The sequence below is a fragment of the Geotrypetes seraphini genome, chromosome 1, assembly GCF_902459505.1.
Source record: "Geotrypetes seraphini chromosome 1, aGeoSer1.1, whole genome shotgun sequence".
Lineage (NCBI taxonomy): Eukaryota > Metazoa > Chordata > Amphibia > Gymnophiona > Dermophiidae > Geotrypetes > Geotrypetes seraphini.
Genome location: NC_047084.1, coordinates 271,159,671 through 272,300,133, shown reverse-complemented (window position 1 = coordinate 272,300,133; position 1,140,463 = coordinate 271,159,671). Strand labels below are relative to the sequence as shown.

At 43.0% G+C, this 1,140,463-nt stretch overlaps 5 protein-coding genes and 1 pseudogene across 29 annotated transcripts; 1 reads left to right on the top strand and 5 right to left on the bottom strand.

The window, feature by feature from the left end:
• Nucleotides 1-20,196: 20,196 nt before the first annotated feature.
• On the bottom strand, nucleotides 20,197-55,869 carry LOC117354645 (transmembrane emp24 domain-containing protein 11-like). Its single transcript, XM_033932518.1, has 5 exons — nucleotides 55,740-55,869; nucleotides 42,144-42,244; nucleotides 33,101-33,226; nucleotides 30,782-30,928; nucleotides 20,197-20,346 (listed from the first exon to the last, which is right to left on the bottom strand). The coding sequence occupies exons 1-5, from the start codon at nucleotides 55,867-55,869 to the stop codon at nucleotides 20,197-20,199; spliced, it is 654 nt and encodes a 217-aa protein (XP_033788409.1).
• A 21,876-nt stretch (nucleotides 55,870-77,745) lies between these two features.
• SPON2 (spondin 2) lies at nucleotides 77,746-131,484 on the bottom strand. Of its 2 annotated transcripts, XM_033932302.1 has the most exons (7): nucleotides 131,390-131,484; nucleotides 131,126-131,189; nucleotides 130,181-130,407; nucleotides 129,126-129,349; nucleotides 94,925-95,116; nucleotides 86,253-86,427; nucleotides 77,746-78,572 (listed from the first exon to the last, which is right to left on the bottom strand). In XM_033932302.1, the coding sequence occupies exons 3-7, from the start codon at nucleotides 130,401-130,403 to the stop codon at nucleotides 78,394-78,396; spliced, it is 993 nt and encodes a 330-aa protein (XP_033788193.1). In that variant the 5' UTR covers nucleotides 130,404-130,407; nucleotides 131,126-131,189; nucleotides 131,390-131,484; the 3' UTR covers nucleotides 77,746-78,393. The 2 variants fall into 2 exon arrangements, with proteins under 2 accessions (XP_033788193.1, XP_033788280.1); XM_033932389.1 differs by lacking the exon at nucleotides 131,390-131,484 and having other exon boundaries at nucleotides 131,126-131,249.
• A 202,450-nt stretch (nucleotides 131,485-333,934) lies between these two features.
• CTBP1 (C-terminal binding protein 1) lies at nucleotides 333,935-980,564 on the bottom strand. 22 transcript variants are annotated; one of them, XM_033951334.1, is made up of 16 exons: nucleotides 980,462-980,564; nucleotides 918,216-918,353; nucleotides 867,469-867,606; nucleotides 781,067-781,200; nucleotides 743,069-743,201; nucleotides 631,252-631,296; nucleotides 611,491-611,542; nucleotides 518,912-518,957; nucleotides 501,442-501,596; nucleotides 457,663-457,807; nucleotides 448,986-449,192; nucleotides 406,242-406,456; nucleotides 391,351-391,481; nucleotides 372,514-372,641; nucleotides 343,740-343,857; nucleotides 333,935-336,942 (listed from the first exon to the last, which is right to left on the bottom strand). In XM_033951334.1, exons 7-16 carry the CDS (start codon nucleotides 611,521-611,523, stop codon nucleotides 336,762-336,764), a joined length of 1,359 nt encoding a protein of 452 aa, XP_033807225.1. In that variant the 5' UTR covers nucleotides 611,524-611,542; nucleotides 631,252-631,296; nucleotides 743,069-743,201; nucleotides 781,067-781,200; nucleotides 867,469-867,606; nucleotides 918,216-918,353; nucleotides 980,462-980,564; the 3' UTR covers nucleotides 333,935-336,761. The 22 variants fall into 22 exon arrangements, with proteins under 22 accessions (XP_033807225.1, XP_033807252.1, XP_033807215.1 ...); XM_033951361.1 differs by having other exon boundaries at nucleotides 918,216-918,330; nucleotides 980,462-980,480; XM_033951324.1 differs by lacking the exon at nucleotides 980,462-980,564 and adding an exon at nucleotides 955,706-955,819.
• On the bottom strand, nucleotides 552,461-553,113 carry LOC117363573 (actin-related protein 2/3 complex subunit 5-like protein). The gene has a single exon (XM_033951552.1). The coding sequence runs from the start codon at nucleotides 553,021-553,023 to the stop codon at nucleotides 552,580-552,582; it is 444 nt and encodes a 147-aa protein (XP_033807443.1). The 5' UTR covers nucleotides 553,024-553,113; the 3' UTR covers nucleotides 552,461-552,579.
• A 122-nt stretch (nucleotides 980,565-980,686) lies between the features above and the next one.
• MAEA (macrophage erythroblast attacher, E3 ubiquitin ligase) lies at nucleotides 980,687-1,117,422 on the top strand. Of its 3 annotated transcripts, none has more exons than XM_033951529.1 (9): nucleotides 980,687-980,926; nucleotides 1,022,840-1,023,022; nucleotides 1,041,713-1,041,916; nucleotides 1,057,341-1,057,463; nucleotides 1,074,249-1,074,325; nucleotides 1,086,122-1,086,230; nucleotides 1,097,265-1,097,398; nucleotides 1,107,298-1,107,493; nucleotides 1,116,632-1,117,422. In XM_033951529.1, exons 2-9 carry the CDS (start codon nucleotides 1,022,915-1,022,917, stop codon nucleotides 1,116,725-1,116,727), a joined length of 1,047 nt encoding a protein of 348 aa, XP_033807420.1. In that variant the 5' UTR covers nucleotides 980,687-980,926; nucleotides 1,022,840-1,022,914; the 3' UTR covers nucleotides 1,116,728-1,117,422. The 3 variants fall into 3 exon arrangements, with proteins under 3 accessions (XP_033807420.1, XP_033807403.1, XP_033807414.1); XM_033951512.1 differs by lacking the exon at nucleotides 980,687-980,926 and adding an exon at nucleotides 981,055-981,349; XM_033951523.1 differs by lacking the exon at nucleotides 980,687-980,926 and adding an exon at nucleotides 981,421-981,439.
• Nucleotides 1,117,423-1,117,558: 136 nt separating this feature from the next.
• LOC117363567 lies at nucleotides 1,117,559-1,118,299 on the bottom strand (annotated as a pseudogene).
• Nucleotides 1,118,300-1,140,463: the final 22,164 nt, after the last annotated feature.

Sequence of the window (1,140,463 nt, the reverse complement as noted above, 5' to 3'; positions counted from 1 at the left end):
TATCTATATTTTACAATATGGTCCCCTTTTACTAAACCGCAATAGTGGTTTTTAGCGCAGGGATCCTATGAGCGTCAAGAGCAGCGCTGGGCATTCAGCGCAGCTCCCTGCGCTAAAAACTGCTATTGTGGTTTAATAAAAAGGATGGAGGGTATATTTGTCTATTTTTGTATGGTTGTTACTGAGGTGACAATGCATAGAGTCATCTGCCTTGACCTCTTTGAAAAAAACCCAGAATAGGAATGATAATTAACATTTTCTCAGCGTATAGTGTGCTTTGTGTTTTTTAATTTTATTGTTTGTAGATCATTTTGACTTGGTCATTTTATGTTTAAATATATTTATTGATTTTCAAATCATATAATCAAGAATACCTTGTACAGAAAGCAAATTAGCAATTCTACATAAAGCAAGAAACATTCCAATAACACTAAATCATGTATTAACTAAAATGCTCAAGTCCTCAAATTTGGATCCAAGATTTCTTATAAAATAAAACAAAGATAGAAGAATTGAACTTAATGTACACTCTTTCATAAAGTTAGCTGGAAGGCTGATTGCTGGGATTAACCAAAAGTCATAGAGCTTATGATTTTTCTACCTCCAATCGGGAGAGCGCTAAAAAAGAAATCAACTGATTAGGCTCAAAGAAAACATATTTAACTGATCGGTGATGCACTATACATTTACAAGGGTGTCGCAAATAAAAAGTAGCACCCAAAGATATAACACCTGGCTTCAACAAAAGAAATTCACGACGACGCTTTTGCGTCTCTCGTGATAAATCAGGAAATACCTGCACTTTACAACCCATAAATTCTTTCTGTCTATGTTTAAAGAACAGTTTTAACAACCATACTTTATCAATAGAGAGAGCTACTGTTATAATCAAAGTGCTCGATTCTACAACCTCTTTATCTGATTTTTCCAATAACTCTGATACATCCAATAGTCCTTGATCCGACGGCTTTTTTGGTAATTTAATCTTATTAGGTAAATAATAGACTCGTGATAAAGGAGGTAATGAATCTTCTGAGGCCCCCAAAACTTCAAGAAAATATCTTTTAAACATTTCTCTAGGAGGTGTCAGTGGAAGCTTAGGAAAATTAATGATTCTTAAGTTATTGTATCTGGAGTTATTTTCTAAGTTCTCCATCTTTCTTCTAAGATTGATATTGTCTTTCATTAAAGTTTCCTGTAATTGTTTGGATGATTTAATGTCCTGTTCAAGCTTTTGAACAGAGGAATTAGAGGCAGTCATATCCTTTTTCAGTTCTTTAAGTTCAGTAGAATGTTGAGATAATTTCCCCTCAATTAACTGAAGTTTGGGACTTATGGTCTTCACTAGTCCGGCCATAAGATCCCATAGTGAGTCCAGAGTTACTTCTGAGGGTTTTTCCAGAGAAATTATAGGTAAAGAAATGTCATAGTGCTCACCGTCCAGTTGAATGACTTGTCGCTGTCCCTGAAGGTTAACTCGCCTCTCAGATGATTCCCCCTCAGCTTCTTCAAAGGAGCTCATATCCATAGGAGCTCCTGTCAGCAGGCTCTGTGATGGACTACTTGCCTCAGGGGAAGACAAGACCCCGACCTCCGGGGTTACCTTACCCCTTGGAGAGCTGCTTAGCTGAGGTTGCGGGGGCGGCGCCCTAACGTCGGGGCTCAAAGATGTCTCCAATCCCGGAGGAATCTCCACGGCCTCACTGACGCCGCTACTCCTCTGCGGGCCTCCCTCCGACGCCGAAAAAATACCCTGCATCCATCTGATGAGTTCCCCGATGTCACCAGCCGCGGGGGTGGCCGTGGGCCGCGAGGCACCAGCGGCACTACGGCCCCTCCGTTTAGGCATCGGGTAAGTAATTAACCGCTTGAAAATTATTAGAAGAAAAATCCTCAGAGCGGCATCTCAGCGCGTCCAGCCTGACGCCATCTTGTTGACTTGGTCATTTTAAAGTAGCTCACAAGCTCAAAACGTTTGGGCACCTCTGAGCTAGAGCGTTGAAACTGTGTATTTCTATTTTATCCCCCCTTTTACAAAACTGTGGAGCGTTTTTTAGCGCCAGCCGTGGTGGTAGCAGCTCTGATGCTCAGAATTCTATGAGCGTCAGGGCTGTTACCACTGTGGCTAAAATCCACACTACAGTTTTGTAAAAGAGTGAGGGGTTAGTTTGTGATGACATATTCCATACTAGGCGAAGGTGTTTTCTGTGTTCTGTGTGTTCGAAAGACATGGTTTTCTGTTAGGATTGACGGTGTAGGATTGATTGGTCTGGCTTGTTTAGTTTTACAATGGGTGTATTGATGTACTGCTCACTGCAATATGTAAGATGCTGCCTTTTCCTAGGTACTCATGTGTGACGTGTGGTTTGTTACTAAAAATCATGTTTTTCTTACAGATGGGGAGGGGTGCCAAAAATGATGGGCCCCGGGTGTTACATACGCTACGGACGCCACTGTATGTAAAGATACCAGAAAGCTGGCGTAGCAAAAACTTTAAGTAAATTGTTATTCTTCTAAGTTTTGAGTGCCCTCACGGGCACTCGTTTCAAGTTTCAAGTTTATTGAGATTTTGATTTAAATGCAATATCAAATATTTTCAATGCGTATAACAAAAATAAATTTGGGGAAATAAATAAAACCATTTGAACAATAAACATACAAACATATCCATAGATGATTAAAATTACATAAGGAGTACAAGAATAAACTACATTTGTTTAAAAATGCGTTCTCCGTGCCTGCTCATAAATTTGTTGACTGGAAGGATCCAGCAATGTGGCCAGATGCCATTCAGGACAAAGACAGAGAAAGAATTGTGCAATTTGGATTAATGATGGAAGATGATTTAAAGCAAATGGCACAGTCTATGAGTAAAGATCTTGACGGACGTTCTTTTTATGAATATCTCCTCTATGCCAAATCACCCAATGGGCGTGAGAAGATTTTACGGGACTGGCTTAGGTGGAGCATTAGCAGAAAAGTATGTGTGTATTCGGCCCATGGAAGAAGGGGGGGCATCAAGGGGTGCGTGGGGGGCCCAATAGGATTGCTCAGTAAGGGGCCCAGAAATTTCTGATGGCGGCCCTACTGCTGGACCTAGCTGAAAGGGAGGGAAAGGAAAGCTGCTACACACTGGAGGGGAGGGTGAGATGTTGCATGGGGAGAGAGCATGTTGGGTTGGGGCCACTCGAAGGAAGAGGCAAGGACAGAGAGAAAGCATGAAGGAGGCAGAAAGTATTGGACTCATGGAGAGAGCAAGATGGATGGGGAGGCAGAAAGGAGGGAAGGAGAAATGTTACACTGGGGAAGGAGGGAGAGATGCTGGATGAAAGGGTAATTGAGAAAAGGAGAGATGGTGGATCTGCGGATGGTGGTGTCCATCGATGCAGCTGCGTGGATGGAGGTGAAAAAAGGGAAGATGCCAGACCTCCGGGGGAGGGAAAGGAAACGGAAGGGGAGGACAGAAATGGAAGATGGATGGTTAGCAAGAAGAAAGAAGGAGACCCTGGCAAGCCAGTTATCAGATGACAACCAGAGCCTGGGACCAACAAGATTTGAATAATGACCAGACAACAAAAAGTAGAAAAAATTATTTTATTTTCTGTTTTGTGATTACAATATGTCAGATTTGAAATGTGTATCCTGCCAGAGCTGGTGTTAGACTGCGAACATGAGCTAGGATTTAACAAAAAAAGGAAAAGTATTTTTTGTTTGTTTATTTTGTTTACACCACAGCGCCAGTGTGGGTAGGAGAGGGCAAAGGGGGCGAAGAGGCTATAAAATAAACCCACCAGGATGTTTTGAAAAAACACCCACTTGGGCAGGAAAATTGAATCGAATCGAAAAATCGATTCAATAGGCTGGATCGAATCAAAAAAATTTTTTTCCTGAATCGGGCAGCACTAGTTTCCACCACCTCTTCCGGGAGAGTTCATGACATTGATATTTTGGCTTGTGTTCATGCAAGCGTATGATTATGGTATATGATTTGGAGAGAAAATTGGTCACATCTGGTGCTGTAATTTTGACATAAGGGTTCTGGGATGAGTGTCACCTTACTGGTTTGTGGGGTGATGGGTATGTAGAGAGCTTGATCACCTATTGCAGTGTATCACAAACTCTACCACCTGAGATTCCAGGTGTGCTGCGAGACACTGAGGAGGAGAGATGCCGGTTTTTCTTCCCTTCCAGCACCCCCCACTGGCGGCTCATGGCCCGTCTGGAAGGCCTTCACACATGCGTGGATGACGACCTGATGATGTCATACATATGCGTGACATCATCGCATCGACATCTGTGCACTTCTGAATGCCCTCGAGCTGTGGCCGCCTGTTTGGTATGTTGCAGTTTCGCAAATTTTGCAAGACATTGATCTATCAAGATGGAAGAGGTGGTTTGTGTCTTGTTTGGTTTCTGTTAGTTGTAGCCTGGGGGGGGGTTAAGATATTTTCTAAATAAGTTTTTAGGCCTTTATGATAGTTTTGATAGGAGGAGATGTTCCTTAATTGTGCTGGTATAGAACTAATACCACATGAGCAGGAGATAGAAATGCTTTCACTGTCTGGAGAAAGGGTGAATGAGCCATGGTTAGAGGAAAGTATGGAGTTTGAGGAATATATTTCTTTATGCTCAGATGATAGCAGAAAAATGCAATGGAGCCAGAGGTTCAGACTTAATGTATGAGTGGTTTCAGTATGAATGAATTTATTAGTATTAAGCCAAGGTAGAAGTAAGGCTAATACATTGTCACAGTATTTTGTTACATTATAAAAATTCCCAGGGGAGAAGGGATTATGAAACCCTTCCTTGCCAGAGCTAGTAATAGCAGTGATAAGAGTTCTAATGTTTAGAACCAACAGAGGCCAGGATTCTCAAAAACCCGTGTTAAAAAGCAATGGTCTGCTAACGCAGCCATTTTGATACTAAATCTAAAAACCCAAGACATTCTTAAAAAATCACCAATGCAAATGAAGTCAGTAGACAACAACGAAGATTCGCTAAATTTGCATGTGCCCATCGATGGGTACATGCGCAGAAAACCGCTGTCAGCATCATAAAAAAAAACCAACACAACAGCGGGAGAGATGTCCACACTCCTAAGGGAGGGGCCTTAAACAACTTGGGCCAATCAGAGCCTCAGGCCCCTCCCCGGATGCATCGGGAAGGGTCCTACGGCTCTGATTGGCCCAGACACCCTATAGGAGGGGCTTAGGCGTCTAGGCCAATCAGAGCCGTAGGACCCTTCCCGATGCATCCGTCATTTTAGACAACGCAGCAGCAGCTGGGAGGATGGTGTCCACGTCCCTCTGGCTCATCTATGTTGAGGTAAAGGGGAGGCGGGTCACTTGAAAGCGGGTGAGAGTGGGCATCTCTTCTGCTCCAGGGAGTAGTTGGGTCAGTGGCGGAGTGGTAGCGTCGGGTATTTTAGTGCAGCAGGAGAGAGTGGGCATCTCTACTGCTGTGGGGGGGGGGCAGTCGCATTAGGGATTTTAGTACAGCAGGAGAGAGTGGGTATCTCTAGTGCTGCGGGGAGGGGGGCAGTCGCATCTGGGATTTTAGTACAGCATGAGAGAGTGGGCATCTCTCCTGCTGCAAGGGGGGGTCATAGCCGGGATTTTAGGGAAGGGGTATTGTGATGCTGCAGAGAGAATGGGCATCTCTCCCACTGTATCACAACACAGGGCTTTCTAGCAGTCTCTGACACTGACCAGTACTCCTGGACCAGTCGCATTTTTTTGTTTCCAAAAGCTGACGCTGCTTTTTGAAAATGGTATGGCATTTTTTAAGAATCCACTGGAGGGCTCATTTCAGTGTTGAAGAGCCCATTTACATGTCAGTGTCGGAGACTGCTAGAAACCTCGCTAAAGACAGAGATAATCCCTTTTGATAATCCGCCGCTAAACTGCATCCAGGCTAAACCACCGGAAAACAGTTTAGCGATGGCGTTAAACTTTTGAGAATCTTGCTCAGAGTGCTTTATTTAATCCTTATTACTGGAGTTCTGGAGGAATGCCCCTACCTCACTGCGTTAGAGATAGTAAGAGCTCAGTCAATGACTGTTTCTAACAGTAAATAAGGTGAGAATTTAGCCTAATGCACACTGCTAAGAGAGAGCATGAGAATGCCTTGTAGATTTGCAAAGGGAAATGAAGCCACTTATAAGTCAGGCCAAGCTAAAGCCAAGCTGGAACCTTGAGGGGCTGAGTGGAAAGCCCATACTGAACTATGCAGTACAGCCTGTTTAAACAAGGACTGACAAAAGCCAGTGATAAAGAATCCAGAATTTGGGGGCCTCCGTTTTGTTGTTTGAAAGCCAAAAGGAAGAAGTATTTATGGGGCTTAATTTGAACTGCTAAACTGAAGAAACATCATGTGAGATAAGACTGTGGGAATACTATTAATTATGACAGGGGTGCCCAATAGGTCGATCGCGATCGACCGGTAGATCGCCAAGGCAAAGTGAGTCAATCGCAGAGCCCATTCCGGGCTCCGTGATAGACTCACTTTGCCTTGGCGATCTACCGGGCCGATCAGCCTTCCTCTCCCCAACGTCAATTCTGCTGTTGGAGAGGAAGTTCTGGCCAGCCAATCGCTGCCTGGCTGGGCCGGAACTTCCTCTCTGACGACAGAATTGACGTCGGAGAGAGGAATGCTGGTCGGCCCAACACAGGGAAGCAGGGAGAGTTTGGGGCAGTGGCGGCTTTGGGGCCTGGTATCTGATGGCGGCTGCAGCGGCAGCTTGGGGGCCTGTTCCCCGAAGGCAGCGGCAGTGGCTTGGGGGAGGGCAGGGAGAAAGAAAGAAAGGGGGCAGGCAGGGAGACAAAAGGAAAGAAGGGAAACAGAAAAAAAGAAAGGGGCATGAAGAGAGAAAAAAAAGAAAGGGAGGCAGGGAGAAAGAAAGGGCAGGGAGAGAGGAAGAAAAAGTTAGGAGAGGGAATGAGGTCTGGAGGAGAGGAAGCATAAAGGCTGAAAGAAGGGAAGAAAGATTGGATGCAGTCAGAAGAAGAAAGTGCAACCAGAGACTCGGGAAATCACCAGACAACAAAGGTAGGAAAAATGATTTTATTTTAAATTTAGTGATCAAAATGTGTCTGAATTTATATTTGCTGTCTATATTTTACACTATGGTCCCCTTTTATTAAACCGCAATAGCGTTTTGTAGTGCAGGGAGCCTATGAGCGTCGAGAGCAGCGCTGGGCATTCAGTGCAGCTCCCTGCACTAAAAACTGCTATCGTGGTTTAGTAAAAAGGGAGGGGGTATTTGTCTATTTTTGTATGGTTGTTACTGAGGTGACAGTGCATAGAGTCATCTGTCTTGACCTCTTTGAAAAAAACCCGGAATAGGAATGATAATTAACATTTTCTATGCGTACAGTGTGCTTTGTGTTTTTTTTTTAATTTTATTGTTGGTAGATCATTTTGACTTGGTCATTTTAAAAGTAGCTCGCAAGCCTAAAAAGTGTGGACACCCCTGAATTATGACATCATGTTGCACTAAGTTTGGACTGGAAATTAGCTAATGTCATTCCTCTGCATAAAAAGGGTTGCAGGGCAGAGGCTGCGAATTATAGACCGGTGAGTCTCACATCAATAGTGTGCAAACTCATGGAAACACTAATTAAAAGCAAATTGGACACGATCTTGAATGAAGGGAATCTTCGGGATCCCAGTCAGCATGGATTCACCAAGGGTAGGTTCTGCCAATCCAATCTCATCAGCTTCTTTGACTGGGTAACAAGAAAGTTGGACTTGGGAGAGTCTTTGGACATCATGTACCTGGACTTCAGTAAAGCTTTTGACAGTGTCCCACACCGCAGGCTGCTAAGCAAGATGGAATCGATGGGGTTAGGAGAGACACTAACTGCATGGGTCAATGATTGGCTGAGTGGCAGACTTCAGAGGGTGGTGGTTAATGGTACCCTCTCTAAAACATCGGAGGTGACTAGTGGAGTGCCGCAGGGCTCGGTCCTGGGTCCATTCCTTTTCAACATATTCATAGGGGATCTGACTAAAGGGCTTCAAGGTAAAATAACACTATTCGCCGATGACGCCAAACTATGTAATATAGTAAGTGAATGCAGTTTACAGAATTATATGGCGCAGGACCTGCTTACATTGGAAAGTTGGTCCTCAACCTCGCAGCTAGGCTTCAGTGCTAAGAAATGTAAGGTCATGCACCTCGGAAGCGGAAATCCATGCAGGATGTACTTCTTGAACGGAGAAACTTTAACTAGGACGTCAGCAGAACGAGATTTAGGAGTAATCATCAGTGCAGACATGAAAACTGTCAATCAAGTGGAGAAGGCTTCATCTAAGGCAAGGCAGATATTGGGTTGTATCAATAGAAGTTTCGTCAGCTGAAAGCCTGAAGTCATAATGCCGTTGTACAGGGCCATGGTGAGACCTCATCTGGAGTACTGTGTGCAATTCTGGAGGCCACATTACAGTAAAGATGTACGCAGAATTGAATCGGTTTAGCGGACGGCCACCAGGATGATCTCGGGGCTCAAGGGTCTCTCGTACGAAGAGAGACTGAACAAATTGCAGCTCTACACTCTCGAGGAACGTAGGGAGAGGGGAGACATGATCGAAACATTTAAGTACCTCACGGGACGTGTCGAAGTGGAAGATGATATTTTCTTTCTCAAGGGACCCTTAGCCACAAGAGGGCACCCGCTCAAACTCAGGGGCGGAAAATTTCATGGCGACACCAGAAAGTATTTCTTCACAGAGAGAGTGGTTGATCATTGGAACAAGCTTCCAGTGCAGGTGATCGACAGCGTGCCAGACTTTAAGAATAAATGGGATACCCATGTGGGATCCCTACGAGGGTCAAGATAAGAAAATTGAGTCATTAGGGCATAGACAGGGGGTGGGTAAGCAGAGTGGGCAGACTTGATGGGCTGTAGCCTTTTTCTGCCGTCATCTTCTATGTTTCTATGAACTCTTTTGTGTTTTGAAGTTTGTGGAATAAACAAGAAAGTTCACACTTATTTTTGCAGGACATATTTTATTTTGAGTTTGCATTCCTATTTGGTCATTCCAGTTCCGCTTGGCTGTTGCAATATGAGGGTTAAGGTCAAGGTTCCCTTACTCCCCAGCACAAGTAGTACCTTATAGGCAGGGCAGATTCTGTGTTCAATTCAACAACTACTTTTGCAGGTGCCTGTGACTCACCAGATTTCCACCACTTCCCTTAGGAATAAATGGTGACCAGTAGTGGGCTTCAGGGGGTCTGGGTGGGCTACTTTTTAGGGTGGGGGGTTCCGGCAGGCAAGACTGGGCATCCCTACTGCTGACGACCTTTGCTGGGGAGAAGTTTCCGGCAAGATGGATTGGGCATCCATCCTACTGGCAATCATTGCAGGACAAGTGGGTAGGGTCCAGCAAAAAGGACTGGGCATCCCTCCTGCCAATAATCTTCAAAGGGGGGGAGGAAGGGATGGGTTGCTGCGGCAGCTAAACTGATTGTGGCAGGAAGATTCACTTGCTGCAATCAGCTCAGTGGCAATGCGATTCTATAATTGGCGTCTGTGACATGAACACTGGTTAGAGAATCATGGTGTTAGGCATGAATAGACATGTGTCTGCAAGGACAGACTCGATTTCTATATAGGACACCCATGTGTAATTCTCAAAAGTCGCCGGGTTGGGCCCATGTGCCTAAGGCCCCGCCCACAGGAGGGGCCTAAGTCTCCTGGACCTATTCTGATTGGCCCAGGTGCCTCAGGCCCCACCTGTGGGCGAGGTTTCTGTCACCTGGGCCAATCCAGCCCCATTCTGGACCCGGCTGGCCTGCCGGACGGGCGGGCTTGGCATCTGTCCGTCTGGCCAACGTTAAAGGTGGGGGTGGGGTTAGGGGGGTCGTGGGGTTGGCCGGGGGGGTCGCAGGTCGGCGGGGGGGTCCGATCGGGGGTTCTGGGGGGGGGCAGTCATTGGGAGGAGGGGGGTTGTGTCGAGGGCAGGAGGGCCTGGGATCCCTCCTGCTCATATTGTAGTGGGGGGTGGGGGGTAGTGGGTCGCCGGGGCCAGGAGGGCTTGAGCTCCCTCCTGGCCCAATCCAGTCGGGGGGGTCACCGGGGCCAGGAGAGCTTGGGCTCTCTCCTGGCCTGTTGTGTTGGAGGGGGGGTCGCCGAGGCCAGGAGGGTTTGGGCTCCCTCCTGGCCATATTGAGTCGGGGGGGGGGGGGCATGATCGCCGGGGCAAGAGGGCTTGGGCTCCCTCTTGCCCCGATGTCATCGGGGGGGTCGCAGTTCGACGGGGCAAGAGGGCATGGGCACCCTCCTGCCTGGATCGTTGGGGGGGGGGGGATTCTGTAACCGGTGTTGTTTTTGACAGACACCGGTTACAGAATCCAGCTTTTAGGCGAAGGACTGGCTCCTCCTTCGCCTAAAAGCCCTTGTGTTGGACGTTTGGGGCTTAGGCGTTTTTTTGGTTCATTATGGGCAAAAAGTGTAGACGTCGTGGGGGTGATCTGGGCATTTAATAGAGGCAGGCCATAAACAAAACAAGGACGTTTGTTTTGGTTATGGACACTTTCCCTGCTTCTGCTTTGAACGTTTAAGGACTTAGGCCAAAAGGGGACTTAGACGGTTTTTTTATTATAACCCTCCACGGAAACAAAACAGAAAGAAGATTGACTCATTTGAGCTATGGTGCTGTAGAAGGATTTTAGGCATGCCATGGACTGCCAGAAGAACTAGCAAATCGATTCTGGATGATATTGAACCGGCTACGTCACTCAAAGCTCAAATGATGAAGTTACGACTGTCTTATTTTAGTCACACCATCAGAAGAGAAGGATCACTGGAGAAGGACATCATGTTTGGGAAGATCGAAGGAAACAGGCGAAGAGGGAGACCTGCAATCAGATGGCTGGACACGTTGAAAACAACCATGGGGATGACGGTGGAGGACCTTTCTGGACTAGCACAAAACCGATTTCTTTTTAGATGTTACAATAATCATCAAGTTGCTAGGACTCGAGCATGAGTCGATGGCACCTAACAACAACAATGTCAATACTTTGTCTATCCATCATGTGCCTTTATCACTTTCTTTATATGATCTCTAATAGGGTTATTTTATGGCTTCAGAAAAGAAGGACAGATTGAGACATCTGGGTTTTACTTCCATTGAAAGCAATGGAAGTAAAACCCAGATATCTCAATCTGTCTTCCTTTTTCTGGATAACATCTTCTACAATATTTTGAGATATCATTCTGTATTCACTGATCTGCCTCGTTTTGCTTATAAACGAGGGAAGAATTTGGGGGAACTTATAAAGCGGCCCAGATCGGTAGGTCCTCTGATTGAGGTTAACCGGGGGCATCACCAGTGTGGCAAATGTGTGTATTGCAAGCATGTCTTGATCACGACTAAGGTGCTCATACCTCATAGCAATCGTTATTATGAGTTATATGGTCATACAGATTGCACTTCGATGCAAGTGGTGTATGCTCTCATGCCCATGCAATTTAATGTATATTGGACAAACTCGCCGGATCATCAAGTTGAGAATTACAGAGCACCTTAGCTGTTTACATAATAGGAAAGAAGAAGCTCCTTTGGTTGAACACTGGCTTGCAAAACGTCATCAAGAAGCTGATTTGAAGTTTGTGGTTTTAAAACAATTTCACAATACTCATGGTGGTAATGTTTCCCGGCAGCTGATTAATTGTGAACAGAGGTTTATTTTTTCCTGGGACACAGTAACCCCCAAAGGCTTGAACAAAGCAGTAGAGTGGCCATTGGGCTGCTAAGTTCAGGCTGTCCAATCAGATTGAGAAATCTCTAACATCATGTGATTAAGAAAGAACAGTTCCGGCATGTCCACACTGAATTGTGAATGTTTGCTAGCGGGGGAGCCGCCATGAAGTCTTGAGAAGGATTCGTATCCAATGTGTGTCTGTTTACAGTTCACAAGAAGTGAGTTTTGAGAGATTTTTTAGGTATTTATAAGATATGTGTCAGTTTTGATTGTTTATTGATACAATGCTGCTTTTTTCAGAGTGCTGAGTTAATCTTCCTCTTGAAAAAGTCAAAGAGGGGAAACACGTATTGTGTTGCAGAAGAATTGGACTACACATACTGTGTCGAGGAAGTTGAAGGATTAACAGAATATTTTATAGATTTTCATCTCATGGATTGGTTGGATTGTGACTTTTTTGTATTTTTTGGTTTTTGTTTTTCGTGTGAGGATTTTTGAATGGTTGGGAACACTGAACACTGAGCACTTGATTGGACTTGAAACAGAGGCCGGGGCTCCTTAACAGCAAAGTACATCAGCTGAGATAAGTACTCCTCTACTTATATCCTTATATAAATTTATAGCTTTAGCTTTAGCTTTTTGAAATCTTTAAAAATTATAGTGGTAGGAAGGGATGAGTGCTATGATGGATTTAAGCCAGAACTGGTAGAGTCCCGTGCTCTTTATGCCTTGAAGTTCTAAATGGCTTTCACTGAGCACCATTATTGAATATTTATATTCTTAATATATATTTTATTAAAATATTAGATTTTCTTTTTTTGTAGAAGGTGTTAACTAGAACAGAAAATTTATATTTATAATTCCCAAGAATATTGAGTGTGTTGATACTCCTTTTTCTGGAGCCATATGTTAACCCTAATCTGGCATGCCTTCAATCATATTCCTTGTACATTTTTTATGTTCTTGTTGTGGAACCATTCTTGTATCACTCTCCATCAGTTGCCACTTGTTTGTGATAGTGCAGTCATGCATTTTGTCCTTCAAGATCTTCCAATAGGATTCATGTCTGCACTGTTTTCTGGCCAGTCCTGAAGTTTCACTTATTTTTGAGCCAAGAAGTTCTTGTAACATAGTAGATGACAGCAGATAAAGACCCGAATGGTCCATCTAGTCTTCCCAACCTGATTCAATCTAAAAATTTGTTGGGGGTTTTTTTCTTCTTCTTCTTGTTAGCTATTTCTGGGCAAGAATCCAAAGCTCTGCCCGGTACTGTTCTTAGGTTATAGTAACATAGTATGGCTGTGGGCCTTGTCTTGTTCAATGTGCATAGAACTCCTCTCCAGGGCATCTACGCACTAGTTGAACACAATCATCAAGGATTTACATTATGCTCTTATCCAAAAAGACACCCTGTACAAAAACAGTAACAACACATGATTTCACTATGGCTTGAGCAGGTGAAATGAATAATTAAAATTTTAAAATTAAGTATTCAGTGATACTTTTGCCTATCAACAGCTGCATCATTTGAGCACATTACCAAAGGAACATCTGACCAAGGAGAAACATGAGTTCTTGTCCTCTTTCTATTCATTTGGCTCACTCAGCAAAGTGTCTCTTTGACGTCATCATGCTGCCATCTGGGAAGCGGCACCCTCAACTGCTTATCAGGTGCTGGCAGAGACCTGGTCTGAGGACTTGCAATTTGTCATCTCAAAGTCTCTCTTGAGATCCTATGTTACTTACTCTTGTGCTATCGCAGATGGCTCCCTCCTGTGGGAAATACATTACAAATTCCTGATGCAACTATATATCACCAAGCATGTGCGGCTTCATACAGACTTTGTGATTCCTGTCCCAAATATCAAGCAGCTTGGGCGACCTTGGGCCACATGTTCTGGCATTGCTCAGCTGTTCAGACCTTTTAGTCTGATATTACTACTTTTATACGACTGTACTGGAAATGTAGACTGGTGGAGTCCCCTGGACTCCTGGTGGGACATGCCCTATCTCTAAAGGCTTATACAGGTTTCTTCATAAAGCTGTGACAGTGGAGAAAAGAGTGATCCTGCTCATCTGGTTAATTCCTGATGCACCACTTTGGCGTGTCTGACACACTCACATGATATCGCTCTTGACACTGGCAAGGCATTCACTCCCTAGCCTCCTCTAAAGGTCAATTGTTTCAACAGACTTGGGATCCTTTTTGGGATTCTACATAACATAAAAATATATTTGTATACCGCAATACCTTTCAGTTCTTTGCGGTTCACAATTTGAAGAGACTGAACAGATTCAGAGAATTACAATGCTTAGTCTTTCAAAAATTTATTGAATAAATAAGTTTTCAACAGTTTCCTAAAATGATAAGAAGCATTAAAAATTATCTCTTATTGCTGCTTGGAATGAAAGTAATTTGTTAAAAGTATTTTTTGTACTGGCAGTGCTTAATTGGAGGAAAGGCAAAAAAATGTGAGGGACTATTGAGAGCGTCTAGATTTGGCAAATATAAAATGATCCACCATATAATCTGCATTTTATAACAGAATAATCCAAATTTGAATGTTATTCTAGCTTCAATTGGAAGCCAGTGCAACCTTCTATAATAAGATCTCACATGACCTGACTTCTTTAAATAAAAATTAATCTTACAGCAGTATTTTAAATCATTTGCAATCTATAAAGATTTTTTTTTTTGAAGACCTGTGTAATAAATTATGTTACAATAATCCAAAGTGCTGAAAATCAGAGATTGCACACATGAGGACCCGTTCTGGGATTTTGAATTTACCGCAAGCAATGTATACCATGAGCTATCGAGGCTAAAAATGAACAAAGCCATGGGACCGGATAATCGGGAACTGAGAGATGTCCTGGCAGAGCTGTTGACTGCGCTTTTCAATCTTTCCCTAAACAAGGGAAAGGTCCCTTTGGACTGGAAAACTGCTAACGTCATTCCGCTCCACAAAAAGGGATGCAGGTCAGAGGCTGAAAATTACAGACCGGTAAGTCTCACATCAATATTGTGTAAACTTATGGAAACATTGATTAAAAACAGATTGGATACGATTCTAGATGAGAGACTGAGGGATCCCCACCAGCATGGATTCACGAAGGGAAGGTCTTGTCAATCCAATCTGATAAGCTTTTTTGACTGGGTAACAAAACAACTGGATTTGATGTACTAATTCCTGTAAATAAAAATCCAAAAACTGAGACAAGGGCTGAAATAATGACCTCCGACTAGAAACAATCGGGCAGCCCGAGGGTGCTATCAAACTTTTATGCACCTTAGGTATAAAATAGATGCTGGGTATCTTAGGATGTTCAACCGCCAGGTATTTATGTTCTTTTAATGAGATTACCCCATTTTCCTTAGATGTATTCAGACATGCTAATATCTTACCACCAAACTCAGTAGTGGGATCTTGGTCTAGTAATTACCGATAATATTCATTATCAGACAATTGGCGGTTAGCTTCTTATTCATAAGCTTCCAGGGAGAGTCCCTGGATATCGTGTATTTGGACTTCAGTAAGGCGTCCCACACCGTAGGTTATTAAATAAGATGAAAATGATGGGACTAGGGGAAACATTGACTGCATGGGTTAAAGACTGGCTCAGTGATAGACTTCAGAGGGTGGTGGTAAATGGTACCCCCTCAGAAACGTCAGAAGTGACCAGTGGAGTGCCGCAGGGCTCGGTCTTGGGTCCGATACTGTTTAATATCTTTGTACGAGACCTGCTTCAGGGACTTTGAGGTAAAATTACACTATTCGCCGATGACGCTAAGCTATGCAACGTGGTTGACAGCGCTACCATGCCCGACGCTATGAGGCAGGACCTACTTTTACTGGAACAATGGTCTAATACTTGGCAACTGAGTTTTAACGCCAAAAAGTGTAAGGTTATGCACCTTGGTAGCGGTAACCCCAGCAGAACATAAACCCTGAATGGTGAAACCTTAACAAGAACTGTCGCAGAATGAGACCTGGGTGTAATCATTAACGAAGATATGAAGACTGCCACTCAAGTGGAGAAAGCCTCGGCCAAGGCTAGACAAATGCTGGGTTGCATCTGAAGAAGTTTTGTCATCCTAAAGCCTGAAGTCATAATGCCATTGTACAGGACAATGGTGAGACCTCATCTGGAGTACTGTGTTCAGTTTGGAGGCCGAATTATCAAAAGGATGTGAAGAGAATGGAATCGGTTCAGCGAATGGCCACTAAGATGGTCTCAGGACTCAAGGATCTCCCATATGAAGAACGTCTAAGCAGGCTGCAATTAGATTATCTCAAAGAACGCAGAGAGAGGGGAGACATGATAGAGACATTCAAATATCTTACAGGCCATACCGAGGTGGAGGAAGATATATTTTTTCTTACGAGTCCCACGGCAACAAGAGGGCATCCGCTCAAACTCAAGGGCGGGAGATTTCATGGTGACATCAGGAAATGCTTCTTCACCAAAAGGGTGGTTGATCGTTGGAATGGCCTTCCACGACAGGTATTTGAAGCGAGCAACGTGCTCGACTTCATGAAACGATGGGATAAACATGTGGGTTCACTTTGGGGAATTGCTTAGGGGGGAGTGTTCTTTTAAGAGGAGGGTTCTTTTGAGTGGGCAGGCATGTTGGGCCGACGGCCCTTTTCTGCCGTCATACTCTGTTTCTCTATGTTTCTATGTTGCATGAAGCAGATTTCTGAACTTTCTTTAACCCTGGTCTGTGGTTCTTGTTATGTGTTATGTATTTTCTGGGATGTGCAGAGCAGGTTTCGAGGGGTGGGGTTGGGAGTTTGGGATTAGGTTGGGCAGGGCCTTAAAATTGTGGATATGTGGGTCTTGTTTGTAGAATCTGTACCGCACTAATTCCCTTTTGCTTTGTTATTGGAAGCTGTGGTCAGTCCTCTTATTTCTCTTGAATGTTGTTGTACCTGTTCATTTCCAATAAACATGATTGAAGCATAAAATTAAGTATTCAAAGTGGTTCTGAAACTGAAAAAATTTTTAAATTTATTTTCATAAAATTAATTTGGCCCAGTCTTCTGCAAGCCAGGATGAATATTTATTAACCCAGGATAATCTTTTCTTTATGGCTGCTGTGAGCAACAGTTTTCTCAAGGGCCAAAATGCCTTCAAACCTGCTTTAAAAAGTTGACAACAAACAGTTCTCATACTTGCTGCATGTTATCTCCACTCCTGCTGTAAGCACTGCAAACTCATTTTCCTGTTCTGCAGACACATGTTAGCCAATATTCAGTCATTGCTGACACTGGACAAGAGCTTGCAACAACAGGTGACAAAGCTTCACTTCTTGCCAACTTTTAACACTAGGATCTGAAGTGGCCCTGTTGAGCCTAACCCCTTCCCTCTCAAGACACTTAACCTTATACACAATTTTTTTTACCTTAGTAATTATAATACACCAAATTATCTTATTTGGAAGAAAATCTAGGCCACAGCTTTATTTATTGAACCAACATTTTAACAGATGAATAACTTCCCAAGCTACTAACAAAATATAACCATACAAACATATTACATTACATTACATCAGGGATTTCTATTCCGCCATTACCTTGCGGTTCAAGGCGAATTACAAATGGCTTGTCAGGACATTAGAAGTATTTAGGGAGTAATTTGTACATTTCTTTGAGAACCCTGGCCCTGCCATGTCAACTAGAACTAGGAGTAGGCATGGACCACCATGTCCCCTTTCTGGGTCACCTGACCCAACCAAACCGCTCATCACTTGATGAGCCCCAAAAACCCAGTAGCTTGGGATGACCATCGCTGTGACAATCCCATGTCCCAATTCCAACTAGCTACCCTCCCTTACCTCTAAGGTGGGAAGGAGGGAAAATCCACCTCCAAGGAACAGGAAGAGACCTGTGACTTGGAGGCGGCTCCTTAAATACCATTTGGAAGTCCCCCAATCCCCTATCATCTTCCCTACCTACTGTGAGAACTCTTTTAAAGTTTAACCCCGCCTAGCCCCCGCCTGCCTCCCCTCCTTTCCTGCTTGGCCCCACCTTCACCGCTACCTACAAAGCCTCAATCTTTTGTGAGGCCTCTCCCCAAACCAAAAGGTCATGGGTAACAAACAAGAGCCATTCTGTCCCCTGTTAAGGTCGTCCTTTGAGACTAGCTTTCGGGCTCTAAATTTCAACAGACACAAACTGTGGTGAGATGTTTATCTTCCAAGCAATTTCCCTCTGCATTAAGATTATTTCCTCCAAAAGAATGTGAATCTGACCCTTTGGACAATTCGTACCCATTACTAGATTCCCATGTTCAAGTATTAATATACAACACAAACACTTGTTAATGACTGAAAAAGGTTTGTTAAATACCTTGTATTTAATAAGTACCAAGAACACCTAAAAATGAGGTGTTTCATTCTGTCATATTAATTATCCTATCCTACTTATATAATAATTTGCTGCAGTTGTCTGTCTGTGCTGAAATGTAATTGAGCTGGCTTAGACATCCAATGAAAAGTCTTCCATCTCAACTGTCATTCTGAGGCAGCAAACCTAGTCCTAGCACAGTCATTCTATGCTGTAAGCATCAGCTAAACACAGCAGTTTAGTTTATACTGATTTTAATTGTTAGACAGCTCTCAGTATTGCCAAAATCCATAATAATTTGGCTATCACTATATGTAGTCAATTTCAGTGTCAGCTGTGTCAAAGCCGTGGTAGAGGTTTCTGTCATGGGCCAGCGAGGAAAATGCTCCAGTGCTCATAGAATTCCTGTGTGCGACAGAGCATTTGCCTAGCTGGCCCATGATAGAAACCTCTACTGTGACTTTGTAAAAGGGGGCTTAAGTGATTTATAAAAATTCCCAGGGATTGAATGGATAATATTCTTAAGTATAAATAGATATACTGCCAAAATTATTTGACTGATAAGGTATCAGAATTAGGGGCATTCTGGGGATAGTGTCACATAAATGTCTAATTTATACAGTATATCTAAGTAGTGATACTCGGCTGCTAAAATGATCAAATAAATTGCCAAGTGGATTACATAAATAGCAAATATAAATTTCAACATTTCAACTTAAACTTGGATATTCAGTCACTGAATATACATCTCCATGCAAATTAACCATATGTTGAATGAATGTATTTCTTTCCACATTTCTAGACTTATCTGTACTTTTAATGTACTTCTGAAAGGCCTGTAAGCCAAAAATAAATTAAACATGTTCTTAAACTTGTATCTCCCTTAGTTATCTAATTTTTTTCAAATAAAAAGACAAACAACTGTTATTACATTTTTTATTAAGTTGCTTAACATGCATTATAAATTGCATGACTCAGATTACAGGTATAACTGCTTGTTAAGGGGTAATTATATAAAGCTTTTCTGCTTCTTTGCATTTAAGGCCAGATTCTGTAAAAAGCACTTAAATCAGCAACCACCTACTAAAATGGCACTGGCCACATATCGACCACTCTTAAAAAAATCATGGCTGGCGCCGTTTAAAAAATCATAGCTAACGGTGCCTTTCAGAAAACTTAGGCATCTGCAATGTAGGCCAGAGTTTTACTGGCCTACATTGCAGACACCTAAGTTCTTTAGTGAATCGTGCCTAAGTTCCTAAACATGCTCACTTAGGTGTAAAGGCACCATTAGGCGTCCTGCTGTAGATACAATTACAGCGTCTACACTGTAGACGCCTCTGGGTGCCTATTTTTTTTAAACAAGTTTTTAATTGGTTTTAAATGGCAATTACAGCCAATTAAAACAAGTTAAACAGTGGTAGGGCACCTTCCACTGCCTAACTTATGGCACCATGTATAGAATATGGCCCTTAATGCATGATTCACACTTATTACATGGCTCTTACAAAGCATGCATGCAAGAAGGCAACCAAGTCTCAGGACACACCTAGCAAATCTGATTTTCAGGGTGTTTACAATGAATACGCATGAAATAAAAGTTTTTGTTACTTTTTGCTTATCAAAAAAAGTACAGGCTAACATTTATTACTTTTACTGAAGTAATAATTTCACCAAATTTCACTATTTTTGTTTTACCTAGTTACATCTGATGCTTGCAGTTAAAAAATAAAGGTGGAAGCAAGACGTAAATGATGATTCCTCAGTAAATCAAATAAAACAGCAGAACCTGGAACAGGATTTTGCTATTGCAAACCTCATTATGCAAACAGTGGATAATTGCATCTTAAATTTTGCTGTTCAGAGAATATAGCCTATGAGAACAGTAGAACTGCCTGTGTTTTTCGAATTGGTTATTGGTCTCCAGCTTAATAGAAGAGTGAGTTCAGTCACTTTGAAGCAGATAAAAACCAGGACCAACTCCCTCCAGTCCAGGAAGCCGTCAGACATCCGGACAAATCCAGACTTCAGGTAACCCTACACAGCTATGTTGCTGATATAAACTAATTGCAAATTATGTGTATTTTGAGAATTTTTAAATGTGCCTTGTCATAAAATTATCCCCTTAGTGGAGTTTTAAACAAGTTTTTTAGCTATAAGGAAATCTTTAAGGCATTTGATTTGCCAGACACCAACTGAAATAAGAATTATTGTTTGTAAAACAGCCCACCATAAGACATTGCTGTTAGTGTCTTCACTTTTCTGCCGAAAAAATTCTTCACGTTCCTGTTGAAAATAGGTCAAGAATAAAGTTAGGAAAAAGTTCATAAAATGTTTATGTTTTACTATAAAAGTGGAATGGTTTTCTATTACATCATAGATTATTCAAAAAGTATGTGTCAAAAATCCTGCTGACATACCTCCCCTTTTACTAAACTATGATAGTAGTTATTAACATAGGGAGCCACGCTGAATGCTTCACGCTGCTCCCGACGCTCATAGAGTTCCTATGAGCGTCTAGAGCAGCGCGGAACATTCAGCGTAGCTCCCTGCACTAATAACCGTTATTGCAGTTTAGTAAAAGGGAGGGGAGATAATGAGCTGATAGCAATTTGCGATATTGTTTACTAAACATATTGTATATACTCGAATATAGGATGAGATTTTGGGACCAAAAAATGGATGGCTGCCTCAGATCTCGCAGCCAGGGGCACACCCGGCATGCAGGAATGAGCTTTTTGAGCTCCCGCCCAATCCTGCACCGCTCCCTGAATGGCTGCCACCAGTTCTTATGGGATTCACGAGGAGGAGGGGCTCAGCACGGGGCAGGAAAGCTTGCTCCTGCCCATACAACGTTGGATCACCATGGATTCGAGAAAAGACAAAAAAAGGTATGCAGGGGGAGTCGGAGTAAAAAAATTGTTGAAATCTGCCGGGACGGGAGGCAGGAGGAATCCCTCCTGTCCTGGCCTACCACTAGATTACCAGAGAGGGGACAGGGTACAGGGCAGGAAGGTGGTACAGGGTACAGATCCTGGCAGGGAGTGAGGGCGGCTGAGTGCAGAGTCTGGTGAGGGAGGGGACACTGGGTGCAGATCCTTGCAGGGCATGGCACTTGAATATTAAGCCCCCATCTTATATTCGAGTCAACCATTTTTCCTCCTTTGTGGGGAGGAGGAATGGGGGTGTCGACTTATATTCAGATCAATTTATATTCAAGTATATATGGTATATCTACAAGGCTAGTGGTTTGTAGCATTTTCTCTTATGCTCAGGCTGGGCTGCACCTTGAAATTGCGTCACAGCCCACAATATCCGAGCTATGGCAGCTTCTCTTGCTTTCCTATGCTCAATTGCTATTGATGAAATATGTAAAGCTGCTACTTGGTCCTCAGTTCATATATTCACATCTCACTATTGTCTGGAATTCAGTTCCAGACAGGAGAGTGACTTCAGCCAAGCAGTATTTCAAAATTTGTTTTCTTCATGGCCAACACTGCCTCCATCCCATTCTAGTAAACTACAGAATCCCACATGTGAGAATATGTTGTCTGCTTGTCCTGAGATAAAGCACAGTTACTTACCAAACTGAGGAGCTGCAAGCCTGCATCAGGTGGGAAGGCACTCGCACATGTATGGTGCAGGCAAATTCTTAAAGTGACAATGCACTTTTAAAGCTGTCCGTACCGGGGATGATATCATCCACATGTGAGAATAGCTGCCTGCTGTCCCTGGATAACACCTATTATGGTAAGTAACTGTGCTTTATCCGGAGACAGCAGGCAGATATTCTCACATCCCACCCACCTCCCCTGGTTGGTTTCTTCACATGGGCATAGAACTAATGACCTCGTGCGCCAGTGTTGGGCGGAAAGGCATTCATGCATATGCGGTGCAGGCAGTCTTAAAGCTTAAAGTGACAGTACACTTTTATACTGTCCATACCAGGCTCCGTGGATGACATCACCCATATGTGAGTATATTTGTCTGCTCTCCCCAGATAACACCTGTTACAGTAAGTAACTGTGCTTTGTTGTCTGATTAATGTATTATTCTAATCATTTTGTTCCCAGTTTCTCGATCTGCTTCCCTCTTAACTGTGTTTCCAGGGCCTCCTGCCTATTTGCTATTTCTTTTCTCACCGCTTGTTTTCTTCACTTGCCCTACATCTACGTTTAGCACTAATCTTTCACATTCAGTGTTCTTCCATTTTCTGCTTCTTTCTCAAATCTATCTAGCTTCCATCTCCTTTCCCTTCTCTTCATGTCATATGCAACATGTCTCCCTTCTTCCCTTCCTATACAGTATGTTCCTCCTTCCCTTCATGTGCAGCATATCTTCTCTCTTCTCTTCCCTTCCCTTCTGTGCAGCATGTCTCCCCTTTACATTTCCCTTCACTTCATTTGCAGCATTTCCCTCCTTTGCTTCCTATGGAGCATATCTCCCCTCTATCTTTCCCTTTCCTTCAAGTGCAGCATGTCTCTCTCTCTTTTTTTTCCTTCCGAAGGTACAGTGTGTCTCCTCCTTCTCACCTCTATTCCCTCCCACAGGTCCTAAATCCCTACCTTCTTCCTCTTCTCTCCTCAAGTCCAGACTAGAGAGCTGCACGGGAACAGGGACGACGGGAATCCCGTGGGGACGACGGGAATCCTGTGGGGACGCCCCTAGGGTCGCGGGGATCCCGTGGGGACGCCCCCTGGGGTCGCAGGGATCCCATGGGGACGCCTCCGAGGGTCGCGGGGCTCCTGCGGGGCTGGATGTACTCAGTCGCGCGGCTCTTCTTCTCCCTACCTTCTCTGCTTGCAGCACAGAGCCGAACGGAAGTCTTCCCGACGTCAGCGCTGACGTCGGAGGGGAGGGAGGGCTTAAACAAAGCACTCCCTCCGACGTCAGCGCTGACGTCGGGAAGACTTCCGTTCGGCTCTGTGCTGCAGGCAGGGCAGGTAAGGAGAAGGAGAGTAGCCTCGCGGTTCGAGTGGCTACCAAGGGAGGGGGGCGGTCCGCCCCGCCCCGGTTGCAGCACAGCCGGCCAGGTCCCCTTACTTTTGTGGCACTTCCCCGACCGACCGATAACAGCCCGGGTCTGACAATCCTCCCTGCCCTGTAGCCGCGAATCTAAATTACCTTCTTACAGCAGCTGTAAGAAGGTAATTTAGATTCGCGGTTAAGGGCAGGGAGGTTTGTCAGACCGGGGCTGTTGTCGGTCGGTCGGGGAAGTGCCACAAAAGTAAGGGGACCTGGCCGGCTGTGCTGCACCCGGGGCGGTAGAGAAGGAGGGGGGGGAGAAGGACGCTGAAAGGCCATGGTGAAGACAGGAGGGGGGGGAAGGACTCTGAAAGCACTTGAAGACAGAGGAGGGAGAAGGACGCTGAAAGCACATGGGGAATACAAAGAGGTGGAGAAGGACGCTGAAAGGCCATGGGGAAGACAGAGAGGGAGAAGGACGCTGAAAGGACATGGGGAAGATGGGGGGGAGAAGGACATAGAAAGGAAATGAGGAAGAGAGAGTAGGGAGAAGACTCTGGCAGGGAAGAAGACAGATGCCAGACTATGGGGGGAGCGGAGAGAAGAAGATGGGTGCCAGACTAATTTGGAAGGGGGAAGAAAGGGAGAGGCACAGTAACAGAGCAAATGGAAGATGCAGAAGGAAGAGAGACAGTGGATGGAAGGAATTGAATGAGAACATGAGGAAAGCAGAAACCAGGCAACAAAGGTAGGAAAAGAATTCTATTTCTTTTTTTTTTTTTTTTTTGCTTCAGGATAAAGTAGTATATTAGTTGTGTTGATAAAAATTTATAAACATTAGAGGCTCTGGTAGAAACCCGTTTACAAAGTATGTATTCTTCCCAATTAATATTTTCAAATTAATAAAGTCTTTTTGCTTATTTGTAAATGGGTTTCTACCAGAGCCTTTAATTCAGTAGCATAATTAAATGAAATAACTATTTCTGAAGTTTATAGGGACGGGCGGGGACGGAGGGGATTCCTCGCGGGGACGGGTGGGGACGGAGGGGATTCCTCACGGGGACGGGTGGGGACGGAGGGATTCCTCACGGGGACGGGTGGGGACAGGTGGGATTCCTCGCGGGGACGGGTGGGACTTTGGCGGGGACGGGTGGGATTTCTGTCCCCGCGCAACTCTAGTCCAGACTAGGGTGTATGCAATGAAGCTGCTAAGGAGCAAATAAAAAAAAATATCAGGGAAAATATTTCTTCACTCAACATGTAATTAAACTCTGGAATTCATTGCTAGATAATCTGGTAAAAGTAGTCAGTTTAGCAAAGTTTCCAAAACGTTTGGCCAAGTTCTTACAAGAAAAGTCCATAAGCCATAATTAAGATGGACTTGAGAAAATCCACTGCTTATTCCTTGGATAAGCAGCATAAAATATTTTTACACTTTTGGGATCTTTCCAGGTACATGTGACCTAGATTAGCATACTTGGCTTGATGGACCTTCAGTTTGAACCAATACGGCAATGCTTATGTTCTTAGGGGGGCAATCTAGGGAAAGAGTTAAGATGGAGCAGAAGCTTAGCTAGTTAGTGGCAATTTTCAGTCCTCTAACCAGCTGAGCAATTGCATAAAGTTAGGATAGCGGAGTTAGCAAGTGCTGTGCGGCAACCAGACCAAAGCCCACTGCAGCAGCCCACAGACAGTGCATTTGACTGCAGAACATAGTAGAGTGTTCTGGCATGGAGGACCTTTTCAGCTGGTGGGGCTTGGGGATCCCATTATCCATAGCAAGGGTGCCATAATTTTGGGTGGGTTTGAGCCCAAAGAGTAGCCCAGGCCTACCCTTAGCTCATGCTATAGCATCAGCCATGGCCACCTAGCCCTCCTCCTCTAAAAATATGGTGGAAATCCAGGCCCAAATCTCAGACTGCCTCTCTGACACTGCTACCTGGATGTCTTGCCACCATCTAAAATTAAATATGGCTAAGACTGATCTCCTTATCTTTCCTCCTAAAGCCATCTCTCTCCTTCCCCTGTTCTCTGTAACAGTGGAAAGCACTCTCATCCTTCCTGTCTCGTCAGCTCGCTACCTCGGAGTCATCTTTGACTTGTTGCTATCCTTTTCCTCACATATCCAACAGATTGCCAAAACTTGTTGTTTCTTTCTCTATAATATTGCTAAAATCCATCTTTTCCTTTATTCCAGGACAAGCAGGCAGCATATTCTCACATGTGGGTGACGTCAGCCATGGAGCCCCAGTACGGACCACTTTAAGAGTACATCACCACATTAGCTTTTTAAAAAAGTTTGCGATTGCCCACACTGCGCATGCGCGAGTGTCTTCCCACCCGATGTGGGCTTCCAGTACTTCAGTTCTCTGTTTTCCGCGGAGCGAACAAGTTGTGTTTTTTGAACCTCATTCATTTTTGCGCCTTGCCTTCCCACTTCGCGAACTGTTCTACAGTTTTTGATATTTCTTTCTATTGTACCAAAAAAAAAAAAGAGTTTTCTTTTTCTCACCCTTTTTCCCTCGTCGACTTTGCCCTTCAAGATGTTTGTGTTTTCTTTTCTTCCATTGAGTTTAATTTGGCTGGCGGGTCTTCCCATCCATGTCTAGGCTGTTAACGGGCTTCAAAAAGTGCTGCAGGTGCCAAAGGTTGATTTCTATCACCGACCTGCATAATTGATGCTTGCAGTGCCTTGGTGTTCTACTTTGCAGGTGCACTCCATCAAAAGCCGTAAACTTCAACAAGAAAAACTGTTTGGACCCGTCATAGACATCAATAAGACCTCACAACCATCGATGTCGAAGACCTCGGCATCAACATCAGCATCGGTATCGGGTGATCTTTCACCATCAGGTAAGCCAGCTAAGGAGCCACCAGCTTCCCAAACAGCGTCACAGGTCACTATTGCATCGAGTCCCTTGATGCTGACCAACCAGCAATGCTCTCTCTTGCGGCTTGCCTCTCTTTTGAGGTGTGCATCCTCATCGAGGTCACCCAAGTTTCCAAGTTTATTAGGTATTTTTGATTTATCGCCAATTCAAAATTCAAGGCGATGTACAAATAAAATAGTTGGTGACACACTTGCAATTATTAAATTAAGCAAACAATTATCTAAAATACAAATAACACAAATAACATTACATTTAAAAGTAGTTTAAATAGGTTAAAGTGAAACAAAAGGAAAAATTATTTAATGGTTACATTCGATAATACAATCACTAATTCAAATTTAAAATATTTAATTAAATTCAGGGGAAAAACAATAGGAAGGGGGACAAAGACAATTGACCTTTTAAATTATGGTTGCGGAGAGAAAAAAAAGAAAAATCAGTTATTAAAGGCGTCTATAAATAGAAAACTTTTAAGTTCTGACTTAAATTTTGTTAAGTTTTTTTCCTGTCTTAGGTACAATGGAAGATTGTTCCAAGATTGAGGGGCTGTTATGGAGAAGATAGTGTTACGCCTTGTGTTAATAACTTTTAGTGAGGGAATAGCTAAAAGTTGCTGATCTTGAGATCTAAGAGATCTAGAGGAAGTATAGGGTATTAAAAGTCTAAATATAAAGGCAGGAGTTTTGTGTTCTAAAGCTTTAAAAATGAGTAAACATTGTTTAAATACTATTCTATGTGCTACTGGGAGCCAGTGGGCTTTCTTAAGCAGGGGTGTGACATGATCGAATTTTTTAGCCTTATAGATTAATTTAATTGCGGAGTTCTGGATTATTTGTAATCGTTTAATTTCTTTCTGTGACAAACCTGTAAATAGAATATTACAGTAGTCTAATTTAGACATTACAAGTGAATGAATTAAGATATTCAATGATTTTGAACATAAAAATTTAGATATCGATCGGATCTGACGAAGTCTATAAAAAGTAGATCTTACGACTTGACTTATATGATCATGAAAGGACAATTTATTGTCAAAGGTAACGCCAAGAATTTTAACATTATTAGTCATTTTTAACGAAATGCCTTTAATAGTTATAACAGAAGAAAGAGTTTCACCATCTTTCCAAGGAAAGAACATAAGATTTGATTTTTGAATGTTTAAAGCGAGTCTATTGGTTTCAAGCCAGTCATAAATTTGATGTAATTTCTCATTTATTGATATTATTTCTTGCGGGTTTTTGGTATTTACAGGATGTAATAATTGGATATCGTCTGCATACGCGTATACTGTAAATCCAATAGATTGGCAGAGTGTTAACAGTGGTGCTAGGAAAATGTTAAACAAAATCGGCGAGAGTATTGAACCTTGTGGGATTCCATACGGAAGGGAAAAACTATTCGAGGTAGTATCATTGAAAGAAACGCTAGATGTGCGGTGATCAAAGTATGACTGGAACCAAAGTAAGACTTGGTCTACTATCCCGATTGATTGAATTCTATTTATTAAGAGGTCATGGTCAATGGTGTCAAAAGCAGACGATAAATCGAGAGAAATCAGTATGACAGAACTATGGTGATCTAAATGATATAGTATTGATGTTGTTAAACCGATTAGAGAATGTTCAGTAGAATGGTTTAATCGAAATCCTGTTTGGTTTGGGTGTAGCACATTAGTTTTTTCTATGAATTCTGATATTTGGTTGAAGACAATTTTTTCTGTTAATTTAGATAAAAATGGAATATTAGCAATGGGCCTGTAATTATTTTTAATATCAGTGCCAATTTTTTGATCTTTGATTACCGGGCGTATAAAAGATTTTTTCCAAAGTAATGGTACTTTCTAAGGCAAGCTGCTACACTGTTGGTACCGGCAGACAAGCCACAGATACCAGTGCTTTCCTTTCATGAAAAGCTCAATGAGTTTTGGCAAGGGAGCTGGGTGATATCTTCAAGCTGCATGCACCAGCTTCGACTCCCAGTACCGGCCCAGCCTGAACATATGGTCACCAGGTCCTGTGGTACCACAACTGGCTCCCCTGGACAACATCAACATGGATATTCATCCAGGAACCATCGCTCTTCTCAATGTTCGACGCCTCAACGTCGATCGTCTCATCGAAGTTCAAGTTCTTCATCGATGCATCGATCTATTTTCTTGACACATCATCGTTCCTCTTCCTCTCGACGTTCGAAGTCCAGGAAGCACTGTACTTCTAAGAGAAAGAGAGCTTCACATCGTATCTCTTCTTCAGATCAGTACCGGAGTCGCCATAAGCACTGATCCTCTCGACGCTCACCATCACCAAAGCTTCTTTGTGAGTCTGACTTACATTCTAATTCAGATGAGGACTATTCTGCTTCTGCAACGGAGGCGTATGATACTCTTTCAGAGAAGTCTCCTCAGAAATCTCCATCAGAGTCTCTTTCACTAAATTCATTAGACAATTGGGCAAAGAGCTGCCTTTTAAACTAGAGACTGATTCTGCCCACAGTGCTGAATATCTTGAGACTTTGGATTATGATGAGCCTCCTAAGGACCTTCTCAAACTACCATTGCATGGCATTCTTAAAGAGACTCTTCACAAGAATTGGGAAATGCTTTTGACCGTTAAAAGTGGCTTCCAGAAAACTTGATTCTCTCTACAAAATCACTTCTTCCCCAGGTTTTGATAAACCACAACTTCAACATGAATCATTAGTTGTAGAGTCAACTTTGAAAAAAATATTTTCCATCAAAAGTCTATGCTTCAGTGCCATCAGGGCTTGAAGGACTCACTATGGACAAATTTGGATGTCGCCTCTATCAAAATTCCATGTTGATGAGCAGGGCCCTTAATTACAACCTCTATATATCCTGCTATGTAAAGCACCTTGTTAAGAAATTGCCTTCTTTTGATAAGTATATTCTTCCTCATCATCTCCATGAATTTCTTACTATCTTTCATACGCTCTCCCTTGCTAGAAGATATATGACAAGATCTGCTTATGATGCCTTTCAGTTATCAAGATCTTCAGCTATGTCAGTGGCGATGAGATGTCTCGCATGGGTGAGAGTCTCAGATATGGACATCAATCTTCAAGATAGATTAGCTAATACTCCCTGTTTGGGAGATGAGGTTTTTGGAGACTCGATTGAAAATATTACACAAAAACTCACTGACCATAAAAAAAGTTGGAACATTTTAGTTAAAACCAAGTCTAAACCTCCTTCAGCTTCCCAGTCCTTTAAGCCTTCTTCCTCATATCAGAGGTGTTTTTCAACAAAACCTACTGCACCTCATATGCCTCAGCAGAAGAAGCAAAAGCAACAGCATCTGCAAAAAGTCTCAACCGGCAGCTCCACCGAAATCTGCTCAGTCCTTTTGACGGGCTCATGGAGAGCATAGTTGCTGTTTCCCCTTCTCAGTCTCTTCCTCAGCCAATCAAAGGTTATCTTCAGTTATATTATCCACATTGGGAACTGATAACAACAGATCTCTGGGTTCTAAAGATTATCAGAGAAGGATACTCTCTTCATTTCATCACTATTCCTCCGATCATCCTCCAAGAGAGTCCTCTTTTGACCCTTGGCAGATGTTCCTTCTTCTTTGGGAAATAGTCCTTACTTCTTCTGAATGCTATAGAAAAGGTTCCACTTGCTCAGAGGAACTGGGGGTTTTACTCCAATTTTAGACCTCAGGAGCCTGAACAACTTTATATCCCCTTTTAGATCAGAACAAATGGCTATGTTTTCTGGATCTAAAAGAAGCTTATACTCACATTCTAATTCATCCTGCCCACAGGAAATTCCTCAGAGTTCAGGTAGCACAGCAATACTTTCAATACAAGGTTCTGCCATTCGGCCTTGCATCCTTACCCAGAGTGTTCATCAAGTGTCTGGTAGTAGTGGCTGCGGCTGTACAGGTTCAAGGTCTCCAGGTTTTTCCTTATCTCGATGATTGACTCATAAAGGATGCCACTCTGCAAAAGGTGATTGCAGCAACACAGTCGACAATTCTCTTGCTTCAGAAGTTGGGGTTCAAAGTCAATTTTCCCAAATCTCAACTTCAACCCTCTCAGATGCTGTAATTCGTTAGAGCTCTGCTCAACACTGTTCGTCTCAGAGCATTCCTAGCTCAACAAAGACAATAAAATTTGATTCAGCTTGGTACTCAGATTTCTTTCCTTCCATCAATTTCAGCCAGGCAGATGATGGCAGTTGATGGTCCTCCTGGTCTCAGGACACCTAAATGGTCTCTTGCCTTCCAATGGTCTCAACCCACTCTCTCAGCAGATTATACTCAAATCTTCATTTCGTCAGTCTCTGCAGTGGTGGATGAACTCTGCCAATCTTTCCAGAGGCTTGTTGTTTCAAACCTCTCCGCATCAGAAAGTTCTGACCACAGACTCGTCAAACTATGCTTGGGGAGCTCATCTGGACAGTCTTCATACACAGGGTCACTGGTCAGCCCAGGAGCATCAATTCCACAATCTGTTGGAACTCAGGGCCATTTGCAATGCTCTCAAAACTTGCCAACACATTGTAGCAAATCATGTCCTTCTAATTCGCACAGATAATCAGGTGGCAATGTATTACATAAACAAGCAAGGAGGAACAGGGTCTCTCCTTCTCTGTCAGGAGGCCCAGAGGATTTAGCACTGGGTGATTGCTCACAATATATTCCTCAAAGTGATCTATATTCAGGGAAAAAAGAATTCTCTTGCTGACAAACTCATCAGATTTTTCCATCCCCACGAGTGGATGCTCAACTCTACAAATAGGGGACTTTTTGTATATATGCTTTAGTTTATGTTGTATTTTCCTCAGTTTTTTAATCTTAATAAGCTCAAGTGTTGCTATTGCTTCTACCAGAAATAAAACTTACCCTTTGATAACCTTGTTCTTTCATTATGTGCTGAATCTCCTCAATCAGATGTTCAATTCTCAGAGTAACTTCATTTACTTTGTCCTTGGTTTGAGCAATAGTTTCATCAAAAAGATGCTCTCCAACTTGAATGTCCAAGTGTATACGCTATAACATAATGATGTAATTTTATAAAAAAGAAACTTACATGGAATTTTCCAAAAAGATATCTACTTTATGCAGGTTTTATGAAGGCACTGAATATTTGGACTTAGTCAGCTAAGCACAGCTTAACCAGTCAGCGCCATTTCTGGCTGGTTAAATTGCGCTGAATATCGTCTGGAGAGGATTCCTATACAGAAAAAGCATGGAATCAAAGAAAAATTAAATGACCTCATTTTAAACAGGATATAGAACTGCACAGAGCAATTGGTACATTTCTGACTGCAAATAGTGTGAATTACCATTTATCTACAGGAGAAGCTAATCCACACTCAATAAAGATGTACAAATTTGTTGGTGGAATAGTTGGCCCACATCTTTTATGGATGAGGACTGAGAGTGGAGCATGGAGAAAAAAAAAAAAGCATTGAATAACTCTTGGACTTGGTCAGAACAGGGTATGTGGACAGTTGAAGGCTTAGATAAGTGGCTCTGTTGTTGATCAAGTGCTTTAATGGCAGTCTTGTTTAAGCAAAAATATTTATTTATTTAATCATTTATATTCCACCTTCTATGGTCTGTATGCATTTATGATTTAATTCATAAAAAGAATCTGAAAGTTAGCACCTTTCAGTTATTGCTACTGTGTTACCCTCAGGCTAGTCCATCCTTAGTCATAAGTCATAGAAACTCATAAGTCATAGAAACATAGAAAAATGAAGGCAAATAAAGACCATATGGCTTATCCAATCTGCCCATCCATGCCATCCTTTCCTTTAGAGATCCTGTGCACCTGTCTCAAGCTCCACTGGGAGGCCATTCCACAAATTCACCATCCTTTCCAGGACATAAGAACATAAGAATTGCCATCTCCGGATCAGACCCTGGGTCCATCAAGTCCGGTGATCCGCACACAAGGAGGCCCCACCAGGTGTGTCCTGGCATGGTTTTAGTCCCCATGTCACTGTATGCTTCTCAAGGGAGATGTGCACCTAATATACCCTTACCTGTATCACTCTATGACACTCTTAAGGAGATGTGCATCTAGTTTACCCTTATATGCTAACCACAAATATTCAGTGGGGATAACCAGTTATCTCCCACTGACTATTCATGGGTAGCAGGTTATGTGTGATTTAACTGGTCAGTGGCCATTGCTTTAAATATTGGATCTATTATTTTCACAGTTTTATGAGTCATTTTCCCCCTGTAATATGCTTTGTAAAATTGGCCCTAAGTAATTCTGTAGATGGGCAATACAGTGGTGATCATTGTATAGCTTGAGATGGTTGCAGCTGTCCGAGTCTCATTGCATCTGGGTAGGTAGAACCGACGTTTCAGCCATCATGTTGTGACTTTCTTCAGGATATGCTGTAAGGTCTTCAGTTTGTATTTATATATAGTGGATTCTCTAGCCTAATTGGTTGAGGTTTGAGGTGATTGAGGCAGAAAAGTCTGATGGTCATGAATTTGAATTTTGGTGGGAAAGTTTGTTGGTCACAAATTTGAAATTGGCAGGAGAGTTCATTAGTCACAAATTTGAATTCTGGAAGGAAAGTCCTTTGATCACAGATTTGCATTTTGGCAGAAAGGTTTGTAAGTATACAAATTTGAATTGTGGAAGGAAAGTCCGTTGGTACACAAATTTGAATTATGGTGGGAAAGTCTGTTGGTCACATTTTAAAATTTTGTCAGAATAGAGGCTGAAAACTTTGAGACGGAGGAAGAAGGCCAGAATTTAAAATTGCTTCAAACGGACCTTCCCGCCACAATTCAAATTTGTGTACCAAAGAACATTCATGCCAAAATTCAGATTCATGACCAACGGACTTTCTTGTCTCAGTCATCTCAAATTCCAACCAATCAGGCTAGAGGACCCACTACATATAAAGACAAATTGTAGACTTCACAGCATACCTTGAAGAAAGCCACAGTATGATGGCTGAAACGTCGGTTCTACCTACCCAGATGCAGTGAGACTCGGACAACTGCAACAATCATGATGTCAGTCACGGAAGCCTAAGAGAACACATTGTATGGCTCTTTCATCTGTTCAGGAGCTTGATGGAAATGCTTTTGTGGGAAATAGAGGATTTTCACATTCAAACTAATTCAACAGAAGCAAAAAGTGGTCTTTTCTGCTATCATCGTCTGTATATATTAAAAGAACATATTTACCAGTCTACTTGCTGCAAACACCATAAGCCTTGTAGAGTTGGATTGCAAACAGATGCTGTGTTCACCATATGTGTGTGAAGTAAATGTTATTGTTGCCTCTGGTCCATACACTTTCGATAACAATAACTATAAAATAAAGGTCACTTGTTCATGAAAACTATTAACATTCTAGTGTTTGTGACAGTTAAATACAGTACATTAAATTTGCATGTTTTAACTTTATTTTGAACCATGATAAACAATTTTATTACTAGTCGTGGTCTATAAGCTTGAAATTTCACTTAAAGAGTTCTATTCATTGTACACCACACATTGTTTTTCTGTATATAAGATATTAGTTTAATGAAATTGTCTCTATTTTGTAAGTACCGTTCTCTATATGATTGTTCTAATTTAGGTCCGTTTCAGATTCCAGTCTTATTCTCCTCTCGTAAATTCAATAGACCTTATTACAAAAGACAATAGGTACTAAAGAACCTTACTCATTCTGTGACTATTGACCCGTTACATTATCAAAACCTTTACTGTTCTTATTTAAACATATGATCCATTAGGAATAAATCGCAGCTGGTTAAAGATTGGTTGGATGAGACTAACCCTGATTTCGTACTGTTGACAGAAATATGGTTAGTCTCAGATGATGATATTATTATATGTGAATGCCTCCCTCCAGGTTTTAAAATTATATCCCTATCTAGAAGTAGAGGAAGAGGAGGTGGTTTAGCCATTATTTTGAGAGATTCTTTTGATATTGCCATATTAGCATCGAAATCCTCAGCAAATATTGAGGGGTTTTTTTTCCTGTAAACTACAGTCAAGTCAATTAGAAGATGTTTTGCTAGTCACATTATGTTACATTCCACCTAGGAAATGGTCCAAAGCTAAAGATGATTTCTTTGAATTCTTTTTGCAAATTCAATATTGGGTTCTTATAACCTATTGATTGGTGACTTGAATATACATCTAGAGCAGGGAGACACTAAAGATTTATTATCATTCATTTCTTCTTTAAATTTTTTTAAACCTGCCCCAGAAAAAACTCATCAGAAAGTTCATCAACTAGATTTAGTTACCTTTTCTTCCAGGGTACTAGTTAATGATAAAATTTATTGGAACCAAACAAAACGGACTGATTCTTTATGGTCAGACTATCGATTATGTAATTTTGAATTTAGCTGGTTAATAAGGCATTCAAATTCTAATTCTAGGGAGTCTGAACGGACTAAGAAAGTTGAGCTAGTAGAGGCCTGGTCAATCCTATAGAATTCTGGTCTCACCATGATATATTTTCATACTTAGATTCAGATTCTTCTTTTGTTGATAACTGGACTAATATGAGCACGCAGATGCTAAATAAAATAGCACCTATTAAATTAATGAATAAGAGACACAAAAAAACTAGGACAGATGGTTTGATGAAGAATTGGGAATAATGAAACAGGAACTACGCAAACTGGAAAGAATATGGCTAAAATCACAAGATAATGAAGGTAGATTGAATTGGAGACGAAAATTAAAGGATTATAAAAAATCTAATTATAGAGAAACATACACATTTATATACCCAAAAAATTGGTACGCCAAATATTAATAGTAAAAATCTTTTCAAATTGGTCAATAATCTTTATGACATGAAGAGATGTTCCTGTTCAACTTCTGACTCCTCTCCATCTGCAGATGCTTTGGCTGAGTTTTTTGGCAACAAAATTCATAATTTAAGATCCAAACTATCGGTTCCTGCTAACAATCATCTGAATTTTCCTGTTGCCCAATGCATTGAGAACCCTAGGGTAGATATGCATTGGCATAATTTTACTATTCCCAATTGGCATTAATTTTGTAAATTTTATCATAAATATACAAATTCAAATTGTAGATTAGATTGCTGTCCGTCAAATATTATGAAAGTTCCTCCTGTTACTTTTAAAGCTAAGCTGTACGATTGGACTTCTTTTTTACTACAGAGTGCTACATTCCCTGAGGTATTTGGTCATATTTTGATTACACCCATTATAAAAAATCTTAAGGAATCTATCGCTCTAGCATCCAATTATCGACCAATTGCTAGCATTCCTTTGTTTACTAAGCTGATGGAAGGCTTGGTAACCAAGAGCTAGTAACATATTTGGAAAAATTTAGTATATTGCAGGACAATCAGTCAGGTTTCTGAACTGGTTTTAGTACTGACACAGTTATTACCTTGTTGTTAGGTTTTCTCTTGTGCCTATTTAGTCAAGGTACAAGTGCATTGGTTTTGCAACTAGATTTGAGTAGTGCTTTTGATTTAGTTGATCATGTAATTATGATCAATTATCTGGAATCCATAGGAATTTCGGGTAATGTTTTAAAATGGTTTCAGAGATTTTTAACAAAAAGATCTTATCAAGTTTATGGTGAAGATAAGTCTTCACGTCACTGGACAAACCCTTGTGGAGTTCTTCAGGGTTCTCCCATATCTCCTATGCTGTTTAACGTTTATCTTGCTTCACTAGGGAACCTGCTGCATAGTTTAAAAGTTAAATTTTATATTTATGCGGACGATATTACCTTAGTTATTCCCCTTACCAACTTGACACCTGAGATTATAAACCATTTATCTTCCATTTTAAACTATATTGGACAGTGGATGATGAATTTTTAATTAAGGGCTCCTTTTACGAAGCCACAGTAGCGGTTTAATACATGTAATAGCGCGCGCTAAACCGCCGGCCACACTAGCCGCTACCACCTCTTCTTGAGCAGGCGGTGGTTTTTCGGCTAGTGAGGGGGTAGCACGTGATTAAAAGTTGTGCGCTTTAAAGCCGCTACCGTGGCTTTGTAAAAGGAGCCCTAAAACTTAATCCCGCTAAAACTAAGATTTTTCTGGCAAGTCCCAATGACAAAATTAAGGAAGCATCGATATTCTTGAATGGTCAAGATTCCCCTATAGTCGATACAATAAAAATTTTGGGTGTGACGTTGGATCAACATCTTACTTTAGAAGAACATACTGATCAATTAGTTAAAAAATGTTTTTTGATTTTATGGAAACGTCGAACCATAAAAAAATATTTTGATGCATTTTCATTCCATTTGTTGGTTCAGTCTTCCATAATAAGTATGCTGGACTATTGTAATATTATTTATTTGGAAACTTGCAAGAAAACCCTTAATAGACTTCAAGTTGTTCAAAACTCAGCAGTTCGACTGATTTTTGATTTGAAAAAATGGGAGCATATTAGTCCTTATTTTTAAAAATTGCATTGGTTGCCAATTGAGGCAAGAGTTTTATTTAAATTTATTTGTATCAGTTTTAAATCACTATTTGATATGGCACCTGCCTACCTGGTTTCGCATTTTTCTTTGGACTGTTCTAACAGATCCATCTAACACATCAAATTCATTTGTTCACTCTTCCAACAGTAAAAGCTTGTAGGTATAAAAGATTTTTTGTTAGAACCCTTGCTTTTCAAGCAGGCAGAATGAATGACTGGTTGGGTAATATCTTTATACATGCGCCTTCTTATCTTACTTTTAGAAAATTAGTAAAAACCCAGCTGTTTGATCGATTTATAATTTGAAGGTTTATTGTTTTAACTTTTTAACTCATTTTTATTCTTATTTTAATATTTTACTTACTTCTTCTGGAGCAGAGTCAGCAGACGAGTCATTGCGGGACCTTCCAGCATGCGGCTGCTGAGTCCACTCCAGAGCAAGTACGTCGGAGTGGGGTGGACTGGCAGCTGGCAGCTACAGTCATCGTGGGACCTTGCTGCATGAAGGGAGAGAAAGGAGCAGGATTGCTGGAATGGAAGAGTTGTGGAGGGAAAGAAAGTGGGCAGGGTGGTATGGAAGGGTGATGCTGATAGAATTGATATACAGAGAAAGGGGAGAGACATAAGGGGGAAGGATTTTGGAGGGAGAGAAAGGGGGCAGATGCTGATTGAAGAGGGGTGGATGGCAGTGGGGAGCCTATGCTGAATGGAAGTGCAGATGGGAGAGATAAGGGAGCAAATGCAGGAAGGAAATGGGAGGAGAGAAAGAGGGGAGCAGACGCTGGATGGAAGTGGACAGAGAGAGGAGAAGGTACTAGATGGAAGGGTTGGAGAAAAGGTACATGATGGAAGGAGGGGATAAATAAAAGGAGGGCACATGATGGGGAGAAAAGGATTGAGTTAGGGAAACACTGGAGGGGTGAGGGAAAGAGGTGGCAAGTTTTAGATAGACAGTAAAAAAGGACATTGATGAGAGGGTAGTAAGAACGTAATCTAGACAGATGCAGAAAATAAATTGAAAAGGAAAATGAGAGAAAAAAGGGAAAGGGATTGCAGAGGAGAGGTGTGGGAGAGGGAAGGAGAGGAGAGAGATGCCAGACCAATGGGGGTGAAAGGAGAGATGGAAGGGGGAGGCATACAGTTTCTGGAAGGGGCATAGAAGGAGAGAAGATGCCATATAGGGGAAGAGAGACGGCAGACAGTGGATGGAAGGAAGAGAGTTACAAGATGAGGAAAGCAGAAACCACAGAAGACAAAGGTAGAAAAAAAATTTCTATTTATTTATTGCTTTAGGAGACATGTGTCACTGTTTCTGAGGTGTTGCATTATATGCAGAGTCCAGCTTCTTGCTGGTTCAATTTAACCTTTGTCTATGTATTTCTATTTTATCCCCCCTTTTACAAAACTGTGGAGCGTTTTTTTAGCGCCAGCCGTGGTGGTAGCAGCTCTGATGCTCAGAATTCTATGAGCATCAGAGCTGTTACCACCGTAGCTAAAATCCACACTACGGTTTTGTAAAAGGGGGAGGGGTTAGTTTGTGATGACGTATTCCATACTAGGCGAAGGTGTTTTCTGTGTTCTGTGTGTTCGAAAGACATGGTTTTCTGTTAGGATTGACTGTAGGATTGATCTGTACTAGTCTGGCTTGTTTAGTTTTACAATGGGTGTATTGCTATTGTACTTCTCACTGCAGTATGTAAGATGCTGCCTTTTCCTAGGTACTCATGTGTGACATGTGGCTTGTTACTAAAAATCATGTTTTTTGTACAGATGGGGGGATGTCAAAAAATGATGGACCCTAGGTGTCACATATGTTAGGTACGCCACTGGGTTGAGCTCTTTCTCATTGTCAAGATTTGGCACATACATGTGTTGGGCCTGTAAATTACCTTAAATAGGGGTTATAGTTTCTTCTATAGTAATAAAAACCCCTATGGCTTTGAGCTGAGCTAGTATACCTTGAGAATAAGCCAGTCGTCAGTGAAACTACAGAAAGATACCAAAGAGTGGAATAGGGATCTGTTATGTTGTTCACTGTTTCCTTTACGTCTCCCCAAATACATTTGCTGTGCAAGAGGTATCTACTAATGTAGTGTGAACACATATACATAATCCAGAAGTACGCTCTCATACCAGGTGCCTGGTAGCAGTAGTGTCAGCAGAAACTCTGGAAGAATTTTTTAAAATGTCATATGTTATACCTATATGATGTGTATCAAACTCCCCTCTCCCTCCCTTTCCCACAATGTGGTTCTAAAAACTTACATTCCTAGCAGTGGCTGTGATTAAGAAAGGCTACCTCTGGCTGGCCACATAGCCTTCCCTTAGAGGCATCCTGCACAGTAGAAAAAGAAGGAGGAGGTTGCATCAGATGAAGGATATGGCAGAGGGAAGGCCCTGTGGTCAGCTGGAGGTAGCCTGTCTTAATCACTGCCACTGCTTGCAATGGAAGGCAAGTTATAAGGGGGGATAGAGACTGAATCAGGGGAGGAAGAATGGGAGGCAGAATTAGAGAGAGCTTGGATGGGGGGGAGTAAAGAGAGGGGACAGATGCTGGACCCATGAAGGGAGAGATGCTGGATAGAGATTGACACGGTGACAAAATTCATTACCGTTCCCGCCCCTACGGATAATCGTGGGAAACCAACCCATGTCATTCTTTAGTGTCTGTCTCAACCTCTGTCCTTCTACACCAGCATTCCTCAATGCAAGGCTTGAGGGTCAGTGGTTGTGCCCATTCATACTCTGATTCTTCCCTCTCTCCTTAAAGGAGATGGTTTCCCGTGGTTATCCATGGGAACAGTGATGAATTTTGTCATTGTGTCATTCTCTAATGCTGGACCTGTGGAAGGGAGAGCGTTAAAGAGAAACTGGACATGGAGAGGGGAAAAGAAGAGGAGAGATGAAGGACTCAAGGGGAGAGAGAGAAGGAGTTCGAGTGAGATCAGACCAGCTGTAAAATGTAATAAACCCAGGTATTGAAATAATTTCAAATGTATACTTAAGAGCATCAAGATATATGTCTTGGAAAAGCAAGTGTAACTTTTTTGCTTCAGGCATATCTCATTATGGCAGGTTAACAGTCAGGGTTCTTCTAGAGAGTCTGTTTCATATTGGCTAGGAGTGGATAAAATATAGCAAAATCAATAAAACTCTTTTTTTCACTAGACTTACTGGATAGGCAATTGCTAATGTTCAAAAATTAAAATCAATTTATTATAAAGTTCAGGATAAAATTTTTAAAATCAATGTTCTTCTTTGTCATAGTAATCACAGATTTTCTATGGCACCATAAAATCTCCCAAATTGCCCTTTAGTAGCAGCACAGGAAATCAATAACTTGCTTCTGTGTGGAGTGCATTATGAATGTGCTGGTTCCAACTCTGATGCCAATCTAGATAATAAAGATATTATAAGGTTTTGAGATAAACATACATCTCTCTGCACTTGTTGAATAAGATTATTTGATACTGGATTATTATTGGTATTGTACATTTTACAAAACTTTGCAGTACCCTTTTACTAACTCATTAAAAATCTCTCCTTCTCTGTTGCTGCCCTATACCTATCCCTCTGCAGTCCGGTATCTCTATCTCTCTCCGTCCCTCCATTTGTTCAGTATCTCTCCCCCCTCAGTCTGTTCTTTCTTTCTCTCTCTGTCTTCCTTCCACTCCCCCCACCCCACCTGCCCGTCCAGAATCCTATTTGTATAAGGCCCCCAGATATTTTTTACAAACCAGTTGTATGTTTAGCAAGGTGCAAAATGTTAACCTGCCGTTTGAATATTGACCATCGTGTTTTGTAATGCATGCTGAAAAAAACCATTCATCATGCAGTGATTGTCTGACATTGCTACCTGGATGTCTTGGTACCACCTAAAATTAAACATAGCCAAGACTGAATTCCTATCTTTCCACTTAAACCTATCTCTCCTCTTCCCTGAAAGGGGCTATAGCTGAACTGCTCCAACTAATAGTCAATCTGTCGATCAAATCAGGAAGAATTCCGGAAGACTGGAAAGTGGTGAATGTTACGCCAATCTTCAAGAAAGGTTCGAGGGGAGATCCAGGAAACTACAGACTGGTGAGTCTGACCTCGGTACCAGGAAAGATGGTAGAGGCGCTGATAAAGGACCACATCGTTGATCACCTTGACGGACACAAACTGATGAGGACCAGCCAGCACAGCTTCAGCAAAGGAAGATCTTGCTTGACAAACTTACTGCACTTCTTCGAAGGAGTAAATGGGCAGATAGACAAGGGTGACCTGGTCAACATTGTATATCTGGATTTTCAGAAGGCATTCGACAAGGTCCCGCATGAACGACTACTTCGAAAAATTGCGAGCCATGGAATCGAGGGTGAAATACTCACGTAGATGAAAAACTGGTTGGCGGATAGGAAACAGAGAGTGGGGGTAAATGGACAATACTCGGACTAGAAAAGCATCACGAGTGGAGTGCCGCAGGGTTTGGTGCTTGGACCCGTGCTCTTCAACATATTTAGAAACGACCTGGAAATTGGTACGACGAGTGAGGTGATAAATTTGCAGACAATACAAAGTTACTCAGAGTAGTGAAGACACAGAAGGATTGTGAAGACCTGCAACTTGACAAAACACGCTCGAGAAATGAGCCGCGACATGGCAAATGAGGTTTAACGTGGATAAGTGTAAAGCGATGCATGTCGGTAACAAAAATCTTATACACAAATAGAGGATGTCCGGTGCAGTACTCAAAGAGACCCCCCAGGAAAGAGACTTGGGAGTACTGGTTGACAAGTCAATGAAGCCATCTGCGCAATGTGCGGTGGTGGTGAAAAGGGCAAATAGAATGCTAGAAATAATTAAGAAGGGGGTCACAAACAGATTGGAGAAGGTACAACCCCACCTGGAATACTACATCCAGCACTGGTCGCTGTACATTAAGAAGGACACAGTACTACTCGAAAGGGTCCAGAGAAGAGTGACTAAAATGGTTAAGGGGCTGGAGGAGTTGCTATACAGTGAGAGATTAGAGAAACTGGGCCTCTTCTCCCTTGAAAAGAGGAGACTGAGAGGGGACATGATCAAAACATTCAAGATAATGAAGGGAATAGACTTAGTAGATAAAGACAGGTTGTTCACCCTCTCCAAGGTAGAGAGAACGAAAGTTAAAAGGGGATAGATTCCTTACAAACGTAAGGAAGTTCTTCTTCACCCAGAGAGTGATAGAAAACTGGAACGCTCTTCCAGAGGCTGTTATAGGGGATTCAAGACAAAATTAGACAAGTTCCTGCTGAACCAGAACATACGCAGGTAAGGCTGGACTCAGTTAGGGCACTGGTCTTTAACCTAAGGGCCGCCGCCTGAGCGGACTGCTGGGCACGATGGACCACTGGTCTGACCCTGCAGCGGCAATTCTTATATTCCCTCTTCTTCCCCTGTTTCTGTGAACAGTGCCTTCATCCTCCCTGCCTTGTCAGCTCGCAACCTTGGGGTAATCTTTGACTCATATCTCTCCTTCTCTTCACATATCCAACAGACTGTCAAAACCTGCTTCTGTCTCTAGAATATTGATAAAATCAGACCCTCCCTTTCTGAGCGCACTGCTAAGACCCTCATCCATACCCTCATCACCTCTTGCCTAGATCACTGCAACCTGCTTCTCAATGGCCTTCTGCTAAGCCATCTCTCTCCCCTTCTGTCTGCTCAGAATTAGCTGCACGCATATACAGTTCAAACTTCTCTTAGTGACCTACAAGTGTGTTTGCACAGCTAAATAAACATAAAAGTAATGTAAAGATTTTTACCTCCTCATTAGGATCTGTAATGGTCACAACCATTCCCAAACCAGGAGCAGATGGAAGGAAATCCTGTTCATTTAAATCCCATTGCTGCATCTTAAAACGAGCTACATAAATAACAAAGTTAAGTACATCTGTAAATTGCAAAATGGTGGCTCATGGAAAACTATTTTCTGATACAGTACTTTGTCATCTCTACTATGCAAGACAAAAATGAAATACAGCAGGTGTTAATTGGGAAAGTGTCCGCTAGGGGTCTCAGCACATACACTTCCAGAATCCAGTTACCGGTAATTGCATTTCATTTCAAAATCCTCATTGCTTAACAGCAGCAGCTGATCTTCATATCAAATTAATTAATGTACAGTGCTGTGTGCATCTTGTAGCACTATAGAAATAATAAATAGTAGTAGTAGTAAATGAATCCTTCATCTGGGCCCATTAGTTTATGTCTATGTAGGAAGGCAATAACAATGCACCTAAATATATGCCTAGAGGGAACCAGAATGGAGCTTATTTTATAGACGAAAGTAGGCATCTATATTTCCTGTACAAAATGCTAGCAAAACTGGATGTATACGCACATATAATTAATGCACAAGTACTAACATCAGCCATAGAGCCAGAATACTTGCCATGTCTAAATGCCAGAGATAAGTACATGACTTATAGTATTCTGTAACTTACTTGCATAAATGTGAGTGCTCCCATGGCCAGTTGTACCTGTCGGGTATGCACTATGAAAGATATGCATAGATTTACAAAATAGCACTTAGGGAGAGATTTTGACCTTTATGCATAAATATGCCATTATTCTAATTTTTCCTTTTACAGTATTAATACGCTCCAAATAGAACATCTATAGATCTCAGCGATGCTGTTGCCTGCAAAAATATTTTAGCGTGCAGTCCTATAACACCATAATATGAGGTGAAGCTTGAAGAATGGTCCAGTAATTGGCAACTAAGATTTAATGCTAAAAAATGCAGTCATGCACTTGGGCTGCAAAAATCCAAAGAGAATGGTATATAGGGGGTGGAGTCCTGTGTTCAAAAGAAGAGCAGGACTTAGGGGTGACTGTTTATGATGATCTTAAGGTGGCAAAACAGGTAGAAAAGGCGATGATCAAAATCAGAAGGATGATTGAGTGCAAAGAGCTGGTGTCTATAATAGAAGTTAATGGAAAATTGGAATTGGTGAAAGCTGCAAATGTAGCTTTTATGAAAGATAATCAGATACAGCATGGCAAATTGGAGAAGATGAAGAGTGCCATATTCTATAAGAACCTGCATTTCCTTAAATTCATGAAGAACAAGCTCCTTTCTCACTATGAAATGTCTGTTTGAAGGCTTGAAGAATAAGCCTGAATTCCTTTTAGCCAGATGTATTGTTCTTTCCAGTCATCAGCAGAATCCAATGGAAGAGACTTTTGACACATTAAGTTCCTTTGATGGTTTTAGTTTTGCAAAGTTATTAGAGATATCTAGAGAGCAGTCTGTTACTACTGCAACTCTAACTGCTACTTTCAAGTTGGATTCCGAGATTTGGTATTAAGAATAGATTTTTCCTTTTTCATTGGTCAAAAGTGAATGTCCTTCCAGATCTGGTTGTTGTTAATCTACCATAGAAGATTTTCTACTTTCTGCTTTATACCAAGATTTGTAACAGAGTGGACACCCTGGAGGGAGTAGAAAACATGAAAAAGGATCTGCAAAAGTTAGAAGAATGGTCTAATGTTTGGCAACTAAAATTCAATGCAAAGAATAGAAATCCAAGGGAACCATATGTACTGAGAGGTGAGAGGCTAATATGCAAGAATGGGGAGAGGGACCTCGGAGTGATAGTGACTGGAGGATCTGAAGACAATGAAACAGTGTGACAGTGTCTGTAGCCAGAAGGATGCTAGGCTGTTTAGAAAGAGGCATAACCAGCAGAAGAAAGGAGGTGTTGATGCCCCTGTACAGGTCATTGGTGAGGCCCCATCTAGAGTACTGTGTTCAGTTTTGGAGGCCATATCTGACTAAGGATGTAAAAAGACTTTTTGAGGTCCAGAGGAAAGTGACAAAAATGGTATGAGGCTTGTGTCAAAAGACGTACAAGAAAAAATTGGAAGACCTGAATATGTATACTCTAGAGGAGAGGAGGGACGGGGAGATATGATATAGATGTTTAAATACTTGAAAGGTATTAATAAATGTAGAAACAAATCTTTTCCAGAGAGAGAAAAATGGTAAAATTAGAGGGCATGAATTTGGCAGACTTAAGAATCATGTTAGGAAATTATTTTTCACGGAGAGGGTGATAGATGTCTGGAATGCCCTCCCAAAGGAAGTGGTAGAGATGGAAATGGTGCCAGAATTTTAAAAATGCATGGGATGAACACAGAGGATCTCTAATTAGAAAATGAATGCTATAAAACAAAGGCCAGAACTGGGCAATCCTGCACGGTCTGTGTCCATATATGGTACTTTGGTTTAGGATGATCTGGGGAGGGCTTTGATAGAAGCTCCAGTGACTGGATGGTTAGGATAGGCAGGAATGGGCGGACTTCTATGGTCTATTGCCCAGAAATATTAAAGGAAAGACAACTTAACCATGAATATACTGTATAATAAGTGTGACTATTAGGCAGACAGGATGGACTGTTCAGGTCTTTATTACTATATCCTCAAAATTTGGCTATAGAAGCTAATTTTTTAAAAATTAAATTTCCTTGTAAATGTAACTTTTAAATGTGAAGGTAATATATACATTTGCATATACTAATTCTAATCAATTACTTGTACAGTATTTCTTCAAAGTAAGAAGTCATGTTGATGTTCCTTCCTTTGTGCTTATGTGATACTACTATGCTAATCTTTGTCAAAGTTTTATATCCCCCCTGCCATACCCTCTTATTTAGGTTCAGAGTGGGTTCCATAAACCCATGCACATACAATAGTATCCTATCCTATCTATATGTACTTTTCTGATCTTAAAAATTCTTCAAAAAACCATGTCAATTCTTTTGTGAAATACTTCATGTGATGAGATCAACTGAATATCTAATGGCAATAGATTCCAAATAACTGTGATATAGCAATAACATCCCTGATGTACATGTTTGTACTTTATAGCCGTGGAGGAGCATAATCAAAAGAAATGTCTAAGTCTATTTTGGGCCTAAGTTGCCCAAAGTCGGACATGGGAAAAGGTCCATTTTCTAAAAATACGTCCAACATATTTTTGTTTTCAAAAATCGTCCAACTGTACGTTCAGCCTTCTGATCACCCAGACCACTAAGTCGTCCATCTTTATACCCCATTTTCATCCAAAAATTCATCTAAGTCACAAACACCTAGAAAAAGACCTTTTTGGCATGGGAGGGGCCAGAAAAGTAATGGACTGGACACCCAGAGATGGCACCAGAGTAGTGGGGTACCTTACAGGGCACTGCTGTAAACTTCACAAAAAGGGTCCCACATAAACATCACTACAGCTCCCTTATAGGGCCCCCCAAAACACCCCCAGAATTTACTAGATCCACCTATCTACCACCCCCAATAGCCCTTATGGCGGGAGCCACTTATATGGCAGTACAAGAGGGTTAGGGGTGTTTTTGGGGGGTGCACATTTTTCACCATGAATGCAGTGATTAGAATGGCATATGGGCCTGGGTTCTCCTCTCCATTGTTCACTAACCCACCCCCAAGACCACTTAAACCACCTCTGTGCAGCTCTACTAGGCTTTCCTATGCCAGGCTGCCAGGTGCTAATGTTATGGAGGCAGATATGTTGTTATTACGTTTTTTTATGGGGGGGGTCTGTGATCATTGGGGCAGTGTGTGGGGGTCTTATTTGGGGCAATGTGTGCAGTGCTTATCTAGTCACTTTGGATATTTTCTTGTGACTTAGACCTGGTTTTAGATAGCCTAAGTCACAACGTCCAGGTTCTGTCTAGGCAGTGTTGTAAAACTTTTGGTTATACATGCAGTACGACTAAGTCTAGGATGGCCCACGTCCTGCCCAAATCCTGCCCTCGATACTCCTCCTGACACACCCCTTTTAACTCTGGTCATTCACCAGCACTGTGAAGGCCTAGGTTGTTTTTAAATACGTCTAAAACCCGGTTCAATTATCTGCACTTGGACGACCTGTCTCACTGATCGTCTAAGTGCCGATTTAAGCCGGTTTTAGATGTATTTCCATTTTGATTATGAGCCCCTTAACTAATGGAAAGGATAGCAGCAATCTCTTATAATTATGATTTCCATTCTGTCTACCTGATACTGTACGAGGGGCTACTGAAAAGTTTTCAGCCCAACCTGAGAGTAATTTTGAAACCTCTCATGAGGGTTTTTAACCAATGGACTTCAAGAAGCCACTGCCCAGAAGTTAACTGGGTACTGTCCAATATCTAGACTGGTGACCAATTAGCTCTGCAGCTAAAATTAAGACAGCCTTTTCACTTTGAATATTGACTAGATTGCTTAGAATGGGAAAAATATGATTATGCTACTCCTTTACTGTTGCGGTTACACTGGCTTCCTAAGAAACCTATGTATTAAGCTTAAACTGTGTTTAGTTTTTATTTATATATTCTAAAAATGTATCTGCCTAACATATAGACAGGTTACAAACATTGTATGAAAATGTACCTGATAACTTTCCTGATCTAATTACAAGGGGCTGCTTAAAAGTTCTCAGCCCAACCAAGAAGAAAATGACGTGGAGCCATGAAACTTACAAGTTATTCCACACTTTTCTTGACACTTTTTGTTTCAATTCATACCATTGAAATGAAAAGTGTGGAATAACTTGTAAGTTTCATGGCTCCACGTCATTTTCTTCTTAGTTGGGCTGAGAACTTTTAAGCAGCCCCTTGTAATTAGATCAGGAAAGTTATCAGGTACATTTTCATACAATGTTTGTAACCTGTCTATATGTTAGGCAGATACATTTTTAGAATATATAAATAAAAACTAAACACAGTTTAAGCTTAATACATAGGTTTCTTAGGAAGCCAGTGTAACCGCAACAGTAAAGGAGTAGCATAATCATATTTTTCCCATTCAAAGTGAAAAGGCTGTCTTAATTTTAGCTGCAGAGCTAATTGGTCACCAGTCTAGATATTGGACAGTACCCAGTTAACTTCTGGGCAGTGGCTTCTTGAAGTCCATTGGTTAAAAACCCTCATGAGAGGTTTCAAAATTACTCTCAGAATTTAAAAAAATGTTCAGTAGTATATATACTGAAAAATAAAGAATGCAAAAAGTGACATACAGTGTGACAAAAATATTGCTGAATATAATAATCCAGTCCCAAAAAGTTCTTTAAGATTACTTTGTCATACAAATGTTCTGCACAGACGGCTTAATTTTTTCATACAGAGAAGAGTATAGACTGTATCACATGAAGGGCCATTCAGATAACACTGAGGGCCAGATGCACAAAGCACAGTCACTAAGGGCTCCTTTTACTAAGCTGCGCTAGTGGTTTTAGCGCGCGTGCTAGACGCTAACACCAGCATTGAGCTGGCGTTAGTTCTTGGCGCATAGGCGCGGGGCTAGCACGCACGGCAATGCAGCGTGCGCTAAAAACGCTAGTGCACCTCGGTAAAAGAAGGGGGGTAAGACCGTGTAGGTCACTGTAAGACACTTTTTGGGCTGATTCTGGATGTTCCAACAAGTTTGCATGCAAATGATTTGCATGGAGGTTCGCTATAATTCCGTCTGATCAGTCGCTGTGAGAACAACTTTTACTGGTTTGGGGAAGCCCGAACAGCTGAGCGGCAGCAGAAGCCCCAAAACAGCCTCCTGCCACTCAGCTGTTTGGGGCTTTTTTCTTTTCTTTTATTGGGGCAGATATTGTGCATCTAGCCCTCAGTTTCTACTATTTTCAGCAGCATTTTCATCAGATTGCTATTGCCAATGTTCTTTCCATTGATAATAAATTCCTTTCAGTTCCTCTGTTTTTCTTTTTCTCTTCGTATTAGTTATTGCAAAATTTCACAAACTTTGCTAAGCATTCCAAAGTTATGGAAATTTTTGACCTTGGAGACCTATATATTCATGCCATTATTCTTTCTCAACATATTTTTGTACAGCTTTTACTGCTATCTCTGCTTCCATAATGAAGCACGTACAGTGAATTCAGAATATAACTTCACAAGTGGAGCTGATTTGCTAAAGTTCACACTAAATAATGTTAATGTGCAGATGATATTTCTCTTAAGTGTACTCAGTAACATTCCAGTTAACACAGAATTCATGGAGATGTCCAAAAGAATGTGCAGGGAAAATAATTGCTAAAAAAGGAGACCATTTTCTACCTAAGGGGTCCTTTTACAAACTGTGCTAGGGATTCCAGCTAGGGGCTTCATTGCATTTGCCACAGTGGAATGGCTAGCTCTGTAAGAGGAACCCTAAGTTTCTACTTTTGTTTGTTAATAGTTTAACATATTTAAGCCTCTTTTTGGTACTGTAGATTTTTTGTACTAACTGCTGTTGTGTTCATATTCTCCTTGCTAGCTGCAACATTTGCAATAGAGAGTTGCGCAGGGACAGAAATCCCACCCATCCCTGCCCATATCCGCCAGGATCCTCTCCGTCCCCACCAGGATCCTCTCCATCTCCACCCGTCCCCGTCAGAATCCTTTCCGTCCCCACCCATCCCCGCAAGGAATTACCTCCATCCCCGCCTATCCCCATAAAAAGCAGCAATTACTTCTGACAGGATCATCAATTCCACAGTTTCTTTTGTGTTTGCGCTGCTGTTTTCCTTGTGGAATCTCTTTGGTGTAACCCTTTTTTTGTTTTTTGTTCAGGTAATTAACTTATAAACCCCCTCTTTTACTAAGGCTGATGTGTCCATTATATTATATGGACGAACCCTGCTTCCAAAGTCTTCCATCCTCGTGGGAGTCCCGTTGGCTAGAGGGGGACCCCATGGGAGTTCTGTGGGCTAGAAGGGGGTCCCCATGGGAGTTCCGTGGGTTAGGGGGATTCCCGCAGGTTCCCCGTGGGACCCGCGGGATTCCCGCGATCCATGTTCCCATGCAGACCTCTAATCTGCAACCAAAACTCCACCTTGTCTCTAATCTAATCTTTTAATTTAAATTCTGCCAACCCCATGTTAGAACTCAAAGGGCTAGATTCACTAAGCCCACTTATCGTGTCCCGACCACTTTGCGACCCTGACCCAATTCACTAACCTTCCTCCCGATCCGATCCGTGCATGCAAATGAGGAGAATAGTATGCTAAGTAGGAAGGGCTTCGATTCACTAAACAAAATTCAGAAACACCGACTGGGCTGGCCGATCAAGAAGAAGCGACTGCTGAGGACCAGTCGCTTATGTCCTTTCCTGCTCTCTGCTGCTCTGAAATCCCAGCCCTGCAAAAGCCCTGCTCTTTGCCGCCCTGCCTGCCTCTCTGACTCTCCTGTCTTTGCCACCCCGACTCTCCTGCCTTTGCCCCCCGACTCTCCTGCCATTGCTGTCCCGACTCTTCTGCCTTTGCCACCCTGCCTCTCCTGCCTATGCCCCCCGACTCTCCTGCCTTTGCCCCCCAAATCTCCTTCCTTTGCTGCCCCGACTCTCCTTCCTTTGCCTCGACTCTCCTTCCTTTGCCCCAACTCTCCTTCATTTGCCTCCAATTCTCCTGCATTTGCCACCCCAACTCTCGTGCCTTTGCCACCCCGACTCAACTGCCTTTGCTCCCCAACTCTCCTGCCTTTTCTGCCCCGACGCTCCTGCCTTTGCCGCCCCGATGCTCCTGTCTTTGCTGCCCTAACGCTCCTGCCTTTGCCAACTTTCCCTGCAGCGCGAGCCTGTGGTTTTAACCCACTTTAAACCTGCGGGTTAAAACTACGGGCTCGTGAGTGAAAAAGTCAATAAATAAAAGAGCAAAGTTTGTTAACGGATAGCAAGTGCATGCACAGACCATCTACAGGCAAAGAAGATGGTTTGCGCATGTGTCAGGATCACTATCCAGCGTTCAGTGTGGTCGGTGGGGGGCATGCCTCCGATCACCCCCATTTGCATGAGGACGTATTGAGAATCAGTCAGCCTGCTACGGATCGTGTAGGATCGGGAAAGTTAGTGAATCTAGGCCAAAGTGGATTACAAATAAAGAAAACTGGAACAACATCCAGAATTAACAAGTTGGAACAAATATACATCATCAAACATAAATCCAAAATTAAAATAGAATAAACACAAAGAATAATTCAAGAAAAACATCTTTTGAACAATAAAGCCTTCAAAGAACAAAATAAAAACCAAATAAAAACTTTGGAGATCTAATGGCAATGTGTTCCAAATTAATACTACCTAGTAACTGAAAGAGTTTTCCAACAATCGTTTGTAAGGCACTCCCCAAAACAGGAAGAAAATATAAAGTCAGATTATTCTTAGTCAGAGAAGTTCAGGGAAGGAAATAAATGGACCAGGATCCTCAAAAATTTTATAGATCAAACAAGCTAATTCAAACATAATTTGTGCTTTGAAGGGTAATTAATGTAAATGAATCAGTAACAAAGAGGTGCTTTCATACTTTTGTACTTGAAACATCAGTTTAGTGGCTATATTTTGTAAGTTTGAAACTGAATTGCTTTGAAAGACCAGAGTATAAAGTATTACAATAGTCCGATTGTGATAGTATCAAAGCCGACCTACACTTAGGGCTCCTTTTACAAAGGTGCGTTAGGGCCATAACGCATGGAATAGTGCACGCTAGCCGCTACCACCTCCTTTTAAGCAGGCGGTAATTTTTAAGCTAGCGTGTGCTATAGCACGCGCTAATCTTGTGCATGCGCTAAAATGCTAGCCACACCTTAGTAAAAGGAGCCCTTAGTCATACTGCAGGTATAATCAAAAGTTTTACCAGGCTGCCTGGATGGAACTTATACGTTCTGACTTAGGTGATCTAAAAACAGGTCTAAGGACCAGATTCTACATAAGACACCTGGTCTCAGAAGCCGCCTAAGTGACTTTTGAAATTCGCACACGGGGCATACTATATAGAATCACCTAACCCCACAATTCTCTAACTGGAGTCTGTGTTATAAGCACTGGTTAGAGAATTGGGTTGCCGCTGAGTTGATCGCGGCAAGGGAATCTCCCTTCCACAGTCAGTTTAGCAGTAGAAGCTGCAGCAGGGAACCAGCCCCGCAAAGACTACCGACAGGAGGGATGCCCAGTCCCTCCTGCCAGAACCTCCGAAGCCACCCCCAACCCATCCCCGAATGTCCACAGCAGGACGATCTTTGCGGGAGTGGGGGTCCGGCAGGAGGGATTGGGCATCCCTCCTGTCAGTGGATGTGTTGATGGGGTGGCGGCAAGAGGAATTGGGCACTCCTTCTGCAGACATTCGGGGGTTTCAGTATGAAGGACTGACCCCTCCCACGTCTAAAAAACATAAGAACATAGGAATTGCCGCTGATGGGTCAGACTAGTGGTCCATCATGCCCAGCAGTCCGCTCACGCGGCAGCCCTCTGGTCAAAGACCAGAGCCCTAACTGAGACTAGCCCTATCAGCGTACGTTCTTGTTCTGGGCGTTTGGGACTTGGATGAATTTTTGGTCGGGAGTGTGGTATAAAGATAGATGTAGTGGCAGTCTTGATGATTAAACGCCTGGATGTACAGGTAGGCAATTTTTGAAAAGAAACCCATTTTGGATGTACTTTTCGAGAATGGCCATTTTCCTGCTGCCAATTTTGGGCAACTAGCACCTTAGGCAAAAATGGACTTAGACATTTTTTAAAAAATTATTTCTCTATACCAGCTGATTTTAGCTGTAAACATTTTTTCTTTGCCTCGTTGCCAGTTATTGTTGTATCCTAGGGTTCTACAAAGCTCAGTTTCGAGGTGGCAAATCAGAAGCGCACAGCATCCTATCGTTTCTCCGACGGTGTGCATCAAACTTTCAGCAAACTTTGAAAGTTAATTTGGGGTTCCTGAATAAGAGGTGTTAAATCTCAAAACTGAGCTTTGTAGAACCCTAGGATACAACGATAATTGGCAACGACACAAAGAGAAACGTTTAAAGCTAAAATCAGCTGGTATAATTGGACACGCTGCCATTTTGAAAAAAAGAAAAACAAGGGAAGAACTTCAAAAATTAGTGCCCATTTGTTTCTTTTCCGTACAAACCTTTGCATTCTTTGCACAAGAGGTATAGCTATATACACATAAATTTTATTTACTCACTATTTGGGCACTTCATTGAATTTATTTCAACACAGTTGATGTTTCCTATGATGGTGTGCGTCACAGAGCAAAAATAAGCACTGTGGGAAAGACTATTAAAATAAAGCATAGAGCTTCCTCCTCGGGGTGGTGTGCCCATCGCTTATGACTACACACTTCACATTAATATTTATTTATATTAATATTGGTACACTTATTGTGGAAGAATGCATAGAGTCTGTTAAGTGAGAAGATTCTTTTAGCGTAGTTGTTCACTTGTTTCTCATATTGGGTTTATGTTGAAGTATATATAAATAGCGACAATTTTCAACAGGTAAACACACACTTTTGGGTCTATTCAAATGCCACAGTATTTAAATCTATTCTGTATATTCAGCACTGCAGTTTGGATAGTGAGTGACACTGAGGCCCTGATTCTCCAAAGTGCGTCCCGATTTTAGGCAGCTGTAGGCGTCCTACAGCTGTCTAATCAGCCAATCGGGATGCATGTTTTAAAAAAAAAAAAATGCTCCCCAGGCAGGCCTGAAGGCGCCTCCGGGAGCCTAGGGAGACCCGCAAGATGCCTAAGCTCGCCTAAGAGCCTTAGGCGGGCCTTAGGCGAACCTAGGCGGCCCTACGCGTCTCCCTAGTAGAAGAGAAGCTTAAAATGTAGGCCAACACCTACAGCTGCCTAAAATCGGGACGCACTTTGGAGAATCAGGCCCTGAATGTATGTGGCGAGGGGTAGCTGTCACTGGATGTATGGATAATGGTGATACTCAGCCGCTATCTGTGTAGCTATTAACTTAGGAAAGCCTTTTTGCTAGCTTAAATTTGTTTGCGTAGCTTTGCAGATTGTTGACTATCCTTAGAGTCAGGCAGAATGCCTGAGCTCCTCTACTACTAATCATTTCTATAGTGCTACTAGACATATGCAGCGCTGTACATCAAAACACAGAAGAGACAATCCCTTCTCAAAAGAGCTTACAATTTAGTCAAGACAGACAAACTTGGCAAGAAGGTGCATCAATACACTGTGCCCAGGTGAGGGAATTACTCCCTTGCTTCACCCTGGCGCTTTCTGAATAGTGCCAAGGTGGTTTGTAAATACTGTATATTTAGCAGCACTGTCTGGATAGTTCCACTGAATACCGGTAAATATTGCATTGATCCATATTGATGGCAATTCTATAACTGTGTGGTTGTATACAGTATAGGTGCCCAGAGAATGGCTGACTGGCTCTTATTCTATAATGCAGTGTATTGCAAACTGTGTGCTGCAGTGAGATTCCAGGTGTGCTGTGAGATACCAGCGAGGAGGAGAAGCACTGGCGCAGGCTGACTGTCTATAGCACATGTGTCAAACACAAGACCCGTGGTCCGAATTTGGCCCGCCTGGCTGTTTTATGCGGCCCGCGGTTTAGGGCCGGCATTACGGGGGAGTAAACAGGGCTTCAAAATGTCACCTTGCTTTCTGTTTTGGGCCCTCACCTGACGGCAACAATAGCACTTGTGGGCCGCGGTGATCATCAGCTTGTGTGCATCGGCAACACAACAAAAACTACCCCAGCGATGCATCTCATTGCCGACCAATAATTTACACCGCCGGTGTGATTGTCAACTTGCGCATGCCGGCAGCGCAGCAGACATGAATTTAACTGTGCTGGCCCCAGCTGGGAAGCATTGCTGGGGCCGGCATAGATAAATTCATTTCTGATGCTCTACTGGCATGCGCAAGTTGACACCACACCAGCAGTGTAAATTACTGAAGAGAGGAGGAAGCCAGACCATAAGAGAAAATTGAGGCAGCGAGGGGGGGGGGGGGGCGCTGATTATAACCGTAGGCTTGCTGTCTTGATTTCCACCTCCACCTCCCCTCCTGACTTCCTCCTCCAGCTCCACCTCCCTATTGGTCTGGCTCAGCAGTACAGTGTGCTCAGGGGTGAGGGAGCATGAGTACCTCTCCTGCCTCCAGTAATATTCTGCACAGTCGCAGTGGTGAGGGAGGGAGACGACAAAGGTAGGGGGAATGATTTTATTTTCAATTTCGTGTTTGTATTGTGTCAATTTTGAGAGTTTTAATCTGCTATCTTTTGCACTGCTCAGGAAGAAATACATTTGTTAATTTTTCTCTGGGGTTGTACTGCATGCAGAGTCTTGAATCTTAGGGTTTCATTTTTATATATTAGTACTTTTAGTTTTGGCCCTGTATTTGCATAGGGGTTATCTATGTTCTGGTAAGAATGAATGTTGAGAAGCATACAGTGTGTTTTGTGTAGTTTAATTTTGTGGTTAACCATTAGTGTTAATAAGATTATATTGTGTGTGTGTATATATGAAACATGAATGAAAAAAATTGTGTTATAACTAATACTATTATGGGGGCGGAGTCTGGGGCGGAGATTGGCCCTCAACTTTGCTTGTGTTTTGGATTTTGGCCCCTTAGTGTGATTGAGTTTGGCACCCCTAGTCTACAGGATGTGTCTCATGGCAAGAGGCATGTTCTGTAGGCAGTCAGCTGGCACCTCTTCTCTACGTGCCTCTCCTCTTGCAGCACCACCCTCCCCCCCCTCCACTGGTAGCTCAGGGCCTCGTCTGGAGGGCCTTCGTGCATGCATGGATGTCAACGTGATGATGTCACGTATGCATGTGATATCATTGCATTTCTGGATGCCCTCCAGCCACGGAACAGGGTTTAGTGTGCCACAGCTTCCAGAAGTTTGCAAAATATTACTATAAAGGAAAGTAGGTGCCTTCTCTCCTATATAGAATACTAGCATAACGAAGTATGTATGTAAGAGTATATATGCACTTAGGCATTTCCATACAGAGCTGGCATGTGTACACCTATGTGCCCTACCCACAATCTGCTTGACTCAGCCCCTGTGTATGCCAACCTGCAAACTAAGAGCTGTGCAAGATATGTGCATAATTATGGAATTTGCCTAGGTGCATATCTGGTATATATATGTTTTTTTATATCTGGCCAGTGGCTACTCTGATGCAGTGGCAGTCACAAGTATATTTATCCCTGCTTTGGAGCAGGGATAAATATACGTCGTCGCCTTCTTTTTTTTTTTTGGCATCTCTGTTTTAATCCACTTTATTTTGACATTTGTCTTTTACTTTCTGTTTCTTGAATTTGAAAATGTTCTATTGATTCATATTGTCATTCTTATTCTTTTCCCCTCAGCATTTTATTCCTCTTTGAATGTCATTTGTATTTTAGAATGTCTATTTTAATTTTCCCCTAATGGTACTTTGAATAAATTACCAGATACAAATACTGAAATAATAGCTACTTCATAAATATTCTTTTCTTCAGGAGTAGCGGTGTCAGTGTAAGACCAAGAAAAAAAAAAAAGAATTCTTTGTACGCTGTAAAATTCTTCTGGTAGGTGGTGCATTAATATTAGCATAATTAAATGTTCTTACCAGTTATCAGTGTATCATTTGGGATGTCTTCTATTATGCATTTCTCCTCTCTTTCTCCAGCATGAAAATACAAAGCGGCCGAGTGAGCAAAGAAAAGGTTGAAAAGAACTCCTGCTAATATGATCTCCATATCACTAATAGTTTTCAAATGTACTGTGTTCATGAAGAATCAACTGTAAACTACTCCTTCACAATCGGTGTTTGTGTTAAGACCTGATCCGCCTGGGTTGGAAGTGCTGTATTGATTTTCCTGAGAACAGACAGCTGGATAGAACACAGATGTAGATAACTGACATACATCCCAGAGCACAAGATAGAAGAAATATAAGCTGTGGTGTTTTTATAGCTCAATAGTCCTTTGCTGCTAATATGTAAAATGTTGGTGGTAAATACTGCATACTGACCTAATTTTTAAATGTGACCCCTGGCGTTCCTGGAGGAAAAGTCCATAGTCTGCTGTTGAGACAGACATGGGACGGTAGCATGGAATGCTGCTACTATTTGGGGTTTTGCCAGGTACTTGTGACTTAAATTGGCCACCGCAAAGACGTGATACTAAGCTAGATGGACCATTGGTCTGACCTAGTAAGGCTATTATGTTCTTATGTAGGTTTGTTAATACATTTACAGGAGGGATTTCTATCTCTGTTCCTAGAAGTGCAAAGAGGTCTCCTTGGGGGGGGGGCAAGGGAATAACCAAGCTTTGTAAATTAAATTTGTTCTTGGACCATAATTATGCAAACCAATCTGTTGAATATTCATTGCAGGTATTCTAAAAACGAGATATATCTGCAGAACTCCTATTGTAAAGTATTTAAATACCACTTGCTCTGAATCAAATTAACCAATGATTTATTGTTTTTCTGTAAGTTTAAGCTGCGCTACTTAAATGAAATGTTAAGCTGAAAAAATGAATTGTTGGACTACTATTCAAGGATAAAAGTCAGCAGTGTGGCTGAAGCTCATTTTGTACAGTCTCTTTAGAAAACGTATTGTACAAAAAGTCCCATTTTGCATAGCACATTGAGGTAGGAATTGGAGCATCCAGGTTCACACATTCACTTTTCCCCATTTTGTAAAATACATAGAAAGACATCAGCCTATTCACATGTATATAAACAGCAAGTGATTTCCCAAACCTACATGGGCAGATAAAGAACTACATCTTCTAGGCATAGATGCCAGTGATTTATACAAGGACTTGCTGGTTTTCAACACCTGTGCGCAGAAATGCCGGAAACTACGAACCCAATATTCAAAAGATTTATGCTCCTTAATTTGGGGCTCTTTTACTAAAACTTAGAGCACGCTAAGTACCACATGGCCTATAAGTATAAAACAGGACATGTCCTTTAGTGCTCAATAACCCTTAATTTAAAAAAGGGCCCCTCTGAGTTATGCTCATAAATCAGCCTCTGAAAATTGACTGGGGCTGAGAAGGGGCGTAGCCATGGGGCAGGCCTTGGTGGGCCTAGCCCACCCAGTTTGGGCTCAGGCCCTTCCACCCATCAGCCACAGGCCACCAGCAGCTGTTCCTACATACTGCCTGTGGCTGACCTGGAGCATCCTTCTGATATGTTTAAAAAGAGAGGTTGCGGGGGGGGGGGGGGGGGGGGAAGAGAAAGCCATTAGGGATGAATACCTAAGTTTTTACACAAAAGTTCACTAAACTCTTAAATTTAAGAGCATAAAAAGTGGGTGACAACAGGGGCAGATTTAGGGAGGGAAAAATAATTTAGGAGTTGAGCACTGATTTTCTGTACTAGGCTTAGAAATTAGGCTTGTAAATCTAGGCAAATTAATGGTGAGCCTAAATTTATGAACTCAACATTTAAGCTCCTACATTAAGATGGATTTTCAGCTAGAACTTATGGGCCTAAGTTTGGCTGAAAATAGGGCATTTAGTAGGTCAACATCTGAGTCTTATATGCATGGGGCAATTCATGCCTATTGTGAACATAAATGTTTAGAATAATGGTATTTACATGCTATGTATGCACATATGTGTGTAAATGCTAAAAATATAGTGGTACCTTGGAATCCAAACTTAATCTGTTCCAGAACCCCATTCGAGTTCCAAGACAATTTTTCCCATTGAAAAGAATAGAAACTGGATTAATCCATTCCTTGGTTCCACAAACTCTTCAAGATCGGGCCTACCTGGCAGAAACAGCAAGATTGGGACCCCCAACAGCAGAGGCAGCAAGATCGGGATCCCCAGCGGCAAGATCAGCAACGACAGCTGCAAGTGGTGTTCAGCCCAAAGCTTCCCTCCCAGGCAGAAACAGGAAACTGCGTCAGAGGGGAAGCTTTGGACTGAGCACTGCTTGCAGTTCGGATTCCAAAGCAGCGTTCAGATTCCAAATCGTTTGAGTTCTGGGGCATTCGGATAGTAAATACCTGCGTAACTTACACAGTGTATATTTGCAAGGGAGACATACACAGGGGTAAGCCCCGCGCATGGGCTGGGCTCAAACTTTTGCATGCTGTCTACAGGATACTGTAAGTCAGAGTTTCTCAACTTCTTCAAGCCATGTACCCCCTAAGTCTAACAAATATCAATTGAGTACCCCCACCCAAGCTCTACCCCAGACCCCACCCCCATAATAATAGTACTAATTGTAATGCAATTGCTTCCATTAATTTTTCATATACACACAATATAATCTTATTAATACATAATGGTAGCAAAAATCTTAATTTGGGGGTTTTTCAAAGAGGTCAAGGCAGATGACTTTTAAATATGCAATGTCACCTCAGTAACAACTATAGAAAAATAGACAAATATAGTGCAAAATATTGACAGCACATATAAATTCTCAAAACGTAATCAAAGAACTGAAAGGGGTTATAGCTGAACTGCTTCAATTAATAGCCAATCTGTCGATCAAATCAGGAAAGATTCCTGAAGACTGGAAAGTGGTGAATGTTATGCCGATCTTCAAGAAAGGTTCGAAGGGAGATCCGGGAAACTACAGACCAGTGAGTCTGACTTCAGTACCAGGAAAGATGGTAGAGACGCTGATAAAGGACCGCATCGTCGATCACCTTGACAGCCACAAACTGATGAGAACAAGCCAGTACAACTTCAGCAAAGGAAGATCTTGCTTGACAAACTTACTGCACTTCTTCGAAGGAGTAAATGGGCAGATAGACAAGAGTGACCTGGTCGACATTGTATATCTAGATTTTCAGAAGGCGTTCAACAAGGTCCCACATGAACGTCTACTTCAAAAAATTGCAAGCCATGGAATCGAGGGTGATATACTCATGTGGATTAAAAACTGGTTGGTGGATAGGAAACAGAGAGTGGGGGTGAATGGACAATACTCAGACTGGAAAAGCGTCACGAGTGGGATGCCACAGGGTTCGGTGCTCGGGCCTGTGCTCTTCAACATATTTATAAATGACCTAGAAATTGGCACGAGTGAGGTGATTAAATTTGCGGACAATATAAAGTTATTCAGAGTAGTGAGGACACAGAAGGATTGCGAAGACCTACAAAGAGACATAAATACACTCGAGGAATGGGTCGTGAAATGGCAAATGAGATTCAACGTGGATATATGCAAGGTGATGCATGTCGGTAACAAAAATCGTATGCACGAATACAGGATGTCTGATGCTATACTTGGAGAGAGCCCCCAGGAAAGAGACTTGGGAGTATTTGTAGACAAGTCAATGAAACCGTCCTCGCAATGCGCGGCGGCAGTGAAAAGGGCAAACAGAATGCTAGGAATGATTAAGAAGGGGATCACGAATAGATCTGAAAAGGTTATCATGCCTTTATATCGGGCCATGGTATGCCTCCACCTGGAATACTGCGTCCAACACTGGTCGCCGTACATGAAAAAGGATATAGTACTACTCGAAAGGGTCCAAAGAAGAGCAACAAAAATGATTAAGGGACTGGGGGAGTTGCCGTACAGTGAAAAGCTAGAGAAACTGGGCCTCTTCTTCCTTGAAAAGAGGAGACTGAGAGGGGACATGATCGAAACATTCAAGATATTGAAGGGAATTGACTTAGTCGAGAAAGAGATTATTCACCCTCTCCGAGTTGAAGAGAATGAGAGGGCACTCGCTAAAATTAGAAGGGAAAAGATTCCGTACAAACGTAAGGACGTTCTTCACCCAGAGGGTGGTAGAAATCTGGAATGCTCTTCCAGAGGCTGTTATAGGGGAAAGCACCCTTCAGGGATTCAAGAAAAGGTTGGATAAGTTCCTACTGGAACAGAACATACACAGATAAGGCTAGATTCAAATAGGGCACTGGCCTTTGACTTAAGGGCCTCTGCATGAGCAGACTGCTGGGCACGATGGACCACTGGTCTGACCCAGCAGCGGCAAATCTTATGTTCTTATGACACATTTCAATCACTAAATTGAAAATAAAATCATTTTTCCTACCTTTGTTGTCTGGTCATTTATGAGTCTCTGATTGTCCATCCAATATTTCTTTCTGCCTCCTGCACGCTTCCTGTTCTCCAGATCTCATTCCCTTATCCCAACCAATATCTCTCTCTGTCCCTCCATGAGTCTAACTTTTCTTCCTCTCTCCTTCACCCCCATTGGCAACATGTCTCCCTCTCTCTTTCACTGTCCTCTCATTCCCTCCCTTGCTGCAAAGGGAGTGGAGAGAGAGAGATCCAGGGTGTATCTCTCCCACTCCCTCTACTGCCACATCCAACATTTCTTCCTCTCTCATCCCCTGGATCATGTGCAGCATTTTTCACCACTGCCCACCAGCCCCATACCCTTTCATCCTTCTATCACCTCACTCCAGCACAATGCCACACCTCTCTCTCCATCACTTTTTTCCTTGCATCCCCTTCAACCTGTCTGTTTGTTACCTCTCCACCACCATATCCAACATTTCTCCATCTCATCCTTCTATTCCCCATGCATCTCTACCTCACTCCTCTCTCCCTATGCCCAATTTTTCTCTTCTTTTCCACATGTGCACCCTCTCTTTCCCTCTCACTCACACACTCATGTCCAACAATTCTCCCTTTCTATTCCCTCTCTCCCCTTTCTGTGTCCAATGTTCATGCCCCCTCCCTTCCTTCTGTGTCCCAAGTCCGTGCCCCTCCTCCCTGCCTTCCAGCCTTTGTCCCAAAATTTCCAGCCTTTTGCCCCTCCCATGTCCCAATGCGCTCCTCCTCCCCCCACTTTCTCCCTTTCTCCCAGATCATGTCCCCTCTCTCCCTTACTCGATCTGCACTCACTTCCTTCAGGGCACTTGTTGCAGGGACATGCAGGCAGCGGTTCACACACTGCACGTGGCTGACCCACAAGTCTTCCCTCTGACATCAGCTCTGATGTCGGAGGGTAGGTTTCCGGGTCAGCTGACATGACCTTCCAAGGGACAGGCAGGAAGGAGGAATCCCCAGCTTCGGCAGAGGGGATTAGGCAGGAATGAAGGATCCCCAGTGGCAGGTTTGGTGGAGGGGGTTGGGCAAGAAGGAGGGATCCCCAGCTTCAGTGGAGGGGTGTGGGCAGGTAGGCAATAACCTTGGCAGTGGCCAGTATCGCTTACCCCCAACAAGTGGCTCACATACCCCTAAGGATACGCGTACCGCGTGTTGACAAACACTGCTGTAAGTTATGTGTGCATCAATGACATTTAGGCAAAGTGTCTACACCAGCTGTTTGGTTGGCCTAATTACTCATACCTAACATGTAAGCATGTACTGTATATACCCAGTTATCCTAATATTCTATAAAGGAGCATAGGTGTCCACATTTTTTTTATAGAATAGGCTTTTACCAAGCACACAGATATAGAATTACCTCGAAAGAACTTTGTTTTAGAAAAATATACGTAGAGGTAGTGCCAATAAGGAGCTAAAGCACAATGACTTTCTGTTACTGTGTTCAGGCCCTGGCTAAAATGAGCACACTGAAATCTTTGCATGGTTTGGCGGTGATGCCAAAGCTGATGGGGAAAATCACAACATAGAAACATAAACATAGAAACATAGAATATGACGGCAGTAAAGGGCCACTGGCCCAACAAGTCTGCAAACTCTAAGGACCCTTCCCCCTAAGCACTTCCACGAAGTGAACCCACATGCTTATCCCATTTTTTCTTAAAATCGAGCATGTTGCTGGCCTCAATTACCTGAAGTGGAAGATCATTCCAACGATCAACCACCCTTTCAGTGAAGAAGTACTTCCTAGTGTTGCTATGAAATCTCCCACCCCTGAGTTTCAACGGATGCCCTCTTGTTGCCGTAGGTCCTGTAAGGAAAAAAATATCTTCTTCTACCTCAATACGGCCGGTTACATATTTGAACGTCTCTATCATATCTCCCTTCTCTCTGCGTTCCTCGAGAGAGTATAGTTGCAACTTACCTAGACGTTCCTCATATGGGAGATCCTTGAGTCCTGAGACCATCCTGGTGGCCATTCGCTGAATCGACTCCACTCTCAGCACATGTTCCCAAGTACAAGTCTATTTTTTCAGACTTTCTAAACAAAACTGAAATTTCAGCGGCCCAGGGATGTACGAGTGTAAAAAGAATATTTCTGAAATTGTCATTTACATGTGTATGCAACCTACATGTGTAAATGCTGTTTTAACATGTGTAGTTGCTTCTAAAATGGTCTCCAATGTATCTTTAATGTACCTGTGATAGGGATAGCATCATCCAATTTGTGTGTGTGTGTGTGTGGGGGGGGGGGGGTGATGTACTAAGTCATACATTAGAACTGCATGCTAAATTTTAGTGCGCATTTTCATAATGCATGTAACTAAACATTTTACTTCCAATACCAATAAATTCCATAGAAATTCCTGCATGTGATAAAAAAAATATATATGCACAAAGAAAAATGCACGTGGGGTGGATTCTATAAACGGCATTAATATCGGTGGCCACCTGAGAAATGGCTGCTGATCATGTGTCAATCACGCACCGGCGCCATTTGTAGAATTGTGACTGTTTTGTAAAACAGGTGCCTACATTTAAGGCGCTGGTTTCATGCCTATGGAAGTGCATAGGGACACCTACGGACACTTAAGGCCACTTCTGGCGCAAACTACGCCCCCATTGAGCTTAGGTGTCCATAGTCATCCCTATGCGCCTCCGTAGGTATGAAACCGGCTCCTTAGAACAGCGCCTTCAAAAAAAAATTTTTTAAACATGTCTCCTGATTAGTCAGTTATGCGGCGGTAGGGTGCCTGCTGCCACCTAACTTCAGCACATCGTGTACAGAATTGTGGCCTTACTGCCATGGTAATATGTCACAATTTTCCTTAATGGGTGGAAATCTTTTATTTCTTTTTTTTTTAATTTCTCTTTTCCTGTCAATTCATGATCCAGGAGATTGATTAATATACTTATAAGGAAGAAAAGGTAGTGGTTACATCTGGGACATTAGGGAAGGAATTCAAGCAAGAGAAGAATTTAATGTTTTTCCTGGTAGATATAGAAAATATTTTTCTTGAACAAAACCATTAGGTCTCCTTTGCATCTGGTATCAGTGCATACTATTTAATACTGAATGGCGATTGTCTCATGCAGTGACAGGAAATTTGAAAGTAAATGATTCCTTGCCTTTAAGGAGGATATCAGGTCTAGGGCACTCAAGACACAAGAACACAAGGATAGCCATACTAGGTCAGACTAGTGGTCCATATATCCCAGTATCCTGTTTCCACAGTGGCCAATTGAGGTCACAAGTACCTGGCAGAAATCAAAATAGTAGCAGCATTCCATGCTACTGATCTTAGGGCAAGCAATGGATTCCCCCATGTCTTTCTCAATAGCAGACTATGGACTTTTCCTCCAGGAAATTGTCCAAACTAGAGAATGACATGGGGACAAATTTTCCCCATCCACACAGGATTTCCTCACTCCTGACCCTGTGCCTGATACAGGGAGTCTCTCAATGAGAAAACCCAAAATCTGTGACACCGCCATGGACCATAATGCTTACTTAGTCCCAGAATGTGTCCCACTATGTCATCTTCTTCTACAAACATCTTGGAAAATAGTGGTACCTGTCCCTAGTATTTTTTTTTCTTTCTTTGTATTTCTTTCTTTATACCACACTTTTCCCAAGGTGGGTTATAGTAAAATACATACACAACAAAATCCCATACAATACAACAAAACAAACATCAATATAACATAATAATAATGTAAAGCCTCCTAAAATTACAAAGAGGCTACCAGCGTCTCGCATCAAAAAACTATAAATCAAATCCCATATTTCATCTTACAGAAGAGATGTTTCTTCAACATTTTCTTAAAACTACTCAAACTAGATTGCTGTCATAAATATCTCGGAAGCTTATTCCACTCACGATATGTTGGAGTGTACCACTAGGAGTCAGCCTGGCAAATAAGGGCATGTCTTAGAAAATAGTGGTTCTTCACTCTATACAGTATATTGGAATATACCACCAGGGATTAGCCTATCAAATATTATTTTATTTTTTATTTGATCTGTTGACTTTATATACTGCTTAATATAACCAAGGTTCTAAAGCAGTTTACTGTACAATATAAAATTCCAGAATACAATATAACATTCAAAACAAGTCTAAATCATTTTATTTTTGTTGTATTTTGTTTGTATCTTATTACACTGTATAACCTGTTTTGTTGTTTTTTTATCTTTGATTCTTCACCAGCTGGAGCTGAGGAAGAAGACCTCTGAAAATGTGAGTTATAAATATTAAATTAAATTAAACCATAAGGTGCAGTCCCCATTGATTCTCCACGCTTGAATCTGAATTGCTTGTGTCAGATAAGGGGCATAAACTGATAAGGTACTGTGTTAACTGTTTGCATGCATTAATTGCTGCATTCACAGTTAAATTTGCATTGTGAATAGATTCTGAAGAGTATATCATGACTGCCTTAAAATCATTCTTTGGCGACTTTAATTGCAAACATGTAGTAGAAGATGCAAGCTCTTCAGAAGAGTATATTTTCTGAGGCAGAGCAGCCAGCAGGAATTTGAAAGGAATAACACCTCAGATCCAAAAGTATTCCTAAATGCCGTGCAAGCTATTCTCCAGAAAAGCTGAAATACTCATAATGGAGGAAATTCTATTAATTGCCACCTAGAGGTGCCAGGTGAACTAATCATCATTCTATAAAGTTGCATGTAACTGGTTTGTAGTGTGAGTGCTAGAGGGCATACATGGGTGGAACATGAGCAGGGATGCCAATTGATGCATGTACCTTACAGAATCCTATAAGTTACATGCACCCTTGCCACACTGATGTACCAATTACAACATGTTATTGCAGGCATTAGCTGATGGTGTGTAACATTTTTAGCATGCAAATGGTAGCTTGCGCTAGTATTCTATAATGGAACTTTAACTCCTGTCATAGAATTGGCACTCATATGCCAATGGAATACCATAATTGGCATACACCTTTATAGAATTACTCCCAATATGTGTAGTGTAGCCTGTGTCTACTTTATTCACGCCCCTGGCATTGCAGCAGCAGTGGCAGTGGTGAATCGCAAGAGCATCTAGAGCTATGGCAGTGTGTTTTGTGAGTTAAAACCCCGTCAGCTATGATTTCCTAGAGACCTATATGAACTGCTTTCAGAACAAACTTTGCATTCCATCAGTAAAGGACATTGGGAAACTGTGTACTAGATAGTGCATGTTTTTCAGAATTATACCTGTTGTTTGAAACCAGTTTCAATTAGAGCTGAAGGAGATTGTAACCATATAGGACTAGATTCCGTAAATGTTGCCCAAATTTGAGTGCTGAACAAAACAAGCACTGAAGGTTATTGTGTAAATGGCACTCCGAGTTGGGCAATAACAACAAAGCAGATGACCTCAGTATGCCCCAAAAACAAAACAAGTGGAACAAGTTTATTCACCATGCATTCAAGCATAAAAAGGTTCAAAATCGACAAATGGTGAAACTGATAGTCTCATATTTCGAAGGTCTACACATCTAGACCATGTGATGCACTTCAACGAAGAGACCCTACACAGTCTGTGTTTTGACAACTAGAATGCCTTCATCGGGGTCCTATAAAAGTATACAGTGAATAATGGAAAGGGGAATGGGATTGGGACTTGTATACCACCTTTTTGTAGTTATACAACTACACTCAAAGCGGTTTACATACAGGTACTTCAAGCATAATGATGCAAATAAGTGGGCATGTACTAAAAAAATGTGACGCCCCCAAAAAAGGAAGACACTCTGCACATATCAGCAATGGAGGGAAAAAAAAGGAAATGGTGAAAAAGTACTAACCACAAGTGATGATGATTCTAAGTTGGCCGCCATTTATAGAACAGTGCTTAGCACCAGGATCCATGCCCCAAAAATGTACACCAACAAGAACCTTATATAAATTTTCACGCCTAAATTAGGTGCAGTGACCCTGAATTCTATAATACTGTGTACATCTTTAGTGAACACCCCTATCCCACCCATGCCATTCCCAAGGCTACGCCGCCTTTTCATTTGTACGCTAGCAGATTTACGCATGCGTCTTTTAAGAATAGCACCTAGCAACATGCTTGTGTAAATTCAAATTGTTGGCTGTTGGTGTCAATAATTGATTATTAGCATTCAATTATTGGTGCTAATTGGCTCATTACTCAAATTGCATGCAAGAATTGGACGCACAATTTTGAGCACTGGTTATAGAAGTTGGGAGATAAGTTTTAAGCAGCATTTAAAAATCTACTTGTTAAGGTTAGTCTTGGAGTAGTTTGGGGCCTATAGGCTGTAGAGAAGTTAGGATAAACTTGGGCTTTGTTACATAGGCCTCAACTGTATTTTTGTCAGCATTATTGATCCAAGCTGGTATACTGGAAAACGTTGCAACATGGAGCTGGATTGTTTATTCTAGATGAGATCATAGGACAAAAAAATCATGGTGGAAGGCCATATAGGTCATGATGATCTGGGACAATTATGCACACCCATGAAGGTGGTCAGAGGGGTGGTCTGCTGAGACTCCCCTTTAATGGACCTATCATAGAATAGGTTGTATATGCTTAAGCTGACTTGGCCTTTGCATCGTAGGACCAATTCCCATGACTTAATCCTCATTAAACTGGACCAATCTTGAATGGTGTTAGCCTGTCCAACAGTCAATGAGAGGACTTACCATTAATGGCTATGGAGACAAATCCTATATAACAAAGGATTTCCTGGACATTAGGAAGAAGAAAAAGGAGAAGGAGAATGAATAGGAAGAAGAAGAAGGAGAAAAAGGCTGTGAGAAAGAACTGGTGACTTCCAGCCCTACAGAGGCACTGGAAAGATGTGTCATGAAGAAGGATGCCTTGCCAGGAAAGTGTGTGTGGGGGAGGGGGGGCAACAATCTCTTCCTGGGCAGAGGTGAGAAATGCTACTACAGTGAAATTCTGCTTTTTTTTTTAGAGCAGAATTAGTCTGACAGCAACTAGCAAAGTTCAAATTCATTCACTAAACAAGGAGGCAGACTAGAGTAAATATGTAGTATTGACTGTGTGTAAACATTAAACATACCATCTTACTGAGATACAGAGATTGTAAGTTTCTATCGATTTCTTAATCTGACCTTAATTAAGATTGTTGATCTGTGTTACTATTGATTTGAACTAAATACGGTAAAGCCAATTTTGAATCCCAAGTTCCTCTCGTATATACTTTAAAGCATAGCACTGAGACGGTATAAACAGATCTTGTTACATACTTAGTTTTACAATGGAAGTTATTTTGTAGGTGATAAGTTTCACACTCCCAGATATGGTAGAGAAAAGTAGGGTTTATAGTTGGCCTGACTGGTTTAAAGTGGTATGAAGTCACGGGTAGGGACTGGGGCGGGCTTGGGAGGAGTTTATTATTGTAAATACACTTTTACTACTGTAGATATATTTAAAAGTTGTAATCTGCCTTGACCAGACTTCTGAAAAAAGCAGAGCATCAATATGTAATTAAATTAAATTACAATGAGTACACTTCAGTGTGAAATTCTTAACTTGTCCTTTTTCATGGTGACATTGTGCCAGGAGTGTAGCCACTATTTATGGGTGGGCATAATCCACACATATCTGTTCTGTTCCCTGCTTGATGTGACCTGATTCAACCTGATTTGATGAAACAGTTAAAATGAATACCTTGGCTGGTTAGGATCCCCGGGCCCTGCCAGCTGAAGAGTCCTGTCTGGAATCCCCCAAACAGTCTAATCTTTGGGGCAGTCAGCAGCGCATTTCCAGCTGCCAAAGCCAGCACTTCAACCCCCCCAATCCTGGCACATACTTAGTTCAACCAAAATCCCCCATGCATGCATGCTTACGATGCCAATTAAACTGAGCAAGCATGGGAGGGAAGGGGGTTCTAGCGACAACAGCTGGAAATTCACTGTTGACTGCCATGAGGATGAGTCTGTTCAGGGAATTCCAGAAAGGACACTTCAGCTGGCAGGGCCCAGGGATCTTACCAGCTATACTAATGATGTGCGTGGTCACTGAGGGGGCCTGAAGCAAAACTGGGTGGGCCCCAGCCTACCCAGGCCCATCCAGTTTTGCTTCAGGCCCCCCCAGTGACCACGCACATCATTAGTGTAGCTGGTAAGGATCCCTGGGCCCTGCCAGCTGAAGTGTCCTTTCTGGAATTCCCTGAACAGACTCATTCTCATGGCAGTCAACAGTGAATTTCCAGCTGTTGTCGCTAGAACCCCTTCCCTCCCATGGCTTGCTCAATTTAATTGGCATCGTAAGCATATCACTGCATTGTGCACTGCTGTGTTTACTTAAAACTTTGTCTACTGCAAGGTGAAGCTTAGTTCCTGTCTCAATTGCATTCTTCTAGGGCAGGGATAGGGAACTCCGGTCCTCGAGAGCCGTAATCCAGTCAGGTTTTCAGGATTTCCCCAATGAATATGCATTGAAAGCAGTGCATGCAAATAGATCTCATGCATATTCGTTGCGGAAATCCTGAAAACCCGACTGGATTACGGCTCTCGAGGACCGTAGTTTCTTACCCCTGATCTAGGGAATCATGTTATTGTGAAACCTGCTGGTTGCTGATACATGGTCACAGGAAAGTGGGGTGCGTATCTGAAAAAGAAATTGCAATGAGTATTGCTTAAAGTATTATAAGATTCAGCATAGGAGTTGTCCTACAATTTATGAATCCCATTTGTGTGGCAATTACACAATATGCAGTCTCTCTGAGTTAAGCGTTGTTTAATAACAGTTCAAAGATTCATGAAGTTTCTCTATTTCCTGAAAAAAAGGTTTAACTTGGGCCTGACACAGCATTCATATCTAAACTGACACAGTGTGGCATCTGTCAAAACAGGTGTGAGACATGCCTTTTAACAAATCTAGTCCCTTTTAGTCAAAAATTGTGAGGCTGCGGAATTAATGTAAAGAGCAGTATCTGAGTCTTTAAAAACATTGTGGGAGAGAGCAGGGATTGATATTTTTTCTGTTTTCTCCTAGTTTATCTACTCCACTGACAACTAATCCAAATGACTCAGGCTCTCCTTCTAGCCAAGTGCTTGAGGAGATGGGTCACTCTGAAATTACTCAACATCTCCTTAAGGTAAAGTTTATTGCTCTAGTGGCAGCTGTCTCTCCTCCCTTCAGAGCTAGAGGGGATCACAAATATAATGTCATAGCAGCCCGGACAGGAGAAGCCAGATCCAGAAGCCACAGGACTGACTTTTTGGAAGGTTTTGCTGTAAATATATCCCCGGAGATACAAATATCATATCAAAAAAAGAATAAAACTACTCCATTACGGTAATTCCCTTTCTCTCAATAAAGGACCACTTGGGGACTTGCTTGAAAAGGATTGCTCCCCATTCTTTGTCTATGGAACACAAATGTGTTCTTAATAAGGACTTCCCTTGCATATCACTGAGAGCGGAAGAGAATTGATTGCCTTCCTGCTTTGCTGATTGCTGCTGCTGCTGTTTTTCCTGAATTTGAGTTCTTTATTTTGGATCAGCAATGATGCCCTGCTCCTGATGAAGCTTTCATTTCTAAGTGAAACGGGGATGCTCCGTTGAGCATTTGCTAACAAGTTTACAAGATCTGTGTGACACATTGGACTGGTTCATCCATTAGACTGAGTACATCTTACATTTTGCAGCTAAATGAAATTGCATTGTTTGGGTTAACACAATCAGTTTTGGGTTTGTTTTTTTTTCCTTTTTATGTATTTGAGAAGGACTTTCAATAAATTCCTTTGAAGAAATATTGATAAAAATAAAAAAAGGGGGGAAAAAGTTTTTTGAAAAAGTACATATATAGAAAATAAGCTAAAAGGGAGTTTTCAATACAAAAAAAGGGGGAGGTTTGACTGACCGATGATGGCTCCCAGTATGTGATCAGTAAATGAATGCTATTTGGCTTCACAGTTCTGTTTCACTGAGCTCTTGAGGGCTTTTCCTCCACCCAGGATTATCGTTACTCCTTTGTATTAGAGAGCTGCACGGGAACGGGGACGACGGGAATCCCGTGGGTCCAGCGGGCATCCCGCGGGTTCCCCCTTCGGGTAACGGGGATCCCGTGGGGACGCCCCTAGGGTCGCGGGGATCCCATGGGGACGCCTCCGAGGGTCGCGGGGCTCCTGCGGGGCTGGATGTATTCAGTCGCGCGGCTCTTCTTCTCCCTACCTTCTCTGCTTGCAGCACAGAGCCGAACGGAAGTCTTCCCGACATCAGCGCTGACGTCGGAGGGGAGGGAGGGCTTAAACAAAGTTTAAACAAAGCCCTCCCTCCCTCCGACGTCAGCGCTGACGTCGGGAAGACTTCCGTTCGGCTCTGTGCTGCAGGCAGGGCAGGTAAGGAGAAGGAGAGTAGCCTCGTGGTTCGAGTGGCTACCAAGGGAGGGGGGCGATCCGCCCCACCCCGCCCCGGTTGCAGCACAGCCGGCCAGGTCCCCTTACTTTTGTGGCACTTCCCCGACCGACCGATAACAGCCCAGATCCGACAATCCTCCCTGCCCTGTAGCCGCGAATCTAAATTACCTTCTTACAGCAGCTGTAAGAAGGTAATTTAGATTCGCGGTTAAGGGCAGGGAGGTTTGTCGGACCGGGGCTGTTGTCAGTCGGTCGGGGAAGTGCCACAAAAGTAAGGGAACCTGGCCGGCTGTGCTGCACCCGGGGCGGTAGAGAAGGAGGGGGGAGAAGGACGCTGAAAGGCCATGGTGAAGACAGGAGGGGGGGGGAAGGACTCTGAAAGCACTTGAAGACAGAGGAGGGAGAAGGACGCTGAAAGCACATGGGGGAATACAAAGGGGTGGAGAAGGACGCTGAAAGGCCATGAGAAGGGCGGGGGGGGGGAAGGACTCTGAAAGCACTTGTGGAAGACAGAGGGGGGAGAAGGATGCTGAAAGCACATGGGGAAGACAAAGGGGTGGAGAAGGACGCTGAAAGTCCATGGGGAAGACAGAGAGGGAGAAGGATGCTGAAAGGACATGGGGAAGATGGGGGGAGAAGGACACTGAAAGGAAATGAGGAAGAGAGAGTAGGGAGAAGACGCTGGCAGGGAAGAAGACAGATGCCAGACTATGGGGGGAGCGGAGAGAAGAAGATGGGTGCCAGACCAATTTGGAAGGGGGAAGAAAGGGAGAGGCACAGTAACAGAGCAAATGGAAGATGCAGAAGGAAGAGAGACAGTGGATGGAAGGAATTGAATGAGAACATGAGGAAAGCAGAAACCAGGCAACAAAGGTAGGAAAAGAATTCTATTTCTTTTCTTTTTTTTTGCTTCAGGATAAAGTAGTATATTAGTTGTGTTGATAAAAATTTATAAACATTAGAGGCTCTGGTAGAAACCCGTTTACAAAGTATGTATTCTTCCCAATTAATATTTTCAAATTAATAAAGTCTTTTTGCTTATTTGTAAATGGGTTTCTACCAGAGCCTTTAATTCAGTAGCATAATTAAATGAAATAACTATTTCTGAAGTTTATAGGGACGGGCGGGGACGGAGGGGATTCCTCGCGGGGACGGGTGGGGACGGAGGGATTCCTCACGGGGACGGGTGGGGATGGGTGGGATTCCTCGCGGGGACAGGTGGGGATGGATGGGACTTTGGCGGGGACGGGTGGGGACGGGTGGGATTTCTGTCCCCGCGCAACTCTCTACTTTGTATATTGTATTTTGATTGAGCTCACAGTCTCAATATATTTTTTGGTTTGTGGATTGTTATATGTGTGACTGTAGGAAAATGTGTCCAGATAAACCAAATTTGATGTCATTACCCTAAGTCAGGGGTAGGCAATTCCAGTCCTCGAGAGCCGGAGCCAGGTCAGGTTTTCAGGATCTCCACCATGAATATGTATGAGTTGGATTTGCATGCACTGCCTCCTTGAGATGCAAATCTATCTCATGCATATTTATTGTGGATATCTTGAAAATCTGACCTGGCTCAGGCTCTCGAGGACCGGAATTGCCTACCCCTGCCCTAAGTTATGTAACCACTTCTTGCAGAGCTGAAAATTAAGAGGGAAATTCTGTGCGGGCCGCCTAAAGTTAGGTGCCGGTTGGTGCCTAGATTGCGCCTGGCCTACATTAACAGTGCCTAAGTTTATTATTATTTGCCATTTATAAAATTCTTTTACTTACATTGAAAACTAGAACTTGTAACCAACCGGAATTCATAAACAGACTTCTTATACCCTATGCCCTCCTCAGATCACTCCACTCTGCTACACAACATCTTCTTAATATCCTCTCTCTGAAAAATATTAATACCATGCGCTTAAACATCTTTTCGGTCACTGCACCCTCCTTCTGGAACTCCATACCCAATTACATAAGAGAGGAAACACATTTAAACCAGTTCAAATCCAAATTAAAAACCTTTTTATTTAAAGACGCCTTTGAGTAGTACCTACTCTTTTAAAGATGCTGTTTAATAGCAACTGCCCTTCTAAGGACAATTTGACTTCCTTTCTTTTAGCCTTTCCCCTATCTCTTGTTCTTTCCTTCAGTGTTTCTTTCTTATAAGATTGTAGTTTGACCCTCCCTCTTACCTTTTGTAAAAGTCTGTCTGTTTGGTTAATTGTTTCCCCAAATATGTTTGATAACTTGACTATTTTTATTGATTAATGTACACCGCCTAGAAACCTGATTAGGCGGTATAATAAATTTTTAAATAAACTTGAAGCCAGTAGCTATGATTCTTTAACTGGTACCTGAACACGATTGACGTGGCAGATGTAATTTTTCTAGGTGCCTGCTATTTCAGGCGCCACTTATAGAACCCGCCTTTTACTGTCCCACATATTCTATGTTACTTGTATGCTTTTACTAGTGCATTAAATCATAAAAAACAAGATTAAAATGCTCATGCAACCTTGCTGTAAAAGCAAATAAAATATAATTATATACATTTCAGAGCATTTGATATATCCTCACAAACACAGATAAACAAGCGTAAAACTTCAGATTAAAGCTTTTAGAACTCTGTGTTTTATTTGGATCTTCTGCTTAAAAAAAATGGACTGCTAGATGACTTATTGAAAATGTCTTATTTTCTACCACAAGTGGGTGCTATATGAACTTATATAGCTAAATGGACATCCTTTAAATGAAATTATCAAGTGTACAAACATTCTGAAACAGATGAAAAAGCAATCTTGATTCAAATAGTCACTCTTAAAGCAGTTCCTTCTCCAATAAATGTTACTTCTTTTGCTACTATATAGCACTATAAGGCATATGAAGTGCAGCAGAGACAAGTCTAAGAGAAAAGTCCTGCTCCATGAAGTTTACAGTCTAGTCAAGACAGATAAGAGATAATCCATTTACTATAGAAATAGTTATATCAAGGTGCCCATGATCAGTGAGAACCGGGGTTTAAGGTTTAAATGCAGGCTTTAAAAATGGGGGCAGAGAAATAGCTTAAAAAAGACTGAGCCAGATTCTGTAATTGGTGCCTAATAAAAATAGGTGCCTAACATTAGGCACCTATTGATGATAGTCCCACCTAGGTGCCCCTTCACAGAATTCCGCTTAGTGGCATCTAACTTAAAACTTAGGCGCTTGTAATGTAGACCAGGGTTTTAAAGGCTTACGTTATAGGTGCCAAAATCCTTCAGAGTATCATGCCTAGCTGCACCTAATTCTTTACTACTACTACTTATCACTTATATAGCACTGAAAGGCATAAGCAGCGCTGTACATTTTGACATTTATAGACGGTTCCTGCTCGGAAGAGCTTACAATCTAACTTTCTCCACCCCTAAACAAGCCTACTTTGGAGTTAGGCACCATGCGATAGGTGATATCTTTTGTAGAATCACGCCTAAGAAGATAGGCACCTAACTCCCAATGAAACTTTATTTTTTTTTCCATTATGAGCTTGTTAAAACTCATTATTGAAGCCAATTTACTAATTAACCCCCCTTTTTACTAAACCATGATAGCGGTTATTAGCGCAGGGAGCCGCGCTGAATGCTCCGTGCTGCTCCCGACGCTCATAGGAACTCCATGAGCATCGGGAGAAGCACGGAGCATTCAGCACAGCTCCCTGCGTGAATAAACGCTATCATAGTTTAGTAAAAGGGGGGGGGGGGAGTTAGGTGCCTAACTTTAGATGCCTATTTATTTATGTGTCTAATTTTAGATGCCTCTTATAGAATTTCACCCCGAGCTCCTAAATTTGCACTCCTAAGTTAGGCTTCTAAATTTCAGATCTGTTTTCTGCAAAACTTAGGGGGGGGGGTCTAAATTTTCAGCTGAAAATTCATCTTAAGTTTAGGAGCTTTAAAGTTATGCTTACAAATTTCGGCCTAGTGACGAAACAGCGGAGAAGACAGAGAAGTGTAGCTTCATTGAGGCAAAGCAGCAATTCTCAATGTAAAAGACATTTTTTATACTGGAAGTTGCTGTTTTGCATCAATTAAGCTGCACTTGTTGAGAACACCTATAGAGCTTCTCTGTCTTCTCCACTGTTTCGGCTGTGCTTTGATGTCCGGTGGCAAATTCTGTTCTTTGTTGTTGTTTTTTTTTGTTTTTTTTTAAATTTAGGCCTGCCATTCATTTTCCTACATTTATCAGACTACTTAAGTTCTTAACTTGTTTTCTTTGCTCTTAATTCACTAGTATTGTCCCTTACTTTTTATGCTCCTAAATTTAGATCTTTAGTGAAATTTTGAGAGGGAAATCTTGAGTATAAATTTAACAATTCAGCCTTAGTAAATTTTCAGAGGGCAATTTAGGAGCAAACGGGTCAATGTTCAAAAGGGATTTAACCAGTTAGAAAGATTCCTACTCAGTTAATCCTGCTAGCTGGCTCCCAAGCTAATATTCATCAGCACTTATCAGATAGTGCCACAGAATATCTAATCTAATCTTCAATTTATATACCGGGTCATCTCCTGAAGGAGCTCAACTCGGTTCACAAATGATTAAGATCAGAGTGACATAAAATGTAAGCCTAAAAAATGAAAATGCTATTAATACATTATTTCCAGAGAGAACATCATTTCCAATATCAGCTGTGACTGCTGCAGTACTAGCCAGTAAGTGGTGGATTGAATCCAAAGTGAAGTCAGAGCAACAATGGGAATTGCCTGGTTAGCAGCAATATTCAGAATGCTCCTTGGGTAAGTTAGGGTTACCATATTTTGAGCCTCACAAAACCTGGATGCATGACCCTGCTCCATTCCACCCTCATCCCCGCCCTGTTCTACCCCAAATCCTGCACTATTCCACTCCAGCCCCGCCCCCTAAGCCTCATCTTCTTCCCTGACTAGTTACAGTTGCATACGGGGGGACTTGAGCATGCACGGATTTGTGACATCATCCATGCATGCTCAAAGGCCCTCCAGATGCGGCCAGAGCTAGTCTGGGTATTCCAAAACCCGGTAAAACTGCTGGGTTTTGGAAAGTCTGTTCGTAAACCAGGACAGTCCTCTAAAAAGAAGACATGTCCAGGTTTTCCCAGAGGTCTGGTAACCCTAGGGTAAGTGCCTGGATGAAGTTAGAACAGCATAAAGGCTGTCTTAACTATATACAAGTTGTCTGATATTACTGCATGTCAAAAGGCTGACTATTCAATATCTCATCTGTTCACTGTCAAACAATTTACCTAATCAAACATTTATTGTGTGGACTTTCAGATAGCAATCAGGCACACAAGGCCGGTTGCTGAAACTCTGCATCGGTCCAATCTTTATTAATCTTTATTAATATTTTATTCTTTATATTTATTTTTGTTTTTCTTATATTATTAAAAGTAAAGGGAACCTCACTTAACTTATAGTGAAATGCTCCTGTACTCTCCTCTCCCAGGGAGGTAAATTGTTTGACAGTGAACAGATGAGATATTGAATAGTCAGCCTTTTGACATGCAGTAATATCAGACAACTTTTACATAATTTATTGATGACACAGCAGTACCACTTTTTTCTGTATTGTATTTTTAACTATATACAGACACGTACCTAGGTATCGGGCTGAATATTGCTTGTTATTTGGATAAGTCATTGTGGCTGGAGATACTTGGATATTTAGCACCGGAATACGGGTATGGGCCAGTGAAGAATATACAAGAGAGAACATAATATACCTCTGAGGTGGAAAACACTGGACCAAGATTTGATTATTACAGTCATTACAGATTAAGGGGGGGAAACAAGTTATCAAGGTACAGTAAAAGGTGATCTTTTACTGTACCCTGATTTACCACAGGAGTATAACAGTACCACTGCAGTATAACAGTTCCACAGGTTGCTGATTACCATGGTAAATGAATAATGCTGCTTATGAGTCACTATCAAGTAGTTTTATTCTAGTGGCCCAGAGCATTGCGCCACCAAGCCACAGCCTGATGCTCCTGGCCATGATTTCTAGGGCTCTCCTGATCCTGAAACCCTGACTTAACCTCCCCCGCCCCCACAAGAAGAGCCCCTCTGGCCAGCTCCCCTCACCAATCTGGCAGACCAGAAGTAGAGCTTTCTGAATAAGACCCCTCTCTGCAAAAAAGCCCCCACCTCAAAGAATCTCCCACTCCCATAACCATACCTTAATTCCCTGTGGTCTAGAGCAGGGTCTCCAAACTTTTCGCCATGAGGGCCACATTGGGTATTTCAGCACTTTTCAGCGGGCCCAGGTAAAAAAAAAAAAAAAGATAAATAACTCTAGATATATGAGTTTTATTGAAAGCAGAAAATTTTATTAACTAATTACAGAGAATGTGAGATTAAATTATCGTATATTAATGATGACGAACACTACCAGCAAATTCTCATATTTTCATCACAAATTATAATAAAACCATTAATGTGAATGATGGAACTGTTTTGTGTTTTGAAATCTTAATTAATGCATTTGAAATCTATCAACACCCTGTGTTTTTTTGCGGATTCTCATTGGAAAATTAGTTCATTTGGCGCATTCCACACAATTCTTCCGCGGACCAGATAAAATCATATTGCGGGCCATACTTTGGAGACCCCTAGTCTAGAGGGATCTACAGGCAGGAATGATCCCCAGTTGCTCCTGCCTTTCCAGTGCTGTCCCTTAAAATGACATCCCTAGTGGTAGTCTTACATAACTACCACTAGAGTCATGTTTTCTTATACAAAAATGGCCCTTAGTAGTGGTTGTGCGAGACTACCTTAAGGGGTGCCATTCTGAGGGATGGCCCCAATAGGGCAGGAGCAACAAGGAAATGTTCCTGCCCGGAACCCTCTCGACCAGTTTCCCCTGAACAAGATCCCTCTGATTCAGTCTCCCTAATCTAGTGGAGCCTGGCCCTCAAACAATAACCCCACAACCAGGCCCTTCCCTCAAAGCAGACTTCCCTCCATACAAGCTTCCCACCTTGTGTCTAGAGCACTGGTATTCAACCCAGTCCTCAGGGACCACCTGGCCAGTTGGGTTTTTAGGATATCCACAATGAATATGGATGACAGAGATTTTCAAAACCCAACTGACCAGGTGGTCCCTGAGGACTGGGTTGAATACCAGTGCTCTAGACACAAGGTGGGGAGCTTGTATGGAGGTAAGTCTGCTTTGAGGGAAGGGCCTTGTTGTGAGGTTATTGTTTGAGGGCCAGGCTCCACTAGATTAGGGAGACTGGATCAGAGGGATCTTGTTCAGGGGAAAGACGGTAGATCATGGCTGGAAGCATTGGGCCACGGCTTATTGCGCAAATGATTCGGGGCTGTAAAGTAATCCCAGATTTTGGCTGGGGTTACCATCATTTTACAACTATAATTCCATTTGTAATGTGGGCCCAGTGTGTACTAAAAATGACACTATAGCAGTTACATGGTAATGAGGTGCTTTACATGGATTTGCATGTTTTGCATCTCATTACTATGTAACCGGTGGTAACTTAACTATCTCTGTTTAGGGCAAGACAAGTTGTTTTAGTGCCCTTTAAGTCACGCTAAGGACAAATAACACAGATTATTGTCCTAATGCAGCTTGATAATTTCACCCCTAAACTCTTCTATCCGATGAATGGAGGAGAGGTTATGGGGAGATAAAAGCAGCAAAAGTGGGATTTGCAGAATGAAATCAAGAAATCTGAATCTTATATAGAAGCAGTAAAGATCCATCCAGTCTGAGAAGAGGGATTACATATTTACAACCTAACAGACTTACAAAGAATTGTGTCCAGCACATAGGGTAAATTCAGTAAACATACATCGCATTTAGTTATTCGCATTATCATCCAGTTTATTGCAGGTTTACACGCAGTTGTCTGGTTTGCATTCTGCTTCTTCTTCAAGACTTGGACAAGGTGCTCCACTATTAGCTGGTTTAAGACGGATATAACGCGTTCTGCTCTTGCTTCCCAAATTTCCACAACTCCCTTTACATAGGCCCCATGAAGACCACAGAGAAACTTCACAATCCAGTGGTGTTTCTGAAATGTACAGCAGATTGGCCATTTAAACAATGATTCAACAGCCTTTTCAACCTTCCATAATCAGCAATAACCTGGGAATAACTGCAGCACGAATAGCCCAGGGCAAAGGTGTGCTACAAACTATATGTGACATATCTGTAATATTCTATTTACCTGGTGCATACATATTCAAAGTGTTCTGGATAAAATACCTTGAATAATGAATAATACCTTGAGATCTGTACCAAGCTGCGCTAGCGTTTTTAGTGCCGGCCACGGTGTAAGAACTCTGATGCTCATAGGAATTCTATGAGCGTCGGAATTCTTACCACCGTGGCTAGCGCTAAAAATGCTAGCATGGCTTTGTAAAGGAGGGGGTTAATACACTTGTGAGTAGTTTGAGACATGCCATATCATCACACCCAATATGCTGCTCCCAATAGTGGCCAATCCAGGTCATAAGTAGCTGGAAGGATGCCAAAAAGTAGACAGATTCCATGTGGCTTACCCCCTAGGATAAGCAGTGGGTTTCCCCAAGTCTACCTGGTTAATAATGGTTTATGAGCTTTTCCTCCAGGATCCTGTCTAAATCTTGTTTAAAACCAGCTATACACTACCTGATTTTACCATATAATCTGGCAACAAATACATTGATGAATTAAAAAAATAATAATAATTCTCTTAGATTTGTTGTAAATATATTTGTAGAAAAAGAGATTTGCAGAAAGATTCAGGAAATGATTCACAGAGCTAACTTTAGTTAAGGTCAAAAGCATCTCACTTAAACCAATCAGACAGAGACACGAACTCCATTTTGTGTAACAGCAATTAATAAATCTGAATTCACACCTAGTACTCACAAGAAGTGCCTGGTCATGGAGCTCCCCTAACCATATATGGGCTAGATGCACTAAAGATACTGACTCAATCGCTGTTGGACGATTTTCTGGATGATTCTCCAGCAGCAATCGATTCGCTATCAAGTTTGCATGCAAATCCTTTTACTAAACAGCACTAGAGGTTTTTAGCGCGGGCCAGGAAGGTAAATGTTCAGATGCTCATAGGATTCCCATGAGTGTTGGAGCATGTACCTCACTGGCCTGCACTAAAATCCTCTAGTGCCATGTAGTAAAACCCTGCCTAAATCTGTTTGCGTACGTTAGTAAAAGGACCCTCATGTTTGGAAGTGAAGAGCTGGTTACAGTGGTAAATGCACTGATAACTAATCAAATGTACTACTATACAGTAGGAAGCCAATTATTTAAGTTCTGATTATCTGGATGCTAATTATCTGGATTGCTTCCATTCTTTAATGTTTAAATTTTTGTATCAAAATCACCAATAGTTTGGCCATGCCTAAACCGTGAAGCTGGCACTAGGGCCTAGGGGATGCCTCCTGCTCAGACGCAACAGTGATGGTAGGTATGTACGTCTTGTAGGTCGCACAAGAAGAATCTAAAAAAATGCTGGAACAAAGCTCCAACACTGGAAAACTGCTGCGAACCCAAGCACCCCAAAAATACCTTCCCAAACCCAAGCTGTTTTCTTTCCCGTAACAGTATAACTGGCTTTCAACCACTTCAAGCACCACCTTACTAGCTCCTTTCTCACTTCACACCACCTAAATATCCCAAGCCCACCAAAACTCACAACAGCCTTCACCAATAAACCCTCTTTACCATTCTACTAACCAATCACCCTTTCCTTTACAATGTCACTCCCCTTCTCATTCCTCTCATGCAAACAGCGTACTACCAACCTATCACCCCCAACTGCACTCACGCACTACCTAACCCTCATATCCACACACTCCAAAAGGAAATGTCCAATCATCTGGATTTTCCATTATCCGGACTGCTTTCTGCCGAGGTTAGTCTAGATAATCGGAATCCTACTGTATTTCTTTTATACAAGGAATTGCCAAAACTCACATACAAGTTCTTCAATATTTAGCCCTGGTAGTCAGCGGATTTAAAGGCACTGACCTCTGCAGGCTGAATCTGATTCAGGGATCCCCACTATCCCCTACTCTCTTCAATCTCTACACTGCCTCCCTCGGCACCTACCTGGACAAACCAGGCCTAACTTCCTATAGCTATGCAGACGACATCACCATTCTCATACCTTTTGATCAACCATAACCCTCCATGACAGACACACTACACCAAACACTTGAAACAGTAGCAACATGGATGAAAGATCACAAACTGAAACTAAACCCAGACAAAACAAAATTCATCCTCCTCGAAAATAACAAAGTCCCAACCATAACCAATATAGAAATTAACTCAATCAATTAACCTTTTCAACTCACCCTAAAACTACTAGGAATGACGATAGACAGATGTTGCACCATGCAACCACAAATCAATAAAACAATACAAAAATCATTTGCAGTTATGAGAAACTTAAGACAAGTTTGAAAATTCTTCAACAGAACACAATTCCAGCTCTTAGTACAAACCCTAATCCTAAGACTTCTAGACTATTGCAACATTCTCTATCTCCCCTGCCCAGCAACAATGACAAAACAACTACAAACAATCCAAAACACAGCACTGAGACTTATCTATTCATTGAGGAAACACAACCACATCACAGAGGCATACTTCAACTCACACTGCTTCCAATTCCGGCAAGAATTCTATTCAAATTCTACTGACTACTATTTAAAACTATAAACGGCGACAGCCCAACCTACCTGAACAACCGCTTCATCCAAACTGCCTCAACTAGACATAGGAAAACCCACACTCCAGTCACGCACCCTCCAATCAAAGAAGTTAAACGGAAAAAACTGTATGATGGCCTCCTAGCCACAAAAGCAGCAAAACTAGACAACTAAATCTCCAATCTACTGATAATGACCCCAGACTACAAAACGTTCAGAAAAGAAATAAAGACCCTACTGTTCAAGAAATTCCTGAAATCAACTTAATACCACAAGCATCTTCCCATTTCCACGAAGCATCCTGATCTACTCTTTATCTCCCCTGGAAATTGCCAGATATCGTCTTTTGTAATCCGCCTTGAACCGCAAGGTAATGGCGGAATAGAAATCACTAATGTAATGTAATATTTAATGCTGGGCCTTGTCTGGGCACCAGCATTGAATATCGGGGGCTGTGGCATACCCATAAGTATGTGGGTATCAGTCAATATTCAGTTCAAGATGGGCAAGGACAGAGCAACATTTTATGCAGTCCTATCTGCTCACTTAGCTATGCAGACACTAGCAATGAATATTATCAGTGCCCATATAACTTCTGGGTTCACCCCAACTCCACACCCAGGCAACCCCAGGAGAAAAGTAGACTGTGCTGGGGTGATTAAAGCCAATATTCATCAGTATTTCCCAATTTAGAGCTACTAAATATCGATGGCTGGCCTGTGCCTATCCACTTAAAACATACTGCTTATTGTCACCATATCCCTTGGGTTTTTTTAAATCCCTATTTCCAGAATCTGGCCCTCTCAAACATCATCCTACCCCCCTCCCAGTCTGCACCTCTTTCTCCCAGAAAATCTTCCTGTGGTCCTACCCTCCCCCTCCCTCCCCCCCATGGTCAGATATCTCTCTCTCCCCCTCCCTCCCCATGTTTGGATCTTTCTCTCTCTCTCCCCACCTCCCCCCATGGCCAGATATCTCTCTCCCTATCACCCCCCATGGTCAAGTATCTTCCTCTCTCCCTGCCCCCATAGTCGAGCATCTCTCTTTCTTTCCCCCTTCCTCTCTCCCTCCCCTCCTAGTCTGGTGCACTGCAGTTTGGTCTCGTTGGGTCTTTGAGGCAACGGGATAGAAAATAAATTAAATAAATAATGCCAGAGTAGCAATATGCAATACAGTTACCGATCCACAATTTGAGTCACAAGGGGCTCCTTTTACTAAGGTGCGCTAGTGATTTTAGCGCATGCACAAAATTAGCGCACGCTATAGCACACGCTAGCTGAAAAATTACCGCCTGCTTAAAACGAGGCGGTAGCGGCTAGCGCACGCAGCAATTTAGCCCGCACTATTCCGTGCGTTAAGGCCCTAATGCACCTTTGTAAAAGGAGCACAAAAAGATCAGTTCTGAGTTCCAGAATCATTGAGATATTTTTCTGCAGAAAACTCTTGAGGGAAAGAAGATTTTTAGGTTATTTGTCACAGATTTTCTAAAAACATTTGAGAATTCATAAGTAGCGAAGTTCTAGATTCTAGAGAAAGCTGGGTTCTTAGCAGGTTGTGAAAATTTATTACAGACGCTGTACTCTGTAGTCCAGTGCTTTCTTTCATGTCATTATGGAAAATATTTGAAAGCACATTTCAAATTTTAAATAAGATGGCCTCTTGTTTTTAAAAGCTAACATGCAAGCCAGAGACTTAAAATGGCATCTGCTTGTTTTTCAGCTTTTCACTGCCAGGTTAGTCCATAGAGGAAAGCGAGAAGGTCTGTGAGCATAAAACTGTCTTTGATAGGGTAGCTGAATTTACCTATTTAAAAATGTTTGAAAATGACATGATAATAGGTTCATTTATACTGAATTATAAGCTAATTATTGTTAATTTTCCTGGCATCCAATCCATTAAGTTTAATCAGCTCATGAATTTCTATTACAAAGTGTCTCACTTTGAAGCATCTGAACCATACAAAATGAAAACGATCTAATTGGATTTTGTTGCAAGTGACATAAGTGCAATAACTCTTCTCAATGCAATAAACTTGCCCACAATATGCGGTACATGCAAAACACACTGAGGCCACTATGATCAGTCTGGCTGTGGTCCTGCAAACCCAAGGCTATTTTTAACCTGTGGGCTCTGCAGCCACAATGAAGCCAAGCTGTGCACGCCGTTCTGCTTCCATCACTGCCAAATGAAAAATTACCTGAAGAGATGAACCCTGCTTTCCTGAGGATGAGTTTTTATAGTCAGGCAGTGCAAGTAGTTATGTATAATGGAAGAGTGCCTATATGATCCTATAAAGGACCATCTATTTTTATGGAACAATAGTGTAACTGGGTATCTGGATTTTTTAAAGCAGGGAGCCTATAATTAGGCATCCATTTATGCTAACATTATCTTCATTATGCTTATTTCTATTATAATGTTTTAAATTTTTGTGCAATGTTTCTCCAGCCAACATGTAAGTCCCAAGTCGTCTCTGTTGCTTATAAGCTGCAGTGTAATACTCATCTGCAGTGAAAAGAGCACTGAACAAAACTTCAAAAAATTGTTTTTAACAGGTATTTTAACTCTCAAAGCATACATGGTCTTGATCTCCCACTGAAATTACCCGACTCGGCCTCAAGTTTCATCACTGCTTCCTCAGGAGCAATACTTACAGAGTTCATCTCCTGGTGCCATGTTTGCCATGTAGAGCAATCAATGAGTAAAACTGGTATTACTATAAGGGCAATTCTATAAAATAAATGCTAAGTTATCGTACGTACTCGAATATAACCTGAACTTTTTGGGCCCAAAAATGGGGGTCTCGTCTTTTATTCGGGTCAGCACCCACCTCCCCCTAACTCGGATCTGTTGCATGCCTCTACTGGGCCTGCCGTAAGACCTAGTGGTCCAGCGGTGGGCCGGGACAGGAGGGATCCCTCACGCCTCCTGTCCCGGCCTACTGTGATGACTTGTAACTCCCTCTGGCCTCCCCTGCGTACCTTTAAAATCCCTGGTGGTCGAGCGGTGGGCCAGAGCAGGAGCATTCTTCCCGTGCTCCTGCCCCGTGCTGAGCCGCTAGCTGTGCATGAGTATTGTTACACCAAAAAATTGTTTATACAAAAAAAGTGTCTATAAAATACATTTGTAAAATGCAGAATACAATAAACAAGCTGTCCTTTACAAGAAGGGTACACAAAAACTATCTATCTCATCATTTTGAATTTCCAGGCACAACTTGTACACGTAGTGCTTAATTGTTCGCTTTTCCATCCTTGAAAGGCTGTATTTACAAGAGATACCTTGATAGAACATTATCATTCCAAACAGGTAAATGGAATAAATGTTTAACCAACTTTATTCCAAACGCACTTTCTTATCAAACTTATAGGAAGTCAATCAAAACTTATCTCTTTGATAAATTTCTCTGACTCCATTTCTGCCTTGATGTATTTTTAAAACACTTCCAGATAAATTTGATTAATCTTAACATGCTAGTGTAATTTCAAAAGTTTTTTGTAATATCGCTGTCTGTATACAGTCTCTTCCTATGTAAACTGATTTGAACTTTTTTGTGGTACTGCGGTATATAAAAATAAAGTTATTATTATTATTATTATTAAAATGATGGCTTTATGGTGTTATGCAGTAAAAATGTACATTAAGCAGGGTCGCACACTGGTGTAGCAAGGGTGAGAGGCACCCAGGGCGGCGGTGCCCCCCTAAACCCCCTCTCCACACGCTACTTCCCTGCCCCCTCCTGCTGCACGCGCATGCCGCTTCCTTTCCCCCGTACCTCTGAAACATTCCTGGTGTGAGCAGGAAGGATGCCCAGTCTCTCCTATTGGAACCCCCGAAGCCACCCCTCCTACCACCGAATGTCCTTGGCTGGAGGAGTACCCAATTCCTCCTACCATCACTCCCCCCGAGAAATCCCAGAGCAGGAGGAATGCCCAGTCCCTCCTGCTAGAACCCCCGAAGCCGCCCCCCCCCCCCCCAGTCCCGAATGTCTGCAGCAGGAGGAGTGCCCAGTTCCTCCTGCTGGAAATTCCACCATCACCACCAAGACATTCCCTGGAAGGAGGGATGCCCAGCCCTTCCAACCAGAACCCCACCTCTACCCCTCCCGAGACATCCCCTGGCAGCAGGGATGCCCAGTCCCTCTTGCTCGAAACTTCCCCACCACTCCAAAGACATTCCTGGAAGGAGGGATGCCCAGTCTTTCTTGCCGGAACCCCCCCTTCCCCCCCGAGACATCTCCCGGCAGGAGGGATGCCCAGTCCCTTCTGCTGGAAACACCCCTCTAAGATCATTGGCAGGAGGGTTGCCCACTCCTTCCTGCCAGAACCCACACTGCAGGCATGCCCCTGACCCCCTCCTCCAAGCCCACCCAGACCCTACCAGTACCTTTTTTTTCAATTGGCTGGTCAGAAGGATGCTTATTTTCTCTGACCGGCAGGCCTGCCTCCACAGAATGGTGGGCCTTCCCCTTCCTGGTGCATCGGGAAGGCCCTGATTGGCCCTAAGGCCCTGATTGGCCCAGGTGCTTAAGGCCCTTCCCATAGGAGGGACCTTAGGCACCTGGGCCAACTGGAATCTTAGGCCTCTCCCAGTGCATCCCAGAATGTACGGGGAGTGGCCTAAGATTCTAAATGGACAAATCCCTTAGGCCTCCCCCCATGGGCAACACGATTCTCTAACCAGCGCCTGTGACCTGGACGCCGGTTAGAGAATCATGGTGGTTAGTCAGGCTTAGGCATCTGTCCATGAGGACAGACTCAATTCTATATAGGACGCCCATGTAGCGGCTTAGGAGGCTTCTGAGACTGAACGTCCTATACAGAATCCGGCCCTTACTGGTTGCCAGTAAATAGATAACTTCCTTTCATATTGACCCCTAAAATAATGAAAGAAATATATAGTTAAAGAAATCAGCTGAAACCTGCAAAATGTTGATAAGAATGCTAGTTGGTTTCTCTGTTTGTAGCAATGTTATTAGAAAGCGTCTCACAAAAAAATATCTACTAAGTGCACCGGTTAATATTTACCTGAGACTGAGTCATTGATTTTGTTTCCAGTTGAGGTCAAATCATATTCAGAAATGGGATTATACATGTGTTTGCTTTTAAGTTTAACAATGGTCACCGTGGCAATAGGAGGCAATTTTTTTAACCTGGGATAGAAAAATGAATTTGCAGGATGACTTGGAGAGGAAGCGGTTATCTGCAAATACAAAGTAGAGGTTGCTTACTGCAGTGTTCAAAAAATATTTCATTAATTAATCTACTTCTATGGATGCAATTCTATAAGCAGGTGCCTCATTTAGGTGCCCTGAAGCTGCACATCTGGGCATCCAGATTCCAATGCAGAATACAAGAGTAACCTGGCACTGACACACCTTGCAATTAATATATGTTACTTTACTACACAGATGGTGCAGATGCAATTTCAGCCTCCTTTATAGACAAGGGTCATTAGATTCCAAGTTTCAAAGTTAACATTTGATATAGTGCCCATCGATAAATTCCATATAAGTGCTTGCTGCAGGTTTGCGGGTCTCGCAGCATCAGTTGGACTTTTCCACCAAAATTCAAATTGGTGGACTGTACTGTTCCCAATCAGGTCAGTGAACCCACTATTTTCAAAGTCACACTGCAGACTTCAGAGCATACCCTGAAGAAAGCTACAGCATGGTGGCTTAAACATCAGTTTCTACCTGACAAAGACACAGCGAGACCCAGAAACCTGCAACAAGTACAATGCCAGCTGCAGAAACCCCAAGAGAGCATTCATATAGGTGGTTCACAATAAATTGATTAAAAGAAAGGAATTACATTATTCTAAAGGAAAGAATTAGGAGGTGGTAGCTGCATCTTTGCTAATGCGAGTTTACCACATAAAAAATGATTTTTCTGTGTGGTAACTATGGGATGATGCTAGGACTCCCTTAACAGATGTTGCATTTATCAAGTGGTCATTTGGACAATTATTGCATAGTAAGGTTCAGATTCTATAAACAGTAGATATCCTGAAAACCTGACTGACAATGAGTTGCTCCAGGACCGACCTGGGAAACACTGTTTTAGGGCCTGTTTCTTTCACCCAACTCTTTCTTCTAATAGCATGGATAGTCAGACTAGATCAGTGAACTCAAACTCAAACCCTTTGTGGGCCACATTTTGGATTTGGAACTCGAAGACAGAATCCGAGCACAGGAGAAGATTCTAGTGGAGTACAGCCCAAACGACGAGGTCAAGGATCTAGAAATGTTCATAGAGGAAGCCCATCAGCACCACGTAGAGATCCCAGGGCTGGAAAACTGTACTCAGGAAACCCATGTGAGTAGAGAAGACACCCATGCAAACACAGAAGAAAGCGAAGACGAGGTAGGAGACAACCGCACACCAGGAGGAATAGTGAGAGCACAGGAAGATGTCCCCTCGCTCAAAGAACAGGGAACAATTTCAAGAGTATCATTGGAGGAAGAAGACTGGCACTACTCCAAGGACGTAGACCTACGCACCCCAAGGAACTCCCGAATAAAGAAGATGGGGATCATCGTAGGAGACTCCATTATACGACACGTGGACAGCCACACCGCAGGAGGAAGAGAGGACAGAGTCGTCACCTGTCTGCCTGGAGCAAGAGTAAAGGATGTGACCAACAGGATCTCCAGGATCATAGATGGCGCAGGGGGAGTGGACACCGCTGTGCTTATCCACGTGGGAACAAATGATGTGAGCGGGCGGAAGTATGACAGGGAAGAGATGAAGGGTCAGTTCCGCTCACTCGGAAGAAAACTGAAGATCAGGGAGGTGAAGGTGGCCTTCTCTGAAATCCTCCCTGTACCAAGAGCAGATGGAAAGAGACAAGGGGAATTGCAAGCAATCAACGCCTGGATGAGACGATGGTGCGAAGAAGAAGGCTTCGACTTCGTGCGAAACTGGACGGCATTCTGGGGAAAAAGCAAGTACTACAGAAGGGATGGACTACACCTCAACAAGGAAGGAGCAAGAGTTTTGGCAGGCAACATGAAGAAAGCAATAGAGAAGGCTTTAAACTGAAGGAGAGGGGAAAGCCGACAGTCGACCACCGGTCGATGGTATGGACAACAGGATGCCCCGACGTAGGAACAAAGGACTACTACTCATACATAAGAGAGGTCGACCTCACAGCCAACAAAGGAGAACAAGCAGGAAGGGACAACTCAGACACAGGAGGGGAAGACCACACAGCAAACATGGAAGATAACACAGGAGCAGTAAAGGATACCGTAAATAAAACTGTAAGGACAGCCAAGAGTAGAAGGTCCAAAAAGGTAACACGAAGGGAACTTAGATGCATATATACAAATGCTAGAAGTATAGGAAACAAAATGGGAGAACTAGAGATGATAGCAAGACATGAGAACATGGATATCATTGGCATAACAGAAACATGGTGGAATGAAGAAAACAAATGGGACACAGTACTACAGGGATACAAACTATATAGAAGGGATCGAGAAGGGCAGAAAGGTGGAGGTATTGCCCTATATGTTAAGGAAGAAATAGATTCTGTTGGAATGATTACAACAGACAGGAAAGAGAAGCTGGAGTCCCTCTGGATCAAAATTCCTGGTCAAAATGGCGCAGATACAAAAATTGGCCTTTACTATCGTCCCCCAGGACAGGCGGTAGACACTGACTCAGAAATGATGGAGGAAATCAAACAAGTATGCAGGACAGGCAATGTAGTTATATTGGGAGACTTCAATCTCCCAAGAATAGACTGGAAACTAGGAGCCTCCAACTGCGGCAAGCAGGCCAAGTTCCTGGAGGTGCTAGGGGATTGCTTCCTGGAGCAAATGGTAAAAGAGCCGACAAGAGGCGACGCCATCTTGGACTTAGTCTTAAATGGTCTCAAGGGACCGATAACAGAAGTAGAAGTCAGGGCTCCATTGGGAACGAGTGATCACAATGTAATCAACTTTAAACTGGACATCGGGAAAAGGAAACATGCAAAAACCTTAACCACCACCTTAAACTTTAAAAAGGGTAAATACGATTGCATGAGAGCCATGGTAACAAAACGACTCGAGAAGATGGTGGACAAACTTGAAACAGTAGATCAGGCATGGTGCCTATTGAAAAATACTATTGCAGAAGCACAAGATCTCTACATTCCGAGGATTTCTAAAGATCGGAGAACTAAAGGCAAAGGAGAACCGGCATGGCTTACCATACAGGTGAAGGAAGCCATAAAAGAAAAGAAGGACTCTTTCAAAATATGGAAATGCACGAAGACAACCGAAGCCTGGAACAAACATAAAGATGAGCAGAAGAAATGTCACAAAGCGGTGAGGGATGCAAAACAGGACTATGAGGAAAAAATAGCCCGGGAGGCCAAAAACTTCAAGCCCTTTTTTAGATACGTGAAGGGGAAAAAACCTGCAAAAGAGGCAGTGGGACCCCTGGATGACAAGGGAATAAAAGGGTACATCAAGGAAGATAAACAAATCGCAGACAAACTAAATTCCTTCTTTGCCTCCGTCTTTACGAAGGAGGACACCTCAACAATACCTGAAGCGGAGAAACTGTTTACAGGAGAAATAGAGGACAGCCTCACCACAGTTGAAGTGAACTTGGATCAGATATACTACCAGATCGACAAACTTAAAAGTGACAAATCCCCTGGACCGGATGAAATTCACCCGAGAGTCTTGAAGGAATTGAAGGTTGAAATCGGAGAGTTATTGCAAAAACTTGCAAACCTGTCAATCAGAACTGGACAGATACCAGACAACTGGAAGAAAGCAAACGTCACACCAATTTTCAAAAAAGGATCGAGAGGAGAACCGGGCAACTATAGACCTGTGAGTCTTACGTCTGTCCCCGGCAAGATGATTGAATCACTGATCAAGGATAGCATAGTTCAGCACTTGGACACACACGACTTGATGAAACCCAGTCAACATGGATTCAGGAAAGGGAAATCGTGTTTGACGAATTTACTCCAATTCTTTGAGACCGTGAACGAGCAAATTGATAGTGGAAAGCCGGTGGACATAATATACTTGGATTTCCAGAAAGCGTTCGACAAAGTTCCACACGAAAGACTTCTCAGGAAACTACAAAGCCATGGCATAGAGGGAGATATACAAAGATGGATAGGCAAATGGCTGGAAAACCGAAAGCAGAGAGTGGGCATAAATGGGAAGTTCTCTGACTGGGAGAAAGTGACTAGTGGTGTACCCCAGGGCTCGGTACTTGGGCCGATCCTTTTTAATATTTATATCAATGACTTGGAAAACGGAACATCCAGTGAGATCATCAAGTTTGCAGACGACACAAAACTCTGCCGGGCAATCAGATCGCAGGAGGATAGTGAGGAACTCCAGAGCGATTTGTGTCGGTTAGAAAAATGGGCGGAGAAATGGCAAATGAGGTTCAACGTGGAGAAATGCAAGGTAATGCATTTAGGCAGTAAGAATAAGGAATACGAGTACAAAATGACAGGTGCAACTCTGGGAAAAAGTGAACAAGAAAGAGACCTGGGTGTACTGATAGATAGGACCCTGAAGCCGTCGGCACAATGCGCGGCAGCGGCAAAGAAGGCAAATAGAATGTTGGGCATGATAAAGAAAGGAATCTCGAGTAGATCGGAGAAAGTAATAATGCCGCTTTATAGGGCAATGGTCAGACCTCACTTGGAATACTGCGTCCAACATTGGTCTCCCTACCTAAAGAAGGATATAAAACTGCTGGAGAGGGTGCAGAGACGAGCAACTAAACTAGTGAAGGGTATGGAGAAACTGGTATATGAGGATCGACTTAAAACACTGGGATTGTTCTCCCTTGAGAAAAGGAGACTGCGGGGGGATATGATCGAGACTTTCAAAATACTGAAAGGAATCGACAAAATAGAGCAGAGAAGATTATTTACATTGTCCAATTTGACACGGACAAGAGGACATGAAATGAAGCTAATGGGGGACAAGTTCAGGACTAATGTCAGGAAGTTCTGCTTCACACAGAGAGTGGTGGACATCTGGAATACTCTCCCAGGGGAGATTATTGCGGAATCGACAGTCCCAGGCTTCAAAAGCAAACTAGATGCATATCTCCTTGAGAAAGGCATATAAAGATATGGTGGCTATAAAATAAACCAGGTGTATACCTGGCAGGGCCTCCGCGTGTGCGGATCGCCGGACTTGATGGACCGAAGGTCTGATCCGGAGATGGCGCTTCTTATGTTCTTATGTTCTTATGGAGGGCCGCAGAAAAAATAGTTAATGTCTTATTAAAGAAATGACAATTTTGCATGAGGTAAAACTATAGTTTATAAAACTCTCCTTTAACAGTTAAAAGGAAAGATATATAAACTATAAAGAGTTTTACCTTATGCAAAATTGTCATTTCTTTAATAAGACATTAACTATTTTTTCTGCGGCCCTCCAAGTACTCTATTTTTTCTGCAGCCCTCACATTTAAAGTTTAATATCTTTTCTTTCTCAAAACTGACATATTTCAATCACTATATTGAAAATAAAATCATTTTCCCTACCTTTGTTGGCTGGTGACTTTATTTTTCTGTGCTTTCAACTATGTTTCCAGGGCCTTCTTGTCCTTTGACTGTTTTTCTCTCCGTCTTCACTTTCTGCCTTGCATCCATCTTTGGCATTAACTTAATATTCAATTTTTCTGCTTTCTTTTCAAAATCTACGTTTCCATGTCTTACCTTCCCTTCCTATCTCTCTCTTATTCCATCCTATTTCCATGGTCTGACATCTCTTTCCTTCCTTTCCCCTGGTCTGGCATCTGTCTCCTTCCCTCCCCCCATGCCCTGGCATCTCTCCCTCCTCCTCTATGGTCTGATATCTCCTTTCTTTCCCTCCCTCCCATGAACTTGGCATCTCTTGTTCCTCTCCTCTCCCTTGTCTTCCTTCTCTTTCCTTCCCTCTTTTTCCCTAATTGGGTGCGGCAGCAACAGAAGCAGCATTTCCTTTCCCCCTTTCCTGTGCAGCAGAAGCATTTCTCTTCCCCTTTCCCTCCCCCTCCCTTTCCCTATGCAGCAGCAGCAGAAGCAGCATTTCCCTCCCCCTTTCCTGTGCAGGAGAGGCATTTCTCTTCCCCCTTCCCTCCCTCTCCCTTTCCCTGTGCAGCAGCAGCATTTCCCTAGGGTCCCCCTTTCCTATGCAGCAGAAGCATTTCTCTTTCCCTTCCCCTTCCGTTCTCTTCCTTGTGGAGCAACAGCGTGTCTGGCCGTCTCCCTTGCTCAGTTGATCGTTCCGTTGAAAGCCGTGGGTGGCGGCTCCTCGCGAGATCCGCGCCTGAGTCAGAAGCCTCTCTGATGTTGTGACGTCGGAGAGGCTTCTGATGCAGGAGTGGACAGCACAAGGAGCCGCCACCCGCGGCTTTGAATGGAACGATCGACTGAGCGAGGGAGCCAGCCAGACACGCTGCTGCTCCAGAAGGAAGGGAAGGGGGAAGAGAAATGTTGGTGTGGATGGTGCGAGGAGCCGCCACCGGCCGCAGCTTTAACCAGAACAATCAACTGCAGCAAGGGAGCAGTTGATCATCGCGTTGTTGCGGGCCGCAAAATAGCACCTGGGGAGCCACATGCGGCCCGTGGGCCGCGTGTTTGAGATCGCTGGACTAGATGGTCTTTATCTGCCTTCATTTCACTATGTTTCTTTGTTTCCTGGGTGCTTGCATTTCTTCCACGCCTTTTTGATTTGATTTACACTTCTCCCTCCGGATTCGCGGGGGATAGGGGCAGAGCTGGACCGCGAATGGTGAAATACCGCGAATATCTTCTGGTCCGGCTCTGACCCACCCCCGCCTCCCTCCTGCCTTCCCCCCGGCATCCTGGCCTTACCTGGTGGTCTAGCGGGCTTTCGGGGCAGGAGTGATCTTCATACACTCCTGTCCTGTGCAGATCGCCAATAGGAAATAGCTGCCGTGAGTTCCCGTAGTCTCTCGAGACTACAACGGGAACTCCCCACAGCCATTTCCTATTGGCGATTTACAAGGCTTTTTTTTTCAGGCTAAGTCCTCTAGCAGTGTTCTCTCTCTCTCTTTCTTCTGCTCCTGTTCTCTGTTCATATTTCTTTCTGCTCTATGTATGATTAAAGGCTTCTGTTAAATGAGACATCAAGAGAAACTGGTGTTCAAGCTCTAGGAATGTAACTCCTGTTCCAGCTGGCTCCAGAGCACACTGCCATCCTTTTATATCATAGTTGAACAGAGGACCTGCTTAGCAGGGTGCAGAGTGTACCACTGACACAGGGTGGGGTTGAGGCAAGGCTTCTGCCTTCTCAAAGTGATGCTATCCGATTCTGAGCAGAAGAGAGGTCACAGTATAGAGCCAAACGTTTTCAAGTGCCTCAGTCAATGCCAGTTTTACATTAATTTTCCAGTTCGTTCATAAGTAAGATTTCATCGTTGTCTACCAAGTACATTGCTAGTTTCCCTAAAAAATCAAACTCTTTGAATTTTGGAACAAATAAATAACTATGAATGAGTTGTTACACAAAGCAATAAACCTACAAAAAAAAAATAATAATAATAAGGAAAGAATTGCAGAAAGAATCATTAGGAATTTCTTTTTTCTTTCAAGACCATGGTACTTTGAGAACTTGCTTGCCCATCTATCTGGGCAGGCTATAACACTTACACTGGACAGATGTCATATCATCTATTATGATGCCACTTTTTGACCAGTGCTGGTACTGCAGCTGAAAAGGTGAGTTTTCTGGCTGGATCATTAAAGGTCCCTTTTATAAAGCCACAGTGGTGAGTCCTGTGTGGCAAATGTGACGTGGCCAATTCAGTTCAGGCACTAGGTTTACTGGAACACTGTTATTCTAGCTTGTGGGTTTTATATGGATCTATATATCAAATATTAATGTTATTGCTGTAGGGTAGTGGTTTAGGTGAGAATAAGTACACAGGAAGAATGAATGTTTCCCATGTTTTTCCTAAATAGCTAACCCCCCTCTTTTACTAATCTGAGGTAGAGGTTTCTACCATGGCACAGAGCGCTAAATCCTCCACCACTCATAGAATTCCTATGAGCGTCAGAGCAGCGTTGGAGTATTTAGCACTCTAGGCTGCAGTAGAAACCTCTACTGTGGCTTAGTAAAAGAGGGCCTAATTTTTCTGGGTAAAACTCTATTTTGATTTCTAGTCTATATATTGATCAAATTGTTCTGAAAATGTGGTCACTCCGGGTCAAATTGTCCATAAGAGAATGTGCATAAAAGATGACAAAAATATTAGTGATGTTTTAGGGGAAAAGTGCCAAAAAGATCAAAGTCCTAGCATATTAATGTTCAAAAGTTAGGTTGACATATGCCCCCCCCTTTCCAAATGTGCGGAAGAAGTTTTTAGCACTGGCCGGAATGCAGAATGCTCTGCACTGCTCCGACGCTAATAGGAACTCTATGACTGTCGGAGCAGCACAGAACAGTCAGTGTGCTGGCCAGAGCTAAAAACCTCTTCAGCGCTTCTGAAAAGGGGGGGGGATAGTAAAGACTGATTTATGAAAGAAGGTTATCCCTGACAGTGGAAACACAGAGCGCTACCACTTTGAAATCAACTACTGTACAATGTAATAAAAATTCAGTTACTATGATTGCAGTGAATATTCATGCCAAAAGTTAAGCAGTAGTCTTAACAATTCCCAAGAACAAGAATTATCGTTTGCAATTTTTGTTTTACTGAATAATTGAAGGTACCTCTGTAATTGTGCCTTGTGGAATAGTTGCAAAATTTGGTGATGAGAACGTGAATCCGCTATCTGTTCCAGCATCATATGGATAGAGATCGAATGACACTTGCTCTTTCCAGTGGTCTCCTTCACATAAATTTAAACTGCTGACACCCACAAACCAGTCAGGACTGGGTACAATTCGCACCATAAAGGAAACCTAGAAAATAATAGTAAAAACAATTCTTTAGTTGGAAAGCATACCCGGAACTACATATTATACTATTACTTTTATGTTAAATCTTTTTTTATTGGGGGGAAAAATTCTGTGTGCTAATAAGTGTAGCTCCATTACCACATGCTAACCAATTAGTGTATGGTTAGCGTGCGAGTCCTTACTGCCTACAAAATAGGTGGCAGTAGGGGCTCATGTGCACTTGGCCATTAATACAGGAAATTAGCACATGGCTATTAATATAGAAAATGGAAAAACTGGACATTTTTCCCCTGTAAGAAAATGGCCTTAACATGAGGGGATGACTCACATAAGGAAGCGTACTGTCAACAGCTTGTATTGAACGGTCTTTACCATAGATTCCCTCAGGTTTTGTACTGAAAAACAAGGACTCCTCTAAATGGCCAAGCACTATTGAACTCACTCTGAGTTATATTGGCAATTGTATGAAACTCCTATTCAGGTGCCTTATTTCTGTAATCTTAGTGTTATCAACCAGACTCTGTAGTTCTTGAACAACTTTCTTTAATAACATGAAGTAAAGAATAAACACTTACAATTGGTGACTTCAAGGTACTTCAACTTTCACAGAATCTTCTCATTCTACCAGCCCATCCTATTCAAGGGAAAGCTGGGAGTTTGTCCACACCTTGTGGAAGATAACACTGTGCTCCAGACTTAGGGCTCCTTTCACTAAGGTGCGCTAGCGATTTCAGTGCGCACTGAGGATTAGCGTGCACAAACCCCGCGCTAAACAAAAAATACTAACACAAACTCTATGGAGGCGTTAGCGTCTAGTGCGTGTGACATTGTAGCGCGCGGTAAAACCAGTAGCGCACCTTAGTAAAAGGAGCCCTTAGATATTGCAACCTAAGCTGTGTTAGATTGTTAGAAATAAAGGGTAAAAACCTGGTGGGAGAATAATGCTAGACTCAGGTTCTCATGCAGCCATGCAGTCTACAATTAAGGCAACTGTTCTCCCTCAGACTGAAAAAGGGCGGGCTTAAGCTCTGTGGTTGCAACCTAGCTCTCTGGGAGAAGCAAAGCTTTTTTGGGGATTTAAGTTCACAGAGCACACTTTACTTATACATCTTAGCATAAACACTTAACTGTTCTTATACAAGAAACTGAGCAAAAGCCCACTTAAAGTGGGGGCTGAACAAAAAGCAAAATTTGTTTACTTTTACTTGTGTGAGACCTGTATTTATTTTAGCATATTTATTTCATTTTTACTCTTTCATATGATCATTTTGTTATTTGGTAGTTTTAAAAGAGGTCATCTATGTGTGAAGGCCTTTGTAAAATTTTACTAAGCCGCAGAAAGAGCCGCAAGTTAAAATAGCTTACTGCAGGACTTGCTTAGGTGTCATGCAGTAAGCTTTGAATCTGTGCATGCAAATCACACTGTAATAACTATTTTACATTTTTTGTGGGAGGGAATGTGTCTTGGACAGAGAGTGGGCATTTCTGCATTAGCACATCTGCATTAGGGAGCCCTTATCGCCTACAAAATAACCCTCTCTTTTACTAAGCTGTGGTAGAGGTTTCTAACACAGCTCAGAGTGCTAAATGCTCTGACGCTGCTCCTATGCTCATAGGAATTCTGTGAGCACTGGAAAAGTGTCAGAGCATTTAGCTCTCTGGGTCGCGGTAGAAACCTCTATCATGGCTTAGGAAAAGGGAGGAGGGGTAAGCGTTGGTAAAGCCTCACATGTTATTTTAATGGCCATGTGTTAATGGCAAAATTAGTGCATGGCCATTAATTTTTAAAAAGAAGGAAAAATGGTCATTTTCCAGCTATGGTCAAAATGGCTTAGCATGGAGGAAAGACCCACATAAGGGCACGCTATGGCCACTTTTTACCATGGCTTAGGAAAAAGAACCCAGTCACAGCTTTGAGTTCTTATGAAATACTAGGGATAAACCAGCAGAAATTGTACCTAGATTGAAACTGCAAACATTTACATTAGCTTGCAACGAGGCCTTTCAATATTAAAATGTAAAGTACCATATGCATGTACATGCAGGCAGATCATATCAGCCTATGCTCCATCCAAACTCTACCCATGAACACATCTATATGAAGGTTGCTTAGAAGTGCATGCCTTCTTGTCACTATGTAATCACCTGATGTAATTTTATGAAAGGTCTTTTGTCCCCGACTCAATCAACGGCACCTAAAAATAGTTACCTAGATCGGCCCGCTTAACATACCACTCTTTTTACAAAATCATAGCAAGTTTTTTTAGCGCCTGCCGCTGCAGTAACAGCTCTGGATGCTCATAGAAATTCTATGAGCATTGGAGCTGTAAATACCATAAGAACATAAGCAATGCCTCCACTGGGTCAGACCTGGGGTCCATCGTGCCAGCAGCCGGCTCACGAGGTGGCCCAACAGGTCCAGGACCTGTGCAGTAATCCTCTATCTATACCCTTCTATACCCTTTTCCAGCAGGAAATTGTCCAATCCTTTCTTAAACCCCAGTACCGTACTCTGCCCTATTACATCCTCTGGAAGCGCATTCCAGGTATCCACCACACGTTGGGTAAAGAAGAACTTCCTAGTTTTGAATCTGTCCTCTTTCAGCTTTTCCGAATGCCCTCTTGTTCTTTTATTTTTCGAAAATTTGAAGAATCTGTCCCTCTCTACTCTCTCTATGCCCTTCATGATCTTATAAGTCTCTATCATATCCCCTCTAAGTCTCCTCTTCTCCAGGGAAAAGAGACCCAGTTTCTCCAATCTCTCAGCGTTTGAAAGGTTTTCCATCCCTTTAATCAGACGTGTCGCTCTCCTCTGAACTCTCTTGAGTAACGCCATATCCTTCTTAAGGTACGGCGACCAGTATTGGATGCAGTATTCAAGATGTGGACGCTACGGTTTTGAAAAAAGGGGGGGTTAATTATTTTAAAAGATTAATTGGCACCTATAATGAGCAACAATGAGCTCATAATTGGCAAAAATTAAAATTAACTAACTGGTAGGTGTCTAACTGGGTAGGCGCCTACAACTTTTAGTTAGGTTCCTAATCCAAGGCGCTTACCAGAAAGTGGGCATGGTTATGGGCGATCGTGGGCAGATACAAGTTTTTTTGTGTAGGTGCCTAAGTTGGACTTAGGCACCAGTATTTAGGGCAAGAAAACCCTGGCATAAATAAGGGGCACCTATGGTTTTGCTGCCTACCAATGCCTAAGTACAATTTAGGCACCACTAGGCGCAATTCTATAAATGGCGCCTAACTCATGATTTGACATGCGCTCTGCGCTGTGTTCCTTGGTGCCTATTTTTTAGGTGTCATTTATAGAATCAGGGTCTTTATGCATGAAGGGGTCCTTTTACGAAGAACTATTGTGGGGTTGGCCCCCAAATACCTAAATGAATGTCTTTCATATTATATTGTGCTTCCTAAGTTGTGTTCCTCTAGATATTGGGACTTAACAGTCCCAACTAGACAGGAGATTAGATTAAACATAAGAACATAAGAACCACCATCTCCAGATCAGACCTTTGATCTATTAAGTCCGGCGATCCGCACACGCGGAGGCCCAGCCAGGTGTACACCTGGCGTAATTTTAGTCACCCATATCCCTCTATGCCTCTCGTAAGGAGATGTGCATCTAGTTTGCTTTTAAATCCTAGAACGGTGGATTCCGCAGTAACCTCCTCTAGGAGAGCATTCCAGGTGTCTACCACTCACTGCGTGAAGTAGAACTTCCTGATATTTGTCCTGGGCTTGTCCCCCCTTATCTTCAGCCAACGTCCTCTTGTCCGTGTCACATTGGACATTGTAAATCATTTTTTTTCCTGCTCTATTTTGTCGATTCCTTTCAGTATTTTGAAAGTCTCGATCATATCCCCTCGCAGTCTCCTTTTCTCAAGGGAGAACAATCCCAGTCTCTTAAGTCGTTCCTCGTATTCCAAGTTCTCCATACCTTTTATTAGCTTTGTTGCTCATCTCTGCACCCTCTCCAGCAGGAGTGTTTTCCTGCACAGGTCCTGAGGAATGGAACAAGCTTCTGCAATATATACAGCAACGAGGGAATTTGATGATAATTTAAAAACCATTAAAACGTCACCTTTTATGTAAAATGAAGTACGGTTGAAGAAGGTGTGACTGTTCTGGGTCAGTGAGGGTTGTTTTTTGTCAACATTGGCTATGGTGGCAGTTGAATGCTTTGTGCTATATGTTTCGCTTCTGATTGCTTTTATGAATGATTTTATGTTTGTTAGTATATTTATTATGTATGTTTACTTGTGCTTCGCTTTGTATAAAGCGAATAATAAATAAACACAATACATTTTTACACTGGAGCAGTAAGTAACAATCCTGATGTAGCGAAACAACATTACGCTTCTATGTCTGAGGTAAGTACCCTTACTGCAAACGAATCGCTAGGAGACAATTTGACTCAAATGGGTGGCTCACAACAGGAGCTTAGCAAACAGAAAGAGTGGAGAGCTATGTATGTTAACACACACAGCCCAGGGAATAAATTTCTAGAACTAGAAACAGAAATAGTTAATGCAGACATAGACATAGTAGCAATATCCGAAACATGGTTCACAGACTCTCATGGGTGGGATATAACCATACCAGGATACAACCTGATTAGACAAGATAGAGAGGGTAAGTTAGGTGGTGGGGTAGCACTTTATATCAAAGAGAACAAATGGTACTAGAGCCCACTAGGGCCCAGGCCATCCTGGACCTGGTACTTACGAATGGGGAAAGCGTCTCGGACGTCTCGGTGGGAGAGACGCTAGCCACCAGTGACCATAACATGGTATGGTTTAACCTTAAGAAAGGCTTCCCTAGATCACAAACAAAAACAAGGGTACTCAATTTCAGAGGCACTGACTTCGCACGCATGGGATATTTCGTCTACCAGACGCTGCAGGTTCAAGAAGTAACTGATAATGTGGAAGCTATGTGGACAACCTTGAAATCGATCCTTCATGAGGCAACTATCCACTCCATAAAATCAGTAACCAAACAACAAAGAAAAAGGAAACCCCAATGGTTCACAGATGAGGTATCATACCTCGTCAAGGAGAAGAAAAGAGCATTCCTATCATACAAACGCATGGGGGAAAAAGATGCAAACGTTGAATACAGGACAAAGTCTGCAGTGGTCAAAACAGCAGTCAGGGAGGCCAAACTTCATATAGAAGAAACTCTAGCGAAGAACATCAAGAAAGGGGACAAATCCTTCTTCAGATACATTAGCGACAGGAAAAAGAACACAAACGGGATAGTACGCCTTAGAACGCCAGACGGGAATTATGTGGAAAGTGACTCCGATAAAGCCAAACTACTGAATGATTACTTCTGTTCAGTCTTTACCTGCGAGGCACCAGGGCACGGGCCTCGGCTGGATGCAAAGCAAAGCATGGATGACCCATTTCAGAAGTTTGAGTTCACACCAGCTGATGTTTACAAAGAACTGTCAAGACTCAAGGTGAACAAAGCCATGGGACCGGACAATCTACACCCAAGAGTGCTCAGAGAGCTATGCGATGTTTTGGCGGAACCGTTAGCCATGCTCTTCAATCTCTCCCTAAGTACGGGGAGAGTCCCCCTGGACTGGAAAACTGCCAATGTTGTTCCTCTGCACAAAAAGGATTGCAGAGCGGAGGCTGCGAATTACAGCCCAGTAAGTCTCACATCAATAGTGTGTAAACTCATGGAGACTCTACTTAAAGGGAAATTAGACACGATATTGGATGAGGAGAATCTGAGGGATCCCTGTCAACATGGATTCACTAAGGGCAGGTCATGCCAATCCAATCTTATCAGCTTCTTTGACTGGGTGACAGGAAAGCTAGACTCGGGAGAGTCTCTGGACATAGTGTACTTGGATTTTAGTAAAGCGTTTGACAGTGTCCCACACCGTAGACTATTAAACAAGATGAAATCGATGGGGTTAGGTGAGAAACTAACGGCATGGGTCAATGATTGGCTGAGTGGAAGACTTCAGAGGGTGATGGCCAATGGCACCCTCTCTAAAACATCGGAGGTGACTAGCAGAGTGTCGCAGGGCTCAGTCCTGGGACCATCCCTTTTTAACATATTCATAAGGGACTTGACCCGAGGGCTTCAGGGAAAAGTAGCGCTGTTTGCCGACGACGCCAAACTGTGTAATATAGTAGGTGAAAGCGATCTCACGGATGGTATGGCGCAGGATCTGATCAAGTTGGAAAACTGGTCCTCAACATGGCAGCTGGGCTTCAACGCAAAGAAGTGTAAGGTGATGCATCTTGGCAGCAGAAATCCATGCAGAACATACACCTTGAATGGAGAAACACTAGCTACGACCTCAGAAGAACGGGACTTGGGAGTAATCATCAGTGCAGACATGAAGGCTGCCAAACAAGTAGAGAAGGCCTCATCCAAGGCAAGGCGGATGATGGGATGTATCAATAGAAGCTTCGTCAGCCGTAAACCTGAAGTCATAATGCCACTGTACAGAACCATGGTGAGACCTCATCTGGAGTACTGTGTGCAATTCTGGAGGCCACATTACCGTAAAGATGTACTTCGAGCTGAGTCAGTCCAGCGAATGGCCACTAGGATGGTCTCCGGACTCAAGGGTCTCTCATACGAGGAAAGACTGGGCAAGTTGCAGCTCTACTCTCTAGAAGAGTGCAGGGAGAGGGGTGACATGATTGAGACATTTAAGTACGTCACAGGTTGCGTCGAGGTGGAAAACGACATATTCTTTCCTAAGGGACCTTCAGTCACAAGGGGGCACCCGCTCAAGCTCAGAGGAGGGAGATTTGGTGGTGACAAGTATTTCTTTACAGAAAGGGTGGTGAATCACTGGAACAAACTACCGCAGGTGATCAAGGCCACTAGCGTGCTCGACTTTAAGAATAAATGGGACATCCACGTGGGATCTCTACGTGGGTCGAGCAGCACTCTGACTTAATGGGGTGGGACAGCAGAGTGGGCAGACTTGATGGGCTATAGCCCTTTTCTGCCATCATCTTTCTATGTTTCTATGTTTCTACAATACAAAATCTCATGGTAGTTTTTGCATGTGTATGCTACCCACACACTAAAATATTTTTTATCTTTTAGTGCTGGGGGCAGATAGTAGGCATGCTTTGTGCTAGTCAGTTAGCACAGCTGCATTGCCATGCACTAACTGATTTGTGCATGGTCAGTCCTTGAGCCCTTACTGCCTAGAAAATAGGTGTCGGTAAGTGCTCATGCACTTCAAGGGAAAATATCACACACTAGTCTTATAGCCCGTTTCATTAACGGGTGCTAGAATATATGTGTGTGTGTCTGTCTTTATTTCTTTTTCTCTCTCCTTAGCCTCTTTCTGTGTTTTCTTTTTTTTTTTTTTTTTTTCCTTGGCTGTCCACAACCACCCCTTGCCCGCTCCCCATCCATTATCCCTTCCTTTTACCTCCCCTGTGTCCTCCACCACCCCATCACTGCTCACCTTATCCAGCAGCAGCCCTTCTCCCTTTGTTTTACCTCCCCCCTGTCCATCATCACCTCCTTCCTGCTCCCCCTGCACGGTCTAGTCACTGGCCTCATTAACAATTTAAAGCAGCTGTAAAATAATCCTTAGCATATCCTCATAAGCAAAATACAAAATATCAAACCATAACCAACCTACCGCATCACTGCTTATCCTCTCCTGTATTGCATCGCAAATGGCAACGTGCCTCGTGAACCCTTTCAGCCTCAGCTACATTGGGAATGCTCCAGACTATAACTCTTCCTTTCCCATCTCACCTCCTGAGAGGGAAAAGGAGAGTGGTTGGAACTTTAAAAAGACTCTGGGGGAAGTTCTGAAGTGGAATGTTTGTTTTTAGTATGTGCAGAGAGGGAACATAAGAACATAAGAACATAAGAAGTTGCCTCCGCTGAGGCAGACCATAGGTCCATCCTGCTCAGCGGTCCGCTCCCGCGGCGGCCCATCAGGCCCATTGCCTGAGCAATGGTCTATACCTATCTATACCCCCCAATCCCTTTTTCTTCTAGGAATCTATCCAAACCTTCTTTGAAACCATTTAATGTTTTCCTTGTCTACAACAGCCTCTGGAAGCGCGTTCCATGTGTCCACTACCCTCTGAGTGAAAAAGAACTTCCTAGCGTTTGTTCTAAAACCTGTCCCCTTTCAATTTCTCCCAATGCCCCCTTGTGCTTGTGGTGCCCCTTAATTTAAAAAATCTGTCCCTGTCTACTTTTTCTATGCCCTTCAGGATCTTGAAGGTTTCTATCATGTCTCCTCTAAGTCTTCGCTTTTCCAGGGAGAAAAGTCCCAACTGCTTCAATCTGTCAGAATATGGGAGATTTTCCATTCCCTTTATCAGTTTGGTTGCTCTTCTTTGTACTCCCTCAAGTACCGCCATGTCTTTCTTGAGGTACGGCGACCAGTACTGGACACAGTACTCCAGATGCGGCCGTACCATTGCACGATACAGCGGCATGATGACTTCCTTCGTCCTGGTCGTAATACCCTTCTTAATGATACCCAGCATTCTGTTTGCTTTCCTAGAGGCTGTGGCGCATTGCGCCGATGCCTTCAGTGTTGCGTCTACCATCACTCCCAGGTCTCTCTCCAGGTTACTAACCCCTAGTGGTGTTCCCCCCATTTTGTATGTGAACATCGGGTTCTTTTTCCCCACGTGCATGACCTTGCATTTCCCCACGTTGAAGCTCATCTGCCACTTTTCGGCCCACTTTTCCAGCTGCGTTAGATCCTTTTGGAGATCCTCGCAGTCTTCCTTGGTTTGAGCCCTGCTGTATAGTTTGGTGTCATCTGCAAATTTAATGACTTCACACTTAGTTCCCGCCTATAGGTCATTTATGTAGATATTGAACAAGAGTGGTCCCAGCACCGACCCCTGCGGAACTCCACTCGTGACCCCTTTCCAGTCTGAGTAGTGGCCCTTTACGCCAACCCTCTGCTTCCTGTTTGCCAGCCAGTTTTTGATCCATCAGTGGACCTCCCCTTGTACCCCGTGGTTCCATATCTTTTTAAGCAGTCTCTCGTGTGGCACCTTGTCGAAGGCTTTTTGGAAGTCAAGGTAAATGATGTCTATAGATTCCCCTTTATCCACCTGGCTGTTCACTCCCTCAAAGAAGTACAATAAGTTTGTGAGGCATGACCTACCCTTACAGAAGCCATGTTGACTCGGTTTTAGCTGCCCATTTTTTTCGATGTGCTCATAGATGCTGTCTTTAATCAGTGCCTCCATCATCTTTCCCGGGACTGAGGTCAGGCTCACCGGCCTGTAGTTTCCCGGGTCCCCCCTTGCGCCCTTCTTGGAAGGTATAGTCCGCAACAGCAGGATGTTAACTTTGTAGTTGCGGCCATTTTGAAGATCGGTCTGCCCTGCTCCTTGCCTTAGTATATTTTTAAGTTGAAAGACGTGGCGGTGGCGGCTCCTCTCAAGATCCCCGACTGCATCGGACTTCCAACGCAGATGGGGATCCTGAGAGGAGCCGCTGCCTCGTCTTTCAATTAAAAATATAGTAAGGCAAGGAGCAGGGCAGACCAAAGAACAGCACGGCCGACAGCCGCCGTGTCTGACATCCGCCTCGGGGGAAGAGAGAGAGTGTTTCGCGCACATGCGCACTCCTATCTGCGGTGCCCTACAGAGCACGGAAAACGGAACATGTGATGGGAGTGTGCATGCGCGGCTTAGCCTTTTATTATATTAGATGGTTATTATTGCCAGAATAGAAAAATTGGCCATTACCCAGCATTGCTAAAAGTGGCCTTAGCACACATGAAAGAGCCACGCTGGGGATAACGCAGGCTACGCTTTACCACTGATTAATAAAAGAACCCTAAGGTTATTCTTGGAACATAAGAACAGCCTTACTGGGTGAGACCAAAGGTCCATCAAGCCCAGTAGCTCTTCCTCACGGTGGCCAATCCAGGTCACTAGTACCTGGCCAAAACCCAAAGCAGCCATTCAATGTAGTCCACAGCTAGAAATACAATCAAACACAAAATATATAAAATAATAATGCAAAAAACAACAACAACACTTAATAGAAAAGCACATAAAATGCATAGTACAAGAAATATAAAAGCCTGCAACATTAAGTGGAAGGGTCATGACTTCCACTCAAAACAGACAATCCCACCATTCAAAAAGAGGGAATTCAATTTCTTCCAAGTTTCCAAGTTTTATTAAAAATTTGATTAAACGCTTATATAATTTCTAAGCGATTTACATTAAAAATAGTAATTTACAAAGAAAACATATAAACAATGCTAATATTGACATTGACTTACAAGAAACAAAAGGAAAGTAAGGGAAGAACTACAATGTTTAAAAGCAGAGAAACATTCAAGGTAAATCCCGTTCTGCCTCGATAGGACTGTTTTACAATCTTTGGACCAGTACTGAAAAGGCTCCCCCCCAGCATTCATTCCTCACTACTTTTATTGAAAGGAGCATCAGCTTGCAGCCATGAGATGAGCACAAACTTCTCAATGGCACATATCAGGACCGGGAATGAGTTAAGTACTTTGGCCTTCACCTTAAATACTAGTACCATCAAACTAAATTGATTTCATTCTCACACTGGGAATCGGTTCCCACTAGAGTTCCATTTATCCCCACATAGAAACTGTTACAGCTGTCAAGAATATTAATTACAGTACTAAAGCTTGTATAACAGTACATACATCTCCTTCATTTATGTACAGTTTAAGCTGCTTTACCAAGCAGAGTTTATACAGTATAAAGCATTCTGAGTACCTAAGCTACTTGGCATTGAAATTAATCTTTCTAATGAGAGTAGTAGGTTCAAATTCCATTGTAGCTTCTTGTAATCTTGGGCAAGTCACTTAAAGCTCCATTCTTTCAGGTACAAACTCAGATTGTGAGCCCTCCAGACACAGAAAAATCTCTCTCATACCTGACTATACACAGCTTCAATAGTTTGGGGGCTGGCAGAGGTATTGAATTAAATATTGAAATATTTTTTTAAAAAATCCCTGGCAGGGTGCCTACCATGTGTAACTTATGGTGCTGTTTAGAGAATTTGAGCCTCGGTGCATAATTGTTTGCCTTTATGGACAGAATTATCAGACACAGAAGATCCCACTCACTTTTCTCTCACCCGTCATCCAAAGGTGTCAAACGAAAAAAACTTTATGACAACCTAATAGCCTCCAAAGCAGCTAAACTGGACAGACAAATCACTACTCTTGTTATCTTCGACTTCAGATTACAAAGCCTTCAGGAGAGATGTTAAAACCATACTCTTCAAAAACCACATAAAACCTATCCAGCCCAACCAATCCCAACCCAATATCTAACACTCTATTTACCCTTAGATCTCTCTAATATTCTTTTATCTATCAAACGTTATCTAAAACCCATAATTTCGCCCTATTCTTATCTCCTAAAGACCTCCACTTCCCTTTGGCAAGTCTTTATCCAATGTTTATTACCTTAAAAAAATTCTATGTCATCGCTTATTCTATTCCTTTTAATTTGAATGTAATTCTTGTTTTTAGTTTGAATGTAATCCGCCTTGAACCGCAAGGTAATGGCGGAATAGAAATCACTAATGTAATGTAATGTAATTATTCCCTTCACTAGCAGAGGTGACTGGATTACACATGTGTTCAGCAGCAACACTGGTTTATATAGGGATGCTAGTTAAGTATGCCTGTTTGTTTTTAAACAATCATGGCCAGTATTTTAAAAATAACAGTCACCACTATTGACCCAAGCGTAAACTCCATTCTCTCAAGGGTTCCAGAAGCCACTGTTATGTTTTCCATCCTCTTGGATATTATCTTTTCCAAAGTGACTCACTTTCCAAATCTCCTCCAGATTGGTCCAGGTAGTTGCTTCTATCCTTTGGAGATCATTAATAACTTCATTTCGCAATAAATTCTAGAATGGCTCTATTTCTAGTAAGCCAATGTAACTGAGTTTGTCTCTTATAATAAGAATTGCCACAAACCCAGCATTCTGTTCCAGCAGAGGCCATTCTGGGTCACAATTACCTGGCAGGATCTCAGAAGTAAATACCTTCAGGGATGAGCAATGGCTTTCTCCAAGCTATCTTATTAAAATGATTTATGGACTTTTCTTCTGGGAACTTGTCCCAACCTTTTTTAAAACCAGCTACACTAACTGCATTAAACATAACCTTCAGCAATGAATTCCAGAGTTTAATTATGTATTGAATGAAACATATTAACTACAATTTGTTTGAAATATGGTACTTTAAATTTAGCATGTCCTCTAAAAACTTTTATACTCAACACATGACATTGTAGACTTGAATCAAACCCCCCTCAAGCTGAACACTCAACTTTTTTTTAGCATTTCTTCAGAGGGGAGACATAATCTAACCTAACATATTGTAACATAAGAGTTTTACATATACTATGGGGCTCGTTTTCAAAAAAGATAGACGTACAAAAGATGGAAAAAACCGACTCTTAGATGTCTTACTAGTCAAAATATCCAAATGATTATTTTCGAAACTGACTTTCTAGACATCCTTCTGATTGTTGTGTCTCCAGTGTGCCTAAATCTTAAGGGGGCGTGTTAGAGGTGTGTTTTGGGCGGACTTAGAACTTGGTCATTCTGCAGGGATAATAAAACTTTTAGCAAAATGTCCAGGGCACCATTTAGATGTTTGGGGCTAGACCTGTTTTTAAAAATGAATAAGGGTCAAAAAGGTTCCCAAGCTGACAAGATGACCACAGATACATTAGATAGAGTGAGTCCACTGGGACAGATAGGGAAAAATGCTTGAGTACCTGAATGTAAACCACTAAGGCTATAAGTGGTATATAAATAAATAAATAAAATATGCAGTTCCCGGCTGAATATCAGCTGGGATCCACATAACAAAATAGAATGTTTAGAGACCCTCTGATGGCCCCCCCTCCTGCAGTCCCAATCTCCCCTACTCTTCTCTAAAGCTTGCTCTAAGGCAGCTTCCTTCTCCCTCTTTGATCACGCAGCCTCCTCAACCCCCCTTCCGACCCTACAACATTCCTGCCCCTGTGTGATGTATTTGTAAATGTCTCTGGCTTTCATCTTGACAACAATGCTGTCCACTGTACTATTTTTTTTTTTCATTCACCATTTGTATTATCCTCAAATTTAGCCACTTCTCCGTCTTTTCCTTTGACTGATCACAAACCACAGATGTTGTTTTGGAACTTTTCCAGTGCAGCTTCACGAACAGACTGATGAATATCTTCCTCTTTTTGCTGGATGGATCAGATTGTGGATTCATTCACATTGGACTCAAGGCTGACAGCAGAAAGACTTCTCAGAACGAAGCCCGTCTAAAACACATATTTTGTCGCTCAGCCACATGACATGCTTCTTTCTCTTTAGAGCGGTACCTGCAGATGCTTGTAACTCACTCTCTTGATGCTTGGTGGCCATTTCTGGAGGCAAACGCCAAAACCGTGACGTGAAAGCGAAAGCAAATAAAGCTTTTCTCTAAGGTTGGAGGTCCGTGAATATGTGAACACACCGTGCGAATGACAAATAGAGGTCACAATGCATGCAACTGTGGATAATCAAAATCGCAAATTGGGAATGCATGACCAACAAGAACAGACTGTATTCCATTGGAGGGATTAGGGGGATGTGGTAGCCTATGCTAGTGGCCAGGCATGATGCCTCACAACTGCACAAGGGTCTGTAGGTAAAACAAAACACATGAGGGTAAATTCTATAAGAAGCGCCCAAAAGTTAGGCACCTAATTAGGCACTGTTCAGCGCGATTCAAGTAAAATTAGGTGCTAAGCGGAACCTATTATGGAGGCGCCCAAGAAATAGGCCAGCTCTAGGCACAACTAAAAGTAAGGTGCCTAGCTGAGCGCATAAGCATGCTTAAGAGCAGTGAGTCTGCAACAAGGCACCTAACATGTAGCCACACCCACGCCTAACATGCATAGCGCCTATTTTTTGACGGTCGCCTAAATTTTTAGAGGCGCCTTGTTACAGAATCGCACGCCTATGTTTCAATCAGTGCTGATTAAACAACTTAATTGAGCTTGTTATTCAATTTAGATAGGAGGCGCCTATCTAGTTGGGCGCCACCAAAAATAGGTGCCTAACTTTAGGCGCTGGTTACAGAATTTGGGCCTTTATTTCAGCTACTCAAACCTATGGAACCTGTTCCTTCACAGATATAATAATAACTTAGAAACATGATGGCAGATGAAGGCCAAATGAGCCATCCAGTCTGCCCAACCGCAGTAACCATTATCTCTACCCTGTCGAGGGTAAAGGCCAGGGCAAAGAAGCTCGCATCCTAGAGATGAATGCATGGCTAATGTACTGAAGAGGACTTTAAACTGGAAGTGATGGAGCAGAGTAATCAAAGCTCCTGGAAGTATAAATCACTGAATACCTCTACAATACATGGATGGGAAAAGGGAGCAATGTCTGGAAAGCAGTACTGTATATACTAATGCTGGAAGTATGGGAAACAAGGTTCTGGATCTAAAAGCTGTGATGGAAGAAGATGAGTTGGATATAGTGGCGATCACAGAGACGTGGTTCACAGAGGCCCATGACTGGGATGTAGTTATACCATGCTATAATCTGTTCAGGAAAGACAGGGTAGGAAGAAAAGGAGGGAGAGTAGCATTATATGTTAAAGATCATATTAAAGCCACACACTGCAGGATTTGCAGGGCAAGGAAGAGGTACTGTGGATCAATTTGGAAAGAGGGAATGGTAAATATATTTACACTAGTCTTTAAGCCCGTTACATTAACGGGTGCTAGAACATATGTGTGTGTGTGTCTGTCTTTCTTTCTTTCTCTCTCTCTCCTTAGCTGCTTTCTTTCTTTCTGCCTTTCTTTTTCCTTGGCTGTCCATCACCACTCCTTACCTGCTCCCCCTGTCCATTTTCCCTTCCTTTTACCTCCCCTGTGTCCACCACCACCCCTTCACTGCTCTCCTTATGCAGCAGCAGCCCTTCTCCCTTTGTTTTACCTCCCCCCTGTCCAGCAGCACCTCTTTCCTTCTCTCCCTGTCCAACATTAGTCCTCCGTTCCTTTTTCTTCACCCCCCTGTCCATCAGCATCTCTTTCCTTCTCCTCCTGTCCAGCAGTAGGCATCCCTTCCTTTTTTATCCCCCCTCCTCCTTCTTATCCCTATGATACTCTTACCTTGCTCTGCCCCTGATCAGAGGTTCCCGACAGCCGCCCAGTTGCACCCATTGGAAAAGTTCCCACTACTGCATCCCGCACCCCTCCTGACGCGGCTCCCGCTGTCCTTTCTGTCTGTCTCTATCCCTGGCCCCCCTTTGCCTGTCTGTCTTTCTGTGTATCTCCCTGCCCCTGTGTCTTTCTTCTTTTCTTTCTGTCTCCCTTCCTCCCTCTGTCTGTCTGTCCAAAGCAGCATTCCATCCCCCTCCATTTCCCTCCCCCCACACCAGTTCCCTGTGCACCTGCCCCTGTGTCTTTCTTATTTTCTTTGTGTTTCCCTTCCTCTCTCTGTCTGTCTGTGCAAAGCAGCATTTCCTCCCCCTCCATTTCCCTCCCCCCCACCAGTTCCCTGTGCAGCAGCATTAGCGTTTCCTCTACCCCCTCCCTTTCCCTTCCCGCGGTCCCAACTATGAACCTGGCGATTCCAGCAGCGTGTGCAGCAGTATTCACATGCTGCTTCGGGTCCTTCTACTGCCCTGATTTACTCTGGCACGTCCCTGATGACATCATCAGAGACGCGGCAGAGCAAATGAGGGCAGTAGAAGGGCCCGAAGCAGCATGTGGAGACTGATGCACACGCTGCTGGAATCGCCATTTGGGTCCGCGGGAAGAGAGGGGGGTGGGCGGCAAAGGAGGAACGGAGATCGGCGGCGGCAGGAGGAACGGAGATCATTGTCTGGCTGCGGTCCGGCTTGTGGAGGCGATCGGCTGGTGATGTATTAGCGCGCATGCGCACTCCTTTGGCCACAGACCTACACGCACGGAACACACAAATAGGAGTGCGCATGCGGCTAGCTCTTTATTATATTAGATTGATGTGATATACAGGCCTTCTTCACAGACAGAAGAAGTGGGCAGCGATTTAATAGTAGACATTCAGAATATATCTAAAAAAGGGGAAGTTTTACTAATAGGTGATTTTAGCATGCTGGATGTTGATTGGGGTATCTCTTTTGAGGGGTTTTCTAGAAGTAAGGAGATTTGGATTCTCTACAAGGAGAACTGTTCCAGCGGAACCCACGCGGGAAGGGGTCATACTGGACTTAGTGCCTACAAACGAGGAAAGTGTTTCTGATGTTACAGTGGGTGATCATCTGGCATCCAATGATCACTGCATGGTACGGTTTAATATTAAGATGGGTATAGAGAGGGCTCATTCAAAAGCAAAAGTTCTAGACTTTGAAAAAACAAACTTTGTTCAGATGGGGGATTACATCAAGGAATTGTCTGGATGGGAACATCTGGAAGGAGTAGAAATGCAGTGGGCAAAACTGAAAGGAGTTATTGTAAGGGCGACAAACCTTTTTGTGAGCAAATAAGTAAGTAAAAAAGTAATTGGAAAAGAAGATCGCTTTGATTTTCAAAAGTAGTAGCTGAGAAGGTAAGGAATAAGAGGTTAGCTTTCATAAGCTACATAAGATCGCAGAAAGAGGAAGACAGATCCAAGATGGCCGCATGAGGAGTTGTTTGAGCTTCACTCTCCCTGAAGCTCCTCAAATATCTCTGTTTGCTTCAAAAAATTTTTGTACCTGGTTTGTAATGCCGAAGAGGAGGGGACGCAGCGCTGTTGGAGCATCACAGCGCTCCAGAACGGCCGTCTTCGGAAATATCGAGGAGCTGATGAGGAGAATGCAGGGCACGCCGACAGCTTCGGGGAGTTCCCCGCAGGAGACGCATGATGGAGGCGCATCTATGTCGCTCTCCATGGGGCTGGAGAAATCGCTGAGCCCCAAAGTGAGAGCACCTCCTCCACGCCCTCAGTCAGCCAGTTCCCCGCGAGAGGAGGTACTTCCTGAGGTCGGAGTTCACCTCCTCCCGGAGGCTAAGGAAAACAACGGGGGAACTGTGTTGCAGGACTCCCTGCCGGTGCAGAGGAGTCTGAGCGAGGAGACTGAGGAGGAAGCGCTGGGGGATGAGAGAACCCAACAGACTGCCGTAGGAGACACGCTGCCAGTGGGTGAGCTAACCAAATTAAAATCAAAATCACAATTACAACTTTTTCAAATTGAGAAGCCCCGAGAGGTTACATTAGATTCTCTGTGGGATCTTGTGGCCAATTTGGCAAGATCTATAAATCCACAATTACAACAACTAGAAAAGAAACTTAATAATCATGAAATTGAGATTAAAAATTTAAAGACTGGACTTGAGGACTCAAATACTTCAATACAGAATGTCCACCAAGAATTAAAAATCTCCCAACAAATTACTGAGACATTAATTAAAGACAATACTAACCTAAGAAGGAAGTTGGAGGCAATGGAAAACTTTTCTCGTAATAATAATCTCAGACTGATAAATTTCCCTAGGGTTTCTATGATAGCCCCAAGGGAAATGTTGAAACGCTACATGACGGAAGCATTGGAACTTCCTGAAGAGCCATTACCACCATTTACGCAGGTCTATTATCTTCCAAATAAGACTCAAGACCAACAACAACAACAGAAAATGGGACCTGATTTAATGAATATATCTAATATTTTGGAAATGTCTGATAGAAAATTAGTGACCCCAGCCACCTTACTTTTGACAGTAGCTCTCGCACCAGATAAAAACTGGTTGCTGAGACTTTTCTTTAAAAATAAGCAAAAATAATTTTTAGGTTGTAAAATTCAGATGTTTCCGGATTTGGCTAAGGATACGCAGAGAAGGAGACGAGAATTTTTGTTAAGGAAACCTTATATCTCTGGGGGCGATATCCATGTAAATGTGTAATTAATTATCATTCTCATAAATATGTTTTCTTTAAGCCATCTCAACTGACAACCTTTCTCTCAACTGCATCTCTGGAGAAAGAAAGTGCTTAGTTTAAGAAAGGTGCTTTAATCTCATTCAACTAGTTATTGCTTGGTTTAAATATAATTACCTTGATTCGCCTATTATCCCTCTTGGATCTAATAATTTATGCTTATATTTGATATTCTTTTATATATGTTTTCAATTGTATTAATTTCATGCTGAATTTCCTTTCTGTACAAGTTTTATGCTTGATTATATTGAAAAAATTCAATAAATATTAAAGTTAAAAAAAAAAAAAAAAGAGGAAGACAGGCAAAAATATCTGTAAAAGTTAAGAGAGGCTACTGAAGTGCCGGTAGCAGGACCACAGAAGACAAAACGCGAGTAGGGATGGAGGAGTGGTAGACCCTGATCGAACTTGAAGATCAAAAGTCTCTTGAAAATTCAAACACAATTTTCCTCTAGGCTATGCAGACAAGCTCTACAGTCTCAGAGTACATTATTCACCACTAGTCTTTAAGCCCATTACATTAACGGGTTCTAGAATAGATGTGTCTGTCTGTCTTTCTTTCTTTATTTCTCTCTCTCTCCTTGGCCGCTGTCTGTCTGTCTTTCTTTCTTTCTCTCTCCTCAGCTGTCCACCACCACCCCTCTACCACCCCTTGCCTGCACCTCCTGTCCAGCAGTAGCCCTTCTCCCTTCCTTTTAACTCCCACATGTCCAGCAGCACCTCTTCCCTGCTCCCCCTGTCCAGCAGCAGCCCTTCTCCCTTCCTTTTACCTCTCCACTGTCCAGCAGCAGGCCTTCTCCCTTGCTTTAACCTCCCCCCCTGTCCAGCAGCAGGCCTTCTCCATCCCTTTAACCTCCTCCTGCCTTTGATGAGTCTCCTTCCCTGGTGTGGAGTATAGATTTTAAGATAGTTCTGCAGCTTTGAGGGAGTACTGATAAGGGGGTCTGGTAACTTCATATAAGAATTGCCCTACTGGGTCAGACCAAGGTTCCATCAAGCCCAGTATCCTATTTCTAACCGTGGCCAATCCAGATCACAAGTACTTGACATAGAGTTACTAGATTTCATTGGCTAAAAATGAAGACACTTGGCCCTGCCCCCAACCCTGCCTCACTCCACCCTGTCTGCCTCAGCCCCACCCCATTCTGTCCTCAGCCTCACCCCTATACAAACTTCATCTTTTCTTCACTCCCTAAACTGTACTGTTCCTTTGGGTTTTTGCATTTCTTAGCATTAAATTATAGCCAGATTTCAGACCATTCTTCAAGTTTCACTAGGTCTTTGTTCATGTTATTCATTCCATTCGGGGTGTCTACTCTATTGCAGATTTTGGTATCATCCACAAAGAGGCAAATCTTACCCAACAGCCCTTCAGCAATATCGCTTATAAAAATGTTAAAAAGAACAGGCCAAAGAACAGAATCTTGAGGCACACCAGTGGCGTACCAAGTGGGGGGCGGGGGGGCAGTGCGCCCCGGGTTCTAGCCCTAAGGGGGTGCTCCCGGCCTTGCCGTTCAGTCCCCCCCCACCCCCGAAGGACCGCTCGCCCCACTGACCTTCCTGCACCACCTGTGAAGCAGCCCGCAGCAGGATCGCGAAGTCAGCGTCAGCGATCCCTGCGCTGCTTTCTGCGCCACGATCCCACCCCTCCTCTGATGTCAGAGGAGGGGCAGGACCGTGGCGCAGAAAGCAGCGCAGGGATCGCTGATGCTGACTTCGCGATCCTGCTGCGGCTGCTTCATAGGTGGTGCGGGGAGGCCAGGGGGGCGAGCGGTCCTTCGGGGAGGGTCGGGGCATAAGGCCTTCAGGGTGGGGCGGGTGGGCAGGCAGGCAGGCTTTCAAGGGGGAGGGGGTGACAGGCAGGCAGGCAGGCCTTCAAGGGGGGACAGGCCTTCGGGGGGGGTGCAGACCTTCAAGGGGGGCAGGCCTTCAAGGGGGGGCAGGCAGGCCTTCAGGGGGGGTGCAGGCTTTCGGGGGGGTGTAGGCCTTTGGGGGGGTGCAGACCTTCAAGGGGGTGCAAGCCTTCAAGGGGGGGGACAGGCCTTCAGGGGGGGAAAGGCAGGCAGGCCTTCAAGAGGGGGACAGGCCTACAAGGGGGGGACAGGCCTACAAGGGGGTGGGACAGGCCTTCAAGGGGGGGGGGACAGGGCCTTCGGGGGGGTTGCAGACCTTCAAGGGAGTGCAGGCCTTCAAGGAGGAGACAGGCCTTCAAGGGGGGGGAAAGGCAGGCAGGCAGGCCTTCAAGGGGGGACAGGCCTACAAGGGGGGGACAGGCCTACAAGGGGGTGGGACAGGCCTTCAAGGGGGGGACAGGCCTTCGGGGGGTGCAGACCTTCAAGGGAGTGCAGGCCTTCGGGGGGGTGCAGGCCTTCAAGGGGGTGCAGGCCTTCAAGGGGGGACAGGCCTTCAAGGGGGGGAAAGGCAGGCAGGCAGGCCTTCAAGGAGGGACAGGCATACAAGGGGGGGACAGGCCTACAAGGGGGTGGGACAGGCCTTCAAGGGGGGGACAGGCCTTCGGGGGGGGGCAGACCTTCAAGGGAGTGCAGGCCTTCGGGGGGGTGCAGGCCTTCAAGGGGGTGCAGGCCTTCAAGAGGGGGAAAGGCAGGCAGACAGGCCTTCAAGGGGGGACAGGCCTACAAGGGGGGGGAGAAGCTACAAGGGGGGTGGGACAGGCCTTCAAGTGGGGGACAGGCCTTCGGGGGGGTGCAGGCCTTTGGGGGTGCAGACCTTCAAGGGGGGGACAGGCAGGCAGGCCTTCAAGGGGGGGACAGGCCTACAAGGGGATGGGACAGGCCTTCAAGGGGGGTGCAGGCCTTCAAGGGGGGACAGGCAGACCTTTAAGGGGGACAGGCCTTTGGGGGGGGACCATGATTTAGAAGTACACGGAGGGAAGGGGGTGTTCAAAGAGACGTGCATATGCCAAACTTTGGGGGGGGGGAAAGAAATAATGGGTCTGAAAATAGAGGAGAGGGAGAGAGATGATGGACCATGGGATTTAGGGAGGGAAGGAACAGAAAGGGAGAGAAATTGGACACAAGGGATGGTGTGGAGGAGGGATAGAGATACTGGATAGGAGGGTAATTAGGAAAAGAAAGGGAGAGATGGTGGACTCTGGGGTGGTGGGGAAGGAGGGAGAGATGCCGGATGAAAGGGTATTTAAGAAAAGGTGGATCTGTGGAGGGAGATGAAAAAAAGGAAAGATACCAGACTTCCTGGAAGGGAAGGGAAATGGAAAGGGAGGACAGAGTTGGCAGATGGATGGTTAGCATGCAGAAAGAAGGAGACCCTGGCAAGCAAGTTATCAGAAGAAAACCAGAGCCTTGGACCAACAAGATTTGAAATATAACCAGACAACAAAAGGTAGAAAAATTAATTTTATTTTCTGTTTTGTGATTATAATATGTCAGATTTGAAATGTGTATCCTGCCAGAGCTGGTGTTGGACTGCAAACGTGAGCTAGGATTTAACAGAGAGAGGAAAAGTCCTTTTTGTTTCTTTATTTTATTTACACACAGCGCCAGTGTGGTTAGGAGAAGCCAAAGAGGGTGAAAAAGCTATAAACCCACCAGGAGTTTTGAAAAAAATCACCCAACTGGGCAGGAAAATCGAATTGAAAAACCAATTCAATAGGGCTGAATCGAATCAAAATTTTTTTTCCTGTATCTGGCAGCATTAGTTTGCGCTACTGTCTTAGACTTTAGGACCTGGGATTGGGGAGAGATGGCATCCTCAGTACTTTATAATGCAAGTGAAACGAGGATTTGGTCAGACTTTTGAAGGGTCTGCAGAAAAAAAATTATTGTATAGGCCGGGGACATGAGACCAGCAGGAAATGGGAACTTTTCTTCCTTCTATTTTTGTGAATGGAAAGGCTGAGGATGTCAGAGAGTTCAGTTAAAATATGTGCTTTATAAGAAAATATAATAATGTGTTTTATAAAGTTTATAGCATAGCTGGCTTACCTAGTGAGGTGTTCCTAGTGGTGATGGTGGCAGCGTGTCAATGTGTTGAGAGGAAGAGGTGGTCTGGGAAATTCTGCTGAGCAAACTCCGGGCCCATTTCCACCCCCCAGTTAGTCCACTCCACTCAACTGGTTCACACACTGAGTTGGTCTGTGGGTGTTGTGTTGGGATCTCTTCCAGTGGTTTATCAGTATCTCCTTCTGGTCCAAGGAAGGAAACTTTGTTATCCTTAGCATTGACCTACAGAATATGTTTGTAACAGCGCTGCTTGTGTGGCATTAGGCTATGTAGTGATCGAAAGAAAAAAAACAGACCTTTGCACATTTTTTGCACTATATGGTGGGTGTATGAGGAGATTCACATTTCCTGCACAGCTAAGTCCATGTGAAGTTACCTTGTGCTGTATTTGACATCTAGCAAGGTCTCTGTTTGAAAGGAAAGATCTAAACTTAAAAATGAAGTGGCCAGAAGTTATGGTAAAGCAGATAGTGTAGCTGGTTTAAGAAAGATTTGGACAAATTCCTGGAGGAAAAGTCCATAATCTGTTATTAAGACATGGGGGAAGTGTCTGCTTGCTCTGGATCGGTAGCATGGAATGTTGCTACTCTTTGGGTTTTGACCAGGTATTAGTATCCTGGATTGGCTACCATGAGAATGGGCTACTGGGCAATGATGGACCATTGGTCTGATCCAGTTAGGCTATTCTTATGTTATGTTCTCATCTGTAGGGGCCTTTGTTTTCACTTCTTATTTTAATGTATTTTTTTTTCTGGGAACTTATCAGTGTTTTTTATAATGGGAACAAAAATGGAAGAGAATTGATGTGTGTGGGATGAGGGGTAACTAATTTCTTCAGCTAAATAATTCAATCCACTTCAAACAGACATAGGAGAACTCACGCACCATTCACACACCCTCCCAACCAAAAACGTCAAAAGATAAAAACTGTTCGACAACCTCCTAGCCATTCGAGCTGCAACAACTCGACCCCAACTCTACAACCAATTGACATCGACCACAGACTGCTAAAACCTTCAAAAAGAAATAAAAACCCTTCTATTCAAAAAACACATAAAACCGAACTAACACAATCAGAACTGTCCCAAGCATCACCTACAACTATTCCATATGTACTTCTGATGTCATGATAATTCAGAACATATTTTATGTTATGTTATGTTTTGGAATATAAGAAAATTTTCACTGCCTGTTTCTATTCTGACCATTTATTCTGTTTCATGGTCATTACAAAAAATATTTTTTTACATAGGGGGGGGGGGGGGGGGTCAAAAAATGATGGGCCCCGGGGGCCACATACCCTAGGTACGCCACTGAGGCCCACCACTGGTAACATCCTTTTCCTCAAAGCAATCTCTATTGACCACTACCCTCTGTCACTTTCCACTCAACCAGTTTCTGACCCAGCCCCACTTTGGAGCCCATCCCGAGGGCACTCAGTTTATTTATTAGACGCTTGTGGGAACACTGTCAAAGACTGTGCTGAAATCTAAATACACCACATCTAAAGCACTTCCCCTATCCAATTCTCAGTCAAAAAAATTGATCAGATTTGTCTGACAAGACCTATCTCTAGTGAATCCATGTTGCCTCCGGTCCTGTAATTCACCGAATTCCATAAACTTAACCATTCTCTGTTTTAAAAGCATTTCCATTAATTTGCTTACCACAGAAGTCAGACTTACTGGCCTGCAATTCCCTACTTCTAGTTTTGTGGAGAGGGACCACATCTGCCCTTCTCCAGTCCTCTGGTGCCACTCTCAACTCTAGATAAGCATTGAAAAGGTCAGTCAGGGGAGCCACTAGAACTTCCCTAAGTTCCTTCAGCACCCTCAGATGTACACCATCCGGCCCCATTGCTTTGTCTACCTTTAACTTAGCTAGCTCCTCACGAACACAACCCTCTGAAAATCGATCAGGGTCTACTACTCCTCCATCCCTTATTTGCGCTTATCTTCTGCGGTCCGTTCCCGGCACTTTAGCTGTGAACACAGAACAGAAATATGTGTTAAGCAATTCAGTATGTTTGTTGCAATAATGTTGTTTATTTCAGTAGTGTCCTGCTCTTTACTTAGGTTCCTTTTTATTAAACCATGGTAGCACTTTTTACCGCAGGCCAGCAAAGTAATGCTACAATGCTCATAGGAATTAAATGAGTGTCAAAGCATTTACCTCACTGGCCCGTGGTAAAAAGCTCTACCGTGGTTTGATAAAAGGGACCCTTAATTCTCCCTAGAAGTTGCTTTCTTCCGGTTATAAAAAAATTAAACAGGACAATAACCTTTCTGTTTTAGGACTGAATCCTTACACTTTCAGGACTCCATAATAACAGCCTCTAATATAGTATGGGAGGGGGACATCTTATATAACATAATTCAGGGGTGTCCGACCTTTTGGCTTCACTGGGCCGGATTGGCCAAAAAAAATGTTTCTGGGGCTACACAAACACGCAAACGCTGCAGCAAGACAGAGGAAGGAGCTGGCAAGACGGTAAATACCCGGGGGCAGCAGAGGAAAACACTGCATCACCCTCGACCGGGGCTGCACAAAATACTTCACTGGTCCGCAGGTTAGACACTCCTGACAAATTTTATTGATTTGAGATCAGAGAGGGAAGGCAATTTATTGATTTGAGATCAGAGGAGGAAGGCAATTTCACCACAAATGCTGCACTCTCCACACAGTCACTAAGGCAGACCGCTCAAAAGCTGATGTTCTGAACCACTATATTAAAGTCTCTTCAGCAAATAATTTGGGATAATACGAGGGGGTGCTGAAAAGTTCTCAGCCCAACCAAAAAGAAAATGATGTGGATATGGTTCAATCAATGAGCTGAAACAATGTCAAAACATAGAATTTTTGTTTCTGCAAATTGGCACTTAGCGAAATAAGATACCACTCTTTTCAGCTACAGTGGCAAAATAACACTCAGAATTTAGGAAGTTCATTGGCTGGGCTAAGAACTTTTCAGCACCCCCCTCATAACAGTTGCAGAGGCAAAACACAATATTTACCGAGTCTCTCTCAACCCTTCTCCTCATTAGAATTGGAGAAAGCTGTGCCAGCCTGTGCTTTGTCTGCCAGTGCTTCAATAAGTAAAATTCATGTGGATAAGTTGTAATAACTGTGGTAATCATCTGTAACCTCATCCTGCCCCCATCTCTATAGAAGCAAAGAATAAGACCTTAACAGTCTGCTGTAAATATTTACATTGCTATAAATTGCTTCGGTAAATAAGCGTGTTGCATGCTATTTGGAGAGAAAGACAACTGGAGTACTGTGTGCCTATGTCCTACTTTACTAACAGAGATGCTCTGTTCCCTCTGTAAGAAGAAGCCAGGATTATAAATGTATTCATGTTTGCGTGTGAAACTGATGAACCAGACGATTGCATGTTTTAACAGACATTAGAGATAAAACATAACAAACATAAGGGATAGGGAATGGAACTTGTATACTACCATTTTGTGGTTTCACATTCAAAGCAGTTTACACATACTGTATACAGAAACAAGTAGAAAAATATACAAGGGAAGCCAACTAGACTGTAACTTTAAAACAGCCTGTGTTGGAGAAAAGAATATGTGTTCTTTAGGCTATTACATTACATAACATTTCTAGACCACAAAATCTCTCGGATCGATGCGGTTTACAAAAAATAAGACACTGGACAGCCCCAGCGACCTACAAAATGATCCAAAAAAATGTAAGGTGATGCACCTTGGTAGCGGAAATCCATGCAGAACATACACCCTGAATGGTGAAAACCTAACAAGAACTGTAGCAGAACGGGACTTGGGAGTAATCATCCGGGAAGATATGAAAGCTGCCAATCAGGTGGAGAAAGCTTCAACAAAGGCTGGGTTGTATCAGAAGGAGCTTCATCAGCCGAAAGCCTGAAGTTATACTGCCGTTATACAGATCCATGGTGAGACCTCACCTGGAGTACTGTGTTCAGTTTTGGAGGCCACATTATCAAAAAGATGTGAAGAGAATGGAGTCGATTCAGCGAATGGCCACTAGGATGGTCTCAGGACTGAAAGATCTCCCATATGAAGAAAGTCTGAGCAGGCTGCGCTTATATTCTCTCGAAGAGCGCAGAGAAAGGGGGGACATGATAGAAACATTCAAATGCATCACGGGCCGCATTGAGGTGGAGGAAGAAATCTTTTGTCTTACCGGTCCCACGGCGACAAGAGGGCATCCTCTAAAGCTCAGAGGGGGAAGATTTCATAGGGGCACCAGGAAATACTTCTTCACCGAAAGGGTAGTTGATCGATGGAATGGTCTTCCACGTCAGGTAGTCGAGGCCAGCAACACGCTCGACCTCAAGGGACGATGGGACAGACAGGTGGGGTCGCTCCAGAGGAATGCTTAATAGATGGATTATAGAGGGTGGGCAGACTTGTTGGGCCGTCGGCCCTTTTCTTCCATCATACTCTATGTTTCTATGTTTTTTAATTCTCTATAAAATCTTACAAATAGGGTCGATTTTAATAACTTTCTGAAATGTATGCATGAGCTGGACCTTATAAATAGAGTACAGTATGTAACTTCCTGTCTAATAAGCGAGCAGAAATTCTTAGTGCAGCCTCGAACAGACGGAAAGACAAATAAGGATGTGGTGCATAATGGACGACTCCCTTTGAACAAAGCAAACAGTTCTAATAAATATTCAGGTGCCAGGCCATATGTGTAGAATTTGGTGAATTTTGAAGGCAAAAGCATGTAGTTTTGCTTCAAAAGTCACTCCTAGAAAACTTTGCATACACATTTACACCTGCTATTTGATGCACAGTTTTTCTTTAAATAATTACATATATTCCGCTGAATTTTAACATTCAGGCAAGTGCAAACTCCTCAGCTCTTCCCCCGAGAACTTATGTGCTGTTTGTGGCTAACTATTCTATTCGCTCTCTTAGTGGCCGCTGCACACTGTGCCGTCGGCTTCATTGTCATGTCCACCATTACCCCCAAGTCCCTACCCAAGAAAGGGACTTGGGGGTAATGGTGGACATGACAATGTAGCCGACGGCACAGTGCACAGCGGCTGCTAAGAGAACGAATAGAATGCTAGGTATAATCAAGAAGGGTATTACTACCAGAACGAAAGACGTTATCCTGCCGTTGTATCGGGAGATGGTGCTTCCGCATCTGGAATACTGCGTCCAATATTGGTCGCCGTACCTTAAGAAGGATATGGCGTTACTCGAGAGGGTTCAGAGGAGAGCGACACGTCTGATAAAAGGGATGGAAAACCTTTCATACGCTGAGAGATTGGAGAAACTGGGTCTCTTTTCCCTGGAGAAGCAGAGACTTAGAGGGGACATAATAGAGACTTACAAGATCATGAAGGGCATAGAGAAAGTAGAGAGGGACAGATTCTTCAAACTTTTGAAAAATAAAATAACAAGAGGGCATTCAGAAAGTTGAAAGGGGACAGATTCAAAACGAATACTAGGAAGTTCTTCTTTACCCAACGTGTGGTAGACACCTGGAATGCGCTTCCAGAGGACGTAATAGGGCAGAGTACGGTACTGGGGTTTAAGAAAGGATTGGACAATTTCCTGCTGGAAAAGGGGACAGAACTGCACAGGTCCTGGACCTGTTGGGCCGCTGTGCGCGATGGACCTCAGGTCTGACTCAGAGGAGGCATTGCTTATGTTCTTATGTTAACTATGTGCACATGTTAGTTTCATGCTAGCTTTTACCCACATACTAGCAGGAAATTTTGTAAAAGCCTCCCTGCTATGTGAACTTGTGAAGCACTGTTTTACCTATGGAAATGGCTTTGACAATGACTCTCTCAGGGTCCCTGTTACAAAGCTGTGGTAACTATTCCCCCACAGCAAATACACCGAAGCTTATTCAGTTCTTATGAGCTTCTGTGAATTTACTGGGGGAGCAGCTTTATATATGGGACCATTACCGTAATTAGTAAGAGATTTGGATTTAGCTCATGCTTTTTTTTTATTAGATGTTTGAGAGATGAGTTACATTCAGGTACAGGCAACATCATCAAACACTCCTTACAGAGGTATAAATTCCTCCCAAGCAGCTCCCGCCATGAGAGGTAGAGGTAGGGGGCAGGGAGATCCAGTTAAGAAGGTGGCTCTGTGACTCCACACTACAAGAATGAAGATGGAATGCAGCAACACTATACTTTAATTTTTATGGTGCTGCCATTAAATTATTTATTTATTTTTCTATACTCTTTTCCTCAGGGAGCTCAGAATGGTTTACATGAATTTATTCAGGTACTCAAGCATTTTTCCCTGTCTGTTCTGGTGGGCTCACAATCTATCTAATATACCTGAGTCAATTAAGTGACTTGCCCAAGGTCACAAGGAGCAATGTGGGTTTGAACCCACAACCTCAGGGTACTGAGATTGTGGCTTTACACCACTGTGCCACACACTTGTCCTCCTTCCCCTAGCAGCCACAGAAGTGCTGCCAGGTGCCAGGTCATCTCATGATAAAAGCCACATCACAGTATAAACATTTTGGGGGAGGGGGGTTTAAATTCTTTATTTAAATGACAATTCTGCTCTATGGAGCAAGACATTGACACTGAAACATAACCTCACCCCTTTTCCAAATATGCACCCTACTTGAGACAGAGATATTTGACTTAACCTGGTCCCCTGGCTTGCCCATTGCTCCATCTGATCCAGTACCTATCTCACACACTAATGTATACATCAATTTTGCCTTTTTAATGAATAGAACATTTTCTCCATTAAAGCAATCTCAAATTCTTGACTGGCCTAATTAGTCACTGTGGGTATCCTCTTCCATAAAATTACCATCTCGTATATCTTGCAGCAGGAATCATATGATATACCAGCTCTCACTCACTAGTCAGCTAATACCAACAAATACACCACTGCAGTAAGTTCCACCCTATTACTCAAAGTTGCCACAATTTTCTTCATAACTCCTTCTCAAAATTGTTGGATTCTAGGGCAGACCCATCCTTAAAAAAGATATAGCGGAGTTAGAAAAGGTACAGAGAAGGGTGACAAAAATGATAAAAGGAATGGGACAACTTCCCTATAAGGAAAGGCTAAAGTGGCTAGGGCTCTTCAGCTTGGAGAAGAGATGACTCAGGGGTTATATGATAGAGGTCTATGAACTACTGAGTGGAGTGGAAAGGGTAGATGTGAATTGCTTGGATACTAGGACTAGGGATCATGCAATGAAGCTACTAAGTAGTAGATTTAAAATAAACCGTGTAATTAAACTCTGGAATTCTTTGTCAGAGAATGTGGTGAAATCAGTTAGTTTAGCAGGGTTTAAAGGAGGTTTGGATAATTTCCTAAAAGAGAAGTCCATAGGCCATTATTGAGATGGCTTGGGAAAATCCACTCTGTATTTATCTCCCAAAGGTAATAGCCATTTGGAACGCTATAATAGAACCATGCATCAGATTTTAAAAACCATGAATATAAAAAACAATGTTGGTCAGAAAATTTACCTGAGATGAGTCAAATATATAACAGCACTATTCATAGTGCCACTGGGAATTCGCCTGCTTATTTGATGCTAAGTAAAGAAAGTTTGATGCCATTCAAAGAGATTTATCCTGAATCATCAAGTAGAGAAATAACTTCAATGCATGAATGGTTAGCTGATCACCAAAGGAAATTACAGGAAATTCGAGGAATAGCTCAAATTGCTTCTGATTGTGTAGGAGATAAAATGAAAGAACTGCAGATAAAAGAGCAAGAGGCGCACTCATCAATGTAGGATCATGGGTGTTCCTAGGATAAGCCAATCAGGGCCTTAGGCCCGCATTTGCATTGGGCAGGGCGGAGGAGAAGGAGCAGAAGGACTTTGCGGTTCCTCATGCTCCCACCACTGGATGGAGGCCTATGGAGCAGGAGGGACTGAGCACCCCTCCTGCTCCCAACTTTATAGGTAATGGGGTTCGTGTTTTTGGGGGGAGGGGTAAAGCACCGATGGCAGTGTCATTTGTGGATAACGGGGGGGGGGGGGTGCATTTGTTGTGGGGGCCGCTGCCGCGTTTTTTTGACAGACCTGCCTGTCTTTAATTCATTTTTGTTTTATATGGGGCGGATATTTTGCGTGTGTAACACACACAAAATATCTGTGCCATAAAAAAAAAAAGAATAAAAATGACAGGCAGGCCTGTCAAAAAACTGGCAGACCTGTCAGTAACACAGTTACCGACAAGTCTGCAGCAGTCAGGTTTTAGGATAGTAAAATCCGATTCAAAATAGCTAAGCAATTGTTAGTGAATCAATCGCTTGGCTATTTTGAATGGGATTTTACTAATTTGCATGGGTCGGATCGGATCATTAAGTGGGCAGTGGGCCATTTAGTGAATTGGGTCGGGGTTGGGGAATGATTTCAAAACCAGTAGAACTGGTTTTGCGATCGTCAGTAGAGGATTGGAAGGTTTAGTGAATCTAGGTCTGAGTCATCTCCTAGAATTAGGAGCTCGACTCGGTTTACATAGTAAGATTACAAAAGAAGAACGAATAGCTTGATTCGGCATGCAAAGATACCTATTAACACTCAATGTAACTATTGCCTAAAAGTAGTTGAAATAACTCAGTTTTCAAAGATTTGCGGAAAATCTGAAAGGAGAAACAAGTTCTAATATAAGATGGAAATTCATTCCATATCGCTGTAAATAAATATGGAAAGGAACGAGAAATTTTGCTAACAGACTTTATTCATTACAAAGATGGAAAAGAAAGCTTATACACATGGAAGGTCCTTGAGCCTAGGGATCTCAGAGCACTTAAGGATAAAGAAATTAAAGGCATGAAGAGTCCGTGTAAGATTGTAAATACCATACAAATGCATTTAAATTGAACTCTCAATCGAAAGGGGAGCCATTGACGTTTTCTCAAAAGAAGGGACACATGATCACACTTCTTTTGATGTGTCTTTCTGCTGTTTTGATGCATGCTATAAATCCTGGGCCTTTTAATAAAATGAATATTTGACCTCAAACCACTTCTCCATATAGAGACAGCCACTATACAAATAAGTGAACTATAAATTTTCAGCGGCACAATCTAGATACTGCCACTGAAAATTCATAGAAGCTGTTCCAGCACTATGCAGATAAATGGTGCCTAATTGATAGGCATTAAGTACTGCAGTGCATAATGGTTATCAATCTTGAATTAGGCGGTGTTTAAAGAATTGCATTTAGTGGTACCTGAATTGGACCTAGGTGCCAGTAGGTATGAAAACCTTAGGCTCCTCTTATTTATGCCAAGTTTTTCTTGGCCTAAACATTGGCATCTGCCGGCAAAACATGCTTCACAAATGTCTCTAAAATCAATTTTTGGGAATTTTAGCATGAATGTAGTAAAATAGCTCATATTACATCCCCCCCCCCTCTTGCCCAATGCTTTAAATAAATTATTTTAGAATAATAAAGCTCTTTGTCAGATAGATACTATAAATTGGACAAACAACCTGTGGCCAAAGCTAGCTTGGAATTCTTTGTTTCTGAATTCAACACAACACTGTTAATCCTTATTATTCTTCAGTACAGTTCTTTACCTAGCATCAAATAAGCAGGTGAATTCCCAGTGGCACTATTAATAGTGCTGTTATATATTTGATTCATCTCAGGTAAATATTCACTCATGGTTTTTAAAATCTGATGCATGGTTCTATTATAGCGTTCCAAATGGCTATTACCTTCGGAGTGGATTTTACCAAGCCATCTCAATAATGGCCTATAAACTTCTCTTTTAGGAAATTATCCAAACGTCTTTTAAACCCTGCTAAGCTAACTGATTTCACCACATTCTCTGGCAAAGAATTCCAGAGTTTAATTACACATTGTGTGAAAAAATATTTTCATCAGTTTATTTTAAATCTACTACTTAGTAGCTTCATTTTCCCAATGTTTTTCATGCTGAATTTTATTTTTTAAATAGCATACATGTGAGACTTAAAATCATCCATGACCAACAGGGAACACACCCTCAATGGTATTTTGTTCAAATAATCTGAATGTATACTGCAGTGTCTCTCAAACTGTGTGCCACGGCACAGTGGTATGCCACAAAGAGATTTTGGGTGTGCCACAAGAGATTCTAGAATGTTACTTTATTTTAGAAAATTCTCTTCATAAATATACACTAGAATAGATGACATGTACATCGCATACACAAGATTCTGTCAATATTATGAGTGTCTATGTGCATAAGGATACAACCGCCCAGACAAGCATCATTCATTGATGTGATTGGTCCTTGAAAACTAACGGCAAGTAACTGTAGTTTTATTTTTTTATGCAGTAGTTATCCTAACTTGAGAAAAAAAGCAATCAAGGCTTTGTTACCGTTTGGATCTTCTTCTCTTTGCAAACTTGCATTTTCAGCTCTGACAGAAATTAAATAGATAAAAAAGAAAACGACTACAGATGGTGGATGATGAAATGCATGTTTGCTTATTGACTACTGAGCCACGTTTTGAGTTCATTTGTACTCAAAAGCAAGCACATCTGTCGCATTGGTTAGCAATTCTATTCTATTTGTTTTGTTACAATTACCCATACATAGCTTTAAGGAATTTAAATAAATAACTCTCAAATTGAATTTTTTCCGTTACGGCCCCTCAAGTCTGGAACTCTTTTCCAATCTATTTGAGAGAAGAACACAATATTGATATATTTAAGACTAATTTAAAAACATTTCTTTTCAAAGATGCTTTTGAGTAATAATTCTCAACCTTGGATTTATTAATTATGTTGATTTTGATTATGAATTTTATATCCCCTACCTTGTGTTTTTCCCTTACTATTCTTTTTATAATATTTAGTAGTTCAAATCCCTTTCTCCCTTTTATCTTGTTTGTGAAGTTTGTGTATAGTCTGGTTTGTTTTTAAGTCTATGTTAAATATTGTATTACTCTTTAATATTGTAATTTTTAATGTTTTTTATTTATGTTCATCGCTTTGAAGTATGATTAAGCGATTAATCAAAAACGCTAATAAACTTGAAACTTGAATTATAATTTCAATTATAATGTGCCACAAAAAACCATATGCTTCATTTAGGGCTCCTTTTATTAAGGTGCGCTAAGCATTTTAGCGCGCGCTAACCACACGCCAAAAGCTAACATGTGCATGTTAGTCTATCGACGCATTAACGTTTAGCACGCTCGTAGATTTAGCATGCACTATACACACACTAAAACGCGTGATAGCGCACTTTAGTAAAACAGGGGGATAGTGTGCTGGAGCTAAAAACGGTTTGAGAGACACTGGTATACTGCTATGCAATAGATACAGAATGAGTACACATACAGCTTTCTCATTCATCTAGATGATACCAATCTGGCAGTGTTCTGGAAACTGGTCTGATCTCGCAACCAAGAGAAGTATGATGTAATGGGAAACGGAAGTTTGATCGTGTATCCCCTTTGTTGGGAAAACTTCATGGGCTTCCTATTTACTTTAGGATTCAGTTTAAATGTGCATGCCTTGTCTTCAAACTCGTATTCGGTATCTTTATACCTCTGGTTCCATTAACTTGGAATGCCCAAAGATCTATGTTCTTGCGAAATACACAGAGATTAAAACTTTCCTTTCCTTCTTTTAAGGGAATAAGATCTTAAGGAGCATTTACAAATTCTTATATGTTTAAGCTAATGGAGATTTGGAATGCTATTCCACTTATAATAAGAGACTTAAATTCATTTCAATCATTTCGTAGAACACTGAAAACATTATTATTCTCCATGTATCTGTCGTCTCGTTCCTCTTAATTTTTCTTATTGTTTTTCCTAGATCCTTCGGTTTATCTTTCCTTTTTTTATTTATTCATCAATATTATTTGTTGTTGTTATTAGTTTATGATTGTTGACCGAGTCAAGCTCCATTTTCATGGAGATGATCCAGTCTATAAACTTAAATTTTAGTTTAGTTTAGTAACCTAATATATGACACTGTTAGGCATGGTGTTACCACACTCGAGACATGAATCATAAACCATGTATGACCAGACTCTCCCCTCCTCAACTCCCCCCTCCCCCCAAGCAGTACAGCATCAGAAATTGCTGAAATGGAAGGGGCAAATTTACTTACTAGTGAATGTCTTGAATGAACTTCTAGCTCCGTTGAAGACTGTCCTACACCACTAGGGATGGCCGAAGCAGAAAAGATTCCATGCACACTTTGAATTTTCTCTCCAGCTGCTTCGATTTCCTTCATTAATAACCACGCCTCTCCTTTTTCAGAAAACTCCCGTACTCCATTGCTGGCATACTCATCTTTTCTCCACATGTAGTAGTCAGAACTATGAGTGGCACCTATTCAGGAAATAAATTAGGTACAAAAAAGCCCCTTCTTTGTAGCATAATTTAAAGATTCTGACATGTTTTCTACTACAGTATAATCTCGCTTTAACGGACTTCAAGGGACCTGGAAAAACGGTCCGTTATATCCAGAGTTGCATTTTTAAAAACTTTATTTAGGTCAACTTGAAACAACGTACAATCAATGAACAGTCACTGCACAAGCATATCAGCAACATCAATAACAAAACTCAGCAAAACATTGATATGGCACAAAATGATTGCAAAACCAGAACACTAAAAGATGTTCTAAAGCATTATGTTGTACTGTACTGGAAAGAAAAATAATCTGTCATTTTCTTCTGGGCTGCAATTTGATACTATATCACCGGCACGCCACGCACCTTGTAGGTGGAGCCTGCATGTCCGTTATAGCCGAACAAAACTACAGCTAAAAGCGGCTCTGGGGACCAAATTGGTTGTCCGTTATATCCCAAAGTATGATATAAGTGAGTCCGCTATATGCAATGATTTTCTGCATGTTTATAAAGGTGAGGTTCCGTTATAAGCGAGTCCATTAAAATGAGATTATACTGTACAGTAAAACCAATGTATAAAATATATATTTCATGGAGTTTTTTAATTTGTTAATTTGTTTATTAGAAGGCAAGGACATGGATTTGATGACAGACGCAGGGAAGAATACTTCCTGATGAGTTTGTTTTTCTTTACTGCTGTTTTCAAGATAATTATTAAGCAATAACATTAGTGTGAAGAATAAATTCAGATCAAAATCAGTTCATCAGGACTCTGGCTTCTTTCTTGCCTGGTGCCTGACCCACTTACCTAGCAATGAAGACCATTGTGCTGGGGGTCTGTAGAGGGGGTATTGCTTGGGGAATGTGGTCTCACTCCATTTCCCAGTGAAGACTAAACTGTACTTAGCAAATTCTGCTGCCCTGCAAATGGAATCGTCACCCAGGGGCAGACAGCTGGCAGAGCCCAGAATGGTTATAATGACAGACCAGAGAAGGCTGCAGAATCTGTGGGGAACCACAAAGCTTGCCATTTTCCTGAGCATGGAAAGAGAGCAAAATATTTGTAGCTAGTTCTGTTGACCACTGTATATTTAAAACAGAATAAGCATAGCACACTCACATTTTAGACATAACTCTCTAGCACAGAAAGAAAATGCACCTTAGTGGTCAAGTTTATAAGGAGCAATACAGTACCCTCAAAAGGACCCACAGCGCTGGCAAAGTTCTATCATGCATACAAAATGCCAGAAGTCTAAAACATGTAACACAGTAGCGTAAAATAATTTCCTGGTGCTGCTAATGGGGCAAAAATAAATCAGACCTGGTATAATATTTGAGCTCTGTTTAGGTTTCCTAAAATCACATATTGAATTAATTAGCCTTGAAAATCTTTCTTTAGAAAACATTAATGGTATGTCTATGCTTTCACAGATTGCTTTGCACATTGCCTTGCCAAGACGAAAGTTTATTTTACAAAATATGCACTGAAACTTATGTTTCATCACAATCTTTTGCTGAAAAGAGTTTGTTTTACATTAAATTACAGCATATTGCACATTTTGAAACTAACAGAAGACGCATTAAATGAAAATATCGCCGTCGGACAGACTGGAAAACTTAATCTGTTACTTTAACATTATAGAGAGAGAAAATAGGTAGCTTATCAATTATCTCGCTGTGCTAAACCTGCTTCCTGCATTCAAAGCAATTTTGATAGGATGTAGCTGTACTTAAAACAATCTTTAATACTCACAGAATTTAGTAAATGGAGTTCAGAAGGGGTGAGAGCACCTGCTTTAGCTGGCAGCTGAGCCGATCTGCAAGAGAAGATAGTAGAAGTCATGCTATTTATGCTTCAAGAGAGTCCTTTTGGTCCAACAATAACTGTGAGCTCCAGAGCGTCCAGTTTAACACATTCAAACTAAGCTCTTGCTTTATGGAGCAGTTGTCGGTCTTGTGCATGTCAGTTTGTTCAAATTCCTCTTTATAAAAAGCTTGATCCAGAATAGCAAAGCACCTTCTATTGCTCTCCTGGCTTATTAGCAAGTTAGCTGGTGAAACAGCTTGAGTTTTCTGGAGACTCTTTAGCTTTCGTGCCGTCAATGTTTTTCAATGGATGAACTGATTCCAACTCTGGTGAGAATGCTGTATATGAGTAGAATACTTTGAGTGACTTAGGGCTTGATTAATGAGTTCTCCTGATATTTATTCTCTCCCTTTCTCACACAGAATGCTCTTTTCTCTTAAAAAAAATTAAAAATATATATATATATGGTTTGAATATCACAATGTATGTTTCTTCTTCAGACTGAAAGAGTAAAATCCTAGGTAGTTTTTATTGACCTAGCAGTTTACTCATGCCCCATTTTTTGGCCTCCAGCTTAATCAGAATCAGCTCTTGGATTCAGGCATCACGTCTTTATTTGCAAATAACTGGGAAGTTTTCCCTTCTTTTATAATTATACCATTCCCCTTCTCCTGGCCACCACGGAGACAGTCCTTCTCTGGTGGCTATGTACAAAGTCTACTTTTAGAATCCTACTGTTATGCCCCTGCATCTAGTCACTAGGGCCCGGCTTCTCAAGATGGCGCCATTTGGAAGTTGCCAGTAGGTGCCTAAACAGTGCCTAAGTTCAATGTTTTAATTGGCCATTAATGGCCATTAATGCAGTAATTGACCGTGCTGTTAAAACCCAATTAAAAACGAATTAAAAAATAAAAGTAGGCGCCACAAGGCGCCTACAAAAAAAGCCACTTGAATCACTTCTATACAGACGCTTACCAGCGCCGAATGTCAAAAGAGGTGTGTCATGGGTAAGGTTGACGTTCGGTGTTGCTAAGCATGATTCTACATCGAAGATAGGAACCGCCTGTATGAATGAAAGCCTGTAAACCTCTGGCCTACATATCCGGCATCTATTTTCAAAATGGCACCGTATTCTCAAAATGGCACCGTAGTTTGAGCAACTGGAGCCATTTTTTCCAGGGCTGATTCCGGCACCATTTTGAGAATCTGAGCCTAGATGTCACCCTTAAGCGAAGGGCATTACTACCTCCTCTCCAGGGCCTGGGAATGCTGCCTTTGTAGAATCTCCAATCAAATTGAAAAAATTGGAAGATCTGACTCACAGATTGAACCAGCAACTTTCTCTAGTGCAGCATACAATGCTGCCCAGTCCTAAGCACTTTCAATAAATGTGGGGGTTGACTCAACTAGTTAGAAGCCGGAGCAGAATCTGTGGTAAACAGTATTTGGGCAGACCAGCAAATACAAATATTTGCTATTCAAAGCTGGAACAAGGATTGTTTTGGGAGGCCAAATATAAACAAATTAGGTATAAATTACATTACATTGGTGTCTTCTATCCCGCCAATACCTTTCAGTTCTAGGCGGTTAATGAATAGTGAAGCATTTGGGGCCCACCTTACTCTACCATATAGAATGCATTAGCTGCCTCATTTCCCTAGTAATGAGCCTCGGTAGCCTTTTGCAGACATGCAAGTAACATTAGAAAAGGGCATAGAAATAATGCTAAACATAAGTGGGTTCTGATGTTCGCATGAACAAACAATAAGAAGCCCAAAATTATTGCACACACTTTTGTCGCCACACAGTAACATTTGTCCTTTTTCTGAAGCCCTGGGGGGGAAGGGGGTCAAGTAAAGATACACGGGAAAAAATAAAGGTGTTGCATTTCCAGGACAAATTGATAATGATTTACCAAACATACAGAAATACTTTTTCTCATCCACACAAATTATTATCCCTCTTTCCATCACCACTATCTTTTTAATGAAGTGATCCCAGCACCACTCCTTATAACCCTGGGCAAGTCATCTAACCCTCCTTTGCCCCAGCAACCATAGCTGGATTGTGAGCCTGCCTAGACAGATAGGGAAAATACCTAGGGTACCTCAATGGAAACTGTGTAGGATATAAGTGGCATATAAATAAATACAAATACAGCAGAGACGCATGTAGCTTAAAATCCTCCAACAGCATTGCTGCCAATGGGAGGTGGTGCTTCAACATTGTGTTTTCAATCACTAGGGACAGGCAGGCTTTCTGGACTCCTGTAGAGCTTGCCTGCCTCTGACTATTGAAAATATGATAGCGAAACAGCACCCTCCTCTGGCAGGAATGTAGGTGGAGGACTTCTGCTCAGTTTAGAGCAGTGGTCTCAAACTCGCGGCCCATCAGATACTATCTTGAGGCCCTCGGCATTATAAAGAATGATTCTTCATGGTAAATTTGTGCCTTAAGTGTCCGGCGGTCGCATTCTGGAACGTTGCCGCCTCACTGCTGTAACCTCACCCAAGCGCTTTCCTGCATCTGTACGCGATTGTCCTCTCCGCTCCACCTCACAATTGCGTACAGATGCAGGAAAGTGCTTGGGTGAGGTTACAGCAGTGAGGCGGGCAACGTTCCAGAACGTAAGGCAACCATTGGAGGCAGTGCAGCTTGTGGGTGTGTCTGCTGCTGGAGGAGGTGAGAGCTGAAGGCGGTTGCAGACGTGACCACCTGAAACTTAAAGTAACCAAAAAATGCCTCAGTTGTGACTTCAATGTAATCAATACAACTATATTGGTTGTCCTGATATTTTATACATAAACTTACTGTATAACTAATTCATCCAGATGTATGGACCTTCAGACCACCATAAGGGTACATACCCCTGGTTGTATATCTCTTCGTCGGTCCACCTTTTATTAACACATTATTATTATTTTTTTTTTCCTATATCCATCTACTTTACTCAATTTTCATTAAAAGAGTGTAACATCACTTAGCTCTGGCTTATAGTGATGCTATCCATCCTTCACCTCTCCTGACACGCATGTTTCACAAGAGGAAACTTTCTTCAGGGTCGAGGGAACTACAACACAACAAAATCCTATCTTATTATTTTCCTATTACACTGGCAACCTAAAGCAACTGAAAGGCCTCCTTATATTGATAAATATTGGAGCATTTACAATACAGCAACCACCCAGACCTCATAAAAGTTTCCTTACCTACAACAGGAGCTAATCCACGATGTCAAGATGGCCGCGGTTTGCTAGTCAAGATAATTATATACAGCTGGCCTCACGCACATTGTAGAACGTGAGGAGACGTCATCCCGTAGTGATCCTGAGACATCAACCACCGTCCGAGCGGGGCTCAGCTGTCAAATCGCTGCGGGGACTTGAAACAGAAGGAAATAGACCCCCAACATTCATAATATTGATAACCATTCAATTTCCTCATTGAGCCCTACAGGGACTAAGGTCTTTAAATTATAGATCCATTTTTGTTCCTTATATGCCAGAGCTGTCCCAGAATGTCCTGATAAACCTATATTTTCTTACAAACGCACTAGAAATATTGGAGAATTGGTCAAACATAAATCCCCTGTAGAACAGCCTCAGGGTAGTCATTTGGGATGTGGTAGGTGTCAATGGTGTCATCTTACCATACCAGGGCATTATTGGATTCACCCTGATACGGGGAATAGGTATTTCAGCTAGACATCTACTACGTGTGACTCTACAGGAGTCATCTATATAATCCAATGCCCTTGTAATAAAATTTATGTCGGCCGTACAATGTGCTCCATAAAAATTAGGTTGAATGAACATAAATCTAGAGTGCGGACTGAACGGGACACTGCCCCTTTAGTAAGACACTGGCAAATCATGGATCATACTTGGTCTGACATTAGATGGAGAATTGTGGATTCTGTCACAGTAGGGTGGGAGGGAGGAAATATTCAAAAAGCGATTGTTTTGGGTGGGTGGGTGGGTGAGTTGGAGATGCTGGATCACAGTGGGGGGGGGGGGCTGACGCGAGCAGGGGGGATGCCGGATTACATGGGTGGGGGGATACCGGATCGCAGGGGGGCTCACAAATCGAGGCAAGCTCGGTTTCCGAGGTACGGATTTTGCAAATGTTTTTCTCGTCTTGCAAAACACTCGCAAACCGCAGCACTCGTAAACCGAGGTTTGACTGTAGGTCAGTTTCTGTCTGATAATCTTGCCTTCCAGGGACAACTCTGGGTTTATATGAGCAAGAACATCTTTGTTGGTGATCCCTCCTTTCCATGGGATTTGTAGAAGTCTTCTCCAGCACCACGGCTCAAAGTTGTTGATTTTTCTTCTATCTGCTTTCGTGAGTGTCCTTGTCTCGCAGCCATAAGAAACAGAAGTGGTTGACAGCTTCATTTTCCTTGGGTCCCTTTGATCACAGTGGCGGTTTGACAGCAGAGACCTAGAGTTGATTAGCCCTGGAGGGTGCAGCCATGGTGAGCATGGACCAAATATGGATGTGCAAAGGAACATTATACAAAGAGTATATATTTTGGACACATCAGTTTCTATCATATTACAAATGGAAAATATTATTACAAAGAATATTCATTATATTGTTATTACATTTGTTCTAGTCATTAATTTCATGACAGCACTTTCAAATGGAAAAACTTATAAATGAACAATTTATCTGTGATTTGCTACCAATTTCTTATTAAGAGGTTCGTCATCTTGGTTCCATACTGTGAGGAACTCTATATTTCCCCAGGCTAATTTAAGAAGCAGCTCCCAGGATCCCCCTCCAGTGCATCTATGGCAATTACTAATACACTCTGAGAATTCTCAAAAGTAATTATTCAAAGAAAGATTGTATCTTAATTTTTATTTTGCTCACGGATACCAATTTCTTGGTCTTGAAAATCCACAAGCTTTCTCTGCTCAGCAACACATTTAGCCAATTACTACATAAGATGTTCTCTTTTAAAAAGTGTATTCACCTTACTTTGAAAAAAAAAAAAAAAAGGGGATCTCCTTTGTGCACATTGCTGCCCTATAATGACAAGAATTTACACTGTGCCTAGATTCCCTGGGTAAAACCAATTTGAAGTGGAAGATTAGCCTGCTGGTTATTGCAATAGACTGGGAGCCAGGGGAACCATGTTCAGTTCTCACTGTAACCCCTTGTGACTTTGGAGAGATAACTTAACCCTCCAATGCCATAGGTCCAATATAAGCACCTGTATATAATAAGTAAATTACTTTGACTGTAACCACAGAATGGAAGTACAGTACTCCTCCGAAATTCATGGGGGTTCCGTTCCAGGAGCACCCGCGAATTTTGAAAAATCACAAATGTGGTTTAGGAGCGGATCGGAGGCAGGAGAGGGCTGCAGGGGCAGTGGTGGGTGCTGAAAATCAGGTGCGGGATCGTTCTTAGTATTTTCTGACCGCCTCTTCCAGAAACTAAAGTCAGGCTACACCATTCAGGAGCTGCTTTGACACGCTATTTGATGCGTCAAAGTAGCTCCTGATTGGGGTAGCCTGACTTTAGTTCCGGAAGAGGCGGTCAGAAAATACCACGAAAGACTGAGTCCATGATTCACTAACTGCTAATTCGGGGAGGGGGGGGGAGTTACTATATATCAAATCCCATCCATTTTCCCCCGACAATGCATTTTGTGTAATATTCACTATATAGGAAATCCCGATCTGTAACAATATTCATTTCCAGATTTTTCTTTAAACATTTTCAGACCCAAATGTTTGATTTGATTTTTCTCCTACCCCTCGCAATACATCAGAACAAGTTATACCACTGGAGGAAAGGGGGGGGAGGGGTGTCAAGATGGTCAAATTTTCGATTCATCCTGAATACGACCCAGATCTCCTTTCAATAGACTCCATTGTGCAAGCCTGGAAACACAAAATTTCCTCGCTTTGTATCTCCCTGGTCCTCTAATACAACACCTTCTCTCCCTATTCTTTCCTCTCCTAACAGCTCCTCTTCACCTTCATCGCAATGCTGCTCATCTCGGTGGACATCATTTAACCTTCCTGAAACACACATCATCATTCAAACAATCAGTAGTGTTAACCCTTCAGCTCCTTTTACAGATCCATGGCCTGCTTTTCTGGTAAAGAAGCTCTCGGATCTTATTGCCCCTCTCCTGATCTTATTTTCCATCTTAGCTTCTCTCAAGGATTGTTCCCCGATCACTGGAAACATGCGATCGTTCGTCCTCTCCTCAAGAAACCTCATTTACCTTAGAATTTTTGTCTTGTCTCGAACCTGCCTTTTTTCTCAAAAGTACTGGAAAAGCTAGTGTTTAAACAATTGACAAGTTACTCTAAAATAACCATTGTGTCCCCTCCAGGTCAGTTTTTGAACTAACCACAGTACAGAGACCATTTTAGTAGTGTTATATGATTACATTAGAGCTGCATTAGATGCACATTCCTCAGTTGTCTTAGTCTCGTTAGATCTCTCCTCAGCTTTTGATCTGGTGGACCATGCTCTACTTATCAATAATCCTTAAATACTGCACTTCTTGAAAATGTAATCCCGACAAACTTCCATACAGTCGAGCATGAGCTATAGCATATAATTTTTGACGTGCATAGAGTCTTCAGATTGCCGATGGTGTAACGTAACACCCCACGACTGCAATCCTCACCAGTCCTGTGCACCTACTCTTTCTTCTTATGCTTGCTATCCATCTATAATTTAAAATGTACTTTTCATTTTATAAATAAATAATTATATACTTAGCTTTGCAGTGAATATATTTTAGCAGACAAATCCCCCCCTGCATTTCAAATTCTTCTTCAGGGCCGGGGTAGACTCTAAAAGATAATAACATAATGTATTGCACCACAAGCCAAGATTCTACACCCTCCAATTTAAATCTAAAAGCACTTACGTGTGGTGTGGGGTGAAGAACTGAGGTAACACGATGTAAATGTGGGAGGAGGATGAGTTGGAGTAGGAGAGAGTATTGGATGGATGGGGTGATCAGAAGAGCAACAGATGGTGTTGGAGGGGGACAGTGTACGTGTATGTAAGGAAGGGGTGATCTATAGCCTTATGGTTAGGGCTTTTGGATTTCAGGCATTTTCCTTTGGCAATCCGCAGAGCCCAAGAGGAATCACAGGTTGCACCAGTTTTTTTCAGTTTCTGACATTTGTAGCATAAACAATGAACATGACTGTGTTGTTGCAAGAAGTCAGCACTGCATGCAGTTCGGACTGAAAACTGGATGTCCCAACTATGGCGCACTACTCCTGCACCCAAAACTTTAAAATGTTGCATCTTTAAGTATGTAAGTAAGAATTTTTCAGTTTAGAAGTTTATTTGCTATTCAGAGACAGTGGTTTCACTTTACAGTACTGTTTTGATAAATCTAGAATGCAGAATTTTGCAGAATGTTCTTTATTTATTAGGATTTATTATTAAAGAGAATTTTTAATTTTTTTAGGCAGAATTTCCCCAGGAATAATATTGGTAAAAAGAGGGACATGCACCCAGCCTTGACCTAGTCACAGTTTTCCTCCCAGCTCACCAGTATTTTGTGTCAAATGTGCTACTTAACTGTGGATTATTAGAAGGTCCTAAAATTTGTCGTAGAGAAACTGACGAAGTAGTATTTTTTCAAGGCTTGTTGGCCTAGGCCCCATCCACAGAAAATGCATGACTGAATTATTTAGAAAATCATAGAAACATGACAGCAAATAAAGGCCAAATGGCCCATCTAGTCTGCCCATCTGCAGCAACCATTATCTCTTTCTCTCTCTGAGAGATCTCACGTGCCTATCCCAGGCCCTCTTGAATTCAGTTGCTCAGTAAAAGAAAATCTTTATTTTAGTGTGAGCATGGAAATACATATTTTTACCTTCTCTTTTATCAATTGAATTTATTTTCTACACAGCTGAGTTCCTTCCAGATTTGATTCCCAGTGTAATCGTCACGTCCAACAATGCAGGTACTTGCAAACAAAATTGTCTGAACACTCAATATCTCTCTATGACATTTATTATATTTTTGCAGAAAATCAAATAAAACAGCCCAAAAGGTATGGAAATCAATTACAAACAGCACTGGAGACATGAGCTAACATTTCCAAACAGTGGGGTGGGGATGGAGACTGCGGATACAGAAAGTACCACAGAGGATTATTTTCATATTTTATTTCTCAGCCTTCTGATGGTGTGTGTTTCAATGCTCTTTGATAAATCTGTTTCTTAAACCAAAACCCCTACTTCTCAAAGAAGCCATGGTGGCATGACATATAAACAGCAGTCTGCTGCAAAATGTGTTGCACTGTTGACTTACATCATTTTGTATAAATTGCTACATGTCATTTGAAACTGAAAAAAAACCCCACACATACACATTAGAAAATATTTGCTTTGGTGACTCTGCTTATAACAGAGCGATGTGTTCCTGGATTGCTGTGCAGAGGAATAAGGGTTTGCTGAGAATATTTTTTTATCTCCTGCCTTTCTTTTCTTTAGGAGAAAAGGCGGGAAGGGCAATTCTATCATTGGACACCCATATTTATGCACCCCTTGCACACAGGGCTGGATTAATCAATAGGCACACTAGGCACGTGCCTAGGGCCCATAACTGTGAGGGGGGCCCGCTGAAGGAGGACGACTCACCTTGCCATCAACGGCAACGGGCCCCCCCTCCCGGCATAAACGGCAACGGGCCTCCCCTTCCGGCATGAACGGCAATGGGCCCCCCTCCCGGCATCAACTTCAATGCAGCCAGATCTGTTACTGGAAGGTCGCACGATGACTGCTTCTGCCGGTCCATCCCCCTCCGACGTCACTTCTTCCAGAGCAAGTAAGTGACGTCGGAGGGGGATTTATTTAACTTTGTCTACATATCTCTATTTTATCCCCCCTTTTACAAAACTGTAGAGCATTTTTTTAGCACGAGCCGTGGCTAAAAACCATACTACAGTTTTGTAAAAGGGGGAGAGGTTAGTTTGTGATTACATATTCCATACTAGGTGAAGGTGTTTTTCTGTGACCTGTTTGTATGAAAGACATGTTTTTTTGTTAGCGTTGACCAGCCTTGTCGCTGGAGGCATAACTGCCTGTTGCCTCCCCGGATGTCTTGTTCCACATGTTCTAACACATAACATTTTAATGGAAAAAAGTCACGGTTTAGGTTTAAACAATGTTCATCCATTGGAACTGGAAGAATCTTCTTGCCTAACGCACTTCTGTGTTCATTTAGGCGTACTCAAAGTTGTCTAGAGGTTTGACCCAATATACTTTAAGACATGGACATACAGTACAATAAACTATATTCAGTGGGAGCATCCATTTAGATATCAACCTGATCTGTGCCTCATTTAGGCATGGGGATTTACATCAGGTTTTAGTTGGTGTAAATTCTTGCACCTAAAAGTTAGGCATGAAATAGATCCGGTTCTAGGTGTTATTCCATAGAATAGCACTTAGGACCTGATTCTATAAACAGCACCTAAATTGGTAAGCACCGTTGAAAATGGCATCTACCACACCTCAATCAAATTAAGGTGCCATTTATAGTATCATGCCTAGTGGTGCCTACCTCAACTTTTTTTGGTTTCTTATTCAAAAATTCAGAAATTAATATGTACCACTGGGCAGCCTGATGTCCTACTAAATTTGTCTGGTAGCAAAGGATCTGCAAGCTATAATAATTTTTTAAGTTTTTCCATTCAGGGAACCCACTCTGAATAGCTTGCTTCAACTGCAACCACCTATACTGTTGAGACTTTAAAATGCCAAATGATTGTTGCAGCTGTGAAAAATCAAGCAGTTTTCCATTGGATATAACATCATCCAATATCCGAATACCTGCCTGCATCCAATTCTTCCAGGAGATCCCAGCACCGCCTACTTGGATCTTGGAGTTTAACCATAAGGACTGAAAAGTATATTTCATTATAGGAATATCTGTTAATTTATCAATAAATTTAATTGTTTTCCATGTGTCCAATATTATAATGTTGTCCTTAGCATATCTAGGTAGTCTGATACTTAATACATGAGATAGTCTCATAGGGGACATAATTTTCCATTCTAGATGTAGCCAATCTGGAAGATGCTCCATGAGCTCAGGGAGGATCCAATGCATTCACTGGCACATTATATAGGCCTGATGGTACCTATAAAAGTTGGGAAAATTTACCCCACCCTCCGAAATCGGTTTTTGTAAAGATACTAAAGAAAATCTAGCATTTATACCCAGCCAAATAAATTTAGTAAAAATACTATTCATTTTCTTATAGAAGGACCCTTGAAAATAAACCGGTAACATGCCCATTTGGTAACAAACTACATTTATACTGTCTGAACTCTCCCCCACCAAGACAGATATAATGGGTTCCATTGCTCATACATTTCTGTGACCTTCAGCAATAATGATTTTTCATTTATTTATTTATAACTTTTCATTATTACATACCACTTGTACAGAAAGTGAGATAGTAAGAATACAAGTTCATTTACTTTTATCGTTTCTTCCAACGTTTTCTGAATCCAAATGCCTAAATATTTTATGCCCTCTTCCTTCCAAAGGAAAGGGAATATATCAAATAATCCTTTGGAATAATGAACATTTAGAGGAAGAACCTCCGATTTACTCCAATATATCTTATATCCTGAAAATTTTCCAAATCTATCAATCAGATTAAGTAAAAGTGGAATGGTTGTTTCAGGATTCCTCAAATGAAGCAAAATATCATCTGCATAAGCAGAGACTTTGTATTCCCGACCTGCATACGGAATACCCTGTATCTCCTCTGCCTGTTGAATAGCTAATTACAAGGGTTCCAGAACAATATCAAACAGCAGAGGAGATAATGGACATCCCTGTCTAACTCCCCTCTCCAGATGAAAGCGCTCTGAAAAAGTATTATTAATATATAATCTAGCAAAGGGGGAGCTATACAAGATTTGAATCATTTGTATAAATCCAGAACCAATACCAAACAAATACATAGCTTGATACATAAAGGTCCATTCTATACGATCAAAGGCCTTCTCTGTATCCAAAGAAACAGAGAAAGCCAGATCATCCATGGCTTTTGTTAAATTCAACATATGAAAAGCCAATCTAGTGTTATTAGAAGAATGCTGCTGTACCGGGCCATGGTGCACCCTCACCTGGAGTACTGCTTACAACACTGGTCGCCGTACATGAAGAAGGACACGGTACTACTCGAAAGAGTCCAGAGAAGAGCGACTAAGATGGTTAAGGGGTTGGAGGAGCTGCCGTACAGCAAAAGATTAGAGAAACTGGGCCTCTTCTCCCTCAAACAGAGAAGATTGAGAGGGGACATGATCGAAACATTCAAGGTACTGAAGGGGATAGACTTAGTAGATAAGGACAGGTTGTTCACCCTCTCCAAGGTACGGAGAATGAGAGGGCACTCTCTAAAGTTGAATGGGGATAGATTCCGTATGAACATAAGGAAGTTCTTCTTCACCCAGAGAATGATGGAAAGCTGGAATGTTCTTCTGGAGTCTATCATAGGGGAAAACACCCTCCAGGGATTCAAGACAAAGTTGGACAAGTTCCTGCTGAACAAGGACGTACGTTGGTAGGACTAGTCTCAGTTAGGGTGCTGGTCTTTGACCAGTGGGCCACTGTGTAAGCGGACTGCTGGGCAGGATGGACCACTGGTCTGACCCAGCAGCGGCAATTCTTATGTTCTTATGCCTTTGAGCAACAAACCCCATTTGATACATACCAATAATGTAAGGGAGAGTCTTGGCCAAACGTAAAGCCAATAACTTAGCCAAAAGTTTTCCATCCACATTTATCAAAGAAATAGTCTCTTCAATAAACTGTATATCCTTTGTCCCTTCTCTCTTTTGCACATGATTCATTTCAGCTTCACCCCCTCTCCATTTTTCTGTCTCCACCCCCTCCCCTAAGCTTTGGCATCTCTCTCTTTCTCTTCTCCTTTCCTTCCTTCCTTCCAACTCCACACCATGGTCTGGTATCTCTATCTCCTTCCTTTTCCTCCACCATGCCAAGGCATCTCTTCCTCCCCCTCCATGATCCGGTATCTCTTTTCCTTTTTTCCTTTCCCTCCCTCCCATGGACTTGGCATCTCTGGTAACTCTCCCTTGTCTTCCTTCTCCCTCCTTCTCTCTCTCTCCCCAGTTGAGTGCTGCAGCAGCAGCATTTCTCTCCCCCCCTTCCCTGTGCAGCAGAAGCATTTCTCCCCCCCTTCCTTGTGCAGTAGCAGCATTTTTCTCCCCCTTGCCTGTGCAGCATTTCTCCCCCCTTGCCTGTGCAGCGTTTCTCCCCCCTTGCCTGTGTAGAATTTCTCCCCCCCATTGCCTGTGCATCAGCAGCATGTCTCCCCCCTTGCCTCTGCAGCATTTCTACCCTCCCCCTTTCCCTGTGCAGCAGCAACATTCTATGCCCCCCCTTCCCTGTAGCAACAACATTTCTCATCCCTGCCCATTTCTGGACGGTTCCCCTGCTCAAAGCCACGGGCGTGTACACCTCATGCGATCCGTGGCTGCGTCGGAAGCCTACTCTCTGATGTTGTGACATCAGAGGGAACGATTCTGACGCAGCCATGGATTGCGCGAGGAGCTGACGCCCGCAGCTTTGAGCAAAGGAAACGGCCAGAAGGTGAAGAACCGCTGGAGTGAGCACCCGCAGACACCCCTGTTTACTGCCGCTGCTGCTGGTTAAGGAAAGCAGCAGCGGCAGAATAGGAAGGGTGGCCGGCTATGCACCCCATTGGGGCATGCACCTGGGGCAGACCATCCCCCTCTCACCCTCCCCTTGGTATGCCACTGGCTTGCTGTATGTATGCTGCTCAAGCTTCAATAACATCTGAATAGGAAAGCACTCAGAGTCCATCCTTTCAATGTGGCTCAAACAATGTATGTTGGATTAATGGAGAAATATACAGCCATAAGGTTGGGAAGAAAGGACATTTTTGAAAAGTGCTAAGACATGCTACAAAGTTATCTTAAAAGTATACGTATAATTAGGTGGAGCTGTGGAGTAGGAGAAGGGAGGGTTTGTGATGAGGAAGTCTTGGCAGTCATTTTCACCATGGATAGAACATGGACAAGAGTGAGTAGGAATCACTCCTGCCACAATGTGCCACGAGACCACCAGGAAATCACAGTAGGCCTGCGAAGGGGGTTACTCTTGCCTGTTCAGGAGGGAGGGAATGCCAGTCCAGTGGGGGTGCAGGGGCACACTGACTGCGGCAGCAGAAGTCTGCCAATTTGGGAGGGCTGGCTGTGGCAGCAGCATAGAGGAAAGACTCAAATATCATCCAAGACCCCCATTTTTGGGCCAGTTTTTTTTTAGAAAGATAGACATTTTGTGGTTTTCAAAATGGACATTTTTCCTACCCAATTTTTGGACATACAGTAGGTCCCCTGTATCCATGGGTAATAAGTTTCAAGATCTACTGTGGTTATGTGAAACCGTGGATAATACCGAAAGCTATTAGTTTACAGTATAAGTTTACAGTAATTGATAAATTATGCACAATAAGACATTGTCAACAACCTTTTCCATCAAAATGTTGCATATGCTACATACACAATGAAAAAATATATTATTGCTACACATTTTGGAGTACTCAGACTTCTTGATTCTTGTGAAGCTGTGCTTCGCTATTGACATTCTGACAGGCACCAAGATAGAAAGCATGGACTGACACTGGTACTGTGTGCTTCGTTATTGCCTTCCTGATGAAACAGGAGATGGATCATTTTCTTCGGAAGGTGAAGAAGACTGAGCAGATGAAAACAATGATGGTTGGATGGTGTCAGAAGGGTCATCTTCTTTGGAAGGTGAAGAAGGTTAAGTAGATGAAATGATGATGGCTGGATAACGTAAGATGCAGATGCTGTTGATGGCTGAGGGTCTTCAATAGTGTAAACATTTTTTCTCAAACATGTGAAAGTACATTGTGATAGAGAGTTGTTGCTTTTGCCTTTTCAATTCATTAAACTTTTGCTGGAGAGGTTGCAAAACTTCGATTATCATACATGTAGCTTTAATGCCATGTTCCATCATAGGATTATAATCCACTATTTTTTTCCTTTAAGTTTTGTGCTATCTGAAACACTTCACCAAATTTTTCCAGTGTCCACATTGCTGGTTCTACTTCAATTTCTTCTTCTTCCTATCTGCTACCTCTGTAGATGACTTGACTAAGTCTTCCAACTCCTCATTCGTCAACACTTCCTGTTGTCCTTCGATATGTTCTTCCACTTCTTCATCTATCATGTGAATGAATCCCTCACCACCAACTTCTCTCGCTGTTTGGATGACCTTCTGTACTTTTCTGTCGATCCCTGGGAAACCATCTAAATCATGGATGGCTTCAGTCCACACATTCTTCCAGCATGCATTGACTGTGTCTCTCTTTAATGCAGCCATTGCTGCTTTGATATATGTTATTGCATCAGCAATGGTGAAGGATTTCCAGCAATCCATGACAGTTTAAAACTATTTGTATGATTCATCATATTATCCAGGCAGAGGCGTCCGATCATCTCACTTTGTTCTTTTATTTTTGCATTCTTCTAATAGATTGAGTAGTACATTTTTATTGCAGTTTCCCCCTTTTTAAAGATATACATTTTAAACATCATTTTAACTCATCTTTAACATAAGCTGCTATTGTTTGGACTGATTTATCTAGGTAAATAAGAAAAGAAATTAGTTACTGGAGATTTCGTAAAATGCTTAAAACATTTTTATGTGATAGATTGTAAAGTTAGTATTTTTACCTAAAGAATTGTAAGGATATCTTTTTATCCAAAGAATTGTTTCAAATTTTATTTAAAATTTGATTCAAATGCTTATTAGTATTTCTAAGTGATGTACAAATCAAAAAGGGGAAGCAATAACATATGTATTCTATCTCACATAACCAAAACCCCAAAACAATTGACTAACCAAAAACACAAGGAAAGGGGGAGGAACTACAAAGCTTGATAGAGCAGAGTACATTTAAGGTAAAAACATAAGGGAGGGGATGAGATAAGAATAAAAATATAATTATACAAAGAGCTTAGAGGTTATAAATAAGGATGAGTGTGATGCTGTAGAACTATCCAATTATTAAACTGTGTCTTCCCATAGAATTATTATGGCTTCTTTCTAATGTAAATCACCATGAACTAAATGGTATTAGAGTGTTTCAGAAATCTTGTATTAGATTAGATTGAAGGTTAGGGTCAGCATCTAAATTTATTAAGTAGTGGACCCTGTCTCTGGACTTATTGATGCCTTGACTGAGAAGTTTGTTACTTAATAATTTGGCCAGCAAACAGATTAATGTTTGCCACCACAGTGCTCCTTTCTCTCAAAAGTCTTTCAGAATGCTGTATGGGTGGGGTGGGGGGGGGGGGGAGGAAAGAGGGAGGGGTGCAGGATGGGGAGGTAAGTATTCTTCCAAGAAATGTTTTGCAGTTTATATTACTTTGATTGAAATTGTTTGTGCTTAATAAAAATAATTTTCATAAATTTTTCTGGTGTTGCATATATTGTGCATGAGAATTGAATGCCCCTATTAGTGCAAAGGCAGAGAATTTCCTTACTGATTGAGCATTGTTTTTTTTGAAAATGGTGCTCAATTACCTATTAACATGATATTTGATGTTTTGTCTGAATGCTGACTACCAATATAGTATATTGAAAGGAGAGAAATTAATGCAATTTTTTATTTTGGTCTGACTCTTGGAAAAACTTCTATAGTTCATTTATACTTCAACCTACCTTCAGATGTATAACCTTTATTTTCTATAATAGGCCCTTCTTCTCTACTTTCAAAAGATAGAGTGTGATTACCCAATAATTGTTTCTCCATTAATCCAATATAGCTTAATCATTTGTGCCACATAGATCCTGTAGAGGAGTAGGATTGTGGGGATGAGCGATAGGGTCTTTCTCTTCACTTATGTGTACCTCATCTAGACCAGTTGAAACCCTTGGGACTGTGAAGCAAGAATTATGTCTTGCAAGGGGCCAAACTGTTCTTCAAAGACTTGTGTATGAGTAAATTTGTCATTAGCCAGCTCCTCCTGTGACCTAGAGTGGGATTTCTGAGAAAGATTTCTCAAAAAAAAATTTTCAATGTAACCTGTAATTCTATGCTTGATCCACAGTGTGGCACATTGGAGGGGGAGAGTGTGGCGCAGTGGTTAAAGATACAGCCTCAGCACCACTAGGGTTGTGGGTTCAAACCCACACTGCTCCTTGTGACCCTGGGCAAGTCACTTAATCCCTCCATTGCCCCAGGTATATTAGATAGTGAGCCCACCAGGACAGATAGTGAAAAATGCTTGAGTATCTGAATAAATTCATGTAAACCAATCTGAGCTCTCCTGGGAGAATGGTATAGAAAAATGAATGAATAAATAATAGTTCTTTAGATTTATTTCATGGTGACATTCTGAGGAGATAGAACTAAACTAAACTAAACCTTAGGTTTATATACTGCACCATCTTCGTAGACGCAGAGCTCGGCACGGTTTACAGGATTTAGGATGAGAAAGGAATTCCAGTGGAGGGTTTTAAGGATTAGGTGTAAGAGGGTGTGGATGGGTGGGAGAGGCCAAAGAAGGGGAAAGAGTTACAGTTTTGAGAATAGCCAGGTTTTCAGGTGTTTGCGGAAGAGTTGGAGAGAGCTTGAGGTTCAGAGCGGGGAGGAAAGGTTATTCCAGAGCTCAGTGATTCTAAAGGGGAAGGATGACCCTAGTTTGCCTGCATGCAAAATACCTTTTGTGAAAGGGAAAGATAGTTTAAGAGTTTGGGAGGATCTGGAGGAGGTAGGAGTTGCGGAGTTCCAGGATAGAGGAATAACGGCAGGAAGAATGCCATGTAGGATCTTGAAAGCTAGGCATGCACATTTGAAGTGATCCTGGGGATTATTGGGAGCCAATGGAGCTTAGACAGGAGTGGTGAGACGTGATCAAATTTGCTTTTTGCAAAAATAAGCTTAGCCGCGGCGTTCTGAATCCACTGAAGTCTATGGAGGCTTTTCTTGGTTAGGCTGAGGTAGATAGAATTGCAATAGTCCAATCTGGAAAGGATGATGGATTGTACTAGGACGGCAAAGTGTTTTTGATGAAAGTAGGGTCTGACTTTCCTTAGCATATGAAGGCTGAAGAAGCATTTTTTTTACCAAGGAGTGGAGATGGTCGTTGAAGGATAGAGAAGAGTCCAAGGTGACACCCAGAACTTTGCTTGAGAACTCGAGCTGTAGTGAGGAGCCAGAGGACAATGGGATGGAGGAGGGTAAATGGTCTAATTATGGGCTGAGCCAAAGGAGTTTTGTTATACCAGTAATTTGTTATACCAGTAATTTGAAAGTTTATACTAAAAAGTGATTATGTTGCTTTTTCTACCTGTGAACTTTTATATTTTGTTTTTGTCTAAGATATTATAATTATTATGACAGACAAGGTTGTATTAAACATCCTGATTATTTCTGTTGTCTGTGGACAATTTACTGCAAAAGATCAGCGAAATAATCTGTCCAGCAGACTTCAAAGTGCATACGAGAGCATTATTTTGGCTGTAAAGTTGGCAACCAAGATAAAGCATGGGCACCTCATGTGTGATGCACTGTCTGCTATTACGAATTAACACAGTGGCGGAATGGGAAACGGATGAAGATGCCTTTTGCTGTACCCATGGTGTGGCATGAACCAACAAATCATCACTCAGACTGTTATTTTTGCATGACAAAAATTGCTGAATTCACAAAGAGGAATAAATAAAAAATTGTGTATCCTGATTGCCCATCAGCAATTAAACCCATTCCTCATGACTTGGAGAATCCAGTTCCAATTCCTCCTTCCACATCTCCAGTACAATATGCCGAAAGTTCAGATGAAGAATATGCCTCTGTTGCTGTGGAGGAGTTGTATGAACCCGAAGTGGATGAAAAACAACCTCACCTGCTAACTCAAGAAGATCTTTTTTTTATTATTTATTTATTTATTTATTATTTTCAACTTAAATTTCAAGTATTACACTTGTACAGAAAGCAAGAATAGGATAGATATCAAATACAAAGCAATATAAATCTTAAATTAAACAAATATACTATTTATGCTCAAGTTCACAATTAGGATCCAAGAATTATAGAAAATTGGCGAAATTATCTAAAAAGAAAATTATAAAAGAAACTGAGAACTATAGCACTGAGATAGAGTCATAATATCCTAAATATAGGCCTCAAAGATTGTTAACATTCAGGCGATACATAGCCACGAAATTTGTCAATTGTGATGGTTCAAAAAACACATATTTAAGAGTACGGTGATATACAATACATTTACACGGATGTCTCAAATAAAGGTTGCCCCCAAAGATAAAACCCCAGGTTTCAAAAGAAGAAATTCACGGCGGCGCCTTTGCATCTCCCGTGCCAAATCTGGGAACATTTGTATTTTATAACCAAGAAAGCTTTTTTGTCTATTTTTAAAGAAAAGTTTTAACAACCATGTTTTATCAATTGGCAAAGCTAAAGTAATAATCATGGTGGCTGGTGATGCTAAATCCTTCTCAGATGTTTCTAAGATCTGTGATATATTTAGAAGTTCTTGATCTGAAGGTTTTTCTTTTAGTTGTTGATTTTGTTCTTTATCAGGCAAATAATAAACCCGTGAAAATGGTGGTAATGAATCTTCGGGTATCTCTAAGTTCTCTACTAGATATCTCTTAAGCATATCTCTAGGTGTTACTAACTCAAGTCTTGGAAAGTTAATTAACCTTAAATTATTACTGCGTGAATTATTCTCAAGCATTTCAGTCTTCTTCCTTAGGCTAATATTGTCTTTAACTAAGGCCTCTTGAATTTGTTTCAATGATACAATTTCTTTTTCTATTTTTTGAACAGATGAGTTAGAAGTATTCGTTTCTTCTCTTAAATCCTTCAATTTCTTATCATGTTCCTTAATTTTCCCTTCAATTTGTTGAAGTGTAGGAGTAATATTTTTAACAAAACCAGCCATTAAGTCCCAGATAGAGTCTAAAGTCACTTCTGCAGGTTTAATCAATTCAGTTGAAATTTGTGTAAATGTAGAGTTCTCACCGTTCTGAAGTCCTTCGGGGGATGTCTTCAGCCCTTCCCCCTCATGTTGAGATGATATTCCCCCAGATATCTCCATGGGGGCCCTAGAAAAGTGGGCCCCAGCCTTCAAGCTCTCCAGTGGATCCTTACTTGCCTCTGGAGAGGAGAAAACCAATGAATCCGGGGTTTCCCCGCCCCTGGGAGAGCTGGTCGTCTGGGGTTGCGGGGGCGGTGCCCTAACGTCGGGGCTCAGTGTGGTATCGGGCCCAGGAGCATCCACGTTGGTTTCGCCTCCCTGTGTTGTCAGCGGGCCGCCATCCGACGTCGCTGCAACCTCCTGCATGCGCCGCAGTAAATCTTGAATATTCCCGAGACCCGGGGCTCCAGGACGCCGCGAGGCAGAAGCGGCACTCCAGCCCCGTCTCTTCGGCATCGCGGTAAGTAATTACCGTTAAGGAAATTGAAAAGGCACAATCCTGGGACACGCAGCTCAGCGCGTCCTGTCTCAGATTGCCATCTTGGATCGGAATCACTCTCAACTCAAGAAGATCTTAATGATCTGATTAGAGATTTGTCACTGTCAAAGGAGAAAGCAGAATTGTTGGGTTCAAGGCTGAAGCAATGGAATCTTTTAAGGCAGGACACCAAAATATCTTTTTTTTCCGTGATCGTTACACCATTCTGGCTTCCTTTTACTAAATGGAAGGAAACATTAGTTTCTTTACTGATATTAATGGTTTCATGCTTGAACTGAGACATGAAATGAACATGTTTCTGACGAATGGAGACTATTCATTGATTCAAGCAAAGCAAATCTTAAAGCGGTACTTTTACACAATGGAAACCATAAGCCATCTGTTCCTGTTGCTCATTAAGTTGGGTGAAGGAAATGTACGAGTCGATGGAGACAATTTTAAAAATCATGCTATGCAGATCACTAGTGAGACCTCTGTAGTGATCTCAAAGTTGTGTCACTCCTTCTGGGTCTGCAATTGAGGTACACCAAATACATGTGCTTCTTGTGTCTTTGGAACAGTCGTGATGATGCCAACCACTACAGGCAGAAACAGTGGCTAAACTGAGTTGAAACCATACCTGGCAGATACAATGTGAAGCACATTGTGAGAAAATCTATTTTCCAGCAGTTCACATAAAACTGGGTCTGCTGAAAAATTTTGTCAAGGCAATTAACAGAAATGATGATGTGTTTCAGCACCTAAGTACATTTGGTTTTGAGAAAAGTGAAGCCAAAATCAAAGGTGTTTTTGTTGGACTCAAAATCCATGAACTGATCCTTGATGATGCTTTCAAACAGAAGCTGAACCCAGCTGAATCAGCAGCATGGGAAGCATTTGTGCTGGTTGTTCAGAATTTTCTTGTTAATCACAGATCAGAGAATTATGCTGAGCTTGTGGAGGACATGCTGACAGCATATCAGCTAATGGGTGCTAGAATGTCACTTAAAAAGCACTTCTTACATTCTCACCTCAGCTTCTACCCACCCAATCTTGATGATGTCAGCGATGAGGATGAGGAAAGATTTCATCAAGATATCAAGGTGATGGAAAGCAGATATCAGGGAAAGTTCAATCTCAGTATTGTTGGTTCTTGCCAAGAGAGACAAATGTACAGTACAAGCATAAAAGCAAGTGTCTCAAACATTTCTGAACATGCTAACATCATTTTTGTTTGTTAAGAGAGGCATAAATATATGCTGTAACATTTCTCCTTATTATCTTCATGTTTGTTTTCAGAGTAAACTCCTTAACACAAGTTTGGTGGGACACAGATCATACTTACAATATTGTGCTGATATGGATAACCGTCTAAAAAAGAAATCAGTAACGTGTATCTCGGAAACCTGACGTGCTAGCTGAATTTCAATTACAGATCTGAAATCAGTGTCATTAAATTAACTAAGAACACATCTTAAGTTGTCAGTAGCAAAGAAAAACTTTTTTTTGTTGCCCAGTGTAATGGATCCTAAGGGGCTCATAATCAAAAAAACAATAACATCCAAAAAGTGGCCTATATTGGTTCTTGGATGATCAAAAAGCCAGATCGGCCAAGTATTGATAATCAAAGCTGGTTTTAGACGTATCTAAAACCAGCTTAGGTCTTTCCCCTGCCTCTAAACGCCTAAAGCGAAAAAAGGCGTTTTTAGACGAGAGGAAAGGGCGGGAGGTGGGCGGGAGGTGAGCCGACCTAGACTTAGTCGTACAGCAAGTATAACCAAAACCTTTAACAGGTTGCCTAGTTGAAACTTATACCAAATAAAAAAAAGGTATAAGTGTCGAAAAGGTGCTGCTGAGCTGATTGCGGCTGCCACAATCAGCTCAGTGGCCCCAGCAATATGCCCACCCCCCACCGCAATGATCGCGGCAGGAGACATGCCCCATCTCCCCTGCCACAACTGCAATCCTCCCCCTGAACTGCCGTGGATTGCGGCAGTTCAGGGGATCATGAGATCATGAGATAGCCAATCTCTCCTGCCGCGCTCTACCTCCCCCACACATAACCGGCAATGATCTTCTCCATGCCCACACAGGTCATCAACGGCAACTGAAGTAACAGAAGGTTCTTCAAGCACCTCCATGTTAACTCCTGTGCTGGATGTCTTACCTACACTAATTGCCTCATTTGTTCAACGAGAGTAACTTTTGACCTCCTATCTCTCACAACTGTATCAGATCTTATTGTAGTGAAGATTCCCTTGACCAACAGTCTGCCTGCAACTAGGGTTGAGATACTAGAGACCCTTCTGCAATGCAGGTTCCTGCTGATAACTAAGGATTCTTACATCTGAGCACAAGATAGTCTCGGAAAGGGAGAATTCTCAATAGCTCGTTAGCTGCCAAGCTTTTCAAATACAGACAAATCCACTGGATTGTTTCAAATACAAAAAGATCCACAAGATTGTTCAACCACAAAGGCCCAGATTCTCTATATGGTGCTAATATTGGTGGCCACCTAAAAAGCGGCCTCTGATCATGTGTCAGTCATGCGATAGCACCTTATAGAGAATCGCGCCTCCAGGAAAGATAGGTGCCGGAATGTAGGCCAGGGTTTTCTAGGTCTACAATTCTGGTGTCTGTCTTTGTTGTGAATCATGGCTACATGGGCGTTTTAGGCCGCCTAATGCCACTTCTGGCGTTAGCCATGCCCACAGTGGCATTAGGCAATTTGCCTTCCCCTCTACAGGAAGACACCAACATCACAAAATTTAAATCAAGTTTAAAAACATTTCTGTTTAAGAACGCTTTTGAATGCTAATTAACACCCTCTTTTGCGAACACATAGCACTGGTTTTAGCGCCGGCAGTGGCGGTAACTGCTCCGACGCTCATAGGAATTCTTTGAGCATCGGAGCAGTTACCTCTGCTGCTGGCGCTAACACCCGCGCTATGTGTTCTTAAAAGAGGGGGTAACTTAGCCATCAGACAAGATTTTAATCCCCTCCTATATGTACCTTCTTCTGTTGTCTCTCTTTCTTTTTAAATATTGTATTTCTCTGTCCTACCTCCCCCCCTTATATGTATCAGTTTGTCCCGTCTCTTGTGATGATCTTTTATTACATATTTTAAATGTTATACCTATGTACACCGCTTAGATATTTTTATAAACGGTATATCAAATTTTAATAAACTTGAAACTAAAGCACCTGTGGAGGTACAATTCTGGCGCCAATTTTTTTAGGCACCTTGAAACTCAGTTAAAAATGTTGTTTAAATGGCATTTTTTTAACTGAGTTTGGGCACCTACTGGCACCTAAAATATCAGCACCGGTTAGAGAATCTGGGCCAAAAAAGTCCAAATGTCTCTTAGATGGCAGACATGGCATAGAGGGAACGGTCTTCAATCAGTTTTGCCTTTCAGATAAACTCTAACTCAGGGCTTCTCAACCCCACAACCAGTTAGGTTTTCAGGATACATGAATATGCGTGAAATCAATTTGAATATACTGACCCCCCCCTCTTGTACAAAGCTGCGCCAGCGGCTGCCGCATGGCAACGGCCCTTAAGCCCTTTAAATCTCTATGGGCTTCGGGGCCATTACCGTGCAGCTTTGTAAAAGAGGGGGTGAGTCTCCAATATATGCTAATTGATCTCGTGCACGTTCATTACTGATATCCTGAAAAAAATGGCTAAATATGTGGTCCCCAGCACTAAAGTGAGAAACCCTCAAAGGATAAAAAAGATAATCATTTAAGGAGAAACGCAGAGCTGTCAAACTGCAGCTGAACAAGGTGGTTTTCTTGGGACTGGCTTGGTCTTGACATTTTAACAGTTCATTTAAGAAAGAAAGAGGTAGCCTTTCCACACCTTTTTTATGGTATTACCATGTTTCTTAGATTGGCACCTTGTATTTTAGTTTTGTTATGCTTTTCATGACTGACTGCTGTTTTGCTTGGCAACAAGCTTGTGACACTAAACTTTATAAAAGTGAAATCAGCAAGTTCTTCTTCTGTGACTCAGTTTTGGTTAATGCTCTCTCCAAAGCCTGTGCCAAAGGAACCCACAGTAGTTGCTGTGTCTGTTATTTCACTTTACTATTATGGTTTATTTTTCATTAACTTCATTCAGCTAAAGTAGTTAGTTATATAAAAAAATATATATATCAAATACAGATCAAAGTTCAACTAATAGAGCTAAAAGGAACTCTTAAAGGGTTTAAAAAATATATATACCTTATATAGCACTGATAATAATTATCTTGTACAAGTTAAACATCGACACATGAATATGTATATTCAATGGAAATTATTTTCTCAGATTGCGATGTATACATTGATTCTGTCATTAATTACCAGTAACATTGGTTACTGAAACTCTTTACCCATTAGCCTTCAACAAACACATCTTTGACAACTTCAAATTATACAGAATACAGCTGTGAAATTACTGAGGAGCAAGAAAATGAGATCATATAACACCATGATTAAAAACTGAGCACTGATTACCTTATGAACATAGAATTTCCTATAAGATTCTGACTCCGGTTTATAGAATACACTGTTTAGGATTGCTTTTGTTACTTTTATTTGTGTTAATTCCTAATCTTTTACAAGATTTTGAGATTCACTCAACAAAACCTTTTAGCGATACCCTCATTCAGGGGCAGCAGAATGCTGTCTTGTTTGGGGGAGGCCAAGGCCCCAGCGAAATCGTGTGGAAGCTTCAATTTTAAATGATCGGGCAGCCGTGCGTAGTATCAAGAAGAAGGCCTGCCCTCGGAAATTTTCATTCTACTTCCGGGGGCAGGCCTGCTCCTTGAAGCTGTGTGGCGGCGGCTGCCCGATCATTTTAAGCTAAACCCTGGGAGTCGGGAGGGCACCAGTTTTTGAGGAGGCCATGGCCCCTTTGGTCTCCCCTGTTCTGACGCCTAGGCCCTCATTTATGCTGGCTTTTACAAAGCTGTTGTATAAGTTTCTACTGCAGGCCGGTGAGGTTAAATGCTCCACCGCTCATAGAATTCCTGTGAACATCGGAAAATTTACCTCACTGGCCCGCGGTGGAAACCTCTACTCCCTCCCTCTCCATTATTCTATGTACCTCTTCCGTCCTTGTTCACCTTACCTCTCTCTCCTTCCATTGTAGTTCCTCCTCTTTATTTTTAATCCCTGTAAACCGTGTCGAGCTCCACTTCCGTGGAGATGACGCGGTATATAAACTTAAGGTTTAGTTTAGTTTAGTTTAGTTTAGCTTTGTATAAGGAGCTCTAAGACAGTGTTTCTCAACTCAGTCCTGGCGTACCCCTTTGCCAGTCAGGTTATCAAATTACTTTTAACTACATAGTACTAAATATTGATGCTCTGTTTGGAGGATAAACTGTTAAATAAAATATGATTGAAATACTTTTTTATAATACATTTTAATACTTCTTTACAATCTGGGGACCAAGTCACCTTTTCTGGGGGAGGCTAGCAATAAAAGATCTCTCAGAAGAATGACCGAGGCAGTAAAATTGGAAATTCATTTTCTGTTATATCTCTCCATGCCCAAAAATGATTTCACCATTTTTTGTGCCTTTATTTTGCTGACTATCTACCCTGACTAGTAGTCTAGCTGTTACTACTACTGCTAATTATTTCTATAGCACTACCAGACTCACGCAGCGCTGTACAGTCACAAAGAGTAAGAAAACAGTCCCTGCTCGAAAAAGCTTACAATCTAAACAGACAAGACAGACAAACAGGATGGTGTAAAAACTGGATGATCCTTGCCTTCAAAATGACATTATTTGGGGAGTAGGGGAGTGCTAGTGAGCTCTGCAACTAATGCAGCCTAAGAAAATTGCTCCAGTGAAAATATGCATTGCAGCTCAAATAGTCATCATATGTATGTGTGTTACTTTTAATATCACACTAAAGACTCCAGTAATCCATCAGACCTCAATAAATATTTGGAGGAGTTGCACCCCAGTACTATTCATAAAACATGACTTAATTTACTTACACTAAAGTTTCTATGCAATATAGATTATTCTTCCTGGTTGGCTTGCTGAATGCTGTAGAATGGGTACAAGTGGCTCGATTGTTTTATTCCAAGAAAAAATCTATCCTGGTAGGGGGTGGTGGACATAGATGATTACAATAATATACAAGACAGGAACCTGGAATGGTATATATCATAAGAGGGTCTCAAAATTGAAGTCTGTATAATTTATGATATGTCCACTACATTTTTCTTTGAATACTCAATAAGGATTAAGATTTCATTCCTATTATAATTTGGATATTTATGATGATATCTCCAATAAATTATTTGATTCAGATTTGTTATATCAGATGCCATGTTGGCCTTTATTTCAAGTTTTGAATGACATCAGAATTGATGATTTGATTATATATTGATTAACTATCTTCCCTTCATACCATTTGGGTTTTTGCCAGGTACTAGTGTCCTGGATTGACCACCTTGAAGAGAGGTTACTGGGTTAGATGGACTATTGGTCTGATGCAGTAAGGTTATTCTTATGTTATGTTCTTATGTTTTTCTACACACTACACAGTTTAAATTCTGTCTTAGTTTAAGCATATTTGATATGCTTCAACTCCTTAATTAAGTAAAAAAATATCGGAATTAAGCTCTTATGGATCTGTTATGTGATTCCTTTCATATTGATGTTACAATATAAATATTATTTCAGGTAGTTTCAGTTATATAAATTATTACTGATCCGCTGCTTTGTGCTATGGCTGTCTCTTCAGGTTTGTTTGCCCATAGATTAAGATTAGGTTCAGTTCTAACTTACCTTTTAAAAATAGGCCATATCTTGGCTATCTTTGAGTTATAAAATACCTCATGTATGTTTACTAATAGCGGCTGGTTGAAATATAGTACAATGTGCAAGACCTGTCTCAACTACGTCCTTATTTATATATGTCACCTATTAAAAGTTTACAATGGACCTGATTCTAAAAATAGTGTCCTGTTTGTAGACGGTGGTAGGCATCATACTACTAATGGACCAATTGGGATGCATGTCTTTAAAAAAATAAAAATAAAAAAATCGATGCAGCAAACGACGCCTACAATCTAGGCACCGTTCGCACACATACAGAGGTGTCTAGGCATACTTACAGATGCCTAATGCCAGTGTAGTAGTGGCTTATGCTGGAAGTGGCCTTAAGCAACCATAGGCCAAGGCCAAGGCGCTTTGGTAGGAGTGAGGCAGGTGCCTTAAATGTAGGCTTGTAAAATGCTGACCTACATTTAAGGCATCTGTACTAAAAAATAGGCATGATTCTGGATGCGGTGCCTACCGGCCATTTACATGTTGTATGAGTGCCCGTTTTGCAGGCGCCTACCTCAGCAAGCACCATTTCCAAAATCAGGCCCAATATGTTTATATACAGTAAATGGCATTATCTTGCTTCTCTTTAAATGTTAAAGGGCTATTTAATCCAATCAAATGTAGAAAGATCTTAGATTAAACTAAACTAAACCTTAGCTTTATATACCGGGTCATCAACCAAAGGAAGCTTGACTTGGTTAACAATAATTTAAAAAGTACTAAAAGATAAACAACAAGAATTTCAAAAGAATTAATTTTCAAAGTGTTTAGCAAATTGAAAAGTTTTTAAAGTTTTGCGGAAAAATTGAAAAGGATTGGGGCTCCTCAGAATTAAGGAGAGTTGATTCCATAGTTGACAAAATTTAAAAGCCAAAGATTGGCTAAAGATCTTGACTCCTTTGATTCCTTTTCTGGAAGGAAAGGAGAGTTTGAATTGTTGGATGCCTCTTGCATAGGAATATCTGTAAACGTTCCATAACAGGAGAATGAGAGGAATAAAAATAACATATAAGATTTTGAAAGTGATGCAAGCACATTTAAATTGAATCCTGAGATAAACTGGGAGCCAATGAAGACTCCGAAGCAAAGGAGTCACATGGTCAAATTTACTTTTTCCAAAAATCAACTTCATAGCGGTATTCTGAATAAAATGTAATCTTTGGAGACAGATCTTTGCGATGCCAAAATAAATAGCATTACAATAATCTAACCGGGATAATATGATTGATTGGATCAAAACAGAAAAATGTCGATGATGAAAGAGAGTTCTAACCTTCCTCAGCATTTGTAAACTAAAGAAGCATTTCCTGATCTTATATTCCTACAAGTGACTCATTTATCCTCCAGTGAATCACAAAAGTCTACAAAATTATTATTTCCTGCACTATTCTCTCCTGCTATTGTTTAAAAAAATGATGTGGCTGTCACTTTAAAGAAAAGAGCTGATATAAGTATTCTCTCTCATTCCACTGATACTCAAGGAAGATGGATTAAAGTGACCCTTGAAGTCAATAATAGTCCATTAAATGTTATTAATGTCTATGATCTGAATGTGGATTGTCCTCCATTCTTTGAGGATTAGCTGATTTAATATTGTTAGCAAGTTCGACACCGTGTATTGTTAGAGGTGACATTAACATTATCTTTAATCCAGACAAAGACAAGAAATTTTTAGTGTCCTACAAAAAATCTAAAGCATGGTATAAACAACAGGATATTATTTATTAACTAAAATTGACTGACCCCTGGAGGTTCACATATTTAGATGAGCGTGACTACACTTTCTAATCAGTACCTCCCTCATCATATTCTAGAACAGATTTCTTTCTTATTAGCCATTCTCTGGTTAAATACGTGATCTCAACTGATATCCAGGAAATCGCGATATCAGAGCATGCACCAATATTATCTCTTAAGGTTATGTATGGGAAGACATCAGAAATATGGTGTTTGGAGTCTTAATGCACCCTTAACAAATGATTCTGAATTTACTTCAGGTGTGTCAACTGAAATAAAAAAAATTTATGATCTCAATAAAGTGAACACTTCCTGGTCTTGTTTGTGGGATGCTTTAAAGGCCTATATATGAGGCGTTATAATATCTTATTCAGTTAAAAAAATCTTATAAAGAAAAGGAAGACATATATTATGGAATGTAAGATTAAGGAATTAGAAGGTTTACACACACAAAAAAATTGCCAGACCACAAACTACTGGAACAGTTACAAAAACTGTGATTTGAAAATAACTCTAGTCTTAGGGCTCCTTTAACAAAGCCGCGCTAGCGGGTTTAGCGTGCGTGACTTTTAATCACGCACTAACCTCCACGCTGGCCGAAAAACTACCGCCTGCTCAAGAGAAAGCTGTAGAGGCTAGCGCGGCCGGCGGTTTAGCGCACGCCATTACGTGTGTTAAACCGCTAGCGCGGCTTTGTAAAAGGGGTCCTTAATCACACAGCCAGTAAATATGTGTTTTTGCAATCAGCACATTATTATGCGAATGTAAATAAAAGTAGTCAACCTATGGCTGAATATTTAAAGGTTAAATGAAATCTGTGAGCGTTGGAGCATTTATCTCACTGGCCCATGGTAGAAACCTCTACTGCACTTTGTAAAAGCCAGCTTTAATGTTTCAAAGACTGAAATAATGCTGCTTAATGGCCTGATAAATGTGAATATCATAAAGAAACTTAACCTAAAACTGTCTCCTTCTAAACTTGGTATATTCTTTGATCTAACCATAGAAGAAACTATGGATTACAATGTTCTTTATATACCAGACTTAATATGGTCATTGACTGAAAGGTGGTCAACACTGAAATTTCCTGGTAGAGTCGCCTTGACACTATAAAAATGATGTTAACATCCAAAATTAGTAACACTCTAAGGGCTCCTTTTATCAAGGCACGCTATGGGGGTTAGCGCGTCGGACATTTCATCACGCACTAAACCCCCGCGGCAAGCCAAAATACTAATGCCTTGTCGATGGAGGCATTAGCGACTAGCACAGCAGGTGGTTTAATGCGCGGTATTCCGCTCATATTCCATGCATATTCATTGGGGAAATCCTGAAAACCCGACTGGATTGCAGCCCTCAAGAAGGGACTTTGAGACTCCTGGTCTATTTCTTTTTACATAAGGCATATTGGATGCCATATAAGTTGTCTAAAATAGATAGTTGTAAGTCAAATATTTGCTGGTCGTGGAATTTTGGATCATATACTCTTTTATACCCTTCAATTAAGTATATTTTGGGCAAAGGTCTGGAGTATGATCAGAACACTGTTATTGGTTCATGAACCCTTATTTTATAATATTGTTATTTTTGGTGCTAAAGTCTGAAATCCACAATAGATACGCATAAATCTAAATTGTCATATTGTTTAAGATTAATTGCTGTGAAATCAACATTAGCTAGCTGGAAAGACACCACTCAACTAGATTACAATTCTTGGTGGAATAATGTTTGTATCTATGCTAAGTCTGACACGGCTGAAAAAATGAGGGCATTTGCATCTTTTGATAGAGTATGGGCTCCATTAAGTGAATATTGTAAACTACCTTAACTCTTATTATAACATAACATATAACATAACTGTATTCTTCTATACCGCCACAATCAAATGATTGTCTCCTTATATTTTAGCCCTATTTGGTTTCCTATTACATTAAAGATTTCAGTACAAAAATCAAACAAAAATATGACATTATTCAGGAAGTGGCCATTAAGATCCATTTTAGCAAAATGGCATTTAGGCCTGGATTCTCGAACCAGCACTGATATCGGTGGCCACCTTAAAAGTGTGTCAATCATACATCAGCGCTGGTTTCAGAATCACACTCACGTGAAAGATAGGTGCTGGAAAAGTAGGCCTAGAAAAGCCTGACCTACATGTCTGGTGCTTATCTTTGCATGAATCTTGCCTGTGTAGGCGCCTTAGGCCACCTAATGCCAATTCCAGCATTGGCCATGCCTACTTTGTCATTCAGTGGCCTAAAGTACCTATGTTACTGCTCATTTCCTGGGATGCGCTGGAAGTGGCCTTAGATTCCGATTGGTCCTAGGCCCCTCCTATCAAGACAGAAAACAGGAAATGAGCAGGAACAGAGACAGTGTAGGCAAGAGCTAGAGTTCCTATGATAATTCAGGGTCTTCTGAAGCAGTGGTTAGCGAAACGTGTCAGGACCCCAGACTCAGAATATACTGATTTATCAAAGTCTTCACCAAGTTAAGTCCTTTTTTTCATAGTACAAAAGTTTTTAAACACACATGTGAACACCCAAAAAGGAGCACTTGTGCAGTGATTGAGAAGCGAGCCATTTTAGTGGTGGGCTAATGTAGCTCACCTTACGGTCTCCATTGAACAGCAGTTCTCTGAGCTCAATCGCATGTCTTCTGTTAGTGGTATAGATTGCTAATATAACCGGAGTATTCTACGTGGTATTTCCTTTTTCTGGCGCTATATGGTAACCGTAATCTAGCCTAGTAGCTCGTCCTCAATGGTGGCTAATCCAGGTCACTAGTAACTGGCAAAAACCCAAAAAGTAGCAACATCCCATGTGCTAAATCTATTTGCATATCTTAATAAATGGACCCTTTAGTCAATATAAAACCAGCAACCAGTGCTGTTTTTTGCAATAAAGGACCAACATAATTATACCTTCTAGCACCATAGACAGACCTCACAGTTTTATGTTGGATTAACTAGATATTTCATCTGATATTTTGGATACCCTAAGAGCAGGGAGTTACACAAATCAATTCTATTACTAACAAATGAATGCAAGCCATGCTGTTAACTAATCTGTTTTTCCATCAGCTCAACTCGTCATGCCCAGAGCGCCATACCAGAAGGCAAGTAGAAGAGTACAGACATAGGGAAGCAGCAAAGCAGAAAACTCTGGCAAAAGACAGAAAGTACATCATTAGGCAGATTAACTCAGCAAGATTCCGGGAGAATGGTTTTTAATCCTTCAAAAGCTTAGAAGCAACATGCAGGGTTACAGTTCAAACTGCTCATAGTTTTTTAAGCACGCTGATCAATAATGAAAACTTCACAAAAATACAGGTGCTCAGCAGTAGGTGGGAGACCAGGCCAAAGTCAAAATCAGCCTGGCAGTCAATAGAAAGGTCAGTTCCAAAAGGAAAAATATTCCAGTCTTACAAAGTTCAGAAGTGAAAAGAATAAAAAAAATCCACACTGCTTTATGGCAAACTCAAAATATCTCCAAGGGCCAATGCCCAGCCAGGAGCAAAAGAGCGTTTTAAGATAAAGTTCAGTGCCCAGCACAGTCCATTCCCAGGCTAGAACACATACAATGTCAATATTAAGGCATAAACATCAAGCTGTTCATAACTTCTTTTCAGCAAATCAAAACACCCAAAAATCAGGGATATGAAACTTGCATAAACACAGGCTTCATGCTATCCCACAGAGCTTAGGAACTGGTTCCTGTGGGAAAAAAAGTGCATCCCACCCACCTATGAATCTCCTTCGCTCAGCCACAAATGGTAGGCAAGAGATCCGCCCCCAGAAGGGTGCACACAGTCAAACAAGCTGCCTCTGTTGCTCATCTAGAGAAACAGCAGCAGTGGCAGGAAACAGAAGACACTGAATGGAAGAAAAGGGAGGGAAGGAGAAAAATGAATAGGGCAGGGGAGATGCTGGATGGAAGATGGGTAGAGACAGAAGATGAGGGGGACATGCAGGATGCAAAAGGTCAGGAAAGATGCTAATGGAGAGAAAAAAAGGGGAGACACTGGAAGAATGGGGATAGAAAGAAGGGAGACACTGGATGCAAGGAGTTAGAGAAAGAGAGGAGATGCTGGATGGAAGGATAGGAAAAGAAAGAGGAGATGCTAGAAAGAAGAGTGGGGAAAAGATGGGAGATGCCAGATGAAAGGACTGAAAGAAATGGCCATGCTGAATGGAAAAGGGTAGAGAGAAAGAGAAGATGAGAGAAAGAATAAGAGAGAGAGGGTTGATGCTGAATGGAAGGATCGGGAGAGAGGGGAGAGCGGACAGGTGGTGATGAAAGAGAAGATGCTGAATGAAAAGAGGAGAGAGGATAGAGTTAGTGAAAGACTAGAGAACAAGGGTGAGGAAAAGATGAAAGGCCTTAGGTAGATGAATTGTAAAGAGGGCCATTAAAGACTGGGTAGCATGAATGAATTAAATCTGGACAGATAGGCAGAAAAAATAAATTGAAGAAAACTGAAAGAAAAAGAGGAGAGAAAAATGACAAATGAACAGGAAACACTGGCAAGAAAATTAAGAGAAGATAAAAGAAAGCAGAAACCCCCTTTTACAAAACCGCAAAAGCGGTTTTTAGCACAGGCCGGCGCACTAAATGCTCTGCACTGCTTCCGACACTCAGAGTTCCTATGAAAATTTGAAGCAGCACAGAGCATTCAGCGCACCAGCCTACACTAAAAATCGCTTTCGCAGTTTTGTAAAAGGGTGGTTTTTAAAAAATTAAGAACATAACATAGGAATGGCCATACTGGGTCAAACCAATAGTCCATCTAGCCTAGGATCTTATTTCTAATTGTAGCCAATTTAGGTCACAAGTACCTGGCAAAACCCCCCAAAATTAGGGTAAAGTAACATGATAGTTATGTTGATAAAGATTGAGCAATATAAATAAAACACAAAATGGAAAAAAAAGTGATACCTATACACTGGACTAATTTTATACATTTTTGACTAGCTTTCAGAGACCAAAACTTCCTTCCTCAGGATACTATAACAGCATTATACTTTCTGACCTGGTTTCATGGTGTATGTATGATGTGCATAAATATTGCTTTGCTTTGCACCCTCCCACCACCACCACCACATACCTGGCTTAACTCCCTGTTGCCACCCCAAATATTCTGTTTTGAGATGTCACTGCCCATAGGATTTGACTAGGCTTTCCCTCCCAGCTTTTTAGCTCAACTGTGCCACAGACTAGTTTCTCTCCCCACACCCCACTTCCAAGGAAAACAAACTGCCTATGTTAGGCATAATTACTTATACCAAGTTAATGGCCGGCATAAATGGGTACACTTAAGTGTTCCATGCTATGCACTGAATACAGTATTCTGTAAATTATATAATAAATTGGAGATAAACCCATGCCCCTCCTATGCTGTGTCCACATGTATGCTCCCCTTCAATTATGTGCTAGACTAGCGGGTAAAGGGTCATGGATTTGATATACCACCTTTCTGTGAGTATATGCTACCTTATAGAAAAGCATATAATGCATTTATGCACATAAGTGCAGTTATTCTGTGCAGTTATATGTGGCTTGCAAGCATAACTACACACCAGAATTGCCCGTCATATATTTGCTATTGTTTTCATCATATGTGTACATAATAATAATAATAACAATAATAACTTTATTCTTATATACCGCCAATAATCTTGCGACTTCTAGGCGGTTTACAATGAGGTGAAACTGTACAGACAGCGAATTACAGAGTATAACAGTGAACATCTGATATTAACAACATTAATAATAACAACAGTTTATATACTGCCGGACCGGGAAGTTCCGTGCTATTTACAATGAGTTAGAAAAGTTTCATAAGTTGATTGGAACATTCATAGTTTAGAGATTAGAGGTTAACAGTTTGCAAGATCAGATATGGGTGGGATTACGAAGGGGGCTATTGTCCTTATTCGTTACCAATGTAATTCAAGAACAGGTATGTTTTTAGGTGTTTCCTAAATTCGCTATAGTTGTTTGAGTGTGTGATTAGTTTTCCTAGGTCTTTGCCCCATAAGGCTGCTTGGTACGATAGAAGTTGTTGATGATGTCTCTTATATCTGCATCCTCTAGCCGGTGGGGAAACGAATTTCAGGTGTGTGCTTCTCTCATGGGAATGAGAAGAGGTCTATTATATATTTAGGGGCTAGGCCTGATAATACCTTAAAGCAGAGACATCCTAGCTTGAACTTCGTGCGAGCCTCCATTGGCAGCCAGTGCAGGAGTCGGTAGGAAGGGGTTATGTGATCGGACTTCTTCAACCCGAAGATCAACCTGACTGCTGCATTTTGTATAAGTTGTAGTCTCTGCATTTGTTTCCTAGAGATTGCCAGATGGGTAATGTTGCAATAATCAAGGTGGCTTAGTATTAGGGATTGTACCAGAATTCTGAATGCTGAGGTGTCGAAGTATGCTCTAATGGACCTAAGTTTCCAGAGAGTAAAAAATCCTTTTCTGACTAGGGAGTCTACATGGTCTTTCATAGTTAGACCTTGGTCCAGTACCTTCATTGTTGGTTGAATAGGGTAGTTGAGTTTGTTAATGCGTAGTGATTTTGTCGTGATATGTGGGTGTGGCGAGGCTATAAAGAATTTAGTTTTATCTGAATTGAGCTTGAGTTTGAATTCTGTGGTCCATTGTTCCATCAGGTTTAGTGCTTCTGTTGCTGTGGGGGTGATTTCGGAGGGAGACGTAATAAACATAAGAAGATTGTTTTAATTGAAGTAAGCATCACTCTCGGTCTGTCCCGTTTAATAGCAATTTTCTATCTAGTCCACGTACAAATTCATTTCTAAACAATATCTGATCAATAATTAACATTCCCCTCTTTTTACTAAGCCATGGTAGAGGTAGGCACGCCCAGTTCCACCTGTGCAGATGCCCTCCTGCATGTCGCGATTTCGAGGAAGCTTTTCAAAACCCGGACAAAGTGTCGGATTTTGAAAAGCCATCCGGACACCCGGACATGTCCTCAAAAAAGAGGACATGTCCTGGGAAATCCAGACATCTGGTAACCCTGGTTCATAGACAGTAACGCGGAAGACAAAGGCGCGCGCCGACAACTGGGCGCAAGACAGAGGCACGCGCCGAAGAAAAACACTGTTTTTAGGGGCTGCGACGGGGGTTTTTGTTGGGGAGCCCCCCCACTTTACTTAATACATATCGCAGCGGCGTTGTGGGGGAAACAGGGAAAAAGTTAAATTTTCAGTAAAATGTTGGGGGTTACAACCCCCCAAACCCCCCACAACGCGGCGCGATCTGTATTAAGTAAAGTAAACCCCCCCACACCCCCAGTCGTAGCCCCTAAAAACAGTCTTTTTCTTTGGCGCGCGCCTCCGCGCTGCGCTCAGTTGTCTGCTCGTGCCTTTGTCCCGGCGCACTTTTGACCTGACACCGGTAACCCTAGGTAGAGGTTTCTACCATGAACCAGAGCACTAAATGCTCAGACACTGTTTTGACGCTCATAGGAATTCTATGAGTGCTGGAGCATTTAGAGCGGGGTCAGGTCAAAAGCGCGCCGGGACAAAGGCGCGCGCAGACAACTGAGTGCAGTGTGGAGGCGCGCGCCAAAGAAAATTACTGTTTTTAAGGGCTCCGAGGGCGGGGTGTGGGGGGAACCCCCCCCACTTTACTTTATACAGATCGCGCCTGTTTTTAGGGAAAAAGTTAAGTTTCCAGTAAAATGTGGGGGGTTACAAACCCCCAAACCCCCCACATCGCCGCCGTGATCTGTATTAAGTAAAGTGGGGGGGGCTCCCCAACATAACCCCCCATCGGAGCCCCTAAAAACAGTAATTTTCTTTGGCGCGCGCCTCCATCTTGCGCTCAGTTGACGGCGTGCGCCTTTGTCTTCCGCGGTTTTGTCTATGAACCTTTAGCACTCTGTGCCATGGAGGGGGGAGGGGGGATTGTTAGGACTAATCTAGGACTTCTTTCTAGGGAATGCAAACTGTATATTTTATAGTTGTAGGGAACTAAAATGATAATACAAAATAAGGAAGAGATAATGGTCACTGCAGATGGGCAGACTGGATGGACCATTTGGCCTTTATCTGCCCTCATGTTTCTATGTTTAGAAACGTAAACTGACCCATGCAGAGGATGATGATTTAAGCCCTAAATTCTGGTTCTGCTCTTTCAGCTGGCCGGTGCCCATATTGGAGCTGGAAATACCTTTCATGACCCTTAAGAGGAGGAAGCCTCAGCACTGACACATGTTGACAAGTCTGAGTCAGGCACATCAAAGGTGCAGTCTCTTGCCTTGACCCTGGATTTTTGCCATGATACCAGGAGGGGGTCAATTACGACTGAGCTGGAAGCTCAAAAGTTCATTGGGGATTCTAAATCCACCCAAAACAAAGCATTAAATACTATAAAACAAATTGCTAATTCTTATATGATCAGCTACAGATGTCCAAACATTCTAAATATAAACATTCTTGTGTGCCTTTTTCCAGATGGCACTGGCTCTTGTGAATGTTTCTGGTAATGGCTGAATATTAACAGAATCCAGTAGCATAGTCTGAAGCAAATTCACCTGCTCGTTGTTTAAATCTGCCAGTAGAGCAGAGATGCCTAAACGTAAAAATTGGTTTATTGGCAAGCTCTTTTTTAATCCATATACCTGAAAAATATGGAAATGGAGACAATTATTACAATCCACTTCCTTACAATATAAAGTTGTTTCAAAGCAGACCTCTCTCTTAACAATATGAATGTCCCAAAAAATTGAAAAGTTAATTCAGATTTCAAATCTGAGTCCACTTGATTAATCCAATTGTGAAAGGACTTCAGTTGTTCCTCTGGGTTCCAGTCCAGATATAAATAATGTTCTCAGGATATCACTTCCACAACTTAAACTTACGGCTCCTTTTACAGAGCTATGGTAGAGGTTTCTACCACGGGTCGGCAAGGTAAATGCTCCAACGCTCATAGAACTTCTGTGAGCATTGGAGCATTTACCTCACTGGCCCATGGTAAAAAAAAAAAAAAAGACCTCTACTGCAGCTTTGTAAAAGCCAGCGTTGAATTCTAGATTCTGAAATACATGTTGTTCTTGAAATGTGGATAGGATAACACAGGAGAGTCAAATCCACAATCACAACACGCAGAGGCAAAGGAGTGGAAAAGTCCAAAAAAAGACTGGTGAACTCAAAGTATTTCACAAACACCCTTTCTTTATTTCTTCAATACAACATACACTGACTCGACATGTATATGTTTCGGCCTGAATAATCTGCCTCAGGAGTCTCACAGGTTTGTGTGAAAGTCAAAACATCGCATCCGTATGCAGACTGATTTCTGTGAGGTTGAAGTGGTCATCGGATGCGATTTTTTGACTTTCACACAAACCTGTGAGACTCCTGAGGCAGGCCATTTAGGCCGAAACATGTACATGTCGAGTCGGTGTATGTTGTATTGAAGAAATAAAGAAAGGGTGTTTGTGAAATACTTTGAGTTCACCAGTCTTTTTTTGGACTTTTCCACTCCTTCGCGTCTGCCTGTTCTTGAAATGTGACCACATAAAGGGCAGCCACAGACGGAGACACTATAGTACCCATAGCTACTCCATGAATCTGCTGGGAAAATTATATTTCAAACCAAAAATAAATGAGTAATAAACTCTGCTAATTGCATCAAAAAAGGTGTAGAAATCCTGGGGTTTGTGGTCCACTTCAATAGAGTCTCATGAATCACTTCCAATGCTGACTTTTGGGTATATCATGGCAGCCATAATATTCATCTGATGAGACATATCCTTTTTTGAAAGTATATACAACATATGTGTGGTGGTCCTGAACAAAAGACTCAATCCCCTGAAAAATGGTTGCAACATTTTATCCAAGATGACAGATAAAGGTTCCAACACTAAGGGCCTCTTCTATTAAACTGCACTAGCAGTTTTTAGCACAGAGAGCTGTGCTGAATGGCCCGCGCTGCTCCTGACACTCATAGAGTTCCTATGAGCGTCAGGAGCAGCGCGGCTCTCTGCGCTAAAAACTGCTAGTGTAGTTTAATAGAAGAGGGGGTAAATTTTGTGTAGAGACTATAGGACAACTCGGAGGTTGTTGAATGTCCTTATGAATCTTCAGTAAGAAGTAAATATAAGGAGTGTATGGAGAAGGGTGATGAATCAAAAGAGCTGCTTCTTTCATAGTTAACATCCCAGAATGAAGAGCAGATTCAACCACTTTACGGATCTGCTCACGTAATGACATCATCAATCAAACATACATAGTACTTCTCCATTGATAGATGAGATCACACTTCTTCCAAATATTGTTGTTTAGATTGAATAACTATTGCACCCCCTTATCAGCCTTAGATATCACCATATTAGGGATATCCATCAATTGATGTAAAACTACATCTTTACTAAGATTTCTGTGGTGAAAAAACCACTGTTGTTCCAGAGCAACTAAATCTTTTTCAATAAGTTCTCTAAATGTTAGTATAACCAGATCAATATGGCCAGCAGGGCACCAGCTAGATTTCAACTTAACCACAGATATATCAATTCCAGACAGTTCCAATTCAAAAACTCTTCTAAGCTGTAGTTTATGGATAAATTTATGGATAGCAATAAGACTATGAAATTGATCATGCTTCTGAGTAGGAAAATATCCCAAGCTACGATTGAGCACGCTAGTCTGATCTGCAGAGACTTCGAACTCTGGAGGAAAAAGAATGTTCATCTTGATTATTACTACAACTAGTCTTTAAGCCCGTTACATTAACGGGTGCTAGAATAGATGTGTGTCTTTGTCTTTCTTTTTTTCTTTTTCTCTCCTTGGCTGCTTTCTGTCTGTCTGTCTTTCTTTCTGTCTCTCTCCCTCCCATTGTCTGTCTTTCTTTCTGTCTCTCTCTTTCCTCGGCTGTCCACCACCACCCTTTGTCTGCTCCCCCTGTCCATCAGTAGCCCTTCTCCCTTCCTTTTACCTCTCCTGTGTCCACCACCACCCCTTCACTGCTCCCCCTGTCCAGCAGCAGCCCTTCTCCCTTCGTTTTACCTCCCCCCTGTCCAGCAGCACCTCTTCCCTGCTCCCCCTGTCCAGAAGCAGCCCTTCTCCGTTCATTTTACCTCCCCTCTGTCCAGCAGCACCCCTTCACTGCTCCCCCTGTCCAGCAGCAGCCCTTCTCCCTTCGTTTTATTTTCCCCCTGCCCAGCAGCACCTGTTCCCTGCTCTCCCTGTCCAGCAGTAGGCCTCCCTTCCTGTTACCTCCTCCCCTGACAATCAGCACCTGTTCCCTGCTCCCCCTGTCCAGCAGTAGGCCTCCCTTCCTGTTTCCTCCCCCCCTGTACTGCAGCACCCCTTACCTGATTCCCCTGTCCAGCATCTGCTGTTTAGAAGAGGAGGGCAGACAGAAGAGCAGCAGAGAACCTTATAGTACTCCCTGGCTGTGGATAGGTCTGCCGCTGCCTGGAGGAGTTGAAGAGTAGGGTGGCCCGCGCTTAGAGGTTGCTCGGGTGCGTGGGAAGCTGTTTTGCCCGCTAGTGTGTGTGAGGAGCGGCCGGGATCGCAATGTCCGACCTTCTTTTGCCGACCGTTTAGTTAAGTTGAAAGCTGCTATGGCGGCTCGTTTCACGATCCCCGTCTGCGTTGGAAGACTTCTCCGACGCAGGTGCGGCTCGTGAGAGGAGCTGCCACCTCTCACCGTGGCTTTGAACTTAAAAATAACTTCGCTCAGAACATCCTTGGGGTTCTGCGAGTGTGGTGCTGTTTTTTCTCCCAAGCTAATAGAACCCTAAGCGCACATGTGCACTCCTGCCGGCCATGGACATATGGATCACGGAACACGCAGGAAGGAGTGCGCATGCGCACCTAGAGTTTTATTATAGTAGATTAGGGCAGTCTTCTCCAGAGCTAGCCCTGAACTCTGCTGATATTTCATCAAACTCATGTCGATATGGATAACGTCAGCACTGATAGTAGCATATAGACACTAGGACCTAGATTCTCCAAAAAATGCGTTACAAAACAACGGGTTGCTATCCTAACTGTTCTGGTAGCGATTTTAAAAAAGCAAGTCAGTCTCCATAAAAAGCTCTTGCAAATAAGCTTGGCAGAGAATAGCAAAAACTCACTAAATTTGCATGTGCCCATTGTTGGCGATAGCGATGGGCACGTGCAGAATACACAAAAAAGAAAAAACAAAACAGTGGGAGAGATGCCTACTCTCTCCCGCTGCCAAGTGACCCCGCCAGCAGCGGGAGAGATGCCCATTTTCTGCCGCTGCCATACAACACCCCTTCCCCCATGCCTCCGATGACCAGCACCCTCTCACCCTTACCTTGATTTAGATGGCTGACCGGAGGGATGCCTACTCCCTCCAGCCAGCTATCCCGCCTCTTCGAAATGGGTATTCCCCTCCCTGGTGCATCCTGGGATGCACTGGGGAGGAGCCTAAGGTTCTGACTGGCCCAGGTTGTTTAAGGCCACTCCTATGAGATTGGCCTCCTATATGATTGGCCCATAGGAGGGGCCTTAAACAGCCTGGGATAATCAGAGCCTTAGGTCCCTCCCCAAGTACATCGGCAAAGAGCCTAAGGCTCTGATGGGCCCGGACACCTAAGGCCCACTCATAGGAGTGGCTTTAAACAACATATATACCAATATGTGTATAATAGATATTGCTTGTGATGACAGTTTTTTAAAATAATGTCCTGAGTAAGAAGATTTTTTGTAATTTTGCCTACACATACTAAAATTAGCACATGGCCATTAATACCAGAAATATGAATTTAAGTTATTTTATCAGTAAAAATGGTTTTAGTATGTAGGAATGGTCCAAATAAGGGCACACCAAGGAGACTTGTTACTGCTGTTTTGATAAAAGGACCCTATGCGACCTCACCTTGAGTACTGGGTTCAATTCTGGTCGCCTTATCTCAAGAAAAATATAATGGGACTAGAAAAGGTTCAAAGAAGAGTGATCAGGATGATAAAGGGGATAGAACTCTTCTCTTATGAGGAAGGACTTAAGGTTAGGGTTCTTCAGCTTGGAAAGGAGACAGCTGAGGGGAGATATGATTGAAGTCTACAAAATCCTGAGTGGTGTAGAACGCGTACAAGTAGATTGATTTTTTACTTTGTCAAAAATGAAAAAGACTAGGGGACAGTCGAAGTTGCAGGGAAATACTTTTAAAACCAATAGGAGGAAATATTTTTTAACTCAGAGAATAGTTAAGCTCTGGAACACATTGCCAGATATTGTGGTAAGAGCAGTTAACGCAGCTGGTTTTAAGAAAGGTTTGAACAATTTCCTAGAGGAAAAGTCCATATTCTGTTATTGAGATAGGCATGGGGGAAGCCACTGCTTGCCCTGGATCTGTAGCATGAAATGTTGCTACTTTTTGTGTTTTTTGCTAGGTAATAGTGACCTTGATTGGCCACCATACTGAGCTAGATGGACCATTGGTCTGACCCAGTAAGGCTGTTCTTAGTTCTTAGAGCTAGAATGAAACCAGATTAAAAGGAAATGACCCTACTCTGGAAAGTAAATGTATTTGAACATGGAATTATCACATCACATGGCACCCTGCAGTGAAAAAAAAAAATCACCGCTGATGTGGAATAAATGATTGTCATTAGGATACTATATTACTGATTTACATTTCATTTGCAGGAGGATTCTTTTCACTGGCTGTACCAAATGTTTCTCTCTTATTAAAATACAAGCCATATTATAGTTTGACATATGATCTGCTTTGGGTTGCTAATTGCTAATGAATGCTTTACGTAAAGTAAAGTTCTATCATCCAAATTACGCATTTTATTTTACCTAACAAAAGCAGTTGATTTGCTGTGATCATAATTACTGTGCATTATAATGCATTAATTTTATGTATAACTGCCAAAATCTAGACCTATTCTATCATTTCTTGTTTTCAGTTCATGTCATAAAAACAAAATTCACTGGGAAATTGACTAAATATGATACAAAATGGTATTAGAACTTTCTAGAAGGTAGAGACTCTTAATGGCAACCTCAACATAGACTAACAAGCAATTGTAGGTCAGTTTTCAAAATGGCCCTCTGTGGGCTCTGCTAGTAACTTAAAACATATTATCAACATTCATTAATGCATAAAGGGCTCCTTTTACTGCAGACCAGCAAGGTAAATGTTCCGATGCTCATTCAATTCCGATGAGCGTTGGGGCATTTACCTCGCCAGCATTTACCTCGCCAGCCTTTGGTAAAAAGCTTTACTGCAGTTTAGTAAAAGCCAGCAAAGGTTATTAAAAAAAAGAATGTAGCTGAAAATTCATATAACTCTATACAGCTAAAACAACCAGGTTTAAGCCAGCTGTTCCTGCATACAGGAATAAACGACCATAGGCAGGGGCAATGGAACACCTTTTTGTTTGGGAGTGGCCAAGCTTAGCTCCAGACCCTATCCCCATAATAAATGTACTAACTGTATTGCCATTTCTTCTGTTCATTCTTCAGATACATGCAATATAATCTTATTAACAATATATACTAGTAACCACAAAGTTAACCCCCTCCTTTACAAAGCTGCGCTAGCATTTTTAGCACCAGCCGCTGTAGTAACAACTCTAGCGATCATAGAATTCCTATGAACATCCGCGGCGGCTGGAGCTAAAAACCCTAGCGCGGCTTTGTAAAGGAGGGGGTAAATTACACAAAACACACTGAAGCATCTGCATTCCTTAATGCCATGTTCTGAAAGTTTTTCTTCTCTCTCTTAAAGCAGATAGAAGAACGAGGCTAGCCAAAACCCATTCTACCTCTATTTAAAATGTAATAAAAAATCAAACACCTAGGTCGTCACATAAAAAACGTTTTCTTTATCAGCCCCCAATGACTGCTGCTTTAATAGGATTTCCATCTCCTATAATTAACTCAAAAAGGTGCACATGACACCTGAAAAATGAAAATTGTCAAGTTACTGAAATATTTCCTGTTACTGATAAAGAGCTATAAACAACATTTGGGACATGCTCTACAACCCCCTCTCCGATGCTTTCTTCTATATCTTCTCCATGCTTTCCAGTCCCCCCCTCCCCAATGCTGTTCTCTACACCCTCCCCATGTTCTCCAGCTCCCTCCCTGATGCTCTCCCAAGAAGCTACAGTACAACACTGGAGAAAAAGAAAAAGTGATGCATAATATAAACATAACAGAAGTAAATATCAGAAACTGATATATTACAATCATTACACTATAGGTTAACAAATAAAAATAAAACCAATCATGGGTAATATGCTACCATTTTATTGAACTAAATACATTTCTCAATTAGCTTTTAGAGGCCAAAACTTCTTTTCTCAGGTCAGGAGAGTGTACAGCAGTTATAGCACCCTGTTCTGACCCGAGGAAGGAGGGTTTCGTCTCCAAACATTAACCAAAAATGTATTAAAATTAGTCCAATAAAAAGATATCATCTTATTTCTATTTTCATTATTTATTAACGTTTATTAACACAGCTACCACACTACTTTATCCTAAGCTAAAAATAAATTTCATTTTTTTCTATCTTTGTTGTCTGGTCATTTACTTTTTTCTAAATATGTTGGTCCCAGTCTCTGGTTTCTGCTTTCCTTGTTTTCCTCTTAACTCTCTTGCCAAGATTTCCTGTCAATTTGTCAAATATATGTGAGACCAGTTCCTTGAAGAATCTGAAACAGTTTAAATAAATTTTCAAGTCAACATGGCATCATTACAGGGACATACTGAAAGGAATCGACAAAATAGAGTAGGAAAAAAAATTATTTACAGTGTCCAATGTGACACGGACAAGAGGACATGGACTGAAGCTAAGGGGGGACAAGTCCAGGACAAATATCAGGGAGTTCTGCTTCACGCAACGAGTGGTGGACACCTGGAATGCTCTCCCAGAGGAGGTTATTGCGGAATCCACTGTCCTAGGATTTAAAAGCAAACTAGATGCACATCTCCTTACGAGAGGCATAGAGGGATATGGGTGACTAAAATTATGCCAGGTGTACATCTGGCTGGGCCTCCGCGTGTGCGGATCGCCGGACTTGATGGACCGAAGGTCTGATCCGGAGATGGTAGTTCTTATGTTCTAATGTATTTTGCAATAACTGGATAGTAGTCTCTTAGGAAACTATTGATTTTGAACTCATTCATTCTTTCCAGCATCTCTTTTATTTTGGAAAATAAGAAACTTGGGGGCCCTTTTACTAAGGCACGTTAGCTGTTTTAGTGCGTGCAAAATATTAGAATATAATAAACGCGTTAGCGTTTAGCATGCACTAATATTTAGCACACGCTAAAACAGCTAGCGCACCTTAGTAAAAAGACCCCTTAAATTCTGTTGGGTGTTGAAATACTATGGGGCTCATTGTCAAAAAACATAGACGTCCAAAAGATGGCATAAACCAGCACTTGGACACCTTACTAGTCAAAATGTCCAAGTGACCATTTTTTAAACTGACTTTCTAGACATTTTTCTGGTTGTTTTGTCTTCAGTGCATCTAAACGTCCAGGGGGCATGTTAGAGGTGTGTTATGGGTGGGCTTAGAACTTGGACATTCTTCAGGGATAATCAAACTTTTAAGAAAATGTCCAGGGTATAATTTAGATGATTTTGACTACATCTATTTTAAAAACAAATAAGGGTCATAAAGGCACCCAAACTGACCAGATGACCACTGGAGGGATTAAGGCATGACCTCCCCTTACTCCCCCAGTGGTCACTGACTCCCTCTCACCATCCAATGATGCCAAAGAAATAGTACATTCCAGCCTCTATTCCAGCTTCAGATGGCCACACACTCACAGCTCAATAGATCACAGGGGCAATCTAAGGAGTACTGCAGTGAACATCATATTAAAAAGTCCCAGGTTCATGACACTATAACTCACCCAAAACCTACATAAAGATGACACCTGCAGGCATAAGGGCTATTATTGTGGTATACAGATGGGTGCAGTAAGTTTTGGATGGGTTTTGGACAGCTCACCATACAATATAAGCAGGTTATAGTGACATGCTTACCTAGGAATTTTTAATATGACATTCACTGCAGTACCCTCTTGAGTGTCCCTCTGCTCTGCTCAGCTGTCTGTGTGGCCAGTTTGCTAATAAAGCTGACTGCCTAGACGTCCCAATTGCTTGGTTTGTATGTTTTTCATTTGGGCATTTTCGTATTTGAAAAAGGCACAAAAAGATAGACACACTAAGGGCCAAAACATCTAGATAGATTATTCCCCCCTCCCCCCCCCAAAAAAAAAAGATAGATGTATTGCAGTTTCAAAAATGGACATTGTCTCTACTGGATTTTTAGATGTCCTTTCCAAAAAATCCAAACTCAGACCCTCTATAACAGTGGTCTCAAACTCAAACCCTTTGCAGGGCCGCATTTTGGATTTGTAGATACTTAGAGGGCCTCAGAAAAAATAGTTAATGTCTTATTAAAGAAATGGCAATTTTGCATGGGGTAAAACTCTTTATAGTTTAGAAATCTTTCCTTTTGGCTAAGTCTTAATAATAATATTGTAATTTATAGCTAAAAAGACATATGATCAAGAAACTGTTTTATTTTACTTTTGTGATTATGATAAACATACCGAGGGCCTCAAAATAGTACCTGGCGGGCCGCATGTGGCCCCCGGGCCGCGTGTTTGAGACCACTGCTCTATAATCTATATGATCAGGCATGGCCTACCAATATAATTTTCATTGCCTCCATTTATATAAGGCCCAGTCTGGGTGCTGCACTTCAACTAGGCAGATTTTCTTCCAATCCTGGCACCAAAAGAAAACTTAACAACACTGCCTATGAGTTTTCACGAGGATCTGACCTCTGGTTCATTTCTCTAGAGCTATAAATGGCTCAAGTCATAGGCCTCAGCTGTGGTTCTATTCTTAAGGAGCAGTAAGTAGACTCAGTGATGATGGAAACATCTGCTTCAGAACCAATTTTAAATGACACCATTCTCCCTCTCAAGGTTAGGGTCACATGCTATACTGACGTAATTTCTGTATTTGATGCGACAGAGCACATAAATGGGGAAGCCACTTGATTATAGTCTAGGATCTCCTGGATGTAATTTGTTCTACGTATTGGAGTATATTGTCCCACAGTCTGGTTCCGTTACTGGCCTGCACTTTTTTTTTTTTTTTTGACAGAGAAGAGAGAATCTCTGGGCTGCTCCTTTTTAACAACTTGAGTCTGTTAGGGTTATTGGGAAAGAGATTTTTTTGAGCAGGTTGATTTTTTTTTTTTTTTGGAGTGTTATTCGAAGGAAGGAGATTTTAAACTACTACTACTAATTGTTTCTATAGCGCTTCCAGACATACCCAGTGCTGTGCAGAGTCACGAAGAAGACAGTCCCTGCTCGAAGGAGCTTACTATCTAAACAGACTGGGTATTGGGCAGGAGGGAGCAAGTTTGGGGCTGGTTTATCAGGGTTTTATAAATTATTGTCTCCAAGTTTTATTTAAAATTTGATAAAACACTTATAAACATTTCTAAGCGATTTACATTACAAAAAAAAAAAAAACAAAAGTTAGGGTAAAAACACAGAGACCATACTAAAAGACAAAACAATCACTTACAGGAAAGAAAGGAAAGAGGGCTGAACTACAAGTTTGATAGGAGAGTAACATAAAATGTTACCAAAGACAATACCATAAAATGTAAGGGAGGGTTAGATGGTAGCCTTAGGAAGGCTGGTTGTAACCGTGGTTGTATTAATTTAAGGATCTGAGGTTTATCTCTGAGTTTAGCTCTCGAAAGCGTCTTTAAAAAAAGAATCTTTTAAGGGAGCTTTTGAATTTATCTACTCGTGTTTCTTCCCTAATAAAGGATGGTACATGGTTCCATGTTTGCGGCACGGTTCTTGAGAAAATTTTGACTCTTCTTCTGTTGATAATTTTTAAAGAAGGAATAGTCAATTGATTATGATCTGCAGATCTTAGGGCTCCTATTACAAAGGTGCGTTAGGGCCTTAACGTGCGGAATAGCGCGCGCTAAATTGCCACACATGCTAGCTGCTACCGCCTCCTTTTAAGCAGGTGGTAATTTTTTGGCTAGCGCACGCTATAGCGTGCGCTAATCCGGTGCGTGCGCTTAAAATGCTAGCGCACCTTTGTAAAAGGAGCCCTTAGTGTCCTTAAGGGAGCATAAGGGATGCGTAGCTTGTCAAGGAACATCAGTTGTTTTGACTGACAGATTATGAATGTTAGAAGTGCCAGTATAAAAGTTATTCTGTGTGGGATTGGGAACCAGTGTGCATTGTGAGTGCCAGTGGTAGAATGGAGTTAGGGCATGACAGGAAATTTTTCATTGCTGCTACCCCCCTCTTTTACGAAACTGCGATAGTTTCTAGTGCGGGGAGCCACACTGAATGGCCCGCGCTGCTCCTGACGCTTATAGGGACTCAATGAACATCAGGAGCAGCGCGGGCCATTCAGCGCGGCTCCCTGCGCTAGAAACTGCTATCGCAGTTTTGTAAAAGGAGGCCTTAGTTTTGTGTGAGATGAATGGGACTCAGATTTGAATATAATAGTGTTTTTTAGTGCAGGGAGCCTATGAGCGTCGAGAGCAGCGCTGGGCATTTAGCGCAGTTCCCTGGGCTAAAAACTGCTATTGTGGTTTAATAAAAAGGAAGGGGGGTATATTTGTCTATTTTTGTATGGTTGTTACTGAGGTGACAATGCATAGAGTCATCTGCCTTGACCTCTTTGAAAAAAAAACCCAGAATAGGAATGATAATTAACATTTTCTCAGCGTATAGTGTGCTTTGTGTTTTTTAATTTTATTGTTGGTAGATCATTTTGACTTGGTCATTTTAAAGTAGCTCGCAAGCCCAAAAAGTTTGGGCACCCCTGAGCTAGAGCGTTGAAGCTGTTTATTTCTATTTTATCCCCCCTTTTACAAAACTGTGGAGCGTTTTTTAGCTCAGAATTCTATGAGCGTCAGAGCTGTTACCACCGTGGCTAAAATCCACACTACAGTTTTGTAAAAGGGGGAGGGGTTAGTTTGTGATGACATATTCCATACTAGGCAAAGGTGTTTTCTGTGTTCTGTGTGTTTGAAAGACATGGTTTTCTGTTAGGATTGACGGTGTAGGATTGATCTGTGCTGGTCTGGCTTGTTTAGTTTTACAATGGGTGTATTGATGTACTGCTCACTGCAATATGTAAGATGCTGCCTTTTCCTAGGTACTCATGTGTGACGTGTGGCTTGTTACTAAAAATCATGTTTTTCGTACAGATGGGGGGGGGGGGGTGCCAAAAAATGTTGGTCCCCGGGTGTTACATATGCTAGGTACGCCACTGTATGTAAAGATACCAGAAAGCTGGCGAAGCAAAAACTTTAAGTAAATTGTTATTCTTCTAAGTTTTAAGTATTTAACCCTCCCACAATCTCACGGGCACTCATCCTCCACGCCTGCTCATAAATTTGTAGAGTATGTAACTTGTCACTCATGCATATTTTTTTTTTGCACACACCTCATCAATCCTTAGAGGGAACATTGCTCAGGATATTGTTATTGTTGATATCATTATTATTACTATTCACATTTCACAAGTGGAGTATTTTCGATAGGACATCTAAGTCTGGGGAAAAACATCCAGAAATCAAGTAGAGACAATGTCCATTTTTGAAACTGCAAAATGTCTATTCTTTTTTTTTTGGGGGGGGGGGGGAGAATGACCTATCTAGACATTTTTGCCCTTAGTGCGTCTATCTTTTAGGGACATTTTCGAACACGAAAATGTCCATTAAAAAAACATACAAAAACAATCAATTGGGATGTTCAGCCAGTCAGCATTCTTAGCAAACTGGCCACACAAACAGCTGAGCAGAGCAAAGGGGCACTCTAGAGCAGTGGTTCCCAACCCTGTCCTGGAGGACCACCAGGCCAATCGGGTTTTCAGGCTAGCCCTAATGAATATACATGAGAGAGATTTGCATATAATGGAAGTGACAGGCATGTAAATGTGCTTCATGCATATTCATTAGGGCTGTCCTGAAAACCCGATTGGCCTGGTGGTCCTCCAGGACAGGGTTGGGAACCACTGCTCTAGAGGGTACTGCAAGGAGCGTTATATTAAAAAGTCACAGATACACATGTCACTATTACCTGCTTATATTTTCACCTGGTTATTTCCTTTCTTTTCAAATCCTCATTGTTATCACAAAGCCATTAGTTGTGCTTTTCTTGTGTGACTTGTATTTCTGTCTTTACTACTAATCATTCCTATAGTGCTACTAGACAAATGCAGCACTGTGCACCAAGGAGTAAAGATCATCCATTATAGAGATAATTTAATAAGGCTTGGTTTATCATATAGAAACAGGTTATAAAAATTTGTCCAGGTATATACATACATAACAATTAGGTGCACTGCAGGGTAGCAGTGCATAGACTGAGGTAGAGTTGTAAAGTACTGTATATAATTTTTTGATAACATATGCATTAACCTCCCACTCCCCTTATATTCTACTGCGTCCTGGGGCGCTAAATGCTCTGAAGATCATAGGAATTCTATGAGCATCAGAGCAGCATCGGAGCATTTATTGCTCTGGGCCATGTTAGAAACCTCTACTGTGGCTTAGTACAAGGGGCGGGGGATAAATTTTCTGCTCTCGCCTAGAAAAATCACATGTTAACTGCAGTAACTGAAAATTGTACTGTGGTTAAGTAAAATTAATTAACACACCCCTCTCCTTTTCACTATGCTGCTTTTCACTAGTAAGGTGTCTAAATGCTCCGATGCAGCTCTGACACGCATTGATTTAATTATTTAAAAATTTATATACTGTGTATTAATTATACGGTTTACAAAGATTAAAATAAAGTTATTATTATTACAATCATAACAGGTTAAACACCGCATACAGACACAATTGCAAACAGCTCTCGTAAAGAAGAAAAGAGTGCTCTAACAAACAATTGAGTTTTTAGCATTTTCTTAATATTCCTCCTCCCGGCACAGTATTGCAAAATTCCAGGCAACGCATTCCAAAGCTTGGCACCTGCCGCAGACAGCATCGCTGCACCAATCCTAACAGCTCAGTTTCATACTATTTTCTGATCTCAAACACCTTCTAGGCTGATGATTTTTTTTTTTTTTAAACCCTGTAAGACAACCGTAATAACATGATACAAAATCTGATGTATAGTTGAAAGAATCAAGTGAACTCTTTGCTGCATGGGTAACCAATGCAATTGCTTCAGCATGGGAGCATTTAGCACCCTGGGCCACAGTAGAAACCTCTACCGTGGCTTAGTAAAAGAGGTAAACCAAAGAACTCAAATTCCATAAATTAGCATATAAAAAACATCATACAGCTATAAAGAAAGATCAACCAATACAGACACACACCAAAAAAAGGTCCAAAAAGTGGAGAAAGAGACCTCAGAATACTCAGTCCAACAGTCCTGTTTAGGGGATACAGCATAATCACAGGTCTCTGAAAAAAACAACAACTCCACTCTAAGGACATACAAAAATATCAAAAGTAGCAATAGTTTTCTTCATAGCTGTATACTGGGAAGTCCTAAAGTAATCAAATCCAGACCAGTTTCAAGGAGACACTTCTCAGCATTTCAACTTTTTAGCTGGCTGGGAATGGCTATTATAGATTGTATTTCGTTTTCATAAAATCAAATTAAAACCTAATGGTGTTTGCGTGCAACAATCTGCTTATCAAACAGGATACATCAATAGTTCCTAAACCTGTCCAGCAAGTCAGGTTTTCAAGATATCACTAATGAATATGCATGAGGCAGATTTGCATATAATAGAGGTGACAGGTCTTCATGGGCCCCAAACCATGCATTGGACCAGGGCTGCTCAAGTCCGGTCCTCGAGATCTACTGGCAGGCCAGGTTTTCTGGATATCTGCAATGAACAAGCATGAGACAGATTTGCATACCAAGAAGGCAGTGCAGGCAAATCTCTCTCGTGCATATTCATTGTGGATATCCTGAAAATCTGGCCTGCCAGTAGATCTCGAGGACCGGACTTGGGCAGCCCTGGTCTAGACTATCACTGAACCAGTTTTCTTCAGAGAAAGTGTAATAAATAGAAATAAAAGAATATAATACCTTACATTAGTCCAATAAAAAAATGTTATATCTTAATCTTTCTTCTTTTGTTGTTTTATTTCTATTATCTCTAAAAGTGGAATAACTTGTAAGTTTTATGGCTCCATATCATTCTCTTCTTGGTTGGGCTGAGAACTTTTCAGCAGCCCCTCATAGCAGAATGAGCTGCTTATCAGGGTTTTTTCTTTGAATATCCATTGCTTCTTAGTTGTTAAAAAAAAGTGCAGGAACTCCCATTATCTATGTTAATGGAATATTCTCTGTTTTCTGAGCATGCAAACATGGGTAAAATCAGCACATTTGCAGAGAGAGGAAAGTCATGCATATGAAACGCGCAGGTTTAATATTTCAGTTCAATGTGCTTCCAGTAAAGGGTTTATGATATTTGACATTTTTCTGTATTTTAAACAGTTTCATATCATGGAAACAAACAAGCCCATTTCAGAATAAATGTCATAAGAGGATTTGTAATAAATCATGGTTTGTATTTCTTTATTGAAATAATCCAATACTTTCCACTGGTCAGGTTGCATGCTTTAAAATCTGATGTATTTATAATACGTGGTATTCATCATATTGCACTGTGCATATTTCATGACTGTGAAAGAGCTACGATATTACATTACTCCTGTCAAAAATATGACAGGTGATATTTTCTACAAGTTGACATTTCCATGCATGATGGCATAACTAAGCCTTGCCTCAAAATAAATTTGCTCTTAGAAGTCAACCATTTCTGGGCCTATAGTCAAAAGAATCTGATATGCAGGTCAGTGAATCACATATGAAATTCAAATCATTGGCTTCCAATTTCTTTTCATATTCAATTTAAAATTCTCCTAACTTTTAAATCAATCCATAGTAACAATCCAGTCTATCTTTCTTCTCTTATTAGTTCTTACTGTCCATCAAGCCTTTTATGTTTTTGAATGATCGAGATCATCAAATTCCTTCTGTTCACCCAATTCATTATGAATTAACAAGAGAGAGAGAGAGATCTTCTTTTTTGTGCTTGTTGCGGGTCTCCAGGTCTCGCTGTGTCTTTTACATTACATTACATTAGATATTTCTATTCCGCCATTACCTTGCGGTTCAAGGCGGATTGCAAAAGATACAGAAGGTGGGTTACAAAAGAAGATCACTGGTCATTTCTAGTGAAGGTAAAGAGTAGATCAGGTAGTATCGGTGACTCAGGAAGAAGATGGGAAGAATGAAGATACTTGTGGTATTAAGACTTTTTTATGGATTTCCTGAAGAGTGATAGTTTTTATTTCTTTTCTGAACGTTTTGTAGTCTGGGGTTGTTATCAGTAGATTGGAGATTTGGTTATCTAGTTTTGCTGCTTGAGTGGCCAGGAGGCCGTCATATAGTTTTTTTCCAATTAACTTCTTTGATTGGAGGGTGTGTGTTTTTCTATGTCTGGTTGAGGTGGTTTGGATGAGGTGGTTGTTCAGGTAGGTTGGGCTATTTCCGTTGTTACCATTCTGCTTGTTGCAGGTCTCCAGTTCTCGCTGTGTCTTTTCATGTAGAAACCGACGTTTCAGCCACCATGCTGTGGCTTTCTTCAGGGTTTGCTATGGAGTCTGCCGTTTGTCTTTGTAAATAGTGGGACCACTGACCTGATTGGGAACAGGGCAATCCATTGGACACCAATTTGAATTTTGGTGGGAAAGTCAGTTGGTCACAAATTTGGTGGAAAATGTAATGATCTCTTTTTTTTCCCCCATAGAATGGAAAAGTATCTGGTAAGTTTAAGATGTTCTCCCTGTGAAGCTGGGTTATATGTTTTCTCAGGATTTCCACAGCTGGTCAGTGGACCCACTATTTACAAAGACAAACTGCAGACCCCATAGCAAACCCTGAAGAAAGCCACAGCATGGTCGGTTTCTACCTGAAAAGACACAGCGAGACCTGGAGACCTGCAACAAGCACAATGCCAGCTGCGGAAACCCTGAAAGAACAGATTTTTTTTGTATTTCACCATCTCTTTGGAATCAACTTATTCGAAATTTAGAGGTCTTTTAAAAACATAGGTGACAATCGTCTAGTGAGGGTTTGCTGATGAAGCAGTCTGCAGAATGTTTCTTTTTTCTTTTATGTTTTATACTTTTATTCTGTTCTTTTCTTTTTATCTTGGATATGGAGTTCCTTTCCTATTTGAATTGTAATTTTGTAAACTGCTCTGTTATTGCCTAAGGAAGGGTGGTATATTAAATAAAATTAAACCATAAACCATAAATCAAGGCACAAGCTTTTGTAAATGCGTATCAAATAGTGTACTAGCAAAATATATCCCATTGTCCTGATATCACATCCAAATAGTGGAAAGATTTGAGGCAATGGTTCACTCAAACAAACATGGAGGGGCATAATAAAAAAAATGTCTAAGTCCCCTTTTGGCCTAAGGCCCAAGGTGCCCAAAGTAGGCACCTCGAAAAAAACATCCAAAATGTGTTTTTTCCCCCCCACAAATGGCCTACCTGTACGTAAAGGAGTTTAATCACCCAGACCATCACTACACCTACCTTTAAGCCCTATTCTTGAGAAAAAAAAAAAAAATCGCCCAAGTCCCAAATGCCCAAAACAAGACCTTTTAGGCATGGGAGGGACCAATCCTTCGCCTAACATCATGATTCTCTAAGTCATAAGTGCTGGTTAGAGAATCATGGAACCATCGTCCCCCCCCCCCCCCCAGCAACTTTCACGGTAGAGGGATGGCCAGTCCCTCCTGCCTGGCACTCGCTGTGACCCCCCCTGCAATGATCGCAGCAGAAGAGATGCCCAATCTCTCCTGCTGATACTCCCAAACCCCCCCCCCCCTTTCCCGGCAATCTTCGCCAACACAAGTGATGCCAAATCTCTCTTGCCAACACCCGTGATCCTCCCCGCAATCTTCACTGGCAGGAGGGATACCCAATCCCTCCTGCCAACACCCCCCTAACCCCCTGAAAGATCACTCTCACCCAGACCCCACCCCCATCTGGACTCCCCTAACCCCACCTTGACTCCCCCCCAGCCTCGTTTAGTTGGCTGGACAGACAACTCTTGCCTGCATCCGGCCAGAAGGCCCACTTTCACTGGAATGGCGGGCATGCTACTTTGTAGTGCATCTTGGGATGCACCGGGGAGGAACCTAAGGGCTTAATTGGCCCAGGCGCTTAAGGCACCTCCTGTAGGAGGGCCTTAGGTACTTCGGCCAACTGGAATGTTAGGCCTAAGATTCCGTTTGGCCAAATCCCCTAGGCCCTTCCTATGGGGGGAGTGGGGGGGGAGGCCTAATGGATCTAGCCAATCGAAATCTTAGGCTACTCCCAAAGAGACTCGACTCATACACATACACACCACATAGGTATCTAAACATCTCTATCATATCTCCCCTCTCCCACCTTTACTCCAAAGTATACAGATTGAGATCTTTAAGTCTGTCCCCATATGCCTTATGTTGAAGACCACATACCATTTTAGTTGCCTTCCTCTGGACCGACTCCATCCTTTTTATATCTTTTTGAAGATGCGGCCTCCAAAATTGTACACAATATTTTTTTTTCTCAGTCCATCAAATATATTTATGTTTCATCTATCCTTAGCGGAGTTATAACCCTACATTTGTAAATATTAAAACATTAACATCAAAATTCAAGTATATGCACAGGAAATATAAGTGTTCTGAACTTCTTGCAAAATACAACAAAATCTCTTTCTGAAGTAATGCCTCAGGCAGCATTTGTCACAACTGTGGACCTACAACTGAGAATGCATGAGAACGAGTTACGATCTCATGAACTTCCCTATTTCTAGCCATAACACGATCCCTCTTAAATATAATGCTTAATCAACAACCAAGTAATGTCACCATAAGGTTCTATTTATTCAGGGCAATTTGGCAAAATCTTGGTTTTATTGTGGTGCATGCTGGAACTTGTAGTTCTTAATTCCCTGATGAGTGTTCATCGGTGCAGTATGGTAAACTCAGAGCTGTCTTCAAAAAAAATGGAGCCTGCTAGCAGGCTAGCAAAATTTTATTTTTACACAAGGATGATACTCCATGGTGAAGATCCTTCAGGAATCATCAAAATCCTAATTCCAAGATGAAGATGAGCAAGATGATGGAGTAAGAGCCCTTCAGTGCAGGAGATTTCTGGGTGTAAAGGTATGGATGCCCCTGAGAAGGACACATCATCTTAACTGGGTTGGAAAATATGTCAAATTGAAACTTTTCACTTTCTGGCTGGATCATGTTATTCCACAGTGCCGATGCTAACTGTTCATGGCCCTTTATGCTAAAGTGGAAGCAGTCCATAGAAAAATACGAATAATCGATGCTACCATCACTGTACTGTGGGGGCAGAGCTTTCTTCAGAAATGGTTGCAGCACCACTGCAAAGTTATTATTCTTGTCGTATGGTCCAGAGCCTATCAGCTTCTCTAGCTTTATCTAGAATAAGGCATTTTGGCTCAGCAGCTCCTGTAACTCTGCAGAACCATCGGCTGGGTTGACTAAACAGGACCAAAATTGTACACAATATTCTAAATGAGGTCTCACCAAAGTCTTATAAGGGGGCATCAATACCTCCTTTTTCCTACTGGCCATACCTCTTCCTATGCACCCTAGTGTCCTTCTAGCTTTTGCCTTTACCTTTTCAACCTGTTTGGCTACCTTAAGATCATCACATACAATCACACCGCTCTTCCGTTATGCACACAAGTTCTTCATCCCCTAAAATGTACCGTTCCCTCGAGTTTTTGCAGCCCAAATGCATGACCTTGCATTTCTTAGCATTAAATTTTGCTGCCAAATTTCAGACCATTCTTCAAGCTTCACCAAGTCTTTCTTCATGTTATTCACACCAACCTGGGTATCTACTATATTGCAGATTTTGGTATCATCCACAAAGTGGCAATGTTATCATGTACTTCTTTACAAGTAAAAACAAAAAAAAACCTCTTTAGTTAACTAGTAACATAGTAACATAGTAGATGACGGCAGATAAAGACCCGAATGGTCCATCCAGTCTGCCCAACCTGATTCAATTTAAATTTTTTTTATTTTTTTTATTTTATTTTATTTTTTCTTCTTAGCTATTTCTGGGCGAGAATCCAAAGCTTTACCCGGTACTATGCTTGGGTTCCAACTGCCGAAATCTCTGTTAAGACTTACTCCAGCCCATCTACACCCTCCCAGCCATTGAAGCCCTCCCCTGCCCATCCTCCACCAAACGGCCATACACAGACACAGACCGTACAAGTCTGCCCAGTAACTGGCCTAGTTCAATATTTAATATTATTTTCTGATTCTAAATCTTCTGTGTTCATCCCACGCTTCTTTGAACTCAGTCACAGTTTTACTCTCCACCACCTCTCTCAGGAGCGCATTCCAGGCATCCACCACCCTCTCCGTAAAGTAGAATTTCCTAACATTGCCCCTGAATCTACCACCCCTCAACCTCAAATTATGTCCTCTGGTTTTACCATTTTCCTTTCTCTGGAAAAGATTTTGTTCTACATTAATACCCTTTAAGTATTTGAACGTCTGAATCATATCTCCCCTGTCTCTCCTTTCCTCTAGGGTATACATATTCAGGGCTTCCAGTCTCTCCTCATATGTCTTCTGGCGCAAGCCTCCTATCATTTTCATCGCCCTCCTCTGGACCGCCTCAAGTCTTCTTACTAGAATAGCTAGTTACATTAACTTACACTGGGTTTTACTAAACAGCAGAAGAGCATTTTACCATGGGCCGGTGAGGTGAATGCTCCACCGCTCATAGGAATTCAATGAGCATCGGAGCATTTACCTTGCCAGCCCGTAGTAAAATGATCTTACGCTGCTTAGTAAAAGGAGCCCTTAGTTTCTATACAACACTGCTTCATTTCACATGTACTGCCGACTGACCCACTGAACGCTGTCCCTCACTGCCTACAGGTTTTCTTGACAGTGCTGGTGCTCTTTGCCCCTCTCCTTATCTCTTCAGTTCTTTCAGTCAGTTGCTGCTACATCATTCCCTCTTTCAGTCAAAAACAAAGCAGATGGGTGAAGAAGAACCTAACTGAAAATGTTTGCCGTTAAGTAATGCACAATCTGATTGATAATAATAGTAATAATAACTTGTTTAAAACATGACATGCAATTTGGTGAACTGGCTGGGGAATGTGATATAAGGGGTCATGTGTACATAGGACCTGAGAGCAGCTCAGCTGTGCACCGAACAGAGACAGAAATAAAGAGCTGTGAGGGAAACAGATGCTTCTCAGGCTAGGCAATAAAAGCACCCAAAGTTAAGGCAAACATCTTTCTTGAGACAGAACTGAAAGAGGCCTTGATCTACCAGGAATTAAAGATGACTACACTCCTAATAATAGGAGGGTAAAGGTCCAAGGCTTGGAATCTGAGATTTCATAGCATAAAAAAAAGCTCTGTAAGACAAATGCATTTGCTGCTTCTGCCTCCCTCGTTGAAATCATCCTCCTGTGGAGCCTCATTACCTCTGTCTGGGCTGACAAAGAGAAAGATCATTGGCTGAAGTCTTGTGAAAAGCAGGGTATGCTAGTATAGGTACTTGCAAGAACCTGTGATAGAACACAGTATCCAAGTACAGGTTTTCCTTCCTATTCACAGGGTCAGCACTCGCAACTTCAGTTATTCGCAAGTATTTTGAGGCCATAAATACTGTAAGTTAAATTTTGTATAAAGTTAAGAGTATGTGTTGCCTTTTAGAATGCTGCTTTCTTTGTCTCCAAGCTAAGCAACCTCACTCACGTGGTTTCATCTTGCCCGGGACAGAGCTGATTCTGCCCCCCTCCAAGCGACATCATTCTGGGGTGCAGAGAGAAAAGGCTAGCGCCAGAGAAGTGTGTGACTGTGAGTTTTGCTCCAGCGTGATCGGGCAAAGACCAGCGTTGGAGAAGTGTGTGACCGCTTTGCATCCTGGGTTGCCGAGATAAAAGGCCCTGACCAGCACCACAGAGAAGAGTGTGACTGAGTTTTGCTGCAGCTACACCAGAGGGGGGGGGGGGGGTACTGCCCTGGGTCAACAGTTGGGAATTTGAGGAACAACTGAGCATGGTCAGGCCCAGGACAAAGCTGACTCTGCCCCTGAGAAAAAAGGAGGACAAGTGTGTGATTGTGAGTTTTGCTGCAGCTTCATAAGAGATATTGTATGAAATCCCGGGGCATTGTCTAATATTAGCCTCCTCCCTGGTGCCTAAATTTCACACACTACCTGATTCAGGGTTTTGTTTTTTTTGTAAGGCTGCTTTGTTTGGAGACAAAGAGAGCAGCATTCTAAAGCGCGGCGCACCCTGCGCATTTCTTTAGCAAACTCTAACTTTTTACAAAATTTACCTTCACCATATCTGTTATTGCCTCTCCTTCAAGAACAGGTCAGGTGTCCCTCCATATTCCCAATATGGCTACAAAGCATAAGGCTCCTAGTGCTACTGAAAGTGCTCCCAAGGGAGAAAAAAAAAAAAAAGTGGAGACCTTACCAGAATGGTTGAATTATTGGACATGCTTTGAAGTCAGCCTCTGCAGTTGCTCGGCATTATGGCATTAAATAATCTATTGTTAGGTGCATAAAGATGAAGGAAAAGCCAATCCGTGAAGCCGCTACATCAGTGGGTATGAAGACATTACATGTGCGAGAGAACAATCTCTCTTGTATGGAACTGCAATAATTATGTGGGTGCAGGATTGTTATAAGAAGAGAATTACTGTAGATTCTGTGTTGACTAGTCTTTAAGCCCGTTACATTAACGGGTGCTAGAATAGATGTGTGTGTCTGTCTTTCTTTCTCTCTCTCTCCCTGGCCGCTGTCTGTCTGTCTTTCTTTCTTTCTTTCTTTCCTCGGCTGTCCACCACCACCCCTTGCCTGCTCCCCCTGTCTAGCAGTAGCCCTTCTTCCTTCATTTAACCTTCCCCTGTCCAGCAGCACCCCTTCACTGCTCCCCCTGTTCAGCAGCAGCCCTTCTCCCTTCATTTTACCTCCCCTTGTCCAGCAGCACCTCTTCCCTGCTCCCCCTGTCCAGCAGCAGGCCTTCTCCCTTCCTTTTACCTCCCCCCCTGTCCAGCAGCAGGCCTTCTCCCTTCCTTTTACCTCCCCACCTGTCCAGCAGCAGGCCTTCTCCATCCCTTTAACTTCCCCCCTGTCTAGCAGCAGGCCTTCTCCCTTCCTTTTACCTCTCCCCTGTCCATTATCAAAGTGGGTTGGCCTAGCAAATGCCCCACGGATGCAAGATGAAACCGCGGCTGCTGCGTTTGCTGGTCCAGGGGCAGCGCAGGAAGTCAGCCGGCGTCGGAGATTAGGGCAGAAGGCAGGCAGTGCGCATGTGCAGCATGGAAGCACACATCATGGTGTCAGGGATCACGGCATGGTAAGTGCGCATGCGCGTTTAGGGTTTTATTATAGAGGATTAAAGGAAAGGCAAAGTCTTTGTAAGATAACTTGAAGAAAAGAGAAGGGGAATTGTCACAATCTACAGCCTTTCAGGCCAGTAAAGGGTGGTTTGATAAATACCGGCACAGGTATGGCCTACGTAATGTGGAAGTGACAGGTAAAGCAGCACCTGCCAACCAAGAGGCAGCTAGAGAGTTCCCTGCCATCTGTAAGGAAATAATTGAAGAGAAGGGATATGAATTTGAGCAGGCATTAAATGATGATGAAACCACTCTACTTTGGAAGAGAATGCCACAGAGGACTTTCATTAGCAAAGAGGATAAGCGAGCACCAGGCTTTAAAGCTGCAAGAGATAGATTAACCATGTTGCTTTGTACCAATGCAGTAGGCCATATGATAAGGCCTACACTGATTTATAAAGCCACAAATCCTCGATTCTTGAAGGGGAAAGATAAGTTCCAGCTGCCTGTTTACTGGATACACAACAAGAAGGCTTGGACAGTGCATACGAAGCATGTACAGGACGATGAGGAAGAAGGCACCGATGATCCACTTCCACTGCCCGAGGAGGCACCTGGTGCTCGTTTATCCTCTTCGGCTCTTCTGCCTCCTGCACCGCATGCAGAACATGGAAAGGATGACAAGGATGAAGATATCGCCTGAGTAAGTGATCAGTATGTGTTACTGCATTATGTTCAACTTTATTACGAATTATAGTACTGTATATGAATACAGTATTTCTATATTGGTGGATTTTCCATGATCTAATGGGATTACAGTATATGCGTGTACATGGTCAGTTCTGTAATTCTTGGACTGTACTGCACTGCTAAAGTGTACAGTACAATGGAAGAACTTGTTTATCTTAAATCAATCTATGCCCAAAAATGTGAAAGGAAAAATTTATTCATGAATTTTTGGTATTTGCAAGGGGGCTGGGCCCCTAACCCCCACAAATATGGAGGGAAACCTGTAGTTGAAATAATGTAACAAATCATGCAGCTGGCAAAGACCATCAGATGTGTAGTTAAATTATTTTCTGGTTTCAGCACTGACCCAGAAGTACTATCCATTTAACGGCGATATTCAGATTGCTAATCAGTAGCAAACTGAATAAACCCGCTCTTTTACAAAACTGCGCAAGAGATTTTTAACGCTGGCCGGCATGCTGAATGCTTTGCGCTGCTTTGACAAACTCCATGACTGTCGGAGCAGCACAGAGCATTTAGTGCACATGCTGGGGCTATGAACCTCTTGCGTGGTTTTGTAAAAGGGGGGGATTAGGAGGATAAGCACTGTAAAAACGTTAGAACAGGCATGGTCCCTTTTTAAGGACACAGTCACCGAGGCGCAAAATCTATACATACTGTGTATCAACAAAGAATCCAAGAGGAAAAAGAATAAAGAACCAGCGATGAAGGAAGCGATCAGAGACAAGAAGACTTCATTTAAGGAATGGAATAGGTCAAAAACGGATGAAAACTGGAAAAAGCACAAACAGCATCAATGCAGGTGCCATAAAGTGATAAAGGGGGTCAAAAGAGACTACGAGGAAAAAATAGCCAAGGAGGCGAAAAATTTCAAGCCATTCTTTCGATATATTAAGGGGAAACGACCTGCAAAGGAAGCTAGGGGACCGTTGAATGATCATGGAATAAAGGGAATGCTAAAGGAGGACAAAGCCATCGCCGATAAACTGAACACATTTTTTGTGACTGTATTTACCAAAGAGGATATACACAGCATACCGAAAACTGACAAGGTTGACAGTCAGTCTAGAAGAAGTATGCAGGCAGATTGATAGGCTTAAGAGCGACAAATCCCCAGGACCACATGGAATCCATCCGAGGGTCATTAAGGAACTGAAAGGGACTATAGCTGAATTGCTTCAACTAATAGCCAATCTATCGATCAAATCGGGAAATATTCCAGAAGACTGGAAGGTGGCGAATGCTACGCCGATCTTCAAAAAAGGTTCGAGGTGAGATCCGGGAAACTACAGACTGGTGAGTCTGACCTCGGTACCAGGAAAGATGGTAGAGGCACTGATAAAAGACCACATCATTGATCACCTTGATGGACACAATCTGATGAGGACCTGTCAGCACAGCTTCAGCAAAGGACGATCTTGCTTGATGAATTTGCTACACTTCTTCGAGGGAGTAAACAGGCAGATAGACAAGGGTGACCCGGTCGACATTATATATCTGGATTTTCAGAAGGCATTTGACAAGGTTCCGCATTAATGACTACTTTGGAAAATTGAGAGTCATGAAATAGAGGGTGAAATACTCATGTGGATTAAAAACTGGCTAGCGGATAGGAAACAGAGAGTGGGAGTAAATGGACAATACTCGGACTGGAAGAACATCACCAGTGGGGTGCCGCAGGGTTTGGTGTTTGAACTCATGCTCTTCAACATATTCATAAACAATCTGGAAATGGGTACGACAAGTGAGGTGATTAAATTTGCAGATGATACGAAGTTATTCAGAGTAGTGAAGACGCAGGGGGATTGTGAAGATCTGCAACGCAACATAATCACACTCGAGAAATGGGCAGCGACATGGCAAATGAGGTTCAACGTGGATAAGTGTAAGATAATGCATGTTGGTATCAAAAATCACATACACAAATACAAGATGTCCGGGACGATACTTGGAGAGATCTCCCAGGAAAGAGACTTGGGAGTATTGGTCGACAAATCAATGAAGCCGTCTGCATAATGTGCGGCGGCGGCGAAAAGGGTGAACAGAATGCTAGGAATGATTGAAAAGGGATCATGAACAGATCGGAGAAGGTTATCATGCCACTGTACTGGGCCATGATACGCCCTCACCTGGAATACTGCATCCAGCACTGGTCGCCGTACATAAAGAAGGACATGGTACTACTTGAAAGGGTCCAGAGAAGAGCGACTAAAAAGGTTAAGGGGTTGGAGGAGTTGACGTTCAGTGAGAGATTAGAAAATCTGAGCCTCTTCTTCCTTGAAAAGAGGAGACTGAGAGGGGACATGATTGAAACGTTCAAGATAATGAAGGGAATAGACTTAGTAGATAAAGACAGGTTGTTCACCCTCTCCAAGGTAGAGAGAACGAGAGGGCACTCTCTATAGTTAAAAGCGGATAGATTCCGTACAAACGTAAGGAAGTTCTTCTTCACCCAGAGAGTGGTAGAGAACTGGAATGCTCTTCCAGAGTCTATCATAAGGGAAAACACCCTCCAGGGTTTCAAGACAAGCTTGGACAAGTTCCTGCTGAATCAGAACAAACACAGGTAGGGCTGGTCTCAGTTAGGGCACTGGTCTTTGACCTGGGGGCCTCCGCGTGAAGGGACTACTGGGCACAATGGACCACTGGTCTGCCCCAGCAGCGGCTGTTCTTATGTTTTTATGCTTTAAGACCCCCTTTTATCATGCCACATTAGGGTTTTTTTTATCACCAGCTGCTGCGGTAAAAGCTCCGACTTGCATAGAATTCCTATGAGCGTCAGAGCTTTTATGGCAGCGGCTGTCAATAAAAACCCCCAATGCGGCTTGATAAAAGGGGGCCCATGTTTATTATCTGACTCCGACTCCTCTATTTTTTGAATGTCCAACTCTAACTCCAGCTCCAACCCTGCCTTCTACAGATATTAGGCTTTAAATTTTTTATTCTGGACCTACTGTAAAGTACTGCTAAATATAACTTATATTTACCAGTACTGTAGATCCAGGACAAAGATATATTACATTACATTAGTTTCTTTTATTCCGCCAATACCCTGTGGTTCTAGGCAGATTACAAAAGGAAGAGATTCTGGTTATTTCTAGAAGATTACAGGGAAGCTGTTGGTTGGAACATTTGGAGTCTGGTGATGGAGTGAGGATTCTATTGGTTGTATCAGGAGTTTGTCTTCAACAGTCTGGTTTTTATTTCCCTCCTGAAGGTTCTGTAATTTGGTAAAAAAATAGAAATTTCTCAAGTAATATAAAGTATGTTTTTATTTTGAAGCTGGAGTTGGAGTCAGTACATCTTAACCGACTCCAACTCCGACTTCACCCAAAATTGCTTCCGACTCGATCTTTTGACTCCACAGCCCTGGAAACAATAGTATAAAAATAGCCATGTAATACAGCATTCCAGTGGTTTATGTCTTATTTGACTAGCAGATTGTTGTGAGTTAGTAGAGGGAGTGGTCAAGTTGGAGGCCAGTACTGATGGAGGCCCCTTGGCGCTCATCCCTATTATTAATCGGAGTGGAAATGTCTAACAGTGCTATGCTATTCACAGGGGTTATATTTTATGATCGTTTTACACTGGATGCATAGCTTCCAAGGATAATATAAAGGTCCTTTTACTAAGGTGCGCATACCGATTTAGCATGCACTAATCAATTTAGCAGCATGCGCTAAATGCTAAGGCGCCCATTATATTCTATGGGCGCCTTAGCATTTAGCGCGCACTAATCTTTCACATGCGCTAAATCAGTTACTGCGAGGTAAATCGGTTTGCGCACCTTAGTAAAAGGACCCCCCTACTGTCTGTAGCATAAAATGAAAGCAATAATACAGAGAGCATAGTCTGTTTTTCTAATTTCATTATTCTTACCCGATGTACTGAATCGCTGTGTTTCACAATTGTCTTTTGGCAACAACAGGATCCTGTAAAAGAATACTGGGTGATATTTTCCAAAGACATTACTAAGATTTCCCTTTCAGAAAACTAATACCCTCAACGAGTAGATAGAACTGCTATTTCTGAAACTGCATTTGACATTAACAAACTCTGCAAGTAGCTGAGTGGCCTTTTGCAATTTAAAAAAAAAAATGACTATAAGCAGTAAAAACAATTTGCTATTTGATAAGTCTGAGCTAGCAGCTTTGGGGGCAAACGCTGGGAGCCTATATCTGAGCCATTGGAAATCCACAGTGAAGAAATGAAACCAGGTGATATTTAATCTCCAGTTGCCAGGCAGGTGAGCATGCCAGTGTAGGTCCCTCTTGGGGGCTGATGCAAGTCACTGTGGGCTGCACCGTGCGGTTAATGAGTAGTTTATCTGCTTATTAATGATCACAGTATGCAAAAAAATATGTTTATAATGGGCACTGAAATTTAGCACACAGGATATAAAAATGTACTGTATGTTAAACAATCTATTAGTTAGCCTGCAGCAAAGCAGGGCTGTCATCGATGTCTACTGAGAGAACACAATGTCAGAAATCTACCACCAAAGTCTGACGTGGTATAGAGTTCCTCTGCAGTTTGCATCAGCCCCATCTGCTTACCCAAGACTCAACCCCCTGATGTCTAGGAATACCTTTCTACCCCACGACCGGATGATCCTCCCCCTAAAACAGATACTTTCCTGGTCTAGTAGCATCCCCACGCCCCCGACATGAGGCCACATATTAAGAGATCATTGAAGTATCTTTTAAGTTAAGCCAGTCTTTTTTAGGGCATTGTAAACCCTTGTTGGAAACAAGCCTTACTCACCGCCTCCCCCCTCCCCCCCAATTCTGCCCCCAGCAGACTTTTGCTAGTTTTTATGATATAATTCTAAAATGTCATTTCCTGCCATGATATGTTTTAAAACATAGGTCGCCATTTGCTGTGGCCTATACATGGGGGCATCCTATATGTGGGGAAATACAGTACTACAAAATCTCTTGCTTTAAGGCAACAAGCTTCTCAGAATCTACAAACTGATCTTTGAAAAACTAACTTTGGTGATCAAAGCAAAGGCAAATTTCAGCAGAACACCAAAATGGCAATTCTATAATGGGTCTTGTTACTATACTGTGCTAAAAATCATCCTTAGAGCTTCCTTACATGTGTCTTTCTCATGCGCTATAGCCATTTCCACAGCAGCTGGAAAATAGTCAAATTTCCATTTTCCCCAATTAATGGCCATGTGCTAATATTGCCATTAGCGCACAGCCATTAACAAACACATCATAAAAAAAAAAAATAGAAAAACCACAGAAACAAAAGCAAGGGGAATGTTAGTTGCACAGCAATTAACAACCGTTCAACAATGTTTCATAATCAGTGACACAATAGCAGATCTAACTACTCAGAAACACTGGGCCCTATGTGTTTGGTGTTGAAATTCAGCTGTTGAACATATAAATTATATCAATGGAAGGGCTGATGTCTAAATAGCAATAAGAAGATAAAGACCTTAGAGCTTCAATGCCTACTTTATTCTATAAAGTAAATCTCAGAAAATAACAGAGACTTCTTGTGCAAGCTGGTGTGCTAAGGTTATGTCTTTTAGAAATTATAGCTTAGGTCCACCTTAAGAGTCCAGGATCAAGGCCAGGACACAGGACACTATGCTTTAATGGTCTTAATGGGACAGAATTAGCATGGTTTCAGCCAAAGGAGAACTTGCCTGACCAATTTGCTTGACTTCTTTAGATTTTCAGAAAACATTTGACAAAATTCCTCACGCGGTACTGAATGATGCAGTCCATAGGAATTAAATAGGCTGTGTCACATTTGCCACGAAGGAATTGTTACCATGGCTTTGTAAAAGGGGCCCTTATAAAGTCATGGGATAGGGGCAAAAGGCCATTTTTTTCAATGGAGGAGGGTAAATAGTGGAGTGCCACAGGGATCTGTACTGGGACTGGTGCTTTTTAACATATTAATAAATGACATGGAAATCTGAATAGCAAGCGAAGTGATTAAATTTGCAGATGACACAAAACTATTCTTTTGGGGGGTTTTTCATTAAATAATTTATTGAATTTTTAAAAGATACAACATATCAAACAAATGAAAAATACAAAAAATTCAAACAGAAAAGCATAAAACAGAAAAAGTCATAGGGTGTCATAACATGAATCCAAATTAAGCATAGTAATGTACATCAATCATTAAGTTTCAATAAACATTCTCATATGTGCCTAAATTTCTCTAAATTATCACATTATGGACACGTTAGCATTTAGCGTGTGCTAAAATGGATAGCGCGACTTAGTAAAAGGACCCCTAATTGCTAAATCTTCTCATACTTACTATATAGACATAACATATTCCACCACGTATTGTATTCTAATTTAGAAAAATCCTTCCAATTAATGAAAATAGTTTTAAGCGTTAGCATTAGTAAGATCTTTAACAGTTGTGCTTTATGGGTACTTAGAGAAGTCTGCAACCCAAAACCTCCTAATATTGCTGGATAAGACAATGGTTCGGATACAGACAACAAATGTGAAACTGTTGTCCATATCTTATCCAAATAAGAGGCAACATATGGACTTTTGAATAGTATTTGCTCCAATGTACCAGTCGCATCGTCACATGACCAACAGAGTTGTCCCTTGGATGCATCAATTCTATATAAACAAAGTGGAGTCTATTCAAAGTTGTTAAAACACATGTGGAATGTGAAAAACTGCAGGAAGATTTTAAGAAATTGGAAGACTGGGCATCCATATGGCAGATGACTTTTAGGGCGCCTTTTACAAAGGTGTGCTAGCGTTTTTAGCAGGTGCTATAGCGCGCGCTAGCCCAAAAACTACCGCCTGCTCAAGAGAAGGCGGTAGCGGCTAGCGCACATGGCATTTTAGTGCGCACTATTCCGCACGTTAAGGCCCTAATGCGCCTTCATAAAAGGAGCCCTTAATGTAGATAAATACAAATTGACACACATTGGGAAGAATAATCCAAATCATAGTTACCTAGGGTCCACCTTAGAGGTCAGCACCCAAGAAATAGATCTCTGTTTGCCCAGTGTGCTCCAGTAGCAGCCAAAAAAGCAAACAGGATACTAGGAATTATTAGGAATGGGATGGAAATTAAGACCAAGAATATTATTACGCCTCTGTATTGCTCCATAGTGTGCCCTCATCTGGAATGTTGCATTCAGTTCTGGCCTCAAAAAAAAAAAAAAGATATAGCGAAATTAGAAAAGGTTCAAAGAAGAACAACCAAAATGATAAAGGGGAAATAGAGATGGCTGATGGGAAATCTGTTTGAGGTCTACAAAATCCTGAGTGCTGTAAAATGGGTAGAAGCGAATCAATTATTTTACTCTTTCACAAAGTACAAAGACTAGGGGACGCTCAATGAAGTTACATGGAAATAGTTTTAAAGCAAGTAGGAGGAAATATTTTTTTCACTCAATGAATAGTTAAGCTCTAGAACTTGTTGCCAGAGGATTTGGTAACAGAGGTTAGTATATCTCAGTTTAAAAAAAGGGTTTGGACAAGTTCCTGGAGGAAAAGTCCATGGTCTGCTATTGAGATAGACATGGGGGAAGCCACTGCTTGGCCAGGGATCAGTAGCATGGAATGATACCTATTTGGATTTCTGCAATTACTTGTGACCTGGCTTGGCCACTGTTTGAAGCAAGATACAGGGTTAGATGGAGCCACTGGTCTGACCGAGAATGGCTATTACCAGCTCTACATGTGTTCCTATCCTGACTAAAATCCAGGAATACATCATTTAAATGTATCAATTAAAGTTGCCAGCTGGCTCCAAATTTGCTCAACAGGGTTGATCCAGTCCTGGGTTTACCCCATTGCATGCAGGATTTTTTAGTCTTGCTTTCCTTGGGGAATTCAATTGAGATATCAGAATTCCAAGACTCTGCATACAATGGGGTAAATCCAGGTCTGGATCAACCCAGCTGGCAATTCTAATCTAAATATACATGTAGATTTAGTGAAAATAAATTTCAGGATGACTATTACTTTTCCTCAGTTATCCATGCAAATAGTTTGATTGGAAAACAGATTGAGATGAATAGCTATTTGTGGAAGGCTGACCAAATATCTTATTATATATCTTGAATTTGACAATACATACAGATTTTCACAACAGAAACCCCTTATATTATTTTCTTCAGGAAAAGAAAGCTGACAGAAGACAATTTAAAGAAAATAGCATGTTTCAAATCCTAAAACACAGTCAGAAATGAGCATTTTACCATAAGAGAATTTGAGTCAGATGGAGATAAACCAGCAGGCAATCAGAAGGCGAACCAGAGTGTTTAAAATACTCTGAATATATGCAAGAGGAATTCAAGAAAAGTGAGTTCAGTTCAGGCTGAAGATGAGAGGTTTTGCATTTTCTAGACATTGATTGAAAATAATTCCATTTGTTTCCTAGGAGTAACCGCTAGCCACTTGCAATACATGTGTTGTCTCAACTTTTCATTAAATAGCTTTATGCGTATATTTTGCCATTTAACAAAGGAAGGGGAACTGGTGATTACAGCAGATGCATACCGGACAGTTAGAATTTGAAATTATAAAAGGCTTTAGAAGAAAATGGATCCATTTCCTCAGTGAAGGAGTAATCACAGAGTCACAGCTGGAATTTATTTCTGCATTATTTGATAAAGCATTCCATGCAGTGTTTCTTCTCAATTTCCACACCAAAAACAAATGGAATTGAAAGTGAACTGTCACATCAGATTTATTCAAATGCATCCCTGTCTGCAAAGCTCCCTCTGACCTTCTCATTATTTACTCTCCTAGTTTCTTTCTAATAAAATGGAGTGCAGTTTTCGACTGGACTCACTAGGAAAATTATTTGGAGGGCGATACATCTTCTATTTCTGGTCAGCTCTTCAAAAGTCACCTTGACAAGTTGCAGGAGGTCTGAATTCACTTTCATAATATCTATTTTGTGTGGAACAGACCAATATATATTAGAGCCTTTGATTTGCTTTGTGTCATTAACCCCCCCCCCCCCCCCTTTAAGGAAGCTGCATTAGGCTTTTTTTAATTGTCGGTCATGGCGGTATTAGCTTCACCACTCATAGAAATTCTATGAGCATCAGAGCTAATACTGCCATGGTCAGCGATAAAAAAGTCTAACGCGGCTTCGTAATAGAGGGGGATAGTGCAGTTCTTCTAGTTAGATTTCTAAAAATAAAATTGTGTCTGTTCCTTAATTCTAATGTTTCCTCCTTGGGTGTTATTTCTAGGCCCACTTTACTTTTTAAATACATTTTATTTCCTATTGGAAATGGCCTGAAGCACCTGATTGGCTCAGGTGCTTCAGGCCCCTCCCAAGGGAGAAGCAATATTTTTGGGTTTGGGGAGGGAGGGAGCACTTTGTCGGGGGGGGGGGGGGAGGCTTTTTTTTTATTGACCAGATATTTTGCATGTGTAATACACACAAAATATCTGTGCCATTTAAAAAAAAACCCAGCAGAAGCCCTGGCAGCAGTAATAGGAGGCTGCTTCTCCTGTCACTACTGTCATGGCTCTGCACCAACTCAATTGCTCACTGAGTGATGAGTCAGGGAGCTTGCATGCAAACTTGATAGTGAATCAATCACTTTTGAAAATCGGCCAACAGCGAATGAGTCGCTATCTGTAGTGAATCTGGGTCTAAAAGCTTTCCTCTTTCCTTTATTTATTGTCAAGGTGGGGACATACGAGGATTGTCAGCTAGGATATTCTCAATTGCTGCACCAGAGCTGTGAAATGCTCTAGTTGGGTATTGACGGTATTCCAATTGAATTAATAAAAAGCTCAGAAGATGTTATCATGGCCCTCACTCAACTGTGTCAACAGATTTGTAAGGAAAAACATTGCTAACCGATTGGCGATCACTGTTCATTCTGTAGCCGGGCGCAGCCAAGCTGAGCTCATCAAGTGGCCTAACCCATTCTATACCAACCTCGGCCGAGCGGTTTGCAAGGTTGTTTGATACCTTGGTAAGGCTCAAAAATAAAAGAGTTCAAAACTTTGGTGCAATTTACTTGGATAATGTTTATTGTTTCACCATCATAAGCAAGTTTCAAAATAATTCTCAGGTTTGTATCACTTTTTGCTTAAGTCCAACCCTCATACACTAAACAAAACAATTGCAGTTCAAGCCTAAATATGTCAAAATACAAAAGCCTTATTCCAACAAAATGAAAACTTTTCTTCTGCCAGGCAAAACGCCCTTGAGGTTAGGCTTAATGCCCCAAGGGTGGGATCCTCTCCAATAATTTTTCCCTGAATGGATCAGCTCCCAATATCCCAACAAATGGCTGCATGTGGCTTATACTTTATTTATTTATTTATTTATTTTTGTAAATCTTTATTAGTTTTCAATTATTAACAGTGCAATACAGTGAATTTAAACATAAACGAATCAAACAAAAGCACTTTAAATATACAAATATTTCAACAACAAACATTTTCACCCCCTCCTCCCCTTAACAAATGAATATAAAACCACATGTATGTGGTAATGAATATGTAGCTATAATGAATAATAATTATAATGTTTTCCCATCTCCCTCCCTCCCACCCTGTATGTGTAAGGAGGACAGATAAAAAGAAAAGGTACATGACAAGTATTGTGACTCAATAAATGATGGCAATGGGCTCCACACCCTTTCAAATGCACTACTATATCCTAAAATTTCAGCATTCATTCTTTCTTATTTGTAGCTAGAACATAAGTTTGCCCACCAGAAAGAATAAAATGTGGCTTATACAGTGGAACCTTGGTTTACGAGCATAATTCGTTCCAGAAGCATGATCGTAAACCAAAATACTTGTATATCAAAGCGAGTTTACCCATAAGAAATAATGGAAACTCGCTTGATACATTCCCACCCCCCCCCCCCCCCCCGAGGCCAGCGGCGCTGCTTCCCCCCACCCCCACAAACCTGCACCTCCTGCCCGAACAACTTGAAACTTACCCCCTCGTCTGGCACCGGCACGCAGCCCACAGGACGTGCCGGTGCTGCTTGAAGAACTTCCTGCCTCTGCCAGGCCTTGAGCTTGCCGAGAATCTTGGCAAGAGAGATAATGAGAAGGCCTTGAGCATGCGCAGATGCATGCTCAAGGCCCGGCAGAGGCAGGAAGTTCTTCAAGCGGCACCGGCACGTCCTGTGGGCTGTGTGCCAGTGCCAGATGTGGGGGGGGGGGGTTAATAATAATAATAATAACTTTATTTTCTATACTGCCATAGTCAGATGACTTCTAGGCAGTTCACATCGAAAGAAGGCTGGACATTCAGCGAATTACAAATGCATGAGGGGAAAGTTACAGAAGAAAAGGGTTGTAGGGGAGGGAATATAAGAGGGGTTGAAGGGGAAGGGAAAGTGAGAGGGGTAGGAATTGCCTGAAGATTGCTTCGGGTTTGTAGGGGGAAAAAGCGTAGAGAGCGTGGATTGGTCTGTTTAGGAGATGAATTTGTCAAACAGAGTGGTTTTGATAGATTTTCGGAATGCGTTGTAGGTCTGTCTGGTTTTATTTATGTAGTTTCCCAGCCAGGATTGTTGTCTGTTAGCTTGAAACATGAAGGTTCTGTCAAGGTAGGATTTGTATTTGCAGACAGTAATTTTAGGATAGGCGAAGATGTTTTTGTTTCTGGTTGTTCGTGTGGGGTTGTGTAGAGTAAAGTGTGTTTGCAGGTGCTAGGCCCCATATTTGTTTGAAGCAGATACATGCAAATTTGAACTGTATTCGCGCTTCCATTGGTAGCCAGTGCAGTTTTTTTGTAATATGAGCTAATGTGATCTTGTTTTCTCAGTTCGAAGATTAAGCGAACTGCAGTGTTTTGTACTAATCTCAGTTTTATAATTGTTTTTTGTGGGATACCCAGGTAGACGATGTTGCAGTAGTTCAGGGTGGATAGGATCAGCGATTGTACCAGTAACCTGAAGGATTTTGTGTCAAAGTATTTTTTAATAGTCCTTATCTTCCATAGTATATAAAAGCATTTCTTCATTGTTAAGTTTGTGTGGTCAGCCATGATCAAGTGCGTGTCGAGTGTGACACCCAGAATTTTTATGGTTTTGGAAATCGGATATTCGTGGCTGTTCGGGCGGGCGGGTGCCGGTTCGAGCGGGGGGCCTTTGCAAGTGGGGGGGGAGCGATGCCGGTTCTCGGGGGGGGGGGGTGCTTGCAAATCGAGTCAACACTTGGTTTGCAAAACAAGTTTTGCGAGAATGTTTTGCTCCTCTTGCAAAACACTCACAAACTGAGGTTTGACTGTACTTTAAAGTTCAAACAAAACTTCACTTTTCACAATAAACTTGTGCAAACGTTTCTTTCATCTAGCCCCCTTTATCAATAGCCCTCAGATTATTTCCTTGCCTTCTGAGCTGGGCAAATCAGTTTCCTCTGGTTCCATGTCATAAGGACTTTCACTATCAACCATTTCAAAATCTTGCACAAAAACAGCATTATCACTAGCATTATCCTCCATCACAAACTTCTACCTGAGTTTGCTGCCATGGTGAGGACTGCTGATTTCTGGCTCTCACAGTCTGTAATCTGATGCCTTCCCTCTGCTGTATGGCCTTGGGTTGCTGGAACTGGAGCTGGATCTGCTTCTGTTTAAAAAGGGGTCAAGGTGAGGAAGATCCCGCCATCACTAGCAGAGTGTTCTTAAACACTTTTTGAAGCTACATATTCAATCTTACAGTGTGTAAGCCCTTATAAAGACAGTAGGAAGGGTCTCATGGAGTCACACCATGCACCAAATTGATGCTGGCAACACCTGGCACATTCATAAAGAATAATAGATAAATCAGCTTTATGCCTGAAATGATCCATTGAAAGACTCCTACAGAGATCATCCATGAACAGATTGTAATGTCTGGCTATTAGCAAACCCATGCAGATAGACATGTTTGGCTTATCTCAGGCTACACAGGTTCAAGCCATGAGCATTTCTCTTACCCTCTACCCTCCACACCCCCCCCCCCCCAACACACACACACACATACATCCACATGGGAAATATACCAACGTGTTGGAGCACTAGAAAAATACTAACTGGCAAAAAAGGAACAAACTGCCCCATCCCACCGCTTATATATTGCATGATAAAAAACAAAACAAAAAAAACCATTATGACTTTCTTAAATTCTACACACAGGTGGATTGCATTTTTGCTCAACAGCCCTTGGAATATCATCCCATGGCTCAGAAAGCTGAAACAATCTTCTACACACCATCCATATAGCATTTATCTCTAGGAGGTGAGCCTCTCTGCTTCTGCCTTTTTCCTCAACCAGGAGGATTGAGAATGCCATAAACACATCTGGCTGCTTCAGCGTCTCTTCAAGATCCATGAAGCTACTTCTGATACATTCATAAGATCACTAATGTATCATCCAGCTCCTCAAATGTGGTTCTGAACATCCACGAACCTCAGCATATCAAGACTATTTTCATCAGTTCGAATGTACCAGCCAAGTAATGGGTGCCTTTTGAACTACTTCACTACACCCATTTCCAAATTCAAGGATGCAGAAAAACTACCATTAGGGTGTTCTCCTAAATGCCAGGTGCGTAGGTAGCAGTATCCTACAGCTCATCAACCAGAGCAATGAAGCTGAAAATTATATTTAATCCAACACACAAAGGGGGCAAGGTAGGTATCCAAATTACATGACTTTGAGCTTATTTCATGAGAATCTACACATGTGAGCGTTCTTATAGAATACTAGTGTTATTATACTAGCATAAGTTTATTTGACTGGGTGACCAGAGAATTGGATAGAGGATGTGAGCTAGATGTGGTGTATTTAGATTTTAGCAAAGCCTATGAGCGTCGGAGCACTTAACTCACCGGCCCACGCTAAAAACCTCTAGCACAGTTTGATAAAAGGGGTCCTAAGTGAGGGAGGAATGGAGAGTAGATGGTAAGGATGGGCAGACTGGATAGGCCATATTGTCTTTATCTGCCCTCATTTCTCTGTTTCTCCCTGTGGTCATCTTGTATATACTTTAATCCACCTGAATGAATATCTGTGCCAGTTCATTGTATAAATTAGTCACAGATGTATACTGAATCCTTAAAGCCTACAAAACAGAAGACACACTACTACCTACCACACTTTGTTTTGTACCAAAACCAATAACTGTTTCTGAGAAAAGCTGATGGATTCTTTGGAGTAATGTAACAATATGTTTTTCTTTTTAAATTTTGCAGAAACGAATAAAGGACAACAAGTACAATATTAGAGTTAAAATGGAAAAACATGAGTTCATCTCTGGATAAATGTACAAATATATAAAGGACAGCTGAAAATATCAGCAAAACAAAAAATCCAAACAGAATGATTGCATTTCCAGGCTGGTGTGGGCTCACATTTGGTAACTATGGAGCTTTGCTTTGTTACCCAACATTAATTCCAAAGAAAAGGCAAATAAGATGACCTTGTAATTTATTCACCTAATTTATGAAACCATTGCAGTACAAAAGAGAGAAAAAGATGATTTTTATATGTTTTTCTTTACTAGTATTCTTTTGCATTCATGTATTTATAGAACTAATGAATACAGGAGGTCATTGCTGTATTAAATATATATATATACACGAGTACTTATAATTTCCCAAGTAATGCTTCATAAAATGCTGTAGCAAAAACTATTTGTTATGTTTAAAAGAGCATTTATAAAATGAGAAGACTGAGATTTGTGAATTAACACTGCTGTGGGTCTAGAAACCAATTGCTACCTGCAGAAGATACTGAAGGATTTTTGCCTATGAGGTAGGTGAACCCAGAAATGTTTGTGAAACCTCTAGAAGATATTGACAAGATCTAGAAGTTTTGAGGCTCATATCCTCCCCAAAAAATTGAGTTCCTAAATTTAAATACCTAAAGGCCCTTTCACTAAAACTTAGCATGAACTGAACACTAAAAGGTACATAATCGAAATGAAAATACGTCTAAAAACCCACCTAAATGGGCACTTGGACGACCTAAAAGACAGGTCAGTTCATCCAAGTGCCAATAATTGAAATGGGTTATAGACGTATCTAGAGGCATCTTAGGCCTCTTGACTGCCGCTGTTCGTCCAGAGCATAAAGGGGTGTTTTTCAAGGAGTGGTTAGGGCAGGAGATGGATGGGATGTGTGCTGACCAAACTTAGTTGTTCTGCAGCGATAATCGAAAGTTTGACGAGACTGCCTAGACAGAACTTATATGTTGTGACTTAGGTGATCTAAAAACAGGTATAAGTGCCCAGAAGGTATCCAAAGTGGCCAGATAACCACTGCAGGGACAAAGTATAGATCCACACACACTCCCCCAGTGATCACCGATTCCCCCCCCCACGCCGCCATAAAAATTGGAATAAAAACTTACATAACTGCCTCCAGAACATCAGCACCTTGCATAGAAAAGCCTAGTAGAGATGCACAGAGGTGTCTTAACTAGTCTGGGGGGTGGGCTAGTGAACCATAGAGAGGGGGACCTAGGCCCATAAGACACTCTAACCACTGCATTCATGATAGCAAACGTGAGTCCTCCCAAAAAACAAAACAAAACCCTACTGTACTGACATATAGGTGCTACCTGCTGCCATAAGGGTTATTGGGGTGGTAGACAGGTGGGTATAATAGGTTTGGGGAATGTTTTGGGGGGCTCACCATGACCTGCAAGGGAGTTGTGGTGGAGATGTTTATGTGACCCCCTTTTTGTGAAGTTCACACAGTGCCCTGTAAGGTGCTCCACTATTCTGTTGTCATGTCTGGGTGGCCAGTCTATCATTTGCTGACCCCACCCACGTCATAAAGGTCTTTTTCTAGGCATTTTGGACTTGGGATGATTTTTTGGACAAGTATGCTGTATAATGATAGACAACTTGGTGGTCTGCACAGTCAAATGGCTGGACATATAATTAGATGATTTCAAAAAAAAAAATAATAATAAATATTAAGGATGTATTTTTCAAGAATGGACTTTAGACGCTGCCAATTTTGGGCAACTAGCTCCCTAGGCCCAAAATGGACTTAGACTTCTTTTTTTCTTTTTTTTCTTATGCTACTCCACAAAACCTATTTTATACAAAGTAAAAGGGCCCTTAAGTTAGATTCTTAAGTTAGGCAGCTCTTTTCAACAGAACTTAGAAACCTAAGTTTTCAGATGAAATTTCACCTAAATTTATGGGCCTTAAACTTAGGAGGCTGAATTTAAGCCCAGTATTCATACTCCTAGGTTTAGATAGGGGAATGTGTGGCACAGTGCTTAGAGTTATAACCTCAACATCCTTAGAACATAAGAACATAAGCAGTGCCTCTGCTGGGTCAGACCAGAGGTCCATCATGCCCAGCAGTCTGCTCACGCGGCAGCCCATCAGGTCCAGGACCTGTATAGTAACCCTCTATCTATACCCTTCTATCCCCTTTTCCTTCAGGAAATTGTCTAATTCCTTTTTGAACCCCAATACCATACTCTGTCCTATCACACCCTCTGGAAGCGCATTCCAGATGTCCACCACCCTCTGGGTAAATCTGTCTCCTCTTAACTTTTCCGAATGCCCTCTTGTTTTTGTAGTTTTCAAAAATTTGAAGAATCTGTCCCTCTCCACTTTCTCTATGCCCTTCATGATCTTGTAAGTCTCTATCCTTAGGCTGAGGGTTCAAATCCCACGCTGCTCCTTGTGATCCTGGGCAGTCACTTAGGGCTCCTTTTACAAAGCTGTGCTAGCGGTTTCAGCGCGCACTTAGCGTGCACTAAATTGCCACGCGTGCTAGACGCTAACACCAGCATTGAGCTGGCGTTAGTTCTAGCTGCATAGCGCGGGTTTAGCGCAGGCTAAAATTCTGCACGCACTAAAAACACTATCGCAGCTGTGTAAAAGGAGCCCTTAATCACTCATTGCCCCAGTTACATTAGGTAGAGTGTGAGCCCACCAGGACAGATAAGGAAAATTGCTTGAGTACTTCAATGTAAACCACTTAGTCTATAAGATGTTTGACACAGGGACCATTTACCATGGTAGAGAATGACACAGGGACTATTTACCATGGTAAACCGTGGGTCACTGCAGTAAATCTGCAGGAATGGAGAAATGTGCAACTGGTTTACTGCAGGAATGGAGACAAGATATTTTACCGCCCCATGGGAGCGGTGAAAAGTCTTGCTCTTGTGGTAAAAAAAATTGCGCCCATGTCAGACTCGGCATCTCGTCTACAGCTCCTCTTGCACCTATTTTACCTTCAGGAGCCAGCCATGCCATGATGAAGACAGAAGGACCCCAAAACCAAAGCCTGAGACCAATGTGATTTGACAAATAAAATTACCAGACAACAAAAGGTAGAAAAAAATAAATTTATTTTATATTTTGTGATTAGAATATTTCAGATTTGCTAGAGCTGGATTAGATATAACTGGGACCGCAAAGCCCAGGTTGTGCTTCTTTAGCTTCCAGCTGGCTTAGGGCTCTCTCTGACCAGGGGGTAGTTGCCCTAGTTGTACTCCCCTAACACTATTCCTGCCATGCGTGACTGAAGTATTCTGTTAGCTTGATTTTTCCATGTAGCATTCTGTAGTAATTTGACAATAGTGGAGGGGATATTTATTAGGGGAGACAAGGTTTTTTGTGACACTTGCTCTGTTTATAAAATGACAATTGTACAGAATATTGTCTCTTTTTATACTTTAATAAAATAAGTTCATTATAAAATCATAACTATTCGAAGTTTCTGTGAATGGGATCTGACAGTTTGCAGGGAGGGGACAGGGACCGAGCTTGAGGGACAGGGACGGAAACTGAGCTCACGGGGATGAGATGGGGACTGAGCTCGTGGGAATGGGGCAGGGATAGGGCCTGAGCTCACAGGGACGGGGACTGAACTCACGGGGATGGGGAAGGGATGGGGATTGAACTCGTGGGGATGGGGGGGGACAGTGATAATTTTTTTCCCCTTGTCATTCTCTAATAAGTGGTAAATATATACTAAAAAATAAATAAAGATGGTATTTCAGCAAGATTTTTTGTATGCACATTCTTTTTTACTTATGGAAAAGGGGATTTTCTAAAATCTTGTGGCTATATACACACATGGAGAAGCATTTTGATAGGACTTCTAAGTCTGACTTTGGACATTTCCCGCAAAACATCCAAAACTGGACTTTCAGAAGGGTCCATTTACAAAAATGCTGGATGTTCAAAATCTTTTTTTGGAAGTCTTGGCCACCAGCATGTCCAACTAGATGTCCAACCTCAGGATGTCTAAATTTATTCCCCATTTTCGATCAAAATACCGTCTCCAAGTTCAAAACATCCAAATGAAGCCCACTTGGATGTGGGAGGGGGGCCGGTTTTCTAATGGACTGGCCAAACAGACATGCCAACAGAACATTGGAGCACTTTAGAAGGCACTGCTGTGAACTTCTCTTAAACAATGCCAGATATATATCTCACCATAGGAAGGAGCCTAAGGAAGTCCCTGATTGGCTCAGATGCCTCAGGCCCCTCCCAAGGGAGAAGCCCAAGGCGTCTGAAACAGTCAGGGCCTTAGGCCACACCCTGTGCATCACATGATGTACCAGGGAGAGGCCTGAGGCCCAGTGGAGTAGCGACCAGAGGAGGAGCAGCAGAGGTTTTCGGTACCTCCTGCTTCCAACTTAGAGGTACGGGAACCTATTCTGGGAGGGGGAGGGGCACTGCGGTGGCAGGAAGGAGTGGGCATTCCGCCTGCTGTTCTTGGGGGGAGCGAGCGGGCGGGAGCCTTCCTGGCAGGAGGAAATGGGCATCCTCCCTGCTGTTTTTTTCGGGGGAGCAGGCAGGGGGGAGCGGGCAGCCAACAGCGATTGAGTTGCTATCTTTAGTGAATCTAGCCTTACGTTAGAAGTCACTGCCCAGGAAAAGGATCTAGATGTTATTGTTGAGGATATGTAGAAACCCTCAGCTCAATGTGCGAAGGTGGCTAAGAAAGCAAATAAAAGATGAAAATGTTATAATGCTCTTGTATTACTATTTCGAATACTGTGTGTTCTGGTCACCTTCTCTCAAAATGGATATAGCGGAATTAGAAAAAGTACAGAGAAGGGCAATGAAAATGATAAAAGGGATGGGGCGACCTCTATGAGGAAAGACTAAAATGGCTAGGTCTCTTCAGCTCGAAGAGACGGCTCAGGGGTGATTTGATAGAGGTCTATAAAATTCTGAGTGGAGTGGAAAGGGTAGATGTGAATCGCTTGTTCACTCTTTTCAAATATACTAGGACTAGAGGGTATGCAATGAAATAACTAAGTCGTAGATTTAATTTTTTTAATTTTATGCTTTTATACTTTTATTATGCTCTTTCCTCTTAACCTGTACTATCTATCTAATCTTAACTAATAGTATTTTTATTTCATAGTCTATTAGGTTGTTACTCTTCTTTCTAACGAACTGTAAATCGAGTCAAACTCCTTTAGATGGATGATCTGGTACATAAATTGAAGATTAGATTAGATCTTGGATATGGAGTTCCTTTCTTTTTCCATTTTAATTGTAATTTTGTAAACTGCTCTGTTATTGCCAAAGGAAGGGCAGTATATTAAATAAAATTAAACTATAAACCATAACCCATAGATTTAAAAACAAACCAGAGAAAATATTTCTTCATACAATGTGTAATTAAACTCTGGGATTCTTTGCCGGAGAATGTGGCAAAATCCATTAGCTCGGCGGGGTTTAAAAAAGGTTTGAATAATTTCCTAAAAGAGAAGTCCATAGGCCATTATTCAGAGAGCTTGGGGATAAGCAGCATAAAATCTGTCTTACTACTTGGGATCTTGCTAGGTACTTGGGATCTGGGTTGGCCACTGTTGGAAACAGGAAACTGGGCTTAATGGACCTTCAGTCTATCTCAGTATAGCAATTCTTATGTTCTTATGACCAAAGAGACGTTTTCTCATGAACCTGGTATGAATAAAAGCAACGAACTGTAGAATGTGGTTTACTTACAAGGGGGTGCTGAAAAGTTCTCAGCCCAACCAAGAAGAAAATGATGTGGATATAGTTCAATCAATGATCTGAAATAATGTCAAAACATAGAATTTTGTCTCTACAAAGTGGTGCTTAACAAAATAAGATAACACTCTTTTCAGCTACAGTGGCAAAGTAACGCTCAGAATTTAAGAAATTGGTTGGTTAGGCTGAGAACTTTACAGCATCCACTCAAGCTAGATTGAAACCACAGACATTTACTGTATCCTGCACAAGCAGGGGCATATTTTATGAACTTCACATATAAATCACTCCTCCACCTGAGCTCTGCCTCATAACACACCTACATGTAGATCATGTACATGCTTATCTCATGGGATAATTTTATAAAAGCCCTTTTTATCCATAAAAAAATTATCAAATTACCCTCGTTCCCACGTTCCATAGGCTAGCCTGTTTGAATTACAAGGCATAAGGTACTGCTTAATGGGGTTTTTTGTGATAATAGAGAACTGCCAGAATATAAACAGCAGATAGGAAGCACATTTCAACAGTATTATATGCAAGGAATGCAGCGTTTGTAACTGCAATGTGTAACAACTGAAAAAGTACATGTAAATGTTTATACTCGTATATTTTTAGTGCATTGAATGTAGTCTTCAGGAAAGCAAAAACAGATTTGCATTAGCAAGAGGCCTTGCAGATTTTAGAAGAGATGACATAAGCTACAGTGGCTCTCAGAAGACAGATTTATGAAGGATGTGAAAGCTAAACATTGAACTCTTCATTGGCAAGCTTAAAACACCTTGGTTATTTTGTCCAGCTGGAAAGCATATCGGTGGCAAAACATATCTCATGGAACTTAATAATTTGGCATTGCTTTTATCTATAGTTAATGTCAGAAAGACTGCAATGAAGGCAAGTAAAGGAGATTAGAACTAATGTGGTGAGGCATTTTTGAAAAAACGTCTAAGTTCAACTTGGATGTTTCCAGCTGAATATCCAAAGTTGGAGGAACAAAAATGGCCATTTTTAAATGGCAAATTGCTAGAAGTTCAAATATATATCTATATATATAAAATCGGATGTATGTATGTATGTGCCGCGATCACGCAAAAACGGCTTGACCGATTTGAACGAAACTTGGTATGCAGATCCCTCACTACCCGGGATGATATGTTCTGGGGGTCTCGCGGCCCACCTGCACACGTGGGCGGAGCTACAAACAGATAATCGGATTTCACCCATTCATGTCAATGGAAAAAATGTAAAGAGCTGCCAACGCAAAAACGGCTTGCCCGATTTGAACGAAACTTGGTATGCCGATCCCTCACTACCTGGGATGATATGTTCTGGGGGTCTCATGGCCCACCTGCACATGTGGGCGGAGCTACAAACATAAAATCAGATTTCACCCATTCATGTCAATGGAAAAAATGTAAAACAGCTGCCAACGCAAAAACGGCTTGCCCGATTTGAACGAAACTTGGTATGCAGATCCCTCACTACCTGGGGTGATATGTTCTGGGGGTATCGCGGCCAACCTGCACACCTGGGCGGAGCTACAAACAGAAAATCAGATTTCACCCATTCATGTCAGTGGAAAAAATGTAAAAACTGCCTCCGCAAAACCGGCTTGCCCGATTTGAACGAAACTTGGTATGCGGATCCCTCACTACCTGGGGTGATATGTTCTGGGGGTCTCATGGCCCACCTGCACATGTGGGCGGAGCTACAAACATAAAATCAGATTTCACCCATTCATGTCAATGGAAAAAATGTAAAACAGCTGCCAACGCAAAAACGGCTTGCCCAATTTGAACGAAACTTGGTATGCAGATCCCTCACTACCTGGGGTGATATGTTCTGGGGGTATCGCGGCCAACCTGCACACCTGGGCGGAGCTACAAACAGAAAATCTGATTTCACCCATTCATGTCAATGGAAAAAATGTAAAAACTGCCTCCGCAAAACCGTCTTGCCCGATTTGAACGAAACTTGGTATGCGGATCCCTTACTACCCGGGATGATATGTTCTGGGGGTCTCGCGGCCCAACTGCACACGTGGGCGGAGCTACAAACATAACTTCAGATTTCACCCATTCAAGTCAATGGGAAAAATGTAAAAAGCTGTGGGACCGATTTGAACTAAATTTGGTATGCTGATCCCTCACTACCTGGGGTGATATGTTCTGGGGGTCTCGCGGCCCACCTGCACACATGGGCGGAGCTACAAACAGAAAATCAGATTTCACCCATTCATGTCAATGGAAAAAATGTAAAAAACTGCCATTCTCACAGTAATTCCAACTACCTGGGGTGATATGTTCTGGGGGTCTCGCGGCCCACCTGCACACATGGGCGGAGCTACAAACAGAACATCAGATTTCACCCATTCATGTCAATGGAAAAAATGTAAAAAGCTGCCATTCTCACTGTGACCAATTTGGACGAAACTTGGTATGCAGATCCCTCACTACCTGGGGTGATATGTTCTGGGGGTCTCGCGGCTCACCTGCACACGTGGGCGGAGATACAAACTGAAAATCAGATTTCACCCATTCATGTCAATGGAAAAAATGTAAAAAGCTGCCATTCTCACAGTAATTCACAAACGGCTTGACCGATTTGAACGAAACTTGGTATGCAGATCCCTCACTACCTGGGGTGATATGTTCTGGGGGTCTCGCAGCCCTCCTGCACACATGGGCGGAGCTACAAACAGAAAATCGGATTTCACCTATTCATGTCAATGGAAAAAATGTAAAACGCTGTGGGACCGATTTGAACGAAACTTGGTATGCAGATCCCTCACTACCGGGGGTGATATGTTCTGGGGGTCTTGCGGCCCACATGCACACGTGGGCAGAGCTACAAACAGAAAATCAGATTTCACCCATTCAAGTCAATGGAAAAAATGTAAAAAGCTGTGGGACCGATTTGAACGAAAATTGGTATGCAGATCCCTCACTACCGGGAGTGATATGTTCTGGGGGTCTCGCGACCCACCTGCACACGTGGGCGGAGCTACAAACAGAAAATCAGATTTCACCCATTCAAGTCAATGGAAAAAATGTAAGAAGCTGTGGGACCAATTTGAACGAAACTTGGTATGCAGATCCCTCACTACCTGGGGTGATATGTTCTGGGGGTCTCGCGGCCCACCTGCACACGTGGGAAGGGTGGGTTCACCCAAGAATGTATATGTTCTTGCTCCTGGAGGTGAAACTAAAAATGTTGTTTATAATCAATTTTTGTGTTAGTTGAATTGTATTTATTTTGTCAAATATTTCACATTATACTTTGAATATTTTACTTTTTATAAAGCTGTAACAAAATTATTTCATTCACCACTATAAAGTATCTTTATTTAAATCCATTTACAGTGTTATTGCTATAATTAAATACCCGTGCAACGCCGGGGCATCAGCTAGTATATATATATATATTTGAAAATCATCTACTTAAATGTCATGGCCACCAGGACATCTAACTTTGTACCCCATTTTCGATTAGAATAACATCCAGGTTGAAAATATCCTAATCCTGACCATTTGGATGTGGGTGGGACCACATAGACATCCTGACAGAGCAATTGGACACCTTAGAGGGCACTGCTGTGAACTTCACATAAAGGGTGCCAGTTGTATATCTCACCATCAACCCCTTATAATTTAGGGTGAGCCCCCCAAATCTACTATACCTTCCATTGTACCACCCCAATAGCACTTTTGGCTGCAGGTGGCACCTATATGGCAGTATAGTAGGGTTTGAGTGGGCTCACATATTCTAGCATAAATGTAGTGGTTAGAGTGGCTTATGGGCCTGGGTTCTCCTCTCTACGGTTCACTAGCCCACCCACCAGGCTACTAAAGACATTTGTGTGCAGCTCTACTAGGCTTCCCCATACTAAATGCTGCTGTTTTCAAGACAGGTATGTACATTTTTGTTCTCACTTTTGTGTGGTGGAAGGGGGTCAGTAAGCACTAGGGGAGTGAGGGTATCTTACCTTGATGCATGCAGTGGTCATCTGGTCAGTTTGGGCACCTTTGTGACACTTAAACACTACTAAACAGGTCTAGTTGCAAACATATAAGTTCCATCCAGGATGTCTTGCAAAATGTGTGATTAATAACATAAGAACATAAGAAGTTGCCTCCACTGGGTCAGACCAGAAGTCCATCGCGCCCAGCGGTCCGCTCCCGCGGCGGCCCATCAGGTCTATGACCTGTGAAGTGGTTCCTGACCATTTCTATAACCTACCTCTGCTTCTATCTGTACCCCTCAATCCCCTTATCCCTTAGGAACCTATCCAAACCTTCCTTGAACCCCTGCAAGATATCCATGTCTAACCTGCCCATAATACGCCTCCACCACTCCCATCTCATGTTATGGATGCACAGAGGGCGGAACACTTTGCTAGACGTACAGAAAAAAAGTTTTGATTATTGGCATGATTAGGATTAATACCGATTGAATGTCAATGTTTTTGTATTATGAGCCAGATAGTAACAGTAAATGACAACAGATCCATCCAGTCTGCCCTGTAATCACAATTTCATGATTAAATTAAAGTGTCTTTTTTTGTTGTTATTTCTAGCCCATGGACCTTAGAAGTCTACCTGGTACTGACCTTAGTTTCTAACTACTGGAGTTGCCATTGAAGCTCACTCCAGCCTATCTAAACCATCTCCTATGCGGGATTCAGACCATGAAAGTTAGCCCATTCATAATCTAAATAGCGATCCTCTGTGTTCATCCCATGCTTTTTTTTAATTCCATCACAGTTGTCCTCTCCACCACCTCCCTCGGGAGGGCATTCCAGGCATGCACCATCCTCTCCGTGAAAAAGAGTTTCCTAACATTACTCCTAAGTCTACCACCCCTCAACCTCAATGTATGTCCTCTAGTTTTACCAATTCCCTTCTCTGGAAAAGATTTGGTCCTATATTAATACCTTTCAAATATTTAAATGTCTGTATCATATCGCCCCTGTCCCTCCTCTCCTCCAGAGTATGCATGTTGAGGTCTTCCAGTCTTTTCTCATACTTCTTTTGGTGAAACTAAAAGAGCAATAGTAGGAGGTCAAGCAAAGGCAGTGATCAGAGCCTCGGGGGGGGGGGGGGGGGGGGGGTAGGGGTAGGATGAATTGTGGCCATTGCACAGGGTGATGCCTAGAAGGCCAATTTGAGACCCATGGCTGTCAGGTTCTAAGGGATTCAGGCCACTTGTCCTCTGGTCCAGGATTACTGCTGCAATGACCCAACTAAAATTCCCAAACAGGGGCTCAGCTCTTACATCGCACTGCTTGTCAGTGCAGCTTGATAAAAGGGGTGGGAGGGAGGGGAATGAAAATATGAAATGAAACAAAACAGTCCAAAAATCAGGAGAAACATTTAAAATGACATGGAAAGATACCAAAATATTTTCTGTGCACATCTTTAATCTCCCAGGATTTTTTAGTATGTGTTTTCTTTAAATAAACAGCAAAACATTGGATTTGCTTAGAGCTGGAAAAACTAAGGGGCCCTTTTACTAAAACTTAGCATTGCTTAGCTGAGGCGCACAAACATAAAAGAGGACATGCAGCATTTAACACATACTAATGTCCATTAACCCATGCAAAGCTTAAGTAAAAGAATCCTACATATAAGTGTATTAGACAAACACAGGAGTCCTTTTCTAAGGTGTGCTAACTGATTTAGTGCATGCTAATGATTAGTATGTGCTAAATGCTAAGATCCCCATAGGAATGTAATGAATTAAGCTGATCAGGCAGTGGCGTACCTAGGGTATGTGGCACCCGGGGCCCATCATTTTTTGACCCCCCCCCCATGTAAAAAAATATTTTTTGTAATGACCATGAAACGGAATAAATGGTCAGAATAGAAACAGGCAGTGAAAATTTTCTTTTATTGAACCTCATATATGTAACCATTATTCCAAACATAACATAAATTATGTCTGAATTGTCATGACATCAGAAGTACATATGGAGTAGTTGCAGGTGATGCTTGGGACAGTTCTGATTGTGTTAGTTCGGTTTTATGTGTTTTTTGAATAGAAGGGTTTTTATTTCTTTTTGAAGGTTTTGCAGTCTGTGGTCGATGTCAATTGGTTGTAGAGTTGTGGGTCGAGTGTTGCAGCTCGAATGGCTGGGAGGTTGTCGAACAGTTTTTTTCTTTTGACGTTTTTGGTTGGAGGGTGTGTGAATGGTGCGTGAGTTCTCCTATGTCTGTTTGAAGTGGATTGAATTATTTAGCTGAAGAAATTAGTTACCCCCTCATCCCACACACATTAATTCTCTTCCATTTTTGTTCCCATTATAAAAAACACTGATAAGTTCCCAGAAAAAAAATACATTAAAATAAGAAGTGAAAACAAAGGCCCCTACAGATGAGAACATAACACACTAATACCTGGTCAAAACCCAAAGAGTAGCAACATTCCATGCTACCGATCCAGGGCAAGCAGACACTTCCCCCATGTCTTAATAACAGATTATGGACTTTTCCTCCAGGAATTTGTCCAAATCTTTCTTAAAACCAGCTACACTATCTGCTTTTACCATAACTTCTGGCCACTTCATTTTTAAGTTTAGATCTTTCCTTTCAAACAGAGACCTTGCTAGATGACAAACACAGCACAAGGTAACTTCACATGGACTTAGCTGTGCAGGAAATGTGAATCTCCTCATACACCCACCATATAGTGCAAAAATGTGCAAAGGTCTGTTTTTTTCTTTCGATCACTACATAGCCTAATGCCACACAAGCAGCGCTGTTACAAACATATTCTGTAGGTCAATTCTAAGGATAACAAAGTTTCCTTCCTTGGACCAGAAGGAGATACTGATAAACCACTGGAAGATATCCCAAAACAACACCCAAAGACCCACTCAGTGTGTGAACCAGTTGAGTGGAGTGGACTAACTGGGGGGTGGAAATGGGCCCGGAGTTTGCTCAGCAGAATTTCCCAGACCACCTCTTCCTCTCAACACATTGACACGCTGCCACCATCACCACTAGGAACACCTCACTGGGTAGGCCAGCTATGCTATAAACTTTATAAAACACATTATAATATTTTCTTATAAAGCACATATTTTAACTGAACTCTCTGACATCCTCAGCCTTTCCATTCACAAAAATAGAAGGAAGAAAAGTTCCCATTTCCTGCTGTCTCATGTCCCCGGCCTATACAATATTTTTTTTCTGCAGACCCTTCAAAAGTCTGACCAAATCCTCGTTTCACTTGCATTATAAAGTACTGAGGATGCCATCTCTCCCCAATCCCAGGTCCTAAAGTCTAAGACAGTAGCGTAAACTAATGCTGCCAGATTCAGGAAAAAAATTTTGATTCGATTCAGCCTATTGAATTGGTTTTTCAATTCGATTTTCCTGCCCAGTTGGGTGATTTTTTTCAAAACTCCTGGTGGGTTTTATAGCTTTTTCACCCTCTTTGGCTTCTCCTAACCACACTGGCGCTGTGGTGTAAATAAAATAAAGAAACAAAAAGGACTTTTCCTCTCTCTGTTAAATCCTAGCTCACGTTTGCAGTCCAACACCAGCTCTGGCAGGATACACATTTCAAATCTGACATATTTTTAATCACAAAACAGAAAATAAAATTAATTTTTCTACCTTTTGTTGTCTGGTTATATTTCAAATCTTGTTGGTCCAAGGCTCTGGTTTTCTTCTGATAACTTGCTTGCCAGGGTCTCCTTCTTTCTGCATGCTAACCATCCATCTGCCAACTCTGTCCTCCCTTTCCATTTCCCTTCCCTTCCCAGGAAGTCTGGTATCTTTCCTTTTTTTCATCTCCCTCCACAGATCCACCTTTTCTTAACTACCCTTTCATCCGGCATCTCTCCCTCCTTCCCCACCACTCCAGAGTCCACCATCTCTCCCTTTCTTTTCCTAATTATCCTCCTATCCAGTATCTCTATCCCTCCTCCATACCATCCCTTGTGTCCAATTTCTCTCCCTTTCTGTTCCTTCCCTCCCTAAATCCCATGGTCCATCATCTCTGTCCCTCTCCTCTATTTTCAGACCCATTATTTCTTCCCCCCCCCCCAAAGTTTGGCATATGCACGTCTCTTTGAATACCCCCTTCCCTCTGTGTACTTCTAAACCAGGGTCCCCCCAAAGGCCTGTCCCCCCTTAAAGGTCTGCCTGTCCCCCCTTGAAGGCCTGCACCCCCCTTGTAGGCCTGTCCCCCCCTTGAAGGCCTGTCCCCCCCTTGAAGGCCTGCCTGTCTGTTCCCCCCTTGAAGGCCTGTCCCACCCCCTTGTAGCTTGTCCCTCCCCCTTGTAGGCCTGTCCCCCCTTGAAGGCCTGCCTGCCTGTCCCCCCCTTGAAGGCCTGTCACCCCTTGAAGGCCTGCACCCCCTTGAAGGCCTGCACTCCCCCCGAAGGCCTGCACCCCCCTTGAAGAAGGTCTGCACCCCCCCGAAGGCCTGTACCCCCCCCCCCGAAGGCCTGTCCCCCCCCTTGAAGGCCTGTCCCACCCCCTTGTAGGCCTATCCTCCCCTTGTAGGCCTGTCCCCCCCTTGTAGGCCTGTCCCTCCCCCTTGAAGGCCTGCACCCCTTGAAGGTCTGCACACCCCCTTGAAGGCCTGCACCCCCTTGAAGGTCTGCACCCCCCCAAAGGCCTACACCCCCCGAAGGCCTGCACCCCCCCCCGAAGGCCTGTCCTACCCCCTTGTAGGCCTGTCCCCCTCTTGAAGGCCTGCCTGCCCCCCTTGAAGGCCTGTCCCTCCCCCTTGAAGGCCTGCACCCCTTGAAGGTCTGCACACCCCCTTGAAGGCCTGCACCCCATTGAAGGTCTGCTCCCCCTTGAAGGTCTGCACCCCCCCCAAAGGCCTACACCCCCCCGAAGGCCTGCACCCCCCCGAAGGCCTGCACTCCCCCCCGAAGGCCTGTCCCACCCCCTTGTAGGCCTGTCCCCCTCTTGAAGGCCTGCCTGCCCCCCTTGAAGGCCTGTCCCTCCACCTTGAAGGCCTGCACCCCTTGAAGGTCTGCACATCCCCCCAAAGGCCTGCCTGCCTGTCTGTCACCCCCCTCCCCCTTGAAAGCCTTCCTGCCTGCCCGCCCGCCCCACCTTGAAGGCCTGATGCCCCGACCCACCCCGAAGGACCACTCGCCCCTCTGGCCTCCCCGCACCAACTATGAAGCAGCCGCAGCAGGATCGCGACATCAGTGATCCCTGCGCTGCTTCGGCGCTGCTTCCTGTGCCGCGGTCCTGCCCCTCCTCTGACGTCAGAGGAGGGGCGGGACCACGGCGCAGGTAGCAGCGCCCAAGCAGCTCAGGGATCGCTGACGTCGCGATCCTGCTGCGGGCTGCTTCACAGGTGGTGCAGGATGGTCAGTGGGGCGAGCGGTCCTTCAGGGGTGGGGGGGACTGAACGGCAAGGCCGGGAGCACCCCCTCAGGGCTGGCACCCGGGGCGCACCGCCCCCCCCCCTTGGTACGCCACTGTGATCAGGTCAAATAATTTTTCTTACTGACGGGAGCAAGTACTTCCAAACCTTGTACATGTGCTCAACGCTCAGTGGCCCATATTCACTAACCTGCACGATCGGACCCGATCCGGCCAGGTGCGACGAATTCTTGAAACTTAAATATGCAGATGGGGGTGATCGGAGGAACGCCCCATCTGCCTGCCCAGATCGCAGGTGTGCGATCCCCGCGCATATGCAGACTATCTGCTTTCCCTGCAGATGGTCTGCACATGCGTTTTGTGTCTTTTTTCCAAGTCCCAACTCTCCTGTTTCAGTTCTCCGCCGGCGGCAGCATCTTACCTCCTTCCCTGCAGTGCAAGGCCGCGTGTTTAAAGCGGGATTGCAATGCGGCGTGCAGCCCCGCTTTAAACCCGCAGGCTCGCACTGCAGGGAAGGGGCAGAGAATAGGAGCTCTGGGCCGTAATGAGGTACTTGGCTGCTGATCTTGAAATATTAGATCCAGCTTCTCAGGTTGCATATACAGGGTGTAATAAAGTCAACTTTCCACCTGTTTGTTCCCTAAAGTCAGCTCGCCGGGGTAATTAGCACCAGTGATCGAATCGCCGGGGACTGCTACACGCTGGGGAACATCACGGCCGGTTCTAGCTTCAGCGTGTGTCCCATCCGTGATTGGCACCGGCGATCTCACTCTCCAGAAGTTCAGCTCCAAATAAGCGTTTACGGAAGAAGTGAAGCAGAAGCTCCCGAGAGTGATACAAAGGGTTCGGTACAGTACTGAAAATGAGTTTGAAACCCTGCCAAGTCTTCAACCTTTTTCTCCTTACAAAAAGGCACTGCTCTCCCTCCTGCCCCAGGGCTTCTGCAGGCCCTGAAACAGGCAGCGAAATCGGGGCAGCAGAGAGCAGGGCAGAGGCGGCAATGAAGCAGGAGAGTTGGTAGAGAGGTGTGCAACTGGTCCCCAGCTGTCACTTTAGGAGTTGATCGGCCAGCCCAGTCCGATCGAGAATTTTGTGTAGTGAATCGCTGCCTTCCCTACTTTTGAATGTCCCTCCCCTCATTTGCATGCGCTGATCGGAGGATAGTCGGCAGAGAGGTAAGTGAATCGGGCTGGAGGGGAATTTGGTTGCTAAGGGATCGCAAACCGATCGGTACACGATCGGTTTGCTTTGTGAATCTAGCTCAATGTGTAATTATGAACAGCACAGCTACACCTTTACAAACAGTGCAACTACAATCTTCATGTAGGATATAGTCTTCAGAAGCCCCAGTGGTGATTAGTTTCACCCAAGCCACTCTGCCTGTTATTTCATAAGCTTCAAATATTGTTTATTTAAATACTCATGAAACACCCTTTCACAATATTCCGTATCCCAAAAGGTACTTAGCTTGAAAAGGTGTGTCTCTTATTACAGACTTGGGCCAGATAGCTTGACATGGGCCATGTTTTGTTCACATTGTGTCAATGGCTGGTTCCAACATTTTATTTAGTTAAATACTCATGAAACACATCATAGAGATGAGAGGTTTAGGGCATCTTTCAGAATGTTGGGAACAGCCTTTGACAGAGATAGCTACTGACAATGGCATCGGTTAAATAATCCAGGCCTTAGGGTTTCTATCTGGGATAGGCACGTGGGATCTCTCGGAGAGAGAGAGAGATAATGGTTACTGCGAATGGGCAGACAGTAGATAGGCCATATGGCCTTTATCTGCCATCATGTTTCTATGTGAGCAAATAAGCATGTAAATAACTATTTCCCAACTAAGCAGTATTCTGTAGGTACACAACAAGATGTGGTGGCATGTATTTCACAGCTGAGTGATCACAATGGCAAAGTTTGATCGTAATGCAAGCAGAGGACACAATTATACATTTAAATCATAACATCTTATCTTCTAGACATGTTTATTTTATTTATTTAAAAATTTCTTGCCCACCTAACAGCTAGGAGGGTCACAATTACACATAGACAATGCATTCACAGGAAAAAAAAAAACCCCAATAATTACAGCTGTGCACATTAACAGATAAAATGGATCTTTTATCACAAACTCATCAAGAAAACATCCCTCCCAGCTTACAAAGTTATGAGCCATTTTCTAAAATGCTCCACATTTTTTACATTTATTTATTCAGTTTTCTGTACCATTCTCCCAGGGGAGCTCAGAATGGTTTACTTGACTTTATTCAGGTACACAAGCATTTTCTATCTAGGCATGCCTAAAATAATATAGGTGCTTTCTCACACTAGTATTTTTAAAAAGAAGTAAGTGCCTAGTTTTCTTTATAGACTAGGCTCCAAATAGGCATATTCTTGGTGCCTAAATTTAGGCACCTCCCCCTTATAGAATTACCATCTAAATTAGTGTGTGGCACAATTATGCACTTCTCGAGAGGGGGACTGAGTATTAGAAGCTATGCTAAAATGTCTCAGTATGGCAACATAAACTCTGTAGGTGGCTGTGAGGATGGGGGAATCGTCTGGATTGCTTGTGGTGACGGGTGGTATGGAGAAAGACACGTGGAAAAAATTTGTTGCTGCCCCGTCCCCGTGGGCTTGGTCCCTGTCACTGTCCCGTCCCCGCAAACTAGGTCTCCATCACTGCCCCATCCCCACGAGCTCGATCCCCGTCATCGCCCCATCCCCACAAACCTAGAGAGAAGATTGTTCTTTAAGTAGAAGGAGTTAACCAAAGAGGATGGGATTGGGAAAGGGAGCTGGGGAGGTAGGGAGAAAAGGCAGGAGAGATTGATACCTAGTGGTAGCAAGACAAATATTCTTAATCTTGCCTCTTTCCCAGCGTCTTCTCCCACTCTCTCTTCCCCATCTGCCAGCGTCTTCTCCCCTCTCTCTTCCCCATTTCCCTTCAGGCTGCTTCAGTGTCTTCTCCTCTCCACCCCCTACTCCAGCACCCTTCACGCGGTCCAGCAGCTCCCTCCCTTCCTCCAGCAGGCAATGCATCTCTCTCCCTCCCTTCCCCTTCCCTTCGTGGCGATTTCTACAAGGCTATGTATTCTATTGCAGCCGGAGCCTTAAACTTGCATCAGGCTCCTGGAAAGGTCTTCTCTGACACAACCGGAAACAGGAAGTTGCGTCAGAGGAGACCTTTCCAGCAGCCACACACGACATGACGTCAAGGCTCCAACTGCAATAGAATGCATAGCCTTGTAGAAATCATGAAGGGAAGGTAAGAGGAAGGGAGGGAGATGCCCAGACAGACAGCAGGAGAGAAGGGGCTGCCAGACTGTGCGCTCATTCATCGCGCGTTCTCACTCCCTTTACTGCGGAGACAAGGCCATTCACCACTCCACAGGGCAGTGAATGGCCTTGTCCTTGTACTCATGGTGACCATTTTTTTGTCACCATTTCAGCGGGTTACCCGCGGCTACCGTGTCATTCTCTAGGGTGGTGTATCTATCAGTGCCATGCTGTCTGTATATCTATAGGAAGAGTGTAGTTAGAAGTCGGTTGAATTATGTGTTGGGGTGGATACAGTGGCATGTTAATGGGGTGGAAGGTGGTCCATCCTGGGCATCATCTAGCTCGGGCACAGCACTCCTCCTCCTCTCCTTGCCACGCACACCCCTTGCCTTCCCCTGTACATTTTTTACTTCCCCGGCGTGAGGTTGCTGCCTGCATTAGCATCGGCGCGTCTCTGATGTCACTTCCGGAACCCGGGCCTAGGAAGTGACATCAGAGGGTAAGCCGACACTGATGAGAGCATGCTGCTCACGCTGGAGAAGTTAAAAAAGATACCCAGAAGGGAAGGGGGCAGAGAAGGGGGCAGAGGAGTGGCGCTACCGCCCCAGGCGCTGCTCCTGTTTCATGTTTATTAAAATTTGATGCAAACGCTTATAACATGGTTTCAAAGTGAATTACAAATATAAAAAAAGGGGGTAATAAGAACATTTCACACATATGTTAACAAAAAATAGACAGACTTACAAAAAAATGGGAAAAGGGGGGTGGAACTCCAAAATTTTTGAGAAAGATAACATTGAAGGGTCAAACAATGTGGAGGGGCTAAAAGCTACTGGGTGGATAAGAGGCATGTAGTTTTCCCTTACCCTGGCACTGACCCATGCCCCTCTATTCACTTCCTCCCTCACAATCCCCTTCCTTCCTTCCCATTCTCCCTTTCCTTTTTATTTCCCCTCACTTTTAGCACTCACCTCTTACACTCTACCTTCCTACAGTATATTTCTTCTCATTCCACCCTTCCTGTCTAGCTCTCGCCCTTTATACTCTACCCTCTTGTATTTCTTCATTCTACCCTTTCCCTCTCTTCTTCCCCCTCCCCCAACCTTAATAGGCCGCTGGTAGGCTCCACCGTTAATACCGCAACTCCTCCATGACTCTTCTGCCAGCAAGAGCTGAGTTCCCAGTAGCCACCTGTTCAAGCCTTTCTCATGATTGCTGCTGGTGCATACTCTATCACTATACCTAGGTTAGCTTGCATATGCATAAACAAACCTAAGCATATGGATAAACGGACAGACAGATAGATGGACTGGCTATCCCCGACAGGTGTTATCACTTAAATTAAACACACCGAAACAAGAATATCTGTAAATGATGCAAGGCACACATACAGTATATCCTATAAAAATATTAAACAGCACATGTAGGGATACAGTTTCCACTGAAATACGGGACATGTTGTCAGCTAAAACAGTTTTCACTGCCTCAGTAAACATTTTTAAATTAAATTGGATGAGTTCCTAGAAGCCAATATGATCATTGCTTAGTCAGTCTGCAAAGACTCCAATTAATGATTATCTCTTACCACCTTAGGGTGAGAGAGGTCTTTACCTGAGCATCATAATTAATTGTTTTCTGCAGGCAACATTTTACCTTTCTCTGAAATGACCACAGATAAATAACGGCCCACTGAGAGTAGTCTGTTGAAGGCTGTGTTCAATCAAATGATGTCATCTTTCCATAAAACCAATTGTAACATAAGGCCAATCTGGATGGACTCAATTCATCCTATTCATTTTGTCAATATAGCAACACATGCTCACTCTCTGTAGGAAATTAAGTTCCAGATTTCAGTACACAGTTGCATAGAGTCTGTTTAAAATTTAATAAGGAGATTTATTTTGTAAACTGCATAGATGCATTTGCCCCAGATACATTAGATAGATTGTGAGCCCAACAGAACAGACAGGGAAAATTGCTTGAGTACCTGAAAAAATTCATGTAAGCTGTTCTGAGCTTCCCTGTGAGAACAATATATATGACTAATTTTTAGCCCATTACATTAATGGGTGCTAGAATAGATGTATAGACTTAAGCATTTCTTTCTTACTTACTTTCTTTCTTTCTCTTTCCCTCTGTCTGTCATTTTTTCTTTCTTTTTCTCTGCCCCCTGTCTGTTTTCCCTTCTCCCTTACTTTTACCTCTCCCATGTCCAGCAGCACCTCTTCCCTGCTCCCCCTGTCCATCAGTAGCTCTTCTCTGTTCCTTTTACCCCTTCCCTGCTTCCCCTGTCCAGCAGTAGCCCTTCTCCGTTCCTTTTACCTCCCCCCCCCCCCCGTCCAGTAGTACCCCTTCTCCATTACCTGCTCACTGTCCAGGATCCACTAGACCGGGCAGCCTCAGGGCTTTTGCTAGGTCGGCCCACTTTGCATTATTGAAGTGGGCTGGCCTAGCAAATGCCCCGCGGCTGCTGCCTCTGTTGATCCAGGGGTGAGAAAGAGAGGTGCCGTCAGTCAGAGATTGGGGCAGGAACGTTGCTGGAGAAACCGCCGCACGCGTCGCAAACCGCCAAAGGCTCCTACTGCGTATGCAGCGACACGGAGCCACGGATCAGAGCTGTTTCAAGGATACCCCCTTCAAGGATGCTGTTTCAAGGGAATTCCCTTGCTAAATCAGTTGATGTCCACTCGATCTCTAAATTGAGACCGAATGAAGCCACCATACAAATCCAATGTGGGTAGGGGTCACAATTATAGAATTCTATAAGCTATTTGCATGTCTCTGCCATCTAGGCACAAGTACTTACACCAGCTGGATGGGTAGCATAAATGCCTACGGCCAAATTATACAACCTTATAAGGCACTATTTAAATTCTTATTTCTGGAATTATCACCATGTAGCATAAATCCAATATCCAATTCCAGGCTTCCAACCTTTAAAGTATTCTTTCTATATTACACCTTTAGATCCTTATCTGGTGTTGCTGCTTCTGTTTTAGCCATAGACCTCAGAAACACCCCTCCTCCGTCCCATACAGGCTATGTTCTCATAACGGGGAGATTCATGTGTAACCTCCTCATCGGTCAAGGCTTAAATTTTAATAGCTAATGCTCAATACTTTTATGTTTTTTTAAACACTTTTTATAACTTTTAAAACGACTAATGAAGTATATGTACTTATCTTCAAAAGTGTTGCTGTACTAGGCTGGTAGACCCGACAGGATCTAAAGGTGTAATATAGAAAGAATACTTTAAAGGTTGGAATCTGGAATTGGATATTGGATTTATGCTATACGGCCAAATTATAGGCATGTATTTCACCTGTTGCATTAGCATGCTAGAAAGGAAACTAGGTGCTTTCTAGGGGACAAATTCTATAAAGACAGCCTACAGTTAGGCACCTACATCAGCATGCTTAGCTAATGTACATAAGAACATAAGAATAACCATACTGGGTCAGACCAATGGTCCATCAAGCCCAGTAGCATGTTCTCATGGTGGCTAATCCAGGTCCCTAATACCTGGCCAAAACCCAAGGAGTAGCAACATTCCATGCTACCGATCCAGGGCAAGCAGTGGCTTCCTCCATGTCTTTCTCAATAACAGACTATGGACTTTTCCTCCAGGAAATTGTCCAAACCTTTCTTTGAACTAGCTATGCTATCCGCTCTTACCACAACCTCTGGCAATGCGTCCCAGAGCTTAACTATTCTCTGAGTAAAAAAATATTTCCTCTTATTGGTTTTAAAAGTATTTCCCTATACCTTTATCGAGTGTCCCCTAGTCTTTGTAATTTTTGACACAGTGAAAAACTGATCCATTTGGACTCATTCTACTCCACTTAGGATTTTGTAGACTTCAATCATATCTCCCCTCAGGCATCGCTTTTCCAAGCTGAAGATCCCTAACTTTTTAGTCTTTCCTCATACAAGAGGAGCCCCATCCCCTTTATCGCTCTTCTTTAAACCTTTTCCAGTGTTACTATATCTTTCTTAAGATAAGGAGACCAGAATTGAATGCAGTACTCCAGGTGAGATTGCACCATGGAGTGTTTCAGGGGCATTATAACATCCTTAGTCTTGTTAACCATCCCTTTTAAAATAATTCCTAGCATCCTCTTTATTTTTTGCCCACTGCCACACATTGGACGGAAGGTTACATCGTATTGTCTATGATGACACCCAGATCCTTTTCTTGGGCACTAACCCCCAAGGTGGACCCTAGTATCCGGTAACTGTGATTCAGATTATTCTTCCCAATGTGCATCACTTTGCATTTGTCCATATTAAATTTCATCTGCCACTTGGATACCCAGTCTTCAAATTTCCTAAGGTCTGCCTGCAATTTTTCACAATCCGCATGCGTTTTAACAACTTTGAACAGTTTAGTCACCTCACTCATCGTTCCAATTTCCAGATCGTTTATAAATAAGTTAAATAGTATTGGTACCAGTACAGATACCTGCGGCACTCCACTGTTTACTATCCTCCACTGAGAAAAATGACCATTTAACGCTCCCCTCTGTTTTCTAACCAATAACCAATTCCTAATCCACAACTGAACATTGCCTCCTATCCCATGACTCTTTTATTTTCTCAGGAGCCTCACATGAGGAACTTTGTCAAAAGTTTTCTGAAATCTAGATACACTATATCAACCGGCTCACCTTTATCCACATGTGTATTCACACCTTCAAAGAAGTCAAACAAAATGGTGAACCCATGCTGACTCTGTCTTGTTAAATCATGTTTGTCTAAGTGTTCCACAATTTTATTTTTTATAATTGTTTCTACCATTCTGCCCAGCATTGAAGTCAGGTATACCAGTCTGTATTTTCCTGGATCTCCCCTGGAACCTTTTTTATAAATCAGCATAACATTGACCACCCTCCAATCTTCAGGTACAAGCACATTCCAGGTGTCCACCAGACATTGGGTAAAGAAGAACTTCCTAGCATTCGTTCTGAATCTGTCTCCTTTCAACTTTTCTGAGTGCCCTCTTGTTCTTCTATTTTTTGAAAGTTTGAAGAATCTGTCCCTCTCCACCTTCTCCATGCCTTTCATGATTTTAAAAGTCTCTATCATGTCCCCTCTAAGTCTCCGCTTTTCCAGGGTAAAGAGAACATAAGAACATAAGCAATGCCTCCGCTGGGTCAGACCTGGGGTCCATCATGCCCAGCAGCCCGCTCACGCAGCGGCCCAATAGACACAGGACCTATGCAGTAATCCTCTATCCTCTATTTATACCCCTCTATCCCCTTTTCCAGCAGGAAATTGTCCAATCCTTTCTTGAACCCCAGTACCGTACTCTGCCCTATTACGCTCTCTGGAAGCGCATTCCAGGTGTCTACCACATGTTGGGTAAAGAAGAACTTCCTAGCATTCGTTTTGAATCTGTCCCTTTCAACTTTTCCGAATGCCCTCTCGTTCTTGTAGTTTTTGAAAGTTTGAAGAATCTGTCCCTCTCTACTCTCTCTATGCCCTTCATGATCTTGTAAGTCTCTATCATATCCCCTCTAAGTCTCCTCTTCTCCAGGGAAAAGAGACCCAGTTTCTCCAATCTCTCAGCATATGAAAGGTTTTCCATCCCTTTTATCAGTCGTGTCGCTCTCCTCTGAACTCTCTCGAGTAACGCCATATCCTTCTTAAGGGACGGCGACCAGTATTGGACGCAGTACTCAAGATTTGCGGACACACCATCATCCGATACAGTGGCAGGATAACTTCTTTCGTTCTGGTTGTAATACCCTTCTTGATTATACCTAGCATTCTATTCGCTCTCTTAGCGGCCGTTGCGCACTGTGCCGTCGGCTTCATTGTCATGTCCACCATTACCCCCAAGTCCCTTTCTTGGGTACTCTCATTCAATAACATCCCTCCCATTGTATGATTGTACCTCGGGTTTCTGCTTCCCACAGCAATACTTTACACTTCTCAACGTTGAACTTCATCTGCCATCTCGTCGCCCATTCCCCTAGTTTGTCCAAGTCCCTTTGCAATTCTTCGCAGTCCTCCTTTCCCCGAGCTCCACTAAATAGTTTGGTGTCGTCCGCAAATTTTAATATCTCACACTTCGTCCCTGTTTCTAGATCATTTATGAATATATTAAATAGTAGCGGCCCAAGCACCAAGCCCTGCGGAACAATACTCGTGACCTTCCTCCAGTCCGAGCAGTGGCCCTTCACTCCTACCCTCTGTTTCCTGCCCTCTAACCAGTTTCTGATCCATCTATGCACGTCTCTGTCCACCCCATGGTTCTTTAGTTTCCGGAGTAGATGTTCATGAGGCACCTTGTCAAAGGCTTTCTGGAAATCTAGGTATATGATGTCTATGGGGCCTCCTCTGTCCATCTGTTTGTTAATTCCCTCAAAGAAGTGCAATAAGTTAGTCAGGCACGCTCTCCCCCTGCAGAAACCATGTTGGCTGGTTATCAGAAGTTCATTTTTTTCAAAATGTTCATTGATGCTTTCTTTTATCAGTGCTTCCACCATTTTCCCCGGAACCGAGGTCAGACTCACCGGTCTGTAGTTTCCTGGATCACCTCTTGATCCCTTTTTAAAGATGGGCCCAGCTTCTCTAGCCTTTCGGTATATGCAAGGTTTTCCATGCCCTTAATCATCTTTGTTGCTCTTCTCTGGACCCTCTCAAGCATCGCCACATCCTTCTTAAGGTGTGGCGACCAGTATTGGACGCAGTACTCCAGATGCGGGCACACCATCACTTGATACAGTGGCAAGATAACTTCTTTCGTTCTGGTAGTAATACCTTTTTTGATAATGCCCAACATTCTGTTCGCCTTTTTTGAGGCTGCTGCACATTGTGCCGCTGGCTTTATCGTAGTATCCACCAATACCCCCAAGCCCTTTTCTAGGTTGCCTTCCCCCAGTACCCTCCCTCCCATCGTATAGCTGTACATCAGGTTCCCTTTGTGCAAGACTTTACATTTCTCTACATTGAAGCTCATCTGCCATCTTTTTGCCCATTCACCCAGCTTGTTCCAGTCACTTTGTAGTTCTTTGCATTCCTCAACAGTTCTGACCCTACTGGAGAGTTTTGTGTCGTCTGCGAATTTTATAACTTCGCATTTCGTCCCCGTTTCCAGGTCATTAATGAATATATTGAACAGCAAAGGCCCCAGCACTGACCCTCTTCTGAGCCAAAAGGAAGGGGGCTCAGAAGAGAGCCAACAACATAAGATACATTTCTTCCCTAAAATGAAACATTTACTAAGAAACAGTTTTTCTGAAAAAGTGTACACAGAGAATATAGAAAAATGAGCAAATAACATAGGAAGCACCAATACAGGCACGGGAACCTGCAATAGGTCCTGTAAGAAAGAAGCCAGCGCCTTCCAAAAGGCCTGAATCCCCTCACAACTCCAGATACCATGAAAGTAAGAGATAACCTCCACAGTGTAAGAATACTATTTAATTTTTTGTAAAAAGACCCCTGAAACAACACTGGTAACATACCCATTTGGTAACAAACCACAGGCAAAATCATCATTTTCACCATCTGAACTCTCCCCCATCAAGACAGATGTAATGGGTTCCATTGTTCACACATTTCTGTAACCTTTAGCAATAAGGATTTTTCATTTACTGTCAGCGTTTTGTAAATCCAAATTCCTAAATATTTTATACCCTCTTCCTTCCAAAGAAAGGGGAATAAATCAAACAATCCTTTTTGACAAAGTGGAAGAATTTCTGATTTACTCCAATTTATTTTATATCCTGAAAATTTATCAAATCTTTCAATCAAATCTAGTAAATGTGGAATGGTTGTTTCTGGATTCCTTAAATGAAGCAATATATTATCTGCATAAGCAAAGATCTTGTATTCCTGACCTGCGTAAGGAATACCCTGGATCTCCTTTGCCTGTTGAATAGCTAATAACAAGGGTTCCAAAACAATATCAAACAGCAAAGGAGATAACGGACATCCTTGTCTAACTCCCCTCTTCAGACAGAAACACTCCGAAAAAGTATTATTTATATATAATCTGGCAGAAGGAGCACTATACAAGGTTTGAATCATATGTATAAATCCTGAACCAATACCAAACAAATCCATTGCTTGATACATAAAGGTCCATTCCACCCGATCAAAGGCCTTCTCTGCATCCAGGGATACCGAGAAGGCTGGATCATCCATGGCTTTTGTTAAATTTAACATGTGAAAAGCCAGCCTGGTGTTATTTGAAAAACATCTTTGAGCAACGAACCCCGTTTGGTGCATACCAATAATATAAGGGAGAGCCTTGGCCAAACGCAAAGCCAATAGCTTAGCCAAAAGTTTATCATCTTCATTTATCAAAGAAATAGGCCTGAAATTTGAAACCAACATAGGATCTTTATTTGGCTTCGGCAAAACAATAGTTAGGGATTCTGCCATAGTACCTGTAATGCAACCTTTTAGTCAGTTGAACCTGATATAAATTTAATAGATGAGGTAATAGGGTACTTTGAAATGATTTGTAAAACTCTACAGTAAAACCATTACCACCTGGAGCGGATCCAAGTCTAAGGGACTTCAACGCTGTTTTTAATTCTTTCAAAGATATAGGCTCCTCAAGACTTCCTTTTATATGCTCAGGAATTTTTGGTCCCTTAATTAATTTTAAAAATTCTAAACCATCTAGTTCTTATTTGAATAAGGCTCGGAAGAATACAAAGTTTTATAATATTTCAAAAATTGTTTTAAGATCATTCCAATTTGAGATTGATTCTCCCCATTCTCATATGTGATAGCCACAATTTTTACTTTCCTTTTTTTAGCTTTAAGGTAATTGGCTAATACTCTTCCCGCTTTATTCGAGTTTCCATAGTACAGAGCTTGCTGAGAGAACAGCTCTTTCCTAGCCATTTGAGAGGAAAACTCATTGTACTTATATTTATCTTTTAAGAGGGCCTGAAGAGTAGTTGGGTCCCATTTCAGGGCCAATTGTGCCTGCAAATCTTTAATATTTTGTTCCAAATTAGAAAATTCTTTATTAAGTTGTTTCCTAATGTGTGCTGAATATGAGATTATTTGTCCTCTCATAATAGCTTTAAAAGCATCCCATAAGGTTTCTAAAGAGACTTCATCTGAGGCATTTAGATGAAAGTATTCAGTAATTTTTGATTGAAATTCCTCAATAAAGTTGGAATCTGCGAGCAATGTATTATTAAATCTCCAGACAGGCCTACTATAATCTTGCTCATCCATTTTCAATTCAATCCAAATTCCACATGTTCTGACAAAATGATTGGATCTATGACAGCCTTTGTAACCTGCTGCATTAATTGATCTGATACAAATATATAATCTATTCTGGAAAAAAGATTTATGTACCTGAGAGCAGAAAGAAAATTCCCAGTCATTAAAATGAACAATCCACCAAATATCCTTTAAACCACAGGATTGTACCAAGTTATCTAGGCCTAATGATTTTAGTATTTTACTAGGTTTTTTATCCAATATTGGATCCATAACTGCATTGAAGTCCCCCGCCACCACTAAATTAGAAGCAGCCAGTGGCAGAATCAACTGTTGAAGAGATTTTAAATAATATATTTTGATTTGAATTAGGTGCATAGATATTAACCAGCCTCAGAGTATCTTTCCCCAAGCTCATATCCACCAGTACCCATCTCCCTGTGGGATCTGCAGAAATGAATCTGAATGTAGCTGAACACTTTCCATTAACTAAGATAGCCACCCCAGCTTTTTTCCCTACAGCGGAAGCAAAAAAACAATGCTTAACCCATCTGCCCTCTAGTTTCTTAGCTTCCATGGCATTTAAATGGGTTTCCTGTATGAAGTATATATCCGCATTTTGTTTTTCTTTTAGAAGTTTAGTGTTTTTTTCCTCTTTATCAGATGATTGAGACATTGACATTTAGAGAAAATATTTTCAGAATCATTATGCTGTATTAAAAAAATGGTACAAGATATATCCTTTAGTTACATTAATACCTAACAACACCCCTTGATCAATACATGTCCATACCCCTACCATAAAATACCCCTGACTCCCCCTCCCCCTCACCCAAATCATATGACAACTTGAAAGCGCACATATAGACAAGCAACCCAACTCCCCCTCCAGGCATGCTATGTATTTCCCCCTAAAAATTATCATTAACATCCATCCTAGAATACAATAATATAGTAAAAACTTGAGTACTATATGTAATAAATAAATAAATAAAAAGGATTCTAAAATGATTTTTTAAACAACCACAATTAAGTGATTAATATTAATTAATAAGTTCATGAAAATAAGAAATTTATAGAGTTAACAAGCTATAATTTCATAACTCCCATACCCAACCAATATTCATGTAACAGTAATTAAAAGATCCTAACAGATCAAAGACTAATTTTAAGTGTCCTAACATGCAGAGATTCATAAATATGCCTATAGAATAAAGTGAACAGTATATTAGACTTTTCACAACTTACTTATCAATACCAAAAAAACAAACAAACTATATATACTTGCAATGGCAGCAGTCTGGCAGGCAAAAGCCGAACTAGGCAAACCATTCCAACTCCAGCTGTCACCTGAGAAAGGCACGCCCTTGCAAGAACAAAGGCGAAACAGACTCCCTCCGAGGCTCCCTGCATATGGGAAGCGCAAAGGGCCTCCCCATCCTCTGTCAGGCACAAGCATGAGAGGAAAGGCACATGCATGACCAGTCTCCAACAGCAAATTGGTCTCGCGGCTCTCTGCCAGGCTGTTGCTAGAGAGTGGCAATGAGGTGGTGTGGCACTCGCATTGGTTCCCAAAAAGTACCGCTTCACAGAGGAGGATGGGGAAGGGGCAAACGTGGGGGGAAGAAGGGTTCTCCTCAGGGAAAGAAAACAATTCGTTCACAGTCTGAGAACAGCTTGTTAAACAAGCATGCAGCCTTGGACTGTCACCAAATACCACACTGTGGACCAAGAAGAGGTGTCACAGAACAAGTCATCACGGCAACACTGCCAGAATGCCGCTTGCTATCGGAAGTGGCGATCCACAGCAGAGATATGTCAGGATGAGGCAAGCCCCAGCAAACCCTATAGAACGTCCAAGAGGAGCAAGAAGCAAGTCATGGAGCTCACGCAAGTCCTATTCTCCTCTAGCCATGGAACCTCTTGTATAGCTATGCTGAGAGTGACTCAGAATTCTCAGCTGACTGCAGAGGCAATTTTTAAAAGTAACCCGCATCTGTATGGCCCCCAGCAAAGCTCAAATCCTTCTTGTCACTCGATGATCCACGATGTCTGGAATCGACTAGCAGTGGCTGTCTGTTTTGGTGTGCTCACAATCTAATGTACCTGGGGCAATGGGGGGATTTAGTGTCTTGTCCAGGGTCACAAGGAGCAGTGTGGGTTTGAACCTACAATCTCAGGGTGCTCAGGCTGTAGCTTTAACCACTGCATCACACTCTTTTTATTTGAAGATTTATTTTTAATGTCATTTTCATACCAGATCTCCATAAAAGTCATTTTTGCTCTCAGCTAAATTACTGTGATAAATTGTAAGAATACTTTGAAGAAACTACACTCTAGAAACAATCTTGATGTTTTGTAAAGGCCTATCTTTTGATGGATTTGTTTCCGCATGTATTCTATTTTCAGAATACTTGAATTCTCCATTTATGAATGTCATTAATGTCTTTAACTTCCTTGTTTTAAACAAAGAACTAGAAGATATTATTTACATAATAAAAGCACTGAGAAAAAAATATTTGAACTGGCTTGCCCTCAGTGTGTCCTTCCTGAAGATAACACAACTGTGAAAAAGAAATTTCATAAATAAATCATGGCTATTTGAGTTAGTTACATGAATAAATAGCCAATTTGGAGAAAGCTTTACAGGGAGAAAATATGCCAAAGGTTATCACTGCTAATGTGAATTGTGCACATATACTTCCACAGAAAAGGTTGTTGACACAGTTAGCCATTTCATATGAAATATTTCCTTTATTTTCCAACAGTATTGATTTTATTAATCTCACTTTTATTGCTTTGTAGTAAAGATAACTTTTTAACACAGTTTCATAAGGAGAAAACAAGTTCAGGATAACATTCATATTTTTGTTATATTTTATTGCTCTTATCATTCATCATTCTTAGTTCAAGTTGTGCTTTAGACATTGAGAATATACAATATTTTTAATGCATTTATTTATATACCACCTTTCTGTGGTATAATCAAAGCAGTTTATATTTTTCATTATACACTTTTCCTGTCACGACTAGGCTCACAATCAAAGTTGTGTTCCTGAGGCAATGGAGGGTTAAGTGACTTCCCCAGGATCACGAGGAGATGTATTGGGAATCAAACCCAATTCCCCAGGTTTTCAGTCCACTACACTAACCATTAAGTTATAACCATGTAATCTGAACTGGAGGTGTGCATTGATAAGTACGTATGCATGTCCTCTAGTCCAGTTTATAAAACAGATGTACATTTAGGCAGCTCATTTCTCAGACACAAAAATCTACCTACCCTGGCCTTTATAAAATGACGTTGTTTGGGTATGATATGATAGAGACCTTCAAAATACTTAGGGGCATAGAGAGGGTGGACAGGGACAGGTTCTTCAGACTAAAAGGGACGACAGGTACGAGGGGGCACTCAGAAACTGAAGGGAGATAGGTTCAAATCAAATGCAAGGAAGTTTTTCTTCACCCAAAGGGTCGTGGACAAATGGAATGCGCTCCCGGAGGAAGTGATCCGGCAGAGTACAGTACAGGGATTCAAACAGGGATTGGACAGATTCCTGAGGGAAAAGGGGATCGTGGGGTACTGAGGGAGGTGCTGGGGTGTTGCATAAGTATAGACAGCTCACCAGGTCGTGCAGGTGCAAGGCCGGAGGGTTAGGACATTGATGGGAAGATAGGACTTCGATGAGAAACCTAGGGGGCAAGGGGGCCCCTTCTGGTGATTAAGGCAGGTCATGACCTGTTGGGCCGCCGCGGGGGCGGACTGCTGGGCGGGATGGACCTCTGGTCTGACCCGGCAGAGGCACTGCTTATGTTCTTATGTTCTTATGGGTAATTATATAAAGAAATATTCATATATAAATCTAGTTTTATAGGCAAAAAAGATCTTTTATAAAACTGAGTGGCTATATTCCTACATATAAGCATGTGCACCTACCTATGTGTGATACATGTACACATTCCTAGGAGTGTAACTCAAGCGAAGCTGAGATGGATTTGTTCTACTCACAAATTTTCACAAAAATATTTTTTGGACTTCAGTGGCTACCCTCAGAGGATTCAAATTTATCTAAAATGAGCTTCAATATGCCAGTATCTTCATAAGTCCATACTCAACAATTGTAGCATTAAATATTCACTTATATACTACTGCTATTAATCATTTCTATAGCACTGAAAGGCATTCACAGTGCGCTGTACATTAAACATTCAATAGACAGTCCTTTCTCAGAAGAGCTTACAATCTAATTTGGACAAACAAGACTTTTACCGTATTTTTCACTCCATAAGACGCACCTGAGCATAAGACACACCCTAGATTTAGAGGAAGAAAAACCAAGAAAAATATATTCTGAACCAAATTGTGCCTCTGAACCCAGCCCCCTAGAAAAATAGACAAATATACTTCAGCAGACAGATTTTGATCACTAAATTGAAATCCTACCTTTGTTGTCTGGTGATTTCTGGTTGCACTAGATAGTTCTTTCTTTCTTTTTCTTTCTTTCCTTCCTTACTTCCTCAGGCCCAACAATTGTCTCTTTCTATTCCCTCCCTCCCTTCCTCCTTCCTTCCTATGTCCCTCTTCCTCACTGCCTTCCAGCCTTTGTCCTTCCTCCCTCCCACACCGAAGCCTGCCAGCCTTCCTTTCTCCCACACCTAAGCCTTCCAGCCTTCCTCTCTCATACACCGAAGCCTGCCTGCCTGCCATGCCGATTCCTCCTCCCTGGTCCACCACTCGCCCACTGCTGCTGCAACTCCATGAAACCTGCCTTCCTTCCTGCCACGCCAATTCTTTCTCCCTGGTCTGCCAACAGGCACTGCCACCACTGCAGAATGACCCCTCCGAGCTCCACCACCCCTCCCCTGGAACTAGACTTTTTAGCAGGCGACATAAGGAGCACAAAAAACCCCTTCACAACCCTGGTAAACCCCAACCTACCAACATCCCATTGCCTCAAATAACCAGAGGCTCACCTCCCAAGCCGTGCTCCACCAGTGCCACTAGCACACATGCACCAAGCTACACCCCCCCCCCCCCCCACTGAACACACACACACACCCCCTTGAAATTGCAACGGGAACGATCCTCAAGGCCCCACCGCAGGAACTGCAGCACTGCCATCTCAGGAGCCTGACAATCCCTCCACGGAAGACCAAAAAGCCTGCTTCTCTGACCATAACAAGGCTCCAGCCTTCTGGACTACAGCATACATCCGACACCGCTGCCAACATGGAAGCGGCTGACTCCTGCTGCCAACATGGAAAGGCTGACTCCTGCTGCAACTCCCATTGCTCACTCAGCAGCAGCTGACTCCTGCTGCCACAACTCCACCATGGGCTGACGGCGTGCAATCGGGCCCACAAGTCTTGCCCCGACTTCAATTCTGACATTGGAGATAAGGTCTGGGCCTGCGATTGGCTGGCCCGGACCTTCTCTCCGACGCCAAAGTTGACATTGGGTCAAGACTTGTGGGCCCGATTGCACACTGCCAGCCATTCTCTTTCTTTCCTGCAGCGGCGATCAAGTAAGAGGGCGGTGGGGGTGGCAAAGAGCAACAGCTGAATGTGTGTGTGTGTGGGGTGCGGGGACAGGACTACTAGCAGCAGCAGAATGCCGGGGTGGAGGACAGGACCACTAGCAGCAGCAGCAGAAAACTGGGGAGGAGGGCGCGGAGGTGTATTCGCTCCATAAGATGCACACCCGGTATTTATTCAATTTTCTATACTGTTCTCCCAGAGGAGCTCAGAACGGTTTACGTGAATTTATTTAGGTACTCAAGCATTTTACCCTGTCTATCCTGGCAGGCTCACAATCTATCCAGTGTGTACCTGGGGCAATTTGAGGATTAAGTGACATGCCCAGGGTGACGAACAGGATGGGTTTGAACCCACAACCTAAGGGTGCTGAGGCTGTAGCTTTAACCACTGTGCTACACTCTCCCATTTCAGGGTTGGGGAGTTTCTAGCAGAAGGAATGATATGTTGGGTATATGTATCTGACGATGAGTGGGAGTTAAGAGTTGAAAGCAGCTTCAAAAAAGTGGGCTTTCAGCTTGAATTTTAATTTGAATACTGCTAGAGATGGAGCAATGCATATTGACTCTTGGATGCCTCACCACCATCTAAAACTGAATATGGCAAAAAACAAACTCCTTATGTTTCTGCCTAAACCCACCGCCCCCCTCCCACCGCTCTCTGTTTCTGTGACTAACACTCTCATCCTCCCTCTCTGGTCAGCTTGCATCCTTGGGGCAATCTTTAACCCCTCTCTTACCTTCTCTGCTCAGATCCAACAAACTGTTAAAACTTATCGCTTCTCCAATATAATATTACTAAAATCTGACTTCTGCTGTTCAAGCGCCCTATCAAAACCCTTATACACACTCTCATCATCTCTCACTTAGACAACTGCAACTACTGCAGGTCTTCCGCTCAACTCTCTCTCTGCCCCTCAATCCATTCAAAATGCTGCTGCAAGAGCCGCCACGCTCACATCACCTTTCTCCTCAAGTCACTTCATTGGCTCCCTATCCATTTCCAAATACAGTTCAAACTCCTCTTACTGACTTACAAGTGCATTCACTCTGTAGCCCCTAAGTATCTTTCCTCACTTGTCTCCCTCTATGCTCTCCCCCCCACCCCGAACTCCATTCATCAGGTAAGTCCCTCTTTTCTGTGCCCTTATCCTCCACTGCCAATTCTAGACTCTGTCCCTTCTTTCTTGCCATGCTGTTGATAAAATCGTACTTATCTTTGTAGCATTCTTCCATCATAGACTGGGGATTTCTGGCGTGATATCATGTTTTGCCAAAATTGGCTATTTTAAAGAATATCCCCCTATAAAATAATATCAATAATAAACCTTTATCCAAGTAGTACTCTTGCACTTCATACAAAAAAGGTAGCACATTAGCATAGTTGCTCAAGAATTTCTTACCCTCAAATTCATGCCAGTCATCTCAGCGTCTTCACTTTCTAAGATGGCCGCAGTTTGTTTTCGTGTGTATTCTATTTTCAGAATACAGTGGTGCCTCGCATAACGGACGCCTCGCACAGCGAACGCTGCGCACAACGAACTTTTTGTCGTGCTCCCCACAACGAACTTCGTTTCACACAACGAAGTTGCCCGAGGGGCCCGGGGGGGGGCGGAACTACTCTCGCCGAAGCCGGGAACAGCAGCACCCATGCAGAGAAGGAGAAGACGGCGTGTAGGGGACTCCAGTAAATGCAGAGCAGCAGCTGTGGCAATCAAAAAAAGAGGAGGTCTGCTGTTAAGGTGGACCAGGGTCCTGGAAAATTCGTGAAATCCTGCAATATTACCAGGATCTCAATACAAGTCCATGAGGATCCTGGAGATCCTGCAAATCCTGGTTTTACCCAGACCCGATTCTCTGGTCCTATCTTACGAGACCTGACCCATTTACAGCAAGTTAAGCCATGTTTAAGCTAACGAAAAAAAATCCAGAAAACATCAAAAGATTATTTCCTTTTTAACAAATAGTAATACTGTACCATGAAATACTGTTCCATCATCTCCCTCCACCTTACCCTGGATGCCGAGTTCTCCGGCCCTCTTTCTCGGCCAGCCGCACGCTTTCAGGGAGCAGCGCACGCGCGCATGCTCTGTTGCTCAATCTTCTCCTCTGACGCAACCGGAAACCGGAAGTTGCAGGAGAGTAGAACATTGACCAACTCCAGCAGCTGCGCGTGCACAGCTTTCTGGAAGCGTGCGGCTGGGTGAGGGAGAGGGCCGGCAGACTCCGCATACAAGGTGAGGTGGAGGGAGGGAAATGTAGGGCTGCAGAACGAATTATTGTGTTTTAAATGTATTCTTATGGGAAAACAGGGCTGCAGAACGAATTATTGTGTTTTAAATGTATTCTTATGGGAAAACGCGTTTCACACAACGAACGTTTCACATAACAAACTTGCTCCTGGAACGGATTAAGTTCGTTGTGTGAGGCACCACTGTACTTCATCACATGTTCTTAAATTAGCCATTCACAGAGCAGAGATTTCAAATTAATGACATCCATTCAATCTCAGCATTGAGACTGGATGGTGTCACTGTACTTAGTGTATAGATCCATTGCTGTGCTCTATAATTAAGCAATCTTTCATATATACCACCCTCCCATCCTACTTTTATCTGATCAGTTACTTCCCACCTTATATCATCTAGGCCAGGGGTAGGCAGTTCCGGTCCTGGAGAGCCACAGGCAGGTCATGGTTTCAGGATATCCACAATGAATATGTCTGAGATGGATTTGCATGCACTGCCTCCTTGAGATGCAAATCTATCTCATGCATATTTATTGTGGATATCCTGAAAACCTGACCTGCCTGGTGTCATATCACGTTTTGCCAAAATTGGCTATTTTAAAGAATATCCCCCTATAAAATAATATCAAGGACCAGATTTGCCTGATCTAGGCTATGAGAGCTGTTCAACCAATGTTGAACCAACAGAACTTACAAATTATTTGTAGTAATTCTTGACTTATGTTCCATCAACAGATAACATATTGGTCTACTACTTCTCCCACATACACTTCTCCCACATGCAGAAGGTCAATGTTTTGGATCTAATACATCTACCAGATTGATAGTCAGTCCAACAGGAAATGAGCAAAGCCATTTTACACCATTGATAAATACCACAGACAACATGATCCATATTCTCATGATTCTTCTCAACTGACACATATTGAAGATGTTGCAATTGTTCTCCAATATTCTTATTCCTCTGAAATGTTTTCACAATAAATTAATCAAATATTGAATGAAACTGGATAACATGCCAGTGTCTTCTAATCGATTGCACAAAATTGTAATAAATTGTAATAAATGACAAAACATGTAATAAATGACAAAACACATGTTAAACAATCTTGATCCACTTTAGTCTTTTGAAGTAGCAACAACTCCCATTGGGCAAAACACGCTCTAGTTCTAAGATAAGCTTGCTTCAAAGCTTTCTTAGGATAATCCTACTCCAAAAAATAAGCATGCAACAATTTGGCTTGATATTTTAATTCATTTATTGTAGTGCAAATTCTCCTCAATCATAATAATTGACTGACTGGTAATTTATATTTCAGTAATAACTATGAAATCGCTAAAAGTTATTTCTATCGACAGATTTTCAATACACAGAAATAATTAATCACTTATTTTCCTTCTTAATTTGCAAATCCAAAAAAAGTGATACTTCCAAACTGTATTCAACAAATTTTAAATTAGGATCTTGACAATTCCACCATTGTCCAGATTCAAGAAGTTCATCAAGAGATCCTGTCCATAGAAAATATCATCCAAGAACTGCTTTCATATCTGAACCTTTGAGAATAAAGAAGTTTTATATACCACTGAAAATTTGAGTAAAGTTACATATAGAGATGCCACTAAGGGTGCCAAAGGTGTTCCCATCACAACCCCATGAATTTGCTGATAAAATAATCCCTCATAACAAAATTTAGTTCTGTTCAATCACTATTTGAGCTAGATCTATAAGAAATTCAGAAGAGATTTTAGTAGATTGTTCATCTCTCATTTGTAGAAAGTGTTTAATTACATCAATTGCCCCTCTTGAGAAATATTTTAATACAGAGAAATAGCATCAGCTGTCACCAGTCATGTTGAATCCTTCACATCTTCCAAAGTTTCTAACAATCTTAACACATTGCTCAGATCATGAAGCCTGCAGCACAAAGAAGAATGCTTATTGCAAAGGAAAACCGTTATTAATTAATAAACATCCGCAGACACCATATATGTACTTTTTACCCAAAATTCATAAGAATGAAAATTTGTAAGTAGGAGGATTTCTTTCATATGGAGTGATTCCATCTATCCTCTATTACTGTATATTTGTTTAATAGATAGAGTGCCTATATAGGTGGCCTTTATAAAAACTGGCATAGAATAGGCTGCTTTTTAGGCTTTTAATTTAAGTGCCATCTTATGAAATGTCCCTCTCCCTTATGTATATTTGTCCAGCATTGCTCAGGAAATGTAGCATCTAATGGTTGACACTAGAAAATGGTCAAACATAATCAAATAATATAAAGATACTGTATATTAGATCAGATTTTTTTATAGCAAAGGATTGGGGATAAACAAGGTTTGCTTTAGAGTTAGGCAGAAATACAGCTCAAAGTACCTCCAATTCTTATATATAAAGTTGGATAATATTCAATAGGTCTAGCCAGTGTATAAAGTTATGAATTGGTATCGATGCGTAAGTATTCATATACAGTATAAAGCAGTGTTATCCATTTAACTAGTACCACTGAATATACATCTGACTGGTGACCATTAGGCCTAGTTTTAAATGCATATCTTATGAATATAAGGGGTAATTATATAAATCCCAAAGGTTTAAGTACTGCCACTGAATATGCATCTTCTGGGGACTAGCAAGTCAGACATGTTCAGTGGCCTAGTTCAATGGATAGAGCTATTAAACATATGAATAATTACATACCAATACTAATTCTTAATTTTACAGTATACGCTGGTTGGGCTAGCTGAATATCAGGCCCGTTATTATTTTATTTCTGCAAAGACCATCTCTGTATCTAGGGACTCCTTACTTTTCTTATCATCATCAAGCATCAATAACCATGGTCTCAGCACCCATAGATATCCAAAACCTTCTTGACTATTTCATTCCATTGATTTTTGTCTAGTGCTGCATGGCTTAATTCTTGAAGAGTTGTCTCTACACCATTTGACAATCATCTACTTCTTCTCTGTGAGGCGTCTGCCTCTATTTGGGCCATCCATCATTCAAAATACCAATGTTTTAATCTTCCTGTTGCTATTCATTCTGCAGATGCATCCAAAACGTCTCAGCTTTCTCTGAAGTATTTTCTACATTAACTTTTCTTTTGCACAGTTCTTCATTTCATACCTTCTGTGGCCAACCAATTTGTAGAATCTGTCTGTAATAGTCACTTAAAAGCCAGCACTCTGATCTAATTCATGCTTCACAGCCATATAACATGTAACTGAGGAGGAGAGTATGGCACAGTGGTTAGAGCTACAGCCTCAGCACCCTGAGATTGTGGGTTCAATCCCCCACACTGCTCGTGACCCTGGACAAGTCACTTAATCTTCCACTGGCCCTGATTGTGAGCCCACCAGAACAGATAGGGAAAAGTGCTTGAAGTTTCTGTATGTAAACTACTTTGAGGGTGGTTGTAAAACCACAAAAAGGTAGTATACAAATCCCTTTCCCTTATATACATTTTCAGCACACTGACTCTGGCTTGTAGGCTTGCTGCCTTGCTTTTCCAAATGTTGTCCATGTGGTTTTGGCGCTATGGCAGCTGTTGTTAGATAGTTCAGGAAATCATTTGAATTTGCACTCCCATCCTTGATAAAGAATCTCGAAACGCGTTGGCAAGAGGCGTTATCAAATTAAGAAAGCTGAGACAACTAAGAAAAAGCTAGGTAGTTCGAGTTACATTACTTGCACGGACGTCTGAAGATCCCTAGAGACACTCAAAAACATTTTTTTTTGGTGTATTGTTCTGACCCAGAAACTGTGGGAATGATGGTTATTATAATTGAATGTCCATTGCTTTCAGCATTGCTAGCCCCTTAGTTATTCTGACTGCTATTTCTTTTTGCAATCCAGATCATAGGTCATGTTACATTCAAGTTATGTGAATTTATTCATATTCTTCAACTGAATTCTATGCGCAAAAAGCTGTTAGTAATTGTTTTTCCCTTCCTCCCTCTCATCCCCCTGTGCAGAATCCTTGCACTGTGCACAGCATCTTTCTATCCCTCCCTCCCATCCCTCGTACAGTAGAACACTTGCCCAGCTTCTATCCCTCCCTTCCGTGCAGCTGCAGCAGAACCCTTGAGCAGCCTCCCACCACCACACAGCCGAAACCCTGCTGACCATCCCTTCCTTCCATTTCTCCCTCCCATCCTACCTCCGCCAACCGCGAGACCTACAAACCTCCCTCCACAGAGCAGCGTCGGCAGCACTCTAAACAGGCTACTTTGCGACCTTTTCCCACCATTATCATCAGTGATGCGGCAGAGGGAATGCCCCAGCAGGAGAAGGTCACAAAGCAGCCTGTTTAGAGCACTGCCGATCCTGCTCTGTGGAGGGAGGTAGTAGTTCTTTTGGTCGGAAGGTCGGCGGGGTTCGGACGGGAGGGAGAAATGGAAAGATGGGAGAGTCAGTGGGGGTTTGGCTGCATGTCGGGGCTGGAGGCAGGGGGAGGGGCAAAGCACTGGCGAATCCAGAGACTAGGACTTATTTTGGGAGAAGGGCTTATATTAAGACCTACCCCGAAAATCTTCCTAGGGCTTATTTTCAAGGTAGGTCTTATTTTCGGGGAAACATAATAGTAAGGGCTCATGCAGTAATGACCCAGCGCTAATTGGGAAATTAATATGGCTATTAATTTAGAAAATGGAAAATGTGACCATTTTACAGCCATGCTAAAAGTGGCCTCAGCGCATAGGAAACCCACAAGCTGACAATAGTACAGGACACTTTTTAGCGCAGCTTAGTAAAAAGTCCCCGTGGTTTGAATATTGTATCTTTGAAAACCTTCAATAAGTCTTCATTTGCGACCTAAGTACCAATACTCCCTAAATCTAGTGAAATTGCAAATTCCTATTTTAGTGGTTTATTCATGGAGATGATGCGGTATATAAACTTAAGGTTTAGATTAGATTAGATTAGATTTGTTATAGAACTTTCTGTCATAGAAGTAAGGTTATAGGTTTTATTCAAGTTCTTCTCCTTGGCTTCCCTTTAAATTATATTTGTGGTTTTGTTTTTTGTGCCTCCACTGATGTCGTTGAGGGCATCTTTTTTTTAGCTGCGGAGCCATGTTAGCCCACAGGGCAGTTTTTGATTTCTCGAAGAAGGTTGTCTCCTGATGCAGCGACCCTCGAAACAAGGCCTGCAGGATCTCTTGTTGAGATTACCTGATGTTATACTTAGCTTGTCTTTTCTGGATTACAGTCATCGATTGAGCTGAAGATTGTGGATGCGGACACTTCAGTTATTCTGTGTTTTTGGAACTGCATGGAGCTAAGTAACCTTGTTTTTCAATACAACCTTCTTTTTACTAATGTTCTCTGTCCAGTTCACTATCTATATACATATACATGCTTTTTTGATATTGAATTGCATGCAAGTTTAAAGGTGTGAATGGTTTTCCTCCCCATCTGTGTTTGGGGAGTTTTTTACTTCCCGCCCCTCTCTGAAGAGCAGTCAATGATAAGAGAAAGGACTCTTTTTTGAGCAATTGCTCAATAGAATAGCATCCTTATGGATTTTGAGACCAGTTGTTATATTGAGTTAAAATATTTTAGTCTACCGGACATTGGCACTTTATAGATACATATTTTCTGGAGTTTGTTGACACAACGCTGTATCTATCCTTTTCTGAAATAGTTATATTGTGAGTTCTTATAATTTGACATCTTTATTACTCCCTTGTACAATGCACCTTGTTTCAAAAATGAAACTAAAGCTGGCCATTTATTTATAGGACAGCGGCAAGACACATCATCAATTTGTCCAAATATGATAAAACATCTCTGGTTTATTTTCATATTTTAAGAATATAACAGGAGCAAAACACAATGAACAATAGACTAGGAAAAAAATTGGAATCTTGCCTTATAGAGCTTTACAAAGATGAATTATTCAAGCCTTTTTCTTTAGTAATTCATAAGTCTCAAATAGTTTGAGTTTATTTTTATTTTTTTAAAGGCCCATTAGTGGTTAGTATGTTTCTAATTATGTATAAAACAGCAGAAGGGACGATTTGTGAAGAGGCCATTGTTCATATTTCTCATTATCTGGACAGCCAGCTTAAGCATCCAAGGAAAACAATGATCTCAGATTCATAGCTTAAGGCTGTGGCCCACTGAGAAAAAAAAATAAAACAAATACCATTTGTGCTAATCAGTATTCTGCAAATGAACTTCTTCCAAGGTCCAATTATATTGTCGACAAGAACTGAGTTTATGTGCCCTGTGGAATAAAGATTATGCAAGAGAAGCAAATTATAGGAAAAACATGAACAATTTCCCTTCTTTAAAGCACCTTTATTTCTTTACCAGACTTTCATTTCAGAGAGAGGCATTTTTTAGGAAACATTTTTAGCTTAATTAAATAGACACATGGACAAGTATGACATTATTAGGTCAAAGTTTTAGCTGTTATATATTTCGATACACTGAGCACTTAGAGCCTGATTCTCAAAACGGCGTCCTGATTGTTAGGTAGCAGTAGGCGTCCTGCTGCCTTCTAACAGACCAATCGGGATACATGTTATTTTAAAAAATCAATGCGGCGAACAACGCCTACAGTGTAGGCATCTGACTTACACCTACGGAAGCACCTAGGCATATCTATGGATGCCCAAGGCTGGCATAGGCATGGCTTATGCCAAAAGTGGCCTCAGGCATCCGTAGGTGTGACTAGGCGCTACTGTAGGCGTGAGTCAGATGCCTTAAATGAAGGCCTGTAAAATACTGGCCTATATGTAAAAGGCATCTCTATAAAAAGTAGATGTGATTCTGGATGCAGCACCTACTGGTGATTAACACGCAGTAGGTGCCTGTTTCCAGAATAAGCCCTTATTTTTTGTGCAGGCTTATTGCTTTGTTTTTGTATGCCATCTAATCTAATCTAAATCTTAGACTTATATACCGAGTCATCTCCTAGAATTAGGGACTCGACTCAGTTTACATAGCAAGATTACAAAAGAAGAAAAAGTAGCTCGATTCGGCATGCAAAGATATCTATCTAATCTAATCTTTGATTTTTTTTATATCGATTCATCCCAACAAGAGAGCTCAACTCGGTTAACAAAATATTGATAAAACTATACAGGAGATTAGAACAGAAATTATGGCCCTCTTCTATCAAACTGCGATAGCAGTTTTTAGTGCGGGGAGCCGTGCTGAATGGCCCGCGCTGCTCCCGACGCTCAAAGGAACTCAATGAGCGTCAGGAGCAGTGTGGGCCATTCGGCCTGGCTCTCTGCGCTAAAAACTGCTAGTGCAGTTTCATAGAAGAGGCAGCATATCTTTTAGGCCAGAATTTTATCTTTTATGATTGATTCATTAAAAAAAAAAAAAAGGATCATTACTAAATTTCTGAAATAAATATGTCTTCAGTACTTTACGCAAAGTGGGTAGATGAGAGAGAACTCTAATTGGAAGCCTATAAATCGTTGAAATAGCTCGGTTTTCAAAGATTTGCGGAAGATCTGAAAGGATTAAGATCTGCTCTACCTTCAGTCCCACTCCCAAAGGGTCAATGTTCCAAGCCATGGCCCCAGGGTTAAAATAAGTGAGTAATTTATCCACTTATCATTATGTCCACTACTCAGTGGTTATGTCCATTTAGGTAGGACAGCTGAATATACAGTGCTAAACTTAGGGCTCTTTTTATCAAACTACGCCTCTCATCTCATGTCATATCATGTCAATCAGGTTTTCTATTCTGCCTTTACTTATTCAGTTCAAGGTGGGATTACATTACAAGAGGTTGGGTCAGTTACCCAGGAAGTTTCAATGGACAGTTTACTCCTTTTCTGAATTGCCAAAGCACAGTCAATTGACGCAGTGACAACGGTAAGGCATTCCAAAGTGCTGGACTCTGAACAGACAACATAGATTTACGATTGCCAGTAAGCTTCACAGTTACCAAAGATGGAATCTCCAATGACAGGCTGTTAGCAGACTGTAGTTCACATGAAGGAAAACACCACCAAAAATGGGATTCTGCTAGTTCTGACCTGGATTGGCCACTGTTGAAAAAAGGATATTGGGCTTGATTGAGCTTTAGACTGTCCTAATATGGCAATGCTTAGGTTCTTATGTTCTAAACCTCTGTTCTTTCTGAACGTCCTTTCTATGCATATTGTCAGCTGCTCACATAGTTGTTCAAGAGTCTTTAGAGAATCTTTTCTTTTTTTCCCATTCTTGTCGCATTTCTGCATCAATTAAATTAATAACAAAATCCAAAAAGTTTGATCATGTAACACCGCTCCTCAAAAAGGCTCATTGGCTTCCTGTTATATATAGAATTACTCATAAATTATGTACAGTTATTTTTAAAACCTTATATAATAAGACCCCAGCATTTTTATTTAGATTACTTATCCCTTATTCTGCAAAGAGAACCTTACGATCTAGCGAACAAAATCTTTTATCCATTCCCTCTCTTAAAATTATTAATACAAGGAGACAATTTATCTTCTCTTGTACAGCACCGCAGACATGGAACGCCCTCCCTATGTTTTTACGGGAGGAGAAAGAGTTTGTAAAATTTAAAAACGAGTTAAAAACTTTCCTTTTTAGAGATGCATTTACAAGTTGATCTTTTATCTTATTGCTTTGTTTATTTTATTCCCCCTAAATGTCTTATTATCCTGTTGTATTTTCCTTTTATGTCTCTTCTTTTCTTTACAAATTGTATTTCATCCCTCCTTACCTTGTGTTTAACAATGTTAATTTTTAGCATATTAAGTTTATTTATTAATTGTATGGACTGTTTTGTTACCCAACATATGTAACTTTTTAAGTGTACACCGCTTAGAAACTTGGTTTAAGCGGTTAATCAAGTCATCTAATAAACTTGAAACTTGAAAACTTGATCCCACTCATTAGTATTTTCAAAAAACTTTCTTAGTAGGGATCTCCCTTGAATGGTTACTGGAGCCACAAACCCCAGTAGATTGTACAGACTATTAACTGTAGATAAGACTCCTCATGGTTTTTCTTGGGTAGACACTTGAAATATGAACATGTCTTTCTTTAGGTCCCACTGCAGACCAAGACTTCTCTGAAGTGGTGGAGTGTCTACTCTGAGATCTAGATCTCTTAAATCCTTGACATGATCCTCTGCAGGAAATGCTGCCATCCGAAGGAGGGATGAGAAACCGGTATATTAGGCCAGGGTTTTCTTGACCAAAAATACCAGCACCTAACAATCCACTCCCAAACTCCACCCTCCTAACCATGCCAAGCAACCTTCTGAAAATCTACTGCAACTATGAGAGATGGGTGGGTGAGAGATAAAGAATTATGGATGGGTGATAAGAAGGTGACAAAGCCATATAATTTTATGGTTCAGACTGCAATAGAAAACTAAAATGTGCATGCCTTGAAGGGTTCTGGGACTTATAGGCAGCCTGGACTTTTATTTATTGGTTAATAAAATATTTCATATTGGATATATAACTTTTGGAAAATATGTTTTATAGTCCTGAAGGGTTATTCATGTGTCCCCTGAGGTTAATTTGATCCCAATTTTGTATAGTGTCTCCGAGTTCTTAAATGATCTGGTTTTGGAACTGGGGGTCCCAAAAGGTGGGTTTTTCAGTTTTATTCAGGTTGGTACATGGGCAGCATGAGAAATGAGGTGTTTTAATCAAAATTATGTTTTTTGATGAAAATTTGAGATTGGAATCTAAGCGTTTTTAACTAGATGTAAGGCGACTCCTAATATAGGTTGTAACTGACTGAATTCTAGAGTCAGTTGGTGGAGAGTAACTGTCACTGAGAATGAGACAAGAAACATAGTGAAGAGCTGCTATCTGAGAGACTGAGTAAATGAGTGAGAAGTGAGAATTTATGATTTATGAGAGAAGACATGACTTAAAAAAATAAAGTCTGTGTGTCTGTAGTGTGAGTGGGACACTTTGGCATGTTTTTCTTGAAGCTCACAGCAGGTAGGAAACTTTAGGATAATGCAAAGTGTTTCCTAGGAAGTAAAAACAATTCTAACAAAATTGTTTGGGAACCAAAGGAAATTTTATTAAAACACTGGCTGTTTAACTTTAATATGATTATCTATTTCTCACAGATGGAGGGAGGGAATTAGAATAAAGAGGTTCTACTACACAGCAATTTTGTTGTAAAAAGTTAAAGAGCTGTTAATTGTTTCTCTTTAGAGATTTAACCTATTAAAGTTGGAACTTTGGACATGCAGGATATAAATGTTTTAAATAAATAACTTGTAAAAGTCATTTTAACTGCAGAACAGACAATATAACAGCTTCACTGTGGATGAAAGGAGAAAAGATTCTCTCAGGCAGTGGCATAGTAGGGGGGGGGCGGTCCATCCTGGGTGCCATCTTGGTGAGGGCACAGGCACCCATCCTCCTTTCCCGCCCCCTCCCACTGCCACGCATGCATGCCATTTCCCTTCGCCCGTACCTCTGTAACCTTCCTGGCGTGAGCAGAAACCCCCCCCCAACCCGAGCTGTCACACCAGTGTTGGATCTTCCTCTGCCATCACTTCCTAGACCCACACCTAGGACGTCAGAGTAAGAGCCGACACTGGTGCATCAGCAGCTGGGGGGGGGGGTTATTGCTCAGGCCAGGAACGTTGCAGAGGTACAGGGGAAGGGAAGCGGTGCGTATGGGGAAGAAGCGTGTGAAGGTGGGGGGTGAAGAGGACAAGAGAGGGGCCTCTCACTCTCGCTACACCACTGCGCTCAGGAGCTAAAAATCGTCATGCTGCCTTGAGATTTTAAAAGAGAGAAGGAAAGAAGAGTTTTTCTTCCCGTTTCTCTACAAGAGTGCATGCAAGTGCGAGTGCTTGTGTGGGGGTTCCAGAGAAACTGAAGCCAGGAGCACTGCAGGATTTAAAACCTCTCTAGTAGTGAAGACAGGGAAAATATGCTCTAGTGCAGCAAAGCATTTTAGAAAGTAATTTCCTGTATTTTCTAAGTTAGAATTGCAGTTTAGGTTTCCTGACTTTACTCAGCACCTTCGTTGAGGGAGACAGCTTCTTTCCAGAGATTTCAATGAAGGGAAAGTGTAGGGTGAAGATCAAGAGAAGAAAAAAGTCAAGCAGGGAGAAAAAACAAAGAATTCAATTCAAGCAAACAGGAAGTCTTCAGGATTAAAGATTTTGTGACACTGGTGTATTGAAAGACTCCAAAACCAAACTCGGATTAGGCTGAATGCGGTGAAATATTAAAGAGCACTGACTGATACATCCTTAAAGAAAAAGTTAACTTCTCACTGTACAGTGTGTTTCTTTTCAAAAAAAACTTTATAATCTTAGTTGTTCGAAATCCTGGGAATAGCAACTCTGTTCAAAATTCTATAGTTTAGATCAGTGTTCTTCAACCACCGGTCCATGGATCGGTGCCAGTCCAAAGGGCCAGCATTTGCATCAGGCCCAAAACAGTGTTCTTCAACCGTCGGTCCACTGTGCGATCGATGTGGCGTTATCTTCGAGCCAGCTCCCTCCTCCTCACTGATTCAGTGCACAAAGCCACGGGCAGTGGCTCCTACGCATGTCCTGTGCCTGAACAGGAAGCTTTCTCTCTGACATTGTAACATCAGAGGGAAGGCTTCCAGATGAGGCACGGGACGCGCAAGGATCCACTGCTCGCAGCTTTGTGCACTGCATCAGTGAGGAAGAGGGAGCCGGCCTGAAGATAACACCGGAACACCGGGGGGGGGGGGGGGGGGTCGGCATAAAATGGCCAGGCGGGAGCAGGCCAGAAGGTAAGGATAGCATGGAGGGAGGGAGACAACAAAGGTAGGGGGGAATGATTTTATTTTTTAATTTAGTGATTGAATTATGTCAATTTTGAGAATTTACATCTGCTGTTAGTGTGCTTTGTGTAGTTTAATGTTGTGGTTAACCATTATGTGTTGTTAATAAGATTATATTGTGTATCTGTGAAAAATGAATGGAAAAAATAGTGTTACAATTAGTACTATTCTGGGGGCGGGATCTGGGGTGGAGATTGGGTAGAGATGGGCAGGGTCTGGCCCACGACTTTAGCCCAGTGTTCTTCAGCCGCCGGTCCACGGACTGATGCCAGTCCACAGAATAATTATTTTATTTCTGCCGGTCCATAGGTGTAAAAAGGTTGAAAAACACTGGTTTAGATTATATGACTGGTCAGTATACTGATTATATGACTGGTCAGTAGGAATCTTAAGTTTTAGGACTGTTTCCTAATAAGAATATTTGAGAGTCTTAATACGTACTCATTTATAACCAGGTTTTTTTTTTCTAGTTAGGTGCCATCAATTCGTGTTCGAATCCTAGCAACTTGATGAATTACAGATCTAAAAAAGAACTTGGTTTAGTGCTAGTCTGGTAAGGTCTTCCATAGTCATTTCCATGATTGTTTTCAACGTGTCCAATCACCCTCTTCGCCTGGTTCCTTCAGTCTTCACAAACATAATGTCCTTCTCAAATGATCTTTTTCTTCTGACAGTGTGACCATAATAAGACAGCCTTGACTTCATTTGGGCTTCGTGCTTGTTTGATCTCTTCCAGAATCGATTTGTTAGCTCTTCTGGTAGCTCAAGGCATGCATAAAATCCTTCTCCAACACCAAAGCGCAAATGAGTCAATCTTCTTTCTGTTTTTCACCGGAAGTTACATTGGAAGGAGGGACTCAGCTGGAAGAAGGTTCCAGAGCAATCTTGTGTGTGATGTTGCCTCTTCTTCCATGATGCTTCTAAGAGACTAGTAGGCCCATCCCAGGAAGTGCAAAGGGGCCAACCCAAGGGAGTCACAGGTTTGATTTTCTTGACAATTTTGACATAAGAACATAAGAACATAAGAACTGCCTTCTCCGGATCAGACCTTCGGTCCATCAAGTCCAGCGATCCGCACACGCGGAGGCCCTGCCAGGTGTACACCTGGCGTAATTTATAGTCCATCAAATCCTTATATGCCTCTCTTAAGGAGATATGCATCTAGTTTGCTCTTGAAGCCTAGGATGGTCGATTCTGTCATAATCTCCTCTGGGAGAGCATTCCAGGTGTCAACCACTCTCTGAGTAAAGCAGAACTTCCTGACATTAGTCCTGAACCTGTCCCCCCTCAGCTTCATTACATGTCCTCTAGTCCGTGTCAAATTGGACAATGTAAATAATCTTCTCTGCTCTATTTTGTCGATTCCTTTCAGTATTTTGAAGGTCTCGATCATATCCCCACGCAGTCTCCTTTTCTCAAGGGAGAACAATCCTAGTGTTATAAGTCTGTCCTCGTATTCCAGTTTCTCCATACCCTTCACCAGTTTTGTTGCTCGTCTCTGCACCCTCTCCAGCAGCTTTATATCCTTCTTTAGGTAGGGGGACCAATGTTGGACACAGTATTCCAAGTGTGGTCTGACCATTGCCCTATAAAGCGGCATTATAACTTTCTCTGATCTACTCGAGATTCCTTTCTTTATCATGCCCAACATTCTATTTGCCTTCTTTGCCGCTGCCGCGCATTGTGCCGACGGCTTCAGGGTCCTATCTATCAGTACACCCAGGTCCTTTTCTTGTTCACTCTTCCCCAGAGTTGCACCTGACATTGTATACTCGTATTCCTTATTTTTATTGCCTAAATGCATTACCTTGCATTTCTCCACATTGAACTTCATCTGCCATTTCTCCGCCCATGTTTCTAACCGACACAAGTCGCTCTGGAGTTTCTCTCGATCCTCCTGCGATCTGATTGCCCGGCATAGTTTTGTATCGTCTGCAAACTTGATGATCTCACTGGATGTTCCTTCCTCCAGGTCATTGATATAAATATTAAAAAGGATCGGCCCAAGTACCGAGCCCTGGGGTACACCACTAGTCACTTTCTCCCAGTCGGAGAACTTTCCATTTATGCCCACTCTCTGCTTTCGGTTTTCCAGCCATTTGCCTATCCATCTTTGTATATCCCCCTCTATGCCATGACTTTGTAGTTTCCTGAGAAGTCTTTCGTGTGGAACTTTGTCGAACGCTTTCTGGAAGTCCAAGTATATTATGTCCACCGGCTTCCCACTATCAATTTGCTCGTTCACGGTCTCGAAAAATTGGAGTAAATTAGTCAAACATGATTTCCCTTTCCTGAATCCATGTTGACTGGGTTTCATCAAGTCGTATGCGTCCAAGTGCCGGACTATGCTATCCTTGATCAGTGCTTCAACCATCTTGCCAGGGACAGACGTAAGACTAACAGGTCTATAGTTGCCCGGTTCCCCTCTCGATCCTTTTTTGAAAATTGGGGTGACGTTCGCTATCCTCCAGTCGTCCGGTATCTGTCCAGTTCTGATTGTCAGGTTTGCAAGTTTTTGCAATAACTCTCCGATTTCAAACTTCAATTCCTTTAAGACTCTCGGATGAATCCCATCCGGTCCAGGGGATTTGTCACTTTTAAGTTTGTCGATCTGATAGTATATCTGGTCTAAGTCCACTTCAACTGTGGTGAGGCTGTCTTCTATTTCTCCTGCAAACACTTTCTCCGCTTCAGGTATTGTTGAGGTGTCCTCCTTCGTAAAGACGGACGCAAAGAAGGAATTTAGTTTGTCTGCGATTTGTTTATCTTCCTTGATGTACCCTTTTCTTCCCTGGTCGTCCAGGGGTCCCACTGCCTCTTTTGCAGGTTTTTTCCCTTTCACGTATCTAAAGAAGGGCTTGAAGTTTTTGGCCTCCTGGGCTATTTTTTCCTCATATTCCTGTTTTGCATCCCTCACCGCCTTGTGACATTTCTTCTGATTATCTTTATGTTTGTTCCAGGCTTCGGTTGTCTTTATGCATTTCCATTTTTTGAAAGAGTCCTTCTTTTCTTTTATGGCTTCCTTCACCTGTATGGTAAGCCATGCCGGTTCTCTTTTGCTCTTTGTTCTCCGATCTTTGGAAATCCTCGGAATGTAGAGATCTTGTGCTTCTGTGATAGTATTTTTCAGTAGGGTCCATGCCTGATCAACCGTTTCAAGTTTGTCCACCATCTTCTCGAGTCGTTTTTCTACCATGGCTCTCATGCTATCGTATTTACCCTTTTTAAAGTTCAAGGTGGTGGTTAAGGTTTTGGCATGTTTCCCTTTCCCGATGTCAAGTTTAAAGTTGATTACATTGTGATCACTCGTTCCCAGTGGAACTATGACTTCCACTTCTGTTATCGGTCCCGTGAGGCCATTTAGGACCAAGTCCAAGGTGGCGTTGCCTCTTGTCGGCTCTTTTACCATTTGTTCCAGGAAGCAATCCCCTAGCACCTCCAGGAACTTGGCTTCCTTGCCGCAGTTGGAGGTTGCTAGTTTCCAGTCTATCCCTGGGAAATTGAAGTCTCCCAATATAATTACATTGCCTGTCTTGCATTCTTGTTTGATTTCCTCCATCATTTCTGAGTCAGTTTCCTCCGCCTGTCCTGGTGGACGATAGTAAAGGCCAATTTTCGTATCTGCGCCATATTGACCAGGAATTTTGATCCAGAGTGATTCAAGCTTCTCTTTCATTTCTGTTGTAACCATTTCAACAGAATCTATTCCCTCCTTAACATATAGAGCAATACCTCCACCTTTCTGCCCTACTCGATCTCTTCTATACAGTTTGTATCCCTGTAGTACTGTGTCCCATTTGTTTTCTTCATTCCACCATGTTTCTGTTATGCCAATGATATCCAATATGTCATGTCTTGCTATTGTCTCTAGTTCCCCCATTTTGTTACCCAGACTTCTAGCATTCGTATACATACATCTAAGTTCCCTTCGTGTTACCTTTTTGGACCTTCTACTCTTGGCCTTCCCTGTAGTTTCAATTACGGTATCCTTTACTGCTCCTGTGTTATCACCTTTGTTTGCTGTGTGGTCGTCCCCTCCTGTGTCTGAGTTGTCCCTTCCTGCTTTTTCTCCCTTATTGGCTGTGAGGTCGTCTTCTCTTGTGTAGGTGTAGTTGTCCTTGGCTTCTTCGTCGGGGCATCCTGCTATCCGTACCATCGACCGGTGGTCGACTGTCGGCTTTCCCCTGTCTTTCAGTTTAAAGCCTTCTCGATTGCCTTCTTCATGTTGCCTGCCAAAACTCTTGCTCCTTCCTTGTTGAGGTGTAGTCCGTCCCTTCTGTAGTACTTGCTTTTTCCCCAGAACGCCGTCCAGTTGCGCACGAAGTCGAAGCCTTCTTCTTCGCACCATCGTCTCATCCAGGCGTTGATTACTTGCAATTCCCCTTGTCTCTACAATCGGGAGTGGGGGTGCGAGGGAGGGGAGCCGTTGGACCCACGATAGGGAGGGAGGGGGGCTGCTGGACTCTTGAGTGGGGGTTGCTGGACCCGTAATTGTGAGGGGTGCTGCTGGCCAGGAAGGGAGGCAACTCACGGCAGATCCATTGCGGGGACAAGACCATTTACTGCTCCGTGGGGCGGTGAAAAGCCTTGTTCCCATACCTGCAGCAAAAGACTGATTCCCCTCCCCCCCATTCTTGCAGGTTAGCCATGACTAGCCGCGGGAAACAGTCCCCGTGTCTCTACATCCAGTGTTTCAACTTCTATATCTAATTCATCACCTGCATCTTCATCTTCACTAGCATCGTCAGGCTGTTGAAAAATAGAGATTTTCTTTTTTTTTTTATAATTCTTTATTCATTTTATAACTTACATCAAGTACATCAACATTGGTATTAACATTTTAACATAAAATGGCCAGGCGGGAGCAGGCCAGAAGGTAAGGATAGCATGGAGGGAGGGAGACAACAAAGGTAGGGGGGAATGATTTTATTTTTCAATTTAGTGATTGAATTATGTCAATTTTGAGAATTTACATCTGCTATTAGTGTGCTTTGTGTAGTTTAATGTTGTGGTTAACCATTATGATTCAACAAATCACATATAATTGGAAAGACTGGAGGAGATTAAATTATAACTTTTGGTGGAATTCTTTATGCCATATCTATAAAATGGAAAGATTTACTGCGTTACAAAAGGGATATTTTAAGAAATTTCAGGATGTATGGAAACCATTAACAAAATATTGTCAGGATTAAGTAAAATTATTTCCCTTATGTTTATTAGTTTATGAGGTAGGGAGGGGGGTATTTTATTATTACATATATCATACAATAATGGAGTATATGGTTGGGGGGATGGGCGAGGGATAGGGAGGGATAGGGATAAGAATATATGTAATATACCAATGATTGTTTATAAGTGATGTATTTATTGTTACTATGAATGAAAATATTAACACTTAATGTAATTTGTGAAAATGAATAAAGAATTATTTTAAAAAAAAAAAAAACATTTTAACATAGATATATCACTTGAAATTCTACAATTAATCTTATCAAATTAAATTTATCCCCTTCCCTCCCATCCTTTTATATTTCATAAAAACATTTTCCAATAATAAATATCCCTCTTCCCCCGCCCAATTTCCATTTGTACTAATCAGGGAAGAAAAATATATACTCATTCTTTACAATAATCTGATAATGGCCTCCACATATCCTGAAATTTATTAAAGTTCCCTTTTTGAATGGCTAATGTTCTTTCCATTTTATAAATATGGCATACTGAATTCCACCAAAAACTAAAGTTCAATCTATTCCAACTTTTCCAATTAAGTGTTATTTGTTGTATGGCAACTCCTGTTAAAATGAGCAATAATTTATTATTATTTGTAGAGGATATTTGACTCTTAGCTCTCATCTCCATGCCAAATAATATTGTATCATAGGATAATGCCACATGATTTTCTAATAAACAATTTATTTGACTCCAAATTGATTTCCAAAATTCCATAATAAATGGACAATAGAATAATAAATGGTCTAAAGTCCCTGCTTCAAGATGACAGTGCCAACATCTATCAGACTTAGAGCTATCTAATTTTTTTAAACGAACAGGGGTCCAGAATGCTCTATGCATAAAAGCTGGAACCATTGACTTTTATTGCTATAACAATGTGATGGCAAACATCATCTAGAATTGATGCAAGAATGTCAAACTTGTGAACCTTTCAATCTTCATATGGCCAGACAAAAAGACTTTATATGTAAAGATTCTTTATAAATCAAGTGGACATTCACCCTGTGTAAGATAATCTATGGGATGACTAGTAGCCTGTTGTGGTACAGACATATTACACTACATTAGTGATTTTTATTCCGCCATTACCTGCTGCAGAGTCGCAGATTTTCTGCTTCAGTATGACCCAACTCATCATTTTCCCATTTGGCTAGAGACCAGTACCAGTTCAACAAATGCAGGCATCTCCACTATTCTGAACAACATTTAAAGCAAGCTGATCCACTGTTTGCGTGATGGGGTTTAACATAAGAACAAAAGAATTGCAATATTGGAACAGATCAAAGGTCCATGAAGCCTGTTTTCAACAGTGGCCAATCTAGGTCATAAGTACCTGTCTAAATCCCAAATGAGTAAAACAGATTTTATGTTGCTTATCCTAGAAATAAACCGTGGATTTTCCCAAGTCCACCTTAATAATGGTTTATGGACTTTTAGGAAATTATCCAAACCTTTTTTTAAACCCTGCTAAGGTATCTGCTCTCACCATAATCTCTGACATCAAATTCCAGAGTTTAATTACATGTTGGATGAAGAAATATTTTTTCTGTGGTATGTTTTAAATGTACTACTTAGTAATATTAGCAAAACTCTATGCCAGTTTTTGCTGCTCCATTCAGTTTACCAAGGACTCATATTTTACTTATCACTTCCATTTCCATGCATTTGATGTTAATTTCTCTCATACTTATTAAGGATGCATTGTCTGCATGTTTCTTTCAAATTTGATGGTAAATTAGTGAATAGTCAATATTCCATATATTTCAAAATGCGTAAGAAGCAGACAGGTGACCTTATTTCCAACTTGTATATTTTTCAATTTAAACACTGGTAATAAATAAGGCTATGAATGTTCCTTATCGTCAAATGAATCTGAATTGTTCATGATTAACCTGGGAGAGGAAAGATTCAATGAGATAAGTATAGCAACTTTGAAAAAAAAAAAAAAAATGCAGAAAACTCAAGAGGTCAATCTCTGCATGTGCACCAATACTAAAAGAAGAGAAACTGAAATGCAAGATATCAGATGCTGAATAGGGGTAGGGAGTAAGAGAGAGACACATTAGCAAAAGCTGACATATTCCAATTAATAAGTTCAAGATAAAATACTTTCTTCTACTTTGTTGTCTGAGCATTTTATTATTCTATTCACTTTGGGCCCAGTGCCTTCTTCTTGTTTTGCTGTTTTTTCCTAACTCTCTTTCCAGGGTCTCCTGCCCATTTTCCTCCCCATGTTCAGCATCTGCTCTCAGTGTCCCTATTTTACCCTCATGATCAGCATTTGCGATGAGGTATTTGAGATAATCTGCCCGATATTCAGACTGTAGGAGAAAGCAGACTGGCTCCTGCTGTCTGCAGCAAAACTAGAAATTCAATTCCAGCGCTGTATGCAGTGACTAGCATTAAATTTACAGTTTATATTTGGCCAGCTGAGACACAGCTGCTTTTTAGGCAGAGATAATGACACCTTCAGCCCAGTGTGCGGCAGTAGCTAAGAAAGCAAATAGAATATTAGGAATTATCTGAAAAGGAATAGAAAACTAAGAAAATGTTATAATGCTCTTGTATCGCTCTATGGAATGGCCTCTTATACTGTGCAATTCTGGTTGCTGCATCTCAAAAAAGATATAGTGGAATTAGAAAAGATACAGAGAAGGGCAACGAAAATGATAAAAGACTGAAGTGGCTAGGAGATGGCTCAGGTGGAATATGATAGAGGTCTATAATATACTGAGTGGAGTGGAAAGGGTAAATGTGAATTGCTTGTTTACTCTTTCCAAAAATACTACCCCTGGGCTTCCCCCCAAAATGGATTTCTGTCTATACCCCTGGAAATAGAGTCCTGTAAATTATTACCTTGCTGTAGTCTAATCAATATCATCCATTAATGAATGTGACCAGCTTTTGCCATAATAACTAAATGTGCAGTCAAGATTTCTTCAGAAACTGTATAATGCAGAACCCCCATTACCCTATCCATGCACTTTACAGTTTTTACAAAATCTTTGGCCAGGTATTCACAATCAACTCTGGGCTGTAATTCAGACTTTAGCACAGAATTTAATCTGCATGTTTATGAGCCAAGTAACTGAACATTCTCTATAATGCACAGTGAGAATCTGAAAATGGAACAGATTACATTTTGATAGCAGTTTTGAATATATTTTCAGAAAAATACTCAATATAAACTACATTAAAGTAAATGTAAAAATAATCTATACTGTGCAGCTCTCAATACGCTGTGAAACAGCAGAGAGCTAGATTTGCCTCCCACCAAAGGAGTACTTTGAAGCTATAATATTTATATGTGAAGATTTTGCATTTACAGCAAAAATGGGATAATGTGCTTTTCTCTCAGATCTGTAGTAAGCAAAGATACTGATTTAACATAGAAAAATAACACTCTTCCTCTCTCTGGATTCAGTCTCTTTCTCTTCCTCTCTCTCCTTCTCCCTCTCCCTCCCACCTATACCAGGTCCAGCATACCTCTTCTACCCTCTGCCCTCCCAAGGTTTAACACCTCCTTCTCCCTCCCTGGGTCTGGTATCTCTTCCCCTCCCAGCATCTCCTTCTCCCTCCTTGGGTCTGGTATCTCTTCCCCTCCCAGCATCCCCTTCTCCTTTCCTGGGTCTGGTATCTCTTCCCCTCCCAGGATCTATTCTCTATTTTCTCCCCTTAATGGGCCCAGGATCTCTTCCCCTCCCCAGGTCCAGTCTCTCTTTATCTCTTCCCACTCTGCAGATCTAGCATCCCTCTTCCATGTTGCCCTTAAAACTTACCAAGCAGCCACAGTGGTGAAAACAGGCATGAACAACCCCCTAGTGGTAATATGATACATTTACATCACAATTTAATTATTACATCACAATCAGATGTTTCAATAGGTTTCTCCTTCGATTCACACCAACACAGAGGTTTAACATTTAAATATTTGTATTTATTTGCTGTAACTAAAAAAAAAACAATAATAGTTGAGGGTGAAATAAAAATAAATAAGTATGTCCAACAATTATCAGATGTTTAAACAAGGCCAATTAAATATAAATAAATAGCAAAGCTAATTTACCATTCACATGTGATCAAGTTTGCATTGATGACACCATTACAGTTAGTAATAATATTCAAACCTCAAACAAACATGTCATGCCTTTCAACTTAATACCAACTTTGTTCTAGGAAATTCAAAACCACAGGTAAGTATTTGACTAGGTGACTTTTAAAACCAGAGAGTGTTTATCAGTCCCAAAGTTCAATAAAATACAAAAAATCTATATATGTGTGCATACAAAAATAAAGTATTCATAAAAAAAACTATTTTCACCGGTATTGCCACATTCCTGCATTGGGTACTGATGAGTTGTGCTATCACCTGTCTGAGACCAACAGCTCCACTGAAGATTTAGATGGTTACTACTATCCTATCTGTAAACAAATGAAAAGAAGCAAAACCCTAATCTCCCTAGATTAATGCAGGCTAAAGTCAGTATCTTCTTAGGCTAAGGCCATGTATTTCTAACTACATGTGTAAAAGAACAAATTCTTTTATCCCTGAGCTGACTTTCCCACTAAAACCAAAAAAATACTTCTGATATGAAATCAGCTCACAGAGTTTTAACACACACATTCACACAATATCTGAGCAATCTCAGCTTTATCTGTATATCCAAGTATTTTTGATTCATAAATAATTAATTCCTCAGCAACTACCTCACAGGCCTCTCACACAGAGCCTGCCAGCAAATAACAAGAATACTGACTGGAAACAGCTCTGCACTACAGAACTTCCTAGAACTCCAAGACAAGAGATTACTAATGACCTTCCGCAGAGCAGTAAAGACCTTCCTCTTCCGCCAATTGGGACATTAAAAACTGCCTCCTCAATATACTTCTCCTAGTATTCTTCACTATGACCAGTCTGGTCTTTAGAATAAGCTCTGCTATTGTCTACTGTAACCAATTTGTTGTCATGACTAGTCTGTTTTCAAACGATTGTGAATGTCTACTTGTAACCCGTTCTGAGCTTCTGGGAGAATGGGATAGAAATCGAAATAAATAAATAAAGGCTTTAGACCTTCAGTTCTCAGAAGAACATTTAACTTTCAAAAATAGTTTCAGATTCTCCAAACTTCATATAACTGTGTACACTGGTCGAGGACTCAGCAGATTATCAATCAGAAAGGTCTGTAGGAATGCACTCCAACACTGCAGCAGAAAACAGCTGAATACCAAATTAAGACCCTCTTTTATTAAGCTGTGGTAGAGGTTTCTACAACAGCCTGGGGCACTAAATGCTCCGATGCTGCTGTAACACGTATAGGAATACTATGAGCGGCAGAGCATTTAGCACTACAGGCTGTGGTAGAAATCTCTACCATGGCGTAGTAAAAGGGGACGGGGGGGAGGTTAAATATAAAACATTTGCTTTAAACACCAATAATATTAGGCAATCTGATTTGAATCAGTGGTTTTACACAGTAAAGGGATTAAAATTCTCTGCTTCCCAGTACTTAACACTTCTTTTTAGCAACAGGATTCACAAAAATCCAGTTTAAATTCTGAAACACACTTTAAAAAGTTCTTATCAATTTTCCTTTAAAATATAACTCCAAACTTAATTTAAAAATCTCCTTCACAGCTTTCTCATTACACACCTCAGCTCAACAGCCCATAAACAAGTTTAATTTACAGCATTTCTCATGAAATCCAACATTTATAGGAAATATTATTTCAAAAATACGTACTCCTTCTACACACAAACACATACATACAAATTCTAGAGCCGTCATAGAAACCCTCACTCAGCAGCTATAAACCAATTCCTCACCAATAACTTGTGCTGTCTTAAGTTCTCTGCTTTCCTCCAACTCACAATAACGGTTCTCAGACTCTTAATGAGAGGTATTATGTGCAGTTTCCTGCTGAAAATTCTCTAACTCTCATCTCTATTATCTCCCTGAAGCTCCCTGCTCTGTGCATGGGCCCACCCCCTGAGCAGCTCCTAGCATTTCCCTCCTGCATCTCCCCTGTCATGCCAATGTGTGTACAGTCCAGAAAATCCCTGATGAAGCCGGAAGGCAAACCCCTGGCCACTGTTAGTGAGACCACTCATGTGAGCAGCTACAAGCTTGGAAGATAAGTACTAGGTTGATCTGCAATTTGAATCGTTTGAGAAACTAACTGTTTGTTAGATCGATAACTATGACTGTTTAAGAAACTGTATTTTCAATTGCATGAATGCACTATGGGAGGATTTTTCTGCTGATGAAGTGATTACCCTTTCCAATCTAAGGAAAGTTTTCCCTGATGGGGTTCTGAGGTTTTTTTTCTCCCATATAAATTCTAGCTCTTTCCAGTCCAATTCATGTGTGCAAATGTGTTGCAAATAGTGGGGTTCCCCAGGGATCTTTGCTGGGACTACTGCTATTTAACATATTTAACAATGATATAGAGATGGAAATAATTAGTGAAATAATTAAATTTTCTGATGACACAAAGTTGTTTAAAGTTGTTAAGTCACAAGAGGATAGTGAAAAATTGCAAAAGGACCTTGTGGACTGGGCAACTGAGAGACTGGGCATCAAAGTGGCAGATGATGTTTAATGCGCACAAGTGCAAAATGATGCATATGGGAAAGAGGAACCCAAACTATAGCTAAGTGTTTCAGGATTCCACATTAGGAGTAACTACCCAGGAAAAGCATCTAGGTGTCATCACTGAGGATATGAGGGCTGTTCAAAAAGTATCAGACCTTAATTTTTCATGCGTAAACAAATAAAGCTATGGAGGCGTGGTTTGGTGCACATATGTAGGTGACCCTAATGTGCATGCTTGAATTTTTTCCTGCCTATAGAAGCTGTCAGTCGCCAGCAGAGTGAGGAAGTGTAAGTGAGCACCGTCCGATTTTCATTTTTGACAAAAAGACAGAAAAAGTTGAGCAACACTACTGCATTAAATTTTGTGTAAAGCTTGGCGATTCCCAAGTGGAAATGATCTGCAAGATTCAATAGGCCTTCGGGGATGAAGCAATGGAGTGGTACAACCATTTCAGAGATGGCTACACATCAGTGGAGAGTGAAGCACATTCTGGTAGGCCTTCAACATCCAGAAATGAGATCGTCATTGACCAAGTGAAGACCCTGGTGATGCAGGATCGTCGAATCACCAAGGGGTGCTACCAAGAGGTTCTGCATTGCCTTCATAATGCTGTGAGATGCAAACGGCCGGATCTGTGGGCAGCAGGTAATTGGCAACTCCATCACAATAACACACCTGCCCATTTTTCACATTTGATACGGAGTTTCCTGGCCAAACACAACATACTTGTGATTCCTCAGGCTGCCTACTCTCCCGGCATGGCTCTGTGTGACTTCTGGCTTTTCCCCAAGCTGAAAATGCCCCTGAAAGGGACCAGATTTCAGTCAAGAGAAGACATCATGCAGAATGCAATGGACCAGTTGCGAGCAATCTCAAAAGAGGCGTTCCAGCGCTGCTTCTGACAGTGGCAAAACCATTGGAAGAAGTATGTGGCAGCCCAAGGGGACTACTTTGAAGGAGATTAGTATAAGATTGTTGTATCTGAATACGAGTATTTTTTGAACAGCCCTCGTACATTGAAACCATTAGCTCAATGTGCAGCGCTGGCTAAGAAAGCAAATAGAATATTAGGAATTATCAGAAAAAGAATGGAAAAAAAAGATGAAAATGTTATAAGACCTTTGTTTCACTCTATGGTATGACTGCACCTCAAATATTGTGTGCAATTCTGGTCACATTGTAAGACAGCAAGTTTTCTTTGCAATATTCATTCTCTGGCATTCACTTTTTAGTTGGTTGGTCAGTTTTTTGGGGTTGGGTTACTAACTTCAGACTTCTAAGATGCCAGTTTAGCACATGATGCTTACAGGACTTTTACTTTTGACATCAGAGTGAGTAACAGTTATGTGATAATACTTCTGCATTTTATGTGCTTTTTATATATATTTTCACCAGACCTAAGGCCATCAGATATATTTATTCACATTCTTAACATGATTCATAACTCTCTAAGGTTAATATGGACTTAGGGAATTTTAAATATTCTACTCAATTTCACTTTTTTCAATATGTTTTTCCTTATGGTTTTTCAATGGACATGCTGTATTTTGTTAAGATATCAATAAAAGATACTGATAATGTTCTTATATGCCTATTATGATGAAAGTTTCGTGGATATTAGATGTTCTTAACATCGCATTATCAAGATCACATTTTTAATTATGCCTGTTGTATGGTTTAAGGTTGTCCTACCTGTATTTGATATGCTTGTTACGATCTTTGTCCCTTATTATTCTTTTACTAGTTTTTTAGCCCGTTACATTAACGGGTGCTAGAATAGATGTGTAGACTTAGGCATTTCTTTCTTTCTTTCCGTCTCCCTCCCTACCTCCTGTCTGTTTGTCTGTCTGTCTTTCTGTCTCTCTCCCTGGCCCCTTGTCTATCTGTCTTTCTTTCTTTCTGACTCTCCCCCCTGTCCAGCAGCACCCCTTCCCTGCTCCCCCTGTCCAGCATTAGCCCTTCTCCCTTCCTTTTACCTCCCACCTGTCCAGCAGTACCCCTTCCCTGCTCCCCCTGTCCAGCAGTAGCTCTTCCCCCTTCCTTTTACTTCCCCCCTGTCCAGCAGCACCCCTTCCCTGCTCCCCCCGTCCAGCATCCGCTAGCCTGGGTAGCCTCGGGGCTTTTGCTAAGCCGGACCACCTCGGTTTATCAAAATGGGCCGGCCTAGCAATTGCTTGATGAAACTGCGACTGTGGCTGCTGCTGCTGCTGGTCCGGGGGTGAGAAGAAGAAGCATCCCGGCAGCGGCAGCGTAGTCAGAAGGCAGGAAGTCAGCTGGCGTCGGAGATCGGGGCAGAAAGCAGGAAATCAGCTGAGGCAGGCACTGCGCATGCGCGGCACAACACCACGCATCACGGAGGCACAGAGATTGAAGTACGCAAGCGCGCTAAGGGTTTTATTATAGCGGATTCCTTTGTTATGATTGTTAAATTTTAAATTGGTTTTTAAATGTGCCTGTCATGAGTTTTGTTTGCTTTCATTTGATTCTTTATGCATGATCTGGTTTTCTTATGTATAACTCATTCCATTCACAGTTTAAAGACACGTATACAGGTTTTTAATCTACATTTGTTATCTGAAACCATTATATCCAACTGGTATGTATGCGTCTTTGGATCCATTTGTTACATCTGTCACATTATGGTTTTCACTGGCTATTGTTTTTTTTTGTGCATACTATGCACTATGGCAGGGGTAGGCAATTCCGGTCCTCGAGAGCTGGAGCCAGGTCAGGTTTTCAGGATATCCACAATGAATATATATGAGATGGATTTGCATGCACTGCCTCCTTGAGATGCAAATCTATCTCATGCATATTTATTGTGGATATCCTGAAAAACCTGACCTGGCTCCAGCTCTCGAGGACCGGAATTGCCTACTCCTGCACTATGGTATTCTGGTCTTATATAAGCTGTACATCTGTCTTCTGCCTTTTTTATGGTTTGTCATATCTTTTACACTTTAATTCTGCATCTTTTAAATGATTTATAAGTCATTACCTCTTAATAAATATATAATTTATCACAGTAGCACTTTTCACATTCACATATACAATATCATAAAATAATTATACCAATTACTTTTAGGACCCCTGAGGAAGGCGTGTTCGCTGAAACACGGACTGTGTAGGGCAGACATGTCAAACTCTGGCCTGCAGGCCAAATCTGGTCTGCGGGGTAGTAAAATTTGGCCCACCAAACAATTCCTACCGTCACTGAGATGTGGTTCCTTCCCTCCCTCCATAAGGTACAGCACAACTCCGCCAATGTTAAAAGGAGCCACGTCAAAATTGGAGCCCTGCCGCTGCCGTAGCACATTCCCTCTGCTGCGGTCCCGTACGTCAGAAGAGGGGCAGGACCGCGGCAGAGGGAACGTGATGGGGCAGGGCTCCAATTTCGACATGGCTCCTTTTAACATTGGCGGAGCTGTGCTGCACCTGGAGATGGTTGTGCACTGTTTTCTTTTCTTCAAACTTTTTTTTTTTAAAGTTGCCAGAGTTTCCTTTTTCTGGCATCCTGCCTTCTCTGATGCAACTTCCATAGAAGTGGGGGTTATTGATTTGTATTGTGTGAATGATACATGGTCAGCTTATATATTATTTATAGAGAATAGACAGGAACTTTTTGTTCATCAAGGACTTTGACACTGAGTTACTCCTATTACAAATCTGAATTATGGCATATGAATCTACTATCTTACAGATGAATGATGAGTGTACTTAAAATACACATCCCTGTTTTGACGTGGTTAGTAAACAAGTGGAAGAATGGCGGGAATGAACTGTTAAAAGTTTCTGTTGCAAATTGACTTCAACAGACCAATTCACGGCTATGGTTTTACTTTGTGTTTCGTGATTACAATATGTTAGATTTGAAATGTGTATCCTGCCAGAGCTGGTGTTAGACAGCAGGTGTGAACTAGGACCTAAAAGAGAGAGGAAAAGTATTTTTTTATTTATTTTGTTTACATCATAGAGTCGACGTGGGGTTGGCTAGGTTGTAACCCTATACTTCTACTAAGACTAAGGGGGTCCTTTTATTAAGGAGCACATTTAGCGCGTGCTAAATTGATTAGCGTACCTTAATAAAAGGACCCCTAAGTTTCTTAATAAAAAATTCAGACTGCGACTTAGCCTATTTTATAGATTTTGGCACCTTATGTGATTGAGTTTGACACCCCTGGTGGAGGGTCTTGTAGGACCAACAGATGTGGACTATCATATCTGTATTTGTATTTGGGTTTTATTGTGAAGAGTGATAAATAAATCATCTTTCAGAACATCCTCATCCACATTAAATTTATCCCCTTCCCTCCCATCCTTTTATTCTTATTGCATGCAATTCTGGTTGCCATATCTCAAAAATAATATAGCGAAATTAGAAAAAGTACAGAGAAGGGCGACAAAAATGATAAAAGGGATGGGATAACTTCTCTATGTGGAAAGGCTAAAGTGGATAGGGCTCTTCAGCTTGGAGAAGAGACAGCTCAGAGGAGATATGATAGAGATCTATAAAATACTGAGTGGATTGGACAGGGTGAATTGCTTGTTTACTCTGTCCAAAAATACTAGGGGTCATGCGATGAAGATACTAAGTAGTAGATTTAAAAAAAACTGAAGAAAATATTTCTTCACACAATGTGTAATTAAACTCTGCACTTCTTTGCCATAGAATGTGGTGAAATCAGTTAGCTTAGCAGGGTTTTAAAAAGGTTTGGATAATTTCCCAAAAGAGAAGTCCATTGGCCATTATTGAGATGACTTGGGGAAATCCATGCTTATTCCTAGGATAAGCAGCATAAAATCTGTTTTACTACTTGGGATCTAGCTAGGCACTTGGGACCTGGGTTGGCTACTGTTAGAAACAGGATACCTGGCTTGATGGACCTTCGGTCTGTCCTAATAAGCAATTCTTATGTTCTTAAAGCTTCAGAGGAAAGTCGGTATTGAGGGGGGGAGGAGGGGAAACCAGCAACTTCACCCCTAGCACGCGATAAATAGGAGGTCAAGAAGACTGAGTATCCTGCAAGCATGTATTGATTAAGGAGAGGTTTGTCACCTCTATGGAGCAAGGTTCCAGTAATTCAAAGAATTTAAGAGGGGTTAGCAGTAAAAATGTCATGAAGTGCTGTAGTCTTTTCTCTAATAGGCTTACAATTAGGGAGAGAGATGAGAATGGACATTTTTGAAGGTAAAACAGAGGAACTAGATAATTTAAGGGAGCTAAGAGATAAAAGGACATAGCATCTGGCTGTGGTCAGATAACATCTGAGTAGGGAAAAGTGGATAGAGTAAGATAGGAATACAGAAAAGGAAGGTAACCACATCTTATCTCTTCTGACTCATTTCCTGTTTCTACAGGAGTAGCATGTGGCAGAAAAAAGGCTTAAACTGGATTCATTGCTGCTGCTAGTTTGAAGGATCACAGAGGAGGGAGAAGGAAGGATGAAGGAGAGATACTCTAGTATGAAATGCTGGATTGGAGGGAGAGGATTAAAGAGATATGAGAGAGGGGCTAGCAATGCTGAAAACTTAATTTTAAAAAAAGGAAAAAGCAACCCTACTAAACAGATATGTGCAGGGCTGGGGATTCACTGAATCCCTTGAAGGCCCTGGTAGACAGGAAAAGAGAACCTAATTGATGAAAAAATATATGTAGGTCAAGCAGATAAATCTAGATAATAGTAGTTAACAAATTTAACAAACTTTCTTGTGCACTCAAACAGGCACAATGTAATTTTTTTTCTTTTCACCATTAACCAGCATTCCTACTTTACGAAAGGATTTGCTTTTTGGATCTCCCAGAAACTTACCATGCTGCTATCGCCTCTCCGATGGCAGTAGGACATCTCTTCCACATCATAGGCCTAGATCGCTATGTTGGGACTGTTTAGGATATCTTCCTCCAGGTAAAATGTAACATATTTTTTAACTATTTATATTTCCACCAGTCATCTGTATTATCATGTAACCTCTAAGCCTTGTTGTTCTATAAACCTTTAGGGAATCCTTTTGAAAACTGATTAGTGTATCAAATGAAAGCATTATGAGGTTGGCAAGGCACAATGATGTCTATCAGGGATGAATTTTCTTTCAAGCACAGTTATTCAAACTATTCTTGTACCGCAACAACATTAAAATAAATCATCAAATCAGCTACCAGTTAATTACATTGAAAAAGCATGACAGCCCATTGAGTGCAGGTCTTTTAAATTGAAGCAGTATGGTGCTCCTGATGGTGATAATTGTATTATGCAGGATATAACCAATATGTATTAGATACAATTTTAGTTAAGACCTTATAAGACATTAATATTATATTAAAAATGTAGCTGAATAATGGGCATCCTTCAGAAACTTGTGACACAGCGTAGTATAAACAGTACAGCACGCAGAGTACATATTTTTCCTTAATAGAACAAAATATTTTGGTTTAATGTCTGGAACAAGATGCTGGAGCCACAACATAACAAGTCCCTGAAAATAAGCTAAAAGTCACATAACATATTTGTCGCTTGAAGAGTTAGGGGAAATCATGTGACACCCGGGTATGTATAATCAATACAAGTGGAATAGTCCAATGAAGAAAAGGTAGAATAATCAATACAAGTGGAATAGTCCAATGAAGAAAAGGTAGAATAATCAATACAAGTGGAATAGTCCAATGAAGAAAAGGTAGAATAATCAATACAAGTGGAATAGTCCAATGAAGAAAAGGTAGAATAATCAATACAAGTGGAATAGTCCAATGAAGAAAAGGTTTTGCACACCCGGGTATGTGACACCCGGGGCCCATTGTTTTTTGACACCCTTGCCATCATTTTTGACACCCCCCAATGTAAAAAAATATTTTTAGTAATGTTCCCCCAGGTGCAGCCTGGGAGTCATGGTCCAGGAACTTCCCTTCTCATAGCACGGTGCCAAGGCTCTGGGTAGTCCCCATGGCCCAGGATGTTCCCAGCCTTTTCTCCTGTCCAATTGCCCTTTACCTTCTGTGAAGCTGAAAAAACTGCCGGCCTCGGCAGTGATTACGTCGCCCGTGGCTCCCCTTCCAGCTTTCCGTGTCTGCCTCTGCTGCAATCCACCCGGGAGGAAACAGGAAGTTGTGTCATTGGCAGACACGGAAAGCAGGAAGGGAGCAGCGGACGACGTAACTGAATCACTGCCGAGGCCGGCAGTTTTTTCAGCTTCACAGAAGGAAAAGGGCCATCGGACCAGACAGGCGAAAAGGCTGGGAACATGCTGGGCCACAGGGACTACCCAGAGCCTTGGGACCAGGCCGTGAGAAAGGAAGTTCCTGGACCATGACTCCAAGGCCGGGAACACCCCCATCATAGCTTGTACTGGGGCGGTCTGCTCCCCCTGCCCCCCCCCCCCCTTGGTATGCCACTGCATGTGACTATAACCATGTGATTGCAGTCTATAGGAATGTATTGTCTAGCAAATGAGAGTTTCTGTAAACTTGGCATTTGCAATAGAATAGAACCTGTTTGCAAGGTCAGCATTTCCTTGTATTGCTGACAGAGGTGAAATCACTAGCATGTTTATGAAGTCATTACTTGTTGCTAAGGAGGATTAACAGGAAACCATGTGACTTAAATAGAACCAATAGAATATTGTTGAAGTACGCAATTTGTAAATGGATTGTAATTGGAAGATGTACCAACTACGTATGTTTAATAATTAATTAATTGATGATGCCATTGTCTCAATAAAATGACCAGTCACTGGTAATATGAGGAGACTGGCTGTTAGCTTACAAATTTCAGTAAGCAGTCACATACTCCTCAAGGTTTTGACTATTAACCACACTTTGTGTTAGATTTTTTTTCTTTGATCTCCTCTGAGATAGAATTAAGAACTGAGGGGCATGTATATTGCCTGTCCATATAGTTATTTCAACCTAACACTCTTTTGTAAATAGATTGTTAAAGTGTGATAAAGGTGCCTCAAACAACCAGGTGTCAGATCCCAAAGCAGTATTATATCAACAAGAACTGAATACGATTCAAACAAATTTTTTAATGATCTAGAAAACTTTTTGTCTGCAACTATTTCCCTGTTTTTAATAAGATTAGGCATGAAAAAATCATTTTCAAAATTTCCAGACAAAAAACTGAGGGTTCAGAACAGGAAAAAGAAAATGAAGCCTACCTCAGGGGTCCTTTTGCAAAGGTGTGGGAAAAAGCAACCTTGTCCCACATGTTAAGGTCACTTTTCACTACAACTGTAAAATGGCCAGTTTCCCATTGCTTGAATTAAAGGCTATGCACTAATGTTAACATGCCATCTTAACTTCATCCTATGCCCTCTCATTACAGAGCTTCCTTTCAAATGAAAGAGACTATTTGTAACCTGTAAACCTATTTGTAACCTGTAAACACTGATTACTCAGTGACTCCCTACCTGATTTCACCTTGTAATTCGCTGATTGTACAGTTCTCTTTCATTGTAAACCGCCTAGAAGTCGCAAGATTATGGCGGTATAAAAAAATAGTTATTATTATTATTATTAGCATGTGGCAATTAAAACAAATTGGAGCATGAACATTTACTAACACCTATCTTGTAGGTGATAAAGGTATACACGCTAATCATGCGCTAAGCAGTTAATGCTCAGTGCTCTAACTGACCAGTTTTGACACATACCCTCTTGCCATAAAAATGAAAATATTTTTTGTGTGTGGTTTGCACATGCTATTCTGACTTACTACAGGGCTACCTTAGCTATGCCCTTTTAAGCTGTGGTAAGAGCACACTAGCTTCACTAGGTATTTAGGTAGGTCCGGGGGAGGGGTGAAGCCTGGCAGGCATGACAGGGGTAAGAGGGTGTGATGTGGGCTGGGGGAGGGAGCATCATGGGGAGGGTTGTGGTTTAAAAAAGAACAAATGAAACGTCTGCAGGCCCCAGCCCGATATTTAGCTGGGACCCACATAACTGACTTATGTGAGCCCGGCTGAATATCAACCAGGCCTACTTAAGCTCCAGCGCACTGCCCCCCCACACAGCCCCAAATACTCAGTGCCAGTGCCTGAACATGGTCCGGTGCTGAATGTTACATAAAAAGATATGAACAGCCATAGTGGGTCAGAGCAATGGTCAATCTTCCCAGTTTCCTGTTTCCAACAGTGGCCAATCCAGGTCATAGTACCTGGTAGAAACCAAAATGGTAGCAACATTCCATGCTATCGATCCAGGGCAAGCAGTGGCTTCCCCCACGTCTGTCTCAATAGCATGTTATGAACTTTCCCTCCAGGATTTTGCCCAAACCTTTCTTAAATCAAGCTACACTAACTGCTGTAACCACATCCTCTAGCAATGAATTCCAGAGCTTAACTATTCTTTGAGTATAAAAACTGGTGTAAGCACTCACCTTGCTCCTCTGAGTATGCTCCCATGTTCTCCTTGAATGTCTCAAGATGAGCATCAAAGACATAGACTTTAAGAGACATCCTACAGCCCATTTTACTATAATTCTTCACCAGATTCTCAACCAACTCCATGTAGTTTTCAGCTTTGTGATTGTCTAGGAAGACCTGAACCACTGTGACAAAGCCTCTTTCTCCTTCCTAGTAGCTTTTTGGGAAGTTCCTTACATTCCAGGATCTTCTTTATCTGTGGTCCGACGAATGTATCAGCTTTGACCTTTACCTCAGACAGATTAGGGAAAATGTCTCGAAGGTATTTGAAGGCTGCTGACTTCTTTTGTACAGCTCTGACAAATTGTTTCATTATGTCCAATTTGATGTGTAGTGGTGGCATCAGCACCTTCCAGGTGCTAGACATCCAAAAATATTTTTTGAAAAGCATCTACTTGGACGTCTTGGCCACCAGGACATCCAACCTTAGGATGCCTAGCTATATTCCCCATTTTCAACTACTGAAATGTCCAAGTTCATAATGTCCAAATCTAGACCATTTGGACATGGGAGGGGTCCATGTTGTAATAGACTGGCTACATAGACATGCCAATACATCAATGGGGCACCTCTCACCATAACCCCCTTCTAATGTATGGTGAGCCCTCCAAAATTCCCCAAAACCTACTATACCCACCCCTGTCTACCATCTCAATAGCCCTTATAGCTGCAGGTGGCACCTATATGGCAATATAGTAGGATTTTGGTGGGCTCACACTTTCCACCATACATGTACTGGTTAGAGGGGCTTATGGGCCTGGGTCTTCCTGTCTGTGGCTCATTAGCCCATCCACCAGGCTACTTAAGATACCTGTGTGATACTCTACTAACCTTTCCCATACCAGAAGCTGCTGTTCTAGAAACAGGTATGTACTGCTTCATCCATATTTTGGGGGGTAGCGGGGTGGGAGGGGGTTAGTGACCACTGGAGGATTGTGTGGGGGTCATAACAAAATCCCTGTGGAGAGAAACGATGTCAAATCGGAACCACTGCTGGTTTACCTTTTTCTCCCCACTAACTCATAATCCTCTTATATTTTTTTCTCTTCTATGTTCCATCCTTCCCTGAATGGAATAGTCTTATTAATTATCATAGCCTAGAATTCATATGTTTTCAGATGGACTCTATGGGTCACCAGGCTGCAAGGTGGTATAAATTAATAGCTGAATTTGTAAATAAAAAGCCTAAACATGGTCTTAGGGATATTTGGAGCATTGAGATTAAGCACCAGATTACTGCATCTCAATGGCCACAATTTTGGTCTTGGAGGTTAAGATGTATAGTGTCAGCATCTATAAGACAAACATGGTTTTTTCTTTTGCATAGAGCTTTTTGGACCCCTGTTCGCTTACAAAAATTAGATAGCTCTAGGTCTAATAGATGTTGGCACTGTCATCTTGAGGCTGGGACATTAGATCATCTATTATTCTATTGCCCATTCATATCATTATTCTGGAATTCAATTTGGCCTCAAATAAATAGGATGATGGAAAATCCAGTAGCCTTGACTTATGATACTATCTTATTCGGCACAGCAATGAGAGCAAAGAGTTAAATTTCTTCAAACAATAACAAACTTTTATTTATATTGACCGGGGTAGCAGTACAACAAATTACATATAACTGGAAAAATTATAATAGGTTAAACTATAACTTTTGGTGGAATTCCGTATGCCATATATATAAAATGGAGCGTGCATTAGCAACACAGAGAAGTTATTTTGGCAAGTTTCAGAAGATATGGGGACCATTAGCAGATTTCTGTAATGAATGAAATCATTTTCCCATAATAAAACTCATATTAAGAAGGGAGGGGGATGGATTTCATCTTATTTAATTTATCTCATAAAATATTTGTCAATATTTTATTATAATTGTTATGTGTATTGGGAGGGGAGGGAAAAGAAGGGTTTAAATTTTAACAACAATTATTATACATATTAGGTAATACAGATATTTTAGGTATTATTGTTTATAAATACAGAATAATATATTGCATTTACAGTGATACATGAAAGGAATTCAAGTGTATGTTTTATGTGATCTTTTTAAATTTCTATGTTACATTTGTTGATATATGAAAATGAATAAAAAATTTTAAACTGTGTTCCATCCTTCTTCCCCCCCCCCTCTTTCTATGCTCCCTTCTGCCTTTTATTCCGTTTTCTGCCCTTCTCCCTTTTTTCAACTTCTTACAGCAACATCTCCTCTCTCACTCATGACTGTATTCCTTCACACCTCTCCCCATCTTCTCCTGTGCTTCCCATTCCCTCTCTCATCAGCTCTCCAATTTTTGAAAAACAGACTATATGGAATCTGTTGTTTTATACCATTCACGATCACTGCTATTTCTGCTCAGGCTGAAAGGGAAGGAAGAAGGAGGCAGCGGCAGCAGCAGTATTTGTGTTAGAAAGACCTCTTCCAATCCCTCAGTGCTTTTAAAATACTGTATTGGGGTGAATAACTCTGCTTTTTATTTCCTGATGTGCAGGGCACCTAGGGGAGATAAACTCCATCTGTGGTAGGTAATCAAAATGAAAGCATAAAAATTGTACTTTGTTTTGTGGACAACTAGGCTTGAAAATTCTGCCTTTCACTTGTAAAACAAATCTCCTTCTCACGGCTCTACTTAACAGCACAGCAATCATGGATCTAAGTATATGGTAAAAGCCATTTTAGCTTTTACAGCTGCTGAAGCTCCGTACCTTTCAACTGTACTGAGGCCGGTTCATTTCCTCTATTCACAGAGGGCCAAATTCTCCCCCCTGTGGAGGGTGAATATTTGAGTAAAAATTTTCTTAAAAGGGGATATTCAAAGACATTCAAAGTGGTCACAAAGGTATTTGTCACAGGACAAGAAAAGATTATTTTGGCGAGTTGGAGGAGGGGCTGCCATGTTCCACTACTCTCCATTCTGTCCACAGATATGCCTACAAAGGGTTTTCATCCACACACATGCAAGCCTTTAAACATCTCCCATAGCCCCCACCCAGACTGGAATATATTTTCTCCTTCCTCAGACTGGAATATCTCCAGGCCAGATCACTGCCAACTTTGGCGCTAATTTTTCATTCTTCACTTGGAAGAAAATGGAAAACCTACTGTACATACAAGAACCCCTGCTGTTTTACTCTAACACACAATAAAAAGGAAGTAAAAAAAAAAGTCTTCTCTGATTCAAAAACAATTTTCCCATGTGAAAGTAGCTTTTTAAAGATGCAGCATTACTTTTTCCCAGTTTGACAGGAGCTGAGGTGCTGTCTCAGCTAGGGGTTTGTCAGCCTGAGGGATTACACTATGTAAAAAAGTTTCTTTTTTTTTTTTCCTGGATAATAAGTGTTTTTTTCACAATTGCCTATGTCACAAAAGTATAGAAAATGGCTATTATTCCCTTCAAACTTTGCTTTTGTGACCATGACATTGATATGTTGAAATTTACCATTTTTGGCAGAGCATTCCGGATTGATTCCAAGCTGAGTAAACTTAGGGGCCCTTTTGATGTCTAGGCTTAAGCATTGGTACTTGGATGAAAGTATGCAAGTCACAGATCAGAGGAAGCATCACCAAGCTTTTTCCACCTTCTTCACCCATCAAGATGGGCTCTGCTTCTGCCACAATGTGACCAGTCTGTTTGAAGTAATTGGAATAGCCTGTAAGCCAGAAGAGTGGTATCTCTTCATCGACAGCATTGTCATACTGCCCCATAATGGGAACAAATACCCTTCTCTTCCATTGGCTCTAACTCAGTACACCTCAAAGAGGATTACAACAGCATCAAGGCCTTACTAGGTGCTTTGAAGTATTATGAGTACGACAGGGAGGTCATCAGAGACTTCAGTGGGTCTCCAAAGTGTTTTTTACCAAGTTTCCCTGCTCATATCTCTGCCTTTGGGTCAGCAGGCATACAAAGGCGCACTACCAAAGGCGGGACTGGCCACAGCAGTCTGAGTTCTCTGTGGGGAGAAATAACATCAAATGGGAACCACTGGTGGACACCCGGAAGGTGCTGATGCAAATTTCAAAGAGTTCAGTTATCTCTCCATAGTGAAGAGCAACTGACTGTAAGGAAGCCACTCCAAGTGCGCAGCTTCTGGGGCAAAGTTATTTCAGATCTTTTGTCTCCTCTCCCCCTTGAGAGTATTTAAACCAGGCAAGACTCTATTGAGAAGACTTCTCACAAAGGTGACAAGATCAGCTATTTCACTCAAAAACTTTCTATACTTATTAATATTTCCTGATACATCTTGCACCTGCTAAGTTCACAGTAGAGAATGACACGGTGACAAAATTCATCACCGTTCCCGTCCCCACGGATAACCGCGGGAAACCATCTTCATGTCATTCTTTAAGGAGAGAGGGAAGAAGCAGAGTATGAATGGCCACAACCACTGACCCTCAAGCTTTGCTTTGAAGGATGCTGGTGTAGAAGGACTGAGGCTGAAATAGACACTCGAAAATGACATGGGATTATTTCCCGTGGTTATCCACGGGGACGGGAACGGTGATGAATTTTGTCACCGTGTCATTCTCTAGTTCACAGCATGGACTTGGCAATGCACACTGAGTTCTCTGTTTCTTTGGCCTCACTAAAGCCTGCAGTCTACCAATGCATTCGAGCTCAGTTGTAGCACTGAATACAGCACATACTGTATCAGGGAGCAAGATTAAAGCAGCAGAGTATATCTGTCAAAACAGAAAAAAATAATTTTAGATGTTATAGCCTCACTTTCATTTAAATTAAAAAAAAGAATGCCTGCCAGCCATATCCTATGTGGCAATGGGAAAGCAAAAGAAAAACTGCTTCTTTGTAAGAATCTCTCTAATCCAATAGTCTCAAACTCAAACCCTTTGCAGGGCCACATTTTGGATTTGTAGGTACTTGGAGGGCCTCAGAAAAAAATAGTCAATGTCTTATTATTAAAGCAGTGAATTTGAAAATTATGTGACAATAAGGAGTGAATTCAGTATCAGAGGGTCTAATGATGAATTTTGATTTTGCCCCGCGGTATTTCTTATGGGTTATCTCTAACTAGGTTTCACCCTCAAACCGCTCCTTTACATCATCTTTCACTCCACTGTGCTCAAATCAAAATTAATCCATAACTAGTGACACGAAAAATAGTAATGATGAATTTGAATTTTCTTTATTTATCATATTGATATGCTGTGTTTTCATTTAAAGTTTCCAGTGCTGTTTATAAATCTTCATATACACAATAAATAAGCATAAACAACTTATCTTGATCTCATGTAAACATATCCACTGCTCGACAGACCACTCAGTTTCACTACTTCTTCAGGGACAGAGATAAACGCTATTGTCATCCATGGAAAATTCAAGATGGCTACCTTCTTTCCCCAGCTTAGTCTGTCTGGTTATGTACTCCTAAAGAACATCAACGTGCTGATGTCATATTGAAAAAACTTTATTGTTCATCATCCCTTCATCTTGCTGCCAACCACTCAATACTCTCATTCAAGCCATATGGTTGAAACGTTTTTAAATGGTAAATCCAATATTGTTCTCACGCTAATTGGTAAGACATCTGACCCCTTTAAAAGAATCAGAAATCTTTTCCAAAACATACCATCATAAATTTGAAAACATATCACATGTTACATTGTGGGACACCATTGGAGCTGACATTTTGCTGGTATTCAAACTGCTTCGATGTTCCACCAATCTTATGTGGACTAGTCTTTAAGTACAATAGACCATATGGACAAGAAATTACACAGACCACAAAGTTGGAATCACAAGTGGACTGGATTTGTAATCCACATAGGATTGTAGGATATGCAGAATATAAATAAATAGAATTAATTAATTAAATAGGATTTATTGCACTTGATATACCACTTGAACATAGGTATTAAGCAGTTTATAGGCACTAAATATAGGCACTGAGCTACTCTCTCAGTCCCATATGGGCTCACAATCTAATTAAGCAAACAAGAGAAGACATCACTAACATTACAGAGATATATAATAAGAGGGAGGAAAAGAAAGTACCCCATGGAAAGTAAAGAACATTGAAGGCAAAGAAAAAAAAACAACCCTCAAGATTCAAGAAAATGAGTATTATAGTGGTCTTTGTTTTTAGTATATATGTCTGTCCTGAAGTGGAATGTATCTAGTTCTAATAGAACAGACAGATCATTCCATGTAAACAGTAGGATTTTGGTGGTCTCACACTTTCCATCATACATGTACTGGTTAAAGGGGCTTATAGGCCTGGGTCCTGCGGTCTGTGGCTCATTAGCCATCCACCAGGCTACTTAAGATACCTGTGTGATACTTTATTTATTTATTTATTTATTCATTCAATTTTATACACCGTTCTTCCAAGGGAGCTCAGTACAGTTTACATTCATTTATTCAGGTACTCAAGTATTTTTCCCTGTCTGTCCTGGCAAGCTCACAATCTACCTAATGTAGCAAGGGTAATGGAGGGGATTAAGTGACTTGCCCAGCAGCGTGGATTTGAACCCACAACCCTAGGGTGCTGAGGCTGTAGCTTTAACCACTGCGCCACACACTCCCTCTGTGTGATACTCCATTAACCTTTCCAATACCAGGTATGTACTGCTTCATCTATATTTTTGCGGGGTGGGGGGGGGGGTTAGTGGCCACTGGAGGAGTGTGTGGGGTCATCTGATCAGTTTGGGTACTTTTTTGGGGATATATCTACTTCCACTTTGAAAAGTGGTGCAAAGTCCTAGGGTAACAACTAGCCACAGACATTAAAGACAGACAAGCAGTTTGAAATTGTCCTCTGTATCTTCCTATACTTAGCTCACTCAGGCACCTTTAGACACCTTTCATTCCCCTTTGAAAGCTCTCATACAGATCAGACACCAAGCTGGTAACCTGCATTCACCCTCACCGATTACTGCATTGTGATTGCACGGTATCCTAGCTGTTGCTATAATCCTGTTGGAGAAAGATATTGGTAAATAAATCTAAATTATTATTAGCACTGCCATTAGTTGGAGTATACATTACTGATCATGGTACGACAAAGTAATTCAAAGTAATACATTCAAGTTAATTAAGAATACTGCAGGCCATTGTATCCATTTCTAGTTTCGAAGCACAATAAATTAGCCACAGCATTGCACAGACATAAGATGCATTGTATGCCCCACTGCTCAGTACATATTATCATTTCATTCTTAACCTGCAACTTCCTTTTTGACCTTGCAAGCTCTGATTCACTTTGACTGTCCAATGCCGAACATGCTTGCCAGATCCACTACCTCACTATGTCTTGAAAAGATCTGTATAATTGGTCCTTTGTGATACTATTGATAATACTTATCCCCTATTTTAAAATTAAAGGAAAATACCCTTAATGAACTGCAGCACTAGTGGTCAGGATTCTGTAGTCACATTCTCCTCCTACTCGCCTGTGTTGGATGGAGATAAGTGGGTTTTGCTGGCATGGACTTGTAGAAGATAGAATTAACAGCTCTTCCTCAGAGCTATAAACTGCGTGTTGTGTTTTCTCTGAATTTCTCAACCATGAGTTACTGATGTAATTAAAGCCAGAAGGAGAGACCATAATAACATTCTCACTTGATTTTTAGTGGCAGAGCATTGATTAAGAGGGCTATATTATAAATGAGAAGCTTTTCAGCATTGCACCGTTAATGTTATATGTAATTTTTTTCTAATTAGAAAAGCTGACTGAAAATGGTATATTGTAATTGCATGCATTATTAATCCTACTAAAATTATAATAAGAATCCTACGATTACAAGTTCATGGAAGTTTTTATCATTTTTTTAGGAGACACACTAATTCAGGTTATAATACAAGAGACATTTTAAAGGAGAAATATATTGGATCATATTTCTTCAAGCTAATTCCAAACTGTAGAAGGGATGATGATTATAGGTTAAAGCATCTGAAAATCCAAAAGGTTGCTAATGGTTTCAAATACCTTTACTCATAAAAATCTATAGTGAAGTTACAAGTCATTCTAAAGAAATAGCCATTGCTGAATGTTGCTTCATTATAAATATCTATGAATTTAAGCAAAGGACTTTCGTAAAAAGAACATTTGGCATACTTCTGGCAGTTCCATTTGCACGAGATATCCAGAGGTATTCTGAATGTGAGGTACTTGGGACCGGGGTTGGCTACTCTTAGAAACAGGATACTGTGCTTGATGGACCTTCAGTCTGTCCCAGTATGGCAATTTTTATGTTCTTAATTTCTCAATGGAGGAGAGTAAGCAGTGGAGTGCCGCCACAAGGATCTGTACTGAGACAAGTGCTATTTAACTTATTTATAAACGATCTGGAAATTGGGACGACGAGTGAGGTGATTAAATTTGTAGATGACACTAAACTATTCAAGTTGTTAAAACGCATGCAGATTGTGAAAAATTGCAGGCAGACCTTAGAAAATTGGAAGCTTGGGCGTCCAAGTGGCAGATGAAATTTAGGGCTCCTTTTACTAAGCTACGATAGCGTTAAATTGCCATGCATGCTAGACGCTGACGTTAGTTCTAGCAGTGTAGCATTGAGCTGACGTTAGTTCTAGCAGTGTAGCATGGGTTTAGCGCAGTGGTCTCAAACTCGCGGCCCGGGGGCCACATGCGGCCTGCCAGGTCCTTTTTTGAGGCCCTTGGTATATTTAGCATAATCACAAAAGTAAAATAAAACCGTTTTGATCATATATCTCTTTACCTATAAATTGCAATATTATTATTAAGACTTAGCCAAAATGAAAGATTTATAAACTATAAAGAGTTTTACCTCATGCAAAATTGTTATTTCTTTAATAAGAAGAAATTAACTATTCTTTCTGTGGCCCTCCAAGTACCTACAAATCAAAAATGTGGCCCTGCAAAGGGTTTGAGTATGAGACCACTGGTTTAGCGCATGCTAAAATTCTGCACATGCTAAAAAGGCTATTGCAGCTTAATAAAAGGAGCCCTTAATGTGGACAAATGCAAAGTGATGCATATTGGAAAGAATAACCCAAATCACCTTGGGGGTTAGCGCCCAAGAAAGGGCAAAGTTCAATTATAGATAATACGATGAAACCTACCGCCTAATGTACGGCTGTGGCCAAAAAAAGCAAACAAGATGCTAAGAATTATTAAAAAGGGATGGTTAACAGACTAAAGATATTACAATGCCTCTGTATTGCTCCATGGTGCGCCCTACCTGGAGTATTACGTTCTGTTCTGGTCTCCTTATCTCAAGAAAGATATAACGGCACTAGAAAAGGTTCAAAGAATAGCAACCAAGATGATAAAGGGGATGGAACTCCTCTCGTATGAGGAAAGACTAAAAATGTTAGGGCTCTTCAGCTTGGAAAAGAGAAGGCTGAGGGGAGATATGATTGAAGTCTACAAAATCCTAAGTGGAGTAGAACGGGTACAAGTGGATCACATTTTTTGCGTCTGTATTTACCAAAGAAGATATACACAGCATATCGGAACCCATCAGGCTATATCAGGGGTAGGGAACTCCGGTCCTCGAGAGCCGTATTCCAGTCGAGTTTTCAGGATTTCCCCAATGAATATGCATGAGATCTATGTGCATGCACTACTTTCAATGCATATTCATTGTGGAAATCCTGAAAACCCGACTGGAATACGGCTCTTGAGGACCGGAGTTCCCTACCCCTGGGCTATATGCTGGAAAAAAAAGACGGAAAGCTAACAGGATTGACGGTCAGTCTAGAGGAGGTGTGCAAGCAGAATGATAGGCTTAAGAGCGATAAATCCCCGGGACTGGATGGCATCCATCCGAAGATCATCAAGGAACTGAAAGGGACCTTAGCTGAACTGTTTCAACTAATAGCCAATCTATCGATCAAATCGGGAAAGATTCCGAAAGACTGGAAGGTGGCGAATGTTACGCGATCTTCAAGAAAGGTTCGAGGGGAGATCCGGGAAACTACAGACCTGTGAGTCTGACTTCGATACCGGGAAAGATGGTAGAGTCACTGATAAAGGACAGCATCATTGATCACCTTGACGGACACGGGCTGATGACCAATCAGCACGGTTTTAGCAAAGGTAGATTGCGTTTGATGAACTTGCTGCACTTCTTTGAGGGAGTAAACAGACAGATAGACAAGGGAGATCCGGTCGACATTGTATATCTGGATTTTCAGAAGGTGTTCGACAAGGTTCCACATGAATGACTACTTTGGAAAATTGCGAACCATGGAATCGAGGGTGAAATGCTCACGTGGATTAAAAACTGGCTGGAGCATAGGAAACAGAGAGTGGGGGTAAATGGACAATACTCGGACTGGAAGAACATCACCAGTGGGGTGCAGCAGGGCTCGTTGCTTGGACCCGTGCTCTTTAACATCTTTATAAATGGACATAGGTACGACGAGCGAAGTGATTAAATTTGCAGACGATACGAAGTTATTCAGAGTAGTGAAGACGCAGGGGGATTGCAAAGATCTGCAACGTGACATAATCAGGCTCGAGGAATGGGCATTGACATGGCAGATGAGGTTCTACGTGGATAAGTGTAAAGTGATGCATGTCGGTAACAAAAATCTCATGCACGAATACAGGATGTCTGGGGTGGTACTTGGAGAAACCTCCCAGGAAAGGGACTTGAGAGTTCTGATCGACAAGTCAATGAAGCCGTCCACGCAATGTGCGGCAGTGGCAAAAAGGGCAAACAGAATGCTAGGAATGATAAAGAAGGGGATCACAAACTGATCAGAGAAGGTTATCAGGCCGCAGTACCGAACCATGGTGCGCCCTCACCTGGAGTACTGCATCCAGCACTGGTCGCCGTACATGAAGAAGGACACGGTACTATTTGAAAGGGTCCAGGGAAGAGCAACTAAGATGGTTAAGGGGTTGGAGGGGCTGCCGTAAAGCGAAAGATTAGAGAAACTGGGCCTCTTCTCCCTCGAACAGAGAAGATTGAGAGGGAACATGATCGAAACATTCAAGATACTGAAGGGGATAGACTTAGTAGATAAGGACAGGTTGTTCACCCTTTCCAAGGTAGGGAAAACGAGAGGGCACTCTCTAAAGTTGAAAGGGGATAGATTCTGTACAAACGTAAGGACGTTCTTCTTCACCCAGAGAGTGGTAGAAAGCTGGAACGCTCTTACAGAGGCTGTTATAGGGGAAAATACCCTCCAGGGATTCAAGACAAATTTAGACAAGTTCCTGCTGAACAAGAACGTGCGCTGGTAGGGCTAGTCTCGGTTAGGGTGCTGGTCTTTGACCAGAGGGCCGCCATATGAGCGGACTGCTGGGCATGATGGACCACTGGTCTGACCCAACAGCGGCAATTCTTATGTTCTTATCAATTTTTCACTCCATCAAAAATTACAAAGACTAGGGGACACTAAATGAAATTGCAGGGAAATACTTTTAAAACCAATAGGAGGAAATATTTTTTCACTCAGAGAATAGTTAAGCTCTGGAACGCATTGCCAGAGGTTGTGGTAAAAGTGGATAGCGTAGAAAGGTTTGGACATAGTCCATAGTCTGTTATTAAGTCATAGGGGAAGCCTCTGCTTGTCCTGGATTGGTAGTATGGAATGTTGCTACTCTTTCGGTTTTGGCCAGGTACTAGTGACCTGGATTGGCCACTGTGAGAACAGGCTACTGGGCTTCATGGATCATTGGTCTGACCCAGTAAGGCTATTCTTATGTTATGTTCTTATAAAAGTTGTTAGTTCCCTCCTAAATTACTTTGAAAGTCTTCCTCAGTCTTAGGCTTTGGCGGGAGAAGGAACAACCAAAAGCCTTTTCCTTCCTACTGCACTCTCTTTTATAGCCTCCCCACAGGGGAACAGACTCTTCAACTCCTCCCCTTCAATCTGTGCTAGCCTCAGACTGAGGCCTCAGTGACCACCTGAAAAATCCCTCACTGTTTTCACAGTGGAGGCAATTCTTAAGGGGGGGGGGGGTCACAAATACACTGAATAATAATCAGGCACTCTAAGGGGTCCTTTTACTAAGGTGCGCTAGTGTTTTTAGCACATGTAGGATTTTAGCACGTGCTAAACCCGTGCTACGCTTCTAGATCTAATGCCAGCTCAATGCTGGCGTTAAGGTCTAGCGCGCGCTATTCACCGCATTAAAGCCCTAATGCACTTTTATAAAAGGAGCCCTAAGTATTTTCCCTATCTGTCATGGCAGGCTCACAATTTAACTGTGGTACCTAGGGTAATGGAGGGTTAAGTGACTTGGCCAGACTCATAGGGAGCAGGCTGGGATTGAACTCACAACCTCAGGGTACCGAGGCAGCAGCTCTAACAATTAGGCCACTCCTCCCCAGCAGGCACCTTTTCTCAAAGAACCCCGACTCCTCTGGTCTCAGCTCTTGAGGTTTTCTCTATGCTATTCTTACTTTTAATTGAGAAACGAGCCTCCTTCTAATGTTCCCAGCTTTTCACTGGATTTTATATACACTATTCCTTTCAATTGATTCATGTCATGTTGTGGTGCTAAGATAAACAGCACAGACTCTGCTATACAGAGAAAATATTAATTATATGTCATGTGCTACTGGCCTGAGGCCTAGTGCTTACAGATTTCATATGCATCACCTATTCTAGAGATTGGTTTGCATCCACATAGTGAATTAGCTCGCTTGCCATATAGCAAAAGTGCACTCCATCTGCGTTTAAGTTTGGAAAACAGACATCAAATATGCAGTACTTCTCATATTTTAGCCGTTCTGGATCCATGTATATAGCTAAAATGAACATAAACATTCTAGCTCAGCCTGTCTCTAATAGCCTGGGGATACCTCCCTCTCCTTTTATATCACTTTATGTGATTTTCATAAGTTGCTATTGCCAACCACTATTATAAAGTGAATAACCAGGCATTTCCATATAATGAAATACCACAAAATGGCTTTAAAAAAAAAAAAAAAAAAAGACAGAGAAAAAGAATTCATAGAAAAACAAGTTGAAATGTGCATGCTTTCATTTCCACTGGAACATCAATTGGACTGTTGATCTCTATTTGTTAAAGGAGAAAAAAAATGTTCAGAGCTTTCTGCCTGTACCAATTCTACATTTTGGTTTTTGGGCTCTATATCTCAATCAAGTCAGAAAAGCTTCCCGCTACAGTATGAGAACTTCTATTTATTTCATTGTCCAACGGGTTCTAGCAGCTCCATTGTCTCATCTTTTCAATACTTCCTTAGAGTCTAGTGTGGTCTCAGAGGACTAGAGAAGGATGGATATGGTTCCTCTGCCCAAGAGCAGAAGTAAGGAGGGGGGTCAAGAATTACAGGCCCATTAGTCTGACCTCAGTAGTGAATAAACTAATGGAAATACTTCTTTAAGCAGAGAATAGTGAGATATCTAGAATAGAATGGATTGCAGGACCCGAAGCAGCATAGTTTTACGAGAGGCAGTTTTGTCAGACAAATCTTATTGATTTCTATGACTGGGTGACCAAACAGTTAGATATGGGAGGGGCACTAGATGTAGTGTACTCGGACTTTAGCAAAGTTTTTGACATGGTGCCACATAGGCAATTGCTAAATAAACTGAGTACATTCGATATGGGCCCTACAGTGACGAAATGGATTAAAGGCTGGTTAAGTGAAAGGACACAGAGGGCAAAGGTAAATGTAGATGTCTGAAGTTGGTTTGAAGAATCTTTGGCTGGTGGAAGCTGATTTGAGAATCCCTGAAGAAACCGAAGGACTGTTGGTGAAACGAGTGCTTGTTTTGGATTGGTTTTTGGCTCTGTCGTAGACCTGCTTGCTTACTGTGAGAGACTGAGGAACGCCGTTGAAATAAAGAATTTCCTTCAGTACCGGTGAATCTCTTCCAGTAGCGTTCTCTGGCACCAGAGCCAAGTGTTTTTTGTTTCCGTTTTTCAAGCTTTTTGTATTTTGAATCTTTATAACTTATTACTATTTATAAAAATGATAAAAATGAACTATACAAAGATTAAAAAAAAAGGTAAACAAATTATTACTGTGCACAGTAGTGGGGTTTTCCCCTCTTTAGATCTTTTACGTTGTACTGTGGGTATGAGTTTTTTGCCAATGACAATAAGAACGCCAGCTGTAAATCATCAATGATTGGTGCGTGATAATAGTTTTTGAGGCTTTTTCTCCACCTGTTTTGATTTCAATGTTAGATCTTAGAGAGGTAGCCCACTGCTGGTGAGTGACATTTTTTGTAATTATTATTTAAACATCTCTATCATATCTCCCCTCTCCTGCCTTTCCTCCAAAGTATACCGACTGAGATCTTTAAGTCTGTCCCCATACGCCTTATGTCAAAGACCATGCACCATTTTAGTAGCTTTCCTCTGGACCGACTCCATCCTTTTTATATCTTCTTGAAGGTGTGGCTTCCAGAATTCTAAATGAGGTCTCACTAAAATCTTATACAGGGGCATCAATACCTCCTTTTTCCTGCTGGCCATACCTCTCCCTATGCACTCTAGCATCCTTCTAGCTTTCGCCGTCACCTTTTCAACCTGTTTGGCCACGTTAAGATCATCATATACAATCACACCCAAGTCCCGCTCTTCCGTCGTGCACATACATTCTTCACCCCCCTAAACTGTACCATTCCCTCAGGTTTTTGCACCCAAATGCATGACCTTGCATTTCTTAGCTTTAAATTTTATCTGCCAAATTTCAGACCATTCTTCAAGCTTCGCCAGGTCTTTCTTCATGTCATTCACACCATCCTGGATGTTAACTCTATTGCAGATTTTTGTATCACCTGCAAAGAGGCAAATCATACCTGACAGCCCTTGAGCAATATCGTTTATAAAAATGTTAAAAAGAACCTGCCTGTTTTGGTATCATTTGAATGCTGCTGACATTTATCATATTTCTGTAACGCTTCCATGTGGAGGAGTAAAGAGTTGTTAAATATATCATGACTTGATGTCCATGGATTTCTCAATTAATTGCAACTCAACTAGATGTTGCACAAGAAAATATATTCTTATTTTAAATATTAATGTAAGAATATTAATGATTGTTATTGATTTTCCACAACTCAGAATAAATGTCAATAATATAGGTAAAGAGAAATTCTTACATTGATTTCAATTTCAAAAACACCAACCATGTTTCGGCGTACAAAGCCTGCATCAGGAGTCAGCCAAAGAATAAAATGCAATTAACTCAGGGATCAGAATCAGTCCTTAAGTTTTCTGTGCTCTGGCTTAAGGACTGTGTTTCTCTCTTTTCTTTATTTATATTGTAGTTCTCCCTTTTCCTCTCGTTTAGTGTGTCCTTTTGTCTTATTTGTCTGTTGTTTTAATTGATGTTGTCGTTTCTTTGTTACTATTTGTTGTCCCTTTAATTTTATTGTGCAACCACCTTGAAATATTTGATAAGGCGGTATCAAATTTTTTAAATAAACTTGGAAACTTGGATATCCGAGTTAAATGCATTTTGTTCTTTGGTTGATCCCTGATGTAGGCATTGTATGCCAAAACATAGTTCATGTTGGGATCATAAGACAAGTCCTTGTTCAGTGAGGTGCTTTGTGCTTTTTTTGCTATATTGTGTTTGCTGTACTCTGTCCCTCTCTTTGCTGCTAATTTCAGAAACACTGTCAGGTGTTATGAATAATAGTATGATTTAAGGATGCATATTGATGAAAATTTTTAATTGCATAAATTGTCCCCCTCACATTTCTACCTATACAGTGCAAAATATAGACAGCAGATGTAAATTCTCAAAACTCACATATTTCAGCTGCTAAACTGAAGATAAAATCATTTTTCTTACTTGTACCATGATAGACATGGATCACTTTTTTTACTCCATCAGAAATTACAAAGATAAGGGGATGCTCGATGAAATTACTAAGAGACAATTTTTTTTTTTTGCCGATCATTCAATGCTTTTATTAGGTCTGACTGTGAATGTTACAATTTATACGTGGAGGGGCATAATAAAAAAAAACGTCTAAGTCCCCTATTGGCCTAAGTCCTTAAACGTTCAAAGCAGAAGCAGGGAAAGTGTCCATAACAAAAACAAACGTCCTTGTTTTGATTATGGCCTGCCTCTACTAAACACCCAGATCACCACTACGTCTAAAAGTACACCCCCACGACGTCTACACTTTTTGGCCATAATTAACCAAAAAAACGCCTAAGCCCCAAACGTCCAACAGAAGGGCTTTTAGGCAAAGGAGGAGCCAGTCCTTTACCTAAAAGCTGGATTCTGCAACCAGTGTCTGCCAAAAACAACACCGGTTACAGAATCTCCCTCCTCCCCCCAATGATCCAGGCAGGAGGGTGCCCAAGCCCTCCTGCCATGTCGAACTGCGAAACCCCCCCCCCCCTGACAACATCAGGGCAAGAGGGAGCCCAAGCCCTCTTGCCCCAGCGATTGTGCCCCCCCCCCCGACTCGATCTGGCCCCAGTGACCCCCCTCTGAGCTTGGGCTCTCTCCTGGCCCATTAAATCGGAGAGGGGGTCGCCGGGGCCAGGAGGGCTTGGGCTCCCTCCTGGCCAGATTGAGTCGGGGGGGGGGGAGATTCTGTAACCGGTGTTGTTTTTGGCAGACACCGGTTGCAGAATCCAGCTCAGCGGCCCCTTTTTCGGCACTTAGACCTGGTTTGACATCATCTAAGTCAAAAAGTCTAAGTGCTGATTAGGCAACCTGTTAATGTTTTGGTTATACCTGTTGTACACCTAGGTGTAGGTCGGCCCACCTCCCGCCCACTGCCCGCCCTTTCCCCTCCTCTAAACACATCTCTTTTTTCTCTGTGCGTTTAATGGCAGGGGAAAGGCCTAAGCTGTTTTTAGATACATCTAAAAACCAGCTTTGGTTATGGGTACTTGGACGATCAGGCTTTTTGATCATCCAAGTAGCCATTTAGGACACTTTTTAAGATGGTTTTTTTTTTATTATTAACCCCATAATACCTAGTTTTCATTTCAGTAAAGCTCTAACTCAGTACATCACATGTTAAAAATGAAAAGCCAAATAACTAGGTTAAATCTCCAACTAGCATTTCAGTATCCTTCAGACAAGGCAAGCTAGGATGTCATAATTACTTTGCATACACAGGTAGTGTTTGGAAAAATAATTATATAAACTAGTACAACTGAAAAATGACTTTAGTCTTTTTTGCGTCTGTAAATTATATTCCATTTACCTAAAAGCAACAGTGACGCCCATTAGAATAGTCTGCTGTTTTTCAGGTCTTAGATCTCAATATGCACTGAAAAGGGGAATATCTGAGTCTGCTAGGAGGAATGGGGCCTACCACCCTGTGCCATCATTGTACCACAGAGGTTTTTTTTATCGGTAGCCAGGACCTGGCTGAGTATTAACCTGACCAAAAGGAGGACGGTTGCAGGCATTAGGATTTGGCCCACTTGGAGGAGGGGGGTCACAGTACTTCCTGGGGGTGCTGTGAGCCCTGGTCTAAGTTGATAGGCAGCGGGATGCCCTGCAGCCATTCCTGGTTGAAACACAGGCTGTACATTGTATTTAGCCGGCTGAGAGGCTTGTGTAGTATAATTCTGTGATGGTTAGGTGGTACTGCTGAGGGGTCTGAGAGGGCATTTACTGCTGCTGAGCAGGGAATCCAGCCTGCTGGCTATAACCCTGGAACTGCTGAGGCGTTGTCTGCTGACTTTAACCTGGGCTGCAGGGTACTGAATCCCATAAGGCCTGGGGCTGGCCCTGTTGCTGCACTGTAGGATAGCCTGCTGTTGGTACTATTGATACATTTGACCTTCCATTTGACCTGCTTGTGGTTGTACCCCAGGATAAGGTGCCTGCACATCTCTTGCTAGAATGATTCCTTATATTATAAAGACAACATTAATGGGCAGCTATCTTTGATGTATTACCTCACACTGTTTGTACATTTTGATAACTTTATGTAGCAATATGCTGCTTGTAACCCACCAAGAACTCTACTAGTAATATGGATTCAATGGGATTTAAGATTGCACATATAGCATACCAAAGAGTTGTGCTCACTGAGCCCGACTCGCAGTATTCCTTTCGTAAGTTTCTTTTCCCTTGGAACATGTGTGGCATGTGCTAGGTCCTGGCTCAGGTTCAGAAACATTGCCACATACTGTTGAGCTGGGCAGCATGGCTTTCAGTCCAGCTGGCAGGGCTTGGGAACCCCCGACGGCTCAGGTTTTGTCTTTGGGGTGGGTGCAATGGGATCGGGGGGGGGGGGAAAGAGGACAGAGAGGACAATATAATACAATACAATAAACCAATTTATAGACTGCATAATCAAGTAGTTCAATGCGGTTCACAAAAGAGTAATAAAAAATAAAATACAAAGGATTAAACAGATTTGAGAAAAACTGGTTACCTATAAATTGATTGAAGAGATAAGTTTCTAGAGGCCTTCTAAAATGAAGATAAGAGTGAGACGTGGAGAACAGGTGCCTGAGATCACTGTCATACCTAGCAGCTTGAAAGGAAAAGTAAACGTTCATGAATTTTTTTGTATTTGTATCCATTAGCACAGGGGTAGGCAATTCCGGTCCTCAAGAGCCAGAGCCAGGTCAGGTTTTCAGGATATCCACAATAAATATGCATGAGATAAAGATTTCCATCTCTAGGAGGCAGTGCATGCAAATCTATCTCATATATATTCATTAGCTGGTGGAAAGACAAAGAAAGCATGAGTTTATCTGGGGGTCCTCTAGGGTGAGAAAATAAATAGGTCTGTCAGATACTGTGGTGCTTGACCAGTAGCAACTTTGTAGTAAAAGCAGCCCAGTTTGAAAATGACGCTCGCTTCCACAGGGAGCCAGTGCAAATCTCGATATAAAAGGAGTGACATGATCATATTTCTTTTGATTGGATATAAGTTTAATTGCAGTATTCTGAATAATATGCCTCTAGGCCCACTCCAAAATTTGCATTACTACTCTACAGATGGAATATTTACATAAACTTTCCAGATTTACCAACACATAATAAAATGCTGTAAAAAGAATGCCTGTTTTTATGCTCCTGATTTTGTTTAAATTTCTCCTTTCATTGAACTGCAGAAAGCATGTACAGGCACTCCCATGTTACTGTATGGCACAAAAAGATCAGGCCTCCTTGAGCACCGGTTACAGAAAAGCTATTGAATGGCTGCCTTTTATTCACATCTATTTTGAAAAAGGGCAGGAAACACTGCAGCCTTGATGAGAATGATTAGAGCAATGTGCTCACTCCGTATTTACAATGCCCAGACTCAGGAATGTTTCCTTCCTCTCCGCCACAACCTAGTAAATGAAAATTCTGTGAGTACGGAAAAGATTTACTGCAGCCAAAATGAACCCCCCCCCAAAAAAAAACCCAAAAAACAACCCACAACCCCAACCCGCACACAAAACTTTAAGAAACAGCTAATTAAGACAAAGAATGTGAGGGAGGGAGAGCAGGAAGAAAGAGAATAATCATGGGGAAAATAATTGTTATGAATGGAACAAACATGCACAAACCAGCCTCCGTTTCTCAATCCTCACATTTGTTGGCAGGTCTTGCCAACCATCCAGGAAATATTACTCTGTTTACAATCACAAAAAGATCCCTGAGAAATTTTCACAGATGCCAGTGAAAGACATTAGCACTGGTATAGAATCAAACAATAAATAATATAATCAGCAGTTAAGGGCCATTTTGTCTAACTGGACTGCTCAGTTTCTCTGCCCCAAAATACCCTATTTCAAAGTCTCACTGCTGTTCTGTATGATTAGCCTTGCTTCCTCTTATTGGAAGCTTAGTCCATCCATACCACATTTCTGTGCACTGTGACATTTTGCCATCTCCCCTTTTTGGACCAGTAATGTTCCATATAATTTAGAATATAGGCTGCTCTGATGGCAGTGATGATTAATTGTACATTGTGGCAAAGTGAGGATAGGAGGCGCCCTCCCTGCATCCTCCTTTCTGTGCCCTCCCTTCTTCTTTAAATCTTCACCAGCGTGAGTGGCTTTTCTGGCCTGCTGCTCGTGCTAGCATTGGCTTTTCTTCTGACATCACTTCCTGGCCCCATGACCCAGAAGTGATTTCAGAGGAGAGCCAGGCTGATGCAAGCAGCACGTTAGAGAAGTTGAGGGCATGAGTGTGGCTTGGCATGGGGGGGGTGAAGAGGTGCCAGTGCCCTCACCAAAAAGGCAGGGGGTGGTCCATCCCCCTGCACCCCCCCTTTTCCAAAACTGATTGTACTGCCAGTGACACTAAACTGGATCCACTCAGTCACACACACTTATTTCTTTCATATTCTCACCACGGTGTTTTGTATCTGTCCAAATCATGCTTAGATTCTGCTATGACAACATAAACTGATAGTGGATATTACAAAGATCAATTTTCAAGTAAGTTACCTAGGTAAAAAAGCATTTTATTTGCCCTTTCTTAATGTGGTTAGAGGTTAGTGACATATTTCTCTCGATGTTCTTCATTTATATGTACATGCATTCTGAAACTTTCTAAGATATAAACATAGAAACATGATGGCAGATAAAGATCAAATAGCCCATCTAGTCTGCCCATCCGCAGTAACCATTATCTCTTCCTCTCTCTAAGAAATCCCACATGCCTATCCCACGCTTTCTTGAATTCAGACAGTCTCTGTCTCCACCACCTCTACCAGGAGACTGTTCCATACATCTACCACCCTTTCTGTAAAAACGTATTTCCTTAGATTACTCCTGAGCCTATCACCTCTTAACTTCATCCTATGCCCTCTCATTGCAGAGTTTCCTTACAAACTAAAGACTCAACTCATGCACAATTTACAATATGTATGTATTTAAATGTCTCTCATATCTCCCCTCTCCTGCCTTTCCTCCAAAGTACACAGATTGAGATCTTTAAATATGTCCACAAACACCTTATGATGAATACCATGCACCATTTTATTAGCCTTCCTCTGGACCGACACCATCCTTTTTTGTGGTCTCCAGGATTGTACACAATATTCTAAATGAGGTTTCACCAGAGTCTTATACAGGGGCATCAATACCTCCCTTTTCCTATTGGACATACCTCTCTCCCTATGTACCCTAGCATTCTTCTAGCTTTCGCCATCACCTTTTCAACCTGTTTAGCCACCTTAAGATCATCACATAGAATCATACCCAAGTCCCACTCTTCTGTCATGCACATAAGTCCCCCCTTAACTGTACCTTTCTCTCTGGTTTTTGCAGCCCAAATACATGACCCTGCATTTCTTAGCATTAAATTTTAGCTGCCAATTGTGGACCAGCAAACTACTAAGACTGAAATTTTTTAAAAAACCCACCTCCGCCCCATCCCCCTAACTCAGCCCCCATCTCCATCTCATGTACAGGGACCATGGTGCATCTCTCCCACTCCCTCTACTGCCATATCCAACATTTTCCCCTCTCTCATCCCCCGGATCATGTGCAGCATTTTTCACTATTGCTGCACTTTTCTCCTTCTATCACCCCTCTCCAGCACCATGACGCATTTCTCCTTCCATCACTATGCCCAACATTCCTCCCTCTTGCATCCCCTTCAATTTGTCCCTCTGTTCCCTCTCCACCACCATATCCAACATTTTTCCCTCTCATCCTTCTCGTCCCCATGTATCTCTACCTCACTCCTCTCTCTATCTATGCCCAACAATTTTCCTCTTTCTTCCTTTCCCCATGTGCAAGTTTTCAAGTTTCAAGTTTATTTAAAATATTTGATTTGATTGCAAAATCCAAATCCAATGCAATTTATACTTAGTTATAAAATTAGGTTAAAAAAACAAAAAAGTCATAATAATTAAACTAGACAATACAATTTTAACAAAACAATACATGTGAAAAAGGAAGGGAAGAAAAAAAATTTAAAGGATTAAATACAATTCATAAACAAATAAAAAGGGTTAGGTAATGAAACAAGAGGTTGGGGGAGGTTACCCACTTAATTTTTGCTTACCAGCACTACTAGTCCGCTGTAAAGTATCCATTGAAATGATTCAGTTAAAAGCATCCTTAAAAAGCCAGCTTTTTAGAAGACTTTTAAACTTACTAAGTAATTTTTCTTCTCTTATCGGGAGCGAGTTCCAAATTTGAGGGGCTGTAACAGAAAAATCGTATCCCTCCTTGAATAAATGAATTTTAGTGAAGGGACTAATAGTAAAGATTTTTCTTCAGATCTTAAAGATTTTGTGGGAGTATAAGGGATTAGAAATCTTTCTAAGAATGCAGGAGCTTTGTTTATTAGTATTTTATGTATGAGTAATGCTATTTTATATTGTAGCCCACTGTAGCCCAGGACAGGGCTCAATAGCACTCCCAGTGGTTACACAAAAATAGAACACCAACGTGTGACCCGAAATGGAGTCACCCTGCAGGACTGGATTCCAAACAGGAATAAAAAAAAAAACCCAAAGTTACCACAATTATAATTCAAAGGAAAATAATACAATTTTATTCATTCCTTCATAAAGGTAAGTAGTCTTTCAATATAGCTGCCAAACTTGTCAGAATGCTCCCAAACAGCAGCAAAACAAAAATGTCATAAGAAGCAAGAAAATAAACAGCACACAATAAAGTTCTTGGCTTGCTCTCAGCATTAACTTAGTCTCAGCTGTGTCAAAAACACAAATACAGTTCATGGCACTTGTTCCCTAGCTCTAGTGCCCAAAGTTCCAATAAAGCCTCTGGCCAGTTCAGCTCACTGCCAGGATAGGAGAGTGTCAGGTTTTGCAAAATAAGGCCTCTAGACAGGCTTTCAAAATTCCCTCCCAGGGTGTTAGCAAAACCTCTCCCAATAAATCACACTCCTAGCTTGCAAAACAAAAAAATAGTCCCAAACAGTCAAGTGCAAAATCCAACTCACTGTTTGCAGATGGAAGCCCAGTCCACCTGCATGGCTTCAGGAAAATCAGGAGCACACTCTGAAAGCCTTTCCTCACACTCCATGGGTTGTTCTTCCTCTGGAAACAGCAGCTCCTTAGCTTGTCCAGCTTCTAACAACTCCATTGGAATGGGTTTGTTGCTCCTGCATGGCCCAGGGGACTCTCTAGGGAGAAAAGGCTTAAACCTCCTCCTAGCTGGCTTCCCTGTCTGCTCACAACTGCTGGTCTAAATACTTTAGGGCGACGCCCTACTCTGTCTGAGTCAGCAGTGTTCCAGGGGCCTCTTGGGCTCCCCCGGTGGCTGGTTGGGTCAATATCACCTAACTCTTCTTCAGTTAATTCGGGCTCCCTCTGGTGGTCAAAGGAGATATGCTCAGGCTCAGGAACCGGAGGGACCTTGGAATTTCCCTTCCTGGTTTTCCTTTTCACTTTTTCCCCTGCCTTAACTGGGACCTTGGCAGGGAGAATACCTGGCTGGTCACAATATATAATTCTGTGATTTACAGGTAACCAGTGCTTTTCCTTTAAAAGGGGAGTTACGTGATTGAACTTTTTTCTCTTAGTGATTATTTTTATTGCGGTATTTTGAAGAATTTGCAGTCTGAGTATTTCTTTTGTACAGAGCATTGCAGCAGTCAATTTTTGATATGACTAATGAATGTATTAGAATATTCAGAGATGATTCCTCAAGAAATGCAGATAATGATCTGATCAACCTTAACCTATAGAAACATGTTCCCACAAGTTATTTGATCGTGGTAGCTCAGTTTTTGGTCCAATATGACCTCAAGTATCTTTACCTTAGTGACTACCTTAAGTGTAGTTTTGTTTATGTTTATGTGGGCTCCTAATTTCTGACCCTCCCTGCATGGAAATAGCATAATCTCTGTTTTAGATGTGTTAAGAGCCAGCTTATTGTTGTGTAACCATTTAGATATTTTTGATAATTTCTCGTTGACTGCTGTAATTTCTTCAACTGAGCTTGGATCTAAGGGATACAAAAGTTGTACACCATCTGCATAGGCAAATGGTATAAACCCAATTGACTGACTAAGGGTTAACAGCGGCGCCAAAAGTACATTAAATAAGGGAGATAGAATTGATCCTTGCGGAATCCCAAAGTATGTCGAAATTATACTTGAAGATGAGTTATTGTATGTTACCTTTGATGATAGTTCAGAAAAATAAGACTGAAACCACTGGAAAGCGACTTCCAAAATTCCCAAAGATCCTAGTCTACTCAAGAGAAGATGGTGATCTATAGTGTCAAAGGCTGATAATAAGTCTAAATATATGAGGTGAACTGATAGTCCCAGAAGTATAGGACAATTAGAGAATGTTCAGTCAAATAATATTGTTGAAATCCTTTTTGATGTGGGTGTAATGCTCCAGTTTTCTCAAGGAATTCAGAAACTTGATTAAAAACGATTTTTTCCATCATTTTTGCTATAAATGGTATTTTTGCTATTGGACGGAAATTGCTGGGATCATTCAAGCTTCCTTTTGTATCTTTTGGTATTGGGTGAATGGTAGAATTTTTCCATTTTTTTGGTATAATCCCTTTCTCTAATGAGGTATAAATTAATTGGTGAATATATTTACCAAAAATATTTTTAAAAATTTTCAAAATGCGTGGTGGAAGTGAATCTACTTTGTTCCCCTTTACATTCAATGAGACAAACAGCCTTTTCAGGTCCAAAAATGTAGGTAGTGTAAAGTGGGAGCACTTTGAAATTGGAATACTAGAGGCTGGAGCACAATAGTCCGGCTCTGGATCTAAGGTGTTCGCAAACTTTCTCCTGATCCCTTGAATTTTTTCTACAAAAAAGTTAGCCAAATCTTGAGCAGTTAGGGTGCTGATTGCTCCCTGAGCTGAGCGAGATTTGAACGTTGTTAAAGATTTTAGAATAGAAAATAATGTTCAGGAATTATTTGCTGTTTGGATACGAGAAGCATTTTTTTTTGTCTCATTGATTTTATTTTTATAATATTGTGCTTGGCTTTGATATCTTGATAGATTAGTGAGTGTGTTTTCCCGGTGCCATTTTCTTTCTAAGGAACGCAATTGTTTTTGATAAAAGACAGTTCAGCAGTATACCAGGGATTTATTTTGTTTTTTTGCACCATCTTTCCCTCTCACTTACACACTCATCCCCAACAATTCTCTTTCTTTCTCCTCCTTTGTATCCCAAGTTCATGCCTCCTCCCTTCCTTCTGTGTCCCGAGTTCATGTCCCCTTCATCCCAAATTCATGCCCATCCCATGCACCAATGTGCTACTCCCTCCCCCCCTTTTCTCCCTTACTTGTTCAGGGCCATCCAGCTTCTCTTCCATACTTGTTCGGGGCCATCCAGCCTCTGTCGAAGCTGGATCAGTGTCCCCTGCAAGTGCGCGTCCGTCTTCCTTCCAGCTTGGCTGCTCCTTATCTTCAGCACCAGCTGCACTTGTTTTCCAGGACAGCGCACAGTGGATCTTGCATGCTGTATGCTGCTGACCTGGTTCTGGTTCCGGATCAGCCACGTGCAGCATGCAAGAGCCACTGTGCACTGCCCCTGCAAACGAGTGCAGCTGGTGCTGAAGAAAAGGAGCAGCCAAGCCGAAAGAAAGATGGACACGCGCTTGCAGGAGACACTAATTTTTCACGGACTGGCAGGAAATTTATGCGTACTAGCACCGGTCCACAGACCGGTGGTTGAAGAACATTGCTTTAGAGTATACATATTCAGGTCTTCCAGTCTCTTCTCGTATGTCTTTGGCGCAGACCCCCTAACATTTTTGTCACCTTCCTCTGGAATGCTTCAAGTCTTCTTGTATCCTTTGCCAGATATAGCCTCCAAAACTGAACATAATACTCCAAGTGGGGCCTCACCAACAACTTGTACAGGAGCATCACCTCCTTTCTCTTGCTGGTTATGCCTCTCCCTATCTAGCCTAGCATCCTTCTGCTACAGCCTTGTCACACTGTTTCATCGCCTACAGATCCTCAGACACTATCACTCCAAGGTTCCTCTTCCCATCCATACATATCAACCCCTCACCTCCTAGCATATACAGTTTCCTTGAATTTCTACTTCCCAAATGCACTGTTCTGTACTTCTTTGCATTGAATTTAGTTGCAAAACATTAGACCATTCTTCTAATTTTTGCAGATCCTTTTTCAGGTTTTCAACTCCCTCTGGGGTGGGTAAGGTAGATCCACTCTGTTCCAAATCTTGGTATCATTCACAAAAAAAGCAAACCTTACCTTCTAACCCTTCGGCAATCTTGCTCATAAACATATTGAACAGAATGAGCCACAGCACCAATCCCTGAGGCACTCCACTACTCACCTTGCCCTAAACATGCCCACAACATGCTCCCTTGCTATTTGGACGAACTGCAAATGTTGCATTCCAGAAATCAAGGTTTGGACATTTTTGGACAGATCAACCTATTATGGGCATTTTCAAGCAAACATCTGTTTTGAAATTGAGTGCTAGTGAGTCCAGAACCACTGATCTAGACAAAAATGGGTTTCAAAAACTGACATTTAAAATAAGTATATAATATGCAAGCAGAAATATTGAAACACAGAAACAGAATGGTTGATTATTGATAAATAAGTTGACAAGGCAATCTGCAGAAGGAGCTGTAAAAAAATAGGGATGATCTGATCTTAAAAATTGATGATACAAAAAATTGAATAAGACACAAAAATCTAAGAAGTAAAGTGGTCAGGCTTCGTTAAGTTTTTCATGGTGGGTTAGCTATCACTAAATATACTGTATGTACATGGATTCTGCTTCAGAGGAAAAAACTCTGGTAAACACTGCAGAGATTTTAGATTGCTGAGTGATCCACCAAACAATCTGCTCAGACATACTTTTACCGATATAAATAAATAATCTAATATGCGGCAAGAACTAAACCGTTAAACATGATTTACAGGACACTGTATCCTGCTTTCATAGTTCAAGTGCTGTTAACTCCATCTGCAGTAATACATGATCTTACAAGTCTTGGTAACTCAGCATCTAAGGGGGACTGTTTGTCTAGGCAACATTTGTCAATCTCCAATAGCAGCAAAGGTTTTTAGGAAACCAGTCCAAGATGATAGTGTAGAAAATCAATTTGTCATCTGTGTTTTGTATTGCAGTGAACGATAAGACAGTGGTGCTGTTTCTGACTGGAATGTAGGGAGCTTCTCTGATGCAAGGGAGCTAAATTGTCTAAGAAAGCATGGCACTGGGACTTCCCATGCAGCAAGATAGAATAAGCGACTCCTGCCAAAACACAATAGTGTCAAGTCCATGTAGTTGAGTTGAAGGACTTTTTTTTTTTTGCTACCTGCATTTGAGATTCCCCTATCCATAACTTTATCGGTATTTGAAAGCTGTTCACTTACTTCAGTTTCTTCATATTAACCAGAGAGGGTGGTCGATCATTGGAACAGTCTACCTCTGCAGGTGATTGAGGCCAGCAGCGTGTCAGATTTTAAGAGAAAATGGGACATTCACGTGGGATCTCTAAGGGAGTAAAGTCAGGGGGGTGGGTCATTAGAGTGGGCAGACTTGATGGGCTATAGCCCTTTTCTGCCGTCATATTCTATGTTTCTATGTATTTGGCACTGACTTTGTCATGCTCCTAAGTACACTTATGTACGGTCTCTTATTTAATCACTGTTAACTGCATTGAACCTCACGGTGTATCATGGTATACAAATAAAGTTTTATGTTATGTTTTTATGTTCTTTATTGTCTCCTGCTTTGGAATTTTTTTAAGTGACACAAGGGTCTAGAAAAACATTTTAAAATTTGCTCTGGTGTAAACATATAAAAGTAGGCACTACGAAAGGGCAATTCTATAAATTTGACTCTTGCATTTACATGCTTCTTGCATGCATAAATGTATAGAGCAGTGGTTCCCAACCCTATCCTGGGGGACCCCCAGCCAATTGGGTTTTCAAGATATCCCTAATGACTATGCATATACCCAAAAACCAACAGGACTTATAAAATGTCTTCAATAGCTCTGGTTAATTTACAATAATTCAATACAAAAAGAGCCATACCTTTAAACTATTACATGTTATAATAAATATTTATACAGTGGTACCTTGGATTACGAGCATAATCCGTTCCAGGAGCATGCTCGTAATCCAAAATGCTCGTTTATCAAAGCGAGTTTCCCCACAGAAAATAATGGAAACTCGCTTTGATAGGTTCCCACCCACCACCCTCCCCCCCCACGAGAACCGGCATTGCTCCCCTCGAAGGCCCCCCCCGCGAACTGGCACCCTCCCCCCCACGATCAGCCCCCCCCGCCGCCATCGGGCACCCCCCGCTGCCATCGGGCACCCCCACCGCGACCTGAGGTCCCCCCAACCCACCCGAACCCTCTTCTTACTTTGCTGTAGCCTCCGCAGCGGCACCGGCACCAGCATGTCTTTTGCGTGGTGCCGGTGCCTGAAGATCTGCTTCCTGTGCTGGGCCTTGAGAGTTCACGTTCGACGTGAGAGTTCACGTTCGACGTGAACTCTCAGGCCTTGAGCATGCGCACATGCTCAAGGCCCAGCACAGGAAGCAGATCTTCAGGCATCGGCACCACGCACAGGACATGCTGGTGCTGGTGCCGCTGCGGAGGCTACAGCAAAGTAAGAAGAGGGTTGGTTGGGTTGGGGGGACCTCAGGTCGTGGCGGGGGGTGCCCGATGACGGCGGGGGGGGGGGCCAGATGGTGGCGGGGGTGCTGGATTGCGGGGGGAGGGTGCTGGTTCGTGGGGGGGGCACTCGCAAATCGAGGCGTGCTCGGTTTCCGAGGCGCCAATTTTGCGAATGTTTTGCTCGTCTTGCAAAACACTCGCAAACCGGTGCACTCATAAACCGAGGTACCACTGTACATGAATACGAGATTTCCGGGGCGGTACTTGGAGAGACCCCCCAGGAAAGAGACTTGGGAGTACTGGTCGACAAGTCGATGAAGCTGTCAATGCGCGGTGGCAGTGAAAAGGGCGAACAAAATGCTAGGAATGATTAAGAAGGGATCACGAACAGATTAGAGAGGGTTATCATGCCGCTGTACCGGGCCATGATACGCTCTCACCTGAAATACTGCATCCAGCACTGGTTGCTGTACATGAAAAAGAACACGGTACTACTCGAAAGGGTCCAGAGAAGAGCAACTAAAATGGTAAAGGGGCTGGAGGAGTTGCCGTACAGATTAGAGAAACTGGGCCTCTTCTCCCTTGAAAAGAGGAGATTGAGAGGGGACATGATAGAAACATTCAGGATACTGAAGGGAATAGACTTAGTAGATAAAAACAGGTTGTTCACTCTCTCCAAGTTAGGGAGAACGAGAGGGCACACTCTAAAGTTAAAAGGAGATAGATTCTGTACAAACATAAGGAAGTTCTTCACCCAGAGAGTGGTGGAAAACTGGAACGCTCTTCCAGAGGTTGTTATAGGGGAAAACCCTCCCAGGGATTCAAGACAAAGTTAGACAAGTTCCTGATGAACCAGAGCGTACGCAGGTAGGGCTGGTCTCAGTCAGGGCACTGGTCTTTGACCTAGGGGCTGCCACGTGAGCGGACTGCTGGGCACGATGGACCACTGGTCTGACCCAGCAGCAGCAATTCTTATGTTCTTATGTCAAGGCCGCCAAATAATCCTGGGTCAGGCGGATTGACGCATCCCGAAATTTCAACATATCCTTCTTGGAACAATAGAGCCGCAGGATCTCGACCTTATGGCAGTAGTTAAGAAATTTTGCGATTACCACTCTAGGCCTCACCTTTCTACCCAGCCGCGCCCCCAGCTGGTGAGCATATTCCAGGCGCGCAGAACCCAAGGAGACCGCCATAGGGAATTCAGATACCAGCCAACTCTCCAACTCAGGCAGCAAGTGCAGATCAGAAAGTGTTTCAGGTAAGCCCATGAAGCGGAGACTGTTGTGACGCGAATGATTTTCTAAATCATCAATTTTATCCGCTTGCGTGTGCAACATCTCCTAAAGCGCTGCTACCACCGTATCATGTGCGTTAGTGGCGTCTTCCACATTGGACACCTTTTGTTCCAATTCTGCTGTCCATGAGGCCGTATCAGACAACAGTTGTTCGAGGCGCTGCATCTGGCTAGACAAAGTGGCCATCTGCGGTTCCAATACCTGCGCTACCGCATCTTTCAAATCACTCAGCGCCATGCCTGTAAACTGCGACACAGCCATGCCTGTAGCTTCCGCCATCTTAGAGTCCCCCAACTTCAGCCGCTCATGATCTTCATTGGTCTGGCGTTTTCATTACGAGTTATGTATTTGTCCATACAGCAGGCACGCAGTAGTAATGAAAAAAGTCTGCTAGGCGGCTCAGAATCAGCCCAGAGCAGGCAGAGAGCACAGCCCATCTGCTCATGGCATCACATGACCCACACTTATTTTGGCTGGTATAACTGCAAGCACGCCAATTCCAGGTTTCCACCTTGCGTCCTCAGTTTACCTAAATGGAAGCATCCAGTTATAGAATTGCCAGGGACAGAGAACAGGAAGGTAAACGATCAGCCTTTATGAATGTATCTTATGAAGCACATTTATTAATTTACACTAACTACTGGGGAGATAACTAATATTATTCTGTGATGAAAATCTTACAATTTATTAATGCCAGCCTATAGACACACAGCTACTCCTGCCTCAGAACAACTTTAGCTTGAAGCAGGACTTTCAGGGCTGTAATTTTATTGAATGCAAAGCAAAGTTGTTCAGAAAAACCTAAAGGTGAAAAAACTGTGAATTGAGGTTTTCCCCATTAATTTGCTTGTGTTTGATCAGAAAATAATTATTTTACATTTTTGAAAAACCACTGATTATTACATAAAGCTCCATTCTTCTGATAATTTGCTATTATTTTTGCTCAATAGAGCAAATTTCTTGGTATTGAAATCCTCCATGGAGGTGGGTTTCTGAAACCTTGAAAAGAAGTGTTTGTGAACAGTGGATTTAAAACTGCTTTCAGGTAGGTGCCTATCAGAAAGTAGGCATGGTTAGGGATGAATCATGGGCAGACCGTGTTTTGCGTGTAGGCATCTGTATTTAGGGCAAGCTAACCCTGTCATAAATAAGGTGCACCTAAGATTAGGATAGCTACTGGTGCCTAAGTGCTCTGTGCATCGCTAGGCATGATTTTACAAAGAGCACCTAAAAATATTAACATGTACTTTGAACTGCATTCCTATGTTTTAGGGACCATTTATAGAATCAGGGCCTTAGCCAGTTTTCTATAAAGGTTGTTCCATGCAGAGCATTCTTTCCAGTGTGGCTTTTCCTGGGCACCATTTACTGAATTCCCCCTTTAGTGGATTGGATATTGCTCTAACCAAGTGACTCCCAGCTATACCCTTGGACAGCTAGTAAGTGCTACTGAAAATCTGGGAGTGACTCGGTGAGTAGGACTTATCTACTCCTACCAAGATAAATCCAACTGAATAGCAGGCCCATAGAGTTTATTTACTTTGGTCTATAGCTAAATACTACAAGATTATCTTTATTTTTGTATTTTTAAATTGCATTTGCTTTAGGCAAAATTCTAGTACATGATTTCCTTCTCTATTGAAATTACTTTAATAAGGCTTTCAGTTAATTTTGTGCATTCTTTGCTTTTGTATTCAAATGGAAGGAAGGAATTTGGGGAAACGAGTATGAGTGGGGGGTAAACACATGGCCTGGGGAGATTAAGGACTTCCTTCCTTCACTTTGAAAAATTGTGTTGGTTAGTGTATCTACTGCAGGGCTGGATTAAGGCCAACCGATGCCCTAAGCACAATCCAACCCTCAGCATTAAGGCAAGGCATTAAGACTCAATAAGTGCTGAGAAATATTACTGTATGAAACAAACATCATATATATTTATGATGATTAGGAAAACGCTGAAATTTGTGTTGGGTAAAGAATGTGGCAGACAGCAGTAAGACTTAAGGGAATGATAACTAGAAGGAAAAAATTTTGTGGTGCCCCCCTCCCCTTCCTTTGCTGCCCTAAGCATGTGCTTATTTTGCTTAATGTTTAATCCAGGGCTAATCTACTGTAATTTGTAGATTGTACTAACCTAAAGTAGTATACTAATATGCCAACTGTCAGTTTTCAGTATAGTAGGAGAAGGCAGAAAGTTGTATTGCTGCAGGGATAGTTTTTATGATTTTATTTGTGTCTGGAATTTTGTTAGGTTGTAAATTGTTATTTGTATGTCCTCTTGTATTTTGGATGTCTTTTGTCATCTGAATAGAATTGTAGGTTATGGGGAATATAAATTTTTATAACCCCACCTCTACACACTCTTCAAATGGGCTTGCACTCACCTAACAAGGGTGTTAAACTAGAAAAATAGCTCAGATTTTGTTTGAGGAGAAACTTATGTAAATATTGTAGAGGGCAAAGCTTTGCCTGAAGGTGACCATCTGTTCCCTTTCAAAATGTGTGCAGGTCTGCAAAAACAACGATGGCAATGAAAGAAGAGAGTAAAACCAACTGCCAGGAAAAAAAAGTCACTAAACAAACTTAGAACACCATAACTCTTATTTAAATTTAATAAAAAAAATAAAATCTGACATGGCCCTGTTTTGGCTTGGGGTAAAATTAAGTCTTCAAAAATCTGTAAATAAATCACACTGGACAGCATTAAAGTATAGCAAGTGGGTGTATCTTATCACAAATGGAAACCACCATTTATTTTCAATTGGTTTGCTGACATCAGATGCTGACTGAGAATAGATGACCGTGAGGTCAATTTATTTCGCTTCCTCATTTGTGAAAAATGGAAAGAGATTTGTGGTTTCAATTTGTGATAAGATACACTAAGTTACTGTACTTTAAGATTAAATCTCCTGTAATTTATTTTTGATGGCTTCATTTTTCTCTAAGCTGAAATATGGTCATGTTGAATTTTATTTGTTATTTACTGTGAATAAATTTTAATGGTGTTTTATGTTCCTGAGCAGCGCTATTTCTCTCTGGTAGTTGATTTTACTCTCTTTTTTTCCTTGCCATCATATTTTTTGTACCATCATGCCCTTCTGAAGTTTTATGGCAGCAAATACAATGCATAAACATGTGTGCAAGTCCAATGAGCTCTTTAACAATTGTCTCGATAATGACTTCTCTTCACAGACATCTGCACAAAAAGAAAGCGCTTAAAACAGATGCTTCCCAGTTAAAATCTATTTCATTATCAATTTTTTAAAAAATATACGGCCTCTTTTTCAAAGCCGCGCAGCAACAGCCCTGAAGCCCTTTAAATCTCCATGGGCTTCGGGGCCATTAGTGCAGCGCAGCCGCTAGTGTGGCTTTGTAAAAGAGGCCAATAGATTCAGGGGTCTTTTTACTAAGGTGTCCATTATAGTCTATTGACACCTTAGTAAAAGGACCCCTGCTAAAATGGCTGGCACGTCTTAGTAAAGGACCCTCAGTTTGGCCCAGTTTCTTGAACTGGTGCCAATTTTCTAGGCACCAAAGGTCGCCTAAGCTTAGTAAAAAACACTGTTCAAATGGCGTTTTTAACTGAGTTTTAAGGCGCCTACTGGAGTCTCAAAGTGCCACATGTTCAGTTCCTATTGTCACTAAACATATTTAATAAAAGTCTTGTCTCATCATTTTATTGTATCATTTTTTTTTTCTATTTGGATTTTCACTTTCCTGACTACTTTTCCGGATTCTCTTGGATTTACACTGCCTTTGGACTTCAAGCAAGTGTGACTAAACCCAGGGTTTTGAGGCACAAGTGAGAGAGGTCATTTGCGCTTCTCCCTCTCACCTTAAAAACTATCTAAAAAAAAAAATCCAAAATTCATAGTAACACAGTAAGTAATGGCAGATAAAGACCCACGCGTTCTATTCAGAGTAGAACGTGGCTCTCTTAGGGCTCTTTTTACAAAGCCCGGTAGTGATGCTGCTGTGGTAAATGCACCGAAGCCTAGGGTTACCAGACAACCTGGCAGTTTATCTGGGTTTTGGAAAGTCCCAAGCTCTGGCTGCATCTGGAGGGCCTTCAACAAGCATGCACGGATGACGTCACACACATCTGCATATGCTAGCTAGGCCCTCCAAACGCAGCCTGGAGGTTGGGAAAAGGAGACGAGGCTTTTTGGTGGCGGGCTGGAGGCGGAACTGAGCAGGGCTGGAGGTGGAATGGGATGGGGCTAGAGGCGGAACAGGGTGGGTTGGAGGCAGAATAAGGCGGGGCTGGGAGCAGAACAGGGCGGGGCTATGCCTCTGTGTTCAACATTAAATATGGTAACCCTACCGAAGCCCACAGGAATTGCTATCATGGCTTTGTAAAAGGGGCCCTTAATCTACTAAGTCAATAATGAGCATAATGTTAGTTACTATCAATGCAAGTTGTCTGTGCGGCCTGATTTTACAACGTTTAGGATCATCTTATATACACTTAAAATAATGGAATGTATTGTAACAGCTTTTTGTACAAACTAATTACAAACATTCCACAACAGCCTATCTGATCTGCTTATTTCGTCTCTTTCTGGTGCTTCATCTCACAACAGAGACTTTAATAACAATTGCACCTTCTCACACACTGTCCTTTCTCCTCCTGACCATTTCAATGCTTCTCTAGATTTGGGAGTGGTACCTGAGGACTGGAGAAGGGTAGATGTGGTCCCTCTCCACAAAAGTGGAAGTAAGGAAGAGGTAGGGAACTACAGGCCTGTAGTCTGACTTCTGTGGTAAGTTAATTAATGGAAACACTTTTAAAACAGAAAATAGTGAAGTTTCTGGAATTCAGTGGATTACAGGACCCAAGGTAACATGGATTCACTAGAGGAAAATCTTGTCAGACAAATCTGATCAATTTCTTTGACCGGGTAACCAGAGAATTTGATAGAGGGAGTGTGCTAAATGTGGTGTATTTAGATTTTAACAAAGCCTTTGACAGTATTCCACATAGATGTCTAATAAATAACCTTGAGTGCTCTTGGTATAGGCCCCAAAGTGATGGACTATGTCAGGAACTGGTTGAGTGGAAGGCAACAAAGGATAGTAGTCAATGGAGATCTCTCTGAGGAAAGAGATGTTACCAGTGGTGTGCCTCAAGGTTCGGTTCTTGGGCCTGTTAATTTTAACATTTTTGTAAGTGATATTGCTGAAGGGTTCTCAGGTAAGATTTGCCTCTTTGTGAATGATACCAAAATCTGTAATAGAGTAGTCACCCCCGATGGTGTGGAGAACATGAGGAAAGACTTAACGAAACTTGAGGAATGGTCCAACATCTGGCAGCTATGATTTAATGCTAAGAAATGCAAGGTCATTCATTTAGACTGCAAAAACCCGAGGGACCGGTACAGTTTAGGGGGTGAAGACTAGTGAATGAAAGAGGAGCGAGACTTGGATGTGATAGTATGTGATGATCCTAGGGTGGCCAAACAGGTTGAAAAGGTGACAGGTGATGGCGAAAGATAGGATACTTGGGTGCATAGGGAGAGGAATGGCCAGAATTGCCAGTAGGAAAAAGGAGGTATTGATGCCCCTGTATAAGACTCTGGTGAGACTTCATTTAGAATATTATGTACAATTCTGGAGACCACACCTTCAAAAAGATATAAACAGTAAAGAGTCGGTCCAGAGGAAGGTTATTAACATGGTCTTAAGCACAAGGAGTATGGACACAGACTTAAAGATCTCAATATGTATACTTTGGAGGAAAAGCAGGAGAGGGAAGCAATGTTCCCTCTAATTTTTTATAGGCTGTGTGCGCAAAAAATTTCATCTGTGTGCATTTTAAAGAAAAACTAAATTTGTGTGCGCTATAAAAATGATTGCCAGAGGGCCCGGAGTTCAGTTATGGGCATTTATGGGCAGGTCTTTGAGTTTAGAATGAATTAACGAAAACACAATGTAATTTTAGTTACACTTTATGTAACATAAAGTCTCATTTCAATAAACATAAATTATGTTTCATTGAAATGTTTCATTGAGCGCTACCTATAAATAAGGTATCATTGTACTTTATACTTAAAATTTAGAAAATAATAGCAATTTAATTTTCAAAATTTTTCCCTGCGATCTTTCATATTTATCCAGTCCAAATAAATTCTGTCAAGATCTGTTGAGCCTCCATCTTGAAGGTGACACTTAACATGCATCAGCATTTCCAAATGCTCTAAATGTAAACGATTCCTTTGTTTAGTCTTCAAATTGTTCATTAGACTAAAACCACGCTCACAATCTGAACTAGATGCTAAGAATGTGGCACCAATGTCCATCAATTTTGCTAAATCTGCAAATTGATCATTCTGAAATGCAAATTTCGTCATATCTGGAAAGCTTTTATCAGATTGCTTTTGATTTTTTCTGGCACAAGGAATTTAAAGTCATTGTACTGTTGAATAATAACACTTTCCACTGGAAGAAATTGTTTATACTTTAAACAAAGAGATCTGATATATCCATTTCCGAAGTCAAAGTCGCATAGTGATATTACTGTACAGTCAAAAGCAGTCCATTCCTCAATGAAATGTCATGGTTAAAGAAGCCAGTTCTGACAAGACATCATTCAAAACTTCAAGTGTAATATGAAATTGTTCACTGTTCAGCTTCTTATAGCAGTACTTTGCAATAGGATCATTATCTTTGTCTTCTTCAAAATATTTTAACAGGGGATCATCATTTCGAATAATTGCTTTAAGTGCAAAGTGTCTAGATAACCAGCGCACTTCATTCAGAGGTCTGAAAGCAATTGATTCACATTCAGATGCATCTGCTATTTCTTGAAATTTGCATCATTTAGTAGAAGACCGACAGAACACCGTGTACACAGTTCTCATTACAGTTTCTACTTCTTTCATCAATTTTATTTCTTTCTATGAATCAGAAAGTCCCAAATCTTCCCGATGTGCAACACAATGTTGCTGCACTAAATGTGGAATATCTTTTCTCAGCTGTGCTGCAACACCATCTTTTTTGCCCAACATAACAGAGGCACCATCAGAGGTGAACATAACCATTTTATTCAGGTCAAGTTCATGTTTCCTATAGATTTCCCTAATTGCTGTTACTATTGATGTAGCATCACATGCTTCCAACTGTAGCATCCCACCAAATGATGTCCTATACATTTGAATTGACTGGCCGATACTTAAAGTAGAGTTTTAAGTACTTGTTGACAGAAATGTCTGTGCTTTCATCAATAGTTAACGTATTATACGTTGCTAATTTAATGTCTGCCTTACAATCATCTTGCACGATGTCATTGATAATTCCAAGAAATTCAAACGCATAGTTTTTGCTTCTCCAGCTATCAGGTATACTAACATACTTCGCTATGTGCTCATTGATATCTTGAACAGAGAGCATTGAGATATTCATCTTAATGGCTAGCACAACACTGTCGACAAGAACCTTAATTTCATCAGGACTGGAACGCTTCCGTTCATTACTAATTTGCCTGTTTTCTTTTTTGGTTGGGCTTTCAAGACACATGTTAACCAGTCCCCCTCTTCGGATTTTTGCTTCTGAGTTTCCTAATACTGTCAGTATGAAATTTACTTGATAGATGGCGTTTCAGAAAGTCCAGTTTCCAAACATCATCCCATATTTTTCCAGTAGAGAATTTTCCAGTTGCTTTGGCATCTTGACAATAACACACAACTCCGTCGTCTTCGTCATAGGTAAATATTTCACACATTGTATTTCGAGATTCCGGTGTCTCCGTTTCAACAATTTCTTCAAGCCATTCAGACCTAAAAGCTGTTGCAGCTCTCTTGGGTTTACACTTTTTACCATTCGCGGTTTAGACATTTTAAGAGTTATATCTGGTTGCAATTTAATAAACGAATACAGTTATACAACCGCAGTACCACGCTGCACACTATGATTCCACGAAATAAACAATATGGTGGAACTTCAGGAAGTCAAAGAATCGGAAGTGTTTCATATCCTATGGGCCATAGGCTATGGCCCTATGGGGCACGTGATGTGTCAAGTTCAACTGCCAAAGATAACGGAATCACGTGAATGACTTAAAATTTATATTATAGCGCTTCAATAAATGTGATAAATGGGAAATCGGAACAGCTGGTCTTCTGCAACATTTAATTTTAGCAGTGAAAATCATTTTAGGCAAAAATTTATTTTTTTGTGCGCGCTATTTTAATTTGTGTGTGCGGGTTTGGCAAGTTGTGTGCGTGCGCACAAGCGCATAGCTTAGAGGGAACAGTGGAGGGAAGGTATGATAGAGATATTTAAATATTTACATGGTATAAATGTGCATGAGAAGAGTCTCTTTCAATTGAGAGGAATGAGGAGGCACAGGATGAAGGTGAAAAGTGGTAATTTCAGAAATAACCTCAGAAAATACTGGTGAACGCTTTGAATGGCCTCCCAGTGGAGACGAAGAGTGTATCTGAATTTAAGATAGCTTGGGAAAGTATGTTGGATTTTTAAGGGAGAGGAGGGGATAGTGGTTGGCATGTTTGGGCAGACTAGATAGACCATTGGTCTTTATCTGCCTTCATTTTTCTAAGGTGTTCCATATCTCTACTGTATCACCTTACTTAATGAGGCTCTCGGGCAGTAGCAGATCACTTCTTTTGTCATATCACAAGGTGGGGACGGTGTCCAACTGCCACCTCCTCCAAAGTGGCATGGACTCAGGTCAGTTGCTTCATTCTCTATGAAGGCCCTACCCTAGTAGGGCTGCTGCTTCATCCTTTTCCCATAGGTCTCAAATTCTAGTGGCAAATTAAAAAAAAAAAAAAGTAAAAAAAAAACAAAAAAATCAATCACAAGGAGAAAGATCCAGGTTTTTTGGCTTTAGCCTCCAAATTATATGCTGTATTTGGTCTACTTTCATATTCTACATGAACAGCCCATACTTACATCTATCCTTCAGAAAAATGATTTAAAATAGGCAAAACACAGGGAAAACAACATATGATAGAATTAGAGCTAATAAAAAAGTGATATTTTTGGAGAGAGCAGCACTTTGAATTTGCTTGGGTTATGATCTGACTGCTTATAACAGAACTTACAATACCTGGAATATGTTTGAAGCAGCTGAGGCATCGCTCTGTGTGTCTTGTACCTTATTAGTCTCTTATGGGAGATCTTAGCCTGTTCTAGCTAGATAATACTATACAGGTTTTCGCCTGACTTAATAAAGCAATTTATATTCATCCTTTCTGACTCCACTGATATTTTTTCTTGGTCTAGTCAGCAATATGTGTCTTACAAAGTATTTAATTGTGCATTTGACCCACAATGTAAAATCATCCCTATTTATCACTGCAGTGCATCGGTACATTATGAATCATTCAGGCACATTTATCAACATGACAAAGTTTCTCATCTGTACATTTTCTCTCGAGGCATAAAACAGGGCGAGCAAATAGGCAACTCAATCCATAGTATATAAAGATACTGTTAACTAAATATCAACAAGCTTATTCTGTAGTTCATTTTTAAACTGATATGCACTCTTAATATACTCTCAGCATCTTCACCTTCAATGAATGACTGTGCTATGTTATGCATGCAGTGACCATAAGAAAATAGATTAATCTTATCATCCACAATAATAGTTTGTATGGCTGTGTTACAAACTCTTTGTAATGGTTTTGTGGCAAACACAAAAAGAGTACCTTCACTAATTTCAGCAATCACCATGGCAAGCATAATTACCTATTTAAATGTGACCAGAGAGGTCTTGCTTCACGATTCACAATTATAACAATCCAAGAAGTGAGTTTGTCTTTGATTGAATATAAGAGTTAACAATGAACATTCATTAATATGCATGTTCATCACAAAAAGGCAGTAATAGCGCTGTCTATGATCATGTGACATTAACGTGTATTTACGAAAATGCAGAAATAAAGAATGTCAATATACAGCAGTTAAGTGCAAGCTGCAAATCACATTTTTACAGTATAATGCGTGCTGCTTCCACCCTTAATATGTACTGACTAAACATTGCCATCCCTTGTCAGTGCTGTCAGACAAGAGGTGAACTCTTGGTTCTGGAGAGTGCATGTTTAGTAGAAAGGGAGAGGAGAGTAGCTATGCTGAATACTGATTACACTGTCTTTTATCATAAATGTATTCCCTAACTCTTTTTCCCTCTTCATTTGTTTCTTATCTTTGTGCATGTGTTTCTAAAAGTGTCTCTCCTTTTCTTGATATTATAGTGTACAAGAGAGGAGCATCAAGGCAAGACCGATAATATGAAAGGTCTGTGGTAGACACCAATGAACAGGCATAAAAGAAATGCACAAGGTGAAAGATGGGGTAGGGAGACATATATGGCCAGGACAGGATAGAGGAAGAAGCAGGGGAAGTCGAGAATGAGAGAGTGAATGCATAAATGAAAGAGGGGAGGAGTTGCCAAGTACTAGGCACTCAGGAATACCAGAAAGGATACAGCAAGAGCAGCAGGATGGCAGACAGTGACAATCAGGCTACAGAGGAAGATAGAGAAGATCAACAGGAAGTCAAGGCCAAGAGAAGAAGGATGAAGAACGGGAGACTGTTGAAGGCAGAATAAAAGATCTGGAATAGGAAGAAGGAGGAGAATGCAGGTAGGGCTTGCCTCAGCTACCAGCTGGTTAACAAGCCAATCTCCATTACCCAGACAGCACATTAGATACTTCCAGTTCACCCAGGAGAAAACCAAACCATTATGGAAAGAATCATCCAACATTTATGGTGCCCTGGCTACTAAGGACAAAATCTGGAACAGTATAAGAACATAAGAATTGCCGTTGCTGGGTCAGACCAGTGGTCCATCGTGCCCAGAAGTCCGCTCCTGTGGTGGCCCTTAGGTCAAAGACCAGTGCCCGAATTGAATCTAGCCTTACCAGCATACATTCTAATTCAGCAGAAACAGGGTGTTTTCCCCTATAACAGCCTCCAGAAGAGCGTTCCAGATTTCTACCACTCTCTGGGTGAAGAAGAACTTCCTTACGTTTGTACAGAATCTATCCCCTTTTAACTTTAGAGAGTGCCCTCTCGTTCTCTATGCCTTGGAGAGGGTAAACAACCGGTCTTTATCTACTAAGTCTATTCCCTTCATTATCTTGAATGTTTCAATTATGTCCACAGCTTTGGTGTGGCCCATCAAGCAGTACCACCACAGATGCACAGATATCTAGGTCAAGTGCAAGTCAAAGATAGCCAAACTAGCTCTGCACTGCACAGACACACTGCAAATGGTGGGAGACTTCCTTCAATCTGTTTCAAAGATCTGGAGGAACATCTGAGTGTTGCCATCAGGCCAGAAGTATTTGAAGGGCTGGAAAAAGATCTTTCACTGTCTACACATGGTTGCTGAAATTGTGTTCACAAATATTTGCACAAAGATGTCATAACTATTCTCTTCACAACTAAATTATAGCCAACAACCTTTCAATATAAAAACACCAACACTTTGCATCTACAACCATAATCTACAACAGTACACAACAAAATAAGTAAACATGCTAGGAGGATGTGACGCTTAAAACAGGTGGCATCTTGCTTAGGCTCTACATCAGTGATCTTTATGATTTTTCTAGCAGGTACCATGTCAAAAAAAAATCTTCAGTGTGAGATCCAAGACTGTAGCTGGACAAAGTGGAGAGCACACTGGCAGGGCAGAATTAATTCGTCTAGGGCCCCTAGGCACACAAGTACACTGGGCCCCACATCCCACCCTTCACCCCCATTCATTTACCTGTTTTCTTATTCACTTCTTTATTTCCACTTGTATTTTTTTTTTTTCTTTTATTTTAAAATTCAAAACAAACAACAAAAATTACCATACCAGTGCCAGTGTAGTTTTAGTTTAATGCATGCCCCAAACATCTCTGAACAAATCCCCCTTTCCTTCCCTTCCCACCTACTTGCCCAGGACTTTAGCTCTGAACCCTTTCCATACATATATAAAAGTGTTCAAATGCATTGTACAGCAGTAATACTATCTTAACCATAAGTCTATATTAATATCCAAGTTTGCAACTCCTCTCAACTGCCTCACTCTGTCGTCCAACTTTAACCCATATGTATGTATAAACAACCAAATCTGTAACTCCTCTGGTATATGTATGTTAATTTGCAACAAAACAAGGCAAGCGGTCCACCAAAGAATCCAACGTGGAAGAAAAGAAGATCGGCAGACAATAAGGAGATTCAAATCAGGTTTATTTAAGGTGTTCCCATGTCTGATGCATTTCGCCAAACAAGGCTGGTCAATGCTAACAGAAAACCATGTCTTTCATACACACTGGACACAGAGCCACCCTCACCCAGTATGGAATAAGTAATCACAAACTAATCCCCTCCCCCTTTTTTTTTACATAAGCACGGAAGAGGTTTTTAGCACTGGCTGGCGGGCTGAATGTTCTGCGCTGTTCTGACTATCATATGAATTCTATGACCATCAGAGCAGTGAAGCATTCAGATTGCTGGCTTGTGTTACAAACTGAAGGAATGGTATAGTTTAGGGGGTGAAGAAACAGTGGTGCATATCCCCCAATACTGAACAAAATATAAAGATAGCAGATGTAAATTTGAAAAAAAGAGAAATAACAAATCACTTTACAAATTAACAACTAAAAATGAAACAAAAAATGGAAAATAAGATAATACCATTTTATTGGACTAATACATTTTTAATTAGCTTTCAGAGGTCAAACCCTCTTTTCTTAGGTCAGTAAAGTATACTACTGTTACAGTATCCTGTCCTGACCTGAAGAAGGAGAATTTGGTCTCTGAAAGTTAGTCAAAAATGTATTAAAATTAGTCCAATAAAATGATCACCGTATTTCCATTTTCTATTTCTAAACATTTATCAACACAGCTATACTACTACTTTATGCTAAAGCAAAAAATAGAATTTTTTCTACTTTTGCCATGTGGTTTATGCTTTCCTCATCTTCTTGTCACTCTCTTTCTTTCATCCACTGTCGGCCCCTTCCAGAAACTGTCTCTCCTTGCCATCTCTCCTCTAGACCCCCCTCCCTCTTGGGTCTGGCATCCATCATCTTCCCTCTGTTCCCTCAAGGTCTGGCATCTTTTTCCTTTCATCTCTCTTTCCTCCCCCCTTGTGGTTTTTAGCATCTCTCTCTTCTCATTTCCTCTTCTCAGATCTGATATCTCTGTCTCCTTCCCCATTCTCTGGCATCTCTCTCTTCCCTTTCCTTCTCTGGTTTTCCTTCTTTATTTTCTGCCTCTGTCTAAATTAAATTCTTTCTTACTAAGCAGTACTCAGTTTCCCTCATTTCACTGTGTCTACCCACAGCTTGCCACCCCTTTCCTTCACCCCTCCACTATCTCACTAACTCTATCTTCTTCCCCATCCAGCATATGTCTTTTTCTTTATCTCTCCTTCCATCCAGTATGTGTTCTCTTTCTCCACTTCCATTCAGCATTTGCTCTCCCTTCTCTCCACTTCCATCATCTGCCCTATTCTCTCTCCCCTTTCTCCCCACTTCCATCATCTGCTCCTTCTCTCTCCTTCCCTCCACTTCCTTAATCTGCCCCTCTTCTCAATCTCTCCATCTACCACAGGCCCATCTCTCTCCCTTCCTCTCACCTTTCTTTCCGATTTTGGCAACAAGATAGGCAACACTCCCCCCCCGCGACGCAACTCAAGATCGGCAATGGGCCCCCCGCCCGGCACTCAAGATCGGCAGCGGCCCCCCCTCCCCGTGACGCAAGATCGGCAACGGGCCCCCCCGACACCAGATCGGCAATGGGCCCCCGGTACTCAAGATCGGCAACTGGCTCCCCCCCCCCAGCACTCAAGATCGGCAATGGGCCTCCTCCTTCCCGGGCATCAACAGCCCCGGGCATCAACAGAAGTCAATTTCACAGTAATTTATGTGGTCAACTCTGGAGTCAGCTTACAAAGGCTGGCTTTCAAAATCACAGCCTGTCGACTGCATAACTTTGGGCTGGAGACCTTGATATCTGACCAAAAGTTATCCAGATATAAGACAGAGCCTGGAGGTGTTCTGGGGTATTCGTAACAGTAGGCCTGGCTGCTTAAATTTATCCACTTAAGCAGGACCTCATAAACAGCTGTCCCAACAGCTAACTTATACATGAGATGCACAAGATCGGCAACTCGGTGCTCAGCCCAAAGCTTCCCTCTGACTCAAACTGCCTGGGCGGAAACAGGATGCTGCGTCAGAGGGGAAGCTTTGGGCTGAGCACCACATTGCTGATCTAAAGTGCTGTTGATGCCGGGGAGGAGGAGGCCTGTTGCTGATCTTGAGTTGCATCGCAGGGGAGGGGGGGAGGGGGGAGCAATGCCGATTCCACCCATCGCCGTTTGGAAAAAAAAAAAAGGCTCTCTCTTTGCCCTCCTTCAGCGGGCCCACTAACAATTTCGAGCCCTAGGCACGTGCCTACTGGGCCTATCCTTTAATCTGGCCCTCCTTAGCGGCAGCCCTGGGGAAGGTTTTATCATTTGTACTGTTGTTTCTCTCTCCAGTAGCGAGGTGTGGAAACTTGCATCACCCTGTTAGTGACATCAGACACTGCTCTATTTGGGTTCTCACTCACTATTAGATTAATAGATAGTAATACGGATATACTGGAGTGGCTTATTTTTGGGCTGTTTTTACTTTTTCTGGGGGGACTAGACTTTTTCCTTGGGACTAGAGTGAATTCCAGTATATCTTACTGTAAGGAATCAAATAGGGATTAAAAGGCACCCTCCTCCACATAGGAGGCCAAAATATAATTCAGACTATTTCAAATCATCAGGATGGCTGTCATCATCCTTGAGGAAGAAGCAAAAGAATTTTATGCTCTCTTCCTCAATCAAGTGATTATATGGAGAAAGAATACAGTCCCATTCCTTGTGCCTACTTTAATGTTCAATCAGTTATATGTAAAACCGTTTTAATCCAGGACTGGCTAGACTAGAAGATGAGGAATTAGACTGTTTCTTTTTAACTGAGACTTTCCCCCTCTTTTACGACAAATGATCCAATTATTCATGAAATTTGTCCCCCAGGTTACAAGATAGTGCCTTTATGTAGAGAGATTAAAAGTGGAGGGGGAGTAGCGAGTATACTTAAAACAATCCATAGAATTTAAAGTTTAAGATTCAAAATATACAAAGGAAATGGAAATTAAAGCTTGTCAATTAAAAGATTCTTTATCATGTATTTTATTTTATATAACCCTGGGATCTTGGGTCTCTGTCAAGGACAAATTTTACAAGTTTGTTTTAGAAATTTTGTCCATTGCTCCTTATTCTCTGCTGTTAATATTTATATTAGAACACTCTGAGGAACCTACTACCATGTTTCCCTGAAAATAAGCCCTATCCCGAAAATAAGCCCTAGTTACCGGCAGCAGCACTTCCCCGTGCACCCCCCGCCCCTTCCATCTTTCCCGACCGCAAGACCGAAATACTGTACCTTGTAACAAATGGCAGCATCGCAGCAATCTAGATAGGCTACTTCGCAGCCTTCTCCTGCCTAGCCACATCAGTGATGATGTCATCAGCAATGAGGCACACGTGCCCGGGTAGGAGAAGGCTGCGGAGCAGCCTGTCTAGATTGCTGCGATGCTGCCGATTGTTACAAGGTGCAGTATTTCAGTCAGCGGGAGAGATGGAAGGGTAGGAGGGGGGAGGGATACAAGCTGAAATTTCAAGTTTATTTAAAATATTTGATATGATCGCAATATCCAAATCCAATGCGATTTACAAAAATGAAAAGTGGAAAAAAAAAATAAAAAATCCAACAAACAGAACAATTATGACGTAAAAATGCAATTGAGAAGGGGGGGCTAAATAAAATTTAAAAAATTGGATTAAATACAATTCCAAAACAAATGAAAAAGGGTGGGTAAGGAGACAAAAGGTTGGGGAATATTACCCGCTTAATTTCTACTTAACAGTGTTCCTTGTCCAGATAAATTCCAGAATGAGGTCATATGATATTAATTGGGTTAGTTAAAGGCATCCTTAAACAGCCAACTTTTTAGTAGGCCTTTAAACTTATTAAGTAATTTTTCTTCTCTTATATTGGATGGAAGCAAGTTCCAAACTTGAGGAGCTGTAACAGAAAAGATCATATCCCTCCTTGAATAAATGATTTTTAATGAGGGAATTACTAACAGAGATTTTTCTTCTGATCTTAAAGATTTTACAGGTATGTATGGTATTAGAAATTTTTCTAAAAATGCTGGGGTTTTGTTGACTAATATTTTATGTGTGAGTAAAGCTATTTTGTAAGTAATTCTTTGGTTTACCAATAGCCAGTAATTTTCCTTTAACAGTGGAGTTACATGATCAAAATTTTTTTTTTCATGATAATTTTTATTGTGGTTAGAAATGACTAGGGAATGCATTAAGATATTTAATGATGATTTGTCGAGAAACGCGGATAATGATCTAATTAATCTTAACCTATAGAAACAAGTTTCAAGTTTATTATAACATTTGATTAATCGCTTATTCCGAATTCTAAGCGATGTACAAAGTAATAAAATTACAAAAGTACAAAATAAGGGGAGACAAACTTAAAAGAAATGTATCATAGCTACTGATACATAATAATGATTAAAATTACAAATATAAACAACAAGTTTCGTAGCTACTAATACATAATAAATTAAGATAGACATACATTGATAAAAAAAAGAAACAAGAGGAAAACTCGGGATGAAATACAATTTAGATATAAAAGTAGAACAATTAAGGTAAAAACAATAGGGTGGGGAATAAAAAATGATAGAAGTAGTAAAAGAAAAAAAGTTTCAGAGCCAAAAGCAGTTCAATTAAACAATGAATGCATCTTGAAAAAGAAGACTCTTTAATTTACTCTTAAATATTCCAAGATTCTTTTCATCTCTTAGGTGAATTGGAAGAGAATTCCAAGATTGAGGAGCTGTGACAAAAAAAATAGTCTGCCGCCTTGTGTTAATTACTTTAAGAGAGGGAATGACCAACAAATTTTGGTCACTTGACCTCAGGAGTCTAGGCGATGTGTACGGAATTAAAATCCTATAAATAAAAGCTGGGGTTTTAGATGCCAGAGATTTAAAAGTAAGAAGGCATAGTTTATACATAATGCGGTGAGTGACAGGAAGCCAATGAGCTTTCTCAAGTAAGGGAGAGACGTGACCGAATTTTTTGGCTTTCGTAATGAGTTTAATTGAGGCAATCTGAATAATTTGCAGACGTCTAATTTCCTTTTGAGAAAGTCCTTTAAACAGAGCATTACAGTAGTCAATTTTAGAAATGACTAGTGAGTGGACTAGAATATTTAGAGATTTTGAACATAAAAATTTAGATATAGAACGAATTTGACGTAACCTATAAAAAGTGGTTTTGACTACATGACTAATATGGTCGTGATAAGATAATTTATCGTCAAAAATTATTCCCAAAATCTTACCAGTGAACTAATTTGGTCATGGTAGCTAAGCTTTTGGTCTAATATGACCCCGAGAATCTTCACCTTAGTAACTACTCTAAGGTTAGTTGTGTTTATGGTTATATTGGCTCCTAATTTCTGACCCTCCCTACATGGAAAGAGCATAGTCTCTGTTTTGGATGTATTGAGGGCCAATTTATTGTCGTGCAACCATTTTGATATTTTAGAAAGTTTCTCATTGATTACTTTAATTTCTCCATCTGCGCTAGTGTCTATGGGGTATAACAATTGTATGTCGTCTGCATATGCAAATGGGATAAACCCGATTGACTGACTGAGTGTTAACAGTGGTGCCAGGAATATGTTAAACAATAGCGGGGATAGAATTGAACCTTGCGGAATCCCAAAGTTTGTCGAGGTTATCCTTGCCGAAGAATTATTGAATGTAAACTTAAAGAACGTTCGTGAAAATATGATTGAAACCACTGAAGAACAACTTCTGAAATTCCCATAGATCTTAGTCTGCGTAAGAGAAGATAGTGATCAATGGTGTCGAACGCTGATGATAAATCTAAGGTCAAAAGAAGAATTGACTAGTGCTGATCCCAAAAATATAATACAGAGGATATCAGGCCAATTAAAGAATGCTCGGTTGAATAATATTGTCGAAATCCTGTTTGTTGAGGGTATAATGATCCGGTTTTCTCTATGAATTCTGAAACTTGATTGAAAACTATTTTTTCCGTCATTTTTGCTAAAAATTGAATATTTGCTATAGGCCTGAAATTACTGGAATCGTTCAGATTCCCTTTTACATCTTTGGGTATTGGGTGAATAGTTGAGTTTTTCCACTTTTGAGGTATAGTCCCTTTCTTTTTGAGTTGCCGAAAATGTTGAAAAAAATTTTCATAATACGTGGGGAGAGTGAGTCTTCTTTATTCCCCTTTGTATTCAGTGAGTTAAACAAGCTTCTCAGATCTGATAATGAGGGTAAAGTGGGAGCACTTTGATATTGGAATACAGGAATCTGAAACTGAATAATCCTTTTCTGGGTCTAAGTTGTTACTGAATGTTTTCCTTATCCCTTGAATCTTATCTACAAAATAATTAGCCAACTCTTGAGCAGTCAGGGTTCTAATTGCACCCTGTGCTGAACGTGATTTGAATGTTGTTAAGGATTTTAAAATGGAGAATAATGTTGCAGAATTATTTGCTATTCTAATGCGTGAACCATAATATCGTTTTTTTGTCTCATTGATTTTGTTTTTATAGTATTGTGCTGCACAAGGGATCAGAGGGGGAGGGATAGAAGCTGCAATGATTCTGCTGCACAGGGTGTTGGGAGGGATAAAAGCTGCAAAGGTTCTGCTGCACAGGGGGATGGGAGGGAAGGAAGGATAGAAAGACACTGCACAAGGGGATGGGTGAGAGGGGAGGAAAGATTCTGCACATGTGAGGGAGAGAAAGGAAATAGGAAGAATTGGGGTGGAGGAGAGGAAGAGAGAGAGAGATGATCATTGTACATGAAAAAAAGACCTACCCGAAAATAAGACCTAGTGCTCTTTTTGGGCCCAAAATTAATATGACAGTTTCTTATTTTCGGGGAAACACGGTACTAAGGAAGTGTTGAATTTTCTTAAGCAATTTGACTATAGTATACCTAGCTTCTCCTCCACTCACTGTAAAGGCCATCACTTAGACCTAATAACACTATCAGGGAAGAATTCCGTTTCCTTCTATTTCAATATCACAGGTAGTATGGATGCCATCCTTGTACTCAGATCATTAATATCAGTTCAATCTAAATGGGCAGCTAACCAAGAAATGCAACCAAACTAATAAGCGGCAGGTATTCACAAGATCTTATACTGATGAGCAGATTTTTGGAATAAATATAATTCAGTCTCTACTATTGTGCCCACAGCTAATTTCAATGAGCAGTGAAATTTAATAAGTCATAAAATACTCAATATCACCCCTAAACATAAATGATTCAAATATATATGTAAATCCGATTTCCTTGTAAATGTTTGATTAAGTTACAAGATATTGAGTATGCTTTTTGGGATCCTATACAACTACAACAATTTTTAGTTGCGAGAGAACAGAAATGAGTTTGTTTCATCTAGCTGAGAATAAGAGGAGAAATTAAATTTATATACTATAGTAAGGAATGATTCAAGGTCGTCTAATACAACCGAGAATTATTGTCCTTTAGTTTTCTTGAATTTATTTGATTAGAAATAGTAACATGCTCTCCCAATTGATGTGGGTTTAAAAGGAATTATGTATGTATGATTTGATTATGTATTGCTTTGTGTGATTTTTCCTTTGGAATTATTGGATATTGTAATGTATTCAAAATTATAATTAAAAAAAAAAAATGTAAATCCGATAAATGGTTTGATTAGGAAATGTTAACATTAAAATGCTCAGTAAGAGACTGGAGTGTGCTTTGTACAAAGATCACTAAAGTGGACCACTGGTCTGACCTAGCAGCAACAATTCTTATGTTAAGTGCTGTTGGAAAAACAATGGAGAGATTTAGTCTGTGTATTGTAAAAGGCAAAGAGCCATTTTTGTGGAGTTTTGAAAACCAAAGTTTGTGCTCAAATATGGTTAGTCGAATGTGTCCATCAAGCCCTGTCATACTGTTCTTTTCGAAAATTAGTTAAGACCAATTTGTTTGACAAATTTATCACCTAAATTAGGAGTCTTTTAAGATTGTAATTAGTGTATCCATTGTGTGATTGTATTTTCACTGATTGTCCAGTTTCTCTTTTATGTAAACCGCCTAGAACTGCTGGTGATGGCAGTAAAAAAGAATAAAGTTATTAATACATAGTTTTTAATCTTGTTAGCTAAATTGACAATTTAGAGCAATTAAATGTCCATATAAAAGCAGTAAGAGGCTGTTTGATGATATCATACTGCAGATTCATAAAACAATAATAGGAAATGTAATTACAATTAGCCAGATGGACAGTGACAGTTTCTGTTTTAGTGACTAAAAGTACTGATTATGAGTTATACAACTTGACTACAAGTTATTCTGAAAAACGGTTTTAAGTATAATTGAAAACATACATACAATATTTATTCCATGTGTGCAAATTAACTTACTTAATTACTTGACAGTATGACTTGGGGACATGGAATGACCACTGACTTTGGTTCACTCTGGAATCTGGGCCAGTTCCTGAGTGTCCAAACACAGATGTTTAGGCCATAAAATTCCATCCTTATTAATTCATTAATTATCCAGCTTGGATAATGTATAAAAGGCAGGAGCAGGTAGCATTCAAACTCTGAGATCTTTTCTGTGTGGACGTCCAAGGGTGTTTGCCCTGTTTAAGTTCTGTGTGTCTGGCTACAACTTGGATCTCTCCAGTCACTGGCATAGATAAAGCATACTTTAGAGGTGATGTATATTAATTTAAGTTTAACTTATGTATATGTGCATGAGCAGTTTGTTAGACTGATATACAGGGAATAAAAGCTTGCTCTTTGAATTATGCTTGGTGTCGTATTAACTAGCAAACAGATATACAAAAGAAGCTAAAGCAAAACAGCCCATGACTATATAAAAAATTACCAAAGGAAAAACGCAGAGCATATTATTCTGCCCAAAGTGGATCAACTGTGATAGACAAAGTTATTGTTTAAACTAGTTACTGATTTATCATACTGTCACTCACAACACAAAAACCTTCTGTCCCCAGACATGCTAGCTAATTATTTTAAAACAAAAGTATGCAATATCAGGGACTCTTGTAATCCTAATTTATGCTATTCAGGCAACTTAGTTAATAGACAGGATGATTCATGTTTAGCGGCTTGTCTTGGAACACATTCAGCAAATCAGATTGGTCTTCTTTCATAAGATTATATAAGTACTTGAAGTCTTATTGCCCTTTAGACAATAAGATTGCAGTCTGGCAATCATGAACAAAGCTTCTTCAAAGTTTAGTAGAGCTCTAGGAATGTATTGCACTGCTCTTAGATCAAGATATCTTCCCAATGGAATTAAGTCAAATAATTGTTACTCCTATTGTTAAAGATCCTAAAGCAGTGTTCTCCCTAGCACCTTTTAGCCAGGTGCTCTGCCCGGCTAATTTAGGTGAGCGCCCGGCTGTCTTCCTCCAATGAGTAAGTAACATTTTGAGTAAGCAACATTTTGGAAAAAATAAGTTTCGTGTCAGCATTTTCTCATGCTATGTCCCCTTCCTTCAGGGCGTCTCTTCCACACTGCCTTTGCAACTGCAACACAAACAAGTTCCCTACTTCGGGGTCTCTACGGCTCCCGCTGGTTGGTCCTCGACAAGCGGCAGGCACAGCTGGGGGCAGGAAGCAGTGGAGGTAAGGCTGCGATTAGCTCAGCCAATAGGAAGAGCAGCAGCAATGAGGGGCAGATTTTGACTGGAGGAATGTCGCTCCCGCCACAATATTTTTTACCTTTGTGTTGTAGTACTGCGCAGCGGGACCTCTTTGCATTCTCCCGCCTAGCCTCTATCACACCGCATCGCTTTCTGGGGAAGTTTACCAGTGCCTCTAGTTTTGGCTGCCCCGGAGGAGCAGTGGGGATGTGGGGCTAGCAGTCTTCCACTTCTCTTCCCATAGAATGGACTTTCACAAGGACCACGAGTTCTTTGAGGTAGAGAAGGCTGTGTCCCTAGTCAGTCTCCACTTATTAGTATCCTCATCAGGAGGATTTAGTGTAGAAAATTAGTGGGTATGAGAGGCTGGGACTCAAATCTTGAATTTGTACTTGGATATTGTCTTGAGGCTCTGGACTCAAAATGTAGGTTCTTAAAGGCGGCTCGATAAAGTATTTGGGGGGAGAGAGCTTAAAGGCCTAAAAGTTCCAGTATTATTGTATTGTTTCAGCAGTAATCCTGAAAGGTTTTATCACTAGCCATTGCTTAGACGTACGAAAGTATATCATCTCTGCCCATCTACTTTGTTGACTTTCTTTTACCTAATTCTAATAGGTTAATATAGTTCTCCCTTTTTACCTGGATAACCTGTATTGTGAATCTGTGAATGTATTTCTGGAGTCCCTCTAAGAGTCCAACTCTTCTTCCTTTCTCCTCCATCCCCATTGGCAACATGTCTCCCTCTCTCTCTCATTCCCTCCCCTGCTGCAAAAGTTGGAGGACTCAAAATGTTAGCAGGAGGAAGATAGAGAGAGGGAGAAACCTGAAACAAAGGGGAGGCAGAAGAGAGGGGGGCAGATGTTAGACTTGGGGGTGTATAGAGGGAAGAGAGAGAGACTGCAAAGAGGTGGAAAGATTCTGGACCAAGGAGGGAGGGAGGAAGGAAGGAGAGAGAGGAGCAGAGAAAGACCCTGAAGAAAGGTGAACAAATGCTGGACATTGTGTGTGTGTGGGGGGGGGGGGGGGGGAGGGGGTGTTTGTAAGCAGAAGACAGAGAGAGAGAGGCCTGGACCAAAGAGGAAAGACAGGAGGCAAATGCTGGACTATGGGAGGTGCAGCTAGAAGAGACAGAGGGAGAGAGTCCATTAGGAAGAACAGAGAGATGCAAGATCATAACAGAGGAAGGAGAGAGAGGGAGACATGTTGCCAATAGGGGTGGAGGAGAGAGGAAGAAAAGTTGGACTCATGTTGAGACAGAGAGAGATGTTGGTTGGGGAAGGGAATGCAGTCCAGAGGAGAGGAAGCATGCAGGAGGCAGAAAGAAAGAAATGTTGGATTCACAGTCAGAAGGAAGTTCAACCAGAAACTAATTAAATCACCAGACAACAAAGGTAGGAAAAATGATTTTATTTTCAATTTAGTAATCGAAATGTGTAAGTTTTGAGTTTATAATCTGCTGTCTATATTTTTCACTAAATTTGTCTATTTCTATAGCTGTTACTGACTGCATATCTGCCTTGACCTCTTTGAAAACCCCCCAAATATAAATGATAATTAACATTTTCTCAGCATACAGTGTGCTTTGTGGGTTTTAAAAAAATTTTTATGGTTACCATTATGAATTAAGATTACGATATATTGTGTGTACATGAAAAATGAATTGAAATTGCATTACAATTAGTACTATTATAATGGGGGTGGGATGAGGGGCAGAGCTTGGGCTGGGGTACTTGGTTGGTATTTGTTAGACTTAGGGTGTACTTGGCTTGAAGAAGTTGAGAAACACTGGTCTAGGTGACTATGGAGTTCACTCAGAAAGAGCCCCTTTTACAAAGCCACAGTGGCAATTCTCCCACGGCAAATGCACCAAAGTCCATTCAATTCCTATGGGCTTCAGTGCATTTGCTGTGGCAGAATTGCTATCGCAGGATGCAAAGCATTAACCGATTCAACATGAGTTTGAGTTGGTTGAATACCACTCTCTCAAGTACGGTAGTTTTGAAAGACATGGAAAGTTTGATACTGGCCAGTAGTTATTCGGAATAAGAGGATCTGAATTACTTTTTTCATGGGGGTCTTAAATGCTACTGGAATACTGCCTAAGTGTCAAACCATAAAAAAGGAAGTCATATTGAGCGTTGGAAAATAATTAACTAATAAAAATAGTGCACATTTAATTTTCTCCACCACCAAATTTCCCAGTCCTGCCCCACCCCACCCGGCTACTTTTTCATGCCACCCTCGAGAGGGTTCAGAGGAGCGACACGTCTGATAAAAGGGATGGAAAACCTCTCATACGCTGAGAGATTGGAGAAACTGGGTCTCTTTTCCCTGGAGAAGAAGAGACTTAGAGGGGATATGATAGAGACTTATAAAATCATGAAGGGCATAGAGAGAGTAGAGAGGGACAGATTCTTCAAGCTTTCGAAAAATAAAAGAACAAGAGGGCACTCGGAAAAGTTGAAAGGAGACAGATTCAAAATGAATGCTAGGAAGTTCTTCTTTACCCAACGAGTGGTGGACACCTGGAATGCGCTTCCAGAGGGTGTAATAGGACAGAGTACAGTACTGGGGTTTAAGAAAGGATTGGACAATTTCCTGCTGGAAAAGGGGATAGAAGGATATAAATAGAGGATTACTGCACAAGTCCTGGACCTGTTGGGCCGCCGCGTGAGATGACTGTTGGGCATGATGGACCTCAGGTCTGACCCAGCAGAGGCATTGCTTATGTTCTTATTAACCTACAAGAGGTAGTGGGTGTGATTCTTGTTGCCTTGTTGGGAAGTCTGGATGGACCTTGCTGGTCTTTATTTGCTATCATTTACACCAGGGGCGTCCAACTTCGGCTTTTACCAGGTCAGATTTTCAGGATTTCCCAAATGAATATGCATGAGATCTATTTGCATACAATGGAAGCAGTGCATGCAAACAGATCTCATGCAAATTCATTGGGGAAATCCTGAAAACCTGACTGGACTGTGGCCGTTGAGGACTGATGATGGACAACCCTAATTTACACAGTGTTACTATGTTCAGGAAGTGTGCGCACTATTTGCAAAGAGAGCATGTCTACTAATGTAAATGCTTGTACCTAAATGTTGTTAAAGGTGTGACTGACAATATTCTATAAGAGTGTAAAGTGCTGGGCATGCTCCAGTCCTCCCAGATCCACATCTCCTTTGCAGTTGTGCACTGTTGAATTTACATGCTGTTATAATATACTAAGTGCAGTATACTAATTGCAAATTAGAACCAATTAATGCCAATCAATTCCAATTCTCACTGATTCTTGGTTAGTTGACAAATTGGCTAATTATCTGCATGGATGTATATATTCAATAATCTGAACACACAATTTTGTACACTATAGCATTCTTTTTCGAAGCAGATGGATATCTCAAAATGGCTAATAAAAAAGGTCTATCTGCAGAAAACGTCCAAATTGCAAGGGGGCATGTTGGAATTCAATTTTGGGAGATACTAAAATTAGGACTTCTTTAAGTGATAATGGAATTTGAAGAATGTCAAAGACAAAAAAGGAAGTTTTAGCTAGACCGGTTTTAATCATATCCAGAATACAAAAAGTTGTCTTGATTGAACAGCTGACCACTGGAAGGATGAAGGTATGACCCGCTTCATTTCTCTGTGGTTACTGACTACCTGCCACCCCATAAGACATGAATACCAGGCTCTCTGACAGCTTCAGGTATTATGGCCATTCCTAACAGAGCAGCAAAGATAAAGAGTAGCCTAGTGATCAGTGTAGTGGATTTTGAACAATGGAAACCAGGTGTTATCTCAAACCACTTTAACATTCTGCACAAATATTTGAGCCCTCCTGGAATATAGAAATACCTAGTGTCCTAGTGTATCTGAATTTATAAGACACCTGCAAGCGTAATGGCTAGTATAGAGATACCATACCATACATTTTTCTTCTATACCGCAAATTTCATCTAGGAGTCAATGCAGTTTACAACAAGATTAAGAATTGAGGACATGAGCATTGACTGAAGAATAGGAGGTAAACTCCTGAGATTTTGTTATAGGTGGGTCTTAAGTTTCTTCTTGAAGATGCAATACTAACATGGTTGTCGTAGGTGGAGAGGGAGACTGTTTCCAGTAGATTGGGTCCTATATGTCTTTAGATTTTTCTGTGGATCATCAACTCTTTTAATAAAGTCCAATTCAGGAACATCAATTCCTGCAGCTTCTTCCTAAGTACACATGAAGGGGGGGGGGGGGGGGGGCTAGTTTGTACCTACAATAGGTTTTTATCTGTTCCTGGAGGGCTTACAACACGTAAATGAATTAAGGTAGAATTTGTACCTGGGTCCCACTGTTTAAGTCCACTGTATTGACCACTAGGCTGTCCCTCTACTCTGAAGGGGGAGGTCTGTGTGGCCATTTTGTTGCAAATGATGCCAGATGTTTTTTGTGCCTACTTTTTTGGCATACATATTTTGGATGTTTTTAGCCCAAGAATATTCTCACGTATTTTCAAACAGGAAATCCTAATGATTTTCCTGTTCAACAATGTTGGTTTTTTTTTTTTTTTTTAAATTTCTTATCTGCATCTTTAAGTCCTGGCTACTTACCCTGCTTCCTTCAGCCTTTCCAGATGCAAAGTCCAGGATCCTGTCCTTTTGTGTGACCCCTCCATGCCTTTGGTCTTAAATTAAAGCATATGATCCATTGGCCACTGGACTTCAGGTGATCATCTATTGTGACACTAGAAACATTTTGCTGATTTGTAAATATGAGATCAAGGGCCCAAAAGTCACTTCATTAAGACATACACTAAGAATAGCAAATGCCATCATTATACTTGTGTTTTCAGAGCAATACAGGGAAAATGACTACAGAAGATACTGAAAATGGAGTTCGTATCTAGTTAGTAATTTATGCTGTTACAGCAGAAGATAATGTCTGAGTATTTAATTTCATTATGAAGAGTTATGAGTTAGATCACCCCCCTCATTCCATGTAAACATTTTGCTGTCGGCAGAAATATTTGTTTGTGCACACACAGGAAAATAGCTACATTATTACCAAATCAAGAGAAGTTACTTTATTGAAAAATTCACCTACATATAAACAGATGCAGAGTGCCCCACAGTTTTGTACATATTATTTGCTGTTTCAGAGAACTCCTATAAAGAAAACATTGAAAGAGCAGCATTTGTATAAACTGCTTGCGGTCTCTGATCTGCTTTTATGTCTGTTAATCTTCCAGGAAGCAATCATTACTAATTTCACAACACCATGCTTTTCTTATTTCATGTACATGAAATATTTCTATCGACTGTAGGCTTTAACTGATCATGACAATACATCTCAACCCCTGCAACACACCTTTTAGCCAATTGCTAACTGCAATAACCAAAGACAGCAAAAGAAACAATGACTGTAAAATCAAAACACCTACAACTAAGCTGCTTTATAAAAGGAATAATTAATTAGTAACAGGAAAAAAAATAGACGAGATATTTGTTGGGATTTTTATTTCTTTAAAATAATTCATACAAATGGTTACAGTCACAAACATGATTTTAACCAAAAATATTGCTAGCCTAGCACATTACCAGAAAGGAATCTATGTAGGCAATGAAATGATGCTACTTTTTCAGAAGTCTAGTGCCTTTTAATTTCGCATTCAGCACAGTTACTTACCGTAACAGGTGTTATCCGGGGACGGCAGGCAGATATTCTCACATGTAGGTGACATCATCCATGGAGCCCAGTACAGACAGTGTTATAAGTGAATTGTCACTTTAAGTTTTAAAAAACTTTGCAACTGCCCAAACCGCGCATGCGTAAGTGCCTTCCCACTCGACACAGGCTCACAGTTACTCAGTTGTGTAACCAAGCTAAGAAGCCAACCAAGGGAGGTAGGAGGGATGTGAGAATATCTGCCTGTGTCCCCGAATAACACCTTTATCCTAGGACAAGCAGGCAGCATATTCTCACATGTGGGACTCCCTAGCTGAATATAATGGGATGGAGGGAAACTTGGCCATTAAGAAGAAAATACATTCTGTAATACTGCTTGGCCAAAATGACCTTCTCCTCTGGAATAGGATTCTAGACAGTAGTGAGATTTGAATGTGTGAATTGAGGACCAAGTAGCTGCTTTGCAAATTCTACCAATGGGAGTAGAATGTAAGAAAGCTACTGATGCTGCCATAGCTTGGACTTTTGTGTGCTGTTACACAACCCTCGAGCTGCAGCCCAGCCTGAACATAGCAGAAAGAAATACAGGCCGCTAGCCATGTGGAAATAATTCTTTTGGTTACAGGCTTACCCAATCTGTTAGGATAAAAGGAGATGAAAAGTTGAGGCAAAGTCCTGTATGGCTTAGTTTGTTGTATGTAGTAAGCCAAGGCACGTTTACAGGTGTAGTAAGCCAAGGTGTGAAGAGCTGTTTCTCCAGGATGAGCATGAGGCTTTGGGAAGAAAACTGGTAGCACAATAGAGTGATTGAGATGAAATTCCGTGACCACTTTTGGGAGCAATTTAGAATGGATGTGGAGAACTACCTTATCATGATGGAATACTATGAACAGCGGATCCAAAACCAATGCTTGGTGTTCACTCACTCGATGGGCAGAAGTGAGAGAAATCAAGAAGACCACCTTCCAATCGAGAAACTTGAGATGAGTAGAAGCCATTGGTTCAAATGGTGGTTTCATCAGAGTGTCTAGGACTATATTAAGATCCCAGACAACTGGAGGTGGCCTGATCTTTAAAGATTTTAAACTTATCTATTTTGTTTTAATTAATATCCAAAAAGTGTGCCTTGAAATTATTTACCCTACCTTTTGTTTTTCCCTTTTTTCCTGTGCCCTTATTGTAACTTTACCTTCTTTCCTCTTTTTTTCATGTTAGTTATTACTTGAATTTTATTATATTATGTTTAAAGTTGCTTTATTATATTATGTACATCGCCTAGAGAATTTGAAATAGGCGATTCATCAAGAACTAAATAAACTTGAAACTTGAATGGAGGTTTGGAATTGAAAAGTCCCTTCATAAACCTGAAAACAAGAGGATGAGAGGCCAGAAATGTATTGTTGACTAGAACGTGGAAAGCATTAATAGCACTGAGGTGAACTTTGACCGAAGTAGCTTTTAGGCTAGAATTGGAAAGAAGGAGAAGATAATCCAATACTGATGATAGACGAAGATGGAGCATCTTGGTGATGGAGCAGTGTCTCTCAAACTTTCTCGAGCCAGGGCACACTAAAGATAGTGGCCATGGCTTGTGCAGAAGCCCTCCAGACGCCAGAAGGGGGTGCCAGCAGGGAAGAGGACCGGCGAGAAAGAGAGGTACTGGTGCCAGCTGATTGCCTACAGAAGTGTTTAACAAATATCAACTGAGTACCCCAACCACCGACCTCCCTAGGCCCACCCAAGCTCTGCCCTAGATCCCATCCCCTTTACTAATTGTAATGCAAATTTTTCCATTCATTTTTCATACACATACAATATACACAGCAGATATAAATTCTCAAAACTGACACATTTCAATCACTATATTGAAAATAAAATCATTTTACCTGCCAGCGATCCACTGCAGGCTGCTGTAATTAGCTTTAAAGGTGAGATCAGGAGGCCAGGGGGAAGCTGGAGGACGCTAGAGAAGGGGGAAGCATGCAGGCCTTCAGCAAATCAGGCAGCGCTGGTGCTGTAGCGCATAGGGAAGTCAGCTGGCAGGCACCTCTCTTCCTCCTCAGTGTGTTGCGGATACAGTTTGAAATACACTGTGATAGAGAGTACATCACATACTGAAATGTGTCCACTTCTGTTGATAACATTGCTGAGTAGAGGGCTTTCTAGAAGCAGATATAATGGCTTGTACTGCGTCAGCCAGATTAGGATCTGCTGAAGTCAGGCTGTGAGTTACCAAGCTGTGAGGTGTGGCGATTTCAGATTGAGATGTAAAAGAGACCCTTAACTCTGAGTGAACAGAGATGGAAAGATTTGCAAGGAAATTGGATCCCTAGAACTCAGCTGAAGTAGAAGGGAGTACCAAGGTTGTCTGGACCACCAAGGAGCTATCAGGATCATGGTGGCTGACTCTTGCTTGAGTGTGACTAATGTCTTGAGAATGAGATAGATTGGTGGAAATGAGTACAGGAACATGTCTGTCCAATCTAAAAGAAAAGCATCTGCTTCCAGATGTTGAGGAGAATACTGCCTGGAACAGTATTGAGGCAATATGTGATTGTGGGGAGAGGTCCTGAAGATTAATATCCATGTCAGAGACTTGTAGCCAAGCAAGACGCTTCACAGCAACAAATATGGCTGATACTTTGGATGACATTTCAAAAGCATCGAATGCTGTTTGTGCCATATATTTCCTGATTTGAAGAAGACTGTGTGCTGTACTGAAAATCCTCAAGATGTTCTGGAGGAATATGCTGCTCAAAATCAGCTAACTCCTTTACTAGATGTTTAAAATGACATGTAGAAGTTGTAATTAAGCACTCTATAACATGTAGAAGTTGTAATTAAAGCACTCTATTAGCCAACATAGAGTTTTGGTAGAGACAGTGACCAAATTTGTCCATAGTCTGACCCTCATGTCCCGGTGATGCATTAGTGTAAACTCTGGTACTAGAGGATTTTTTTTAATGGTCGACTCCAACAGGAATGACTGGTGTTGTAGTTGTGGTTTATCAAATCCAAGGCAAGAAATTATAGATGAATAAATTTTTCTTGGGGCTGCAGTAACAGAAAGGGGGGTCTCCCAGTTTCGAAAGAGGGCCTCCTTAAGAAGATCATTAGGAGGTTCGTCATAATCCAAAGCATCAAGGAGCTCTGCCCTGGGCTCAGTGTCAGCCTCTAATTTGACAGGGAGGGCCTGGCCCATCTGTCTAATGTATTTAATAAATGACAGTCCTTCAGGAGATCTTCTTGGAAGAGGAAGAGATGGATCTGAAGGTATGCCATATGATTCCAGTGCAGAGTGGGCTCACACTCACAGTCAGTATGGTGTCGTGAGAGATCAGAATCAATCTCAGGAATCCCAGGTGACTCTCTGTAAGAAGAATGTAGAGGAGAACGATGAGACTGTATGACGATGCTTCTTGATATCTTCGGTAGGGATTCGAAGAGGAACAACAGGAATCTCTCTTATCCCCAGAAACATGGGAACGATGTGATGTAGATTGACGGTGCCTTGATGCAGAGCATCTAGCTGATGAAGAGCGTCAATGCGTCAAAGAAAGACATTGATGCCTCGATGTAGAGTGCTGATGTTTTGATGGGGAGCGTCACTGTGATGTTGAGGATTGATGTCTCGATGGAGAGCATTGTCACCCACTGGTAGATCGATGAGATATAGACCAAAGTCTTGATTGAGATCTGGAATTGGTACCCTGTGGCCTCGAGGTGCTATGCTTAGGCTGGGCTGGTACCGAAGGAGTTCATATTAGCACCAGTATGGCATGTAACTTAAACATGTCACTGCTCTCCCTTCTGAAGAACTCATTGAGTTGCTCTTTGAATACCTGCACTGATACCCTTGGCTCAACAGCTGGTACCATCGGTGTGGCGGGTTATCTAGGAATGGGTATCCTTGAAGAGGATGCACACTTTGAAGAAGAAGCAACCTGCAGAGTTTGAGAGCAGTGGCATTGTCTTTTAGCCTGCATCAAGGGACTTGATGCTGTAGAGGCTTGTAACGCTTGTTGGGAAGAGGATGGCTTCTTAGCTGGCTTCCCCAATGCTGGAATCTCATTCGATGCTAATGCTGATGCTAGTACTGCCTGCTCAGAATGTTTTCTTGTGTCCATACTTGAACTGAAGATCTTCTCTTGCTGAATGCGATGAGCTTTTTTAGTGAGCACTTCTGTAAGGTGGAACAGCGTATGCAGGAATCAACACAATGCTCAGGGCCTAAACACTGCAAACACCAGCTATGTGGGTCAGTGATGGAAATAAGCTGATGGCATCAACAGCACTTTTTAAAGCCCATCAACGGTTTCGACATGGATGGAAAAATTGTGGCAGCAAAATTAAACTCTATGATTAAATTTGAGGAGGAAAAAACTGCCGAAAAATAACATAAAGGCTGAAAAGTCTCACATGAAGATAGGAGCCTGAGTGAGGAAAAAGAAATTATTCTTTTTTTCTTTTAGTAAAATAAAACCATTGGCCAAAGGCCAGGTTTTAGAAATACAATATGGGTTGAAGGCAACGCCGACTAGATAAAGTCAAGAAAAAAAATCACTTCTTTGTTCCATGGAGAATGAAGAACTGAGGAACCACGAGCCTAAGTCAGGTGGGAAGGCACTCACGCATGCGCAGTGTGGGCAGTCATGAAGTTTGTTAAAACTTAAAGTGACAGTTCACTTTTAACACTGTCCATACCGGGCTACATGGATGACATCTCCCACATGTGAGAATATGCTGCCTGCTTGTCCTAGGATAACACCAATAATGTACAATTTTAACTGGTGACAAAAAAGCATAATGCTTATTTATACAAAACTGTTTTTTAAAAATTTTTATTCATCAAATTCATTTTGCTGCGTTGTCTTCTTTTTAAAATTTTTTTTAAATAAGGGAATTCATGCCAAAAATCAAGAGAAACAGTTTTCTTATGTTACTAAATTATTCTAAAAAAATAAGCAGGTAGAAAAAACAATGCACTGTGTGGCGTAAAAAACAAAAATGGGGAAAATTTATTGTCCTGAGAAGTCTGCCAGCTGCCTCATTCTGGGCATGTTTTTAACATATAAAAGAAAGAATATATTGTTATCTCAAAACTGGCTTGTTAAATGCCTCCCCTATGGGTTTTTTCCCTGTTGACAGCTAAGCAAACAAACCCTTTTGAATGTTCTAAAAACTGTACACAGACAAGTACATTCATGATATAATTAACTACGAAGTTATCTTGCTTAACAAAGAACCCATAGGACACAGAAACAGTGAATCAGTCCACTGGACAGGGACAAACTACAATTTTTATACGGAGGAAAAAAGTTTCTGAATCTTCTTTTGCATTTCTCACACCTTTTTCATTTATACTGTATATTTGGACCAGTTTCTAAAATCAATTATGGTCTCTGTGTAAGTTCATTGTTTTGTCGCTATTCAAATTCCAGATTTTTTTTCCACATACTCTCCAAAGTTGAAATCTCCAAAGCTGGGAATGCTGTTTTCCTTTAGGCTACAATTGGTCACTTGGATGGTCTCTGTCAGCCTCTGGTTTGACAGTTTGGCCAGGGGAAGGAGCATGTGGAGGGTGGACCACAGCAGGGAGGCCATGTGATAGAGATATGGCACTGGGGATTCCTTCTGCTGTGGGTAGGACTGCTGAACCCACATTCACAACACCTGGAGGGTACCTGCTAAGGGAATAAACAGTCTAGAATTAGATTACTAGTGTTGCACATCTTTTTCACACATTTACTAATTTTCTTTCTTATAATTCTTTATTGATTTTTCAAACTACAAATGCGCAATAAATGATTCATATAATTTTCAATATGCAAGTTATCTCACTTATGTTTATCTTCTCTTTGGACATTAGACACCAGTTAATTCAGATACAATTATTCCTTTGCACATCAACTTGTTCTATTTCTTCAGGTGAAACACACAAGGGAGTAATGCAATAATCTTTCAAACTGACATAATGGCTAATATTTTGCTGTTCTAAGCAGTTATGATGACTGCTATGAATACATTCATGCAAATACATCTTTAAACCTTATGAGAGAGGTACTTTCACTTTGATAGAGGTATGCACTCTACAAGAAGATAGCCATATATTATGGCAGAAGACACTCACTGATTGATGAATATATTTGTGATATGAAGATAAGTAAGATAAATATGTAGGTGCTATTCCTCCATCATCATATTGGATGGCTGAGTGGTTTATCAGTTTGCTGTACAAAAATCTTTACAGAACCATCACTGCAAAACACAGGATTAATACAAATTTGATCTTTTGGAGGATTAAAAATAGGAGCACATTTCCTTCCAGTTCTACTGTGGCCAGATCTCTATCCTTTCAATTTCATTCACTTTTCTCCCATCCCCCATTAATATCATCCTTCTGTCATTCAAGCCTATTTTCCTCTCCCTTTTCTTTCTCCCCTATCTTCTCACTCACTTTCTTTTCTCCTTTGTCCATCTCCCTCCTTATTTTACTTATAAAATGCTTTTATAAGCTATAAAGCCAAATAAAAATGGCATGCAAGGGGCCATAAATGTTCATGTTTAGTTTCCCATGTTTCATTAGATTTTTCATTGTTGGTTTCGTTTTGGAGGGGTGGAGCAATGTCATCAATAGCGCACACTATTGATTGATAGGCACATTATCCCTCAGTAGTATGACTACTAATTAATAGTGCATGCCATTGTTCAACAATGACATTGCCCCCCCCCATGTCATTTGAAATGAACATATATCCTTAATACATTATCCACAAAAGATACAACAGAAAGTAGACCCTTCAGGACAAGCCTAAATTTACTTTTCTGAGTTCAAGGGAGGGAAATAGAGCAGCTGAACCACTGCCATCTTCCAAAATTGCCATTATCTTACCATAAACATAGTAACATAGTAAATGATGGCAGATAAAGACCAGAGTGGTCCATCCAGTCTGCCTAAAAATACACGATCCATAAATTAATTTAGTTTAAATGGTCCTTTTTCTTAGATATTTCTAGGCCAGAAACCCAGAGCCCTGCCCAGTAGTGTGCTTAGGTTCCATCTACTGGAGTCTCCATCAAAGCTCACTCAAGCCCATCTTAACCATCCTACCCTGTCCCCAACTGAATAGTCCATATACGGGACACAGGCTGTGCAAGCCTGCCCAGTACTGGCCTTAGTTCCTTCAATGTATAACCATTATTTTCTGATTAGAGATCCTCTGTGTTCATACCACGCTTGCTTGAACTCTGTCACTGTTTTCTTCTCTATCATCTCCCTCGGGAGCGCATTCCACGCATCAACCACCCTCTCCTTACGAATAATTTCCTAACATTACTCTTGAATCTACCACCCCTCAACCTCAAATTATGCCCTCTGGTTTTACCATTTTCCTTTCTCTGGAATAGATTTTGTTCTAAGTTAATACCTTTCAAGTATTTGAAAATCTGAATCATATCTCCTCTGTCCCTCCTTTCCTATAGGGTATACATATTTAGGACTTCTAGTCTCTCCTCATATGTCTTTTGGTGCAAACTTATCTTTTTCGTTGCCCTCCTCTGGACCACTTCAAGTCTTTTTATGTACTTCACCAGATACGGTCTCCAAAAGTGAACACAATACTCCAAGTGGGGCCTCACCATCGACCTGTACAGGGGCATCAACACCTTCTTTCTTCTACTGGTCACGACTCTCTCTATACAGCCTAGCATCCTTCTGGCAACAGCCACCGCCTTGTCACACTGTTTCTTTGCCTTTAGATCTTCAGACACTATCATCCCAAGGTCCCTCTCCCCATCCATGCATATCAGCCTCTAACCTTCCAGCTCCTTCCAATTTCTAATCCCCAAATGCATTACTCTGCAATTCTTTGCATTGAATTTTAGTTACCAAACATTAGACCATTCTTCTATCTTTGCAGATCCTTTTTAATGTTTTCCACTCCCTCCTCGGTGTCTACTCTGTTACAAATCTTGGTATCATCTGCAAAAAGGCAAACTTTTCCATCTAACCCTTCGGCAATGTCGCTCACAAACATATTGAACAGGATCGGCCCCATCACCGATCCCTGAGGGACTTCACTACTCACCTTTTCCTCCTCTGAGCGAATTCCATTAACCACCACCATCTGGCATTTGTCCACCAACCAGTTTCTAATCCACTTCACCACTTTGAGTCCTAATTTCAGCCCTTCAAGTTTGTTCAAGAGCCTTCTATAAGGAACATTCCAGTTCGCATCCGGCAGATTGAAGTCACCCAACAGCAGCACCTCCTCTTTCTTTCCAAACTTTTGGATATCCGCAAACAGATCTTTATCAATTTGCTGAAATTGAGTCGGAGGTCTGTAGACTACACCCACATAAATAGAAGTTTCATCTTGTATTTTCAAAGCAATCCATATCACTTCTTCTTCTCCCCAGGTCCCTTGAATTGCAGTCGCTTGGATATTGATCTTAACATAGAGAGCTACTCCTCCACCTCTTTGACTATCTCTGTCTCTTCCTAAAAAGATTATATCCTGGTATGTTTGCATCCCATCCATAGGAGTCACTGAACCATGTCTCTGTGATAGCAACAATATCCAGGTCTGCCTCTAGCATCATGGCTTGCAGATTATGAACTTTGTTGCTTAGACTGTGAATGTTCTATCTTTCAATGGTAAACTTGTTTTTCATAAAGGTTTGTGTTTAGTTACACTTCCTGTTACATTGCTAAGAAGTGAGTTGCTAATATTGTTTATTTTGCTATCTGTACTATCATCACATCTTGTCTTTTGCTGGGGGTGGCCTCCATAATTGTATTTCATACATACGCTACCCCCACTTTCTAGTTTAAATGCCTAAAAACATATTGTCTAAATTTCTCAGCAAAGATTCTTTTTCCTGCTATATAAGATGTAATTCATCATTACATTATAGTCTCTTGTCTTTCCATGTATTTCCCCATCCACCTATGTACTTAAAGCCTTCTTGACAACACCAGGCTTTGAGCCATCTATTAAAGTTCTCTGTGTTTTTTTACTCTTTGCTCTCCCTTTCCATATGCAGGCAGTACATCTGTAAAAGCTACAGTCTTTACAAAAGGTTTCAAACCCTCACCAAGCTCACGAAAAGCTTTCTGCACTGCAAGTGTGGAGTTATTGGCCAGGTCATTTGTTCCTGCTGGCACATACAGCAGGAACAGCAGTTTAACTGAAGTGGTTGTTTCAGCTGGGCCTGGCTTCCTTGCTTAATTGGTTCTTCTTATATGCATAATTTTCCAAGATGGGTCACTATTTTTATTTTATTCTAGTTATTTATATACCGCCTATTAATTGTCTAAGCAATTTACATTCAAGTACTTGAGTCATTTTTGTCCTATCTGTCCCGGTGGGCTCACAATCCATCTAATGTACCTGGGGCAATGGAAGATTGAATGACTTGCCCAGGGTCACAAGGAGCAGCATGGGGCTTCAACCCACAACCTCAGGGTGCTGAGGCTGTAGTTCTTCTAACCACTAGGCCACACAGAAGCTGCAAAACTTCTAATTTACATATAAATGTTGACACTTGAAGCTGCTAAGTTCTGCTGATCTTGTTTGCAATATATACTTTTCCAAAGCAATGCTACCAATCAATAGGACCCTGAATGTGAAGAAGTCCATTCAATTCCCATGGGCTTCTTGCATTAAGAATAAGCTAATTGGTAGCACTACTTTGTAAAAGGAGCCCATAGCTCTTTATTTGCATTTTAACACTATTAATTTTTAACACCAAGAAGGTATAACACATATGACCATCAAGACGCAATCACAAAGAGGAAGCCCATTTCATAACTTCAACCCCTTACTATACTTTTCCTTATCAATCTCTAAATTAAATTCAGTATGGATCTTTTCGCCTACCCTATTTGGAATGAGAGACTATTCAAATTCCACATCCTGTTCTAATAAAATTACCATTATTTGTACTTTATAAAGTGGTTATCAATTGGTTTGCCCAACTGAAAACCTTTCCTTATGCTATTACAACTACATAATAAATTTCTACCCTCCCTCTAACCCAACTTCCCTTGTAGCTCAATAAAAAGGTGATTCTCTTATCCCTAAGAAGAGAGGTTCTCCCCTCTATAATTATCTACAAAGCTGTCCCCAAAACAGGGGCCCAAATAATTCATTATCTATATGGTTTCCTTTTAATTGCTCATCAGTTTCTCATACTTCATAACCTCTCCTCTCTTAAATTTTGTCCATTCTTTTAACTTTAAACTGTGTGAGTTCTTCCAGTTTATTGTAATCACAATCCCTGCAGCAACTAAAAGAAACTGAACCAATTTGATGTACCAAGGTTTTGTACTCAGTACAATGTACTGGTCGGTTTCAAAATTCTTCCTTCTGAAGTATAATTACTATTAACTCTTTCCTTCAAAAAAACATCAACCTGACTCTGCTTCCTTTTGTGGGCTTATTTCTTGCTCATCTTGATTCTTTTGTCCTAACATAAATCATTTCTTTTCCCATTTCATACTTTTACTTTGACTCCACCCCTGTATATATGGTACTTTATTTATACTTTACATGCACCAATGTGATGCCTGTACATGGCTATGCCGAAGGTCAAAATGGCAGCAGTGGAAAATGACATGGGGATGGGTATCTGCGGACAGGGAAAGAGCCTACAGGGTGGGACAGGGACAAAGCTAACAGAGATGGAGACAGACCCTATGGGGACAGGGCAAGGATGGGGACAAAGACCAAGCCCGCAGGAACAGGGACAAACTTTGTTCCTGTGTCATTCTCTAAAAACTTGAGACTAATATCAATATGTAAAAATTTAACACATCTTACACAACTGGCAGCTGAATTTAATTATTTATAAAATAAAAAAAAAACCCAAACTGCAGAAGCTGCTTTTGGATTAAAATGAACTACTATTAATATATTCATTTGTGTCTTGTCTGCCATTCATGTGACAATAAGAGTCTTGTCTGCTGATCAGACTCCTACCCTCTGCAATGTCTTTCCATCATCTGCCCAACCGCTCAAGCTTCTTACTGTTATTGCAACAGATTCATCCATCGTTGCTGGCATCAAGCAGCATTACCACTATTTAATAGACACGTGAAGGGGCATAATCAAAAATGTGCCAAAGTCTGAGGTAGGATATTTTGTACAAGATGTCCACAAACCTAGCAGAAAAAATGTCCATTTTCAAAGCTGCCAAACGTCTATCTTTTATTTTTGAAAATGAGCTAGGTATAAGTTTTAGTTCTTAGGACGTCTACATTTTTTGCCCATTTTCAAAAATAAAAACATCCACGCAAAAAACATACAAAAGCAAGTTTTGTAGACATACCCATCAACTACCTTGTCTGATCGTTGCAGAAGGAATCCCCACCAGCTGAGCTGGTTTAAGGGATTCCTAGTGGCTCAGCTAATGGAGATTCTCCCTGCAAGGATCAGCTCAGCTGCGGAGACCTATACCCTTCCCCCTGACATCCCGACAACACCCTGAAATCCCCCACATCCTGACATCCTGCTGATATCCCGTACTTCCCCCAACATCCCCCACCCCCCCCCACATCCCCCAAAATACCTGGACCCTCCCCCCATACCTTCGGAAGAGCAAACGGCAGGAGGAAAGCTCACTCTTCCTGCCTACAGGAGGGGGGGGGGGGTTTTCCATGGATATGGGAGGGGAGCCCAGGAATGTTGGGGGGAAGGAGGGTGGAGATGTCAGGGGATGTCGGGGTAAGTATGGAATATCAGGGTGATGTTGGGATATGAGGAGGGATGTGGGGGATATCAGGGTGATGGGATGTGAGGGGGAAGTTGGGGGATGTCGGGATGTGAGGGGGATGTCAGTGGGAGGGGTGTAGGGCTCCATGGCTCAGCAGGGGAATTCCCCATCAGCTGAACCACCAGGAATCCCCAAAAATAGCTCAGCTGATGGGAATTCCTTCTGCTGCAATCAACTGATGGGAAGCCTACAGGGTTTTTTTTTTTCCGCTCTTTCAGTGGTGGGAGAGGGTCATGACCACTTGGGGAGTAAAGGGGGTGGTGTCATGCCTTAAATCCTCCAGTGGTCTTCTTGTCAGTTTGGGCACCTTTGTGGAACTTAGATGCAACTCAAACAGATCTAACTGCCAGCGTCCAAGTTCTCTCTAGGAAAGCTTTGATTTTGGCTGGGGTACGTCCAGGTTGAAGCCCGACCAATTCCTGCTCCTAACACACCTCCCAACATGTCCCTTTGCTCTCTGGATGCACAGCAGCTTAGAAGTGCTCCTGCACGTCCAGAAAGCTGGTTTTGATTATCGGTACATGGATGTCCCTGCTTTAGGACTATGAAACAAAAACAATGATTTTTCTAAAACTCTATAAATCCTAACTCTGTTCAGTGACAAAATTAATTCAGAAGCCTGCTGTGTTTATATTTTCTTTATGAGCAGGGGAACGGCAGTCATCTCAGAATCAAGATTTATTTCAGTTTTCTCCAATTATATACTTACCTGTATGCAGCACCATTAAGCTCTGGATGAACTACTGCTGGATCCATGCTAGCCCAATGTGTAGCCGCAGTCAAATGATCTTTATTAACACAGTTTTTCAGGCTGTCTGGAATGCGACCTGGTAGAAGCAAAAAACAATGCATAACATAATAGTTTATTCCTGAACAACAGTTTTAATAAAAAATAGAAACAAGTCAGCAAATAGATAATTTCAATCATGATTCAAAACGCCAATCAGAATTCCTTTTGGGCTTTTTCTAGTCAAGTATGGCTAAATGAATCCTTATTTAAGATCAGATAAAAATTATGTAAGAAACTCAAGGAATATATAAGTCTCCAATTCTGCATGTGACTCATTTATATAAAAGCATATATTCCTAATCTGCAGTATATTGACATCTTGTCTTATCTCAAAGGAGAAAAGCACCAATGTTCTTTGGGTAGATGAACACAGAAAGCAAAATGCAAAGTTCTTTTAAACCTAATTATGTCAGAACAGTTTTCTTCCCTTGAGAAAGGACAACAAAATCAAACAAAACATTGCTAAATTTGAGCAAGATCAAAGTGCAAAGTTTGAGCCTATGAGCTGAAGACAATCTCGTCTGGGCCAAGACTGCATGCCAATAAAATGGGAATGGGTGGGGGGGTGAATGAGAAAGAGTGTTAATATCCTGCCACATGACCCTACTGGGTACATGTTATTATGGTCATTGCCAAAACAGGATTAAAACCTCATTATTTAAGAAAAGTGCTATATATGTAACATACATATTTTTATTATTTTCTCTGCCTCTGCTTGATGCTTGCCTATACCAGACCATCTAGAGAATTTTTATTTTGAGTCTTATTTGAAAGACAATACCATATAAAATTTTAGGTTTCTTTTTTTTTTTTTGTATATATATTTTTTATTCTTTTTTTTTAAATTCTTACATCAAGTGAAATACATGTAATACATTCAATCATACAAAAAAACACTTGAAATTATCATTAAATTTTCTTACAATGTGAATTAAATAAACCCTTTTTCAGAATTTATATCATATTAATATTACAATAGTTTTCCCTCCCTATCCCTTCTATATGTTCTATACATGTGTTATTATATCTGATCAGTGGAATAAATTGTCAATGGTCTCCATATTTTATTAAATTTGTTAATATAACCTTGTTGTAATGCCAATACTTTTTCCATTTTATATATATGACAAATTGAATTCCACCAAAAAGTGTAATTCAATTTAGTGTAATCCTTCCAGTTCTGAGTAATTTGCTGTATGGCTACCCCTGTTAAAATTAATAAAAGTTTATTATTATCAGCAGAAATCGGACTTTGTGTTCTCATTGCTGTTCCAAATAATATTGTATCATATGATAGTCCAACATGATTTTCTAATAAATTATTAATTTGGGGCCAAATTAATTTCCAAAAGGAATTAATGCAGGGACAAAAGAATAGTAAATGGTCTAATGTCCCCACTTCTATCTTACAATGCCAGCATCTATTAGATCTACTACTATCTAATTTTTGTAATCTCGTAGGGGTCCATAAAACTCTATGTAATAAAAACAACCATGTTTGACTCATAGATGCTGATCTTGTAGTATGTATTCTCCAGGACCAAAATTTTTGCCATTGAGATGGAGAAATTATCTGTCCTATCTCAATACTCCAAATATCCCTAAGTCCTGATCTCTTTTTTTTGTTTAAAATTCGTTTATTTTCTTATACCATTTTGCGGCTTGGTGTCCTAGAAAATCCGCTTGAAAACAAAGGATTGGTAAACTATATTGAGTGTTAAGATTCTTCCATTCAGGGAACCCTTCCTGAATGGCCTGCTTCAATTGCATCCATTTAAAATATTGTGTTTTATCTAATCCAAATTTTTGTTGCAATTGTGAAAAACTAAGCAGTGATCCATTTACTATTACATCTTTTAAAGTTCGTATACCTGCTTTTATCCATTGTTTCCATACTATTTTAAATCCACCAATTTTGATCCTGGAGTTTACCCAAATAGATTGATTTAAAGATTTAGTCAAAGGATCTGGTGTTAATTGCTTATAAATCTTAGTGTTTTCCATGTATCTATTAGAATTCTGTTGTCCTTATATCTCCTAGGCATTGTTATACTGATAAGATGTTCTGGATGTAAAGGAAACATGAGGCGCCATTCTAAATATAACCAGTCGGGTACATTTTCCATGAGATCTGGGAGGATCCAATACATTCCCTGTCTTAAAATATAGGCTTGATGGTACCTATAGAAATTTGGAAAATTTACCCCTCCTTCCTTAATTGTTTTTTGTAATGATGCTAAAGCGATTCTTGGTCTTTTCCCAAACCAAACAAATTTTGTTAGAATATTGTTTAATTTTTTATAAAATGACCCCTGAAAAAATATTGGAATCATACTCATTTGATAACAAACCACAGGTAAAATCATCATTTTAACTGTTTGGACTCTTCCCCACCAAGAAAGATGTAAAGGATTCCATTGCTCGCACATTTCTGTTATTTTTTTTAATAAAAGTTTTTCATTCTCTTTTACTGTGTCATCAATTGTATTTTTTATAAGAATACCTAAATATTTTAGTCCTTCCTCTTTCCATTTAAATGAATATGAATCAAATAGTCCTTTGGTGCAATGGATATTAATTGGAAGAACTTCAGATTTTTCCCAATTGATTTTATATCCAGAAAACTTTCCAAACTTTTCTATTAAATTAAGTAGATGTGGAATGGTGTCTTCTGGTTCTCTTAAATATAATAATATATAATCTGCATATGCAGATAATTTAAATTCCCAATTAGAAAATGTGATTCCCTTTATTCCCTTAGTTTGATTTATTGCAATTAATAAGGGTTCTAGAACGATATCAAATAGTAAGGGAGATAAAGGACAACCCTGTCTAACTCCCCTTAGCAAGTTAAATTTATCAGATAAATTATTGTTTATATTTAATCTTGCTCCAGGGGAGCTATATAATGTTTGAATCATTTTAATAAAACCAGGTCCTATACCAAACCATTCTAGAGTTTGATACATAAACTTCCATTCTACTCTATCAAATGCTTTTTCTGCATCTAATGATATTAGAAAAGCTGGATCATTCAAATTTTTTGCTAAATTTAGAGAATGAAATGCTAATCTAGTGTTATGTGAAGAGTGTCTTTTAGCAACAAATCCAGTTTGGTGTATATCAATAATAAAAGGAAGAGCTTTTGCTAATCTTATAGCTAGCACTTTAGCAATTAATTTAGCATCTACATTCATCAAAGATATAGGCCTATAATTTGTTATCAATGTCGGATCCCTGTTTGGTTTTGGTAAGACAATTATAACAGAATCAGCCATAGTTCCTGTTATATTTCCATTATTTATTTGATATTGATATAAATTTAATAGATAAGGTAATAAAATATTTTGAAATGTTTTGTAAAATTCAACAGTATATCCATCTCCACCTGGAGCGGATCCAACTCTAAGAGCTTTCAATGCTGATTCTACTTCTTTTAAAGATATATGTTCTTCTAAACTTCCTTTTATATGATCCGGAATATTTGGTCCAATAAATGCCTTTAAAAATTCTATACCATCTTGTTCTTTATTTTCATAAGTATCAGAAGTGTATAAATCCTTATAAAAATCAAGAAATTGTTTTATAATATCTTCATTACTAGTGTGTGTATTGCCCTGTTTATCCTTAATTGCAATAATCTTAGATTTTCTTTTTTTTGCTTTAATAAAATTTGCTAATAATCTTCCATTTTTATTTGGATTTCCATAATACTGTACTTGCCGACAGAACATATCTTTCCTTACAAATTGAGAAGAAATCTCATTATATTTAACTTTTGTTTTTAATAATTTCTGCAATGTATCATGTTCCCATTTAGTAATTAATTTTTGTTCTAATAATTTAATTTCTTGTTCCAATTGTATAAATTGTTTTTTAAGTTGTTTTTCCATATATGCAGAATATGATATGATATTTCCTCTCATTGTTGCTTTATAAGCGTCCCATAAAATTTCAATGTTTATGTTATCCAAATCATTAAATTGAAAGAATTCATGCATTTTTTCTTTAATATTTTCTATAAATTTTATGTCTGCAAGTAAAGCATTGTTAAATCTCCAAATTGGTTTAGAATAAACAGATATATCATTTTGTAGATCAATCCACACACCAGCATGATCTGATATAATAATAGGATCAATAATTGCTTTCATCACTTTTTGTGCTATGTTATTAGAAACAAATATATAATCAATTCTTGAAAAGGATTTATGGACCTGAGAACAAAAAATTTTAGGTTTCTATTAATGGTTTTGGGGTTTAAATAAAACCCAAAACTTAATGCCATGCCTGTGCTGCCAGTGTTTCTCTACTTTGTTCATTTCAACAGAAATAATTAAAGACAAGAACATAATAGGAGGCTAGTGAGATAAAGATCTGATTCTGCATATAGTCAATTGCACTTATTGAGTTTTGCAAATGGCTGGATCTCAGGCTTTCAAAAGCAAAACATTTAATATATTCATCTAGAAGAAAATTTTATAAGAGGCTGCCCAAGTTGAACAGCAGATATGCATGTAAGTTACGTTTTTTTTGGTAAAGGGAAAGCACAGTTACTTACCGTAACAGGTATTATCCAGGGACAACAGGCAGATATTCTCACATATGGGTGATGTAATCCACGGAGCCCAGTACAGACAGTGTTAAAAGTGAACTGTCACTTTAAGTTTTAAGAAACTTTGCGACTGCCCACACCGTGCATGCGCAAGTGCCTTTCCGCCTGAAGTAGGCTCATGGTTCCTCAGTTCCATATGCGAGCTAAGAATCCAACCAGGGTGGGTGGGGGTTGGGGGGGTGATATGTGAATATCTGCCTGCTGTCCCCAGATAATACCTGTTATAGTAAGTAACTGTGCTTTATCCTAGGACAGGGGTAGGCAATTCTGGTCCTCGAGAGCCAGAGCCAAGTCAGGTTTTCAGGATATCCACAATATATATGCATGAGATAGATTTACATCTCAAGGAGGCAGTGCATGCAAATCCATCTCATAAACATTTATTGTGGATATCCTAAAAACCTGACCTAGCTGCGGCTCTCGAGGACCGGAATTGCCTACCCCTGTCCTAGGACAACCAGACAGCATATTCTCACATGTGGGACTCCTTAGCTGAAAATAATGGGATGGAGGGAGAGTTGGCCATTAAGAAGAAAATAAATTCTGTAATACTGCTTTGCCAAAATGACCTTCTCCTCTGGAATAGGATTCTAGACAGTAGTGAGATGTGAATGTGTGAATTAAGGATCAAGTACCTGCTTTGCAAATTTCATCAATGGTAGTGGAATGTAAGAAAGCTACTGAGAACTTTTGTAAGGTGTAACAGTGTGTGTAGGTGTCAACATGATGCTCAGGGCAAACACCAGCTATGTGGGTCAGTGATTGAAATAGTCCGCTGGCACCGACAGTACTTTTTAAAGCCCGTCAACGGTTTCGACATGGATGGAAAAATTGCAATGGCAAAATTAAACCTAATGACGAAATAGAGGAGAAAACCCGCTGAAAAATAATACAAAGGCTGAAAGGCCCAAGTGAGAAAAAATAAATTATTTTATTTTTTTATATGAGTAAAGTAAGGAAAAAACCAACGGCCAAAGGCCAGGTAGAAAACAAAACGGTTTGAAGGCAACATCGACTGGATGAAGTCCAGAAAAAAGCACTTCTTGGAAAATGAAGAACTGAGGAACTGCGAGCTGGAAGGCACTCGTGCGTGTGCGTGCAGACAGTCACAAAGTTTCTTAAACCTTAAAATGACAATTCATTTTTAACATTGTCCGTATCAGGCTCTGTGGATGACACCACCCACTTGTGAGAATATGCTGCCTTCTTGTCCTAGGACAGGCCTGCACAACTCAAAAATGATCCGGGGCCGAAACGAGTCAGAAAATGTAGCAAGGGCCGCAGGTAGTGGCCATGGCTTGAGGCACCCAGAAGTGCGCGGATGTTGCCGTGATGATATCATGCACATACGTGACATCACATCGACATCTGCGAATGCGCAGAGGCCTTCTGGACAGGCCCTGAGACACCAGTAGGGGGTGCCAGCAGGGAAGAGGACGGGAGAGAAGGAGAGGCACTGGCGCCAGCTGATTGCCTACAGCAGTGTTTCTCAACTACTTCAAGCTAAGTACCCCCAACCACAGACCTACCAAGCTCCGCCCTAAACCCACCCAAACTCTGCTCCAGATCCTGCTCCCTTTACTAATGCAATTTTTTCCTTTCATTTTTCATATACACATAGCAGATATAAATTCTCAAAACTGACACATTTCAATCACTAAATTGAAAATAAAATAATTTTTTCTACCTTTGTTGTCTGGTGATTTAATAAGTTTCTGGATGGACTTCCTTCTGACTGTGCATCCAACATTTCTTTCACATTCCAACCCCATCCCCTTTGGGTCCAGGTCTCTCTCTCTTTTACCTCTGCTTACCCCTTTGCACCTAACACCACCTTTGTTCCAGGTCTCCCTCTCTCTCCCTCCTCTGTTATGATCTTGCATCTCTCTGTTCTTCCTCAGGGTCTCTCCCCCTCTGAATGCACCTCCCATAGTCCAGCATCTGCCTCCTATCTTTCCCTTGTGGCCCAGGCCTCTCTCTCTCTCTCTCTGTCTTTCTTCTGCTTACAACCCTCCCCCCCCAACAAGCATTTGTTTTTCTTTCTTCCAGGTCTTTCTCTGCCTCTCTCTCCTTTCTTTCTCCCTCCCTCCTTGGTCCAGAATCTTTCCACCTCTCTGCAGTCTCTTTCTCTCTTTTCCTTCTAGACACTCCCAAGTCCAACATCTTTCCCCTCTCTTCTGCCTCCCCTTTGTTTCAGGTCTGTCTGTCTCTCTCACTCTGTCTTCCTCCTCCCCAGGGCCTGGCATCTCTTCCTCTTTTTTCCAGTCTCCCCGTCCGCGGCCCGACTTCTCTCCCTCACTCTCTGCGTCCTAGCTGCTTCTCCAACGTCTTGCTCCCTCTGTCGCAACTTCTTTCCATGTGCCGCATCCTGCCCTACTGGAAACAGGAAGTTGCGGCAGAGGGAGAGAAACGTAGTTGCTGGAAAGCTTTGGGGCTGGTTCCAGTCAGTGTCAATGGGAGAAGCTGGTGGTGCTGGCTCGGCAGCTGAACCCCCACGGGCAAGAGAGCAGAGAGAGCCATTTTGGGTCGCATGTTGTGCAGGGCTGTCCTAGGATAACACATGCATCAATAACTTTATGAAATTAACCCCCTTTTCCTCTCAGAAATAGCCACAGATACTTATACCTGCTAAAGGAGCACCACCACACTCCCAATGTAGGGGCCCCCCTGCATCCCCCCAGCCTGCATACCAGCATCTGCGACCCTCTGCTCATTCCACTCTTGTCTCCCCTCTGATGTCACATCCTGGTCCCACAACTAGGAAGTGATGTCAAAAGGGAGCCAAGGCCGGCCGAGCAAGGGGGTGAAAGATGTACTGGTGAACTTTTGAAGAGGTATGTGGGGGGTGCAGAGATAAAGAGAAGCATTGGCAGGGGTGGAGGGGACAAAAAGAGAGGAAGAGGCTTAAGTGAGCAGTTAGGAGGGGGGGGGGCAGAGAGGAGAGGTAGCGGGATTTATCGCAGTTCATCATGGAGAGGACAATTCATTGTGGCCATGTTGAAACGTCCCATGATGAACTGTCCCATTCTGAGATTAACATGGGTAAGCAATGGGTAGTACAGATGTTGATTCCATTTCTATCTCGTAGCTTATTCACCTGCCACTGACTCAGTGGGTCCGATTCCAAAGTAGAGCAGTCACAGCACACCCAGGCCCACTGGGTGCATGCCAATGTATCTAATGCATATTCATTATCCTCTTACTGACCTACAAGTGTGTTCACTTTGCAGCTCCGCAATCTCTCTCCACATTTCTCTCCTCCTATGCTCCCACCTGTGAACTCCGTTTATCAGGCAAGGCCCTCCTATCTGTACCCTTCTCCTCCACTGTCTATTCCAAACTTTGTCCTTTTTATCTTGTTGCACCATATGCATGGAACAAACTGCCTTTATGTCAGGCGCCATCTCTAGCAGTATTCAAATCCAAGCTAAAAGCCCACTTTTTTGATGCTGCTTTCATCTCCTAACGCCCACTCTCCATAAAATTACCTATATCCATCCTATCATTTTTTGCAAGAAACTTCCCAACCATCCCTTTATGTACTGTCTGTCCAAATTAGATTATAAGCTTTTCTGAGCAGAGGCAGTCTACAGCAGTGTTCTTCAACCTTTTTACACCCGTGGACCGGCAGAAAAAAAATAATTATTTTGTGGACCGGCAAACTACTAGGACTAAAATTTAAAAATCCCGTTTCCGCCCCATCTCCGCGAGCTCGGTCCCCACAAATCATCTGATCCCATCCACACAAGCCTCAGTTATGATTTTATATTGAATGTATTTTATTAAAGTATAAAAAGAAACAATATTCTGTAGAATTGTCATTTTATAAATACAAATAATTCAGAGCAAGGATCAACAAAACCCCTGTCTCCCCTCCCCTTCACATATATCCCCTCTACTATCAAGAAAACTGAACAAGCCAAATTATTACAGAATGCTACACAGAAATATCATGCTAACAGAATACTGAAGTAACACATGACAGGAATAGTTTTAGGGGAGTGCAACTAGGGCAACTGCCCCCTGGTCAGAGAGCGCCCTAAGCCAGCTGAAAGCTAAAGAAGCACTGCCTGGGTTTTGCAGTCCCCAGTTATGTCTAACACCAGCTCTAGCAGGATATATATTTCAAATCTGATATATTCTAATCACAAAATAGAAATAAAATTATTTTTTTCTACCTTTTGTCGTCTCTGGTTTCTGCTTTCAATCTTTTTTTCACTCTCTTCCTTCCAGCGTATGCCCTCTCTGTCTCTTCAATCCAGCATCTGCCCCTTCCATCCACTATCTGTCCTCTCCCCCTTCCATATGGTATCTGTCTTCTTTCTATGTCCCTCTCCCCTTTCCATCCAGCTTGTGCCCCTCTCTCCTATTTACATGATTCATTCCAGCTTCACTGCTCTCTTCATTTTTATCTCTCCTACACCAGATCTATCATCGTTGTCCCTCTGCTTATTTTTCTGCTGACCCCTTCCTATCATCAATCTCTCTACTTTCTCATGCCTGTGTCTCCCCTTCCCCTCCTCTAATCTCTCTGCCAGCTGTTTCCTTCCTTTTTTCATTCTCCCTTCCCTCCTCCTCCTGTCCAGCAGTAACTCTCTTCCCTTCCTCCCCTCCCAGCAGCATCTCTCCGTCTCCCTCTCCAGTAGCAGCTGTCCCTTTTTTTTCCTTGCCCAGCAGCTTCCCAGATTCCTTTCCCTCCTCCCCTCCCAGAAGCATCTCTCCGTCTCCTTCTCCCTCTCCAGTAGCAGCTGTCCCTTTTTTTCCTAGCCCAGCAGCTTCCCAGATTCCTTTCCCTCCTCCCCTCCCAGAAGCATCTCTCCTTCTTCTCCCTCTCCAGTAGCAGCTGTCCTTTTTTTTTCCTGGCCCAGCAGCTTCCCAGATTCCTTTCCCTCCTCCCCTCCCAGATGCATCTCTCCTTCTCCCTCTGCAGTAGCAGCTGTCCCTTTTTTTTCCTGGCCCAGCAGCTTCCCAGATCCCTTTCCCTCCTCCCTTCCCAGAAGCATCTCTCCTTCTCCCTCTCCAGTAGCAGCTGTCCCTTTTTTTCCTTGCCCAGCAGCTTCCCAGATTCCTTTCCCTCCTCCCCTCCCAGAAGCATCTCTCCTTCTCCCTCTCCAGTAGCAGCTGTCCCTTTTTTTTCCCTGCCCAGCAGCTTCCCAGATTCCTTTCCCTCCTCCCCTCCCAGAAGCATCTCTCCTTCTCCCTTTCCAGTAGCAGCTGTCCCTTTTTTCCCCTGCCCAGCAGCTTCCCAGACTGATAGTGGTTTTCTCCCCTCCCAGCAGCTCTTCTTACTTCCCAGCGCAGCGATTCACGAAGGCAGCCTCGGGTCCTTTGTTGGGTCGCGCCGCCTCTGAGGAAAGAGGAAGTTGCATCATCAGAGGCAGCCGCGACTCAGCAAAAGCCCCGAGGCTGCCTTCGTGAATCGCTGCGCTGGGAAGTAAAGGAGAGCTGCAGAGAGGGGAGAAAGCCACTGTCGGAGGCTCCCCAAGATCTCTCCGGCCCAGCGCACGCTTCCGATGCTGATCTTGCCGGTCCTGCGCGGACCGGCAGGAAGTTCAAATGAGTCAATCTTGCCGGTCCTGCGCGGACCGGCAAAAATTTCCTGCGGACCGTTACCGGTCCGCGGACCGGCGGTTGAAGAACTGTGGTCTACAGCATATTGAATATACAGCATTATAGAAATGATAAACTGCAGTAGTAGTGATAAAATACATAAAATTAAACAATGAAATCAGGTAATAAAATAAAGTTTCACTGATTGAGCATACAACCTGTTACTAAAGGAATTCCTCTAACATGCTATTAGTTATTGAAAACTAAGGTGGGAAGTTATCAACGTGGGCCACTATTAAAGACAGGTTATTTTATTGTTAACCTGGGTTATTAGTAACTAGATCTCTTTGCCTATGTTGGTAACTTCACCCCCTAAGGTTTTAAACCAGTGTTCAGCAAGCCAGTCTTGTCATTTAATATACCCAGATAAAGTTATGCAGAGAACTGTAGAACAGCCCTGTTATGACTAAACTTGTCTTGGCTAAATTACAACCATGCCCCTAGACTAGTTCATTCATACTCCACCTCAATTTGTCTGGTTAAATTTTGTGCAGCCAATGAACTGGCTGGATAAATATTTAACCGTGCAATGGAGGAGTAGAAGTAGTTTAAAAACCAACACCACATCATCTGAGTATCAGCTTCAGTTTCTTTTTCAAAGTAGAAGAGTAACTTATAACTACCAAAAGGATGTTATTAATCAGCAAGTCACTCGACAAGGTCAACTGTATATCTGACTATGTCAGCTTGATAATTCAGGACAGGGTCCTACTTTTTAAATTCAGTATTGAGGGTGGGAACTGATATGTAAGAGCTATAAAAGCAAACTCATTGAAAGACAAACTCAGTCAAAGAGAAATTCTGAAACGTCAAACACTCTGGTCTCTACCACCTACTTTTCTGCTAATATTAAAAACAATCCTTGGGTACTGCCAACCATGCTTTGCTTGCAAAGACAAGGTGCAAGTGGATTATAAAGAATTATGTAGGGAAAATGAGATACAAAAAACATCCTCTTTCTCTGCAAACTGAAAGGGACAATCTTCTGTATAAAAGAGAGAAAGGATGTGTCCTTAGGCAGAGAACCACTAATCAAAAAAGTTTAAATGAGAAAAATAACCAAAGATACACTACTTTCTATGTTTCTACTTTGATTGAAAGGTATTTCCAGCTGAGTTAAGAGCATAATGCTTCTATAGCCTTAAAAATGATGTGTGCAGAACAGTCACAGCACAGGCTCTGGAGTCAGTACTGTAAATGTTGTGACCCCCCAATATAGACTTTAACAAAATTACCTCCTGTCCAATCTGACAACAATATAACCCTGATAAAATCCCTGACATGGGAAAATATCAGTCAGTGGAGACCTAATTGGATATGGATCTGAGAGCCAGTGGAAAGACCAGAAAGCACAGTTACTTACCGTAACAGGTGTTATCCAGGGACAGCAGGCAGATATTCTTAACGCATGGGTGACGTCACCGACGGAGCCCCGGTACGGACCTTTTTAACTAGAAAGTTCTAGTTGGCCGCACCGCGCATGCGCGAGTGCCTCCCCGCCCGACGGAGGAGAGCGTGGTCCCCAGTTAAGATAAGCCAGCTAAGAAGCCAACCCGGGGAGGAGGGTGGGACGTAAGAATATCTGCCTGCTGTCCCTGGATAACACCTGTTACGGTAAGTAACTGTGCTTTATCCCAGGACAAGCAGGCAGCATATTCTTAACGCATGGGTGACCTCCAAGCTATCAGAGAGGGAGGAGAGATGGTTGGCCATTAGGAAAATAAATTTTGTAACACAGATTGGCCGAAGTGTCCATCCGTCTGGAGAAGGCATCCAGACAGTAGTGAGTAGTGAACGTGTGAACTGAGGACCAAGTGGCAGCCTTGCAGATTTCCTCGATGGGCGTGGAACGGAGGAAAGCCACAGAAGCAGCCATAGCTCTGACCCTGTGGGCCATGACAGCACCTTCCAGTGAGAGACCGGCCCGAGCATAACAGAACGCAATACAGGCAGCAAGCCAGTTGGAAAGCGTCCGTTTAGAGACAGGACGACCTGGACGGTTAGGATCGAAGGTCAGAAAGAGCTGAGGGGACGAGCGGTGAGCCCTGGTACGGTCAAGGTAGTATGCAAGGGCACGCTTACAATCCAGCGTGTGCAACGCCTGTTCCCCAGGATGAGAATGGGGTTTAGGGAAAAAGACAGGCAACACAATGGACTGGTTGAGGTGAAAAGCCGAGACCACCTTGGGAAGGAATTTAGGATGGGTACGCAGAACCACCTTGTCATGGTGAAAAACAGTGAACGGTGGATCGGCGACCAGTGCGTGCATCTCACTAACCCTCCTGGCAGAGGTGATGGCAATGAGGAAAAGCACCTTCCATGTTAGAAGTTTGAGCGAAGTTGTGGCAAGAGGCTCAAAAGGGGGTTTTATGAGGGCTGATAAAACCACATTCAGGTCCCAGACGACAGGAGAAGGCTTCAGAGGTGGTTTGACATTGAAGAGGCCTCTCATGAACCGGGAAACCAGTGGATGAGCCGTGAGAGGTTTTCCGAGGATAGGCTCATGAAACGCAGTGATGGCACTGAGGTGGACTCTGATTGAGGTAGACTTGAGGCCAGCGTCGGACAGAGAGAGAAATAGTCCAGTACAGTTTCCACCGCTAATGAGGTGGGATCGTGATGATGCAGTAGACACCAAGAGGAGAACCGGGTCCACTTCTGATGGTAACATTGGAGGGTGGCCGGTTTCCTGGAGGCATCCAAAATGCGACGGACAGGCTGAGACAGATTCTCTGGAGAGGTCAGCCCGAGAGAAACCAAGCTGTCAGGTGGAGCGAGGACAGGTTGGGATGTAGTAGAGATTGATGCTGCTGTGTAAGTAGAGTAGGAAACACAGGAAGAGGAATGGGCTCCCTGGAGCAGGAGGGAGAACCAGTGTTGGCGAGGCCACCGAGGAGCGATGAGAATCATGGTGGCTCTGTCCCTGCGGAGTTTGAATAACGTCCGCAACATCAGAGGCAGTGGAGGAAAGGCATAGAGGAACCGATCCGTCCAGTCGAGCAGGAATGCATCTGGGGCCAGACGATGAGGAGAGTAGAGTCTGGAGCAGAACTGGGGCAGCTGATGGTTGTGAGGAGCTGTAAAGAGGTCCACCTGAGGAGTGCCCCAGAGAGTGAAGATGGAGTGGAGTGTGGGAGGATCCAAGGTCCACTCGTGAGGTTGAAGGATGTGGCTGAGATTGTCGGCCAGGGAGTTCTGTTCGCCCTGGATATAGACGGCCTTGAGGAAGAGACTGCGGGCCGTGGCCCAGGTCCAGATGCGGATGGCCTCCTGACAGAGGAGGGGAGATCCGGTGCCGCCTTGCTTGTTTATGTAATACATGGCGACTTGGTTGTCTGTGCACAGGAGAAGAACCTGAGGGTAGAGAAGGTGCTGGAAGGCCTTGAGAGCATAGAACATGGCTCTCAGTTCCAGGAAATTGATGTGATGTAGACGCTCTTGAGGAGTCCAGAGACCCATTGTGCGCAGATCTCCCAGGTGAGCTCCCCACGCATAGGGGGAGGCATCCGTGGTGATGATCCTGGAGTGAGGGGGCAGATGAAAGAGGAGACCCCTGGAAAGATTTGAGGAGTTCAACCACCATTGAAGAGATTGCTGAAGAGACGATGTCACAGAGATGGGATGAGAAAGAGGATCCGTGGTCTGTGACCATTGGTTGGCCAGAGTCCATTGAGGTGTTCGGAGGTGGAGTTGTGCCAGAGGAAGCACATGGACTGTCGAGGCCATGTGGCCCAGGAGGATCATCATATGCCGAGCTGGAATAGAGCGACAAAGGAGCACCTGACGGCAGAGATGGAGCAGGGTCCGTTGGCGGTCGGAGGGAAGAAACGCCCTCATCAGAGTGGTGTCGAGAACTGCTCCAATGAACTGAAGTCACTGTGTGGGAAGCAGATGCGACTTGGGGTAGTTGATCTTGAATCCCAGGAGATGGAGGAAAGAGATGGTGTGTTGAGTGGCTTGTAGCACAAGCGGAGACGTAGGTGCTTTCACCAACCAATCGTCCAAGTAGGGGAACACCTGGAGGTTGTGAGACCTGAGGAAGGCCGCCACCACAATAAGGCACTTGGTGAACACCCTGGGCGATGATGTGAGGCCAAAGGGTAGCACTTTGTACTGATAGTGGCGGTGCTGTACCTGAAATCGGAGGTAGCGACGTGAAGTCAGATGGATTGGAATGTGAGTGTAGGCCTCTTTGAGGTCTAGGGAACATAGCCAGTCATGTTGAGAGAGAAGAGGGTAAAGCGTGGCCAGGGAGAGCATCCTGAACTTTTCCTTGACCAGGCACTTGTTGAGGTCCCTGAGATCGAGGATGGGACGGAGGTCTCCCGTCTTCTTGGGTACCAGGAAGTAGCGGGAGTAGAATCCCTGACCCCTTTGGTCTGGGGGAACTTCTTTGATGGCACTGAGAAGAAGGAGGGATTGGATCTCCCTCAGGAGGAGTGGAGTTTGGGAGGAATGAGAAGCAGACTCTACGGGAGGATTGTCTGGTGGAAGAGTCTGGAAGTTGAGGGAGTAGCCGTGGCGGATGATGTTGAGTACCCACTGGTCTGATGTGATGGCCTCCCAACGGTTGAGAAAAATTGTGAGGCGGCCTCCGATAGGTTGAGGAAGAGGCACCGAGGGTTGGAGACTGGCTATGCTCTGGAGAAAAGAGTCAAAAGGGCTGAGATGGTTTTGACTGCGGGAGAGGCTTGGCCGGTTGGTGAGACTGTGAACGTGCTTGAGATTGGTGCTGCTGACGTGGTCGGCGAGGCTATTGATGCTGAGGTGGGTTGAGGGGTCTGGCCGAAAACCTGCGTTGGTAGGAAGACTGCTGTTTGTAGGGGCGAGCAGGTGGAGTCTTCTTTTTGGGTTTGATCAGGGTATCCCACCTGGTCTCGTGTGCCGAGAGTTTCTGGGTAGTTGAGTCCAGGGACTCCCCAAAGAGTTCATCACCAAGACAAGGTGCGTTGGCTAGGCGGTCCTGGTGATTGATATCAAGGTCAGAAACCCTCAGCCAGGCCAAGCGCCTCATGGCGACAACCATGGCAGAGGCTCGAGAGGTCAGTTCAAAAGAGTCATAAATGGATCTCACCATAAATTTCCGGAGTTGGAGTAAGCTGGAAATTTGCTGTTGAAAAATCGGGATCTTACGCTCAGGGATGTACTTTTGGATGGAGGAGAGTTGTTGCACCAAATGCTTCAGATAGAAGGAGAAGTGGAAGGTGTAATTATTAGCTCTGTTGGCAAGCATGGAATTTTGATAAAGGCACTTGCCAAATTTATCCATCGTTCTGCCTTCTCTGCCAGGAGGTGTGGAGGCATAGACACTTGAACCCTGGGTTTTCTTTAAGGTGGACTCCACAAGAAGGGATTCATGGGGCAGTTGAGGTTTATCGAACCCCGGGATAGGAATGACCCTGTACAAACTATCCAGTTTTCGAGGGGCACCCGGTACCGTGAGGGGGTTTTCCCAATTCTTGTAAAAGGTTTCCCGTAAGATGTCGTGTACGGGTAACTTTAAAAATTCCTTGGGAGGTTGTTCGAAGTCCAGGGCGTCAAGGAAAGCCTGGGATTTCTTAGAGTTGGACTCTAAAGAGATAGATAGAGCTGCCGACATTTCCCTTAGAAATTTTGTGAACGAGGACTGTTCAGGTTTGGAACTGGTATCGACCATCGAGGGTTCCTCGTCTGTTGATGAAGCCTCATCATCGGTACCGGGTGGGGATTCTTCCCATAAGTCCGGGTCCCTGACGTCGGTGTGCACGGGGCAGGACGGTGGTGCGGACGGCTCAGTGTGGCGAGTCTTAGAGAGAGATTTGCCAGAGCGCATCGAGACGGTACCGGGGGAAGAAGACCGGTGCCGGTCCTGTCACGGGGGGACTGTTGTCGGTCTCGATGTCGGGGAGGGTCTGCATCAGAGCGGGGTTGCACCGGAGGATGAAGTGGTTCAGCCGCGAGTACCGGCCTGGAGGTGTTCAACGGTACCGATGGTGTCGACACCAGTGGTATGGTGCGAGGCTCGGGCCGGTCCGGTACCGGAAGGAGCGGGGCCAATATTGCGGGCAACAAGTGCTGGAGTTGCTGTTGAAGTTGTTCCTGCAATTGACTATGGAGTATGGCCGCAATGCGGTCGTACAGAGGAGGCACCGGTATCGCTTTTTTCTTTTTCGGTACCATAGGTGCCGCTCCATGCCCTGGCGATGAGGAGGCCGATGACGAGGCACTCACCGAGATTGGGGCGGAGCGTTTGCGGGGTCGGTATGATGCCGGGAGGACCGGCGTCGCCAGTGTGGCAGGAGGGCGCTCAAGGGAAGTGGAAGGCTTCTTAGCCGGCTTACCTGGTGTCAGCGACCCCGAGGATGGATCAGGCGTCGTCGAAGTAGTCGGTGCCGACTTTTGTGGTGCCGATGACGGCGCAGCCGATTCCATGGCAGACCCGGTACCGAACAGGATGTTCTGTTGGATCTGTCTATTTTTTAAAGTACGTTTTTTAAGAGTAGCACAGCGGGTGCAGGTGTCAGCCCGATGCTCTGGACCCAGGCACTGTAGGCACCAATTGTGCGGGTCAGTGAGAAAGATCGGGCATGCACACCGCTGGCACTTCTTAAAGCCCGGCTGAGGGGGCATGAAGGGAAACACGGCCTCCGCAAAATCAAAACCGGAGGCCTGTATGGTGGCAACAGGCCCCGCCGGGGCCGGCCTGAAAAATAAAAGAAAATAAAGTTTTGTTTGTTTTTTTTTTACAAAAAAATAACGAAAAAGAAACCCGAAGGGAAAAAGAACAAAAAAGGAAGAATTTCGCGAGCGGGAAGGCAAAATCTGAAATTTCAACGGCCGTTGAAACACATGCGTCTTCTTCGCTCCGCGGAAACGAAGAAACTGGGGACCACGCTCTCCTCCGTCGGGCGGGAAGGCACTCGCGCATGCGCGGTGCGGCCAACTAGAACTTTCTAGTTAAAAAGGTCCGTACCGGGGCTCCGTCGGTGACGTCACCCATGCGTTAAGAATATGCTGCCTGCTTGTCCTGGGATAATAAATTTATCTTGCAACAAGGAAGAGTCCTCAGTTAGAATGGATAGCAAAATTCTGGTCAATGAAAGCTATGAACATAGTGCATACAGTATAAGAAAGCTATACCATGCAAGCTAATCCAAGAAGCTTGCTGCTTGAAAGACAGTAAAGAAATCCAGCGTGCCCGTGAACTCCTCTGGACTGTAATGAAAGCATCTCCTAAGAAGCCTCCTAGAACAGAAATAGGCACCTCTGGTCCTCAAGTGGCACAGGTTACTCAGGGTTTTCAAGATATCCATAAAGAATATGCATGAGGCAGCAATCCACAAACATTCAAAGTAGCAAACAAAATGAAGCAGACCAGCAGGTGTAGAGACGCAATTTATTTCAATTTGATTAAAATAAATACTCTCTGTCTATATGTGCTGGTCTGCTATGTTTTTTTTTTTTTTTTGCTTTGCTACAATGGAAGTAGTATACAAATTTATCTCATGCCATATTCATTGTGGATATCCTGAAAACCTTACCAGCCTGTGGCACTTAAGGACTGGAGTTGCTGATCCGTATTCTAGTATGGGAAAGCTCTGAATCAGCTAAGCCAGCAGCCACAGCTCTCCCCTCTTAGCTGATCATGGCTCTGGAGCCGCCATCAGCTGAGCAGAATGCTGCCTAGCGGCACCAGGGACAATTCCTTCTCTCTTTTATGGGGCTACTCCCCACAAATAGCATGCATATGATTTGCATGCTATTTGTTTGTGCATAGCCCTGTAAAAGAAAATAAATTCCAACACAGTATTTTTCACCGTTTTGTCAGAGTGTTATGCATTCTGCCCTCAATCTTTGTCTGAGAATATGCTTTTGCAGGAAACCCAATACAAGGTCCTGAAGCATCTCTATGGATAAGAAAGAAGCTGGATATATTGACTGCATTAGGATTTGAGATCTCATCACAGCTTTCTCATTTTTTTCTAGTTACAGGACATAACATGCATCATAATACTCACGTGGCCTAACATTTGTAAGAAGGCTTTGACTATGATAGGTCACGTGGCATTAAACATTCTGTACATGAATCATTGGGTTTTATCATCTGTCTTGTGGCAGAAAACTTTCTTCTGAACTGTATCTAAAATACCTCCTATGAAAAAATAAATTGTTTGTTGCTTCAAGAGTTAATTTTTCAAAGCTGGTGCAAAATCAGACTATGAAAAAAGCATATATTTTGTGTCTGGGCATCAGGACTAGGTAGTTTAAGTTTGCCAGAAGCCAGTTGCAGAGATATAGAAAAACGAGCTTACTCACTGGTGCAGGTGAGTAGCTAGAAAAAGGTATTTGGTGAAGCTGAAGAGAAATATGTTTTACTGATAATAACCAGTATGCAGAAGGAACCTAAGAAAGTTTCTTCGGTTTGCATATATAATTAACTTTGCAATCTACTCTCCTTTATTCAAGTATGAAAAAAATGGAAGAGTGTAGATTTTATGGGACATAAAGGCCCTGATTCTCCAAAGTGCGTCCCGATTTTAGGCAGTGTAGGCGTCCTACAGCTGTCTAATCAGCCAATCGAGATGTACGTTTTTAAAAAAAATGCTCCCAAGGCAGGCCGCCTATATTGAAGGCGAGGCCCGACCGCCCCCCCCCGACACTACCGATCGCTGGCAGGAGGGTGCCCAATCCTTCCTGCCAGAAGATGCCCCCCGACACTACCGACCGCCCCCCCCCCCCCGACACTACCGATCGCTGGCAGGAGGGTGCCCAATCCCTCCTGCCGGAAGACGCAGCCCCCCCCGCGCTAACAGCCCTCAAACCTCCCCCCAACCAAACTAACCTTTCCTTGTTGGCCAGACGGGACTTGCCCGTCCAGCCAGCAGGCCAGTCTCTTCGAAATGAGGAGGGCCCGCCCCTTTCCGGCCCATCCTTCCGAAGCCTAAGGCCTGATTGTCCCAGGCTCTATAAGCCTGGACCAATCAGGCCTTAGGCACAGCGGGTCCGCCCATCCCCACTAAGTCTAAGGCCAGATCTACTTGATGAATTACAACCCAGCTTTCTATTCCTAACCACACTATGGATACCAATGCAAGATAACCCCAGATTACAAATACTTTGCCCAGTGCATTACATAATCAGAGCTGGTTGCAGGGGTGGCAGTCTGGCGATACTGCACAAATCATCTTTTCACATCAAAATTATGGAAACTATAACTCTCATCTCACTAGAACTACCGTATTTTCACGCATATAACGCGTGCGTTATACACGGTTTTTACAAACCGTGCATAACCTTGCGCGTTATACGCGTGAGCGCGTTGTACAAAATTTTTTTGCATAGTCCCCCCCCGATGTCCGATTCACCCCCCCACAGGACCGCTCGCACCCCCACCCCGAAGGACCACTCACACGCACACGCACCCCGAAGGACCGCTCGCACACACTCCCACCCGCACCCCCACCCTGAAGGACCGCTCGCACCCCCACAGCCTCCCGACCCCCCCCCCCCCCGTCATGTAGAAGTTCCTACCGGTGTCCTGCTGCTTCCTCTTGGCGGTCCTGGCCCTTCTGTGAGCCCTGCGCCTGCGCTGCTTCTTCCGGCGGTCGCGCCCTTTCTCTGATGTCAAGCCCTCTTGCCCCGCCGACTCCCCGACACGATCAGGACAAGAGGGAGCTCAAGCCCTCTTGCCCCAGCCAACCGCGGCACCCCCGACACGATCGGGGCAAGAGGGAGCTCAAGCCCTCTTGCCCCCCCGACACGATCGGGGCAAAAGGGAGCCCAAGCCCTCTTGCCCCGCCGACTCCCCAACAATATCGGGCCAGGAGGGAGCCCAAGCCCTCCTGGCTCTGGCGACCCCCCCCCCCCCCCCGCTAGTTGTTCGGGCCAGGAGGGAGCCCAAGTCCTCCTGGCCCTGGCGACCCCCCCCCCCCCCGCTAGTTGTTCAGGCCAGGAGGGAGCCCAAACCCTCCTGGCCACGGCGAACCCCTACCCCCACCCCGTACTACATTACGGGCAGGAGGGATCCCAGGCCCTCCTGCCCTCGACGCAAACCCCTCTCCCCCAACGACTGCCCCCCCCAAGAACCTCCGACCGCCCCCCCAGCCGAACCGCGACCCCCCTGGCCGAACCCCACGACACCCCCACCCCCCTTCCCCGTACCTTTGTGTAGTTGGCCGGACAGACGGGAGCCAAACCCGCCTGTCCGGCAGGCAGCCAACGACAGAATGAGGCCGGATTGGCCCATCCGTCCCAAAGCTCCGCCTACTGGTGGGGCCTAAGGCGCCTGGGCCAATCAGAATAGGGGACATGGCACATGGGGACATATCAAGAGAAAAAAGGGCAACATCTCGATTGCTATCCAATATCTGATTCATGTGATTTAGTAAACCTAAAAGTGTACGCTCTGTGGAGTGATGTGGATAAAAGGCTGTCTGGCGAGGGTGTAATACATTTGTTTTTGTTAGAAAATCTGATAATTGAATAGCGACTACTTTTTCAACAATTTTAGAAACAAACAGCAAATTAGAAATTGGTCTATAATTAGCCATGATATTAGGATCAGAATTTTGATGCTTTAACAGAGGAATAATTATTCCTTTTTTCCATTCATGAGGAAAATCACCAGCAGAGATAAGAGAGAAGCAGGAATAGGATCAGTTGGAGGAGATTTAAGTTTTACAAGTGTAATTATTTTCTTCAGAGAAGTACTAGTTTGAAGATTAAAAGAACCTGGAAGATGTACTAAGCCAAATCGTCAATAAATCACCTGTACTGGATGGTATACATCCCAGGGTAATGAAAGAACTCAAACATGAAACTGTTGATTTGTTGTTAGTGATCTGTAACCTGAAAACTGGAAGGTGGCCAACGTTTCACCGATTTTTAAAAAGGGTTCCAGGGGAGATCCAGGGAATTACAGATTGGTAAGCCTGACCACAGTGCTGGGCAAAATAGTGGAAACAATTATAAAAAAATAAAATTGTGGAACACGTATACAAACATGATTTAATGAGAAGAGTCTGCATGGGCTCAGCTGAGGGAGGTCTTGCCTCACCAATTTGCTTGACTTCTTTGAAGATATGAATAATCATGTGGACAAAGGCGAGCCAGTTGATGTAGTGTATCTAGATTTCCAGAAAGCTTTTAACAAAGTTCCTCATGAGAGGCTCCTGAGAAAATTAAAGAGTCATGGGATAGGAGGCAATATTCAACTGTGGATTAAGAATTGGTTATCAGACAGAATACAAAGGGTACGGTTCAATAGCCATTTTTCTCAAAGGAGGGTGGTAAATAGTGGTGTGCCGCAGGCATCTGTACTGGGATTGGTACTCTTTAACTTATTTATAAATGACCTGGAAATTGGAACTATAAGTAAGATGATTACAATTGCAGATGACACTAAACTGTTCAAAGTTGATAAAATGCATGTGGACTGTGAAAAACTGCAGGAAGACCAGGCATCCAAACAGCAGATGAAATTTATTGTGGACAAATGCAAATAGACTCACATTGGGAAGAATAATCCAAATCATTTCTAACCCTATTTCCTTTTGTCTCCCGTCTGTCTGTCTCATTTATTCCTTTTTAATATGCCAATTATTAGTTGATGTTTCTTTGTAATTGTTTTCTTTTTGTAAGTATTAATGGTATTGTTAATGGCATTTTTATTATGTTCATGCTCTCTTTTTTTTTTTTAAATTGTAAACTCGCTTAGAAATTAGATAAACGATTAAATCAAATTTTAATAAAACCTTGATGCTAGGGTCCACCTTGGGAGTCAGCACTCAAGAAAAAGATTTGAATGTCATCGTGGACAATATGCTAAAACCTTCTGCCCAATGTGTGGCAGCGGCAAAGAAAGCAAACAAGATGCTAGGAATTATTAGAAAAGGGATGATAAACAAGACTAAGACTATTATAATGCCTCTATATTGCTCAATGGTGTGACTTCACCTTGAATACTGCGTTCAGTTCTGGCTTCTTATCTCAAAAAAGATATAGCGGAACTAGAAAGGGATTAAAGAAGAACGACCAAGATGATAAAGGTGAAGGAACGCTTCTCATATGAGGAAAGACTAAAGAGGTTAGGGCTCTTCAGCTTAGAAAAGAGATGGCTGAGGGGAAATATGATTGAAGTCTACAAAATCCTGAGTAGTGTAGAATGAGTACAAGTGGATCGTTTTTTTTTACTAAATCAAGATTTACAAAGACTAGGGGACTCGAATCTACAGAATAATACTTTTAAAATCAATTAAAGTTAATATTTTTTCACTCAGAGAATAGTTAAGCTCTAGAATGCGTTGCCAGAGGTTGAAATGGGAGCGGTTAATGTAGCTGGTTTTAAAAAAGATTTGGACAAATAACTGGAGGAAAAGTCCATAGTGTGCTGTTGAGACAGACATAGAGGAAGCCACTGCTTGCCCTGGATCAGTGGCATGGAATGTTGCTACTATTTGGATTTTTGCCTTTGACTTAGATTGGCCTCTGTGGACAAAGGCGAGCCAGTTGATGTAATGTATCTAAATTTCTAGAAAGCTTTTGACAAAGTTCCTCATGAGAGCCTAGATGGACCACTGGTCTGACCCAGTAAGGCTATTCTTTTGTTCCCCACCAGTCCAGCTACACCCACCACAACAAATCCACCTACAGAAATACCAGCAGACAGATATTAGAATGATTTTGAAGAGATTAAATTCGAAGACAAAAAATAGTTTCTCCTAAAATACTCCACAAAGCATGCTGCAACCTCAACACTGCCACCTTACCTAATCAAGACAGCCACCCCAACAACCATATGAAAATGAACTCATTCGCTCAACTATGACCTAAAAACTGGCCTTTTCCCCAAATCAGGAGGAGGAATTCTCTTAACGCCCATTCCCAAGAACCCAAAACTCAGTCCTTCTGATGTGACCAATTATTGGCCAGAAGCTTCCATCCCTCTGTTTATCAAAATGATAGAAGGATACGTCACAAAACAACTCCAATGCTACTTACAGTGCTACAATATCCTCCACCCTTCACAATCGGGATTCAGGAAAAATCATAGCACTGAGGTAATGGTCGCAGCACTAGTAACATATGGTAAAGATCTACTAAGCAAGGATCAAAGCACAATCATAATCTAATTTGACCTAAGCAGCACATTTGACCAAGTAGACTTCGATCAAATATCCGAGATCTTCATTGATTTTGGATTTAGCGACCTAGACCTTTCCTGGTTCCAAGGCTTCATAACCACTCGGCAATATGTTGTATGTAAGGATGGTGAACTTTCTGACAGTTGGCACCCTCACCGCGGGGTCCCCAAAGAATCCCCACTTTCACCATCAGTGTTCGACCTTCTAATGCAATCCTTGGGAGCCAACCTAGATTTCACACAAATAAAACATTTCACCTATGCAGATGACATAACGATCATGCTACCAGTAATGGCTGCATTAGCCAACACCCTCACCACCATCAAAAAATGTGTCCATATCTTAGAAAACTGGACCTCAATATGCCACCTCAAACTATTAATAAAAAATGCTCTGTAGGATAGTACCAACCTCGAAGTTTTGCTTTCCAGAAAGTGATAAACAATTGCATTGTTCTAAGATGCTGAGAAAAACCAATACAGACAAGCTGATGTCAGAAAATAGAAGGAAATAATGCCCATAACATAGGCACAACTGGAAGGAAATAAGCATCAATGCATAACTCCCTCTAGCAACTGTGCTGTCACTAGTGTAAATAGTTTTTGTTGCTCTAGAGTAGACCTCAGGGTTAAAGCCACCTCATTGCACACTTGTTTATTAATTGTACTAGATCTGTTCATCCCACTGGCTGAACACTCATTCCTTGGAGTCAGTTTAACTTCCTGCACATTTAAAAGGATTCTGTGCCAAAATAAGCCCTGTTCCTGTCTCTCCATCCCATTTCAAAGGTACTATTGCTACTCTCATTACTACCCCATTCACACCAGTGTGCCTGCTGCCTTCTCGTCACTCCTAATACTTTAGAAGAAGTGAGAGTCTCACCTTGCACTTATGGTACTGCAAGAGTGGGCTTAACCGGCAGAGCCAGAACAAAACCGTACCAGGTAGACAGCAGAAGAAAGAAAAAGGGAGGGAGAGGGTTGAAAAAAGGAAATAGATAATTCTCAAAGGGACTGCAAGGACTGAGGACAGAACTCAAGTAAGATATCAGACCCTGAATGGGAGAGACCAACCAAGCACAGGAGAAGGAAAAGGAAGAGATTATTTCTAGGGAAAGGAAGAAAGTGAATAAAGAATTATTATAGAAGGAAGAGAAAGGATATCAGCAAAAACTGAACATACTGATGTGAGAAGGAATGATGATATAGAGATCAGAGGTGAAAAGGATTAAACGAATAAAGCCAGCAGCAAACAGGAAATAAAACAAATCAGAGGCACAGAAAGACTAAAGAGAATCTTTTAATTTTCGTCAGGGTTCAGCTTGTTTCTCATATTTCAAAAAAAGATGGAATTAAATGGCTGTATTCTGTATCTATTTATTGTTCTAGTACATATTTCTGTTGCTCTATTTTTGGAGGGCAATCCTCTTCTTTTCTTTATTTTCCATTGAAGACCTTCCTTCCTGTTCCCTGGAGAAGACAACTGTGATCCCAAGAGAAAGGCTTTCCCATTTCACCAAAAACATGTATTCTTGTACAACAAGTATAACAAATCCCCTGCGACGGCACCATGGTGACTAGAAAGTTATCTCTGATACCTAGGAATTTATGCTTCTTTAACGTTTGTTTTTTTTATTGAGGGAGTGATGCCACTACAGCTGCAACCATTATTGGGGATGGAATTTCCTCCATCATAGATCTGAGAAAAATACCTCATCCCTTACTTCAAAGGAGATAATGGTGACGGAAGAAGTGATTGAAAGGTCTCAGCCACTGGCTCCCAAATCCTAAGAAAATTTGTCCAGGCATGCCTCATTGTATAATTAAACACTGCAGAAGCATATGAAGCTGCTTCTTTGGTTCAAGTTTAAGGGAGGAATTCACCAAGCAGCGTTAGGGCTTTAAGTCACGGTAATTGGCCCTTATCATGACAACTACAGCTCTAATGCAACTTTACCAAATATAGCACAGTGACATTTAAATTGCTATGAATTCATGAGATCCAAAATATGCAAATGTGTGTTTTGCATCTCATTATTTATGCAAATTCCCCAATGTGACTTGTGGTGATATGCCACAAGTCGTGTTAGGGTCCAAAAACCAAGGTATAATAACCCCGACTTTTTGCTAGTTATTTTACCATCCAGGAGCATTGGGCCACGGTTCCTGGGCTGTGGCACTGAGTTTCCCCCTAATGATCTTGGGCTGCAGTGGTGAGTTACTTATATGGAACTAAGACCCCTAGAGTTAGTTAAGTGAGACTGCCGCTAGGGGAGCTATTTTGAGGTTGGTGCTACAGTAGCCAGAAGCGATAGTGTGTATGTATGAATCAACTAACTTCTACATTGTTCTACATTCCGCCCAACAAATGAAGCAATGCCAGCCAAGATTTCTCCGAATTCCTCCTCCTAAACACCTCAAAAGACAAATATAATCTTCTTCTGGGCGACATAAATCTCCACCTAAAACGCCAAGAATCCCCATCAGTCAAGGAAGTACTCTCCCTCTTAACTTCCTTAGGATTCCGCATACCCCCCTACCCCCACCCATCAGAAAGGCCACCACCTAGACTTAATCTCCTTCTCCTCCAAAGACCCACCCCCTCCCCCATTTCCCTTACAAAAGTATCCTAGACCGACACAATCTAGTCAGACCACCTTCTCACCAACTTCCAACTACTCTGGAACAATATGAAGCCTAACCTAACAGTCAACCATAGAAAGAATGCCCCAACCACAACCTTCAGACCCTCCCTCAATCCCACTGAATTCTGGTCTCACTTCACATTATTACCCATTCCTGACACTAATAAGGACTTTCCTGAATACTGGAACAACACCAGTACCATGATCCTTGATAAAATTGCTCCGCTAAAGAAAGGTAAAAAAAGACGACAAATAATAGATGGATAATACGACATGGAACCAACAACACTTAAACGAAAGGCACACCAACTAGAAAGAATCTGGACCAAAATAAAAAACGAGAATGAAAAAGCAATCTGGAGATCCAAGATACATGAATACAAAAGAATTTCAAAAGAAAAAAGATGCACCTATTATTCAGCCAAAATAGGCTCCCCCACAACCAACAGTAAGGAACTCTTCAAACTTATTAACACGTTGTTCGATGTTAATCACCATAAAAGATCCCTCCCATCTGTGGAGTCCTTTGCATCTCACTTCAAGACAAAAATCCTCATGCTAAGCGCACCCTTCCAAAACTCTTCCCCCCTCCCATCCCTCCCCACTAACCCCCACTTCGACTCCATCCCAGCTGACATGGTCTGGGATCACTCTGAAAATCCCAACTGGTTCCAATTCCTCCAACTCTACAACAAATACGCCCACTTCCACTGCCGTCTCGACAACTGCCCTCCCGTCATCATGAAATCGGCACCCACGCTCTTCAAAGCTCCGCTCTATGACTGGATCACACAAGGGATGGCCAACTGTGAATTCCCAACTGACCTTTATGATCAACGGTATATAAAAAATAAAGAAACTTGAAGGATATCCTGAGTTATACAGATAGTAGGGGTATGGGTTGGAAGGAATATTTTATTTATCTAAAACAAATATTCTGCCAATCCAAAATAAATAAATTTGTCCTCAGCAAACTGTAATAGCACCTGATAGTTGCATTTCTTTTCTGGCAATAGCACTTCCCCCATCCCCCAACCTCACCCCAAGCAGCCCTATCGCTCTCCTCCCCGACTCCCTATTCCAATGCTGATACAATCCACTCTCTTCCTACTTCCTTACCCCAGTGCAATCTAATATCCCAACACTCTCTTGCTGAGGCAGCCCTTTTCTCCCCCACTCTCATTTTCCTCTTTCCACCACTCATTTCACTTTATCACATATTTTCCTCTCCTCATTTCACTATCCTTTATCAATCATTACCTCCCCTGTCCCTTGAACATCCTCTTTCCTAGTCTCTCCAACTCATTCCCCTTTCCTGTGGCATCAGTTGTGCTGTTGCAAGATCACTTCAGCTGATGAAGAGTGGGGATTCCTAACAATTTTCTTTCTCTCTTCCCTTTGCAAGGCCAGAGAATCCTCACCAGTCAAGCTTATCCTGATATTGTTCTCCCCAGTGGTATAGCAGGGGGAGGGGCAACTGGGTACTGGCAGCTCTCCTCCTACCCACCTCTTCAAATCTTTGCCGGCAGCAAGCAACATTCCCTACCTGCTACTTGCACTGGCCTCAGCTTTCCTTCTGACATCACTTCCTGGTTGTGAGACCAGGAAGTGAGGTCAGAGGGAGAGCTGAGACCAGTGTAAGCAGCAGTTGGAGATGCTGCTTGCTGCTGGTGAAGATTTGAAGAGATACACCGGGGGTGGGTGGGGTGGGTGTCTGCATGGCAGGGAAGAGAGCGGGGAGGGGGGGCACATAGCATGGCGATGGTGTGTGCTACTGCCATGGGTGCTTCCTTCTCTTGCTATGCTGCTGGCCCTCCCCCCTTCTGTTTTCAGGGTCCTTTGTCACTTGAACAGGCAGTAATGGTTTATACTAGGGTTATCAGACATCTGGATTTACCCGGACATGTCCTCTTTTTAGAGGGCATGTCCGGGCGTCCTGATGGCTTTTCAAAACCCAGCACTTTGTCTGGGTTTTGAAAAGCTTGTTCATTGGTAGGGCATCCGCGCATGCCCTCCTGACCAACAAGAACAGGTTGAAGGGGTGGGGATGGGGGTGATGTATGATGTGGGTGTAATGATGTGGGCCTGGGTGCAGGGCTATGGGTTTGGATTTTATTTAACTAAAATCTGGTAACCCTAGTTTATACGTATAACTTTCTGTTGTCAGAAATTTTATATATAAAGCACAAACGTGTCCACATGTGCAGATGAAACAGGAAATAGATGGGCACCACCTAAAGTAGTTTAAAGAACATCTAATAATGAGCCAAGCATATAAAGAGTGCCCTGGCTAATGAGGTACCTGGAAAGAAGTGGCTGGGGATTATGCCAACCGACTTCTACATCATGTTGTATCATATTCTGATCCTCTTCTGTTTTTAGTTTGAAAGAAAAAAAAAAAACAAACCTCCCATCACTGTTAATCAATTCATTCTATACCAATTTTTGCCCAACTGAATTTCATGGAAATTAAATATTGTTGATGACAATTTACAAAGTACAACATAACCATAAACGATTCACCATTTTTCAGAAAGGTTAGAAACAAGAAGAAAACACAAAAGAGGAGAGTGTCAAGAGAGATGGAGAGACAGGATGACTCTGTCAGAGCAAATGGGACAAGATGAAGAATAAAGTTAAGTATAAAGCAATTATTAAGTGATGAAAATGCGCCAGAGAGGAAGCTATAGGCAGAGGGAATACCTGTGATAGCCCTACGGATCTCCCGTGCTGCCTCCTCTCGCATCTCGATTGAGGCTTGTTCACTGTACCAGGCTGCATGTGGAGTACAGATCAGGTTTGGTGCATCCTTCAGTGGACCCTGACTGAAACTACATGAAATTTTAAAACAAAATTAAATGACAAAATAAAAAAAGTGTTCCATTTACTTTGAGGGGGATTAAAATGATCTTACTTTTCTGCAAGAGACCTTTTTTTTGATCATTTTCTTCCACTATAGAAATCTACGGATCACTGAAGAACAAACTATATTCTTGCACACTTGTATTAAGGAATAAGGTACTCATACCTAAAATAATGGAACTCCTCCCTTCACCAGTTCTGGACCAGATTCCTGTTCTATACAAGAAATCCTGTTAATTTCAGATAGAAACATCTCACTTTACTCTGAAAACAGAGGCAACCATTCTCTTAGAATGTATATAAATTGAAAGATACCGTGTTTCTATTTGAAATAGGCAGTTTTCCTCGTTACTGTTTGTGAATTGATCTCTATTGATCAGAGTACAGAGGCACACAAGACTGCTCAATCAAGCACCTTTGCAATCATTCAATTTGCTAGAAGCCATAAAATTTTTAGCCAATCTAAACATTTATTTGGCTCACCTAACTCTAAACTTTCTGAAGCAGAATAAAAGTGTCTGAATAAACATTTGTGCTACAGCTTATTATGAAACAGATTGGAAAACACAATGTGATACGCCACATATGGTTAGCTGGCTGAACTTACAAAAAAATAAACCTCTACTGCAGAGCTGTAGGGGAACAGATCAATGATAACATTTTATAAATCCAAATTCACATCCCTTGGTATTTGCTGAGCTCAACAATTATGCTTGGTTGTTTAAAGATTAGTGTTGAGTACATAAAAATGAACAAAAGTGATCCGACAACCTAGTTAAATAAAACACTTACATTTTACAGTTTATTATAAAATGGCAAAATGGCTTATTTGTTCTGTGATTAGCCGAATAAGATAACACCCCATACTAACATCCCAGCCTAAAACTGCATGTGAATTAAATCTGGATACTATGGGGATAATATTCAGCTGGTGACTATCAGCATTTGCTAAAAACTGCTGATGGTTAAATCCAAATATTCAATGCTGGGCTATGTCAGAGCTTTGGCACTGAAAATCTGGTTTTGCAGAGCTGGCTAACACACAGCTGGTTAAGTTCGATATTCAGTATTTAACCGGCTATGGGTTACCATATATGACTAACTTTTATGCGGTTCTATTTATGCAGTTAACCTGGTTGGCAAAATGCTGAATATAAGCATTTAACCAGCCAAGTGCCAACTCTGCCCCAGAACGCCCCCAAAATAGTCACTTTGCAATTTGCCATTAATCACTTAATTTCAGCAGCACTAAGGCCCGGATTCTCTATACAGCGTCGATATTGGTGGCTGCCTAAAAAAGTAGCCGCCAATCACGTGTCAATCACCTGAGAGTGCTGTATAGAGAATCACACCTCTGGGAAAGATAGGTGCTGGAAATGTAGGTCAGGGTTTACCAGGCCTACATTTCCAGTGCCTATCTTTGTCATGGATTGTGCCTATATAGATCCTTTAGGCCTCCTAACAGAAGATTAGGTTTCTACCTTTGATAATCTTCTTTCTGTTAGTCCCTGTAGAATTCCATACACTAGGTGTTCAATCCCTTCCCGCAAACCGGGAGTTACAGAAATCCAAACACTTTTCTGAGCACATGCTCCTCCCCCTTTGATTGCAAAAGTGTTGAGATGAATAACCACGATTCATCAAGGCTGAGTGCTCAAGAGCCATGCTGGACCCTGACTGAGAAGGTAGTGAGGAAGATGGAGTTGGAGCTTCGCACAGATGATGAGGCCAGTCCGGAACATACCACAGACAATGAGGCCAGTCTGGAGCAACTAGAATCACAAGACCGGGATGCGTTGCTATCCTGCGGATGACCCAACCAATCAGAGGCCACGGAGGGAGCATATAAAGGAGCTCATGAGCTGGCCAGGGCTGAACCAAGGCATCCAGCCCTAAGCGTCTGTGCTGTTCTTCGACTGAAGAAGCACCTGACCTTTGCGTTCTTTGCTGAAGCCATCAAGTTCAGCTAGGGCTGCCCCCAACACTGTATGAGCAGACAGAAAGCTTTCCGTGAGAGGGATCATTCTCCTGGATCTAGGACTTGTTGACTGAGGAAGTCTGCCTGTACATTGTTGACTTAAGCCACACGGGCCGCCAAGAGGGACAGAAGATGTGATTCCGCCCAGCATAACAGAATGCGAGCTTCCTGGCCCCCTTGATGATTTACATACGCCACCACCTTGGCATTGTAGAGAATACTCATACCACTTTTTCTTCCAGAATGGGCTGGAGAGCGAGTAACGCCAGCCGAAGTGCCAAAAACTCCAGATGAATGATCGACCAATGCTGCTGACAAGGAGTCCACTGCCCCTGAATGGAGCGGTCCCCGCAGTGAACACCCCAACCTAACAGGCTGACATCCAACATAAATATAATCTACTCTGGGATCCGAAGAAGCCTGCCCTGGTGGAGAACCTCCCCCCTGAAACCACCAGCTCAAACTGCTGTGAGCTGGTTCCGTCCAAGGGAGCGGCATCTGAAGGGGATGACACTGCGGAGACCACCGAGAGAGAAGGGACTCCTGTAAAGGGCACATGTGCGCTCTGGCCCAGGGGACTGCCTCCAAGGAGGCTGCCATGGACCCCAGCACCTGCCGATAATGCCAGGCTGTGACAGTCCAGGAGATCTCTGATATGCTGTTGAAGTTTCTGTCTGTGTGCCTTGGAGGAAAAAAAACACACGACCCTGCCAGGTGTTGAAGAGAAGTCCCAGAGACTCCAAGGACTGGGCCGGCATCAACTGGCTCTTCCTGAAGTTGACAATTCAACCTAAAACAGAGACACCCCCATCTCCACTTGCACACTACTATCAAGACAGAGCCTGGATCAACCAATCGTCCAAGAAAGGATGAACCAGGACACCCTGCCAGTGGAGAAAAGCCACCACAACTACCAGCACCCTTGGTGAAAGTGTGGTGCGCTGTCGCAAGCCCAAAGGGCAGAGATGCAAACTGGAAATGCTGTTGCAGAACATGGAAATGCAGAAACCTGCAATGATCCAGGTAGACTGGAATATGGAGGTAAGCCTCTATGAGATTCAAGAATGCCAGAAACTCTTTGAGAGAGACATCAGATATGACTGTGCAAACTGTTTCCGTGCAGAAATGACTGACCAAACTGAGATCCAGAATGGGTCTCCAGTCCTCCGATCCTTTCTTTGGCATGATAAAAGTATAAAGAGTATCTTCCAAAGCTCTGTTTGTGTTCTCAACAGGGTTTAGTCCTTCGATGTCTAAGAAATGCTGAAAAGTAGCATGGACCTTTGACTCCTTTTCCATCCGACCTGACAGTAAGTCCAGAAACAAATCTGGAGGCAGGCAAAAGAAGTCTATCTTAAGCCCCTCCCGAATACTGCCCAGCACCCATTATCCGAGGACAGGCGAGTCCACTCCTGGTAAACTGAACAAGGTAGCCCTCTCGAGGGCTGATTAAGAACTGCAGCTGCCAGGGATCCGGATGTCTGAGGATGGCTGGAAATGGAAGAGTTGTCATGGGGACTGTATCCCTGGAAGAATCCAAGGACCTCTGACGAAAAAAGCAGGAGGGACGAAAATTACTACCATCCCTTCCCAAAGTCTGGCGAGACTTGTGCATAGGGAAAGACTTAGGGCGGCGATCAGCAACACTAGTCACGAGGTCATCCAGACCTGTCCCAAAAAAGAAGCTGATCTTTGAAAGGAAGTCTGTTTAAAGTGGTCTTGGAGGCAGCGTCCCCAGCCCAAGGAAGAAACAAAGAGACCAGAATGGAGACACCGTGTAAGCGGTATGAACTTGAATGAGATCAGAAAGGGTATTCACCACATAATCCACACTGTCCAGCACTAGCTGGGGACAGATATCCACTTCATAGGGCACCTTGCACAATCTCATGTGACAGGCACGTGCCACAAAGGATGCTACCACCACCTTGAAGCCCGAAGAAGCCACTTCAAAAAGGTTTTTTCCCCTCCATAAATATAATATCCACTGTGTGATCCTGGGAGACATTAAACACTACTTCTCTATCACTAGGGAAGTCCATGCACTGGGTATCCTGCACCACAGCGGAATCAACTTTAGGTTGCTCAAAACTGCTGAAAAGCAGGAATCAGCAGATAAAGCTTAGACAGAGCTAGAGAGAGCCAGAAAGAGCCTGAGCATCCTATTGTTCTGCAAGCAGACCAAGAAGCTGTGGATGGGATGGAAAAAAAAAAGAGGACAGCACATTAGAATGGTGACTTTAAGAAATGTTTGTTATTTCAGAACCCCAGCAATAAAATGGTAGACAAAGCCATGCTCAAAAAAACCTGCTGATGGAGGAGTCCTCATCCAAATCTGAACTCTCAAGGCAACTAGTTCCAGCAAAGGTTTCAGCTGGATCCAAAATAAAAGCAGTGTCAGTAGACAAAAGCGGCATAATGCCTGAATGGCATAATGCAACAGAGCTTTGCCGTAGCCAGACAAGAGGGATCCTGAAAAGGAACCTCTGTCACTGGCGCAACTGGTTTAGAAGAAACCAACATGCCTGCTGGATGCATCTAACAAGCTGGGTCTGAAGAATACACTTTCCAGAGGAGCTAAAAAAAAGTTTGGTGAAAATTCACACCTTGTACACTGCAGGGCCCTGCTGAGGCACTCACACCGCGCCAAAAGAGTTACCAAACTTGGAATGCAGGCGTTTGGCGCCAAACTCCAGAACAGCCTCTAAGCAAGACATTTCCTGACATCATGGCTCCCCAGTCCTGGAGGCAAATCCTGAAGCTCCTGCCCCCCCTACCACAGCATGCTGTGGCACATAGTATATGGTCGCAGATCCAGCGCCAATCTGGCATAATCAAGGCACACATTCAACAGATTAGGGGCTGGGGAGTCCATCCCAAACGATTTTTAATCAAATCGAGAGGTGAGGTTTTGAGGCAGACATAAAAGTTTGAAAAACAGATCGATAAATGCTGGGTAAAATAACGCATTCAGTATAGTTAATCAATTGTTTATATAAGTCATTTTGGATCGACTTCAGCGGTGACACTTAGTGCTCAAATGTTTCATTGCACTGAGATATTACACACCCATCTCCTCATTAACCTTCACTTGGTTTTTACCTTTAGTTTCTCAGATTAATAAAATTATGAAGCTTTCCCAAGCAAACTCAAATAAGTAAAGCTTTAAACTTATCTCATGAGTTTTGTCCGTCGGCCAGAGAGGGTGGAAATTATGAAAAGAAGTTAAACTATTGGGAAAAATACTGGATCTATTCTTTGCACACAGTATCCCCATTTGGTCTGAATTTAGAGATCGAAAAGGCGTTGCTGTTTTAACAGGCTGTCCATGATTGAGTGGGGCAGTGAAATGACGTAAGTCTGTGAGGTATAAGTTGGGGGTGAAACCAGGGCTCTTTCATGTCCGGAGAATACAGGGGCAGTGAATGGCTGACGGTGTGTGAAGTGAAAAGTGTTTGTAGAAGCATAAAAGGCAAAGAATACTTAAAATTGGAAGATAACTTGCAGTTTGTTTGCTTTTGGTCTGTAGGGATGTCCTTGAGAAAGCCGTATTACCGGCAAAACATGTTAGGACACATTTTTCACCCTGGTCGACGGACAAAACTTATGAGATAAATTTAAAGCTTTACTAATTTGAGTTTGCATGGGAAAGCTTCATAATTTAATTAATCTATTTGCTTAATTTAACATTTACCAAATAGTTCCAATTTTGGCTCAGGGTCATATTAAAGCTAAAACAACTGAAGGCAATTGTCTTGGGACTCCAATTCACCACCAGAGCCAAACCTGGTACTATCAAAAATTATAAGTTCACAGCCACTAACCCAGGAATGAGAATTCCATATAACAAGAAAACAACTATCGCATTTCCCCACATATAGGCTGCCCCCCTGCATAGGCCTATATGTGGGGAAATACGATAGTAGTTTTCTTGTTATATGGAATTCTCATTCCTGGGTTAGTGGCTGTGAACTTATAATTTTTGATAGTACAAGGTTTGGCTCTGGTGGTGAATTGGAGTCCCAAGACAACTTATGTTTTAAAACCGGAAGATAAGCCACCCCATGGTATTAGCCACGGCTTATCTTACCGGTAAATTACCTGCTGGCTGCCTCCTCGAATCTCCAGCAGTGCAGGGCAGTTGCGATCTCTTCGGCATTCAGCCTGGCCCCGTACCATTTGCTGAATGGCTGCCATCAGTTCTCATGAGAACTGACGGCAGCCATTCAGCAAGCACTGCGGGGCCAGGCTGGATGCCGAAGAGATCGCAACTGCCCTGCACTGCTGGAGATTCGAGGAGGCAGGTGGAAGCCGTCCAGCGAGGGTTTTTTTAAAAAAAGGTACGGGGTGGGAGTGATTAAAAAAGGTATGGGGTAAGTGGGATGATTTTAAATTTGTAGATAGGCCACCCCATTTAACTAAGCCATGCTCCATAGACAGGTTTGTAAAATCCATGTATAGGCTGTGGCCTATATATGTGGAAATAGGGTACTCTTTGATAGTTTTCTGAATCTCAGACAAAGAACCCTTGACTACATGGTTTCCTTGGAGTGGTCTGGCAGGGCTCAAGGGAAAAAATAGTAAGTCCAAGTTTCTAGTTATTTATTGACCATGCCAGGACAGTCTAGATAAGTGGGATGCTCTACCCAAACTAGGTGAGAAGAAGCCACAATAGCTCTCAGAACTCTTATTCCTAAGGCATTGAACCTCTAAACCTATATACCCATGATGAGATACTTAAAGAATGGGTGAAGTTTAGGCACGGGCAAAGTCCTATCAGTATTTTATTTATTTAAAACATTTATATCCTGCATATCGAAAAATCTATGTGGGTTACAAAAAAATAACACTCAAACAAGATTACACAAACAAACCCTAACATTCCAACAATCTGGAGGACAAATTATTCCTGCCTAAAAGGACTCTTGTGCTCTTTTCAGGTGGGTTAGTCAGTACTCTGCAACTTGTCAACTTTTGCTGGTGTGGACCTTAGTGATCATGTCCTTGATTCTTACTAGAATTGATGCCTTAAAGACAACTGTGCCTTATTAGAACAAATCAACAGAAAAAAAAGATCTTCTCTAAAATTTAGAAGGACCTAGGCACTTATCTCAAATGTGACTGGCAGCCAATTTTTTTAATCATAAAGATAAAAGACTGATTTCATCAGTACAAAACATCACCTGCAAAATGGGTGTTGGGCAGAGAGATACACTTTGCTTTAAAACTGCCTGGGAATCAACCTCTGTCCCAAGACCTAAGAGATGCTATCCTACAAGGCTTTAGAGGAAAGGTAGACTGAGCTCTCCAGATTAAATCCAGTTCCAAATAACAATCTTGCACGCTCAACTTCTTGGAAGAGAGGATACCTTCTTCAAGAGCCGTGAAGGGGCATCTGTATCTTTGTTCCAGAATTCATCACCATTCCCGTCCCCACAGATAACCGCGAGAAGCCATTCTGTGTCATTCTTTAATATCTATATCAACCTCAGCCCTTCTATACCAGTATTCTTTAATGCAAGGCTTGAGGGTCAGTGGTTTTGACTATTCATACTTTGATTCTTCCCTCTCTCCTTTTTTTTTTTTTTTTTTAAATTATTTATTTATCATTTTAATACATCCTAAAATACAAGATGTTTAAAGGAAATACAGAAAATATAATACTCTCATAGTCATAATACAAACCAAGAACTGAAATTTAAACATCCATAATAAATCAACTAATACAGTCCACAACCTGGGAGACGGAGACAAGATGAAAATAAAAACCCCTCGGGAAAGGGGAAATATACAAGGAAATAAAGATATTAAGAAATAGAGCAGCTAGTTCTTATCCTATCCAAAATAGTAATACCGCATAATTAACCTGTATCATTCGGGCTGTGTAGAGATTCCTTTACCTTCAAGGAAAAAACCTAATTGGGCAGGTTCAAAGAAAATATATTTACTCCCCTGATAGGAGACAAAACACTTACAAGGAAATCGCAACTGAAAACTTGCCACCAAAGCAATCACCTTTGATCTATATAACAGAAATTCTTTCCTGCTAGATTGCGTCCACCTTGAAACATCAGGAAATATGTATACCCTTTCCCCCAAATAGGTAATCTGCTTTAAATTGAAATATAGTTTCAGCAACATCTCTTTATCTTGAAGAAATACCAACGAGACCAATAAAGTTGCTCTTCCCAAAATTTCAATATCTGAAGACTGCAGTATAGCGGAAATATCTAATTGAGCATTTTCCTCTACTAAAGCTTTTTCTTTCTGCATTTGTTTTAAATAATAAGTTCTTTGTATCGGGGGAAGGCTTGCTTCTGGTACGTTTAGAACATTCAACATAAAGTTCTTAAACAGTTCTTGAGGTGACATAAACTTGGCAACCGGAAAATTAAGAATCCTCAAGTTCAAATTCTTCTGCTGGTTTTCCAAGTTTTCAATCTTTCTCAAAATCATCATTTTATCTGTTGTTTGTTTGGTAATTAAGTTCTTAGTCTCTGTTGTTACTTTTTCTAAGTTTTTTAAGTCCACTTGGTGTTGCTGGGTAATAGACTCTAAAGAGCTTATCCTGGAAGTAGAATTCTGAGTTATAGTAACAAAGTTAGAACATACCAGGTGAAGATTCTCAATCGCAGACCAAATAGAGTCCAGGGTAACAGCCTGTGGTTTCACCAACGGTCCAAGGAGGGAGATACCAGCCGTCTTTGGTACGGCTCCTGCTCCAGGAATGAAATTCTGGGCTCCTGCAACCTCCCCACCGCTGTCTACCGACGGCTCCTCTCCCCCAGAACGCTGCTTCTCCAACATCGAGATCAGCGTGTCTGTTGTATGTTTCACTTCCGGGTTCGCTTCGGAGAGAGAGCAAGCCTCCCCCCACACACCGGGTGAGCCCTCTAGCCAAGTCTGCTGCTGCGAAGATTCTCCAGGATTGGGAGGGGTGTGCGGTCCTCATGGGCTCAGCGAGAGAGACATCTCGCTGCCCAAGCTGTGGAGTTCCCGCTCCCCAGCAACGGAGACGCCCGATATGGAAGGAGGGACTGTAAAAGCTGTTATTACAGTCTGCCTCGGCGTCGAGGAGCCCGAGGTAGGTAGAGGGATATCCCTCGTTTTCCCTCTTCGTTTAGGCATGGAAATAGCGTTTTTAAGAATGAAATAAAGAAAATTTTCCCCTAGAAGAGAGAAGTGCTCCTCTCAGCGTCCTGCTCCAAACGCCATCTTGAATCGCATCCCCCTTCCCTCTCTCCTTAAAGAATGACATGGGGATGGTTTCCCGCAGTTATCCGTGGGGGGGAGGGGACAGTGATGAAGCCTGTCACCGTGTCATTCTTTATCCTAGAGCCATCCTCTGCCTTTTGTGAGAGTTGTGAGTTTATATTCACCCCAATTTTGTGTGGAGAAAGAATACTGAAGAAATAGATCCTTAAAGGAGGATAATGTCCCCTCCAAATTGAAGTCACAGAAGATTCAAACTCGAATATGTCTTCTTTGTACTACAAAGGTTGCATCACCTGATACTATATTGTTTTACTCTCTCAACAGTCACAAATGTAAGAGAATGGAAGGGATCTTACAGGAAATAATAATGTGACTGAGGAAAAAAGATGGAAGTACCCTTCCTGACCCCTTCAGAAAATGGATAAGGGCATATCCAAGTAAATAACTTGTTTGTCTTGAAGTTTCATGTAGCCAATATGAATCCATTCACCGAGGTACCCCATTTGAACACCAGTAGAGCCCCCCCCCCCCCCGCTACTTTTTTCAGTCCTCACATTTCAGAGTTCCAAATGTGCTGTCTCAGAAAATTCATCTGACTGATAAGAACATAAAAATAGCCATACTGGGTCAGAACAATAGTCCATCTGGCCCAGTTTCTGTTCCCAACAGTGGGCACTCATAGTGAATTTACTGCTGGTTCTTCTCCTGATGCAGCAGCTCTGATTGTGAAACAAGGCTCTTGTTGAGTATTCAGCTTTCCAGCCCTAAATGTTACAGCTATTGTAAAGATATTGCGAGGCATTGGTCTTCTCCCCATGGTACCCTCTGGATGTTTCTCATCTAGGGCTTCTGTACTTCAGTAGTTCGTTTTCTTGCCATATTTCTAGGGGTATAAATACATCTTCTTCCCTCAGGTAAGGTTCTTGTGCAGGCACAGCCCTGAAAAGCTGATACTGCTCAGGCAGTATCCTTAGGGTTCACCTGTCTCATGCTGTTCAGGTAGCACTCTCAGATCTCCCCCACAGCTCAGCCAGCACCCCTGAGTTAGCATGCTCTTAGCTCTGCTGCTGTTCTGCCAGCGTTCAAATGTGGCTATGGCAGTGTTCTAAGGTCTCAGATCCTGATTTGGCAGACCTCTCATGTATTAGGGACTATTCCAGCAGCCCTCTCTGCTCTGGCGGCTCTTCTTGTCTCAACTGTTACTGTGATAGTGCTCTGCTGCTGGCCTCTCAGTCCTTTCATGTCTTTTACTGTGCTGGTGCCACGCTCTGGTCTCAGCTGCTGTCCTGGTGGATCCATCTCTGGTGTTGACTGCTGCTCTGCTGGTTCTAGCTCCTGTCTTGTCTGCTGCTCTGATGACTCTCTATCTGTCTCGGCTGTTGCTTTGGTAGCTGTTTCTCCAATCTCAGCCTGATGCTCTGGCAGCTCTCTTTCTCTGGTCTTAGAGGCTGATCTTTACGGTGTCAGATGCTGCTCCAGTGGCATTCTCCTGTTGTGGAAGCTGTTGTGGAGGGGAGTTAAACACTAAAGAAAGACTGTCCTCAACTGCTACCGTTTCCCCCCGAAAATAAGACACTGTCTTATATTAATTTTGGGCCCAAAAAAGGCACTAGGTCTTATTTTTGGGTAGGTCTTATTTTTTTCATGTATAATGATCATCTCTCCCTTTCTCTCCTCCACTCCAATTCTTCCTATTTCCTTTCTCTCACCCACATGTGTATCTTTCCTCCCCTCTCGCCCATCTCCTTGTGAGTATCTTTCTATCCCTCCCTCCCATCCCCCTGTGCAGCAGAACTCTTGAAGCATCTATCCCTCGCATCTCTCCCTCCCATCCCTTGTACAGAACCCTTGAAGCTTATATCCCTTCCTTCCTCCCCTCCCCCTGTGTAGCATCTTTCTATCCCTCCCATCCCCCCCGCCGCCACTGCGCACCCTGTGCCCCCATCTGCTGACCCTTTCATCTCTCCCTCCCATCCAAACCCCGACTGCGAGCCGAAACACCTGAAAACAAACGGCAGCATAGGCTGCATCGCGGCCTGCCCTTCTCACAGCCGGGCGTTCCTCTGCTGCATCACTGATGATGTCATCAGCAATGCGGCACGGAACAGCTGGGCATAAGAAGGGCAGGCCGCAATGCAGCCTGTGCTGCCATTTGTTGCCAGGTATTTCGGTCTCGCAGTCGGGGTTCGGCTGGGAGGGAGAGATGGAAGGGTCGGCGGGGGGGGGGGGGGGGGGAGGGGAGGCGCTGTTGCCGAGACTAGGGCTTATTTTCGGGGGTAAGCCTTATCTTAAGACCTAACCCAAAAATCATGCTCGGGCTTATTTTCGGGGTAGGTCTTATTTTCGGGGAAACACGGTATCTGTGCCTTAATCTGTTCTTATGCTCTGAAATGCAACCTAAAAATACTAATCTAGACTAAAATACTTTTTATATAAAAACCCTAACAGAGACTCTAAATGCTACACATTGCCTAAACTGACTTTACTGTAAAAGCAGAGTACCGAACTAAAAAGTAAAAGAGAAGGACAAAGAAATAATCTGCTGAAGCTCAAGTTTTACCTTTTCCCAAGTTTGAATGCTAGCAGGTAAAATATACCAATGGAGTTTTTCTTCCCCTTAGCAGATCCTCATTCAGTACCTCTTCAGGACCTTGGCTAACAAAATCACCTTCATGTGATGTTGACTCTGGCTCTGGTCTCATGTTTCCTTGCAACTGATAAATTGCAAAACTAATTCTTAATGAAATGTCTAAACTTTTCCATGCAGATATCAGGTGGCCACGCTCATTTGATGGTTACCAAGTAAAGGGTGATCAGTTTCTGGAATCAGAATGGACATTACTGTGCAAATATTTCAGTGCCAATCTTTCTAACTATGCTAAGAAAGGTGTCTGCTTTGCTGCTTTAGGCACTGAAGATACTGAATAGTTTATGCTAAAAAAAAAAGAAATCTCATGCTATGGTTTTTGGCACTAAAGCTCTTGCACAACAGCTTATTTGTCAACCTAATGATCCATGAGCCAAAACCTATGGTACTATTGAATCTAGCCTCCTTTTCCTGGAGGTATAATTTCTGCGAGATTATCTTCAGCGCAACTCTTCCTCCACTGAGGAGAATTTGCTTCTAGGAGGTGTGGCTTCCACTATTCTACCTAGCCAGTAATATACGGGTCTGTGCACACTGGAACCCTTCCTCTCACCTCTTTCTGATTTTTCACATCCCTATTGCTGGAGTGACATCCAAGATGAATTTTGGAGGCCCTAAAGTATCAAGCTGTGTGTGATATCCATCCATAGTGGGGATAATTAGGACATCATGAGTCTGTTCCAAGCATTTATTTCAGATGGCATGTGTGTCCATGATAGATATTTTCTTGCTTTAAGTACACCTTTTAAAGCTATTAACTGTGCTTGCCATGGTAAACAGTCCATCAGCCAAGCTGATTTCATTTTTGTAAGGAAAAATGAAATGAAGTAAAAACAAAATATTTTTCTTAAATTTGTTTTTTAAGGGCACTGAAAGGATAGGAGGGAAGGTGAGAGAGAGTCAAAAACAAAATGGCAAACACACTTTCTCTCAGTTTCTAAGAATGAAGATAAAAATACTGCAAGAATAGGATCATATCCATATTGTAGTTTGCACAAAAATATCACCACCACACATATACAACTGAAGGGATCTGTAAGGCAGATTTGTGGGAACTCCTTTGCACATGCAGAAAAGCCTCCTAGGTGTCAGAACTATCCTAAGGTGCCGCCCACTTGTGATAACTCATCCTACTTGTTCAAAGAGAATGTAATGAAATTCTGAAAAGAAAGCTATATTTTTAGGCTCTGAGGTCCAGATGCACAAAGCTCTGTCAACTCAGTAAAAAATACCAGGTTGGGAGTGATTTACTTTTACCGGACTATGGCTGGCAAAAGAGGGGACTCTGTCTGGCGCCTGCTCAGAAGAGCATATCGCTAGGCACAGTTCCTCCTCCTGCCTGCAGCCCCATTCTCCCTCTCTGCCTAGCTGATAACAGCTCCAGAGCCTCGATCAGCTGAGAGCTGGCAAAAGGGAGAATGGTGGCTGCCAGTTCAGCTGATTCAGGGCTTTCCCTGCCAGCTCAGGAGCTGCGATCAGATGACCAGGTCTCCGGAGCAGGCAGGAGAAGCTATGAATCAGATGATCATGGCTAACCAGCAAGGGAAGCTGTGAATTAGCTGATCATGGCTCTGGAGCCAGCAGGGGCAGCCCCCATGAGTTGATCATGGCTAGCCAGTAGGGGAAGCCACCATCAGTTGGGCAGAGGGGGAGAATGGCAGCTGCAGGCTTGTTTTGTTTTTGTTTTTTTTGTGGGGGGGCGGAAGGGCGCAATTGTTGGGCATGTGTTGTGCGAATGCACAACTACTGGCAGGAACTCCAGAGCTGCTGGGAAAATTTCCCTGTAAAAGGGGGGTCCCTTTTGTGCATCACAAGGAGAGCTCATTAAAATACTAATGAACTCCTTGTAATACATTTACATCGGGTTCTCTGTGGCTGCTACAAGGATCGGTAACAGCCCCCGAAAATCCTTTTGTGCATCAGAAGCTGAGCTTCCATGCCAGTAAGACTGCTTTAATGAGTCTTACCAGCATGGAAAGCTTTTGAGCATCCGGGTCTGAGACTTACAAGTGTTATTCATTGGGATAAGTTCATGAAAGGTATGGAACTATTAGCATCATGCCTTCACACATCCCTTGAAAAATCTGTGTATCAATATTTATTATCCTCTTAGTGCAAAAAACAAAGGGGAAGGCAGCATGCAGACACAGTTGCTGCATAATTTCATTTACTGTACAGTATACTCTAATCACTGTAAAAAAATGCTAGCCATTGTATGAAATGTGCAATGGTTCCAATGCCTCATCCCTATCAAAATAATGATAAATATGACTAAGATGAAACATGCAAAAAACTCTGTATACAAATAGAATCATAGGATATCAAAGCTTCCTCAACAAAAATTTCTGACGCTGATTTTACCAATTCTGATAGTGCCTAGTTAAATTGGTTAAGCTAGAACCACTTTAGCGTCAATATTCAAAAGCACCTATACTAGTGGTATAAGCATCAACAACAAAAGTCCTTTAAGACAAAATCTCCTGTACAACGGTCAAAGTTATGTAGCTAAAGAAGAGGCATAGCTGAAAAAGTGAAGCTAGGTTGTGTGCAAAATGGCAAATTTACCTGCTGTTCATACAACTTAAACAGCCATGCAGCAATAAATATATATCAGATGTACCCTGTTTCCCCAAAAATAAGACCTGGGAGTGATGGTAGACACAACATTGAAGGCGTCGGCGCAGTGCGCCACAGCCTCAAGGAAAGCAAACAAAATGTTGGGCATCATTAAGAAAGGTATCACGACCAGGACGAAGGAAGTCATCCTGCCACTGTATCATGCTATGGTGCGCCCGCATCTGGAATACTGTGTCCAGTACTGGTCGCCGTACCTCAAGAAGGATATGGCAGTGCTGGAGGGAGTCCAGAGAAGAGCAACAAAGCTAATAAATGGTATGGAAAACCTCTCATATCCTGACAGGCTGAAAGAGCTGGGGCTGTTCTCCCTGGAAAAGCGGAGACTTAGAGGAGACATGATAGAAACCTTCAAGATCATGAAGGGCATAGAAAAAGTAGACAGGGATAGATTTTTCAAATTATGGGGGACCACAAGTACAAGGGGGCACTCGGAGAAGTTGAAAGGGGACAGGCTTAGAACAAACACTAGGAAGTTCTTTTTCATGGAACGCGCTTCCGGAGGCTGTGATAGGCAGAAGCATGTTGCAGGGCTTCAAAGAAGGTTTGGATAGGTTCCTAGAGGACAAAGGGATTGAGGGGTACAGATAGGAGTAGAGGAAGGTTATAGGGATAGGAGTGAGAGGCAATTTATAGGAATAGTCGGGGACCACTGATCAGGCAAATGGGCCTGATGGGCTGCCGCGGGAGCGGACTGCTGGGCGAGATGGACCTCTGGTCTGCCTCAGCGGCGGCAACTTCTTATGTTCTTATATTAATTTTAGGCCCAAAAAAGGCACTAGGTCTTATTTTTGGGGTATGTACATGATCACCTCTCCTTCACCTTCTTTCCTCCCCTCATGCAGCAGGATCCTTGAGAGAGCACTCCATCCCCGCCCTCCCCCCCCCCTCGGAGCACCCACCACACAGTCGAATCCCCATCCTTCCTTCCCTCCCTCCCATTGGAACCCGGCCGCGAGCCCTACTTACCTCCCTAAGCAGCGTTAGGCCAGCAGCACTCTAACAGGCTGCTTCAGCCTTGTCCGCCCGTGAATTCACTCTGCCGTGTTACTGATGACGTCATCAGTAACACAGCAGAGTTCACGGGCGGACAAGGCCAAAGCAGGTTCTGATGGGAGGGAGGGAAGGATGGGGGGGGGAGTTCCCATTGTAGTTTTGAGAGACTACGGGAACTCACGGCAGCCATTTTGTATGAGTGATCTGCACGGGGCAGGAGCGTAGGAAGATCGCTCCTGCCCTGAAAGCCCGCTAGACCACCAGGTAAGGTCCGGAATGCAGCGTTTCTTTTCTTTCCCCCATCCCCCAAAATCACGAATAACTAAATCCACGGATACTGAAACCATGGATTTGGAGGGAGAAGTGTACACTTAGGTGAATAAAGGGTGAGAAATGGGCAACTCATGTGTGCAACTTATAGAATAGTATAAGAAAAATACATCTTTGCCATATTTCAGCGTACTCAATTTTGCCAGCTCTAAGGTTTATGTAATTGCATAGGCATTATGTAATGTGACGAGTGGGGTTACACTAAATTCTATAAAGGAATCTGGGTGTCCAAAGGCTGTTGTAGAATAGGTACTTCCTGTGCCACATGAGGGTGCCTCTAAGGAAGCACCCCCTTAGAGAATTGCCTTCTGTATATTTAAAATCCAATATTAGCCATACCATTGAATATTATCTTCATTATTTTTACAGCAAAACCAGTCAACTGAACAGTACTGCATTTCTACTCTAAAAGCAATTTTTTTAAATCATTCTCAGCACAGGAACAACCTAGTACTTTTAATACCATAAAGGTAAAAATGGCTAAAGTAAGATGAATGTTCAGAAAGCAAAATACGAGATAAATCTCTTATAAATGACACCGGGGTTGAGAGTTTCAACCCATGAAACAATGGCTGATAACTTGATCAGTCACCTAGTAAGAACTGTAGCAGTTAATTTATCCAAATGATCATTAACTTCTAGGTTTCTCTGCTACATAAAAAGTTATCTTTTATAACAGTCTAAGAATATAACTTCTTTTGTTTACAAGTTTTTATTGCAAACTGTCATTTGAAATTAGCAATTTTTTTTGCAGGTAGAGAATCTACACTCCTAGCATCAATACTATTTTTCACTCAACCTAGATGTCCCCAAAGCCTATGAATTCCAATATTTTGATCTTTAAAAAATTTGTACTAGTAGTATCTAAGATTCCTAACAAGATATGTCAGAAATAAAGCAATGATACTTACCTGTAGCAGATGTTCTCCGAGGACAGCAGGTATATACTCTCACATGTGGGTGTTATCTTTTTCTAAAATTTTTGGAGTTCCATCCCCTATCCCATTGTTGTCTGTAAGTCTGTCTATTTTTATTAACGTATGTGTGAAATGTTCCTGTTACGCCTTTTTATTTTTTTATATTTGCAATTCGCTTTGAAACTATGTTATAAGCGTTTGCATCAAATTTTAATAAACATGAAGTCATCCACAGAACCCAGTATAGACACTACCAAGTGCACTGTCACTTTAAATTTTTTAAGGAAGTGCTTTCCTGGCCGACATCGGCTTGCGGAACTTGTAGTTCAGTAACAAAACTAAGATGGGCTACTGGGCTAGATGGACCATTGGTCTGATCCAGTGAGGCTATTCTTATGTTCTAAGCCAACTAGATGAGGTGGGAAGGTTGTGAGAATATATACCTGCTGTCCGCAGAGAACACTTACTACAAGTAAGTATCTTTGATTTCTCCAAGGACAAGCAGGAATAATAATCTCACATGTAAGTCTCCGAAGCAACCAGGATCATGTTGATGCCAACACAGTACCAAAAAGCTTTTCAATTCAAATTGTAGTTTGAAGCTTTAAGTGACCTCTTTTGAATACAAAGACAGTGGACACAATTAATGCCCCACTGTTCAGGACAGAGGCACTGGATGCACCAATTATGTGGATCAGAGTCTGAAATGGTCCGACTATATCGAGAGCATTTCTTAAAGCTGCTTGGCAACAATTTTAAAATGGAGGGAAAAATGGCTGACAAAAAGTCAAAGGGCTCAATGGCCTAGGGAGCTTAAATGAAAAAGAATACGAAAATGATCAATGCTCCCAGGAAGAATAAAGGGCATGAAGTGACTTGAAGGCCAAAAAACTAAAAAGTTGACAGAATTAAAACAAATATACAAAAACAGTAAGGGTTCCTTTTACAAAGGTGCACTAGCGTTTTTAGCGCACGCACCGGATTAGCGCGCTTTAGCTGAAAAACTACCGCCTGGCGGTAGTGGCTAGCGTGCGTGGCATTATAGCACGCGCAATTCCATGCGTTAGGGCCTAACGCACCTTCGTAAAAGGAGCCCTAAAAATAAAATCTACGAATAAAAGAATGAAAAATAAAGATGGGAAAGCACCAAAAAACCAGAAAAGTTTGAAATGCGGAAGAGCACACTGAAGAGACAAGTTTCTCAACTCCATGGAAAACTAAGAACTGCCGGTTCTGCAAACTGGGAAGGTACCAGCAGGCGTGCAGCATGGGCACTACCTTAAAAAATATGCCTGCATTTCCTGGGAGAAAAAGGTAATTCACTGATTGTTACAACCTATAAATATGGAAAGTTGCGCAACGATGATATATAGCCTACTGTGTAGCAAGCTGCACCTTAGTGCAGTGGTAGGGCACAGGCTGTTTTAAATGAGCTCAGCTTTCATAAAATCTAAGCAGGCATAATTTTTAAGGATAATAAACTTGGTCAATTTTTTAGACTCAATGTATAACACAATATAGTTTTTTGAAAGATAGTAAAGGCTCCCTTTTATAAAGCTGCATTAGCGATGCTGCTGCAGTAAATACACCAAAGCCCAATCAATTCCTTTGAGCTTTAGTACATTTACTGCAGCAGCATTGCTACTCCGGCTTTGTAAAAAGGGTCCTAAGTGATGTTGAAATTAATGTTTGAAAACGATTTTATAGTAGAATTCTAGGAGGCATGATAAAGATAGATTACAACCTTTTGTTTGTACCACTATAGAATTGTCAATTGATTCCATACTGTGATAGACAAACATATTCAAACTAATGTATTAACAAAACACTGGCTAGTCAGGGATTAGTTCCACTACCTTTTTATCTTTTACCAGGTGAAAAGATTAGAGTGAAAATACATAACCATTTTAAGACAAAATTCTAAGCAATAAAAAAGTTAAATAATATATATGTACATATACCTAAATGGCTCTGACTCATGAACATCAAGAGCCGCCCCTCGTATCCTTCCTTCTTTCAAGGCTTGTGCAAGTGCCTTTTCGTCTACCAATCCACCTCTAGCTGTGTTCACCAAGAAAGCCCCTTGCCTCATCTAGAGCAGGTAAAATAAAACAGAAATAAAAAGTTAAATTCATAGTGCTGCAATAGATCTAGGAATCCTCAAAACATTCTTCTAAAATATTTTCTGAAAACATTGTTCAACAGATCAGTACAGTATTGTAGGCAAAATAAACGTGCCACCTAACTGCTGTTCTCACATTCTGCACAGATGCACAGTGCCATACCAACTAGATGTGCAAAAATAAGCCAGGTTACAACAAACTGCCTGTTCTGTTATGTGATTCTTTTAATAGTCCTCCTATAGAAGAGAAATTTTAAAGTCATTCAGGGAAATAGTTATCAAACTGTTACAGTTATAACACATATTTACCCTTTAATGCGTTTTAAAGGGCTGCAACACAAATCATCATACCACACAAGATATTTACTAATAACTCACCACAATTGTAACGACATGCAAAGCAGACAAATAAATGCAAAAAACCCAGGGGTCACGTGATGACACAAGGCTGAGCGGTGGCTCTTTACCTAGGCTCCTGACTCCCTCTGTCTAAATCTCACCTTATTCCTAGTTATTTTCTGCCAAAAGCAAACAAGAATATTCCTACTTATACAGGGCATCTGACAGCTTAATCCCTGGAGAGGTGGAGGGGTTTCTGGCTTCAGTGTCCGCGGCATGACGGTAAAATCTCCGAAGCCCACTAGAGAGAAGTGCAGCGAGGCTCCTATCAACATGGGGTCTGCACCAACTCCCTCCGTGCATTTTGGAGCCTGCCTTTAGAAGTTCCTACCTCCTGATGTAGCAGTTTTTAGTACTGCGAAACACGCGGCCCTTGGATTTTGATAATTTTGTGTGCAGCTGAAGAAGCAAGAATTTGAGTTGTGTCTGCAACAGAGAAACGTTTGGTTAAAGCTGAACTGCTTCAACTAATAGCCAATCTGTCGATCAAATCAGGAAGGATTCCAGAAGACTGAAAAGTGGCGAATGATACGTTGATCTTCAAGAAAGGTTCGAGGGGGGATATGGAAAACTACAGACCAGTGAGTCTGACCTCGGTACCAGGAAAGATGGTAGAGGCGCTGATAAAGGGCCGCAGCATTGATCACCTTGATGGACACAATCTGATGAGGACCAGCCTGCACAGCTTCAGCAAAGGAAGATCTTGCTTGATGAACTTACTGCACTCTTTCGAGGGAGTAAACAGATGGTTAGACAAGGGTGACCTGGTCGACACTGTATATCTGGATTTTCAGAAGGCATTCAACAAGGTTCCACATGAACGACTACTTTGAAAAATTACGAGCCATGGAATCGAGGGTGATATACTCACATGGATTAAAAACTGGTTGGCGGATAGGAAACAGAGAGTGGGGGTAAATGGACAATACTCGGAATGGAAAAGCATCACGAGTGGAGTGCCGCAGGGTTCAGTGCTTGGGCCCGTGCTCTTCAATATATTTATAAACGATCTGGAAATTGGTACGACGAGCGAGTTGATTAAATCTGCAGACGATACAAAGTTATTCAGAGTAGTGAAGACACAGAAGGATGCGAAGATCTGCAACATGATATAAACACGCTCGAGGAATGGGCTGCGACATGGCAAATGAGGTTTAACGTGGATAAGTGTAAGGTGATGCATGTCGGTAACAAAAATCTTATACACGAATACAGGATGTCCGGTGCAGTACTCGGAGAGACCCCCCCAAGAAAGAGACTTGGGAGTACTGGTCGACAAGTCAATGAAGCCTTCCGCGCAATGTGTGGCGGTGGCAAAAAGGGCAAACAGAATGCTAGGAATGATTAAGGGGATCACAAACAGATCGGAGATGGTTATCATGCCACTTAACGGGTCATGGTGCGCCCCCACCTGGAATACGGCGTTCAGCACTGGTCGCCGTACATGAAGAAGGACATTGTACTACTCGAAAGGGTCCAGAGAAGAGCAACTAAAATGGTTAAGGGGCTGGAAGAGTTGCCGGACAGTGAGAGATTAGAGAAACTGGGCCTCTTCTCCCTTGAAAAGAGGAGACTGAGAGAGGAGATGATCGAAACATTCAAGATAATGAAGGGAATAGACTTAGTAGATAAAGACAGGTTGTTCACCCTCTCCTAGGTAGCGAGAACGAGAGGGGACTCTCTAAAGTTAAAAGGGGATAGATTCCGTACAAACGTAAGGAAGTTTTTTTTCACCCAGAGAGTGGTAGAAATCTGGAATGCTCTTCTGGAGGCTGTTATAGGGGAAAACACCCTCCAGGGATTCAAAACAAAGTTAGACAAGTTCCTGCTGAACCAGAACATACACAGATAAGGCTAGACTCAATTAGAGCACTGGTCTTTGACCTAAGGGCTGCCATTGGAGAGGACTGCTGGGCGCGATGGACCACTGGTCTGACCTAGCGGTGGCAATTCTTATGTTCTCACAACAGTCCCCAGAAGTGGGCAACTATTGCTTGTGTATTAGAGCTTTTATACTTATATTACTGCTTTGTGTTTGCTTGATGGTATGCTGTTGTTGCTGCTGCTAATGATCTTCCTTTTGCTTAAGATGATAGACTATAGAGTAAACCAAAAAACTTGGTACTATAATAAAACAACCTATTAAACTCTTCAGTTGCTACTGTGAAAGGAATTTTAATTCTCAGTTCCAATGCTAATATGCAAAAGCATCCAAACAAAAGAAAAGTGAGAGTAGAGAATCTTTCACATTTGTATTAATAAACCTTTAGAAGACATCAAGTGTACCAAGTAGTACTCCTGTACCATCCTGGACTCTGAATTATCATTTGAACAACATTACCAGGACTTACTTTCTTGTCCTTTGACACAATAGAATTGTATGGCCTTTTCTGTCAAAGGATATGATTCATTCACTTCTACATGCTCTTGTCACCTGTAAACTTTTGACAACTTTTAACTTGCTGCTTAATGGATTCTGGCAGATAGCACTGAGGTGGTTACAGTTAGTACAGAATACAGCTTTTCCTCTTTGCACAGTGCTTACTACAATGATCAAATTACATAACTTTTTCTTGAATACCAGTAACTCTCATAGAGCTATCAAACTAAATTTAAGATTATTGTTGCATTTTGAATAAGTCTTCCAGCACCCCTACTGGTTTCTACTCAATGTCTGTGCTCTGCCAATGATAAAGTAAGGATTCTTCCCCCTTCTCAGGCACAGTAGGCCTCTACTTTTTAGTCCCATTATTACAAAATTAATGTCCTAAAATTATTAGTTTTGAATATTCATTGCCAAATTTTAAAGTTCACTTAAGGCATATGGTTTAGTGAGGCATTTAAGGAATGCAGATTAGAGGACTAGTTTTCTTTTTTAATTATTTAGGGATCCTTTTACTAAGGTGCGCTAACAAATTAGCATGCATGAAGTGCCATACAGCTGAGATATATAATGGGCTGCATGGTATTTAGTAGGTGCTACATCTGTTAGCACATCTTAGTACAAAGATCCCTTAGTATCATACTGTAAACCATTTTGATGTTTTTTTAATTTAAGAAATGCAGTATATCAAGTGTGGTAATAAACACAAAAAAGAAGATTCGTTCCAAAATTCAGAAGCAACAAAGATCTGAAAAAAATATGACATCTAAGCATACCTCAGTATGTTTCCACAATTCCAAGTATCACATAGCCTAAGTCAGGGGTAGGCAATTCTGGTCCTCGAGAGCCGGAGCCAGATCAGGTTTTCAGGATATCCACAATGAATATATATGAGGTGGATTTGCATGCACTGCCTCCTTGAGATACAAATCTATCTCATGCATATTTATTGTGGATATCCTGAAAACTTGACCTTGCTCCGGCTCTCGAGGACCGTAATTGCCTACTCCTGGCTTAAGTCTTGCTGAAAGAAAAGTTCTTCAGTACAAAATGGCTACCATGATCAAGATTGGTCTGCTGTGATAGATAGTGACCACAAGAGGGCACCAGTCTATCATCCTGATGATAAATATGAAACATAATATTCTTTGCTTTGCCTGAACATTTCCTCCTCCTCCTCTGGGCTTCAAACTCAGTTGAAATCAAGATTTTGGACTAGTACTATAAGCCTTTACTCCTCAGTAAGTGGAGATTTTTAGTGAATGTTATATTCCCTCAACTTATTTTACTCCAGTCACTGTCAAAATAGTCCTCTGTAGAGTTCAAAGAGGCAGTCTACTGCCTGACCACTAGCAATCACTAGTCTTTAAATCTACTGTGGTCACTAGATTTTACCATTACACAATGACTATGGTCATTATTTTATAATATTGTGGCATTTAAATATCTCATGAATGTTCAAGTTAGATTGTAAGCTCTTCTAAGAAGGGACCATCTATTGGTTGTCAAAATGTATAGCGCTACGTATGCTTTTCAGTGCTATATAAACAATAATAATAGTAGTAGTATATTGCATCCATATATAACCACTATTTACAGGAACCTATCTGAGCCTGAGCTGAATGTGCTTGCAGGCAGATGGACAGCTTTCCAAAAAATGATGCAATACTGTCTTAATGATTGCCTTAATCCACCACACTATGGAGGATTTAGAATTTTTCTGCCCTTTGCATGTCCCCAAGAAAAATCTATTCAATATCCAAAAGGAGGTGGTATCCTCCAAATAATGCAGCAATACCATGCAGAGATTTTAAGGAGGCGTGGTTTGATCATTGCTTGGGCAGAGCCAAAATTTACATATTTATTCCTTGTTTTACAGGGGAAGTACATGTGTAAGGGGAAAAGTATCCAAATCAGGTTTTTCACCAGCACAAAATCATGCATGTGATTTTAAAAATTGTTTGCTTGAGCCAGGGCTGTTTTTACTATTTGATTAGCAGCACGTACACAAACACAAGTATAGGTTTTTAAAATATGGCTGCTACATGTGGAAGTGTAAATTCCCCATTATCACATGGAAACTGCTAAGTTTGTGCCATTCACTTTTTTCACCTGTATATTTGTAAAAGGATTGCGCTCTGTCCTCCTGCAGATATTTAAATAAAGACTCTGCACTGGCATATCCTTTTCCAAAATACCATCAGGACTGAGCGTGTGCTGATATAGACATCTTTGTTTTATAAGTAAAATGGAACTCTATGGCTCCCTCCACTCAAGTGCTGTGAAAGCAGCCCATGTAGCCCCCAGTTGACACAGGGAATGAAACCACCTCAACCCAGAATGGAACCCAGTTCTTTCTGTAGCGTGGTATTTCAAATTGCAAGTATCTACAGTGTGATGTGATATAATGTAATCTACAAAAGAAAAAACACAGTACAATTTATTTTCATTTTCACTTACAGAAGTAGAAGGCAATTAAAATAAATTTACAGACTACTTCACAATTTTCAACTAATAGCAACCAACCAGGCTTTGAAATACATTAACTTTCTAATTAAAAGTGGATTTTTACTGTACATCTTATTTTCTTCTATAATTGCTCAAAACACAGCAGAGCAAGACACCATTACAAAGGTAATTTTTTAAAAAGACAATTTTGCACATTAATGGCCTCATAAAAGTACACAAAGTGACATGTTGGTGCGTATCTGCCGGATAGGAGTGCACAGGAGCAGAATTTGGATGAACCTTGCCCCTAAGAAGCAGATGTCCCTTCTGAACCCTGCTTAGAGCTCCTGGAGCTTTTGTGGGCTTTTGGTGCTGAATCGTGGCTGCGCTTCGCCAGAGATGCACTTGTGCAGCCCTCCGACCGTAGTTTGGACACTTTAGATGATCCATGGATGGACTGAATGCCAGAACCCTGGAAGGGGCAGGGGGAGACAAAAGCCGAGGCCACCTCCCCCCAAGCGCTGCACGGCATGTTAAACCCGAATGATTCCACAAATCGCAATCCACTGAAAAGAAGGCAAGAATCTGAAGAATCTAACCTTAAGGAGTCCATCCTATCTGTTTTCTTGCTAAAATTAGGTGTTTTGAGGCAGATAAAAGTTTTAAAACTGAAATCGGTAAATCCAAGATGGCTGCTGCAGCACAAAATTTCTGGATAAATAAAATTACTGAAGGTAAGAAAAAAACAAACACGAGCAGGAAAGCACAAGCTACTTACTGAAACAGGTGTTATCTGGGGACAGCAGGCAGATATTCTCACATGTAGGTGATGACATCCACAGAGCATGGTACAGACAGTGGTAAAGTGTACTGTCATTTTAAGCTTTAGAAAGCTTTAAGACTGCCCGCACATGCGCGAGTGCCTGCTCTCCCAACACCGGCTAGTAAGGCCGTTAGTTCTATGCACAAGTGAAGAGACCAACAAGGGGAGGTAGGTTGGATGTGAGAATATTTGCCTGCTGTTCCAGAATAACATCCATTATGGTAAGTAACTGTGCTTTATCCTAGGACAAGCAGGCAGCATATGCTCACATGTGGGACTCCCTAGCTTTCTGAATGGGATGGAGTGAGAGTTGGCCTCCAAATAAAACATATGTGTAGCGCTCTGCCAATAAAGCAGATATATTGTCCAATTCGAGCAGGCGGAGCAAAAGAAGGAAAAGAATGAGAATAATAAGAGACATACAACCATCCTCAATAAAGGAAAGAATAATAATGTCAGGGAGGCTCTAAAATAGGAGACAACCTCATACCGGCAGGTGAATCCGAGCATAGGTGAGAGAGATACCACAAAGATTCAAGAAGAAATAGTAAAATGTGTCATAGGGGTGCCAGATGAAAAAAACCAGGCAAAGCCAGACTGAGAAGACAGGAAATGAAAAGGAAAAAATAGGAAAATAAAATAAAAGAAAGGATGGTTCCCACTGAATAGACTAATGTTGCAGGAAAAAAAAACGGAAACTAAATCACAGAAAGGAGAGAAACTCCGTACTATGGATGGTAGAATATAAATGGAACAAAAGACTAGCTGACTGGGGGTTAGGTCAGATGTCAATAGTTCCCCCCTAAGGGCTGTCTGAGAGCTCTGGAATGTCTTGTAAAGTGAACAGAGACAATGTAAGGAAAGAAGAGAAGCAGTTCTTCTCAAGATATATGCTGGAAAGAAAACAAAGGGGAACCAGCTAAGAAGTCACTGAATAAATAGTGAACAGGAGATGGAAATCATTAAATGTTCCCTTATAAAAAGTAAGATTCGAAAGTCCAAAGAGAGGAATATTCAACATTATGCGCAGAATCTGGTTCCAGGCTGTACTAAGATAAAGCATTACAGTACAGAGCTAATAAAGGGGGTCTTTTACTAAGGCTCGCTAGCCGATTTAGCGGGTGCTAAATGTTAATGCGCCCATTATATTCCATGGACACATTAGCATTTACCATGCGCTATATCGGCTAGTGTGCCTTGGCGAAAGACCCCCAAAAAGAAGCAGGACCGTTTCCTATTCAAAGAATTGGTAGGAAAGGTGCAATGAAGAGAGTAGCCATGAAGTGGATGCAATTGGAAGAAAGAGGAGTACATAAAGAAAGAAATGTACTCCACTGGAAACGAACTCCTGAGTGACCGGATGGCTGGGAAAAAATAGTTATGAGAGTGACACCTAAAAGGCGATTCTATAAAGCATGCATTCAATTCTATAAATAACTTTTAGGCGTCATTTATAGAATTTGCCCCATTGTGTATTTAGGAATGACATCTCCCGACATGTTCAAAATTCCATTATTTAAACTTTGTTTGGGATTGGGAAGTATGAACACGTTACTTCATATTTTATATCATTGTATTGGCTGACCATGGAGTACAGAGTGAAGTATAAGTTCTTATTATTGGTCTCTCTAAGTGTCCATCATTTATCACCAAAATACCTACAGGACTGTGTGATGCCCATGTGCCCTCTCTACTATTGTGCTCTGCTACACATCGTAATTTGGTTATTCCAACTCATAAGAAATTACGTTTATGGACTATGGGCTCCTTTTACTAAGGTGCATTAGGGCCTTAATGCACGGAATAGCTTTCGCTAGCCACTACCGCCTCCTCTTGAGCAGGCGGTAGATTTTCGGCTAGCGCATGCTAATTCATTGCGTGCGCTAAAAACGCTAGCGCACCTTTGTAAAAGGAGCCCTATGAGATCTAGTACTTTCCTATGTGCGGGACCAGCTGAATGAAACAGGCCGCTGAATACATCAAGCAACAAAAAGGTTTGTGTAAATAAAAAAAATTGTGTGTCATCAGTTTTGTAAGATGAAGTATGATGGTTGATGCCATTTATATGAATTGGCAATTTTGATTTTTTTTTTTTTTTTTAATATGTTTGTTTTGTTATGTGTATGTTTGGTTATAATCCGGAATATAAATAATAAACTATAGCCAGAGTTTAAAAAATTGCTGACCACACTATCTGAACTAAACTTGCATATATATAGTTGATAGAACTTCCACATTTTGAAAACAATTAGTTCAGTATAAACAGTTTAAAACAGTGGTTCCCAAATCTGTCTTTTCCTGTGTCATCCAGGTCAGACACTGTGACTATGCATCTTTACTGATGTATTACTGTTGTGACAGTTTTGTACTGTCTTAAGGCTCAGTATTACCAAGTACTAAGCAGGCGGTCGAGTCTTTTGCCTTGGGCTTTTACTAATAAACTATTATTTTTTTTATTATATACATACTACTCCTTGTTTATTTTTTTGAAGGGTTCCCCAGCCAATCAGGTTTTCTGGATATCCAGAATGAATATTCATGAGAGAGTTCAGATTGTAAGCTCTTTCGAACAGGGACTGTTTTCTTCTTCTTTGTGACTCTGTACAGTGCTGTGGACATCTGGTAGTGCTATGGAAATAATTAATAGTAGCTGTAGAAGCAGCAAATAGGAACCACTGGTTTAAATCATACTTACCAGTAACTCAAAAGTATCTGCTTTTTGAGAGCAAATGGGGCAAATACCCTGAATTACCTTGCTGTGCTTTAATATACATATTTTTAAAATTTGAAACTAAGGTAAGGTGTTATCTTATAAATTAATGTAAGCGCAAATGGTTTCTTTGATTCAATGTTTCTCAGTCTTTTCAAGCTCAACAAAAATGTTGTGCACATTTCAACCTCCAAGTATTGTGAAGACCTGCAACGGGACATAAACACGCTCGAGAAATGGGCTGCAGCATGGCAAATGAGGTTTAACGTGGATAAGTGTAAGGTGATGCATGTCAGTAACAAAAATCTTATACACGAATACCGGATGTCCAGTGCAGTACTTGGAGAGACCTCCCCAGGAAAGAGACTTGTGAGTACTGGTCGACAAGTCAATGAAGCCGCCCGCGCAATGCGTGGCAGCGGCGAAAAGGGCAAACAGAATGCTAGGAATGATTACGAAGGGGATCACAAACAGATCGGAGAAGGTTATCATGCCACTGTACCGGGCCATGGTACGCCTTCACCTGGAATACTGCATCCAGCACTGGTCGCAGTACATGAAAAAGGACACAGTACTACTCAAAAGGGTCCAGAGAAGAGCGACTAAATGGTTAAGGGGCTGGAGGAGTTGCCGTACAATGAGAGATTAGAGAAACTGGGCCTCTTCTCCCTTGAAAGGAGGAGACTGAGAGGGGATATGATTGAAACATTCAAGATAATGAAGGGAATAGACTTAGTAGATAAAGACAGGTTGTTCACTCTCTCCAAGGTAGAGAGAATGAGAGGACACTCTCTAAAGTTAAAAGGGGATAGATTCCGTACAAATGTAAGGAAGTTCTTCTTCACCCAGAGAGTGGTAGAAAACTGGAACGCTCTTCCGGAGGCTGTTATAGGGGAAAATACCCTCCAGGGATTCAAAAAAAGTTAGACAAGTTCCTGCTGAACCAGGTAAGGCTAGTCTCAGTTAGGGCACTGGTCTTTGATCTAAGGTCTGCCGCGTGAGCGGACTGCTGGGCACGATGGACCACTGGTCTGACCCAGCAGAGACAATTCTTATGTTCATGTAGCAGAAATAAAGACTCAATATAGCCAAAAGAAAAGTGAGTGAAGCATTGATGGCCCTACCAGAGGCATGAAGGAACAAAGGAGGCAGCTCACAAAAGGAATAAGAAAGTGGTGCTGTGTGCAGTGTGAATACTCTAGATCAGGGTTTAGATAGATCTATACTCTAGATCAGGGGTGCCCACACTTTTCGGGCTTGCGAGCTACTTTTAAAATGACCAAGTCAAAGTGATCTACCAACAATGAAATTTAAAAAAACACAAAGCATACTGTACACAGAGAAAATGTTAATTATCATTTGTATTCTGGGGGGTTTTCAAAGAGGTCAAGGCAGATAACTTTATGCAATGTCACTTCAGTAATAACTATACAAAAATAGACAAATATACCCCCTCATTTTTTTTTTTTTACTAAGCCGCAATAGCGGTTTTTAGTGCAGGGAGCTGCGTTGAATGCCCTGCGCTGCTCTTGATGCTCATAGGCTCCCTGTGCCACAAACCGCTATTGTGGTTTAGTAAAAGGGGGCCATAGTGCAAAATATAGACAGCAGATATAAATTCTCAAAATGGACACATTTTAATCACTAAATTGAAAATAAAATCATTTTTCCTACCTTTGTTGTCTGGTGATTTCATGAGTCTCTGGTTGTACTTTCTTCTTCTGATTGTGCATCCAATATTTCTTCCCTTCTTTCAGCCTCCTGTATGCTTCCTATCCTCCAGACCTCATTCCCTCCCCCAACTTTTTCTTCCTCTCTCCCTGCCCCCTTCTTTCTTTCTGACTCCTTGACCCCTTTCTGGCTGTCTTTCTCTCTCCATGCCCCCTTTCTTTATATATATATATATATAAAATACTAAGATTTCCTGATATATAGTTTAATATATATATATATATATATATATTTCCTGATATATAGTTAAAACAGTAACCTCCTTTTCTATGAAACTGCGCTAGCGGTTTTTAATGCAGAGAGCTGCGTTGAATGGCCCAAGCTGTTCCCGACGCTCACTGAGTTCCTATGAGCGTCGGGAGCAGCACGGTTCCCCGCACTAGAAGCAGCGCGGTTTCGTAGAAGAGGGAGTAAGATTTCCTGAAATGAGATTATAAAGCAGCAACCATAATATGGCTTAGGCTAATTACCACACTCTCAAATATAACCCCTCCTTTGCAAGGATGGGATAATTGCTCTCTAACCCCTATGAACTCTAAAGAATCACTTCTTACCCTTTTTCAGCTGAGGTCAGTAACAGATATTGTAGAAATGATTTTTCTTCAAGCTGCGAGCCCAGAAATTCCACAGGTAAGATCCAAAATCTCAGCACTGCTTTAGTAGATGGTATTTCAGTCAGATAACAGCTACAAAGCATTCAGTTGCCAATTCTTTGTGATAAGGTCACAGCCCACAGACAAAGTTCATTAGTGTCTAGCCACAGAGCAGTCTCTTCCCACCAGCCAATGTGATGCACAACAACCAGGAAGGTTTCTTCTCTAATTTGCTTCTTTTTCTCCTCCAAATGCACAGCTGAATTTTCCAAGTTCAAACCTGAACTCCTCCAAGTTCAAGCTCTACTAAGTCCAATTTGCGCAGTTTTTTTTCTCTCTCTTTCACCATGCACAGGTGACACACATGGGCCAATCAGGACCTGTCCAAAAGGGGCATACTGAAGAACAGTGAATAGGCTTATTTAGATGAATCCTCTAGTCAGCAGCATGTATTGCCATGATGATAACAGAACAAGACAATTCATAGCATTGCCTGCAAAGCTCACTCCTACACATTTTCACAGGGCAAGAGGGGCCCAGAACTGGTGGAAGACCTTGGCTGTGAACATACACAGCATGTAAACAAGTCCATAATGCTTCTGGAAGGAAAAGACGGTTCATGGCCTGAGTTAGGTTTCAAGCCTCCAAAAGGTAAAGCAGAGATACTCATACAGGACCAAACCCGATATTAAACTATCTTAAATCATGGATAGGACATATGGAAGCAGCTTCTGTGAATGGAATTTCAGCCAATGTACTGGTAGCAAGTCGAATGTACAAAATGTAGGTTGCATATGTTGCAAGTTCAAAGAAAGTGAGGTCTGGATATACACTGATTAGGATGCACTGCTTTAAATTAGCACAGGTAAAGCAATTTTAAAAGTCATTTATAATTGTAATGTTAAGCATGTACAACCTGTACCTGCATAAACTTAATCCAAAATGAGTAAAGGCATTCCCAGGGGCATGAGGACAGATCTGCATTATGCACATACTTTTGACAATACATATTTAGAATCTGAGTGTGGTAAAGAGCAGATGTAAATATAAGCTTGAATTTCCCAAGGTAATTTTCAAAATGGACATTGTAAGCAGGTTTTCATTTGAAATTACAATGGTATCCACATAGTCAAAAATATGTACCTTGCTATCTACACATGTGCTCATTTATAAAATTACCCATTTCATTAAAAATATGTGGCTGCTGTAAAGAAAGGCACTTCCTTCCTAACGACAATGTAAGAAAACTTGAGTAAAATTATTAGGTAGCAAAAATACAAACTGGAGGTAAGAGCAGTTTTTATTTCTTTATTTGGTTAGTTTTGTATCCTGTCCTCCCCAACGAGTTCAGAACAGGTAACAAGGTTGACATACATAAAGCAAAGACAAACAAATTATGAATTTACATTTGTACAGTAATGTTAGATATACAGAGTCAAGTTTCGCATATGATTTGGTCTTTAAGTTTATCACATGGTTATTTCCATCTTCAGTTAACAACCAGAGTGGATCTAATTCAGCGTACAATAAAATACATATGGTTTGAAGGGAGAGACTGGTTTTATGGGAACAAAGTGGCTTAGAAAATTCTTCAGATTCTCTATCCAAGTTAATCTGTTATACAAACAAAAGACCTTATTCAGGAAGGAATGTCTCCTACACTCTACCACTGGCAAACATTCAAGTAGGGCTCATTCAGCAAGAATTTGGGTATTTGAAGCAGATATAGAGTGGAGGAGTGGCCTAGAGGTTAGAGCTGCTGCCTCAGTACTCTGAGGTTACAAGTTCAGTTCCTACTGCAGCTCCTTATGTCTCTGGCAAGTTACTTAACACTTTCATTGCCCCAGGTACAAAATCAGTACCTGTCTAAAGTATACAAACTGCTTTGATTGTAATCACAGAAAAAGTAGTATATCATTAGCAGAGTACTCCTATAACACAAAACAGCCATCTGTCTCCTTGAAGGTACATGTTCCTATTCTGTCAGACTTAGAAAAAAATCTCACTTTACCCCATACTTTCATTACTTGATTTTATATTATCAGACACTTTACATGGTCTTTGAAAACCAGCTTCCAAATAATACAAAGTTTAGCTTATTAGATAGGCAGAAAAACAGATTTTGTGAATTTAACACAAACATTGGGTAAGAAACTCCTGTTGCCTACCATAGAAACATTCTCCTACTTTTCTCACTGGCACTCTTGGATCCATTAAATATTTAACAATAAGTTCCTTGTTATAAGCAATCAGAAACACAAGACAGTGGAACACTAAAAATATTGTACATTATACAGTACTGCTAAGAATCCTGGAGATATGATTTTAACATATAGGTTGCCCATGGGGGGCATTAGGCAAGATCAACACACTGACTTTGCCAGAATCATGTTGACTTGTCTAAAGCAGGGCAAGATACAATACATAACCTACATACAAATACCTATTTTCTTTATCCTTCCTCCCCATCTTATCTCTAGAAACTGCATATCATTTCATTTATTGCTCCGTCATCTAATTTAAAACTGTCCTAGACAGCTCACAAAATACATCCATAATAAATCACACATAGAAAAAACTTTACAAAAAAAAAACACAGATGTATTCTAACAAGATGAACTTAAATACACACTGATATCCCCTCAGCGTTTTCTGTACAAGAGAGATTTAATTGAATGATCAATGAAATCAGGGTGTAGAAGCAGAACAAAGGATCTTTTCTTATGTAACTGCCTTCAAACAGGTCCATTTACCCTTTCAAGTACCTCAGAAACAATTATTCTGCAAAGGTCCTAAAGGCAAGTTGACCCAGAAAATGTGAACTGTTACAGCTGGATACACTGTGCTTCCTCTGATACCACTGGTGACCAAAAGTAGAAGGCAAATCAATGTGCATTACAAGTCAAATAATAGAGGAGAGTGTAGAAAAAAATCTGTTCATGGTAAACATGCCTTCACTACCAGCAGCATAGCCAAAACTCATTACAAGTCCTCGTTGACTCCTATGCAACTTACGACGGTTCAACTTTACAATGCATTTCCCCCATCTCCCATCCCAGCACATACTATTTTTTACCCCTCACCGCTGGACAACCAGGGAAAAGGTACGTGGGGAGGGGTAAAAAATACTGTAGTTAGTATAGGCCGACTTATGTCCAGATCGACTTGTGACCTGTCAGTCGGAACCAATTGCGGTCATAAATCGACGAGGATCTATATTGGGTGGGGCTTGAACATGGGTGAGTGCATGGACACTAGACAGTGTGGCTGATGATATCAGCTTCAGTTTTCATTTAATTAGATTGTGCTGCTGCTTACTGGGTAGGTCAGACTCCAAAGTAGAATGGGGTGAGGCTGGGGATAGCCCAGTCAGACTCGCAGATGGTTAAGCCCCTGGACCCAACATATTCAATCTGTACGTAATGGGGGAAATAAAGGAATACACAAGGGGACAAGAAGTTAGTTTCTACCCATTTTATTGCCCTTTGTTCTCCAGTTGAGATTACCTGGTCGCTGATCAGACCTAGCCAGCTAGCAAGGACATCAAAAGAAGACAAAGATAATAATTGTGCAGCAAAAATATAATTCATATGTGCAACAGAAACTCATTTGTACTAGTCATCAAGCATGTTTTGAAAATTACCTGTTTTATGGTGAAGTCATTAATAAGATGGTGATTGTGTTCATTCAAGCTGCAGTGCAGGGTTACACAGTCACTATGAAATAACAAGTCCTGTAAAGTGCTCACTCTCTGGAGACCAAGAGCACGTTCAATACCATCAGAGAGGTATGGATCATAGAAAATGACACTAAAGCCAAAGGCTTTTGCACGCAATGCAACTGCTTGACCAACACGACCTGGGGGGGGAAAAAAAGAAAGGATTACAAACCCCCTCCCAACAGATGGACTTTATTCTGCATCAAGTTAAATATTTATTTTATTTAACATGGTACATATTCACTACAAAATTTGTTTATCATCATCCTCTATCAGCTCTACTAAATCCATATTATTAAAAAAAATCTAACAAACTAACAAATATTCAGATTGACTGTATGACAACAACAGTTTTTACTTTGCAGAAGAGCTTGCATCACTAAACTAGCCTTTTCACTGTCTCCTGTGAGGGCCATGAACAAGTGCCAGTGGGAACAGACAGGGAAGGATTTATGAGTATTGTGGCCCTTAAGCTGTAACATTTAAGAGGCCACCCTCGATTAAGTAGGATGTAAATTTTAGATTTAATAGTTTTTCATGCTAGTGATCCGTTGAGGCCTCTTGTAATGTGAAGCTCTTAACTGTAGCTTTCTAGTTTATACTGTATGTAAATCTGTCCCTTGGAATAAAGTATCTACAAAGAGAACATTGGAGAGAGGATGGCAGCCTAAGTGAGAGGCTCCCATTTAATTCCTAAATATTTGATCCCTAATTACATTTAAATCACAGCCTTTGTTAAAAAAAAACCAAAACCTATTTTATTGTAGACATTGCTGACTTCCTATGTCTTCCTCGTAAGCGCACAAGTCTGATACCGGTTCTATACCTGCTAACAAAAGATCTAAATCTGATCCTACCTCAAATGATGGAGCAACGCTGCAGCACATCATGGAGGAGCTTTTAAATATTAAGGATATCCTCTGTGACAACTCTGCGGCGTTGTCTGATTTGCGATTTGAAATGGCTAGTGTACAAGTGCAGAAGGGGAAGGCACAAGAGGAAACTGCCGGATTAAAGCAGCGCTGCGCTGCTAATGTTGACACTGCGGCTGAGCTGCAAAGGAAACAATGGCTGATAGAGTCACTGCAAAGAAGCTAGTCTGTCAATCAGGGAAGGAAGAATAATCTGCATGTTCTGGGTATCCAAGAGGGGGCAGAGGACCCTGATTTAATGCAGTTTATGGAAACCTTGTTGCCCCAGCTAGTGGGGATGCAAACAGACCCTTTGAGTTGGAGTTTGCTCGTCGAGTTTCTAGATCATATGCTTCTAAATACGCTAGACCGGTGGTTCCCAAACTTTTTCTGTTCACAGCTCACTTAATCTTTGAGGTGTAATCTTAGATGACAAACTTTCCTTTCATCAACAAATTAGCTCATTCGTCCCAAAATGTTTTTATAAACTGAAAATGATTTGCTCTATCTCTGCATTTTTGGATTCCAAATCTCTTAATATTTTTATTCACTCATTAGTTATCTCTCACTTAGATTACTGTAACTCACTTTATCAAGGAATCATACAGAAAGAAATCAGAAGGCTTCAGATTATACAGAACAGAGATGTAAAAATTATCTATAAGGCCAAAAAATATGATTATATTACCCCTCTTCAGAAAGACGCTCTTTGGCTCCCCACTGCTCATCGGATTACATTTAAAATATTATTTCTTACATTCAAAGTAAAATCAGAACATTCCCCTTTATTGATAGACTATTACTTCCATATACCATGTCAAGATTACTTCGATCCACCCAGCAAAACCTTCTTTCAATTCCTTCCTTTTGCAAGATAGTTTATGAGGGAGGGAGGCAGGGTGCAAGGATGGGGGGCTGTTGGTCCCATGAGAGGGAGGGAGGAAGGGGGCCTGCTGGACTCATGAGGGGGAGGGGCTGCTGCTGTACCCGCGATCACGAAAGGGGGCTACTGGACGAGCAATTGCGAGGAGGGCTGCTGACTGGGAGGGGTGGGAAGGGAGGCAACTTGTGGCAGATACTTTACTGAGGGGGCAGTGAATGGCCTTGTCCCTGTACCCATGGCAACCAGTCTTCCCCCCCCTCCCCTGTGGGTTGCAGGTAACAGTCACCATGTCATTCTCTAATCTGGATGTAAGGGAAAAAACGAAATCTGAGCATTGAGCAGCCCTAGAGTCTATGGGGACTCCAGATTTAACTTGTGCAGTAATTGGAATAAGTTCCAGCAATGCTGATGCTTTAAAGAGGCGGCAGATTGTCAGGTGCTCCCCCTGAACTCCTGCCTCCGAGACCCCAAATCCCCCAAGAGGGACAATTCACTTTGGGACAGTAAAGGTATAGAATCCAACTTTTATTCCTCCCAGTCATTAATTGACTTGTCTTCTGCTCAGGATTCTCTGCTGGGAAGCAAGCACTTGGAGAGACCAAGTCCCTTTGTGCCACCCTCATCGCTCCCTTGACCAATGTAGGAGACCCTTGACAATTTAAATAGGCTTTCCACTGTAAGTCAAAATCCAGGATAAAATCAAGACCAGGGGACCCTGAAGCACCCATCAGGATCCCATTTTGCCTACTCCTAGTTTCTTTCCAAAGGCTCTGGAGGTGTTTTTTTTCCTGTATCAAGAAGCTCTCTGTGATCCTCCAGCCCTAGCAACACCAAGGAGTAAATCCCGAGGCTCCTGCCCTTTCTTCACTTGTCCTGCGGCAGATGATGCATAGTCATTGTTTGGCCAGCCATCCATCGCAAATCTGGCATAATAAAGGGGTATTTCCAACATAGGAGTCCATCCCTAGTGATGTTTAGTCAAAACAAGGAATTTTGAGGCAGATGGAAGCTTTTTAAATAAAATTTGGAAATCCTTGCACTGCGGCAGCATGGGCACACCAAAAACAGCCTGGTAAAATCCATTAAAGTGTAAAACAATTCTGGTAAGGGTGTTTTGGGTGTGTGGGACTTTAAATAGAGCTCCAGGAATGCTGAAAACCTAAAAAGTTGACAAATTCCCCCCCCCCCCCATTTTCCCAAAGACCACATTAGGCAGTACTCACTGTCTGTCTTTGCTTGTGACAGCCTGCTTCAGTTCTCACAAAAACTGGAAGTGGAGAAGACACTGCCTCAATTTACCAGACCAAGTCCACAAGCTGGGATCTTCACGCTGCCAGTCAGACTAAAGCCCAACTGATGTCTTAACCCTCACAGATTCATATGAAAACAGGGGAAGGAATCCATGCAGCCAGCACCTGTTCAGCCCTACTGAACTGACACTGAGGCCAAACAGTCTATGCTCAAGCACCTAATAAATCAGGATGCGAGCTAGCCTCAAGGGGAACCTTATCCCTAGCCAGTGGCCAGACAGGAATTCCCAAGGGTTGTCTTGCCAGCTGCGGACCTCTTTCAAAGAGCCTGCATCTTTTCTCAGGCAGAGCTGACCCATGGTCACCAGAGACCTCTCCAGCACAGAAAAGCCTCAAATTCAGATAGAAACCTGAAAAATAATAATATTTATCAGAGATCAAAATCAAACCTTGTCAACTTGTTTGCAAAAGGAAAAACTGGAGGGGGGCTCTACAGTCACTGGAGAAGGAGGCGGAGTTGAAGAATGCAAATTTCAGCCTTCTGTAATACAGAATGGGGAAATCACCTACAGTCAGGACTCGTATGCCTTTTGCACCTAAAGCATTACTTCTTGAATTCAATTATTGCTTTGTTCTTCCACTTGCAAATCCGGCTTCAACAGCAGAACTCATTGGGACTGACAGAGCTATAGCAGTGTTTTCCTCCAAGACTTACTCCCACCAACTCCTGATTCTACAGACACCAGGAATATCTCATATCCTGGGAAAACAGTCAAGGGCAGGAAGAAAAGTGATTGTACAGACTGATGAGGCTGGCTCACAGGTTAGGTACATAGAAACACAGAAAATGACAGCAGAAAGACCATACAGCTTACCTAGTCTGCCCATCTTATTACTATGCTCTACAATTTATTTCTTTTATTTAGAGATTCTCTGTTCTTGTCATGTACTTTCTTGAATTCAGATACAATCCTTGTCTCCAGCTCTGTATGATGAGTAAACATCAGATACTTGCACAAATTTGTATTCCTGGGAAATTGTGCAGAAAAAAAAAAAACCTGCAGGAAAAGTTTGAAAATTCTGCATCTTTTATTTGTAAATATTTTGTACAGAATTCCCCCATATGACCTGACTCCTTCCTCACGTTTGAAATCTCTCCTCAGCTTTTTCCTTTTTCAAGTTCTACCTTATCCAACTCTTCTCTCTCAGCTTGAACCACTTACCCTCTCCTAATATGTTCAATGCGGGGAAAGGGCAGATAAATTTGGAAGATGGACAGCTCCCAGTTTTCTCTCTCTGCCCTATCTTTTCTCTGTTTACCTATTCTACCCCCTCTAGCAGCTCTCTACCTTCAACATCTCTCCCCACACCTCTCAGTCTTCACTGCTCCTCTTCCTTGCTCTTGCCTTAACTCCCAGGAAGACCTCCACAGTTCTGTCAGTCATCAAGTTCTGTCCCCACCCTATTAAGCACATTACTCCCTCTCTGCTTATCCCCCCCTCTCCAGGCAAACACCCATATTTCTCCACCTTTCTTCTACACCTCAACATCCCCTCTCTTACCACAGCCCCCATTCCATATCAGTTTACTAAACTCCTTCTCCCATAATACACACTTTCTCTGGCTTTCTCTAGCACCCCTACCACCACCATGGCATTTCTCTCTTCCAGTTTGTTACACCCACCTGTGGCGTACCTAGGGGGGGGCGGGCCGCCCTGGGTACCAGCCCTAAGGGGGTGTTTCCGGCCTTGCCGTTCAGTCCCCCGCCACCCCCGAAGGACCGCTCGCCCCACTGACCTTCCTGCACCACCTGTGAAGCAGCCCGCAGCAGGATCGCGAAGTCAGCGTCAGCATCCCTGCTCTGCTTCCTGCGCCGCGATCCCGCCCCTCCTCTGACGTCAGAGGAGGGGCGGGACCGTGGCGCAGGAAGCAGCGCAGGGATCGCTGACGCTGACTTCGCGATCCTGCTGCGGCTGCTTCATAGGTGGTGCGGAGAGGCCAGGGGGGCGAGCGGTCCTTCGGGGTGGGTCGGGGCATCAGGCCTTCAGGGTGGGGCGGGCGGGCAGGCAAGCAGGCTTTCAAGGGGGAGGGGGTGACAGGCAGGCAGGCAGGCCTTCAAGGGGGGACCGGCCCTCGGGGGGGGGGGGTGCAGACCTTCAAGGGGTGCAGGCCTTCAAGGGGGGCAGGCAGGCCTTCAGGGGGGTGCAGGCCTTCGGGGGGGGGGGTGTAGGCCTTTGGGGGGGTGCAGACCTTCAAGGGGGTGCAGGCCTTCAAAGGGGGGAACAGGCCTTCAAGGGGGGAAAGGCAGGCAGGCCTTCAAGGGGGGGACAGGCCTACAAGGGGGGGGGACAGGCCTACAAGGGGGGGGACAGGCCTACAAGGGGGGGACAGGCCTTCGGGGGGGTGCAGACCTTCAAGGGAGGGCAGGCCTTCGGGGGGGGGGGTGCAGTCCTTCAAGGGGGTGCAGGCCTTCAAGGGGGGGAAAGGCAGGCAGGCAGGCCTTCAAGGGGGGGACAGGCCTACAAGGGGGGGAGAAGCTACAAGGGGGTGGTACAAGCCTTCAAGTGGGGGACAGGCCTTCGGGGGGGTGCAGGCCTTCGGGGGGTGCAGACCTTCAAGGGGGGGACAGGCAGGCAGGCCTTCAAGGGGGGGGACAGGCCTACAAGGGGAAGGGACAGGCCTTCAAGGGGGGTGCAGGCCTTCAAGGTGGGACAGGCAGACCTTTAAGGGGGGACAGGCCTTTGGGGGGGGACCATGATTTAGAAGTACACGGAGGGAAGGGGGTGTTCAAAGAGACATGCATATGCCAAACTTTGGGGGGGAGAAGAAATAATGGGTCTGAAAATAGAGGAGAGGGAGAGAGATGATGGACCATGGGATTTAGGGAGGGAAGGAACAGAAAGGGAGAGAAATTGGACACAAGGGATGGTGTGGAGGAGGGATAGAGATACTGGATAGGAGGGTAATTAGGAAAAGAAACGGAGAGATGGTGGACTCTGGGATGGTGGGGAAGGAGGGAGAGATGCCGGATGAAAGGGTATTTAAGAAAAGGTGGATCTGTGGAGGGAGATGAAAAAAAGGAAAGATACCAGACTTCCTGGGAAGGGAAGGGAAATGGAAAGGGAGGACAGAGTTGGCAGATGGATGGTTAGCATGCAGAAAGAAGGAGACCCTGGCAAGCAAGTTATCAGAAGAAAACCAGAGCCTTGGACCAACAAGATTTGAAATATAACCAGACAACAAAAGGTAGAAAAATTAATTTTATTTTCTGTTTTGTGATTATAACATGTCAGATTTGAAATGTGTATCCTGCCAGAACTGGTGTTGGACTGCAAACGTGAGCTAGGATTTAACAGAAAGAGGAAAAGTCCTTTTTGTTTCTTTATTTTATTTACACCACAGCGCCAGTGTGGTTAGGAGAAGCCAAAGGGGGTGAAAAAGCTATAAAACCCACCAGGAGTTTTGAAAAAAATCACCCAACTGGGCAGGAAAATCGAATTGAAAAACCAATTCAATAGGGCTGAATCGAATCAAAATTTTTTTTTCCTGTATCTGGCAGCATTAGTTTGCGCTACTGTCTTAGACTTTAGGACCTGGGATTGGGGAGAGATGGCATCCTCAGTACTTTATAATGCAAGTGAAACGAGGATTTGGTCAGACTTTTGAAGGGTCTGCAGAAAAAAAAATATTGTATAGGCCGGGGACATGAGACAGCAGGAAATGGGAACTTTTCTTCCTTCTATTTTTGTGAATGGAAAGGCTGAGGATGTCAGAGAGGTCAGTTAAAATATGTGCTTTATAAGAAAATATAATAATGTGTTTTATAAAGTTTATAGCATAGCTGGCCTACCCAGTGAGGTGTTCCTAGTGGTGATGGTGGCAGCGTGTCAATGTGTTGAGAGGAAGAGGTGGTCTGGGAAATTCTGCTGAGCAAACTCCGGGCCCATTTCCACCCCCCAGTTAGTCCACTCCACTCAACTGATTCACACACTGAGTGGGTCTTTGGGTGTTGTTTTGGGATCTCTTCCAGTGGTTTATCTCCTTCTGGTCCAAGGAAGGAAACTTTGTTATCCTTAGCATTGACCTACAGAATATGTTTGTAACAGCGCTGCTTGTGTGGCATTAGGCTATGTAGTGATCGAAAGAAAAAAACAGACCTTTGCAAATTTTTGCACTATATGGTGGGTGTATGAGGAGATTCACATTTCCTGCACAGCTAAGTCCATGTGAAGTTACCTTGTGCTGTATTTGACATCTTAGCAAGGTCTCTGTTTGAAAGGAAAGATCTAAACTTAAAAATGAAGTGGCCAGAAGTTATGGTAAAAGCAGATAGTGTAGCTGGTTTTAAGAAAGATTTGGACAAATTCCTGGAGGAAAAGTCCATAATCTGTTATTAAGACATGGGGGAAGTGTCTGCTTGCCCTGGATCGGTAGCATGGAATGTTGCTACTCTTTGGGTTTTGACCAGGTATTAGTGTCCTGGATTGGCTACCATGAGAATGGGCTACTGGGCATGATGGACCATTGGTCTGACCCAGTTAGGCTATTCTTATGTTATGTTCTCATCTGTAGGGGCCTTTGTTTTCACTTCTTATTTTAATGTATTTTTTTTCTGGGAACTTATCAGTGTTTTTTATAATGGGAACAAAAATGGAAGAGAATTAATGTGTGTGGAATGGGGGGTAACTAATTTCTTCAGCTAAATAATTCAATCCACTTCACACACCCTCCAACCAAAAACGTCAAAAGAAAAAAACTGTTCGACAACCTCCTAGCCATTCGAGCTGCAACACTCGACCCCCAACTCTACAACCAATTGATATCAACCACAGACTGCAAAACCTTCAAAAAGAAATAAAAACCCTTCTATTCAAAAAACACATAAAACCGAACTAACACAATCAGAACTGTCCCAAGCATCACCTGCAACTACTCCATATGTACTTCTAATGTCATGACAATTTAGACATAATTTATGTTATGTTATGTTTGGAATAATGGTTACATATATGAGGTTCAATAAAAGAAAATTTTCACTGCCTGTTTCTATTCTGACCATTTATTCCATTTCATGGTTATTGCAAAAAAAAAAAAAAAAAATTTTTTTACATGGGGGGGGGGGGGGGTGTCAAAAAATGTGGCCCCGGGTGCCACATACCCTAGGTACGCCACTGACACCCACCATAGCACAAATCTCTCCAGCATTCTCAGCTTCCTCCAATGGCATACACTACCCTCTAGCTTTCTCCAGGATCTCTCCCTCTCCTTGAAATGCATCCATTTCCCTCCTTCCTAAGGCACACACTCACTCCAGCCCTCCCCTACATACTGTAGAAAACCTACCCAGCTTTCTTTAGCCCCCCCCCTCACTTATCTTCTACCCCAGCATTCTTGGCCCCATATCCCACAGTATCCTTCCCCAATCATGGGACATAAAGGAGAAGTGCATGGCTGCACACTAGGCATGCTTTCCTCCTCTGCTGCCCTAGACCAGACTGTTTGTTTAAACCATGTGGTTGTACAGAGGCCTTCACAGTTCAAGGGAACAGTTAGGCCTAGAGCCACAGAAAAGAATGTACTCTGTGTAGTCATAATATCACCAATAAGTCCAACAGGACGGGAACCCAAAGGCACATTGCAGCAAAGAAGACAGTGGAAACGGACAAGCATCACTGATACACAACATTTCCCTAAAGGTGTCCGGTGTTATGTTTCATGGATATCTCCAGCTCCATTTATGAATATTTGCATCCATGCTGTGCTCTATTTGTGCAATAGTGTCAATATAAGAATCATTTGCTTTAGGTTTGTCTACTGTACTCTATATTTTATATAAACCTATAGTTTCATTTATTTATATCTTATTTCATGAACATTCATTGGTTGTTTGCATCCCTTTTATAATATTTCAATTTCTGTCCTTGTTTCAGATTTATCTGCAAAGGCATGGTCTTTTTCTGTGACACCTGAGATACAGGTGGGCTATGGCATCCTTTTATCTTTCTTACTGTTGTCTTTGTTTTAATATATTTATGCATATATGTTTTTATATTTTTAATTGGTATGTTTTTATTTATATTAGTGACTCCCGATGCAGGCGTTTGTGCTCACCGAAACATATTACTGTGTTGGATCCTTATTACTGTACATCCTGGATTGAAATAAAGGCGGTTTGATTTTACCCTGCTGGCTCTGGTGGATTGCTCATTCCCTGTGTAGTCATGTTCTTCCTCCTCTTACTGGATCATGAGGCGGGAAGGAGGCCAGCCAACTGGTCAAGCTGTTGCTGCTGAGCCATTGCCTGTACAGAATTCTGCATGGAAAGTGAGGAATTATGTGCAAGTGGAGAATTCTGTTTGAATTCTGTATTGGCACAATTCCCCCAGAAGTAAGATATGGGTTAACAATTAGGTCAGTTGGCATGGAACACCAAATTACTGGTTCCATCCCTCAAAACATTTATCAAGTTCCCCAACCTGATCTCAATATCATCAATGAATATATTAGTGTATATATACTAAACTAAACTAAACCTTAAGTTTGTATACCGCATCATCTCCACAAAAATAGAGCTCGACACGGTTTACAGGAATTGATATAGAAAGGAACTCCAATGAAGAGGGGAAGGACTTAGTAAAGAGGAAGATAGGGGGACTTAGCATATCGAAGAGGGGGGGAGTAGTTACATTTTAGAAAAGAGCCAGGTTTTCAAATGTTTTCGGAAGCGTTGGAGGGAGGTCGTACTCCGAAGCGGGGCAGTAAAGCCGTTCCACAGCTCGGTAATCCTGAAGAGGAGGGATATCCCTAGTTTTCCTGTGTGGGATATGCCTTTTAAAGAGGGGAAGGATAGTTTGAATTTTTATGTAGATCTGGTGGAGTTAGGATTCGAGGAGATCCAAGATAGTGGGAAAAGAGGAGGAAGGATACCGTGTAGAGACTTGAAGGCTAGACAGGCGCATTTGTAGTGAACCCTAAGGATTACTGGGAGCCAGTGAAGCATAGACAGAAGCGGGGAGATGTGGTCGAATTTGCTTTTTGTATATATTTGTATTCATTACCTCTACTGTGTAAAAATCCATTTCATATATGTTTTGCGGAGATCCTGAAAACCAGACTTGAGAAACATGATGTCAAGAGTATACTATAGTGAATTCATCTAGAATAGAGTGATCAACTTTCAAATCACATTTTAGATATGCATGCAAATAAAGATGGCCAAACACCAAAACTCTTATTATAATGAACTCACAGTGCCAAAATAAAAAATTTTAAAAAGGCGCAGCTGGTTATCCTTGACTGGAATCTCTAGATGGATATGAAGGCACACGATCATGGTTATAGTTTACCACTGCAGCTTTAAGCCTTAATGTTTGTAGTTATATAGCAGAAAGCTGGGAAAGCAGCAGAAGCCTACCTTAAGGCTTTCCTATATGGGCTCTAATAGTAGACAACAGTTTACTTAAAAGGGCTGACATACAGAAGAAGAATGGAGTGAAAATACAAGCTTTGAAGAGGAAGTTAAAAAAAAAAAGCCAAAACAAATCCTTCTAAAGAATTCTTCACTGCTTTGGTGTCTGAGGCATCATACAGTAAATAAGAAACTGCTTTCATTAGAGCAGGGTGTGAACTATAAACAAGCACATTCCAGGGCACAGCACATATAGCAAACTAATCCAGGAATTCAACTTTTGCACTTCCAGTGGGAGTCAAAGAATGGGGTGTGGTGTGGATCTCCTGCACCGGGTGAACTAAGGTTCACCCTTCGTGACATTCAAGAAATATGGAACTATTCACATATTTCACAACTCTCAAAACTAAAATCTGCTTTTAACGTGCTCACTAAACCGGTTCCAGTGTGCATGTATTTTAGCGGCAGATTATCAATACAGCTTAACGAGGTCTTTTCCAAGTATTCTAGCAGTCTCCGATACTGCCATGGAAATGTAGTACAATGAGGTTATTAATATTAAAATGATCACTCCGAGAGATTCTCTATAATCACTGAATGATTCTCTAACCTCGTTGTGCCACATTTGCAGCCAAAATTTACCAACAGGTCTGAGCTGTCATTGCCTTACTTTCTGATCAATTCCTGAGCACAGATTGGCTCAGGAACTGACAGGAAATAAGGTTTGACATCTCAAACCCTCTACTCACACAAATTAAAATAATGAAAAAACAACAACAAGGGAGCTTGACTAAGATGGCGGACTGAGGCATTCGGGGAGACGCCGTCGTGGAGGATCTAACATTTTTATTGCCTACCTGATGGTTAAAAGAAAATCGAAGCTCCGTGTGTTCCCAGACGAAACCACTGTGCAGACCGGCCCGATGAACCTCTTCGTCGAGCGGGGCTCAAGAACATCACACCCAGGGACTTCCTCGGCTGGAGAATGAGTGCAGGCTGAAGCACAAGAGTTCTCCTTCAAGGGTGCCACTCTGTCCCCGGATGAGCGCACTCCACGACCCGCCCCAAGGCAGCGGAAGAGGCCTCAGCCCGGGAAGTTCTCCTGCCGGTTGTGCAGAGCGGAGGCTCCAGCTCTGGTTTGAGGCAGCGCTCAATGGGAGGAGCACAGTCTGCTCATGAATCTTCTACGGTAGCAACTCTGGATACAGGTACTTTGCAGCTTACAGGGGTTTCTGGAACTGAGTTTTTGCCCCTACAGAGACCTGAGGTAATCAATATGGAATCAATTTAGAATGCTATTACTAATTTGCAAGTCTCACTGGGGAACCAAATACAACAACTTTCTTCACAGTGTACTAAAGCAATTTCAGAGAATTTACAATTTAAAAATAAAGTGACTACTTTGGAAACTAAGACTGATGATTTGGAAGTCCGGATGAAATCTTTGGAAGCGCAAGCTTTAACTTGGGTTAAAGACAGTGCGAGTTTACATTTCAAACAAGAAATATTGGAAAATTCCATAAGGAGATGTAACCTACAGATTATTAATTTTCCCAAAGTTTATTCAACAACTGCTTTAGTTATGTTCAAGAGATATATGAATGAGATTTTGGAGGTTCTAGAAACCTCTTATCCACCTCTCTCTAAGATATATTACCTTCCAAAGAGGGTTAAGTCTCAAAGTCCAAACCAGCAGAATTTATCTGCTGATAGTCTGGACTTAACTAATTTCCTTGAGAAGTCGGAGACTGAGGTTCATGCTTCCGCAACATTGTTGGTACAGTTCGCTATTGATTCTGATAGAGAATGGATCTTAAAGTTGTTTTTTAAATATAAAGATGTTCCATTTTTGACTAATACTATCAGAATGTTTCCAGATGTATCTCGATGTACCCAGAAAAGACGAAAAACAGTTTCTTATTTTGAGACCACAGGTCATCCAGATGGGGGCAACTTTTGTTCTACGATTCCCCTGTAGATGTGTAGTGGTTTATAAGGAGGACAGGTATCTTTTATGATCCACAGCAATTATCTAAATTTATAACTACTAAAAGAAATTCTTGATTAATCATGAGTAGACAGGCTTTTAGTTAGCTCAGAAACAAAGAAAGGTTTAAGAGCAATCAGACTTACATCTTTATTTTCCTTTTTACCATTTGCTTATTTTTTTTTTCAGCTTATCATCAGCTCCGCCTTCATTTAAATGGTGGGGAGGGAAATGTATATCATATGGAATTAGGAATATTGATAAAAAGGGGGGTATTTATTTTATCTTACAAGATTATTTGTTTGTAAATACAAGTGATATGTGAAAATTGGTTGTATTATGTTTAATTCACTTGTTGTAAGAATTCAAAATGAATAAATAAATAATAAAAAAAAATGGTGGACTAATTATACTTTGTAATATTTGTTTAAATTCCTATATTTTGATTCTATGTTTAATGGTGATTACATTGTATTTTTCTTTCATTTGAAATTGTAAAATTGTCAAATGTTAAAACTAATAAAAATCTAAATTACAAAAAAATCCCAAAAAACAAAACAACAAAAATTGAAGATCGGTAAGAGAGATGCCCACTCTCTCCTGCCACGTCGCACAATCACCCGACACTGCTAAGTTCCCCACCAGGCAAATTAAAATAACAACAACAAAAAAAATTGAAATTCGGCAGGAGAAATGCCCACTCTCCTGCCGAGTCGCTGACACTAATAACCCACTCCCCCGCAGCAGGAGATATGCCCATTCTCTCCTGCCTCCAAGCAAGACACCCCAACATCCCCTCGGCAGCAGGAGAGATGCCCACTCCCTCCCGCCACCAAGCAACTGCACCTCCTGGCAGCAGGAGAAATGCCCACTCACTCCCACCACCATGCAACCCCCCACCGTGCTTCCAAAGACCCCCACCATCTCCCCTTACTTTACTTAGATGGCTGGAGGGATGCCTTGGCGGTAGGGGTATTACTTGGCAGTGGGAGAGAGTGGAGGGTTGCTTGGCTTCAGCGGCTCGATTTGTTGTTGTTTTTGGGGGAGTTGCGTTTATTCTGCGCATGTGCCCATCGCTATCACCAGCGATGGGTACGTGCAAATTTAGCGAATCTTCGCTACTCTCCACCAACCTCATTTGCATAAGAATTTTTGGGAGAACGGCTCATTTTTTAAAATCGCTACTATCACGGCTGTGACAGCGGCTCGTCAGTTTTTAACCCCACTTTTTGATAATCTAGGCCTAAGTCAGATCAGCACAATTCTTGTATTCCCCCTTCCCCAATCCCCCTTTCCAGTAGGGAAATTCTAGTCTTCTCAGGAGGTTCACTCTTTGTTGCCCTGCAGCCCAGAATGCTATATGCTAAAGTACAAAGCTTCTGTTTGTCTTTGGACAACTGCAGACAGACCCAGGCAATGGTTACAGAAATAGCATAAAATTGCTGCATGTTTGAGCATGATGTCACTTGCTAATTAATTAAGCAGAAGCTGTTAAACAACAGTATAATTTGTAGGGAAATACAGTCATACAATCCCACCCATTTCTACTTCTGTCGGCCCTCCTTTTTCTATTCTTTTGAAAACAGCAATGTACTATCAAGAACCTGAAATATATTGTTCATATTTACAATTTAAGGTTTCCCCTCAACTGAGCACAACTGAACTAACTCTGAAGGATTTTTTTTAATATATTGGCAGAATCCCTAAAATATTTTTTTCTTATAAGAGGTATGCTCGATTTATGTAATTGTGCTAATAGGTTTACATATCCCTGGCAGAATTTGCAAGATGTGTACTATTTGTGAAAAATATGAGTGATCCTGCTCACAGGCACTTTCTAATTAGAGTTTGTTTCCACTCCTTTTAAGTTTTCAATCATGTCCTTCTTGATCCGGGTTCTCTCCCTGTTTCTCTGCTCTAATAACCACTTGGCTGTGCCTGATAACTTCAGCTTTGACTACACTGCTGGCTCAAATTTGGTTTGTTTCCAAAGATCACCAATATTGCTTATATGCATTTTCTCATTTAATTACATATTTTTAATGCATATGTTTATTGGCTTTTATAATATGTATTTTGTTTTAATGTATAAGCTCAGGGGCTCATAATTGAAAGAGAAAAACGTCCAAAAACCAGCCTAAGTCGGCATTTGGACGAACATTGTCAAAATACGTCCAAGTGCCGATAATAAAAACGGGGTTTAGACGTATTTCTAAACGACCTAGGCTTTCATAGTGCCGCTGAACGACCATAGCTAAACGGGGCATTTCAGGAGGAGAGACGAGGGCGAGACGTGGGCCGGCTTAGACTTAGTTATACAGCACAGGATTGACGGAACTTGGTCGTTGTGACTTAGACCATTTAAAACATGGTCTATGTCACAAAAACCCATCTAAAGTCACCAGATAAGCACAGCAAACACATAATACAGACCCCCACACACTACCCCAGTGATTACCGACCCCCCAACCCCATAAAAATCGTAATCACACCTTTAAAATTCAGCCTCCAGAACATCACCTGTCAGCCCGGCATGGAAAAGCTTAGTTGACCTGCACAGAGGCATCTTAAGCCGTCTTGGGGGTGGGTTAGGGACCCATAGAGAGGAGGATCCATGCCCATAAGCCCCTGTAATCCCTGCATTGATAATGAAACATGTGCACTCCCCTAAACACCCCCAAAACCCTTTTGTACTGGCATATAAGTGGCTCCTGTAGCCATAAGGGCTATTGGGGTAGTAGATAAGTGGGTCTAGGGGATTCTGGAGGTGGTTTGGGGGGCTCACCATGACCTATAAGGGAGCTGTAGTGAGATGATGACATAGCACCCTTTTTGTGAAGCTCACAGCAGTGCCCTGTAAGGTACCCCACTATTTAGGTGCCATGTCTGATGTTCGGTCCATCACTTTGCAGAACCCTCCCATGCCCAACAGGGCTTGTTCTAGGCGTTTTTGACTTGGATGAAAAGTTGGACAAAAATGTGCTATAAAGATGGACAATTTAGTGGCTTGGACGATCAGATCAGCAGGACGTATAGTTAGACGATTTTCGAAATGAAAAAAAGTTGGACGTATTTTTCGAAAATGTGTCCTAAGCATTTTTTTTTACTTTGGACGACTTGCGACTTGGATGAATACGGACTTAGATGTTCCTTTCGATTATGCCCCTCTCATTGTTTTTTTAGAATATGTATTTAATTTTGGTTTATATCATTTGTTTGATATTACTTGCTCCTTTTATATATTTCAAAATTAATGTTTTTATATACAGTAGATGCAATTCGATTTCATTAGTTTTGTTTTATTTTCAATTATGGTTTTATTTTTAATCATGGTTTTGACTTATGACCTATCATCATCGTTTACTAGTGTTTTTAATGTTTGTTTAGTGGCCCAAGGAAGGCGTTTTTTACATGCCAAAACTAGGATCCTTGTTGGGACCATCTATTTCCAATAAAGACAGTTTGTTTGGCTGAAGAGACACCTCCCTTGCCTTTCTTTTGGCTTGATCCTGTGAAACACCATTCTTTTATTTAGGAATACTGGTCAGATAAAGCTATCTATCATTACAGAATAGTGTGTGTCCTTTAGTAATCATAACTGATCCCTTGAATGTTTGGGCTGATAATATGCATTCAAGTTGGCAAACATAAGTTGAGATGGTAAAGAAGGGTAAGTAATGTGATGAGGCCCCACCCCTGAGAGAATTATCTCCTGCGCTCCCAATTTCTGTAGTTATATAGCTGACGATTTGTCAGCAGGAACCTCCCAGGAAGAAGAGACTGTTTGTTCTTTTTACTACTGTTATGCTGTTAACAATATTTTAAGTTTCATGTTGAATTGTATTTGCTGTTCACTACCTTATGTGAATCTCTTCATAAAGGTGATTAATAAATCCCAATAAATATCCTTCCCTATTATATATACATACAGTATATACATATTTTTTATATTACCAATAAATTGTAATATATATACAAGGGCCATGTTTAAAGTAAAAATTGTTTTGATGTAAACTCATAACAATTTATTGTAACTCAAAAACTTTCTAATTATAGTGAAAATATGTCTTAAACTACTTCTCAATATAATCCCTGTTGACGTCCAAGCATTTTTGAGACAGGGAGATGAGATTGACAATCCCCTCATTGAAAAAGTTTTCCTCTTGTTCCTTGAACCAGTCGTTGACAGTTTCATGAACACTGTCATCGGCCTGCATGCATTTTCTGCCCAAGAATTCCTTTAATTTTAGGAAAAGATTAGTCAGATGATGCAAGGTCTGGGATGTATGGAGTATGATCTAGTATCTCCCACCGAAACTTCTGCAACACTACTGCTGTGTTTCAAGCAACTTTATGTCCTAGAGACAACATTCTTGTAGTGAAGACGATCAGTGACAATTTTGTAAACAAGAAAATGAGAAACATAAGAAAAAGCCACATGAAGCTCATCAATTGTGAATCTCTTATTCTGCTGAATGTATACCATCAATTGCAGTTTCCAATTCTTCAGTGATGATAAGATGGGTGTCCAGATCTTACTTTATCGTGAACGTTTGTTCTCCCTTAAACAACCGACACCATTTCCATACATTTGCTTCAATTAGCTGTTGATGAATTTCAGCTAGGCAAATATTCTCTGCATTTAAAAAACGAATCACCAATCACACCTCACAATTGAAATACCTTTGCAAAATTATGTCTGACGCACTAAAAAGCTTGGCACCGATAGGCAGGATTAGACAAGTCTAGATATGTTCCCGACAATGTTCCAATCCAAAGCGCCTACTTAGGTTAATATATGCAAATGATTCTTACTTTAAAAATGGCCCTCTTAGTTTCAGAATGCGGTCTTTGCCCTAATTACAAGTGTTACAAAGAATCTGAGGGTCACTTATGCGCAAATCATCCTCTAGACATGCCAGTTGGCCTATAACAAATAGTTTGAGTAATTATACGACCCAAGCACCTACAATTCTATAAAACAGTGCCTACATTTATCTGACATGCTATACTAATACTAGTACAGTGGTACCTTGGTTTACGAGCATAATTCGTTCCAGAAGCATGCTCGTAAACCAAAATACTCGTATATCAAAGCGAGTTTCCCCATAGGAACTAAGGGAAACTTGCTTGATACGTTTCCACCCACTCCCACCCCCTGAGGCCAGTGGCGCTGCTCTACCCCCCCCCCCCGAGAACCGGCATTGCTCCCCCTGAAGGCCCCCCCGCGTAATCTGGCACCCTCCCCCCTGCGATCCGGCACCCCCCGCCGCGATCTGAAATCCCCCAAACCCAACCAAACAGGCTTCTTACTTACATCTGGCCACCGGCACCGGCATGTCCTGTGCATTGGTGCCGGTGCCCGAAGATCTGCTTCCTCTTCTTTGCTGGGCCTTGAGCATCTGTGCATGCTCAAGGCTTGCGAGTTCACGCTCTCTACGAGATTCTCGGAGAATCTCGGCGAGAGCGTGAACTCGCAGGCCTTGAGCATGCGCAGATGCTCAAGGCCCAGCAAAGAAGAGGAGGCAGATCTTCAGGCACCGGCACCAATGCACAGGACATGCCGGTGCCGGTGGCCAGATGCAAGTAAGAAGCCTGTTCGGGTGGGTCTGGGGGATTTCAGATCACGGCAGGGGGTGCCGGATCGCAGGGGGGAGAGGGTGCCGGATCGTGGGGGGCGCCGCTCACAAATCGAGGCACGCTTGGTTTTCAAGGCGCCGATTTTGCGAATGTTTTGCTCATCTTGCAAAACACTCGTAAACCGGTGCACTCATAAACCGAGGTACCACTGTACTTTTGTGGGTTAAAGTATTCACTTTTGCTTGTAAATGCTAGCAAGACACCTATTTTGTATAGGTGTGCTTAAGCGGCATGATGCATAAATACAAGTGGGGCAGGGACATTTATGTAGGCAAAGCATGAGAAGGCAACAAGTAGAGCTTCCACTTACACATATAACTTACAGAACACTGTAAACTATGCATACCCTTGCTGCATTTACGCCAGATACCTTGGTGCTATTACCTATTTTTTGGTATTTCCACACTGGCATGTTCTAACCTATTAAACAGCTAGAAGATTTGGAGAAAGATTAAGCATAAGTTACCGACAGGTTGGAAATTAAGCAAAACAGCAATGCTCCCCAGAGCTTCCTTGGCTCTTCATATACAAGACCACTAGCCCCCCTCCCCCCCAGGTCTGGCAGCAGCACCTTTTCCCACCTCTGCCACGTTCATACCTTATAAAGCCTCAGAGCCTCCACCACCGATCCTCACAAGCCTGCTCTGGGGCATTCCCTCTGCCAGAATCGCTCCTTCTGATGCAACTTCCTATTTCACAAAAACAGGAAGTTACATCTGTCTTATCATTCTCTCTATAATTCCTCTACCTGCTAAGCACCAATATCTGTCTTATCATTCCCTTTGTAATTCCCCCACCTGAGCAGTGTACAGATGCACCTTATCCAGTTTGTCTTCACTAGATTTCGAGCAGGGACTGTTTCTTCTATGTTTTGATATACAGCGCTGCATATATCTAGTAGCACTATAGAAATGATAAGTAGTAGTATAAGGAGTGACAGCCCTAGAGCAGGACTGTGAGAATTGGCAGCTGGGGCTCTGAGGCTCTATAAGGTATGATAATACAGTGGGGTGGGAGAAGTTGCTGCTGCTGGACCCACAAGGAGGGGGAGATGCTGTGCTGCTGGACCTGCAAAGAAGGAGGGGGGAGTTGCTGCTGCTGGATCCAAGGAAAGGGGGGAGCTGGAAGCTGAAGGGAGGAAACAAAGAGGGTGCTGGACCTCCAGGGTGGCTAGCTGTTTCCGTTGGGGGGGGAGGGAGGCTGGTGACGGAAGGGAGAGAAGCACTGGACACTTTAGGGGGGCTGGAGGGAAGGAGGAGACACAACTATGACTGGGGGAAAGACAGAGCCCTGTTGGAGGGAAGGGAGAGAGAGTGCAGGGCCCGCAAGGGGGAAGGTAGCTGGGTGGAGGGAAGGGAGATTAAAACTGGACTCATTGAAGGGGGAGGGGCTGGAGGGAAGGGAGAAAATGATGGACACATGGGGAAGCTGGAGCTGAAGGGGAGAGGAACTGGACCTAGAGGGGAAGGGAGAAAGGTGCTAGACTGCATGGGTGGGGGGAGGCTGCAGGGAAGGTAGAGGGATGGGGCTGGAGGGAAAGGAGAAAGGTGCTGGACTTGCAAGGAGGAGGGAGAATGGAAGAGACTGAGAGAGACTGAACCAAGGGGATGAAGGAAGAAGGGGTAAAATACTAACACACAGCAAAGGAAGGAAAGAGAGAGGGAGAGACAGATTGGTGTAGGGGAAGAAGAGAGGGGAGAAACTGGACAGAGAGATATATAAAAACAGAGGGGAGATGATGGGCATGGAGGGGAACACAGGGATAGGGACACAGATTGGTAATGCCAGGCATGGGGGGTATATGGGCATAGAGGAAAGATGCTATAAATGGAGAATAAGAACACAGAAGATGCTGGACTTCGGGGTAGAGAATGACACGGTGGCTGTTATCCGCAGCTAGTCACGGGCAACCCACCGAAACGGTGAGTGGGGGAAAAATGTACTCACTGCGGGTAAACAATCACGTGCGACCCCCCTCCCTCCCCGAATCTATCTCCCTTCCTCCCCCTTACCTTCGCGGCACATTTTTAGTAACTTCTTCACAAAGCTGTCAGAGCCTGCAAGCAGTAGCATGCGTGTGTGGGCGGAAGCTTCTCCTCTGACGCAACCGGAAAGCTTCCGCCCACACATGCACGCTGTTTGCAGGCTCTGATGACTTTGAAGAAGTTAGTCAAAACGTGCCACAAAGGTAAAGTGGAGGGAGATAGATAGATAGATAGATTTGGGTAGGTAGGAAAGAGGGAGGGGTCCATGCAAGGAGTGCCGAAGGGCGGTGAGGTGGCGAGAGGGAAGGGTGGTGGAGGAAAGGAACAGACACTGAAGAGGGCTGGAGAGGAACAGACGCTGAAAGGACATGGGGAAGACAGAGTGGGGAGAAGGACGCTGAAAGGAAATGGGGAAGACAGAGTGGGGAGAAGACACTGAAAGGAAATGGGGAAGACAGAGTGGGGAGAAGATGCTGAAAAGACATGGGGAAGACAGAGTGGGGAGAAGACGCTGAAAGGAAATGGGGAAGACAGAGTGGGGAGAAGACGCTGAAGGGACATCGGGGAAGACAGAGTGTGGAGAAGATGCTGAAAGGACATGGGGAAGACAGAGTGGGGAGAAGACGCTGAAAGGACATGGGGAAGACAGAGTGGGGAGAAGACGCTGAAAGGACATGGGGAAGACACTAAAAGAAAATGGGGAAGACAGTGGGGAGAAGACGCTGAAGGGAAATGGGGATGACAGAATGGGGAGAAGACGCTTAAGGGAATGGAGAAGAGAGAGTGGGGAGAAAATGCTGAAGGGAATGAGGAAGAGAGAGTGGGGAGAAGACGCTAGAAGGGAAGAAGACAGAGATGCCAGACAATGGGGGAGCAGAGGGAAAAAGATGGGTGCCAGACCAATTGGGGGGGGAGGGGTGAAGGGAGAGGCACAGTAACAGAGCAAACGGAAGACTCAGAGAGAAGACAGAAAGTGGATGGAAGGAATTGAATGAGAAGATGAGGGAAGCAGAAACCAGACAACAAAGGTAGAAAAAAATTTTCTATTTATTTTTTGCTTTAGGATAAAGTAGTATATTAGTTGTGTTTATAAAAATTTATAAACAAAGCCCTGCCAGCTGAACATCTCTTTCTCTAGTTCAGCAGCCAGAACTTTGATTTATAAGGAAGGAATAACCTAATTATTGCAGTGCTGAGGCTTGTATGGATGCTGCAGGGAGGGGGCGGGGTCAGTGGTTGCGGGGACGGGGCAGGGACAGTGGTTGCGCGGACGGGGCGGTGACATGGACGGTGGTCGCGGTGATGGGGACAAATTTTTTCCCCGTGTCATTCTCTACTTGGGGGTACAATGAGACAGAAGAGTGATTTTTGACACAAGGGGAGGGGTTAGGGACACAGTGGTGATGAAGAAATGTAGGGAGATGGACATAGGGGAGATACTAGAAAGGGAAGTATAGTGGACACAGTGAAGGGAGATGCTGACCATGGGGATTGAGGTACATGGAAAGATGGATGGTAAGCCTGGAGAAAGAAAAAAATTCAAATGAACAGGAGACCCTGGAGAGTGAGTTAAAAGAAGACAGAGAAAGAGAAACCAGAAAATAGGTCATGATTTGAACAAGATGACCAGACAAAAGGTTGAAAAATTAATTTTATTTTCTATTTTATGAATACAAAGTCAGATTTGAAATGTATGTCCTGCCACCGTTGGTGTTAGACATGGCTTGAGCCCAGGGCAGAAATTTAAGAGGGGAATCCCCCAAGCCCATTATTAGGCCATGCTGCCTTCAACTTTCAGCAGGCTTAGGGCTCTCTCTGGCCAGGAGGCCGTTGCCCTAATGAAAGATTAGGTTCTTACCTTTGCTAACTTTCTTTCTTGTAAATCCACACTTTATTCTGGGACCAGTGGGTTATTTCCGTCTACCCGCCAGGACCTTGTAGAAAGCTTCAAACTTTAGACTTAAACCCTCCCCCTCATACCTCATCACTGTGCACGTTTCTCAATCTGTCTTAAAGCAGCCAGGATCATCTGTAGAGGAAGGATAACAACAAGAGAGGGGAACGGGGAAACTCCGCAGCAATTAAATTAATTCTGCTCATATCAACAAATGCAAAATAGCAACAATGAAAAATGAGAGAACAGGTTATGAAACATTAGAAACCTGAACGACAAAACAGTGCTATAGGGAGATACAGCCTGCACTATCGGAAGGGAGCACAGGTACAAGGGACCCGCCCCCCCAAACTAAGGGCTAAACACATTCTGATGGTACTCTTATAAGGGCTGTTCAGAAACAGAAATCCAGCTTATCAGTAATTGTAAAGGCAGACGATTGGCGAATCAGCAAGGTATATGTGGGTTCCTGGAATAAAGTGTGAATTTACAAGAAAGAGGATTAGCAAAGATAAGAACCTAATCTTTTGCTCTTGTAGAATCCCACTTTATTCGGGGACCAGTGGGACACAACAGGGCAGTCCCGAAAAATCAGGATGGGACTGATGAACCCACTACCAAAAGAGAGGCATCAAAAGCAGCATCCTTCTTGGCCATACCGATCCTGTAAATCTTGATGAATGTATGCAAAGAGGACCAGGTAGCGACTCTGCAAACTTGTCCAGAGAAAAAGTCGACAACTCTGCCCAAGAGAGTGAAACACCTTTGGTAGAATGAGCCCGCACTGCGAGGGGGGGCTTCTTTCAGGTTGCCACATAAGCCGCAGAAATAGCCATATGAATCCACCTGGAAATGTTGGCCTTAGAAGCCAGCCTACCTTTTCAGGCAGGACCCGCCAGAGCAAACAGGTGGTCAGCGAGGCGAAACTCGTAGGTGACCTCAACAAAATCCTGTACACATCCAAGGACCGCAGAACCTAGTCCTCTCCCTTGAACCAGAGGAAGCAAAACCAGGAAGCTGGACTTCCTGATTCACATGGAAAGCGAAAACCATTTTTGAAAGAAAGAAATTAGATAATATGCACATCCAGGGAGGGGAGGGGGGGAGGGATGGGAGGCAAATGAGGTTGGAAAAATTGTTGGAAAAGTTTGATGGGGGGAGGGGAGGGTATTAATAAGCTTGAATATTTGAAAAATTTTAGGTGATGTCTATATTGTAAAATGAATAATTTACTCCGTATTTCACTTATTGTATATGTTTTAAAAAGGAATAAAAAAAGAAAGAAAGGAACAGTATGCAGCATCACAGTGAAATTTGAAATAGGCAGAAAAGGATCCTGGCAGGAGAGAGCCTGAAGCTCTGAAACCCTAGGGGCTGAGGTAATAGCCCCCAGGAAGACCATCTTGATTCTCTGCAATGAGAGGGCATAGGATGAAGCTAAGAGGTGATAGGCTCCAGAGTAATCTGAGGAAATACTTTTTTACGGAAAGGGTGGTAGATGTGTGGATCAGTCTCCCGGAAGAGGTGGTGGAAACAGAGACTGTGTCTGAATTCAAGAGGGCCTGGGATAGGCACATGGGATCTCTTGGAAGGAGAAAGAGATAATGGTTACTATGGATGGGCAGACTAGATGGGCCATTTGGCCTTTATCTGCTGTCATGTTTCTATGAGATCCATAAGGGACACCTGCTCCAAAGGTGCATATGGTGGACGTGCCAGAGAGCCGAGAACCAGATTAAGATTCCAGGTTGGACAGGGAAGGTGCAATGGAGGCCTAAGTTGCAGAGCGCCTGGTGGAAAATGAGCCACATCCAGATGAGCTGCCAATGAGCTCCTCAGAGAAGGAGGTCCCATACACAAAATACCGGCAATCTGCACCCAGAGCGAAGCTACCACTAGGCCCTTCTTTAGGCCATCCTGCAGAAACTCCAAGACACAAAGAATCAATGTAATAGACGGGTCCACCTGTCTCAGGGCGCATCAAGCCTAGGAACACCTTCAGCCTTTGCATAGGGCCACTATGATGGACTACCTTTGGCTGTGAAGCAAAGTGGCAATCACAGCCAAAGAATAGCCCTGGCTAGTTAAGGCCGTGTGCACAAGAGCCATGCCATAAGACCAAAGCGGTCTGGATCCTGCATCGCAACTGGACTCTGCGTGAGGAGATGAGAATGATAAGGTAGCGGGAGCCAAACCAAGGTCGGCATACCACGGCGCCTTGGCCAGTCAGGTATAACCAGGATCCATGGGCGCTATTGTGCCTCAACAGACACCCAATCATGGGCCATGGAAGGAAAACATAGAGGAGACTTTCCCATGGCCAGGGATGAACCAGAGTGTCCAGGCCGGCTTCGTGACGGTGACTGAAGAATCAATCCGCTTTCCCGTTGGCCAGTCGCCATGAGATCTACTACGCAATTGAATGCTCTTTGAGACTCTCAGGGTCCAGCGTATGACAACCGAGAAAATCTGCTTGAACGTTGTCCACTCCTGCCACGTGCGCTGCTGACAGTGCTACAAGGTGTCTTTACGCCTACCAGAAGAGAAGCTGAATCTCCATGCTCAGGGAAGGATTCCTCATGCCCCCCTGCTGATTGATGTAAGCCACTGGGAGAACTTTAAAGCTTAATAAGATTACCTTTATAGATCTTAAGTTAAGTTTCTGTGAGGGTAGTTAAAAATTTGCTATGACTAGTTATGGATGAATTATATTTATTATTATTCTCTTTTATCATCAGGGGGCAATACCTTGATAAAGCCCTTTGGGCAAAACATAGCCTATGTTGGGAATGAAGAACCCCTGCTATGCTTTATGAACGAGATGAGTATTAAAATTAGATAAATATAGAGCTATAAAATTATAAATTATATATATATATATATATATATATATGGAAAACTACAAAAAATAGACCGATGAAGACCTTGGTGCTAATGAAACTGTGAATGAAATCTACATACAGTATGCACCGCTGAGGTCCTAAAGCGAGTTTAAACTGAAATTATCTAAGGTTGCTTGTGGTTTTTTGATACAAGGCATTAGCCATATAATCCAAGTCACAAAGCACCACAATGTAGGGATCATGGCGCAGCTTGGAATCTCATGCCCAACCCACGAAGAGGTCGATGCCATCTACATAAAACAATGCAGGCATAACAAAGACTTTTTCAATCCTTTTTTATGCTGGACCCCAGCACGAAAAACGATTGAAAAGTCTTTGTTATGCCTGCATTGTTTTATGTAGATGTTATATACGTATCAGTGATTTATACAATTTCAATAAACTGATTTGTTCCTGAAGTTGATTTGACTATGTCCCTTCCCCACTTCTTTTTTGGTTTATATTTTCACACGTGGGGTTGTATGTTTCCTTTGTATTATGGGATATACTATCTGTGTACCTGCCAGTACCCCCTAGGGGAGGCAAGAGAAAAGACCCCAGACCAGTCGCAGGTGTCCCTGTGCCCGGCACGGAAACCGGTGGAAGGGAGATAGGCAGAGACTTTTTTTTTTCCTTCCCAAAGCATGTCAACTAAATCTGGGGAAATCCCATCCGTGGTGGGAGCCAACCCCTGCGCTCCAGTTGGGGACTATTTGGAGGATTTACCAGATTTATCCCCCGAGATGCGCTTGCATTTCACTGTAGCATCACCTGCACACTCCCAGGAGCCTCCAACACCATTTTCACAAGAGTCAGAACAGAAGGTGCTAGAAGACCCTCCAGGGAGGTAGAAGGAATCAAATCCAGGCAAATCTCTCACCCCTCATGGGCTGCAGCGCATGTGGAATACGGCTGCGCATCTGACAGCCATCCACCGCGAATGAGGTATGAATCAAGACATCCTGCCCTGGGGAGGTCATCTATGTGGTTTTCTTTCAAAAATGAAGCTGACAAGTATAAAAAGTAACTTTAAAATGAAATCTGGAAAAATCCAAGATAGCAACTGAAAAATAGCCTGGGAAAACCACAGAAAACCCTCAAAAACAGTGATTTTAGGATTTATTTGGGGGAGGGGGGAGGGCATGCATGGAAACCACCTAAAACCCTCTTTTTAAAGACCCCCCCAAAAAAAAAATCTCTGATTCAAGCTGTTAGCTGGTACTCACAGAAACATGTGCTGACAGGAAAAAAACATGCAGATAGAATTGAAACAGCTCACAGGGGGATCCTCTGCCTCAACTTGCTAGAAAGCTGAACTTTGAAACTTCTGACTGCCCAACTGGCCTGACCTCCACGGCCAATCACCTCTGCCATCCTTGGACACGCCACACAGCACACCTGGTGAAGGAATGCAGTCTGGCTCAGATTCTGGGTACGCCTCCATGGAACCACGCATCCTGCACTCTACCCACTAGTGGACGAAACTGGGGTGAGCAAGCTCCCAAGGAAACCATCCCTGAGGCCCGATCTGATGTGCAGGCTGTCCAGGGGGCTTACTGACAAGCAGGGAACCCCCTAGAAGCAGTCTTTTTCCAAAGCTCTGCAATCTCCCACAGTCAAGGATGTCCCTGTAGGGAACCTCCACAGCACGAGGGTGAAAACCGCAAATGGAAAATACTGAAATTACGCCAAATGAAACATGAGCCCAAAAGATAAGCTCCTACAGGCTGGCTTTTAGGAAGGAAGACTGAGGAGCTTGCAGAGTGATGAGGTATGAGGGGGAGGGGTTTATGTCTCCAAAGTTTGAGGCTTCCTACAAGGTTCTGGCGGGTAGACAGAAATAACCCATTGGTCCCAGAATAAAGTGGGACTGTACAAGATTTGCATTCCCCTAACACCATCCCTGGTACGTGTGATCTTTATATTTTGCACAGTATAGGAGGAAATGGATCTTTCTATTTCTTTGGTGTTGGGATTATGGTTTCTATTTCGTTGGTGTTGGGATTTTGGTTTAATTTACATTTATCTTTTTTGGTCAGTGTTATGTATTTGGCATTTGTGTTCTTTGTGTTTGACATAGAGGTATTCTGTTAGCATGAATTTTCTATGTAGCATTCTGTAGTAATTTGGCTTGTTTAGTTTTCCTCATAGTGGAGGGGATATTTGTGAGGGGGAGGGGAGACAGGACTTTGCTGAATCTTGTTCTGTATTGTTTATGATTTAGAAAACGACAGTTATACAGAATACATTCCCTTTTTCATATTCGAGAGGGGCAGAGCCAACCCGCAAATAAGAAAAATTTGTGAATAACTTTAGGGTCGACTTTGACCCACCCCCACAACTTATTTTTTAAAGCCTGGTGGACTAGTGGTGAAGTGGGGCAGGAGCGATCTTCCTATGCTCCTGCCCCATGCAGAGCCACAAACAAAAATGGCTGCCACGAGTTCCCGTAATCTCGTGAGACTACAGTGGGAACTCACGACAGCCATTTTTGTTTGTGGCTCTGCACAAGGCAGGAACGTAAGATCACTCCTGCCCCACTTCACCGCTAGACCTACAGGCTTTAAAAAGTAAGTTGTGGAGATGTCTGGGAGGCGAGGATAGGTCAGAGTTGGCATTAAGTAAGTTGTGGAGGAGTCTAGGAGGCAGGAAGTAGGCGGGGTTGAGTCAGAGTCAATCCTAAGTAAGTTGTGGAGGGTTTAAAAAGTTGTGACGAGGTTTGTGTTGGGGGGGGATAAAAAACATGAATAATTGAAGTTGCGAGTGCCAAACCTGCGAATATGGAGGAGGAAATGTAATTGTTTCTTTTCATACTTTAACAAAACAATTTAAACATAAAATTGTAACTGTTTGAGACTTGTACAGATGGGTTCAGACAGTATTTTCAGGGATGAGATAGGGACAAACGTTATCTCCATGTCATTCTCTACAAGGTTCATGCATATAAAGCACCCTGAAAGAAAGCTGGGTGAAATGTTGGACACTGACCACATTATAGATGAAAACCTCCTTTTTAACATGTCTCCACCTCAGCTAATGAGAGTTAGGGTGACTACAGTTCTACCAGCTACCCTCCTCCTTTCACAATGAATATTCTCCTTTACCTAAAAGGGCATTTCATAGGTAATTATTTAAACAACAGATACTGATGGCAGATAAAGAAATTGAATAGACTGGTATTAGAAGTCTGACTTGTATTAGTTCTCCAATATATCATAGTGGAAGGAGTTGGATCAAACAAACGAGCATTAGTACTACTGTTGGGAGATTTTACAGTATCACTGCAGTCCAGTGGCGTACCAAGGGGAGGGCGGGGGGGCGGTGCGCCCCGGGTGCCAGCCCTAAGGGGGTGCTCCCGGCCTTGCCGTTCAGTCCCCCCACCACCACCGAAGGACCGCTCGCCCCACTGACCTTCCTGCACCACCTGTGAATCAGCCCGCAGCAGGATCGCGAAGTCAGCGTCAGCGATCCCTGCGCTGCTTAGGCGCTGCTTCTTGCGCCGCGATCCCGCCCCTCCTCTGACGTCAGAGGAGGGGCGGGACCGTGGCGCAGGAAGCAGCGCAGGGATCGCTGACGCTGACTTCGCGATCCTGCTGCGGCTGCTTCATAGGTGGTGCGGGGAGGCCAGGGGGGCGAGCGGTCCTTCGGGTTGGGTCGGGGCATCAGGCCTTCAGGGTGGGGCGGGCGGGCAGGCAGGCAGGCTTTCAAGGGGGAGGGGGTGACAGGCAGGCCTTCAAGGGGGGACAGGCCTTCGGGGGGGGGGTGCAGACCTTCAAGGGGGGCAGGCAGGCCTTCAGGGGGGGTGCAGGCCTTCGGGGGGGGTGTAGGCCTTTGGGGAGGTGCAGACCTACAAGGGGGTGCAGGCCTTCAAGGGGGGGGGACAGGCCTTCAAGGGGGGAAAGGCAGGCAGGCCTTCAAGGGGGGGACAGGCCTACAAGGGGGGACAGGCCTACAAGGGGGGGGACAGGCCTTCAAGGGGAGGTGCAGACCTTCAAGGGAGTGCAGGCCTTCAAGGGGGGGTGCAGGCCTTCAAAGGGGGGTGCAGGCCTTCAAGGGGGAGACAGGCCTTCAAGGGGGGGAAAGGCAGGCAGGCAGGCCTTCAAGGGGGGACAGGCCTACAAGGGGGGGTGCAGACCTTCAAGGGAGTGCAGGCCTTCAAGGGGGGGTGCAGGCCTTCAAGGGGGGTGCAAGCCTTCAAGGGGGAGGCAGGCCTTCAAGGGGGGACAGGCCTACAAGGGGGGAACAGGCCTACAAGGGGGTGGGACAGGCCTTCAAGGGGGGGACAGGCCTTCGGGGGGGTGCAGACCTTCAAGGGAGTGCAGGCCTTCGGGGGAGGGTGCAGGCCTTCAAGGGGTTGCAGGCCTTCAAGGGGGGGAAAGGCAGGCAGGCAGGCCTTCAAGGGGGGGGAGAAGCTACAAGGGGGTGGGACAGGCCTTCAAGTGGGGGACAGGCCTTCGGGGGGTGCAGACCTTCAAGGGGGGGACAGGCAGGCAGGCCTTCAAGGGGGGGACAGGCCTACAAGGGGATTGGACAGGCCTTCAAGGGGGGTTCAGGCCTTCAAGGGGGGACAGGCAGACCTTTAAGGGGGGACAGGCCTTTGGGGGGGACCATGATTTAGAAGTACACGGAGGGAAGGGGGTGTTCAAAGAGACGTGCATATGCCAAACATTGGGGGGGGGGGGAAGAAATAATGGGTCTGAAAATAGAGGAGAGGGAGAGAGATGATGGACCATGGGATTTAGGGAGGGAAGGAACAGAAAGGGAGAGAAATTGGACACAAGGGATGGTGTGGAGGAGGGATAGAGATATTGGATAGGAGGGTAATTAGGAAAAGAAAGGGAGAGATGGTGGACTCTGGGGTGGTGGGGAAGGAGGGAGAGATGCCGGATGAAAGGGTATTTAAGAAAAGGTGGATCTGTGGAGGGAGATGAAAAAAAGGAAAGATACCAGACTTTCTGTGAAGGGAAATGGAAAGGGAGGACAGAGTTGGCAGATGGATGGTTAGCACGCAGAAAGAAGAAAGAAGGAGACCCTAGCAAGCAAGTTATCAGAAGAAAACCAGAGCTTTGGACCAACAAGATTTGAAATATAACCAGACAACAAAAGGTAGAAAAATTAATTTTATTTTCTGTTTTGTGATTATAATATGTCAGATTTGAAATGTGTATCCTGCCAGAGCTGGTGTTGGACTGCAAACGTGAGCTAGGATTTAACAGAGAGAGGAAAAGTCCTTTTTGTTTCTTTATTTTATTTACACCACAGCGCCAGTGTGGTTAGGAGAAGCCAAAGGGGGTGAAAAAGCTATAAAACCCACCAGGAGTTTTGAAAAAAATCACCCAACTGGGCAGGAAAATCTAATTGAAAAACCAATTCAATAGGGCTGAATCGAATCAAAAATTTTTTTCCTATATCTGGCAGCATTAGTTTGCGCTACTGTCTTAGACTTTAGGACCTGGGATTGGGGAGAGATGGCATCCTCAGTACTTTATAATGCAAGTGAAACGAGGATTTGGTCAGACTTTTGAAGAGTCTGCAGAAAAAAAATATTGTATAGGCCGGGGACATGAGACAGCAGGAAATGGGAACTTTTCTTCCTTCTATTTTTGTGAATGGAAAGGCTGAGGATGTCAGAGAGTTCAGTTAAAATATGTGCTTTATAAGAAAATATAATAATGTGTTTTATAAAGTTTATAGCATAGCTGGCCTACCCAGTGAGGTGTTCCTAGTGGTGATGGTGGCAGCGTGTCAATGTGTTGAGAGGAAGAAGTGGTCTGGGAAATTCTGCTGAGCAAACTCCGGGCCCATTTCCACCCCCCAGTTAGTCCACTCCACTCAACTGGTTCACACACTGAGTGGGTCTTTGGGTGTTGTTTTGGGATCTCTTCCAGTGGTTTATCTCCTTCTGGTCCAAGGAAGGAAACTTTGTTATCCTTAGCATTGACCTACAGAATATGTTTGTAACAGCGCTGCTTGTGTGGCATTAGGCTATGTAGTGATCGAAAGAAAAAAACAGACCTTTGCACATTTTTGCACTATATGGTGTGTGTATGAGGAGATTCACATTTCCTGCACAGCTAAGTCCATGTGAAGTTACCTTGTGCTGTATTTGACATCTAGCAAGGTCTCTGTTTGAAAGGAAAGATCTAAACTTAAAAATGAAGTGGCCAGAAGTTATGGTAAAAGCAGATAGTGTAGCTGGTTTTAAGAAAGATTTGGACAAATTCCTGGAGTAAAAGTCCATAATCTGTTATTAAGACATGGGGGAAGTGTCTGCTTGCCCTGGATCGGTAGCATGGAATGTTGCTACTCTTTGGTTTTTGACCAGGTATTAGTGTCCTGGATTAGCTACCATGAGAATGGGCTACTGGGCATGATGGACCATTGGTCTGACCCAGTTAGGCTATTCTTATGTTATGTTCTCATCTGTAGGGGCCTTTGTTTTCACTTCTTATTTTAATGCATTTTTTTTCTGGGAACTTATCAGTGTTTTTTACAATGGGAACAAAAATGGAAGAGAATTAATGTGTGTGGGATGAGGGGGTAACTAATTTCTTCAGCTAAATAATTCAATCCACTTCAAACAGACATAGGAGAACTCACGCACCATTCACACACCCTCCAACCAAAAACGTCAAAAGAAAAAAACTGTTCGACAACCTCCTAGCCATTCGAGCTGCAACACTCGACCCCCAACTCTACAACCAATTGACATCGACCACAGACTGCAAAACCTTCAAAAAGAAATAAAAACCCTTCTATTCAAAAAACACATAAAACCGAACTAACACAATCAGAACTGTCCCAAGCATCACCTGCAACTACTCCATATGTACTTCTGATGTCATGACAATTCAGACATAATTTATGTTATGTTTGGAATATAAGAAAATTTTCACTGCCTGTTTCTATTCTGACCATTTATTCCGTTTCATGGTCATTACAAAAAATATTTTTTTACACGGGGGGGTGTCAAAAAATGATGGGCCCCGGGTGCCACATACCCTAGGTACGCCACTGCTGCAGTCCAGCCAATCAAGTTATACTTCACAGAAATTATAATTTCTTTGAAATATTTAAGCCTTATCTAAGCATCATGCTAAATGTGCACAGAAAGCTGCAGGGAAGACTTACTTGGGAAGTACAGTAGTACCTTGGATTATGAGCATAATCCATTCCAGGAGCATGCTCTTAATCCAAAATACTCGTTTATCAAAGAGAATTTCCCCATAGGAAATAATGGAAACTCGCTTTGATAAGTTCCCCTCCCACGAGAACCGGCATTGCTCCCCCCGAAGGCCCCCCTGCGATATGGCACCCCCCGCGATTGGGCACCTCCCCCGCCGCGATCCGGCACCCCCCCCCCCCGCTGCGATTGGGCACCCCCCCGCCGTGATCCGGTACACCCCCCCGCCGTTTCATACCATCATCTGGGCACCGGCATGTCCTGTGCTTGGTGCCGGTGCCCGAAGATCGGCCTCCTCTTTTGCTGGGCCTTGAGCATCTGCTCTTGCTCAAGGCCTGCGAGTTCACGTTCAGAACGTGAACTCATAGGCCTTGAGCATGCGCAGATGCTCAAGGCCCAGCAGAAGAGGAGGCCGATCTTCGGGCACCGGCACCAAGCACAGGACATGCCGGTGCCAGTACCCAGATGACGGTAAGAAGCAGCGGGGGGGGGGGGGTGCCCAATCACGGCGGGGGGGGGGGGGGGGGGCCCAATTGCGTCCGGGGGGGGTGCCGGATCGCGGCAGGGGGAGTGCCAGATCACGGGGGAAGGGTGCCGGATTGCGGCGGGGGGGGGGGGGTGCCCAATTGCGTCCAGGGGGGTGCCGAATCGCGGCGGGGGGATGCCAGATCACGGGGGAAGGGTGCCAGATTGCGGGGGGGGAGGGTGCTGGATCACGGGGGGCGCTCGTAAATCGAGCCACGCTTGGTTTCCGAGGCGCCGATTTTGCAAATGTTTTGCTCGTCTTGCAAAACACTCGCAAACCAGTGCACTCGTAAACCGAGGTACCACTTATATATATGAAATGTGGCATAAAGTTGAAATATCACCTGGTTGGGAAATTCATGTAAGAAGATGCAGAGAAACTAGTAAGTTAAAATGGAAATGAATGCCTTTGAGGAAACATAAGAATTGCCACTGCTGGGTCAGACCAATGGTCCATCGTGCCCAGCAGTACGCTCATGTGGCAGCCCTTAGGTCAAAGACCAGTGCCCTATTAGAGTCTAGCCTTACTTGCTTATGTTCTGTTCCAGTAGGAACTTATCCAACCTTGTCTTGAATGCCATTTTCTGAAATAAGACAGCATTTAATTACCATGCTCTTCATCTACTGATGTGCTATATTAAAGTTACTCACTCCCTATTCCCAAATATGCTGAATTATTATTCCATGCAGTTATTCTACTGAAGACAAACACCCATTCTATAAAGTACTCTCTGATACCTGCTTATATAGTTTTAGTCAAATGTGATTATTTCAGATTTAGCAAAATTGACATCAACCTTCAAACAAATTTAGGAAATTATCCTTAATTTTCCAAATGAATAATGCTGAAATTTATTATGCTTCTCATAATTTAAGAACACTTCTCTCTCTTTTCCTTTGTTCACCATTCATTTTGAGATTCAGATGCAAGATACTGAACACAAAAATTGTGACAGGTAATTAGTTGAGACGGCTACACCATTACTCAGTTACAAGAAAGAGAGAGTAGCAGAGCTTACAATCATTTATTTTTACATTTCTCAATACTTTGTTAGCAATTCTCTATACAACAATAAAAAGATTGAGGGGGTGGCTGGTTATGAGCAGTTTAAACACTTGCACTGGCATCTATAATAACAAATATATTCAATGATGCTAATCATATAGTCAGAGGCACCTCTTATACAGTACATAGCGGGAGTAATCCTATAGAAGCCATCTAGTTGTAGGCAGCAAAAAAGTGAGCAAATGGCTGTGATTTAGCCACTTACACATGTAAACAACCTCTTTTAGAATAGTCGAAAAGTGCACACCATGATTGATGCCTGATTGTATATATTAGATTATAGTTTACATGTATTTTAGCTCACAACTAGATATGGAGATTTACACTAGCTACAGTGCTGGTATATGATGTGTAATAAAAAAAAATACGGTGAATGTTGCTGCTGAGCGCCATCCAACGGAAATGCAGGTATCTACAGGAAGTGGCGCATCAAACCTTAGTAACAGTGTGTGACAAGTTTCAACGTGTTTGGTGCTATTAATTCCAGGGCAAGCAGTGACTTTTCCCATGACTGTCTCAATAGCAGACTATGGATTTTTCCTCAAAAAACTTGTCCAAGCCTTTTTTAAAACCAGCTACGTTAAACTCTTACTACATATTCTACTACTACTATTTTGGCAATGCGTTCCAGAGCTCAACTATGCTCTGAGTGAAAATTTTTTCTTTCTATTGGTTTTAAAAGTATTTCACTGTAACCTCATTAAGTGTCCTCTAGACTTCGTAATCTTTGATGGAGTAAAAAAATTGATCCACTTATACCCGTTCTACACCACTCAGGATTTTGTAGACTTCAATCATATCTCCCCTCAGTCATCTTTTTTCTGATCTGAAGAGCCTTAACCTTTTTAGTCTTTCCTCATACAAGAGGAGTTCCATCCTCTTTATCAACTTGATCACTCTTCTTTAACCTTTTCTAATTCCGCTACATATATATATATTTATTTTTGATGATTAATGACCAGAATGGAACTCAATATTCAAAGTGAGGTCGCATCATAGAGGCATCATAACATTCTTACTACTCACTGTTCCAATTTCCAGATTATTTATAAATATCTTAAATAGCACTGGCCCCAGTACTGGGACAAACCCAATTCAATTTCTGGTTTTGTTCCAAAGATGGGGAGGAAATTCACTAAACCCCGATGCAGGAGAGCTGATCAAGTTGAAACTCAGACTACAGAATTAGCTGACTACTACTTAGACAGAGAGATTGCATCAGATGAGGAATGGCAGGAAAAGGATAGGCATGAAAGCTTTACCCAGTTTAAACCTGCCCCTGGCACTGCCAGATTACTACCTTTCCAGTAGCCTGTCCCTGTAAGAGCCAGGGCTGGAAAGAAAGCTGATTGTAGACAAACGGATCAATAGCCTCTCATGAGGAGCTTTGTTGAAAGGTTTCTGAAAATCTAGATACACTACGTCAACCGGCTCACCTTTATCCACATGTCTATTCACACCTTCAAAGAAGTCAAGCAAATTGGTGAAGCAAAACCTCCCTTGCCGGAACTCATGCTGACTGTTCCATTAAACCATATTTGTCTATGTGTTTCACAATTTTATTTTTTATAATTGTTTCCAGTATTTTGCCCAGCACCGAAATCAGGTTTACCTGTCTGTAATTTCCTGGATCTCCCCTGGAACCCTTTTAAAAAATCAGTGTAATATTGTCCTGCCTCCCCCCCAATTTTCTGGTACTAATTTAGCGACAGGCTACATATCACTAACAGCAGATCAGCAATTTCATATTTGAATTCTTTCAATGGCTCTGGGTAGCAATGACTGTTTCCGAGTATTCTTTTTGGACTAGTGCTGCACGCTCAAGAGCCATGCTTTAAGCAGTTGCATAGCGAGGGTAAAAGGTGCCTAGAGCGGTGGCACCCCTTCCCCTGTGCCCCCTGTCACATACGGGTGCCCCTTCTCATTTCCCGTATCTTTTTAACTTCTCCAACGTGAGCAGCATGCCCAAGTTGGTGTCGGCTCGCCCTTTGACGTCACTTCCTAGATACGTCACCAGGAAGTGACATCAGAGTGTGTGCCGATGCCAAGGCGGGCAGCAATGTTGATCCTGCTGGAGAAAAGTAAAAAAAAGGTACAGGAGAAGGCAAGGGGCACGTACAGCAGGGGGAAGAGAAGGGGTGCTGGCACCTCCACTTACTATGCCATTGGCTGTAAGACCAAAGCATTCTGGATCTTCTAGCCTAGGGCTGTCAAAGTCCCTCCTCGAGGGCCACAATCCAGTCGGGTTTTCAGGATTTCCCCAATGAATATGCATGAGATCTATTTGCATGCACTGCTTTCATTATATGCTAATAGATCTCATGCATATTCATTGGGGAAATCCTGAAAACCCGACTGGATTGCGGCCCTCGAGGAGGGACTTTGACACCCCTGTTCTAGGGCAATCAGCTCCTTCAAGAGTAAGTCTGGATGCACTTGGAATCCGAGATTTTATTCCTTTGTAGTTGTACAAGATCTATGAGTGCCTGGGTCAATCTGGTTCTACAAGAGCTATTGTTCCCATGTGATGTGCCATTTAGTGGATCACGGGGCCTATCATGAGCCAGGGGGGAAACACGTACAGTAGCCTGATCTCTGGCCAAGGTTAAACCGGGGCGTCTGGCTCTGCATGTTCGGGTTTGTATCTTCAACTGAAGAACCAATCCATCTCTTTGTTCTTTGCAGTCGCCATGAGGTTGAATGTCAGCCAACCCTATGGTCTCACAATGGCCTGGAGCGCTTTCAGGGACAATGTCCACACTCACGGATCTAATGTCTTTCTGCTGAAATAATCCGTCCTGCCAGACAAACACCCCCGAACCCCATTCAGCCCCGAACCCCTGACAAACCGCACATCTACCACCCCCCCGGGCACCCCTCTACCTCCACACCTATCCAGACACCCCCTAACCCCCCCAGACACTTCCTCTAACCTTGTGCGATGGCCGGCCAGCTGGGTCCTCCCTCCAGCTGGCCAGTGGGCCCACCTTCCTCTGAATGGCGGGCCTGTCCCTTCCAAGTGCTTTGTGGGATGCACTGGGGAGGGGCCTTAACCTTTTTAGGCTTGAACATTGTCCACTCCGATCACATGCACCACTGAGATAGTCTGCAGGTGTATTTCTGCTCCTGTTGGAGCAGAGCGTGCATGGTACCTCCCTGCCTGTTGACATAAGCCACTGCAGTGGCATTGTCAGAGAAGACTCGGACTGCTTTGCCCTCTAGTGAAGACTGCAGTTGGAGAAGCATCAGATAAACTGCTCAAATTATATAATAAAGAGCATCTACCACGTAGTCTATTCCTGCCAACACAAGCTGAGTTAGTGGCTCAGTCTATCAGTCTCTGATTTTGTAACCTAGAATCACAGGCACATGCCACAAAACAGGATATAGCTGCAGTCTTAATCCTTAAAGCTAAAGCCTCAAAACTGTCTCCTGAGGACCATATCCACTCTGTAGTCCTGCGGATCCTTTATAACTATGTCTCCCTCCCTTGGTAGGGAAGTGCATTTAGTCACCTAGGCTGCCAGGGAATCCACCTTTGGCATAGCAAACATTTTCTGAAATTCCTGAGCCATGGTTTTATCCATCTTCGGAGGTCTCCCAAGGATCTGTGACTAGGATCCTCATGTCCGGGTGTCACAGGAAAGCCTGAAACTCCCACTACTCCATCCCATGCCACCCATCCAGTGCAAATAAAGCATGATATAAGATATAAGGGTGTAAGGACTTAATCCCTATCAATTTTGAGGCAAAACAAGGTATTTTAAAGAAGTCTGAGAAATCCAAGATGGCCTTGACGGCAGCATTTTAGCGCCCCAAAATGGCTAAAAAATACTTCAGGGCTGACTAAAAACGTCAAAAAATAGGATTTTAGAGGAGGTGGGGATAAAAGACCTAACTGCAGAAACAGTCAAAAGGCAGTTTTCAGATCCCCCTGGTTTTCCCCATAGGTTGTCACAGACTGTACTCACAGACCATGTGCTGGGGAAATTGTGCTGCAGCTTGCTTCAGCTCTTTGAAAGTGTAGATGGATCTGGAGGGATTCTCTGCCTCAAGTCAACGGTCAGCTGCCACGTTGAGATATTCAGGCTGCCAGTTGGAGCTTAGTCGCACTGAGCCTGTAGCGATGTTAATAATTAGCTTCTAACCTTGTTAATTCTAATTAATTTGTAACATCTTTTAACCATTGTAAACCGCATAGAACTTCATGGTCCTGCGGTATATAAACTATTATTATTATTATTACTCCCTCCCCCCCGGACCACAATGGATACACAGATGAAGGGGAAGGCAAAACTGCAACCGGCATCCTAAGAGTCCCAAGGGATGTCTTACAACCTGCACTTAAGCTCCTGACCAAGTCAAGGAAGTGAACAAGTGCTGAGGGCCCAGAACTCTGAGCTCCACAAATCTTCTGGCTGGCTACACAGGTCCACGAAGGATACACTTGCCAGCAGCAGACTAAAGTCTGCTCATCTCCAAATAGGCACAGGAATCCCTTGAGCTGCGTAAAAATGCAAACAATTGAAAAAAATGAAAAACAAACAAAATAATAAAGAAATAAAAGAAGCAAATCAGAATAACACCGTCATGCTCATCTGCAGAAGGAAGAACTGAAGTAGGCATCAGAGACTGGAGAGAAGGAGGAGGAGTTGAAAAGCTGTGATTAACATCTTCTGTAGTATGCTCGTGAGCACACATGGACAACCCTATGGTTCAGCATATCATCCCTATTGCACTATGAGTTTTTGCCTCATTGGCAAGTTTCTCTTCATATTCTTTATTAGCATTCTTTTATCAATGCTTGGCATCTAACTTTCAAGTACTTATGTATCTTTATATTTTCTTCATCTGGATCCTTTTTTTCCATTCTTTAAAGGATACCAAGGGAGGTGCTGCATGGGGATGGTACATGGCCACAGATGGGCAAAGCCAGACATGGGAGAGGGTTTATGTTTACTGACACTTAATATACTGCCCTATCTTGGAGAAGTTCAGGGCAGTGTACAATTTTTTCTATCAGGTACTCTAAGTATTTTTCCGATCTGTCCTGGGGGTATGTGGACACAGATGGATGATGCTGGACCTGAGGAAGTATAGAAACAAGAGAAATGTTGGACAGGGGGCATAAGGATACAGAGGAGTGATGCTTGGCACAGGGGGAGAGGCTAAAAACACACAGAGATGATGATTTATGTGGGTGATGGACACAGGGGAGGGCGATGCTAAACAGGAAATATAGGGGACACAGAGAGGGCAAAGAGATGGAAGATGAATGGTGAGTACAGAGAAAGAAGAAATGTCAAATGAGCAGGAGACCGTGGCGAGTGAGTTAATAGAAGATAACACGAAACAGAAACCAGAGCCTAGGACCAACAAGATTTAAACAATAAAATTACCAGCCAACAAAAAGTAGAAAAATTAATTATTTTCTATTTTGTGATTAGAATATGTCAAGATTTGAAATGTGTGTCCTGCCAGTGCTGGTGTTAACACATGGCTAAGGCCCAGGGCAGAAATTTGGGAGGGAACACCAGGCCATGCCATCTTCAGCTTCCAGTGGGTCTAGGACTCTCTCTGGCAGTTGCCCTAGCTGTACTCTCTTAACACCCGGCTTGAGTGATCTTTATATTTTGCACAGTATAGGAGGAAATGGCTCTTTCTATTTCTTTGGTGTTGGACTATATAGAAGGTGTGGTTTCTTGGGACTTTGGTTTAATTTATGCTTATAATTTTTGGTCAGCTATTATGTATTTGGCATTTCTGTTCTGCTTGTATGATCAAGGTATTCTGTTAGCATGAACTTTCTATGTAGCATTCTGCTGGCATAACTGTTTGAGGCTTGTTTGGATGTGATTAGAGAGAGTTTGCGGAGATAAGGATAAACGTTGTCTCCGTGTCATTCCCTACTCCAATTAAGCACAGAGGCCGTAATCTTTCTGCACTATCAATTTTGAGGGAGCAAAACACAGTGGGGGATTAAAGAACTTCCCTTAATTCCTCCTGAAAAGGGCTGCCCAAATCACACACTTTCAAAAAATCTATATATGCCTTGGAGCAGGACATTCTGTGCATGTAGAAACGCTGATTCAGGTTGGTTTTGGGGGAAATAAGTTAGGTGTTATTATCACCACTAATGGCTGATTATTCTAAATGTGTAGACTGCTGAATGATAAGAGCATTTATATAATCAGGATTCAATTAGTATTAGCGCATGTTTTTTAGCCCATTTAAAGTTTTAGGTGACCAGTGCATGCGGTAGGAGCTAGTATTTAAATGTGCCAAAATTTCTTAAAACGCATGGGAAGAATCCAGCTTCTATAAATCAGCCTTGCAGTTTCCGTGCAGGTTCAGCGTATGTGGTGAAAAGTAGCATCTGACAGTGCAATGTTCAGTGTGCATAAAATAAATCTATTTATGAAAATTAGCTGGACAGTGAGAGTACTATTTTAGGCGATTAATGTAGGCTAAAGGAGCTAGCAGGGTGTATAGCGCTATTATTAACACACTAGTATTTTAGCCCGTTACATTAACGGGTGCTAGAATATATGTCTGTCTATCTGTCTTTATTTCTGTCTCTCTCTCTGCCCCGCTGTCTTTCTTTCTGTCTGTCTCTCTCCCTGGCCCCCTTTGTCTGTCTGTCTTTCTGTGTCTCTCCCTGTCCCTGTGTCTTTCTTCTTTTCTTTCTGTCTCCCTTCCTCCCGCTGGTGCTAGAATATATGTCTGTCTTTCTTTCTGTTTCTCTCCCTACCGCTGTCTTTCTTTCTGTCTCTCTCCCTGCCCCTGTCCCTGTGTCTTTCTTCCTATCTCCTTCCCTACTTCCCTGTGCAGCAGCCGCAGCATTCCCTCTCCCTGTGCACCATCATTTTTTCCCTCATTCTAGCTTCTCCTGCCCCTCCTACACTCAGTACTTTAAACTTCGGCCCGGCCTGTAGGTCAGGGGTTTCTCGAGCTGACCGCCACCCGCTGCTGGTGGCTCCGTGCTCGGCCGCCGTGGCCTGCAGCCGCTGACAGCCGCCGTGGCCTACAGCTGCCGACAACTGCCGCGGCCAACATCCGCCTCAGGGGGAAGAGAGAAAGAGAGAGAGATTTGTGCGCTTGTGCACTCCTACCTGCAGTGCCCTACAGCTCACAGAAAATGGGAGCACATAGGTGGGAGTGCGCATGCGCGGCTTAGGGTTTTATTATATTAGATGAACAGATGAACCCTTAATGCGCAGACAAAGTTTTTGTTGATCCAGGTGCCATTATTAAATTGCTATTTGCTATAAGCTGTCACTGGCATTCTCATTAAGTGAGCATAAGGTTTTAAATTAATTTGTGGTGAATTCTGTTAGCCAGCACTAATGTATGATTTTTGTTTTATAGAATTGATGCAGAATATTTAATCATGACCCCTGATGAAGCTGATATCACCAGTGAAACGGGTCTTGTTGGGTTTGAGCTGTAAGCAGTGGATCAAGATAAGTGCTCAATTTTCTCTGGATCTAAGAATGTCATGTGAGCCAGATGGTATTTTTCAAATTTGAAAATTGAATGTTCCCCAAAATTAGAAATCACATTTGAACGTATTCTCTGTACATTAAATATCATGAGAGGTTTTTCAGGGTCAGTGATTGAAATTTGTAAGCAATAAGTATTAAATGAATTACATATTATTTAGAACATTATAAAATATGATATGTTGCACTTAAAGTGTTCATGAAGGTAAATCAAGTGTGTATTTATAAGATCATATAAATTTTTCTGATACACTTGTTGTAATATGAAAAAATGAATAAAGAAATTATAAAAAAAAAGAAATTTGTAAGCAATAAGTCAGACCTTTTGAGTACTGATGGTTCTGAGCAGGTTTCTGAGATCCTTTTCCTCTCTATAAGATCGATCATTTGCTGAGAGTGTAACTGGGTCTTTTTTGGGTTGTGTAATTTAGAATTTAAGTGACACCAGTGCCATCTTTTGGTAGGATAGTCAACATTCCCTCATGCTTCCTAAAGCTCAACCTGAATCCCTCCCCCTCCCCTTCTCAAACTCATATATCTATATCTATCTATACCAGGGATCTCAAAGTCCCTCCTTGAGGGCCGCAATCCAGTCGGGTTTTCAGGATTTCCCCAAAGAATATGCATTGAAAGCAGTGCATGCACATAGATCTCATGCATATTCATTGAGGAAATCCTGAAAACCCGATTGCGGCCCTCAAGGAGGGACTTTGAGACCCCTGATCTATACGTATGTGTTTATGTCTACATATGGGCCCAAATTTTTGAAAGTGCATTGTAAGTTAGGTAGCAGTAGGCGCCCTACCACCACCTAACTTAATTGGTTTAATTGCTTTCAATTGGCATTGTAATTGACCATATTGCTTAAAAGCAATTAAAACAATTATTAAAACAAAACAAAAACATAGGTGCCTCCAAAAACAACACCATGATTCCATTTATGAAAGCATCTAAGGTCAAAGTAGGCTTGGTTAACACCAGAAACGACCTTAGGCATCTCCATAGACATGAGACACGACAATCATAGGTGCTGGAAATTTAGGCCTTCAAAACCATGGCCACGATTCTACAAATGGCGCCGTTGCATGACTGACATGCAACTGGTGCCGTTTTTAGAGGTGCTGCAGATAACGCCGTCTGTAAAATCCAGCCCATGGTGTCTAGAAAAAATGGGACCCTTTACACAGTTTCAAAATACTTTGTAATTGTTTAAACATTTAGTAGGACCTTTGAAAATACATTAGTCCAACCTTTATTAGGAAACTCCTTTGGCTCGTATACTTTATTTTGTCACAAAAATTTAATCACAGCTTTATCTTTCTCACTATACACCATTTTGCTACAACGGATCTTAATGTTTGCTTCCTAAATGATAACCAAGTTTTAACAGCATCTTGCAGTAACACCTGTCAATAACAGTAATATTTTTTTTAAAATAATAATTCATTTGTTTTTGGGTTATTTGGAAAAATGCTGGGAGGTCCCGTTTTTTTCAAACACCATGTATATATACATCCACCTATCTAGATTTATATTAATGAAAATAAACATACCTAACCCAATGATTCCCAGGGTCTCCCCTCGGATTCTGGCAGCTCCTGAAGCAACTTCTCGAATCTGCTCAACACTCTGAACTCTTGTGCCTTCTCGTAGAGCCTGATGAAGCCAGGTGGTTCGCCTATATAGGTTCAAGATGTGGCACATTGTAGAATCCGCTGTCTCTTCCACGGATGCAGCTGGCACATTACATACTGCAATTCCTTAAAGACAAAGAAAGAAAGCTTTTGCTACATTTAGCATGTATCCTTTTCTCATCTTATGATATCAGGAGTTCAATATGTCAATGACCAATCACAGGGATCAATTTTAATCAGTCTTCTCCTCTGATACTTTAGCAAAATAATTTTTTTCCTAAGATATTCAATGGCAACCAATACTGACCACACAAAGTTCCCCCTCCCACTTAACTAGACTGTTGAGATACCAGAGAAACTTCATTTTACTAAATAAAATTGTTAAATCGTATGATTTATTAGGAGATCTAGAAAAAATTGGTATCGATGAATAAAATACTAAGACGGATTCACATGTGCTATTTTAATGTTCTAATTGGAGGGATGATCTAGTAGTTAAAACAGCAGGTCGAGAACCTGGGAATCCAGTTAAAATTACTACTACTACTATTTATCATTTCTATAGTGCTGAAAAGCGTATGCAGAGCTGTACATTCAACGTGCGACATATGGTCCTTGCTCAGAAGAACTTACAATCTAATTTGGACAGACAGGACATGGGGGGGGGATGCTCTTGCAGACAATGATAGAATGGACACAGGAGTTGAAAGTAGCATCAAAAAAGTGAGCTTTTAGCTTAGATTTGAATAGTGCTAGAGATGGCACCTGACTTTAAAACTCAGGCAGTTTTTTCTATGCATTCTGCTTCTCTTGCTGATGCTCCTTATGACCTTGGCCAATCACTTTATCTTCTACTGCCTGGGGTACAAGTTAGATATTTGGGCAGGGAAGTAACTTGTGCACATGACTAACTTATTGTGAGCTCTAGGTTCAAAAAGATAATTTATTCTAAAACCAAAATAAAATCTTAGATATAATCAGGACAGCAGAAATTAATGAGTATGGTAACCCCTATTAGCAGTTATGTAGGTTACCATTATTTTTATTATTATTTATATGCATTTAGCGCTTGCTTTATCTCAAGGCAAGTTACATTCAGGTACAGCAAGTATTTTCCACCTCCATATTGGGCTCATATTCTACCCCCCCCCCCCAGTCTGGGTTAGGCTATTTTTTTCACAGGCCATGGCGGTAGATGCTCATAGAATTCCTATGAGCATCGCAGCTAATACTGCCATGGTTGGTGATAAAAAAGCTTAAAGCGGCTTCATAAAAAGGGGCCTAAGTTTGCACCTGAGGCAATGGAGATTTAAATGACCTGCCCAAGGTAACAAGAAGCCACAATGGAATTTGAACCAGGCTCCCCTGATTCTCCCATTAGGCTACCCATGTCATGGAAAACCAAATAATCAGTACATTAAAAAAAAAAAAAAATGAACATGAATATGAATCAGCATCATAGGGCCTAACTCATCAAAGATTTTCTCCCAGTCTATGGGAAAATGCTTAATACATTAGGAACATGTTATGTTACTATGACCTTAAATGTATATTTCACAACATACAGTATGAAGATCTCAGCCTCATTTCTCAAGGACATAGCTCTACAATTCCAAAAAGTATCTCCGAGTTTCAAATTCATCCAAGGTAGTGTATATTAAAAATAACCTGGACATAAGCAATAAGAGATTACTCCTACGCATATACATGTATATACTGGATGCAAAATTGACAATGAATGCCCAAATGACAAAGGTTGTACAGAAAGCGTTTTTTGCTCACAGAATGTTGTGCCAAGTGAAGACTATACTTACTGAATGGGATTTTTGTGAAGTATTACAGAGTATGTTATTATCCAAATTGGATTACTGCAATGCTCTATATCTGGGAATAACAGGCACGGGTTAGGGTATTACAGGTAATAGAGAACCCTGATGCACGTATATTAATGGGACGATCACATTTTGATCATATCTCACCTATGCTAAAGAAGCTCCATTATATTCCTGTCAAATTTCATATAAAATATAAGGTCTTGAAATTGGTACATCAGGGGATATATGGCAAATTGCCGAGATACTTTAAGGAAATTTTATATATCAGCTAAGACGTATGGTACGATCTGAAAAAAAAAGATGCTGTAAGATGAGGGGAGATGGGATAGGATTCATTACACTGAGACAGTTAAATCTGCCTTTTCAGTTGCAGGGCCAGCAATGTGGAATGCTCCTCCGGGGAATTTAAGATTATGTACAAATATTCTGAGGTTTAGAAAATTGCTGAAAACACATTTTTTTGTTCAGGTATTTCACTGAATTGAGGTTTGTTCTCTCTTTAGAGAAGGTTCTGTCTGATATTGAGAATCTAGTGGAGTAAGGGGATGATTATTTTAAAATGTTCAGAGACTTTATCACCCTAGACTACCTGGAGCTAGGACCTTTTTGCGAAGGTCAATTCTGTCTGCTTTAAAATGTATTTTGCTGCTGTGGTTAGAACCAACTGTTCCAACGCTTTCCTTGTGGAGGTCTCAGATGATTACCTTGCTAGCCTGGGAACGTTAAAGTGTCCCTGACCTCTCCTCAACTGGAGGTCTCCACTTTACGGCTACATGGGAACCATTTTGAAATACTATGACATCTGTGTCTAGAAGCCATATTTTGAATTATTGATATACAGTGGTGCCTCGCACAGCGAACGCCTCGCACAGCGAACGCTGCGCACAACGAACTTTATGTCTTGATTCGTACAACGGACTTCGTTTCACACAACGAAGTCCGGGGTTCCTGCGGGGTTGGATCGCAGCGGGGTTGGTCGAGCCGCGAGGGTAGTCTCCTTCTCCTTACCTGCCCTGTCGCAGCACACAGCCGAACGGAAATCTTCCCGATGTCAGCGCTGACGTCGGAGGGAGGGCTTAAGCAAAGCCCTCCCTTCCTCCAACGTCAGCGCTGACATCAGGAAGACTTCCGTTCGGCTGTGTGCGGCTGCGGCAGGGCAGGTAGGAAGAAGGCAATGGCGAACGAAAGAGGGGGGAGGGGGCGGTCCGCCCCGAAGAATGTGCACAGCTGGTCAGGTCCCCCGATCGACCGACAACAGGCCCGGCCGACAAACCTCCCTGCCCTGTAGCCGCGAATCTAAATTACCTCTTACAGCAGCTTCAATAATCCAGCTGCTGTAAGAAGGTAATTTAGATTCGCGGCTACAGGACAGGGAGATTTGTCCGACCGGGCCTGTTCTGTTGTCGGTCGGGTGCAAAAGCGCCACAAAGGTGGAGGCAGGGAGGGAGGAAAGGTGGAGTGGAGAAGAAAAGACGCTTAAGGGGGGAGAAGGCCGCTGAAAGCACATGTTGGAGCAGGGGATGAGAGGGAGGGAGAGAAGGGGAAATATTGGACAAGGGCAGAAGGGATGCTAAATCATAGGGTGACAGGCAGAGAGAACAACAGGAAAAAGAGTGGAAGCAATCTTGAACCCTGAGGGTGAGGGCAGAGAGAGGTGGTGAGATGATTGATCATGGGGAGAGGGACAAAAGGGAATAGAGATGGGATAGGAAGATAGTGGAAGTAAAAGGACAGGGAGATGTATGTTTTTAGATGTATCTAAATAAAATAATAACAAAAAATTTATCTTTTTTATGTCATCTTAGCATATTTTATGCTGCAGAACGAATTATTTTTTTTTACATGTATTCCTATGGGAAAACGCGTTTCACATAACGAACGTTTCACATAACAAACTTGCTCCTGGAACCAATTAAGTTCGTTGTGTGAGGCACCACTGTATGTCTAATTAGTTGTTTGTATATTTGAGTTAGTTTCTTTGGGACTCCGGACAGGGGGGGTGGGGGGAGTTAGGGTGGGAGGGGATGATTAAAATGTATGATTGAGCTCTGCTTATTGTAAGATATATTGGATCAACTAGTTTTCTGCTCAATAAAAAATTATTTAATCATAAAATGTTCAGAGAATGGCCACCCGGATGGTCTCGGGACTCAAGGATCTCCCATACGAAGAACGGCTTGACAAATTACAGCTTTACTCGCTCGAGGAGCGCAGAGAGAGGGGAGACATGATCGAGACATTCAAGTATCTTACGGGCCGCATCGAGGCGGAGGAAGATATCTTCTTTTTCAAGGGTCCCACGACAACAAGAGGGCATCAGTGGAAAATCAGGGGCGGGAAACTACGAGGTGACACCAGGAAATTCTTTTTCACTGAAAGGGTGGTTGATCACTGGAATAGTCTTCCACTGCAGGTGATTGAGGCCAGCAGCGTGCCTGATTTTAAGGCCAAATGGGATCGGCACATGGGATCTATTCACAGGGCAAAGGTAGGGGAGGGACATTAGGGTGGGCAGCCTGGATGGGCCGTGGCCCTTATCTGCCATCTATTTCTATGTTTTGTTTACTTTTTTGTTTTATTGGATTATGGATGTATTTATTGTAGGCCACCTAGGTTTTAGGCAGTTAATAAATAAATAAAATATGCCATAATTCTAATGGATTTATGTGCATAATTGGTATGTAAATATTTAGGTGTACAGTGGAACCTTGGTTTACGAGCATAATTCGTTCCAGAAGCATGCTCGTAAACCAAAGTGCTTGTATATTAAAGCGAGTTTCCCCATAGGAAGTAAGGGAAACTCGCTTGATTGGTTCACACCCCCCCCCCCCCGAGGTGACGGCGCTGCTCCACCTCACCCCACCACATCCCAAAAAGACCCGCTACCCCCGAGGACACAGGCACGCTTCCACCCCCCACCCGCGAACCGATATCATCCCTCTGCGAACTGGCATCGCCCGTCCACCCAAACACAAGCCCTTACCCCAATCTGGCACCAGCTCACAGCACCAACCCACAGGATGTGCCGTGCCAGTGCCTTTTGGCTCCTGCTTTGAGAGAGTGGGAGCCAGAAGGCCTTGAGCATGCGCAGATGCTCAAGGCCCAGCCCAGGCAAGAGACAGGATCTTCAGGCACCAGTATCAGCACATCCTGTGGGTTGGTGCTGCGTGCCGCTGCCAGATCGGGGTAAGGGCTTGTGTTTGGGCAGGAGGACAGTGCTTGTTTCCGGGGGGGGGAGGGGGGCATTCATGAGCTGGGAAGGGGCGATGCCAGTTCTCGGGAGAGAGGGGCATTCGCAGGCGGTGATGCCAGTTCTCTGAGGGCGGGCGGGGGCGATGGCAGTTTTCAGGGGGAGTGCATTCATGAGCGGGGGTGGGGGGGGCAATGCCGGTTCTCGAGGGGGGGGCATTCACAGGCGGTGATGCCGATTCTCGGGGGGGGGGCTCGCAAATCGAGTCAATGCTCGGTTTGCGAGACACGATTTGCTCGAGTGTATTGCTTGTCTTGCAAAACACTCGCAAACTGCGTTACTCGCAAACCGAGGTTTGACTGTACTTTATACATTTACCACCACAGTGTGCATTATTTATTATACAATTCTGTACATATTGTGTGCCCTCTGCACAAAAGTCCTCTCCACTGTACAATATCCCCCCAAGGGAGCAATAGGCTGAACTACTGACTATCAGTGTTTCTCAACTTAGTCCTTGGGGAACCTCAAGTCAGTCTGTTTTCAAGATATCCACAATGAATATGATGAGATATATTCATATACAATGGAGGCAGTGAAAGCAAATATATCTAATGCATATATACACTGGTGTAGGATCAAGTTCAGAAACCCTGTCCTACACCAGTGTTTCCCATGTCAGTCCTGGAGTACCTCCTTGACAGTCAGATTTTCAGGATTTGCAAGAAAAAGACTTGTATACATTGAAGACTGTGTAAGCAAATCAATCTCATACATATTCATTGTCGATATCCTGAAAACCTGACTGGCAAGGGGGTACTCCAAGACTGACTTGGGAAATACTTGCTTACTCTGTCCCCAAAACAATGTAAAAAAAACCAAAATAAAAATAAAACAACCCAATGAATACAATAAAACATTGCATGAATTACATGAAATATAAAAACAAAAATTTAGCCTGCCCACCTCTATTAGAATTGTTATTACATCACAGAGATTGGTAAAAGTAACCCAGATGACTTATTCTTTGAAATTAGTCTGCCACAGAATACTATATTACAGACCAATTCAGCAGTGGCGTACCTAGCATATGTGACACCCGGGGCCCATCATTTTTTGACCCCCCCCCCACATCTGTACAAAAAAACATGATTTTTAGTAACAAGCTACATGTCACACATGAGTACCTAAGAAAAGGCAGCATCTTACAAACTGCAGTGAGCAGTACAACATCAATACACCCATTGTAAAACTAAACAAGCCAGACTAGTCCAGATCAATCCTAACAGAAAACCATGTCTTTCGAACACACAGAAAACACCTTCGCCTAGTATGGAATATGTAATCACAAACTAACCCCTCCCTCTTTTACAAAACTGGCCCAGAACATCCTCTCGGACGTCAGAATTGACGTCGGAAAGAAGACGTATTGTCGGCGGCGATTAGCAGCAGCAACAGGGAGGTAAGATTGCAGCGGCGCGGACCAGGGCAAAGGAAGGAGAGAGGCGCTTTTTTTTTCTCCCGCGGGAGGGAGAGAAGGATGTAGGCAGGCAAGCTGGCTGGCTTTAGCGTGGCAGGGAGGGAGGGAGATAGGTAGGCAGGCTGGCTTTGGGGGTGGACAAAATCTGGAAGGCAGTGGGGGGACATAAGAAGGAGACACTGGGGGCACTAAGGACATGGGAAGGAGGCACTAGGGGCACCATGGACACAGGAAGGAGGCACTGGGGGCATAAGACGCACCTGACCATAAGACACACCCTAGATTTAGAGGAGGAAAACAAGAAAAAAAAACATTCTGAACCAAATTCTCCCTGCCAGGCTCTGTACCCAACTCCATACTCCTTGTCAGCACCCTGTCCCCCCTCCCTGCCAGGCTCTGTACCCTGTCCCCCTCTGGTGGTCTAGTGGTAGGCAGAGGCAGGGCACAGGGCAGGCATGCCTAGTGGCCTAGTGACAGGCAGGCTGACCCCATACCCCTCACGTACCCTAAATCATCCCCTCATAACCCCCAGTACCTTAAATCATCCCCCTATGTACCCCAAGTACCTTTTTTAATCATACCCCTGTACTTTTTAAAATCCCTCCTTCCCTCCCTAGACGGCTAACCTGGTATTTTAAACATCTCCCCACCCTCAGTACCTTTTAAAATCCCTCCCTCCCTCCCTAGATGGCTATCCTGGTATTTTAAACATCCCCTCACCAACCCCCCGGTACCTTGATGCAATCCTGGCGGTTCAGCGCTGCATCGGCAGCCTCCCCTGCTGGACAGCCACCCAAGTCCCCATCTGCCGCGGCAGTAATAGGCAGATGTGAGCCCCGAGCGCGCCTGCCTAGTCTCGTGCCGCCCAAATGGTGTCAGCTCGGTCCAGCGCTGCATCGGCAGGCTCCCCCATCTGCGCCAGAAGTGAAAGCCAGACACGAGCCCCGAGCGCGCCTGCCTGGTCCCGCACCGCCACTCGAATGGTGCCGTCAACTCCCGCGAGTCTCGCGAGAACCAACAGCACCATTTGGGTGGCGGCACAGGACCAGGCAGGCGCGAGCCCTGAGCACAGGACCTGGCCGCCCCCTCCCCCTTGGTACGCCACTGCAATTCAGTAAAGAATTAATACCATGTTATCTACCTCAGTTCCCATTATTTCAAATGCACTAATTATGTGCATTAACGCAATGGCACACATTAAAGCTAATAGCGTCTATTAGAGAAACATTGGCATGACATGGTATAGTCTAGTCTTTTATTTGCTATGAATAAAACTATTTCTCTACAGTTAAGACAGCTATTTCAAGATCCTTTTTTCATATCAGTTCAATATGCCCATGAATGGTAATAATGAACTGTTTTTGGACAATCAGGGGGACAATTCTACAACTGGGCAACTCCAGTTAGGAATGCCAATGTCATTATAGAATACTAGCATAACCGTGGCATGACTACAGTTAGGCACAATCATTTACACCAGGTCAATGGCTGGCATAAATGGATGCATCTAAATGTTCCATGCTGTGTAACTGCTAGGATTCTATAAGTTGCACATGTAAACTGGAGACATGCAATGCTCTACCTACATGTACATCCTCTATGCAGTTACATACTACATTACAGAAGAGCACATTCACTTATACCTGCAAAGTGCATATGATCACATGCACCCCAATTATGAATATTTGCACCACAGACGTTTGGGGGGGATAAACAAAGAATAAAATGTTCTTCAATTTGCTTTGGCCAAATAGTCACAAAAACCATCACAAAACTACATTTGATTGGTCTGTGGGGACAAACTGCACTACTCACGCTGGATGGACTTATCTGTCACTACAGTGCACAATGTCATTTGTAATTTTCTTCTTCAGCAGGGCAACATGCATAGAAGAGGAAAATAGCTTACACCATTTCAAAATTATAGCATAAAACAATACAATTTGTCATGCTAAATAGGGAGATTTCTATTAAACTAATCATGTCAACTTCTGTAATGTGCTTTACTGATTAAGTAGATCTTCTGTCTATTAAATGTCTAGTGACAAAGCCATATTGTGCAATTAAGTCAGTACTATTAAAAAATTGTACCTAAATCTCCAGCAGATTTGATATCAATGTTATCGAAACCACTGCCGATTCGGACAATTATTCGAAGTGCTTTGAATTTCTCCAGGTCTTCTCGTGTTAATGTGATAGTGTGATACATCAGTGCACCCACCGCTTCATTTAGTACCTAGAACAAAAAATAAATACAAGAAATGCTTCTATATAAGATTGCGCTTCCTTCTCCCCCCCCCCCCCCCGCCCACCCTTTTCAATCACTGGGTCCCTTTAAAAACATACTGTATAGCACTTGGCTTTATTAATCTGTTCATACAAGTAGGAGTTATTTTCTGTTCTAAGAAAGAGCGAAGGCATCTAGTCCGCTAGATCCATCATGGGAGCAAAACAAAAGGCAGACCAAACAAAATCCAAATGTAAGGTCTTTATTAAAAGTACTCCCAGGAACACAAGGATGTTGTGCTTGACATGGCCATGCTTCACCTATATGGCTGCATCAGAGGCAAACTAAAGCTAAATTAAAACCACAATTTAAAACCACAATTCATAAAATAGGACATTCATAATAAAAAAATATCATTCCAAAAACTGATTATACATTATTTTAAATAAAAGACATTGGAAATAAATATAAATTGCATACTTACTTTCTAACAATTTAAAACTGAAAATGATTTGTACATAAAATGGAAATAAAAGCTTATCCAGCTGGTGAAAAACATTCTAAAAACACCAAAGCTGTACACATCATGCAGGTGTGTTTGGGAGGTGGGGTATAAAGAGATTATGTACTTACCCTGGTAAGCTCTTTTCCAGTAGCTAGATGAGACATTCTAGACAGTAGAGTTATTTCCCCATAACAGCATGCTGCTGCAGAAGGAATCATCTCTGGATTTTTCATTCGGCCTCTGTTGCACTTCACTGGGCTCTCTAGCTCCACCTTCAGTTAGTACCCAAGTACATAGAGCCACCCAACACATGTGAAGTAGAGGCACCCGTATTAAAAAGTAACTACACAGTACTATTATCCGTCAATAAAGGCTTCAAAGGAGCTCAGAAACTACTCCCCAATACATTGAAACATTTAAACAAATTCTTCCCAGCCCTCAAGGATGGACAGGCATCCAAGAATCAGCTTGGAGAAGCATAAATAAACTGAAAACTGTAAGCAGGCACAGAAAGGACAGGGCAGGAGTCTAGAATGTCTCACCTATCTACTGAAAAAGAGCTTACCAGGGTAAATACATAATTTCTTTCTGCAGTGCAATAGGTAAGACATTCTAGATCAGGGGTCTCAAAGTCCCTCCTTGAGGGCCGCAATCCAGTCAGGTTTTCAGGATTTCCCCAATGAATATGCATGAGATCTATGTGCATGCACTGCTTTCAATGCATATTCATTGGGGAAATCCTGAAAACCCGACTGGATTGCGGCCCTCAAGGAGGAACTTTGAGATCCCTATTCTAGATAGTAGGGATATACAATAGCAGTCCTCCAAAAATCTAGGGCACGCTTGCTGCGCCAACCCTTCGGACCAAGGACCCAAAGGCAGAGTCCTGTCTTGCCATATACACTCTGTAGAACTTGGCAAATGTGTGAAGAGAAGACCACGTTGCCACTCTGTAAATCTCCTCAGGGGAGACAGCTCTAGTTTTGACCCACGAAGAAGCCACGCTCCTGGTAGAATGTGCCTTGACAGAAACAGGAGAAATCATGACCTTGAAAGTGGGAGCACTCCACTTAACTGAATGAGTCAGCACAAACAAATGGTCGGAGAGACAAAACTTGTTGGTGACCTCCAGATAACAGAGAAGAACTCTGTGCACATCCAGTTTCTTCAACAGGTGATCCTGTGTCTTGAACACACTGCCTGATTAACACAGAAAACCAAAACTACCTTTGGCAGGAAGGAAGGAACTATCTGAAGGGACACCTCCACCTACGAAATACAGAGAAAAGGGTTTCTGCAAGACAAAGCTTGCAGTTCTGATACAAGACGCACTGAAGTAATGGCGACCAGAAAAAAGATCTTGAGCATCAAGTCCAAGAGAAAAGCATCTCGAAGGGGCTCAAAAGGAACCTTGGTAAGGCTAGACAACGCCAAGTTAAGGTCCTAGGAAGGGAAAGGATGCTTAACCGGTGGTCTGACATGAAGAGCCCCCTTCAAGAATCTAGCGACATCAGGATGAGACACCAAGGAAGACCGATGCTCCTGGGATCTAAACCAGGAGAGCCTGGCCATTTAGACCCAAAGAGAAGCCACAGTGAGGTCTTTATCCAACCCAGCCTGAAGAAAAGCGAGAATTAGCGAGATTGAAGCTGAATAAGGATCCACCTTGTCCTGGGCACACCAATGTTGGAAGGCCTTCTATGCCTTAGTGTAAACTAGAGAATGACACGGTGAAAAAATTGGTCCCCGTCACCGCCCCGTCCCCGTCTCACCATCCCCGTCACCGCCCCGTCCCCGTCTCACCATCCCCGTCACCGCCCCGTCCCCGTCTCGCCATCCTCTTCACCGCCCCGTCACCGCCACTGCCACCCCATTCACCGCCCCGTCACCGCCACTGCAATCCCATTCACTTTTCTTTATTTACGTATAAAGGAAACATTCTTTAAAACTTTAAAACTTAGTTAAATATTAGTTAATAACTATACAAAAACAAAACACGCAGAGAAAAAATTAATTAATATAAATTCTCAAAACTGACACATTTTGATCACTAAATTTAAAATAGTTATTTTTCATACAGTTTTTCAATCACTAATCTTCCACCACCCCTGGGGCTAGCAATGCAAAAACAAACATGACATGTACTTTAAATGCTTATAATGTTAGCCTATATGGTAAGTAGACGCGGCCGCTGTACCTAATCGCGGCAAAGATCTCCCTGCCGTGATTAGCATAATGACCGCGGCTACGGCTGCAAGTCTCCCCTCCCCCCAGCGATCACGGCAGGAGGGCACCCAACCCCTCCTGTAGACCCCCCCAACGGCCCTCCCGACAATCGCAGCAGAAGGGTACCCAACCCCTCCTGCCGGTCCTCCCAATGGCCTCCCCTAAGATCGCCGGCAGGAGGGTACCCAACCCCTCCTGCTGGACCCCCCCCCAACGAACCCTCCCACCCCGGAACCCCCTTAGTCTTACTTTCCAAGTTGGACCGTCCAAATGAGGCGGGCCCGCCCCTACCCTGCCCAACCCACAGGATCCTAGGGCCTGATTGGTCTAGGCACCTAAAGCCACTCCCGCTATAGGAGGGGCCTTAGGTGCTTGGGCCAATCAGGCCCTAGGATCCTGTGGGTTAGGCAGGGGAGGGGAGGGGCGGGCCCGCCTCATTTGGACGGAGGCAGGCCTGCTGGCCAGATGAGCGAGGAGCTGTCCGGTCCAACTTGGAAAGTAAGACTAAGGGTGGTGTTTCGGGATGGCGGGGTTTGTTGGGGGAGGGACCGGCAGGAGGGGTTGGGCACCCTCCTATTGGCGATATAGGGGGCCGTTGGGGGTGCCGGCAGGAGGGGTTGGGCACCCTCCTACCAGTGAGGGCGATCGTCGGGGGGGGGGGCGGGTTCTATTGGCAGGAAGGGTTGATCTGACAAATGAGGAGCACGGTGAAAACACAGGTAAATTGCGGTTCCTAGAGGGGGGGACATTGGCCTGCGGGGACAAATCTATTCACCGTTTTTGCGGTCGGTGAAAGGATTTGTCCCCGCGTCTGCGGCGATTTGCTAATGAGGTCACCATAACCCGCAGCCAAACCGCAGCCACGCAGCGGTTCGCTGCGGGGATCGCTCCCCGTGTCATTCTCTAGTGTAAACCAACACCGTGGATGACTTCTTAGACTTCAGAAGAGTATCGACAACCAGAGCAGAATATCCTTTATGCTCTAAGGCTGCGCGCTCAAGAGCCATGCCATAAGAGCAAAGTGACCCGGATCTTCCATGGATACTGGACCCTGCATGAGAAGGTCTGGATATGCACTCAGCCGAAGGCTGTGACCTTTGCATAGATGCATCAGATCTGCATACCATGGTCTGTGAAGCCAATCTGGAGCTACTAGAATGATGCAGGCAAGATGAGCAGAAATCCTCAAAATGGCCCAGCCAATCATCGGCCAAGGAGGAAAATCAAACAGGAGAATCTCCTGAGGCCAAGGCTGCACCAGAGTGTCGAGTCCCGTGATGCTGGGCTTGGATCTTTGATTGAAGTGATCTGCTTTCTTGTTTCTTGCTGTGACCATGAGGTCAAAGCAGGGCAGCCCCCAGCGTCCCACTATTGCTTGGAATGCCTCTGGGGACAGGGCCCACTCACCCGTATCCAGCGTCTGTCTGCTGAGGAAGTCTGCTTGAACAGTGTCTACTAGAGCTGCCTGATTCAGGAAAAATAATTTCAATTCGAATCAGCCTATTGAATTGATTTTTCGATTTGATTTTCCTGCCCAATTGGGGATTTTTTTCCCCCAGACATAATGGTGGGTTTATTTTATAGCCTCTTCATCCCCTTCGCACTCTCCTACCCACACTGGCGCTGTGGTGTAAACAAAATAAACAAACAAAAAAGACTTTTCTTTGCTTTATTAAATACTAGCTCACATTCACGGTCTAACACCAGCTCTGGCAGGATACACATTTCAAATCTGACATACTGTAATCACAAAACAGAAAATAAAATTATTTTTTCTACCTTTTGTTGTCTGGTCATTATCCAAATCATGTTGATCCCAGGCTCTAGTTGTCTTCTGATAACTCGCTTGCCAGGGTCTCCTTCTTTCTCTGTGCTAACCATCAATCTTCCATCTCTGTCCTCCCCTTCTGTTTCCCTTCCCTCCCCATGGAGGTCTGGCATCTTTCCTTTTTTTCATTTTCATCCCCGCAGCTGCAGTGATGGACCCCAGATCTAGTGCTACCCAACTCAGGAAAAAAAATTTTGATTCAATTCGATTCAGCCTATTGAATCGATTTTGATTTGATTTTCCTGCCCAATTGGGTGTTTTTTAAAACATCCTGGCGGGTTTATTTTATAGCCTCTTCATCCCCTTTGCCGTCTCCTAACCACACTGGCGCTGTGGTGTAAACAAAATAAACAAACAAAAAAGACTTTTCCTCTCTCTGTTAAATCCTAGCTCGTGTTTGCGATCTAACACCAGCTCTGGCAGGATACACTTTTCAAATCTCACATATTGTAATCACAAAACAGAAAATAAAATAATTTTTTCTACCTTTTATTGTCTGGTCATTATTCAAATCTTGTTGGTCCCAGGCTCTGGTTGTCTTCTGATAACTTGCTTGCCAGGGTCTCCTTCTTTCTTTGTGCTAACCTTCAATCTTCTATCTCTGTCCTCCCCTTCCGGTTCCCTTCCCTCCCCTGGAGGTCTGGCATTTTTCCTTTTTTTTGTCTCCATCCACCTTTTCTCAACAACCCTTTCATCCATCATCTCTCCCTCCATCCCTAAATCCCATTGTCAACCATCTCTCTCCCTCTCCTCTGTTTTTAGACCCATTATTTCTTCCCCCAAAAGTCCAGCATATGCACGTCTCTTTGAACCCCCACCCTTCCCTCCCTCCCTCCATGTATTTCTACACCAGGGCCCATTCCCCTGAAAGTCTGTCACCCCCTGAAGGCCTGCACCCCCCCGAAGGCCTACACCCCACCCCCGAAGGCCTGCCTCCCTCCATGAAGGCCTACACTACCCCTCCCAAAGGACTGCATCTCCCTATGAATTACTATCCCCCCCCAGAAGGCATGTGTGTTCCTCCCTAACCTCCCACACCTCCATTTACCTGATTCCAGCAGGGAGCAGCCTGCAGAGAGGATCACGGGTACTTTAGCGATCACTGCAGGTTGCCATAGGCCTTTGGAGCTGTCTTCCCTCTGCTGCGGTCACGCCCCTCCTCTGATGTCAGAGGCAGAATCGCGGCAGAGGGAAGACAGCTCCAAAGGCCTATGGCAACCTGCAATAATCGCTAAAGTACCAACAAACCTCTCTGCAGGCTGCTTCCTGCTGGAATCAGGTAAATGGAGGTGTGGGAGGTCAGGGAGGAACACACATGCCTTCTGGGGGAGGATAGTCCTTCGGTGGGAGGTGCAGTCCTTTGGGAGGGGTAGTGCAGGCCTTAATGGGGGGGTGCAGGCCTTCAGGGGGGACAGGCAGGCCTTCAGGGGTGGGGTGTAGGCCTTCAGGGAGTGACAGACTTTCAGGGGAATGGGCCCTGGTGTAGAAATACATGGAGGGAAAGGGGGGTTCAAAGAGACATGCATATGCTGGACTTTTGGGGGAAGAAATAATGGGTCTAAAAACAGAGGAGAGGGAGAAAGATGGTGAATAATGGGATTTAGGGATGGAGGGAAAGAAGCTGGATGAAAGGGTAGTTGAGAAAAGGTGGATGGAGACAAAAAAAAAAGGAAAGATGCCAGACCTCCAGGGGAGGGGAAGGGAACTGGAAGGGGAGGACAGAGATAGAAGATTGATGGTTAGCACAAAGAATCAGGTAAATGGAGGCGGGGGAAGCCGGACACTGCAGCACTTCACAACTGACCCTCCCCCCTCGCACTCTAAAGGAGGAGCGGCAGCAGCCGGCCAGCAGGACAGCACTACCAATACTGCTTTAGGGGGGGAGGGGGGAGGGTCAGACAATGAATCGGGAGGCCGATTTTATTTTGGTTTTGAATCGTGAATCGGGCAGCACTACCCAGCAGATTCACCATCTCTCCTTTTCTCAACTACCCTTTCATCCAGCACCTCCTTCCCCACCACCCCAGGGTCTCTTCCCAACTACCCTCCTATCCAGTATCTCTATCCCACCTCCACACCATCCCTTGTGTCGAACTTCTCTCTCTTTCTGTTCCTTCCCTCCCCAAATCCCATTGTCCACCATCTCTCTTCCTCTCCTCTGTTTTTAGACCCATTATTTCTTCCCCCCAGTCCGGCATATACACATCTCTTTGAACCCCCTTTCCCTTCCTCCGTGTAGTCCTACACCAGGGCCCCCCCCCCCCCCGAAGGCCTGTTCCCTCCTTGTAGGCCTGCACTACCCCCCCCCCACAAGGTCTGCCTGTTCCCCCATGGCCTCCCGGTCTTACTTTTACTTAATTAGAGCAGTGGAGCAGCTTGCAGAGGACTGCCAGTGCTAGCGAGCCTTGCAGGCTGCCATCGGCCTCCACAGCTGTCATTCCCTCTGCCACGGTCCCGCTCCTCCTCTGACGTCAGGGGCAGGATCGCAGCAGAGGAAACTACAGCTCCGGAGGCCGATGGCAGCCTGCAAGGATCGCTAGCACCAGCGATCCTCTCTGCAGGCTGCTCCGCTGCTCTACAATAATTAAGTAAATGTAAGAGTGGGATGCCAGGGGTAAGCCGTACACTTCAGCACTTCCCGACTGACTCTCCCCCCTCGCCCCCTAAAGCAGGAGCGGCCGGCCAGCAAGAGGCAGCGCTGCCGCTTCTGCTTTAGGGGGCGAGGGTCAGTCTTCGAATCGGGAGGTCGATTTTTTTTTACAAAAACTTAAAACGATTCGAATTGATTCACCCAAAGTGAATCGTGAATTGATTCGAATCGTGAATCGGGCAGCACTAGTGTCTACTCCGGCCACATGCACTGCCATCAGTACTAGGAGATGATGTTCCATCCAAAGAAAAAGAAGGTGGGCTTCCTGAGCTAGAGGAGTGCTCTTGGTCCCTCCCTGGAGATTGACGTAGGCTACTGCCGTTGCATTGTTGAAGAAGACCCTAACACTCCTGTAGGCACACGTGCAGAACTGAAGGTGGAGCTAGAGAGCCCAGTGAAGTGCAACAGAAAAATAGTGAAAAATCCAAAGTGCATTCCTTCTGCAGTGGTATGCGGCAATGGGGAAATAACCCTATTATCTAGAACAGTGTTCTTCAACCACCGGTTCGTGGACCAGTGCCGGTCCACAGAAATTTCCTGCTGGTCCACAGGGCTGGCATGTGCATCAGGCCCCAGACAGTGCCTTTCAGCCGCCGGTCCATGGTGCGATCGATGCAGCATTGTCTTCGGGTCGGCTCCCTCTTCCTCAGTGCTGCAGAGGCTCCTACGCGTGTCCTGCGCCTGAACCAGAAGCCTTCTCTCTGACGTCAGAGGGAAGACTTCCAAATAAGGCGTGGAACGCGTGAGGAGCCACTGCCCATAGTTTTGTGCACTGCAGCACTCAGGAAGAGGGAGCTGGCCCGAAGATAACACCAGGGGGCAGGCCAGAAGGCAAGGCACAGCATGGAGGGAGGGCGACAACAACGATAGGGGGAATGATTTTATTTTTTCATTTAGTGATTGATTTACATCTGCTGTCTGTTCAGGAAGAAATGCATTTGTTTCTTTTCCTCTGGGGTTGTACTTCATGCAGAGTCTTAGTTTAGGGTTTGTTTGTATAAATTAATACTTTTAGTTTTTGGTCCCGTATTTGCATGGTGTTATCTGTGTTCTGGTAGGAATGAATATTGAGAAGCATACAGTTTGCTTTGTGTAGTTTAATTTTGTGGTTAACTATTATGGGTTGTTAATACGATTATATCGTGTATGTATATATGAAAAATGAATGGAAAAAATGGTGTTACAATTAGTACTATTATGGGGGCAGGGGCAGGGTCTGGGGTGCAGATTGGGTGGAGATGGGTGGGGTCTGGACCATGACTTAGTCCAGTGTTCTTCAACTGCCGGTCCACAAAATAATTATTTTATTTCCACTGGTCCATAGGTGTCAAAAGGTTGAAGAACACTGGTCTAGAATGTCTCACCTACTGCACTAGAAATAAAAAAATAGGATTAAGATCAAACTTGAAATACATACCTGCTTGGTTTTAAGACACATTTTTTTTATACTCATATCCCTTATTTATGTGTTTTAGAGGGCTCTTTTATGTTTTGTCTGATGGGTTTTGTTTTATTTTTGTTGCTAGTTTTTGTGTGTTTTGAACATTTTAAACTAATTATGCAAATATTAGATCTAACTTTGAGATTTAAGTTAGGTTGTAACCACATGACTGCTTGATTGCTAAGCTTCATGGACCAAGGCATATGAGAGTAGTCTTTTCTACGCTGAAAGGCGTCATCTATACTGGAAAACTAGGGAAGTCTCTTCTTTTCAAAATTTTTGAGCTCTGGAATAATTTTCCTGTCCAGTTGCATGATCTGGGCTCTCTCTAATCATTCCATAAACATCTGAAATCTTGGCTTTTTTCAAAATTGTGATCCTCATTTCCTTCTATATTATCCTTATCCCTATTGTATTTTTTTTTTTTTTTTTAATTTACTCTAAACTGTGTCGAGCTCTATTCTTATAGAGAAGATGCGGTATATAAGCTTAAGGTTTATTTTTATTTTTTTTTATTAGATCTTTAGAAGTCTTATGAACTTACAACTTTAATTGCTTACTACATTCTTAATTATATTAGAGAGTTCAGCCTGATATTTTTTCTTTTACATTTCTTATTTTAACTTGTATAGTAAGTTAGATACATTAAGAAAGATGATCTCCAATACAACAATGTATTTTAGCATCTAGTCCAGTGGTCTCAAACTCGCTGCCTGGGGGCCATATGCGGCCCGCCAGGTACTATTTTGAGGTCCTTGGTATGTTTATCATAATCATAAATAAAATAAAACAGTTTCTTGATCATATGTCTCTTTACCTATAAATTACAATATTATCATTATGACTTAGCCAAAAGGAAAGATTTAAAAACTATAAAGAGTTATACCTCATGCAAAATTGTCATTTCTTTAATAAGACATTAACTATTTTTTTTCTGAGGCCCTCCAAATACCTACAAATCCAAAATGTGGCCCTGCAAAGAGTTTCAGTTTGAGACCACTGATTTAGTCCATGCAAGCGGTGTGTTGACAATGTAGTTGATGCACACTATCTTTTTTTAATTACTATTGTTTTTCAGTTGTACTTACAGCTTTGGTATTTTTAACATGCTTTTCACCAGCTGGGTAAGCTTTCATTTTCCTTTTATGTACAAATTATGTTCAGTTTTAAATTGGTAGAAAGTAAGCATGCAATTTATATTAATTTTGAATGTCTTTTATTATTTGAAATAATTATAATCACAGGTTTTGGAATGATATTTTCATTATGAATGTCCTATTTTATGAACAGTGGTTTTTAATTCTAATTTTAATTTGCCATTGGTGTAGCCATATAGGCAAAATGCGGCCACATCGGGCACATCCTTCTGTTCCTGGGAGTACTTTTAATAAAGACCTTACATTTGGATTTTGTTTGGTCTGTTATTTTCTATCATACTAGAACTTTTATGAAACATGCTTTTTCTGCCATTATAACTGAGTGAAAGGTGTACTTTGCTGCTATCCTTCATCTAGTACCTTTCTTTTAAATAAATTACCACTGTATACAGCTCTCAGAATTCTGATAATTCTTACTAAACCATGTATCTTTTGTTGTTGTTTTGCATTGGGTTGTATTTTCATTAATATTATTAAATATATCCTTTAAATATGCAAGTTCTGAGGCTGACCATGACTCATAGAGAATGCATATATGAAGCAAACCACTGATCGTTCAAAGAGAGGCTTTTTGAAAAATAGCAATAAACCATTATTCTATGCAAAATTAATTTTTTTACCCAGTTTAGGAATGTTTTACGTATAGAAGTAGGCACTTACAAAATTACCCAGAGGTATGCACACATAAAAATATGTGCTAGTAATACAGTGTATGTATTTTCACATGGTAATATGTATAGGAACTCCCAGAAGTAAAAGCAAGATGGAGTTGCAAAATACACATGGATGGCCATTTTTGATAGTGCATCTAAATTTGATTTGGATGTCTTGAGAAGTGCATCCAAAAATCAGGTGAAGAAAATGTTCATTTTTTAAAAATCACTAGAAGTCTTATCTTTGGTTTTCAAAAATGACCTGTTTAAACGTTTTGGCCCTTAGGACTTCTAACTTTTTTGGCCATTTTCAACAAAAATAAAACAAAACCATTCAAGTTAAAAACATCCAAAACCAAGCCATTTGGATGTAGGCAGGGCCACCATTTATACTACACTGGCCACATACACATGCCAGCAGAGCACCTTAGAGGGCAATGCTGTGAACTTCACATAAAAGATGCCAGGTATACATCTCACCACAACCCCTTATAATGTATGGTGAACCGTCTAAAACTCCCCCAAAACCTACTATTCCTACCTACCACCCCATAGCTCTTATGGCTGCAGGTGTCACCTATAAGACAGTACAGTAGGATTTTGGTTGGTTCATACTTTCCACCATACCTGTAGTGGCTAGAGTGGGATATTGTTGTGGGTCCCCCCCCTATGTTTCACAACACCACCCACTAGGTTACTCCAGATACCTGCTTACTGCTCTACTAGGAATTCCTATATCAGATGCTGCTGTTAGAAAGGTATATACTGTTTTATTAAGATTTTTGAGGGGTGGGAGGGGGGCCAGTGATCATTGGGAGAGAGAGAGTGTGTGTGTGTGAGGGGGGTCATGACAATCCCTCCAGTGGTCATCTGGTCAGTTTGGGTACATTTTTGGCCCTTAGATGTTTTAAAAACAGGTCTAGCTCCCAACATCTAAATGGCATCCTGGAAATTTTGGTAAATGTTTGATTATCGCTGCAAGATGTCCAAGCACTAGAACATTCTAAGCCCACCCATAACACACCTCCAACATACACCCTTGAACTTTGGTCACATTGCAGACAAAAAGCCTTGGGACACTTTTGGCAATTAAAACATCCAAATACTGGTTTATGCCATCTTTTGGATGTCTTTCTTTTTAAAACATGAGCCCCTTAAGTTATAAAATACCATACATACCCATACAACCTTATGAGGAAAAATTACTTCTGCCTCAAAGAAAGCACAGTTACTTACCGTAACAGTTGTTATCCAGGGACAGCAGGCAGATATTCCCACACATGGGTGACGTCACCGACGGAGCCCCGCAGCGGACAGCCTCGAAAGCAAACTTGCTTGAAGATCTCGATCTTTCGAGTACTGTACCGCGCATGCGCGCGTGCCTTCCCGCCCGAACTAGGGGGCGCATCTCCTGAGAGGATCCTCAGTTCAGATACCTAGCCAAGAAGCCAACCAGGGGAGGTGGGAGGGTTGTGGGAATATCTGCCTGCTGTCCCTGGATAACAACTGTTACGGTAAGTAACTGTGCTTTATCCCAGGACAAGCAGGCAGCATATTCCCACACATGGGTGACCTCCAAGCTAAGTGAAAAGGAATGGAGGGAAGTTGGCAATTTACGAAAAAAGATTTTGCAAAACAGATTGGCCAAAGTGGCCATCCCTCCTGGATAAGGAATCCAGACAATAATGAGAGGTGAAAGTATGAACCGAGGACCAAGTGGCAGCTTTGCAGATTTCCTCAATGGGAGTTGATCGAAGGAAAGCTACAGATGCCGCCATAGCTCTAACTTTGTGGCCCGTCACTCGACCTTGCAGAGGAAGACCAGCCTGAGTGTAGCAGAAAGAAATACAAGCAGCCATCCAGTTGGAGATTGTGCGTTTTGATATAGGACGTCCCAACTTGTTTGGATCAAATGAGATGAAAAGTTGAGGAGATGTTCTGTGAAGTTGAGTGCGTTGGAGGTAGAAAGCCAAAGCACGTTTACAGTCCAAGGTATGAAGAGCGGCTTCTCCAGGATGAGAATGAGGCTTTGGAAAAAACACAGGTAGAACAATAGACTGATTGATGTGAAATTCTGAAACTTTAGGTAAGAATTTAGGATGAGTACGGAGGACCACTTTGTCATGGTGAAAAACTGTGAAGGGTGGATCTGCAACTAAAGCTTGTAGCTCACTGACTCTTCGAGCAGAAGTGAGAGCAATCAAAAACACAGCTTTCCAAGTGAGATACTTGAGGTGGGCTTTGTCAAGCGGTTCAAAAGGAGGTTTCATAAGTTGAGCTAAAACAACATTGAGATCCCAAACCACTGGAGGTGGTTTAAGCAGTGGATGGAGATTGAGAAGTCCTTTCATAAAGCGAGAAACGATAGGATGTGCAGAAAGGGGTTTTCCATCCAAAGGCTGATGAAAAGCAGCTAAGATGGACTCGAATAGATGTAGTTTGAAGTCCAGATTGTGATAAATGGAGTAAGTAGTCCAGAACGGATGTCAAGGAGGAAGATCTGGGTGGCAAGTGACGTGTAGAACACCAAGCAGAGAATCTAGTCCACTTCTGGCCATAACATTGTCTAGTTGATGGTTTTCTGGAAGCAAGTAAGATATCTTGAACAGACGGAGAGAATTGAGAAAAGTCTGTTATGCAGAAAGGTACCAAGCTGTTAAATGTAGAGACTGCAGATTGGGATGAAGCAAGGATCCTTGACTTTGCGTGAGTAGAGAGGGAAATACTGGTAGAAGAAGAGGCTCCCTGGTGCTGAGTTGAAGTAGAAGGGAGAACCAAGGTTGTCTGGGCCACCGAGGAGCTATCAGAATCATGGTGGCATGTTCTGACTTCAGTTTGACTAGAGTCTTGAGAATCAGAGGAAATGGAGGAAAAGCATAAAGGAACTGATTCCTCCAGTCCAGTAGAAACGCATCCGCTTCGAGACGTTGAGGGGCATAGATGCGGGAGCAAAATTGAGGCAGTTTGAAGTTGAGAGGTGACGCAAACAGATCTATCTGTGGAGTTCCCCAACGGGCAAAGATTTGGCGAAGAGTAGGAGAATTGAGTGTCCATTCGTGAGGCTGTAGAAGACGACTCAATTTGTCCGCCAAATAATTGTGTTGACCCTGAATATAAACAGCTCTGAGGAAGATGTTGTGAAGAATTGCCCAATGCCACAATTTCAGAGCTTCTTGACAGAGGGAGTGAGAGCCCGTCCCTCCCTGTTTGTTGACATAATACATGGCTACCTGGTTGTCGGTACGTACAAGAATCACCATGTCGTGATGGAGTTGTTGAAAAGCTTTGAGAGCATAGAATATCGCTCTGAGTTCTAATAGATTGATATGACACCAACGGTCTGCTTGAGTCCAGAGACCCTGAGTGCGAAGACCGTCCACATGAGCTCCCCATGCGTACATTGATGAGTCGGTTGTGAGGACTTTCTGATGAGGAAGAGGGTGGAACAGCAAGCCTCTGGAAAGATTTAAAGAGAGCATCCACCAACGGAGAGACTTCCGCAATGAAGGAGTTATGGAAATCAGTCGAGTTGGTGGATCCACTGATTGCTGCCATTGGGATGCCAGTGTCCATTGAGGAATACGAAGGTAAAGTCTGGCAAAAGGAATCACATGAACTGTAGAAGCCATGTGACCGAGCAGAACCATCATCTTTCGTGCTGGAACAGTTGAAAGTTAGAAGAGTTGTTGAGAAATCTGAAGCAGGGCGGCCTGATGTGGTTGTGGAAGGTATGCTCTCAGATTGATAGTGTCCAGAGTTGCTCCTATGAATTGGAGAGACTGAGAAGGAGTCAACTGAGATTTGGGAAAGTTGATGTGAAATCCCAAACTTTGTAGAAAAAGAATAGTCTGTTGGGTCGCTGCAATAACCCCTGAAAAAGAGGGAGCCTTGATGAGCCAGTCGTCTAGGTATGGAAATACTTGGAGACCCTGGTTGCGAAGAGCTGCAGCCACGACCACGAGACATTTTGTGAAAACCCTGGGAGAAGAAGCCAATCCGAAGGGGAGAACTCGGTACTGCAGATGAAGGCTTCCTACTTGGAAACTGAGGTACTTGCGAAATGCTGGATGAATAGGGATATGAGTATACGCCTCTTTGAGATCGAGGGAACACATCCAATCCCCTTGGTCCATTAAGGAATATAAAGTTGGCAGTGTGAGCATTCGAAATTTCTCTTTGACTAGATATTTGTTGAGAGCTCTGAGATCCAGGATTGGTCGCAAATCCCCCGTCTTTTTGGGAACTAGAAAATAACGGGAGTAGAATCCCAAGTTCCTTTGGGAAAGAGGAACTTCCTCCACAGCTCGTAGGAGAAGCAGAGCTCGAGCTTCTTGGAGAAGAAGGGGAAGATGCGACTGATTGGAAGGACACTCTCTTGGATGGCGATCTGGAGGCACCTGAAGGAGCCGAAGAGAGTATCCCTCTCGTAGGATGGTAAGCACCCAGAGATCTGATGTAATGAGCTCCCACTGGTGATAAAATGTGGAAAGGCGACCCCCTATGGGGAGGGGAGAATTTGGAAACAGAGAAATTTGAATGCTCATGTCGAGATTGTCAAAAAGACTGAGCAGGCTTGGTGGCAGCAGGAGTCTGAGATTTTTGTTGTCGCTGTTGTTGAGGAGGACGACGAGGAAGGTCTTGAAAAAGCAGGAGTCGTTTTCTGAGGATAACGACGTGGAGTCTGTTTGAAACCTCTAGTTGGTGCAGGTTTAGGTTTTGGTCGAATGAGGGAAGCAAAAGAGCGTTCATGTTCTGAAAGACGCTTGGTAGCTGCCTCAATAGAGTCATCAAATAATTCATTTCCCTGACAAGGTAGATTTGCCAATCTATCTTGAAGGTTGGGATCCATGTCCACAATACGTAACCATGCAAAACGACGCATGGCTACAGCAAAGGCCGATACTCGAGACGAGAGTTCAAATGCATCATATGAGGCTTGTAACATGAAGAGTTGTAATTGAGAAAGAGTCTTAAGGATGAGTTTAAATTCTGAAAGACGAGTGGTAGAAGTAGGACGTAAAGATGTAGCTGTAATTAAGAACTCTATTTGCCATCATAGAGTTTTGGTATAAATGGCGACCAAACTTATCCATGGTATGACCTTCTCTACCTGGAGGAACTGAAGCATAGATTTTGGAAGGATGTGCTTTCTTTAAAGAGGATTCTACTACCAGGGATTGATGAGATAGTTGAGACTTTTCATAACCTTTACATGGAACTGTTCGATAACGGGATTCCAATTTAGATGGAATGGCAGTGATGGAATAAGGAGTCTCCATATTACGAACAAAGGTTTGTTTCAGAACAGGAGTCATAGGTAATCTGAGGGACTTTTTCGGTGGATGAGGAAGCTCCATATCTGCTAAATATTCAGGAGTATATTTAGAATCTGAATGAAGATCCAGTTTGAGAGCTAGTCCCATGTCAAAAATAAATTTGGCAAAAGAAATGGATTTGGAATCAGACGCTTCCTCAGGAGATACACTGCGAGATTTAGGAAGAGCTGAGTATGAGGGAGAAGCCTCTCTAGAATATGGTGAAAGTGGTTCTGAGTCTAGACGTAGAGTCACAGAAGAAGCTGCACTGTGAGGTGGAGTAAGAGAATGTTTTCTCTTCAGGCTCCTGGATGGAGAAAGTACCAGGTGTACGTGGTACAGAATGAGTCGAGGTCTGTGGTGAACTGTCTCGACGGGGTGGCTTCGATGGTGGAGTCTTCGGTCGAGAAGGACTTCGAGTTGATGCGCGATGGTGTCGAGATCTGTGCTTCTGCTTCGAAGAATGAGGCAGAGAAGTCTCAGTATCCAATGCCGAAGACTCCCTCCGAAGCTTGGGAGCAATAGGTCTCGAATGCTTCGACCGGTGCTTCGGAGGAGGCGAGTCTGGAGAAGAATCAGACGAAGAAATTTTCTTCGGTGTCCTGGATCGGCCTCGAGATACTGGAAGCTCTGGTTGTGTGACAGGCTGATCAGTCCGAGGCAAGGTCGAGGACGGGACCAATTGAGCCACTAAGGAGGAAATCTGAGTGGTGAGTATAGATTTCAGCATGTCCTCCAGCATCGGCACCGAGACAGAAGATTCTGACCTCGTAGGTGCAGCAGTACGCGCCGAAGAGGGCGACCTCGAAGGTGAGTATTCCCTTATCTTGGAGGTACGCTTGGAAGATGGACGTGCAGAGGAGTCTGGTGGCTTCTTGGGTACGGTACCTGAAAGAGAAACCGGAGACTTACCCCCCATAGAAGACTTCGCAGATGGCACCGTCTTCGAGGGAACCGAAGCAGGTAAGGTCGAGGCCTTCGAGACCAAAGCTCCAGCCGGAGCCTGGGTCGAAGCCTTCGAGACCGTAGTCGTCGATGTCGTCAGAGTCGAAGCCTTCTAGACCGGGGCAGCCGCCGAGGTCGAAGCAGAATGGAAGGTTGCTCCATGTCTCCGAAAAGTTGAAAAAATTGAGCGCACCGGCGTCGAAAAGCCCGTGGAGTAAGAGTGAAACAATGGTGACAATCTTCTGGGGAATGAGTGGGACCCAGGCACTATAGACAGCGGCAGTGGGGATCGGTGACCGAAATCACACGATTACACTGGCGACAACGTTTGAACCCGGTAAGAGGCCGGGACATGGAAAAAATAAAGTCCGTGTCGAACGAAAGGAGCAAATGGGCCTAGGCCCAAGGCTCACCGGCCGGACACGAAATCAAAGAAACAATTGAAACTTTTTTTATTTTTTTTTAAGAAAAGAAATAGGAGAGCACAGCGACCGAACTTAACTGAAAGAAAAGAAACAGCCGCGGTGAAGAGAAGGCAATGCTGCAGAGATGTAGAAAAACGTGTCTTCTTGTCTCCGCGGAATTAAACGAACTGAGGATCCTCTCAGGAGATACGCCCCTTAGTTCGGGCGGGAAGGCACGCGCGCATGCGCGGTACAGTGCTCGAAAGATCGAGATCTTCAAGCAAGTTTGCTTTCGAGGCTGTCCGCTGCGGGGCTCCGTCGGTGACGTCACCCATGTGTGGGAATATGCTGCCTGCTTGTCCTGGGATAAAGTATAATTTTGTGCAGGAGATTTCTGAGAGGCAATTTTTTAAAGGCATATAGATACATGCATTTACTTTAAAACAAAAAAACAAAACAAAACACTGGAGCTTCCTGCCCTACTCTTCAGCCCTTTAAAGGGCTGCTTAGTAGGCAGGCCTCTCCCACCGAAGGGCCCTGCCAAAGGGCCCTTTGTGGATTTTTGGCTTGTTCCTACTTGGTCCCCACTAAAGCAGCAGGAAAAAACATCTCCTCAAACCCAGTTATTTTAACAACCAACAGAAATCACCACCCAGTCAGGAGAAGCTATGCATACAGAAACCTGATCGACTGCTCGGCCTGCATGCACCACAGCATTCCGCCGACATGGGGAAGAAGGCCTACAAACACCCCCAGAAACCCCTCCAGGACCAACCCCCTCCACTAATCAAACTCACTTAACTACCCATAAATGACTCAGAGCACCAGAACAGATAGAATGCATACATGACAGACCACAAACTAAAACTTAACTCTGACAAAACAAACTTTATCCTCCTAGAAAACAACAAACTCCAACCTTAACAAATCTAGTAATAAACTCAATCTCATACCCCAATCAACCCACACTAAAACTTCTAGGAGTACTGATTGACAGAGGCTGTACCATGCAACCACAAATCAATAAAGTAATAAAAGCATAATTCGTAACCATGAGAAACCTAAGACAAATCCGAAAATTCTTTGACAGGAAACAATTCCAACTTTTGGTACAATCTCTTATCCTTTACTACAAAATACTATACCTCCCCTGCCAGCGACCATGATAAAGCAATTACAAACAATACAAAATACAGCCCTAAGACTCATCTACTCATTGAACAAATATGACCACACCACAGAAGCATACCATGACTCACACTGGCTCCCAATACAAGCAAGAGTACACTTCAAATTCTAGGCTATTAATGGAGAAAGCCCAACCAACTGGAACAACTGACTAACTCAATCCACCTCAACCAGGTACAGGAGAACCCACTCACTATTCACATACCCACCATCCAAAAATATCAAACGAAGAAAACTATATGACAACCTAATAGCCACCAAAGCAGCTAAACTGGACAGACATATCACCAATCTGCTGTCCTCGACCACAGACTACAAAACCTTCAAGAAAGAAACTAAAAACCTACTCTTCAAAAAATACATAAACCTATTTAACACGACCAGTTCCTACCCAATCCCCACCTACCCACACCATACCCATAACAAATCTAAAATGCTTCTAATTACTCAACATGTATCACCTTAAGGTCTCGACAACTCTAATGTAATTCTTATGTAACTCTTACGACAACTCTTATATTATGTTACAATTCTTGTAACCTCCTGAGAACTCTTATGTAATCCACCTTGAACCGCAAGGTATTGGCGGAATAGAAATCACTAATGTAATGTAATGTAATATAATGAACATCAGAGCCCTAGGCCCAAAGACTGAACACATAAGGGACTGGATCCGAAAGGTTAAAATGCCTCTTCCTCACAGAAACCTGGCTAACCTCAGACACTGACCTTTTGATAACAGAAGTTTGTCCACAGGGCTACAAACTACAGGTAGTTTGCAGAGACATCAAATGTGGAGGAGGTCTAGCCATCCTAGCCAAAAACCACCCTAAATATAAGCATACTGGACAAAATATTCCCCCCCCCCCCCAATCACACACACACACATATTATAGACCTACTAGCCTGTCATATCCAGTGCGATCTCACCTGGAGAACTGTGTTTAATTCTGGTCTTATCTCAAGAAAGATATAGTGGCACTAGAAAAGGTTCAAAGAAGAGCAACCAAGATGATAAAGGGGATGGAACTCCTCTCGTATGAGGAAAGACTAAAAAGGTTAGGGCTCTTCAGCTTGGAAAAGAGAAGGCTGAGGGGATATATGATTGAAGTTTACAAAATCCTGAGTAGAGTAGAATGGGTACAAGTGGATCGATTTTTCAGTCTGTCAAAAATTACAAAGACTAGGGGATACTCGATGAAATTGCAGGGAAATACTTTTAAAACCAATAGGAGGAAATATTTTTTCACTCGGAGAATAGTTAAGCTGTAGAACGCGTTGCCAAAGGTTGTAGTAAAAACAGATAGCATAGCTGGTTTTAAGAAAGGTTTGGACAAATTCCTGGAGGAAAAGTCCATAGTCTGTTATTAAGACATGGGGGAAGCCTCTGCTTGCCCTAGATCGGTAGCATGGAATGTTGCTATTCTTTGGGTTTTGGCCAGGTACTAGTGATCTGGATTGGCCACCATGAGAACAGTCTACTGGGCTTGATGGACTATTGGGCTGACCCAGTAAGGCTATTCTTATGTACGAGTGTCATTTTAAAGAGATCCATGACTTGCCTTCTCTGCTACATAACACCAGAGAAATGGAACACAGCAAAACCAGAATTCGAAGAATTTATATTCCTAAATTCTCTCACATCAGCATACAATCTGATCCTAGGAGATCTAAACCTTCACCTCGAAGATGAATCTTCAAAACTTAAAGCCCTATCCTACAAGATTCTAGACCCCCAAGACACACATGATAAAGGCCATCAACTTGACATAAAAGCCTTCATGTTCCAACAACCCACCCCATCTGAGATTCACACCACGAATGGATCCTGGTCTCGCTCCCTCTGGTCAGACCACTACATATACACCTTCAAAATCAACTGGTCATGGAGCAAAAGCAAACCAAACAACCAAACTTTAATCTACGAAGCATGTCCAAAGATTAACCCGCCCACATTCTGGAACAAAGCAGATGCCATGATCCAAGATGGTAACCCCAACGATTTCCTTTCCCACTGGTGCACGATATAATTATAAACTAGCAGAATCTGCAGATGATCAGACAAATGGTTAGTAACATAGTAGATGACAGCAGATAAAGACCCGAATGGTCCATTCAATAATAATAATAATAATTTATTTCTTATATACCGCTATACCAGAAGTTCGAAGCGGTTTACAACAAAAGTACAGAGTGTCAATTTAAAATACAAACTGAAGAGAAGTTTACAATCTTAAGTGTAATAAAGTCTATAAAAATACATCTTTTAAAATCAAAAGTTAAGATAATGTAATGTAATTTATTTCTTATATACCGCTAAACTCCTAAATTCTAAGCGATTTACAGAAAAATAGACAATAGGGTGCATTAAAATTATAAGTAAAATATAACATAGTTTAAATGAAACAGTGGTAATTAAGGAAGGGCCACTGATAAAATCGTAGTAAATTAAGGCCTCCCGTAACTGATACTGGTTGCACTCTCTGGCCATTCACCACTCTGTATCCTCGCTATATATGTAACTATCTTTGCATAGTAATCCACTTAACCGCATTATATAGTCTCTTGCATCGTATCGTGCTCTAAAGTCTCTCGCACTGTATTTTCACTGTATAAATATCTCCGCTGTATATGTACAGTCTCTTGCATTGTAAATCTGCATTGTATCTTCGCTGTATAAACACCTATGCTGAATATGTACAGTCCTCTGCATTGTAAACTGCTCTCAACTGCATAATACATTCCCTGGCATTGTATCTTCGCTGTATATGTACAGTCTCTTGCTTTGTAAACCGCTCTGAACTGTTTGTGGTATTGCGGTATACAAAAATAAAATTATTATTATTATTATTATTAAGTAAGTTATGGCCATAGACATGATTTAGGATTGAAACTTGTCAAACAGATGTGTCTTCAATTGTTTTCTGAAATCAGCATAAGAGGCAGCTTCAACTATGAGTTTACCAAACCATATATTTAGTTTGGCTGCCTGGAATGTTACAGTTCTATCAAGAAACTTCTTATATTGGCATGCTTTCAATCTGCTCAACCTGATTCATTTTAAATTTTTTTCTTCTTAGCTATTTCTGGACAAGAATCCAAAGCTCTACCCGATACTGTGCTTGGGTTCCCAACTGCTGAAGTCTCCGTCAAAGCTCACTCTAGCCCATCTACACCCTCCCAGCCATTGAAGCCCTCTCCAGCCCATCCTCAACCAAAGGCCATATACAGACGCATACTGTGCAAGTCTGCCCAGTACTGGCCTTAGTTCTTCTAGTTTTATTATTATTTTCTGATTCTGGTTTGACAACAAACTACTGCAACTCAAAAGGCAATGCAGATGACTCGAAAGAAAATGGAGAAAAAGTAACCAAGAACACAGCTTGGAGAAAACTAAACAAGCAATACAAGAGAAATCTAAAAGAAAAACATACTACACCAATCAGATAGACATAGAAAACCAAGACACTAAAAAGATATCCAAATTACTTAAGGCACCAAACCCTACCTGGCCACCAATGACACCCCCACCCCCCCTGTCAATCACCCAACAGGCTGAATTCTTTAGAAACAAGATCTCAACAGCCAGGAATACCTTTGCCAGAACCCCAAACCACCTTGACAAGATCACAATACCCCCCATAGAAAAAAAGTCTTGTGCAGCAGATAGAACCTGGTCAGACTTCTCAAATATACAATGGTCCAACCTGAACAGACTCTACAAAAAATACAACCATGGGGCATGCGACCTCAAACACTGACCCCCACACCTGTTAAAACCTCCAGCCTGAAATTCCACACCCACCTCATGCAATGGATTAGCTGCATGCTTATAGAGGGTCTATTTCTACAAGATCTCAACAAAATCATCATCAGCCCCATTTTGAAATACCCAAAGGGTGCGACAGATCAACCATCCAACTACAGACCTATAGCCTCAATACCGCTATATGTCAAGCTTATGGAAGGCCTTGTGGGAAAACATCTCACTGACTACCTAGAAAACTACAACATACTCCACCCCTCACAATCAGGCTTCAGGACCGACTACAGCACAGAGTCATTTCTAGCTTCCCTCCTGGACACAGCCTGACAACACCTGTGCAAAAGCAAAAAAAATGCTAGTCATACAACTCAATCTCACCGCAGCATTTGACATCCTACTACAAACATTGGAAGCAATAGGAATCCAGTGTTCTCCCCAGAAAATTTTTCCAGCCGCGTGGCATGAAAAAGTAGCCGGGTGGGGCAGGACAGGGAAATTTGATGGTGGGGAAAATTAAATGTGCACTATTTTTATTAGGTAATTATTATTCATTATTTTCCAATGCTCAGGTATCAGGTATTGCTGGCTGTTTTCTTTTAGCCTCTTGATCACAATTTAGGGGCAGCATAAAAAGGTGGTTACAGCTCAAGAAGCGAATTACGTGCTGAACAAAGCAGCATTATCAACGTTGATAACGCTGCTTTGTTCAGCATGTTATTCAGTGTGAAGAGGTCCGGGAGGCAGGGGTGGGTCATAGTCGGCCCTAAAATTTGAGATTTTTTCCATATTGGCGGGCAGGCTCTGCTCCTAACTCCCACAAATATGGAGGGAGAAGTGTACTATGGGGTGTATACTAGCTGGTCAAGGTAATTTGCTGCTCTTTAGCCTGTCAAATTGCCTCATTACATCTTCCAGGATTTCAGAGATTTGTTTCAGTTCCTATGACTAATCACTTAATGCAACAGGCTAAAAAGCTTTACCCTGGGGGATAGGAGATTCTACACTCCACTCCTTACGCCTTCTTTGCACATCACCTCAAATACCCTCTCCTTTCCCACAGCACTCTTCTAAACACCCTCCTCAGACGTAACCCATCCACCAACTCATATTCTGCTGTATACCTGTACACTAGCACCTTTTTTGTCCCTAACACATACCTAGCCCATCTCAAAAAATTCCACTATACTGCTGCTCCAAAAACCCCATAGGTCAAACCAATGGCCCTTATGTCTCTATAGCAGAATATGGACCTTTCCCCTCCAGGAACTTGTCCAAACCTTTTTTAAACCCACATATGTTAACCGCTGTTATCATATCCTCTGGCAATAAATTCCAGAGCTTAACTATTCTTTGAGTGAAAAATATATTTCCTCTTATTTGTTTTAAAAGTATTTCCATCCATGGTCTCTCCTCTCCCTGTGGGCCAGCATACACGTCTCTTCCTCTCCCCCCCCCCCACCTGCGGTCTAGCATCCATGTCCCCACCACTCCTCCATGCAAGTCTGATCGCTCTCCTATCAAACCCTCCCCCCACCCGCCCATAGAGCTGACATACCTTCGGGCTTCCCAAGGTAGCAGTGGCTGCCCGGGCCTTCCTTCTGCCACTTCACCCAATCTACAAGAAGTGACGCAGCAGAGGGAAGGCCCTGGTGGGGCTGGTTGCAAACAGCCTGGTCACAGCACTGCCTCTGCCAGCTGACCACCACCACTGCTGCTTCTTTAGGAGGCTCGCAGGTATGTTGGGTCTCATGGGGAAGGGGGGAGGGGGTCAGTCGGTCGGTCGAAGAGTGGGTTTGTGCAGAATTCTATGCAAATGGGGAATTCTGTGCAATTGCACAGAATTCCACTAGGAGCATTCTTTGAACCATGTCTAATTACACTATATCTTTTCTGAGATAGGACAACCAGAGCCAAATGCAATACTCAAAGTGAGGTCACACCATACAGCAGTAGAGACCTTATAATATTCTCTGTCTTATTTGCCATCCTTTTCCTTATAACCACTGTACTAGCATCCTAGCTCCCTCATTTCACAAACTAACCCACATACAGTAACCTAAATACCCTCTACATATGCTCCTGCTCCAGATTCCAAAATCCAAGTTCCATACATATTCACACACCCTTCCCCTCTCTAAAGCATTGAAAACAGGACAGTGTTCACTCTATAACAAGCAATATGGCACTATAAGGGCCCCATCTTAATTTTATCCCTAGATGCCCATTTAATTATAGCTATATCACCAGCAGTAAAAACTCATATCCAAGTAACTAGAAACTGATGCAAAGACGTCAACATTGACAGGACTCCATAAACAAAACTTTAAAAAACTAAACAAAAGAAACACCGGCTTCAGTATGGTACAAAATTAAATCATTCCCGCACATTTCTTTTGTGAGAGTTCCAGTTGCCAGTCCAAACCTAAAAAATGGGCTCTTGACAGTTTGTTCAAAAACACATTACTTACTTAAAAGATCACACTATTAACAAGTTGGTTTTAACCATTAAGGCAATAAAGTTGACAGGAAGAGGCGATGCCAGCGCCTTGAAGAAGCGGCATGACAGTGATCCGAGATGACTATGTCTCAATTTGGTAAAGAGAGGAGTGTCGGGATACTCACAAATTTAGAGACCTTCTTCTCAGTTTCATTGCTCCCAGGGCCACTGAAAAATGCGCCTGTGGAAAATCTACCGACTTGGAAGACATGCTTACGGTTTAACTTATTTTCTCCACCAGGAGCTGGGGACAAGTCTCAGAAAGGACGACGTGACTCCATCTTCCCCTGTTGAAGTGGTCTTGCTCGAAGCGCCCACTTAATCCAGCATGGAACGCGCGAGTCACTAACCAATACCCTATACTATCACACCCAAATGCCTTTACGCTTCAAGGCCCCTGATAGCTTCAAAAACCAATGATATCCAAATGTTCCCGGCACACGGGCCACGCCCAACGTCTGAACCCTTGACCAATGGGGAGAAACCAGCCTTCTTCAGAAAGCATACGTGGAACGCAGATTCCCAAAAAAAACCTGCGTTCCAAGACTCTATCTAAATTTTCCAGCACGATGCTCTGAGATTGGTCAATAAATGAGGTGGTGGCCAGTAGAAAAGGTACATGGTTGAAAATTAACGAACAACCTAAGTGTTGGCTCTTCCTTTGGTTAGTGCAAGGCAGCTGAGAAGCTGTGGTATCAAAACCCGAAATATTTATTTTGAATCTTAGTAAAGTTCGCGATCAGTCAGGTTGATTTGTGACCTTCCGAGATGACAGCCGGGTGCTCACCTAAATTAGCCAGGTGGAATGCCCAGCTAAAACACGCTAGGGATAACAGTGGGAATCATAGGTAGGGTTCACTCATGGTTGCAAGGATTCCTACAATTCAGGAACTATACAGAAAAAACAAACAAAGAAAAATCAGAATCCTGGACCAACCCCTGTGGAGTACCCTAAGGTTCTCCATTACCTCCAAAGCTCTTCAATCTCTGCATAACCTCACTCGGTACCTACTTGTATAAACTAGATATAACATAATACAGCTACACAGATGACATCAACATCCTCCTTTTTTTCGACCAACTTACTCCCACCACAACAGACATACTACACAAAACATTAGAGACAGTGACACAATTGGATGAAAGACCACAAACTAAAGCAGAACCTAGAAAAAACTAAATTTCTACTTCTTGAAAAAAAAAGAACAAAACCCCAACCATCAAGGTTTAATAAAAATTTGATTAATTACCTATCATAATTCTAGGCAATATACAATAATATTAAAAACAGGGAATAACAAATTTTTTTTAAAAATCAACAAAGCCAAAAAAACAGACAAAACAGACGAATGAGAAACAAAAGGGAGACGAATGAACTACAATAAAGTCAGAAAAGAGAACAAAGAAGGAAAGAACAAAAGGGAAGGGAAAAGAATCATTCAAAGCTGCCTTTACAGAGTCTAAGAAGGGAGTCAGTATTAGAGAATGCCACAGGAAAAAAATGTGTCTCCGTCCCCACGACCACCGCCCATGTCCTTGCCCCGTCCCTACGACCACTATCCCCGCGACCACTGTCCCTGTGACCACTGTCCTCGCAGCATCCATATAAGCCTCAGTACTGCAATATTCAGCTTATTCCTTCCTTATAAATCAAAGTTCTGGCTGCTGAACTACAGAAAGAGATGTTCAGCTGGCAGATTTGTTTATAAATTTTTATCAACACAACTAATATACTACTATATATACTAGTCTTATAGCCTGTTACATTAACGGGTGCTAGAATATATGTGTGTGTGTGTCTCTCTATTTCTTTCTTTCTCTCTCTCTCTCCTTTGTCGCTTTCTTTCTTTCTGTCTTTCTTTTTCCTTGGCTGTCCATCACCACCCCTTGCCTGCTCCCCCTGTCTATTCTCCCTTCCTTTTACCTCCCCTGTGTCCACCACCACCCCTTCACAGCTCTCCTTATGCAGCAGCAGCCCTTCTCCCTTTGTTTTACCTCCCCCCTGTCCAGCAGCACCTTCCTTCTCCCCCTGTCCAACATTAGGCCTCCGTTCCTTTTTCTTCACCCCCCCTGTCCATCAGCACCTCTTTCCTTCTCCCCCTGTCCAGCAGTAGGCGTCCCTTCCTTTTTCTCCCCCCTCCTCCTTCTTATCCCTATGATACACTTACCTTGCTCTGCCTCTGATCAGGGGCTCCCGACAGCCGCCCAGTTGCACCCATTGGAAAAGTTCCCTCTGCGGCATCCCGCACCCCTCCTGACGCGACTCCCGCTGTCTTTCTTTCTGTCTGTCTCTGTTCCTGGCCCCCTTTGTCTGTTTGTCTTTCTGTATATCTCCCTGCCCCTGTGTCTTTCTTCTTTTCTTTCTGTGTCCCTTCCTCCCTCTGTCTGTCTGTCCAAAGCAGCATTCCCTCCCTCTCCATTTCCCTCCCCCCACACCAGTTCCATGTGCACCTGCCCCTGTGTCTTTCTTCTTGTCTTTCTGTCTCCCTTCCTCCCTCTGTCTGTCTGTCAGAAGCAGCATTCCCTCCCCCTCCATTTCCCTCCCCCCACACCAGTTCCCTGTGCACCTGCCCCTGTGTCTTTCTTCTTGTCTTTCTGTCTCCCTTCCTCCCTCTGTCTGTCTGTCCAAAGCAGCATTCCTTCCCCCTCCATTTCCCTCCCCCCACACCAGTTAGTTCCCTGTGCACCTTCCCCTGTGTCTTTCTTCTTGTAGCGTTTCCTCTACCTCCTTTCCCTTCCCACAGTCACAACTACAAAAGCGGGGGGCCGAGTCGTTTGCCGCCCCCCCCTTCCCTTACCGCGGGCCCGACTGGCGATTTAAGCAGCGTGTCAGCACTCTTCACACACTGCTTCGGGTCCTTCTACTACCCTGATTTACTCTTGCACGTCCGGAGCAAATCAGGGCATTAGAAGGGCCCGAAGCAGCGTGTGAAGACTGCTGACACGCTGCTTAAATCGCCAGTCGGGCCCGCGGTAAGGGAAGAGGGTGGGCGGCAAATGACTCAGGTCCCGGGCAGCGGAAAGTTGCAGAGCTCCTCGGTGGGGGCGCTGAGTGGCCGCGAACCCTTTCCTCCCAGACCTCCCCCCCCCCCCCCTGAGGAACGGAGATCGGCGGCTACAGCCGTTGGCTTCGGTGTCTTCTATCCACCGCGGCCAACCCTAGCGGAAACAGGAAGTAGTCAGAGAGAGCGGGCCGCAGTGGACAGAAGACAGCAAAGCTAGCGTTAGCGCAGTGTAGTGCTTTTCTCTTTATTTTTAAAAGCGGGTGAAGCGGGTGAGTCGACGAGAAGGAGGAGGTGGTGGTTTGGGCATTGAGTGAGGGTGGGAGGGGGGAGGAGTCGCCGGCTGTGCTGTGCTTTCCCGATCTGTCCGCCGCATACGCACTCTGGCCACGGACCTACAGATCAGGGAAGACAGATCACGCAGGTCTGAGTGCGCATGCGCGGCTAGCTTTTTATTATATAGGATATATATATATAAAAATTTTTTCTACCTTTGTTGTCTGGTTTCTGCTTTCCTCATCTCCTTATTCATTTCCTTCCATCCATTGTCTGTCTTCTCTGTCTCTTCCATATGCTCTATTACTGTGCCTCTCCCTTCCATCTATCCCTCCACCCCAAACCCAATTGGTCTGCCATCCATCTTCTTCCCTCTACTCCCCCCATAGTCCGCAATTTCTCTCTTCCCCATTTCCCTTCAGCGTCTGTTCCTCTCCACCCCACCTTCCCCAGTTCCCTTCAGCGTCTGTTCCTCTCTACCCCACCTTCCCTTCAGCGTCTGTTCCTCTCCACCCCATCTTCCCCAGTTCCCTTCAGCATCTGTTCCTCTCTAGCCCATCTTCCCCAGTTCCCTTCAGCGTCTGCTCCTCTCTAGTCCAACTTCCCCAGTTCCCTTCAGCATCTGTTCCTCCGTACCCCACCTTCCCCAGTTCCCTTCAGCATCTGTTCCTCTCTAGCTCACCTTCCCCAGGTCCCTTCATTGTCTGTTCCTCCCCACCTTCCCCAGTTCCCTTCAGCCTCTGTTCCTCTCTAGCTCACCTTCCCTAGGTCCATTCATTGTCTGTTCCTCCCCACCTTCTCCAGGTCCCTTCAGCGTCTGTTCTTCTCTACCCCACCTTTCCTCCCTGCTCCTTACCTTCGCGGCAGGCAATTTCTAAATTTCTTGGAGTTGGTACTGATTTTGAGGGAAGTATTTTGAATCAGTTGAATCCGTCTGATTTCCTTTTGCAATATTTCCTTATAGAGAGAATTGCAATAATCAATTTTAGAGATTACAAGCGAGTGTATTAAGATATTTAAAGAAGAGGACTCCAGGAAGCTAGCAAGGGACCTATCATTCAAAGTTTATGGAAGCAGTTTCTGACCACTTACTATCGATGATCACACCCAAAATCTTAGATGATAAAACTTCATTGATTGGAGAGTTATCTATGCTGATTGCAGAGGATAACTGGAAACCTTCTTTCCACGGAAAGAGGCAATTAGTTTTAGATGTGCTTAGAGACAGCATGTTGTCTCTAAGCCAGTTTTTAATACTAGTTAGTTTTAAATTGATGGTATGGATTTCGTTCATATTTGAAGGATCAATGGGATGGATCAGCTGAATATCGTCAGCATAGGCATAAGAAGTAAAGCCTATAGATTGCCATAATATCAGGAATGATGCCAGGAAAATGTTGAAGAATAACAGAGAAAGAATCAAACTCTGTGGGATGCCACAGTGGTTTGCATAGGTTTTTGAAGTAGAGCCATTGAATACTATAATAGAAGTTCTATCAGTAAACTAGGAACGGAACCATTCTAGAATCTGCTCTTTGATTCCTACAGAAGATAGTCTTTTCAAGAGCAGTTGATGATCGAAAGCAGCTTATAGGTCCAATGAGATGAGAATTACCAATTTATGTTTATCTAGAAAGTATTGAATTGAGGTGGTCATGCCTAATAAAGAATGTTCTGTGGAATGATGTTGGCAAAATCCAGTTTGATTTGGGTGTAGGATATTGGGTTTTTTGACAAAACTTAGAACTTGATTATGTACCACCTTCTCTGCCATCTTGACCAAAAATGATAAGTTAGCTATAGGTTGGAAATTATTACAGCCTTGTATGGATGTTTTAGGATTTTTAGCTATAGAATGAATGATAAGAGTGTTTCCAAGCCTTAGGAATGGAGGATGTGCTTAGAAATAAACTCTATTACATACTCCATGCAACCCAACTAAAACTACTAGGAGTGATGATAGACAAAAGCTGTACCATGCAACTACAAATAAACAAAACAGTCTAGAAATCCTTCACAGTCATGCGCAACCTAAGACAAATCCGAAAAAAACTTCAAAAGAAATCAATTCAGATTCCTGGTCCAGTCCCTAGCCCTGGGACTTCTAGACTACCGCAAAATACTATACCTAGCATGCCCTGCCATCATGATAAAACAATTACAAACAGTGCAAAATACAGCTCTCAGACTGATATACTCATTGGAAAAAATATGACTCATTACCGCCACATATCTAGACATACTGGCTTCCAGTACAAGCACGTATACTTTTCAAATTCTACTACATAGTATTCAAAGCCCTAAATGGAGATGGACCAACCTCCCTGAATGATCGCTTGACCCGGAACAACACATCCAGACCTAGGAGAACACAGGCACCCTTTTTTCACCCCCACAATCAAAGGCATACAACACAAGAAAATGTACGACGGCCTACTTGCCATCCAAGCAGCGAAACGAGACCACCACCTCTCCAATCTGCTGATCACAACACCCGACTACCAAACCTTCAAGAAAGAATTAAAAACCATGTTATTCAGGAAATTCGTCAAATCTAACAAATGATCTAACTGACCTTTTCAATCTATCCCCAGATCCTAATGCTTCATCTAATAATCTATCTTGTAATTTTACTTGGTATGTCCAAATTAGAGAATGACACGGGGAGCGATCCCCGCAGCGAACCGCTGCGTGGCTGCGGTTTGGCTGCGGGTTATGGTGACCTCATTAGCAAATCGCCGCAGACGCGGGGACAAATCCTTTCACCGACCGCAAAAACAGTGAATAGATTTGTCCCCGCAGGCCAATGTCCCCCCCTCTAGGAACCGCAATTTACCTGTGTTTTCACCGTGCTCCTCATTTGTCAGATCAACCCTTCCTGCCAATAGAACCCGCCCCCCCCCCCCCCCGACGATCGCCCTCACTGGTAGGAGGGTGCCCAACCCCTCCTGCCGGCACCCCCAACGGCCCCCTATATCGCCAATAGGAGGGTGCCCAACCCCTCCTGCCGGTCCCTCCCCCAACAAACCCCGCCATCCCGAAACACCACCCTTAGTCTTACTTTCCAAGTTGGACCGGACAGCTCCTCGCTCGTCTGGCCAGCAGGCCTGCCTCCGTCCAAATGAGGCGGGCCCGCCCCTCCCCTCCCCTGCCTAACCCACAGGATCCTAGGGCCTGATTGGCCCAAGCACCTAAGGCCCCTCCTATAGCGGGAGTGGCTTTAGGTGCCTAGACCAATCAGGCCCTAGGATCCTGTGGGTTGGGCAGGGTAGGGGCGGGCCCGCCTCATTTGGACGGTCCAACTTGGAAAGTAAGACTAAGGGGGTTCCGGGGTGGGAGGGTTCGTTGGGGGGGGGTCCAGCAGGAGGGGTTGGGTACCCTCCTGCCGGCGATCTTAGGGGAGGCCATTGGGAGGACCGGCAGGAGGGGTTGGGTACCCTTCTGCTGCGATTGTCGGGAGGGCCGTTGGGGGGGTCTACAGGAGGGGTTGGGTGCCCTCCTGCCGTGATCGCTGGGGGGAGGGGAGACTTGCAGCCGTAGCCGCGGTCACTATGCTAATCACGGCAGGGAGATCTTTGCCGCGATTAGGTACAGCGGCTGCGTCTACTTACCATATAGGCTAACATTATAAGCATTTAAAGTACATGTCATGTTTGTTTTTGCATTGCTAGCCCCAGGGGTGGTGGAAGATTAGTGATTGAAAAACTGTATGAAAAATAACTATTTTAAATTTAGTGATCAAAATGTGTCAGTTTTGAGAATTTATATTAATTAATTTTTTCTCTGCGTATTTTGTTTTTGTATAGTTATTAACTAATATTTAACTAAGTTTTAAAGTATGTTTCCTTTATACGTAAATAAAGAAAAGTGAATGGGATTGCAGTGGCGGTGACGGGGCGGTGAATGGGGTGGCAGTGGCGGTGACGGGGCGGTGAAGAGGATGGTGAGACGGGGACGGGGCGGTGACGGGGATGGTGAGACGGGGACGGGGCGGTGACGGGGATGGTGAGACGGGGACGGGGCGGTGACGGGGACCAATTTTTTCACCGTGTCATTCTCTAGTCCAAATCACCTCTTTTGTAATCCCCCTAGAACCGCAAGGTATTGGCAGAATAAAAGACACTAATGTAATGTAATGTAGAAGGTACTAAGCCCATGACTCTCGCAGCACACAGGACAAGGACACTCCTTAGCTACCCATCCAGCGCAAAGCTGGCTTGATATGGGGTTTAAACTACCTGAGGAGTCCATAATAATTGGTTTCCACCATAAACGAAGTAAACTGAAGAAGGAGATTTAAAATAAAATTGGGACATCCAAGATGGCTGCTGTGGCAGTGTTTTGGCTACTATTTTTAAGTATTATGTATGTGGATATATTGTAAACCGCCTAGGATTCAGACAGTATAAAAAATTTTTAAATAAATAAAAACACTGAAAAGAAGATTTTGGAGGTGGGGTCCCTTGGGACACCCCCAGAAATCTTTAATTCTGTCTAAATCAGACCCACCCTGTTTTTTCCATAGACAGTAATGAGCTGTAGTCACAGAACTGCCATGTTTTGTGCCTGCATCAGTTTCTCACTGCAGCTGAAAATTGGAAAGGAATTTCTGCCTCAGACAAGCAAGGGTAGCTCCAGCAGCCTGTGTCTCTTCGGGCTGTCTTTTATTCAGGTTCAAAACCTGAAACCCTCGATCCCTCACATTCCCACATAATTCTTTGGGATGGATTGGGGAGAAACGCAGCCAACCTCTGTCAAGCCTCCCAGTTAGTCACAGGGTCAAATCAGCCTGCACTCAAGCACTGCTCCCAGTTGACCTAATCCTGAGCTCCCAAGTGTTAAAACAGGCAAGCCAGGCAGGTACTCTTTTAAAAGTATGGCCCTCCTGGCTGCAGACCCCGACGTCAGACCCTTCTCCCTGGTAAAGGTATCCCAGGACTACTGGGAACCTCCTAGCACAGGAAAGCCTCAAAAACACTGTATTTAAAACTCAAAATAAATTTTTAAAAAATCTATTGCAGAGCAGATAAAAAGACATCTTCTCAACTCGCTTGCAGAATTAAAATTGAGGAGAGGGGGGCACTACCCAGAGATAAAACGAGCAAAGAGAAGAAAATGATTGATGTTTTCTGCATGCAGCTTACAAGTTGAGGTGTTTAACCCATCCGTAAGAAATTGTATGCTGTCTGCACAAGAAGTTGTCATATCATATACCAGGAATTTATCTTGTTAGGCTCGCAAGCCCAAAAAGTGTGGGCACCCCTGGCCTAAGGGGTCCTTTTATCAAGGCGCGGTAGGGGTTCAATACGCGGAATACTGCACGTTAAACTGCCTGCCACGCTAATCGCTAACGCCTCCATTGACGGAGGCATTAGTATTTTGGCTTGCCATGGGGGTTAGTGCGTGATGAAATGTCCGACGTGCTAACCCCCGTAGCACACCTTGATAAAAGGAGCCCTAAGTCTCATATGTATCCTTAAATAGATACATTTTTATAGTCTATTTTCTTTTCAGTTTGAAGTGATCATTTATGTTGAAACTTCATTGGCATAATAGTTTTTTCCTTGAAAAAGTCATCATACTTCGTATATTTACAGACTTTCCCCAAAACTCTACTGTACAGGCGGTTCCCATGTTACGAACATCCAACTTACATTGGACTCATACTTACAAACACAGTCTGGCATCTCCGTTCCTCCCTTCCCTATGGACTTCAGCGGCTAACCGGTAGGAGCAGTGCTGTAAACAGAATGTCCGAGGTTGGCCCCACTGAGTTTTTTCCTCTGCCGCGTCTACTTCCTATGATGTCATTTCCTTTAGGCAGACATGGCAGAGGAAAGGACCCAATGGAGCCAACCTCGGGCATCCTGTTTATAATCAATGCTCCTGCCGGTCAGCCACTGGAGGCCATGGGGAGGGAAGTAACAGAGATGCACCTGCTGGTCAACCATCTCCTCTTTGAGAGGGCCATAGAGAAGGTAAGAACAGACAATGGCCTTTCCAAATGCTCCAGGTGATACTACTTTCATGACAAATTGTTATCTTCCTCTTTCTTTACTCTTAAATGCTGTCTAATTTTTTAACTATCACAAAACTATAATCAGACCTATAAAATTTAAAATAAATCTTATCAATGAATAGTATCACTATCTGTTCATTCAAGATTAGCATTTCGGTAATAGCATATTTTTTATCGATAGATGACTGCACCCTAAAGTAGTGACCAGCATACGAAACATGCATGTCGGTGGTGGTGCTATTGAAGCATAAGTTAAACCTTTGGATGAAGTTGGACATTAAAGATAAGTTGTCTCGACTTTGCACCGTCAGGTTTTGCTCAACTGCTACTCTCAATCATAGCTTTCATTCCCAACTGTTACGCTCAACCACAGTTTTAACATAGTAACATAGTAGATGACGGCAGATAAAGACACGAATGGTTCATCCTGTCTGCTCAACCTGATTCAATTTAATTTTTTTTTTTTTTTAAATTTTTTTCTTCTTAGCTATTTCTGGGCAAGAATCCAAAGCTTTACCCGGTACTGTGCTTGGGTTCCAACTGCCAAAATCTCTGTTAAGACTTACTCCAGCCCATCTACACCCTCCCAGCCATTGAAGCCCTCCCCTGCCTATCCTCCACCAAACGGCCATACACAGACACAGACCGTACATATCTGCCCAGTAACTGGCCTAGTTCAATATTTAATATTATTTTCTGATTCTAAATCTTCTGTGTTCATCCCACGCTTCTTTGAACTCAGTCACAGTTTTACTCTCCACCACCTCTCTCGGGAGCGCATTCCAGGCATCCACTACCCTCTCCGTAAAGTAGAATTTCCTAACATTGCCCCTGAATCTACCACCCCTCAACCTCAAATTATGTCCTATGGTTTTACCATTTTCCTTTCTCTGGAAAAGATTTTGTTCTACGTTAATACCCTTTAAGTATTTGAACGTCTGAATCATATCTCCACTGACTCTCCTTTCCTCTAGGATATATATATTCAGGGCTTCCAGTCTCTCCTCATACGTCTTCTGGCGCAAGCTTCCTATCATTTTCGTCGCCCTCCTCTGGACCGCCTCAAGTCTTCTTACGTCTTTCGCCAGATACGGTCTCCAAAACTGAACACAATACTCCAAGTGGGGCCTCACCAATGACCTGTACAGGGGCATCAACACCTTCTTCCTTCTACTGACTACGCCTCTCTTTATACAGCCCAGAATCCTTCTGGCAGCAGCCACTGCCTTGTCACACTGTTTTTTCGCCTTTAGATCTTCGGACACTATCACCCCAAGGTCCCTCTCCCCGTCCGTGCATATCAGCTTCTCTCCTCCCAGCATATACGGTTCCTTCCTATTATTAATCTCCAAATGCATTACTCTGCATTTCTTTGCATTGAATTTTAGTTGCCAGGCATTAGACCATTCCTCTAACTTTTGCAGATCCTTTTTCATATTCTCCACTCCCTCTTCGGTGTCTACTCTGTTACAAATCTTGGTATCATCTGCAAAAAGGCACACTTTTCCTTCTAACCCTTCAGCAATGTCACTTACATACATATTGAACAGGATTGGCCCCAGCACCGAACCCTGAGGGACTCCACTAGTCACCTTTCCTTCCTTCGAGCGACTTCCATTAACCACCACCCTTTGGCGTCTGTCCGACAGCCAGTTTCTGACCCAGTTCACCACTTTGGGTCCTAATTTCAGCCCTTCAAGTTTGTTCAACAGCCTCCTATGAGGAACTGTATCAAAGGCTTTGCTGAAATCCAAGTAAATTACATCTAGCATATGTCCTCGATCCAGCTCTCTGGTCACCCAATCAAAAAATTCAATCAGGTTCGTTTGGCACGATTTACCTTTTGTAAAGCCATGTTGCCTGTAACCCATTGGATTCAAGGAAATACACTATCCTTTCTTTCAGCAACACTTCCATTATTTTTCCAACAACTGAAGTGAGGCTCACCGGCCTGTAGTTTCCTGCTTCATCCCTGTGACCACTTTTATGAATAGGGACCACATCCGCTCTCCTCCAATCCCCAGGAATCACTCCCGTCTCCAGAGATTTGTTGAACAAGTCTTTAATAGGACTCGCCAGAACCTCTCTGAGCTCCCTTAGTATCCTGGGATGGATCCCGTCTGGTCCCATCGCTTTGTCCACCTTCAGTTTTTCAAGTTGCTCATAAACACCCTCCTCCGTGAACGGCGCAGAATCTACTCCATTTTCTCGTGTAACTTTGCCAGATAATCTCGGTCCTTCTCCAGGATTTTCTTCTGTGAACACAGAACAGAAGTATTTGTTTAGCACATTTGCTTTCTCCTCATCACTCTCCACATATTTGTTCCCAGCATCTTTTAGCCTAGCAATTCCATTTTTTATCTTCCTCCTTTCACTAATATATCTGAAAAAATTTTTATCTCCCTTTTTTACATTTTTAGCCATTTGTTCTTCCGCCTGTGCCTTCGCCAAACGTATCTCTCTCTTGGCTTCTTTCAGTTTCACCCTATAGTCCTTTCTGCTCTCCTCTTCTTGGGTTTTTTTATATTTCATGAACGCCAACTCTTTCGCCTTTATTTTCTCAACCACTAGGTTGGAGAACCATATCGGCTTCCTTTTTCTCTTGTTTTTATTGATTTTCTTCACATAAAGGTCCGTAGCCATTTTTATCGCTCCTTTCAGCTTAGACCACTGTCTTTCCACTTCTCTTATGTCCTCCCATCCTAACAGCTCATTCTTCAGGTACTTTCCCATTGCATTAAAGTCCGTACGTTTGAAATCTAGGACTTTAAGTATCGTGCGGCCGCTCTCCACTTTAGCCGTTATATCAAACCAAACCGTTTGATGATCGCTACTACCCAGGTGAGCACCTACTCGAACATTAGAGATACTCTCTCCATTTGTGAGGACCAGATCCAATATCGCTTTTTCCCTTGTGGGTTCCGTCAGCATTTGTCTGAGCAAAGCCTCTTGAAAGGCATCCACAATCTCCCTACTTCTTTCCGATTCCGCAGACGGAACATTCCAGTTCGCATCCGGCAGGTTGAAATCTCCCAACAGCAGAACCTCCTCTTTCCTTCCAAACTTTTGGATATCCACAATCAGATCCTTATCAATTTGCTGCGATTGAGTCGGAGGTCTGTAGACTACACCCACGCAGATAGAAGTTCCATCTTCTCTTTTCAGAGCAATCCATATCGCTTCTTCCTCTCCCCAGGTCCCTTGCATTTCGGTCGCTTGGATATTGATCTTTACATAGAGAGCTACTCCTCCACCTTTATGACCATCTCTGTCCTTCCTAAAAAGATTATATCCCGGTATGTTTGCATCCCATCCATGTGATTCACTGAACCATGTCTCTGTGAAAGCAACAATATTTAGATCTGCCTCTAATATCAGGGCTTGCAGATCATGAACTTTGTTGCTTAGACTGCGAGCATTTGTGGTCATCGCTTTCCAGCTATTTTTCAGCGATAATCTCCTTTTTCGTATGGATTTTTGTGTCGTTTCACTTTCCGTTGCAATACTAAGAAATGAGTTGCTGATATTGCAGCCTTTACTACTATCACATCTTTTCTTTTGCCGGGGGTGGTCTCTATAATTGTCCTTCGTACATACACCACCCCCACCTTCTAGTTTAAATGCCTAGAAAAATATTGTCTAAATTTCTCTGCAAGGTTTCTTTTTCCTGCTGTAGTAATATGTAGCCCATCAGTGCAATATAACTTCTTGTCCTTCCATGTATTTCCCCATCCTCCTATGTACCTAAAGCCTTCTTGATGACACCAGGCTCTGAGCCATCTATTAAAGTCCTCTGTGTTTTTCACTCTTTGCTCTCCTTTTCCATATGCAGGCAGTATTTCAGAAAAAGCTAAAGTCTTTACAAAAGGTTTCACGCCCACACCAAGCTCCCGAAAAGCTTTCTGTGCTGCAAGTGTGGAGTTGTTGGCCAGGTCATTTGTTCTCAGATGGATAACACTCCCAACATATACTCACACACCACCAAGGCTCTGTACAGCATCTACACTAAAATAATTCTTACTCCTACCCATCCAGGTACAACACAAGAAGAACAACTTTCTCACAGCCAACTAGTAGTCCCCACTACCCGCCCCCCCTCCAAAATGAAGCTAATCCCACAAACACACACCCTGGCCACCCTACTGATAATCCTCCTCATTACCAGTTGGAAAGCAGTAGCAAACAACTTACCAGCACCACCCCACATGCTCCACTGCAAACAAAATCCAACACCACAACAGGAGAACCCCAATAGTTAGAAGTTCAAACCACCAAACCAGCACTCAACATCCCATCACCTTAGCCTGGAGAAGACCACTTCCCAAGACAAAACCTCAACCTCCTCCTAAAACACTCATCTACCCTGAAACGACTCACAATTTCCAAACAGATATCACCACTCTAACATGTGCCTACTTAAACATCAGAGCCTTAGGACCTAAAACAGAACACATAAAAAACTGGATAAAAACCAAAAACCTAGACTGCCTTTTCCTCACAGAAACCTGGTTAATCTCAGACGCAGATCCTAGAATAACAGAAGTTTGCCCTCAGGGATACAAAATAATAGTGACCTACAGAGAGAAAAAAAGAGGAGGAGGACTAGCAATCTTAATCAAGGACTCCCTAACCCTAAATATACTTGAAAAAACATCCACCCCACAAATGGTCTTCCATGCCTGCCATCTCTCAAGCACCACTCTAAAAAAACTCACTAAACTGCATGCTCTGCTACATAACACCAGGAAACTGGACCAGAGTAAGACCTGAATTTGAAAACTTCATATACCAAAACTCTTTAACAGCAGAATACAACCTCATCCTAGGAGACCTAAACATACACCTTGAAGACCAAGCATCCAAACCAGCAGAAAACTGTCTATCATTTCTCAATGCCTTATCCTTCCAAATCCTAAACCCACAAACCACGCATGAAAAAGGACACCAACTTGACATTGCAGCCTTCATGACCCATCAACCATCCTCCCCAGAAATTCAAACACCTAATGGAACCTGGTCCCCATCCCTCTGGTCAGACCACTACACATACACATTCAACATCAACTGGACCAAGAACGAAACCACACCTAAACCCCAAAAACTAATTTACACCTCACGCAAACACATCGATCCTCCCAAATTCTGGACAAAAATAGATGAAACAATCCAGGACTGTGATCCCAAGGACTTCATCTCACAGTGGAACAATCTGACTACCAACATCCTTGATGAACTAGCCCCACTATAAACCAAAACTAGAATCAGCAGAAGATCAGATCAATGGTTTGACAATGAACTACTCCTATTTAAAAGACAATGCAGACGACTAGAAAGAAAATGGAGAAAAAATAATCTAGATCACACGAAAACCGCATGGAAAAAAACTAACAAACAATACAAAATACTACTAAAGGACAAGAGAATATCACATTACACTAATCTAATAGGCACAGAAACCCAAGATACCAAAAAACTATTCCAAATATTAAAAGACCTAACAGACACTAAATCCTACATGACCACTAACAATACCCCACCCCCCTCAGCCACCCTCTTAGCAGAACACTTCAAGAAACAAAATTACAAATGCCAGAGCCACCCTCAATTGTACCCCATCCCACCTAAACGAACTCACAATTCTTTCCACAGATAAAGAATCAGCTGCAGCTGACAGAACATAGTCTCAATTCCCCAACATACAATGGTCTGAATTCAATAAATTCTACAAAAAGTACAGCCACGCATCCTGTGACCTTAACCACTGCCCTTCATATCTCCTTACAACCTCCAGCACAAAATTCTGTACTCTACTTCTGCAATGGATACAAACCATGCTCACTGACGGCCTTTTCCAACTGACTTCAGTGAAATCATCTTCACCCCAATCCAAAAAGATCCAAAAGGACCAACATACCAACCATCCAACTACAGACCCATTGCCTCAATACCTCTATGTGTCAAACTGACAGAAGGACTAGTAGCCAAACACCTCTCCAACTATCTAGATGACCATAATATACTTCACCCCACGCAATCTGGCTTCAGATCCAACTTCAGAACAGAGACATTACTAGGCTCCCTCATTGATACAGCCAGACAACACCTCAGCACAGGAAAAAAAATGCTTCTCATACAACTAGACCTTACTGCAGCATTTGACCTGGTAAACCATAACATCCTACTGCAAATTTTGGATGCAATAGGCATCTCAGATAAAGTATACTCTTGGTTTGAAGGCTTCCTAAAATCCAGAACATACAGAGTAAAATCAGATAAAGAAAAATCTGAACCTTGGTCTAACCCTTGCAGCGTACCACAAGGATCCCCGCTATCCCCTACTCTCTTCAACCTATATACTGCATCTCTCGGAACATTCCTAGATAATCTAGGCATCACCACCTACAGTTATGCAGATGATATTACCATTCTCATACCTTTTGATCAACCAAAGACCGCCATGACAAACACACTACACCGAACACTAGAAACAGTAGCAACCTGGATGAAAGATCACAAACTGAAACTCAACACAGACAAAACTAAATTCATCCTCCTCGAAAATGACAAAGTACCAACCATAACCAATGTAGAAATTAACACAATCAACTATCCCATTCAAACTACCATAAAACTACTAGGAATGACTATAGACCGATGCTGCACCATGCAACCGCAAATAAATAAAACAATACAGAAATCCTTTGCAGTGATGAGAAACCTAAGACAAGTCAGGAAATTTTTCGAAAAAACACAATTCCAGCTTATAGTACAATCCCTAATCCTAAGTCTATTAGATTACTGCAACATCCTCTACCTCCCCTGCCCTGCTACAATGACTAAACAACTACAAACAATCCAAAATACAGCTCTGAGACTCATCTACTCATTGAGAAAACACGACCATATTACAGAAGCATACATCAACTCACATTGGCTACCAATCCAAGAAAGAATACTATTTAAAGCCTTAAACGGAGACAGCCCAACCTACCTGAACAACCGCCTCATCCAAACCACCTCAATCAGACATATAAAAACACACACCCCATTCACACACCCCTCGATCAAAGAAGTAAAACAGAAAAAACTATACGATGGCCTCCTGGCCACTCAAGCAGCTAAACTAGATAACCAAATCTCCAATCTACTGATAATGACACCAGACTACAAGACATTCAGAAAAGAAATAAAAACTATACTCTTCAAGAAATTCCTGAAACAGCCATAACTTCAGAAAAGAAATAAAAACTACATTCTTCAAGAAATTCCTGAAACAGCCCTAACTTCAAACTTACCGTCCTTCCCCCCTACCTCTTCCCGCCACACAAAAACTACATAACCTACTCTTTACCTCTCTAGAAAGGACAAATGTTCTTCCATTGTAACCCTCCGTTTTTTATCTCTTTTGTAATCCGCCTTGAACCGCAAGGTAATGGCGGAATAGAAATCTCTAATATAATGTAATGTAAAGCATAATTTAAAACATTTATAAATAGGAAATGGAGATAACTGTGGGCCGATGAAGAAGCATGGCAATGTCAAAGCTCCATATTATCTTCGTGTTGATACACGTTGGAGTGCTGCTTCTGAAGGCTCATTGATTCACAATTTCTATTAATCTTGAATGAATGGATGGTGATACGATTCACTCATAAGGTTTATTTTGAACTTTATAGGTCTGGTTATATTTTTGTGATAGTTGTTTGTTAACCAGACTAAGCATTTGCAACCAGTTTAAGTGTCTAATTTTTTTAAGGCATGTCTGTATCTACTTCTTTGGCTCTATCTCCTTCTCTATATTATCAGGGCATTCTTCGTTTTCTTTCAACATACAGAAAGCTCATTTTGTTTTATCTTCAAAATCTGTATTTTCTTCCAGCTCTTCTGGACACAATTTCTCTTTCTTCCACTATATATGGTGCATTTTGGTTGACTTCTCGTGCAAGAATTTTAATTTGGTTGTTCATCAACCAGAGCCTTATACTTTTCTATTTCAACTTCTGCAAATTCTTCTCCATTAACTCCTTCCAATGTTAATTCTGGAAACACAACCCAAACAGCCAGCACCTGACACCAGCTACCCACATATGCTCTCCTCACCACCTCCTTGCCCTCTCCTCTTTCCATTTCATATAGTAGAATTAGAAAAGGCTCAAAGAAGGGTGACCAAAATAATTAAGGGGATGGAACTCATCATACTGCCCTTATATATTAGTGCTGTCTTTATATGCCTTTTCCAAATTGTCTAATATGAATTGACTGAACATATATACACAAATAAACACAGAATTCTTACGTGTTCCAAGTTACATGCAAATCTAGCTTTAGAACAGATTTAAAAACATAACTTGCTCTTAACCCAGGGACTGCCTGCCTGTATATATAGTTTTATGGCCAGTAGAGCAAGGAGCTCATTGTCAGCATGACCTACCACCTACTGAAGATAGGAAAAAAATACTGGATTGTTCCAAGGGTGCATTGTAGTTTATGCTGGGGGATGTCACTGGCAGAATTCAGTTTTCTCTACCTCTGCTTGCTGGCAGGAAGGGATATCACACTTTGTAGAACGAGTACAAGTGAATCGAATTTTACTCAATCAAAAATTACAAAGACTAGAGGACACTTGATAAAATTACAGGGAAATACTCGTAGTTTTAAAACCAATAGGAGGAAATATTTTTTTCACTCAGAAAACAGTTAAGCTCTGAAATGAATTGACAGAGGATGTGGTAAGAATGGTTAACATAGCTGGCTTTAAAAAAGGTTTGGATAAGCTCATGGAGGAAAAAGTTCATAGTCTGCTATGGAGACAGACAAGGGAAAAGTCACTGCCTGTCCTGGATCAGTAGCATGGAATGTTGTTACTATTTGGGTTTTTGCCAGATAATTGTGATTTGTATTGGCCACTGTGAAAACGGGATACTGGGCTAGAAGGGCCAATGGTCTGACCCAGTAACGCTATTATGTTCTTATTGATTCAGAACAATGGAGCTGATGCTAAGAAAGGTAATAATTTTCACAAATGCACTGCCACTACTTATCAGATCTTCTTTCATATACAGCCAAGAAACTTGAATATCCTTCCCTCTGAAGTTATTACTACCCATACAGGGATTAATTTACAAAAGTTCTTCAAAGTGTAAAGCCAATTTTATATGTGAAAAAAGGTCAGTTATAACATCATAGTACTTTTACTTGAACTGTACACAGGTGTTCCCAAGGGTATATTCTGGATGAAAAGGAGACACCATTGCAATTAGTCTATAAAATAAACAGACTAATCTAGAGTTCAGAAACTACATCATCTTCGAAGCAGATATATATTTGAGCTTTTTAATTTGTCCCTAATGGAACTGGTCCTGGGTACTTATGCTGCCTTTCTATACTAGCTTTAGAGTAGGCACTTTCTTGAACTTTCAGCATCTAGTTATAAAAAGCTCATATTTGCCCTGTCAGCATTATACCATTTGCAAAGCAGATCCTTATGCAATAAACATGGCTAAAATTAATTTGTATCTTTACAGCAGACAGAGTGCTATGACTGCTACAAAATGTGAAGAGAGGACAAACAGGTTTTTACCTTTTCATGAATATTTCTGTGAGACCATCCATCAGCTGCTGGAGAAAGAGAATACTGGCTGACCCAAGGAGCATGACATCCTGTGTAACAGAGCTCAGTTTAATGCTCTCTATCTCCACCTGCTGGCAAATGGTCATAAACCACAAGTTTCTGGATTCATTTGTTGCTGATGACAAGGAAACAGGCTTTACCTTTTCATGAATTTCCTGTGTGGACTGAGCATCACAAAACGCCACAGTAGCTACATCCTTCAAAATAGGCATTTCTACTGTGCAATCCCTGCCATCCAACAATGCTACCAAAGGACGCGGGTGCATGGGCCCATTCATTATTGGAGGTCGAATGCCTGTAATGAAAAAAATGTGCAGATTATTTTTACGTAAGACATTTTGAAAAATGGTCCTTGTAAGCTATTCTTGCACTAAAATAAAAATCTTGGCAATGCAAAAAATAGAACACTTAGTCCTTTAGCTATGAAGAAATGTAAACAAACAAAAACAAAAGAGGCAGTATACTATTTGCTTCATTCAACTACTGCTCAGGAACTAGCAGTAATGGAAGAAAATCAATAGCTAAGTCTTAGAATGGGGAAGTCGGAATCAAAAGTGGAGCTACATTTCATAATCCTACTGAACTAAACAGTTCTGCCTAATAGTGAGAATGCAATCACAGGTAAGGACCATCTAAGTAAGTCCAACTGAATTTGTTGCATTACAATGGGCCCAAGCTGGTCTTTGCCTCTCCCTCTACTCCTTCATTATTGAGTATCCATTATTTCAGGGATTCCAAGTAACATAGATTTACATATCAATAAAGCAGTGCATGCAAATCAACCTCATGCATATACATTGTGGATATCCTGAAAACCTGACTGGGTGGGTGTACCCCAAGGACTGCATTAAGCAGCACTGCCCTATGCTAATCTCAAACATTTTTTTCAATTTTGTTAAATATTTTTGTGTCCATCCCCCACTGGAAGGCTATTCCCTGCATTCATTGCCCTTATCATGAAGAAGTATTTCCTAATGTTACTGCTAAGTCTAGCTTCTCTGAACCTCATGTTAGGATCTTTAATTACAGAATTTCTTTCCCATTGGGAAAAAGTTTGCTTCTCATGCATAAGTATCTGAATATATTTTAGAAGCACTTTTGGAGATACTACTTCCAGAACTAAAAACAAAACTTTGGTTGTGGTCTTTGGGAAGCAGGTGAAAGCATGTCCTTTTACCCAAGCCTTTAACACATAAGGGGGATTGACTATATACTCATTCTGCATCAGGACTAGCTTGCTACACACTGCAACTAAATCATTTCCTTAGATTTTGTTTAACTGTTTAAACAACTTGCGTTGAGTTTACCCCAATGGATTCTAACACCCATCTTGTCCCCTCAGCTATATGATAAGCTATATGGTAGAAAAGCATTAGCATCATATGTATGTTATTTTAATGTTCTGATGTGTGCTTATTAGGTGTTTCATAGATATTATGCTGACATTGTATTACATCTCTCATATGAATTTCAGTGCTGTTAGCAAGTATATTTTTTAAATTGTTTCATGGTAGTCCTACTATTACATTTCAATATGCTGATTTTGAGTTTACCTCATTCACTGTATTTATACTTATATTTGGTCTTTTTACTACTATTTTGCTGATAAAAAAAATGGCCCTTCATGTAGCATGTACAGTATAACTCTATATAGCAAAATGCTGCATATAACCCACCTAGAACTCCGATTTGCAAGGATTCCGCGGGATATAAGATAAGAACATAAGCAATGCCTCCGCTGGGTCAGACCTGAGGTCCATTGTGCCCAGCAGTCCGCTCACACGGTGGCCCAACAGGTCCAGGACCTGTCAGTAATCTTCTATCTTTACCCCTCTATCCCTTTTTCCAGCAGGAAACTGTCCAATCCTTTCTTGAACCCCAGTACCGTACTCTGCCCTCTGGAAGCGCATTCCAGGTGTCCAAACGTTGGGTAAAGAAAAACTTCCTAGCATTCGTTTTGAATCTGTCCCCTTTCAACTTTTCCGAATGCCCTCTTGTTCTCTTATTTTTTGAAAGTTTGAAGAATCTGTCCCTCTCTACTCTCTCTATGCCCTTCATGATCTTGTAAGTCTCTATCATATCCCCTCTAAGTCTCCTCTTCTCCAGAGAAAAGAGTCCCAGTTTCTCCAATCTCTCAGCATATGAAAGGTTTTCTATACCTTTTATCAGACATGTCGCTCTCCTCTGAACCCTCTCGAGTAACGCCATATCCTTCTTAAGGTACGGCGACCAATATTGGACGCAGTACTCCAGATGCAGACGCACCATCGCCCGATACAACGGCAGGATAACTTCTTTCGTTCTGGTAGTAATATCCTTCTTGATTATACCTAGCATTCTATACGCTCTCTTAGCAGCCGCTGCGCACTGTGCCGTCGGCTTCATTGTCATGTCCACCATTACCCCCAAGTCCCTTTCTTGAGTCCCTCCCATCGTATAGCTGTACCTTGGGTTTCTGCTTCCCACATGTAGTACTTTACATTTCTCAACGTTGAACTTCTAGATATATGATATCTATGGGGTCTCCACTGTCTATCCGTTTGTTAATTCCTTTGAAGAAGTGCAATAAGTTCGTTAGGCACGATCTCCCCTTGCAGAAACCATGTTGGCTAGTTATCAGAAGTTTGTTTCTTTCAAAATGTTCATCAATGTTGTCTTTTATCAGTGCTTCCACCATTTTCCCCGGAACGGAGGTCAGACTCACCGGTCTGTAGTCTCTTGATCCCTTTTTAAAGATGGGCGTAATGTTGGTTTTCTTCCAATCCTCCGGGATCATGCCTGTTTTCAGGGATAGATTGCAAATTTGCTGCAGTAGTTCCGCTATCTCCTCTTTTAGTTCCTTCAGAACCCTTGGATGGATTCCGTCTGGACCCTGGGATTTGTCAGTTTTTTATTTTTCTACCTGCCTGCCATAGATGTTAATTTTTCTGCTTGATCTCCATTGAAGATTTGCTCAGGTTCCGGTATGTTGGATGTGTCTTCATTTGTAAATACAGACAAAAAGAACACGTTAAGTCTTTCTGCTACTTCTTTCTCCTCCTTCACCACTCCCTTCCTGTCTCAGTCGTCCTGCGGTCCCACCTCCTCACTAGCCGGCTGCTTCCCTTTAACATATCTAAAGAACGGTTTGAAATTTCATGCTTCCTTGGCTAGCCTCTCTTCATACACTCTTTTGTCTTTTCGAACCACACGGTGACATTCTTTTTGATACTTTCTGTGCTCTTTCCAGTTCCCCTCAGTTTTGTCCTTTTTCCATTTCTTGAATGAATTTTTCTTATTTCCTATTGCTTCCTTCACTATTTTAGTTATCCATGCCGGGTCTTTTGTTCGACTCTTTTTGCACCCCTTTCTGAATCTGGGGATATACAGATTTTGCGCCTCGCTCACCGTGTCCTTGAAAAAAGACCAGGCATGTTCTACCGTTTGCCATTTCTTGGAAGTGTTCCTAAGTTTCTTCCTTACCATTTCCCTCATTGCTTCGTAGTTTCCTTTCCTGAAGTTGAAAGTTGTCGCTATGGTTCTCTTTCCTTTCGGTATTCCTACTTCAACCTTGAACTTGATCATATTATGATCGCTGTTTCCCAATGGTCCCACTACTTCCACTTCCTTTGCAGGTCCCCTTAACCCATTTAGGATTAGATCCAGAATGGCATTTCTGGTTCTCTAACAAGCTGCTCCATGAAGCAATCTTGTGTAGCCTCCAAGTATTCTATCTCCCTAGCGCATTTTGAGCTTCCAAGACTCCAGTCTATCCCGGGATAGTTGAAGTCTCCTATAATAACCGTGTTACCGCTTTTGCATTCTCGCTTCATCTCGGCTTCCATTTCTTCATCGATATTCCCGGTTTGCCCGAGTGGACGATAGTATAGGCCCATCTTTATTTCAGGCCCTTTCCTTCCCGGTATTTTAACCCATAGCGATTCCAGCTTGTTGGTCATTTCTGCTATGTCCATTCTTGTCGATTGTATGTTTTCTTTTATATATAGGGCTATTACACTTCCTTTCTGCCTGATCTATCCTAGCGATAGAGCTTGTATCCCGGCAGTGCTGTATCCCATTTGTTATCTTCATTACACCATGTTTCAGAGACTCCAATGATATCTATGTCCTCTGCATTGGCCATGGCTTCTAATTCCTCCATTTTGATTCTTAGGCTCTTTGCATTAGTATATATGCAATTTAGATCCTGGTGTTTTCTTGTCTTCATTTCCTTTTCCTGCGATTCGGTCTTTAGCTTCTTCTCTTGAGCTACAATCCTTCTAATCTCCTCTTCTGGGTTAGTCAACTCCTGTATTTTGCCCATTGTTTCTTCCCAGCCTTTTTTCCCCTTAGTATCTTCACGGGATACCTTCTTCCGAATCGTCGACGCTTGGTCAACTGTCGGCTTTCCCATTCTTCTTAGTTTAAAGCCTGTTCTATTCCTCTCCTGACGTTGTTTGCTAGAAGTCTAGTTCCCGCCGAGCTCAGGTGCAGTCCATCTCTCTTGTAGAGCTTGCTCTTGCCCAAGAACGTTATCCAGTTCCTCACGAAGTGGAATCCTTCTTCCTCACACCATCTCCTCATCCACGCATTTACTGATTGTAGTTCCTCCTACATAACATAGCCGCAGGAGCATTTCTTCACTCCTGCCACCATGCTGATTCTTTCCTTCCTATGCATCAGGTTTAAACACCAGTTAAACACAGAAAATGATGGCAGATTAAGGCCATATAACTCATCCAGTCTGCCAATCCACAGAAACCATTATCTCTTCCTCTTTCTAAGAGATCCCAAGTGCCTATCCCAGGCTTTCTTGAATTCAGACAGTCTGCCTCCACCACCTCTTCCAGGAGACTGTTCTATGAATCTACTACCCTTTCTGTAAAAAAGTATTTCTTAGGTTACTCCTGAGCCTATCATCTCTTAACTTCTTCCAGAGCTTCCTTTCAAATGAAAGAGATTTGACTCATGTGCATTTACATCACATAGGTATTTAAACATCTCTATCATATCTCCCCCTCTCCCGCCTTTCCTCCAAAGTATACCGGTATAGATTGAGATTTTTAAGTCTGTCCCCCATACGCCTTATGACGAAGACCACACACTATTTTAGTAGTCTTCCTCTGGACCAACTCCATTCTTTCTTTATCTAAATGAGGGCTCACCAAAATCTTATACAGAGGCCTCAATACCTCCTTTTTCCTACTGGCCATATCTCTCCCTATGCACCCTAGCATCCTTCTAGCTTTCGCCGTCACCTTTTCAACTTGTTTGGCCACCTTAAGATCATCACATACAATCACACCCAAGTCCTGCTCTTCTGTTGTGCACATAAGTTCTTCACCCTCTAAACTGTACCGTTCCCTTAGGTTTTGCAGCCAAAATGCATTACCTTGCATTTCTTAGCATTAAATTTTAGATGCCAAATTTCAGATCATTCTTCAAGCTTCACCAGGTCTTTCTTCATGTTATTCACACCATCCAGCGTGTCTACTCTATTGCAGACTTTGATATCATCTGCAAAGCGGCAAATTTTAACTGGCAGCCCTGCAGCAATATCATTTATAAAAATGTTAAAAAAGAACAGACCCAAGAACAGAATCTTGAGGCACACCACTGGTAACATCCCTTTCCTTAGCACGATCTTTTGATCACTACCCTCTGTTGCCTTCCACTCAACCAGTTCTTGACCTAACCTGTCACTTTGGGATCCATCCAGAGAGCACTGTTTATTTATTAGACATCTGTGTGGAACACTGTCAAAGTCTTTGCTAAAATCTAAATACACCACAACTAGTGCACTCCCTCTATCCAATTCTCTGGTCACCCAGTCAAAGAAATTGATCAGATTTATCTGATAAAACCTACCTCTAGTGAATCCATGTTGCCTCTAGTCCTGTAATCCACAAGGTTCCAGAAACTTCATCGTTCTCTGTTTTAAAAGTGTTTCCATTAATTTTCTTACCACAGAAGTCAGACTTACCGGCCTGTAAGTCACTACTTTTTCCTTATTTCCACTTTTGTGGAGAGGAACCACATCTGCCCTTCTCCAGCCCTCCAGTACCATTCCTGACTCTAGAGACTCATTGAAAGGGTCATTCAGCGGAGCCACCAGAACTTCCCCAAGTTCCTTCAGTACCCTTGGATGGACATCTTCTAACCCCATCGTTTTGTCTACCTTTATTTTAGCTAGCTCCTTACAAACATCAATCAGGGTCTACCACTCCTCCATCCTTGTTCATATTTGTCTTCTGCGGTCTCGTTTCCAGGGCTTCAGCCGTAAATACAGAACAGAAATATTTGTTAAGCAATTCAGCCTTTACATTATCAGCTTCTACATATTTCTCCCCTTCACCTTTGAGACTCACAATGACACTTTTGCATTTCTTCCTATCACTAATATATCTAAAAAATGTCTTGTTTCCCCGTTTTACCATGCCAGCTATTTTTTCTTCCATTTGCATCTTTGCTTTCCTGACTACATGACCACACTCTCTTAACTTTTCCAGATATTTTTGCCTGTCTTCCTCTTTCTGTGATCTTTTGTAGTTTATGAAAGCTAATCTCTTATTCCTTACCTTCTTAGCTACTACTTTTGAGAACAAAGCGACCTTCTTTTCCTCTTACTTTAATTACTTACCCCACAAAAAGGTTTGTCGTTCTTATAATTACTCCTTTCAGGTTTGTTAACTGCATTTCTACTCCTTCTAGACGTTCCTATCCATACAACAATTCCTTGATATAATCCCCCATCCGAACAAAGTTAGTTTTTTTAAAGTCTAAAACCTTTGCTTTTGAATGAGCCCTGTCTATGCCCATCTTAATATTAAACCGTACCATGCAGCGATCACCCACTGTAACATCAGAAACACTTTCCCTGTTTGTAAGCACTAAGTCCAGTATGACCCCATCCCGCATGGGTTCCATTACCAACTGCTTAAATAGTTCTCCTTGTAGAGAATCCAGGATCACCCTACTTCTAGAAGATCCCACAATAGGGATACCCCAATCAACATCCAGCATGTTAAAATCACCTATTATTTATTTTATTATTATTTGTAGTATTTCTATAAAACTTATAGTCTAAGTGGTTTGCATTCAGGTACTCAAGCATTTCTCTCTCTGTCCTGGCAGGCTCACAGTCTATCTAATGTACCTCGGCAATGGGGGATTAAGTGACTTGCCCAGGGTCAAAAGGAGCAGCATGGGATTTGAATCCACAACATCAGTGTGCTGAGGCTGTAGCTCTAACCACTGTGCCACACACTCCCTCTTTTTTAGATAGATTCTGCTATTAAATATCTACTTCTTCCGTCTGTGAAGGAGGCCTGTATATCACACCAATGTAAATATATTCACCATTTCCTCTTTCCAAATTGATCCACAGTGCCTCTTCGTTGCCTTGCAGATCCTGAAATTGTGTGGCTTTAATATGGTCTTTAACATACAACCCTACTCCCCCTCCTTTTCTTCTTACCCTGTCTTTCCTGAACAGATTATAGCCTGGTATAACTACATCTCAGTCATGGTTCTCTGTGAACCATGCCTCCGTGATCGCCACTATATCCAACTCCTCTTCTTCCATCACAGCTTCTAGATTCAGAATCTTGTTTCCCATACTTCGAGCATTAGTTTATACTTCTTTCCAGACATTGCTCCCTTTTCCCATCCGTGCAGAGTTATTCAGTGATTTACTTACCTGAGGGCTTATAAGCATATCCAAAAAAACAAGCTTTTATGGTACTTTTGTGTTAATCATTCATCTGGTCCCAAATGTTACACATGCAAAATCTGTAAGACCACAGAGGTATAACCATTATTGTCCAACTTTGATATTTAATTTAGAGCTAGATAACTGTTTAATAAACTAAATTACATTATAAAGCTGAAGAGATAAATTTGTGGCTATTGCTATTGTACTCTTGAGCTTGACCTCCTCATGGTATAAACGTGTTTCAAAAACAATGCACAATGACCCTGGAAAGGACCCACTCTTGTACAGTTCTTCTAGTAGACATCCAATACCTAAAGAACACTGAACTAGAGAATGACACGGGGACACATTTTCCCTTGTCCCTGCGGGAACTCATTTTCCTGTCCTGTCCCAGCGAGTTCTTTTCCTTTCCCTGCCCCATTCCTACAAGCTCTGTTCTCATCTGCACTAGCCTCAAAGACTTTAAAATCATAAGTGTTTGAGGCTTGTGCTGTTAAGGGAGAGAATGACACAGTGGCTGTTACCCACGGCTAGCCATGGGTAACCCACCGAAACGATGAAAGGAAAAAAGTGGTCACCACAGGTATGGACCGTGGAGCGGTGAATGGCCTTGTCTCCGCAGTTAGGGGAGGGAACACGCGCTTTAATCTGTTCAGGAAATCATGCGGTCCAGCTGCCCCCCTCCCTCCTTCCTTCCTAACTATCATTCTAACTGCCATCCAGGCATTTCCCTCTCTCCCTTCCCCTTACCTTCACTGGCGATTTTTTAATTTTCTTTGAACATGCAGCCAGAGCCTTGAAGTTGCGTGCGGCTGCCGGAAAGTTGTCCTCTGACGCAACCGGAACCAGAAAGTTGCGTCAGAGGAGAACTTTCCGGCAGCCACAAGCGACTTTAAAGCTCCAGCTGCTTGTTCAGAGAAAATAAAAAAATCACCAGCGAAGGTAAGGGGAAGGGAAGTAGATGCTCGGACCGTGGCAAGTGGGAGGGACGGGGCTGCTGGACCGTGCAAAGGGTGCTGAAAGGGGGTAGAAAGGAACAGATGTTGAAGGGAAATGGGGAAGAGAGTGGGGAGATGGCAGAAATGGGGAAGAGAGAGTGGGGAGAAGACAGAAATGGGGAAGAGAGAGTGGGGAGAAGATGAAAATGGGGAAGAGAAAGTGGGGAGAAGAAGCTGAAGGGAAATGGGGAAGAGAGAGAAGGGAGAAGATGCTGAAGGGAAATAGGGAAGAGAGAGAGGAACAGACAATGAAGGGAACTGGATGGAAGGAGGGGATAAAGAAAAAAAAGTCATATGCTGGATTGGGGAGACAGATACCAGATCTGAGGGGAGGAAAGGAGGAGAGAGATGCTAAAAATCACCTGGGCAGGGAAGGGAAGAAGACAGATATGCCAGACTATGGGGGGAGCAGAGGGAAGAAGATGGGTGTCCGGCCAATGGGGGTGGGGGTGGAGAGAGAGATGGAAGGGAGAGGCACATAAACAGAGCATATGGAAGAGACAGAGAGAAGGCAGACAGTGGATGGAAGGAATTGAATGAGGAAAGCAGAAACCAGACAACAAAGGCAGAAAAAAAATTTTCTATTTTATTTTTTTTGCTCTAGGATAAAGTAGTATATTAGTTGTGTTGATAAACATTTATAAACAAAGCCCTGCCAGCTGAAGATCTTTTTCTGTACTTCAGCAACCAGAACTTTGATTTTTTAAATTACAATTGTACAGAATATTGTTTCTTTATATACTTTAATAAATCTTTTATAAAACTGTTCTAAAACTTTTATAAAACTATTTGAGGCTTGTGTGGATGGGATCAGATGGTTTGCGGGGACGGGGCGGAGATGTGAACAAATTTTTCCCCGTGTCATTCTCTACTTACAGGAATGGAGCAGGGACAGCGACAAAACTCACAGGGATGGGATGGGGAAAAATTTGTCCCCGGGTCATTCTCTACACTGAACGCAACTATTCAGGTAGCTGCATTTCATTCTAGATAACAATCTAGATAACAGTCTAGATTACGTTTTCTGATTTATCATGAACATGAGGCTAACCTAGAATACACTTAACACAAACACAATCTACATTAAAAACCAAGCAAGTCTAATCCCTTGTCCACTGATGGGAAGGTGGAGGAAAGAAAATTTTTAAAGGCCTTTAAACTAACTCCCTCAGCATCTATCAAAAGAAAAAGAAACATACAGCCATACCAACTGATGTTTTTACAAAAATAAAAGTTTACAGATATGGTTAATATTACAACATGAGCATTTTCTTCTACTGACAGCCACACAGTTATAGAATAATGCTGTGTGTGTTTTTTGTTAAGTGCTCAAATTTGGGAGCCATTTATAGAAATTCCCCCTAAAATGCCTAGTAGACTCTAGCCTCATTCTGGAAAGAGATGGAATTACAAGGTGGTTTTGACCTTCAAACTGTAGAGAATAAGCTGGGTGCATAAGAAATCACCTATCTAGGCAAGTAAAGAGGTAGACCTGAAAGGAAGGCCTATTAAAATGTTTTATTGCACATTGTGTTGACATTGTAATGTAACATAATATTTCATACTCTATGGGCTCCTTTTACAAAGGTGCACTAGCGGTTTTAGCACGTGCCAGCCGCTACCGCCTCCTTTTAAGCAGGCAGTAATTTTTCAGCTAGCGTGCGCTAATCTTGTGAATGCGCTATAAACGCTAGCGCACCTTTGTAAAAGGAGCCCTATATTGTAGCTGACTATTTTTTTTACTGCTGTAATTGTCTAGTGCTTACGTTTGACTTATTCTTGCTGTACACCGCCTTGAGTGAATTCCTTCTAAAAGGCGGTAAATAAATCCTAATAAATAAATAAATGGAGAAAAACAACTGTCTAAATCAGGGGTGCCCACACTTTTTTGGCTTGCAAGCTACTTTTAAAATGACCAACTCAAAATGATCTACCAACAATAAAATTTAAAAAAACACAACGCATACTGTATTTAGAGAAAATGTTAATTATCATTTATAGTCGGGGTTTTTTTCAAAGAGGTCAAGACAGATGACTTTAAAATCTGGAATGTCACCTCTGTAACAACTATACAAAAATAGACAAATATACCCCCCTCCCTTTTTACTAAACCGCGATAGCGGTTTTTAGCGCAGGGAGCTGCGCTGCATGCCCTGCCCTGCTCTCGACGCTCATAGGCTCCCTGCGCTAAAATCTGCTACTGCGGTTTAGTAAAAGGGGACCATAGTGCAAAATATACCCCAAGGACTGCATTGAGAAGCACTGCCCTATGCTAATCTCAAACATTTTTTTCAATTTTGTTAAATATTTTTGTGTCCATCCCCCACTGGAAGGCTATTCCCTGCATTCATTGCCCTTATCATGAAGAAGTATTTCCTAATGTTACTGCTAAGTCTAGCTTCTCTGAACCTCATGTTAGGATCTTTAATTACAGAATTTCTTTCCCATTGGGAAAAAGTTTGCTTCTCATGCATAAGTATCTGAATATATTTTAGAAGCACTTTTAGAGATACTACTTCCAGAACTAAAAACAAAACTTTGGTTGTGGTCTTTGGGAAGCAGGTGAAAGTCTGTCTTTTTACCCAAGCCTTTAACACATAAGGGGGATTGACTATATACTCATTCTGCATCAGGACTAGCTTGCTACACACTGCAACTAAATCATTTCCTTAGATCTTGTTTAACTGTTTAAACAACTTGCGTTGAGTTTACCCCAATGGATTCTAACACCCATCTTGTCCCCTCAGCTATATGATAAGCTGTATGGTAGAAATAAATATAAGAGATATAAATTCTCAAAATGGACACATTTTGATCACTAAATTGAAAATAAAATCATTTCTCCTACCTTTTTGTCTGGTGATTTCATGAGTCTCTGATTGCACTTTCTTCTTCTGACTGTGCATCAATATTTCTTCCCTTCTTTCTGCCTCCTGTATTCTTCTTCTCGTCCAGACTTCATTCCATTCCCCAACCAACATCTCTCTATCCTTCCATGAGTTCAACTTTTTCTTCCTTTCTCCCTGCCTGCCCCCCACCACACTCCATTCCCTCCCCCAACTACTTCTTCTTCCTCTCTCCCTGCCCCCTTTCTTTCTTTCTGTCTCTCTGCCCCCTTTCTTTTTCTCTCTCCCTGTCCCCCCTTTCTTTCTTTCTGTCTCCCTCTCTGTCTTTCTGTGTCCCTGTTCTGCCTCCCTGTCTTTCTTTCTGTCTCCCCTTTCTTTCTCTCTGTCTGTCCTTTCTTTCTCCCCAAGCCACTGCCAAGCCCCCGGGCTCCTGACCGCCACTGTCATCTGGGAACAGGCCCCCAAGCCACCGTTGCCACTGAGTTCTCCCTGTTCCCCGATGCTGCAACAGGCCAGCAGGGACTGCAGAAACGCCGGGTCCACCAGCCTTTCCCCCGACATCAGAAAGGAAGTTCCAGGCCAGCCAAGCAGTGATTGGCTTGCCCAGAACTTCCTCTCCGACGTCAGAACTGACTTCCGGGGAGGGATGGGGGGAGGATGGTGTGCCCAGCGCTTCTACAGTCACTGCTGGCCTGTTACAGCGTCAGGGAAGCAGAGAGAACACAAAGGCAACGTGAGTCTATCGTGGAACCCGGCATTGGCTCTGTGATCGACTCATGTTGCCTTTGCGATCTACTGTTCAATTGCAATCGACCTTTTGGACAACCCTGGTTTTAACCACAGTCCAGACGTTTCTCAACCCAGTCCTCTGAGAAACCCATGTCAGTCTGGCTTTCAAGATATCCACAATGAATACGCATGACATAAATTTGCATGTACTGCCTCTACTGTATGAGAATACATTTAATACATATTCACTGTAGGTATTTTGAAAACCAGACTGGCTTGGGGCTCACCAAAAATTGGACTGAGGATTGAAACTAGTCAATTAATGGCAACATACAAAACCCCACATTTTATCCTACATTTGCAGAAGAATATTCTTTAGTGGGATGTCCTCCATCAGGACTCTCTGGGTATTGTTCTACTTCTCCTGATAAGAAGCTGAATATGCCTTTCAAATCTGTAACATTTCCTTCTCCACAGATCCTTTACCATCATCACTGATGAACTCCCAAGACCACTTTCCTGTAAAGAAAATCCTGTAGCTCCCCACACTTGGCAGCCTTACTTAGTTCCAGAATAAAAATCTGCACTTTGGAACAGGAAATCTCCATGCTATTTAGTGCTTACACCTGTCTCACAAGAATCTTTTGTTCTCTTTGAGCTCTGGCTCTTTCTGGAACTCAAGTTTACTCCCCGTTATTGAAAACATGGGGTCTGAACTTTTGAATTCCTGCCGCCTTTCTAAAGAAACAACAACTTCTCACTCTCGAGGGAAATCTATGCAAAAATATTTTAAAATCTGTGACAAAAATATTCAAATTTCTGCATGTTTTGCTTGTCAAAACAATGAAGCATAATCTCTCGCGGCAAGAGGCACTTCCTGTAGGCATCTGGTGTCTCTCCTCCTCCAGCACCCCCCTCTCCAAACAATAGTGGTAATAGAAGGCTCAGAGCCAGGGCTGGAAGGAACCCGCACATGTGCGTGACATCATCATGTCAACATCTGTGCATTTTCAGATGCCTCCAGCCATGGCCCTACTTTAGTGTGCTGCGGCTTCAAAAAGTTTGCGGCACACAGTTTTAGTGTGATAGTCTGATTTAAAATACAATACAGAAAATAGTTATTACCAAAATTTGCTAAATTTTAAATTTTTACTCTCTCTTCCCCCTCCCCCCCCCCAGATTCAAGTCCATTGGCGCTCCAACACCCCAGCCTTCAATTTTTCTCCCTACCCATCCTCATTTGAAGGCTTAATCCTCCCTTCCCCAAATACTCAGTATCACTTTTAATCCCCAGATCTTTCCCCAAATTAATTCTCTCCTTCTCTCCCCCTTTACCCCAGTATTGATCTGCTACTATTCATGCTGGCTCTTCCGACCCCTCCCCTGGCTGTGTTTTACTGATTCATTATCATTTTCTTCCTTGCACTAGCTCCTGCTGAGTCTTTAGTCAAAAATCCATTTTAGGAGTTGGTTTACTTCAGTTATCAATATTCTGCCCTGACTCCTCCTCCTCTTCTCCCTACCAACTGAAGCAGCAGCTCTTCCATCTCTTATCCCCTGACACCTGCACTATTATCTTCTTTCATCTCTGACGAGGTCTGGACCCTGTTCTTTCAAATGCTGTGGTCACACAAACCTCATGGTTGCTTCTGCTCCTCCTTTTCAAGCAGGCCCTGTGGAGCCTCCTCTTCAAACAAACCATGCAGTTGCTTTCGATTTTTGTCTTCTGATGTCTAAGCAGCAAATTTATTATTTTTCTGTGGGAAAATATAAATTATATGTGGCAGGAGAATTCTCTACATATTCTGCATTGCACAGAATTACTCCAGCAGTAATCTTACTACTACGTCTTATTTCTATAGCACTGCCAGAAGCATCCAGCGCTATAGTACATTAACTAAGAGAAGATAATCCCTGCTCGACAGAGCTCACAATCTAATCAGCCAAACAGGACAATTGGGGTAGGGAAATACAGAGGGAGTGACAAAATAGATGTTGGTACTTTACAAGCGGATTGGAGTTAAAAGTTAAAAGCAGCATTAAAAAAGTGGGTTTTCAGCCTGAATATGAACACTGCCAGAGACAGAGCTTGACATACCAATTCAGGCAGTCTGTTCCAGGCATACAGTGCAGCAAGATAAAAGGGAAAGAGTCTGGAGTTGACAGTAAAGGAGAAGGAGACAGTTAGGAGATATTTATCCAAAGAGCGGAGTTCCCAGGGTGGGGGAATAAAGAGGGTGATCAGAGAGGAGAGATATCGAGGAGCTGAAGAGTGAATGCACTTGTAAGTCAACAAGAGGAGCTTGAACTGTAAGCAGAAGCAGAAAGCCAATGGAGTGACTTGAGGAGAGGGGTAACATGAGCATAGTGACAGTGGCAGAATTTAAGCCATGCAGCAGAATTCTGAAGACTGAAGAGGAAAGATGGCTCAGGGGAAGACTTGTGAGAAGCAGGTTGCAGTAGTCTAGGTGAGAGGTGAGTGTACAGATAAGGGGTTTGGTAATATGAAGGAAAGGTCGGATTTTGGCACTATTATAGAGAAAGAAATGACAGGCCTTAGTGGTCTGTTGGATTTGTTCAGAGAAGCACAGAGATGTGTCAAAGAAGACCCAGAGGTTGCTAGCTGACAAAACAGGCAGGATGAGAGTGTTATCCACAGGAAAAGAGAATGAGGAATGAAGGGAGGTGTGTTTAGGAAGAAAAAATAAGAAGTTTAGTCTTGGCCATGTTTAAATGGTGGCGAGACATCCACACAGCGATGTCAGACAGGCAGGCTGAGACTCGGGCCTGGATTCCTATGGAAATGACTGGTGTAGAGATGTAAATCTGTGAGTCATCAGCATAGAGGTGACATTGAAAACCATGGGATGAGATCAGAGCACCAAGTGAATAGGTGTAGATGGAAAAAAAAAAGAAGTCCCAGGGTACATTGACTGATAACCGCATTGATCTTACTCTTATTCCTTTTAGAGAACTGTGGTATATAAGACACTGTATTGCATTGTATTGATAGTGAGATAGCAGCAGAGGAGGAACCACCAGAGCATACACTAAGGGGCAGATTCTGCAAATGATGTCATAAGTTAGGTGGTGCCTACCTTTAATGGGATCTGAAATTCTGAAAATGGCACCATAACATGATTGACACATGAATGGTGCCACTTTTGTAGGCAGCCGCTTACTATGGTACCGTTTGCAGAATCTGCCCTTAAAGGTGCAATGGGAAAGGTAAAGAGGAAAACCAAGAAATAACAGAGCCTAGAAACTCAAGTAAGAACAGCTTATCAATGATTAGGCAGTAGTCAAGTGTCAAAAGAAGTAGAAAGATCGAGTAGGTGGTGGACAACAATGTCAAAAGCAGAAGGAAGATCAAGAAGGATAAGAACAGAAAAGAGGCCTTTTGATTTGCCCAGGAGCAGATCATTGGAGACTTTAGCAAAGGCAGTTTCTGTAGAGTGAATAGGGCAGAAACTCGATTGAAGTGGGTCAAGAATCGCTCTAGATGAAAAAAAAAAATCAAACAAGGATGGTGAATAGCACATTCAATCAGCTTGGATAAGAAAGGGAGGAGTAAGATGGGGCAATAGTAGGATGAGCAAGTAGAGTCCAGTTAACTGCAGCATGTTTGAGGGCATCAGGAACAGTTGCAGCAGAAAGCAAAAGACTGAGTATATTACAGATAGTGCTTTCTCGCCTACTGTCATCCCACCTTAGTAGATGGGTGGGAATAGGTCAGAGGAACAAGAATTGAGTTTGGAAATGGAAAGAAAATGTGCTGTTCCTCTTTAGTAATTTCAGAGAAGGTGGCAGGGGTTGGAGGGAGGTTGACATAAACTGTGAAAGGGAGAGGTGAAGGTAAGCCAGTAGAGAACTCAAGGCTAACCTTGTAAACCTTGTCATGGAAGTACTTGGCCATAATCTGTGGAGAGAGTGAAGAGGGAGCAAGAGGTGAAGGCACTTTGAGTAGGGAGCTTAGTGGCAAAGAGATGGCGGGGGTTGGATACAAGAGAATTGGTCAAATGGGTATAGTTGTCTTCTTTTGCAAGCGAAAGAGCAGATTTGGAAGGAGATCAGAAGAACTTGAAATGCATGAAGTCTGCATGAGTATGCAACTTTAGCCAAAGGGCACAGGAGCGTAAGTAGTGGATTTTAGAGTTAAGATAGGGCTGGGGTTTCGTACCTCTCATGAATCTTGAGATGGGAGGAGAGATGATGTCTAGAGAAGAGGAAAGAATAGTATTACAGGAAGAGACAGCCTCGTTGACAGACTTGCATAACATAGTGTTTGAGAAGCGAGATAACGAGACAGTGGTGGAGAGAGTGCAAGAGTCAATAGCCTGAAGATCCCTAAATGTATTGGTGGAGATTGGCCAGATCGGGGGGGGGAGGGTGATTAGTTGTGAAGGTTATCAGATGATGGTAAGCGAGAAGAAGAACTGAGGTGGAGAAATTGAGAAGTTGGAGAAAAAGACAAGATCAAGGGAGTGGCCACTCTGATGTGTAGGGGTGGTGGTGCACAGTTGAAGGCTGATGATATTAAAGCAGGTATGAGAGTCAAGAGGGGTTATCAGCATGAATGTTGAAATCACCAAGAAAGAAGGCAAGCCAAGAGTCAAAGTAGTGAGAAAGGAAGAAAGAGGCTTATCAGGGGGTTGATAAATGACCACTACTTGGAGATGCAGGGGAGCGAATAGATGGATGGAGTGGACTTTGAAGGAAGAAAAACAGTGAAACTGAGATGGGAGGAGAGGTTGAAATCTACAAGAAGATGAGAGTAACAGCCCACCACCACCTCTACAACCAACTCTTTTGCTATATAAGAATAGCTCTCCCTACAAGACACCTCCCAATGGAATGTAGTAAAAAACAAAAAAAACCTACATACTCTTCATTAAATCACCATAGAGCAGTGTTCTCAACCCAGTGCTCAGGACACACCTAGCCAATCAGGTTTTCAAGATATCCACAATGAATATGCATGAGAAACAATTCCATGTGCTGCTTCTTTTGTAAGCAAAATCAATCTCAAGAAACCATCCCCATGTCATTTTTTAAGAAGAGAGGGAAGAATCAGAGTATGAATAGGCACAGCCAGTGATCCTCAAGCCTTGCAAGAATGCTGGTATAGAAGGACTGAGGTTGAGATAGTCAGTAAAAAATGACAAGGGATGGTTTCCCAGAGTTATCCAAGGGGATGGGGACAAATTCTGTCACCGCGTCATTCTCTATTTGAGACCCCTGCTATAGCTAAGAAAACAGTAAGGGGGCATAGGACTTTCAGAACCTGCTTATAGTAGAGATAACGACTTGTACCATCTTCACTGAAATTCAGATGGCTTTTCACCTGGGAATATACGATTCAGCGTAAGGCACCAGCAATCTGGAACTTTCTGTCAATGATAGTAAAAACAGGAGCACGATTACTGTATATTACTCGACTGTAAGTCGATAAATTTTGGCTAAAAATGCATTGAAAAAATCAAAATTGTCTTATCTATGAGGCCAAAAAAATTAAACACCCCCATCTCCATCAACAGTACGATCTCTTCCCCATCAGCCCACGGGTTCAGCATTTCAAACCCCTGCACCCTTGCTGTATACCGTCTTTAGAGTCACAGCAGTGCATCAATCCCCTTAAGCTGCTCGTTTCCTGCCCTGGAGCACTCTTTCTGGTCTGCCCAGCCCCCTCGGAATCAACTTCCTGTTTGGCAAGATGGACCAGAGAAGCTCTAGGGCAGAAAGAAGGCAACCTAGGTGTATCACTGCACTGACATGGCTCTAAAGATACTTTGAAAGGTACACAATGAAGGGGTGATGGGTTGAAACATTGAAATCATATGATTTGTTCAGGATGCCATGTGCCTCATTGTCTTTGAACAAGCCTTTACCAGTGAAGAGGTGCTGTAATATTTTTCATTCCAAATGAAGTCTATCCTAATACTGACAGGGAGGGAGAAATTTTGGACCCCAGAGATAGGGAAAGAGGGGAGCCTCAATTTAAACAAAAATGCTGTGATACTTCTATATTTTAGCTGCAAATCTGTCCTCGACTTATGCATGACATCTACTGGTAGTTGTGTATATATGATATATGAGCTTCAAAAAAATTTTTTAAAAAAATTAAGGACTACATCATGTTGCAGCATTTTGAACATTACTTAAGCCCTGACTCTTAAAGGAAGTCACTTTTGAGTGTATGTGACCACATATATGCATAAAGATGAAATTTAGTCATACCTGTTAAATTTCCTTTTCTTTAGCCCTCCTGTACCACCCTCCTGTACCATCCTGATGATTCAGTTGTATCCCCTTCCTACCAGTGATATCCCTAGAATAAAGACTGGTATTCTGTGGGAAATTCAAATATACACCAGCAAAGTGGCAGACCACACCAATTCCCTAACAAATTACTGCAGCTATGATTAATTTCATAACCAGAATCTTAGTTCAAATAATTCTTTTTTTTTTTTTTTTTGCTATAAAATACCACTAGATAGAATGAGAGCTCAATGAGTCCCATAAACTGAAGTCTTCCAGAGAGTCTCAGAATGGTTCAGCAGGACTAAAGGAAAGGAAATTAAAAGGTATACCGTATTTTTCACTCCATAAGACGCACCCTAGATTTAGAGTAGGAAAACAAGAAAAAAAAAACATTCTAAACCAAACTTTGTACTAACATATACCAGGCTCTGTATCCAGCCCCCTCACTCCCTGCCAGGCTTTTGCACCCTGTCTCCCCTCCCATACTAATTGTAATGCAATTTTTTCCTTTCATTATTCATATACACACAACAGATATAAATTCTCAAAACTGACACATTTCGATCACTAAATTGAAAACATAATAATTTTTCCTACCTTTGTTGTCTGGTGATTTAATTAATTTCTGGTTGGACTTCCTTCTGTCTGTGCTATCCAACATTTCTTTCACAATCCAGTCCCATCCCCTTTGGGTCCAGGTCTCTATCTCTTTTCCCTCTGCTTACCCTCCCCAGATCCAGTGTCAGTTCTCCTTTGTACCTACCACCACCTTTGTTCCAGGTCTCCCTCTCACTCCCTCCTCTGTTATGATCTTGCATTGCTCTGTTCTTCCTCAGGGTCTCTCCCCCTCTGTACCTCCCATAGTCCAGCATCTGCCTCCTGTCTCTCCCCTTTGGTCCAGGCCTCTCTCTCTGTCTTTCTTCTAATTACCAAACCCCCCCCCCCATTCAAACATTTGTTCTCCTTTCTTCCGGGTCTTTCTATGCTTTTCTCTCTCTCCTTCCTTCCTCCCTCCCTGGTCCAGAATCTTTCTACCTCTCTGCAGTCTCTCTCTTCCCTCTGTACACGCCCAAGTCCAACATCTGCCCCCCTCTCTTCTGCCTCCCCTTTGTTTCAGGTTTCTCCCTCTCTCTATCTTCCTTCTGCTAACATTTTGAATCCTCCCCTCTCTACCCCTTCTAGTCCAGCATCTGCCTTGTCTTCAAGTCTGTTTCCGCCCCTCCTCCCCCTTTCCAGGTGTCCAGATCTAGCATTCCACCGGGGCACACACAAGGGCAGGGCCTTACCTTCGCTGCTTCCTGTGCGATTGTCTCCGGCTCCCAGACGGTGCTGGGTTGAGCTGGGAAGGGTGGCAGAAGCCCTTACAGTGCAGGGCTGCAGCTTCTGCCCGGGTCCGAATGCATGCTCTCATCACCTCCCCAACAGTTGCTCTTCTTGCTCGCTACCTGGGGCAGGAGATCGGGGGAGACACAGCTCTCCTTTTTTGTTGAGAGTTTGTTTTCCACACTGTGACCGCCGCTGAGCTAATTACGGCAGCTAGCAGAGTGAACCTAGCAGGCTGCCATTGGCCTCCAAAGCACATTTCCTCTACCATGGTCCCGCCCCTTCTCTGACATCAGGGGCAAAACTGCGGCAGAGGCAACATGCTTCGGAGACCAATGGCAGCCTGCTAGGTTCACTCTGCAGGCTGCCGTAATTAACTCAGTGGCAGTCACAGCGCGGAAGATGACCTCTCTCGCTGGGTGCGGGAAGCAGCTTGGAAATAAGGCCCCCCCCCCCCGAACCTAATTAGCTTTAAAGGGGGGAATCCAGAGGACGCTGTGGGGGAAGCCAAGAAGACAGCCGGGCTCTCACAGATGGTAGGGAGAGCCATATTTGGTGTGGGCCTTTAAAAAGGTACGACGGGGTGGGGTGTTTTAAAAAAAAAAAAAAAAGTATCTTCACTACATAAGATGCACTGACATTTGGGTGGGAAAAAAGTGCGTCTTATGGAGCGAAAAATACGGTAACTAACTTTCACTTGGGAGTCCAGCTGTACCTAAGCAGAAACTCATTGGGCAGGGGAAGATGCCCCCTGAACGAATGCTCTGCCAAAGTCTAACCAGGCTCTGGCTAGCACATGCAGTCAGTAAAGCTTAACAAAGGAATGGAGCGAATTGCCACCCTGTAGATATCCTCAGGCACAACTGCTTGGGCCTCCACCCAAGACACTGCCTGAGAACAAGTTCAGGGAACTCGCAGGCCAGAAGGCACTTGTTTATTGCTGCAAATATAGGTGGCCTCAATGGCTGCTTTTACTCAATGAGCTATAGAAACCTTGTTCATTGCCTAACTCTCTCAGGGCCCAAGGAAAAGAACAAACAAATGATCTGACAATCAAAAGGTGTTCATCTCCTGCAAGTACCGAAGCAGGACTCTACAGATATCTACTAAACCCTGATCCATGAAAGAGGGCAAACAGACCGGTTCACATGGAAAGGAATGATCATTTTCAGAAGAAAGGACAGTGTAGAGAGAGAAAGAGGTGGATCCCAACAGGTCAGTACCTGCAGTTCAGTCACTCTCAAAGCAATCACCACCAAAATGACCATCTTCAAGAGGAGGTCCTTGAGGGAGGCCTTGCGAGTACTTTCACTACCATCCAATCAGGTGGGTTCAGTGGGACCATGAAAAGAAGGTGCCCAGGACAGACACATCAGGCCAAGCTGCATCGCCTCTTGACAAGAGGCAGTAGACAGCAGTCAAATTTCTGAGACAGGTGCTCACTGAGATGATACATATGGACCTGATCCTAAGGTAACACTTCCAAGTGTAACATCTTACCATATCTTTCAATATACAGTTGCTTTACGAGCATAATTCATTCCAGAAGCATGCTCGTAATCCAAAGCACTCGAATATCAAAGCAAAGTTCCTCATAGGCCATAATGCAAACTCAGACGATTCATTCCACAACTAAGGTTTGCTATGGTGCCCCTGGGGTGGGTAACTGCCTGGATGATGCCTGGGTGCCGCAGCCCCTTCAGCAGGTTAACTTCCTTCCCTTAGAGTCCCTGTACAGCTGCCCTCCTGCTTCAAGCAATGCCTCTGCCATCCACCAGCACCTCTCAGCTCCCAAATTAAGCCATCTGCCGTCCCTATAACGCACATGTCATGTGTAAGCACGCACAACATCGATGTTGTGCATGCTTACACGTGACGTGTGCATTATTGGGACAGTAGACAGCTTAAAATTCAGGAGCTGAGAGTTTGTGCGCGGGCTTACACGGGCCGGCAGACAGCTTAATTTGGGAGCTGAGAGCTTGTGTATCAGGACAGCGCTCGTTTTGCGAGGTAAGATTTGCGGGAATGTTTTGTTCATCTTGCAAAACACTTACAAACCGCGTTACTCGCAAACCGAGGTTTGACTGTACTACAAAATCACTTAAGTAACCAGGTCTACACCCATGATTGGCACACTTTGGTCTATGTTGACTAACATCAGAGTCGGAATTGCTATAAGCAACTTCCTGGTCAACTAGGCCACTCCTTGAGCCAGAGAAGCTACTACTACTCTATTTCCTCAGAGTCAGGATTAGATTTATTTCAAAAACCAAGAAAATTTCTAACTCTGTTTCTGAATCAGTATTGGTACACATGTCAGTATCTGCATCTAGCAACTGAGCTTGGTATATAGTATCCCTTTTCTTGAAAGGAATCAAAACCCTTAACTGAAGGGAATATAAATAGGGCATGAGATTTTCTACTATTTTCATGCACCATGATAAAAAATCTGTCGGCAAGATATAATGGGGCAACACCAAAAGCAACTTTATAGTATAAGCCAGTGATTCCCAACCCTGTCCTGGAGGAACACCAGGCCAATCGGGTTTTCAGGCTAGCCCTAATGAATATGCATGAGAGAGATTTGCATATGATGGAAGTGATAGGCATGCAAATTTGCTTCATGCATATTCATTAGGGCTAGTCTGAAAACCCAATTGGCCTGGTGTTCCTCCAGGACAGGGTTGGGAACCACTGGTATAAGCATTCCAATTTAAAGAACACCCGGGCCTCTACCGGAAGCCAATGCAGCTCACAATAATAGGGAATAATGTGGTCATACTTCCTCAGACCATAAATCATTCTTACTGATGTATTCTGAACCAGGGTCAGTCTAGCCAAATTTTTCTTAGTACTTGTCAAATATATAATATTACAATAGTTCATGAGAATAGTCTACGAGAATAGTGGAAACCGCTCCCTGGGATGTGTCTATTTCTATGCATTTTGGCCCCAGAAGTGGGGCCCCTGGGCCTGGAGACCAGCCTCAACAGCCAGTGCTTGATTAACCAGCAGGACCACTTCCTGAAGTCACTCTGATTTCAGGACCCCATCCGAACTCCTTAGTGACTTGGGCCAGGGTAAGTGAAAGAAACTCAACCCCCCACTCCCAATGGGGTATGTGAGAGCTCAACACAGCTGCCATTCCTGCCAAAGGCATTTGGTTCAGATGCCAAGTCAAGGGCAGCCTCCAGCAATAGTTGAGAAGCTGCCCTCCCCCACCCCTCACTGAACTGTCTCCAAAGTCAGAAATGTCCCATCACAAAGAGGGCAGAGGGAGCTGACAGCTGTGCTCAATCAGGCAATTCAGAGAATAACGATCACTGATGCCAACTGTCACCAAAACATCTAACAAAACTACAACATTACCCCCTTGCTTAATTCAGAGTATAAAACATCCACAATGACACCAACACACTTTTTGTTAAAAAGCTAAAGCCAATACTGACCAATATGTTTTGTTATGAAAAACAGAATATCAAAAGATATTAAATAAATAAGTACACAATTACATCCTAGGTGTCCAGCAGATCGTGCATTTGTCATTACTTTCTTCAGCACCTTTGCTAAGTATGTATTATTATCAACAAGCTTGAAATTATTTACATTGGAAAGATCATGGCTTGATTTGTATTTAAACAGCAATCTGATACGATGTAATAGCCCACTTCAACAGAGAGCTAATTACTTGCACCAGATGGTAAACTAGCTTCTTTCTCACTTCCCTCAACACCCAAGGAGAACAAGAGTTCAACAGAGAGAAAGTGGGGCTGTGCTGTCCCAATATTACAATCACATGGTGCACAAGAAAAAGTTCACACCATAAGAGTAATCTGTTTCCCTGTTACAATTCTGTATTGCAATTAATGTAGTAGAAAGAAAATCTGGAAAAAAAAAACCCCTCAAAAAACCCTAAACTAAGGTCATACAAAAACATTAATAAATCAGACACACAGTGTCTTAATGGGTGGAACTAAAAGCTTAGGGGCTAAGCATGGACATCATCACTATGCAGAAGGTTCACAATGGTCTTTCATTCACCTGATCATCTGGCAGTGCTGCAAAGGCAGCGTTCGCAGCCCCTGGGGGGGTCAAGATATAGAGCTGTGATTTAATGTATAGTGGTTATATTCAGGGCCTGTGTTTGCAGTTCCAAAACTGCCCCTCCTGTGTGGTCCCCAGCAATGAAGTTTCACTACAATAATAAGAGATGTGGAAGGGGAATGAACTAGAAGAAAAATGTATTTATTTAAAACACTTGTACACCCCCAACTAAAATTTTGAACATTTACAATTAACACATGTGCTTGTGAATGAAAGCTTATGGTATCAGATCCTAGACCCCCAAGTTCTTATTCAAATATGTTTAAATGCTTGCACAAATTTCCTAGAAGTTTTGACTAAATAGACAGATGTCAAATAGCAAACTTTTTTTTTTTTTTGCCTCTAACTGCAGAACATAATTGCAATAATAGATCTTACAGTGAACGTCACAGGCTAATAATTAAGACTTTTCCATATTTTGGACACACTGCTGAAAGCAACAGTAGCTATCTAACAATCAAGAAAAACTTTTTAGTTTTGTTATTCAATACAATTTTCAGACATCATCAAATCAATGTTCTCCTCATCTTTAAGAAACCACTTTTTTTACTTTTACTTTTTGGTGGGCGAATTTATGCTTATGTAATAAGTATGAGAAGATGAACACTGGGGTCCATTGACAACTTTTTAAGCTTCGTTTTAGTTGTCTTTTATTTGTATTTTCTGTTTTAGCACACACATCAAGGAGAGGGTGGGAGGGTATCTCTTTTGTTTGGTTTTATTCCCTGATTGAAAACACTGGAAGCGAGAAGGGGTTTTATCCTTTCTGTATTGTTACTTATTAATTATAAGTGCTTATTATGATTATTAATATATGTATGTATATTGTTTTGCACTTTTTGTTAGCCCTGCACCCATGAGGGAGCTCTGATCATCCAGTCATCCAGGTATGGATGCCCCAGCACACCCAAAGATCACAGATGGGCAGCCACCACCACCTTGATCTTGGTAAAAGATCTGGGTGCCGATGCCAAACCAAAAGGGAGCGCCGTGAACTAGAAATGCTTCACGAGAACATGAAACCTCAGGAACCTCCAATGATCTAGGAATATCAGGATATGGAGATACTCTTCTGTGAAATCCAAGAAAGCCAAAAACTCCCCGGGCACCACCACTGCTATGACAGAATGCACCGTTTCCATCCGGAAAGGCAGAACTCACAAGAATGCATTCACTGCTTTCAGGTCCAGAATTGGTCACAATCTTCAGAGTTTTTATTTGGCACGATGAAGTAAATTGAGTATCTCCCGGAGCCCAAGTCGTTCCTTGGGACCAGCTCTATGGCCGTCAGATCCAATAACCAGCGCACCTTGCTGGCCCTGTCCGGATTTCCCTTGGGAGAGGACAGGAAGAAGTCTGGTAGCAGCCAGAACTGCAGTCGAAAACTGTCCCTGACTTCCTCTAGGATCTACTGGTCCGAGGTTATCTTTAGCCATTCTGGAAGGAAGGCTGAAAGCGCGCCCCCCCCCCCTGATTCGGGGGGGGCCTCGCCAGAGACCTGGCGTTATAATTTTCTCTTGGAAGGGACAGAAGGTCGAGAGTTGGAAGACTGTTGGCGCACTGCACCTCCAAAGCGAGGTCTGTAGGATGCTACGAAACGCTGTTCCGCCGCAGGGGGTCCGGCATACTGTGAGGTTCTCCAGAAGGGATGAAAATTTGGCCGTCCTGACCCCTGGTCGGATGAGGTCTAGAGCCGTGAAGCACCTTAGGCTTACAGACCTGCACATTTGCCATCAGGTCATCCAAACCCTGGCTAAACAAGAGCAAACCTTTGAAGGGTAATTTGTTCAGAATAGCCTTGGATCAGGGATCCCCAAAGTCCCTCCTTGAGGGCCGAATCCAGTCGGGTTTTCAGGATTTCCCCAATGAATATGAATGAGATCTATGTGCATGCACTGCTTTCAATGCATATTCATTGGGGAAATCCAGAAAACCCGACTGGATTCGGCCCTCAAGGAGGGACTTTGGGGACCCCTGCCTTGGATGAAGAATCACCCGACCACTGGTGAATCCATACCATTCTACTAGCAGAAACTGAATAAGCTCCCAGGTTAGCAAAAAATATCAAAATATCATAGAGTGCATCTGCCAAATAATTCACTCCAGAAACCAGGAAGTCACGATCCCAAAGGATAACCTCCTCAGGATCCTGACAAAGTTTAGTATGACATGCCTGGGCCACAAAGGAAGTAGCCTCTGCAGCTCACACTCCCGTCGCAGCGGAATCAGAAAGACGCTTCATGAAAAAATCTAATCTTCAGTCCTTGACATCCTTCAGGACAACCCCTCCATCCGATGGGTGACCTATGCCACCGCTGAATCCACCCTTGGCAGGACTAGGCATTTGGAAAATTCTGATGCCATGGGATACAATTTAGCTATGGCCCTAGCACACTTCAGGGGACCCTCTGGGGCCTCTCAAACCTCCAAGAGCATTTCCGCCAAATCCACATGATCCGGAAATGCAGCGGAAAGCGGGGGCTTAGAATTCTTGATGGCACACTCCGCCTGAACTGCTGAGTCTGAATCAAGTTTCAAGGTCCGCAGGGATTCAGAGATAAGATCAGGAAGGTGACTGGATTTAAAGAGCCTGCGCACCATCTGATCCTCTCCTAGATCATGGAAATCAGTGTTCTGGTAATCCCCGAGATCTGCTAGGCTAGCCACGTCAGAAGAACCCACCGAAGAGCCGTGCGACAGCAACGGCATAGAAATTGACGCAGGCACTGAGGCAATAGTGGAAAGTTACTGCTAGCTTTCAGGCGGACCAGCAAGGGAGCAGATTGACATGCTGGAATCCAAAGGCTGAAAAGATTGCCGCACCGGAGTCTGAGAGGGAGACACAGGCATAGCCCGCTTTCTCATGAAAGCTTGATACATCATATCCACAAATTCTGGTGGAAAATAGTCACTGGCCGCCAGAATCAATCTGCGGGACTTAGATTTGGAATGTTTTGAAGACTTATGAGACTTTTCCCTGGAACTGCGCTTGCGTTTCATGGAAGTGCTCTCCTCACCCAAATTTGGCGTTCCAGATGCTGGAATCGTGTCTCCGGCGGAATCAGAGGAAAGCAGGGCCTCCCCAGAGGATAGTGCAGGATCCATGCATGGTTCACGCCCCTTGCAGGCCGTGGCGCATGTGATATATGGCTGCGAATCCATCAGCCATCCACCATATTTATGGCATGAATCCATACCATCCTGTCCTGAGGTGGCTATCTGTGAAGTTTGGAGCAAAAACAAAGCTTCTAAGACAAAAAAATATGCTTTAAAAAACTTTAAAGAAAATCCAAGATGGCCGCTATGGGTGCCAATTTTGCCTGAAAAACGCCCCTTAAAAATGGCGATTTTACAATTTTATGGTTTGGGGGGGGGGGGTCAGGGCATGCAGGGAAACCACCCAACACCCCGATTTGAGCACCCTCCAAAATTGGCAAACTGTGACTCAGACACCACAAAGACATGTGCTGCAATGAAAGTCTATGGCAGCCTGCAATACACAGTACAAGCAAGGAGATCAGTACCTCAGGAAATGATTAAACTGGATTTTTTAGGTCTTCTAACCATCTCACCTTCCCTGTCATCACAGATCATGACCACCAGGATCCCTCAGGGAAATTAGGAAAGACATGCGGTCCGGTTCTGATCCCGGCGTGCCTTCACGGAATCACAGCAGCCTGCGCTCTACCCCTTTGCGGACAAACCCGGGGAGAGATGGCTCCCAATCCCAGAGACTCGATCCAATCTACAGGCTGTCTAGAGGGTTTACTGCAGTTTAAGCTCACAGAGCACCCTCCAGGAGCAGACAAAATTTAAAATGTCTGCGATCTCCCGCCGAAGGATCACTCGCACAGAGTTGATCCGCAGCATGTGGGCAAACCCATGAAAAAATAAAAAAAGACTAGGAATTGAAAACAAATCACGAGCAGAAGAGACTGAATTCAACCATGCAGAGAAGCTGCAGTACAAAACTGAGCAGGAAACTCCCGGGCAGGTAGCCCAAAGGGGAGGGATCAAGTTTAAGTAGCCCTGCAGCAGAAGCTACCAGACATACAAGATCCATTGAGTTCAGCCTCCAGAGGGATTGTACAAGAACGTGCATTTTATAGATGGGCATACACATGGACAGAGCTGGGGAGGGCTCATATTGTACACTTATGAAGGCTCTATGGCCAACATTAATTACTCACGCCTAAAATACAGGCACATATTTTTGCAGTTAAAGGAAAGTAGGCACCTATGTTCCTTTAAAAAGTAGGCTCCTATAAGGCACCTTCTGATCACCAAATTATAACTACAATGTTATAGAACTACCTAAGAGAAAACTGATCCGAGTTATAGGTATAAAATATTGGACTGTGAGTTAGGAGTCATCACAAAATAAAAGGCCTTGGAATCATTGTGGATTATTTATTGAAGTTTTCAGCACTGTTAAGACACGACTGCTGAAACAGCAAATAGAAAGTTTGGGATTATGCAAAATGGGATGGAGAAAAAAAAGTGAGAAAATTTATGCTTTTGTGTAGGTCCCTGGTACCTCCATACCATGAGTATTGTGTGCACTTCTAGTCACCAAGTGGAACTAGAAAAATTTAAGAGAAGGATGACAAAAACAATTAAGGGGATATATCGAACATCTTCCTTATGAAGAGAGGCTACCCAGGTTAGGGTTTTTCATATGGATTGATTTATTGGGATTCATTAGTCACCTCTATGAAGAGATTCACCCAAGGCGGTGTAGAGCAAGTACAATTCAACATAAAACTTACAATTCTGTTAACAGCGTTAACAGTAATAAAAAACATAATATAAACATAATACAATGAACAAGATAAACTCAAAATCGGCAAACTAAAAATAACAGGACTACCATGAAACAATTTCAGAAAATATACTGAAATTTAAATAGCAAAGATATAATGTAATGTCAACATACTTATGAAACACCTAATAAGCACACATTAGAACAGGGATCTCAAAGTCCCTCCTTGAGGGCCGCAATCCAGTCGGGTTTTCAGGATTTCCCCAATGAATATGCATGAGATCTATGTGCATGCACTGCTTTCAATGCATATTCATTGGGGAAATCCTGAAAACCTGACTGGATTGCGGCCCTCAAGGAGGGACTTTGAGACCCCTGCATTAGAACATTCAAATAACATAGATTATGACATAGCAATCAAATAACAGATTGGAAAAAATAGACTATGAGGGGACATGATAGATCAATGTTCTTCAATGCAAGGCCCGGGGACCAATAGCAATCCTCAGAGATTTCTTTGGTGGTTCTCATTGCCTTTCTGATTGTTTTTTGTTTGTTTTTTTCTGCTATTCTGCCTCTTAACCCTTTCAGGACCATAAGGATCGTAGGCCAATTTTTGTGGTTTTGACGACATTTTTATGGTAAAAAGGGCTTGCAGATGCCAAAAAATTGATTTTTTTTGTGAAATATCATTATTTTTATTTAAAAAAATCACACTTCTGGCTTATGGACAGTGTGGCAAGTGAATCTTCTCGTCAATCTGGCAACGACGCTAATGAATGAATGTCGGAACCAGTTTGTTTACATAAAGGCAGTATCATATAGAATCCGTACATATCAAATTTAGAACTGTAGACTATCCCAATCAAAATTTATAGGATTTTAAAGTTATGGGACAAATATGTCCCTTGGTCCTGAAAGGGCTACCCCAGGCTCAGGACAGAAAGGGGAAAGTAGATGGGGCAAAAGCACATGCTTGAAAGGCAAGGCATATCTCAATAGACTATTTGGAAATGGTCACAACCTTAAGAATACTTCCCAAATGAAGACTGAAGGTGGGTTGTAGAGATAGATGTCAGCAGTGTCGTGCCCTGGCATGGGAAAATATTTAGCAGCTCTCCTTCAGCTCATTAGAATTCAAATTGGCCCCAGCTTAAAAATTGATGCAAGACCACTATGATAGATGATTATAAAATTGTGAGTGGGGTGGAACAGATAAATTATTCTTTAGCTTGTCAAACAGCACAAAACAGAGAAAACGTCATTAATCTGATGATCAGCACAGTGAAAACAAATCACAGAAAATTTTATCTTATTATTCAGAGCAAATTAAACTGTAGAATTTATTGTCAGAAGATGTGGTTAAGGCAACAAATATAGTGGAATTCAAACAAGGACGAAACAAATTTCTGGAGAAAAAGTAAATAAACAATTATTAACTGAGAAGATTTGGAAGAGCCATCGTTAATCCATAGAAAGGAATTATAGAAAAAAAATTGACTTATGATCTGTTGTGTACTTGTGGCCCAGCCTGGCTACTGTTGATGAATTTGGACTGACTCAACATGGCTTTTCTTACATTCATATCTAAAAACGTACATTACATAATTTTACAACATAAAACCACCAACAGGAACCTCTCATCCAGACAGAGAACACAGTCCCCTTTCTCCCACCCCCCTTTTAAAGGAACTAAACGCAAAAAGATGTACGACAACTTACTAGCAACACATGCAGCTAAATTGGACCCCTCCATCACCAACCTACTGACAGCTTCAACTGACCTCAAAGCTTTCCGAAAAGAAATCAAAACCATACTATTCAAGAAATTCATCCAAATGTCCTAACCCCCATTCTTTTCCCCTCTCTCTCCCTCTTAGTATCCTCCCTTCAAAATTGTTTTAGACCTAACGCCTTTAATTGTACTCCTCTTCCTGAAAACGTCCAGCTATCATTTTGATGTATTAGGACCAACGTCTTTAATTGTATTCCTCTTCATGGAAATGTCCAGTTATCTTTTTGATGTAATCTGCTTAGAACTGCAAGGTATAGGCGGAATAGAAGTCATTAATGTAATGTAATGTAATGTAACATACTGACTGAGTTTGTATTGCAGTACACGTTTCTATTGTTTGTCAGATATATGCGGCATCACTATGTCTTATTGTTGTTGTGCATCCCAGGGATATGGGACCCCAGAGGAAGGCTAAATATCATTGAAACAGATCGTGCCAGGTCCTTTTATTGCACACCATTAACTAATTTGTAGCACTGCCTGTGTTTTGGACATTTAAAAAACATTTTTTTACATTATTGGTACATCTTCATATTGTCCTTCTGGGGGGAGGGGATTTCTCCACTTTTTATGGATTCTTTTTCCTATTTTTTTGGTCTACAATACAACTCAGGGGGGCCATGGGCAGGGCCATTTTCAATTTTATTTGCTTTGGCCTGGCATTACATTACATACAATTAAGGCTTTACACTTACTACACCTTAATCTTTGCCGTTCTGTTCTTTAGTAAAAAGGGACCCTAAAATTCAAACTTAGAAGCCCCAAAATTTAGAATCTCTGGGTATTAATTAATTCATGGCTGCTTTAAAATAAAACTTGACTATACATAAGAGCCCGGATTCTGTATAGGATTCCTGGTCTCAGAAGAAGACGAGCGTCCTATATAGAATTGGGCCTAAGGCTGCCTAAAATAAACCTGATTCTGTAACTGACGTCCATGTTACAAACGCCAGTTAGACAATCAGGTTATTGTAGATGCAGCCACTACACTTATCCCTTGCCGCGATTAGTATAGCAGCCGTGGCTGCCAGTCCCCTCACCCTCCCAAACAAATGCGGCAGGAGGAATGCCTCCCCGAACAAACCCGCAGGAGAGATGCCCAATCCCTCCTGCCGGAACACACCCCTCTCCCCCCCCGAAGATCGCCGGCAGAAAGGATGCCTAATCCCTCCTGCTGGAACACCCCCCGCTGCCCCGATCGCCGGCTGGAGGGATGCCCAATCCTTCCTGCCGGAACACCCCCCCCCCCCCCCCCCCGTAAGATCACCAGCAGGAGGGTGCCCACTCACTCCTGCCGGAACCCCCAACCCTCCCGGATCCCCATGCATAACTTTTAGCACCAAACTCTGAAACGATCATTGGCCTCCCTCATTCTCCAATACAAGTAATGAAAATAGAAAAGATTTATAAGGTTAAAGCCAAAGTTAACTGCAAAACTTGTTTTTCATACAGACTCATTGTATTTTGGCGCGACAGACTACAATAATGTATAGGGTCACTTGTTCATATGATCTAATCTAGAAAAACTACAAAAGGATTGCAGCATCAGGTATAGAAGCAAAATAGATCATTGTGAGAATACAATAAAAGTGTGAAGGAGGGAAAACGAGGCAGAACACAGCTTAGGGAAAATATTCTACAACATCTGGGCAACTACTCCGATTTCTCCAGAGCAGCAATGCAAGTTATGGTTTCTAATTATTCATTGGGGCAATCTTTATTTTCTTTAAATAGCCAATAAAATCCAAGAGACTATGCAGAGCAAGGCTTCAAAACCTGTTCTGGGGACCCCATATTTACAGTACAAATTAAGGGCACTAAGCGCATTAATGCATGCTAACCACTAAAAACACCCATAAGAATATAATAGGCATCTCTTAGCGCCCTTAGACGAATTCCCCCTTCAATCATATAAATTTGCTTAAACCAGAGACTCATTATATGCGCATTCATTGTAGGTATCCTGAAAACCCAACGGGCTGTGGAGTCCCTCAGGATGGGATTGGGAAACCCTGAAATAGAAGAATGCCTATTTTAATTAGCTTCCATATAAGAAGTTGAAATTGTTATTGAAACACAGCTACGCTTTCTATAGCTAAGACAGCAGATGAAACAGTCTCAAAAATCAACTCCCTCAACTGTTTGACATGTTCCCGAGTTATTACTGCCAGGGAAGCAGTCAATGGGAATGCAAATGAAAATAACAATCACCTAACAAAGCAATCCATTTACTTATCATTTACTTCATACACAAGAAATATGATGTGAACCACAGAACATCTGTCAGAAAGTCAGGCGAGTTCAACATTTTCAAGCTGTTCATAAAATACTGTCATGTTTAATATAAACTAGAGTGTTTTAAAACAAAAACTTGAAATAATAAGAATGGCTTCCTTGTGCTGCCAACAATAAATGACAACTGTCATTCGTAAATTTGGAAACTATTTTAGTATGAAAATATAAATATTTAAACGAAGCAAACCCAGCCATATAAAAAAAAATAATAATAAAAAAATCAATACTCAAGAGAGTAATTTTATAACTGATAATCTGGGTGGAGAGGCCAAGTGGAAGTCTATTTTGGGCTTATTTTAAAGACATACAATATAAGTACCTACTTGCTTTTATGAAAACTAGAAGAAATCCATCAGAAATTGCAGCTATAATGGATCTACCTACATTTATACCAGCTTGGGAACTGGTGTAAATACACACACATGCATTGTGTGCAATTTTCCAACATACCTCTGACCCGCCTATGCTCCTGTAACAAATAGGGTGAAGCTCCTATCACGAGCTAACAAAAGTTCTAGAGCAAGGAGCTGAGAAAAGCAAAAGCTCCTTCGGGAGCTATAAGATAGAGAGAGAGAGAGACTACCCTGAAAGAACAGTTACTTACTGTAACAGGTGTTATCCAGGGACAGCAGGCAGATATTCTCTACATGTGGGTGACGTCACCAACGGAGCCCCCTAACAGACGTTTTCGCAAGCAGACTTGCTTGAAGACCTTCAAGCTTGCGATTGGCCCGCACGTGCCCCTCCCGCCTGGTCTAGGGCATGTGTCTCTTCAGCGTGTCCTCAGTTCAGATAGCTAGCAAAGAAGCCAACCACGGGGAGATGGGTGGGTTGCGAGAATATCTGCCTGCTGTCCCTGGATAACACCTGTTACAGTAAGTAACTGCTTTATCCCAGGACAAGCAGGCAGCATTATTCTCTACATGTGGGAGACCTCCAAGCTAACCAGAATGGGATAGAGGGAGAGTTGGCAATTTAGGAAAACAGATTTTGCAAAACTGACTGGCTAAAGTGGCCATCACGCCTGGAAAAAGCATCCAGACAGTAGTGAGAGGTGAACGTATGAACCGAGGACCAAGTGGCAGCCTTACAGATTTCCTCAAGTGGAGTCGAGCGGAGGAAAGCAACTAACACCGCCATCGCTCTGACCTTGTGGCCTGTGACTCGACCCGGCAGGGAGAGACCAGCCTGAGGGTAACAAAAGGAGATACAAGCGGCCAACCAGTTAGAAATGGTCCGCTTAGAAACAGAGCGACCCAAACGATTAGGGTCGAAAGAGAGAAACAGCTGGAGAGCAGAACGATGTGGAGTGGTGCGATTCAAGTAGAAGGCCAGCGCATGCTTACAATCAAGAGAATGCAAATCCACTTCTCCAGGATGAGAATGGGGCTTCGGAAAAAACACAGGAAGAACAATGTATTGGTTGATGTGAAACTCAGAAACAACCTTAGGCAAGAACTTAGGATGGGTACGGAGAACCACCTTATCATGATGGAAGACAGTGAAAAGTGGGTCCGCAACCAAGGCTTGAAGCTCACTGACCCGAAGGGCAGAAGTGAGAGCAATAAGAAACACAACCTTCCAAGTAAGAAACTTCAAGTGAGCCCGCGCTAGTGGCTCGAATGGGGGTTTCATCAAGTGAGTAAGGACCACGTTAAGATCCCAAACCACCAGAGGAGATTTAAGGGGCGGATGAACTTGGAAAAGGCCTTTCATGAATCGGGAAACCACAGGATGAACAGAGATAGGCTTCCCGTCAATCGGCTGATGAAAAGCAGCAATTGCACTAAGATGGACTCGAACCGAAGAGGACTTGAGTCCAGCGCTAGACAAGTGTAACAGATAATCCAGGACAGCAGATAAGGAGGCAGACAGTGGCTCCTGCTGTCGAGTAGCACACCATGAAGAATAGCGGGTCTACTTCTGATGGTAAAATTGGCGAGTGGACTCCTTCCAAGATGTCTCTAGGACATCCAGCACAGGCTGAGAGAACTAGAACGAGGGCATTAAGTTTCGAGGAACCAAGCCGTTAAATGCAGAGACTGAAGGTTGGGATGAAGAAGAGAACCTCGACTCTGCGTAAGCAGAGAAGGAAAAACAGGCAGAAGAAGAGGCTCCCTGGAATTGAGTTGCAACAGAAGGGAGAACCACGGCTGTCGGGGCCACCAAGGAGCTATCAGAATCATGGTGGCACGTGTAACTTGAGCCTGACGAGAGTCTTCAGAATCAGAGGGAATGCATACAGAAACAGGTTCATCCAATCCAGCAGAAAAGCATCCGCCTCGAGTCTGAGCGGGGTGTAAACCCTGGAGCAGAAGCGGGGCAACTTGTGATTGTGGGGGGATGCGAACAGGTCAACGTCCAGAGTCCCCCAGCGATCAAATACTTGACGCAGAGTCAAGGAATGAATGGACTACTAGTGAGGCTGCAGAAGACGACTCAACTTGTCCACCAGACAATTGTGCTGGTCCTGAATGTAGACCGCTTGAAGGAATATGTTGCAGCGGATTGCCCAATCCCAGAGCCACATCGCCTCCTGGCACAGTGATCGGGATCCAGTACCCCCCTGTTTGTTGATATAATACATGGCGACCTGGTTGTCCATGCATACCAGCACCACTTGGTCGCGAAGCAGGTGACAAAAGGCTTTCAGGGCGAGGAAGATCGCTCGAAGCTCCAGCAGATTGATGTGACAAAGGCGGTCGGCACTGGACCAAAGACCCTGAGTGTGAAGACCAACCAGATGAGCCCCCCAAGCGTAGGCTGACGAGTCTGTCATGAGGGCTTTTAGCGGAGGAGGAGCATGAAACAGAAAACCTCTGGAAAGATTGAAAGAGAGCATCCACCAACGGAGAGACTGTCTCAACAAAGGAGTCACGACAATGAGTCAAGAGACAGGGTCCCGATCCTGGTTCCATTGTGATGCCAGAGTCCACTGAGGAATACAGAGGTGAAGTCTGGCAAAAGGAGTCATGTGAACCATGGAGGCCATGTGACCAAGGAGGACCATCATGAGCCAAGCCGGGGCCGAGGGCAGATGGATCACCCTCCGGCATAATCGAACAAGGGCCTCCCATCAAGGCCGAGGCAGAAAGGAGCAGAGCAGAGCTGTGTCCAGGACCGCTCCGATAAATTACAGAGACTGGGACGGACAGAGCTGAGACTTGGGGAAGTTCACTTCGAAGCCAAGGCTCTGAAGGAGCGAGATGGTTTGATTTGTCACTCGCAGAACTTCGTGGCAAGAGGACGATTTGATCAACCAGTCGTCGAGGTAGGGAAACACCTGCAGGCCGCAGAGATGCAGGGCCGCAGCTGCCACAACTAGACATTTCGTGAAGACCTCGGAAAGGCCGCCAGGCCGAAGGGAAGAACACGATACTTGAGATGGAGATCCCCACCCGGAATCTCAGATACCGGCGAGAGGCCAGGTGTATCGGAATGTGCGTATATGCCTCCTTGAGGTCCAGAGAGCACAACCAGTCCCCCTCGTCCAAGAAGGGGTACAAAATAGGAAGAGTGAGCATTCGGAACCGTTCCCTGACCGGAAACTTGTTCAGAGCATGGAGGTCCAGGATCGGACGCAGATCCCCTGTCTTCTTGGGTACCAGAAAGTATCGAGAATAAAATCCGGTGTTCCACTGGTCTGCGGGAACCTCCTCGACTGCCCGAAGGCGAAGAAGGGCCTGAGCTTCCTGCAAAAGGAGAGGCAGCTGAGACTGAGCAGAAGGAAACTCTCTTGACTGAGGTGAAGGGAGTACCCATCCCGGATGATAGAAAGCACCCAACTGTCGGTGGTAAGACTTTCCCACTGGGCATAGAAATGGTGGAGATGACCCCCCAATGGGGAGGGAGGAAGGCTCCAGGAGGAAGGGAGCCCGAAGGCTCGGACCAGAATTGTCAAAAGGACGGCCCAGGTTTCGCTGGAGCCGGTGGCTGGGTCTTAGTTTGACGTTGCTGCTTCTTCTGCGGCCGTTTCAAAGGAGGCCGAGAGAAGGCAGGCGTAGATTTCTGCGGGTTCCTCCGGAGAGGAATTTTGTATTGCCGAGCCGGAGGGGCCTTCGGTTTAAGTTTCATCAGAGAGGCGAAGGACCGAGAGGCGCTTGGTTGCCGCTTCGATGGAATCATCGAAGAGCTCATGGCCCACACACGGGAGATTGGCAAGACGATCCTGTAAATTCGGATCCATATCCACAATGCAGAGCCAAGTGAGGTGACGCATGGCAACCACAAAGGCCGAGACCCTTGAGCACAACTCGAAGGCGACGCATGGCAACCGCAAAGGCTGAGACCCTCGAAGACAACTCGAAGGCGTCGTAAGCCGCCTGAAACATATAGAGATGGAGCTGGGAGAGGGTCTTCTTGAGGAGACGAAACTCCTGACGCTGAGAATCCAGTACGTCCTCCCGGAACGAGCAGAGGGCGTCCACACAGAACCGGAGGTAGGACGTGAAGATAAAGTTATAGTTAAGGATACAATTCGCCATCATTGAGTTTTGGCAAAGACAGCGACCAAACTTGTCCATCGTATGGCCCTCCCGGCCCGGAGGGATGGCAGCGTAAACCTTAGAGGGGTTGGACTTCATCAAGGAACACTCAACCACCAAGGACTGATGAGAAAGCTGAGAACTTTCAAACCCCTTAACCGGAATTGTCCGGTAACGGGACTCCAACCTGGAGGGAATGGCCGTGACCACATAGGGGATCTCCAGGTTCCGGAGAAAGGTTTGCCGTAGAACCTGGTGCAATGGCATGCGCAACGCCTCGCGGGGCGGACGATCAACACCCATCTCCTCCAGATATTCCCAGGTATAACGAGACTCAGACTGGAGGTCCAGTTTCAAGGCCCTACCCATGTCAGAGATGAAACGAGCAAAAGAGGAGTTTCGAGAAGAAGACTCATCCTACTGAGGAGACCCCGAGCGAGATCTGGGGGCAGCTGAGAAAGAGAGAAATTTCCCTCAAGTAGTAAGCAGGGGCCTCGGAGTCCCGCGAATGGGAGACTGAAGAGGCTCTACTAAAGTGTCTGGGGGGCATCGAGGAACGACCCCATGCTAGGTGGGCCGGGGAAGACCCGGAGTCCAAGGTATTAGCTGGCGACGCTTCGGGAAAGACTGGGTAAAGGAAAATTCCTCTACCGGTTTCGAAGAAGACCCCTTAGAGGCTGGTAGCTGCGTCGATGGGGAACACAACCCAGAGTCCAACTCAAGGACAAGCGTGTGTGTAGGAGGTTTTGCAGTTGGAGACTTGCCCCGAAGGGGCGAAGAAGACCGGGGCTTCTTAGGAGGGGCAAACCTCGACAAAGTAGCGGGGGAAAAATGGCCTCCTGGCCTGGATCCCCGAAAAGTTACAGGTGACTTGGGGAATGAAGAATCGCTCGAGGGAACCCGGCAAGTCTTGCGGACAGAGCCTCGAGAAACGTCGGTACCAGTTGGCTCACCACCGAGGAAAGCTGCGTGGTAAGAATAGCCTTAAGCATGTCCTCGAACATAGGCACCGAGACCAAGGATGGTTGGGTCTTAGGTGCAGCAGTGCGCTCCTTTGGGGGCGACCTCGAGGAAGAGTATTCCCTACATGAGAAGGCACGCTTAGAGTGATGTCTCGAAGATGCCGACGAGGCGGCACTGACATGAGACTCGGAGGTAGGCTTCTTTGCCGGCACACCTGAGGAGGAAAGAGGAGACTTACCCGAGGCCGGAGTAAGAGGAGGGGCCAAGGCCGGAGCCTTCGAGGCCAATGGGGACTTCGAAGCCGAAGCACCCAATGAGGGCGCCAAGGCCGAGCTCGAGGCCTGTCCCGCAGGATCCATGGGGCCAAACAATTGGAGAATCTTGGCCACACTCCTACGAAGAGCCCGTGGTTGCAAAATTGCACAACGGGGCATGACTCAGCGCAGTGCTCTGCACTCAGGCACTCCACACACCAACGATGAGGGTCGGTGATGAAGATAACCCGGTTGCATTTAATACAGTTTTTAAACCCAGAACGAGGCCAGGCCATAAGAAAAAAGATGGCCACGTCCCTACGAGGCCAGGCGGTCAGAGTAAGACCAGGAACCCAGTCAAAAAGATTACGAACTGAAAAAACAAAAAGAAAGAAAAAAACACAGACGTGAGCACAGCGACTCAAATTAAACTAACTAAACAAGCCGCGATGCAAGAGGGACAACGATATCGCACGAAGCAAGGGAGCAGTGCTTCTGGCTCCGCGGAAAACAGAGAACTGAGGAGACGCATGCCCTAGACTGGGCGGGAGGGGCACGTGCGCATGCGTGAGCCAATCACAAACTTGAAGGTCTTCAAGCAAGTCTGCTTGCGAAAACGTCCACTAGGGGGTTCCGTTGGTGACATCACCCACATGTAGAGAATATACTGCCTGCTTGTCCTGGGATAAACATAGAAACATGATGGCAGATAAAGGCAAATGGTCCATTCAGTCTGCCCATGCACAACATCCACTATCTCCTCCTCTCCCTAAGAGAATCCACAGGCTATCTTGAATTCAGATACAGTCTTCATTTCCACCACCTCCATCAAGAGACTATTCCACACATCTATCTTCTTTTCGGTAAAGAAGCATTTTCTTACATTACTCCTGAGGCTATCACCTCTTAACTTCATCCTATGCCTTCTCCTTACAGAGTTTTCCTTCACTTGAAAATGACTCATTTCCTGTACATTTACGCCACAGAGATATTTAAACATCTTTATCATATCCCCTTCTCTCCCATCTTTCCTCCAGAGTATACTTATTAAGGTCTCTAAGTCTGTCTCCATATGATTTATGACAAAAACCATTAACCAATTTTGTAGCAGCTGTCTGGACTGACTCCATACTCTTTATATCTTTTTGAAGGTAGGGTCTCCAAAATTGCATACAATATTCTAAATGTGGCCTAACAGCATTATCACCTCCCTTTTCCTACTGGCCAATCCTCTACTTATGCACCCAAGCATCCTCCTGGTTTTGACTGTCACCTTTTCTACATGTTTTGCCACCCTGAGATCATCAGACTCAATCACCTCCAAGTCCCACTCTTCTTCCAAACACAGAATTATTTTGCCTCCTATACTATAGTGTTCTGGATGTTTGCAGCCCAAGTGCATGACTCTGCATTTTTCAGCATTAAATCTTAGTTGCCAGATCCTGCCTCATGTTATCCACACCCTCCGAAGTGTCTACCCTATTACTGAGCTTGATATCATCCAGAAAAAGACAAACTTTTCCAGACAGTCCTTCCGCAATATCACTCACAAAGACATTAAATAGAACTGGCTTAACAACAGATCCCTGCAGCACTCCACTAAACATCCTTATCCTTCTAGCAAACTCAATCTACGACTTCCCGTTGTCTCCTTTCACTTAACCAGCTTTTCATCCAGTTCGTTACTTTGGGGCCCAAACAGCATGCATTCAGTTTATTTATCAGTTGCCTATGCAACACTGTATCAAAAGCTTTGTACAAATACACTACATCTAGCTTCCTTCTCATATCCAACTATTTGATCACCCAGTCAAAGAAATCAATCAGATTCGTCTGACAAGACCTGCCTTGGGTCCTGCAGTCCATCTGATTCTAGAAATTTCACTATCCTCTGCTTAAGCGTTTACATTAGTTTACTCACTACCAAGGTCAGACTAACTGGCCTATAATTCCCAACCTCCTCATTGAATAGTGTTTTCATCACTTTTTATATAATACGATCAAGTGAGGGGGGAGGGGGAATTGTAGTGCTCCTGTTTTTACCACTCAGATTTTGGATTGTGGGATAGATTTAAACATCTGGTTACTTGACTCTTTAAAACACTTTCCTGAATTTGTGGATTTTTTTTATTGGTGCCTCTTGTGCAGAGGGACCACATCTGCTCTTCTCCAGACCCCAGGAGCACACCAAATTCTAAGGAAGCATTAAAAAGATGAGACAATGGAGCCTCCAGAACCTCTATGAGTTTCTTGAGCACCCTCAGATGTATCCTGTAAGGCCTCATTGCTTTGTCTACTTTTAATTTAGCTAGTTCCTCACAAACAGTCTTCTGAGAATCCCAGTCTACTATACATCCATTCACATTTGGTTTTTGCAATCCTACCCCCTTGTCTTTCATCTGTGAACACAGAACAGAAATAAATACTACGCAGTTCAGCCTTATCCTTATTGGTTTCTGCAAATTTGTCTCCCTCACCCTTGAGCCTTACTGCCATTTTGACACTTTTTCCTATCACATATATCTAAAAAATGTTTTGACCCCAATTTGACCCTATTGGCTATCTTTTCTTCCATTCACATCTTTGCTTTTCCGATAGCTTTTCCCTCTTCTTATAGTTTTTTCACATATTTTTGTCTGTCTTCCTCTTTCTGCGACGTCTTCTAATTTATGAAAGATAACCTTTTTTCTCTCACCTTTTCAGCTACTGCATTTGTGAACCAAAGCGGCTTTCTTTTCCTTTTATGTACTTTCCTAACAATGATAGCTTCTTTCCGTTTTGCCCACTGCTTTTCTACTTCATTCAGCTGTTCCTGTCCAAATAACTCTCCATCTTGGCAAAGTTAGTTCTTTTGAAGTCTAGAACCTTTAGTCTTGAGTAAGTCCTCTCATCCTGCATTTTGATATTGAACCTCACTATTCTGTGATCACTAGATGCTAAATGATCACCCAGTGTAACCTCAGGAACACTTCCTCCGTTTGTAAGCACCAAGTCCAAAATAGTTCTATCCCGCATGGGTTCCAATACTAATTGCTGGAACAATTCTTTCTGTAGTGAATCCAAGATCTCTTTGTAGCTGGCATATTAAAATCACCTACCAGTAGTACTTCCCTTTTCTTAGTTATCTTGTGAATGCCTTTAATTAAATCTTTGTCAATTTCTTCTGTGAAGGAGGCCTTTATCACACCAATGTGAAGGAGGCCTGTATCATACCAATGTGACCTGCATTGCAAGTCATGCAAAATTCAGAAATAAGAATACTTTTTAGGTTGGGGAGAACTGAGCATGTGATAGAATATTAAGTGAAGTTATGATGGTTAAAACTGGAGGACTGTATATGTTACAGATTGCTTGTGTTGGTTTATTTATGTACGCATGGCCAAGCACCTGCAAGCCTGATGAGCACTATTCAGTCTTATGTTCTGTTGCCAAAGCTGTGCTCTGTCCATCGTACAGACTTGTTTGTTTCCCTGTTAGGTGTCTGAGATTGAACATTACACGAACAAGCACATTTTTGTGCATCGGCTCACAAGAATGGAATCGTGTGCTTATGTATATATGACCAAAATGATATAAAATCACTCCTTTAGTACAGTAAACAAACTTCTTATACAAGTTGGTAATTTTAGATGAAATATATGCTCAGAGACATGGAGGCAAAAAACAAGGGGCAAAGCCCCAAGAATGTCGCCTCAATAAATAAATAAATAGTCAAAAGATATTTTTCTTCACTGGTGTTTTTAAGAAGTTATTGAAGAGACACCTGTTTTGTAATTGAAATATGGGAATTGACATTCTGTATAGGTATAAGCCAGGGGTGTCAAAAGTCCCTCCTTGAGGGCCGCAATCCAGTCGGGTTTTCAGGATTTCCCCAATGAATATTCATGAAATCTACTAGCATACAATGAAAGCAGTGCATGCAAATAAATCTCAAGTTGTGTTTATGTGAATATTTCTGACAAAGGGGATCCATCGCTTTCAGCAGATTCTTAAAGAGGTCAGTGACTCAAAAAAAGTTAAGAATCAATGTAGTATACAAATGTGGCTAACCTAGCATGACATAACAGTATGACACTTAATATGATAGAACCTAGCACAGTGGACATGGGATAGCAAATATTGTGTAGTGGACATAGCACGTGAATTTGAGCATGGTAGGAATTCCCGCAACGCTAAGGATAGGTTCCTACAAACATTACACCTAGAGCCCTGCAGGTAAAACAAATTCCTTTAAGCGATAGCCCTCAAATGATGCTAATACTTTCTAAGACCTGTTTATCCTTTCCCAAGAAGTTACCTACAGTGAAACAAGGGGAACTACAAATCCCAGCAAGGCAGGGTCACGTAAAATCTAAAACTAGGGCTGAAGTGATTCCTGTTACCAGCCACCCTGAAACTGGTTCAAACCAGATTAGAAGATTTTAGTGTGTAGAAGCAGCAAGGCCTAGGAATATAGCTGCTGCTAAACCTAATCAAAGTAGAGCAGGCAAAGAAAAGAATGGAGATCTCAGGCCACAGATTCAGAGCTACTGAGAAAGACAGACCACTACAGCCAAGAGCAGGGGAACAGCAGACTCCATTCATTCACAAGGAGCAGCTAGAAGCCCTCAAGGGGGAGACTTCTGAGGACTTTTTCCATGCTGATATGAATTAAATTGAAATGGAAGATAATTTAAGCTCCTGTGAAATGGAGGTGGATTTTACAGAGCTGCCAAGCAATGATGATATGGAAATGTGCTAGAACCTGCTAAGAATGAGTGACTGTTTTAAAGCAATAGGTGTTGTTTTGAACCCCAAGCTGAGAATGAAAAGAAACAAAGTTGAACAATGAATGCTTTGTGTGATAAGACAGCTAGGCTGAGATCAGTCATATTTAACGTGACCATTTATTTTTTTCATCAAAAGGGGACATCTATTAATTGTCAGTCCCGCCCCCAATCCTGCCCTAGCCCCGTCCCAATCCCACCCCCAATTTCTTCCATTCATTTTTTATGTACACATAATATCTTATTAATTCATAATGGTAACCATAAAATTAAAAAAAACTACAAAGCACACTATACGCAGAGAAAATGTTAATTATCATTTATATTTGAGAGGGTTTCAAAAATGTCAAGGCAAATGACTTTAAAATATGCAATGTCACCTCAGTAACTATAGAAAAATAGACACATATAGTGCAAAATATAGATAGCAGATATAAATTCTCAAAACTGACACATTTTGAACACGAAATTGAAAATAAAATCATTTTTCCTACCTTATTTCATGAGTCTCTGGTTGCGTTTCCTTCTGACTGCATATCCTTTCTTTCATTTCTTTCTTTCTTTACTCAGGCCCAACAATTGTCCCTTTCTATTCCCTCCCTCCTTCCTTCCTATGTCCTTAGTGCCCCTTCCTGTGTCCTTAGTGCCTCCTTCCTATGTCCTTAGTGTCCCATCCTATGTCCTTAGTGCCCCCAGTGCCACCTTCCTATGTCCTTAGTACCTCCAGTGTCTCCTTGCTATGTCCCCCTCACTGCCTTCCAGACTTTGTCCCACCGCCGAAGCCATCCTGCCTCCCTCCCTCCAGCGCCAAAGCCAGCCTGCTTGCCTGCCTACCTCCTTCCCTCCCTGCCACGCAAAAAAGCCTCCCTCCAGTGCCCGATTTAAACCCTTCACCCCCCGGGTCTGCCGCCGCTGCTGCCCTCTTAACTCCCTGCTGCTGCTCCTAATCGCCGCCCAGAAGCCTTCTTCCCGATGTCAATTCTGACGTCGGAGAGGACGTTCCGGGCCAGCCAATTGCTGCCTAGCTGGCCTGGAACAATTTCTCCAACGTCAGAATTGGCACCTGGGCCAATCAGGCCTTAGGATTAGTGGGGATGGGCGGACCTGCTATCCCTAAGGCCTGCTTGGTCCAGGCTTCTAGAGCCTGGGCCAATCAGGCCTTAGATTTAGCAGGGATGGGCCGGGAAGGGGCGGGCCCATCTCATTTCCACGAGGCGGGCCTGTCAGCTGGACGGCAGCAAGACCCGTCCAGCCGACCAACATTTAAAGGTTAGTTGGGGGAGGGAGGTTAGTTGGGGGGGGTCGTCATTAGCATGGGGGGCCCGGGGGGTTCCGGCAGGAGGAGTTGGGCATCCTCCTGCCGGCGATTACCAGTTTGGGGGGGAGGAGAGGTACGGGGGGGGGTTCCGGCAGGAGGAGTTGGGCATCCTCCTGCCGGCGATTACCAGTTTGGGGGAGGGGGTCCGGGGGGTTCCGGCAGGAGGAGTTGGGCAGCCTCCTGCCGGCGATTACCAGTTTGGGGGGAGGGGGGGTCTGGGTCTGGGGTTCCGGCAGGAGAGTTGGGCATCCTCCTGCCGGTGATGAGGCAGGCGGCCGTGGCCACTATACTTATTGCAGCAGGGAGATCTCTTGCTGCGATAAGTATAGCGGCCGCGTCTACTTACAATGTAGACCAGCATTTTGCTGGCCTACATTTTAAGCGTCTCTTCCTCTACTAGGGAGATGCGTAGGGCCGCCTAGGTTCGCCTAAGGCCTGCCTAAGGCCCTTAGGCGAGCTTAGGCGTCTTGCGTCCCTAGGCTCCCGGAGGCACCTTCAATATAGGCGGCCTGCCTGGGGAGCATTTTTTAAAAAAACATGCATCCCGATTGGCTGATTAGATAGCTGTAGGACGCCTACAGCTGCCTAAAATCGGGACGCACTTTGTAGAATCAGGGCCAAAATGCTCCCCTTAGACTTCTCAGTGACCACCGATGGGCAGTACAGCCCCCCCCCGGGAACCACTGATCTAGGTTGCTAACTTCTGATCAGCGAAGGTGCTACAACTAAAGTGATTCCCCTCCCCACCCACCAAACTTTGCTAGATCCTTAAGTTTTCTAAAATGATGCTATTCAAATTTCTAGGGGGAAAATTTAAAACCAGTGATATTTTTGCTATGAACTATTTTGTTTAAAATTGAATGCACAAGTTTGCTTAAAGGAGTGACTCCTGTATTTTGTTTTTCTGCACTTTTGTTGAACCTCTTGATTTATACTGCAAAAGAGAGAATGAATAAACTGTTTTGCTTATTCATTTGAAGGCCAAATTCTTTCAAGCAGCAAGTTCCACTAACTCCATTATAGGACAAAACTGTTCAGTCCAGAAGCAGTGATTGGATTAACCAAGTTAGGCACACACCTAGGATCAACACCCAGCCACAATATTCTTTTTTTCCTTTATTACTCTTGTAAATCAATATTTTACAAGTTGTGTAACACAGTTATCACACTATAAGCTTTGACTACATTAGGAAATTTCAGAGCCAAAAGACTAACTTGTAACAAATACCATACCATATAATACCATAGTCTGTATTACTATATTTGCCATGCTACGTTTGTATATATAATACTATGTTTACCATACCATGTTTATATAAAATACTATGTTCACCATGTATAATACAATGTCTTCTATGCTATGTTTGCAATGCTATGCTTGTATATATAATACTATGTCATCATGCTAATCTGCCATCCTATGTTTTGTCTTGCTTTGCCATGCTGTGTCACACCGTGCCATATTTGTCTTATTTTACCATGCTTTATGTATATAAACTTGTAACCCGTTCTGAGCTCTCCTGGGAGAATGGGATATAAAACCAAATAAATAAATACAATTTCTTATATCCCACAAAATTTCTACAAGGATTCAATGTGGCTTGCAATAAGATTTTTCAGAGGTTTCACAGCAATTAAAGTAAGATTCTGGATCTACAATTAGATGGTAATCAAGATGAGTTAAGAGAATATTATGATGTTCAGAGAAATTTGTAATAATGCATGCACAACTACACAGTAATTGATGTCAAAAACTGTTTCTTTGTTCATATTACCTAATCAACAACGACAGCTGCAGAGCTGTACTTTGGCCAAGAACACAGAGAAACTCTTAATGGCACACCCTGTTTGTTCTCATCCGAAAGGAAAGTCCTGTAATAACAGACGGTTAAGGACAGATGAACGCTAAACCTCAGGAAACCATGCTTTTAAAGCTGCTCTCCAAAGAATTAACATACTGAAATTCTCAGCTGCACAATATAAAATTCCTGATTTATCTTTTTTAATGGTTACTTTTAAAGCACTTTACTTTGCCAGGTTTAATGCAAGATTTATTCTTTGAGATCTCTCTTTATAGGGCTTTCTCCCTAAACACATTTCCTCTCCATGCAAAAATAATGCATCAAGGATTGTAGTGGTAAACAAAGATATCTTTATGTGCTATACTCTCCCCAATTCAATGTCATCTTGCTCAGTACTTGGTTAAATATTCAGGAATCCTAATGTTGCTATAATCATTTACAAATGCACCACCACACAAAGCTTTACTATTCTTTTTTTAACTCACTCATACTAAAGCTGTTCTACTTACAATGATTTAATACAAAGGATGCAAATCCCTCAAAGCTCGTTTCTGTTCTATCCTATCACCAGTGACCTATTTGCTTATGTCAGTCAATACCAGTGAAGTATGCTGCTTAACAAAACTCAGTGAGGGTACTCTCAGTTGAAGAGGTTCTCCCATCTTAGGCCTCTGGCATACATTCAGAACAAATAAAGGTGCTTGGACTAAAAACACCAGTCTCACCTCTAGCTGTGGTAAGTTCTAGCCGTTATCTTCCTACTTGTGCAGCCAAGTAATCTTGAGTAAACAGCATTTCAAAGAGAATGTTCATTGAAAAAGCAAGCAAAACAGGATGCATAAAAAACTGATTCAGATACAGGGCCAGTAACAACAGAACAGTATCCAAACAATACAGACCATTGAAGGGGAAAAACTTGGTTAGGATGATCACATTACATTTTCACAATACAAAAAAAAAAAAAATGCATGATGCAACAAAAGATTTGGTGTGGTTTCCTTCCAATGCAAAAGAGCAGCTGGGGCACAGTTTCAATAACATATCAAGCAAATATACAATTCTTGGCATTTAACACACAGTATTCATTGCAGATCTGCTGACATGTGTAATATTTACTCCAATTTTAACTGTAAATTATAGAAAACATACTGTTAACATAAAATGCAAACTAACTGCAGCTAATTATATATCTGATTTAAAATGCATCATCCAACAAAAAAAATGCACAATTAAATGAACAGAGCCATTGTTTGTCTCTACTAATAGATGATTTTAACATGACACATAATGATTGAGATATCCCTATTGAGGAGTCTCCTAGAAGTAGGGAGATCCTAGATTCTCTACAAGAACTGTACCAGCAGTTGGTAATAGAACCCATGTGGGATGGGGTCATACTGGACTTAGTGCTTACAAATAGGGAAAGTGTTTCTGAAATTAAAGTAGATGATCATCTGGCATCCAGTGATCACTGCATGGTGTGGTTTAATGTTAAAACAGGTGTAGAGATGGCTCATTCACAAGTGAAGGTTTTAGACATTTAAAAAAAATCTAACTTTGTTCAGCTGGGGAATCAAATCAAGGAACTGTTGTCTGGATGGGAACATCTGGAAGTAAGAAAATAGTGGGCAAAAGGAGCTATTGTAAGGGCAACAAACCATTTTGTTTGGAAAGTAAGTAAAAGTAAGAAGAAAAGAAGGCCACTTTGGTTCTCAAATGTAGCATCTGAGAAGGTAAGAGAAGTGGTTAGTTTTCATAAAATATAAAAGATCGCAGAAAGAGGAAGACCTAGGCAAAAATATCTGGAAAGGTTAAGAGAGGCTAGTCAAGTAGTCAGAACAACAAAGATGCAAATGGAAGAAAAAATTAGCTGACACTGTAAAATGGGGGGGGGGGGGGGGGGACGACAAGACTTTTTAAGATATATTGATAATAATAAGAAGTACAAAAGCGACATTATGAGACTCAAAGGTAAAGGGGAGAAATATGTAAAAAGCTGATAAAGATATAGCTGAACTGCTTAACAAATATTTCTGTTCTAGGTTCACAGCTGAAGTGAAGGGAATGGGACTGCACAAGACAAATGCAAATAGGGAGGTATGGTAGACCCTGATTGATTTTCAGAGGATTATGTTTGTGAGGAGCTAGCTAAAGGTGGACAAAGTGACGGGGTCAGATGGTGTATATCCAAGGGTACAAAAGGAATTTAAGGAAGTTCTGGAAGCTCCACTGGCTGACCTTTTCAATGCTTCTCTAGGCAAGTATGGTACCGGACGACTGGAGAAGGGTGGATGTGGTCCCTCTCCACAAAAGTAGAATAAAAAAACATCTTTGCTGTCCTGAAGCAACATGGTAGATGTCCTTGGCTGTGCATGCACAGATCTTGTAAACACATCAAAAACAGATCTGCAGTTTTCCAATAGATAAAGCAGAAATCACCCCTACAGCTAGATGTGCTATATATTTACAATTTAGCAAAGCCTTTGACATTGTTCCACACAGGCATCTAATAAATAAATAAATAAACTGAGTGCCCTCAGTATGGGCCCCAAAGTGACTAACTGGGTCAGGAACTGATTGAGTGGAAGGTGACAAAGGGGGTCAATGGAGATCATCTGAGAAAAGGGATAATATAAACATAACATAAAAGTTTATTTAAATACCGCAAAACCTTGCAGTTCAATGCGATTAACAAAAAAACAAACTGTACAAACACAGTGATGAAATACAAAATCAAGCTATCAAAAATTTTTTGAACAATAACGGCTCCTTTTACAAAGGTGCGTTAAGGCTTTAATGTGTGGAATAGCGCGCGCTGAATTGCTCCGTGCGCTAGACCTTAACGCCAGCATTGAGCTGGCGTTAGTTCTAGAAGCTTAGCGCGGGTTTATCGCATGGTAATTTTGTGCGTACGCTAATTTCTTTAGCGCACCTAAATAAAAGGAGCACCAAGTCTTCAACAATTTCCTAAAATGTTGGCATGAGACAGAGCTGGCTATAGTTTAAAAATTCCTTATCCCATGTCACAACCTAGGAAGACATTAATCTATGAAAATATCTTTTAGGAGAACAACCTTTTATAGATGGAAAAGAAAACAGTGTAAAATTTAATAATGAATGTCTAGAAACTATAAACACAAACTGGTCTACAAGAAAATCTAGTGCTAGACCATGTGTCACCTTGTGGCATATACATCCAAATTTAAACATCACTCTTGCTTCAACTGGAAGCCAGTGAAGTTTTTGATAATAAGGTATCACATGATCTGTCTTCAAATAAAAAATTAAACGAACAGCCATATTTTGAATAATACGTAATATGCTAAGGTTTTTTGATAGCCTGCTAAGTAAATTATGATATAATAATCTAAAATACTCAAAATCAAACATTGTACTAAAAGTAGTAGTTATTAAAATATGATTTGATTGCTTGTAATTTCTATATGAAGAAACTTTTATGAACTAAGGAATCTATCTGAGTACTCATTGACAAATTCTGAGCCAAATACACTCCTAGTGTCACCAGTGGTGTGCCTCAAGGTTTGGTTTTTGGGCCTGTTCTTTTTAACATGTTTGTAAGTAATACGGCTGAAGAACTGGCAGCTAAGATTTGCCTCTTTGGGGATGATATCAAAATCTACAATATAGTACACACCCCTGATGGTGTGAATAACATGAGAAAGGACCTAGTGAAGCTTGGTCTGAAATTTGGCAGCTAAGATTTAATGCTAATAAATGCAAGGTCATGTATTTGGGCTTCAAAACCCCAAGGGAACATTTGTGAATGAAAGAGGAGTGGGGCTTGGCTGCGATAGTATGTGATGATCTTAAGATGGCCAAACAGGTTGAAAAGGCAATGGCAAAAACTAGAAGGATGCTAGGGTGCATAGGAAGAGGAATGGCCAGTAAGGAAGAGGAGGTATTGATGCCCCTGTATAAGACTCTGGTGGGACCTCATTTAGAATATTGTGTACAATCCTGGAGATCGCACTGTCAAAAAGATATAAACAGGATGGAATCAGTCCAGATGAAGGCTACTAAAATTGTCGGTGGTCTTCACCATAAGGAGTATGGGGACAGACAAAGATTTCAATATGTATACTTTGGCAGAAAGGCAGGAGAGAAGAGATATGATAGAGACATTTAAATACCTATGTGGCATAAATGCGCATGAGACAAGTTTATTTCATTTGAATGCTCCAGAATGAGAGTGCACAGGATAAAGTTAAGAAGCAATAGGCTTAGGGGTAATCTATCTAAGGAAATATTTTTTTACAGAAAGGGTGATAGATGCATAGAATAGTCTCCCGGTAAAGGTGGTGCAGATAAAGGCTGTCTGAATTCAAGACAGCATGGGACAGGCACATGAGATTTCTTATGGAGAAGAGATAGTGGATGCTGCGGATGGGCAGACTGGATGGGCCACTTAGTCTTTATCTGCCATCACGTTTCTCGATTTTAATCATTGCTCAACATTACAGTAGTAAAGTAGTTTTGCTATTTAGAACAGTTAAGACAGGAAGGCCCTGATTCTACAAATGGCACCTAGCTGATATCCACATGGAATGCATGATAATTGAAAATGACATTAAAAGTCAGTTTTAAAATTATTAATGTTAATAATTTAGTGGGATTTTGCAAAAATCTGGGACAAATATAAACAATGTACATTGTCTTTCGCTGCCACCATCATTCACTGATTTGCATCAGGGGTATTATCTTACCCAACTGTTATCCACATGACTCTTGTTAGTTGAACATTTTTTTTTCCAAAATATTTTAATTTTAATAGCAATCTCTAGAAAGATGTGTCAATAGTCATTTAATTCCTTCTTCATAGTTGTGTCCAAAACCGTTTTCCCTTTGCTTCAAGTTAAACAGTCTTTTAAACAGATTTCCTTGCTGTAAGAACTCGTACTATTGAGCCTAGTCCACCATATGCTAATACCTTTTCATGCCACAGCAGTAATATCGCACTGCTATTTTCTGTTGGTTTTTCAAATCCCTTATAAATGTATTTCATTAACAAGTCAATACCATTTCTGTCTAGCGTTCTTACTGCCTGTTCTATCTCGCTGCTTTTAAAGGATGTGAGCACTATTCCTTGGGTGCGTTCCTTTACTGCTTGGTTCTTCGTGTTAACTGGGGAATTCCTTAAGGCTGCTTGAAAAGCTCTGAGCATTTCTCCTTGCCTGAGCATGCTGTCCACCTCGCCCTCATCTGGTCCCTGCTGCTCCGCCGCCTCCTCCTGATCGTCCACGAACTTATTCTCGTCGAACTCGTCGATGTCCACCCTGCGGAAGCGCGAGGACAGCGTGTTCTTGGCCATGTCGGGGAAAGGGAGGGCGGGGAGAGGGGAATGGGGCGGGAGGAGACCGAGAGCGAGAAGGAGCGGGAGGGAAACCCGCGGGGCAGCAGCGACAGCACAGCAAAATCCCAACGTCAATGTCTCCCGCTCCACTCTCCTCCCCGGCTCTATGTTAGTTGAACATTTCTATCATGCATTTTCTTGTTGGGGGAATGGGGTTGGGGGTTTAGGGGATGGGTAGATGTGGGGTTACAAGAATATATACAACTTTGTGTACTTTTGCTGTTCCACTGTATATGACTTATTTTGATTGAAATAATAAAAATTAAACACAGCCCTAAGACTCATCTATTCACTGAAAAAATATGACCACATCACAGAGTCATACCACGACTCACACTGGCTCCCAATACAGGCAAGAATACACTTCAAATTCCATTGCCTACTATTTAAAGCTATAAACGAAGACAGCCCAACCTACTGGAACAATTGACTAACTTAATCCACCTCAACCAGACACAGGAGAACCCACACACTATTCACACACCCGCCAACCAAAAATGTCAAACGAAGAAAACTGTATGACAACCTACTGGCCACCAGAGCAGCAAAACTGGACAGACAACTCACCAATCTGCTGTCTTCGACTATAGATTACAAAACCTTAAAAAGAGAAACAAAAACCCTACTCTTCAAAAAATACATAAAACCTATATAACACATCCAGATCAGTCCCAAGCTTCACCTACAATACTATCTACTCCTTAGCAAACCTAAAATGTTCAAACTAACCCTTGTATTTCCTAATACCACGACAATTCTAATGTAATCCGCCTTGAACCGCAAGGTAATGGCGGAATATAAATCACGAATGTAATGTAATGTATATTGGAAAAAAATGATTAATTTAAGTTCCACGTGTCTAGACTGAAGCACATACATGAAAAGTAAGCATGGTTAGAGGCAGAATTTGGGCATAGGTGCCAGTATTTTAGGCCTGGAAAACCCTGGCCTACTGGCGCCTAAGTTGTAGATGCTCACTGGCGCTTAACTCAATTAAGGTGTGATTCTATAAACAGCGCCTAAATTTGATTGACATGCAGTAGGCACCATTTCCCTAGTTATCTACCCATTTAGAGGCCGTTTATAGAATAAGGCATGAAATAGGTACATTTATCAAGTATCCACAGTGAGGCTTAACGTTCATGCTATTGTAACATCTTTTCTAACAATTTATGTGCACGTCTCACCAGATCAAATTGGTTACAATATGATAAATTTAAAACTATACAATAAAGATCAATTAAAATAAATAGTACTACTACTAACAGCAATATACTCAAATCCTTCTACTCTACCAGTACTTAACCTCCACCCCATTATTTAGCCTTAAGAACTAAAAACCTGGATGAATAACAACAATACCTAATATTTTTAGGGAAACCAAGATAATTCCTCACCTACAAAGCAAATGACAATGACTCTCTAACAAAGGCTCACAGACTGCAAAGGTTCTCTGCTTAGTGCACTGCAATTACACATGACCAGAGATATAAAAGAAGCATTTGTGGGTCCAATCCTAATATTAACACACACAAAAAAACAACAATTAAGCAAATATGGTGTCACGAATTTGAATCAACAACAGAAGGAAGGACATAACCAAAAATCCTCAGAATCCTGAACTTTTCTGAAGCTAAATTTTCAACATGTCAAGCGATGTCATCCATCAAAGGCTTTTGGCTTATCCCCCCAAATTCATTTTTGAAAAAAATTGAGGGAACTTTTTACTAAGCTGTGGTAAACATTAACACATGCTTACTTCAAGATAAAACGGACAACTGCAGGACACGCTCGGGCATCTCATGGTACTTTTTGCATGTACACACACTTCTTTAGTGCTGGGGTGTGTTTGGTGGCAGAGTGTGGGCATATCCACAAACTTAGTGCAGGATTAGCATGTGAGCCCTTTACCATCTATAAAACCTTATTGACACGGAACTAGCTTCACTGAAAAGAAAAGCATGCCAACTAGAAAGAATCTGGAAAAAAAACAAAGAGGGAAGAGGATAAAGCAATATGGAGAGCCAAAATCCATGAGTACAAAAGAATCACCAAGGAAAAACGACGTATCTTCTACTCTAACAAAATAGGATCCCCCACTACCAACAGCAAAGAACTTTTCAAATTAATCAATTCACTTCTTGAAATCGATCACCACAAAAGATCCTCCTCCACACATCTACCAACAGCTGAGAACTTTGCTCTTCACTTCAAGTCAAAAATCCTCAATCTCAGAACTTCCTTCCAGACTCCACCGTCCAACTCACCCCCCCCCCCCAACAACTACAACCACTCACCATGATCCAATCCCGGTAGACATGAACTGGAGCCATTTTGAACCCCCCAACTGGTTCCTATTTCTCAAGCTCTTTAATAAATACGCCAAAAGGGCGAACGACTGGCTGCGAGGATGGTGCAAGGAGATGAACTTCGGGTTTCTGCACCATGGAGAAGCATTGCAAGGACTACAGGGACACGACGGGCTACACCTAACCAGAAGAGGGAAGAATGTCCTTGGACACCGCCTAGCCCGCCTACTCCACAGGGCTTTAAACTAGGTAAGTCGGGGGAGGGTACAGGCACAAACAACATACCAGGCGAACTAAAATGCCAATACATTTATGAGGCTGAGGAAAGTAGACACCGAAATTCTAGGTCAGGGGTGAGTGCACACACTTTTGAGTCGGGAGTAGGGTCACATCATATTTATGGGTCACATTGTAATTCCGGGTCTAGGGGGAGTACACACTGTAGTTCTGGGTATATGGGGAGTACATATTGTGGTTCTGAGCCTCAGGAAAGCACAAATAACACAAACAATGCTAAAGGTGTTCAAATAGCTCAAACAGGAATATCCCCACTGAGACATAACAAAAATATAACATGGAGGGCTATGTACGTCAACGCACACAGTTTAGGAAACAAGATCCTGGAATTGGAAACAGAAATAAGGAATGCCGACCTGGATGTGGTGGCGATATCCGAAACCTGGCTCACAGACTCCCACGGGTGGGACATGGTCATACCGGGTTACAACTTGCTTCGCCGGGACAGAGAGGGTAGGAAGGGAGGGGGTGTAGCATTATATACTAAAGATGACATTAAGGTCACGAGAATCTCAGATGTCCAGTATACTGGGGAATCCCTTTGGGTTAATTTGGCCAGAGGAAAGGACAAATGCTTGTATCTTGGCGTAATTTACAGACCCCCAAGACAACAGGATGACCTGGATATGGAAATAATCGAAGATATAGAAAATATCACCTTGTGTGGGGACACAGTATTGCTAGGTGACTTCAACATGCCTGATGTGGATTGGGTTACACTTACCTCTGCTTCCGGCAGCAGCAGGAGGCTATTAAACTCTATGAAAGGAGCAAGCCTCAGGCAACTGGTGTTGGAACCGACAAGGGATCAGGCAATACTGGACCTGATACTTACCAATGGAGAAAGCGTCACAGAGGTCTCGGTGGGCGACACATTGGCCTCCAGTGACCACAACATGGTATGGTTCAATATCAGGAAAGGTTTCACTAAATCTACTACACTAACCAAAGTCCTCAAATTCAAGGACACAAATTTCAAAGAAATGGGATACTTCGTTCACCAGGCGCTACAAAGCCAAGAAGAAACCGATAACGTGGAAGACATGTGGTCGACTTTGAAAGCAACCATACAAGAAGCAACAAACCGCTATGTAAAATCAGTAAGTAAACGGCGACGGAACAATAAGCCACAGTGGTTTACTGCAGAGATCTCAGACCTGATCAAGGAGAAGAAAAAAGCATTCATCTCTTACAAACAATCAGGGAAGCAGGACTCTAGAGCAGACTACCTGGCCAAATCAAAAGCCGTCAAAACAGCAGTCAGGGAGGCTAAATTCCTCATGGAGGAGTCTCTAGCAAAGAATATCCAGAAGGGAGATAAATCCTTCTTCAGGTATATCAGTGATAGAAGAAAAAACTCAGGCGGGATTGTACGTCTTAGGAAACCAGACGGAGACTATGTGGAAAAGGATTCGGAAAAAGCCCAACTATTAAATGAATACTTCTGCTCAGTCTTCACCCGAGAAGCACCAGGGCTCGGCCCTCAGCTACAGACAAGGGTTGGCTCAGTTGACCCGTTTAGTAACTTTGAGTTTACGCCCAGCAGTGTCTACGGTGAGCTGTCAAAGCTCAAGGTTAACAAAGCAATGGGGCCGGACAACCTGCACCCCAGGGTGCTTAGGGAGCTGAGTGATGTCTTGGCGGAGCCACTGTCCGCGCTCTTCAACCTCTCCCTTAGTACAGTCAGCGTCCCGTTGGACTGGAGGACGGCTAACGTCATTCCACTCCACAAGAAAGGCTCAAAGATGGAGACAGCAAACTACAGACCAGTGAGTCTAACATCAATAGTGAGCAAACTAATGGAAACTCTAATCAAACACCAATTAGATAAGATCCTGGATGAGGAGAATCTACGGGGTCCCCGACAACATGGATTTACTAAGGGGAGATCCTGCCAATCCAACCTGATCAGCTTCTTTGACTGGGTAACGGGGAAGCTGGATATTGGGGAGTCCCTGGACATCGTGTACCTGGACTTTAGCAAAGCATTCGATAGCGTACCACACCGCAGGTTACTGAGCAAGATGAGTTCTATAGGATTAGGTAACACATTGACGAAATGGGTTGGGAGCTGGCTTGGAGGTAGGCTCCAAAGGGTGGTGGTGAACGGCACCCCCTCCGAAATGACGGAGGTGATTAGTGGAGTACCACAGGGCTCAGTCTTGGGCCCAATCCTATTCAACATCTTTATAAGAGACTTGGCAGAAGGGCTTCGAGGTAAAATAACATTATTCGCCGATGACGCCAAACTGAGTAATGTAGTGGGCAAATGCACAACAGACGAAGATTCAGTGCCTGACAACATGATGCACGACCTACTCCTACTGGAGCGATGGTCTAGGACATGGCAACTCAACTTCAATGCCAAAAAATGCAAAGTTATGCACCTGGGTAGCCAGAATCCATGCAAGTCTTATACCCTTAATGGCGAGATCCTAGCAAAAACGGTAGCAGAACGAGACTTGGGGGTAATCGTCAGTGAGGACATGAAGTCTGCCAATCAAGTGGAGCAGGCTTCGTCCAAGGCAAGACAAATCATGGGCTGCATACGAAGGGGTTTCGTCAGTCGTAAGGCGGAAGTCATTATGCCATTGTATAGATCCATGGTGAGGCCCCACCTGGAATACTGTGTGCAATTCTGGAGGCCGCATTATCGCAAGGATTTGCTGAGACTGGAGTTGGTGCAAAGAATGGCCACCCGGATGGTCTCGGGACTCAAGGATCTACCATACGAAAAACGGCTTGACAAATTACAGCTATACTCGATCGAGACGTTCAAGTATCTTACGGGCCGCATCGAGGCGGAGGAAGATATCTTCTTTTTCAAGGGTCCCACGACAACAAGAGGGCATCCGTTGAAAATCAGGGGCGGGAAACTACGAGGTGACACCAGGAAATTCTTTTTCACTGAAAGAGTGGTTGATCGCTGGAATAGTCTTCCACTACAGGTGATTGAGGCCAGCAGCGTGCCTGATTTTAAGGCCAAATGGGATCTGCACATGGGATCTATTCACAGGGCAAAGGTAGGGGAGGGACATTAAGGTGGGCAGACTAGATGGGCCGTGGGCCCTTATCTGCCGTCTATTTCTATGTTTCTATGTTTCAAAACATTCTGTCGCCTAGACAACTACCCACCCACCATCATGAGAGCAGCCCCCACCCCATGCTCTTCGACTGGATCACTCATCTAATGGCAAAAGGTGAATTCCCAACCTTTCTTGGCCACATTCTCATCTTGCCCATTGTAAAGAACTGCAAAGACCCCCATATCAACAACATCTAACTACAGACCAGTAGCCAACATTCCCCTCTTCACCAAAGTGATGGAAAGTCTAATCAATGCCACCCTTACGAACTACCTAAATAAATTCTCATTACTTCACGAATACAAATCAGGATTCTGCTCACACCACAGCACCGAAAAAGCCTTAGCCTCCATCATTGATCACATCGCACAACTAGTCAGCTCAGGGAAACACGCACTAATACTCCAATTTGACCTTAGCAGCGCCTTCGACTAGGTGGACCATGACATCCTATTCAACCAGCTAGACGCCATAGGTATCTCAGACCATGTACTCAACTGGTTTAGAGGCTTCCTAAGAAACCGATCCTACCAACTCACCAGTGAGCAAACCTACTCCCAGATCTAGACCAACACCTGTGGTGTCCCCCAAGGCTCCCCTTTGTCACCCACCCTATTTAGCCTATACATGTCCTCCTTAGGCCAGGAACTTTCCAAACTGAACCTCCAATCATACATCTACGTGGATGACATCACGATCATCGTCTCCATCTCAACACTGTCATCTGAAACCAGACACTTCACCTCATCAATCATCAACCACGTAGAACAATGGTCAACTAACTCCAAACTAAAGCTAAACCCAGAAAAGACCAAGATATTTATGGCCTCCCCAACAAACAAACCAATAGAATTGGCTATCAACCTAAATGGAACGGACTTCCCAAATAATCCTACCATCAAAATCCTAGGAGTCACCCTAGATCAGCAATTGATACACGAAGCCCATACCAACATCCTAATCAAAAAATGCTTCCATTTATTACAGAAACTACACTACACACACTAAAACCATATTTTGATTTCACATCTTTCAGACTGTTAGTCCAGTCTCTAGTCCTGAGCTCACTGAACTACTGCAACATAGTCTACCTAGGATCTCACAAAAAAACCATCAAGAAACTGAGACTCATCCAGAACACAGCCATCCGACTCATCTTTGGCTTGAAAAAATTCAACCACATCACCCCATACTCCAAGAAACTTCACTGGCTACCCATTGAGGCCAGAATAATCTTCTAATTTGGTTGCCTTTGCTTCAAGACCCTCCTCGGCACCGCACCCACCTACCTCCTGAAAAACCTCACTCTACAGGACAAACTCCGCCTTTCTCGCAGAACCTTATTGTTCACATTTTCTTCTCCCAAAGGATGCAAATTCAAAAGATTCTTCAACAGGACACTATCCTTTCAAGCAGGGATCTGGACAACACCTTAAGCAACCTAATTCTGAATGCACCAACATACCATTCATTCAGAAAATCACTAAAAACCCACTTATTCGACAAATTTATCTTATCCTTCAATTCCCCTCATCTCTTACCTCTTCTTATACGCTCCCTCATCCTACCCTACCATCCCGTTCACTCAACTATCTTCCTCACCTTCTCAATTCTAACTGATGTTACCTCGCTGTCCTTACAGAATCTCTTGTTGTTCTTGTTGTATACCGTCTTGAACTGAAAAGGTATGATGGGATATAAATAAAGATATTATGATTATTATTATTATTATTAATGGGAAAATTAGTAATGGAAAAATCAGCCATTTACCCGCAGCACTAAAAGCAGTCATAGTGCATAGGAAAGACCTGTGTAATGACTAGCAGAGGTCACTTTTTAGCACTGCTTAGTAAAAGCATAAAATTCAAAGAAACAAGACATTCAAAAATTATCCATCAGAATTTCATGGAGAAAAAAGCCAAGAAATTGAAAAAATACCCACCCCATTAAATGTGGTGCCAGGTATACTCATGCTAATATTCTATCAGAAAATATGCTTTTAAGAAATTTAAGAGATATTGTGACCCCCCCCCCCCCTCTCATGATTTGGTGTACTAGACAAATAAAATATTTTAAAAGAAACTCTGCTCTCTATTGGTAGCCAGTTATAGGGGAAACAGTCATTTGCCTTCTTTCCAACCAAAAGCTGTGCGGCCATGTTTTGGATTAACTGCTTGAAGTGAAATTTGTCCTCACCTTTTAATTTCCTTTTCTTGAATCCTGCTAGACTAGCCTAGACCAATGGGCTGTCACCCTACTAGTAGACAAGACGCAGAAAATCTAAAATTTTCTAGTGGCATTATCAATATAAGAAGTAATGCAGCATTAAACTTATCAGTATCCTTGATAAGTGGAAATATTTAAAGGTAACCAATGAAAATGAATTTATTTAGAGATCCAAACACAAGGTCCTCACCAAAAGAACCCTCTGTAAGACCAATCATTTCTGAAATAGAACACTTAGCGTAAAGCAGGCATAGAGGCAAAAAAATTAAATTAAAAAAATTGCAGCTGCTGAACAGGTCCAGCAGGATTCAAGGAAAAGAAATAAGCAAGTAAAAATAAATTTCACCTTGCTTATCATCCTGCTAGAGCAACTAGACCAATCCAAACTTATAGATATACCTAAGCTTTACCTTTCTGGATAGTTGGAAGTAACCCAATGTGTATCTATAGCATAGAAATATATACCACCCCATAGCAGTTAAGGAACTTCTTTTAAATTGCCTCTCCTTGTTCTGCATTCTCCCAACCTTCTCAAACTGCTCCACCAGCAAACTGCCCACCACTGACACACAACCCCACCTTCTAAAAACTGCTCTACCCCCTGCAAATTCTCTTTCTACCCTCAAACTGCCCCATCCCAAAAAAACCTACTATCCACAAACTGCTCCAATCTCAAAAGCTATCCCCCTGCTAACTGCACCCATATCTCAAAATGACCTGACACAACTTCTCAGCATGCCCCAAACTGCCCTGTCTCCCAAATTACCCTCCTGCAATTTCTCCACTACATGAATCTACCATCTGCCTCAGAAATAACATATACACAGCACACACACAGATATATACTTGTTAAGATTCTCTATATCATCTCGTTTTATTGACTTATAAGAATTCCTCATTAGATTTTTATATTCTTACCCTATAATGAATAACTTTATTAAATCAGCTTTTGTATCATCTTGCTTGGTAACAGGTTTCGCATTTCAAAGTCTAACATGACGCTGGATTCATCAGTGCCAGAAAATACATCTGCAACTAAAAACAAAAATCTGAACCACATTCCAACACAATGCATTTTTGTAGGTTTTTCGTTCTCATAATAAAAAGATCTTTGTGCCACCACAATACTAAGCAGCTGTGTTATAAACCATGTTGTGGGAAGGGGGCTATCATTTTTGACATTTTTTTTTTCAAAACAGAATAAAAATGTGTGGGGGGGGGGCTTCCTGTTAGCTAGTGCAAATTTTAACAATTATCAAACAAAGGCTATTTTGACAGGAAGAGACTCCTGGTTTCATTTCACCATTTACTGGATGAGCACGCTGGTTACTGTTGACTGAGATATCCTACTCCATAAGGGATAGAAAAAAACCCTGCTCCAACATTAAAATCTTTTTTTTTTTCTAATCTAGCGTAGCTCCTATAATACATGCTCACTCCTTTCTCGGTATCCCAGTCCTAACAAACACATACTAAAACAGGGATTTCAAAACATTTTTACTATGGTGGAACCCCTAAAATATACACTAAGGAAACCTCAATTTATGTAAACACGTGGAGGGGCATAATAAAAAAAAAACGTCTAAGTCCCCTTTTGGCCTAAGGCCTTAAACGTTGAAAGTAGAAGCAGGGAAAATGTCCATAATCAAAAAAAACATCCAAAAGGAGGGTTTTATTGATAATGGACTGCCTCTACGTTCAGCTGTTTAAACGCCCAGACCACCACTATGTCTAAACTTATACCCTATAATCAACCAAAAAAAAGCCTAAGCCCCAAACGTCCAAAACAAGAGCTTTTAGGCAAAGGAGGAGCCAGTCCTTCGCCTAAAAGCTGGATTCCTAACCGGTGTCTGTCAAAAACAACACCAGTTACAGAATCCACCCCCCCCCCCCCCACACACACACACCCACACCATCGGGGCAAGAGGGAGTTCAAGCCCTCTTGCCCGCGGCACCCCCGACCTCCCCGACGATATTGGGGCAGAGGGAGTCCAAGCCCTCTTGCCCCACGGCACCCGCGAACCCCCAATGAAGATCGGGGCAAGAGGGAGCCCAAGCACTCTTGCCCCGCAATCCCCCCCCCCCCCCGAGTCCGATGGGGCCAGGAGGGAGCCCAAGCCCTCCTGGCCACGCAACCCCCACCCCCTACAAGAACGGGAAGAAGGGAGCCCAACCCCTCCTGCCCAGGTGGACCCCCTATCCCCACCCCCACTAAAATACGAGCAGGAGGGATCCCAGGCCCAACTGCCCTCAAATCGCCCCCCCACGACCGCACCCCCTCCAAACCCCCCCCCCCCGTGAACCCCCCGACCCTCCCTACCCCCTATCCCACCCTCCATACCTTGTCAACGTTGGCCGGATGGACGGGTGCCAAGCCCGCCCATCCGGCAGGCCAGTCGGCTCTGGAATGAGGACGGATTGGCCCAGGCGGCTTAAACCTGAGGCGCCTGGGCCAACTAGAAAAGGCCCGGGAGCCTTAGGCTCCTCCTGTGGGCGGGGCCTTAGGCCCATGGCCCATGAGCCTAAGGCCCCGCCCACAGGAGGAGCCTAAGGCTCCCGGGCCTATTCTGGTTGGCCCAGGTGCCTCAGGCCCCACCTGTGGGCGGGGTGTAAGCCACCTGGGCCAATCCGGCCCCATTCCGGAGCCGGCTGGTCTGCCGGACAGGCGGGCTTGGCACCCATGCATCCAGCCAATGTTGACAAGGTATGGAGGGTGGGATTGGAGGTAGGGGGGGTCGTGGGGGGGTCGGCGGGGGGGCGATCGGGGGGTCGGGGGGGAGCGGTCATGGGGGGGCAATTTGAGGGCAGGAGGGCCTGGGATCCCTCCTGCCTGTATTTTAGTGGGGATGGAAGTCCACCTGGGTAGGAGGGGTTGGGCTCCCTCCTGCCCGATCTTATAGGGGGTGGGGGTCGCGTGGCCATGAGGGCTTGGGCTCCCTTCTGGCCCCATCGGACTCGGGAGGGGGGATTAGAGATCGTGGGGCAGGAGAGCTTGGGCTCCCTCCTGCCCCAAATGTAATCGGGGGGGCCGCGGGGCAGGAGGGCTTGTGCTCCCTCCTGCCCCGATAGTGTGTGTGTGGGGGGGTGATGTATCGCGGCAGGAGAGATTGGCCATCTCCCTTGCCGCGATGCGATCATTCCTCTACCCGAACTGCCACAACCCGCGGCAGGAGAGATTGGGCATCTCTCCTGCCATGGGTTGCAGCAGTTCAGGTAGAGGGGTGATCGCATCGCGGTATGGGAGATGAGGCATCTCTCCTGCCACGATGGTTGCGGTGGGGGAAGGGGGGGAGGTTGCCGGGCCGCTGAACTGATCGCACCAGCCACGATCAGCTCAGCGGCCCCTTTTCAGCACTTATACCTGTTTTGACTTGGTCTAAGTCAAAACGTATAAGTGCCGACTAGGCAACCTGCCTAAAGTTTTGGTTATACCTGCTGCACGCCTAGGTCTAGGTCGGCCCTCCTCCCGCCCTTTCCCCTCCTCTAAAAACGCCTCTTTTCTCTCTGTGTTTAGAGGCAGGGGAAAGGCCTAAGCTGGTTTTAGATACGTCTAAAACTAGCTTTGATTATGGGTACTTGGACGATCAGGCTTTTTGATCGTCCAAGTAGCCATTTAGGCCACTTTTTAGACGTTTTTTTTCTTTTGGTTATGAGCCCCTTAGAATCCGTTTATAAGAACATATATTCTAAACCAACTACAAATGTCAATACAAATTTTTAATATTTATTCCACAAAGATTAAAAAAACTTCAAAAATCTTCTTTTAACAAAAGTTAAAAATTCAAAATAAAGGAATATTCATAACAAAGATCAATTTAAAGATTACGTTTAGAGCAAGGGATGAGACTGTCTCTCCCTACTAATGCTGCCCAATTCAGGGACAAATTTTTTTATTCAATTTGGCCTATTGAATTGATTTGTTGATTCAATTAAATTTTCACACCCAATAAGGTGTTTCTTCCAAAACGTCATGGCAGGTTTATTTTATAGCCTCTTCGCTCACCCCATCCTCCTTTGCTCTCTCCAGCCCCACGCCAGCGCTGTACTGAAAACAAAACAAACAAAAAAGACTTTTCCTCTCTTTTAGGTCCTAGCTCATGCTTGCTATCTAACACCAGCTCTGGCAGGATACACATTTCAAATCTGACAATTTTATTTTCTATTTTGTGATTAAAATATTTTATTCTACTTTTTGTCATCTAGTCATTTAATTATTCAAATCATGTTGGTCCCAGGCTCTGGTTTCTATTTGTCTTCTTTCTTACCAAGCTTTTAGGAAGTCAATCAAAACTTATTTCTATGATAAATTTCTCTGACTCCACTTCTGCCTTGATGTACTTCTAAAACACTTCCAGAAAAAATTTGATTAATCTTACCATGCTAATGTAATATTTTGTACTATCACTGTCTGTATAGTCTCTTCCTCTGTAAACCGCTCTGACCTGTTTGTGGTATTGCGAAATATAAAAATAAAGTTATCATTATTATTCTGTTAACTTGCTCGCCAGGGTAGCCTGTCCATTTGACATTTCCTTCTTTCTCTGTGCTCACCATCCATCTTCAATCTCTATACCTTCCTTTCCACTGCCATATGCAACATTTCTTTCCCACTGTCTACCATCTCTCTCTCTTTGCCTTGTACCCTGGGTCAAATCTCTCTATTCCCCTCCATGCAGCATCTCTCCCTTCCTCTCCTCCATTATCATGTGCATCATTTCTTTCTCCCTGCCCTCTAACCTATGTCCCAACATTTCTCTCTCTCTCTCTCTTCTCCATGCATGTCTCTCTCCACTCCACAATATGAAGTATATTCCCTCTCACCCCTTTCTACCTCTATTGCATCTCTGCCTGCCTTCCTTCATGTCCACCAATTCTTCCTCTCTCCTCTCTCCCCCCATGTGCAGCAGCTTTCCATCTCTCCTATCCCCCTATGAAGCAGCTTTCTATCCTTCCTATTCCCCTGTGCAGTACCTTCCAACCAACCCCACACCCCGGGCCTCCTAAAGTAGCAGCAGTGATGGCAGTGATCAGCTTGGTAGAATCAGTGGTGCAGCAGATGGAACGCCCCGGCGGGGCAAACCAGGAGAAGCATGTTCACCACATTGCTTCTACCAAGCCAGTCACCACCATCATTGCTTCTACTTTGGAACGCTCAGAGGTATGTCAGAAGTCAGGACTCATTGAATCGGTGAGTCCAATATTTTTAGAAAGTTTTACAGACTTCGGTACTAGTATTTATTTATTTTAAAAATTTCTATACTATTTTATTCTAAAACGGTTTACAATAAAATTACATACATAAAATATTGAAACAGGTCAGAATAGATAAAAACAAAAGCAGAAAGATTCAATCCTTGCAATAGGTCAAATGCTCAAAGAAATGCATCAACAATTGCATTTTCAGCAATTTCCTGAATGAATTCCTATCCTCACATTTCCAAATTTCATCAACAAGGCCATTCCACAGTTTTTACTCCTGCACATGAAAAGCTCATAGCAGTCATTTCCACATACTTGGGACTGGCCTTTGTTTTCAACAGTGCTGAGTTTTCTGAGCGCAATGATTTTGATGGTTGGTAACCAGACATCAAACTCTTAAAAAATTTGGGAATCATGCCATATAAAAATTGATGACATAGCATAATTGCTTTGTATTGGATTCTAAATACAACTGGTAGCCAATGCAGTTGTCGGAGATATAGGATAATATGTTCATATCTTGGTGTTCCAGTTATCAATCTAGCCACGGCATTCTGGATCACCTACAATGCCCTGCACCTAGTTTTAGTCATTCCCAGGTACAGGACATTGCAGTAGTCCAGCTGCGACAAAATCGTTTCTTGTACAAAAGCACAAAAGTCAACTGGTGACAGTATTAGTTTTAAACAATACAGTAAATGTATCTGTGGCAAAGCATACTTGCACTGTCTTTACTATTTGACAACTCATTGTAAGTCCTAGGTCCAGTGTTACTCCTAAGACTGCCGTTGACTCCCTTACCAGCAATACCTCATCTATCACTTTTAATGTTTTTGGCCAGTTGACCCAGTAAGATTTACTCACAAACATTACCTGTCTTTTCTACATTCAATCTCAAGTCTTGCCTTTCCATCCATCCAGTAATTTCACTCATCAGTTTCTCCAAACCCCCCCCCCCCCCATTCACACACTGCAAAGAAAAAGATATCATCCGCATATATGCGGTATTCAACCCCTAAAGATTGAAATAACTGACCAATTGTGGCCATATAAATATTGAATAGTAACGCTGAAAGCACCAATCCCTGGGGGACTCTGCTCCTCACCTGAAATTTACTCAAGATCTTATTCCCAGTAGTAACAGATAACAAACCCTGAAAAGAAGAGCACTAATAAGAACAGGTAACAGCCCCTGAGAGGAAAATAACCACAAATAAAACTATTTAAAACAGCAGTACATAATTTATGCCAGGGCTTGATAAATCCCAGGCACCAGGTCACCATGGCGCCTAGAAATTGCATCCGGAATTTCTTGCTCCTGAAATCACACGAGAACCGAAACTGAAAGACAAGACCAAATTTCCTATACTGTGCAGCTGAAGCACCATCTTAGACATATAATGAAGTTTGGTAAGTTATGCACAAACAAAAGGCTATTTTCCCTCCTTTAGAGCAGCTGCCAATGTTAATTTGACTGCATTCAGGCAATACACCTAACCAGAATGGTTTGTGCTATATTGAAATCTGGTATTTGCCTCAGATCCCATGAAGTCCTGAAGTCCTGTATACAATTTAATCTGAAATTGCATACTTTTTCAAAAGATTTAGCCTTAGGGCATACCCACCAAATAAAGTCCATTTACCTCTACTCCCAAAACCTCCTCCAAGAAGCTGAAGCAGCCCACAGAAACCAATGACCCTGAAAAGATTTAGACAAATACTACCAATACATAATCGTAACATTGTTTTCCTGTATTCCTAAAGGAGCTACACAAAGTCATGCTAATGAAGGGGCTATGGACACTATTGCTGTAGTTACATAGTTTGAATGTTTCGAAATTTCTTGAATCATATCAAAATAATACTGAAACTCATGCAACTTTGTTATTTTTCAAACAGAAATACAAAAATGTTTATTCAAAAACTGTATATTGCTAAGAACAATCTTTTTTTGTGGACAGCAGATTAATATTTCCATTGATATGACAAGGCTAACTATGTAGAAAGGCTTTCTTGGCTTTAAAACCTACCCCCTCTTTTACTAAGGTGCGCTATGCTTTTCAGCATGCGTTAAATATGCGCTAAACGCTAATGTGTGCATATTATCCTATGGACGCGTTAGCGGTTAGCACATGCGTTGATTTAGTGCATGCTAAAATGCTTAGCGTACCCTAGTAAAAGAGGGTCCTAGAGTTTTAAAGGATTTCCATGTAAATGTCTGGTCACATTAGAAAATGCAGTAGTTATATTTGTATTGATCTAGTTCATTTGGAAAACCTTTTGGCTGAGACAGCAATTTTAGGATGATATAATTTTCTTAGTTGGAAGTATGATTGTGTTGGCTTACTGGCTTACTCTAAAATTAGTATGTGTCTCACAATGTGGACTTGAGAATCAAAGTGAAAATTTTATTTCTTTATATGTTCTTCTTTCTTAATCATTGATGTATTGTTTTAATGATCTTTTAAAAGTTCAATCAAGTTTTATTGAATACAGTATAATCTCGTTATAACGGAACCTTGCCTAAAGCAGATGAGGTCCACTGGTCCTGGCTGTGCGTCTTTATAAACATGCAGAAAATCATCGAATATATAACGGACATCCAATTTGGTCCCCAGAGCCACTTTTAGCTGTAGTTTTGTTCGGCTATAATGGACATGCAGGCTCCGCCTACAAGGCCGCATGGCATGCCGGTGATATAGTATCAAACTGCAGCCCAGTCCATTTCCTGCTGGTCCACAGGGCCGGCATGTGCATTGGGCCCGAGACAATGTTATCTTTGGGCCGGCTCTCTCTTCTTCACTGCTGCAGTGCACAAAGCCGCAGGCAGCGGCTCCTACGGGCGTCCTGCACCTGAATTGGAAGCCTTCTCTCTGACGTCGCAATGTCAGAGGGAAAGCTTCCAGATGAAGCGCGGGACGCTGCCCGCGGCTTTGTGCACTGCAGTAGTGAAGAAGAGAGAGCCGGCCCAAAGATAACACAGAGACAGCATAAAATGGCCAGGCAGGAGCAGGCCAGAAGGAAGGTCACAGCATGGAGGGAGGGAGACAACAAATTTCCCTAGTACACACATGCATAAAGTAATTGCTTGTACAAGGCTGTGCATATTTCTTTGTAATACTTGTATATAATACAGAGAGGCATATTCTAAGGTGACTTCCTAAATTTGTGTCAAACTGAATTTAGAAGCTTAAAAGTTATCCTTATAAATTGATACTTGACATCCATTTGCCAAACACAGTTGACTGTGAATTTTCACTAGAGTTATAGTTGTGGGTCTGACCTTTCACTATTAAGCATGTTTAAAGTTTGTTAATGTTGATGGTTATTTTTGAGACATTGACAATTTTGTTATTCAAAGGTGATTAATGAGAGCAGTATTTTGCATTGTTCAGGAAGAAATGCATTTGTTTCTATTTCTCTGGGGTTGTACTGCTTGCAAAGTCTTGAACCTTAGGGTTTCGTTTATATATATTACTGTATTTTTCGCTCCATAAGACACACTTTTTTCCACCCAAAAGTGGGTGGAAATGTCGGTGCGTCTTATGTAGCAAAGATACTTTTTTTTTTTTTTTTAAACATCCCACCCCGTTGTACCTTTTTAAAGGCCTGCGCCAAATACGACTCTCCCTAGCATCTGTGAGCACCCAGCTGTCTTCCTGGCTTCTCTCAGTGTCCTCCAGATTCCCCCCTTTAAAGCTAATTAGGCTCGCGATGGGTGGAGGGGGGCCTTACCACCAAGCTGCTTCCCACACCCAGGTTGGTGAGGCGACGTTTAGGCCTCTTTTGGCGGGGGGGGGGGAGGTGGAGATGCTGGTGGTGGGTTGGGGGTGGTACAGCTCCAGCCCTCGACGGGAGGGGGGCAGGGACCCTGGTATTCCAGTTACCCAGGGCAGTGGGGGGATGTGGCGTCAGTCCCCCATGGTGGTCTGGGCTGCCTGGCTGGGGGCCGGGCTCGCCTGTTCCCTGGTGGGGAGGTGGTGTTTCCCCAGGGTGGCCGGGTGACCCAGTGCGGGGCGGGGATGGAGGTTCGGGATGGGGGACACCTGGGGGAGGTTTCCCGGGTGCTGCTTCTGGCTTTGGTTTGTTTTCACAGGGTCCATCGACAGTGCCAGAGAGTCGTTGTAGCACAGCTGGGACAGCAATAGGACCTTCTTCAAGTGTCGTTTGCATCACCTCAGAGCGGCAGAAGAGTGAGCAGGCAGGGGAGAGGACAGCGGAGCTTCCATTTGGATATGGTGGCTGCTGGTGAAGGCGCTACTGGTTCCACATTGGATGTGGTGGCTGTTGGCGGTGGTGCCACTGCTTCAGCAAAGAGGTCGACATCGGAAGCAGGGATTGCTGTGGGTGGCATCTCTGATGCGATGGATGGTGTTCCTGGACCTTCAACTTCAGGTAAAGTGGCGCCTGCTACGGCTGCTGGGGGGAAGAAGTGCAGGAGGCATGGGAGGGATCAGCGTAGGTAGCGGCGGGATGTGTCATCGGCGACTAGGTCTTCCTCCTCCTCTTCTTCTACGGCTGCATGTGGCAGGGAGGTGGGTCCCTCATCGGAGGGGGCCCAGTGGCCCAGCAGGGGGAGGGTCGGGGTGCGTCTGCGTTAGTGGCGATGACAGAACTCTGGGAAAAGGTTCCGCATGACCTTTGGAGTAAAATTCTGCAACGCTCCTGCTTAGATATCTTTCGGCTCATGGAGTATAGGGCACACAAGTGCAGCTGGAGCAAATCCAAAAGTGCGGCGAACAAGGCCCGTCATTAATTGGATGTGTTCCTTCATGTGGTTGGTGAGTGTCTTGGGGTGTGCTCATCCGCGGTGGCTTGTTACTGGCCTACGCAGACTCAGTGCTCGATATTTACCAGTGGTTCGGGGGCTGGGCGTGGTTGAATTCCGACAAGGCATTTTGGTACAAGATGGAGGAGAACACACATATGTCGTGGAGCACACAGGATGTTAATCTGTAGCTCACTCATAAGTCCTCCAAATCCGTGAGTATTCCTGGGGCGGGCATGCTCCGTTAGGGACTGTGGGCGGTGCTTTTGGGCAGGGATGGGGCTCAGGGCAAGCACTGATGTTTGTTGGAGGTTCAATAAATCAAGCTGTCCTTTCCCGGACTTTAGGTTCCAACATGCTTGTTCGCACTGTGGACAGCAGCATTCCGTTCTTAGGTGCCCCAAGAGACTGGCCGGGGGGCCTTCGGGAACTGGTAAATGAGAGTATGATGGCCAGAGTGCCTACACCAGTGCAGGTGGGTGCGCTGCGGCCGTGGATGCGACTTTACGGGAACGCTCAAGTGGTGGGCCTGTTGGAGCATCGGTTTCGAGATACCTTTTCGGAGGGAGTTTTCAGCTGCTCAGGTTCAAAACACGTCTTCGGTTTCTCACTTGAGTATAGTTGGTCTGTTGTAAATTGGGGGAGGAACTGCAGCTGGGACGGATTGCGGGTCCTTTTTGGGAGCGGCCATTTCCGGTCATGATTATTTCACTCTTTGCCGTGATACCTAAGAAGGAGCTGGGTGAGTTTCGCCTTATTCACAATTTATTGAGGCCTTTGGGGAACTCGGTGAATGACGGTATTCCACGGGACCTTTATTCGGTGCAGTATTGGAACAGATAGTTTTGGAACAGCTAGTGTCTTACATTAAATCAACAAACGTACTTAACCCAAGACAAGCGGGGTTTCAATCAATGCATAGTACTGAGACAGTGTTAGCAGGCTTTCTTAATGAGGTTCATTCAATTTTGGATGGGGGGAATTTTGCAATAGTAGTTTCATTAGATCTGAGTTCAGCTTTTGATCTAGTGGCTCATGGTCTTTTGTTAAACTTTTTACAAGAGATTGGCTTAACAGGAGTAGTGTGGGACTGGTTTTCAGCATTTCTCCAAGGACGTACTTTTAAAGTAGTCACTGAGGGATCAATATCTCAGGATAGATCGTTAGATTGTGGGGTACTGCAAGGGTCAGCCTTATCGCCAATTCTATTTAATAGTTTTCTGAGCCCTTTGGCAAGATGAATCCAGGAATTAGGAATTAGTACATATATTTATGCAGATGACATCTTACTAGTCTATAGACTATCACTTGCTACATTAGATTTAGGTCCTTTTTTGGCTGGCTTAAACAGAATAGAAGAATGGCTAAATGAACATAAATTGGTTCTAAATATGTCTAAGACCATAGCATGTTGTATCTCAGGAGATAAAGCAACACCTCATCTAAATCTTTCTTTAAATAATTGTAGTATAAAACTAGTAAATAGCTTCAGGTATTTGGGGATTATAATTGACTGTCATCTAAATTTTCTGGAGCAGGTTTCAACCGTGGTTGCTAAAGGTTTGGGGGCATTAAGACAGCTTTGAGTCATTCGAGATTTCTTGGATGAGAAATCACTGCATACATTAAGGGGTCCTTTTATCAAGCCACGCTAGCGGGGTTAGTGCATCGGACATTTCATCACGCGCTAACGCCTGCGGCCAGATAAAAAATTAACGCATGCTCAATGCAGGCGTTAGCGGCTAGCGTGGCAGGCGGTTAAGCACGTTAAACTCCTACCGCAGCTTGATAAAAGGACCCCTAATTCATGACTTTGTATTATCAAAGTTAGATTATGGTAATTTAGTATATGCAGGCATTGGGTTAGGACAGTTGAAGCGCTTACAAACAGTGCAGAATACTGCAATTAGATTATTAGGCCGGGCATAAATTTGTGATCACGTGACACCTTTGCATTTAAAATTCCATTGGCTACCAATGGAATTTAGGATTACATTTAAGATCCTGATGTTGGCACATAGAGCATTATTTCAGCTACAACCTTCATATCTTTCTAACTTGGTGCTATTTTATGTCCCAAGGCGTCTATTATGGTCTCTGAACGATAATAGGGTAGTCGTTCCTCACATCTCGAAGGCACATCTTGCGTCAACTAGAAATTGTGCATTCTTTTATTTAGTTCCGCGGTTATGGAATAACCTGCCCATAGACTTGAGAAAAGAAGAATCCTATACAAATTTTAAAAGACATTTAAAAGCACACTTTTATCAATTGGCTTTTCCAAATTAGAATGCGCCTGATTTTTGGCCTAAAGAAATATGACCACATTAGTACTTTTTATCGGCAATTACATTGGTTACCTTTTGAGGCTCGCATTCTTTTTAAATTAGGCTGTCTTTGTTTTAAAGCTCTTTTTGGTCTTACGTACAAACATAAGGAAGTTCTTCTTCACCCAGAGAGTAGTGGAAAACTGGAACGCTCTTCCAGAGGCTGTTATAGGGGAAAACACCCTCCAAGGATTCAAGACAAAGTTAGACAAGTTTCTGTTGAACAAGAACATGCGCTGGTAGGGCTAGTCTCAGTTAGGATGCTGGTCTTAGACCAGAGGGCCGCCACGTGAGCGGACTGCTGGGCATGATGGACCACTGGTCTGACTCAGCAGTGGCAATTCTTATGTTCTTATGGCTCCAGGATACCTATCCTCTCAATTCAATTTTTATAGATCATTAAAAAATACTCGTAATAATTTTATGTTTATGTACCCTTCTGTTCAGGCTTGTCGTTACAAGAGATTTTTACATAAGACATTTGCCTTTCAATTAGGAAAAATGAATTCTTTGCTAAGCCCCCTGATCTTTCAAATGTATTCTTATATTTTAAGAAAGTTTTTAAAAACACACTTGTTTGATAAGTTTGTTACATAACTTTGCTCTTAACTGTATATTTTTATCATATATTTTCCTGAACTTATTTATATTTAACTGATTGTACAGTTCTTCTTCTTTGTGAACCGCCCGTAACTTTTATGGATGGGCGGTATACAAGAATAAAGTTATTATGGTTGATTTTGTAAAGGAGAATTTTTAGCTGTCTATACAAATTATGGTTCATTTAGATTTGAGTGTTTTATTGTTTTGTCATTAGAATGGTTTTGATGGAGATGTACTTTGTTATAATAGTCTTGAAGAAAAATTTTTTTTTTAACTTTTGTTCTTAATCTTTCCTTTTCTATTTTTAATGGAGTTCTTTTCTTGATGAATGTGATTTAAGCATTGTAAACCACTTGGATCCTTTTAGGTCGTTATGCGGTATATAAAGTTTTTAATAAATATATTCATCTGTGGATTGCAAATTGTGGCTTATTCTTAGGGCTGGCTGAGGGGGTCCTCTTGGCGAAGGTAGATATTGAGTTGGCCTTTTGGTTATTGCCCATTCATCTTCGATCCTATCCGTTACTGAGATTTCACTTTGAAGGATCTTAATTTTATGATCGCTGTTTACCTATGGGTTGTTCTATCTCTTGCGCATATTTTGAGATGTTCAGTTCCTTTCTGCATTAGGTCGCTGTGCGGAGGATGGGTCTGGATTCGGTGGGGCACTATCTCGATGACTTTCTGTTCATTGGCTCAGGGGGCTCAGATGAGTGTGGGAGGTTTAAGGAGGCCTTTGAGGTGATAGTGGAGGAGTTTGGGATTCCCTTAGAACGCGAGAAGTCGGAAGGTCCGGTTACCTCCCTTGTTTTCCTCGGGATTGAGTTAGATTTGGAGGCATTGGTGATGTACTTGCTGGCAGCAAAGGTCCAACAGTTGCTGGGACTTATAGAGCATGTGCTGTCCTCGCGTAAAACTACGTTGCAGGTGGTTCAGTCCCTGTTGGGCTCCCTTAATTTTGCCTGTAGGATTTTGCCCATGGTTTGTGCTTTTTCTCATTGGTTGGCCACTGCCACAGCAGGGGCACATGAGAAAAGACATTTCCTGTGGCTTTCTACAGGAGTGCGGGTGGATCTCTGTATGTGGGGGAGTTTTTTGCACGACTTTAATAGCATGTTACTGATGCAAGCTCCGGAGGTGTCTAGCTGTGATTTGGAGCTGTTCTCGGATGCTGCAGGTGTGGGTTTCGGCGCCTGGTGCGTGGAGCGCTGGCGGAGGCCTGGGTACGGCAGGGCATCATGCAGAATATCACTTTCTTCAAGTTGTTCCCGTTAGTTGTCACCTGTGAACTTTGGTCCGAGGTATTGCGGGATAGGATGGTGGTGTTCTAGTGAGACAATTTGGGTTGTGGAAGTGGTCAACAGGCAGGCGGCGCGTTGTTCAGCGGTAAATAATTTAATGCAGGAATTGGTTTTGTGCTGCCTGCATCTCAATTTGTTTATCAGGGCATGTCATATGCCGGGACTGCAAAATGGCATAGCTGATGTTTTATCTCATTTTCATTTTTTGCAGTTTCGATGGCTGGCACATGTGTGGAGCCTGGTCGGGAAGGAGTTTGGGACATGCTCCGCTTGTCGGTAGCTCCCGCTACATGGTCGCATTATAATGCAGGGTTCCATATTGTTGCAGCATTCTTGTCAGGCAAGGGTTGGTCCCTGGGGGATATGGCCAAGTTCTTCCTGGAAGACTCTGTACTGGACTCTTACATGGCCCGGGTCTAGCAGGGAGTGGTACAAGGGCGCTTGACAGAGTTCACCTTTTTCTGCCAAGCCTCTGGTTGGGCTTGTCCTACTTCTAGTTTCCTGGTGTGGCACCTGATGCAAGCAATGAGGCGGGTGGTGCCACGCAGGCCAGATCCTAGATTGCTGATTCAGCATGAACTGCTTGTTCGGTTGTTGGTGGTGCTGACTGAGGTGGCTAGCTTGTCCTACAAGGCCTGCTTGTTTTGTGCGTCTTCTCCCTTGCGCTTTTTAGAGCCCTGAGGGTGGGAGAGCTGTTGGTTAGCACTGCTGACAGAGCCAGGGACTGGGGGTTGTTAGTGCACCATGTTTGCATTAGTGAGCAGGCAGTACAAATTTGCTTTGTCAGCTCTAAGACAGATCAGAGTGGGTCAGGGTCAATGGGTAGTGCTCCGCCAAGTGGATGGCTATATCTCCTGCCCAGTAGTGTGGCTGAGAGCTTACTTGGAGCAGTGTGTGTGTGTTGGGGGGGGGGGGGGGTTCCATGCTGAAGGTGCTCCTCTGTCTCGGTACCAATTTCTAGCCGTTTTACATCTGGCTTTGGCAAGATGTAGGGAGGATTCTGGTAGCTCTAGGATAGGTGTTGCCACATGTGCCAGTGCAGACAGCATGCCGGAGGCAGGCATTCAGCAGCTAGGGCGTTGGGTGTCAGGTGCTTTCCAAGGATATATCAGGCTGAGTGGTTGTGTCTCGGAGACTGGTTGCGAGTGGGAGGGCCAATAATGGATGATTGGGGGCTGGGAATTGGAGTTCGGTTCCTGTAGTTTTGCTTTGCATTTCAGATGCAAGATGGTGCAATTATTCGATCTGGATTGTTGTGCATTCTTTTGTCCACTGGGCTGGTGAGCGAGCAGCGATACGCCCAAGGGGGCTGTCATCTCGGGCTTAGCCATCACGGAGTGCCTGTGTCCTGGTGGAGTCAGCACGGCATGTGGTGGCATCATCTCCTGCCTTTGTTGGCTAGCTTGCAGTCCTGCCCTCGATGCCCGGATGTCCTCTTGATCCATTTGGGAGGCAACGTGGATGCCTTGTCAGGGAGGCAGCTCATCAATTTGATTAAAGACGATCTGCGAGTGGATTTTGCTTGGTTCCCTGGGACTCAGCTGCTATGGTCAGATGTTATTCCACACCCCCGGTGCCTGGCATCTCGCCAATGGACCTGGGGGCTGGCAAAGTTCAACCAGCAGGTGGGGAAGTGGATTGAGGCTCAGGGTGGTATGCAGATTTTGCATAACTGGGTAGATGTGGCTTGCGAGCGTCTTTATCATAGAGACCGGGTTCATCTGTCTGAGGTGGGTTGGGATCTTCTTTTGGATGATTTCGCCAAGAGCTGTGAGAGAGTCCTTGGGTTGGGGGGTTAGTCACAGCTCTGTTTATTGGGATGGGGGGCACCTGTAAGGATTACAGGCCTGTGGCAGATCTCCCAAGCTACTGGGTCATGGGGCTCATCCGGCGATGAGCGGTGGGCCTGGTGGGTCAGGTGACCTAGGTAAAGGGCCATGCCATTCCTCTGACTCTTGCTGAGGTGGTGGGGTCGAAGGCACTGAAACTACGTATATTTGGTGGCTCAGGAGGAGCTCTTTGGTTATGATGTTAATTGAAGTTATGATATGTTGTTGATTAATAAACTGAGCTGTGGTTAATTAATAAATTGAGCTGAGCTATTGTTAATTAATAAACTGAGCTGCGGTTAATTTTTACCATCATAAAGACTGTAGGGGGGAGGGAAAAGGTTATGTGGGAAGGTGGAGGTGTGAAATCTGTAGGCAGACAGCTGGGCTTATCCAGATCCAGCTGTTAAACCTTTAGTTTGAAAGTCTTTACAAAATCCCTCCAGGAAGGTAGCTTCTCCCACAAAGTAACTCAATATCTTTACCATTAAGAAAATATATAATGTGAAGCTAAGCAGGCCATTGAATGTCAAGTGTCTAGGCCCCCCCACTTGACCATCTCAAAAGTTTATGAAATGCATGGTTAGTGGAAGTACAATAGGACATGCATGCAATAAATATATGCAAAGTCTTAGAGCAGGATCTTAACTTCTTCCAAAGGTAGGGGCCTCGTTATTGGGCTACTTTATTCAATCCATGGAAGATAGTGAAAAAACATCAACTTTTGGTTCATGTTGTGGAAAGGATAGTTGCTCGATCAAGCTAAAAGTAATACTTATAGCACATTTTGTGCTGAATCCAAATACGGTATGTTATGTTAATCAGATTTTCTATTCTGCCTTTACCTATTCAGTTCAAGGTTGGATTACATTACAAGAGGTTGGGTTGGTTACCCAGAAAGTTACAATGGACAGTTACCACTCAGATTACTGGTGTATGCTTTGGTGTATCACTGGAGGACCACAAAGTTGATGAAAAAGTTTGTTGTGGAATACACAAATATTTGACATAACATAGCTCTTGAACAGAAAGCACAAAAGAGCTCAGTTTTTAGGAACTGGAAAAGATTACATCCAATTACTGCCCAATAAACCTTTAGGCACACTGAACTTTATTTTATGAAATAAATCTTTATTAAGATTGTTGAAAAATAATTATGCAAAATCTTACCTATATTTAATGTCATATATCACAACTGTACATCCTCCTCCTCTTTATTTCTTGCACCATTTGAAAGAGCAATTTTTTTGCTACAAAACTCACTGAGCCACATTTTTTACCTGCTATTCCTAATAGCTTAAAATAGGCCTGAAAGTACACCAAGGTTTCAACCTATGTTTAATGTTAAAATATGCTGGAAATGTAGATAGGCACTAGAATAAATGAGAGAAACTTTGAATTGAAAATCTGTGGCTTTCTAATAATTGTAAAAGGGAGAATGTGGAGCAGTAGTTAAAGTTACAGCCTCAGCACCCTGAGGTTGTGGGTTCAAGCTGTTCCATGTGACCCTGGGCAAGTCACTTAATCCCCCCATTGTCCCAGGTACATTAGATAGATTGTGGGCCTACCAGGATAGACAGGAAAAATGTTTGAGTACCTGAATAAATTCATGTAAACCATTCTGAGCTCCCTTGGGAGAATGGTATAGAAAATTGAATAAATAAATGTTTATTAGGATGAAAAATTAAGTGATCAAAGAACAGTATGGTAAGGAAAGAGTAACAATTTCAAAGACAAATCATGTTTCAAAATCACTTCAAATGCTGCTCATCATGTAGCTAGCCTGAGTACAGTTCCTTGAATTTGTCATGACGCTGTATTGCCTTCCTGTTGACGTTGCCATTGGAGCTTCAAAAACCATCTGTTCATCTGAAACCCAAACAGTATCTTTTTTAATGGGCCAATGAAAGAATTGAGTAGGGCTATGTGGATGTTAATTTTGAATCATAAGATTATTTTGACTATATTAATTTGTAAACCAAAACATCCTGATATCTAATAAGTTGGCCAGTTAGTAGCTTATGGCCCAAAACCTACATCACTAAATTTCATTAAAACTGGAGATGTGCAGCTATGAACCTTTATTGAACTTGCAATGAATCACAAACAACTAATGTCCATTTTGCTGCACCATTTACAAGAGTATATGAAAGCAGCGGAAGTTATAACCTGAGTTAGCATGGCAAGCCCAACAAACTTAGCTGCACCGTGCAATTTCATACCTCTAGCTCATTTGCATGTTATACTTTTTTACCACTGCATGTATACACATGTGAATAATGCATGCATTTGAGACCTAACTTCTGACCAAAGCAAGGCCAGGTCAAATATGAAACAGAATGGCTTTTGAAGCAAAAGAAAGACACTCTTCAAGTGATATAAAAATTATTAAAAATTGGACAAAGTATGGTGAGATATTTACACCCAAAACCGGCCAAAATTTGTATAAAGCACTCAATATTATTTCTTTGTGTAATTATGGCCCTTTTTTACTAAGGTGCACTAACCTATTAGTGCGCGCCAATCAATTTATCGCGCGCTAAACACTAGTGCGTGCCTGTTAGTCTATGGATGCATTAGCATTTAGCGCACGCTAATTCGATTAGTGCACGCTAATTGGTTAGCGCACCTTAGTAAACGAGGGAGTATATCTTTGCTTTTAATTGGTTGCAAAGCCTCTTAATGCAAATCCTATATGCATGTCATGTGCCATGACGGCTGGTACAGTTATGACTTAAATCAAAATACAGGTCAGGAGCAATGAGGAGTCAAAGTAGGCATTAAATTTCTTTTTCTAACATTTTTTGCCTACTTTGCTGGCTCATAAAAGGGGAGGTAAACTATCGTACTTTCTAAACTTTGCACATGACGTTAGTTCCAGAGATTGTATTAATCCACAAAATTTCAATTCTCTTGGAGGCTTTATTGGGCTGTAGTGGCTGGATAAAGTTGCCATTTTGTGTAAGGCTGAGCATAGTACTCTGAAAGTGACCTACATTTGACAACTTTTAGTTCTCAAACCAATAGAGATCCAGATGAAAATTTTTACATGGTTTCATTTGAGGCTATAGGGAACATCCACACAAAATTTTATACAATTTGGAGGAGGTCACGTGGGGATGATCTTCAATACTGGACCACTTGACATGGAATGACCCAAGCACAAAATGCTTTTTAAGGATCAGATAAATGCATGAAAGAGTATCAAAGGTTAACAGTGTAGAATCCTCAAAAACCTGTCTCCATTGTACCAAGCCCCACCCTTCTAAAGAATTTATAGATAGGAGACTCCAAAACAGGTTTAAATAAGGGGGTCAAATACATTGAAAGTATTTAAACTGGTTGGACAAGTGTCAATCCCTAGGTTTGGCAGGGCCTGGACAGCCCCATTAAGTAATTCTATTTAACAAGGCCTACTAATTCTTGTTCAACTGGTATTCAAATTGTTTATGGTTCAAATCCTTTTATTAGGGCATATCAAACAAATATAGAGCAATGCAAAACTAAGATTTGTAACAGAGTAGACACCGAGGAGGGAGTGGAAAACATGAAAAAGGATCTGCAAAAGTTAGAAGAATGGTCTAATATCTGGCAACTAAAATACAATGCAAAGAAGTGCAGAGTAATGAATTTGGGGATTAGAAATTGGAAGGAGCCATATGTGCTAGGAGGTGAGGGGCTGATATGCATGGATGGGGAGAGGGACCTTGGATAGTGTCTGAAGATCTAAAGGCGAAGAAACAGTGTGACAAGGCGGTGGTTGTTGCCAGAAGGATGTTAGGCTGTACAGAGAGAGGCGTGATCAATAGAAGAAAGAAGGTGTTGATGCCCCTGTACAGGTCAACGGTGAGGCCCCACTTGGAGTATTGTATTCAATTGTGGAGACCGTATCTGGTGAAGTACATAAAAAGACTTGAAGGAGTCCAGAGGATGGTGATGAAAATGGTAGGAGGTTTGTGCCAGAAGACGTATGAGGAGAGACTGGAAGCCCTGAATATGTATACCCTAGACTGGAGGGACAGAGGAGATATGATTTAGATGTTCAAATACTTCAAAGGTATTAACTTAGAACAAAATCTATTCCAGAGAAAGGAAAATGGTAAAACCAGAAGGCATAATTTGAGGTTGAGGGGGTGGTAGACTCAAGAGTAATGTTAGGAAATTATTCTTTATGGCGAGATGTGTGGAATGTGTTGATGTGTGGAATGCTCTCCCGAGGGAGGTGGTGGAGAAGAAAACGGTGACAGAGTTCAAACAAGCATGGAATGAATACAGAGGATCTCTAATCAGAAAATAATGGGTATACATTGAAGGAACTAAGGCCGGTACTGGGCAGGCTTGCACGGCCTGTGCCCTGTATATGAACATTCAGTTGAGGACAGGTTGGGGTTTCGATGGTTGGGATGGTTAAGATGGGCTGAAGTGAGCTTTGATGGAGACTCCAGTAGATGGAACTTAAACACACTACTGGGCAGGGCTCTGGGTTTCTGGCCCAGAAATATCTAAGTAAAAGGATAATTTAAACTAAATAATTAATTTATGGAGCATGTATGGTTGGGCAGACTGGATGGATCACTCGGGTCTTTATCTGCCATCATTTACTATATTACTATATTTCAAAGCAATAACTGCCCCACAAATACATCAGCTACCCAACAAACATGAATCTCCCTCCCCCTCCAATTGCCCATTAGCAAAGAATTTCCCTCTTATAAATATTCAAAGAGTTTAAAATCACTCAATGGCTGCTCTAGCTTGTGCTGCTTTATAATAGAAGGCCATATCTGGAACCCTTAGACCACCCATTTTATGATTACAAAACAAAATTTTACATGAAAACCTAAGCTTTTTATCACACCAAATAAATTAAGAAAAACTCCTGAAGCGATGAAAAAATTGCTTGGGTACTGCTAGGGGCAAAATCTGAAACAGGTAAAGAAACCTAGGAAGAACATTCATATTTATAGCTGCAATTCTACTAACCCAGGAAATAGATAATCCCTTTCACCACTCTAGGTCCTTCTTAATTTCATTTAATAACCCAAGATAATTAGTCTCAAAGCCTCTCTGATTGAGTGGTTAGTCCAACACCTAAATATTTAAGGCTCTCAGTTTACCCAACAGAATGGAAACAAAAGACTGCACAAAACCTAGAGCCTCTCTATCAAAAATTATATTTCATATAAACTGATTTCAAAAACTTCAATTTTCCCTTTGATTTCAGTCAAGTCAGTGAGAGTTGTTATAGGGGATGTCAAAGATAAAAAGGTATCATCTGCAAAAAAGGCTAATCAAATTCCTGGAAACCTACCCAAATTCCCGGAAACCTACCCAAATTCCCTTCATATTGGGATTACTTTGAACTGCTGAAGCAAAAGGTTCTATTGCTAAAGCAAGTGAAAGGGAACAAAATAGTGTCTCTACTCAAAGCAAACAAGGAGGAACTACCCCCATTAACCAGTACACATGATTTGGGTTTTGAATACAACCCCCGGATCCATCCTCATCTACCCCCACAGTACCAGATACATAGTCTAAACAGCCTTCAAGTAGATTCACTAATACTTTCTCGTGTCTATCCCAAGAAAAGATGCTGGAACTCTCCTACATCAGGCTACACATTAAATCAATTACCCCACAATCATCATCAGCTGCTTGCCATCCTAGGACAAAGCCCACCTGATCAGGATGAACCAGCCCATCTCTAAGTAAATAAAGTTGCAAAACACAGACGACGCCTTTGCTGTTATTTCTTCATTTCTCCACTGCGAGAAGGTCTTTTTTGTGTACTAAAAAACTTTATATGCTGAGAAACTATTACAGAATTAACCCCATCCCCAGGTGGTTATAGAAACATTAGTATTAAGGATGAAGTTGTTTTATGCCACTTTAATGATCAACTTCAAACTGTTGTTTTAAGGAATATGTTGGAGATCTAAGGCAGTGTGTTAAAACTACAATCCTAAAGAGCCACAAACCAGTCAAATTTTCAGGACTCTTAACAGAAACATGATAGCAGATAAAGGCCAAATGGCACATCGAGTTTGCCCATAAGCCACATCCACTAGCTCCCCCTCTCCCTATGAGATCCCATATGCTAACAGCTGAGTTAATTTATGCACATATACCTTATGAATATTCTTTAGTGGTATCCTGAAACCCTGACTGGTTTGTGTACCTCCAGGACTACAGTTTGACATCCCTGATCTAGGACATAAAGTTGCACTAAAATGTTTTGGATTAGTTTTTATTATGCAAGACACAATTTAAAGCAAAATAAGAGGCTTTTCTTCCAAGCACACGATCATTGGCTATAACATTTCTGCTTTTATTTGGTTTAAAAAAATTACTGTCCAGCTTAAAGAAACTCCATATTTGGAGGTAAAATTTTAAAAAAGTTCCTGGGAAGACTCTCTAGTCCTGTAAACTGCTTATTAAAAGAACTGCTAGCGATGCACTGTTTGATCTGTTGTGTTAATAAACCTTCCTTATGTTGACAGTGACGCGTTCCTATTGAAAACTGTTGTTCAAAGTGATTTGATGACTAATAAATTATGTTCTGCTAATTATATATCAAAGGGATACACATCCAGCACTTTTCTAGATATCAGCTCACTTCAAAATGCACATTTCTGGTATTCCCTACAATCACTAACTTTTCTTTTGCTTTCTGTTGTGTTTTTACATAAACCTTCAAACCCTGCCACTACTAAAAATATAAGCACTACCAAAATTACCTTTTTTTAATTACTTTCACTGTAGACTGAAGAAATTAACTATTCTGGCCCACCTCAGTATATAATCTTCTAAATCATCTCCTCCCCCCTCCCCCTTGCTCCTTTGCCGACCCTCAGGGCAGCAGCTGTGTTCACAGGATTCACACTTCCAGTTGGGAAGGCAGCATGTCTAAGTGTATAATGCATCTTCATACAGAAATAAGGAAGATAAGGCATGCATTGTTGTGTGCTCTCTTTAAGGCAAACATTAGCTAAGACACTCCAGCTCCAACTGGCCTGGGCAAACAGTATACCCAAGGCCATTCTTAAATTTAACATCCTATATTAGTTATGCTACCTGGAATAAGATCCAGGAAATAACCAACAGGCAACTGTTCTCATCAGATAAGGAATGCAGTCATACATCAAGAACAATGTATAAAATTAGCTGAACTGACATTCTTGGGGCCCACTGCTAGTAAGAGTTCAGTGGTGTTCAAGAGCTATCTAGCTGGACATTACACCAGCCCTTACTATTTACTTCTTTCAAAACCATGAATATGAAGATTTAGTAGTTAGCAGCAGCAGACAATAAAAGGCAAGAAGGCTATTAGCAGCTCTAGCCAAAAACTGAAAAGTGGCTTGGTGAGTTTAAATGTAGACCATACTGTAAAGAGATACGGTATTTTTGACATTACTCCAGAAACAAATACATACAGAATCCATATTACCAATCAAAATGTGTCAGACTGAATACATATTAAACTGCTTTACTGTATATTTTTCAATCACATAATACATATAATTAACAGACTACTGCTCCTTTTCTTTCTCTATACCAGTACATATTTCAGGCAAATGTCCAAGTTTTCCCAAAGGGCACAATCATAATTACCTAACAGAGATTTCCTTTTTTTTCTTTTAATAGAGAGAGATATATTTAATACTGTCATTAAGGATGTATGAATATACTGTAGGATACTCTAGGATTAAATTCTGCAGAGTTTCAAATTCAAGTAACTCTCTGAAAACCAGAGCTGTCTGACCCCCTGGCTCTCTTAGGGTCCTATATAAAAACATACAACGTTTTATTTGGATTCAACACATCTTTTTCAGGTATACTAACTGCCTTTTTTACAAAGCCGCGCTAGCGTCTGCCGCGCAGCAACACCCCTGAAGTCTTTTAAATCTCTATGGGCGCTAGCATGGCTTTGTAAAAGAGGCCATAAGATTTTTCTGTCCTTGGCGGTGCTCACAATCCTTGTATTAAAGGTAGGGTTAAAGTGGCTTGCCCAAGATCACAAGGAGCAACAAGAGGAATTGAATTAGGCTTCCCTGGTTGTTAGCCATCTTTAACAAAGTAATTTGTCTTGAGTTACTTCTAAAAGGGTGTAAGCAAAATCAAAATAAAGGGTCTAAATGTAAATATAAGTGTATGAAAACATATTTGCACTAGCAGCACACATTGGCATGCTAGGAAACTATGGGGAACTTTTACTAAAGGACATTAAGCCCTAATGTGCAAGAAAATCTTACTACAAAACATTTTGTGGTAATTTACCTGTTTTCATGCATCAACTATTTTTTTAAAATAGTTTTTTTTAGAGGTTATGTCATGGGTAGAGAGTGGGTGTTCCTGCATTACATGGCTAGCATATTATGACTAGAAAGTGCTAACTGGATAACATAGGGTTAACGTGTGAGTATTTAGTGCTCCTTAAATAGGAAACAGTAAGTGCTGCTGTGCTCATTTTTTGCGGATGTTGCATGCTAATGTGAACATTAGAGAACCTGTAATAATAAAAGAAAAAAAATAAAAAAAAAACCCAGAAAGAAAAAGACCTAAAAAGTACAGTGTTCAATCTAGGCTTAGCATGCAGGAAAATCCCATTAACAAATACGCTAAGCCCAAATTTTACTGCACTTTAGTAAAAGGACTCCTATAGTCTCTTTTTGCTCATTGGTACTAGACTCATATTTAGTGATTTTCATAATTTTACTTCTAAGGCTTCACAGCAGCAAGAAGTCTTTTGCTACAATGTATGATGCTATATACTGGTCAAATTTCAAAACAAGAGGATAATTTTTTTTCCAAAGAATTGTGTATGTAAAGTAGTGATTTAAGCACAGAAATAGCTCTTTAAAGCTTGATATATAGGTAAAATTATGTGTACATAGACTGAATGGAGTTATTCCCAGCCACTGAAATTATCCTAGAATTCTAAGTGTCCTAAAGACCAGGTGTACACAAACAGTTTCCTTGGGGTAATTTTTTTAAAGCGAAGATATGTACATACATACTTTAGCTTTGAATAATTCACTCAGGTTGGCAGAGGGGAAAATGTGTATGGTACAGTTAGAAACTGTGACACTTTTAGCAGCTAGTATTATCCCTATGCAATGCCAGGGTTTCTTGATCAGGGCACAGATGCACCACTTAATTAAATTTGAATCCCACGACTACCAAATACATCCTCACAAAATATCCTTTTAGTGATACAGTAAATTAAAAGCTTACTGGAACATAAAATTATGTTTACCCTGTGTTTAGTATTTGTAAAACAAGATATCTAGCAGTGCTAATCAGTGATTTCAACAGCAGTTCAATTGTATTTTTTTCACATTTATCATTTTTAGCTACATACGTACAGCTTTCATACCAACTTGATTTGACTGCCTGAAAGTCACTTTCTTAAAACAGGACTACTTCATTTCCCTGAGATTAAGAAAAATGAATCCCAGCAATTGATTAATCCGCGTCTAAATATATCTCCTTTCAATTCACCCAATATAAAGGCATATTTCCTTTATGAAGCTACATGATTAGGCCTCATAACCTCGTGGCTGCTGTACCACCAAATATGAGGAAACATCTTTTCAAAAGGCAACCAACTACAGACTCGCATCTAGTTTTAAAATAAAAGATTTCCTTTCAATCATTACACCTGCCTTTCTTCTGCAGTACATTATTTATAGAAACTTATCCACAAGTCCCATTTTTACAAATCCCATAGTTTAGTTATCAAGTACCTTCTATTAACAATTCACTTTTTTGTAGAGAACAGTTAAGAAGAAAAAAAAAAAATTCACACCAAAAATAAACTTCTGAAATATTTTTTCTGATCCAGATTTCCCCCTTCAAGGTCACTGGCCCTTATCAGATATTTTGCAGACTGAAGCAACATTTCAGGCTCCACACTATAAACATAAGTATTCTATAGCTGTATTTGTGTGTAGATGGATAATCACAAGCAATGTTAACACAATACTAATCATACAGTTCATCTGTACCAAACTATAGTTCAAAAGTCTTTAGCAAAATTTACATTTGAAAATCAAAATACCAGACAATGCATTAACATTTCTGAGCCCCAAACCCCTAAATATCCCTTTTCGTTCCAACGAAATTCAAATCCTCCACCCTGACGTATAAGCCCTGCTTAAGGTTTAAAAAGAAAATGGTTCTTCAGAACTTTGCATGTTTTAACAAACATATGGTTTTCTCTACAAACAAGTAGCATTTTTACCTGCATTCCGCTCCAGTAAAAATCCAGAAAAACAAGCGTGCACATCAGGAACTAGGAATAGGAAGCCACTTATTTCAATCCATTTTTTAGATGTGTATACACACACACACACACACACACACACAAAACAAAAAAAACAATGGTTGCAGGCGTTCGGGGTCTTGTAACTGTCTGAAGAAGCAGATTTAAATTTTTAAAATTTACAACAAACAAAAAAACCGCCTCATAATCATTGCTCTGCAAAGTAAGTTGCTCTGTATACGATGATATTTGGCCATCAGTAGCTTGTTTATATATAACCATACATTCACTACCGTCTAAAAAATGCAGTCTCACTCACACACAAAGCAAGCAGGCAGCCAAAGGAGGGGGAGGGGAGGGGAAAAAGCAGAAAAAGCCTTTATGTACACATACATCAATGTAGCTTCCAAAGCTGTCTCAAAACAGGAAATCTGGATAAAATAGAGTGAAAATCATTACCTATCGGCAACCCCTTGTTTAGTAAGTGAGAACTTCCCATTGAAATATGTGTCCAGTCTCTCTCTTTAATAAGAACTTCAGCAAAATATTAAAAAACAAAAATCCTAAGCATATGGCGGCCACTTCAATTTTTCCCCGAAGTAACACAGAGGCACGCATTTGCGCGCACACACACACACACACGCACACACACACAGACAAGCAAGCAAGCAAGGCCCAAGTGCTGCGTCCTCTGAAAGTGGGAGAGGCAAAGAGGCGGAGCTTAGGCCGCTCAAAATTAATTTCCTGTTTCGAGGCTTCCAAAGCAGCTCAAATGAAGTGAGCGGGCAAAACGCAGATATCAGAAAGAAGAAAGCAAAAGCCCTGACGTGTCTTTTAAAGGAGGGCAACATATATGCAAGTTATAAAACAGCTTCTTGACAAAATAAAAAAGCATTTGAGACTAGAAAAAAATGTTTACTGTCCTCTCTTCTATATAAGAAGTACAGCTAGTCATTCAGAGCTCTTCTTGTCACCCAAAATGTAGTACGGCGAAAAAATGACTAAGAAAGGTCATTTGTAGAGCACGAAGCAGCAAAATGATAACATTTTGAGACTTAAAATATAGCTTAACAAGCATTCATCGCTCGGAAAATGTGTTAAATTTATTTATACCCTTTTTTTGTAAAGTGTTTAGAAAAGCCTAATTTATGACCATTTTCGTTACAATATACATGTTACTCCCTACCCCTTTGCAACAATGATCAGACGTATTTCTGACATCACCAAAGGCTGCCATGCACACTCCGCGCTTCTCAATCACACGTCTCTGCTTTTCTGCCAACAAAGGATGTGATTAGTTCCCGTCTTCTTACTTTGCTGTGTTCTGAGTTTCATCTCTTTGGGGTATGTTTCCCTTACTCATTCCCGTCATCTGTTTGCTTTCTGTTCTTTGCTAAGTTGACTACCATGTGAAGTTTAAGCACAGCTCTTGATACTGTCTCCCCTTCAACAGCTCTCAGTCAAAAATCCCGAACTGATTTTTTTTCTTTCCTTGTCGTTGGGGGAGTTATTAATGGGCGGGCACTAGAGACATAACAGGTCTGAGCAGTGCTAAATGACATAACGATATTTCCCTGTCATCTTTTCTCATTTGCCTTTCCTCCTTCATCCATCTTTTCGCTTCTTGCTTATCTGCATAGGCTTGGGAAGGATAAGCCTCCCCAGCTCGGACTATAACTTTCCCCTCCCGTCCTTTCACTGGCTCGCTGGCTTCCACCTCTGCCAGCCCCTGGCAGCAGAACAGAAAAGATCTATAGAAACATTGCTTCATGCATGCCACTAGCTCTGCCGTCCCACCCCTCTGAAATAGGAGGTGCTAGTAACACTGCACTTTCTGCAGGGCAATAAGAGCAAAAATTAATGCAAGGTAAGTGCAAAACCTAAACAGCTACCACACAACCACCAGTTTATATGCTTCAGCAAATAGCACGGGTTTCTCTATTTCTGGACCAAGTAAGAAACACAGCTCTGGCACTAAGTCAACATGACAGATACCCACAGTGGAATCATCTGTTCTTTGCCCCCACCCCCCAAACACACACACAATCCGATCCTTCAAACCAGTGGTCTCAAACTCAAACCCTTTGCAGGGCCACATTTTGGATTTATAGGTATTTGGAGGGCCTCAGAAAAAAACAGTTAATGTCTTATTAAAGAAATAACAATTTTGCATAAGGTAAAACTCTTTATAGTTTATAAATCTTTCCTTTTTGGCTAAGTCTTAATAATAATAATATAATTTATAGCTAAAGAGACATATGATCAAGAAACTGTTTTATTTTACTTTTGTGATTATGATAAACATACCAAGGGCCTCAAAATAGTACCTGGCGGGCTGCAAGTGGCTCCCGGGCCGCACATTTGAGACCACTGCTTCAAACCCTACCCTGGCTCTGGTCCTCCTAATCTCTCCTGTTCCAATTCCACTCTTATCCTGATCCTTCGGCCCTCACTGCTCCAATCCCCCTCTTTGCTCAGACTCCAACACCTGCGGATCCATTTTTCCCCAACCATTCCCACCACAACCAGTATTCAGCCAAGTCCCGAGTCTGCTCCTCTCCCAGTCCTCAAGACTATACTTAAACTCAGTCCTGCTTTTTCCCCTTTTCCCCAACACTTATCTGTCTATCTCTCCCTTTCCCAGCATCTGCTCCTATGCCTCTCCCTTTCCAGCCCTCCATCTTTCCTGGCTTCACTTCCTTTCTACCATCGGCATTTCCTTCTAAAGGAGTAGCCAGGCAGGGAGATTGTAAAGGGAATACAGATCAAGCCTTTGTATTGTTGCAATTCACACTAATTGTGGTACTCCTAAGCAATGAAGATGATTTTCTCTCTTTACATGTGGTTCCAAAAAAAAAATGTACTGTAGTTTACAAATTGATAAATATAAACTAGGCCTAAAAAAAAAAAAGACCTGACCCTATTCTCAGATATACAAGATTACAAAAGCATTTCTGACAAATAAGCATTCAAGACACTTCATTCAATCTTATTATCTCCAGTATTTATTTACATCAATTTATTAATTGCTCCTAAGAAGCATCTTTGAAAGGATTTACAAAACACATTACAACCAATAATTTAGTTAAACATTTGCAAGATATATTACCTCATCTTACTCGTAGCCATAAACTAAACCCCATATCTAGGTTTTAATGTCCTTCCAGAAATAGATTTTCTCTGTATCTGCTGATTTCAATAATGTTGTTTCTGAAAAAGCTCACTTTCTGGTAAACAGTAACCATAAACCATAACTATGCCTCTTCAACTGAAGATAAAGAACACAGTAAAACCCATAATTAAGTCTCTTCATCAAAGACAAACAATATAGCAATCTCAAATAGTCAAAAAGATATATTGGACCAATTGCTTGCTGCCCATGATACACCATAAATATTTGAAAAAAATTTTTTTGCTGTTCTACTGGGAGTCAGTGAAGACAATTCAACAATGGAGAAACCATAAATCAGTCATTTTGAAACCCTTCCCACCATCAAATCCAACTGTCATGATTTGTAGTAATTGGACTCCAACCAAAAAAGTCTTGGCACATAAGACTTAAAGCATGAACTACACTAATCTAATTTTATGACCAACAAGTCAATTTATTTTGCAAGTAATAACTAATAAAATACTGTTCTCACCAAATGGGATATATGTACCTCAAAGTATACTATAGCTCAGAATCTAACCAAGCACCCAGATCTCTCCAGGCCTGCTTTAAGGGAAGGTGATCAACAGAGCTGCCAAGTTACTCAGTTCCAGACTGGACACTTTGGCCACTCCTGATTTTGAACTTACACATCCCAAAGTATTGTGTGATTTATAACGCCTGTCCATTGAAAACGGTGCGAAAGTTCCATAATGTACTAGGATCAGATGGTAAGAAATCCAGAGTTGTTCTCAAATCTCTAATCTGGAACTGGTTAACCTGGTATCTCCGTATCCTCTACCAGATCATAATTTGTAAGTTTATAAACTCCTGGTGATCACCATAGGCACTAGCTCTGTAGGTGCTAGTGCATCCCCAATATTTTTACCAACACTGCCCAGAAATCAGAGCTGAAATCTTCCTAATGTAGAACTGCAAGGGAAAGCAAGGAGGCTGTGTCTTTGCAGCTACTGCTCTCCTCTCCTCCTGCAACCCATTGGTCAGATATTCCTTAACCAGCTAATAAGCTGCAAAGAAGGCAGGACCTGTAGCTTAGGAGATACCATTGGTCAGTTTCCTTAACCAGCCAATAGGCCACAGAGAAAAAGCAGGACAGAAGCTTGGTGTCTAAGCTGGTTCTGCCACTCCTTGCAGCCTATTGGATGGTTAAGGAATGTCTGAGCAATGGGCTAATAGCAGGGAACAAAAGAGAGCAGCAGTATAGGTCAGACAGGCTTCCTGCCATTGGACTACCAAAGAGAGGGGGAGCAGTGCTAAGGGAGGAACTGGGGAAGGAATGAAAGTGAAGCAGGGTAAGGAAACAATAGCCCAAGCACTGATTGGTTGCGAGAGGAAATGAGGCTGAGGGAAGAAATTTGGACTGTGAAAGAGTGAACAGAGCTAAGTGAATGCAAACTGTGAGGGGCAGCATGGACTCTGATACAAAGATAAGTGGATGATGGATGGGCTGAAGAAAGAGAAACAGATGAGGACAGGGAAATGAACTGTGTGGGATTCAAACAACAAAGATAGTTCTGAGAAGAGAGAGGATCAGGTTAGGGGGAAGAATGCTAAGAGGAAAAAAAACAACACAGAGACATAGAAACGTGATGGCAGATAAAGGCGAAATGGCCCATCCAGTCTGCCCATCCGCAGTAACCATTATCTCTTACTCTCTCTAAGAGATCCCGTGTGCCTATCCCAGGCTTTCTTGAAATCAGACACAGTCTCTGTCTCCACCACCTCTACTGGGAGACTGATCCACACATCTACCACCCTTTCTGTAAAAAAGTATTTCCTTGGATTACTCTTGAGCCTATTACCTCTTAATGTCATCCTATGCCCTCTCATTGCAGAGCTTCCTTTCAAATGAAAGAGACTTGACTCATGCACATTTACACCACGTAGGTATTTAAACGTCTCTATCACATCGCCCCTCTCCTGCCTTACCTCCAAAGTATACAGATTGAGATCTTTAAGTCTGTCCCCGTATGCCTTATGATGAAGACCACAAGGTAGATATTCTCACATGTGGGTGATGTTATCCATGGAGCCCAATGCAGACAGTGCTAAAGTGTACCAGCACTTTAAGCTTTGCAAAGCTTCATGTGCCCGCACCGCACATAAGCAAGTGCCATAAGCAAGCTAAGAAGCCAACCAGAGGAGGTGGGAGGGATGTGAGAATATCTGCCTGCTGTCCCCAAATCACACCTGTTATGGTAAGTAACTGTGCTTTTTCCTAGGACAAGCAGGCAGCATATTATCACATATGAGACTTCCTAGCTTACTGAAATGGGGATGGAGGGAGAGTTGGCCATTAAGAATAAAATTAATTCTGCACTACTGCTTAGGCAAAATGACTATCTTGTCTGGAATAGGATTCTAGACAGTAGTGAGATGTGAATGTGTGAATTGAGGACCAAGTAGCTGCTTTGCAAATATTATCAATGGGAGAGGAACGTAAGAAAGCTACTGATGCTGCCATAGCTCAGACTTTGTGTGCTGTAACACGACCCTCGAGCTGCAGCCTAGCCTGAGCATAGCAAAAAGAGATGCAGGCCACTAACCATGAAGAAATAGTCCGTTTGATGACCGGCAGGCTCAATAGAGTCAAAGGAGACGAACAGTTGAGATGAAGATCTGTGTGGATTAGTTCTCTGAATATCGTAAGCCAAGGCACGTTTACAGTCCTATGTGTGAAGAGCTGTTTCTCCAGGATAGAAATGAGGCTTTGGGAAGAATACTGGAAGCACAATGGATTAAGGTGGGATTCTGTGACTACTTAGGAAAGAAATTTCGGATGAGTTCTGAGAACCACGTTGTCATGATGAAATACTGTAAAAGATGGGTCAGAAACCAATGCTTGAAGTTCACTCACTCTACGAGCAGACGTGATGGAGATCAAGACGACTACTTTCCAAGTGAGAAACTTTAGATGAGTAGATGCCATTGCTTCAAAAGGTAGCTTCAACAGTGTGGATAGGACTAGATTAAGATCCCAAACAACTAGAGGTTTGAATTTGAAAAGTCATTTCGTAAACCAAGATACAAGCACGTGAGTGGCTAGAGGTTTATCGTTGAAAGGAGCATGGAAAGTGCTAATAGCACTGAGGGGAACTCTGACCGAAGTAGTCTTAAGACCAGAGTTGGATAGATAGAGAAGATAGTCCAACACTGAAGGAATAGAAGAGGAGGAAGCCTCCAAGTCATGGAGTTTACACCACGATATGAAGCATGTCCACTTTTGTTGATAGCATTGCTGTGTAGAAGGTTTTCTGGAAGCAGATATGATGACTTGTATCAAGTCAGAAAGATTGAACTCTGTCGAAGTTTGACCAAGAGGTACCAAGCTGTTAAGTGTAGCGACTGCAGATTGGGATGTAACAGAGATCCTTGACTCTGAGTGAGTAGAGACGGAAAGATCTACAATGGGATTGGATCTTTGACACTCAGTCGAAGTACAAGAGGGAGCCAAGGCTGCCTGGGCCACTGAAGAGCTATCAGGATCATGGTGGCTGATTCTTGCTTGAGCTTCACTAAAGTCCTCTAATGAGAGGGACTGGTGGAAATGCAGAGGAACTTGTCCGTCCAATCCAGAAGAAAAGCATCCGCTTTAACAATGAATATTGTCTGGAGCAGAAGCGAGGTAACGGGATTGTGGGGGGATGAAAATAGGTCTCCCTGAGGAGTCCCCCAAAGAGAGAAGATGTGGTGCAAGACTTTGGAGTTGAGAGACCACTCATGAGGTCAGAGAAATCTGATGAGATTGTCTGCAAGGGCATTCTATTTGCTTTGCACATATATGGCCTTGAGAAATATGTTGTGAGGAATTGCCCAATTCCAGATGTGGTCAGCATCCTGACATAGAGATAGAGAGTAACCTAAAACTAATCACCCAGCAGTATATAAATATATAATGAAAAACAGAACTAAATACTGCAAATACCTAGCAGTGCACGGTAGTATTAATAGTCCAGAAAGTTGAAAGGACTATGGCCTCAGAATTGGAGCCCACGCATAACAGTCACAGACTGGAAGTGATCTGCGCGGTGTATTTGCTCCTGCTCCAATCATCGGCCCACACACCTGCAATTTTTTAAAGATTTTTTTCAAGCATTTAAAAGAAATTACCACCCCTATGGGGTTGTATGTAAATAAATGCAAGCCAGGATATATATATATAAAAGACCAAAAAAGCAACTTAGCTTTATAATTAATTGTACAGAGAAGAACCGTCACTAGTGTTCATATGCCGACGCGGCCAGCGTTTCGCGGAACTTTACTGATTTAAGTCGTCCGCTGCGTCAGGGCCACCAGGACATTCAAAAAAATCAAGGCTTCACTGTAAAAATAAAAACAAAATAACCAAAGTCAAAAGAATTTACTAAACAAAAAAATAAGAAAACAGCAATAACAGTACTCACATTACTGCACTTGGTCACAAGATTTCAAAGCAGATTAAGATGGCAGTCAGCTACGTTTTATAGCCATTACGTAAACAAACGTCATGACGTAACAGCCAACTAGACACACTGTAACTCTTAGTAGAAATGGTGCCACTCCATTGATCTATTCAATCCACCAGGGTACAGCGTGTCCAGCCTATTTATCCATCTTTGCTCCCTTTGTGCCAAATACCTCCTAAAGTCCCCCCCTCTACTATTTGGCTTAACCACTTCCAAAATTAAGGCTCTGCAGCTTATAAACCACTTCCAGAATTGTCTCTGCAGCTTATAAAAGAGCTTTATACTGCAATAGAGAGAACCTTTTTGCCCCTAAAAATTCCGATTCTCAGGGATCGGGTGATCGCTGCATGACTTGTGTTGTAACATACTCTAGCCAATGTCACCGGTTGGTTCGTTCGCTCAAAAAACACTGGGCGATCATGCAGACCTCAGGTATCTTTAAGGCCTATAATTTAAGGATAGCCTTCCGTAGAACTAGGAACTTAAAAGAGATTTTATGCCCCTCTGTACTTCCCAATAGTAGTTCTGGAGTTGATCAAGATTGGATAGGCCATAAGGCGTGTGGTGCATGTCAGATGTGCAGTCTTATGGTTTGTACCAACTGTTTTTGTAATCCGAGAGATAAAAAAACATACTCTCTGAGGCATAATTCTGACTGTAAATCTTGCGGTGTGGTCTATATCGTGCAATGCCCCTGTGATTTAATATATGTGGGTCAGACCTCTCGCAAATTTGCTACAAGACTCACTGAACACAAGAGTAATATTAAAAATAAAATAACTGGGGCTCCATTAGCTAAACATTGTCTTGCAAAATCTCATGAGTTCGGATCTTTGAAAGCCTTAATTTTGGAAGTGGTTAAGCCAAATAGTAGAGGGGGGGACTTTAGGAGGTATTTGGCACAAAGGGAGCAAAGATGGATAAATAGGCTGGACACGCTGTACCCTGGTGGATTGAATAGATCAATGGAGTGGCACCATTTCTACTAAGAGTTACAGTGTGTCTAGTTGGCTGTTATGTCATGACGTTTGTTTACGTAATGGCTATAAAACGTAGCTGACTGCCATCTTAATCTGCTTTGAAATCTTGTGACCAAGTGCAGTAATGTGAGTACTGTTATTGCTGTTTTCTTATTTTTTTGTTTAGTAAATTCTTTTGACTTTGGTTATTTTGTTTTTATTTTTACAGTGAAGCCTTGATTTTTTTGAATGTCCTGGTGACCCTGACGCAGCGGACGACTTAAATCAGTAAAGTTCCGCGAAACGCTGGCCGCGTCGGCATATGAACACTAGTGACGGTTCTTCTCTGTACAATTAATTATAAAGCTAAGTTGCTTTTTTGGTCTTTTATATATATATATCCTGGCTTGCACTTATTTACATACAACCCCATAGGGGTGGTAATTTCTTTTAAATGCTTGAAAAAAATCTTTAAAAAATTGCAGGTGTGTGGGCCGATGATTGGAGCAGGAGCAAATACACCGCGCAGATCACTTCCAGTCTGTGACTGTTATGCGTGGGCTCAAATTCTGAGGCCATAGTCCTTTCAACTTTCTGGACTATTAATACTACCGTGCACTGCTAGGTATTTGCAGTATTTAGTTCTGTTTTTCATTAGAGATAGAGAGCCCATACACCCTTCCCCTCCCCTCCCCCCGCTAGCTGATATATTACATTGCCACTTATCAAGCGATGCTGCTTGCCCAAAGCTTCCCTCTGACACGCCCATGCATTAACAGGAAGCTGCGTCAGAGGGGAAGCTTTAGGCTGAGCACCACTTGCAAAATTACAGTTGCTGTTGCCTTTCTTACCCGCTTTGCTTGCTTAGCTTACTTTCCATTGATCGGGAGGGGTCCATTGCCAATCGATGCTGGGGGGGCCTTCGCCGTTTGAAAAAAAAAAAAAAAAAAAAATCGGAGTGAAAGGTGAGTAGTGAGATGGACCTGGGGTGGAGGGAGAGAGAGAGAAGGGGGCAGGGCAGATGATGGAAGTGGGGATAAGGGAGACAGAAGGGAGCAGAGTAGATGATGGAAGTGGGGAGAACTTGCGCCCAGCCAGTTCTCACAAGAAGGACTTGATTGGAAATACAATCTTGAAATGTCTTTAGAGAATTGCAAATTGCCCTCTGCTCTAACAGGTTGATGTGGAATATCTGTTCCTGAGGGGATCACAGACCTTGAGTCTTGAGACCAGTAGTCCCTCCACCAGTCGCTTTCCAGACCCCCTCAGACTTGGACCTTGACTCTTCTGGCTCTTGTGGGGCCACAGCCAGTCCCTATGTTCCCCTGCCTCTTGGCTCTCCATGGATCCTGGAAACTTAGCCAGTCGTCAAACCTGAGCCCCTCCCTGGACTCCAGGCTCTACTGGGCCCTCTGGATATTCCTTCTTCCAGACCCTTCCAGTCACTCTGGTATCTTTTCCTAGATGCATGCACTGAGGACTTTTCCAGTCCCTCAGCCTTATCCCAGACGCACATCCTGAGGACTCTTTTGATCTCAGCCAGTCTCTTTCTCTCTTGAGGGCTCTTCCTGGACTTACTTTCTATCCCTCAGCCGCTCTCTGTGAGGACTTTCCCATCACTCACTCTCTCTGGTGTCATCAACCCTGGGGTACTCTCCTGATCACCCCCAAAGTCTACTGGGAAGGCTGGGCTAATAAGCTTACTGAGGATTAGGTCAGAGACCAGCATTCCTCCCCTCGAAGGTCGCCTGGTTGCCGAAGTATAATGTTGAGGCAGGGCTGTGAGGACAAAGATGATCAGAAAGCTGAAAATCATTAGTCCTCTCCAAATAGTGGAGCAAGACTCTTGATGTCCAGCTTGCACAAGATCTTATCCTTCCACTCGGAGCCTGTGGAATGAAATGCAGGCAAAATGAACCTCCTGGTTGACATGGAAGGTGAAAACCATCTTCAGTAGAAAGGAAGGTACAGCACGGAGAACAATTCTTGTGTCCATGATTTAGAAAAAGAGTTCCCTGCATGAAAGAGCTTGAAGCTTCAAAATATGCCATGCCAAGACAATGGCGACCAAAAAGAGAGTCTTTATCATCAGATCCAAAAGAGTACATCCTTTAATGGCTCAAATGGGGTTTCCACAAGACCCTTTAAAATAATGTTAAGATTCCAAGAAGGGAAAGGATGACATAAGGAAGGCTGTAAATGAAGCGCCCCCCCTCAAAAAATAGGTAACACCTGAACTTTAAGGGAGGCCACCACTAAACCCGCCTGAAGAAAAACCAGGACAATTGAAATGGGAGTCCACCCAGTCCTTAGCACACCACTCTTGGAAGCTATCCAGGCCTTGGCATAAGAAGTCATAGTTGAGGGTTTCTTGGACTTCAAAAGCGTCATCATGACCACCTCTGAATAACCATGCCTCATCAAGGTGGAGCGCTCAAGAGCCATGCTATAAGACCAAAGCGCTGTGGGTTCTCCATGGGCACAGGACCCTGACTGAGAAGGTTGCAATGAAAAGGGAGCTTGGGGGGAGTACTGCTGGACAGGGGAGAAGGGGAAGGGAAGAGAGTTACTGTTGGATAAGGGGAGGAGGAAAGGGAGAAGGGGTTCTGCTGGACAGGGGAGGAGGAAAATAGGAAGGAAACAGCTGGCAGGGAGATTAAAGGAAGGGAAGGAGTCGGGATGGAATGGAGAGATCAGATGAGGGAAAGGGGAGAGATAGAGGAATGAGAAAGTAGAGAGAGATTGATGCTGGGAAGGGGGTCAGATGTGAAATAAGGAGAGAGGGACAGAGATGCTAGATATGGTGTAAGAGAGATAAAAATGAAGAGAGCAGAATGAATCATATAAAAATGAGAGAGGGGGCACAGGCTGGATGGAAAGGGGAGAGGGGCATAAAAAAAAGACAGATACCATATGGAAGGGGGAGAGGGCAGACAGTGGATGGAAGGGGCAGGTGCTGGATTGAAGAGACAGAGGGCAGACGCTGGATGGAAGAGAGTGAAAAGACGATGAAAGCAGAAACCAGAGACGACAAAGGTAGAAAAAAATAATTTTATTTCTATCTTGTGATTAGAATATATCAGATTTAAAATATGTATCCTGCTAGAGCTGATGTTAGACATAACTGGGGAGTGCAAAGCCCAGGCAATTCTTCTTTAACTTCCAGCTGGCTTAGAGCTCTCTCTGACCAGGGGGCAGTTGCCCTAGTTGCATTCCCCTAACACCATTTCTGCCATGTGTGACTGCGGTATTCTGTTAGATGATATTTGTGTAGCATTCTGTAATAATTTGGCTTATTCAGTTTTCTTGATAGTAGAGGGGATATATGTGAAGGGGAGAGGAGACGGGGGTTTTGTTGATCCTTGCCCTGTATTATTTGTATTTATAAAATGACAATTGTACAGAATATTGTTTGTTTTTATACTTTAATAAAATATGTTCAATATAAAATCATAACTATTTGAGGCTTGTGCAGATGGGATCAGATGGTTTGTGGGACTGAGCTCACGGGGACGGGGTGGCAATGGGTTTTTTAAAAATTTCAGTCTTAGTAGTTTACTGATCCACAAAATAATTATTTCTGCCAGTCCATAGGTGTAAAAAGGTTGAAGAACACTGGTGCAGACCACCAAGAGAGGAGGAACTCCTGTAGAGGGCGCATGTGCGCTCTGGCCCAGGGGACTGCCTCAAAGGAGGCTGCCATGGACCCCAGCACCTGCAGATAATGACAGGCCATGGGGGCTGGAAATTCCAGGAGATCTCTGATCTGCTGCTGAAGTTTGACTGGCTTGGGAAGAAACACAAAACCCTCATCTCTCTCCTTTACTTGTCATCTCTGGGGCATAGGTTATCTAAGTTAGGTGTGATATTTTACAGTTATACTGATGATAATACTATTGCAATTCCAATATATTCATCATTCTCTCAATCTATGCAGTTGATTTCTACCACAATTACAACTGTAGAATTATGGATGATCGAATTTAAGTTAAAACTCAATAAAAAGAACAAAATTCTTCTATGCTACTCCTTGCAAGAAGAACAAAATTCAGGCGAATATAAATTTAAATGGAATTTTCTACTCGATTAATCCTACTATAAGAATTCTAGGGGTTATTTTAGATCAAACTCGCACAATGAATTCAAATACAGATGCTTTAGTAAGAAAAAGTTTCTATATGTTGTGAAAATTATGGACTGTTAGACCATATTTTGATGTTTCTTCTTTTAGACTGTTGGTACAGTCATTAATTCTAAGTATTTTGAATTACTGTAATATAGGGGTCCTTTTACTAAGGCACGCTAGCTGTTTTAGCGCGTGCTAAACGCTAACACGTTCATTATATTCTATGGACGCGTTAGCGTTTAGTGCACGCTAATATTTAACTCACGCTAAAACGGCTAGCGTGCCTTAGTAAAAGAGGGGGATAGTTTGCTTAGCGGATTATCAGAAAAATCTTCATAGACTCCGCATCATACAAAACATGGCAGCTCGATTAATTTTCAATCTGAAAAAAATCAGATCAGGTCACACCTTATTACCAAAGACTACACTGGTTACCAGTCGAGGCCAGAGTCAGATTTAAGGTTGGTTGTATATGCTATAAAGTCTTAACATGGTTTAGCACCTGATTATCTTGTGGATCATTTTTAATCATTAATACACAACGCCCAAGACGTAATTGTAATTTGTTTGCTTTTCCATCGGTAGAGGGTCGTTTATACAAGAGCTATTTTCAATGACTCCTATCTTTTCAGGCAGCTTCTTGTGATAAAGAGTTTGTAAATCTGCTAGTTGGCTCTGTCTCTTACCAACAGTTCAGGAAATTATCGAAAACCTATTTAAGAAATTTTTGCAATTTCTAGGTCATTTGTTTTTATTGTCACTGTTTCGGTTTTCTTTTGTAAACCGCATAGAACTCATACTGCGATATATATATATATATATATATATATATATATATATATATATATATATATATATATATATATATATATATATATAAAAATACATTTTTATGTTATGTTATACTCCAAGGTCTGTGAAGGAGTCAACTGGCTCTTCCTGAAGTTGACAATCCAACCCAAGCTCTGTAGCAGATATACCACTGTCTCCACTGCACGTTCACATTCCTGTTGAGATAAAGTTCAGATCAACCAGTCATTCAAGTTAAGGACACCCTGCTTGGGAGAAAGCCCATTACAACTATCATCACCTTGGTGAAAATGGGCAGTGCTGTCGCAAGCCCAAAGGGAAGAGCCGTGAACTGGAAATGTTGCATAACGTGAAAACACAGAAACCTGCGATGCTCCGGAAATATTGGAATATGGAGGTAAGCCTCCGTGAGATCTAAGGATGCGAGAAACTTCCCAAAGAGGCAGCAGCAATGACTGTACACACAGTTTTCATTTGGAAATGAGGAATCCACAGGAAGCAACTGACCGACTTGAGATCTAGACTGGCCACTGTGAGAACGGGCTATTTGGCTTGATGGACCATTGGTCTGATCCAGTAAGGCTATTCTTATGCTCTCCCCAAGTGTGCTGCGGCACACGGTACACAGTCTTTGATCAGGTGCCAATTTGGCACAATCAATGCACACATTTGACAGATTAAGGGCTGGAGAGTCTATCTCAAATGATTTTTAATTAAATCAAGGGGTTTTGACTTAAGGCAGAAATAAAACTTTGAAAAAAAGATCAATAAAAATCCAAGATGGCTTGCAGCGGCAAATTCATGCAAAAAACGGCAAAAATAAACAAAATCCGAAAATAAAAAACAGCAGTTTGGGGTGATGGGAGACCTGAACCCTATCCTCAGAAACTCAGAATTTAACCATAGGAAATAATGGAAGTGTACTCAGAGTCACTGAAGTGCCTTGCCTGTCAGCTCTTTTCACTGCAGTTAAATGAAGGAAAATAGTTTTCTGATCAGAACATAAGAACATAAGAAGTTGCCTCCGCTGAGGCAGACCAGAGATCCATCTCGCCCAGCGGTCCGCTCCCGCGGTGGCCCATCAGGCCCATTGCCTGAGCAATGGTCCCAGACTATCCCTATAACCTACCGCTACTCCTAGCTGTACCCCTCAATCCCTTTATCCTCTAGGAACCTATCCAAACCTTCTTTGAAGCCTTGTAACGTGCTCCGGCCTATCACAGCCTCCGGAAGCGCGTTCCATGTATCCACCACCCTCTGGGTGAAAAAGAACTTGAGGATCTTTGGACTGCCAGTCAGATGGACACCAACTATAACCTCCGCCCCCATGGATCCTCACCACGTGACTGGGGGGTGAGAATTGCAGCCTATACATTGAAACCCGGAGGATGTTTTACTTGGGATGCATACCTCCTGCGCTTAAACCCCTGACAAGGTCAGAGGGCAAGCGAGCTCCCAGGGAAATGGACCCCAAATCCAGGAAGGGTTACAGGTTTGTTCCATAGATCCACGAAAGTTTCTCCATGAAGCAGCAGTCCGGCTCTGCAGGACTGCATCCTTTCCTCCTATAGAGGACCACCACAATGAGGTCTCAAGACACTTAAGACACTGAAAAAGATGAACTTTAAGCAAAAAAAATAGGAAAAAGATGTAGAGCAAAAGACTTCTGCACAGATTGCTTGCAGAAACTGAAAACTATAAGAGGCTCTAACTTTCTTTCTAAGGTGGGAGGAGCATGTGCTCAGAAAAGTGTTATGATTTCTGCAACTCCCAAATTGTGGGAAGGGATTGAACACCAAGCGTACTGAATCCGGAAGGGACTTAACAGAATGTATTACTGTGCAAAGGAAATTGGGATCAAGTTAAAGGAATACGTTTCCTGAGAGACTACATTACACATACATTCTACAAATTCTTCCCAATGACATGTTTACAGCGCATTTGGGGGGTCAATCATAAAAATGAGAGGTTAACAGAGAAGGATACTGCTTCCCTCAGGAAAAGGAGCCTTGGAGGGTGATGTCAAACAAAACATTTTATTCCTTAGGCTGGCAGAGTCAGCTGACTTCACATAATGCAGTACACACTAAACTGTATGCTGAAGGGATTTATCATGAATATAATTAAATTCTATAATGGCTGTGCACTTGTAGGCCTTACCACTTTTCTCAGCTGAGACTATGGATCTCTTTGAGAAGAAATGTATTTTTTTAATACTACAAACATTTTAATTTTGTTTGCTGCAATACAGCAAAAGCATAGTTATTCGCTAGGTTTTTTCTGCAAATGTGGAAAACAAAATCAAATTTAAGCTACATAATGAAGAACTAAGACTCATTTCAGAGTAATGAACAGGAAGTAAAAAAACTGAAAGCTTTACCTTTCAAATACAAATCTGCATTTCATTTTTCTCCCAACTAATCAAATTGCTGACAAAGCATTTAAATTAGGGTAAAAATAAGCCTAAAATTTTGACATTTAAATTAGGGTAAAAATAAGCCTAAAATTTTGAAATTAAATTCAGCAATATTTAACTGACTGTTATTCCGAAATGTATGGTTTATTTCAGTGAGGCTGAAGCTGAGGTTCAGGTTGCTACAGGAATCTGATCAACTTTGAAATTTTGATCCAGATCTGGTTTTCTTAAAGTAGAAATATCTACTAGGGATATAACCAATTAAAACATTTATCTCACTAGCAGAATAGCATTGTAAGGGAAAACATGGAGTACTCTGCACTAACAGGTGTTACGGTGCATGAGGTCGTATATCAGCCCCATGGTGTTTTATACATGTGTTAAATCTGTGTTTTAAAGTCATGTTACTCAACAAAGGTTACTACATTTTAGTGACTAGTCTAATATGTTGACTTTTTTTTTTTTTAAGGGTTTTTCTTGGTTTCAGTTTTGTTCATCTGCAATATCCCTAGCTGAAATCAGAAATCCATTCCAAATGCAGTGGAAGCCTAAGTAGCACAATATTTATTTATTAGGATTTATTTACCTCCTTTTTGAAGGATTTCTCTTAAGGTAGTATATAAGGGACTCTCTTACTAAAAGCACATTAAGCTTTTTCCATTTACTGTGTACTAACAACAGAAATCAGCGCACGTTAGCAACAGAGGCTGCGTGCTAATTGTTTGTGGCATGCCTAGTATGTCTTCTGGAATTGGCACATGTACAAGTGCATTAGTAAACATAAAGCCAGGTCATTGGACTCAAAACATTTACAGGTTCAACTCAAGCACCTGAGATATCTGAAGCACAATTTTCAAATCTATACAGAGGAGCAAAAACGAATTTATGCACATAAATTGGCAATCTGAACAGAGGGTCACTTTTACCTATAAGCAAAAGAGACAGCTGTCTTAGGCTCTGCATAGGAGTCCCATAAACAAAAGCACCCTTGAGAGGTTAAACGTTCCTCTCCACCCTCTCCCCCTCTAGAAAAAAAAAGCTTAGAACTGCTGCTGCTGCTACTTATTCCTATAGCATTGCTAGACACATGCAGCACTGTAGATAAAAACATTCAAGAGACATTCCCTGCTCAGTAGGGCTTACAATCAACTCTAAGACTAAGCCTAGCATAAACCCAAACCACTATCTGATCCTGGGTAGTGAAATCTGTCTCTTTGTCCTTCCATAAGCCAGCAAATATGCTTAGCTGCGTGGAAGTCCATCCTACCACAAAGCTAGATTCACAATGATCCATGATATGAGTTCTCTTGATTCAGTCCACAAAACTGATCCTAAGTCAGCAGATAACAACGTGCAAGTAGCCATGTCTTTTTCTGTCTGCACTGGGTGTCTAGAAGAGCTGGGAAGGGAGCTCAAAGAATCTGAATAAGGAAAACAAAAGGAAGAGGATGAGAACAGGATCAGCGTATCAAGAAAGGGATATAAGAAGGAAGATTGGGGGGTAGAAACATGATGGCAGATAAAACGCCAAATGGCCCATCCCCAGAAACCATTATCTCTTCCTCTAAGAGATCTCACATGCCTATCCCAGGCTTTCTTGAAAATAGACAGTCTGTGTCTCCACCACTTCTTCCGGGAGACTGTTCCATGCATCTACTACCCTTTCTGTAAAAAAGTATTTCCTTAGATTACTCTGGAGCCTATCACCTCTTAACTTCATCCTATGCCTGGGGTGGGCAACGATGGCTGCAATCCAGTCGGGTTTTCAGGATTTCCACAATGAATATGCCTGAGATCTATTTGCATGCACTGCCTCCCATTGTATGCAAATGGATCGCATGCATATTCATTAGGGAACTCCTAAAAACCCGACTGGATTGCGGCCCTCGTTGCCCACCCCTGTCCTATGCCCTCTCATTCCAGAGCTTCCTTTCACATGAAAGACTTGACTCATACTCATTTACATCACATAGATATTTAAACGTCTCTATCATATCTCCCCTCTCACTTTTACTTACTTGCCTCGCTCATACAATTACTCCTTTCAGTCTTGCCCACTGAATTTCTACTCCATTCAGATGTTCCCATCTAGACAATTCCTTGACGTTGTAGCAGGCACCAGCCTCCAAACAGGACTCTTTAGTGCCCCTAGTGGCTACAGCTAAAATTGCACCAGCGTATGACCCAGTAAGGCAGGGAACTCCGGTCCTCGAGAGCCGTATTCCAGTCGGGTTTTCAGGATTTCTCCAATGAATATGCATTGAAAGCAGTGCATGCAAATAGATCTCATGCATATTCATTGGGGAAATCCTGAAAACCCCACTGGAATATGGCTCTCGAGGACCGGAGTTCCCTACCCCTGCAATAAGGAAATCACCCTGCAGAGACTGCAAATATATTCAAAGAAAAAAACAAAACCCATCCACTGAGTTCCAGGGTTTAGTTTTCACAGGTAAGTTTAATGTCCGAATGTTTAAACAAAAAGAAAACAAAATGGCCGAATCCAAATTCAATGCAGTTTGCAAAACAAAACTTCCAAGGAAATCTCTGGGTAAGTTCAGGATTTCCTCTCACAATGCGAACAATCTTCTCTGTGGTTTTACTCTCCACAGAGCTTCTTTTCCATAATGCTTTTCCAAGTCTGCTCCTAGCAGGTTTCAGGTAAGTTCAGTTCACTGCTATCATACTACCATATTCAAACATAAGAATTGCTGCTGCTGGGTCAGACCAGTGGTCCATCGTGTCCAGCAGTCCACTCACACGGCGGCCCTTTGGTCAAAGACCAGCGCCCTAACTGAGACTAGCCCTACCTGCGTACGTTCCGGTTCAGCAGGAACTTGTCTAACTTTGTCTTGAATCCCTGGAGGGTGTTTTCCCCTATGACAGACTCCGGAAGAGTGTTACAGTTTTCTACCACTCTCTGGTTGAAGAACAGTCTCACATAACAAAGCCTCCAGCTTATCATATAACACGGCTGGATAAAGGGGAGTGCCTAAAGTTTGCTTTCAAAAAGCACAAAAACAGCTTTCCAAAATCCCTCCCGGTTGGTTGCAAACTTCTCCCCACAAAAAGGCACTCTCAACTTCTTAACAACAAAAAAAAAAGTGCAAGAACAAAAACCCCACAGTTCAAGCAGTCAATGTCCCAGGCTGACAAAAAAAAAAAAACTCAGCCAAAATAGCAAACACAAAAAAACCCTCACAGTTCTCCAGCTCAGTCTTTGCAAATGGATGCCAAGCCATCTGCACACAAATCCTCAGAAGCCAGCTCTAGGTTTGCTGCTACGAACTCTGAAGTGGCTCCAGCTTCTTCCACTTCTATCGGGTCACAGGCATTACCCATGCTTGAGCCTGAAAGCTCTTCTTTAGGGAGAGCCCTGAGCTTTCTTCCTAACCTGCCTTGCAGCTTACCAACATCCACTGGCTTTTCAAGAGGGGAGCCACACCCTGCTCTGACTGAGCCTGCTCTCACCTGGGCTTCTCTCTGGCTCCCCCGGTGGACACTAGGGAAACCATAGGGACCAAGGCAGGCATGGAGCCTGACTGGTAACAACGTAATCTCCCATCCGAACAAAGTTAGTTTTTTAAAAAGTCTAGAATCTTTGCTCTTGAATGAGTCCAGAGTGAAGTGAATGAAGTGCAAAGATTGGAGGGATGAAACAGGAAGGAGAAAAGTGTTTAGAGGAAGAATGAAGAGGTGCGAAGGGGAAAGATTATCTAGAGGGAGGAGTGGAGAGGTGAAAGGATCTGGAGGGCTAGAACAGCTGAACGGCAGTGTGAAGAGATTCAACTGGGAAATAGGTGAGACTATTAATGGACAAATCTGTGAAAGGGTGAGAGAAGGGGAATGTAAAATGAGTAAGAATTAAAAGAAAGGGGGTTTGGTATCAGGAGAGGCTGAGTGGCAGCTACAGAGCTAAGACTTCAAGAAAGATAGATCACAGCTAAAAAAAGGACAAGGATATTGTTTGGGAAAATATCATAAACTTAGGGTCTCTTCTATTAAACTGCGCTAGCAGTTTGTAGCGTGGTAAGCTGCGCTGAATGGCCCGCGCTGCTCCCAATGCTCATAGAGTTCCTATGAGCATCAGGAGCAGCGCAGGCCATTCAGCACAGCTCTCTACGCTAAAAACTGCTAGCGCAGTTTAATAGAAGAGGGGGTTAATAGAGCCGATATTCAGACCACAGGAGTTAGTCAGGTTGACTCCCGTGGTCGGCACTGAATCTGGATATTCAATGCCAGGCCATTTCTGGTGGATATCCAGTTTATTTTTGGCCACTATACACTTCACCAGCTAAGTCGATATTAAGCACTGGCCAACTAAGTGTATAGAGGCCTGATTTGGCCGCTAAACATAGCCAGCTAGCATTTTTTAATTTGCAGTTATTTAGCTGTCCGCTAAGCGCTAATATTCAGCGTTTAGTCAGCTTAGCACTATTTAACTGAACAGAGCCGGGAAGGGGAGAGGAGAGGAGGAATAGACAGACAGGAAGAGGTACTGGATGTGAAAAGGGAGAGGGATAAATGCTTGTCCAGTTGGTGGGGGGGGGGGAGGGAGAGTGAGAGAGAGAGAGCGTGAGAGAGTCACTGGGGAGGGGAAGGAAAGGAGAAAGATATTGAATGGAAGAGAAGGAGAGTCATATTGAACTGTGAGAAGTGTGAGTGGGAAGAGAGGGAGAGATAAGAGTGAACCCACAGTGTGTATATGTGTGTGTGGGGGGGGGGAGTGTAGGAAGAAGGGGAGGGATAGGGAGACAAAGAAAAGAGAGGCAGCATAGAGATAGGGAGAAAGAAAAGATACTGAGCATGGAGGGAGAATAGGGACAGACAGACAGAAGATATGCTAGGTACAGAGGGAGAAGAGATCAAGATAGTGCTAGATAAAAGGGGTGGGGTTCTGGCAGGGACACAAAGAGATAATATTTATTTTTATTTACAATTTTCTGTACCACTTAACTGATACAGAATGCAACAGTTTACAATAAAATAATAAAAAGGGAAATAATTTCATTTAAATGGGAAAGACCTAAAATTAACCCACTGCTGATCACAGGGGGAGGTTTATATCAGAGAGAGAAATGCAGGACTGGGCAAGAGACACACATAGGTATAATGCTTAATATGAGGGTGAGATCAAGACACAAGAGGGCAGATGCTGAAACTTGAGGAAGGAGAGCGATAGTGACACAGAGGGGAAATGTTAGGAGAGATAAGGATGCATGAGGAGCAGAAGGATGGATATGGAGAAAAAAAAAGATATGTCAAATGAACAAGAAACATTGCAAAAGCAAGGAAAAAACCCAGACACACACAGAAGACATGCTGGGACTAAAGCGAATAGAAAAAAAATGCTCAAAACAACAGAAGGTAAAAAAGAGGTATTTTATTCTGAAATTATTAACTAGAATCTGTCAGCTTTGGGACATAATTTCAAATATTAGACATTCTCCCTCAATAGCACATGTTTAGCTTTTAACATAATTCACTAAAATTTTCAGAGAAATTCCCAAAAGGCCTCAGCGGCTACTCTCCAAAGCATTATCAATTTGCTTAGAGATTAATGTAGCCAGCCTCTTCATCGGTCTTACCAATATTCAATATTCAAAATTCAAGAATTCTTTTATCAACAATTCACTCTTATTGAAATACTTTATCAGTTTATCCACTATTAGTACTCATCTTTTAAATTAAAACTTCGGGGCTTCAACATGATCATGTTTTGAGTCTTGCTTTTTGTCAAGGAGTTTTTCCCCTAAGAAAGTAGCAAAAATATTTATTTATAAAAAAAATACATTCTTAAATAAATTCTAAAAAAATATCAGCCAGTCTTAATCCTTAGACCAACTAACCTTAGAGAATGTCACCGTCACACTTCATTTTCTTTAATAATGGCAGCGGCATCTCGGTTCTCATTTTAAATACCTTACTCTCACATGATTTCATCAGCCAGTCTGAGAAGCACTACAGGCACCGCGTTTTTTTTTTTTAATCAACATCATCCATTCTAACTCAGCGTTCAATCCACTAGAGCTAACTGAAGGGGTCTTTTACTAAGGCGCGCTAACCGATTTAGCACACGTGCTAAATGCTAACACATCCATAGAATATAATGGGTGCATTAGCATTTAGCGCACACTAAATCGGCTAGCGTGCCTTAGTAAAAGACCCCCTGAGTTTAATTTATATATCCATTTCTATTCACGGTAATTTAAAAATTTCTTCAGGAAATATGCATTTCTGATATTTTGCATTTCACTTTCTCTAGTATAAAGATTGACTTCTTAAGATTTCCAGTTCAGTATTTTGCCCTCATCTCTCATGTTTTTCATGTGTGACCAAGGTATGGTATTCTGCCAACATGTAATATCTGTGTAGAGTCCTGTTTATTTTTTCACTAGGTAGTGTAACCCAGTAGTTCCCAACCCCAAGCCATTTGGGTTTTCAGGATAGCCCTAATGAATATGCATGGAGCAGATTTGTATGCCTGGCATATCTCTTTTCTTCATATTCATTAGGGCTATCCTGAAAACCCGACTGGCCTGGGGGTCCTCCAGGACAGGGTTGGGAAGCACTGGTGTAACCCATTCTGAGCAAAGCTCGTTGGGGACAACGGGAGAGAAAACAAATTAAATAAATAAATACATTTAGGGCCCAGTGTTATATTTACAGTGCTGCCTTTTCAACCATGAGGTCAGTTTTAACTTCCAGGACACAAAGAGCTTTTATATTACCCCTTTTATGAAATTACATTGGCAATTTTTATTGCCAGCCGCAGCGGTAAGAGTTCCGATCTCATAGGAATTCCCCATTTTTCAAAAGCAGAAAAGAGACGTCCAATGCTGAAGTATGTGCAAATAGCTAGGGGTCATGTTTTGGGCAGGACTAGGGAGGGCTCAAAATCAGGACATCCAACTGCAATTACTGAATGGTTAAAAACGTCCCAAATGTAAAAAAAAAAAAAAAAAAAGGACCTCCTAAGTTAGACCTGTTTCAGTAATGTCAGGGTACAAAAATGTGCTCCTACTGAGAATCTGACCACTGGAGGAATTAAGGTATGACTCTTCCTTAGTCCGAATAGGTTTCAAAAAAACCAAAAACTATAAATTACCAATAATGTGAAAATTCTGATTGAAAAATTAGTAAAAAAAAACCCTTTTGTACCCAGCACAAGGATGACACGTGCAATAAAATTTCAATGATTAGATAAGGGGATTTCAGTACGGGCTCAATTATCCCTACGAATGACCAAAAGCCCTGAGCAGGTGTTCATAGGTGACTAGCACCAGACCCGAAGGTCTAAATAAATCCTGCCCTGTACATCATGATTACCCTTATTTCAAAACGTTTGACTAATAGCATTAAATAAATATATAAATATAAAGTGCAAACGTGCATCCAGCATGAGAAGAAAAGGAGTGGTTGCTGTCCCTCTCCCTCTCCCTTGAAAGTGAGACTGAAAGGGGACAGTAGGCTTTATAACAGCTTCAGGTGTTATGGGCTTTCTTAGCAAAGCAGGAAAGCAAAAGCGAGGAGTAGCCTAGTGATTACTGCAGTGGACTTGGAACTCGGGTTCAAATTTCAATTTAACTCTGTATTACAAGCCCTCCAAGAAACAGAAAAATATCTACTGTACCTAAATATACAGTATAAGTCACCCGAAAGCCTGAAGACTATTGAAGTGGTGTTCATTCAGATACAGCAGGTATTTTTCTGTTCCTGGAAGGTTCACGATTACAAAACAAAAAGAAATATTGGCATATATCACGTTGGAAAATATTTTTGAGATGGACATCCATTTTGGATGCTATGACCTGGACATCCTTTCGAAAATACCTCTCTACATAAATCTATTGAAGTTTGTACAGTTTACTTTTTTAACACTTTATTCTTTGGCATTTGATACAATACAGTATGTATATAGACTAAGGACCTGCTCCCAACCCTTCCTACTTAGCCTCCACAAACTGCTGAGCTACCAACCACCTATGATCCTATCCCCTAAAGTCTACAATCTGTTATCAAGGTAGATCCAAGGAAAGCCACTACATATCCCCGGAGGTCAGGTCAGTGGCATGGAATCTTGCAACTGCTTGGTATTCCACCCAATACATGTGATCTGGCTTAGTCACTGTTCAAGCAAGGATCTTGGACTAGATGAACCTTTGATCTAACCATGAAGGCAATTCTTATAGTTTGTTTACCTTAGCTGTTAGACATCTTTAGATTAGGTACTTCCATACCGTAAGAAGTTTGGATAAGACAAACCAAAAAATTAAAGATAATCATACTTTGAAAGATGATTCAGCATTCTGCAGATTCATGGTTTAGGCGAGAAGGGCTCTAGAAATGAATAAAACAAGTCCATATATTAACATTTTTTCAGGTCCCATAAGTGGTTTTAGACAGGCACTTTAAACTGCCTTTCTTCAATATATTTAAATGAGCAATTTTAAAAACAGCCTATCCAGGAGCAAAGTCTGTAGATACTTTCCAAAAGTAAATTCCATGTATACATCTCCTTTAAAAAATGTACCCAGTCTACACTGGTTTTTGAGCAGGTTAAATCTTACTGGGAATAATATAGGTATATTTAAAAATGTTATACATATATATATATATGTAAATCACATCCCCTGAACTATCTCCCCCTACCTTGACTGACTAAAATTGTATGGGTGTTAAACAACCCCGAAGCTACTTTTAGCAAACAAAAGTTGATTGATTTTCTGACAGTCCTTTCATCTGGATGAATTAACGTTTGCCAGAGTAAATAACTTTTGAAAACTTCTTCCTAAGTATGTATATACTCCTTGCTGCATTTGGGAGAAACATTCTCTAAGTAAGCATCTTTTGGGCAGGATCAGGACTCACAGATTGTATTTTCAAAGCTATATGAAAAGCAAAAGCTCATGAACACCCTGTTTACAATAGATGTGTGCAGTCTAAAAATTTTATCAGGATTTTTTTACTTTACTTTTTTTTTTATTATTATTTCATTTTGGGAGCTGTATCATTAGTAGTGTACAATTTTTCAGAAAGCATGTACGTTGGGGTAAAAATTAAACCCTGAGGTTCTCCTTAAGTCTAACAGATGGTAATAAATAACTGACATTTCTTTGTGCTACCTGAGTGCTATATTTCCTTATAGGACAGAATAAAGATAAGTCCTGGGTGGGCGCATTATCCTTTACTGCTTAAGGTAGTAAGTACTCATCAGCTCCAGCTTCAAGTTCATTCCTCATTTGGGACTCTTAAGTAGAAACATAGAAAGATGACGGCAGAAAAGGGCTATAGCCCATCAAGTCTGCCCACTCTACTGTCCCACCCCATTAAGTCAGAGTGCTGCTCGACCCACGTAGAGATCCCACGTGGATGTCCCATTTATTCTTAAAGTCGAGCACGCTAGTGGCCTTGATCACCTGCACAGGTAGTTTGTTCCAGTGAGCCACCACCCTTTCTGTAAAGAAATACTTCCTGGTGTCACCACCAAATCTCCCTCCTCTGAGTTTGAGCGGGTGCCCCCTTGTGACTGAAGGTCCCTTAGGAAAGAATATGTCGTTTTCCACCTCGACACGACCTGTGACTTACTTAAATGTCTCAATCATGTCACCCCTCTCCCTGCACTCCTCTAGAGAGTAGAGCTGCAACTTGCCCAGTCTTTCCTCGTATGAGAGACCCCTGAGTCCGGAGACCATCCTAGTGGCCATTTGCTGGACTGACTCAGCTCGAAGTACATCTTTACGGTAATGTGGCCTCCAGAACTGCACACAGTATTCCAGATGAGGTCTCACCATGGCTTTGTACAGTGGCATTATGACTTCAGGTCTACGGCTGACGAAGCTTCTATTGATACATCCCATCATCCGCCTTGCCTTGGATGAGGCCTTCTCTACTTGTTTGGAAGCCTTCATGTCTGCACTGGTGTCACCATGAAATCTCCCACCCTTGAGTTTCAACGGATGACCTCTTGTCGCCGTAGGTCCTTTGAGAAAAAAGATATTCTCTTCTACCTCAATATGGCCCCGTGAGATATTTGTACGTCTCACCTAGAGACCTCACCTAGAGCAAGATCTGTTTGGTTCTTTCAGTGTAAGGGATGTCACCTGTGACCTCCTAGCCAGGCTTGGCTGTCTGGATGCAGTAAGTAGTGCTGTCCAATTCAGAGAAAATTCCTTGTTTCGATTTGATTTGACCTATTGAATTGATTTTCGATTTGATTTTCCCACCCAATCAAGTAAACTAAAACTTAATTTTATAAACTGGGTCTTCAACCAAAAAGGTGCTTGACTCGGTTTACAATAATGTAAGTATAACACATAAATATAGAAGAAGAATGTAATCTAGAATGGCTTAGTTTCCAAAGTGTTTAGTAAACAAGAAAATTTTCAGAGCTTTCCGAAATAGAATGAAGAGGCCTAGACTTTTAAGTGAAAGAGCTCAGTTAGTTTGAAAATGGAAGAGTGGTTGAATCTTTTTTTACCCCTAAGGGAAGGAAATGTAAGTTTTAATTTATTTGAACTCCTAGTGCGATGAGATCTGTGTACATTCCAATCTAAAGGAATCAAATTAATAAAAATGCCAAAGAGAATTTTAAATGCAATACGAAGCCACTTAAATTGAATTCCAAGATACAGTGGAAGCCAATGTAATTCCTTGAGCAATGGGGTTACATGATCGAATTTACTCTACCAAAAATGAGCTTGGCAGCGGTATTCTGTATCAATTGAAGTCTCTGCAGACTGACCTTTGAGAGATCCAGGTATATTGAGTTGCAATAATCCAACCTTGACAAGATAATTGGCTGAACCAAGACAGAGAAGTGTTGCTGATGAAAGAGCACTCTCACTCTTCTCAGGATATGGAGGCTAAAGAAACACTTTTTAACAAGAGAATTTAGCTGATCCTTAAATGTAAGAGATGAATCAATAACAATACTTAATATTAGCGAGTAAAACTCAATTTTCAGAGATTCTCCTGAGTCTAAGGTCATAGCTGAGGGAAGAGAATCTAACTTTGGACTGATCCATAAAAGTTTGGTCTTAGCAGCATTCAATTTCATCTAGACCAGTGGTCTCAAACTTGTGGCCCGGGGACCACATGTGGCACGCCAGGTACTATTTTGAGGCCCTCAGTATGTTTATCATAATCACAAAAGTAAAATAAAACAGTTTCTTGATCACATGTCTCTTTAGCTATAAATTACAATATTATTATTATTAAGACTTAGCCAAAAGGTAAGATTTATAAACTATAAAGAGTTTTACCTCATGCAAAATTGTCATTTCTTTAATAAGATATTAACTATTTTTTTCTGAGGTCCTCCAAGAACCTACAAATTCAAAATGTGGCCCTGCAAAGGGTTTGAGTTTGAGACCACTGATCTAGACCATCATCGCCCAGGACCGAAGCTTAGCAATGCAATGGATAATATTGGGTGGTAGATTAACAAGATCAACCTCAAGTAATATGAAGATGTCATCAGCATACTTTAATAGAGTTTCCCAAATATTCAAGTCATAGTATTTCAAAGTACTCATGTAGATGTTAAATAAGATTGGAGACAATAGGGAGCCCTGGGTAACACCACAAAGGACTCTCAAGATTTTGAATTAGATCCTTCCATATTAACTGAGTAAGAACAGGAGGATAGAAATTTATCAAGCCAGTCCAAGACAGTCTGATCAAGGCCAATGTCTGAGAGCAGGTAATGCAGAATATAATGATTGACTACGTCAAAAGCTGCAAACAAATCGAACTGAAGTAAGATAGCATGTTTCTTACAAGATTGTAACTGCTGGATCTTAGAAAGAAGAGAGACTAAAAGGGTTTCTGTGCTAAAATTTGGGCAGAACCCATGCTGGAAAGGTAAAAGGATGGAAAACCTCTCCAAGTAACTTGAGAGCTGGCTGGCAATAATTGATTCCATAAGTTTAGTTAGAAGAGGTATATTTGCAATCCGTCTATAGTGGGAAGTGACAGTTGGGTCAAGGTCTGGTTTATTCAAGAGAGGGGTAAGGCTAATCATACCTATGTCATGTGAGAAATACCCTATTTCTAAAGCATAATATAGTAATGTAGCCAGCCAATTAATTGCTTGAGGTGAAATATTAGCAAAAAGATAAGAGGGAAAAGGATCAAGAGTACATTTACATCTCATCAATTTTGTGCATAGTTTTGAGACTTGGGACTCAGATACCAAGTCAAATGAGTGCCTGAAATGATCTGCTGGCGTCAGCATTAAACTACCCTTGAAGTTTGAGAAAAGACCAAAATCCACTGTAGAGAGAGAATTCCTAATGGTAACCTCCAAGTGTTTGTTTTTTTTACCCAAACATCCTGATGGGTTTGTTCTGTAGCCTTTCTACCCCCCCACCCCCATCCCTTTGCCCTCTCCAATCCCAAGCCAGCATGGTGGTATAAACTAGAGGTCTACATGGGAATGGGGATCCCCCCAAGGTCAACAGGACTCCCACAGGGACCCCTCCCAGGCCCACAGGACTCCCACAGGGATGGATCCAGAGTTCCTATCCCGAGGCCTACCTAATTTCCGGGATGAATCCGGCACTGCGCTGAGCTCCTGATGAATCAGCAGCAACAGTTTCTGTCATGAAGGCATGGAGCTCGGCATGTAGGCAGTGGTCTCAGCACGTGGGCACACAGACTATGTGTCTACATGCTGAGCTCACTGCCTACATGAGAGAATGTTGCTGATGTTCTAATGCTCACTGCATTGTTTATGATGCTGCCTTTTCCTAGATGCACCCTTGCTGTGTGACTCATATTACTAAAAATATTTTTTTATAGAGGAGAGGGGTGTTAAAAAATTATTATATTTTATTGTTGGATTAAATAAACTAAGACTTTAAAAAAAAATCAAAACTTTCTGAAGTAATTGCTGCTTTTTATGGGGAGTGGGGACGGGTGGGATTTCTGTCCCCGCGCAACTCTCTAGTATAAACAAAATAAACAAACAAAAAAATGTTTCCTCTCTGTTAGGTCCTAGCTCATGCTCGCTGTCTAACACCAGCTCTGGCAGGATACACATTTCAAATCTGACATATTTTAATCAGAAAGTAGAAAATAAAATTATTTTTTCTATCTTCCATTGCCATATCCAACATTTGTTTATTTCCCACTGCCTACCATCTCTCTCTCCCTGCCTTTTGCCCTGTGTTAACCCTCTCTATTCTCCTCCATGCACCATTTCTCCCTGTCCTCCACCCTATGTAGAACATTTCTCCCTCTTCTCAATGCATGAATATACGGCCTCATGCTACGAACATTAAAAATTAATCCTTATTTCATGATGAATAACTTTTGGACTATAATTTATTTTAAATAGAAAAAAACTAACTTTTTTAGATAGATTTTTCCTCAAAAATTATTTTACTTAAAAATCCAATTTAAATCAAAATTTCTGATTTAAATTTTTTCAAAAATCCTTTTTTTTTTTTTTAAATCACTGATTTTTTTTTAGCCACCCTGCTATCTAGAATATCTCCAGCAGGCTAACCAGGACCATCTTCTACCACTTCAGAATCCTGAAACCATCCAAGGGGCTAAAGAAATACATGTTTCCCGAGAATCAAAACCCATCCAACCAGGATAAAGCTACCTGAATTGCCATTTTGGAGCCTCAGATTTCCTGTGCTTCTCAACACCTTTAATACAGAATATAAGTGATAATCTTTAAAACTGTATATACTACCTGCCACTATCCTAATAGTGGGACAGTAAAAGGAGAAACTATACATAAAGATAGAAAAAGGGAGGAAAAGGAGTAGAGAAAGCTAAAGAGACTTTTATAAATACTATTTGGCTGCCTCTGCTGCTGTTATTGTCCTAGTTACTTGCTTAGGAGAGATGTCCAAGTAAATTCGTCGATTCAGAGAACCTATCTTGGAGTTTTCTGTCTTACTGACTGAAAAGTGTACAGCATGTATAATAAAATTTCCTACAACTTCCTGGCTTTCATCGGTCACCCTTACAGGTATACACCAGAGCTACCCTTTAAATTTGTCTAAGTAACAAAGATAAATAAATATTCAAGTTACTATACATAATTAATACTGACAATTGTCATAGTATTTTAATATTTAAACTGACTTAACCAGTCATAATTTAAGACAGATAAGTACATAGAACTGGAGAAAGACAAAATAAAAAAGTTTTAAAAAAATAATATTTTCAAATTGTCTTAATATGTAAACAAATCCTGCCCACAACTTTTCCTAAAGTACCATCCTTCATGCTACAAACTATCATCACTAGCTCTTTATTCATCAACATTTTGCAAATTTCATGTATTCCAGCTAAATTGGAAGAGCAACAGAATAACGCCAGGGGTTACACTTGGCAAGGAATATGAAAGATGTATCATATTTGCAAAATACAATAATGTATTCCCTTCAAATGCCTTCATTCAAAATTGAAATTTAAAAAAAAGATATAGTTCTATTTTTTTGTCATTTTCATTCTAAGTCCGGGAAATCTATTAAAATCTCTCCTCAGGCACAATACTTAGATTTCCTGTGCTAATCTCCAGTAGGCCGCAACAAAGAGAGAACACAATGATAAAATGCTGGAAACTGCACATATAAACAGTGTATAATTTAAATATTAACTCAGGAGCTTATACAGCATTCAACCCATGTATGCATTTCAGTATAGCCGATTTAGATATGTAAGTTGGCACAATGCTTTGAAAACTCATTAGTATTTCAAAATTGTTTCAATAAGCTGTCAAAATATTCTATGTTGGAAAACATACAAATTAAATTAAAAATTGATGTCTTTAAACCAATAACTTCTCTTATGTTCCCTTTCAGAAAGACCATCAACATTGTTGACAAAACACCCTATTTAAGGATTATAAATGCAATAAACTGAAGAAATTATATCTCACCTGACAACAGGTGCTATCCCTTCCTACCAGCATGTGGAGGTACAGAAAAGACAGAATTCTACCAGTGGCATCACTGGTAACATGCTGTGGTGCCCCCTTAAAGATTCCAGTGCATCTGCCCAAGCAGCAGAAGGCCCCTTTGTAACTCACCTTTGACCCTTCAACTAATGCAGCTGCATTGAACAGCTACAGTAGAGTGGTGCTCGCTACCCTGAATACACCTGGGAAAAGCCAATCAGTAGCTTCTTTTTTCCCCCAGAGGAACTGAAACAACACAGAGAACACCCAGAATCCAGGGCCGAGGTCTTCCAAGTGCAGAATTCCAGAATGGTGACACTGATTAAAGAAAAAAAAATCATCAGGCAAGACAATTTCTCCTTTAGCATCAGCTCAACTGTTCTGAACAAACAGTATGTTCCAAATGACAGCTCTACCAAAGTCTAAGAAGTCCCTAGCCAATACATCTAATCTGTAATGCATAACAAAGGAATACAGTGACAATCATGTCACTGCCCGACAAATCTCCTCAGCTTTGAGGAAAATTTTTTCTAGGCTCTAAGGCACTTGTCATTTTCTTCAAATATAGGCACAGTCAATAGCTGCTTTAGCCCACCTTGTAATGGACACCTTCAAAGATGTCTGACCCTTCCGAGGGTCAAGGAAAAGAATAAAGAGGTGGTTAGAAAGGTGAAAAGTTATTTGTGCCATTCAAATACTGCAGGAGAGTCTTCCAGAAATCCAGGTTGTGAAGCTTACAGTCCTCATGAGCCATACCTTCCTCCACAAAGGAGTGTAAGCAGATCTCCTGACTCACATGGAATAGACATATCACCTTTGGCAGAAAGGACGGAACCATCCACAAAGATACCAAATCCTCCAGAAAGGAAAGATAAAGGTTCAGCTATGGCAGAACCTGGAGCTCTGAAACACTTCCAGCAGAGGTAAGGACCATCAAAAACACAATTTTAAGGGTGAGGCTCTTGATCAAGGCCAAGCACAGAGGTTTGAATGGGGCTCTAGACAAGACTCTGAAGCGTTAAATTGAGGTCCCATGGAGAAAAAGGACAAAGTAGAGGTTCCACATGTACAACCCTCTTCAGAAAGTGCACTCTTTCTATGCAAAGCCAGAAAAATCCCCTTCACATTCCCCAAGAAACTGGATAGTGCTGCCACCTGGACTGCCAGGGAGTTCAAATCCAATCCCTTTTCCAGACCTCACTGCAGCACTGCTGGAAACCTAAAATGAGTCATACCCTGCAAGGAGGACATGAACCTGAGCCCTCCAAAGGGACAGGGTGCTCCCTTGCACCAGGACTCAAAAACATACCAGACCCCAACATAAACCAGGGAGCATAGAAACTCAATATGTGAAAATTACTCATTGACTACATTTGTTTTGTATGTCAGGGACTTATCGTTGGACTTTGGTGCAAACTATTAGTGGGGTATTTGTAACTGTAGGTTGGTCTTGACATCTCCAGTGCCTCTTCTTGCATTATTCTATCTTACCCCAAGGCTTGGTACCTTCTTTCCTATTTTTGCCAATTTCTGTGTGCAATTTAATTGCATAACCCTTTATTTGGCATTGTTGCTCAGAAGCAACATGTGTCTTCTATGGCTCTTATGGGAGATCTGTATTTCCAAATGCCTATTACAAGGCATTGTTGCTCTTGTTCAACATCAAGTTACATAAAACATCCATTTCACCATCTGCCAATTAAAGGGTTAATGAACAAAATAGTTCTGATTGGGAGCTAACATTCAACCACGTAACTCCCCTTTTACAAAAAGCTCATTGGCTTCTAATCAGTCATAGAATTTCTTTTAAGATTATATTGTCGTTTAAAACTCTATTAGAAGAGCCACAATTTATAAATAATCTACTTATTCCTTACATCCCATCACGTGCACTTCGTTAAATTGACCAACATTTGACTGTCCCATCATTAAAAATAATAGGTATGTGTCATCATGACATTTTTTCTGTAATTGCTCCAAAGGTTTGGAACACCCTTCCACTATACCTAAGGGAAGAAAAGAATATAGACCATTTCAAAAGCAGCCTGAAATGTTTCCTATTTAAGGACGCTTACAATCTTTAAATCCTCTGACACAAACTTGATTTTATGCATTCCATCCCCTCCTTCTCGTTTTTGCCTTTAATGCTCCTTTTCTTTACAAAGATTGTATTTATCCCCTCTTTCCTTTTGTGCCAGTTAGTCAATGTTTCTGTGTTGTCTTTAATGTCTATAATTTGTTTTAAACTGTACACATTTTCTTACATTGTATTTCACTTAGTAAACCAAGATAAGCAATTAAATCAAATTTTTAATAAACTTGAAACTAGACATCACCTTGGAGGAAAACCCACACTTCTTCAAATGCCTCTTTTCAATGGCCATACTGTAAGCCAAAAGAGATCTGGGTCTTCCTTTTCCACCTGTCCTTGCCTCAGCAGACACCGAAGATCTATGTACCAAGGTCTGCAGGGCCAACCCAGAGCTACAGGCAAGACCAGATGAGGATGATGAGCAATCCTGCACAGAAGGTACCCTATGAGATTCCACAGAGGGCAGATGGAGTTTCCAACTTTGAACAAGGCTGAACCAGGGCATCAATTGCTTGGGTGGCCAGATCCCTCTGCCAACTGAAAAAGCATTCCACCTTTGTGTTGGCTCTAGTCAACATCAAGTGAAATTGTGGGGTCTTCAGCAGTCCAGAATGAGGTGAAAGGCCTGATGTGCCAGTTCCCACTCTTCCTGGATCCAGGAAACAGCGAGCAAGAAAGTCTGTCTGCACACTGTCTTTTCCTACAATGTGGACCACTTAAAGGGCCAAGAGATACAGCTCTGCCTAACACAATTACCACCTCTATGTAGAGCCACTGCCAGACTCCGGGTACCACCTTACTGGTTGATAAACACCACAGCTGTAGCATTCTCCTCCCTCCCCCCCGGGCTCCAGATGACTGAAAGACCAGGTTGCCTCCTGGCTTGACCAGGTGCACTGTACCACACAACCCAGGCAGTGAGTCCTCCAACCAAGGAGGCTCATGAGCACCCATTGAGAGGGATCCATAGGAACCCCTTCAACAGATGAACCGGACAGTCCCATCAGTCCAGACTGAGTTTTGCCTTGGACCATGAACAGAAGAAGACACAATGTTATGATTACCCAGAACCCACCATGATAATAGAACCCACTTGAAAGGGCACTTCGCGCCCTCACCCAAGGAACAACCTACTGAGTCACTGCCATACAATACATAACATCGTACTTATAAACCGCATAACCATAAGTTCAATGCGGTGAACAAAACATTAAAAATAACATAACCTAAGGATGACTTAAATTAGTTCGCTAAATATTTAGAAAAAAGATGAGTTTTCAATTGAGTTCTAAAGTGCTTGTAAGAAGTTGCCAATAGTTCCACATTCTGACTAGGTAAGTGTGAAACTGTATCACCTTAAGCCCCAGAAGCACATCCACCACCTTGGAAAACATGCATAATGCCATAGTCAGACCAAACGGCAAGGCCAAGAATTGAAAGTGCTGCCCCTGCATGCCAATGCACAAAAATCTCATTTGATGATCCACAATGGGGATATGGAGATAAGTCTTTATGAGTACCAGGGAGATCAACAACTCTCCTGCCCATTCAATGTAACAACTGAGCACAGAACTTCAGCCGAAAGTGCTGAACCCTCAGGCAAGCATTTACCCCTTTGAAGTCCGGATGAGCTGGAAGGAGCTTCCTTTTTTTGGAAACAGAATACAGACACAAACCATGCTCTGCCAGAGGGAAAGACTCCACTAATCTGAGGGTGCATAAGTGCTAAAGGGTAAGAGTAACAGCCTGCCCTTGAAGGCCAAGCAGTACAGTGAGGTCATGAAGATGTTGGGAATTGGATGGGTGAACTCCAGCTAGTACCCTCATGAGTACCCCCTTCTAAACCACTTTCACAACTTATTGATCTGAGGTGATGCAGCCCCACTTGTCCTGGAAGAGGAACAGTCTGTTTCAAGGGCCATAGTTGCCTTCATGACTGCCAGGATAAGAGCATCTACCTTAGAAAACGAATAGAGCTTTGCCGTGTCATCAGATGCAAATGGTATAATGGGCTGCTGGGAGTTTCCCACTCTGCCACCATCATGGAAAATAGGGCCTTGTGCAGAGGAAAATGCTTTTGGAGCCCCGCAAGCTCCTCCAACAGAGGATCCTCCTTCACAGGGTCCATGGCAGCAGGCTTGAGCATGACTAAGGATCAAATGGCTTCATCAGTAAGACGAAATAACTCATTCCTCTGAAAAAGGCGGATAACATATGACTGCTGCTCCTCCATGTCTGAGACAGGAAACTTTCCAAATCCAGAGAGTATAGGGAGTCTTAACAGAACTCCCAAATTTTTTAATTCAGCCTATTTTTTCGATTCGATTCACTTTTCTCGCCCAATAGAGCGTTTTTTCCAAACATCCTGGCAGGTTTATTTTATAACCTCTTCACCCACCGCATCCTCCTTTTCCCTCTCCAGCCCCACACCAGCATTGTACTAATGTACTGTAAACAAAACAAACAAAAAAGACTTTTCCTCTCTCTTTTAGGTCCTTGCTCATGCTTGTTATCTAACACCAGCTCTGGCAGGATACACAATTCAAATCTGACATAATGTTATCACAAAATAGAAAATAAAATTATTTTTCCTACCTTTTGTTGTCTGGTTGTTTTATTATTCAAATCACATTGATCCCAGGCTCTGGTTTCTGTTTGTCTTCTGTTAACTCGCTCGCTGGGTCTCTTGCCCATGTGACGCTTTCTTCTTTCTCCATGCTCACCATACATCTTCCATCTCTGTACCTTCCCTTCCACTGCCATATCAACATTTCTGTTTCTTTCCCACTGTTTACCATCTCTCTATCTCTCTTTTCCTGCCTTGTGACCTGGGTCAAACCTCTCTATTCCAATCCATGCAGCATCTCTCCCTTCCTCCCCTCTATTATCATGTGCAACATTTCTTTCTCTCCTCATGCACCATCTCTCCCTGTCATCCACCATTTGTCCAACATTTCCCCTTCTCTCTTCTCCATGCATGTACCTAAGGCAAATAAGGCGAATAGAATGTTAGGCATGATAAAGAAAGGAATCTCGAGTAGATCGGAGAAAGTTATAATGCCGCTTTATAGGGCAATGGTCAGACCCCACTTGGAATACTGCGTCCAACATTGGTCTCCCTACCTAAAGAAAGATATAAAACTGCTGGAGAGGGTGCAGAGATGAGCAACTAAACTAGTGAAGGGTATGGAGAAACTGGAATATGAGGATCGACTTAAAACACTGGGATTGTTCTCCCTTGAGAAAAGGAGACTGCGTGGGGATATGATCGAGACCTTCAAAATACTGAAAGGAATCGACAAAATAGAGAAGATTATTTACATGGTCCAATTTGACACGGACAAGAGGACATGAAATGAAGCTAAGGGGGGACAAGTTCAGGACTAATATCAGGAAGTTCTGCTTCACACAGAGAGTGGTTGACATCTGGAATACTCTCCCAGGGGAGATTATTGCGGAATCGACAGTCCTAGGCTTCAAAAGCAAACTAGATGCATATCTCCTTGAGAGAGGCATATAAAGATATGGTTGGCTATAAAATAAGCCAGGTGTATACCTGGCAGGGCCTCCGCGTGTGCGGATCGCCGGACTTGATGGACCGAAGGTCTGATCCGGAGATGGCGCTTCTTATGTTCTTACCTCTCCACCATATGCAGGATTTTCCCCTCTCATCCCTTTTTACCTCTTTGTTGCATCTCCCTTCCTCTTTTCCAGCCAATGTCCAACAATTCTTCCTCTATTCTCTCTCCCCCCTCCATGTGCAGCAGCTTTCCATCCCTCTCCCCTATTACCCTGTGTAAAAGTTTTTCATCCCTCCTTCCCATTCACCTGTGCAGTACCTCAGGATCCGGCTACTCCTCCCCCCCACCCCATCCCACCATGAGAGTCTTGTGGCCTGCTCCCAGTGACGCGGCAGAGGGAAGGCCCTGGCAGGCCGTAAGAAGTTTGTTCAGAAGTCTCTCATTGTCAGCAGCCTTAACTTGCTGCTCTGCCAGTGTTGGGCATTCCTCCTGTTCCCATGAAGGCAGGACCCAGCAGAGATAAAGGCTCCCAACCAGCAGGACAGTGATGTTCCCGGATTATGATGCCGACCCCGGGAGTACCCCCCCATTATGGTCTGCACCTGGGGTAATCTGCCCCACTGCATAAATCAGCCCTTCTAGATCCACAATCTTTACATTTTTTAGTACAGCAACACACAATACTCAAACACAATCACCATAAACAACCTGCATGTGGTGGTGAACTTCAATTGGAGGGATTCTAACAGTCAGAAATTCTATCATGGCATGTTGTTTAAATTGCACTGAATGCTCACTGGATGCTTCTGTTTCACAAACAACAGCAACACCACCTCTTTACACAGACACTTTTAACCAAATGAGCTGAATGAAAAGATTTCCAAAAACAAGTGATTTGGCATGCGAACAAGAACTTTGCCCAGGCACTTGTTCTTGGAAATCTCTTCATTCAGCTCATTTGACTGGGCAAAGTTCTTGTTCGCATGCCCAGTCAAACTGGGGAGCAGGAAGCCAGGAAGAAGACAGCCCCTCTTCAGCTATGCAGTAGTGATTCATCCCAGCAGGTTTGGTTCCTTCCCACTAACATTTCATAGTAACATAGTAACATAGTAGCTAACGGCAGATAAAGACCCGAATGGTCCATCCAGTCTGCCCAACCTGATTCAATTTAAATTTTTTTTTTTTTTTTTAATTTTTTTAAAATTTTGTCTTCTTAGTTATTTCTGGGCAAGAATCCAAAGCCTTACCCGGTACTGTGCTTGGGTTCCAACTGCCAAAATCTCTGTTAAGACTTACTCCAGCCCATCTACACCCTCCCAGCCATTGAAGCCCTCCCCTGCCCATCCTCCACCAAACGGCCATACACAGACACAGACCGTGCAAGTCTGCCCAGTAACTGGCCTAGTTCAATATAGCACAGTTACTTACCGTAACAGGTGTTATCCAGGGACAGCAGGCAGATATTCTTGACTGATGGGTGACGGCACCGACGGAGCCCCGGTACGGACAATTTTAGAGTGATTGCACTCTAAGAACTTGGAAAGTTCTGGTAGGCCGCACAGCGCACGCGCGAGTGCCTTCCCGCCCGACAGAGGCGCGCGGTCCCCAGTTAGGATAAGCCAGCTAAGAAGCCAACCCGGGGAGGTGGGAGGGACGCAAGAATATCTGCCTGCTGTCCCTGGATAACACCTGTTACGGTAAGTAACTGTGCTTTATCCCAGGACAAGCAGGCAGCATATTCTTGACTGATGGGTGACCTCCAAGCTAACAAAAAGAGGGATGGAGGGAAGGTTGGCCATTAGGAAAACAAATTTTGCAAAACAGATTGGCCGAAGTGTCCATCCCGTCTGGAGAATGCATCCAGACAATAATGAGATGTAAAAGTATGAACTGAGGACCAGGTAGCAGCCTTGCAGATTTCCTCAATAGGAGTGGAACGGAGGAAAGCTACAGATGCTGCCATCGCTCGGACTCTATGGGCCGTGACAGAACCTTCCAGTGTCAGTCCGGTCTGAGCATAACAGAATGAAATGCACGCTGCCAGCCAATTAGACAACGTACGTTTAGAAACAGGACGTCCCAATTTATTTGGATCAAAGGATAGAAAGAGTTGGGGAGATGATCTGTGGGGCTTAGTACGGTCTAAATAGTAAGCCAGAGTCCGCTTACAGTCCAAAGTATGCAAAGACTGTTCTCCAGAATGCGAGTGAGGTTTCGGAAAGAAGACAGGCAGAACAATGGATTGGTTGAGATGGAATTCAGAGACAACCTTAGGGAGAAACTTTGGATGTGTACGCAGAACCACCTTGTCATGATGAAAGACCGTAAAAGGTGGATCTGCAACTAGTGCATGTAGCTCACTGACCCTCCTGGCAGAGGTAAGAGCAATAAGGAAAAGTACCTTCCAAGTGAGAAACTTGAAAGGAGTAGTAGCCAAAGGTTCAAATGGAGGCTTCATTAAGGCGGAAAGAACCACATTGAGATCCCAGATAACAGGAGGGGCTTTAAGAGGTGGTTTCACATTGAAAAGACCTCGCATGAACCTGGACACCAGGGGATGAGCTGAGAGAAGTTTTCCATGAACCGGCTCATGGAAGGCAGCAATGGCACTGAGATGGATTCTGATGGAAGAAGACTTAAGGCCAGAGTCAGACAAAGAAAGCAAATAATCCAACAATGTCTCCACTGCCAGGGAAGTGGGATCAAGATGGTGAAGAAGACACCAGGAAGAAAATCTTGTCCACTTCTGATGGTAACATTGCAGAGTGGTTGGTTTCCTGGAGGCATCTAGAATGGAACGAACAGGCTGAGACAAAAGAGTATCATGAGAAGTCAGCCCGAGAGATACCAAGCTGTCAGGTGCAGAGACTGGAGGTTGGGATGTAGAAGGGTCTCCTGATGCTGTGTAAGCAGAGAAGGAAACAGTGGAAGAAGAAAAGGTTCCCTGGAACTGAGTTGAAGTAGAAGGGAGAACCAATGTTGCCTGGGCCACCTCGGAGCAATCAGAATCATGGTGGCTCGTTCCCTCTTGAGCTTGAACAAGGTTCTCAACATGAGAGGTAGAGGAGGGAAAGCGTACAGGAACAGATTGGACCAGTCGAGGAGAAATGCATCCGCTGCCAGACGGTGAGGAGAGTAGAGTCTGGAGCAGAATAGGGGCAGCTGGTGATTGTGAGGAGCTGCAAAGAGGTCTATCTGAGGAGTGCCCCATTGATCGAAGATGGACTGTAGAGTGAAAGGATCGAGTGTCCACTCGTGAGGCTGGAGAATTCTGCTGAGCTTGTCCGCTAAGGAATTCTTTTCTCCCTGAATGTAGATAGCTTTCAGGAATAGATGGTGATTTATGGCCCAAGTCCAGATCTTCTGGGCTTCCTGGCACAAGAGGCGAGAGCCCGTCCCACCCTGCTTGTTGATGTAGTACATCGCAACTTGATTGTCTGTACACAGCAGGAGAACTTGAGGGAAGAGAAGATGTTGAAAGGCCTTGAGGGCATAAAACATCGCTCTGAGTTCCAGGAAATTGATGTGATGCTTCTTTTCCTGGGCTGTCCAAAGGCCTTGAGTTTGGAACTCGTTCAAATGAGCTCCCCAGGCATAAGGGGAGGCGTCGGTGGTGATGACTAGTTGATGAGGAGGTAGATGGAGCAGAAGACCTCTGGATAGATTTGAGGATATCAACCACCATTGTAGAAACCGACGAAGAGATGATGTGACAGATATGTGACGTGAGCAAGGATCCATCGCTTGGGACCACTGGGTAGCTAGGGTCCATTGAGGAGTGCGCAGGTGAAGACGTGCGAAGGGTGTGACATGAACTGTGGAGGCCATGTGACCCAAGAGTATCATCATTTGCTTGGCAGAGATGGAAAGTTGTAGAAGCACCTGCTGACACAGAGATTGAAGCGTTTGAAGACGGTTGGATGGCAGGAACGCTTTCATGAGGACTGTGTCCAAGACAGCTCCGATGAATTGAAGTCTCTGAGTGGGGATGAGATGAGATTTGGGTAGATTGATCTCGAACCCCAGAAGTTGAAGGAACATGATGGTTTGGTTGGTGGCCAGGAGAACAGTCTGAGATGAATTGGCCTTGATTAACCAGTCGTCCAGGTAAGGAAAGACCTGAAGGTGGTGAGATCGTAGAAAGGCAGCCACCACAATCAGACATTTGGTGAACACTCTTGGAGAGGAGGCAAGACCGAAGGGCAGCACCTTGTATTGGTAATGACAACGATTGATCATGAAGCGTAGGTACTGTCTGGAGGCCAGATTGACCGGTATATGAGTGTATGCTTCTTTGAGATCGAGGGAACATAGCCAGTCGCCTTGATTGAGAAGAGGGTAAAGAGTGGCCAGAGAAAGCATCTTGAATTTCTCTTTGACCAAGCATTTGTTTAGATCGCGAAGATCTAGAATGGGTCTTAGATCTCCTGTCTTTTTGGGGACTAGAAAATAACGGGAGTAGAATCCCTGCCCTCTCTGATCTAGAGGAACTTCCTCTATAGCATTCAGAAGGAGGAGGGATTGAACCTCTTGAAGAAGGAGGGAAGACCGAGGAGTGTTGAAAGCAGACTCTCTTGGCAGACTTTGGGCAGGAGGTGTCTGAAAGTTGAGAGAGTAGCCGTGGCGAATGATGTTGAGGACCCACAGGTCCGAGGTGATGATTTCCCAACGGCTTATGAAATGTATAAGGCGTCCTCCTATGGGCTGTGGAAGATGAGTAGAAGGAGGAAGATTGGCTATGTCCAGGAGAACCAAGTCAAAAGGGTTGAGTAGGTTTTTGTGAAGGAGGAGGTTTCACCTGCTGCTGTTGCTGAGCCTGTCTAGCAGCTGGTCTTTGTTGTCTCTGACGTCTAGGCTGTTGTGTAGTCTGTGGCAAAGGACGAGCCACAAATCTTCGTTGGTAGGCCGAGTGCTGACGAAAAGGCCTGGTAGGTGGAGTTGCTTTCTTAGTTTTAAGAAGAGTGTCCCACCGAGTTTCATGAGCCGAGAGCTTTTGAGTAGTGGAATCCATGGAATCTCCAAACAGCTCATCCCCCAAACAAGGTGCGTTGGCTAGCCGGTCCTGATGATTGACATCAAGTTCGGAAACTCGAAGCCAGGCTAGCCGTCGCATGGCTACTGACATAGCTGTGGCTCTGGAGGTCAGTTCAAAAGTGTCATAGATTGATCTGACCATGAACTTACGAAGCTGCAAAAGAGAAGAACAAGTTTGGTGAAAAACAGATTTCTTCCGGTCAGGGAGATATTTCTCGAAAAGAGCCAGATTCTGTATAAGCTGCTTTAGATAGAATGAGAAATGGAATGCGTAATTTCCTGACCGGTTGGCCAACATCGCATTCTGATACAGCCTTTTTCCAAACTTGTCCATGGATTTACCCTCTCTGCCAGGAGGGACTGAAGCGTACACACTAGCCCCCTTAGACTTTTTGAGTGTGGCTCAGACCGGACCGGAACCGGAAGGCTCGGTGCCAAGAGTGAAGGAAGAAGGTGTTGCAACTGTTCTTTAAGCTGCACTTGCAGAACAGCAGCTATACGTTCTTCAAGTGAGGGCACCGGTACCGCCTTTTTCTTCTGCGGTACCTGCGGTGCTGCTCTACACCCCGAGGATGAGGAACCCGATGTTGAGGGGCTCACCTCTATTGGGGCGGAGCGCTTCCGTGGGAGCCTCGAGGTCAGCAGGATTGGGCTCGCTGCCACCGAGACCGGAGGACGCTCCAACGGGGAAGGCTCCTTAGCCGGCTTACCTGAAGGAGTCGACGCCGACGCGGTATTGCGTGGCGTCGATGAGGTGGGTGCCGACTGCGCCGGAGCCGATGTCGGTGCCGGTGTCGTAGAGTCAGACATTTCGGCACCAAAAAGCAATCTCTGTTGGATTTGACGATTTTTCAGAGTTCGCTTTTTTAAAGTCATACAGCGGGTGCAGGTAGACACTCGATGGTCGGGACCAAGACACTGTAGACACCAATTATGTTTTTTTTGGTTTTTTTTTTAAAGAAAAGAAAATAAAGAAAAAAGGAAGGAAACAATATTTCCTTCACGAGTTTACGCGAGCGGGAAGAATCAAAAAGATTTTCTCACAACGGCCGTTGAGAGAAACGCGTCTTCTTAGCTCCGCGGAAACTAAGAAACTGGGGACCGCGCACCTCTGTCGGGCGGGAAGGCGCGTGCGCGGTGCGGCCTACCAGAACTTTCCAAGTTCTTAGAGTGCAATCACTCTAAAATTGTCCGTACCGGGGCTCCATCGGTGCCGTCACCCATCAGTCAAGAATATGCTGCCTGCTTGTCCTGGGATAATTAATATTATTTTCTGATTCTAAATCTTCTGTGTTCATCCCATGCTTCTTTGAACTCAGTCACAGTTTTACTCTCCACCACCTCTCTCGGGAGCGCATTCCAGGCATCCACTACCCCACTACCCTCTCCATAAAGTAGAATTTCCTAACATTGCCCCTGAATCTACCACCCCTCAACCTCAAATTATGTCCTCTGGTTTTACCATTTTCCTTCTCAAGTGGTTCAGAAATGTTTTGAAGAGGGACTGTCCCTAATGTTGAAGCTGTTAAATACATGAGTTTCCTGGAAATCCTATCCTAAAGCCAGCTCTGAGCTGAACTGGTGTTAGGTTTCCTGCAGTAAGGGCAGAGTATGATTTGTGCGCCATTTCTGAGCATTGGGAGGGAATAGCTAAGCACTTCATTTACATCTGTTTGACTATATTTACATATTATTTGCACTGATCTTGAAGTACCTATGCTATTCCCTGCACTGGTGCCCTCTGAACATTGTGTGCAGCCTAACACCAATGCTAGTCCAGTGCCAACTGCCTCTAGCACCGGTGTTAGGTTCTAAGCATTAGCCTGTTGGATGGCTTACAATCTGGTTTTGTACCCAAGACAACGGACATGGAATGACTTGCCCACGATTACAAGAAGCAGCAGCAGTGGGATTTGAAACAGACTTCCCTGGTTGTCAGCCAGGTACTCTAATCACTAGGTTACTCTCCTTTACTCCTAAAGCCTAGTAGAAACCTAATAAATGTTTTAATATAATAATTTACATTTGTATGGTAGGAGTCCCTATCTGAGCTCAAAATGTTAAGGTAGTATACAAATGATTATGCACATGTGTCAAATCATTTAATAGCAAAAGACTATTTAAAAATCACAGAAGCCTATTCATGAAAGCATGTTAAGGCTAAAGTAGATGCATTAAATTTAATGTGACAGATGCTAATTCACCGGTGATAGGCATACCACATTTAAAATAGCTGGTACTGATGGCTCTGTTAGAAAGCAGCAGTTGTACTGTCATTGTAGCTAGGAAAATGATATGCAAAGACAGAAAGGAGGTTGAAGGGAAATATTACATCGGGGCACAGTGTTTGTAAACAAAGCCTCAGACATAATGCAAAGTTTTGCTTACATCGTAATTAACATTTTTGGGAGCAATGTGGGTGCTTTAACACTAAATTATAACATGTCAAATGAATAATTGCATTATTTAATACACATACCACTGTTGTATACACACAAAAAGCACACCTCCTCTGACCTTCAACCTATAAAAACACAAGAAAACAGCTCATTATTTCTATACAGCACAATAATATTTACTAACCGTCCTCCAGAATGAAAGTGAATACTACTGTTATAGCACAATAGTGGGTGCTGGAGGTGATGATTTAGAGATTGGATGGAGAAGAAGCAGGTTAGGAGGTGGAGAGAACTCAAGCAGTAGGTACCACACCTCTAATGCCTATGGACTCTGCTGATGGGCCTCTTCAAGGAGGCAGTCAGGGGGTACAGGCTGAGTTTAGCTGTCATTATGGCCTTGCATGATGATAAATTTGATCTGGACAAGCAGCTACCAAAGCCAAGGAAAAATTATGATTCATACCTGATAATTTTCTTTCATTTAGTCACAGCAGATGAATCTAGAGAAGAGTGGGTTGTGTCCATCACTAGCAGGAAGAGAGAGCACCAAGCTGAGCTCTGTCAAATATAGTAACATAGTAACATAGTAGATGACGGCAGATAAAGATCCGAATGGTCCATCCAGTCTGCCCAACCTGATTCAATTTAAATTTTTTTATTCTTAGCTATTTCTGGGCAAGAATCCAAAGCTCTACCTGGTACTATGCTTGGGTTCCAACTGCTGAAGTCTCCGTCAAAGCTCACTCCAGCCCATCTACACCCTCCCAGCCATTGAAGTCCTCCCCAGCCCATCCTCAACCAAAAGGCCATATACAGATACATACTGTGCAAGTCTGCCCAGTACAGGACTTAGTTCTTCAACACTCGGGTCTTTATCTGCCATCATTTACAATGTTACTATTTACTATTATTTTCTGATTCTAGATCCTCTGTGTTCATCCCATGCTTCTTTTAACTCCATCACTGTTTTTTTCCTCTCCACCACCTCTCTTGGGAGCGCATTCCAGGCATCCACCACCCTCTCCATAAAGTAGAATTTCCTAACATTGAATCTACCACCCCTCAACCTCAAATTATGTCCTCTGGTTTTACCATTTTCTGTTCTCTGGAAGAGATTTTGTTCTACATCAATACCTTTCAAGTATTTGAACATCTGAATCATATCTCCCCTGTCCCTCCTTTCTTCTAGGCTATACATATTCAGGGCTTCCAGCCTCTCCTCATACATCTTCTGGCACAAACCTCCTATCATTTCATCACCCTCCTCTGGTATGCTCACTGACAATCTAGTATTCTTCGTAACCAAACAGTAGGATCAGGACAAGCACTCCATCCACACATACCACATAGCCAATAACCAGGCCCACCCCTAGCAGACCCCATGGCATTTGCAAATTAAGGACATAAAAGAAAGAAAAAGAAAGAAAGAAAAGGAACTCACCTCCATGATGTGCTTACAAAAGTGTACACCACAAAACGTTGCTCATGTGCCTCAGAGGCCATTTAAATTAGAGATGGGAAACATACTAAATGTGCCCAAACATAAAAATACAAAAAAAACAACAACATAGTAAATGTGTACACAAAAAAAATTCAAATTGTAAAAAAAACAAACAAACCCAAAAACCTTACATATTACAAAAAGTACCAACTAGATTTAGAAAAACAACTAAATGTGCATTTTTACTCATTAATGAGTTAACACTTCTAATAGAGGCTTAAGAGTGTCATGTCGGAAATCCACTTTTTAAAATACAAATCTCTCAAAATACACCAAACAGTGTATACCAGATAATATGAAGAAAAAAAAGTGTCCAATAAAAATTAACCTGATGAAAGTGCAAAAGTATAAAAACAAAAGATAAAAGATAAAGGCCCTCTTTTCTCAAGCTGCATTAGGGTTTCTTTTATCACAAGCCGCTGCGGTAAAAGCTCATAGAATTCCTAGAGATTGGATGGATAGTGACTCAAGATAAAAACCTTAATGCAGCTTGATAAAAGGCAGCTAAAATGTATAAAAAATGTACTTGACAAGTTAAATGCAATTAAGCAGACATTGTGAGAAGGTCAACATAGTTCATGTACTAAAACATGAAAAAGAAAAAAAGATAGAAAAATGGACTTACAAGAAGATTTCAAAACAGAAAAAAAGAGCATGGTATGTGGGCAGAGAACAACTATCAACAAGTGTCTTAATGCAGTACTCGCAATGTATAAAAAATGGCATGTAGAAAGAATATAAAGAAGAGCTGAACAATAAAAATAGTGGTACCCTTGACCACACTCTCGTAATCTCACGCTTAGATTACTTAATTTACTTCTAACTGGTCTCCCGCAGTGCTTCCTCTTCCCCCTGCAATCTGTGCAAAAACTCTGCTGCACAACTCATCTTTTACCAACCATTGCGTACAGTTCAAGCTCCTATTGCTGGCCTGCAAGTGTGTTCATTCTGCTGCCTCTCACTATCTCTCCTCTCTCCTTATACACCTCCTAGAGAACTCCGTTCCATTCCAGACTTCGTTCCTTTCATCTAGCTGCCCCCTATGTCTGGAATAAATTACCTTAGTTTGTCCGCCAAGCCCCTTCCCTTATCTTGTTTAAAAGCAGACTGAAAACCCACCTGTTTGATATAGCCTTCAATCTATAACCCTACTCCATCCATAACATCCTGTTTATCTGTTTAGATTGTAAGCTCTTGAGAAGGGACTGTCTTCTTTATGACTCTGTACAGCGCTATGTACATCTGGTAGCGCTATAGAAATACAGTCAAACCTTGGTTTGCGAGTAATGCGGTTTGCGAGTGTTTTGCAAGATGAGCAAAACACTAGAGCAAACTTTAACTCGCAAAACAAGTGTTGACTTGGTAAGCAAGAACGGCCCACCCCAAACCCTTACCTCCAGCGACATCACCAACCCACGCTGGCACCACTGCCTTGCCCATGCCGCATCCAGCTCCGCTGGAAACAGGAAGTGCAATCAATGGCATGGACGAAGTGGCAGACTGGGCTTTCAACGAGGCCTGCTCAAAAATGACAAGTACTTGCTGGCTGGCAAGCTGCTGGCAGCTGGTGCCAACGGAGGCCCCGGGGTCAGCATGGGAGTCGGGGTGAGTACAGCAGGGGTGGGCCAGCGCCTGGAGAGTCCCAGCGGGGGGGGGGGGGGGGAGGTGTGGCATCTGGGGCGTCTACGCACATGAAAAGCAGGACCAACGGTGCCTATCCAGGCTCTGTGGTGGCAGCGGTTTGACTACAGTCAGCACCTTGGAGCCAGGGCACACCATACCACCTGCACAACCCGCAGTGACATGAGTGCCCTGCAGTACAGCCCCCTCTCCAGTTACTAGAGCTACATGAGAGGCAACGAACAGTGGCAGAGTCCTCCCCGAGAGACCTGCAGGAGCCGCATGGATAGGTCTGTGACCAAGGCAGCAGTGGAGGCGTCGCTAATGGTAATTAAGTTTTTGAGATGTGGAATGAATTGTCCGAATTTCCATTAATTCTTATGGGGAAAGCTGCTTTGATATACGAGCGCTTTGTATTACGAGCATGCTTCTGGAATGAATTATGCTCATAAACCAAGTACCACTGTAATTAGTAGTAGTATTGATACACCGTATGGAAAAAAAAAACCTTATATAGTGGCAAGTGAAAATGTATGCATATGTATAAACTACCAGAATGTAGTGATAATGTAGTAAGGTGTGTGTGAAAATGTGTGTGTATATAATGCAGGCTATTAACATTTATTTTGATCTGTTACACAAATATCAAGGTATATAGAAACAGTAGCTATAGAAACAGTAGCTTGTTTGTATGTCAAGTAGCTAACAAATATATAAGATATAAAGAGGATGGAGTCTGATTTGAGAACATAAAAAAAATTCCTTACAAAAGGATTTATTAAGAACAGGAATCTAAAGGAACATCAATATCATACTATAAAATGGAAAACACAAGTTCATATTACATCTTATGACATATATATCCAGAGTTGTGAATATAAAGAATGAAATAGTAAATAGTTATGTAAAGCTTAATAAAAATATCATAAGCAGTAATAACTGGGTATCATCAGCACATACAGAAACACAAAGTAATATATGATGAAACAAAGAAGTACAATATAATATCTCCAATTATAATATACAGTAAATAGATGTGCTATCGTTGAATAGTGCAATGTACTATACTATTCTTGTAAAAGAAAGATTAGAGGAAAACACTATACTCTATTTCCATATTAAGTCCAGATGGATTGTTCTTTGTTCTTCCTGAAAATCAGCAACATCGATGTCCCCGAAACTTGAATCCGAGTTGGGACTTTTTATAATAAAAAGTTTACAAGGCACGATTAGACATCTCACTTGCTCTTCTCCTTTTTGTTTTATCTACCTCTATCTACATCATATCTTTACTTTAGAAAAATGATGAAAACATATCTATTTAGGAAATTTGGGGGGGAGGATGAAACATCTGGTTTTATCTTGTAATTCTTTTTTATTTATATTGTGATTATTATTTATTTATTTATTTTTTTGCAATTCACTGAATATGTACAGCTTTTCTTTTGGTAAGCTGCATCTAACTGTAAAGAAATTTGCAGGATAAAAATAAAATTTTAAGATGTTATTTGCTTTCTTTAAAAAAAAAAAAAAAATTCCTGTAATGAATGATAATTATTTTCTTTAGATAGCATTATATTCCTGCTCTTGACTTGTCCTTATTAGTGGGTATCTTGATGTATATTGGGGTTTTTTTTCCTTTTTATCAACATTTCTTGTGATTATTCTAGCAATTGATTTGAATCTGTATCAAATGCTTGGCTTGTAATGAATGTTAAATTGAAGGAAAAAAAAAATCCTACAAACCATTAGGACTAGTTTCTTTTCTTGCCAAATTTTGGAGGGTTGACATTCCTGATCTGATGCCAGGAAAGTGTTTATTGATATAGTACATAGTCCCCCCTCCTTTTTTTTTTTTTTTTACAAAATTGTAGCACGCTTTTTAGCACCGGCCATAGCGGTAACAGCTCCAATGCTCATGGAATTCCACGGCTGGTGCTAAAAACCACGCTACGGTTTTGTAAAGGAGGAAGGGAGTATTTTTTTTTTACCTTTTATTGACCCTCCTGGTTATTCTCTGGAGAGTGAATAGGAAGTTTTGTTTTCTGAATGCTCGGTTGGCTTCCCACTTTCTACGCCATTTCTGCTGATGATGTTCTGCCCATTACCTCTTCAAACTTGAAGTCTGCCCTTGGATGGAGACTGTTCAGATTGTCTTTGGGGCGCACTTTGGGGTTCTTTTACTAAAGGTGCGTTAACAGTTTTAGCGCACACTAAATATTAGTGCACACTAAACGCCAACGCATCAATAGTCAAGGCGCACTATTTAGTGCGCACTAAAATGCTAGCACACCTTAGTAAAAGGACCCATTTGTTTGCTTCATCGATTTCATATATGCATTTCTGAAAACTACTAAAGACATCTTTTTTTGTAAAATTCTTAGGAAAGCAATGAATTTGATATTTCTGTTGTATTTCACTGTGATGTACAGTCTCTTGATGATGTAAATCGCATCGATCTGGAAGGTATTGCGGTCTAGAAATGTATTTTAATGTAATTGTGTTTATTTATTTAATTCATTTTATATCCCGATCTCTTCAACGAACTCAGAATGGGTTACAGGTTAACATACATAAAATAAAGGCAAATGTTTACAGATTAGCAAACATATTGGGTTATGCCCCTAATAGTGTCTTTCATAGACCCACAGCAATTACGAGTGAACAGCACTCATAATTTTCTGCAGATTGACGACTCTGGTTAAGTCTGGACGAATTTTGCTTTGAGTTCAGATTAATCTTGTTTAAGACCCACAAAACCTTACCTGACCTATAATCAACATTGTACAATACTGTGTTCAATACTCCAAATGAGGTCTCACTAATACTTTTTGATGTGTATGAAGAATCTTGGATCCGTCAAAAGTTTCACTTTGTTTTTTCACAATAATGCCACAAAATCATTGGTTTTTCTGGCCACTGAAGGAGCTCCATCTGTAGCTACAGAAGTCAGTTTTGACAGAGGTAAATTGTATTTTTGCAGAAGTTCATAAACACAATTAAATGTATCCTGTCCCGTTGTAGGGTCATGCATCGGTACTATTTCAAATAATTCCTCAAAAATGTTAACATCTATGTCGCAAGCATAAAGAAACACAGCTAATTGAGCTACACCCCCAATGTCCATACTTTCATCACAGGCAATGGAAAAGCTTCGAAACTAGATGATTTTGCTTTGATCTGATCACTTAAATTGCTGGCCAAATCAGTAATTCTTTCTGCAACTGTATTTCGAGATGGAGATTGTTTGAAAACCCTTCACACTTCCAGGACAAAAAATTTCTGCAGCTTTAGTCATTCTTTGATTCACTTTTGATAAAAGGTTTCAAGTGTTTAGCTATCAACTCCAAAAAGGTGTAGCTTGCATGTATCGCTGCTTCACTTTCTTGTGATACTTTAGTAAACATGAACTGTTTTTCCAGTCCCAATTTGAGCTCTTTCAACTTTTCTTGTCTCATCCTTCGTAATTGTCATATTTTGATTTAAGCTGTTCATAGTGCCATTTAATGTTATATAACTTTGGCACACTAATAGCATTATTACATATCAAGCAAATTATTTTATCTTTTACTTCACAACAAAAATACTCCAATTCCCACTTTTCTTGGAAATTTCGATGTTCATCAGCAATTTTTCGTTTAGTTTTACTACCATAGTAAAACTACCATAGTAAACATAGTAACACAATGTTACTATGTCACTTGGTTTTGATAAAAACATGCTGAATACAAAGAGCTGAAATAAATGAGTAATCAACACAAAAAAATAAAACATTTCAATAAAAATCAATATCTTTTCTTAAATATTAACTTACCAGACACAGAATAATTACACATGTAATGTAAATAAACCTATACTTGTATTATTGTACTCCAAAGGAAAATTATTTCCTGTTAAGCACACCAAGCAAGTCAATACAAAACTAATGGTGTGGTAGGTAGTATCGTCTGATTCACTGCTAGTATTAGTGGGAGGAAATGGTGCGTTATGACTAGAGGCACAAACTTGTCTCGGGTACCAAAGGCGTTCGAATCATAGTTCTTAATAAGAATAAGCAACTGGTTATACTCATACGTTGTATTGTTGAATGGAGCTCCAGAACAGATGGCTGGTGACTGCACCAATGCTCACGAGGGTTCATAGAAAAAGCTACTGCAATTGCACAGGAGTACTGACACTGGACTTGCACCAACTGGCAGAGGGTTGCCTTCTCCAATGAGTCACATTTTGAGCTCCATCGAAAGGATGGACATTGGCATGTCAGGCGTGAAACCGCTGAGAACAAACACCCAGCAACCACTGTTGGATGTATACAAGCTGGTGGCGGCAGCATTATGGTCTGGGAAATGTTTTCTTGTCTAGGTTCTTTGATACCTCTGGAAGGCACTCTCAACCAATATGGGTATCTCTCCATCCTTGTCTATCAAGTACACCCATACATGTTGACGGTCTTCCTTATGGTTGATGAGATCTTTCAACAGTACAAACTGACATATCATACCACCAGAATTGTTCACGGGCGGTTTGCAAAGCACGACTAAAGCTTCCAGCTACTTCCCTGGCCTCCAAATTCCCCAGACCTTAACTCAATTGATCACATCTGGAACCACCTCAATCAACATTTTTGACCACTGGATCCACCACCACACACCCGTCAGCAACTGTTGGATGCACTGCAGTCTGCATGGCTCCAGATACCTCTAGCCACCAGCCAACATCTTACTGAGTCACTTCCACTGATCTGGTTGCCATCCGTGCTACCAGAGGCAGTTATTCTGGTTATTAGCAGGTGGTCATAATAATGTAACTTGACACGTGTAGTTTGTGAATGGATTTGAGAATAAGGGTTGCAATTAGATGATTATAATATTTGGGCTGGGTCCTATGGATGTAACAGTATAATTAGTACAATAATAATAATTGTTGCACAATGAGATGTTTTTAGAATTGTAAACCATTAATAGTACTTTGTTTTTTAGCAGTATATTAAGTATTAAAATCAAATCATGTTTCAATGTTTGAAATGTCTGTAAGCAAATGCCAGAAGCCTAAGAAATAAGATGGTAGAGTTTGAACATATTGCACCGAATAAAAAAAATAGATGTAATAGGCATTTCTGAGACCTAGTGGAAGAAAGATGAGCAATGGAACACTATCTTACCAGATTACAAATTACTGTATATCACAATGACAGGGTGGACCGAATTAGTGGAAGGATAGCATTAAGGAGGGCATTTATCAATGTGTGTTACTGTTAGATGGGCTATTTTACCACAAGTTGTGCTATTTTAGCAAAGGGTCCCATTTTATCCAATGAGACCTTGTGCTAAAATTGCACAACTTGTGTTAAAACAGCCTAGCTTAACAGTAGCACACCTTTATTAACTCCCTCCTAAATGTTAAAAAGGGCCTTGAATCAAATAGACCAAAAATTCTGCAGGACACAAAACATATCTTGGAATTTTCATGGATAGAAATTTCATGTATGAAAGGGAAAAGGATAGTGATAGGAGCATATTATTGTGCATTTGGCCAGGATGAATAGATAGATGCAGAAATATTTGCAGAAATTAGAGAGCCTAACAAACTGGATAAGACAATAATAACAGGTGATTTTAATTACCATAATATTGGCTAGATAAATGCAACATCAAGGCATGCTAGGGAAGTAAAGTTCCTAGATTAAATCAAGAACTACTTTATGGAGCAGCTGGTTCAGAAAGAGGGAAACAGTTCTAGACCTAGTCCTTGGTGGAGACCGTGATCTGGTGAAATATGTAATGGTGCTGGGGCATCTTGATAACAGTTATCATAACACAATCAGATTTGATATAATATCTGGAGTAAATACACTCAAAAATCTAATACATTAGCATTTAACTTTCAAAAGGAGACTATAATAACATGAGGAGAAAGGTTAAAAATAAAAAAGAGCAGCAGCTGCAAAGGTCAAAAATTGACAACAGTAATGGATGTTTTTCATAAATACAGTACAATCCTGGAAGCCCAGATCAGTTATATTCCATGTATTTAAAAAAAAAAAAAAAAGGAGGAAAGCAGAAGGTAGAGTTAAATGGTGATTTTTCTTAATAGAGCAAGGTAAATAGTAGAGTGCTGTAGGGCGCTATACTGAGACTAATGCTATTTTTAAAATTTGTAAGCGGTATGGAAATTGGAACGGCAAGTGAAGTATTCAGATTTGTCAAAACACATGAGAACTGTGAAAAATTGCAGGAAGACCTTAGGAAATTGGAAGACTGGGCAACCAAATGGCAGATGAAATTTAATATGAACAAATGCAAAAAAAGTCATGCACATTGGGAAGAACAATCCAAATCATAGTTAACTGATGCTAGGGTCCACCTTAGAAGTCAGCACCCAAGAAAAATATCTAGGTGTGATTGTAGACTCTATGCTGAAATTTTCTGTTCAGTATAAATCAGCTGCCAAAAAAGCAAGCAGGATGCTAAGAAATATTAGGAAAGAGATGGTAAATAAGACCAAGAATAGTATTTCATCTCTGTATGGCTCCATGATGCAACCTCACCTTGAGTATTGCGTTCAGTTCTAGTCACCTTATCTCAAAAAAATACAGCAGAATTAGAAAAGGTTCAAAGAAAAGCGCCCAAAATGAAAGGGGATGGATCTCCTCTCGTATGAGGGCTTTTCAGTTTGGAAAAGAGAGAGTGTGTGGGGGGGGGAGGGGGGAGTGAGAGGTGTAGAATGTGTAAAAATGAATCAATTTTTCACTCTTCCAAAATGTATAAAGACCAGAGGATACTCAAATTTCGTGGAAATATTTTTAAAACAAAAAAGAGGATTTTTTTTTCACTAAAAAAATAGTTAAGCTTTGCTACTCATTGCCAGATATAGTAACAGCGATTAGTGTAGCTGGGGGTTTAAAAAAAAAAAAAAAAGTTTAGCAAGTTTGTGGAGGAAAAGTTCATAGTTTACAATTGAGACAAACATTGGTAACATGAAACGTTGATGACTTTTATGGAAACTAAGGGCTAGTCCCGACCACTTAGCGACCCGGACCTTTGCGACCCAGACTTGATTCACTAACCTTTCTCCCGATCCGATTCCGATCAGTGCATGCAAATGAGGGGAAGGACATCCAAAAGTAGGGAAGGCAGCGATTCACAAAAAGAAGTAAGGAACTCCAACTGGGCTGGCCGATCACAAAAGAAGCGACTGGTGAGAACCAGTTGCTCACGCCATTGCCGACTGTTCTGCAGCCCTGAAATCACTTCACATACTAATCTGCTTGCTGCCTCTCTGCTCTGCTGCCGTGAAATCTACTTCCCCCCAAAGCAACCGCAAAGCACAGTTTTCACCGCTACCCGTGAGATGCCGCCTGCTCCCCTGTATAGGGAGTAACATCACCGGGTGATGAGCGTGGCTAGAGACAGCAGCAGCAGAAATAGCAGCTGGGAAAGGTTGGGGAACACTTTTGGTTCCCGGATCCCAAAAATCCACACATCCAGGTGTCGTCAGCACTCTCTGCACAACATCCCCAGCTCTGGCCAGCATGGAAAGCATGAGATCTAGCCCAGAAAATGTTAGCGGCTGCTCAGTAAAGGGTTTTAACTTGCGGGTTTAAAGCAGCGCAGCCCTGTTTTAAACCCGCAGGGCTTGGCACTGAAGTCAGGGCGGCAAGGAGAGTTCAGTTTAAAAAGAAAAGTTGCTATGGAGGCAAGCCCATGCACAGACCATCTACAAGCAAAGAAGATGGTCTGCGCATGCATCAGGATCGCTCTTCTGCGATCCGTGTGGTCGGTCAGGGACGTGCCATCGATTGACCTAATTAGCATGAGGACGTGTTGTGAATCGGAAGCCCGGACATGGATCAGACCGTAAAGGTAAGGTGGGCTCAGTGAATCTAGCCCAATGCCTCCTTTAAAGGCTACTGTTAATGAACTGGACAGTTATTTATGTTTCAGTGATGCAGATGATGTGATTTTTTTTTTTTTAGAAAAAATCAAGCTAAAGTGCTGGTCAAAACTGGAAAAACTTGCACAGGGATCTTGTGCATTCCAGTTACCAACACATCTTTTCCGGAAAAACTAGAAAATGGGAGAACTAGACTGACTCCTATGATTATCGATGACTTATTATTCATAACAGTGCTTCACAGAGCATATTTCTCCCCCACTAGGACATATAGATTGAGTTGCATTTTGTCTCCCTAGACATTTTAAAAGGGTGGATTATGTTTATGTTTATTTAAGATTTGATATACCGCTCCTGCATTTTACTGACCTAAGCAGTTTACAATGTATCAAACTAAAATGAAATTAGGTACTTGAGAAAAACTACCCTATCTGTCCCGAAGGCTCACAATCAAGCTAAAGTACCTGATTAAAATAAAAATATGTAATATATTTCCAAGAGCAAAAATCAAAGAAATAGAAATAATGAAAGAAGATAAAAAAATTAAAAATAAAACAAATTTAAGAGATAGAAAAGTCTCTGAGGCGGCTTCATAGTAAGTTCAGTCTGCAGAACCAGGTCAATCGGCCACCACCAAAGAAGCAGGACCAGGAACCACGCCAATGAAGACCACCATGACACTAGTCACCGGACAGGCAAGGCCAGGCGCCGACAGCAGACCCCCTGAAGTGAAGTTCAGTTTCCCTTCAATGTGTCCAACAACACATCTGCAGAAGTGTAAGTCTGCCGAGGAGAGGGGGAGAGAGGGCAGGCCACAGGAGATCCTCCGACGCCGGCATCAATCAGATAATATTGGGGTTGGAAGGATAGAGGAGGGGGTTATTTTAGTTGTTCACTATTTTTTTTATTTGTGATTTATAAACAGTTGTACATATTGTTCCTTTTTATACTTTAATAAAAAGATTTAAATATAAAATCGTAAGTGTTTGAGGCCTGTGTAGATGGGGAAAGATAAATTTTGTTGCTGTGTCATTCTCTAATGCCAACCCCTTACCTTCTTCTCCTTCACTTATGGCATATGTTTTCTTTCTCCCCCATTTCCTGCATTTTCCCATCTTGATCTTTAACTTTCAGCAAAAATGTTCCTGAACAGTCTCTCCCCTTGCATACTTTTTACACACTAACTCAGACTCTGTGTAGCATTATCCTTTCACATATCACACTAATTCGTCATTCCCTCAATTGGCTGACAGTGGAAAATCTCATCATATTCAAAATATTATGGTGCCAAGTTACAAAGCTAAACATTATACCCAGCTACTGTGTGTTAAAACCTGTGAAAATTGAATGAATGAATAAATAAATAAATAAAATCTGCTTGACACGGTAAGTGCATTACTATATTTGGTTTTCAAGGACTTGCATTATGACACTTCCCAATATCATTAAGATGTGTTGGTTCACTATGAACTTAAAAGGAACCTTCAATTACTCCAGCTTTCTTTGTTAAGTATTCTCCCTCAGACAGTAATGCAGTAAAGGAAGAAATGGGTTTTGGCTTTTTGGACCAAAACTGTGAAATGAAATGCTATTACCTCTCTGGTTAAAATGCAATTATTTGAGGTTTCAAAAGTTGGCAAAAGCTTGGGATTAGATGAGAAAGGACGTGGGCATGCATCTGAGTATATAAGGATAGGTACAGTTATGTGATTTATTTTTAATTGCTTTTAGTGTAACTCACCTAGAGTTTAGTTAGGTGTACAATGAAATTGTAGGTATTTTTAGAACGGACTTTTTTACTGACTTATTTTAGAGCATAAACTGCTCTGATCTGCCTTCTGGAAAGTAAACCAATAAACCATAAACAAATTTTAACAAAACACATCAGTTAAGACTACAGACTCCGTCCTCATTTGTACAGTCTACAACAAAAATAATGACAAAGTGACAGAAACCAACAAAACACTTGTACACAAACTTTCACACACTAACAGAAATACAAAAGACTAACACCCTTCCCCACTTTTATCAAGCCACGTTAGAGTTTTTTAAATAATTTATCGCAGGCCACGGTGGTAAAAGCTCCGATGCTCATAAGAATTCTATGAGCATCGGAGCTTTTACTACCACAGCCAGTGATAAAAACCCCTGCGGTTCCATAAAAGGGGGGAGGGTGTGAGTGAATTATTTCAGATGCCTTAGGGCTCCTTTTACTAAGCCACGTCAGGGCATTAACGCGCGGAATAGCGCACGCTAAATTGCCGCATGCACTAGATGCTAATGCCAGCATTGAGCTGGCGTTAGTTCTAGCCGCGTAGCGCAGGGTTAGCGTGTGCTAAAATGCTGTGTGCGCTAAAAACGCTAACGCGGCTTAGTAAAAGGAGCCCTTAGTCGTGATTTCAACATGGAAATACAAGCACTCACAGATATACAGTACATCATATACACCTGTAAAAAACAATTTCAGAAAGCAAGTTATACATGGAAATCCACACTATGTGGGAGTTTCAAGAGTGCATAGTTTAGGCAGGACTAAAACCTACATATGCACTCCCCATTTCACAGAGGAAATACACATATGTGGGGAAGTTCCATGCTGGCTTTTTACACCTGGCTCGATGGCATATATATATATATATATTTTGTTGTTGTTGTTGTTTTGTTTTTTTAAAAGAAAAATGTTAATTTCAGCCCATGATTTACATAAGAGATTAAGGGTCTCATTTTCATAAGAGAAAAATGTCCAAAACATGGCATAAATCGGCAAATTGACATTTTTCTCACCAAACCATCCAAATTGCTATTTTTGAAACCTATTTTCTAGACGGATTTCTATGCTGTTGATCTGCAGTTCATCTAAATCTCAAGGGGGCTTGAAAGAGGCGTGGTATAGGCAGGACTAAGGTGGGCTTACGACTTGGATGTTTTTCTGCCATAATCAAACATTTTAGAAAACATGCACAGCACAATTTGGACATGTGAGACTAGACCGGTTTTAAAAATGAATAAGTGCTAAAAGATGCCCAAATTGACAGTACATACCTGTCCATAAGACAACTGTAGATGTTATGACCAATCCTATTAGAGTATCAAGAAATTCTCTGGAGTAGCCTGATGGTCAGTACAGTGGACTCCAAAGAAGTCCCAGACCCATATCCCACTCTAACCACTATAGTTGTGATGAAGAATGTGAGCCCACCAAAACCTACCTAAATCCCCAATATACCCACCTGCAGACATAAGGGCTATTGTTGTGGTGTACAGTTGGGTTCAGTAGGTTTTGGGTAGGTTTTAGATGTCTCACCATACAGCATAAGGGGGTTATGGTGAGATGTGTACCTGTGACCATTTATATGAAGTTCACTGTAGTGCTCCCTAAGGTGCCCTCACTGCTCTGCTGGGATGTCTGTATGGCCAATCTACTATAAATGCTGGTCCCTCCCATATGCCAATGGCTTGTTCTGTGCATTTTTCGTTTGGACATTTTATTTTTTTTGTTTTAATGGTCAAAAAACAGACATACTAATTTTCCAAGTTTATTCTAGTCTTACTATACCACAAATCAAATATCTGAACAGTTTACAATTATAAAAAAAATAATAAAAGGGGAATTAAAAATTAGGGAGACAATATAACAAGAGGGCAAAATAAGAAGGAACATGGAGAGAATTTACAATATTGTAATAGAAAAGAGAACAAAGGTAAATAACAAAAGGGAAGGGGGGAGGTTAAAATAGGCATTTCCTTATTTAGGCTGATAAAGCACAGTTACTTACCGTAGCAGGTGTTATCCAGGGACAGCAGGCAGATATTCTCACATGTGGGTGACGTCATCCACGGAGCCCCGACGCGGACAGCTTTTCAAGCAAACTTGATTGAAGCTTTCAAGTTTGCTAGTGCTGCACCACGCATGTGTGTGCCTTCCTGATCCACTAGAGGGCGCATACCCTCCTCATGGTCCTCAGTTCAGATAGCTAGCAAAGAAGCCAACTCCGGGGAGGCGGGCGGGTTGTGAGAATATCTGCCTGCTGTCCCTGGATAACACCTGTTACGGTAAGTAACTGTGCTTTATCCCAGGACAAGCAGGCAGCATATTCTCACATGTGGGTGACCTCCAAGCTAACCAAAAAGGGACGGAGGGAAGTTGGCAATCCAAGAAAACAGATTATACAAAACCGACTGGCCAAACCGGCCGTCGCTCCTGGACAGAGTATCCAGGCAGTAGTAGGTGAAAGTATGAACCGAAGACCAAGTGGCAGCCTTGCCAAACTCCTCGACAGGCGTCGACCTGAGGAAAGCTACAGAAGCCGCCATTGCTCGGACTCTATGTCCTGTGACTCGACCATACAGTGCGAGACCAGTCCGAGCATATGAAAAGGAAAAACAAGCAGCCAACCAGTTGGACAAGGGGCGCTTGGAAACTGGGCGTCCCGATCAATTAGGACGAAGGACAAAAAGAATGAGGAACCGTCCAAGGAGACTGATGTGCGTTGAAGACAAAAAACCAACGCCCTCTTACATTCAAGAGTGCGAAGCGCCACCTCACCAGGAGACGAGTGGGGCTTCGGAAAAAAGACCGAAAGAACAATGGAAAGATCGCATGACCACCGTGTCATGAAGAAATACAGGAAAAGACGGGTCCGCAATCAGAGCTAGCAGCTCACTGATTCTGCGAGCAGACATGAGAGCAACCAGGAATACCACCTGCCAGGTGAAGGAATTCAAAAGAGCTCCATCAAATGGAGATAGGAACACACAAAGATCCCAACCACCGGAGGGGCTTTGAGCGGAGGATGTACAAAGAAGAGATACCTCATAAAGCGGGAACCCGTCGAAAGGACGGAGTCCCATTCATCGGCCGATGAAAGTCAGCAAATGCACAGAGGTCTCGAATAGATGTAGATGAGAGACCAGACCGAGACAAGGGCAACAATTAATCCAGCACCAAAGGCAGGGATGGCAGAGAACGAATCCATGCGGTGCTCAGCCCACCACTCAGCAATTCAGGCCCATATCTGGGAAAAGCATTGCCGAGTGGAGATCCTTCGAGATGGCTCGAGAACACCCCCACCGACTGAGAGAAATAGGAGGGAGGCATGTTGCGAGGAACCAAGCTGATAAGTGTAGAGACTGCAGATTGGAATGCAACAGAAACCGTACCACTGAGACAGCAGAGACGGGAACATCGGTAGAAGCTGAGTCTCCCTGACACGCTGGAGGAACAGGGAGAACCATGGCCGCGAAGGCCACAGAGGAGCCATCAAGATCCTGGTGGCGCAGACCGACAGGAGGTGTATCAAAGACCCGAGATTTAGAGTAAAGGGAGGGAACGCATAGAACCCGCCCATACCATCGAGAAGGAAGCATCCACCTCGATGCGAACTCGGTAGAACATCCTTGAGCAAAATCGCCCAGTGAGTGAGGGGTCAAGCGAACAGCACTACCAGTTGGGTTCCCCATCGAACAACCACCTGCCGCAGAGTCTGAGAATGGAGCCACCATTCATGCGGCTTAAAAGGGCGACTCAACGCGTCCAGCAGACAATGCTGCACGCCTCGGAAATACACCGCCCCAAGAAAGAAGCAGTGATGTAACGCCCACTGCCATTGACAAAGGGCTTCCCTGCAAGTGACAGGGAACCTCTACACCCTGGCTAGGTCACCGAATACATCGCCACCGAGATGTCGGGACGCACCAGGACCCCACTATCTTGCAACCAATACCCCGACAATGCAAATGGCCTGGAGCTCCAGCAGATTGATGTGGCTGCGACAGTCCGCACCCGGCCAAGGACCCTGCGTCCAAAGGCCGTCGCCCATGCCGAGGAGTCCATCGGCAGAACCTTCTGATGCGGGAATACGAAGAGGTGGCCCACCAACGAAACAAGCGTGTCAAGGAGGGAGGCACCTCAATGTGCTGGGAAGCGGGATCCCGATCCTGCCATCACTAAGATGCTCGGGTCCAGCGGGGAACACGAAGATGAAACCAGGCGAACCTCGGGACATCCACCGTGGAGACCCCTGATCCCAAAAGGGTCAGCATCAGCTCGGCCGAGGCCGAAGACCGCTGAGACACCAGCCGACACAAGCACCGACAGGCAGCCTGCCGAGGCAGAGGCAGAAAAGACCGGAGGCGGACCGATGACAGAGGGCCTACCCTCCGGCATAAACAAACAAGGGCCTCCTGTGAGGCCGAGACAAAGATCCAGGTCCGCCCCGACGGATACCCGAGACTGGGGCGGGCTGAGTCAGACCCACTCCCGTACTAGAACTAGTGCAGGCCTCGAAGGGCCAGGACCAGACGCAGATGGGAGGAAGGGAATGCCCGACCGACAGAAGGGAGGCTATACTCCCGGTGCGTAGACACGGAGACACCCCTCCCGAAGGGAGGGGAGGAATCCCCAGAAGGAGAGCCGCCCAGAGGCTATGCGAGAATAGACAAAAAGACGACCAGGAGTCGCCAAAGCCGGCGGCTAACCCCAACCCCGGCGCTGCAGCAGCTATTGCGGCTGCTGCGAAGGAGGCCGAGGTAACACAAGGAAGGTATCCGGAGGCCCCTCCGGAGGAGTCCAAACCCCCGGGGCAGACAGATTCAGCTGAAGGCGTCCCGATAGGTCGCGATCTGAGAGGCGGTTAGTAGCCACCGCAAGAGAGGCCTCAATAAGCGCTAAACTCACGCAAGGAAAAACGGCGAGATGAGCCTGGAGGCTTCGGAACCTCAGCCACACTCGGCGCCAAGCGAGAGGCCGCATGGCGGGAGCAATAGAACCGGAGCAGGGAGAGAGTCTGAACCCTCTCGAACCGGAGCCGGAGACACCCAGGTGCAAACACGCAGTCGACACCGAGGCCCAAAACCCAGCCGCTGCCGCGGGAGAAAGCCCCCAGCGACGTAGCTGCATCAAGCCACAGTCGACTTCGAAACACAAGGCCATAGTCAACCACAGGGCACAAAGCCCCAAGCGACGTCAAGTCACAAAGCCCCCGTCGACGGTACGAAGCCTCAGCAACGACGAGGCACAGAGCTCCAGCCGACGATGAGGCCCCGAGCCTCAGTCGACGTCGAGGCACAAGCCTCAGGCGACGTCGAAGCACAAGCGTCAAGGGATGCGGAGCACACGGCCGCAGCCGACGTCGAAGGTACAAAGCATCCGCCGAGACACCCAGCCTCCGTCGACGTCGAGACCTCAAGCCCCAGTCGACATTGAGGCAGAAAATCCAAGCACAAAGCCTTAGACGACGTCGAGGCACCCAGCCGCCTTCTACATCGAGGCGCAAGGCCTCAGGCGGCGAAGAGGCACAAGCCTCAGGCGACGTCGAAGCACAAGCGTCAAGGGGCGCGGAGCACACGGTCGCAGCCAGCCTCCGTCGACATCGAGACCTCAAGCCTGCTACGTCGAGGCATGAAGCCTCCATCGACGTCGAGGCACGAAGCCTCCGTCGACTTTGAGGCACGAAGCTCCAGTCGACGTCGAGGAACGAAGCTCCAGGCGATGTCGAGGCACATCGAGGGTCAGAAGGCAGCACCGTACCAATGAACTGGTAAGAAAGGAGCAGCAGTGTGCTCCATAAGGGCAACCTCGATCTGAGTATTCCCATGGAAGGAGGCACGCTCAGAAGGTCTCGTAGAGGCGGGCACGACTGCCCTCGATGCCTCAGTCGACGTTGAGGCACGAAGCCTCAGTCGACGTCGGGGCACGAAGCCGCAGTCAAGGTCAAGGCACGAAGCCTCAGTTGACGCCGAGGCACGAAGCCCGGTCGACGCCGAGGCACGAAGCCCCAGTCGACCTCGAGGCACGAAGCCTCAGTCGACCTCGAGGCACGAAGCCCCAGTCGACGTCGAGGCACGAAGCCCCAGTCGACGTCGAGGCTCGAAGCCTCAGTCGACGTCGAGGCTCGAAGCCTCAGTCAAGGTCGAGGCACTAAGCCTCAGTTGACGTCTAGGCACGAAGCCCGGTCGACGTCGAGGCACGAAGCCCCAGTCGACGCCGAGGCACGAAGCCCCAGTCGACGTCGAGGCAGGAAGCCTCAGTCGACGCACGAAGCCTCAGTCGACGTCGAGGCACGAAGCCGCAGTCGACGTCGAGGCACGAAGCCGCAGTCGACGTCGAGGCACGAAGCCCCAGTCGACGCCGAGGCACGAAGCCCCAGTCGACGCCGAGGCACGAAGCCCCAGTCGACGTCGACGCACGAAGCCTCAGTCGACGTCGAGGCACGAAGCCGCAGTCGACGTCGAGGCACGAAGCCTCAGTCGACGTCGAGGCACGAAGCCTCAGTCGACGTCGAGGCACGAAGCCTCAGTCGACGTTGAGTCACGCAGCCTCAGACGACCTCGCGGCACGAAGCCACAGTCAACGTCGAGGCACGAAGCCCCAGTCGACGTCGAGGCACGAAGCCGCAGTCGACGTCGAGGCACGAAGCCGCAGTCGACGTCGAGGCACGAAGCCTCAGTCGACGTTGAGTCACGCAGCCTCAGACGACCTCGCGGCACGTAGCCACAGTCAACGTCGAGGCACGAAGCCTCAGTCGACGTCGAGGTACGAAGCCTCAGTCGACGTCGAGGCACGAAGCCTCGATCGACGTCGAGGCACGAAGCCTCAGTCGACACTGATGTACGAAGCCTCAGTCGACGCCGAGGCACGAAGCCTCAGTCGACGTCGAGGCAGGAAACCCTCGTCGACGTCGAGGCACGAAGCCTCAGTCGACGTCGAGGTACGAAGCCTGTCGACGTCGAGGCACGAAGCCTCGATCGACCTCGAGGCACGAAGCCCCAGTCGACACTGATGTACGAAGCCTCAGTCGACGCCGAGGCACGAAGCTCCAGCCGACGTCGAGGCACATCGAGGTTCCAAAGTCAGCACCGTACCCATGAACAGGTAAGAAAGGTGCAGCAGTGCGCTCCATAAGGGCAACCTCGATATGAGTATTCCCATGGGAGGAGGCACGCTTTGAAGGTCTCGTAGAGGCGGGCACGACTGCACTCGATGCCTGGAATGCCTGAGACTCAGCCGATGGCATTACCGAGGTAATGCAGCTAGAAGACAAAAAGAAAGAAAGAAGACTTACCTAAGGATCGAAGCTACTCAGTCCGATTCCCACGAAGGAACAAGGGTCCCGGCCATCCTGCTCACACGAGGTGAGCCCAGAGAGAGGCCAGGGAAGAAGAAAATACAGCTGCAGCCAAATGAGGCCTAGCCGCATGGCTGAGGCCCAAGAAGGGCCGGCCGGATAGAAACACAATAAAAAGTCCTTTTTTTTTTTTGAAAACAAAGAAACACACGATCAAGTAACAGCGCACAGCGACTCCCTAACAAAATAAAGAAGCCGCGGTGCTAGAAAGGCACTTAAAGAACGGAGAGAAGAGAGACAGGGCTTTCTGGCTCCGCGGAAAACTAAGAACTGAGGACCATGAGGAGGGTATGCGCCCTCTAGTGGATCAGGAAGGCACACACATGCGTGGTGCAGCACTAGCAAACTTGAAAGCTTCAATCAAGTTTGCTTGAAAAGCTGTCCGCGTCGGGGCTCCGTGGATGACGTCACCCACATGTGAGAATATGCTGCCTGCTTGTCCTGGGATAAAAGATAATTTTAAAATAGCCTCTTATGGCATATCATATTCATCTTTGAATAAAAAGGCTTTAAGGTCGGATTTAAATCTATCTAAGGAGGTTTTATGGCAAAGATAAGAAGGAAGGGGCTGTTACAGAGAATACTGATTTACGAATAGTATCATAAGGATTGTGCCGAGCTGTAGATGTAATTAGAAGATTTTGTTATCTAGAATGAAGTGTCCTTGGAGTATAAGGAAGGAGTAATCTGTCAAAAAATGCTAGGATATGTTTTTGCCTAACTTCTCCCCCCTCCCCCCATTTTTAAGAATCTGCGTTAAGGCTTTTTTTTTTTTTTTTATTACCAGCCGTGGCAGTATTTTTAGATCTCTTGTTTTTAAACATTTTTGCTTCTGCTTTTAGCCCCTCCCTATTATGTGACCCTTCATTGTTATCTTTTTTTCTACACATTTTGGAGTTCCACCTCCTCTCCCACTGTTGTCTAAGTCTGTCTTTTCTTTTTGTTAACATATGTGTGAAAATGTTCCTGTTACCCCTTTTTATATTTGTAATTCACTTTGAAACTATGGGCTCCTTTTACTAAGCTGTGCTAGCAGTTTTAGCACGCATTACATTGTCAAGCGCACTATACGCTAATGCCTCCATAGAGCTGGCTTTAGTATTTTCTGCGTAGCACAGGGGTTAGCGCGCGCTAAAAACGCCAGCGCAGCTTAGTAAAAGTATAAGCGTTTGCATCAAATTTTAAGAAACATGAAACATGAATGCTCATAGAATTCCTATAAGTGTCAAAGCTAAAACCGCTGTGGACGGTGATAAAAAAAGCCTAACACAGTTTCATAAAAGGGGGTTTAAATGTAAGGAGCAGAATTTTATATGTCAAATCGATGTGCAATCAGCAACCAATGTGCAGCAATCAAAAGTGGAGTGATATGACTGTGAATACACATCTAGAAAGTCATTAAAAAAATGATGTTTTGCTATTTCAAAAATGGCCATTTTCTCTACCCGATTTTTGTACACACTTCACAAAATGTCCAAACTCAGACTTAAACATCATATCAAAAATGCCCACATAATTGATTATTGCCTCTATAACGAAATATTAAAACTGCAGCCTCACTACTTAATAGGTGGCACTTATAGTACGTAAGTTTGTTGCTCCCAGGGCTGTGGAGTCGGTATATAAAACCTTTGACTCAGACTCCTTGATTTATATACAGTATTTATATAGATGTACTACATGCAAGATGTGGCTTCTTGGGATTTTGGTTTAATTTAATGTTTATCATTTTTGGTCAGGTATTATGGATTTGGCATTTGTGTTGTGTATTTGTGTGTGTGTGTAAGACCAAGGTACTCTATTAGCATGATTATTCTATGCAGCATTTTGTAGTACAGTGCTCCTCCGCGAATTCGCAGTCAGCAGTTCCGGTCATTTGCAGTATTTTCTGACCGCGAATGACTGGGCAGGGGAGGCAGCCGGATCACCGGCGAGTGAAGGAAATCACTCGCTGTATGCTCCGACCGCCTCTTCCTGTACTAAAGTTGGGGCATTACCAATCAGTTCTTGATTGGTGAGGCCCGACTTTAGTACAGGAAGAGGCGGTCAGAGCATACAGCCAGTGATTTCCTTCACTCGCTGGCGCTCCGGCTGCCTTCTCCTGCCTCCCCAGCTACCCTCTTCCTGTCTCCCCTGCCAAAAACCCTATTTGCGGTTTTTCGAAATTCGCAGGGGTTCCTGGAATGGAACCCCTGTGAATTTCGGGGGAGTACTATAATTTGGCTCGTTCAGTTGTTCAGTGGAGGGAATATTTCTGAGAAGGGAGACAGGTGTTTTGTTGATCCTCGTTCTGTATTTGTGATTGCTAAAATGACATTTGTTCAGAATATTGTTTCTTTTATAAAATGATTTCAATATAAAATCATAAATATTTGAGGCTTATATGGATGGGATTCGACAGAGTTCAGAGTGGCAGGGCCAAATTTTGTCCCCATGTCATTCTCTAGATGCCATATTCACCAATATAAATATCATAAAATTTATTACATTTTCTAATCACCAAACAACTTGATAGCAAAATATATTTTAAAAGTAAAACATATCCTGAAAAAAACAAAAAAATTTATCTGTGAAATAAGAATTTAAGCATTATAATATTTGTATGACATACTATTTAACTATCAGGAGTTGGAGTCGGCACATTTTCACTGACTCCAGTAACCCAAAAATTGCTTTTGACTCCGACTCCACAGCCCTGGATGCTCCAGCACTCCTGCAGGTATTTTAGATTTTGGCAGATCTTTTCTAAAATGTCATCAGAATTGAGCATGTCTCGACCTGGACATCTCAATATTGATCTCTCCATTCTACATAGAATGGGGCTTAAAATGACACAGAATAGTCTAGGAAAACTGTTACCACAAACTACACAATACTTGGAATTCAAAAATATTATTTTCATCTCTTACACATACACACATATTTATGCACATTTAATCTGTGACAGTTCAAATATTTATGATTCAGAAATGATCAAAATTATTAAGACCTTAAACAAAATGAAAAAGTAGAGGGGATCATATTTGTTTATCTGATCTGTACACGTGTCTCTAAAATTTGTCCCCTCACTAACTCATGCGTTTCCCAGGCATCACAGGATAAGTGCATAGTAGAAACAAGAATCTGGGACCAATCAATCTTTTCATTATGCATTCATTCTGTATTGCAGAGGGACCTTATAATGAGCTAAAGAGAGGATTAACAACAGAGTCATTATGCAAAAGCGCTCATGGGGTTAACGCATAAGTACTTTAGTTTAAAAATTCAGACCTGCTCAATAGATAGCTTCTAGCCAAACAAGTAGATGTCCAGACAAAAGTTATCTACTTTCCCATAAAAATTGTAGTTCTGCTTTTAACCTTATTTGTATGCTGTTATGTGATTTTTATTTTTACTTTTGATATGATTTTAGATTGTAAGTCACCTAGAAGGTTTTTACCTTTAGTGCAGGATAGTAAGACATGAAGAAACTTGGATCTAAGAGTGGTGATATTCAGCTTCTACCCAAGATAAATTCAAATGCACATTATTCAGCACATTATTCAGCAGTCTTCCCCGAAAGGATAGGGCTGCTGCATATCACACAAATAATAAACCCTCCTCTTTCACATACACTCCCTTATACTTTGCTGGAATTCACAGATGACCACCACTATTTTTGGTAGCATGTGCAATCCCAAAGATATTCTGGACTACTGATGTTGACCTGCTTATAGAAATGATCCTTAGATCACAAAATTTAGATTCATTCATCTTACATTTTCACTTGCCAAGAACATAAAAACACCTCATTATTCTAGAAAATAATCATTGTAATGTTATCACATATTCAAATCAGCATTTTTATTCAAAACTTCTCATAGTCAAGGTTTTAGAATAACATATATTGAAACATGAACTAAAAAGTATGCCAATGACAAAAAAAATACTCGTTTTTGCCATGTCATTTTATTTTCAAACCAAATAAAACTGCTGAATTTCAATGACTTATTAGTTATTCCTAGAAAATGATATGCTCATGATCAATCTCTTGGGGCTTGACTTCTCAAGTTCTTTTCTCATAGAGAGAGAAATAGAAAATCCTTAGTGAATCAGATCCTTAATATAATAGATGCCCACTCTAGACTGCATTGTTGATGATGTGTTTGTTTTGTTTCATTTTAATAGAAAAAGTAATCATTCAAAATGGTTTGAATTTAAATTAAATTTTCTAATAGTAATAATCTATTTGCAAGTGCAATGTACTAATTATGTTTGCATTCGGCTCAAAAAGATGGTGCACAGTGATTTTTTTAGATATTTATATTGCTTATACTTTGTTATATTTAGGATTATTTTAGCATTACATTTTAAGACCATGCATTTAATAATTACTAAAACAGTACATATTTAACATAAACACCAATGATGATGCTGCCACAGCCATAATACCCAGAATTAGGCCCTGCATTTTTCCCTAATCTACTTCTGGAGAAGTGAAGCATCAGTGGAAAATCAAACAGAGGAGAGAAGGGAGGGGATGGCTATAAGCCAAACACCCATACATACAAGAAGGATAGGAAATAATTCAATGAACTATGCTCTGCATGCTTTACCCACTTGCTTCAATAATAGACTCTTCTATGTTCACAAAACAATTTTAGAGTTATATGGCACTCTGCTGCAGTAACTGCTAATGCCAAGAGGGCTGTGGTGGGTTTTAAGCTGAGAAAGATTCTATAAAAATTAAGAAATAAGTCTGCAAGCTGCTGTGCATGGCTGATGTCTAACTGAAGTGGCTTCTAAGACCCATGACCCAGAAAGGTTAAAGTTGCTGGCTTTCCCAGTGGCAGTAACTACATAATTAACATTACAGAGAAACCAGAATTGAAAAGAACTAAAACAGGAGGTCTGAGCAGTTACTCATGTAGATAAGAAGTGGTTTGTATACACACACACAAAAAAAAGATTTTTAATTTGAAAAACAGAAAGATTTAATCATCTTATGTGAACACCACTGAAACTTCACTTCATTCTTTTGTCATTTTAGACTACTGGAAGCCTTTTCATCCAGGTCTTAAGCTACAATAATAATAATATTAATCCATTGCTCAGTGAGTTTTTACACTACTAAAATAATTTTGCCATCCTGTAGGCTGTTTTACCATTAGTTCCAATCTGGACATTCCATCTCCAAGATCATAGTAGTCAGGCCTAAAGTTAGGTGCTTTCCCCCAACTTTATCACAGGCCTTGTGAACCTGCTGCCTCAAACTTATGATTCTATGACTGCAAGACAATGTTCCCTCTAAGCCAGGAAAGCAGATAGTATCCAAATTTATTAAAAAGTTGTTATCCCGCTTTATCATAATTCAAAGCGGTTTTACATCAGGTTTAAGTAAAACAGGTACACAACCAACAATTTAAAAATAATACAAAGAAACATCAAAAACAAGATAACAAGACTTACCTAAACAGATGGGCACAAGAGGAAAGGGAAGAACTACAATAGATTGTAAATAATGCAAATAATGATGTGTTCTAAGCAGCGGTTGGTTTGAGCTGGGCTGGTGCATGGTGGAGATGGAGGAGGGTACAAAGACAAGCAATTGTTTAATATAATTTGGCATAATTTTCAAAAATTGAAAGTTAAATTATTTCTATTGAACTAGAAAGAAAAATATAAAGCTTTATTTAAAATAGATGCATACTCATACATACTAAAACAATATTAAAAAGTAGCAAATAAGAATACAGTTCTGTGAAAATGATTTAACTCCCCTCCCCTCCAAATTCTAATTTCCCCTATTATTGCAATATGTCACACTACACTACAACCAAAAAATAATTTACCTAGCAGTCTTTCTGGTAGGTTGCCAAAGGGCCACCAGGTTTCAGCTCCATTAGCTTTTAGTCTGTCGATTACCAAACATAGAGCAGCCAGCTGAGAATTAGGAAAGGTAGGTCTCAGATCTCACTGAAGTTGCTTAAGATCTTAGACAAGTCACTTAACCCTCCATTGCCTCTGATAAAAAACTTTAAAATTATAAGTCCTCCAAAAACATAAAAACTACATACTGTACTTATGCAACTTGCCTTGAGCCATTACTGAGAAAGATATGTCCTAAATCCAAATTCAACATCCAATACCAGATATAGTGTAAACTTAAGTAATACAAAACACTACAAATGTCACTCAGGACCTACAGAGCAATTCCAACATACCATATAGCACTAACTTCCACAAGTCACAGAAGCACCTACCTAGGAAAAGATACTGAAAAACTAAACAAATTTTTCCAGCTCCTCCTGCGCTACCGGTTACAACTGGCGCATAGCCTTAGCCACACGAAGACCTGCCTCAGGCGTGTCCCATTGGGCAGATATGAGTTCTGTCATAGCTTCGTGGACCGGAAAGGCCTTAGGTGGTTTCCTTGTGCCCGCCAGAAGAGGGTTAGCCATCTCTGAGACCTGCGGATTGGCTTGAGATATATTTAAACCCTGCAATGCTTTAGAAATAAAGTAAGACAATTCCTCCTTATGAAAAAACCAGAGCACTGTGGGATCATACACCTCCCTACCTAGAGCCTCTTCCAACTCAAAATCAGCCAAATCTCTATCTGCTAGAGATTCAGGAGGAGGAAGGGATAAAGAGGGCTCCAACGAATTGTCCCCGCCATCCACAGGGGCCACACTGCGCCTTTTAGCTGCCTGCAAACCCTGCTGAGATAGGGCAACAGGAGCCTGAGGAGAAGCAGGTAAAGCAACCGCCCTCTGAAGGGAAGGCTGAGAGCTCTGGAGCAGAAAAGCTTTATGCAAAAGCTGCACAAACTCGGGGGAAAACGGCAAATGCTGGGACTGTGAAAGTACAGCAGTCATATTGGTTGCCGCTTCCTATCTGATTTGCCCCGTCGATAGAGTAGAGATCTGCCCGGCAGAAACAACTGCCCTCTGACCGGCCTGAACCGTGTGCGCTGGCGCTACAGCCGACACCCTGCCAAGAAGAGAATCTGATGTCAGCAGGGAAAGAAGTGCGGTATCAAGCAACAGCGGGTCTTGCACCGCCGATGCGGCCGCATCCACTGAGAGAGCCAGCGAAACTGAACACGCATCGTTCAGGCAGGAAAACGCCAACCCAACCGGCGCCATTACTACATCTTCCCCCAAAGCGTCTGCACACCCTGCAGCACATAACCCCAATGGTGTTCGCCACTTCCCACAGCAGGAACACCTTTTAACTACCTCTGCTGCCATGTTACTGCACCAAAAAAAAGAAAAAACTAACACCTTGTCAGCATAGCTATCGCTAGCAATCAGCATTTTCAGTTGGCATAACTTATGTCAGCAAAGGCCTATGGGAAATTATATCAATCTGACTTTGGCATATGAATGCAGATGGACCCTGAGTGTAGGTAGACTGTTTCATATAACCCAAAAAGACGGTTTTAAGTAGCCCTGATTGAATCATGATTAGCTAAAAGGTGTTAATGTGTTAATGTCTGATTAAGAGGGTGCTTAGGACAATGGGTCCAGGTGCACAGATAACTAAAGTTAATCAGAAACTATTGTCAGAGACAGACTGGAAATACATATATGACTACAGCCTATTTTTCTCCTGTCTACGAAGGAGGGGGGAGATTTAACTTCTATTGAAGCTCAATAGTTTTCTATATTCAGAATAAGTTTCCAAACTATAAAAGCCCCCTCGCAGCATCAACCCGCTCTCTTGGCTCTTGGCACTCTGGTCCTCTCTTGTTTCTCTTGAGCTCTCTCTTTCTCTGTCTATCCTTCTCTTTAGCTATGGAACACGAAGCTTGGACCATCACCTCATCCCCCTTTTCTCTCTCTCTGCCTTTCCCTGGAACTTCAGGCTTCTATGTCTCTCTTTTCCTCTGAACTCTGTAAGGCAGGGCAACTGCGTTGCTCTCTCATTAATTGTAATGCTCAATTGTAATGCTTATGAATATTGCTTTTCTGTAAGCCTATTTCTATAATATATTCTTTATGCAATCACCTCTGGCTGTGCCTTTTTGATTCTACTTCCTGGTGAATCTTCAGTGAGGGAACTGAACCTGGGACCTGGTGTTTGTAAGGGCGCCTCTCACATAACTCCTACCACCATACATCGTGGGGGCCATACACAAACAAACCTTACACACCTCACCCGCAGAACTTGAAAACCACCGGTCAACTAAAACCAAACCATGCAAAGAGAATCTTACCCGCTCCACACAAGAAGTGCTGAATAGAGTAGTAGTTGTAGACTGCTTACAAAGTAAAAGACAGCTACTAACAGTTGGAAGCTCCCAGTTTCTTTTTTTTTTTTAAAGGAAAGAAGAAAAAAAATAGGGAGTGAAGCAGGGTACTAGAGGGGCCCAGACGTAACTTCTAAAGTAGGCACCATTCAGCCGAACACCCCTCAACAGTAGAATCCTCAACAGGAGATCAGACGACCATAGACAGCCAGAATTCAGGAGCTATTAGGATAGCAACCATGACCTGCTGGGAGATAGAGCATACTGAAGCTGCAGTTCTCTATCTCCACCTGCAGGTCGATGTGTGCTATCCCACTAGTCTCTAGATTCATCTGCTGCCGTTGCTAAGGAAAAAAACCATCCCCCTCTTTTACTAAGGTGCGTTAACTGCTTAGAATGTGCTAAACGCTAACGCGTCCATAGATTAACATGCACACGTTAGCGTTTAGCGCACCTTAGTAAAAGAGGGCCCATGTCTCTTTCAAATATGCAGAACACAGATCTTTACCCAATTTAGAATAAGTAACCACCATATAAAAACAGAAATGAAAATTAAACTGAACTTCATACGGTGCAACACCAGAGAAAGAAAAAGCAATGTATCCCCCCTGTACTGTGCAAAATATAATTATAGCAGACTGACATATTCCAACCACAACATTATAAATTAACAAAAGCAAATAAAACAAAAAATGAAAAATGATACTATTTTATTGGTCTAAATGTATTTTTCAATTATCTTTCAGAGGTCAAAACCTCCTTCCTCAGATCAGGTCAGTATACTGCTATTATGGTAGCCTTAACTGCTCCTTGTCCTGAAGAGGTGCTGAGTGAGGATCTACTAAGGGGAACAAAAACTCCACTGGAATATCTTACCTGCTAGTATTCAAACTTGGGAAAGGTAAAACTTGGTCTTCAGTAAGTTACTTCAATGTCCTTTTTTAGTTCAGTACTCTGCTTTTACAGCAAAGTTAGTTTAGGCAATAGTATAGCCTTTAGAGACTCTGTTTTTATACAGTATATGAGGAATGACAATTAAGTTTGCGAACTTGCTTCCGTGTGCTCACATTGGCAGCATTGTACAAACAACTCGGTAATGTTTCATAACCTTAGTATATCAGTGTCTCACAGCTGTGTTTGTGTCGAGATGTGGCGGTGTCTTGCCGAGTGGTGTTCGTTGTTGCGTGCTTTTGTGTGCTGTTGCAAGAAATGTTAAACTTGGCGAGAGTGGAAGTGAAATCAGGGACATTAGTCCAATTTTATGGGGATAATGCCATGAAGAAAACGGCAGTGTACAAATGAATTAAACATTTTTCTGAAGGGAGAGAAAGAATCACTGATGAAAAAAGGTCAGTGTAGCCGATAACAAGCAGAACTGATGAAAACATTGCAAAACTTTATCGAACTGTGTGTCAAAACCATCAGCTGACTGTGAGAAGCATAACAAATCAAGTAAACATCGATAGAAATACAAGAAAATCTTAACCAAAAATCTTGATATGAAAAAGGTGTGTGCAAAAATGGTCCTGAACGAGCTCACCAATGAACAACAGTAAAGGAGAATTGAATTTTGCCAAGACCTTTTGAAGAAGCAAGATTATGTTTTTTGCTGTGTTATCAAGTGATGAAACATGGGCGTACCAATACAACCCTGAAACAAAGCATCAAAGTGCACAATGGAAGTCAGCCAAATTCTCCACAACCCAAAAATTTCCACCAAGCCAAATCAAGAGTCAAAACGATGTTGCTATCCTTTTGTGATATCAGAGGGATTGTTCATTATGAATTTGTACTAACTGAACAGTTAACCAAGTTTACTATTTGGAAGTGCTGAAAAGGCTCTTGCATCACGACAATGCACCAGCTCACACGACACTGTCTGTGAGGGAGTTTTTTGCCAGAAAACAAATAATTGTGTTGAACACCTTCCCTACTCACCTGGCCCCCAATTACTTTCTCCTTACCCAAAGATAAAGAAAATATTGAAAGGAAGACATTTTGATGGGCATTCCAGAAAAAGAGATCCAAAATTGCTTTGAAGGGTGGACTAGATGCTGGCATCAGTGCACAGCTTCCCAAGGGGAGTGCTTCAAAGGTGACCTAAGTGATGAGCAATGAGGTGTGTAGCACTTTTTCTAGGATGAGTTTGTGAACTTAATTGTCAGACCACGTAAAAACTGTTTTAGTCTAGATTAGTATTTTAAGTTGCATTTCAGAGTATAAAATAAAATGAGATTAGGGCACAGATAGCAGTTGAGGAAATTCTTGTTTAGTGTTTAACATTAGTTTAAAATACAGCTAGAAAAAAGTAGCCCTACAGAACACATTTTTTGCAAAGGTCTTTAAACATATCGTATTTATAAACGATCTGGAAATTGGTTCGATGAGTGAGGTGATTAAATTTGCAGACGACACGAAGTTATTCAGAGTAGTGAAGACGCAGGAGGATTGCGAAGACCTGCAATGTGACATAAACACGCTCGAGAAATGGGCCGCGACATGGCAAATGAGGTTCAACATGGATAAGTGTTAGGTGATGCATATCGGTAACAAAAATCTTATACACGAATACAGGATGTCTGGGGCGGTACTTGGAGAGACCCCCCCCAGGAAAGAGACTTGGGAGTACTGGTCGACAAATCAATGAAGCCGTCTGCGCAATGTGCGGCGGCGGCAAAAAGGACACACAGAATGATAGGGGGATCACGAACAGATCGGAGAAGGTTATCATGCCGCTGTATCAGGCCATGGTACGCCCTTCACCTGAAATACTGCATCCAGCACTGGTTGCCATACATGAAGAAGGACATAGTACTACTCGAAAGGGTCCAGAGAAGAGCGACTAAAATGGTTAAGGGGCTGGAGGAGTTGCCATACAGTGAGAGATTAAAGAAACTGGGCCTCTTCTCCCTTGAAAGGAGGAGACATAGGGGATATGATCGAAACATTCAAGATAATGAAGGGAATAGATTTAGTAGATAAAGACAGATTGTTCACCCTCTCCAAGGCAGAGAGAACGAGAGGGCACTCTCTAAAGATAAAAGGGGATAGATTCCATACAAACGTAAGGAAGTTCTTCTTCACCCAGAGAATGGTAGAAAACTGGAACACTCTTCCGGAGGCTGTTATAGGGGAAAACACCCTCCAGGGATTCAAGACAGTTAGACAAGTTCCTGCTGAACCGGAACGTACACAGGTAAGGCTAATCTCAGTTAGGGCACTGGTCTTTGACCTGAGGGCTACCACGTGAGTGGACTGCTGGGCACGATGGACCACTGGTCTGACCCAGCAGCGGCAATTCTTATGTTCTTAGGCTATTAGGGCTAGATGCACAAAACATGGTCGCTAAGACCATGCGAGTCGCTGTGGGCCTATTTTTTGGCTGATTCTAAAAAAGTGACCATTGCTCCAACAAGTCTGTGTGCAGATTTGTGCAGAGGTTCACCATAATCCTGTTTGATCAGTCACTGTGAGAGCAACTTTGACACACGCGCAGAACCAGTTTGGGGAAGCCCAAACAGCTGAGTGGCAAGGGAATCCCCAAAGCAACCTCCTGCAACTCATCTGTTAGAGGCTTTTTTCTTATTTTTAATGGAACAGATGTTATGCATGTGTTATATGGTGGCAGGTCAAAAGCGCGCCGGGACAAAGGCGCGCGCAGACAATTGAGCGCAGTGCAGAGGTGCGCGCCACAGAACATTTAGTTTTTAGTGCTCCGACGGGGGGGGGCGTGGGGGGGAACCCCCCCCCCCCACTTTACTTAATAGAGATCGCGCCGTGTTGTGGGGGGTTTGGGGGGTTGTAAACCCCCACATTTTACTGAAAACTTCACTTTATCCCTGTTTTTAGGGAAAAAGTTAAGTTTACTGTAAAATGTGGAGGGTTACAACCCCCCCAAACCCCCCACAACGCCGGCGCGATCTCTATTAAGTAAACTGGGGGGGCTCCCCAACAAAACCCCCCGTCGGAGTCCCTAAAAACAGTCATTTTCTTCGGCGCGCGCCTCCATCTTGCGCTCAGTTGTCGGCGTGCGCCTTTGTCTTTCACGGGGTTGTCTATGAATCATTTAAGGGCTCAATGTTGAAGAGTAGCACAGGTCCGCGACACTTAAGACACCAGCTGTGTGGGTCCGTGAGGGAAATCGTACGCTGCCACTGGCTACACTTCTTGAAGCCCATTACTGGCCGGGACATAGAAGGGAAAATAGCTGCTGAGAAGTTGAGGCCCACAGGCTGCGGGCAAGCGGCCTGCCCCGCCATTTAGTCGACAAAAAAAATAAGTCTTTTTTTTAACAGAAAATAAAGAAATGAACACAAACCGTGGTGAAGAGAAGGCACGAAGCAACGAAGTTTCACGAAGAGCGTCAAAGACAGACTTCTCAGCTCCGTGAAAAACTGAGAACTGTGCTGGGAGGGAAGGCACTCGCGCATGCGCAGTGCAACAGACTCAAAACTTCTACGTTTCTCCAAGCAAGTCTGCTTGCAAGGCTGTCCGCATCCGGACTCCGTGGATGACATCACCCACATGTGAGAATAGGCTGCCTGCTTGTCCTTGGATAAATAATCTTATGAATATTATACTTCTAGAACAGGGGTAGGCAATTCCAGTCCTCGAGAGCCACAGGCAGATCAGGTTTTCAGGATATCCACAATAAATATGCACGAGATAGATTTGCATCCCAAGGAGGCTACTCGAAAGGGTCCAGAGAAGAGCGACCAAAATAGTTAAGGGGCTGGAGGAGTTGCCGTACAGTGAGAGGTCAGAGAAACTGGGCCTCTTTTCCCTTGAAAAGAGGAGACTGAGAGGGGACATGATCGAAACATTCAAGATAATGAAGAGAATAGACTTAGTAGATAAAGACAGGTTGTTCACCCTCTCTTTGGTCGAGAGAACGAGACGGCACTCTCTAAAGTTAAAAGGGGATAGATTCCGTACAAACGTAAGGAAGTTCTTTTTCACCCAGAGAGTGGTAGAAAACTGGAATACTCTTCCTGAAGCTGTTATAGGGGAAAACACCCTCCAGGGATTCAAGACAAAGTTAGACAAGTTCCTGTTGAACCAAAACGTATGCAGGTAAGGCTAGTCTCAGGACACTGGTCTTTGACATAAGGGCCACCGTGTGAGCGGATTGCTGGGCTCGATGGACCACTGGTCTGACCCAACAGCAGCAATTCTTATGTTCAATTTCATATATATTCATTGTGGATATCCTGAAAACCTGACCTACCTGTGGCTCTCAAGGAATGGAATTGCCTATCTCTGCTCTAAAATGATGTAGCACCAAATTCTACACAGTTATCAAAAAAATCTCATGAAACCTTCTTCAAATGCTCCTAGATTGTTCTCTGTGTACCCTATCTCTGAATTTTCCCCCAATATTTTTATTTTAGAATCTGTTTAAATTGGTGTAGTCAATCTTCTTTGAATATTGGACTTCTACATTTTTCTTCTAGGCCAGCGATTCTCAAGCCCGTTATGTTTTCAGGATATTCACAAGCAATATACAACAACTGTCCCTGCATATATATATATATTTTCTTCCTTAACATAAAGCCAAATGAAATTCAAACAGGAAGGGGAAAAAGATAGAGAAGGAGATTGGACCAACAACTATATTTAAAGCAGGGGTGTTAAAAGTCCCTCCTCGAGGGCCGCAATCCAGTCGGGTTTTAAGGATTTTCCCAATGAATATGCATGAGATCTTTTAGCATACAATGAAAGCAGTGCATGCAAATAGATCTCATGCATATTCATTGGGGAAATCCTGAAAACCCAACTGGATTGCGGCCCTCGAGGAGGGACTTTGACACCCCTGATTTAAAGTGTGTTACTAAAGGCAGTTTCAATTAATTCTAATGACTGTGTATAAAACTAACACAAATAGGATTTCACACAGCTTTGACTTTCAGATGTAATGAATATTCATGAGATTTATTTGAATGTATTATCTTTAGTTTATGACATATTATATTTTAGCAATCCTAGAAACCTCACCTTTTCCTAATTATGAAACACAGCAACTGAAGATCCCTTGAGGTTATGCAACAACGAGAATTAGATGCACTTCTGGTAAACATATTTTCATTTTAGAGATACATTCAAGAGAAGTATTGAAGAAAACAAATATTAATTAGTTGTGATAGCAGCAATTTCTAAATTCTATCACAGATTTCACATTTTTAAACTCTGGATATTTTGTACAGGATCCAATACACACTACATTTCTCAGTTAAGTCAATATATAGAGACTTTATTTAAAAATTGTTTATATTCTTTCAATTCAGAAACGGAATCTGCTCTTGACCAAGTACAATCAATAATTTTAAATTTTACTGTTCTTAGAGCACATATAGTCATGTGAAAAAATTAGGACACCCCATGTAATATTCAGTTCTTTCTTAAGAAATGTTCACATATTGATGTCAAATCATTTTTTTTATTTATCTCTGGAAAAGAAAGTGATGTAATTGCAGGTAAAAAAACAAAATTTTCCTTGATTTACTCATGAAAACAAGAGATATCCACAAAAATGAGATTGGAATAACTAGTGAGATAATTAAATTTGATGATGATACAAAGTTGTTCCAAATTGTTAAATCACAAGAGGGATTGTGAAAAATTCCAAGAGGACCTTGTGAGACTGGGCATCAAAATGGTAGTTAATGTTTAATGTAAGCAACTTCAGCTAAGTGATGCTGGGTTCTATGTTAGGAGTCACTGCCCAGGAAAAGGATCTAGGTGTCATTGTTGAGGATATGTTGAAACCCTCAGCTCAATGTGCGGCAGAAGTGGCTAAGGAAGCAAACAGAATGTTAGGAATTATCAGGAAAGGAATGGAAAACAAAGATAAAAATGTTATAATGCCTTTGTATCGCTCTATGGTATGGCCGCACGTCGAATATTGTGTGCAGTTCTGATCGCCATATCTCAAAAAGATGAAGCAGAATTAGAAAATGTACTGAGAAGAGCGACAAAAATGATAAAAGGCTAAAGCAGCTAGGTCTATTCAGCTTGGAGAAGAGACGGCTCAGGGGAGATATGATAGAGGTATATAAAATAATGAGTGGAGTGGAAAGGGTAGATGTGAATCATTTGTTCACTCTTTCCAAAAATACTAGGATTAGACGAGCATGCACTGAAGCTACTAAGTAGGAGATTTAAAACAAACAAACCAGAAGAAACATTTCTTCACACACTGTGTAATTAAACTCTGGAATTCGTTGCTGGAGAATGTGGTGAAATCAGTGAGCTTAGTGGGGGTTTAAAAAAGGTTTGGATAATTTCCTAAAAGAGAAGTCTATAGGCCATTATTGAGATGGCTTTGGGAAATCCACGGCTTATTCTTAGGATAAGCAGCAAAAAATCTGTTTTACTACTTGGGATCTAACTAGGTACTTGGGACCTGTGTTGGCCACTGTTGAAAATAGGATACTGAGATTGCTGGACCTTCAGTATGTCCCAGTATAGCAGTTCTTATGTCCTTTATCTATTCTTCTGATGACTATAGTAGTTTCCATTTTCAGCTTATATAGCGCTTGATGTTCTTCGATACTTAAACTGTGTTTATTTTACAGGAATAGGTTCAAATTTCTCTATTTCCTTCAAAACTGCAGACTTAAAAGTTGCTAGCACAGGATCTAATGGACCTAGGGGTACCCCAGATGATCGTTCCATAACTACAGACCTATCCATATCCAAAGAGTATGCAAATAAAATCTGTAGTTGTACTATCATTACTACTATTTATCACTTCTATAGCACTAAAAGGTGTACGCAGCGCTGTACATTTTGACATTTAGACGGTCCCTGCTCGGAAGAGCTTACAATCTAACTCAGACAGATAAATAAAACATATAGGGTTGGGCATGCAGAACCTAAGGTGAGAGGAGTTAGGAGTTGAAAGCAATCTCAAAGAGGTAGGCTTTTAACTTGGACTTGAACACTGACGAACACTGCCAGAGATGAAGCCTGCTGTAGGGATTCAGTCAGTTTGTTCCACGCATAAGATGTAGCAAGATAGAAGGGACAGAGTCTGGAGTTGGCAGAGGAGGAAAAGGGCATAGACTTACCAGCTGAGCAGAGCTCATAGGGGGAGATAAGAGAGATAGTGAGGGGCAGCCAAGTGAATGCATTTGTAGGGCAGTAAGAAGGATCTGAATTGTATTTGGAAACAGATGGAAGGCCAACAAAGTGGCTTTAGGAGAGGGGTAATGCGATTATAGCGGCTCTCACAGAATACGAGTCGTGCAGCCAAATTCTGGATGGATTGAATGGGAGAAACATGACTGAGTGAGAGTAGCAAGTTGCAGTAATCCAAGCGTGAGGTGATGATAGCATGGATAAGGGTTTTTTTGGTAGTGTGCTTGGAGAGGGTCAGATTTTGGTAATATTATAGAGGAGAAGCAGGAGGTTTTAGCGATATGCTATATCTGGGCAGAGAAGGAGAGAGAGCAGACAAAGATGACTCTGAGATTGCAAGCAGATAAGACAGGGAGGATGAGTGTGTTATCCACAGGAACAAAGAATGGGGGAAGCAAGGAGGCAGGAAGATGAGGCACTCCATTTTAGTCATATTCAGTTTTAGATGGCAGGCGGCGATGTCGGACAGGCAGGCTGGGATTCAGGTCTTGGTTTCAGTAGAGATCTCTGGTACGAAACTGAAAAGGTTCACGATCTCTTATAGGAACAAAGACTAAACCCTTTTGCCTGCTGAATATAAGAATCACCAAGTATTAATTGTAAAAGTATAGACTGTTAAACTGAACTTTATGCACAAATGGGAGAAAGAAAATCCAACATGGTCTGCAGTGTACAACAGCAAGCACAAAAACAACAAACAGACTGCAAATAAGGAAAAATTATGTTCTTACCTGTTAATTTTCTTTCCCTTAGACGCAGCAGATGAATCCAGAGACCAATGGGATAGCCCACATCTACCAGCAGGCGGAGATAGAGAAACTGATTAACAGGTGGTCCTATTGGCTGGCACTCCTCCTGTCTCATCAGTATAGCTCCTTGCCCAAGCACATTTAACCATCAATAGGCATAGCATGTAAAAAACTTCTTTCCCAGAACAAATCGCAAAAGGCAACGATACAGAATACAACCATCAACAGCAACCAATCACGAAAGTTGCACACGAAAAAAACGATAGCCAAATACCAGAAAGGGTGGGGCTCTGGATTCATCTGCTGCGTCTAAGGGAAAGAAAATTAACAGGTAAGAACATAATTTTTCCTTCCCTAGCAACAGCAGCAGATGAATCCAGAGACCAATGGGATGTAGTAAAGCAATCCTCAATCAGGGTGGGAAGTAAACACCGCCTCCGCAACAACCGACGCACTAAACGCATCTACCGCATGCGCCCCCACATCCAACCAGTAATTGCCGAGAGAAAACACTCTCGGAAGACCAAGCAGCCGCGAGACAAAACTCCTCCAAGGAAAAAACCTCTGGACCGAGTCCAAGAAGTAGCCACCGCTCTGGCGGAATGGTCATGAAGTTCTTTCGCCAATCGCTTTCCTGCCATCAAGCAAGCATAAAGGTAATATAAACAACTAAAAGTCATGAGAAACCTTGCTCGCTGAGAAAGCTACGCACTTTCAAAGAATGCAGTGAATAAAAGCACCGCTCCCCATTTCCCCTCCCCGGAAGAAGGAAGGAAAAGTGAGCATGTCAGAAAAGAAAGGATGACACCTCCTTAGAAATAATTGCGGTACCTTCCGAACTGATACCCCAGAGGGTGGAAATCAGAAATAGGAATCCCCGCTGAGCAAGGCCAGCAACTCGGAAACTGCAGAGCCGAAACCATGGCCACAAGACACCCTGTGTTCCACAGCACAAGGAGGAAATGAAGTCCTCGGTAAACAGCAAGGAAGAACCTGAAAATTGTACTCCGGACAGGGCTTTCCAAGAGGGGTACAAATATACCGTACTCAGTTAGGAACTGAACTACATGAAGCTGAGAAGTAATCGAAGAGCAATATATCTAGCCCTTGTAACAAGATAAGAATGGCACTTGAAGCTGAAGGGAATTGAACGCTAAGCCCTTGGCAATACACATGTGCCAAAAAGGAACCATGGAAGGGAGCAAAGTTGAGAAGTATCCAAGAAAGGAAAAACCTCCAACAGGAAGCAGAAGCCACAGGCAAGAGTCTGCAGCGCCTGGATAAGAGAAGAAAGAACCTGCTCCGCATAACCCTTACACGTCAGTCATGACCTCACAAAAGCTAGGTCGTAATACCAAAGAAGTACGAATATCCATGTTGATCGGACCCCAGGCGAGCAAATCCAGGAGATACCAGGAAACTTTTAAGTCCGGCTGACGAAAGACTCATCAGATCCACACAGCAAGGATGGCGCAGCCAAGCCAGAGATTCTACAAATACTGCGCCCGGAAAGCGAGCTCGAGATGTCAAATCCCAGCCAACATCAGCCAGGGGTAAACAGTGAAAAAGAGAACCAGAGGTGAGAAAGAAGCCACGCTGTTACCCCCTCTAACTCTCACTCCCTGTGTCCGCTGAAGAAGCTAGGAAGCATAGAATTGTGAGACGAGGCCATGAGGTCTAGTTCCAGGAGATCTTACGTCCATAACAAGAGCTGGCACGCCTGAGCCAAAATTCCCAATATCCAGGATGTAGAAAAATACACTACTACCAACGTGTACACGTCCTAGATCGTACACAGTGCTGTACACAGCAACATACAATAAACGGGCCATGCTCAGATTACACGGAGAGAAAGACTATCCAAATTCTTTGCCTGACCCGTAAAATGAGCCGACAACAGAAAAGGAAGTTGAGGGTCCACCTATTGAAGCAGAACAATAACTGTACCTGGCAACCGAGTACATCACCTACTGCCCAAGCTGTAGAGAAATACCCCCATCACAATACTTACTGAAAAGACCCTCAGCGGTATTCAGTAAGAAGGGTCTGAAGCTCCAGAAAGGTAGCCAGACCCTGCTCAAGAGTAGAAGAATGAACAAGTACCGAGGCGCCTCATAAGACCAGACTCCTGGAGCTGAGGATGGAAGGCATCGAGCCCCCCAACCCGACAGCCTGGGATGTAATGAGGCCCTGAGCCAGTCCAGTAAAGACCGAGGTATGCCTTTTAAAAGAGAACTCTTGCTGAGCCATCAAATCATACAGAGAGATGCATGAGGAGCCAACCAAATAATCGGAGCCCTGAAATACCGGGAACCACCGGAACAAAAGCGACTGCTGTAACGCGACAATGGGAAGGCAAGCCAAAGTTCCCAGTGGAGTCAGCAACATGGATCCTATAACCTGCACAGAATCCCAGACGCTGGGTCAAGGGGACCAAAGAAGAATGCAAACACGAGACCGTGACTCATCACCCTAGTCTCTGTGAAGAACACATACCTCTTCTATAGGAATAAAACCTCTCCTCGATATATCTACAAATAGTACAGGAGAAAAGAGCGTTGTGCAAATTCGAAGATTCACGTCCAATAATATATCATTAAATGGATGCTGTCTATCCCGCCAATACCTTTCAGTTCTTGGTGGATTACCACAAGAGTTAGCCTCAGCACTGCCATGGAGAAAACATGGGTAAAAGAAGTATGTGGCGGAATCATGGAGGGCAATCAGGAATCGTGAGATCATTTAACAAATGTCTGGAAAGGAAACCGGAAAAGCGGCAATGACAGGATGACCAGAGTGAGGCGCTATCAAGCTAATGGCGATATATCGAATACAATATATGCCAGTAATGTCCCTAGACTGTCCCATTTAGGGGCCAGATTTGAAAAGAGAGAGTGCCTGCATGCAGCTCGGGTACAGAAAGAATCGGAGCGGAGTAGCCTTTACCATGAACTAGGGGAACGCCAGAAAGGCCTGTTCAATAGTGTAGGAACAGGAAAAGCATAGGAAAGGAATAAAGGTATTCCCCCCACCATAAGCGGACAAGTTCCGCCAGGGCACCTAGCACAGCCGCCCCAAAACTGTTCCAATCCCGAACTCCAAATAGTACCACTAATAACCAAGTCTATAGCGCACCAGACCCATGCAGTGCTGTATAAATGCACAAAGAAGCCTGAAAATATGCAATGCAGTAAATCCATGCCATGCATGGACCCCGGGAGAGAGTAAGAGATACCCCTGAATAGAAGGCACGCTTACCTCTGATCACACTCTGCAGCGCTCTGCCTTCCTCTGACACAGGCCAGAACAAGCAGAACCTGGAAGCAGGGAACAGAACCGAGTCTTCCTCCAAAACGCCCTCATGCAGATCAGAATAGGCCACAATGAAGAGGAAGTGGCTGCGACTCAAATGCCAACTCATGAGAACCAAAGAACCCACTCAGGCCGCCCGCAGCACGAACAGCAAAGCCTCTCTGATTGAACACAACAAGAGGGACGTGCGATCCCGCAGAACCTTGAACCAAGGCCGCGCTGGAGAAGAAGAGCGCCAATGCAACGGCATACTGCAGGGAAATAACACTCTGCACGCCTCCCGCCCGTCCTGCGATGCCAGCAAGCAACTCGGGAGAAAAACACACTCCGAGCTCACGCGGCTCAGCAGCAGCTGGAAAGCGCCCATGCCTCCGACCCCGAAGTCACAGGGGCCGCGGCAGACGGGAAGCAAAGCCAGCGGTCAATGAAACTCACTGAACGCTTTGGCGGTCCCACCAGCGTAGGAGCACGAGCGCGAGCCTCATGCTCGCCAGAAGATACCAGCCCCAGCATGCCTGAAAATCAGCTTACCGGTGGAAACATGAAAAACCCAGCCGCAGTAGACCCTGACGCATGACAGGCCGAGGAGAACACCAGCAATACCGTTTAACAAGGAGAAATGTGCCTGCTCCATAGAGCGGCCGTAAAAACACCCCCGGAGCCAACTGCCACACAATTGAAAAACGCCGGGGCATGCAGTAAACACAATGGTGTGAAGCCACGACGTGCTCTACAGGGCAGTAAACAAACATGTGCTTCCCACACGCGGGAATGGAACAACTCTTCCAAGTAACCCGAAGTATATACCCGGCCCTTCCTTGAATACAATACACACAATCCGTCATACCTGACAGGCAAGAAAACATTGTCACCACCGCACCGAATTCAGCGCGGCAACGAGAAACCACAAAACCGCCATGCCACATCACGACAGGACAAAACCCGCAAACGCACAGTTCCAACCATGTGAGCAAATATTTACAACCTCGCTTTCAGTGCAGATAGAAGCCTGAAATACCGGTCTCTCAGCACATGCAGGGTAGAAATGCAATTCAGCCCATGTGGTCTCTTCTTTTTTTTTTTTTTAAGGGAAAGAAGAAATGAGAGACCAAGGCAGGCCCTCTATCACCGGAGGGAGGGTGAGGCAGGGACAAGGGAGGGCCCAAGTGTAACCTCCAAAGCCGGCACCGTCCAGCCGGACACCCCTGTCTCACTGAAGAGGGAAACCTCAAAAGGAGAAATAGAAATGCAGTCTCACTGAAGAGCAAACCTCAACAGGAGAAATAGAAATGCAGTCTCACTGAAGAGCAAACCTCAACAGGAGAAATGCAGTCTCACTGAAGAGCAAACCTCAACAGGAGAAATGCAGTCTCACTGAAGAGCAAACCTCAACAGGAGAAATTAGTTATCCAGCCACCGCCATAATCCAGGAGCTAGTTGAACAGCGACTTGCACCTGCTGGGAGATAGAGCATACTGATGAGACAGGAGGAGTGCCAGCCAATAGGACCACCTGTTAATCAGTTTCTCTATCTCCGCCTGCTGGTAGATGTGGGCTATTCCATTGGTCTCTGGATTCATCTGCTGCTGTTGCTAGGGAATGTACAAGATGCAGGCTTAGTTTATTAATAAATGCAGTAACATATACAACTTTATAGCCAACCAAGGGACCCGACACGGTCCATGTTTCGGATAACACGCCTTCCTCAGGGGTCCATGGTGGTTAAGGTATAAAGCAAACTGCTTGACCCCATTTGATCGTTATTGGCGTGTGTTTATCTTTTATGCAGTTTGCTTTATACCTTAACCACCATGGACCCTTGAGAAGGCGCGTTATCTGAAACACGGATACCAGTTTTTCTGCAAACTGAACTTTATGCCTGCTGAATGAAAGAAGCCTTAAAATTTTGTTCAAGAGTTTCAAGTTTGAAGTATAAAAATATAGACTGTTTTCAATTGGATTTTCAATTTGATGAATAACAGAACCCTAAAAGACCCTGTTCTGGACATGTTTTTGGATTCATTGATTATGTGAACTGGTTAATGCTTTGAACAGACATTGAAAAGTGATCTGTAAGCAAAACTAAATAATACAGGGTTCAGGATAGAATTTTGCAACATGGGGGAGGTTTTTTATGGGGGACCTATGAAGCTAAACAGAGTGAATGAGAGGCTTGAAAGTTATAAAAGGTGTATATAATTAGTGAATTATGCAGTTTCTATGGCACCCAATTTGGTTAACCTTATGTCACCGTATTTGAGAAACATCACTTGACACAAGGTATATAATTTTTTTTATATAATATTCTTTTGTGGAAACATTACATTAAAGGCACACATGATTTGGTCTGGTACAATTAATGAATTTAAAGATTTCTTTTAATGGCTTTTAATAGAGGATACTAATCTTAATTTTAAGATTTCCTTGGGGTGGTCTGGGGGGAGGGGACTGGAAGGGGATCTACTGCAGTTTCACAGGGTGGAAAAGAGTTTAGTATCAGAGGGATTCAGAACCTGGCTAGATACCCTTATATAGGTGCCAGCAAATATTCAGTTGGGACCTAAATAGGTGGCTAAAGACTAGCTGAATATAATCGGGAGCCATATAAGTCCCAGTGGTCAGGCTCGGATTTTCAAAGCTAGTGCACACACATGGCCTGGGACTGAATATGTGGGTCTTGGAGAGAGAAAGAGATAATGATTACTGCGGATGGGCAGACTAGATGGGCCATTTGGCTTTTATCTACCATCATGTTTCTATGCCTATGTTTCTAACTAAGCCAGTGAAGGTAAGTGTTTAAAAAAACCTCACCATTACGCATTGAATATTAATTAAGAAATATTTTATGGTACATATGTTATTTATGAATTTTTAAATTAACATTAGTGGCTTTGTTCTTAGGGATTTTAAAAAGGTATTGATGAGTTTGTGCCTTTTAAGTTATTGGACGTATTCTTGGGTAGCACCCAAAAGATTATACATATTTTATGATTTCTATGTATTTAGGATTTTAAGGACACATTAGGGCTAATTTTCAAAGCACTTAGAAACAGGTTTCTGTGGTACTTTGTGCATCTACCCCCACCCGCCCCTTTACTAAGCAACGGTAGACATTTCTACCATGGCCCAGAGCACTAAATGCTCCAATGCTGCTCTGATGCTCATAGGAATTCTATGAGCGTCAGAAAATTTAGCATTCTGGGCCATGGTAGAAACATCTACCGTGGCTTAGTAAAAAAAAAAAAAAAAAAAAAAAGGAGGGGGAGGGGATAATTGTTTGAAAACGAGCTTCATTGTGAGCTTGTTTTTCCAAATATAAAGTTATATAATGTTATATATTTCATGCTATATTAGAATGTGGTTAATACATAATTTAATTGCATTAATTATTATATGATCCTTAAACCACGGTAAACAGTAAAATGCTTACTGCAGTAAAAAGGTCTTACTGTTGGGGTTTGCTTAGACATCCCACAATAATTTCTGCTAAAAAAAATAATATTTAACGCTAGGGGTTGGTCGGGCGGAGAGTGGGCCTGTTCTGTGCTATTGGTGAGCACAGCTACATTGCCACACACTAAATTCCTGATTGTATAAAGTCTGCCTAAAGTTAGATACTGATATCGGCACTGATTCTGTAAAATTTAGGCACCCATTATTGAATCGCGCTTAGCATCACTTAAGCATCCTAACATTTAGGTGTCCCAATTTATGCCAGGGTTTCTTTGCCAAGTTAGGTGCCAATATTGGAGTCTAACGACACCTAACTCGAAAACACACCCGTGGTCTAGCTCTAATCACACCCACTTTTAGTGTAGGCGCTATGTGCTAGGTGCCTACTTTTTATAGAATCGTGTTTTTCGAGTTGACTTTCAATTAAGTCCAATTAAAGCCGACTGTTAGGTGTTCAGTGCCATTAACAACACCTATTAAGCCTAATGATCAATTAAGTTAGGCACTGATATCTGCGCCTAACTTTAAATAGACTTTGTAGAATGGATTAAGAATTGTTTAGCAAGATTGCAACTACTGCTGCTAAACTGATAACTGGAAAAATCAAGCCATATTGCACCTATATTAGTTAATCTGCATTGGTTGCCTATTACTGGATGAATTACTTTTAAAATTTTATGTTTGATGTTTAAAACTTTGAACTGGAATGTCCCAGAGTATTTATCAGATAAATTGAGTAAAGATACTCCAACACGTGTTTTGTGTTCATCTCAGAAGAACTTGCTTCAATTACCATCATTGGATACAGTAAGATTGACTGAAACATGGAAAAGAGCATTCTGTTATGCTGGACCTAATGTGGAATAAGCTGCCAATCGAATTGCAATTGATGGAAAGATACTTGGGTTTTCGTAAGCTACTGAAAGTTTTTGTATTATGTAATGAACACTATAACATGGCTAGTAAGGAGAGTCAGAATGCTATGGGTAACAGCTATTTATTGAGGTCTTTTATATAGTTAATGAGTGGTTTTGATATTGAGGGTTGCCAATTAGATGATTATTATATTGGGGTGGGTCCTATGGATGTGATGGTATAATTATAGTAGTATAATAATTGTTGTTGCACAATGAGAGGTTATTAAGTTTGTAACTTGCTATAATGAGCTGTTTTTAGAGCTGTAAACCGCTATAGCATTTTGGATTTTAGCGGTATATTAAGTATTAAAATCAAATCAAGGCCTAACTAATTATCACATGATTAGTACATGAGCCCTTAAGACCTATACTATAGGTGTCATTAAGTGCTCGTACGCTAATGGTCACATGCTAATGGGAAACTCAGCATGTGGCTATTAATGCTAGAAACAGAAAAATGGTCTTAGCATTCACAGGACTGACACTCATAAGCAAGTGCATCTGGGGTTTTTTTCTTCACCTGAATATAACTCACCTTGAGCTGCTTCTGAAAAACAGTGTGAGCTAAATCCAAATTAAAAAAATTAAAGCCACAAGAGGTCAAATTAAAACCACAAGAGGATATGGCTTGTGATGGTGAGGTGCTAGCTGGTGAGATCCAGAGGAAACAGTGTAGAAGAGCTCTTCTGCCAAATCTATCTGAAGTGTTTGAGAAACATCAGCAAGCTCTGGAAAAGCAGGAAAAAACCCTGCAGGTAGCAGTCCTACCCCATGATGACAGTATAAAGGCAAGTCAGGAGCTTTTCTTTAAAAAGCTAAGAGGCTGTGTGATTGTTGGCATGTGCCTGAGGAGGCATTATTAAAGGAGCCTGTAAGGAGGTACTGAGTGATTTTATTACTAATTGAACTGACAAACTCTCTTAGGAAAGAAGGATTGTGTGAAAGATTAATCTGGGACTATAACTAAATCATTTCCTAGCCTATTTCAGTAAGGAGTTGGAAAGGGAAGTATGATTTCTCCTAGTCTCACACAGAGGACAAGAAATGCATTTCCTTATTCTTTTGGCCCGACAGGTTTAAACTGATGGTAGTAAATTGCAATTAATGATAGTGAATTTCCCATTATAAGCCTCCAACCTACTTAGAAGAATTTAACCAGTGGCATCTGTAACTGGATACTTGGTTCTGTTTCATTAGACTGAACAAATCAACACAATTTGATAGTAACATAACATAATAAATTTATTTATTTGTTCATTTTTATAGCCCATCCTCCCCAGGAGCCCAGAACGGATTACAATAAAATAAAATTAGGTATCGTGTTTCCCTGAAAATAAGACAATGTCTTATATTAATTTTAGGCCCAAAAAAGGAACTAGGTCTTATTTTTAGGGATGTCTTATTTTTTTCATGTACAATCATCAGCAACGCAGCAGAGGAACGGCCCAGGCCACAAAGCAGCCTGTCTAGATTGTTGTCGATGCTGCCGGTCTGTTATAAGGTATTTATTTCTGTCTCACGGTTCTGATGAGAGAGGAAGCACTGCTGCTGCTGGCTACTAGGGCTTATTTTTGGGGTAGGGCTTATAATAAGACCTACCCCCGAAAATCATGCTAGGGCTTATTTTCAGGGTAAGTCTTATTTTCGGAGAAACATGGTGCTTAGAACTTCCCTATCTGTCCCGAAGGCTCACAATCTAGCTAAAATACTTGAGTAAACAATTATTAATAGTAAAGATATAAGAAAATTCAATAATAAAAAATTATAAGAAAAAGAAATAAGAAAAAAGAATGAAATTAAAGTAAAACAAAAAAATCCCTCAAAGTCCCAAAGCAGTCCAAGCAAGACAGATGAGGTGAAGTTCAGCCAGCAACATCAAGATCTCTAACTACAGGAAGCAATCCTCAGCATCAAAACATCAGCTCCAGTCCACATCACCATCGGACAGCAGCACCCCACTAAGCATCGACAAGCTGGTAGAAGAACAATTCTCTCCCTATGTCCAACAATTATCCTCTTTCTTCCTTTCCCCATATACACCATCTCTTTCCCTCTCACTCACATCCATTCTCAACAATTCTCCCTTTCTATTCCCTCCTCAACTCAGCATCTCTTTCTCTCCCTCTCTCCATCCTTCCATCCTATGTCCCAAGTTCATGCCCCCTCACTTTTGTGTCCCAATGCACTCCCTGTTCGTGCCCCCTCCCAAAGGTGTATACCTATATTCTGGCCAGCTCTAATACATCCAGGTAGGCCTCCTCCTCCTTACTTCCAGCTGCACTTCTTTCTTCACAAAGCCTTGGGCAGCAGCAGCAGAGTATGGCCAGAGGTCCTGGTGTGCTGGCTGTGCGGCCTGCTGCAAAAGGTGCACGGCCACGCAGCTTAGAGAGAACATTTGCTTTATTCATTTTCACTTTTTATCTAATCAATTTTCTATCTCCTTCTCTCATCCCCTAGCTTTCACATTCTCATCCTCTTATTCCCTTTTATCTGCTTCCTATTACCACATTTCTACCCTTGTATACTCATTCTGCTCACTCATCTCCTTGACTACTCTCCCACATGGCTCCACCATTTCTAGCATCTCCCCTCCTTATGGCTTACTCCACTCTCATTTTTTTCCTCTCTTTCTTTCTCTTTCCCTCCCAGAAGAGCAACATATCTCCTTTTCCACTCCCTCCTCCCAAGTCTGACATCTCTCTTCTCTCTCCCCTTCTGCCCCCCAGTCCGTATCACCTCTGCCTTTCCCTGTCATCCCTCTTCTCCCTCCTCTGCTCTCCCTTAGTCATCCATCTCTCACTCCTCCTCCTGCCCCTTCTCCTGAATCTCTTTCCCTTTCCCCATTTTGCTATCTCCACCAGATCCATCTTTCCCTCTCCCCATTTTTCTCCCTCCACATTCATCTCTCCCTCTTCCATCTCTCCTCAGCTCCCCTCAGCCTTCCCCCATGTCCATCTCCCACTCTCTTGCACCCTCTGTCCTCCTCCAAATCCATCTCTTACTGTCCTCCTTCTACCCTCTCTGCCGTTCCCAAGTACATCTCTCCCTGTTTCTCACAAATCTTGGCATCCCTCCCCCTCTTCCTTCCCTCCTTACCGCATTCCTGAGGTCCCACATCTCTCCCTCCCTCAAGTCCAACATCTTTCCCTTCCCCAAGAGCTATATCACTCCCTCTCTAACATCTACCCCTCCCCTGAATCTGAAATTTCTTGGGAGGGGCCTTATTTGTTTTTGTTTTCATCGGCGAGTCCACAGATTTTGTTTTTGTTCTTATTTCTAGGAAGCGGCATCTTGCTGCTGGCCAGTGTACCTGCTGGTCGGCTCTCTGTGCCACGTCCCTTCCCTGACATCTACTCCTCCTTCCCCCCCCCCCTGCGCGCGTCTACCCTGAATTTCTTGTAAGAGTTGGTGGGCACCGGAACAGATTCTCAGTGTCGCTTTGCCAACGTCTTCTCTCTACTGCAGCCTGCCCAAACTGACCACTTCCTGTTTCCGTTGGAGTGGGCTGTAGTGGAGAGAAGACAGCGGCAGAGCGACGCTGTGAATCCATTCCACTGCCCAGCAACTCTTACAAGAAATTCAGGGTAGACATGCCGGGTGGGGGGGGAAAGAGTAGATGTTAGGGAAGGAATGCAGCAAAGAGCCGACCAGCAGGTACACTGGATGGCAATAAGATTCCACTCCCTTGAAAGTGCTGAGGTCGCCACCTCAGTTAGTGTTTCTCTGCCCACAAGACCCTTGTTGGCCCTATTACTAACGGCAATTTTTGGGGAGGCCATGGCCCCTGTGGCCTCCCCTGTTCCGACTCCTATGGGTGGTGGGACATCTGCACAATAGGAATGAGTGAGTTGAATGACCTCTTCATTCATGCACTGTTGGATGAGTCTGAAGGTTGGGAAAGGACAGTTAGTATGAGGCACCCTTATCAAAGAATATTCAGACTAAGGACCCAGTTCATGAACATTACTGATGAAGCAGAGCATTACAAGGTTCCTTTTTAGATAGGTCTGCCATATAACACCCTCTGCTAGCAGCTAAAGCTCCTTCTTAAGACCAGGATACAGAAATACTACTGTGGGGTTTATGAAGTTTTGGCATTGCTCTTTTAGCATCACCAAGTCAGCACTGCCAATACAGTACAGAACTTAAAACCGCAAGAATTTCAGGCAGCTGGAGTTTTGGATGCAGCACAGGCAAAATGTTTGTACTTTTATCCCCTCCCCTTAGCACTGACCTCTGGTATTCGTAAGGAGTAGAGCTATGTTTGCTTTTTGCAGCTGGAGGTCCTTGGGTAGAAGAAAGATGTAGGCTGGCCCAGATTGTGCATGTGAGGGAGGACTCAAAGGCACCACCTGGAATAGCTCATATATCCTTTTTGCCCAAGGACCCCCGGCTGCAGTGAGTAGGCACAGCCCTGCTTCTGATGAATATCAGAGGTAGTTGCTTGGGGTGGAGGAGGGAGAAGATAAGTGAAGTAAAAAAACATTTGCCTGCACTGCATCCATAACTCCAGCCACCCAAAACTCTTGTGGCCTTAAGTTCTGTGCTGTTTTGGCAATGCTGAAATGGCACTACCAAAATGGCAACACCTAAAGTCCTGCAGCAATCCTATGTTGTTCACCTCAAGTTCACATCCTTACTTGCCTCTCTTACTACTGGAATCTTTCAGTCTTTGGTGGTCTCACATTGTTTATTCCAGTTTCTAGACATTTCCTCACCTAAGTACATTGGGCAAGATTCTCGAAACTTTAACGTGGTCACTAAACTGGTTTCCAACAGCTTAGCCTGCATGCATTTTAGTTGCAGATTATCAAAACAGCTTATCTCTGTCTTTAGCGAGCTTTCTAGCAGTCTCCGACACTGCCATGCAAATGGGCCGTTCAAAATTAAAATGAGCACTCCAGTGCATTCTTTAAAATCGCCGAGCCATTTTCTAAGAGCGGCGTCAGCTTTTGGGCTTTGTTTGTGGCAGGAGAAAATGGGCATCTCTCCCGCTGATGAGAGGGGGTCACTTGGTGGCGGGAGAGAGTGGGCATCTCTCCTACTGCAGGGGGGGGGGTTGTTGGTTGGCAGCATGAGAGAGTGGATCTCTCTCCTGCTGTTGTATTTTTTTTTGGGGGGGGGTTCTTTCTGCATTTATTCTGCACATGTGCCCATCGCTATCACCAGTGATGGGCATATGCAAATTTATCAAGTCTTCGCTACTCTCCACCAACCTCATTTGCATGAGCATTTTTTTGAGAATGACTCATTTTTTAAAAATTGCTACCAGAACGGCTGGCCGTCATTTTTTAACACGGTTTTTTTGAGAATCTAGGCCATAGTCTTTCCCAGTACAGTAAAGGAAATCCAAGATACTATGACTCAGTTCTACAATGTGGATCACTTTCCCTTGGTCACAGAGATCATAGACTGTAGCCATGCAAACCTCAGACCCCTCTCCCCCCCCCCCCCCCAAGAGCACAGGAGGCCACATAGAGAAATATAAAATCCTTTCACTCCATGAACATGCAGATGTGTAGTGCATATGGGAAAATATTAGATGTCTACTATGCATGCTGCCACCACTCCTACATTCTCCAGTGTTCAGGAATCTACCAGTGCTACTATCTGGATTTTTGTCAGGTACTTGTGGCCTTGATTGGCCTCTAGATGGACCATTGATCTAATCTAGTATGGCTATTATGTTATGAGAGGAAATCACAGGCAGTTGGCTCCTAGGTAAGCATCCACCAAATCCTCTCTTCCACTTTAAGGTGAAAATAGCAGAATATACACACTCCTGTTTATAAGCTTTGCTCTCACCCTCAGAGGTGACAGAGGGTCCCTCTGAACACACCTGGCTCATGACATCCATAGTGCACCCCCCAAAAAATGTGGCAGAGGAGCACTAAAATGCAACACACAAAAAAAATTAAAAGAACAGATTTTTGGCAATCTCAAGAACAGATTCTGATGCCTTGCCTACTCTTGAGGAGGGGGAGGAGTAAAACCTTTACACCACTGAAAAGGTTTGCAAGATTTTCATGGCCTGTGGCATGCTCCGGGAAAAGAACATAACAATGAAGGTAGCCCCAAAAGCCTAAAAGGAGGAGGATGCCCCCCCCCCCACCCTCTAGGAGAGCTGACTCTCCACTGCACAAGCTTGGTGTCCTCAACCGACAAGATTTGATACAGAGATATTTTTAATGAATGTAACTGAAACATTTATTTTTAAAATGGCTTTTCTGCTTAATGCCTAAGCGGATTACAGTAAAAATATACATAATCAAATACACTTAAGACATATAACAAATATTATGTCTTCCAACTCCCCCCAACTTGCAGCACATCTGATAAAAAATAGAATACAGCTAATAAAAAGTTTGCACAATACAAACTATAAGATTGGCTTAACACCAAAAACTATTGAAAAGCTTTAACAAATAAATACATTTTTAATTCTTTCTAAAGGACATCTTACCATTACAGTCTCAAATATCCTGGCAGTGCATTCCACAAGTGTGGACCTGCTACAGAAATAGCTGTTTGTGTCTTCTTATAGTGGGTCTCGCCAAGTGCTTTAATTGATAACCTCATGATTGTTTGAGACCTCAAAGATCTGGAAGGTATATACTGTTTAAACGTCTGCTTTAAGTACCATGGTGTCACCCCATAAAGCACCTGGTGTACAACTGTCAATATTTTATATCAATTCTCGCTTGAATTGGCAACCAATGAAGATGTTTCAATACCGTGTAATATGATCATTCCAAGCATTTTGAACTGTCTGCAGTGCCTTAATTTTAAATTTTGCAATACCCATCATCAAAGAATTACAAAAGTCCAACTTTGACACCACCATACTATGTACCAGAGTTCGAAAATCTGACATGGACCTCATAGATTTCACTCTCGACAATAATCTCAATTGGGGAAAAAAAATCTCCCTTGACAACATGCAAAATCTGCATCTGCATAGTAAGCTGAGCATCCAAGTGTACCCCTAACATCCTGACACGAAATGAAATAGGTAAAGTCACATTTTGTACCCTCAGCTCCCCCAAATTCAACAATGAATCATCATTTCCAACCATCATCACTTCTGTCTTTTTCAAATTCAAAACCAATTTGTTCATACACACTGCTAATTTCCTCTGCACTTACTCTACACCTTTCATCCATTACAGGGAAAAAGAAATGGATATCATCTACATAAATGCAAAAATATACTCCCAACTCCTGAATGCACAATATGAAACCTCCTCCCTACTCCCAGGCACACCATTACAAACATGGCTCATAACACACACTATTAGTGTGATAATCCATCCCATTCCCAGCCCATGTCCCCTTATGTGCACCTTTCTCACCCTTCCCACTGGTGCTAGCTAAAAGCCCTGGCCACTCAGGAGTGGCTAGACTCCCCCCCCCCCCCCCATGGAGACCTCACTCTGGTCACATTCCTTCAGGTTCTCCGACACCTGTGCAGCTCCTGCCATTAGGAAATAATATAGGTGCTTTGGTCCATGACAGCTGCTCATCCCACTCAACACAGCAGTCTGTTGGGGCCAGGGGAGCCCCTGCTCTTGCAGAGGAACCACTTGCCTGCTCTAGTGTGACCCAGCCAAGATCTCTTGGCAAGTCCCTCCATTCCATCACTTAAGGTGGTGGTTGTCTTGCCACTTGGACTGTTTTCATCCTCAATGCCATGAGCTGAGGAACCTTTAGGCTGTGTTGGCAGGGTAATGGTGTAGATCCACAGGTTCCTGCATAACCCAACAGCAGCTGCCAAATGTTTTCCAGCACCTGGCGCATCTCCCACCATTCTTCCAGACTCCTTTTCTGCAGCTGCAGACTCTGATGCTCGAGCTCCAGCTTTTCCTAATGTCAGGTCAACAAACAGTGGCTCTGGCCCAAAAGCTCAGTAGCAAATGTCCGCATTCTGGCATCTGTGGCATCCAGCTCATCTGTGGGCCACCCCTGTCACCCCATTCCCGTCCTCTGACTCTGCATCCTCAAACTCTGCTGCAAGTAGGATGGTTCTACTAATAGGTTCTTCTCTGGTTCATAAGCAGGTGCCAGAGTCCTGCTGCTTTTCTGATGAAACCGTGGTGCTCCTTCCTGCATTGCTACATGTTGCCACTTCTCCTCCTGTACATAAGGCTGCCCCTCTGGCTGTGTGCTGGGACCTTCGTCTTCTTCAGACTCTGACTTGACACCTGCAGGTGAGTGCAAAAGCAGTTCTCAATTGCTGGTGCATAGGTGTCATCCTGTCACATGCCTCCTACACAACCCCTCTAAATGCACACTGTGATTAAAAGTAATGAGAACTGGCACTATATGGGCACAAATGTGCTCCATTCTGATAACTCCATATGCAATAGTATTATTCCAATATTATTATTATTACTATTATTATTATAGTTTTTATTTTTTAGAACAGAATCTCTTAAAAATTTGCAAATATTATATATATGTGTATATATATATATATATATATATATATATATATATATATATATATATATATATATACACACACACATACAAAAAAAATTTATTATCACTTTTACTTATATGGTACATGACTTAAAGTCACATTTGTTTTTAAAGTGAATTAGTTAACTCATTTTTAGTGTCTTTATATTTATATATATTTTTGACTGTAACATTATATGTCCTTTATTTTCACTTGCATACCTAAAAATATATTGTTTTTGTGTTGTATTATTTCATTAATCCATTTATTTTATTAATGTTTAGATTAGTTTTAGCACTGCTATTATTATATTTTGTGTTTCAATATGTTTTAGGGGTTCTTTTACTAAAGGCTTGCTAGCCGTTCTAATGCAAGCTAAAAATTAGCTTATGATAAACGCTAACGCATCCATTATATCCTATGGATGCATTGGCGCATATAGCACAGTTACTTACCGTAACAGGTGTTATCCAGGGACAGCAGGCATATATTCTCACATGTGGGTGATGTCATCTACGGAGCCCCAGCGCGGACAGCTTTTCAAGCAAACTTGATTGAAGTTTCAAGTTTGCTATGCTGCACCACGCATGTGCATGCCTTCTTGCCCACTAGAGGGCGCATCCTCACCTCGTGGTCCTCAGTTCCATAGCCAGCAAAGAAGCCATCCCCGGGGAGGATGGCGGGTTGTGAGAATATATGCCTGCTGTCCCTGGATAACACCTGTTACGGTAAGTAACTGTGCTTTATCCCAGGACAAGCAGGCATGATATTCTCACATGTGGGTGACCTCCAAGCCAACCAAAAAAGGGCAGGTGGGAGGATGGCAATTTAGGAAAACATATTACGCAAAACCGACTGGCCAAACCGGCCGTCACTTCTGGACAACGTATCCAGACAGTAGTGGGAGGTGAAAGTATGAACCGAAGACCAAGTGACAGCCTTGCAGATGTCCTCCACCGGAGTAGACCGGAGGAAAGCGACAGAAGCTGCCATCGCTCGGACTTTATGTCCCGTAACCCGACCATGCAGCGCGAGACCAGCCTGAGCGTAGCAAAAAGAAATACAAGCAGCCACCCAGTTGGACAAGGTGCGCTTGGAAACAGGACGTCCCAACCGATTAGGGTCAAAGGACAAAAACAATTGAGGAACCTTCCGATGAGACATAGTGCGTTGAAGATAAAAAGCCAACGCCCTCTTACAGTCAAGCGTGTGAAGCGCCGCCTCCCCAGGATGAGAGTGGGGCTTGGGGAAGAACACCGGAAGAACAATGGACTGATTGAGGTGGAAATCAGACACAACTTTAGGTAAAAACTTTGGATGGGTGCGAAGAACCACCTTGTCATGATGGAACACAGTAAAAGGCGGGTCCGCAACCAAAGCCTGCAACTCACTAATCCGATGAACGGACGTGAGCGCAAGTAAAAAGATCACCTTCCAAGTGAGAAACTTAAGATGAGACTTGTCAATAGGCTCAAAAGGAGGCTTCATCAGCTGAGCCAAGACCACATTAAGATCCCAAACTACCGGAGGAGGTTTCAGAGGAGGATGAACATTCACGAGACCCCTCATGAAATGAGTCACCAGAGGATGAAGAGAGAGAGACCGACCCTCGAGATGCCGATGGAAAGCAGCAATAGCACTGAGATGCACCCGAATGGAAGTCGTTTTCAGCCCAGACTTGGATAAATGCAACAAATTTCCAGAACCGAAGACACCGGAACCGAACTCGGATCCAGATGGTTCGAGGAACACCAGGATGAAAATCTGGTCCACTTCTGGGAATAACAAAGCCTAGTCGAGACCTTGCGCGAGGCTTCCAAAACTTCCCTCACAGACTGAGAAACAGGAACCGAAGTCAAGGGGAAAGGAACCAAGCCGTCAGATGTAAGGACTTAAGATTGGGATGCAACAGCGAACCCCGACTCTGAGACAGCAGAGAGGGAAAAACTGGCAGAAGCAGAGGCTCCCTGACACTGAGTTGAAGGAGCAGGGAGAACCAGTGCTGCCGAGGCCAACGAGGTGCAATGAGAATCATAGTGGCTCTGGTCGATTTGAGATGTACCAACGTTCTCAAGATCAGCGGAAAAGGAGGAAGCTCATACAGGAATCTCCCTCCCCAGTCTAGAAGAAAGGCATCGGCTTCGAGACGGTCCGGGGAGTAAATCCGAGAACAATAGAGGGGCAGCTTGTGAGTCTCCGGAGAGGCAAACAAATCCACCTGAGGAGTCCCCCAGCATTCGAAGACCTCGCGCAGAACTCGGGAGTTTAGCGACCACTCGTGCGGCTGGAGGAGACGACTGAGTTTGTCTGCCAGACAGTTCCTCTCTCCCTGAATGTAAACCGCACGTAGGAAGATGTTTTGGGAGACCGCCCAGTCCCAAAGGCGCAATGCTTCCCGGCACAGGAACCAAGAGCCCGTTCCCCCTTGCTTGTTTACATAATACATTACCACCTGGTTGTCCGTCCGCACGAGGACTACCTGATCGTGCAGCAGGTGGCAGAACGCTCGAGCAGCCAGAAAAATGGCACGAAGCTCCAAAACATTGATGCCGACCATAGACCTTGAGTCCGCAGACCATCTAGATGAGCCCCCCACGCGTACTCCGAGGAGTCCGTGGTCAGGACCTTGCGATGCGGAGGAACGAGAAAGAGCAAACCCCCGGAAAGATTTGAAGAGTTGGTCCACCAACGGAGCGAGCGTCTCAAGGAAGGAGTCACTGTTATAGGGGAGGAGACTGGGTCCCGGATCCTGACGCCACTGGGAGGCCAAGGTCCACTGAGGAAGCCTCAGGTGCAAACGGGCGAACGGAGTGACATGGACCGTCGACGCCATGTGGCCGAGCAGAACCATCAGGCGCTGCGCCAAAACTGAGGGCAGCAGCGAAACCTCCAACCGTGGCGGGGGGAGGAACGAATGGAGGCGAACCGTGTCCAGCACGGCCCCGATAAACTGAAGGGATTGAGCCGGGCACAACTGAGACTTGGGGAAGTTCACTTCGAACCCCAGACGTTGAAGGAAGATGATAGTCTGTCGGGTCGCTGAAATAACCCCTTCCCTGGAGGACGCCTTGATCAGCCAATCGTCCAGGTAGGGAAAGACTTGCAGCCCCCAAGATATCAGGGCTGCCGCGACCACCACCATGCACTTCGTGAAGACTAGAGGGGACGAAGCCAGCCCAAAGGGGAGGACCCGATATTGAAGGTGCAACTCCCCCACCTGGAACCTGAGGAACTTGCGGAAGGCGGGATGCACCGGAACATGAGTATATGCTTCCTTCAGGTCCAGGGAGCACATCCAGTCCCCCGATTCTAACAGAGGGTACAGGACTGGAAGGGATAACATACGGAACTTCTCCCGGACAAGGAACTTGTTGAGCCTCCGGAGGTCTAGAATGGGGCGCAAGTCCCCTGTCTTCTTCGGGACCAAAAAGTAACGGGAGTAAAACCCTCGTCCCCATTGGTTCAGGGGCACCGGCTCCACCGCCCGAAGGCTCAACAAGGACCTGGCTTCCGAAAGGAGAAGAGGAAGCTGGGCTCGACAGCAAAGAGAAGCCCCCGGCGGATGTTCCGGCGGCGTGGCTGAGAAGTTTAGCGAGTAACCCTCGGAGATGATCCGGAGCACCCAAGCGTCCGACGTGATCCTGACCCAGGCTGGATGAAAGGCCTGCAAGTGGCCCCCGATGGGAAGGGGGTCCGTCGACATTGCGAAGGGGGCCCGCCCCCATTCGCTCATCAAGTCAAAAAGACGGGGCCGGTTTAGACGCCCCTTGCGCCTGAGGTTTCGGTTGGGACGCTCTGCCCTGCTGAGGGGGACGCCGGGGCGGAGGCCTAGAGAAAGCCGGTGTCGATTTCTGCGGGTATCGCCGCGGTGGAGGTCTAAACGGCTTCTGCGGCAGTACCCGGGGTTTAGGATGGACCAAGGAGGCGATGGAGCGCTCATGTTCGGACAGGCGTTTGGTCGCCGCCTCCAAGGACTCATCGAACAATTCTGAGCCAACACATGGAAGATTGGCCAGACGTTCTTGCAAGTTCGGGTCCATATCAAGGGTACGGAGCCATGCGAGACGGCGCATCGCCACCGCAAAGGCGGAGACTCGAGAGGCCAACTCAAACGCGTCGTAAACTGCGTGAAAGAGGTACAGACGCAGCTGTGACAAATTGGCCATAAAGGTACCAAAATCCCCCTTATGGGAATCCGGCATGACCCCATGATAACGGGGCAACGCCTTCACCATCTGCCGTAAATAGGACGAAAATGTGAAAGCATAATTAAGGACCCTGGCAGCCATCATGGAATTGGAGTAGAGGCGACGACCAAACTTGTCCAGGGTCCGTCCCTCCCGTCCGGGGGGGACCGCAGCAGAGACCCGAGAAGGCTGGGACTTCTTCAACGCCGACTCCACCAGCAACGACTGGTGGGATAGCTGTGCTTTTTCGAAGCCTTTGCAAGGGACTGTACGGTACTTTGACTCCATCTTCGAGGGAACCGCCGTAACCGTGAGAGGGGAGTCCAAGTTTCTCAGGAAGGTCTGATGGAGAACTTTGTTGAGAGGCAGACGAGGAGTCTCCCTTGGGGGAGAAGGCAAATCCTGCTCCTCCAAAAATTCCTTCGTATATTGAGAACCTGACCCAAGATCAAGGTCCAAAGCCCTCCCCATATCATAGAAACATAGAAACATAGAAAGATGACGGCAGAAAAGGGCCAAGGCCCATCAAGTCTGCCCACTCTATAGACCCTCCTCTTAATATTAGCCAATGTTCTACCCTGATCCACTTAGGGATCCCACATGGGGGTCCCATTTATTCTTAAAATCTGGCACGCTGCTGGCCTCGATTACCTGTACTGGAAGCTTGTTCCATTGATCAATCACTCGCTCCGTGAAGAAATACTTCCTGGTGTCGCCGTGAAATTTTCCGCCCTTGAGTTTGAGCGGGTGCCCCCTTGTGGTTGAGGGGCCTCTGAGAAGGAAAATGTTATCTTCCACTTCTATACGTCCGGTGATGTATTTAAACGTCTCAATCATGTCTCCCCTCTCCCTGCGTTCCTCGAGAGTGTAGAGCTGCAAACTGTTTAGTCTTGCTTCGTACGAGAGACCTTTAAGCCCTGAGACCATTCTGGTGGCCATCCTTTGGACCGACTCGATCCTCTGCATGTCCTTGCGATAATGTGGATTCCAGAATTGCACGCAGTATTCCAGATGAGGTCTCACCATGGTCCTGTATAATGGCATTATGACTGCAGGCTTTCTGCTGACGAAACTTCTACGGATGCAACCCAGCATCTGTCTTGCCCTTGATGAAGCCTTCTCCACCTGATTGGCAGATTTCATGTCTGCGCTGATGATTACTCCTAAATCTCGTTCTGCTGAAGTCCTGGTCAAGGTCTCCCCGTTCAAGGTATAAGTTCTGCACGGGTTTCTGCTACCCAGGTGCATGACCTTACACTTTCCAGCATTGAAGCCCAGCTGCCAAGCACAAATCTCGAAAAGGAGGGCTTCGAAGGCGGAGAGGGAGATTGAGAAGCCCGCGCCGCCAAAAAAGAAGGGGAAGCCTCACGGGAGTAACGAGGTTCCTTACCCGTGCCAGACCCCGAACCCCAAGAAGCCGCCCCCAGCGACCTCGACGGGGTCGGGGACCGCCCGTGCCCCGAGGAACCCCTGCGGGAAGTCCCCGGGGTATGAGGCACCGAGGCATGCCCCTTCCGTCTCGGCGAGGAGTCCCTCGATAACTCTACCTCGGAGGAATGGAAAAGCCTCGGATTATCGAGGCGGAGCTCCGAGACACGCAGGGTCTCAGCCCCGGTCGGCGAGGAGCGACCGCATCGTCGAGGAGAGCCCCGAAGACGTTTGGGCTTCCTCGGCCGACGCTTCGCCCGAGGCCGACCCGAGGGCGAAGAGCCCCGGGAGGACCTCGACGAGGAAGAAGAGGAAGAGATCCTCCGAACCCTTCGCACCTTGTCCCAAAGCCGCACGCTCCGCTCAGGCTGGTCAACCGAGGTCGAGGGCAAGGTCGGGGTCGAGGCCGAAGCCACCCCGGGGGCCGAAGTCGAGGGTACCGAGACCGAGGCTGCCGAAGCCGGCTGTAGGTGCACGAGGGCCCCGGACAGCTCCGAGGCAATGAGTGCACGGAGTAAGTCCTGAAAAACGGGAACCCCCATCATAGCTGGTAGATCCGGGGCCGGCGGGTGCTCCCTCGAGGGCGACCTCGGTCTCGAGTATTCCCGCAGGGCACCAGACTTCGACGCTCGGGGCGGGGCCGAGGACGACCCACCCGCCCCCGTCGATGAGCCCGAGGATGGCTTCTTCGAGGCTGGAACAGAAGAAGGAAGTGAGGACTTGCCCACCGTCGACTTCGGGGTCGAGGACGCAGGCTTCGACGAAGCGGGCTGTCGCGGCGAGGTCGAGGGAGTCGAGGCCGAGGTCAAGGCCGGGGCCGAAGCCGAGGCCGACGTCGAGGCCTTCCCCGCCGCGGGGTCCACAGCAAAGAGCTCCGCTATTCGAGCGCGACGGCGGCGGAGAGCTCTCGGCTGAAAAGTAGAGCACCGAGTGCAGGAGTCGGTCCGGTGCTCAGGACCCAGACAAAGCAAGCACCACCGGTAGGGATCAGTGATCGAAAGCAACTGATCGCACCGGGTGCACTTTTTAAAGCCCGTCAAGGGACGGGACATGAACTCAAAAAAACGGCCGGGAACGAACGAGGTCCCGCGGCCGCGGCTACCGGGAGCCCCCGGAGCCAAACGAAAAGACTTTTTTTTTTTTTTTCCGACGATAACTGAACACACGAACAAATAAAAAAACAAATCAAGCACAGCGACCGAGAAAAAAACACTCAGCCGCGGTGTCAGAAGGCAAAAAGTAGAGAGCACAAATTCCACAGGGCTTCTGGCTCCGCGAAAAAAACTGAACTGAGGACCACGAGGTGGGGATGCGCCCTCTAGTGGGCAAGAAGGCATGCACATGCGTGGTGCAGCATAGCAAACTTGAAACTTCAATCAAGTTTGCTTGAAAAGCTGTCTGCGCTGGGGCTCCGTAGATGACGTCACCCACATGTGAGAATATCATGCCTGCTTGTCCTGGGATAATAGCATTTAGCAAATTAGCGCACGCTAAAACGGCTACCACACTTTAGTAAAAGGACTATTTAGTGTTTTAAGTATATCTATATCATTTTATTTTAGACTACTGAAGCAGCCCAATTTGGTCGAAACACATATGTGTCAAGTCTTAATTGAAGGAATAAAGCAATTGAGAACCTTAGGTCACCTTCACTGGTTTTTTTGTCTTTCTACATTTCGGAAGGTAGTATCTCCTGTTTTGTTGCGACTGTATGGGCACACACCATTTATCCAGTTCTATAACACAAGATTCATTATTTATAAAAATATACGATGATAAAAAATCAACACTCTATTGTTATGGTGACATGTGACATACTTAAACCCACAACCTTAAGTGCTTCAATAATGTGAATCAAGCAGAAGGTGCCATTGGGACCATCATAGAACTGCTAAGGTCCTGCAGCTGCCCTTAAATCATTTGTAATAACAATAGTAACCAACTTATCTTTGATAATGGGTGGATGATCAATCTCCAGCGACACTCTACTCGATTGTGATATAAAATCCCAACCAGCTGTTTTTACCAACTACTGTTTGACTTGAGTTTCACTTGTATAAAGTTTTGACAGGAGGGATATCACTACAATACAAGCAACAAATGTGTAACATAAAAGCAACTATCACATTAAGCCTGACTATGTGATAAAGACTACTGTGATAGTTGCTTTTATGCTACACATTTGCTATTTGTGTTTTAGTGATATCCCTTCTGACAAAGCATTATACAAACGAAACTTAAGTAGAGGGATAGTCAATAAAAACAGCTGGTTAGGATTTTATATCACATTGGAGCTGAGTGTTGCTGGAGATTGATCATCCACCCATTATCAAAGATAAAGCTGGTTACTATTATTATTACAATTGAGTGATTTAAGGGCGGCTGCGAGACCATAGGATGGTCCCAGTGGCAATTTCTGCTTGATTCACATTATTGAAGTACTAAGGTTGTGGGTCTGAGGACTTCACATTTCACCATTATAATTGAGTGTTGATTTTATTTATGTTTTTGTAAATAATGAATCCTATGCTATAGAGTTGTTTTAATAACTTCAGCTCCTTCCAGGATTAAAGCAAAACATTATGACAGTCTCAGCTCCCTCATACCTCTGAATTAGGCTGGAGTCTGGACTGGAGGCTTTTAGGCTTTTCTCATTTTAGGGAAACCCTTTAGGTATGTTCCATAGCAAAAGCACAAAGAACAGTTCCTTTAATATCCTTTATAATAGGGTTTGTTTTTCTCACACATTCTCTTATATTATTCTGCTTTTTTAGTCAGTTCATTCAAATCATATAATTTTCCTTGTAGACTCAGGAGTGAAGTAGATAAGGTTCAAAATTGTCCAGCTACCTTCAAGTGTTAGCCCTCTACCTTCAGCAAAGCGCAAACTGAAGATGGGGGGAAGGAAGATTTCCACACACATCCTACATGTCACAGACCCTCTCCAATTCTCACAGGTGCTGGCTCTTAAAAATGTTTAATATAACTTTATAAAAGAAGTAGCTGCCTAAACTTCTGGCAGTGCATCATGCCTTTCCCTTGCAGCACTGCTTAAAAAAAACACACCACACCAGCAAAAAAAAAAAAAAAAAGAACTCCTCAAACAAGGACTTATTAGGTCAGCAATTGTTTTCCCATTCCATAGGAAGGCTTTCTAAGTTCTCCAGCAGAAATTCCCCAGCTTTTATTCTCCTGTCCTGTTCCTCTTTGGATCTTTTCTTCCTAGAAATCTGCTCTAGCATTTTCTTCATGCTTTCAGGGTTTCCAATCCTCTACTGGTGAGATCAGCTACCCTTCATTTGCTCTCAGGGAGGAATAATTCTCTATGACCTCAAGTGATTGGTTCTGCTTCTTAGGTACCGTGTTTCCCCGAAAATAAGACACTGTCTTATATTCATTTTGGGCCCAAAAAACCCACTAGGTCTTATTTTCGGGAAAACAATGCCCTATCACAAACCCATAACATTTTCTATCCCCTTCCCCCCCAGCCACACAGCTGAACCCCTGCTGACCCTTCCAGCTCTCCCCACCCTTCCAGCTCTTCCTCCCCACGCTGACCGTGAGACTGACATACCATTACCTTCTTCCAAACGGCAGTGTCACAGCAGCAATCTAAATGGGCTGCTTCGGGCCTTCTACCAACAGGTTGTTGCGTGTGCCGCATTGCTGATGACATCATTAGTGATGCGGCAGTAAAATGCCCTGGTGGGAGAAGGCACGAAGCAAGGAGAGGGGAGGGAGAGATGGAAAGGTCAGGAGGAGGGAGGAGGGAAGCACTGCTGCCTGCGAAGCCAGCACTTCAACTAGGGCTTATTTTGGGGGTAGAGCTTATATTAAGACCTACCCCGAAAATCATGCTAGGGCTTATTTTCGAGAGATAGGTCTTATTTTCGGGGAAACACGTTAGGAGATTCCCCTCCCCCTTACTTCTTTTTTTAAATTTATTTATAAGTTTTAATAATCATATTACAAGAATCCTCTTGTTACAGAAATTCATAGATAAAGTTAAACAAAAAAATCCAAAATATTATAGATATTGAATATTATAATAGGAATAACAAAGAATGATAATAAACATATAAAAGAAAATTTTGATATGCAATATTCCCAATAGTCAATTATATACTCTTCCTTAGACCATTAAACTCTCTTTGAATACAAGATGATAAAAAAGATAAGGAGATCTCACAACTGTGTAGACTACTTTTTAGGTAAAAGGCTTAATTAACATGGTTTCCCGGTATAATCTTATCTAGTAGCTCTTATTTATTTAGTTGTTTTAATCAATTTTTGAGAGTCCAGAAAACTACGAAGTTGTTCCAGTGCAAAGTATATATATTTGTTCCCTGCATATTTTATCACACATTTACAGGGATAACTTAATAAGAAAGTCCCTCCCATTTTTGTTATTTCTTCCCTCATACTTAAGAATAATTTCCTCCGCTCGAGTAGACTTAGTTACATCAGGGAAAATCCAGATTTTTTTCCAAGCAACAAATTTTGGGAAAGACAAAAATAGTTCCTCATTATCACATTTAAGTCCTGCTCAAACACTAATGAAACAATCATGGTTCCTCTCTATTGAATTTCCTCCTAAGTAATTTCAAGAATAGCAGTCAAATTATTCAAATCTAATTCTTGAGGATGGGAATTCTGTGTTTTTCTTGGAAAGTAATAGATTTTATTTATAGGCGGGATACACTCAGATGGAATTTTTAAAGTCTCAAGAAGATATCTTTTGAAAACTTCAGTAGGTGTCCCAACAGCTAATTTAGGAAAATTAAAAACTCTTAAATTCACTCTTCTACTGAAATTTTCCAAATTTTCAATTTTTCATTGAAGATAAGTTCTATCTTGAACCATTGTAGAAGATAAAGATTTTAATGAGGAAATCTCCTTATCCACCAGATCAAACTTTCTCTGCATTTCAGCTTGATTATTTTGCTCTGACAAAGATAAATCATCTAATTTAGTTGCTACCTTGGATATATCTTCAGATGATTTTGTGACTGCAACTTCAAGTCTCTGAAGACTTCCAAACAGCTCCAAGAGTCACTGCAGAGGGGTCCGAGTTCTCTTCGACCCCAGAGAATGTTGCCTCCTGTCCAGCACAATAGCCCCCTCCGTGTGAGGACGCCGAGCTCATCGATTGCTCGGTTCCCTCACACAAAGCACTGTGTTGCACCGGATTCGGCAGTGAACGCACTGCTGGAGGGGAGAGAGATGTTGCCAGGCCAACTGCTCTGGCAGCTCCTTCCATCGGGGCTTCAGCAGGCACAATTTTCCTTAAATTGCCGGTGAGCTCGTCAGGAACCGATCCATCAGCGATTGTCCAGGGGCAGAGGAGTCCCCCCAGAGAACATGAGGAAAAAATGTTTAGAAGACAAAACCGCAAGGTAAGATGGGACATCAGTTCCGAGTGCGATCACACCACCGCCATCTTGTCACTCCCCCTTATTACTTCCTACTAGGTCTGCTTTTCTCTTGGGGATTCCCAGGGTCTTAAAGTCTCTCTAGTTAAAACAATACTATTTTTTTTACACCTATGCCTGTCTTTAGACACAGAATCCCTGGAGTCTTTGTTTCCCTGGGACAGAACACGATTTCTTTCCTGGGATAGGGTATAATCTAGCTCTAGCCCTTCTTTTCTCCATCCTAAGCTAAAGATTTCCAGCGAGACAGGATCTCTGGCTCACATTATATAGGGGGCATAAGCCACTACAGACATACTATGAGGAGGATCCTGTAATTAAATGGTATAGACTTTCTTTATACAATGAGTTGGTATGGTCCTTAATGGTTGTGTGTATCCTGAAAAGCAGTTACTTACCATAACAGCTGTTATCCACTGATAGCAGGCAGATATTCTCAATGTGGGTGATGTCATCCAAGGAGCCCCAGTACGGATAGTTTTAAAAGTGCATCGCCACTTTAAGAACTTAAGAAAGTTCATAAACTACCCGCACCACGCATGCGAGAGTGCCGCCGCACGTGACTCCTCAGTTCGTTAAGCAAGCTAAGAAGCCAACCAGGGGAGGTGGGTGGGTTGTGAGAATATCTGCCTGCTGTCCCTGTTTAACACCTATTACGGTAAGTAACTGTGCTTTAATCCAGGACAAGCAGGCAGCATATTCTCACATGTGGGACTCCCTAGCTTACTAGAATGGGGTGGAGGGAGAGTTGTCCATTAGGAAAATAAATTTTGCAATACTGCTTGGCTGAAGTGACCATACCATCTGGAATAAGATTCCAGACAGTAGTGTGATGTGTAATGTGATGCAGTGTCTTAGGGGTCCCCTGGTGTTCCTTATAGGGCATAATTTCAATTGAACAGTGAATATATATATTCACTGTTCAATTGAAATTATGGGATGGGATGGTCACCCTATATATATATATATATATATATATATATATATATATATATATATATATATATATATATTCACTGTTCAATTTAAATTATGCCCTATAAGAAACACCAGGGGACCTCTAAGACACTGCATCACATTTACATCACACTACTGTCCCTATATCCTTTCCCTAGTTGTTTTTGAGTAATTGAAATTACCCATTATTATAGTGTTGCCCATTTCTCCAGCTTTCCTAATCTCTGAAAACATTTCTTCATCCGTTTGCTCATTTTGTCCTGAGGGATGGTAATATAACCCCACCTTTATATTCCTTCCCTTCACGCATGGAATTTCTATCCATAAGGATTCCACACTGCTATCTATGTCATGCAGCATGTTTATTTGATTTGATTCAGTTCCCTCTTTAACATATAGCGCAACCCCCCCACTCCAATTTGATCTACTCTATCCTTGCGATATAATTTGTACCCAGATAACACAGTGTCCCATTGATTGTCCTCCTTCCACCAGGTCTCCAAGATGCCTATTATATCTATCTCATCATTCAGTGCTATATACTCTAACTCTCCTATATTAATTTTAAGGTGAAATTCCGTGACAACTTTGGAAGAAACTTAGGATGGGTGCAAAGCGCCACTTTGTCATGGTGAAACACTGTGAAAGGAGGACCTGCCACCAGTGCTTGAAGTTCACTGACTCGTCGAGCTGAAGGGAGGGAGATGAGAAAGACCACTTTCCAAGTAAGGTACTTGAGATGAGCCACAGACATTGGTTCAAAAGGAGGCTTCATCAAAGCAGCAAGGACCACATTAAGATCCCAAAACATTGGAGGTGGTTTGAGAGGTGGTTTAACATTGAAAAGTCCTTTCACGAATAAGGACACAAGAGGATGAACAGTGAGAGGTTACCCATGGAAAGCATTGCTAGCACTGAGATGAACTCTAATTGAAGTAATTTTGAGAGTTGAATTGGATAAATGTAGAAGATAGTCCAATACTGAAGAGACAGAGGTGGATTTAGCCTCATGATGAAGAGCACACCAGGTGGAAAACCATGCCTATTTTTGCTGATAACACTGCTGTGTGAATGGTTTTCTGGATGCTTCCAAGATTAATCTGACAGGCTGAGAAAGATGAAGGTCAGCCAATGTTAGGCTGAAAGGTACCAAGCTGTCAGGTGCAACGCTGAAAGATTGAGATGCAGAAGAGATCCGTGATTCTTTGTGAGATGGAAAAATTTGAAGAGGTATTGGTTCCTTCACATTGAGTTGAAGTACCAGGGAAAACCAGGACTGTCTGGGGCCACCGAGGAGCTATAAGGATCATGGTGGCGGACTCCTCCTTGAACTTTACAAGCGTTTTAAGAATGAGAAGGATTGGAGGAAAATCATAAAGTTATGAATCCAATCCAATAGCAAAGCATCCAGACAGTGAGGAGAGTATTGCCAGGAGCAAAACTGGGGCAGCTTGTGGGGTGGGGGGGACACAAACAGGTCTATCTTAGGAGTCCACCACTGAGAGAAGATGTGATGCAGGGCTGCAGAACTGAGTGACCACTCATGTGGTTGAAGAAACCTGCTGAGTCTGTCTGCAAGAGAATTCTGTTTCCCTTGAATATATATTGCTTTCAGGAATATATTGCGAGCAATGGCCCAGTTCCAAATCTTCTGGGTCTCCTGACAAAGACAGAGGGACCCCGTGCCTCCTTGTTTGTTAATGTAATACATCGCGACCTGATTGTCCGTGTGGATAAAAAGGGCAGTGTTGGTCACAATGTGCTGAAAAGCTCTGAGAGCATTGTAGATCGCTCTGAGTTCCAACTGATTTATATGACAATGGCAGTCCTGGGAAGACCGGTGACCTTGTGTACAAAGACCATCCAAATGAGCTCTCCAAGTGTAAGTGGATGAGTCCATGGTCAGAACTTTCTGATGAGGAAGGGTATGGAACAAAAATCCTCTGGAAAGATTGGAAGAATTCATCCACCACTGTAGCGACCGTTGAAGTGAAGGGGTGACTAATTTCTTGAAAAAATGAGTCTAACACTTGAAACCACTGAAGTCCATTGAGGTATCCTGAGATGACATCTCGCAAATGGAGTAACATGTACTATGGAAGCCATGTGACCCAGGAGTACCACCATTTGTCTGGCTGAGATTGATGGCAGATAAGTCTGAGTGCAAAGCTGAATCAAATTGCTGAGATGGCTAAAGTTGGGATTTGGGAAAATTGATTGTCATGCAAGTCGCTACTGTCACCCCTAGCGAGGTAGGGTCCTTGATCAGCCAGTTGTCCAGGTAAGGAAAGACTTGAAGGTCCTGAGACCGTAGTGCAGCTACCACTACAACCAGGCACTTGAAGAATACTCTGGGAGAGGATGCAAGGCCAAAGGGTAGTACTTTGTATTGATAAGTAAGTCCAAATTTGGTATAAGTGAATTCTTAGAGAAATTCATAATTCCTAGGTTATTCTCTCGCTTGATGTTCCCTAAGTGCTCCATTCTGCGATTTGCAGCTTTTCTATCTCTCATTACTGCTCTCTCCATACTTTTCATTTCTCCCTACTGTTCAAGTTTTCCCATTCTAATCTTTTAGCCAGTCTCTGTTCATGTGCCACCATCCATATCACAATCTCAGAAACTTAGATCCAAAGCAGCAGGAACACTTTTAAAGGATGAGTTCATAATCTTAATGGTGTCCCACAACAGGTGGTGTAATTAACTTAACAAGAGAAGCTGACAAACCTCTGGAGCAGATGCCCTCCAAACCTTCATTAGTCTTCTTTCAGATCCAGAGAGCATAGCCAGTCATTGCTATCTAAGAGGGGATATAAAGTTGCTAGGGATAACATGCAAAACTCTTCCTTCACTAGGAACTTGTTGAGTCCCCCGAGGTCCAAGTTTGGAAGAAGACCTCCCGTCTTCTTCGGAATAAGAAATTACTGGGAGTAAAACCCCCGGTTCCTCTGTCCTGGAGGAACTTTCTTGATGGCACTGAGAAGGAGAAGGTACATCTGCTGAGGGTGAAAAGAAGACTCTCTTGGAGGTTGATCTGGAGGTATGTCGATAAAGTGAAGGGTATCCCTCTTGAATGACTGTTAGTAAGAACATAAGAATTGCTGCTGTTGGGTCAGACCAGTGGTCCATCATGCCCAGCAGTCCGCACAAGCGGCGACCCTTGGTCAAAGACCAGCGCCCTAACTGAGACTAGCCCTACCTGCATACTTTTGTGGTAATCAGTTCCCAGCAAGGATAATAAATTTGAAGCCATCCTCCAATGGGTTGAGGGAGACGCTGGGATAAGGGAACAGCGGCTATGCTCTCAAGAAGCACGTCAAAAAGACTGAGCAAGCTTCTGTGGAGCTGCGGCCTGGGCTTTTTGAGGATGCTGTTGCTTCTGTTTCTTCTGCTGTGGTTTAGTAGGAGTAGCAGGTTCAGAAGAAAAACACCTTTGATAGAAGACTTGAAAAGTTTGGACATTGAAAGCTTAGACTTGGATTTAACCAAAGCATCCCAATGTTTTTCATGATCAGTAAGCTTTTGGGTAGCATTTTCAATAGAATCACCAAATAGCTCATCACCCAAACATGGATTGTTAGCCAATCTATCCTGGAGGTTGAAATCCATATCAGACACTCTGAGCCATGCTAGACGTCTCATTGCCACTGACATAGCTGAGGCTCTGGAAGACAATTCAAAAGTATCATAAGCTGATCTCGCCATATACCTTCTAACCAGAGCAAGGGTGCAAGAGATGTGATGAAAATCTGTAATTGCTGTGAAGGAATACACACCTATCAAGAGAGGACAATTTCTTAACCAGATATTTGATATAGCAGGAAATATAAAAATTAAAGTTTAGGACTCTGTTGGCCAACATGCAATTTTGGTATAGGCCAGGGGTAGGCAATTCCAGTCCTCGAAAGCCAGAGCCAGGTCAGGTTTTCAGGATATCCACAATAAATATGCATGAGATAGATTTGCATTTTAAGGAGGCAGTGCATGCAAATCCATCTCATACATATTCATTGTGGATATCCTGAAAACTGACCTGGCTTCGGCTCTCAAGGACCGGAATTGCCTACCCCTGGTAGAGGCGGCAGCCAAACTTGTTCTTCGTGCATCCTTCACATCCTGGGGATACTGAGGAATAAACCTTGGATGGGGGAGATTTTTTCAAAGTTGACTCTACCACCAAGGACTATTGCTGAAGTTATGGTTTGTCAAAACCAGGGGAAGAGATAATTTTGTATAAAGAGTCCAATTTTCTGGGAGCTACAGTAATGATAAGGGTGTGTGTGTGGGGGGCGGGGTCTCCAAGTTCTTATACAGAGTCTCTTTGAGAATACCATGCAATGGTAGATGCAGAAGTTCCTTATGAGGCTTATCATAGTCCAATGCCTCTAAATATTCAGCACTATGAGCAAATCTGCTTCTAATTTGACTGGAAGCTCTTTATCCAATTGCCGAATGAATTTGGTGAAAGAAAATCTTTCGGTTAGAGACTTAGCTCTGTGAGGAGACTTATCAAAAGTAATATCATAAGCCGCTGATGTAGACTCAAGGACATCATCCGCTGAGTCAGACTAAATCCGAGTCAAAAAAGTCTTTTGGCGAAGGAGTACATCAGGACTGATGACGTCGAGTCCGGTGTTGGTCCGATGAAGATGACGATGTATGATGCGACTTCTTCTTACACTTGGAAGAGCAGGAAGGACAGTGGTGTTTACACTTCAAGGAAGTTGAAGATGAATGATGCTGAGCAGACTTGGATCAATGAGTGGATGAAGAACGCTGATGTCTGGAAGAACTAGTTCGACACCGTGATGGAGAGCGGGATCTGCGATGAGACACTCTGTTATGTGTGGAACATCGGCACAATACCAGAGATCTAGGCTGGGCTGATATCAATGGAGTCAGTATCTGAGCAAGAAGCTTGAACATGTCACTGACTTGGAAAAGTGCTTTGAGTTTCTCACAGTACAAGGGCCCCGGAACCGTTTGGCGTTCTGCCAGTACCATCAGTGCCTTGTCTGGCTTCGGTGAGGGTGACTGAAGAGGATGCACACCTTGATGTAAGAAAGGCCAGACATAAGGACGGTCGTTGCTTGGTCGGCATCAAGGGACTCAATGCAAGACCTGTGACTTGCGAGACCTGTTGGGAAGCTGGCGGCTTTTTAGCTGGCTTACTCGATGGAGCAATGTCCCCTGACACAGATGCTTTTGACGTTGAAAGTTCATAGCTGTGCCAAACAACTTTTCTTGTTGAAGCTTTCGATTCTTAATTGTATGTTTTTGCAGGGTAGAACACTGTACACAGGACTGGACACAGTGTTCCAGGCCAAGGCACTGTAAGCACCAACTATGTGAGTCAGTGACAGAAATTTGCCGTTGGCACCTGCAACAGTTTTTAAACTCAGTCAGTGGCCGGGATATTGACGGAAAAACCGAATCAGCCAAATTGAATTCAATGGCAGAGGAAAACAACGAGGCCTTGGCAGATGAAGCCCGCGAAGTGAGAACAGCGAGGAAAAAAATATCTTAAACCATTAGGTTTTTTTTACACATATAAAACACGTATCTAAAATATGACTAAAAAATATGCGTGAGCAGGAAGGCAAAGGCAAAAATTTGAACGTTAAAAAAAACATGACTTCTTAGCTCCGCGGAAAACTAAGAACTGAGGAGCCGCGAGCAGTGTCGGGCGAGAAGGCACTCATGCATGTGCAGTGCGAGCAGTTCATGAACTTTAAGTTCTTAAAGTGGCAATGCACCTTTAAAGCTGTCCATACCAGGGCTCCGTGAATGACGTCGCCCACATATGAGAATATGCTGCCTGCTTGTCCTGAGATAAGGATCCTTACATATATGTTTGAACAATTTCTTTGAATAAGACTGGAGGGACACTTTTACAAAAACCATGTCTCTAAGTAAACAGCCTGTCTGCAAATTGCCTACCATTTCCCCAGGTACAAATACACACAGGGTTCACCAGCACACCTACTTGTACCACAAGCAAAATGGTGGCAGCAGCAGAAATGGGACAATTCAGCACAGTTGTTCCAGCGCAGCCCTTTCAGAGCAGAACAGCTCATCAAGGCCCTTTCAGTGTGGGCTGTTTCTGCTTTTAATATTAAGACACCCTCTTAAAGCCAACCTTTTACCCCGGAAAGCACAGTTACTTACCGTAACAGGTGTTATCCAGGGACAGCAGGCATATATTCTCACATGTGGGTGACGTCATCTACGGAGCCCCAGCGCGGACAGCTTTTCAAGCAAACTTGCTAGAAGTTTCAAGTTTGCACACTGCACCACGCATGTGCATGCCTTCTCGCCCACTAGAGGGCGCATCCCACCTCGTGGTCCTCAGTTCCATAACTAGCATAGAAGCCATCCCCGGGGAGGCGGGCGGGTTGTGAGAATATATGCCTGCTGTCCCTGGATAACACCTGTTACGGTAAGTAACTGTGCTTTATCCCAGGACAAGCAGGCATGATATTCTCACATGTGGGTGACCTCCAAGCCAACTAAAAAAGGGCAGGTGGGAGGATGGCAATTTAGGAAAACAGATTTTGCAAAACTGACTGGCCAAACCGGCCGTCACTCCTGGATAATGTGTCCAGACAGTAATGAGAGGTGAACGTATGAACCGAAGACCAAGTGGCAGCCTTACATATGTCCTCCATAGGAGTGGATCGGAGGAAAGCCACTGAAGCTGCCATCGCTCGGACCTTATGCCCCGTGACTCGACCCGGGGGCGGAAGTCCAGCCTGAGCATAGCAAAAGGAAATGCAAGCAGCCAACCAGTTAGACAGAGTGCGCTTGGAAACCGGATGCCCTAATCGATTGGGATCGAAGGACAAAAACAATTGAGGAACCTTCCGATGAGACCTGGTGCGTTGAAGGTAATATGCCAACGCCCTCTTATAGTCAAGCGTGTGAAGCGCCGTCTCGCCAGGATGGGAGTGGGGCTTAGGAAAGAACACAGGAAGGACAATGGACTGATTGAGGTGGAAATCAGAAACAACTTTAGGTACAAACTTAGGATGGGTGCGGAGAACCACCTTGTCATGATGGAAGACAGTGAAAGGAGGGTCCGCAACCAAGGCTTGCAACTCCCCAATCCGCCTAGCGGATGTGAGGGCAATCAGAAACACCACCTTCCAAGTCAGAAATTTCAAGAGAGACGTGTTGAGTGGCTCAAAGGGAGGTTTCATCAGTTGAGCCAAAACCACATTCAAATTCCACACGACTGAAGGAGGCTTAAGAGGGGGACAAACCCTGAGTAACCCTTTCATGAAGCGTGTCACCAAAGGATGGAGCGACAGAGGGCGGCCATCCAGATGTTGATGGAAGGCAGAAATAGCACTAAGATGAACACGCACCGAAGTGGTTTTCAGACCAGAGTGCGACAGGTGGAATAAATAGTCCAAAACCGAGGACACCGGAACCGACACCGGATCCAGGTGAAAAGACGAACACCAGGTAGCGAACCTGGTCCATTTCTGCGAATAACAAAGCCTTGTCGAAATCTTGCGTGAGGCTTCCAACACCTCCCTCACCGATTGAGACAGATCAGGCGCAGTTAGGGAGCAAGAAACCAGGCTGTCAGGTGTAATGACTGCAGATTGGGATGTAACATGGATCCTTGACTCTGTGACAGCAGAGAAGGAAACACAGGCAGAAGAAGAGGCTCCCTGACACTGAGCTGAAGCAGTAGGGAGAACCAGTGCTGACGCGGCCACCGAGGTGCGATGAGAATCATCGTGGCCGTGGACGATTTCAGATGTACTAACGTTCGCATGATCAGAGGAAAAGGAGGGAATGCATACAGGAACCTCCCCTCCCAATCGAGAAGGAAGGCATCGGCCTCCAGACGGTCCCGCGAGTACATCCGAGAACAATACAGGGGCAGTTTGTGGGTCTCCGGTGAGGCAAACAGATCCACCTGTGGCGTTCCCCAGCGAGCGAAAACCTCGCGCAGAACTGCTGAGTGTAGAGTCCACTCGTGCGGTTGCAGAAGTCGACTGAGTTTGTCCGCCAGACAATTCAGTTCTCCTTGGATGTAGACCGCCCGAAGGAAGATGTTCCGGGAGACAGCCCACTCCCAAAGGCGAAGAGCCTCCGAACAGAGGGGCCAAGACCCCGTTCCCCCCTGCTTGTTCACATAGTACATTGCCACTTGATTGTCCGTGCGGACGAGGACAACCTGATTCTGCAATATGTGAACGAAAGCTCGAAGTGCTAGGAAGATGGCCCGAAGCTCTAGCACGTTGATATGACACCGACGGTCCTCTGCAGACCACAGGCCCTGCGTGCGAAGACCGTCGATGTGGGCTCCCCACGCGTACTTCGAGGAGTCCGTGGTCAGAACCTTGCGAAAAGGAGGAGTGAGAAACAGTAGACCCATGGACAGATTTGAAGAGTCTGTCCACCAACGCAGCGATTTCCGCAAAAGCGGAGTCACCGAAATGAGGCGAGACACCGGATCGCACTCCTGACGCCACTGGGAAGCGAGGGTCCACTGAGGAATCCTCAGATGCAGCCTTGCAAACGGCGTGACATGAACCGTCGATGCCATATGACCGAGCAGCATCATCATGCGCTGGGCTGACACCACCGACAGTTGAGAGACCTGACGGCCCATCCGTACCAAGGCTTCCAACCGCTGGGGCGGAAGGTAGGAGCGCAGGCGCACCGTGTCCAGCACCGCACCTATAAATTGAAGGGACTGAGCCGGGCTCAACTGAGACTTTGGAAAGTTGATCTCGAACCCGAGGCTTTGCAGGAAGGCAATAGACTGTCGGGTCGCTGAGATAACCCCCTCCCTGGTCGGGGCTTTGATGAGCCAATCGTCCAGGTAAGGGAACACATGGAGCCCACGAGACCGCAGGGCTGCCGCAACCACCACCATGCACTTCGTGAAGACTCATGGGGACGCGGCCAGGCCGAAGGGTAGGACCCTGTACTGGAGGTGGAGGTCCCCCACCTGGAATCGTAAAAATCTTCGGAAGGCGGGGTGCACCGGAACATGAGTATATGCTTCCTTCAAGTCGAGGGAGCACATCCAGTCCCCCTCTTCCAAGAGAGGATACAAAACCGGGAGAGATAGCATTCGAAACTTCTCCCGGGCCAGGAATTTGTTGAGCTTCCTGAGGTCCAGTATGGGGCGCAGGTCCCCGGTCTTTTTTGGGACCAAAAAGTAACGGGAGTAAAACCCCGTACCCCACTGGTCCTTGGGGACCGGTTCGACCGCCCGAAGCACCAATAGTGACTTGGCCTCGGCCAGAAGGGTCGGTAGCTGCGATCGGTTGCAAGAGGCTAGACTTGGGGGATTGTCCGGTGGCGAGGACACAAAGTTGAGCGAGTAGCCCTCGGAGACGATCCGGAGCACCCAAGCGTCTGAGGTAATCTCGGTCCATGCCTCCCGGAAGAACCGAAGACGCCCCCCGATAGGAAGGGGTTCCTGTGAGATTGCGGAGGGGAACCCGCCCCGTCCGCTCATCCCGTCAAAAGGAAGGCGCGGGCTTAGAAGGGCCCTGCGCCGGGGCTTGGGTTTGCCCCCCTCTGCCTCGCTGAGACGGACGTCTCGGAGGTGGCCTCGAGAAAGCCGGGGTCGACTTCTGAGGATATCGGCGCGGCGGAGGCCGGAAAGGTTTCTGCGGCGGAGGCCTAGGTTTGGGGCGGACCAGGGATGCTAACGAGCGCTCCTGCTCCGACAACCGCTTGGTCGCCGCATCTAATGACTCGTCGAATAACTCGGACCCCACACAAGGCAAGTCTGCAAGACGTTCCTGCAGGTTTGGGTCCATGTCGAGGGTGCGAAGCCAGGCCAAGCGGCGCATGGCCACTGCGAAGGCCGACACCCTCGAAACCAGCTCAAAGGCGTCGTACACTGCATGAAATAGGTACAACCGCAATTGAGACAGGTTGGACATAAACTTATCGAATCCTGCTCTTTGGGAGTCCGGTAACGAGTTTCGATATTGAGGAAGGTCCTTCACCATGCCACGCAAATAGGAGGAAAAGGTGAAGGCGTAATTTAGAACCCTGGTGGCCATCAGGGAATTTGAATAGAGGCGACGGCCAAACTTGTCCAGGGTCCGCCCCTCCCTGCCGGGTGGAACCGCCGCAGAAACCCGTGAGGGCTGAGATTTTTTAAGGGCAGACTCCACCAGAAGAGACTGGTGGGAGAGCTGCGCCTTATCGAACCCTTTAGGGGCCACTGTCCTATACTTCGCTTCCATTTTTGAAGGTACAGACGTGACTGTAAGAGGGTTTGACAAGTTCTTCAACCAGGTTTGCAGAAGGACTCTGTTGAGGGGGAGCCTAGGCACCTCTCTAGGAGGGGTGGGAAGGTCCTGTTCCTCCAAAAATTCCCCAGGGCTCGGGCCATGTCCTGAACAAAGGAAGAAAATGAGGACGGCCTGGCCTGGGGAGACGGGGTTCTCGAACGCCCCACTGAGGAGAGGGGGGAGGCCTCATGGGAATAATGAGGATCCCTAACTGACCCCGAATCCCAGGATCCCCTCTCCAAGGCCCTCGAGGGGGAAGGAGAAATTTTCCTCCTCGCAGAACCCTTTGGCGAGGACCCCGGGGTCCGAGGGACACTCTCCCTTTTCCTCGGCGAGGCGGCTCGGGAAGACTTCCCATGAGGTGAGCGGAGGAGCCTCGGGTTGTCGAGGCGCAACTCCGACACCTGCAGCGCCTCGCCCCCGAGCGGCGAGGAACGATCGCGCCGAGGCGAGCCTCGGGGCCGCTTAGACTTCCTCGATCGGCGCCTCGTCCGAGGTCGCGTCGAGGGCGAGGCGTCCCGGGAAGACCCGGAGGAAGAGGAGGAAAGCCGGCGCACTCTGCGCAACTTTTCCTTGGGCCTCACACTCCGCTCAGGTGGCTCCCCCGAAGTCGAGGTCAGGGGCAGGGCCGAGACCGAGGTTAAGGGGGCCACAGTACCCGAGACTGAGGTCACCGAGGCCGGGGCTCCCGAGGTCGAGGGAGCCGAGGCCGGAGCCTCCGAGGCCGGGGGCGCCCCGGCCGAGGTCGAGGCCGCCGGAACCGCAGCACGCTGCAACACTTCCAGGGCCCCCGTGAGCTCCGATGAAATCAGGGCTCGAAGGAGTTCCTGGAAGGCCGGAATCCCCACGAAGGTGGGGAGTTCCGAGTCCGGGGCACACTCCCTGGAGGGCGACCTCGGTCTCGAGTATTCCCTCGGGGTGTGCGAAGTCGAGGTCCGAGGCGGGGCCGGGGTCGACCCACCCGCCTTAACCTGAGTAGAGGATGGCTTCTTTGCTGAAGGGGATGGAACAGAGGACTTACCCGAAGCCGGCTTCCCTGACGAGGCCTTAGAAGACGAGGGCCGAGGCGAAGCCGAGGCCCCCGAGGACGCCGAGGCCGAGGTCAAGGCCGGGGCCGAAGCCGAGGCCGACGTCGAGGCCTTAGGCGGCGCGTCGACGGCGAACAATTCCGCCATTCTGGCCTTACGGCGACGGAGGGCCCTGTTCTGGAAAGTCGCACAGCGATCACACGACGCTGTCGGATGATCCGGCCCAAGACAGACAATGCACCACCGGTGAGGGTCAGTGATGGAAAGTAACCTCTCACACCGGCTGCACTTTTTAAATCCCGTAACAGGACGGGACATCAACGAAGATGAAGGCCGGGAACGGACGACGTCCCGCGGCCACGGCTTCCGGGAGCCCCCGGAGCCCAACGAAAAACAAAATATTTTTTTTTTTTTTTTTTAAAGAAAGAAAAGAAAGAAAAGAAAAGAAAGCAGCACCGCGAACTAATTCAATGAACAGAATCAACGAAACGCGGCAGCTAGAAGGCAAAACACTGGAGCTCAGATCCACAGGGCTTTCTGGCTCCGCGGAAAAAATTGAACTGAGGACCACGAGGTGGGATGCGCCCTCTAGTGGGCGAGAAGGCATGCACATGCGTGGTGCAGTGTGCAAACTTGAAACTTCTAGCAAGTTTGCTTGAAAAGCTGTCCGCGCTGGGGCTCCGTAGATGACGTCACCCACATGTGAGAATATCATGCCTGCTTGTCCTGGGATAAGTCTTCCATCTGGACAACTTTCTGTTGCAATATAAAGGGAAACCTTACGATGTGCCTTATATATGATGATGTCCCCCTCCCCTTCAAACCTTGAAGTCACTTCACCAGATGCAGAGGCAGAAAACGACCATGAGTAGGTGAAGGGAAAGGAAAGAAGCACCAATGGGTGAGGGGGTTATTCCCCCCTCTCTTTCAAACCTCACAGCTTCAGCAGGGTAAACACTTGCCATTATAACGGCCGTGCAGAACCGGACTGGTTGAACCAAATATGCTGAAACGTCCTCGACCTGGCAGCAGCAGGCCAATGCTGGGATAAGATCAAGAGAAGCAATAAATAGTTTTCTATTTCAAAACTAATTGGGCCCTTTTACTAAGCTGCACAGGAAAAATGGTCTAAAGCAGGTCACACTAAAGCATTCCTTTTTTTTTTTTGTAATTCTTTATTGATTTTCAATTCGAATACAAAGTGCAAAAATTTTACAAACAATTAATACAGTGAACAGCACTTACATCGAATCAAATAATAAAATACTAAATATCCTCCTCCCTCCCTCCCCTCCCTGGATGTATGTGAAAATCAAATAGGAATTAAAAACTTATACAATTAATTAGATTTAACAAATTCCATTAATGGACCCCATGTTGTTTTAAATATTTTATTATTTCCAAATATTTCTGAATTCGTTTTAAAGCATTCTGTATTAGTTTGCCAACTGTGCGTGCTATTTGTGTATATTATAATATTATATATATATACTAGTGTTTAAGCCCATTACATTTACGGGTGCTAGAATATATGTCTGTCTGTCTTTCTTTCTTTCTGTCCCTCTCCCTCCCGCTGTCTGTCTTGTCTCTCTCCCTGGCCCCCTTTGTCTATCTTTCTTCCTTTCTTTCTGTCTCCCTCCCTACTGCTACCTTTCTTTCTTTCTCTCTCCCTCCCGCTGTCTGTCTTTCTTTCTGTCTGTCTCTCTACCTGCCCCCCTTTGTCTGTCTTTCTTTCTGTCTGTCTCTCTCTGTCTTTCTTTCTGTCTGTCTGTCTGGCCCCCTTTGTCTGTCTTTCTTTCTGTCTCTCTCCCTGGCCCCCTGTCTGTCTTTCTTTCTCTCTCCCTCCCTGCCCGCTGTCTTTCGTTCTCGAGAACTGCCTGCCTGTCTCTCTGTCTCTCTCCGTGGCTCCCTGCCTGCCTTTCTTTGTCTTTCTCCGTGGCCCCCTTCTGTCTCTCCCCCCAAAGCAAACCAAGATTGCTCCCTGCCCCCTAGCACACCACTCCACCCAAAGCAAAGCAAGTTCGCTACCTGGCCACCTTTCCCTCACCCTCCCCTTCCATTTCCCTGTGCAGCTGCATTTCTGTTTGTTTCTAGCCGGCTCCCTTACAGACCCTTGCCAAAGTTATTTTTGAGTTTAAAGCTGCCGTCGCAGCTCCTCTCACGATCTGCGCCTGCGTCGGAGGCCTTCTCTCTAACGTGACATCAGAGAGGCTTCTGACGCAGGTGTGGCTCGTGAGAGGAGCTGCCGCAGTGGTTTTGAACTTAAAAATAACTTCAGCAAGAGACTGTAAGGGAGCCAGCCAGACCGTGGGCCGCAGAACAGTACCCGGGGGGGCCGTGAGTTTGATACCGCTGTGTTAGACGGAGTGAGGGCGGGAGGGAGGAGTCACCTCCGTGATCACCGCCTCTGTGCATCCCTGCTTAAGGTGCCTCCACATGCGCAGAAGGTACCACCGCTGACTCCTTCTACTGCGCATGCAAAGCCACGGAGTTACGGATCACAGACGCAGGGATCATGGAGTGTGAAGTGCACATGCGCACTTAGGGTTTTATTATGATAGATATATTTATTTTTACATTTTTTGGAAGAGGGCATGTCAGGAGCAGAGAATGGAGACAGTAAGGGCCTAATTCCGTATAGGTCTCAGCAGCTTTTGATAATCACAGATGGGCATCCTATATAGAAATCTCTAACCAGCATCCATGTCACAGGCGTTATTTAGAAAGCCCCTCTGTGTATTTTTCATGGAAAAATATAAGTGAAGAAAAAGCAGTTATAAATTAATGCAGGTAAATTTTTCCTAGGCTGATGTATATGCTTACTTTTTTTTTTCCTATTTGAAAACTGGTGTACAATCCATAGACACTCTGCAACTGCCCACAGAATATTGAAAGTTGCCCTGAAAGAAAGGACATTGTTGCTTTATAGGTTTGGATCCTGTATATCAGTTTTCCTAACTCAGTTTTGTTCAATATAAGTACCATCTCATTTTAAGTTTATATCCCTATTAAGTAAAAGTAATTTATTTAGTAGAGCTCAAACACAAAAAATGAGACCATTTTCAAATTGCCTAAGGTCAGTTCATGGTCACAACAATGTACATTTCCTGATGAAATGACAACATGTTTAATATGACTATACAGCAATTGCCTCTCTGATGACAATACATTAAAATCCTCATTGAATATTCATAGAATTTTTGACAAGGCTGAGTGACACATAATCCAAGCTTCAATAAACAGCAACTTGATATTCTAGCTATAATGGGGAAGATGCACAATAACCAGGTCATCTTTGCATTTCTTACAAGGCCAATGAAAGTATTACCAAACATTTTAGCTTAGGGTTCTTAATGTTATGTCAAGCCGACAGAAAAAATATATCAGGGAAAGCACACTTAACCTTCTAGTTGGAAGTGTGTTAAAAAAAAAGAAAACAAAAAACAAAAGCTGTGGCTTCATAAATGCCACATGATTAACCAGAAAATGCTCTAAATTTACTTATTGCAAAACAGAGAACTAGAAAAATGATAAAAGGATCCTTGATGTGACTTTCATTTATTGAGTTATGACCCATGCATGACAAATAGGTAAACTGAATTTAAATGATATGGAAAGTGTCAATTCAGAATGCATTTGAATGCCATTAAGAGAAAGCAGCACAGACAGAAAATATTAAGATGAATAGTTCAGTTAATAGGATAGAGATGGTTTTAATAAAGGCAAATGCAAAGCAATTTAAGATAAATGCTCTTGCAGATCTTGCGTGATTTTATTTTACATGTGTACCCCTCTCCCCATTACTCCTTTGTATGCTTATGCAATCTATCTATGACTCTTGTGAATTATAATTACATAGCTAGTTGTGACAGAACAGAAATGTTTCTTAAGATTAATGTTTTCTTATTGTATTTGCTGACTGGTGCTAACATTTTATCTGTAAGCCAAAGGAAAATGATTGCTGAAATATTAATGGACCGGTTTTATTGATGTACTTCAAAATTGCAGTTGTCTGTGTTGTACTTTTAGCTCTCTTATTTTTCTTATTTCAGTGTACATGCAAATAGCTTTTTCATAAAGGGATAGGATGAAATTAGTAGTATGTAATCTACCACAGGTTTATAAAATACAGATACAAAATCCTTTAGCTGAAATTCCAAAAAGCAAAAGCTCTGAAAACTGAAATTTGACCAAAACTGGCTGATGGTCAAACAGAGGGTGGTAGTTAATGGAATTCACTCAAAGGAAAGAAAGGTGAGTAGTGGAGTGCCCCAAGCATCAGTGCTGGGACTGATTATGTTCAATACGTTTGTGAGTAATATTGCCAAAGGGTTAAAAGTTAAGGTTTGCCTTTTTATGAAAGATATCAAGATTTGGAACAGAAGAGACCGGAAAACATGAAAAAGGATCTACAAAAGTTGAAAGAATGGTCTAATTAATGTCTGGGCTAAAATTCAATGCAAACTGCAGAATGATGCATTTGGGGAGTATAAATCTGAGGGAGATAATAATAAATTTTTAATAATAATAAATTTATTCTTGTATACCGCCCAACCACAAAGTTCCAGGTGGTTAACAACAAAGAAGAACTGTACGATCAGTAAAAAATACATCAAGTAAAAGAATAAAAGGAAGATGATAAAAGAAAATTACATAATTATTTGACAAACTTATCAAACAAATGTGTTTTAAAAAATTTTCTAAAAACGTTATAAGAATCTATTTGACAAATAAATGGGCTTAACCAAGAGTTCAATTTGCCTAGCTGAAAAGCAAATGTCCTATTTAAAAATTTCTTGTAAGGAAAAATTATGTTCTTACCTGTTAATTTTCTTTCCTTTAGACGCAGCAGATGAAACCAGAGACCAATAGGATAGCACACATCTACCAGCAGGCGGAGATAGAGAAACTGATTAACATGTGGTCCTATTGGCTGGCACTCCTTCTGTATCTCCAGTATAGCTCCTTGCCCAAGCATCCGTAACCATCAAGAGGCATAGCATGTAAAAAAAAAAACTTCTTTCCCATAACAAATCTCAAAAGGCAATAATACAGAATACAACCATCAATAACAAACTCTGAAAGTTGCAAAAGAAAAAAATGACAGACAATATCCAGAAAGGGTGGGCCTTTGGATTCATCTGCTGCGTCTAAAGGAAAGAAAATTAACAGGTAAGAACATAATTTTTCCTTCCTTAGCAACAGCAGCAGATGAATCCAGAGACCAATGGGATGTAGCAAAGCAATCCTCAATCTGGGTGGGAAGCAAACAATCGAAGCACTAAACGCATCCACCGCATGCGCCCCCACATCCAACCGGTAATGCTGAGATAAAGCACTCTCGGAAGACCAAGTAGCTGCGAGACAAAACTCCTCCAAGAAAAAAACCTCTGGACCGAGTCCAAGAAGTAGCCATTGCTCTGGTGGAATGGTCATGAAGTTCTTTCGCTAACAGCTTTCCTGCCATTAAGCAAGCATAAATAATGTCCTCCTGGACCCATCGAGCAATGGAGGCTTTGGACACCGTCATACGTTTGAGGCGTCCTTTGAAGAATACAAAAAGGTGATTAAACAACTAAAAGTCGTTAGAAACCTAGCTCGCAGAGAACACTACGCACTTTCAAAAAAATGCAGTGAATAAAAGCACGGCTCCCCATTTCTCTCCCAGGAAGAAGGAAGAAAAAGTGAGAGTGTCATAAAAGAAAGGATGACACCTCCTTAGAAAGAAATTGTGGTACCGTCCGAACCGACACCCCAGATTTTGTAAATCAGAAATAAGAATCTCCGCCGAACAAGGCCTACAACTCAGAAAACCGCCAAGCTGAAGCCATGGCCACAAGAAACCCCGTGTTCAATGGCATAGCCCTTTAGAGTCTCAAAAGACAAGGATGAAATGAAGCCTTCGGTAAACTGCGAAGAAGTACCTTAAGACTGTACTCCGGACAGGGCTTTCTAAGAGGTGTATGAATATACCGTACTCCGTTTAGGAACTGAACTACATGAAGCTGAGAAGTAAGCGAAGAGCAATATACCTAGCCCTTGTAACAAGCTAAGAATGGCACTTGAAGCTAAAGGGAATTGAACGCTAAGCCCTTGGCAATACACTTGTGCCAAAAAAGAACTCTGGAAGGGCGCAAATGTTGAGAAGTACCCAAGAAAGGAAAAACCTCCAAAAGGAAGCAGAAGCCACAGGTGAAGACGTCTGTATCGCCTGGATAAGAGAAGAAACAACCTGCTCTGCATAACCCTTACACGTCAGCCATGACTTTTCAAAAGCTAGGTCGTAATACCAAAGTAGTACGAATATCCATGTTGATCAGACCCTAGGTGAGCAAATCCGGAGATACCAGGAAACTCAACAGTCCGGCTGTCGAAAGGCAAGAATGTCGCAGCCAATCCAGAGATTCTACAAATACTGTGCCCTGAAAGTGAGCTTGAGATGGCAAATCCAGGCCATCATCAGCCAGGGGAAAACACTGAAAAAAGAGAAACCAGAGGTGAGAAAGAAGCCACGCTGCTACCCCCTCTGACTCCCACTCCCTGTGCCCGGCGAAGAAACTAGGAAGCTTAGAATTTCGAGTCAAGGCCATGAGGTCTAGTTCTAGGAGATCTCACTTCCATAAAAAGAGCTGGAACGCCTGAGCTAAAATTTTCAATATCCAAGATGTAGAAGATTTCACTATTACTAACATTTACACTTTCTAGAGCGTACACATCGCTGAACACTGTAACATACAATAAATGGGCCATGCTCAGATTTTGTGGAGAGAAAGTCTATCCAAACTCTTTTCCTGACCCATAAAATGATCTGCCAACAGAAGAGGAAGATGAGGGTCCAACCACTGAAGTAGAACCACAACTTTACCCGCCAACTGAGTACATTGCCTACTGCCCAGGCTTTAGAGAAATACCCCCATCATAATATTGACTGAAAAGACCTTCAGCGTCGTTCCGGAAGAATGGTCTGAAGCTCCAGAAAGGTAGCCTGATCATGCTCCAGAGTAGAATGAACAAGTGCTAAGTCGCCTCGGATGTTTGGTCACCATGAGCTAGTCCAGCAAAGATCGAGGCATGCCTTTGAAAAGAGAAATCTCGCTGAGCCACCAAATTATACAGAGCAATGCTTGAGGAGCCTACCAAATAATTGGAGCCCTGAGATACCGGGAACCACCGGAACAAAAGCGACTGCTGTAGCGTTATAATGGGAAAGCAAGCCAAAGTTCCCAGTGGAGTCAGCAACATGGATCCTAGAACCTGTACAGAATCCCATACTCTTGGTCATGGTGACCGAATTAGAATGCAAATATGAGACTGTGACCCATCGCCCTAGTCTCTGGGAAGAAACACATATAGCAGTTACTTACCATAACAGGTGTTATCCAGGGACAGCAGGCAGCTATTCTCACATATGGGTGATGTCATCCGACGGAGCCCCGATGCGGATGCCTCACAAGCAGACTTGCTTGAAGAAACTAGAAGTTTCGAGTTGCCCGCACCGCGCATGCGCGAATGCCTTCCCACCTAGCACAGGGCACGTCTCCTCAGTTCAGATAGCTAGCAGAGAAGCCAACCAGGGGAGGTGGGTGGGTTGTGAGAATAGCTGCCTGCTGGCCCTGGATAACACCTGTTACGGTAAGTAAATGTGCATTATCCAAGGACAAGCAGGCAGGTATTCTCAAATATGGGTGACCTCCAAGCTAACCAGAATGGGATTGTGGGAGTGTTGGCAATTTAGGAGAATACATTTTGTAATACTGTTTGGCCAAATTGTCCATCCCGTCTGGAGAAAGTATCCAGAAAATAGTGAGAAGTGAAGGTATGAACCGAGGACCAAGTAGCAGCCTTACAAATTTCCTCAATAGGTGTAGATCTGAGGAAAGCTACGGAAGCTGCCATTACTCTGACTTTATGGCTTGTGACTTTACTGTGAAGAGGTAATCCAGCCTGGGCATAGCAGAATGAGATACAAGCCGCCATCCAGTTGGAGATGGTACGCTTAGAAATAGGATGTCCCAACTGATTTGGATCGAAGGAGACAAAAAGTTGAGGAGCAGTTCTGTGTGGTTTGGTGCGTTCCAAATAGAAGGCCAAAGCACGTTTACAGTCCAGAGTATGAAGAGCTGATTCTCCAGGGTGAGAATGAGGCTTTGGAAAAAACCCTAGAAGTACGATAGATTGGTTGAGATGAAATTCTGAGACCACTTTAGGTAGGAATTTCGGATGAGTACGAAGAACCACCTTGTCATGATGGAACACAGTGAAAGGTGGGTCAATAACTAAAGCTTGCAGCTCACTGACTCGTCGAGCAGAAGTGAGGGCAATAAGAAACACAACTTTCCAAGTGAGATACTTTAGATGAGCCTTATCAATTGGTTCAAATGGAGGCTTCATGAGTTGAGAAAGGACAACATTGAGGTCTCAAACCACAGCAGGTGGTTTGAGAGGAGGTTTGACATTAAAAAGTCCTTTCATGAATCTGGAAACCACTGGATGAGCAGAGAGGGGTTTCCCTTCAATAGGCTGATGAAAAACCACAATTGCACTGAGATGGACTCGTATGGATGTAGATTTGAGGCCAGAATTGGATAAGTGCAAAAGATAGTCCAAAACAGAAGATAAGGAGGAATGCTGAGGCTCCTTATGATGAGAAAAACACCATGTAGAAAATCTAGTCCATTTTTGGTGATAGCATTGTCTAGTTGTAAGCTTTCTATAAGCTTCTAAAATGTCTCTTACAGATTGAGAAAACTGAAGAGGGGTTATGTTGAGAGGTACCAGGCTGTCAGGTGTAGAGACTGCAGGTTGGGATGAAGTAGAGATCCCTGACTCTATGTAAGCAGAGAAGGAAAAACTGGTAGAAGATAAGGCTCCCTACTGCTGAGTTGAAGTCTATCTGAGGCGTTTCCCACTGTGAGAAAATGTGATAAAGATGCGAGGAATGGAAAGTCCATTCGTGAGGTTGCAGGAGACGACTCAAATTGTCTGCCAAGCAATTCTGTGCCCCTTGAATGTAGACAGCTTTGAGGAAGGTGTTGTGACGGATTGCCCAGTCCCAAACTTCCAGGGCTTCCTGACAAAGGGAGGCGGACCCTGTTCCTCCCTGTTTGTTGACATAATACATGGCGACTTGGTTGTCCGTGCAAATGAGGACTACTGTGTCGTGAAGGAGATGCTGAAAAGCTTTGAGGATCGCTCTGAGTTCCAACTGATTGATATGACACTGACGATCCATACTGGTCCAGAGGCCTCGAGTACAGAGACAATCGAGATGAGCGCCCCAAGCGTAGGTGGAAGAGTCTGTCGTGAGGACCTTATGATGAGGGGGCGTTTGAAAAAGCAAGCCTCTGGAAAGATTGGAAGAGAGCATCCACCAATGGAGAGACTTCTTCAAAGAAGGAGTGACTGTGATGTGCCGAGAAAGAGGATCGCAAACCTGCGTCCATTGAGTTGCCAGGGTCCACTGAGGAATTCTGAGGTGAAGTCTGGCAAAAGGAGTCACGTGTAAAAGGAGGCCATGTGACCTAGAAGTACCATCATGTGTCTCGCTGAGATGGAAGAGCGGGAAGACCCTGTGTGACAGAGTTGAAGAAGAGCTTCCAGACGTTGTTGTGGAAGAAATGCTCTGAGTTGGACCGTGTCCAGAACAGCTCCAATGAATTATAGATTCTGAGAGGGCTGAAGTTGAGATTTGGGAAAGTTGATTTCGAATCCCAAACTTTGTAGGAACCAGGTAGTCCGTTGGGTCGCTACCTTGAGATGTGGAATCTTTGATGAGCCAGTCGTCAAGTAGGGAAATACCTGAAGACCATGATTCCGTAGAGCTGCTGCTACCACTACCAGGCACTTGGTGAACACTCTGAGAGACGAGGCCAGGCCGAAGGGTAGAACTCTGTATTGGTAATGCAGATTCCCCACCCGAAATCTGAGGTATTGACGGGAAGCTGGATGGATGGGAATATGAGTGTAGGCCTCCTTGAGATCCAGAGAGCATAACCAGTCGTTCTGCTCGAGAAGGGGATAAAGAGATGCCAGGGACAACATTCTAAATTTTTCTTTGACTAGAAATTTGTTGAGAGCCCTGAGATCCAAAATTGGTCGCAGATCGCCCGTCTTCTTTGGAACAAGGAAGTAACAGGAGTAAAACCCCTTGTTCTGCTGCTCCAGGGGAACCGGTTCGATGGCATGGAGATGAAGCAGAGCTTTAGCTTCCTGAAGAAGAAGGGTGGTCTGTGATGGATTGGAAGGATACTCTCTTGGAGGAAGGTCTGGAGGAACCTGAGTGAAATGAAGAGAGTATCCTTCCCTGATGATGGTAAGCACCCAGAGTTCGGATGTAATTATTGTCCATCTGTTGTAAAAATGATGGAGATGACCTCCTATAGGGGGAAAAGGAGACGGAGACAGAACGGTGGAGGTTATGCTCTGTTGTAAACAGTCAAAAAGGCTGAGAAGCCTTAGGTGCAGCAGAAGGTTGGGATTTCTATTGCTTCTGAGGTGGCTGTTTTTTCAGAGGAGGGCGAGTATAAGAACCCAGCTTTGGAACAAAATGCCTTTGATAGATAACAGCAGGGCATGCAGGCTTGGCAGGAGCTGGCTTTGGTTTAGGTCTGAAAATTGAAGCAAATGATTTTTCATGGTCAGATAATTTTTTAGTGGCTGCCTCGATTGACTCGTCAAAGAGGTCGTTGCCTTGACAAGGAATGTTAGCCAGGCGGTCTTGAAGGTTAGGGTCCATGTCAATGGTACGAAGCCATGCAAGACAACGCATAGCCACAGAGCAAGCAGCCGCTCGGCAGATAACTCAAAGGCATCGTAAGATGATTGCAGGAGATGGAGACGTAACTGAGAATAAGAAGCAATGACTTCTTGAAACTCAAAATGCATGTGGTTATCCATATAAGTCAAAAACTTCGGTAGCAGAGAAAGAAGAAATTCAAAATAAGTGATGAAATAAAAATTATAATTGAGGACTTTAGAGGACATCATAGCATTCTGGTAGATGTGATGTCGAAATTTGTCCATAGTTTTCCCCTCCCTTCCAGGAGGGACTGTGGCATAGACTTTGGAAGGATGGGACCTCTTCAAGGCAATTTGATGAGATAACTGTGAGTTGTCAAATTCCTTGCGATGCACCGTCTTATACCTCGAGTCCAATTTTCCTGGAATTGCTGGTATGGAAAAGGGAGTCTCCATGCATCGAGCAAAAGTCTGGTTCAAAAGCTTATGAAGTGGAAGCTTGAGATACTCTGCCGGAGGCTGAGGAAGATGCATGACTTCGAGATATTCCATGGAATATTTGGAGCCAGTCTACAGCCATCTGTCGGAAGAAAGATGAGAAAAATAGCTGATCTGGCGATGCCTTGTCTCGAGAAGGACTCGAGGACGTTGAGGCAGCATGTGTCGAAGCAGCAGCTTAGGCACGGGAAAAAGTCTCGTAGGAACCTGGTGACTTGGACGAGGCAATTGAGATCGGAATATCCTCAAGGTCCAGCATCGGAGACCTCGAATGAGGAGTCGGTGGTCTGGTCGAGGTTGGAGTAGAGCGAGGCTTCGAGGAAGATGGTTTATCCTGCAAAGAAAGATGCCTGGAAGAAAGCCTCGATGAAGGCCTCGAACGATGGTGAGAACTGTGTCTAGAACCAGACCTCGAGGATCAAAGAGATTTCGCCTCGGAGACGGAAACAGCCGATGCCAATGTATGAATAGGACTAGAGGCTGTAGATCGAAGCTCCAGAGGCTTGGAGGAGGAACCTCGATGCACTCACAAAGACTCTACTCCTTGCTGACAGTGTGAGGAGTCCTGTTGATGCACTCGCAAAGAATCTACTCCTTACTTTTCGTGCTTGGATGGCAGACCAGACACTTGCAGAGACTCTGCTCTCTGCAAAGAGTGTGACTCCGACTGGGACACAGAAAGCGGCTCGACCTCGCGGGAGTCTGCTAAATGCCCAGGCAGGATAATAGGAAGCAGTTTAGGACCCATAATAGTAAGGTACTGAAGAAACTGATTCTCTAATATGGTCTGGAAAGAAGCAGGCAAGGTGAGATCCGTGTCTGAAACCGGACCACCTGCCTTGGCTGGAGGTTCCTTTGAGGCAGTGTGAGTGTGCTTCGACTTAGTAGTCTTAGACACTTTAATCACCACCGACGGAACCGACTGCTTGGACCTGAGGAAACAGGGGAAGATACAGCAGATGATGTCGAAGAGCCACTGCAAACGATGAAGGTTTGATGAGGCTCAAGGTAGAAGCAGGAGGCGCAGGAGGCTCGATGGGAGTTGAGGCCAAAGACGCCTTCGAAGTCGAGGGATCACTCGAAGACTCCATCTCAAAGAATTTGTCCACCAGAATGCAACAACACTTAAAAGCATGAGGCTGAAGTGCTTGGCAAGGCAGGCACGACCTGGGATGATGTGTAGGCCCAAGGCACTTGAGGCAGCATCTATGAGGGTCCGTGATAGAGATCGCGCGCTGACACTTGCTACACTTCTTAAAGCCTGTAGCAGGCCGGGACATAGGCCAAAAAATAGCCGCTGAAAATAGCCGAAACACCCAGAGAACGGACGGAAGACGAAAATTTTTTTTTTTTTTTTTTAAGTAAATAAAACAGCGATTCGTGAAGAAAATACACCAACCGTGGTTGTAGAGAAGGCAAAAGTGAACAACTCCGTGGAAAACTAAGAACTGAGGAGATGCGCCCTGTGCTGGGCGGGAAGGCACTTGCACATGTGCGGTGAAGACGACTCGAAACTTCTAGTTTCTTCAAGCAAGTCTGCTTGTGAGGTGTCCGCATCGGGGCTCCATCGGATGACGTCACCTATATGTGAGAACACCTGCCTGCTTGTCCTGGGATAACTCATCTATATGAATAAAAACATCTCCCCGATATACCTATAAATAGTACAGGACAATAGAGCGCTGTGCAAATTCGAAGATTCACGTCCAAAGAACTGAGGAAAAGAAACCACCCTTTTCGTGTTAATCAAATGGCCCGACTGGAAGATGTTCGAATCAAGCAGTCAGTCAAGAAGAAATTAGGTGAATCAGCTGGTAGCGCCAAAAAGGTACCACTGCCCACATTTTCTAAAATGTTCGTGAAGCCTTGGGTAGGTGAAATGGCATGTGCCAAAACCGAAAGCCCTGCTCCAAGAGAGTGCTGATTCGGAGTGAAAATGTAAATATTCTCCCAGTTTTTCTGCAGAAATGTGTAACCCTGAGAAACTAATTCAGCAGAATGGGATCCAGCCTGCCCAAAGCCCCCGTCTTGGGCACCATGCAGTAAGTGGAACAACGTCCCTTAGTTCCTGAAGAACTACAAGAACTGCCCTGAGGACCAGTAAAACTTAGGGAAACACAAAACATAGAGACTCCAAGAACAAACCAGAAACCTGAGGAGGATGCAAAGTTGCAAGCATCCTGAAAAATGTTCACAGCCCCCTGACCTAACATTATAGCGTTTTCCCCCTCATGAGAAAGTCTGAAGAGTCATTGGAAGAAGTTAAGATCCCCTCAGAATGAAGTGAAGAAGGTCAGGGAATGGCAGGATGAGAACTGTAGGATCTGTAAGAAGAAAGAAACTCTCCTAGGAAAAATCAAGTTTCGCAATGTAAAGAGAAGTATACTGGAACCATGAAAACAGTACTAACTCCATGCAACGTGAGTGAAATACGTATGTCCTTTAAAGTGAATACCTACTAGACGCAATCAAGATGCTGCATCTACCACCCTGTGGAAAACAACAGCATCCTAAAGGTATCAGACAAAGCTCACATCGCTAATGACAGCTGCAGGGATGAGGCTAATAGCCACATAGTGCATGCTCCTCCGCGGGTTTGATAGAATAAGTAACTGGCTCCTGGTTAGAAGGAGCTGTACAGCCCTTCCTGTCTGGTCGGGGGGGTCCAACTAGCATGTGTCATGAGAAAATAGCGACAGGAGAAACCAGCGTGATAAGCATGGAAATCTGAAGTCCAGGCTCCCTCAGAAATAGTGAAAGAGAGTCCTGGCCGCAGGAAGATGCAAAGTGTCAAGTTTCAAGTTTATTTATTATTTGATTAATCGCCTATTCCAAATTCAAAGCGATGTACAAATCAGCAAAATACATAGAGATAGCCCGAACTTGGAAACTGTTTGTACTACCTTTAGGCATATATATCCTATACCATTACTAGACACATGCAGCGCAGCATAGAGGCCCAAATAAGAAGGACAGTTACCAATAGACAAAGGCTCAATCTGCAGGGACCCCAAGAGAGACAATGAGATACCCGTGTGAAATACAGGGCACTATCTTACTGCTGATCTCACTGTGCCGTGATTTGCCGTATGTCGACCCAGTCCGGAGGCAAACTGAGACTGGGTGACCTAGCACAGGTTAGAGTCTCTCTGGTAATCCCCTTGAGTGCTAACCCCAGAGTCCAATTAAATTAGCAGCTTCCTTCAAGTGAATACAGCAGGAACACAGACATAGACACATAAATCTGCCCAAGCTTGTCCCAAAGCTGGTGAAACACGTACAATTTGTCTGAACCGGAAAGGAGAGAAGCCGCAGCATACCCTGACCAAAGTCAGTTGGAAATAAACTACCGGAATGCTGTAGCTCTCCCGCCATCACCGGAGACCCAAGCGCACACCTGATTCTCGCCGACATCAATGCTCCTAAAACAGTCATTACAGATTCACCGCTCTCTTCATTTTTATCTCTTCTACACCAGCTCTAACATCTTTGTCCCTCTCAATTTCTCTGCTGATCCCCCTTCCCATCTCATTCCTGTCTCTCCCCCTTCCCCTCCTCTAATCTCCCTGCCAGCTGTTTCCTTCCTTTTTTCTTCTCCCTTCCCTCTTCCCCCTGTCCAGCAGTAATTCTCTTCCCTTCCCTTTCCCTCCTCCCCTCCCAGCAGCATCTCTCCTTATCCCTCTCCAGGTCCAGTAGCAGCTGTCCCTTTTTCCCCTTGCCCAGCAGCTTCCCAGACTCCTTTCCCTCCTCCCCTCCCAGCAGCATCTCTCCTTAACCCTCTCCAGGCCCAGTAGCAGCTGTCCCTTTTTTTCTCACCATGCCCAGCAGCTTCCCAGCCTCTAACCGTGGCTTTCTCCCCTTCCAGCAACTCTCCTTACTTGCCAACCCAGCGATTCAGGAAGGCAGCCTTGGGTCCTTTGTTGGGTCGCACCACCTCTGAGGAAAGCGAAAGTTGCATCATCGGAGACGGCCGCAACTCAGCAAAAGCCCCAAGGCATCCTTCCTGAATTGTTGCACTTGTAAGTAAGGAGAGCCGCTGGAAGGGGAAAGAGCACATTGTCGGACTACAGTTCGTCGATCTTGCCGGTCCCATGTGGACCGGCAGGAAATTGTTGATGTTGATCTCGCCGGTCCTGCAGGAGCAGGGCAGACCACCGCCGCCACTTCCTCTCACCTCCGCCCGCGCTCGATTGAGCGACACGAGAAAAAGTATGAGCGACGCCACTGAAAATAGTGAGCGATCGCTCATGCGCTCAGCTTAGAGAGAACATTGGGTGGGACAGGCAGGCAGGCATTCAAAGGGGGGTGGACAGGCCTTCAGGGGTGGGATAGGCTTTCAAGGGGGGACAAGCCTTCAAGGGGGGGAGGCAGGCCTTCAAAGGGGGGGACAAGTCTTCAAGGGGGGACAGACAGGCCTTCAGGCGTGGGATAGGCTTTCAAGGGGGAGATAGGCCTTCAAGGGGGGACAGGCAGACCTTCAGGGGTGGGATAGGTCTTCAAGGGGGGGGACAAGCCTTCAAGGGGGGAGGCAGGCCTTCAAAGGGGGGACAGACCTTCAGGGGAGGGGGGCACTGGTAAAGAAATACATGGAAGGAGGGAAGGGGGGGTTCAAAGAAATGCATATGCTGGACTTTTGGGGAGGAAGAAATGGGTCTGAAAATAGAGGAGAGGGAGCGAGGGAGAGAGATGATGGACAATGGGAGAGAAGTAACAGAAAGAGAGAGAAGTTGGACGCAAGGGATGCAGTAGAGGGGGGATAGAGATACTGGATAGGAGGGTAGTTGGAAAAAGAAAGGGAGAGTTGGTGGACCCTGGGGTGTTGGGGAAGGAAGGAGAGATGCTGGATGAAAGGGTAGTTAAGAAAAGGTGGATCTGTGGAGAGAGACGAAAAAAGTTAAGATGCCAGACCTCCTGGGGAGGGAAGAGAAACGGAAGGGGAGGAAAGAGATGGAAGATGGATGGTTAGCAGGGAGAAAGAAGAAAGGAGACCCTGGAAAGCAAGTTATCAGAAGACAACCAGAGCCTGAGACCAAGAAAATTTGAATAATGACCAGACAATAAAAGGTAGAAAAACTAATTTTATTTTCTGTTTTGTGATTACAGTATGTCAGATTTGAAATGTGTATCCTGCCAGAGCTGGTGTTAGACCGCAAACGTGAGCTAGGATTTAACAGAGAGAGGAAAAGTCTTTTTTGTTTTTTTATTTTGTTTACACCACAGCGCCAGTGTGGTTAGGAGAAGGCAAAGGGGGTGAAGAGGCTATAAAATAAACCCACCAGGATGTTTGGAAAAAACAAACAAACACCCAATTGGGAAGGAAAATCGAATTGAATCGGAAAACCAATTCGGTAGGCTGAATTGAATCAAAATTTTTTTTCCTGAATCGGGCAGCACTAGTGCTGGGAGGCAAGAGGCTGATATACATGGATAGGGAGAGGGACCTTGGAGCGATAGTGTCTGAGGATATGAAGGTGACAAAACAGTATGATAAGACAGTGGCTGTAGACTGAATCCAATCCAATCCCTGGTTTTATATATCGATTCATCCCTTACAAAAAGAGCTCGACTTGGTTAACAAGATTTCCTAAATTCAGCTAGAGAATGAGATGATTCTATTCCAAAATTATCTTGGAACAGAAGAATCAACCAGAGATTTTTGAAATAGATAAGTTTTTAACATTTTCAGAAAAGTTGTTAAATGAGAAAGTAACTTGATCTCCGAAGGAAGCTCATTCCACATTTTTGCAGATAGAAAAGTAAAAGATTTGCAAAAATTGGATATAGTTTTAATACTCTTAACTAGTGCTGCCCGATTCACATCGATTCACCGATTCAAATCAGGTGAATTGATTTGAATCAGTTCAATTTTTTAAAAAATCGGCCTCCTGATTTGATGACCGACCCTTCCCCCGTGCCTTCATAAAGCAGGCGGGGTAGTGCTGCCTCTTGCTGGCTGTCCACTGCCGCTGCTGCTTTAGGGGGCAAGGGTCAGTCGGGAAGTGCTGCATAGGCCTTTGCAGCATCCTCCAGCTCCCCGTGGCCTCCCTGTTTTACCTTTAACTAATACGGCAACCAGTTTTTGATCAAGTGACCAGTGCCGGTTCCAGCATTTAAATCCCCCTTTTTTCGCACCGTTTTCACTTTCATTTTCATAGCGCTCAGCCAAATAAACTGGTTCAGCTCTGCTCAAGGTAAGGACGCCTCCCCTATATTATCTACCAGTCTTCCAGCTTTTATTTCTTGGCTTGGTTACCTTACTTTTTTCTTTTCATTATTATAGTTCAATAAACAGTATTTTTCGACCGAGGTATTTATTTTCTGTGATGTCCCAGCGTATAGTTTTACCTTCTCTGGTTTACCTTGGGCTTCTTTATCCGTTCCAGTACCGGCACCATTTTCAAATCAGTCTAACTCATTGTCCTGTCTGGTTTGTTTTTCCCGATGGTTGAGTTTTGGTTTTTTAGGTTTTTGTTTTTGGCTCCGTTCCGACTACGGCACCATCTTTCTTTCATTATACTCACTGCTTCATTTGGTCCGTTTGGCTTTCCTTCCGCTTAACGTATAATTGTACAAGTTACTCTGTTGTGCTCTGCTGGTTCATTGATTCCATATCTCACAATGTTTGTCTTTACAGTTTGTATTTTAAGACTCGTTCATCTGCTGGTTTCCACTCTGGTCGTTTAATATTACGTTTTCCACAGACTCAATGAACATTTCATCTGCTTCAGATTCCTTTTTTACACCATGTACATTTGTGTTTTTCAATTATGTATTTACATATTTAACATATGGATTTATCTCATATTTCATATCATTTAATGCTGACCATTGATTTTAGTATTGAGTTTGCTACACTTTACTGGTTAGAGGCTATAAAAGGGGTGAAGAGGCTATAAAACAAGCCCACCAGGATGTTTGAAAAAAAAAAACAAAAAAAACCCAAAAACCCCCAATTGGGCAGGAAAATCGAATCGAAAAATTGATTCAATAAGCTGAATCGAATCAAAAATTTTTTTTCCTGAATCAGGCAGCACTACTCTTAACTGATGGAAAGTCAAGTTTATATTTCTGAGTATTTCTTGAATGAGATAAGCAAGAATTGAAAAGTACAGGAATTAAGGGGGAGAAAATCCCATACAAAATTTTTAAAAATCACACAAATACATGTGAATTGAATTCTCCAAAGCACAGGAAGCCAATGAATTGCCCTAAGTAAAGGGGTCACATGATTGTATTTGTGCTTACCAAATATCAATTTTGCCGCAGTACTCTGAATCAATTGCAATCGTTTCAGATTGCATTTATTCAGACAGATAGAGGAAATTAGCATAATCCAATTGTGATAAAATAATCACCTGAACCAACACAGCAAAATGCTGCTGAAAGAATAAATGGCGAACCCATCTAAGTAATCTGAGACTAAAGAAGCATTTTTTTGTCACATTGCTAACTTGAGATATTAGGCTGTATAAAGAGAGGTGTAACCAGCAGAAGAAAAGAGGTTTTGATACCCCTGTACGGGTCACTGGTGAGGCCCAACTTGGAGTATCATATTCAGTTTTGGAGGCCGTATCTGGCTAAGGATATAAGATGACTTGAGCAATCCAGAGGAAGACGAAGGAAACAGTAGAGGGTTTGCGCTAAAAGACATAAAGAAAAGGAGGGAAAGGTGATATGATATAGACATTTGAATTCTTGAAAAGCATTAATATAGAACCAAATATTTTCTAGAGAAAGGATATTGGTAAAACTATAGTGCATAAAAATTGAAGTTGCAGGGTAGAAGACTTAGTAATAATGTTAGAAAAAAAAATTATTTTCCACAGAGGGTGGTGGAGGACTGGTTTGCCATCCCGACACAGAGGTGGTGGAGAGGAAAATGGTGACAGAATTCAAACAACATGGAATGAACATAGAGGATCTATAATTAGAATATGAATGATATAAATTGAAGAACTAAGGCCTGTATCAGGCAGACTTGCACAATCTGTGCCCCTTATATAACAATTCAGTTTAGAATGGGCTTAAGAACATAAGAATAGCCTTACTGGGTCAGACCAATCTAATCTAATTTAATATTTGTGAGTTGCACAAACCTAAACAGGTTCTAAGCGACTTGAAAAGGAAAAAGGGTAGATAGGGCAGAGGGGAAGTAAGGAGGAAAAGGGGGGAGAAAGGAGGAGAACTAATCGTACTAAGCAAAAGAACCGGAGTGTATGGTGATCTTATAAAATTAATTGTCAAAGAGAAGAGTTTTCAGATTTTTCCGGAATTGGGAGTGGTCGCTTCTGTTCTTGTTCTCTTTGCGAGATCATTCCAGATTTTGACTCCCAGGAAGGTGAATATGGATTGGAAAATTCTTCTGTACTTGAGATTTTTCGTTAAGGGGAGGTTCAGTTGGATCCTGTTAAGTTGTCTGCAAGAAGCAGGCCATGCATCGGATAGGAGTTTGATGAGAAGGGTAGCTGAGTTTCCGTAGATTATATGATGCATGATGCAAGATGTTTTGAATTTTATTCGGGCTGGGATGGGTAGCCAGTGGAAGTATGCTGAGATGCAGTCATATTTTTTAAGACAGAAAAAGCACAGTTACTTACCGTAACAGGTGTTATCCAGGGACAGCAGGCAGATATTCTTAACACATGGGTGACGTCACCGACGGAGCCCTCGGTACGGACCTTTTTAACTAGAAGTTTCTAGTTGGCCGCACCGCGCGTGCGCGAGTGCGTGGTCCCCAGTTAGGATAAGCCAGCTAAGAAGCCAACCCGGGGAGGTGGGTGGGACGTAAGAATATCTGCCTGCTGTCCCTGGATAACACCTGTTACGGTAAGTAACTGTGCTTTATCCCAGGACAAGCAGGCAGCATATTCTTAACACATGGGTGACCTCCAAGCTAACAAAGAGGGAGGTGGGATGGTTGGCCATTAGGAAAATAAATTTTGTAACACAGATTGGCTGAAGTGTCCATCCCGTCTGGAGAACGCATCCAGACAGTAGTGAGTAGTGAATGTGTGAACTGAGGACCAAGTGGCCGCCTTGCAGATTTCCTCGATGGGCGTGGAGCGGAGGAAAGCTACAGAAGCAGCCATAGCTCGGACTCTGTGGGCCGTGACAGTTCCTTCCAGTGAGAGACCGGCCCGAGCGTAGCAGAAAGCAATACAGGCAGCAAGCCAATTGGAAAGTGTCCGTTTGGAGACAGGACGACCCAAACGGTTGGGATCGAAAGACAAAAATAGCTGAGGGGATGTTCGGTGAGCTCTGGTACGATCAAGATAGTAAGCAAGGGCACGCTTACAATCCAGCGTGTGCAACGCCTGTTCCCCAGGATGCGAGTGAGGCTTAGGGAAGAAGACGGGCAGCACAATGGACTGGTTAAGGTGAAAAGCCGAGACCACCTTGGGAAGGAATTTAGGGTGGGTACGCAGAACAACCTTGTCATGGTGAAAAACAGTGAAAGGTGGGTCGGCAACCAGTGCATGCAGTTCGCTAACCCTCCTGGCAGAGGTGATGGCAATTAGGAAAAGCACCTTCCAGGTAAGAAGCCTGAGCGAAGTTGTGGCAAGAGGCTCAAACGGAGGTTTCATGAGAGCTGAGAGAACCACATTCAGGTCCCAGACGACAGGAGGAGGCTTGAGAGGCGGTTTGATATTGAAGAGCCCTCTCATAAATCTGGAAACCAGAGGATGAGCCGTGAGGGGTTTACCGAGAATAGGCTCATGAAACGCAGTGATGGCACTGAGGTGGACTCTGATGGAGGTAGTTTTGAGGCCAGCATTGGACAGTGAGAGCAAATATTCCAAGACAGTTTCCACCGCTAAGGAGGTGGGTTCCTGATGATGCTGGAGACACCACGAGGAGAATCTGGTCCACTTCTGATGGTAACATTGGAGAGTGGCCGGTTTCCTGGAGGCGTCCAAAATGAGGCGGACCGGTTGAGATAGATTCTCTGGAGAGGTCAGCCCGAGAGAAACCAAGCTGTCAGGTGGAGCGAAGACAGATTGGGATGCAGTAGAGACTGATGCTGCTGCGTAAGTAGAGTAGGAAACACAGGAAGTAGAATGGGTTCCCTGGAGCTGAGTTGGAGCAGGAGTGAGAACCAGTGTTGGCGAGGCCACCGAGGTGCGATAAGAATCATGGTGGCGTGATCCTTGCGGAGTTTGGACAAGGTCCGCAACATCAGAGGAAGTGGAGGGAAGGCATACAGGAACCGATCCCTCCAATCGAGCAGGAATGCATCCGGAGCCAGACGGTGAGGAGAGAAGAGTCTGGAACAGAATTGGGGCAGCTGATGATTGTGAGGTGCTGCAAAGAGGTCCACCTGCGGAGTGCCCCATCGAGCAAAGATGGATAGCAGAGTCGGAGGGTCCAACGTCCACTCGTGAGGTTGAAGGATGCGGCTGAGATTGTCGGCCAGAGAGTTCTGTTCGCCCTGGATATAGACCGCCCTGAGAAAGAGATTGCGGTCCGTGGCCCAGGTCCAGATGCGCAGAGCCTCCAAACAAAGGGGGCGAGATCCGGTGCCGCCTTGCTTGTTTATGTAGTACATGGCGACTTGATTGTCTGTGCACAGGAGGAGGACTTGAGGACAGAGAAGATGTTGGAAAGCCTTGAGGGCGTAGAACATGGCTCTGAGTTCCAGGAAATTGATGTGATGACGACGCTCCTGTGGGGTCCAAAGTCCCTGGGTGCGTAGATCTCCTAGGTGAGCTCCCCACGCATAGGGGGACGCATCTGTGGTGATGATCATAGAGTGGGGGGGCAGATGAAAAAGTAGACCCCTGGAAAGATTGGAGGAGTTCAACCACCACTGGAGAGATTGCTGAAGAGATGATGTCACAGAGATGGGATGAGAAAGAGGATCCGTAGTCTGTGACCATTGGTTGGCGAGAGTCCACTGAGGCGTACGAAGGTGGAGACGTGCCAGAGGAAGGACATGCACCGTCGAGGCCATGTGACCCAGGAGGCCCATCATCTGCCGGGCAGGAATGGAGGGATGCGTGAGCACCTGACGGCAGAGATGGAGCAGGGTCCGCTGGCGATCGGAGGGGAGAAAGGCCCTCATTAGCGTGGTGTCCAGAACTGCTCCAATGAATTGAAGTCGCTGGGTGGGAAGCAGATGCGACTTGGGGTAGTTGATCTCGAACCCCAGGAGGTAGAGGAGAGAGATGGTGTGATGAGTAGCTTGTAGCACGAGTTGAGATGAAGGTGCTTTCACCAACCAATCGTCCAAGTAGGGGAACACCTGGAGGTTGTGAGACCTGAGGAAGGCCGCTACCACTATAAGGCACTTGGTGAAGACCCTGGGTGAGGAAGCGAGGCCGAACGGTAGCACCTTGTACTGATAGTGGTGGTGCAGTACCTGGAAACGCAGGTAGCGGCGAGAACTCTGATTGATGGAGATGTGAGTGTAGGCCTCTTTGAGGTCCAGGGAACATAGCCAGTCGTGTTGAGAAAGAAGAGGGTAAAGCGTGGCAAGGGAGAGCATTCTGAACTTCTCCTTGACCAGACACTTGTTGAGGTCCCTGAGATCGAGAATGGGACGGAGGTCTCCTGTCTTTTGGGAACCAGGAAGTAGCGGGAGTAGAATCCCTGACCCCTTTGATCTGGAGGCACTTCTTCGATGGCATTGAGAAGGAGGAGGGATTGAACCTCCCTCAGGAGGAGGGGGGTTTGAGAGGAGTGTGAAGCAGACTCTACGGGACCTACGGTGCTTGTACGCAAATGCAAGAAGCCTCATGGCCAAGATGGGTGAACTAGAGGTCGTGGCCAAGGGGGAAGACCTGGATATAATTGGAATTACAGAAACATGGTGGACAGAGGAGAATCAATGGGATGTGGCACTGCCGGGGTACAAGCTCTACAGGAGGGACAGGACACACAAGAAGGGGGGAGGTATAGCAATATATATAAAGGACTCTATCTACTCGGTCGGGATGGATATGGCAAAGAAGGCAGAGGGGCTGGAATCGCTATGGGTCAAATTGCCGGGAAACAAGGGTGCAGTCATAAAACTGGGGCTATACTATCGCCCACCTGGTACACCGGAAGGAGTCGGACACGACTTGGAAGCTGAACTGAGACAAGAATGCAGGACTGGAAGTGTAACAGTGATGGGGGACTTCAACTACCCGGGGATTGACTGGAGTATGGGTCACTCCAACTGCACTAGGGAAACAGGATTTGTAGAAGCTGTGAGGGACTGCTTCATGGAGCAACTAGTCAGGGAACCGACGCGAGGGAGTGCTACTCTTGACCTCATCCTAAACGGATTAGGGGGGCCTGCAAGAGGGGTAGAAGTGGGAGTACCACTAGGCAACAGTGACCACAACGCGATCAGATTCACATTAGAAAGGGGGACACCCACAGGAAGGAGGACCGCAACGACTGCGCTCAATTTCAGGAAAGGGAACTATGTTGCTATGAGGGAAATGGTGGGGAGGAAGCTCAGAAACATCCTTAGGATGGAGACTGTAGGAAGCGCCTGGACCCTATTCAGGGACACCCTGCAGGAAGCACAAAGAAAGTACGTCCCCAGTTTCAGAAAAGGCGGCAAGAACAAGCGGTCAAAGGACCCGGTTTGGATCTCAACAGAAGTAAAGAGGGCAATAAATGACAAAAAAGTATCCTTCCGGCGATGGAAAAAGGACCCAACGGAGGAAAATCACCAGGCGCACAGGAAATGCCAAAAGGAATGCCACCGAGAGGTTAGAAAAGCAAAAGGGAAATATGAAGAGGGGCTGGCCAGGGAGGCGAAAAACTTCAAGGCATTCTTCAGTTACGTAAAGGGGAAGCGACCAGCGAGAGAGGAGGTGGGGCCGTTGGACGATGGGGATAGGAAGGGAGTGATTAAGGAGGATAAACAGGTAGCTGAGAGGTTGAACACGTTCTTCTCGTCGGTTTTCACGAGAGAAGACACATCTAGTATACCGGACTCAGAGGAACTCATGAGCGGGGAACAGGCTGAAAAATTGGAACACATAGAGGTAAGTAAGGAGGATGTCCTCAAACAGATAGACAGGTTAAAATGCGGCAAATCGCCGGGCCCGGACGGGATCCACCCAAGGGTTCTGAAGGAACTAAGACAAGAAATAGCGGGCACAATCCAGCATGTTTGCAACCTATCCTTGAAAACAGGAGAGGTACCAGAGGACTGGAAATTGGCGAATGTCACACCTATCTTCAAGAAGGGATCGAGGGGTGACCCCGGGAACTACAGGCCGGTGAGCCTGACTTCAATTACAGGGAAGATGGTGGAAGCTATGATCAAGGACATTATTTGCGAGCACATCGAGAGAAATGGCCTACTGAGAACAAGCCAGCATGGATTCTGTAAGGGAAGGTCATGCTTAACAAACCTTCTGTACTTCTTCGAGGGAATAAGCAGTCGGGTGGATAATGGGGAACCTATAGACATCATTTACCTCGATTTTCAAAAGGCTTTCGACAAGGTGCCACACGAAAGGCTGCTTAGGAAGCTGTGGAACCACGGGGTGGGAGGGGATGTGCACAGATGGATCAAGCACTGGTTGTCGGGTAGACTGCAAAGGGTCGGAGTGAAGGGCCAATATTCTGACTGGCAGGGAGTCACGAGCGGTGTGCCACAGGGATCGGTGCTGGGGCCGTTACTCTTCAACATATTTATCAATGACCTGGAAAAGGAGGCAAAGTGCGAGGTTATAAAATTTGCAGACGATACCAAACTGTGCGGTAGAGTTAGGTCCAGGGAGGAGTGTGAGGACCTGCAAAGGGACCTGGACAAGCTGGAAGACTGGGCAAACAAATGGCAAATGCGCTTTAACGTGGAAAAATGCAAGGTCATGCATATAGGGAAAAAGAACCCGTTGTTCAACTACAAATTGGGGGGGGCATTGTTGGGAGACAGCAGACTTGAAAGAGACTTGGGTGTGCTGGTGGATGCATCACTGAAGACATCTGCACAGTGCGCAGCAGCCTCGAAAAAAGCCAACAGGATGCTGGGCATCATAAAGAAGGGCATAACAACCAGAACACGGGAAGTCATCATGCCATTGTATCGAGCGATGGTGCGTCCACATCTGGAATACTGCGTTCAGTATTGGTCGCCGCACCTCAAGAAGGACATGGCGGTACTTGAGAGAGTCCAAAGGAGAGCAACGAAACTGGTAAAGGGGCTGGAACACTGCCCATACGCCGAGAGATTGGATAGGCTGGGGCTCTTCTCTCTGGAAAAAAGGAGGCTCAGGGGAGATATGATAGAGACCTTCAAGATCATGAGGGGCATAGAGAGGGTGGATAGGGACAGATTCTTCAGACTGAAGGGGACAACAAGTACGAGGGGGCATTCGGAGAAACTGAAGGGAGATAGGTTCAAAACAAATGCAAGGAAGTTTTTTTTCACCCAAAGGGTCGTGGACACATGGAATGCGCTACCGGAGGAAGTGATCAGGCAGAGTACGGTACAGGGATTCAAACAGGGATTGGACGGATTCCTGAGGGATAAAGGGATCGTGGGATACTGAGAGAGATGCTGGGATGTAACACAGGTATAGAAAGCTAACCAGGTAATAAGTATAGAAACCCAACAGGTCGTACATGTGCAAGACCGGAGGGTTAGGACTACGATGGGAAGATAGGACTTAAATGAGAAACCAAGGTGGCAAGGGAGCCCCTTCTGGTGATGCAGACAGGTCGTGACCTGTTTGGGCCGCCGCAGGAGCGGACTGCCGGGCAGGATGGACCTATGGTCTGACCCGGCGGAGGCACTGCTTATGTTCTTATGTTCTTAAGAGTCTGGAAGTTGAGAGAGTAGCCGTGGCGGATGATGTTGAGGACCCACTGGTCCGACGTGATGACTTCCCAACGGCTGGAGAAAATGGTGAGACGACCCCCGATGGGCTGTGGAAGAGGTAGCAAGGGTGGATGACTGGCTATGCCCTGGAGAGAAGAGTCAAAAGGGCTGAGATTGTTTAGCAGGCTGAGGAGGCTTAGAGGGTTGAGTGGCCTGAGATCGAGCCTGGGCATGGTGTTGCTGTTGACGGGGTCGCCGAGATTGCTGGGGAGGCGGATTGAGTGGCCTGGCTGAGAACCTCCGCTGGTAAGATGATTGAGGCCGATAGGGTCGGGCAGGCGGAGCCTTCTTTTTCGGCTTGATCAGGGTGTCCCACCTGGTCTCATGGGCAGAGAGTTTCTGGGTGGTGGAATCCAGCGACTCTCCAAAAAGTTCATCCCCGAGACAGGGGGCGTTGGCCAGACGATCCTGGTGGTTGATGTCCAGGTCGGAGACTCTGAGCCAGGCCAAGCGACGCATGGCTACGGCCATGGCAGAGGCCCGAGAGGTGAGCTCGAAGGAGTCGTATATCGAGCGGACAATATACTTGCGCATTTGGAGAAGGCCAGAGATGTGTTGTTGGAATAGCGGGACCTTGCGCTCAGGAAGGTACTTCTGGAGGGCAGACAGTTGTTGGACCAAATGTTTCAGATAGAAAGAAAAATGGAAGGAATAGTTGTTTGCCCTGTTGGCAAGCATGGCATTCTGGTAAAGCCTCTTGCCAAACTTGTCCATGGTCTTACCTTCTCTGCCAGGAGGGGTAGAGGCATAGACACTGGAGCCCTGAGTCTTTTTTAAGGTGGATTCAACCAGAAGAGACTCATGGGGCAATTGAGATTTGTCGAATCCAGGAATAGGGATGACACGGTAAAGGTTGTCCAGTTTACGGGGGGCTCCCGGTACCGTGAGGGGACTTTCCAAGTTTTTGTAAAAAGTTTCCCACAGGATGTCATGCACGGGAAGCTTGAGGAACTCCTTAGGAGGTTGCTCAAAGTCTAAAGCCTCTAGAAAGGCTTGAGACTTCTTTGAGTCAGATTCTAGTGGAAGGGATAGGGCAGCAGACATTTCTCTCAGAAATTTAGAAAATGAGGACTGCTCTGGTTTAGAGGTGGCATCGGGTGCCGATGGTTCCTCATCAGATGAGGAGGGATCCTCCTCGGTACCGAGAGGAGTTTCCTCCCATAAGTCAGGGTCCCTGACCTCTGGTGCATGTCGAGACACCGGGGTGGAGGGCGCGGTATGGCGAGTTTTGGACAAAGACTTTCCAGAGCGCACCGAAACGGTACCAGGAGAGGACGACCGGCGTCGATCTCGGTCCCGGGAAGAATGCCGTACCGCCTGGTGCCGAGGAGGATCCAATGTGGCATGGGAATGAACCACCGGATCGACATGGAGTTGTTCAGCCGAAAGGATCGGCATGGAGGTGTTTACCGGTACCGAAGGGGTGGACACCGGGGGCTCGGTACGGGGCTCGGGCCGGTCTGGTACCGGAAGGAGCGGTGCCAGGATAGTGGGCAACAGGTGTTCAAGTTGTTGCTTTAACTGTTCCTGGAGTTGAGCTTTTAAGATGGCCGAGATACGGTCATCCAGGGGTGGCATCGGAACCGCTTTCTTTTTCTTCGGTTCCTTGGATGCCGCTCCACGCCCCGGCGATGAGGAGGCCGATGACGAGGCACTCACCGAGATCGGGGCGGAGCGTTTGCGGGACCGGTGCGATGCCGGTAGGGCTGGTGTCGCCACCGTAGCCGGAGGGCGCTCGAGGGAAGAGGAAGGCTTCTTAGCCGGCTTACCTGGCGCCAGCGACGCCGATGTGGGGTCGGTCGGTGTCGAGGTCGACGGTGCCGATTTTTGAGGTACCGCCGTTGAAGACGAGGAGTCCATCGTCGACCCGGTGCCGAACAAAAGATTTTGTTGGATTTGACGATTCTTGAGTGTTCACTTTTAAGAGTGGCACAGCGGGTGCAGGAGTCCGCCCGATGCTCCGGACCCAGACACTGCAAGCACCAATTGTGTGGGTCAGTGATGGAGATCGGGCGTGCACACCGCTGGCACTTCTTAAAACCGACCTGCGGGGGCATGAAGGGGAAGATAGCCTCCGCAAAATCGAATCCCGAGGCCTGTATACTGGCAACAGGCCCCGCCGGGGCAAAAACGGAAAAAAGGGGAAAAAAGCAAAGTTTTTTTTTTTTTTTTTTTTGGCAAATCAAAGTAAAATAAACCCGAAGGTAAAGAAAGAAAAATAAGGAAAAAAAAGCGCGAGCGGGAAGGCAAAAAAGTGGTTTTCAACGGCCGTTGAAAAAACACACGCGTCTTCTTCGCTCCGCGGAAACGAAGAAACTGGGGACCACGCACTCCTCCGTCGGGCGGGAAGGCGCACGCGCGGTGCGGCCAACTAGAAACTTCTAGTTAAAAAGGTCCGTACCGAGGGCTCCGTCGGTGACGTCACCCATGTGTTAAGAATATGCTGCCTGCTTGTCCTGGGATAATGAGTCTTACTGCCGTGATTTGAATGAGCTGCATTTTGTGTGTAAGGGTGGTATTGATTACCAAGTAGAAGGAGTTATACCAAGGAATTACTGTCTGGATGGGAACGTCTGGAAGGAGTGGAAATGCGGTGGGCAAAACTGAAAGGAGCGATTGTAAGGATGACCAACCTTTTTGTGAGGCAAGTAAATAAAAGTAAGAGGAAAAGAAGGCCACTTTGGTTCTCAAAAGTAGTAGCTGAGAAGGTAAGGAATAAGAGGTTAGATCGCAGAAAAAGGAAGACAGGCAAAAATATCTGAAAAAGTTAAGAGAGGCTGGTCTTGTAGTCAGGAAAGCAAAGATGCAAATGGAAGAAAAAAAATAGCTGACACGGTAAAACAGGAATACAAGACATTTTTTAGTGGCATTGTGAGACTCAAAGAAAAAGCCGAATTACTTAACAGATATTTCTGTTCTGTGTTTACGGCTAAAATGTTGGGAGCGGGACCGCAGAAGACAAACGTGAATAGAGATGAAGAAGTAATAGACCCTGATTGATTTTTCTGAGGGTTGTGTTCATGAGGAGCTAGCTAAACTAAAGGTAGACAAAGCAATGGGGCCGGATGGTATACATCCTAGGGTGCTGAAGGAACTTAGGGAAGTTCTGGTAGCTCCGCTGACTGACCTTTTCAACGAGTCTCTAGAGTCAGGAGTGGTACCAGAGGACTGGCAAATGGCAGATGTGGTCCCTCTCTACAAAAGTGGAAATAAGGAAGAAGTAGGGAATTACAGTCCGGTAAGTCTGACTTCTGTGGTAAGCAAATTAATGGAAACACTTTTAAAACAGAGAATGGTCAAGTTTCTGAAATCCTGTGTGGATTACAGGACCGGAGGCAACATGGATTCACTAGAGGTAGGTCTTGTCAGACAAATCTGATCAATTTCTTTGACTGGGTGACCAGAGAATTGAATAGAGGATATGTGCTAGATGTGGTGCATTTAGATTTTAGCAAAGCCTTTGACAGTGTTTCACATAGACGTCTAATAAATAAACTGAGTGCCCTCGGGATGGGTCCCAAAATGACGGGCAAGGTCAAGAACTGGCTGAGTGGAAGGCGACAGAGGATAGTGATCAATGGAGATCGCTCTAAGGAAAGGGATGTTACCAGTGGTGTGCCTCAAGGTTCTGTTCTTGGGCCTGTTCTTTTTAACATTTTTATATATGATATTGCTGAAGGGTTGTCGGGTAAGATTTGCCTCTTTGCAGATGATACCAAAACCTGCAATAGCGTAGACATGCCGGAAGGTGTGAATAACATGAAGAAAGACCTGGCGAAGCTTGAAAAATGGTCTGAAATTTGGCAGCTAAAATTTAATACTAAGAAATGCAAAGTCTGGGGCTGCAAAAACCCAAGGGAACAGTACAGATTAGGGAGTGAAGAGCTTATGTGCATGACAGAAGAGCGGGACTTTGGTGTAATTGTATGTGATGATCTTAAAGTGGCCAAATAGGTTGAAAAGGTAATGGCGAAAGCTATAAGGATGCTAGGTTGCATAGGGAGAGATATGGCTAGTAGGAAAAAGGAGGTATTCAAGCCTTATTTAAAATATTGTGTACAATTCTGGAGGCCGCACCTTCAAAAAGATATAAAAAGGATGGAGTCGATCCAGAGGAAGGCTACTAAAATGGTATGTGGTCTTCATCATAAGGTGTATGTGGCCAGACTTAAAGATCTCAATCTTTATACTTTGGAGGAAAGGCGGGAGAGGGGAGATATGATAGAGACATTTAAATATCTACATAATGTAAATGCGTATGAGTCAAGTCTCTTTAATTTGAAAGGAAACTCTTCAATAAGATGGCATAGGATGAAATTAAGAGGTGATAGGCTCCGGAGTAATCTAAGGAAATACTTTTTTACAGAAAGGATAGTAGATGCAAGGAACAGTCTCCCAGAGGAGGTGGTGGAGACAGAGACTGTGTCTGAATTCAAAAGGGCCTGGGAAAGGCATGTGGGATCTCTTGGAAAGAGAAAAAGAGATAATGGTTACTGCGGATGGGCAGACTAGATGGGCCATTTGGCCTTTAGCTGCCATCATGTTTCTATGTTTCTACCGTAATCCAGTTGGGACAATATCATCATCTGGACAATGAGGGCAAAATGATACTGATGGAAGTATGGCCTGATGAGCATCAATTGTTCCTTTCAAAGATGGGATACTTGAGGTTCCATGGTTAATGTGGAGTCCAGGATGCAGCCTAGAATTTTAGAGATTTTATCTACTGTGAGTATGTTGCCAGATTGGAGCGCGATGCTTGTTGGACAATGTGGAAGTAAAGGACTTTGGTTTTGGAGGCATTTAGCTTTAGTTTTTGAGTTGTTGCCCAGGTTTGGATTTTTTCTATATTATCAGAGATTTTCTTGATGGTGTCAGCTTGGTTTCCTGCCGCTTGTATGAGGAGTAGGATGTCGTCAACACATGACATTATGCTCTCGTCTTCAAATTGGATTTCTCCGAGTGAGATCGTGAACAGGTTAAATAGAATGGGAGAGAGTGGTCCATCAAGCCCAGTAGCCTGTTCTCACGGTGGCCAATTCAGATCACTAGTACCTGGCCAAAACCAAAGGAGTAGCAATATTCCATGCTACCAAGCAGTGGCTTCCCCCTTGTCTTTCTCAACAAAAGACTATGGACTTTTCCTCCAGGAAATTGTCAAACCTTTCTTAAAATCAGCTACGCTATCCACTTTTACGACATCCTCTGGCATCGCATTCCAGAGCTTAACTATTCTCTGAGTGAAAAAAAATTTCCTCCTATTGGTTTTAAAAGTATTTCCCTATAACTTCATCGAGTGTCCCCTAGTCTTTAAATTTTTGACGATGTGAAAAATCGGTCCACTTGTACCCACCCGTTCACCTCCACTCGGGGATTTGGTAAACTTCAATCATATCTTCCCTCAGCCATCTCTTTTCCAAGCTGACGAGCCCTAACCTTTTTAGTCTTTCCTCATACGAGAGGAGTTCCATCCCCTTTATCTTCTTAGTTGCTCTTCTTTGAACCTTTTCTAGCGCCACTATATCTTTCTCGAGATAAGGAGACCAGAATTGAATGAAATACTCCAGATGAGGAGCGATATAGGGGCAGTATAACATTCTTAGTCTTGTTAAGCATCCCTTTTTTGATAATTCCTAGCATCCTTTTTGCTTTTTTGGTCGCCACCATACATTGGGCAGAAGGTTCCATCATATTGTCTACGATGACACCCAGATCTTTTTCTTGGGCGCTAACCCCAAAGGTGAGCCCTAGCATCCAGGAACTGTGATTTGAGTTATTCTTCCCAATGTGCATCACTTTGCATTTGTCCAAATTAAATTTCATCTGCCACTTGGACGCCCAGTCTTCCAATTTCCTAATGTCTGCCTGCAATTTTTCACAATTCGCATGCGTTTTAACAACTTTGAACAGTTTAATGTCATCTACAAGTTTAATCACCTCACTTGTCATTCCAATTTCCAGATCATTTATAAATAAATTAAATAGGGAGAGCTTCAAAGGGAATCTCAGCAATTTGGAACATGAGGACAGTGCTGGGCAGACTTTCATAGTCTTAATCCCGCAAATAATGAGATGGTTTGAATAGGTTAGAATAAGCTTCAACAAGAATTCAAGTAGTTGGAACCTAAGGTCGTCTATGGCCTAGAAATAACAAAGAAAGACAACACATTAATGGTTACAGCGGATGGGCAGACTAGATGGGCCATTTGGTCTTTATCTGCCATCATGTGTCTATATTTACATTTAATCATGAAATTGTAATGGATGTAATTATAGAGCAGATTGGATGGACCATTCGGGTCTTTATCTATTATCATTTACTATGTTACTATGTAACCAGAAGTAGTCAATTTCCCATACGTGATACACGCTGAAACCAACGCAGGTGCGTGTGTTTCTCCTGTTCTTTGTGCAATTCAGGTCAGAAGTCTGGAAAACAGCACAGAGATATGCAGATTCCATTCAGGGTGGCAGTGAGAAGCAGAAAAGGTCAGAGGGCTGGAAAATAGCACAAAGACGCAGATTTCATTCAGAAAGATAAGTTGTTGAAATTTTACAATAAGAACGATGACCAGATATTAATGAAAACCAGAAAAACACTGCTTAGGGCAAAAAATTAACATTTATATTGTGTGCTGATTGAATGGGTTTGGCAAAGAAGGCATGAATGTATGCCATTGACTGGTTTGATGGTAATGAAGTAAGCCAAAAAAATATCAAGAACTGGACGATGGGTATAAATATTCAGAAGGTTAGCTGCAGCAATTTAAGCAGCATCATGGTGTTAAATATCTCAAAAGCTGTGATAAAAAAAGAATCTACTAATTACAAGGCAGCTGAAGTTACATTGATGGATTTTGCTAAGAGGACATCTAATGGAAACCTTGGTCCTGAACAAATTTACAATGCTGAAGAAAAAGCTCTCTACTGGTGCTATGTTCCTACAAAAACACTGTCAACAGCTGATGAACGAGCACCATCTGGGTTTAAGGATACACAGGACATGGTAACTGTTCTTGCATGTACCAATGCCGAGGGCACACACAAATTAAAGTTGGCAGTGATTGGAAAAAGACAACATCCATAATGATTCAAGGGAGTATGACATCTACCTGTGGAACATTATGCTAACAAGAAAGCAAGGGTAGCAAGAGAAACATTTAGTGATTGGTTCGATAACTACTTTGTGCCAGCAGCAAGAGTAGAGAAGTTGAACTGGAAGAGAACATAAGAATTGCCGCTGCTGGGTCAGACCAGTGGTTCATCGTGCCCAGCAGTCCGCTCACGCGGTGGCCCTTAAGTCAAAGACCAGTGTCCTATTAGAGTCTAGCCTTACTTGCATATGTTCTATTCCAATAGGAACTTATCCAACCTTGTCTTGAATCCCTCAAGGGTGCTTTCCCCTATAACAGCCTCCGGAAGAGCATTCCAAGTTTCTACCACTCTGAACATCCACCTCAAGAAATTCTTGTGAAAAATAATATGTCTGCCATTTACCTCCCACCCAACATCCTTACTACAGCCTTGTGACCAAGGAATTTTACATTCAATGAAGACCAAGTATAAAGACAATTTTCTAAATTATGTGTTGGATGCAAATAACAGAGGCATAAGAATTAAAGATTTTCTCAAGGATGCCATTTATGCATGTGCCAATGCTTAGAAAGATGTAACTAAATCATTATTAAAAAATACTTGGCATAAACATTGTCCATCAACAATGTTCGATGAAAATTAATACTTAGAGGAAGACTTTGAAAGTTTGCAAGTCAGTGATGAAATGGTGACAATATCAAACACCGTTGCTTATGCCAGCAGTCTATCATCTGAAAATGTTAATAAGTTGGAGGCAGCCGATATTAATGAAGTGTTGAATATTGACAAAGATGCACTTGTTGTGCATTCCTTCAGTGATGGCAAGATTGCTGAAATGGTGTTAAATAAAGAAAAGCTTGAAAATAGTAGTGATGGAGACCTTGTGAACACAGGAGAAAAAATTCCTATAGATATGATGAAAATATGTGGCCAGTTAACTGCTGGCATAGAACAATTTGCATTTATCAGTGAGCATGAGATTATGTCAGTCTACTCGATCAAAGAGAGAGATTGCTAAAACAGAATAGACAGATGACACTGGAAAAAGTCTTTTAAAAGAACTGCCACTGTTCGTACACCATAGTCATATAGCCAAATATAGACAGAAAACGTTCCATGTTAGACATTTTTGGCTAAGAAAAACAAAACCATGTGACTAAAGACTACATTTGGAATAAAGTTTGTTTTTGAAGTGTTTAATGTATGGGACTCTTTCCCCAGTAATGCAAACTCTTCCAGCCCCTTTCACAAAGCAGGGGTAGCGTCTTTGTAAAAGGGATACTTTGTGAATATTGCGACTCTCTCTTCAGTTATGCACACACTTTCTGTAAACATGGTGCTCATTCATCAGGTGTTGTCAGTGTTGGAAAATTATTGGGATATGCACTCCTACATTTTATTTTATTATATATTTTATATTTGTCCTACATGAAAATTTGAGGCAGGGTCATGTCAGTCAGTGCAGACTCTTTGGTGAACATGTTTATGTTTGAAGTGTTGAAATGTTTAATGTTTGTCTTATTTTGAAATAAAGAAAAAAAGATTAGGTGGCAATTTTATGGTCTTATAGTCAATCTTTTTCCGACATTAACATTACCATTCTGAAACCAAAAATTTCCAAAACTGAAATATGCCTGGTCCCAAGGATTTTGGATAAAGGATCTTGTACCTGTACTAATCGCTCCTTGGTCTTCATTCCCAGTCCTCAAAGGCCACCAAGATAAAAGAAAGGATTGAATTAAAGTAAAATTTAAAAACAAAAACCCAAAACCTTCAGGTCATTCCTATATAGAAAGAGAAGAGAATCAAAGTAAAACCTAATTGACCTTCACAATTTAAACCTAGCATAGACTGGAAATTACAACTCTGGTGATCTTGATGGGCAAAAAGGATGAACCATACAGATCTTTAGTCTGCCATCATTTACTATGTTACCTGAATATGTATCAGAGAGATTTACATGCCTATTATCTCCATTGCATGCAAATGTCTCATTCATATTCATTATGGATATCCTGAAAACCTTACCTGTTGGAGGTTCTTGATGGCTGGGAGTGAAGACCAAGGCTAAAGCTCCTTAACTGTCTCATCTCTCTCTGCTCCTCAACAGACTGAATGATAATGTCCAAAGGATAAAGAAAGGAGAGGATCATCTCTGGGCCTGAAACCATTAGATGTGTTTAAGTTGCCATGTTTTACATAGTGCTCAGGCACTTTATTACTGCACAATACCTAATCCTGACCAACCTGAAATACAAAATGCAAAAAACAGTCCCAGCAAACACTAGACTCTCATAGAATTCTTAGCTGAAATTACAAAGTAGTAATTAACTACAGGATGGTGTCTAGTAATTGAGGAACCCTTTACCTGCTTTATACACTCCAATTAACATAGGAACAGTAAAAAAGTTAATGCAAACTATAACCCTTACATTAGTGTGGATGGTCTTCATGGAATGTAGGGTGTCAATTTTGGAGATATCATATTTTAAAAAAGCATTCGTGAAAAAATGGTCCAATTTCATGTGGACAACTAGCTTTAAATTTTGTGAAATATGTTAATTCACCTACCTGAAATTTCCAGGAAATTATGCAAAATTACACAAATTACTGAAATACATTTAAGTGCTCTGATAATAGATTTTGTGTGTTTGCAATGCATATAAATGCTTTCTGTGTCTCAATTATCAATTTATCTTATTTACCCATATACATTAAAGGTTTGGACCTAGCAGCATTACTACCCATGTCAAACAGAACACCTCCCAAGAAGAAAAGACTTGAACAGACCAGAATGAGGGGTTCCAGTAACAGAGGGCCCAAGGAAGCTCAGCAGAGCTACAGGGTCCTGTGGCAAAGGCAGTAGAAGAAGACCGCTGAAGCAAGGTACTGCAGTAGCAGAAGGGTGGAAAGATAGCCCCAGGCAACTCAAGCAGAGCTGAAGGTTCCTGTAGCAGAAGTAACAAAAGAAAAAAAAAAAAAAAGTCTCTCTTCAGGTGAGAGGGAGCCTAGCATCTGAATGGAACCAACCAAAGAGCTGCAAAACTGATCTAGCAGTGCAGATACTCTAGGACAGGGGTGTCAAAGTCCCTCCTCAAGGGCCACAATCCTGTCAGGTTTTCAGGATTTCCCCAATGAATATGCATGAGATCTATTAGCATACAATGAAAGCAGTGCTTGCAAATAGATCTCATGCATATTCATTGGGAAAATCCTGAAAACCCGACTAGATTGCGGCCCTCAAGGAGGGACTTTGACACCCCTGCTCTAGGACTTCTGGCAGCCCACTAGTCCAGTTGCACTCTTGCTGTAGATGAGACTTGGGATATAGTGAGGAAGAACCTAGCCAATTGCTACCAATATGTTCAGACTATTGACCCTAGAGCCCTCTTATCCCTCTCCTCAACTACTACCAGTATATCACACAACACTGTTAACAAAGCCATCCTTTCCTATAATACCATTCTCTCCTCTGCTCTAGATACCCTCGCTCCTCCAATTTCACGCCCTATTAGGCATGCCAACCCCCAACCCTGGCTGAACCCCACCCCCTCATATCTGTTACCTGCGCTCTTGTGCCCGTTCCGCTGAACGTCTCTGGTTTAAATTCCATGCACATGCTGCCTTCATACACTTCAAATTCATGCTGACATCATTCCAATCTGCCTTCTCACTGGCCAAGCAAAAATACTATACCCACTTAACTACAGCTCTTAACTCCAACCCTTGCCGTCTCTTTACTACGCTAAACTCCCTACTCAAAGCTCCTGTTTATTTATTAATTCAATTTTCTATACCATTCTCCCAGGGGAGCTCAGAACGGTTTACATGAATTTATTGAAATACTCAAGCATTTTTCCCTGACTGTCCAGGTGGGCTCACAATCTATCTAATGTACCTGGGGCAATGGGAGGATTAAATGACTTGCCCATGGTCACAATGAGCAGCTTGGGTTTGAATCCACATCACAGTTCTGAGGTTGTAACTTTAACCACTGCGCTACACTTTCCCCTCATCCCCCCTTCAATTTTGCTTCAAACAATGGCAGAGTTCTTCTTCAATAAGATCCAGAAGATTCACCTTGAGCTCTCAACTAGTGCTGCCACTAGTGCTGCCCAATTCAAATCAGTGAATCGATTCGTTTTCATAAAAAAAAAATTGAGCTTTCCACTTCACTGACCAACCCTCCTCCCCACATAACTTCAGGCCTCCTAAAGCAGGAGCATCAGCAGCGCTCTGGCAGCGAAAAGCCTGTCCTAAGAGTTGCCTCTTGCTGGCCGTCCACTGCTGCTGCTACTGCTCCTGCTTTAGGAGGCATGTCAGAACTCATGGCGGTGGTGGTGGTGGTATTGATTGGGAAGTGCTGCATAAGTGCCAACGCTGTAGGTACCCTTGGCTCCACAGCTTCAGGGGGTTCCCCGACGGCCGGCATGTTTTCTTTTTCTCCCCACCATTGTCCGGCTTCCCCCTGGCCTCCCGGTCTTACTTTCAAAACTAATTACGGCCTGCAGAGGATCCCCAGTGATGTAGCAATTCTAGAAGGCTGCCATCGGCCTCCGCTGCACGTTCCCTCTGTCGTGGTCCATTCCAGACCAAAACAGGATGCGACATCAGAGGAGGGTTAGGACTACAGCAGAGGGAATGTGCAGCAGAGGTTGACGGCAGCCTGCTAGGATCGCTACATCACCAGCGATCCTCTGCAGGCCATAATTACTTTTGAAAGTGAGACCGACTGTGGAGAAAAGGGGGAAACATGCCAACCTTCAGAGGGCCCCCTGGTGTAGCTATTAGAAGTACGTGGAGGGAGGGAGGGGGTCCAAAGAGAGGGGCATATGCCAGACAGAGGGGTGGAAAAGGGGAAGAAATAATGGGTCTTAAAACAGAGGAGAGGGTGGAGATGGTGGACAATGGAATGGAGGGAGAGAGGGAAAAGGGAGGGAGAGAGGGGAAAGGGAGGGAGAGAAGTTGAACCCAAGGGATGGTGTGGAGGGAGGGGGAATAGAAATACTGGATGAGGGGAGTGGTCATTAGAGAAATGCTGGACTGCGGGGCTGGAGAAACAAAAAGGAGAGGTGCCAGACCTCCGGGGGAGGGGAGGGAAACAGAAGGAGAACACAGAGATGGAAGATGGATGATGAGCACGGAGAAAAAAGAAAACAACACATGGGCAGGAGAAATACAAATATCAAATAGGATCACTGAACAGACACCCCCAAGATCTTGACCAGGAAGTCCAGCACTCCATTCCAGTAAGCACTGTTTGTTCTTGAATAAAAATTATTTTTAAAAAATGGGCAGGAGACCCTGGCAAGCAAGTTAACAGAAGACAAACAGAAAACAGAACCTGGGACCAACGTGATTTGAATAATGACCAGACAACAAAAGGTAGGAAAAATAATTTTATTTTTGGTTTTCTGATTACAATATGTCAGATTTGAAATGTGTATCCTGCCAGAGCTGGTGTTAGACAACAAATGTGAGCTAGGACCTAACAGAGAGAAAAATTTTGTTTATTTTGTTTATACCACAGCGCCAGCATTGGTAGGAGAGGTCAAAAGCAGTGGGGTGGGTGAAGAGGCTACAAAATAAACCCTCTAGGACGTTTTGAAAAAAATCCCCCAAATGGGCCCCTCACTCTCTCTCTTCAATTAACTCCCCCTATTTTCCCCCCTCACGAGCTCTGGTCAGCTGGTAAGTCCCTTCTATCTATGCTCCTCTCCTCCTCTGCCAACTCCAGACTCCGTTCCTTCCATCATGCTGTACTGTATGTCTGGAACAAACTGCCCAAATACCTGTGACGGATTCCGTCTTTGGCAGTATTCAAGTCCAAGTTAAAAGCTCACCTCTTCAAGAGTGCTTTCAATTCTTAATTCCTCTCACTTTGATTTCTGTATCCCCAACCTGAGGATGTCATGTCCAAATTAGATTGCAAGCTCTTTCAAGCAGGGACTATCTATTAAATGTCAAAATGTACAGCGCTGCATATGCCTTTCAGCGCTATATAAGTGATAAATAAAAGTAGTAGTTCATACAAAAGCAATAAAGCAGCATGTAATAAGAGACACAACAGGAAAGAGGGAAATCTTAGACAATTCTGTTCTGCCCTGTAATAAACATTACCAATAAACAAACATTCAAACAGCTGTTATAAAAACAGATGCAAAAACCATGTGCAACTAGCACTAAGTTTATATAAAGTTCGTAGCTACTTGCATATCCTGCTACCTAAGAGAGACTGGAAGCAGACTATACACTGTCTGAAGCATTCTCGTTCTTTCTTCACTCTCCTGAAAGGCAGAGATTTCTCCAGCACCAGGCTGATTCCAAGGCAGAAAGCAGGTGAAGCCCACATACAGAGTAGGGCTTCAGAACCACTAGACATCTACAAGAAGATTGTAAGAACCTAATCTTTCTTTCTTTCTTTCCTGAACCATAGGGATGTACCAAACATTTCCCAGAATCTAGGGTGGGCCCACTGATCCTGCCTTCAGGATGGAGGACCTGAAAGTGGTATCTTTCCTAGCTGCCTCGTCCACCCTGTAGAACCTAGTGAAGGTATGGAGGGTTGACCAGGTAGATGCTCTACAGATCTCCTCCTAGTCTCTGCTCAATAGGTAGCAACTAGTCTGGTGAAATGAGCCTTCAGTGTGATCAGTGACTGCTGCCCACAACCCACATACACAGACAAAATGGCCATCTTTATCCATCTGGAAATCGAGGCTTTAAACTCCGGCCTCCCTTTCTTTGCATGACTGATCAGGGCAAAGAGATGATCTGATACACAAAACTAACCAGTAATTTCAAGGTACCAGAGGAGAGGATGCTTGACATCCAGCAAATGTTATTTTTCTTTGATCCTGTAGGAGAGAAAGCAAGAAGACAGACTTCCTGATTAATATGGAAGACGAAGACAACCTTCGTCAAGGGCAGAACCGTGCATAAGAAGATCTCTGCTTCTTTAATCTTGAGGAATGGCTCCCTGATGGAAAGAGCTTGAAACTTCTCATGCCAACATAATCGCCATCAAGAATACTGTCTTGATGGTAGGATCAAGAAGGGAAGAATTCCACAAGAGCTCATATGGAGATCCGCTGAGATCCTGCAATATGGTGTTAGTGAGTCCAGGAAAGGAAAAGGGGGGGGCCTTACCGAAGAGCCCATTTAATTAATCAGGTGACATCTGGTTGGGAGGCCAGGGAGCCTCTGCCTCCCCTCCCCCCCCCCCAGGCACTTGGGAACAGGAAAGGCCTGCTATGTACACTTTCAGTGAACTGATCAACAGGCCCTTCTGAAGTCCCTCCTGCAAAAAGTCCAAGACTACCAAAACTGGAGCTCAAAAGGGCTCTACCTCCTCCACAACAATGAATGCTGTTATTTCAATTTCTAGAATCTGCAGCCCAGACTTGCAGGTGTACACTGATGCACGCGCACAAGAAATGAGCCTTTAAACACAAGCGCCTGAAATAAAAAGAGATTATGAACTTACCCACGTAAACTCTTTTCCAGTAGATAGGTGAGACATTCTAGACAACTGCATGCTGCAGAAAGAATCCACTCCAGATTCTTACTCTGCCTTTGGTGTACTTCATTGAGCAGTTTAACGCCCTGTACAGTTAGTACCCAAGCATCAAATATATGTGAAGTAGAGGCACCTGTAGCAACAGGCTTAAACAAATTATTCTGCTCAAAAGTAACTAAACAGTACCATTAACTGACAACACACGCTTCAAAGGAGCTCAGAAACTACTCCCCAATAAATTGAAACATATATACAAAGTCTTCCCAGCTCACAAGGACTGACAGACATCCAAGAATCAGTTTGGAGAAGTATAAACAGACTGAAAACAGGCACAGAAAGGACAGGGAGAGGAGTCTAGAATGTCTCACCTATCTACTGGAAAAGAGCTTACCAGGGTAAGTATATAATCCATTTTTCTAGTGCAATAGGCGAGTCAATCTAGACCAGTGGTATTCAACCCAGTCCTCAGGGACCACCTGGCCAGTCGGGTTTTCAGGATATCCACAATGAATATGGACAACAGAGACTTTAATAACCCAACTGGCCAGGTGGTCCCTGAGGACTGGGTTGAATACCACTGTTCTAGACAGCTGGAACATACAAAATCAGTCCCCCAAAAAACTAGGGTGGTCTAGCTGCTCCAACTCTTAGGACCGAGGACCCCAAAGTCCTATATTGCAGCTACATCCACTCTGTAGAACTTGGTAAACATGTGAAGAGAAGACCATGTTACTGCCCTACAAATCTCCTCAGAAGAGACAGATCTAGCTTTGGCCCATGAAGAAGCCACATTCCTGGTAGAATGTGCCTTGACGGAAACAGAAAACTGTTTCCCAAAAAGAATATAGGCTGACAAAATGGCCCTACGGATCCATCTAGAAATCATGGCCTTGGAAGCGGGAGCATCCCACTTAACAGAATGCGTCAGCACAAACAGATGTCAGAGACACGAAACTCGTTAGTTACCTCCAGATAAAACTTAGCCAACCATTTTTGAAAACTATTAATTCTTACATTCAAGACACAACTCATTTCCTAAGGAATTTGCACGACATGGCCAAGCAAGCAAGTTGACCCCCAGAGCAGACCGCAAGATGCTAAAAGAATTCTCCAAAACCCCTAAAATGTCATCAGCCCTCCACCTCCTGTTCTGCATCCCCTGCGGATTGGGGGCTGGCTCTCAGCGTTTCTTCCTGCCTGGATGCGCATCACGCCAGACCAGTGGGTATTGAACATTATTTGATTGGGCAACAAGTTAGAATTTGTCCAACCTCTGTCGGATTAGTTTGTGGATTCTCCATCAGAATGTTGGACAAGGTGCTCAGAGTTCAGGCCAATGTGCAGCACGTACTGGATATTCAAGCTGTAGAGCCGGTACCATCAACCTCTTGGGCTTAGGCTGTATACTTTATCGCAGTGTTTTTCAACCTTTTTTGGGCAAAGGCACACTTGTTTCATGAAAAAAATCATGAGGCACACCACCATTAGAAAATGTTAAAAAATTTAACTCTGTGCCTATATTGACTATATATAAAGTAATTCTCTTGAATAGGAATCAAATAAACACAAAGAAAGTATTTTATAATGCTGCCACCGCCAACAACACCGTTGGCGGCGGTGGCACTCAAGGGGCTAAAGAGCCGCAGTTTGCCGGCCTAGGGACAACACTGGAGGGTGGCCAGCTGTGCACCCCCTTGGGACGTAAACCCGGGGTGGGGCAGACCGCCCCCCCCACCCTGGTATGCCACTATCTGTACCTCACTCCCTCCCTATGACCAAAACTTCTCCTTTCTTCTATTCCCCGTGTACACAACCATCTCTTTCCCTCCCTTCCTCTCTCCAAAGTCCATGCCTTCTGTATCCAAACACTCATTCCCTCCCTTCCTCTCTCCCAAGTCCATTTCTTCTGTGTCCAAAAACGCATTCCCTCCCCCACCTCAGCATCTCTTTCCCTCCCTTCCTCTCTCCCAAGTCCATTTCTTCTGTGTCCAAAAACGCATTCCCTCCCCCACCTCAGCATCTCTTTCCCTCCCTTCCTCTCTCCCAAGTCCATGCCTTCTGTGTCCAAAAACCCATTCCCTCCCCCACCTCAGCATCTTTTTCCCTCCCTTCCTCTCTCCAAAGTTCATGCCTTGTGTCCAAAACGCACTCCCTCTCCCCTTTTGTGTTCCGTGTTTGCCTCCCAGCCCATCTTTGCAACTTTCTCAGCAAAACGAAGCTCAAGCCGCAAGGCTTGTCTTCTGCTTCCTGCCTGCCCTGCCGCGCACAAATAGCCGAACGGAAGTATTCTCCGACGTCAGCGCTGACGTCGGAGGGCAGGCTTTGCTTAAGCCCTCCCTCCGACGTCAGCGCTGACATCGGGGAACGCTTGCGATCGGCTATATGTTAGCTGCAGGGCAGGCAGGAACAGAAGACGAGCCTCGCGGCTCGAGATGTATTGAACTCCGCGGGTCCCCCGTCCAGCTCTCTCCTGTCCACGTGGGGCGGACCGCCCCTCTCCCTAGACTGGTGGTACTGCCCTGATGGCGGCCCTGACCGTACGGCACACCAGGCAACATCTCGCGGCACACTAGTGTGCCGCGGAACAGCGGTTGTAAAACGCTGCTTTATCGTACCAAAGAAAGGCTCAGAAGACTGGAGACCTATTCTAGATCTGCACGTGAATGCAGCTCTCAGGATTCCCCAATTCCGAATGGAGACTGTATGTTCGGTCATTGCAGCAGTGGCTCCAGGAGAGTCTTGAATGTAAGAATTAATAGTTTTCAAAAATGGTTGGCTAAGTGAAAACATGCTTTCACTTAGTATACCCAAAACTCACTGCCTTCTTTTCCCCTGGAAAAGCAAGTTTTGACTTTCTTCCCCAATTTCCATTGAGGGCCTTCTAATTGTATCGGTCGATACAGTTAAAATCCTGGGAGTTATAATAGACAGTAAATTATCCTACCGATCTCAAATAAATGATCTTAAATAAGTGATCTCTTAATATTCTGATCCATTCTCTTATCATTTCCAAAATAGATTACTGCAACTCATACAAAGGTATTTGCCAAAAAAATGTTTGTCGTCTTCAACTTATCCAAAATACAGTACCAGCTATAAAAATCATCACTAACACGTAGCAATTTGACCATGTTACCACGCTGTTAAAAAATGCTCATTGGCTGCCTATTCCACCCAGAATTACTTACAAAATTGCCATTTCAAAGCTCAAAAACTAAAGAATATGCATTTATGCACAAACATCTTATCCCACACGATCCGCTTAGAACACTACGATCCACCACTCAACATCTTCTTCATGTGCCCTCTTTAAAAATCATCAGTATCCATAGGGCTGCCTCATTTGCTGTTACTGCTCCTACAATTTGGAATTTCCTTCCAACCCACATAAGGGCAGAAAATAAATTTAAAATGCTTTCTTTTCAAAGATACTTATGAAATCTGATCTGGTCCATGTAGCATTCTGTTCTATTTAAGCTTTGATCTGTCCCCATCCCCTCGGTTCTTACCTTTAATGTGTTCTTTTCTCAAAATATTGTAGTTCTCCCCTCTTTCCTTTTGTTTCATTGTACGTCATGCCTATTTAGTTTGTCATATAGTCTGTTTTATTTGCATTGTTTTAGTTTATCTCTCGATGGTTTCCCCCATTTTTCATGTAAAACGCTTAGAAATAATGATTAGCATTTTTTCAAAATTTTAATAAACTTGGTAACTTCCTATCAATATATTTATATATCCTTTCTAATAGTGACTCACGGGTTGAAATTATCGAGTGCCCAGGGAAGGGGGGGGCAGTGGACAAGTCTTTCTCGTGCTTTTTTTCCGTGCCTGCTATTATTTAGAGGCATTTTGCTTTCAGCTATAGCCTTTGCTACAAGTTTTATGCAGTGAATATCAAGATAACTTTCCAGTCTGTACAGAAGAAAAAAGTTTTTGAAAGAAAAGTTTAGTGAATAGATGAAAGATTAAAAATATTTATGTAAGGAGTGTTTTCAGACCTGTGATGATACAGATGGCTTAGGGCACAGTGCAGTCCCGGCTGTCCATGTATGAGGTCTGTTTTTCACCAGTTTTTGTATTGATTATTATTTTCTGTCTTTTTGATTGTTTTACTGGATGAATGTGAATTTCTGCTAATCAAATCAATAGTACGTTTTTTTGTACATACATACATACCACAGGAGCCTGTACATTCAATAAAGTCGAGTTTAACTCAATACTCTCTTTCTTCACCTGCTGGTAAATGGACTCAACCCACTTGCTCTGGATTAATCAGCTACTGGCACTAAGGAATACAAGCTCCCCCCCACTTGACCATCTCAGAAATTGATGAATTTTTTCCAGGGAATATGTTGGGACCTGTAATGAAGATATTCAAAGTTTTGGGGCATGGTTTCAACTAGGTTCAGAGTTAGGAGCCCCTTTATTTTGGCCACTTTTTTGTATCTGCAGAAGATGTCGAGTGGGACCCTCCTTGAAACTGGACCAGTTGGCATGGAATTATCTGCTTATCCTATAGCCAACGGGTCAAATGTAGATATTAGATGGGGACAAGATGGGTGGTACAGTGTGCATTGGTATAAACAAATGGGAAAATTAATTGTATAAACAACTTGCCAAGTTATAAGGGACTTATTTAGTGTGTGTGGTAAGCTATTCCTGGGGCAAAATGTGTGTGTAGAATCACCCTATGTATTAAAGGCTTGGACCTAGCAGGAATACTACCCATGTCAAAGAGAACCCCTTCTGAGGAGAAAGGCCTTGCAAGATTCTGAAGAACAGCGAACAGCCCAGGAAGTGAGGTTGTAGTAACCCATATATCTGAACTAGTATTTTTATATACAAGATTTAAATTTGATGTCAAAATTAAATATTTACCTAGATGTTCAAAAGTACTAAACCTAGCAATGGCAATAGCATAATCCTGTCAATATGAATAAAGTGGAAACAGATTTTTTGAAGGGGGTGTACTCCAACAAAACATGGATATTGGGCCTCAGATTTCTCATAACAAACTTGGTCAGATACTCTGACAAAGCCATTCACTTTCTACCCAGATACATACCAGCTGCTTTTAAAAACAGAAAGTTAATCTGAGAACAGATAATATTACGATTTTAACGCAGTGGCTCACCACTCAGAACTTTATTAATTAAAAGCCAGAGAAGGAAGTTTGATAAATGAAGCAAATGTTTTTATCGTTCCTATATAAATTCATTACAGCTGAGAGGAAAACAAAGATCACCATCTGCTAGAATAAAAGTCATTAAAAATCAACACAGAGACTGAGAAACATGTAAAAACAAAATACAAAGAATGCACATATTTAAATCTGTAAATAGACAAGTTGATAAAATAATTCTTTGGCATTTAACTTGGAGAAATCAGTATTTTAAGAGCAAAACTTATTTCCAGTCAGATTAAGACTATTTAATCATACAAGAGAGGCTCCTGCTGGTTAAATCCTTGAATTTCATTAGCACATAACTGGCCATTGTCACTGAAAATCCTGCAGCTCCAATTAGTGCCATGGCAGGGCAGGATGACAAGATTTCCCAGGTTAGTGGCAAGCTTCCCAGGTAAGTCCCTGCTTATAAAATAGGATAGCAAAAAGGCTGTCGTATGGTACATGGGCTTGTCATGCCACTGGGGCTTGTGCGCATCTAAGAAGCTGAAAGTTATGCCATTGATGGTTTCACTACTAGCAGGATCTCCCAAGGTAGACAGGTTTCAGCAGAGATGTCAGACTAACAATGCACCACCCATTTGGGCAGCAGCAGATAGGTGGTGTTGGAGGAAGAGGATTTGATGCGACAACAGTGACAACATCTACTTCTGTATTCTGTCAAGAAAACCTAATGATGAAGACAAAGAATTGAAGTATAGTGCTGGAAGATGGTCCTCTAGGTCAGAAGGCACTCACCATGCTACTAGGGAAGAGTTGATAGTCACCCAGAGAATGTGCAGTTTTGTGAAGCTGACGGATCAAAGCTGCTAGGACGTCCTGATGCTGATGTTGCTGGACAGAAAAGGGAGATCAGAATCTGTAAAGATATTCTCAACATAGGAATATTGAATGTATGAAGCATGAATCAAGAAAAATTAAAAAAATTGTTAAAGATCAAATGGAAAAAACCAAAACTGATTTGATAAGGAACAGTGAACTCAAATGGACAGGACAGAGCTATTTTCAAACAAGCACTGGGTCCACAGATGATGCCACGCAAAGGAGGCAGGCGGAGTAGCGCTCTACATCCAGAGATGGAGCAATGCAAAAGTGGAAGCCTGGGCTTGCATGCAGTCTGAACTACGCTCTACGTCCAGCAATGGAACCATGGCAAGCATGCAGCTGGTGCTCCACATACAGCAATGGAGCCATGGCACAGCTTACCTGAAACTGTGCTCTACCTCCAGCAACGACAAATTACTAGAATGTTTGGATACTATAGGTGTGCATGGTCGGGTATTTGAATGGTTTGAAGGTTTCCTAAAGTCTCGAACATATCGAGTACAGTTCAAGAACGAGCTCTCTAAAACAGTTGAAGTAACTCTTGTGGAGTACCTAAGGCAGGGGCGTCCCAACCTGCGACCCCGGTTGAGGGCGATGCAGTGTTTTCCTCTGCTGCCCCTGGGTGTTTACCGTCTTGCCGACTCCCTCATCTGTCTTGCTGCAGCGTTTGCACAGCCCCAGAAACATTTTTTTCGGCCAATGCGACCCAGGGAAGCCAAAAAGGTTGGACACCCCTGACCTAAGGGGTCTCCACTGTGCCCTTTACTTTACAATATCTACCGTATTTTTCGCTCCATAAGACGTACTTCCCCCCCCCAAAAAAAAAGTGGGCGGAAATAAGGGTGCATCTTATGAAGCGAATATACAAAAAAATAAACCACCCTAACCCCCCCCAAAAATAGAACAGAACCCCGGCAGTACCTTTCAATGTTGGAGGTCGGTGGACAACTGCCTGCTGCTTGTTGGGGCCCGCGGCACACAAGCGCACTATTAAGAAATACTTTGATGAAGCTTCATTCCATTTGTTAGTGCAGTCATCCATTTTAAGTATTCTTGATTACTGTAATGTTATCTATTTGGGGGCTTTTAAGAAAATTGTGAGTGGTTCAAAACACCGCAGTTCGACTGATCTTTGGATTGAAAAAATGGGAGCATATTACACCATATTATTTGAAACTTCACTGGATGCCGATTGTTTAAGTTTGCTTGTATCTGTTACAAATCAATTTCTGGCTTGTCACCTGGATACCTCGTCTCCCATTTTTCTTTGAATCACCCAAATAAAGTTACACGCAAAGTCTGTTGTTTACATTTCCTTCAGTTAAATTATGTTGTTACAAAAGATTTCTTGAGAGAACTCTCTCTTTTCAAGCTGCCAAATTGAATGGTTGGTTCTATAAAATTATGTTAGGATCCTCTTATCTTGATTTTAGAAAATTATTGAAGACCTAATTATTTGAAAAATTTGTATCCTAACTGTTTTTCTCATTTAATAATGTTGTGCTTCCATTATGTTTTAAATTACATTTTTACTGTATCTTCGGTTCTTATTTGTTGTAAACTGCTCAGAACCATTCTTTTAAATTGTACTTTTTTAAAATTCTATTCTTCACTGTAGGATTAGTTCTTAGTTATTGTACATTGTTTAGAATTGTACTTTCCTTTTAAATTGTACTTTTCACTGTATGACGACTAGTGCTTATGTATTGTAAACCGCCTAGAACCATTTTTGATTAGGCGGTATATAAAAAAATTAAATTATTCTTATTAATGCCTGGGCCCGGACACTTCCCTAATTGGGCCGGTCACTGGTGCTTCGCAGGGCTGCTGTCTGGCGCCACTTCTGAATGGCTGCTCAATTCTACTGAGGCAGCCATTCAGAAGTGGCGCCTGCCCACGCAGCGGCGCGCTTGTGCGTTGCTGGCCCCGCTGTGCTGGTAATCATCAGGCAGAAGCTCTGCGAAGTACCAGCGACCAGCCCAATTAGGGATGTGTCTGGGCCCAGGCATTAGCGTGCTTGTGTGCCGCAGGCCCCGACAAGCATCAGGCAGCTGTCCACCGACTTCCAACATTGAAAGGTACCGCCTGGGGAGGGGGATGGGACGGAATTTAACGGTGTTAGGGGGCTTGGATTGAATTTAATGGTGCTGGGGGTATGTAAAAATGATGACTGGTTGGGGGTACTGTTTTGGAATTTAAAGGTGCTGGGGGCTAGGATTGAATTTAAATGTGCTGGGGGTATATAAAAGTGAGGATTGATTGGGGGATGGGATGGAATTTAAAGGTACATGGGGGATGATTTATGGTACTGGGGGGCATGTGGTATGGGGGGATGATTTAAGGAATAGGGGAGGATGATTAAAGGTACTGTGGGGCATGTGGTTGTATGGGGGGATGATTTAAGATACTAGTTTCTTAGGAAGTTTCAAAACCACCGGTTCTAAAGGTGGCATGTCTGGAGGAGTTGGCTTAGCTATCTTACCTGAGGGAGGCAGTGAGGATAACAGCTCCTCAGAAGAAGATTTAGCTGATTTCCCTGAAGACGAGGACTTCCCAAGCGAGGAAGGTTTGATTAAGGTCGAGGTCGAGATGAAAGGCTTTAGCCCCGTAGAAGATTTCACTGGATTCAGGGTCGAGGTCGAAGTTGGGGTTGGAATTGGGGTCAGGGCCTTAGGTAAAGGCCTATCCATACTTCTGAATATTTTTTCTACCTGAACTCGACGACATTTAAGGGCTCAAGTTTGAAGTGTAGCACAGCGGGCACTAAACACTGTACACACCACTTGTGTGGGTCAGTGAGGGAGATCGCTCGCTGGAACTGGCTACACTTCTTGAAGCCTGTGACTGGCTGGGACATAGAATGAAAAACAGCTGCGGCTACTCGAAGCCCGCAGGCTGAGGCCACAGGGTAGGCCCCGCCGTGACACGAAGAAAATAAACAAAACTTAATATATATATATATATATTTTTATTTTTTTTTAAGAAAATGAAATGCGCAATAAATACAGAAATCCTGTTAAGAAAAAACACGATCCTGTTAAGAAAAAACACGAGCCGGGGTGAAAGAAGGCACGAGTAGAACTAAGTCTAGCACAGAGCGTCAAAACGAGGACTTCTCAGCTCCATGGAACGAGGACTTCTCGGCTCCGCAGAAAACTGAGAACTGAGGAGACGCGAACCCTACGTCGGGCAGGAAGGCACTCGCATGCGTGGTGCAGCAATCGCAAACTTTCTAAAGTTTTACAAGCAAGTCTACTTGCGAGGCTGTCTGCATCGGGGCTCCATGGATGACATCACCCACATGTGAGAATATGCTGCCTGCTTGTCCTGGGATAAACCTTGTAGCAAGATATTACACAAAAGGAAATTCACTGGCTTCAACTATTACAAAACACCACAGTCAAACTCATCTACAAAGCTAAAAAATTTGACCATGTGACCCCCCTCTTGCTCAAAGCTCACTGGCTACCCCTTCTTCATCACATCACTTACAAAACAGCTCAGTTAACATTTAAAACCAAGCAGTCCTATTCACCCGCATTTATCAACAAACTTCTCATTCCATATGCCCCTTCCCGGAAACTGCGTTTCGAGCTATGCCCTTCGGCTTGGCCATGGCTTCATACACGTTTTCCAAAGTGATGGTGGTGGGGGCGGCATTCCTTCGGAAAGAGAGAATTCGGATGCACCCCTACTTAGACAATTAGTAAATTCGGGTTTCTTCCCGTCAAGAAAGTTTGCAAGAAACCCAGAGGGCGATTTCCCTGCTACAGTAGATTGGATCATCAAATTTCTGAAAAGATCACTAATCCCCTCTCAGTCATTGGAGCATATGGGACTCCTATTCAACACGGCTCAGCGGAGAGGGACAAGAAGCTGCAGTCTCAGGTTCGCCTGCTGCTATGGGTTACCAGACCGAGAGTTTGAGATTATGTACAGGTTCTGGGCTCCATGATAGCAGCTGAGTGGTGCCTTGTAGTGCTGCCCGATTCAGGAAAAAAAAAAATTTTTTGATTCGATTCAGCCTACTGAATTGGTTTTTCAATTCGATTAGGTGGTTTTTTTTCAAACATCCTGGTGGGTTTATTTCATAGCCTCTTCACCCCCTTTGCCTTCTCCTAACCACACTGGCGCTGTGGTGTAAACAAAATAAACAAACAAAAAAGACTTTTCCTCTCTCTGTTAAATCCTAGCTCACATTTGCGGTCTAACACCAGCTCTGGCAGGAGGGCTAACTTACGGTGGTCTTGGAAGTACAGACTTGGCGGATATGGCGTAGTTGATATGCTTTAGACCACAGCCTTATCTTGGCGGTTGAGTTTACAGGAGGAGCCTTGGCTGTGGTCTTAGCCAGTCCTATATCAGAGATAGTGGTTGCCTGTATTGCTCCAGTTGCCACAGCCTGCGACTAGCTCTCTGGATGTTTACATGTACGTTTCCAGGATCTGTTTTTGTGCTTTGCAAACTCCTTATCTGTTGCACTGCATAGCAGTACTTAGCACATTATGCCTGTTTGGGTCAGTGTCATCTCTGGATAAGCTCCGTCAATGGTCCAGCTCCCCTTCTGGTGGGAGAGTGTGGCACTTCCTCCTTGTTTACAGCCCCATTTAGAGTTATAGAAAAAGATACCTCTTGCCTGTTTGGCCTGGCCCAGCTAGTGTCCTGCCTATTTAGTATGACCCCATTTCTGGCTGCACTCTACTGGGGAATCTGGAGATGGTGTCTCCTCCCTTCTAGCACAGTTCCATCTGTGGCTCCGCTCCCTTTTGGGATGTAAAGCGGGGTGCTTTGAGCCAGTGTCTCAGCTCCTTCCATTGTTCTCCCATTTCTGGAATTAGATTATGGTGCCTAATGCATGTTCAGAGGAGCTCCATCTCTGGATTCAGACCTGGGTGCCTTTCGCCTGTTTGGCACAGCTCCTTTGCTGGATGTAGAGTGCAGCTGCGGCTGTGTAGACACCATAGCTCTTTTGGTGCTGATAGCGTGCAGCATCAGCTGCATGTGTGCCATGACATAACATTAAAAAACATAAAACTCACTTCTATACCGCAAAGTTCTATGCGGTTCACAAAAGATAAAGAATACAGGTGAATACTGCAACAAAAGATGTGTTTTTCCAAAAGATGTGTTTTTAAAGCCCGTCAAAACTGGTGGTAGGAGTTGGAAGATGTAAATGCATAATTCAGGTCCTTAGCCCATAAAGCCGCTTGAAAAGACAATAGACACTCCTGGAATTTTTAAAAATTCACAACCCTTTGCAGATGGAAAAGGGAATAGTGCATGAGATTTCCTAGAATGTTTGGAATTAGTGAAGATAAAAGATTCCATAAGATATTCTGGGATGAGACCTGTTAAGGCCTTAAAGCAAATACAGTGGTACCTTGGTTTATGAGCATAATTCATTCCAGAAGCATGCTCGTAATCCAAAGTACTTGTATATCAAAGCAAAGTGCCCCAATAGAAAATAGTGGCAACATAGACTATTCATTCCAGAACCCAAAAGGTGGCCCAGGGGTCTGTACCTGTCGGGTGCCGGGTCTGCAGTGCCGTCTCCTCCGTCTGTCATCCGCTGAAGAACCCCGCAGTGCCGCTTCGGGGGGATGCTTCTAATGTCCGTAGAATCCCACAGTGCCACTTTGGAGGATGCCTCTTCCATCCGCCGGCCAGCCTTTCACGTTGGGTGCCTTCCGCATGTTGGAGAGCCTCTATCTGAGCCTATGACATCAGAGGCAGGATCACGGTGGAGGAAACAGCTCCGAAGCAGTTTAGAAAGATCACTAGCACAGCGATCTTCTCTGCAGTCTGCTCCTATTAGGTAACTAGTGTGCGGGAGGCCAGAGGGGAAGCCAGACGCCGAGGAGGGGAGGGAAGCCGGACACCAGCACTTCCCAACTGACCCTCCCCCTCGCCTATTAAAGCAGGTGCAGCAGAGGTCGGCCAGCAACAGCAGCGCTGCCGCTCCTGCTTTAGGGGTCGAGGGGGGAGGGTCAGCCGAATCGGGAAGCTGACTTTTTTTTGTTTTAAATTGGTTCAAATCGATTCACCCGAAGTGAATTGGTAAACCGATTCAAATCATGAATCGGGCAGCACCATGCCTTGGGCTAGCTTTCATACAAGGCTGCAGAGCAGTCTCTCTTCTCCAGGTGGTTGCCAGTGTCTCAAGATTACAATTGACTGAGATGGACCCCTCAAGCCTCTCGCAGCATGGATTGGGGGCTAAGCAGTGTGTCTGTCTGTTCAAGGGAATGCCTCGCGCATCCCTGGACTGGCTGGTGGTCACCACAGATGCAAGCCTGATGGGATGGGGGGCTCAGTGTCTTCAGTCCTCAGCACAGGACACGTGGTCTCCGGAGGAGGCTCAATGGTCTATCAATCTTCTGGAATTGAGGGCGATAACACTAGCTCTGTGGGAGTTTTGAGCACCGATACAAGGCAGACTGACCAGGGGTCTATCGGACAGCGTCACATATAGCAACAGGCAAGGGGACATAAAGATGGCAGTCTCTCTCAGAAAGGTCACAAATGCAGTTGTACTGTAGGGCTTGGGTACAGTCTGTAGGCAATGAGTGGAACTATACCAATTTATTTTATTTCATTTGATATACCACTATAAGCCTCACTAGGGCTTCCAAGCTGTTCACAAACTATTTTATTTATCTCTGGAAAAGAAAGTGAAGTAATTATAGGTAAACAACAAAAATTTTCCTACATTTACTCATGAAACAAAAGATAGCCATAAAAATGTATATTCTAACTGAGGAATAAATTAGGACACCCTCACATATCCTCCCACTTAAAGTGGTTCAAATCACACAGGTGTAATCACAACAGGTGCACATGATTAGAAAGCACAGTTACTTACCGTAACAGGTGTTATCCAGGGACAGCAGGCATATATTCTCACATGTGGGTGACGTCATCTACGGAGCCCCGATGCGGAAGCATTTTCAAGCAAACTTGATTGAAGATTTAAGTTTGCTCTGCTGCTCCACGCATGCGTGCCTTCCTGCTCCACTAGGGGGCGCATCCCCTCGTGGTCTCCAGTTCACTTAACTAGCAAAGAAGCCAACCTCGAGGAGGTGGGCGGGTTGTGAGAATATATGCCTGCTGTCTCTGGATAACACCTGTTACGGTAAGTAACTGTGCTTTATCCCAGGACAAGCAGGCATGATATTCTCACATGTGGGTGACCTCCAAGCTAACTGAAAAGGGATGGAGGGAAGTTGGCAATTTAAGCAAATAGATTTCACAAAACCGATTGGCCGAACCGGCCATCGCTCCTGGACAGTGAGTCCAGACAGTAGTGGAAGGTGAAAGTATGAACCGAAGACCACGTGGCAGCCTTGCAGATTTCCTCAATAGGTGCAGACCTGAGGAACGCTACGGAGGCTGCCATCGCTCGGACCTTGTGTCCCGTTACTCGACCATGCAGTGTGAGACCAGCCTGAGCGTAGCAGAAGGAGATGCAATCGGCCAACCAGTTGGACAAGGTGCGCTTGGAGACTGGGTTTGGGTCGAAGGACAAAAACAATTGTGGGACTTTCCGGTGTGGCTGAGTGCGTTGGAGGTAGAAGGCCAACGCTCTCTTACAGTCAAGAGTATGGAGCGCCACCTCTCCGGGGTGAGAGTGGGGCTTGGGAAAAAACACAGGTAAGACAATGGACTGATTGAGGTGAAAATCAGACACTACTTTAGGCAAGAACTTTGGATGGGTGCGGAGTACCACCTTGTCGTGATGGAATACCGTGAAGGGTGGGTCCGCTACCAGAGCCTGTAACTCACTAACCCGCCAAGCGGAAGTGAGCGCAAGCAGGAAAATTACCTTCCAAGTGAGGAATTTTGGATGGCATTTGTCTAGGGGCTCAAATGGAGGTTTCATTAGTTGAGCCAGAACCACGTTGAGGTCCCAAACCTCCGGAGGGGGTTTGAGAGGAGGGTGGACATTCAGAAGACCCTTCATGAAGCGAGAGACTAAGGGATGGAGCGAGAGGGCTTTCCCTTCCAGGGGCTGATGAAAGGCCGCAATCGCACTGAGGTGTACTCGAATGGAGTTGGTCTTTAGGCCGGAATGAGATAATTGAAGTAAATAGTCAAGGACCAGAGGGACGGGGACCGACACCGGGTCCTAGCTGTGGGAGGAGCACCAGGTTGAGAATCTGGTCCACTTTTGGGAGTAGCAGGTTCTCGTTGAGGTCTTTCTAGAGGCCTCCAATATCTCCTTGACTGATTGAGACACGGGGAGAGAAGTCAGGGGGAAAGAAACCAAGCATTCAGATGAAGAGATTGAAGATTGGGATGTAACAGCGAACCCTGACCCTGTGACAGTAGAGAGGGAAACAGAGGCAGAGGCAGTGGATCTCTGACACTGAGTTGAAGTAGAAGGGAAAACCAAGGCTGGCGTGGCCAGCGAGGAGCAATCAGGATCAGGGTGGCTTGTACTGTTTTCAGGTGGACAAGCGTCCGCAGGATCAGGGGAAACGGCGGAAACGCGTACAGGAACCTTCCCTCCCAGTTGAGGAGGAAGGCGTCGGCCTCGAGCCGGTCCGGGGAGTATATCCGAGAGCAGAAGAGAGGCAGTTTGTGATTGTGGGGGGATGCGAACAGATCTATTTGAGGAGTCCCCCACTGTTCGAACACCTGTCGTAGGGTCTGAGAGTGCAGTGACCACTCGTGTGGCTGGAGGAGGCAGCTGAGTCTGTCCGCCAGACAGTTTTGTTCTCCTTGTATGTACACCGCTCGAAGGAAGGTGTTTTTGGAGATTGCCCATTTCCAGAGGCGCAGGGCTTCCCGACAGAGGGGCCAAGACTCTGTTCCCCCTTGTTTGTTTACGTAGTACATTGCTACCTGGTTGTCGGTTCGGATGAGAACCACCCGGTCGCGGAGCAGATGTTGAAAAGCTACAGCTGCGAGATAGATGGCCCGAAGCTCTAGCACGTTGATGTGGCAGCGACGGTCCTCTGCTGACCACATCCCTTGAGTGCGTAGGCCATCCAGATGGGCTCCCCACGCGTACTCCGATGAGTCCGTGGTGAGTACCTTGTTGTGTGGGGGGGGCGAGGAAAAGCAAACCTTTGGAAAGATTTGAAGAGTCGGCCCACCAGCGGAGCGATCGTTGCAAGGAAGGAGTCACTGTCACGGGGCGATCGATCGAGTCCCGATCTTGACGCCATTGAGAGGCTAGGGTCCATTGAGGGATTCTCAGGTGGGGACGGGCGAATGGTGTGACGTGGACGGTGGAGGCCATGTGGCCTAGTAGAGTCATCATCTGTCGAGCTGATACCGAGGGTAGCAGTGAGATCCTTCCACTCAGATTTACTAACGCCTCTAGACGCGGAGGGGGGAGGAAGAAACAGAGGCGAACCGTGACCAGCGTGGCCCCGATGAACTGCAGGGACTGCGAGGGGCTCAGTTGGGATTTTGGGAAGTTTACCTCGAACCCCAGACTCTGTAGGTAGATAATAGTCTGTTGGGTCGCTGAGATAACCCCTTCCCTGGACGGTGCTTTGATCAGCCAGTCGTCCAGGTAGGGGAATACCTGAAGACCCTGGGAGCGTAAGGCAGCTGCGACCACCACGAGGCACTTGGTGAAGACCCGGGGTGATGATGCTAGGCCGAAGGGGAGGACTCGGTATTGTAGGTGCAGGTCCCCTACTTGGAAACGCAAGAACTTGCGGTGAGCGGGGTGCACTGGTACATGTGTGTACGCCTCCTTCAGATCGAGGGAGCAGAGCCAATCGCCTTTTTCGATCAGGTGGTAGAGGATCGGTAGGGAAAGCATCCAAAATTTTTCCCGTACCAGAAATTTGTTGAGTCATCTCAAGTCTAATATTGGGCGTAGGTCTCCCGTTTTCTTCGGTACCAGGAAGTAACGGGAGTAGAAGCCCTTCCCCCGTTGGTCGGGGGGAACCTCCTCCACTGCTCGCAGGCGAAGCAGATCTCAAGCTTCTGAGAGGAGTAGGGGTAGCAGCGTGCGGTTGGGAGGACACTTCCCTGGGGGGCTGTCTGGAGGAATGGCTCGAAAGTTGAGAGAGTATCCTGATGAGATCACGCCAAGGACCCATGCGTCCGACGTGAGTTGTTCCCAGTGAGGGTAAAAAGCTCTGAGGCAGCCCCCGATGGGCAGGGAGCCTGGGACTCTGTCAAAAGGACGGGGATGGTTTGGTAGTTGCAGGTGGTTGGGATTTGGGTGGAGCCCAATGGTGGGCTTGCGGACGCCTTGGCGGAGGGCGGGAGTGGATTTTTGCGGGTAGCGGCGCGGAGGGGCCCTGAACGGCCTGGAGCGGGCGGTTTTGGCTTTTGCCGGACGAGGGAGGAAAAATGAGCGTTCGTGTTCAGAGAGGCGTTTTGTAGCCGCCTCTATAGTGTCGTCAAATAGCTCTTTTCCCACGCAGGGGAGGTTAGCCAACCAGTCCTGTAAGTTGGGGTCCATGTCGACCAGGCGCAGCCAAGCTAGTCGGCGCATGGTGACAGCAAAGGCTGCCTCTCTGGAGGAGAGTTCGAAGCCATCGTAGGCCGCGTGGAATAGATGGAGGCGTAGGTTGGAGAGGGACTCTACAAGCAGGCTAAACGCTCCTTGGCGAGAGGCTGGTAAGTCAGTCTCAAAGGCTCTCAGTAGTCCGATGAGGTGTTTGAGGTAGGAATTGAAGGTGAAAGTGTAGCTTTGCACCCTAGAGGCCATCATCGCATTTTGATATAGTCTCCTGCCGAACTTGTCCAGGGTTCGGCCTTCCCGACCTGGGGGGACCGTGGCTGAGACCCGGGAGGGTGAGCCTTTTTCAGGGACGATTCTACCAGCAGCGACTGGTGGGAGAGCTGTGGTTGTTCAAACCCCGGGTAGGGTACCGTACGGTACTTGGCCTCCATTTTGGAGGGGACGGCTGTGACCATATAGGGGGTCTCCAGGTTCCTGAAGAAAGCCTGTTGGAGTACCGGATTAGGTGGTAAACGAAGGGACTCTCTGGGCAGTGATGGCATGTCCAGCTCCGCTAGGTACTCTTTTGAGTATCTGGAGTCGGACTGGAGGTCTAAGTCCAGAGCGTGGCCCATGTCCTGGATAAAGCGAGTGAAGGATGGGCGGGATGTTCCCGAGGCCCCGTGTGGGGTCGGTGAACGAGACATCCGTCGGGTGGAGAAGGACGGGGAGGCTTCCCTCGAGTATCGAGGTTCCTGCTCCGATCCACGTTCCGAGACCGAGGAAGCACTGTGGAAGTGTTCCGGGGTCGGGGATCTCCGACGTCTCGAGGAGCCCCTCGTAGACGATGCCGGGGTACCGATCGATGTCGAATCGGTGACCTCGACCTGGACTCTCGCAGTGTTCCCTCTAAGCTGAGCAGGAGTCCTCCACCCACAGTCTCACCAATAGAGGGTGCTGTTTTACTGTCACATTTTTCAATTGTGAGGGACAGGCAAGTTCTGCAGGACTCCAGGGAACATACCTGTCCTTAGCGACTGAAAATATTCCACCCCCTAGTGGTAGCAATGCAGCTGGAGGACACCTGCTCAGCTTAGAGGGAACAGTGCGGTCCCTTGGTGAAAGCCTGGCACCTCGGACCGGAGCCCCGGTCTGAGGGGGAGTTCGGAGGATGCGCGGGTTGGCGAGTGATAACTCCGCCACCCTGAGCGGTCCCGTACGAGGTGTAGGGGAACGGCCTCGTAGAGTGGGGGAACCCCGGGCCTTCTTGGAGGTACGGCGGTTCGAGGTTTCTGTCGGTTTAGCACGACGTTTTGCCATGTGGCGGTCTGTGGGGGGAGAGCGCCTCGGGTGCCTCGGCGAGGAGTCCGAGGAGGATGAGATGCGGCAAAGTTTGCGCACTTTTCCCTGAGGTGGCTCGACGCGAGGCTCAGGCTGGTCTGGCACATGCGGGGTCGAGGTCGAGGTTGAGGCCGGTTGTAGATGGGCCATTGCAGCGGACAGCTCCGACGAGATCATTGCTCGGAGTAGGTCCTGGAAGACGGGCACGGACAGCATCGAAGGCATGTCCCCTGCCTCGGTGCACTCCACCGGGGGCGACCTCGTATCTGAGTATTCCCGTGTGGTGGAGGCACGGCCCGAAGGCTTGGAGGGATTCGCCGGGGCTGTAAGCATTGGACTTCCGCCATGCGTCGCCGGTGTCCCCGAGGTTGGTTTCTTCGCTGGTACAGAACCTGAAGAGGGGACTTACCCGGAGCCGAGGCTTTCTGTTGCCTCGAGGACTTCGGAGTCGAGTCTCGAGGCGATGCCGAGGTATTCGGGGCCGAGATCAAGGCCAGGGCCGAGGCCGGGGCCGACCTCGAGGCCGAGGTAGAGGGTTGGTCTGGGGCGAAAAGATCCGCCATGCGGGCTTTCCTTCGACGGAGGGCCCGATTCTGGAAAGTAGCGCACTGGGGGCAGGAGTCGGTTGGATGAGCGGCCCCCCAGGCAAAGGATGCACCGGTGATGCGGGTCTGTGATGGAAAGAAGCCGCTCGCACCGGGTGCACTTTTTAAAGCCGGTCAAAGGCCGGGACATAGAATCGAAAGTGGCCGCGGCTCGAGTAGCCACGCGGCCACGGGGACCCGGAAGCCTCCGGGTCGGTCAAAACGAAGCAGGAATCAAGTTGAAGAAGAAGAATTTCGCGCACAGCGACTTAAACGAGGAAAAACAAGAAAATTTGCGGTGCTAGAAGGCAGTTGGGGCAGAGCCTGAAAAAACACGACTTCTAGGCTCAGCGGAAAATTTTGAACTGGAGACCACGAGGGGATGCGTCCCCTAGTGGAGCAGGAAGGCACGCATGCGTGGAGCAGCAGAGCAAACTTAAATCTTCAATCAAGTTTGCTTGAAAATGCTTCCGCATCGGGGCTCCATAGATGACGTCACCCACATGTGAGAATATCATGCCTGCTTGTCCTGGGATAACATCATTACTCAGCATTTTGCAGGAGGCTTGTCCTACTTAAACCTCAGACATTTAGTTTGGTGTGCTCATGACTGCTGCGGTGAGAGTGAACACCATGGTGAGATCAAAAGAGCTTTCTGAGGCCTTCAGAAAGAAGATTGTAGCAGCGTATAAGTCTGGTAAGTGATTTTAAAAGATCTCAAAAGAATTTGACAGATATTCTACAGTCCGGAAAATAGTGTACAAGTGGAGGACTTTCCAAACAACTGCCAACATACCCAGGCCTGGCCGTCCAAGCAAGTTGACCCCCAGAGCAGACCGCAAGATGCTAAAAAAATTCTCCCACATCCCTAAAATGTCATCACAGGACCTACAGGAGGCTCTTACTGTTGATGTGAAAGTGCATGCCTCTACAATCAGAAAGAGACAAATTTAACTTGCATGGGAGGTGTGCAAGGAGGAAACCTTTGCTCTCTAAGAGAAACATCAAGGCCAGACTGAAGTTTGCCAGAGAGAACATAGAAAAACACCAGGACTTCTGGAATAGTGTTCTATGGAAAGATTAATTATTTGGACACCAGAAAAGAGGATGTGTCTGGCGTATACCAAATACAGCATTTCAGGAAAAGAACCTCATACCAACTATGAAGCATGGAGGTGGATGTGTCATGGTTTAGGGATGCTTTGCTGCAGCAGGACCTGGCCAGCTCACCATCATGGAATCCACCATGAATTCTATCGTGTATCAGAGGGGGTGCTTGAGGAACATGCAACACCATCTGTAAGAAAATTAAAGCTGAAGCAGAACTGGACCCTGCAACACGACAATGATCCAAAGAAAGATGGCGCCTTAGCAAGCAGGCCTCCGAGGGCGTAGCTCTTCTTCTGGAGCTGGGAGCCACACTCTACATCCAGGGCAGTGCTCCAAGTCCAGAGATAAAGCTGTGGCCAGCAGACATCCAAAGTAGCATTCTACATCAAGAGATGGAGTCGTACTCTACATCTAGAGATGCAGATAACAACATGATGGCCGATAAAGGCCAAATGATCCATCTTGTCTGCCCTCCGCAGTAACCATTATCTCTTCCTCTAAGAGATTCCATGTGCCTATCCCAAACCTTCTTTAATTCAGACACAGTCTCTGTCTCCATCACTTCTTCTGGGGGACTGTTCCACGCATCTACCATCCTTTCTGTAAAAAAGTATTTCCTTAGATATTGATTCTTTATGACTGGAGGGTGACGAAAATGATAGGAGGTTTGCGCCAGAAGACATACAAGGAGAGACTGAAAGCCCTGAATATGTATACCCTAGAACAGTGGCTCCCAACCTTGTCCTGGTGGACCACCAGGCCAATCGGGTTTTCAGGATAGCCCTAATGAATATGCATGGAGCAGATTTGCATGCCTGTCCCTTCCATTATATGCAAATCTCTCTCATGCATATTTATTAGGGCTAGCTTGAAAACCCAATTGGCCTGGTGGTCCTCCAGGACAGGGTTAGGAACCATTGCCCTAGAAGAAAGGAGGGACAGAGGAGATACGATTCAGACGTTCAAATACTTGAAAGGTATTAACATAGAACAAAATCTTTTCAGGAAAAAGGAAAATGGTAAAACCAGAGAACATAATTTGAGGTTGAGGGGTGGTAGATTCAAGAGCAATGTTAAGAAATTCTACTTTACAGAGAGGGTGGTGGATGCCTGGAATGCGCTCCCGAGAGAGGTGGTGGAGAGGAAAACGGTGACAGAATTCAAAGAAGCATGGGATGAACACAGAGGATCTAGAATCAGAAAATAATAGTATATATTGAAGAACTAAGGCCAGTACTGGGCAGACTTGAGGATGGGCTGAGGAGGGCTTCGATGGCTGGGAGAGTGTAGATGGGCTGGAATAAGCTTTGACGGAGACTTCAGCTTTGAATTCTTGCCCAGAAATAGCTAAGAAGAAAAAAAAAAGTTAAATTGAATCAGGTTGGGCAGACTGGATGGACCATTCGGGTCTTTATCTGCCATCATCTACTATGTTACTATCTTTGAGCTGCATAGGCTTCCTTTGACAATGATTCCTCTGTTGTTGACTCTCCAAGTATTCGTCTATTTATGTTTGAGTTTTCTTGTTTTATAAATTTATGCATGTATTATAATGTAAGAATAGAAGAATAAAACAGGGGAAACAAAACCACAAACTCAAAATTGCAGGAAACACAGTGGAATTGTCCTGATCAGAATGATGTGCACAACTACAGTGTCCTTCCACTCATCTGATAATTCAAATATCTTTATTCATCCAATAGCTCAATAATTCTTCTAATGGCTCAATGACTCGACATATACATGTTTCGGCCAAACAGGCCTTTCTCAGGAGTCTTGAGACTCTAGCCCCGCAAATTAATTATACCCTTTCCATGCTTCCCCTCTTATGCCAGAAAAAATTTTTCCACTGGCTCAATATGAAACTCTCTGAATTTATCTGGAACAAGAAAAAACCCCGTATTGCTCTCGCCAAACTGAAGGCTTCTAGAATTAATGGTGGATTAAATCTACCTGATTTTTACTATTACTATATTGCATCTCTAGCTAAATATGGAGCTAATTGGATAGTTGATTCTAATCCTCAAGATCAACCAACATGGCTTGAAATGGAATGTTTTTTATGTGCACCATTGCACGTCTCCTGCCTCCTCACGGTGTCAATACCTAGACACTTGAGAAAGTATTCACTGCTGAGTGCAACGCAGCACGCTCTTCATCTTCTAGATGCAACGGCTGAGATTTCTATTAGTGAAAGCCCACTTATGTCCCTTTGGAGTAACTCTAGAATTCAAAATAAAGGCAGATCCCTCTCATGGAAGAGGTGGCAGCGGGCGGGAGTCGATCTTGTTCATCAGTTGATCTCCTCTACCTCCATTGTTCCTTTTGATATTTTTTGTTCTACATACTCACTTCCACCTTCTATACATCCCCAATGGCTTATGCTTACTGGAATACTGTCTAAAATGCATATGCGGCTTGATTTTATGACCTCTATTCACACGATTCGTCACTGGTCTACTTTGGCCTTAATGAAGGGTAGAGCGATATCCCTTTTTTATAGTATTTTAAGGGATCACTTTTTCACCTTTTCACCTCAATCAATGAATCATTGGGACTCGATTCTGCAGACTACACTTGCTGATATAGATTGGGAACTTTTCTGGTCTTCCACGAATCGTCCTCTTCTCTCTTCCAGAGTCTCGCAATCAATGTTCTTCGTTATGTGGAATGCAGTATGGACTCCATTTCGCATGTGGAAAGCGAAACTAAAACAAGACTCTATCTGCTGGAACTGCTTAACAGAGTCCGGGACTCTTGATCACATGCTTTTTCATTGCACTATGGTTCACTCCTTCTGGATTCGTATTTGGAACACTATAAAATCCATAACTAAATGTTCTGAAGAGATTTCCTTAGACATTGTAATTCTTCGTTCTCAACACCCTTGTTTTGCACAAACAAACTGCCCACCTAAACTCATTGATGCCATGTTTGTAACAGCTCTTATGCATATTCTTAAAAATTGGAAATCACCCTCGCTACTCGATTACACCTTTTGGTGGAACTCTCTCAGCATGTATCACAAATTTGAATCTTATGCATATGAGAAAAATACGGTCTCTCGACTCTCCGCAAACATGGTGCGAAACAAATCACCTTGGTTATTCTTAGATTCGTATGTTCATTCTACTCTATAGACACTTCTGCCTCTCTATCTCGCTATTTATCTATCTCTTGCTTTTTCTTAATCTTTCCCTCTATCTCCCTTTCTCTTATTCACTCTCTTTGCTTTTCTGCTTCTCATCTATCTGCTCTTAGCAGTTACACATACCTTGCATTCTTTTATTAATTTGGTTATATATTATTGATTGCAGACATGGTTTTATTCTATACCAATGGTTCTTATTCAGATTTTGTGTGTCTCAACTGCTTTCTGTATATTTTTTGAAATTTTCAATAAAAATCATTGAACTTAAAAAAAAAAAGGAGTCTTGAGTCTTCAACCATCTAATCAAATAGCATTATGTATTAATCTACAGTCACTCATACGGTTGCTACCAAATCAGAACGTGTAGAACAGCACTTGGAGCCCAGAAAACATGCCCAATTTTAGAGAATGACACGGTGACGGTTTACCCGCGGCCACCGCATTTAAGCCGCGGGTCACCGCCGAAAACGGGGAAGAAAACTAGCAGTCGCTGCGGTGACGGGGACAAGGCCATTCACCGACCGCGGAAACGGTGAACAGGTTTGTCCCCGCGGGCCAATGTACCCCCTTCTAGGAACCGCTATTTACCTGTGTTTCACCGTGCTCCTCATTTGTCAGATCAACCCTTCCTGCCAATCGCAGCAGAAGGGTACCCAACCCCTCCTGCCGGAACTCCCAATGGCCTCCCCTAAGATCGCCGGCAGGAGGGTACCCAACCCCTCCTGCTGGACCCCCCCCCAACGAACCCTCCCACCCCGGAACCCCCTTAGTCTTACTTTCCAAGTTGGACCGGACAGCTCCTCGCTCGTCTGGCCAGCAGGCCTGCCTCCGTCCAAATGAGGCGGGCCCGCCCCTCCCCTCCCCTGCCTAACCCACAGGATCCTAGGGCCTGATTGGCCCAAGCACCTAAGGCCCCTCCTATAGCGGGAGTGGCTTTAGGTGCCTAGACCAATCAGGCCCTAGGATCCTGTGGGTTGGGCAGGGTAGGGGCGGGCCCGCCTCATTTGGACGGAGGCAAGCCTGCTGGCCATACGTGTGAGGAGCCGTCCGGTCCAACTTGGAAAGTAAGACTAAGGGGGTTCCGGGGTGGGAGGGTTCGTTGGGGGGGGGGGTCCAGCAGGAGGGGTTGGGTACCCTTCTGCTGCGATTGTCGGGAGGGCCGTTGGGGGGGTCTACAGGAGGGGTTGGGTGCCCTCCTGCCATGATCGCTGGGGGGAGGGGAGACTTGCAGCCGTAGCCGCGGTCACTATGCTAATCACGGCAGGGAGATCTTTGCCGCGATTAGGTACAGCGGCCGCGACTAATTACCATATAGGCTAACATTGTAAGCATTTAAAGTACATGTCGTGTTTGTTTTTGCATTGCTAGCCCCAGGGGTGGTGGAAGATTAGTGATTGAAAAACTGTATGAAAAATAACTATTTTAAATTTAGTGATCAAAATGTGTCAGTTTTGAGAATTTATATTAATTAATTTTTTCTCTGCGTGTTTTGTTTTTGTATAGTTATTAACTAATATTTAACTAAGTTTTAAAGTTTTAAAGAATGTTTCCTTTATACGTAAATAAAGAAAAGTGAATGGGATTGCAGTGGCGGTGACGGGGCGGTGAATGGGGTGGCAGTGGCGGTGACGGGGCGGTGAAGAGGATGGTGAGACGGGGACGGGGCGGTGACGGGGATGGTGAGACGGGGACGGGGCGGTGACGGGGACCAATTTTTTCACCGTGTCATTCTCTACCCAATTTACTGAGGCATGTGCTTTCAAGAACTAGAGTCAATTTCATGAGACACATCTTCCTTATATAAGTTGTGTCCTGAACTTGAGGGAGGGATACAAAGATCATAGCATTGAACATACAGGGCAGTAGTGGAAAGAGAGAGATGTCAGCTGTGATGTGTTAGATGATCTTAGAGTAGTTTAAGTTAATTCACACCTATACTGTGCCCAAATCCACAGGTGCCAATGCAGAAAAAGTCTCACAGTAGAGCAGTGGCTCTTCCATGAAATTAGAGCTCCAAACTACTACTGCATGCTATATGCATTGAGTACGCACATCTCTGCTGTTTTAAAATTGCAGCTGTAATCTCATTGCAAAATGTAACCTTTCTTGTAATGCCTAAGCATGAGGTTTCCCCAGATGGCAGTCTCTCTCAGAAAGGTCACAAATGCAGTTGTACTGTAGGGCTTGGGTACAGTCTGTAGGCAATGAGTGGAACTATACCAATTTATTTTATTTCATTTGATATACCACTATATGCCTCACTAGGGCTTCCAAGCTGTTCACAAACTAACAATGTAAAAAAAAAAAGAAAATTTTTTTTTTTTTTAAAGTTTAAGATGTATGGCAGTGGTTTCTGGTATAATATGATTATTATCAGAAGTATACAGCCATTCACTCTTCCTTTTCACATCCTATGCTACATATTACAAAATGTTATCTTTTTATATTTCTCTCCCTTTCTCATTCATTATAAATACCCATGCCCTGAAGATCATACATCTGTTGAAGTAGGCTTTGGTCCTCAAGAGCTCATGCCTCAATACACTGGTTAGTCTGTAAGATGCTACACACACAGTAGGTATATGTATAGTTTTCCACCACACTAAATAAAGACCACAGAATTGGAGAAAATATGCACATTACCTTCCACATACAGACAAGACAGGCCTGTTACGCAAAGACTTGTGCTCCTAAGTTTGGGAATTGCGTTTCTAACTTGGCTTCTTAAAAGATTTACTAGAGTCTAACTTTTCACTAAAGAGCTCTTTTACTAAGCTGCATTAGGCCCTTAATACATACTTAACATATGTTAAATGTAGCGCTAGACCTGCTCAAGCATGTCATTATTAAGATGGCTTGAGGAAATCCACTGCTTATTCCTAGGACAAGCATAAAATCTGTTTTACTCCCTGGGATCTTGCCAGGTACTTGTGACCAGTGTTCCCGCTAAGCTGCGTTGGCCTGCGCTCACGCACAAAATATTACATCGCAGCGCAAAGTTTCTCTTCACAGCGCACACACGCGTCGGTAAGGTAAGGGGACGCATTGGGGGGATTGCACTTCCCCACAATTGCCATGCTTCGGTTCCTCTTCTTCCTTCCTTCCTCCCCCCCCCCCCCCCTGCGGGACCCTGCGGCACCATCAACTCTTACTCCCTCTAATGTCGGCCCTGCAGCTCCAGACTTCCTCGCACCTTCTCCCCTCCCCCTTTGGATCGCTATTATTTTAAATGTTATAGCCGCGGAGCTGTATCCATCAGTGGAGATGTCTAACCTCGGCCTGCCCCGGAACTCTTACTGCAGCAGCCGCCCGTCTAGGCAGGAACAGGAAGTCACTGTTGCAGTAAGAGTTCCGGGGCAGGCCGAGGTTAGACATCTCCACTGATGGATACAGCTCCGCGGCTATAACATTTAAAATAATAGCGATCCAAAGGGGGAGGGGAGAAGGTGCGAGGAAGTCTGGAGCTGCAGGGCCGACATTAGAGGGAGTAAGAGTTGATGGTGCCGCAGGGTCCCGCGGGGGGGGGGGAGGAAGGAAGGAAGAAGAGGAACCGAAGCATGGCAATTGTGGGGAAGTGCAGAGCTGCAGGGAAGAGTGTTGCGGTACCCAGCTGGAGGGAGAAGGAAGATGAGGGAGGGAATTAAAGGAGATGCCAGGGCTTGGAGCATAGGAGGAAGGTATGCCAGTCTAAGGGAAAAGGAAGGGGGAGATGTGAGAGCATGGAGGGGGAGCGAAAGATGGAAGAAAAGGAAAGGAGAGAGATGCCAGAGAATCAGGGAAGGGGAGATACCAGACTATGAGGAGAGGTGTGGGAGAGGGAAGGCGAGGAGAGAGATGCCAGACCAATGGGGTGAAAGGAGAGATGGAAGGGGGAGGCATACAGTTTCTGGAAGGGGCATAGAAGGAGAGAAGATGCCATATAGGGGAAGAGAGACGGCAGACAGTGGATGGAAGGAAGAGAGTTACAAGAAGATGAGGAAAGGAGAAACCACAGAAGACAAAGGTAGAAAAAAATTTCTATTTATTTATTGCTTTAGGAGACATGTGTCACTGTTTCTGTGAAGCATTGTATGCAGAGTCCAGATTCTTGCTGGTTCAATTTAACCTTTGTCTATGTATTTTTATTTTATCCCCCCTTTTACAAAACTGTGAAGCGTTTTTAGCACCAGCCTTGGTGGTAGCAGCTCTGATGCTCAGAATTTTATGAGCATCAGAGCTGTTACCTCCGTAGCTAAAATCCACACTACAGTTTTGTAAAAGAGGGAGGGGTTAGTTTGTGATTACATATTCCTTACTAGGCGAAGGTGTTTTCTGTGTTCTGTGTGTTCGAAAGACATGGTTTTCTGTTAGGATTGACGGTGTAGGATTGATCTGTGCTGGTCTGGCTTGTTTAGTTTTACAATGGGTGTATTGATGTACTGCTCACTGCAATATGTAAGATGCTGCCTTTTCCTAGGTACTCATGTGTGACGTGTGGTTTGTTACTAAAAATCATGTTTTTCTTACAGATGGGGGGGGGGTGCCAAAAAATGATGGGCCCCGGATGTTACATATGCTAGGTACGCCACTGTATGTAAAGATACCAGAAAGCTGGCGTAGCAAAAACTTCTAAGTTTTGAGTATTTAACCCTCCCACAATCTCACGGGCACTCGTTTCAAGTTTATTGAGATTTTGATTTAAACGCAATATCAAATATTTTCAATGCGTATAACAAAAATAAATTTGGGGAAATAAATAAAACCATTTGAACCAGTGTTCCCGCTAAGCTGCGCTGGCGTGCGCTGGCGCACAAAATATTACATCGCAGCGCACACGTTTCTCGTCACAGCGCACGATCGGAAGAGGCGTACGGCAGATGGCAGGGCGGCGAGAGGAGAATCGGGCGAGTTGGCTCATAACTTGCTGGCGCCCGATATTTTTGGCTCACGGTGAAAAAAGTTTGCTCACAACACCCGCCCGCTTAGAGGGAACACTGCTTGTGACCTGGGTTAACCACGGTTGAAAATAGGATACTGGGCTTAATGGACCTTCAGTCTGTCCCAGTATGGCAACTCTATGTTTTAACTCAGTGTTTCTCAGCACATAGTATGCGTACCCCAGGCGGTAATGCACCATTGTCAGATGGTTCATGGCGCCAGTGTTATATGTCGCCTAACTTCCTTCTGCCGTTGAGTATCTCCCGCCTTCCTCGTCTTCTTTCCCCAGCCTCCCTCCCCACCACCAGACTAGCAGCAGCAGCTCACTATATACTTTTAGCTTCTCCATACAGCTACAGCTAGTGTCAGTTTAGCTGGCGATTCCATCAGGCGGCCTCGGCCCACCTCCGACGAAAGAGAAAGTTGCATTACTGGAAGCGAGCCAGCCTAGCAAAGGCCCCAAGGCTGCCTGATGGAATCGCCGACTCAGCAGTACCTATCCTCTCCCTAGCGGCAGCTCACTGTATGCTTTTAACTTCCCCACATAGCTGCCGATAGCATTAGTTTAGCTGTGGTTCCATCAGGCAGCCTCGGGGCCTTTGCTAGGCCGGCCTGCTTCCGACGAAAGAGGAAGTTGCATCATCGGAAGCACGCCGGCCTAGAAAAAGGCCCCAAGGCTGCCTGATGAAACCGCAGTTAAACTAACGTTAGTGGCAGCAGTGTGGGGAAGTTAAAAGCTCACAGTGAGCTGCCGCTAGGAAGAGCAGAGGTACTGCTAGGCAGGGAGAAGAGGTACTGCTGGACATGGGGAAAGTCCAGGAGAAGAGGTACTACTGGGCATGGGGAGAGGGAGAGGTGCTGCTGGAAAAGGGGGAGAGAAAGGGAAGGGAGAAGAGGCCCGCTTTGCATTATTGAAGTGGGCCGGCCTAGCAAATGCCCCGCAGCTGCTTGATGAAACCGCGGCTGCTGCCGCTGCTGGTCCAGGGATGAGAAGAGGCATCCCGGCAGTGATTGCAGTCAGAAGGCAGGAAATCAGCTGGCATCTAAGATCGGGGCAGGAATCAGCTGAGGCAGGCACTGCGCATGTGCAGCACAATACCACGGAGGTACGGAGTTTGACGTGCACATGCGCGCTAAGGGTTTTATTACAGTGGATAAGATTATATTGTGTGTATAAGAAAAATGGATGGAAAAAATTGCATTACAATTAATACTATTATGGGGGCGAGGTTAAGGGTAGAGCTTGGGTGGTTCTGGGGCAGAGCTTAAACAGGGATACTTGGTTGATATTTGTTAGACTTAGGGGGTTCTTGGCTTGAAGAAGTTGAGAAACACTCTTCTAACAAATATGCGTACTCTAACAAAAAGTTTTGAAGGGACATATCAGGGGATGGAGGGCGAGTTTTCCTATGCTAAAGGCAATACATTTACATTAGCACAGGAATACTGTATGAGCTCTTCCCCACTACACAATGGATGGCAGTAAGTATGGCAACATTAGCATATGTCATTAAACACACAAAAAGAGAAATCAGCCATTATATATCTGTGGTAAAAATGGCTTTTAGCATATGGGAAAACCCCACATAAGGTAAAATTACATCCTACCTGTTAATTTTCTTTCCTTTAGACACAGCAGATGAATCCAGAGACTAGTGGGATAACATACATCTAAAAGTAGGTGGACATAGAGAACTGACTTGCCGGTGTATCTTGGACGTCGTCCCTCTTGGTCAGTTAGTCAGTTGGTCTCTTGCCCAAGCATCCGGAATAATGTAGTCTCAACACCAAACTTCTTTCCCGTAAGCAAAAAAAGACACCCCGATACCCAGGAAACCAACCTGCGAGAGAGAAGAAAAACCTACTTCGAAAACCCAATTGGGTGGGGCTCTGGATTCATCTCCTGTGTCTAAAGGAAAGAAAATTAACAGGTAGGACATAATTTTATCTTCCTTAGCGCTGGCAGCAGATGAATCCAAAGACTAGTGAGATGTAGCAAAGCAATCTGAAACTGGGTGGGTCAAACCTGCCGCTGCTGAAATGACGGGAGCACCCAAAGACACGCCCCCCTCCCCCCCCGGCGCACTCTGCTATCACCAAGCGGAAACCCCCCAAAATACAACTGCCCATGACAAATGAGCATGGAAAGCCTACAAACAATGCCTGCCTTCCCCAAAAGCAGAAGAAATAGTCTACGGACCCACTGAGCCACCTAGAATTCGCCTGTCCCCTCCTATTACCCGAAAAAGACAGAAAGAGGAATCTGAACTCCGAACCATAGGGAATCCGAAGAAAGCGCACGTGCATTCCACGCTCCCCAAGTAGAGCCCAGGAATCTCAATCCCCAATCCTCTACTGAAAACTATGGGGGGAAAAGGGGACCTATTGACCTGAAAAAGCCCAACAACCTTAGGAAGCACAGAAGGGACTGAACCTCAAACTGAACCCTAAACTCGCCCCTCCCGACCAGGGAAGAAAAAAGGAGCCATCCCGCTCTGTAAAACCTGCTTTTCAAAATGCTTCACCCCCTGAAGGTCCCCCCCCCCCAGGAAACCGGGATGTCAGAAGTCTTTCCGATGAAAGAGAAGAAAACCTAACCCTTCCCCTCGTGAAATATCTCAAGAACCTTCTGACATAACAGTCTGCAGGCTCATACCTCCACAAAGGAGGACAGCCCCCTTCCCCCCATAACCAATTGGTGGAAGGAGCTAAAACCCAATTAATGGGCAGACCACGATGTCTGAATTGGAGCCGGCTGTGAGGAAGGCTTGGCAGGCCGACCGGACTGCCTCTGCAAAAACTTGGACCTGGCATTGAAAGATATTGAAACATAGAGTATGACGGCAGAAAAGGGCCGGCGGCCCAACAAGTCTGCCCACTCAAGAACCCTCCCCCTCCCTTGAGAAACCATCTTTTAAGCATAACTCTGTAGCAAACCCACCTGCCTGTCCCATCGACTCTTGAAGTCGAGCATGTCAAACGATGTCCTATATGTCGACCTCCCTGGGCTATACCTTCCAGTATCCCGATAGTGACCGAGACAAACTCCTTGGCCTACCCTCCGGAACCTCTTAGACTTAGAGTCTCCAAAATCCTTAACTAACGTATCCAGGTCTTCCCAAACAAAAAATGGCCCTTAAAATGGAAGCAGCACTAGATGCAATTTTGAGGCAACGTCCGCTGCCTAATGCTTAAGCCATAAGTGTTGTCTTAGCACCACAGACAGGAACATCTGTTTTGCAGAGGCCTGCACTATATCATATAAGGCATCCACTAGATATGCCAGCCCAGATTCCACATCTGGAAAGTCCAGAGGTAAGGCCGCCCCAAACTCTACCAGGCCATCCGTAATCTGTTGGACCCACTGAAGACAAGCTCGTACCACATAGGAACTGCACATGGCTGCCTGTAGAGTCAGAGCTGCCATATCAAATGAAGCTTCCTATCCTGAGTAATCTTGAGTCCCACTCCACCCTCTATTGGAAGAGTGGTCTTCCTAGACCTAGACACGGCTGCCACCAACACGTCCACTTTTGGAAGCTCAAACCTATCCAGCTCTTCCTTAGCCAGAGGATATAACTGTCTCATTGCTTTTACCACCTTGAGACCTGACTCTGGCACAGCCCACTGCTCTGAGATTAACTCCTCCATGGCCTCATGAACCAGAAAGGATCTAGGAGGCTTCCTAGTGCCAGCCATTAGAGGATTGGCAACCACCGCCCCTACTGACCCAGACTGCAAAATATGCAGGCATTCCAGAGCTTTAGAAATAAATGATGCTAGCTCTTCCTTATGGAACAGACACAAGGCTGCAGGATCATCCACCTCTGTTCCTACCACCTCATCTACTTCCATGTTCTGCCCATTGAAATCCAACCCCCACAGACCAAAGAGAGCAAAAGACGGATCAATGCCAGGAGACCGGAATCCATCTGCATCCGGCACTCCCCAGCTCCGCTTGGCCCCTTGCTGACCCTCCCCCATACCTAACTGTGACTGGGCCAAAGAAACCAGGGCCAGATCAATACTAGAGCTCTTTCCCCTCCTCCACCAGATGTGTTCTTTGGCTCAAAAAAGCCTTATGCAGTCAAAAGAGAAACTCCGGTGAAAAACCAGTGAGAAATTTATCCAAATTTTCTTTCCCCTGCCTGCATGACTCACCAACCACCCCCGCCGCAGTGGAAGGACGTACATCCTTTGCCACTGAGACCTGATCCAGCAAGAGCGGCACCTGGAAATCCTCCAGCATGTCTTTTACTCGGTGAGTCATCGTGCCTTCCTGAGCCAACAAGGCTGCTGTCACATCTCCCAAAACCATGGCGGGACACACTCCTGATGGCATGCAGCGCTTACCGCGTTTACTTGCTTGTGCTGCCATGACTGCATAGACCAACACTGTGCACAAGCTCTTCTCAAGCTTGAAAGGCAGATACTTTTTTACCACTGCACAAGCCAGTGCAACTAGGTTCGGGGGTTTTTGGGTTTGGTTTTTTTTACAACTTATGGGAAAGAAGCCCCTGAACCAACGACATCCTCAGCCTTTACAGGTGGAGAGGGTGGGGAAGGGACCTGGGGGGCCCAGGTGTTGCCCCCAAAGTTAGCACTGGTCAGCCAACACCCCGTAACTGAACTGAAGCCGAAGCAACAGTAGGAAATCCTTTCAATCCCAGGAAACAGAAACGAGGAGCTGATGCCAGAAGTCCAGAAGAACAGCAGCCATCCAACCTGCTGGAGATAGAGCATACTAACTGACCAGGAGGGCCGACATCCAAGATATACACCAGCAAGTCAGTTCTCTATCTCCACTTGCTGGTAGATGTGTGCAATCCCACTAGTCTCTGGATTCATTTGCTGCCGGCGCTAAGGAAGGGAACATTATGTGTCCGAGTTCTATTATAAGCTGTACTGGTAAAAAATTGAGTTTCAGATCAGATATAAACTCTTACTTTTGACCTGAGCATATAGGATTGTGCCCCTAGTTACCTGGTCCAGTGTGAAGCCTCATACATTTCCCTACCACGATTATGCTCTTCAACGCAGGGTGACTTGATGATACCAGCAAGGAGAGAGGTCAGATTGCAAGCAGCCAGGACAGGGCTTTTCTTCTGTGCTGCTCCCTGAAAAATGGAATAAACTTCCATCCTATATTAAGAAGTAGGGAAAGGTGGGGGAATTCAAAATATTGCTGAAAAGATACCTATTTTGTCTCATGAAGTATGCAGGTTGATTTTGGGTTTTCTTTTAAAATCATGCTGTGGCTGGTGTACTCATGTATAGTGTGGAAAAGAATATGTAACTATCCAGCTTCGTGGATGTGATGGATTTTGGTTTATGTATTGTAATATTTTTTATATTATTTTAGATGTTTATTTATATTCTGCCTTTTTCAAGGCGGAACACATAATAATATACACAATAAAATTACAAACGAACATCATCATCATCATCATCATTAAGGCCACTTTTTATTCCAGCTTAGTAAGAGGACCCGTAAACTCTTAAATGTAGAAGCATCAAAAAGTGGGTGACAGCAGGGGTAGGATTTAGGGCAGTTGAAAGAAATTAGATGTTCATTAAAGATTTTCAGCACTGGGTTCATAAGCTAGGCTCATAAAAAGCTAGACAAATGAATAGTAGGGGGGAGAGTGTTGACATCAAAAAGAATCCTTAACAGAATTCAACTAAACCTGCCATCTATAAAATACCTCCACTACAAGCAAATTTTTTACTCTATGCAAACTTACTTGGGTGTAAAAACCTGGAATGACCTACCAGAAGTTATCAGGAAAGAGACAAACTACACTACATTCAGAAAAAACTGAAGACTCACCTCTTTGACAACTAACTCTCAATTTCTGCATAGCACCCCCTTCTTCTAAGTCCCCTCTCTTGTTTCTTCATGCCCCTTCCTCTTTGATCTGTCATCTTGAGACTCACAATGGAAGATTAGATTAGAGTGTGGCACAGTGGTTAAAAGCTACAGCCTCAGCATCCTGAGGTTGTGGGTTCAAATCCACTTTGTGACCCTGGGCAAGTCACCTAACCACCATCCCCATTGCCCCAGGTACATTAGATAGATTGTGATTGTGAGCCCAATGGGACAGACAGGGAAAAATGCTTGAGTACCTGAATAAATTCATGTAAACTGTTCTGAACTCTCCTTGGACAGTGGTATAAAAAATTTAATAAATAAATTTATAAGCATGAAGGCCCATATTCTATAAACTGCGCCTAACTTAAGTGCAAAACACCATTTTTAAAAAGTAGCATTTAAAAACAAAATGTAGGCGCCTAAAATAAAATAAAATTTAAAAAAAGAGGCATATGCATTGTGGCTATGGAGGCGCTTTACAAAACCTAATGCCACTGTAGGCATGGCTAACACCAGAAATGGCGTTAAGCATCGTAAAACATCTCCGTAGCAGCAATTCACATAAAAGGTAGATGCTGGAAATGTAGGCCTTGAAAACCCTGGCCTACATTTCCAGCACTTACCTTTCACTAAGCTGCAATTCTACAAACGGTGCCAGTGCATAACTGACATGATGATTGGCGGCCATTTTTTAGGTGGCCACCAATACCCTCCCAAAACTTCTAAGCTCCAAAATTAAGATAAATTTGTGCCATATTTACAGCAAAACTGAAGAGTATACGTTTAAGAACTCCGCTTAAAAAAAAAAAAAATAAAATCTGGCCTGTTGTGTATTCCACTCCCCATCCCACCTTTTCCTAAGTCACTGTCAAAATACATTTGGATCCTACCCATCTAAAAATACTCAGACTGTTTAGCTAATAATGCCCTATTATTTTAATACTTAAATGATGTAATTTATAATATAATTATAACCCAGAACTCTACTACTGTTTTCTTTTAAAGAAGTATGTTTTCTATAGGAGAGTGCAGGGCATATGTAACATACTCTTAGACATGTACCATATGATGAAAACAGATAATGATTTTGGTCTATAAACACTATGTAACAGTAAAATAATAATAATAATAATATCCATCCCACTTTCAGAATTCTTGTTTACAAGATATTTTTATCTATGACATATAACTCACATTGCAAACCCAAATTTTTGCTGTGCAACGGATCAGGACAGCAAAATTAACTTGGCTCAATAGAAGACAGTGTGTTTCAAACTATTTCAAGCAACATTCACTGAAGACATTTGAAATAAGAGAGATGTCAATACATTCAAGATTCTACTCAACCCTGAAATGAAAGCTATTATTATTAAAAATTATAATAAACATGTTGAACCTAAAAATATCCAAAAGGATGTTTTATAGCAACCATCTCAGAAACTTGTCACAGTTTACTCTTTCAATAGGTAAATTGTTTTGATGCTTTCTGCAAACAGTTAAATATGATTTACTCCTGGTATGCCATGAAAGTAAAAAAAAAAAAAAAAAAAGTTGAATACAATCCAATGATTTAAAGACAAGAGTTTTGCTTCAGTGAAATCACAATTGTGGAACAGCAAACGAAAACAATTTAATGAAGCCTCTTTTGTTGGCATTTCACATTCGTTGCCGTTTTGCATATCTGGAATGTGTTCCCTGAACCAGGAAGAAGGGGGACAAACAGCTCCTATTATCGCTTTACAAGGGCTGTCCCAGTCCTGCCCTGAAGGCAAGCTCTTTGCACAAACTTCTGCAGAACAATGGCTTTTGTATATCCTCAGAGACATTTACATAAAAGGCTTTCTATTCTTACAACAAAGAATTCCTTCAAAATTCGTAGCACTTCCAAAGAGGTCTGAAATATTTACAATCCTCCGATTCCCAGGGAGACCTCAAATCAAGAAACGTCATCTTATGCCGCTGAACCAGTGTCACACAACCCAGAAAAGAAGGGGAAAAAGGCATCTCAGCGTTGGCGCAGCTGACGCTTATTAAATATACAAGACAGCCCCTTTTCATTTTCTTATAACACTCACAACAGAACTGCCCAGCGTGGGATGAGAGGCACCCCACCCAAAGTCTTTCATAGTATAGCATAAAATCCGGCCACTTTATACCAACAATCTTTCAAGATTTGCAGTTGATCATTTATTTCAAACAATGAAAGCCAAAAAAAGGAAAAATAACGTTACAAACCTTGCATCTCCACCTTCAGGTTTTCAACTAGAATATGCTAGTGCTTGTAAAAATATGAAGCAAAGAGGCTCAAAGCCAATCAGTGCATACAAGCATTCCAACCTAGCCAATCACAAACACCCACCCTTGGATGTCAGCCAACCATATCATAGCTCATTACTCAGTGAAGCAGCAAAAAGCTGGGGGAGGGGAAATAAAAACAAGGAGAAATAAAACCCTCTTAAAAGATGAATATTCAACTAGTCCAAATTGAAGAAAAACTACTCTATATACTAACAGGATGAGCTTGTTATGACAAGGGGTTGTCAGATTCTGCAGTTTAATACTGTATTACCATATTTAAAAACCCACTTTGAGAGGCCCTACTGTAGTTTTATGTTTGTAGCAAAAGGAACTCAGTTAGTTACACCAATTTCTATTATATGTCAGAATGAGTACATAGAAACACGAGAAATATCACTCATCATAAAATAATCTCTCCAAGCTGAATTCACTAGTTACTAACAAGAAAGGGGGGGAGAGATTGATATGTATGCTTTTAAAATGTTTTGATAAAATCTAGGTCCAATAAGATCAATCATCTTTATTTTATAAAGATAATTAAATAAACCCTACAAGGGATATTGCTATGCAAATATGAACTGAAAACTAAAATAAGGGGTAAATGGGATGGGATCTGTGAGTGGTTTATATATATACCCCAAAATACAGATGGACTGCTGCTTAAACTGCACTTCTTACATGAAGTTGAATAAAAGAGCTTAATAATGGATCTCAAGCGCTCACTGTTACACTTCCACTAGAACAAGTCCCGGCGTGCAACATACACGTGAGCTATCATCGTTCCTTTATACTCTTTATTCTTATCAAATTCTTATTATGTTTTTTATCTCATCTTCTTTTAATCTCTATTTTTTCTAAAAATATCATAATCATTATCTCACATTATTGTTATTATGATAGTACTTAACTTAAACAACGTTTTACTGCCCAATCATATCACCATATCTCCGACGGAAGATCTCCGTTTCGCTCCCTGCTACGAATAACAGAGCTTCTTCAGGAACAATTTTATTGGACTTTACACTAAAGCAGTAAAACATAAGATCAAAAGATATGTAAGTTTCCTAAAATGCTTACTATTTAACGCTTTTATCATCCTATTAACATCTACATTCTATGGTGACGGGTCAAAAGCGCGCAAGCACCTCGCGCGCTTTAGACTATGAACCACATTCTATAGCCTAATCTAATGATCAATATGTGGGGCGTTTCGGTAAGAACTTCCGGTAGAGAAATCCCGGAAATGATGACAGACGCCTTAATGTGCGGGCGAATCTAAAAAATTCTGAGTTTCTGAATATGCTATTTAATATAGCATAACAAACAGGTTGGTTTGATAGTAGATAATAAATGTGGTGTGAGAGTTAAAGACTGCTGTTCTAATACATATGAAGGCAATTTTTCATTGGTAGAGTTACGATCTGAATAAGTAGCAAAGATAGTCCTGTAACGTAATTTTGATACGATAATAAACGGAGGTAAAGAATGCGTTAATAGTGAAAAACAGTTCCCTCTTTAATAATATAATAAAATAATATAATATTGATCATTAGATTAGGCTATAGAATGTAGATGTTAATAGGATGATTTAGCCTGGGGCAACGCCATGTGACCTCGATAAATTGCAAAAGCGTTAAATAGTAAGCATTTTAGGAAACTTACATATCTTTTGATCTTATGTTTTACTGCTTTAGTGTAAAGTCCAATAAAATTGTTCCTGAAGAAGCTCTGTTATTCGTAGCAGGGAGCGAAACGGAGATCTTCCGTTGGAGATATGGTGATATGATTGGGCAGTAAAACGTTGTTTAAGTTAAGTACTATCATAATAACAATAATGTGAGATAATTATTATGATATTTTTAGAAAAAATAGAGATTAAAAGAAGATGAGATAAAAAACATAATAAGAATTTGATAAGAATAAAGAGTATAAAAGAACGATGATAGCTCACATGTATGTTGCACGCCGGGACTTGTTCTAGTGGCAGTGTAACAGTGAGCGCTTGAGATCCATTATTAAGCTCTTTTATTTAACTTCATGTAAGAAGTGCGGCTTAAGCAGCAGTCCATCTGTATTTTTGGTGATAAAGTGTGGAGCACTATTATTTGAAGGAGTGGTTTATATATATATATATATATATATATATATATATATATATACATACAGGTTCTTTTTACTACTATTTATTCTATAGTGCTACCAGACATGCGCAGCGCTGTACATTAAGCACACAAGAGACAGTCCCTGTTTGAAAGAGCTTACAATGTAAATATGAAAAACACAGTGGACAAAATGGTAAATCAATATCTGCTGTTCATGTAGGAAAATTCAAAGAGATACAGATACCTTTTCTCCTTTTCCATCAACAGACGCAAGAGAAGCACATATTCAAACTTCGTTTCCCCTCCAGTTAGAGGTTGCAAACTGAAAAAACACCATGAACACATTCTCTAACACCAAGCAGCCCTATGGGGTAAAGACCTAGATCAATTGCTTTCACCCTCTACTTATGAGGAATTTAGGAAGCGCCTAAAAACATACCTGTTCCTGAAATACCTAGACAACTGACCCGCTCTTCTCTCTCTCCTCAATAAAGGTCCTCCTGACCTCTTACCCGTTCCCTCTCTCCCCTCTTAAGTCTGCGATATATATAAACTGTTACTATTATCATATTGTAATTTTCACTGTATTTTTTGAAATGCGTGACCTTTTCCTAACAGGTCCTCTCAGAAATTTCTTACTAAACTGTATATCTTATATTCTCGCTCAGCAAACTGTATATCCATATTTCTGCATTCTTAAAGTTTCTGCATTCTGTATTTTCCTCTGACTATCTGCATATTGTAACTCGCTGAATGTCCAGCTCTCTTGATTGTAAACCGCCTAGAAGTCGCAAGATTGTGGCGGTATAAAAGAATAAAGTTATTATTATTATTATTATTATTACAGAGGGTAGGCATACTTAACGTGACCATTTATTTTTTTCATCAGAACTGGACATCTATTAATATTCAGTCCCGCCCTAGCCCCAGCCCCACCCCCACCCCCAATCCGGCCCTAGCCCCACCCCCAATTTCTTCCATTCATTTTCATGTACACACAATATCTTATTATTTCATAATGGTAACCATAAAATTTTAAAAAACACAAAGCACCCTATACACAGAGAAAATGTTAATTATTATTTATATTTGGGGTGTTTTCAATGATTTCACCTCAGTAACTATAGAAAAATAGACAAATATAGTGCAAAATATAGACACCAGATATAAATTCTCAAAACTGACACATTTTTACCACTAAATTGAAAATAAAATCTTTTTTCCTATCTTTGCTGTCTGGTGATTTCATGAGTCTCTGGTTGCGTTTCCTTCTGACTGTGCATCCTATCTTTCATTTCTTTCTGCACTCAGGCCCAACAATTGTCCCTTTCTATTCCCTCCCTCCTTCTTTCCTATGTCCTTAGTGTCCCCAGCGCCTCCTTCCTATGTCCTTAGTGCCCCTTTCTATGTCCTTAGTGCCCCTTTCTATGTCCTTAGTGCCCCCAGTGCCTCCTTCCTATGTCCTTAGTGCCTCCAGCGCCTCCTTCCTATGTCCTCAGTGTTCCCAGTGCCTCCTTCCTATGTCCTCAGTGCCCCCAGTGCCTCCTTCCTATGTCCTTAGTGCCCCCAGATCCAGTGTCAGTTCTCCTTTGTACCTTTGTTCCAGGTCTCCCTCTTTCTCTCTCTCTCCTCTGTTATGATATTGTCTCTCTCTGCTCTTCCTCAGGGGCTCTCCCCCTGTGTCTGCACCTCCCAAAGTCCTGCTTCTGCCTCCTGTCTTTCCCCTTTGGTCCAGGCCTTTATCTCTCTAGTCTTTCTTCAACTTACAACCCCCCCTTCTCTGCCCTTTTCTCTCCTTCCTATGTCCCCTCACTGCCTTCCAGCCTTTGTTCCACCCCCTCCCAAAAAGCCTGCCGGCTTACCTCCCCCAAAGCCAGCCTCCCCCAAAGCCAGTCTGCCTGCCTACCTCCCCCAGAGCCAGCCTGCCTGCCTCCCCCAAACCAGCCTGCCTGCCTCCCCCAAAGTCAGCAAGCCTGCCTGCCTGCCTGCTTCCCACAAAACCTGCCAGCCAGCCAGCCTGCCTGCTTCCTTCCCCCCCCACCGCGGAAAACAAAAGCCTCCTCCAGGCCCGATTTAAACTTCCCCCGGTCTACCGCCACTGCTCCTTTGCTTACCTACCTGACGCTAATCACGCCCAGAAGCCTTCTTCCCGACGTCAATTCTGAGGATGAGGATGTTCCAGGCCAGCCAGGCAGCGATTCGCTGGCTCGGAACGTCCTCTCCGACGTCAAAATTGACGTTGGGAAGAAGACTTCCGGGTGCGAGTAGTGGCAGAGAGGTAAGCAGAGGAGTAGCGGCGGTGGACCGGGGGAAGTTTAAATCAGGCCTGGACGGAGGCTTTTTTTTTTTTTTTTTGGTGCGGCAGGGGAGGGACAGGAAGCGATCGCCTGTCCCGTTGTCCCCGCGCATAGCTTCAGGACGCTGTCCCTGAAAACGGGACATTTTGGCGTCCCGAAGCTGTGTATGGGGACAACGGGACAGGGGATCCGAAAACTGAACTGTCCCATTCAAAACGGGACGTATGGTCACCTTAGGCATACTGTATCTGTAAGGAGCCCAGAATGAAGAACTCTATGGCAACATAGTAAATGACAGTAGATAAAGACCTGAATGGTCTATCCAGTCTGCTCTGTAATCATTTGCATTACAATTTCATGATTAATTTAAAATATATTTTTTCCTTGTTATTTTTGGGCCATAGACCTTAAAAATGTACCCAGTACAGTGGTGCCTCACACAACGAACTTAATTGGTTCCAGGAGCAAGTTTGTTATGTGAAACGTTCGTTATGTGAAACGCGTTTTCCCATAGGAATACATGTAAAAAAAAATAATTCGTTCTGCAGCATAAAATATGCTAAGATGACATAAAAAAGATAAATTTTTTGTTATTATTTTTATTTAGATACATCTAAAAACATACATCTCCCTGTCCTTTTACTTCCACTATCTTCCTATCCCATCTCTATTCCCTTTTGTCCCTCTCCCCATGATCAATCATCTCACCACCTCTCTCTGCCCTCACCCTCAGGGTTCAAGATTGCTTCCACTCTTTTTCCTGTTGTTCTCTCTGCCTGTCACCCTATGATTTAGCATCCCTTCTGCCCTTGTCCAATATTTCCCCTTCTCTCCCTCCCTCTCATCCCCTGCTCCAACATGTGCTTTCAGCGGCCTTCTCCCCCCTTAAGCGTCTTTTCTTCTCCACTCCACCTTTCCTCCCTCCCTGCCTCCACCTTTGTGGCGCTTTTGCACCCGACCGACAACAGAACAGGCCCGGTCGGACAAATCTCCCTGTCCTGTAGCCGCGAATCTAAATTACCTTCTTACAGCAGCTGGATTATTGAAGCTGCTGTAAGAGGTAATTTAGATTCGCGGCTACAGGGCAGGGAGGTTTGTCGGCCGGGCCTGTTGTCGGTCGATCGGGGGACCTGACCAGCTGTGCACATTCTTCGGGGCGGACCGCCCCCTCCCCCCTCTTTCGTTCGCCATTGCCTTCTTCCTACCTGCCCTGCCGCAGCCGCACACAGCCGAACGGAAGTCTTCCTGATGTCAGCGCTGACGTCGGAGGAAGGGAGGGCTTTGCTTAAGCCCTCCCTCCGACGTCAGCGCTGACATCGGGAAGATTTCCGTTCGGCTGTGTGCTGCGACAGGGCAGGTAAGGAGAAGGAGACTACCCTCGCGGCTCGACCAACCCCGCTGCGATCCAACCCCGCAGGAACCCCGGACTTCGTTGTGTGAAACGAAGTCCGTTGTACGAATCAAGACATAAAGTTCGTTGTGCGCAGCGTTCGCTGTGCGAGGCGTTCGCTGTGCGAGGCACCACTGTACTGTCCTTAGATTCCAACTACCGGAGTTGCCATTGAAGCTCACTCCAGCCTAGCCAAACCATCTCCTTTGCTGGATTCATACTGTGAAAGTTTGCTCATTTAAATTCTAATTAGCAATCCTCTGTGTTCAACCCAAACGGTTTTGAATTCCATCACAGTTTTCCTGTCCACCACCTCCCTCGGGAGGACATTCCAGGCATCCAGCACCCTCTCCGTGAAAAAGAATTTCCTAACACCCCTCAACCTCAATGTATGTCCTCTAGTTTTACCAATTTCTCTTCTCTGGAAAAGATTTGGTCCTATATTATTACCTTTCAAATATTTAAATGTCTATCATATCACACTTGTTTCTTCTCTCCTCCAGAGTATGCAGGTTGAGTTCTTCTAGTCTCTTCTTGTACTTCATTTGGCACAAACATCCTACCATTATCGTCACTTTCTTCTTGACCACTTGAAGTCTTTTTATATCCTTGGCCAGGTACGGCCTCCAAAACTGAACACAATACCTCACCAATGACCTGTACAGTGACATCAACACCTCCTTTCTCTACTGGTTATGCCTCTCTCTATACAGCCTAGCATCCTCCTGGCTACAGTCACAGCTTTGTTACACTGCTTTGCCTTCAAATCCTCAGACACCATCTCCCTAAAGTCCCTCTCCCCATCCGTACATACATCTCCCTCGGATTTATGCTCTCCAAATGCATCACTCTGCATTTGACATTAGTAAATGCGGACAGACATCACTCCTCACTCTGGTGTTGGTAAATGCGGACAGACAGCCAATAATTGTGACAAACTACATTCATAGCATCTGTGCTAATCAATAAACTGACATACCAAATTAATGAAATATAGATCACAAAGCATACTTTTTATTAAAGAATAATTTCATGATAACCAGGTAATACAGATGCTTTCAAGCATAAGATTAAATTTCATGCTGAGCAAATCTGACATTTTGTGATAATCAGAAATGGTCTTTGCAATAGCAATAGGGAAGAACACTGCTGACAGTCTATAAACATGTTTTATAAAGCATAAACCAAAATACCATCACATAATAAAAAATATGATCAAAATTCAGGATACATATCATTACTTTAATTGCATTGATAATTACTTTTTATATATTTTTTTCAGCTATCTCTGTCATTTCTTTTCACCAACAATTTGTTCATGGTTTTATTCTTAAAGTCAGTTTTAAAATTACTTACATTACACTAAACCAAATTATTACTATGAAAACATATTTGGTGCGTAAGGTTTATTTGTGCCTTAAGCGAAAAGCAGAAGCATAAGCACCTCCAACCCACTGAATCAAATCAATACAAATCCACTGAAAAATTTGTATTCATTACACATAAAAATTTACATCAACCACAAACAAGAATCTACATAGCTCACATGAATGTTTTCTTATCTTAAAAGCTCTTAGGGCAGTACAAAAGTAATACAGCCCATATTAAAGATTTGTTGGAGTCAGAATGCCTCTTAAATCAATAAAGAGATGGGGAACCAATTTGACTGCTCATGGTCTATTGAGTACTTCTCAAGAACTCATCTGTGCAAAAATTCCTGGATTTGGCTATAGAGATAACCCTGAGCTCTCCTAGTATTGGCACAACCACACACATTTTGGGCTCAGCCCCCCTCCCCCCCCCCCCCACACACATACATACACACACACAAAAATTGCAGCTCCATTCTGTGGCTGGCAGGAATCCCCAAGCCCTGCCACCTACCATGATCCGCTTCCTGCAGCTGGAAACTTCCCAATGCTTGCGTTCAGCAGCACTTTCCTTGAGCAACCAATGTGTTATGCATGCACCAGTGGTGGGGGGGGGGGGGGAAGCAGCATAGCAGCTCATGGAGAAGCTGACCCCAAAGGGGAGTTTTCTGGCTGCCAGAGAAGGATCTCTTCAGCTAGTGGAGTTTAGGAATCCCTACCAGCTCAGGTATTTAAATGTTAAGCTGGGGATCATGGTAGGGAAGGAGAAGCAAGGAAAGCAGGACAGGGATGAAGAGGCAGGACAAAATTTTGTGTTCCCCTACTTTAGCCTCAGGTCTCCCAAAAATTTCAAGGTCTGGCTTTGTCACTGTTCCCTGTTCTTTAAATGAGCAGCAGCAGCAAAACAGCTTGCCTCATTCTCCCATGGGGCCACTTCACAGCTTCAGTATGATCAGCAGCTGGCTTTTCCCCAGAACCGGAAGAGGACATCAGAGGGGCATGGCCAGCTGCTCTGTGGACTGAGGTTGCGAGTATGGTCCTACAGGATAGTGAGGTAGGCTGTTTTGCCACTGATGCTGCTCATTTGCAGTGGCTGGGGTGGCCATGGGAGATAGGATGGGAAGTGCTGCTCTTAGTGTGCAGCACAAGAAGTAGCAGCAGCTGCAGTGTCAGGTGGGGAAGAGAGGAAAACACTGGATGGAAAGAGAGAGGGGACTGATACTGTATAGAAGTGGGGGAGTAGATACTAGGAGATACTAATGGAAAGGGAGAGAGGGAGCAGATGCTTTATAGAAGGGGGAAGACAGAGGGCAGATACTGGATGGAAGAGGGGTGATAAAGAGGGCAGATGATGTGGGGAAGAGACAAAGGTGGGAGATGATAGAAGGGGGAAGTGAAAGGCCTAAGATTCTGGTTGGCCCAGGTGCCTAAGGCCCCTCCTATGATCCCACCTGGGCCAATCAGGCCCTTAAGCTCCTCCCCGGTGCATCCCACAATGCAGTGGGAAGGGGGAAGGCCCACCATTTTAGTGAAGGCAGGCCTGCCGGCCGGAGGTTGGAAGGGTCTCTCTGGCCTGCCAACTACAAAAGGTATGGGAGGGGTCGGGTGGGCTGGGGGGAGGTTCAGATGGTCAAGGTGGAGGGAGGTTTCAGCTGAGTTGAGGGTAAGGTAGCCTACCTTGGGGGGGGGGGGTTGGGGTGTTCAGCAGGAGGGACTGGGCATCCCTTCTGCCAGCGATGCTTGCGGGGATTGTGGCAGATTCGGGAAGGAGGGATTGGGGCTTATGACAGATGCAGGTTAGAGAATAATGGTTTTAGGTGAAGGACTGGTCCCTCCCATGCCTAAAAGGTCTTGTTTTGGGTGTTTGAGACTTGGACAAATTTTTTTTCGGGAATACGTTTTAAAGATAGATGTAGTGGTGGTCTGGGCAATTAAACGCCTGAATATACAGGAAGGGCATTCTCGAAAAATAAAACATATTTTGGATTTTTTTTCGAGAATGGACATTTCCCTGCTACCACCTAGGGTCTTAGGCCAAAAAGGGACATAGATATTTTTTTTATTATGTCCCTCCATGTATACTATCAAGTTTCAAGCTTAATATAAATTTGATTGATCGCTTATTCAAAGTTCTAAACGATGTACAAATCAGTAAAATTTCAAAATTTGGGGACAACAAAACAAATGATACAAACTAAATCTTGTGAGACATATTAAAAACTAATATTACAAGCATATTAAAACAAAAGGAAAGAAAGGGAAGAGAAATACAAGTTGTTTGATAGTAAATAAGACATATATGGGAAACTACACTGGGAAGGGAAAGATCATGTACTTCAGAGAAGTAAAGAAATGCAATTGAAATAAGGCTACTAGTCAGGCTTTCTAATTATCAAATGCATCTTTAGAAAGAAAGCTTTTTAATTTGCTCTTAAATCTATCCAAATCACGTTCTTCCCTTAAATAGATAGGGAGTGAGTTCCATGTTTGGGGGGCTGTGACAGAAAAAATAAATTGCCGCCGTGTATTAATGATTTTAAGTAAAGGAATTATTAATAAATGTTGATCGTTTGATCTCAATAATGTATTTGAGGTGTAGGGAATCAGTAATTTATAAATAAAAGCAGGAGTTTTGTATAGCAAAGATTTGAAAGTAAGCAGACTTAGTTTATACATTATATGATGAGCTACTGGGAGCCAATGCGCTTTCTTAAGGAGAGGTGTCACATGATCAAATTTCTTAGATTTCGTTATAAGTTTAATAGAAGCATTTTGAATAATCTGTAAACATCTGATTTCCATTTTGGGCTATTCCCTTGAATAAAGCATTACAATAATCAATTTTAGAGATTACCAAGGAATGAATTAAAATGTTGAGTGATTTGGGACATAAAAATTTCAAAACTGAGCGGATTTGACGAAGTCTGAAAAATGTTGATATTATGTATGTATACCCTAGAGCAGGGGTCTCCAAAGTACGGCCCATGGGCCACATCCAGCCCGCGATATGATTTTTATCTAGCCTGCGGATAAGCACCAATTGGACTAATTTTCCAACAACAATCCACCAAAAAAAAACCCCCACAGGGTGTTGATAGATTTCAAATGGGGGAGGGTGTGGTGCAGTGGTTAATGCTACAGCCTCAGCACCCTGGGGTTGTGGGTTCAAACCCACGCTGCTCCTTGTGACCCTGGGCAAGTCACTTAATCCCCCCATTGCCCCAGGTACATTAGCTAGATTGTGAGCCTGCCAGGACAGACAGGGAAAAATGCTCGAGTACCTGAATAAATTCATGTAAAACCGTTCTGGTATAGAAAATTGCATAAATAAATTAAAATTGTGTTAAAAATATATTGATATTCCATATTATGTTAATATTAATATTATTCACAACTTTATTTAATACTGAATAGTAATTGTATATTTCGTGGTATTTCTTTGTACTTGTTTGGCCTCGATCGATAGTATCAATTTGCGGCGCTGTAGGTAGTTCTGGCACTGTGACTAATCTTTAAATTGAATCTGGAAGTTCGTTACTAGTCATTATGGTTAATTGTCCATAAGAATACTTGCTGTGGTGCAGTGTAATACTCAATTTGCGAATAAACTTTTTCCTGAATGAAATATATCAAGTCAAAATAAAGGACAAATTTATCTGATGAACATTTGAAATCACTATTTGTAATTAGCATTTCAAAATTTGAACCTCAGTTTAATAAGATTTTAAAAAACACAAAAACAGTTCCATCATTCACCTTAATGGTTTTATTATAATTTGGGATGAAAATATGAGAATTTGCTGGTAGTGTTCGTCGTCATTAATATACGATATTTTAATCTCACATACTCCGTAATTAGTTTATAAAATTTTCTGCTTTCAATAAAACTCATATCTAGAGTTATTTTTTTATTTTTACTATGGCCTGCTGAAGTACCCAATGTGGCCCTCGTGGCGAAAAGTTTGGAGACCCCTGTTCTAGAGGAAAGGAGGGACAGGGGAGATATAATTGAGACGTTTAAATACTTGAAAGGTATTAACATAGAACAAAATCTTTTCCAGAGAAAGGAAAATCGTAAAACCAGGGGACATGATTTGAGGCTGAGGGGTGGTAGACTCAAGAGTAATGTAAGGAAATACGGTAAGAGTGGTGGATGCCTGGAATGCGCTCCCGAGAGAGGTGATGGAGAGGAAAATGGTGATGGAGTTCAAAGAAGCATGGGATGAACACAGAGGATGTATAATCAGAAAATAATAGTAAATATTTAAGAGCTAAGGCCAGCACTGGGCAGACTTGCACGGTATGTGTCTGTATATGGCCTTTTGGTTGAAGATGGGCTGGGAAGGGCTTCAATGGCTGGGAGGGTGTAGATGGCCTGGAGTGAGCTTTAACAGAGACTTCAGCAGTTGGAACCCAAGCACAGTACCAGGTAGAGCTTTGGATTCTTGCCCAGAAATAGCTAAGAAGAAAAAAAATAAAAAAAATTAAATTTAATCAGGTTGGGCAGATTGGATGGACCATTTGGGTCTTTATCTGCCGTCATCTACTATATTACTATAGGCTAGCGTGAACTTTGATGGAGAAGTCAGTAGATGGAACCTAAGCACAGTACTGGGCAGAGATTTGGGTTCTGGCTCAGAAATAGCTAAGAAGGAAAATTTAAATTAAATCAGTAATTTAAAGAGATGGTAAGGTTGGACAGACTGGATGGATCAGTCAGGTCTTAATCTGCTATCATCTAGTATGTTACTATATCTTTTTTGAGATTGTCACCAACCCTCCGTAGTGTAGGGCTGCCGGGTGACAAACACAGGGATTCTGGCGTGTCCCCTCCAACCAGGGGTACCTTCAGGACTTTTTCAGGTGGCCCTAGGCAACTGCCTGGGCCTAAGAGATGCAAGGTAAGTAAAAGGTTTCACCATATCACCAGCCAAAACAAGTTCTTTAGGAAAGAATAAGTTGTTTATTCTGACCCACAGGCCAAAAGTATGCCACAGAAAACAATCATCACTTTTGCAGGTCATTCAACAAAAAATAGTAAATTTTGCAAAAATAAATTTTTACTGTAAATTCAAACTAAATCAAAACTCCTTAGGCAAACATAGCCACAGCAAACTCTGGTAACAGTTCAGCTTTTCTCTCAGCTCCCACATGCAGGCAAAAACACACAGCTGAGACAGATAATCTAATTAGCTTTTAGAACTGGAGTCAGAGCAGGATTTCTAAAGTTCCAAAAAACCACAACTTAAATATTTCAGCTTGAGCTTCTGGTTCACAAACTTGCTTTTAAATCCATTTCTTAGTTTGGGCTTCAGGCAAGTATTATTCTTACTCTCAAAATACTTATAAAGTTCAAACATATCTCAACTTCTTCAGGCATAGTTTGCACAGCAGAAACAAACCAAACATATCAGCAAAAGAAAGAAAAAAAACACAAACCACTAATGGTTTCTCAGTTGCTGCATTCTTTCATTCTAATTCCATACCTTCCGTCTGGCTTTCTAACATAGGGCCAGCCAGTTCTATCTCCATGCCTTCCACACGATCTAGAACCTGGTAGTTTGAAGTAGGCAGGATTTCCTCTAACTCCTGCATGGGATAATCCAGCACGTTTTCCTCTCCTGCTCTGTTCCACAGCTCTTCACCTGCCTTGAGCTGTGGGAGTGACTCGCCCTGGTCACTCGCTCCTCCCCCTCCTGCTTGACTCAGCCTGCTTTTAAACAGATCAGAGCCAATCCCCTTCAGCCTGTAGCGGGGGATGGGTTTTGGCTCTACAGCAGTTTTTCTCTGCCTAGGCTTTTCTACTGCAGCTACCTTCCTCGTGGCTTCTCTAGCTGCTCTAAAGCCAGGAGGCTGCTGTTGCCAATCTGCCTGCCTCTGTTCCAGTTCACTATCTCTTTGGTTATGGGGGTAAGGGAGGTCAGCCTCAAGGTGAGTGCCAGAATCAATCTGGTCTGCTCTTCTGCATCCGATCCTATCAGGGACCGGACTAGTGCTGGTGCTGGGTTTGTCACAAGATGCAGTGACCAGAATTACACTCAATATTCAAGTTTTCAAGTTTCAAATTTTTATTAAAATTTGATGTACATGCATTGTCAAATATTCGAGGTGTGGTCGCACGATGGAGCAATACAAAGGTAATATAATATTCTCATTTTTGTTTTCCATTTCTTTCCTAATAATTCCTAACATTCTATTTGCTTTTTTAGCCACCATTGCACACTGATCAGAGGGTTTCAATGTATCATCAACAATGACACCTAGATCTTCTTTCCTGGGCAGTGACTCCTAGTGTGGAACCTTGCATCATGTAGTTATAGTTTAGGTTCTTTTTTCCTACATGCATCACTTAGCATTTGTGCGCATTAAATATAATCTCCCATTTGGATGCCGTCCTCCAGTCTCATAAGGTCCTCTTGCAATTTTTCACAATCCTCTTGTGATTTAACAACTTTGAATAACTATTTATTTAATTTGTTTTCTATCTTGTTTTCCCCAGAGAGCTCAGAATGGGTTACAGGTGTTTGTGTCATTTAACCCTTCTCTGTTTTCTATCTTTTAACCAGTTTTTAAACCAGAATAGTCCTATCCTATAAGAACATAAGAATTGCCATACTGGGGCAGAATGAAGGTCCATCAAGCCCAGTATCTAATTTCCAACAATGGTCAATTCAGGTCCCAAGTACCTAGCTAGATCCCAAATAGTAAAACAGATTGTATACTGCTTATTCTAGTTTGAAATAAACAAGTTAGTTTTTTTTGTGCCAAATTCGGTGCTCTTTGCAGAATCGCCTTCATATTTTATAACTGGGTTCCAGAGCACCTACTTTACTTCAGGAGCCATACAGCTGCTAGATCAATTTGCACATTCTGCTCACTAAACTGAACATAATTTTTTTCTGCCTTTGTTGGCTGAATGGTTTTGCCCTGATCATATTAGTCCCAGGCTCTTCTCCATTTTCCTTCTTATATGCTTTCTCTTAACTCCTTCTCTAGACTCTTCTTTCCATTTTACCTTTTGTCTCATTTGTCTTCGACACTTCATCTCTGACATCCATCTTTGTCTTTCATTTCATTTGCCTCCATTTCTCTACCTCACCTCATCTCTTGCCTATCAACTCATATTTGGATCTCACTATTCTTAAGAACATAAGAATTGCCATACTGTGACATACAGAAGGTCCATCAAGCCCAATATCCTGTTTTCATCAGTGGCCTACCCAGGGCACAAGTACCTAGCTAGAACCTAAGTAGTAAAAAAGAATTTATGCTGCTTATCCTGAGAATAAGCAGTGGATTTCCTTAAGCCTTCTCAATAATGGCCTATGGACTTCTCTTTTAGGAAATTATCCAAACCTTTTTTTTAACCCTACTAAGCTGATTTCTCCACATTCTCCAGCAACGAATTCCAGAGTTTGATTACACTTTGTTAAAAAAATATTTTCTCTGGTTTGTTTTAGATCTACTACTTAGTAGCTACATCGCATGACCCCTAGTCCTAGTATTTTTGGAAAGCGTGAACAAGCAATTCAGATCTACCCTTTGCACTCCACAGTATTTTATAGACCTCTATCATATCACCCCTGAATCATCTCTTTTCCAAGCTGAAGAGCCCTAGCCACTTTAGCCTTTCCTCATAAGGAAGTTGTCCCATTCCTTTTATCATTTTTGTTGCCCTTCTCTGTACCTTTTCTAATTCTAATCCATTAAGCATGACTTCAGTGCCAGGCAAAATGGTGAAAACAATTATAAAAAATAAAATTGAGGAACACATAAACATGATTTAATGAGACGGAGTCAGCATGGGTTCAGCCGAGAGAGATCTTGCCTCACCAATTTGCTTGACTTCTTTGAAGGTATGAATATACATGTGATAAAGGTGAGCCAGTTGATGTAGTGTATCTAGATTTTCAGAAAGCTTTTGATAAAGTTCCTCATGAGAGGCTCTTGAGAAAATTAAAAAGTCATGGGATAGGTGGCATAGTTTAGTTGTGGATTAGGAATTGGTTATCGGATAGAAAACAGAGAGTAGGGTTAAATGGTCATTTTTCTCAACGAATGAGAGTAAACAGAGAAGTGCCGCAGGGATCTGTACTGGGATCGGTGCTATTTAATTTATTTATAAATGATCTGGAAATTGGAACGACAAGTGGGGTGATTAAATTTACACATGACACTAAACTGTTCAAAGTTGTTAAATTGTTTTTTTAAATATAAAGATATTTCCCTTTTTGTCAAATATAATAAGAATGTATCCAGATGTATCTCGTCCAACCAAGAAGAGAAGGAAACAGTTCCTCATTTTGAGACCTCAGGTACTCCAGTTGGGTGCAACATTTGTTTTGCGGTACCCTTGCATCAGAATTTGTTTCCACTAAAGGGCAATCAATTACCATAACATGAATTTGCTGTTGATATTACTTAGCTCAATTAGAATAATTCGAGAGCCACCTACCCTCATCTTTAGTTTTCCTTGTTATCTTTTCTTGGACTTAAAATTCAGCTAATGTTCAACTCTGTCTCCATATATTGTTGACTACCTACTTCTTGTTGTGAAAATTTTTTCCTTTATGGAATTATGTTAAATTTCATTGATAAATGTTTGTCAATAAGAAGTTTTTTCCTTTTTGACCGTTAAGACTGTCAAAATTGTTAAAATTTATAAATAAAGAATTTTTTTTTTTAAAACCCAATAGGAGGAAATTTGTTTTCACTCAGAGAATAGTTAAGCTCTGGAACGCGTTGCCAGAGGATATGGTAAGAGTGGATAGCATAGCTGGTTTTAAGAAAGGTTTGGACAAGTTCCTAGAGGAAAAGTCCATAGTCCATTAATGAGAAAGACATGGGGGAAGCCACTGCTTGCCCTGTATTGGTAACATGGAATATTGCTACACCTTGGGTTTTGGCCAGGCACTAGTGACCTGGATTAGCCATCATGAGCACGGGCTATTGGGCTTGATGGACCATGGGTCTGACCCAGTAAGGCTATTCTTATGTTCTTAGAGTAGCTGGACCAGTAATTGACAAGAAGGAAAGCTATTTTAGATCTAGTCCTTAATAGAATTCAGGGCTTAGTATGATAGGTAACAGTGTTGGGTCCACTGGGTAACAGTGATCATAACATGATCAAATCTGAGCTAATATTTGGAGTAAAGTCAGTAAGAAAATCTAATGGAGTAGCATTTAATTTTCAAAAGGGCGAATATGATAAAAAAATTAAGAAAATGGTTAAAAAGGAGCTAAAAGGATCAGTTGTAAAGGTTAAGACTAAATCAGGCATGGATGTTGTTTAAAAACACCATCTTGGAAGCCCAGATCAGAAGTAGTCCACATTTTAATTATGGTAGAAAGAAGAACAAATGACAGCAGCATGGTTAAAAGGTAACCTGAAAGAGGCTATGTGGTAGGGACTAAGGTGAGAGCAGATAAAAACATAGAAACATGATGGCAGATAAAGGCCAAATGGCCCACCTAGTCTGCCCATCACAGCATCAGGTCAAGCGATCCCTGGAGTGGCCATGTAGAATTGGAGACAAAATAAACAGTCTGATCCGAAATCAAGTTTAATCTGTCTCATTTATTTCACCCAGTTTAGGTTCTCAAAGGCAAAACAAAAGTTCATTCTAGTGCATCGGCACTTCTTCAAAATTCAATTCAATTCAAACACTTAGCCTTGTGTCCAAAGCTTGATAAATCCTCAAGAACAAAAATGCTTCAATAACAGTTACTCCAACAAAGTTCATAACATTGCTGTTTCTGGCAAACCTTTGGCCATTTTAGTTCCTTCTTGGTTACACTCTTCCAGGGATTTCACAGTCCAGCCCCCTTGGCCTCAGGGCTTGTTCTGCTCTATAGTAGTATGAACCTTTGGAGTTCATTCCCCCCCCCCCCTCCCCAATCTCTAGAGTCATGGCCTATTCCTAATATCACTGGAAACTCATAACATTCCTCAATATTATGCAGTAACAGTTTCTTGTGTAACTCTGGCTCAAATCACCTCTTTTGCTGTGCTATCACAGCTTTCCACTGAACCCTGCTCCACCTTTTTGGACTCAATGAGAAGGGACCTATTCTTCCAATAAGATTGTAATATTCTTCCCAAAGATAGTAATATTCTTCCCCTTAAAAGAGGTTCCAGTTACTATCAGCACTGCTCTTGTAGCAACAGCCAAAAAAAGGGAAAGAAAAGGGTTTTCCCCCTCCCCCATACTATAGGGCATGTAACAGAAAATATGCCTTTAAGCCTGTTAGCTTTTACTACCTTTCTTTAAACTAGCACAGCACCTAGCTTGGCACCAATAACATGGCCACTATATAGTATAGGGCAAGAAAATCTCATTAAAATAGTTAAACAAGTTTTAGGGGAAAATGTATTACTCACAATATGAGTCTAGATAGATTTCATGTACCTTCCCCTGGTTCCCAAAACATCTTTTTTTATCATCTCCTGTGTTAACAGAAACATTATCTACTAGATCTATACATTCCTGTACTTCTGGCACTGCCTCCCCTTCCTCTGACTCGAAATAATTTCTATATTTTGAAATTTCTGAATGGGATTCCTAACCTACAAAAGGTATTTAGCTTCTTTGAGCCTCAGAGGTTTCACGGAAGCCTTGTTTCCTCCAGCCTTTCCCATATAACTGGCTTTTGATGAGGGTTTTGGTCAGTTGGCCTCATTCTCCTGCTTCTGGTGTGCTGCTGTCCAGCTCTCTACTCTCTGCTTCCCCACCTGTTTAATCAGGCTCACAGGTGAAGCAGGAGCTCGCACTGGCTGAGGCTTAGAATATTTGCCTGCTTACCTCAGAACACTCTGCTGTAACTTAGTTTGAAGCATATTTTCCACCTCTCTTCTGCTTAGCTAGAGCAGGAGATGTGTGATATATCTTACCCTAGCAGACTCCTCATGGAAGGATGAATAAGCATGAGGTGCAGAAATAAATACTTTTCTTATCTGCAGCCTTTGGCTTCAACTGACTGATACTGACCCCAGGCTTCTCTTTAGTGACAGGGCAGGTTGCTTTATTCCCCTGATGAAACTTAGGAATTTCTTTGAGTTCAGGATTTTCGCTGTCACAGCTATTAGATCCAAAAGAACATCTTTCAAAAAAAGGATCCAAATGAAGAAAATAAGAAGCAACATAAACATTGGCAAGTTAGATGCAAAGCATTGATAAAGAAGGCTAAAAGAGAATATGGAAAAAAAAACTTGCCACAGAAGCAAAAACTTATAGTTGCAACTTTTTCAGGTACATCAGAAGCAGGTAGCTTGTGAGGGAATCCGTGGGACTGTTAGATCATCAAGGAGCAAAAGGGGCACTCAGAGAGACAAGGCCATAGTGGAGGGACTGAATAAATTCTTTGCATTTGTCTTTACTAAATAAGATTTAAGAGATCTACCTTTACCAGAAATGATTTTCAAGGGTGATGATGTGGAGGAACGGAAAGAAATCTCATTGAATATGGAAGATGTACTGAACCAAACTGACAAATTACAGAGCAATAAATCACCTAGACCAGATGGTATGCACCCAAGGGTACTGAAAGAATTCAAACATGAAATTGTTGCTCTGTTAGTGATCTGCAACCTGTCATTAAAATCATCTATACTACCTGAAGACTGGAGGGTGGCCAATGTAATGTTAATTTTTTAAATAGGGTTCCAGGGGTGATCCAGGAAATTACAGACCAGTAAGCCTGACTTCAATGCTGGGCAAAATAGTGGAAACTATTATAAAGAACAGAATTACTGAACACATAGACAAACATTATTTAATGGGACAAAGTCAGCATGGATTCAGCCAAGGGACATCATGCCTCAGCAATTTACTTTATTTCTTTAAAGGCATGAATAAGCACGTGGATAAAGGTAAGCAGGTTGATGTAGTGTATCTAGATTTTCAGAAAGCTTTTAACAAAGTCCCTCATGAGAGACTCCTGAGAAAATTAAAAAGCCATGGGATAGGAGAAAATGTTCTGTTGTAGATAAGAACTGGTTAAAGGATAGAAAACAGAAGGTAGGGTTAAATGGCCATTTTCACAGTGGAGGAGGGTAAATACTGGAGTGCTGCAGGAATCTGTATTGAGACTGGTTCTATTTAACATATTGAAAAAATTATCTGAAAATTGGAATGACAGGTGAGGTAATTAAATTTGCAGATGACAAAAAACGATTAAAAGTTGTTAAAACAAATGCCACACAATATTCAGAGCTATTTAGCCAGCCAGGAATGGCTCCTAAATGCTAATATTCTACACAAGAGGGCAACTGAATTTTAGTGCTTAGTGGATAATGACATGGCTGGCTAACTGCAAAATTCAAACCACTGGCTGGCTAAGTTTGTTAGCCAAATTGGGTTGTATATATAGTTTATCTTTAGCTACTATAAACTTAACTGGCTAGTGCTGAATATCTACATGGCTGGCTAAGATTTTAACAGCCAAAAATAGACCAGATATATATTGCTAGTCACCAGAAACGGCCCAGCATTGAATATCCAAGCTCAGCAACTACTGTGGGAGTCAACCCAGCTAACTCCTTCAATCTAAATATCAGGCCCATGTGGACTGTGAAATATAGCAAGAAAACTTTAGGAAATTGGAAAACTGGGCATCCAAATGGCAGACAAAATTTAATGTGAACAGATGCAAAGTGATGCATATTAGGAAGAATAATCCAAATCATATCTACTAGATGTTAGGGTCCACCTTAGGAGTCAATATCCAAGAAAATGATCTAGGTGTCAATGTAGACAATACACTGAAATCTTCTGCCCAATGTGTGGTGGCAACCAAAAAAAGCAAACAGGATGCTAGGAATTACTAGGAAAGGAATGGAAAATAAGACAAAGAATATTAAAAAGCCTCTGTATTGCTCCATAGTGCAGCCTCAGACTACTACATGCTGTTCTGGTAGCTGTACTAAACTAAACTAGACTAAACCTTAAGTTTGTATACCGCATCATCTCCACAGAAGTAGAGCTCGGCACGGTTTACAGGATTTGGTATAGAAAGAAACTACAATGAAAAGTAGAAGGATTTGGAAAGAGAGGTTTAGAGGGAATTAGTATATCGATGAGGGAGAGGTCATTGTATTTTAGAGAAGAGCCAAGTTTACAGATGTTTTCGGAAGAGTTGGAGGGAGGACAGGCACCGAAGCAGGGTGGTAAAGCTGTTCCAGAGTTCGGTGATCCTGAAGAAGAGGGAAGTCCCTAATTTTCCTGCATGGGATATGCCTTTTAAAGAGGGGAAGGATAGTTTGAATTTTTGAGTGGATTTGGTGGTGTTGGGATTAGAGGAGTTCCAAGATAGTGGAAAGAGGGGAGGCAGGATACCGTGTAGAGACTTGAAGGTTAGGCAGGTGCATTTGTAGTGAACCCTAAGGATTACTGGGAGCCAGTGAAGCTTAGACAGAAGCAGGGAGACATGGTCAAATTTGCTTTTTGCGAAGATTAGTTTAGCCGCAGTGTTCTGGATCCTCTGGAGTCTGTGAAGGCTTTTCTTTGTCAGGCTTAAGTAGATGGAGTTACAGTAATCCAGTCTGGAAAGAATGATGGATTGTACGAGGACAGCAAAGTGATGATGATGGAAGCAGGATCTCACTTTCCTTAACATGTGAAGATTGAAAAAGCATTTTTTTACTAAGGAATTAAGGTGGTCATTGAAGAACAGTGTGGAATCAATGATGATGCTCAGAACTTTGCAAGAGTGTTCAAGCTGCAATGTGGCGCCAGAGGACAGTGGGATGAGAATGGGTAGCTTATGTAATTTTGGGCCGAGCCAAAGTAGTTTTGTTTTGGTCTCGTTTAATTTCATTTGTACGGTGAGGGCCCAGGATTGGAGGTTCGATATACATGAGGAGATGTTCTCAGAAAGATTGGTGAGGTTAGAGTTGGTCTCGAGGAGGACAAGGATGTCATCGGCGTAAGTGTAAAGTGTTTCCAAGGGGGACAGTTGGAGGAGTTTCAGGGAGGACATATAAACATTGAAAAGAATCGGGGATAGAGGTGACCCCTGAGGAACTCCACAAATCGGTTTCCACGGGAGGGATGAGGCGCCATTCATGTTAACGAAGTAGGAGCAGGAACGTAAGAATTTTGAAAACCAATCTAAGACTGTTAAGTTTATGCCAATTTCAGAAAGTTGGAGAATTATTATATCATGATGGACCATGTCGAAAGCTGCAGAAAGGTCGAATTGAAGAAGAACAGCGAACTTATTGCAAGAGTGAAGATGTTGGACCTTTCAGATTAATGAGGCCAATAGGGATTCGGTGCTGAAGTTGGGTCTGAAGCCAAGTTGGTAGGGTAGGTACCTTGAAAAGGGTATAGCAGAATTAGAAAGGGTTCAAAGAAGGGTGACCAAAATGATAAAAGGGATGGAATTCCTCTCATATAAGGAAAGGCTAAAGAGGTTAGGGCTCTTCAGCTTGGAAAACAGAAGGCTGAGGGGAGATAGGATCAAGGTCTACAAAATCCAGAGTGGTGTGGATTGGGTAAAAGTGAATCAATTTTATACTCTTTCAAAAAGAACAAAGACTAACATAGTAACATAGTAAATGACAGCAGATAAAGACCCGAATGGTCCATTCAGTCTGCCCAACCTGATTCAATTTAAATTTTTTATTTTTTCTTCTTAGCTATTTCTGGGCAAGAATCCAAAGCTTTACCCTGAACTGTGCTTGGGTTCCAACTGCCGAAATTTCTGTTAAGACTTACTCTAGCCCATCTACACCCTCCCAGCCATTGAAGCCCTCCCCAGCCCATCCTCCACCAAATGGCCATATACAGACACAGACCGTGCAAGTCTTCCCAGTACTTGGCCTTAGTTCAATATTTAATCTTATTTTCTGATTCTAGATCCTTTGTGTTCATCCCACGCTTCTTTGAACTCAGTCACAGTTTTACTCTCCACCACCTCTCTCGGGAGCGCATTCCAGGCATCCACTACCCTCTCCGTAAAGTAGAATTTCCTAACATTGCCTTTGAATCTACCACCCCTCAACCTCAAATTATGTTCTCTGGTTTTACCATTTTCCTTTCTCTGAAAAAGATTTTGTTCTACGTTAATACCCTTCAAGTATTTGAACGTCTGAATCATATCTCCCCTGTCTCTCCTTTCCTCTAGGGCAGTGATTCCCAACCCTGTCCTGGAGGAACACCAGGCCAATTGGGTTTTCAGGCTAGCCCTAATGAATATGCATGAGAGAGATTTGCATATGATGGAAGTGATAGGCATGCAAATTTGCTTCATTCATATTCATTAAGGCTAGCCTGAAAACCCAATTGGCCTGGTGTTCCTCCAGGACAGGGTTGGGTATACATATTCAGGGCTTCCAGTCTCTCCTCATACGTCTTCTGGCGCAAGCCTCCTATCATTTTCGTCACCCTCCTCTGGACCGCCTCAAGTCTTCTTACGTCCTTCGCCAGATATGGTCTCCAAAATTGAACACAATACTCCAAGTGGGGCCTTACCAATGACCTGTACAGGGGCATCAACACCTTCTTCCTTCTACTGACTATGCCTCTCTTTATTCAGCCCAGCATCCTTCTGGCAGCAGCCACTGCCTTGTCACACTGTTTTTTCACCTTTAGATCTTCGGACACTATCACCCCAAAGTCCCTCTCCCCGTCCGTGCATATCAGCTTCTCTCCTCCTAGCATATACGGTTCCTTCCTATTATTAATCCCCAAATGCATTACTCTGCATTTCTTTGCATTGAATTATAGTTGCCAGGCATTAGACCATTACTCTAACTTTTGCAGATCCTTTTTCATATTTTCCACTCCTTCTTCGGTGTCTACTCTGTTACAAATCTTGGTATCATCTGTAAAAAGGCACACTTTTCCTTCTAACACTTCAGCAATATCACTCACAAACATATTGAACAGGATTAGCCCCAGCACTGATCCCTGAGGGACTCCACTACTCATCTTTCCTTCCTTCGAGCGACTTCCATTAACCACCACCCTCTGGCATCTGTCCGACAGCCAGTTTCTGACCCAGTTCACCACTTTGGGTCCTAACTTCAGCCCTTCAAGTTTGTTCAACAGCCTCCTATGACGAACTGTATCAAAGGCTTTGCTGAAATCCAAGTAAATTACATCTAGCATATGTCCTCGATCCAGCTCTCTGGTCACCCAATCAAAAAATTCAATCAGGTTCGTTTGGCACAATTTACCTTTTGTAAAGCCATGTTGCCTCGGATCCTGTAATCCATTAGATTCAAGGAAGTACACTATCCTTTCTTTCAGCAACACTTCCATTATTTTTCCAACAACTGAAGTGAGGCTCACCGGCCTGTAGTTTCCTGCTTCATCCCTGTGACCACTTTTATGAATAGGGACCACATCTGCTCTCCTCCAATCCCCAGGAATCACTCCTGTCTCCAGAGATTTGTTGAATAAGTCTTTAATAGGACTCGCCAGAACCTCTCTGAGCTCCCTTAGTATCCTGGGATGGATCCCGTCTGGTCCCATCGGTTTGTCCACCTTCAGTTTTTCAAGTTGCTCATAAACACCCTCCTCCGTGAACAGCGCAGAATCTACTCCATTTTCTCGTGTAACTTTGCCAGACAATCTCGGTCCTTCTCCAGGATTTTCTTCTGTGAACACAGAACAGAAGTATTTGTTTAGCACATTTGCTTTCTCCTCATCACTCTCCACATATTGATTCCCAGCATCTTTTAGCCTAGCAATTCCATTTTTATCTTCCTCCTTTCACTAATATATCTGAAAAAATTTATATCTCCCTTTTTACATTTTTAGCCATTTGTTCTTCCGCCTGTGCCTTCGCCAAACGTATCTCTCTCTTGGCTTCTTTCAGTTTCACACCCTGTAGTCCTTTCTGCTCTCCTCTTCTTGGATTTTTTTATATTTCACGAACGCCAACTCTTTCGCCTTTATTTTCTCAGCCACTACGTTGGAGAACCATATCGGCTTCCTTTTTCTCTTGTTTTTATTGATTTTCTTCACATAAAGGTCCGTAGCCATTTTTATCGCTCCTTTCAGCTTAGACCACTGTCTTTCCACTTCTCTTATGTCCTCCCATCCTAACAGCTCTTTCTTCAGGTACTCTCCCATAGCATTAAAGTCCGTACGTTTGAAATCTAGGACTTTAAGTAATGTGCGGCTGCTCTCCACTTTAGCCGTTATATCAAACCAAACCGTTTGATGATCGCTACTTCCCAGGTGAGCACCCACTCGAACATTAGAGATACTCTCTCCATTTGTGAGGACCAGATCCAATATTGCTTTTTCCCTTGTGGGTTCCGTCACCATTTGTCTGAGCAGAGCCTCTTGAAAGGCATCCACAATCTCCCTACTTCTTTCCGATTCTGCAGACGGAACATTCCAGTCCGCATCCGGCAGGTTGAAATCTCCCATCAGCAGAACCTCCTCTTTCCTTCCAAACTTTTGGATATCCACAATCAGATCCTTATCAATTTGCTGCGATTGAGTCCTTTGACTAGGGGGACACTTAATGAAGTTACATGGTAATAATTTTTTTAATGAAGAGAAGGAAATATTTTTTTCACTCACAAAAAGTTAAACTCTGGAACTAATTGCCAGAGGAGGTGGTTATAGTAGTTAGTATATCTGGTGGAGTTAAAAAAGGTTTGGAAAAGCTCCTGAATGTTGAGATACATATTGGGGAAGCCACTGCTGATCCTGGATCAGTAGCATGGAATCTTTCTATTGTTTGGGATTCTGCAAGGTACTTGTGACCTGGATTGACCACTGTTGGAAGCAGGATTCTGGGCTAGATAGACCACTGGTCTGACCCACTATGGCTATTCTTAAGTTCTTATATTCCACTATTTTGAATTTATTATGCAGAGAAAGGAACCACTTATGGCGTTCCTGTGTTTTTCTGGAGACATCTGGAATATATCATATATTTTGAGGCCAATAATTCAGATCTATGTTGAAAAAGTAAAGTCAAAATATAATTTCCATTTCATATGGAAAGGTAATTAGTAGAGTCACCTGAGTTTAAAATACAGCTAGAAAAAAGTAGCCCTACAGAGCATATTTTTTACAAAGGTCTTTCAGTTAGGCAGTTAGAAACAAGTTAACAATAAGTGCCTGATTAAAGGGTGACTCATCTAGGAGGTATTAACCCAGATCCCAGCTGCTCTTGTCCTGAGTAGGAGCTGAGAGCTGATCGGCTAAGGGGAAGAAAAACTTAATTGGAATATCTTACTTGGTAAGGGGAAGAGAAAATCCATTGAAATATCTTACCTGCTAGCATTCAAACTTGGGAAAAGGTAAATCTTGGGCTTCAGGAGGTTATTTCATGAAACTGGATTTGTTTGTGCGAGTATAGAATTTCGCAGCAGCGCTGTTTGAATGTTATTTAACCCCTGACGCAGCTTTGACAAGCAAAACAGGGATTCCCTGTTGGGTTTTTGTGAAGGGAAATCTGAAACACAGAACTGGAGGAAGCCGGCAGATTATTTCAGACAACACTGGATCCCGGGTGTGAAGCTAAGTACCCCTCAACTGTTTGTAGCAGTGCTGATGTTGGGATGTTTCTTGTTGATTAACTAAATATTGATTTAGTCTTCTGTGACTTGAATCTTATCAACTGATTGAGCACTGGACTGGGAGCAAGTTTAGTCCTGTTTTAAGTTGTAGCACCTAGTTTGGAGTTTTTTTTAAAGACCCATGAAGCCTTTCAACTGAGGTCTTTTCTCCCAAAAAATTTTTGTGCTCCTCAAGGACTTGAAAGTATTTGCACAGTGTTCATTTTCTCTTTTTTTTTTTTTTTTTTTTGGGGGGGGGGGGTTTCTTAGCATCCAGATTGACTAAATAAAGTGTCTAGCATATTGTTTTTTCTATATAGATTGTTAAAATATGCTTCTCATTTTGATATAGTATGATTTCAGCTACTCCAATATTGACTTGGGTAAATATATCATCAGGGTATGCTAGGAAGATAAAATTCCTTGATAAAATCAAGTACTGCTTTATGGAGCAACTAGTTCAGGAACTGACAATAGGTGAAGCAATTCTAGATCTAGTTCTTAGTGGAGCGCATGAATTGGTGAGGGAGATAATGGTGCTGGGGCCGCTTGATAACAGTGTTGATAACATGATCAGATTTGATATAATCCCTTGAATAAATTTATACAGGAAATCCAATACAACAGCACTTAACTTTAGGAGACTATGATTACATGAGGAGAATGGTAAAAAGAAACTTAAAGGTGCAGCTGCAAAGGTCAAAAATATACATCAGGCGTGGATGTTATTTAAAAATTCCATCCTGGAAGTCCAGAATAAATATATTACATGTATTAAAAAAGGAGGAAAGAAGGTCAAACAGCAGCCAGCGTGTTTAATGAGTGAGGTGAAGGAAGCTATTAGAGCTAAAAGAGAATACCTTCAGAAAGTGGAAGAAGAATCAAACTGAAAATAATTGTAAACACCACAAGGAATGTCAAGTCAAATGCAAGGTGCTAATAAGGAAGGAGAAGAGAGATCTCGAAAAGAAGATTGTGCTAGAAGAAAAAAAACTACAGTAAAAACTTTAGGTATATTAAAAACAAGAAGCCAGGAAGAGAATTGGTTGGACCGCTAGGCGACCAAGGGATAAAAGGGGCTCCCAAGAAAGACATAGTGGAATGAATTATTTGCCTCCGTCTTCACTGAGGAAGATGTGGGGGAGATACTGGTGCCAGAAATTGTATTCAATTCTGATGAAAAAGAGAAACTCATACGATTCTCTGTAACACTGGATGATATAATGGGTCAATTTGATAAACTGAACAGTAGCAAATTGCCTGGACCAGACGCTGATAGAATTGAAAAATGAACTTGTAGAGCTATTGTTAGTAATTTGTCATTTTTCTTTAAAAACTAGCATAGTACCGGAAGACTGGAGGGTGGCCAATGTGACGCCGATTTTTTAAAAGGTTTCCAGAGGTGATTCAGGAAATTATAGACCGGTGAGTCTGATGTCGTTGCCGGGGAAAATGGTACAGACTATTATAAAGAACAAAATGACAGAACATATACATAAGCATGGATTAATGAGAGAAAGCCAACATGGTTTTAGTCAAGTGAAATCTTGACTCCCCAATCTACTGCATTTCTTTGAAGGGGTGAATGAACATGTGGAAAAAGGTGAATCAGCTGATATTATGTAAAGGCATTTGACAAAGTACCTCATGAAAAATTTCTAAGGAAATTAGAAAGTCATGAGATAGGAGGTAATGTCTTTTTATGGATTGAGAACTGGATGAAAGACAGGAAACAGAGGGTGGGTTTAAATAGTCAATATTCTCAATGGAGAAGGAGCTAGAAGACCCTCCACAGAGGTCGAAAGCACTGAAACTGGGCAAGTCTTCCGCCCCTTGTGGGCTGCAGCGCATATGGAAAATGACTGCACATCCGACAGCCATTTACCACAAATGAGGCATGAATCCATGACATCCTGCTCTGGTGAGGTCATCTATATGGTTTAATTTCAAAAATAAAACTGACAGGTATAAAAAAATAACTTTAAAATCAAATCTGGAAAAATCCAAGATGGCCACTGAAGGTCTATTTTGACTAAAAATAGCCCAGGAAAACCACAGAGAATCCTCAATAACAGAGATTTTGGGGCTGGGGGTAAGGGGTAAGCATGTAGGAAAACTACCAAAAACTCCTTTTTAAAGACCCCCCCTCCCAATCTCTGATTCAGGCTGTTAGCTGGTACTCACAGAAACATGTGCTGACAGGAAAAAACACTGCAGATAGAGCTGAAACAGCTCACAGAGAGATCCTCTGCCTCAAGTTGCAGGAAAACTGAACTTTGAATCTTCTGACTGCCACACCAGCCTGACTTCCACAGCCAGTTACCTCTGCCACCCTCAGACATGCTGCACAGCACGCCTGGTGGAGGAATGAAGTATGGCTATGATCCCAGGTGTGCATCCATGGAACCACGCAGCCTGTGCTTGACCCACTAGTGAACAAATCTGGGATGAACTAGCTCCCAAAGGAACGGTCCCTTAGCCCTGATCTGATGTGCATGCTGTCCAGAGGGCTTACTGACAAGCAGGGAACCCTCCAGAAACAGACTTTTCCCAAAGGTCTGCGATCTCCTGCAGTCGGAGCTGTTCCCACAGGGAACCACCACAGCATGAGGGTGAAAACTGTGAATGTGAAGACTGAAATTATACAAAATAAAACACAAGCAGAAAAGGCAAGCTCCTACAGCCTGCCTTGTAGGAAGAAAGACTGATGTTTACAGAACCAGTGACAGTGATGAGGTATGAGGAGGAAGGGTTTAAGTCTTTGAAATTTGAGGCTTCCTAAAAAGTCCTGGTGGATAGACAGAAATAATCCACTGGTCCCATAATAAAGTGGGATTGTACAAGAAAGAATGATAAATCAACCGGAGCAGATGGTATATATCCCAAGGTACTGAAAGAATTCAAACATGAAACTGCTGATCTGCTATTAGTGATCTATAACCTATTGTTAAAATCATCTGTGGTACTCAAAGACTGGAGGGTGGTTGATGTTATGTCAATTTTGAAAAAGGATTCCAAGGATGATCCAGGAAAGTGCAGACTGGTGAGCCTGACTCAGTGCCAGGAAAAATAGTTGAAACTGGCTCCCTCCTTCCCCCCGCCAGGCCCCTCCTAAACATGGAGTGAGGGGCTTGGCAAGATGAGGGAGCCTTGGCTGCCAGCTGGGGAGATCAGGGGCTCTGGGACACAGTTTTTTTTTTTTTAATTAATTTTAAAAAATACTAGGGTAATGCAGCTGGCCCCATATTCAGTCAAAGCTGCATAACTTTTAAGCCGGCCTGGCTGAATATTGGCCAGTACATATAAGCTCCAGGTGGTCAGGCCACCCACACTTATGCCATAATATTCAGTGCCGATGGCTGAACTGGGGTATAAGTTAGCAGACAATAGTTATCATTTAGAAAAATGCTGAGTGCTGCTAGTTGAATATGGAGGGTATTGAATTATTGTTCTAACAATTTTTCATCTGATGACAAAATCTATAGAATATCTTTGAGAACTGATGCAAGAACGTCAGACATGTGGGAACCCTTTAGCTTGGTAACCAGACATTCATTTCCAAATACTATCGATTTAGTGGACATTCCCCCCCCCCCCCCACTACACACACCTGTAACTTTACCAGAACAGATTGCTGGTCCAGGGTTGTACCCTAGTATATACGACACCCAGGGCCCATCATTTTTTGACACCCCCCCCCATATATATGAAAAAATATGATTTTTTAGTAACAATTCCATAGATCGCACAACAAGAGTGTACCTAGGAAAAGGCAGAATCTTAAACACTGCAGTGAGCACTAGAACACCAACACACACATTGTAAAACTAAACAAGCAGATCCCGCCACAGTCAATGATCCTGCAGTCATGCCAACTGAAAACTATGTTCTTTTCATACACACAGAACAGAGATACACCCTCGCCCAATATAGAATAATCACAAACTAAAAATAGAAATATGTAGACAAAAGTTAAACTGAACCGCCAAAAAAACAGACTCTGTATACAATGCAACACCACAACACCAACAAAAACAGTAACGCATGTCCTCTAATACCTGTGCAAAATATAAAGACAGTAGATGTAAATTTGAAAAAAATGATATATAACAATCACTACTTTACAAATTAACAAATAAAAATAAAACAAATAATAAGAAATAAGAAAATACCATTTTATTGGACTAATCCCCATAAGCTCGGTCCCCATCCCCCCAAACCACCTGATTCCATCCACATAAGCCTTGAATTGTTTTAAATTGAACTTATTATATTAAAGTATAAAAAGAAACAATATTCTGTACAATTGTCAATTTATAAATCAGCGTCTTCTCCCTACTCTCTCTTCCCCATTTCCCTTCAGCGTCCTCAGCCCACTCTCTCTCCAATTTCTTTCAGTGCACGCACATAAAAACAAGCAAGTAATTTTATATCATTTTCATTCTATTTATTCATAGAAATTAAAGTCTAAATAATGCCAGTCACATAACATAAACATGATTTTACAAAAATAATTCCCTGCCATAGTCAAGCCTGCAAGGATTACTAGATGTCTTTCAGCAGCTCCCCTCCCTCCCCCTTACCTTTGTGGCCAAGTCAAAATGATCTATCAACAATAAAAATTTTAAAAACACAAAACACACTGTACGCAGAGAAAATGTTAATTATCATATTATATTCCGTGGGTTTTCAAAGAGGTCAAGGCAGATGACTTTATGCAATGTCACTTCAGTAACAACTATACAAAAATAGACAAATATACCCCCTTTCCTTTTTACTAAACCATGATAGTGGTTTTTAGCACAGGGAGCTGCGCTGAATGCCCCATGCTGCTCTCGACACTCATAGGCTCCCTGCGCTAAAAACCACTATTGCGGTTTAGTAAAAGGGGGCCATAGTGCAAAATATAGACAGCATATATAAATTCTCAAAACGGACACATTTTGATCACTAAATTGAAAATGAAATCATTTTTCCTACCTTTGTTTGGTAATTTCATCAGTCTCTGGTTGCACTTTATTCTTCTGACTGTGCATCCAATATTTCTTCCCTTCTTTCAGCCTCCTGTATGCTTCCTCTCCTCCAGACCTCATTCCCTACCCCAACTTTTTCTTTGTTTCATCCTACCCCTTCTTTTTTTCTCTCTCCATGCCCCCTTTCTCTCTCTCCGTGCCCCATTTTTTTCTTTCTTTCTTTGTTTCACCCTGTCCCCTTTCTTTCTTTCTTTCTCCCTGCCCTCCCCCATGCCATCGACATTGGGAAACATGCTGCTGCCACCGCCGCCGGGAAAAGGCTGCCACTGCCGCCATCGGGAACAGGCCGGCGCCAAGTTCTCCCTCCCTGCTTTTCTTCCCTGCGGTCCGACCAACTCTCGCCACCCAACGTCAATTCTAACGTCGGAGAGGACGTTCCAGGCCAGCCAGGGGTCCTAATATATATAAATATATCAATCTTGAAATGATGCATTCTCTTTGGGTATAATAAATATTGCCTGCATCCTGTACATAGTGTGCAGTTTGTTTTGGTTTCAACCCTGAATATTAGTAATCCAATGAAATGAACATTACATTTATACTAGGGTTTAGAAGTAGAACTGACTGCACACACAGATCTCACTTCACACACAGCAAATGTGCAAATAAAATCTCACTTTAACTTATATTATTGTTATTTTACAAAGAGAGCCTCATCAACATGCTCTACAATGTCAGTAATATAAACATTTCATACTTTCATTCCTATTGAACTTACAGCCCAATAAATGTACACACATGTAGAGGAAGGAATAGCGGCACTGGAAAAGTGAAGGCAAAGTGTAAGACAGAGGGGGAGGGGGATGCCATCACTGGGATCAGGAGGGGTGAAAGTGGAAGAAAAAAAGAAGTGTTAAAAGGAAGAGAAAGAGGAAGAGGAAGGAGGTGGTAGAGCAGGGTGGCACAGAGCATGTGGTCAGAGATGAAATTATACTGGGATAGATAGAAGAAAACAATATCAGAGAGAGGTGGATGCAAAAAGTCTACGTTACAGGTGTGTAGTCATACAAGGCATAAAATAAAGGCAATGGTGCTATTCATGGAGTGGGGGGAGGGGGAAACTGCTGATAAATAAAAGTGGTGCAGTACCAGTATATTTCAGGATGTCTCACTCTAGAGGACAAATGGGAAGGTTAACTGTGGAAACTGGAGTGGGAGGAGACAGTGGGTCTTATATGTTGGGAGTTGGGTAATGAGTTGGAGTAAGGGTGGGGGACCATTAGAGGGAACATTAGCCAGGGGATGGACTAAGAAAAGAATCAGTAGAGATAGGAAAGGCTGGCATTTCTATTACTCTATGCTACCTTCCTCTGTTTCGTTTTGTTGACAGTCAGTTCTTAACAAAGGGATGAATGGAGAAAGGCACCAGCATAGGTGTCAGAACAAGGGAGGCCATAGGGGCCGTGGCCTCCACAAAAATTGCAAGCTAGAAATACCTCTTCCTGCTTGTCGCTCTCTCTGCCGCGTCCCTTCCCCAACAATCTACTCCTTCCTCTTGCCGCATGTCTACCTCAAAGTTTGTATAAAAACACAACACCGCCCTGACGTCAGCTCCCGTGCCTTTTTTCCACTGCGGCCTGTACCAGTGGAAACAGGAAGTTATCAGAGGGTAGGCCACAGTGGAGAGAAGACATGGGGGCAAACGTCAAGGTGATGCTGTATTTTTACACAAAATTTTAAATAGATATGGGGCAGCGATGGCGGCGGCGGCTGCTTTTGGGGGGAGGGGAGAATAGATGTCAAGAAAGGGATGCGGCAGAGAGCCGACTAGAAGGGTCGTTGGCTGACAGCAAGATGCTGCTTCCACCGGAGTGCTACCTAGAAATAAGACCCCTTCCAAGACATTTCAGATTCAGAAGAGAGGTAGAAGGCAGAGAGGGAGTGATATAGGACTTGAGGGAGGGAGTGGGGAAAAGGGAGAGATGTTGGGACTCAAATGAGAGAAAAAGGGAGAGATGTGAGACTCATGAATGGGGTAAGAGAGGGAGGGAGGAAAGATGTCAGATTTGTGAGATACAGGGAGAGATGGACTTGGGGATGGCAGAGGAGGTATAAGGAGGACAATGAAAGATGGATTTGGAGGAGGGCAGAGGGAGTAAGAGAGGGAGAGATGGGCATGGAGGAAGGCAGAGGAGATCAGAGAGAGATGGATGTGGAGGGGGAAAATGGGGAGAGGGAGAGATGGATTTGGTGGAGAGGGCAAAATGGGGAAAGAAATTCAGGAAAAAGGGCAGAAGGGGGAGGGAGAGATGGACGACTCAGGGAGAGCAGAGGAGGGAGAGGAGAGATGGACAGGGAAAGGCGGAGAGGATATGGACTGGGGGCCAGAAGGGGGAGGGAGGAGAAATGTCAGACTTGGAAGGAGGGAGTGGAAGGGCAGAAATATGTTGGACTTGTGTAAGACAGAGAAAAAAGAGAGGAAGGAAATGCTGAGTTACAAGGGTGGAATAAGTGACAAGGAGGGGAGATGCTAGAAATGGTGGATCCATGTGGGAAAGTTGTCAAGGAGATTAGTAAGCATAATAATGAGTATACAATGGTAGAAATGTAGTAATGGAAAGCAGATAAAAGGGAATGAGAAATGTGAAAGCTAGGGGATGAGAGGAGATAGAAAGTTGATTAGATAAAAAATTAAAAGGAATAAAGCAATGTTCCCTCTAAGCTGCATGGCACACCATGACCTCTGGCCATACTCTGCTGCTGCCTCTGGCTTTGTAAAGAAAGAAGTGCGGCTGGAAAGAAGGAGAAGGAGGCCAATTTGAATATATCCGAGCCGGCCAAAACACAGGTACACACCCTTGGGAGGGGGGCATGAACTTGGGACACAGAAGGAAGGGAGAGAGAGAGGCTTGTAGGGTCACAGAAGGGAAGTAGGGAGAGGAGCATATTGAGACACAGGGGGAGGGGTGCATATGTATATTAAAAATTAATGGAAGAAATGGCATTTACAATTAGCATTATTATTATGGGAGTGGCGGTCTGGGGCTGAGCTTAGGCAGGATCTGAGGTGGAGCTTGGGAGGTCTGGGATAGGGTCTAGGGTGGAGCTTTTGGGCCCCCCCAACCAAAAAAGTGTTCCGCTGCCTATGGGCACCAGGATATAAAGATTGACATTCCATATTAGTTTAACCAATCAATTTATCAAAACAACTATTTTTGTGTCTGTGCATTGTACAAGCTGTTTTAAAACACATAGAAGCAATCATGATCATCACTAGCAAACTCTTATGTATACAAGTATCAATGTCTTTCACAGATGATAAAATTAAGTGACATAGCAAAACAGTGCTCCTGCAGTGTCCTTAAGGTATGCCCTTTCTTAAGTCCTATGCTGCCAGCACTGCTACAATCCATTTTATAATCATTTACATACACCAACAAATAAACTGAAGAAAATGTAATAAATACATTTTATGACATTTAAACATAACTATATGTTAGCCCATTCACATGTCTTTATGCAGTAAAGGTCTTATGTTACAATGTTGCTGCTTCAATCACATATACTACAAGCTTAATGAATAAACATTCCATTCCTACCTCAGTGCACAGTTAATATCAAGGACACTGGGAAACAGAAAAAAGAAACAGTCTCTGTTTGCACTAAGGTTCCCATCTCAGAAGAAAAACTGCCACATATCTGTACATTTTATGATTATTTCACACACTTTACAGAACAGAAACAGAATTCCAGTAACCAAATCCTGCAAAACACATTCCAGACCTAAATAGAAACCTGAATAACTCAAACAGCAACAACCCTGCCTAGAAAAAGGCAACATTCTATACTACCTTTATACTTCCCACTAGAAAACAGAAGACAGACTGCTACTGATCCTTATATAGAAAGTAAAACATTAGTAGAATACCTTACATAAACTACATGGCAGCATAATACTGCACCTTGGCCACATGGGCAAAACACAGACAGAACCTCGACAAATATGAAACAAGGAACCAACAGCAGTAGAAATATGAAGGCAAAAAACCTGAAAAAGACTCCACATGTACAGCAATACTAGAGAAATAGAAACTGAAAAGCAAGATACTATATCAAAGATGCTCATTTTCCAATGCTCAACTAAAATGTCCCACAAATTCTTTTATTTTGATTGGCTCCTCAGATGGTGGGCTCAGTGTCTAATTTAGACATCCGCACTAATCCTCCCTTTTAAAAATCTGAAGCGCGGTTTTTAGCACCAGTCACGCCAGTAACATCTCCGACATTCACTTTGAGCGTTGGAGCTGTTACTGCTGCGGCTGGCACTAAAAACTGTGTTACAGTTTGGTAAAAGGGGGGGGGGGGGTAAACCAAATTCTTCATTGGTCCAAAATTTTCTTTATATATTCATCTCACATTCTCAAATTAATTATTGATTATCTCATATTGCATTTATCTTATACATTCTTCATAGACTCTTCAGGCATGAATGAAGCCACTTCCCAATACGACATGTTTCAGAAGCTGCGTCAGGGTCAAGTTGCATTCAGAAATACACCACTCCATCAGCTTTATTTTCATGCTACATAAATTGGTACAAATTTATAAGATAAGTGCAAGGTAAGATAATCAATAATTTGGGAAGAGAATGCCTGATATTAATATATAAAAATTAAAGAAAAGTTTGGATCAATGAAGAATTTGGTGTAGTGTGAATGTCAGAATAAGACACTGAATCCCCTATCTGATATTCCAATAAAAAAAGAGTTTGTAGAAAGTGTTTAGTTGAATTATAATATAAAAACTTCCCTATATTGGACTATTTTCTCCCATATAAAAAAGCCACCATTAGCATTTTTTAAAAGCTGACATATTCCAAATAATAAATTCAGAATAATCTTTGCTCTATCTTTGTTGTTTGAAGGGAAGGACGGAGAGGGGCATGTTGAGACACAGGGGGAAGAGCAAATAGCATCCCAGTACACCACCCTGTCTGATAATGGCCTGTCTAGATGTGCTGTGGTACAGCACATATTTTATGTACGTAGATAAGGGACACAAGGAGTTTTTAGAGAGAATTGTGTACTGAGATTGTGATATATTATGTGTGTCTACAGATTGTGCAATATATAACCCTTCACAGTGCAGGTATGGCCCCATGTTAATTTATTTCATTAACAGCCTGTTTTACAAAGTCGTGCTAGCGGCTGCTGTGCGGCTACAGCCCCAAAGCCCTTTTAACCTCTATGAGCTTCAGGGCCGTTACCGCGCAGCAGCCGTTAGTGCGGCTTTGTAAAACAGGCCCTACGTTAGGTAGTTAGGGATACATTGATGCATAGAAGTATGTGTGACATTGAGCATGAGTCTGTGTTTGGGAATCAGCGTAGTGAGTACTCCACTTCTGGCACATCCTTGAAGGAAAAAGATATTACCAGTGGTGTAATATAAGGTTTGTTTCATGGGCTGGTTCTTTTTAACATTTTTGTAAGCAATATTGCTGAAAGGTTGTCTGGTAAGGTTTGATGCCCTCCAAAATTCCCCTGTCTGATGCTCTAATCAGCATTACTAGCAAGAAACCTTGATTGGCATGATATGTTAAGATTTGTTACCTTGTTTTTTTCTTATTTTTCAGTCTCTCTCTGGCTGCTGCGAACATGTCAGCTTCCTGCCTCCCATGCTCAAGCTCCGCCCACCAAGGTGACCTCACTCTCTGGTGCTTATTTCAGCAGCTTATCTCCTCAGCGGTGTGAGCCGTTGGCGTGCAATGTCTTGCATGAGGAAGGAGCATGACATGCTCCTTTGTGCGCTCCTTCGTGCATTTCCTGGGAATGCCACTTTTTCATTTTGTTCTATTTTTAACTTTTAATTTTCTTACCCTGGATAACTTATCACATATTCCTACTCTATGGGGCTGTGGGTTGCCCCATGCTAGACCTTCTTCTTTTTCCAATTTAGGAATTTAATCTCTGTTTCGTTGATTTCTTTTTTTTCCATGAAATTTTATTAATTTTGAAAAAGATTATAATAAATTATACATAGATCATATTCTAGTACAATGTTAACATATGATATTGTAATGGATTAAGAAAAAATAGTAGTTAACAATAGTAATAACCATAATAGTATAGCCAGTTATATTGCATTAATACAAGAATCAGTATCAGAGTTACCTTGAGAAAGAAAAAGAGAGAATAAGGAAATTACATATAAATGACTCTATAGTTCTGCTTTAAACAAGTGAATGATCAATTAACTAAAGACATTTGAAGATTTAAGTAAGATGTTAAGGATGACCAACAAAGATTTACTTTCTTCAGAGTACTTAATTTTTCAGCAATAGCTATTTCACATTTTTGATGGTATAAAACTAAATTCCACCATGCCTGGACATTAAGGGATTTTGAGGATTTCCAGTTTGACAATATCGATTTTTGGCCAAAGATTAATAAAATATCAAAAAGTTTTTAACAAGAGACATCAAGTTAGAATGTCAGGTGAACATGACTTGAAGATAACAACTGATATAGATATGCCAGATTGAATATGAAATATATTTTGAACATGTTTCCATATTTTACCCCAAAAAGACAATATATATGGAAATTCATACATCATATGTAATAGAGTACCAGTATGTTGATGACAATTCCAGCATGAATTTATGTGGAGCAAATCAGCAATAGAAAGTTTGTGAGGACTCCATAATAATTTGTGATAAAGGAAAAACATAGATTGAAGTATATTGGCTGAAGAGAGGAGGTCTCAGTTTTAGACCCCCCCCAAAAAAAAAGACCAATTTTGTTCATCCAGTATTTGGCCACAATCCTTTTCCCAAAGTTTTTTTTTTTCTTTTGAAGACTCTCAGATGTATTCGTACAGGCAGATATAAATATTTTGTACAAATGTGAAGCTATATGGCCTTTATGTAATAAAGTTGTGCTTAGTTTATGTATAGAAGGGATATGATCTTGAAGCTTTTGAATTTTGGTATTGCAATGAAAACAGTGGTGTAGTTGTAGCCATTTGTAATAACTACCATCAAACAAGGATGATTTTGAGCCAATCAGGGCCTTTGGCCCCTCCCAATGCATCCCAAGATGCATTGGGAGGAGGAAGCCCCATCATTGCAGCACACGGCCCTGTAGGCAGGACGTGAGCTTTTCTTCTGCCATTTGCTCTTCCAAAGGTAGTGGGGGTTCCGGGGATATGGGAGGGGGGCCCCAGGAATGTTGGGGTCTGGGGGGACGGAGATGTCAGGAGAGGTATGGGATATCAGGAGTATGTCGGGGATGTCAGGGGGAGGGGTGTAGGGCTCCATGGCTCAGCTGATCCAGGCAAGGGAAATCCCCATCAGCTGAGCTGTCAGGAATCCCCTATAACTGTCTCAGCTGATGGGGATTCCTTCTGCGGCAATCAGACAAGGTAGTTGGTGGGTACATCTACAAAACTTATTTTTGTACATTTTTGCGTGGACATTTTTATGTTTGAAAATGGGCTAAAAAGGTAGACATCCTAACAACCAAAACTTATACCTTGCTCACTTATAAAAATAAAAGATGGATGTTTGGCAGCTTTGAAAATGGACAATTTTCCTGCTGGGCTTGTGTACGTTTTGCATAAAACAAACAAAAAAAAAAACTATACAAAAAGGAGTTTGCCACTGAAAGATAGCTGGAAAGCAATTGCATTACATTAGTGATTTCTATTCTGCCGTTACCTTGCGGTTCAAGGCAGATTGCATATGAATTGTCAGGACATTTAGAAGTACATAAGGAGTAGTCTGGATATTTTCTAATTTGCTAAGGAATGGAGCGTATTGCAGGTGATGTTTGATGTAGATCTAGGTGTGTTAGTTTGGTTTTATGTATTTTTTGAATAGTAGGGTTTTTGTTTCTTTTTTGAAGGTTTTGTAGTCTTTGGTCGAAGTCAGTAGATTGGAGAGTTGGTGGTCCAGCTTTGCTGCTCGAGTGGCTAGGAGGTTGTCATACAGCTTTTTTCGTTTCACGTTTTTGGTTGGAGGGTGCGTGAATGGTGTGTAGGTTCTCCTGTGTCTGGTTGAGGTGGATTGATTTAGTCTGTTGTTCCAGTAGACTGGGCTGTCTTCGTTTATGGCTTTGAATAGTAGGCAGTAGAATTTGAAGAGTACTCTTGCTTGTATTGGGAGCCAATTTAAGTCGTGGTATGCCTCTATAATGTGGTCATATTTATTCAGTGAGTAGATAAGTATTAGGGCTGTGTTTTATACTGTTTGTAGTTGCTTCATCATGGTTGTTGGGCAGGGGAGATATAGTATGTTGCAGTAGTCCATTAGACCTAAGACTAGGGATTGTACAATAAGTTGGAACTGTTTTGGGTTTTTTTAAAGAATTTTCGAACTTGCCTTAGGTTTTTCATGACTGCAAATTATTTTTTTTATTGTTTTGTTGATTTGTGGCTGCATGGTGCATCTTTTGTCTATCAGCACTCCAGGAGTTTTAGAGTGGGTTGGATGGGGTATGAGATTGAGTTTATTACTAGGTTTGTTACAGTTTGCTATTTTCAAGGAGGATGAAGTTTGTTTTGACAGGGTTTAGTTTCAGTTTGGGTTCTTTCATCCATGTTGCTACTGTATCAAGTGTTTTGTGTATTGTGCCTGCCATGGAGGACGCTGGTTGGTCGAAAGGAAGTAGAATGGTGATATCGTCTGTGTAGCTGTTGGAGGTAAGGCCTGGTTTGTCTAGGCAAGAGCTGAGGGAAGCAATGTATAGGCTGAAGAGTGTGGGAGATAGTGGTGATCCTTGGGGTATGCCGCAGGGATTAGACCATGGTTCTGATTTTTCTTTGTTGCTTAAACTGTGAGCATTTGTGGTCATTTCTACAATCCAGAACATACAGAGCTAAAACAAACAAAGTTCATGATCTAAAGCCCCGATGTTAGAAGCAGACCTGGATATTGTTGCTATCACAGAAACATGATTCAGTGAATCCCATGGATGGGATGCAAACATACCGGGATATAATCTTTATAGGAAAGACAGAGATGGTCATTTGAAGGAGTAGCTCTCTATGTAAAGATCGATATCCAAGCGACTGAAATGCAGAGGACCTGGGGAGAGGAAGAAGCAATATGGATTGCTCTGAAAAGAGAAGGTGGAACTTCTATCTACATGGGTGTAGTCTTCAGACCGCTGACTCAAACACAACAAATTGATAAAGATCTGATTGCAGATATCCAAAAGTTTGGAAAGAAAAAGGAGGTGCTACTGTTGGGTGATTTCAATCTGCCGGATGCTGACTGGAAAGTTCCATCTGCGGAATTGGAAAGAAGTAGGGAGATTGTGGATGCCTTTCAAGAGGCTCTGCTCAGACAAATGGTGACAGAACCCACGAGGGAAAGAGTATCTCTAATATTCAAGTGGGTGCCCATCTGGGAAGTAGCAATAATAGAAACGATTTGGTTTGATATAATAGCTAAATTGGCGGGTGGCCACACAAAACTCAAAGTCCTAGATTTCAAACGTACAGACTTTAGTAAAATGGGAGAGTACCTGAAGGAAGAGCTGTTAGGATTGGAGGACATAAGAGAAGTGGAAAATCAGTGGTCTAAGCTGAAAGGAGCAATAAAAATGACTACTGACCTTTATGTGAATAAAACCAAGAGAAAAAGAAACCGATATGGTTCTCTAAACTAATGGCAGAGAAAATAAAGGCAAAAAAGTTAGCATTTCTGAAATATAAAAAAATTCAAGAAGAGGTATACAGAAAGGTATACAGGTGAAACTGAAAGAAGCCAAGAGAGATACATCTGGCGAAAGCACAAGCAGAAGAGCAAATGGCTAAAATGGTAAAAAAAGGGAGACAGAAATTTTTCAGATATATTAGCGAAAGGAGGAAGATAAAAAATGGAGTTGAGAGACTAAAAGATTCTATGAACCGATATGTGGAGAGTGATGAGGAAAAAGCAAACATGCTAAATAAATAATTCTGTTTTGTGTTCATGGAAGAAAATCCTGGAGAAGGACCAAGATTGTCTGGCAAAGTTACACACAAGTATGGAGTAGATACTGCACTGTTCATGGAAGAAAGTGTTCATGAACAACTTGAAAAATTGAAAGTTGACAAAGCAATGGGACCAGATGGGATCCATCCCGGGATATTGAGGGAGCTCGGAGAGGTTCTGGCGGGTCCTATTAAAGATTTGTTCAACCAATCTTTGGAGATGGGAGTGGTTCCTGGAGATTAGAGAAGAGTAGATGTGGTGCCAGTTCACAAAAGTGGGCGCAGAGATGAAACAGGAAACTACAGACTGGTAAGCCTCACTTTAGTTATTGGAAAAATAATGGAAGCGTTACTGAAAGAAAGGATAGTGAAATTCCTAGAATCTGATGGGTTACAGGATTCAAGGCAACATGGGTTTACTAAAGGTAACTCATGCTAAACAAATCTGATTGGGTGACCAGAGAATTGGACCAAGGACTTATGCTAGATGTAATTTACTTCAATTTCAGCAAAGCCTTTGACACAATTCCTCATAGGAGACTCTTGAACAAACTTGATGGGCTGAAGTTAGGAACCAAAGTGGTGAACTGGATTAGAAACTGGTTGATGGACAGATGCCAGGTTGTGGTGGTTAATGGAATTGGCTCAGAGGAAGGAAAGGTGAGTAGTGGAGTCCCTCAAGTATCAGTGCTGGGGCCAATCCTGTTCAATATGTTTGTGAGCAACATTGCTGAAGGGTTTAAAGGGGTTGCCTCTTTGCAGATGATACCAAGATTTGTAACAGAGTAGACACTAAGAAGGGAGTAGAAAACATGAAAAAGGATCTGCAAAAAAGTTAGAGGAATGGTCTAATATCAGGCAACTAAAATTCAATGCAAAGACGTGCATAGTAATGCATTTGGGGATTAGAAATTGGAAGGATGTGCTGGGAGGTGAGAGGCTGATATGCATGGATGGGGAGAGGGACCTTGGGGTGATAGTGTCTGAAGATCTAAAGGCAAAGAAACAGTGTGACAAGGCGGTGGCTGTTGCCAGAAGGATGCTAGGCTGTATATAGAGAGACATAACCAGTAGAAAAAAGAAGGTCATTGGTGAGGCCCCATTTGGAGTATTGTATTCAGTTTTGGAGACTGTATCTGGCAAAGGACTTAAGATGACTTGAAACGGTCCAGAGAAAGATGATGAAAATGGTAGGAGGTTTGCTCCAAAAGATGTATGAGGAGAGACTGTAAGCCCTGAATATGTATACCCTAGAGGAAAGGAGGGACAGGGGATAAATGATTCAGATGTTCAAATACTTGAAAGGTATTAACGTAGAACAAAATATTTTCCAGAGAAAGGGAAATGGTAAAACCAGAGGACATAATTTGAGGTTGAGGGGTGGTAGATTCAAGAGCAAAGGAAATTCTACTTTATGGAGAGAGTGGTTGATGCATTGAATGTGCTCCCGAGGAAGGTGGTGGAGAGGAAAACAGTGACAGAGTTAAAAAAAAGCATGGGATGAATACAGAGGATCTCTAATCAGAAAATACTGGTCAACAAGCATTTTGCTACTGGAGTTCTGTCACAAGGCCACATGCTGACTCTAAATCTGAAAACAGTTTTCATCTATCACACCCTGTTTTTAAGATTCAGCATAACGCTACCATGAAGCATCAGTATTTCACTGTTTCTGTAACACAATATTGCATTTTAGGACAGCTCATCAATCACATATACCAGTAATTTGAAAGTTTATACTAAAAAGTGATTGTGCTGCTTTTTCTACTTGTAAATTTTTATATTTTGTTTGTTTTTGTCTAAGATATTATAATTATTATGAACAGACGAGGTTGTGTTAACCATCCTGATAATTTCTGTTATGTCTGCAGACAATTTACTGCACAAGATCAGCAAAAGAATCTGCATACAAGCATTATTTTGGCTGTAAAGATACAACCATTTTGGCTGCAAGACAAAGCATGGGCACCTCTTGGTGTTGCACTGTCTGCTATTCCGGATTAACACAGTGGCTGAATGGGAAACAGAAGAAGATGCCTTTCGCTGTACCCATGATGTGGCGTGAACCAACAAATCATCACTAAGACTGTTATTTTTGCCTGACAAAAATTGCTGGATTCACAAAGAGGAATAAATTTTAAAAATGTGTATCCTGATTGCCCGTCAGCAATTAAACCCATTCCTCATGACTCGGAAAATCCAGTTCCAATTTATCCTTCCACATCTGCAGCACAATGTGCCAAAAGTTCAGATGAAGAATGTGCCTCTGCTGCTGTGGAGGAGTTGTATGAACCTGAAGTGGATGAAAAACAACTTTACCTGCTAACTCAAGAAGATCTTAATGATCTGGTTAAAGACTTGTTACTGTCAAAGGAGAAAGCAGAATTGTTGGGTTCAAGACTGAAGCAATGTAATCTTTTAAGGCAGGACACCAAAATATATTTTTTTTCCATGATCGTCAAACCATCCTGGCTTCCTTTTACTAAATGGAAGGAAACATTTGTTCCTATTGCTCATGCAGTTGGGTTGAAGGAAGCATACGAGTCGATGGAGACACTTTTAAAATTAACTTTTTAAACCGGTGGAACCTCTGTGGTGATCTCAAAGTTGTGTCACTCCTTCTGGGTCTGCAACTGGGGTACACCAAATTCATGTGCTTCTTTTGGCTTTGAAACAGTCATGATGATTCCAACCACTACATGCAGAAACAATGACCAAACCGAGATGAAGAATCCCCCATAAAAGCAAGGAGGACATCAATACAACCAATTAGAAATCCTTTATTCATACATATGGTCCCAACAAGGATCCTAGTTTCAGCGTTGCCAAAACGCCTTCCTCAGGGGACACTGGGTTCCATGTTTAATGTTTCTCCTAGCTCTTGGCATTGGTTTCCCTTCATACATCCATCCTTCTCTGTGGTTGTACTGTTGGTGAATCCATATCTGGCAGATACAATGTAAAGCACCTGTCATTAGAACATCATGAGTAAATCTATCTTCCAGCACTTCACATAAAACTGGGTCTGTTGAAAAATTTTGTCAAGGAGATGGACAGAAAGTGGTGATGCATTTCAGCACCTAAGAAGTATGTTTGGTTTCAAGAAAAGTGAAGCCAAAATCAAAGAAGGTGTTTTTGTTGGACCACGAAATCCATGAACTGATCCTTGATGATGCGTTTCAAACAGAAGCTGAACCCAGCTGAATCAGCAGCATTGAAAGCATTTGTGCTGTTCAGAATTTTCTTTGGTAATAATAGATCAGAGAATTATGCTGAGCTTGGGAGAACATGCTGACTGCATATCAGCTAATGGGTGCCAGAATTGTGACTTAAAATGCATTACTTAGCATTCTCAACCTCAACTTCTTCCCACACCAAACTGTGGGATGTCAGCGATTAGCATGGGGAAAGATTTCATCAACATATCAAGGTGATGGAAAGCAGATAGGGAAAGTTCAATCCCAGGTATGAGGGGAGGACTATTGTTGGTTCTTGCAAGAAGAAAGACAAATGTACAGTACAAGCGTAAAAGCAAGTGTCTCAAAAATTTCTGAACATGCTGAAATCACTTTTGTGTGAGTTAAGAGAGGCATAAATATATGCTGAAACATGTCTCCTTATTGTCTTTGTGTTTGTTTTCAGAGAAAATCCTTAACACAAGTTTGGTGGGAATAGTTAATACTCGCAATATTGTGCTGGTATGGCAAACTGTCTAAAAAATCATTAACGTGTATCTCAGAAACCAGACATGCAAGCTGAATTTCAATTACAGATCTGAAATCAGTGTCATTAAATTAATTAAGAACACTTCTTAAGTTCTCAGTAGCAAAGAAAAACTTTTTTTTTGTTGACCAGTGAATGGTATATATTGAATAACTAAAGCCAGTACTGGGCAGACTTGCATGGTTTGTGTCCCGTATATTGCCATTCATTTGAGGATGGGCTGCGATAGTTTAGATCAGTGTTTCTCAACTTGATCCTGAGTACCCCCTTGCCAGTCAGGTATTCAGGATGTCCACAATGAATATGCATAAACTTGATTTGCAAAAACAAAAATACTAATAACCTCCAATTCAAACACTCAAATGCTCAAAACATAACTACTTTTTGTCAAAACATTTAATTGAAACACATTCTAGGGCTTTGCCTCAGAAGTTCCAGGGCAATCACTGCTCCAGAGCTATGAAAGGGAACCTAAACAGCTCATTAGTTCCCCTTCAACATTCTATCATAGGCAATCCTTGATGTTAAACGGTAAAGCAGTTGAATAATGATTCAAAAAAGTGCAAGCCACACTTATCTTTTGCTTCACGGCAAACGAGCTTGATAATGTGATGCAAGTACTAGTGAAAACTTCCTCTCAAAACAGCCAACGATGGCCCAACACTTCATGATTCAAAAAAATCCAATTTTTTGGATTTTTTTTTTTTTTTTCTAAAACCAATGGTGAAATTAGCTCCCTCATTTGTTCAGGATTCAACTGAATTCTTAAATTGAGTGGCATCTATAATTTTACCTGGCATTGATGAAGTATGGATGGTTACAATGGATGTTAAATCTCTGTATACCATCATACTGCAGAGTGAAGCACTTGAAGTAATATCATATTTTCTGAACCTAAGAACGGATACACAGATTCCTACCTCTTTTCTTGTTTGAAGATGTTTTTTATCAACAGACGTCAGGGGTAGCCATGGGGGCTACCATGGTGCCCCTCAATAGCCAATCTGTTCCTAGCACGTTTTGAAGATCGTATTATACCCAATTCACCGTTCAAGTCTCAGATTCATCAATGGACGAGATACATTGATGATATTTTTTTCCTTTTGGTAGGGCTCTAAGGATTCTTTGAATGATTTTATCCATTGGTTTAATCTTCAGCATGACAAGATTGAAGTAGACATGACCTGCAATGCTCAAGAGATTTCTTTTTTAGATGTTCTCATTACCAGATAGCAGAACAGGATAGAAACAACTGTGTTTAAGAAAGCCACTGATCGAAATACCTTTCTTCACTTTTCAAGCTCGCATCCAGAACATCTTAAAAAAAGTTTACCAGTGTCACAATTTTTAAGATACCGGAGAATATGTTCATCTGTGGAAGAATCTAAATCTAAATCAAAAGATCTGAGTAAGAGACTAATATCACGTGGGTATCCGAAAAATCATGTTTCGTAGAGCATATAAAAGGGCACTGTACACTAATAGGGATCTTACTTTTATCACCCAATCGAATGAATAACATCAAGAACAGATTCTACCATTACATGTACATACATTATGGGGGTAGTACAGACAAAGTTTCTAGAACCTTGAAGAAATACTGGCATAATGGTAATACTTCCAGCATTCCAAAACACACGATTGCAAATAGCGCATAAGCGACATCGAAACCTGAAAGAAAGTTTTGTGTCCTGCGATTCTTAGTTCTTCAAAAAAGGAAGAAATTGAAGGTGGACATTCAGCCTGTGGTCACTGCAGAACCTGTGACATAACCCTTTCTCTTACTGAGTTTGTGAATCCTGTCGATAAGAAAAAGTATGTCCTAAGACATAAGATCACATGTACTACGGACTTCGTGGTTTATTGTTTTATCTGTGCATGCGGCAAGCTATATATTGGACAAACTTCAAGACAGTTCTGTCTAAGGGTTAATGAACATTGGAGCGCCATTGCTAGGGGTGTATTGAATGCCCCAATGGTGCATCATTGCATCCAGTAAAATCATGAGTTCAAAGACTTGAAATGTTTTGTCTTGGATCATATAACAGCAAATCAACGTGGTAGGAACAGGAAGCTAGGGCTCCTGCGGCAGGAACAATGTTGGATTTTTCAACTGAAATCAGTACAACCTCATGGCTTAAATGCCTCTATTGATTGGATTTATTTCTATTAACATATTTTTGTTTTTCATACTGTTCAATATGATTATGATTCTCGTATCTATTGTGTCTGCTCCTTTAAATCTGTTCCGAGTAAGATAGTCACATAATAGTTATCATGTGACCAATTAAGCCTTTTAATGATGCTGTAGCACCATTTTCATCTTTACTATGTAAGACTCTCAGCATCAGTAAACTGCAGGTATTGTTAGTTTTTCTATAATTCTGATGAGGATATTCTGACATTGTTGATGAATTTCATGTTTTCATGACTTTATTATTGTGTTTCCTTAGAGCCCTGAAGAAATGATTTTTTGAATCATGAAACGTTGGCCATCATCGGCTGTTTTGAGAAGAAGTTTTCACTAGTGCCTGCATCACATTATCAAGCTCGTTTGCCGTGAAGCAAAAGATAAGTGTGGCTTGCACTTTTTTGAATCATTATTCAACTGCTTTACCATTTAACATCAAGGGTTGCCTATGACAGAATGTTGAAGGGGAACTAATGAGCTGTTTAGGTTCCCTTTCATAGCTCTGGAGCAGTGATTGCCCTGGAACTTCTGAGGCAAAGCCCTAGAATGTGTTTCAATTAAATGCTTTGACAAAAAGTAGTTAAGTTTTGAGCATTAGCTTCAGCATTTAAATTGGAGGTTATTAGTTTTTTTTGTTTTTGTATTTTTCTCCAGTTCCTCTTTATTTTTTGTTTTGTTAAACTTGATTTGCATACCCTGCCTCCATTAAATGCAAATTTATTTCATGCATATTCATTGTGGATATCATGAAAACCTGATTGGAAAGGGGGTACTCCAGGACCGAGTTGAGAAACACTGGTTCAGATGGGCTGGAGTGAGCTTTGACGGAGAATCCAGTAGATGGAACCTATGCACAGTACCGGGCAGAGCTCTGGGGTATCTGGAAAGCTTGGCGGTGGCTTTGTTCTTTGTCAAAGTTGAGGGCTGATGTGTTTCCTTTATTGACTATCACTGGTAATCCAGCTTTTGTGCCAGGTATGATGTCAGCTGTCTTTCAACGTTGGGAAATCAGCTTTAAAGTGATTATGCGTTTACACATGTCTCCCAAACATGCTCAACGTATTGGTCTGCGATCTGATTCTTGCTGTCCGAAATGTAGACAAGAGGAGACCTTTTTAGGTCATATGTTTTACTCCTGCCGATTGATACAAACCTGTTGGAGGAGGATCTTGGTACAAATTTCCCTTTTGTGGCATGCACGTTATTCTGTCACCACAATTTCTGCTTGCCTTGTGGTAGTTCCAGTGCCGAAGGGCATGAGAGGTTTTCTAAAACGAGCACTCTTTTGGGGCAAGCAGGTTATCCTAATGAGGTGGTTGGAGGCTACACCACCTTCTTTGGAACATTGGAGAACGGCCTTTTTTTTTTTTTTTTTTATTAAAATCTTTATTCATTTTCTTATGTTACAACAAGTGTTTCAATAAACTCATTAGAAATTTGAATATACACACTTGATTAACTCATATATTAATATCAAATTTAACATTTCATTAGAAATTTAATATTATATAAAATTATAATATTATGCAAGAAATCAAAATTTATATAATTCTTATTAGATATAATAATCCCCTTTCCCTCCCTCCCTCCCAATCATTAATACATAAATCAATTTTTAATTGTAATTCATTCATATATTAATTATTATATAATAATCAGAATTAAAAAACCCACCCCATTCCCCTCTATTCAAATGTTTATCAAGGGAAAAGTTAATCATCCATTAAAGAAATATGTTAACGGTCTTCAGATTTTTCCTAATTTTATTTATGAGAAAATTTATCATTCTTTGCAAAAATCTTTTAATGGTCCCCATATTTTTTGAAATTTATTCATATATCCTTTATGTGTTGCAATAGCGAGTTCCATTTTATATATATGGCATACAGAATTCCACCAGAACATATAATTCAATCTATCATGTTGTTTCCAATTAAATGTAATTTGTTGTATTGCTATTCCAGTTAGGATAAATAAAAGTTTGTTATTACTTGATGAGATTTGGCTCTTTGCTCTCATGGTTGTTCCAAATAATATAGTATCATATGTCAAGGCTACTGGATTTTCTAATATTCTATTAATTTGGGGCCAAATTGATTTCCAAAATGATAAGATAAATGGACAAAAGAATAAAAGATGGTCTAATGTCCCAATTTCAACATGACAGTGCCAGCATCTATTGGATTTAGAGCTATCTATTCTATGTAAACGTGTAGGGGTCCAAAATGCTCTGTGAAGAAGAAAAAACCAAGTTTGTCTCATAGATGCTGATACCGTACATTTTAGCCTCCAAGACCAAAGTTGTGGCCATTGAGATGCACTAATTTGGTGTTTTATCTCAATGCTCCAAATGTCTCTAAGAGTATTTTTTGGTTTTTTATTTATAAATCCAGATATTAATTTATACCACTGTGCGGCTTTATGTCCTATTGAGTCCATCTGGAAACATAAGAATTCTAAACTGTGATATTTAGCAAGGTTTTTCCATTCAGGGAACCCTTCCTGAATAGATTGTTTCAATTGCAACCATTTAAAATATTGTGTTTTATTAAGACCAAATTTATGTTGCAATTGTGAAAACTCCATCAATTTGTCATTTTTTATCACATCATCCAAAATACGAATACCTGCTATCATCCAATGTTTCCAGATGACTTTAAAACCGCCAATCTTGATCTTGGGGTTTAGCCATATAGTTTGATTGGTTGATTTACTAATTGGAATTTGAGTAAGATTACTTATGTATTTTAAAGTTTTCCAAGTATCCATAAATATTTTATGATCTTTGTATAACCTTGGCATTTTGATACTAATTACATGATTAAGACGTAATGGAAACATAAGCCTCCATTCTAGCCAAAACCAGTCTGGAATATTATTTGTGGGTTCTGGGAGGATCCAATACATACCATGACGTAAGATATAGGCTTGATGATACCTATAAAAGTTGGGAAAATTTACCCCTCCCTCCTTAATTGGTTTTTGTAATGACACTAGAGCAATTCTTGGTTTTTTATTAAGCCATATAAATTTTGTCAAAATCCTATTTATTTTTGTATAAAACGAATCTTGAAAGAAAACTGGTATCATCCCCATTTGGTAACATACCACAGGTAAAATCATCATTTTTACAGTTTGTACTCTTCCCCACCAAGATAAATGCAAAGGATTCCATTGCTCACACATTTCTATTACTTTTTGTAATAAACATTTTTCATTAATTTTTATTGTTTCATCTACTGTTTTTGTTATCAAAATTCCAAGGTATTTAATATATTCTTCCTTCCAAACAAAAGGGAATGTATCAAATAAACCTTTTGTACAGTGTATATTTAGTGGAAGAATCTCTGATTTATTCCAATTAATTTTATATCCTGAAAAATTTCCAAATTTCTCAATCAATTCAAGTAGATATGGAATGGTGGATTCTGGATTTTTCAGATATAGTAATAAATCATCTGCATAAGCAGATATCTTATATTCTTTATCTGAATGAGGTATACCCTGTATCTCCTTAGCTTGTTGGATTGCTAATATTAAGGGTTCTAAAACAATATCGAACAGCAAAGGGGACAAGGGACATCCTTGTCTAACTCCTCTCTGTAGATTAAATTTTTCTGAAAACGTATTATTAATATATAATCTAGCAGAAGGGGAGCTATACATTGTTTGTATCATTTGTATAAATCCAGGACCTATACCAAACCATTCCATTGCCTGATACATATAAGGCCATTCTACTCTATCAAAGGCCTTTTCTGCATCTAATGAAATTGCAAAAGTAGGTTCATTCATTTTCTTTGTTAAATATAACATATGGAATGTTAATCTGGTATTGTGAGATGAATGTCTTTGAGCAACGAATCCTGTTTGATGCATTCCTATTATATGGGGGAGAGCTTTAGCTAATCTTAGCGCAAGTATTTTTGCTAATAATTTTCCATCTACATTTATTAAAGATATTGGTCTGTAGTTTGAGACTAAAGTGGGATCTTTATTGGACTTTGGCAAAACAATAGTTAAAGATTCTGCTATAGTGCCTTTAATACAACCTTTATTGAGTTGATATTGATAAAGATTTAGTAGATAGGGTAGTAAAAAATTTTGAAATGTTTTATAAAATTCAACTGTATATCCATCACCACCTGGAGCGGATCCAACTCTAAGGGATTTCAAAGCTGTTCCTAATTCTTTTATTGATATTGGTTCTTCTAAACTTCGTTTTATATGTTCAGGAACTTTTGGACCCTCTAACATTTTCAAAAATTCTAAACCATCTTTTTCTTTATTTTTATAAGTCTCGGAAGAATAAAGAGATTTATAAAATTTTAGGAATTGTTTTAATATAGGTTCAATTTGTGTAAATGTGTCTCCATTTTCATTTTTTATAGCTATTAATTTTGTTTTTCTTTTTTTTGTTTTAAGATAGTTTGCTAATATTCTTCCCGACTTATTTGAGTTACCATAATACAATGTTTGCTGAGAAAATAATTCTTTTCTAATCATTTTAGATGAGATTTCATTATATTTAATTTTTAATTTTAATAATTCTTGTTGAATTGAATATTCCCATTTTTCTATTAATTTTGTTTCCAAATTTTTAATCTCTTTTTCTAAATTTAAAAATTGTTTTTTATTTTGTTTTTTGAGAAAAGCCGAATAGGAAATTATTTGTCCTCTAATTGATGCTTTGAGAGCATCCCATAAAATTTCTCTATTGATCTCATCTTTATCATTAATTTGAAAAAATTCTTTCATTTTTATTAAAAGATTTTCACAAAAAATTGGATCAGCCAACAATGTATTATCGAACTTCCAAATTGGTCTATTATTATTTTGATCAATAATTTTAATTTTTATCCATACTCCACCATGATCAGATAAAACAATAGGATCAATGGCTGCTTGTGTCACTTGCTGTGCTAGATGATTTGAAATAAATATATAATCTATTCTTGAAAAAGAATTGTGAACATGAGAACAAAAGGAAAATTCCCGATCATTAAAATGAAGTATTCTCCAAATATCTGTTAAATCACAAGATTGTGTCAAATTTTCTAATCCCATAGATTTCATAACTCTACTTGGGTTTTTATCTAATAAAGGATCCATTACAGCATTGAAATCCCCTGCTACTATTAAATTTGAAGTAGCTAGTGGTAAGATCAGTTGTTGAAGGGTTTTAAAAAATTCATTTTGGTTCGAATTAGGGGCATATATATTAATCAACATCATGGTAGTATTTCCCATATTCATTTCCACTATTACCCATCTCCCATGAGTATCTGAAGCTTTTAATTTGAATGAAGCAGAACATTTTTTACTAACTAGAATAGCAACACCTGCCTTTTTCCCTATAGCTGATGAGAAAAAACAATGTTTGACCCAACCTCCTTCCAGCTTATTAGATTCAATATGTGAAAGGTGGGTCTCTTGTATGAAGCATATATCTGAATTTTGCCTCTTTAAAAATGATAAAGCTTTTTTCCTTTTTATCATATGATTTAGACCATTAACATTTAAGGACATTATTTTAAAATCCATTTTTTTTTTTTTTTTTTTTAAATTTTCAGATAGTAAACAATAAATAATTTTAAGAAAAAATTTTCCCAGTAATTTAAATATTTTATATCCTTTCCCCTCCCCTTATCCATCCATTTCTTATATATCCCCCCTCTATTCCCTCCCATCCCTCCCTTCCCTCCCCTTTTTATTACGAAAACTTGGATACGCAGATTGAGGTTAGATTTAAATAACTCCCCCAAGCTATTAATAAATTATCTAAATTACTACCAATTTTTTTTTTTTTTTTTTTTATATATCAATAGATTTTTTTTTTTTTTTTTTATATATCAATAGATTTTTAAATCAAATTAATATATATAAAAAAAAAATTAATATCAAAAGAAATTCATTCTCCCATTACTGTTTTCCAAAGTATCAGAGTTTGTTATTTTAAATTTATCCATTTTAAATATTTTGTAGATATGGTATTGTCCATATAGCATGATGCCAGGAATTGAAGTCTGTGGTAAAGGGATGGACATACAGACTCACTTTCATGGCACCAGAGTACACTACTTTTAATTTAAGGCTATTAAAATGCTACCAGTTTTGTATTTCATATTTTTACATCGTCGCAAACCACAGTGAGTCAGGGTGTATCGCACGGAATATAAACCCTCAGTTAAGAGGGTACTCTGGAGCAACTCTGGGGTGGTGTTTTGGCAGTAACTGTCTGTCATAGACCAGTGTTCAACACTGGTAGCCACAAGTCATCGTTCAGTTTAAAAGTGCTTTCCTGTAATGTATATTTTTATATTTATATGAAGAATATTTATGAGGTATAAGAGACTCCATAAAATATATCAAAAAACTTTTCCGGTAAACTTTCGTTTCAGATTGAGATTTTTGTATATATTTTCTATTGAAACGCAATCTATTGTATTTGAAACGCAAGTTTACCGGAAGTTCCGTCTCTTACAGGAAATCATCAGATTAAACCAATCATGTTATGATTGAAGGATGGCTCTGTTTTCTTTCTATACTCCGCCCCTAATAGTTTCTAACCAATCAGCACATCCCTTATTCTTTTGTCAAAGAGAAAATCTTCCTTCGTCACCATTTCAAGATGGATCTCTGTCCAGTTAAGAGTTTTACATGTAAGTCTGTTCTTGTTTAAAAGTTCTAGAATTGAATCATGTGGATTTCTTTAGATTTTTATTTCTTCTTTGCTTCCTTTTGAGAATGTTGTATGCTGTTCAAATTTTTAATTCGGTCCTCGTGCAAATTTTCCGTTGACCTGAGATTTTTAATTCTTTAACCGATGTTTTCAATTTTCTTCTATATTGAAATATTTATTTACTATATGAGTATATATAAGTAAATAAATATTAAAAGTAGCCATCAATTGTTTTTAAGTTGTCATTGGTTGATCAAGTTGGTCCATAAATTCTTGTAGTTTTTTGGGTTCCATAAAGTTTTGGGTTTTGTTAGCTATAGTAACTTTCATTATCGCTGGATAAAGGAGACCAAACCTAGCTCCTAAGGATCTCAGTTGGGGTCTCATGTCGAGGAATTGTTTTCTTTTTGATGCTGTTTCTTTTGCGAAGTCTGGTACAATATGTATTTTTGAGTCTTGACATTTTAGATTTTTGTTTTCCTTGGCTAGTTGACATATTTCCATTGCTTGTTGATGTCTTAAAAGTCTAAATATTAAAGTCCTTGGTCCCGTTTGAGTATTATTTCTTTGTGTTGGAATCCTATGTGCTCTTTCTATTTCCAATTCTGTTTTAAATTTTAATGGTAATATTTTAGGTAAAAATTTTTCCAGAAAGGCTATCGGATCGTTTTTTTCCACTCCTTCCGGTAGTCCAATAATTCTTAAATTGTTCCTTCGCTCACGATTCCGGCTATCTTCAAGATTTCTTTTAATTTCTGTCACCTCTTTCCAAATGGTTTTGCTGTATCTCATATCTATGTTTAGTTGTTCTGAATTATCCTCCAATGTAGAAATTCTGTTTTCTGTCATGTCTACTCTTTTTGTAAGGATTGCAGCTTCTTCAATCGCTTTTTGTAGTTTTTTATTACTATCTAAGACAATCTCTTTTATTTGTCTCAGTTCTTCCATAACGTCAAGATTTTTTTCTGATGGCAGCGGCACTTTAGAGGGTGTACCCGGTTCTGGTTTCGACCTCTTGTTGCTACCTGTTCCAGATACTCCGGCTCCCAAATCAGATTTATTTTGTTTGTTTGAAGTCATGTTCTGATATATTTCAGTTATTTTCGTTTTAAAATATATTTTTTTTGGTAGTATTCTTATATATATAGCTTGTTTATGCGGAGCTACTCTCTCATCCAACCGTCAGAGTTCGCGTCCAAGCCACGCCCCCTGGAGAACGGCCTTGATCCAGCTTCTTCAAATGGAGAAACAGATGGTATCTAATATGGATTCTTTGGAAGGTAAACTGCTACAAGTCACTTGGGAACCCTTTTGGAACTCTTTGTCTGAGACTGCTCGAAGCCATCTCTTGAATTTGTAATGTTACTTGGGTTTTACTAGTAGATACTAAACAGTTATTCATGTTGTAATTGGGCATTTGGGAGGAACAGGGGAGAGAAAATGAAAATTCTTTCTTTTTTGACTTGGCCTGTTCTGTACAATATTGCAATTATATGATGCTTATGTGCCGGTTTGTTTCTTTTGCATTCAATGAATATTTTAAAATATATATATATAGAGAGAGAGAGCGAGAGAGAGTATGTTTGGGCAGACTGGATGGACAATTTGGGTCTTTATCTGCCATCATTTACTATGTTACTAATCTAAGGAATAAGGGGTTACCTTTGAAAGCTAATCATAAACTATATAGTTAGTCCAATAAAAAAGTATTTGGTTTTCTTTTTCTTTTTATGTTTTTGTTTTGTTTCTACACATTACCTTGAAGAGTGGACTAACACGGCCACCACACCATTTCACTAATAATTCCTAACATTCTATTTGCTTTCTTAGCCACTGCTGCATACCGAGCAGAGGATTTCAACCTATCAATAATAATGACATCTAGGTCTCTTTCCTAGGCAGTGATCCTTGTATCACATAGCTATAATTTTTTTTCTTCATGCATCACTGTAGGGTCACAGTTCCAAACCTAAGAGTAGGTGATGTAAAGAATTTCTAGGCCTTGTGAAATATTTGGAACCATGTTTCTTGCACATTAAACATCAGTTTATTAGTTCTAAGCCAAACCTCCTCCCAAATCAGCTTGTCTTCAATCTCTGCGAGAGACCCATTGTCCTGAGTATCCAAGGAGAAAAAAATCTGGACATTATTAGCATAATTGTATAATGTTATCCCCAATGATTGCATTAGAGAGGCTAATGGTGATATGAAGATGTTTTAAAACAGTTCTGGTGAAAGAAGAGACCCTTGAGGTACCTCACATGAGAGCATAAAGAGTTGCCATACTGGGACAGAGAAAAAGTCCATCAAGCCTAGTATCCTGTTTCCAACAGTGGCCAACTCAGGTCACTAGTACCTGGCAAGATCCCAAGAAGTAAAACAGATTTTATTCTGCTTATCCAAGGAATAAGCAGTGGATTTCTCCAAGTTCATCTTAATAATGGCTTATGGACTTTTCATTTAGGAAATTATCCAAACCTTTTTTTAAACCCTGCTAAGCTAACTGCTTTCATAACATTATCTGGCAATGAATTCCAGAGTTTAATTACACATTGAGTGAAGAAATATTTTTTCTGGTTTGTTTTAAATCTCCTACAGTACTTAGTAGCTTCATTGCATGCTCCCTAATCCTAGTATTTTTGGAAAGAGTAAACAAGCAATTCACACCTACCCATTGCGCTCTGCTCAGCATTTTATAGACCTTCCTCATATCTCTCTTCTCCAGGTTGAAGAGCACTAGTCACTTTAGCCTTTCCTCAAGTCATCCCATCCCTTTTATTATTTTTGTTGCCCTTCTCTGTACTTTTCTAATTCCGCTATGTCTTTTTTCAGATGCAGCAACCAGAACTATACACAGTATTCAAGGTGTAGCGCTGCATGGAGCGATATAAGGGCATTATAACATTCTTATCTTTGTTTTCCATTCCTTTCCTTATAATTCCTAACATTCTATTCACCCCTGGAAAGAAATGTAGTAGCTTGGTGGGGCAAGAATTCCCTTGACTAAATCTATGTTGGTTTTGTCAAATTAATTTGTGCCTATATATTTATTTATTTTGTTTATTTAAAAACATTGGTCTGCTATCTCCTGCTAGATCCCGACATTGTCTTTAAATCAAAGTATTCAAACAACAAGAAAGAACCACCTCAGAGGCTCCACACCCCATGGTGGAATCCTGAAGCAGTTGCAGCCCGAGTAATGAATGGCAATTTGTGATGTGCTGAAAAACATGTAGAGGAATCCAATACAGACTCTACACCCATGTTAGATTCCCCTCTTAGCGGAATAGAGCCCAGGCAATAGGAAAAAAGCCACCTTACAGGCTCTAAACCCATGGTGGATTTCCCATTAATGCAATTCATAGGAAATATTAAATAGAAATTCTGCTGAATTTAGGAGGCAGCTATGGCTATACAATAAAAAGATAAATCTTCCATAAGAATTGTGAGAAGTTATAGGTCAGTTGATATGAGAGACCAATGTTGATGGTATAGCGAAAACAAGCTCCGATTGAGCTGGAAGAATTGGGCAGAGTTGAACAGTTTCTCCTGTTGAATTGTCTATGAGTTAGTCTAAGGCTGCTAGCACATCTGCTGCTAGTGTACTGGCTGCCCAGAAACAGAAGGAGCATGTCTTGATGTGAAAGAGGTTGTTCAGTAGATCTCCTCGAAGAAAAAGACTTAGACAGTGCTTTATTTAAAGTGTTCCAAGTCATAGAAACATAGAAATAGACGGCAGATAAGGGCCACGGCCCATCTAGTCTGCCCACCCTAATGACCCTCCCCTAACCTTTCTCTGTGAATAGATCCCACGTGTCTATCCCATTTGGCCTTAAAATCAGGCACGCTGCTGGCCTCAATCACCTGTAGTGGAAGACTGTTCCAGCGATCAACCACTCTTTCAGTGAAAAAGAATTTCCTGGTGTCACCTCGTAGTTTCCCGCCCCTGATTTTCCACGGATGCCCTCTTGTTGTCGTGGGACCCTTGAAAAAGAAGATATCTTCCTCCGCCTCGATGCGGCCCGTAAGATACTTGAACGTCTCGATCATGTCTCCCCTCTCTCTGCGCTCCTCGAGCGAGTATAGCTGTAATTTGTCAAGCCGTTCTTCATATGGAAGATCCTTGAGTCCCGAGACCATCCTGGTGGCCATTCTCTGCACCGACTCCAGTCTCAGCACATCCTTGCGATAATGTGGCCTCCAAAATTGCACACAGTATTCCAGGTGGGGCCTCACCATGGATCTATACAATGGCATAATGACTTCCTCCTTACGGCTGACGAAACCCCTTCGTATGCAACCCATTATTTGTCTTGCCTTGGATGAAGCCTGCTCCACTTGATTGGCAGACTTCATGTCCTCACTGACGATTACCCCCAAGTCTCGTTCTGCTACCGTTTTTGCTAGGATCTCGCCATTAAGGGTATAAGACTTGCATGGATTTTGGCTGCCCAGGTGCATAATTTTGCATTTTTTGGCATTGAAGTTGAGTTGCCATGTCCTAGACCAGCGCTCCAGCAGGAGTAGGTCGTGCATCATGTTGTCGGGCATTGAATCTTCGTCTGTTGTGCATTTGCCCACTACATTACTTAGTTTGGCGTCATCGGCGAATAATGTTATTTTACCTCGAAGCCCTTCTGCCAAGTCCCTTATAAAGATGTTGAATAGGATTGGGCCCAAGACTGAGCCCTGTGGCACTCCACTGATCACCTCCGTCATTTCGGAGGGGGTGCAATTCACCACCACCCTTTGAAGCCTACCTCCAAGCCAGTTCCCAACCCATTGCGTCAATGTGTCACCTAATCCTATAGAACTCATCTTGCCCAGCAACCTGCGGTGTGGTACGCTATCGAATGCTTTGCTAAAGTCCAGGTACACGATGTCTAGGGACTCCCCAATATCCAGTTTCTCCGTCACCCAATCAAAGAAGCTGATCAGGTTGGATTGGCATGATCTCCCCTTAGTAAATCCATGTTGTCGGGGATCCCGTAGATTCTTTTCATCCAGGATTTTATCCAATTGGTGTTTGATTAGAGTTTCCATTAGTTTGCTCACTATCGATGTTAGACTCACTGGTCTGTAGTTTTCTGTCTCCATCTTTGAGCCTTTCTTGTGGAGTGGAATGACGTTAGCCGTCCTCCAGTCCAACGGGACGCTGCCTGTACTAAGGGAGAGGTTGAAGAGCGCGGACAGTGGCTCCGCCAAGACATCACTCAGTTCCCTAAGCACCCTGGGGTGCAGGTTGTCCGGCCCCATTGCTTTGTTAACCTTGAGCTTTGACAGCACACCGTAGACACTGCTGGGCGTAAACTCAAAGTTACTAAAAGGGTCAACTGAGCCAACCCTTGTCTGTAGCTGAGGGCCAAGCCTCGGCGCTTCTCGGGTGAAGACTGAGCAGAAGTATTCATTTAATAGTTGGGCTTTTTCCGAATCCTTATCCACATAGTCTCCGTCTGGATTCCTAAGACTTACAATCCCGCCTGAGTTTTTTCTTCTGTCACTGATATACCTGAAGAAGGATTTATCTCCCTTCTGGATGTTCTTTGCCAGAGACTCTTCCATGTGGAATTTAGCCTCTCTGACTGCTGTTTTGACGGCTTTTGATCTGGTCAGGTAGTCTGCTCTAGAGTCCTGCTTCCCTGATTTTTTGTAAGAGATGAATGCTTTTTTCTTCTCCTTGATGAGGTCTGAGATCTCCGCAGTAAACCACTGTGGCTTATTGTTCCTTCGCCGTTTACTTACTGATTTAACATAGCGGTTTTTTGCTTCTTGTATGGTGGCTTTCAAAGTCGACCACATTTCTTCCACATTATCAGTTTCTGCTTGGCTTTGTAGCGCCTGGTGAACGAAGTCTCCCATTTCTTTGAAATTTGTGTCCTTGAATTTGAGGACCTTGGTCAGTGTGGTAGATTTAGTGAAACCTTTCCTGAGATTGAACCATACCATGTTGTGGTCACTGGAGGCCAATGTGTCGCCCACGGAGACCTCTGTGACACTTTCTCCATTGGTAAGTATCAGGTCCAATATTGCCTGATCCCTTGTTGGTTCCAACACCAGTTGCCTGAGTCTTGCTCCCTTCATAGTGTTTAATAGCCTCCTGCTGCTGCCGGAAGCAGAGGTAAGTGTAACCCAATCCACATCAGGCATGTTGAAGTCACCTAGCAATACTGTGTCCCCACGCAAGGTGATATTTTCTATATCTCCGATTATTTCCATATCCAGGTCATCCTGTTGTCTTGGGGGTCTGTAAATTATGCCAAGATACAAGCATTTGTCTTTCCCTCTGGCCAAATTAACCCAAAGGGATTCCCCAGTATACTGGACATCTGTGATTCTCGTGACCTTAATGTCATCTTTAGTATATAATGCTACACCTCCTCCCATTCTGCCCTCCCTGTCCCGGCGAAGCAAGTTGTAACCCGGTATGACCATATCCCCGTGGGAGTCTGTGAGCCAGGTCTCGGATATCGCCACCACATCCAGGTCGGCATTCCTTATTTCTGTTTCCAATTCCAGGATCTTGTTTCCTAAACTGTGTGCGTTGACGAACATAGCCCTCCATGTTGTATTTTTGTTACGTCTCAATGGGGATATTTCTGCTTGAGCTATTTGAACACCTTTAGCATTGTTTGCGTTATTTGTGCTTTCCTTAGGCCCAGAACTACAATGTGTATTCCCCATATACCCAGAACTACAGTGTGTACTCCCCTTAGACCCAGAATTACAATGTGACCCATAAATATGATGTGACCCTACTCCCAACTTGAAAGTGTATGCACTCACCCACGACCCAGAATTTTGGTGACTACTTACCTCAGCCTCAAAAAAGTATTGGCAGTTTAGTTCGCCAGGTATGTTGTTTATGCCTGTACCTTCCCCCGACTTACCTAGTTTAAAGCCCTGTGGAGAAGGCGGGCTAGACGGTGTCCAAGGACATTCTTCCCTCTTCTGGTCAGGTGTAGCCCGTCATGTCCCTGTAGCCCTTGCAGTGCTTCTCCATGGTGCAGAAACCCGAAGCTCATCTCCTTGCACCATCCTCGCAGCCAGTCGTTCGCCCTCCGTATTCGATCCTCTCTGGCTCTGCCCTTGCCCTTCACTGGGAGAATCGAGGAGAAGACTACCTGCACATCCATCCTCCTCAGCTTCTCCCCCAGGGCCCTGAAGTCTTCAGGTATGTTGTCCGGGGTGCTCCTAGCGGTGTCGTTGGTTCCGACGTGGATTAGAATCATGGGGAAGTGGTCTCGGGGCTTGATGAGTCTGTCAAGGCAAGCAGTGACATCCCGGATCCTGGCCCCTGGCAAACAGCAGACCTCTCTTGATTGTAGGTCTGGTCTGCAGATTGGTCCCTCGGTGCCCCTCAGCAGTGAATCTCCGATGACCACCACTCTGCGCTTCTTAGGGGTAAGCCGTACAGTTGATTCCGGAGCTGGAATCGTCTGCTGAACATCTTCTTGTACCTCTGTCTCTGGACCTTCCTGTAGCAGTTGATATCTGTTCCTCAGGGCGATTTGTGGTGTCGATGTAGAGCTGTCCTGTGTGAGAGAAAAAGAGACAGAGTTAGGTCCTCTGCGTTTTCCTGTGGAGGAAGTCACCAGCTGCCAGGAGTCAGCGTCCCCAACCACTTCCTGCATTCCAGCGGTTTGTCTCAAGGTGGCCGTTTGGACGCTTTGAGTGTTCCCAGGGTGGTCTTGTCAGGTTCCTGTTCAGCGATCTGAGACAGCTCCTGGATGACTCCATCGATGAAGGTCTCGTCGTCTCGGATGCTCCTTAGACGCTGAACCTCCTCTCTCAGGCTCTTCAGCTCCATCAAAAGGCTTTCGTCCAGTTGATCCATTACTTCTGTCTGCGTTGAGACTGTAGACCTCTTTGAGGGGATGGCCTAGGTCTGTACAGAGACCTCTGCCCTCCGTCCTGGTTCCCCTTCCATCTGTACTCGGACCATAGCCATCCCCTGGGTGCTCTCGGTGACTGAACTGCCTGTTTTGATTAAAGTCTTGCTGCTTCTAGTCCTACCTGCCATTACAAAGGTTTATTGTTATTATTATTATTTATAATTTTTTTTTTTTTTAATATTTGTTAGGGTGGGGGGGTGTTAGGTGTTGGTCAGTAAGTGTTGAGGGAGGGATAGAGGAAGTTAGATAGTTCTTGGTCTGAGGGATGGAGTAGTTAGTTAACAGTTAGTTAATTGTCAGTTAAGGATGTATGTTTGTTAGTGTGCTGGGGAGGTCTGTCTGTTAAAGTGGTTTGGGAATAGAGTGATTGGTGAGGTCTGCCTGTTTAGTGAGAAAGATTTTAGTAGCTTGTTGGTGAGATAGAAAGTTGTAAGACTGAGAGTTAAAGACTTGGTAGAAAGTTGTAGATTGATAGTTAAAGACTTGGTAGAATGCTAAAGAAAGACTGAAGACAATTGATTAGTTAGTTAGCTAGGGCTATAGTTGATAGCCCTATCAGGATGCCCTTCTTGAGGCCCTTCGCAAAGGCGCTCTCGCTAAGGCGAGCGCCTTTGCCGCTCGCCTTCGCCGTGCGCCGAACGGCTGTGCGCCGTTGGCTCCCTTCCTGGTTAAGGGGGAGTCCGGGCGCTGATGCTGGTGGTGACGTGGAGCAGATGGGCGGAGCTAACTCTCGCCGCTACCCGCTCTCCGCTCCCACTGTCCTCTGCCTCCTCCTGGAAGTCTTGGCCCCGCTCTCCTGCTGCTTGTGATCTCCCCTCTCTCTTCAGCAGCCGCTAGCTCTGCCTGCCTCCTCCATGCGGTCGCCGAGTTTTCTTCACCCGCGGCTCCCTTCCTGGTTAAGGGGGAGTCCGGGCGCTGACGCTGGTGGTGACGTGGAGCGGGTGGGCGGAGCTAACTCTCGCCGCTACCCGCTCTCCGCTCCCACTGTCCTCTGCCTCCTCCTGGAAGTCTTGGCCCCGCTCTCCTGCTGCTTGTGATCTCCCCTCTCTCTTCAGCAGCCGCTAGCTCTGCCTGCCTCCTCTACGCGGTCGCCGAGTTTTCTTCACCCGTTCAAGTTGAGCTAATTTATGTGCAGCAACCTCAATGGGCTCACCAAAGAGCTCTTTCCCAAGGCATGGAATGTTGGCCAATCTATTCTGGACATTGATATCCCTATCAGAAAGTCTAGGCCAAGCTAAGTGTCTCATAGTTACTGATAGAGCAGATGCTTGAGATAATAGTTGAAAAGCATTTACAACTGATCTTGGAAGATATCTTGCAGTTTGTGTGAGAGACTGAACAATGTTCTGATATTTTTGAAGGTGTTCCGAGGGAACGTATTGGGCAATCCAGTCAACCACCATACATGATGTTGGAGATACTGAGACATGTAGAAAGAGTAATTAAGGACTCTGTTCAATAGCATAGAATTTTTATAGAGATAACAACCAAAAATGTCCATGGTACAGCTCTCATGACCCGGAGATACTGAAGCATACATCCTGATATTGAAGTATTTCTTAAGTGTTGATCCACTAATAGTGAATGATGTGGAAACTGAGAACTATCAAATCCTGGAGAAGGAAAAAGTTTATAAAGGGAATCCAAGTGACTTGGAGCAGTCTTGATCGATAAAGGCAGTTCCCAATTCTTAAATAGGATCTGTTTAAATAGGTTGTGAATTGGCAACTGGCAGAATTCCTAGGAGATTCTTGAAAATGTAAAATATACAGAAATGCAGAAGATGATACATCAGCCTCTATTGTAACTGATACATCCTTGCAGAGTTGATTAATATAAGCAGTAAAGGCAAGTCCATCAGATGATGAACTGTTGGTGAAAAGTGAGGGGGGTCAAAAGATTCAGGCTAAGAAAAAGAAACACCATGCTGTGAGTTGGTGGAATCATAAAAACCCTCTGGACAAGGATGTTTACAAGAAGGCCTATGACGCTTCCGGTCCTGGTCCCATGAGGAGTCCAAAGTATCCCAATGAAGATCCTTCTTTTGCTTCAAAACAGATGATCGTTTTGATTTAGAATGTTTCAGGGACGAAGAGGTCATACGATGTGCCTTAGCTAGTTTGATGCCTTCAAGGCGAATGTTGAGACGATGTAGAAGTAGTAGAAGTATCATGCCTGGAAAGATATCTGCACCAGGAGAAAAAAGAACGATGCCTTGGAAGAGATCCTCGAGCAGTATTTCATTGCTGCAATGGATCAATAGTAGCAGTACTGCAAGGCCTCGAGGTGTCATGTGCCGAACGGCCCGGTACTGAGGGAGTTGACTGCAGAAGACATATACAATACAATTTAAAAACAGTGGCAATCTCCCTGTGGAAGAAGTCATCAAGCTTCTGCTGGAAGGACTGTACCAGTACTGATGGTTCAGCAGGCTGAACTGTTGGTGTCTCATACCGTCTTGGTACGGGTGACTTTAAAAGAGATGAACACCATGTAGGAGAGACAACTGGAGAATCCACAGAACAATGACATCATCTTATGGCCCGCATCAAGGGACTCGATGCCATCAAGGCCAGCAACCGCTGCGGAGCAGTATGCACCAGTACTGAAGGCTCACTGGCCAGTACCTCGGAAGCAGCAGGATGTCTCAGAGAGAGTAACCTCGCTGAGGCTGCACACCTAGAGGGAGCGACATCCTGCAATGGTGGTGTCAATTAATGGACTGCATTGAGAGACTCAATACTGTAGAGACGTTCAACACTTGTTGGGAAGTAGAATCAGCTGGGAGGGTCAACGGGGGTTTCTGGTGTGCCGGGTAGGGTCGGCGGGGAGGTTAAAATCATGCTGCTCAGGGGATAGGAGGCAGGCAGGCAGACTGGCATCGGAGGGGGGATAGGGGGGTTTCAATGGAAGGCAGGCAGGCTGGCATCGGGGGGGGGGGTTTCCATGGAAACATGCTGCTCAGGGGGATGGAAGGCAGGTAGGCAGGCTGCCATGGGGGTGGGGGGTTCAATGGAAGGGGGATGGAAGGCAGGCAGGCAGGCATCAGGGGGGGTGGGGGGTTCAATGGAAACATGCTGCTCAGGGGAAAGGGAGGCAGGCAGGTAGGCTGGCATCGGGGGGGTTAATGGAAACATGCTGCTCAGGGGAAAGGGAGGCAGGCAGGTAGGCTGGCATCGGGGGGGTTAATGGAAACATGTTGCTCAGGGGGATGGGAGGCAGGCAGGCTGGCATCGGGGGTGGGGATGGGACAAAGTCTGGAAGATAATGATGAGGACATAAGGAGGCACTGGGGGCACTAAGGACATAGAAATGGGCACTGAGGGCACTAAGGACATTGGATGCACTGAGGGCACTAAGCAGGACAGAGGCACTGGGGGCACTAAGGACACAGGAAGGAGGCATGGGGACACTAAGGACATAGGAAGGAGGCACTGGAGGCATTAAGGACACAGTACACAGGCACTGGGGCACTAAGGACACAGTACGCAGGCACTGGGGGCACTAAGGACATGGGAAGTGGAAGAAGACACTGGGGGCATTATGGATACAGGAAGGAGGTAATGGGGGCACTAAGGACATAGGAAGAGGTACTAAGGACATGGGAAGGAGGGCACTAAGGACATAGGGAGAGACACAGACAGAAAAAATGACAGACAGGCAGCATGCAAGAAGAGAGAGACAAAGAAAAAAAAACCCCCAGACAGACAGACATCTACTCTAGCACCCGTTAATGTAACGGGCTTAAAGACTAGTGTAACTATAATTTGGATCATTCTTATGTCCATTACTTTGAACTTATCCACTTTAAATATCTGCTCAGTCTCCCAATCTCACAAGGTCTTCCTGCAATTTCTTATAATCTGCGTGCAATGTAACATCTTTGTATACTTTGGTGTCATAAGAACATAAGAATTGCCTCTGCTGAGTCAGACCGGTGGTCCATCCTGCCCAGCAGTCTACTCACATGGCGGCCCTCAGGTCAAATACCAGTGCTCTAAATCCAGCCTTACCTGTGTACATTCCAGTTTAGCAGGAACTTGTCCAACTTTGTCTTGAATCCCTGGAGGGTGTTTTCCCCGATAAACAGACTCCAGAAGAGCGTTCCAGTTGTCTACCACTCTCTGGGTGAAGAAGAACTTCCTTACATTTGTATGGAATCTATCCCCTTTCAGCTTTAGAGAGTGCACTCTTGTTCTTTCTACCTTGGAGAGGATGAACAATCTGTCTTTATCTACTAAGTCTATTCCCTTCAGTATCTTGAACGTTTCGATCATGTCCCCTCTCAGTCTCCTCTTTTCAAGGGAGAAGAGGCCCAGTTTCTCCAATCTCTCACTGTACGACAACTCCTCCAGCCCCTTATCCATTTTAGTTGCTCTTCAAGTATGAAGACCAGTGCTGGACGCAGTACTCCAGGTGAGTGCGCACCATGCCCCGTTCCAGCAGCATGATAAACTTCTCCTATCTGTTCGTGATCCCCTTCTTTATCATTCCTAGCATTCTGTTCGCCCTTTTCACCACTACCGCACATTGCGCAGATGGCTTCATTGGCTTGTCGATCAGAACTCCCATGTCTCTTTCCTATGAGGTCTCTCCAAGTACCGCCCTGGATATCCTGTATTCGTGCATGATATTTTTGTTACCGACATGCATCACTTTACACTTATCCACGTTGAACCTCATTTGCCATGTCGATGCCCATTTCTCGAGCTTGGTTATGTCATGTTGCAGATCTTCGCAATCCTCTCGCGTCCTCACTACTCTGAATAACGTCGTATCGTCTGCAAATTTAATCACCTCACTCATTGTACCAATGTCCAGGTCATTTATAAAGATGTTGAAGAGCACGGGTCCAAGCAAAGAGCCCTGCGGCACCCCACTGGTGACGCTCTTCCAGTCCGAATATTGTCCATTTACCCCCACTCTCTGTTTCCTATGCTCCAGCCAGTTTTTAATCCACGTGAGTATTTCACCCTCAATTCCATGGCTTGCAATTTTCCAAAATAGTCGTTCATGCAGAACCTTGTCGAACGCCTTCTGAAAATACAGATATACAATGTCGACCGGATTGCCCTTGTCTATCTGCCTGTTTACTCCCTCAAAGAAGTGCAGCAAATTCGTCAAACATGATCTGCCTTTGCTGAAACCATGCTGATTGGTCCTCATCAGTCCTCTACCATCTTTCCCGGTACCGAGGTCTGTAGTTATCCAGATCCCCCTCAAACCTTTCTTGAAGATCGGCGTAACATTCGTCACCTTCCAGTCTTCCGGAATCTTTTCTGATTTGATTGACAGATTGGCTACTAGTTGAAGCATCTACAAATATGATAAACTCATTCACTGTTCTTATTTCTAGTTCATTTATAAATACAGTATGTTAAAAAGCACTGGTCTCATTACAGGTCCATGGAGTACTAAACTATTTTACCTTCCTCAACTAAGATAATTTGCTATTTAACCCTAATTTGTTTGTTTGTTTTTTTAACTTAACTAGCTCTTAATCCAAAATAGGACATTGCTTCCTAACCCATGGCTTTTTAATTTCTTCTGGAGTTTCATTTAGTATTTTGTCAGCTATCTATATATTTATTCACAGCTTTAAAAAATTATAAAATTAATTGGCATAGCCAGATATTTAATTTTAGGAGAGTCTGAGCCCAAAGCAGGTGGGCACAAAATTTTTCTTTACTCTCTGCTTTCAAGCCCTGCCCGCTGTGCACTCCCCCCCCCCCCCCCCCATGACTCCCAACTCAAATTGTAAATACCTGGGCTGGTAAGGTTCACTAAGCCTCCCCTAGCAGAAGCCCTCCTCCAATAGCCATAAACACCCTTACACTAATCAGTGGTACTTTCTATGGGCTACCACCATGTCAAACCCTCCCCCCCCCCATATATGCTCAATTAAAAAAAAAAAAAAAGAAACAAACTTTTTTCAGCCTTTACTTTCATACTGCTGTACTGGTTCATGGCAGTTCCATTATCTATGACAGAGTTGCCTAGCAACACTGGACCTTTAAATCACATGGTTATTACAGGCTCCTCAACGCCAGTAGAAACATAGGCTTAGTAAGATTTTTCTGTTGCTTTTAACATTATGGCAAAATTGTTTTTCTGCATGTTTGTTCGAAGAATGTGCTCTTTCATTGTTTCTCATTCTATAGTAGTATGTGCAATTTAGGCTGACTCGAGTACAGTATTGTAATTTAAAGCACTCTCTCAAAAAGAAAATCATTTCTACAACTACCTACAGGGACACTCTTACACAGAGTTCCTTTTATTAAATGGCAGTAGAGGTTTCTATTCCAGGCCAGTGAGTTAAATGCTCCGACGCTTATAGAAATTCTATGAGCATCGGAGCATTCACCTTGCTAGCCTATGGTGAAAATCTCTACCACCATTTATTATTTCCAGGAGGCTAAACTAAATTCATGGCTCACCCAAATCGTGCTTGATGCTTCTTCTTATTTTGATTTTAGAAAGCAGATTAAAACTCAATTATTTAACAGGACGAGTTCTTAATATATTTTATCATTATATTCTTTTATTCTTTTAAGATTGTTGTACTCTCTTTTTATGGCATGTATGTATTTTCTTATATTATATGCATATAATTTGTTGATTTCAATGATTTGCATTGTTTGTATTTCAATTAATTGTAGTGAACTACCTAGAACTTCCTGGGATGGCGGTATACAAAATAAAATAATTACAGTATTATTATTAAAACTCAGTGATAATGACTTACAGAATTCCAAACTTTATAGGGATACTGAGATCATATGTGTGCATCTGCTGAATCATTCTAGGTCTGCTATTTCTGCTATTGATTGGTATAAACAACCTTGGACAGATCATTTTTTAGGATGTTTTCAGATACCTATTTTCTTATCTAAAATCCCAAATAACCCATTGAGTGAAAAAATAAAAATAAGAAGTAAAATTAATACAGATATGTTCTGGCAAAAATTGGGTAAAGTTTTTTCAATTCCAATTGGGGACTTCAATGCTTTGGGCTCCTTTTACTAAGGTGTGCTAGAGTTTTTAGTGCACATGCGCGCTAGCCGAAAAACTACCGCCTGCTTAAAAGAAGGCGGTAGCGGCTAGCGCAAGCAGCATTTTAGCATGCCTTTGTAAAAGGAGCCCTGAGTCTACAGTATATGAAAAATGTGGTTTGAAAAGTTTGAAAAAATCTTTAATACTATGGCCCCCTTAAAAATAAATTGATTTCTCATAAGAAGAATGCACCAAGGTACACTTCTTCTTACCGTCAACTTAAACAATTATGCAGAAAGTTGGGAAAAAAGTAATCTAGACGAGGATAGGTCCAACTGGAGAAAGAAAATAAAAGAATACAATCACAAAATTAATAAAGCTAGGAAAATTTATTATAGCAATGAAAGAATAAAGCTCTCTTTTCATTTTGGAAATCTGTGACTACTGAAAAAGAACTCAAATGCCTTCTGTTTATAAAGTGGCAACCTTTTTTAAGGACAAAATCTTAACAATTATATCCTCATTTACTAATGGCCCAGACTCATTTGTACCTCTATTTTCCAAACAATCAGTAGATAATATTCCAGTAAATACATACTGGTGTACTTTTGACTTGATATCAGAAAGTCAATTAAAGAATCTTTGTGCAAAATTTGGGAAAAAGAAATGCCTACTTGATCCTTTTCCAGGCTATATCTTTTGCAATATTCCCTCCCATGCTGTTTCATGGTTTACATTTCTAATAAATCATTTACTTTTCAATGCTCAATTTTCAGTCGATATGGGACATATTGTACTTTTTCCATTGTTGAAAAATACAGACTTAGATCCGACTGTCCCTGCAAGTTATCGTCCCATAGCAAACATACCAATAGTGACTAAATTAATAGAATCTATCGTCTCTAAACAGCTTTCAGAATATTTGGATATATTTTCAATTTTGCTCCTTTTTCAGCATGGGTTTCATACAAATTATAGTACTACTGATATATACACTACTGTTTTCTTTGGTAGCAAAAGTTCAGGGTCTTCTATCTCAGGGTTGATATGCAGTTTTGCTATAATTTGACTTATCAGCAGCTTTTGATGTAGTTAATCATAATATTTTGATTCAGTTGTTAGCTAATATTGGTCTTAACGGAAAGGTATTAGACTGGTTTAAAGGATTTTTGATGTTAAGATCGTATCGAGTCCATAATAAGGACAAATTTTCACCTATCTGGACCTCTGTTTGTGAGGTACCGCAGGGCTTTCCATTGTCCCCTATTTTGTTTAACATTTATATGACTACTTTGCAATCTTTGAAACTATTTCCAATTGAAACAATTTATAATTATGCAGATGATATTTTCATTTTGTTGGAAGTCGATCCTTCTCTGAATAGTTTGAAATCAGACATTGGATTCTTAAGAATCCAAGAGTGGGCATTTTCAGTGTGCATGAAATTAAATACTACCAAGACAAAATTATTGTGGTTTGGGCCAAAAATTGAGCAGTTGTCTAGCTCAATTTTGTTAGCCTCTGGTGACTCACTGAAAATTAATTTTTCATCTAGAATTCTGGGTTTTATTCTGGAATCTTCACACTCATTATCTAATCAGATTAATCATGTTACTAAAAAATGCTTTTTCAGTTTAAAGATGCTTAGGAGAGTACGTCATCTTTTTTTTCAGCAACATTTTGCAGTTTTGGTTCATGCCATTATTTTATCTCAGTTGGACTATGGCAACTCACTTTATGCTTGTTTAAGTAAATGTAATTTGAGGAGGATACAACTTATCCAGAATATGGCGGCTAAACTGATATACAGTAAACATAAATATGATCATGTCACACCTTTACTGAGATCCCTTCACTAGCTTCCTGTTTACTGGAGCATCCAATTTAAATGTGCAACTGTAATTTTCAAAATCCTATATGGTATTTTTTCTCCTTTGGTTTCTCTCTCATTTAATTCACAAGAAATCTCTAATTCTAGGAGCTCTCAGAAATATAAACTTGGCTTTCCCACTGTTAAAGGAATAAAAACTATGGCCAATTTTTGTCGGTCATTTTCTTTTTTATTCGTAAAAGTTTGGAATGACCTTCCTTCTATAATTAGAGTTCTCCCTCATCTATCCACTTTTCATAAAGTACTGAAGACATATTTATTTCAGAAATTTACTAATGATCCTTCTTTTTCAAATAATCAATCATAAAAGATAAAATTCTGGCCTAAAAGATATACCCCCTCTTCTACAAAACTGCGCTAGCAGTTTCTAGCGCAGAGAGCCATGCTGAATGGCCTGCACTGCTCCCGACGCTCATAGGAACTCTATGAGCATCAGGAGCAGCGCGGGCCATTCAGCGTGAGCCATTCAGCGCGACTGCTTGCACAGTTTAACAGAAGAGGCCCTCAGTTTCTGTTCTAATCTCCTATATAATTTTATTAATATCTTGTTAACCGAGTTGAGCCCTCCTGTTGAGATGAATCCGTATAAAAAAAAAAATCAGAGATTAGATTATTATATATTTGTTATCTTCTTTTCCTAAGGGTCCACCATTTACCAGGATAAGTTATGATGCTGGGAGTGCTTCATTTCATTTGTATTGCAGGTTATAACATTTCTTAACTTAACTCAATTTATATATAACTGAAAAACACCACACAACCAATAGCAATTAAATGATGCAATTAAAGTTTGTAATCATATGATCTGTTTTCATAAAAATTTTAAGCTATGCTCACTTCTACTTTTCTGCATTTAATATGTATTCTTATATATTGTTGACTCAGTCTTTCTCTGGTAAATAAACACGATATACAACTGATTTAAGTTTTAACCTGTTCATAAGGATATTTTTCCATATGGTATAGTTACAAAACTGAGGCCTACCTTTATTGAACTGGGCCCTACAGAGAATTTTACATTGTAACATAAGAGACTATTTATTATGGGGCTCATTTTCAAAAAAGATAGACATCCAAAAGATAGCACAAACCAGCACTTGGACATCTTACTAGTCAAAACATCCAAATGGACATTCTCAAAATAGACTTTCTAGATGTCTTTCTGGCCATTTTGTCTCCAGTGCATCCAAATCGTAAGGGGGCTTGTTAGAGGCAGGTTTAGGACTTGGACACTTGGCAGGGATTATCAAACTTTAAAAGCATCTAAATACTAAAAAGTTGCCAAAACTGATCATATGACTACTGAAGGGATTAAGGCATAACCCTCCCTTACTCCCCAGTGGTCACTAACCCACTCTCACCACCCAAAGATGAGGTAGAAACAGTACATTCTAGCCTGTATTACGAGGGGGGTGCTGAAAAGTTCTCAGCCCAAGCGATCAACTTCCTAAATTCTGAGCGTTATTTTGCCCACTCTTATTATGTTTAGTGCCAATCTATAGAAACTAAATTCTTTGTTTTGACATCATTTCAGATAATTGAACCATATCCATGCCATTCTCTTCTTAGTTGGTCTGAGAACTTTTCAGCATCCCCTCCTACAGCTTCAGATGGTAGCACAAACATTTGAGCCCAGAGAACAGAGGGGCACTCTAAGAGTTCCTGCAGTGACTTTCACTTTAAAAGTCACTTTAACTTGCTTCTATTGTATGGGGAGCCCTCCAAAAAGCACAGTTACTTACTGTAACATGTGTTATCCAGGGACAGCAGGCAGATATTCTCACAAATGGGTGACGTCACCAATGGAGCCCCATTTAGGACCATTTCAAAAGTGCATCGCCACTTTAAGACTTCAGAAAGTTTGCGATAGCCTGCACCGCGCATGCGCGAGTGCCTTCCCACCTGACATAGGCGTGCATTCCCTTCAGTTAAGATAAGCCAGCTAAGAAGCCAACCCGGTGGATGGGATGTGAGAATATCTGCCTGCTGTCCCTGGATAATACCTGAGCTTTATCCCAGGACAAGCATACAGCATATTCTCAAGAATGCGTGACCTGGAAGCTGACAATACTGGGAAGATGGGAAGTTGGCCTTAAGAAAATAAATGTTGTAATACAGATTGGCCAAAGTACCCATCTCGTCTGGAGAAAGTCTCCAGACAATAGTGAGAAGTGAATGTATGAACTGAGGACCAGGTGGCAGCTTTACAGATTTCCTCAATAGGAGTAGATCTAAGGAAAGCAACAGAAGCTGCCATTAGCTTGGACTTTATGAGCTGTGACGCGGCTTTCCAATGACAGTCCAGTCTGAGTATAGCAGAACGATATACAGGCAGCCAACCAGTTAGAAATTGAGCCCATTCTGTTTGGGTCAAATGAGACGAATAATTGAGGTGATGTTATATGTGATTTGGTGCGGTCAATATAGTATGCCAAAGCATGTTTGCAGCCCAAATTGTGCAACACCCTTTCTCCCGGATGAGAGTGAGACGTAGTAAAGAACACTGGAAGAACAATCGATTGATTGAGGTAGAATTCAGTGACTACCTTAAGAAGAAACTTTGGGTGAGTTCACAAAACCACTTAGTCATGATGAAAACTGTGAAGGGTGAATCTGCCACCAAAGCTTGTAATTCGCCGACTCTTCTTGCAGAAGTGAGCATAATGAGGAAGACCACTTTCCAAGTGAGAAACTTGAGGTGAGTTGTAGCCAATGGTTCAAATGGTGGTCTCATCAACCTGGCAAGAACCACATTAAGGTCCTACACAACAGGAGGAGGCTTGAGGTGATTTCACATTGAAAAGCCCCTTCATGAACCTGGAAACCAGAGGATGAGCAGTAAGAGGTTGGCCCTGAACTGGTATGTGAAAAGCTGCAAGAGCACTGAGTTGAACTCTGATGGATGTAGATTTAAGACCAGAGTTAGACAGATGGAGCAGATAATACAAAACCAAGTCTACTGACAATGAAGTGGGATCATAGTGATGCAACAGACACCAGGAAGAAAACCCAGTCCAAGTTTGCTGATAACACTGCTGAGTGGTTGTTTTCCTGGATGCATCAAGGATGTTGCGGACAGGCTGAGAAAGATGCAATGTAGATGGATTCAGCCCGAGAGAAACCAAGCTGTCAGGTGTAAAGACTGTAGATTGGGATGTAGAAACGAGCCTTGATACTGAGTAAGTAGAATAGGAAATATTGGAAGAGGAATTGGCTCCCTGGTGCTGAGTTGAAATAGAAGGGAGAACCAATGTTGCCTGGGCCACCGAGGAGCTATAAGTATCATGGTGGCTGATTCCCGTTTGAGTTTGAATAGTTTTCAATATAAGAGGAGTTGGAAGGAATGCATACAGAAACAGACCCAACCAGTCTAGGAGAAACGCATCTGCTTTCAGACGGTGAGGAAATAAAGTCTGGAGCAAAACTGGTACAGTTTGTTCTTGTGGTGAGTCGCAAACAAATCCACCTGCGGAGTGCCCCACTGCGTGAAATGGGATGAAGAGCTGCAGAGTGGAGAGTCCATTCGTGAGGTTGAAGAATTCTGCCTAGGTTGTCTGCTAGGGAATTCTTCTCCCCCTTGATGTAGATAGCCTTCAAGAAAAGGTTGCGAGCAGTTGCCCAAGTCCAAATCTTTTGGGCTTCCCGACATAACAAGAGAGAGCCCATGCCTCCTTGCTTGTTTATGTAGTACATTGCTACTTGATTGTCCGTGTGAAGGAGGAGAACTTGAGGGCATAGACGATGTTGGAAAGCTTTGAGAGCATAATACATTGCTCGCAATTCGAGGAGATTGATATGAAATTGTCATTCCTTGTGAGACCAGAGACCTTGGGTCTGAAGGCCGCTCATGTGAGCCCCCCCCCCTGCGTATGGAGACTCATCTGTCGTTGTTAGTACTCAATGATGGGTAAATGGAATAGGAGACCTCGGGATAGATTGGAGGAAGTCATCCACCATTGAAGCGACTGTGGAAGCCATGTGACTGAGAATGATCATCATGTTTCTCGCCAAGAGAGTTTGGATTTGAAACATCCGCTGACAAAGGCGAGGAAGAGGGTGAATGTGATCTGGAGGGAGAAAAGCCCTCATTAGAGTTGTGTCCAGGATCGCTCCGATGAATTGTAGACGTTGAGTCAGAAGCAGATGGGATTTTGGAAAATTGACTTTGAATCCCAGAACTTGAAGGAAGGATATAGTCCAAGTTGTGTGTAGTGCCACCTCTTGGGATGATAGAGCTTTGATCAGCCAATCATTCAAGTAAGGGAAGACTTGTAGACCGTGTGATCGAAGAGACGCAGCCACTACAATCAGACACTTGGTGAAGACCCTGGGGAATGAAGCCGGGTCGAAAGAAAGAACTTTGTACTGGTAATGTTGATTGACTTGAAAGCGGAGAGATTTCTGGGAAGCCTGATGAATTGGTATGTGTGCCGTGTTCTCCCTAGCGCCTTTCAGCCGGGCGGCTCGCCCGGCTAGATTAGGTGAGCGCCCGGCTGTCATCTTGGCTGCAAATTTGCCTCCGCCTGAATTTTTTTTATTTTTTTTTTTTAAGCGCCAGAAAAAGGGTTTTCAGCTTTACTTTTTTAAACAATTTTCCTACTGCTGGTCGATTTTTACAGTCGCAGTTGGAGGCAGGGGCTGCAGGCTCATTATGACCCAGTGCACAAACAGGAAGAACCCCGACGTCGTGTTTACTTTTGTTCTGCAGCTTATCGCACAAGACGCTCCTGCACAAAGCGAAACCAATCAGAAAGAGGAGAGGCGGAAGCTCGCAGCTGCGTGCTTCAGTAACTGCTGCTGGCTAACGGAGGGAGAAGATACCTAAGAGAAATGAAGAAGGTCCGAGAAATAGATTCGCTACAGGCTAAGGCGGGAGATAGGGCAGGGAGGAAAGCTTACAACTTGGTGTTCTTGCTTGCTTCGGGCCTTCCTCGCTGCCGGGTCCTGCCTACTTTCTGTTTCCATGAAGGCAGGACCCGGCAGCGAGGAAGGCCCGAAGCAAGGAAGCGCTCCAAGTTGTAAGCTTACCTCCGTCGCTGACCTATCTCCTGTCTTAGCCTGTTGCGAATCTGCCGACCGAGGCGGGGGGGGGGAGAAGTGATGGGGGAAGAGAAATGCTGTTACTGCTGCACCCAATTAGGGGGAAGAGAAATGCTCCTGCTGCACCCAATGGGGGGGGGAGGAAGACCAGGGAAAGGAAAGGAGAGGAGAGGAAAGAAATGCCAAGACCATAGGAGGGAGGGAAAGGAAAGGAGATACCAGACTATGGGGGAGGAGAAGGAGACAGATGCCAGACCAGGGGAAAGGAAGGAAGGAGGGAGAGAAAGGAAGGAGTGGAGATGCAAGATAATGGAGGGGGTGGGGGAGCGGAGAGAGATGCCAGGGCATGGGGGAGGGGAGGGAAGGGAAACTAAGGAGACAAATGCCAGACTAGAGGGAAAGGAATGAAAGGTGCCAGAGCAAGGAAGCAGAGGGAGACATAGGAGAGGAGAGAGATTCCAGGGCATGACGGGAGGGATGGGAAGAGAAATGCTGCTGCAGCACCCAATTGGGGAGGGGGGGAGAGGAAGAGAAGTGCTGCTGCTGCACCCAATTGGGGAGAGAGAGGGGAGAAGGGAGAGGAGAGGAAAGAGATGCCAAGACCATAGGAGGGAGGGAAAGGAAAGGAGCTACCAGACCATGGAGGGGAGAGAGATGTCAGGGCATATGGGGGGAGGGGGAGGAGACAGATGCCAGACCAGGTGAAAGGAAGGAAGGAGAGAAAGGAAGAAGAAAAGATGCCAGATAATAGAGTGGAAGGGGGAGATGGAAGGAGAGGAGAAAGATGCCAGGGCATGGGGGGAGAGAAGGGGATAGAGGTGCCAGAGCATAGAGGAAGTGGTGGAAACAAAAAAAAAATGGAGAGGGGGTGAAGCTGAAATGGAGAGAAAGGGCACAGGAGTACAAAGGCACAGAGTACAAAGGAGAGAAAAGGCAAAGGATATACAGTTTATTGAAGGGACATAGAAAGAGGGAAGATGCCATATGGAATAGAGAGAGGGCGGGCACTGGATGGAAAGGGCAGAGAGGGTGGACAGTGGATGCAAGGGGGAGAGAGAGAGGGCAGAGGCTGGGTGGAAAGGGCAAAGAGAGAGGACAGATGTTGCATGGAAGGGAGCGAGGACAAACGCTGAATAGAAAGAAGAGAGTGAAGAGAAGATGATTAAAGCAGAAACGACAAAAGGTGGAAAAAAATTTTTGTTGTTGCTTTACGTAGAATCAAGTAGTATTGTAACTGTATTGATTAAAGTTTATCAATAGGAAATGGAAATAAGGCAGTTTTTTGGGGACTAAACCCCTTTCCTCAGGTCAGGACAGGATACCATAACAGCAGTATACTGTACTGTCTTGAAGAAAGATTTGGCCTCTGAAAGCTAATTACTATTAATTGAAAAATGGATTAGTCCAATAAAATGGTATTTTCTTATTTCTCTCTTCCCTGTTTTATTTATATTTGTTAATTTGTAAAGTGGTGATTGTTATGTAGCAGTTTTTTCAAATTTACATCTACTGTCTTTATATTTTGCACAGTATTAGGGTACGTGTCACTGTTTATGTGGTGTTGCATTGTATGCAGAGTCTGGTTTCTTGGCATTTCAGTTTAACTTTTGTCTACATATTTCTATTTTTAGTTTGTGATTATTCCATATTGGGCGAGGGTGTATCTCTGTTCTGTGTGTATGAAAAGGACATGGCTTTCTGTTAGCAATGACTGTACAGGATCAATTGACTGTGCAGGATCTGGCTTGTTTAGTTTTATAATGTATGTGTTGGTGTTCTAGTGCTCACTGCAGTGTTTAAGATGCTGCTTTTTCCTAGGTGCACCCTTGTGTAACTCATGGATTATTACTAAAAATAACTATTTTTATATAGAGGAAGGGGTTATTAAAAAATGACAAGCACTGGCTGTCATATATACTAGGTACGCCACTGGATTTAATGACCCTATGCTAACTTGACTGTTGATGTAGGTGTTGTTCCCCCCCCCCACACACACACACACTATAATGAATTAAATTAAAGCTGTATTAACATCAAACAGCTTTCAAATGACATTATAAGCAAATAAAAATAAAATATTTTAATACATTGCTAATTATTACCTGCATTTTTACCTAAACTGTTTTGCCTAGCTCTCACTTTGATTTTTATCTGCTACTTTTTTATTTTGCTGTAGTGCGATCACACAGGTCTCCTTCAAGGCTCAGTAACACCTCTCCATAAATTATGTGGAAGAGGTTTGGAAGTGGGGATCGCATCTATTTCATATCCTCAGTGAGACCTCAGGAAGGAATCTAGTGATCAAAATATTATTAGAGGTGCTGTAAAGACGTTTCTTGTAGGACTGGATGAGCTATATTTATCTTTTTTTTTAGTTGTTTAAATTCAAGCAGAAATAAATGGCTAGATTGAACCTGATGATTTCATTAACGCACTTCCCTTTTTTAAATCTCTATACCATTTGAAAGAAGGCAAATATCTAATTATTCACTTCTAGAATTGGATACTTCTTAAATTTAGTAAAAATATTCTGGCACAAGTGTCAAACCTTAAAAAAAGGAAGTCATAGTGAGCATTGAAAAATAATAATTAATAAAAATAGTACACATTTAGGGCTCCTTTTACAAAGGTGCGCTAGTGTTTTTAGCGCACACACCGGATTAGCGTATGCTATCTCAAAAACTACCGCCTGCTTAAGAGGCGGTAGCGGCTACATATGCGGAAATTTAGCGCACACTATTCCGCGCATTAAGGCGCTCACGCATCTTTGTAAAAAGAGCCCTTAATTTTCCCCACCACCAAATTTCCCGTCTCGCCCAGTCCACCCAGCTACTTTTTCATGCCACCCGGCTGGAAAAAATTTCTGGGGAGAACACTGTGTGTGTATAGGCTTCCTTGAGATCTAGACAGCATAGCCAGTTGTTTTGATCCAGCAGAGGATAAAGAAGAGCCAGGGAGAGCATACAAAATTTCTCCTTGACTAGAAATTTGTTGAGAGCTCTGAGATCCAAAATGGGTCACAGTCCTCCCATCTTCTTGGGAACTAAGAAGTAAATGGAGTAGAATCCCTGCCCCTACTGAGAGAGGGGAACTTCCTCGATGGCATTCAGCAGAAGAAGGGATTGAACCTCTTGTAGAAGGAGATAGGACTCTCCTTGAGGATGGTTTGGAGGAAGATGGTGGAAATGGAGAGTGTAATCCTGATGAATGATGGACAATACCCAGAGATCGGTCGTGATTAGTTCCCAACAAGTGATGTAATGTTGGAGTTGTCATCCGATGGGCTGAGGCAACTGTTGAAGAATGGGAACTGTGGCTATGCTCTTGAGGAATATGCCAAAAAGGCTGCAAGGTTGTTGTTGACATTGCTGCTGTTTTTGCTTCCTAGGCTGAAGAGCAGGAAGAGCAGGCTTGGCAGAAAATCTGCACTGATAAGAAGAACCAGGTTTGAAATCAAAAGGTGGCTGAGGATTTTTCTTAGGTTTGATTAAAACATCCCACCTGGTTTCATGGGTGGAAAATTTTTGGGTAGCAGTATCCATAGATTCTCCAAAAAGTTTGTCTCCCAAGCATGGAGCATTCACCAAACGGTCCTGATGGTTAACATCAAGCTAAGAGACCCTGAGCCAGGCAAGACGGCACATAACCATCGACATGGCTGCTGCTTGTGAGTTAAGTTTGAATGTGTCATATGCTCAGTGAACTATATATTTTCTCAGTTGTAAAACAGAAGCCACAAGACTTTGAAAAGCTGTAGTTTTTCTTGAAGGAATATATTTTTGGAAAGATGAAAATTGCTTCATCAGATGTTTAAGTATAATTCCCTGCTCAGTTCCTGAACTTATCCATCGTCTTGCCCTCTCTGGTAGGAGGAACAGAAGTATAAGCACTGCTACCTGCCAACTTCTTCATGGTTGACTCAACCACAAGGGACTCATGAGAAAGTTGTGGTTTGTCAAAACCAGGTATAGGAACTACCTTGTATAATGAGTCTAGTTATCTGGAAGCCACAGGGATGAAAAGCGGGGTCTCCAGGTTTTTATATAAAGTCTCAAGTAAGATATTGTGAAAAGGAAGTCGCAGCATCTTCTTGGGAGGATGTTCATAGTCCAAAGTTTCCAAGAATTGTTTACTATAATTGGTATCAGCTTCTAAAAGAATAGAGAGGTCCTCTGTCATCTTCTTGGAGAAAGTTGATCTTTCTGTAAACGCTGGAGTTTGAGTGGGATGTGAGGAGTGGCACTCGCTCGTGGGTTGTAGGGGGCGCTATGGTGCGATAATGGAATGGATAGTGTACAGGACATGGTGCAGTAATTTTGTGGATTTTTTCTACATATAACGCCTGCTTTTCGTATGGTTCTGGGTAAACTAGTTAGAAGTACATATGAAAGTTAAGGCCACGCCCAATAGAAGCGTATGGAAAAGTGGGTGCATGAAAATCTGAATATGGATGTAGCCAAGGCCAGAAAAACACACTACAGATTAATATTAAGGAAAAGTATAATAATATTCTCTTTATGTATTTTGCTATTAAGCCAGACCATAGAGGGAATCAGGTAATGCGTAACATACTTCTAGAGGGATTAATGACTCCATCTTGTTTTAATGACTCCATCTTGTATTCTGTCTTTCTGTCTCTCTTTGTTCTCTCTGAGTTTTCCCGACTTGAGCCTCATGGCTCTAATTAATACCAGACCTCTCAGTCTGGCTTGTGGAAGATATAGGGTTTCACATTTTTGAATATAGATAATTATATGTATCTTATGAATGCAATATACAGTGGTACCTCGGTTTACGAGTGCACCGGTTTGCGAGTGTTTTGCAAGACGAGCAAAACATTTGCAAAATCGGCACCTCGGAAACCAAGCGTGGCTTGATTTACGAGCGCCCCCCGCGATCCAGCACCCTCCCCCCCGCGATCCGCCACCCTTCCCCCGTGATCTGGCATCCCCCCCGCCGCTTTAACAGACAAACTGTTTGATTTCACCTTTTTGAGAATGACAAAAAGGGTATTGGGTATGTTATAATGTTTTATGCATAAACAAAAATATGATTTGTGAAACTTTTTTCCTATGTCAAAAGGAATTTTATTTGTTCAAACTTAAGGACAGCCTCTGTCGGCTGATTGGATGACAAGTGATGATGTCATACTGGACAAAAGGTATATATTGGTGAACAACGAAGTATAGGGTGGGATTCTTTGCTAGAAATGCCAGATTTTGGCCTTTGTAAAGACCCCCAATGATGCAAATAATCTTTTGATAGTTGTTATGGAAATTAATAAAGTCAATACATTTTTTGGAACATTTTGCGTCATTTGCCATCATTTCTATACATTTTACACACCTAAGAGCAAGGCTAGCTGCTCAATTGGCACCCCAGATGGGACTGTTGCTTTAGAGCACGCTTGTGTCAGATTACCCTGCTTAGATGCAGAAGAGAAGTTGAAGTATTTGAGTCCTCATCAGATGTAAGTGGCTCCTGGTCCGAATCTCCCAACAAGTCCGAATCTTGTATAGAAGGAAGATGGTGCTGAGACTCAGTGTCGAGGGCTCTAGGTTCTTGAGCTTGCGAGAGGCCTTGCGAGACCGCACCGGTATCACCTCATGAGAAGACTGAGCAGAAGACAGTTGCTGTTGCTGAAGGGATACTGACTTCCTCATCAATGGCCTGCGTACCGAAGTAGTATGTGGTTCAGTCGATACTGCTACAGGCTGAGACTGTACTGTCATTGAAAAAGCAGGTGTCACGGAGCTTGAAGAAGCGGTGTCGAGAGTAGCATGAGTTGGGTTGGAATCAGCATGTGAAAATGTTCACCCAATTCCTCCCGAAGCAAACTGTCTATTTTTTGCTTCAAAGAGAGCACCAGTACCATTTGATTTTTAGCTGGTACCATTGATGCTGTGCTCCGGTCTGGCGATGAGGAGGCCGATATTGAGGCACTCACCGAGATTGGTATGTACTCTTACAGGACTTCTTTAAGGTCGACATGACTTGACTCAATGCCTGTTTGCCCTTAGTCCCGGAGTCGGTAGGAGGAGGCTTCTTAGCTAGCTTACCTATAGAAGGTTGCAATGCTGGAGATGATTCCACCGACATTGAAGACTGCGGTGTGGTTGACACCGATGTAACTCTTAACTGTGCCGGCTCTCACTCCATAGCGACACTGAATAGAATTTTCTGTTGAAGGAGCTGATTTTTTAATGTCCATTTCTGAAGAGAAGAACACCGGATACAAGTCTCTGAGTGGTGCTCAGGCCCTAGGCACTGGAGACACCAGTGGTGCGGATCTGTAACCAAAATGGGCCAAGCACAATGACTGCACTTTTTAAACCATGTCTGCAGGCAGGACATTGATGGAAAGATGGAGTCAGCGAAATTGAAACCAGAGGCCAAGGTGCTTCGAGAGGCCCCACTAGTCAGAATCTGCGACAGGGAAAAAATGAAGTTTGACGTTTTCATTTTCATTTTATTTTTTTTTGGGGGGGGGGGGTTCCTAAAGAAGAAAAGATAAAATAAGAAAGAAAAAAGTGACCAAAAAGTCATAAGAACATAAGAATTGCCACTGCTGGGTCAGACCAGTGGTCCATCGTGCCAAGCAGTCCGCTCAAGCGGTGGCCCTTAGGTCAAAGACCAGTGCCCTATTTAAGTCTAGCCTTACCTGCGTATGTTCTAGTTCAGCAGGATCTTGTCTTGAATCCCTGGAGGGTGCTTTCCCCTATAATATCCTCCGGAAGAGCGTTCCAGATTTCTACCACTCTCTGGGTGAAGAAGAATTATCATACGCCTTTTAACTTTAGAGAGAGCCCTCTCATTCTCTCCACCTTGGAGAGAGTGAACAATCTCTCTTTCTCTACTAAGTCTATTCCCTTCATTAGCTTGAATGTTTCGATCATGTTCCCTCTTAGTCTCCTCTCTTCAAGGGAGAAGAGGCCCAGTTTCTCTAGCCTGTCACTGTAAGGTGAGAGCGGCAAGGCAGCGAAAGATAAAAATACCTCAACAGCCGTTGAGACACGACTTCTTAGCTCCGCGGAGACTAAGAAACTGAAGGGACCTTGCGCCTACGTCAGGCGGGAATGCACTCACGCATGCGTGGTGCGGGCTATCATAAACTTTCTAAAGTTTTACAATGGTGATGCACTTTTGAAGTGGTCCGTACCAGGGATCCGTTGATGATGTCACCCATTTGTGAGAATATGCTGCCTGCTTGTCCTGGGATAAGCTACTGTACCTACATTAAGATGACACCTGCAGGCATAAGGACTATTGCTGTGGGTATTGAACAGGTAGGTACAGTAAGTTTTGGGTGGGTTTTGGAGAGCTCACATACAATAGAAGCAAGTTAAAGTGACATCTGTACCTGGTACTTTTAATATGACATTCTCTCTAGTAATTTTGAGTGCCCTTCTGTGCTAAGAATGCTGGCTAATTGAACGTCTGAAAAACTTACTTTTGTGTGTTTTTCATGTGGATGATTTTATATTTGAGAATGGCCAAAAAAGACAGACATACCAAGGACCAAAACATTTACATAGGTCATTTAAAAAAAAAAATAAAAAAAATAGATGTCTTGCTGTTTTGAGAATGGACATTTTTTCTACTGGATTTCTGGATGTCTTTCCCAAGATGCCCCTCCACATATTAGAAAAAAAAACAGTGTTATCTTCTTATTCTAAGAAGCACATTTAGCAACACAAGTAAAAGATTCTCATTATAGAATGCACAGTATGCCTGTATACTGCATCTCAACCATCATGTCAGTCAAATATGAAAACTTTTTATCTTGAGCAGATGCTTGCTCTAAACACTAAGCCATCATAAGTCAAACTAGGATGAATTTAGCTTCCAAATAACTATATGTATCAATTACAACAATAAGCAACCTCCTATTTAAAAAAAACAAAAACAAAACTGTGAATTATTTTTTATCCAGAATTAATCTATTCATGATTATTTTTAGTATTCAATCATCATATAAAGCTGTAAGAAAAAATATTTAGTTCCAAAAAAAGCACTTTGGAAAGCCAGCAGACAGATTTCTATTTACATAAAATATCTATTTGAACCTAAAGAAAAGCTCTCACACAACATTAGTAATTTTTAGGTTAGCATAAAAATCACTACACATATACATATTATTGTAAAAATTAAAATTAGAGTGTCTAACCTTCAAATATGCGATCAAGGCGTTGCCGCTTCACTTTATGTTTGTCCATGAGAGACATACACAAGTTGCTTCAGGACTCCTTACAAAGCAGCAGCAGACAAAAATTATGCTAAATGTTTTATCCAAAGCGCTGTTCACCTAAAAAACAGAGAAATTAAACTTACCTAAAATCTTTCTTCTTTTGATATAGTTTAGGTTATACATGTAGAATACAGAAATACAATAACAATAAACACCTTATCAACACTGGTAGCTGAAAGGGAGAAGAACACTGAAAGGGAGAACTACAATTACTGTAAATTTTATTTTTTATTTTGTAGTTTGTAAGTAGTTACTCAAATCAGACATAACAGAAATTATCAGGATGGTTAACACAGCCTCGTCTGTTCATAATAATTATAATATCTTAGACAAAAACAAACATAAAAATTCACAGGTAGAAAAAGCAGCACAATCATTTTTAGTATAAACTTTCAAATTACTGATATATGTGATCAATGAGCTGTCCTAAAATACAATATTGTGTTACAGAAGCAGTAAAATACTGATGCTTCCCTGTAGCATTATTGACGAAAATGATAAACACAAATTGATGCATAACTTAAAAACAGGATGTGATAGACAAAAACTGTTTTCAGATTTAGAGTCAGCATGTGGCCCTTGTTAAGGTACAGGTGACAGAACTCCAGTAGCAAAATGCTTGTTAGTCAGTGATAATTATATTTTCTGTTTAAGATAAAAGTAGTGTGGTAGTTGTGTTAATATACATACATAAAAATAGAAATAGAAAGCTGGTAGCTATAAACATGAATAAAAATAGAAAATGGGAATAATGGAAATCTTTTTATTGGGCTAATTTTAATACCTTTTTGACATACATTCAGAGATAAGAATTTCCTTCCTCAGGTCAGAACAGGATACCATAATAGCAGTATATTGTACCGACTTCAGGGAAAGGGTTTTGGCCTATGAAAGTTAATTGAAAAATGTATTTAGTCCAATAAAACAGTATCATATTTTCCATTTCTTCTTTTATTTGTATTTGTTAGTTTGTAATGTAGTGATTGGCATATGTCAGTTTTTGAAATTTGCATCTGCTATCTTTATATATTGCAAAGTACAGGGGGACGTACATCACAGTTTCTCTTTCTCTAGTGTTGCATACAATGCAGAGCTGGCTTCATGGGGGTTCCGTTTAATTTTAATTTTTAGTTTTTGGTTACTTATTCTATACTGGGTGAGAATGTGTTTCTCCATGTGTGAAAGAGATATGGCTTCCTGTTAGCATTGACTACAGGATTAATCTGTACTAATCTGGCTTGTTTAAAAAAACATAAGAACATAAGAATTGCCACTGCTGAGTCAGACCAGCATCATGCCCAGCAGTCCGCTCACGTGGCGGCCCTCTGGTCTAAGACCAGCACCCTAACTGAGACTAGCACTACCAGCGCACGTTCTTGTTCAGCAGAAACTTGTCTAACTTTGTCTTGAATCCTTGGAGAGTGTTTTCCCCTATAACAGCCTCTGGAAGAGCGTTCCAACTTTCTACCACTCTCTGGGTGAAGAAGAACTTCCTTACGTTTGTACGAAATCTATCCCCTTTCAACTTTAGAGAGTGCCCTCTTGTTCTCCCTACCTTGGAGAGGGTGAACAACCTGTCCTTATCTACTAAGTCTATCCCCTTCAGTACCTTGAATGTTTCGATCATGATCCCTCTCAATCTCCTCTGTTTGAGGGAGAAGAGGCCCAGTTTCTCTAATCTTTCGCTGTACGGCAGCTCCTCCAGCCCCTTAACCATCTTAGTCACTCTTCTCTGGATCCTTTCGAGTAGTACCATGTCCTTCTTCATGTACGGCGACCAGTGCAGGACGCAGTACTCCAGGTGAGGGCGTACCATGGCCCGGTACAGCGGCATGATAATCTTCTCTGATCTGTTCGTAATCCCCTTCTTTATCATTCCTAGCATTCTGTTTGCCCTTTTTGCTGCCGCTGCACATTGTGTGGACGGCTTTATTGACTTGTCGATCAGAACATAGAAACATAGAAACATAGAAATAGACGGCAGATAAGGGCCCACGGCCCATCTAGTCTGCCCACCTTAATGTCCCTCCCCTACCTTTGCCCTGTGAATAGATCCCATGTGCCAATCCCATTTGGCCTTAAAATCAGGCACGCTGCTGGCCTCAATCACCTGTAGTGGAAGACTATTCCAGCGATCAACCACTCTTTCAGTGAAAAAGAATTTCCTGGTGTCACCTCGTAGTTTCCCGCCCCTGATTTTCGACGGATGCCCTCTTGTTGTCGTGGGACCCTTGAAAAAGAAGATATCTTCCTCCGCCTTGATGCGGCCCGTAAGATACTTGAACATCTCGATCATGTCCCCCCTCTCTCTGCGCTCCTCGAGCGAGTATAGCTGTAATTTGTCAAGCCATTTTTCGTATGGTAGATCCTTGAGTCCCGAGACCATCCGGGTGGCCCTTCTTTGCACCGACTCCAGTCTCAGCACATCCTTGCGATAATGCGGCCTCCAGAATTGCAACACAGTATTCCAGGTGGGGCCCTCACCATGGATCTATACCATGGCATAATGACTTCCGCCTTACGACTGACAAAACCCCTTCGTATGCAGCCCATGATTTGTCTTGCCTTGGACGAAGCCTGCTCCACTTGATTGGCAGACTTCATGTCCTCACTGACGATTACCCCCAAGTCTCGTTCTGCTACCGTATTTTGCTAGGATCTCGCCATTAAGGGTATAAGAACTTGCATGGATTCTGGCTGCCCAGGTGCATAACTTTGCATTTTTTGGCATTGAAGTTGAGTTGCCATGTCCTAGACCAGGGGTGTCAAAGTCCCTCCTCGAGGGCCGGAATCCAGTCGGGTTTTCTGGATTTCCCAATGAATATGCATTGAAAGCAGTGCATGCAAATAGATCTCATGCAGATTCATTGGGGAAATCCTGAAAACCCGACTGGATTCTGGCCCTCGAGGACCGACTTTGACACCTGTGTCCTAGACCAGTGTTCTTCCAACCTTTTTACACACCCGTGGACCGGCAGAAAAAAAAATAATTATTTTGTGGACCGGCAAACTACTAGGACTAAAATTTAAAAATCCCGTTTCCGCCCATCTCCGCGAGGCTCGGTCCCCACAAATCATCTGATCCCATCCACACAAGCCTCAGTTATGATTTTATATTGAATGTATTTTATTAAAGTATAAAAGAAACAAATATTCTGTAGAATTGTCATTTTATAAATACAAATAATTCAGAGCAAGGATCAACAAAACCCCTGTCTCCCTCCCCCTTCACATATATCCCCTCTTCTATCAAGAAAACTGAACAAGCCAAATTATTACAGAATGCTACACAGAAATATCATGCTAACAGAATACTGAAGTAACACATGACAGGAATAGGTTTTAGGGGAGTGCAACTAGGGCAACTGCCCCCTGGTCAGAGAGCGCCCTAAGCCAGCTGAAAGCTAAAGAAGCACTGCCTGGGTTTTGCAGTCCCCAGTTATGTCTAACACCAGCTCTAGCAGGATATATATTTCAAATCTGATATATTCTAATCACAAAATAGAAATAAAATTATTTTTTTCTACCTTTTGTCTTCTCTGGTTTCTGCTTTCAATCTTTTTTTCACTCTCTTTCCTTCCAGCGTAATGCCCTCTCTGTCTCTTCAATCCAGCATCTGCTCCTTCATCCACTATCTGTCCTCTCCCCCTTCCATATGGTATCTGTCTTCTTTCTATGTCCCTCTCCCCTTTCCATCCAGCTTGTGCCCCTCTCTCCTATTTACATGATTCATTCCAGCTTCACTGCCTCTGCATTTTTATCTCTCCTACACCAGATCTAATACATCGTTGTCCCTCTGCTTATTTTTCTGCTGACACCCTTCCTTCATCAATCTCTCTACTTTCTCATGCCTGTGTCTCCCCTTCCCCTCCTCTAATCTCTCTGCCAGCTGTTTTCCTTCCTTTTTTCATTCTCCCTTCCCCCTCCTCCTGTCCAGCAGTAACTCTCTTCCGTTCCTCCCCTCCCAGCAGCATCTCTCCGTCTCCCTCTCCAGTAGCAGCTGTCCCTTTTTTTTCCTTGCCCAGCAGCTTCCCAGATTCCTTTCCCTCCTCCCCTCCCAGAAGCATCTCTCCTTCTCCCTCTCCAGTAGCAGCTGTACCTTTTTTTCCTTGCCCAGCAGCTTCCCAGATTCCTTTCCCTCCTCCCCTCCCAGAAGCATCTCTCCGTCTCCTTCTCCCTCTCCAGTAGCAGCTGTCCCTTTTTTTCCTAGCCCAGCAGCTTCCCAGATTCCTTTCCCTCCTCCCCTCCCAGAAAGCATCTCTCCTTCTTCTCCCTATCCAGTAGCAGCTGTCCCTTTTTTCCTTGCCCAGCAGCTTCCCAGATTCCTTTCCCTCCTCCCCTCCCAGAAGCATCTCTCCTTCTTCTTCTCCCTGTCCAGTAGCAGCTGTCCCTTTTTTATCTTGCCCAGCAGCTTCCCCAGATTCCTTTCCCTCCTCCCCTCCCAGAAGCATCTCTCCGTCTTCTCCCTCTCCAGTAGCAGCTGTCCCTTTTTTTCCTGGCCCAGCAGCTTCCAGATTCCTTTCCCTCCTCCCCTCCCAGATGCATCTCTCCTTCTCCTTCTCCCTCTCCAGTAGCAGCTGTCCTTTTTTTCCTGGCCCAGCAGCTTCCCAGATTCCTTTCCCTTCCTCCCCTCCCAGAAGCATCTCTCCTTCTCCCTTTCCAGTAGCAACTGTCCCTTTTTCCCCTGCCCAGCAGCTTCCCAGACTGATAGTGGTTTTCCTCCCCTCCCAGCAGCTCTTCTTACTTCCCAGCGCAGCGATTCACTAAGGCAGCCTCGGGTCCTTTTGTTGGGTCGCGCCGCCTCTGAGGAAGAGGAAGTTGCATCTATCAGAGGCCGCCGCGACTCAGCAAAGCCCCCGAGGCTGCCTTCGTGAATCGCTGCGCTGGGAAGTAAAGGAGAGCTGCAGAGAGGGGAGAAAGCCACTGTCGGAGGCTCCCCAAGATCTCTCCGGCCCAGCGCACGCTTCCGATGCTGATCTTGCCGGTCCTGCGCGGACCGGCAGGAAGTTCAAATGAGTCAATCTTGCCGGTCCTATGTGGACCGGCAAAAATTTCCTGCGGACCGCTACCGGTCCGCGGACCGGCGGTTGAAGAACTGTGTCCTAGACCATCGCTCCAGTAGGAGTAGGTCGTGCATCATGTTGTCGGGCACTGAATCTTCGTCTGTTGTGCATTTGCCCACTACATTACTCAGTTTGGCGTCATCAGCGAATAATGTTATTTTACCTCGAAGCCCTTCTGCCAAGTCTCTTATAAAGATGTTGAATAGGATTGGGCCCAAGACTTGAGCCCTGTGATACTCCCACTAATCACCTCCGTCATTTCGGAGGGGGTGCCGTTCACCACCACCCTTTGGAGCCTACCTCCAAGCCAGTTCCCAACCCATTTCGTCAATGTGTTACCTAATCCTATAGAACTCATCTTGCTCAGTAACCTGCGGTGTGGTACGCTATCGAATGCTTTGCTAAAGTCCAGGTACACGATGTCCAGGGGACTCCCCAATATCCAGCTTCCCCGTTACCCAGTCAAAGAAGCTGATCAGGTTGGATTGGCAGGATCTCCCCCTTAGTAAATCCATGTTGTCGGGGATCCCGTAGATTCTCCTCATCCAGGATCTTATCTAATTGGTGTTTGATTAGAGTTTCCATTAGTTTGCTCACTATCGATGTTAGACTCACTGGTCTGTAGTTTGCTGTCTCCATCTTTGAGCCTTTCTTGTGGAGTGGAATGACGTTAGCCGTCCTCCAGTCCAAAGGGACGCTGCCAGTACTAAGGGAGAGGTTGAAGAGCGCGGACAGTGGCTCCGCCAGACATCACTCAAGCTCCCTAAGCACCCTGGGGTGCAGGTTGTCCGGCCCCATTGCTTTGTTAACCTTGAGCTTTGACAGCTCACCGTAGACACTGCTGGGCGTAAACTCAAAGTTACTAAACGGGTCAACTGAGCCAACCCTTGTCTGTAGCTGAGGGCCGAGCACCTGGCGCTTCTCGGGTGAAGACTGAGCAAAGTATTCATTTAATAGTTGGGCTTTTTCCGATTTCCTTTTCCACATAGTCTCCGGTCTGGTTTCCTAAGACGTACAATCCCCTGAGTTTTTTCTCTATCACTGATATACCTGAAGAAGGATTTATCTCCCTTCTGGATGTTCTTTGCTAGAGACTCCTCCATGAGGAATTAGCCTCCCTTGACTGCTGTTTTGACGCTTTTGATTTGCCAGGGTAGTCTGCTCTAGAGTCCTGCTTCCCTGATTGTTTGTAAGAGATGAATGCTTTTTTCTTCCTCCTTGATCAGGTCTGAGATCTCCGCAGTAAACCACTGTGACTTATGTTCCTTCGCCGTTTACTTACTGATTTACATAGCGATTTGTTGCTTCTTGTATGGTTGCTTTCAAAGTCGACCACATGTCTTCCACGTTATCGGTTCTTCTGCTTTGTAGCGCCTGGTGAACGAAGTCTCCCATTTCTTTGAAATTTGTGTCCTTGAATTTGAGGACTTTGGTTAGTGTAGTAGATTTATGTGAAACCTTTCCTGATATTGAACCATACCATGTTGTGGTCACTGGAGGCCAATGTGTCGCCCACCGAGACCTCTGTGACACTTTCTCCATTGGTAAGTATCAGGTCCAGTATTGCCTGATCCCTTGTCGGTTCCAACACCAGTTGCCTGAGGCATTGCTCCTTTCATAGAGTTTAATAGCCTCCTGCTGCTGCCGGAAGCAGGAGGTAAGTGTAACCCAATCCACATCAGGCATATTGAAGTCACCTAGCAATACTGTGTCCCCACGCAAGGTGATATTTTCTATATCTTCGATTATTTCCATATCCAGGTCCATATTATTTCCATATCCAGGTCCATATATTATTTCCATATCCATATCCAGAACTCCCAAGTCCCTTTCCTGGGAGGTTCCTCCAAGTACCGCCCCGGACATCCTGTATTCGTGCATGAGATTTTTGTTACCGACATGCATCACTTTACACTTATCCACGTTGAACCTCATCTGCCATGTCGATGCCCATTCTTCGAGCTTGATTATGTCACGTTGCAGATCTTCGCAATCCCCCTGTGTCTTTATTACTCTGAATAACTTCGTATCATCCGCAAATTTAATCACCTCGCTCATCGAACCTATGTCCAGATCATTTATAAAGATGTTAAAGAGCACGGGTCCAAGCACCGAGCCCTGCGGCACCCCACTGGTGACGCTCTTCCAGTTCGCGTATTGTCTATTTACCCCCACTCTCTGTTTCCTATGCTCCAGCCAGTTTTTAATCCACGTGATTATTTCCCCCTTAATTCCATAGCTTGCAATTTTCCGAAGTAGTCGTTCATGCAGAACCTTGTTGAACGCCTTCTGAAAATCCAGATATACAATGTCGACCGGATCACCATTGTCTATCTGTCTGTTTACTCCCTCAAAGAAGTGCAGCAAGTTCGTCAAACACAATCTGCCTTTGCTAAAACCGTGCTGACTGGTCCTCATCAGCCCGTGTCCGTCAAGGTGATCAATGATGCTGTCCTTTATCAGTGACTCTACTATCTTTCCCAGTACCGAGGTCAGACTCACCGGTCTGTAGTTCCCCGGAAATCCCCTCGAACCTTTCTTGAAGATTGGTGTAACATTCGCCACCTTCCAGTCTTCCGGAATCTTTCCCGATTTGATAGATAGATTGGCTATTAGTTGAAGCAGTTCAGTTATGGTCCCTTTTAGTTCCTTGATGACCCTCGGATGGATGCCATCCGGTCCCGGGGATTTAGTTTTCCAATCAATGTTCTAGTGACCTTTGTAGCACTGTCTTTTCTTAAGTAGGTCCTTGTTGTGTGAATTGTGGAAGTTACTGCTATTATGGCATGTTGCAATTGCAGTGACATATGTAGTGTTTTGTATTATTTCACATTATTCTTCATATTGGATTGGATTTTGTGATAAGAAAAGGGGAAGGAGATGAGCTGGGTATGAAAGAAGGAAGAAACGGAAGTCTGCCCCTTTAAACAGAGATATTCAGAGGCAAGAACTAACAGCTCTTCCCCCTCTTTGGGCAGAAAACAGACCCCTGGTTCATAATCTTTTCCTAATTATAGCAATTGGTTTCCATTAAGCTTGCAGTCTAGGGCAACTCAGGAACCTCAGAGGGGTAGAACTAATGGGGAGCAGAGCTTGCAGTTTCCCTACTCCTTTACACAGGAATTAGCTCCCAGGTTTTACACAGAACCAGAAACACTGGAGAGCCCAAGAGATCATGGAGAGACACTGACAGGGGAAGACACAGTGATAGAATGGCAAGCACTAGCTTAACCCTCAGGAGAAACAGAGCTGGAAAAGAAAGAAGTAAGCAAAGATTCTTCAGTCTACTATGAAGGTATGGAAATAAATTGAAAACTAAAATGATTAGTAAACATTGGTGAAAGCTGAGAGCCTGTGGTTACAGCCTTGTCTGGGAACCAGGTCTGAAGAGGGCAACCATGGAAATGTGCTCTAAAGCGACTACAGGATTCTTCAAGGGAGGGTGGGCAGCCTAGAGCTTTTCCAAGGCTGACTGACCACATAGAAAAGGCAAGGATGCAAAAAAGTGTGAACTGTTTTCTTTCTTCTGCCAAAGTGGAGTTTGAGCATTAATTCTGCCTCTGGTCAGACTGTGCAGTAAAAGCCAAACAAAAGGAAAAGACTGTGCCTATTTGGGAATTGAAAGCCTGATTTTCTAACTGTGCATCCCGATTTTAGGCGGCGGTGGTAGACGTCCTACCGCCGTCTGGTAGCCAATTGGGACATACATTAAAAAAAAAAAAAAAAAAAAACTTGGGTAAGGAAGGACGCCCACATTGTAGGTATCTGTCACAGGTCTAAAGAGATGCATAGGGACAATTAAGCATACCCAAGGTGGGACATAGGCATGGTGTGTACTACTGGTCCCATCCCCAGGGACTTTCATCCCCAGTCTAGGTTTTACCTATAATCAGCTTTAGAAACTGTAATCAAGTTCTTCACTAAAATCAGGGAATCCCATCTGGCTTGGTTTTCTTCTAGCTATAGGTGGAGGAGGGGTAGCTTGAGCTCTAGGTCAGTTCTGCACCCTTAAATGAGTACTCCTTTGTTTCCTACTGGATTTAAATCCCCCTCTTTACAGCATGTCTCTTGAGGAAGCCCTAGCTTTTCTATTAGTTTCAGGACATATATATACAGTATAGTGGTGTTATTTCATTTAAAGGAGCATTACCAATTCTTTTCAGTCATATTTATATATATTTGTAATCATTAGTATATTTTCTACTGTTTGGCATATCTCTAAAATTTATTATTCTAATAAAAAATATATGCTCACACCTTTGCATTATTCTTACAATAAGATAGTCGTTTGTAGAATTCTAGAGAATTTATAAGGTGCAATCATATCCCTAGTTATGAGTCCAGGATAATTGCTGACTTGTGATTGTTTGTGTAATATTTGCATATGTCCTACAGTGAGAATGTGGTCTTGAAAAGAAGATAGGAACAACTATAGGCTGGTTCAGATGAAATTCTGAGATGACTTTCAGGAGGAACTTCAGATGAGTTCAAAGAACCACCCTATCTTGGTAGAATGCAAGACTCAATTGTTTAGAGTGGTCAAGTAAAAGTTAATCTGAAAAATGATTGACACTTCTCACCTGGGAACAGGCTGAAATGAGCCTACAGGCCCAAATTGAAAAATCAGTAATAATTTACCAGAATGCAGAAAACAACAATAAAATAAAAATAATGAAGAAAATAAGCAAAAAGTACCAGGAAGACACTACAAAATGTAGTTTGATATGCTGAATCAAAAGGTGTGGAGGGGCATAATCGAAAGTGACGTCTAAGTCCATTTACGTCCATCTCACAAATCGTCCAAAGTTAAAAAGAGCCTAAGACACATCTTCGAAAGAGACGTCCAACTTTTTTTTTACTTTCGAAAATCATCTAATTATACATCCTGCCGATCTGATCGTCCAAGCCGCTAAATCGTCTATCTTTATACTACATTTCCGTCCAACTTTCTGTCCAAGCCCAAAACGCCTAGAACAAGCCCTGTTGGACATGGTAGGGGTCTGCAAAGTGATGGATTGAACACCCAGACATGCCACCTAAATAGTGCGGTACCTTACAGGGCACAGCTGTGAACTTCGCAAAAAGGGTATCATGGCTTCTCCTCCCTACAGCTCCCTTATAGGTCATGGTAAGCCCCCCAAACCACCTCCAGAATCCCCTAGACCCACTTATCTACCACCCCAATAGCCCTTATGGCTGCAGGAGTCACTTAAATGCCAGTAAAAAAGGATTTGGGGTGTATAGGGCAGTGCACATGTTTAAGTATCAATGCAGTGATTACAGGAGCTTATGGACATGCATCCTCCTCTCTATGGGTCCCTAACCCACCCCCCAAGACGACTTATGCTGCCTCTGGGCTGGACGACTAGGCTTTCCTATGCCAGGCGGCCAGGTGATGATGGTCTGGAGGCTGAAATTTAAAGTTGTGAATAAAATCTTTATGGGGGGGGTTGGTGATCACTGGGGTAGTGTGTGGGGGTCTGTGTTATGTGTTTACAGTGCTTATCTGGCGACTTTAGGTGGGTTTTTGTGACTTAGACCATGTTTTACATGGTCTAAGTCACAACGTCCAAGTTCCATTGATCCTGGACTGTATAACTTTCAGTTATACATGCTGTTCGACCAAGTCTAAGCCAGCCCACGTTCCGCCCAACTCCCACCCTTGACACGTCTCCCAAAACGCCCCGTTTAGCTTTGGATGTTGAGCGCACTATGAAGGCCTAGGTCGTTTAGAAATACGTACAAAACCCGTTTTTATTTTCGGCGCTTGGATGTTTTTGAGAAATGTTCGTCCAAGTGCTGACAGGCCGGTTTTTGGACGTTTTTCTCTTTCGATTATGAGCCCCACAGTGTCTCAACTCTGCGGTAAACTGAGAACTGATGGTCCTGTGAGCTGACATTGAGTGGGAAGGCAACGGCACATGCGTAGTAATGGCAGTCTCAAGATTTTTCAGTTTTTTAAAGTGACAGTACATTTTTACACTGCACATAGTGGGTTCCACAGACAACGTCACCCAAATGTGAGAGTATGATACCTGCTTGTCCTAGGATAATTAATTGCCTGGAGGGGAGGGAGAGATGCCAAGTGGGGGATGCGGGGTATAGTGCTTAACTTTAGGCGGACTATAAAGAAACGGGATAAACACATAAGAGACAATTCCTGCTTGACAGAGCTTATTATCTAATCAAACAGGACAAATAGAGATTAGGGAAATGCAAGTGAGTAGAAGTTAGGAGTTAAAAGCAGCCTAAAAAAAAGTGGGTTTTTAGCCTAGATTTGAATACAGCCAGCACCATTAGTCAGATATGCCTTTGCTACCTAACAGATTACAAAGATAGGTAGAAACAGTAGCAAAAACACAAGTCTTCCTTCCTGCCTTCCCACTGCAGCACTCCAATGTGGAGCTTTCAGCTCCTGAACAAGGGGATTGCATGAGTTAATACTACAGTTTTGTAAAAGGGGGAGGGGTTAATTTGTGATGACATATTCCATACTAGGCGAAGGTGTTTTCTGTGTTCTGTGTGTTCAAAAGACATGGTTTTCTGTTAGGATTGACTGCAGGATTGATCTGTACTAGTCTGGCTTGTTTAGTTTTACAGTGGGTGTATTGATCTTGTACTGCTCACTGCAGTATGTAAGATGCTTGTGTGGCGTGTGGATTGTTACTAAAAAATCATGTTTTTCATACAGATGGGGGGGGGGGGGCAAAAAATGATGGGCCCCGGGTGTCACATATGCTGGATATGCCACTGAGACTACAATATACAGAAAGTCAGTAGCACAAAATACATTTTTACGTTTTTCCAGTTTCCATCCCTACATGTTAAAGTTTAAGTTGCCATCTAGTCAATTTCTTAGATTAAGGAAGATATGCTCAACAGTGGAAGAATTTAAATTTCAAGCAAATTTGTTGCGGAGGAGGTTTGAGTTGAGGGGTTATCCTAAAGCAGTGATACGACAAGGGTATCTCAGGGCTCATTTTGCAAATAGGGAACTGCTAATGGAGGAATCAGATCAATCCAGAGCAGATACTCTAATATGCGCATTGCCCTATTTTAGAGAAATAAAACAGTTTGTGGATATTATGAAAAAAAAAAACATTGGCATAATATCCAGTTATACCCTATTTTCAGAAGTCCCCAGGATAGCATATTCAAGATCTATAACTATAGGAGAGAGTTTGGGTCATCTGAAGTTTGGGGACATAAAGGAGAGGAAAATAAAGGGGTAATATAACTATGGAGGATGCCAATGGTATGAAAGCACAATGCAGGGGGGTTGAATGGAAAGATTTGCAAACAAAAAGAATTGTAGAGAGTGTTTGCGATACATGCTGCAATAGCTCTCATGTAGGGTATATAATTGAATGCCCTTGTGAGCTGTTATATGTAGGGTGGACAAGCCACCCAATAAAAATCAGGTTGAATGAGCATAAATCACATATTCTTGAAGAGGTAACTCAAGCCTCTCTAGTACAACACTGGCAGGATAATAATTATCAAGTTAAGGATATTAAACGGAGAATTATAGATGTAGTAAAGACTGTGAAAAAATACCGAATTTTAAAGAACAATTTTGGATATTTACTTTGAATTGCACATGTGTATATATGCATCAAAAATAGGTGCAGTATTGTGCTTATCCTATATAATCCAACTGTTGTATGCACACCAATTTTCTATCCCAAGGTTATTTAAACATTAGTATCCACTCTCAGGATATACCCCCACTGTCCTTTATACTTCAATTCTTTTAGATAGTTACTATGTTACTATTTTAAATTTCTCAGGTTTCAGCGGTGTCACTCAATGATCCCTTTGGGTTTAAATCTTGAGATCAAGTGAATGTCTTTGATTTAAACCAGGATAGTCTGTGATTGGTGGGTTGAGTTAAGAACGTCACAAAAGTGCATTGAGAATGCCAGAACCATTGCGTATCCGGAAATACAGGAGCATACAGTGTGTTATGGCAGAAAGAGGTAGGTGTGTAGATTTTCAGTATAAGTTAGTGAATGAATGATAAGTGATTATTTTCCATCATGTTGGGTCAAGCTCCATCTTATTACTGTTTTCGGAAATTAATTAAGACCACTTTATTACTTAATGAGAGTTTTATTATTGAAATTCTATTTTACAAATATTTTTATTTTTTTATTGTATTATTATATTTCGCTGATTGTCCAGCTCTTTTTTAGTGTAAACTGCCTAGAACTTTTGGTTATGGTGGTATAAAAGAATAAAGTTATTATTATCTTATTTGATCAATTCATTCTCTTTTGCTACTCAAAAACATTCTCGTAAAGCTCATGCTTTTTTTGTTTCTCTATCAGTGAAGAGTTGTAAGTTCAAAAGATTCCATGAATGCATGCTTTAATATCAGGTTTCTAGCTGGGATAAAGAATTCAAACAATTATCTCTTATGTCTTTCTCATATCTGGAATTCAGAAGGTGTTTGAAGATTTATTCATTTTCTAGATTTTGGGGTAATTAAGTTCCATGATGATCACTTGGTTGTAAGTTTAATGTAATCTTTTCTAAACCACATAGATCTTCAAGGTTATGTGGTCTAGAAGTTGATTTTTATGTTATGTTATGTTATATTATGTCTCTCCATATGTAGGGGAGGTCCTTGAAAAAGCCGCTTTGTTAGGCAAAACATGTTGGATGTATCCCCTCAGGCCAACGGACACTATGCTTAAAGATGTTAATGTTGAAGTTATATAAAGCTCAAATTTAAAAATATAAGCTAGTAAGAAAGGCTGATGATGAGGTGGGTGTGTGAATCTCATTGCAATGAGAAAGTTTGAGCTTTCAGTGACACCGCTGAAACCTGAGAAATTTAAAATCTAAAAGAACTGAAGTATAAAGGACTGTGGGGCTGAGAGTTGGATACTAATGTTTAAATAACCTTGACAATAGAAAATTGGTGTGCATACAACAGTTGGATTATATAGGAGAAGCACAATACTGCAGTGCACCTATTTTTGATGCATATATATATATATATATATATACACACACACACACACACACACACATGTGCAATTTTATAACAACCATTTTACACTTGAAAAATATGCTTTAAATAAGGAAAATGCTTTATAAAATTATACTCGGTGTAACAGAACTTCAGTCACGTCTATTTATCACTAACATCTTTGAATGTAGGAGTTTGACAATTATAGAACCTAAAGGCCTTGAACTGTTAATCTTTATCTGAGGCCTTTCCTACCTGCGTTTGGTGACAGCTAAGGATCATTGCAGGATCGCAGCTCTTATTTTCTCTCTTTTGGATGCCGAGGTTGTAACTGTGAGTGGAGCAGTTGCTGTGTTGGGCCCAGTTCTACCCTGCGCTCTCTCTTCTCGTCTTCTGCTTGTTGGCTGTGCTGTGGATGCTGCTGATTGCATGAGGCACTGAGTTGGAGTGGTTCTTGGGGACTGCAGCTTCCCTTTCGTGCTGGCGGGACTGCGTTGTACCTGATGGCTGCAGTGTTGGCTCCTTCCTTCCGGCGCCAAAGATTGTTGTGCACCACTCTTCTGGCAGGCTGGGACCAAGGACAGTTGACGGAAGCTGTGTTGTTGGTTTGCATCGATGGGGCTTGCCTGGATGGTGTGCAGTGGATTGATGACCTTTCATGGGCCTGCCTCTTCTTCCTGGTTTCTTTGCCTTCTGCTCTTGGGCCCAGATTGCAACCATTGATTCCTTCACTTCTGGCCACCATTACTTCTCTGTGTCGATCCTTCCTTACAGATATGGAGCTCTATTGGACCGGATTGATGATTGGACTTAGCACCAGATTGGAATTTATTTTGCTCAATCTCCAATCTCTTAACTTATTTGTATATTTTTAATTTTATTCTTTTTATTTGTTTTATCTTTTTCTTTTATTATTTGAATTGTACCTTTCTCTCACAATTCTTGGAATTTTGTTATATCTTTTCTATTTTAATAATTGTTTACTCAGGTACTTTAACTAGATTGTGAGCCTTCGGGACAGATAGGGAAATTCTAAGTACCTTTATTTATTGTAAACTGCTTAGATCTGTAATATGCTTAAGTGGTATATCAAATGTTAATAAAACATAATAAAACAAACATTAGTATCTTCTAGGTTTCAGCAGTCTATTTATTTGCTGTCATTTCTTTATAAGCCACATTTACTTTAAGTATTTAAAGAAAAATACTTAATAAATGGAAATAAGACAAAAGTGAAATGAATGTACATCTATTGTAAGATACTAAAGTGAATGACTAGAGATCAGTCAAAAATAGAATCTAACGTTAGAATGATGACCTCAAGTGGAAGACACTAGATACTGCAGATCCAGAAGAAGAAATAGTATCTAACATTAGAATGAGGTCTTGAAGTGGAAGACATTTGGCACAAAAGGTCAAGAAAGGGAAAGAAATCTGCTGCAAATTTGTCAAAGGAATCTAACCCCCCCCCTTTATGAAGTTGCATCAGTGTTTTTATTGCAGGCTGTGGCAGTAAAAGTTCTGACACTCAGAGGCATTCTATGAGCATCAGAACATTTACTGCTGCGGCCAGCGATAAAAAAACGCTAATGCAGCTTCATAAAGGGGGGGGGTGGTAAGTTTCTCCCCCCCCCCCCCCGCTATTCTGATTTTATGCATATAAAGACACAAGTAAGGGAAAATCTCCTTATGTCAAATATTTGTGACCCACTGAGTGAAAAGTTATCCTATGTGGAATATGTGACTTATTTATATCACAAGATAGAGGGATATCAACTGCATATTCCTGCCAAATTTTAGCTTCAGGTGGATACTAATTGTGTCTTTAAAAAATGAGGAATATTTATTTTAAAAAAAAAAAAAAAAGTAATTAACCCCAGAAATCACATACCCCACAGTTTTTAGGTTGTAGAACATGAAAAACATCAAAGTTGTAAAAAAAATTGCATAGTCCCAGTCTACTGGCCTTACATTACATAAAACTTCAAAAATTTAAGTTGTTCAAATTTACCCCTCCAAAATAGCCTTTATCTCTATTATTTGTAACCCCAATTTTGGTAACTTTTCACTCAGCAGGTCACATTAAAAAAAACCTCAATCTTAAAACTCGAAAGGGGAAGTGAGCTCTAAAACCCAAATTACCTTGTTTTGGCAAATAAACTTCTTTGGAATTAAGACCTATGAATATTAATAAAATTTAAAATGGTATCATAACATAAATATGCACAGAGCCTGATTTTCTAAGGCTTTTTTTACCATTCTGTATCTACTAGAAAGAATTAGTTGAATCAAGCCCTAAGTTAACAGTAACACATACGATAAGCAAATTCAGGACTACAGTTTTTGAAACCTGGGAGCTTTTTAAAAATTTAGGCCCCCTTTTATCAAGCCATGTTAAATTATCATCAACTGCTGTGGTAAAAGCTCCGATGCTCATAGCAATTCTGTGAACATCGGAGCTTTTACCACAGCAGCCGGCAATAAAAATCCCTAACGTAGCTTGATAAAAGGGGTCTTAATTAAAGAACTATTTCTCTTATGATCTGCTTCTTTTGTTTACTTCCATCTTGGATATTGTAGATTGATTGCATTATTGTTTGCTGAGAGACCTTTAATAAATCTTGCTCAGATTATTTTCATCAAAGAAGTACACTAAAATTATTCAATTCAGCCACGAACAGGGAAAATCTATAATCAGCACCTAAACTTAGGCTTCGGTAGACGCCCTGCCGATGCCTAAGTTAATTGAAAAACGCTGTCAGAGATGGCAAAAGATGGCAGTGTTGAAATGCCTATTGATGCCTAAATAAAAAGGCAGCTGGTATCGCGGCTAGGTAGCAGCTTTAGGCCGCGGTGGCAAGTCAAATGCGCGCAAGACAAGTGAGTGCAAGACAATTCAGCGTAAAGACAATTCAGCGCAACGCTACATAAGATGCGCACAAAAGAATCCCAAGATGTGTATAACAATAAAACGCTGAGCGCACATGCATACATCAAAGTTTTGCCACCCGTGCACTCGCATAATTTTTCCTTCCTTGTGGCTTCCACGCTAAAAGTTTAAAGTATATAAGATGCACGCTAGTGAATTGCAAGATAAACGAGTATAGCAACAATAGGGTGCTGTATAAAAGCGTGACTACACGGTTATTTATATATAATAATAATAATAATAAAACGCTGAGCGCGTATGCACAGATCAAAGTTTTGTCGTTCGTACACCTGCATAATTTCGCCATCCGCGTTCATAGTCAAATGCGCGCAAGATGGTGCATTTAACGAGAAGTACTTTGTTAAATGGAATACTTCTCTTTCCATGAAATTGGGCTTATTCCTATTCCTATATTTTATTAGAAGTCATTGTCTTTTCCATTCAAACTGTTTGGAATGCTCTTTTCCATTGCTGAACATAGTGACAGTCATATTAGTCTGTCACCACCCTTACCAGTTTAAGTGATCATTTTTCCTTTCATGACCTAGCTTTCTACTTGTATTTCTAACAATAAATAAAACAGCATAAGTGCCATTGAGCAAATTACATTGGTGCTAAAATGATGAAGGAATCTCCCTGCCCTGATAAGCTCACCAGCAACTATAATTTAATTTGTAAACTATTATGTGGTGGTCATATGGTAACATTTCAATATTATTATTCACTGTTCACTTCATGTTTAATTGTGTTCATTAATACTTACATTGTATTTAAGTTTGTCCTGGGGGATCTTTTTTGTCCATTCTATATGTTCACTGGTAGTGTATTTCCCTGTATACCATTATGCTTTGTTAAATGACACAGTTAACCAGAAATAAATAAATTATTATACAACCACTGAGTCCTGAATTGCCGTGGTCATTTATTTTACCTCAAAAACTACAATGAGAAAATGAACTTCATAAACACTTTAAAAATGTATTCTTTCATGTAAAGATTATGATGCAAATGTAATTAGCAATTAGCTTTAACACATTTTGTGAACTTATAGAACAAAAATATCCTGCAAGAAAAACACAAATAAATGATTACAGGTGGTAAACTTAGAATAATGTAAATAATGGAACTTACTGAATGTTACACACCTCTAGTAGGTTGCCTGGTTAGATTAGCATTTGATTATGAACCGGGAGAGAGGAGGGATGAATCAGGTTAGCTTGGATCAGAGGAATAGACACTGCAGGCATAGGAAGAAGGCACTAGAGAGGAGGGATGAATCAGGCTAGTTTGGATCAGAGGAATAGACACTGCAGGCATAGGAAGAAGGCACCAGGGGTATCAGACCACAATGCTGAAAACACAATATGGAAAGCACAATATGTCTTGCGCGCATTTGACTATGAACTTACTGTAAACGCAATAAGGACCTACTGAAAACACAATAAGCCCATTTACCTTATGCTATAAGATCCTGTGCGCTATTGTCTTGCTAACACAATTATGTGCAAGACGTTGACGTAAGGATGTAATGTACGTCATTGTCATACGTGACTGTGTTTTGCAAATGCATTTTTTATCACTATGGTTACCTAGCCTCTTGTTTTACGCGCTTGTCTTGTGATATAAAGTTCTGCACTCACTTGTCTTGCGCTCACTTGTCTTGCTCATGCATTTGACTATGAACCATTCGCGCTCAGTTGTCTTGTGCTCGGATGTCTTACCCTCAGACGCATTTGTCTTGCGCGCATTTGACTATGAACCTTTTCCAGTGGGTACTTCCTCTCCGGATTTTTAACGCTGGGCACAGAGAGGTATCCTGTATCTTTTATGTCCTCACGGAGGAAGGCAGGATGATGCCCCTTTCAGACTTACAAAGGGAGTTCACTCTTTCTCCACGGGATATTTTTCCTTACCTGCAACTTCGCAATTATATCAGGAGTCTTTGTTGGATTGATCTAACCGAGGATGTTCAGGAGGAACTGGGATTTCTATTCACCTTGCGGACCCAGAATAAGGTTCCTCTAAGTTACCACCATCGAGCGCTCTTAGACTCCTCGCCCACCCTCGTGTATCGAACAAATGCCATAGCATGGGAGCCGGATCTCAACATCACTTTGTCGGAGGCTACATTTAAGATCTTTGTTCTTGCTATTTGTAAGGTTTCAGTCAATGTAGCCTGCTGGGAGCTGCAATATAAATTTGCTCTTTGCATAGATATGTCTCCCTGCAGGGCTTACTTGGCTGGGATATCTCCGACCTCCAGCTGTCCCAAGTGTGGCTGTAGGGAGGCTACTCTGGGTCACATGTTCTGGCAGTGCCCTCGGGTCCAACACTTTTGGGATCGTTTGTTGCAGCTGAACTTAAAGAGCCTGCGCACCGTCTGATCCTCTTCTAGATCACGGAAATCAGTGTTCTGGGAATCTCCTAGATCCACTAAGTTAGCTATATCAGCTGACCCCGCCGAAGAGCCATGCAACAGTAATGGCATAGAAATTGACGTAGGTACCAAGACAATGGTGGGAGCTGCCACTTGCTTTCAGGTGGACCAGCAAGGGAGCAAATGGACATGCTGGAATTCAAAGCCTGAACAGACTGCCGCACCGGATTCTGAGAGGGAGAGACAGGCATAGCCCTTTTTCTCCTGAGAAAGCATGATACATCATATCCACAAATTCCAGTGGAAATTAGTCACTGATCCGTGGGACTCAGATTTGGAATGTTTAGAAGACTTATGAGACTTTAACCCAGAACTGCGCTTGCGTTTAATGAAAGTGCCCTCCTTGCCCAATTTTGGTGGCCTGGATGCTGGAATCACGTCTCCAGTGGAATCAGAGGAAAACAGGGCCTCTCCAGAGGAGGATAGTGCAGAATCAATGTACAGTTCACGCCCCTCTTGGGCCATGGTGCACGTAATATGCGACTGCGAGTCTGCCAGCCATCCGCCACATTTACAGCATGAATCCATGCCATCTTGTCCTGAGGTGGCCATCTGTGAAGTTTGGAGCAAAAACGAAGCTTCTAAGTCCAAAAAATATACTTTTGATAATGTTAAAGAAAATCTAAGATGGCCACCATGGGTGACGATTTTGTCCTAAAACTGCCTGGGAAAAACTCAGGGAACCACAAAAAAAGATGATTTTACAGGTGGGGGGGGGGGGGAGGGAAGGACCAGGGCATGCAGGGAAACCACCCAAAACTTCAATTTCAGCACCCCCCAAAAATCGCCAAAAAACTCTGACTCACAGACACCACAGAGACATGTGCTGCAATGAAAGTCTATGGCAGCCTGCAATACACAGTACAAGCAAGGAGATCAGTATCTCAGGAGCTGATTAAACTGGATTTTTCAGGTCTTCTGACCGCCTCTCCTTCCCTGTCACCACAGATCATGACCACTAGGACCCCTCAGGGAAATTAGGGAAGACACGCACTTCGGTTCCGATCCCGGCATACCTCCACAAAACCACAGCAGCCTGCGCCCTACCCCTTTGTGGACGAACCAGGGGAGAGATGGATCCTGATACCGGAGATCTGATTCAATCTGCAGGCTGTCTAGAGAGCTTACTGCAGTTTAAGCTTACAGAGCACCCTCCAGAAGCAGACAAAAATTAAAAATGTCTCCCGCTGAAGGATCACTCTTACAGAGTTGATCTGTAGCACAAGGGCAAACCCGCAAAACAAATCAAATAAAGACTAGGAAATGAAAACAAATCACAATCGGAATCGACTGATTTCACCCATGCAGCGAGACTACAGGAACACACTGAGCATGACAGGAAGCTATCAGGCAGATAGCCTAGAGGGGAGGGAACAAGTTTTATTAGCCCTGCAGCCGAGGCTAAAGAAGATACGAGTTCAGCCACCAGAGGGATTGTACAAAAATTACAATTAGATGAAGTATTTTAGTTGCCTAAGTATCTAGTGAACAGATATGTTTTTCGATGTCTCTTAAATAGTTGATAGGTACTGGAAGTTGCGATTAAAAGATTTAATTGCTTGTCCCAAGATGCTGCTTGATAAGATAGGAGATGTTGATAATAGCTTTTAAATTGACAGATGGAAAAGTAACTAGTACATATGAGTGTCTAGAATAGGGGTGCCCAATACGTCAATCGTGATCAACCGGTAGATCGGGAAGGCAACGTGAGTCGATCGCGGAGCCCATCCCATGATAGACTCGTGTTGCCGTCCCGATCAACCGGCCGATCAGCCTTCCTCTCCCCGACGTCAAAGACGCCACCAGCGGGCATCCAGTTTAGTCTGTTTTTTGTCATTTCAGGGGGGGGGGCAGTGGTGGCGGCAGCAGCCTGAAAAAGAAATCATCCTGGCTGGGGTCAGTGTCATGCTCCGAAGCTTCTACAGCCTTCCTATCTGGCCCTCTCCCTTCTACTTGCATCCGGCCACACCCCCTGCTCCACGGCTCTTTTCAGCAACTCAACAGCAGCGATCGACACAAGCTTCTGACGTCAGGGCCTACCTTCTGCAAGTCCCGCTTGTTTCAAATTCCTTTTTCTACAAAAGCGGGACTCGCAGAGGGAAGGCTTCGATGTTGGCAGCCTGTCTTGATCACCGTTTAGACAAGTTGCTGAAGAGGGCCGCAGGGCAGGGTGTATGGCTGGATGCAGGTGGAAGGGAGAGGGCCGGATGCAGGACTCGTGGGTGAGGGAGGAGAACAAGAGAGAGAAAGAGAGAGGGGAGGGAAACAAAAGGAAATATTTCATACCAGGCTAGGCCGGAGTGGAGGGAGGGTGGACAAATTCTGGCTACAAGAAAAGGGTGGAAAGCTGAAAATGGAGATAGTGACACAAAGAAGAGAAAGGGTAAGCAGGACCTACTGAATAAGGATAGAGATACAGAGGGGACATGAAGAGGAGGTGAAATAGAGGCATAGAAGTAATGCTGAAAAAAGGGGTGGGAGATAAAGACATTAAAAGGGCAAATGGTGAACATGGGGTAAAGACAAGGACAGAGACAAATGAAGATTCTGAAAAAGTGGTGAGATAGGGATATAGGTGAGATGGACACAAAGAAGGGTGATGCTGGAAAATAGGTGGAATGGTAATTCTGACAGACACAGAAGGGAAATGTTGGATCAAGGAGAGATGGGGCTCAGGCTGGATGGAATGGAGAGAAATGCTTGGTTGGCCCGGAACTTCCTCTCCTACGTCAGAATTGATGTCGGGGAGCAGAATGCTGGTCAGCACAACGCTTCTGCAGGGAGAGCTTGGGGCGGTGGTGGCTTGGGGCTGTTCCCCCGATGGCGGCAGCAAACCGAGTGGCTTGGGGGGAGGGTAGGGAGAAAGAAAGAAAGAAAGGGGGCAGGCAGGGAGACAGACAGAAAGAAAGGGGAACAGGGAGACAGAAAGAAAAAGTTGGGAGAGAGGATGAAGTCTGGAGGAGAGGAAACATACAGGAGGCTGAAAGAAGGGAAGAAAGATTGGATGCACAGTCAGAAGAAGAAAGTGCAACCAGAAACTCATGAAATCACCAAACAACAAAGGTAAGAAAAATGATTTGATTTTATTTTCAATTTAGTGATCAAAATGTGTCAGTTTTGAGAATTTATATCTGCTGTCTATATTTTGCACTATGGCTCCCTTTTACTAAACCACAATAGCGTTTTTTAGCGCAGGGAGCCTATGAGCATTGAGAGCAGTGCAGGGCATTCAGCGCAACTCCCTGTGCTAAAAACTGCTAGTGTGGTTCAGTAAAAAGGGAGGGAATATATTTGTCTATTTTTGTATGGTTGTTACTGAGGTGACATTGCATAGAGTCATCTGCCGTGACCTCTTTGAAAAAACCCCGGAATATGAATGATAATTAATATTTTCTTTGCCTTTCAGTGTGCTTTGTGGTTTTTTTTTTAAATTTCATTATTGGTAGATCATTTTGACTTGGTCATTTTAAAAGTATCTCGCAAGCCCAAAAAGTGTGGGCACCCCTGGTCTAGAATGTTTAATGTTGGCAAATGTAAACGAGTCTACAAAGTAATTAGATGTAAGACCAGATGATACCTTATAACAGATGTAACTGAGCTTAAACTTCACCTGGGCTTCTATCGACAACCAATGTATTTCACGAAGAAAAAAAAGATTGCATTGGCTACTTATTAATGCTGGCATCTCCGCAACCAGACATAGGAAAACTCACACCCCATTCTCATACCCCCCAATTAAGGAGGTCAAACGGAAAAAACTATATGATGGCCTCCTGGCCACTCAAGCAGCCAAACTAGACAACCAAATTGCCAATCTACTGACAGCATCCCTCGACTACAAGACTTTTAGAAAAGAAATAAAGACCATACTCTTCAAGAAAACTCTGAAAAAAGAAATAATACCGCAAGTCTCAAACTCCACCTCTCACTAAAGCCAACTACCCCAAACAAATAACCTTACCTATTTCTTACTCCTTTTGAAAATGACCAATTTTTTTTTTTTTTTTGTAAGTTCTTGTTGTAATACATCTTGGATAATTCTTTTGTAATCCGCCTTGAACTGCAAGGTAATGGCGGAATAGAAATCCCTAATGTAATGTAATGTAATATGTAATGTTCCACATTCTATATGTAAACTCCGCAGAACAACTTATAAATCTTTTTGTCAACTCCTGATTTAGCAAAGTGTGTTCCCCTCTGACGTCTCTTTCTTCTGTTTCATCTTCCAAAACCACCATAACTTCTTGCAAAAAAATTTTTTTTAATATCCTCTTGGTTGCCAAAATAACTCCCTGGCCATAGGCTGGAGAACAGATATTGTATTTTTTAGGAAGAAACATGCATTTTATTTTCCCATTATGACCACACAAACATTTTTCAGATGGATGTGCTGGTACGTTGTCAAGTATCAACAGTGCTTTGATATTTCTGCTGGTATGGATAATTTTTGCACTTGGAACATCTTAACTTCTGGCACAAAATGTTCAAAAACCAGGCCGTAAAAACTTCTTGATGTAAATCAAGCTTTCTGTATAATTGTAGTAAATTGCGGATAATTTATTTATGCAAACTTTCAACACTCTTGGGCAACATGATTTGCCAACAATCACTGGTTCTAATTTATGCGAACCATCAGCATTTGCATAAAGTAGCGCGGAGATTCGTTCTTTGCTTAATTTGCTCCCGGAAACAGTTCTTTCTGTTTTAGAAGCTTGGGTATTTTCTGGCAGTGAACACCAGAACAAACAGGTCTCATCCACATTATAAAGCTGACATTTCCATAATTTTTCCTCTTCTATTAGAGTAGATAATTGCTTACGAAATGGTTCAATCTGTTCTGTCAGCGTATTCAACACTTTGCCGTAAATCCATTTGTTCATGATTCCATGTCTCTTGCGAAATCTCCACAACCACCCATTACTAATTTTTATTTCAATGTTCATGTGTTAAGGTATTCAGCCTATGCCGGCTAGGTCTGTCCCCAGAGCAGTGAAGAAACCCGGAGCAAAGGCACTAAAACAGCTCATTTTAAACCCCAAACTAACCATTTTGGGGACTTTTCTTCTTTGGCCTCTAGAGGGAGCAGGAGAGCAGATTTGCCTGTTCTACAACCCCCAAACTGCTCTAGTTTAGTTCCCAGCAGTCACCTGCAGGCTGGAAGCAGAACCAGCCGGAAAGCCTTTTCACCTGAGAGTTTGAGGCATGGCTGCAGGCTATTACATCATAGAGCAGAACTGCTAGAGAGGGAGAAGGAAAAGGAGATGCAACAAAGAAGGCAGGAAGGCTCAGGGCTGAGAGCTCTGGATGGCAGTTAACAGCCTGAATGTATGCAGCTGACAGAGGCTGGTCCGGAGCCACCAAACTTAATGCCCCGGGGGGAGCGCTGCTGCTGCTAGTGACTAGGGCTTATTTTTTGGGGTAGGGCTTATATTAAGACCTACCCCGAAAATCATGCTAGGACTTGTTTTCGGGTAGGTCTTATTTTCGGGGAATCACGGTATTAGTTAGGGCTTCGGAAAACAAGCACACAATCACACAAGTCCAACAATATAGAGTGATAACTCTTTAATATTTCACACATTTAAACATCAAAATTCCACAGTTGTACAAATTTAATATCTATAAGGAAACTTCTTAGCACTTTAGCTTAAACATAATCTGAGAAGCTAATTAGATTTTTTTTGTATGGATCTTCAGAACTCCATCGGGGATGGAATACTCCCGTCTGCCATAGTCTCCATCGATTCAATTAATGTGCTTATTAATCATTGTATTTTTCTTTTTTATACATTTCCCCTTTTCACTTTTTTCTAGGTGCAAAATTTAAAACCTCTACACCACTTATCTTGTGTGTTTTTTCTCAGGTGCATTGATTCTTCAAATTGCCACCTCTCCCTAAGTTTGGGGCCATCGACTCGTGCTTGAGTCCTAGGGACTTGATGAATTACAGATCTAAAAAGAAATTGGTTTTGCGCTAGTCTGGTATAATCCTCCAGCGTCATCCCCATGGTTGTTTTCAACATGTACATAGGGGATATGTGTGGCACAGTGGTTAAAGCTGTAGCCTCAGCACCCACCCACACTGTTCCTTGTGACCCTGGGCAAGTCACTTAATCTCCCCATTGCCCCAGGTACATTAGATAGATTGTGAGCCCACCAGGACAGACAGGGGAAAATGTTTGAGTACCTGAATAAATTCATGTAAACCATTATGAGCTCCCTTGGAAGAACGATATAGAAAACTATAAATAAATAAATAATCACACGATTCCCTTTTCCAATGATCTTTCTCTTCTGACAGTATGACCAAAATAAGACAGTCATGACTTCATCATTTGGGCTTCTATTATGGATCGGGATTTGGTTATTGGACAGAAAACAGAAGGTAGGGTTAAATGCTCCAACCTACCTCACCCAGGGCTCCAGCATCTCTGCTGTCCCTAGCTCTCTGAGTGTGTCTGAAAGGAAATTTCCTACTTAGTTCTTTACCATGGCATTAGCCCTAACCAGGCTAATTAATTTACTGGAAAGTTTGGGAGGTGTAAGAGAAGCCTGTGGGAGAGAGTACACCCAAACAGAGTGAACAGGCAAGAGGTGTGGGGGAATGGGGACTTGCATGCCTGGAGCAAGGCCCCACAAGTCTAAGCCAAAGCCTCACATAGTGGTACTAATGCAACTGGGGGCTTCAGATCCAGACTTCAAGCTCAACCAGGTATTGCCCTAAAACTGTGACCTGGCAACGGCTATTAGGCTCAACCATGCTGTGCAGCCATGAATAGCAGATCAAGGAGCTAGGCCAGGGACAGGAACAAAATCAGTATGACCTACCACATGCTGAAGGTAGAAAAGCAAAAAAAAAAAAAAGCAAAAAGAGAGAACAAATTCAATTCTATAATGAAATGTGTAGGATATATTACTACCTACGGAACTGTTTCAATGAATGCATCACTTCATTAGTAAGACTGATTAAATACTATGCTCTATAGCAAGTAATATGATTCTCTATTTCAGAGCTCCCTGATCACCATGAATAATAAAAGTTTAATGTAAGCAAAGAGCATGCTGCCAAAAATAAAACATGGAACTTTCTGCTGATTAGCTTGAAGTATTACAGCGGCTTAGTGAATGGTATTCTTATCTGTGGACCAGAAGTATGTGAGCTCAATTCTAATATTGTCACTAAAATACTGGTAATAACTCATTCTTATTATTCAATATAAAATTATATCAAGAAAATGTATTACATTATACTTCCACAAAAAACAGGGAGGAATGGAGGGAAGTATAATACAAAAATTCAAAAATATCACTCCACAACAAAAGTATCACACAAGCCAAGAAAGCTAGCTTATTACTTAAGCGAAAGAAAAGCCTCAGACAAACAGAGAAGTGTACCCACACTCTTCCACCAAAGCATCATAGGCAAAAAACGTTTGCACAAGTTTAAAGTTAGCAGGTGGGAGCAAAAAAATAGCCGAGAATGATTAATGGTCAAAACCACTGAACACAAACAGGCCAGGCCAACGATCTTTTCGTGGCCGGTAACGACTGCTTCAGGGTCTTAGCACCAAATCCAGGCTATCAGTATGCAGATCCTAACTGCTGCTTTCAACCTGCGTACTGATAGCCTGGATTTGGCGCTAAGGCCCTGAAGCAGTGGTTACCGGCCACGAAACGATCGTCGGCCTGGCCTGTTTGTGTTCAGTGGTTTTTACCATTAATCATTTTAGGCTATTTTTTTGCTCCCACCTGCTAACTTTAAACTTGTGTGAAAGTTTTTTGCCTATGATGCTTTGGTGGAAGAGTGTGGGTACACTTCTCCGTTTGTCTGAGGCTTTACTTTCGCTTAAGTAATAAGCTAGCTTTCTTGGCTTGTGGGTGCTTTTGTTTTGGAGTGATATTTTTGAATTTTTGTATTACATTATATTTCAGCACAAATAAAAGCACATATATCAATATCCATTTTATTTCATTATACCAATAAGAAATATTATTCTAATTATATATTCATAAAACATATCATGAAATAAATAAAAAAACTGAAAGAAGTCATATTAAAAAAGTCTCAACAACCAAGAAATGTTTTAAATATCTTTTTTATTAAAGTATTTCAACCACATTCAAACAAACATTTAGGGGCAAATATATAAACGGCGTCTAACCAGCCAACTGGGATGCACATTTTCTAAAAATAAACAAAAAAACACCAAAACCCTGAATCAGGCCACCTACACTATAGGCATCTGTCGTGGGTACAAATAGATACCAAGGGGTGCTTAAGCTCGCCTAGTGCTGGGTATGGACATGTTTTCGCCCAGAAGCGGCCTTGGGAGAGCTTAAGTATCTTCCCAGAAACATAGAAACATGATGGCAGATAAAGGCCAAATGGCCCATCTAGTCTGCCCATCCACAGTAACAATTATCTCTTTCTCTCTCCGAGAGATCCCATGTGCCTATCCCTAGGGCTGTGAAAGGCACCTGAAATGTATGCCATTGAAATGCTGGCCTACATTTCAAATAAACTGATTGTGGCAAGGAAATCTCCTTGGTGCTATCAGCTGAGCGGCCGCTGCAAGGAAACCCCATCCTCGCGATCATCTCCAGCAGAAGGGATGCCCAATCCCACCTGCCGCTACCCCTGAAACAATCCATAGCAGGAGGGATGCCCAATCCTTCTTGCTGGCACCCCCCACCTACATTCCCAGCAAGAGGGATGCCGAATCCCTCCTGCCACCACCTCCAAAACAACCCCCGGCAGAAGGGATGCCTACTCTCTCCTACCACCACTCCCCCAAACTTCCACCCACCAAAGTCCACTCGTAGCCCCTCCCCCATTCCCCCTGTGCCTTTTTCAGCAAGGCTAGCTGGAGGGATGCCTACTTCCGCCAACTGGCAGGCCTGCCTCTTCAGGAAAAGTTAAGAGAGGCTGGTAGTCAGGAAAACAAAGATGTAAATGGAAGAAAAAATAGCTAACATGGCAAAACGGGGAGACAAGATATTTTTTAGATATATTAGTGATAGGAAGACATGCAAAAGTGGCATTATGAGACTCAAAGGTGGAGGGGAGGAATATGTAGAAGCTGATAAAGAAAAGGCTGAATTGCTTAACAAATATTTCTGCTCTGTGTTCACGGCTGATGTGCTGGGAGCGGGACTGCAGAAGACAAATATGAATAGGGATGGAGGAGTAATAGACCCTGATCGATTTTCAGAGGGTTGTGTTTGTGAGGAGCTAGCTAAAATATAGGTAGACAAAGCGATGGGGTTAGATGTTGTACATCCGAGGGTGCTGAAGGAACTTAGGGAAGTTCTGGTGGCTCTGATGACTGACCTTTTCAATGAGTCTCTAGAGTCAGGAGTGGTACCGGAGGACTGGAGAAGGGTGGATGTGGTCCCTCTCCACAAAAGTGGAAATATGAAAGAAGTAGGGTATTACAGGCCGGTAAGTCTGACTTCTGTGGTAAGCAAATTAATGGAAACACTTTTAAAACAGAGAATGGTCAAGTTTCTGGAATCCTGTGGATTACAGGACTGGAGGCAACATGGATTATCTAGAGATAGGTCTTGTCAGACAAATCTGATCAATTTCTTTGACTGGGTGACCAGAGAATTGGATAGAGGGAATGCGCTAGGTGTGGTGCATTTAGGTTTTAGTAAAGCCTTTGAAAGTGTTCCACACAGGCGTCTAATAAATAAACTGAGTGCCCTTAGGATGGGTCCCAAAGTATTGCATTATATTTGTATTGTGTTTATTTATTGTTTGCCTTTTGCAAAGCGAAGGACAAATGGACAGACATAATAAATACCATTACAAACATCGAACCATACAAAAATACAATAAAAACATAGAACAGTTAACAGCGATCATCTTCAACATACATAGCATCCTTCCCACAACCACAACACAGGCATCTGTTCTTCAGCCATATTTCATTCTACAAAATAGATGATAATTCAGCAATCTTTTAAATTTTGTCATATTCCCTTGCTGCCGTATATATTGCAGAAGCCTGTTCCATTCCTCTGGACCAATGCAGGAGAATACCCCTGTCCTTGATGTTTGAAGTCTTAACTCCTTTTTTGTTGGGATCCGCAGATCCCAATGTTCACAGGAATGCAACTTGGGAAGCGCAATATGATACGCCAGACAATTAGTTAGGTATTTCGGGGCCAACCCATGCAGACTTTGGTAAACTATCAACAGCAGCTTATATCGGACCCACAAATCCATCTTAAGCCAATATAACTTGATGTAATAGGCAGACACATGTTCACCTTTTGTTAATCTAAACAAAGTCCTTATGATGGAATTTTGTACTACCTGCAATGCATGCACTCCAAGCAAGACAAGATTACAGTAGTTGAGACTTGACATCACAACCAATTGAAGAACATGTTTATAATCACCCCAAGAAAGGTAGACCCACAAGTTCCGCAACACCCGCAGCTTAAAATATGTTTTTCTCACAACAGCAGACACATGCTGTTTAAATGACAGCTGAGCATCAAGAATTACTCCTAGGTAACGTATTTTGGATGACATCGTAACCATAGAATCCAGAAACATCACTGGAGATATCAGATGCTGCTATGGGTCCTTAGACAGGAACATCAGAGTTGTTTGTCAACATTCAGTCTCAGCCTATTATTATCCAACCACTCCTTAATACACCTCATCGATTGTCTTATTCAAAAACTCAACCGCCAACGACAACAAATCTTTAATGGGAAAAATGAATTGAATGTCATCAGCCTATATGACACATTAAGAGTTTGCAATAGGTTACACAGTGGTCCCAGATACAAATTAAACAACATGGCTGTCAAGGCCGACCCCTGTGGGACTCCCGTTTTTACTTTCTGTATTGCATCCCATTTACAATGACTTCCTGTGACCAGTCTTATAAGAACGATCCAAACCACTTCAATACAATTCCATCCAAATAACATGCCCTTAGTCTAGACATAAGGATCTCATGATCCAAAGTGTCGAAAGCAGCAGATACATCAAGGCAACCATGATATACTGTATGAATAACGATGGTCAAAGCCTCTCCGTTGTTCATCTAGCAATGATACTGATGTCATCAGTAATGCGGCAGAGTGAAATCCCCGATGGACAAGGCCAAGCAGCATGTTTAGAATGCTGCCGGCCTGATGCTGTTTTGGATGAAGGCAGGGCTCGCTCGTGGTTGGCAGAGAGGGAAGGATGGAGAGTCAGCAGGGGTTCGGCTGCGCAGGGGGAGGCAGATTGAACAGCTGCCGGTGAATCCCAGGACTAGGGCTTATTTTTGGGGTAGGGCTTATATTAAGACCTACCCCGAAAATGATGCTAGGGCTTATTTTCGGGGAAACACGGTATTTCTATAACAAAACGGAGTGGAACAATAGTCTCTGGATATAGCAGGAATACTTGGTAGATTAAAAATATTTTCTTGTTGCAGGTTTCCAGGTCTCACTTCATCTTGTCAGGTTGAAACTGACATTTCAGTCACCATGCTGTGGCTTTCTTCAGGGTATGCTGTGAGATGTGGAGTTTGTCTTTGTAAATAGTGAGTCCACTATTTTCTATTATCTCTGTTATATCACAGGTGGATGGTAATATGTTATAAAATCTTGAATAAAAAAAAGTAAAGTAAATAGAAGGTCCACTGACCTGATTGGGAACAAGGTAGTCTGTTGGTCACCAATTTGAATTTTGGTGAAAAAATCTGTTGGTCTCTTTTTTTCCCCCTATAGAAAGGAAAAGTCTCTGGTGAGTTTAAGATGTTCTCCCCGTTAAGCTGGGTTATATGTTCTTTCAGGGTTTCTGTAGCTGGCATTGTGCTTGTTGCAGGTTTCCGGGTCTCATTGCGTCTTGTCAGGTAGAAGCTGATGTTTCATCCACCATGTTGTGGCTTTCTTCAGGGAATGTTATAAGGCAGTGGTGCACCTAGTATATTTGACACACAGGACTGATAATTTTTAACACCCCTCCTCTAAATAAAAATATATATATTTTTAGTAATAATCCATGAGTCGCACAGCAAAGGTGCACCTAGGAAAAGGCAAGCCAGATTAAAACAGATCAATCCTGCACAGTCAATGCTAACAGAAAACAATGTCCTTTTCATACATACAGAACACAGATACATTCTCACCCAGTATGGAATAAGCAATCACAAACTAAAAATAGAATTATGTAGACAAAAGTTAAACTGAACTGCCAAGAAGCCAGACTCTGCATACAATGAAACACCACAGAAACAATGACATACGGCCCTTAATACTGTGCAGAATATAAAGATAGCAGATTAAATTTAAAAAAACTGACAAGCAACAATTACCACTTTACAAATTAACAAATAGAAATAAAAAATAGGAAAAATAAGAAAATACCATTTTATTAGACTAATCCATTTTTCAATTAGCTTTCAGAGGCCAAAACCTCCTTCTTCAGGTCAGTACAGTATATTGCTGTTACAGTATTCTGTCCTTTCCTCAGGTCAGGACAGAATATTGTAACAGCAGTATACTGTACTGACCTGAGGAAAGGGAATTGGATTCTGAAAGTTAGTAAAAAATGTATTAAAATTAGTCCAATAAAAAGATTACCTTATTTCTATTTTCTGTTTATAAACATTTATCAATACAACTACAATACTATTTTATTCTAAAGCAACTATTTTTTTCTACCTTTTGCCATTTCTGCATTAATCATCTTGACTCTCTTCTTTCTAAGCAGCATCTGTCCTCTCGCTTTCTTCCATGCAGCATCTGCCCCTTTTATCCAGCCTCTGCCCTCTGTATCTGCCCCTTCTACTCATTGTCCACCCTCTCTCTTAGCCCCTTCCACCCACTGTCCGCCCTCTCTCTCTGCCAGTTCCATCTTCTACGCACTGTCTGCCCTCTCTCTCTGCCTCTTCCACCCACTGTTTATCCTCTCCCTCTTCATAAACTGTCTATCCTGTGCCCCTTCTCTCTTTTATACATGATTCATTTCAGCTTCACTCCCTCTACATTTTGCTCTGTCTCCATCCCTCCCCTATGTTCTGATATCTCTCTCTCTTTTTTTTCCTTCCTTCCTTCCCACCCCACAGTCTGGCATCTGTCTCTTTCCCTTCCCTCCCCCCATGCCCTGGCATCTCTCTCCTTTCCTTCCCTTCCATCTCTCCCACCCCCACTATGCTCTAGCATCTCCTCTCCTTCCTTTCCCCTTGGTTTGGTATCTGTTTCCTTCCCTTCCCACCATGCATCTCTTTTCCTTCCTTTCCCTCCCTCCATCTCCTCTCCCTGGTCTTCCTTCTCCATCCCTCTCTCCAGTCAGGTGCAGCAATTCTCTTCCTCTCCGCTCCTCTCCCCTCCCTCCCTCTCTCACCCATTCGCTGCTCTTGTTGGCTTTGGGCCTTCCTGTCAGCCAGGTCATGCCTTCGTGGAAACAGGAAGTAGGCAGGGCCCAGCAAAGAGGAAGGTCTGAAGCCAAGAGCAGTGAATTGTGAATGCTGCTAAAAGAAGTTCATGATGCCAGCCCTTAGAGCACCTCCTTATAGGTTGCACCTGGGGCAGACTACCCCCTCCCCCCGGTACACCTCTGCAGGAAGGCGAGGGGAAGGGAGGAGGGTGATAGGAGGGGAAGAGATGCCCAGACTGCACACTGGCCCTGGTCATGTGAAGTCACAAAAATATTGGGAGTGCTCTGGCACCAAGAGACCTCAAGAATGGTTTCAAACTTTGAGGATGCCACAATAGCTGTGGATGAGTGGTTTGCAGCAAAACCAAAATAATTTTTCTTAGATGAGTAAAGAAATTAGAACAAAGTCATAAGTGTGTTAAGCTCAATGGTGAATATGTAAAGTCATTAATTTTTTTCAGCCCTTAGCTTGTTTTCTTTACAAAGCCAAGGACTTATTATCAGCACCCACTCATCAAGTAAGTTTATCAAACTATCAGTGAACTCCTCATTCTTTCCAAGTACAAAATTTCTCTTAAAATTAAAAGATTTGATGTTCATAATGATTTTATATTCCTATTGCTTTGCCATAACCAAAAATATTCTCACTGTGTCTATTCTAGTCAATCTGTAAACTGCAAGAGCAGCAGATGGTACCTCGTGCTCTGGAAATAATGAATACTGATAAAGTATAAGAGCACATCTCTTAATATCTTTTCCATGTACATTGCTCTGTCATACAACTGATGTAGGAAGCAAAAAATCTATACAACTATCTTCAAAATAAAAACTGGGTAATTTCTGCCCTATCTATTGAAATAGAACAAAACACAAAAGACCCCCCCCCCTCTCATCAATACTGGGCAAGTTTCTCAAATAATATCATCATATAACATTTAAAGGCTTTTAAATATTTAAATGTGCTCATAAGCTCTTCAGCAAGGTGCCATGGCAGCGGTACAATGTCGCTGGAAAGGTGCTTGAATTTAAATCATGACACATTGCATGGAGCAAGGTTTCTTGCTTCTACTGGAGTGGCAAATGTTATGGTTCTACAAAAGCTGTTTAACAGTAGACTACTTATCTGAAAAAGTCAGTTCACGGCTCCAACACAGTCTGTGTTTTGCTATGCTACATCAGGAAGCCTGAAGGATAAGCTTTTTATATTGATTTTATTTGCAGTGTGCAGTGCCTGAAAAAAAGATGTATTCACGGTTTTTCAACATTCGTGGGGGTTACTGGAATGGAACCCCTGTGAATATCAGGGGAGTACTATACCACTCAAAAGCAAAGATACTTCCTGTGGTCTAGGAGGATTAAAATAAATGTGTAAGTGGAAATGTGTGTGTAGGCCTCCTTGAGGTCTAGAGAGTATAGCCAGTCATTTTTTTCTAACAATGGTAATAGAGTTCCCAGAAAGACCATGCAAAAATTTTCCTTCACCATACTATTTGTTGAAAGCGTGGAGGTCTTCTTCAGTATGAGGAAATACTTTGAATAGAACCCTTGGCCCCTCTTCTTCAAAGGTACTTGTTCTATGGCATTGAGCTACAGGAGAGCTGAGAGCTCCTGATGAAGGAGGGTTTTCTGATGGGAGTTGAAGCAAAATTTTCTTGGAGGATGGCTTGGAAGTCTTTTCTGTAAATGAAGGGCACAGCCTTGTCTCACCACTTGAGGGACCCAGTGATCTGATTTTATAAGGGACCATCAATGATAAAAGTGAGTGAATCTGAGGACAGTCTGAGGAAAAGGTTGGGAAACAATGGCTAGGCCTTCTCGTATGGAGTCAAAAAGACTTGTTTGGACTGAGGTTGTGACCAAGTCTTTTGTATTCTTTGTTGCCTTGGACGCCTATGAATGGGAGCTCAAGAGGATGTGGAAGGTTGGCCATATCTATGCTTGGTATAATAACTGGAGTGTCGGAATGTTTCCTGGATGCTAGAGTCCAGGTTGACTTGGAGGAGGATAAAGTAGTCATGCAATCCTCATGGGGTTTTTTTGTTTTTTTAAAATCTTTTGTGTTGCCTCCTCTATAAGGTCTCCAAATAAATTCATCTCCTATGCAGAGAATATTAGAAAGGTGATCTTGTATGTTGGCATCGAGGACAGAGATTCTGAGCCATGTTTGTCTAGGCATGGCAGTAGACAATGTTGATGTGTGAGAGATTACGTCAAATGTAGAACACATCAAGTATTTTCTTGTTTCTAGCAGGTCATTTGAGAGATGTTGGTAGGAGTTTAGATGTTCTGATGGTATGTACTGCTCATAAAGAGACATTTTCTGGATAAGAGATTTCATGTAAAATGTCATATAAAAATTGTAGTTCAGTATTCTGTGGGTTAGCATAGAACCCTGGAATACTCTACGTCCAAACTTATCGAGAGTTCTGCTCTTTTTCCCTGGTGAAGTGCTTGCATAAGTTCTATAACTGTTTGCTTTTCTTTTTTAATGCAGACTCCACGACTAAGGACTGGTGTTGCAATCGCGGCCTATCAAAGCATGGGCAAGACTGAATCCTATACAAGGTATCCAGCTTGCATGGAGCTAATGGGACACAGAGTTCTGCTTCCCATTCTTAAATAAAGCCTCTTTAATTAAATAGTGGAGAGGTACCTTTATACAGTCCTTTGGCCACTTTCTCTATTTTAGAGTGTCCATTAGCTCTGCTCTTGGTTCTGTTTCTGATTCCATATTTATGGGAAGTGCTTGCCCTATTTGTCTGATAAATTTAGTGAAAGACAGACTTTGGGAAGCTTCAATGAGGAGATGATCTCAAGATATGCCATAAAACTCTTCTGCAGATAAGTCTGGATAGTCAGAAGAAAAGCGGTGACAAGTCAGAATCAATCCTTGATGTCAGGTCTTACAGGTTGAGAATGTCAAGGCAAGCACTGAGGTGGACATCAAGAAGAGTATCCAGGCGATTGCTGAGATGATCATCAAAGAGAGTGTCAAGGAGAACATTGATGTGATCTTCCAGCTGAGCATCGAGAATGGGATGAAAAACTATGCTCCCTAGAAGAAGCAGGTTTCTTCAATTAGGATCTTTGATGGTGTAGAGTCCGAGAACGGTCCCTCAATGGAATCTTTGCATATTGCTTGGACTGGGCTGAGACTAGATGTATTGGAGCAGGTATCTGCACTGTGTGTGTCTGCAGCATCTCAGCTAGCTCCTTCTGCAACAGCTCTCTTAGCTGATCTTGCAGAGATGGTACCGGTACCAATGTTGTCAAAGGTACAGTAAACACAGGCTGCGTTGGGTGCAGACGCAGAGGACAGCCACAGCAGACCAGCAAGCGGGCAGCAATGGAAGCAGCAGACAGAAGCAGGAAGTTGAGCTACCCAGTTTTCTGCACTGTCTGCCATATATATGACTACCTCCCCTCTGAGAAGTGGTCTTATGTAAACACGTGATGTGGGGAACTGGGGAACCTGAGTAACAAGTCAGACTCCTGGAGGGCAGAATACTGGAAGCACTTCGCGCAGTGGAGGAGGAGGACAGGGATGCAGAGAACGTCAAGACAGAGGAAACCATCGAGGAAGAAGTCCAGGAGTTAGAGAAATTCATCGAGGAGGCATACAGGGAAGCCATGGAAAATCACCAGCAACAGTGGAACTGCCGAGATACACCTACAGAGAGTGAGGACTATCTGGAGGATGACCACAAGGAAGAAATGGGAGACACAGCAGCGAGATCTGGAAACAGCGGAGGAAACCCACAAGAAGATGAGTCTGATGCAAGCCAACGCAAGGATTAGGGAAGATGGAAGTGCACAGAGGACACGGACCTACGTCTGGAGAGATGGACATACACCAGGGACACGGACCTGCGGCTAGAGAAGCAAGAGAATATGGAGAGGACAGCAATCATCGTAGGGGACTCCATTATCAGACAAGTCGACAGCCACATAGCAGGAGGAAGACAGGATCGGCTGGTGACCTGTCTACCAGGAGCCACGGTAGAAGACATAGTGAGCCGCATTGACAGGATCATCGACAGCGTGGAAGAGGAAGATACGGCGGTGGTGATCCATGTGGGGACAAACAACATGAGCAATAGGAACTACAACAGGGAAGTACTGAAGGACCAGTTACGGATGCTAGGAAGGAAGCTGAAAATCAGAACACAGAGGATAGCGTTCTCGGAGTTCCTGCCAGTACCCAGGGCCGAAGCTGCAAGCAGTTAACGCGTGGATGCTGCACTGGTGTGAGGAAGAAGGATTCCACTTCGTGCACAACTGGACGATGTTCTGGGGGAAGAGCTAGCTATTCAGGAAGGATGGACCCCACCTCAGCAGAGACAGAACGAGGCTACTTGCAAGTAACATCAAGAGAGAAATTGAGAAGTTTTTAAACTAAGAAGGGGAAAGCCAACAGTCGACAGAGAGTTGATGGTTCGGGAACTGGTATACCCAGAGGATACCATGCAGAAAGATAGCGGGGAAGACTCACCGGATCATAAGCAAGACAGAAATCCTGACAGATCGAAAGGGACACAAGAAGGAAGGAAATGTAAGAGAGTAACAAGCCGCAAACTCAAGTGTATGTACACGAACACAAGGAGCCTAAAGAGTAAGATGGGTGAATTAGAAGCTATGGCACAAAAAGATAACCTTGATATCATCTGCATCACGGCAACATGGTGGAACGAGGAAAACATCTGGGACACTGTGCTACCGGGATACAAGCTTTACTGCAGAGACAGAGTGGCTCAAAAAGGTGGGGACATTGCCCTATATGTCAAAGAGGGAATTGAGTCTACCGGAGAGAACACGAAGAATAAGTTAGAGTCTCTATGGGTCAAAATTCCAGGAACAAATGAAACGGAAATGAAGATCGGCATCTACTACCAACCCCCTGGGCAGTCCGAAGAAATTGATGGAGAAATGATGGACGAGATTAAATGCAACTGCAAGGGAGGCAATGCAGTAATCGTGGGTGACTTCAATTATCCGGGGATAGACTGGAACCTAGGCACCTCTGACAGCGGTAGGGAGACCAAGTTCCTGGATGCTGTAGGCAATTGCTTCCTGGAACAACTTGTCAAGGAGAATACGAGAGGAAACACAATTCTGGACTTAATTCTAAATGGACTTTGAGGACCAGCACAAGGTGTACATAAGAACATAAGAACATAAGAAATGCCTCTGCTGGGTCAGACCCGAGGTCCATCGTGCCCAGCAGTCCGCTCACGCGGTGGCCCAGCAGGTCCAGGACCTGTGCAGTAATCTTCTATCTATACCCCTCTATCCTCTTTTCCAGTAGGAATTTGTCCAATCCTTTCTTGAACCCCAGTACCGTACTCTGCCCAATCACATCCTCTGGAAGTGCATTCCAGGTGTCCACCACACGTTGGGTAAAAAAGAACTTCCTAGTATTTGTTTTGAATCTGTCTCCTATCAACTTTTCCGAGTGCCCTCTTGTTCTTTTATTATTCGAAAGTTTGAAGAATCTGTCCCTCTCTACTCTCTCTATGCCCTTCATGATCTTGTAAGTCTCTATCATATCCCCTCTAAGTCTCTTCTCCAGGGAAAAGAGACCCAGCTTCTCCAATCTCTCAGCATATGACAGGTTTTCCATCCCTTTTATCAGACGCGTCGCTCTCCTCTGAACCCCCTCGACTAACGCCATATCCTTCTTAAGGTACGGCGACCAATATTGGACGCAGTACTCCAAATGCGGGCGCACCATTGCCCGATACAACGGCAGGATAACCTCTTTCGTTCTGGCTGTAATACCTTTTTTGATTATACCAAGCATTCTATTCGCTCTCTTAGCGGCCGCTGCACACTGTGCCGTCGGCTTCATTGTCATGTCCACCAATACCCCCAAGTCCCTTTCCTGGGTACTCTTATTCAATAATATCCCTCCCATTGTATAGTTGTACCTCGAGTTTCTGCTCCCCACATGTAATACCTTACATTTCTCAACGTTGAACTTCATCTGCCATCTCGTCGCCCAATCTTCTAGTTTGTTGAAGTCCCTTTGCAATTCTTCACATTCCTCTGTAGTCCGAGCTCTATTAAATAGTTTAGTGTCGTCCGCAAATTTTATTATTTCGCCCTTCGTCCCTGTTTCTAGATCATTTATGAAGATATTAAATAGTAGCGGCCCAAGCACCGAGCCCTGCGGGACACCACTCGTGACCCTCCTCCAGTCGGAGTAGTGGCCCTTCACTCCTACCCTTTGTTTTCTACCCTCCAACCAGTTTCTGATCCATCTATGTACGTCTCCTTCCACCCCATGGTTCTGTAGTTTCCGGAGTAGATGTTCATGGGGCACCTTGTCAAAGGCTTTTTGGAAATCTAGATATATGATGTCAATGGGGTCTCCTTTGTCCATCTGTTTGTTAATCCCTTCGAAAAAGTGCAATAAGTTTGTTTGGCACGATCGTCCCTTGCAGAAACCATGCTGGCTGGCTATCAGAAGTTCGTGCTTTTCAAAATGTTGATCAATGCTTTCTTTTATCAGTGCTTCTGCCATTTTCCCAGGAACTGAAGTCAGGCTCACTGGCCTGTAGTTTCCCGGATCACCTCTTGATCCCTTTTTAAAGATGGGCGTAACGTTGGCTATCTTCCAATCCTCCGGGATCTTGCCTGTTTTTAAGGATAAGTTGCAAATTTGCTGCAGTAGTTCCGCTATCTCCTCCTTTAATTCCTTCAGAACCCTTGGATGTATGCCATCCGGACCCGGGGATTTGTCAGTTTTTAGTTTTTCTATCTGCCTGCGAACGTCCTCAATGCTCACTTCTATGAATGTTAATTTTTCTGCTTGACTTCCGTTGAAGAATTGCTCAGGTTCCGGCATGTTGGACGTGTTTTCGTTAGTATATACAGACGAGAAGAACATGTTAAGCCTTTCTGCCACTACCTTCTCCTCCTTCACCACTCCCTTCCTGTCTCCGTCGTCTAGCGGTCCCACTTCCTCTCTAGCTGGCTGCTTCCCTTTAACATATCTGAAGAACGGTTTGAAATTTCTTGCTTCCCTGGCTAGCCTTTCTTCATACTCTCTTTTAGCTTTCCGAACCTCACGGTGAAATTCTTTTTGATACTTCTTGTGCTCTTTCCAGTTCCCCTCAGATTTGTCCTTTTTCCATTTCTTGAATGAATTTTTCTTATTGCCTATCGCCCGGTTATCCACGCCGGGTCTTTTGTTCGATTCTTTTTGCCCCCCTTCCTGAATCTGGGGATATACAGATTTTGCACCTCGTTCACCATGTCCCTGAAGAAGGACCAGGCATGATTTACCGTTAGCCATGTTTTGGAAGTGTTCCTAAGTTTCTTCCTTACCAACTCCCTCATTGCTTCGTAGTTTCCTTTCTTGAAGTTAAAGGTTGTCGCTATGGATCTCTTGCCTTTTGATACTCCTACCTCAACCTTGAACTTGATCATATTATGATCGCTGTTTCCCAACGTCCCCACTACTTCAACGTCCTTTGCAGGTCCTCTTAACCCATTTAGGATTAGATCCAGAGTGGCATTACCTCTCGTCGGTTCTCTAACAAGCTGCTCCATGAAGCAATCTTGTGTGGCTTCCAGGAATTTTGTCTCCCTAGCGCATTTCGAGCTTCAAAGACTCCAGTCTATCCCGGGGTAGTTGAAGTCTCCCATAATAACCGTGTTGCCACTTTTGTATTCTCGCTTCATCTCGGCTTCCATTTCCTCATCGATATCTCCGGTTTGCCCGGGTGTGCGATAATATAGGCCCATCTTTATTTCAGGCCCTTTCCTTCCCGGTATTTTAACCCATAGAGATTCCAGCTTGTTGGTCGTCTCTGCTGTGTCCATTCTTGTGGATTGTATGCTTTCTTTTATGTACAGGGCTATTCCACCTCCTTTTTGTTCTGACCTGTCCTGGCGATAGAGCTTGTATCCCGGCAGTGCTGTATCCTATTTGCTTTCCTCATTCCACCATGTTTCAGAGATTCCAATGATGTCGATGTCTTCTGCATCGACCACGGCTTCTAGTTCCCCCATTTTGTTTCTTAGGCTCCTTGCATTAGCATATATGCAAGTTAGATCTTGGTATTTTGTTGTCCTCCTTTCCTTTCCCTGTGCTTCGGTCCTTAATTTCTTTTCTTTTGCTGTAAACATTGTAACCTCTTCTGGGTTAGTCGATTCCTGCAATTTATCCATTGTTTCTTCCCAGCCATTTTTCCCCTCAGTATCTTCACAGGATACCGTCTTCCGAATCGTCGACCCTAGGTCAACTGTCGGCTTTCCCCTTCTTCTTAGTTTAAAGCCAGATCTATTCCTCTGTTGATGTTGTTTGCTAGGAGTTTAGTTCCCGCTGTGCTCAGGTGGAGTCCATCTTTCCTGTAGAGCTTGCTCTTGCCCCAAAACGCCGTCCAGTTCCTCACGAAGTGGAATCCTTCTTCCTCGCACCATCTTCTCATCCACGCATTTATTGATTGTAGTTCCTCCTGCCTTTTCACATCTGCCCTCGGTACTGGTAGGATCTCTGAGAACATTATCTTCTGGGCCCTCATCCTCAGCTTCCTTCCCAGAATCTTGAACTGTTCTAGTAGCGTGCTTCTTTTGTAGTCTCTCCTGCTGACATCATTCGTCCCGATGTGGATCACTACAGCAGTCTCTTCTGTCTCCGCCCCTTCCAGTATCATTTCAATTTTGTCCGCGATGTCCTTGGTTCTTGCTCCTGGAAGGCAGGTCACCAGTCGGTCCTCTCTCCCTCCTGCTATGTGGCTGTCCACATGCCTAAGGATTGAGTCTCCCACTAGGATCGCTGACTTCCCCTTCTTCAGGTTTCGCTTCGGTCTCAGGTCAATGTCCTCAATGTGCTTCGCTCTTTCCACTTCTGGGCCTCGACTAGCCAAAATCTCCCCCTCTTGCAGTAGTCCTCTGTGGGTGTCATCTTTGAGGTAATCTTCTTCTTGCTCTCCCTTGCATGTTGGTATCCGTGTAGCTTCTTCTTTCATCTGAAGTTCGTTCTCCTCCACCTTTGTCCTGTATGCCTCTTCAATGAATTTCTCGAGTTCCCTGACTTCCTCCTCAATGTGTCTCTCCGTGATGTGAAAACCTTCTAGCTCCTGTATCCTGTCCTCTAGTCGCTTGACCTCCTTCTTCAAGCTTTTCAGCTCCTGACACCGACTGCATACATATGACTGTCTCCCCGAGGGGAGATAGTCATACATATGACAGTCTGTGCAGAACACTGAAAAACTCATCTTCTGGCTTCTCTCTGCTTCCATTGTTGTTCCTAATTTAAGATACCAGTTGAGATTACTTGTGACTTGTGTCTGCCCTGTGTCCTTTCTCTCTCCCTATCTGCTGCTGGTGTCTTCCCTGACTCTCTCTCTCTGTGCTGGTGTCCTCTCTCTCTGTGTTGGTGTTCTGTGCTGGTATCTCTCTTTACCTGCTGCTGGTGTCCTCTCGTTCTCTACCAGCCGCTGGTGTCTTCTCTCCCTCTGCCTGCTTGCTGCCTCCTTGGTATACTTGTGTGAATGGCTTGGCCCTTTGTGTCTGTCTCTTTCTTACCTTCTGTACTTTCCTTTTGTGCTTGTCGCTTCTTTACCCCTCTGACTTACTCAATTTGTTCTTGATAGTAGTGCCTTGTCCCTCCGCAAATGCTCCGGGATGGACACGGTGCTGAACTTCCAAAAAGGGAATTATGAAGGGTTGAGACTCATGGTGGGGAAGAAGATTAAGAAGAGGATAAGCACTGTAAAGATGCTAGGACAAGCATGGTCCCTTTTTAAGGACACAGTCACCGAGGAGCAAAATCTATCGGCAAGGGATCCAAGAGGAAAAAGAACAAGGAACCGGCGTAGCTCACTGTAACGGTGAAAGAAGCGATCAGAGACAAGAAGTCTTCGTTTAAGGAATGGAAAAGGTCAAAAACAGACGAAAACTGGAAAAAGCACAAACAGCATCAAAGCAGGTGCCATTAGACGGTAAGAGGAGCCAAAAGAGACTTTGAGGAAAAAATAGCCAAGGAGGTGAAAAACTTCAAGCCATTCTTTTGATATATTAAGGGGAAACGACCCGCGAAGGAAGCGGTGGGGCCATTGGATGACCATGGAATAAAGGGAGTACTAAAGGAGGACAAAGCTATTGCCGACAAACTGAACACATTTTTTGCATCTGTATTTACCGAAGAAGATGAACACAGCATACCGGAACCCATCAGGCTATATGTGGGAAACAAAGACGGGAAACTGACAGGGTTGACAGTCAGTCTAGAAGAGGTATGCAAGCAGATTGATAGGCTTAAAAATGATAAATCCCCGGGACCGGATGGCATCCATCCAAAGGTAATCAAGGAATTGAAAGGGGCTATATCTGAACTGCTTCAACTAATAGCCAATCTGTTGATCAAAATCGGGAAGGATTCCGGAAGACTGGAAGTTGGCGAATGTTACACCGATCTTCAAGAAAGGTTCGAGGGGTGATCCAGGAAACTACAGACCGGCGAGTCTGACTTCGTTACTGGTAAAGATGGTAGAGGCGCTGATAAAGGACTGCATCATTGAGCACCTTGACAGACATGATTTGATGAGGACCAGCCAGCATGGTTAGCAAAGGAAGATCTTGCTTGACGAACTTGCTGCACTTCTTCGAGGGAGTAAATAGGCAGATAGACAAAGGCGACCTGGTCGACATTGTATATCTGGATTTTCAGAAGACATTCGACAAGGTTCCGCATGAACTACTACTTCGAAAAATTGTGAGCCATGCAATCGAGGGTGAAATACTCACGTGGATTAAAAACTGGCTGGCGGATAGGAACAGAAAATGGGGTAAATGAACAATACTCAGACTGGAAAAGCATCACGAGTGGAGTGCCGCAGGGTTCGCTTGGACCCGTGCTCTTCAATATATTTTATAAACGATCTGGAAATTGGTACGACAAGGGAGGTGATTAAATTTGCACACGATACTAAGTTATTCAGAGTAGTGAAGACGCAGGATTGCAAAGATCTACAACGTGACATAAACACACTTGAGAAATGGGCCGTGACATGGCAAATGAGGTTCAAAGTGGATAAGTGTAAGGTGATGCATGTTGGTAACAAAAATCTTATACACGAATACAGGATGTCCGGGGCGTTACTTGGAGAGACCTTCCAGAAAAGAGACTTGGGAGTGCTGGTCGACAGGTTGATGAAGCCATCCACGCATTGCGTAGCAGTGGTGAAAAGGGCGAATAGGATGCTAGGAATGATTAAGAAGGGGATTACAAACAGATCGGAAAAGGTTATCATATACCGGGCCATGGTACGCCCTCACCTGGAATACTGCATCCAGCACTGGTCGCCGTACATGAGGAAGGACATGGTACTACTCGAAAGGGTCCAGAGAAGGGCCTCTTCTCCCTTGAAAAGAAGAGACTGAGAGGGGACATGATCGAAACATTCAAGATACTGAAGGGCAGTGGCGTACCTAGGGTATGTAGCACCTGGGGTCCATCATTTTTTGACACCCCCCCCCCATGTAAAAAAATATTTTTTGTAATAACCATGAAAAATAAATGGTCATAATAGAAACAGGCACTGAAAATTTTCTTTTATTGAACCTCATATATGTAACCATTAATCCAAACATAACATAAATTATGTCTGAATTGTCATGACATCAGAAGTACATATGGAGTAGTTGCAGGTGATGCTTGGGCCAGTTCTGATTGTGTTAGTTCGGTTTTATGTGTTTTTGAATAGAAGGGTTTTTATTTCTTTTTTGAAGGTTTTGTAGTCTGTGGTCGAGGTCAATAGGTTGTAGAGTTCGGGGTCGAGTGTTAGGAGGTTGTCGAACAGTTTTTTTTCTTTTGACGATTTTGGTTAGAGGGTGTGTGAATGGTGTGTGAGTTCTCCTATGTCTGGTTGAAGTGGATTTAATTATTTAGCTGAAGAAATTAGTAACCACCCCCCCATTCCACACACACACACATTAATTCTCTTCCATTTTTGTTCCCATTCTAAAAAACACTGATAAGTTCCCAGAAAAAAAATACATTAAAATAAGAAGTGAAAACAAAGGCCCCTACAGATGAGAACATAACATAAGAATAGCCTAACTGGGTCAGACCAATGGTCCATCATGCCCAGTAGCCCATTCTCATGGTAACCAATCCAGGTCATTAGTACCTGTTCAAAACCCAAAGAGTAGCAACATTCCATGCCACCGATCCAGGGCAAGCAGACATTTCCCCCATGTCTTAATAACAGACTATGGACTTTTCCTCCAGGAATTTGTCCAAACCTTTCTTAAAATCAGCAATGCTATCTGCTTTTACCATAACTTCTGGCCACTTCATTTTTAAGCTTAGTTCTTTCCTTCCAAACAGAGACCTTGCTAGATGTCAAATACAGAAAGAACAAGGTAACTTCACAAGGACTTAGCTGTGCAGGAAATGTGAATCTCCTCATACACCCACCATATAGTGCAAAAATGAGCAAAGATCAGTTTTTTTCTTTCGATCACTACATAGTCTAATGCCACACAAGCAGCGCTGTTACAAACATATTCTGAAGATCAATGCTAAGGTTAACAAAGTTTCCTTCCTTGGACCACAAGGAGATACTGACAAACCACTAGAAGAGATCCCAAAACAACTACCCAGGCACAACACCCAAAGACCCACTCAGTGTGTGAACCAGTTGAGTGGAGTGGACTAACTGGGGGGTTGAAATGGGCCCAGAGTTTGCTCAGCAGAATTTCCCAGACCACCTCTTCCTCTCAACACATTGACACGCTGCTGCTGCCACCACCACCACCATTAGGAACACCTCAACGGGTAGGCCAGCAATGCTTATAAACTTTATAAAACACATTATTATATTTTCTTATAAAGCACATATTTTAATTGAACTCTCTGACATCCTCAGCCTTGCCATTCACAAAAATAGAAGGAAGAAAAGTTCCCGTTTCCTGCTGTCTCATGTCCCCGGCCTATACAATATTTTTCTTCTGCAGACCCTTCAAAAGTCTGACCAAATCCTCGTTTCACTTGCATTATAAAGTACTGAGGATGCCATCTCTCTCCAATCCCAGGTCCTAAAGTCTAAGACAGTAGTGCAAACTAGTGCTGTCCGATTCAAGAAAAAACAAATTTTCGATTCAGCCTATTGAATTGGTTTTTCGATTCAACTTTCCTGCCCAATTGGGTGTTTGTTTGTTTGTTTGTTTTTAAAACATCCTGGTGGGTTTATTTTATAGCTTTTTCACCCCCCTTTGGCTTCTCCTAACCACACTGGCGCTGTGGTGTAAATAAAATAAAGAAACAAAAAGGACTTTTCCTCTCTGTTAAATCCTAGCTCACGTTTGTGGTCTAACACCAGCTCTGGCAGGATACACATTTCAAATCTGACATATTGTAATCACAAAACAGAAAATAAAATTAGTTTTTCTACCTTTTGTTGTCTGGTTATTTTTTCAAATCTTTGTTGGTCCAAGGCTCTGGTTGTCTTCTGATAACTTGCTTGCCAGGGTCTCCTTCTTCCTTCTATCTGCATGCTAACCATCCATCTGCCATCTCTGTCCTCCCCATTTCCCTTCCCTCCCCAGGAGGTCTGGCATCTATCCTTTTTTCGTCTCCCTCCACAGATCTATCTTTTCTTAACTACCCTTTCATCCAGCATCTCTCCCTCCTTCCCCACCACCCCAGGGTCCACCATCTCTCCCTTTCTTTTCCCAACTACCCTCCTATCCAGTATCTCTATCCCCCCCTCCACACCATCCCTTGTGTCCCAACTTCTCTCCCTTTCTGTTCCTTCCCTCTCTAAAAACTATGGTCCATCATCTCTCCCTCTTCTCTATTTTCAGATCCATTATTTCTTCCCACCCAAAGTCCGGCATATGCGCATCTCTTTGAATCCCCTCATTCCCTCCGTGTATTTCTACACCAGGGCCCCCCTCCCTGAAGGCCTGTCCCCCCTTAAAGGTCTGCATCCCACCCCTGAAGGCCTGCACTCCCCCCGAAGGCCTGCACTCCCCCCGAAGGCCTGCACTCCCACCCCGAAGGCCTGCACTCCCACCCCGAAGGCCTGCACTCCCACCCCGAAGGCCTGCACCCCCACCGAAATCCTGCACCCCCCCTCCGAAGGCCTGCACCCCCCTTGAAGGCCTGCCTGCCTGCCTGTCCCCCCTGAAGGCCTGCCTCCCTGATCCCCTTGAAGGCCTATCCCCCCCTTGAAGGCCTGTCCCCCCCTTGAAGGCCTGTCCCTCCCTTGAAGGCCTGCCTGCCTGTCCCCCCCCTTGAAGGCCTGTCCCTCCCTTGAAAGCCTGCCTGCCTGAACCCCCCTTGAAGGCCTGTCCCCCCCTTTGAAGGCCTGCCTGCCTGTCTCCCCTTTGAAGGCCTGCCTGTCCCCCCCTTGAAGACATGCCTGTCTGTCACCCCTCCCTCCCCCTGGAAGGCCTTCCTGCCGGCCTGCCTGCCCGCCCCACCCCGAAGGACCGCTCGCCCCCTCTGGCCTCCCTGCACCACCTGAATCAGGCCCTGATGGGGTGCTCCCGGCCTTGAGTTCAGTCCCCCCCCCCCCGAAGGACCGCTCGCCCCCCTGGCCTCCCTGCACCACCTGAATCAGCCCGCAGCGGGATCGCGATGTCAGCGATCCCTTTGCTGCTTCGGAGCTGCTTCCTCCGCCGCGGTCCCACCCCTTCTTTGACGTCAGAGGAGGGGAAGGGCGGGACCGTGGTGCAGGAAGCAGCGCCAAAGCAGTTCAGGGATCGCCGACATCGTGATCCCGCTGCGGGCTGCTTCATAGGTGGTGCAGGGAGGCCAGGGGGACGAGCGGTCCTTCAGGGATGGGGGGACTGAACGGCAAGGCCAGGAGTACCCCCCTCAGGGCTGGCACCCGGGGCAGACCTCCCCCCCTCACCCCCCCCCCCTTAGTACGCTACTGCTGAAGGAAATAGACTTAGTAGATAAAGACAGGTTGTTCACCCTCTCCAAGGTAGGGAGAACGAGAGGGCACTCTCTAAAGTTAAAAGGGGATAGATTCCATACAAACGTAAGGAAGTTCTTCACCCAGAGAGTGGTGGAAAACTGGAACGCTCTTCTGGAGGCTGTTATAGGGGAAAACACCCTCCAGGGATTCAAGACGAAGTTAGACAAGTTCCTGATGAACCAGAACATACGCAGGTAAGGCTAGACTCAGTTAGGACACTGGTCTGACCTAGGGGCCACCACATGAGCGGACTGCTGGGCACAATAGACCACTGGTCTGACCCAGCAGTGGCAAGTCTTATGTTCTTGAGGCATTGGTGACCAATTGCAGCGATGGTAATTTGGTGTTGGTACATTGATATTTGGAGTGCATTGATGGTGAAGATGCCCGAGATGATGCCAAGCATGCATGGAGGGGGGAAATGTGTATACTTGTTAGCTTTCTTACAAGGTTCCCTCGAGGAAGGTAGCACCAATGAACTAGAGGTGGAACAGGTTGTTCATGCCATCAGTGCCAGTGTCGATGCTGGAGTTGTTGGCTGTTGAGCCCTGGCATTAGAGTCGCTTTCATAATTTCCGGGGGACATGAGTCCAGAACGCAGTATGATTTAGAGTATTTGTAATATAGTTTGATATAATTATTCCATTCTAAATCTTGAAAGGAACTTCAGATCATGTCTGCTGGTATTTCATTTCCTTGTATGTTAGCTATTTGATGATCATTAGTGTCATTTGTCGAACAGTTGTTTCTTAGGTTTTTAATTTTTGAATTGAAATGCTGTGCTAAATCATTTGCTGAAGGTAGTTTAATATTGTGCAGGGGTTGAGTGTAGCGTGTGGTGTCAAATAAATTTGTAACCAAGTTAAACAGCTCTTTTGTATTGATTCCTTTTGAACTAGTGCTAGATAAGTTGATTTTAGAAGAGTAGAATGCTTTACGTTTGTCTTTTATCAGTTGTTTGCAGATTTTTATGTTAGATCTCCAGTTGTTACAGTCTGACAATTCTCCTGTTTTTTTCCAAATTCTTTCCAGTCGTCTTACTAGTTGTTTCAGTTTTAGAAGTTCGGTATAGATTTATTTGCGCAGCTTTTGCTATTTCTTGTAGGGGCAATTTTATCTAAAATGGATGTGCTAGTTTTCATCCAGTGATCCCAGAAATCGACTCCTTCACCTATCTCCGCTTGTAGTTCATATTGTGACCAGTATTCTTCTGGATTAATATAACCTCTTGTGTGATGTTCTCTTTTTATCCTTGGATGTGTTTTAGATTTTAAATGAGTCCAGATTAACTTGAAATAATAAGTAAAATGGTCAGACCAGATATCGTGATAGCAGGTGCCATCAGGTAGAGAGATGGCAGGGTCTAAAATTTCCTTTGTGGACATAGCTTCCACATCTAAGTGATGACCTTTTTCATCACTTAGATGTGGTAGGAAGTAAGGGGTGAAGGAAGTAAGGGGTCCTTGAACATATCACAGTTAGGAGAGGGTCTACTGGAGTAATCTCACCCTAAGTCACTTGGGAACAACTTCACAAGACCTCTGGACTAAAGAAGAACAGAAGAGGAGTTCTTGGCAAACCCCAGTAAACCCAAACCTTACCATTGTGGCTAAGGGCTCAGACCTTACCATTGTGATTAGAGGTGACCAGAGACCGGAAGTGGCCCCAAAGTAACCAGAGGCGACCCAAGACTAGAAGCGCCCCGGGAGGGACCCAAAGCAAGGCGAAAAATTGCCCCAAAATACTTGACCAATCGACCATCCACAGGAAGGCACAAAAAAATACAAGTTTGAAGTGCTTAAAGAAACTCTAAGGAATAGCTTCTTAGCTCTGTGGAAAACTGAGAACTGATGTCGGGCAGGAAGGCACCAGTACACATGTGGTATGGACAGTCTGAAAGATTTAAAGTGACAGTACACTTTTTGATTCTCCATGCTGGATTCCGTGGATGACATCACCCATATATGAGAATATGCCTTTAGAGAAGTCATATTCAAGTATCTTGTATATGAACATGACAGTTGCTCCCCTCTATCCTCAGGGCATTACCTTTTTTCACCATTAGGTGATATGCTAATAGCATAAATCAAAAAAACTTTTAGTGCAATGAATGAAAATGATTTTTCCCATATTCCATTTTTATTAATTTTATTGTTAGAATGCATACACTAGCACAACTTATCCTTTTAATTATTTTCACATTTCTTGAGGAATCCCACTGGTTCAGACTATAACTGTATGGTCAGCAAATCTATTTATTCACTAATTGTAAAAACACATTTGTTAAAAGGGGAAGATTTAAATTTAACAAAAGAAGTAATTTAACAAGGAGAATACAAATCTAAATTAGGAACATGAATCATGAAGGTGTTTTAGCATTTTAATAAGAAAAATGTATGAGCATTAAAGTGGATCTCACTGATACCTTCCACATAAGCAAATTTGTGAAGCATAGTCTGCACTTCACCACAATCAGTTAGGTACATTCTTCATGCCTTTCTTATATAAAAATATAGCTTCTACAAACAATTTTTTACATTGTTAATTTCAACCTCATATCTCAGTAATAAAAATACAAAGTCCCTTATTTAGTGAACCATAAACTGATTTCAAAAAAATAAAGATTGCTCTTTCTACTTGTTAGAAGCTGTTGATCTCTTTGTCAACATATGCAAGGTACTAATGATCTCTTTCTTTGAAACAAATCTGGATCCTCACTGGCAACCAATTCTCAGTGGATGCGGCAGAAAATAAATAAACAACAATTTGAATGATTTGCTTTAGAGTTCTGCATTAAGTAGGAACATCCACTAGAAACAAAATTAGGTGATAAACTACAACCCAGAAGAAAAAAAGGAAAATACTCTTCAAACCAGTTATAGCTTAACATCATCGATGGCAGCTTTAGTCTTACTTCTGCATACCAACCTCTTTAGGTGTGTCTTGCTTCTGCCCTATGTCCTGTTGGGGAGGGCCTGTCCATCTGTTTGTCCCTCCATCCTTACACTTCGATTTGTCTGTGCTTGAGCAGACAAACCAGTGCCTGAGTAAAGGCAGAAGAAGGTGCTGAAAATAAAATTGAGAAGGATAACGGGAAAGTCAAACTCTTCTAGCCAGAGATGAGGAATAAACTTGGTGCCTCAAGAATCCCAATCCCAACAAAAAATATAGTAAAAAGCCCTGGTGGTGCCCATCTGCCATCAAGGATGCAATCCCCAGTGGTAGTGGAAGAATTGGAGGATGATCACAGCAGGCTGTTTCTGGGGAATCAACCCCAGGTAGCAGCAGAAAAGAAGAATAAACCCAACAGAATAAGGTAGAAGAAATGGGAGGGAGTGTGCAAAGGATGATGGAAGAGTGGTGCAAGAAAGGAGAGCGTGCAAGAAAGGAGAGCGTGCAAGGAGGAAGGCAGGGATAGAAAGCTGAATATCAGGAGGAAGGGAGGGGAAAGGAGGAATAAGTACATGGAAAGACACAGTGCAAGGGAAGAGAGTGGAAGAAGAGATAGTCAAGGGTGGGTGTGAGGCTGAGGATGCAAGTATAGGGGACACGGGGAGAAAATACCTAGAGCTAGAAACACTTACTGCCTGATACACAGATATTCCCACACTGAGATACAAATTCCCACACTGAGATACAAATTCCCACACTGAGTTTACAAATATACTGTATCCCCCCTATCAATCACACCCTCCAGCAGCTACCACACCTTCCAGCAGCTTTCCACAGCCACACAGCCATTACCACTCTATACAATATATCGCCTTTACCAAACTATTGAGATACATTTTACTCTGCTTATCCCACCAAGGCCATCAGAAGACATGTGATGGAATAAGGAAAGTGTGCCATTGTGCCACACTCATGTGTGTACTTTTCAACTTCTTAAATACATCTTCTAATTCCTAACATTCTATTTGTTTCTTAGCCACCGCTGCACACTCAGCAGAGGATTTCAACCTATGATCAACAATGTCACCTAGATCTTTTCCCTGGGCGGTGACTCCTAATGTGGAACCTTGTATCACATGAAACGTCAACTGCCATATTGATTCCCAATATCGTCTGGCTCACCTTTATTCACATGTTCATTCATACCTTCAAAGTTATGTAGTAGATTAGCGAGCCAAGATTTCCCTTGACTAAATCCATGTTTACTCTGTCTCATTAATCCATGCTTACATATGCGCTCTGTAATTTTGTTCTTTATAATGATCTCTACCATTTTGCCCAACATCAACATCAGACTCACTGGTCTATAATTTCCCGGATCACCTCTTAAGCCCTGTTTAAAAATTAGCTTCATGCTTGCCACCCTCCAGTCTTCTAATACCATGCTGGATTTTAAAGATAAATTACAAATTCATTTTTCAATTCTATCAGTACTCTGGAGGCAGAAAGAAGGGAAGAAATATTGGATGCACAGACAGAAAGAAGTGCAACCAGAGTCTCATGAAATCACCAGACAATAAAGGTAGGGAAAAATGATTTTATTTTCAATTTAGTGATCAAAATATGTCAGTTTTGAGAATTTATATCTGCTATCTATATTTTGCACTATATTTGTCTATTTTTATATAGTTGTTACTGAGGTGACCTTGCATATTTTAAAGTCATCTGCCTTGACCTCTTTGGAAAAACACCCGAATAAAAATGATAATTAACATTTTCGCTGTGTACAGTGTGCTTTGTGTTTTTTATAATTTTGTGGTTACCATTATATATTAATAAGATTATATTGTGTGTATATGTAAAATGGATGGAAGAAATTGCATTACAATTAGTACTATTATTATGGGGGTGGAGGAAGGTGGAGCTTGGGCAGGTCTGGGGTGGAGCTAGGGTGGGGGTACTCGGTTGGTATTTGTTAGGCTTAGGAGGTACTTGGCTTAAAAAGGTTCAGAAACAGTGCTCTAAGGCACCAAGGGACACCAATTTGGTGTATTATGTGGAGGTGAAAAAACACCAGCATCAATCCTCATTGAAACATGATGCTATATGAGCTCCAGCATCATCGGTATCTCAGAAGTGTTGGCACCATGAGGACCTCTTCCTCTCCATGGAAGCAATGCCGATGTGTCAATCTACCTGAAGCCGAGATCCTGTCTCTCATTTGGCTCCTATTCACAGACTGTCCACACTGGCCTCAGGCCTGCCTTTACCTATGCCTGACCTCAATCAGCTCCATGTCATGTTATTGGAGGAACTGGGGTGTATCCTAGCTTAGTTCAGTATTGAGAACGTTGGTATTGTCCCAGTGCCACTCCAGCTCATTCTGGAAACCCGTTCTCTGCCTTTTGGATATTTTATCAATGGTGGTGCCTTATCAGACCGATCAATGCAGTGTTTCTCTCCAGTCTGTTGGGAGAGAATGCAACATTGGAGCCCAGGAAAGGGTCTGTATTCTGGCACTTTTTTCCAGAGCATGGTTGCACATCCAGTAGTCCAAGGCAGGCACAAACTCGGACATCCCATGAAAAATACTTTGCTGAGTCAGATATGGACTACTTCTGGAGGTCTGATGTAGAGCCCGGAAGAACCCTCAAAGAAGTGATCCTTTGGCCTGTCTTCTGACCTCTCTCTGCACAATAAAGGATACAGTCTCCTCTGGAAGAGTTTTCTTTTGTTTACTTTCTGAAGGAGAAGGTCGAGGTCATCCCATTTAATTTGAAAATTGAGGATAAGCCCAGGCCTAAGATGTTGGACATTTTTAATTACAACTCCCCTCCTAAAGAGACTGTGACAGTGCTCATTCACAGCATCCTTAAGATTGCACAGATGAGGAATTGGGGAACCCCTCTCACTGTGCAGCCTGTTCCACAGTAAGTGGACTCTATGTACGTATAGATTCTAGAAGGCACCCAGATTATGAAGCCGCAGCTTCTGCACCATTCCATGGTAACTGAATCTGCTCTCAAAAGAGCCAAAAGCTCAAGGACCCCTCCAGGCAGGGATGCTGGAGTCTTTTGGAAGGAAGGTGTTTCAGGGTTTGATGCTCATTTCCCGCATCCAGCCCTATCAGCTATACATGAACATTTACTTGCAGGACTTGATATGCAGTGTGATGAAGCTTGCAGATTCTTTGCCTCTAAAAAGGTCACTGAATTGAGTTAACTAACAGCCAAGTAGAAGGAATGTCAAAAACATATAGCCTAGGCAATTTTTAATGCTTTTGATATATGTAGTTTCCAGACTTTCTGTCTTAGGTATTGGCATGTGCCGACTCTCTCATGGCTGTGTGTTTCAGACCTAGAACCAACAGTTCAAGAAAAGTTTGACATCCCTTCCAGAAAACAAAGTTGAAGAGATCGCTGACCTCATTAAATAAGAGTCTGACATCATAAAATCTGCCTTGGCCCAAACCTTCTGAGGCCTTCACTTCTCAGAGGTTTTTGAGTGGAAGTTGAGAAAAGTTCCTATTACTCTCAAAGCATAGGTTCATTCCTTTAACTTGCCTTCACCTGCATACCCAGGCATCAAACTCCTATTTTCAACAGCAATAGGTCTAGAAATCCCAACCAGCTACCCAGTCTAACCAAAAGACAAGGTTTTGACAGGCTTCAGCAGAGAATAACTGAAATAAAAGTAACCGTTCTGGGTGATCTACTGGTTGGAGGGGACTGAAGTTTTTCCAAGTAAGGTGGCCCCTTCTAACCTCAAACCAGTGAGTCCTGCAAATAGTCCAGGAAGTTTGCACCCTGAATTGGAGTTAATCCCCTCCAAATTGCCCACTGAGAGCCTCAAAATTCAGCATCAGAACAGCTCACAGAGGAACTCCCCTCTTAGGAACTCTCCTCTCTTCCAGGAAAGAACATAAGAGTTGCCATACTGGGACAGATTGAAAGTCCATCAAAACCATTAACCTTTTCCAACAGAGGCCAACCCAGGACACGAGAATCTGGCAAGATCCCAAGGAGTTAAACAGATTTAATGCTACTTATCCATACCTTATTTAGACCCTGCTAAACTAACTGCTTTCATCACATTCTCTCGTAACGAATTCCAGAGTTTAATTACACATTGAGTGATGAAATATTTTTTCTGGTTTGTTTTAAATCTATTACTAAACGGTAGTAGCTTCATCACAACTCTGATTGCCTCTATGGTCTTCTAGCTGTTTAGCTAATTTTTTCATGCCTTTCAGCTTTAAATAATAATTGAAAAAGTAAATAATTCTACAAAAATTACAGAAGTTTTTCAGAGGCTTGTATATCCACAGTCCATAAGGGGAACAATTTTCCTTCCTAGTTTTCATGTTTTTCCTGAAAACTATATGTGCATTAGCCAATAAACATAAAGAGCCTGATATTAAAAAAAAAAAAAAGATTGAAAAGACCCTCCAGGTAGACCGATTAATACCCACTATTCAGTATTGGAGCCTTTATCAACATTTTTGGATGATTTTTTTTATCTGAAGCAGCATCTAAAGTTGAATTATTTTTGAAAGATTCATCTCTGTTATTTTGTGTATTGTGGATCAGTTTGAAGGGCCTATTGAGGACATATGGAACGGCATAAAAAAAAAAAAAAAAGAAGAAGTCTGTTTTGGGTCTAAATCACTAGTTGTCCAAAGTTGGCAGCGTCCAAAGTCCATTCTTGAAAATTACATCCAAAATTTTTTTTTTTCGAGAATCATCTACTTCTACGTCCAGCCATTTGATCGTCCAGACCGCTAAGTCACCTATCTTTATACCCCCATTCTCATCCAAAAAATCGTCCAAGCCTAAAATGCCTAGAAAAAGACCTTTTAGATGTGGGAGGGACCAGTAAAGTGATGGACTGGCCATCCAGACTTGACAACAGAATAGTGGGGCATCTTACAGGGCACTGCTGTGAACTTCACAAAAATGAATGCCACATAAACATCTCACCACAACTCCCTTATAGGTCATGGTGAGCCCCTCCAAACACCCCCAAAACCTACTATACCCACCTGTCTATCACCCCAATAGTCCTTATGGCTGCAAGTTGCACCTATATGGCAGTACAGTAGGGTTTAGGGGTGCTTTGGGTTTAGGGGTGTATATTTTTCATCATGAATGTAGTTAAAGTGGCTTATGGGCCTGGATCCTCCTCTCTATGGTTCACTAGCCCACCCCCAAGACTACTTAAGCTACCTCTGTGCAGCTCTACTAGGCTTTCCTATGCCGGGTTCTGATGTTCTGGAGGCAGGTATGTACGTTTTTATTCCTATTTTTATGGTGGTGCATGGAGGGAGGGTCAGTGATCATTGGGGGGAGTGTGTGGGGGTCTGAACTTTGTGTCTACAGTAGTTATCTGGTCACTTTGGATACCTTCTGGGCACTTAGACCTGTTTTTAGATTACCTAAGTCACAACGTATAAGTTCCGTCTAGGAAGTCTCTTTAAACTTTTGATTATCGCTGCAGGACGACTAAGTCTGGGTCAGCCCACATCCTGCCTACCTCCCGTCCAAACCACTCCTTCAAAAACACCTCTTTTCACTCTGGGCATACAGTGGCACTGAAAATGCCTAAGCTGTTTTTAGATACGTCTAAAATCTGTTTCGATTATTAGCACTTGGACGGCCTGTCTTTTAGGTTGTCCAAGTACCGATTTAGGCGGGTTTTTAGACATTTTTCTGTTTTGATTAGAAATCCCATGGCTTGTAATTATTGATGTTATGGCATTATATATGTAAATTCCTCAGTATGATGCGTTAAAAATTATATTTGAAACTTTAAATAACAGGATAGCTCCTCAACGTATAACTGTGGACTTTCTCATGCAATTAGGTAGATGGGTTATTCGACATAATGATTTTGAATACCAAGGACTTTCTACCAACAGATACAAGGAGTAGCTATGGGGGCAACATTAGCTCCTTCAGTAGCTACTCTTTATATGGCAAAATATATACTTCAATTTATATACTTTAATATATATACTTCAATTTATTTTCAGAAGGTACATATTTGGCGGCAGTTTTAGATGATATATTTTTTCTTTGGTCAATAACTAAATCTAATTGGTTCAATTTATTTGTTGGTTAAATTCTATTGACCATCATCTATAGTTAACAATGTCCTGTCATTGGGAGAAAATTGAATTTTTAGATATTATGGTGGGGAAATCTGGATCCAAATGTTATACTACGCTATGTTTATTTATTTTAGTATTTATATACAACTTATAGCCTATGTGGTTTACATTCAGGTACTCAAGCATTTTTCCCTATCTGTCCTGGTGGGCTCACACTCTAATGTACCTATATAGGAATTCAAATAGCTTGTAATACCTTTTTACATTTTTCAAGTTTCCACCCTTATAAATTATGGTTTAATCTCCCTATTAGTCAATTTTTGGAAGATTTTAGTCCCAGGCAAAATGTTTGGAGCAGCGATTTTTAGATTGAGGGTACACTAAGAAATCCATAAGCAAGCTTATTTAAAGGCTAGGTTTGCCCAAAGGGATTTATTGCTTTCTGGCACCTTAAGGGATAAAGAGGAAGATAGAGTGACCTGTAGTTTACCTTATTCAAGAGCAGCAAGGGTACATAAGAGATGCAGGAGGTTTCAATAGTGTTCACAGCCTATAGAAGGTAATCAAGGAATAGGTTCAGGTATGAAAACGGCAATAAAAGTAAGGTACCATATTGATTGTAATAATATATATGTAATTTATATATTGATTTGTACCTGTAATTTGATATATGTTGGGTGTACCAGTTGCCCTATGAAAATTTGATTAAATGAACATAAATCTAGAATTTCAACTAAAAATATACAGGCACCTACCGTATTTTCACGCATATAACGCGTGCGTTATACACGATTTTACAAACCGTGCATAACCATGCGCGTTATATGCGTGTGCGCGTTGTACACATTTTTTTTACATAGTTCCCCCCTCCCCCCGACGTCCGATTCATCCCCCTGCCCCACCCCGAAGGACCACTCGCACCCCCACCCCGAAGGACCGCTCGCACCCCGCCCGACATCTGATTTCATCCCCCAGCGCCCCCCCCCGCACGGAGAAGCTGCCTACCGTTGGTTCCCGATGCCAGTGAGCCCTGCTGCTTCCTCTGCTGGCGGTCCCGCCCCTTCTCTGAGCCCTGCGCTGCTTCCTCTGCCGCGGTCCCGCCCCTTCTCTGACATCAGAGAAAGGGCGGGACCGCCTGCAGAGGAAGCAGCGCAGGGCTCAGAGAAGGGGCGGGACCGCCGGCAGAAGAAGCAGCAGGGCTCACTGGCATCGGGAACCAACAGTAGGCAGCTTCTCTGTGCGGGGGGGGGGTGGCGCTGTGGGATGAATCGGATGTCGGGGGGATGCGAGCGGTCCTTCGGTGTGGGGGTGCGAGTGGTCCTTCGGGGTGGGGGGGCCAGCAGTCCTTCAGGGTAGGGGGGCCAGCAGTCCTTCGGGGTAGGGCATCAGGCTTTCAGGGTGGGGACAGGACTTCAAGGGGGGACAGGACTTCAAGGGGTGGGGTGGGGGCCAGTGTGGTTAGAAAACTGAGCGGCAAGCATGCTCAGACCATCTTCTTTGTCTGTAGATGGTCTGCGCATGCTTACAGAGCTGGGAGCAGGTCAGGGCGGCGAAAGGAGAGTCGGGACGAGAGGAGATGCGGGGCAGAGGGCAGGGCGGCGAGAGGAGAGTCGGGACGGCAGAAGGAGATTTAAATTCATGGAGCAGCATGCACGGTATACGCATGTGCGCGGTATATAATAATTTCTTTACATAAATATAGGTTTCCCGCGCGCTATACCCGTGTGCGTGTTTTACACGGGTGCACGGTATATGCGTGAAAATACGGTATTTTAAAACATTGGTTAGATAATAAACATACAATTGCAGAATTATGATGGCATTTTATAGATCAAGTAATAGTAGGGAGGGAGGGTGGTAATTTAGAAAAATTGTTAAACATTAAAGAACTCCCACCCAAGTTAGCAAGGGCACATAATGAAACTACAAAATAAACTCTGCTATTAGCAATAAACACACTTAAAGTACGCAAAATAATCACAATCTACAAGGTTATTTAAATCATTGTGACTTGAGACTCAAGCACCAACAGCTTCAAAATCGATTCAGAATCCAAGAGGTAGGAAAAAGCCTCAGGACCCGATCCATACCAAATAAATTCAGTATGGATAAATTTTGTTGTGAGTGAACCTCATTTGCATAAAAAAACCTCCTCAATTGAATCTTGTACCAAGATCCTTATCCAATGCAAGAGTCAAAAGTCACTATACTTTGAATTAAATATACTGATACTCATCTGGAAGAATTAATATACTGATACTCATCTGGAAGAAGGATTCACCACATTGATGATGGCCAGCATTTCATCTGTGCCAGCTGCAATGGATATATAAATTGAATGCAGTAAGCTCCATAAGGCCTGAATGCTGAATTGGAATAGGTATCTTGAACTGGGGAGTTCTGATCGGGGGAGGGTGAGATCAGCTGTAGCATAGGCAGCAGAATGCTTTTTTGTTTGGGGGCCTGAAAGCTCCACCCCAGATCCCGCCCAATCTCTGCCCCCATACCCCACACCATAATAGTACTAATTGTAATACCATTTTTTCCATTTGTTTTTCATATATACACACAATATAATCTTATTAACAAAATATATTGGTTAACCACAAAATTAAACTACACAAAGCACACTGTATGATTCTCAATATTCATTCCTACCAGAACACCTGGCCTTGGTCACACATGCAGAACACAGATAACCCCTATGCAAATATAGGAATGTGTAGCACAGTGGTTAAAGCTACAGCCTCAGCACCCTAGGGTTGTGGGTTCAAACCCAAGCTGCTCCTTGTGACCCTGGGCGAGTCACTTAAACCCCCATTGCCCCAGGTACATTAGATAGATTATGAGCCCACTGGGACAGATAGGGAAAAATGTTTGAGTACCTGAATAAATTCATGTAAACTGTTTTGAGCTCCCTTGGGAGAACGGTATAGAAAATTGAATAAATAAATAATACTGTGTTTCCCCGAAAACAAGACCTGTCTCAAAAATAAGCCCTAGCATGAGTTTTAAAGGTGCTCCTAATATAAGCCCTACCCCCCAAATAAGCCCTAGTTAAGATTGATCCCCGAAGCCCCTCCCGAATGTCTCCGACACTCCACGACTCCATCCCTGACACTAGTGCTGCCCTATTTGACCAAAAAATTAGACTCATGAATTCAGTGCCCCCACCCCAGTAAGATTTATCCCATGCCTTTTAAATTCTTTTTTTTTTTTTTTTTAATATTTCCCCATCCTACCCTTTTGTTTTTATCCTTTGGGCTCCTTTTACGAAGCCGCAGTAGTGGTTTAACGTGCGTAATAGCGCGCGCTAAACCGCCGGATGCGCTAGCCGCTACTGTCTCCTCTTGAGCAGGCAGTAGTTTTTCGGCTAGCGCAGGAGTAGCGCACAATTAAAAGTCACGCATGTTAAAGCCGTTACCGCAGCTTCGTGAAAGGAGCCCTTTGTTTTTATTTTTTTCTTAGAATTGTAATTTTTCCCTTCTATCCTTTTGTTATACCCTTATCCCCCCCAAGTCAGTCTGTCCTGTACGGTATTTGGTGGGTTTTTTTAATTTTAGATTTATTGTACAACGCTTTGAAATTTTATGTAAAGTGTTTAATCAAATTTTAATAAACTATAAACAATAAGATCTGACATACCTCCACTCCGAGTCCTCCAAAAACAGCAGCGGCGGCAGTGCTCTGAATGGGCTGCTTCGTGGCCTTCCCCACTGGGGCCGTCACTGTCAGTGATGTGGCAGAGGGAAGGCCCCAGTGGGAAAGGCCACGAAGCAGCCCGTTCAGAGTACTGCCGCTGCTGCTGTTTTTGGAGGCCTCAGAGCGGAGGTCAGTCAATCTCACATTGGAAGGGTCAGTGTTGTCTGGAAATTTTGTTTTTCATATCATCCCAGTCTCTGGCTGCACTTCCTTCTGTCTGTGCTCTTAATTGTGTAGCCTTCTTATCTATTTGCTGTTTTTCTCTCCTTCTTCACTTTCAGCCCTACATCCATCTTTAGCATTAATTTTTAACATTCAATTTTCTTACATTTTTCTGCTTTCTTCTCAAAATCTATCTACTTTTCTATGTATTCCCTTCCCATCTATCAATTTGTACCATCTCCTCCCTCTTTCTTCTCCCCTATTCCCATCTATCCATAAGAAGCATTTCTTCTTATCTCTTCCCTGCTGCACTCATTGCTGTGCACCATCTCCTCCCTCTGTCTCCCCTTCCCCTCCATCCCTGTACACCATCTCATCCCTCTCCCATGGTCAGACAACTCTGTCTTCCCACTTTCCCCCTCATATGGTCTGGAATCTCTCTCCTCTCCCATGGTCTGGCATATTTCTATTCTTCCCTCCCTCTTCCCGAGGTCTAATATCTCTCTCCTTCTCTCCTCTTCTTTCTGCAGTCTGACATCTCTTCTTCCTGCAGTCTGGTATCTCTCTGTTCCCTTCCATTCCGTGATCTGGAATCTCTTTCGTCTCTCCTTCCATTACCCTTCTCCGGAATCTGACATCTCTCCCCCCTCCCAGTGTAACATTTCTCCCTCCCTCCTCTCCACCACTATCATCGTCCAACAATTTCCCCTCTTTCTTCCTTTCCCTCTCACTCTACACACCTATGTCTAACAATTCTCCATTCTTTTTCCCCTCTGGCAGCATTTCTTTCTCTCCCTTACCACTACCCCACATGTGCAGCATCTCTTTTCCTCCTTTCCTAACCTCCGCCCTTCCACTCAGTTCATGCATTTGTCCTTCCCAACCCTCTCCCAGTATGTGCAGTATTTGCCTTTCCCAAGCCCCTAAGCATCTGTCCTCCCTGCTTTCCGAACTCTCGCACACCTACCTCCTCACAGGTGGGTTTGCTGGGGTTTTTTTTTTTTAAATCTTCGGGCAGTGTCAATGAGATCAGAGTGCTGCTGTTGGCCTGCTCTGGAATCCTTCATTCAGCAGCAGTCCGCCTATGTGGAAACAGGAAATTGCTGCTGAATGAAGACTTCTGGAGCAGGCCATATGACAGCACGCTGATCTCGTTGACGCTGCCCAAAATTAAAAACAAACACTGGTGCGGAGATAGGTGTGGGGAAGTCAGGAGTTTTAGAGTCGAAAGTCAAAAGCCGGAAAGCAGTCATGTGGCAGGGTCTCACTAGGGGGGAAGGAAGGAAATAACTGATACACATCTACTAGTGGGGGAGCAGAGCCACTGCCAATTTTTGGGGAGGCCATGGCCTTCGCCACCTCCCCCCCCCCCCACCCGTTCCGATGCCTATGAGCTCTAGTAGTAGGAGATTTAAATAGGGAGTAAAAAATGCTACTGACAACTTAACTTAGTAAAATAGTGAAGGTGGATGACAAGACGGTTCTGGTATGTTGGAATTTATTTTAATAATACATTCATTTAAAATGTTAGATACAATTATAACTATGGATTATTCGTTTTAAGGGAGTCTCTTTGATAAAGCTTTGGGCGAAACATGTCAGAGCAATACACTTTTCAGATGGCCTAAAAAAAATTTCTACCTAATACTTGAACAGTTGATCATGAATGATTAAGTTAAGAAAATATTTTAAGAGGCTGGCTAACATATATATCATAGCTAAACACCCTATGAAGATATGACACATAAACATAGCTATGAAAACTATTTGAGTGTTGAGTGATGTCGCTGAGGTTTTGTGAGAAGATTCTAGTATTATTACTTTGTTATATGGACTTGGAGATTAGATTTGTATTGTTGAATGAATTTTCTTAAATATATTTGAATATAAGATCATTGCCATTGTTGCATATATGTTTATCTAAAGCATTATTGGAAACTGTTAACCTCTTTAGTATAGCAGATACCTTATTCTCAGAAACCTCTGTAAAGGATAACAAGATCCTATCTGCTGGACTAGAGAAACTGTTCAGTATGACAATTCTATCTGACAAAAAATGACTAGGAGTTTTTGAAAAGACAGATAAATTATACAGTAACTGTCTTCTGTGAAAAATATAGAGCAAGCTGACTAGAATTAGATTGAAAATCAGCAGAACCATAAGTGCTGAACAGGTGGTCAAATGTTTCATTAAATGAAACATTTTAACTAAATTCAGCCTTTCTATTCCTATTGGCCCTGAATAATAAGATCTCTTTGCAAACCTTAATTGATTTTTATAATGAAGAGAGGAGATCTTCTAGCGTCTCTTTGAACCTAAGTCGCCATTCTTCCACCATGCTCACTCTAACTGGCAATATTCTCATTTTAAATCCTGCAACTTCTCTGAGAACCATGGATTACTCTTACTTCTGGAGCTAGACTTAATTTTTAAGGAAGCTATCGATTCCAAAACAGTAGCAATTCTCTCAGACCAATTGCTCAACAAAGACTCCATGGATTTAGGATGGCGTCCATGATCAAGACCTTTGTTATTCAATTGTGTAGGATTTATTTTCTCAGGCAACTTCAAAGCACAGTTACTTACTGTAACGGGTGTTATCCAGGGACAGCAGACAGATATTCTCACACATGGATGTCGTCACCGACGGAGCCCCGGTACAGACACTTGAAAAGTGAATCACAACTTTAAGTTTAGAAAGTTCGAGATCAGCCCGCACCGCGCATGCACGAGTGCCTTCCTGCCCGAAGTAGGCGCGCGGTCACTCAGTTAAGATAAGCCAGCTAAGAAGCCAATCCGGGGAGGTGGGTGGGTTGTGAGAATATTTGCCTGCTGTCCCTAGATAACACTCGTTACGGTAAGTAACTGTGCTTTATCCCAGGACAAGCAGGCAGCATATACTCACACATGGGTGACCTCCAAGCTAACTAAAAAGGGATGGTGGGAGAGTTAGCCTTTAAGAAAATAAATTTTGTAATACATACTGGCTGAAGTGCCCATCCTATCTGGAGAAAGACTCTAGACAATAATGAGAAGTGAAGATATGAACTGAGGACCAGGTGGCAGGTTTATAGATTTCCTCAATAGGAGTAGATTTGAGGAAAGCTACAGAAGTTGCCATAGCTCTGATTTTGTGGGCTGTGACACGAATCAGTGTTCCCTCTAAGCTGAGCACATGAGCGATCGCTCACTATTTTCAGTGGTGTCGCTCATATGTTGTCTCCTGTCGCTCACTCGAGGACGGGCGGAGGTGAGAGGAAGCGGCAGCGGCCTTAGGGGTATTTTAAAGTTGATAGATGCAGCGGCGGCTCCTCTCAAGATCCCTGACTGCATCGGATTTCCGACGCAGGTGGGGATTCGTGAGAGGAGCCGCTGTCACGTCTTCAGTGGTGTACCAAGGGGGGGGGGGGGGGGCGTCTGCCCCGGCTGTGCACCCGTCCTAAGGCTGCAGTCGGAGAGGAAGTTCGGGCCAGCCAATTGCTGCCTGGCTGGGCGGAACTTCCTCTCTGAAGGCGGAATTGACATCAGGGGAAGCAGAGAGAGCTTGGGGCAGCCAGGCAGTGGCTTTGAGGCCTGTTTCCCCCGATGGTTGCGGTGGTGGCTTTGGGGCCTGTTTCCCCCGATGGTGGCAGCAGTGGCTTTGTGGAGGGTAGGGAGAAAGAAAGGGGGCAGGAAGGGAGACAGAAGGGAAACAGAAAAAAGAAAGGGGGCATCAAGAGAGAAAAAAGAAAGAAAGGGCAGGGAGAGAGGAAGAAAAAGTTAGGGGAGGGAATGAGGTCTGGAGGAGAGGAAGCATACAGGCTGAAAGAAGGGAAGAAAGATTGGATGCACAGTCAGAAGATGAAAGTGCAACCAGAGACTCATGAAATCACCAGACAAGGTAGGAAAAATGATTTTATTTTAAATTTAGTGATCAAAATGTGTCTGAATTTATATATGCTGTCTATATTTTGCACTTTGGCCCCCTTTTATTAAACCACAATTGTGTTTTTTAGCGCAGGGAGCCTATGAGAGTCGAGAGCAGCGCTGGGCATTTAGCGCAGTTCCCTGCGCTAAAAACTGCTATTGTGGTTTAATAAAAAGGAAGGGGGGTATATTTGTCTATTTTTGTATGGTTGTTACTGAGGTGACAATGCATAGGGTCATCTGTCTTGACCTCTTTGAAAAAAGCCCAGAATAGGAATGATAATTAACATTTTCTCAGCGTATAATGTGCTTTGTGTTTTTTAATTTTATTGTTGGTAGATCATTTTGACTTGGTCATTTAAAGTAGCTCGCAAGCCCAAAAAGTTTGGGCACCCCTAAGCTAGAGCATTGAAGCTGTGTATTTCTATTTTATCCCCCCTTTTACAAAACTGTGGAGCATTTTTTAGCGCCAGCCGTGGTGGTAGCAGCTCTGATGCTCAGAATTCTATGAGCGTCAGAGCTGTTACCACCGTGGCTAAAATCCACACTACAGTTTTGTAAAAAGGGGAGGGGTTAGTTTGTGATGACATATTCCATACTAGGCAAAGGTGTTTTCTGTGTTCTGTGTGTTCGAAAGACATGGTTTTCTGTTAGGATTGACAGTGTAGGATTGATCTGTGCTGGTCTGGCTTGTTTAGTTTTACAATGGGTGTATTGATGTACTGCTCACTGCAATATGTAAGATGCTGCCTTTTCCTAGGTACTTATGTGTGACATATGGCTTGTTACTAAAAATCATGTTTTTCGTACAGATGGGGGGGGGTGCCAAAAAATGATGGGCCCCGGGTGTTACATATGCTAGGTACGCCATTGAATATAAAGATACCAGAAAGCTGGCGAAGCAAAAACTTTAAGTACATTTACAGTGCAGAGTATGCAGCGCCGTTTCTCTAGCATGAGAATGAGGCTTAGGGGGAAAAAAACTGGAAGGACAATCGACTGATTGAGATGAAACTCCGCGACCACTTACGGTAGAAACTTTGGATGTGTGCGTAGAACCACTTTATCATGGTGAAAAACTGTGAAGGGTAGATCTGCCACCAACGCTTGCAATTCACTGAATCTCCTGGCCGAAGTGAGTGAAATAAGAAAAACAACTTTCCAGGTAAGAAACTTAGATGAGCTGTGGCCATTTATTCAAATGGTGGCTTCATCAACCTGGAAAAAACTACATTAAGGTCCCAGACTACAGGAGGAGGTTTGAGAGGTGGTTTCACATTGAAAAGTCCTTTCATGAACCTGGAGACCAAAGGATGAGCAGTAAGAGGTTTTCCCTCGACTGGCATGTGAAAAGCTGTAATAGCACTGAGATGGACTCTGATAGATGTAGATTTGAGTTCAGAGTCAGATAGATGAAGAAGATATTTCAACACGAAGTCCACTGATAATGAAGTTGGATCATGCTGATGAAGAAGACACCAGGAAGAAAACCAAGTCCACTTTGTTGATAACACTGCTGAGTGGCTGGTTTCCTGGAGGCATAGATAATAGTGCGGACAGGTTGAAAAAAAGATGTAATTCAGCTGAGTTCAGCCCAAGAGATACCAAGTTGTCAGGTGTAATGATTGCAGGTTGGGATGAAGAAGGACTCCTTGATTGTATGTAAGCAGAGAAGGAAAGATTGGAAGAGGTATGGGCTCTCTGGTGCTGAGTTAAAGTAGAAGAGAGAACCAATGCTGTCTAGGCCACCAAGGAGCTATGAGGATCATGGTGGCTGACTCCTGCTTGAGTTTGGAAAGAGTTTTCAAGATAAGAGGATTGGGAGGAAATGCATAGAGAAACATTTGCGTCCAATCTAGGGGAAACTCATCAGCTTCCAGATGGTGAGGTGAATAAAGTCTGTAGAAGAACTGGGGTAACTTGTGATTGTATGGAGCTGCAAACAAGTCACTTGAGGAGTGCCCCATTGAGCGAAGATGACCTGGAGAGTTGTCAAGCTGAGAGTCCATTCATGAGGCTGAAGAATTCTGCTGAGGTTGTCTGCCAATGAATTCTGCTCGCCCTGAATGTAGACTGCCCTCAGGAAAAGATTGCAGGCTGTTGCCCAAAGCCAGATCTTTTGAGCCTCCTGACAAGAGTGGAAGAGAGCCCGTGCATCCTTGCTTGTTTATGCAGTACATTGCTACTTGATGCAAAGGAGGAGGACTTGATCGCTCAGATGTTGGAAAGCTTTCAGTGCATAATACATCGCTCTGAGTATGAGTAAACTGATGTGAAATTTGCATTCTGTAGCAGTCCAATGTACCTGCATCTGAAGACCATTCATGTGGGACCCCAGGCATACGGGGAAGCATCTGTCATGAGCACCTGTTGATGGGGAGGCAGATGAAAAAGAAGACCTATGGATAGATTGGAGGAGGTCATCCACCAGCACTCCGAAGCCCAGCTCCCCCTTAAAAGGGAAGGAGCCAATGGTGAGGGGAAAGCCATGAAAAGGAGAGGAGAGTCGGGAGGCGGCTGAACAGCAGCGGGGAGTCGGGAGCAGGAGTGGAGAGCGAGAGAAGGAGAGCAGAAAAGCAGGAGCAGGAGCGGAGAGCGAGGCAGGCAGGAGACAGAGAGGGGCAGAGGCGAGAGATAGCTCCGCCCACCCCTCTGACATCACCAGCACTCCGAAGCCCAGCTCCCCCTTAAAAGGGAAGGAGCCAACAGCGAGCAGCAAAGGCGCTCACCTTAGCGAGAGTGCCTTTGCGAAGGGCCTTGTGAAGGGCCAAGTCACCAAGGACACCAGGGCAGACCAGCAAGATAAGGAAGCAGCAGGCACTAAAGGTAAGGGGGAGGCAGGCACAGAAGGAGCACACACACACAGGAAAGGTAAGGTAAAGCTAAGATAGCACACACAACCAAAAGGCAGCAAGGTAAGGAAGCGGCAGGCACAGAAGGTAAGGGTGAGGCAGGCACAGAAAGAGCACACACACACAGGAAAGGTAAGGTAAAGCTAAGACAGCACACACAACCAAAAGGCAGCAAGGTAAGGAAGCGGCAGGCACAGAAAGAGCACACACACACAAGGAAGAAACAGGTACAGAAGAGAGCACACCCACCACACGAGCAAAAGGCACTGGTACATTAATTAAAGAGTACTCCAAATACGCGGACAACAATGGAAGCAGAGGGAATCCAGAAGAATAGCTTCCCAGTGTACTACACGGACTGCCATATGCATGATTACCTTCCCTCTGGGAGGCAGTCGTATGTATGCAGTCGATGTCAGTAACTGAGAAGCTTGAAGAAGGAGGTTAGTCGACTGAAGTACAGGATTCAAGAACTGGAGGGACTTTACATCACAGAAGACACGTTCAGGACAGAAGACCTGCTCAGGACAGCTGAAGACCCAGAGACACAGAGAGAGAGGCACATCGAGGAACAAGTCAGGGAGCTCGAGGAGTTCATTGAAGAGGCCTACAGGAGGATGGAAAAACAAGAACATCGTAGGAAGGATGAAGATATACCTGCATGGAATAGAGGACAAGAGCAGTCGGACTCCAAGGAAGAAGAAGCCCATAGAAGAACTCCGCAGGAAGGGGAGGAAGCAGTAAAGCACACCGAGGACACAGACCTGCGACTGAAGTGAAAATTGAAGAAAGGAAAGTCTGCGATCCTAGTGGGAGACTCAATCCTAACGAACGTAGACAGCCACATAGTAGGTGGGAGAAAGGATCGACTAGTGACCTGTCTCCCAGGAGCAAGAACAAAGGATATTATGGACAAAATTGGAGAGATCCTGAAAGGAGCAGGGACAGCAGAGACTGCAGTAATGATCCACATCGGGAAAAATTATGTCAGCAGGAGAGACTACAGAAGAAGTGCACTGACAAAACAGTTCAAGATCCTGGGAAGGAAGTTGAAGATGAGGACCCAGAAGATAGCGTTCTCAAAGATCCTACCAGTACTGAGGGCAGATGTGAAGAGGCAGACGGAACTACAATCAATAAATGCATGGATAAGGAGATGGTGTGAAGAAGAGGGGTTCCACTTTGTGAGAAACTGGACAACGTATTGGGGTAAGAGCAAGCTCTTCAGGAGAGATGGACTGCACCTGAGCGCAGCGGGAACTAGACTTCTAGCAAACAACATCAGGAGAGGAATAGAACAGGCTTTAAACTAAGTAGAAGGGGAAAGCCGACAGTCGACCAAGTGTCGACGATTCGGAAGAAGGTATCCCACGAAGACACTAAGGGGGAAAAATGCTGGGAAGAAACAATGGGCAAAACACAGGAGTTGACTAACCCAGAAGAGGAGGATAAAAGGATTGCAGCACAGGAGAAGAAAATAAAATTCAAAGCACAGAAAGAGGAAGTGAAGACAAAAAAATACCAGGACCTAAATTGCATATATACTAATGCAAGGAGCCTAAGGAACAAAATGGGGGAATTAGAAGTCATGGCCAAAACTGAGAACATAGACATCATTGGAGTCTCCAAAACATGGTGGAATGAAGAAAACAAATGGGATACAGCACTGCCGGGGTACAAACTCTATCGCCAGGACAGGTCAGGTCAGAAAGGAGGAGGAATAGCCCTATACCTAAAAGAAAGCATACACTCGACCAGAGTGGATACAGCAGCGATGACCAATAATTTGGAATCGCTATGGGTTAAAATACCGGGAAAGGCCTGAGATAAAGATGGGACTGTACTATGGGACTGGGCAAACCAAAGCTATCGATGAAGAAATGGAAGCCGAGATGAAGCGAGAATGCAAAAGCGGCAACACGATTATTATGGGAGACTTCAACTATCCTGAGATAGACTGGAGTCTTGGAAGCTCAAAATGCGCCAGAGAGACCGGATTCTTGGAGGCCATACAGGATTGCTTCATGGATCAACTTGTTAGAGAACCAACGAGAGGGAATGCCACTCTGGATCTAATCCTAAATGGAAGTAGTGGGACCGTTGGGAAACGGCGATCACAATATGATCAAGTTCAAAGTTGAAGTTGGAATACCGAAGGGAAAGAGAACCATAGCAACAACTTTTAACTTCAAGAAAGGAAACTACAAAGCAATGAGAGTAATGGTAACAAAGAAACTTAGGAACACCTCATAGAAATGGCAGACTGTAGAGCAAGCCTGGTCTTTATTCAAGGACACAGTGATCGATGCACAAAATCTACATATACCAAGATTTAGAAAAGGGTGCAAAAAGAATCGAACAAAAGACCCAGCGTGGATAACCAAAGAAGTGAAGAAAGCGATAGGTGATAAGAAGAACTCATTCAAGAAATGGAAAAAGGGCAAAACTGAGAAGAACTGGAAAGAGCACAGGAAGTATCAAAAAGAATGTCACCTTGTAGTTAGAAAAGCCAAAAGAGAATATGAAGAAAGGCTAGCCAAGGAAGCACGAAATTTCAAACCGTTCTTCAGATATGTTAAAGGGAAGCAGCCAGCTAGGGAGGAGGTGGGACTGCTGGATGACGGAGACAGGAAGGGAGTGGTGAAGGAGGAGAAAGAAGTGGTGGAAAGACTAAACATTTTCTTTTCATCTGTATTTACAAAAGAGGAAACATCCAACATACCAGAACCTGAGCAAATCTTCAAAGGAGCCCAAACAGATAAACTAACATCCATGGAAGTAAGCCTTGAAGACGTACACAGGCAGTTAGAAAAATTAAAAACTGACAAATCGCCGGGCCCGGACGGAATCCACTCAAGGGTACTGAAAGAACTAAAGGAAGAAATAGTGGAACTACTACAGCAAGTTTGCAATCTATCCCTGAAAACAGGCGTGATCCTGGAGGATTGGTAGATAGCCAATGTTACGCCCATTTTTAAAAAGGGATCGAGAGGTGACTAGGGGAACTGCAGACCGGTGAGTCTGACCTCGGTTCCAGGAAAAATGGCAGAAGAATCGATGAGAATTTTGAAAGAAATAAACTTCTAACCACAAGCCAACATAGCTTCTGCAAGGGGAGATCGTGCCTAATAAACTTACTGCACTTCTTCAAAGGAATTAACAAACGGATGGACAAAGGGGACACCATAGACATTGTATATTTAGATTTCCAGAAAGCCTTTGACAAGGTACCCCATGAACGCCTACTTCAGAAACTGAAGAACGATGGGGTGGAAGGAGAAATTGGATCAGAAATTGGTTGGTGGGGAGGAAGCAGAGGGTAGGAGTGAAAGGCCCCTACTCGGATTGGAGGAAGGTCACAAGTGGTGTTCTGCAGGGGTCGGTGTTCGGACCGCTGCTATTCAATATATTTATAAATGATATAGAAACAGGGACGAAGTGCGAAATAATAAAATTTGCAGATGACACCAAACTATTTAGTGCTGCTTGGACTAAAGAGGACTGCGAATAATTACAAAGGGACCTGAACAAGCTAGGGGAATGGGCAACGAGATGGCAGATGAAGTTCAATGAAGAGAAATGTAAAGTATTGCATGTGGGAAGCAGAAACCCGAGGTACAGCTATATGATGGGAGGGATGTTATTGACTGAGAATACCCAAGAGCAGGACTTGGGGGTAATAGTGGACAAGACAATGAAGCCGTCGGCACAGTGCGCAGTGGCGGCTAAGAGAGCGAATAGAATGCTGGGTATAATCAAGAAGGGTATTACAACCAGAACAAAAGTTATCCTGCCATTGTATCAGGCGATGGTGCGTCTGCATCTGGAGTACTGCGCCCAATACTGGTCGCCGTACCTTAAGAAGGATATGGCAATACTCGAGAGAGTTCAGAGGAGAGCGACACGTTTGATAAAGGGTATGGAAAACTTTCATACACTGAGAGACTGGAGAAACTGGGGCTCTTTTCCCTGGAGAAGAGGAGAATTAGAGGGGATATGATAGAGACTTACAAGATCATGAAGGGCATAGAGAAAGTGGAGAGGGACAGATTCTTCAAACTTTAGAAAACTTCAAGAACGAGAAAGCATTCGGAAAAGCTAAAAGGGGGACAGATTCAAAACCAATGCTAGGAAGTTTTTCTTCACCCAGCGGGTGGTGGACACCTGGATGAGCTTCCAGAGGACATGATAGGACAGAGTACAGTTTTAGGGTTTAAGAAGGAATTGGATAATTTTCTGAAGAAAAAGGGGATAGAGGGGTATAGATAGAGGATTACTACATAGGTCCTGGACCTGTTGGGCCGCGGCGTGAGCGGACTGCTGGGCACGATGGACCTATGATCTGACCCAGCAGAGGCACTTCTAATGTTCTTATGTGTCATTGGTGGATTGGTCGAAAGACTAGATGATGGTAATATCATCTGCATAGCTGTATGAGGTTATGTCTAATTTGTCTAGGCCGAGTGTGGCTATGTAGAGGTTGAAGAGTGTTGGGGATAATGGCGAGCCTTGGGGGACTCCGCATGGGTTGTTCCAGGTTCCAGCTTTCTTTATTTTGACTTCGTATTTCCTTGAGCGGAGGAATCCTTTAGACCAGTTGTAGACTCTGCCTGCGATTCCTGTTGCCTCTAGTGTTTGTAGTAAGATGTCGTGATTTATCAGGTCAAATGCTGCGGTGAGGTCTAGTTGAATGAGCAGCATTTTTTTGTCTTTGCTTAGGTGTTGTTTGGCTGTGTCTAGGAGAGAGAGTAGTAATGTTTCTGTACTGTATTGGCCTCTGAAGCCTGATTGTGAGGGGTGGAATAAATTGTGGTTTTCTAGGTATTCGGAGAGGAGTTTTGCTACAAAGCCTTCCATTATCTTGGCGTATACTGGGATTGAGGCTATAGGTCTGTAATTGGATGGTTGATCTGTGGCTCCCTTAGAGTATTTCAGGATGGGGGTTATGATGATCTCGGAGAGATCTTGCGGGAATTGGCCTTCTGTGAGCACGTAGTTAGTCCATTGCAAGAGGTGGGTGTGGAATCTGGTGCTGGCAGCTTTTAACAGGTATGGAAGACAGTGATTGAGGTTGCATGCTGCATGATTGTATTTTTTGTAGAGTCTGTCTAGGTCAAGCCATTGTATGTCTTGGAAGTCTGACCAGTTTCTGTCTGCTGGGAAGGATACTTTTCTGTGGGTGGCAGCAAAATTTCTTTGAGGTGGTTTGGAGTTCTGGAGAAGGTATTTCTAGCAGTTGAGATTTAGTTTTTGAAGAATTCTGCCAGTTGGTTGGCTGTGGGGGGAGGAGTACTTTTGGTAGCTAGGTAGGGTTTGGTGTCTGTGAGTTCCTTTCCCCCCCCCCCGGTCTGTTTTTGCCTAAATTATTTTTTAATTGGTATAATATTAAGGTAATTTGTATACCGCCCAGAAGGTTCAAGTGGGCAGTATAGTAAATTTGAAATAAACTTGAAACTAGTTTGAAAAGTTTTTTTGCTGTCTTGGATTTCTGTGCCTATTTGATTTGTGTAGTACGACTTTCTTTTATCTTATAGTGTTTGTTTGTATTGTTTGTTCAGTGTTCTCCAGGTTGTTTTTATGTGTTCCTGGTTGTTTTTTCTCCATTCTCTTTTGAGACATCTGCATTGTCGTTTGAGTTGCAGTAGTTCATTGTCGAACCATTTGTATGAGCGTCTGCAGATTCTGTTTTTAGTTAGTGGTTGTGTCATGTGTTCAAAGATGTTTGTCCTTAGGGTGCGCCAGTGGTTAACAAAGTCTTTTGGGTTTTCTTCTTGTATCATGGTGTCTACTTTGTTCCAGAATTTGGGTAGGTCGATTTTTTTGTGTGTTTTGTATGTTAAGTTTTGGGTTTTTGTTTGGCTTTGCCTCGTGCCCATTTGACTCTGAAGTTGTATATGTAGTGATCTGCCCAGAGTGTGCGTGCCCAAAGTGTGTGTGGAGCATGGGTGTCTGAGTGAGAGGGAAAGAGATGGTGCACATGGGGAAATGAAGAGAAGAGGGTGCGAGTGTGGAATGGGATGCTTGGAAGGAGCGGGTGGTGGAGAGGACTTGGGGGGAGGGGGGTGCCTCCGCACCAGGCACATTCTACCCTCACTGTGCCACTGTCTAGGGATACTTATCATTCTCATTCAAAAAGAAGTGTAAAGGCCAAGAGAACTGGGATCAATAGTTCTTTATTCGACGAAAGACCCGATACTGTCAGTGTTTTGGCCCTTGGCCTGCCTCAGGGGTCTGTTTAGTTGTCTTTCACCTGATTTCCCTTTAAAAATAATTGTCCCAATGTCAATGGCAATGTTTTGCAGCCATCATTCATTAAAAAAAACTGCGAACAACTGCGAGCTAACCCTGCTAGCTACTTGCAATCAGCTGCCAATGCAGGAGCCGGCAGGAAAGCCCTAATCAACTGATGACGGCTAAAGAGCCAACAGGGAAAGCCCTGATTAGCTGATCACAGCTAGCTGGCAGGGAAAGCCCTGAATCAGCTAAGGCAGCAGCCGTCGCTCTCAGCTGATGGCGGCTCCAGAGCGGCCATCAGCTGGGCAGAGGGGGAGAACGGCGGGCAAGGTCTTTTCTTTTTTTTTTTAGGGAGGGCATAGCTGTTGTGTATGGGTTGTATGAGTGTACAACACACACACACACACACACACACAATACTGGCAATTCCACAGCTGCTGGAAAATGCTGATTGTAAAAGGGGGGGGGGGGACGGGACATTCCCTGTAGTGCATCATAAGAAAAGCTCATTAAAATACTAATGAGCTCCTTGTAATGCATTTGCATAGGGTTCTCAGTAGCTGCTGCGAGGATGGGTAGCAGCCAACGAGAACTTTTGTGTGCATCAGGAGGAAAGCTTCCATGCCAGTAAGACTGCTGTATTTGAGCATCAAAGCCTCAATCTCTCACGAGGGCACTTTTACTTCAAATTCTAATTCCATTTTAGAATGCCTGATAGTAATCAAATCTAAGTCATTAACAGCACAAAGGGCTAAATGGTAGGCTTTTTGGATGACTTTATGCTATCCTTCCTTTTTTGTTTATTTATTTGATTAATTTTCTATCCCATCCGCCACAAAGAGCCCAGGACGGGTTACACAACATACACAATATATAGTTAACAGGTTACAATTTGCCATAGTTACAGTCAGTGGTGTACCTAGCATTTGTGACACACGGGGCCCATCATTTTTTTTACATTCCCTTCATCTATATGAAAAACATGATTTTTTTTTAGGTAACAATCCACACGTCGCACAACAAGAGTGTACCTAGGAAAAGGCAGCATCTTACATACTACAGTGAGCAGTAGAACATCAATATATCCATTACAAAACCAAACAAGCCAGACTAGTACAGATTGATCCTACACAGTCAATGATAACATGTCTTTTGTACACACACAACACACCTTCGCCCAGTATAGAATATGTAATCACAAACTAACCCCCCCCCCCCCCACACACACACACACACTTTTACAAAACTGTAGTGTGATTTTTAGCACTGGCCACGGTGGCAATAGCTCTTATACTCAAAGGAGCGTCAGAGCTGTTACTGCCGTGGCCAGCCCTAAAAAACATGCTATGGTTTTGTAAGGGGGGGTATAAAATAGAAATATGTAGACAAAAGTTAAACTGAATCACCAAGAAGCTGGACTCTACATACAATGCATACCGCAACACCACAGAAAAAATTATGCATGTCCCCTAATATTGTGCAAAATATAAAGATAGCAGATGTAAGTTTGAAAAAACAGAGAAATAGTAATCATCGCTTTACAAATAAACAAATAAATTCCCCATCCCTTTTTATGAAGCTGCATTAGGGTTTCTTATTGCAGGCCGCGGAGGTAAAAGCTCCGTCGTTCATAGCATTCCTATGAGTATCAGAGTTAATATCGCCACGGCTGGTAATCTTATAGTGCTTAAAAAGCTTAATGTGGCTTCATAAAAGGGGGCCAAAAGGTGTGTGGGGGGGGGGGGAATAAAACAAAAATGGAAAATAAGATGATACCATTTTATTGAATCGATACATTTTTCAATTAGCTTTCAGAGGCCAGAACCTCTTTTCTCAGGTCAGTAAAGTATATTGCTGTTACAGTATCCTGTCCTAACCCGAGGAAGGGGATTTTGAACTCTGAATTAGTCAAAAATGTATTACAATTAGTCCAATAAAAAGGATCATCTTATTTCCATTTTCTATTTATACATTTTTGATATTAACACAGTGACAATACTACTTTATCCTAAAGCAAAAAATAAATAGAATGTTTTTTCTACCTTTGTCATCCCTGGTTTCTGCATTCCTCATCTTCTCGTCACTCTCTTCCTTCCATAAGAACGTAAGAACCAGTGGTCCATTGTGACCAGCAGTCCGCTCACGCGGCAGCCCTTTGGTCAAAGACCAGTGCCCTGAATCTAGCCTTATCTGCGTATGTTATGGTTCAGCAGGAACTTATCTAACTTTGTCTTGAATCCCTGGAGGGTTTTTTCCCCTATAACAGCTTCTGGAAGAGTGTTCCAGTTTTCTACCACTCTCTGGATGAAGAAGAACTTCCTTACGTTTTTACGGAATCTATCCCCTTTTAACTTTAGAGAGTGCCCTCTTCTTCTCTCTACCTTGGAGAGGGTGAACAACCTGTCTTTATCTACTAAGTCTATTCCCTTCATTATCTTGAATGTTACGATCATGTCCTCTCTTCAGTCTCCTCTTTTCAAGGGAGAAGAGGCCCAGTTTCTCTAATCTCTCACTGTACGGCAACTCCTCTAGTCCCTTAACCATTTTAGTCTCTCTTCTCTGGACCTTCTCGAGTAGTACCGTGTCCTTCTTCATGTACGGTGACCAGTTCTCGACACAGTATTCCCAGTGGGGGTGTACCATGGCCTGGAACAGCGGCATGATAACCTTCTCTGATATGTTTGTGATCCCCTTCTTAATCATTCCTAGCATTCTGTTCGCCCTTTTAGCCGCTGCCGCACATTGCACAGACGGCTTCATTGACTTATCCACCAGTACTCCCAAGTCTCTTTCCTGGGGTGGGGGTGGGGGGTGTCTCTTCAAGTACCGCACCGGACATCCTGTATTCGTTTATAAGATTCCATCCACTGTCTGCCCTCTCTCTGCCCCTTCTATATGGCATCTTCTCTCCTATGCCCCTTCCAGAAACTGTCTGCCTTCCCCTTCCATCTCTCCCACCACCCCCATTGGCCTGGCATCTCTCTCCTTTCCTTCCCTCTCTAACACCCCCATGGTCTGACATTTCACTCTCTCCTTTCCTTCCCTCTCCACACCCCACCCACATCGTCTGGCATGTTACTCTCTCCTCTCCCTTGCCTCATCATCCCTCTCAATTTATTTTCTGCATTTGACTATATATTTTTTTTAAGTTTCAAGTTTATTTAAAATTTGATTTGATCGCAATATCGTGAGCCAATGCGATTTACAAATATAAAAGCAGGGTTTTATTTTTTAAAAAGACATACTTTAACAGCCTGTTTTACAAAGCCGCACTAGCAGCTGCCGCGCGGCAATAGCCCTGAAGCCCTTTATATCTCTACTAGTCTTTAAACCCGTTACATTAACGGGTGCTAGAATAGATGTGTGTGTCTGTCTTTCTTTCTCTCTTTCCCCTTGGCCGCTGACTGTCTGTCTATGTTTATTTGTTTCTCTCTCCTTGGACACTGGCTGGTCTCTCCTTAGACGCTGGCTGTCTCTCCTTGGACGCTGGCTGTCTGTCTTCCTTTCTGTCTGTCTCTCTGGCCCCCTGTGTGTCATTCTTCGTGTCTGTGTCCTTATGTCATTCCCCCATCGTCCCCCCCAAAGCAAAACTGTCTGCCCCCAGCATACCCCTTCCCCCAAAGCAGCCCCCTTTCCCTCTCCTTGACTGTCTCTCCATGGCCCCCTTCTGTCTTCCCCCGCAGAGCAAAGCTGTCTGCCCACCAGCACACCTCTCCCCTAAAGTAGCCCCCTTTCCCTCTCCCTGCCTGTCTTTCCATGGCCCCCTTATGTCTTCCCCCCGAGCAAAGCTGTCTGCCCCCCCAGCACACCTCTCCAACAAAAGAAGCCCCCTGTATCTGCAGTACTGGCATGACACCCTTCAGCCAATCATGAGTGCTCAGAGCACGAGAGGGAGCGGGGCCTGGGTGTATTGGGCATGGCAGAGGAGGCTCCGACTGCCCCAGCTGCAGCTTCTTCGGCGTCGGTGAGGAAGGATAGGTTGGCCCGACTCTCCACAGGGGCTTTGGGGACAGTCTTCTGCGGCTCAAAGCCCTCCTCCCGGCAGCCACTTCCAGCAGTGCTCTGTACTGCCTTCCTCCTGCCGCCCAGAGTAGATGTCTGTATGTCTGTTTTTTTTAATTTGTCTCTCTCTCCTTGGACGCTGTCTGTCTGTGATTCTTTGTGGCTATGTCTCTCCCTAGTCCCGTGTCTGTCCGTCTTTCTTTCTGTTTGTCTGTCTCCCTGGCCCCCCTGCTTGCCAAAGCAGCACCCTTTCCCTCTCCCCCTGTTCTGCAATGCCTACCTGTTCCGTGGCCCCCTTCTGTTCCTCCCCCACCTGATTGCTGTCTGCCCCCAGCACACCCCTCCCCCCAAAGCAGCCTCCTTTCCCTCTCCCCCTGTTCTGCAATGCCTACCTGCTCCATGGCCCCTTTCTGTCCCCCCCCCCCAAGATTGCTGTCTGCACGTAGCACAACCCTCCCACCAAAACAGCCCCCTTTCCTGCCCGCTCCATGGCCCTTCTTTTTCCTCTTCCCCTCCCTCCATCCATGGTTCCTGCCTCTGCTGCCGCTCATGTTTAAAGCGGCCTCCTGAGGTTCGTGGCCGGCTGTAGCAAACCTCACATGCCGCTGTCCACCTCAGTAGCATGTTCCCTCTGATGCGAGGGGATATGATCGAGACCTTCAAAATACTGAATCGACAAAATAGAGCAGAAAAAACTATTTACATTGTCCAATTTGGCATGGACAAGAGGATACAGAATGAAGCTAAGGGGGGACAAGTTCAGGACTAATATCAGGAAGTTCTGCTTCATTCAGAGAGTGGTTGATACCTGGAATGCTCTCCCAGAGGAGGTTATTGCGGAATCGAGAATCCTAGGATTCAAAAGCAAACTAGATGCACATCTCCTTACGAGAGGCATAGAAGGATATGAGTGACTAAAAATTACATGTTAAGTACGTATTGTAGAATATAATTAATAGCAGGGAAACATTCAGGCCACGTATACAAAAGTTGCTGACATAACATAAACTGTATGAAAAATCATAATATAACGAGAAAAATAAACCTCAATTGTGGGAGGTTGGGACTACACAAGTGCCCAGCCCTCAACACATCATCACGGGTTTATAAAAAAACTCCGCATACATATAAATAAGTAGATAAATCACTCATTTCCATTCATACAGAGTCACATTTTTTTCAAAAGCTTTTTTTATAATGACAGCTATGAACCCAAAATTCCATGTATTGTTCGTGTCAAAAACTGGTGACCAGAATCCCAAACTTAACTAAATTAATAGCGAGGGCTACAGCTCAGTTTCACTTATGTAAGTAGTTTTGGAGGCATGGAGCACAAAATCACAATTAAGGAAGAAATACACTCTTCTGAAGGTGTGAAATTTCAAAAGAGGCTTTCAACTCGTAATCCCGACAGAAAAGACTTTCTGTTTCGCCTGAAAAAGGCTACTTCAGGGGATATATGCCATCTTCAAATGTCTCCTTGCTTCTTACAATCCAATGGTAGTGAAGCTGGTGCCATTTTGAGAGGAGCCGGCTGCAGGAACAAACTGAGCATGACAGGAAGCTCCCAGGCAGGTAGCCTGAAGGGGAGGGAACAAGTTTTATCAGCCCTGCAGCCGAGGCTACAAAGGATGCAAGATCCTTAGCGTTCAGCCTCCAGAGGGATTGTATAAGAAGTTGAGGTTTATCAAATCCTGGAATGGAGATTATTTTATAAAGAAAGTCCAATTTCTTGGGTGCCACCAGGACCAAGAGAGGGGATTCCCAGGTTTTTTTATTTATTATTTATTTATAATTTCAAATAACAAATCAAGATGCACTTGTACAGAAAGTGATTACAGCAAAAGAAAAAATTAACACTTAATCCGTTTTGAAGAACAAATATTACTAAGTCCACAATAAGATCCATGATGTAACACAAACGGAATTACAGGAAAAATATTAAACTTAAGATACGTGGAACATGGTTAACTGATAATCAGGCGTCTAATATACCAAAGTCCTCATTTCTTTTCCCTTTCCAGGGGGGGACATAGATAGAAAGGCCGTTAGCTGAAATGGCTCAAAGAAAACATATTTCTGAGAATTATATTGTACTATACATTTGCAAGGATGGCGAAGATAAAAAGTGCCTCCAAGAGCTAAGACTCCAGGTTTTAGTAGTAAGAACTCTCTTCTGCGCCTCTGTGTGTCCTTTGCCAAATCTGGGAACATTTGTATCTTAAGATCAAGAAACTTTTTCTCCTTATTTTTAAAGAATAATCTCAGAAGCCAATTTTTGTCCAATGCAATAGCTAAAGTCACAATCAATGTTGCAGGTGTTGCGCTTTCTTTATCTGACATCTCAAGTAAAGCAGACACATCGATTGGATCTTGATTCTTTTCCTGATGAAGTTGATTTTTATTCAGCAAATAATAGACCTGGGTGAAAGGAGGCATTGAATCTTTCGGAATTTCTAATATCTCCAGCAAATAGCGTTTTAACATTTCTCTTGGAGTAACTGTTAGGATTCGAGGAAAATTAATCAATCTAAGATTATTATTCCTAGAGAAATTTTCAAGTGTCTCTATCTTCCTTCTTAAATTAACATTATCTTTATATTTAAAACAGTTTTATTAGGTTTTACATTTACATAGAGACAAGATCAGCCAGATCATCAAGCAGTTTACCTAAACATCACAACTGTACCCAATAGGTCCCCCCACCAACCCCCAACCCCTGCCAACCCCCTTCAAACTCCCCCCCCCCACCTTCCCACCCCCCCGTGGGAACAGCCTCTAACAGTTAGGTCAATTCAACAATCTACTGCGTACAACCGGTGCTAGTGTAGAACAGAATGGTATCCAACAGCGTAGGTACAAAACTCCAGCCTTAGAGTTCATGTCTGCAATGGATAATCGCTCATAACCTGCCAACTGGATCATTTGCGTGCGCCAGTGGGAAACTGTTGGTGTATGTGGTGACAACCAGCATTGAAGTATAGTTTTAAGTCCCACGAAGATGGCCTTTCTGGCAAACGCCGCTGCACCTGGACGGATGGGCTTCATGGTAAGTTTTAATGTGAATAAGTACGTATTAGTAGGTATCCAAGTGCATTTCCAGATAGATTGTACATGTAGGCAGATACGTTTCCAGTAGGCCTGTATGCCCGGACAGTGCCAGAACATATGACCCAAAGAGGCTCTCGGGACCATACACTTCAAACAACAATCAGTAGGACTGATACGTGCCCGAAACGCCCGAACAGGAGCAAAATATGCCCGGACTAGGAACTTGTAGTATCGTTCCTTTTCTGCTACTGACAGCTGAAGTTTCATGCCCATGGAAAAGCTCCGTTTCAGTATGTCCACCGAAATAGTAATCTGCAAATCTTGTGTCCATCTCGAGGCCAATAAAGCATAGTCCAATTCCCCAGCCAATTCTTGTAAAAATCTGTGGTGGAAACGTAGTGGTACAGGTTCTTGTGCCGTTAGGCAGATGGCTTCTGATAGTTGTTCTCGAACAGTGTCAGATAAGGCCGCTACTGACAAAGTATTGACATAATGATGGAGCTGCCTGTATTGGAACCAGTCCGCCGGTGTTAGTACCGATGAATCACATAACATTTGAAAAGATTGTAATTGTCCGTTAGATTGCAGTACATGAAATAAATAAAATAGACCCCTCCCGCTCCACCAGGCCTGGGCGCCCATATCCATACCTGGGAGAAAATCTCCATTACCAGCCACCGGTAGATATGGAGTCACATTAGGTCGAACGGCTAATCGCCGGCAGAGATTCCTCCAAAGTCTACGCAGGGGGAGGAGAAACACATCCCCATAATCGGTGTCCCGTTTAGGAAGGCATTTAACATGTAACATATAACTAAAATGATAGGGGGCATGTGCCAAACACTCCACCCTCGTGGCTGAGAAGTGAGATGTCCCACAGAACCAGTCATTCAAGTGCCGCAATAAACAAGCCTCATTAAACCTCCCCAAGTGCAAGAGACCCAGACCCCCTTGAGAGATAGGTAAAGTTAAATTGCATAGGGGGATTCGGGATCTCCTGCCTCTCCATAAAAATTGAGACAATGCACGATGATGAAGCCGGATATGTTTGTGCAGTAAATAAATGGGTAAAGTTTGTAGAACATACAGCCACTGTGGAATCATCATCATGTTGTATAATGCAATCCTGCCCATTAGTGTCAGTGGATAGGATCTCCATGCCTGCAACCGTTGTGTAGTTTGGGTAAGCAGTGGTTGAACATTAAGTGAATAGAGTGTTGCCAAATCCCTCGGTATGTGGATACCCAAGTATCGAATAGATGTTGGGGCCCAAACTAGAGGAAAAGGGCCGGGCCACGAGTCACACAGCGAGGGTTGTAAGGGAAGCACTAGAGATTTCTGTTTGTTTAACGTCAGGCCTGAATATATGTGGAATTCATCCAATATCTCCAAGGCACGCTGCAAGGAACTATGTGGCTGAGCTAGTGTAAGTAAGATGTCATCGGCAAATGCCAGCACTCGTATCTGAGAGGAGCCCTCCCTCAGCCCAACCAGAATATCATCCTTTAATAGAGTTCGTAGGAGAGGGTCTAGATAAAGAAGGAATAGCAGCGGGGATAATGGACATCCCTGACGAGTGCCCCTACCAATATTGAATGGTTGTGTCAAGAAACCATTTACCAAGAGGGAAGCTGTTGGAGACGAATATAACACCCGCAAGGAAGACCCAAACCAACCCCCCACTCCCATGTATTCCAGTACCTTAAATAAGTATGTCCAATCAACCTGGTCAAAGGCCTTTGCAGCGTCTAGACTGACCAATATGCCCGGGTTTGACGCTTGTTGGGCTCTGAACATTGCCAGCAACACCCTTCTAACATTCACTACCGAGTGGCGGCCTTGGACGAACCCTGCCTGAGCCTGGGATATCACTAGTGGCAGGAGTGGAGACAATCGATTTGCCAATAGGCGGGCCAATATTTTTGTATCGACATTCAGGAGGGATATCGGACGATAGGAGTCTACTTCGTCTTTAGGTCTGCCTGGTTTCGGTATTAAGGTTATGGTGGCCGCATTGGCATGCAAAGGAAAGCGGCCCTTCTCCAGCGCCACCACATAATAGCCCAGGAGAGGTTCACACACCTGCAGAGACATCGTTTTGTAAAATTCTGTGGAAAACCCATCTGGTCCCGGGGCAGTGTACGATTTTAGCTGTGTGATTGCTCTTTGTATCTCTGTGCCCTGGATGGGTCTGTTTAAGGTTGATCTCTGCAGGTCAGTGAATTTAGGCATACCCGCGTCTTCCAAATAATCCAGAACATCGGGGCCCATAGATGTCGTATGGCTAGCATAGAAGTTTGAAAAGTGTTTGTAAAACGCTTCAGCTATATCAGATGGAGCAGTATGGTAAGTGTGTGCCCCAGACTTCACCCGGGGAATATATCGGTCATCCTGCCAGTGTTTAGTTAGTGTGGCTAGCAACCTGCCGGTTCTATTACCATAGCGGTAAAACCTATATTTTCTGTAGAACAAAGAACGCTTGATCCTTTCATGTAGTAATGCATTCAAAGCTACTTGCGCTGAGTTCATGTCCTCACGGAGCAGACGAGACGGATTGTGAAGAAATCTGGCTTTCAATTGAGTGTATCGCTTTTCCAGCCTAATAATACCCTGGGCGATTCTCTTGCGGCGAGCTGATACATACGAAATTATCACCCCTCTAAGTACTGCCTTAGCCGTGTCCCAAAATAGGTCCGGGGTTTGTACATGTTGCCCATTAGTTGCTAAAAACTCTTCCCAGTTAGTTCGTAAATATGTTTGGAAAGAAGGGTCATCAGCCAGATAGGAGGGAAATCTCCACCGGAAGTCCCCCATGGGGGGAGCAGTCCAGGATATATCCAACCAAATAGGACAATGATCGGACAAGGCTAATGGCCCTATCGTCGCCTCTGTTACTCGCGAGAACAAGGATTCTGTTATTAGGATGTAATCTAATCGGGAAAAGGTTCCATGTGCTCGTGATTGGTGTGTGTAGTCTCGTTCGAACGGGTGTAGTAGCCGCCAGGGATCCACCATGCCCAGGGACTTGCACAAAAAGGGCAGTCCCCTAGTGTCGGTTGCAGTTGGAGACCCAGACACTCTGGATCGATCAAGGGAGGCATCCAGAACTTGATTGAGATCCCCCACCACTAGAAGAGGAACTGAAGTGTCCCTAAGGCCTAAAGTAATCAACGAATTGAAATATGTGGTTGAGTAGTTGTTTGGCCCATAAGTTATCAGTAATCGGAAAGCAGCTCCTTGCAAGGTTATATGCAACAGCAATGATCTACCTAGCTCGTCTCTATGGCAGGATGTGACTACACATTTTAAACCCTTTCGAATTAGCAAGCAAACACCAGCTCTCTTGCCTGTAGAGGAGGCATGGAAAACAGATCCTACCCATCCCCGCTTCAATTTCTCATGCTCCTCAGCAGTCAATTTAGTCTCCTGCAAACAGGCCAAATCCGCCTTGTGGCGTTTCAATTGTTGCAGGATTTTAGACCTCTTTACAGGAGATGTTATACCGGCAACGTTCCAGGAAATTATTCGAAGTGTGTTATCCCCCATGTGTACCCCCTATAAATTGCATAGTGACAGTAAAGCTCCGAACCCACGTCTGGGCGCCCAGCCTCCCCCAGACGGTCAGCATATGAACCCAATCAAATTGCATGAACAGCAGTTGTAAACATAGCAGAAACATCTCTAATCTGACCCGTGAAAAACACAAAACTGATTCATTTTCGGTCCCCCAAGGCTGTTCCCACCTCCCCCCATCAAACCCAACCCCTCCCCCCATATCCCCAACTTTCCCAACTAGCATATCCCGGAGGTATATGCAAGAGGTCCGAGGAGACACCCACGGAGCCCCAATCCTTCAAACATCCGACATACTGTCTCAAACTAGAAAGCCTTAACATAACAACAGATTCAATTCTAAAATCCTGAAAGTTCATCCTAGCCAAACCCAATACAGTTACGTGGTATGATCCTCAAGGAGGGTCCCCCTGGGATTCCAGCTGGGTGTTGATGAAGTCAGCTGCATCAGAAGCCTCTGTAAATGAATGCCATGTACTTGCATGCTGGATTTTCAGGGTAGCCGGATACAGAAACAGAAAACGCTGTTTAAGGTCTTCCAGGCGTTTACAAAGTGGATAAAATCCTTTTCTTTTTTCAGTTAGAGCCGTCGAGTAATCTTGGCTAATGCGAATAGTTGATCCTCGCATCTTTAAGGCATCTTTTTTAACCCGGTAGTGGTGTAAAACTGCAGCTTTGTGCCTGTAGTTCAGGAATTTTACTATCACCACTCTCGGTCTGTCTTCCTGAGCTGGCCTCCTACCCAACCGATGGGCCCGTTCCAGGCAAAGAGTGCCAGCTTCCATAGCTTCCGGGAATTCCAATTCAAGCCAGCTTTCCAATTCCGCAGGTAGGTTAGCATCAGGAATCAGTTCTGGGATTCCCAGAAACCGCAAATTACTGCGTCTGGACCTATTTTCCAGGTCATCAATTTTTTCAGCCTGTCTGTGCACAGTTTCTTGTAAGGAGGCTAAATCCATTTCATGAGATGTGATAGTATCTTCAGATGCAGACACCCGATGCTCCAGTTCCGTCGTGCGGGCCGTAGTGTCAGTTAGAAGTTGTTCCAGTCGGGTCAGTTTAGCCGTCAGAGCCTCCAACTGCGGCCCCAGCACCTGGGTCACCGCCGCCTTGATTTCAGTTAGGGCGGCATCTGTAAACTCCGATACCGCCGTCCCCGATGCGGCCGCCATCTTGGTCGCGCCCGGAGTAGTTTTTAGCTTTCCAGCCCTGACCGGCTTCGATCGCGGTGGCTCTTGCGATCGGGTCAGGTAGTGGTCCATCGAAGCCCGATGCTGGGCGTCTGCGGGGGACCCGGCCAGGACGAATTTCGGTGCGGTGAGGCTTGATTGTGTGGATTGGGGCCCGGAGCCGATGTGAGAGACGTCCTCACCGGCTCATAGCGTCACGTGACCTCGTCTAACATTATCTTTAATTAAAGTCTCTTGAAGTAATTTGGAAGATTTAAGTTGATCCTTAATATCCTGGATATCTAATTTTGATTCACCCAGATCTTGTTTTATCTGGAAAACTTCTTTATCCTGAGATTTTATTTTAGCTTCAATTTGAAAATAGTTACGTGTTCACTGTTCTGACCAAATTGGCAGTCAGATCCCACAGAGCCTCCAATGTCACTTCCTGGGGCTTTACAATGTTAAAAGTCTGCAAATCTGGCAATGAAAAGTTTAGCTCACCAATCAAAGGCTTCTCTCTTCCTTGTTCCTCCTGGGTCGGTACTAGGTCCAATGTTGTTATATCCACGTGGGCATTCAGGCTCTGCTGTAAGTCCGAAGAACCTGAATCGTTGGTTCTCTCGCTGTCCCCGGGAACCTGGGGGAGAGACCGCATGCCGACTTCTGACTGCCTCTCTACTCCCGGGGAACTAGCGGCACAGGGATTAGGAGGAGGAGCTCTCACGTCGGGGCTCAACGAGATCTCGTGCGCCCAAAACGACGCCTCCATTCCGTCTCCTGGAAGCGTCTCAGGCTTTATGGCCTCGGCCCCGCGCCCCTCTGCCTATCATTTTAAATTTTCCTTCCCTGACAGGCCCACCACCTAATCGTTTTCCTACCTACTCCCCCCTCTACCCACTAATCCCGCCTACCCCCAGTCGATGAGCAACACGAGGGCTCTACCAGCCCCGTGTTATATTCCGCCCATCGACACGGGGGTCTCAGGCTCCCATTATCCACAATCTCCTGAATTTGCATTGCAATGAAATCTCCTCATGCAATCAAATCAACCTAACCTTTTTCAGTTCCTAATATTGTTCAAATATATTACTATCACCTTTAACTCCCTACTCCCATCACTACACACACCAAAATTAGCATTAAAAAGTGTATCGTCACTGTGAGGTCTTTTTCCCCTACTGTGAAGAATATTCAAAAAAACTTTTGTGGTAGCACCATAGTGCTGTAAATTTATAAAGGCCTCTTAAAGCTCTAATCATTCTGAAAGAAAGGGAAAAATAAGTATTTCATTTAATTCATGATAACTCTGCCATATTTATCCAAATGCCTTTCTGTATACTGTAAGAGTGATTTAATTTCTCATGTTTTTATTTATGTAGACATTAATACTTGCACTAGTTTTAAAAACAACTGCAGCATAGTTCACACTCTTTCCCCTAAATCTTCTTTCCTAATGACCGGTGACCACAATCTTACAGACTTTCTGCTTCAAATTTTATCATCTTTCCCTCCCACTCATCTGGGAATAACCATTCCCCTGATCCCCTTGGCTAGTATGGCAATAGCCAAATAACTTGGCATCATATCACAGGTTAGACTTCTCCCCAACCAGTAGACTTAAGTACTTAACATCTTTTAATATTTAAGGTTTTACCTGGAAATACTGAACAAGGAGGGAAGCTAATCGACGTTAGATTTCAACGCATGTAAAGATACTGTATATATTAAGGGGGGCGGCATCCGCCTTTGCCTTGTACTTCTGCAAAACATCCTCGTGGTCTCTTTCAGTATAGGTCTAGCTGAAATGGAAGTATTCATTTTCCTTGGAGTTAATTATATTATTTGCAGATCTGTTGGCAATAATTACACTGCTCAAATGTCTGTAAAAAGCACTATTTAACGTTCTATCAATCTCCTGGTCTAATCTACTTTTACAGCAACCCATTACATTTCTTAGCAGAAACTAACCCAGTGTTTAAGCGACAACCCAAGTTTTAACATAAATAGCGTTACATGTCATTCTCCATTCATTAAACCGCTGTAGGCAGATCGCCTTGGAACCACCTCTGCTACCAGCAATACGTTCACTTCATTTAATATTTTTCTATACGACAGGTGAAACGTCTTCAGATATACGTATGTGTACCACCCCAACACAGGCAGAAATAATAATAATAATATGTGTATATATATATATATATATAAGCCCAGTAGTTAAAACAGATGTTTCTTACGTTCCTTTGCCAGCACCGTTAAGGCTAAACGCAAGAATTAAAGTATAAACATCTGCAAACACCTAGCGATTTTGTAAACATTCTTTCACACATTTTCCCTGCTAACTCCACAAAAACGAGGGTCGACGATACGCAAACCGAAATGCTTAACATCTGCGGGAAAAAAAAGCCACCGAAAACGGAATGAAAACATGAATAAACAAAAACATGGCGAAAGTGGCCTGGGGTTGTTCCACTGTCAGATCATTTTTCCGAGCCCAACATCAAGGCTTTTGTTACAACCAAAGCGGTCATTTGCATGGAGAACCAACAGGGTTTCTTCTTCTTCAGCGTTTCCCACATCGTAACACACACACTCTCTCTCACTCGAACCGAACGCGCAAGCAAATCTTCCCCTTTGCCAAACAACAATGCCGCGAAACGGACACACTTTAACACCGGGGGACTCTTACAGATTGCAGACGACATGCTGGAGCCCTAAGACTTTGCCGGCGAGGCGCAATTTAGACATGAAAATAAGAGGCAAACCTTTGGAGCGCTGCCCCAGCCCGAGTTCCTCTTCCTCTCTCTCTCTCGCTCTTTTTCCCTCTGCTCTGCTGTTACTGACAAGATCAGACGGAGATTAACAAGTCCTGTTCTAACCACCTTATTCCTCATGGTCACTTCCTCTACGCGCTTGGAAGATCAAAATCAAAGTTCTGGAAAGTTACATTTTAAAAAAATAAGGAATTAGAAAGAATAATAATAATAAAAAAGGTACAAATGGGGGAAAAAAAATTCTACCTAAATAAATACTAATCAATGAAAACCGACCAGTTCTTGTAAAGTTTTAACAAATTAAAAGATCTATAGATTTTAAACTTTAAAACCCCATGAAATGACGTATAATGTAGAATAAAACAAATATATATCCCTTCGGGTTCTTTTAAATGGCCTCTTTTGAGAACCGTTCCTATTAAATAATATACCACTTCAGTGCTCATTAAGGCAGTTCTAGTAATTATAGAGACTGCTGCATTCTTAAATTCCCTTTCACATACTAAAAATACAGATCTCCGTGTAAACGCTGCTAGTTGTGAAAAAGAAATAGATACCAAAAGCAACGTATAGTCAATACAAATATTTATGTATTCCATTTAAAACTGTAAATTAGTTGACATTCGACAATTAAAACTGCCTCTCTGAAGTTGCAGTATTTAAAGGTTAAAGATTAGACACGCTCCCTCTTGTGTTAAACTAAGAATGCATGCTGCTTCATCTGACAGATGACGATGGCTCAGCCATCTGTTCCATTCAGCAAAAACCATTCCACTTTGGTTACCACTCTGTTAAATGTCTATCAAAAACCCCAGTTCAAAGATACACTCAGTTTTTTGAACATGAATCTTACAAACCCATAAGATTAGCCTTAGTGGGTCAGACCAATGATCCATCTAGCCCAGTATCCCCATCTTCACAGGCAATTTAGACATGGGAAGTACCTAGCAAAAACCCAAACAGTAGCAACATTCTGTGCTACAGATCCAGGGCAAGCTATATACTGTAGAACTGAATACTGTTCTTTGCATATTATCTTGCCTTGACATACTATTTCAAGGAAAGTCCTGTCTTCTCAGTAGTACTATTTTAGAAGCATACAAAGTACTTTTATCTCTTTACTGCCAAATGCCTCCCCTGTCCTCCACCTACAAGTTCAAGACATTACTTTTTAACTTTTTTTTTTAAACTCTGCATCTATTCTGGCCATTCAACTTTGTAGAAAAGGCTTTATAACAGTATTTGCAGCTGCCCTGGATTTCTCTAACCCTCACCTTCCTTCCTTTCATATCTTCTCCATCCTAACTAGCTAGTCCAGGCATTCCAACAACAATCCTTGGTCATGGGCCAAGCCACACATTATCCTCTCCTACTCTGAGAGCCTGGCATACATTCACTTTAAGCCTAGCCAATGGAGGCAGCTGTTGTGCAATGACTGGAACTCCCTCCATCCTAAGGATTTAAAACACTGAGCTTGATATTCAAAGCTACTTATCCAGGTAGCAGCACCTGCTACCACGTTAAATAGCACTGACCAGGGTCATCCAAGGATTTTCAGCAGTATCATTCAGCTAATGCCATTGAAAATCACCACAGACTGCCCAGTGCTATCTGGATAACATCAGAACAGTTTGAGAGTGGAGACTTATGATATTTGCTGATATCCAGAAGAGTAGAAAAGTAGTCTAATGGTTAGCAAACTGTGATCCTGGGGAACTAGGTTCAATTTCCACTGCAGTTCCTGGGCAATTCACTTAACTCACCATTGCCCAAACACAAAAATTTAGATTGTAAGCCCACCAGGGACAGAGAAAGTACCTGCAGCGCTGGGTATGTCTAGTAGTGCTATAGAAATTATTTGTAGTAGCAGATAACAAACAGGAAAAAATGTCATTATCTGGATTTTAAATTTGGATAATTGCACTGAATATGACTATTATCTAGATATTTCTGACAGCATCATGCCCAGATATCAGTCTATGCAGAATATTCAAGTGTAAATTGATCATAGAGTTGAATATTGCCCTATTTGTTGTGCATCAGAACTATTTACTTATGAACATCTTTTAAGTTGCTCCCCTGCTCACAGTCTTTGAAGTACAAAATGCCATGGGGACAAAGATTGTTCACATCCCCACTCTATCCTCAAGGGCTTTATCCTCATCTGCACAAGTCTCAAACACTAATGATTTTACATTTGAAACTTAATAACAAGGAACAATATTCTGTACAATTGTTGTTTGTAAATCACAAATAGAAACTATAATAATCCCCTCTCTCCTCCCCAATACCCTCTACCCTTAACTACCCAAGAAACCCTAATTCACCCTGTTAAATATCCATGGGAACTAAATACAACCCACTCTGTATGCCCTAGCAGGGAAGAAATATGCCCTATGAAGCACTGTTATTATTTTTTAAACTGTGGATGAATAAGTCAACAATTTAAAGATTCAATCCTGTGATTTCCCCTACCTGGTGTACTTTCCATTTATGTTCTCTTTAATATATACGATTGTAGTTCTACCCTTTCTTTCCCCATGTGTCTGTTAGTTAGTTTGTTTGACTTTATGATAATGTATTAAATTTATGTATATGTTTATAATTACTCTGTTGTACCTATTTTTTTATCTGTAAATCGCTTAGCAATTTAAATTAAGCGATTCAACAAATTAAAAATAAACTTGAAACTTGAATCTAGCTCTCCTGTTTTTTTTGGGGGGGAGGGGTTGGGGTTTTTTGTACAGCTGTCAAAGCTACCATTTCAACAGTTTTATTCTTGATAGGTTGTGGGGAATGAAGTTCTATGGAACTGAGAAATTTTTAGTAATTAGATTGTGAGCTCTACTGAGCAGGAACTGTCTCTTGAATGTTTAATGTACAGCGCTATGCATGTCTAGTAGCGCTATAAAGATGGATTAGTAGTAGAAATTTTATATTTTGTGATTATCATTATTATTATTATTTTTTTTTTTTTTGCAATAATGTTTCTTGTGCAACCGGACTGGTAGTCTTGACCATTGAGTTAAACCCCCATTAACTGTGAGGGTTGTAGAGAGCCAATTGTATGTCTTCATGTTCACCTCCCATCACTCTAGGATAAGATTGCTGCAGATCTTACCATCAGCCCAAAATAAAGACCTCATGACAGTGACAGTTACAATAAGATAGGTTTATTAGCAATAAGCAAAAGGCAACTCACATAAAAATAACATTGGGCATATTGAGCTACAAAGGATAGCAAACATACAAAATAGCAAACTGATGTTCTTTTGGGTCTGACTCCTCTCTCTTCTTTTCTTGTATTATGCCATCTGGCATGTCACTTATATACTTTATTTCAGTAGCCTAGGGTACCTCCTAGTTACTCTCTTCTCATTGGTTTGTCACATATGTCATTTTTATTGGCTGAATGGTCCATAGACTTATCATGGAGCCATGCTTAAATGTGAAGTCATCTGGTGCCAAAACTGAACTTTCTAATTCCCCTGACATTGCATTCCTAATACTAAGGCAATAATTTCTGAGAGCAGAACACACCTCCTTTCCTGAGCCAAATCATAGTTCTGTTTGTTCTTTGGTAGTTCGTTCTATCTTGGTGCTTGGGTTTATCAATGATGTCACAGTCAGCAGACCTCTGCCAGTCAATAGAACAAAGCTGAATCTTTCATAGAGCAGACTGTCTTTTGCTGACAAAGAGAAATATGAATACAATGTCTCTCTTAGAAGTATAACTTTTTGGGGTCTCATGGGGGTGTCTTCCGCCTACAATATATGCAGGTCTTAGTCCGGATTCTCCCCCAGGTCTCAGGGGTCTCTCTGCCTACATTTACATGCAGGTCTTATCTGGATTCTCCTAAGTTCCACCCCATCAGTCTTACTCTATAAATGAGAAGGGATCTTGTCTGCTCTGCTCGAGTTTAATCTTTTTTTTTGGAGGGGGGTGTTATTATCCAATCAGAGGCTTTTGGTACTACAGAGGATTCTGGCCACCCTGGGCATCTCTGGCTGTGAGAAGATACAGACTCTCAGGGTTGAAGTCTGTAACCCACAGGCACATGCCTCACATGAATTATGTGTGGCCAGTCTGCATTAGTAGTCCTCAGAGCTCAGAGTCTGCACCCTTAGGAGCAATCTCACCCCAGGTTTTGTCCACATAGGGCTTGAGAACAGACTGAATGGGTCCTGTAGCAGTTTATCCAGGACTGGGGCTGACTGCATTTCTCCCCCCAAAATGTTGTGTGGCTCTGTTGGGTTCTGACGTTCAGTTCCACATCAGGGACTGTACAGCAGTCCAAAGAAAGCTACCTATTGGACTCCAGGCTTGTTTGAGGCAGAAATCTTCTTTCACCTCTGATCTAAAGTTTCCCTATGCAGCTCCAAAAAAATCTGTGTGTGTGTGTGTGTGTGTGGGGGGGGGGTCCTTAAAAGTTATTTTTGAAGGTTTCTGAGGTTAGGGATCAGATACCTCACCTCCCAAAATCCCTTCAGTGCATTTTTTGTGTTGCCATTTTTCTCCATTTTAAGATGGTTCATTTTAGGCGCCAGAATTGCTGTTGTGGTGGTCATCTTGGATTTCCTGATTTTATTTTAAAACCCTCTTTCTGCCTCAATATCCCTTATTTTCAACAGAAAAAAGTACAGATGGACTTCTCAGGTGGAGATACTTCGGATTCATGTAAGATTTGCAGCAGTTGCCTAGCTGAAAGGGGTCGTTCTGTAGCATGAAATGATTTTATAATTCTGATATGATCTTAAACTATATAGCATGATATAGTTAATGTTGCTGGGGTTATGAATTTTGAATATGAATTATTGTCTGACCCAATGATACAGCTTTACAATTCTGCTTGGAGTTAAAGTACATTAAGAACATAAAAATTGCCACTGCTGGGTCAAAGACTAGCGCCCTAACTGAGACTAGCTCTACCTGCGTACGCTCTTGTTCATCAGGAACTTGTCTTTGTCTTGAATCCCTGGAGGGTGTTTTCCCCTATGACAGACTCCGGAAGCGCATTCCAGTTTTCTACCACTCTCTGGGTGAAGAACTTCCTTATGTTTGTACGGAATCTATCCCCTTTCAACTTTAGAGAGTGCCCTCTCGTTCTCCCTACCTTGGAGAGGGTGAACAACCTGACTTTATCTACTAAGTCTAGCCCCTTCAGTACCTTGAATGTTTCGATCATGAACTCTCTCAATCTCCTCTGTTCGAGGGAGAAGAGGCCCAGTTTCTCTAATCTTTCACTGTACAGCAGCTCCTCCAACCCCTTAACCATCTTAGTCGCTCTTCTCTGGACCCTTTCGAGTAGTACCGTGTCTTTCTTCATGTACGGCGACCAGTGCTATACGCAGTACTCCAGGTGAGGCCGCACCATGGCCCGGTAAAGCGGCATGATAACCTTCTCCGATCTGTTCGTGATCCCCTTATCATTCCTAGAATTCTGTCCGCCCTTTACGCCGCTGCTGCACATTGTGTGGACGGCTTCATCGACTTGTCGATCAGATCTCCCAAGTCCCTTTCCTGGGAGGTCTCTCCAAGTACCGCCCTGAACATCCTGTATTCGTGCATGAGGTTTTTGTTACCGACATGCATCACTTTACATTTATCCATGTTGAACCTCATCTGCCATGTCGATGCCCATTCCTCGAGCATGATTATGTCACATTAATTTAAAAGTGAATTTCTGATGTGGTCTTTGAGCCAGCACAGCCATCTGTTCAGAAAGGTTTTAAATGCCTCATTCAAGAGAGCAGTGTTCTTCAACCTTTTTATACCTATGGACCAGCGGAAATAAAATAATTATTTTGTGAACTGGCAAACTACTAAGACTGAAACAAAAAAACCCATCTCCACGAGCTCAGTTGCCGAAAACCAACTGATCTCATCCACACAAGCCTCAAATAGTTATGATTTTATATTGAACATATTTTATTAAAGTATAAAAAGAAACAATATTTTGTACAGTTGTCATTTTATAAATTATACAGAGCAAGGATCAACAAAACCCCTGTCTCCCCTCCCCTTCACATATATCCCCTCTACTATCAAGAAAACAGAATAAGCCAAATTATTACAGAATGCTACACAGAAATATCATGCTAACACAGGGGTTAGGAACCTATGGATCGCGAGCCAGATGTGGCTTTTTTGATGGCTGCATCTGCCTCGCTGCCAACGTGACACTCTGACTTCCGGGGGCAGAGCCAAGGAGAGCAGCAGCACACACTACGAGCTCCTCTGCTGCAGCGGAGAAAAATCTTCTCCAAGACGTGCACTGCAGCAGGGGACACCCGAGCAGACCTACCCAGACTATCAGGACATTCTGCCGGTCACCCGGAAGCGGGAGCCGCCGACAGAGAGCCAGATCGGATCTGAGCCAGGACAGGGACAGCGGCGGCCATCTTCCGATGCTCTGCAGTGTGGCACCTCCCACAGCTGTAGATTCTAGCCTGGACCACAGCAAGCTATACCAGTGTCCCTTTGTGACTATATGAATGCATGGGAAAGATCCTTGGCTGGGGCTTGATTGATGAATGCTGGGAAAGAAGAACACGTCTTCTTTTCGCTGAGCGCAGGCCACACCCTCCTCTGCATCGCATCCACATCCAGCATCCTTGGGACCCACCCTACCTTGCCCCGCAGCATCTGCAGCCGAACGGGCCTGAAGTTGCATCATCCTTCACAGGCTGCCCCAAATCGAGGCCCCGGCTTCCCATCCCACCAGCTACACCCGCAATTGGCTACCCTGCCTTCATTACCTCTGCCCTGCCCCACAGACCACTACCTGGGGTGGTATCCTCCTCACCTCAGTCAGCTAGCTAATTGCAGAAACCCTTTTATTGAAGAAGATGGCTAAAAGAAAAAAAGATGAGGAGTATCGTACTTTTCAGCAGGAATGGTCAGAGGAATTCGCCTTTGTAGAGAGAGCAGGTTCTGCAGTGTGTCTAATATGCAATGATAAAATTGCATCGATGAAACGGTCAAATATAAAGCGGCACTTCGACGCACGCCATACTACATTTGCATCGAAATATCCTGCAGGAGACAGCAGGAAGAAAGCATGTCAAGAGCTACTGTGCAGTGCAAGCTACAGCAGCAACTCCGTGTTTGGACCCAACAAGGTGACTGGAATTCGGCTAGCTTTGCTGGAGCTTTAGCAATTGTGAGAAATGGAAAGCCATTCACAGATGGGGAGTATGCCAAAACATTCATGCTTGATGTTGCCAATGAACTTTTTGACGACTTTTTGGATAAAGACAAGATAATCAAACGAATAAAAGACATGCCTCTGTCGGCAAGAACTGTTCACGATAGTACCATCATGATGGCAAATCAAATTGAGGCAACACAAGTGAAGGACATAAATGCAGCACCATTCTTTTCTCTCGCTTTGGATGAGTCAACAGACGTAAGCCATTGATCCCAGTTCAGCGTGATTGCAAGGTAAGCTGTCAGTGACACACTACGCGAGGAAAGTCTTGCTGTTTTGCCTATGAAAGGGACAACAAGAGGGGAGGATTTATTCAAGTCTTTCACTGAGCTCGCTAAAGAACAAAATCTACCAATGGATAAACTTATTTTGGTGTATAATGATGGTGCTCCGTGTATGGTGGGGAAAAACAGAGGATTCGTAGCGCTTTTTCGTGAACATGAAAAGAGACCCATCCTAAGTTTTCACTGCATCCTACATCAGGAGGCGCTTTGTGCTCAGATGTGTGGCAAGCAGCTTGGTGAGGTGATGTCGCTGGTCATTCAGGTGGTCAACTTTATTGTTGCCCGAGCTTTAAATGATCGCCAGTTTAAAACACTGCTGGATGAAGTTGGGAATAATTATCCTGGCCTTCTTCTGCACAGCAATGTGCATTGGTTGTCAAGAGGGAAGGTGCTCAGCCGTTTCGCGGCTTGTCTGAGCGAAATCCGGACTTTTCTTGAAATGAAAAATGTCGAGCATCCTGAGTATGCTAACACTGAGTGGCTCCTGAAGTTCTACTATCTCGTGGACATGACTGAACATCTGAACCAGCTCAATGTGAAAATGCAAGGCGTTGGAAATACAGTCTTATCCTTTCAACAAGCAGTGTTTGCATTTGAAAACAAGCTAGAACTCTTCATCGCAGACATTGAAACAGGTCGTTTAATATACTTTGAAAAACTGGGAGAGTTTAAAGATGCATGCACAGCAAGTGACCCTGCTCAGCATCTTGATCTTCAGCAGCTAGCGGGCTTCACATCTAATCTCCTGCAGTCATTCAAAGCGCGCTTTGGAGAATTTCGTAAGCGCGCTCGTCTTTTTAAGTTCATCACCCATCCACACAAGTGTGCAGTGAACAGCGCCGACCTGAGTTACATCCCCGGTGTCTCCTTCAGAGATTTTGAGCTCCAAGCTGCTGACCTGAAGGCCTCAGGCATGTAGGTGAATAAGTTCAAGTCACTGAATGAAGATTTGGAAAGACTTGCACGACAGCAAGCAGAGTTGGCGAGCAAACACAAGTGGGGAGTGTCACAACCCGGGCTCCTGTAAGGCGCAGCGAGCATCTGGGAACGTGACCAAAGCTTAAACCCGGCGTGTCCCTTTCCACTAAGGGATCCTTCAGGTTTTTAAAACAGGCACATTCTAAAGCTTATAAGTATGCAAGGTAAAAAGGAATCTTAGTCAGAGATGGCAAAACAAAAATAAACTTTATTTCAACCACTGGTTGAATAAATCAAAATACAGGCAACAGCCTTGTAGTTAAAAATGAACTGATATTGCATGAAATCAAAAGGGTTCAAATAGTATAATCAGGCAGTTGAATCTTGGTCAGCACTGCTTTATGTACAGTCTCCTGCTTCTGGACTTTAATTAGTCAAGAAATACAGTCCTTTTCACCAGAGCAGTAATAATCAGGTAAGTCATGCTTTTATCAAACAGTCCAGAACACATAAGAATCACAGCATTATTCAGAGTTCAAAATCAGGCAAATGTTTCCCTCTAAACGTTGCTGTGGCAATCAAGCACAGCTGTGCAGGACCAACGAGATTTCCTAGCTGAATCACCATAGAGGAAATAAATTCAAAATGGTTTGTCAGAAAACACATACATTCCTGCTTTACAGAAAGCCTCAAAATGTGGCTTTCCAGGAGAGCTTCTGCACTGGCTTCAAACAGGTAAGTGACAAGATGGCAGCATAAAGAAATTAAATCCCAATCTCAAGCTTACTGTGTCTCCATGGGTGTTGGCAGAGTGTCAGCTCCTAAACAACTTTCCTGCACCTCCATGTCTTCCCCTTCTGGTTGTACTCCAGTATCCCAGACAAGAGGTAACTCGTCTGTCTCAAGCATATGACAGTCTGAGAGAGGCTGCCTCTTCTCAGCTTCCCATTCTCCTGTCTGCTTCTCTCCTGTGTGCCCCCTTCCTGTTCTCAGAAGCCTCCTTATATCCTGTGGATAACCACTCCCCCTCTGAGAAGGTGGGGGAAGGGTTTTCCACACACCAGCTTGCTTTCTGTTATTAGAGGCAGATTTCTCCCTAGTCCTAATTTTAACAGGCTGTTCAAACTGAATAAGCTTTCTGACAGTGGCAGGTCTGCATGGAGTGGAGCTTTTTCTCTTAATCTTATCCTGCCCTGTCTCTTCTACCTCCATGTCAGAATCAGAGCAGAAGTCAGCTTCATCAATCAATTGGCAGGTCACCTGATCAGCCCTCCTGCATCTAGGTGCACTCTGAATACTCCTGCTCACTGGGGCAAAACCCGGTACGGATTCAGGTGTGTTTTGGCCAAAACCCGAAACGGACCTGGGTTTTGTCACAGGAGAAATGAAAAAACTTCAACCCGCAGACCAGCTGATTGTCAAAACTTGGAACGCGCTTCCTATCACATACCACACACTGCAGCGTGAGTATTGCTGTACTGACAATGTTTGGCTCTATGTATGCATGTGAGCAGTGTTTCTCACATCTAAAGAACATTAAGACCAACCTACGATCACGTTTAACGGATGGAAGTCTCAACGCCTGCATGAAACTTAACCTCACCATGTATCAACAAAGCCATCAGCAAAACCATGCAACACCAGAAGTCGCATTAATGGTAAGAGCTACTTTATTCATCATTGGTTAACAACAGCAAAAAGAATTCAGAGACTTATTGTACTTTAAAAGTATTGGTCTAACCCTGTAAACCGTGCCGAGCTCTATGCTTGTGGAGATGGCGTGGTATACAAACTTAAGGTTTAGTTTAGTTTAGTCTTACATAAAATGCACACATTTACTTGTATTTAGTTTTAAACATATTGTATGGCTCTCACGGAATTACATTTTAAAATATGTCATGTTTATGGCTCTCTCAGCCAAAAAGGTTCCTGACCCCTGTGCTAACAGAATACCACAGTCACACATGTCAGGAATAGTGTTAGGGGAGTGCAACTAGGGCAACTTCCCCTTGGTCAGAGAGAGCCCTAAGCCAGCTGGAAGCTAAAGAAGTACTGCCTGGGCTTTGCAGTCCCCAGTTATGTCTAACACCAGCTCTAGCAGGATACATATTTCAAATCTGATATATTCTAATTACAAAATAGAAAATAAAATTTATTTTTTTCTACCTTTTGTTGTCTATGGTTTCTGCTTTCATCTTCTTTTCACTCTCTTCCTTCCAGCGTCTGCCCTTTCTGTCTCTTCAATCCAACATCTGCCCCTTTTATCCACTGTCTGCCCTCTCCTCCTTCCATATGGTATCAGCCTTCTTTCTATGCCCCTCTCCCCTTTCCATTCAGCCTGTGCCCCCTCTCTCCTTTTTATATGATTCATTCCAGCTTCACTGCTCTCTTCATTTTTATCTCTCCTACACCAGATCTAGCATCTTTGTCCCTCTCTCCTTATTTCTCTGCCGACCCCCTTTCCAGCATCATTCTCTTTCTACTTTCTCGTTCCTCTGTCTCTCCCCCTTTCCTCATCTGATCTCTCATTCCCCCTGACCCCTTCCCCTCTAATCTCCCTGCCAGCTGTTTCCTTCCTTTTTTCCTTCTCCCTTCCCTCCTCCCCTAGCCAAAAGTAACTCTCTTCCCTTCCCTTTCCATCCTCCCCTCCCAGCAGCATCTCTCCTTCTCCCTCCCTCCAGGTCCAGTAACAGCTCGTCCTTTATTTTCCCTTGTCCAGCAACTTCCCAGCATCCAACAATGGCTTACTCCCCTTTCCTCCGCTCCCCTCCTGGCAGCTCTCAGTACTTGCCTGCAGCAGTGCAGCGATTCACTTAGGCTGCTTGGATCCTTTGATGGGTCACGCTGCTTCTGAGGAAAGAGGGAGTTGCATCATCAGAGGCGGGCCGTGACTCAGCAAAAGCCCCAAGGCTGCTGAAGTGAATCACTGCGTTGCTGCAGGCAAGTACTGAATCAGGCCCCTTGATCTCGCCGGCGCTGCATGGACCGGCAGGAAATTTCTGCGGACTGTTACTGGTCCGCAGACCGGCAGTTGAAGAACACTGCAATAGAGAACAAAAGAAAGGACTGAGCCATCACTTTCAGAAAGTGTTAAGTACAAAAGACATGGCCAGGGTGGATACCAGAGCTAAACAGAACTTTAACAGGTTGTAGATCAAACAGAAGCCCTTCACACCAAATTCATCTCTGGACTACAATATCAAACAAGAGCTCTTCACCCCATTTTAAGCTACTCAAAGAAGATTCGATCAGATGACCTCAGCTGCCTAGAACATAGGGGAACCATCCAGACATAGATTCACACCATATCCAGTAAAGAAAGTAACACTACTCTGTATTGGGACATCCTTTTAAGCCATTGTGATTCAATCATAACACCACCTGAGAACAGAGAAAAAGGCTGAACTGCAATGCATCCTGGTTCCAGAGACCTAGGAATTCTATTTTTAAAACAGGTCTCAAACCTGTAAACATGAAGTAGAATCGTTTCTCATAAGGGAAGATGCTCTCTCTCCCTCTGGAACCAGCCTGGATCAAGCTACAATTCTTCTTCTCCCCGGATCACCACGCTGCTTCACTAAGCCATGTGGCCTCTGCTCCATTTTAAGGACTATTCACATTGTGAGTAACTTTTTGAATCCAGATAAATTAATCCTTCTGCTTTAGCAACATTTGTCTCGTGCAAACATATTGTCTTTGCTCAAAAGGTCCCATCTGTAACAGCTTTACTTGCTTGATTAATGCTTTTAAATAAATTTTCAGTTTGCTTATAATTTTCTGTGTCTTAGGGCCTCTTCTATTAAACTGAGCTAGCAGTTTCTAGCGCGGGGAGCCGCGCTGAATGGCCTGCACTGCTCCCGATGCTCATAAGTTCCTATGAGCATCAGGAGCAGCGCGAGCCATTCAGCGCTGCTCTCCACACTAGAAACTGCTACCGCAGTTTCAAAGAAGAGGGGGTTAGTTCTTGAATAAATATTCACATATATTATATTTAATTATTATTACAGAGCTAAATTTTAATCAAGCGAGCTAACTTTCCCCAAATTAATAGTTCTTTATAATATATATATCTCTAAACCAGAGAGAGATATATATTATTGGTGGAGTTCCTTTCATTTAATATAATTTTTATAACATATTTTAATGGTACAGAATGTGTGGGCAAGATTGATAGTGCACAAGAGTTAAGAGTTAAAGTAAGAAAATGGTTATTATTGTGTTGATTAATTGTATGGTGCAGCTTTTAAAAGTAATTAAAAGGGTATTTTAGTGCTTTAAAGAAAATAGGAAAGTATATGGAATTGTAACATAGTAGATGATGGCAAATAAACCCGAATGGTCAATTTAATTTTTTTTTTCTTCTTAGCTATTTCTAGGCAAAAATCCAAAGCTCTGCCTGATACTGTGCTTAGGTTACAACTACTGAAGTCTCTGTCAAAGCTCACTCCAGCCCATCTACACCATCCCAGCCATTGAAGCCCTCCCCAGCCCATCCTCAACCAAACGGCCGATATATAGACACAGACCATGCAAGTCTGCCCAGTACTGGCTTTAGTTCTTCAATATTTACTATTTTCTGATTCTAGATCCTCTGTGTTCAGCCCACGCTTTTTTGAACTCCGTCACCATTTTCCTCTCCATCACCTTTCTCGAGAGCGCATTTCAGGCATCCACCACCCTCTCCTTAAAGAAGAATTTCCTTATATTGTTCTTGAGTCTCCCACCCCTCAGCCTCAAATTATGCCCTCTGGTTTTACCATTTTCCTTTCTCTTGAAAATATTTTGTTCATGTTAATACTTTTCAAATACTTGAACGTCTGAATCATATCTCCTCTGTCCCTCCTTTCCTCTAGGGCAGGGGTGCCCAACACGTCGATCGCGATCAACCAGTAGCTCAGGAAGAAAATGCGAGTCGATCGCAGAGCCCATCCCGGGCTCCGTGATAGACTCGTGTTGCCGTCCTGATCTACCGAGCCGATCAGCCTTTCTCTCTAGGGCCTTTTAGCTGGGCGGTCCGCCCAGCTGTCATCTGCTGCTGCCGCCGCTGCTGAACATTAAAAAAAAACGGCTTGGAGATTTCAGCCCGTAGCGAACTTATGCTCCGTGGCTCTAACGTGTGCATGCCGGCTTCCCTTCTCTTCCCTCCGAAACCGGAAGTTATGTCCAGGGGGGGGAGAAGGGAAGCCGGCACGCACATGTTGAGAGCCCTGAAGCAAGCGTTCGCTATGGGCTAAGGCGGGAGACAGGTTAGTGAAGCATTTGCTCTTCTTGCTGCCAGGTCCTGCCTACTTTCTGTTTCCGCGAAGGCAGGACCCGGCAGCATTTCCCCCAGTAGGTCGATCGCGATCTTGGGCTGATCAGCCTTCCTCTCCCTGACGGCAGAATTGACGTCGGGGAGAGGAATGCTGGTCGGCCGAAGCAGGGAGAGCTTGGGGCGGCGTCAGCTTTCGGGCCTGTTATTGGTGGTGGTTTGGGTCCTGGTCCCTGATGGCAGTGGCAGTGGCTTGGGGGAGGGTAGGGAGAAAGAAAGAAAAAGGGCAGGCAGGGAGACAGAAGGAAAGAAGAGAAACAGAAAAAAAGAAAGGGAGGCAGAGAGAAAGAAAGGGCAGGGAAAGAGGAAGGAAAAGTTGGGGGAGGGAATGAGATCTGGAGGAGAGGAAGCATACAGGCTAAAAGAAGGGAAGAAAGATTGGATGCACAGTCAGAAGAAGAAAGTGCAACCAGAGACTCATGAAATCACCAGACAAGGTAGGAAAAATGATTTTATTTTAAATTTAGTGATCAAAATGTGTCTGAATTTATATCTGCTGTCTATATTTTACACTAAGGTCCCCTTTTACTAAACCGCAATAGAGTTTTTTAGCGCAGGGAGCCTATGAGTGTCGAGAGCAGCGCTGGGCATTCAGCGCAGCTCCCTGCGCTCTAAAAACTGCTATCGTGGTTTAGTAAAAAGGGAGGGGGGTATATTTGTCTATTTTTGTATGGTTGTTACTGAGGTGATAGTGCATAGAGTCATCTGCTTTGACCTCTTTGAAAAACCCTGGAATAGGAATGATAATTAACTTTTTCTATGCGTACAGTGTGCGTTGTGTTTTTTTAAAATTTTATTGTTGGTAGATCATTTTGACTTGGTCATTTTAAAAGTAGCTCGCAAGCCCAAAAAGTGTGGGCACCCCTGCTCTAGGGTATACATCTTCAGGGCTTCCAGTCTCTCCTCATACGTCTTTTGGCACAAACCTCCTATTGTTTTCATTGACCTCCTCTAGACTGCTTCAAGTCTTCTTATATCCTTTGCCAGATACAGTCTCCAAAACTGAACACAATACTCCAAGTGGGGCCTCTCCAACGACCAGTACAGAGGCATCAACACCTTCTTTCTTCTACTGGTTACACCTCTCTTTATACAGACCAGCATCCTACTGGCAGAAGCCACCACCTTGTTGCACTGCTTTTTTGCCTTTTGATCTTTGGACACTATCACCCCAAGGTCCCTCTCCCCCTCTGTGCATATCATCCTCTCACCTCCCAGCACATACAGTTCCTTCCAATTATTAATCCCCAAATGCATTACTCTGCATTTCTTTGCATTGAATTTTAGTTGCCAGATATTAGACCATGACTCTAACTTTTGCAGATCCTTTTTCATGTTTTCCATTCCCTTCACGGTGTCTGCTCTGTTACAAATCTTGGTATCATCCGCAAAAAGGCAAACCTTACCTTCTATCCCTTCAGCAATGTCACTCATAAATATATTGAATAGGATCGGCCCCAACACCGAACCTAGAGGGACTCCACTACTCACCTTTCCTTCCGCTGAGCAACTTCCATTAACTACCACTCTCTGGCATCTGTCCGACAACCAGTTTCTAATCCAGTTCACCACTTTAGGTCCTAACTTCAGCCCTTCAAGTTTGTTGAAGAGCCTCCTATAAGGAACTATGCCAAAGGCTTTGCTGAAATCTAAGTAAATGACATCTAGCATATGTCCTCGATCCAGTTCTCCGGTCACCAAATCAAAAAATTCAATCAGGTTCATTTGGCATGATTTACCTTTAGTAAATTAACTAATATAATAAAGGTACAATCGTATTCTGTAAAGAACAATCTCAACTCAATGTACGTTGTAGATAGTTAAAGCTTTAACTATCTACAACGTACATTGAGTTGAGATTGTTCTTTACCTTTAGTAAAGCCATGTTGCTTCAGATCCTGTAACCCATTAGATTCTAGGAAGTTCACTATCCTTTCTTTCAGCACCACTTCCATTATTTTTCCAACAACCGAAGTAAAGCTTAGCGGTCTGTAGTTTCCTGCTTCATTTCTGTGACCACTTTTGTGAATAGGGACCACATCCGCTCTTCTCCAATCCTCAGGAATCACTCCCGTCTCCAGAGATTTGTTGAACAAGTCTTTAATAGGACCCGCCAGAACCTTTGCCCTTGCCCATTGTCATTCTCATCAGATTCCGGCTCTGTTTGTCAGCCTTGATGCCTCTAAGGCGTTTGATAGTGTCCATTGGTCCTTCTTGTTTCGTACCCTAGAACATGTTGGGTTGGGGGGTTTCTACCTTGATGCTATACGCTCTCTTTACTCTAATCCGCGGGCTTCCCTTCTCGTTAATGGGATCCGCACGGATTCCTTCCCTATTCTCCGTGGAACTCGGCAGGGTTGCCCTCTTTCCCCCTTGCTGTTTCTTCTTTCTTTAGAGCCTTTGCTGTGTACTCTTCGGGGATTTGCGGAAGTGAGGGGCCTTCGTGTTGATGGGAATGAGCTGAAGACGTTAGCATTTGCGGATTATATGTTTTTGATTCTCACTAGACGTGAAGATTTTTTACCGACTGCGTTGGATCTCATTTCCGAATTTAGCTTTTATTCTGGTCTGTCTCTTAATCTGGATAAGTCATTGGCCTTACCATTTCCCCCCGAACTGCATTCCCAATGGAGGGGTGCATTTCCTCTTCATTGGGCGGACTCTAACTTGAAATACTTGGGGGTCTTTATTCCTCAGGACTTATCTCATTTGTATTGCTTGAATGTGGAACCGCTGTTCCAAGCCCTTCAGAACAAATTACAGCTATAGGGAACTCTACTCTTTTCGCTCTTGGGTCGGGTACATCTTTACAACATGCTTATTGTCCCCTGTTGGCTATATGTTTTTCAGGTCCTTCCCCTTTATTTGTCTTATCAAGATGAGAAAAGACTGGAACGCTTAATTCAAAAATTCCTTTGGTCTGGGAAGCGGCCTCGTCTGCCTTATAAGAGGGCAGCGGCTCCGTGGTATAGGGGGGGATTGGGTTTATTGAACCTTCGTTACTTGACGGTTGGTTGTGGCATGCGTCACATTAATGACTTTTTTAGGGGTACTTTGGTGTTCACTAATATTTCTTTGGAACTTTTTTGTTTTCGCTCTATTCACTTTAGTGCTTATTTTCATTCTCTTCCTTCTCGTGTGGCTGAACTTCTCTCTGTGACAGTGCTTCACCGTCCCTTGAGGAAGGTTTGGCGCTGGGTCTGTAAATTCCATGCTCTTTCTGCTTCTGTGACTCCCTTTCTGCCTATCCGTTATAATAGCTCCTTCCTGCCGGCAATTGATGGGCCGAGTTTTGCTCGGTTGGAAACAAGGGGGATTCACTATGTTTTTCAGTTGGTTGATGATGATGGAAAAATTAAGCCTTTTGCACAATTGCAAGAGGAGTTTGATCTCCCCCTCACTGATTATTTTGCTTATATGCAACTTCATCATTATATTTCTTCTTTGCCTTCCAGTTCTTTGACTGCTTCTTGTCACGAGTTGCTCTCCACAGCTTTCACCATTGGCTCTCAACTTCCAGTCCCCCTTAAATTCCATCATCGCCATTTGAAGGATGAGTCCCCCTTGTTTGACCATTCCAAATTACAAGACACCTGGGCTCGTGACCTTGCTGTGGCTTTGCCGGATGATGTGCTTTTACAGGCTGTCCGCAGGTTGCCAGCCTTTCAAAAATATACCACTTTTTGGGAACAACACTATAAGTTAGTTTTTCGCCTGTACATCTCTCCAAAGAGGGCATATTTATTCCGCTTACGTGAAACTGCCGCTTGTCTTAGATGCCCAGCTGCTGAAGCGGGCTTCGGACACATGTTTTGGACTTGCCCAGCTATTCAAGCTTTTTGAAATGCTGTTTTTGTCTTTGTGGAGCGCATCTGGAAAATTACCATTTGCCGCTCCCCTTTGTTATTGTTTGGAACTGTTCCTCACTATTTCCCTTGTGTGCGGGGCGCTGCAGCTTTCCTTAAATGGACTGTTTTGGTGGCCCTGAAATGTATTTTACTGAACTGGCTTGAAGATACTGCTCCCGATTACTCCCTTTGGCGATGTCGGATGATTACCCTCTTGATGTGGGAACGGAGAGATGTGTTGGACCTTTCTTCTCTCCCAGGCCGGGTCTTTCAACGCACTTGGGAACCCTTCTGGGCAACTATGACCCCGCTGGCCCGAAGCCGCTTGTTGAACTGTTGAATCTTTGTATTTTATTTTCCTTTGTTATGCCTGGTTTACCTGATATTTGTATAATTTTTTCTGGTTGTGATGTACTTGGAAGGAGGACCCTGGGGGGGGGGGGGTATTTATTTTGGGGTGGGTTGTGTTGGGATAGGGTTTTTTATTTGTAGGGACGGATATTGTTTTCCAAACTACTGAGCTTGTTTGTACTTGATTGGTTTCTTGTTCGATATTTTGGTTGAGCTCAATAAAATATATTTGAAAATAAAATATTCTTTCTTGTAAAACCACACTTTATTCCGGGACCAGTGGGTTATTTCCCTCTACCTGCCAAGACTTTGTAGGAAGCCTCAAAATTTAAGAGACTTAACCCCTCCCTCTCATACCTCATCACTGTGCCAGTATCTCAGCTACTCAGTCAGTATAAAAGCAGCCAGGAACAACTGTAGAGGACAACAACAAGACAGAGGGGAATGGGGAGAACTTCCCAACAGGTAAATCAATTCTGCTCATATCAACAAATGCAAAATAGCAACAATGAAAAAATGAGAGAACAGATCATTAAACTATAAACCTGAATGACAAAACAATGCTATAGGGAGACACAGCCTGCACAGAAAGGAGCGCCTGAACCAGAGACCCCCTCAAACTAAGTGCTAAATCTATTCTGATGACACTCTTATAAAGGCTGGTCAGAAAACAGAAATCGAGCTTACCAGTACTTGTAAAGGCAGACGGCGAATCAGCAAAAAATAGGGTGGGTTCCCGGAATAAAGTGTAGATTTACAAGAAAGATTAGCAAAGGTAAGAATCTAATCTTTTGTTCTTGTACAATCCCACTTTATTCCGGGACCAGTGGAACATAACAGAGCAGTCCCAAAAAATCAAGGCACCAAAAGCAGCATCCTGCTTAGCCACCACATCGATCCTCTAAAACTTGGTGAATGTATGCAAAGAGGACCAGGTAGCGGCTTTGCAAATCTCATCCAGAGAAACAGCTGATGACTGTCCAAGAGGATGAAACACCTCTGGTTGAATGAGCCCATGCCATGAGTAGGGGGGGCTTCTTTCCAGCTGCCATGTAAGCCGCGGGAATAGCCATGCAAATCTACCTGGAAATGGTAGCCTTAAAAGCTGGCCTACCTGTGTGGGTAGGACCCACAAGAACAAACAGGTGGTCAGAGAGGCGAAACTTGTTAGTGACCTCTAAATACTGCAATAGAAGTCTGTGCACGTCCAAGGACCATAACACCCGGACCTGCTCCCTCAAACAAGAGGAAGCAAAAGCAGGATGCTGAACTTCCTGATTCACATGGAAAGCGGAAACCACTTTCGGAAGAAAAGAAGGAACAGTATGCAGCATCACAGCGGAATCCGTAATACGCAGAAAGGGATCCCTGCAGGAAAGAGCCTGGAGTTCCAAGACTCTTCAGGCTGAGGTAATAGCCACCAGAAAGACTGCCTTGATTGTGAGATCCATTAGAGATGGCGAATGAGCCAGAGAACGAAGAACCGGATTAAGATTCTAGGTTGGACAGAGAAGGTGCAATAGAGGCCGAAGCAGTAGAGTGCCCCACAGAAAACAACCTAGATCTGGATAAGCTTCCCACAAGACCCTAAAAGAAAGAAGGCCCATAAACGAAAGACCGGCAATCTGTATACAGAGGGAAGCTACCGCTAGGCCTTTCTTCAGGCCATCCTGCAGAAACTCCAGGACCCGAGGAATTGAAGGGAGAGACAGGTCCACCTGTCTCAGGGAGCACCAAGCCTGGTAACATCTCCAAGTCTTCACATAAGCCGCAACTGTGGACTTCCTCTTGCTGTGAAGCAACATGGCAAACACAGCCAAAGAATAGCCCCTAGTTAAGGACGCGTGCTCAAGAGCCATGCATCGTAATTGGACCCTTGTGAGAAGGTAAGAATGACAAGAGAGCTTGAGCCTCTGATCCTGTTGGAGCCGAACCAAGTTGTTATACCACGGCCACCTCAGCCAATCGGGTGTAACTAGAATCACTGGACCTTCTTGGGCTGCTATCCCTCTCAACAGACACTCTCATCAGCCAGAGGAAAGACAGAGGAGACATTCCCATGGCCAGGGCTGAACCAGAGTATCCAGGCCTTCGCTGCCAGCCTTGTGATGATGACTGAAGAATCGATTGGCTTTCTTGTTGGTGGCAGTCACCATGAGGTCGAACGTGGGGCACCCCCACTCATCTACTATGCACTTGAACGCTCTTCTTTGGGACATGGACTACTCTTCAGGGTCCAGCGTCTGACGACTGAGAAAGCTTGCTTGAACATTGTCCACTCCTGCCATGTAGGCCGCTGACAGCGCCACAAGATGTCTCTCTACCCACCAGAAAAGAAGCTGAGCCTTCATGCTCAGAGAGGGGCTCCTCCTGCCCCCCTGCTGGTTGATGTAAGCCCCTACTGTGGCACTGTCCAACAAGACAAACGGCTTGTTAATGGAGACGACTCTCAAAATGGAGAAGAGCCAGCCAAATTTCCTGAAGTTCCAAGCGATTGATCGACTACTTGCGCTTTGAGGGAGCTCACTGGCCCTGAACAGGAATGGTCATCATACACTCCATTCCCCATCCGTAAATAAAATCACCCAATCCAAGATCCGGAGGTGAAGGCCCCTGGAAAGAGAGAGAGGTCACAACCACTATGCAAGACTGTTCCACACCACAGTCATCCAGGGCAGGGATGCATGTAATGGGTCCTGCTGGGGATTCCAGCATAAAAGCAGAGCATCCTAAACTGCACATAGATGGGCTCTGGCCCAAGGGACTACATCGATCATTGCCACCATGGTCCCCAGACCTGAAGACACTGCCATGCCGTCAGAACCAGGGAGGCCAAAAGGTCCGTGAAAGTCTGTCAAAGCTTCGCATAATGGGAGACAGGCAGGAACACTTTGTTCTGTCCCATGTGAAACTGAACTCCCAGGTATTCCAGATCCTGCAGCCAGGGCAGGATTAACCAATAGGCCAAGTAGGCACATGCCTAGGGCCCGAAATGGTCAGGGGGGCCCGATGAAGGAGGGCATCAACATTGTTTTTTTTCAAAACGGCGATGGGCCCCTCCAGCATCGATCGGCAACGCGGCCCCCCCCAATCGACGGAAATTAAGACAAGCAAGCAACGCGAGTAAGGCAATGGGAACTGTAATTTTGGAAGCGGTGCTGCTTGCCCAAAGCTTCCCTCTGACGCAGTTTCCTGTTTCCACCTGGGCACATGGTGGGGCGGGGCAGGGGGCCAAGTATACTTGGGTGCCTAGGGGACCTCGACGAATTAATCCTGCCCTGCCTGCGGAGGCTCAAGGTGACTGTTCCTGAAGTTGATCACCCAGCCCAGAACTGCAGCAACTACACCACCTGTTGAACAGTCTGATGCCGCTTGGACAGCGAGGGAGCTCCGATAACCAGTTGTCCAAATATGGGTGAACCAGGACATCCGAAGCACCTTCTTGAGGCGGCCCGCAGGTGAATCCAGAAAATAGTTGGTCAGAGGACAGAGAAACTCATAGTAACATAGTAACATAGTAGATGACGGCAGATAAAGACCCGAATGGTCCATCCAGTCTGCCCAACCTGATTCAATTTAAATTTTTTTTTTTTTCTTCTTAGCTATTTCTGGGCGAGAATCCAAAGCTTTACCCGGTACTGTGCTTGAGTTCCAACTGCCAAAATCTCTGTTAAGACTTACTCCAGCCCATCCTCCTCCAAACGGCCATGCACAGACACAGACCGTACAAATCTGCCCAGTAACTGGCCTAGTTCAATCTTTAATATTATTTTCTGATTCTAAATCTTCTGTGTTCATCCCACGCTTCTTTGAACTCAGTCACAGTTTTACTCTCCACCACCTCTCTCGGGAGCGCATTCCAGGCATCCACCACCCTCTCCGTAAAGTAGAATTTCCTAACATTGCCCCTGAATCTACCACCCCTCAACCTCAAATTATGTCCTCTGGTTTTACCATTTTCCTTTCTCTGGAAAAGATTTTGTTCTACGTTAATACCCTTTAAGTATTTGAACGTCTGAATCATATCTCCCCTGTCTCTCCTTTCCTCTAGGGTATACATATTCAGGGCTTCCAGTCTCTCCTCATACGTCTTCTGGCGCAAGCCTCCTATCATTTTCGTCGCCCTCCTCTGGACCGCCTCAAGTCTTCTTACGTCTTTCGCCAGATACGGTCTCCAAAACTGAACACAATACTCCAAGTGGGGCCTCACCAATGACCTGTACAGGGGCATCAACACCTTCTTCCTTCTACTGACTACGCCTCTCTTTATACAGCCCAGCATCCTTCTGGCAGCAGCCACTGCCTTGTCACACTGTTTTTTCGCCTTTAGATCTTCGGACACTATCACCCCAAGGTCCCTCTCCCCGTCCGTGCATATCAGCTTCTCTCCTCCCAGCATATACGGTTCCTTCCTATTATTAATCCCCAAATGCATTACTCTGCATTTCTTTGCATTGAATTTTAGTTGCCAGGCATTAGACCATTCCTCTAACTTTTGCAGATCCTTTTTCATATTTTCCACTCCCTCTTCGGTGTCTACTCTGTTACAAATCTTGGTATCATCTGCAAAAAGGCACACTTTTCCTTCTAGCCCTTCAGCAATGTCACTTACATACATATTGAACTCTAGCTTGTAGTCATCCCTGAGAACCTCCCTGAGAATCAAACACGCCCATGATCCACCTCTAACCACACCCACTTTTGAAAGGTCACTTTGGTCAGCCACAAAACTTAGAGACTTGAAGAAAGCACAGATGTTTTATTCAGCATATGCGGCCCCTGAGCCCCAAGCTGGCTTCAGAAGTCCCGAAACCAGGAAGTTACAGAGATATTTATATATTCTTCTGGCTATACAACTGAATTCTAGAAAAAACTTTTCACGTGTTACTTTTCTTAACAATCATTGGTCCTAAGCTCACACTAGCAGGTCACTTATCTAAGCCCTGCAGTCTTTCTGTTACATGTCCAGGAGGACGGAATACAATATCGTATATGCTGATATAGCCATAAGAAGCTAGAATGCCCAAGCTAAAACACCCAGTGCAGGCAGGCTAGAACATGAGATAAGTTAGGTCTGCAGCTAAACATAATTCAGCATTTTATTAAAGAGAAAACTTAGTTCAACACTTAGGAAAACCAGTCCCAGCCATGTAGGCACTTTGGGCTAGGTGCCTATTTCTTTTTATTTATTTATGCATTTTAACTAACAAACAAAGCAAGCATCATATGACACAACATGAATACAGATTAAAAATATTAAGAAAATCTAAAGGTAGATACTACCATCTAAGAAAACTAACCATTACATAGGTCACAATTTGTAGTGGCCAAAGAAACAGAAAAAGAAATATTTTAAGTAAATTCAAGAATCAGTTCCAACAACAGAATCTAGAAGCCAGTACATGCTAACCTGTGGAGGGGGCTCTAAACTTATAATGACTCCAACCTCTTCTCTAGCCACAATAAATTTTAACAGTTGTTTTGGTTCGCAGAAAAGAAATATTTTTCCAACTCAAGAAATACATTTTGCAGCTCCTATTTTTATAGAATTGAGTTAGGTGCCTAACTTTCAATTAAGTCCAATTGTAAGGTTTTGAGTGCAAATATTGGCACTGATTAAGCCTATTGATCAATTAAGTAAGGCACCGATATCAGCACCCAACTTTAGGTGGACTTTATAGAATCAGGGCTATAATGTGTACAGTGCTGTGTATATCTAGTAGTGCTATAGAAATGATTGATAAGTAATAGCATCGGATCAGCAGCATGATGCTATTGACCAATGGGAAGGAGTCTGTGTTACAATACTGTCAAATCTATGCCCTGCAGGCATTACTTTTACATTGAGTTTCACAAGGACAACCACAGCTAAGCCATGCCAAGTGGCAACTTCAGCCAAAGCTGTGAATAGAACTAGAAACTGCAGAAGCCTAAGAAACTAGTGAAATACAGTATTATGAGCTTTGGTAATTATTTATTCTCCAGGCTTTCTATTTGCTTCTGCAACATTTATCTCGTCTTTTTCTCATGCTCCCATTCCTGCTGCAAATTCTGTACTTTCTACCACTTCTGACATCTGGTTGTAGGCATCCAGTTTTTCCTCAGTCAGGCCACAAATGTATTCATTTCAGTTCTTTGGCTTCAAAAGAGTTTAAGGCTTAATTTGATATTGTTATTGTGTTTTTAATATTGATTTTTTTTTGTTCTGTGTAGAAAATTGTTGGAAAGTGCCCTCCCCACACAAGAAGCCTTTTTAAAAATGTAGCTTTCAAGTCTTTGTTTGAATAACTGCCCTGGCATTTGATATGTTATGTACTTGTGCTGGCCTCTATAGTTGTGGTGGAAAATTTAATAAACCTCTATAAATTAAAAGAAAATTGAAACGTTTTAGTTTTTGTAAAGTTAACTGATGAATTCGGAATATGTAGAAACATATATAAAAACAAGGAAATAATTGTGTGTATACTTATTTGTTGATAATGCTAATTTGCTCATGTAAACTATAGAATTTTAGTTAATTTCATGGTACAGTTTTTCTTTCTTTGTATGATTTATGTTAACCTAAAATTCAATAGAGTACAGTACTGAGTACAGTACTAAGATTAAAAAAGATACAAAAAATTCGAAGGGAAAAAAAACCTAATAGCAAGATCAAATGGCTCAAATCTACAACGTTAATTCTCGCGTCATCCATCCACGCAGCAACAGCGCCCAGGCTTATCATTCCCAGACAGCAGCACTCTGAACTTTTTAACTCACTCTGGCTTTTCCTTTCGCTTCAAAAAATTATTTAAATCACTTCCCGCACTTTTCCTCACTCTTACGTTTTTATGCAAATCTTACGTCGCTACTCCACGGCTACGGCAAGCAATTAAGAAAACACCGATCTTTGGCCGCTGGCTGAGGATTGATAGGTGTATACAAGTGTCTTGTAAGGAAGAGACAAAATTCGATTGGGTGGTCTAAACGTCAACAAATTCTTACGTTCTGCAAGCGTGAAAACGGTGCGACTAACGATTGGCTTTGGCCAGTCGGGAGGACCATGATGTAGTTGGCTGAAGGAAGGAGAGAAGGAACTGTGTTAAGCTGCTGATTGGATAGCACACATTCCTGTAGTGAAAACAGTCGAATTTGATAGGCGTATGCCGAGTGTTTTACTTCGATGTTTATTTGAAGTGTAATAGGGTCTCTTTACCAAAGCTAACATCAGAATTTTATTCGGCGAGAAACGGCTACATTGGGTGAAACTATTGAAGGGTGACATCATGATTGGCAAGTTTTGTTGACAAGTACGTGTAAAGAAAGCCCTATAAATGCATCTTGGTTTCTCTTTCTTCCGCAGGAACGTCACTCAGCTGTGGGAGCGAACGCACTATTGGTGGAGATTTCCGTACGTCATAATGTAGGCGGTGCCTTGATCATTTGCGGAAGAGCTTTCCAAAACAGATACGAGTTTTTGAAGTGGGGAAGTGGAATTATTGTCGTTGAATAATTGAGCACCCTCTGTTCCGTGTAATATTTTGTGACACTGCGTTGTCATTTAGCCGTTATTCAACTCCTGCCCCATACCGGTTACCCATAATGCCCGGTAGGGCGGTCCGCTTTTCGGCCTAATGGGCTTTTTTTTGCTTTCCTAATCCAAGATGGCGGTGCAGGAGTCAGCTGCTCAGTTGTCCATGGCTCTGAAGGTGCAGGAGTACCCAACCTTAAAGGTGTGTCACTTAGTTATCTTCTTCCCCCGGATGACAGTTGGCAATATTGTCCCACTCTACACATGTTCATCGCTAATGGTGCTAACTAGGGTAGACATCATTTTTCAGAACTATGCTCCGTTTTTGGTCTGCCCTAGAGAATATTTTTGTTGAAAATGTGTCCTTGCCGAGATTTTGGCGACTTCTAGGTCGCTTTTCCTTTTTTATTTCGTTGGACTGACCCTCTGGTAATGTTGAAGGGAAAGGATGTGGTTCGGGCACAGAGGCAATATCTAATGCGAAGGAATTCCCAACTCTGGATTTTTTTTGTATAGTTATTTTGTGGTGTACTTAAAAAGGGAGGGGAGAAAGGAGTTTGGCGGCGATATGGAACCATTTTTCCCCCTTGTTTTAATGTTTCTTAGTTTCGAGGCTTCTTTGAATGGTCTGTGGCTGGGCTTTGCTCCAGCTGTCAGAGATGGGGAGGAAGCTGTTAGCAGTTCTCTCTCTCCCGGGCCTTAGCTGGGGATTTTCTGTTACCGTCTAGTCCTTGCTTTTAAGAACAGTTCCGGGGAGCACAGGGTGGATACACTTGAAGGCTTCTGGTAATCGATATTGCTGGCCAGGCTAGGGGAAAACTTTCAGGAATTGCTTTAAATAGGTATTCTACTTTCATCTAGTTAAATTTCTGTTCGTTTTGATAGTAGATACTGTCTTGGATATAATCATGTTAGTACCACCCAAACGGAACACATTCTGTTAAGATGGTAGTAGGAGTCGGCTTTGGAGGTTTGTAAGAGTTTCAGAACTTGGAACCTACTACAAGTGTTAATCATTGAGATATTATTTTACACAGACGTTCTATTGTGTAGTAGATGATGTGGAAGCAGACCAATGTAAAGTGTCTTCCTGATTTTATAATATTTCCCCCCTCACACATACAGCCAAAAGCTAATGTGTATTATAAAGAGGCGAATGCTTGGGAATTGGTAGGAATTATTTTTGCCACCCTGCAGAAGGTTTATTATTATTAGATATATCTAAAGATCTTTTCCAGTTGTTATAAACATAATTCATAAAGAATTTGTGGTATAAACATAATTCATAAAGAATTTGTGAGAATCTGGGAGGGATGTGAAAGAAAATCCATAAATGGGTTTTGATTATTTTCTTGTTTTATTTATGTTCTTGGAAATAATGCTTTTAGCTTTGTTGTTGGTCTTGTGAACTAGTTCAATTCTCTATGCTTGATTGTATGTATACTCTCCCACCCCAAGTTATTAGAGACAAAGATGATTTTTTATCATAGTTTGGTTGAGGTCAAAGAGAAGATTTCATAGTGGGTAGAGTAGGCAACTCTCCTGCTAAATCTGCCCTGACTTTGTAAGTGACCCCTGCACAGCCCAATCATTTTGTGATGACTGGCTAGCTAGCCAGTGATTTGGGCTTAACTGGAAGAAGGGATGGTGGTGTGAGGTGCAGTTGTGCCAGTATGTTATTTTAACCAGATTTTCTCTTCCGACTTTACCAAGTCAGTTCAAGGTTGGACTACAACATTAAAAAATGGGGCAATTTCCCAGAAAGGTATAATGAACAAGTCAGACATAAGAACATAAGCATGGCCTCTGCCGAGTCAGACCATGGGTCCATCATGCCCAGTAGTCCGCTCCTGCGGCGGCCCCCCCAGGTCCATGACCTGTAAGTGATCTTATACATTCTATTCCTTAATCTTTTAATATCCTGTATGGTAACCCTCTAACTATACCCTTCAATCCTCTTTTCCTTCAGGAAATCATCTAATCCCATTTTGAAACCCAAAATCGTACTCTGCCCTACCACCTCCTCTGGTAGCGCATTCCAGGTGTCCACCACCCTCTGAGTGAAGAAGAACAACTTCCTAGCATTTGTTTTGAATCTGTCTCCTTTCAATTTTTGAGAATGCCCTCTTTTGTTGCCTCCGCTAGTCTGAAGAATCTGTCCCTCTCTACCTTCTCCATACCCTTCATGATCTTATAAGTTTCTATCATGTCCCCTCTAAGTCTCCGCTTTTCCATGGAAAAGAGCCCCAACTTCTCTAGCCTTTCAGCATATCAAAGATTTTCCATGCCTTTTATCATCCTTGTTGCTCTTCTCTGGACCCTCTCGAGTATCGCCATATCCTTCTTAAGGTACGGCGACCAGTATTGAACGCAGTACTCCAGATGCGGGCGCACTATTGCCCGATACAATGGTAGGATAACTTCCTTTGTTCTGGTAGTGATACCTTTTTTGATAATGCCCAACATTCTGTTCGCCCTCTTTGAGGCCGCTGCGCTTTGTGCCACCGGCTTCATTGTCCTATTCACTAAAACCCCCAAGCCCTTTTCCAGTTTGCCTTCTCCTAGTACCATCCCCCAATCGTGTAGTTATATATCGAGTTTCCTTTCCCTATGTGCAAGACTTTACATTTCTTCACATTGAAGCTCTTCTGCCACTTGTCTGCCCACTCACTCAGTTTGTTTAGGTCCCTTTGTAGTTCTTTGTATTCCTCCACAGTTTTAACCCTACTGGAGAGTTTTGTGTCATCCGCGAATTTTATAACTTCGCACTTCGTCCCTGACTCCTGGTCATTTATGAATATATTGAACAGCAGCGGTTCCAGTACTGACCCCTGCGGGACGCCACTCGTGACCCCTTTCCAGTCAGAGTAGTGTCCCTTTACTCCTACTCTCTGTTTCCTGTCTGCCAGCCAATTTTTGATCCATCTGTGCACGTCCCCTTCCACCCCGTGGTTCCACAGTTTCCTTAGTAGGCGCTCATGGGGTACCTTGTCGAAGGCTTTTTGGAAGTCCAGATATACGATGTTTATGGGGTCACCTTTATCCAATTGTTCGTTTATCCCCTCAAAGAAGTGTAGTAGGTTCATTTGGCATGATCTTCTTTTACAGAAACCATGCTGGCTTGTTCCCATCAGATTATTTCTTTCTATATGCTCATTGATACTGTCATTGATCAATGATTCAGCCATCTTCCCAGGAAATGAGGTTAAGCTTACCGGTCTGTAGTTCCCCGGGTCGCTTCTTGATCCTTTTTAAAAGATAGGTGTAGCATTCGCTATCCTCCAGTCTTCCAGAATTATCCCTGTTTTCAAGGATAGGTTGCAAATCTGCTGCAGCAACTCCGCCGTTTCGTCTCTGAGCTCTTTCAGTATTCTCGGGTGTATTCCGTCTGGGCCCGGAGATTTGTCAGTTTTTAATCTATCTATCTGTTTGAGTACGTGTTCGAGGCTTACCTCCATACATGATAATTTTTCCTCCTGATCCCCCTTGAAGATTTTTTCCGGTTCCGGCACATTGGATGTGTCCTCCTTTGTGAAGACCGACGAAAAGAACGTGTTTAGTCTGTCTGCCACCTCTTCTTCCTCCTTCACCACTCCCTTCCTGTCTCCCTCGTCCAGAGTTCCCACCTCCTCCCTCGCTGGCTGTTTTCCTCTCACATATTGGAAGAACGGTTTAAAATTCTGTGCTTCCCTGGCAAGTCTCTCTTCATACTCTTTTTTTTTTTTTTTTTTGCTCTTCTGACCATGCGATGACATTCTTTTTGATGCTTCATGTGCTCTTTCCAATTTTCCTCGTTTTTATCCTTTTTCCACTTCCGGAATGATTTTTTTCTTGTCCCTTATCACATTCTTGACTTCATTGGTTATCCATGCCAGGTCTTTTGCTTGATTCTTTTTGAACCCTTTCCTAAATCTGGGTATATATAGGTTTTGCGCTTCGTTTACCGTGTATTTTAATAAGGACCAGGCTTGCTCCACCGTCTGTGCTTTCCTGGAGCTGTTCCTGAGTTTCTTCTGCACCATTTGTCTCATGGCATCATAGTTCCCGTTCTTGAAGTTAAACGTTGTTGCAATGGTTCTCTTCCCCTTTGGCACTCCTATTTCCACTTTGAACTGGATCATGTTATGATCACTGTTTCCTAATGGTCCCACTACTTCCACTTCCTTGGCAGATCCATTCAGCCCGTTGAGGATTAGATCCAGAATACTGTCCCTCTCGTTGGTTCCTTGACAAGCTGTTCTAAGAAGCAGTCCCGTACAGCCTCCAGGAACTCCGTTTCCTTTGTACATTTTGAAACTCCAAGACTCCAGTCTATCCCGGGATAGTTGAAGTCTCCCATAACTATGGTGTTTGCGTTTTTGCATTCCCGCCTCAACTCGGCTCCCAGTTCTGTGTCCTTTGCTTCAGTTTGCCTTGGTGGGCGGTAGTACAGCCCTATCTGTATCTCGGCTCCCTTTCTTCCCGATATTTTGACCCATAGTGATTCCAGTTGGTCATTTGTCGTTGCTGCATCCACTCCGGTTGAGTGAATGGTGTCCTTTATGTAAAGTGCTACTCCTCTTCCTTTCTGATGTGTCCTATCTCTTCGGTAGAGCTTGTACCCTGGCAGTACTATGTCCCATTTGTTTTCCTCGTTCCACCATGTTTCCGTGATCGCTATGATGTCTAGGCTCTCATCTTTGACCACGACTTCTAGTTCCCCCATTTTGTTCTTTAAGCTTCTTGCATTAGTTTACATGCAGTTCAGTTCTTGGTATTTTTCCGTCCTTGTTATTTTCCCTTGTGTTTCATTTTTATTTCTGTCCCCTACCTGTCTGCAGACTCTCGGTTATTGACTCTCTGGTTATCCCCTTGTAGTAGGTTCTTATTATCCTCCTTTTGATCCTCCCCTTCATCTTGCTTCATTTTGTCTTCCGCTTGTAGTACACTCCTCTTAACCTCCTCTTGTTTCGTCTGGCTCCCTTGGATTTTCAGCTCCTGTTTTGTGCCATTAGTGTCTTCCCAACACTTTCCCCACTCAGTATCTTCTCGGGATACTGTCTTCCGAATCATCGACACTTGGTCGACTGTCGGCTTTCCCCTTCTTCTTAGTTTAAAGCTTGCTCCATTCCTTTCCTGACGTTGTTTGCTAGTAGTCTAGTTCCCGCCGTGCTCAGGTGTAGTCCATCTCTCCTGAAGAGCTTGTTCTTGCCCAGAACGTTGTCCAGTTCCTCACGAAGTGAAATCCCTCTTCCTCACACCATCTCCTCATCCACGCATTTATTGATTGTATTTCCGTCTGTCTCTTCACATCAGCCTTCGGTACCGGCAGGATCTCAGAGAACGCTGTCCTCATCTTCAGCTTCCTTCCTAAGATCTTGAACTGTTCGGTAAGTGCATTCCTGCTGTAGTCTCTCCTGTTGACATCATTAGTCCCGACGTGGACTATCACTGCCGTCTCTGCTCCTTCCAGGATCCTTTCAATTTTGTCGACGATGTCCTTAGTTCTTGCTCCTGGGAGACAGGTCACCAACCGATCCTCTCTCCCTCCTGCTATGTGACTGTCCACCTGCCTTAGGATTGAGTCTCCTACCAGGATTGCAGATTTGCCTTTTTTCAGCTTCCACTGTGGTCGCAGGTCTGTGTCCTTGGTGTGCTTCATTTCTTCTCCCTCTAGGCACTGGTAGGATCTTGCCTCTTATTCCTGGAAGTTTCCTCCATGGTTTCCTTCTGGCCTGGTGTCAGGTGGTTCTAGTGCTCCTTTTAGTGCATCTTCCTTTTTCCTGTTCTGCTCATGTTCTTGTTCTTCCACTCTCCTGTAGGCATCCTCGATGAACTTCTTGAGCTCCCTGACTTGTTCCTCGATGTGCCTCTCTCTCATAGGGTCTTCGGCTGTCTGGAACAGGTCTTCTGAGATGTAGAGTCCCTCCAGTTCCCGGATCCTGTGCTTCAGACTACTAACCTCGCTCTTCAAGCTTTTCAGTTCCTGACATCGTCTGCACACATACGACTGCCTTCCCAAGGGGAGGTAGTCGTACATGTGGCAGTCTGTGCAGTATACTGGGATGCTCATCCTCGGGGTTCCTTCAGCTTCCATTCTTGTTTGCCTCTTGAAGTCCCTGTACTCTGTGCTTTTGTGCTCACTCCTGTTCCTGGTTCTTTTTTCTTGTCATCTTGATTTACATTCTGTTGACTCTAAGCCAGGTTTTTCTTGCATCTTCATCTGATGTCATTCATTCATTTTTTTTTTCTCTCTTTTTAGCCTCATGACTTCATCTGAGGGGATGAACCCATTTTTTTTTTTTTTGCTTGGTTTTTGTAATTAAATTTAAATTAGGAGTCACTAGTCTAGACTACGGTCCAGTGCTTTATTTCGTAGTCTCACCCGTTTTTTTAAGGTCTCTGGTCTTGGGTTTTAGTTCTCTGAGGTGAGTTTCCGGTCTGTTTTTGAATTTGATGTTGTCTATGAATCCTCTCCCTATTTTTGGTCTCGATCCAGAGGTTTTTGATTGTTTCCTACTTTCAGGTTGTCTTAACCCAAAGCGTACTGAGTGGTGGTCTGTCCATAACACTTTCATAGAGGTGGGGTGGCAGTCCCCTGTATCTTCCTCTGTCGAACAGTACATCTAGTGTGTGCCCTTTAGCATGGGTTTTCTCTTTCACTGTTTGGTGTAGTCCTAGACCTTCCAGTTGTTGGACTATATGTTGGTCTTTTTGGCTTGCAGGGTTGTCTACATGTAGATTAAAGTCACTGCATACCTAGAATGAGGAGAGCTTTAGGTTGACTTCTGCGATGAGGTTCACAATGTTTTGCTACTCTATTGTGTCTAGGTTGGGGATGACCTGTAACATCATTATGCCCTTTGTGTTTACTACTCCAAGAAGTAGACAGCAATAGGCTTTGGAATATTTCAAAAGAGGCATTTGGATCTTTTGATTTGATGTCATCAAAAGTAATCCAAATTTTATCTACTGGTGTTTCAGACTTTGACTTAACATAATTCCAATCAGAGCTGGTAAAAAAATAATTGATCGTGTATAGTTTGAATCTTTGTTTTAAAATGATTAGCTAGTTCTGAAGCAGAAAGAAGAGTGGAATTGTTGCCTTTTTATAAGAAAATTTGTATTGGTTAGTCTAGTACAGGGGTAGGCAATTCCAGTCCTCGAGAGCCGGAGCCAGGTCAGGTTTTCCGGATATCCACAATGAATATGTATGAGATGGATTTGAATGCACTGCCTCCTTGAGATGCAAATCTATCTCATGTATATTTATTGTGGATATCCTGAAAACCTGACCTGGCTCCAGCTCTCAAGGACCAGACCTGCCTACCCCTGCCCTAGAAGGGTTAAGTTGGCCACTGACTGTTCTTCTCTGGCCATATTATTGTGTTTTATCTAATCCACAATTTATTAATCACACTATACCGAAAAGGTTCAAGACGATTTATATTCAAAAAGGCCGTAAAATATATGGGAAAATACAAAAACAATAATTAAAATATCATAATATAAATATTGGTTGTATTAGATCACTAATCTACAGTTTCAGATATAATTCAAAAATATTGAATCGCCAGATAACCTGGGAATGCAGTAGTGGGAATTGGGCTTTCGTTTTTGACTTTAATATGCCTCTCTCAGTCTCAAATAGTTGTAGAGTTAAATATGTTCAATCTTCAGTTTGTTATTTTACGTAGTTTATTAGACGCCATTGAAATAGCATTTGATTAGAAGTGATGAGAGCTTTCTTTTGTTTTTGCATTTATACTGTAGTTAGCATATTGGTTTTGCCTATAAGCTGTCTTTCTATCTTTTTATTATATGAAGAGAGGACCTGTGGTCTTGTCTGTCTTGTAAAGGTGCTTTCCCAGGACAAGCAGGCAGCATATTCTCACATGTGGGTGATGTCGCCCAAGGAACCCGGCATGGACCGTGAATTGCCCCTTTAAGAAATTAAAACTGTCCGTGCTGCGCTTGCACAAGTGCCTTCCCACCTGCTGCCAGCTCTTGGGACCATCAGATTTTTGTTTTCTGCAGAGCAGAGAAGCCATATTTGGGGTTTTTCTTCACATGTCTTCCTTTTTGGCATGTATCATATGCGTTAACATATGTATTTTATATGTGTTTATTTTCTGCATATGCTTTATGCCTTCCTGTATTTTTTTTCTTTCAATTTATTTGCCAATATTACAAAACATTTGTATTTTATATGCGTTTATTTTCTGCATGTGAGGGCCGTTCAAAAAGTATCAGACCTTTTATTCATAAAAAATACTCATATCATATGCGTTTTTAACATATGTATTTTATATGTGTTTATTTTCTGCATATGTTTTATGCCTTCTTGTATTATTTTTTTCTCTTTCAATTTATTTGCCAGTATTACAGAAGGGAGTGCTGTTTCCTTTTAGCCCTGTGTGCCTACTAACCTCCCACTCCTTGCTGAGGAACCTCATGTTGGTGTTTTTTTTGTTTGTTTGTTTTTTTGAGGGGGGGGCCGTTGACCTCTCGGTTAAATTTTAGATTTTCAGGTCTGTTTTGAAGTGGTGTCAAGAATGGCCAGCTCCAATGCCGAGGCTCCTCTTCACAATCCTACACCAGGGCCATCGACTTCAACGTCCAGCTCTACTTCCGTTACTTTGGTACTGCCACCATTAGGGGAGCCAACAAAAGCTAGAAGCACAAGCACTGTTCTCCCTCCAATGCTGCTGCATCACAAGCGTCTTCTCCATCAAAAAGGCATTCTGTGCCGAGTACCATACAGTTTTTACAGCATGTTCCAGTCTCTGCAGAAGCGAGTGCATTTTATTCCGTTTACTGCACAAATGCTATTTGTTTAAAAATTTCTTACACGATACATCCTATAGTTCTGTGTGAATTCAAAATTACATTCACAATTAAAATTTCAACAATAAAAACAAGACTTATTGTACAGATGATACATAGTCATCAAATCAGCTTCCTTGCAGAACTGCAGTGCGAAAAACAAATAATTCCAAAAATTATCGCTCAAACAATTCAGTTTTTATTAATTTCCTAAAACTTAATAATGTAGAAACTTTTAAGGTTTTCCACAACAATGCGCCTTGAACTTCTATTATGGAATGACATAACTCACTAATCTCACCTGCTTCAGTGAAGGCACTTCTAAACAGCATTGTTCCTCAGATCGCAACTTTCTAGTTGGTTGATACATATTGAAAAGACAATTAATTGCTATCGGTTGTTGTGTGTGTAGCAACTTATAGATCAAGCAAAGCACTTTAAATTTGATTCAAGCAGAAACGGGTAGCCAATACAACTGAATCGAAATTGGCGTTATATGCAATTGGCGCTATATGCAATTAATCGTGTTGTGGCATTTTGTACTAATTGCAGTGCCTGAACTACATATTTTGGTAAACCTAGCCAAAGAACATTGCAGTAGTCAAGAATCGGTGTCATTATTGCACTTATCACTGTGTGAAAATCTCCTTATCTTCACAGCAGTAAGCACATTTTGTGCCGCCTACCGCACAAGTGCTACTTTCACAGCAGCAAGAGCATTTTTTGCTGCCTACTGCACAAGCGCCAACTTCACAGAAGCAAGCGCACTCTGTGCCGCTTACCGCACAGGTGCTCCAACAACAGGCGCCATATGTACTGTCTACCATACAGGCCCCTTATCTCCAAGATCATCTGAACATGTTGCTTTGGAATGGGCTAGCCAGGTTACTGCCGTTGCATGCTGTGCTAAATCCTGTAAAAACACTCCTAGCCTCAGCCAAGTCTGAGGAAAGTATGTGAGATACTGCAGACCGCTGCTCACAGACTCCTGCACATGTGTTATGTGTGCTTAATGAGGACATCGGTAATATGCACTATCACCTGTGTCTGGGAGCGCATCGTCTAACTCTCGACACTCCTCTTGACGGCCTTCCCCCGGGGTGGCATCTCTACTAGACATCATAGCATGACCAGATGACCTGCTAAGCTCTTCCCTCGTTGCTCCTGCCACCATTCCAGGTTTAGGGGGCAATATGATGACTATGATTCAGACTTGTCTCTTTATGTTTCTAGCATGTTGGAGTACGATGGTGATTTTCTGTGATGGCAGTCTTCCAGATTCAGCTTCACTGCCTGATTAGACTTTGCCCCCTGCCAGTCTGTCCTTCATCAAGTTTATCTGGCAAATGGGGCAGGATCTCCCAATTAAAATGGAGGCTGAAACAGAACGTACTGTAAAATTCAGAGAAGCACTTGACAACAAGTTGCCCAAGCACTACCTGAAGGTTCCTCTCTACAACCTCATGAAGGAGGTCATGCTCAACTACTGAGAAGCCCCTCTTCGTGTATCAGTGGCTCCAAAGAGATTGGATTCTCTTTACAAGCTTCAATATGCTCCTGGATTTGATAAGCTGCAGCACCAGTCCCGTGTGGTGGAATCGTAAGATTCTGGAGCTGTACTTGTGCTTCCCCTGTTGGAGAAGGCAGTACGCTGGATAAGTTTGGTTGCAGGGTGTTCAGGGCTCCATGCTCACGAGCAAAATCCTTGAATTACACCTTCTCCTTCTACATGAAGTCTTTTTATCCAGAGGATGTCTTAATTATGACAAGTATACTGTATACCCTCGAAACATCTCTTGGCTTATTGGCATCTCAAGCATGACCTCCTGGAAACCAGGAAATACATGGTGTGCTCTACATATGATGTTTTCAATATAGCCTCTTGTACCTCAATAGTGTCCATCGCTATGCACAGACAAGATTGGCTCAGAATCTCAGATCTAGATGCCAGTGTTCATCATAACCCTGTATATGCGATGACTTGTTTGGCGATTGCATAGAGGAGGCGACTCAAAAGATCAAAAGACATACTGACTATATGACCACTCTGTTCCTTGAAAGCTATAGTTGTAGTTAGTTTATTTGATGATACCGCATTTTTTTAAACAAATGTAGTCAAATCAAAGCAGTTAACAAAATTAAAAACGGTTTAAAAAAACCCCCAAACGGACAGGGGATATAAAAAAAGGTCAATGTTCTCAACAGCCTAAATGATTTTCAAGCTCCTACAGGTGTTCTTCATACTATTCCAAAACTAAATGCCGTCGGCTTCCTACTTCTACATGAACATCTACTCAAAGGTGCCTGAGACAACAAAGGCAACAGAGAACTTCTGCGCTTACTCAACCTAAGCCGCAACAATAGTTTTGACTCCCTTCTGGAGAACTTAGCCATTGTATCTCAGCCCTCGCCTCAGACTCTCAGAAAGCAGCAGGTACATCCATTACTGACAATGCTGGACCCTCATAACATCAGATCATTGGGTCCTTTTAAATGGTGAGTTGGGGCTATGCCCTTCATCTGAGGAAGAAACCTCTGAACGACCCTCCAAGAGCGTCTTGTTTCAGGTCCCATCAGAGAGCATGCCACCAGGAACTCTCAGCCCTCCTCCAACTCGACGCAATAGAAAAAATCCTGCTGCAGTAGAGGGGCCAGGGGTTCTGTTTGAGGTATTTCCTTATCTCGAAGACTGGAGGATTTCACCTGATTCTAGACCTAGTGAAAGAGAAGTTTCGGATTCTTTTCGTGGGAACCCTATTGCCTCTTTTAGAAAAGAACGACTGACTATGCTCTAGATCACAGTTCTTCAACTGCCGGTCCGCAAAAAAATCTTGCCAGTCTGCGAAGGATTCGGGTCCCCGCTGCAACGAAAGGTGCTGGCGTCAGCTGACATGAAACTTCCTGTTGCCGTCGCTGTGCCGGGACTCCTGCCGCGTATGCTTCCTGCCTTGTCTCCGCACCTCCAGACCAGCAGCGGCAGCTCTGTGTGCTTTTAACTTTGGCACAGAGCTGCCCCTAAGCAGTAGTTTAGCGAGGTTTCATGAGGCAGCCTCGGGGCCTTTGCTAGGTTGGCCCGCTTCGATGATGCGATGTGGGCCAGCCTAGCAAAGGCCCTGAGGCTGCCTCATGAAACCGCGCTAAACTACTGCTTAGGGGCAGCTCTGTGCTGAAGTTAAAAGCACACAGACCTGCCGCTTGCCTAAAGACTCTTGGGCCGCTGAAGGAGGGCAAAGAGAAGCTGTCCTGGAGGTTTCCCTTCCTCTCACTTTTGCAGGTCCCTTTTTTCCACTTTTTTTTTTTTTTTTCTTCTAACGGCAACGAGCCCCAGCATGGACATCAAATAAGTTCCACTGTTCCTTGCAAGCGGTTCTGTTCTGCCAAAGCTTCCCCTCTGACATGAGCCACCCTCAGGGGAAAGAAAGTGACCCGCAAAGGTGAGGGGAAGGGGGGCAGATGATGGAAGTTGGGGGGGAAAAGAGAGAAGGGGAAGATGATGGAATGGAGGAGATGAGAGAGAGAGAAGGGGACAGATGATGGAAGTGAGAAGGGAGAGAGAGCAGAAGGCAGATGGATGTCAGTTGAGAGGGGAGAGCAGATGCTGAATGGAAGTGGGGAAAGAACACATACTGGATGGAAGGAGGAGATAAAGGGGAAGAAAATAGTAAGATAATGGAGGGGTGAGGGAAAGGGGTGACAAGCTGTGGGTAGATACAGTGAAAAGAGGGAAAAAATTTAATTTAGATGGAGGCAGAAAATAGAGAAGGAAGACCAGAGAAGAAAAGGGAAGAGAGAACAGAGAACGATATCAGATCTGAGTGGAGGAAATTAGAAGAGAGAGATGCTAAAAACCACAGGGGGGAGGGAAGGACAGAGATGCCAGACCATGAGGGGAACAGAAGGAAGATGATGGATGCCAGACCAAATTGGGGGGAGGGGGGGCAGGAGGAGAGATGGCAGAGAAAGACAGACAGTGAATGGAAGGGGCAGATGCTGGACTGAAGAGACAGAGAAGGTTATCATGCCGCTGTACCGGGCCATGGTACGCCTCACCTGGAATACTGCGTCCAGCACTGGTCACCGTACATGAAGGACATGGTACTCCTCGAAAGGGTCCAGAGAAGAGCGACTAAGATGGTTAAAGGGTTGGAGGAGCTGCTATACAGCGAAAGATTAGAGAAACTGAACCTCTTCTCCCTCGAACAGAGGAGATTAAGAAGGGACATGATCAAAACATTCAAGATACTGAAGGGAATAGACTTAGTAGAGAAAGAAACTATTCACCCTCTCCAAGGTAGGGAGAACGAGAGGGCACTCTCTAAAGTTGAAAGGGGATAGATTCCGTACAAATGTAAGGAAGTTCTTCTTCACCCAGAGAGTGGTAGAAAGCTGGAACGCTCTTCCAGAGGTTGTTATAAGGGAAAACACCCTCCAAGGATTCAAGACAAAGTTAGACAAGTTCCTGCTGAACAAGAACGTGTGCTGGTAGGGCTAGTCTGTTAGGGTGCTGGTCTTAGACCAGAGGGCCGCCGCGTGAGCGGACTGCTGGGCATGATGGACCACTAGTCTGACCCAGCAGTGACAATTCTTATGTTCTTAGGGCAGACGCTGGATGGAAGAGAGTGAAAAGGCAATGAAAGCAGAAACCAGAGACGACAAAAGGTAGAAAAAAATAATTTTATTTCTATCTTGTGATTCAAATATATCAGATTTGAAATATGCATCTTGCTAGACATAACTGGGGAGTGCAAAGCCCAGGTAGTGATTCTTTAGCTTCCAGCTGGCTTAGGGCTCTCTCTCTCTGACCAGGGGTCAGTTGCCCTAGTTCCACTCCCCTAACACCATTCCTGTCATGTGACTGTGGTATTATGTTACATGATATTTGTGTAGCATTCTGTAATAATTTGGCTTATTCAGTTTTCTTTATAGTAGAGGGGATATATGTGAAAGGGAGGGGAGACAGGGGTTTTGTTGATCTTTGCCCTGTATTATTTGTATTTATAAAATGACAATTGTATAGAATACTGTTTCTTTTTATACTTTAATAAAATATGTTCAATATAAAATCATAACTATTTGAGGCTTGTGCGGATGGGATCAGATGGTTTGTGGGACCGAGCTTGCGGGGACGGGGCGGCGATGGTTTTTTAAAAAAAATTTCAGTCTTAGTAGTTTGCCGGTCCACGAAATAATTATTTTATTTCTACCGGTCCATAGGTTTAAAAAGGTTGACGAACACTGCTCTAGATCTCAGAAAAGCATACACACATTTCTATTCTCCCTGCTCACAGAAAATACATTCACTTTCTTCTGGGAATTTGCCACTTCCAGGACAAGATGCTTCCATTTGGACTGGCATCAATACCCACAGTGTTCACCAAGTGCTTGGTGGTAGTGGTAGCGATACTTTGCTCCTACAGTCTCCATGTTTTTCCATACTTGGATGACTAGTTGATCAAAGCCTCCATACCCCAAAAGGCTCGGCAAGCTTTGATTGCAAATCCCAGAAGTTGAATTGTTGCAGTCAGTTACCCCAAATCTCACCTAGAGCCCACTCAGATTTTGTGGTTTGTTGGAGCTCTTCTGGACACAAATCAGACACATTCTTTCCTTCCTCAGCAGAGATTTGCCACACTATTTCAGCTGTGCCAGGAAGTCTCTTCTCGTTGCCACCTGAGGCATGTCACATGTTACGACGACTTGGCCACATGGCCTCCACAGTATATGTGACCCATTTGTCTGTCTTCACCTCAGGCATCCTCAGTGGACATGATCCTCTCAGTGGTCTCAAACAACTGGTCTGTCCCAGCACTTGTGGGTGACCTCGAAGCTCTGAGGCTCACTTCTGCAGTGGATATCTCCAACCAATCTCTCCAGAGGTCTTCTGTTTCATGTACCACCTCATCAAAAGATTCTGACAAGATGCTTCCTTATTAGGATGGGGAGCTCACTTAGATGGTCTTCACACACAAGACTCTTGGAGTCCTGCAGAGACACGTCTTCACATCAATCCCCTGGAGCTATGGGTGATTTGCAATCCCCTGTCCACAGTACAGGATTGTCTCAATCAAGTAGTACTGGTTCAAACAGATAATCAAGTAGCCATGTACTTCATGAACAAGTAGGGTGGAACAGGATCTCATCGCCTCTGCAAAGAGGATATCCAGATCTGGTTCTGGACCATTGCTTGCAACATTTTCCTGAAAGCAATCTGCCTAGCAGGAAAACAGAATGTATTTTGCCAACAAATTGAGCAGAATTCTACAACCACACGACTGGTCATTCAGCACCTTCATCTTGCGACAGATCTTTGTGACTTCAGTGACGCCAGAAGTGGACCTATTTGCTTCCCCCTACAATCATAAGCTCCCACTTTTCTGCTCCACACTCCCACTCACCTGGAAACAGATGCTTTTCTGCTCGACTCTATGCATTTTCTCCAATCCAACTAATCAGGACAACACTGTTCAAGCTTCGCTAGAAACCAGCGTGATACTCATAGCACCTCAGTGGCTATATCAACTTTGATTCCTTCTCCTTCTGCAATTAAACAAATGGGAACCGATCACTCTGCAAGTTTTTCCAACACTGCTGACTCAGAACAAGGGATCTCAACTGCATCCCAACCTATGTTCTTTAGCTCTCGTAGGGTGGTATCTCTCTCCCAACCAGTAGATACTCTTTTGCTGTCTGCACCAGTGTTCGCTAACATTGAAGCTTCTAGGAAGCCTTCTATATGGCGCTGCTACTGCTTCAAGTGAACTCGTTTTTTATTGTGGTGTAGTCTCAAATCTCTGGATCCAGTGATTGTCCTCTTCCATCCATACTGGATTATCTCCTATGCCTCTCTAGTTCTGGACTAAAGACTAATTCAGTGAGAGTTCATCTCAGTGCTATAAGCGTTTTCAAACACCATTGGACAAGAAATCTTTGACAGTACACCCTCTGATTTCTAGAGTTATTCAAGGCCTTTACAATAGTAGGTCACCTCTGAAACCTCTTCCAGTGTCTTGGGACCTTAATGTGGTGCTTTTCACATTCATGAAGCCGCCATTTGAACCACTTTCATTTTCATCTCTCAAGCACCTCACTTGGAAAGTGATCTTCTTTGTTGCTCTCACTCAGCTCAACTAACTCACTCAGAGTTAGTGAACTCCAGGAGCTAGTAGCAGATCCACCTTACACTATTTTGTATCCTGACAAGGTGGTTCTTCATACTCATCCTGAATTCCCCTCAAAAGTCATTTTGGAGTTTCATCTCAACCAGTCCATCAGTCTTCTGGTATTATTTCCTAAGCTACATGTCCCCCCTGGTGAGGAGGCACTTCACACATTGGACTGCAAACTAGAGATCTGCACGGGAACAGGGATGACAGGAATCCCGTGGAAGCCACAGGGTTGGAGACACCTTGAGGGGCTTCAATACCTGACACCTCTGCTTTAGAGGATTGATTTACGTCCTACTTTCCATAAAAGGTCATATCACTCTTCTTGACTATTTTCTTCCTTCTGGAAATTTAACAAGCTAAAAGAAAAGCTTCACTCAGCTCCTCAAAAGCATCCCATGCACGAAACTAAAAAAAAAAAAAAAAATTCTCAAAAGGCATGCAAACAATATCTATCATTGTGTAGAATCTGGCATACCCTCCAAGGAAGGTCAGTTTGGAACAGTTTGTGCTGTATTTGCTAAATATATCCAAGTGGCACAAAGGCCAAATTCTGATAATCTGCACATCGTGTATGTAGCCATTTATGGATTGTAATTAGTGCCAATTTTTTTTTTTTTTTTTTTTTTTGCCAGAACATTAAATGATAGCTTTGAGGAACAATATTCCATATTTATTTAAAAAAAAAAAAAAAAAAGTTAAACCAATGAGCTTTTGGTATAAATTTTTTTTCTTAAAATCCAGTGTGTTGTCAGTGAAGTGTGAAGTTTCAAGTTGTGAGATTTTCCGTGTAACTTGAGAAACCATCTACATGAATGCATTTGTTAATATGAAGTATTGCAAGGTGAACTATCTCTAGAATAAAATGCTAGGTATAACCAAGAAGGGTATTACTACCAGAACGAAAGAAGTTATCCTGCCATTGTATCGGGCGATAGTGCGCCCGCATCTGGAGTACTGCGTCCAGTACTGGTTGCCGTACCTTAAGAAGGATATGGCGTTACTCGAGAGGGTTCAGAGGAGAGCGACACGTCTGATAAAAGGGATGAAAAACCTTTCATACGCTGAGAGATTGGAGAAACTGGGTCTCTTTTCCCTGGAGAAGAGGAGACTTAGAGGGGATATGATACAAGATCATGAAAGGCATAGAGAGAGTGGAGAGGGACAGATTCTTCAAACTTTAAAAAAATAAAAGAACAAGAGGGCATTTGGAAAAGTTGAAAGGGGACAGATTCAAAACGAATGCTAGGAAGTTCTTCTTTACTCAATGTGTGGTGGACACCTGGAATGCGCTTCCAGAGGATGTAATAGGGCAGAGTACGGTACTGGGGTTTAAGAAAGGATTGGACAATTTCCTGCTGGAAAAGGGGATAGAGGGATATAGATAGAGGATTACTGCACAGGTCCTGAACCTGTTGGGCCGCCGCATGAGCGGACTGCTGGGCACGATGGACCTCAGGTCTGACCCAGCTAAGGCATTGCTTATGTTCTTAGTTTACTAGGTTAATCGTTCATATTTGGACAACTTTTCTGCTGTACTTTATTGAAAGGAGAAAAATAATCATTACCGTAATCTAAGTTTTATTTAACCAAAACAGTAAAATTATAGCATTCTTGTATTTGCTTAAACATCCATGTTAACTGACGTGGTTAAACAAAATATCTTTCTATGCCAGCAGAAGAAACTACTGCTGTTAAAACTGAAATCCTTAGTTGTCTCTAGTTTACTGATGTGACGTCCTGTAAAACATCATTGGCAAACATATTTCTTGAATGGTTCCCCCTTAGCTCTGATATTTATTATAGTTGGTATTACAGATTTGATGATTCCTGGATACCTGTGTCATAGCTAACTCCTCTTCTTCAGCACTTTAAGGTTTGACCCTGATATCGGACACTGATAATGTTCACAAGAAATTGAACTGGAATCAATGCTTGTCCCAATAGTTTTTTTAATGCTTGTAATTTAATTCTAATATCTACTAACCAGCTGTATCCAATTTTAACACTTTCTCACAAGCAGAAAGAGCATTCTTTACAGAGCCATCAAAAGTGACACTCAAGCAAATCAAAATATTTCTCACTGAATCTCCATTTCTGCCACTAGCTTCCTTATCGCTCCAAATCATTTTTGCAATGCAAATATTCTCTTATATTTAAATAGATGTTGAACACTTAACTCAAGACTGGCCACTGCTCAATTGCCGATATGCAAGTTTCAGAAGTCTGTGTCGGGGCATAATTTTCTAAAAAAAGAAAAATAATCATTATTGTCAGACAGTACTCATAAGAACATAAGAATTGCCGCTGCTGGGTCAGACCAGAGGTCCATCATGCCCAGTAGTCTGCTCTCATGGCGGCTCCTAGGTCAAAGACCAGTACCCTATCTGAGACCAGCCCTTCCTGCATACGTTCCGGTTCAGCAGGAACTTGTCTAACTTTGTCTTGAATCCCTGGAGGTTGTTTTCCCCTATAACAGTCTCTGGAAGAGCATTCCAGTTTTCTTCCTCTCTCTGAATGAAGAAGAACTTCCTTACATTTGTATGGAATCTATCCCCTTTTAACTTTAGAGAGTGACTTCTCGTTCTCCCTATCTTGGAGAGGGTGAACAACCTATCTTTATCTACTGAGTCTATTCCCTTCATTATCTTGAATGTTTTGATCATGTCCTCTCTGTCTCCTCTTTTCAAGGGAGAAGAGGCCTGGTTTCTCTAACCTCTCGCAGTACGGCAACTTTTCCAGCCCCTTAACCATTTTAGTCGCTTTTCTCTAGACCTTTTCCAGTAGTACAGTGTCCTTCATGTATGGCGACCAGTGCTGGATGCAGTATTCCAGGTGGGGGCGTACCATGGCCCGGTACAGCAGCATGATAACCTTCTCTAATCTGTTCGTGATCCCCTTCTTAATTATTCTTAGCATTCAGTTCGCCCTTTTCGCCACCGTTGCGCATTACACGGACGGCTTCATTAACTTGTCGACCAGCACTCCCAAGTCTCTTTCCTGGGGGGGTCTCTCCGAGTACTGCACCAGACATTCCGTATTCATGTATAAGATTTTTGTTACCGATATGCAACACTTTACACTTATCCACTTTAAATCTCATTTGCCATGTTGCGGCCCATTTCTCGAGCGTGTTTATGTCCCGTTGCAGGTCTTCACAATCCTTCTGCATCTTCACTACTCTGAATTGCTTCGTATCATCCCCAAATTTACTCGTATGAATTTCCAGGTCGTTTATAAATATGTTGAAGAGCATAGGTCCAAGCACCGAACTCCACGCCACTCCACTCGTGACGCTTTTCCAGTCCGAGTATTGTCCATTTACCCCCTGTAAGGAACAGATTCTCCATGTAAAACACCCGTTTCCTGTTCCTCTGAGAACCTTATCTATAAACTCCAACAAAAAACTTGGCAGGTATTCATAGGCTAAACTCATGTCAATGACATCCAATCAAGTTCTGCATTTAGTCCCTTCGGTTCTAGTATTTGTAATTCAAAAATCCATCTTTGTTCTTTATAATTTAATAATTTTTCAATGTTTTTAAATTATAAAGCTGGAATGGATTCCTGTATGGCTTGTGAGCATGGGGAGAATACCTGTCCATCCAGAATGATATACCTATCTACTAGAAAAGATACTAGCAAGGTAAGAATCTAATCTCTTTTTTTACCTTTTTTTGCGGAACATTCCAGATTTAATTCAAAGATGAGTAATCTTAGGGGCCTTTTTAACTAAGGTGCAAACATCCGGCAAATGCATTTTGCTATGTATGCAGCCTATTTATCAAGTCAGGAGTGAAAAAGTATTCCATAAAAGTATCTGCTAAGATGTGCAATGCCTACAAAGCGTATTTTGGCATGGCTGTTGGCGATCAAGACAAACCTTGTGCACTTCACTTCGCATGTGAGCACTGCCCAAAATTCTGGAAGGTAAGACAATTTTGTTTCTCACTTGGATGGTAGGATTTTTTTTGCAATAAAATTTCATAGAATGTTTAATTTTAAAAAATATTTAAATTTTAAAATTTTCAATGTAATTTGAAAATATATTATATATGAAATATGTTGTGTTGCGAGAATTTCATACACATTGATTATAGGTAAAATAAATTAATTGTTTTTCATTACACAATTTCATTTTGTTCTACAGGATGGTACAGAGGGGAAAAATATCATGAAGTTTGCTATCCCAGGAATTTGGTGGGGACTCACCGACCACTCAAGCAGCTGCTACTTCAGCATGGTGGACCCTTCCAAACATCATACTGGCAAGCATATGCAGTCACTTATCTGGGCAATTTCTTCATTCATTGCCCTGAGTTCCCCACACCCCTAGAGAGAGAGCAGCTGTCTTCAGAAGAGAGCAGCTGGTCAGAGAAATATTGTAGATCCAGTTTACAATATCAGTGGTGCAGTAGATGAGAGAAACTCATACTTTCCAAACCAAAAAGACCTCAGTGATTTGATCAGAGTTCTTGGTCTCACCAAGCCCAAACCTTTGATGTCTAGGCTCATGTCTAGGTTCAAGCAGTGGAACTTGTTATATGAAAGTGTGCAAGTCAGATTAGAGGAAGTGTCACCAAGCTTTTACCACCTTCTTCACCCATCTCTGCCACAACGTGACTGGTCTGTATAAGGCAATTGGATTCGCCTGGAACCCAAAAGAGTGGCATCTCTTCATTGACAGCTCATACAGGAGTATGAAAGCTATGCTGCTCCATAACTGGAACAAGTTACCCATCTCTTCCTCTGGCTCGCTCAGTACATCTCAAAAAGGATTACAACAGCATCAAGACCTTACTAGGTGCCTTGAAATATGATGAATACAGATGGGAGGTCATCGGAGACTTCAAATTAGTGACATTCCTAATAGGTCTCCAAGGCAGTTTTACGAAGTTTCTCTGCTATCTCTGCCTTTGAGACAGCATGGGCACAAAGGCGCATTACCAAAGGCAGTACTGGCCACGCGTTCTCTGTGGGGAAAAACTTCAAATGGGAACTACTGGTGGACCTCCGGAAAGTGCTGAAGCCACCACTGCACATCAAATTGGGCCTACTGAAACAATTGGTCAGAGCTCTAGATAAGGAGTTAGCAGCCTTCAGGTACCTTCAAGACATCTTCCCTAATCTATCTGAGACAAAGGTCAAAGCTGGTGTTTTTGTTGGACCACAGATAAAGAAGATCCTGGGGTACAAGGAATTTTCCAAGAAGCTAACTAGGCAGGAGCAAGTAGCTTGGAACATCTTTGTCGCAGTGGTTCGGGGCTTCCTGAGCAATCACAAGGCCTAAAACTACATGGAGTTGGTTTAGAATCTGGTGAAGAATTACAGTAAAATGGGCTATAGAATGTCTCTCAAAGTCCATGTCCTTGATGCTCATCTTGAAACATTCAAGGAAAACATGAGAGCATACTCCAAGGAGCAATGTGAGCACTTCTACCAGGATATACTGGACTTAGAACGCTGCTACTAAGGACAATATAATGAGAACATGATGGGAGACTACATCTGGGGGCCGATTTGTGAAAATGGCTTACTAAATAATCACAGATCTCAAAAAAATTACTCTTCCAAATCTTCTGTGGTCATTTTTGTATTACTTCAATATAAAAACATGTTAATTGTGATTCATATATTGCTTTTTATGACTTTATAAGCATGAATAGATGAAAATTTGGTGTTATCACATTTTAAATAGGAAAATTACAAAATTTGACTATCCTTGTCACAAAAGCAAAGTTTTATGGAAATAGACATTTTCTGCACTTTTTAGGCATGAGCAATTAGGACAATACACTTTCTGCCCAGGAACAAAAATCATATTACAAAGTGTTATATGGATAAAAATATGCTTTTATAGCTTTACAGAACTGGTTCATTCCATGTCAAGTGGTTTAGGCCTCCCCACCTGACTATCTCAGAAGTTGATGAAATTTTTAATGGAAGTACAATAGGACATGCAATAAATATGTGCATAGTCTTGGAGCTGGATCTCAACTTCTTCCAAAGTTAGGGGCCTCGTTATTGGGGCCACTTTTTTCATTCTATGGAAGATAGTGCCAAAACGTCAACTTTGGGTTCAGGTTGTGGACAAGATAGGAAGCTGAGAGTCATATTTCTAGTACAACTGTTGGTACTGAATCCAAATATATCAGTTATATCATTGGTGCATGCTTTGGTTTATCACTGGAGGACAACAAAGTTGCTGAAAAAGTTGTGGAATGCAGAGGCATATTTGACACAACATAGCTCCTGAATAGAAAGCATAATAGGGCTCAGATTTTAGGAACTGGAAGAGATTACAGCCAGATGCTGCCCCAGTAGACTTTTTGGCACACTGTGCTTTTCTTTTCTGAGATAAATCTTTATTAAGGTTGATGAAAAAATGTTATGAGAACCTTTAGCTATATTTAATATCATATCACAATTGTATATCCTCCAATCTCTTTTCTTGCATCATCTGAAAGAGCAATTATTCGGCTACAAAACTCACCAAGCCACATTTTTGACCCACTATTCCTAATAGTTTAAAATAAGCCTGAAAGTACACCAAGGTTTCAACTTGCGTTTAATGTTAAAATATGTGGGAGATGTAGATAGGCACTGGAACAATGAGAGAAACTTTGAATTGGAAATTTGTGGCTTACTAATACCTAAATTTTATTAGGATGAAAAATTGTTATCAAAGAACAGTATGGCTTGGATTAGTGCTGCCCAATATGCTGATTTACTTTGGTGAATCAATTCGAATTGATTTGTTTTCTTAAAAAATTGGGCTTGCTGATGCAGTGACCAACCCTCATCCCCGTGTACCTTCGGGCCTCCTAAAGCAGGAGCAGCAGCGCTCTGGCAGCGAAAAGCCGTCCTAAGCGCTACCTCTTACTGGCTGTCAACTGCTGCTGCTCCTGCTTTAAGAGGCCCGATGTCAGAGTTCACTAGGGGTGGGTGGGAAGTGTCGGTCAGGAATTGCTTCATAAGCGCCAGCGCTGTCCCCAATATTTTAGGTACCTCTTGTGACATGGTACCCTTGGCTCTGCGGCTTTAGGGTGCTTCCCGAAGACAGGCATGTTTTCCCCATCTCTCCACCGTCGTCCAGCTTTCTCTTGACCTCCCGATCACTTTAAAAACTAATTATTGCCTGAGAAGATTGCCCGTGCTGTAGCGATTCTGACAGGCTGCTGTTGGCCTCTGCTGCACATTCCCTCTGCCGCAGTCCATCCCAGACCAAACAGGATGCCACATCAGAGGAGGGGGCGGGACCACAGCAGAGGGAATGTGTGGAGGAGGTCGCCAGCAGCATGCTGAAATCATTGCAGCACCGGCGATCCTCTGCAGGCCGTAATTAGTTTTTAAAGTGAGACTGGGAGGCCAGGGGGAAGCCGGATGATGGTGGAGAGAAGGGGAAAACATGCTGGCTTTCGGGGGGGGGGGGCTGGTGTAGCTATTAGAAGTACACAGAAGGAGGGAGGAGGTCCAAAGAGAGGGGCATATGCCAAACTGAGGATGGGGGGAGGTGAAGAAATAATGGGTCTGAAAAGAGGAGAGGGAGAGAGATGGTGGTCAATGGGATGAAGGGAGGGAAAAGAAAGGGAGCAAAGTTGGACCCAAGGGGTGGTGTGGAGGGAGGGAGAGATGCTGGATGAAAGGGTAGTTGAGAAAAGGAGAGATGGTAGATCTGGGGATGGTGGGGTTCATCGCTGCAGCTGCGGGAATGGAGACGAAAAAAAGGAAAGATGCCAGACCTCCGGTTGAAGGAAGGGAAACGGAAGGGGAGGAAAAAGATAGAAGATGGATGGTGAGCACGGAGAAAGAAGAAAACGTCAAATGGGCAGGAGACCCTGGCAAGTGAGTTATTAGAAAACAAACAGAAACTAGAGCCTGGGACCAACATGATTTGAATAATGACCAGACAACAAAAGGTAGAAAAAATAATTTTATTTTCTGTTTTGTGACTGCAATGTTAGTTTTGAAATGTGTATCCTGCCAGAGCTGATGTTAGACAGCAATCATGAGCTAGGACATAACAGAGAGAGGAAAAGTCTTTTTGTTTTATTTTGTTTACACCACAGCGCCAGCATTGGTAGGAGAGGGCAAAGGGGGTGGGTGAAGAGGCTTCAAAATAATCGTGCCAGGATGTTTGAAAAAAACACCCAATTGTGCAGGAAAATCAAATCAAAATAATTTTTTCCCTGAATCGGGCAGCACTAGTTTGGATAAGAGTAACAATTTCAAAAACAAATTGTGCTTCACAATCACTTCAAATACTGCTCATCATGTAGGTAGCCTGAGTCCAATGCCTTGAATTTGTTATTCAAATTGGACAACACAGTTTATGAATAGCTCTATTGCCTTCCTGTTGAGATTGTCATTGGTGCTCCAAGAACTATAAAAATATGTTCCTCCGAACCGTATCTTTTTTTTTTTTTTTTTTTTTTTTTTAAGGGCCATCTTGTGGATGCAAAAAGTTAAAACATCATTGTGTTCTAAGAAGATTTCAGAGAGATTTTCAATCCACTAATTGTCATACAAGCAAGCAACATATTAGTCAGGCTGCAGGTTGACAAGTTGAATAAATGGAGGATTATCAGCTTTAGTGACATTAGCAATGAAAAATGTTTCATCTGATACTCTGCTGACATAAATTTTTTCATCAATTGGCTTAAACTGTTGATTTTCTTGAATTCTAGCTACTATATAGCCATTCTGAAACCTGGATTCCTGAATAGGTCTTAATTTCTCAATTTCTTCCTTTGAGATGAATAAGAATTTTACTCGGTAATATTTTCTTCACAAAAGCTAAACAAATTGTTTAGCATCAAGATCTGATTTTCCAGAGGCGGCTGTAAGCTGTCATGTGCAGCAAGTAATTTTACAGTTTCCCCGATAGCATCACATGGTGATTTTCCATGGCTAGTACTAACAAAATTAGATTCAGCAAAAAATTAGATTCAGCAGAAATTCCAAAGTCTTTGTAAGGGCAGCAAACAAAGATTAATAATTTTCTTTGCAAATTTTGTATTGTGCTGCAGATCCATTGCTAAAATAGTGCGCATTTTTGATTCCAGGAATAAGTTCATAAAGGCAATTAAAGCTTTCAAAAAGGCATGAACTGTAACACTCTAATGCTACAAGCAGTCACTAATTATGCAGAGACTCAAATTCTGACGTCCTGAGCCAGAATTGAAGTAAAACATAAAGGGGAACCCATATGGACGATGAAAGGGAGAACAGAGTTCAAGTGAATGTATTGAACTTGCAATGAATCACCAACTAAGGACTCCTTTTACAAAGGTGCGCTAAGTGTTTTAGTGTGCACTAAATATTAGCGCTTGCTAACCACGCGCTAAATGCTAACACGTGCATGGTAGTCTATGGACACATTAACGGTTAGCGCGCGTACTAAAACGCATAGCGCACCTTAGTAAAACAGGGGGCAAATGTCCATTTTTGTGGACCATTTACAAGAGTATGTGAAATCAGTGGATATTGTAACCTGAGTTAGCATGGCAATCCTGACAACCTTAGCTGCACCATGCAATTTCATACCTCTAGCTCATTTGCATATTATACAATATGATGCCAAAGATGCCCTTTTTTTTACCACAGCATGTTTATGCATATGAATAATGCATGCATTTGAGACCTAACTTCTGGCCAAAGCAAGGTAAATATTAGCTTTATTGGCTAATATTAGCTAAGTAGAGAATGACATGTCCCTTTGAGCTGTCTTAATGAGCTTGGTCCCTACAAACTGATCTCATCTGCACTAGCCTCGAATAGTTATGATTTTATATTGAACATATTAAAGTATAAAAAGAAACAATAGTCTGTACAATTGTCATGTTATAAATCAGAAATAATACAGAGTATTTTTTAGAGTCTCCCCTACCCTCCTCCTCACAAATATCCCCTCCACTATTGAGAAAACTGAACAAGTCAAATTACTACAGAATGCTACATAGAAAAATCAAGCTAACAGAATACTTCAGTCACACATGGCAGGAATAGTGTTGGGGGAGTGCAGCTAGGGCAACTGAGCCCTAAGCCAGCTGGAAGCTAAAGAAGCGCTGCCTGGGCTTTGCAGTCCCTAGTTATGTTTAACACCAGCTCTAGCAGGATACATATTTCAAATCTGATATATTCTAATCACAAAATAGAAAATACAATTTATTTTTTTTCTATCTTTTTTTCTGGTCATTTTATTCATCACATCACATTGGGCTCAGGCTTGGATTTCTGTTTCCTTCTGTCTATTCTTAACTCGCTCGCCAGGGTCTCCTGACCATTTGACGTGTCTTCTTTCCCCATGCTCACCATTCATCTTCCTTCGCTGTGTGTTTTTTCCTCATGTTCAGCATCTCCCTTCTCTGTCTCCTATACTTCCCTTGCTAGTATTTCCCCTGTGCCTATCTCTCTGCCTTCATCAACACCTATTCTGTGCCCCTATACCCCCCTCCGAAGTCTAACATCTCCCTTTTGCGTTCCTCTTCTCCCTCATGTCTAGCTATCTTATCTCTGTGTCCATATACCCTCTTATGTCTGGCATTGCCTCACTGACTGTGTCTATATACTACACCCATGCAGCATTCCCCTTTGTGTCCCTGTCCCCATGTCCACCATCTCCCCTCTTTTTGTATATCTCTTATGTTTAGCTTCTCCCCTCTTACACCCTTACACCAATGTGTCTCTCACCCTATCTTTCCTCCCTCCCTCCCTCCACTTTGTTAAATATTTTACTCCCTTCATCCCCTTGGTTCAGCATCTCTTTTCCTTCCCTTCTCTCTTCCTCCTACCTGCAGGTCCAGCACCTTTTGTCCTTCCCTCAGCACTTCTCCAATGGATTGAACACCTAGCTTACCCTTTCCTCCTGCTCCCCTGCAGTCAAGTACCTCTCTTCCTTCCTCTATCTCCCCCTCCCATGGGTCCAACATCTCTCTCCCTTCCCTCTAGCTTCAGCTCTGCGCTGCATGTCTGGTATCTCTTCCTTCCCTCTAACTCCAGCTCCCAGCTTTAGGTCTGGCACCTATCTCTTCCCAGTACTTCTCTCCAACCCCTCCATGGGTCCAACACTTCTCTTCCCCCCAGCCCTGATCCAGCACTGTCGTTTAGCTCCAGCTCTGGAGCCAGCCAGCAACCCCCCCCCCCCCACACACACACAGCATTTCCTCCCCAGCTCCCCTCTCACCTACTACCCGAATGAGCCAGCCATGCTACCCTTAAGAATCTTCAGAGGCCTGTTCGCAAAACCAGAAGTTATATCAAGGAGGGGCTCGTCTGCAAAAAGAAGGCCTTGGAACAGGCCTCGGAAGATTTTTCAGGGTGGCGCGGCTGGCTCATTCGGGTAGTGGGTGCAGGGGGAGCTGGGGAGGAGATGTTGACCTGTGGGGAGGGAGTGTTGCCGTTATCACTGACCCTGGTGCAATTCTTTTTTTCTTTTTTTGCTGTAGGAATAAGGCTATTTATAGCTCATGTGGGGCGGTAGAAGGCCTTGTTCCTGTTCCCGCCGTAAATGCATTTTTTTTTTCCGTTGCCATGGACTAACCATGGTTTGGCATGGAACCTGTCTCGTGTCATTCTCTAATCCCAAGTTCACTAAGCCTCAGCAAAAGAATAGAATGATAACAGAATTGAAAACTGCAGAAATATCAAATTGATGCAAATTACTTGAGAACCTTTACTCGGATAACTCCTAACTTCAGATGTTAATGACAATAAGAGTGTGTCTGTGCTGTACATAAGTTGAAAACTGTGTTGTATATGATGTAAAACATAAGCAGGAAGAAATTCAGTCAACTGGTGATTAACCACCAATTCAATTCATTTAGACAGCCATGGAATACTTTCAATTGATCTGTAAGTTTCTACCAAAGTCAGTTCTAACCCGGCTGCTTTAGGTTTAGGTGTAAGAATATCGGCTAATTCTGCCAGGTATATCTCATTCTGAAAAGTAGCCTTGAGAAAATATCTGCAGAAATATTTTTTTACACAGAAGCTGGACATCAATGAGCAGACTTAGTAACATAGTAAATGATAGCAAATAAAGACCTCAGTGGTCCATCCAGTCTGTCCAACATTCACACTCATTACACATTCATGTTTAAATTCTCTTCTTTAATATTTCTGGGGAATAGACCATCCGTTACTGTCTTTAGTTTTCCCACTGCTGGATTTGCCATTGAATCCCATTCTAGCTTATCTTAGCCATCCTGTCACTGGAGCTCCTATCAAAGCCCTCCCCAGTTCATCCTAAACTAAATCACCATATACAGGAAGCCCAGTATTGGCCTTTGCTTTATACCATTCATTTTCTAATTGGAGATCCTCTGTGTTTGTCCCATGCTTTTTTGAATTCTGTCACCATTCTCATCTCCACCTCCCTTGGGAGGGCATTCAGGCCTCTGTGAAAAATAATTTCCTAACATTACTCCTAAATCTGCCACCCCACAACCTCAATTCATGCCCTCTAGTTTTACCATTTTCTTTTCTCTGGAAAAGATTTGTCTCTCTATTAATACCTTTCAAATATTTTTAACATCTGTATCATATCTTCTGTCCCGCCTCTCCTTCCAATATCTTCATGTATGTCTTTTGGCACAAGCACCATACCATTTTTGTCGCTTTACTCTGGAACGCTTCAAGTCTTTATACATCCTTAGCCAGATACGGCCTCCAAAACTGAACACTGCATTCCAGGTGGGGCATCAATGCCTCCTTTCTTCTGTTGGTTATGCTTCTTTCTATACAGGCTAGCATCCTTCTGGCTACAGCCACCGCTTTGTCACACTGTTTTGTTGCTTCTGACTGATACGCAGTGCTCCAAAACATTCACGTTCCAATACGAGTTTTGGCTCACTTGTATATTTTTGTGGCCCAGAAAGGAACCTTTTGAACCCCTGAGAGTCCAGACCTTGTAAGGACTTTGTTTTTTTATTACAAAGGTGGACTACATTAAAACAAGCTTTATTGTTTGAAATAAAAGACTTGACTTCAAGTACATCATCTCTACAATATTTCTCTTTGGTTTTCTGTTGCCTCCCGTCTACTGCAATTCTGTTGGATTCTTCTTGTTATAATATGTGTAGATCACTTTGTACCTCAGAAAGGTGAGGTGTCACATCTATGGCCATTTACTTTTCTGTGCAGAAGTCTAGGCATAAGCTAAGAGTCTGCAAGATTCCACTATGTAGTCTCTTGACAAAGCTGTTCATTTCTTCTCTGCATAGCACCAAAACTTTCAACGCAGTTGTTCTCTTTGTAGGCCAGTTGTAGCACAATTGGTTTCACAAAGTCTTGGGTTTTGCTCTATTATACATGTTCACATAAGCCTGTTACTGGCTGTGTATTTGTTGGTCTACTTCTTGCTGTTGTGTTCTATTAATCAGGTATTGATAGCTCCTGCAATTTATTTAGGGCCCTTGATGGAAATTGTGCTGCCATTTTGATGCTCTCTTGATTTACTATGCGATACTAATGGGTCACTGTCCAAGGATTTTTTTTTTTTTTGCTTTCTATTAGAATGTTTATTGAGCACATCCAAATAGTGTTAGCTGAAGTAAATATTGTAGTTAAGCTTTACAGCTGTAGCTTTTTGTTTTGCTTGTCTTTGGCATAGTCATCCCTGTAGAAAGGGTACGGTTGAAGTTTCAAAAAAATTATGCAAATTATCACCCACAGTGAAAGGGATGGAACGACTTGCATGAGGAAAGGCTAAAAAGGTTACAGCTCTTCACTTTGGGGAATGCTTGAGGAATATGATGGAGATTTACAAAATCCTGAGTGGAGTAGAATGGGGAGTTACAAATTGGGTTTGGTTTTGTTTTTTCAATAAGTATAAAGACTAGGGAACATGGTATGAAATAATTTTAAAACAAATAGGAAAAGCCATTTTTCACTTAAGTCATAGTTAATCTCCAGAACTCATTACCAGAGGATGTAGTAGAAAACAGTTGAAATAGCAGGGTTTAGAAAATGGTTTTTGAAAAATTTTTGGCGGTTAAGTCCATAAACTGTAAGGGTAAGGGGAAAGCCACTGGTTCTCTGGAGTAGGTCATGGGATTTTACTGCTACTTGAGATTCTGCCAGGTACTTGTGACCTGGCCTAACCACTGTTGGAAGCAGGATCCTGGGCTAAATGGACCTTTGGTCTGACCCAGCATGGAAAATCATATGTTCTCCATATTGTTAAACTCTGTATTTTTTCATACAAATTGAGAATTAGAGTTCACCTGATGCACAACATTCCATACTGCAAGGAAGATGGTGTAATGAGCACTGGTAATTTTATCAGCTGGAAGAGAGATCATATCCCATCCTGGCATCTTCATTGTTTTGTTGTTTTAACATGGTTGCTTTCTTAATTGTCAAGTATGGATAACCATCGCAGAAACACCTTAACTCTGTACTAAAGCTCATATATCGTAGCTCATGTAGTGTAACACCATTACTAAATCTCATGTATCGTAATATTATAAAAGCTTAGGTAAACTGCTCTGAATTGATTACCCAGTCATTAGTAGCGTCATTGAAGCTTTCAATACATAATAAAATATTATTTATCTCAATTATGACTTTGTGGTTCTATTTTTAATTTTTCTTCCCTGTGGTTTCTTTGGAAGCTTCTTTAATCTTTGAGGTAACTGCTCTTTTGTATGGGATCCATTTTCTTATGTTCTTAAATGCTACCGGACTTGCAGATGGCTTTTCCTTGCTACCTAATGATGTGTATGAAGCTTCAATTATCTCTTATCAAGTGGAAGTTGCCATCTTTTTTCCAAGCTTAAGCCATAAAATCTGCTGCAGCATTTGAAACTGCCTATGGTGACTACAGTACTGTACTTTTATTTCTGTGGGATTTTGTTACTTTGTATTTTATTGTTGTAAATAGTTTGTAGCTTTGCTAAATACATAGTGAAAACAAAAAAGAACACGCTTCTGGGCAAATTCTATAAAGTCTGCCTAAAGTTAGATGCCTACATCAGCATGCCTAACTTTATTGATAATAGGCTTAATTGGCTCTGATAATTGTCACTTGACGCCTCATAATTGACATTGGAATTATTTGACAGGTACCTAATTTGGTAGGCATGATTCTCTAAAACATAAGAACATAAGATTTGCCACTGCTGGCATCGTGCCCAGCAGTCTGTTCACGTGGCAGCCTTTAGGTTAAAGACCAGTGCCCTACTAGAGTCTAGCCTTACCTGCGTATGTTCTGGTTCAGCAGGAACTTATCTAACCTTTTCTTGAATCCCTGTAGGGTGCTTTCCCCTATAACAGCTTCTGGAAGAGCGTTCCAGATTTCTACCACACTCTGGGTGAAGAAGAACTTCCTTACATTTGTATAGAGTCTATCCTCTTTTAACTTAGATGCCTTGTCCAAAGTGCCTACCTAAATGGGAATGGTTAGGAGCATATTGTGGGTGTGTTTTGGATTTAGGTGTTTGTTTTTGACTTAGGCACACACATTTAGGCCAAGAAAACCCTGGCCTAGTGATGCCTAACGCCTCTTAGGCAGCACTAAACGTGATTCTATATAGAGTTGGCCTAACTTTTAAAGAATTGCGCTTATCGCCACACTAGTCTCTGATTTATTTATTTATTTTTTTTTTTATGCGACATATATAGAATTGGGGCTTTTATATCTAATCTATGATATTTCAGCTGTTTTCTCTTAAGGACTACAATTCTGTCCTTTTTTTCCCCTTTTGTTCAGCATAGATGATTGGATGTGTTATCCTAGGACAAGCAGGCAGCATATTGTCACATTTGGAGTGACGTCATCCACAGAGCCAGTATGGACAGTGTTAAAGTGAACAGTCATTTTAAGTTTTAAGAAACTTTGCGACTGCTCGCACTGTGCATGCTCGAGTGCCTTCCCAACCGACATCGGTTTGCAGTTCCTCGGTTCTTTGTTTTTACACAGAGCGAACTGCGTTTTCTCTGGACTTTGTCCAGTCTGTGTTGCCTTCAACTTGTAACGTTTTTTTCTCTTTGAGTGACCTTTGGCCATTTTATTTGCCTGCTTTTCTCTTTCATTTTCTTCTTTTGAAAAAAAGTAACCCCCCCCCCTATAATTTATTTTTCTTCACTTGGGACCTTTTGGCCTTTATGTTCTTTGTCAGTGGTTTTCTTTTTCTTTTCTCATCATTGAGTTTAATTTAGCTGCTGCAGTTTTTCCGTCCATGTCAAACGCTGATAGGTTTTAAAAGTTCTGTCGGTGCCTGCAGCCTGTTTCAGTCACTGACCCACATAGGTGGTGTTTGCAGTGTTTGGGCCATGAGCATCGTGTTGACACCAACATGCACTGTTCCACCTTACAAAAGCGCTCACTAAAGGCTCATCATGTCCAACAAGAAAAACTCATCCGCTTAGCCATGGACATTGGAAAACACGCCGAGTCTGCAGTACCGGCGATACTGGCACCAGCATTGAGGAAGCCATTCTCTTCACAATAAGTGCCGCAGGCCTCTACAGCATCGAGCTCTTCTATGCAGGCCTAACAATGCATCTTTCTCAATCTCTGCAGATTGTGTCTCCTTCAGGGTGTGCATGCTCCTCAAGGTCACCCACCCCTTGATACCGTGTTTTTATAGCAAATTTATCAATAAAGTAACTCCAGAACAGTATACCCATGGCTGATTACTTGACATCTTATCCTCGCGACTCCATTGTTGTGTGTATTAATCTTCAGGACCATTTAGCCAATATTTAATACCTAGGGGAAAAACTCTTTAGAAACATTGAAACATGATGTCAGATAAAGGCCAAATGGCCCATCTAGTCTGCCCATCCACATTAACCATTATCTCTTTTTCTCTCCGAGGGATCCCATGTGCCTATCCCAGACCCTCTTGAATTCAGACACAGTCTCTGTTTCCACCACCTCTTCCGGGAGGCTGTTCCACGCATCTACCGTCTTTTCTGTAAAAAAGTATGTCCTCAGATTACTCCAGAGCCTATCACCTCTTAACTTCATCCTATGCCTTCTCATTGCAGAGTTTCCTTTCAAATGAAAGAGACTCGACTCATGCACATTTATATTACGTCTATGTAAATGACTATCATATCTCCCCTCTCCTGCCTTTCCTCCAAAGTATACAGATCGAGATCTTTAAGTCTGTCCCCATACGCCTTATCATAGTAGCCTTCCTCTGGACCGACTCCATCTTTTTTATATCTTTTTGAAGGTGTAGCATCCAGAATTGTACGCAATATTCTAAATGAGTTCTCACCAGCGTCTTATACAGGGGCATCAATACCTCTCCCTATGTAACCTAGCATCCTTCTAGCTTTCACTGTCACCTTTTCAAACTGCATCCTAGAAACCCTCCAGAACATAATGATATCATCAATAAACCTTTTCCAGAGCAATACCTCTTGCAACAGAGTTGACTGATACACATTTCTCTTCAAACTGTGTCACATCGAGACATGTGATGGAGGGGGCTACTGTGGCCCCCATAGCCCCCTCCTTTGTTTGGAAGTAAATTCGGCTTTCAAATTCAAAATAGTTGTTATATAACTTGTTCAGCTAAAGATACCACAAAATCTTTTCTCATCAGACATATCTGTTGACCGTGCTACTGTCTGCTTGATGACCTCCAGAGCCCCCCTTTGAGGACATTAGTATACAAAGCTGTCAAATCAGTGGTAACAAAAGTTACCTCATCTAAATGTTCACAATCCACCTCTTGTAATAACTGTAAAAAAAAAAATAAAAAATAGGGAGAATCCTGAACATACGACTTAGCTTTGCAAACCAAGATTTTTAAGTAATGAGCCACGTATTGGGAAAGTGGCTCTAATAAAAAGCCCCTACCTCAAACTATGGAGCATCCTTGGGGTCTAGTAGCAGACTTGTGAATTTTGGAGACAAAATATATAATAGGCATTACTAGATACTGTTGAAATAAATGTTTGTACACCATTTGTGTAATAATGCCATCTTACTTGGCCATGGCCAACATATCCTCAGTCTCCTGCTGAAGAGGCTTAGTCTGGTCCTGTTCTTTCTGTTGATAAAATTATGTATTGTTTAACTGAGACATAGCCTCTTAGCCGTAATCTGTATAATTTTGAGCTAATGAGTGTAAAAATATTTCTTTGGTTCCTCGATAAATTTGAACTGTTTCTGAACCTTTGTTGTTCCAACTTAGAAACATCTATTAGTACTGCTTTTTCAAAGGCCATAATTGAAGGATCAGGCAGACCAGGGGAACCCATGTTGATTTGAACTTATCATAAGTGAATGATTTCGCATCAACGAGAGTTTCTTGTTGAAAATATGCTTTTAATCTGAGATATCTGAAAAATCATTGTAAATACACTCTATTGTCATATTGCCTAAAAGAGACCAAAGAAAAACAAAAGAGGCGACCTATGGTGCTCAATCCTTTTATTCACTCAAGACCTGACATGTACGTGTTTCGGCCGTAAGGCCTACCTCAAGGGTCTTATCCTCAATACAGAGCACTGTGTTTCTGATTACTCTCTTATAGACTTGCTTGAAGAAACTCGAAGTTTCGAGTCGCCTGCACCGCGCATGCGCGAGTGTCTTCCCGCCCAGCACAGGGCGCGCCTCAGTTCAGATAGCTAGCAGAGAAGCCAACTAGGGGAGGTGGGTGGCTTGTGAAAATAGCTGCCTGCTGTCCCTGGATAACACCTGTTACGGTAAGTAACTGTGCTTTATCCCAGGACAAGCAGGCAGGTATTTTCACATATGGGTGACCTCCAAGCTAACCAGAATGGGATGGTGGGAGTGTTGGCAATTTAGGGAGAATAAATTTTGTAATATTGTTTGGCCAAATTGTCCATCCCGTCTGGAGAAAGTATCCAGACAATAGTGAGAAGTGAAGGTATGAACCGAGGACCAAGTAGCAGCTCTACAAATTTCCTCAATACGTGTAGATCTGAGGAAAGCTACTGAAGCTGCCATTGCTCTGACTTTATGGGATGTGACTTTACTGTGAAGGGGTAATCCAGCCTGGGCATAGCAGAAAGAGATACAAGCCGCCAGCCAGTTGGAGATGGTACACTTAGAAATAGGATGGCCCAACTTATTTGGATCGAAGGAAACAAAAAGTTGAGCAGTTCTGTGTGGTGTGGTGCGTTCCAAGTAGAAGGCCAAAGCACGTTTACAGTCCAGAGTATGAAGAGCTGATTCTCCAGGATGAGAATGAGGCTTTGGAAAAAACACTGGAAGTACGATGGATGGGTTGAGATGAAATTCCGAGACAACTTTAGGTAGGAATTTAGGATGCGTACGAAGAACCACTTTGTCATGATGGAACACAGTGAATGGTGGATCAGTAACTAAAGCTTGCAGTTCACTGACTCTTCAAGTGGAAGTGAGGGCTATGAGAAACACCACTTTCCAAATGAGATACTTCAGATGAGCCTTATCAATTGGTTCAAATGGAGGCTTCATGAGTTGAGTAAGGAGGCGGTTTGAGAGGAGGGTTAATATTGAAGAGTCCTTACATGAATTTGGAAACCACTGGATGAGCAAAGAGAGGTTTCCCTTCAATAGGCTGATGGAAAGCTGCAATTGCACTGAGATGGACTCGGATAGATGTAGACTTGAGGCCAGAATTGGATAAGTGCAACAGGTAGTCCAAAACAGAAGATAAAGAGGAATGCTGAGGCTCCTTATGATGAGGAAAACACCACGTAGAAAATCTAGTCCATTTTTGGTGATAGCATTGTCTAGTGGTAGGTTTCCTAGAAGCTTCTAAAACATCTCTTACAGATTGAGAAAACTAAAGAGGAGTTACGTTGAAAGGTACCAGTCTGAAATGTAATACAGTTGTATTTACTTGATCTTATCCTATTATAATGAATCTTTTACCCTTCTCTGTTTTTCCTTGTATCCTGGATATGATACTTGATATTGTTATGACTTGTTATTCCCCTTGTATTTTGTAAAATTTTCAATAAAATTTCATGGAAAAAAAAAAAAAGAAAGGTACCAAGTTGTCAAGTGTAGAGACTGCAGGTTGGGATGAAGCAGAGATCCTTGACTCTGTGTAAGCAGAGAAGGAAAAACTGGTAGAAGGTATGGCTCCCTGACGCTGAGTTGAAGAAGGGAGTACCAAGGTTGTCTCGGCCACTGAGGAGCGATTGGAATCATGGTGGCATGATAGTTCTTCAACTTGACCAGAGTCTTGAGAATGAGAGGGAATGGAGGGAATGCATAGAGGAAGAGATTCGTCCATTCCAGAAGAAAAGCATCTGTCTCGGAGCGATGAGGAGACTATATCCTGGAGCAGAATGAGGCAGTTTGAAGTTGTGGGGAGCCGCAAAGAGGACTATCTGAGGGGTTCCCCATTGAGAAAAAATGTGATGAAGAGGCGAGGAATGGAGAGTCCATTCGTGAGGTTGCAGAAGACGACTCAAGTTGTCCGCTAAGCAATTCTTTGCCCCTTGAATGTAGACAGCTTTGAGGAAGGTGTTGTGGCGGATTGCCCAGTCCCAAACCTCCAGAGCGTCTTGATAAAGGGAGGCAGACCCTGTCCCAACTTGTTTGTTGACATAATACATGACGACTTGGTTGTCTGTCTGAACGAGGACTATTGTGTCGTGAAGCAGATGTTGAAAAGCATGGAGAGCTTTCAGGATCGCTCTGAGATCCAACTGATTGATATGACACTGACGATCCGTACTGGTCTAGAAGCCTTGAGTATGGAGACCATCGAGATAAGCGCCCCAAGCGTAGGTCGAAGAGTCTGTCGTGAGGACTTTCTGATGAGGGGGGCGTTTGAAAAAGTAAGCCTCTGGAAAGATTGGAACAGAGCATCCACCAACGGAGAGACTTCTTCAAGGAAGGAGTGACTGAAATGTGTCGAAGGAGGGTCGCAAACTTGCGTCCATTGAGATGCCAGGGTCCACTGAGGAATTCTGAGGTGAAGTCTGGCAAAAGGAGTTACTGTGGAGGCCATGTGACCCAGAAGTACCATCGTGTCTCGCTGAGATGGAATAGCGCGAAGACACTGTATGACAGAGTTGAAGAAGACGTTGTTGTGGAAGGAATGCTCTGAGTTGGACAGTGTCCAGAACAGCTCCAATGAATTGTAGATTCTGAGAAGGCTAAAGTTGAGATTTGGGAAAGTTGATTTTGAATCCCAAACTTTGTAGGAACCAGGTAGTCCGTTGGGTTGCTACAATAACCCCTTGAGATGTGGAATCTTTGATGAGCCAGTTGTCGAGGTAGGGAAATACCTGAAGACCATGATTCCATAGAGCTGCTGCTACCACTACCAGGCACTTGGTGAACACTCTGGGAGATGAGGAAAGGACGAAGGGTAGTACTCTGTATTGATAGTGCAGATTCCCCACCCGAAATCTGAGGTATTGACGGGAGGCCGGATGAATGGGGATACGTGTGTAGGCCTCCTTGAGATCCAGAGAGCATAACCAATCGTTCTGCTCGAGAAGGGGATAAAGGGATGCCAGGGACAACATTCAAAACTTTTCTTTGACTAGAAATTTGTGAGAGCCCTGAGATCCAGAATGGGTCGCAGTTCGCCCGTCTTCTTCAGAACAAGGAAGTAACGGGAGTAAAACCCCCTGTTCTGCTGTTGCAAGGGAACTGGTTCGATGACAGGGAGAAGAAGCAGAGCTTGAGCTTCCTGAAGAAGAAGGGTGGTCTGGGATGGATTGGAAGGATACTCTCTTGGAGGAAGCTTCGGTGGAACCTGAGTGAAATGAAGATAGTATCCTTCCCTGATGTAAGCACCCAGAGGTCGGAAGTAATTTTCGTCCATCGGTTGTAAAAATGATGGAGACGACCTCCTATAGGGGGAAAAAGAGACGGAGTCAGAACGGTGGAGGTTATGCTCTGTTGTAAACAGTCAAAAAGGCTGAGAAGTCTTAGGTGCAGCAGAAGGTTGGGGTTTCTGTTGCTTCTGAGGTTGTTGTTTTTTCAGAGAAGGGCGAGTATAAGGAGCTGGCTTTGGAGCAAAACGCCTTTGATAGATAACAGCAGTGCGTGCAGGCTTGGCAGGAGCTGGCTTTGGTTTAGGTCTGACTATAGAAGCAAATGATTTTTCATGGTCAGATAATTTCTTGGTGGCTGCCTCGATGGATTCACAAAGAGGTCGTTGCCCTGACAAGGAATGTTAGCTAAGCGGTCTTGAAGGTTAGAGTCCATGTCAATGGTACGAAGCCAGGCAAGACGACACATAGCTACAGAGCAAGCAGCCGCTCGGGCAGATAACTCAAAGGCATCATAAAATGATTGGAGGAGATGCAGACATAATTGAGAGAAAGAAGCAATGACTTCTTGAAACTCAAAATGGATTTGGTTATCCAAATAAGCCAAAAACTTTGGTAGAAGAGAAAGAAGAAATTCAAAATAAGTGATGAAATAAAAATTATAATTGAGGACTTTAGAGAACATCATAGCATTCTGGTAGATGCGACGTCCAAATTTGTCCATAGTTTTCCCCTCCCTTCCAGGAGGAACTGTGGAATAGACATTGGAAGGATGGGATCTCTTCAAGGAGGATTCAACAAGCAGGGATTGATGAGATAACTTGGAGTTGTCAAACCCTTTGCGAAGCACAGTTTTATACCTAGAGTCCAATTTTCCTGGAACAGCTGGTATGGAAAAAGGTGTTTCCATGAATCGATCAAAAGTCTGATTCAAAAGCTTATGAAGTGGAAGCTTAAGACACTCTGCCGGAGGTTGAGGAAGATGCATGACTTCTAGATACTCCTTAGAATATTTGGAGCCAGTATCCAATTGAACATCCAAGTCTACAGCCATCTGTCGCAGAAAAGACGAGAAAGATAGCTGATCTGCCAATGCTTTGCCTCGAGAAGGACTCGAGGACGTTGAGGCAGCCTGTGTCGAAGAAGAAGCTTCGGCATGGAAAAAAGCATCAAAGGAACCTGGTGACTTGGACGAGGTAATCGAGACCGGAACATCCTCGAGATCCGGTATCGGAGACCTCGAATGAGGAGTCGGTAGTCTGGTCGAGGTTGGAGTAGATTGAGGCTTCGAGGAAGATGGTCTGTCCTGAGAAGAACAATGCCTGGAAGGATGTCTCGATGAAGGCCTCAAATGGTGGTGAGAACTGTCTGGAACCAGATCTCGAGGATCGAGGAGATTTCACCTCGGAGACGTAAGCAGCCGATGCCGATGTATGAATAGGGCTAGAGGCTGTAGATTGAAGCTCCAGAGGCTTGGTGGAGGAACCTCGATGCACTCTCAAAGACTCTGCTCCTTGTTTAGAGTGTGAGGATTCTCTTCGAGGCACTCGCAAAGAATCTGCTCCTTGCTTTTTGTGCTTGGATGGCAGACCAGACACTTGCAGAGACTCTGCTCCCTGCAAAGAGTGTGGAAGCTCAGACTGGGGCAAAGGAAGCAGCTCGACCTCACGGGAGTCTGCTGAATGCCCAGGCTAGATAAAAGGAAGCAGTTTAGGTCCCATGTTAGTAAGGAACTGAATAAACTGGAAAGAAGCCGGCAAGGATGGATCTGCATCTGAAACCGGACCACCTGCTTTGGCTGGAGGTTCCTTCGAGGTAGTGTGAGTGTGTTTCGACTTAGAAGTCTTGGACACTTTAATCACCACCGGTGGAACCGACTGCTGAGCTATCTGACCTGAGGAAACGGGGGAGGATACAGCAGATGACGTCGAAGCAAGAGCTGCTGCAAACGATGAGGGTCTGATGAGGCTCGAGGTGGAAGCAGTAGGCGCAAACGGAGCCTCGATGGAAGTCGAGGCCGAAGATGCTTTCAAAGTCGAGGGATCAGTAGGAGACTCCATCTCGAAAAGTTTGTCCACCAGAATACAACGACGCTTGAAAGCATGAGGCTGAAGTCTTTGGCAAGGCAGGCACGACCTAGGATGATGTTTCGGCCCAAGGCACTTGAGCCAGCATCCGTGAGGGTCTGTGAGAGAGATTGCACGCTGACACTTGCTGCACCTCTTAAAGCCTGTAGCAGGCTGGGACATAGACGGAAAAATAGCCACCGCAAAGTCGAAGCCCCGGAAAACGAATGGAAGAAGAAATAATTTTTTTTTTTGAACTAAAATAAAACTGTGATTCATGAAGAAAAAAACACAAACCGCGGTTGAGAGAAGGCACAAAGTGAACGAAGTTAAACGCAGAGAGTCAAAGATGGACTTCTCGGCTCCGCTGAGAACTGAGGAGATGCGCCCTGTGCTGGTCGGGAAGGCACTCGCGCATGCGCGGTGCGGGCGACTCGAAACTTCGAGTTTCTTCAAGCAAATCTGCTTGTGAGGCGTCTGCATCCGTGCTCCGTCGATGACGTCATCCATATGTGAGAATACCTGCCTGCTTGTCCTGGGATAATATCTTAATCACCATCCGTTTGTGCTGCAATCTAATCAGCTGTGTTACACTGCAGTCTACAATGCTAGGCCTTAGGTCCCTCTGCAGTGCTTCATGTGATGCATGGAGAGGGGCCAAGGCCCTGATTGGCTCAGATGACTCAGGCCCCTCCCTTAGAAGGGGTCTTAAGCGTCTGAGCCAATCAGGACCTTAGGCTCCTCCCCATTGTATCCAGGTTACAGAGGGAGTCCCTGATTGGCTCAGATGCCTAAGACTCCTCCTAAGGGAGGGGTCTGAGGCATCTGAGCCAATCAGGACCTTGGTCCCTCCCCATGCATCACATGATGCACTGCAGAGGGGCCTAAGGCCTAGCATTGTAGATGGCAGCCTTGGAGCAGGAGGTACAGAACACCTCTCCTGCTCTCAACTTAAAAGGTATGGAGGAGGGGGGTGTTGGAGGGGGCGTCATTTTTTTCAGTTCAGTGGGTTGGGGGATCCAGTGGCAGGAGGGAGTGGGCATTCCTCCTGCCATTTGTTTTGGGTTGGGGGGGGTGCTTTGTTGGGGGTCATTGTGGAGGGCCGGCGGCGGAGGGGGATTTGTTTCATTTTTAAAATTTTTTTGTGGGACAGATATTTTGCGCTCTCTACTAAAAAGGCACAATGATGCCAGGCCGAGGGATTCCCCTCTACAGATAGGGGGCAGGCTCTCTGCATTTCTTCCTGCCTGGGTTCACATTACATCCGACCAGTGGGTCTTGGACATTATTCGGTCAGGTTATATGCAAAATATCTGTGCTCATTGAAAAAAACAAAAAACAGGCACAGGTTATATGCAAAATATCTGTGCTCATTGAAAAAAACAAAAAACAGGCAGACCTGTTGGTAACAAAGTTACCAACAGGTCTAGAGCAATTGTTTTTTACGCTCACTAAAACCCAGTGCAAAATAGCCAAGCGATGTTAGTGCATCAATAGCTTGGATATTTTGTATGGGGTTTTTGCTAATTTGTATGGCCAGATAGGAAAATGGGCGATTGAGGGAAAACACGTGGTGGGCTATTTTGTGCATCGGGTAGGTATCAGCTATCATTGCTAAAGCTGTGAAAACAGTTTAGTGACGATCGCTGACTTTAGTGCATCCACCAGCTAGTGGCCAGGCTTGGGGAGTGCAGGGTTCCAGAAAGAGCTGTGGTGCCTTGAGGAGTATTATGATGTGGTATGGGTGAGATAAGTTGGAAGGATATACAAGTGAAATAACCTCACATAATGGAAAATGAAGTCTTTTATCACATGATCTCAAGTCTGCATAACAGTGTATTGAGGCTTTATAGAGATGAACTGATGTTTATTTTCAAGACTACTGAGGAAAATATCAAATATTATATCTTTATCAGCAGTGTGACTAACTCATGTTTATCATTTTAGGTACCTTATGAAACACTAAATAAGCGTTTTCGAGCTGCACAGAAAAATATTGATCGAGAGACCAGCCACGTAACTATGGTTGTTGCAGAGTTGGAAAAACAACTAAGCAGCTGCCCAGCTGTGGATTCTGTTGTCAGTCTACTTGATGGTGTAGTTGAAAAGCTCAGTGTTCTGAAAAGAAAGGTAAGTGGTGTCAATACATTGCTATTTTGTAGGGGGTTTTTCTGCTTTATGTAGGGGGAAACAAAGCTTTGCCTTTTTCTTATTTATACTTGTTCAGTTAAGCTCTCATATCAAGGAGGAGTATCAAAGTTTTAATCTTGGAAATTTAGAGGCATATTTATTTATTTTTATTTCCAGTGTAATAGGTGAGACATTCTAGACCAGGGGTGGGCAACGAGGGCCACAATCCAGTCAGATGTTCAGGATTTCCCCAGTGAATATGCATGAGATCTATTTGCATGCATTGCCTCCCATTGTATGCAAATAGATCAAATGCATATTCATTGGGGATATCCTGAAAACCCGATTAGATTGTGGCCCTCATTGCCCACCCCTGTTCTAGACAGATGGTAATATCCCCATAGCCGTATGCATCTGCAGAAGGAATCCACTCTGGCTATTTCCTATTGCCTCTGCTGTACTTCACTGGGCTCTTTAGTGCCACCTATAGTTCTTTCCTTCTGAATGCTTGCCTGCAGGACTGTTTGTTCTGCTGTCTCCATTTAATTTTTTTATTCAGTGTAGTTTTCATCTTTTTTTCGGGGGTTCTGGTGCTTGGAGCATTTTTTTTTCCAGCTTTCTGCATTGAGAACACATAGACTTTGGTCTGTAGCTGACAAGCCGATCCCATTGGGTACTTGTTAGCCAGCCTGCATAGTTTTAGGGTCGTCCCTGACATGGTCTCGCCTACTGTTAAGCAGGCTGTTAGGTGCCCTTAGGAGACTCAGTGGTGTCTCGCAGGGTGTCAGTTGCGTCTTCTCGCTTCTGCCCATCCCGGTGCACATCCGTTGGTCCGCAAGGATAAAAGTGCAGTTAGGCATAGGGTCTGACTGGAAGATATGCTTTGTAGAAGAATTTCCAGCATTGAGGCAGTGAATTTCTCATCCAGCTACTATGAGAGAGCCGAGGCTGACTACAGCACAGATCTTTAGACAGGTCACAGTCAGCCTATGAGGTGAATTGGGGAAGGTTGGAAAAGTAGGGTTTTGAATGTTTCTGCACGTTACCCTGTGTACCTCCTCTTGTAAAATCCTACAATTGCTATTTTTTTTGGCGTTTGATGACAGCCATCTTGGAATTTTAACTATATTATGTTCTAAAGCTCCTTGCTTCTCCAGAACTGCAAACTTTGCCTAGAAATGTGTTGGTATGGAGTCCTTGGGCTCTTCTCATGTGGATTCTTGCCTGGATTGCACAAATTTAGCGCTTTTAGAGCATCCTTGCACCACGTACCGCATGGCGCAGCTGAGGGTGGTGGCAGCATCTAGCTTAGCCTCTCCCCTGCTGAAGAAGGCAACTAATCACTCAGCTAGCTCGGTGGGGGGGCTGCCTTTGCTTTCTGAGCTTGGCACAGCTGTTAGTTCCATCTACCTGGCTGCAGACCCCCTCTGCAGCCTAGGAAATGCAATTTTAAGTCATCTAAGGGTGGCTCTATGCTCCAGGACCCCGGACACTTTTTCAGACTTTATGAAATTTTTGTGGACTGAGTTTCAGAATCGGCGTTTTCCTCTCAAAGGTGTTGCTCCTTTGGAGCTATCTTTGACTCAGCCTGCCGCTGTTTTTGTGCTTCCTGAATGGTTTATGGGTCGCCCGGACAAAGCGCTCAAGATTCAAGTCATTGTTCAGTGCTTGCTAGATATTCAAGCTTTAGAGCCGGTGTTGCCCGAGCACTTGGGCTCAGGCAGATACTCTATATACTTTATCATGCCAAAGAAAGGCTATGAAGATTGGAGGCCTATTCTGGATCTTTAGCACGTGAATGCGGTGGTAAATTCAAAATTCTGGAACGGGTCGTTTGAGCTCTCCCTTGTCTGCAGCTGTGGACTGGATTCCAGCGCCTCACAGGTAAAGAGTAAGCAGAAGTATTCATTGAGTAGTTCGGCTTTATCAGAGTCCGATTCTACATATTTACCATCAGGTTTCCTAAGGCGCACTATCCCATCTGTGTTCCTTTTTCTGTCACTAACATACCTAAATTCTTTTTCAGGTATGTTAGTGACAGAAAAAGAAACACAGATTGGATAGTGCGCCTTAGAAAACCTGATGGTAAATATGTAGAATCGGACTCCGTTAAAGCCGAACTACTCAATGAATACTTGTGCTCAGTCTTTACCTGCAAGGCACTGGGATCTGGTCCACAGCTGCAGGCAAGGGAGAGCTCAAACGACCCGTTCCAGAATTTTGAATTTACCACTGGCAGCGTCTACCAAGAACTATCAAGGCTCAAAGTGAACAAAGCCATGCGACCAGATAAACTACATCCCAAAGTACTTAGGGAGTTGAGAGATGTCCTTGTGGAACCATTAGCTACGCTCTTCAATCTTTCCCTGAGTACAGGAAGAGTCCCATTGGACTGGAAAACAGCTAACGTCATTCCGCTGCACAAAAAAGGATGCAGGACGGAGGCTGAAAATTACAGACCGGTAAGTCTCACATCGATAGTGTGTAAACTTATGAAAATGTTGATTAAACACAAATTAAATACGATCCTGAACGATGAGAGACTAAGGGATCCCCACCAACATGGATTTACAAAGGGAAGGTCCTGCCAATCCAATCTAATCAATTTCATTGGGTAACGAAAAAGCTAGATATGGGAGAGTCCCTAGATATCATGTACTTGGACTTTAGTAAGGTTTTTGACAGTGTCCCACACCATAGTTTATTGAACAAGATGAGTTCGTTGGGATTAGGGGAAACATTGACGGCATGGGTTAAAGACTGGCTCAGCGACAGACTTCAGAGGGTGGTGGTAAAAGGTACTCCCTCTGAAACGTCAGAAGTGATCAGTGGAGTGCCGCAGAGCTCGGTCTTGGGTCCCATCCTATTTAATATCTTTGTACAGGACCTGCCTCACGGACTTCAAGGTAAAATTGCATTATTTGCCGACGACGCTAAACTGTGCAACATAGTGGGCAAAAGCACAATGCTCGACAGTATGACGCAGGACCTACTCTTACTGGAACAATGGTCCGCAACTTGGCAACTGAGTTAATGCCAAAAAATGTAAGGTTATGCACCTTGGCAGCAAAAATCCATGCAGTACTTACACTCTGAATGGTGAGACCTTAACAAGAACTGCTGCAGAACGGGACCTAGGAGTAATCATTAGTGAAGATATGAAGACTGCCAATCAAGTAGAGAAAGCTTCATCCAAGGCTAGGCAAATGCTGGGATGCATCCGAAGAAGTTTTGTCAGCCGGAAGCCCGAAGTTGTAATGCTGTTGTACAGGTCCATGGTGAGACCACATCTGGAATATTGTGTTCAATTTTGGAGGCCACATTATCAAAAGGATGTGCTGAGAATGGAGTCGGTTCTGCGAATAGCCACCAGGATGGTCTCAGGACTCAAGGATCTCCCATATGAAGAACGTTTAGGCAAGTTGCAGCTATACTCTCTCGAGGAACGCAGAGAGAGGGGAGATATGATAGACGTTCAAATATGTTACTGGCCATATTGAGGTAGAAGAAGATATCTTTTTCCTTACAGGACCTATGGCAACAAGAGGGCATCCGTTGAAACTCAGGGCAGGGAGATTTCATAGCAAGTATTTGCTAGGAAGTATTTCTTCACCGAAAGGGTGGTTGATCGTTGGAATGATCTTCCACTTCAGGTAATTGAGCAAGCAACGTACTCGATTTTAAGAAAAAATAGGATAAGCATGTGGGTTCACTTCGGGGGCGTGCTTAGGAGGGAGGATCCTTAGAGTGGGCAGACTTGTTGGGCCAGTGGCCCTTTTCTGCCATCATAGTCTATGTTTCTATTCAGTCATTGCAGCAGTGGCCCCAGGAGAATTTCTTGCCACTCTGGATCTCACCGAGGTGTACTTACACATTCCTATATTTATCCCAGGACAAGCAGACAGCCTATTCTCACATATGGGTGACATCATCGACGGAGCCCGGATGCGGATGCCTCACAAGCAGACTTGCTTGAAGAAACTCGAAGTTTCGAGTCGCCTGCACTGCGCATGCGTGTGTGCCTTCCAGCCCAGCGCAGGGCGCGTCTCCTCAGTTCTTAGTTTTCCGCGGAGCCGAGAAGTCCGTCTTTGACTCTCTGCATTTAACTTCGTTACTTTGTGCCTTCTCTGAACCACAGTTTGTATTTTTTTCCTCACGAATCGCTGTTCTTATTTTATTTCTTTCATTTTCAGTTAAAAAAAAAAAAAATTTTCCTCTTCCGTCCGTTTCCCGGGACAGGCCAGCCGCAGCCCGAGGGCTTCGATCTTGCGGCGGCTATTTTTACTTCTATGTCCCGGCCTGTCACGGGCTTCAAGAAGTGTAGCAAGTGCCAGCGTGCGATTTCTCTTAGGGGGACACACCGTCGCAGCCTCAAGTGCCTTGGGCTGAAACATCATCCGAAATCATTCCTGCGCTGTGCTACGCTTCAGCCTCGAGCCTTCAATCGTCGTTGTATTTTGGTGGACAAACTCTTCGAGATGGATTCTTCTGATCCCTCAACTTCAAAGGTGACCTCGGCCTCAACTCCTACTGAGGTTCCTCCTACTTCTACTGCTTCCACCTCGAGCCTCATCGTTTGCAGCGGCTCTTTCTTCGACAACATGTGCTGTATCATCCCCTGTTTCCTCAGGTCCGATAACTCAGCAGACAGTTCCAGCGTTAGTGATTAAAGTGCCTAAGACTTCCAAGTCGAAGCACACTCACACTACCTCGAGGGAACCTCCAGCCAAAGCAGGTGGTCCGGTTTCAGACGCGGATCCATCCTTGCCAGATTCTTTCCAGACCATGTTGGAGAAGCAATTTATTCAGTTCCTTACTAATATGGGACCGAAGCTTCTTCCTCTTATCCAGCCTGGGCATTCAGCAGACTCCCGCGAGGTCGAGCCGCTTCCCCTGCCTCAGTCTGAGCTTACACACTCTTTGCAGGGAGCAGAGTCTCTGTGAGTGTCTGGTCTGGCATCCAAGCACGTACAGCAAGGAGCAGAATCTTTGCAAGTGCCTCGGAAGGAATCCTCACGCTCTATACAAGGAGCAGAGTCTTTGGGAGTACATCGAGGTTCCTCCATCAAGCCTCTAGAGCTTCGATCTACAGCCTCCAGTCCTATACACCCTGGCATCTCAATGGACGCAGGTATGCGACCCTCTTTCTCAACACATATCAGTCACTCCTTCCTTGAAGCAGTCTCTCTGTTGGTAGATGCTTTCTTCCAGTATTTCCAGAGGCTTGTTTTTCAAACGCCCCCCATCAGAAGGTCCTCACGACAGACTCTTTGACCTACGCTTGGGGCACTCATCTCGATGGTCTCCGTACTCAAGGCCTCTGGACCAGTACGGATCGTCAGTGTCATATCAATCTGTTGGAACTCAGAGCGATCCTGAAAGCTCTCAATGCTTTTCAACATCTGCTTCACGACCAAGTAGTCCTCATTCGGACGGACAACCAAGTCGCCATGTATTATGTCAACAAACAGGGAGGGATGGGGTCTGCCTCCCTTTGTCAAGAAGCTCTGAAGGTTTGGGACTGGGCAATCCGCCACAACACCTTCCTCAAAGCTGTTTACATTCAAGGGGCGAAGAATTGCTTGGCGGACAACTTGAGTCATCTACTGCAACCTCACGAATGGACACTCCATTCCTCGCCTATTCATCACATTTTTTCACAGTGAGGAACGCCTCAGATAGACCTCTTTGCAGCTCCCCACAACTACAAACTGCCTCAATTCTGCTACAGGATATACTTTCCTCATCACCTCGAGGAAAATGCTTTTCTTCTGGAATGGATGAGTCTCTTTCTCTATGCATTCCCTCTATTCCCTCTCATTCTCAAGTCTCTGGTCAAGTTGAAGAACGATCTCGGTGAGAGTGAGAATTAGAAGGGCTTGAGCATGCGCAGAAGCCGGCAGAGACTGGGAAGAAGATCTTCAAGAGGCACCGGCACTTGTGGGCTGCGTGCCGGTGCCAAAGGGGGGGGTGAGTTAAAGTTGGTCGGGCAGGGGGTTCCTGTTCTCGTGGGGGGTGGGGAGTGCCGATTCGAGCGGGAGGGGGGCCTTTGCGAGCGGGGGGAGCGATGCCGGTTATCAGGGGGTGCTCGCAAATCGAGTCAACACTCGGTTTGAGAGACACGTTTTGCAGAATGTTTTGCTCGTCTTGCAAAACGCTCGCAAACCGGGTTACTGACAAACCGAGGTTTGACTGTATATGTTTCCATTTTATATGGGAGTAGTTTCTGAGCTCCTTTGAAGCCTTTGTTGGCGGTTAACATTACAGTTTGATTTTCTTCTTGAGCAGAGCAGTTCGTTTCTCAGTCTGTTGCTACAGGTGCCTCTACTTCACGTTTATTGTGTGGCTCTCAGTGCTTGGGTACTAACTGTAGGTGGAGCTAAGGAGCCCAGTGAAGTATTGCAAAGGCAAGAAGAAAAATTCAGAGTGGATTCCTTCTGCAGATGCACATGGCTATAGGGCTATTACCTTCTGTCTAGAACAGCGGTCTCAAACTCAAACCCTTTTCAGGGCCACATTTTGGGTTGTAGGTACTTGGAGGGCCGCAGAAAAATTAGTTAATGTCTTATTAAAGAAATGACAACTTTGCATGAGGTAAAATTTGTTTTAGTTTATAAATCTTTCCTTAATTGCTTTTGATAATTTCAGCTATACATAGCTGAAAGCAGTGCAACATGCAGAAACTATCTAAACTTCACTTTCTGCATTTTGCACTGCTTTCAGCTTTGTATAGCTAAAATTATCAGAAGCAATTAAGGAAAGATAAACTTTAAAGAGTTTTACCTCATGTAAAATTGTGATTTAGATTCTAATCTAAAGTATCAACTGCAAGAGACAAGATTTTGGTGTAGTCCTCTAGTCTTTTTTGTAGAGGGGGAGAATCAATATCCGACTTGTGCCTTAAGTGTCCGGTGGTCGCATCCGCAACCACCTTCAGCTCTCACCTCTTCCAGCACCAGGCACAACCGCCATCTTACATTAAGCAGTCACCGCCAGGAGAGGTGCCAATTTTGCAAGAGTTCATGAGATTACATACACGCACAAGCTGCACTGCCTCCAATGGTTACCTTATGTTCCGGAACATTACCCGCCTCACTACTGTAACCTCATGCAAGTGCTTTCCTGCATCTGTACGCAATTGAACTCTCCACTCCACCTCGTGTTCAGATGCAAGAAAGCGCTTGCATAAGGTTACAGCAGTAAGGCAGGCAACATTCTAGAACAATGGTAATATACTGAGGGCCTCAAAATAGTACCTGGCGGACCGCGAGTTTGTGACCACTAGTCTAGAATGTCTTGCCTTTCTAATAGAAAAGAGCTTACCAGAGTAAGTATATAATCTCCTTTTATAACCCCCTTAACTACTAAGTGGTTCACATAAAATTTTGCATACATAATAAAATAGTCAAAACATAAAATAATAAAACTGTGGAGCAGCATCCTTCAACCATTATCCACGCGGTAAAAAAAAATAAAAATACCATTCTTTGCTAACTAATTGTAGATAGTAAAAACAATATTGTACCACATTGGTAACTTGATTCTGAAATGACAGATTTGTGTCGAGTAAATATCCTAAATTTCTTATTACAGATTTCACCTTCAATGATCCAAATGAAACTTTTAAAGAAGGTTCCAATGGTAAACGGCACAACTATTAATCATCAACATTTCAGATTTATCAACATTCAGCAATAACTTATTGCATGACATCCACTTATTAACATCTATGCATCTGGATACTTTTTCCATAACATCTCCTTCATTCACAATAAAGAAAACTGACCTAGAAATATCAAAGAAGAGACAAGTTAATTTAATCATGTATTTTTAATGGGTATAACTAATGGGCAGATTGGATGAACCGTTCAGTCTTTATCTGCCATCATTTATTATGTTACTATAAGAAAAACTGAATGTCATTAGCAAACATACAATAGCTAACTTAAGTTTTTCAAACACAGATCCTAATTGTGCCAAATAAAGATTGAATAAAAGGGCAGACAATGCTGATCCTTGTGGTACACCCATCATATATTCTATCCACTTTCACTTGAAAGGATTTTTCGTTTATAAAAGACAGAAACAACTACTATTAATTATTTCTATAGCCATTGATAAAATACCCTTAACACCCAATTTATTCATTTTTTCTAACATCAACTTGATAATTATTAGTATCAACAATTGATGAGATTAAGCATGTAATTGAATACTGTGAATTGCATTTGATACTATGAATATTCATAGTATCGAATAAAGATCCATCAATTCCACACTTAATCTCATCAGTTGTGTGCATTGCAGGTGGCTCAAAATTCAATAATACAGATGTTGTGTGGGATTGGAAAATTTGAACATGTCGCAAGAAATTATATTGCAATGTACTGGTTGACCATGGAGTTTCGAGTAAAATACAAATTATTGCTGATGGTTTGAGTTTTAATCATATGGTGCCTAGGTATTTAAGTGATTGGTTCTATATGTTCCAGTGAGACAAAATCTTCCACAAAGGCAAGTTTGATCCATCTTCAAAAAGGCTTCACTATGAGAATGTAAGGAAAAGTGTGTGTTACCCTCTCTAAAACATCGGAGGTGACCAGTGGAGTGCCGCAGGGCTCGGTCCTGGGTCCACTCCTTTTCAACATATTCATAGGGGATCTGACTCAAGGGCTTCAAGGTAAAATAACACGATTCGCAGATGACGCCAAACTATGTAATATAGTAAGTGAATGCAGTTTACAGAATTATATGGCGCAGGACCTGCTTACATTGGAAAGTTGGTCCTCAACCTGGCAGCTAGGCTTCAGTGCTAAGAAATGTAAGGTCATGCACCTCGGAAGCGGAAATCCATGCAGGACGTACTTCTTGAACGGAGAAACTTTAACTAGGACTTCAGCAGAACAAGATTTAGGAGTAATCATCAGTGCAGACATGAAAACTGCCAATCAAGTGGAGAAGGCTTCATCTAAGGCAAGGCAGATATTGGGTTGTATCAATAGAAGTTTCGTCAGCCGAAAGCCTGAAGTCATAATGCCGTTGTACAGGGCCTTGGTGAGACCTCATCTGGAGTACTGTGTGCAATTCTGGAGGCCACATTACAGTAAAGATGTGCGCAGAATTGAATCGGTTCAACGGACGGCCACCAGGATGATCTCGGAGCTCAAGGGTCTCTCGTACGAAGAGAGACTGAACAAATTGCAGCTCTACACTCTTGAGGAACGTAGGGAGAGGGGAGACATGATCGAAACATTTAAGTACCTCACGGGACGTGTCGAAGTGGAAGATGATATTTTCTTTCTCAAGGGACCGCACCCGCTCAAACTCAGGGGCAGAAAATTTCATGGTGACACCAGAAAGTATTTCTTCACAGAGAGAGTGGTTGATCATTGGAATAAGCTTCCAGTGCAGATGATCGAGGCAGACAGCGTACCAGACTTTAAGAATAAATGGGATACCCATGTGGGATCCCTACGAGGGTCAAGATAAGGAAATTGGGTCATTAGGGCATAGAAAGGGGGTGGGTAAGCAGAGTGGGCAGACTTGATGGGCTGTAGCCCTTTTCTGCCGTCATCTTCTATGTTTCTATGTTTGTGCAGGGCCTATAGAGTGGAACAAATTACCTGTACATTTATGACAGTTGAAAGATCTGCAGGAATTTAAGCAAATGTTAAAAAATAAAAAAAACCCAAACACTTGTTCTGTATCATGAAATATGACACTTAGGAGTCCTTTTTCTAAGGCGCACACTAAACGCTAATCGTCCATTATAGTCTATGGATGCATTATCGTTTAGCGCACGCTAAAATGGCTAGCAGGCCTTAGTAAAAGGACCCTTTAGTGTGATAGAATAACTTAAACAGTGCCATTAAGTATAGTATTTGGTAAGACGGGTTTATAGGCAAGCAGTCTTGTTAACTGTTGTGTGTGTATTTTAATTGTTGTGTATGTATATTTGTAATCTGCCTTTGATAAAGGCAGACTAGAAATGACAATAAACTAGAAACTATTTCATCTCCATGTCCTCTTCAGAATTCATACTGATGTGGGCTCAAAGCTCCTGATTACTCAACAAAATCATTTATCTGCTTAAATACTATGTTTTCAATCACCTTCCCTAAAAAAGGTTATTGTAGAAATAAACCTAAAACTGATAGCAGACCCAGACGCTCTAGAGCAGTGTATCTCAAACTGTGTGCCGAAGCACACTAGTGTGCCTCCTGAGATTCCAAGTGTGCCGTGGCACACTGAGGAGGAAGAGAGGTGCCTGCCAGCTGACTTCCCTATACGGTACAGCCTCCAATTCTGCACCCTCTGCCAAAATGACGCCAGGCTGAGGGTTGCCCCTCTATGGATCGGGAGCAGACTCTTAGCTTTCCTGCCAGCCTGGGTTCGCAGGTCTTGGACGTTATTCGGTCGGACTACAAGCTGGAATTTGCACTGCCTCTGACAGATTGGTTTGTGGACTTTCTCGTAGGACAGCCGGACAAGGCACTCGGGATGCAAGCCGCTGTACAATGCTTGCTGGATATTCAAGTTATAGAGCCGGTTCCACCGGCATAGAGACAAACCTTTTTACTGCAGCATGGAGTGGTTAAAAAGCTTTGTTCTCGCGGGGAACCCACCAACCACAGCTCCCTGATATCCCACCGTTGTGTGCTCGATAGCTCCAGGCCCTCCCCTCGTGGGTCTGGTGGCTCCAGTCAACCCATCCCCCACTCGTGGGTCCGGTGGCTCCAGCCCATTCCCCTCGCTCGTAGGTCTGGCGGCTCCAGACGGCTTACTTCCTTCCCTCCCTGCCGTTGGCATACACCTTGCAGAGTGAGCCGCTTTCTACCCAGTGCTGCTGGACAATGCTCGCAGCCTTCGCTCTGCCGGGCTCCTTCTTATGATGCAACTTCCTTTTTTCGCAAAGAAAGTTAGTTGCATCATAAGGAGCCCGGAATAGGAAAGGTTATGAGCATCTTCGAGCAAGCCTGTGTTTGATGGCTAGGTCTGCAAGGTTTTTGCCAGCAACAGGGAAGAAGGAAAGCTGTATGGACCTGTGAGCTAGTGCTGCCCGGTTCACGTTCTGGTCTCACTTTAAAAACTAATTACGGCCTGTGGAGGATCACTAGTGCACGTTCCTCTGCTGCAGTCCTGCCCCTCTGATCTAACTTCCTATTTTGGTCTGGGGCGAACCGTGGCAGAGGGAAAGTGCACTGGAGATCCTCTGCAAGCCATAATTAGTTTTTAAGTGAGACCGGGAGATGCTGGATGATGACAGAGAAAAGGGGGAAGCATGTCGGCCTTCATGGGGCCCCCCCCGGTACAGCTACCATGTTTCCCTGAAAATAAGACAGTGTCTTATATTTGGGGTCCAAAAAATGCACTTGGGCTTATTTTCGGGGATGTCTTATTTTTTTCATGTACAAGGATCATCTCTTCCTCTCCTCCATCCCATTTCTTCCTCTTTCCTTTCGTCATCCCCCCCATGTGCAGCATTTTTCCTCCCCACTCACCCATCCCCCTGTGCAGCATCTTTCCATCCTTCCCTCCCACTCTTCCCCCTGTGCAGCATCTTTCCATCCCTCCCATCCCCCAGCGCAGCAGAACCCCGCCGACCCACCGTGAGACCGACATACCTCAGCTCCAAATAGCAGCGGTGGCAGCACTCTAAACAGGATGCTTTGTGGCCTTCCCTGCCAGGGCCTTCCCTCTTGAGTGAGATGGAGAACAAACTCATAGCAAGTTTGCTCATCATTTTGACTGGGAAAGTGAATTCAAAAATTTTTCACCAGAAAATTGATCATTGTGCAAGCATCTAAGGAGGCACAGCCCCTGATGAAACCTAGAGTGAAATGGTTGGGCAACCATCGGGCATAAAAATAAATGCCTGTCCTTCATTAAATCATAAGCACAGTACCATTTTAGAGCCTGTAAAAAAATAATCAAAAGAATTAATATATATGTGTGACCAAGACCGATGATGAACACATCACCCCTGTATGGACACAAAACAAATTAATAAGTAGTGCCTCGGGTGTTTGAAGTCTGGTATCAGAATTAATTTGATATGAGTTTGTTCTCCGTCTCACTCAAGATTGTTTTTTTGAACAGCTCATTATTTTTCCTTATTCAGTAGATTTGAGGGACTTCCCTCTGCCACATCACTGATGATGTTATCAGTGATGCAGCACAAGGAAGGCCTCAAAGCAGCCTGTTCAACGTGCTTCCATCGCTTCTGCTGTTTGGAGCGGAGGTATGTCGGTCTTGCAGTGGGAGAGTCGGTGGGATTCTGCGCAGGGGGATGGGAGGGAGGGATGGAAAGATGTTGTGCAAAGGGATGAGTGAGAAGGGAGGAAAGATGCTGCACACATGGGGGGATGAGAAAGTGCTGCTGCTGGCGAATTGGGCAGCACTACTGTCAGGGATGTAGTCAGGGAGTGTTGGGGACGTTTGGGAGGGGCTTCGAAGGTCGATCTAACTAGGGCTTATTTTTGGCTTATTTTTGGACCTCAACAAATTTCTAGTGAAGGAAAAGTTTTGGATTTTATCCCTGGCAACTTTAACGCAACGACTGACTATGCTCTCTGGATTTGAAAGAAGCCTACACTCACATTCCAGTGCATCCGTCCTCCAGGAAATTCCATGATCAGTACAAAGTACTACCCTTTGGCCTTGCATCCTCTCCCAGAGTATTCACCAAATTCCTGATGGTAGTGGCAGCTGCATTATGGTCTCAGAGACTTCAAGTCTTTCCTTACCTGGACAACTGGCTACCTCGCAAGGGGTGATAGTAGCGATTTGTATGACAATTCTCTTCCTTTGACAATTGTTTCAAAATCAATTTTCCAAAATCCCAACTTCAGCCATCCCAAACTCTATAGTTCATAGGTACTCTGCTTGACACCATTCATCTCAGGGCGTTTCTACCACAGCAAAGACAAGACAATTTGATCCAGCCAGACAATTTAATCTGCCATCAATCTCAGCCAGACAAATGATGGTGCTACTGGGTCACATGGCTTCCATTGTGCATTTTACTCTGTTTGCAAGGCTTCATCTCAGGATACCTCAATGGACTCTCACATTTCAGTGGTCTCAAGTGTTCGACTCTCTTTCTCAAAACATTACAGTCACTCCTTCGCTTCAACGGTCGTTTCAGTGGTGGATGAACTCTTTCAATCTATCCAGAGGGTTGTTCCATACCCCTCCTCATGAGAAAGTGTTGACCATGAACCCGTCCACTTACGCTTGGGGAGCTCATCTGGATGGTCTTTGCATACAGGAATCCCAGGACCGCCTTTGTCATATAAATCTGTTGGAACTCGAGCGATCTACAATGCTCTCGGAGCTTTTCAGCACATTGTGACCAACACCGTCCTTTTTATCCGCACAGATAATTGGGTCGCAATGTGTTAAATAAACAAGGAGGCATGGGGTCCTTCCATCTTTGCCAGGAGGCCCAGAAGATCTGAAACTGGGCCATTACTTGAAATATATTCCTGAAGGCAATATACATTCAAGGGAAACAGAATTCTCTTGCAGATAAACTTAGCAGATTTCTTCAACCACACGAGTGGTCGCTCAACTCTGCAGTTCTGCATCCCATATGTTCTCAGTGGGGGATTCCTCAGACTTGTTTGTGTCCCCCCACAATCACAAACTGCCCCAGTTTTGTTCCCAGCAGTGCTCTTCCCGCCCCCCTCCCCACGCTCGAAAGCTTCGGGGCTGGTATCTGGCAACGTGTTTTTCCAGTGGCTACGTTTCGCTCCCTCTGCCACAACTTCTAGTTTCCAGCAGGGTGGGACACAGCATATGGAAAGAAGTTGCGGCAGAAGGAACGAGACGTTGGAGAAGCAAAGTTTTGGGTGTTGTTGGATACTTCAGAAACAAGTTTGTAGGTAGGATGTGGAGATGGGGCATTTGAGAATGAGGGAGAGATGGGCCGTGGATGGGGAGACTGGGGAGAATGGAAGAAAGAGGAAGAGATGCCAGACCATGGGGTGGGGGAAAATAAAAAGGGTCTCAGACAAGTGTTAAGGTAGGATGTAGGGTGGAGGAAGAGAGAGAGAGAGAGAGAGAGGAAAAGATGCTAGATTGAGAGGGGATAGGTGGAGGAGATGCCAGAGTGGAGGAAGGGGAGTTAGGTTTGACAGGGTTGGGGGATATGCAGAGTCTGGAGGAGGTTGGCGTTTACAGAGAGAAGGCGGGATGCCATGTGGAGGAGGAGGGGTGTTTAGCTTGGGTTTGACGGGAAAGAGGGGAGATGCTGAGTCGGGAGGGGGTTAGAGATTAGACTGGATTGGGTTGGGTTTTGGTTTGAGAGGAGGTGGAAGATGCCAGATCAGGGGGAAATTGGGTTAACAAGAGTGGAAATTTTCCATGTTTGTTTGTTTTTGATATACCGCTCATTAGTGGACTATTTGAGCAGTTTACAATGTTACAAAGTGAGTGTGAGAGAGACTCCTTGAGGGAAGGGGATGTAGCATGCTGGCACGGAGCTTTTTTTTTTCCCCCATAATGTTTACTCCTGAGGGAGAAGTGTGTCATTGGAAGAAGACAGCCGGTCTTCGCGCCTGTCTAAAAGATGCTGAGGAGAACACTGCATCCCTTGGTGGGCAGGTTCTAGCTATTTCCTACTTCACCAGGGTGATGCTCTCCTTCCAGGAGACCTCTCTCCTTCAAGGCAGCACAGGGGCTACCAGACTGGAGGTGGGACTTCTCTACAACATACCTTTAGGTCTCCTCTATGTTACCGTGTTTCCCCGAAAATAAGACCTAGAATCATTTTCGGGGTAGGTTTTAATATAATCCATACCCCAAAAATAAGCCCTAGTCCCAGGATTCGCCGGCAACTCTTCATCCCGGCTCCCCCTGCCGCTGCTGCTGCCCCTCCCCCCACTGCGCAATCAAACCCCTGCTGACCATCCTTCCCTCCCCGCCGATGCAGCGTCGGGCCAGCAGCACTCTAAACAGGCTGCTTCGGTCTTGTCTGTCGGGAAATTCAATCTGCCGCGTTACTGAAGACATCATCAGTAACGCGACAGAGTGAAATCCCGGATGGACAAGGCTGAAGCAGCCTGTTTAGAGTGCTTCCAGCCTGACGCTGCTTCGGTTGAAGGTAGGGCTCGCTCGCGGTCGGCGGGGAAGGAAGGATGTAGGGTCAGCAGGGGTTCGGCTGCACAGTGTGGGTGGGGGGTTGCTCAAGGGTTCTGCAAGAGGGATGGGAGGGTAGGAAGGATAGAAGCTGGGCATGGGTTATGCTGCACGAGGGAGGGAATGATAGAAGCTGGGCAAACTTCTGCTACACAGGGGGATGGGAGGAAGGAGAGGAAAGATGCTGCACAAGTGGGGGAGAGAAAGGAAAGAGAAAGAATTGGAGTGAAGGAGAGGAAGGGAGAGATGATCTTGTGTGTACTCCGAAAATAAGACCTAGTTCCTTTTTTGGGCTCCAAATGAATATAAGACGCTGTCTTATTTTCTGGGAAACATGGTACCTCTATGTCTCCCTTAACCTCTTGTGTTTTTCCTTTGCTTTATTCATTTCCCCTTTCCCTTATAAATATTGTAACTCATCCCTTCCCTGAATATCCTTTTGTCCCAGTTTGTTTACACTATCTGTCTATCCCCTGTCTGTTTTTTAAAAATGTATCTTGTACCCATTGTTAACTTTGTTAACCGCCTTGATTTGATTACAATTGTTAAGAAATGCGGTATATCAAATAAACTAACTGTACTTCTCTGTCTCCCTCAGCTACTCTTAAGTCTGCTACTCTAGCTTCAAGGGAACGTACTTGTTCTCTGAGAGCTAGGAGCTCTTTGCAGCGAGCACACACATATAACTTCTCGCCAACTGGGAGAAAAATCATAGATGTGACACTCAGTGCAAAAGACTGGATTGCAACCCTCTTGCTGCTGGACCTACTGTCTGCATCTTATTGTTGTTTGATTTCTCAGCATCAAAAAAGCAATCTATTGATGTCAGCGTCAGAGACATGGTCTATGGTTCCAGAAGCGCCATTCACTGGGAACACGTTGACATTGAGAGGGCCTCCATATTCCTTGACCTCAGATGTCAATAACAGCGATCTTTTGATTCCTTCTTGAGGGAAAGGAAAGATTTATCATGTCCTTGTCAATGCTAAGGGCTAATGCAGTGGGTTGGGCAGAGGCTAGGAAGCGTCTGTATTGATCCCTCTCTGAAACATGGTACGGAGGGCAGTGAGATATCAAGATCACCAGTGTTCTTGAAGCTCCTCTCTATAGCTAACTCTCCTAGTAACTGGATGGGATGTGATAACCTCCATTGAACCAAGATGAGGTCATTGATGTGTCCCAGATAACTTTTGAAGGAAGCCTTTTAAATGGCAGCCCTCGAGAAATGGCTCAGGACCTTGGTGTAGAGCAGGAAAGGGCAGCTCCAGTCCTTGAGGGCCGGAATCCAGTCTGGTTTTCAGGATTTCCTCAATGAATATGCATTGAAAGCAGTGCATGCAAATAGATCTCATGCATATTCATTGGGGAAATCCTGAAAACTCGACTGGATTCCGGCCCTCGAGGACCGGAGTTGCCCACCCCTGGTCTAGAGAAACAAATGGAGCATCTGTTTACTCTACAAGAGGCTATGGCAGCAAGAGCATTGGTGCCAACATCTTAGGTGATCTGACTTCTCCTGTAGGCCCATGCACTATTTGCAGGAAGCACAGTGACACAGAGACCTTGATGATTTGCATTGAGTCAGTACTGCTTTCCAATCTCCCCTGGAGCAGAGACTTCTGGAATCTTGATGCCCCAGACCTTGGCATGACCATGGCATCAGTCATCCAAGGCAGATTAATGCTCAAACATCTCTACTAGAGTTTACTTTTGTTAGTGAGATTCAGACTACTCCTGGATGTCTGAGGTAGAACCAAAGGGCCTCTTAGAGGAGGGATTCCTTGGTCTTCCCGCAGAACACTTCATTCTTTCCACATGAAAGGAAAACGTTTTTTCTCTTTTTTAAAAAAAAACTTTTTGTGAGAGAAATGGCTGGTTATCCCATTTGATTTGGCACAGGATGAGCCTAGAGCTGAGACATTGGACATCCTTAAGTTTAACTACCTCCCCCCCACACCCAACCCCTCCACAAAATTCTGGAGAGAGAGACAATGAAATATTAACTGTTTGTGGCAACTTAGGAATTATATAGGTCCAGCAATTCTTAGAAAAAGCAGGATTAATATAGTGGGATTGTGACAGGCTATGAAACCCTGCCCCTTCCTCAGGTTAGTTCAGCTCCTCAAGACAAAAGGTTTCCTGGAGGAACCTCCAACACTCCCCCTCTTGGCCAGCTGGAAGAAAGGTGAGGACAGCTCAGAAAGGGAAACAGCTTCAGGAGAGGGAGAGTAAAGTGTCAAACCAAGACGGAGAGGGGGGAGAGTTTAAAAGGAAGAGCCACTCCCATTGAGGGCATCTGTAAAACATCCAATTGGTCCTCAATTCATGTTCCCACTACTGCTCGGGGAATCATTGCAGACGGGATAGTAGGTTCAGCCAAGCAGTTCTACAAATTTGTTCTCCATTTAGATGCCAACTTCCCATCATCCTGTTTTTTGTTGTTTTGTTGTTTTGTTTTGTGTTTTTTTTTCACTTAAGTCAGGCTCAGAAGCCTGACCCTGGCAGCTAGGAAGTCCCATATGTGAGAATATGCTACCTGCTTGTCCTAGGAAAAAGCAGTTACTTACTTGTAACAGGTGTTATCCAAGGACATCAGGCAGACATTCTCACAACCCTCCTACCTGACTTTTTAGCTTTCTTACTGAACTGATGGTCCCGCGAGCTGATGTCGGGTGGGAAGGTCCTAGCACTTGTGAGGTATAGGTGGTCTTGAGACTTTCAAAATTTTCTGAAATGACAGTACACTTTAACACTGTCTGTACTGGGCTCTGTGGATGCATGTGGATGCATGATGCATGATGCGGAGACTTAGAGGAGACATGATAGAAACCTTCAAAATCCAGAAGGGCATAGAAAAGGTAGACAGGGACAGATTCTTCACAATGTGGAGAACCACAAGTACAAGGGGGCATTCGGAGAAAATAAAAGGGGACAGGTTTAGAACAAACACTAGGAAGTTCTTTTTTACCCAGAGGGTGGACACATGGAACGCGCTTCCGGAGGCCGTGATAGGCCAGAGCACATTACAGGGCTTCAAAGAAGGTTTAGATAGGTTCCTAGAGGATAAAGGGATTGAGGGGTACAAATAGGAGTTGAGATAGGTTATAGGAATAGTCAGGGACCACTGCACAGGTGATAGGTCTGACCCAGTGGAGGCGAATTCTTATGTTCTTATGTGCCATGGATGATGTCACCCATATCTGCCTGCTGTCCTTGGATAATACCTGTTACAGGTAAGTAACTGTGCTGTATCTAGCTATCATATGTATATGAGAGTGTTCTATGGATTCATTTATTTTAATGTGTTTCTTGTAAATACTTATAATTTTATATTTTGTTAGAACTGTTGAATAAAACAAATTAACTGAACTGACTTTTTAAAAATGATGACTGGATTGAGAGGTAATAGAAACTGCTGGCAATGTTGCCTTCTAGGATCTATCATAATTCCATTGGATATATTAATTTTCTCTAAAACTTATTGAGGATCCATATTGGCCATTGTAGATTAACATATTTGTGTTTAACTATGTCTGCCTTTTTTAATAGGCAGTTGAATCAATTCAAGCTGAGGATGAGAGTGCCAAACTTTGCAAACGTAGGATTGAACATCTTAAAGAACACAGCAGTGACCAACCTGCTGCTGCAAACATGTGGAAGAAAAAACGAATGGATCGCATGATGGTGGAACATCTTTTGCGATGTGGTTACTACAATACTGCTGTAAAACTAGCCAGACAAAGTGGCATTGAGGTAAGTACTTTTTGAATAAAGCACAGTTATATGAATATCTTCATCCTTATGGGAACACACTGTGCACGGCAATGAATAGTGAAAATAGGTTAGGCTTATTTTGCGTGAATAAGCGAATCTGTGAATACAGAACATAGGGATAACGAGAATTTATTGTACCATTCCTATTGGAGAAAAAGCCAAGTCAAAATATTTTCTGTTATAGTGAATTTAGAGACCATTGATCTGGCAAGAAATCAAGGAATTCTAAACTTTTGGAGACTGGATTAGCCTGTTTTTTGAGACATCAGTTAATGGTAATGGTAAGAAAAGACGTTATTACAGTTTTGCTGATTTCAATGCATAGCTCCAGAAAAGGTTTTAGATAAAGTGATGGCTGAAGCCATGTTTGAAACAATAAGGCTATGCTATAGAAGGCACTTGGCTTGAAGAAGTTGAGAAACATTGCTCTATCTCTAACACATATCAACAGAGTACCCCCCAAGCTCCACCCCAGACTTGCCTAAACTCAGCCCCTTACCCCATCCCCATAATAATAGTACTAATTGTAATGCAATTTCTTCCATTTGTTTTTCACTTACACACAATATAATATTCATAATACATAATGGTAACCACAAAATAAAAAAACAGAAAGCACTCTATACACAAAGAAAATGTTAATTATCATTTATATTTGGGGTTTTTTCAAAGAGGTCAAGGCAGATGACTTTAAATATGCATTGTCACCTCAGGAACAGCTACAAAGAGCCTAAATTTGGCTTCTAGAACCTCTCTCCCACATTTTCTTATGTCATTAGTATGTACATGTACCAAGACAGCTGGCTCCTCCCCAGCACTATCTAAAATCCTAAGTGATGCATGAGTTACGCCATCTTTGCATCAGGCAGACAAGTGACCAGGCGATCCTCACACCAACCAGCCAACCAGCTATCTACATACCTAATGATTGAATCACCAACTATAACAGCTGTCCTAACCCTTCCAACTTGGGCAGAAGCCCCTGGAGACACATCCTTGGTGTGAGAGGATATTGCATCCTCTAGTCAGCAGGTCCTAGCTACAGGATTATTTCCTACATCAGGGTGATGCTCTCCTTCTAGGAGACCGCTCTCCTCCAAGGCAACACAGGGGCTACCAGACTGGAGATGGGACTTCTCTACAACTCCCCTGTAGGTCTTCTCTATGTACTTCTCTGTCTCCCTCAGCTCCTCCAAGTCTGCTACTCTAGCCTCAAGGGAACGTGCTCATTCTCTGAGAGCTAGGAACTGTTTTGCAGCGAGCACACATATATAACTTCTTGCCAACCAGGAGAAAATCATACAGGTGACACTCAGTGCAAAAGATTGGATAGCACCCCTCTTGCTGCTGGACTACTGTCTGCATCTTATTATTGAGCTGATTAATTAATTAAACCTTATTAATCTACTAGGACTATATTAGACCTGTATAGAGAGATTTAATATTATATTATATACTTTATTTAGTGTTTCTTAGGTAATCTCATTGTTATATTGTATGCTTATTTAGTGTTTGATTCTTAGCAGATAATGAAATATAAAGAGTTCTCCGGTTGTTCTAATTAGAATAATTGACAATAAATTAAGACTATAAGTAAAGAAATGAGTTAGGGATGGGTGGGAGAGAGGATGGAATGGAGACTAAGCCAGACCCTGCTCTGCCTGTCAGAAACTATCTCTAGCAAAAGGTTCAAGCTTACAAAGCTGTAGAACTACACTTCTCCCTTCGTATTCGCGGTTTCAGAATTTGCGGTTTAGATTTTGCACGGTTTTTAGCTTGCTGGCTCCTCCCCCAAATTACATCAGCTTACATAGAGAAATCGCTGATTCCCAGCACTTTGTTCATCATGTTTTGCCTCTCCTTCAGAAACAGGCCAGGTCTCCCACCGAGTTATTCGCGGTTTCACCATATTCACTATGGTTTTTAATAGAAAACAGCAAAAAAACATATAAAAAAGTTATTTGCGGTTTTTCAGTATTTGCGGTTCTGTTAATCCCCTATCACAGTGAATAAGGAGGGTGAAGTGTATAAAAGGCTATTCTTGTACAATCCCACTTTATTCTAGGACCAGTGGGTTGTTTGAAGCTTCCAAAAAACAAACTGCAGACTGATATGTATAAGATGCAGGCAGTTTTTATTGTACCAAGTATTTAATGCAGTTAATGATACCACCTTATTGTTTGAAGCTTCCTACAGATCTCTGGCGGGAAGAGATAAACATATGAAGCTTTTACCCCCTCCCTGTCGCACTCTACCACTGAGCATGCTCCTTCTATACCTCCAGTCTTAAATTCCTACAGGCCAGTCTGTAGGAGCTTATCTTTTCTGGTCGTGTTTCTTTTAGTGATTTTTCAGTAATTTCAGTACTTTTCAATTGCGGTGTTACCCTTATGCTGTGGAGGTTTCCTATGGGGATATCCTTGTGGCGGGAGATCTCAGACTGTTTGAGAACGTCTGCTTTTGGGGAGACTCCCTGCTCTACAGTAAGCCTCCTGGACAGCCTGCACATCAGATCAGGGCTCCAGAGTCCCTTGTGAGCTAGCTCACCCCAGGTCTATCTGCTAGTGGGTGTAGCGCAGGCTGAGCGGTTCTGTGAAGGTGCAACCGGCATCGGATCCAGACTGCGTCCCTCTGCCAAGCGTCTATGCAGCATATCCACAGGTGGCAGAGGTCTCCAGCTGTGGTGGTCAGGCTGGTGGGGTAGTCAGAAGACTTGAACTCCAGATTTCCAGTTCTCTGAGGCTCAGGATCTCCTTTTATGCTGTGTTCCGGATGCTAAGAAGGAAGCTGAAGACCAGAACGCAGAGGATAGAATTCCCAGAGATACTGCCGGTACCCAGGGCTGACAGTCGACTGAGAGAGAGAGTCGGCGGTTCGGGAACCAGTATACCTGGAGGATACCGTGCAAAAAGATAGAGGGAATGACTCACCAGATCATGGGCAAGACAGATCGAAAAGGACACAAGAGGGAAGGAAATTCAAGAAAGGAACAGGTCGCAAACTCAAGTGTATGTACACGAATGCAAGGAGCCTTAGAAATAAGATGGGTGAATTAGAAACTATGGCACAAAAAGATAACGTTGACATCATAAGCATCACAGAAACATGGTGGACCAAGGAAAACGTCTGGGACACTGTGCTACCGGGATATAAACTATACCGTAGAGACAGAGTGGCTCAAAAAGGTGGGGACATTGCCATATACGTCAAAGAAGGAATTGAATCTACTGGAGAGAACATGCCACAACTGACAGATAAGTTAGAGAGTCTATGGGTCAAAATTCTGGGAACAAATAGACTGGAAACGAAGATCGGCATCTACTACCGACCCCCAGGGCAGTCCGAAGAAATTGACGGAGAAATGATGGACGAGATTAAACGCAACTGCAAGGGAGGCAACGCAGTTATCATGGGTGACTTCAACTATCTGGGAATAGACTGGAACCTAGGCACCTCTGGCTGCATTAGAGAGACCAAGTTCTTGGATACTGTAGGCGATTGCTTCCTGGAACAACTTGTCAAGGAAAATACTAAAGGAAATGCAATTCTGGACTTAATTCTAAATGGCCTGTGAGGACCAGCGCAAGATGTAGAAGTAGAAGAGACGCTGGGAAACAGCGATCACAATATGATCCGCTTCGATCTGGACTCAGGGGAGAAACATCAGTCCAAAATGACAGCCATGGCACTGAACTTCCGAAAAGGGAATTACGAAGGGATGAGACTCATGGTAGGGAAGAAGGTTAAGAAGAGGATAAGCACTGTAAAAACGCTAGAGCAAGCTTGGTCCCTTTTTAAGGACACGGTAACCGAGGCGCAAAATCTATATATACCGCGCATCAACAAGGAATCAAAGAGGTAAAAGAACAAAGAACCGGCGTGGCTCACTTTAGAGGTGATGGAAGTGATCAGAGACAAGAAAGCTTCGTTTAAGGAATGGAAAAGGTCAGAAATGGATGAAAACTGGAACAAGCACAAACAACATCAACGCAGGTGCCATAAGGCGGTAAAAGGGGCCAAAAGAGACTACGAGGAAAAAATAGCCAAGGAGGCGAAGAACTTCAAGCCGTTCTTTCGATATATTAAGGGGAAACGACCCGCGAAGGAAGCAGTGGGACCATGGATGACCATGGAATAAAGGGAGCACTAAAGGAGGACAAAGCAATCGCCAACAAACTGAACACATTTTTTTGCATCTGTATTTACTGAAGATCTACACAGCATACCGGAACCCAACAGGCTATATGCTGGAAAAGAAGACTGAAAGCTGACAGGATTGACAGTCAGTCTAGAGGAGGTATGTAGGCAGATTGATAGGCTTAAGAGCGATAAATCAACGGGACCGGATGGCATCCATCTGAGAGTCATCAAGGAACTGAAAGGGAGCTGAACTGCTTCAACTAATAGCCAATCTGTCGATCAAATCAGGAAAGATTCCAGAAGACTGGAAGGTAGCGAATGTTACACTGATCTTCAAGAAAGGTTCGAGGGGAGATCCGGGGAACTACAGACCGGTGAGTCAGACCTCAGTACCGGGAAAGATGGTAAAGTCACTGATAAAGGACAGCATCATTGATCACCTTGACGGACACGGGCTGATGAGGACCAGTCAGCACGGTTATAGAAAAGGCAGATCGTGTTTCACGAAATTGCTGCACTTCTTTGAAGGAGTAAACAGACAGACAGACAAGGGCGACCCGGTTGACATTGTATATCTGGATTTTCAGAAGGCGTTTGACAAGGTTCCGCATGAACAACTACTTCAAAAAATTGCGAGCCACGGAATCGAGGGTGAAATACTTACGTGGATTTAAAAACTGGCTGGAGCATAGGAAACAAATAGTGAGATAAATGGACAATACTCGGACTGGAAGAGCATAACCAGTGGGGTGCCGCAGGGCTCGGTGCTTGGACCCGTGCTCTTCAACATCTTTATAAACGATCTGGACATTGTTACGATGAGTGAGGTGATTAAATTTGCAGACTATACAAAGTTATTCAGAGTAGTGAAGATACAGGGGGGATTGCGAAGATCTGCAACGTGACATAATCAGGTTCAAGGAATGGGCATCAACATGGCAGATGAGGTTCAACATGGATAAGTGTAAAGTGATGCATGTAGGTAACAAAATCTCATGCATAAATACTGGATGTCCGGGCCGGTACTTGGAGAGACCTCCCAGGAAAGAGACTTGGGAGTTATGATCGACAAGTCAATGAAGCCGTCCACGCAATGTGTGGCGGTGGCGGCAAAAAGGGCGAACAGAATGCTAGGAATGATAAAGAAGGGGATCACAAACAGATCAGAGAAGGTTATCGTGCCGCTGTACCGGGCCATGGTGTGCCCTCACCTGGAGTAGTGCATCCAGCACTGGTTGCCGTACATGAAGAAGGACACGGTACTACTTGAAAGGGTCCAGAAAAGAGAGACTAAGATGGTTAGGGGGCTGGAGGATTTGCCGTATTGTGAAAGATTGGAGAAACTGGGCTTTTTCTCCCTCGAACAGAAGAAATTGAGAGGGGACATGATCGAAACATTCAAGGTACTGAAGGTAATAGATTTAGTAGATAAGGACAGGTTGTTCACCCTCTCCAAGGTAGGGAGAACGAGAGGGCACTCTCTAAAATTGAAAGGGGATAGATAGATTCCATACGAACGTAAGGAAGTTCTTCTTCACCCAGAGAGTGGTAGAAAACTGGAACGCTCTTCTGGAGTCTGTCATAGGGGAAAAACACCCTCTAGGGATTCAAGACAAAGTTAGACAAGTTCCTGCTGATCCGGAACGTGCTCAGGTAGGGCTAGTCTCAGGGCACTGATCTTTGTCAGAGGGCCACTGCTTGAGTGGACAGCTGGGCATGATGGACCACTGGTGTGACCCCTCGGTGGCAATTCTTATTTTCTTATGTTCAGCTTTGCCTGCAGCTTCTATCAGATAGTAAATAAGAGGCTGACAGCCTAATCAGCAATTTTTGGGGGGGTCTTCCAAATGGGTTTTTGGGTGGTTTCTCTTCATGCCCTACTGTTCCCCACCTTTAAAATCCTCAAATCACCGTTTTCTGAGGGTTCCTGTTCTTTTCCTGGGCTATTTTTCTTCAAAATCGGCACCCGTGGTGGCCATCTTGGATTTTTCCCAATTTAAATTAAAGTATTTTTTTTTTTTTTTTTGCAATTGTTTATTTATAACCAAAAATGCACACCAACTCAGCATCACAGTACCAAAACAGTACAGGCAATACAATCAAACAAGCAGAAATCCCCTGGAAACAACCCCCCCTCCCCCCTCCCCCCCTGTAACAGCATACCACACCCATCATCCCCTTTAAACCAAAAATCATCCCCACAGGCGTCGTAGCACCCTAGGAAAAGGAAGGATAAAAAGTACAGAATCAACTCAAAACCCCACCATAAAAAGAAAAAGTCAGCTGAAAGCAGCGCTCCCCCCATCCCTGTTCTCCACCTCAAGGTATCTCCCCCAAATATCATAATATTGCTGCCACCGCCGAGTCAACAGGGCCGAAAGCCTGTATTTTTCACAGACCCAGCCCAATTTATCTTTCATAAGAGGCAGTGTAGGCAAAATCGTGCTATGCCAAAGGCGAGCCACAGTCAACCTGGCCGCTGTGAAAGCCAACCGTGCCAGTCTATCCTGGGTATCATCAGCACCTCCCGTGGGAAACCCCAATAACGCTACCTCCGCTCTCCTTTGGAGGGGCACCTGAAGAAGCGCCCCCACATACTGAAACACCTGACTCCAAAAATCGTGAAGTGAAGGGCAGCTCCACCACATATGAAAAAAGGTTCCCCGCTGCCCACATCCCCTCCAGCACAAGGCTGATCCTTGAACCGACATCTTACTCAGCTGAACCGGGGTCATGTACCAGCGAACCAACATTTTAAGAGCATTCTCCACCAGTACAGGAGCCACTGCTATATGATGTATCCTAAGTGATATAGTTTCCCATAAGGCCTCATCAAACACCTGCCCCAAGTCCCGTTCCCATGCCACCAAATATGTAGGTTTCCGGGCCCCATCCTGATGCACCCACTTGTACAACATAGTAATGCAGCCTCTGCGCACTGGGGACCCCAGCAACTGCTCAAAGGCAGAACAAGTATAAACCGCGGCATCATCCCGTTTAGCCCTCTGCAGATAACTTTTCACCTGGAGATAGGGGAAGAGGTCCCTATAATCTAACTGATGAAGAGCCTGGAGCTCAGGAAAAGCCCAAATATTCTCACCCTCCAAGAATTGGCCAAAGTACTGCAACCCAATCGCTGCCCACCTCGCAAATATCCCCCCATCTCTCCCCGGCATAAAATCAGACGCATGGCACAAGGGGAGGAAGTACACCCCCTTACTTTTACCTAGCAGTTTGCGAGCTTCTCCTTTCCAAACCCGCAGCGTCCATTTAGTGAACGGGTTAGAGATTGTCCCCAGCTCCCTCATCCCCAAATCTTCCCACATAAGTGACCCCAGGGTCCGTGCCCCCCATGACACATCTAGCACCCCTTGTTCAACCTGTACCCATAATTTCAAAGAGGGCGCATGCCACTCCACTCCCGCTCGTAACTGAGCCGCCCGGTAATAGTGTTCCAGATGTGGGATCCCCAAACCCCCCTCTGTCTTAAACTTAAACATGGCCCATTGAGCCACCCGTGGCCTTCTACCTCCCCATACAAACCGCAAGAGGCTGCGCTGCCAGCGAAGGAAATATTTCTTAGGGATTTCTATAGGCAAAACCTGAAAAAAATATAAGAATTTAGGTAACACCAACATCCGAGTTACCTCCATGCGCCCCATCCAAGACACATATAATTTATCCCACCGATCCATATCCCTGGCCAGGGACCCAACCAGGGGAATATAGTTAAGTTGAAATAAGGTCGCCCAGTCCACCCCCAACTGGATACCCAAATATCTAATGGGGCCTTTAACCCAACGGAAGGGCACCACTCTCTGAATACCCGGAATATCCGCGTCCGGGACCGATATATTAAGTATCTCTGTCTTAGCCATATTGGCCTTAAAGCCCGAAAGAGCCCCATAATCTGTCATAAGGTCCTGAAGAGATAAAAGGGACTCCACCGAGCCCTCCACAATTGCCAAGATATCATCAGCGAACAAAGACAATTTGTATTCATTCCCCCGGATCGGTACCCCCCGCACCCGAGCCGTCTGTCGAATCTTTTGTGCAAGAGGTTCAATCACCAGAGCAAACAGCAAGGGTGACAAGGGACACCCTTGCCTCGTCCCCCTCCGCAATTCGAAGGGGGAGGAGTAAACCCCATTGATTTTCACACACGCCATGGGTCCATTATACAAAGATAAAATCCAGGACACATAGCGAGCCCCCAGGCCTACCTGTCGGAGGACCGCCTCCATAAATCGCCAATCTACGCGGTCAAACGCCTTTTCGGCATCCACCGCCACCGCCACCCAGGAGCCCCCAAACCGTCGTGTCTGCCATATCAAGTTCAGAACTTTACGAATCCCGTCCGCCGCTTGCCGCCCCCCTATGAATCCCACCTGATCAGGATGGATAAGGGTTGGCATATGAGACGCCAAACGATCAGTGAGCACCCGAGCAAAAATTTTGGTATCAATACCCAATAGAGAAATCGGCTGGTAGCTCCCACACTGAGTAACATCCTTCCCCGGCTTTGGTAGAATCGTGATCCCCGCCAGCCGCATAAAGAAAGGCAATTGTGCTCCATCCCTCAGATCATTATACAAGCGTGCCAACAACGGTGCCACCAGAGTAGACAACTTCTTATAAAATAATCCCGTAAACCCGTCTAACCCCGGTGATTTTCCCGGTTTCAGCTGTCGAATCACATTATGCACCTCCTCCAAAGTAATATCCGCATCCAGCCCGTTCATCACAGAGGTCGGTAGAGCTGCCAGGCCCAAGTCCTGAAGATACTGTTTAATCTCCTCCTCTGACCCCTGACTCTCTGGTGAATATAGCTTTTGATAGAATTCACAAAAGCGGGCGTGAATAGCCCCCTCTTCCGTTAACGTCTGTCCCGAACTATCCTTAATAGCCATAATATTAGATTGCGTTCGCTGCAGGCGAAGACGATGAGCCAACAACTTCCCTGCTCTATTACCAGATTCAAAAAACCACAAACAAAGACGCTCAAGATTAAATTGGATTTCCTCATCCTCCAACTTCCCCAATTCTGCCCACACCTCACGAATCCGAAGTCCCAGGGGCGCTCCCCCTTGACCACGCTTATGCTGATCAACTAGCTGTCGTAAAGTTTCTCTCAGACTCCGTTCTTTCTGCAAGGTGTGTCTTTTTTTATATGCGGCCATCGATATAAGCTCTCCCCGCAACACGGCTTTCAGACTCTCCCAGATCGTCATCGGAGAGTATTGACTAATATCATTATGTTCCAAAAAATCCATAATAGCCTGCTCCACCTTACGGAGCAGCAACGGGTCCCGCAATAAACTATCATTTAATTTCCAATATCGGTCCCCCACCCGGGTCCTCCCCCAGTGAACATCCATCCAAATGGGAGCATGATCCGACCACCCAATGTCCTCAATATGAGTCCCAAGCAATCTACCCCCCCCCCACCCCTTATCCAAATACAACATATCTATTCTGGTATACACCCCATGCACAGGGGAGTAATAAGAGAAATCCTTACCCATCCAGTGCTGGGAACGCCAGCCATCAACCACATTGAGGACATCCACGAAATGCTTAAGCCTCTTCCTATCTGACTTAAGTCTATCCCCCCCAACCCCCGTAGAATCCCAGCGAGGGTCAATAACCAAATTAAAGTCTCCTCCCACCAACAATGAACCCTTTTTTACTAGCAGTACCTTGGCCAAGACCTCATCAAAAAAAAAACCCTGTTGCGTATTCGGGGCATACAGATTCACTAAAGTAACCACTTCCCCATTAAGTTGGCCCACCCAGATAACCCAACGCCCCCCCCCCCTCATCCCTCCATACCTGTTCAGGCACTAATTTAAGATGTCTAGCAAACAAGATACCCACCCCCGCCTTCTTTCGCTCGGTTCGATTAGAAGCCCAAACCCTTTCAGGATATTCTTTATATTGTATCAGCTTTTCACCAGGTTTCAAGAAGTGAGTTTCTTGCACAAAACTAACATCAATCCGCAGCCTCTTTAATTCCTTTAACAATAATTGACGTTTACGGGGCATGTTGAGACCCTTAACATTAAAGCTGCCCACTCTCAATTTATCAGCTGCCATGACCCAGAATACCATATCCACACCATTCACCCTTCTTCCTCCTCCCCCTCCATCCTCTCCTAAATCCCATGCTGTTACCCCTCTTCCCCCCATCACCCCACCCCCCTCCCCTCCATCCCCACTCCCACCACCTCCATCTCCCTTCCATGGCTTCGGGCGACCCCACCAAAGCCCATGTCCCCATCCCTCCTCCCCCCCCAAAGGTGCTGCCCATCACACTCACACTACAAACACTCCCCTCCACTGGATACCCCGCTCTCATACCCCCAAATATACCCCCACACACAGAAACACTGTCCATCAGGTCCCAAAGTCCCCCACTTCCAAGAATCTTCAACAGGAGTAGACCACTGTCTTCACATCTCCTCCTCAGGTGGCTGGCCTTGAACCACTGCCTTTGGACTCTCCCACGCCTTCTCTACCATCCGGTCTCCGTTTGCGGGACCGCGCCGGTCTAGCTTGCCACTGGAATCGCTCCGCCATCTGGCCCGATGAGATCCCCAGAGGTGGATCCTCCGCACTCTGGAAACCTTCCCTCCGCAGCAATGCCCCAGCTTCTTCCAAAGTGGTGACTCTCCTGTGCGTTCCATTGATGGTAATCAGGAGCCCAAAAGGGAATAACCAGCGGTATTTCAAATTATTCTTTCTCAGGATCTGCACCACCGGGCGAAATTCACGCCTCTTCTGCAAAGTAATTGCAGATAGGTCTTGAAAAACTTCCACTTTATGTCCCTTCCAATCAAACGTGCCCAGCTCTCTGGCCTGCCTCACCATCCGGTCTTTGTCCACAAAGGCATGAAGACATGCAATGATATCTCTGGGGCTATCATCCCTTTTGGGGCCGAGTGCCCGGTGGGCCCTGTCCACCTTCACCGCCTTGGCTCCAACAGCGTCCCCATCCTGCGGGCAAAGGGCCACAAAAATCTCTTGAACCACTTGAACTGCATCTTGATATTCAGTTAGCTCCGGCACCCCTCTGATACGTACATTATTCCTGCGTGACCTGTTCTCCAGGTCCTCAAGGCGTGTAAAGCAGTCATGCCAGTCCTTTTGCGCTTCCTTGAACGCCCCACTCAGATCCTGCACCACCACCTCCTGATCCCCAATGCGCCGCTCCGTCTCCTCCACTCTTCCCAGGAGGTCAGCAAAGTCCTTCCTGATTTCTTTCACTGCATCCTTGATTTTGCCTTTCACAGCTGCCACCTCCTGCATAATATCGTAAGCCCACTGCTGGAGATCGGCTTTGGTTACCGCCGTGGCGCAGTCCTGGCGTCTCGGTCTCGGAGAGGCGCCTCTCTCCGACTCGTCCTCTGACACGCTCTGCCCCGACTCTCGCTCGGGCGCTCTGGACGCCTCACGCACATGGCGCAGGCTGGATTGCTCACTGCCCGTATCGGGCCGCCGTCCCTCTGCGCTCGACTTTTTGGAGGGCATATTTTGCATGCGATCCACTGCCGGCTCGGATTAGCAAGGCTCCGTGGCAGGAGGAGACACCCCAACACCTCAGGGAAGGAGGTATGTGCCCACGGAGGTCAGAGCACGATCTCTAACTGTCCACCATGCTCCGTGACGTCACCGGAAGCCCTGACGTCACCGGAAGCCCAAATTAAAGTATTTTTTATACTTCTGTGCTTCGTTTTTGCAAGAAATCTTCATAGATGGCCTCCCCAGGACAGGATGGGTTGGATTAATGCCTCGTTTGCGATGGATGGCTGTTGGATATACAGCCTTGCTCCACATGCACTGTGGCCCCCAAGGGGGGTGAGTTTTGCACAGATGCAGCGCCTTCTGCTCCGACTCCCGCAAAATTGGCGTCTGGAGACCCTAGGAGTGCAATAGTGGCGTTTTGGTGAAACGCAAGCATGGATCTAATGAAAAACGTCATACAAGTCTTCCAAGCATTCCAAATCTGAGCTGCAGAAGTTGGCTCCCACCATGGGGAACCTTTGTGCTCCGGATTTTTTTGAATATACTTTATCAGGCATACTTAGTTAAAAACTCTCTGCCTGTTTCCCTTCCATCGGCTTTTGTGCTGGTCACAGGGACTCCTGCTCTGCTGGACCAGGAGCTTTCCTCTTGTCTCCCTGCAGGGGCTCTGGAGAGTAAGATGGCTGTTGCGGTGGACACTTTCAATTCCTTTGTTTTTGCCGGCAGTACTGTGGTGGCCACAGATGTTGCGAATATTGCAGATCTCCATGATCCAGATAGATCTGTGATTTGGTGGACGATCCCACAGTGCCAGATTTTTCAAGCCCGCATATCTTATGGATTTAATTTCTGATTCTCTGCAGGAATTGAAGCTGCAGTTGGATCAGCTGGTCATTGCTGAATGTTCTCTTATGAGTGACCAGAGGCTACAATCTGCCTCTCTTCCTGATAACCCTGATGTGGTTCGTATCCTTTCAGATGTCTGGGACAATCCAGAAGGTCCCCCTGAAATGTGCTCGGGCCATGGCGAGGCTTTATCCCATGGTGGATGGTTTTAACAAGTGCTTTGTTTCTCCGAAGTTGGATTCCTTGTTGGCGCAGGTCACCAAGCGCACATCTCTTCCCACAGAACTCGAGGGTTAGGCGCTTCTTCTGTCAACAAACCGAGCGAGAACACCTTGGTTCAGCCCTGGCCACCTCACAAGCTCCTTTGTGTTCTCTCCTTGGCCTCCGGTTAGTTGGGTCATCCACTGAATAGCAATGCATCCCAGCTTTGTGATTCAAGTTGCTCCGGACTGGCCTCATTCGTGGTTTGCAGATCTTGTCAGACTTCAGTGGGACAGGAAGCTCAACCTCCCTCTCCCCTAGCAACCTTCTCGGGCAGAGTCTGGTGCCCATGGAGACCCAGCACTTTGGTTTTCTGGCATGGCTCTTGAGCACTCAGCCTTGATGAGGTGCAGTTCTTCAGAGGAGGTCCTCTCAACGTTCTTGAAGTCCAAGAAACCCTAAACTATCACTTCTTATGCCTCAGCCTAGAAGGCTTACCTACAGTAGTGTGCTAAGGACTAGGTGGTGCCTGAGCGAGCTCCCATTTTGGTCCTTCAGGCAGGCTTAGATAAGGATTTAACAGTGGCCTCCCTTAAAGTTCCGATAACAGGCTTTTCGTGCTTCAGAGCACGCAGGGGTTCTTGTTTGCTTCCTGCTCATCCGGATGTGATTGCATTTCTGAGAGGGACGCATTGTTTGCAGCCTTCCTTGTGTCATCCTTTCCCTTTGTGGAATCTTTCCTTCGTTCTACAGAGCTTTGTAGAAGCCCCATTTGAGCCTCTGAAGGCTGCTACTCTTGGGTCTGATGCTCAGTCTGTCTTTCTGGTCGCCTTTTGTCTTGGTATGGTGTATTTGGACGCTTTAAACTCTTTCGTGTGGAGACCTTTCTCCATATTACAGATGCCAGAGTTCTCCTTTCTGTACCTTCCTTTCTACCGACGGTAGTTTCTGCTTTCCATGCTACCCAGGAGGTTCATTTGCTTGCGTTTCATTCTGCAGGCTCAGAGCGAAACAAGCAGACCTTACGCAAGTTGGATGTCGAGAGAGCCTTGCTCTACTTTTGGAGAGGATTAATGATTTTCGGGTATCTGATCTCCTCTTTGTCCTGGCTGCTTCACCTTGGCATTGTCGACCGGTGTCTAACTTTGATCGCCTCATAGATTCATATTTACATTTCCGTAGCTTATGTCACCTGTGGCAAAGCTGCCACGATTTTCCTTGCAGGCCCTCTCCACTAGAAGTGTTGCTGCTTTGTAGCTGGAGTCTTGCACGTTTTCTCCAGATAAAATTTGCAGGGTGGCTCATTGGTCTTCTCTTCCTATCTTTACCAGGTTCTTTCCAGGTGGATGTGGCTGCTCACTCTGATGCTGCTTTTGGGACCTTGGTGTTGCAGGCAGGCTCTTCTATCTCTCCGTAGACACTGCCATTGCTTTGGTATGTCACTTAGCGTACTGAATCCAGAAGGAATGTAACAGAATGGCAGATTAGATTTTCACCTTTGATAATCTTCTTTCTGTTAGTTCCTGGAGGATTCAGTACAGCCCACCCTCTCACTTGCTCTGCATCACCTACTTTCTTTGGCCTTGGTTATTCTCCTTATAGCAGTGGTCTCAAACTCAAACCCTTTATAGGGCCACATTTTGGATTTGTAGGTACTTGGAGGGCCTCAGAAAAAAAATAGCTAATGTCTTATTAAAGAAATGACAATTTTGCATGAGGTAAAAACTCTTTATAATTTATAAACCTTTACTTTTGGAAAAGTCTTAATAATAATATTGTAATTTATAGCTAAAGAGACATATGATCAAGAAACTGTTTTATTTTATTTTTGTGATTATGATAAACATACCGAGTACCTGGCAGGCCGCATGTGGTCCCCAGGCCGCGAGTTTGAGACCACTGCCTTACAGGCTTGAGGATATTCCAGCTAGTAGATGGGTGTTTGCTCTTCTGTGAGTATGCAGGTTAGTTCTACATTGTTCTTCAATGTTTTTCTATGTTGCCTTTGTGCCTGTTTATTGCTTGTTTCATGTTTTGCAGAGCAGACCAGTTCAGAAATTGTTTATATTGCTGGGGTGCTTCCTTGTCATGGATTTGTTCAGGTATGTTGCTTGGCTTTGGGCTCTAACTCTCTCTGAGGTGGGAGAAGCATGTGCTCAGAAAAGCGTTTGTTTGGATTTCTGCAACTCCTGGATTGTGGGAAGGGATTAAACACTTAGCGTATTGAATCCTCCAGGGACTAACAGAAGATTATCGAAAGTGAAACCCTAATCTTCCAATTGTACATTTTTGTTAGGAAAATACAATTTAAATACACAATTTTTTTCTGCTCATTAGAAAATATAGCCAGAAGGGTACCCCTTGTCTCATTTGAGAAGTCTAAAAAAAAAAAGTCAAACCTAGATAACCGAATCCCACAGGTCCTTTCCCAGTTCTGTCTATTGACCCAGCTTGTTGATAAAGGTAATAAGAATTAGAAATCATTTGCTTAACGTTTTCAACTAAGATCTCCTTCAAGTATTTAGGCAATAATATTTAGATTGACAAAAAGTGACATCTAGGAAAATTTAATGTTTTTTTATAATGTTAATGTTCATACAGTTATAAAAAATATTTTGTGGGAGATTTGCATGCACAATACAATACTTTTTTTCAATGTGTCTTGATGGGGATTTTTTTCTTTTTTCTCAAGGATTTAGTAAATATTGAGATGTTTCTGACAGCTAAAGAAGTTGAAGAATCTTTGGAAAGACAAGAAACTATTACTTGTTTGGCTTGGTGTCATGACAACAAATCAAGACTCCGGAAGATGAAGGTAATAAATTTTTCATTCAGGCTTTTTATACTACTTTCCTTGAGGCACTTTTATAGCAAACTTACTATGTTCTTCCTAAAAGATGTTCAGTTACATCCCTTCCGGATTCCATACACTAGGTGTTTGAACCCAACCTGCAGTCCAGGAGTTGCAGATATCCACAACTTTTTTGAGCATATATATGCTCCACCCCCTTAGTCTGAGAACTAGTAAACATATCCAGGTACAATTTCTGCAAGCAGTCCGTGCAGAAGTCTTTTATAGTTTCTCTGCTTCTATTTCTTATTTTTTCACTTAAAGTTCATTTCTCAGTGGCTTCAGTGACTTGAGACCCCTCCCCAGAGGTCCCCTGCTGGAGAAAAGGACACAGTCCTGTGATGAAAAATAGCAGCTTCACAGAGAAACTCTGGTGGAGCCAGCCTGCTGTGAACCTCCCTTCTTAGAGTACCCGGGGTCCCTTCCCTTGGGAGTCTGCTGGCCAGTGACCCTGCCACAGGTTTCAAGCACAGGCTGTGTGAGTCTGAAGGAAACCCACCTGGGTTTCAAGGCACAGGCTGCCTTTCCTGCCCTCGACCGCGTGGCAAAGGATCAATGAAGGCGGAGGTTGTAGTCGGTGTCTGGTGGGCTGGCAGTCTGAAGATTTTCAATTCTGTGCATTTGGTGCTGTTTCTGAGGCAGAAAGTCCTTTTTCTCCACTCGGCTGCATTTAAAAATGCTGACAGACAAAAGGCACTACAGAACTGTGAGTACCTCCATTATGTTGTGTGGAAACTTTGGGGGTGGCATGTGAGGAGCTTTAATTTGTTTTTTTGAATTTCTGAGGGTAGGTTCAGGTCTCCTACCTCCCCAGAACCCAAATCACTATTTTTATTTCAGATTTTTGTTATTTTTGCCTTTTTTGGCGCAAATTTGCTGGTGGTGGCCATCTTGGATTTTTATCAATCTTTTCTTCAAAGTTTAATTTCTGCCTCAAACCCCTCGATTTTATTTAAAAATTGTTTGGAATGGGCTCATCAACCCCTAATTTGCTGGATATGTGCAGTGATTGTGCCGGATTGGCACCGGATCAGCAACTGTGTATTGCATGCCGTAACACGCAGGAGGGAGGGAACTTCGGATTTGGCCTCCTCTGCATACTTGAGGGCTGGGGAGCCAATTTGGGTTTGTGACTTTGGTAAAAAAAAAAAATAAATAAATATTGTCCAGCAATTCTACTGGCATCTGGTGCAAAACGCCTGTGTTCTGAGTCTGGGGAACTCTTGTGGTGGAGTGCGTGAATCTCAACAGCTCCCTGCCATGGATGAGGGGTGTGACTTTTCACTGGAATTTATTTGGCTTTTCTGGAAAGCTTTTTCTAAGGACTTTGCTCATTTGTTGCGCCCGGTGGGAGAGTCTGAGCCGTCTCGGCCTATTGCGCCGGTGGTAGAGCTTCCTGTTCGGGGGCTATCTCGTCTTGCCATGGTGGATCTTGATTGCATCAGTTGCCATTCAGACATTATACCCATGCTGTCTCCTAACATTGCTTCTGTTTTGGATCCAGCTGATACCATTGCTGGGACTAGTCGCTTCAGCCACCCTGAGAGTCCAGATTTGGGGGATGACCCTGCGCTATGCAGGCTTTTTCAGCTTCACTTTTGGAGAGGACTAATGATTTTCAGGTATCTGATCTCCTCTTTGTCCTGGCTGTTCCACCTTGACATTGTCAACCGGCGTCTAACTTTGATCGCCTGATAGATTCATATTTACATTTCCGTAGCTTATGTCACCTGTGGCAAAGCTGCCACGATTTTCCTTGCAGGCCCTCTCCACTAGAAGTGTTGCTGCTTTGTAGCTGGAGTCTTGCACGTTTTCTCCAGATAAAATTTGCAGAGTGGCTCTTTGGTCCTCTCTTCCTATCTTTACCGGGTTCTTTCCAGGTGGATGTGGCTGCTCACTCTGATGCTGCTTTTGGGACCTTGGTGTTGCAGGCAGGATCTTCTATCTCTCATTGCTGATGTTCTCAAAGAGCTCATATTGGATTCTCCTCCTTCCACTTCCACTGTGGCACAGGTTATTAGACACACAGCCCTCCCTAGTGAGGGGGGGCTTAATGCTTAAGGATTCTCAGGATCGCAGAATTGACATTATGTTGAAAAAGATCTTTGAAGTGGCATCTTTGGTTCTCAAAGCAGTGGCGGCTGCTTCCTTTACAACTTGACCCTGTCATTCCAGATTGCGTGATGCGTCTTCTACGGATGTTCTTCCCTGTCCTCCGTTGATACTGGATGGTGTGGATTATATAGCAGACACTCTGTAAGATATCATTTGAGTTCTTAGCAAAGTTTTGGCTTATGCAGTGTCTATGCGCTGGACTCTTTGGATCCATCATTGAGCGGGGAATGCCACCTTCAAGGCCATTCTAAACAGACTTCCTTTCAAGGGCCAGCTTCTCTTTGATAAAGGCTTGGATTACCTTTTGCCCGGTGTGGCTGAACACTGTCCTAAGTCTCTCCATGTGAGCAGGTCTCGTCGGTCAGTTGGTGGGGATCGTAGTAACTTTTCGTTCCTCCCGCAAGTTTTGTCAAGGCTCCACAGGAGTTTCCTCTCAGAGATATTCCCAGGGCTATCGCCCTTGTTAGAACAATTCCAACTCCAGTCGGCCTCAGACCTCAGGTTCCCAAGCAGCGGCTGCTCCTAAGAAGACCCATTGATGCCAGGAGTCAGTAAGAGCTTCCTCGCATCCAAGGTTGCCTTTCCCAGTTTTATCAGGAGTGGACTCATTTTTCATCGAATCAATGGATACTGGACATCATTTGGGAGGGGCACATGATAGACTTTTTTTGCCTGCCTCTGGGTCTATTTCTGGAGTCTCTGGCAGGTCAGACAGAAAAGGAGGCCTGAGTCCACGCTACCTTGCAACGTCTTTTAGACATCGAAGTGATAGAACCCGTGCAGATCAAGAATTGGGCTTAGGCAAGAACTCCTTATACTTCATCGTGCCAGAGAAAGGCTCGGAAGACCGGTGGCCCATTCTGGATCTCAAGTCAGTCAACAACTTCTTGCAGATTCCTCATTTCCGTATGGAAACAGTGTGCACAGTCATAGCAGCTGTCTCTCCAGGAGAGTTTCTGGTGTCCTTGGATCTCACAGAGGCTTGCCTCCATATTCCAATCTACCTGGAACATCAAAGGTTTCTGTGTTTCTATGTTCTGCAGACTGTGGAATACAATGATCTTGATGAGGCACTTATTATGACGAGTCAGATAAAAGTACAAATCCAAATAAAAATAATCTCCACTTCATGAATAACTGATGTGTAGTGTGATACGGACCTTTCACAGTCCGTGTTTTCGGCAAAAAGCCTTCTTCAGGGGCCCAGGTCAGTATTCAGTCAATGGTATAAAAATAAATATAGATAAAATCTTTTATTCATGAAGTGGAGATTATTTTATTTTGTATTTGTACTTTTATCTGACTCGTCATAATAAACGCCTCATCAAGATCATTGTATTCCACAGTCTGTTCTTCTTTTGTGCTTTGGACTTCTGTTCTTTGACTGTGGAACATCTGGGCTTTTGCAACAGCATTTCCAGTTCGTTGCTCGTCCCTTTGGTCTTGCGATGGTGCCCCACACTTTCACCAAGGTGATGATAGTTGTGGCAGTTTTTCTCCACCAGCAGGGGATTCAGGTCCATCCTTACCTGGATAATTGGTTGATTCAAGCTCCGTCTTGTTCAGAGTGTGAAACTGCGGTGGAGGCGGTAGTGTCTCAGTTGCAGGTGTTGGAGTTGATTATCAACTTCAAGAAGAACAATTTGACTCTCTCCCAGTCCTTGGAGTATCTGGGGCTTCTCTTCATTACCAAGCTGAGTAGTATGTTTCTTTCCAAATCACGCAGAGAGAAACTTCAACTGCAGATAAGAGCTCTTCTGAACTTCTTGGCTATCACAGCCTGGTTGTATCTTCAGGTTCTGGGGTCCATGGCGGCCTCTTGGGAGGCGGTTCCCTTAGCCTTGGTGCTCATGCACCCGTTACAGGAGTCCCTTCTCTCTCAGTGGTCTCCACAGTGTCATCCCCTTCAGATGCTACTCCCCTGGACAGAGCCAACTCACAGCGGCCTGAACTGGTGGCTGCAGGGGAAGGCTCTCCATCAGGGCAGGCTTCTTTGGATGGATATCAGAATGGATGACTAATATGATGGATGCCAACCTGTGGGGAATGATCCATTCAGGGGCAGCAGACTCATTGTCAGAAACATTGGTCGATCATCTGGAACGCAGAGCAATTCAGCTGGTGTTACTTGCTCTCCAGTCCATTCTAGTAGGAAGAGCGGTTCAAGTCTTCTCTGATAACGCCCAGCGGTCACAACATAAATTGTCAAGGGGGTACAAGAAGCACTACCTTAGGCCAGGAAGCTAGGATGCTGTTTCGTTGGGAGGAAACTCATCTTCTGTCACTCTCAGTAGCCCACGTGGCCATCATCGACAACATTCGGGCAGATTTCCGCAGCCAACAGATTCTGGACCTGGGAGAATGGTCCGTTTCACAGAAAGCATTCAGTCTGATTGTTTAGCGCTGGGGTCAGCCTCAGTTGGACTTGATGGCTTCAGCAGAGTCTCGAAGGCTAGGCGTTTTTTCAGTTGAAGAACTCAGCGCAGAAGTCTAGGGCTGGATGCTTTGGTGCAACCCTGGTTGGTTCATGAGCTCCTGTATGTGTTCTCTCCGTGACCTCTGGTTGGTCGGTCAGGTCATCCGCTGGATAGCGACGCATCCCGGCTTGGTGATTCTGGTGGCTCTGGATTGGCTTCGCCGCCCGTGGTATATGGATCTCATACATCTTCAGTGGGACGTGAAGCTCTGGTTCCCTCTGCATCTATATCTTCTCAGTCAGGGACCAGTGCCTATGGAGAACCCACAGCGCTTTGGTCTTATATCATGGCTCTTGAGTGCTCAGCCTTGATGGAAGTGCAGTTATTCGGAGGTAGTTATCTCAACTCCTTGGTGCTCAAAGAAACCCTCTACTATGGCTTCTTATGCCAAAGCCTGGAAGGCTTTACAACAGTGGTGTGCTAGAGATCAGGTGGAGCCTGAGGCGGCTCCCATTTTGGTAGTCTTGGCTTTCCTTCAAGAGGGTTTAGACATAGGTCTGTCAGTGGCCTCCCTGAAAGTTCAGATGGCAGGCCTTTCATGTTTTCAAGCGCGCAAAGGCGCTAGTTCGCTTACTGCTCTTCCAGATGTGACCAGGTTTATGAGGGGGCGTTTCACCTGCATTCTCCCTTGCATCTTCCTTTCCCTTCGTGGAATCTTAGCATCATTTTGCAGGGCCTTGGAGAGGCCCCTTTTGAACTGCTGAAGGATGCTTCTCTTCTGGAGCTAATGATAAAGACTGTATTTTTCTGGTCGCCATTGTCTCAGCATGGTATATTTCTGAGCTTCAAGCTCTTTCGTGCAGGGATCCCTTTCTCTGTATTACGGACGCAGGTGTTTTTCTCTGTACTGTACCTCCTTTCTTGCCAAAAGTAGTCTTGGCATTCCATGTCAACCAGGAGGTTCAGTTGCCTACATTTCATTCAAGAGGTTTGGAGCGCAAAGATCAGATCTTATGCAAATTGGATGTCCAGAGGGTCTTGCTCCATTATTTGGAGAGAACTGAATTCAGGCTGTCTGATCACCTTTTTTCTAACTGCCGTGCCTCGCCGTGGCAGGCCTATGTCCAAGTCCTCAACTGCTTGATGGATTCGAATGCCATTTCTGTGACTTAACATCGCCCATGACAAGCAGCCGCTGATCTCACTTAAAGCTCATTTGATGTGACATGTGGCTGCTTCGTGGGTGGAATCTCGCGCAATTTATCCTGATGAAATTTTCAGGGCAGCTACTTGGTCCCTCCTATCATACTTTACCCAGTTTTACTGAGTGGATGTGGCAGCGTGTTCTGATGTCGTTTTTGTCAGTTTTTAGGGCAGGCTCTTCTGTCCCTCCCTAGCTACCATTATTTTGGTACATCATGGAGAATATGGAATCTGGAAGAGAGGTAACAGAATGGAAGATTAGGTTTATACCTTCGATAATCTTCTTTCTGTTAGTCCCTGGAGGATTCCATATGACCCACCCTAACTCAGTTGTTTGGAGTAGCCTGCTCTTTTCTGTCTCGGTTACTCTCCTTACAGGCTTGAAGATTTTCCAGGCAGTGGCCAGATCCTTGGGTAGTTTCTGTGAGTATGCACATTACCAAAGGCATTTCTTGGGGTTCTTGTTGCACATAGCAAGTTAATTCTACATTATTTCTCAATATTTTTCTGAGTTGCCTTTGTGCCTGTTATCACTTATTAATATTTTGTAAGGAAACCAGTTCATGAATTACTTATGTTGATGGGGATTCTCTCCCGTACCCCCTTGACATTGATTTGTTCAGGTATATTTCTTGGCTTTAGGACTTAACTGGATACATGGGAATTCGTTCATGGTTTTTTCCAAACTATCGTTCAGCCCCCAACTGTCTGAGGGACCGTGGATTGGCCTCTGTTTAAAAAGTTTGAGGACCCCTGTTATAGAGAGTGTATGTTTGGGCAGACTGCATGGATCATTTGGGTCTTTATCTGCTGTCATTTACTATGTATGTTACTATGTTTACTGGTTCTCAGGCTAAGGGAGTGGAGCATGTGCTCAGAAAAGTTGTGGATTTCTGCAAGTCTCAGACTGTGGAATCCTCCAGGGACTAACAGAAAGAAGATTATCGAAGGTATAAACCTAATCTTCCATTACAAGTAATATATTTTCACAATAAGCTATCTAGATTAGTAACTATAACATATTCTTGTTTCCTAATGAAACTGGTGAACATTTTGTATTACTTTTGGGAATGTAACAAGTGTATTCAGGGCAAGATTAATTCTTCGAGGGCCCCAAGTACACTGGGCCCTCCTAGACCTGCCCTGCCCCCATTCATTTACCTGTTTTCTTATTTACTTTATTTCCACATGTATTTCTTTTTTCTTTTATTATAAAATTCAAAACAAACAACAAAGATTGCCATACCAGTATAGTTTTAGTTCTATGCAAGCCTCAAACATCTCTGAACTAATCCCCCTTCCTTCCCACCTACTTATCCAGGACTTTAACTCTGAACCCTTTCCATAGTATATAAAGTGTTCAAATGCATTGTAAAGCAGTAATACTATCTGAAACATAAATCTATATTAATAACCAAGTTTGCAACTCCTTTCAACTGCCTCACTCTTTATTGTCCAAAAACCAAATCTGTAACTCCTCTAGTATGTTCCACTCCATCTCTCCACCCCTGGGGACTGTCATTAGAGGGGTGCAACCAGGGCCCTTGCCCTGAGCCCTCATGTCACAAGGGGCCCCAAGCCTGTCCAAAGCTGAAGGAGGCCCAATCTGCTGGAGGCTTTGTGGCTTATTCCACTGTTCTCTGTCTAAAAGTGTCCCTGCTCTCCCCTCCCCCATTCACCTTTCACATCGGAAGCTTTTTATAATTCACCTATATTTTCTAATGATTCTTATATATTGGGTTTTGGATTTAAATTTTATTGTACACCTTTCCCAAATGGAGCTTAATTCAAGTTACATTCAGGCACGTTTCTGTGTCAGCCTTCTCTTAGTTTGCTGCTCAAAACTAGTCAAGAAAATGTGCATTAGTCCAATGAGAAGATATCACCTTAGTTTCGGTGTGTTTTAAATCTTTTTTTGTTAATTATTGTCTTCACTGTGGATTAACAGAGCAACTGCACTACTTTAAAAAATGTTATTCCTTTATAAATAAGGCAGTTTACATGCACTGCTCCCATCCTCCGTGCCTAAGACAGACTCTGCATCGCTCCACGCCCTCGCGGTCACCCCTTTTCCCCCAAACCAAAGCTGTAGAGAAATTGATAACCTCTAGCGCCCCCTCCCCTCCAATGTACCAAGAGCTCGCTCGGCATCAACCAGCTGCCGAAACATCTGTTCACTAGAGGGATCCCTGTCACTAAAGCATGGATGACAACCAACAAACTTCAACTTAACTCATCCAAAACAGAAATTTTGTGGATTCGCTATGATTCGTGCTATGCCTCTCGTCCTTTCATCTCCTGGGACAACACCACTCTGGTACCCCAAGACTAAGTGTCCAGCTTGAGCATTACACTGGATGCTGGTCTGACTCTAAAAAGCTATAAAATAATGCAATTCAATCTACAATTTCAGCAACTCAAACCAAGCACTTTTCAGTAGACAGACATACTGGGCAGACTGAACTGCTCCCATCATAAACAGCATACTTCAGTGACACTATGATCAACCATATAATTACCGTATGTTTCATGCATTTGATTACCGTATTTTCACGTATATAACGCGCACCCGTGTAAAACGCGCACACGGGTATAGCGCGCGGGGAACACAAATCTATGTTAAAAAAATTTAATATAGCGCGCACATGCGTATACCGCGCATGCTAAAACCTCCTCCCGCCTACTCCGAACGAGCATCCTCCCCCCCGCTCGCTTACCCGCGTTTTACAACTTTTTTTTTCCAATCCGATCTGGCATCCCCCCCTATGAACCGGCATCCTCCCCCCCGCTCGCTTACCCGCGTTTTACAACTTTTTTTTTTCAATCCGATCCGGCATCCCCCCTACGAACCGGCATCCTTTCCCCTCCCCTCCGCGATCCTACATCCCCCCCCAGCACCGCAAAACATGTCTTACCCGATTGGGCACCGGCACCAGCACCAATGCACAGGATGTGCCAGTGCCAGTGCCCGAAGATCCTCCCTCGTTGGTTTGGGTTGGTTTGGGCTGGGCTGGGCTGGTTTGGGCTGGGCTGGGCTGGGCGGTGCGGTGCAGGAGAGATCCTCCTTCTTCCCGCGCCGGGCTGGACTAGGCTTTGAGCATTTGCGCATGCTCAAAGCCTTCTGGTCTCGCTCTCTCCCCAGCGCAGGAAGAAGGAGGATCTCTCCTGCACCGCCCAGCCCAGCCCAGCCCAAACCAACCCAAACCAACGAGGGAGGATCTTGGGCACTGGCACATCCTGTGCATTGGTGCTGGTGCCGGTGCCGGTGCCCAATCGGGTAAGACATGTTTTGCGGTGCTGGGGGGGATGTAGGATCGCGGGGGAGGGGGGGTGACGCGAGCGGGGGGGAGGATGCCGGTTCGCAGGAGGGATGCCGATCGGATTGAAAGAAAAAAGTTGTAAAATACGCTCACACGTATAACGCGCACGGTTATGCACGGTTTGTAAAATCGTGTATAACGCGCGCGTTATATGCGTGAAAATACGGTACTTTGTTACCTGCCCTAGGTAGAGCTTTGATTTAAGAAAGGCGTGGGTTAAGTACAATCTATCCTTGAGTACTGACAGCCTCAGTCTGCCTACAACAAATCCGATTTAAAAACCACACTAATGCTCACTCTTCCCATACACAGCAATGACTGTCCCCCTCCCCCCCCCCCCCCCACACACACACTTTAAGGCTTCTGATGGCTCCCTTTTACTCCCTCCCCTCCCATCAACAACTGGAAGATCCGAGGACACCATGTCCAGCAGAGAGAGAGCACAGCTGGGATGAGCAGGGATGATACAGGCACCCTTAAAATTATTGATCTTATTTACTTGGCAGGCATAGCCCGGTGAAACAGAATGTGAGACCCAGAAATGCGCCATTTCTCCCGCCATCCAGGGTCCTCATGAGAAAGAAAGCGGGGAAGGCATGTGTGCAGAAAAAGGCAGCCTGGCCCAGTAAAAGGCTGTGGAACTCCAGGAGCTGGTGAGCGGTGTTTGCTGAACCTGTTCCACTCAGCTCTGCATTCCATCGCAAGCTGAGGAGCAGGCGAAGACGCGGGAGAAAGGGCTTTTTTTTTCTGGTTCACACCCAGTCCACTGATATTGATTTATGCCTTGCTAAGGGGTAGAGAGAACAGGCTGAAAGATAACCGGGTTTGCTAAGACAGTGCGTGCCTTCGAAAGGAAATGATGTTTGGGAAAGAAGCACAGTTCTCATCCTGGTGAGATGAAGTTTAGGGTAATATGTTAAGCAGGGTAATGTGTTAAGCAAAGGTGGAATATCGGCAACTGTCCGTTCTGTTGCAAACGGTGCTGCAGCTTGGCCAAAGCTTCCCTCTGACGTGAACTGCCCAGGCGGAAACAGGAAGCTGTGTCAGAGGGGAAGCTTTGGGATGAGCACCGCTCGCAACAGAATGGTTGCTGCCTGAGGTGGGGGGGCAATGTTGCCAATCTTTCCCGGGAAAAAAAAAAGCAGCTGAGTCGTCGTCTTGTTACTTCTTTCTTCAGCGGGCCCCCCTGGTAAGTTCAGGCCCTAGGCACGTGCCTCCTGGGCCTATTCGTTAATCTGGCCCTGAGCGTATTACTAGTGAAATATTGCCAGTAATATATTACTGCTACTATTAACTTTTCTTACCCTTTCCTTCAATTTATTTCCTTTCATTTGATAATTGGCATTCTTCTCAGATTTAGATTTATTGTCTATTGTTCACTGTTTTATCCTCAGGACAGATGGTGTATTAATTTATAATAAACAGTAAACCATAAGGTGTAGCTTAGTAATATATTACTTACACAACTCTGGCTCCACCCTTGGAGTAATTATAGCAGATTGTCCATTCCTGGGAAGATTCATGTTTGTTCCAAGTCTTTTCCTTTTGGAGATAATGTCTTTTACTGTGATTTGGTGGAGTCCCAGGGCTTTAGGAATGGCTCGGAAACACTTTCCAGACTGATATGTTAACATTTTTAAAAAAATCTCTTCTGGCATTTACTTTGATGGTGGCAGTGTTTATGATGAATACTTCACTATCATGGAAAGGTTGAATATGGTTTAGATTCAACAGAGCTTACTGTAATCAAGCCCGGCTGTGTTCAATCAGTTGAATTTAAATTTGGCCAACTTGTTTAACTAAGAGGGCATTTCATTTTTCACACTGATGTGGATTTTGAACATATTTATCCCTTAAATGAAATGATATTTTAGAGCAGTGTTATGTTCAGTTTCTCTTTAATATGCATTTTGTTTAATAGTCAAAAAATTACTTGTGATCTTCAAGCTTCGCTTTGGACACCAGTTTCCTTACTGCTCTCACAGACATCATACCAGCGTTTCACCAATTGTGGGCGACATTCAAGACAGACTTTTGATAAAGGCACAGATGCCGAAACACTGCCAGTGTCGAGTCTATGAGCCCTAGTGGCATATTTATCAATAAAGTAACGATTCCATTGTTGTGTGTTTCCCTTCGTCGTTGAAGCCTGATTTTGGCTTCCGATTCAGTAAAAAAACATTGTGTGAGATAAATACAATAGGAAAAATCACATTACTATCTCAGCCTGAAGAGTCAGTGAACTTCAAGTGCTCATAATTCAGCCAGCAAAGTTATATTTTTATTTTTATAATATGAATCGTAAATAGTAGCAAAGAAATCATATTTGATGCTGTGTGCTGCAACACTTCCCTGTCACTGATCGTAGAGGGGATGTCAAACGTGTCCTGTATCAGAATGAACAATGATGGATTTATTGTTTAAATACCTTGTGGCCTTTGGGGCTGAATCAGCACATTGAATACTGCGCTTTTTTCTGACTTTTTGTTTTCATTTTTTGTATTTTGAAATTTGCCGGGCCGATGATGTTTTCTAGAACCTCTTTGCTGATTGGTTCCTGCATGAGCTTGCCTGCATCACTCCGGATGCCTCCCACTTCACTTCCATTTAAATCAGCTATCTGTCTTCGCTGTTTGTGCGCCATGATGAAGAAAAACTAGCTGATATTGAATTCCTGAGGCAGCCGGTCAACAGTGAAACAAGGCTCTTGTTGGAGGTGAATAATGAATGGATGATTCAGTCCGAGCTGTGTAGCTCCCAGTTTTCCGGGTCAACTATCACTGGTGAACATTCTTACCTCAGCTAAGTGAATATTTTTCTTTTCCATCTGTGCATGGTGGTGGGCGGTTGCCCAATTTTAAATATGTTTTTCAACATGGTGGAGTTTTTTTTGCCAATGACAAGAAGTGTGGCAGCTTGTAGATCTGTTTGGTCTGCTGTCCGTATGTTTAACATTTGAGGCTTTTTCTCCACCTTTTTGTGTGAATGAGTATCTCGTTTGGCCAGCTCACCTCTGGCTTGTAGTATTTTTGTGAGATTTTTTAATGTTTTTATTTTTCTCATACAGAGTTAGCTCTTAGAATGCATTCAGCAATTTTGCAGGAGGCAGTTTCACTTTTATATCTAAATCTTTCTATAAATGTAACCAGTGTTGTATCCTAGAACATCAGTGTTCTAGTGTTACATTCTATAAATGTAACCAGTGTTATATCCTAGAACATTGTAGGATACATTCTAGGAGGAGGTTCTTATTCTAGGCTATAAGAGAGTCCATATTTTTCATCTTGAGAACTAATGCCTGCTAAACATCTGTTGAATTCCAGAATTTATGACCCAAATAGCCTGGATTTTGTTAATAATGCAGTTTTATAGTCAGAAAACTGTCTTTAATTTTTATCAAAGATAGTCAAAGCATTTCAAGTCAAAGCCATATCAGTGTTTATGGCTCCATTTTAAATGACATTTAGGTACAATATATCTGCAAAGCTGCCACTGGGTGATAATTTTGTATCGTCAGTTAGCACTGTTGCCTGTATCATGAGTTTGAAAATGCAGTACAGTAGCTAAAGATCTCAGACTGAGACCAAACTTTGGTTGTAGTATTAATAGCTGTAGCTCCTTCTAGCAAACCAGTCTTTTCTCAGTCTCTCAGCAGGTGAAGGTGAGCTTTACCAGTCTCCCCTTAATTAGGTCTGTTGGAATTTGTTTAGCGCTCCTTGTTCCCATTCTTGTGCCGGATTGAGCTTGGGGGATATCCTGTTTGGGGGTCCGCCCAACCTCAGGGGGTGTTGCACTCGACGAGTCACAAGTTGAGTCCTTTCCCCCTTTCCTCTACCTCCCCATATTTTTGTAGAGGTACCTCAGCTCTTGCTACCGATACCAGCAAGGCATATAGCTTAGAGAGCCAGTGGCATCTGTTCTGAGGAAAAAAAAATCCTGAGGCAGTGCCGATCTGAAGGAATCCTTCAGTGCTTTATAATTGATTTTTCTTTAACTGGCATTTTTCTTACAGCTAGGTCGTGAATTGCGCAATGAGCACTTTCAGCCACTACAGGCCTCGGGGGTTCCATTTTTGGCAGGCTCTGCTCTAATTTTGGCAGGAAGCACCTCCATCTTGTCTTTAGCCTCAGGTGACCTTCCCCCTGTATTGGAGAGACAGGGGTAGGTTTCTGCTGGGTCCCCTGCTGTGGCAGGGATTTTCATTGGGCCGCCAGGGGGTTTTCCCTCTGATTTTGTTTTTGCTTTGTGTAAGGCTTATTTTCAGGCAGCCGGGGGTCCTGCTTCTGCACCAGGGATCTCGGGTGGGGGGGGGGAGATTTTTCCTTTGACGGTCACTCCAGTTCTGCCCCCCTCAGCGCCGGTTGTGTCCCCGCCTCATCCTCTCCCATCCAAGCGGCCGAGGGTCTCTTGGGATGATGATTTTGCATATGAGGAGCAGTTTTCTATAGATGAACTGGACCTTATGAGAGACCTCCAAGATCCTCATGGGGGGAGGGGTCAGATGCTGTTAGCGGTGGCTTTGCAGTTCAGTCAGCTGGTGAAGATGCGTCTGTGGTGCGCATTTTTCAGCGGGAAGAGCTCCAGGAGCTAATTCTTCAGGTCCCTTCAGTCGTCACGTTCTAGATACCGGATAGTGGGTGTCTCAGTTTCGCAGCCTTCGAGTTGATTACGCAGGCTTGGGTTCAGCCAGTCCTGGACCTGATGGCCAGGAGTGTCGACACAAAAGCGCTTCGATTCTTCAGTTGGTGCAGGGATGTTCAGGCTGAGGGGTTGGATGCTCTGGTGGAGCCCTGGCCTGATGGCCGAGTAATTATAGCGGGTCTCCTGTATATATTTCCTCTGTGGTCAATGGTGGGCAGAGTTCTTAGCATTGCTTGGCACCCCGGCTGTGTGATCCTGGTGACTCCGGACTAGCCCAGGCGCCCATGGTATTTGGATCTAGTTCATCATCTGGTGGTAGATCCTCTTTCACTGCTTCTCTCGCCCGATCTTCTGTCTCGGGGCCCCATTCTAATGTTCGATCCGGGTCCCTTTTGTCTTACAGCTTGGCTTTTGAGAGGGAACACCTAGGTAGGAAAGGTTATTCAGATAAAGTGATTTCCACTCTCTTGGGGTCTCAGAGGCTTTCCACTTCTCGGGCTTATGTGCATGTTTAGTGTATTTTTGAAGAGTGGTGTACTGCACGGTGGGTGGTTTCCTTTTGTGCTTCTTTGCCTCACATCTTGGATTTTTTGCAGGATGGCCTGGATAGGGGTTTGGCCTGGTCTTCTCTTCGAGTTCATCTGGCGGCTTTCTCTGCGTTTCACGGTTTGCTGCACAGTGAGTATTTAACTTCTTTCCTGGATGTATTTTGTTTTTTTGTGGGCGATCAAATTGATTCGGCCTCCTGTTCTGCCTTCAGTTCTGTCTTGGGATCTCAATCTGGTCCTGTCGGTGCTCATGCACCCTCCTTTTGAGCCCCTGGATTTCTGCTCGTTAAAGGATCTTACTCTCAAGTTTCAAGTTCAAGTTTATTAGGATTTTATATACCGCCTATCAAGGTTATCTAAGTGGGTTTACAATCAGGTACTCAAGCATTTTCCCTATCTGTCCCGGTGGGCTCACAATCTATCTAATGTACCTGGGCCTATGGAGGATTAAGTGACTTGCCCAGGTTCACAAGGAGCAGCACGGGATTTGAACCCACGACCCAGGGTGCTGAGGCTGTAGCTTCAAACACTCTCAAAGCTGTGTTCCTGGTGGCCATTACCTTTGCGAGATGAGTTTCTCAGTTTGTAGGTTTTGTCTTATAGGCCCCCTTCCTGGAGTTTTCAAGGGGGCGGATTGTGCTGCCAAAGGTAGTCTTGCCTTTTCATGTCAACCAGTCCGTGGTCCTCCCGGTCTTGGGTAGTCAGGAGGGTTCCTCAGAGCAGTGGCAGTTGTGCAACTTGGATGTCTGTAGGGTCCTTCGCTCTTATGTTCAGCGGACCCAGGAGTTCCAGAAGTTGGATCATCTTTATGTCCTCTTGGCGGGTCCTCGTAAGGGGGGGGTGGCGTTTCCAAGGGTACCATTGCGCGCTGGATCAAGGAGTCTATCACTTCTGCATATCTTCTTCAGACAAAGCCTGTTATTTCTCAAGGTTCATTCCACTTGGGGTCTGGCAGCTTCTTGGGCTGAGTCTTCTGTGGTGCTTCCAGTGGATATCTGTAAGGCTGCGGTTTGGTCTTCTCTGCATTCCTTCATGCTTTACTACCGGGTGGATGTTCAGGCAGTGAGCGTGTTCTGGTGGTGGCCCTCTGGGGGTTCCACCCATGATGGATACTGCTTTGCTACGTCCCATCAGTGAAGCTATACCGGTCTGGAGAGATGCTAAAGAAGGAGAAATTAGGTTCTTACCTGCTAATTTTCTTTCTTTTAGCCTCTCCAGACTGATATAGCACCCCACCCTATCTGTCTAGCTGTTGTTCTTGCGTTTTTTTCACATGAAAATTTTGCTTTTTCTGCGGGTTCTAGTATTTTTCTTGGGACGGGGAGATCAAAGAACAGCGGCTATGGCTCAACTGGCATAGCTGGTGAGTTGTTGGGACATTTTACCTCAGGAGCTTGTTCTATGGGGACATTTTACCTCAGGGGCTTGTTCTATGCACTTTCCAACAGTATTCCTATGTTTAGTTAATTACTCCTGTTCAGAGTTTTCTTTCTGCTAAATATTAGTACTTCTTAGTTCTGCTTAGACTGGTTTGCTAGAGGGAGCTACAGCTATTAATATTACAACCAAAGTTTGATCTCATTCTCTACCTTCTTGTCAATGTGAGATATTACCCATCAGTGAAGCTATACCAGTTTGAAGAGTCTAAAAGAAAGAAAGAAAATTAATAGGTAATTTCTCCTTTTCATGTTGGATCTCAGAAATATTATAATATGGGTTGCTAAGAACTAAATCAGCAGTGTTGTCCACATGCTGAGAATATTCTCTTGTGAAGATCCCTTTTTAAAAATATGTTAACTTCTGTCCACTTGCAACCATCAGCTTAGGAGGAACCATTTATGTGACTGTTACATGGGAACAGTTTGCTTTTTACCTTGACAAAGGATAAATCAGTTGTTTTCCATAGCAGAGGCACTGCTATGTTCTTATGTTCATAGACTGCAGGGTAATTCAGCCACACAGTCTTCCCAAATAGTTGTGCTCCTGTAGAGGTATACAGGTTAGCATCAAGTGCTCAGTTTGTTCTTGTTGGGTTGTGAGTTTTGAGAGCTAAACTGTTTGACATCACTCAATCACATGTCTGATTTATCTGTCTTCACAGAATACCTGTTACAGGTAAGCAACTTTGCTATTTATGTGCCTTGGAAGGCATCTCCAATAGAAGAGTAAATGGTTGAGGTTTCTTTCTTTTTGCATTTCTTATTCTTATTGAAAAATTGGCTGACCTAAAGTCATGCAATTTCTGGTGATAATATAATTCTACAGTGTAAATGGTTTATGCCAGTATAAAATGGCAGCTGTTTAGCTTATTGTGCATATCCTTTACCTTTTAAAAGAAACAAATGTAAAACATGAAACTAAATTCTGAAGACCTAATGAGCTGCAACAGCCTCATTATGTATTTACAAAAAAGTCTGAGAACTTAGCCTTTGCTTTTGCTTTATCCAGTGTGTGAGGTAGCAATGTGGCCTTTTATATGCTACTCTCTTGTCTTTAATCTTACAGAGTTGCCTGGAATTCAGCCTTAGAATTCAGGAGTTCATTGAACTAATTCGACAAAATAAGAGACTGGATGCTGTGAGGTATGAGCTTAATTTTCTGGTAAAATAAAAATATTTTTACTAAATTGCTTTACCCTATTTGTATCACGTTTGTGCATATAACAGTATCTCTACAAAATGATAGCATCATTGTCCCTTTACAGATAAAAGTGCTCAGTGCTGGGTTGCCTATGGAGTACTCCTATGCCAAGCACAGCTCATAATGAGCATATACACTTTCTGATGTCTACTGCCAGAGTTCTGTTTTGTGCAAGATAGTGGTTCATATAAACAGTGGGGTCTAAGCTGGCACAGGAGGACCCGCTGTGCAGCAGTTTACTTCCTCTTCTACTGCCCATATCTGCACTGAATTATGCACAGCATGTGTGAATTCTATGCATCCTGAAGGAGTAAGGAATTCTGCCAGGAATAGATGACTTATTGTTTGCGTTTTCTTGTTAGGTCTTTGATATATTTTAATATGAATGGTTTTTATTGTAACCCATCTAGGATGGTATGATAGTGTGGTATAGGAATTTTTAAAGAATATAGCATATGTATATGGAACTTATTACCTTTTTATAACTTTATCAGTAAATTAATGTTGAAGTATTTCTTCAGTAGGTTTCTCTTTACCTGTGTAGGCAGCCCTCAGAGTTCCCATAAGAGATTTCAGGTAGGAATTGCTAAATACTGTTTAGAATAGAATTGTACTTAATCTACAACTCTCATGTTGCACTCCGTTGAATTCCATTCAGATCAGTCAATCTGAATGGAATTCAACGGAGCTCGACATGAATTACCTGCTAATCTCATGCTGGGAGCCTTGACCCTGACGAAAAACTTGAAATATGGCACTTCGGTGGAGGCGCTCCCGTAGTCTACTTTAAGATAAGTTCTTCATATGTTAAAAAAAAAAAAAAAAATTTGAGAAAATATATATATTGATGCGTTTGCACAATATATATAGATATAAAAAAAAAAGGATCCATTGAAGAAAATGGCTCAAACTATCCTTATATGAACTCTACTCAAAGGAAAGTGAGCCTGCTGAGGATTCTACATACAACAAAAAAAATCTCTTGATATTTATTATATTGGATAGACTGGATATAAATTAAATTCAAAATTGTAGTATATTAACTTGTACATTAGGTAGTTAGTGAGGAATATAGAATAGAATTGTTGCATAATGACTACAGTTTCTATTCTATTCTATGCATTTATATTCCCTTCCTTTCCAAATGGAGTCTGAGCAGACTACAGTTAAGAAATCAACACTCTTAATTGAGAATTTAAAAGATTTTTGTTCAAACATTATATATTAAACTCTAAAATACTTTGAAAATAAATAGGATTCTAACATTTTTGAAAGAATACAAAGAAAGAGTTCCAAACTGACTCCTCAAAAACTACTTTTAAAACAAATATCCTTACTAGTAGGATATTTCAGAGCGGATAGTCAAAGAGTGAGTTCATCATCCCAGGATTAAATCAGCATTAGTTTTGGGTAAGAAGATTTTAAACCATGTAAAATCAATTTAAAATCAACACATACAGTGCAGATCCATTAATGAAGGGGTGATACCAATCATATTCACTAGAACTATAAATACGTTTAGCTGTCACATTTACAGTAATTGCAATCTGTGTTATTTTATAGTAATTCCTGAATATAAGGAATTAAAATAGTCAAATTGAAGTATAATTGCTTGGACCAAAATGAGAAAATATTGAAAACTGAAGAGCGATCTAGTGGAATGGAGCTTCCTTAGTTTGAAAAATATTCTCTCTTCATCAGCAGCAGATGTATTCAGAAATGAACGGGTTATGATCATCCACCAGCAGACGGAGATAGAGAATACAAAAGCTGAGTTCTGTCATTGTAGGATGGTAAACTTCCTGGTTAACGAGTATTCTCTTATCTCCCAAAAGGCAGATGGATGGTCTCTCACAAGCTCCTGATCTTCTTATAAGAACATAAGAATAGCCTTACTGGGTAAGACCAATGGTCCATCAAGCCCAGTAGCCCGTTCTGATGGTGGCCAATCCAGGTCACTAGTACTTGGCCAAAACCTAAGGTATAGCAATATTCTATGCTACCGATACAGGGCAAGCAGTGGCTTCCCCCATGTCTTTCTCAATAACAGACTAACTGAAATTTGCCCAAAGAGCCACAAAATAACGTTTGTCTGCAGAGAAAATAAAAGAGGAGGAGGAATTGCCATTATAGCCAGAAACACCATAAATCTAAAAATACAAGGCAAATCAACTAACCAATACATGGATTCACTAGCCTGCCAACTTTCAAGCACATCACTTAAAGGAACGCTAACATGCATTCTATGCTACATAACCCAAGTAACTGGAACACAGCTAAATCAATATTTGAAGAATTTATTTATCGAAACTCTCTAACAACAACCTACAACCTACTTCTAGGAGACCTTAACCTTCACCTCGAAAACCAATCCTGCAAAAAATGTAGAAACCTTACTAGCATATCTCGAGGCCTTAACATATAAAATCTTAGATCCTCAAACACACATGAAAAAGGACACCAACTAGACATCGCAGCCTACATGTCCCAACAGCCCACACAACCAGAGATCCAAACATCAAATGGAAATTGGAACCGTTCCCTTTGGTCTGATCACTACATATACTCCTTCAAAATCAATTGGACCAGTAACAAAAGCATTCCAATTACTCAACAAACAACTTACAGTTCACGCAAACATATAGATCCCACCACATTCTGGACAAAACAGACACCATAATCCAATACTACACACCCAAAGACTTCATCTCACAATGGAACCACCTAAGTACTGCAACCCTGGACAAACTAGCCCCAGAAAAGCCCAAAACCAAAATCCACAGACAATCAGACAAGTGGTTCGACAACGAACTATTCCAACTCAAAAGACAATGCAGACAACTAGAAAGAAAATGGAGAAAAAGCAGCCAAGAGTCCACAAAAACAGCATGGATAGCAACAAAAACCGAAAATATAAACAAGAACTGAAAGAAAAAAGAAAGACTTTCTACTCAAAACAAATAGGAGAAGGACCCCAAGACGCAAAAAAGCTATTCCAGCTACTAAAAGTTCTCACAGACACCACACCCTACATATCCAACAGCAACTCCACCCCTCCTTCAGCTACCCTCTTAGCCACATACTTCAAAAACCAGATCGCAAACATCAGAGCCACGTTCAACAGAACCCCCTCACACATAGAGACCTCTTTTCCCCCCCCAGAAAAAGAACCAGTCGCAGCAGAAAGAACTTGGTCCCATTTCTCACCCATACAATGGTCAGACTTCAACAATCTATATAATAAATACAGCCACACAGCCTGTGACCTCACCCCTGCCCCCCATATTTACTGAAAACCTCAAGAACATTATTCTGTTCCCTGCTTCTACAATGGATACAATCTTTACTATCAGAGGGTCATTTCCCACAAGAACTCAGCGAAATCATCATAACTCTGATATTAAAAGACCCCAAAGGAACAACAGATCAACCATCCAACTACAGATCCATAGCGTCAATCCCACGGTATGTCAAACTAATGGAAGGCCTCATAGCCAAAACCTTAACCTCATACCTAGACAAACACAACTTACTCCACCCCACATAGTCTGGCTTCAGAGCCAACCACAGCACGAAGACCCTACTAGGAACACTAATGGACACTGCCAGACAATACCTCAGTATAGGCAAGAAAATCCTGCTCATACAACTAGACCCTGCAGCCTTCGACCTGGTTGATCATGACATTCTCATACAAACTCTAGACTCCATTGGAATCTCAGACAAGGTATTTTCATGGTTCAAAGGCTTCCTACAATCCAGAACCTATAGGGTTAAAACAAAGCAAGAAAAATCAGAACCCTGGTTCAACCCCTGCAGAGTTCCCCAGGGATCACCCCTATTACCCACAGTATTCAATATATACATAGCCTCCCTCAGCTTCTACCTAGACAAACATGGCATAACCTCATACAGCTATGCAGATGATATCACCATTCTCCTCCCCTTCAACCACCCAGAATCCACCATGACAAACACAATAAACAGAACACTCGAACAGTAACAGCATGGATGATAGAGCATATATTAAAACTTAACCCTGACAAAACAAACTTCATCCTCCTAGAAAACAATAAAACTCCTACCTTAACAAATCTAGTAATAAACTCGATCGCATACCCTATTCAACCCACACTAAAACTTCTGGGAGTACTAATTGACAGAGGCTGTACCATGCAACCACAAATCAACAAAGTAATAAAAGCATCATTCTAAGACAATAAAAGCATCATTCTAAGACAAATCCGAAAATTCTTCAACAGGAAACAATTCCTACTTTTGGTACAATCCCTTATCCTTGGATTAATAGACTACTGCAACATACTATACCTTATATCAAAGAAAATTGGTACAATTTTTCTTGCGGGACCAACACTAGGAAAGTAGTTGCACCTCATTTAAATAAATAGAATAGATAGAATAAACATCAACAATTAAATGAATATTTTTCTTGTACCCACTATGGATGCACGTTTGCACTTTATATTTATTCATTAGAGACATTCAAATGAAATATAAGGGTATTATGATGTACGGGGCAGGATTTATTTAGACCTTCGGTCTAGTGCTAGTCACTCATAAATACCTGCCTGGGGCTTTTTGGTTACTCACAGGGATAATTCAGCCCGTACTGAGACCCTTTTACTCATTTATTCATTTAATTGTTGATGTTTATTCTATCTATTCTATTTATTTAACTGAGATGCAACTACGTTCCTAGTGTTGGTCAGGCTTAAAATAGACTGCAAGTCACAGAAAAACAAAGGAAACCTAAAAAGTGTCATAAATATCTAGAAAAAGTAAAGGGAACAGAATGAAAATACAAATAAAATGGGTCCCATGCTATTCACAAGATTAAGGTAGGAAAACCAGGAAAAAACATCACTTGAAAAAACAAGTTACAGACATGTGAGATACTTCTGAAGAACTCAGTAGAGAAAATAAAATTGAGGGTTCCTGTGTGAGTTGTGTAGGCGGGTGTCATTTTCCTGACAGCGGACTACTGAGGAGGGGTCTCAAGGCACTGAAGCCACTGAGAAATGAAGTTTAAGTGAACTTTAATCGAAAAAATAAGAATCAGAGCAACAGCAAAAGAATTCTGCCCAGACTGCTTGCAGAAATTGAAAACTGATTTTACCACTAGGGGTAGTGCACCATGTGTTTTGAAAAGATGTGAACTCCTGCAATACCCACACTGCAGGTTGGGATTGAACACCTAGCATATAGAATCTGGAAAGGATGTAACAAAACTACAGTTCACCTAACGGACAACTGGTCTTCTCAGTCATTATCTAAAGTACAACTGGTCTAAAAGACAATTGTTCTAAAATCAAATACAGAAGCAACATGCATGTGCATTCAAGTTCAAGAATTATGAGTGTATTGTCGGTTCCAGATTAAAAATGTAAAAGTACATTGATAATTAAATTAAAATAATTGATTAGGTATTTATGCTACACAACAAACGTAAAGCGTTATAGAAGGGTCTTTGAGAAAATATGGAAAGGATGTGATCCTCATAGCTTTTTTTTTTTTTTTTTTTTTCATTGTCCGTCTTCAATACAGCTGCTTGTTAGATAATCATGTAGCTTTGTCATATGACACAATTTTATTTGGCATGTCCATGAGAGCTAAAAGTCAAATATCTGCTAATAATAACAAGCTTTTGATGATATTGACAGGAGTTGCCATCCAACAAATAACTATAATTGGAAGGATTATAAAAGGCTGAATTATTGTTTCTGGTGGAATTCAGTTTGTCACATATATAAAATGGAAAGAGCGTTGGCAGTGCAAAAAGGTTATTATAATAAATTTAAGGATGTGTAGGGACCATTATTAAATTATTATAATGAATAATTTTACACTTTTCCCAATGTTAATACACATGTGGATTTGGGATGGGGGGAGGGATTCTTGGTTTTTATTAAGAATATTTATATAAAAGACATAAGATATTATTTTCATGAGATATAATATAATTGTGTTTGAATTTGGGAGGGGGGTGGGGGTTAAATCTTCTTGTTGTTTGATATTGTAGATTTTCATGTGGTCTTGTAATATATTTGTTTGATATATATTGTACACTTGTTGTAGTTAAAAAATGAATAAAGACATAAAAAAAATACAGCACTTGGGCCCAGATTCACTAAAGATAGCGACTTAATCGCTGTTGGCTGATTCGCTGGCCAATTTTTTAAATAGCGATTGATTCACTATCTACTTTGCATGCAAATGAGTTGCACGGAGGTGAAAACAGGTTTAGCGGCAATCGCTGACTTTAGTGAATTGGGGCCTTGATCTGGTCTTCTACAATTCAGTACTTAGTTTAAAGAGCAAAACCAACCAGTACTTTGAGTCTTCAGTGCCCAAATTTAACTGTATTCTGGTTTGTGGTATACCCAGTTGAATACAAACATTAACCAACTAAAGCAAGAGAGGGAACAGTGGAGGTAGTCAGATCTGCTGATCACAGAGTTTTTCGTTCCTATCCACAAATACAAATTTTCATCAAAATATATGATGAGGCTGTCTGCTTCTGCAGGAAGTTCTTATAGCAGATTAAGCTAAGCTGGTGCTATTTCAGTTGGTTGTGGAAATGCCAGTACTGTGAACTGCCAAATTTTGATGCTAAAACCCTCTTCAGTTCAGTTATTTATTCACAAATCCTTTTATCCCTAAAATAGATCACTTGTTCTTTAGATACCTCCTAAGTAGGCATGCTCTTGGGATTTCATATGATTCATCTTATCAGAGTTTGTCTAGGGGACAACTGGTATACAATTTTACTAGTGGACAATTGGTTCAGGATGCAAATTCATCTAAAGAAGTGATCTAATGCAATAGGAGTAAAACCATGACTGGTCCAGATTGCCCCTGATGACCTTGTAGGTCATAAGCATTTCAGATTCAAACTAAGTGCAGCTATAGCTCAAGACAAGCAAATTAAGGGCTGCAGAACCACTGAGTACAAACATGACTGACCAAATCTTTTACAGGCACAAATGTGCTGTAGCCTATTGAGCAGAGACTGATAAGTGCCCCTCTTAAATAAATTCTCTATACCATTTAAGTGTTGTAATGTGTACATGTGGTCAATATAAACCATGATAGCTTTACCTGGAAGGTGGCTGTTTTTTTCAACTTAAAGATCACAGGTTTGAGACTGGCTTTTACATGACTGGGAAGACACCCTTGTCCAACCAAGCTCTTGTATGTGTTTCTTCCATGCCCCCTGATAGGGCAAATACTCCACAGGATAGCAAACCACCCAGGGAGAGTGGTCCTCTTAGCACTGGATTTTCCACACGAGCCATGAGTACGCGAACCTAGTTCACCTTCAGATGGACAAGCATCTCAGACTGCAGGTGCAGTCCAATCTATAATTACTGGGCCCTGAGATAGAAGATCATCCAGATCACTTTGGTCTTACAGAATGGCTTTTGAGCGCGCAGTGTTAGAGCACAAAGCATACTCGGAGGTAGTCATTGCTACTCTCCTCATAGCCAAGAAGTCTACGATAGACTCCGCTTAAGCAAAGGCATGGGAAACATTTAAACACTGGTTGATGAAGGAGCAGGTGGAGCTATTTAGTTCTCCAATCTCGGTAGTGCTAGTATTCCTCCAAACAGGTCTCAACAAAAGCCTAGCGGTGGCATGTCTCAGCGTCCAAGTGGCGGACATATCATGCTTCAGAGCCTGTGAAGATAAAGCTCTTCTGGCTTTGCATCCAGATATAACCAGATTAATAAAGGAAGCACTAAGGTCTCAGACCACTGGTAAAACAATTGTTTCCGTTATGGAACCTTAACATGGTTTTACAAAAAAAATCAACTAAAATTTATTTACCAAAAATGAATCAGCAAATTCATTTGAATCATGAATTTGACAGCACTAGATTGGGCAAGACTGGAAACACTTCAATTTTGGTGGAGTAGAACGGGTAAAAGAAGTTACTTTATAGAAAATTTGAAACAAATCAGTGTCTCTTCTTTTCTCTCTCTCGCTCTCTCAATACATAGTTAAGTTCTGGAACTTGTTACTCGAGGATGTAGTAAAAGTTGTTAACTTAAATGGATTTATACAAGATTTGAACAAATTTCTGTAAGAAAAATGTGTAAACCATTAAGGTAGATCTGGGGAAAGCTATTGCTTATCCCTAATAAGTATCATGGAATCTTGACACTTTTCGGGACTCTGCCAGATACTTGTAACCTGGGTTGGCCATTGTTGGAAACAGAAAGCTGAGTTAGATGAACCATAGGTTTGACCTAGCAGGGCAATTCAGTAAGAGCCAACACTAACTTAGCATCGGGTCCAAGAGAGGAGTTGGATTTTTGGCACTAGCAGGCACATCAGAAATAGCATATTTTGTTTTCCATCTACTATCTCCCTGTACCCACTTAAACTTTATTAGCATATAACATTATCTTTGAATAGCTCCCAAACTGTTACAGTGAAACATTTTGGGAGCTATGCAGAGTAAATTGTCTAGGTCAGGGGTGTCAAACTCAAATCACATAAGGGGCCAAAATCTAAAACATAGGCTAAGTCGCGGGCTGGATTTTTTAAATAAAGATACTTACCTGCTCCTTTGATGACGCACAGCATGGGCCTCAGCGCTAGCGGCTGCTCCAATGCTCACAAGACTTCTGTGAGCATCGTATCAATTGCCGCCGTCGCAAAAACCCACGCTGCGGACCAGCAAAGCAGGGGGTTAGTCTTAGTAGAAGTATAGGGATACAACCTCTCCAACCTCACGACGGCTACAAAATAAATAAAAAATACTTTTCTTCTCTTTTAGGTCCTAGTTCACGCTTGCTGTCTAACACCAGCTCTGGCAGGATACACATATTAATTTTTCCCTTTCAACTTTTCTCCTTTTTTCTTTTCTGCTTCTGAAGTAAAGCCGCTTATTTTACCTCATTGGAATGACTACGAGACAGCATTGTATTTTCCAAAACAGACAATATTTTTATTGTTAGTATAAAGACTTACAAAATTACAGCAGCAAAGCCATAGCAGAAAGTACCATATTTTCACGCATATAACGTGTGCGTTATACGTGTTTTTACAAACCGTGCATAACCTTGCGCGGTATACGCGTGAGCGCGGTATATAAAATTTTTTTTACATAGTTCCCACCCCGCCCGACGCCCGATTCATCATCCGGAAGGACCGCTCGCACTCCACCCCGATGGACCGCTCGCACTCCCACCCGAAGAACCGCTCGCACCCCCACAGCCTCTCCCCCTCCCCCATGGAGAAGCTGTCTACCTTGTTTCTGGATGCCAGTGAGCCCAGCTGCTTCCTCTGCCGGCGGTCCTGCCCCTTCTCTGAGCCCTGCTGCGCTGCTTCCTCTTCCTGCGGTCCCGCCCTTTCTCTGACATCAGAGAAAGGGCGGGACCGCCGGAAGAGGAAGCAGTATAGCGCAGGGCTCAGAGAAGGGGCAGGACCGCTGGCAGAGGAAGCAGCTGGGCTCACTGGCATCCGGAAACAAGGTAGACAGCTTCTCCATGGGGGGGGGAGGCTGTGGGGGTGCGAGCGGTTCTTCGGGTGGGAGTGCGAGCGGTCCATCGGGGTGGGAGTGCGAGCGATCCTTCCGGATGATGAATCGGGCATCGGGGGGGGGCATCAAGCTTTCAGGGTGGGGACAGGACTTCAAGGGGGAGAGGAGAGTCGGGGTGGCCGAAAGTAGAGTCGGGGTGGCCAGAGGAGAGTCGGGGCAGTGAATGGAAAGTCGGGGCGGGTGAAAGGATAGTCGGGGCAGCCAGAGGAGAGTCGGGGCGGCATGCGCGGTATACCCGTGAGCGCGGTATATAAAAATTTATTTACATAAATTTGTGTTTCCCGCGCGCTATATCCGTGTGCGCATTTTACATGGGTGCACATTATCTACGTGAAAATACGGTAATATATTTTCAGTTCAGAATATACAATGGAGAGTAGAACTTACACTGATATACCTAGCAGGGGGCTAGCACTTCCCCGCTGACATAAGCAAGTGAATCCCTCTGGCTCTACCTGTGATGCACATTTTTTTTATACAGAGAAATTCTTCCTTTGTTCCAAAAAGCACATCCCCGAACTCTGGTCATGTACCTCCCTATTGGTACAAAAATGTATACCTAACTATTCCTCCCCTCAGTCCACGCCTCTCTCACTTCTCCCCCTCCCCCAGGAGGGGGGACAGAGCAGAAACAGAGAATTCTTCGTGAACGTTCTTCCTCCAGCTCTGAGATCCTTATCACCTTGCAGATGCTAATTTGTGGTTTTACAACGCTGAGTCTTATGCAGAAAGTTGGCAAGGGTGACCCTTTTAGCACCCCAGCTGTGCCTGGTTCCCATAGCTTCTGTCTTGATACAAGGCTTCTTCATCTCTCTACTCCCCCGTCATCCTGTAGGGATTGTTGCTTGTTATAAATGTTTTATGGCTTTTCACGGTGCCTTGCATATGTGAAGTCATATAGCACTGATAACAGCTCAGCAGAACCTTGGAGAAGTATCCTCCCAGCAGGGAATGGAGACAGGAACTTTGCAGCAAAGGCCAGCTGGGTTAGCATTTCAAAGGATACATGTGTTCACAGACAGCAAGGTACAGGCTGTTCCATCTAAAAGGAAAGCTGGTTTAGGCTATGGGAAAATATAGGTTAAAAATGTCTGTAGTGTCCAGCATACACAAGTGAGGCCAGTATGTCCAAGTTATCCATCTCACTTCTGTCTACTCAAATCTCACCCTCTTTCTCATCCTTCTCCTTTTTAAATTTTCAGCTACCTATCATTTTTCCATCTCCAGATCCAACTTCTTTCCCTTTCTCTTCCCAACTGCCCCCCATCCCATCTCTCCCCCTGTCTGCCTGCCTCCCCCCCCCAGGTCCACCATTTCTCCCTTTCTCTTCCCAACGGTTCTCCCTTCAAGTATCTTTTTCTCTTTCTCCACACTACCCCGGGTCCAACCTCTCTCCCTTCATCTCGCTCTCCTCACAGCCCAGCTTGCCTTTTCCTCCAGCGCCGATCCCTCTCTCCTCACAGCCCGGCATGTCTTTCCTTCCGGTGCTGGTCCGATGTCGCCGCCAAGCCAAGGAGTCTGCCGGCCTCAGCGATTTGACAGCATTGTACGTGGCTCCCCTCTTTTTTTTTCGCCTGCTGCGGTCTGTCTCCAGTGACACGCAACTTCTTGTTTCTGCCCGGGTGGACCGCAGTGGACGGAAGGCAGGAGGGGGAGCCATGGACAATACTGCCAAATCGCTGTCAAAGCTGGCAGACTTTCCAGTGTGACGGTGACATCGGACTGACAAGGGAGGGAGGACACGCTGGGCTGTGAGAAGGGGAAGTTCGGGAGCATTGCTGCAGGCCACATAAAAAGGCTAAGCGGGCCTTGTGTTTGACACATGTGGTCTAGGTAATGGTAAATAGAGTGTATAGTGCTATGGTGTATAGTACTTAATTTTAGTATAATTGTTTTTTAATTAAAATGTTCTGTTCTTGCTCTAATTCACATGCAAAGCTAGTACTACTATTATTGCAGTCGAGCATGCTGCAGATAAAAAAAGCATAACTTCTAGTCAAAATGCTTTTAAATCTGTATTAAAAGTTGTATTGAATCAAGCCAGACACATTCCAGTGTTTGCTTTGTGCATAATTGTGACCTCGGACTAATACAATATGCTTAACATTCAAGAAGAAAATAATTTACATGATTTTAGATTTATTGAGGTGATACTAATTGTTTTCCTCAGACATGCAAGAAAACATTTTAGTCAGGCTGAGGGAAGTCAGCTGGATGAAGTCCGACAGGTGATGGGAATGTTGGCCTTTCCTTCAGACACACACATTTCTCCATATAAGGTAATCATTTAATTTCTCATTGGCCAATAAAGCTCTGTCTGTTTGGTACTGAGTAGATAAAACCTACAATATGAATACATTCTAAATCTTAATAAAAGTAAAAGGACTATTGGTATATTCTTTCTGGTAAGGATTCACTTGGATTACTTGATAACCTAAATAAAGTACGGATGATAAGTGTTAGCCCTTTTCTGGGGGTAGGGAGGAGTAATTTTAAGATACATTTCTGCAGATAAAACATTTGAGTGCAAAAATTGTCTTTTATAATATTACTTGGTATACAGTACTCCCCTGATATTTGTGGGTGTTCCATTCCAGGAACCCCCGCGAATATTGAAAAACCGCAAATATGGTTTTTCGCCTGGGCAGGCAGGAGAGGGCAGCTGGAGCGCCAGCGAGTGAAGGAAATCACTCGCGGTATGCTCCGACCGCCTTTTCCTGTACTAAAGTTGGGTTTCATCAATCAGGAGCTGCTTTGACACGCAGCTCCTGATTGGTGATGCCCGACTTTAGTACAGGAAGAGGCGGTCGAAGAATACTGCGAATGATCCGTTCTGCGAATTTGTGGGGGAACTCTGTATATGCCTAAGCTGCCATCACCTATTTGGAGGTATTTTGAAGGTGGAGTCGGGGCAAAGTTTGGATGTACATGCATATTTTTGTGAAACATACATGCAAAATATAAGCAGGGAAATTGTGTACTGTATATACTTGAATATAAGCTGAGATGGGAGTCTGGGCTTACATTCGGGTCATGGCCTACCCGCTCCCCTCCTAGACCTTTTGCAGGCCTCCACAGGGCCTGCTGCAAGACCTGGTGGTCGAGCTTATCTTTCTACCCAGACTTTCTGGGACTGCTTAGGTATGTCCCTTGGTTCAGCATGCCAAAGCTATTCCATTGAAAAAAGAGATTAGGTTCTTACCTTGATAATATCTTTTCCAGTATGTAGAGATGGTATTCTGAACCCGCTGCCCATCATTGTCGATTCACTTGCCTGGACTTCCTGCTACCTGAAAGCTGTGTCTCTGACTTCCTCCAGCAGTCATAAATTGGAAGACACTGTATATTGATTGTATATAGTTACTTGGAGTTTCCCCAGAATTCCACAATTTATTATGGTTTTTTTGCAAATAAAGATCTCGTACCTTGTTAAGGAGAAGAAAAAAGCATTTCTTTCCTACAAGCGTACGGAGACAAGAGAAGCTATCAAAGAATATAGGACCAGGTCTGCAGCGGTCAAAACAGCAGTTAGGGAGACCAAACTTCGTGTGGAAGAAACTCTAGCGAAGAACATTAAGAAGGAGGACAAATCCTTCTTCAGGTATATTAGTGATAGGAAAAGGAACACAGATGGGATAGTACGCCTTAGCAAACCGGACGGGAATTCCGTGGAAGCAGATTCCGATAAAGCCGAACTGCTGAATGAATACTTCTGCTCAGTCTTCACATGCGAGGCACCAGGTCACGGTCCTCAGTTAAAGGATAACTCAAGCGCTGAAGACCCGTTTCAGAATTTTGAGTTCACACCAGGTGATGTTTACAGCGAACTGACAAGACTCAAGGTGACCAAAGCCATGGGACCGGACAATCTGCACCCAAGAGTGCTCAAAGAGTTGTGTGATGTCCTGGCGGAACCACTAGTTGTGATCTTCAATCTCTCCCTAAGTACGGGGAGAGTACCCTTGGACTGGAAAACAGCCAACGTCATTCCTCTGCACAAAAAGAGTTGCAGGGCAGAGGCTGCGAATTACAGACCAGTGAGTCTCATATCAATAGTGTGTAAACTCATGGAAACATTAATTAAACTCAAATTAGATACGATCTTGAATGAGGGGAATCTACGGGATCCCAGTCAACATGGATTCACCAAGGGTAGGTCCTGCCAATCCAATCTCATCAGCTTCTTTGACTGGGTGACAAGGAATCTGGACTTGGGATAGTCTATGGACGTCGTGTACCTGGACTTCAGTAAAGCTTTTGACAGCGTCCCTCACCGCAGGCTGTTGAGCAAGATGAAATCGATGGGGTTAGGAGGGACACTAACTGCATGGGTCAATGATTGGCTAAGTGGAAGACTTCAAAGGGTGGTGGTTAACGGTACCCTCTCTAAAACATCGGAGGTGACCAGCGGAGTACCGCAGGGCTCAGTCCTGGGTCCACTCCTTTTCAACATATTCATAGGGGATCTGACTCAGGGGCTTCAGGGTAAAATAACTTTATTCGCCGATGACGCCAAACTATGTAATATAGTCAGTGCATGCAAATTGCAGGATAGTATGGCACAGGACCTGCTTACATTGGAAAGATGGTCCTCGACCTTGCAGCTGGGCTTCAACGCTAAGAAATGTAAGGTTATGCACCTCGGTAGCAGTAATCCATGCAGAACTTACACCTTGAATGGAGAAACTTTAACTAGGACTTCAGCAGAACGAGATTTAGGTGTAATCATCAGTGCAGACATGAAAACTGCCAATCAAGTAGAGAAGGCTTCGTGTAAGGCAAGGCAGATGATGGGATGTATCAAGAGAAGTTTCGTCAGCAGGAAACCTGAAGTCATAATGCCATTGTACAGAACCATGGTGAGACCTCATCTGGAATACTGTGTACAATTCTGGAGGCCACATTACCGTAAAGATGTGCTCAGAGTCAAATCGGTTCAGCGGATGGCCACCAGGATGATCGCGGGGCTCAAGGGTCTCATACGAGGAGAGACTAAACAAATTGCAGCTCTACACTCTAGAGGAACGTAGGGAGAGGGGAGACATGATTGAGACATTTAAATACATCACAGGGGTGGAAGATATCTTCTTTCTCAAAGGACCCTCGGCCACAAGAGGGCATCTGCTCAAACTCAGGGGCGGGAAATTTCATGGCGACATCAGAAAGTATTTCTTCACAGAAAGAGTGGTCGACCGTTGGAATAAGCTTCCAGTACAGGTGATCGAGGCAAGCAGCGTGCTGGACTTTAAGAATAAATGGGATGCCTATGTTGGATCCCTACGAGGGTCGAACTGAAGAATTGGTCACTAGGTATAGACTTAAGAGGATGGGTCAGTAGAGTGGGCAGACTTGATGGGCTATAGCCCTTTTCTGCCGTCTTCTTTCTATGTTTCTAGGAGTCTTTCTGATTTTTCTCTGTTTATTTCTTTATTTTTTCAGTCTTTCGCAGTATTTTTACTGAATTTGGTGCTAAGAGCTCCCCTAGTCGAGAGTCCAGTTCTGCTTGTGTGGAGGAGAAGCAGACTGAGTTCTGCAGCTGACAGGCAAGTTCCTCTGTGGTACCTGTTGGCCAACCTGCAGAAACCTTTTGGAGCTCTAGGTCTGTTTCCCTTGTATCATTGCTCGCCTACTGCATTGCAGGGACTTGAGCACAGGCTGTCAGCCATCTGTAGGGTGCTCAGCGGGGTCCCCGCAGGGTGCTGTCTGCATTTCTCCTTCCCCCTTTTGTGTCCACAGGGCTTTTGAAGCTCAGTCAGATACCAGGCTGACTGGCAGTTCAAAGGTTCAGTGCTGGAGAAGTCCATTTGAGGCAGTGATTTCTTCTCCCAGATCCAGCTACCTTTAGCTGAGGCAGGCTGCAGTACATTCCCAACACAGGTCATAATAAGGTTGTTACAGCCCATGAAGAAAATAGTGGTGTGGAGGGGGCTTTAAAACCTTTTTTTCCCCTAGGTTTTTGCCCATTCCATTAGATTTCCCCACTTCCAAAATCCTAATATTGCTGGTTGTTTATTTCAGCTAAAGTATTTTGGAGCCATTTTTAATGCCAAAACACTGCTGCAGCGGCCATTTTGGGTATCCATATTTTTTCTTTTTCAAAGTTCTCCAGAACCTTCAAATCAGCTAGTTTTGCCTCAGAACTGGCTGGGATGGAGTCCTCAGGCTCCTTTACCTCTAATTCATGCCAGATTTGTGTTGGATGAGTGCCCAAAGAGTGTTCTTGTGTCACATGCTGCGCAGCACGTGGGGGGGGGGGGGGTGGCAGGAGCAGTCATCTTAACCTTCTGTTTGCTCTCTAGGGCTGAGGAATGGTTTGAGGTTTGCTGGTTGGGAGTAAATTCCTTCCAGAGTCCCAGAATGGCTGTTTTTTAGCACAGGAGTATTAAGGCTATGGAGCCCAAGAGATGCAAGTTAGAATCATCTAAAGGAGACTCAGTGCTGCCTCCTACGGCATTTTCTCAAGAATTTGTTAATCTGATGTGGCGAGCTTATCTGGATGGATGAGGAAGTCAGGCAGCGCACCAGGAAGCGCACGAGGGGAATTGGGCTCCCAGGGCACATCTACCTGAGTCTCAGAGACTGGCCATGATCCAGTGGGCTTTTTCAAGGGAGACTTAGACAATGAGACGCCTATTTGTATGACTTTACTGTCAGAGTGAGCCCTCCCTGTTGGGAGATACAGGACTGCAGGCTGGTGCAAGCAGGTAAGATACAGTAGTTGCCCTCAATCAAGGGGATGACCCCCAAGGTCTGCCGACTGTTCAGACCCTCCAACTCTGGTTGAGCTTATTGCGGGTTCCTTCCAGGTTACTTCTGCATGGAGTAAGAGCGCAGTCTTCCTAATTTCCCTGACATCCTGTCATCAGTGCATTACTCACGGAGGACTGGGATGCTCTTGATGGGTATTAGAGAATGACAAGAGGAAAAAATCTGTTCCTGTCGCTGCACCGTCCCCAGTCCACCGTCCCCTTCACTGCCCCGTAACCGCCATCCCCTTCACCGCCCTGTCCCCGCAGCATCCATACAAGTCTCAGTACTTCAATATTTAGTTTATTCCTTCCTTATAAATCAAAGTTCTGGCTGCTGAACTGGAGAAAGAGATGTTCAGCTGGCTGGGCTTTGTTTATACATTTTTATCAATACAACTAATATCCTACTTTATCCTAAAACAAAAAAATAAAATAAATAGAATTTTTTTTTTCTACCTTTGTTTTCTGGTTTCTGCTTTCCTCATCTTCTCCTTCAATTCCTTCCATCCACTGTCTGTCTTCTCTCTGCGCCTTCCAATTGCTCTGTTACTGTGCCTCTCCTTCACCCCCCCCCCCCCAATTGTTCTTGCACCCATCTTCTACCATCCGCTCTCCCATCCTCTGGCATCTCTGTCTTCTTCCCTTCAGCATCTTCTCCCCATTCTCTCTTCCCATTCCCTTCAGCGTCTTCTCCCCACTCTGTCATCCCCATTTCCCTTCCAGCGTCTTCTCCCCACTCTGTCATCCCCATTTCCCTTCCAGCGTCTTCTCCCCACTCTGTCATCCCCCTTTTCCCTTCCCGCGTCTTCTCCTCACTCTGTCATCCCCCTTTCCCTTCCAGCGTCTTCTCCCCACTCTGTCATCCCCCATTTCCCCTTCCAGCATCTTCTCCCCACTCTGTCATCCCCATTTCCCTTCCAGCGTCTTCTCCCCACTCTGTCATCCCCATTTCCCTTCCAGCGTCTTCTCCCCACTCTGTCATCCCCATTTCCCTTCCAGCGTCTTCTCCCCACTCTGTCATCCCCATTTCCCTTCCAGCGTCTTCTCCCCACTCTGTCATCCCCATTTCCCTTCCAGCGTCTTCTCCCCACTCTGTCATCCCCATTTCTCTTCCAGCGTCTTCTCCCCACTCTGTCATCCCCATTTCCCTTCCAGCGTCTTCTCCCCACTCTGTCATCCCCATTTCCCTTCCAGCGTCTTCTCCCCACTCTCTGTTCCCCATTTCCCTTCAGCGTCTTCTACCTACTCTCTGTTCCTCATTTCCCTTCAGCGACTTCTACCCACTCTCTCTTCCCCATTTCCCTTCAGCGTCTTCTCCCCACTTCCTCCACCTTCCCTTCCCCAGATCCCTTCAGGGCCTGTTTTTCTCCACCCCACTTTTCTTCCCTTTCTCCTTCCCTGCCCCTTACCTTCACTGCAGACAATTTCTAAATGTGCTTCTTTACCAGCAGCCAGAGTGTTGAAATAGCGTGTGGCTGCAGGAAAGGTTGTCTCTGATGCAACATCCGGTTGCGTCAGAGATGACCTTTACGGCAGCCACACATGATTTCAATGCTCCGGCTGCTGGTAAAGAAGCACATTTAGAGAAATTCTCTGCCGTGAAGGTAAAGCAGGGAGGGAGATGTGATCGGGGCTCAGGCGGCAGCGATCAGGATGAAGGGAGGGAAATGCTTCGGCGGCGATCAGGTGGCGGCTATCAGAATGGAGGGAGGGAGCGCGATTGGTGATCTCTCGCGTTCCATCCCTTCATTGCGGCGACAAGGTCATTCACCGCTCCACGGGGCGGTGAAAGGTCTTCTCCCTGTACCTGCGGCGACCACTTCCTTTCTCTCCCCCGTTTCGGCAGGTTACCCACAGGTAACAACCACCGTGTCATTTTCTAATGGGTATGTTAATAGAGTATTAATTGAAATGCTTGTTAAAACAAACATTTTGTTTGGGTGATATTGGAATGAATATAGATTCATGCTCTTGATGAGTCCCTTAAAATAGCTAAGACAATGGCTCGGCTATATCTGATGGCACAGGAGTGTCAGCTTATACTAAGGCATGCTTATACTAAGGCATGGAAAACTTTCCAGCCAGCACTGCTGCATTAAAGAGAATGTGGAGCCTTTCTCTGCTCCAATCTCTGTGGTGGTACGTTTCCTCCAGGCAGGCCTTGACAAGGGACTTAAAATAAGGGACTTAAAATGACATCCCTCAAGAGTCCAAGTGGCGGGGCTCTCTTGTCCAGGGAGTAGAGAACGTAGGGCTTAGTTGGCGTTCCATCTGGACATAGACAGATTCCTAAAGGGGTGCTGCCGCTCAGGCCCCCAGTAAAGCATCCATTTATTGTGGTTTTGCAAGACCTCAATCAGGCTACATATGAGCCGCTGAAGGAAGTGCCATTGATGGTTCTGACGCTCATCAGTGTTTCTTGTGGTTATTACTTCAGCAAGGCGAGTCTTGGAGCTACAGACTCTTTCTTGCAGGGAACCTTTCCTCAAGTTCCCAGAGGTCAGAGTTTCTTTATACTCCATTCCATCCTTTTTGCAAACAATTTTTTCAGCTTCTCAGGTCAATCAAGAAGTCAGATTGCCAGCATTCCAGCCTAAAGGTTTGAAGAAGGTCGGATTCTGAAAAAGTTGGATGCGAGAGCAGTGTTTCTATGATATCTTGAGGTCTCCAATGAGTTCAGACGATATGACCATTTTTTGTGCTCACTAGTAGAGAATGATATGGGGACAAATTTTTCCCTGTCCCCATGGGAACTCATTTTCCTTTCCCATCCCTGTGAGTTTTTTTTCCTGTCCCTGCCACATTCTTGCAAGCTCCATCCTCATCTGCAGATGCTTCAAACATTTTAAAGTCATAAGAGTTCGAGGTTTGTGTGCTTAAGGCAGAGCTTACAGGAATGGGACAGGAATAGTGACAAAACTCATGGGGATGGGGAAAATGAGGTCTTACAGGAATAGGGATGAATTTGTCCCTGTGTCATTCTCTCACTAGTCAGGCTAGATGCAGTGCATCAGCTTCCAAGGTCACGACATCCAAATGGAGCAGTACGACTATTCCGTCAGCATATATTGCTTGTGGTAAACAGTCACCAGTCTCTGTAAAGGTGCATTCAACTAGAAGTGTGGCTTCTTTGTAGGTGGAAGCTGGGGCGGTCTCCTCAAAGGAGATTTGTAGGGTAGCAACTTGGTCCTACATATTTTTTCCAAGTTTTACAGAGTGGAGGTAACAGCAAAGGAGGACTCAGTGTTACAGGCTGGCGCAGTGACTCTGCCATAGCTTTCTGGGACTGCTTTTTTATGTTCCATCTGTCCATCCAGAATGACACACTTATTGCACTAGAAAAAAGGGATTAGATTCTTACCTTGTTATATCTTTTCTATTAGATAGGTGTTGTCATTCTGGAACCCCCACCCTGTTAGTTATCTCCTGTGCTTACCTACTATCTCAATCACAGAGTTGGAGTTCAAAATGGAATTTGGATATCAGCCAATCCTTAGGAGTATAAAAAATGAACTATTGCTATAACATAGCGGGGTTATACTGAGCTCCATAAATGTTTGTTTTGATTGTTTAATGGCAATGTTAACATGTTTGTTATGATTTTAAATCAAAACAGAGTTGTAGCTGAGGAGTTCCCCTGTACCCCTCCTTCACATATGGTTTTAAGAAAGGTTTGGACAAGTTCCTGGAGGAAAAGTCCATAGTCTATTATTGAGAAAGACATGGAGAAAGTCACTGCTTGCCCTGTATTGGTAGCATAGAATGTTGCTGCTCCTTGGATTTTAGCTAGATACTAGTGACCTGGATTGCCCACCGTGAGACCGGGCTACTGGGCTTGATGGACCATTGGTCTGACCCAGTAAGGCTATTCTTATGTTCTATGTTGGGCCTGCTTTGTTACACACTAAAGGGGACAACAGAGCCCTCTAGTGAAGAAGGGTTCAGAAGCTGGAATGAATTCCTTCTGCATGGCTCGTGAGCATGGGAATATTACCTGTCCATCCAGAATGATATGCCTATCTGCTAGATAAGATATTAGCAAAGTAAGAATCTAATCTCTTTATATTCTTTTGTTTTTCAGCATAACAAACACTTTCTATTATTGCAAAGCTTATATGACTGCTATATTAAATTTCCCCATAATTCTTGAAGTTGTGAACATTTTTGTAAATGGTTTTTAATAGTAATGATGTTCTTTAAGAATAAATGGGATACCCATGTGGGATCCCTACGAGGGTCAAGATAAGGAAATTGGGTCATTAGGGCATAGACAGGGGGTGGGTAAGCAGAGTGGGCAGACTTGATGGGCTGTAGCCCTTTTCTGCCGTCATCTTCTATGTTTCTGGGAGTAATCTTAGATAGCATAACATTGCAGGTTCATAAAATTGAGTTTTTGTTTCATGGAAAGAGGCAGTAAGTGTTGGCCTTCATTTAGCAAGTCAAGTTCAGTGCTTTAACTGTAATATATTCATGTTTATTTTTTGAACATACAGAATGTCTGTTTCAAATATACAGGTAAGTGAAAGTAATGGTCAATAAAAGGTAATATATTTTTATTGGGCTGAAGGAAGGGATATTTATAGGCCCACAGATCAAGTCCGTTATGCAGGATGAAGATTTTAAGCAGTCACTCTCAGCAGCTGAGTTAAAGCTTGGGAGGCATTCAAGTGGTTAGTGGAAAACTATCTGGGCAACCATAAGTCTCCTCTATACAAGAAAGGAGTTCAGAATCTCCTTGACTCATATCAGAAACTTGGCTGTCGCATGCCATTAAAAATACACTTTTTGTACTTACATCTTGACTTTTTTCTGGAAAATCTTGGTATGGTGAGTGACGATCAAGGAGAATGTTTTCATCAGGACATTCAGTTAATAGAGTATTGCTACCAAGGTTTCTGGAATGAGAGTATGATGGCCGACTAATGAGGGATGTTGTGCCATGACAATCCAGATACAACTCACAAAAAGAAATCATACTCTAAGCATTTTTTAAGAAATATTGGTTGCTAAGTGATACAGTCCAGTATAATTATGCTATGATGTGTGCTTATTTGACTTTGGATCGAAGATACTGCAACATTTCTTTAAGTTGATGCTGCAATTCTTAAAACCCTATATGCTAAAACCCTATAAACAGACATTAGTCATAACTTTAAAAGTTTACATGACTGAAAAAAAACTCATAACAGATCTGAAATCAGCGTGAAAACCTTATTTAGAAAAATGTGCTGTTGTCATCAGATGATTCAGAAAAAAATTTTTTTGTTGCCTTGTGTTAGAGAATAAAACAAAGCCAGTGGCGAATAAAACAGTATCAAAATGAAAAAATAACACTGGTCAACAAAAAAGTTTTTCTTTGCTACTGAGAACTTAAGAAGTGTTCTTAGTTAATTTATTGATGCTAATTTCAGATCTATATTTGAAATTCAGCTAGCATGTCAGGTTTATGAGATGCATGTTACTGATTTTTTAGACAGTTTGCCGTATTTGGCTCACAAATTTACCTATCAAAGAGCTATAAAATGATCATGCAACAAATATGTAGTATGCTAATATTCTTTGCAAATTTCAAATAATAAAAGTACTTCAATACATCATATGATTGTGATGGGATTTGATATACTGCCTTTCTGTGGTTAGTCAGTAGTTTATTTTGTACTGGAGGGCTAAGTGACTTGCCCAAGGTCACAAGGAGCTGCAGTGGGAATTGAACCTGGTTTTCCAGGTTCTTAGGCTGCCACACTAGCCATTAGTCTATTCCTCCACATATGCCCCTCTCCAAACATATGCTAATCATGAACAAATGAAAATAAGTATTAATACTAAGAACATCATGTTCACAATCTATTACACAATCTTTGCTTGGAGTGAGTCTGCAAAGTGTCTTGACTATTGACTAAATTGGAAGATCTGGTTTTGACGTCAGCAGTGTGTGCGGCTTCAGGTTTGACAGCTACCGGTGTACTGTATGAAATTGTCAGTACTATTGATTTTGTAAATTAGATTTTCTTTCAGTCCAGGAGGTAACCACTGTTTTACAGAAAACATTTTAAGAAGCTTACTCTCTCATAATGTTTGGTTTGTCTCAAGAAATCTTATGTCGCTATCTTCTAACAAAAAACTTGACCAACTGTAAATTACATAATTTGCAAAGAATTTTATCACGCTACATATTTGTTGTATGACCATTTTAAGCTTACTCTGTAGGTCTGTTTCTTTGTCATTTTATTTGTTATATAGGAAAAAAGGGGTCCTGTTATTTTGAGACAGCATATAAAAATGCCTATTGCCAAAAAACATGGTTATTTTTTGCCTGTTGGCATTCTTTTTCATTTTTCCTCTTTTTTGTTAAAGGTGACCTGTGACTAGGGATTTCAATATGTAAGGACAATAACTTGCATGTCAGAAATAGTAATATTACTTAGCTTTACCAGATAGTCCATCCTGTTGTCCTCTTAAAACCCATGTTAAAAAGGTAAAAAAAACCCCTTTTTTTCATAATAAGTACAATTTATAAAGATTCATGCAATGGATATTTTATTTTGGTTTTCTTTATTGTAATAGGATCTGCTGGACCCCGCACGATGGCGAATGCTGATTCAGCAATTTCGATATGATAACTATAGACTGCACCAACTGGGGAACAACTCTGTCTTTACTATAACACTTCAAGCAGGTCTCTCAGCCATAAAAACACCGTATCCTTTCATGTAACTCAACCACATGTATTGGTAGATATCAATAGTTTGAATTTGTATAGTATTATATCTCATATTTCTAGCATAACTACGTGAAATTGCAGCAATTTATTATAAATTCTACAATAATTTGAGAAAATGTGGAACCTTCTGATGTTTTAATATCTCTTTTTCCCAGTTAGTATATGTGTAAATAGTAATGGCAAAACAGAAATGTTATCCAAAAACATCTCAAGCTGAATACCAGTGGATCTAGAAGCTGTGATGGAAGAAGAGGAGTTGGATATAGTGGTGATCACAGAGACATGGTTCACAGAGAACCATGACTGGGATGTAGTGTACCAGACTATAATCTGTTCAGGAAAGACAGGGCAGGAAGAAATGGAGGGGGAGTTAAAGATCATATTAAAGCCACACAATTGCAGGATCTGCAGGGCAAGGAAGAGGCACTGGATCAATTTAGAAAGAGGAAATGGTGAATATATTTACATTTGTGTGATATACAGGCCTCCTTCACAGACGGAAGTAGATAGAGATTTAATAGCAGACATTCAGAATATATTTTAAAAAGGAAGGAAGTCTTATTAATAGGTGATATTTCAAGATGCTGCATGTTAATTAGGGTATCTCTATTGCGGGATCTTCTAGGAGCAGGGAGATCCTGGATCCTTCACATGAGAACTGTTCCAGCAGTTGGTAATGGAATCCACGTGGGATGGGGTCATATTGGACTTAGTGCTTACAAATGGGGAAAGTGTTTCTGATGTTACAGTGGGTGATCATCTGAATATCCCGTGATCACTGCATGGTACGGTTTAATATTAAGATGGGTTTAGAGAGGGCTCGTTCAAAAGCAAAGGTTCTAGACTTTTAAAAACTAACTTTGGATGGATGTTTACGTCAAAGAATTATTGTCTGGATGGGAACATCTGGAAGGAGTGCCAATGCGGTGGGCAATACTGAAAGGAGCGATTGTAAGGGCAACAAACCTTTTTGTGCGGTAAGTAAGTAAAAGTAAGAAGGAAAAGAAGGTCGCTTTGTTTCTCAAAAGTAGTAGCTGAGAAGGTAAATAAGAAGTTAGCCTTTATAAACTACAAAAGATTTGTAGAAAGAGGAAGACAGGCAAAAAATATCTGGAAAAGTTAAGAGAGGCTGTTCGAGTGGTCAGGAAAGCAAAGATGCAAATGGAAGAAAAAATAGCTGACGCGGTAAATGGGGAGAGAAGACATTTTTTAGATATTATCAATAGAAAGAAGTACAAAAGTGGCATTGTGAGACTCAAAGGGTGAAGATGAGGAATTTGTAGAAGCTGATAAAGAAGGCCGAAATTGCTCAACAAATATTTCTGTTCTGTTTTCATGGCTGAAGCGGGAAGCGGGACCACAGAAAACAAACGTGAATAGGGATGAAGGAGTAATAGACCCTGATCGATTCTCAGAGGGTTCTGTTCGTGAGGAGCTAGCTAAAATAAAGGTAGATTCTCATTCTCGGAGAGAGCGAGACCAGAAGGCTTTGAGCATGCGCAAATGCTCAAAGCCCAGTCCAGCCCGGCACAAGGAAGAAGGAGGATCTCCCTCACACCGCCCAGCCCAGCCCAGCAACAACGAAGGAGGATCTTTGGGCACTGGCACTGGCACGTCCTGTGCATTGGTGCTGGTGCCGGTGCCCAATCGGGTAACTGATGTTTTGCGGTGCTGGGGGGGATGTAGGATCGCGGGGGAGGGGGGTGACGCGAGCGGGGGGGAGGATGCCGGTTCGCAGGCCAGAAGAGTAAGCGGGAGTGGGAGGAGGTTATAGAAGCATGCGCGGTATACGCGTGTGCGTGCTATATAAAAAATTTTTACAGAAATGCTTTGGACCCGCGCGCTATACGCATATGTGTATTATACACGTATGCGCGTTATATGCGTGAAAATACGGTAGTCTCTAGAGTCGGGAGATTGGAGAAGGGTGGAAGTGGTCCCTCTTCACAAAAGTAGAAGTAAGGAAGAAGTAGGGAATTGCAGGCCGGTAAGTCTGACTTCTGTAGTAAGCAAATTAATGGAAACGCTTTTAAAACAGAGAATGGTCAAGTTTCTGGAATCCTGTAGATTACAGGACAGGAGGCAACATGGATTCAATTGAGCTAGGTCTTGTCAGAAAAATCTGATCAATTTCTTTGACTGGGTGACCAGAAAATTGGATAGAGCAGTTTGTCACAAACTTTCTGGCTGGCGGCACACTAAACACAGTACCCTGGCCGGAAGGCACCCGGAAGTGCGTGGTCGTCGACGTGCTGAGGTCACTCGGATGCATGATGTCAGTGCGTCGACATCCGTGCATGCGCGGAGGCCCATCTGGCTGCTTCAGTGGAGAGATCCGGGAAGAGGGGGGGGTAAGGTGAGAGGAGGAGAGACACTGGCGAGGAGGAGAGTCATCCACGCCAGCTTACTTCCTACAGGATATGCCTTTCGCTGTGAGAGGCACGTCCTGAAGGCAGTCAGCCAACACGGATGTCTCTCCTCCTAGCCAGTTTGACTCAGGAGGCACACTGGTATGCCACGGCACACAGTTTGCGATACACTGGGATAGAGGATGTGCGCTAGATGTGGTGTATTTAGATTTTAGCAAAGCCTTTGACAGTGTTCCACACAGATATCTAATAAATAAACTGAGTGCCCTCAGGCTGGTCCAAAGTGACAGGCTGGGTCAGGAACTGTTGAGTGGAAGGCGACAGAGGGTAGTGATCAATGTAGATCGCTCTAAGGAAAGAGATGGTGTGGTGTGCCTCAAGGTTCTGTTCTTTTTAACATTTTTATAAACGATATTGCTGATATGACGATATCGGGTAAGATTTGCCTCTTTGTGGATGATACCAAAATCTGTAATAGAGCCGACATGCCAGATGGTATGAATAACATGAAGAAAGACCTGTTGAAGCTTGAAAAATGGTCTGAAATTTGGCAGCTAAAATTTAATGCTAAGAAATGCAAGGCCATGCATTTGGGCCTTAAAAACCCAAGGGAATGGTACAGTTTAGGGGGTGAAGAACTTATGTGCATGACAGAAGAGCGGGACTTGGGTGTGATTGTGTGTGATCTTAAGATGGCCAAACGGGTTGAAAAGGTGATGGTGAAAGCTAGAAGAATGCTAGGTTGCATAGGGAGAAGTATGGCTAGTAGGAAAAAGGAGGTATTGATGCCCCTGTATAAGACTTCGGTGAGACCTCATTTAGACAATTGAGTACAATTCTGGAGGCCACACCTTCAAAAAGATATAAAAAGAATGGAGTCGGTCCAGAGGAAGGCTACTAAAATAATTTGTGGTCTTCGTCATAAAGTGTATGGGGACAGACTTAAAGATCTCAATCTGTATACTTTGGCGGAAATGCGGGAGATATGATATGCCTTCTGAGTTGCCATCTGATATTGAAAGCATTTTTTAATGCAGTTGAGGCTTTTTCTCCACTATTAGTAAATGTGCTTCAGTGGGTATCTTCACCACTAGGCTAATAACATTGATATATTTTTTGAGATTGGATTTTTTGTTGTTATATTTATTTTTCTTGAGAGACTTTAAATATCTATGTAAATGTAAATGCACATGAGTTGAGTCTCTTATTTGAAAGGAAACTCTGTAGTGAGAGGGCTTAGAATGAGGTTAAGAGGTATAGGCTCCGGAGTAAATCTAAGGAAATACTTTTTTTCTGAAAGGGTGGTAGTTGCATGGAACAGTCTCCCAGAAGAGATGGTGGAGACAGAGACTGTGTCTCAATTCAAGAAGGCCTGAGATAGGCACGTGGGATTTCTCGGAGGGAGAAAGAGATAATGGTTACTGTGGATGGGCAGACTAGATTGGACCATTTAGCCTTTTTCTGCCTATCATGTTCTGTTTCTATTATATTATATGTATATGAAAAATGGATGGAGGAAACTAAATTACAATTAGTACTATTGTTATGGGGGTGGGGTCAGGGGCAGAGCCTGTGTGGGTCTGGGGTGAAGCTTGGGCAGAGGTACTACTCTGTTGATATTTATTAGACTTAGGGGAGTACTTGGTTTGAAGAAGTTGAGAAACTCTGTTATAGTAAATAGAGAACATCTAAGATACGAGGGCTTTTCAAAAAGTATCAGACCTTAATTTTTCTTGCATAAACAAATAAAACTAGGGAGGTGTGGTTTGGTGCATATATGTAGGCGTCCCTAATGCACATGCTTGAATTTTTTCCTGCCTACAGAAGCTGTCAGTCGCCGGTAGACCGCTGATGAGTGAGGAAGTATAACTGAGCGCCATTCGATTTTCATTTTTGACAAAATGACAGAAAAAGTTGAATAATGCTACTGCATTAAATTTTGTGTAAAGATTGGTGATTCCCAAGTGTAAACGATCCACAAGATTCAACAGGCTTTCAGGGATGAAGGAATTGGCACCACACAGATAAAGAAGTGGAGTGTGTGGCACAGTGGTTGGATCTACAGCCTCAGCACCCTGGGGTTGTGGGTTCAAACCCCGCGCTACTCCTTGTGACCCTGGGCAAGTCACTCAGTCCTCCATAGCCCCAGGTACATTAGATAGATTGTGAGCCCACCGGGACAGATTGGGAAAATCCTTGAGTACCTGATTGTTAAAACCGCTTAGATAACCTTGATAGGCGGTATATAAAATCCTAATAAACTTGAAACTTGTACAACTGCTTCAGAGATGGCCACACATCAGTGTAAAGTGAAGCATGTTCTGTTAGGCTCTCAGCATCCAGAAATGAAATCGTCATTGACCAAGTGAGGATCCTGGTTATGCAGGATCGTTGAATCACCAAGGGGTACTACCAAGAGGTACTGCGTCGCCTTCGTAACGCTGTGAGACACAAATGGCCGGACCTGCGGGTAGCAGGTAATTGGCAGCTCCATCACAATAACGCACCTGCCCATTCTTCACATTTGATACGGAGTTTCCTGGCCAAATACAACACACTTGTGATTCCTCAGGCTCCCTACTCTCCCGACTTGGCTCTTTGTGACTTCTGGCTTTTCCCCAAGCTGAAAATGCCCCTGAAAGGGACTAGATTTCAGTCAAGAGAAGACATTATGCATAATGCGACGGACCAGTTGTGAGCAATCTCAAGAGACGTTCCAGCGCTGCTTCCGACAGTGAGAGAACCATTGGAAGAAGTGTGTGGCAGCCCAAGGAGACTTATAAGATTGTTGTATCTGAATATGAGTATTTTTTATAAGTAAAGGTCTGATACTTTTTGAATAACTCTCGCACACTAAGGGTCGATTTCTGTATAAGATGCCTTGTCTCAGAAGCTGCCTAAGTGGCTTTTGAGAATCACATTTATTCTCAAGGACAGAGCCTAAGCCTGCCTAACATCACGATTCTCTAACCAGCATCCATGTCACAGGTGCCGGTTAGAGAATTGGGTTGCCGCTGAGCTGATAATGGCAAGGGAATCTCCCTGCCGTGATCAGTTTAGCAGCCACAGTAGAGAACCCCTCTCCCCACGAAGACTACCAGCAGGAGGGATGCCCAATCCCTCCTACCGGAAACTCCTTCACCCCTCCCCCAAGCTCACCTGGACCCCACAAGTACCTTTTTAGTTGGCCGGCCAGAGGGATGTTTACGCTCTCTAGCCAGCAGGTCCACCTCCACTGAATGGTGGGCCTTTACCTTCACCGGGGAAGGGCCTAAGGCCCTGTTTGGCCCAGGCGCTTAAGGCCCCTTCCATAGGAGGGGCCTTAGGCATCTGGGGCAACCGGAATCTTAGGTGTCTCTCCAAGTGCATTCTTGGATGCACTGGGAGTGGCCTAGGATTCCGATTGGCCAGATCCCTTAGGCCACTCCCCTCCTGCCAGTGGATGTCTTGGGGGAGTAGTGGCAGGAGGAATTGGGCACTTCTGCCGCAGACATTCAGGGTGGGGGTGGCTTCGGGGGTTCCAGCAGCAGGGATTGGGCATCCCTCCTGCCGGCCGACTTTGCAGGACAATCAGGATGACATTTATAGAATTTGCCCCTATGTAACTATACATGCTATAGTAGATATAAACATCTGAGATACATGCTCTGGTAAGGAACTTAGCGATAAGGCATAGTTGATGAGTTATCTGAGATCATTTAGGCTTGGTTTTTTTCACTTGCTTATACAGTCATTCAGTTTGAGAGAAACCTTTTTTTCTTGTAAACAAGCTTTGCATGTGGAAAAATCTTTTTTACTATTACCTTCTTAGAGTGTATCAAGCCTCTGAATATTTAGAGATTTATTAAGCTGTTGTAGCTCTTTGGTTTTGCTGTATCCTTAACATCTGTGGTAGGGACCTGGAGCCAAAGCCAGCAGATCATGATATTCAATTGAAATGGGAGAGTCTGAGATAAAGAATGCTATAGTGATAAAGCAAATTTTCAAGCACACGTGTTGGATTTACCCCAGCACTGGTAAAATGATGAAAGTAAATGGAAATAAGGTCAGAATGGAAGTACTTCACAACTACAAAATAAAAAAAAAAGACCTGATTTCTGTTGCAATGTGTCTAGGAGTACAAGCTATAGATGATTCCCCATACTTGTGAGTTGTATTGTGAAGGATGAAATTTACATTTTTCAGCTCCACCTCTTTCTCCAGTAGCAGTAGTTCCTCCTTTCTTTGTGCAAGTGAGTTGAGAAGGTGTAATTCTGATTTGCTTGGATATTTTTTTTATTATTTTTTTTGGTCCTGGAGAGCTCCCCAGTGACCCTTGGTCAGCTCTGCCTGGAAGAAGAAATAGACTCTGTGAAAGAGGTCTGCAGCTAGCAAGGCAACCCTCTGTGTTCCTGTGCAGCCAGACTGCATTGAAACTTTTGGAGATCCATTCTCCTTGAAGCTAGCTCGCATCCTGATTTATCAGGTGCTTGAGTGCAGGCTGTTTGGTCCCGAAGTCAGCCCAGCAGGGCTTAACAGGTGCCAGCTGCATGGTTTACTCCCCTTCTTGTGCATGGATCTGGGGGTGGGGGATGAGGCCTCAGTCAGGCTTTAGTCTAACTGGCAGCTTGAAGATCCCAGTTAGTGGACCTGGTCTGGAGGATTGAAGCAGTGGTCTTCTCCATTTCCAATTTCTATGAGGACTGAAGGAAGCTATCACCAGCACAGACAAATAGTGAGTACAGCCTATTGTGGTCTATGGGAAAATTGGGGGGAGGGAGAGTTCTAAATCTGCAGATTTTGAGCTTACCTGGGGCTGTATTTAGGGTCCTACCTCCAAAAACCCCTTCCCTGAATTTTTATGTCCCTTTAGTGGGTTTTCCCAGGCCATTTATAGCGAGACCACACTGCTGTGGTGGCCATCTTGGCTTTCCTGATTTTACTTAAAAAGCCTCCATCTGCCTCAAAATGACACTGGGAGCATCCAATGATCAACCTCATGGTGTTGGCGGACAACAGAAAGGTGGACTGGCTTTTCAGCAGTTGGATCCCTTAGCTTACAAGTGGCAGGTCTCTTGTTTCAGAGACCGGTTGGGTAAGGGTTCCTTAGCTTTGCATTCTGACATAGTCAGATTTTTGAAGGGGCACTAAGGTTGAGGCTTCCGGTAAGTCAGCCATTCCCTTGTGGAACCATAATATTGATTTGAGTGAACTCAGCAAGTTGCCTTTTGAGCCTCTGCAGGAGGTGTCATTGCTGTATCTAACAGTGAAGATAGTTTTTCTCATAATCATTGTCTTTGCGAGAAGAGTGTCAGAGATACAGGCATTGTCATGTGTCAGAATTAGTGTGCTGGCAGGTCCGGAGTGCAAGAAAGGATTCTGGGATATTATATTAAAACATTCTGACCCTGGGAATGTTAATGAAGATTGAATGGCTTCTGCTCATTCAGTCTAACAAAAGTTCTTTTACTCAGAATGCCACTGCAAGCAGACTAAATGATCCCTAAAAATAACCCAATACTTAAGATTAACAAAAGACCTCTCACTTTGTACTTGAGAGTATCCTGGAAAAGCCTTGATCTTTGAAAGATATGATAAGTCAGGTGCTCCTTGTCAATTGAGGGCCATTGTTTCAAACAAATACCAAATTGTGACATGGAGAGATGCTGGAAAATATGTTGGACCAGTACCCAAGGCCAACAAAAGTCTTTGGGCTTGGTGCTTGGACAAACAAAAGGAATAAGAACATAAGAATTGCCACTGCTGAGTCAGACCAGTGGTCATCATGCCCAGCAGTCCGCTCACGGCGGCGGCCCCTCTGGTCTAAGACCAGCATCATAACTGAGACTAGCCCTACCAGATGCTGGAAGATACTATTTTTAGAACAAAACTCAAATCTATTAAGACAGATTTCAAACCCCCTGCCCCCTCTTCTTTCTTCCTCCTTCAGCTGTTCACACCTACTCATATACATAATTTTCAAAAGAGAAGCCACATTTTCCTTATACACATACAGAAGCAGCTCTAAATTCAATTTGTGCTTTATATTTATAATACATTTACTTTTATATTCCTTTTTCAAAACTATCCCTGGCTGCTGTCTTGTAAATTTACTTCCTACTACCTCTTGAGGCCTGAACTCGAGATCCAAAATAGACCAGTCAATACAAAAACACAAAAGATTACATTAAGCAGAGAGTTGTTCCTCAGATTTACAGAGATGGATGTTTCTCTTCACGTTCCTTCGTTTTTGCCAAAGGTGGTTTCATCATTCCATGTTAATCATGAAGTCAGATTGCCCATTTTTCAGACCACTAGAAAGAAAGTTTTGCAGATATTATATGTACAGAGAGTTCTTCTCAGATACCTCAAAGTAACCAATTCATTTAGTCTTTCAAATCATTTTTTGTCTTAACCAATGCTGCTAGGTTGGGTAAGCTAGCATCTAAGGTGACCATTTCCAGATGGATTTATGTAACAATTTCTTCAGCGTACATTGGCTGTGGGAAACAGCTGCCAATTTCCTTGAGAGCATATATTGGCTATGGGAAACAGCCACCAATTTCCTTGAGAGCACACTTCACACTCTTTGTGGGTGGATATATGGGCAATTTTTCCTGAAATTTTGTAGAGCAGCCACATGGTACACTGTCCATACATTTTTACAGGGTGGATATGGCAGCATGAGAGGATTTCGCTTTTGGGTCCTCTGTTTTAATAGCAGGCTCATCTGTCCCAACTTAGTCTCAAGAGTCTGCTTTGGTATGTCATATATAGTCAGGACTCCTAGACACCTTGCACCAGAACAGAAGATTAGGCTCATATCTCGTTAATCTTCTTTCTGGTAATGTGTCTAGTCTGGTAATGTGTGGTAATGCCCTTGTCAGAATTCACCTGATTACTGCCTCTGACACAGTGTATGTCCACAACTGGAGATCTCTTGCCAGTTTAACATGAAGAGTAAGATATTAAACATTTTTTAAGAAATTATATAGCGAGTCTTTTGGAACTCCATAAGTGTTAGTGCTGGTTGTATTTTGATTAACTTGGTTCAATTTTGTTTTACAGAGCAGAACAGAAATGTGTTACTAGGGATGTTCCCTGTACCCCTCCTTATTTCTTATGTTCTAGTGAGGATCGATTGCTTTGGTACAAACTGAAGGGGCACTATAGCCACTGGAGAAAGAGATGGAGCTGAAGAATATAAATTTCATCCATCTGCAATACAACTCATGAGTATAGAAAATCATCTATAGTCAGGACTCCTAGACACACATACCAGAAAGAAGATAATCGAGGTAAGAACCTAATCTTCCGTTAAGAATGTGTTGTGTATATTTTATTAGCTATACTTTCCTGTTAATATTCTTGTGTTCACTAAGAGCTTGCAAATGGTCTCCCATGACAGTTGATATTTTCATTTGCTGTAAACTGAAAGAAAAAGGAACATGCTGCTAAGATTTCATATAACATGTGATGCAGCTCTGTTGTGCCACTCTGAATATTAATCCTTGACTGCACTTTACAGCCAGTGTTATAAAGAGGATGGAACATCAAAGAACCCAGACTGTCCAGTGTGCAGCAAATCTCTGAACAAGTTAGCTCAGCCTCTTCCAATGGCCCACTGTGCTAACTCAAGGCTAGTCTGCAAAATTTCTGGTGACGTAATGAATGAAAATAATCCACCAATGATGTTACCAAATGGATATGTATATGGATACAATGTAAGTATTGTAGATAATGGAACAGATTCTAAAATTGTTACTGTGGAAGAGCAGCAGAATATTCAGAACTTTATATACTGACTTTCAAACATATATTGAATCAGTATATAATAAAATATAATAGATCCTTCCAGTGCCAAAGGAGCATGAGTCTTGCCAGTGGGTTATTCACCTCTACCTGTGAGATTTTGCAGAAGGAATCATCTATAGCTTTTCAGCTCCACCTCCTTGTGTCAGTGGGTAATAATAATAATAATAACAGCTTATATACCGCAATACCGTGAAGTTCTATGCGGTTTACAAAGATTAAGCAAAGGTACAAATTGATTGACTTTAAGAGGGGAGGAAGAAAGAGGGTTAATAGGACAGGAAATCCATTTTTGAGGAGAGAGTGATCAATAGAACAAGTTAATCGCTATAGAGGGTAGTCCCCATTGCTTCAGTTTTTCCTTCTAAAAGCAAGTTGAGAAGGTGCCTTTTCTTCTGTTCTACAATTGAGTTATTTTTGACTTTTCAATCTGAAGTTTGAGGCTTCAGGTAGCTCCAGAAGTTCCCAGGAAAAGATACAGTCTCTAGTTTAGAAGTCTGTAGATGGGGGAGCAGTCCTTTTGCAGGGCACCTACTTAGCTGGCCTTCACTAACACTTAGGATAGCTCAGGATACAATCCCCTTGAAGCTCAGCTCACCCCTGATTTATCAGATGCTTGAACACAGGCTGAGTGACCCCAGAGAACTGTAGCAGGTGCCAGCTGCATCTCCTCCCCCCAAAAAAAAGACACATGAGGAGCTAGTAGGGTAGAGGGTTTTGGGCTTTCAGAGTCTGTCTAAAAGGTAGCCCGAAGAGAGAAACTTCTGAATGATTTTGTGTGCTTGGCTTAAGCAGAAGTCTTCCTTTTGTCCAGCTGCAGTATCTAGGGAAAGGGATTGGGACATGTATACCACCACCTTTTTATAGTTATACAGCCACACGCTGATGCAGGCACAGCACCAGACAGTTCTGTGAGTAAAGTTTATTACTGTGGGAGACTTCGGGGTGGTTCAAAAACATGTTATGAGAACATAAGAATAGCCGTACTGGGTCAGACCAAAGGTCCATCAAGCCCAGTAGCCTGTTCTCACGGTGGCCAATCCAGGTCACTAGTACCTAGCCAAAACCCAAAGAATAGCAACATTCCATGCTACCGATCCAGGGCAAGCAGTGGCTTGCCCCATGTCTTTCTCAATAACACACTATTGACTTTTTTATCCAGGAAATTGTCCAAACCTTTCTTAAAACTAGGTATGCTATCCACTCTTACTACAACCTCTGGCAATGTGTTCCAGCACTTAACTATTCCCTGAGTGAAAAAATATTTCCTCCTATTGGTTTTAAAAGTATTTCCCTGTAACTTTGAGTGTCCCCTAGTCTTTGCAATTTTTGACGGAGTGAAAAATCAATCCACATGTACCCGTTCTACTCCACTCAGGATTTTGTAGACTTCAATCATATCTCCCTTCAACCATCTCTCTTTCAAGTTGAAGATCCCTAACCTTTTTAGTCTTTCCTCATATGAAATGAGTTCCATATCCTTTATCATCTTGGTTGCTCTTCTTTGAATCTTTTCTAGTGCCACTATATCTTTCTTGAGATAAGAAGGCCAGAATTGAATGCAGTACTCCAGGTGAGGTCGCACTGTAGAGCGATAGAGGCAGTATAACATTCTTAGTCTTGTTAACCATCCGTTTTAAAATAATTCCTAGCATCTTGTTTGCTTTTCAGGCCGTCGCTGAACATTGGATGAAATGTTTCATCGTATTGTTTACAACGACACCAGACTCTTTTCTTTGGCACTAACTCCCAAGGTGGACCCTAGCATCCAATAACTGTGATTTGGGTTATTCTTCCCAATGTGTATTATCAACATGTTATCTTCCCAATGTGTATCATCAACCTTCAAAGAAGTCAAGGAAATTGGTGAAGCAAGATTTCCCTTGTTAAATCATGCTTGTCTATGTGTTCCATAATTTTATTTTTTATAAATGTTTCCACCATTATGCCCGACATTGAAGTCAGGCTTACCGGTCTGTAACTTCCCTGATCTCCCCTGGAATCCTTTTTAAAAATCGGTTTAACATTGGCTACCCTCTAGTCTTCACTTACTACGGACAATTTTAGCGACAGCAGGTCAGCAATTTCATGTTTTTATTACCCTGGGATGTATCACCTGTCCAGGTGATTTATTACTTTTTAAGTTGTCGATTTTGGCTTAGTACATCTTCCAGATTTACCGAGATTTCTTTCAGGTCCTCTGCATCATCACCCTTGAAAACCATTTGCGGTTCATGTAGATATCTTACATCTTCTGTAAAGACCGAAGCAAAGAATTCATTCAGCCTTATCCTCTCTGAGCGCCCCTTGTGCTCCTTGATCATCCAGCGGTCCCAAGGATTCCCTCATAGGTTTCTGCTTCTGATGTACCTAAAAAAAATTGTTATGAGTCTTTGCCTCTTTGCAAGTTTCTTTTCATATTCTTTCTTAGCTTTCTTTATCAATGCTTTGCATCTAACTTGCCAGTGCTTCTGTCTCTTATTTTCTTCATTCAGATCTGTTCTTTAAAGGATGCTTTTTTTTCTCTAATAGCCTCTTTCACATCACCTTTCAACCAAGCCAGCACTCATTTCCTCTTCTTTCCACCTTTGATGATACGTGGAATACATCTGGTCTGGGCTTCTACAATGGTATTTTTAAATAATATCTACACCTGGTTTATAGCCCTAACCTTTGCAACTGATCCTTTTAGTTTCTTTTTAACCATTTTCCTCATTTTATCATAGTCGCCCTTTCGAAAATTAAATGCCTCTACAGTAGATTTCTTCTGTGATGTTACTCAAGATATCGGCCCAAATTTGATCATGTTATGATCACTGTTTCCCAGCAGACCCAACACAGTTAACTCCTGTACTATGCCTTGCATTCCACTAAGAACCAAATCTAAAATAGCTCCCCCTCTTGTCAGTTCCCGAACCAGTTGCTCCAAGAAGCAGTCATTTATGACATCTAGGAATTTTATCTCCATAGCACTCCCCAATGTAACATTTATCAGTCAATGTTGGGGAAATTGAAATCAATCCTGAAATATAAACTGTATTCTTTTCTGAAGGGGTTCAAATCCGTGTCCTCAATAGGTAAAAAGTGGAGAAAAAGACCTCAGTGCCCAAAGTGCAATGTTCAGTTCAAGCATAAGCCTGAAGTAGTCAAACAAGCACAACTTAATCATAGACCAAAAAAACTCCACTCATTAAACATCCATATCAAAAAACAGTTATTGGAACCCACATCAGGAAAAATGGTCAAAATAAACTCTCAAGTAGTATATTGGTGTGGCCAATTATTTTTCAAAAAGAGAAAATAAAACAAAAATCAAACGGAGTCGAATGATCACTGAAAAAATTCAAACACACTTTGGCAAGACACAATTTTCACAACTACTCACGGCAAGACATTGTGTCTTACCAAAGTGTGTTTGAATTTTTTCAGTGATCAATCGACTCCGTTTGATTTTTGTTTCACCTGCTCAGAGGAATCGGGGTTTTTACTCCCGGTACTCTCATTCCGAAAAAGGTCTACATCCAATTCTGGACCTCAGGGGCCTGAATAAGTTTTTGGTAAAGGAAAAGTTTCACATGTTGTCCTTGGCAACTTTGTATCCCTTCTTAGATCAGAATGATTGGCTATGCTCTCTGGATCTAAAATAAGCTTATATGCACATTTCAATTCATCCTGCTCACAGGATATTCTTCAGATTTCAAGTAGCCTAGCAATACTTTCAATACAAGGTTCTGCCATTTGTCCTCGCATCTTCACCCAGAGTGTTCACCAAGTGTCTGGTAGTAGTGGCTGTGGCTCTACAGGCTCAAGGGTTTCAGGTTTCTCCTTATCTCGATAATTAGCTCATAATGGATGCCACTTCGCAAGGGTTGATTGCAGCCACACAGTCAACATTTCTCTTGCTTCAACAGTTGGGGTTCAAAGTCAATTTTCCCAAATCTCAGCTTCAACCCTCTCAAACTCTGCAATTCATTGGAGCTCTGCTTGACAACATTCATCTCAGAGCATTTCTTCCTCAGCAAAGGCAAGAAAATTTGATTTAGCTTTGCACTCAGATTTATTACCTTCCATCAATCTCAGCCAGGCAGATGATGGTGCTCCCTTTGCGAGGCTTCACCTCAGGACACCTCAGTGGTCTCTTGCCTCTCAAGCTCTCAACCCACTCTCTCAGCAGATTATAGTCACATCTTCATTTCATCAATCTCTGCAGTGGTGGATGAACTCTTCCAATCTTTCCAGAGGGTTGCTGTTTCAAACCCCTCTGCGTCAGAAAGTCTTGACCACAGACTCATCAAACTATGCTTGGGGAGCTCATCTGGATGGTCTTCGTACACAGGGTCATTGGTCTGCTCAGGAGCAGCATCTTCACATCAATCTCTTGGAACTCATGGCTATACGCAATGCTCTCAGGACTTTTCAACACATTGTAGTTGCTCATGTCCTCCTATGGACAATCAGGTGGCAATGTATTATATAAACAAGCAAGGAGGAACAGGTTCTTTCCTTATTTGCCAGGAATCTCAACGGATTTGGCACTGGGCAAATACTTGCATACTTTTTCAAAGGATTATCACATCCTTTTTCAAAGCAATTTACATTCAAGGAGAAAAGAATCTCTCACAGACAAGCTCCGCAGATTTCTCCAGCCACACAAGTGGGCGATTAACTCGGTAGTCTTGCATTAGATATTCTCTCTCTGATAGACTTGTTTGCGTCTCTCTCAAATAGACCTGTTCGCGTCGCTTCTCAGTCACAAACTGCCTCGGTTTTGCTCCAGACAGTACTCTCCCCAGTGTCTGGAAGCAGATGCTTTCCTCCTGGATTGGACACACAAGTTCCTATATGAGTTTTCACTGATTCTGCTCATCCTCAAGACCCTTGTCAAGCTCAAACAAGAGTTGGCCACCATGATTCTTATAGCTCCTCAGTGGCTCAGGCAACACTGGTTCTCCCTTCTACTTCAGCTCACTGTCAAGAATCCAGTACCTCTGAAAATTTTTCCTTCAGTTTTCACGCAGAGTCATAGATCGCTTCTGCATCATTACACCTGATAGCTTGGTACTTCTTGGGATGACATTGGCTGACAGTCATCTTTCCGTTATCCCAGGACAAGCAGGCAGCATATTCTCACACATGGGTGATGTCACCGACGGAGCCTCGGTACGGACCACTTTAAAAGTGCATCGCCACTTTAAGTCTTTAGAAAGTTTACGATAGCCCGCACTACGCATATGCGAGTGCCTTCCCGCTCGATGCAGTTTTTTCATTTTTGTGGAGCTAAGACGACGCGGTTTAACGATTGTTAAACTTTTTCTTGCCTTCCCGCTCTCGTGGCTTTCTGACTTTCAGTTTTTCCCTTTAGTGTTGCTTTCTAAAAAAAAAAAAAAAAAAAAAAAGAAAGCACTCTTAATTTAGCTCGTCTCGAAGTTTGACTTGGTGGGGCCTACTTGTTCACTTCAGCCTCCAACTTTAATTTTCCTGGGCTGCTGTTTCACCTCCATGTCAGGCGGCTGACTGAGTTTCAAGCTTCTTTCGTTCTTTTGAAGCCACTGCGCCATCTTCAATTTTGTTACTGAAAAAAAACAGTAGGAAAAAAGAAGAACAGAATCTTTATCTTTTCTTCATCAATGGACTTTGTCATCCTGGCACTGTTTTTTTTGTCTCCCCCCGCACCGGATGTGTGGGACCGAAGTCTCGACACCGAAGGATCCAGCAATGTCGACTTTTTCAGCAAAGACTGCTTGATGTCACTATCGACTCCAACACCGATCTTGGTGGCACCGCATTTATTGACACCAGCAGTACCGCCTGCCTCCGGTGTCGCCTCATGCTGTTGAATAGGTGGGTTAGCATTTCCTCCATTGAGGCTCAGGTCAAACTAGCATTGAGTCAAGTCATGCTGACTTCGAAATAGTCCCGTAAGAGCCCGATTTTGAGGAGTGGCTTGATATAAGTCTCATTCTCCATGGGACCGGAGCGCAGCACAATTGGTACCGGTGATAATGCCAATGGTACCGGTTTTTGTATATGTCCCATGCACACCACCTGCTCTTGTGAAGTGCCTCATCATTGGTCATCACAACACTGGAGCTTGACACCGATGGTACCGGCGAAAAAGCAAAAGGTACCGGTGTTTTTTCCTTCAGTCTCAAAAGCTTGAGCTCCACTTAAAGTTTGACTCCTGCTATCTTTGATGCAGTTCCGTAAGTGACCGGTCTCGATCTGGGGTTCGACATCGACTTCATTCCCCCCATACCCCCAACGTGAACGCGAATACTTGCCACCCTTTGAGCGCTAATAGTAACAGTTTTTAGGCAGCGTGCAGAAGTCCTGCGCGGCAATGTCCTGTGTGGTTTTGACGCATCATCTTTTCCATTCTTCATCATCATGATGCTACTTCCACCTCTATATCTTCAGTATTGGATTACCTTCTACATTTATCCAGCTCAGGCCTTAAGACCACTTCTATTAGAGTTCATCTCAGTGCTATCAATGCTTTTCACAGACCAGTCAAAGGTAAACCTCTCACTGCTCATTCTCTTGTGGGCAGCTTTATGAAAGGACTTCTCAATGTCAAACCACCTCTGAAACTGCCTCCAGTAGTTTGGGATCTTAATGTAGTTCTTGCTAAACTCATGAAACCTCCTTTTGAACCAATGTCTTTGGGTTGTCTTAAATATCTCACTTGGAAAGTGGTCTTCCTCATCTCCCTTACATCTGCTCATTGAGTGAGCGAGCTTCAAGCTTTGGAGGTGGACCCACCTTTCATAGTGTTCCACCATGACAAAGTATTACTTTATACACATCCAAAGTTTCTTCCAAAAGTAGTCACTGAGTTTCATCTCAGTCAGTCTGTTGTGCTTCCAGTGTTTTTTCCAAAGCCTCACTCTCACCCTAGAGAAGTGGCTCTTCACATGTTGGACTGCAAACGAGCCTTTTCTTACTACTTGCACAGAACTCGGTCTCACAGAACATCTCCTCAATTGCTCATCTCTTTTGATCCTAACAAGTTGGGACAACCTGTATTCAAGAGAACTATTTTTATATGGTTGGTGGCTTGTATCGCCTTCTGTTATGCTCAGGCTGGGCTGTAACTGGGGGGTCGTGTTACAGCACACAAAGTACAAGCAATGGCAGCTTCAGTAACTTTCTTACGTTCTACTATTGATGAGATCTGTAAAGCTGCTACTTGGTGCTCAGTTCATACATTCACATCTCACTACTGTATGGAATCTTTTCCAGATGGGATGGTCACTTTGGCCAAGCAAGTATTGCAAAATTTATTTTCTTTATGACCAACACTCCCTCCATCCCATTCTAGTAAGCTAGGGAGTTCCACTTGTGAGAATATGCTGCCTGCTTGTCTTGGGATAACAAGTATATTTAGACAGGTCTTATAATAATAATAATAATAATAACAGCTTATATACCGCAATACCATGAAGTTCTATGTGGTTTACAAAAGATTAAGCAAAGGTACAAATTGACTGACTTCAAGAGGGGAAGAAGAAAAAGAAGTAATTAGACAGGAAATTCATTGTTGAGGAGAAAAGTGATCAAAAGGACAGTAGGTCGCTATTGAGGGGAAAGAGATAAGTGGATCAGTTGTCAAGATGTTTTAGGAACAGGTGTGTTTTCAGACGTTTCCTAAATTCCTCATAAGTAGAGGGCGAAAGTAATTGTTCTAGGTCTTTACCCCATGATGCTGCTTGGTGTGAGAGAAGGAATTCATGGTGTTTTTTCAGTTTGCAACCTCTCACTGGGGGGGGAACGAAGTTGAAATGTGAACTTCTCTTGTGTCTGTCTGTTGGTTGAGAAGGAGAAAAGGTCAGTAATGTATTTGGGGGCAAGTCCGTGTAATGCTTTAAAGCAGAAATAGGCAAATTTGAACTTTACGCGTGCCTTCATCGGCAGCCAATGTAGCTGCCGGTAGTAGGGTGTCACGTGGTCAAATTTTTTTAGTCCAAAGATTAGTCTGACTGCCGCATTCTGCAACAGTTGTAGGCGTCGCATATTTTTGGGGGAAATTGCCAAATAGGCGATGTTACAGTAGTCAAGCAGACTTAGTACGAGGGATTGGACTAGGATTCTAAAAACCGATGTAACAAAATAAGCTTTAAGGGATCTGAGTTTCCAGAGAGTGAAAAATCCCTTTCTGATTAAGGAGTCTACTTGGTCTTTCATGGTTAGGCATTGATCCAGAGTTACACCTAGTATCTTTATGGAGGGTATAAAGCTTATGGGTATAAAGCTTCATATATAAATTCTTCAAGATTCTAAATCTCCATGTAGGAGGTGATCAAAACTGCAAGAATTCACACTTCTGCAAGTCCAGTTTGTAGAAGTGGATTGATCACCATATGTACAGGCATGTAACGGAATACATTTTAATAGAAGCCTATCCTTTCCTTATATGGTTTTAGATTTTTGAACATAGGAGTAAATTGGTGTGATGATGCTTTGCATTTAGATGACCTATATATTAAACCACTTTGGCTGAATCTCTTCATGAAAAAATGGTTAATAAAGCCCAATAAATATAAGGTAAACAATTTGCTTATGCCTTAACAGTAATAAAGCTAGAAATAGAAATCAGCAAACAGTTTGTAGTTGTTTTTTTTTCTTTATCTTCCATTACCTTAATATGTTTGAGTAGCATTTTGGAGAAATACCCTTCATCAGGTCATAAAAAATGGTTAATGAACGTAACTTATAAAGGAGACTTAATTCTCAAAAACATCCCCATTGTATTCACTCCTAGAACAAAAGCATCTGCAGTGTGGGGTTTTTGTTGTTGTTGTTATTTCTGTGTATCTTTGAGGATTAAAATGACTGCATGACTGTTTTATTAATGTGACTCAACTTCATAGTTCTTATAGAAGTTTTTCTACATTTTATTTCATTTGTCATATTTTAGCACAAGTACTGTTTACTTTCCCCCATCATCGACATAGTGGTTAAGGTGCAAGGAAATGTCTTTAACAATCAGTATGTTATTGGTCACTTAGCAAAGTGCTTGCCTAATGAATTTCTTCAATTTTTTTTTACAGTCTCTGCTTTCTATTCGCCAAGATGACAAAGTAATTTGCCCAAGAACCAAAGAAGTCTTCAACTTCTCACAAGCTGAGAAAGTCTACATTATGTAGATATGCACATGAAAATAATGCAGTGATGCTGGAATTCCCTACACTAAATGGTGGCATGCCCTGTGATGGGATCTGTAGCGTGGCAAAGAAGCATAACTGGCTAGCCAGAGAATCAGGCTTGTCTGGTGATGGCATTTGTTTCTTGCAACCAAAGAACGGCGTGCAACAATATAGAAGAAAAATTTCAGCTAAAGAAATTTATACCTGGAAATACATAACATTTTGATTGTGAGGGTTTTATAATATTCTAAGTTGAAATTCTGATGCTTCTGAAAAGGTCTTTCACATTTAAGGAGAAATTAATTTCCTTTTAAGGTTATATTAGTTATGTGCATAGGCCTCAATTATATCATTAATGCTGCTGCCTTATTTCTTGCTATGAGAATGTACTGTCTCAAATCAGCAAAAGTAAAACCTCATACCCTTTGGCAATAGGTATACCGTTCCCAAAGTGGCACTGAAGGAGTGTTACTTAAGTAAGGTCAAAATATTATACATTAACTAGAACGAATAGCTTAGTTTTAACTAGTACAGACTGCACCTTTTATGACTTTTTGCAAAAAAAAGAAAACATTGTAGTCTTAATAAATACAGTATTGTAGAAGTTTGTATTGAGTGTTTATTTTTGCATGTTGGTGTGTATTAGATTAAAAAAAAAAGTTTGTGTCACAAGGAGCATAGAAACATAGATTTATTAAAAGATTACCGGTAGATAATCTGTACATGTGTTCAGTGGCATTATAATTAAAAAATATCTAAAATATATTTATTTGGATCTACTGTCCTTTCCCTTACAGAGAAAGCCAAGCTCCAGGTCAAGTTTAAAAGTGGTTCAAACACCAGCCAGCACTCTGTTGTGCCGGAAGCTCTTCTCATCGAGAATCTTCAAGCTGGAATGCTGCCAGAGCGCAAAAATGTCCACCAATGCCAGGTTAAAAAAAAAGTCTTTTGTGCATTCACAAGACTCTCTGCAGTGCAATATAAGCAGCTCAGGCGGACAAGCACAGAATTCAGTAGGCTGCATTTGATGCAACCAAACTCCAGCCCACATACAGGTCCATACATGGCCCGGATTTCTGAAGACACCCCCCAATCCAATTCATGCCTCAGGGTATCAGAGAATCAGTCTCTGATTGAGAATCTTTCTGTTGATTTCAGCCAGGGCCACTGAAAACACGAATGCCTTTTCATCCGAGAGGTTAGCGTACATGTCAACATCCTTTTCTTGTTTTTCTACTTTTTCCTCTTCTTGCTTTTTGGCTGATGCGGCTTTAGGTCTTCCTCGTCCTCTTCTGATATGATCCGATTGGCTGTGCGACCGTGACCTTTTCCTGTTTTCTAAATCTTTATTGCCAACAGAATTTGTTGTTTCCCTCCTGTCCGTCTTCTCTTGGCTTCGGATTTATTTTCTGTAGTATGTGAGGACCTCTGGGCTTGCTTCGCACGTAAAAGTTTTCGACTAATAAATATATAACCACATGGACAGGATTTACACGCAACGGGGACCTGTTGATCACACTCCGGGCACGATTTGGTGGCCATCTTCACTTTCTTGCTTTTACTTGCAGACATGCTCTTTCTCCCCTCCCCGCCCCATGGTTTTCAATTTCTTATTTGTATGAAGAGAAAGCTGTGCTTTCACACTCGGCCATTTTTTTCATCTCTGTATTAGCTGGATATGTGTGTGGTTTTTGTAATGTAGAAAATCAGAGAGCACATAAAATGGAATCCTTTCTAATTCACACTACAGATACATTTTCTTAAGTCTTGGTGGTTTCTAGTGGATCAAAATTCCTGTTATGAATAAAGTTAGTGTAATGTGTGCAAATCAGTACAGCTATTTTGTATTAAAAACTCTCATAGAAATATAGAAAAATGAAAGCAGATAGACCATATGGCCTATCTAGTTTGCCTAACCATACTATCTACTATCCCTTGCTTTCTCCCAGAGATCCAGGGTACTTGTCCCAAGCTTTCTTGAATCCAGATACAATTTGTATTTCCACCAGGAGGCCGTTCCATTCATTCACTACTCTTTTTCCATTAAAAAGTATTTTCTGAAGTTACTTCGTAGTCTACCCCCTTTCATCTTCATCTTATGCCCCCTCATTCCAGGCCTTCCTTTCAATTGAAAGAGACTCGCCTTATGCACATTTATGCCATGTAGGTATTTAAATACCCCTATCATTTATCCCCTCATCCATCTCTGATCTGTAAGTCCCCCATATGCTTTATAGTGAAGACTAACCATTTTAGTAGCCATCCTCTAGTCTAGACCAACTCCATCCTGTTTTTTTTGTTTGTTTTTTTTGAAAGTGTGATCTCCAGAATTGCACACAATTATTCTAAATGAGGTTTCACCAGAGTCTTCATACAGAAATCTAAATGCTTTTCTGAATGTCTGTTCCTCTTGCTTTAGAAGTCTTCTGCTCTTGCATCTTTTTCTTATTTTTTTTTCTTTAAGTTTGTCTTTTGGTGGCTTCAGTGCCATGTGACCCCTTTGGGGTGATCCTCTGGATAAATGGATGCAGTCCCGTGGAGCTGGACTTCTGCTTCACACAGAAACTTCAGTGGACCTGTGGAGCCAGCCTGCTATGTGCCACCCTTCTTGGACTCAGGGTCCATTCCCCTGGGAGTTTGCTTGCCCTCTGAGCTTATTAATGGTTTAAACACAGGCTGTATGCATCCCGAGTAACAGTCCTTCTGGGTTTAAGGGCACAGGCTGGTTTCCAGCCCTTGGTCGCATGGAGTGGTTTTGTGGGGGCGGATATTACAGTCTGAGTCCATTCGACTGACAAGCCGAAGATCTTCAAGTTTGGTCATTTGGAGCAGTTTCTGAGGCAGAGAATTCTTTCTTCCATTCAGCTACAGTTTAAACATAACTGACAGGCAGGTTCTGCACACAGACTGTAAGTATACCTCCATTATTTCCTATGGGATCTTCGGGGGTGGCCTGTGGAACGTGGTAAAACTGATTTTTTTCATAGTTTCTAAGGGTAGGGTTCAGGTTTCTCACCTCCCCAAATCGCTATTTTTTATTTTCAGAATTTCTTTATTTTTGTCGTTCATGGTGCAAATTTGTTGGCGACAGCCATCCAGAATTTTTAATTCATATTTTTCAAAGTTTTATTTCTGCCTCAAAACCCCTCAGTTTTGTTAATAATAATTTGGGATGGACTCAGCCCCTAATCTGCCGAATGTGTGCATTGATTGCGCTGGATTGGCCCCAGATCAGCTACTGTGAACTGCATGCTGCAGTGCACTTGGAGAAGAGGTGGGAGCTTCAGGCTTCACCTCCTTCAGGCCCTCTAGGGGCTGGGGAGTTCACCTGGGTCTGTAGTTTTAGAAAAAAGTATCACCTAGAGGCCGTTCTGGAGTCTGGAACCAAATGCCTGCATTTGGCGTGTTGCAAGCACCTCAGCAGTACCAGGCAGTGGCCACGGGATTTGAATTTTACCCAGACTTTATTCGGCTCCGCTGGACCCAGCTTGTTTGATGCTGCTGGTGGGCACGTCAGTTTCTTCTAAGCCAGTTGAGCCAGTGGTAGAGATCCCTGTTCAGGAGCCCTCTCTGGCTATGACAGAACTCAACTGCATTAGTTGCTATATGGATTTTATGCCTCTTCTTTCTCCTGATTCTGTTTCTATTTTGGATGCTGCTGCTGCCCTTGTCAGGACGAGTCAGCACGCTCGCCCTGAGGATCCGGATTTGGGTGAGGACTCCCGAGAAAGGTGGTGGAGAGGAAAACGGTGACAGAGTTCAAAAAAGTGTGGGATGAACACAGAGGATCTAGAATCAGAAAATAATCCAGTACTGGGCAGACTTGCACAGTCTTTGTCTTTATATGGCCATTTGGTTGAGGATGGGGTGGGGAGGGCTTCAATAACTGGGATGGTGTAGATGGGCTGGAGTGAGCTTTGATGGAAACTTCAGTAGTTGAAACCTAAGCACAGTACCGGGCAGAGCTTTGGATTCTTGCCCAGAAATAGCTTAGAAGAAAAAAATAATTTAAATTGAATCAGGTTGGGCAGACTGGATGGACCATTCGGGTCTTTATCTGCTGTCATCTACTATGTTACTATGTTACTCCTCATCCACAGACTGCCTAAGAATATCTCTGACCATCATTTTATTGCTGATGTTATAAAAGAGCTCAAATTGGAATCTCCACCTTCCACGTTACGTGTTCAGTCATGGATCGTTTTAATGTGCTGTCCTCCTCTCTTTCCATCCCATCCATAGCTACTTGGTCTGGTTACAGAACAACAGGATATCCCAGAAGCACTTTCTGGCTCTCCAAAGCTATGTCTAAGCCAGGGCTGCCCAAGTCCTGTCCTCGAGACCTACTGGCAGGCCAGGTTTTCAGGATATCCACAATGAACATGCATGAGAGATTTGCATACCAAGAAAGCAGTGCATGCAAATCTCTCTCATGCATATTCATTGTGGATATCCTGAAAACCTGGCCTGCCAGTAGATCTCGAGGACCAGACTTGGGCAGCTCTGGTCTAAGCTTTATCTGCTGGCTCCACCATGGCACAGGTTTCTGCATTCCCGTGTTCTGCAATAGTATTTCCAGTTTATGGGCTCTTCCCTTTGAGCTCACGACAGCTCCCTGCATTTTCACCACTGTGATGGTGGTTGTAGCAGCTTTTCTCTGCAGGCAGGGTGTCTAGGTCCATCCTTACTTGGACAACTGGTTCATCCGGGCTCTATCTCGACATGAGTGTAAACATGCGGTGGAGCCGGTGGTGTCTGCTACAGCACTTGTGTTATATTGCCAACTTCAAGAAGAGCCTACTTGGTCCTCTCTTCATACCTTTACCCAGTTTTCTGGATGGATGTGGTGGCTCGTTCTGATGCCGCTGTAGGGAACTCGTTGCGGGCAGGCTCTTCTGTCCCTCCATAGATGCTACCATTGCTTTGGTACATCACCTAGCGTACTGAATTCAGAAGGGACGTAACAGAATGGAAGATTAGGTTTTCATTTTTTATAATCGCCCGCTCTCTGTGTAACCTCAGTTCTTCTAAATTGCCTGCTTTCTTTGGCCTCAGTTATTCTTACAGGCTTCAGGATCTTCCAGCTTGTAGATGGGTCCTGTGAGGTGTTTTCTTTCCTGTGAGTATGCATATTACTGAAGGCTGCTTCATGTAGGTGCTCACTGCACAGCTCGGGTTAGTTCTATATTGTTACTCAATTTTTTGTTAGTGTTGCCTTTTGCCTGTTTATTATTTGTTTTCTTGTTTTGCAGAGCAGCCCAGAACAGAAATGTGTTTGTTACTAGGGAGGTTACCCCATGCCCCCTTTTTTGTCATGGATTTGTTCCAGTATGTTTGGCTTTGGGACTGAACTGTAGGGGGCTCTAACTCTCTTTAAGGTTAGAGGAGCACAGCTCCGAAAAGTGTTTGGATTTCTGCACCTCCTGGATTGCGGGAAGGGATTGAACACCTAGCGGACACACCTAGAGGGGCATAATCAAAACAAACATCTAAGTTCCCTTTTGGTCTAAGGCCCTAAACGCTGAAAGTAGCAGCAGGAAAAATGTCCATTCTAAAAAAAAACTGTCCAAAATGAGGGGGTTTTTGTGAGACTGTCCTGCCTCTACGTTCAGCAGTTTAAACGGCCAGACCACCATTACGTCTAAACTTACAACACATAATCAATCCAAAAAAGGCTTAAGTCCCAAATGCCCAAAACAAGAGCTTATAGGCGAAGGAGGGGCCAGTCCTTTACCTAAAAACTGGATTCTGTAATAACACCGGTTACAGAATCCCCTCCCCCAGCAACAATCGCGGCAGGAGAGATGGCTCATCTCCCCTGCCGCGATCGACCCACCCCTCCCGAACTGCCGTGACAGGAGAGATGCCCAATCTCTCCTGCCGCGATCCACCCCCCCCCGATCCAATACGGGCAGGAGGGAGCCCAACCCCTCCAGCCCATGATGCACCCCCCATTAAGATACGGACAGGAGAAAGCCCAACCCTTCCTGCCCACGACAATCCCCCACTAAGATATGGACACGAGGGAGCCCAACTCCTGCCCACGATGTACCCCCCACCTCTACTAAGATACGGGCAGGAGGGGAGCCCAACCCCTTCTGCCCACGATGACCCCCCTAAAATACCAGCAGGAGGGATCCCAGGCCCTCCTGCCCACGATGCCCCTCCAGAACCCCGATCGCCTCCTCACCTCCCCCCGACACCCCCCCTTACTCAACAATCAGTTGGCCGGGCGGATGGGTCCCAAGCCCATCCACCTGGCAGGCCTGCCAGCCGCTGAATGGTGGTCCTTAGGGCCTGTTTGGCCCAGACGCCTAATGCCCCGCCCACCGGTGGGGCCTTAGGCACCTGGGCCAACTGGAATAGGCCCAGTTGCCTTAGGCCCCTCCTGTTGGCAGGGCCTTAGGCACATGGGGCCAACCACAACTGATTGTGAGTAAGAGGGAACTGGTTGGGAGGTGAAGGGGGCAATTGGGGGTTTGGGGACATCGGGAGGCGGTTAGGGGGGGATGTGTCCATGGGCAGGAGGGCTTGGGCTCCCTCCGGGCTCGTATCTTAGTGGGGGGTCATCGTGGGCAGAAGGGATTGGTATCCCTCCTGCCCGTATCTTAATGTGGGGTGCATCATGGGCAGGAGGGGTTGGGCTCCCTCATGCACCTATTGGTTCGGGGGGGTCACGTCTTGGCAGGAGAGATTGGCTATCCTGTCACGATAGTGATCTCCCGAAGTGCTGTGAACCGCAGCACATCAAGGATCGCTATCACGTCAGGGGAGATGAGGCATATCTCCTGCCATGATCGTTGCGGTGGGGTGTGGGCAGGTTGCCGGGGCCGCTGAGCTGATTGCGGCAGCCGCGATCAGCTCAGCGGCCCCTTTTCGAAACTTATACCTGTTTTGACTTAGTCTAAGTCAAAACGTATATGGTCCGACTAGATAACCTGTTCAAGGTTTTGATTATACTTGCTGTATGACTAAATCTAGGTCAGCCCACCTCCTGTCCATTCCCCTCCTCTAAAAACGCCTCTTTTTGCTCTAGGCAGGGGAAAAGCCTAAGCTGATTTTAGATACGTCTAAAACCAACTTTGATTATCAGTACTTGGACGATCTGGCTTTTTGATCGTCCAAGTACCGATTTAGGTCCCTTTTTGGACTTTAAAAAATATATATTATGAGCTCCCTAGCGTACTGAATCCTCCAAGGACTTAACAGTAAGAAGGTTATTGAAGGTGAAAACCTAATCTTCCATTACAGCAGGTTCCTGCACTCAGTTTTGAGTGTGAGGACTATGCCTGTTGAAACCTGTAATAAGTCCTCTAGCCTAACTAATGGCAGTTGGGTGCACAAATCCAAGTATTCTATAGTATTACATCTAACTTCTGGGAACACTCTTGACCTGCCCATGCTCCTCCTATGGCTATGCTTACTTTTGAGATGTGCGCTTTGAAATTTAGGTGCAGGTAATCCTGCCTGGTGGCTGCATGGATGGATGGCACCAGGGAGCGGATAGCCCAGAAATGCAGGAGGAGGCACCAGCACAGCAAGGTGCCGGGAGAGCAGGGGCGACGGAGGATGGTGGGAGGCGGCATCAAGTCTGGAGACAGTAGGACTGCAGACTTGGAGCCCAGGGAGTGCAGGGCGGTGCCAGCTGAGCGGAGGGCGGTCTTTGTGACTGCGACAGAAGAAGCTTGTCCAGTGGCGGAGAGGAACAGCCGGATGGAGCCAAAAGTGGGCTGACGGAGGCCCTCGGCCTAATCGGCACACAACCAGAGATCCCGGCTGATCAGCGTTGGGAGCAGCTGACTATTGGGTTCTTCCATTGGCAACAGTGATTTTGACGTGGAGCGGAGACAGTTATTGATCTCCCATCTTCGGAGATCGGATGATTGTCACTCTACATGGATACTTTGCTTTTTCTCATTGTCTGGAATTACATTCTATTTTGAATTTATAATATATTTTGCTAATTTTATGTTGAATCTTTGCATTATTCTCTTTTTTTATATTTTGTTTCCTGATGACTGGACCGATACTATTATTTTTTTCTTTTTTAAATTTATTTTGTTATGTTAATCCGCTATAATAAAACCCTTAGCGCACATGTGCAATTCAAACTCTGTGCGTCTGTAATCCGTGACGCGCATGCACAGTGTCTGCCTCAGCTGATTTCCTGCCCCGATCTCCGATGCCGGCTGACTTTCTGCCTTTTGATTACACTGCTGGGACGCCTCTTCTCATCTCCGAACCAGCAGCAGCTGCGGGACATTTGCTAGGCTGGCCCACTTCGATAATGCGAGGCGGGCTGGCCTAGCAAAAACCCCGAGGCTGCCCGGGCTAGCGGATGCTGGACAGGGGGAGCAGGGAAGGGGTGTTGCTGGACGGGGGAGGTAAAAGGAAGGGAGAAGGGCTACTGCTGGACAGGGGGAGCAGGGCTACTGCTGGACAGGGGGAGCAGGGAAGGGGGTGCTGCTGGACAGGGGGGAGAGAAAGACAGCGGGCAGGGAGAGAGACAGAAAGAAAGACGGGGCTAGGGAGAGAGAAAGAAAAGGGGCAGGGAGAGAGAAAGAAAGACAGACATACAGAAAGAAAGAAATGCCTAAGTCTACACATCTATTCTAGCACCCAATGTAACAGGCTAAAAATCTAGTATGTTAATAAATGTTTAATATGGTGCTTTAATTAGATTGTGAGTCTTTTTTGACAGATAGAGAAGTTTTAAGCACCTAGTGCCTACTACTGTAACCTGTTCTGGTCTCCTGGGGAGGATGGGCTATAAAAATGAATAACTAAATAATACAGAACAGCTACTAGGCCAGATTTGTGCACAAATCCAAATTAATACCAGTTAAACTAATCTTCAGTTTATGTACTGCACTGTGCATTCGTAGGTTCAAAGTAATTTACAATAAAAGAAGCCCATATAGTAATATGGGGATTTAAATTACAAAAATCTTCAGGTTGAGAGAGAAGTTCTGTTTTAAGATTCTTGACATGAGAAGCAGCATCTTTGAATTGGTACCAGACTATACTTTAATTTGAATAGGTGTGTTCATCTGTAAATTGGTTGGGTTGTGAGATGTTTTTTGTTGATTGTGATCTCGGTGGTATATATGGAGTAATATTTCAGAGCATTGCAGTTTGTCATATAAAAAGGTTTTCAGTTTTTTTCAAAATCTGAGAAAGCTTGGTTCTGTGCTAATGATTATTAGATTTAGATTTATTAGGTTTAAGTTTATTTAAGCAATGTACATTATAAAAACAAGGAACAATACTACAAATTAGAAACAAACAAAATCAAACGAGGACTAACATGATACAAAAAGGACAGGGTAGAACTACAATAATTATAGGAAAGATACAAATATGGGAAATACGTACAATTGGGCTAGGAAAGGAAAAAAACTGGAGCCTCCTGTAATTTCGAAGGAGTAATTATATTTCTTTTAAATAATGAGGAGCTTAGAGTAGAGATTTACCCCCCTCTTTTACTAAGCCACAGGGCAAAAGCCCCGAAGCCCTTAAAATATCTATGGGCTTCGGGGCCATTACTGCACGGCTTTGTAAAAGAGGGGGTTAGTCTTCAAAAGCATTTTTATACAAAAAAGACTTCAGGGAGTTCTTAAATCTATCAAGATTTGGTTCTACTCTGAGGAACAAAGGCAAAGTGTTCCATAGCTGTGGTGCATATACTGAAAATATTTCATTTCTTCTAGTATTAATGATTTTTAAGGAGGGAATTGTGAGTAAATTTTGGTCTATGGGCCACAAGGTCCTGAAGGGAGTACCGGTATATGGGATTAATAGTTTGACCAGGAAAGCTGGAAGATTTGACTGTCGAATTTTGAAACAGAGGACTATAATTTTATATCTAATTTAATGCTGAATTGTTAACCAGTGTGCATTTCATAGAAGAGGTGTTAACTTGGCCAAATTTTTTTTTAAATTTGTGATTTTTATAGATGCTTTCTGGATTAGCTGTAATTGTCTTAGTTGTTTCTGAGTGATGGTCTTGTATAATGAGTAATAGTAATCCAGTTTAGAAATAAGGGAATTAATGAGGGTGTTTAGTTTGGCTGGTTAGGACCTTTGCGATTGACCTAATCACATGAAGTTTGTAAAAACAATTTCTTACTATCAAACTTATTTGTTCACAATAAGATAGTTTATGATCTAAGATGACACTGAGAATTTTAATGCAGCAGAGCATTGTTAATTTGAATCGGTGCTGGTAGTGATATTCCTTCCTTCCAGGGAAACAGAATGGTTTTAGATTTGGCTATGTTTGATGCCAACATATTTTCCTTCAGCCATTGATTGATTTTTTTTTTCCATTTATCTCATTGATTTGATTTGGGTATTCTATATCTATTTGATGCACTAGTTGGATATCATCTGTGTATGCACAGGTGTGAATCCTATGGACTGACTCAAGGTAATAAGTGGTGCTAAAAAAATATTAAAAAGCAGTGATGATAGTTTCGAGGTGGTATTATTGAAGTTTACAGTTGATGTTCCAGGTTTTGGTAGCAATATAAGTGAACAAAGAGTTAAATATTTGTTTATATTTGATCCCTTTAGATAATGGAAGGAGGAGTTATGAAATGTCATTGATTCTGAATGATAAGCATGATTTGGAGAATAAGTGGATTAGTGCCTCTGATGAATTACTATGTAGTATGTGGTACACAATGCATCACAACTTAAGAACATAAGAATAGCCTTACTGTGTCAGACTAATGGTCTATCTAGCTAGCCCAGTAGTTGATCTTCACAGTGGCCAATCCAGGTCACTAGTACCTGGCAAAAACCCAAATAGTAGCAACATTCCATGCTACCAATCCAGGGCAAGCAGCAGCTTTTCTCATCTCTGTGTCAATTTGCATGATATTTGAGAGGCAATGGATAGCCAGTGCAGTTAGTTGTAATATTTGGATATTGCATGATTTATTTAATCTGGAAATCAGTTTAACAGCTATATTTTGAATCATTTGTAATTATATTCGAGAGGCAATGGGTAGCCAGTGGAGTTAGTTGTAATATTTGGATATTGCATGATTTATTTAATCTGAAAATCAGTTTAACAGCTATATTTTGAATCATTTGTAATTATATTCGAGAGGCAATGGGTAGCCAGTGGAGTTAGTTGTAATATTTGGATATTGCATGATTTATTTAATCTGAAAATCAGTTTAACAGCTATATTTTGAATCATTTGTAATGTGAGTAGTTGTGATCCAGTTGAGATAGGACCAGCATCTGATCCAGACTCACAAAGTGTTGTTCAAAAAAGAAGGATCTGATCAGCCTTAGTTGTTTCATACTGTAAAAGATTTTCTTCCATAGATTGGGGACTTGAGATGCATATGAGAGGGAGAAGTCAAGAATGACACCTAGTACTGTAGATATTTTATCTACATTCATGGTCAATCCTATGTTTAGAGTTAAGGTGTGGGTGGCTGTTTGCGAGGTATTGTGGAGCCAAAGAATTTTGGTTTTATATGTGTTAGTTTGAGCTTTCTGTTTGTTGCCCAGTTGTGATTTTTATTTATGCTGTTGGAGACTTGTAGAAGCATTCATCATGTCTGCTCTAAGTGGTATTAGTAGAAGGGTATCATCTGCATATGATAGTAGACATTCTTCTTGGTTGAATGAGATGCATCCTAGGGAGCTCATGAATGATTTCAAACCTTAAGAGAAGATGCCATCTTTCCATACTGTGTACTCTTGTCAGAAAGACTCTGAATCAGTTAAGTACTGTGCCACCAATGCCCAGTTCATTTAGTTTGATCAGTAATAAGCTATGATCTACTGAGTCGAATGCTGATATGTCAAACTAAAGTAGGACAGTTTGTTTGTTTGTTGGTTGTTAGGATTAATGGTAACTCTGTACTGTGTTGTGCTCTGAATACATTGTGATGGGTGGAGATGAAAATTTGTCTATGAAAGCAGTGAGTTGTTTACACAGGAGTGTTTTGAGTAGTTTAGTAGAGGAATTTCTGCAATAGGTCTGAAATTGGATGGTAAGGTTAGGTCAGCATCCTGAGATTTGGGAATTGGTGTTAGGGCTGTAAGGCCCATTTGGGTTGGTAGTTGACCATGCTGAAGTAGAATGTTGAGAAAAGGAGTCAACCATAGTGTAATTTCCTCTGGTGTACTTCCTAGTAGATAAGAAGGGTATTTGTTTAAAATGCAGCAGCAAGTGGATAGCCTTTTTAGTTGCAGGATAACATCTTTTGATGGTATGGGTGAAAAATTGTTCCATATTTGGTCATCTGGATAGCAGTTGTTAATGTTGGGGGGTCTGTTGATTTCTCAAGGTTTTTGATATTAATCTTTTCTACATCGTTTTGGACACCCTTGATCTTATTTAGGGAGAAGTTTGCCAGTTCTTGGGTATTGGGCTGGGGGTTTGTGTTAGTTAAACCTGATTTGGATAGTACAGTTATAGTGCATTTTATGTGGACTAGTTAATTGGTGTCAAAAGGTGTGGTTTTCTATTTCTAAGGCAATAGGCTTTTTTTGCTTCAGATATGTGGAATTTGTGTTGATTTCCATGTTCTTTGTTCAGGAGGCTGACTTTTTGCCATTGTCTTTCTAGTTGACAACATGCTTGTTTCTCTGCCTTTTAGGTTCTCATTAAACCAAGGTGAAGGTTTTATGATTCTTGCATAGCAGTAGTGGATTGGTGTAATGGAATCGAGTACTTGCATTAGTAGTGGTCTAGTTGAGCATTTTAGTATGAGTCATCTGGAAATCGGTTTAGTTGATTTGTCATTGTGGTCCAAAATTGGTTAGGATCTATTGTATGCTTTGTGTGTGTGGGTTTTTTTTTTGTTGTGTTTCCCGTGTAAAGGGATAGGTTGAAGGAAAGTAAGTGATGGTCTAACTAGAGGACTGGTGTCCAATCTATGGATGAGGTATTGGGGACTGGATTAAATAAAATCAAGTGTATGACCTTTTTTGTGTGTTTGACTTGATGGCTATAGTGTTATGTGACTGTCTTGTAAAGATTTTTTGAAGTCTAGAATTGTTGGATTGTCCTGGAATTTTAGTGGGATGTTTGTCTCATTGTATACCATATTTTTCCGCTCCATAAGACTCACCTGACCATAAGACGTACCCACCTCTAGAGGAAAAACCAAGAAAAAAAATTCTGAACCAAATGCTGTGCCCTGTACCCTATCCCCCCTCTGGTGGTAGGCCAGGACAGGGTACAGGGCACATCTAGTAGTGGGCACGTCTAATGGTAGGTAGCCCCCAGTCAGCTTGCACCCAGCCAGCCTGCCCCAAGCCAGCCAGCCACAGGCCAGCCAGCCCACCCAGCCCCAAACCAGCCAACCCCAGCCCAGGCAGCCAGCCAGCCCCCCCGGTACCTCTTTTAATCCTGCCCACCCATCCCCTGCTTGTGGGTCCGTTGGCTCCAGCCCACCTCCTTTGCTCGTGGACCCAGCTGCTGTAGCCTGCTTCCCTCCATCCTTGCCGCGGCACCTACCTTGCAGATGGTGCTCGCAATCTTCGCTCTGCTCGGCTTCTCATTTCCTGGCCAGCAGCGCAGAGATCAGCAGTGTGGATGTCAGGAGCAAGCTTTACGCTCTCCCGCTTGGGCCTGTGCTGCTTTCCGAATGGCTACCGTAAGTTCTCGCGAGTCCTGCGAGAACCTACGGCAGCCATTCAGAAAGCAGCGTGGGGCCAAGCAGGAGAGCGTAAAGCTTGCTCCTGACGTCCGCGTTGCTGATCTCTGTGCCATAGGCCGGGAAATAAGACGATGGATGCACGCTGGACCACCAGGGTAAAAAGTTGCAGGCGGAGAGGGGTGTGTTTTTTAAAAAGGTGGTACGGTGGCAGCGGGCAGGTGGGCTTAAAAAGGTGGTGCGGTGGGGTAACAAAATTTGTACCTTCGCTTCATATGACGCACCGAGATTTCCACCCATTTTTGGGTGGAAAAAAGTGCGTCTTATGGAGCGAAAAATACGGTAATTACTTTGCCAAATTGACATGTAAGGCTTGAGACAATTTATTGTAGCTTGGAGCAGATTTGTGACCACCTGGAGGTTAATATATAACTAGTAGTCCGATGGTATTTATTTATTCAATTTTCTATACCGTTCTCCCAGGGGAGTTCAGAACGGTTTATATGAATTTATTCAGGTACTCAAGCATGTTTCCCTGTCTATCCCGGTGGGCTCACAATTTATCTAATGTACCTGGGGCAATGGGTGGATTAAGTGACTTGCCCAGGGTCACAAGGAGCAGCATGAGTTTGAACCTACAACCTCAGGGTGCTGAGGCTGTAGCATTGACCACTGTGCCACACTGGGGAAGATGTCTCTTTTTCATCTTGTAATTTACATATATTCTAGCCCTGGCAGAGCTAGAGTCTGTTAAGTGGAAGAAGCTTTTGTAGATCAGTACAAGTTCACCCCCTCACTTGTCAAGTCTAGGTGAGTAGAGTATTCTGTAGCCTGAGGTGCATAAGTGGATAGTTCAGGGCCATTGTTCTTCTTAAGCCAGGTTTTGGAGATGATGAGACCTGTATTGTTTAATGTGATCAATTAATTTAGTGATAGTAATTAGTTTGCTACTGACCTGGTATTGATATAAATGCAGGGGACTGGAGTGGTTGACTTTTTTTTTTTTTTTAAATATTGGTGAGATATAGTAATTGGACATAAGTTTGTTTGGTTTTCTTTTCGTTTCTAAGGTGGCTGTTGGAAATGGTGGGTATTAGGGGGTAGGAAGGCAGTTGGTTGTATGCTGTCTTGATAGGAGAAACATTTTACATGGTTTAGGTTTTCTCTTGGTGGTTCACCATTTTGGTATAGTGTTTGTTTTTGTTGGTTGTCTCCTACATTGAGAAGGCTGAGAAGGAATAAGATGTAAAGCCAATTCATATTTGACATCTATTTGAGAGTGGTTAATAGGAATAAATATTGGTGGGATGAGTGTTTCTAATCTTGGTATATTGTTGAGGTAAATACTCTAGTAATGATTCTAGTTTTGGTATATTGTTGAGGTAAATACTCTAGTAATGATTCTAGTTTTGGTATATTGTTGAGGTAAATTCTATAGTAGAGGAGTTGATGGTTTGTTTTTAACTTGTCTTTAAAGATCTGGTGCTCTGTCTTCTTGGGGTAAAGATGTATGTATAGAAGCTCGTTAAGTGGCACACCTTTGGGTTGTGCTTTGGGCAGTACACTGAGCCTAAGTAGGTGTGGCATTCAACATTGCAAGGGGGTGGAGTGGTTTCCCCTGCCTTGGGCTCAGCCAGGTGGTTCCATTTGGTATGTTTCTTCAGTGCCGTCTTGCCTGATTTCAGGCAGCTCGTGGGTGGCGTGGAACTGTCTGGGAGTGTTCTGGTCCCATCTCCCTGTTTCCTGGTAGTCTGCATGGCATTTGACTTTCAAAGTGGGGGGTGGAGTGGCTTTATTAGCTCAAGGGCCCAGCCAGGTGGTTAGAAACATAGAAACATAGAAAAAGCGGCAGAAAAGGGCTATTGCCCACCAAGTCTGCCCATTCCAAGTATCCCCCCCCTGAGTTTACTCCCTTAAAGATCCCACGTGAGTATCCCATTTTTTCTTAAAATCTGTTACGCTACTGGCCTTTATCACCTGGGGTGGGAGTCTGTTCCAATGGTCCACCACTCTCTCGGTGAAGAAGTACTTCCTGGGATCGCCATGAAACTTCCCTCCCCTGATTTTCAGCGGATGCCCTCTGGTGGTTGAGGGTCCCATGAGCCAGAAGATATCATCTTCTGACTCAATGCGTCCCGTGATGTACTTATACGTTTCAATCATATCTCCCCGTTCTCTTCTTTCCTCAAGTGAGTACAGCCGCAACTTCTTTAGTCTTTCTTCATACGTGAGATCCTTGAGCCCCATGACCATCCTGGTGGCCGTTCGCTGAACCGACTCGATCCTCAGCACGTCCTTTCGGTAGTGTGGGCTCCAAAACTGCACACAGTACTCTAAATGAGGCCTCACCATGGCTCTGTACAACGGCATCATAACCTCAGGTCTCCTGCTGACGAAACCTCTACGGATACACCCCATCATTTGTCTTGCCCTGGAGGAAGCCTTCTCCACTTGATTGGCAACCTTCATATCCTCGCTAATGATCACTCCTAGATCGCGTTCCGCCGTAGTTCTAACCAAGGTCTCACCATTTAGTACATAAGTTCTACGGGGGTTTCTCCTGCCCAAGTGCATTATCTTGCATTTTTTAGCATTGAAGCCTAGCTGCCAAGTTTTTGACCATTTTTCCAGCAGTAGTAGGTCGTGTGTCATATTATCAGGTAATAAGCATCTGCCTACTATGTTACAAAGTTTGGCATCGTCGGCGAACAGTGATACCCTTCCTCTAAGTCCTTTCGTCATATCTCTTATGAATAAATTGAATAGGATCGGACCCAGGACCGATCCCTGCGGCACTCCACTGATCACGTCCGATGCTTTGTATGGGGTACCGTTTACCACCACCCTCTGAAGTCTACCGCTCAGCCAATCCCCAACCCATGTAGTTAGAATGTCTCCTAATCCCATTGATTTCAGCTTGTTCAGTAATCTTCGATGAGGGACGCTATCAAATGCTTTACTGAAGTCCAAGTATACCACGTCCAGTGACTCTCCGGCGTCCAGTTGTCTGGTAACCCAGTCAAAAAAGCTAATCAGATTAGATTGGCAGGATCTACCCCGGGTGAACCCGTGTTGGTGTGGATCACGCAGTTTTTCTTCATCTAGGATTGTGTCAAGATTCTGTTTAATCAGTGTTTCCATGAGTTTACACACTATAGACGTGAGACTCACTGGTCTGTAGTTTGCTGTCTCTGTCCTGTAGCCCTTTTTGTGGAGTGGGATTACGTTGGCTGTTTTCCAGTCCAAGGGGACCCTTCCTGTGCTTAGGGAAAGATTGAAAAGAACAGATAATGGTTCTGCCAGGACTTCCCTTAACTCCCTGAGCATTCTGGGGTGTAGGTTATCCGGTCCCATGGCTTTGTTTACTTTGAGTCTTGAAAGTTCGCCGTAGACACTACTGGGCGTAAATTCGAAATCCTGAAACGGGTCTTTCCGGTTATCTCCCGTCTGCAGCTGTGGACCAGCTCCCGGCTCTTCGCGGGTGAACACTGAACAGAAGTATTGGTTTAGTAATTCTGCCTTCACAGAGTCTGATTCTGCAAAGTTACCATCCGATTGCTTCAGGCGAACTATCCCATCTTTGTTTCTTTTTCTGTCGCTAATATAGCTGAAGAAAGATTTATCCCCTTTCTTAATTTTCCGTGCTAGCTCTTCCTCCATTCGGAGTTTGGCCTCTCTGACTGCTGTTTTGACAGCTTTAGATCTGTCTAGATAGTCCTCTTTTGCCCCCTCTCTGCCTAAATGTTTGTAGTCGATAAAAGCGTCTCTTTTCTGTTTAACTAGGTCTGAAATTTCTTTACTGAACCATTGGGGTCTTTTGTTTCTCCTGCGTTTACTTACAGTCTTTATGTATTGGTCTGTTGCTTCGTGTAGTATGGACTTCAAAGTCAACCACATATCCTCCACATTATCAGTTTTTGCTTGTTTATGTAGCTCCTCATGGACGAACTCTCCCATGCGGTTGAAGTCTGTGCCTCTAAAGTTGAGAACCCTTGTTGCTGTGTTTGTTTTCGGGAATCCTTTCTTGAGGTTGAGCCAAACCATATTATGGTCGCTGGAGGCCAGTGTTTCTCCTACTGAGACTTCCGTGACGCTATCTCCGTTGGTGAGAACCAGGTCTAGTAACGCCTTGTCCCTGGTGGGTTCCAATACCAATTGCTTGAGACGTGCGCCCTTTATGGAGTTTAATATTCTTCTGGTGCTACCCGTAGTCGCGGAGAGTGTGTCCCAATCTGCATCTGGCATGTTGAAGTCTCCTAGCATTACAGAGTCCCCGCGCAGTGTGATATTCTCTATGTCCTTGATTAATTCCATGTCTTTGTCCTCTTGTTGCCTGGGAGGTCTATATATCACACCAAGGTATAGGCATCTTTCATTTCCTCTGGCCAGGTTCACCCAGAGGGTTCCGCTGGGTCCCTTCAGCACCGCTGTGCCTGGTCTTGGGTGGCTCACAGGTGGTGTGGAGTTGCCCAGGAAAGTTGTGGTATCTCCTCCCTACTTTCTGATAGTCTGTGCAGTGTCCAGTGTTGTATAAAGGTTGGGGCGGAACGACCTCCTTTGACAGGGTCCAGCCAGGTGGTTCCCCAGGATTCCCCTCTTCAGCGCCGCTTTGTCAAATGTGGACAGCTCCCAGAGGGCGTGAAGCTGATCGGGAGTGTTTTGTTCCCGCCTCCCTGTTCTCCAGTGAACCGTGAGTGTCCAATGCCACTAGGGTGAGTGGAGTGACCCTTCATGCCCAGGGGCCGGATAGGTGGGTTTCCACCGGGTCCCCTTCTAGCGCTGCCCCACCTGATCTGGGGAAGCTCCCTGGTGGTGGTGTGGAGCTGCCTGGGAGTGATTGTCAGCACACCGGCCGATCCTCAGCCCCAATTCAGTTCCCTCAGAACTGCAGAAGATCAGGGTTCCTCCCACATATGCCCAGCACTCGGGGTTGTCTTGGAGTGCTCCAGTGTTGGAGTGGGGCTGTTCCGCCATCCACATTTCTCGAAGCAATGCCTTCAGTACTGCAGGAAGTTGGTGGTGTCTTGCACTCTTAGTGCCTGATGCGCTCTGTTCAGCTCTCCTGAGCCATCAAGGAATCATTTGCATCGGCATCTGTCGGCAGGAACTGGAGGAGGATTCTGGGACTCACTTGCTGGTGGGGGCTAAGGCAGGCCCCAGGCACCAGTCCTCTCATCAGCTGTTCTTGTGCATGTTGCCTGGTCTGGGCCACATGACCCAGATCATTTCCTCCTGCTACTTGGATTTGCCCAGGAGAAGATTTGATTGCTTCAGATACTTGCTTCATAACCAACATAAACCAGAATAATTTTCTTATATAATAATACCCTGAAAGGCTCCTTTCACCCCTTAAAGAAACTCTGTTCCAAATAGTTGGTTTTAATCATATTCAAGATGCCATTTAACTCTTATGCTATATTACAGTTTGTTCAATTTTACCAAAACCAGTTGGTGCCATTGAAGAGACTGCAGCAGTTGGAATTCAGGGGTTTATTTTTTCTGTTACATTAAAAGTTGTTGGCAATCAGAAATTTGACTTCAGAAAACAGAACCCAGCTGGTAACCAAACTTCTAAGTGAAAAGTTTAAAAACACAGATGGAGCTGCTTGTGTTCTGGAATCATTCTATAGCTGCCAAATATTTAATAACCTACTTATTTACACAGTTCCTTCATCAAACATTCTGGAGATCTGTAGCCAATATATAGTAACAGAGATGATGCAAAACAGCTTTTGTGTTTTAAGACCTTGATCAAGACAGTGTTTTCATAGTTAATAAACTGATAAAGAGGATTAAATAAAACCCTGTTCAGAACTGTATCAACTGCCACTCTTATTGGCTTTGTTATATTTTGAAATCTGTCCATAAAGGTTCCTGTTGGATTAAAAATTCTCTAATACAAAATATGAAATAGGTTTGGCTATACTGCCACCTGCTGATAAATATTACAAAACTTAACATCTGATAGGGAATTAAAAACATAACTGGTTTTTAAATTACATAGATATGGTACTTTTGGAGAAGCGGGTTATATGCTTTTGACAGCTTGATAATAATAATAATAATAATAACAGTTTATATACCGCAATACCGTTAAGTTCTATGCGGTTTACAAAAGATTAGTGGAATACAAGTTGAGTTGACGTACAAGTTGAGTTAACTTAAGGGATGTGGGAACAATGGGGAGAAAGGGCAAGAGAGGGGAAAGAGGGAAGTGGGTCAGCTGTCTAGGTATTTCAGGAATAGGTGAGTTTTGAGGCGTTTCCTGAATACCTCATAAGTGGTGGGCAATAGGAGTTGTTCTAGGTCTTTACCCCATAGAGCAGCCTGATGTGAGAGAAGATGCTCATGGTGTTTTTTTAGTTTGCATCCTCTAACCGGGGGAGAAACGATGTGCACTTTATGTGGAAAGGGATTAGCAGTTTAAACATTCTACTAAAAAAAAAAAAATTATTATGTCCATGATGGTTGCAACACTTGTTTGAACTTCAGAAGTAAAGAAAATGCATTGCCTTACCTTGAAGGGAGGTTACTTTTTTATTTTAGCATGTTATGTCAATATGTTTGAATGGAGTCTATATTTAATAGTCATGGACATTTACTTTTAGTGATGCTGTAAATTGTTATATATGGTTCTTCTGATCTGTTTTGATTGTTAAACAATCCTCACCTCATAAGAGATTTTCTTTTCAGTGTCTAATTAAGAAAAATTGTAATTATGAAAGCAAAATTATCAAATCTTACCACTCCTTATAAAAAAAGCACTCCAACAGCTGATGTTGGCATATTTTGATTTGAATGTATATAAAGCTCTGTAAAAAAAAGACATCACATCTGAAATAATATTTTGTTCCACCTTTTTGGACTGGGAATTGTTGTGACTTTCTTATTTTTAAGTCAGTATTCTAAGCATAATTCAAAATCCAAAATGCATAAATAACTGACTAACTTGAACTAATTAGCCCAATTCAGAATATTTCATGTCTGTATAACAGAGGGCAGATTAAGGACTTGTTCGACTCTTTGCCTGCTGATAGAGCCTGGTCAGAGCATTTGGTCATAAGTCCAGTTTACCTGCCATGACTGCAAATATATTGGTAAAAACATTGGACAGCTCTTTCTAGCCACAAAGGTGTTAATAAACATATTTACTGCCTCTGGCCTTCAATACTCATCCTTTACTGTAAACATAATTCATGTGTCTTCCCCCATCTCCCTCAAGTTTACCCTTTTTTTTCTACTGTGCTGCTCTGGATTGTGCAGTCTTTTTCTTTTTTTTGTGCCATCTTTCAACCCATGACACATATTACCTTCTCCACATTTGCCTCTGATCATTCCTGCATTGTCTACTTACCTATAAACATATTTTTCAGCTGTTCTGATCTCAGAATTGTCATCCCCTATGCTATCTCCAAACCTACTTTTGTCTGAAAGTCTTTAACATGCTCTTGCATTATTTTTCTGTACTTGTTTTTATCCCAGGACAAGCAGGCAGCCTATTCTCACATATGGGTGACGTCATCGACGGAGCCCGGATGCGGAAGCCTCGCAAGCAGACTTGCTTGTAGAAACTAGAAGTTTTGAGTCGACTGCACCACGCATATGCGAGTGCTTTCTCGCCCAGCGTACGGTGCGTCTCCTCAGTTCTCCGCGGAGCCGAGAAGTCCGTCTTCGACTCTCTGAGTTTAACTTTTCACTTTGTGCCTTCTCTATACCTCGGTTTGTGTTTTTTTCTTCACAAATCACTGTCCGTACGTTCTTTATTTTATTTTGAGTTTAAAAAAAAAAATTTCAGTTCTTCCGTTCGGCTGCCGGGACAGGCCGCTCAGCCACAGCTCAGGGGCTTCGACCTTACAGTGGCTGTTTTTCCTTCTATGTCCCAGCCAGTGACAGGCTTCAAGAAGTGTAGCCAGTGTCAACTTTCGATTTCTCTCACGGACCCTCACACCAGGTGCCTCAAGTACCTTGGGCCATAACATCATCTGAAGTCATGCGAACGCTGTGCTACTCTTCAACCTTGAGCCCTTAAATGTCGTCAACTTTCGGTGTAGAAGCTCTTCCAGATGGATACGTCCATGTCTTCGACTTCGAAGCCCACCTCGGTCTTGCCTTCGACCGAAGACCCTCCTGCCTCCACCGCTTCGACTTAAAGCCTCATCAGACCTTCTTCGTTTGCAGCGGCTCTTTCCTCGACGACGTCTGCTATATCTTCCCCTATTTCCTCAGGTCAGATAGCTCAGCAGACAGTTCCACTGGTAGTGCTTAAGGTGCCTAAGACTTCTAAGTCGAAGCACATTTCCACTGCCTCGGTGGAATATCCAGCCAAGGCAGGTGGTCCGGTTTCAGACACGGATCCATCTTTGCCGGCTTCTTTCCAGACCTTGTTAGAGCAGCAATTTCTTCAGTTCCTCACCAAAATGGGACCGAAGCTAGCTACTCTAATTCAGCCTGGGCATTCTGCAGACTCCCGTGAGGTCGAGCCTCTTCCTATGCCTCAAGTCTGAGTCTACACACTCTATGCAGGGAACAGAGTCTCTGTGAGTGTCTGGTCTGGCATCTAAGCATGTGAAGCAAGGAGCAGATTTTTTGCAAGTGCCTCGGCAGGAATCCTCACACTCCATACAAGGAGTAGAGTCTTTCAGAGTGCATTGAGGTTCCTCCATCAAGCCTCTAGAACTTCGATCCACAGCCTCCAGTCCTATCCATTCTTCAGTGGCATCGGCTGCTTCTGTCTCTGAGGTGAAGTCTTCATGATCTTCGAGATCTGCTTCCAATCACCGTTCTCACCGACAATCGAGACCTTCATCGAGGCATCCTTCCAGGCATAGTTCTTCTTCTAAGATGCGTCCTTCTTCAACTAAGCTTCGATCTACACCTACTTCTACTAGACCACCGACTCCTCATTCGAGGTCTCCACTTCCACACCTTGAGGACTCAGCGGCTTCCATAGCCTTGTCCAAGTCCCCCTATTCTTTTGAGGCCTTTTTTCCAGCCGAAGCTTCATCTTCGACCCAGGCTGCCTCGACGACCTCGAGTCCTTCTCGAGGCAAAGCATTCCCGGATCAGCTATCTTTCTCCTCTTTTCTTCGTCAGATGGCTGTGGACTTGGACCTTCAACTGGATGCTAGTTCCAAATACTCTAAGGAGTATCTCGAAGTCATGCATCTTCCTCAACCTCCGGCAGAGTCACTTAAGCTTCCTATTCACAAGCTTTTGTCTCAAAATTTTACCAGATGCCTGGAGACTACTTAAGCAATTCCAGCTGTTCCAGGAAAATTGGACTCCAGATACAAAACTCTCCATTGTAAGGGATTTGAGAATTCACAGTTATCTCATCAATCCCTACTTGTGGAGTCCTCCTTGAAGAGGTCCCATTCTTCCAAGGTTTATGCCACAGTTCCACCTGGAAGAGAAGAGAAAACTATGGACAAATTTGAACGTCGCATCTATCAAAATGCCATGATGTCCTCTAAAGTCCTCAATTATAAATTCCATTTTGATACCTATTTTGAGTTCCTTATTGCACTTTTGCCTAAATTTTTTACCTATTTAGACACTCAAAAACACTTTGAATTTCAGGAAGTCATCGCTTCTCTATCACAACTCATACTACATCTACTTCAGTCATCTTATGATGCCTTTGAGTTGTCTGCCCTGGCGGCTGCTTGCTCTGTAGCAATGTGTCGCCTTGCCTGGCTTCGTTGACATGGACCCTAATCTTCAGGACCTCTTGGCTAATATTCCTTGTGCAGGCAATGACCTCTTCGATTAATCTATCGAGGCAGCCACCAAGAAGTTGTCTGAACATGAAAAATCTTTTGCTTCTATTGTCATACCTAAGCCAAAGCCAACTCCTGCCAAGTCTACACATCCTCCTCCCATTTACCAGAGGCGTTTTGCTCCAAAGGTGGCTCTTTACACTCGCCCTCCTTCTAAGAAACAGCATCCTCAGAAGCAACAAAAATCTCTACCTTCTGCTGCACCTAAGACTTCACAGCCTTTTTGACTGTTTACAACAGATCATAACCTCCATCGTTCTGTCTCTGACTTCTCTTCCCCCTATAGGAGGTCATATCCATCATTTTTACCACCGATGGATGACAATTAT

Coding starts and splice junctions, on each gene's coding strand:
- LOC117354645 (XM_033932518.1), bottom strand. CDS start 55,869: ATGGAGATCATATTAGCAGGAGTTCTTTTCAACCTTTTCTTTGCTCAC. Junction 33,227..42,143: donor TTACAGATCCTAATGAGGAG/GTAAAAATCTTT, acceptor TTTATTTTATAG/TTATTGTTATCGAAAGTGTA. Junction 30,929..33,100: donor TGTTTGCAGCAAGTAGACTG/GTAAATATGTTC, acceptor ATTATGTTATAG/CGTATACACTTGGACATTCA.
- SPON2 (XM_033932302.1), bottom strand. CDS start 130,403: ATGGCAAGCTTTGTGGTTCCCCACAGATTCTGCAGCCTTCTCTGGTCT. Junction 129,350..130,180: donor ACAATGGTCTTCATTGCTAG/GTAAGTGGGTCA, acceptor TTTCCTGAATAG/GTGCCACTCATAGTTCTGAC. Junction 86,428..94,924: donor CACAAGGCACAATTACAGAG/GTACCTTCAATT, acceptor TTGTATTTGCAG/ATAACCGCTTCCTCTCCAAG.
- LOC117363573 (XM_033951552.1), bottom strand. CDS start 553,023: ATGGCCAAGAACACGCTGTCCTCGCGCTTCCGCAGGGTGGACATCGAC.
- CTBP1 (XM_033951305.1), bottom strand. CDS start 587,298: ATGTGCACGCTTGTTTTTCTGGATTTTTACTGGAGCGGAATGCAG. Junction 518,958..587,253: donor TTTACTGGAGCGGAATGCAG/GTAAAAATGCTA, acceptor TATCATTGACAG/AAAGTTCCAGATTGCTGGTG. Junction 372,642..391,350: donor CATGAGTCAGAGCCATTTAG/GTATATGTACAT, acceptor AATTTCATGTAG/TTTCAGTCAGGGTCCACTGA.
- MAEA (XM_033951512.1), top strand. CDS start 981,281: ATGGCGGTGCAGGAGTCAGCTGCTCAGTTGTCCATGGCTCTGAAGGTG. Junction 981,350..1,022,839: donor AGGAGTACCCAACCTTAAAG/GTGTGTCACTTA, acceptor TTATCATTTTAG/GTACCTTATGAAACACTAAA. Junction 1,097,399..1,107,297: donor CTCTCAGCCATAAAAACACC/GTATCCTTTCAT, acceptor TGCACTTTACAG/CCAGTGTTATAAAGAGGATG.